General features: G+C 53.9%; 4 protein-coding genes and 1 long non-coding RNA gene across 42 annotated transcripts; 3 read left to right on the forward strand and 2 right to left on the reverse strand.

Annotated features, from left to right (window-relative positions):
- Positions 1-35,493: 35,493 nt before the first annotated feature.
- On the forward strand, positions 35,494-80,712 carry IGSF9B (immunoglobulin superfamily member 9B). Of its 19 annotated transcripts, none has more exons than XM_063355043.1 (24): positions 37,977-38,104; positions 43,340-43,537; positions 44,489-44,635; positions 46,120-46,271; positions 47,389-47,506; positions 48,322-48,463; positions 48,577-48,722; positions 51,085-51,227; positions 52,630-52,770; positions 54,058-54,174; positions 55,796-55,888; positions 55,990-56,140; positions 56,466-56,589; positions 59,428-59,603; positions 60,249-60,475; positions 60,638-60,722; positions 62,010-62,171; positions 62,878-62,923; positions 64,283-65,908; positions 74,410-74,531; positions 74,947-75,259; positions 75,535-77,754; positions 77,935-78,054; positions 78,266-80,712. In XM_063355043.1, exons 1-21 carry the CDS (start codon positions 37,996-37,998, stop codon positions 75,168-75,170), a joined length of 4,449 nt encoding a protein of 1,482 aa, XP_063211113.1. In that variant the 5' UTR covers positions 37,977-37,995; the 3' UTR covers positions 75,171-75,259; positions 75,535-77,754; positions 77,935-78,054; positions 78,266-80,712. The 19 variants fall into 19 exon arrangements, with proteins under 19 accessions (XP_063211115.1, XP_063211118.1, XP_063211119.1 ...); XM_063355036.1 differs by having other exon boundaries at positions 75,535-76,461; positions 77,626-77,754; positions 77,935-80,712; XM_063355037.1 differs by having other exon boundaries at positions 75,535-75,638; positions 75,731-77,754; positions 77,935-80,712.
- An 82,571-nt stretch (positions 80,713-163,283) lies between these two features.
- OPCML (opioid binding protein/cell adhesion molecule like) lies at positions 163,284-484,010 on the forward strand. Of its 3 annotated transcripts, XM_063355081.1 has the most exons (9): positions 163,284-163,304; positions 163,944-164,135; positions 363,832-363,916; positions 448,769-449,001; positions 460,216-460,341; positions 460,539-460,673; positions 460,751-460,871; positions 461,223-461,374; positions 480,955-484,010. In XM_063355081.1, exons 2-9 carry the CDS (start codon positions 164,075-164,077, stop codon positions 481,053-481,055), a joined length of 1,014 nt encoding a protein of 337 aa, XP_063211151.1. In that variant the 5' UTR covers positions 163,284-163,304; positions 163,944-164,074; the 3' UTR covers positions 481,056-484,010. The 3 variants fall into 3 exon arrangements, with proteins under 3 accessions (XP_063211151.1, XP_063211150.1, XP_063211149.1); XM_063355080.1 differs by lacking the exon at positions 163,284-163,304 and having other exon boundaries at positions 163,835-164,135; XM_063355079.1 differs by lacking the exons at positions 163,284-163,304; positions 163,944-164,135 and having other exon boundaries at positions 363,169-363,916.
- Positions 484,011-488,791: 4,781 nt separating this feature from the next.
- Positions 488,792-853,397, reverse strand: LOC134524855 (protein CEPU-1). 8 transcript variants are annotated; one of them, XM_063355071.1, is made up of 9 exons: positions 853,229-853,397; positions 633,006-633,090; positions 539,809-540,041; positions 517,222-517,347; positions 497,353-497,487; positions 496,549-496,669; positions 494,878-495,029; positions 490,683-490,715; positions 488,792-489,100 (listed from the first exon to the last, which is right to left on the reverse strand). In XM_063355071.1, exons 1-9 carry the CDS (start codon positions 853,302-853,304, stop codon positions 489,000-489,002), a joined length of 1,062 nt encoding a protein of 353 aa, XP_063211141.1. In that variant the 5' UTR covers positions 853,305-853,397; the 3' UTR covers positions 488,792-488,999. The 8 variants fall into 8 exon arrangements, with proteins under 8 accessions (XP_063211141.1, XP_063211148.1, XP_063211147.1 ...); XM_063355078.1 differs by lacking the exon at positions 853,229-853,397 and adding an exon at positions 852,276-852,288; XM_063355077.1 differs by lacking the exon at positions 853,229-853,397 and adding an exon at positions 634,820-634,881.
- A 115,361-nt stretch (positions 853,398-968,758) lies between these two features.
- On the forward strand, positions 968,759-1,098,348 carry SNX19 (sorting nexin 19). 11 transcript variants are annotated; one of them, XR_010073673.1, is made up of 21 exons: positions 968,759-971,205; positions 971,628-971,766; positions 972,518-972,618; positions 972,781-972,900; positions 973,195-973,325; positions 974,317-974,413; positions 974,702-974,888; positions 977,176-977,305; positions 990,196-990,380; positions 991,218-991,305; positions 991,977-993,775; positions 996,309-996,481; positions 1,007,747-1,007,839; positions 1,010,000-1,010,064; positions 1,011,275-1,011,365; positions 1,079,307-1,079,466; positions 1,085,489-1,085,547; positions 1,095,033-1,095,128; positions 1,096,010-1,096,178; positions 1,097,017-1,097,125; positions 1,098,265-1,098,348. XR_010073673.1 is itself a non-coding variant. In XM_063355482.1 (11 exons), the coding sequence occupies exons 1-11, from the start codon at positions 969,670-969,672 to the stop codon at positions 992,110-992,112; spliced, it is 2,850 nt and encodes a 949-aa protein (XP_063211552.1). In that variant the 5' UTR covers positions 968,759-969,669; the 3' UTR covers positions 992,113-995,956. The 11 variants fall into 11 exon arrangements, 3 of the variants coding, with proteins under 3 accessions (XP_063211552.1, XP_063211554.1, XP_063211553.1); XR_010073674.1 differs by lacking the exon at positions 1,010,000-1,010,064; XR_010073676.1 differs by lacking the exons at positions 1,007,747-1,007,839; positions 1,010,000-1,010,064; positions 1,011,275-1,011,365; ... (4 more) ...; positions 1,097,017-1,097,125; positions 1,098,265-1,098,348 and adding an exon at positions 1,001,701-1,001,971 and having other exon boundaries at positions 996,309-1,001,586.
- LOC134525039 (uncharacterized) lies at positions 1,061,778-1,068,169 on the reverse strand. The gene is made up of 3 exons (XR_010073669.1): positions 1,068,048-1,068,169; positions 1,066,000-1,066,155; positions 1,061,778-1,062,202 (listed from the first exon to the last, which is right to left on the reverse strand). It is a non-coding gene; the product is annotated as an uncharacterized LOC134525039 (long non-coding RNA).
- Positions 1,098,349-1,113,565: the final 15,217 nt, after the last annotated feature.

Genomic DNA, 1,113,565 nt, shown 5'->3' on the forward strand with positions numbered 1-1,113,565 from the left:
GCTGGAATGAAAGCCGAGCTCTTCTCTGGTCCGTAAACCAGCTCGGCGGAGCTGGGAGAAATTAAGGGATGTAAAAACGTATTTAACTTGATAATGTAGTAGATCTATCTCAAGATGCTAATGAGTAGATTTAAAGGGCTGATCTGAGCCTGGTGAAATTAATACAGAGGTTCTCATCAATTCTAATGGCCAGATGGGACATTCCACTGGGGATGAAGGGGAAGGAATCGCCTAATAAGACTGTATGGCTTAAAACCTGACTCCAGCAGTCATTGGGCTGGGTCCCTGTTGAGTGAGGAGTCATTTTAACACAGTCCATTTGGACTGAAATGACAGGAGATGTAAAATATGATGACATAGAGTATAACCAGCAATAAAATGTAATCGCTGAGGTGTCAGGCTCCTCTTTAACTTCCTGCGGGAGCTTGATGAGGGAAGGCTGGGACTCAGAAAGGGGAAATGAGAGAGGACGGGAGGGTTTCTAGCTCCTTCGGGCCTTTTTAAGTTATGTTTAGGTGGCCAGGTGAAATGTGGGCCCACAAAGGGTCTGCGGCACCTTGCGCTGAGGGCTTTCCATCCACCGCTGGGCATGGACCTGGCTGGAAACTGGGCTCCGTGTCCCCACGCCGGACTGGGGAAGAGCTGTGTTGGGGAAGATCTGTGCTGGGAGAGCTGCAGGTGGAGGGTGCTGCGGTGCGCTGGCGTCTCCAGGCCATCTGGGCCACTGGAGGAGGAGCTGGGCCAGCGCTAACGTTCTCCTCTAAGCCTTGATTTCCTTCTCCGGGCTGCGGGAGCTCAGCCTGGGCGCGCGTTGAGAGGATGTTCGTGAATAATCAATGCAGGCAGAGGCCGGGCTTGAAGTCAACCGGCAGGGATACGACCTTAGCAGATGACACCAGGGCATGAAACCTGGAACATCACCTTGTTTCTGCATCCTCACGCGGGACAGAAGTGCCAGTTGCCTCTCTCGGGCAGACACCACTCGCGCCGGCTCTTTTCTCTTTGCTGCCTCTGTGGTTTTATTACAGCAAAGTTCTGCCTCTCAATCTGCCATCGCCACAGAGGAGCCATTTGAAATGTGAAACTCAATGAGCAAAAGGAGTCACAATAAATATTATACAAGAACCGTAGCGCCCATCAAACCGGGATGGCAAAGCTCTGCAGTGTAAAACATTGATTTTCACACACAAATGGAGCTCCCATTTCATTATTTAATGTTGAAACAAGTAGCTAGAATGAAATATGTGCTAAGAGCCGCCCTGTGTAGCACGGGGATGTATTCAGGCATGATGAGGGGAAGCATAAACCTGCCTCTTCCTATGATTTCTTTGTTCTCTGAAGAGCTTCCCATCCGTGCTGGAAACAAGAAGAGGAATCTGCAGGATGAGAGGGAGGGAGCACGTGTCCTGCCAAGGAGCCCTCCTGAGCCCCAGGGGGGATGGAGAAGAAAGTGCTGGCCCAGGGACAAGCGGTGGTGGCAGTGAAGAGGTGCCGGATAAGGTAGCGGCACCTCGCTCCTGGCACTTTTAAGAAGGGAGGGAAGGTGACCCAAGGAATAAACTGGGGAAAAAAACCACCCTGGGGATTTCTAAAGGTTGTACGGAGCGTGTTGTACACCAGGTGCTTGGGCTGTGAAGGCGACTCAGGGAAAATGGATATCCTTTTGATGCTCGTAGTGCCTGGAGGCCCAAACTGAGGTTCAAGCCCTGCTGGGAAGAAGCTGCTCCAACCTGTAATAACAGGCTGTGCCTGTCACGATGAGTTTTCAATAGCAGGACACATGGCAGGCAGGAATGCTATTATCCGAGGCACTGGGGCTCCAAGGACTCTGCCAACGAGCTGTGACATACCTTGCGTGGGGAGGAGCAGCCTGGGCTGTCCATCTGGACCTTCCCCAGCCGTGAGGTTCGCTCCAGACCTCTTTAGCTTCGGAGCTGGGATTGTGGCAGGCGGATCCGCTGGCCTGGGCAGCAGGAGGCTCTGTCAGACACCGCTGTCTTCAGAAACACTTCGTTACACCTCAGAGTGGGCCGCTGCGTTTCCTCGGGGGGGCAAATGCCAGCAGACAGGGTTTTGTTAGACCATCTGAAGTGTCTCCAGAGCCACCTTTGCGTGTGACAGAGGGAAGGTTGTAGGTGACGTGGATATTAGGTGCCATCAGAGAGGCAGAGTCTCCCCAGGAGCAGGATGCCACCGCATTCAAGCTCATATCCCAGCCCTGGCCGAAGGAGGCTGTTTCCCTTGGCAGGGGCTGGACAGGACGTTTGGAAGCGAATTCCTGCCTTGTCTTGGAGAGTTTCTACAGTGACTTTAGGCTCTGTGAATAAAGAGACACTCGTATTTATTCACGTCACTTTTGACCTGAGGACCTCGAAGCACTTTGCAGAGATGCCGTTCACCCGAGACCATCCGCAGCAGCTCTGGGAATAGGTGCAGGTCCCTGGCCTGCGTCCCTCCTTCTTCTGCGCTGCGTCTGCTGCCGGGGCAGCTTTCTGCGGATGCGCTGGCGCAGCAGTGCCTCTCGCTCCTCGCTTCAGACGGCATCTCTTTTTTTGTCTGCTGCAGTCGAGACAAGCTGTTGATTCCCCGGTGCCCCAGACCACGACCCCCACTCCTACGCCAGGCCCAGCGTTTCTCCCCAGTTCATCGCTCCAGCATATGCTGGGCTATTTTGAATCATTTGTATGTGTGAGGCTGAGTCGCTCCTAATCTTGTCTCCCTCCCGGGGCGTCAGTCACGCTGGCATGTGCCTTTTCCCTGTCTGCCTCCCTCTGTTTACGGACTATGGATATTTTTAACTCCACCCTCTAATTAGAGGTAGTTTTCTCTGGCTAGTTTGCGCACAAGGGCTCTCACGTCTGGGGCTGGCAGGGCCGGCTGTAAATGCAGGGGACTGGCCCTGCTTAGAAATCTTCCTGCTAAATAAATACCCTGCTCCTCACCTCCACATTTCCAGGACACCGGGATGGAGCCGGGGGGAAGGCTCGCATTCCTCAGGGGTCTGTCTGCGGCAGCGCGGTGGGATAGCAGCTATATAGAGGAGCCAGCTAAGCCCCCCGAGAGATGGACACAGCTGCCTTCTCCTCCTGCAGCCTGCTGCCAGTGGCTGCTGGGGGCTCCCTGCAGCTGTCTCCACGCCACACAGCCTCCATGAGCCGAGCTCGTGGCCCGGAGCAGTCTCCAGGGATCCCCAGTCGAGCTCGCTTACCCTGTGCTGGTCCAGGGATGGAGAAGAGAGCGATGCTAATTAATTAGAGATGGCCTTGAAGCAGGTTCCCCAACCAGGAGCCTGGTCTCCCTGCCCGAGCATCGCCGCCTACCTGGCTCCCAGCATCCTCCCAAGCCGCAGCTGGGAGGGAAGCCGCGGTCCCGCCAGCAGCCCCGGCGCGGCACAGCGGAGCGAGGATGTGCTTGGGTGCGTGAGGCCCTTTTCTCTCCTCCACGAACAAAGAGCATCTGGCCGGCCCGGCAGGCAGCAAGCACCCCTCGGGCTGCCGGCACCGTGCTGCAGATCTCCTCTCGCCCTGTTCGCAGCCAAGTCTTCTCCCTCCTGCTCCATCCCCCAGCAAACTGGAGCCGCAGATTCCCAGCCCAGCTGGTCATTAGCACGTTCCACTGCTCGCTCTCCCCTTAGCCAGGGCGAGCCCGGGAGATGGCACCCACTCGCAGAGCGGCAGGTTGGTGACCCAGCTCAGGTCTTAACGCTACTGGACAGGCATTGGCGATAACAGCCATCGCTTCCCCCAGACCAGGGCTGTGAGGAGGAGATGGAGAAGAGAAGGCTCCAGGGAGACATTATAGCAGCCTTCCAGTCCCTAAAGGGGGATTATAGGAGAGATGGGGAGGGACTCTTTATCAGGGAGGGGAGCCATGGGACGAGGGGGAAGGGTTTTAAACTGGAAGAGGGGAGATTGAGATGGGATATTGGGAAGAAATTCTTTGCTGTGAGGGTGGTGAGCCCCTGGCCCAGGGTGCCCAGAGAAGCTGTGGCTGCCCCATCCCTGGAGGGGTTCAAGGCCAGGTTGGACGGGGCTTGGAGCAACCTGGGCTGGTGGGAGGTGTCCCTGCCCAGGGCAGGGGGTGGCACTGGATGGGCTTTAAGGTCCTTTCCAACCCAAACCATTCTGTGATTCCATACTCCCTTTTCCTCTGCCTGGGGTGTGGAAGCAAGGTTTGACTGTCAATGGGAAGGGGGTGCTTCCTCTCTCTCCTCATCCCACTGGTTCACAGACATACTAATAATAACATTCAATAACTCTATTGAATTTATCTCTGTTTTCGGAAGAAGACAAGGGATAAAGAGGGGAAAAATATTTGCTTGAGGAGAAGGAGGATGCCCTGCAAAGCTTGGGGTTCCCACAGCCCTGATCTTCCGCTCGGGCTGCTGATACCCTGGGGCTGAAGGAGCTGCTCTGGTTCCTCAGCATCACGGCGAGAGGGCAGGGATGTCTTCAAATCCTTCCTGTGGAGGTAAGAACAGCCTGCTCTCGCTGCCTCCCAGCAGACCTATCCCCCCCTGTAACCACCTTTGCTCCTTCTCTTCCTGACTGGCTGTTTATTCTGGCTCCGAGGGCTCACGCTGTTGTGCTGGAGCCGTCTTTTTCCGCCAGTCGAACTTCCCGAACTTCTGCAGGATTGTTTCGACGTGCCTGACGAGCAGCCGCCGTGTCAGCCAAGGGCCTCCCACTGCCCAAGCCAAACACCGCCTGCCCTGGGGTGAGCCGTCAGCCGTGCGGACACCCCCCCACGCACACACACGCCTATTCCACGGCTTTATTGTTTAATTAGTGCCTCGGGGTTCGCCATCCCGGCTCTCCTCTAAAGGAGATGATTGGAAACTGGTACTGCATCGGGCTCTGGGTTGGTAACCCTGTTCGAAGGAGCTGGGGGTGTTCAGTCTGGAGGAGAGGAGGCCGAGGGGAGACCTTCTCGCTCTCTGCAGCTCCCTGAAAGGAGGGGGCAGCCAGGGGGGGTCGGGCTCTTCTCCCAAGGAACAGGCAACGGGACAAGAGGAAACGGCCTCAAGTTGCGTGAGGGGAGGTTTAGGATGGATATTGGGAAAAACTTTTGCACCAAAAGGGTTATCGAGCATTGGAACAGGCTGCCCAGGGAAGGGGTTGAGGCACCATCCCTGGAGGGATTTAAAAAATGGGTAGACGCGGTGCTTAGAGATATGGGTTAGTGATGTTTTTTGTCACTTTTAGGTTGATGGTTGGACTCGATGATTCGAAAGGTCCCTTCCAACCTGGGCAATGCTATGGTTCTAAGTACAGTGGTTTGCTTGGAAAGGAGACAGGGATTTGGTTCTTCTTGGTCTCTCAAGTACCTGTCAGGGCTATTCCTTTATCCCCATCTACCCGACGAGTTATCCAGGCGACGGGCATCCCACACCTTGGGATACAAAGCAGTCGGAGAGGAGGGCTTGGCTCGCACTGTGAGCTGCCCGGGCTCCCTTGGCGGATCGTGGGAACAGGGATTTCTTGCTCTGGCGCCTGGCTGTCTTAGGGCTTAGGGTTTCTGGAGGCCTTGCTTCGTGTAGCTGGGTGCCATCCTTCGTACCCTCCCTCCCTGTCCTGGAGCAGCCAGGTAAAAGCGCTCTCCTCCTCCTGGCCATGAAGCGCAGTGCTCGGCGTGGAGGAGGAGCCGGGCCTTAATCTCTGCCAGTGTAGCTGCGCTTGCAAAGACGATTAGACATATGCCAGCTAATTCATAGTAAACAGGATGGAGGGAGAATTTGCCACTTATAAATGGCAGACGAGCAAGGCCATCGTTCCTGTCACTCTTGGGTAATACATGCTGACATAAGCCCAGTTTAGCTGCGAGTTTATCATTGCTAATCCTGCTGGTCCATGCCTCCGCTCTCCGTTCTCCTGGCACCTTCCCCTTTCCCTGCCTTGCCTTTCTCTCCCTCACTCCTGGTGCTGGCATCTCTGGCCCTGCCCGGGGCGGACAAATTCTCCGGCATCCCCCGATACATCAGGTTGTTTTCCAGTGAATGTTTTTCCTTCTCCTGGAAGTCTCCCTGTGCAGATTAAAGGTACAGGGAAACATTGTCATCCCAGGGTTTCGGACAGAAACCTTCCCAACCCCACTGCAGCTCTCAACACGGACCTAGCAGAGCCTCTGCCTGCCTCTCTGGTCCCCTTGGTGCTGCTGCTCCATGGAATGATGAATTGTCCAGGTCCCTTCCAGGCGCGCTCGGTGCCCTGTCACTGTTGGGGAGCCCGGGTCACCCCAAGGGGCTTCTGGCCAGCTGTGCTCAGCGCTGCAGCCTGCCCAGCCTGGAGTTTATTCGACATTTTTACCTAAACACGCACTCCCATTGGCTTCTTGATAACAGCCCCAGGGGGAGCTTTCTCCTGGAGCCGCCCCGTTGTTTGGAGAGCCGCGCAGCCAACCTAAATACCGTGTTCTTCTGAAGGGGGAACGGGTTGGAGCCTTCGGGGAGGTGGAGGGGAAGATGCACGTCCATGCGTGAGAGCAGTGGCCACAGAGCTTGCCCTGGCTTGCGGCGTTGGGGATATAAAGCTGAATGGTAGGACTGAGGACCGGCGCTCAGCTCTGTCGGCTCTTATCTCTGCCCCACCGAAGGAGCCCCAGGCTCCCTCCTGGGTGCTGCGAATCCTGCCGGGATGCAAAGCCTGCTCCCGATATGCCTGTGTGGGTGCTGCGGGATGGCAACCGGAGCCAGGCCAGCTACATTTTTCCTGGAAATCCTGCTGGCTTTCCTTCACCGTGATGATACGAGTGTCCCAGCTGTCCTTGCTTGACTGATCCACCCACGCAGAATATGTGTGTTTCTTTCTTGTGGTGCTATCAGATGCCTAAGAAGCCCTGCCCTGCTGTGCTCCCTCGTTCGGCTGAGCGCTCCCCCGCATCCCGGGTGTCAGTCGCGCGTCCTGCCTGACCCTCATCCCTGGGATCGGATCAGCTGGGGAAAGGAGGTCAGAGACAGGAATCTCGTGAGCGAAAAACCAGGTCAGGACACGTATCCATCCAGGTGGGACCGCACCACCCCCAAGGCAGGGTGATGGGAGGTGCTTGCAGGTGGTTTGGGGCAAGAGAAGGGGTCCAAAGCCCCTTGCCAGCCGAGCGAGAGGCGAGCATCCTTTCCTGGCCAAAAAAACCCTCTCTGGAAATAGGGACTGTGGGTGCAAAGCCGTGAAGCATCTCCAGGACGAATTTCTCCAGCCCAGGGGTTCCCTCTTGTGGCAAGATGCTCCTGGCTCGGGAGAGATGCTGCTGCTGGCAGCCGGGTGGGGAGCGGGTCCCCCGGCCCCACCGAGCGGGGTGGGGGGTGCTCGGGGGGGGCTGAGCCCCCCGTTTTCCCCCAGGATTTCTAAAGAGCAGCACCCCTGGGTGTCGGGGCACAGGGTCCGGGGGGGTCTTCAGCTCTCCTGTGGCCGCAGGGATGTCTGGCTGGGCTCGGCAGAGCTCTGCGTGCCCCCCCAGCATCCCTCTCAGCGGGTGAGGAGCCACCTTCGGGGTGCCGGCACCTCTGCGCCCCATCCCTGCTGGCAGGCTCTGTCTGAACGCCCCCACGTCCCCCATCGTCTGTCCCTGCGGGGACGCCGTGGCACAGACCTGCCCGGCAGCTATGGGGAAATGGTTGATGGTGGGTAACCCCGACATCCACGGCCAGGAGGGGTCTGCAGCAGGGCACAGCCAGGGCCTGAGAGCGGGCCGCCCTCCCGAGACCCCGGATCCTCCATACCCGTCTCTGGGTGGATGAGCTGGGGAACAGCCTGGGCTTCCCTCTTCCATAGGAAACCAGATGTTAATGGTGGCTTTGGCTGCTGCAGCTGCCAGGCACGAAGAGGAGGCCTCGATGGGCTGCCCCGTGTCATGCCGGAGGGCTGCGCATCCTCTCTGCGCCCCGTCCCCGCTGGGCTTGGCGGAGAGAGAGGCTGGAGCCGAGGGGAGCCGGTTCCCTGCGAGCCGTGGTGAGTCAGCACCTCGCCGCAACGCTGAGCCGGGCTCCGCACGGCGCGGAGGCGAGCAGCGCCCGGGCGGCATGGATGTATATTAATGACGGGATTGGGGATGCTGTTTAGTCACCGCTCCCACGGAGCCTCCCCTCCTGCCGGGGGGTGGGAAGCTGCTCCGCTGTCCTCGGGAGACTTCTGAGGCACCCAGGCACCGCTTAGCGCGCTTACGAGCGTGTCCCGGGAGAGGCCTCGGCGATGCCACCGCTTCCTCCCGGTGCTGCCCACACCGGCTGGCACCTCGCTCGCTGCCTCCCCTCCCAGCAGAGCGACAGGGCCATCTCCGCTGGAGAGGTGGGGGAAACTGAGGCACGGCGTGGAGTGAGGGGGTGACAGCAGGACACGGCCCGGCCGCACTGATCTCCTAATGGCTGGGGACGCGGCCGGCTGTGCTTGCTGCCTGCATCTGGCGCATCGGGGGGGATTTATTAATGCGAGAGAGCTGCAGATTTAACTAGGAAGAACGTGAGCGAAGCGATTAGAGGGTGGGAGTCGGGGGGGCGGCCCTTAAAGTGCTGGGCAGTGTGTGGGGGTGCTCTGGGTGCCAGCCAGCACAGCCCTCCCCGCTGAGGGAACCCATTTAAGGGCTGGGTGCTGTTATTAAACTCTCCGACGGGCGTTTTCCCGCTCTGCCGTCTGCAGTGCCATGAAACTTGCATGAGATTCGAGATGAAAAGTCTATTTCTTTGAATGAAGTTTTAATAAGCTCAAATCGGAAAAAGAAAATAGTAACTCTTCTCCCTCCCCTCCTGTCCCCCCGCTGATTCCTGTCGGGTTTAGCCTTCTGGAGGCAAAAATCTTTGCAGGCTGGGTGCTGGGGGCGTCTCGAGGGGGGGCTCGTCTCTGCAGGGGGTGGAGGGCAAGTCGAGGGCTATAAAAAGGCTGCACCTTTGCATCGGTCGCCGTGCTGCAACGGAGGGGACTGTCCTCACGAGGGAGCAGCATCCCTCGCCGAGCATCAGCATCCCTCGCCAGCAGCAGCATCCCTCGCCAGCAGCAGCATCCCTCGCCAGCAGCAGCATCCCTCGCCGAGCAGCAGCACCCTCCTGAGCAGCAGCATCCTCCCGAGCATCAGCATCCTCCCGAGCATCAGCATGCCTCACCAAGCAGCATCCTCCTCCCCGAGCAGCAGCATCCCTCCCTGAGCAGCAGCATCCCTCTCTGAGCATCAGCATCTTCCCCGAACACCAGCATCGTCCCCCACCGAGTATCTCCCCGCCACCCCCCGGGCTGGGACACGGGCTCAGAGCAGAGCAGCGGCTTGTCCCTGCCCGGAGCTGCTGGACTCCCCTGGGGATGCTCGGCTGTGGGCTCCGGCAGAGCCCTCGGTGTCCTCAGCACGTCCCACCCTGCCCCAGACCCCCCCATCCCGACTTCCCGGGACCCCACATCAGCCCAGAAACACGGCAGTTCCTGCAGCGGGGCCCCAGAGGGATGGAACGGGGAGCCCAGGTAGGTGGGAAGGGCTGAGCTTCAGCCAAGGAGGAGCCCGAGAGCCCGAGGGGAGCTGCGTGGCCTGGTTTGTTCTCCGACAGCCACAAAGCCCAGCTGGCATCTGCTAATTGCCTGGGTAATGGCTGCGCAAGCACATGGCTGCACCCCACGTGCTGGCAGCGAGCAGCAGCGCGGAGTCATTTCACTCTCGATGGATGCGCAGTCGGGCCCAACGCTGGGATGGGGCACAGCTCCCTCACGGCGGGCTGCGAGCTGGAGCCGAGACCACAGGATCCATCCCTCCGACGCCTCTGCAACAAGCAGGTCCCAGGGTTTGGAGGTGGGTCAGGCTCAGCGTCCTGCTGCTGCGCCAGGGCCGGCTCCCGGAGGAGGGTAGGCACTGACTGACAGCAAGGGGAAACTGAGGCACATCCCAGCACGTCTGCTGGGTATGCACAGGGAGGAAGAGCTGGTTGCACCCCAGCATGGCTTTTCTGAGGAGCAGGACCTTGAGGCAACTGTGCCCAGGTCTGCTGTTAGCCACGGGCCAGTCTCAGTGCCATGTCAGTCAAGCAAGACGAGAGTCCACAGCGTTCCACAGCAGCCCCCAGAGCCGCAAAGGCCCCTTCCCCCAGCAGGTCCTCGTGGCCATATCTGCCGGGAGCCAGCTTGTCCCTCCGGCGTGCAGACCCTGACACGCCGCTGCCTCATCAGTGCATTAATAAACCGTCTCTCACCGGCCTTCCTCTCTGCTGCCGACTTGTTTCGGTGCCAGAGCGACAGCGCTGCCCCAGCTGGGAAGGGAGCGGCGAGGCGCCACCAGCACCACCTCTTCCACGAGCTGATAAGGCCGAGGGGGAAGGCGAGAAGCTGCCGGCAGCTCAGGGAGTCTGTTAGCAGGAGCGGCAGCCCTGAGAAAGCAGGCAGGGATTCAATTGACTCGGCAGCGTGGGCTGGATCCTGCTGCTGGATCCTCCAGCGTGGGTCCCGAGCTCCTAAAGTGTCCGTGGAGGTGGTGCTGCAGGGGCCACGCTGTACCCAACGCCGGCTATTTTGGGCAGGCGCCGGCACCCCGCTCCTCATCCTCCCTCTGCTCCAGGGACCCCATGGGGCTGCTGGGTGGCATCGTCCCAAACCGGCGGGTGGCTGGGGACCGGCGTGGTCCCGAGGAACAGGCTGGGGGTGGGATGCGGAGGGGTGAAAAGCTGCGAGAGATGGGGAGGTGACCCCAAGACCCTGGGAGAGGGCTCGGGGGAGCAGCCCAGGGGCAGAGCTGGGTGAATGGGCGGCCGGTGGTGGGTGGCCCCTGTCCGAGCACCGTGGGCCCAGCTGGCCCTGCCTTTCCCTGACCGCCAGGGTGGCCCCGGTGGGTTCCCCTTCTCCATATGGCTGTGGATGTTTGTAGATGCATTTTAAACCCTTGGATGGGTAATAAATAGAAGCAGGCCCGCTGCGTTTTGTTTTGATTGATTCCATTTGTTCTGCATAAGCAGCTCCTTCCCTTTGCCAAGGCTCAGCTCCCGGGGAAGTAAGGCACTGTGAGCCGGGGGGGCTCAGCCCTGCTGGGCTGGGAGGGGTCCCTGGCAGTCCCAGCACTGCCGGGGATGGGACAGCCCACTGCCAAACTCCAAAGTGGGGGAAACTGAGGCACCCAACAGTGCCGGGTCTGCCCGTGCAGCGGGTGGGTGCCCTTGGACAAGACGGGAAACTGAGGCAGGGGACAATGCGGCGAGGCAGGGGTGGCTCCCAGCCACAGAAGCTGGGGTGAAGCCACCAACAGGCTGGGCCAGCAAAGGGCGACGCAGTGGCGTTGGCCACCCCACAGGTGACTGGCCTTGTTCTGCAGGGAAAAACAACTTTATAAATGAGCTTGGGATGAAGATGAAACACCGGAGCCGGGACTCCTGGCTTCCCGCTCCTGCTCCGTCGCAAACAGCAGCCTTGGGCAAGCCTGGTGTCTCCCTGCCTCAGTTTCCCCAGGCAGGGGAGGCTGTTTACCCGTCAGGAGCCGGGGAACCGGCAGGTTTGGATGAAAGGCACCGCTCCAAGCCAGGGCGGCGGGTCCGTGGGCTCCCTGCGGGGCGGCACAGCAGCCAGAGCCCGGGCGGTGGGCAATGGGTGGGGGGCTGGATGGGCCCCAGGGGCATCACCCCCCAAAATGCAGCCCCGCTTTCTGCGGCTGGGAGCATCTGACACCCCCATCCCCATCAGGAGGAGGGATGGATGTACCCGTGGGGGGCTAAAATTATCCCCCCCACACACCCGCCCCGGTGCTGCTGTGACCCCACGGTGAGTCAGAGCGGCCGGGGGTGTGTGTACCCGCACCCCAGCTGCGGTGCTGAGTAAGGTTTGGGGGGGGGGGAGCGGGTGTAGGCCCAAAGGACGCAGCTGCCTCCCCGCCACGTCCGCTCGCCGTTCCCTCTCCTCCTTCTGATCTGCCTCATTATCTCCTGAGTCATCGCTCCCACCTCCTCCGCAGCCACAGCCACCCGCAGCCCGCACCGCGCCGGGGCTGGGGGCTGCCGAAAAGGCGAGGGGAGACAGGGGAGTCGGGGGGGGAGCGCTGCTGCCTGCGGCCTCTCGGTCTCCAAAGGCAGCCGGGGGATTTGGGGCAGGGTGGGGGGGATGCATCTCGGGCGGGCAGCGCTGCAGAGCATCTTCCTGACACGTGCCGCTGGATGCTCCAGATGGACACACGGGATTGCGGCTGCTCCTGCTCGGCAGGGAGAGGTCCCTGGGAGCAGGACCTCGTCTTGCAGTGATGCTCTCGGGCTGGGATTGTCTTTGCAGGGATGCTCTCGGGCTGGGATTGTCTTTGCAGGGATGCTCTTGGGCTGGGATTGTCTTTGCAGGGATGCTCTCGGGCTGGGGTCGCCTTTGCAGGGATGCTCTCGGGCTGGGGTCGCCTTTGCAGGGATGCTCTCGGGCTGGGATTGCCTTGCAGGGATGCTCTCGGGCTGGGAAATCAGGCTCCAGCGTGCCAGGCGAGGCTGCAAGCCACTTTCCAAGCCCTGTGCACGGGGCTGGAGCTGGGGACAGGGCTTGCTGCAAATGAGCTGCTCCCGGAATAGGTCGGGATCCGGCTGCTGGCGTCGCTAAACGCGCCTTGGCGTGGTGCGCATCCCGGGTTTGGCATGTGCGGGCAGCGGCGGGTCCAGGGCACGGCTTTCCCCTCTGGGGGGGCTGCAGAGGTTTCTCCGCTGAAAGTCCCTGGGTAAACCAGGGCCAGGGCTGGCTCCCATTTTGCTGCTGGGATGGGAGACATGGCTCTGAGCTGAGCCAAGGTGCTTGCCCCTCCCCGTGCCCCTTGGCAGCCTCTTCCCAGCGCTAATCCCTCTCGCCGCTAACGATTCCTGCCTTATTAATTCCACTTTGAGCTTGCCTGGTTTTGTCTCCCGGCCGTCGCTCCGGGAGCTGCCTTTCCCTGGCAGACTGAAGCGCCCGCGGCGGGCAGCGCTGCTCCCGGGGGTACCGCAGCCCCCACATCTCTGCTCGGCTGCGTGGGGGGCAGCGCTTTAAGGCTCTTGTCAGAAGGTCTTTTCTCCTGGCTCTTGAAATGTCGCTGTGGCTCTTTGCCGTCTTGGCGTGACACATGGCAGGATGAGACGCGGCAGTTCCAAGCCGGGGTCCGTCTCCTGGACCGTTTTGGAAGCTCCCTCGCCCTGGGTTAACTTGTCCATCACCCGTTTATTTCTACATCCCTGGGCCTGGACTCTTCCCCCACCTGCCTCTGCTTTGTGCTTTGCCTCCCTGGCCGATAACTAGGTCAGGAGTCCTGAAGACCAGAGAGCAGCAGCCCTGCGGGCAGCCGTCTCCCATCTGCTTGCGCTCCCTTTGCTCCTTTTCCCCCTGCCTTTTTGGCTGGCGGGGCAGGGAGACCCTCTGCCCCCCCGCCTCTTCCTCCGGAAAGACCTGTTTTCTGCACAGGGAGGTATTTTTCACGCAATAAATGGATTATGGTGGCCGTCGGTGTAGGGAGGCTGTAGCCGCGGTGCCTGGTTGAGCCGGCGGATGCGGGGAGCACGAGCATCCCTTGGATGCGGTGGAGGTTCCCCAACCCCAGCACCGATGTGGAACTGGGGGGACCCGTCGGGACACCGCCGGGCATGCAGACGGTGGTGGCAACGGCCTGCGGAGGACATCGGATGCTGCGAACAGAGTGCCGGGAGCCATGTGGGGGACACTGAATGGGCATGAAAGTGGCTAGCGGCTGAGTGACGGCTACCAGCGCGCCCAGGGGCCAGCCGTGCGCTGCTGGAGGGCCTGGAAACCAAAGGCTTGGAAGATGCTTAGGTCTGCAGGCTCGCAGCAGAAACGCTGCTCTCGGCAGGAAGGTCTGGGACGGAGATGCAAAAGCCGCCTGCTTGCAATGCCCCGCTCCAGCGGGGACTCTGGGTGACACTGAAAAAGCTCTCGGTGAAGACGCCGTGCCCCTTGAAGCACACGTGCCTCAGTTTCCCCCCCCTGCCAAGGGGATAACGCTGCCCCTGGAAGGTGCAGCGCGAGGTCCCGCAGCAGCCTCCGGTCGTGCTGGCAACCGCTGGGCAGGCGTTAGCATCCCGCTGGGGAGCGCGGCTGCCTCCGAACAGGCTTCCCCTTGTGCGGGGAGACCGGACGGCAGCTCTGACCCTGCGCCGGGGAGCGGGGAACAAGGGCGGCTGTGTGCGCCCACGGCGCTCGCTGGCCCGGCGCCCCGACACGCATTCCTGCCACGGGCAGGGCTTTCCGGGCTGCGCGGGGGGGTGTGCTGGCTGCCGCGGGGGGGCTTGTTGTGGATTTGGGTTTTTTGGTTGTTTCTTTTTCCTCCTTTTTTTTCTTTTGTTAGCAGCCTTTGGGTGTCTTTTTGAGCAATTAATCTGGGTCATGACATTCGCCGAGCAGATCGGAGAGCCCGGGGCTCATTAGCGCCCGGCTGAACGTCGCTGAGGAGATGCTCTGGGCTGCTCCATGCCTCTGCCTGCTTGTCATTCCGGGCGAGTCGGGGGCTGCGGCAGCGGGAGAGTCCCCCCGGTGGGGACCCCCACGGCACCGCTGTGGGCAGCGGGGGCAATGGGGGTCGCCGGGGTCCCCCTCCTGCCTCCGCAGCGCGGCCGGAGCAGTCAGTGATGCCAGGTTGGCCCCGGCGTACCCGGTAATGAGCAGGCAGCGCTGCGCTGCAGGGCTCAAGGACTCTTGAGGGTCTCAGCCTCCCGGCTTCAGCTTCGGTTTGACTTTATTCCCTTTCCCATCAGCCACTCGAGTCCTCAGCAGTGACCTGCGGCTGAGCCGGCACCGGGAATGACGTTCGATCCGTGTAGCCGGGGCCCTGCCAGGCGTTCTTGTGAGCTGACGCTGCTCTGCTCCCCTCTCCGGGCTGGGGAAACTGAGGCAGGAGACCCCGCCTGGCCCCAGTCCAGCTGCGTGCCTGCCCTGCCGCTGCCAGCAAGGCAGGAACCGGCTCTCCCTGGCCAAAGGCCCCCCAGCTGCCATAGGGAATTGGTCCGTGATTCCCGAGCTGGGAGTCGTCTCCATCTCATGGAGGTTTGGGCACCCCAACGTGGCTTTGGCCAGCTTTTGGCTTCCACAACGCCCCACGGCCACGAGCTGCACCCGAGCTTCCGTCCCAGCCGCTCCGGGCTGCCGTCCCCCTCTCCTGCCGCAGACCCTGGCTTCAACCCCCCCCGGCATTTTTGCCCCGAGCCTTGAGCCTTCAACCGTCTCCTGCCACCGACCTCCCCGTGTGGCTCGGTCCCCTGCGTGGGGACGGGGACCGGGGATGGCGAGGAACCTCCCTGCGCCTGGCTGGCTGCGGCGCAGCATATGTGCCGGGATCTGCTCCCTGCCTGCTGTTTATCCGCTTCCTTCGAGTTAACTTATGTTTCCATCGCTGCCCATCTGTCTCCTTCTCTTCCTCTCTTCCCTCCCCTCGTTCCGTGCTGGCAGGCGCTGGCGGAGCGTGGGGTCCCCATCCCCAGCAGCTCCAGGTGACCCCCGGGGGGGTGGCAGGCATCTCGCCTCCCTCCGCTGCTCCCACATGGCTGGATGCTTCCCAGGGGACATTTTTTGGGGGGCTACCCTGATTTGGATGCACCCGAGTCGGAGATGCCTTGAGCCTCAGCACTTCCCTCCATCCACCGTTAACTCCTGTGGGAAATTTTGGCCAGAGGATCCCGCCCTCTCCCATTAAAGCTGGAGCCGCTGGGGCCGCGTTGGTGCTGGCAGCCCCCTCGCAGCCTTCGATTCCCCTTCATTCCTCCCTCTTCCTCATCTCCCTGCGCTCCCGGGGGTCAGCGATGCTCCCATCCATTCTGTTCCGTGTTTGCTCTTCAGACGGCTGCATCTTCCCAGCACACAGGAGGGAAGCCCGGCCCCGCTCCCTTTCAGCATCGCTCTCCCACCCGGAGCCCGGCTATTAGGGATACCCGGGCTTCTTCGGGAAACACAAAGGCATCGAGTGACGGAGCCAACGTGCACCTGCTTTTCTTGCTGCTTCAGAAAGCCCTTGTGGCTGCTGCCTCCCACTTCTCCAGCTTTTATTTATAGGCTGTCTTGCTCGCGCTGGGTGTTTTGCTTTCTTTTTCTCTCCCAAGAAAAGGCACAGCTGAGCTGCCGAACTCGTAACGCCGCGGAGAGGCTTCTCCCGCAGCTCGGCTGCGCGCGGCCATGGCGAAGGGAGTGGAGGAGAAATCGGATGCCCGCAGGAGCTGCCCAGAGCCTCGTCACCGGGCCCTTCGTTAGCGCTAATCACCTCCCGCGGGCGGCCGGGGGGGGTTTGTGCATCAGGTCGCTGCTCGCAGCCGTGACCCACATTCGGGACTTCGCTAGGTGCTCTCAGGATGAGGAGCATTGGTCCTCATTGTGGCACCGGGGTCTTGGGGATGCTGCGAAGGGCCCTGACGAGGGGTGTCCCTCCGGCTGTCACATCAGTTTGGTGGCACTGGTCATTCACCTGCTGGGAACCCGACTGAGACCCAGCAAACTCGTGCCTCTGATGGCCCTTCAGGGAGGTGCCGGGCAGTGATGGGGCGGGGGTTTATCTCTTCACCAGTGCTCCCAAGGCCTGTCCCCTCACTGGGGCACTGCAGGATGTCCCCGTGCCCAGGGCCACCATCTGATGTGAGGAGGAGCACATAGGTCGCAGCCAGGGGACGGTGGCATCACCCACCCTGGCTGGCAGTGGTGTCGGTGCCTTGGGAAGCTCCAGGGCTGGCTGGACCCTGGTGCACCATCCAGTGGCATCTGCCAGGCTGCGACGTCCCACAGAGAAGCCACCAAGAGCTTGCAGGGAGGCACTGAAAGCTCCTCTCCCTCGTGCAAAACCTGGTGCTCAGCACGGCCACCCTCTCCTCTCCTCCCGGGAGGAGGTGGCGAGGGGACACGGCAGGGGCGAAGGGAGTGGGGGCTGCGAACTGAAATAACAGCCAAAAATTCATTTTTTTTTTTTTTTTTAAAAAAGCCCAAAATCACAAGGCGAGAGGCTTGCCATCTGCCGCGTGGGTGCTGGAGCAGGAGCCGCCCGCCAGCCCTGCACTGCTGGGTACCGCCGGCGCCAAGTGACTCAGCACCGGGGAGGGGGGGATGCTCTGGGATCCCTCGGTGCTCGGCCCCATGTACCCCGAGATGTGCCCCGGGAGGAACCAACGGGGGAGAAACCCCCCTGCCGGGGGCAGCTGCAGGCAGGAGCTGCGGGCAACCCATCGGTGCTGGGGTCAAACCCTTCACACCTCCGGTGTTTCCCCGGGGAGGGAGGAAGAACCAGGTGGAAGAGGAGACTTTTCTTTTTTTTACCCCCCTGCAGGAGCCCCGTTTCCATGGCACCCAGCGGGGAGGTGCTTCTCCACCGACCTGCCGCTTCGTGGGGTCCAGCAGCGGGGCGAGGGGACCCCCGGCTGCCCCTCCACCATGGGCACGCCATCCCAGAGGGAGCCTGGATGGAGGATGCAGCCCAGATGTCACCCAGATGTGCCCAGATGTGCATGGCTTGACGCCACGGGCAGAGAGGTGGCACCGCGTGGCGTGTCACCCCCAAGGTGTCACCTCCGGGACGTCGCCCTGGGTGCCATGTGGAGCAGGGGGCTGTGTCGGGAGGGCCACGTCCCTGGCTGACACCGTGCAGGCGAGGGACAAAAGCGCGATTACTCACTGCCGGGGAGGAGCCGCTCAGAGCATTACTCAGCCCTGTCAGCAAACGGGTCTATTCTTCGCGCATCAACCTGGGGGACCGAGGAGGAGGAGGAGGAAGAGGAGGAGGGCAGGGGGACGGCGGGGCTCGTTTTTCCCATCGAGGGGTGATGGCTCCCTCCTCCTCCCCCCTGCATCACTGCCACCCTGGAGGGACACTGGCCTGGGGGGGGGGGTTAGGGCAGGCGGCTGTGCCGGTGCCGGTGGGAGGATGCTGATGCCTCCGGTTCCCCCCCGTGCTGCTTCACCGGGGCTAATTGGAGGTGATTAATCCGAGGAGGAGATGCATGAGGGCCAGATTGCAGTGGGGGGGCTCACGTGGCCGTGGGTTGTGGCCCCTCGCTCTGCAGCACTGTCCCTGGGGGGTGGCAGGCGGTGTCGGGGGGGGACAGCAAGTGCCAGGCCCCGGCTTTCACCCCTGCCAGCTCCCAGGGCTGCCGGCGTGTGCTTTCCCGGCAAGCCCCAGCCAGCAAGGAGGGATTTCAGGGATGCTGATGAGCTTTGCCGAGTCCCTGGGAAGACGATCTGCGCGGCGAGCACCCACGGCCGGACACTGACACGCGGGGATGGGTGTGCAGCCTCCTGTAACCTCTCCCCCGCCCCACGTATCTCCAGATGGTTCCCCAAAGGATGTCCCCAAGCCCCACGGTGTGCCCAGGGCAGTGGTTAGAGCACAACCGGGGCCGTGGGTTTTGTTGGAGTCCAGCAGACACGGGCATGCTTCCGTGCAGGCACCGGCATCACACTGGTGCAGGAATTTTGGGTGCATGTGTCACCCCCACCACCGAGGTTTGCTCCTGGCTTAGAGGTCTTTTAAGGAGCTCTCGGCGAGGCTGATGCCGGGATGGATGAGGACGCTAATGGAAGGGGAGGCCGGGGCGAGGAGGGATGAGCTGCTGGCGGCTTTGCAGCCATGGATGCTGCTTCTTAATGGAGCAAAACAATCACTGTGGGTTCAAGTGGGGAAGGGGCTTTTAAGTGGGGGACCATGTCACTGCCCTGGACTGATGAGGGGGGATGAAGGGGGACAGCGTTCCAGAGGGGACACCAGTGAACAGGGGTGGGGAAGGATGCAGGAGGGACAACAGCTCTGATGGGGACCACCTGGAGCCCCCCAAGCCCTGGAGGGGCTGCAGCTGTGGTGCGTGAAGCTTTAAATAGGGGAGCAGGGTCCCTACAAGGCTGTTTGCTGCTCTGCTCTGGCTCCTGCTCACCTCAGACCCTGCTGCTCTCCTGGCCAGGTACCGGCAGCACGGCTGGGGGGTGTTTGTGGGGTGCTGGCTGCAAGGGGGTGTCCCCTCCCCTGGGAAGAGGCTTTTGTGTGTGCTTTGGGGGAGGGAGAGTCGGCAGAGCCGGTCCTTCCCCCAGCAGCACCCGGTTTCCCACGGTGTCTGAGATGGTGCAAAGTGGTTGGGGTGGAGGGGGGGGTGTCTGCCCTGGGCCCCAGGGGATGGGGCTTGTGGGGCCTTTGGGGGGCTCTGGGCATGGAGTGGCACTCAGATCTGTTAGGGGGGCCCTGTTTGTTCATGGCTTTGGTTATAGGCAGAAAAACGTGCTTGTGTTGCTCGGTGTGCGACACCGAAGGGTATTTTTGGGCTGATTTGGCATTGCGGTTCCTGCTGGTCCCTCTCCGCAGGGTCCATGGGGTGCCCTTGCTGCCGTGCCTCTCTGAGTGGCTTTGTAGGTGCTAACGAAGGTACCTGTGCTGTGCTCCCCCCTCCTGGGGGCGGGGAAACCTCGTTATCCAGAGAGATGTGGTGGTGCGTTCCCAGATGCCCCATGGCAGAGCCAGGCACTAGGTCTGTACGCCTGGCTGCGGTGCCCGGGGTGACAGCGGTGGCTGGGGAGGTGATTTTGCTGAGATATAAGCAGTGAATTTAGGTGACCTGGGTCCCAAAACCCTGCCGCAGCCCTGGGGGGGGGGGTCCTTCCTTGCTGCCCTTAGCACATGGCTAATACTCCTCCTGTTAACGCACCTGCAGGCCCCTACAGAGCAATTAAAACTGCAGCTACCCATAAAAAATCATCGCACTGTGTGATGCTGCTCTCCCAGTGATGCACTTGTCCCCACCTGGCCTGGGGTAGGGGGGTCCCCTGTCCGTTTGGACCCCCGGTCTGTTTCGGAGCCCATGGGAGGGGAGGACCAGGTACATCTGCAGCCAGTTGCCCCAGCAACTGTCCCTCTGGCGCAGCATCCATCAGGGTGAACGTGTCGGAGCCGTTATCCCGCCTTGAGTACAGCGAGGCTGTGGCGACGGAGCGCTGCTGGGGGGGTGGGATAAGCGTCACCCACGTCACCTCGCTATTTATCTCGCAGCGGTTCATAGATACCCGCTGGCATCGGCGCGTCCCACGGCTCTGATCCCCTCGCCGTGCTGCCCGTGTGAAAAGTTACCCGAGCAGAGACCCGTGGTCCGCGGGAGGTCCAGCAGAAAACCAATTAGGATTTTTCGCAGCGGAGTGCTGCTAATTGCCTCTCTCCTCGCAAATTAATAAAGCGCCGGTGCTATTGTTTAACTCCGCGCGTGCCTGCGCGGCTTCAGGTGTCAGCCTAGGAATATTTGAGGAGGCCTGAGGGATGGGAAGGGGTGTGGGATGATGGGGAGAGGGGCTGGGGAGGGGGTTATCCCACCCCAATGTGAAATGAGGGTCTCGGAGCAAAGAGCACGGAGCTGATCTGGGCACACGGGGGGGTCTGCAGCATGCAGGGGGTTTCTGGTGGGTTGCTTTTTCGGAGGGTGGCTGTGCTGAGAGTGCAGCCCTCCACGCTTAGGAAGCAAGGTGCTGGCACACATTAATAGCTAATAGTTGCTATTAAATATAAAAGTGGCTCGTCGTCCCAGCCCCAGGGGTTCCCCGGCAGAGTGTGATGCCAGCCGAGGTCCCCATCTCCTGTCCCTGCCCAGAGGACAGGCACCACGGGGAGGGTGGTTTTCCCAGACCCGGCTGCGGTGGGAGGCAGGACAAGGTGCTGGTTGCCCCGGTTTGGTCGGTCCTGCCCTGCCAGTCCCTTGGGGACATCCCCTCCTGCCTGAGCCTTGTCCCCTCCCTCTCATTTTGTCATCCTCCATGTGTTCGTGCAGTCCCCAAGGATGGCTCATGGGTGCCCGGCTGCTCTGCCTGCTCCTCGCCCAGCGTCTCCCATTAAGGCAAAAAGTGGTCTGAAAACTGGCCTGACTTTTTCCCCTCTTCAGGACAGTTTTTTTTTTAGTGCCTTTACTCTGCTTTCCCTGTCCCCAAGCATCTAACCCAGCTCATGCTGGGGAATTCCTGGTCCTTTTCTGAGCCTGCACCGCTCCTGATCCAGCCCTTTGCATTGTTTAAGGGACTTAATTTTAAGTGCAAAAAGATATTGTTAGAATAGACTTGGCTTTTTTTGGTGCTGCCTAAAAATAAGCAGGCTCTGAGGGTAGGAGCAGCAGGTGGCTGGGGCTGGGCTGATTTGTCACAGGGGTGCTGGGTTCTCCTTAATTAAGTTGTAAGGCCTTCTCTTGTGTTTTTTCAAAAAAAAAAAAAAAAAAAAAATTAAAAATACATGGTTTTGGCTCGCAGCATCCCTCCCGAAGGGCAGCCCAGCGTGGAAGACACCCGCTCAGCTTTGAGTCTTGTCCTCATCCAAGGTTTTGCAAAGGATGCCTGGGAAAAGCGTGAATCAGCCATTCTCCGAGCACAAAGCGGAGCGAGCTGCCGGCGTTCCCCCCCCGCCGGGGGCTGGCTGGGCTGGCTCCCTGCCTGGCGCAGGCAGCTTTTCAGTGGGGGGCTAATTTCTTTGGAGCCCCTCAGGGCAACCAGCCAGGAGCCTCCTGGTCCTCCGGTTGGGATGCCTTTGGGAGCAGCATCTCATGCCCTGTCTCGCTGCTCAGATGATAAAATGAAGGTAGCAGGCGCGGAGTTTTTGGGGAGGAAAGGTGCCGCTGCGGGGAGGGGTTGGCTCTGCCATCCCCTGTTCCCAAAGGATGCTCGGCTCTGGGGGGCTTTCCCAGCTGGCCAAGGATACTGGGGGGGGGTTATTTCCCTGCCAGGGTTTGCTCTGGTGGGACTGGCCCTGGGGATCAGCGAGGTGCTGGTGGGTCTCCATGGGGATTTTCCTGCAGCCCAGCCTGCTTTGATTTCCAGTTGCAGGGCTGCTCCGGCCGTGCCTGGTGCCCAGTCTGCCTCTCGACAGGGAGACGTTTGTATATTCGAATCCCTGCAAGGGTTCAAGGAGCTGGGTCTGTACATTCGTTCCCATTAAAAAAAAAAAAAATTAAAAAAAAAAAAATCATCTGCTGTGATTCTTTCCTCCAGTTTTGCTGACCAGGAGTCAGGCCCAGATGGCGAGAGGGGAAATGCTGGTGGAGGAGCGAGGGGATGGGGACATCAGCCGGGGGGGGGGGTGTCTCTGTCCTCTGGGACGTGGCAGGGGCAGCACCCGCTCTCCTCGGGGAGGCCGTGGCACGTTGAGCTCGGTGCAGGCAGGACCGGAGGGTGGGACGCAGCGATGCCCCTGCAGAGCTTTGCGCTGCCTGCACAAAGCCGCCTGCAAGGCCACCGTGTCCTTGTCAGCCGGGGGTGACGCAGGTACGTGCGGCTGCTGCTCCCTGCCTGTTTTCCCGGTGGCTGGGAGCTCCCGCTCGCCTCCCCCTGCAGCGGTGCCGGGAGCCGTGGCCGCCGTACGAGCCACGGCAGGGTGACCAGAGTGCCGGCGGAGCTGCAGCGCAGCAGGGAAACGGCATTTATTTGCTGCGACAGCTTTGCAACAGATTCCTTGGCGGAGCTGACTGCAAACTGCAATCCTAAACTGTCGGACGGCTCCTTTTTCCAGCCTGGGAGTGTGAGAAACAAATTTGTTTGGGTTATAAAAACATATTAAAAAGCAACACATTTTGTTTTGCAATATACATAGTTCTGCATGCCAATTTTATTTTTTTTTTTTTTTTTAATGAGTGCCATTCTAATCCCTTCCAGACAAAGACGTTTCTTAATAACTTTTTGTGGAGGTAATTGCTGGGGAGACGTTTCAAAGCGCTAGGCAGGGAGCTGTCAGTCACACAGCCGCCGCTGACGGCTCTGCATCACTCCGGTACGGGGTGGGGGGAAAAGGAACGATGAAAAGCCCTTCAGTGTCTCTAACCCCAAAAAGGATCCAGCTCTGGGGACCCTGTGCCCGGAGAGGTGATGCCGGACACTGGCAATGTTGGACTGGAATGTCTGGGACAACACAGGAATGTGGCTTTTTGCTCATATGTGCCGAGATGGTTGACATCTTGATGCACGTGTCCTGATGTCTAGTATTTTACTGACTGCTGCTTAGCTCTTGCCAGATCCTGGACTTTGCAGGAGGAGCATCTTCTGGGTACCACCAGCTTCCTTTAGCCCTCAACAGAGGGATGGCAACCTCCTGCCCAGATGACGATCAGGACCTCCAGCCATGGGTTTCCCTGGTAGGACCAATGTGAGAGGGACCCCAAGGAGCTGCAGGCGGGTTTTGACCCCAAACCTCTCGGTCTCCATCAGCTCCTCTAAACATCCACCGGATAAGGAGGGCTGGTGGGGGAATGAAGCAGCTATTCACCCAACATTTTGGGCGTTACCATATTCCACCCGCCCTATTTCAGTGCTGGCACAGGCAGTATCGCCACTTGATGGAAAGAGGTCCCACCAGGATAACCAGGCGCTGCCATAAAACATCCATCTATTTTCCAAGTGGTGCATCTCCTCCCTGCGTCCTCGGCACCGGGGGTTAAGAGGGGAGGTTGGCATCGCTTCTGCCCTTCGGCTCTTCATTTTCTTTACGGAGCTGCTTTTCCGTGTCACCTCTCCATGCCAGTGCGTGCCCGTCTCTCCCGGTGCCCGCTGCGCTTGTGGCCCGTCCCAGGGTCTCTCCGAACCTGCTTTGCTGCCATTGCAAATGAGTGGGTCCAAAACTTGTTCTCCCAAGTCAGCGTCAGCTGCTCTTCAAACAAAGGAAAATGCCTGTGGGCTATTTATTTTTTATTTTTTTTTAAATGGCACTAACTTTGATTTGTAATTAAAACACTCCATTTAATTAGGCAGGTACCATAGAACCTTTAGAAATATGACTATTTTTATATATTTACTACCCTTGCTTGTGTTTTCCTTAGTGACTTGAGTTCCAATTAAAACAACCTCCTTATTAAACCGCCGGCTCTTAAATAAAACAGGGAGCTATAAAAATACAGCAAGGCCACCGAGCTGCTCTCCCTGTCCCCGCACTTCTCCCTCGGACCGTCGTCTCTGCGTTGGTTTTCTCCCCATGAGCATCTCGAGGCACCTGATGGAGCCAGAGCAATCCTGGCGCTTGACTCCCTGGCTTTGCTCCGTCAAGCTTTCTCCTACCCATGCAAAAAAATTCCCAGCTTCGGGCTTAAATGTGGCCGGAGCAGCTCGATTGGGATGGGTTTGCCATAGGGCTGGGATGCGGCAGCTGGTTTTCTCCCGCCCCATAACTTGGGGAGCCTTCGAAGGTGGCTTCACCCTGCAAAACCGATCTTGACGTAGCTCTGGCTGTAAAACAGCGCTCGCCGCCACGGTAGCGGGACTGGGGGGAACGGTGTGCTTTCGCTCAAAACATTTCTGTGTGATACATGCATTTGCAATATAGGAACAATAGCCGCCCTGCCAAGCTAAACATGAGCTGTTCCTCAAGTTGTTGGCATTTCGCTTTTTGCCAAGGGTGTAGAGAGGAGGCGGGTAAACAGCCATTAGCTCGGAGCTGCGGCAAAGAGGTGACTTGCTCCCACATCGCAGGAGCAGGTGGATTAGGAGGAGGGAGCTTGGGCTGGAGGAATTTCACCCCCCCCCCCCCCCCCCCCGAGCATCCAGGTTGCAGCACCATCAGCAGCCGTTGCTGCTGCGTTTCCCCTCGGAGACGAGAGGACCTTGTGTTTGGGGAAACTGAGGCACGGGGCCTCATTTTCCACGCGTCGAGCATCCTCCCACCCCGCTTTGCTCCAGCAAGGCCAAATCCTGCCCGAGGAGCCGGACTGCCGAGCTTTCCCCCCTCCCAGGCGCTGTGTTTGCTGTGAGCTCTGTTTAACGGGGAGGTAATTTCCCAGAGGTGCCTGAAGTTGCCTTAATGCGAGCTGTCAAAATGATGTACAATTGCGCCGGGCTCCCTCGTTTCCCCTGCCTCTCCTGTGACAATTTTGTCAAAGCTGGTTTTTGAGAAGCTGTTTTGACGGGGTGCTAATGGCTCCTTTCCTCATCAGGCAATTGCGAGCGCGGATGGCCCCAAAACGCGCCGAGCGGAAGCTGCTGCTTTCTGCGCTAATTAAGAAAAACGATAATAACGGGTTTAAAGGAGAGCGGCCGGGGGTTGGTGCCACTGGGTATGTCGGCAGCTTGCCTACCCCCGGTGATGCTCACAGCTTGCAAAGGCCAGAGGTAGCATCGTCTCTGTAGGTTGGGGTCTATCAGCTTTTTGGGAGCGGTTGGTGTCGCCAGGGCATCGTGCATCGCACCTAAAAGGGTTTTCTCGGGGCGCAGGGCTCGGGCCATGCCCGCGGGTAGGGAGCTGCCTCGGCTCGTCTTAATAAAATGGAAAGTTAAAAATAAAAATCAATAAATGCCAGATTATCGAGATGGGATTAATATCAATTTTAAACACCACCTCCCCCCCCAACATAAATAACAACCCAGCGTAGCCCAGCTAATGAGATTGGGAGCCTCAGCAATCAAGGCGGAGGATTAGAGATGATCGGAATAAATCCCAAATGATGAGGGACGTTGCCAAAGTCTATCCTTGGAAGACCCCACCGGCAGGGACCCGGCCGTGGGGGATGCTCGGGGCTCGCTCTGCCTTGTCCCGTGGTCGGGATGCTGGTACCTGGCTGAGGGTTTGGGCAGAGGCTGCTGCGCTCGATGCTGCTGGGGTGTCGGACCCCGAAACCCCGTGGCACCTCACTTCTGCATGCCATGGTCAAACCCCACCTCTGCTGAGGCATCCCATGGGTTCCCATCTCCATACCCACCACCTGGGCTCCGGGGCTGGATCGGGACACTGGGAACATTGGGACATTGCCTGAAGTCTGTTAACCTCCAGCCCTTGGGCAGCCCCAAAGCATCTTCTCCCAGGGCCACCCATGGTCTCCAGCTGTGCTCTCCCTTCCCGGTTCCCAGCTTAATCCCCATGTGTGTTTTTTAATGCCTCTGCATGTCTCTAAGCTCCTCTGTACCCAGAAGCCAAATGCTCCTTGTAGGATTCAGATGTCTCCCCTGTGGATTAGATGGGATGGCTGCAAATTCCGTGTAATTTCCTCATGCGGGGTCTATTATCTGCTCCTGGGAGGAGGGGGCTCTGGGGCAGCCCCCCCTGTTTCCCATCTGTGTAATGCTGGACCGGGGAGGGGGGGTTTAGACAGCGATCCCCTCTCAGGGCTCTGATTTAATTATTCCCCGCTGCAGCCTTGCCCGTGGCTGCTGGGGAGCGCGGCCCCGGGCTAGGGTTTGGTTCCTCGCATGACGTGATGGAGAAGGACCTCTCATCCCCGTGCCAGGGCAGGGGAGGACCGCAGCCTCCCCACCCCACGCAGGGCTGCGCGGGAGAGCTCTCCCACCCTTCCCAGCTTAGCTGGTTCATCACCTGCCCGCGCTATTAAATATCATCGCTGCTTAATTCAGGTGGCTGGGATGCAGCCCTGGTTACGGGCTCGATTTGCTGATTCAGCAGGTTGAGAGAAAATCCTTTCCCGTAGGGATGGGAGCGGGAGCTGGGCAGAGGGGAAGGAGGTTTTGGGAGGGAAGTCCTTCGATGCTGGGGATTTCAGGCTGGCTGGGGCTGTGTGGTCCAGGAATTTGGTCCCTGCTGCTGGTTGTCTTGTATCTAGCGGTCAGAGAAAAAATGAGCTGGTGCTTTCAGGTCCTCGATGGCGTTTTCCCTTATGCATGTGGCTCTAGGGATGGAGAGCATCAAACGAAGGCAGCCCTGTGCATCCCATGTCTTACCACGCGTGGTGTTATCCCCCCTGAGGCCGCCGCCGCCACCTTCCCGGGGGGGAGCGGGAGCCCGGATTTGTCTTTCTGATGCCTCAGTCAATGGCATCGATTGGGCTAGAGCGAAGGATCGATGGTAATTTGGTCGGAGGGCCCCGGCGCCGGGTGCGAGAGGAGTAATTAGAACAGCAGAGGCGGCGAGGGGCTGGCTGCTGCGAGGTCGGGATGCTGGGGCAGCCGCTGGAGCCCATTGCCTGGGGACGGATGGACGGATGGATGGATGGATGGATGGATGGATGGATGGATGGATGGATGGATGGATGGATGGTGGGGAGGGCAAGGGGTCGACTCTGGCTCCCCCAGCAGCCAGGATGCCCTTCGGCACGTAAAGCCCCCCCAGGCTGGAAGGAGCAAGGGCTGCTAAGGGCTGGCTCCCTGGAGCTAGGCATTTTCCTAGCATGCTTCCCCTCCCTCTCGCCCCTGGAGCAGCATCTCCAGCCCTAGGAAGCGATTTTCCCCAAATCAGGCAGGGGGGACCTCAGGAACCCCACTGCACTCCCCAAGGAGCGAGCGATGGGGGGATCCCGGTGGGAGTCACGTCTTGCTGCTGGTGGCGGAAAAAGGGAAGAATTTCCTCCCAGCCCAAGGAAATGGCACCAAAAATCCCCGAGCTGGGCTGCAAGGCTCGTGTGCCGAAGCTGTTCCTGGCTTTTCCTTGCCCTTCCAGTAAATCCCACCCACACAGAGCCAGCCTGCTGCTTTCCCCAGCTCTGCCTTCGCAGGGGGCTGCGGAGAAATGGCCTTTCTGCTCTTCCCCAGCAAGAATTACGGGGCCATCTGGATTTCAAAGAGCAGCCGGGCAGCTGGCTTAATTGGAAGCTGTTCCTTGCAGAAGGAAGGAGGGGGCTCGTTCCTGGCGGACACCCCCAGCTTTGTCCTCCCGTGCTGTCTGTGGGGATGCTGGAGAACCGTATCCCGGGTGGACCTTGGGGGATGTCTGCATGGAGTCGGGCTTGGGAGAATGCCAGGGGTGTTTTTTGGCGCTGGGTGGGTGGAAGGGAAGGGAAAGGAGGATGTAAACTCAGGGAAAAGGTCAGGCGTGCTATAAATAAGTGGCATCTGGGGAAAGAAATGTCAGTGTGCGGCAGTAGCGACACACCAGCGCCCGAGATGGGGAGGGAAAGGGTGCGGATGGTTGTGATCTGGGGGATCAAATCCATGGAATCAAGGCCAGGGCAGCAGCAGAGGGGGCTCTCCTTCAAACTGGTGGGTTGGAGCGTGGCTGTCGTGTTGCTTGGGTTGTTATTGAGGGTGTTGTTGCAGCCGAGCGTGGTTTGGGCACACATCAGTCACAAGCTGCCCCGTGGTCCAGGCTCTCGGGGCCCCAAAAGCCATCCTGCTGCTGTCTGATGGGGGTGGAAAACAGGCTGGAGATGAGGATTTCCAGCTGCTCCGCTCCCAGGACCATCCTCAGCCCTTTCGTCAGTGAGGTTGGGTAGATGGGGGGGCCTTTCCATGGTTCTCCTGCCTGAGCTGGGATCTCGTGGGTCAGGAAGAGGATACAGGGCTGGGTGAGCATCCCGGCGGCGGGGGGGGGGTTTGCTTTTGGGGCTGGGAGACAGTCAGTACCACGCTCGCATCCCGCTTCGGGGCATCCCCTGGGGCTGCACCGCCCTTCCCCGGGGCTGATTGCACATTTGTCCCAGAAGTGGTCTGACTCGCTGCCTAATCATCTTCCCCTCTGAATGCAGGGCTGATTGCAGCCTGGCAGGGAGGGAGCGCAGAGGGGGGGTTGAAGCCGACTCGGGGCCAAGCCCAGCTGCGGGGAAGCGATGCCGGCAGCCGCTGGGCTGGCTCGCTGGGGTGGTTTTGGCGGTGAGCTGAGGACTATCCAACTCGTCTCGTTTGTGCCCATCTCGGTTCAAGCGACCGTCTTGGGAGCTGTGTGTCCTACTAGTGCAGGACCCCCATGTCCCCAGCAGAGCCCTGGGGGGCTGCCACCTCTCTGGTGATGGCTGACAGCCACGTTGTCCCCTGAGAGGGTGCCCTGGCAGGTGTACAGGGATGACCTGGGGCATCCCTGGACCCCGCAGGCTGGTGCCACTGTATTTGTGATTTCTGGCTGGGGCTTCCCCTCCACCATGGCTGCAGTGTCACCTGGTCATCGCACCCCTGAGCCCCCAGGTCCCTCCTGACCCAGGGACGGTTTTGGGCTGTTGTTGCGATGCCCTGAGCGTGGGGGTGCAGGGTGCTGAGCCGGGAGCCTCCCGCGGGACCGAGTCGCCAGTCCTGGGCTGTGCGCGGTGGAGCAGCGCGGGGAACGGGCACGCTGTGTTCCCTTGAGCCCTTCATCGTGGCTCCTGGGCTGTGGCTGGAGGGGACCCATGGAAGTGCCATGGTCTGGGCTCACGTGCGTGTGCCAGGAGCAGACAGCTTGGAGGGCTGTGACCTCCAGTAATCCCGTTACGGCTAGCTCTTTTCTCACCAGGTGTTATAGGCAGGAGGCGAGGATTTGCCCACCCACCGTGGGAGGGGGCTGGAGGGGCACAACGGCTGGTCCCCCCAGCAGGTTGGGCTCTGGCGGCAGCCCCCCCGGTTTGCTCCCCACGGCTCGGTTTCTGGGGGCTACTTGGCATGGCCATGGGGGAAGGGATCCTGCAGGGGATGGGTCAGTCTGGCTGCTCAGTCCTCGGGGGCCACCCTGAGCCCCCCCTGAGCCCCCCCAGGGATGCTCGGCTGGGGGGAGAAGTGCGGTGGCTGGTGCAGCTCAGGCAGGGAGGTGCGTGGCTCCGTCCCCCCGCAGCCGCCGTCTGCTCCCCTCGGAACAAAGGCAGCTCTGAGCCTCCCCTGCCTCTTGGCACGTTACAAGAGAGCCCTTCTCTCGGGCTGCAAAAGCCTTTTCCAAGCCTGTCCCCCCCCCCCAGCTGTGGGGGGGACCCCGGCTGGCTTGTCCCCTCCTGCAGCTGGGCCAGCACGTGCCCTCGCCGCTGGGATTTTGGGGGGGGGGGGCAATGCTTGCAAGACAGTCCTGTGCTCCCCGCCTGGCACGGGCAGGGGTCCTGGGGGAGCAGGGATTGGGAAAGCGCTGTGTGCATGGGGGTTTTAGCCAGCCCCCCCAGTTAGGGATGCCCACTGCCCCCCTCCCAAGGTCAGGGTGTGCTGAGGAGCGGGGCGGGCTGCACCTTGCACGCCGGAGCACGGGGGATGCGGCAGCAGCAGCTGCCCCCCGGCAGCATTGAGGGCTGGGGTGGGCTCCGGCCGTGGGGACGGGGGACCCCGGCGCGCCGGGCTGCGGCAGGGAGCGGAGCAGGGGGAAGAGCTCCCGCCACCGGTAATTACCGGCGAGGTTGATGCCACATGATTCAGGGACGTCAGCAGAGTGTGTCACAGCTGATGACACGCCGCGTGTGCAGGGGCTGGTGAAGATGCCAGGGCGAGAGGTTGGAGCGCCGGGACAGCGGCGTCTGCCTGGCAGCGCCGAGCCCGCCTCGCCGCCCGACCTTCAGTGAGTCACTTCTCCCTCCCCAGCCTGCCACTGCCCGTCCGAAGTGTCCCAGCCTGTCCCTCTCCCTCCCGCGGCTCAGCTCTCCGGCAGCGCAGCCGTGCTGCCCAAGCCCCGTGCCTCAGTTTCCCCGCGGCGCAGGGGAGGCGAGAGCTGAGCAGCTGCCGTGGGGCTGCGCCCCCCCCCCGCCCCCCTGTGAGGAGAGATGCATACTCCCAGCTTTTTTGGGGACACGCTAGGGGAAGCCAAGACAAAGTGTCGTTACTCACGGCGATGACAGCGCCGATGACAAGTCCCCCAGCCCCCAGGAGCACGTGCTGTGCCCATGTTCCCCGCGCGGGGAGGTGTGTTCCCAGTGCCAGAGAGGCCCAGTGAGTAATGGGGTGGGCGGCAGTGCTGGGGTGCTGTGGGGGGGTGGGAGCTGCAGTCGGTGGCACTGAGCAGAGCATGCTCCAGCATCCTCTTAGAACTGGGGAAGGGGGGACACACCACTGCCAGCCCTGGGAGCACTGTGGGGGACATGTCCCACCGTGGGGCAGTAGGATGGGGGGGGGTACGGCACGAGCGTGGGGACAGTCCGCCCCGTGCCAAGGGTGAGAAAAGTTCCCGGGGAGGTTGGAGGTGCCTTGCCACCCCTTGCTTGGGTGCCTGGAGGTGGGTCTGGGGTCTCCCACCCCTCCTGGGCTCTACCTGCCCCAGCCGAGGTCCTGGGGAGTAGCGTCACGAGGCTGAGCCCAACGACGCTGACTTTCGGCGCTGGGACAGGGATGCCCTGCGCCGCAGAGGGAAGTATTTTGGCTGGAGAAGTAGGTGATGAGATAAGGATGGGGTATCGCGTTACCGGCGTCGGATCCTTCTTTGAGGTTAGTAAGACAAGACAGACAATGGCTGCTGCTTGATCCAGGCAGTGCTGTGTGAGTGAGTCTATTAGTGGGCTGATGAGTAATCAGCTACGTTGGAGACCTGCTAACGGGAGGGAAAAGTTGTTAATGTGACTCAACTGACCCCTCTCCGCAAAAGTTAGTGTGCCTTTTCTCAAATACCACAGGTGGATTATTCCACGACTTGGATGTGGAGCCGGGAAGGCATGGCAGGATATTCCTCCTTGCTTGCCAGCTGGAGTCACGCGCCGGCGATGAGCCACCGGCGACGGGAGAAGGGACGGGAAGGGAGCGAGCCTAACCCCGGCTCGGCGTGAGCAGAGCCCATCTGCCTGCTCCTCCTTCAGTGACTCCGTCGAGGGGCTTTTTTTGCTCTTCCCTGGCGCAGGCTCGCTGTGCACGCAGCGATGCTGCAGGCTGGCTCAGCATTTCCATGCTCAGCTCCCGCATTTTCAGGGTTCCTGAAGTGTCGCTGCCCTGGGATGGGGTGAGCTCCCTTCTCCCGGTCCCCACGCGCGGAGCAGGGAGGAGCTGACAGCTGGGTGATGTGGGATGCCGTGAGACACCGAGTCCCACTTTCCGAATGTGGGCCGTTGCCTCTCCAAGTGCAGGGAGGCAGCTCTCCCGGGAGATCAGGTGTTGTGAGACTCGTGACTCCACCATGCAAATGCTGGAGGCTGTGAATAATCATGTACTTGTGCAGGGAGACTCAGCCCCGCGTGGGATGGAGCATCCCGCGGCCAGGCGGGAGGCGGCCGAGCCCGCATCTCCTGCTCTCCCGGCCGGGTCACCGGCACCGAGGGACCAGGAGGAGATTTGCAGCCACCCGCATCCCGGGAATCCTCGTTTTTAGGTCAGCCCCCTCTCCAGCCGCAAGGATTTTTGCTGTCCCTTGCGAAGGCCGAACCAGAACCTCGTGTCTCCGAGGGTTTTCCAGCCTGGACTTGTGGCTCATTCCTGCTTTTCTTGTGCTGATACCCAAAACCTAAACCTCCGTCCCTGATCCCGAGAGCCGAGTCTCATCCCAGAGAGCTGTCTCGACCGCGGCTGAATGACCCCCCGATGATCCTGGGTGCGATGGGGGGAGCTGCATCCCTCGAGTCTCTTGCCCTTGCGCTAGCCCCAGGACTCCTGCCTCAACTAGTCAAGAGTTTTCCCAAACAACCCAAAAAGCAATGCCTTTTTATCTCTCTTCTCAGGCAAAGTGGTAAATTTATGGCTGGGCAGTTGGCGAGTGACTCAGCCGTGTGTGGCAGGCTGTGCGCTCCGTGGCTGCGCGATGGGGCACAGGGCAAGGGCAGTCTTACTGGGTCCTGCTCCAAAATGACTTTTTTTTTGTCCTTTCGATCACTTTTTGAGCCAGGGAAGCTATGGTCAGCGGCACGAAAGATGGATATGGCTTAGGGCAGCAAAACGCTGCCACCAGAGCTTCTCCCCCTTGGAAAGAGAAGGGATTCACCTGCGGGGTGGGAAGGTGCCGGCTCTAGAGCCATCTGCATCCCATGGGAGCTGCATCGCTGTGTCCCGCGGGGACGGGGAGTGCGTCGTCCGGGGGGTGCGTGGCTCGTTCGGCTCCGTCTCATTCCCCGGTGGCTCCTGTCTGGGCAGGGAGGGCTACCTGCCTGGCTCCCACGTGGCGGGCAGGAGGTGGCCGAGGACCCGGGTGCTCCTTCCCTCGCCTCGTTGCCTGCTGCCTTCGCCCGCTCCCCGCTCTGCCACCGCAGACTGACGGGAAAGTACACGGAGTGCCCTGCTCATGTAAATAAACCCAGCTATAAATAGAGAGGGAGAGAAGTGTGAAAACAGCGGGGAATGGATTTCATAAAACCAGCAAATTAGTCTGGAGAAACAAGGGTGTGAACCGTCAGCCGTGCTCCAACCCAAGCCCATATTTCCAGTTTCTTTGAGGGATGCTGGTGGGGCCCCGGTGCCGTGCTCGGCTCGGAGGGGTTCAGGGTCCTCCCTGTCTACCCTCGGCTCCCGATGCCTCCCGGGTTGGGCTGTGTTAGCGTAGGTGTCACCAGTGCCCTTCGTTATTTTTATTTCTCTTTGAAATCGTGGCAAAACCCAGCTGAAGGCATGAAGATGGTCTGGCTGGTAACACGGGCTCCAGCCGGACCAGAACATATCGACTCTGTGCAGCTGGGCGAGGGCGGATGGAGCTCCACCAGCCTTGGGCTTGCTCCCTCACAGGCCATGGGGGTGATGGCTGGGATTTTTGGGGTGCTTTGAAGCTGGCAGGACCGGAGCGGGGAGGGTGCTGGTCAAGGGACTGCTGCAAACCTGACTTTGTGCCGATGCGGAGATGGGTAAAGAGCAAAAAAAAAAACCAAACCCCGCCAAGGCGAGGGTCGTGCTCGGCTCTGCCATCCCACCTTGCCGATTTGCAAGCTTTCAGTTCGGGCCTCAGGACAGAGAGCTGAGTCAGACTTTTATGAGGTCTTGGATTCTGCTAAGGAAGCAAAGCGCCCGGCAGCTCGCGTGAGCTGGGGCTGGGCGGGGGGACGCTCTCTGGCCCCAGGGCCACGCTGCTGCCCAAACCTCCGTTAGTGTGGTTGCGGGCAGGTGTGGGATGCTCCTCACACGCCTGCATCCTCTACAAGGGTTGGGTTTTTTTGCCTCTTTCCAGGACACGCATGGGAAGGAGCCGCAGGAAAACCAGCAGCCGCTCAAACCTCTCCCCAGACACTCTCCCAATGGTGTGGGCAAGGGGAAGACGGTGAGTGTTGGGGACAAAACCGGCGTGCCCCCCCTCTCCGTGCCAGCCTGTCCCCTCCCCGGTTGCCTGTCATCTCGGGGGAAGTTCGGTGGCCCGTTTCTCTCGCTGGCATGCTCCTTGGGGAGCGAGCCCGGCTGTTTGCCCATCTGGCATCACCAGAGGTCTTTGCAGGGAGGAGAGGTGGGCTGGGGCGGCAGAGCAAGGGGGACTTTCTATTTTTCTACCTATTTTCCATTGAATTAGACCTCAATTCTGGCTTTTCAAATGGAGGGGGTTGTGCAGCAGGGCACAAAGCTGTGCCAGGGATGTGTTGGAGGGGACAGGCTGACACGGAGCTGTGGCAGGGTACAGGGGCTTAGGGATGGAGGCAAGTGGCGCAGAGCAGGAGGAGGTGACACAGGTGGTGCAGGGTGGCAGGAGAAGGTGGTACAGCTGGTGCAAGGGGCAGGTGAATGTGACATCAGGCTGTGGCAGGTGGCGAGGTGGTGGCTGAGCCGTGCAGGGTCCTGGCAGAGGTGACAGCGAGCTGGTGCAGGGGGCAGGTGGCACAGCTGATGGAGGGTGATGACCCTGAACTTCTGCCAGGGGCACAGATGGTGGCAGATACGTTACCCTGAGCTGATGTGGGGTACGAGGGTGCGGTGGGACCAGGCAGGTGGCAGGGACGTGACCCCAAGCTGGCGCAGGGTGGCAGGGACAGATGGCACAGCTGATGTTGGTCGGGGTGATGCGGAGCTGGTGCCAGGGGGGAAAGTGGCTCAGTGGCGGGCGCAAAGTGGCACTGGCGTGTCAGAGAGTTGGTGTATGGCAGCAGGGGCAGGTGGCAGAGCTGGGGACAGGGAGGTGGCACCGAGCCAGGGCAGGGGGGGACATCTGGTAGCAGGAAGGTGATGCTGAGGCGGTGCAGGGGACACTTCTGTGGGCAGGGAGGTGACACATCTGGGGACAGGGAGGTGGCACTGCTCCAGGGCGGGGGGGCACATCTGGAGACAGGGAGGTGACGCTGTGCCAGTGCAGGGGGGCACATATGTGCCAGGGCAGGAAGGTGATGCCAAACTGGTGCAGGGGACACATCTGGGGGCAGGCAGGTGACATGGAGCCAGTGCAGGGCACATGGAAGTGATGCTAAGCCGGTGCAGGGGCACATCTGGGGGCAGGAAGGTGACACTGAGCCAGTGCCTGGCCAGATCTGTAGACAGGGAGGTGACACTGAGCTAGTGCCGGGAACACATCTGGAGACAGGGAGGTGACACCGAGCCGGTGCAGCGGGCACATCTGGGAACAGGGAGGTGACACCTAGCCAGTGCAGTGGGCACATCTGGGGACAGGGAGGTGACACATCTGGGGACAGGGGGTGATGCCGAGCCGGTGCAGCGGGCACATCTGGGGACAGGGAGGTGACACTGAGCTGACGCAGGTGACACATCTGGGGACAGGGAGGTGACACCTAGCCAGTGCAGTGGGCACATCTGGGGACAGGGAGGTGACACTGAGCTGACGCAGGTGACACATCTGGGGACAGGGAGGTGACGCCGAGCCGGTGCAGCGGGCACATCTGGGGACCGTGCGGGGACGCGGCCGGGGGGCGGGTGTCAGAGCCGTCGGGGAGGTGACCGCCCGCCGGAGGTGACCCCGAGCCGAGCCGTGCCGAGCCGCTGCCGGCCGCCCCAGCGCACCGCCCGCCGCTCCCGGCATTGCGCATGATACTGCGGCGCAGGGGCCCCCGTGCGCGCCAACCCACCTTGAAACGGGCCCGGGCCGCTCCGCCGGGCCAATCACCGCCCACTCCGCCGGGGCGCGGCCAATGGGCGGCGGGCGGGGGCGGCACCGAGCCGCTAAAGGGCGCAGGCTAGGCTGCGCCCCGCGCCGTGCGGCGGAGGGCAGGTGCGGCGCGGCGGCGGCATGGGCGCGGGCATGGGCGCAGCGGCGGCGGCCGGCGGCCGGCCCTGAGCCGCCCCTCCGGCCCGGCCAGCCCCGGGGAGCCCTGCCCCCGGCCCGGCCAGCCCTGCCCCGCCCCGGCCGGGCCGCCCGGCGGGCGGAAGATGCTGCGCACCGGGGGCCGGTAGTACTATGATTTGGTATGTGGCCGCTTTGGTAGCAAGTGTGCTCGGCGCCCGCGGGCTGCCCGTACAAGGTGAGCGGGGCCGCCGGGATGCCCTGGGGTTGCGGGGGGGTCCGCCGGCTCCCTGGGGCGGAGAGCATCCCCCCTGCTTTGCATCCCCCCCCCCGTACCGGCTGCGGGGTGGGGTGGGGGGGGATGTGGATGCACCGGGCTGGGATGCGGGTACCGGGCTGGGATGCAGGCAGCGGGCTGGGATGCGGGTACCGGGAGCCTGTACCGAGCTGGGATGCATGCGCCAGGTTGGGATGCATGCACTGCGGGGGGGAGACGACGACACACGTCCCGAAGCTCCCCCCCGGGAGCAGGGCAGGGGGGATCACGCCCCGGGGATGCGGCGTTCTGCGGCTCCCGGGGGGGGTTTGCCTCCCCTCCGGTGCAGGGGGGGCTGGCCGTGCCCCCGGGGCTGCAGCGAGGGGCTGGTTATTGCTTTGTTCCCCTGCTGTCCCCCTTCCCGGGGAAGGGGGGGAGCATCTTACCGGGCGATCCGGGATTTTTTTTTTATTTTTATTTATTTTTTTTTTTTTTGGCGGTGACCTCCCCGAGGGCAGTGGCTGCGGGTCGGGAAGTTTGGGAGGCAGGAGCTGGTGGGCGGCAGGTCCTGCCTGGATTCTCCCCTCGGAGGGGGGGCTGCTTGGAAATTCCCCTTGGGAGAAGGCGAGGGGGTGCGAGTCCTTGCAGGGGGCACGCCTGGCTGGATGGTGGGGTGGCGGGGGAGAGGTGGGCAGCGTGGCCAGGGCCAGAGCGTAGGCAGGGGACGGGCAAGCGTTTCTTTGCTCCCCCCCCGCCGCCACATTTCTCCCCCCAGCAGCTCCCAGGGGCGCAGGCAGCGTTTGCCCTTCCCTGCAAGGGTAGCCCGGCTGGGCAAGGAGAAATGCAAAAGGGATTCGTTGCCTTCCCCCGCAGCGCCCCGGCCGTGCCCGTGGGCTCCTGGCTGCAGGTTTGGGGGTGACTTTGTCGTCCCCCCCCCCACCGCCTGGGGGAGGCTGCCCTCCTTCCCCCCGCCCTCCCCCCCACTGCAGGCTGGCTGCTGCACCAGGGTAAACTGAGGCACAGGGTTGTCCAAGGTCAGGAGGGAGACAGCGGCGGAGAATAACCCTGATTTTCCTGCTCCGGCTTCTTTTCCGTCAGCTGCCAGCGCCGCCCCCCCTCCCTCCCCGCCAGCCAGCCCTGCAGGTAGAAGAGCAGCTGCCTGCCGCTGGCGTGGCACCATCTCCCATCCCGGTACCTCGCCGGGCACGGGGTGCTCCCTGCACCCCGGTGGTCCCTAGTGGGGGGCTGTGCCCCTGGGTGTCACCGAGCCCTGCCGGTGGGGATGTGGTGACCGCTGGTGGCAAGCGATGCGGGGGAACGCCACCTCGGTGGGCTGGGAGGGGGCACCTCGGCATGCAGCGGGGCACCACAGCCCCCGCCACATCACGGCGCTCCTCTGCATCCCGCCGCCGTCCCTTGTCATCCCACTGGAGGCGGAGGGAAGGGGAAGGGGGTGTCGGGATGGAGCCCCTCTTGCTGCTGAGCCGCGGCCGGCTGCTGCCTGCCTGAAATGCATCCTGCGGCGTGGTGAGGCGGCAGTTTGCAGCAGCGGTGTGGAGAAGGGATGCTCTGCCTGGGAGAGGAGCGGAGAGCGGCGTGTTCTGCGCCTGGGAACTTGGGAATACCCTGGGATGGGGCTCCCAAGGTGGTGGTGGGGTGGGTGGGTGGGTGGCGGGGACCCCGGGTGCGGGGGTGCCGCGCGTACGGAGCAGTGCGTACGTGATGAATGAGCGCGCTGTGAGTAATGCGTGGGTGGGCGGCGGGCGAGGGGGCGCTGCCGGCCGGCGCAGCCCCCGTGGGAGGGCTGTGTGGGGACGGGGAGCTGGTGGGACTCACCCCAGCGCCCTCCCCTCCTCCTGGGAGTCCTGGTAGGGGGCTGTCACCCTGCATCGCTTGGGGACAGGGCTTCGGAGCAGGGCTGGGGCTCTCTGCAGCTTTGCCCCTGGCTGCGGCCTTCCTCCCCACACTGCCTCCTCCTCCTCCTCCTCCTCGTAGAGCCAGGTTGAGATGCAGCGGTGCCGGCCCCGGGCAGCCCTTTTGCCTGGCCCAGCTCTCCGAGGGCTTTCCAGGCGTTAATCGGCTCAGAGAGGGAAGGAGGGCGCGTTATCCCCTCTTATGGCATGGGGGGAGGAGAGCCGGGACGTGACCGCACAGGGAGTGGGTGTCGGAGGAGGGATCTGGCCTCCTGGCATTCCCGGTGACGCCGAGGGGCTTTTCCTCCCTCTCCCATGAGCGTGATGTGGTGCTGTGCAGCGAGCGGGGATGCTCGTGGATCCGGCAGGTGCGGTTTGCAGACGGAGGATTTGGCTTCGCCGGGTGAGGGCTCCGGTCGAAGAGGTGTGTGTCCCCCCCGGACACCGCGGCAGGTGTTGCTCATGGCAATGACCTTGGCTTGCTGTGGCGGTGCATCCCCTACTCGCTCCAGCGCAGAGCTGGTGCCTCTTCGGCCATGGAGGGGTTTGGACCAGCAGCCACCGGCTTTGGCACATGCGGCTTTGGCCCCGTTCTCCTCTGGCAAAGGCATGGTTTGGCACCGGGATTAGCCAAGGGGGTTGGCCCAGCTCCCGTTTCCATCCTTTCCCGGAGGATTCCTGCTCCTCTGGACCTGTTGGATGGAGGCGCGTGGGGCAGGGAGGGATGCGTGCGTCTCGGTCGATGACTTGGCTTGCCGGAGGGTTTTTGCGGCGATGCTTTCCCGGCTTGGTTGCCTTTTGACTTGGAAGATGCAGCTTTGCTGGTGATGGGTAGACCCTGCAAGTTCCTCTCCGGAGCTGCGGCAGGATGGGTTAGCTCCCATTCACCTCCAGTCCTCCGCCTTGGAGGTCGTGGCTTCAGGCTGGAAGAGAAGCCCTGCAGATGGGCGAGCAGCGGGTCCAGCCCCGTGCCGTGCCGATGGAGGAGTCCTTGCATCTCCCGTCCCCTGCGGTAGGCATCTCCCGAGCTGGGAGCCCTGAGCGACCGACCAGCTGGCCTCTGGAGAAACAACTCTCTTCCTCCCGCTTCCCGATGGAGAGGCTGGCGTTGGTGGGAGGGCTGCCTGAGCCAGGAACAGCGTGATTCAGGAGCTGCTGGCGGGCAGCTCGGAGCGCTGCCTGCATCCCGCTTAGCGGTTGGAAGAATGGGAAGGCATCGGGGTGGTACACCCCGCTCCGTGGGGAGGGCGATGCGGGCAGCCTGCCCCTGGGTACCGGTGCCGTGTGGGTCTGGATGCACTGGGCTGGGGGGCACAGCCCCCCTGGGATGCAGGAGGTCTCCCCCGGGAGCGGTTTTGGCTCCAGCCCTCCCTTCCCCCCGCCCCGCAGCTGCTTGCTCGGCCCCACGGCACGTGGATGGAGCTTGCGGGGAGCTGCTGGTCGTTGCTGGGAGATGATGGCTCCCGTGAGGCGGCTGCTGTGCAGCACCTGGGGATGCTCTACACCGGGCCAGTGATGTTTAGAGGGAGGGGATGCCAGGGACCCCCGGGTGGGAGTGGGGACACCAGGGTGACCATGGGGAAGACGTTTTCTTGCACGCTCCATCTCTGTGCTAACACACGTGCTCGCTGAGCTGCCACCCAGCCGGGCACAGTCCCACCTGTGTCACCCGGGGAGCGGGGACCCACCGTGGCAGGTGGGGGGCTGCCGTGGGGCAGTACCCCAGGCATGCGCGCTCCCCTGGGGGTGCCAGGGCAGATGCCTGCCAGCGCGGGGATGGTGTCGGTGGCTCCGCAGGACATGCCACTTCCCCCGGGGGCTGGATTGGAAGTCACCCTCTTGTGGTGAATGGGGTGCAGCTAATGCCGCTCCTCCGCCGGCCCCGCATGACCTTGAGGCATGTCACTTGACCTGCGCGTCGCCTTCCATCCATCTGGAAAATCCGGTTTAAAGCGCAGGAATCGTGCTGCAAAGCCCAGATGCTGCTTTCCAGCTGGGGGAGGGGGCGAGGGCTGCGCTCCACGCACCCCCCCCGGCATTGCCCCCCCACCAGGCGGATGCTCTTGGGGGGGGGCTGCGGGTACCCCCGGGTGGGCAGGGGGGCACCGAGCTTGCAGTGGGGGGTGCAGCCCCCACTGAGCTATTGGGGAGGGGGCTCTCCCCCTGTGCCATGCACCGTTTTGGAAGCCCAGATCCCTGCAGTGGGTGGTTCCCATTTTTCCCCCCGCTCCCCGGGCTGCAGTTGCTGCCCTGCATGTTTCGTGGCACTGGCTGCCCGTTCTCGTTCCCTGCTGGCCTCCATATGCCACGCCGGTGGCCTTGTCCTCAGAGATCCCCACCATATCCCGCCTCCACCGATGTGAGCGGGATGTGTCAGAGCAGATCTCGTCTCCGCTCGGCAGGGAGGAGAGGTCCCCGCGCCTGCTCCATCCCCGCGGGGGGACAGGGATGGGGACGAGCGCCCGGGATGGTGGGACAGGATGGGATCTCCTCTCTGACCCCTGGGCAGGGCAGCCTTCCCGGGCTTTTTGCCATCATCCCTTGGCTGCGGGATCGGTGTTTATCCCGTCTGCGAGCCCAGGTGCAGCATTATTTCATTTTGGAAACCCTCTCTGCCATGGCTGCATCCTCAGGAAGCATCTGTAGGAAGGGTCCCGCTTCAGCGAGTGCACCTGAGATGCTGGGTACCACCAGCTTCACCACGTCGCCTTATGTCTCCGCTCTTGGGATGGCAGGAACTGGATGCCCAGAGCCGGGAGAGGGTCTTCCCGGCCTTGGCATCACCATCCTGGGGAGCCCCCGCGGTGGCACCGTCTTTACACGGCAGCAGCATTCCCTCCTCTCCCTTTGGGATGCTATTCAACTCCACCTCCACATCTTGTATTCTTGCCTCCTGGCACGCGGCGTGCTTTTATTTTTCCTGGATCTGCTTGGATGACGAAGCCTGTTGATTACTTGTTTTTCTTTACGAGGCATCCCCCCAGCTTCGCCGGAGCTCCCGCACCGAGGAGGGATTTGGGGTGCGCATCCCCGCTGCGGCTCCCTGATGTTGACCCTATTTCCAAGCCACAGCCTGAGCCTTGAAACCCCCGCCCTGAACTTGGCTGAGAAAATCAAGTGGGTTTAAAAATACCTCGTCTGTTTGCGCTCTGTTTCTTCTGGCGTCTGCGGGTTGTTTTCAAGCGTTTCCCCACAAATGTGGGGGTGAGAAACGCTTCTTTGAATGGAGAGCTGCGGTCTCCATCGCTCGCTTGCCTTCCGCGGCCGGGATTTGGGAGGAAAACCTGGTTGGGGCTGGGACCGCAGGGTTAGGAAGTTGGGGAGAGCCAAGGCGAGGCGTGTAGAACATCTTCCCCACTGCTTTCCTGCTGTCTGGGGAAGTGGGGACAGGGGGGCACGGGGGACGGTGGCAGAGCGGGTAGCAGCTGGGGCGAGCCGGGGGCCGGCTAGCTGGCGTGGCTGCCAGTCGGCCACGCGCGTGGGGAGGCGATGCTCAGCCGTGCGTGCAATTCCCCACCGGCCTTGCGATCAGACACCGGCGCTGCGAGCTGCCGGGCCTGACCTATTTTCCTCTGCCCAGGCATCCCTGGCCAGGCATGGGTCTGGCAGAGCTGCTGGCTCGTCCTCTCCTTGGGGATGTCACCCACCGGTTTGCTGGGGAGCCGGTTTGGGGGTCCCGGTGTCAGGCTGCGAGTGTGACATCGCGGTGGTGTCCCGGTGTGGGGCAATGGGTGGCCTGTTGGGCAGCGCGCTTCTCTAGCTGGGCAAGCATCGGCATCCCGGGCTCCGTGTGGCGTTGAGGAGCTGAAAACCAAGATCCCCCCTTGGTACCGGGGGTCTCGGGGAGGGGCTGGGGGCTGCCCCCTCCATCCCGCGCTGCCGGTGGTGAGCGGGGACTGTCCCTTTCAAGGCGGCGAGGTGCTGGGGACCCGCTCGCTCGAGCGAGGCGGCCGGGGAAGCGTGCGTCCTTGGATGCTCTTGAGCAGCACGTGACAGCTGCTGTCCCCGATCGGCGCAGGGAGGGGGGTGTTCCCAGCCCCCCGCAGCGGGGGTCAGGATGGGTTCTTGCGGCTCTTCGCCGGGGTGGCAGGGGAGGGCTGACAGGGTGCAAACGCCTGAGCTCATCGGCGATGCAGTGATAACGAGGGATGGAGAGGTGCAAGAGTGTCGTCAGAGGGGTGCAAAGTGTGGGGGGGCAGGAGCGGGGTGCGTGCTTAGTGTGTGCACGGCGATCCCCCAGCCCGGATGGGGACTGGACCGGTGGGTGGCCATGCGGGACCCCCGTAGCAGGGCCGGGTGCCTGCGGCGGGCGTGCAATGCAGCGTCTGCTCCTTTGCAGATGGTTCACAGCTTTGCACCCCGGCGTCACCCTCCCCGCTGCCACCCGCCAGCCCTGCCGGTTAAACAGCCGCCATCCAGCCCCGGTACCCAGCTTGCGCCTTGCAGCGAGGAGGGGATTTCGGCTGCCGGTAGGGACGGCTCTGCCCACCATCTACCCCGCTTCCCCTTCCCATGGGGACGCTGGTCCGGTGAGCCCGTGGGGTGGCATGGTGCGGGCCTCTCGCCGCTTGTGCCGGAGCCAAAAATAGCCGGTGATGCTCGTCTCCCGCGGCGGGGAAGCGGTGATGTCACTCGCCGCCAATCACCGGCAGCCCCGAAGAGCAGCGCGGAGGAGTGGGAACGTGCTTCCCCGAGCATCCCTCCCCGAGCATCCCCCCGGAGCAGGCGGCGGCAGCGTGTGCCGGCAAAACGGGGGGCCCTTTCCTTGACGGGAAGGGAGATGTGGGGCTGAACCTTGACCCTAGCAGTTTTGGGGACCTCCCCGCCTCGGCTCCCCCCCCCCACCCCCCGCCAGGCTTGGGTTTTCCCTCTGCCTTTCTGGAAGCCGTGCTGAGGATGCAGCTTTGCTGCTGATGGGGAGAGCAGGATGACGCCAGGCTGCAGCTGAGCGGGGAGGCACGGCCGGGGTGGAGCGGTGCCTTCGTTTGAGGCTGAGACCAAAGCCCTGCTTAATTACCCCCGCCGGGGGGCCGGGCGGGAGGAGCAGGGTGCCAGACTCGATGCGCAGGTCGCAAGCCGGGTTTCAGGCCTGGGGCTCTCGGGGGACATCTGAGGATGGGCGGGCTTGGCTGGAGCGTCGCCGCTCCCGGGGCTCAGCCTGCCCTGGGATGGCTCCTGCGGGAAAGCCGGATCCCTGGGCTGGCAAACCAGAGCTGCAGGTCGGTGGTCCCTGCACGCTTGGTCCCATGGATGTGAAGGCACAGGCAGGGCTGCAAAAGCTGCCTTTTCCCCATTGTGGGGACGTGGGGCAGTCCTGATGGTGCTTCTAGGTGAGGAACATCACTAGGTATGCTCCGTGCACCCCCTCTGCTGAGAGCGGTGCGTCCCCAAAACCCTTGCGGGGCACTGGGCACCACCCTTGCCACGGCGCAGAGAGTGGGAAGCCATCCTGGAGCAGCAGGCACTGGCGGCCACCAACCCCTTGGTTTCGGGGTGAGGGAGACCCATCCGCAGGGTGATGTCCTTGGCGGAGCTAGGCGGCTGGGGATGGGAATAGTCTCTGCTGTGGCTTTCCTGGGGGTCCGGGTCCTCCGGCTGTCACTTATGCTGGGGTCCGGCAGTGGGATCAACCACGGTTTCTTCCTTCGCTCCCTTGCAGGTGCCCTCGGCTCGAGGGAGGAGCCCGAGTTCGTGACCGCTCGCGCTGGCGAGAGCGTGATCCTGGGATGCGACGTGATCCACCCGCTCACGGGGCAGCCCCCTCCCTATGTCGTGGAGTGGTTCAAGTTCGGCGTCCCCATCCCCATCTTCATCAAGTTTGGGTTTTACCCTCCCCATGTCGACCCGGAGTATGCCGGTGAGTCCTGGGGGGTGTGAGGGGGACATGCCAGGTCCTGGCTGCATCGTGTACGGCTCCGCTCCATGCGCTCCTCCATCAGAAATCGCGCGGGCTCTGCCTCTCGTTGCTCGCTTTCCACCCAGTTGGTTTTAATTAAGCAGCAGCGCTAGGAAGCCAGCTGGGCTGCGTGGGACGGGAGCAAGCGAGGCAGAGAAACCCGGGGTGACGCGTGGTGGTGGCGGCGGCGGCTGCTGCTGCTGCTGCCGTTGTGCCCCGGAGCAGCTGTGAGCCTGGGGGGGTGGTTCTGGGATGCTGGGGGGACGGTGGGGATGGAGCCGGGACCACGTGCCGGATGGAGGTGGCAGGTTGGAGCTGCAGAGCCCATGTGGCCGCTTGCCAACGTGCCACCTGCGCCACGTGGCTGGTGGCCTCTGGTGGGGTGTCTGGGCTGGGGACCAGCCCCTAAGGGTATTGATGTGGTGGGGCAGATACATTTCAGTATCCCATTCCCTGGGGAATGCCGTCCTGGGGAGCTTCCTTTGGGTCTTACCCTGCTTCCAAAGCTCTGCGGGGCTTCCTCCACCCAAATCGCTCCCCTGGGAAATGCTGCGGCGGGGAGGATGCCAGCGCCCGAGCCTGGGCTGAACCCTGCCAAAAATCAGCTCATGAATGAGCGATGCCAGAGCCGGGCGGAGGGTGGGCTGCTTTGCTACTGGTCCGGTTTCCCAGGCTGTGCAAAAGGTCAGCCTGGGGCTGCCCTGCTTTTTTGGGAGACTCCCAGGCCAGGGACAAGCTCTGGGGACACCTCGTTGGGGACACCAGCCCCCGGCTGGGAGCAGAAGGCTGGTGTCGCTGCGGGCAGATGCCACTGTCCCCTGCAGCGACGCTCCGGGGGGGCTGCTCCGGTGCTGGGGGGGCCATCGCGCGGGGCTGGTGGCCACCGAGCTGATGGCTGTGCTCTCCCCGCAGGCCGGGCCAGCCTGCACGACAAAGCCTCGCTGCGCATTGATCAGGTCCGCTCCGAGGACCAGGGCTGGTACGAGTGCAAAGTCCTCATGCTGGACCAGCAGTACGACACCTTCCACAACGGCAGCTGGGTCCACCTCACGGTCAATGGTGAGCCGGGGGGGGTGGCTGTGGCATCGCAGGGAGGGGCTGCGGCATCCCCAGAGGGTTGCGTGTGGCGCCGGTGCTGGGACAGGTTTCCCTTTGATTTCTGATGGACGCTGGACCTCGATGGTATCTCTGCCTGGCAGCCAAGCGAGCCTGAGGCCATCCAGGCTGGCTGCTCCAGCCGGGGCGTGACTTAAAAAGGGACAAACTTTTATTAGGGATCCCGCCGTTTAATTACGCGGAGCTGGTTTAAAGGAGAGACATCAGGAAACGGGTCTGGGAACGCAGCTCCTCTTCACAAACAGATCAGAAAATCCAATCTTTGCTTTCTTGAAATTCAGATTTACCTAAATTACTTTTTCGTTTTATTAAGGCTGCGTATTAAACTAATTAGCGGACCGTCGGTGTCCGCATCGGGAGAGGTCTTTATTTTTAGCCCGGCAGCGGGGCCGTGCCTCTCCCGCTGCGGTGAGGTGGCTGGAGAGGGACCGCGGGCACCGGCAGCTCCTGGCTGGTCTTACTGACCTTCAGCAATTAATTTAACCTTTTGGGAAGGTGGGGACGGACGACGGCTGGGCTGCGGCAGGGAGCAGAGCCACCTAATTGAGCCCAATTAGCGAGCAGGAGCTTTGCAGCGGCCCCATCCCTGCCTTATCGCTGCCTCCTTCCCCCCCCCAAGCCTGCAAAAAGGGGTGAGATGCTGCCGCGTTTGCCGGCTTGGGAAGGAGGGCGAGAGGAGGAGGATGGTGCCTGCTTCATCTCCACCGCCAGCCCGAGGGGCTGGAAGTGCCGTCGTCGCCCCGTATGCCCTGTCCCCCACCCCAGGCTCGACCCCCTTTGCAAAATGGGGTGTTTTTTGGGCACGGGCTTAATAGGAAAATAATAACCATAATCCTCCAGGCCCGAGGAATTGCTTTTAGGGGAAAGGCTGTGGCTTTCCCCCAGCGCATTGCAACGCTTAATTTTCTTAGGGGAAAATAAAAATCATTTGGGGAGAAACAAGATATAATTTCCCCCCCTTCCCCCCCCCCCCCCCCCCCCCCCCCCGAGCAGATTAAATTGCCAACCTGTCTTCCTCGAAAGTGGGCTTTAAAAACCGCCGGTAATTAGGGGCGGGCTCTAATCCTGCCAGCCTCTTTAATCAGGAAGGAGCCTTTCGATCTGCACTGCGGTGTTTTCCCATGTTTTGACAATAGCAAGTTAATGTGCAATGTTGGGGGGGGATGATGGGACGTGGTGCCGCGCCCTGGCGCTGGCTGGGGGGGGCGGAGAGGGGACAGGGCTGGGGTGCGGCGTGGCGTGGAGGGGGTGCCCTCGATGGTGTTGTCCCCCTCGCCTTTGGGGTGATCCCAGCCCCGCCGTGGGGATGTGCGGCGCGTCCCCCCTTTGCTGGCAGCAGCCTCCCCTCTGTCCCTGTGCCCACCCGGACCTACAGTGGCCACAGGTGAAACGAGGGGGGGTCACGGCGGTCTCCCCCTGCCCCACAGCTCCCCCCACGTTCACCGAGACGCCGCCGCAGTACGTAGAGGCGAAGGAAGGCAGCAGCGTCACCTTGACCTGCATGGCGTTTGGGAACCCCAAGCCCATCGTCACCTGGCTGAGAGAGGGAGACCTTTTGGGTGCCAACGGCAAGTACCAGGTAGGTGGGTGGTGGGGGCTGGCAGGGGCTGCTGGGGGTGCTCCCGGCTGGCGGGGACGGTATCGATGGGACCACGGTGGCGGCAGCTCTGCCGTCTTGGAGCCGGCCGTGCTTTCTCAGCACTTCTTGCTGAGATGCCCTTTTCTCCCCCCATTCCGCCATCTCTGACACTGCCTGCCCTTGGGTGCAGGCTAGAGACCCCCCCCCCCGGGGCGTTTAGGGCAGCCCCATTCCCTGCTGCTCCCCGGGGGCCGGTTGCTGTGCCAGGGCCTGGAGAAGGGCTGGAGGCTGGGGACGCGGTGTCCGCAGGCAGGGATGGATGCAGCGAGGCTGGGGCCAGGGTGGGGATTTTGGGCAGGGAGGGCTTTGCCCCCCTCCCAGGATCCTTTTTGCATCCTGGAGGCTCCTGGGTAGAGATTCCCCCCTGAGCTGTAATTGGTAAATCAGGCATTGGAATCAGCGCAGGCACTAATGAGAGTAATTAGGAATCATTTGTTACTAATTGAAATAGAAGGATGAGGCAGGATGGAGGGGGGGAAGCCTGGCTGGGAGCTGGGCTCCCTGTGCGTGGGGGTGCTGCTACCCCAGGGGGGACGGTCCCTCGCCCGTCCTTTCTCTGCTGTGTCCCCAGGGAGGATTTCGTCTGCGAGGTGGCCCCGGGGGGAGGATGGTGGCCAAGCCAGGGTCTCCCCCTCGTCCCCCACCCTGAGGGGTGGAGCGGGTCCCTCGGGAGCAGCCGGGATGTTCCGGCGAGGCATCCTGCTCCTTGGGAAACACCGATGGTGCTGGGAGGCTCGGCAGCAGCGGTTTGGAGTCTGCCGCCTGCCAGTCACTTCTGCAGGAGATGAATACGTTGTGAGGGTTCTTGATTTCTTTTTTTTTTTTCCTCTTTTTTTTTTTTCTTCCCCTTGGCGTCAAGCAGAGACGCGTGTGTTGGTTTATTAATATCCGAAGTCTTGCAGAGCGGGGAAACCCGTTTCTCATCCGGCCTTAAAAAGCGCCGGCAGCTCTCTGCCGTGGGAAGCGGGGAAGGAGGGAGGGTGCCGGGGCTGGGGTGCACCCCCCGGGGGAGGGGGGTCTCTGCCCGCGCTCCAGGGTCTTCCCTTGTCGTCCTCAGGTGAGTGACGGGAGCCTGACGGTGCTCTCCATCACCCGGGAGGACAGGGGTGCCTATACCTGCCGGGCGTACAGCATCCAGGGGGAAGCCGTGCACACCACGCGCCTGCTCGTTCAAGGTGAGATCTTCCACCCGAGCCCCTCCGGCTTGTCCTCGGCCACCAGCATTCCCAGGGGGGACGGAATCTGCGCCGGGGGCTCCCTGTGGGGAAATTCCGTGGGTTGCAGGGCCGCGGTGCCACCCCGAAGTGACCCACAAGCGTCGTGCCGGCTGACCCCGTGGCTTGGCATCCCGTTTGTAGGATGGAGGAATCCACTTAATTGGGGCACCGCGGTGGCCGTGCCGAAGCGGCCGTGCCAATGAGCAGCTGGGCCCCCATGGCAGCTCGGTTTTGTTCGGGAAGCGGGGAAAAGATTGAGGCTGTCACAAAGCGCCTTGTCAGATAGCGGTGATGCATGGCAGACCTCCCGCTCCTCGCTCCCTCTTTTATTAAATAAATCTTTAATTAGGTCAGCAGCTACCGGCGGAGAGAGGAGCATGGGGTGTCCCCTGCTCCACCTTTGCCGTGGTGGCAAGCTGTGGACGCTCGCTGCCAGCTCCCAGCAATTTGCTGTTTTCCCCTTGGGTTTTTCCCATGGGTGATGCGATCCTGGGAAAATGCTTGGGGTGAAGGGAGGCGTGAGCTTGTGTGCCCTGGGAGAAGCAGAGCCATGCACAATGGGTGCGGGGCCCCCTCCCAAAAGCCGCAGAGATCAAGGGAAAGGGTTGGGAATAACAGGGTCACCATGATCCTTGAGGGCACCCCGTGATCCCGGGGCATCGGGGCCAGCTCTGCCCGGGAGCCCACCAGCAGCTCCCAGCTCTGTGACGGAGCTGAGCTTTGTGGGGACACCTGTACTGGTGGGGGTGACACTTTCCTCTCCCTTCCTCCAGGACCTCCCTTCATCGTTTCCCCTCCGGAGAACATCACGGTCAACATATCCCAGGATGCGCTCTTCACCTGCCAGGCCGAGGCGTACCCCGGGAACCTCACCTACCTGTGGTACTGGGAGGAGGAGAACGTCTACTTCAAGAAGTGAGTTTGTACCTGGCAGGGCGGCCTGTCCTCCTCATCTTCCTCCCGGGTTGTGCTGGGGCAGGCACTGCCCCGGGTCTCCCTGCGATCCTCCTCTCCTCCTTCTCTTGCAGCGACCTGAAGTTGAGAGTGCGGATCCTGATCGACGGGACGCTGATCATTTTCCGGGTCAAGCCAGAGGATGCTGGAAAATACACCTGTATCCCCAGCAACAGCCTGGGCCGCTCGCCATCAGCCTCTGCCTACCTGACAGTGCAGTGTGAGTGCGGGCAGCGGGGGCTCATCCTGAGGGGTGGGACTGGGATTGATAACATCCATCTCCGAGGCAGCCCCAGAGGCTCTGTTGTCCCGCTATGATGCTGGGAGGCTTGGGTTGATGTGACAGCAGCCTTTGGATGAGCGTGCAGTTATCCTCGGCAAAAGGCTGAGAGCATCCCACGTGGGCTTGTAGGGTCTGGGCAACGAGATAGTAAAGAGCCCGAGCATCCTGAACAGCACTGCTCAGCTGGGACCAGCGTCCACCTTAGGGAAACACCGGATCGGGGCTCCCAGCCTCACCTACCCTCTTGTATTCTGCGGTATTTATTGTTACGGGGGCTTGTTCCTGTGGCGTTCCTGTGGTTTTCCTGTGAGCTCGCTAGCTTTGCGTGTCATGTTTTTCAGGCGGTAACTGATCTAAACAAGTGGAGGAGAAGGGGCTGTAGCAGGAGCGTTGCTTCCCACGCTTGTTCTCTGGGGCTCCCCGGGCGGTAATGGGTAGTGTGCCACCGGCATCCTGTGGCATTCGACAGTAATGGCCTCGATTGCCGCCGCTCGCAATTGCAGTATTGCTCTGCTCTGAAAGACTGCAGCGGTTTTATTTTATAATGAAAAGCAGGCTTTAGGAAAGCAGGCTGGCGACTTTGAGGGCTGCCAGTACATCCACCACTGGTTAGCGGGAAGTCCCATGCCGGAGGGGAGCCGCTATGGGAAGGGCTGGGAAGTCCCATCGTTCCCTATGGGGATGGACGAAGGGGCAGGGGACGGTGGGACTGGTGCCCGTGCCCGGGCAGAGGCATGATTCGGGGCTTGGATGTGCCCGGCTCTTGGGAAAGCATGTGGCTTCAGGCCATTAAATCTGCCCTGCCGCTAATCCAGGCCCACTCGTCAAGGCTGATAGCTGTTAAAAATAGCTCTAACGGCAGGGAAAACGACATTTGGACAATCTGCCGTTCAGACGGCCCTGCGAGGCTTCGGCGCGAGGAGCTGCGCTTGGCTTTGCGCCGCAAACCCCCTTTTCCGCGGGGCAAACCTGGTCATCTCCTCCTGGGCTGATTCCTTGGGGAGAGGCGGCTTCCCACCCTCCGGAGCAGCCATCGGATGGGGACACGGCTGCAGGTCATTAGCGAGCCAGCCTGGCCCCCGGCCAGTGACCTAGTAGTGAAAGGCTCGATCCCATTACCCTCTCCCGCGCCGCCGGAGCCCTTGATTACATTTCCGAAGAGGTGGAGCCGGGCGGAGGAGGTTAAAGCCCGCTCCATATGCGGCGTTTGGCAATCTGGGTTACGGTGCCATCGCCGGGGGCGCGCGGTTCCAGGGAGCTGGTTGGGGTTACGTGTTTCGGCACAGCTCCCAAACTTCTCCTTCCATCCCTTCCTCCGAAAGGCCTTACCTTTACCCACCAGCTTCGGGTTTTCAGCATCCCTAGTGCAGGGATGCTGCACCACCCCCTGCCCCCCCCTCCCCCCCCCCCAAAAAAAATATGCATTCATCCCGTAATGCAGCGTAAGCCCCGGCAGGATTTTCCCATAACCTCGTGCTGCCAGTGTCTAGACAAGATTGTGGAAATACTCGCTCTTCTTTATTAAAAGTAACTTTTTTTTTTTTTTTTTTTAAAAAAAAAAAGCTTCTTATTAAAGAAAGTCTAGATTCTCTCCAACCCACTCGCACTTAATTAAAAAGCTCTTAGAAGCACTGTTAATGACACATTCTAGACTGGAGGATTGCGAGACGCCTCGCTGCGTGGGTGGTGCAGCGCGGGGAATGGGGGGGGTTAGGTATGTATTTTAAGCTTTTGCATCCTGTTGGAAAGGGTGGAGGTGGCTGATGCTCAACGCGACCCAGCCTCAATGAGGCACGGGCTGCGAGTACAAACAGACGGGAGGTAAAGGGCTCGCGGCAGCCCGGGCCGCGGATCCCTTCTCCCACCGCGGTTGGCGTGTTTTAAGGCTCGGGAGTTGAAATATTTGGCGTGGCTGGTGTGCGGAACCAGAGGTGGCTTGCTGGGTGTGCACCGCACCATGCACGTGTCCTCCCGGCTGAGCGTGGTGGAGCAGCTCGGGCTTCAGCAGGACGCAAGTCGGCGTGGATGTGAGAGCAGGTGTAATTAACGTTTCTTCTTAGCTTCAACTTTTAATGAGCCCCAGGTAGGAACACCCTGGGCATGAGTAAAGCCTCCCAGAAATGCCAGGTATTACAGCGGATTTGTGTGTAGCAAGCCCGGAGATAACAGCCTGTGGGGGAGCCAAGGTGGTGTTTGGGTTCGGAATTCATTATAAAAGCCATGTTGATGCTCTGAAGCCAGGTGGTGGGGGAGAGACGGGCTCCTTCCCCCCACTAATGTGGTGGTGCTGCTCTCCCAGATCCTGCCCGTGTGGTGAACATGCCCCCTGTCATCTACGTTCCCATTGGGATACATGGATACATCCGCTGCCCGGTCGAGGCAGAGCCCCCAGTCACGCTGGTCAAGTGGAACAAAGACGGACGTCCCCTGCGAATCGAGAAGGTAACGAAGCCCCCGGGGAGGGACGTGTGGGGACACGGAGGGCTTCGGACCCTCGTGTCCTCTGCAAACGCTGGTGAGCGTCACCAGGCGTCCTGTGGGTCCAGCCCGCCCTCAGGAGGGAAGCAGCCCTGTGGGTGGGATGGCGCTGCTTGTCCTTATCGGCTGTGGGCAGAGTTAATTCGGGTTCTTGCGTGGAGCCCAGGGCGCCTGCAGACGCGCTGTCTGCATCTCCGAGACCTGATGCCTGCTTCCCTCCAAAGTGACCTCCTGATGGCCCTGCTTTTTTTTTTCCCCCCTATGGCAACTGGTGGTTAAAAGACCCTTTTAACAAGTCTCTGTCTTCCTATAATCACGGTTTGATAGTCTGAGTGAGGATATTAGCCATTAAATATTTAAAGAAAACGCTCAGTATTTTAAATTTTTTTCCTTAAATATTAACAATCCCACACTTTAATTCCATTTAAACCTGTTGCTGCTGAGGGTTCCTGGCCCTTGGCGCCCTCGGCCCCTCGGGTGGGGTTGTCTCCTTGGTGCCACCTTTTATTTAGGGTGTGATAGATCCTCGCGTTAAATCTTTTGGGGTGCTTGCAGAAGCCTGGCTGTGTGCAGGGCTTGAGCAGCGGCAAGATAAACCCGCGTGTTGTTGGGTGCGTACGGAGCAGGGAAGCCCTTTTTAGGGGGCTGTGTTTAGACGGGGGCTGATCTTGCCCCCTGTTGAGGAGATGGCTTGGATGCTGGGAATTGAATGGGGCATCTCCCTGGGGATGCGGCAGCTGCCCTGGGCTTGGGCGGGGGGCTTGGCTGAAGGAAAGATAATCCGCTGTGGATTATAACTCCCAAAAGCAGGGACTTTGCCCAGGGATCACAGCAAGAGGAGTGCTCTCCAGCTTTACTCTTACTAGTACCTCTGCACTGACCCTGTTGCTACTCAGACTCTTGTCCTGGCTAGAGAAGAGACAAGCCGTGTTGCGGTTGTTAACAGAAGTCTTCAGTGGTCCGCAGACAGCTCAAAACATTCATTTTAAGTGGCAACTCAAGTTAAAAGTTGGATGCAAGTCTTCAGAGTTGAATGATGGGCGTTACTGGGTGTGGGATCAGCTTCGTCTCGTTCCCCCAACAGTGTCTATTTTCCTCTATTTAATATTTAAATAGCGTGGTGATTATTTCTAAGGAAATGAGATTAAACTATTGGTAATGTTGCTGAGGAACAGAAAGACTCAGAGTGAGCCAGAATAACTTCTTCTAGTTTTTGTGGTTTTACTGGAAACCATGATTTAAGTTTCACCAGAAAGCCAACATACAGCGAACTTGGCGGCTAGCGGCAATTTTGCAATTATTAATTACTGCAGACCTGGTATATCTGTTTGTTGCTTGATATTATCCCTCTTTCTCACCGCCGCAGTATTCCGGCTGGAACCTGCTGGAAGATGGGTCGATCCGGATAGAGGAGGCAACCGAAGATGCTCTCGGCACTTACACCTGTGTGCCTTATAACGCCCTGGGTACGATGGGCCAGTCTCCCCCTGCCCGACTGGTACTGAAGGTAACTCGCCTGCTAAAATCCTCGCTCTGCAGCTGGCAGATTTGCCACGGGTTGTGTTCTTCCGTGCCGTGAGGAGCTCCCGGGGCTGTGCGGGGTGCCGGAGTCCCAGGCCAGGCAGCATGAACGCGTGCGTGCTTTGCTGAAGCGTCTTAGGCTGTAGCTAGGCTGTTTGACGTGGATTTTGCAATGCGCATGTCGCTCCTTCTGCCTTCCTGTTCAGCACAGTGCTGCAGGGGTGGATGAGGTGGTTTGGTTGGTTTTTTTTCCGTGCTGCTTATTTGGTTGTTAATTCTGTGCAGAAATTCAGGTTTTGCTTTGCTTTCCTGAGCGCTTCTCTGTGAAGAGAGCTCAAGAAGGGCTCTGTGCCCCCCAACTTGCCCACTTTTCCACCTGCGTTGCTCGGCTTAGCAAAAACCTATCGCCTTTTGCTCTGTGCTCAGAAAGGCATATGCAGGCCCTCGCGAGCATCCTTGAAGGGGAACAGCAGAGGCTTGAGCATGAAGATGCTTTTGTGCTGCAGTCCGAGGTGTGCTTCCCACGGGGACAGGCAAATCCTGCTTGGTGGCAGCTGGAAATACCCTGCCGGAGCGGTGGCACGGGTTTCGGCACAGGCTGGACCACAGCCAGTGTAAGATGAGTAGAAGGCTTTGGTAGTGCTGGACCAGCATAGTTTGAGAAAACATGTCCCTGGGATGGCCTTTTTGCCAATAAAACGCTTAGCCCTGCTGACCTGGGCTTGGGTTCAGGCAGGATTTGAATAACTGGATGATTTGAGCTCTAGGGACGCTCCGCGTGCGGAGCCCGAGGCGTGCTGGGCTCCCGGTGTGTCTGGGGTGGGAGCTGCTGCCTCTTCCTTCCCTGAACAAAAAGTCCCCGTGCTTGATGGTGATTCATGGTGTCTCGCTGAGGTTCACGTGATAACGCTTTGTGTATCATCGACACACACATCCGCTAAGGCGGCTGCAGAATCAATGAAATCGGGTTGATGTCTGATGCGACGTGGGTGGGTTTTGTTTTTTTTCCTGTTTACCTCCTCAAAACTTAAACAAGGTGCCCTAGTGCAGCAGCTTTTCAGAGGAAACTTCCCTCGGGGTGTGTAATTTGGCGTACCACGGAGCTTCCTTAGCACACGCTCTCTGCCGCGGCTTTCCTTGCAGTGCCTCAACCTTACCCAAACCCGGTGATTCATTTGTTTTGGAAAAGGGCTGGTTTCAGTGGTGGGGAGCCGCTGGCGTGCGGTCGGAGTTGGCGCGGGTTGATGTTCCTTGCCTTTTCCCTTGGCTGCAGGACCCCCCCTATTTCACGGTGCTACCAGGCTGGGAGTACAGACAGGAGGCAGGGAGGGAGCTGTTGATTCCTTGCGCTGCTGCCGGAGACCCCTTTCCCATCATCGCCTGGAGAAAGGTACCCGGCCTGCCAGACAAATCTGCAGTGCCTTTGGCTTTTGGTGAATATTGCAGACAGAGAAGCCACACTCTGTCCCGGTAAGAACAAACTGCAGGTACAGCTGCTTCGTTTTGGGCTGAGCCACTGCCGTCCTGTCCCCGCAGGTGGGTGGGGGAAGCCCCGGCTTGTGGCCACCGAGTGTTTTAACCCCGTGAAACCGTCACGGCAGCATCTGCAACGCTGAGCGCTGCCCCCTCCCCGGCCCCCCTCCTCTTCCTCGCCGGTGCTGCCTCCGGGACACCCTCCTCCGTGCCTGCCTGCGAGGTGGCCACCAGCAGGACATGGCAGCCCCGGCGATACCGTTGTCGCGGCGTGGACCTCCCATGGCAGGAGGGGACGTGCCACTGGAGCGTGTCCCAGGGTCTCTTGGCTGTGTTTTGGCAAGAGGCTGGACTGGTCAGCAGCTGCTTTGCTGTCCCGTGACTTTGAAGACCCTGGGAAGAAGCTGTTTTAATGATGCTGGACTGGACATAATGATTTTGGGATGTCCCTTTCTCTAGAGCAGGGTAGGATGCAGTGTGGTGGCACAGCCTGGGAGCAACCAGGGCTTTCCAGTCCTCCAGCCTTCCCTTCGCTTCCCACCTTCCCTGCTCCTGTAGGAAAGCCACCGAGCTCCTGGGCTCTTTGTCCCCCTCTCAGGATCTTCTCTCCAAGCCTCCCGTCCCCTTCTTAGAGCTCCCAAGAGCAAGTGGGGTCCCTGCATGGGCACCATCCTCAGTCCTTGCGGTGTGAGATGCTGGATGGATCTCTTTGAGTTCCTTTCACCAGCATGAGGAGGACCATGACTTGCACAGGTTGCAGGTCACCTACCTAAGACTTGTTGGCCGTTTAGTCTTTTTCTGTATCTTATTTTTCTTTTACCCCCCCAGCCCCCCTCACCGTTCTTACTCGGGTTTATTTTCAGCCCCTCTTGTGCCTTCTGGCGGTCCTCCTCAGGGCTTTTCCCCCCTGACTCCAGCTGGGGCTGGCTTGGGGTGGGCTCAGTTTCCCGGTGGCAGAGACAAGCTCCCTCGCTCCCCGTCAGCCCCCCAGCACTGGCCGGTGTCTTGAAGGGCTCCTGAAGACTTGGGCTTGGCACTGGTAGCCCTGTGTGCCCGTCTGCTCCTCCCCTCATCCTGCATGACATTGAACCGTGGGTCCCGGTGTCACATCAGCAGAGACCCCTGCCTGAAGGAGCAGCTGAAGAGGACTCAGGACAACGTGGGATTTGCACGGGCGTAGACACGAGTTGTTACAAGATCCATTTTTCCGCTCGGCTTGATCGCTCCCGGGCATCTCCATGCACGCCATCCTCCTGCATCCCTAAACCTCTGACATGAAGGGTCCTGCCTGTCCTCTGCCGCTGGCTGAGGGGCAGTTTGGGCGTCTCTTGGGGCAGGCGGTACCTTCCCCGGCCTGGGCGGGTGTTTGCTGGGGGTGGCCGGTGCACCATCCTCTGCAGCGGTTTCAGCTTTGGATGCTGGACGTTGAGCTCTGGCGCAGGGCTCGGGGTCCGTGCGAGCGCCGTGGGGTTTTCCGCTTGTGTGTGAGAGCTGAGCATCAGCCGCCCTGACACGTGCCTCTCGCGTTGCCCCGCCAGGTCCTCTCGAAAACGGGGGAACCGGCTGCCTTGCCGCGACCGGAGAGACCAGAGCCCTTGGTGGTGGCCGGCGGTGTCCCCTGGGCCACACAGGTAGCTTAGTGACCCTGCTGCCGCCTCGCCCTGCCCCGCAACCTGCTTTCTGAGTCGTGTTTTTTCTGTCTTTGCCTGGCTCCCCCTGCTCCTTGCCCAAGGTAGGGAAGCCCAGCAGGAGCAAGCACAACACGCTGCCCGGCGGCACCCTGCAGATCCGCTCCCTCGGCAAGGACGACCACGGCGAGTGGGAGTGCATCGCCACCAACGTCGTCGCAAGCATTACTGCCAGCACCCACCTTACCGTCGTAGGTACGGGCAGGGGACGGGTCCTTGGGGACGGCTGGTGGCGGGGCCCTGGGTAGGGTCCCCCAGGCAGCGTGTTGGCGAGACAGGAGGTGGGGATGCTTCCTGTGAAGAGCAGTGTCTCCTTTAAATCTTATTTACTGGTGGTGCAGCCGCCTTCTGCTCTGTTATTCTGGCCACCTGTGGACACAGCTGTCCTGCTGCTCTTTCTAGCAGGTTGCAGAGGAGTCCTCTCCAACTGCAGCTGGGAGCAGACCCCTTCCAGCCCCCTTGCCTTTGCCGGCCAACGCAGGGTCTCGCTTCCCTTCATCCCCTCCCTCTCTCCCTGCAGGCACAAGCCCTCACGCCCCGACCAGCGTTCACGTTGTGGTCGCCATGACCTCAGCCAACGTCTCCTGGGAGCCCGGCTACGATGGTGGATACGAGCAGACTTTCTCAGTTTGGTACGGCCCTCTGTGAGTCATCCTGGCATGCTTTGCTCTCTGCTTCTTTTCCTTCCTAGCCGGCCCGAGCTTCGAGCAGCCGGGGGGAGGAGGGTGGTGAGGGCAGCGTGCCCGGCTCGGTGCCCCGTGGGCATTACAGGGCTGAGCTCCCGTGCGGTGCTTCGGAGAGATGGGTGGTGGTGGGATCATGTAGGTCCTGTGTTTCATCTCCCTTCTGTGCTAGCCGGTACCTCCGTCTTCCCCAGCAGGTTTTATTCTGCTTATGGTGCAAGGGAGACGTTCTGCATTCATGTAACTTTGCCTCTGGCATCTAATTTCAAGATAAACTGTTTATGAAGCTTAACAGCCAGGGAGAGGATGGGAAATGCAACCTTTATAGAGTGTGTCCTGGAAGAGCTGTGACTAAGCAGAAATGATCTCTCCTTGCTCTGCGGCTCCCTGGAGGTGGTTAAATCCCATCTGAGTTTGTGACCAGCCAGCGTGAGATGCCGGCCGGGTCTGAGCCTCGTGGGGCTTTGCTCCCATCGCTCCTGTGTCCTAGCCGGTACCCAAAGCCAGCAGGTGCATCCTGCCTTCCCGCACGGGGGCTCAGCCCTGCCGGCTTTCCCCCGGGACAGGGGAGGGCGAAATGTAGCTGCAGCGAGGTCGGGGCTTTATATGGGCTCTGCGCTTGCTCTTTTCTTCTGGAAACGTAGAGGGGATGGTGCCTTCCCTTCCCAATTCTGGGGCTGGCGTTCTTCAGCCTTTTTTCTTGCTGTTTTTCCTTCCTTGCCTTAATTTGCTCCGATGGAGGCCGCTGGTAGAGCGGAGATGGGTAGATGCTGCCTGTAATGATTTCTGCTCTCCAGCCCGAGGCTGGGCACTTGGGGTGGGGCTGGGCAGTCTGTCGGGAGATGGAAAGAAGAAGAAGAAATGAAGCGAGCAGAGGAGAAAAATAAGGGAGTGAGCAGAGCAGTGCAGACTTTGCTGTGATGAAAATGTCCTTGGGAAGGAGTGGTTAAGCCTCTCTGCTCTGGAGACGTGGCTCACCTTGAAGGGAGGTGGCAGCTGCTGTGCTGGGTTCCTGCCTCCTTGAGGCCCTTCCAGACCCTGTGCTGGGGGAGAACAGCCAGCGACAGGGAAGGGTGTTTGCGCCAAGGGAGCTCACAGGGTGCTGGGGGGACCTGGGATAGGGAGGCAGCGACCTGTCTTGCCCTGGCTGTGGGTGTGGGTCCTGGGGGCCGTGCTGCTCCCTGGGATGGGGAGGCCGGGAGAGGTGGACGGTGCTGGATCATCCATTGCCGACCGGAATGCTGGCCAGCCAGAGGGCGTGCATTTTCCTCCCCGCTGTGGCTATGGGATGCTCGAGCCAAACATGGCTTCGCCTCCTGCGGAGTCCGCGCTCTCCTCCTGCTTCTGCAGTTGTTGATGCTGGAAATGCAAACCCCGCTCCCCAGGGACGGCCGAGGCCACCGCAGCATCCTGCCTGCGTACATGCTCTCCCTCGGCAAAGGCGGTCTGCCGTGCCCGGCAGCGATTAGTGCTGCATTTACCCTCTCCTCTCTCCATCCTCAGCCCCTTACCATTGCACTTCTGCCTACAGGAGCACTGGGGAGAAGGGATGCGATGGCGGTGGGGTTAAATGCTGCAGGGAAACCCGCTCGGGGCGATGATGCCCTCCATGCCTGCGCTGTAGTGGCGGGGGACCCTGGGAGCTGTAGTCCCAGCCGGAGCCGCCGTGATCCGGAGGCTTTCCAGGCAGCCGCGCAGTTTGGTGGAGGCACGCTGCACCTGCATGGCTCTCCACCGACGCGCTTGTTTCCATAGCTTGCTGCTGCTTCTCCCACCTCGCCTTCTGCTCCCTTGGTCTTTTCTCTTACTTTCTACTCGGTGGTTTTACCCGGCTGTATGCCGGTGGCTGTAGATATGGCCACTTATCTGTGCAGAATAGACCTTCTGCAGTAATCCTGGCCAAATCCTCTGCGGACACCACCGAAACCTGCAGCTGAGGACCGGGACTCCCGGGAGCATCTCTGACAGGAGCACCGATACTGGCAGTATCGTTGCAGCACGGTGATGCTGCTTTGGGACGTAGGGCTCTTTCACCGTGGTGCTTCCCAGCAGGGTTATGGCTTGTGGAGGCGGCTGCAGGCTCATGTGTGCTGGGGTCACACTGGGATGGCTCTGGGAGCTTTTTTTGCCCTGGGTTTGTGGATTGTAGACCCCTGAGGAAAGGCTGTGTCCCGCGCTCCTTGCAAGCGCCTCCGCCGCACTGCGAACCCCGAGTTACGCCCTGGGTGGTGCTGGCAGCCCCTGACTTGTGCAAATATGGCAAAAATGGTGATTTAGTTAAATGTCTCTTGTGGGATTGCATGTACAGGGCTACAGCTGAGGGAGAACTTGGCTCTGGCTCGGGAGCTGTCGAGGTGTAAATGGGAACAGGGCCCATCTTCTGCTCCAGCTGTCCCCTTTGCAGCACTCACCGGACTAAAAACACACCAGCTTCTACTTTTGGCCATGGGAATCTGATGGAGATAATCTCAGAGCAGGGCTCTTGGTTCTGCTTTTGTCCCTGACCCTGCTCAGAGGGTGCAGGTGGTGCACAGCAGAGGGGAGGGCTGGTGGCCATGTCCATATGAGCTGGGGGGTACTGGCGTGGCACAGCGGGACAGTGTCCCATGCCTGGCAGTCCTCATGTCTCCGAGCCATCTCGTGGGACGTGAGTGGCCGCCCCATGTCCATACATATCACTGCTGTCAAGCCAAACCATCGCTCGGGAAAGCTCCATTTTTGCTCGAGAAGTTAATGCTGCCTCTTTGTCCCCCCGGTCGAAGGCACCTTTCCTGAGGATGCTCCCTTCTCTCTCGGCAGGATGAAGAGAGCCCAGTTTGGCCCCCACGACTGGCTGTCTCTCCCCGTGCCAGCTGGTTCCAGTTGGCTACTGGTGGATACCTTGGAACCGGAGACTGCATACCAGTTCAGTGTCTTGGCTCAAAACAAGCTGGGTACCAGCTCCTTCAGTGAGGTGGTCACTGTGAACACTCTAGGTAGGTCCTCCACAGGCACAAGGGGAGGAGAGGGAAGGGATTCAGGAGGTCCCTGGGGAGAAGTGGCCCTTTCCTTAGTCCATGTATCCTATCTGCTGGGGATGGAGACGGTGAGCAGCAGCACTAGTTCCCAGCTGCGTAGAGGGTTTGCGGAGGGTCCTGGATGAAGCTTGTAGATTTTTCTGGATGCATGAGGCTCCTGAAAGGTTGTCCCTAAGAGACAGCGTGGGAGAGCTGTACTGTACCAGTCACCTCTCAGACCTTCCTTAAGTTCAGCTGGGGGCAGGGAGGTATTAATGGAGCACAAAATCACTTGCGTGCGGCTCAGAGCGGGAGCTATCACAAAGCGCCTCTTGCTCGTACCTGCCTTGGGGCTGTCTCAGGCAGAAGTGGGCGGAAGCAGGAGCTTTTCTGTCGCTGCGCCTCTTTTCTTGGAGTCACTACATTGTTAGTCCTCTGCTTTTTGGGAAGCCACTTTTGTATCTCTGAGATAAGAGAGCTCACCCCCAAGATGTGCCCTAAACTCCTGGAAGGTGGGACCTGCCACTGCCATGGTGGTCCATCAACCACAGTGGAGAGAGCATCCTCTGCGCTTCCCCTTGCCCCGTCTCAAAGGTGTCCCTGTGCCGTCTGCTCTGTCTCCAGCATTCCCTGTAACAACTCCAGAGCCTCTGGTGTTGGTTACCCCACCGAGGTGCCTAACAGCCAACCGGACACAGCAAGGCGTCCTCTTGTCATGGCTTCCTCCCGCTAACCACAGCTTCCCCATCGACCGCTACATCATGGAGTTCCGCGTCGCGGAGAGGTGGGAGATCTTGGACGATGGCATCCCGGGGACCGAGAGCGAGTTTTTTGCCAAGGACTTGTCCCAGGTAAGCAGAGGCTGCCCACATTGTACCTCTGGTGTTGCAGCGTGGTGTTGCAGCTCTGGGGAAGCTTTTGGGGTGGCTCAGTCCCCGTGCTGGGGTCTTCAAGGAGCTGGGCAAGGTTGGAGGCTGCGGTGGGGGACCTGACGGATGCGCTTGGTGTTTCAGGACACCTGGTACGAGTTCCGGGTCCTGGCGGTCATGCAGGATCTCATCAGTGAACCCAGCAACGTTGCTGGCGTGTCCAGTACAGGTAAGGGGTGGCTCCTTCTTCTGCCCCCAGCTGTGGGAGCATCTCTGGACAGGCTGGTTTTGGGCTTCTGCCTGAGCTGCTCAGGCTGTGAGCTGGGCTGATGGTTAGGATCAGTGTCCCGGGCACGCTGCTGGCCCCGTGCCACATCCTGAATGCAAACGGAGCAGTGGTGAGGACAAGCCGCCCCCGTTTAGTCCTTCCCGTGGAGCACGGTGTTGTCGGGCGTCCGCTGGTGCAGAGTGGCAGCACATCTCGGCTCTGCGGGGTGCCCAGGGAACAAAGCTCCGACCAGGCACTGCAGAGCCTGGAAATGGGAATGAAAGGTGCAGAGAGGGAAATGTAGCACTGCAGTGCGGAGTCCGAGGATGTGGGGGGGGAAAGCTTTGCAACAGGAGACTGCAACACGCTGCAGCTTCTGCATGTACCCTGCATCCCGGTCCAGCTCGGAGGATGCTCCTTGAGCAAGGGATAGCTGAGGGCACATGATTGCGACGGGGAAGGCAAGGGCAGCAGGAGGGGATGCGGCAAACCCTGCTTTTATGGCTCTCGTGGAAAAACCAAGGAGCCACCCAGCTCTGCTGCGCGCAGGAATGCCGTGGTCTCTCTCTGCCCCCAAGTGGTGCCGGTGCTGTGCAGAGAGCCTGCCTGCTGCAGCCTGCCTGCTCGCCTGCCCTTCCTCCTCTCGCAGGATTTTTCTGATGCGCTTTGGCAGCGCTCGCGTGCGCCCTGGCCCCCGGCGGCTGCACTCCCAGGCCGAAAGCTGCTGGTCCCGGCAGGACCTGCTGGTGCGTGCAGGGTTTGCAGCCCCAGGTGGCCGCAGCTGAGGTCTGCTGCTTGTTGGGATGCGCCTCGCAGTTAGCAAAGGGGTGCCATGAGGGTTCGGAGCCCAGTTTTCATTGAAAAGCTGAAATGAAGCACTGACAAACAGGGTAAAATACCTTGAGATGCTGCAGCAGGTGATTTGGCCAGGAGACAACTGTAGGTTTGGTGCAGTTGCATTTATCCACATAAATGTGGATTTGAGGGGCATAGAGGCTTCTTCCCTGGGTGTCCATCAGCCAAGGCAAAAAGGTTTATCTGGTGCAAGGTCACTAAATCCCTTGGCAGTGCCTGCGGTGGTGCTGACTGCTCTCCCTGGGTGGGCTGGGTGGGAAGCAGGGTCTTTACTTAGAGATTATTGTTGCTGGTACCAGTTGCCTTCACGCTGTGGTGGGTCCCCGGGGGAGGCAGTGGGCAGGGGTGTGTGCATAACACCGAATTGTTGTGGTTTTTTTTTTTTTTGCCCAGACGTATTCCCTCAGCCTGACCTGACGGACGAGGGTCTAGCCCGCCCGGTGCTGGCTGGCATCGTTGCCACCATCTGCTTCCTGGCTGCTGCCATCCTCTTCAGCACACTCGCCGCCTGCTTCGTCAACAAGCAACGCAAACGCAAGCTCAAGCGCAAGAAAGGTGAGCCCCTCCCTGGTGTTGCTTCCTTCCTCCCTCCTGTCTCCTCATTTCTCCTCCCTGGTTGTGTTGTGGTGGTAACCGTCTTCCCTGTCTGTCTCTTCTTCCGTCCGTGCGCGTCCTCAGGTGAAACCCTGACTTCATCCCTCGGCTGTGCCTGAAAGCGCCCGTGGTCGGGAGCGGGAGAGGCAGGGTGGGTGAAGAGGCGACAGAGAAACTAGCCTGGGATTTCCGAGGGAGCGCTCTCGCGTGGTGATAACTCCTAGAGCTGGGGGTTTAGGGCTGGGGTGTCCTCTGGGCCAGAGATGGGGGGGGGACACACTGCTCACCTCCTCGAGGTCCCCCCGGAGCTGGGCTCTCCAGCAGCTTCCTCCCAGCCCGGAGCGGGCAGTGCCCCATGGCCACGCTAGGCTAGAGAAGACCTCCGCAAAGGAGACCCTGCCGCTCTGCTTCCCGAAAGCTGGGGCTGTGGCTGGGGAGCTGCAGAGGGCAGGGGAATCGGCTCCTTCTCCTCTAGCCTGTGAGACTGCGGCAGCAGGACCCTGTGACGGGAGCTGTTTGTTGTCAGCAACCATTAAAGCACTGGAGCAATGAAACCTCGGCCTCTTGTTGAGTGTCTTTTGTTGTCTTGATGTTGAGTTTGTCTTGTCTCTGTCATGTTGCGCCTCCTTAGCGTTCTCTCTTCTTTCCCCTTTTTATTCTCTTCCAGACCCTCCTCTCTCGATAACACACTGCAGGAAGAGTTTGGAGTCCCCGTAAGTATCTGTCTTGGATGCGGTACCAGGCTGTGGGCCTTCAAGGTGCCTCCTTCCTACAGTTGTTGCAAGGCTCAAATGGAAATGTCTGACCTTGTTTGGTTGCTTCTGACGAGTTGTTTCGGGTGTTCCCTGAACTTGTGGGAACACGATGGTTCAGAAGGGAGAAACAGGTTTTGGAGCAGAAAGCAGCAGGGACAAACGCAGCAAACTTTAAGCTAAGAAAGGACCCCGTTGGATCTACGGACATTGACCGAAGCTGGAGTTGACTGGTGGAACTCAATGACACACCCAGCTTGAAGGGGCTCCTTAGGAGAAGGGCTAGCCTGCTGCGTACGGAGTCCTTCGTGCAAGCTCGGTGTAGTTTTTGAGCCATTCTCTGCTGGCTCTTGTTTTTCTTGGGAAATTCAGAGAATCTTACACCTGTATCTTTTCTTTTCCCATGAAGAGTGGCCCGCTGAAGCCTCTTTCCACACATGCCCAAAGGTGGTGGATCGTGGTGCTGCAGTAGCCACAGCTCCTTGCAGAGCCCATCAAAAGCGTGTATAGCTGCTGATTAGCAGTGGGAGCATCTTCCCAATATGAGTGCGAGAGTCTGAGATGTGGACGCCTCATGCTTTGGCTCCTGGACCGTTGCAAAATGTCCCAGTGCTGTTGGGTCTTAATCTTGCTTTTTTTTGTTTCATCCACTGCGCTGAAGTAACCATGCCTCCACTGTCTCTGTTGGATCTGCTACCTTTTGCCTTTCAATCCTGTTTGTCCGAGGCTTTCTGGATAGGGATGAGTGACCTGTTCTGATGCGGTCTGCCTTTTGAGGCTCTCAGCCTTAAGTTTGAGTGTTGAGAATGCGGGCAAAAAGTTGAAGCGATCCATCAGCATCTCCAAGTGAGATGCTGAGTTCTGCGGGAGGGGACGTTTGCCTGATGTCCCTCCTCTTGGGTGCTTTCCCGGGCATGGATAGCTCAAGTGAATGAGGAAACCTTTGAAGGAGTTGGAAGTGAGCTCTGGATCTGTCTTTGGTTCTGCTGGGGCTGCGGAGCTTGTTGCGAGGCGTTGGTGGAATTTGTTGCAAGGGCTTGGCGTGAGCTGCCTGCCCTGTAGGGGATGCTGAGAGTGCTGAGCTCTGCTCCTGAGGAGCTGGGATGATGTACGCTGCTGGCGGTCCTCTGGCTTGTGCCGTGGCTGGGCAAGACTCTGCCATCCTGGTTAGCACCCGTAAATCTCTCCCAGCAGTTCCTCTTTTGAGAGCTTGTAGGATTTTGTTTGCTGGATCTCGCTGGCTGTTCTTCAGGGCGAGAAGACCTTCTTTCCCCTCCGGGTGACCGTCCCCTCTCTCGGTTTTTCTCCCCTGTGGTCCAGGTTGTCTTCCGGCAAGGTGAGTCCCGAGAGCATCCGCACGCTCCGTCCCCCCTCGGAGTCCTCTGATGACCAGGGCCCACAGGCCAAGCGGATGCTGAGTCCCACCAAGGAGAAGGAGCTCTCCCTTTACAAGAAGACCAAGCGAGCCATCAGCAGCAAGAAGTACAGCGTCTCCAAGGCAGAGGCCGAAGCCGAGGCCACCACCCCCATCGAGCTCATCAGCCGCGGGCCGGACGGCCGCTTTGTCATGGACCCGGCGGAGATGGAGCCCTCCCTGAAGACACGGCGGATCGAGGGCTTCCCCTTCGTGGAGGAGACGGACATGTACCCCGAGTTCAGGCAGTCGGACGAGGAGAACGATGACCCCGTCGTCCCCGCTTCCGTCACCGCCCTGAAAGCCCAGCTCACCCCTCTCTCCTCCAGCCAGGAGTCCTACCTTCAGCCACCAGCATACAGCCCCCGGTTCCACCGGGCGCTGGAGGGTCCCGGCGCCCTGCAGGCCACCGGCCAGGCCCGCCCGCCGGCCCCCCGGGCTTTCCACCACCAGTTTTACGGTTACCTCAGCAGCAGCAGCCCCGGGGAGGTGGACCCGCCGCCCTTCTACATGCCAGAAGTCAGCCCGCTGAGCTCAGTCATGTCCTCCCCACCGCTGCCCCCCGAGGGGCCCTTCGGACACCCCACCATCCCCGAGGAGAACGGGGAGAACGCCTCCAACAGCACGTTGCCCCTGGCCCAGACCCCCACGGGGGGCCGGTCCCCCGAGTCCTGGGGCAGGGCCGAGTTCCCCTTCGGCGGCCTGGAGCCGGCCCCCGCGCCGTTCCCCCACCAGCTCCAGTCCTGCGAGGCGGCCGATGGCTCCCAGCCCACCGGCTGCCTTCCTCGGGGGCCACCTCCCTCCTCCCTCCAGGTGGTCCCCGCGTCCTACCCGGGCATCCTGCCCCTGGAGGCACCAAAGAGCTGGACCGGCAAGTCACCCGGCAGGGGCCAACCCTCTGTGCCCACCACCACCAAGTGGCAGGACAAACCTATGCAACCCATGGGATGTCAAGGGCAGCTAAGACATACCAGCCAAGGTATGGGCATACCCGTGTTGCCTTACCACGAACCGTCCGAGCCCGTCGGCCCCAGCGGCACAAGCACATTCAGCCTGGACACCAGGTGGTACGAGCCCCAACCCCGACCTCGGCCCAGCCCTCGGCAGGTCAGGAGGGCTGAGCCCAGTTTACATCAGGTGGTGCTACAACCTTCGAGGCTTTCTCCTCTGACCCAAAGCCCCCTCAGCTCCCGCAACAGCTCCCCGGAGCTGACCGCCCGCGCCCGGCCCCGGCCGGGCCTCATCCAGCAAGCGGAGGTGTCGGAAATCACCCTGCAGCCCCCGGCAGCGGTCAGCTTCTCCCGCAAGTCCACACCGTCCACAGGATCCCCGGCGCCGAGCAGCCGGGGAGGCAGCCCCAGCTACCGACCGACCACCGCCTTCGCCTCCGTGGCCACCGGCTACTCCGGCTCCCAGGGCTCCTCCCTGCCCGTGGACACCATGGATGTTTTCGGAGACATCCCTTCTCCGAGGAGGGCTGGCGAGGAGATTCTCCAACCGGAACCGACATCCACCACGGTAGCCGCCACGGGGTAAGTGCTTGAGCCCCGTGGTGACCCCCCCAGCCCCCGGCCCCTTCCCGGCTTCCCCCACCCTGCCTCACCCGCTCCCTCTGACTCCCTCCCCGCCATCGCCATCCCAACTCGTAGGGTCTCTCTGGGCGCGCTGCAGCATCCCTTTTGGAGACAGCGTCCCGCGGGCTTTGCTAGGAAGAGGCTGGTGCCGCGGGTTGCATGGCCGCTGCCCGAGAGAGAGCTGGGTTTTTAGGCAGGCAACCTTCCCGGTGCCGGCGGCGTGCTTGCCTCCTCCCCGGCTGCTCCCTCGCGAATTTGGGAGCGCCGTGACTTGGGGGCTACGGGCCGTCTACCAGGCAAAGAACCTGGCTCCCGGCTCACGTAGGTAAGTTGTCCTGGTGTCACTGGCGGTTGTTTCCTCTTCTAGCTGCTGGCTCTTGGCTTTCTTCGAACGTTAGGGCCGCCGCCGCCGCGCCTCTGTCTTCCTCCTCTTCCTTCCCGCGGAGTCTAGAGAGCTTTAATGCATGACAGAAACAGCTATCACGGTCACCACCCCACCTGCAAAAGGGATGCTGCAGCCCCAGGACGCGGGCAGGGAGAGATCAAGGACTTAGCCACACCAGCAGCATGTCAGGAGAGGAGGAAAAATAAAAATAAACTAACCCCAGCGGAGATCGGGAGGCTGCCGGCACGCTCAGATCCTGCCCTAAAGAGGGATGTGGCTGCACTAGACAGTAGCGGCTGGTTTTCCAGGTACCAGGGTTGCTCCAGGCAAAAAGCGTCTCTCTCTTTCTCTATCTTTCTCTCTGTATTTCTCCTCTTTCCCTCCGTCTTTCACAGCACCTTAGACCCCGTAGCCGTGCTTTCGTCCCATCCTTTCGTCTCGCTTCATTTTTGGCTTGTTGTCTGGCGGGGTTGAACCACATCACCCCCTACCCTCCGGCTTGCGGCAGAGAGGAGTTGGGGGGCCGGATGTGCCCAGCCCCGCGGAGCCGGCGCGGTCGGAGGCGTACGGAGAAGAGGTGTGCGTTTTGGGGAGGGGGGAGGCAGCGTTTCACCCCGCAGCGCCCTCCGCATTTCACTCCCGCCCTCTGGTACCTGGAAGCGTTATGGCCTTAGAAAACCCCTCCGGCACGGCTGGGGTGTGGAAGGGGGGATGGAAGGAGGGCTCAGGGGAGAGGATGGGGAGGGAGAGGAGCTGAACGAGCCTCAAACGACTTCCGTGTGCCTCTGGAAAACACAGCTACGGAGCGATGCAGTTTAAGCATGTAGACGTAGGTCCACGTCTCCTAGCCAGGGCACCCCAAGGAGACCCAGCTCCAGGACAGATCCGTGTTAGAGCAGCACTGTTGTCCGTGCTTTTACGCAGTGTATCCATTCGCTTTGTTGATTATTGTTTTCGTTTCTTCTTTTCCTTTCTCTTCTGTTTCTTTCCCCCTTTCTTCTCCAGCCTCGTTTCGTTTGTGTTTCGGTTTGGTTTCTTTCCCTCCTTTTCCTTTGGAGTTGTTGACGTGCTGATGTGTTGCGGAGCTCGGCTCCTTGCGGGTGTTGATAACTGCTTTGTTTTTGATTAATCTCAGCTATCTGGGCAGTGTTGTCGAGACAAGCTTCTCCTCAGCTCAATAGGTAAGGGTGATCCATGTCCGAAAGGATGGTGTGGGTGCTGTGGAGGGTGGCCGGGAGCGGGGCATGAGAGGGGACACGGAAGGGGCTTTTCCAATACCATCTCTTCCTTTAAAGGGGAATAAGGAATCCGAAAACACTAGGAAACACCTCTGGACGCACAGGCTCTGTGGCTTTTGGGTTTCCCCTCCCAGCAGCACGTTGCTGCTCCCCTGCCTTTGGGGAGGCGGTGGGGCTGGAGAGCATGGTGGTGGCAACCGTGTCTTCGTGTTGGGGTTTGGGATGAGCCAAACTGCTGTCTCCCTGTGGCCAGCCTTTCTTGGAGGATGGCGATACATGGCACCCTTGGCTCTGGCAGGGCTTGCGTTGGCGTGAGGGTTGTGCAGTGTTAGGGAGGTGCGTGTTGAGGTGGGGTTGTCCAGGATGATCCAAACCAGGAGGAACTCATGGTCATCCCCTGGAGTCAGGTAAAAGAGCTACATCTGGAGCAACCAGCTGCAGGCAGTGTTCTTGGAGTGGGGCTCCAAAAATCATTCTCTGGATGCAGTCCAGGACATGGAGAATTTTGTTCCCATCAGTACCTGGACCTGTTTTCTTTTTCCAAGTCTCCTCAATCATGGAAAATGGGAGAAGTCTTTGTTTCAAGATGGACTGTATGGTTGGCCGCAGCGTAACTAGGGTTTCAGGCTGCCAGTGAGGTGTTTTATTGTTCCTGTCACAAGCGTAGTCATACTAAAAGCCCTCCCTCTCTGAAATGCTCCTTGGAGAATCTTTATGACTTCTGACCCAGCTGTAATTAAACAGCCCTAAGCAGATCTTGAAAGACTCTCCCAAGAAAATACTTCTTGAGCTGCCTTCATGGGGTCGGTTTCCTAGATGGCCGTGGGCATCCCTGGAACTGGGATGGAGTAATCGGGGGATGTCTCTTAGACCTTAGAGGCAGAGAATGTCACTAAGACTGCTAAAGTCAGATGGGATAATAGTCATTCCTGACCCCAAGGATTGGGAACACGTGACCAGGCTGGTTATGAAAGGAGAGGTGGGATATGGGCCATGTCCAAGCTTCCTTAGAACAAGTCTTAAAAAAATTTAAGCTTTGCTGCCTTGGATGAGAAGAGTCAAGGTCCTGGTCAACTCTCTCCTAACAGCCTGAGGAGTCTTGTTGGACTGGAAAAGAGCCTCACGAGAAGGAGATGAGATGCCTAGAGAAATCAGGTAGATGTTTCCAGGAGAGGGGAATTCCTCTAGCTGATTTGAAGGGTTGTCCTGGGGTGGGGAGAGCAGGAGAGGGGAGGAAGGAGTGTTGAGTGTTGGCAATGGGAGCAGGTACAGGATCTGTGCTCCACAGAGGAGCCATCCTCTTGGCATGGCAAAACCCCTCCAGTTCAAGCCTTGCAGCCTCCAAAGCTCTTAAGCGCTTGGCCACCTTCTTCTCTTTTCCCCTGTTGATCCCAGAGTAGGGTGTCCCATGAGCAGCAAAGCTGGCACCAAGCTTTGGTGAGATCTGGGCTGCGCCAGATGCCTCAAGAAATGGGGAACCCCTCAGCGAGGACGTGGCCGTTTGCTCTATTCATTTTCCCTGGTGCTTCCCTGTTTCAGGAGTGTTAGGGACACGAGTGAACCTGGCTTTAGCACAGCAGAGGTGGGTCCAGGCTCATGTTGGAGTTCCATGGGGCTCTTGCACAGATACAGGCTGTCTCTGGTGTTGGGTGCTGCGGGCTGATAGGGATTCAGGAGCAGGATCACAGTTCCCAGCAGGGAACAGCCATGCATCCAACTCCGAGATGTCGCGTGAGCGACTCCAGAGTCATTATCCCCAAAAAAGGGAAGCCAGAAGAATAAATCTCACTTTAATAAGCGAGGAATCCTGTAAAGAGCCCAGCCAAGTAATTTCTTGATGATTTGGGGTCATAAAATTGTCAGTGCGTGTGGAGCGCTGGGATTTGATACCAGACCAGCCAGACTTCTGTACTGCAGTAATAAAAGCCGAGAAGAGAAGAGGGAGAGGCAGTTTGCCAGCTCGGTGGCGGCTGCAGCACGGTGGCTTTCTCTGGGTGAAGATGAGGTGGTTTTTACCAATGGGCAGGGTTAAATAATGCCGGAACTGAGTCGGCACGAGCAGTTTTCCCATCGTCTTCTCTTTGGATGCAGCACACAGTGATGCATCTCCTCATGGGGAAGAGGGGGCTGTCGTCTCCCTGCAGAGGGAAACCCAAAAACCACAGACAAGGCACCGAGCCCCCACGCCCCTCGGCACCACAACCTGTCCCAGGTGGCCCCCCATGGCCCCCACGCTTTGCTGGGACAGGGCTGGCGATGCCGGGGGCTCGGGGGCTTGGCCGCAGCGTAGCGTTGAGTGATGAAGGGACGTCGGCGCCAGGCGTGCGGGAGGAGGAGCACCCCTCGCTCCCCGCTTGAAAGAAAACAGGTTCCCCTTTAAAGACTGTCCATGTGCTGATCCTCTGCATGTGTTTCATGCCTCCTCCCGCTTGGAGAAGTTGTGAGTCCGCTTGTCTGAGTGCGTTTTTCTTTTCTTTCTTAATTATTATTATTTTTTTCTTTTCAGTCTCTTTAATTTACTTATATATTTTTCTCACTCCTGTTTTTCATTTATCTTCCTCTCTTCCCCCCCCTTCCCCATGACTGTATCTCCCCTCTTCCTCTCCAGTCCGGCCCCTTTTCCCTCACCCTCTTTCCTCCCCCGTCAGCATGGTGAAGTCCGTTGTGTAGGTGAGTTGTGGTGTCTGCAGACCTGTAGAAGGGACCCCCTTCTCCGGTGTGACCCCCGCTGTGACCAACCCCCTTCCTCCCTCATTGCGGTGCCTTGGCAGCAGCAGCAGCAGCTCCGGGGCAAGGGGCCGTCACCGCTGTGTTTCTCTAGCACCTCTGGCACTGAAGGATCTCAAGCGATGCACGATGGCATCCCAGGATGGAGGCAGCAGCCAGCGCTGCCTCGGAGCAGAGGGGGAATTCCGACTTGCAGGGCGTCTCATGGGATCGCACAGGACTTGAGCTTGAGATGGAGCCTTGCGTAGGCGAATTGAGCTCTTCGTCTGAGGAGGAGGGAAGGGTTGAAGAACGTGGTGGCTGAGACATGGTGGGCTCTGGTCCAAGCGGATGCTCTAACTGGTCCAAGTGGATGCTCTAACATGTCTAAACTATTCCTGGGTGTCACTGTCTTGACTCAAGGAGAGGAAGAGGCAGGGAACATGTGTTGAGACCTCCATGAGGTGAAATACATGTATTGTGCCCTTGAATCTCCTGGATGCTTCCTCTATATGGGTTTCCACTTTTGGGTGGAAAGAGGTTGGTAATCCTTTCACGGGCCTTTTCCCTTGCATCTTCGCTTCGTATGTGGAAGGACGTTTGAAGAAGAGCAGCTGAGATGTGTGTTGGGTTGGATAGCTCTTCTCCCCTAGCTACCGCCTCCTGTCCTGGCACTCGCTGAGGTCCCTCAGTACTTTTGCAGCCTCTCCAGAACCTCTCTGTCCACGCAGTTCAGACCCTTGCTCGTTCAGAAGGATCGTCCTTTGAAGACTTGAGGAAAACTGCTGCTCCGGGTGTTTTGGCCCCTCGCGGAAGGCTTGCTTCAGGAATTCATGTGTGCTTCTTTGCTTGGCTCTGCACAGAAGTCTCTAGAAATTGTTCATCCGCCTCCCTGAACCTCTCGTCTGTTGGTGTTCAAGATATCTCTTGTGCATGGGCAGCTGCCCAAAATGCTAACTCTGGGGGCAGGAAGAAGCTTTTGGCTGAGCTTAAAATGAAAATTAATTTGAAAGAATTGGAGTCCTTTGAAGAAATGAAGGGTGGGTAGAGCAGATAAAATTTGGCTGATGAGTAGCATCGCTTCGTCCTCCTCTGTATCCCTTCCTTGCCAGAGGTCAGACAGTATTTATGGTGACACATGGGTTCAGTGCGCTGGCTGTTTATGCTTGTGTGTATAAATACGAGTCCAATTATGGAGAACTAGTGGAAATGAGCTTCAGGCAATTTCCTCATAATCCCTTGCGTAAATCTGTCTGATTTTGTCAACATGCCACAGTAGCATCTTCTTAGAAGGAAAAAAAAGAATGGAAAGAGCAAGAGCCTCCTACAAGTTGAGCTTTCATAATATTAGCAGAGTTGTCCGGGTGGTGGGAACAGGAGGTAGAAGGCAGGACGGTGACAGGATGGTCAAGCTTGCCAGCATCCAGGGCTTGGCACACGTCGGCTCCATGGGAGATGGACTTGGGGCTGGAACAGTTGAGCCAAGTACGTGCATGAATGTAGCTGTTGTGCGAATCATAGAATGGTGGCTATAAATGGGAAAAGCCTGCTATTGACCATTCAAGCAGGAATTACTGCAGGGAAGTGCCATGCTGTCGTTGGCCCTTTAGGTCACTCTGGTCTTACGCAGCCCAGCGGCTGTTGGCGTTGGTGCAGCTCAGCGGGTAGTGTCCCAACAGAGCTCGGAGCCACCGCTCGCAGCATCTCTCACAAGAGACTGGTTGCATTTGGAAAGAAGGCGTTTGAGCACTGAAGCTATACGGGCTTGTAAACGTCATCTTTCCTATGAGGGAGAGCTCTCGCTTGGATCCAGCCAGCAGAACTACCAGCTTGTCTAATGAGTTGCTTCGTCTTCGGCTGATGTGCTGCTCTGCTGGGAGCAGGATCAGAGGCTCTCCAGGAGCATCAACGCCTTGATGTCTCTGTTGCAATGGGAAACATGAAAAGGAGCTTTTCTATACCCAGTGTCTGGGCTTCTGTTGCATCTGCTGTGCCCCAGCTGCTTCATCAGTTCACACTGCACTTTTCTTGGTGCTCTCCAATGCTGCTAGCAGAACTGAGAACCTTTGCAATCGCACACGTCTTCAAAAACAACTCCTCCTGCTCCCCAAGGAGGGGGAAAAATCCCTTGGGAGCTCTTCCCCTGTGCCACTCCAGCTGAAGTATCACCGCTGCGGCAGCCACTTGGGATCTCAGATGCAAAGCGTTGCTGTCACGCCATGCTCTCCACAGCGGTGGCACGCATGGGGACTCGCAGAGGAAAGGCTGTAGGGTGTCTTCAGTGGCGGATAGGCTCCGTGTGAAACCCAAGGGAGACGAGAAGCTCCGAACTCACCGTAGGTGGACGTGCTCTTGTGCCGCAGCCCGGGTGCGCTGGGGCTCTGTGCTGAGCCCTTGTCCTCACTTATTCCTCGCTGCTCCCACCGGCAGCGTTTTTGCAATGCCGGATGGGTCGCGCCTCACTGACAGACCGGGAATGAGGTGGATGAGTTCGGCCACGGCTTTTTGGTGCCAAAGCAGGAGTCTGAATGCACTGATGCCGCCTCCTTGCAGTCCGTCGAGGCGACTCTTCTACCCGCCTGTCCTGCTGCCTTGTGAAGAGCCTGCGGCTTGCGGGGTTTGCTGATCCCTGCCCCAGCCACGGATGCCTGAAGATGCAGGAGTTGCCATCAGCGCTGTCCTCTGCGTGGCTGGTTTGAAAAAGTTCAGTCGCTGACCTCCGGTGACCGAGCTGTGAGAGCAGAAGAGTGTCATCTCCTCCTTTGAAGGGTAGGACAGGCTTGTTAGAGGCACGCTGGTGTAAACCTCCGGGCTTTTATCTCCAGAGCCTGGCTTCGAGCATTGGCTTTATTGCAATGAAAAGCGCTTTGTGGACGCTTCCCCTGTCATCTCTGGCCACCCTGTGTGCAGGTTGCTCTGTTGTGACTCAGGTTGATCCCAGGTCGTCACCTGTGGCCTCTGCTGCCTCGAGTCAGACTTCTCCTTCTGCGACATTAGGTCTTGGTGCAACCTGGGGGGACATGAAAGTAAAATGGAGAGGGGGAAGGCAATGGGAAAGCAGCAAGAGGGAGGGATGCCGTGATGTGTTAGAGATGAGAGCTGGACCGACCGCTCTCTTAAGGAGAAGGTTTTCCTCCGCTGCCCTGCTCTCTGCAGCAGTCGTACTCTCCGATCCTTGGATGGGAAAAACAGGTACAGTGAAGAAAATAGAGCCAAAAAAACCCTTTGCGAAGGGGAGACCACTTAACCTCGAGCTGGTTCCTGTAGAAGGGTTTCTCAGGGACTAAGGCTGGGAAACTGTCACTTACAACTGCTGGCCCTCCTGCGGGAAACACCCCTTTGCAAATCCCCTCCTCGTCCCTCGCAATAAGACCTTGTCAGTGTTTTCATTCCGATGTCCTGTCCCGCGGGGCAAGAAAACCCAGCTCCCAGCCTCCCGGTGTTCAGGAGTAGATGCTCCTGTGCTGTCGCGTTTCTGTTGTCGCTTACAGCAGGGACCTGGGAGCGAGATACCGCTCCCAGCCATGTCGGCGTGTGCCCTTTGTGTCCCTGTCTGTCATGTGGCTCCTGGTTTTTTTGGCCGTGGGAGCGGGGCCGGGCAGGATCCTGCCTCCCTGCTGTTTGTGGCGCCGGTGTTGTCCGCCCAGAGTGGCTCATGGTGCCCGTCTCGACGCTGCCGTGCCGCTTCTGCCTGTCTCTTCCTCTCTTTCTCTCTCTCTCTCCATCCCAAGGGGTTTCCCACCACTTCCCAGAAATGCCTTATCGGACATAGGATCTGCCCCGTCCTTTTTTGTTTAGCGGTGCTGGCATGGCAGGCAGGTGAGCTGGGGTGCCGGCAGCTCTCTTGCGGGGCCGGCGTTGGAGGTTGCCGGTGGGACCGGCCGGGTTTGCGGCGCCGCTCAGCAACTTGGAGGAGATGCAGGGGGACAGCGGGGACCTCGCCACAGGCCACCTTGTTGCCTCCTGCTCCGGCACGCCTGGCTGGTCCCGCTCCCTCAGCCCCGGGTTTCTCACCTTTTCCTTTTCCATGGCAGAGCTGGCTGGGGTCGAGCGATCCCCCGCCGGGGATGTCCAGAGGCCCAAGTGTAGCCGAGAGCCGCTGACGGCACCTGTCTGCTTTTCCTTCCTAGAAAACGTCCATCACCGTCCGGGGACGCTGCTGCACCTGAGAGGCTTGAAGCTCTGAAATACCAGCGGATAAAGAAGCCCAAAAAGTCATCCAAGGGCTCCTCGAAATCCAGAAAACAACCCAGTGAGTGCGAGGACCCCGCGGTCCCCAACGACATCCCCTCTGTCACCCCGGGGGCAGAGCTTGTGCAGGTCTCTGCTGGCTCCGGCGCCGGTGGGACGTGTCTCCAAGCCCTTTCCTGGATCCTGCCCTCACCCCTGCCCCCCAAAGGGATGGCTCACGCACAGGCTGTCCTTCCCCTGCTTCCCCCCGCCTCCAAACTGGGTTCCCCTTCCATCCATCTCCCATCTCTAGTGATTTTTTTTGGATTTGCTATTTTTTTTTTTAAAGGAGCGTTAATTTAATTTTCCCTGATGCCCAACGCGCTCCCTTCTCACCAAGCGGCCGGGCTGGGGGCCAGGCTGGCCATCACCTCCCTTTTCGGGCACACAGGGTGCTCTGCCGGCTCCACTCCCATCTGCTTTCTCTTCCCCCCCAGACGGCTCTGCCTCCCAGGTTCAGCACCTTCCCAGCTCTCAGGTACTGTCGCCTGACGAAGCTGTCTGCCTCCGCAAGAAGAAGAGACACCCTCGTCAGGACCCCTTCGCCCGCCTCTCGGCGCTGAAGGACGACCTCTGCCACCGGCAGCTCCCCGAAGACCAGACAGCCATTCTCAACAGCGTGGACCACGACGACACCGGCGGCCACGCCACGTTGCTTTAGCCTAGCGCCGGCCCGAGAAGGTTAAACAGGAGGGGTTGGAGGGAGCCGACATCGCGCCACCCACCGGGGGACGGAGGCGACGGGAGAGGGTGGGACGCCCCTACACCACCAGGGGGGTTCGGTGGCTCGTGGTGGGGACGAGCTTGGGGGGACGCTGGGGCAGGGCTGGGGGGACGGGGAGGATGCCTGGGGCTTGGGCGCTCCTCGGATCCGCTTCTTCCCCCACCCCTGGATGGCTTCGGTGGGGTGGGAAGCGGGGGGTTGGGGGGGGATGGGGTGTTGCACCTCGGTTTCGGAAGAGGTCTCTAGGCTTAAAAAGGCGTAGACGGAGCTTTTGATATCTGCTCCTGCGGCACGCGTTTAGGGAGAAAATGTGGAATTGAGCAGCTGGCCCTCAATCGCCGGAAGAAATTAAATGACACAGGGTGTAATTAATTGACAAGAAACTAACAACCCAGACGGGAACTGGTAATCCCATGAATCTGATTATGATAAAACCACAACCAAATAATCCCAGGAAAGCTCTAATTGTGAAAATCTCCCTGCCTCCCCCTTCCCAGCATTCCTTTTATGTGAAGATAACAGCAACAAAACCAACCGTGACATCTTTCCTTACCTATCTCTGAAAGAGAAAACCAGAAAGACCCCGAGCCTTGGAATCGGTCTGAGATGTGAGAAATCACTCTTTATCTGTACAAATGCATTTGAACCTTGTTAAACGCGTACTCGGCACTGCGCGAGCACGCAGGTGTTGGGACTGTTTTCACCCAAGGGTGTTTCCCCCCCTAAGTCCGGTGCGTGTCCGCTTTGATGAGGGTGGTTTCGTTTAATTCTTCCCGACACTCCGTGTATCGCTGCGGCAAATGTTGTTCAGTGCTGTGTGGTAATGTGATTTCGTACTACGGTAACGTTTGTAACCTCTATTCGTAACCGCCAAGCGGGGAGACGCTGCCGCAGGTGTGTGAGAGGAGGGGGTTTGGCTGCCTGGTCCCAAAAGCCTCCATTGGCAGACGCTGAGCCCGGGCGAGAGCGGCTGGAAAACCCCCAGCTCTGCGGATGGAGAGACGGATGGCTCCTCGGAGCGACCGCGCAAAGCTAAGCCCAGCGTTTCGCGTCTGCTTAGAAAATGCGTTGCGGATGGTTTCACTGTTTTCCCCTTCTTTTTTTCCTGCTCCAGCCTGCCGGGGTTGCGTCCCTCCCTTTGCCCCATCCGAGGAGACCCGCTGTTCCCCTCTCGGTAACGCTGTTCTAACTCTTCACCAGAATGTATTTCCTCTTCAAAATACTTAGGGTAGGTTTGGCGGCCGGTGGTTTTCTGGATTGCATAGGCCTTTTTATTTATTTATTTATTTATTAAGCAGGAAAGGTGTAGCCCGCTCCGAGAACAGCCGGGCTCGCTTTCCTGCTCTGCCTCCACTCTCTGACTGCGTGGCCTTGGGCAAGTCACTCAACCTCTCTGTGCCTCAGTTCTCCCATCTGTAAAATGGGCATAAGTCATATTTGAGCACTTTGGACGAGCGCTTGGTCGCTGACAGACTGCAAGTGCTACCTACGTAAATGCTGAGCGCTAATACCAAGTGATCCCTACCTTTAAAATATTTAGAGGTTTGTTTTTTTGTTTTTTTTTTTTGAAGTGGTAAAATCAACCGCTGCATCCAGGTTTGCACACTTCTTCCTCTGCGGTAAAGTGCTAAACCCTCCAGCCTGCCTGGGAATAAAACACCGAGTGTTTCATGTGGATATTCTTGCTTTGAGTGGATTCAGGCTGTAGGAGAAGCGTCACAGGAGAATCGAAGAGCCTGTAGGCATGTTTTTTGCCCCAGGCTCTCCATTTGCATGTGAAACTTTTTGTTTATTCCCAGGTAGAATTGCCAAGAGATTCTCCAATCTCGCCTTTAATTCTGCTTTGCCTTGGTTATTGCTGTTGCTGCTGGTTGAACCTCGAAGGGCTTAGACGTTTGGAGAAAGACGTGAGCTCTCAAGCCGGGCGGTCGGGGATACGGCTCTCCGACCACGCCACGCTCCCCGGGAGCTTTTAAGGTCGGAGCCTGTTTATCGCTCTGCCTAGAAATAATCTGATTTTAGAGGCTGTGCTTCCTATTTCCAGCGGGATGCTTGGAAACCTGCCGCCACAAAAAGCAGAGCCCCGCGTCTTTTCCAGTCTCCAAGCCCTGACTTAGGTTTGAACCGCTTGACGACGAGTCCTCTAAATCGATAACGAGATATTTCTGAGCTTTAACAACTTTGTGTAGGCAGTCTTCAAACCGTGAGCGGGTTTGTCTCAGGAAGGAGGGGGGGGTCTTCCTAGAAATGCCCCTCTCTTTCCAGCCTGCACCAGGGCTTTTCATTGAGTACGTGACGAGTGACCTGACGTAAGACCCTCGACTCTCAGAGCGAGAATTCAACTTCGCTAACAGTATGACTGCGGATTTCTTTTATTTGAGTGTGTTTTTAGGGATTCCCCTAGAATCCGCTCGGATCTGAATTGATTTAATGCCATTCGCCCGCTCGGCAGCGGGGGAAACTCTGCCTTGGCTAACTTCAGCTCACCGGTAACTTCAGCCGGGCTCCTCCCGACGCACAGGTGACAATCGGGGGACATCCCGCTTCGGGGGGAGGGGGGGCATGGAGGCTTTGTGCCGGCCTTGCCGCGGCCGACTTGCTCTTCCTTTCGCTCTCGTTGCCTCAACCTCTCTAACAGAAGGTTGGTTTTTTTTCCTCATTTGAGTGCTTTCCAAACTATTTATGACACCCGTTCGTACAGGCACGGCGGTGTCTTCAGGCTCTTGAGGTCGCTACCTCGGGACGTGCCCCCATCCCGTCTTAAGGAGCTCTAGAGGACTTGGAGTGCAGGGAAGGTTGATGGAGCGCGCCGGCTTGCTGGGTCAGTCTTTTGAGAGTTGTTTTCCTTTTGCAGGTGTTTTGAGCCGCTGGGCCCCCTGCTTTTCATGGTCTTCGACCTTTAGAGGCTGGAGCCTGCAGCCCTCTCTCTTTCAGCCGTGTACCTGCCACGCTGCTGGAGTGGGAAATCCCGCCCGGGCGCCTCGTGGAAGCGGCTCTTCCCTAAAACCATCCTTAACTCCTTTCCCCGCTAGACCGAGTTACCTTCCGATAGACTCAGGCCGCGCTTTGGCAGACGGGCTTCGCCTCTTGCTTTGGCCACCTCCTCGCTTCTCCCAGCCCTCTGGTTTCCATGCCCTGCAGGGGGTTGCTCCTCTCTCCTCCCGCGGACCTGGGACACCGAAGCCGTGTCAGACGATGCCAAACGCTTCCCCCATTTCATCCCTGTTTGAACTCCGTTTCGCTTTGGTGGTTTGCAAACACAGCTGCTGCTGCTTCATTATTTCTTTTTCTTTTTTTTTTTTTCTTTTTTCCTTTCATGCTGCAAAATATATCTTGATTTTTATCTTCCTGGGCCAAACTCTCTTATTTTGTAAGCTTGTCTGAGGTAGACGGCTCTTGCTTTATCAGTAAGCGTACGATTCCTCCTTGCACGGTGCAAGCGCGTTGTGTTTCGTTGGGTCCCTTGGAAAAATCCTGGGCCACGGTGGAAAAAAAATGCCTCCAAATCGCAAGAATGTTTATCCCTGGGCTCCGCTGAGGCATCACCGTGGCGGGCATCAGCCAGGCTTTGGCTGGTCCTTGCGAGATGGCTGTGGTGAGGATGCTCCGACGCCGTTTTTGTGCGGCTGGGGGGGTTGCAGGCTTCAGCCACCCCGAGCAGGGGGAGGTAACGCGGAGAGGTAGGTACAGGGGTGTCGCTGAGAGCCCTCGGAAAGAGGGGGTGCTCGTGGGGGGCCGTCCCTCGTGCCCTCTCCATCAGACCCGTCCCGTTGCGGGCAGATGGTGGGGCTTTGCCTGGTTTTTCCCGCAGGAGCTGCAATCGGAGCCGCCCGTTTTGAAGGTGACTTTGCTGTGCAAAGCCACCGAGGTTTTGGTTTTGTGACGTTGGCGTGAATGAAAATGGAAGTTAGTAAGAGGGGAGAGAGGGAGCGGTCAGGGCTCGCTTGTGGGGCTCCATTCCTCTGCCCGCTGTTAACTGCGTCCGCAGGCACATGGAATGGTGGATTTGTGGGGATTGGGGGGACCTGGAGGGTCCCGGGGTTTTTTCCCAGCTCTGCCACAGACCTAGAGCATGAAGCTGGGCTGGAGCCCTCGGTGGGAGGCACCGGCATCCCCCGACCACCGGCGTGGTTTGGGGTCTCGCCGGGTGCGTGCGTAGGTCCCCCCCTGGTTCAGAGTGGTCCCCGTTGAGCCGGCAGGGTGGTGGGGAGGGTCTGTTCGAGCAGGTGATGGTTTGTCCAGGGTAGGACGCTCATTGTCTTGGCCGTGTGTCGGTCACTCGTGACTTTGGGAGGCTGTTTTGGGTCGCTGGTGGGCTCCCTTGTCAGCCGGGTCAGCGCCCCCCGCTTTGGGGGAAGGCTGGAGGCGTGATGGTGGTTGGATATAGCACTATAAAGGGAATGTAAAGGGAATAACAGCTTTGCTGTACCTACCTCCAGGGGTGTTGAGGGCTCAGGGTTTGTGCTCAGCACAGTCCCGGCAGGGCTTAGTCATGTCTCGTGGCATCCGGGCACGACACACGCCTTTGCGACTTATTGCTGCTCGTACCTTGCGGTTCGCATTAGGGCACAATCTGCCCGGCCTTTCGGTTTCTCCTCTTCCTGCTCCAGGCAGTGATGTAGATTTGGGATTTCTCCGAGTTTTGGGTTGGTTTTGGGGGTATTTTTGGGCTGCATTCAGGGATTTCCCCATGTCCCGCGCGGGCTCGCTGCGGCCCCGGGCTGGCGGAGTCGATGCTTTTTTGTGGAAGGAAACCTTTTCAAGGAACCAGAGTAAAATGCACTGTATATATGAGATATAAATACATAGAGAAGCGTAGGGTAACGATAGGTAGGTATGCAGAAGTCCAGTAGATTTGCATGTCGGGGGTATGTTTGTCTCTAGGGGAGAGTGTTTAGAGCCGCGGTGGAGGGCGGGGGGGGGATTGGGATGGGCAAAGCTGGGCTTGGGAGCAGCCGGAGCCCAGGGGGGCGACGACTTGGGAATGGACAGGCAGAGCGGCGTCCCTGCTGCACACAACCAGATCGCTTGGGGTTTTTTTTTGTTTATTATTCCCCCCATTTATTTTTTCTGCTTTGTTCATTGTATGTGACTCACCCCTGGGCCGTGGTGTTGGGAAGCAGGAGTGACGGGTCCTCTCCTCTGCGTGTCCAGCGCGCGTGGGGCATGACATGGGCAGGAGACGTCACCTTGCCTCATCTCTGGTGCAGCCGTTTAAAGACAAAGCACCACCACGCAGAAACCCTTCCCTGAAGTCCCTCTAGATGCTGCTCTCCGGTTACTCATGTGAAAGCGTTTGGCTTTGCATCTGTTCTTCCCGGAGAAGCATGAGTCAGAAGGGATGAGAGAGGGACGTGGCTAAATTTGTCTCTGGGGCTGAGGAACACGGCGCTGGCCGTGCCAGCCGGTCCCAGCGGTGGCTCCTTGGCGGGACGAGATGTTCTTCACAGTGGCTTTTTTTTTTTTCTTTCTTTTCAAACCTCATTAGCAGCACTTTTAGGATCTGAAGCATAAAGGGGATTCATTCACCAACGGTGCTGGAGCCGGTACTGGCAAAATGTCCGACGGCTCCAGGCACGGGGGCGGCCAAATTCAGGCAGGATGCCCACCGCTCTCCAGGAGCCCATCCCCGTGCCATCTGGGCACGAGGTAACGCTTAAAGAAAACAGGATGTTTACTCCCATTTTCCCCCTTCAGCTTAGGGTTTGGGTTGGTTTTTTTTTTCCTTTTGCTGGATGGATATCGTTACTCCTCTCTGCCTGTGTTTGCCGGGGAGGAGAGGCTGGGAAGCACAATTTGTTCCCATTAGAGGTGGCTGCCGAAATCTGTCGGGGAAGGAGGTGAGCCAAGTACTGGAGGCTGGGGAGGCGGCGGTGGCAGCTCTGATGTGGCACCGCCTGTGCCAGCAAAAGAAGAAATTTAGCGTTGAACTTCATCTCCGTCAGTCTGTACGTCCCCCCGTGGTGGGGACCGCTGCGGAGCTGCTGGTTTCTGGGAAGCGGTTGGAGGTGGGAGCCTGTCTCCCTCCCCGGGTGCTGTGTTTCTCTTTTTTTTTTTTTTCTTTTTCCCCCATTTATGTGTTTTGACCAGCAGGTTTGTGCTGTCTAAGCCGTTTGTTCCTCGTCATTTGTGTGGCAGTAGGCGTCTTGTCCAGCGATGCTGGGTGACCTCAGGACACGCGCCGATGAGCGTCCCCAGGGCTCTGGCTGTCTTTTGATACGTGCATGGATGGACAAAGGACCGTACCTGGGGAGGGGGTGGGCGAGAAAAACGGGGGGCAGAGGGGCTGGTCCAGGCCGAAGGGGTTCGGATGTCGAAAGCATGCGTTATAAAGGTAGCTAAGGATTTTTATACTGGTTGCAGCGGGGCGGGACACGCGGTAGGGAGGGGCTGGCATCCCCTGAGGAGGAGAGTTTGCCCAGATTTTTCGCTTTGCCATCGAAATGACAATTCCTCTCCCAGGGGGAGCTTTTATTCTTGTTCTTCTGAGGTTATGAGGGGACCCAAGAGGGCTGCAAAGGGGGGTGCCCATCTTCCCGGGACAAGGCAGTCCTGTGGTCTGAAAGCTCCTCTGATTTCCACCCACTCCCCCCCCTAGCACTTATATTTAAAAAACAAAACAAAACGAACTTGAGAAATGAGCCCCAGTATCTCTATCTAAAGAAATGATATTGGTGTAGTGAAACTGCATTGTATATAAAATTAAACAAATATATATTTACTTTCTATTTTAGAAGGGGGGGAGAATAAATATTTAAAATAATTCCTTAGTCATAGGTGTCAGAAACTTCTGTGCAGCATGAGAGAGGCTGTCAGAGGTGGGGAGAGTCCGGACAGCGGGAGCAGAGCGAGTATTTTTACATTATATTGCGCTTCGGCTTCGCTGCTTCTCCATCCACCTATAAATAGACAAAAATATATATACAAATATATATATATATACAAAAAAAAATTAATTATATATATCTAAGTCACATAGCTGTTTTATTTTTGTATCCATGCCTAGTGCTGTTTGAGCAATACGGTGGCGAGGGAGAGAGGGAGGGCTGGGCAATGCTGGGGGGTTTGTGGGGGCTCCAAGGGGGGTTCCGCTGGCTCCGGCTGCCGTCCTGTCGCCGCTGTTTGCTGTTGCGTTGCTGTTTCCATAGGGAAAACATTTAAAAGGGGGGAAAAAAACCCCAGGGACGGGGAGGGGGTAGCCCGGGCGTCCCGTTTGCTGACAGCTTGCCCGGTGCTGTGGCGAGGTCGGTGGTGTTTCCACCCGAGGGCTGTGTCTTGCTTGGTTGCTTTTCCTTTTTTCCAGAGAAATAAGACAAATTTCAGCTCCAAGGGCGCTATTCTCAGCGGGGAAGGTTGTAACCCAGCGGGGGTGGCACAGGACCCGGGGGGGGACACGCTGCGGGGACGGGCTCCCCACGCCGCTACCTCGCCGGGGGCTGTCGGCCACCCGTCCTCACCGCGTTCATAAATCCTTAGGGTTTATGAAACCCTCGCATGGTTTATGGACCCCGCAGAGATGCCTGGGTGGCTGTGGTGGGGTCCCCCCAACCCCCCCCCGGAGCAGGGCACCGTCTCCGTAGGCATGTCAATACCTCTACGACAAATACAAGATCTCCGTCCATCAGGGTTTTTCTTGGTGCGATGGAGGCTGCTGGTACCCAGCTGGGTGCCGGGGTGGGATGCGGGATTCTCCCTGTCCCCCCCCATCCCCGGTGGGTGAAACGGCACCGACCCCGGCGCGGTGGGGAAAAGTGCCGGGGATGCTCGGGGCTTTTTCTGCAAAGCAATACGGACCCGCCGTGCCAACCCCCCCGGCCCCTCTTTTCCCAACGTACACGCGGGCGGTGAGGGGAAGAGGAGCCAGTTTTGGGAGGGAGTGATGCCGGGTGAGCCATCCCCTCCACCTGCCTTGGGGCAGGATTTGGGGATCGCCTTCGGGCAGCGGTGAGGGGGGGCTCCTGCTCCCCCGGGGCTGTGTCCCACGGCCCTTGGCCCCGCGGGGGACCCAAATGCTGGTTTTGGGGCTCAGATGTCCCTGCAGCGAGGCAGGGGATGGCAGCGCGGACCCCGGGTGCTCCCATCCCTGCGGTGACGGGCAGAGGACCCCCCCCCGCCACTGTCACATCCCCGAGATGTCCCCGACAGGCTGAGGCACGAATGTAATGCCCCCCCTCGCAGCGGCACCGTGTCCTCCGTAGGTGTCACCTGTATTTTCCATGATATTTCTGTCTTCTTCGTTGAGGGGAGGGGGGTGGAGGGTTGGGGGGGGGGGGGATGTTTTTAATATCCAGCCAAGATTTGTTCAGCACCAGTTCTTGCTATCGAAGCAAAGCATGTTTGATGGGACTAACTTGCATTTATTAGCGGTAAATACATAAGTGAGTATTTTATATGTTTAAAAAAACAAAAAAAAAAAAAAACAAAAAAAAAAAAAGGAAAGAAAAAGGATGTGAGGAGAAAGAGAAGGGATGAGATTTCTCGCCGGTGCGTGTCTGGGCTTTTGGGGGGCTGCGTTGCCCCCCAGCCCCAGCCGGTGGGGCTTTGGGGTATTGCTGGGGGTGGGCTGGGGGGCGGGCAGCTTTCTCCTTTCCCCATCTCCCCCGGAATCACTTACAGAAAAAAAACACCTATAAATGTTTACAAAGCACACTTTCCACAGTACCGTTAACCCTCTGGATGCCAAACAGACACATAAAGAGCTGCTCCTCCCCGGGCGCTGGGGGACGAGGGGGTGGCTGCGCCGACAGCATCGTCCTGCTTCCCTTGGGTTTAGTCATTTTTAGTTCGTACACGCCACCCCACTTGCTCCATCCGCCGCAGCTGCGTGCACATCTGGCGCGAGCTTGCTTTTCGGGGGGGGATATTTGCTTCCTGCCCCCTCCCAGGCTCTTCCCGCTGGGCTGTTGGGAACGGTGGGAAGAGCCATGCGGGAAGGCGCCTGTCTCCGCTTGGGGAGGTTTTGGCTGGGTGGGAGATGCCTACACCCACTCCCTGCCCTCCCACGTGCACTTTAAGGCCAAACTTCTCTCTTTTTTCCTCCACGGGGCCAGCAGAGAGCAGGCAAGGGATGCTTCCGCAGCCCCGGGGGGGATGCAGGACCTTCCATACGGCTGCGTGGACTCGGGTCCCTTTGTGTTTTCCTCGTGGGAAAGCCCTATAGAAATCCTCCTGGAAACACCTACATTGCCATAGGTTTCTCGAGCCATCCTTAGGGCATTCGGAGATCGCACCTGTGCGCCAGCTCCCGGGGAGCATCCCTGGCTCCCTCGGGGGAGCATCTCCAGCTCTCCCAGGGGAGCATCCCTGGCTCCCTTGGGGGAGCATCTCCAACTCTCCCGGGGGAGCATCCCTGGCTCCCTCAGGGGAGCCCAGACTTTTTAATCCTCTTCGGTAGGTTTGTAGAGCCTCTGAACCCTCGTAGACCTCCATAGGTAGCTCTTGATTTAATTCCTTCCTAACTCCATAGTGTTTTGCCATAAGGCAGGATTTTCTTCCGGACCCAACAGGTCTCTGGTTGCGTGGGACAACTTTTTCCTCTTTTTAAGAAGAATTTCTTGCCTATGGATATTAAAGACTAGACCATCCAACCTCGTTTCCATTTCTTGAATGTCGAGTATTACAATGTATAACACACGTTAGGGTGCTCTTTGGTGCTGTTTCAATGGAAACCAGTGGACCTGACTTTTTTTAATAACAATAACAATAAAGGAAACTTTAGTACCGCTGGTTCCATAATGTTTGTTGTGATTTTTTTTTCTCTTTCTGTTTTTTTTTTGGTTTGTTTTTGTTTTTGTTTTTTTAATTTTTACTAAAAAGTGAGTAGCCGAATCTCTGTGGTGTTGATTTTACTGACTTGTGCACTGCGAACCGATGGCCGCTGCCTGGGCTGGGAGGCTGCGAGCCCCGGGCCGGGGGGGGGCTGTGTAACAGGTTAGTGGGACTTGGGTTCCAATCACTTCGTTTTTCCAATTGCACACAGCAAAAATAGCATCTGATGGGAGCCCGGATGGCAACTAGAGGGTTAATTTTTGAACTTCAGGTATGTTCCTCAAAAGAAGAAAATAATAAAAAAAAAAATTAAAAAAAAATAATAAAAGAAACAAAACACTATTTTTTCAGTAAGCTTTTTTTTTCTGTAAACGATTTACAAATAAATCTGACATGATGGTGCTGTACCAAAGCCTTATATGAAACTTATTCCGCGCTCTCTATAATCTCTCTTGTATCTCTGTATTGTTGCTCTTGGCCTCTGTGCTGGCGAAGGCCGGTAAAATGCCAGCAGGAGGGACCGGAGGCGGCGTGCTCGGCGTTGGCATCCCCGGGAACGGCCGGACCTGATCCGGGACCGCGGGGAAGGGAAAGCCAAATTTCAGCATCGCTCCCCAGGGGCACGATTTGGGGGTCCCTCACCCCAAACTCTCTTTCCGACTGGGTGCTAGCCTGCCCCGGGCAGGTAACCGAGACCTCCTGGCCCCCCCACTGCAGGCAGCGGTCGGGCAAACTCGGAGCTCATCTCTAAGGGGATAACGAGCCCACTCAGCCCCCCGCCTTAGCCACGGGAGGGGGGTTTGCATCTTCCAGCTCAGCCCGATCTCCGCAGCGCTTGGCCAAGGCAGACCTCTCCCGGCTCTCGCCCTGCCGTCCCTGCCCTTCCCCGGGGGCTGGGTCTGCTTTGGTAGCTCTGAGCAATAATCCCGCTCTGCCAAGAAAGCTGGGTCCCTTTGGCTCTTGGACTGTTGTCAGCTAATGAGTAAATGCTAATAAGCCAACAAAAATTGGAAGAAACGAGAGTTTGAAGCCCTGCCTTACTGGGAGTAGCCGGGCCCTCGGTCTCTGCCTGTTGGGATTTTAAGGCCTGCTGAGTACTTAACAATTTATCGCCGGTAACATTGCATGTTCATAGATTGACTTTTTGGTTGTTTGGTTTTGGTTTTGGGGTTTTTTTGTTGTTTTTTTTTTTTTTTTTTAATTTTAATGTACCCACTATAAGAAATTCTGGCAGTGTTGCAATGTTACGTACAACTAGCCATGCTGTAGGAGAATGATGGGTTTTGGAATCGATTAACTTGCTCCTCATGTAACATCACCCTGCTTCAGAAATGTTTTGTATTTTGATATAAATAAACATTTGCTAAAAAAAAAACGAAAAAGGGCTTGGCGATGTCACTGGGGTGGGGGCTATGGGGAGGAGGTGGGCTGCCCCAGGGATGTTTGCGGAGAGGATGCTTCTCCCTGGGGATGCGGGAGGATGCTGGGCTTTTCTTTGCCCTGAGCATCCCATGGGGTGCCCTCCTGTGCCTTGGGGTGCCCCAGGGTGGGTTCGCCTGGTGGCTCTCCATGAGCTACGGAGCCACATGGGGCTTCTTGCTGGGTTTCTCCAGCTTTCAGCAAAACGCCTCTTTCCCTCTGCTGTCCCATTCGGCCACACTCATAGGAGGGGTCACAAAAAAACCCCTGCAACCTGCACCCTACATCCCCCAGCCCTGTAGCTGGGTGCTCCCGTGGGTACCCCAAGGTGGGCTTTGCTCTCCGCAGCCCTCCCTTGTCCCCGTTGCTTGGGGACACGGCTGCCGCAGCGCCGGTTCCATCTCCCACCCAATAATGCTTGGGGCATTGGTGGTGCCCGGTGGGACCATCCGGGCACCCAGGATGATCATTTCCACGTGGCTGTTGTACATCCTGGCACGGAAAGGCATCGGTGCTCCCTTCCCCTCTGCTGGTACCCCAGTAAGCGGTGGGGCAGGGAAGGGGCTTTGCTGGTGGCACTGGGGGCTTTGTGGCAGGTTCCCCCCCCTCTAAACGCCGGCTGGGACAGGGCGTCTCAGCGGCCACCTCTCTTCCAGGGTACCGCTGGGGTGAAGGTGGGAACGGTCTCGCTGATGGAGCAGTGGCGGCACAGGGTGAGCCGGTGCCAACCCAGGGGAGCCCAGGATTTAAATCCAGGGAGTTTTTCCCAGGATTTCACACCGAGGCAGGCCTGGGGGTCGGGATGCAATGTGTGGGCCTCCCGCCGGGGTGCCTGCAGTTGATGGTGGCTTTGCTGGCTTTGCAGATCGAAGACAGGACCTCCAGGTTGTTCAGGTGGATGCTGCCGCAGCGGGCAGAGTCCACCTCGGCTCCTCCGGCGTGCCTGGCGGCGAGCGAGCCGGACCCCCAGGTTGGGATGCGTGGGCAGAGGGTGGCCGTGCCCCACGGCACTGTCTGGGAGCTCAGCAAGGTGGAGCGGGGAGGTGATGGGGCTGGAGGGGGTCCTGGGGGGTGAGAAACCTTCCCTCGGAGGTACGCAGCTTCAGCCACCCTGCCTCCGTGCCCGTGACCAGGGTCTGTCCACCCTCGTGCCCTGAACACCTCGTCCCCCTCCGCTTTGGGCAGGATAACGCGGCTCTCGCTGAGCAGCCGCTGCAGCGCTCCCTCAGCCACTCCGCCCTGGAGGACACCACCACGATCCAGACCTTGAGGCAGAGGTAAAGGCCCATGGTGCCCACCGGGACCGGCTGGGGACGGGGTGGGACGTGCCACCTCCTGGTGAGCTCGGTGGCGGGGGCTGCAGGTCCTGAGGGGGCTGGCGGGGTTCTCGCAGCCAAACCCGGGTCGGCCGCGCTGAGCGTGCGGGGGGACGAGGTGGCGCAGGAAGCACTGGAGCAAATGCGGAACTCGTGAGCATCCCCCCCCTACAGCACAGCCTCCGGGGGGCTGCCACGTTCCCCGGGGCTCCCCTCGCCCAGACACCCTGTGCGATCTGGCTGGCCAGCCCTCGGTTCCCATTTGCCCTGCTCCTGGGAATTAAAGCCCACGGGCTTCAAACCCCCCATTCCCCTGCAAGGAGAAAGGGCTGGGGGATGCTGGGGGACATCCAGCCCTTTCGCCGCCTGCCCGGGGCAGGGGTTCCCGCGCAACCCCCTAATCTTGGCTTGCTGCAGCACATCCCGGCTGGAGGGCCAAGCCGAGCTGGACACCGAGACGGACACGGATGCCCAGGTCCTGCTGCCGAGAGAGAACTAGGAAGTAAGAGAGCCCCCGATCCCGTCTGATGGGGACAAGGCTGGGCAGGGAGCCGGGTTCCTCACAGGGTCCCCTGAGACCAGGGATCCATCCCCATCCACTGCTGCATCGTCCCTTTCTCGCCCCCCTCTTTTATCCAGGCTGACCCGCTCTCCGCTCCCCTTTACCAGCTGCCTTTTTTCCTCCTTTTCGGCGCTGATTCATCCGGAGGCAGCTCCCTGGCTAATAAAGTCTGTGTGCACCATCGGAGCGTGTGCCTCCTCCAGGACTGCGTGGTGTGCGGTGTGCGGCGTGCGGTGTGCGGCGTGCGGTGCCGCACTGTCCCCGGCCTCGCCGGTGGCCGTGCCACGAGGTGGCGTTGCCAGCTCGGCAGCTCCTGGCGCTGTCGGAGGCCAAGTCCCAGGAGACAGGGAGAAGAGGCCGCTCGACCACATCCAGCATCCCTGCCCTCCGCGTATCCCCCTGTGGGGCTGGGATGGAGGGGCTGCCCCTGTCCATTTTTCCCTTGAGCCCTCCCTGCTGACCCCCCCAGTGCCGGGATCCCCGTCGCATCCCCCCCAGCCTTCCTGCAACCATGGCTTTTGGGGGCTGGCTGCTCCGCGGGATGATGTGCTGCCCTCGCACCCCTCAGTGTGTCGGGGATGCAGCATCTTTGGCTGCATCTGGGGGGTGCAGCATCTTTGGGTACCAGCTCCAGGGCTCCCCAGACAAACCCCCTCTGTCGGCAGGGATGCTGAGGAAGGCCACATCCCTTGCCCAGCCACCTTTCTCCACGCACCGCTCCCCAAAACCGGCTGTGGAGGACAGCCCCTTGCCTTTCCCAGTTTGCCCTGGGTACTCCACCAGTGAGGGGGCTGGGGACCTCCCTGCCGTGGGTGCCACAACACCCTGTGCCCCAGCAAGGGTGGGCAGAGACCGTCTGCTGCCCCCCACCAGCCTGCCCAGCTTTGCTCCCTGCTTGATGAAGCCCTGCGAGAAGGTGGAGGGGTGAGATTGGGAGCCAGCCCCCCCGCCTGGATCCTGTGTTAGGGGATGGAGCGGATTCATGCTGCGTTAGAGGGAAGTGAGTGACAAATAGGAGGTCGCTGGGCTGTGACCGAGGCATTTGTGTAGCTCAATGATGCTGTGGGAGCTCATCAAGGGGTGTGCGGGTCACGGGCTGGAGGGGCAGGGTGTCGCGGGGGTGAGGGATGCTCGCTGGGTGGGGGAGAAGTGTGCTGGCGTGCACGGCAGCCATGGACCCCCAGTACCCCCGGTGCAGGTGGGGGGCTCAGCTGTGCTGATGGGCCTGGGGTGGGGGTCACACAGGTGTCCCTCAGCAGGGTTTTTAAGCCCCACAGGGGGAACTGGGACTTCCTGGAGCTGGTTTGGGGCCTCTCTGAGGGTACAGGAACCAAGAGGAAGACCTGGGCTGGGATCACCAACAGCGTTCCCAGCACTTTGAATGCCCCCAGGTAACGAATTTGTTTCACCTCCGTCCCTGGAGCCAGGCATCCTCCTCTTCTTCCTCCTCCTCCTGCAGAGCTTTGGGTCTGGCCCCTTGCTCTTTCCCAGCCCTGGTGGGGGCCAAACCTCTGCTGCCAGTGGGGGTGATGCTGGCAGGGAGAAAGGGGGTCGCAGCAAGGCGAGGGCATGGATGTCCCAGCCCGGGGGGGAAGCGCCGTGCCCACCGCGGGTAGGTCTGGCTGGAGGCACAGTTACTGCCGGTCAGTGAATTATTGATTGGAGTTACCGCTACAGCTCTGACAACACCATTACTGACTTTGACTTCATGTTTAAATCATCACTCCAATAGCTCTGGAAGATGCTATCTTTTTATTGAAAATGCACCCGGTGGCTCTCCCTGATGCCCTGTGTGCGCTGCTGGGGAGGGAGCGGTGGGTGCACGGCCGTGGGAGCTCGGTCCCTGCAAGGTGGGGTTCAGGGGTGCTCAAGGGCACTGGTGGCCTCTGTTCTGGGGACTCGTATTGTGTTTGGGAGGGGGCGGCTCTAAGCCGAGCCCCCGGGCAGGCTCCCAGGGCTCCCTGTCCTGTTTCCGCCCCCCGCCCAGCTTTCCTTGCTTGAGCTCACAGGGATGGGTGGTCTGCACCAGGGGCTGGGGCTGTCTCCCCGTGCCTCGCTTCCCCTTGCTGGGAAATGGGAATTGCGTGGTGCCTGGGACAGCATGGGATGAGGCAGGGAGTGAGGGAGGTCCCTTGCAGCCCGGAGAGACAGTTTTACATTGGATTTCTGCATCAGGTGTTGGCTGTGCCTTTGCTGCCGGCTCCCTTGCTCCAAGAGAGGTCGTGCAAGACGTCAGCTGGGATCGCCTTTCCCTCCTCCGCCTGACTCCCGTCCCTCCGGGATGCAGCAGCATCAACGAAGGTAGGAGAAAACAAACTTCCACGCTTGCGATGAGGTGAAAGGTAAGCTGGGGGGGAAGGGGGGCAAAGAGCCGCAGAGGCTGTGCCGTCCCCTCTGCACCGCTCCTCCTTCTGCTCCATCCTCAGCTCCAGCCCCGCAGCTGATGGGGCGAGCGGTGAGCATCTCCCGTGCTACGTGTCCCCAGCCCCTGGCCGCTGCTGTCCCTGTCCCCTGAGCGTCCCCAGCTCCTCCTAGCCCAGCCTTGATGCCAGATGATGTGCCTCCATGGCTCCTCCCCGCCGTGACCTGGCTCTGGGACGTGCAGGGCACCCGCTGATGCTCTGGGGCTGCAGGTTTGGGGGCACAGCAATGGGGGTAGCAGCCCGTCAGGCCAAAATTCACCCCGTGCCAAGCTACGGGGCTTTTTGGGGCACCCCATGCCTAGGAAACAGGGGGGTGTCTGCGGTCCTTGCCCCGGCAGGGCTGTCTGCAGCCTGCTGTCGAGGAGGTCCCCGTTGCGTTTTTATCAGCGTTACCATCCAATATTCCCTGGCTGCTTTGTCTTTGCTTTACTTTTATCAATATTACCAGCTGATCCTCCGGTCCCCCTTCCACGGGTTTATTAATATTGCCCTCTGATCTGCGGGAAGGCAGCCGCGCTCTGTATTCCAGCCCCATCCCCGGCTCCTCCAAGCCCCAACGCCATGTTTAATTAGATTTTTCTCCTTGGCTCAGGCAAACACAAATTGAGCTCCCGGTATCTCTCTCCCACGCTGGAGCCGGTGCCCGGCCGAGGCGGACGGCATCCTCCATCGCATTAATATGCCGGCGCACGTGGCGGGGTGGCGCGGTCTGTGGGGGGCTCGCCCGTGGGAGGTTATTATTTTTAATCCCCAAACGCTGTTCCGTGTGGATGGCATTTAACCTGGCGGGGGAATAGGGTTGCCCGCGGGGTTTGGGGTGGCCGGGTTGAGGGCTGCTGGATGCTGATTAGGAAGCAGCCCAGGGTCCTGGACCAGAAATGAGGAGTTGAGGTCGGGGCAGATGCTGCTGAGCCCTCTCCTGTCACTTTTGGGCCATAAATGCCATTTCTCCAGGGGTCCTCCAGGGTTTGGCTTCCCCCAAGTCTGGGCAAGGCGCTGGTGACCAGCGCTGGCCTCTCCCGCGGCTGGGTGGCAGACTTTCCAGATCAGAGGGAAGGAAAATTGTTTATGCAAAGTTTGTCGGCTCCTCCAGGCATGAAGGGAAGCGCTGATTGTTCTCCAGCTATCTCAAATCTTTTGCCAATTTCCAAGATTAAAAATTTTCCCTGCGTCTCGCAGACATGGTTGGTGCTCGCGCTTTGATTTCCAGCCTCACTGTCCAGCAGATGCTTATTTTTTTTATTATTATTATTACTATTTTATTTCCCCCACCCTGGATTTGCCCTCCTGCGATGTTCTCCCCCTCTGTGTGTTTCTCCTAGGGAACACAGGATGGAATTTGCACAAGGGATGCTCCCATGGATGCTCGTGCGGGGGCCAGAAGCCCCTCCTGGGGCTGGACCTGCCCTTCTTGGCCAAGCTGTGATTCCACGGGGCAAGATGGGGCAAAGACCTTTATAACCCCCCCTGGATCTGGCAGCTTGCACTGCACAGCCCCTTGTGCCGCAGGGGTGCAGGATCCGCTCCTGGGGGCTTTACTGCCTCTCCTCTCCCCGGCTGCCTGAGGAGTGTGTTTGCCTGAGTCAATAGAAAGCTAATTAAGCTATTTATCTGGGAAAAGCAGCCACTCCGGGTAAGCACCGCTGTCAGGATGAAGGAGGAAGGGGCGTAGAGGTGAACAGGGAAAGGCAGGGTTGAGGGAATGCTGTTGGCAGCCCCTGGGATGGGGGAAAAGCTGATCTGGGAGCAGCCCGGGGGCAGAGTCAGGTGGGTACCACCTGCAGCATCCCCAGGGCGGCCGCTGCCGACCCCCAGGCAGGCTCCCTGCCTTCCACGTGCTGCCTGAAACAAGCCCTTGGTGACGCTATGATGCTCAGATGACTAATAAAACACTTTTCCATTTGAGAAGTTGGTGTCATTTTATATTAACACCCACTCCTCCCGGCCGTAACGAAGAATGACGTTTACTCCCGGGTGAGCAGAGCCGGACCGTGGCTCGGTGCTGCCCTGTGCAGGGGACCCAGACCCCCTTCCCTGCCCCGTTCCCCCAAAAAAACCTCCGTGCAGGCCAGATTTGTTGTTTGCAGAGCATGAGCTCTTCAGCTAAGCAGGCTGCGCTCGAACTTTAAATTGACTTTTCTTAGCGAAGCCCTGGGAGGTTTTTCCGAGGCGTGCGGTCTATTCTTCGGGGCTTTAATAAGCTTTTAGTAACTTAAGATGCAACTAAGTTTGCCCTAATCTCTCATAAAAGCGTGTGGGTTTTGCTTGCCCTTCTGCTGCAGCAAGGTCTTAGCCCAGCACTTTCCTGCGCTGTTGTGTTTGTCTCCAAGATTGGAAGGAAATGCCTCTCAAATCCTCCTTTTTTTTTAAAAACCCGGATCCTCAGATCAAGCCTATTGGTGGTGGTTGGGGGAGGAGATGGGCTCCCCCGCATGAGTACGGTGTCTAATTGGGGATGTCACCCTTGATGGGGGGGGGGGGCAAAAATCACCCCAATCTCACAAGACTGCAGCACCCCCAGCGCTCTTTTGCTGGACCGTTCTTCCAGTGTGAAAACTGGGGGGAAAAATGTATTTCTCTGGAAAAATAGCAGTAACCCAGCAAGGAGAGGGGCTGGTGGGATGCGCAGCTCATCTCCGCTGTGTGCCCAGCGCCGCGTGGCGGGGACGTGGGGTGACGGGCGGTGTGGCATCAGGCGCGTGTATAGGGTTTTATCAAGCGCTGCGTTAAGAGCTTCCCAAATTTGGGCTGTATTCTCAGGGCTGTCAATGGAAATGGCTTCTGTGGGGCGGAGATAAAGCACTGCCTTGGAGATTTGGAAGCGGGTGGTGGCTGAGCAGGAGCGATCTGTGCTCAGCTGTGGGGCTGGCAGGATTTTGCTCCCCCCGAGAGCAATTTTCATGGGCGCTTGTGGGGTGAGCCATGCCTGGGTCTCCAGCCTCCTCCAGACCTCGCGCTGCTCCCGGGTCACTCTCCGGTGAGGTCTGTGGGTGCTTCACACCCCAAAAGGAGGATTTTCACAGCCGGGGCCGCCCGCCTGGGAGCGGGCATCCTGCTGGATGTGCCCCCCGAGCGTGACACGTCGGGAGGGAATATTCTCTCCCCAAAACGATGAGGGTTGCGGCTCAGCACGAAGGGATGGATCGCAGCCACTGGAGCAGAACCTGCGAACCATCCCGAGTGACGGCTCTCTGCCCCAGCACCGCACACAAGGGGGGGCTCAGCACCTTCACCGTTTCGGCACCGTTTCGTTCGCCTGCGCCCGACGTGGCGGGAGCTGCCCCATCTGCATATCGCCAGGGAGGTTATGAATAATGCAGCCACCACGGCACGTCCAGAGGAATCGGCTGCAACATGCAAGGGCTGAAAAGCATATTTATCTTCGTGTCTTATTGATTTATTTTCCTCTCCTGTTTTTTTTTTGTTTTTTTTTTTAAGCTCCGGCAGCAGCAGAGAGGGAAACCAGCCCAGGCAGACGGGAGGCTGCTGTAGTCGGACAGTGTGTCCCCCTTCCCCGGCCACCAACCGAGAGGTCCCTTCAGGTCTCTCCACACTTGTAGGATGAAACCACAAAGCCGAGCGCTGCTTTATAGCGACCAACGTCTTCTGAGCACTCTGACGCTTGTTTTGGTGGAGCAGGAGGCTGGGAATATTTCAAGGAGAGGGGGGTTAATAATTTTGGGTGACAGCAAGAATGCTCGGGAAGGGTGTCCTGGACCGTGGTGGGGTGAGCGGGGTGATGGCTGCGGGCCTCTGGGTCTTCTTGTGTGTGACAGCAATGCGGTCCTGGGATGCAGGAGAGCCATTGGCAGCCAGTTTGGGGAGCCGGGGTCTGCCCTGGTTTGTCAGCCTCAGGCAGGGTCACCACCTTTGGACCACGGGGAGGTGCCCGGCATGGCCGTGCCACCCCAGAGGGACCGGCGCCCTCTCCCGCCGGGCTGGAGGGGATCCCGCTCCCCTCTTTCCTGGCAGCTTGCTGTGGGAGCCGGTCCTCCGTGGGCAGCATTGCCGGCTCCTGAACAGGAGCCAGGCTGTGGGGAGACGTCAGCACGTTTGTCCTCATCTGGGTAGAAGTGCTGACATCCATTATTACATATTCTCCATTGTCTCTTTGTCCATCCGTCTACCCTTTCCATTCATTAACTCCACCATCTGCTCCATCATTTATCTACTGTCCCCAGCAGTAAATCATCCCTTGCCCGTGCTTTCCCCCTCCCTCCACGCATGGGAGAAGTACCCCCGGGTCCCCTCCTCAGCCCAGACCCCCCCAGGGCCATGACCCCATTCTGAGCTTGAAATTGTGGGCTCCATCCAGAGGGAAGCTCCCAAGTCTCCTGAGGCTTTATTTTACCTCTTAGGATGGCTTCAAAAAGCTCAGGGACCTAGGAAGGGATGGGGACCCGCTCCGTCCCTGGGTGATGGGCTGTGGGTACCACTCCCATCCGTGCTCCGCCTGCATCCCTCGAACCATCCCCGGCTCTGCCCTTCTCCCCCCGGCAGGAAAGGTTAGCTGAGATCACACAGCCAGTCGGCTGCCCAGATTCCTGCTCCCTGGGGCTAATTATGGAACATTAGATAAAAGTCAACATATGTTGTAAAAGGCACTATGTATCACCGCCTGACAGCTCCTAACAATGTGCTCATGTAACAGCTGTCAGGCCGCAACGCTCGAAAATGAGTAATATGTTGATTTATGGATATCAGACCTGCCCTTACGTTCGCCACCAGCAAACAGGCAGCGGCGGCAGCGAGGACGGGCCGTTCCCGGTGGCTGCGGGGTGAGAGGGGCTGGGCTCGGCCCCCCGCTCTCCCCAGCCAGGCTCTGGGGCCAGATGTGCCCATGTACGCGCGGCTGCTCGGACGCAGAGCTCTCACTCCTCCTGCACGCCGCTGCCCGCAGCAGGGGGAACCGTTCCCCCCCTCCCCGGGCTCAGATAGGACTGAAGTTCATTTCCATACTAACTATAATATTTTGTTTCAAACGCTATCGATAAATTCATGCCAGCCTCCTCCTCTCTCTGTTTCAGGGCTCTGGATGCTCAGACCTCTTTGCTTTGATTAAACCAAACTCCGGACTGTTTTGAAGCCCTGGAATCAGAAAAATCTTTCGGCAGCGGCTTGCAGCCCCAAATCTCTCCCCCCCCACTCCCAGGGCAGATGCGGTGCCGTCCCTGCAGCCGGGGTGACCTGGTGGGATGCACGCAGGGTCCCCGCGGGGCCAGCAGCCCCGTCCGAACGCTCGGACCCAAGAGCTGGGGCTGCACCGGGATCGCTTCTGGCTGGTGGCACTCATGAGCGTTCACCTCCTGGGGAAATAAATACAGATTCTCCCTCCCCTTGCGAAACCCTTGAACTGTGGCGATGCCCCAGGCCACGTCCCTTTATTCTCTGTGGCCCCAAAGGCTCCCTGTTTTGGGGTAAAAGAGAGTGGGATTAGGGCTCGGGCAAACTTTACAGTGTGGGAGGTGCTGCGAGCCAGCGGAGGGGGGCAAATGTCCCCAAATTCTGCACCCTGCCAGCTTTTGGGGTGAGGCTCGGCTTTTTTACTGTTCTCTCCCCAGTTAGGTTTTGGGGGGGGGGAACCTGAATCAGGGACCTCCCCGTTGCAGCAAAAGGCAGAGCCCCCGTCCAGCTGCTGGCAGGGGCTCGTTAGTGGCTCACACTAATCAGCTTTGATGGGGAACAGGTGGGGGGAAATTCCTCCTCGCCTTTATGAGGAGTGTTCAGAGGGTCCCCCTCAGGTCTGGCTGTGAGCGTGGGCACCCTGATTCTTGCTGCTGCGGTGATTTGACTCGGATCTGCGGTGATTCGGCTCGGATCTGCGGTGATTCGGCTCATGTTGGGCAAGGAAAGGGCTTTTGGGAAGAGTTTCTTTGCTGGGCTCAACTGGGAGGTGGGAGGGATGCGCTGTGTTCCATGCCGGCTCTGGTTCGGTGCGATAAAACAGCCCCAAACTCATGTAATTTAAAATATATGTATGTATTCAGTTTTTCTCCTTGTTTTTAGCAAACCTTGAGGCTCGCTTGGGTTGCGTGCAGGAGATATTTCACCCTGGGAATGGGGTGGGATGAGGTGTTTTCTGGTGAAAGCTGGGGTTTGCCCCCTCGTCTCCCTGCAGGGTGCAGGCTTTAAACAGCCCTGCCTGTTGGGAAGGCAGGGGAGCCAAAATTAATCCGAGGTGGGGATGTGTTTTCAGCTCTGAGTGTCGAGAGACATCATTTTTTTTTTTTTTTTCTTCTTCTTTGCTTTCCCAAACGGTGATTTCTAGCAGGATTTGCATCACCCTCTTAAATGTATTCCAACTCCCCAGACGTGTTTTCTCTGCTGGTTTTCCAACCTCTTCGTGTGCCTGTTTTTTTTTTTGACAAATATGAATAAAGTTACGAACTATGCTCGCTTTGACTCTTGGTTTTTGGTTTTTTTTTTTTTTTTTGGGTGCTGGGGTCTCATAACCTGTAACAACACCGCTAAGTTCCTCAGGCGGCAGGGGAATGGGTAAATCCCAGTAAAACTGCTCATTTCATTGAGATTTGAAAACATAATAAACCCCAGTTATGCCATTTTATAAGAAGTAATAAAAAAAAGAAGGTTAATGTCCTTCCTCGACTAGCAGCCTGTGTTTTTTAATCTGCGAAACAATAATGGAAAACTCCATTTATGAGTGGGTCGGACTGAGCCTTCACAAAACCTCACATAAGACTAAATAAACTAAGCTTCTATTGCAATTTCCTCTTTATAGACTGATATTTACCAGCCTAGCAACTACTCCACTTTCTAAGTGAATATATTTCACTTTTTTCTAATCCATGTTCATTATTTACAAACTTGTTTCCACTCAGATTCTTGCTGCTTTGTGCGATTTCTCGGGGGAGCCCCTTTTAATACGTGGATTTCAGATAAAATATTTCAGATATAGGTATTTTGGCTGTGCAGTGACCTGGTTCTACTGCGTTAAAATCCAAATATAACTTTTTAAATTCCCCAAAGGAAGACTCTATTTTGGGTTTTCCCTTCCTGGGGAGGTTGTATTGATCACAGGAGTGTGTGTGTGGGTGTTGTGGTGCTTACAGCCCCCCCAGGATGCTGGAGGTGAGAACTGATGATGTCTTGCAGGTGGTGCTAGGAGGGCTTTTAGCTGGCTGGTATTGCTCTGCTCCCTTCTTTTTATTCTTCTTAGGATAAAATAATAGCTTTGGGGACCAGTTGGTGGGGAAAAGCATCCCAACCTCCCCCTGCAAGGCCGATAAACCCAGCCCTTGTGCCCACAAACGCCAGGTTTCACGGGGAGGATGGGGGAAGATGAGGAGTTGTTCCAGCTCCAGCCTGGTGTAGAAAACACCTTTTTCTGCGGGGGTTTAGAGGCGGGGGGAAGATTTGCAGGGTAAAAGCTGTCCCCGATGTGTGAGGAGAGGCTGTGTTAGACCCCGGGGGCTGTTGCCTGCTGTTTGCCCCCTTCCTGTAGTGAGTGGGGAGAACGGGGGGATGCTGGAGCGAGGTGCTGGCAGCTGCTGGGGAAGGAGATGGGGAAGGAGATGTGTAAGACAGACGCGGCTCCACGCACGGGTCTGGCAGAGCATCCCCTCAGACGTGCCAGGGATGACTTAAAAGCACATGGCCTCGCCCCGGGGTTAGCTGTATTTGTTTCCCAAGCACAGATTTACCTCCTGAATTACTCCAGCTCATTCCAGCCTGCAGGAAATGCTCGAAACCACGACGACAGAAGCCACGGGAGGGTGGTGTGAGCCATCACCTTTCCCACAGCTCTCGATTTGCGCCGCAGCAACCAGAGGGGGAGACAGGGGAGCAGCCCCAGGCCCGTTCCCTCGCCCCACGGGAAGAATAAAACCCTGCGGGGCTCTGCCTTGCCCCTCTTCACTGCTGCTCTGATGGGGAGGTGAACTGGGGGACCACTGGAGGAGCCAGAAGCTTTCTTCTCCGGCGGGATATTCATAAACCACGGCAAAAATAAGCCCCCGTTAATGGGCTTTGGACAGCCAGGCTGCGATTCATCAGGGCCGGACCAAAAGCTCGACGGCATTTGTAATGCAAATCACCCAGCCATGCCTTAATCATTACCGCCGGGAGACAATTAGGGTTAAAATATAGATTTCTCCACAACAAGGGCAGACAATAGAGAAATAAAAAGAAGAAAGACTCGGTATGATTCATTTATATCAGCCTGTTGCTTTGAGGCTCAGGGTGACTGTTTGGGGCTCGAGCTGAGCCGCTTCTGCTGGGAGAACATCCTCAACCCAGTAGTTCTGCCCCAATATAGGGGTTATTCTGGGGAGAAAAGCAGGGTTTGGGTGGGCTCCCTGCAGAGATCCCCCTCCTGGGGGAGCCCCTCTGGATGAGAGCCCTGCAGCAAAATGGGTTGGAAGCAGGGAAATGAATCAGCTGTTCCGGAGCCTGATCGAAAGTGCAAAATAAAGGACGAAGGAGGTGAAGAGCAAACGGCCTTTTTTGCATTTTTATAATCTTGTGGGTTTTATGGTCGAGGTAAACTTAATAAGGCGGGACAAGAGCCTTACTCAGCACTGCCCTGAGGTCGTACAGGGCGCGAGAGCCAGGAGAAAGGGGCTGGGGGGGCCACAGGGGGGTGCTGCTGGGACCCCCAGGAGCTTGGCTGGGCTTCTTTCACCCCCCCACCTCGCTCTTCTGCAGGGTTTTATCCATACCGACCCCCCTGATGGTCTGAAATTTCAGGAAACGCTATTTCTTTTTCCCTTTTTTTTTTTTTTTTTGGTCTTGGAGAGAGGAGAAGTGTAGGGAGGAAATAAAAAATGTGGTTTCACACATTATTCCTGATCACACACCACCATCACCACCCCCCGCCCCCCGGGGTATCTCCTCCTCACCCAGCTGCCCTGCCTTAGCATCATCACCCAGAGCTAGAGGGTGGCAATGCTGCACCCGGGGTGGGGGCCCCAGCCCCACAACTATTTTCGCTGCCTTTTGCCTTGCTTTCTTTGCCTCTTTCCCCCAAAAAAAGGCCAGAAGCAGCATGTCCTGCCCCAGCTCTCTGCCCTTCCCAAACCCAAACGCCGCGGCCAAAGCCCCCACTACAACTTCATATCACACCATGCTAGCATTGAAAATGGGGAAAACCCACCCTGACAGTGCTCTAATCTTTAATTAGGGAGTTAATTAGCCTCAGTGGCTGTGTACTGCATTGTGAGGGGGTGGTGGGACATGGGGTGAAGCTGCTTTGGGAGCGTAATAAAGGACAAAGACCTTTCTTTTTTTGCTGATGCTGGTCTTTATTATTATTTTTACTACTTCTTCTTGAGCTCCAGACCCCAGAATCTTGCAGGAATTTGCTTTGTTTACACGGGCGGGGGGTCGCGAAGGCCCAGCTGAGGGCCTTTCCCCTGGGGCTGGGTGGGGAAGGGGGGGCTGGGTGGGTCTGCATTCCTGCAGGGGTGGGGGGGCGACTGGTCCCAGCTGGGTGAGGAGGTGCGGGGAGGGGAGAGCACCCTGCGAAGGCAAGAGAAAAACACCAGGGCAATCCCCATGACTTGCAGCAGAAGTTTTGGACTCTCCGGCAAGCCCTAAGAGTGAGAAAACCAGCACAAACACTCATTCCCGTTGGGCCCGTGTGTCCCCTACCACAACAGTGCCTCCACAAAGCACCATCATTTTAATTATTGAATGTTATTGCAATAACAGCAATGAACCCCCCCCCCCCACACACACATTCCACCAGCTCCCAGCACCCGTGCCATCGCTCCCTGCCTTCCCACAGCCCAAATAATCCAGTTTAATCACGCTCGCCCGCCGCGCAGTGACACCGGACGCCCAGGACGGCTGGATCTCAGCCGGTGGCTGAGGAATCCTGTGTCGTCCCGTCCCCCCCCCCCTTATTGTGTCACCGATCCTGTCCCCAGGGATGGCTCCCAGCCCAAAGCCACCTCTCTTTGACGGGGGGGGGGTGGTGGTGTGTGTGTCTGGGCATCACCAGCCTGGCAGAGTGACTCAGTGCCAGCCGTCACCAAATATCGGGGAGCTGGGGGGTGTGTGTGTGTGACATGGGGCTGCTTTGGTCACCTGCTGACGTCATCTCTGACACTGATGAAAAGCCAAGAAAGGGGGAGGATGCCCGGGGGGGTGGGGGGGTGGCAGCCCAGCAATGTGCACCGTACAATGCATAATGCACACTGTACACAGCACACTGTACACAACACACAACACACACAACACACTGTACACAACACACACAACACGCTGGACGCTATGCTCAGCACCGGGCGGGGTGTGGGGGGGGTCCGATCCTGCGTGCTGTGGGGTGCCGGGCTCTGCACGGGGGAGGGCGGCCGGGACCCAGAGCATCCCTCTCTCCTGGGCCAGCAGGACCGAGTTTTGGCCAGCGGGGGGTGCTCTTGGATTACAATTGCCCCAACCGAGCCCTTGCCTCGCTTCAACTGCAATCCCCCCCCCCCCCGCCCCCAATACGCCCCCCCAAAAAAAGCCCAGGGAAGGCTCCCCCAGCCCAGCACCCGGTCCCCCGTTTGAGCCGTGCACCCCCCCAGTTGGATCCCACTTTCCCTCCAGTCTGGGCGTTTCGGGTATTTTGGGAGGGGGGGGGGTTCGCCTCGGTGTACAACCCCCCCCCCCCCCCGCCCAGCTCCAGGGCGGCTCAGCCTCAAACCGGGGCGCTGGGGACCCCCCAAAATTCCCCTCCCAAGGCGTTGGGGACCCCCCCAACCCCCCCCCCCCCCAATATGGGGCCAGTGCAGGGAGAAGCTGCAGCAGAGGAGGGGGGTTTGGCTGCCAGGGAAGGAGCATATTGATAGGAAAAAAAAAAAAAAAAGGAATAAAGGAGAGGAAAACTAGAAAATCAACACAACAAAGTTGACTAAACCAAATATTTCCAGCCCTGTAGGAGGGAGCCGAGGCTGACTGGAATGCTAAAATCACCTCTATTTGCATCTTTTTAAATAGGAGCCGATAAAAGCAAATACTCCACCACCAATAATTATAATATTTTAATTGCGTTTCTTCGGGGCTTTTGTTTTTTTTTCTGCGAGACACAAAGGCCGGGTTGCAGGCTGGCAAAAAAATAAAATAAAGTAAATCGAATCCCTGCCGGTGTGGTTTTGGGTGAGCTTTCGAGGGGGGAGGGGGGGGCTGTGGGGGTCCTGTGGGATGGGGACCCCCCCAGGCCTGACACCGACTGTATGCATGGAGGAAGGGGGGGGAGAGGGGGTGAATTTTGCTCCCCAGCCCTTCTCCATCCCAAAGGGCTTCAGGTTGCTGGGGTCCCCCCCCCTTTCCCTGTGCTCCTCTTGTGATTTTACAGCATCTTTACAATAGTTGAGCTGGAGGCCTTGGGAACCCCCCAGCACCCCAAACCCCCAGGTTTGGGCAGGATGGGGGGCTCGCACCCCATGTCGGCTCCCTGGTAGGGAGTCGCTGCAGGAAAAAGTGAAGCCCCCCCCCCCCCCCCATCCCTGTTTTCTTGTGAAAAACTGAGCCTCTGGATGATAAACTGGAGGGTGAGCTCTCTCCATTTGCAGCTTTTGGGATCCCTTTGGGGTGACACACACCCCCCCATGCTTTTTACTGTAATGCAACCTTTGCTTGTGCAGGGGGGGCAGCACCTTTTCAGGGACAAATGCAACCCCTGTATGTGTCCCCCCCCCTTCCACCACTTTGCTTGAGAAAAACAGTCTCTCACTCACAAACAGAGAAACTGGAGGCTGAGCTCTCTGCGTTGCCAGCCCTAGCAGTGTTTTTTGGGTTCCTTTGGGGTGATATTGCCATACTTTTTACTGTAATGCGATTTTTTCCTGCTGGCAGGGGGGGCAACCCCTTTTCAGGGCCCAGTGTAACCCCAGTGCCCCCCATCCCCCCAGCCCTATCACTTCTCCTGGGAGAACCTGAGCCCCTCACTAACAAAAGGATGGTAAACTCGAGGGTAAGCCCTTCGCATTTTCTGTCCTAACGAAGGTTTTGGGAGTGATATTTCCATGCTTTTTTTCAACAATAATTTTTTTACTTGCTGGCAGGGGGGGAACCCAATTTTCAGGGATAATTGCAACCCTGTGTGCCCCCCCAGCCCTGTGACTTTGCTTGTGAAACACTGACCCTCTCACTAAGAGAAGGCTGGTGAGCTGGAGGGTGAGCTCTCTGCATTTGCAGCCCTACCTGGGTTTTTTGGGTTTGTTTGCAGGGATATTCCCATGCTGTTTTTCCACAACAGATTTTGTACTTGCTAGCAGGGGATGGGGGGGGGGGGCAGCCCATTTTCAGGAAAAAATGCAACCCCTGTGTGTCCCGCCCAGCATTATCCCTTTGCTTGTGAAAATCTGAGCCTCTCACTAATGAATGGATGAGAAACTCAGTGAGCTCTGTGCATTTTGTGTCCTAAGAGGGGTTTTGGGGAGATATTTCCATGCTTTTTTCCACACTATATTTTTCCCTTGCTGGCAGGGGGGGGCAGCCCATTTTCAGGGACAAATGCAACCCCCCCCGCCCCAGCCCTGTCCCTTTGCTTGTGAAAACCTGACCCTCTCACTAATAAAAGGATGAGAAACTTGCAGAGAACTCTTTGCATTTTCAGCCCTAAGAGGGATTTTGAGTTGATATTTCCATGCTTTGTTTCCACAATACATTTTTTACTTGCTAGCAGGGGGGAAACCTAATTTCGGGACAAATCCAATCAGGGACAAATGCAACCCCGGTGTGCCCCCCCAGGCGTGTTAGTTTGCTTGTGGAAAAGTGAGCCTCTCACTAATAAATGGATGAGAAACTCAGAGAGAGCTCTGTGCATTTTCAGCCCAAACAGGGATTTTGAGTTGATATTTCCATGCTTTTCTTCTACAATAGATTTTTTACTTACTGGCAGGGGGGGCAGCCCATTTTCAGCGACATTTGCAACTCCTGTGTGGCCCCCCCCTCCCCTGTTCTACTACTTTACTTGTGAAGATCCGGGCCTCTCACTAATAAATGAATGATAAACTTGCAGAGAACTCTTTGCATTTTCAGCCTTAACAGGGATTTTGAGTTGATATTTCCACGCTTTTCTTCCACAATAGATTTTTTACTTACTGGCAGGGGGGGCAGCCCATGTTCTGGGACGAATGCAACCCCCCCCCCCTCCCCAGCCCTATCCCTTTGCTTGTGAGGATCTGAGCCTCTCGCGAATAAATGGATGGTAAATTCGGAGAGAACTCTTTGCGTTTTCAGCCCCAACATGGGCTGTGAGTTGATATTTCCATGCTTTTTTTTTCCCACAATAATTTTTTCACTTGCTAGCGGGAGGGGGGGCAATCCATTTTCGGGTTCAGTTGCAACCCCTGTGTGCCCCCCCAGCCCTGTGACTTTGCTTGTGAAGCACTGACCCTCTCACCAACAGGAGGATGAGGAACTCGCAGAAATCTCTTTGCCTTTTCAGCCCTAACTTGCTTTTTTTGGGGCTGAAATTGCCATTTTCCCTGCCCGGCAGGGCTCTGCCCGGGGCCGCCCAGCTGCGGGCACTTTGGGATGTTCCCCCCCCCCAGCTCATCCCAGCTCATCACTCCCAGCTGGGGGGTGTTGGGGGGGTCCCAGCAGCCTGTGGGGCCGGGGGGGTGGGTGGGCAGTTTTCCCTGCAGAGTAGGAGAGCCGGAGGAGGGTGTGGAGGAGGTTGGGGGTGAGTAGTGGTTTTCTTCTTGTCTTTTTTTTAAGGGTTTTTCATTTCTTAGCTGCAATAGAAAGTTTGTTTTTTATTAAGAGCGGAATGTAAGCGTCGCTGCCGCCTTCTCTCGGCCCCGCTTCAGTAAAGGGGGTTTTGGTGGTCTGGTGTTTTTCTCCTCTTAGAGGGGACCGTGTTGTGCACATCACACCCCCCCACTCCCCCTCAAACCCTGTGAAATAACCCCCCCCCTGCGCCTCGACCCCTCAAAAACCAAGCTGGCTTAGGGTCACCCAGAAGTGTTCCCCCAAATCACCCCCCCCCACACACACACACTGCAAGGGTTGCGTTTCGTGGCACTACATGGACTCATGGAATGGTTTGGGTTGGAAAAGACCCTAAAACTGATCTCATTACCCCCCCCAACCTCCCCCCCCCGCCAATGCCAGACCAGGTTGCCCAAATGCCCTGTCCCACCTGGCCTCGAACATCTCCAGGGATGGACGGGGCACCCATAGCTTCTCTGCACCCCCCCACCCCGCCCCGTCACCCCAGGGCTGGAGGAATAACAAGTTAATACCAAATTTCCCCGCGTAATAAAAGTTTTTCCGGTTTGGTGGAAGCAGGGTTTGGGCGGGGGGCTCTGGAAAGAGCCTGGCCCCATCCCTTGGGTCCTTTGCTGTGGGACAGCTGGGATGGAGGCCGCAGAGCCGTCTCCTGGGGGTCCCCCCCCATCGCCCCTGTACCCCCAAACTGTGGGGTGAAGGAGGGAGCAGGGCTAGGTGAGCCTGGGCTGCCCTGCCCTCATTTTTTGGGGGGGGCATTGAGTGTGAAATCTCATTGCTCTGGGGGAAAAATGGTTCTGGGTTTGCCGTTTACTGCCCAGGATTGGGGTGGGGGTGTGTGTGTTTCTCCTTAATTTTGGCTGATTTGGTTGATACGGAGCTGTTTGTCGGTTGCAAAGTGGGGGCTGGGTTCCTGGGCAGGGGTCCCGGTGAGGGTGGTCCGGCTGGGAAGCGTCAGATAAAGGGGTGCTGCTGGTCCCAGGGCTGCGGGATGCGTGGGCGGGGGGGTGTCCCAGTGGGTTTTGGGGGATGTGGGAAGGAACCTGCTGCTGCGTACTGCTTGTGAGCCCACCCCGGTGTTAACCACCTCGGGGCATCCCAAAAGCGCAGCCGGTGACCCCCCCAAGGGAAGCTGCCCCCCCTCCCCACGGGCTCCGCTCCCTTGTACCTGGGGCGTTCCTCCACCGGGCATAAACCTAGTGGGAATGATTAGCTCCGGTGCTCCCGGAATGACTTGTTTTATTTAGGTTTTCATTTCAGGGAAGAAAATGAGACTCTTTTTTTTTTTTTTTCATATAAAAATTATTATTTTATTTTATTAGTGTTTCAGCTCGATACAAAACAGCTCTTTTTTTCCCATTTTCTCTCTGTCTGGTCCCTGAGCCAGCGATGAGGCGGGGGTGGGGGGGATGGAGCAGGAGGGGGTTGTTCCTTCTCTTTCCCTGGTATCGGCATCCCCCGTGGGTCCCTTCCCCGCGCTCCCCACACACAGAAACAGCCCCGGCCTTCACCCAAAGGCGTCGAAGCCTCTCCCGACCCATCACCGTCCCATTTCCAGCCTCTCCACCAAACTGGAGGGGAGCCGGTCCCTTTGGGGCTGGTGCAAATAAAGCTGAAATTGGTCTTTGTGCCGGGGGGGGGGGATCAACAGGGTCAATTTTTTGGGTATTAAAAATTGAGCTACACCTGGGTCGAGGGCTGTGCTCGCACCTGCAAACAAACCTGCGGCACGTGTTGCTCGCAATAAGGTATTTGCAGGGTCAGGGACTAATAATTTAAACTGCCGAGCAAAATAAATAAGTGGAAAGCAAAAAGCAAACCCCACCCCCCCTCCCACCCCAGCACCGCGGGAGCAAGGCGATATTGTTTGCCTTTCAAATAGGCACACGCGAAATACAAACAGTAGCAGGAGGGATACAGAGATTAAAATTTTTAGGAAAACAAAACACCCGAAATCCCAGCAGGACGCGGCGTTGCCATTTTGTATGTGCATAAGATTAGCAACACTTTGCTGCCTGCTGCGAGGGGCCTTCTCCCCCTCCCCCTGGAAAACTTGGACAAAAAAACCCGACCTTTTTGGGGAATAAAGTTTAAAATAAATGATCAAAATTTCCCGCAGAAAATACTGACTTTTTAAATTGGAAACTGCCCCCGCTCCGGCCTGGAAAGCAGCCAGGAAACAACCGGCTTTCACTTTTTCCCCTCACAAAAAATCGAAAATTTGAAAGGAAATTAGATACTCTCCCTGCAAATCTCCACCGTGTCATAAACCCAATATCCATCCGGCCGACGGAGGGAGGAGAGGGATGTCCTAGCTCCGTGGAAGCGAATTATGAGCCCGAGGAGCTGGACGGAGCCTGGTACGGCCCCGCTTCGTGTCTTCCCCTACGGATCAGGGATGCGGGATCGCTGGGATGGGGGGGGACCGCAGACCCGTGGCTTTTCCTTGCGTGACCATGTGTTGGGATTCCTTCTTCTGCCCTGCAAAGCTTTGCTTTTTCTCGGGAAAATTTTGCTTCTGCATCCCGGGCTGTGCTGGTGCAAATAAACCCAGCGGGAGCACGGTTTGCTCGCCTGGGTGGGCGATATTTGCGGATAGCTTATATCTGCAACGTAAGATATTCACAGACCTGTATATTTCCAGGTGGATTTCTGCTCCCGACGATAGCCCCGAGTCAGGGCTCTGCTCCGCTCGCTGCCATAACCAAGGGATGTGCCGTGGTTTTATCCCGATTTTACCCTAAAAAGCAGGGATGAGCCGCTTTGGGGGCAGGGGAGGGAAAGCTTTGCTTTAATGCCGCAGGAGCCAGGAATTGCCTTTCGCCGCCAACTTCCACAGCGGCACCCGAGCCTCAAAAAATCCTCTTTTTCTTTGTGCCTTGCTCAGGATCCGAACCCCAAAGCGCTTAAACCCCTTGGGGTGTGTCTGCAGTGGATATTTCAGGGGTGTTTTTAGGCAGCGAGTGCGCAAAGAGCGGAGGCCAAGGCCGGGAGCGACGCGTTTGCTTGTCCATGAGGCAACAAATGTACCGTATGTGCAGAAGGGGAAGGATGGGGAGCACGGATGCTGCCAGCTCCGGGTGCCGTGCCGGGGGGGGGCCGCAGGGATTACAGGAGCTGCAAACCCCCGGTTTAGTCTGATGACTGGGTGGCGGGGGGGGGGATTTCTGCGACATCAATACACGGTGCCAAAAATTAGATATATGGGGCGAGAGGGGTGGATTCGATCAGGAAAAATGGCAGTGATGCTCCCTAGGGGGTGGTTTCTGGGCTCCTGGTGATGCGTGGCATCCCCTGAGCTCAGCGATTCCCATGGGGATGGGCTGTGCCAAGCCGAAATCGCGCCCAGCCGGGCTGTAAGTTGTGATTCCTGGAGTGTCACCAGGTTTTCGGCGCCGGGTCCCCAGGCAGCTGGTGCCTGAGCCGTGCCCCCAGCCCAGCGCCCTCCCTGCGGGCGCTTCCCTTTGGTTAGGGGAATGCTTTCTGCCTGGTGTATTTTTAGGATCTCTGCATGTTCGGCTGTTGAAGTTTGAGAAGCGTTTTATCGCATTTTAAAATATGAAAGTGGAAAGTTATGGTCCAGTAAGCAAAACTGGAATTTGTTCTTTTTTTTTTTTGTTTTTGTTTTTCCCATGGAAAACAATGCTGAAATGGATGGTTTGGCGAAGAAAAAGCTCAGATGGTTTTGCTTTTCAGCTTTGCTTTTGCCATTTGGTCCGGTAACGCCTTGTCCTGGTGCTTGGAGTCACTCCTGAGCCCCCAGGGCTCCTCTCTCCTGCTGTTATTTATCCAAAATGAGCTTGGAAATGGGCAGAGATGGTGTTTGGAGGTTTTTCGGGATGGGGCATGGATGATGCTGACCGTATCCCCCAGCCAGCAGCGGGACCCCCAGCCCCGGCTCCCCAACGTCTCCCACCTTTCCCCCCGGGGTTGAACTCACGCCAAAACACGTGCCGGGTGGGAACGGCGAGGAAAACTGGAGCGGGGTGGCTTTGACAAGCAGAATCCCACCACCGTCCTCGCCTTCCCCGCAACCATTTGTTGCTGGCGGGGGCTGCGGGGAGCCCGGCAGCGCCCGTGCCCACCCCGTCGCAGAAGGCTGGAGCCGGCATTTGAATAATGAATTCCGTTTAAGACTGAAAGCTCGGAGATCCATCTGTAACAAGACTCGAAATAATTACAGCTGATGATTGCCTGGTACCTCAGCCAGAAAAAACAGAACAGATTTTGGCCGCCAGCAATTACAAGCAGCACCCGCTCGAGCACAGGGAGAACTTTCGGAACGAATTTATGAATACATTTGGGTGGATGGGGAGCGATGGGGATGGTGGATCAGGGTGCAGGATGGCGGCAGGGGGGGGGTCCTAGACCCCTTCCCTGGGGGGACGGTGGCAAGGGGGTGCGTGGCATCCCCTGCTCCTCTGCAGCATCCTTTGGGGCTGGCAGGAGCAGGGCATCCGTCCCTGGACCGCTGCGTGCGTGGGGCTGTTGCAACACGCCGGGATGAGAATTGGGTGGGCGAGGGGGGAAATAGGAGGAAAACGGAGAAAAGATAAGGCCGTTCCCAGGAACTGCGGGGTACCCAGAGGTGGCAGGAGGGCTGACAAATTTTGGACCTGACTCTGCCAACACTTTGCCCTCTTCTTTGCTTTTCTCTTGCGGCTTCGCGGGTGAGGGTTGAGTGGGGAAGGAGGGTTTCTCCACCCGCCGTCGCGGTGATGCCCTTCGGTGGCCTCCAAAAACATGCGTGCTGTCCCCGGCAGCCCCGCACATCTCCCAGGCTCAGATTTGCTTTCCGGATAATGGGGATAATTTATCAAATAGTGAATAATATGGTTTCCTTCTTGCCTGTCTCCTTCCACGTATCATTTCAACCGGCTGAAAATTGTCAAATTAGACTATTTTCCTTGACTGTTCCATTTAGGAGTGGGGGGAGCTGAAGGCTTTGATAATTGGGCTGTTCGCTCCGCCGACGTCTTGTAAAATAAGCAGCGAGTTAAAAATGTTATTGCCCGGGCTTTGAGGAATGCCTTGGTGGGTAAAGCCTAGGCTCTCTCCCCCGAGGTTAGATGCTGATGATTTTTCAAAGTCTGTTTTCTTTGCCCCCTAGAGCGTGGCTGCCCGAGCCTGGCTGAGGCTGACACGGGGAAACCTTGGCCGCCGGCTTCGCGAGTCGCTCGGGGACTGTAAGTACATTGCGCTATCGCTTTTTCCCATCCGCCAAAATTGCATGTGCTTTGAATTGTCCTAGTGTAATGCGTCTATATTCATCATGCTCCCTTATCTTGTTCGGCTGCAATCTACAAGGATCTGCTTAGTTCTCCCCTGCACCTTAAATTCTCTTTTATCTCTACTGGTGTCACCGCCGAGCCTGCAGGCAGCTGTAGCGTCTTTCCTCTTGCAGCTGGAAAATGTATGCGGGGACCCCCTGCTCTGTCCCCATCCCTGGCTTTTGCACGGGATGATGTAGAGCCTGGCTGGACTAGCTTTAAGGAGGATGTGATGGTCCTCTGCTCTGTAGCTGCAGTCGTGGCCACGCGTGATCCCAGCGGGAGGGATGCTCTTGGTGGGAAGGATGCTCCTGGTAGGAGGGATGCTCATGTTGGGAAGGATGCTCCCAGTGGGAGGGATGCTCTCGTTGGAAGTGATGCTCTCATTGGGAGGGATGCTCTTGGTGGGAAGGATGATCCTAGTGGGAAGGATGCTCTCGTTGGGAGGGATGCTCTCAGTGGGAAGGATGATCCTGGTGGGAAGGATGCTCTCGTTGGGAGGGATGTTCTCGGTGGGAAGGATGATCTCGTTGGGAGGGATGCTCTTGGTGGGAGGGATGCTCTCAGTGGGAAAGATGATCCTGGTGGGAAGGATGATCCTGATGCGAGGGATGCTCTCGTTGGAGGGATGCTCTCGGTGGGAAGGATGATCCTGGTGGGAAGGATGCTCCCAATGGGAGGGATGCTCTCATTGGAAGTGATGTTCTCGTTGGGAGGGATGCTCTTGGTGGGAAGGATGCTCCCGTGGGAGTGATGCTCTCATTGGGAGGGATGCTCTCGTTGGAAGTGATGCTCTCATTGGGAGGGATGCTCTCGGTGGGAAGGATGATCCTGGTGGGAAGGACGCTCTCGTTGGGAGGGATGCTCTCATTGAAAGTGATGTTCTTATTGGGAGGGATGCTCTTGGTGGGAAGGATGCTCCCGTGGGAGTGGCGCTCTCGTTGGGAGGGATGCTCCCAGTGCGAAGGATGCTCCCAGTGGGAGGGGTGCTCTCATTGGGAGTGGTGCTCTCGTTGGGAGTGGTGCTCCTGATGGGAGGGATGCTCTTGGTGGGAAGGATGCTGGCAGCCTGCAGGGGTGGCAGGGCAAGAGCCTGGTGTCAAAAAACCCAGTGTGACGGGGGAGCTGGGTGCTACATGAAGCTGTTTCCTTTTCCCCCTCCCCATTTCTGGCAATGACTCCACCTGGGAGGAGGAAAGACGAAGAGCTGTTGAAGCTAGGAGACCCGATGCATCCCTGGGTGTTGCCATACCTGGGGCAGAAAGCGTGTGGCCAGGTCCTGGGGTGCTTTTCCTCAAGGGATTTCTTGCACTTGTAATTTCCAACCAGGCTAAGGCGAATGCAAAACCAGAAAGCACATTATTTTACGCCCAAGCAGCCTGCCTGCCCTGCGTAGATACGCAAGGAGGTTTTGCCCGTCCTCCCTTACGTTTTGAGCTGATCTTATATTGCCGGTGGGGTTTTGCAGGTCCTTTATTTCTGTCGGTATTGAGATGGGAGGTATTTTGGTGCTGGTATTATGATGGAAGGCATTAAGGCGTTGCTATTAAGATGGGAGGTATTTTGGTGTTGGTATTAAGATGGAAGGCATTAAGGTGTTGCTATTAAGATGGGAGGTATTTTGGTGTTGGTATTAAGATGGAAGGCATTAAGGTGTTGGTATTAAGATGGGAGGTATTTTGGTGTTAGATGGAAGGCATTAGGGTGTTGGTATTAAGATGGGGGGATTTCTTCCTCAGTGATCCACATTATTTCCTCCCTTTATCACTGGTTAAATAAAACAGGACTGCAAAATAACTAGCGACTCCGTGTGCCGGGTTTGAATTACACCTAAAATACCCAATTCTTTCTCTCTGTACCATCCTATTTTGGGATGAAACACGAAGCTCCGAGTGTGCCGTCCTGAACAGATGCGCTTCCCTGAGCCTCTCCCAGAAATCTCCATTTAAATCCCGCTCCTTGCCCCGATATAGGAGCTGCTTGGGCAATATAAGACTGCGCAGCGTCACTTAACGGGGAAGCCAGATAAAGGGAACAGCTGGTTAATCAGTTCAAGTGGCTGGGAACCAGTTTACCGTGTATTAAGTATTCTTTGATTCTGTTTAATTGGGACATTGCGGAGACCCTGACGTCCAGTAATAAGGACAGTGGGAAGCTGATCAGACAGCTCGTTAACACTCAATTAATGCCGCTTCGTACAGCACAGCAGTAACTTTAGGAAAAAATGTGTGTGCGACGGCAATTTCCATTGCGCCTGCTCGGCGGTGGCCACGCGGCGCTGCCTTGGTGCCTGTGCGCGATTGAAGGGGAATTAAAAGTTGAAGTGCCTCTTTTTTTTTTTTTTTTTTTTTTCTGAGGTGAACGCAGTCACTTTGCGCAGGGCGGACCGAGTTAATTTTTAATTTATAGGTGCAATTAAAGCACAACGAGAGTAAAATTCATAAATCTTGAGCTAACCGGCTGCGATTCTTCCGAAAACTCTTTTTTGTTCCTTCCTGATGCGGCGATGTGGGCACCTGGTGTGCCTGGAATAATAATAATAATAGCCAGCTATTCCCCTTCGCCCTCTTCCTTGTCAATCCTACGCGGGCTTTATTAATCTTACCTGGACGTGCCCTGGCGGTGCCTGCGTGCTTGCTTTGCACCCGCAGCCCTGGAAAGGCTCAGCAAGAGGTTTAAATGCTGAGTTTTGGCTGGGCGACCTGAGCCACGGGGGGAGAGGGGGCTGAATTTCTGCCCGTGGTATTTGTTCAGGTGTGGAAAGAGAGGGTGGGATGGCAGAAGCCATCCGAGCTGCCACCTCCGCTTGGCACGTGAGATGCGGAAGAGCGCAGGACGCATCCCTGGGCATCTCGGGGCCGAGAGCGGTGGCCGTGGCCGTCCTGGGAGCCCTGGGAAGGAGTCGCGTGGAGAAACATCGGCCGGCGAGGGAAGGAGGGAGCAGGGCTGGTGTGTGCTCCTCCATCCCTTAGAGGAGGTGTCTTGGTCTGTAACAGGGATTTTCCCCATGGCACGCGTGGAGGAGGGTCTCAGCCGGCCGGGTTCGGCTTTCCTCACTCCCGGTTGCTTTCCCATCATTTCCTCCCCGGCCAGACCGTGTCCACGCTTGGCATAGCATGGCTGGAGGGGTAATTGCCATCTCTTCATTTCCCTAATGAGCTCCGGGCCTGCTAATGAGCCTATTGCTCCTTGGCAAAGCGGGACCAACTGAGGAGCTCTGCTCGGAGGGGGGCACAGCTTTGATCGGGGGATGCTGCTTGTCCCCTGCGTGGTCACAGGGGGACAATTCCCCGCCGGCCGCTTTGTAACTCAGCTCCCTCCGACCATTCATCGCTGTCAGTCGCGGATTCATTTAAGGGTCTGATTCTGCCCCCCGCCCCCTTCTACGTTTTTTTCTTTCTTTTTATTTTTTTTATTACATCTGCACACTCATCCATGCAAAAAATTACACGATTTCAGTGATTCGGCTCACTCTGGTCTGGGACGGCGAGGGCTGCTTAGTACCACCATCACCATTCAATTAGCCCCGCCACACAAAAGAGACGGGCCGGAATAATACGGCCTTTAGCTGAAAAAAAGAAAAAAAAAATAAAAAAGCCACTCCATCCTGTGTGGAGCGCTCCGTGGGGAACGCCGGCGCTTTCCCAGCCCTGCGGCATGTGCTGCTCCTCCTCGACGCTCGTCCTCTGCCCGCATCCATGGGGATAGCGATGGGGACCGGCGCCAGGAGCTGGGGTCCAGCTCGAGCACGTTGGGAGATGCGGCAGGCGGGGATTTAGGTGTTTTAGTGCTGCTGGTTTCCAACCGGGCGCTTCGGTTTCGCTGGTTCTGTAAAATCCAGGGTGGATGCAGCTGTTTTGAGCATCTTCATCCTCCCAGGGGATGAAGCAGCCCCTCTGCAGCAGTGGTCCCCCACGCGTCCGGGATGGAGAAGCCCTGGCACACGCTGCATCATCCTCAGCTCTTTGATGTGCCCTGGGGGATGCTGAGGTTTGGGGAGGGCCCTGAGCCCTCTCAAAGACTCGCCCCCCTCTCCCCCCCCAGCCCATAGCTGCATCTTCCTCCTGCCTTTGCGGCATTTGGGCTGCTTGAGACGGGGGTGAGATTAAACACATGGCTGGAGCCAGCGTGGGGAGGCGGCGTGAGATTTTCCTTGCAGTTTATAGCCTAAAGAAACCCGCCTTTTCCAACACTTTTCCCCCTCTTTGCTGCCGATAAACCTCGATTCTGCTGTTAAAACGTGGTTTGCAGGTGCCCGGTGCTGAGCACACGTGCCGGTCCCGGGACACAAACGGAGCATCTTCTCCGGCCATCCGTTCCCCGGGCAGCTGAACGGCAGCTGTGCCGTTCTTGATGCAAACCCCTGTATTTTGAGGATGGCGCTGACTGAAAAGTTAATCTGTTGCTTTGAAAGGAGGGGCAGAGGGCAAAAGAAAAAAAGCTCTTTCTTGTCTTCCACCTCTGCCCTTGCGTAGGAGCTGATAAAAAGCCAAAGGCAGGTCTCTGCTCTGCCAGGAGATCTGACTCCACTCCGGCTTTGCCTGGGAGCCGTGAGGATAAAATATTAAGTACCGGGGCTGGAGCAGTGCGGGTACAGCAGGCATAATCAGATGAGTAGCTAAAGGTCTGGCATCCTTTGGGGACACGTGTGATTGATCAGCCCTTGCAAAAATAAATAAGCCGGCCCTTTAGATCTATGTAGCAATTTTAAATTTTTAATAAATCTGTAGGTATGGTGAAGGATAAGTCGTCGCCCTGCGCCTGTGATTCTCTGGGTGAATTTATCACGCTTCTCCCTTTCGGATGGGCTTCGGATCCCGCCGATCGGCGGCGGCTTAAAATTCCCATCCCATCTTTCTCTCTCCGAGGTGTGACGGGGAGCTGGGCTGGGTACCGGCTGGGCTGGGGGTGCTCCGGCTCCAAATGGGAAGAGGGAGGACCCTGAAACGCGGTGTGTTGTGGTTTGGGCTGGGCTGGCCACTCACCAGGACGTGGTGCCTCGGGGTTTGCTGGCCCGCGGTGGCCCTGGGTCTGCGGCGGGGGGTATGAAATCCTCCAAACTGCCTCCCCAGGAGCATCACGCGGAGCAGGGGCAGCTGCCAGCGTGGTGGCGGTGGAGATAACGCATGGGGAAATGATGGCACTAGACGAAAACAGCATTTGCAAACTAATTACGGGGTCTTCAGCCCTGCCAGGGCTCCCCCTTCCCAGCCTGGTGCTGGTGGGAGACCAGGTGGGAGACATGGCAGCATCCTCCCTGTGCTGCCCGGGCTGCTCTGCCTGCCACGGGGAGCTCGGTGTCGGCCTGGGCAGCAGGACACGGAGCCGAGCAGGGTTGCAGATGGCAGGGCTGGCTCCTGCCCCGCTCCGACAGGGAGCAGATGGGCCAGGCAGCCCCCGGCTTCCCCCAGCTCTGGGGCTCTCTCCACCCACCCGCCGGCACGGGGTTGGGGCGCGAGGGGCCGATGCAGCCCGGCGGAGCTCATCGCTCCCTGCTGGGGACCCGTTTTGCCCCTCTGCGAACGTGGAGGTGGATGCAGGAGGATCCGGCTGCAGCTGAGTTGCACACCTGGGAAGCACAGGACGTGCGTGAAGGTGAAACGCGCCTTTCCCGTGGCTTCCTATAGGGCTGCTGCCTTGCTCTGGAGGAGACGGAGGGTTGAGGGAGGAGTTGTGGGGTGGCAGGGCTCCCCTGGCATTGCTAAAGCTTTGCAAAAGGCTTTCGGCACTTTTGTGCCGTTTTTGTGCTGTGCAGCTGTACAGCTGCGTCCCGCTTTGCCCCGCGTAACCAGTGATGCTACGGCCATCCCACCCCTAAGCGGGCAGAAGGTCTGTCACCCTGCGTAGCCGTTCCTAGCCGAGGGTACAGCAGCCCTTCCTAGGGCAGAGGATGAGGTTTCCCAGGTCCCCCCATCTCTGCCTGGCTCTGGCAGCGTGCGTCCAGGAGAACATATGCACTGCGATGCCAGGGCTCTCGTCTTTGCACCTTGAAGCCCGGTTGGCCCCCAGTGCTGGGATGTGCATGGTCTCCCTGGGAAGAGATGCTCTTAAAGAGCACGTCCCAGTTTGGAGACGCATATCCCGGTTTGGCGATACAAACTCCATGCTGAGCGGGAAGGCAAATCTGATCTCGGAAAGGTTTTGGAGGGGGGTTTGGTTTCCAGCATTGCTGTGGGAAAGCCTGTAGAATCTCCAGAGCCATGGTAACGCGGATGCTGTCATTTCCCCGCGCTCGGCAGCGCTGACATGTCTCCGTGTGTCGTCTGCACGGGGCCCGCGCTCCTGCTGGAAGCTCGCGGTGGTTGCAATTAGCTTGTACTTAAGCCCGGATAGTTAGTACTGAGTTGGTTTTTTCATATGGTGTGTATAACACAGCCATCGGTATTTTTAAAACTTGAGCTGGCAACAAGTTCCCGCGGTGCTGGGAGCCTCTGGAGTAGGAGGTGTGTGCCCGGTCCCTGCTGATGCTCTCAGCAGAGGCTCGCGGTGGCTGCAGATACTCAGTGTGGGCAAGGAGAAGGCAGGAGGAGGTACCCGAGGTTGGCTGGACGTGAGCTGGGGGAAAACCTTCTCCCAGTCCCTTTATAATACGCCTGTCACTGCGCTCTGGGTACAGGTGATGGATTTGGGAATTGCGGATAGGAGCAGAAGCTGCCTTGAGGGCAGCGAGCGAGCTGTAATCACTTTTTCTTCCATGGCGTGGAGTCTGATAGAGCCAGGGGGAGATACCAGTGATGCTTGGAGGTATGGTGTGGCCACCGGTCCTCATCGACAGCCCCAAATGTCCCCCCACCCATGCGCGAGAGCTTGCCTTGTCCTGCTCCGTCTCCATCCGGCGCTGATGGATGGGCAGGGAGAGACCTCAGCTTTGCAGAAGGTCCATCATTCTGCCACGGCATGAAGGATGCGTGGCTGAAATGGCAAATAGAGCCCGAGGCGGCCCAACCAGCTGCCCTGGGGACAGCACGCACAGCGCAGTGACAGGCAGAGGGAGCCCCAGGCTAGAAAGGAAGGAGAATGAGCAGGAAAAGGTGCCCAAGCCATCCAGGAGATGTGCAGGAGCAGAGGGGCTCTGCGGTGGTCCCAGCCGGGCAGAGCTGTGATATCCATCCCTCTTATTAAAAGCAAACATCTCCTGCGGCTGCAGGGAGCCAGAAGTGTGGCCGGAGCTGCAGGATGCTCTGTAAAGCCTGATGGAGAGGAGGGAGGGTGGCAGAGCGTGGGGATGAAGGCCAGCCAGCCAGGTTAAAATAGCATTCCGACAGCTTTGCCTTGGGCACCCCGGCAGGCATGCAGCCTCCGGGTCCTCCTAGGTGGGAGGATGCTGACACCCAGGTGTCCTCCACTTTCGTTTTCCTGATGGCATCTTATCCTTTCGGAGGCCGGGAAAGCCGGCCAGCCCTGCTGGCAGCGCCGGTGAGGACGTCTGCGTGGTCATGGGCATGCTTTGGTCATGTACGGTTGGGTTTTATCCCTGCATCCCCTGGTCCTGTCCTCTGCGTCCCCTCCTCTGTTCCAGCCAAACGAGGTGTGACCCCCCCCAGGAGGTGGGGAACTTGCCCCCAGGGGTTGGAATTTGGCCCTGTGGGCATTGCAAACCCTCCCCACTGCTTTTTAAATAGTCTCATCAGCGGAGCCCAGATCTGGCAGCCAGATGCCTCGCTCAGGTTTAAATTGAGGGATTGCATCCCTCCTGCGCTCTGTTTGGTGTCTCAATTTCTCTGATCGCCAGCAAAGATGAATTTTTTTTTTTTTTTAGGCGTCCTGTTTCTAGCAGATAATACTCCTCCCTGAGCCGTCCTGTTTGGGGTTTAAACAGGCGAGGTGGTAGGGTAGAGTTTGCCGAGCTGCTCCATGGCGAAGGTGTGGGGGACCCAAAACGCTGCTCCTGGGACCCAAAGGGGCTTCACAGGGATGGTGTGTGGGGGGTGAGCAGGTGGCGAGTGATTCCCAAGCATCCTGTCCCATGGTTTTCTCCCGGCTCTTTTGAACGGCACTGCGCTTTCGGGCAGGTTTTTGCTCTGCTGCAGCCCCTGGAAGCTGCTGCCCGAGTTGTCTCACCCCCTTCTACGGCCGAAATCATGGTGCGAGTGGCATCCGATGCTCTCTCCGCTCCTCTCTGCGTCCTTCCTCTCGTGACTGGACGTAAAAGCCACTTTCATCTCCTGGCTCCTTTTGCATTCTCCCTCCCATTCTTTCTTTTTTTTTCTTTTTTTTTTCTTTTTTTCCATAAAAAGCCAAATTTTTGGAAATGAAGTGAAAGAGAGGGAGAAAAAAAGGAAGCCCAGATGCAAGGTTTTTTTTTTTTTGCTCATGAAAGGGAAAGCACAGAATACAACAAATTAAATAGCCACCCGGTGAGAAAAAAGGGATTGAAGTGAAAAATGGAGGTGGGGGGGGGGATAAAACCCAGATGAAAAAGGCAGGCTTGGCGCTGGGAGGTGCCAGACAGGCCTGGGAATAGAGGCATAGCATGGTGGTAAAATAATTGTGCCCCTTCAGCTGAAGTCCACCACTTGCTTTCTGCCTCGCTAACCCAAGCCTGCCATCCTCCGTTAGCTCCCGCAATATTTTATCTGCCAGCTCGGGCTCTGTTTCACCCGGCGATGGAGAGGACTAGATTAATTAGGAGAGATCTCTTTTTACGCAGCCAGCCTGGCTCTGCGGGGGGAAGGCTGGGAACTATTTAAAGGGATGAAGATGTACTGCAGCAGCTGCCATCTCTCTGGCTGGTAATGTGCTCACTCACCTAGTTGAAAATTCATCTCCTTTTGCCCTCTGCCAGTAATTCCCAGCAAATAAAAGCAAAGCGGAGCTCCAAGACTGGGGTACGGCGTGGGCTGGGGATGGGGAGAGCGGGCGGATGTGAGGAGACAGGAGTGAGATTTTGTCTGGATGGAGCTTGGGACCTTGCAAAAGTCCGGCGTGTTCCTCTTGTTTATTATAGCGGTTTATTATTATCATATGGGAACGGGCCTGCGGGTTTCCCCACGTACAGGACGGACCCAGCCATCTTTGGGGGGGGGCTTTGGGAGCATCGCTCCCCCGTTTCTTCGGCTCATTAAGGCTCAGCCTTGCCTTCAGGTGACACAGGTAATGAATCCTCCGCAGGGCGCCTGCTGGCTTTAATAAGCTGGAATGAACCGAGGAAGAGAATTAACCTGGCAGGATTAGCTCGCTCTGCAGCGGGGTGCTGGGGATGTCTCCTCCCGGGCCGTGCCGGGAATCTCAACACCTCTCCTGTGCTCTTCCTAAAGCACCCAGCAGCTTAAAAACCCCGGTGAGAGAGGGGGGAGCGGGTAAGGATGCAGCCCCCTTGCTTGCGGGATGCTCTCCTGCCTCTTTTACCCCGGAGCGCGGGGAGAGGAGTGATGCTGGTGGGCTGAGCTCGGCATCCGCCAGATGTGCAGCATCCCGGCCGGGATGGCTTCCCTCCCGCTGCCTCTTCCCACCAGCCTCCCTCCTGCGGAGCGGGAGAGGAGCAGGTAGGATTTAAGCAGCTCTGTTTGTGTTCGGGAGGTGTTCCAGGCAGCGCACAGGACTGGTTTTGGCGAGGGCTCCTGAAGCCCAGTTCATCGCAGCGCATGTCAGAGAGCCTGGCGCTTGAAAACCCTGCAATTACGGTGCATTTGGTTGGGTCTTCTGGCTTTTTATTTGCAGTAAATGGCTTTGTAATGCAGCCCCCCTGCGGGGCACACTCCGTGGGGCAGGCAACGTGCTTTTTATGTCCTAAAAGCCGGTCAGTCGGATGTTCTGCTGGATGTGTGGGAGCCGTTTGGGGGGGCTGCAGCTGCGCTGGAGCTCCCAGCATCATGCCAGGGCTCCCGATGCCCTGGAAAAGGGGGGACCACGTCCTCTCTTCGATTAATACACCGTGCTTTTGGGGAGCATGTGCAATGAGGAGCTTTCCTGAAAGGACACATCCCCACCCTGCGCCTTGTTGTCCACCCTCCACGCCGCGGATCCCTGGGAAAAACCCGTTGTGGGCATCCATTGGCATAAAGGATCCTTCGGGATCTTTGGGCAAGAGCCTGATGGATACGACCCGTCCACCCGGGACCTTGGGGAACGAGTGATTGAGTTGCATCCCTGGCTCCTCGGTGGGCAGAGGGATGCGGGAAGGTGGGACGAGGGATGGCCCCGCTCCCTGCCAGCCCCGGGGAGCCCGGCTTTTTGCCAGGCTGCTTCCCAGCCGGCACGCTGCTCCGTGGGCATGGCGCTTGCATACTAATGTGCTCTTCCTGCGGTAGAGGAGCCTTTCCCTGACGGATCCTCTAAGAGCAGCCGTGGATTTTGAGAAACCCTCGATGGCACTGCTTGTAATTATAATGTAATGGGGGTAATTGAGAGCCCAGGGGCTGATTTGCATGTTCTGAACAGTATATGGAGGCTCGGGGGGTTTATCCCTGCTCCCCCCAACCTTCCCCTGGCTGGGTCTGTGTGGGGTTTGGTGATGTTGCCAGCTGGGGTCGGGTCCATCCTCCTGCCCATGGATGGGAGGAGATGAGGGGGGGCGAGGTTTGCAGGCATGGAGCACATGTGGCACCGCAGCCCAGGTTTGAGGTCCACCGGAGCCATCCATAATTGATAACACCCAGGCTGTAATGAGCTCCCAGTCCGGGCGAGGAAAGCATTTGCAAGCTGGTGTGGATTTCCATGGAACGGGGCTTGTTCTCGGAGGGGTGTTTTCAGGCTTCCAGCTCATACTCATTCAGAGCGCGCGTAAGGCAGAAGGTGATGTTGATGCCTCTGGGTGGATGGTGGCGATGAGTTTTAGCGAGTGGAGAGTGGGCACCACGTGCCAGGGTATCTCCTCCCCAAGATGCTGAAGCGGGGAGCGAGCTCCCGTCCCTTGCCGCGTCCCTTGGGGCTGGCGGCAGCCACCACCTCCCGCCCTGGGGTTGCTGGTGGCTTGCAGAAACAAAGCTCAGGCCTGAAGCCGGAAGCAGAGAGAGCCTGAATAGAATCATAGAATGGTTTGGGTTGGAAGGGACCTTGAGGATCATCTAGTTCCAACCCCCTGCCATGGGCAGGGACATCTCCCACTAGACCAAGCTGCTCAAAGCCCAATGATTTATGGAATCATAGACCGTGTTGGGTTGGAAAGGACCTTTAAAGGCCATGTAGTCCCACCCCCCTGCAATGAGCAGGGACATCTTCAACTAGATCAGGTTGCTCAGAGCCTCATCCAGCCTGGCCTTGAATGTCTCCAGGAATGGGGCCTCCACCACCTCTCTGGGCAACCTTTATGACGAGCAGAGAAGGCTTTCCACCGCTCTGAGTGCTGGTGTCCCCTTTTAACCTTAAAACCTGGTGCCTGCCTGTGGTGGGGGGGTATGGTCTGGGATGAGAAAGCAGCCAGGGAGAGTTTTAGTGCCATGCGGGAATTTGGGGATTCGTGCTTTTCTCTTCCATCCCCATCTGCGGAAGAAGAAAAACAATCAAAGAAAACCAGGGAGGGCGACGCTCTTAAATCCGCTGGGGCTTTGGGAGGATATTGTTTGTGCTTCTTGAATAATGGCTTTTGATATGTAATAATATATTGTGCAGTTTTTGATGGCCAATATTACATTTATTTTAAATGATATAATCAGCCCTCGGCGTCTCAGTTGATTTAGTCAATTAAGTTTTTAACCTCATGTCTTCAATCTCATCTGTGAGTAATTTAAATGTGGTGATTTTAATGAAAGTACATCTACCTGTTCATTTAGCCAGACATATCATTGCCCTTTGGATCTCTGGTGGTAGGGACCGGAGATGCTTTTTCTCTTCTGCATGGAAATGTTTACCAGGGGTGAGAAGACAATAAATTGATTGGCATTAGGGAGTTGTTGTATTTTTTTTTTTCTTTTTTTCTAGAGCAATCCAAATGTAACAGATGCGGCGATTTCCAAAGCAAAGTGACATGTACATTAAGGCTTTCAGAAAGGACAGTGGGCTTGCCTCTAATTCTGGGCTTGCGTTTAACCCCAAGAGGAGATGGCAGTGATTAACCATCCAAATGGGACAGACGCACAGCAGCCCCTCGGACGCCCACGCGAATGCCGCAGATTTCCCCAATGATTATGGCAACTGCAAAAGGCTTTGGGGCTGAGATTCACCCCCGAACCCCTTTTCATTGCTGGCTGGTTTGGGAAATTTATAGCAGCGATGTCCTCTGGGATTGGGATGCAGGATGGTCCCTGGGAAAATGCCAGGCTGCTGCATCCCCTCGCGTTGCCCCCTCGCTTTGGCCTCGTGCTAAATCCAAACCCAGCAAACGAAGCCGAGGTTTTCTAGCCTTGGCCGGCGTTGCTAAGAGAAATCAAGATAAATGACCCGAGGGCTCCCCAGCGGCCGGCTTTGCGTGCTCCCGGGCACGCTCGCTCCTCCCGATGGCGTTTTGTTGGCCGGGCAGCGAACGCTCCGCAGCCCCCGGCATGGGGTGGGTGATGGGGGTCCCACTGCTGCCCCACGCCTGGTCCCCTGGGAGAGATGGCTGCTCCGAGGGGGATGTCTGCGGTAAAGTCGTTTGAAACCAAGCTTGGAAACATCGGTATTGGCTTTTTGTTCCCATCTTGTAGGCTGACATTCCTAAAATACATTTTCTTCTGGTTTTTGAAGCAGAAATACTCCGAAGGGTTATTATATGTGGTTTTCTTACACAAGACAACCTGCCTCCCCCTGAAAATACTTGTTTTAAAATTTTCAGTGGAAAACGCGAGCGGTTTTTGATAAAAGCATTTCTATTCATGAGCTGTAGCTCATAGAGATTTGCAAGAAATAAATAGGTTTTGGCAGCATGAAAGTCTCTGTCGAACAAGGGGATGGGGAAGGTTTGAAACTTGATTTGGCATAGTTTGCCTGTGGAATTTCAGCAAAAGTTCCCCAGCGCAAGTGTCAGGGGATGTTTTCCCATCAAACCGGAGCCCAAATCTCCCGATGCTGGTGGGAGCTGCAGCGCTCTTCCGTTAATGATCTTTTCCTTGGCTGTTGCGGTGCTTCACTCCTTGGAGATTTATCTCCACCTCACCCTGGGACATGTTCGCTGCTTGCTGGGCACGTTGAAGGGCTTGGCCCTGAACCCCCTCCAGATTATCAGCAGGTGAAGGTCGTCGTGCTGCGTCTCATTGGAAAGTCGATTTCTCCTCAACTTTCAATAAATGCGCCACCTTATTAATGCAGGTTCTTAACGAACTGCGTGCATGTGGTACAGCAGAGAAACGCAGGGGCACTGCCCGTGCTTGTCTGCAGCCGGTTTTGTTTCCAACAGCAAGGTATTTATTTTGCAGTCCTACTTCTAATGCTCCATCTCCTCTTGGCCTGGGACGAAGGTCCTCGGGGCAGGGAGTGTTGTCGCTGTCTCCTGTAGGACGCTGCCTGGTGTAAATGGTCGATTATGCATAGCTGAAGGTAAACGAGTGATTCGCGTGTAATGAATTCACCAGGATCCAGTAGCAACTTCTGCCTTCCAGCACGTCCCCTACATCTATGGTGATGGGCAGCATCTCGTCTTGGAGACGGGTGGTGTGACCCCCAAGCCTCTTGCTTGGGTGCTCTCGTACCAGGTTTTCGGGCTGGTGCTGGCTCTGTCCTGCCCTGACTCTCCCAGCTGAAGTCTGGGACTTCTCTCCTTGCTAGTTTGAGGCTCTTTCTCTCCCCACTGCCATGGGTGTGATAGAGCTGGTGATATTTGGGAGCGTGAGCTTCTGAGCTGGCAAGGCAGTCCGGCACATACCCTGCGTGTCCACGCTACCTTCCCTCTTTATTCCTTCAGAGCGGCTTCTAAGGAGGCTCAATCGTGCTTGAAGGCTACAATAGAATGGGTATTCCTCTGGTAAGGAAGCACTAGGAGCCAGGGATGCTCAGAGCTCCCTCCAGCTCCCTCCAGCTCTTCCCCCAGGTCCTCGTGGATGCAGCTCCATTCCCTGGTGCATAAGGGAGATGGGAGGAGAGGCACCCGCCTGGCTTTCCCATAAGCAGAGATTCAGCTGTGGCTCTGAAAACAGAATTAGAGGTCGGGTTTAATCATACAAGCTCTGGAAATATGGTAGATTAAATCTTTTTAAAGAGGGCGGCTAAGCACTTTATTTGCTGTGCAGGAATCTTCAGGGGGTCGGAAAACGGAGAACTGGGTTTAAAGCTTTTAAATTTCTTTTTTTTTCTTCTTTTTTTTTTTTTTTCTTGAAAGAGGTTTTTTTCACTATGCACGGTTGGACAGGCAAGACTTTAAAGTGACAGTTAAAAAAAAAACAGGGAGAAAGAAGGATGGGTGGAATGGAGACACTTGTCAAAAATAGACATTAATAATGTTGTGTTGAGTTGTCCAGCCACATTTAATCCTTAATGCACGGGTCTGCTCTGGGAAGTGATTTTTTTTTGTGGGGGAGGGAGACCTTTCAGACCTTCTGTGTTGTTTCTCCCTGCCTTTGAGGACAAATTTACTCTGTGTAGAAATGGCGTATGTCTTTGCTAGCCCCATCCCCTCTCCGGCTGCAGCCTCCAACGTAGCAGCTGGAGGTGGTTGTGAATGCCAGCAATGCTGGGTGCTGCAAGACCTCTAATTTGGGTGTCCAGGGGTGATGTTTAAGCCAAGATTTGTGTTCTTTGTGGAATTGGGGTTTGTTTTTTCCCAGCTAGGCGCTGCCTGACGACTTCCCGAGCTTTGCTTGGGGGAGTTGGTCCCGTTCGGTTGCCTCTTAGACAGCCCGCTTGGGGACGTTTGCTTGTGTTTGTCTTGCATTTTTCTTAATTTCACGGAGCTGAGGAGATCGATGGGAAGGTAGGCTTGGGATTTAAGGCTGCCTATAGCATGGCTCTGTGACTGATGACCCCAGCTCTGCTGCTGCTCTTGGGGGTGGGAGCTTGCAGGGCTGCAAGCCGGGAGCTCGGTGCCACGGGACGGGTGACATCTAAGGAGGGATGCTGCGTCCTTCTCATGCATGATCTTGTCTGGAGACCAAGGGATACCCATGCGGGTCGGAATGCTGTGACAATCCCAGGCAAGGAGCGGTAAGTTGGTGTCGAAGCCTCTTGACGGCTGAACTCAGCCCTGGGGGTCCTGCCTGGAGCTGTGGAGCATGGAGAGCTGGTGGGACCATGGCCTCCCGTGTCAGCAGAACGGTGCTGGGGTCTCGGTGCTGGCTATATCGGAGATGCTTGTTGCCATAGAAACGCTCGGTGGCAATGCGTTTATTTGGAGGGAGGTGGCATTTGTGCGTTGCCAGGAGCCTGGTGTGGACACGTCGCGTGTCAGCAGGTTCTGCTGAGCTTTTCTGACCTGGTGCAAGTAGTTTTGGACGCTTGGCGTTGTGTGTGCGGGATGAAAGGATTGGCTTGGGCCACTCTACTGGTAGGGCTGCAATGGCTGAACACGGAAGATGGTGAAGGCGATGGGGAGAAGGTCACTTTTGGTGGTGCTCTGTCGTTCTCCTTGGTGCAGGCAGTGATGAGGCAGTTTGTTCCCACTCTTTCTAGTCTGAAGGCTACTTCATGCTGTTAAAATGTTTTGTGTAGCCCCAGCTGTCCCTGGGGGGACACCTCTCCATCCCTCCAGCAGCGTGGCAGCCTCTGCCGCCCACCCCATCCTGAGACCCCCCACCCTTCCTTTTAATGGCCCACTTCCACCGAGCAAATGAGGCAGCGCCTCCGATCCCTCCCCTCGATCTGCCAGTGAATTAGCGCTCCATTAACTTAATGAGGGCTCTCCCAGCTGCCCTGGACATGGACATAGCGTGCGGTGCTGCCAGTCAAGGAGCCAGGCTTGGCTGGACCCGGGGGCTGCAGCAGAGCCCTCGCAGCTGGGCATGGAGGGCTTCACCCGGGGGTTTTGGGGGCGCTGAGGCCTCTCGGGTCCGTGACGGGGATGGCCACGAAGGGGAGGGATGACGGGAATGGCGGGCACTGCTGAGAGCGCTGAGTGTAGGTTGTGATGTTGTGTAGGCTGCGACGCTGCCCGGGGTTGCGATGCTCCGGCATCCTTCCCATCCCAGTCTGTGCCGTTGCCCCATGGCCAAGGGGGGGACCCCGTGGGGCACAGTGGCCCTCAGAGGAGGTCCCCCCCCTCGCCGGGTGGACCAGGTAGCGCGGCAGCCCTGCCTCAGGCAGCGCCAGCTCCCTGCCAAGGCTTTGTTTGTTGACAGAGTTAAATTTGCAATTTCATGGTTTGGTTACAATGAGTTTAGTTTATAAAATTCATGAGCTGTTAGGAGGTGTTGGGAGGAGGGACGGCGAGTGAGAAAAACACGCCTGTGAGTCAGCAGGCAGCGGGGATGCTGCCGGCACGTGCCGGTGCAGGTCTGCACACCCCCATGGGGCTGCCCGGTTTGGGGACGGTGTGGGGCTCAGAGGTGTCTTGGGCATGCCAGAGCCCCATGCAGGGGGGCAGAGGGACAGATCCCCACCGGAGGAGCTTCCCCTGGTGACACCAACTGTGTCTTGACCTGCTCATGGGGCTGGAAGGTCTGCAGACCCTCAGCTCCTCCTGGGTGGCCTTTAGAGAGCCATCAGGGATGAAGCCCATAGAATCACAGAATGATTTAGGTTAGAAGGGACCTTAAAGCCCATCCAGTGCCACCCCCTGCCCTGGGCAGGGACATCTCCCACCAGCCCAGGTTGCTCCAAGCCCCGTCCAACCTGGCCTCGAACCCTTCCAGGGATGGGGCAGCCACAGCTTCTCCGGGCACTCTGGGCCAGGGGCTCACCGCCCTCAGAGTAAAAAACCCGCAGTGGGGCTGCTGATGCGCTGCAGCGGAATCGAAAAGCGAAGTGTCAGGAACGATCTAAACAAATATTAGCCAATTAATATTACAAGCCGGGGAGCCCAGAGGGAGGAGGAAGGGGACGCAAAACCAAGCGGTCCCCGTCCTGCATGGCAATGGCCAGGAGCCCCATGTGGCTCGAGCAGGAGCCAGCAGCCTGTGTGCAGATGTGAGTGCGTGCACCGTGCATGGCTGGGGCTGACATTTCTGCGAAGTTAGGAAGAGCCTGATGTATTTCCAGCTTCCTTACCAGTCAAAGGACACCACTGGACTCCACTGGAAATGCTAAGCTGTTGATTTTCATTGTTCCTCAAAAGAAACTCATTCTTAGTCACTGCATGGCCTGTCACTCTGTGCAGTTGTTCGTAGATGCAGGCCATAAACAGACACCAAAACTCTCTTTTCCTCCAGTGTTCACAGGGATGAGGACTCCCTGGGGTGTGTGATCTCAAAGGCTCGGCAGCGTCCGTGCCGCTTTTTTATGGATGTGGTAAACAAAGCCCAGAAGTTGTTAGCGGAAACTGAACTGTGGAGGAAGGCGGGCAGCTAGATCTCACCAGGATCTCTGAGATGGTGCAAACCTGTAAAGGGGGGGTGGTCCAGGCAGACAACCAGGGCATTGATCTTGTTGTGGTGACCTCTCCAGCAACATTGTCCATGGAGAAATCCTGTAGTTGCTCTCTGTGTTGGTTTACCATTGCTTTTGGGCAGTAATTAGAACCCCCTGGGCTCGGTGAACCTCTCCATTTGCAGCCATTCACCATGTGAATGTCTCCCTGTGAAGCCACTGGGCTTTCTGGAGATCCTCATGGCTTGATCGTAGGGTTTCTCTTTCTCAGTAAGCCAGTGTACGTGATGCATGTTGATAATACAAGACTCAGGACCCAAGTGGGGTTCATGGTCTTTTGAATTGTAGTGGGGTCAACATGGCTGGAACCTATCTGGATGGAGCTGGTGGGGTCTCACTCTCATACCGTGCTGTTGGGGCACGTATTTTCCATCCAAAGTGTTTGATCACCCAATTTGTGTTAAGGAGCGTCAGCTTTTGGCTTCCAGCTGTGTCAGCATAGAAGACACTACCTTGTTAATGAATCCCGGACTTGAAATGTCTTGTGTGTGTGCGGGAGGACATGAAAGCCCAGGGAGGGGAGAAGACTTCAAGGTTCCTCTGGCAACTGGGGGCAAGGGCAGGACCGAGCGAAGTGCTGAGACCACCCGCAGATCACGCTGCATTGTGCTCAATCCGGTATCCAAATTTTAGTCTTTTAAGAGGATTATCAGGTGTCTGTTTGAATTACTCTGACATGAACAGTCAGTCAGAAAATGTACATTCATTTGAAAGGTCAAGTACATCTGATTTCTGCATTTGGTATGCCGGGGCTTATCCTTTCAACTCTCCCTTTCTTAATGAGATTCTTGTTTCAAAGTGTCGCGCTGCGCGCCCAGGGTTTGATGAAGTCAAGTGCGGCGGCGATAGTTTTTGTTAACATGTTTACCCTTTTATCTGCCTGTCCTTTGAGAGCCCCACGGTAGACAATAAGGATGCGGCGGGACGGGGCGTGTTTGCTGCCGAAATGAGCCTTTTTCGGGAGGAGAGATGGAGCTGCGATAGCGGGGTTCTGCAGCACCGGGAATTTTGATTTGTGCGCGGGAAGGCATTGAAAGAGAGAGGCTTTGAGAAGACCCTTGGCCACCGCGGGGGGCTTGGGAAGGCAGCGGGGTGTGAGCAGAAACCACGGCGGAAATAAAGCCAAGTTTGGCCTGGCATGGCAGAATTGTGTTTCTTGATTAAATTAATGTGTATTGATATTTCTCCTGTTGTTTTGACTTCACAGGCTGTTTAAATTCAGGCTTTTCACAACAAAATACAAAGGAGGTTGCTCGGAGATTGATTTTTTTATTTTTTTCTTTAATCCTGTCTCTGACGAACAGTATTTTAAATTTTTTTTTTTCTTCTGCTAGTTCCAGGTTGACAGCCGGAGAGAAGGCTGCAAATGTTAAAACTGTTGCGCAAATAATTATGTTAAAATGCCGAGCATACATTATGGAGGAAGGCGCTCCTTGATTGTAAAGTACGAATCAATTTTCTGCGTCACAAAATTACCGGCATTGGAGTTTGCTTTGGTGATTTATTCCCCGCAATGACGATTTTGTGACTGCCAGCCTACTTTCCCCGGAGAGTTTTTTTTTTGATGGGTGAAGCTTTGGTCTCCTCTTTGTTGTCATCTCTGTCTCCTCCCGGCTCACGTGACGGTCCCCTCCGATTTGTAAAAATAGAGCCTTTTATGCAAGCGGCGTCCCCAAAACGCTCCGCCAAGTTAAATAATGTAGTCGCAAAACCAAATATTGAATAATGACTGAGGAAAGGCTTAAGGGAGACAGTCAAGGAACAAAAGAGAGATTCTCGAGTGTTTTGCACACAAAATTGAGAAGACAGAGATGCATAGGCAGCTTTTCCTCTCTGCAGCCAGAGAGGACACAGATTAGAGAGGACCTAAATGCCAAAATCTTGCCAAAATCCAACCTTTTTGACAAGCCCAGCTGGTTTGAGGGGTATCTGTTGGAAATAAAAAAATTTAAAAGGGGGTCTGGGGAAAATATCCAGGTTTTCTGTTTGTTTCTAGGCTCACTTTTTCGAAAGAAAACATTGATTTTTCTCTTGTTCCTTTGGAAGGCTGCAGCCCAGGCAGCGCCATCAACCCTAATTCTTGACTTGACTCCACTTTGGTGGGAAGATTTAGATTAAAAAAAAACGCCAGGGTGGGCAAAAAAACCGCAGGCATGGGATTTCTCATGTGATTCGTGAGTTTTTTTCCAGTCCACCTCTAAGTTGTTGAGTTGCAGTAACCATGTGGTGGGTAGTTGGATACTCATATGGTGAGAGAGAAAGAGACTGAAGGAACGAGTGTCTGATGTTGCACAAAAAAATTATGTAAATGCTTTTTGTATAGCTTGAAGAAAATCTAGGACTTCTCTAAATTTAAGAATTGGCAATTCGGCTGGGAAGCCATAAATTCAGTAGATGTCTTTTCAATAAATTCAAAATGTTGGCCGTGTTCAGCGGGGCCAGAAGGGGTTACTGGACCTTCTGCTGGTTTCTTTTTCTTCTGGTTGGTCCAGAACAGGTTGAAATGTAGCTTAGGATAAATTGCAAGGTGATGATTTACGTGGCAGGTGACACTGGAAAGCGCATTATTCTAGGAGGAAGCATGAGATGGGATGTATTTACTGCCTGTCTGGGCAAATTATCCACTCTCCGATGTCTGGCATGTGCTTGTGTAGAAAATGCCTATGTCCAAAATAGCTGATAAAGTGGATGCAGAGAATAATGGTTAATAAATGCAGCCTCCCCCCCATGGCTATTGCCACATCGCTCTGAACTCTCTTTAACTCCCTCTTTGGAGAAACCTGTGCCGGAGATGACCTGAAGCTGGTTTTGAGCGAGCCGGCACGCAGACAAATTTCATTTCTGCTGTCGGGGTGAGGGGAGCAATGGCTTTCGCTGGGAAGAGGAGGAGGATCTGTATTGGCGGGGACATCGGTCCTCGTAGCGATATTGGAGCCGCGGAGGCCAACTCCTTGTCTCGCCTCTCTTACTTAGCGGGGTTGTAATGTCCCGTCCCACCGGGGAAACTTCTCATTTGAGATCAAGCGAATTATCCTGGGCTGGCTGTTACTGTTTCTCGCCCTTCTCAGGCTGGCTGTGATTTACTCTTCATATTTATCCTGCTTCGCCTTATATTTCTTACCGATGAGTTAAAAAAAAAACCAAAACACCAAACCAACCCTGCAAAATAATGAAGCGGAGGTGGTAAACTCTTAAGCTCATGTCAAGCCAGGGGACTGCGGCTCGTAGGCGGTGATGGGTTGGGAATTGAAATGCTGGTTTCGAGGCTTGACCTCCAGCGCGTTAGTCGTTCGTGACCCTTCACGTAGAGACTGCTTTAGGCCATATCTATTATGGATGGATCGCCTCTGTTTCCAGAAGGCTTTTTTATTCCCCGCCCCGGGCGGGTTGCAGGATGATTGCTTTTTATTTGTGTGTGTGTTTGCATGCCCACGGAGAGCTCGGGATCTCATCTGGCTTTTAAGCGTATACTTCTGTTATCTAGCAGGTATTGTAGGTGGATGTGTAAATTAATATATGTCTGTTTACATAGAAATGAATGTATAGTATAAAAACAATTTACTTGTAAAAGACTCATCCTGCCTCCAGAATATGTTTGAATCTTAACACAAGACAAAGTAATTTAATCCCCCCCAAACCCATACGTTGTTTGCCTCTTATTTTTTCCAGCAAATTTTACCTTCATCAAAAGATAAATCAATTTGTAGCAGCTATCGGCAGCTATTTAAGCTGGCGGATTGAACAGCTTAATTAGGGGAAGTATATTAAAGGATCTGAGAGATGCTAACCCGTTCGGTGCCTCCTCTTGGGTACCTGTCTGCATGGTCTTCCACCCTATACCATTAATCGCCTCCGATTTGCTTGTGTTCGCTGCTGCAAACCTAATAATATCTAATTATTGTCTAATAATAATGTCTAATAATAATATCTAATTATCTAATACCACCTGGTGAAGGCGGCTGTGGTGGCGGCAGGACCAGTCTGCCCTGGAAAACCTGGTAATGCCTGTCTTGGTTTGGCCAGTTTGGGGACTTGAAAGTTTATTCTATTCCAAAAATTTAGGGTTTCTTTTGTTTAAATCAAAGCAATAATAAATTTTTTGTTATTGGGGGGCTCTTCCTAAAGCACCCAGTGACTGAGCATCCCTATCCTGACCCCCTGGCAGCGGCTGCCCGGAGCAGGAGATGTACTCATGGGGTCCTGGTTTGCACCGCACCCAAATAAATGGAATAGAAATGAATAGAAATGGAATTTCCCAAACGTCCCTTCCCATTCGGCTCCCTTCATATGTGGTGTTTGCACTTGGAAGTAGAAGGCGGGGCGTGGAAAAAAGGCACCCGGTAAAGTGCAGACCGCGTGAGTCAGGCTGAACCTGCTGTTGTGCCTGGTTCTTCCCCATCAATAAATACCGCGGATGAGTGTGTGGGGAGGTGGGTATCCCCCCATTCCTAAATGACAGCTTATTTTGGTGCTAAATCCATTAGTAACGCCGCTCTGACGAGCACTCCCAGCCTTCCAGTCTCGCTCGGTCAATGCCGAGCGCTCCTGCCCGGCATCCTGGTCTCTCCTGGAGATTCCGGGGTGGCTGCTCTTGGTCTTCCCACTGCTAAGATGAGGATGCTGCTCTGCTGGACCCACGTTGGTGGGAGAAAGCTGGAGAAAGAAAACCAATTAGAAAGTGGATTTGTGGGAAGGGATTCAGCACGCTCTTGTTGGGTAGGGTGAGCGTCGCGGTTATTAGCTGAGGTTCTCTCAACGCTGCTCTTTGCAGCAGGGTTTTCCAAACCCACCCTCTCTCTAGGGCTCTTCCCTGGGCTGGATGTATGGATCCAGGATACCTAGAGATGAGCAGGCTACGGGCTGGCTTCAGCAAAAAAGATCTTTTTCTTGCAAAGGCTGAGAATTTGCAGAGCTGAACTCGGCTTTTAGCATGTGGGATGGTGGTGGGTTATGACAAAAAAAACAATGTTCAGTTAATTTAAGCTTCAAGTTGAGGTGCTCAGATAGAATAGGGTTGATATCAGGATAGTCTCGCTTAAAAAGAAGGGTATTGTCAGTGCAGACCAAAGCGTTCTCCATCTGTTCGTGTAGCTGTTAGGAGCCAATATTAGATATCTTCAGTGCAGTCTGGGAATCCTTAAGTGAATGCTCATGGCAAAAGCTTCATGTGGGAAGTTTGTCCTCTCCTTTGCCTTGCCGGAGGTTAGCTTGTGCCCAAACCAGCCGGGCTTTGCAAAACCAAGTGTTCCTGGGGATGTCTAGTACTCCTTTTAACGTCCTCCGCTTCTCCCTGAAAGGGCAGGGCGAAAGGAGAAGGTGAAACATTCGGAGAATCTCCTTGTCTTCAATTTGAAAATCTCCTGGGGACCCAAGAAGTGAGGATCCAGGAAGCTCTTGGAGCTTCTAACAAATGAAAGACCTCGAGGTTTGTCTTCATCCACCTTGTGGTTTTTTTTTTTTTTTGCTCCGCAGCAATGGAGATGACAAAGTTTTACTGCCGAGCAAAATGATGAAACTTAGAAAACCAGAAGAGGTCTTGTGACAGGCTAACACCTCAGATTGCTTCGAACTTGATATTAAAAAATATATATACGCACACAGTTTTATTTTGTCATTGCAGATGGCTTATTCCACGGTAGCCTGTGCGTGCGTCCGTGCCCATGCGCCACGTGTGTGTGCGCGTGTGTACATGCACAGTTATTCTTGCCTCAGCACAATGATTTCCTAACGATCTCTTACCCATCCAAGACAGATTGCTTTTCATGGTTCAGTGGCCGCAGCGCAGGCATCCATTTTAATCAATAAAACAGTCAAAAGAGAGAATAGATTTACTTGTTTCTGGTTTTTTACATTTAATTGAAAATTTTCGAGTGATTACAAACATAGATATTGTATAGATTGCGGAGTTTAGAAGACAATAAGTGCCAAAAGAAAAAACGTCCCTGTAGCCTTGCCTCTTCTCCCATTGCGATGCACAATGGATGTCGGTGGTTTGCGCCTGGCCGTGTCCTTTATTCTCCTTTCTCATGCCTGGTAAAAACCGGGACGGATTTAATGGTGAAGGTCCGTACTGGTCTGTGATGAACACCATTAAATCCTCTTACCTGTGACAGGGGAGACTCTCCCTTCACGTATAACATATAAGCATGGAGCGAAACCCAGAGATGCTGTCATCCCACGAGCCAACTGGTCATTAAATGTGTATAAACGGGCCATAAAAACTCTCCAGATCACACAAAAAAGGTTTAATTTTAACGAGAGCTGATTGAAAAGCAGTTTCAGACAGCTTTTGGTCATCAACGGGGGAAAATATATGTATTTTCCGTTGTGTTTTCAGCAATCCTTCCAGCCTGCGCCTCTGAGATGTCAAACCCAAACCCCTTCTTCAGAGGGGAGCTGTGGGAATAAATAGTTGGGGAATAAGAGGGCAGCAGGAGGAATTGGGCTGCAAATGCCAAAGATATTTGCTAGTGATGCTGCTGTGGTGTTTATCCCTTGCTGGTAGGTTAACCCCTCCCCACTGCGCTGAGGATATTGCATTTATTTATTTATTTATTCTGTTTGCTGTTGTCAATGCGCCTGGAGAGACGTGTGGGTCTAAAGATGCGCATGTTTGCTGGGGTACCACGTATGTAATAAATTTCTTGAAATTTGAATAAATACGTGCACGGAGCAATGTCTGTCCGGTTTGTCGTGTGGTCTCGGGGAACAGATCTTCTGGACCCCCACGGTTTCCTAGCTTGCTGCTCGGAGCTTTGCCCGAGAAACTTTGCCGTGCTTCTGGGGGGTCTTTGGGAAAAATAACGAGCCGTCTTGCCTCTCTGGTTGTAAATTTAATAAACCTGGAAGCCGCACAGCAGCTGAACGTATGAAAGTCATAGACTGTTAACTCGAATGCGGGAAAACTTTAAAGATAGTCATCGAGACCCCTGCACTCTCTGCGAGACGAGATCTGATTTCTCTTTAAGTTGTTTTTAATAGCGGGAATTACCGAAGATTGGTGTTTAGCAGTTGATAGGTTTGCGAGCGAGCTGCCTGGTTTGGTGCCCATGGTGATATCATTTTCACTGGTATTCATGCGATAACCTCTCGAGCGCGCAGGTCTCCTCGCAAATTAAAGTTGAACCTCGTGTGTGGCGGGCGCGCTCCGTCTCCCCGACGGAGAATTTCCTCGATACTTTTATTGTCATCTCTGATTTACTCAGCTTCGTTGCCTGCTGGAAGCATATTTGTTCCAGCGTGGGCCAAGATGTGACTCCGGAGGAGCGGCTGTCATCCTCCATCTAGTCAAGGGCAGCCGTGCCCCGGTGTCACTGCAGCTTGCAATAAGCGTGGCTTTGTCCCCTGTTGCTCCAAAACCAGGGTGCAGATCTTGAGAAGGAGATGCCAACTTGACACCTCCCACCCCCCCCAAAAAAAAGCTCATGATAGGAAGGTCGGGGAGTCCTTCGGAGAAGGAGAATGGCTCTCGGGGTGGTTTTTGTTCACGTAATACGGTATTTTTTATGCCGTGTTTATCAGTATAAATTTACAGTATTTATCCCCGGTGCGGCAAAGGGTGATGTGCAAACACCTCTAGTAAAAACAAGTTCGCTGCCACCAAAAATGTTTATAGATCCGTGGCAGCTCCTCTCTTGGCAGCATTTTGACTCTTCGTCTCCACAGCATTTTTACGGATTAGTTTCCCCCCCTGTATATCCCTCCCCAGAAGGAAACAAACGTTTTGAGGAAGAACAGATCCTTTTTGCGATTCTCTTTTCGAACACAAAATCGAATTCTCCTTGAGGAAAAAGCTTCAAATGCAAAACTCTGACTGTCCCAAATTAGGGGGGACTTAATTTACTATGGTAAAACACTTTGAGAGCTGCAGATGAAAATTGTAATTTAAGTGCCTAATATTATAATTATATACTGATGTGTTTTATTAATGGGATCGAATGCTCATAGCTTTGTAGTAATGAGCTTTTTTGAAGATCCGTATAATAGAGTTTTCTGATGGTAAGGACCCCGGCGCACTGTTCCCTCTAAAAAGCGCCTCGAAACTCATGGATTAGCTGGGGAGAGGGTTAGTTTGTTGATCTGAGTAGTAATTAGTCGCCCATCTGCTGGAGGAGCCCTTCTTGGAGGGGAAGAGGAACCCAAACCTCCTGTTTGAGGATGATCTGAAATCTTATTGTGGTGGGACAAGTGACTCTCCAGCAAACGAAGTGTTTGGGGAACCTTGGAGATGAAAGGTATCATGTTGACAAATTAGCACTTCGCAGATTGCTAGTATTAAAGATCTGTGGCTTTGCACAGTGTGTACATTCGGTCCTTTCCAACACAGGGAAAGAATTAATTTTCCCGTCCTGTAGCACCGTTTTGAATGCACTTGTGATAACGAATGGGAACAAAAAAAATCCAAACCTTGAGTGTTTTCATAAGCCAGGGCACCCCCTCCCGCCAAAGTTAGCCTGGGTCAGCTAAAATGGTACACATTTACAGCCTGCATATTCCATCTGAACCCTCCCTGCACGATGCTAATCTAGATTTGGAAAGGAAGAAAGGCTTTAAGACAGATTTCAATTTTAAAGACAATGTTGAAATGGGGTATTTTGAGTATATTTAATTTTTTTCCTTCCAGTCAATTTATCACAACTGACTTCCCTGTGAAGAAATTTTGACTTGGATAAATCAACATGTAGTATTAACTATATTAATAGACACATTAATTATATAACTGTTAGTGTGTAAGAATTCAGGGCTTTCTAAGACTGAATAGGGAGAGCATTGAAAATAAAGTCGCAAATCGTAGAGCTGTTATAGTGTGGACTGGCTATTTCTTACTAGGTATCTTTTGACAGGAAAGAAGTAATTTTTCAGAAGACACTACAATGTTCTTTACAAATCTTGTTTTTCTCTAAATGCTTCCCTTTTATGCAAGAGCGTAATTAGCTTTTGTTGAGTTTTGTATGGGCAGTTTTCAGTTTGCGCTTTCTGTGGAAACCACGGCTGCTTTTCTGTAAAGTAGCTGGAAGTTTTGTTTCTTCCCTCGGCGTCTTCAGTCCCAAATTTTTGCAAAGGGAAAAATTCGTGTTTGGCCTCCCCTCGCTAGTTAGGCGCCCTTGATGCTTTTATTTAGGAAATGCGAAGCCAGGCTGGTGTTCGCTCTTATCCCTTTGTTAATTAACCCAATGTGTACAGTCATATTTTACTTGGCAGCTTGACTTGAGAGCCCAGCTGCTGGGAGGTGGGCCATGAGAGGAGAAGCAGGAGCTGTGTGTTGAGTTAATACGTGGATTTTGTAGCGTGTTGATGTCCCCTGGAGCGTCTGCTCCTTGGCGCTTGCCTTGACATCTCAACCTGGATCTTTCCAGGAATGATGGAAAAAGGTCTAAGGAAGGAGAAGTGGGAAAATGGGGATGCAAATAGGGAAACAAGGTGGACTTTCACTGCAGTACTGAGTGGATGCTCGTCACTGCTCCGGCAGATGGTGTCTACATCACGGAGCAAAATCTTTGGAGCCTCTTCAGGGCAAAACCTCCTTCTCCGCCCCTGAGGCCAAGGAACCATGTCTGGCTTTCAGCATCATCCTCAATCACCCGTGGCAAGCTGGGGTTTTGGGTGGGTGGGACAGCAGGAGATGGGAAGATCCCTGTCCCGCACGTTCACCATCCTCGCCGGCATCCCTTCCTGGCCATTCATGGCTGCTGTCAGTAATGAGATGGGAAGACTGGGCAAGGAGACAGCTCCAGTGCCACCCTGTCCACCCCCACATTATCCTGACTTATTACATTGTAATAAATTGAACCATTCCACTTCATTATTTCATATTTGAGGAGATTTATAGATTGTCCTGGTGGCTGAAGAGGCAGTGATTAAAGGAGCAGTGTGCTAATGAATGAGCCTCAGCACAAAGCCTTTTTAATTAATGCACAGCCCAGGGGCTGTAAACGGCTTGCTGATAACAAGCCTGGCCCATTCAGGACATGAACTGACGACTTTGCACAAAATGAAGGCTTATGTGGAGACATGGGTACGGTATTGAAATGGCAATTAAGGCTAATAAAACGATTCGTCTGCCTATCCGTCGTGGCGGTGCTGGCCCTCCTTTGGCATGCCCGGCCCTTTCTCCGCCTCGGAAGTAATGGCAGGTGGAGATTTCATTTGGCTCTTCCAACCTTTCTTCGGTGATTTAATTTATGGGCTGGCTGCTGCATCTGTTCCTTCATGTGGCTCTTCCAGTCATGTTAGAGAGGGATTTTCACTCCAGGCTTTTCTGAACTCACCTGAAATTTCCCTGAGTCAGATTATTTTGTGTAGCTTCTTTCACTGTTTGTCTTTTTTCTTTTTTTTTTTTAAAACCTTTTCTAATGGAGCATCTTGCTGGGAGAGAAGGCAGTGAACTTCTTGGCAGTTGTTGTCTGTCCGTCCGTCCATCCATCCATCCTCCATCCATCCATCCCTCCCTCCAACCGTTGAGGATGGCCTCAAACCTGGCCCTGCTTTTTAATGGGTTTCGTGTCCCCTTTCTGCTGTACGGCGTCAATGCGTGGTGTTAAAGAGGCTCCATGCTTTGAAAAAAAGACTTGGAGTAAGTGCATTAAGGGACAAATCAAAGTTTAAATAAACAGTTGTGATAAACTGGAAGTTCCTGTACAGCAGAGCGTTGTCCTTGGGAAGTTGTGGGCCAGATGAACAGCAGAGGTAGATCATTGCTGCTCCGTTGAATTCTGAGGAATTATGCCAATTTGTGTCCAAATCATGCATGGTGGTGCTTTGGTGTGTTTAAATGCCGTGCCCTGGGTCGACCTTGGAGCAAAACTCCCTTGATGTGTTCCATAGCATGCGGCTATCATGAGCTGAACCAAACCAGACAGCTCTGGTGCTGTTGGGGTCTGGCATCTCTGGAATTTTTGGGAATACGCTGTTCCCCTGAGCATCCCCAGTGACCTGGGAGAGATGAGGAACCCAAAGCCTGGCACCTTCCCATCTTATCAGGGTTCAGCTTTGCCATTTCACCTCACGCAATCCCTGACAGGTAGAAGCGCTGTTCTTCAGTAAGGAAAGTGGGGAGAGGAGGTGGCAAACTTTCGAAACAAACAAACAAAAAAAAAAAGCAAAAAATATAAATGATGCTGCCTGTGGGCTGCGGATTTAATGATATTTACCCATTTGATTGATGAAGATGATGAACGAGGCTTCGTGGCCTGTTGAGGGTGAAAAGTCTAAGTACCAGGATGGAGAGTGAATCAATCACTGCTCGGGCTCCCCTGCCAGATGGGTTCATCAGTTAACTGCGCTTCCCAACAGGGTCGTATATTACCCCTGGCTGAGGGACGGCACGTCAGCTATGGCTGCTGACTCTTCTCCAGAGAGATCGATAGCCCATGGCGAGCGGAAGCAACACAGCCTAAATGAAACCACTAAAACTCTTCTCCAACTTTATTTTTCCTTTAGACTTTGTTTGCTAATATATGTGTCCCCCTAACACATCTAGCAAGGGTTGGACTAGACAGTTGCGTTCTTCAGGGCCAGGTAGGAGACATTAACTGGAGAACATGGTGGAAAGTGCTGGTGGTTTGTTGGACAGTAGTCTTCTCTGAGTGCTTGCAGTGACGTTGTTCTTTTTTGGGGTGTTGTTATTTAGTATTTGAGTACTTGCTCATCATTTCTGTGCTGAAGCCCATAGGGCGGTTGTGAGGAACGGATCTGTCCCGTGCTTTGGGCAGAGGGATTTGGTGCTGAGGGTGGGAGTTGTCTCACCTGAGCTCAGACACGGCAATGTTGGGCTCCTACAACTCCTACAGTGACTCCTCTGACTCATTCCTTTGGCATCGTGAGACATATCTTCTTCGTGCCAACAAAATGTTGCATGTTCTTTGGGTGTATCTTTATTATTTTGAGTAATATTTACCTCTCACTCTGCAGAAGTCAGTGAAGTATTTGAGGATGTGTTGGTAGACGGGGTTTAAAAAACAGTTGTGCAGAACCGGGTAACAAGCTCAGGACTTGGGATGTTCGTCCAAAGTTTTGGGGTTTTATATTTCCTGAGTTCCACCAACCTTGTAAGCAAAGCCAGTGTGATTTATGGCTTTGTGTTATGTTCCTGTGAAACTTGCAGGATTTTGATATAAAATTCTCCTGGCTTTAACTGTCAAGTTTCAGCTGAGTCCTGCGTTGGAGACCATTATTCTTTATGTTGTCATTTCTCAAGAGCCTTTTACAGCGGGAGCTTGGCATTATATAGCACTTAGTAACGAGCAGGTTGCACTCCGGAGTAAAGAACATTCTGCTGTGTTCAAGCCTTTTACGGTGATCATTGCAACTGTTGGTGTCCGGGACAGATGTGCTGAGTGTTTTGCAACGTATTTGTGTAGGGAAATGCCATTCTGCTCAAGTAGTTTTCGGTTTGTGTTTGAGAGCTTAGAGGTGCTGGAGGATTTTCACACCATCTGAGTTCAATTGTCTAAAAAAGTCCCAAGTTGTGTCCATGGAGAAGGGGAGGCTCCTGCCTTCGGTGCTGTGAACTACCTTTGGGAGGAGTCTGCCCCTCTGTTGACTTGGTCTGTTGACCAGACTTGATTATAGATCAACCTGTTGACCAGATTGATCTATAATGAGGACCCACTGGAGATCTAACCTTAAGTACCAGGCCTTAATATCATGGGCTTAATGTTGTGGTCAGACAGAGATGCTGTCACATGCAAAGGTCCTTGCCAGGCATGAAGAACGTGGTGGGGAATAAAAGGAGGAGGATGTGGTGGTGCAGGAACGTAGGAGCTGAGGTCCTTGCAACACGCACGTCCAGACCCTGAGTTTTAAGAAAGGAGATGTTGTGGGCCAGGCTTGGTTGCCATCACAGTACATGCAGAACCAGCACACTAAATTTTCAGCTGCAGGTGGCGTGAAAGTAGGAAGAGGAGGGGTGGCTTTCAGGCGGGGCTGATGGACGGGCATGTCTCAGCACTGTATTTTTTCACCCATTGCACTGCAGGCTCCTTCTGTGACCTTGGGGATGTTTTCAGATCTTTCTTTGCCTCCTGTGTCTGTGCAGTCTGCTTAGACTGTGCTTTCTAGGGCAGGGAGTGTCTCTTAAAACGTCTACTTAATTGAGGTTTGCTTCTCATTTGGTGTTTCTGGGCACTGCTTTTGATACCAAGAATAATCATGATAGCGAGAGACCAACAACAAAGGAATGATTCCCAGGAAAAATAGAGCAGTGGTACTCTCCTGTATTGGTAATTCAGGGGTAAGGAATATAGATGAGTTTTAACAAGGAATAGTAAGAACTAGAGAGCTTTGGAGCGCAGTCCTAGTGTGGACTAATAGCAGTTATATGATGAAACAAGCTTTCCAGACCTCCCTGCGCTTTTTTTTGTGGGGGTGGGATGGGAGGAAGGGAAACGCAACCATTTCCTAGGAAGGTCTACGTGAATTCGTAGGGACGGTGCCTACAGCAGAGCTCGGCCTTGGCTTGGGGTGGGGTGGGTTGTGAGATGGGCCCCGAATCACAGCCAGGGGCAGAGGAATTGGGGAGATCTCCACCTCCCCCAGTAAATCCATGCCGAGCCTAACTGGCACATATCCTGTGAGTTAGAGCTTTTTCAGGTTGGAATTGCTGGCTAAACTCCACGACTCATATTCAGCCCAATGCAGTCATTAGAGAGGGGCTTAAACTCATTATCTCCTTTTCATTAGCATTAACCATTAACTCTGGATAGCCGTGTTATTGATATAAATGTCTTTGAAACCTTCTGAGCTCTTGGCTTCAGCGGGTTTCATAGGCTGGTTGGGGAAAGTGTTTCTTTTCATCAGTTTGGAATTTGTCACTATTTCAGTGGAATCAAAGGGGACTTCTCGTGTTGCAAGGCAGGGAGGATAGAAATACCAGATGTACTTTGTCTCTCTCATTCATTAATTCGTGTACATTTATCATAAGGCTTCCTATTTGTCTCCTTTTTAAGACAAATAATCTCAGCCCTTCCAATCCCTTGTCATATGGAGACAAGAATGATTTAAGGACCTGGAAAAGTTCCATATGACAAGGGATACAGAGACTGGTATATTTAGTCTGGTCATCTCATTTCCTGAAGGATGGAACAGGAGATGGAGATGCCTGGACTGAATAAGCCAGTTTCTCTGCAGGTGTCCCACTGGATAACACAGGGACGAGCGCGTGGATACACATACGTCCACCCAATTTTTTTTGCTTCTAACACATTTCTGGGCTGCGTTAAGTTTGACTTGAGCGTGGAATAAGATAAATTTGATGGGAACTGTCAGCATGGCGTCTCGGGTCCCGAACCCAGAAGTGGGTGCTGTGAATGTGTTTGAGTCATTTATTCCAGGGGCAAGATTTATAACTTGACTGAGGTTGTATCTGTGACATTTGTTTAAGATCTGATCTGGATCTCCTGTAATTGCAAAGTGTCTTCTTGAGGATTTGGAAGAGCTAGGCTGCCTTATTCCTTTCCTTCTAATTTGAAGGTGATGCATCCCCATTTTCCCTTAGAATCCAGTAAGTCTTTCTCGTGATACTCAGGAGGATCGGAGGAGGGGTCACTGTCTTCACTCTTGGTAGCAGCAGCTCTGTTTTAGGGGACTAATCCTATTGTATATCCCAGCGCTTGGATATCTCTCATAATAATTCCTGGTGGCTGACGCGCATCCGTAAAGCAGTAGGGTAAACACCAAGCTAATCCTCCTGGTGCCCTGGGAGCAGCAAGGTGAACAAATAGTTAATGTGTGTGCAATATTTGGAGTTTCGGGGGGGGGGGGGCTGCTATTGCGTCCCAGAGCACGGCAAGGACCCTGGGAGCATGCCGGTGGCCTGGATGCCAGGAGGGGTGTCGGGCCAGGAGGCACGGGATGTCTCTCGCAGCACCCTCACCGTACGCCCTGTTTACAGGCGCGCTGTGAGCTCAGACGGAACAAACTGCTTGAGAAATCTCTCCCCGCCGCCAAGCCTAATTTGTCCTGTCAATCCGGTGCTTGCCTTCCCGCGCTCATATTTAGCACCATTGATTTATTGGATTGCAGGAATATTAAGAACCTCAAACTATTAGTCCTGATTACAACTTCTTGGCGGCTTCATCACTCCATGTGTCTTGCCGTGCTCCGAGGGAGACTAGCCCCTTCGCTGGCTCTTGGCAGCTATCGAGCATCACTTTGCCGCTCTTCTCCTCCTCCTCTCTTCCATCTCCCCGTCTCCTCTTGCTTTCCTGGACGTGCCTTTTTTGCAGCGATGGGTATTTTTGGGGGGAGAGGGGAGGTGCAGTGAAGTGAAACAACTTTCTCAAGCTGAGATGAACTCCCCTGGAGCAGAGCCAGAGAAACGAGGTGGCTTGTGTCCTTTCCTTGCCCTGATGCATTGGAGCTCCCCTCATTTCTCCTCTGCTGCTTCCCATCCCTTCGCTCCCTTCGGCTGTGGAGCAGATAGTGTGGGTTCTTCTACCTTCAACGTGCTCTTCGAAAATCCCTAAATCTTTTGCCATAGCGTGGCCTGCACGTTGTTTTCCCTTCTCATCCCTTTTCTGACTCCTGGCTGCTTCCAAAAAGAAACGGGGTTATCCCGAATAGGGATGGGAATGCGTTTAGCTCCTCTGGAGAGAGGGAGATGCCACCTGCAAAGAGGTGCTGCGGTAGCCCTGGTTTTGAAGCTGGCCTGGATCAGGAGAAAAATAGCCTCTGGCAGCGAGGGAGGGGGAGAGCGGGGAATTTGGGGCGAGAAAAGTGTTGAAAGGAACAGTCTGTGCGCCACGCTGTGCCGGGGCGGGGGGGGGTGTGTGTGCGGGTGGGCCGAGCCCCCCGGGCTCCAGCTGGGGTGTGAGTACGGGGGGGCAGCTCGGAGCGGCTGTCTGAGCGTTTTCCCTCTCGCCGCCAGGATTTTGTGGGTGCGCGAGGATGTCGTGGGAGTGCGGGGTGGTGGGGGGGAGGCTGCAGCCCCCGCCCCGTGCTCCGGTTGGGCTGCGCGGGGATGCAGCAGAGCTCGGGTGATGGTGGGAGATGGGCTGGTGGCCGGTGCCGACGCAGGGGCTGTGTTTGCAGGGGCTGGTGTATGTGTATATCTGTACCAGGCTGGTACAGGTGAGTTTATGAGCCAGTGAGCCAGGAGCTGACACTGCCGGTGGTTACTTTTCTCCCTGTACCCTCCCATACATCTCTGCTGGCTTTTCAACCATCCTGTCCCTTTGCAGGGAGCTGTGATTTTAAGAAAGAGCCTCCTGAGCCTCCAGGCTGGGGGGGCTGGTGGTGACCCTGCAAACTACGGGGCGTTCGCTGGTGCTTATTGCTCACTGATGGTGGCTGGTGGGGTCTAGCAGCGCCCGCCACCACCACCCAGCAGCAATGCTTTATAGTGGGTGGTGAGACTTCACGGGCACTGGGGAAAATTGCCAAAGAGGAGTTCATTAGTGAGGGCAACAAGAAAGAGAAGAGGCTTTTAGCATGATCGGGGAGGCTCTTACCTCTGCAGAGCCCTCTAAGTGATGCCAGGCGCTGCAGAGGAGCGCCAAAAGCCGGGTGGCTGGGATCCGGCTCCCTGCCTGGGGTCGCCAGCTGTGTGATGTTCTGGAGATAACGTCGTGTCCCGCGCTGATTGTCACGGGTCGGGGGAGAGGCAGCAGGCTCCCACCGCCCTCGTCCCTCCTTTTCCACATCGGGTATAGGATTCCATCCCAGCTGCTGGGAAATGGGTGGGCTCCTCCATTGGCACAGGCGGCTGGAGAAGCGGGTGCTGGACCCCACGTGCTGTCGCCACTCCCCAGCTTCCTTTCCTGCCCTCCAGAGGCTTTGTGGTGAGATGAGAGCTTCATCTCCAGCCCTGTCCGTCCTCCATCACTCACGGCCTTAGAAATAGCTTGGAGAAAGCGTTTCCAGTCTGCTGGCTTGAGGCTGACTGGTGAGTAATGGCTGGTGTGTGCTCCACAAGGACCTGGCCGTTTCCCCATGAAAGGCTTTCAATCACGCTTTCCCGGCCCTGTGGCCACACAGAGCTTTAGCCTAATTACAGCTGCTTAATACACTGCAGCCACCAGCAGAAGGGAACTTCTAAGCTTCGACCGTGTCTCCCGGCTTTTAACTGCCCACCGGAGAGGTCTGACGTGCTGAGGAGCACCAGGTCCTCCTGGTGTGGATGTCACCAGGGGGTCCTGTTGCTCCGTCCACAGCAGCATCCCCTGTAGCTGGAGTTTTGGGTCCCGGCTCTCAGGTCCAGCAAAGAGGGAGTAGAGCAGTGGGCTCACCGGGTGGATTTGGATGGGTAAATTTGCAGGGAACAACTCTTTGGTCCACTTCCACCCCTCGTGCTGTCCTTTCCCTTGGCCATCTTTGCTCCCTGGTCCCGCAGCTCCGGGCCGGTGCCCAGGAGCGCAGCGAACATGTTACTCACGGAGCAGCCAGCCTGCTTAAGGAGCTAAATTTATTTCATTTTCTAAACTGCAGCTGGGAAAAAATAAGGAGCCATTAGGCTGTCAGTTGTCAGAGCTTTACGGGAGCATCAACACATCGTGTTTTTCTTTACTGAGACATTAAATGTGTCAGGACCCGTGATGGACTGTCTGGATCAGATTCAGAGGGCAGATGGGATGGCGAGCGAGGGCAGGAAGGCTTTCTCTGCTCTCCCAGTGCTGCCGGGCTGTTCGGTCGTACGAGCCTCGGGAGAGCTGTGCTTTCCAAAATCTAAGGGCAAAGTCCTTCAGCGCCGGGGTCCACGGCCACCTGGGCATTGCCACCTTAACGGGGACCAGTCACGCTGGTGTCTGCGGGGATACTGGCAGCTAATGGGGAGGCTGGAAGAAACAGGACTGCACGTCTCTGGTGCAGGGCTTGGGTGGCGAATTCGGAGTCTGCCGTGTTTCTCCCCATTTTCTCCCCGTCTGGAGGTTAATGACTCCCTGACCACGGCCATATGCCTGGGGTGGAGAACTGACAGGGAGAGCAATGTGGAAACTGTGACTTACACAGAGGAGACTTCAATGTGAATGTCGGTTTTACTCTTTTCCAAAGCATAACTGGGCTTGGGCGTTTTTATTTTATTTTTTTTTTAAATGACTTTGCAGGATGCCCAGAAACCTCCCAGAGCCTTCAGCATCGCACGGCTCTCCCGAATGCAGTGTTTGGTCTGCACATACATGAGATGTATGGCAAATATTTTATTTCAGATGCTGGCATATTTGCACTGGCACTGACTGCATTACATGTGAGTGATGAAAGGCCCTGTATAAATATGGTGTTTCCATCGGTATTGATTGCATTATGATTGCAATTACATTTGCAATGGAGCTGACTGTATTATGTGTGTCATTATATTGGCAGTCATCATTAGTGCTTGCCTGTGGCCAGTTTCTTTTTCCTCGAGTCATGTCTTGGAGTTGGAATTGAACTGTCGAGGTGAATTGGCAGAGGCAGGGCTGGTTCTGGGATGCTGAGCTGGTTTCTGGGATGCAGGGCCGGCTCTGGGATGTTGGGCTGGTTTCTGGGATGCTGGGCCAGCTCTGGGATGCTGAGCTGGTTCTGGGATGCTGAGCTGGTTCTGGGATGCTGAGCTGGTTTCTGGGATGCAGGTCCGGCTCTGGGGTGTTGGGCTGGTTTCTGGAACGCAGGGCTGGCTCTGGGATGCTGGGCTGGCTGTGGGATGCTGAGCTGGTTCTGGGATGCTGGGCTGGCTCTGGGATGTTGGGCTGGTTTCTGGGATGCAGGGCCGGCTCTGGGATGCTGGGCCGGCTCTGGGATGCTGGGCCGGCTCTGGGATGTTGGGCTGGTTTCTGGGATACAGGGCCGGCTCTGGGATGTTGGGCTGGTTTCTGGAATGCAGGGCCGGCTCTGGGATGCTGGGCTGGCTGTGGGTTGCTGAGCTGATTCTGGGATGCTGGGCTGGCTCTGGGATGTTGGGCTGGTTTCTGGGATGCTGGGCTGGCTCTGGGATGCTGGGCCGGCTCTGGGATGTTGGGCTGGTTTCTGGGATGCAGGGCTGGCCCTGGGATGCAGGGCTGGCTCTGGGATGCAGGGCAGGCTCTGGGATGCTGCACTTGCCCAGGGCAGTGGGAGCAGCCGGGGAGTGCAGGTGGGGATGCGACACCTGCCTTTGGGCACCTAGAAAAGCCGTCCTGACCTGGTGCAGCAGCACCCACCAGAAATGCTGGGGGGGTCGGTGCGTGCAGCGTGGTTTCGGGACCCGAGTGGGTCTGGCCACTTGTGCCGGTGACCGTCTGATGCTGTCCCAGCTGTTACTTCTGGGTACCTTCAGCGGGACGTCCCCTCTCACATGGTGCGGCCGAGCAGCCCCACCAGCTCCGGCTGACCCTCCTGGGTCATGTGCATTGCGGCAAAGACCTCTAAAAGTCCAGGATGCCATTTAAAAGTTCCTTCTTGCTCTCCGTGCTGACCTCCTTATTACAGGAGCTAATTTCCTCGGGTGATCTGCGTAGTAAAATGTCTTTTCTTCTTTGATTCAACCTCCGTCTTTTTTTTTTTTTTTTCGTTTGTTTTGTGAGAAGAGGTGCTGTGGGCTCAGAGGCGGTTTTGGTATTTTCCAAGTCAATATCCCTTCCTGCAAAGAACAAGATGTAATCTCTGTGTGTGTGTGTGTGTGTGTGTGTGTGTGTGTTCACTGGCTTGCACAGAGCAAGAGCAAGCATCACGTTCTTGGAATAGGAAGAAAGGGATGCGCATTCCCCAAATGCGGGCAGGGAGGGGTGGTGTTGCCTTTTACCGTCCTCTGAAGCTCATGAGAAGGATGCCCTTTGCTACCCTGCCCTGGAAATGTCATCCTGGACGGGGAGCGGGGGGAGTTGTGTGCCTGCTCCTCGCCCGAGGCCGAGGCAGGATCCGTGGTGAATTGATTAAAAGCAGCTGCTTTGAGCTCAGGAAGGGTTTTCCCGACCTGGGCTGGTGTTAATGGGAAAGGTTACGGGTGTGATGGGGAGCGAGAAGGGGCAGAGGGGTAAGCCAGGGGGTAGGGGCGGTGGGAGAAGGCGGGAGGAGCGGCGATGTCTCTGGAGGCTTTCTTCGTCTGCTCGCTTAATTAGAGAGGAGATGAGGAGCTGGCGTGGTGACCCCGACTCGGCCAGCCCTGGTCTTTTGAAGGGTGGTGGGGATTTGCTCTGGGCTCTGCCTCTGGCCCTCGGCTGCTGCCCCCGGGACTTTGCCTTCCACTTGAAGGAAGAAAAAAAAAAAATAAAGAAAAAATCCATGAAGGGGTGAAAACGGTGAGGGGGAGGCAGGGAAGAGGAAGGGACACAAAATACGCTCCCTCTCTGACAATCCACATGAGTTTGAAGTCAAAACATTCTGTGCATGTCTGCTTTTTTTTCTTCCCTCGCCACCTGGTAGCTATTATCAGATGACAATTTATTCCAGGCGTCCTCTTGGGAAGATTTCATAAGCACGAAGATTTTAAATCTTGAAAAATCGGAGAGGGCCGTGATGAGCAGGGTGGCTGCGTGTTTGGCTCCCGGTTCCCGTTCGCTGCATCCCACCCCTACAAAACCTCAGGGTCTGAAGTTTGGAGTCTTGGACCGGTTCTCCCCATGAAGGAGCTGCAGCCACGGCTGGGAGGGGGAAGGACTCTCGCATCTTGGCTGGGAGAAGGTGGAAGAGGCTTTGTATGGGTTCTGTGGATGTGCTTAATGAGGAATTTCATCTTTGGTACCCTCTGGAGGTTTTGGTGCGGATTTAAATGGTTGCTGCCAGGGAGCAGGGAGATGGCAGGACCTCCTGTGGCCCCCGGGAAGGAGATGCTTCCCCCAGCAACAATAAACTTATCATCAGGACAAATTGCTGGTTCGCACAGTGCCTTTTGTCTTAGCTTTTCCCTTTGCCACAGAGGCTTCTTAGTCAAATGGGAAACTACTAGAATATTACTTTGCTGCTAATGACTTAGTAATAGGTTGCACGGGGATAACGCAGCTCCAAAACCCCTTATATCTTATCAACGCGGACGCCTTTTCCCTGCGTATTACAGCTTTGCCTGCAGTGGGGAGGCTCAGCCTTCTCTCCTTAAGACTATTAACTGGGCAACCAGTGTGAAAACCCTATGGCCACCCGGCTCCCCGTGCTCCTTGCCGGCAGGACGCACGGGGCTGTGCATACCTTGGCGCCCGCGACTTCGCCTCGCCGACGGTGAAAATAGACTTGTCAGGTTTGGTTTGGTTTGGTTTGGTTTCCAGCAGATGTATTCACAAATAACTTCATTTGATGGCGATGATGGGGAAAGAAGAGAAAATCATCCCCATCGTTTTCCTGAATGTTATCCAATGATCTGCAGTCAGAATTTTTTTTTTAAATAAGAAAAAAAAAAAAAAAAGGAATTGTGAATAGTTTGACAAGAATGTCAGTGTTTCTTGAACAAATTACTTGCAGCACATAATTCAATTGGCTTGAGTTTCTAGTGCGCTCCGGTGCCGGTTCCCGAGCACTGTGCTGTCTGCGTGCCCGACACAGCAGGCATTAAAATGCAGGAAAAAAAATCACAGAGCCTTTAATACCGCTCCTAGGGCTTGAGTGACGACGTTTTGGGGAGGGAGGGATGCAATCAGATCGGTTTGGTCTGGTCTGCCCAAGAGTTGTCCCTGCTGCTTTGTTGTGTCTGCTCCTGTCCCATAGAAAATGACGCTGGTGGCAGTTTGTGTCTCATGTAGAAAGCCCAGGTGCTGGGTAGCTTCAGCCGAGGGGGTGTGCTCAGGGTCTGGGTTTTAATTTGCTTTCATTTCAAAGGGGGATTTGTTCTGTGGGGAGGCGGGGGGGTGAGGGAGCAGTGCGCGCCCCGCAGGGGCTGTGTTGCTGCGTTGCTGGATTAGGCAGCATGAAGCAAGGAGATGGGGGGGTGTGGGGGTGTGTGTGTAAAAACAGGCGATAAAAAATAACGTTGTAGGAAGACGTAATGCCAGTTCCCTCCCTGTCCCGGCTCTGTGTTCGGTGACCGACTCCCGTGAGTTTGGTCACGGGGGTTGTGAGGTGAGGCTTGTCCCAAAAAGCCCCATGCCCTGTCCGAGGGCTCGTCTCCGGGTGGCTGGAGGCAGGCGGCGAGGCTCTGCCTCTTGTTTAGAGAGCTTTGGCTTTTATAAGTTCAAAATGAGATGGCAAATTGAATTTGTTCGTGAGCGTGGAGGCTCTCAAGGGTTTCCTCTTTAATTCAGTAGACTTGCTTTAAGGGACTTTCTATGTTAGCAGAGAAAGGATGGGGGATCGGTGCTTTCATCTTTCTAGCTTCCTTTCCTGGCTTTCCCCCTTCGCTCCTGGCCGCTGCAGAGTCCGTCTGAGAGCAAAAATCTCCCTTTCCGCGTTTCCCATCCCCGTCCCTTGTCCCCATGCGTGATGCTGCACCCAGGTTTTTGGGCAAGGCTCTGGTCCCTGTGCCGCGGTTTGCAAAGCTCTTGGGGAGGACCCGTTGGAGGGGCTGCAGCAAAGCCCCCCCACGCTTTTGGGGCTGGCAGAGGGTGCAGGGCCTCCGTCCTTTCTCCTTCCTCCCCATCCTCTTTGTCCTGCCTGCAGCAAGAGAAAAGGAGGCTGAGGGGAGACTTCCTCGCTCTCTGCAGCTCCCTGAAAGGAGGGGGTAGCCGGGGGGGTCAGTCTCTTCTCCCAAGGAACAGGCGATGGGACAAGAGGAAACGGCCTCAAGTTGCGCCAGGGGAGGTTTAGGATGGATATTAGGAAAAATTTCTTCACTGAAGGGGTTATCGAGCGTTGGAACAGGCTGCCCAGGGAAGGGGTAAAATCACCATCCCCGGAGGGATTTAAAGGACGTGTAGGTGTGGTGCTGAGGGACGTGGTTTAGTGGTGGACTTGGCAGTGTGGGGCTGATGGTTGCACTCGATGATCACAGAATCACTGAATGGTTGGGGTGGAAGGGACCTTAAAGCCCATCCAGTGCCACCCCCTGCCCTGGGCAGGGACACCTCCCACCAGCCCAGGGTGCTCCAAGCCCCGGCCAACCTGGCCTTGAACCCCTCCAGGGATGGGGCAGCCACAGCTTCTCTGGGCAACCTGGGCCAGGGTCTTAAATGTTTCTTCCAATCAAAACAATTCTATGATTCTAAGATCCGCCTGGGTGAAGTGTTGCCTCCAAGTACGGCTCGCCGGCAGCTGGCTTTCGCCGCGCTGTCAGTGCTGTCCGAGCAACAGGCTAATGGGTGCCATATGGAGCGAGCGGCGAGGCTGGCTGCCTCTCCTGCCCCCAGCGCCCGCAGGGAGCCCCGGGGGGCTTCCGAGCAGTGACAGTCAGTCGCGGGCAGAGGGACCTGTTAGTCGCTCTTTCATGGTTGAGCAGTCTCCGTTTCCACCTGGTGCTCTCCGGGGAGTCCCCACGGGCTGCAGGAGGAGACGGGGTCCTCCATGAGATGCGGGGTGTCTTTGCACGGCACGAGAGTGTGCATCAGAACCTGGAACCCCCATCTCTTCCCAATATCCCCTCCCTGGATACCGAAAGAAAAGAAACACTCTGATTTTTTGCAGCAGCTTTTGGGTGGTGGTTTTTTTTTCTGCCTTTTCCCCCCACCTCCTCTCCCTTTTTCATTTGTATTGCTGCTGAAAAATGAAGGAGGGGAAAAATGAAGAAGCGGAGGCAGAGACCGCTTCGGCATGTGAATACGGTTTGGGTTTGTTGGTATTTTTGTCTCACGCTTAAGCCAATGAGGCACCACGGTCTGCTAAGCTTGGAGGGCCGCAAAGGCAGCGCTCGCAACAAAAAGGGAAATTAGGGGGATTTTGCTGTCTTTTAGGCTTCGTTAGGAGATGAACGTCAGGCTGGGTTTTTCATCCTTCTGGGAGCATCAGAAAGGTGCAATGCTACAATTCACGGCTGCTGGGCTTGCCACGGTGCCTGTACAAACCTTGCACCTACGTTAATCTCTGGGGTTGCAAAGCCCCGCGGGAAGGAGGTGATAAACCCTCCTGAGGCTCCCCGGCAGAGCCGCGTCCGCTCGTGGGGCTGACGGGACTTGGTGGCGCACGTCGAGATATCTTGGCTGGGAAGGTGCTGTTGAAGGACAAAGTCTGCTGATGTTTGGGTCTTAATGTTTTACAGCTCCCCTGCCTTCGAACAATGCCTAAAAATACAAGGGTATGCAAATTATAAACTAATTTAGATGATGGAGCATGGGAATATTGCTCATACTCCCCAAGCATGGCATTTCCAATCATATCTTCGTTTCATTTTTAAGCAAAGAAATCATAATCTTGACATGTTTATCATTCAGTGCCTGCACCAATTATCTCTTTGGGTTCATTCTATAGTTCATAGAACTGATAGATTATGATCATGTTGTTAGGAGAATTGTGCAGTCATTATTCCTCCAGCTGGAGGAGAAGTTGAAAAACAATTATAAAGAATGATTCTCCTTTGGATTGCTTTCTGAGTTCATGAAATAGGTGAGTTCCTATCACCGGGGGCCATGAGCTGCCAGGCTACTGCCACTCTTGGGTTTGATCTCTTGCGATCCAAACCAGACGACTTGGAAAGCCCATTTTCTCCAGCAAGCTCCGGTTGTCGTTATTATTTTTTTTATGGGTTGATATTGGAGAGATGAACGCCGTTGGCCGCTGAAGAGCTGAAGCTCTGCATGATAATTTCCAATTTAATTACACTGCAAGGGTGGTGGTGATGCACCGGTGCATACCTTCTGGGGAGGGGGTTTTTAGAAATTGAGACCCAAGGCTTGCATGCACATAACGCAACGTTAGCATCTACGAGTAATTTTGACTCGAAAGGGGATGAAGCGTGGTTCCCTTAAATTAAGTTGTGTTTTCTTTCAAGATCCTTAATGAGACTCAAGGGATTGTGACCCCCAAAGAAAATATTTGCGGGAGCTGCTGCAAAAGGAGTCCTCTGTGAGTTTGGGAGTTGAAGGCAGCGTGCTCCTGGGGGAGAGCTTTGCTTTGATCCCCAGAAGGAGCTCTCTAATCCCATCCATTAACGCACTTGGGCAGCTCGAGGGTGATTTGGCAGCCTTCCTTCTGTGATTGATCGTCCCCAGAGGAACACATTGGCTTTCCGCTCCTCCCTTGCCCCAGTTCTCCAGGCACGCTATTGAATTTTCAAGTTACTTGACCAGAAGGGAACAGAACCAGAAAAACAAACGTCTTGTCAAGGCTTTGTTTCCATGCAAGGATTTTGCCTCCTTGTCTCTCCAGGGATTTCCTTTCCTTTCCTTCCTCATCTCCCAGCTGGTGTTCAGGATGTGAGCAAAGGGCCATACCCAGTTCATCGGTTGCATCCGTCCTTATCCAATTCGGGACTGTCTGAAACCCCTTGTCCCCCAGGCCTTGTTGTTTTGCCTTCTCAGAGTGGTCAATATTGAATGCTTGAGCAGATCTATTTATTTAATAACGTGCCCTGTCAATATTTATGTAGCTTGGTGCTGGCTGGCTGTTCCAGATGAGCGTGGGTGATGACTGATGTGCAGAAGTAACTCTCCAGATGTGAAGTGCCGGGTGCCTGGGGAAGGAGGGAGCAGCACTTGAGGGGGGTCTAGTGATTTTGCAGTGCCTTGGAGTGGCAGCTTTCCTCCCCGCGCCGGTCACAGCTTCCCTCCTCTTGCTTTGAGCTTCTCCTTTTCCCTATCCACCCCCACGCCGGGGAGCTGCCTCAGATCTTCCTCTGGGGAAGGGAGAGGGCCATGGCCAGAAGATAACGTCCTGCTTGCTATGAGACCCCCCCCCCCCAATTCCTTTGGGGAACGTCTGCTGTTGGTATGGGATCTGCTTAGATTACGTGCCCCATAGCAGAGAGCCCTCAATTAGGTTATTTGGGTGCAGCGTGCACCCAAGAGGGATGCATCTCCCTAAACTGGCTCGTGCTTTAATAAAGTACCTGGTTTTATACGGGTCCCCCAACTGCAGCGCAAATTTCCCAGCTCCAAAGCATGGATCTTTCCCTTGGCGTTGCATGGAAATGGGGTCCCTCCCAGTCCTCCCAACTGGCGCTGGTTGACCCAAGTGGCTTTTTCTGGTGGGAGCAGGAAAGCCGGGGGTGAAACGAGCCACATCCCAGATCTTTTGTCTTTTCCGACTGCAAAGAAAACCCAGCAGGCTTGTCAGCACGGCGTTTTGAAGCTGGCTGGCTGTTTTCGCATGCTTGAGTTGGGCGGTGGCGTCAAGAGTCCTTGAAACTTTAGAGGAAAGATGGAGAAGCAAGCATTACTATTTATTATTTTTGAACACCTACCACCCCGAGCTCCCGGAGTTAACAGGCTCCCTGTAGCTCTCTGCTTGCTAGGATTTGGTAGATGGATAAACATATTTTATTTCTTTGTAAAGGGGAAAGGTTGTTTACAAGTTTTAAAACAGAATGGAAATGCTGTTTTCCATCAGAAGTGTTTCGTGAACAATAACGAAATAATGTTTAAAAAGCCCTTGAAGTGTCCCTTTCAAACGAAAAACTGAAGTGCTGGGGAGAATATTAAATGCACGCAAACTCGAGGTTTTAATGCTTAATAATGAGCTAAGAAAAAAATGAAATGCAACTGAAAGCAGAAATCTGTGCCTGGCACCGAAACCTTTGCGAAGACGGTGCCAGGCCACCGTAGGAAATGGTCGTATCTTTATTTAAAAACAAAAAAACACGTCACAGAATCTAATCCCGCTGCAAACTCTTCAGTTTGCTGCCTGGCCGTGGGCTGCGCAGGAGGGATGGGAAGCGGCACTGTATCCGCCTGCGCTTGCCACGGCCCCGGCCAGGCACCTCTGCCTTTGGGAAAGATGAGCCCTGGGACTCGCAGAGCTCAAGTGATGGCTTATTAATGATGGTCAGGGATGAATTCTCCCTGGGCAGAAAACACCCGCGGAGTCGGCTGTAGGGTTCTCACATCTTCCTCTTGGGTTGTCGCAAGCCACGCGCCGTGGATGTGCGCAGGTGCTGCTGATTCCCCTTGCCATTGCTTTCCTTAAAGCCTGTTTGACTACTTTTTTAATATTAGACAGCAGCAAGGGTAATATTTCTGGTGAGTTCTCCTTTTCCTTTTAATTATCGTAGCACGGGAAGAAAAAGAAGCTTTAACAAACAGATTCTCTGATGAGTCAGTGCAAGACTGACTTGTCTTGAGGAGCAGGTCCAAGGAGGATGCCGGCCGTAATTTCCGTTTACTTCGTGGCAAAACCCATTACAAAATAAAAATATTTCCAAGTGCCAGAGGAGGGAGCCAGCAAAACACAGGAAATCGGAAGGTTTCGGCTTTTTTAATGTCCCTTTTGCTAATGAAATCAGAACAAATTCAGCGGAGCGGCACCAAACGTTGCTGGCATTTGTGAAAGAGTTGATCAAAGTGGTGTTGGTGTCTGACGCACGAGTTGGGAGCATTCACGTTAAAAATCAAAAGTTTGTAACTTTCTTATCTTAGAGGACGGGGCTTCCCCACCCTCTCCTCTGCCCACCTGCTTCAATTAATTTTTTGCAATAACCTCAGGGTTTTTTTTCTTAGCCTCAGGTCTTTCCCCTGCTCGTACAGCACGGAGTTATCCACGTGGATAACTCAGGTGGAGAGTTTCACCTTAATGATGCTTGTCGGGGCCTTTCGCCGCTCACCCAGCGAGGCAGAGATGGTTTTTGCTGACGGGCTCTCGAACGGGGCCAAGGTGCGGAATAATTGCTCCTCTTGCTGCCTGGAAAAAAGCTAATAACGGAGGGGATAACCCCGGCGTGGAGCTGCCCTCCGGCAGCATCCCTTGCCGAGAGGACGTTGGGTTTTCCTGGCAAGATGTGCCATGGCTCATCGGTGCAATGGGGAATGGTGGGGGGGGACGGCGGTGCCGCCTGGAAAAAGCTGGGGGAGGCAGGGAAAAGGACATCTGTGCGATGCCGGAGGCGTCTCTCCACCCCGCGGCGTTGCTGTTGGAGGCGGGGACGCAGCGGGAGAGATGGAGAGAGGCGCACTCTGCCATGGGCGATGCGGGCAGTGCTGCGAGGTGGTTGACCCAAACCGTCCAGGTGTGGCCCCAAAACTCCTCTTGGGTGTCTGGATTGGGTGGGAGCTGCCATTGCCGCTCATTTTTGGGCCTTGCCTTTTGATTTACTTGCGCTCCATCCCTCTGCAAATTCCCATTCCCCGTCAACTCGCCTTGCAAAATGCCTGTGCCGCATATGAAATGGAGGAGATAAAATTACAGTATCTCAAAATTGGCTGGGCTCGGTGCAATATATAACATAACAGATGGTACTACATGATGCCTCTGAAATATCTGTGCAATAGCATTTTAAGAAACGTATAACTGATCAGGCAGCATATGGAAAATACTTTCTGTGCTGCGCGAGGGTGCGGTGCCCCCTCTCCCGGCACCTGCTCCTCCCTCCCTGAGTTGGGTGCGATGTGGCGATGAACATCTCCCGTCTTTAATGGAGGTGTCCTTGTCGTGCTTCTGGGGCAGGGCTGTCCCTGAAGCTGGGCAATCGCCATTTCAGTATGATTTTTACCAAAAAAAAAAAGCCCCGAAAGGAAACAAGATGGCTTTCATCCAGGAGCAGAGGGAGAACATGGTGGTTTGGTGGCTTCTTCGCAACCTCCGGGAGGTCCCTTCCCCTGGGAGCAGCCCAAGGATGGGGCTATTTGCACAGAGTTAGGGACCAGCCAACCTCCCCTCTGCTGCTCCTGGTTGAAAATGGTTGCTTGGCCACCTATTTCCCACCTCCTAGCACCTATAGGCAGAGGGCAGTGGGTTCATGGGTGCTACCTGGAGCACACAGACCACCAGAATGGTCCCAGAGGAGGTTCCTGGTTGAGGGGAAGGACCAGCTCCTTCATCCCCTGGGCTGCAGCACAAGTGGTGGATCTCCCGCCGGACTTTGTGCCGCTGCTTTCAGCCCTTCGAGCCTCCCGATTCATCCGATTTCCGATGCACCTCTTGCAGTTGTCTTGCCTGTGCCGTCCGTGGGCTGCCTTTTGCCTTGTGCACATCTAAAGCCTCTCCTGCGTATTTGCTGTTCCCTGCTCCGTTTGCTGGCCAGCTGCCTGTCTTCCTGGCCTCATCCGTCGGTTGACCCCTCTGTCTAACAGAGAGGACAATATTTCCTCTCCGTGAGGCTCAGCTCATATTCTTTTAAGGTGCTTCGGGGTCAGGGGATGAAAGGCTCCTTGCTGTTTCTGGAATGAGTCAAAGTTGGGCTAAGAATAGATCTATAAACAAGACAGCAGGGAAGGTTTCCTAGCAGAGCCTGACGGGACCCCGGGAGTATGTCATTGCCGGAGTCTTCTGCAGAGGAGACGTGGACCCTGCCGAGCTGTCGCTCTGCGGGGTGCCGGGCTTTGAAATGGGGGGGGTGGCCCTGGGCAAATCCTCTTCCTAACTTAGCAGGCTGGTTGTGGTTGTAAGGAGAAGCGTTGGGGTTGGGCAGCTCACAGCCCAGCGAGGAGAGGGAGCTCTGCGGCTCGTGATTTAGGTTAGATTTAGATGAGCTATTAGGAAGAAATTCTTGACTGTGAGGGTGGTGAGGCGCTGGAACAGGCTGCCAAGGCTGCCCCATCCCTGGAGGGGTTCAAGGCCAGGTTGGATGGGGCTTGGAGCAACCTGGGCTGGTGGGAGGTGTCCCTGCCCAGGGCAGGGGGTGGCACTGGATGGGCTTTAAGGTCCCTTCTAACCCGAACCATTCTATGATGGCTGCAGGAGCCTTGCCATGGTGGGTGATGCTGCGGGAAGCAGCTGGTGGGCCCTTGTTGGGATCAAGAGTGATGAAACCAAGGACTGTAGCTCACTGGGTGCCTCGGTGGAGGAGCAAGGGCTGGGGCGAGCTGCGTGGCTGGGTTTTTTCTCCGGCACGTGAGATGCTCTGGCAGGAGGCACTACGCTCGATTTCTACCCACGCTCGTGCAGAGAGGTATTTAGAACTGTCAGTCTAGCGTGCTGTCTGTCTGTCCACCCACCTAGATATCTATAAAAATGCAGGGTATATTAAAAGTCTGTGAGAGCCCTGGACACGCGGAGCTGAGGGCTCCTGATGTATTTCATTTTCCTGCCTCCCCGCGTCCAAGCCGATGGAGTTGGGATGGGAGTCTGAAATGGGCAGCTTGGTCCCCCATTTCTGGAGTAATCTGCATAAAAGCCCAAAGTGGGAATCTTGCAGAAAGCAGACTTCCCTCCTTTGTCTTTCCCGACTTTGTCCTTTCTGTTATCTTGACGGCTTTCTGCTTGCTGCCGTGTTTCTCTTTAATCTGGAGCCCTCTGTTCTTACCTGAGCTACAGAGGCTTGACGAGAAAAGCCACTGAACTCGGAGAAAAATGAAAGGGAGCAAAGCTTAAAAAAATGTTTTCTTTCTCTCTCATTCTTTAAAAAAAAAAAAAAAAGAAAAAGAGAAAACCCAACCCCCAGGAGCACACAGCCAGTGAGCGATGCCTGAATTATCCTTGAACCAGCTCCAGCTCGTGGATCAGGATGCATCGTTTCTGCCCTGTTTTCTTTTCTTTTCCCCCCTCACCACGCTCTTTCCCTGACGTTCCACCGTTTCCATCAAAGCTTGGCAAACAAAATTCTCCTTTCTCGACCTGGGGATGGGAGAAGGGAATCCTTGCCCTGGGGCTGGCAAACGTGCGTTGGGAGCTGATGGGATGGGAGAGCCTGGAGCGGCGGGGGCTGTGGAGAAAGCGGGGGGGTGGTACAGAAGGAGCTTGATGTCTGCGTGGAGATAATGTTTTGTACACGACGACAACGGATAATTACTATGATCAAAGAATTTGCGTGAGGGTATCTCGCTTCTCGTCACTCCCTGGAGCGAGCCCACCCTCCGGAGAGCTGAGGAGGGGAGGAAACTCCATCGCTGGCTTTTCCCACCATCCCACTGGGATTTCTCCCAGGAGACGGGATGCTCTGGAGGCTGGGTGTTTTTGCAGGGGTCGTGGTGGGCGAGAGCACGGGGGCCAGGCTCTTCTCAGGGGTGCCCAGAGAGGGCAAGAGGCACAAATTCAAGTACAAGAAATTCTCTTGTAACAGAAGAAAGAGCGTTTTTATGGTGAGAGTCGTCAAGCGTCGGAAAAGGGACGTTGTGGGGTTCCCGGCCTCGTGGTGCCGCCGCATTTGCCGGTGCTCCTAATGCATCTTTGGAGGTACCTCATCCAGCACGCGGCTGGTAATGATTCTTGACGGGAATTAGTGCCCTGTCCATCTGGCCCCGTTCTGCCATCTAACAAGAGGAGATAAGTGCACTTAACAACACACCAGCTCTTGTTCAGGCCCCTTCTTCCCAAGCCAGAATCGATAGCAGGTCTCTCCAGCTTTTAGAGACTTAGATCCCATCTTTTCATCTCTCTCTCGCACTCGTTTTTTCCCAAGCAGCCTGCGCTTGATTTTTCTTTCTTTCATGCTGCAGAAATTTTCCCGTTCTACCTTTCATCTTGAACCCGCCCGGCGTTGGCCCAGCCAGGGCTGCAGCTTGCCCGCCAGATAAGAAACCCGGCCGCAACTGGGTTTCCCCCCAGTCCCCAGCTCCATCTCGCTCATGATTATGAGCTCTCCCGCCGTCACCTTTATCTTCAAAGTGCTTTACAAACACTAATTGATCCTGCCAGCCCCCTGCTGCGGTAGGTGAGGGAGAGCTGCTCGCCTTCACCCACTTTCTGGTACTCCCTCGTGCTGGTACACCCTCTCTGCCACTGGATTTCGCCCCACTGCCCCCAGCGCATCCCTGCTTGCAGGGTTTGCTTTGGAGGAGCCGGGATGCTCTCCCCCAGGGCAGGATAGTTGGTGTCTGTGTCACTGTGGCTGGGGAAAGGAGCATCATGGCTGGGGAAAGGAGCATCGTGGCTGGGGAAAGGAGCATCGTGGCTGGGGAAAGGAGCATTGTGGCCAGGGACCCGTGGGAAAGGAGCATCGTGGCTGGGGACCCGTGGGAAAGGAGCATCGTGGCTGGGGACGTTGCCTGCAGGTTAATCCAAACCCCAAGGAGCATCAAGGGGTGAGCAGCGCTGCCTCACCCCCTCCCCAAGCACCAGCCTCCTCCTCCCTTTGCTGCTAATTTAGTCACTTTGCCCAGCTTAATTGCTCTGGGTTTGCCTTCCCCACGGGGTGACTGGCTGTGTTTGCCCCTGGGATGAGGAAGGAGTTGTCAGGGGTGATACATCTGCCCGATGTACAGGTACCCGGGGGCGATTGGTGAAGTTCCCATGGGCTACAGGTCCTCCTGGTCCCCATCTACTAGGCATCGGGGTGCCTGATGCTCGAATAACAGCTCTGAGTCCTGCTGGGGTGCTGGAGGCAGCCAGCCCAGCCTGCCTGCACCTGAATCTTCTGTTTATTCCTGTAGTAGCTCTGAGTTCAGAGAGGCTTTTTTTTTTTTTTTTTTTTCAAAAAAAAAAAATCTACTTTTTTTTTTTTCTTTCCTTGCATGAAATGCAAATCAATAGATGTTGTATTCACATTCTAACAAGATGTCAAGGAGAAAAGGGTAGCCTTTCATTCAGGCAGAGACACAAACACACACAGGGAGAGGACAGGAAGGAGGGAGGGAGGCGGAGGAGGGATGGAGGGGGCTGCGGAGCTGCCGTGCTGGCAGGGCAGGAGGGAGCAGGAGAGGTAAAGCCTGCAGGCACGCCGGGTTTTGGATACTTTCTATTTCCCCAGAGCTTTCTGCATCCCTTCCTCCCCGCCCCAACGCTCCTGCGGCTCCCCCAGCATCTCACCCTGTCTCCAAGGAGAGCAGAACCCCAGTACGGGCGGGCTTGGGGTCTTTGCAAAGAAGAAACCCTGCGGGGGGGCTTGGAGGAGCTGGAAATGACCTTGAGCTGGGCTGGGAGGGTGGATCCGTGAAGTGGGATGCAAACACTGTGGGGAGGACAGTGGCCACGGGACCTGGTGGTCAGCAGGGAGATGATGCTCTGCACCATGTGGTCCTGCGGTCATGCCTTGGCTTGCTCCATCGTGGGGTTTGGGTCAGGTTCTGCGGCTGGGATCAGCCTGGTGGGGGCCGCTTTGATGCCTGGATGTGGTGGATGCATGGCTGGTCCCTGGGGATGTGTGTCTGGTCCTTGGGGATGCATGGCTGGTCCCTGGGATGCATGGCTGCTTCCTGGGATGCATGGCTGGTCCTTGGGGATGCATGGCTGATCCCTGGGATGTGTGGCTGGTGTGTGGGGATGCATGGTTGGTCTCTGGGGATGTGTGGCTAGTCCCTGGGGATGTGTGGCTGGTCCTGGGGACATGTGGCTGGTCCACGGGGATGCGTGGCTGGTCCACGGGGATGCGTGGCTGGTCCATGGGGATGCGTGGCTGGACCCTGGGGATGCGTGGCTGGACCCTGGGGATGTATGGCTGGTCCCTGGGGATGCGTGGCTGGATGCCATGGTGGAGCAGCTGTGAACAGAGCTGGGCTCCTCCTCATCCTCCCTCCTGTGTGTGCAGGGAATGGCTTTGAAGCAATGGCCGGTGGTGCCGCGTGGGAGGTCACACCACAGTCCTGGGGCTGGGACATGGGACACGGAAAGGTCCCGATCCCGCTGAGTTACCTGCGGCCCCAGCCCCTCCCAGCCTGCAAGGTCCCCTCTTCCCCAGCCCTGCAAGGAGACGGGGAGGGAATCTCTCCGTTATTGGAAACTTCAGTGTTATTTGCTTCGGAGATCAGAGTGGTCCCAGATGTGAATATGCATTGAGACAGCTTGGGGAAAAAAAAACCCTGAAAATACGCACAAAAATCGTGTTTAAATGTGCCCAGCAGACCATAATGTCTCCTCACAGATCGGGTGCTGCCTGTCAAATTTAAATATGCATTTTAGATTCTCTGCTTGATATCAAAAAACAAACAACCCTGAATATCCCAGAAAAGCTCCACCAGCTAAATACATATTTATACATCTTTTTTGGTGTGTGTGTCTTGGAAATCAGATTAAACAGGCCAGTGCTGTGGTGGGTCCCGGAGAGCTATGGAGGTGGATTTGTTTGCCTGACCAAAGCACGTTTGTTCCCATTTTGCAGATGGGAAAGCAAAGGCATCTGTGTCCCAAAGGTCTGGTCCGAGGTCATCCTTACAGCTGCGCTGGGCAATTTGGGTGCCGGCCTAATTGGCCAAAATAGACACAAGGAGAGCAGCTAAATGTGGGTAATAGTCATTGCCAGGTGGGAAAAGAAAAAAAAAAAAAAAAGCATACGGGAGAAATGTGGTGGGAGGGAAAAAAAGAAAAAAAAAAAAAGTGTGTTGTTTTGAAATTTGCCCAAATATAGCTTTTTCAACTCAGGTTTTGAAAGCGGAGCAACATGTTTGTTCTGAGCCCATCAAACATTTGTGGTAATTAGAAAGGATTTCTTTGTTCGTTTCCTTTAGTTCCTGGAGGATAACGCTGTTTCTTTTCGCCTGGGGCGGATGCGGAGCTCGCGGTGTGGGTTTTGGGGAGCGAGACGCCATTCGGCTCAGCCCCGGAGCAGCACGGTCCCCTCTGGGGACAGATGTCCCTGTGCCGGGCTGTCCTCGGCGGACACGGGCACGTGCCTCGCAGCCCTGGGAAATCCCAAATGCCTCTTTGCAGTCGTCTGGCGAAGGAAAAGATAAATTTCCTCGACCTCGGCTGTTTGGACGTCAATTAAAGGCGTTCGTCTCAAGCTGCGTGAGACACCGAGCTCATTGGGATTTTTTACCCGGTGCGAGGATTTAGCTCTTTCGGGGGTCAAGGCTTATTGCGAACAACATAACTTCGCTCCTCTTAAAACAAAAAAGTCCCCGGGCACGTTTTCTTCATCATCTTCCTAAAGATGCGGGAGATGGGATGCCTGCAGCAGATAACGTGGGAATGTGCTTGAGTTAAAAGCTTTTAAAAACTTGTGGTTTATTCACGCAGAGTAGAAAACGAGTCGAAATTAATGGCTAAAAGCAGAGAAAGTTTGTCCCGGGGGTGCGTGCTCGGCTCCCATCCCTCGCCGGGCGAGGCTAGCCCCTCGAGAGCGCGATGGATACGGCTTTGCTCGCTGAAAGCATCATTCCTGCGCTTTTTGGGGCTGCTTTGTACAAAAATAGTGCGAGATGAGGGGTGTGTGCGCGGAGGGGGATGCGGTTGCCGTCTCCGTGATTAGCCTGCGTCGAGCTGCAACAAGTGGGTGGAAAAAACCTGGGGAAGAAGGAGAGCAGGGGAGGAAATTATTGGGATTTTGTGGCTGGGTTTCGGTGTCTGGTGGCAGAGAGGGCTCCGGCCCTGGATCTGTAGCAGTTTGGGGGGTTAATGTTTGCAGCCGGGTGTTTGTGGAGGCATCGTCCTTCCACACCCCCCTTGTGGAGCATCTCTTTTCCAGAAATTCCCTGAAACGATGAGTTTAATGCCAAAAAAACCAACCCAAAACGGAATCTCGAGGGAGATGCGTCCAGGGAACCCATGTGTCCCTGGGGGAGCAGGGATGCCCAGGCCAAGGAGCACAGGGACTAAGGCGAGGAGCAGGATGAAACCCTGGGATGGGAGGTGGGAATTTGTGGGTTGATAGCTGGAAGTCCAAAGTACTGCCCTAAAAATACTTGGAACACAACAAGAGACCTTTAGCCCCGCGTTAGTGGGGAAAGAGTCTGTTTTGAGCCCAATTAAACATTTTAGTTTGGCTTTAAGCATTAAAAAATGCTTACCATTTCTTTTTAACAAAGCTGTGGTGAATGCGAAAGAAGAAACACTTTTTTTGATTAGAAAAATGTCAAAAATAAGTGCTGTTTCTTTTGGAAACTTACCTTTGCAACGTTGTGGGTTTGTTTTGTTTTTTTTTTTTTTGGGCGATGCGGCAAACTCAAGCCCTAGCTGGCAAACGCTTTGTTCTGGGGGTGGCTGTGGGAGAGGGGACGCGGGGGGATGCAGCCGGCAGAGGGGCGGAATGCACGGTGTCTGGTGGCCTGGGCTGGGGATGCTCGGGGCTTGGTGAGGGCATGGGAGTGTGCCAAGGGGGGGTCTGGGGGAAAGCAGGGGTCAGGGTGACCCTGTGGCAGTCTGGAAGGAGAGGGTTGTGTTAGAGAGCACGAGGAAACGCTCCTTGGCCTCCGTGGGAATGGGATGGCGTTGTGTCGGGGGGCTGCTGGAGCGGGTACCCTGGGCTCAGCATCCCTTTGGGGCTCTGTGAGCCCACTGAAGGGGAAAAAATACAGCTCTGGTTGGGATGCACGGAGAAGATTGCTTCTGGGTTTCAGATTTTGTGCGAAAAACACCCACTCACGCTAAAAAGCTTGGATTGCTTGCTGGTTTGCCTCCCTCAGCAGGAGGCAGAGCTGCCGGCGGCTTCCTGGAGAGGGGAGCAGAGCCCACAGAGGGGCAAGGGAGAGCCAAGGGGCTGAAGCCCAGGGCTAACCCACTGGCTGGCTCCAGCCTGGGGGTAAAAAATTTCCAAACCCCTTTGCAGGCGGCTGCAGGAGTTGGTGAGACAGTGCCTGTCCCCATGCCGCGATGCTCCCTCCATCCTGGACACCGCTGCCAGACGGTGCTGGGAGGGATGCTGGGGGGGGCCAGGAGGGATGCTCTGGGGGTCCAGGAGGGATGCTCTGGGGCTCAAACAGGGACGCTCAGGGGGTCCGGTAGGGATGCTCAGGGGGCCAGGAGGGATGCTCAGAGAGTCCGTGAGGGATGCTCTGGGGATCCAGGAGGGATGCTAAGGGGGTTCGTGAGGGATGCTCAGGGGTTCCGTCAGGGATGCTTAGAGGGTCCGTGAGGGTCGCTCAGGGGGTCCCTGAGGGGTGCTTGGGCTCTGTGAGAGATGCTCAGGGCTCTGTGAGGGATGCTCAGGGGGTCCCTGAGGGATGCTCAGGGGGTTGATGCCCGCATTTAACTCCCTGGTTGCAGAGCGAGACCCGCAGAAGAGCGAGTGTGCGTGTGTCAGTCAGCATCTCGAACCAATGGGTGCCTGGTAGGAGGTCTGCTTTCCCCGGTGCACGCACTGAGCCTGGTGCTCCTTCTGCTAGTTGTGTGCGTGTGTGTGTGCGTGCGTGTGCAAGGAAAAAATCAGAGACACTGACTGCCTGCTCCCGTCTCTCTTTCTCTCTCTCTCTCTCTCTCTCTAGCTCACTAACTCAGTCTCCCTCCCTCTGCAAACATTGGATTTAAACCTGCTCAGAATTCAGCGCAGACGAAAGCAGCGGCGGCAGCAGCAAGCAGCAAGCAAATCAGCCGCTAGTCTACCGCAGCTCCCAAGATGTACCATCCTGCCTGCTGGATCGTCTTCACGGCCACAACTGCCCTGCTCTTCATCCCAGGTAGAGCAAAAAAGCTGCTTTTTTTTTTTTTTTCCTGCAGGGGAATGGGATGGCATCGGCGGGCAGGGTGGGAAAGCCGAGTGGTGTGCGCGCGCGGGGGACCCGGACTTCATGCCCATTGCGCACGAACGCACACATGCAGGCAGGCAGCGAGTTGCTCTGCAGCAGGGAATTGCCGAGCGCTCCCAGCGAGCGGGGTTCGGCAGAGCCCGTCCCCTCGGGCGACCTCCGGCTGCAAATGATGGGGTGACGGAGCTTTTTTCCCCCCCTTCAAAGTTGGGCACCTCCTGTGCCCTCCCTCTCTCCCCAGCTGTCACGTTATTCCCTCTGCTTCCCCTCATCCCTGCTTCCCTGCCAGCCAGTGCTGGGAGGGATGCTCAGGGGCTCCGGCAGGGATGCTCAGGGGGTCCGGGAGGGATGCTCAGAGGGTCTGTGAGGGATGCTCAGGGGGTCCGGGAGGGATACTCAGGGGGTCCAGGAGGGATGCTCAGAGGGTCCGGGAGGGATGCTCAGGGGCTCAAACAGGGATGCTCAGAGGGTCTGTGAGGGATGCTCAGGGGCTCAAACAGGGTGCTTGCCCCTTGCTCCCTTCTGCAAAGTGATAAGGAACCCCCCCAGTCCAGGTGCCCACGGGGGCTGCAGCAGAGGGGCTGCAACCTCCAGGAGCCGAGCAGGTGGCTCCCCAAATGTGGGTCGGCCTCGTCCCCCCAACTTGCCAGGGAAGGATGAGGGGGGAAGACGCTGGGGTTTGGATCCAACGCTGGCTCCGTGCTGATGCTCAGCGGGTGGGTCGCGGCACCGCATCCGGGGGGAGGGAGCGACGGGGGCGGCCGGCAGAGCTGCACGCCGAGGGGAAGAAGTCTCTGGCATTTTTTTTTTTTTTTTTTTTTTTTGACGATGATGTGCACTTTTAGCAGCTGAAAAGATTGCGGTCCCTGCGCAAGCAGCTGGGGACCTGGGTGTCGAGGCTCAGATTCCATCTTAACCCAACATGTGTTTTTCATGACTGTCAGCGAGAATTATGTTGGACTCGGGAGGGCAGGGAAGAGGCACGGCTATAATTTCAGCAGCTTTCCGTGGTTTAGTTACAGCGCTTTGCTGTGCGGGGCTGGCGTGTGTGGGAAGAGGATGAGGCTGGCGGGGGAGAGGTTAGCTGTGTCACAGCTGGAAAACAGCTCTTGCCACAGCTGTGACAAAGGCGAGGGGACTCGGGTTCAAACTTGCTTGCGGAGGCTCGTGCCGTGGCACCATCCACATCCCGGCGTCCTGCGGCAGAGCTGCAGCCCGGGGCGGTCGGCAGGTCCGAGAGCCCTTGGCACGGGGTTGGGTACCACTGATGCTCCGTGGGATGCAGTGGGAAGTGACGTGCGTCACCCTGGGGGGCCAGCGCCGTCCCTTGGGGCGTGCGATGGCGCGCTGAGGAGCACCCATGGAGGACCTCCGATGGCAGCGCCTCCAGCTCGTCGGCAACGCCTCAAACCAAAATGGTGCACCTAGGGTTTAGCACGTGAGCGCGAGGAGGATGACGCGGCTGCGTGAGCTGCATGTGTCTTTGCTGAATGCAGGGGGGGAGCGTGTGTTATTGAAAATATTATCATCTTGAACAAGATAAGGCAGGCGTGCCTGGCGCGGGGGCAGCTTGCCTCGCCAAGGCTGTGCTGAGCAGAGCGTGGGCTCCTTCACCCTCTTGCTAGACGTGGTTCCTCTGGGTGGAACTGGCAAAGAACTGGCTGCAAGGCAGCCGTGCGGGTCAAGTGGGAGGACGTGTGACACTTGGTGGGCTGTCAGCAAGGTGTCCCTAAGCTGCAGGAGCTGGCAGAGACCTGGCACGGAGCGTTTTTGCTGGTGTCCTGCTGCAGTTTCCTCGGGACGTGGCTGTTTGGCCCAAGGCCTGCGCTGGCTCTGACATCTCTGTGTGCCAGGGAAGGAAAATGCCCGTGCACTTAAGCCCCCAGGAACTTGGAAGAGGTTTCTTGATCCGCGCTTATGGGGTTGTAGCTTTCCCTTCTTATTGCTATTAAGCAGCAATATCTGCTTTGGCTTTGAATGTCCCCTGAGCCAAACCAGGCCAGGACTTTGCCCAGCTGGGCTCAGCCGTTAATCCCTGGAGCCGAAACCTGCTGCCTGCATTAGGGGAAGGGAAATATTCCAGTGCAGGAAGGCTGCTTTGCCTTCCTGCCCCCACACCCACCGTTTTCTGCCTTGGAACATCTCCTCTCCTTTTTATTTCCCCGTGGCTTGCAGAGGTTGGATGTTTCCCTGCCCAACCTGGCCGCAGCACTGCTTTCAGCCGTGGTTTCACGGCCGTGGGCTGGAACGCAAGTCACGTTGCCTTCTTGGATGGCAACTGGGAAGTCATCTTGGAAGCGTCTTCTTGGATGGCAACCGGGAAGTCGAATGGTTGCTGCCGACCCTCAGAGCCTGCACCTTCCCAGAGTGGGGTTTTTTTTTGGGTTTTTTTTTTTTTGGTGCTGTTTATTATTTGCAAGCGTAGTCCCACGTGGTTTATGCAGGTTGACGCTCCCCTGGATATGCAGAGGCTGTCGGTGAAGTGCGAGCTCTTTCCCTCTCCGTTTTTCTCCGAATCCTGCGGGAGTTTCGCACGGGGTGGTTAAAGTGAGAAGGGAACCTGCTTTTAGAAGGTGTAATTAGACTGAAGGGAAACATCACAACTTGAAGGCTCCTGCAGAAAATAGCGTTGCAAAGTTATTATTAGCTGTAATAGCTTATTTGCCAGTTTTTTTCCTCTTTCTCTCGCTCCCACCTCTGTTCTCCTCCCCCCCCCCCCCCCCCCCCCCCCATCTTACTTTTGTGAGAAAAGATGCGTTTTTCCCATCGGGGCTCGTGTCGTCTCGTTACCAATTTACTCTTGCGGAATCTAAAGACACGAAAGGTTAATGCAATAATGAAACCCTGACCCCTCTGGTCACGGATAGCGTCTTACTCTGCAGCTTTTTATTTCTTTGTAAGACAAGTTTCCATCCAAAAAATAATTTCCAAGGCTTAATGCTGTTGTCGTCTGGTGCCTTGGGGGAGGCGGGTTCCCAGACATGGGTTGCTCTCGGAGGTGGGCTCTCTCTGATGGGAAGGATGCTGAGGATTTTTAATGAGCCCGGCGCTGCAGGATGGGGAGGTGGAGTGGGTAATTTAATTGTCAAGCCTTTGGCAAATGCTTTGAACTGCTGGGCATTTTGGGTGCTGCCGTTTTGAGATATACCAGGGTGGGCTGTGCTGCATTGGAGAACGAATTTGGGGCGGGCGGAGGGGGGAGGGTATTGGGCTAATCTGCGGTTACGGTGTGACATGGCGGCCTTACAGGTGACAAAAATCAATGCGCATCAATGCCTCTTCAGACGTCTCTCTCGCTGCCTTGGCCAAACGACTTGTCGCGGCAGCGGCTCCTTTCAGAGGTCAGAAATCTGGCAGGGCAGGGTGAGATGAACAGCCCCGTTTCTCTCTGGTCCTGGGCGTCGGGGTCAAGGCAAAGCCTGCAGAGCTTGGAGAGTCCCCCAGTGCTCTTGCCGTCACCTCTTGCACCCAGGACTCGATTTCTGTGTCCCCCCAGAGACCCTTAACCTGCCCTGCCTCATCTTTGCTTGGGTGCATGGCGTTGGCGGTGGTTGCAAATCCGGTCTAAAGTTAAGAAACACATTGCAGGGGTGTTAAAACGTTAAGCGTTGAAAACGCTTCTCCATCCCTTCCTGGTACGGGGCCCCAGCCGTGGGAGCATCCTCTTCCCACTGCCACCATCACCTGTGACGTGGCTGTCACCTCTCCCCGGCGGGGGATGCCGGGCTGGGGGAGGGCTGCTGATCCCTGCCACTAAGCCCAAGAATAAGTACCTGGAGCACATTAGTTCCGCTTTAGTGTCATTTCAATGTGAGCGAGTGGGACTTAAAGGGATTTTCTGTGCTCTCCCAAAAGCTGGGGGATAGTAGGGATAAGGCACCGCAGCCATCAATCCTCCATCCAGTGGGAGATGCTGGGGAAGAAGGAGGTCCCAGCAGCGGACTCCCAAAAACGCTGCCTGGTTTTCTTCTGCTTGAGGCTTGGGGCTGTGTTTTCCCTGTTGGAAGTCAATTCCTTCATCCCCTGGCTCCCCGGGGCAGGGAAAAAACTGGCGTCGGCCTTTTGGGAGGATGTTTTGTTTCTGCTGCGGGGGGGAGCGGCGCTCGCTCTCGTTTGCCGGGTGCTGTGGGGAGGGAGCGCGAGGGCAGAGCAGGGCACAGGCAGCAAAGGCGGCTTCTGCTCCGCGCAAATCCCCGTGGCACAAGTTTTCGGAACAATTTGCCCTGGGGGTTGTGGGTTTCGGGGCCGGTGGCTCCGGCGCCTGCCTTCCAGGATGCCCCAAAGTGGCGAAGCTTGCTTTGCGTTTTCCAGCAGCTTCTCTTTGACAGCGTCTCCTTTGTGCATTCGCTACTTGCAGATGGCCGGGTGGAGGAGCTTTTGCTGGTGCGAATCCCTGTGAAAAACGGGAAAAGGAGAAATGTTTCAAAGGCGCCGGCTGGGAGCCGGGTACCTTAACCGGTGCCTTTGAAAATCTTCCCCAAAGGCTTGAATATTCGGTTATGGCGATTTTCAAGCTGCATAAACAGCTGTGTTCATATTTTTTTTTTTTTTTTCTTACACTTGAATATGCAATTTGAAGTTTGCGCTCTGCTTCGGTTAGAAGCCGAAGCTGCTGGGCGAGGAGCGGGGAAGGGGGCTGCGACGTTGGCGGGGGGAGCAGACTACCCGGGAGGGTCCCGTTGCTGCAATCAGGTGGGGATAGAGGAAAACTTGTGGGTTTTTTGTTTTTTTTTTGTTTTTTTTTGTTTTTTTTTCCTGTCACATCCTCCATCACCCTGTGGTCAGCTTGGGCTTTGCAGCCCGGTCCTTTTCCCAGCCCCAGTTAGGTAAAGCCGGACACTGGTCCCCATCCCTTCTTACCTCCTGGCCTGAGCATCCCCTGGGATGCTCTCGGCTGCCGGCGAGCGCAGGACGGGGAGCGGTCTCAGCTGTCGCGCTTCTCCTTTTTGTTTAAACATAAAAATAATAACAGCTCTGCCGCAAATCTCCTTGCCTCCCAGTCATCTCTCCCTTTCCCTAATGAAGGCATGGTACTTGTAATTACCAATGCGGCAACAGCACATACAGAGGTGGCTTTGACACTTGCTGCTCGGTGGGTGGGTTTTTCCAGGGAACTCCTCTTCGTTTCATGCTTAGAGGAAAGAAACACTTCCCTGCCTGCTTCTCAGAAGAGTTGGGACAGCGTTGTCCCCCTGGAAGGGTGACCAAGCAAGGTGGCTTGCTAGGTCTGGAGCGGTGGGCATGGCAGGGGATGCGTCGCACTCACGAACTGGTGGTAGCAGCAGCCCAGGGGGGACCTTGGAGCTGGTGGACTCTCCCTCTGGTCCTGGTGTAGGGTCAGAGAGCGTGAGGTGGTGGAGCGCAGCGGTTTGGAGCGTTGGTCTGAGTTGCGTGGAGGTGGTGGGCTGCTTCTGGCAGGGCCAGGAAAAAGTGTTTCATCATAGAATGACAGAATATTTCGGGTTGGAAGGGACCTTAAAGATCATCCAGTGCCACCCCCTGCCCTGGGCAGGGACACCTCCCACCAGCCCAGGTTGCTCCAAGCCCCGTCCAACCTGGCCTTGAACCCCTCCAGGGATGGGGCAGAGGAGGTGTCTCTTCAAGATCACCTGCAGCAGGGAGTGGTTGTGTGGTCACAGAAAGCAGAGACACTGGTTTCAGGGGCTTTCTGGCAAGGAGACTTGGTGCTTCTTACAGATCCCGTGTCCTGGCTCTGTCTCCATGGGGCTGGGGTTCCCAGGAGGACACATCAGCCACGGGCACCGAGGCTCAGGGAGCTGCGGAGACCCATTGGCACATCAGTGTTGGGAGCAGCCTCCTGGGGAGGAGCCGTTTTGGGGAAGATGGACCTGTTGCCTGTGCGGCAGAGTCATGTGCGCGCTGAACACGTGTGAGATGAGGCAAGGAAAGGGGGGAAAAAGAAGAGTTATTTTTAGATTTACTTTTCTGTGAATTCAGCGCTAGTGAAAAGTGCTGGATTGACAGCTCTGGAGACTGAAGTGGGCTGCAGAGCGCAGGGAAGGGGTGGCCCAGCAAACCTCCCTGCCGGCTCCCTGCTTCAGGGTGGGATGCTGGGACCGGACCTCGTCAGCTCAGACCGTCCGGACAACAAAATCACGGAGGGGCGGCGGGGGGGAGTCTGTTGTTTGGACCAGAGCTGCTGCACCGGTGTAGTTTTAGGCAGAGGATAGGAGGTTTCTGGAGGACAAGCTGGGGTTACTTATGCTTGATGTGGCTTTGTCCTTTGTGGCTCACCCCATGGTGAGCTCCTCATGGCTCCTCAGCCACATGAGGACCAGCAGAACCTGCAGCAGGAGGGCTTGGGCTTCCTTTTGGTACAGCAGGAGGGCTTGGGCTTCCTTCTGGTACAGCAGGACCGTTGCCATTTCCACTAACCCAGTTGCCCAGGCGCGTTTCTTCCCCATGCTCCTTGCAGAGCATGGAAGAAGAGGTCTTCACGTGGCTTCACAGGCTGCCTGCACCCCATGGTTCTCCACACAGCATTCCTCTGCTGTCCACCTGCCAGCCCATCGCCTCCTCTCAACCAACTGTTTACTTCGGGCTTTTGTTTCCTGGACTTGTTGCTATGCACGCGGCGTGTGGAAGGAGCTCCAGTGAATATAGGCCACACTTTGATTGTTCAGCAAGCTGGAAAATGATGATTATAATTTTTGACAGAAGGGAAGGGAGGGGGAAGGAGATCTCTGGGCTTTCAAATCTGCTCTGTCATAAGCAGGATCTTGCGAGGGCCTTGTGATGACTTCTCCCGCCCCAAAGGAAATGGCGTTTGCATAGCAAGAGGGGTTAGAGGGAAAATTCCCCTCTTCACAAGGGCAAACCGGCGCTTCTTTCGCCAGCCTTTCCACCTTGCGCGGTGCTCCTGTCACAGCGCATAAGCGAAAGACGGTTGGTGTTGGCCAGTAATTGAATGGGAAGCATCGAGAGAAACCCGCTAAAAAAAACCAAACCCAACCCCATCCCTGTTAGAGCAGCTCACACGAGGTGCGTGCTTCGTGGTGCAGCTGCTGGAAGAGGCCCTGGGGAGTGCTACCTGCAGGGCCACCCCCAGGGGACTGTGCAGAGCATCCCAAAACCCTCTGGGAATGAAGCCCGAAAGACCCCGTAGACTTATCCCAAGCAGGTGGCTGCGTTTGGGGCCACATCACGGCTGGACCTGTCTCAGCATGGTCCTGGGTGGCAGCAGAACCCATGGAGACCTTGGCCCTACCCGTTGGCATCGGCTGCACGGTCCCCACCGGACCGCCCCGTTGATTTATTTTATTTAACGGCGTTGGCTGATTTCCACTTTAGATTTTTTCTTGTTGTTGTTGTTGTTTATTTTAGTGCGATCACTTCTAATGAGGCTAATGACATTTAGTCTCCGTGGCGGCGCATTTTAATTCGGTCACCGAAATGTCAGCGCGAGGCAGCCGCCTCCTATCTGCCCGCCGCAAAAGGCACCGCAGACAAAGGGGCCCTGTCCCTGGCCGTCCCTCGCCCTCCTTATCTCCTGCCTCCCAGGGACGGGTCAGGACGTTTGGCAAAGCCACGCTCGCGCCGTCCCCTCCTCTGCTGGCACCTCGGCCGCCGAACGTTGCGAGGAGGAAAGGCGAGGGCTGCCGGAAACGCAGCCTTTAGAGGCGAGCCAGCGCGACATAATTAATCAGGTGTCAGAACTTCTAAGCAAAGTTAGCTTTGATCGGCGGGGAAAGCTGTCAAATAGGTTGTTCTCCTGCCCGTGGGGCTTTTCCCTCTCTCTCTCTGCCCATCCGACCACCTTGCCACCTCTCCTTTCCATGGCTGGGGTGGCCATCTCCTATAGGGAGGTGGGACCTTCCAGGTGGCAAAGCGTGGACCAGCATCTCCTCGTCCTCGCTGGAGCTGATGGCAGGGCTGGTGCCGTGGGACACAGCGGTGCAGGAGCTCGTGAGCCCCTTTGCCGAAATGCCATGGGGTTGGAAACGGGACAGCGAGGAAAGGACCGGGGTAGGGGCTCCATGAGCTGAAAGAGGATGTGCAGAGGTTGAGGTGGCCCAGTGCTGCAGCATGAAACTGGAGAGGGCTCTGGTGCAAATTCGGGGGGTCGGGAGCAGACGAAAACCCAAGGGAGGTGGTGCTGGGGTTTGCAGGTGGCCGCACGGGAGAGATGGCAATTTCTTGTACTTGAGTCCTCTCAAGATGTTGAACCTCAGAAGCCTGAGCCGTTTTGCTTAAGAATGAGTCCTTTTTTTCTGCAATCTGGGTCCAAATGCAGCTGGATTTGATCTGTTCTCCTTTGATCTGTTCTTCCCCCTCCATTCTGTGTACCAGGAATGGACGAAGATTAAAGTTTGCAGCTTCTGAGCAAACTAGGTTGCTCGTCACCGCATGATACCCAATTACCTGCTGATACCTCGGGAGTGAGAAGGTATTGATCCTGCTTGGATTTGAACTTGTCGAACCAAAGACTCTTGGATATTTCAGATTCATTGCTTAGGACGTGCCATTTCCTTCAGGAATCAAAGCGCGATGCAGGCTGTGTTTCCGTGCCCCGTGGTCCTCGGAGCTGAGGGGAGGTGGGTCTGTTGTCTCAGCCACATGGGAAATGACCCGTGAGTGATAAATAATAGCATTTGTACCCTCCACAGTACAGGAGGGGTGCAGGTGTAATGACTTTTGTGATGTGCATGAGGAATATCTCCATTTTACTGAAAATGAGTCCCGCGAAGCCGATTTCTCCCCCCGCGCGGGTGGTTTTCTGTGCCAGTGATGGCATCCCCTGTGTCTGCCTTCGTCCTGCCTTCCTGCTGCCTGTCGCCTTCCCCACCAGAAATAGCCTATCAATTCAAAGGAAAAACAAAAATCCTCCCAAAATTAAGTGGTGAGAAGAGGCCCGAGGGACCGGATCAAAACATTTATTACTGAACCGTGGCGGTATCAGGCCTCGCTCTTGCCTAGTGGTTGTTTCCAGTAGATTTTAAAACACTTCACGGAGAGGAGAAATTCCGTTGTCCCTGGTTTTGCAGACTGGGAAGGCAAGGAACAAAGGGGGAAAACGGCTTGCCGGAGGCGTGTGCAGAGACACGTGTTAAGAGACGTGTCCTCGCTGTAGCTCCAAACCCGAAGTGGAGGTTTCCGCACGTTTTCCCTTGTGAAACAGTGAGTTTCAGCGCTCCTCCTCGGAGGAACGCAGGAGAAAGAGTGTGGGATCAATACTCTGGGTCCTACAATCCCTGTGCTGGGCTGCTGCGCAGCTGGAGCATCAGGGAGCTCTTGGGCTTGTACTTAAGTGACCGTCGGAGCAGCGGGTGCCCCGGTTAGTGTCACCGGCAGGAGAGGCTGTGCCACGCTTCGGGGAGCGATGTCTGGAGGTAGGCAAGTGCGAATTGATGGTTAGCAAGAGATTTAGTCTGGCTTTGTGAGTCGAGGGGCTCTCGAAGCGTGCTTGAACCCCCCTGCCCTCGCGCTGCTCATCTCTGCCTGCCTTCCCCCGAGGTCTGAGAGCGAGGATCTCGGAGGGGAAACCAGGAGAGGAAGAGAGAAGAAGGTCTCAAGCACGCTCTTCATGCCTGGGCTCCAAATGGAGACACTCTTTGCGATTTAATGGCGAACACACGGTTGTCCCGGCGTCTGCCTCTGCTTTGGCTCCGAGGCCGAGAGCCGGTGCCTTTGCCAGCCTCTCCGTATCCTCGGGATACTTTATCTTTATAAAGTAGCAATAAGTGGACAGTATAATATATTTCACTTTTAATAAGGTGTTGCCAGTTGCACGCGCTCCGCGGAGCAATTAGTGTCAAAAAGCAGCTAAGCAATGGCGGGGAGCCGTAATTCGGCTGTTTACTGGCTCGGAGGATTTATGGGCAGGCGTTGGGGGGAGCTTGGCTGGAGATACGGGAGGTGCCGTGCACTGGCTTTAAACCCGCGCGTCTCCGAGCTGTGGAGAGTCCTGCCGAATCATGAAAACTCTTGAGAGAGGGGCCCAAACGTGCCACTGCTTCATTTTGGTGGCCACCACCCCCCCCAGCTCCAAGGCTTGGGAGGATGCCTCCGAAAGGGGACGCTGAGCCGGCTCGGATGCGCCAGCCGGTTGGGTGGTTGCCCAAAATTCAGGCGGGGAGGACCCGTTTTTGCTCTTTGTGCGTTGGCCTGGAAGGTGGAATTTGTGGTGCGAGGTTGTCCTCGTTGGGGAAGGGTCGCGTCTGGATCAAAGTGGGACCCTGGGCTTGGTTGGTACGTGGGTGCTGAGCTGATGGAGGTGGCCTGGCCAGCCGGGGGAGTTTTCAGGTCTTGGGGAGGCTTTTCTGCATCCTTCCACCCCGTGAAATACCTGGAAGTATCCAGAGCTGATGGGGGACCATCCTCGGTGGTGTTGCTTTGCGTGAGAGTAACCCCGTTTTCTATCCCAGGCGTCCGGGACTTCTTGTTTTAGTTTGAATTATTTTTTTCTTAGCAGTGGGCAAAGAGCTACAGCGAGCTCAGCCCGGGGAAACGCTCGTTTCTGCCTCCCTCCCATGAACTGAACATCCCCGGCTTTTGTCTGGGGACTCTCTGATCATGGCAGGTTGTGCTGCGCGGGAGGAAAGCAGTTTTTGTGAAGCCTGTCGGCGTGTCGATCTCTCTGCCGAGGCAGTCGGCTAAGCCATGCTGCCAGAGCTCTCCTACCCGGGTCTGCCTGGGCTCACGCTGGTTTCCAGAGGCTTGGCCAGGCGGTCCTTGGCTGGCAATAGCTTTGTGGGTGGACAAAAAGCGCCGTCCCTCTAAGGAGGTGGTGCGGGTGGAGGTGCCGCCGGGCCGAGCGGTACTGCAGATGCTGCGGGTTCAATCCAGCCGGGATCCGCTGCGGGGAAGGAAACCCGGTTTGCATCAGACCTGTCGGAACTGATTTCGGGGGCTTGAAAGCAGCCCGTTGGGGAGCGCGGGTGCAAGCGCCGGCGTGCAGCCGCGAATGAGCGAGGTGTGATGCCAGGGATGCAGGGGATGCGTTTTGCATCCCTGGTCCCCTGGGGTGCCATCGGCATCCGTGCGGCGGTCACCGTCCCAGCCCCGCTCCCAGGCCAAGCCTTCCCCTTTCCCCCGCCGAGGAAACAGCCAAAGCGTTTGGTTTCTAGAGCGAGATTTCCGAGCCTGTGCCCCCCGTCTGCTCCCCCTTTCCCCACCCCCTGTTTCTCAGTTCAATAAAGTCCCAGTTTCTTGGGTTTGTTCTCCGAATTGAAAGCCTTCCATTTTCACACCTCTGTAATTGGTGCTATCTGTTGAGAGAAACTCTGCGACTCCAGCCAGCCAAGGTCAGGAGGAGCTGAATTGAATTAAAAGGAGCAGAAATTGGTTCGAGGTGGGCAGAGGGCCGCGGGGAGAACTATGCAATTTCTCTCCTCGAGGCTCCTGATGAGCAGAGCGAGCGGCAGCTTCCCATCTCAGCCCGCGGGGGGCTGACATCGGCCCACCCACACCTTAATCTGCTCACCGAGGTGGGCACCTCTCAATTGAAAACAAGGAAATGAAACCCAGCATCTCCTCCTTTTATCTGGTCAGCGGGACAGGGCTCCGCTCCTCTGGCTCCTTGGCTCCGATGCTGACAACTGGCACTGGAATGACCTTGCGGTGATTAAATGCAGCAAGAAACGGTGTTTTTAATAAAAAAAACCCTAAAGCTACGATACAAGCTGATGGCTAGGAGATTTAAGATGCCGGTGCGCTAATCCCACCTGTAACTCAAAGCCAGGTGGAAAAACCCCAGTGCTGTCGGGCTGAGTTAAGGGTGAGCGTTCTGGCGTTGGGATCACGGTTCCCCAGCTCAGTCTCCGCTGGCTCCGGTTGGTGTAAAACCGGAGCAGTTTCATCCGGAGCCGGCGGATTTATAGCCCTGTGGGAGAGCTGTGGCTGGAGAGCGTGCTGGGAAGTGCCATGGTGTGGAGTTGCCTTAGGGGAACAGATGTGACGCTTAGAGCTCTTGGAAATTTTCCCACTTCTTTTTTTTTTTTTTTTTTAAGCCTTGAAAAATATCTATTTCTTCGCTCACGGAGTGTACGAGCACTCTTTGCTTGGCTCTGCAAAGTTTTGTTTGTCTCGGGGACGCTGTTTCTAGGAGCAGGAGGAGACCCATCCCAGGGAGGGAGTGCTCTGCCCTTAGCCCTCAGCCCGCAGAGTCTCTTTTCCCCAGGCGGGGCTGGTTTTCTCTTTCGGAGCTCTTCTACCGGGTGTATAATTGGTGTTTATAAGGGATTTGGCCCCAGGTCTTCCCCAGCCCAGCTAAATGCCCTTGGCTCTTCAGAAATAGAGCCGCGCTCGCTTTGGCGCTGGCTTGGGGAGCATTCAGAGTAGAGTGGCTCCAACAGGATCGCGCGGAATGGGGGAGGCGTTTCAACCGGTGAAATTTCAGGCAACAAGGGCCCAATTTTCCACCCACTTCTGAGCTGGAGCGGAGCCCTCCCAGCCTCTCTTTCTCTCGCTCCCCAGCTGGGCTGGCACCGGGGACGTGCCATTTATTAGAAGCGGCGAGAAGGCACGTGGCCAAGGTAGCCTTGGAGGGTGCCAAGCGCGGCTGCCCAGCTGTTAGGAGGGTGTGCTGGCAGGATGTCCCCAACCCATGTCCCCAGCCCCATTTTTTCCCCTCCGGGGGACCCTTGTGGCCTCGCCATCCCCTGCTCCATCCTCGGGCAGGAGAGGAGCCGCCGGCACGGCTGCAGCCAGCAGAGCGCCCTGCGACCGCCCCGGCCCCCCGGCTCTGCCTCGCTCGTAATTTATACAAGAGCAAGGCGATGTTCCCTTTTAAATTGACAAAGGCAGAGAATGGAGCCCGGGAAGCCCTCTGACCCCGGAGCCCTGGTCCATGAAAATTACAGGCGCTCTACAGCGCGTTTCCTCTTGATGTACTTGCAGTGGGGAGATGCTGGTTAATTTGCCAGGACTCAGAGGTGACCTGGGTTTAATAAAGAGGATTAATGGATTTGAGCTAAAGGTCTCGGCTGTTTTGAGCTGATAGCCTTCTCCTTCGAAGACACTCCGGCTCAGCCTCTTGCAGGGAGAGGCGGAGGCGGCTCGCTTAAAGGAGCACGCTGCTGTGCCGGCAGGTGATTTCTGCGGGGGTTAATTAGCAAAGCCAGGTACCCCGACCCCGTCTCCCCCGGCAGGGGCAGTGCTGCTCTGGGGCTACCAACCCGCCCCGTCTCCTGCCTCTCCGGAGGCAGCTCTGGGATGTTCCCTTCCCTTCCCACCTGCCGGCCACGGGTGCCATCCCCAGGGGATGACCAGATGGCTGAAGGTGAAGGAAGGGCTATGAAGATGATTAGGGATATGAAGAGGATTTAGGGGACTAGAACATCTCTCTTATGAGGAAAGGCTGAGGGATTTGGGTCTTTTTAGTCTGGAAAAAAGGCTTCAGGGGTGGCTGTTAGGAGGATGGGGTCAGGCTCTTTTCAGTGGTGCCCGGTGACAGGACAAGGGGTAACGGGCACAAACTTGACCATGGGAAGTTCCACCTGAACAGGAGGAGGAACTTCTTTCCCCTGAGGGTGGCAGAGCCCTGGCACAGGCTGCCCAGAGAGGTGGTGGAGTCTCCTTCTCTGGAGACATCCCAACCCCGCCTGGAGGCGTTCCTGTGCCACCTGCTCTGGGTGACCCTGCTCTGGCAGGGGGTTGGACTGAGTGATCTCCAGAGGGCCCTTCCAACCCCGGCCATTCTGTGATTCTGTGAAGGGCACAGACCTTCGCCTCTTGCTCCCGTTTTGGGGTTTGATGTCGATTTTGGGCTCGGAGCCGTCATTTTTGCAGCCAGCCCTGTGCTGTGGCTGGTCTTGGCGAGGCGATGGCAGCAGTGCCGTCCAGCCAGCACATCCCTATGGCAGTGCTCATCCTACCGAGACAGGTTTGTGTTTCGTACCAAGTCCAGCAGTGCTTCCCACAGGGATTTACACTCTTCCCTGACTCACAGGGAGGGCTTTAGGGATGGGGATGAGTACACCAGGAGACTCGGCACTCTCGAGGAGCCTGGGAGCAGCAAAGGAGAGATGGTTTGGCTCGGGGGCGGGATGCCTGAGCGTTGTCACAGCTGGCTGTAGGCATCTAGGTAGGATGGAGAGGGAGTTTCTTGCCTGGGGAGGAAGAGGAGGATGGACATGTGCGGTGTGAGGGGTGGCAGGGCTGAGCCTGAGGGCAGTTTGTCCCAGCAGGTGCATGCCGCCCTCCCTGCAGGCAAGCTCCTACGTGCTGTTCTCCGAAGGGTTAAGGACATCCCGGCGAGAATGGTCCTGCGAGGCTGCCCAAACTCGTAGCAGGAGTGGTAGGCCGCCGGTGGCCCTGATGGGGAAAAGGCTGAGCTCTGCCATTCCCCGCCTTGCTCTGCCTTCTCTCTTAATGTTCCTAGCACTCAGCAACGAATTCCCCGTAGCCTCCCGCTCCCTGCCCCTGGAGTCTCTGGCGATATTCCCGTAATAACTAAGCGGAGTACTTTGGACGGGAGCAGCGAGGGACTGGGCAACTTTCCCTGCCGGGAAAATGCATGCGCGATCAATGCAATCAACTTACCCTTCAGGTCCTTTTTGGGTTGGATGGGAGAGATGCTCTGGCTGAAACCCATTTATTGAGTAGAGAAGGTGCAATGAAATTACAAGCTGTAGCTTTTACCAGCTCCTGGCTTCCGCCTTGTCTTTTTCTTCTCCGGCAGCATGTCTGGTATTATGAAGCATTATTCTCTTAAAACCCCATTTCTCCTTTTTTTTTCCAGAGGGGTAGGTGAGCACCCAGCAATTCATCCTTTGCCAGCCCCGGGTAGAAGCGTTCAACAAGAGATGCCGGCGCGGAGCTGGGTTGTCTCTAAACCATTCATTTATCTCTCTAGGGCCGGACGCTGACCTCTCTTACCTCGGTGCTCATCAGGGAAATCCAAACGGACGATTTCCTGGCAGAGCCGAGCGTGAGGTCAGAGCCGAAGCCGGCCGCGCTCTCCTCCCGGGGAATCCCCCAGCTCTTTAGGACAGGAGGCGAAAGTATGAAATGTATCGCGGAGAAATTAAGTACAGGAGCCTGAACGAATGATTCAGCAAACGCGCTTGAACGTGATGCTCTGTGACGATGGATCCCATGCGCTCGTTGCTGGATTGCGGGGGGGGAGTTTGTACGGGGGGGGCGTCTGGCCACGCAACCCCCCAAGCATCCTTAGGAATGAAGTCACATTTTGCCCATCTGAGTATGTGTTTTTGGACACTTCAGGCTGGTGCTGGCTATTTTTTTTTTTTTTTTTTTTTTTGGCTTGTCTGAAAACCGCGTGACTCGTGGTGAATTTTTCCTTTCATAATCGGGCCTAGTTTCGCCTCGCTGCTGAAATGAAACAAAAAGAAAAAAAAGGAATCGTGAGTTTGCTGCCATTTAATCTCTCGTGCTGCTCCACAGAGCTGGGGGCAACAGCCTGTCTGGCAAATAACCCTTAACGCTCACCAGTGCCCAGAACCTGAGTTTTGTCTCACGTGTGCGTCCGTCCTCCGGCAGAAAGCAGCGGCATCACCTCCGTACCCTCCTCTTCCTCGGGAGGGACGCGCTCCTGCCGTGAGGGTTTTCGGATGTGACACCAGAGCTCTGGCTAATGGCTTTGTGCTGCGTTCCTTTACCCCGGGGGATTTGGGGACCAAATTTAACTGGGTGAAGTGTGTCCCTTTTGCTTAGCGATGGGGACTCCTGCGGCATGTGAAGAGGAGCGCTTTGCCCCCCCGCCCCCCAGCCCTTCCCGAGGCTGTTTCTTGGGAGGATTTGGATGCCAAAAGCGACTTTGCAGCCAGGTTGGGCATTTTCCCTAGAGCTGAGCCCTGCACTGACCCCGGGGTCCTGTGGCGGGAACCCCCCCTGTGCTATGGGGGTCTTGTAGATGAGTCTGGCTGCAAGGGGGCTCTTGCCTTCCTGCATCCAGCCCCCCCGCCTCCGCTGCCGGTAATTTAGACCCGAGGTCACCACATATTATTTATCTGGGAGCTCAGAAACGTGGTTTTGCGGCAGAGCATCACCAGGGTTTTCGCCTGGGACCCTCCGGCCCCACATCGCCGTCGCCGCCGTGGCTTTTTCCCAGGATAACTCTCATCCCGGGCATCAAGCCTAGCGAGAAATTGCTCTTCGCCCCTGCAGCAGGAGATTTAATTATCATTAGCTTAGCTTGCACAGCTCCACGTGGTGTCGTGCAGCTGCGAGTTTATCTGGGCCTTTTAAAAATCCAGCTGTAATATATTTATTTCTTTTTTTTTTTACTCCTCCCCTTCTCCCTTGTGTTTTTATTCTTTGCTTCTTACGAAAGCTTTGCGAACCCTATAACATTTTGGCAGCCGGTGACCATGGTGCCTGTTCGAAGGGGGAGGAAGATGTGAAGTCCAAGGCAGTGGTAGCAACCTGTGGGCACGTTACAAAATATTCAAGTCCCATTCCCTGGGTTTGGGCAGTTCTGGCAGTATTTGGTGTTTGTTTGACAGCCCGTCAATTACACTGGGGAAAAAATAAGTCAGAGGCATTGAAAAATTGCCTTTTTTTTTTGCTGGTAGGTTGTGAGAAGGAGTCGGGGTTGTGTCGGGTGTGGGAGGAATGGAGAGATCCCCGGGGAATTTCCCATTCTGGGCCGGAAAAGCCAAAACTCCTGGAATTGCCCAAATTTTCCCGCTTTTTCTCAAAGACGCGGGCAGCCCGCACAATGGGCTGGCAAAAACCCAGCCCAATCTCTCCAGGAAACTCCTGCCTTGGAGCAGAAGTTTGTTTGCAGGGAGCGGTTTCCACAAAACTTTTTCTTAACTCCAAATTGTGGGGTTTTTTCCACTGAAAATCCACTTTTGCTGGGAAATCCTAGGCGAGTCCTCGTTCTTTGGGCCAAATGCCTGGCGTGGTGACCTTCTCCCGTGGCTTTTCCCATCCTTTCCTCGCTTGTCCCACCCAGCCCTCGAAGCCGCTTTCCCCCCATTGCCAATAAAGGCAAACAAAAATTAAATCTATAATTATCATTACTAATTCCACTTAATTAGTCACAAGCCAGCAGCCAAATTGGCTTTCTCATAATTATCAGATAAGCAGTAAGCACATCTCATAGATTATAATTAACACTGCTTAATTAAAATCTAATATACATACACCCTTTCCTCAACATATGCCTAATTGGGTTCACAAACGGAGGGGGTGTGAAAGCCCCATCCCCGTCGCTCCCAAAAAGGTTCCTTTGATGCCACTTTTGCTCTAAGTTGGTGGCAGGGCGGGATGCTCGTCTTCGTTTGCTTTATTTATTTATTTTTTATTTATTTTGCCAACACTTTGGCTGGAAAAAAGGTGTCTCCCCGATGCACAGGCAACTCGCACAAGATATTCTCCCGGCTTAACTATTTTTTATTATTATTGTTCCTGCTCTAGCGGTGACCTCTCCGTAATCCCCCGTCTACGCTGGGCTCGACAATAATAAAGCAGCTTGAATAAATTACGCTTTCAAAGGCGAAGGCCGGATTTTGGCGCTGAGCTCTGGGAATTGATGTCTCTCTTATTTCCTTCTTATTTTCCTGAGTGGGGTCGGGAGAGGCTCCGAGGCTGCGGCGAAGCTTTTTGGCATGGAGGGAAACTCTCTCCCTTGCTTGCACCTTCCCTGGCCGCTTATATTCTGTATAAAATGCTCTTGCCATCCCATTTTCCCTGGGTGTTGCAGCAGGGATGGCAGCCGTGCTCAAAGGCGTCCTTGGTCCTCTCCAGGGCTTGGATGAAGGGTTGGTGCTTGGAGGTGAGACCCCAATGGGATGGTTTGCGCGCTGGGGTAGCCTTTAGCTCCTGCGTTTGCTGGAAACACCTTGTGGATGGGAAACCAAGGGTCTGGGCCAGCTCTGCTGTCCCTGGGGAGCCACGGCCTGCCTGGGCGTCACAAATGGCCACCAAGGCTTTGGTGGCCCGAAGAGGTGACTCGTGAGCGGGGCGCCGATTGCCGGCACTGCCGCTGCCACCGTCCAACCTTGGGGTCGGACATCATGTCCCCACGTAGCCGTGCCTCCCGTTTGCATAGAAGCTCTCGCCTTGTTTGGTTGCCCGAGAAAAGCGGCAACTACCCATCATGCTGCTTATTAATTAGATCATTTGCCTGCCAGGTTTTTTTGCTGAGCTAATATCTGAGTGGTGAGTTGATTCACTGTGGGAGATTTGCGAAATGTGGTTTTCTTTGGAGGGATGCTGAGCTGAGCAGCCGGGATGGAAGGATGCTCCTTCTCCAGGAATTAATCCCAGCGATGCCGGGGCTGGAGCCCCCTCCTCTACACCAGGCAAAAGATGGGGCATCGCCATCCCGAGTGCTGGTCCTTGGGGATGGGGGGGGTTTCCAGGTCCATGGCGGTTGCGGGTGATGGAAGGGCATCCCGCCGCTCCGTGATGTGAGCTAATCTCGAAAGGCCTTTAATGCGGCGGCTGCGGAAAGTAAAGGCTTGGCACGTGTTCTGGTGTCGGGGGAGGATTTGCGGATTAGAGATGTGTAATTGTATGTAGTGCATGACAAAACAAAATAAGTGGCAAAAAGAACTCGGTTGTATTAAGCATTCAAAGCGAGCATTAGGCTTTTTTTTTTTTTTTTACATTAAGGAAAGAAAAAAAAGCGAGCAAGATGCGCGAGGCAAAATCCCCTTTCCTCTCTGCAGCCGTTGCTCCGTGCGTTCCCCGCTCCGCTCCTGCTGCCTGGATGCGGTGCCGGGGAAGGAGGGATGCTCGCCATCCCTGGGAGAAAGAGAGGGGCCAACCCCTTACGAAAACTTTTCCTACCCAGGTGCCGGACTTGGATGATGTACATTTGGAAAATGAAGGCGAAACAGGGCCAGGGGTAGATGTCCATTTGGAAAATGAAGGCGAAACACAGCCGGGGCTTCCTGGCTGGTTTTCCTGGCGATGTGGGCATGCATTGGAGCAGCCTTGAGCCGGTGATGTGGTCCAAACCCGCCCCGGTCCACGCCGTGCAGTCGAGCATCTTGGCAGCCGATTTCTCGTGAGCTTTTCCCTTAGACCGTGCGAGGCAGCTGGATGCTTTTATCCGTGGGGATTTCTTGCCATCATAAGATCTTCCCAGATTAAGTAAATAATTTCACATTAGCTTAATTAAGTCTAATAGACTCATTAGTTCACTCTTCGCGCTCGTTCCTGAGGGAGCGATGGCCGGGAACCGTGAAGAGTTGCTGCGGAGAGATCCTGTGGCATCTTGAAGGCAGGCACCGGTGGCGGGGAGCTCTGCTCCTGGTTGAAGGTTGAGCTCCAGGAGGTTCAGGAGTTAAACATTCACATCCTCATGGTAGCTTGAATCGTGGGCAGGTCTTTTCCTGCTCAAAATGCCGTGGGTTGTTGGGTTGGCTGGTGTGGCCGTGTTGGTGGGTGCAGTGTCCCGAGCAGGAGCATGGTCCAGACCATCATGGACCAGACCATCGTGGACCAGACCATCATGGACCAAGCATGGACCAGACCAGCTTGGAGATCCCTTGACCTTCTTCGAACATTGGTAGCACCATGAAACCAGTTTGGCAGTCCCATGGGGTCAGGCTTTGGGGTGGTTTTTTGGATGCTTTTCCAGCTCTTCTGTTGTTGCTACCTGATGAAACCAAGAGGTTTCTAAGCCCACCATGCTCAGAAGCATGGAGAAGAGCAAGGGGTCCCAATCCAATGGCAGGGTTTGGATGGTCCCTCTGGCAGCCGTTGAGGTCAGGTTGTGGCAGGAGCAGCTCCTCCCCAAAGCCGCAGATGGCGACCATGGAGTGACTGGTGGGGGACAGATGTTGAGCGGAGCAGCAGATGTGTGGGGGGAAAAAGGCTGCAGCTCTCTTGAACAGAAGGTGATGGGGAAGGGAAGGAGCTGCGGGAAGCTAAAATGGACGCGCAGGTGAGGACGTGGCTGCTGGCAGTCGGGGAGGATTTTGGCTTCTCTGTTGCCTGCCTTCCTGGTGGTGTGTGATACTGAATTACACTGCGGTGCCCAGGACGTTTTTATGATGCATTTTAAAGTTACGTCAAGGGCATTGAGAGCGTATGGATGGGTGACCTCTTTTGGCATTTGCATAAATCTAAATAAATAAAATCAAATTGAGAGAGGAAGGCAGGGACCCGCGGCTCTCCTCATTCTAGTGGCGTGCTTCTATCTCCCGCACACAATGCTGGGGAGCGGAAAGCACAGAAGACGGAGGTAGACATCTGGTTTCCCTTTCAAAAGTGTTGCCTGTTCTTTATTTATAAAGAAATTATTGTATTTAAAGCCAATACTCGTCTCTTGTACCAGCACAAGAACAGAGATAGGTGGCTAGATTAGAGGGAAGTGGATTGTGCATATAAATGGGAGTTAATTTTCTGACTCTTCGGAGGAGTGAAACCTAGATGAGAGCAGTGGGGTTGGTATTTTGCCTTCAAAAGCAGCGTGAGAGGTGCCCGTCCTGGCCGGAGGGATGCTGCATCGTGGCGTGCCGGGTACCACCCTCTCTTCTGCGCGGCAGAGGGGCAGGGTCGAACCGAGAGCATCCTCAGGCTGCAGAGGGGGCGACTTCTGGTATACTCGTGTTTTTGAGATTTCTGCCTCCGGATCCGCCCCCCCCACCCCCGTAGCATTTCTCTTTGCCGCATGGCACGGCGTGACTCTGGATGGGCAGCGGGGTTTGGTCCTGGCCGTGCATCAGCTCCAGCAGGGATGGGAGATGGGAAGGGAATAGACTGAAACGCGAAATATACCCAGCAGGGACCAGCTGGAGCCGGTGGAAACCTCGAACGTATACCTGTGGAAGGAGAACGCAATGTTTCATTTGTTTTGTTTTATTTCACAAGAAAAATCTTCACAGCCCAAACTGTCACTTTGGAAATAATTCGTGGCTGAGGATTTCAACACCCACTCCAATGATATTTTATTCTGACCCTAAACAAAATCAATAGCTTTTTTTTCCCTCCTCCTTTTTCTTCTTCCTTGAGAAAACAGTATTTTTCAGCTCAGTGGAAGAAGAAAATAGATTCTGCCCGGTGTTGTTAAAAAGATATTATAACCAGCGTCTCTGGAAGTGTAAAAAGTACATGATCTAATATGTCTGAAGCAATCTTGAAAGGCTGCTTTATTTAGGATAATGGAGAAGCAGCAGTAAACCTCATAATCTTCCCGGATAAAGAGTGCAGCAGGAGGGTTCAGAGCTGCAGTTTTCTGCCCCGGCTGCTTTATTTTGTCACCCGTCAGAGCCAGGGTTTGATGCTGGTACCCACTGGGAGTCCAGCCGGGTGATGCTGGGGGGGGATGCTCTGGGTCCGGTAAAGCCCCTGCGGAGGGGAGGGGGGCTCCGGGATGCAGAAGCATCTCTGGGAGGGGTTTTGGCAGCAGGGATGCAGTGTTGGGGACACATCGCCGGCACCGGCGCTGTGTCTTTTCACGTCCCCAGCCTCTGAAAGCAGAGAGAAGCCTTCAGCAATATTGTTCCGTCGGTTGCCCTTCTTGGGAATTACAGAAAATCTTGTTTGTCAGACGGGAGGCAAAAAAAAAAAAAAAAAAAGGAGAGGAGTCTGGTGAATTTAAAAATAAATTATAAATTATTTTTTTTAATAAATTATGAATACATTTTCTCTGTCAGGGTTTGAGAGTCTGCGCTCTGATCAAAAAGTTTCCGAGTGTGTTCTCCCCCCGCTTACTCAAACGTAGACGTGTGCATTTACTGCTCCTGATTTGATTTTATTTTATTTTGATGAATTTTTTACTCCGCCGACAACAAATACTTTGTTTGTTCTTGACGGGCGCCGAGGGAGAAAACTTTTGAAAACCCTGCTCAAACACGTCACTGGCAATCAGGGTGGGCGCTAAAGAGGATGCTCTGTGCCGCCGCAGCCCCCCCCAGCACTTGGGTGGGGAGTGGGAGGAGACCGTGGGGAAAAAGGGGTGTGGAGGAAAAGGGAGGATGGATGGAGCTGGTGCAAGGTGGGCTTGGTGTGTACCACCAGCCCTGATGCTAACAGAGGTTGCTTGGTGTGGGAAAGCGGGTGCTTGAAGGTCTTTCCAAGGGTGTGAGGTCTGAATCCTTTGGAGAAATGAGAACCCAGAGAGTGATGCCATGGGACTGGGTGGTTTGCACCCTCTCCTCTCCGTGCCCAGTCTTTCAGGGGTCTGGGTTTTGTGTCTATGCCAGGCTCTGGCTCTTCTGTGGGTTTTGCTGCTCGGGTGCAGGTAAGGACCTGGTTCCTTACAGACACTTTCTCTGGCTGCCACCCACAACTGCTGCCCAGCAGCACGTCCTTGGGCCGCTCGTTGGACTGCATAAAAGGGACTTTATTAGCCTTCCCTTCAGAGGATGACAGGGGCAATCACTCTTGTAGATTTTAATTAAAATGTTTAATTAAGCACAGTTCTAGCAGGCAGAGAAGTTAACGCTGAGCCTGGCCGAGTCCCCAGACTTGGAGTTAGCGGAGGCGGGGGAGAGGAGGGGATCGGTGCGGGGGAGATGCGTTCAGCTGCCCGTCGGTATTGCTATAGGACTCCTGTTGAGAGCGTGTGGGAAGGGCAGGAGACGTCTGCGGTCATGGTGGCACGTGTGTGCGCGCTGGTTATTGATTTCCCTCTGGGGCCAGTTAGAGGGGAATGGTGGCTTCCGTGGATCTCCTGCCCCTTTAGGCTGGTTCTTTGCCTTTTTCGTTGCGGTGGCTCATCTTCTTCAACCTGAGGTGCGCTGGTCCTGCTCAGCAGCTCTCCTGCTCAGCTGTTTCCTTCCCAGTCTGCACCGGTGTGTTGGGATTATTCTGCCCCAGGTGCTGAGCTTGGCACTGTTCCTTGCTTAATGTCAGAGACGCTCTTCGATGTTTTGAAGAACGCAGCTGCTCCCGTAAAAACAAATCCCCGAAGTCCCTTGGGGTTTGCAAAACTCATTTCCCATGTGGAGGTCCCAGGGATAACAGCGCCTGAAGTGGCAGAAGAGCCAAGGCGATGGCTGGACTAATTGGCTCCTGTTAATTGAACTAGGACAAGAAAGATGAGCAAGGCAAGACCTGTCTGTGCTGGGTTTGGACTCTTTTTGCCCCTTGCCTTGGAAGCACGAGTCTGCCATGCAAGTACATCCATGGCTTTAAAAAAAGCATCAGAAACCAGTTCCTGAAATAGACTGTGGGGAAGGAAGGAGGCTGGCGGGGGGGGGGAGAGAAAAAAAAAATCAGTGCAATGCACAGCCTTTCTCCAGGGAGCAATTACCAGCCCGAGAAAAAGCTATTAGTGCTCTGCTCCCTTCAACGCCTTTCCATGTGTGAGCATCCTCGGCAGCTCCCTTCCCGCTGGTCCCCCCAAGCAGCAGGTACGGGAGGAGCCATCAGCCTGGGCAGGGGCCACCCAGCTCCTCCAGAAACCTCCCCCGAGAGCCGGGAGCATCGCTGCCGCCTCCCTAAAGCCTCACCCCGTTCTGTCACCTCTCCTTGGGCTGAAAGGGAAGGGCAAGTCAGCAGAGCCCAGATAACGCAGGGAGCTTCTGGAGGTCTCCATCCCTGTCTTCCGAGCGCTCTCCTTCTGTAACAGGCTTCTCCTGCTGCCCGCTGTCTCTCGCTGCTCAGCACGGGGTGATGCCAGCCCCCTTGGCTCCTTGTAGTGTTTTTCCACCCACTGCAAAACTGCGTTTTGTCTGAGCTGTAGGAAGCAGCAGCGAAACCCCTTGCTCCTGGCCCCTTTCTGTCCTGGGGCTATCCTCACTTCATTCCCAAGATATTTCCACCACGAAGCACCGCTCTTTGTCACGATGCATGGCCAGCAAGCCCCATGTCTGTTAACTTCATTATCACCAAGCCATTTTCTTTATCTCTAAGCGTTGTCCCTTAAGAGACACTCTATGTCCTCGCATATCTTCTCGTTGAAGGTGCTGTGTTAAAGCTCCATCTCTATTTTGAGCTTCGGGGAGGGGATGCTCTGGGGAGGGTTGGACATTATGACTCTCGTGTTACCGGCTGTGGGGTGAGTTCTCAATTTGAGGGTGATAGTGGTAACTTCAGGGCTGGTGGCCAGGATTATGGAGAAGCTGAGAAGCTTCTGGCTCTGCTCTGGTTTTGGCTGCTCGGGTGCAGGTCAGGACCTGGTTCCTTACAGACACTTTCTGCTGCTGCCACCCAAGCCTGCTGCGGGAAAAGGGGTGTGGAGGAAAAAGGAGGATGGATGGAGCTGGTGCAAGGTGGGCTTGGTGTGTACCACCAGCCCTGATGCTAACAGAGGTTGCTAGGGGTGGGAAAGCAGGTTCTTGAAGGTCTTTCCAAGGGTCTGAGATCTGAATCCTTTGAAGAAATGAGATCCAGGGAGTGATGCTACGGGATTGGGTGGTTTGCACCCTCTCCTCTCCGTGCCCAGTCTTTCAGGGGTCTGGGTTTTGTGTCCATGCCAGGCTCTGGCTCTGCTCTGGTTTTGCTGCTCAGACGCAGGTCAGGATCTGCTTCCTTACAGACACTTTCTGCTGCTGCCACCCAAGCCTGCTGCGGGAAAAGGGGTGTGGAGGAAAAAGGAGGATGGATGGAGCTGGTGCAAGGTGGGCTTGGTGTGTACCACCAGCCCTGATGCTAACAGAGGTTTCTAGGGGTGGGAAAACCAGGTTCTTGAGGGTCTTTCCAAGGGTGTGAGGTCTGAATCTTTTGGAGAAATGAGAACTCAGAGAGTGATGCCATGGTACTGGGTGGTTTGCATGCTTTTGTCTCCGTGCCCAAGCTTCTCAAGCTGAGAAGCTTCTCAACAATAAAAAAATAATAATCAGTGAGAAGCTGAGATTGCAGGGGAATAGGAGGACCGAGAGGAGCAGGGTTACCAGCTGGAGAGCGAAGCCGTCTTGTTATCCAGTTACCACCTCGTGGAGCTGGGGCATATGTAGCTCTGGCTAGCAGGAGCCCCAGGGTGAGCAGCCGAGGGTTTTACAGCTGGTGTGAGAAGCCAGGGTTCACCCTGAGTTGAGGATGTGAACCGCTGTCGCCAGTTCCCTGGTTAGCGTCGGTGCCGAGGTCGGCCTTCTCCATCTCAGAGGCAGGCTCCTCCGCTTCCCCTCTCCGTGGCGATCGCTGACGTGTTTATTTCTCTGATTAATGAACTCTGCAAATTAACCTCCACGCTGCTCTATAATTGCTATTAAGGCTTCAAAAATCACTTAAGCGTTTCCGGCGCTCGCGAGCCCATTCCGTTCGGCTGGCCAGCGCGGCGTGCTGATTGCAGGGAGATAGAGCCCGTCTCCTGACCTCCACGTTTACAATTAATTATTGCATTCAGCACCCAAATTACCCCCGGTCTCCACGTGCTCAGCTTTATCTCTCTGCACACACAGGCTTGGCTTTTAATTAAAGGCCCTTCAAATTAAATGAAAACAAATTCAATTATTGCCTCTCATTGGAACAGCTCACAACAGACTCCTGACTATACTTCTTCGATGGAGAACCTGGGGAGCGCTGGTCTCCCATAATCCAGTCTAACTAAATTTGCCTGGTCTGCTGTTTTCCTTATCATCAGTTGAGCTGTTTTCTCGCCACTGGGTCAGACGTGGGCTTGACTTGCAGAGGAAGCCGAGTTTTAAATGGTGTTGCCCTTTCATGTCGGCATCGTCATATCGTCGCCCTTCAAAGGAGAAGATGCCCTTGCATGCTGTGGAGGGGTGGGACCATCATCATTAGTCTTCATTCGGGCTGCCGTGGAAGGTAGAGGACCCCAAAAAATGAGGGTTTGGCCTCCTTGGTGCTGGATTCCTGCTGCCAGGTGGTGGGATGGTCCCTCTCCCAAGGGGACTGTAGTGTTCAGAGCTGTACCTTCGAGTCCACCCAGCCCCAGGTTGTCTCAAAGGGGGAAGCGTCCCGTGGGAACAAGGGGGAAAATTTTCCAGAAGTATCATGACTTGTGTTGTTGTAGTTGGGATAGCATCATGAGTTAACGTGCTTTCTGGTGGCCTTCGGTACGGCAACAACCAAGTGGCTGAGAAGGTTTCACAGCAGGCGGACATCTTGGGAGAGCTTGGCTCAGACAGAAGTTCTTGGCTGGAGATGAGCTGCATTTAACCCAAATAGCGCCTTCTAACTCTCAGATGCCTTTCCAAGTGGTGTTCTTGCCTCCCCCCTCCATCTGCGGCCCTCCAACCAGGGTTTCTTAGCTAGGGAAGCATCTATCTCTCCCACAGAAAAAGTCCTTGTTCATCTCCCACGTGAAAGAGAGAGAGAGAACGTGGCTCCGGCGCCGTTCTGCCAAGTTGTTTGGTCCCGGTAATTATTTTTCTCCCTTTTGTGGAGTTTATGCCATCATCTGTGCTGGCAGGAGCTGGCAGGAGGGACCAGCTCCAGCCTCGCTGATGCGGATGGGGAGACGGTCCAGCGTGCGGAGGAGGGGAAACCAAAGTCATCAAGCGTGCCCAAAACCCAGAATGATAATTAACATCTGGGGTAAGACTCTCTGGTGGTAGAAATTAGCGAAAGCTCCGCAGCCTTTTGCCAAGGAACATCAGCGGCTCATCTGCCTCGTTAGCTTCACCTATGGAAAACCCTTCCCTGGCTCGCGGGGGCTGCCTGTGCCGGGTGAGGGGTGGGCGATGGGCGAGGGCACGGGTGGCAGTACCCCGGAGGGATGCTCCGCCGGCACGGTTCAAAAAGCCTGTGTTTTCCGGAGCAGCCAAACTCCTCATAACTCCCCCGCTGTGCCGAGCCTCTCCGTGCGCCGCTCGGTATGGTAATAACAGGAGATGATATTGCTCTTTAAAAGGCCGCAGTGATCTCTTTGATTTTGCTGGCGGCCAAGCACCGCTGCCTTGCGGTGATTGAAGGTTAGGCGGCTGTGACCGCCCGCTCCCCGCCCCGAGGGCAGCCTGCATCGCCTCAAATCCGGCTGCGCGCTGGGATGCGGGATGCTTCCCGGCATCCTGCCTTGGCTCGGGGCATGGACCATGCTGCAGCACCTCCTTAGAGGCTGCAAGTTGGGCTTTTTTTTTTGCCCAGCTGAGCAACCTGCCTGGCTTTCTAGTCCCAGGAAGGCTCCGGCTGGCTTCGCTCCCTCCGTTGTGCAATGCAGGGAGAGGGAGAAGGCTGTAAATAACCCCGCTGCGCACACGGGCTCCATCCCGCTGTGCAGGGGGAGGAAAGAGAGGCAGAGCCGGTGGGAGGAGGGAAGATTCACGAGCCAGGAGGAAGGAAAAGGTGGTAGGGAGGGGAGGAGAGGCGATGCGGATGGATGCAGGGGAGGGGACCGGAGAGGAGAAAGCACCGGAGAGCCAGAGCAAACTCATCTCGCTTGCCCGCAGGGTGCCCGGGCTGAGCGAGACGGCTCTGTTGGCGTTTAATTTCTTGCTGGACATCGCATCCCGCAGCTCGGAGCAGGGAGGGTTTCAAAGCCGGGCATCACTTTGTGGGTTTTTTTTTGTTTTTTTTTTGGCTACCACCCGGCGTTTGGGCAATTATTAGTCTAGAGCAGTCGTGGAGGATTTTCTGCTTCAGTTCACGAGTTCCCCCTTGCTGCACAAACACTCTGGTGGGGAACTGATTTTCTCTGTGATGTTCCCACAGCCGCTGAGATGCCAGCTCGGCCTCTGGGGTATCGCAATGAATGTCTCTCCCCCATCAAAACCATCTGGAGTGCTTTAATAACGCAGGGTGAGATCCGAAGGTAACGCTCCCGTTGCGGCCAGGGATTAAGATAGGACGTCAGAGTTTGTATCCGAGGGAATCGCCTTTTTCCCCGTACCCTTTCCATCAGTGGGTCTCAAGTCACGTTAATCCTCGCCACAAGGCTCAGCGGCAGCAGCATCCTCGGGCTGCGGCTGGGGGAAATTAGGCACAAGGGGAGAAATCACTTGTCTGAGAAGGAGAGGAGTCCCAGCTCCTGTCCTCTCCATGCCAGCCCTTTGCTATTCGTTAAATAAATGCAGCATATTAAGGAAAACACCCCGTGCTGAGCATTGAAGGGCTGCGCTGAGCGGCAGAAGCATTGGTGCAGCCCGGGGACAAGGCGGCGGGAGGTGTTTTTTTATGGGGCTTTTTATTCCTGGAAGAAACACAAAGGTGCGAGTTCAGGTTTGACTATAGTTGGGCGCTTTTCACGTGAAGTGGAGGGAGAAAGAAAAATAAATTCTTAGGCGTTTTGGAAAGTGTTTTGGGCAGGCGTTTGCCTTGAGAGGCCCATTACTGAGTGCGAGACCATACTTTGCTGATGTGATGGCAAAGCGTGGTTTATAGGCCTAATGGAGCAAATTTGTCACTGGAGCAAGGAGGTGTGACTCCACTCGAGCTGGCAAATTGTCCCCCTGTTTCTGCAGACGGCTGTGGTTTTTTTTTTTTTCCCTTTTCCTTTTCCCCCCTTTCCTCCGCCATCCATCATCATTCAGCGCTTGCCGCAGTGATTTCCCCAAAGTCATCTATCCCGAGGCTGTGCCGTTAATGCACAGGCTTCGGCATGATGGGTTTGTTTTGTTCTTGGAAAGCCATAAATATTGCTGAAGTAATGGCTTGGAGGACGAAGCTGGGCTTTTTTTTTTTGGGGGGGGTGTCTGGGTTCCGGGGGTCTGAAACCTAATTAAAAAAATTAAATAAATAGCCAAGCTGGTTAGATGTTGTGAAAGGAGTGAAGGTGTTGGGCAGGGTTTTGCTTCATGGCAGCATCCCGGCTGGTTCCTGCGTCCCATCGTGTTGTGTCCTCAGCATCCCTTGCCCCCAGAAAAGCAGGAGAGGGCTGGGAGTATCCTAAGGAGAAATGTTTAGTGGTCGCACTACGTAATTTGGCTACCATTTGGTATCTTACCAGAAGGAAGTATCTTTTTCTGGTTGCTTGTTTGGTTTTCTTGGGTTTTTTGTGTGTGTATATCTATGAAAAGTGTTATTTGGGATGAGGACATGTCTTGGTTTAAGCCGGCTCAGCTTCTGTGGCTGCAATGCAAACACAGTTTTGGTAATTAATGCCATAGGAACCATTAGTCCGGGGCAAGAGTGCTGCTGTCTGGCAGAGGGATGTTCACGCGGTGCAGTGCTGCAGTGATGTGCGTGGTATCTCGAGAGCTTTCTGGCCTTGAGTGGTCAAATACTGACCACCAAACGGTCACCAAGTTGCGGGTCAAAATATTAAACAGGGTTTTCTATTAAAAATGAAGCGTTATTGGTCTGTGGGCGCGAGGGTCCCTAGAGATAAGCCGTGGATGGGAGATGCTGGAGGATAACCTGCCCTTGGTCTGGATGTTCTTGTCCTGGTGGTACCAAAACACCTAGTTCATATTTAAGATACCCTCTTAGAGATTAAAAACAAACATCACTTGAATTATCTCATTGACCCTCCACTGCAGGTAGAGCAAATATTTCACGGAGCTGGCAGTGTGGGATGGTTTGGCCAGACTCTGCTGGGAATACTGACGATGGATGCATAGGAAAGGGAGAACGGAGGTTGGGGTGATGACCACATGGGAAAGAATCTGAATTCCCTGGATCATTCATTCACAGTAAAGGTTTTGATTGGCTCGGGATGGGTTGTGCAGCCCAGGGCAGGGGTTTTCCAAGCCTGCTGGAGGACGTGCAGCCACCCGGCCATTGAGGTCGGCTGAGGAAACGTGTTGATGTACTTGCGAAACGCTGCTCTTCTTGGCCTCCCTTTGCCAACCCCTTTCTGCTGAGGACGGAGCAGCTTGCTAAGGAGTGAGAAATAACTTGTGAACCCAGAGGACGGCACCGCCACTGCTGCCGGGGAAGGAGAATGTGGGTGGAAAAAAGCTTATTTTCGGCTCTTCTCTGCCGATTGACTTCCCCCCGCCGCCTCCCCCCTTCCAAACAGAGGGCAGGGGCTAATTGTTATTTGTAACCATCTACATCCCTTGCCTTATTAGCACAAAAGAGCAAGCGGACACAAGATGGATAGGTCTGTGGTGCACCTTTGCCTCGCTTGGCGAGGCACGGCTCTGAAGGCGTTTTTGCTGTGAGAGATGGCGATTACAGAAGGAGTTTTGCTTTTTCCTTCCTCCCAAGCAGCTGGCACCGTAGTCCACAGCTGTGTAGTGAAGCGGGGAAGAAAGAGAGATAAGATGGAGAGAGCGCAGTGTCCGGGAATGAGTTAGACCTGTAATAGAGCATCTTCCTTGAAAGAGGCTGTTACTGAAAATCCCTGGCTATTATAATGCTCCGAGAGGAGAAATGAGGCAGTGGGTATTGGCATAGGTTTGCATGGGGAAACTTTAATGTAGTAAAGCTTTTAATAGGGGCTGTAAAAATAGCCCCTAGGCTTTTAATAGGGGCTGCTTTTAAATAGCGTGGCTAATTTGCCTGGAAAGCGAGGAGGCGTGTTTTGCCCGATCCCTGGCGATGTTCCGTCTTTCCCGCAGCGTACCTGCTTGGTGAGTCCTGGTGATGCCTTTGAGCATGAAGGATGCACATACACGGGTTTACATCGCACTAAATAAAAGCAAAGCCAAGAAAATCTTCCCGGTGAGCCCAAGCGCTATTTTTTCTGCCCAAACTGCATGCTGCCCAAGGCATGGCTAAGGTTAAATCTTTCCTTTTCATCCCCGTCTTCTGTGAAGACTGGACGACTTCGCTAAGTGTGATTGGAGCAGTTTGTTTTTAAGCTCCACATAAGCACTGTGCTGGATTTATAGCGTTTTCATTCTTTCTGAATCGACCCGCTGGGAGCCATTAAACTTTTATTGCTCTCTGCAGTTGCCTGGCCGGAGCGGGATAGAGCGGCCTTGCTGCTGGAAACACTCCATCTTCGGCTGCCGGGGTTGTGTTGGAGGAGAGGGATGCCGGGAAGAGGCATTGCCGTGTGCAGGGCCACCCGGGGCTTTGCTGGTTAGGTGTGAGATGCTTTGGGTGCGATGGTTTTCCAGTCCTCTGCAAGGCAGAGGAAGACATAGGAATACGTCCCCCCTTAGGTCTTGCTATTTCCCACCTCTGTTGACTGAGAATATCGCAGCTCGTCTTTACAAGCTGGGAATGCAGGAGATTTAACACTCTTATTTTTGTTGCATCCTTGGACTATCGAGTTTATGCAGTACTGGTGAGTTTATGACTGACTCATGCCATGCCTGTGCTGGTGAGGACCTCGAAGCGCGTCCTCCAAAGGATGCCCAGAACTGCTGCTGGGGGTTCGTGTGGGGGTATTGCATGTCTTGCCTGTTTCATCCACAAGCCTCGTACCTAAATGTTAACCAAAGGAGCCTACCTTTTTAGGGCTGGGAAAATTTTATTGCGTTTTATAGTGTGGGGAAGGCAAAACATGGATGCTGTAGCCAGAGCCACCTGACTTGAGGCTCTTTGGGCACAGGGAGAGAGAAGACCCTGCCGGCGAGGGCATTTTTCTTCACTGTGGAATAGGGTGTCAGGGTGGGTGAGATGAGTGCCTTGTTCAGGTGCTGGTCCCTCTCCAGCAGTGCTGAGGCTAGAGGCCAGGTTTTAGGTGGCTAAAGCTGGGGGAGATGTTTCCTACTCAGGAGAGAGGGACCAAGCAAGGGGCAGAGCTAGATTAAACTGAGAAGCTGGTCCCTGACCTGGGTCTCTTGTGTCTTAGCTGCCATCCCTCAAACGCCGCAGCTGAAAAAGTGATGGTAGGAATTTCTGGTAGGAGTTTCTGTTTCAGTGTGGTGAGGAGGACTAGGGAAGTGACTTTCCCCTGTACTGGGCACTGGTGAGGCCCCACCTCGAGGGCTGTGTTCAGTTTTGGGCCCCTCACGACAAAAAAGACATGGAGGTGCTGGAGCGTGTCCAGAGAAGGGCAATGGAGCTGGTGAGGGGTCTGGAGCACAAGTCTGGTGAGGAGTGGCTGAGGGAGCTGGGGGTGTTCAGCCTGGAGAGAAGGGGGCTGAGGGGAGACCTTCTCGCTCTCTGCAGCTCCCTGAAAGGAGGGGGTAGCCGGGGGGGTCGGGCTCTTCTCCCAAGGAACAGGCAACGGGACAAGAGGAAACGGCCTCAAGCTGCGCCAGGGGAGGTTTAGGATGGATATTGGGAAAAATTTTACACTGAAAGGGTTATCAAGTATTGGAACAGGCTGCCCAGGGAAGGGGTTGAGGCACCATCCCTGGAAGGATTTAAAAGATGGGTAGACGTAGTGCTTAGAGATACTGTTTAGTGATGACTTTTGTCAGAATTATGTTGATGGTTGGACTCGATGATCTGAAAGGTCCCTTCCAACCTGGACGATTCTGATTCTGTGAATTTGTCTTGGCGTTGCAACCTGTGGCTCCTGTCCCACTCTTCCCCACTGCACCCAAACCTTCACCACCATGGGCTTCCTCTCCATCAAGGCACTTCTACAAGAGAAAATGCCATTTCTGGATTTTTTCTTTTTGGCTGAACTTTCTGCTGCCCTTTCCTTGGGGTCCTGCGAGAGCGCTCCTTGTGTGTTGGGTCAGGGGTCAACCACCCCTGGGGCTCCAATATTGAAACTGCGACATTGGTCCTGCAAACAATAATTGAACAGACCCGGAGCGGACACTTTCCCCTGCTGAAGGAAGGTTTGCGTTATCCTCTTGTAGCACTGAGAAGGCCGGGCTAGGGTACTTCTGTCGGCATGTTTTCTAATTTAATTACTTATCCTTGTCTCAAATTGTTTATGGTACACTAGGCTATTAAATGTGCCATAAGCAAATGGCTCTTGAAAGAGGAAGAGGATTTATTTGTTTTAGCAACCACTCCAACAAAAGTCTATTTCCTCAGCTAATTAAGATTCCATTCGCTAATTTAAATGTTATGCTAATTAAAGCATAATTCTGAAACTGTAGAAAGGAACTTAAAAAAAAAAAAGAAAGAAAGAAGCAGCAAGTAAGAAAGAAAACGGGTTGGCCTTTAGGAATTACATTAAATTTATTGCGTTGTTGTAACAATGGTGAGCGGAGTAATTATTTCATTTGCCTCTCATGTGCTATTCATGCTGTTGCTTTTATTCATTTTCCCCCCATTCTCGCACTTCATCTCATTAACACCCGTTCTCTCCCTTCTAATGGGCATCGTCTTGCGATGGTTTAAGATGAATTGTGAGCGTGATCCTTGTGTTTCTCGGAGAGGGGCCACGCGGAGAGTATTTGAGCTTGTTTATCTTCCAGCCCAAGCTGAGACAACGCTCCATGGCCAAACTCGCTTCCACAGTTACACTGTGCTCACTTTAATTAAAATATAAATAATCTAGTTTGGGGGAGAGAAAAAAGGCGAGAGTAAAAGGAGCAAAGTCTGTTTTGCTTTGTGTTTTCTTTATTAAATCTTGCTATACGGGCAGAGACTGGGACTAGCTGTTATTCTCAGTTCACCCATCCGATCCTTGCCGTGTAACTTAGAAAATGGTATCACTGAGCTCTTAAAACGGAGAATTAATTCACTGGAGACTTGGGTAAGATTGTAGAGCTGAAACTTCAATACGTTGAGGGGCAGGGGAAAGTTCATTTCAAGCGGGGAAACTGGACTTGCCGGTGTAGTTTTGGCTGCTGGTCGAACGCTGAGCCCGAGAAGCCCATTGCCCACGTTCAGTATGGTTGATCCCGCTGAGGTTCATCGCCCACCGGGGGCTCCCTGGGAGAGATGTCAGGCTGTGGTTTGAGATGGGCTTCAGAACCCCAGCCTTGGCATCGTCTCCTTGCTCAGATTTTTCCCTTGCCGGCATTGCCAGGGCAAGCCTCTGATGTTTGCTGGAGCCTCCGGAGGCTGTGATGAAAGGGCAGAGCCGTCTATAAAGTGGAGAAAAACCAAGTTACGGAGAGCAAGCGTGTGCCTGTCCTGGGAAGGAGATAATAAAAAGAGATGGGGGAAGATGAAAGATGTGAGGAGGCCTGTCTGGGAGGAGCAAGCTGTGAACACCAACAACATGGAGGTTGTAGAGACCCAATTTTATCCCCCCGTATGTCCTCCTTGCAGTCAGGCTCCCCGCCTTCCTCTGGGTCCCTCTTTGCCCCCCAGCCCCGGGGCGCAGGAGGTCCCTGTCTTCCCCCACCCCTGGCTGCTCCATCCTGGGGGAGAGGATTTGCAGAAAGTTGCCTTGCAGTGTTGTCTTGCTGCGTTAATGTTATTAATAATGAAAATCAGGCAGGAGTTTATTATTTTGCTTTAATTTATGCATTTGGGGTTTTTTAAGAGGAAACCAATTAAGATTCTCTGATGAGCCCTCCAGCTCCCAGCGGCTTTGGGAAACACTTGCCACGAAATGCATCGCGTCTGCAGCCAAATGCCTTTGTGTGTGGGCCTGATAAATAAATTTGGGTGATGCTTTAATAACAGACATCCTTCCTTCTCTTGACTCTCCTTCCTCCCCTCCCTCCCCAGCCCTAATCCTGCCTCCACCTTGCCTGGCAGGATGAGCCCTTTGGTGGCAGAGGCTGGGCTGGAGCGGACTGGAGTTTGTGGAAAAGCCAGTGGGAAATTGGAGGCGGGGCTGGTTGGCGTTTTGCTCAGCTCAGCAGCGCGGGTTGCGCGTTTTCAGCTCGGGTGCGGAGCTGGGGGATGTTGCCTGCGCCAGCTTGGCGTGATGCTTGGGATGCTCCCAGTCATAGGCATCTTTGGGGGGTTGCGATGTGTGGAGGGATGGGGACGGGGGGGGGGTGGTTATTCCTGGGGCAGCAGCTGGCTCAACCCGTTTCCCCAACACCGGTCCCTCCGTCCATCCCTGGCTTCTCCCTCCAGCTGTGCTCCAGCTGTGGAGCATCTCTCCATCCCAGCTCAGCCCCTTCGCGCTGCTGAGCCGGGTCCCTCGGTCCGGACCCCTGAGCAGCACCTGCTGTTCCCGTCGTAGTCCGCAGATATATTTAAACTTTGATCTTGATGGGAAGTGACTGGTGATACATTAAAGCCATATGTTTTAGATGGAACGGCGAGGACGTGTAAGCTCAGTGATATTCACATCTAGAGAGAGCTGGGAACTTGTCGTGCCACCCACGCTTGGTATTTCTGCTAGCTCTGCGAGGCTCACACAGCTGTGGCAGGCAGAGTGGGAGCGAGATCTTCTGCTTAAGGGATTTTGTAGGGAGAGATGGATTAGATAGATTTGATGGAAACTGATAGTTTATGAAAATGAATTCACCTGCGTCTCAATTTGGTTCTGGAGAGAAAAAAGGAGAAGGAAAAAAAAATAAAAAAGGCAAGAGGGGGAGAGAAAAAACAACCTGAAGTTAATTAAAGTGCAGTTTTGATGTGCTGCGCTGGACCGTTTTCTTTTTAACTGTTCAGCAAGTGGGATCTCTTCATGTCGCCTTGCCAGAGAGGAGTAAGCAAAGCCATGCCGCTTCTCGGGATCTCTCTTCATCTCCTTTGATGAAGACGGTGGCTTAGGAGAATGAAGTGGGTCTGTGTCAGAAGAAGTGAGGAGAACCATATTGGCCATGGGTGCTTGGCAGCATGAAAAAAAAATAATTAAAATCGCTGACGATGGCTGCGTTAATCTCCGAGGCTATCGGAAGTCTCCTGACAGGAGATGGATGTAGTTCTGCTAATTCAGCGCCCAGCTGGAGGAGGCTGCCATCTCCGCTGGCTCTCGTGACGCCGCTCCGTCACGTTTGGCCACTGGAAGCTTTGCGGGGGGGGGGTGGGAACGGGGGGAGAGCCAGATGTTGGGTAGGAATGAAAAAAAAACAAACCCCAAACCAACCCTTTTCAGGAAGATGGCAAAGCAAACCATGGGCGTTTCTGTTGGAGACAGGGTGGGCAGGGGACCTTCCATCCGAAGTCACGTAATGAGCTCTGCAAACCCAGGGTGGGAATTAGGGCTGCAGGAGGAACCAGGACCTGCTTCTCAAAGGCTCCTGGTGTGCAAAAGTACCCCTGCTTTCGGCGTGCCGACCTCGGTTGGAGGGTTTCCAGCTGGCAATCGGGTCCAGGGGCGGTGGGAAACCTGCCTTTTGCCTTGGTCTGGGCGCTCAGCAAGGCTTTTCCTTTCTTCCCTGGGAAGGGGAAGCCCATGAGCAGCCTCGCATCCCAGGGAGCTGTATACCCACGCGGTGGAATCCTGCTCTCGGGGCAATTAAAGGCTGGAGAGCTGCCTGGAATGTCATCGGAGCAGCAAGATCCAGGAGCTGAACCGTGTCCTTCGTTGGCATCTATCGATACTTTTATTGCTAGAGAACCACGGGCATGGAAAGGCAGAGGCAGCTCCTCAAACTCCGCATGACCTTAGGCAAATCACTTCATCTCTGTGCTTCGGTTCCTTCATCTAGAGAACAGGAATAATAACTCTTATTTTCTCGCAGCCTGTGTCACTCTTTCGATACAAATATGAGCTCCTTTGGGCAAGAAGCGTCTCTGGGAACACGTGAAGAATAGCGAGTGTTTGGAGGTGGTGTTATGTAGGCTTTTATAGAGCGACTGCGTGCAGCTCCAGGGAACATTTTTCAAAGGAGGTTGGGAGGAAAAAAAAACCACAAACAAACCCACAGAAAGTTTAAAAAGACAATGTGCGGGTAAATTGAGGCATGTAAGTCTGGCCTTGGAGCGCGAGGGAAGTGTCTGTGCTTGGTGAGTTTATCAATGGGAGGTTAAGAGGTGATTTGATTGTGGTCTACATATTTCTCTGCGGGGGAGAAGTTCTTGAAAATAGACAGGTCTTTAATCTAGCAGTGAAGGGGGTATCGGGATCCAGTGTTGGAAGGTGAAGCTGGACTCATTTACAATAGAAGCGGCGTCCAGTTTTTGAAGAGAGGGTAATTAATCATTGCAACGCCTTACTCTGCACCGCAGCAGGGCTGCCGTAACCCGTGAGCTTTAAGCTTAAGGAAGAGGGTTTCGAGGGGCTTTTGGGGAGCCACGGTAAAAGCGTGGGGCTTGGGCAGGACCCGCTGGCTGCAGGATGCTGGCGTCCACGGGGATGGGGGCGGTGTGGTCCCAGGCTGGCTGCTCGCCTCCAGAAAGCCAGGGGTTGCTCCGGTTGGGGGTTCACCCCCTTTGGATGTCTGCAACGGAGCTCGGGGGTCCCCAGGTGCATGGAGCAATAGGGGATGCATTAAGTGCTAATCCCTGCCAGGCCTCCAGGGATCAGGAGAATCATTGTGCCTTTTTTTTCTTCTTTTTTTTTTTCCCCCCCCTTTTAAAAAGTAAAAATCAATATAAATAATTAAAGAGGCCATAAATCTAGGCAGACACCCGCAGCTCCCTCCGGAGCCCGCTGCTTTGCGGGGATGGGTAGGATGGGGTGGGAGTGCATTGACCTGCCCGAGGCGGGTGGGAGGGTGATGGGTCCCCCCCAAGGCTGCAGCAAACGGGGCTGGAGGAGGGGTTTGCACCCGTGCAGGAGCCCAGCACGTACGTTTTGCGTCTGGTTTAAGACACAGGACAGCCCCAGCTGGCTCCTCCCCAGGGGAAAAGCTTGGCTTTAGGAGCGTTACGCTAATTTGGAGGCAGAGGCCGGGCATTGCTTGGAAAAAAAGACCAAGCCAAGGCAGACCTGAACAGCAGCCCCTTGTCTTCGCTCCCCCCCAGAACTCATCTTGGTAGGATTTGCTCTTGCGGCGCCTGAGCTTGCAGCTTTGGGGGCCCGCGTTGCTCCCAGTCTAATTTATTTGTGCTGAGTAGCCTCGCCTGCCTTTGGCGTAGCCGGGCGGAAGGGATGGGCACATTCCTGTAGGGTTGGGGACGCATCCCAGCTTTCTCTCGTTTCGCTCCGCTTCTCGGCGGGAAGGGCGTTTTCATGGGAACGGGTCTGGAAACCTCCTTCCTGTCGTTGGGAACTTGGGGTTAATAGCGGCGTGCGTTGCCCTGCTCTTGAAAGCTAACGAGGAAATCGTAGATTAATTGTGAAATGCAGCGCGGCGGGTCGCTTCCAGCGCTCCTTCATCCACGGTTGGTGGTACAAGCTAGTTAAAGCTCTTCCCGAGGGGTGATATATTCTTATAAAACAGAAGATGCTGCGCGTGCCCCTCCTGCCCTGGCCAAAGCAATACTACCTGGGGCAAATAAAACATAGGAGCGAGGTGACGTACGCAGCAGTGCCCTTTACGATGCCCGGTGTGCAGCAGAGAAGCAGCTCTGCCTCGGCAAAAGTCCTTCCGAGGGGGAAATATTTATGCGTGGCATCTCCAAATTTATTGTGGCGGGTGCTCGGGGTATCCTCGCTGGGTGCCGGGGAGGAGAATCCATCCCTCAGTGCGCCCAGCGTTGTCTCAGCACATGGAAATCTCTCTCGGCTGCCCTTTTCCCCGTCAGGGGGAGGCTGTTTTGACTGTCTCCGGCACCGAGGAGATCTTTTCTCGGGCTTTCGCGGCAAGTGCTGGCGCTACTTGGTAATCACGGGCTGTTAGCAGCCTGCGGAGGGTATTCCGGCTCAACACCAACACTGCAAGGAGAGATAATGGTAAATAAGCAGCAGCTATTGGTGAAGGTTGAAGTAAAATAAATGGATCCAATTTTCAGTCTGTCTTTTATATTTTTTTTTAATATATATTTTTTTTAAATATTTTTTTTTTCTTGCTCTGTCCTTTTCCAGTGTGACAGGCTCAGCAGGGCTGGAGAGCCCTGCACCCAAACTGGGGGTGGCCCTGGTCTTTCTCCTGGGTCTCCCCCCGCGTTTCAAGTTTTGGGGGGAGGCAATAAAAAAAAAGCAATCTGACTTCTTGTCAAAGCACAAGCTGGGAAGGAAAAGGCCTGATTGCCGCTAAATGGATGGAGGAGGGGAAAGGGGGCTCAAAACGTCTCCTGACGTCTTAAATAAATCCTTTCCCTCCTCTTGCTGCCCACACGTAAACAAAATGCATTTTCAACCTGTTCTTTCTCTATCCTTGGCGTGGCGGTGGCGGTTTCTGCGAGAAGTCCTCGTGGGCTGTCGGCGCGAACGCGGCGGTGGGAGGCGAAGGGTCCCCGTGCCCCGCGGGGGCTGCGGGAATGGCTCCGGGCGCCGCTCGCCGACCTCCGCTGGGGGCTTTGAAATCCCGGCGAGAAAAACATAATCGTTTCCCACCTGGCACATCCTCCTTGTCAAAACACAAACGCTTCTTGCAGGGACCTCATCCAGGGCGCCGACGCCTCCAGAAATTCCTCTGCAGCGACTCGCTTTTCTGTTTTACACCCAGAAGCTCTGCTGCCAAGGCTGCTTTTCTGCCTTCTCGGCATCTCTTTTTTCATTACTGGCTCGGAGGAAAAGGGAGGATGCGATCCCGGTTGCTCTGGTGGTCTTTTCCATCAAGCCCTGGAATTGCGTGTTCCCAGCAGGGAAGAATAGGTGCTGGCCCGCTATTGCCATAGGACAGGGGAGGCTCTGGACCCCCTTATCCTTTGCGAAGTATTTTTGGGGCCACGCTGAAGTGCCCCAAACTATTTGGGCGCTTGGGCTGGGCGCCAGGGGGGGGAATAACTGGAGCCCTGGCTTGCCCGCAGGTGTCATGCCAGCCCCTTCCAGCTCTGCTCAGTTTCCCGAGACTCAAGAAAGGCAAATATGCAAAGCACGGTTTAATTAAACACGCAGTGCGCTGGCTCATTAAGGGGTTGCTCGGAGGAAAGAGAAAGCCTGGCTGACAGCCCCATCAGCCTGGTCTCCGAAGCGTCACCAGCAGGAGCAGGGGCCGAGGAGATGTCCGTTTGACACCTGTATCTTTAAACCCTCATGGCAAGCAATACGCCATCTGTTTTCCAAAGTTCTCCTGCAAAAGTGTGTCAGATTTCCTTGGAAACTTCTGGAATTGCCCGTGCTTGGCGTGAATCCTCAGCGGTGTTGAGGACGCGGCGTGCCGGCGCGCGGTGGTGTTGCTGGAGGGGGGCTGTTGTCAGAGATGCTGGGTGTGTGGTACCCGCCACTGAGGAGTCTCCAGGGCCAGCTGCTGCCGGGGCATCGTCCCCATGGCAAGGGCTTTACCTGGGCGCGGGGCTCTGCCAAGGCTGCGGGACGATAACCTGCTTTTCGGCCCTTCAGAAAGACGCGGGGAGCCAGTAAATCAAATAGCGGAGGGGAATCTTCTCAAAGAACAAGGTCACCTCCGAAAATAGGTGAGATGAAGCGGCTCTTGGGCAGCCTTTTAGAGCTAAAGAGTTCCTCGGCTTAGGAAAGGCAGCTTTGCCGACCTTCCCCGCCCCGCGCTCAGAGAGGAAGAGCCCAGGCAGCACGCGTGGCTGCGATGAGTGGTACCCAAGCCCTTTTCTTTTCCCCTTTTTAAAATTTATATTTTCCATACAGCGAATCCCAGACCTCCGGTGAAGGGCAGCTTCTGCTGGTGAGAGAGATGAGAAGAAAAGGGTCTTCTCTCTTCTTTAAGGCCCCTCTCTCTCTCCTTTTCTTTTTCCTTGAGCCTTGGAGCGAAATGCCGAAAGGGCTCTGTGAAAGAGCACTCACACAAGACTCTAATTTCAGGTGTGAATACGGAGACGTTTTTCATTAGGAAACATATGGCGTTAAGGTTAAAAAAAAAAAAAAAAAAAGAGAGATGAAGTTTGACAGCCAGGAACAAAGCACTGAAATAATAACTACAGGTGGGCAAAGCCTCCAGCAGGGTTTGCAAACAGCAGAACCGAGCCAGGGGCGGTTCAGATCCAAGTGTTATTGTTACTTATTAGAGTTGCTGGAAAATTTTACAGGGGAAGAGGTTTTTTTTTTGTTTTTTTTTTTTTTTTTGACAGGAACTTGCGTTTTTATCAAAAGTGAAGTTTCCATGGGAAGCGTTCACCTTCTGCGGGAAATTTGGGCGTCTGGTAGGAGACAAAGGAAGAAGTAAAAAAGCGGAAAAAGAAGGCAGAAAGCAGCTGAGGAATTTGTAGGCTGAGTGGTGGATGAAGTCCCCGGTGCCGGGCAAATACAGGCTGGAAGGGTAACTCGTGGGTCACCGGGTGGTTGGTCACTCGACGTGCTGAGGAGCAGCACGTCTGACCTTCAGCTCAGGGGATGGAGGTGGCTGGCTCCGTCCCTGGTACCAAACACCGGTCCGATCTCCCCGTTCAAGCAACTTAATCTTAAATACACAGCAATTTCCCCACCTGCAGGAGGGTGTTTCCTTGCTTCTTCCCTTCGGGACTGTTTGGAAGCCTTCTGCCTCCTCATTAATGCTTTATCCTTATCTCTTGGAAGTGGGTAGAGATCTGGCCTGGGCTGTCTGAGAGGCAGCCGTTCCCTAAAACATCTATTATTTCTCTTTCTCTCTGCCTAGTAAAAAGGGGTTAAAGATATTAATATTCCTGGTGAAATACTGGGGGAGATGCTGATGAAAAGCACTGGATGGGAGGTGGATGGGAGTGTTGCGTCCAGCCTCCCATCCCTCCTTGGGGCCTCGGGAGAAAGTTGAGCTTGGGAGCTGAGTGTCGTTGCCGAGGCTCCGCTTTCTTCTCCGCTCTTTGAATCCCCCGTCCCGAGCGGCGTCGCAATTTATGGTGAATATTTTATACCTCCAAACGATGCTTTGTGGGATTCCGCACGTCTCGCCTGCTGTGCCTCCGTCAGTCTCGGAGGACGGCTGCCTTTGTTGTACGTGTCAAGCTTGACGAGGCGCCGTTTTTCCAAATGGATAATTCTGTTCCTTCACCATCGAGGAAATTGTTTCCTTCCTGGAAAGGCTGCTCTGGCGCGTGAACGAAGCTTTAAGCTGCCAGCGAGTTGACTGGAGAAAATATGTCAGACGGCTGCAGGTGACCTTGAGAAAAGGCACGGGATGGGTGCGTGGAGGGGATGGCTTCCTTATATTTTTTTACGGTCCCCTTTCTGCAGCTTTTTGTGGCTGGGAAGAGCTTCGGTGCAGGGGGGAAGGTGGTAGAGGTGGGTTATCGAACCCCCAAGGTTGTTGCCATCCCTGCGAGGGCAGGGGCTGCCCTCCATACACATAGAGAGAACAAGCCAGGGCAGGGGGAGCAGTTTCTCCCCAAAAGGTTGAACACTCGGGGACGTTAAAACAGAAAAAAAATTGCAAAGCAGAATGTGTTTAAACGGGAAGATAAACCGCATGAGAAACAAGCCAGTGGGAAGACCTGAGTCAGGAGGCCAGATTTGGCCGTGTGCTGCTCATTCTTCCAGTTTCAGGCCTTCCCTTCTGCCTGGAGCTCCATAAAACAGGCTGGATGCGGCGTGTGTCAGCCTGGAGATAGCGGAGATGGCCCCGTTGTGTCCCCCGCTGTGATGCAGGAGGAGGATGGAGCCTGGCCAGCCTTGCTGGCTGCCTTGGATGTTGGAGAATCATGCTCCGCAGGTGGCTGCATCCCCGGCGCCCTCCCGCCACGTCTGCGAAGGACTTTGACTTCAGGGACCCGCGGGATGAAAGGTGCCGTAGAAACACGAGTTTTATTAACGCCGTGGAAGGTTGCCAGCCGTAATTAAAGCCGCGAGACGCTTGGCGGTTGCACTTCGCGGAGCTGGGTAGAAATGTTTCTGTTGGGTTGGATCCACGCTGCTTCCTAGCCACTTGGTTTCACCTGGCGCTGCCGAGCTGCGTGAGGTCTCCGCAAAGAGCTCGGTGAGCGCTTGCCGAGGTGCCAGCAGGGCACGGCTTACGTGGTTTGAACGCCGACGAGCCGGCCAAGTTTTGCTCTCAGCGGGCCACGGTTTTGCTTGCAAAGTTAGGAGAAATTGGATGGGAACGAAGTTAACTTAGAGGAGTCAGTCAAGTAGCGCCTTGTGTGGGATTCCGCCGGCATATTTTCCGCGTGTTTCTCTCCGTCTCGGAGAGGAGGAGTGTGGGGAAGGCGGTGGGGAAGGAGCAGACTAAGAAGAGGAGGCAACCTTTCCTAACTGCGTAGACATCTCTCTCCTCCTTCCCCACTCTTGCAGCAAGCCATCTGCTGCAGCTCAGCAGGCTTTAGCCCAGTCAAACTGGTTCCGCCCCCGACCCCGTAAATCGTTGTTTGCAAATTCAGGCAGGTGTAATCATAGCGGTTATAAATGCATCGTTTTGGAGTACCTCTTTGCAAACATGGTTTCTCTTGAGACTTGGGGTTAGCTTCATGGCACCTGGATTTAGTTCCCTAAAAGTCCAGTCTTTGGAAGGTTCCTCCGTAGTCACTGGAGAGCCATGGGTGACCCAAGAGTTACTGCTCGCTTTTTGCATCTCTCTGTTGGCGGTAGAGGAAACCCGGAGGATTTGCTCGACTGGGCACCTAGCATTTAAAAGGCAAAAGCTGGATGAGGTGATACTTGGTGGGGTTTTTGTAGGGGATTTTCTTCCTATTTGAGCAGTATCTGAATGGAGGGACCAACTGGGAGCTCTCTTTGGCCTCCTACCCTTAAACATTGAAGTTGGCTTGAACCAGCTTCTGGCGAACTGTCCCATCCTTGGTGTGCTCCAGGGGACGGAGGTGATGGCTTAACCTCAGTACGGCAGAAACGTTTGGTACAGGGTATAGTAAATATGATATCGTACTTATGACAACAGATGGATCGTCCATAAGAGGACGAGAGACTTAGAAGTCCCTTCTCATCCACACCATTGAGCCCAGGCTGTTGAATCCAGTCTACTGACACAGTCCTGCTGCTCTTCCCCCTCTCTTCTGTGAGTTAAAGACATCCCTGAGCGGCGCAACGGTGGTTTGAAGGTGGGTTCCTCGCGAGCGCCGCCTTCTTCCTCAACAACGCCTTCCCAGCCGCGTGCAGCGGGGTTAAAAATGGAGACAAGAGACGAAGAGCTCTTCCCATCTGTTGCCCACCTCTCCTTTGCAAATCAGCTGGGAAGGCGGCTCAGCGGCTGCCTGCATTGCGGCACCCGTCCCCGCGGCGGGCAGAGCGAAGGGGGCACAGCTGAAAGCGCGCCCGTGGGAGGCTTGACGGCGAGGGTGCGGGCATGCGAGATTATTTTTAACGCCGCTCCCACTCCCCCCCCCCCCTCCCCCCATCCCCAGGAACGTGCAGTCGGCACTGGCAGAAAGTGCCAGGTTGCCAACCCAGCCAAGAACGTGGGCCTTGCGAATCGCCGGGGCGGGAATTCGGCCCAATGCGCTTTTTTTTCCCCACGAGGCGTGCGCGCGGGGATGTCCTGGCTGCATGGAGGGGCTTGGAGCATCCCTCGATGGGCCATCCCTGTGTGTCCCAGGCAGCCTTCCCTTCCGAAATGCCCTCTCTTCTGCAAATCCCCTCTCCTTGGTGGCTGTGAAGCGGGGTGGGAGCGCGGCCTCAGCCCATCTCGGGTCCCATTAACGTGGTTGATGTGACGAGGTGGTCCCAGCCTAGCTGGCGTTCTGCTGTTTCTCCCCCAGAAGGGGAGAGCTGGCTGCTTCCTCCGCTGCGGCAGAAAAATGGGGGTTTGGCTTAGTTCCTGACCTAGAAACGGGGCCAGCCACCTAGAGGTGAAAAGCTCTGCATCCTATTACCCATCCGCGGAGCCTTTTAATCTTCTGAGCCGAAGCTCTTTTGATGTGAGCAGCTCTGTAGTGCGGCCCAGGCTGGCCGGGCGGTGTTGAATGTTTAAAAACCCCTCGGCTGCTCTCGCTACCGGGGGAGCGACGCAGGCTTAAAAACAGGTCTGTGGTTCCTCCCGTGGCTGGGTTGAAGTGTTCGTGTGGGGGACGATGGCACCTGCCGAACGCCTTGGGTACCAGTTTGCAGTCTAGTTGTTGTTCCTCAGGCTAGAGCAGCATCCCGGGGGCTTGGGGCTGCTCTGCCGCGATGGGACGTTGGGCATCCATCCCTGCTGACCCCTTAGGAGACCCCTGCCTGGTCCTCAAGCTGAGGGTGGCACCTGAGTGTCTCCAAGGGTGGGGATAAAGGCTTGGAAAACCCGCCGAGGATGGGTTTTGGCACTGGCGATGCTGGTCGGGCGCTGGTTGTGTTGCTGGGGCTTGCGGGGAGAGGCAGCCCCCTTGGCTCTGCCCAAACCTGAAAGCTCTTGGTGGGGAGAGTCTGGCATCCGCGGCCACATCCTTAGAGCTGCCGCAAAAAGACCTTCCATTTCTAGCCTCCAAAGCTGCACGTCGGAGCTGCGTCTTCAGCAGCGAGGAGTACTTTTGGGAGAGCCGTTATCTGCCTGCACCGCCTGGAATTCGGGCTGCCCAGACCTTTGTGTGATGCTTTTCTGGCTGCAAATCGGTGCCGTTTGCTGGTGGCTGGGAGGGGTTTCGGGGGATGCTGAGGTGGCTCGGGGAGGGAGCTGTGGCCTGGCAGGGCACAACCTTGGGCTCTGACCTTCCAGCGCCTTTGCACGAGGCTTGCTGCCGAATGAAGCTGGGGTTTAGCGCTGTCTGGCAGCTCCTGGCAGGAAGATCAGCCGTTACTGGAGTTGGTACGGGCGATTGGGGCGATGATTTGCTTCTCTCACAAAGTACAATTAGTCACTTCCACCAGCGCGAGGGGCTTGAACTATTTGTGGCTTTGTGCTGAAGAGCGAGTCCTGCACCTCTGCCCCTGGTCTGGACAACTCCGGATGAGCTTTGTCTCCCGGAAGCTTTTCTTGCAGGTGCTTGACTTGTTCTCCATGTTTTGCGTCCTCCTTTTTAGCACCCTGATGTTTGCAGTCGTGCCCTGGGTGTCGGGTGAGGTGGTGGAGGCAGCGGATGGGCATTGATGGAGCCAACGGGGTCCATGATTGATATGGCAGGAGTGAGGAAGGGGGAGCGAGGACCCATTTCACAGCATCACAGGATGGTAGGGGTGGAAGGGACCTCCGGAGATGATCCAGTCCAACCCCCTGCCAGAGCAGGGTCACCCAGAGCAGGTGGGACAGGAACGCGTCCGGGTGGGGTTTGGGATATCTCCAGGGAAGGAGACTCCAAACCTCTCTGGGCAGCCTGTGCCAGCACCCTCAAAAGAAAGAAGTTTTTCCTCGTGTTGCGATGGAAGTTCCCGTGCAGGCGTCGTGCCGAGATGTGGATCCAGGTGGGATTTGCAGGGTTTCTGCTTTTCTTCAGCCTCCTTTTCCCCACGCCACGATGCTGTTTCCAGCTCTCCTGCCCTGGCTGCACTGGCTTGTCTTAGCTCTCCCCTCCTCCTCTCTCCTTATTATCGCGGTCGCATTGTTTTAAGCGGTAAGCGCGGTGCATTGTGAGTTTGCATAAAGGACGTGTTGTGGAAGGGAATTGTATTGTATATACCGGCTGCGTGCTTCCTTTTAAACTATACCCCTGTCACCAGGCAGCTTTCTACAGGTTGGTTGCTGAGTGAACAGCTGAGAACCTGTGGGAAGACCCAAATGGCACTTAAATTATATTTGCTCTTTGATTTCGAAGACATTTAGTACCATTTAATAGAATCAGAATGCAATTTAACTCTGCCAAGTGGGGGAGGCTGCCTCGGGAGAAGTGACACTGCCATAGCTGGGGAAACAAAAAAATGTAAGTGAGCAAAACAGCAGGGTCGCGTTTACTATCCGGGTAATTATTATTAAATAAAGAGCAGAGTGGGATCCGCTTCGCCGTGCGCTCGAAATGGCATTAACCCCTTCAGCGCTGTGGGGTGCTCTGGGTTGGCTGTGGGTGGGGGGGGGACACACGTGCACAGACGTGGCGTCGGAAGAGGCCGTCGCGGTGGCGTTTTGATCGCCAGCCAGAATTAAGTGGGGAGCTTTTAACCGGAGGCTGATCGCAGTGCGCACGGCATCGCTGTGCCAGCAGCTCTCCCAGTGCTCCCATTACCCCGGCTGGGCTCGCTCCCCCGGGGTGTGCGGCAGCAGCGCTTCCATGCCGGTAGACTTTTCTCCACCAGGAAGCTGGTTATTGGAAAAAAAAAAAAAAAAATGATGCGGGAAAAGGGACATTTCTCCAAGCTGTGAGCTGGGCTGAGCTGACCAGGCTCTCCAGCACCTCTGGGAGACAGCACTGCAGGGGGGTCTGGCTTCGGTGGAGACTTTTTGTTTGACTTTAGAGGCAGTCTTTCCCTTTCCCTTTCCTTTTTCTCTTTTCCCTTTTCCCTTTCCTTCCTCCCTTTCCTTTTCTCTTTCCCCTTTCCCCTTCCCCTTTTCCCCTTCCCCCTTTCCTGTGTTCCCTTTCCTGTTTTCCCTTTCCCCTTGCCCTTCCCCTTTCCCCTTTCCCTTTCTCCTTCCCCCTTTCCCGTTTTCCCTTTCCCATTTTCCCTTTCCTCTTTCCCTTCCCCTTTCCCCTTTCCCTTTCCGCCTTTCCCTTTCCCCCTTTCCCATTTTCCCTTTCCCCTTTCCCTTCCCCCTTTCCCTTTCCCTTCCCCCTTCCCCATTCCCATTTTCCCTTTCCCCTTTCTCTTCCCCCTTTCCCTTCCCCTTTCCCGTTTTCCCTTTTCCCTTTCCCTTTTCCCTTTTCCCATTCCCTTTCCCTTTCCCCTTTCCTGTTTTCCCTTTCCCTTTTCCCTTTTCCCTTTCCCTTCCCCTTTCCCTTTTCCCCTTTCCCTTTCCTTCCTCCTTTCCTTCCTCCTTTTTTCTTTTTATTTTTTCCCCGTTTTTTTCCTTTTTCCTGATTTTTTTTTTCCTTTGGTGGGTTTTTTTTTTTTTTGCTTGCTTGTTTGTTGTTTTTTTTTTTTTTATTATTATTATTTTTTAAAATTGTTACTTTACGCTGGCCATTTCAGCCATCAGGAGGTCGTTAGCTTTGGCAGCACCGAGTTCTCCGCAGGCTGGAAAAGCCAGGCGAGGAGTGGCTCAGCTTGCCCTTGGGCTACCTGCCTGGCAGCGCCCCGCTTAAATGAAGGTTTTTTCGTGGGCAGGTCTCCAGCGCAGCCAGACAACGCCGTGGGCAGACCATTTCTAGCCGTTGTTCCCTGCCTGTATGAAGGAGATAATAACACTTCCCTGCCTCACGAGGGGTTTGCGGAGGACAAGTCTATTAAAGATTGTGAGGTGCTAAAGATGCTTTACTGATTGGGGCCATACAAGTAGCTTGAGGTGTCTAGTTTAGGAGAAGGTTTGCGGCTGCGAAATCAGAAGATTGTCTTTTTTTTATTGCCTGCCAGCTCGGCCGGGCACCTGGAAATCAAATGGAGTTGTTAAAATTTATTTTTTGCCTGAAAAAAAATAATAATACAGTAAACTGGGAGATAACGTGTGTGCGGCGATGATGTATATTGCATTCCTCGAGCATGTTTCGGCTAAGAGCCCCAAAGCTGCTTACGCAACAGGGAAACATGCCCAAGCCGCAGATGGGGAAACTGAGGCACTGGGAATTGAGGTGATGGTGGTCGCGTCTCTGTAGGGTATGGTGGTGTTCATCTACCCTACAGAGATGCGAGATCAGTCTTGCTCTTAGCCCTTAGCATCCTCTGGACCCAACTGCCCATCGCGTCCACAGACCCCAGGATGTGTTAGGGGGGTGAGAGTCGTTGGGAGGAAAGATCCTCCTGAAACGGTCAGCAGTCACCTTCTGGCTTGCCCAAGCAGTCCAAAATCTCTTTTCACGGCAGCTGTGGTGCCGTATGGATGTGTAGGCAGCGGCTCCTGGCAGCTCTGAACTCTTTGGTTGCTCTGAGACGAGTTTCCCCTGGCAAACGTGGAGTTCTTATAGAGCAGCCGCCAGAGGTGCGGGTGGCGGGGCCACATCCCTCCGCTAATAATAGGTGCGAATTTATGTCTGCATCTCTAAAATAGCGTGATATGTCCAATCCTTCTGGATAAAGGCGAGGGATTGAATTATTACAAAAGGACAATATTTCATTTCCTATAAGTGCCTTAATCTCGTGAGTAAATATTACAGCTTTGTGCTATAATCCCTAAGCTGGTATATCTCTTCCTTTCCCAGTTACCTTTTGTGTTGATTTACATTTAATATGTTGCCATTAAATCTCTTTCTCTCTCTGAGGCCTATTATAAGTGCAGTATTTATTCTGTTGAGTCTTTTTTAGTCACATTTGTATTGTATTCTAATGTGCTCGCACAAAAGGCTGCCGGGCACGTTCCGGAGATACTTGCATCTTTTTCTTCCCGATTTTTGTCTGCGCCGCTGAAAACAGGCGCTGGTTTTGGCCCCGCACCCAAAGCGGTGTTCCTCATACTGATGAGATGCCTTTTTGGTAATTCCCGGGCTTTCCTGGTCCTCCTGGTCCTAGGAGGGGCACCTCGCCTGGTAGATCTGAGCATCCTGGTGCATGGAGAAAACCGAATCGCCCGGGAAGATCTGAATTTGTCCTTTCATCCTTGGGCTCAGGGTTTGCGTGGAGGACCCACCTGACCCGTACAGGAGAGGTTTTTCTGGAGTTTGCTGTCAAAACCGATGGCTGCAGGGAATGGGTTTGGTCTTTGCCTGACTGATAGGGAGCACGAGGTGGGGGGGATTTTACCACCACCTGGGAGAAAGTGGGTGTTTACTCTGAAATGATTGACCTCCTTGAGCACGTGTTCCCCGGGGGTAGTGCTGATTTACCAAGCTGTGTCTCGTTAGTTAATTATAGGGGGGGAGTGGTTTGCGAGATGGTGGCTGGGTATTTAACTGGTGTGGGTCAGAGCAGGGTTTGGAGCCTGCAGTGAGGCAGTTTGGGGAACGGTGCAGGGGTTTTCTGGCTGCTTGCCTCCATGGTAGGTCTTTCTAACCCTCTCCCCGCGTATCTGAGGGTCTCTGAGAAAAGGCTTCTCTGAGCTGGGTGTCCCCGGCTGGCCGTGGATTTAGGGTGCGTGCGAGGGGTGGTGGGTTTGGGGAACACCAGGGGCTCCGGGAGGTGGTGGAGGGGGATGACTCCATGCTCTCCTGTGGGCTGTGAAATTGGGGGGAGGCTCACCTCCGCCTCCTTTTCCTACCTGAGGGAGGAGAGCAGTGTTCTCAGGGGGGCAGGAAAAAGTGGGGAGCGTTTTGCCTGTTTACTGACACCCCCCCCGCCCCGTTCCCTAGCCCCGCTCTCAACGTCTGCCCTCCATGGGCACTGCTCCGACTCGCTCGGCTCTGTATTTTGGGTGCTGGACCTTTGCTTTCCGGGCTGTAAGCTCAGTTTCGGGGGAGGTTTGAGAGACTGGGGGTGTATGCTGATTTCCTTGTGCAAATCCCCTGTATTTTCCCCTATCCCTGTTCTTTTCTCCACTGTCCCCTCAATATAATTGCTTTGCTCCATTCTAAAGTGCCTGGATCCCTACAGATTAAGGGTGCTCAGCTGGAGCTGTTATTATTGTGATGTTTTTATTGCATAGAGAGACCGAGATATTAAAGGACTCCTTCAGCTTAGGCTTTTAGAGGTGGAGAAGATGGGCCAGAACAGGTATGGGTGGAAACATCCACCCCCAAGAGACAACCTGGAGCAGTGAAGAGCTGAGATCATGAGCAGAGCCTGGGTTGGAAGAGAAACGCATGCTCAAAACTGCAGGTTTCCACCAGCAGCCCGAATGCCAGCTCTTCTCTGGAGCATCCTTGCCCAGGAGAAGGAGCGCTGAGCTTCCCTCCGCCCCACCCGGCCCTTTGCAGAGGGTTGTGTCGTAAAGCACGAGGTCCCACATACTCCCCTCACTGGTGGGAAAGCTGTAAATAAAGCCTGTCCTGCACAGCTTGGGGGGAAAAAACCTCCATGCGATGTGTTGAGCAGTGGTCTTAATCACATTAAAAGCGTGGTCAAGCCAGGTTGTCCCGGCATCCCATGTCTCACGTCACCACCACCACATCTCCTAGGGACAGGTCTTCTGGCAGAGTCAACGCCAGCTCCTTTGCTGGGCCCCCCCCCCCCCGGCCCCGTCAATTAGCGTGGACTAAGCACCACAGACCAGCAGGCCTTTCCCTACGAGATTCCAGTCCGGGATTAAGGTTCTGCACGATGTAAAAGAAAACAAGGACATACAAATACCCAGGGCTAGCGAGAAAATGGCTGTTTCTGAGCTGTGCCGATGAGGTGTACAGCAAAGGAGGGAAAAACAAATGTTGGCGGTTGGGGGACACACAGAAACTGTGCTTTTATCTCCTTTAAAATAACTCTGCCCTGATTTTAAATCTTCCGTCCTCGCCGGAGTCATTCTGCTGCGTGGTGCAAAGCTACCCAAGGGAGTTGGGGGGAGAAAGGGAGGGAAAAAAAAATAATGTATATATAAAAAAAAATTAATTGAATCCTTAGGTTTGAGTGATGGCTACTCTGGGAGCTTCTCAGCCTGGTGGTAAATCTTGGGGGTGTGAATTGCTTCGAAATCCCTTTGGTTCCTCTCGTCGGCGGTTCCCCCCCGCTTCCGTAGTCCCCCATCTCGCTTGTTGGCTGCCCGTCGGGGGGAGGCGTGGGGGTGAGAGGGAGAGGAGCCTTTTCCTTCTTCCGTTTCAAATGGCTCCTGTTTGCTGATAAGGTTAATTGATTTCTTTTGCTTTAATTAACGAAATTCAATTTCCGCTTAATGAGAAAGATTTTTGGTGTGACACGTGTAAATGGCGAAGTGAGGAGTGCCGGGGCGAGGGAAGGGAGGGAGCCAGCCTGCCTGCGGGAGGTGGGGGCACGATGCTGGTCCCCCCACCCTGGCCATCCTCCTCCTCCTCTCCCCCGAGCGAGATGCAGCCCCGAGCTCCATCTCCCGTGATACCCAGCTCCATCAGTGTCCGTTTGCCGTCGAACCCTCCTTCGTCTGGCAGAGAATTGACCCTGGGGTGGATAATACCCCTTTTCCGCGGCTTTTAACTGAATCCTCGTGGTGAGATTGGCGGGGCTGGTGTGCGATGGCGTGGGGGTGGCTGTGCGTTAGAGGCGGGAATAACTCTACTGGTTTGAGGCATGGTTGCTTTGGTACCGTCTGCGCCCGCAGTGGGGTGCCCCGCTCTCCTGTGGTGACCCACTGGGAGTGCGGCTTCACTGGCTTATTTGTGCCGCTGAGGCGAGCGATTATCAATATCTGCGGGGTGGGTGGCAAAGGGATGGGGCCAGACTCTTTCCAGTGGTGCCAAGGGGCAATGGGCACAAACCGGAACGTGGGAAATTCCATGAGGAGGAACTTCTTTCCTGTGAGGGTGGCAGGGCGCTGGAACGGGCTGCTCAGAGAGGTTTAGAGTCTCCTTCTCCGGAGATATCCCAACCCCGCCTGGAGGCGTTCCTGTGCCACCTGCTCTGGGTGACCCAGCTCTGGCAGGGGAGTTGGACGAGGTGATCTCCAGAGGTCCCTGACAACCCCCACCATTCTGTGTGTTGCCCAAACCCATCAGAGAGGCTTTGCCAAGACTCCTTGGGTAGGCTCTGGAAGATGCTCCCAGCGGAGCATTGGGAGAAATGCTGTCCCCAGCCAGGGGACCGGGGAGCAGCAGCATCTCAGCCCCCCATGCTCCCCAGGTGGCATCAAGTGGGCTCCTTTCCCAGCCCTCGCCTGCCTTGTTTGCACCGAAACTGGTATCAACAGGAGAGGAAGGCGGGGGGGGGGAAGGAGGATGGCAGAGAGAGGGAGTCACTTCTCATCAAGTTGATCAATCTTTCTGCTGTTGAAGCCTCTCAATGAGTTGAATGTGATTTTCTCTGCCTCGCGCGCAAGGTGGAAGTCGATCACTTTCAATTTTCAGCATGCAGAACCCGCACTCCATCAAGCTGTTGCCTTGCATAACCATGATTGCTGCTGGCGAGGGCTTCCAGCACGCCCGGAGCCGTGGTGGCGGCGGGGGGGGGACTGGATGCCGGCAGCAACCCCCCCGCCTCGGGGAAGGGGGCTTTTGCTTGTTTGCTGCCTGGCAGGGGTGACACCCAGCTCCGGTGGCCGCGAGGGGCAGGTTTTTGGGAAAAAGAGGGTGAGATCTTTGCGTGGGGTTGGGAAAAAACACTGTGGCAGGCTGCGAAGGGGGTAGTTGTGGCAGCACCGTCTCCTGGTGTCAGCTTTGTCACCCCAGGATTGCGACCCCAGAGCTCTGAGACCGTGAAACTCGTCGCACCCAAGCCCAAAGGCTCTGCAGCTCTGCAGGCAAGGAATGGGAAAGCGTCGAGCGGCGTTAACCTGCCCGGGAGCACGGAGATGCTCTTGGCTGCCCTGCAAATTCCCGTCTCCCAGGAACGCATCCCAGAGGAGGATGCAACAGGCGCCGGCAGGGTTATCGGGACAGCATGTGTCGGGGCTGTTGTCTGCAGCCCGGGGGGGCGAGCCTGGTCGGGGAGCCTCCTGCCCACCGCACATCGGCCAGAGGCAGCAGATAAGGGAAAGCGATTTCTGGTTTTAATTAACTGAGCTTTCATTTAAGGATAAACAAAGGCCATGTTTGTGTGCTGACAGCTGGCTGTCCTTCTGGGTCAGATAAGAAGGCAAGTTATTGCCTCCAAGCTGAGAGGGGGACCAGGAGAGAGTCCAAGAAGGGAAAAAACGTGAACAAATGCCGAGTGAACCTACACGCCGGCAGCCGGGATGCTTTATTGTGTGTGTTAAATAGCGAGCCCCGCGCCTGTTCATCTGCCTGCCCCCGCGTAGGAGCTGCTGTCCTGCCATTGTCTGGGCAAATCCCTCAACCAGGGAGCCTTGGAGAGGGCATCCAAGGTTTCCTCTGCAAAGGCGGGGTGGTCCTGGGGGCTTTGCTGTTTTATGGGAGAGTGGTTGCCCATCTCTGAGTGAGCAGTGTTCCTTCTGAGGCTTGCTGGAGCAACTGAGGGTGCAAGTGTCCCCCATATGTACTCCAGCGAGAGGAGGCAGGGCACGGATTTGCTTTGGGCTTGCTTGGAGCAAAGGCTCCTTCAGGAGGAGCTGATGGTGCCCAGGGGGAATGCCAGCCTCACCATTGCAGTATCACCTCCGAGACAGAATCATGGAATGCTTTGGGTTGGAAGGGACCTTAAAGACCACCCAGTGCCACCCCCTGCCCTGGGCAGGGACACCTCCCACCAGCCCAGGTTGCTCCAAGCCCCGTCCAACCTGGGCTTGAACCCCTCCAGGGATGGGGCAGCCACAGCTTCTCTGGGCACCCTGGGCCAGGGGCTCACCGCCCCCAGAGTGAAAAATTTCTTCCTGATGCCTGAATTAAGTGTTTGGAGACCTGAGAAACTGCAGCATTCGCAGCCTTGTCGTCTGTGCAGTTGTGTTCGGTGTGGGGAGAGGAGCGCTCCCAGGTCCTTGGTAGCCACCTTCTGCTGCTGGTAGGTAGCACTTAAACTGGCGGAGGAGTGAAAACGCCTCTCGACGGCTGATGATTCAGAAATTTGGTCAACCTACGTGGCACCTTCCCCCGATCTTGTAAGGAGAGGGTGTTTGCAGCGTGTGCTGCCGCTGGGTTCTGGCTTAGAGGATGCTGGGGGTGTAGGCATGGGTGGAGGACATCGCTCCCTGTAGGTACCAGACTCACCCTGTAGGTATCTACGTGGGCTTCTGGTGCATCAAAGCACCAGGACAGTCACCTCCAGGTCTCTGGGGCTGTTTACAAGAGAAAGCAGATGTGCTGCTCTGCACATCTTGTAGGGGGACAGGGAGCAGAGAGCCTCCGCCGCCGCGTGAGAGCTCTGCACCCGAGTTCAGCTCTGGTCCAAAGAAGGAGGGTTGCGCTGGGTGTTTTCTAAGCTAGAACGGGTCTTTAATTTTCTTTTTCCACCACCAGAAAGTCTTTTCGTGGCCACAATGAACGTACTTGCCCAAAGTTTTTGGATAGCGCGTGGCTTTCGCTTGTCTTCGTGAAAATCAGAAAGCAAAACCTGATGTTTTCCAGGCTGTGGCTTTTGCACATCGTCCCTCCGTAACTAAAATAAAGTGGAATTATGTTAATTTCTTAGCTAATTTTTTACTGGACGTTCTGCTTGTTCTTTTTTCACTGTAGAGATAGAAGCAAAAAACTTCAATGACTTTGTTGGATGTGGAGGAAAAAAGTTTGTTTTTTCCTCTAATCTTCAGCAAAACAAGGTGGCAGTTTCGGTCCGGCTCTAGTCTTGGCACATTTTCTCCTTGTTCCTAATTTCAGGTGACCGCTGTAAGATCTGCTCTAGCTTCACATTCCTCAGCCTTGCGTTTTTGCACTTCCAAGACTGTGTGATGGATCTTAAGGAGTCTGCATTATGCAGCCCTGTATCCATCTGTTGTCCTTACAAGTTAAACAGCCTGAAAAAAAATGGATTAGAGCCTCAGCTCCTATAATGAAGCAGCAATTTGTCTCCAGATCCTGATCCAGGTGTAGCAGAGCTAACGAGCCGGCTGGCCTTGAGCATCAGAGGATGTTTAATGCATTTTCGGTGGAGAAAAAGCTCCAGTGAGGGAGGGGAAAGCGGCGTTGGGAAGAGGGTGGGAGGGGAGAAGGGTGAAGGCAGGAGAAATGGGTGAGTGGGATGGGGTTGTCCCTGCTGAGCACTGCCTGGACGTGCGGATGGCCTTGGGCATCCTCTCCAAGACATCTTTGAAGGCAAGCAGTTGTGAACCATCCAGTGGTGCCAGGCTGGTTTTTTGGGAATGCGGAGGGGAGAAGCAAGCCCCGTTAACGTTGCCTGGTTGCTTTTCCTACAACGGGACGCCAAGGCTTGCGCGCGCCGAGCATCTTAGCAAGTCTCGCAGGGTACGGGTTAATGGAAGGGGTCCCCCCAGGTCCACTCCTGCTGCTTTCCAGGAGGGAAAACAGGCGTATTAAAGCAGGTAAAAAAAAGGTGGTGAGAAAATGAGGGAGGGGAAGAAGGTCTCATTCCATTATGCAGGAGAAAATACCTCCCGGTTAAAGAGAATGAGCTGAAAGTGGTACGTGTGGGGGAGAGGCAGGGGGAATCGTGCAGGCTCCTGCGAGAAAGACTGTTGCCTTTGGTGGGTCTGGTTTGCCGGCAGCGGAGTGGCGAGAGGAGAGGATGGAGAGAGTGGCTGGTAGGGTAATTTTTTTTTTTTTCCCATGGTGAGGAAGGTTTGGTTATGAAAGGGAGAGGAGAGGGAGGGGAGGCCAGGTTGATGGAGATCACGTTCCATTCAATTTGGAGAAAAGGAGAGAGAGAGAGAAAAGAAGATGAGCCTGAAATGAGGCTTAATTTTAATGAAGGAAAATTCCCCGCTAAGTAAGGAGAGTTGAAAGGGAGGGGAGAGGAGGGTTTGAAAATGATAGGAGCCTGACACGCTATTGTGGTGGAGAGATTTCCTTTTCATTCTATTCCCTTTGGTTGGGGGAGAAAAAAAAAAAAAAGATAATAAAGCCTAGCGGAAGGTGGGGGAGAAAAGAGAGGAGAGATCTAATAAATGAGTTGTAACACCTGAGAGGAGGTGGCCCCGTGGTGACTCCGGGGTCCTGCTCGGGACTGCATGGGCGGAATACAAATTGCTTTATTTTTTCCTATATCTGTGCCCCCCCGTGATGCGCTGGGGCACTTTGGGTCTTGGTTCGAGCCTTCTTATTGATTTTGGAACTTAATGGCGGGGGGGGAGGGCTGGAAGCATCCCGGGGGCCACCTGATGGATGGGGCCATGAAGAATGATGAGGCGGTGGCCCTTGCTCGGGGTGTTAGGGTGACTGTTGGGGTAGGATTTGGGGACTGCCAGGATCACGGTGCGCCGTGGGAAGGACGGATCCAGCGCTGGGCGGTCGTGGGTTGTAGCCGGCACATTAAATGAAGCCGTTCCCATGCCGATGCCCAAGATGAATTTTCTGCGCGGCCCGCCCCCCCTTCCCCCCGCCCAGGACTCGACCGCGCTCAGGATGCACGCTCGTTCCCAGCTACTGATTTCCATTAGCGGTTAAAAATACACGAATGGTTTCCTTTGCGTTATTTTCTTTGTCTTCTGAGCACGGTAATCGCGGCGCCTTGCGCACAACTGTTGCAGAGTCGCGATAGAGGGGAGGTCCAGGCAGGGACCGGCTGCGAAACGATGCTTCTGTGGGGTGGACCATTTTCCAATGGTATTTTATTGCTCTGGGTGCTGGTGGAAATACACCAGGAGCCTTCGTGATCCTTCGCTGGCACAAACTCTTCAGATACGCTTGAAACGTTTGGCTGAGTACCTGTTTCTGTTGTTGTTCTGTCGGCCCTTGGTTTGATGAGAATTAGCGGGTATTTCATAGATTTTTTTTATTTTTTTTTTTGTTTCAATCTGTTTCACAGATTTCTGCTCCTTCCCCAAATCTCCTGCCTGACTTTGTAGATGGTGGGTACGGAGACTGAGAGCACACGGGGAACCGCAGTTAAAAGCTCAGCTCATCTTCTGTGCAATTCCCACCGCAGGACTGGGTGGGTTTAAGGCTTTTTAAAAGACAAACACATCCTCTAGGGACAGAGAGATCCATCTTGTTTCAAAATGCTTCCGTGTTTATGGGTACAAATTCAAATAGCAAGCCCAGGTGAAGCTCCCTGTTTGCTGATTTATTCTCTTGCTAAGGTGATTTTGGGTACATGCAGACTTTTTGTTCTTGATGAATAACGCTTAGTAGGTGTTAAAGTAGTATTTGTGTAAAGCTAGCTGAAGAAATAGGAGGCAAATTGCCTGCGATTGCTGGTTCCTAACCAGCTCCCTCCCCTGTCCAAGCTCTTACCCTTCCTCTTCACCAAAGGATCTGAGGATGCTCCATAAGGGAGTGAAATCGTGATGATTTCATTTTTCCCCCTTGCCAGGAGGCAGCCTGCCCTTTTCTGGAGCAATTTCTTAAGGGAAGTTGGGAGGCTCTGGAAACCTCTGGTTTTGTTCTGCCAGGTAAAATGCTCACTTCCTTCTGATCTCTGACTTCTGGGAGGTGGCTCTGAAATGGGGTACGTAATCTCAGGCTGTGGACCTCTTTTTTTTCTCCGTAATCCGAGGCTTAGATCCTTGATTTGGTGTGGATGATTCCCTCCTGCTCCCTTCTTCCCCCCCCAAATCCTTTCCCTTTGAAATAACACCTGCTCATATCCTTGTGTCTGTCGTGGGGAGGCAGAAGGATCTTCTCATCACGAGGAAACGCAGTCCTCTCCATCCCCCCTACCGCCACACATCCTCTTCCAAAATACGGCATAATGTCAGACTAAATCCTTATCAGAAATTTTAATGAGCAAAATAAAACCTGAAATCTGTGTGATTAAAATCAAATCTTCCCTCTTCTGCTCTGCTGGAGCCGACTGCCAAAACAGAGTCGCAACGCTGACAATGGGAGGCCCCTCATATTTAATTACCTCCGGCTTCAGTCGGTGCTTTAGATAGACGTCCTCTGCGATCCCTGCTGGGGCTGTGGATAACCTCAAAGAACAAACAAAGGGTAGTTAAAGCGGTCTCCACTGAAACGTTTGGCAAGGGCTGTTGCTCTGTACTGGTGGAGATGGCCCATTTCTGCCCCCAGGGAGAGTCCAGTATCTCCAGGTCTTTAGGGACAAGAGTTGGCCAACATTGACTCCAAGTGTTGCTTTTCCCTCCCCTCAGTGATGGTTAATGCTTGTGGAGGACTTTTCCATGGGTGACGGTTGCTCGCAGCAGCTGCCCTGAAGACGCTCCACCTGTCCGCCCGCCGCCTTGCCAGATTTCTTTTGACTTCTCCCATCTGCCTTGCAGCACCCATGCTGCCGAGTGCCCAGCTGTCTTTTCCTACCCCATAGAGATCTTCTTTTCCCTGCATCAGCTACCTGGAGGGCCTGGAAGACGTGTCATAGTCTTTTGCAGTTGCCGTTAGGCAAGGGGACGTAGTGCTACCAGCTACCACCATCCAAGGCATCTCCCTTCAGACCCAAGGTGGAGGCTCACCAACAGGAGAAGAAGGGGTGAATGCTGGTGGCTTGTGTCCATCATCTCGGTGCCGTTCCAGTTCCACATCCCCGCTGCATGCATGGCAAATCCACCTTTCAGCCCCATCTTGAAAATGTGGTGTCCCTCTGCTCCATGGTGCCTTTCAGCCTCCCCTGGACACTCCTTGCAGCAGACTTCCAGGCGCAGGCCCACGCAGTGCTTCAGGGAATTAATTGACTTATCTCCCTCTTACTTCCATTCCTGGATTAATTCCTTGGGTACCTTTCAAAATCACCATCTGACTTTCCCAAAGTCTCTTGAATTATGTCTTCACCCGTATCCTCCGTCATTTGTCTCCTTCCAAGAGGCTGTTTCATTTCATTTGTCCTTCGAAGGAAGCGGGAGCATATTTCATGAGCCGTAGAATTGAATCAAATAGAAGAGAGCAGGGAGCACTCACCTGAGCTCAGACCTTTCCCCATTAGGAAGAGAAAGAGATAATTAAGAGATACTCAGAAGGTGCAGCCAGCCCATGTTTCTGGCAGGCATCCTGACCGGGTATCTCTGTCTGCTTTGCTCAGAATGCAGGATGCTTAAATTATCATAATTTAATGGCAATAATACAAGAATCTAGATAGAAATAAGCTAGAACAAATGCTGGGATGCGGAGAACCTTGGTAGCAATGACCTTCTTCAAACCCGATAAGCCAGGGTGACTTGAGCTGGTGAGACAGTAATGAGGTGGTTGTATGCAGATGGCAGTGTCCTCTTCAGTTCCTTGTGACATTGTTCACAAGCAGTTGGACAGGATTGCCGTCGTACTTCTCTCGTAGGCAGCTGGCTCCCAAGCGGTGGCGTGACGGTGGGATATCGACTCCTTATTGCTCTTCCCTTTCTCTTTCTTTCTTTTTTTCTTTTTTTTTTTTCTTTGTAAATTGAGAGGCAGGAGTAATTATGCCAAGACTAGAGCGCTAATCATCACTTGCAAATGGGGGAGTCGTTTCTCGGGAAGCAATAATACATCGAGGGAAAGTATGGATTGACTGACGGTGCAAGTCTGAGAGGAGCCATACAACTGTCATCCTTCAAGCATACGTCTCCTTGACCTCGTGAATCTAATGTTGCTGACGGGGGGGGGGCAACATTGGGTCAGAAATCTGTAAAAATCGTATGAGAAATCCTGTCTTGATTAATGTCAGCGTGGCCAGATAGTCTCTCTTTCTCCGTAACTAACCGTTCAAGCTTGCTGGGAGAAAAATCCTCGGCGACTGGCTGGTGAGGCAGCTTTGTGCGCGCTTCACTTGATGTTCTCCTAGGAAGGCTGGGCTGGAATAAAGCATCTCCTCTCAGAAAAGCGTAGTCAGACTGGGTAGGAGAGGTAGGCATTGCAAAGGCTGGTGTAGTACAGTCCTCTCGGCTTTGTGTTTTTTTTTTTCTTTTTGCGGCAAACCTTTTTATCAAAAAGGAGCAGAGAGAGAGAGAGACGCCTTATTGAAATAGTTGTTGCCTATTTGCCCTCTCCCAGAAGTAAAAGCCCTCAGGGGCTGGAAATGTAGGTGCTCCCTGGAGGTCCGGGCAACTGCTTCCTCCTAATTTCATTTCATTTGACAATAATAAAATATAAACCCGCAATTAAATCCGTATTAATAGATGCGGTCACACACAGTCACGGGGGCTGTTGAATTAAGGTCCGATGCTGCGCGGTCCTGGCCTTTCCCGCTGACCACGGGGTTTGCGGGCTCCCATGTGGGGCACTCAGGATCTTGCAGGGTTGGGGCTTTTAATTTTGCAGATCATCAAAGGCAAACCAATCCATCAATTATCAACGCTGCTGAGTAAATGAGAGTATTACGGTGTATCAATTAGTAGGATCGGATGCCCGGAGACGGCTTTTGAGACGCGCCTGGCATCTGTGCGTGCTCTGCCTGCACACGCTGCGGCAGCGGGTGCCGGGATGTGTCGGAAAGTGGTTGTGGGGTTTGGTCTTTTGGGGGAGAAAAGATGCTGGAGTGTTCGACTTGATAGGAAAAAAAGTAATGTAGATGCTTCCTAGGTTGGTCCAAACCCCGTCTTCCGTTCAAGTGTTGTAGCTTGTGTGTAATTTAGCTAGTTAGTGTGGTCGTCTGCTGAGCATCTGATTAAACTTGGGGTGCTGATGCTTTATTTTTACTGTTTTTTAAGCCATCTACTTCTGTAATATCAGATCGGTGCGCAACTCGGCTAGAGGAGCGGCAGTCCTGACCTCGCGCTCTGCAGCCCACCGTGCCCTTATTCCCTTCCTCTTTCCGAGCCTTTTGCCGGGGTGGGGGGGTGACGTGAATCGGGTTCCTTGGAAACGCTGATGCGAATCGCCCGCCGCTCTTCCCAACGCCCGTCGGGGAGCGCGGGTGCTGGCACGGCGCCGGGTCCCCTGCTCCCCGCACCCCTGCTCAGCGGGGGCTTGTCCTGCATCCCCCCTCGCTTCGTCACCACCAGGCTCTCATTATGCCTGCAGATCCGTACGCTCTTTCTCCTTTTATTTATTTATCACGATTATTATTCGGGGCATTGAGCAGAGCTCGGTGAATAGCGCATTTTTCTGCTCGTTTGCTGGCTGGCAAAATTCCTTTAAAATAAAAAAAGGAAGAGGAGGGGGGGAAAAAAAGCTCAGACTTTCCCCCTGCAACCCCCACTGCTTTGTTTTGATTTCATCTATTTAAATATATTCTTGAGGGGTTTAAATAAAACAGAAGGAAACTCTGTGACGGGCCTTTGAACTGAATGCTCTGCATGTTTTCGGGCTTCAGCGTCTTTTGAACTTGTTCGTTTCCTCCCCTTCCTCGAAAAACGATCCAGCAGGTTCAACGCGGGAAATGTTTGGGGGTCACCCAAGCCTTTGGGTTTTGTTTTTTTTTTTTTTTTAGAGAAAGGAATTGGGTGGTTCAAGTTTTCCTCCTAGTTAAAAAAAAAAAGGGTTTTGCAGCCTTTCGTGATGTGGGGATGGAGGGACGCTGCCGTTTTAGTTTGCCAAGGAAATGTGCGATGTAGCCAGAGTTAATGGGGTTATAAGCGATGATGCAGACGTTAATTTACCAGCCAATATCTTATAACCTCAGATGCGTTTTGCAGGCAATTCCCCCTTGAATTCCTCTGGCCGCTGGCTTTCAGCATCCTCCCCTTTGGGGTGGGGAAACTGAGTCACGGCGGTCGGGCTGCCGGGGTTTGCTTGGGGGAAGGTGTCGCGTCCGTGCTTCGGTTTGCGTCCAGCTGTGGCCAGGGGGAAGGGGATGTGCTGAACTCAGCCTGGGGACCTGTGCGGTGACCTGTGCTGGGGTGGCACAAGCTGGTCCTCCCTCCTCCGTGTCCTCTGCCGGGCTCGCTGCCTTGGGCCTGACGTCCGAGAGCCCTAAACATTCCTGGCGTGTTATGTATTTCAAGAGTATTCCTACAGCGCTTCCCTCAACGGCTACAGCAGCGCACCTGAGGGATCGGAGCTGATCTTTGTCACGAGCGTTCAGTGCTTGGTGCACATGTTTATTATATATTCCAACTAAATTAGAGTCAACAAGCTATCTGCATAAATATAACGTATATGAGCAAAACACACATCCCCTCCCCAAACAGGCCATTTCCTACGCGGGAGCTGGGAAGTGTTTTCAGGGCTGTTTGATTCTTACTTCTGTTTGTAATTGGCATTAAAATATAATACTCTCCTTTCAAAAGAGAGGCTCCCATACTGTGAAAATGCCTTTGCTGTCCAGGTGGGGGCCAAATAATAGCGAATTATAAGCATGGAAAATATTTAGAACAGAAAAAAAAAAACAACAAACCAAACCAAAAACGAGGGAAGAGGACTCTGAATTATCAGAGCTGATCCGTAGCTTGCAGTCTCGTACAATTTGTCTTTTGAATACACCGTATGAACCAGCTATGAATAAAATCAGTCAATTTAACCCAAAATCAATGCTCTTTTGTCGAAGTGCTTAAAATCTAAGTGGAAGGGAAAGCTTTGAAGCTGCCGATCCCTTGGTAAACGCAGCGCTTACTCCGCGTTTGATTTTAGCAGGAAGCCCCTTGGTCTCCCCGTGCCCAGCGCAGCACCTTCATTAGAAAAAAACTGATGAGTAATTAGGGGATGTGCGGGAAATAACTAAATTAATTTTTTTTTTTTTTTCTCTAAAGGAAGACAATGTGGGTTTTTTTTCTTTCTGTGTTTGGGACACGTGGCTTCCATGGGGGCCCGGTATGCAATGAGGTTGCGTACCGGCGTCGTGTGTCGAGATGGGGAATTGTTGGGGACACGTGTCCCCTGGCAAGGGCCAGGCACGCCTTGTAGGAAGCGCGGTGCTTCCTTTTGTCTGCCTCGTGCCTCCAGGGAAAGCCCGTTGCTTCTCCACCTTGGGAGAGCTGCCAAGGGCTGGGAGCGCTGGCAGCCGCTCGCTTCTCAGCAGGTTGGCAGGCTTGGCATCTTCACGAGGGATCCAGGCGAGCCAGGTTGGCTCTTGCCGCCGGATTAGAGTCTGCGGCGTGATAAAGACGTGCAAAGTGGTTCCCTCAACTCCCTTTCTGAGTGAAGCTGGCGGTCTCACGGGTGCCGGGATAACTGCACTGGTGGAGGTGGTGTTGGTGCTGGCGTGGCTCTCCTGGCGTCAAGCCGTTGCCCCCTTGGCTTCACTCGTTGGCTACTGCCGGTTTTATCCAAGCCAAATTTGCAGCCCAGGCAAGATACTTAATCCCTGTGCAGCGCAGATGGTTGAAACCCCATTGAATGAGATGTTTGGAAATGGACGGGATGTCACAGCCAAGGAATCAAGCCTGACAGGTCGCTGTGGAGGCACCCGGTGACCCCAAACTCTCTCTTTTGAGTCCAAGTCAAGAGCCTGTGATTCAGCAGCTGTGATCTGGCAGGGCTGGGAGGATTAAAAGGCTGCTTGGGGCTCGCTGAAAGGATTTTGCCCCTTTTGCTGTCATATCTTGGCGCCCCAGACTTGCAAATGGTGCTTTCTCCACAGCCACCCCTGAAGGAGATCCAGACCCCGCTGGGAGCTGAGGCCAAGGAGAATGTGTGATGTGCTCAGGGTTTCGCTGGGAGGCTGCAGCAGGGCAGGAGAGTGATCCCTCTTATCCAGAGTCCCGGACCCCATTTCCACCAGTAGCATCTCTGATCTTCCAACTTCACCCACTTACCTCTTATACTGCGGCGATGAAGCGTTTTGCGTGAGAGAATTACGGGGTTACGGCTGGGCTAGGGGAGAAGGGGTCATTCCTTGAGCAGGTCCATGAGATGGTTTTACTCTTTCCGTGGTGCCAGGTCTCCTGAAGACCCATGTTTAGCAAGGCACTTTAACGGGGTAAAGTCCTGAGCGTCAACTGAGCAACCTGCGGCGGGGGGGATGGTGGTGGTGGGCCTGATCTTGTAAGTCCTTAGGTATCAATTACTGAAGTGAAAGGTTTTGTTCTCCCTCTTTGTTTCGATCAATTGTTGATAAATAGCTCAGTGCTTGTGATGGATGCTGTGATCAGAAGTTTGAACTTACCCTGGGCCTGTCAAATTTGATGTATATCAGATGTCTGCACTAATTTATACAAACGCTTCGCGGTGCTCAAAGAAATCAAAACCTTGGAAACACAAGAGTTTGACCAAAAAGGACCCAACTTTTCTCTTTTGTCCCCAGAGACCTTGTGTTATTTTAGTGATGGTCTTGGACACTGCGACGGCCGTGGTGTTGGCTGGTTGTGAAATGCAGTGCGGCTTTGAACCAGTCAGTGAGGTTGAACCTTGTAGGCTGGTAGATGTTACGTTAATGCCTAGAGACCCCAGCCAAAAGCCGGGTCCTGCAGCGCAGCTGTTCTATGCACGCGTAGGAGGACACAGTCTTCCTTTCAGAAAGCTTATTTCAAAATTAACACAACTCTTGGAGGGCAAGAAGAGAAATACTAGCGCGCCATGGCTTGCAGAAGGGTATGCAGCTGGTTGCTAGCGTGGCTGTGAATATAACCTGGTCTCCCGTGGCTTTGTCTTCGCTCTATCTGCTGCTTTCGTTTCCCAAGCTGGCATTTCAAGCAGGTTAATAACAGAAATAAAAAAAGCAACTCTCCCTAAATTCCCCAAATAAAACCATTTTGTGGCGCAGCCTATTTATAGCTAGATGAGTGAAGGCAGCACTCAGGCAGAGGGATGTTGGGAGGTTAATATGTGTACAGCTGGTTTGGCCAATTGATTTCTGTGACCATTAAATTCCACTTCTAAAAGCCTTGCGCACACATTTCAGTTGATACAGCTTGGATGGCGGTGTGCTCAAAACAGCGCTCGAAGCTTTGTTTTTTTCTGGTTTAGAGGCAATAAGATGTTGCCGGTGAAAGGTGCTGGGGATAAACACGGCAGGGTTTTGTGGTTGTTTTTTTTTTTTTTTTCTTTTCCCCCCTCCTTGTTGTTGTTTTTTGCATTTTAATTGGCTGGCAACTCTCACCATTTCTCCCCCCATCCAGTCCTTATTTAGTTCAGCGTGTAATTCCATACACAATACGCACACGCTGAGGTGTGGTTTCAAGGTCTTAGTGTGTTTAGCAAATATTTCAGCCGAAACGATCTGTTCAGCTGTTACATTGATTGCCAAGATTACAGCACGACAACAAACATTATTTGGGGGATCGGAGACGAAATTACAGCCCACTCTCTCCGGCGTCTGCAGCGAGGAGCAGATGCACCGTTAATTTTCTGCCGCAATGTCCATTACTCCGCGCGGCGGTACGGCGATGCATTAGCATCGCAGCCAGCCGAGCCTGACGGTGGGAGGCTGTAAACCCTGTTGCTCGCTGGAAGGATCCATGCCATGCCAGGGCATATTTTTTTTTTTTCACCTACCGAGAGCCGTGGCGGCGGAGGCCAACGCAGGGAAAGCAGAGCAGGTGGTAGAGGTTGGCAGAGTCGCGTTGAACGGCTGGGATGCAAAAAGTGACTCTGGGAACGGCGACAGACCCACGGTGGAGCGTGGGATGGTGGCACTGGCCACGGTGCAGGTTGGGTTTTTTCCATGAGAGTAGCTGGTCTTGGACGGATTGAACAACTGCGTGATGATAAACCTAATCATTTTGGAAGGCGTAGCGATGGGCAAATGGGGTGTCCTCTCTTGGTAAGCTGGCGTAGGGTCCCTTCTGGACATGATGTTGGGGCACGGTTGTGTTAATTTGGGTCTCAAACTTCTGCTTGAACCCAAATCCATTGCCTTACAGATGGCGTGTGACTCTGAAGCCGGTGCAGCAGGAGCTGCAGAGGGTGGAGGAGTTGGGCTTTGGCTTGCGCTTTGGCTCCGTCCCTGCAGGATGTGGGAACGCTGCTGACGCACACGCTCTGACCTTGAGAGCTGAGCTGGAAACGGAGCGCGGCTACCAAAGGCAGCGTGAACCTGGCTGCTGTGAGCCAGCCTGCCTCAGTTTCCCCCATCCCTGCAGTGGAGAGTGTCCTTCAGGCGTGCAAGGGGAGCCACGCGTGATGCTAGCACATCGTGACTCATGATGCTAGGGCATTGTGATGTGCCAGTACCCTGGGTGACGGGGAGGGACCGTCTCCAAGGGCAAGGAGAAGGCAGTCCTGTGTGCCCCCTCGGGTGGAGCGGCAGCAGGACGCGCAGGTGAGCGGGCAGTGGAGAAGGAGGATTTCTTCCTTCGAGGGGGGGAAAAGAAGTCTGACTCCTGTGCCGTCCTTCCCGACGGCTCTCCCTGTGGTGCCTTCCCTAAATACGCGCTTTTCACCTCTCGTATAGAAAGAGTAAAATATCTGCTGTAACGCATGAAGCTGCTGCGTGCAGAATGAGGTCGCTGCACTTGATCTCATTATGAACTTCTTTTTTTTTTCTTTACGGTTGAAAGTTGAATATCAACTGTGTAGTGGGCACGGAGGAGATAAGAGGAATATACAGCCTCATGCACTTTGCTGCCTTGAAGTTTGGGGCAGGGGCTTTGGCTGGGGACTCTCTGACCTTGAAGGTGCTGCTCCAAGGGACAAGGCTGGGGACTCTCTGGCCTTGAAGGTGCTGCTCCAAGGGACAAGGCTGGGGACTCTCTGGCCTTGAAGGTGCTGCTCCAAGGGACAAGGTTGGGGACTCTCTGGCCTTGAAGGTGCTGCTCCAAGGGACAAGGTTGGGGACTCTCTGGCCTTGAAGGTGCTGCTCCAAGGGACAAGGTTGGGGACTCTCTGGCCTTGAAGGTGCTGCTCCAAGGGACAAGGCTGGGGACTCTCTGACCTTGAAGGTGCTGCTCCAAGGGACAAGGCTGGGGACTCTCTGACCTTGAAGGTGCTGCTCCAAGGGACAAGGTTGGGGACTCTCTGGCCTTGAAGGTGCTGCTCCAAGGGACAAGGTTGGGGACTCTCTGACCTTGAAGGTGCTGCTCCAAGGGACAAGGTTGGGGACTCTCTGACCTTGAAGGTTGTCACGTCCCACTCTTGGGAAAGGGGGAGGGTAAGTGACTTCAGTTTTGTAAATTCCCGACGGCGCGGACTAAGGTGAGATAAATCTCAAGGTCCCTATAGAAACATTTATTAGCTCCCCAAAAAGTGTAGGTCTTAGTAAGTCCACGATAATTGGTTAGGTATATAACAACTGATGGCAAGTGGTGGGGTCTGCACTGTGTTACTGAACAACAGGGATAGGACAAGTTACAGCAAGCGGTACTTAAGGTCATTACTTAACAAGTCTAACCGTTACTTAACAATTCTAAGAGAAAAGAGAAACTGAGGGATAGAGAAAGGAAAAGGCAGAGAAGACGACAGAGAGAAAGAGCTCACTGGTCCTGGTTCCAGTGTCTTTTTCAGGGAATCTTCCCAGGCACAATCATCATCTTTCTTGGAAAAATCTTCCCAGGCACGGTCTTCTTTCTTGGGAAGAATCTTCCCAGGCACAGTCGTCTTTTGTTTCTTCTTTGTTCCCCCCTCGGGGCACTTATTTTCCCCTTTAATGTTTTCTGAATTAGCACGGCCCACCCCCCTTGCCGAGGACAGCCTCTGAGGTGTCTCCCTTCTCCCAGGCGACGTGTAGCATGATTTGGGTGGAGAGACGAGTGCCATAGTCACACATGTTCAGCGTGATCTCTCTAATCTTCGTTAGCACGTGCAGGAGTGTGCGCTTTCATGTGCATTTCGCGGAGAATGAAGCCAAGGTCACTCATCGGGCACAACGGCCTCGAGAACTGAGAACTAGCGAGCTCACCACGCAAGTGGCAGAACGATCCTGTCTTCACGAGACAGTTCTCCCACGCTTTCAGGCGCCAGAAGCGTGAGCCTCATCAGTTCTTTGAAGGCCAGGCCTGCATTATTTATTTCCTTGTGAGTGTTTGAGGCGTTCCATTGAAGGCTTGGAGGGCCTCCTGCCCCTCGGCAGGGAATTTGCAGTCTGTCTCTTACACAGATGCTGCTCCAAGGGACACGGCTGGGGACTCCCTGGCCTTGAAGGTGCTGCTCCGATCCTGCCCGATGCTCCCCTGAGATTTCTAGCAGAGAGAAGCAGCCCGGCCAGAAAAGTTAATTCAGTGAGATTCCTGCTTCTGCCTTGATGCAAGGCACTGGGGTCACCCTTCTTATTGAAGTTCCATTTATCGATAGCTCTTCAGGAGTGTGTATAGAGTTAATAAGTGGTTAGCAGATGTTAGAAACATATTGCAGATATTAGTAGTAGATTGGTATAAATCCATCAGTAGATGCTGCTGCTGGTGGCTACGCGCCATGGTTATAAGCTGAGCACTGACTCATTGGCCGAGTATTCGGCAATCCATTAACCGGTAACTATTTGCCTCTGTTACACCTTGTTTAACTCCCTGTTAACCAACTGAGAGTCCCTCTCCGGGAAGTTTGGCCTGACATGACACGAAGTCCAAAAATCTCTCGGTGCCTCTGCCAAAATCTTGGGTAGCGAGTAATTTGTAAATCTGATTCGTGCCTTTGCCTTGGAACCCGCTCGGAGCTCCCTCCTCAGCCCTTCTCTGCCGTTTATTAAGCATCTCTGTGAGAGAGGCGCAAAAAGGAGGTGATCAAAGGGAAGGAGGAGGAGGGAGCGAGATCAAATATTCAATTTCTGAATGTTTTCCGCTAAGTGACAGCGAGGGAGCGGGAATGAATCGAGTGTCCAATATTGCCGCCTTTCAACGGCTTTCTCTTCCAAATGTCACCGCGTAAAAATAAAACTGGAGGGAAAGGGAAAAGCCAAACAGCGAGAGGGACACATCACAGCTTTGCATCTTGCTAAATGACACGCACCGAATGCTAGAACGGTTTCAGTACCTTTTATGGGAGCTGCTCCTATCTCGGCGAAGTTAATGAGTAGCCAGTTTTCACTGCCTGCTGGGTAATGTCAGGTCTAAAATATGGCAAAGCCTGTCTGAGGCAGCCACTCAAGGGAGCAACAAACACGGGTTGCTGCCAGAGATGGCTTGGAATTGCTCTCCACGGCCCCGGTCTTCTGCTGTGACCAAGGAGCTCGTCTGCTGGTGCCAAGCGGGGAAAGATGACAAAAGTGGCGTGGAGCCAGCTCCTGGTCCGTGGCGTACGTGGGGACCGCGTCCTTCGCTCAGCCGGGGAGGTATTTCTGCCTTTCTCTGGTTGCCGTCGGCTCTTCGGTGGCCATCATCCTCCACCCTAGCTGGAGGTCGGCGTGGGGATGCCCCTCACTGTTTTAATTCTGCGTTGTGGAAGGGTCTTTAAGCATTTGAACACCTTGGTGTACCTTTGTTTTGAGGTTTGCAACAGGTTGGGAAGCCAGGGAAAAACTGATGTAAAATTATTACCCGGGTGGCTCGTGAACGTCTGAACCTTGCACTGACATTTCTGATTTCCTTTATCACCTGCCAAGCCATCCTGCGTGGCCTCGTCTCCAGCTAAAATTTCTGCTTTATTTTAGAATTACCATTGATTTAAGCCTCATCTGGAGATGAGGTGACGTGACCCATGTGGTCCCATAACTTCCCAGGGCTTGTCTGGAGCTGGCACTGTGGCTCGCTGATGGCTGGGGGCTCTCATCACCTGTGGTGTGGCTGGTTGGGATGCATTTGGGAAATGACTAGGTTGGCATGATGATGAGTTGCTTGCGGCTTAGGGAGAGTGTGATGAGTTACAGGTTGGCTCGTCTCCATCCCACCTCATGGAGGTAGAGGAGAGTGGCAGAGAAGGTGGTGCATGGAGAAGCCGTGTTGGGCTTGCACTCAGCTTCCAGATGAGGAACATCATCATTTTACAGCCATCTTAAAGAAGTTCTTTACACTGAGGGTGGTGAGACACTGGCCCAGGTTGCCCAGAGAGGTGGTGGAGGCCCTGTCCCTGGAGACATTCAAGGCCAGGCTGGATGAGGCTCTGAGCAACCTGATCTAGTTGAAGATGTCCCTGCTTACTGCAGGGGGCTTGGACTAGATGGCCTTTAGAGGTCCCTTCCAACTCAACACATTCTATGATTTTGGAAATCTTGCTAGGGGTTTTTAGACTTTTATGTTTTTAGGTGCGCTCCCCTGCACTTTGCCCCTGCCTGCAGGACTTTTGGGTCCCAACAGAGGAGAAGACCTGGGGGAGAGCTCGTACGTGGTGTTTGGTGATGTGTCCTGGTGGGGTGGCATGACTTTTCCCTGGGGAGAAAAGCCTGGGCAGCGCTTGCTGGACACTCTGGTGCTGGTAAATGAGAGTCGGGAGTTTGCCAAGTGCTGTTGCCCGTCCTTCATGCAGGGTGAGATGAGGTTTCCTCTGGCCCGGCTGCTGGTCTCTCTGCGTTTCTGCTGAATAACGGAGCCAGCGTGGGGGAGCGTGGGTGGGTGTAATGTCGCCTGTTACCATAGCATCTAAGTGCTTCTGCAACGCTAATGTCTCGGTGAAATGGGTCGCGGTTATTATTCCCATTAGACAGATGGGAAACTTGAGGTGTGGAGAACTTCGGGAACCGACTTGGGCTTGGTGATACTCTCGCTATTTTGGGAACACTGACCCCCCAGGTGGAAACCGCAGCTCTGAAGGAGGCGCTTGGGAGAGCTGGGTGCTAAAAACCCGGGGACACGCTTTTCCCATCTGAAATACGTTCGAATAGGAACTATTTTGGAAATATTTTTATGGTTGCACTCGTTTGTAATAAGCACAATGGCTTTTTGAGCCGTGTTGTGCCTCTTGCGTTTGTTTTCATTTGTTTGTTTATTTATTTATTTTGATAATCCTCCCTTTGCAGAAGGGATGTGCAGCTAGGGAATTAGTGGCCTCTCAAGGCAATTTCTCACCCTCTTCACCCAGGGCATCTGGTTAGTTTACATTCGGGATACTTTAAAAAATAATTGTCTGGAGGCCATAATTCGTCTATTATTCACTTCAAAACACTCATGTATGACTTTGCCTCTTTTGAGTTTTCCCGAGTCTTAAGCAGTTGATGGTTACGGGAATTGTTTTGTCCTTAATTACCTCTATTTTTGATGAAAGAGAGTTAAGGCGTAATCAACATCCCCAAAATATCTGAAGTCAGAGAATTGCAGAACGGGTTCATTCTCAGCACTACTGTGTATCGCCAGGGCAGCTTTTTCCTTTTTAAATCTACTCGTTGCTTTATTGTTTCTTTATACAAAGCTCGTTGTATATTGTACTTGAGCATTTTGTATATCTTTCATCTCTTTCTCCACCACTGGTGTCTGCAATGAGCAGGGATGTTTATATTGAATTTCATGCTCACTTATGCTCCGGCATAGTTTTTGCTTAACTGACTGACATAGGTTTAAGAACCATGCCTGGTTACATATTGTGTTTCCAATTTCACTTGGTTTTTTGGGTTTTTTTTTAGTATTTTGAGCCATTTCCAGTCACTGTAGCGTGCCACCCGTTTATTGTACAGGCACTGTTTAAACTACCTGTGTCTTGTTAAAAATAAGAAAGGCTTAAAGTGTTATTCTCTGGGAGTATCTTTAGCTGGTAATGACCTTTCTCCTTCTGCCGAGCACTCAGGTGAAGAAAAGACGCCGTTGTTCTTTATTACTGGAGGAGCCTAACGAAGCCGCGTTTGCCAATGTCAAATTGCTGGCGAGCTGTTTGACCTCCTATTTACTTCTAATTTCTGCAAGCTGTTAGGAAGAGCAAGACTATATCAACCTGTCATTTGATCTCGCCTTTTGTGACCGTCACTGGAAGATTTTATACTTAGGAGCATGAGAAAGGAACTGAGTAAAACTCCTTAAGAGAGCGTATTAGAGTTTATACAAAGTGTGTAGATAGTTGCTCGGGGATATAAATGGTACAAATTATAGAGTGAGGGCTGTGGGAGAGGAGGAGACAAGGTGGTGTCTACCCTGGAGAAATGTAGGGAGCAGCAAGGGAAAACGCAGGCTTGAAAGCAAGATTTCACCTGATGGGATTCCCCGTTTATTGTTATGGCATGGTTTCAACACCGATGATGGGTTTACAAGATTTATTCTTTTTCCCTTGCTGCTGGGGCTGCAAAATCAAGCTGCATTCACCCTGCTTCTTAGCTCATCACTAATAATAAAGATCCTTCAATGGGAGTCGAGTTGACAGTTGTGCTGAGGACAGTCGTCGCGGGAGCCGGCACCAAGAGGGAGAGCGCGTTATTGTTTGGCGTGAACCATTGTGCCGACATAACACCGCTCCTTCAAAGGCTCTCAAAACGCTGCTCAGCTGTTAAGCTTCTCAATATCTCTGTTAGGGAGCTGGCGTTCAAGATTTCCCACAGCGGGGGAAACGGAGGCAAAGGGAGGATGAAAAGGGAGGCAGGCACAAAACAAAGGGGAGATTTTTCAAATTCTGCATCCGAGCGGGGCGTGGGAGGAAGTGGTCCACAGGAGACGCGGACCATCTCTCTGGCGTGGAAAGCATCTCGATTCCCCTCTTTTGGAGAATTGCTGCAGAAATTACAGTCTGATAAGTGCCTGTGCGTTAGGGTGTGTGGGCGCTGTGGTGGGAGCTGGGTGGAGACGGCTTTTTTGATGGTGGCGAAGTGGCACGTGTAACTTGCTCTGTTGTTCTCCAGCTGCTGGAAACCAGCCTTTGACCGGCAAGCCACTTTTTCTGAGCGTTTTAAAAAGACAGATATTGCACTGATGTATCTGTGCTTGCAAAATCGTGGGCAAAAGGCATTGTATGGAGAACTCATTCTATTATATTTACTGATATATGTATATATAAAACCACTGCAGAAGGCAAAGCCGTAACGGGTCCCTTTAGTAGGTGTTTATGGTCAGGTTCTGCTGTATTGGCATTCCTCTTTCTGTCTCCGAGGAACCTTTTGGAGACATGGTTCTCCAAGCAAGCTGTCCTTGTAAAAACAGCCCGGCAGCAGCTTGGTTCATCTTGGCGTGGTCACTTGGCTGGACTTTGGGGAAGCTGCTGGTGCAGGGTTGTAAATGCCGTGACCGTGCAGGATTGCTCACGATGGGTGTGCCTGAGACTAGGGCTTGTCTGCTTGAGTGGGAGAAGAAGACATCCTTTGGAGGCCTGTAGACCCAATGTGCAAGTTCTGCGTGTTTTGCAGTATCAAGAGAAGGGGACTGAGAAAAGAGAGAGTTGCAGTATGAGATAGGGCTGGGAAGAAAAATTCCTGACCTGTTCTATCGCGGAGATAAGTGAGGTATAAAATTGGGTCTGTATTTAAGTCTGAGGGAGAATTGCTTTCCAAGGATGAGGGCATGCTCTGGCCAGCACGGACTGAAGTGCTGCTGGGTCCCTAATTGGCCTGTTAAAGCGTTAGGGAGCAAAAACGTGGTAATGACCTTCCTTGAAACAAAGCTTGAGAGAAGAGGGAAGACGTGGAAGCATTTTAGCAATCTGTGACTGAGTGCTTAGTGCCAGGCTCTTGGCTATGGGGAAGATGAGGGTGATATCTGTCTCCAAAGAGATAGCAGCATTGTGAAAACACAGCAAAGTAAATCACTGCTCCCTAAGCAGAGCCAGCCCGTATAAATCAACAATAATATCTCAGCCCTTGCTGAGTGCACGTCTGAGACACTGTACACAGCTCCAGTCACCGTGTTACAAAGAAGGAAATTACAGAATAAGAGAAGGTGAGAATTAGGGCAACAGGACCAGAGCTCTGTGAATATCAGGTGGGTTTTTTTTCATAGCACTTCTGAACAATTGAGGTCAGATTGTTTTTGATTTTTCCTATAAAATCAAAGTAACACCTGAAATGAAATACCAGACAGTGGGGAAAAAAAAACAAACACCAAAATGTTTTGAAAAAAATCACACCCTTCTCCAGGCATGGTTTTTATTTTTCTGGAAGCAAAGATACATTCAGTGGGATCAGCGTGAGTTCCCTCAGAGTTTCAGCGGAGCAAGGTGCGAATTTCTGGTGGAGCCAGTTCTCATTGGCTCGGCCTCCGAAATAGATTGGAAAAAAGGGTGGCGCATGGAGGTTCAAATGAACCTAAACCTCCTTCTGCGTGTCAGATGACAAGAGAGGGAGCAGAGCTGCTGGACGCTGTGGAAGAGGAGAGCAGGGCTGGTGGGGGAGCGGTGTCTTCAGAGGAAAAACCAGTTTGGGCTGTAAGGACAAGGCAAGGGGAAGGAGAAGATTAGAAGCTGGTTTGAGTTGCTGTACCTGCATGATATGCAGGTAGATGGTCATGACTGAAGTAAGATGAGTATTTCTTAGGAAGGCCGGCTTGCCTCCGGGGTTTGCCAGGGGCAGCATGATTCCCTTGGCCCTATTTCCCGAGGGTGGCAGGGGCAGCAAACCCCAAAACCTGCAGGTCTGGGATGCGCCGCTTTCCTCGTTTATTATCGGCAAAGGTGGGGAATGCAATATTGCTGAGTGATATGTTCGTAGGACGACTCCATTGTTAATGCTGTGTAATGACCTTGCTGGGGCACAGTTGAGTGCCTTGTCATCTGTCCTCATCTTATTAGTGGCGTCGGTGGCATTCCGTGTGTCGAGTTGCGAGTTACTCTTTATATCTCGGTTGCCATCAATATCGCACGCTGCAGTCGTGTAGTCATGATGGGCTTGTTCCCAAGGGCCTTGAATATGTCTTAAACCCTCTTCGTGACTTGCTATTTTAAGAGTTGCATTTATAAGAAAAAAAAAACCAAAATAGACAGCCGCAGTAGACCAACAATGTCTTTCCTATCAACAGCAGATATATCAGAGATAAAGTACCCTTTCTCCTTCCTTTTGCTGGTGCCAGGCGAGGGAAGAAATCCTGTTGATTCATGGGCTGGGGTTGGCCGTTGTCTCCAAAGCCTACTAATCACAGGTATTAATGGAGCCAACTGGAGAAGTGGGTCGGGGCTCGGCCCGAGTTAGAAGGAGTGGGTGTCACTGGAAAGAAAAATGAGTGGAAAGCTCAGAGATGATGTTGGAGGGGGGGATTTCTGCAGTCAGAGGCTGGGAGAGAGCTGAGAGGAGGAAAGCTCTGGTATCTCCACGGCAGATATGAACAAACATCTTGTGCTGTTGTAAATGGGTGAAATTGAATTGCTTGCTTGCTTGTAAATTTAAAAAGATAGCGTGTTTCTATCAATAACCAGAGGCTTAGATAATAGACTTTGGTCTGGCTACCAATCTCCTTTCCCCATTTAGGGAGAAGTATCTCAGAGCAGGGGGGAAAATCTCCACGCGGCAGCTTGTAGCTCTATCTATCAAGCACCTTATCGGTGGGTGTACTACAAGTTCTTGTACCAAGTCATCATCTTTTCCTTTGTCTCTTCATCCTCTTCTGTACATTAATTTGTGGTTCTATAATGCTACTTACAGGCAGGCAACATGATGGCTCAGCACAACCATTGCTCAGATTCAGCTGGTGGAAAGGAGCTGGAAGCAAAGCATGTAGGGAATGAAGGGGATCCATGCCTGTGCACATCCCAGCATGGCTATAGGAGTTTTTGGTGTCTAGAAAGAGCCAAGTCCTTCTCTTTTTAGGACACTCCTGTACTTGGGAGCATCACCAGCATTTTACCTGGCTGAATGTTGGCTTTCCCCTGCTCTTCATCAGTACAGGTTGGGGGCTGACCTGCTGGAGAGCAGCTCCTTGGAAAAGACCCGGGAGTCCTGGGGGACAACAGGATGCCCATGAGCCAGCAATGTGCCCTTGTGGCCGAGAAGGCCAATGGCATCCTGGGGTGCATCAAGAAGAGCTTGGCCAGCAGGTGGAGGGAGGTCATCCTCCCCATGTACTCTGCCTTGGTGAGGCCACATCTGGAGTGCTGTGTCCAGTTCTGGGCTCCCCAGTTCAAGAAGGACAGGGAACTGCTGGAGAGGGGACAGCAAGGGCTACCAAGATGATTAGGGGACTGGAACACCTCTCTTAGGAAGAAAGGCTGAGGGATTTGTGTCTTTTTAGCCTGGAGAAGAGAAGACTGAGAGGGGATCTTATCAATGCTTATAAAGGGTGGGTGTCAGGAGGATGGGGCAGGCTCTTTTCAGTGGTGCTCAGTGACAGGACAAGAGGCAACGGGCACAAACTTGAGCATAGGAAGTTCCACCTAAACATGAGGAGGAACTTCTTTCCTTTGAGGGTGGCAGAGCCCTGGCACAGGCTGCCCAGAGAGGTGGGGGAGTCTCCATCTCTGGAGACATTCCAACCCCGCCTGGAGGCGTTCCTGTGCCACCTGCTCTGGGTGACCCTGCTCTGGCAGGGGGTTGGACTGGGTGATCTCCAGAGGTCCCTGCCAACCATTCTGGGGAAGGCAGGCTGCACTTGGGACCGTGCAGGCAGCCCATGTGGTGGGACCTTGCTGGACGTTTATAAAGTGGGATCCCAAGCGGGAGCTCTCCCGTTGCCTCCTCAGCCGAGCCGTTTTGTGCCCCGCTGCCACCCTATTAAAATAAGCACGAATTGAGAATTAGTGCAGCACAGTGGAAGGGACAGGCAAAACAAGTCCGAGGCTCCAAACAACAAATTATTCTTGAATCAAACATCTCATTAATGGCTGCAGTGTCGCCACTCTGCTTTGCATAATTAAGTTTCATGGGGCGTTACAATTAACAGTTGTGCCGCAACGTAGGTAGGAACAATCTCCCGTTTATTTACCCTGGCTGTATCTGAAAGTGCTGTGTGGTGAATAAGACGCATTTACAAGTAGATTAGGGTGCATTCTGGGTCATAAATTGAGTAAGGCTGTAATTGCTTTCCAACAAAGGAGAGCTGCAAATAAGACAGGCCGCCTCTCTCTCTCTCTCTCTCTTTTTTTTTTTTCCCCTCCCCAAACCCCTTTTTGCCTGTTGACGTGTGTCTGAAAATTCTCATCCCCAGCTAAATAACAGAGTTATGGCATTGAAAACCTTGCAGAAGCTTTTTCAAGTTGACAGCTCCTACTCTGTAGTATTTCAAGGCATATTTTCCCCCTTCTTCTTCTTCTTCCTTCTTGAGACTCCACTGCAGAGACTTGTTTTAAAACCGCATATTATGGCTTTGTGTGTTATCAGTCGAATATCCGCATGTGCATCCATGATGGGGAGGGGGAGATGCTTGGGTTTCAGGCACTTGGAATTAGCTGGGAAAGAAGCCAAAATGTCATTAGAAGCACTCGGATACGGCAGAATGCAAACCACCTCCAGTCTATATTCAGATATGAAGGCAGGCCCAGGAATTAAACATTTATCAAGGCAGGGGGGATTAAAGCCTGACCACAAATACTCTTCTTGGTGAAGGGCTTTCCCTGCGAGGAAGGAAGGATCCGGAGAGTTAGCAATCCCGCTTGCATGCCGTTTGAGGAGCAAGAGAAGCTCTCGCTGCCTAGAAACTCTCTAGGCCAAATGAGCTTTTCTTGCTTCAAATATTTCTTAATCGTAGTTTCTTATAGGATTATGAAGAGGCTGGTGGAGAATGTTAAAAAAAAAAAAAAAAAAAGTGGGTTTCTTTTTTTTTGTCAGCCTCGCGAGTATTTCTCGGGTGGTTGGTAAGACTTGGAGCCGGAGTAGCTCAAAAGGGAGAGAAAGATTCAGCTCCCGACCAGTTCTGCTCCTCGTTACGCACTTAAGGAAAAGCTGCCATTTCCTGCTAAAAACCCATTTGTCTTGCAAATTTCTATAATGAGCAGATTTTGGAATAAATACCATGTAATCTGCAGTGACAGTTCTCTCATTTCTTTTTTATTAGTTCAATCTTCTCAGCATCTGAAACACGTAGCAGCGGAGTCTCAGAAGAGGTTTAGGCAGCTCTGTGGGAGTTTTTTTAACACCTTGGCACACAACTCTGCCAATCGCTCTCCCATTGCATCCCTCCCCTCCCCTCTCCGTTACCTTCCATTTATTTATTCAATTGTATGTTTTAGCAGCATCTGTCCGTAGCCCCAGGCACCCTTTAAGTAATTTAGAGTACACACAGTCGTGCATTAGCTAGACATGCCCCGTCACGTCATCCTCAATTCCTACAACAGCCTACGGAGCTACAGCCGGATGGGTACAGCCGCCGTCTCGCTCCGTTTTCCACGTTCCCAGATGCCTGGGTCAAAAATGGAAGGGCGTCCCATGTATCTGGAAGAGATATCTTAATATTTATCATATCTACGAGGCAGATTTTTTGATGGGGCTTGGCAAGGGTGGAATTTTTCGTTGTCCTAGAGAAGGTCAAACTGGTCTTGCTGAAAGCAAAGGGTGAATAGCTTGTGTTTGTCCCATGGCTGTGGTCTTGGCCGCTGGGCTGGAGCTTGGGTAGGACATCCCCATATGGAGGGATGAATTGCTGCAGGTAGAGCTTGGGAAAGATGGAGCCTGCTCGCCGCTGTGAGTGCAAGTGCTCCTCCGCGGGCGGTGGGGTGGGTCGAGCAGTTGAGTCCCAGGGAGCGGGGCACCGGGGCTGGTGTTGGAAGCGCTTGATGGAGCCGCCTCTTTGGGACTGTAGAGATGGAAAGCGTGTTAGACCTTGGCCTGGGATGTGCAATATTGCTGTTGGGGGTGGGGGGGGAAGCTATGTGGGAGAAAGCAGGATGCGACACTGTTGATTTCAGTTTTGGGATGGAAGAGGCAGCTCTTGCCTCTGAAGCTGCATCCTGCTTTTCTGTGGGTCTGAATAGGGAAGGTGGAAAAAAAAAAAGCTAAGCGAGACTGTGAGAAATAAATAAGAAACCAAACAGCCTGCAGGGTGGCCTCTGTGACCATGTGCCATTCAAACTGACCTTTACCAAAGTGTATTTAAAACTTGAGTTTTTCCCCTTTGCGTTTCCTCCAGTCTACAAGTGAATTACAAATTCCATTGCTTTTAAAATGCGTAGTGTTATAATACTTGGTGAACTCTAACCTTTGCTTTTCTTTCTTCTTTTTCCTCATAGGTAAGTGGCATTTGCTTAATGTTGAACTACTTGAAGGTCCAGAGTGGGGGATGTAAAACATCCTTGCCCGGTTGGAGGTTCCTCGGCAGGTAAACCCAGATCTTTTTATTGCATTTTTCCACCCCCTCGTCTCCAACCCAAGCTGTTTTCTTTCTTTTCTGATGTGTCTGACGCTGCTGGGGAAGGGTGCGAAGGTGTGCGAGCTTCATTTCCCGTTCATTGCTTTGAGGAATTGAGTTGCGATTTGGATTGGCAGCGCGGTCCGTCGTCTGCACGGGGTTGAGCGTTGCGATGCGGGAAAGCCGGAGGTTCAAAATCCCCCAGGAAGGTGATGCTGGGACACGGCGGTGCTTGATGCGGCCAAGTTTTTTCAACGACACTGCAAACCATCCCAGAGCCTGTTGCTATTGTATTAATGCAAAGGGGTTTGTCCGTGCCAAAGCCGGGGTGGGTGCGATTGCGCTGGGCAGGGCGGGTTCCCCGGAGAAGGCATTGAGTTGAAGTTTTGTAGAGCTTCAGAGCTACGTTTCCAGGAAAATGATGCTTAAACTCGCTCTCACCTCCCTCTGACCTTTTAAAGCACGGTGCCTGCCTCTGCAAAAACAACTACCACGTGCATAGCGTTCAAATATTTCCATTGTACGGTGATTTTCGCAGTCGATAGCAGTTCAGAGCCGTTTTCTCCCTCAAGCCCTTTTAGCCCTCAAACACCAGGCGAGCTGATATTGTCTTTGCTGGAAGCGCCCCCCCTTGTTTCCTACCCAGCCCCAAACAACCTGGGCGAGATGTCCGCATCCCGGGGCCGGGAGCGCCGTGCCGAGCAAGGTTTCGCCGTGTCGTATAACTCTCAGCAGCTCATTCCCAAGCATGTCACTTTTTCTCAGGTCGGCGGTATTATCTCGCCCTGGCAGATGCAGCGAGGTAGAAATACAAGGCTATTTGCAATGCAGTTTATTAAGACGTGTTTTAGGAGGCGGTTTGAGGGAGCGCCGGCTGGAAATGTTAATCAGCATCTTCGACAATGTATTGACCTGCCTTCTGCCTTACCCCGCTGCCTCGGGGAGCTGGAGGGGAGCGCGGGTGGGATATCGGTGTGCTTCAGCCCTGCCTTCCCCCCCCCCCGCCCCCCATCACCCTCTGCGCTGCCGCTCCCGTGCCGAGCAGCATCCATCACCACCGGCAGAGGGAGGGCGAAACTTTTTACCTGTGGAAAAGCACCTTTTATTTTATTGAATTTTTATTTTACTATTTTTTCTTAATTGTATTTTTTTTTTTTTTTTTGGAGCTGGTGGTTGTCTTGCCGGGAGAAGGGAGTCATCTGGCTTCTGCGGAAACAAATGATACCGCGTGGCTGCGGTGCTGCCTTCTCCTGCTCCGCCAGAAAAGGTGTCATTATTTTTCCCCTTTTGTTTTAGACTTCTGTGAACCAAAAGGGCTTGAGGATTTTAATGGTCTATCTCAAAGATTGAGAGGCCCTTTATATGTCAAGCCACAATCCCATCCTAGGCTGCGCTGGCCTCTGTTTGATTTTATGAAGCTTATTTTGGATAGATGGTATTTTTATAGCTCCTGCCTTGCTTCACCGATAGCCATATTGATGTAGCGCTACAGGACAGGGCTAATAAATAGTTTATAAAACTGTAGGTTCATTCTCCCAAGTGATCTACAGCTGCGTCTGAGCAGACTGCAAATCACCGTCCCGGTGATGCTGAGCCTCCGTGCCACCGTGGTCCTGGGCAGACCCATGGGGTGGGAGGAATGAAAGCAAAGCCAAGCTTTCTCTTGATGAAGCTTGTGCCGAACTTGCCCTTACGGTGATGTTTTGTCCCATTAGTGGATCATGGAGTGGCCAGTTTGGCGTTGGGTTGGAGCAGGCTGCCCCGGTCACACGAGGAGAACGTCTGCTCTCAGCCCTGCCCGCGGGCGCTGTGGGGACGCCATATAAGCACGTCCTTCTGTGTAACCATCCGTTTCTATTAATCTTGGGTGGCTCGTGTCCCAGGACCTACTCCCCACCTTTCAGAGACATGAGCGCTTCTTCCATGCTTTTGCATGGAAAGCTGTTGGCAGGTAGATTATCTCTCTTCTTTAGGAAAGATGTGACCACTTGGTGACAGGGTGTCCAATAAGGCTTGGTCCAGCCTGACCAGATGGACACGGTTCCCAGCCTTTTCTAGAGTCCATCTCTGGACACATCCTCTCTCTGGCCCATGAGTGTATCTATCATCCAGCCTTGAAAGCATCTTAGCTGCCCGTGTTTGATGCAGGGAGTGTTTGTGCGCAGATTTGGGTTTATGGGCTGCGTGACCTGATGGGATCTGCTGAAGGGCTCCTCGATGGCCTGTCTGTGACCACGGCGTCCATGAGGGTTGTACCCATGGGGTTGACGGGACCCAGCTCAGACCCAAGTGGAGCACTTTGGAAGATCCCACCCTGTTGTTTTACCCCTAAAGGCTTATTTAGAGAGTTGCCTTTTTTGCATGCTCTAGTGACAGAGGATTGTAGGGGGTTCTTTGTTGTGTGTATGGTCAGACTCGATGATCTCAAAGGTGCCTTCCAACCATGAAGATTCTATGATAAGTGCCGAGGTCTGGTGTCTGCCTGGCTTGTTCTTCGTTCTCCATAGCTGTCTTTTTCCTTCTCCCTGTGAGCTGTGTGTGTGCAAAAACCCACGGCTGCCTGCTTGGATCAAAGGCTGGATCACGTTGCTTCCTTTCGGGTATTAGAAATACGAGCCTCCCTCATTTCTCCCACTTTTCAATCTTACGACACTTTGGATTGAAGAGTCAATGAGGCTTTCTCTTTGTGGATGGTGGCATACTCTGTAATGTGATCTTAAAAGGGACGTGAGGCATCTTTATTAGTCTGCGTGTGTTGAAGCTGGGTTTGGTTTCTAGAAACACAGGGGCTGATTTAAGTACTTGTGTGAGAAGGCAGGGGCAGCGGCGTGGGTGTGAGATGTACCCAGATGTATATATATATATATTGATTTTTGCCACGCCAGAAATGCCGTGCATCCCCTACAGGGTCTGTGCTGGCTTTGAAGGGGTGTCTGGGCATTAACCAGCAGAAAGGCTTGCCCTGTCATCACTAAGGACTTCATTCCTTTGCAAATAGCTCAGAAGAATGAAAAAAGCCAACCCATCCCACAGCCTTCCCTGCACCCACTGTCCACGCCCCGCTAGCGTTTGGCAAACAAGAAAATATTAAAGCCCTATTTTTTTTAACACTGTGCTCAGTTAGCACATTGTCCTTTTCTTTGGAGGGGAAACGCAGTTGGGGAGACATATGGAGGTGCTTGTTCTTCTGGTTGCCATGGGTATTGCCTGCAGCGTCCTCAACACGTGGCTCTGGGTGCCTGGTTTTGGCTTGGTCCCCTCAGCTCCACCGCTGCCGCACGCCAGCCAGGGGTGTTAGTTCCGTATTGCTGGTGCCCTCCCTCTCCAAGAAGCCCCTTTTACTGCTTTAGGATATTTTTCCCTGTGAGCTGCGTAATTTGAAGGTTAATTTGGCTGTTACTACATTATTGCTTTTGCCATGACGTTATTACGAGGGCTTATTATAGCCACTGCAGTGATTGGCGCTTCTTTAGGTACATCATTGCCACAAAGGGAGGGTTTCAGCCTGGCTTAGGGGCACTCAAGCCCTGTTTCATCCAAGGTGAGCCTAGAGCACCCACAACCTCTCAAAAAAGGGATTATGGCTGCGTGGGAACGGCTAGGCAAGAACGGGAGCATCCCCATAGAGGTCATGTATCCCAAACTGGGACATCACTGCCCCAAAGGGAAGGTTTCAGCCCGGTTTAGGGGCACTCAAGCTCTGTTTCATCCAGGGTGAGCCTAGAGCACCCACAACCTCTCAAAAAAGGGATTATGGCTGCGTGGGAATGGCTAGGCAAGAACGGGAGCATCCCCATAGAGGTCATGTATCCCAAACTGGGACATCACTGCCCCAAAGGGAGGGTTTCAGCCCGGTTTAGGGGCACTCAAGCTCTGTTTCATCCAGGGTGAGCCTAGAGCACCCACAACCTCTCAAAAAAGGGATTATGGCTGCGTGGGAATGGCTAGGCAAGAACGGGAGCATCTCCACAGAGGTGATGTATCCCAAACTGGGACCTCCTGAAGGGCCTCTTGAAGCGAGTCCTGGGCTCTTGAGGAATAACTGGCTATAAGGGCTGGGTGGGTGACGCTGATACAGCCGTATTGGAAGCATATATCGTGTTTGACGCCAGCTTGCATAAGAAAAGGTGGGAAAAGACCCGTGGGGGCTGTTCTTGTCTTTTAATTTGTTCCCTGAACCAGTCTAGGACAAATTGGCGTGTTGGCGGAGGAAACCTTAGGCTGTCCCCGCTTGTTTTGTTCCTTGTTATAACTACCTTATGGTTAAATTTAAAAGACTTGAGTCTCCAGATAGCTCGGCTGAATGTTTTCTTCTGTAGTACTGTGCATGAAAGAGAAGTGCAGCCCTTCTTCCAGCTCCGCCGTAGAGTTCAATGAGAGAGAGATTTGGAGTCGATGCATTTATTAGTAACATCAGGGCAGAAGAATGTGCACAGATACATCCCCAGCTCCAGGCTTTAAACTGGCGTTTTTCTGCCCCCCCCTCCCCCAATTTAGATTGCTCTCGCTCTTTCTGTGCTGATACAGGGAAAGTCCCAGCATGGGATGATGAGATCAAGTGCACGTCGGTGGCAAATGCAATTTGTAAAGCGTTGGGTTGTATAAATGACATTGTGTATAAAAGAAATGTTGCAACACAACCATACTAATGCAGCCATGTGACACCAATTTAATGCATTTTCCCCATTAAGCTGCTTGTTCAAGGCATCTTTCGACCATTTTGAGTACAGCAGTGGTGTGTAAGGCCTCTATTTTCTGAGTATTACTCATTTTGCAGCTAACAGATGTCAGTGTCTATTTGTCCCTTATGGAAAAGTCCCTGTAAAGTTCAATAGGGATTAAATTTGTCAGGCTCTATAGAAACTAACAGGATTCTATGGAAATTACTCTGCAATCCTATAGAACGTAATAGATAATCTCCTTGTCTCTGGAGGTATTTTAACTCTTGCATAATTGTGGACCAGAATAGAAAATCTCCATTAAATTCAACGAGATGGCTCCAAAAATCCTATAGGAAAATGATCGTTTTCTATTAAAATCAGTGGGACTTTTTCAGCGGCACGTCGGTATTCATCGGGAGGTTTTATTCGTTTGCCAATCCTCCTAAAAAGTGTTTTGTCAGGAGGCTGATACTTGCTTTGTTCTAGGGAACAGTGATTTGTGCATAAATGATGCTCGTGTCCAATGCTGCTATAATTTATGGCGAGGCACTAAATTCCTTTTCAGAGTAACTGGAGCAGGGTGAGGGCGGGGGGGGGGGGAATAATAATGATAAAATGTTGCTGGGGATTTGGTGAAGGGGCCTGTCTGCGAAGACACCTCGGGGCGCTGCTGTTATGTTATAGGGGTTGTCAGCAGGCGAACAGCAGACCACGGGCAGGGTGTTGCATGAGTGCAGGGATGTGCCACCGACGCAAGCTTTTCTCCATCATCTCTTGGACTCTGGCGCTGCTTATCTAAATCGTTCAGCCTGGGATGCTGCAAATTAAGGTTGGCTGGGAGCTCTCGGTCTCTTAAACCAGCCGGTGGCTGGTTTGAATGGCTCTGCTGCCTCATCCGTCCGCGGTCTGGCTTTTGGCGGGGTGGCCTGGGGGGCACAGAGCTGAAATCCCAGGGCTTTGCTTCTGGAGGTCATCGCTCTGCCACGTTCCTGGTGGAACTCAGCCAACATGCCGGCCCGAGCAGTTAATTATGGAGAGAAGGCTCTGCTCGGCTTGGGGGGGAGCGTGAAAACCCATCCCTGAAAGGATCCATCTTCCTTTTCTCCAGCCTTGGGAGGTGCTGCTCTGCATTTCGATGAAGGCAAAGCACCTAAGTCTTCAGCAAAATGCTTCCTGAGGATCATCTGCTGTGTCCCGGCGGCATCTTGGGGCACCTCTTGAGCCCCGCGCCGTACCAAGAGCCAGCCTCACGAGGGAGATTGCTCCACGGTGGGGACACGAGCAGTGTGGGCACGGGCATGGTGGGTGGATGATGCTGCGGGGAGCAGGTAGAGCCCATAACCGCTCGCGGGGGCTGATGCAGAGAGGGGAGCGCCGTCTCCGCAGCAGACTGACACGCCGGCGTGATTGCTCTTTTCATGGTCCGTTGTGTAGGAGGATGAGTCATCTTGGAGAAAGGAATTGCTCACTCCTTGGGGGGTATTTACAAAGGATAATTTCAGCGAGGAAGGTTACTTTATTTTGGCAAGACACAAGGAGAGCGGCTTTCTTAAGAGGGTGGCAAATCATCTTGTCAGCTACGCTGTGGGGTGGGGGGGACACAGCATCCTGCACCGTGGTTGTGGTGGCCAACGTGCATTTGGGTTTTGGTCTGTACGTGAAAGGCAGGACATAGACGTATCCCCCTCTGCGGTGGGGGACGGGTCAGGGAGAAAGGTTTGCGTAGCAGAGATGGGATGAGCTGGTAAAGTTGAGAAGGTCGGTGGCCAGGAGAAATTTAATGCCACAAGGTAAAGGTCAGGATGTGCCTCGTGGATGGGGGTGATGCAGAGAGACTGGGAGCCGGGTCCAATTCTAAGTGCCTGCATTCCTTTGCACGTCCCCCTGCGCAAACGTGCGCAGAGCGCAGACTATAAAAAATCAATTGACACAACATATGTAATGGTCTCATTTACTTGGCGAATAGAAATGTGTGTAAATCTGGCATTAAACATGAGTTTACACTGCTCCCCTTCTTGGGAGAGCAATGATTGACGGCGCTGTGTAAATGACATGAAGACACCGGTAGAAGCTGGGAAACATTTACCCTTCCGAGATACGTGTGTACATTGGAGAATTGCTTTGCCTTGCCGTGAGCTTAAACACATCTGGAGGGATCTCTTCTTGCACAGTTCCTTGCTTGTTGCTTACAATTAATACCTTTGTGCAGAAGAAGCGGTGCAGGGAGAAGCAGCCCTGTCTTGAACAAATTATAACCTGTGTTTTCTTTTCCTCCTGAGCCGTGCTTGTTCCCTCCTGGAAAGGCGCTGGAGCGAAAGCTCCTGCAAAACCATCGCGTAGCAGCAGGTTTTCAAACTCCCGAAGCTGGGAGGCTGCGTGGGCGCACAGGGGCTGGCTTCTCCCTCCCGTCAGCCAGCGAGTCCAAGCAAAAAATCCAATAACAGCCATTTGAGATTAAATTCTGAGCACTTGAGTAATCTAAAGCCAGCGAGGAGTCGGTGTCTCAGCAGTCAGTCGAATGGTCCGGGCTGTCATCTTATTAGAGGGAGAGAGAAACTTTGATTTAACCCAAGACCCTTAATTTTCAAACAAGGAGGCGAAGCAATAAACGTTTCCTGGCTCCCACTGGCTGTTACCATCTCACAAAATCTTCGGCTTCTAAAATTTTGTGACTGTCTTCAGGGTTTGAACTTCTCAGGCAATTTTCTTTGACAGGAGGATCTGTACAGATCAATTAATGGAAGCAGGGGTGGCGAGCAGTAGGCTGCATGGGCGTTTTGTGTGTGTGGGGGAAAAGTGCTGGAGCAAACTCCCTGGGATTAAAGACAAAAGAGTTGCCATTAGCAATGTCTGTGGGTAACAGTATGGGAAGGGAAAAAAAAAACAAAAAACAAAAAACCCACCCCAAAATAGAAAATGCTGCTGAAGTTCCTCCCAGCCCCATTGACCCGGGTTTCGTAGCTCTCCTCCGCCTTTGCGGAGGTCCGGACTGAATTCCGTGTTCCCGGGTGCCCCGGCAGCACCTCCATCCCCGCCTGGTCCCTATGGCGCACGTGGTGTTAAATCACTGCCCCCGAAGTGTTCCCAGATCCCAGCCTTACGAAATGACTGGGAATTAATTGCTAGCTTAAATACTTCCTTGCCCTTTGACTCTGCTCCATAGTGGGTGAAGCCAAGGTTTTGCCTCATCAGAAAGACGCCTTTCCGAAGAGGGAGAAGTTGTTCTTTTTCCCCCACTGGAATCCGTTTTCCTTTTAATTGCTTTGCGCAAAGCCCCAGCCCCATGCCAAACATGAAAATCTGCCGGGGGCCTTTTACTCATTTAGCTATACATTTATTTATTTTATTGCAAATCCCCATTTCCCGCCTGAGGATGATTTTTTTTGTTCACCCTTCAAAAATAAGACCCGATGTCCTCTGGGCTGCTTTCCCCCCGCCTCCCTACGCTTGTGAACCGAAAGGGCAGTCAGCAAAGAGGTGTGAATTAGATTGCGGTGTGGCGGCGACGGAGCCTTCCCCCTTCCACGCAATCCATCCCCAGCCGCTCGCTGGCGCATCTCTCGCCTCCTTCGCCGCTCTTCATCGCCCCGTTTCTTGCCTTGGTTTCCGTAGCGGGAGCAGCACCCGGGCTGCGTCCTCCTACGCGCAGCTCTCCCCTGTGATGAGTGACCTAGATAGCGCTTTCTTTTCGGACAAAGTGATGAACAGTAGCTCGGCTAACAATGTGCTTGGCCGCTGATTCACGCTGAGTTAGGGTTCGGACGGAGCATCGGAGAAATTGTCACTTGGAGCCAGGTTATCTGAGGTACTCGGATGCCCCCTATTACCATAGTGTCGGAGCGCCGGGCGCCTTTTGAAGATACTTATTTTTGTGTTAACCCTGCGGTGTTATCCTTTTTTTTTTTTTATTATTACTTTTAAAGGCTGAAGTATCATAGAATTGTAGACCGTGTTGTGTTGGAAGGGACCTCTAAAGGCCATCTAGTCCAACCCCCCTGCAGTGAGCAGGGACGTCTTCAACTAGATCAGGTTGCTCAGAGCCTCATCCAGCCTGGCCTTGAACGTCTCCAGGGATGGGGCCTCCACCCCCTCTCTGGGCAACCTGGGCCAGCGTCTCACCACCCTCAGTGTGAAAAACTTCTTCCCAGTGTCTCATCTAACCCTGCCCTGATGTGGTTTAAAACCGTTGCCCCTCGTCCCATCGCTGCAGGAGTGCAAGAAAAGCTCTGGGTGCAGGAGTGGCTTTTTCGAGGGTCGCGTTTCTTTCCCAGGGGTTATACCGGGATGAAGCGCGGGCTGAGCGAGGTGCCGTTGGGGGTGCGAATGTCAGGACGGGTTTGTGCTGCGTCCCCCACCATTCACGCCCCATCCAAACAATTTTCCCTTCGCTCGGAAAAGCTGACGTCCCCCTCCCCGGCTGGCGTAAACGGATGGAGCCCAGCTCCGTCGCCATTGGTGCCGTCACCCCGTGCCCATAAAACTCTCCGAGATGTTTCGGCAGGATCCAGGGTCCCTTAAACCCCATCCTCTTCCCTGATGTGGGCTCGTTTGTTGGTCCCATGCACCTGGAGACCTTTGCCACGTTGCAGGGCCGATAATGTACTGTACCGTGCTGCTTCCTTTATCTCCGCTTATATTCGCTTAATGTGGTTGGGAATCCACAAATTCCCTTTTACCCTCTTCTGAACGTAACCTACTAAACCTTAATCATGGTTTGGGGAGCAGTAATTCTTTCTGTTATATGACTCTCTCTCTATTTTTTTCTTATATAATTTTTCCTTTAAGAAAAGATCATTAATCCGTGTTTCTGAGCCTTCCCATCAATCTATAATTGAATCATATAAAAAAAGACTTGATTTTACATCTGTATAAGAAAGAATTCAATTCTCCCTAATGCCTGCAGATTTATAAGTCTTAATCTCCAGATTTCTCTGAATTTTTTTTTCTTTCCTTCCCCCCCCCCCCCCCCCCAATAACCCAACTTGTCTGGAGTTATCTAAATTAATGGTGAACTTGACTGCTAGCGTGATCTGAGGAGATGAGTTATCTTTTCCGTAGAGGAGATGCCAAAGGTTTCACGGGCCCATCTCGCAGGGAAAACAAGCCCACTTCTAATAGCTCCCCGACCTCGGTGTGTCGGGAAGCACCCCTCAGCAGGCAGCTTCAAAAGATGCTCACTTAATTATCGCGCTTTAAACGCCGGATCGCGCGGCAGGGCTTTCCCCTCTTTAAGTCGCGGTGTTGCTGTCGCCACCTCCTCTAAAAGTACAAAGGGAGCACGGCGCGCCTTGCGAACTGGGGGAGAAACTCTGCCTTTGCGGCCCCGGTTCTTCCACCAGACTCGCTTTTAAGCCTCGGCTGAGTTATTGCCATCACAATGTTTCAGGGCATCGCCTCTTTTTTTTTTTTTTTTTTTTTTTTTTTTTTTATAGCAGCAACCCCCCAGGAGCGCAGAGCCCGTCCTTCGGCTTGGGTTGGATGGGTGATACCGGTTGGGGTGGACACCAAATGCTCCTCAGAGCCCTAATTTTGGATGGGTGTGGTTTAACAGCTTTTGCCGTGGTTTTAGGACAGCCAGACAGGGGTTTGCCGTGCCGCTGTGTGGGTGGGAAAGGGAGAGAGCGAAAAACTAACTGGCACTCGAGTAGATCTGTGAGTCCGGGAGCCCTCTGCCAACCTCCCCTTGGGCTTTGAAACAGCGCTGGGCCCTTCATCCTGAAGTCGGAGCATCTGTGCGTTTGAGGGCACGCGGGGAGGCAAGGGCTCTTGTTAATTTAATAACGCCCCTAAAAAATATGGGGTTTGCATTGATGGAGAGCTTTCCCGTCAGGCTCGTGTATCCAGACAACTTGGTTGGCCCCTGTTTTTCAAGACTTGGCTAAAGCATCCTTTTCCCTGGCTTTGCCTTTGGCATCTCAGGGACGTGCCACCTCAGGCATGCCGAGGAGCTGGCTGCTTCGTCTTCTCCTTCCTCCTCCTCTCTGCCGCAGAGGGGCAAGGCAAAGACGGGCAATTGCGCTGTCTCCGCAGGCAGCGGATTCCAGCCGCGGTGTCTGTTTTAAGCGCGCCGTGTGGAGCCTCGGCAGCGGCACGCCTGCGGGACATTGCCCTGGATTCCTCCCGCCTCCGCGGTGTTTAACTCCTGGGAAAGGTGTTTAGAAAAGCAATGCATCTAATATTTGTTCTAAGCTTCTCATACCGGGAAGAAGAGCAAAAGCCGAGGTTTTGCTATACGTGCATTTACCGAACTTCCATCCCTGTCTTCCCTTGTAGGCTCCCAGCCCCATCTGTTAGAGATTTCTTGCGCTGATGTGCTTTTTCTCTATTTTCATGCCATGCCTGCGCCGCAGATCCATCCTCTTTAAATGAGGATCTGTTAGCAGGGCTCCCGCTGCATCTCCTTGCTGTCCCTCTCTCCTTCCAGACATCCCCATTCCCTTCCCCTCCCTTCTTCCTTGGCCGGTGAGGGAGGGCTGTAATTGGGGTTTTTTGGGGTGTGTAGGAGCTGGGGGATCGCAGGTCAGTTGGGGTTGGTCACTCCTGGAGCCATGGCTCTGCAGAATCCTGCCCCGACAGAGAGCACCGAAGCAGGATTTCCCAGGGGTAGGTCGTGCCCTCGGATATAATTACCCAAATAGCCTAACTATCCCTAGGGAATATTCCCTAGTCCCTAGGGAACCTCGCAGGTCTGTTGGAGTGTTGCAGGGAAAACGGACGCAGGCAGGTTTGTGCTCCTTTTTTATTTTATTCATTACTTCTTCTCCCTTCCTCTTTCCATGCCCCTAGTTGCTTTCGGAGGGGTCCCAAAGTCACTTTATGTCCCCCTGTCTGTCCTGAGCAGAAGCTGTCTGGACCGTGTCCCGTCCCCCCCAGCACATGGGGGGTCCCATCAGGAGTTGGGGTGAAGACGACCCCACCAGTGATTTCTCCTGGATGTAACTTGGGGAATTGCAGGTTGGGAGACTCTTAAGTGCTGCTGCAATGACAGAAAAAGGAAAAAAAAAAAAAAGATGATTTTTCATTACTTTCCCCTTTATTTTGCTGGTAGACTCAGGAATTTGGAAACGTGCTCCTTCCCTTGAGGAGCTCACTCTCCATCGCGCTCCTTTGACGTAGCAGAAAGGGGATGTTGTCCTCTCTTCTCTTGGAAGGGAAGGGACGTGACCATTTTCTTTCTGTATTGTTTAAAACCAGCAAACGTCCCCGGAGCGATCCCGTACTTCCTTAGGGGGAGGGAGAGAACAAACCCCAGCATCTGCTCATCAGCATCGGGGGGCTTTGCTCCGTGCTGCCCGCAGCGCGGGGAGGGATGAGCACTTAATCCCCACCGCCACTGGGGTCCACCAAAAAGAGCGTCTCCTCAGCTGGTGTTTATAAAAAAATATAAATTACTTTCTTGGCTGGGGTCAGAAGGGAAAAAACACAACGTGATCTATTGCCTACGTGGCCAGATTGTGGATATAAGACATGCTTTTCAGTCTCAGGACACTGGGTCACTTCGCTCTCAGCCTGCCTCAGTTTCCCCATTCATAAGGCCTGACGTGTTCATTCCAGCGCTTAACCTTTTTTGTGTGTGCAGTGGGGATGAATACGTATGTAGAAATGCACCTGAAACGCGTAATAGGTACATCTTTGTGTGTTAAGAGAATAGCATCGTTTCGCTCCCTGCCTGTTAAACTCAAGGTGACGTCGCTGGCGACATTTCTGTGGCGACGAGCCAGATTTGGGGTGCCGGCCCGAGAGGTGCGATTCAGGACTCTGTGCGGGTGAACACAGATGTTAAATACTTTCTTGTGATTCCGCCGCCCTGGCTCGCTGGTGTTTTCAGCGGATGATGGATGACTGCTGAACAGCTGAGATTCTTTGAAATGTTCTGCTTGCTGTCAAGCCCTGTCTTTCTGCCTGTCTATCCATCTTCTCAAAATACCCGTGTCCCGCCGTCCTCGCACGCACGTGTTCGGCTGGCTCCGCGGGGAGATCCTTGAGGGCGGGATAGCTGCGGGACTGCAAGGATTGCATTATTAAAAGCGGCGTTTGTGACGCTCTTTCCTCTGGAGGGTCTCGGAGCAATTTGCCGAGGTCTCCTTCGCATATGGGGAAAGCAAAGCAGAGCCCGAAATTGTGCGGCAAGTCAGGAGCAGTTTGGAGATGGAGCCCAACGGTTCTCCCACCCAGGGGGCTGTGCTCTTTTCCAGGGCTGAGAAGAACAAAATGTGCTTCAGAGTAGGTTGAAGAGGCGTGTGGTGGACCCTGGAGGGAGGCTGGAAGCTTCACGATGACAAAGCCAGTCATCATGCCGAAGCAGTGATGTTGGCTCCATCCTACTCCTCCTGCTGCATTTCTCTTGTTTGTGCTGCCCCTCTGGGAGTCCGGCTAAGGATGGAGGAAATTGCCTGGAAAAGCCATCAGCCCACTTCTAATTCCCTCCTGAGTTGCTGTTTCAGGCTCTGAGAGTTTGTATTAAACCTGCAACTTTGGAATAACAATTCTGTTTTCCATCATGAGTTGGTTCTTCTAACTGTAGAGGCCCCTAGGGTCCAGCCGTCTCCCAGGTTTGGGCGAGGTTTCTCATTCGGGTTGTCTGGAGAAGCTTTTTCCAAGCGTTGGGACCTGGGGTTGCCCACCACTGTCTGTCTCTGCGTTCCCATTGCTTGCCGGTGCAGCTCCCGGCCGGCAGCAGCTTCGTCTGACGGAGCCCAGAGCTGATGTGAAGCATAAAGTGTTCAAGGCCAGGCTGGATGAGGCTTGGAGAAACCTGGTCTAGTGGGAGGTGTCCACACACAAGCCCCTCAAGACGTTCAGTTGCCCCGCAATTATCTCATAAATCAACTGGAAATGTAAATATTAAATATCAGGAGGAAAGTACCAGCCTGGTTTTCCCATTTTAATTATAGGGTTGCTGCTTTGGTTTGGGTTTTGGGTTGGGTTTTTGGGGTTTTTTTCCGTCTTTGAGTTTTGAGTAACTTTGCATGAGCAAAGCTGTGCGAGAGAGTGTCTCGGTGCTCTGGTTTGTTTACCGAAAATCGCAAAGACTTGTAGAAATCATTATTCTCCTTTGGAAAGCCTGTTTTTCAAATGGGTGGGAAGAGCTGGGGATACAACGAGGGACATCGCTCTCCCTTTTCTGGGTCTTTCAACCGGAGGTATCGAGCTCCAGCCACCTTCCTCGCTCGGGCTGACGTCTGCAGTTTAATTAGCAGCTTCCCTCGCAGGAAAGTCCTGTAGAGTTCCATGGCGATGCTGCTAATGAACGTCTGTGGGAATCGTTCCTGGAACATATGGCAATGAATATTTCTGTTGGGCGCGTCGCGGCTGTCCCACCGAATGCTGTGACAGGGAGATGTTTTCCCTGTTTCGCTTTGAAAGCCAAACGCTCGGCGTGGTCCGTAATGCGTCTGTAGGATTTTCTCCAGAAAGATGAAAGGTGTGAGAGAAAGGGGGCGGGGGGGGGGGCGAAGATTGTTGATCCTTAATGGTTGTTTTGCTTTAATGACAAGAAGCCTGGGGCACCAAAGAACCAAGTTTTTGCCTTCTGCTCCCCTCCCTGCCCCCTAACGCACGAACTTGGGGTCCTTTCGCTCATTGTCAGGGATGCCCAGAGACCCGCGCAAATCACAGATTATCCGAGGTATGGTTTTGGCCCTGTTGTGGTCTGACTTTTTGGGGTGAATGGTGCCACGTGCCGTCTGTTTTACTCTTTTCCCTCCAAGAGCAGCGACCCCGGCGGGGTGGGATTTGCCCTGTTGTTCTGGCGCGGCACGGGGAGGGCTGTTTCTGTGCCGTCCCCTGTCATCGCAGTCGTATTCTTTCATCCAGAAGATAAACCCCAGAGTTTTGCTGCCCCGTAATCAGCTGATCTAAACCTTACGGAAACCCAGAGATCCTTGGAAGGCGAGAAGCGGTGACGGCACGGGGGGTGGCCTGCCTTGGACCCCGGGGTGGAGGGCTCCTTCTTTTTCTCCGTTAATCCTGTTGGTAACGATGTGCTTCTGCCTGTTGGGAGGGATGCGCGGGAGCCGGGGCCCGTCCCACTATTTTGCGCTATCCCAGGGTTTGCCGCAGGCAGAGCCGCATCCCCGGAGATGCCAGAGCTCGGCAGCTCGTGCTGCGGTCGCGAAGGGAAGGATTTCTCGTAGCTTTTTGGTCTGGTGAGCAGTGGAGAGTCTCGTTCGGAAACCTTGCGCTGGGAAGCTTATTCCGGAGGCTTGAGTTTCTCCTTGGGCCCCGAGAGCTCCAAGTGCTGCAGCACGAGTCTGTGCGAGATGCTATCCAAGGCTTTGCCTTCTTTAATCCAAATATTTAGCTCTTCAACAGCCCTGTGGGACAAGGCAAAAGCTCCGCCAGCTTGGCTTAAAGGTCCTTCATCTGTTGGCCGATGAGCCCTGTGTGGATCGCAGGGTACGGTGGGCACGTTCCGACCCCTAATTGCAGCTTAACGAGGAATCCGCTCGTTCCTTTTTTTTATTTATTTATTTTTCTTTTTTTTTTTTTTTGTTAACCTCTCTGTGCTGAGGTGCCCGGTTTGCGTAAAAGTGCTTCACCGAGGAAAAAGCTCTTCCCTGCGCACCAAACCCACATCTGAAAGATACTGTGTAAGCTTCTTGGTGAGCAACTTAACTTTTGTATTTAGGCTGTAATTGGCTTTAAATTCCAAAGGTCCGTCGCTAATGATATTCAGAGCAGTTTAATTAAAGGGGCACTGTCAAGTGCTTCCTTTATAGTTTTTCTTTCGTGTGTGCTCTTGGTTGTAATACCCTTTTTTTTTTTTTTTTTGCGAGCTTGAAGGTAATAATTAAAGTAATTCTCGGCTGATTTTGTCCTTTTCTATTTGGCAAACTTTGATCCGTTACTCTTTTTTTTAATGGGGCCGAGATGAGCGTGGCCGCTTTTGTTCCGCCACCGTTTGGGTTCAGTACGGCGCCTGAGTGCGCCGAGACCTCGCTGCTCTCGTGCCGGTGGCATCGCTTGGAGGTGACACGGATGGAGCTTTGGGGGGGGTTGCTAAGGCAGCCACAGCTCCTGCGCCTCCTCAGGAGTCTCTGAGCTGCCTCAGGCGCTGTTGGGAAGAACCCAAATCTTTGGCGAAAGCTGAGGTTTCGAATTGCTCCAAGTGAGACGAAGGCGAGTCTCTCTCTTCCCTCGCTAGGAAAGCCCATCTTTGTGGGAGGTAAAGGTATTCTCCAAGAAAAAAAAAAAATAAATAAGGTATTTGCAAGGTGTCAGCTCATAAAAGAAGCAGTCGCCTGATCGAAGTTATAAAAACGCTCAGTTCTAAAGCTGTTCTCTCTGCGGTTTTCAACTCCAGACTTAAATTGGGGATAAAATAATTTGTCTAGGACTTCAAACTCCCCAGTTTCCCCGCTTGTTAAAGGGGAATAAAGAGGGCTGAAGGATCGCGGCCGACTGCCAGGCGGCTTGTGCAGCGGCTCGGCTTGCTCCACACTCTCCCCTTCCCACGTGTCTCCTCCCTAGGAAGAGCCGAGGGATGCTTTTTCCCGTCGCCTTTTCCCCGACAGCATTGCTGGGCTGCGTGCTGGGGACGTGAACCCGCCGAGGGATGGAGCCGGCATGTTTTGCCCGGGTTTCAGGCGGTGATGTGCCCCCAGTTCGCCTTGTGGGGGGGGAGCGACCGACCCAAACCCCTCTGCGTTGGCTCAGAGCTGCTCTGCCTTCCTTAGAGCAGCCCGGTGTGGCCGGCGCTATTTCCATCCAGGAGGATAAAGGCCGTAACTGTTTTAAGAAAGATACTCGCGGTGGGTCAGACGTGAAACAGCGAGAGCGTGTCCACATGGCCAGTAATTGCTTGTAGTTGCTTTCCCTTCGGTGCTGCCTTTGCCCTCTCTCTTTTACGGGAGTGACTGTCCCCTGTCCCCCCCCGCCCTGGCTTGGTTTTCTCCCCACCTTGTGCAGAGCCGGGGAATGTTTGCAACAGGATGCTTCGGTTTTGTTTTTTTTTTTTTTTTTTTTTTTTTTTGTTTGTTTGTTTTGTTTTGTTTGGTTTTTTTTTGCAGGCGTTGTAAACCGCTCGATTGCACCTAGAGGGATAAGGGGTCCCTTGCCTCCCGTCTCCCGCCTCAAATTATTTGGCAGCGGGTTATCGCGGCGGCGCTGAATTCGCGCGAGGTTCACGTGGAGGGTGCGATTTGCCTGGCACCGGCGGCTTTTTATATCTCCAGGCAGGGAATAAAGGTGCCAAGTGACGGGTCCGAGGGGGAGGTCGGGGTGTTCTGGAGGGCACCAGTGCGTCCGGGGCAGCGGTTTGCGGGGGTTCCTGTGCGTTCGTGTCTGTCCCTCCGCTCAGCCCTCCGGCCCTCCGAGCCACGTTCTCGTTTAGCCCATTAAGGCTGGTTTTCCCTTTTCCCTGGTGAATCAATTTCTCAGTCTTCAAATGGTACCTTCCCCGTGCTAATCATACAATAGGACTGCTAATGAATGTCTCAATTATTTAATGTTTGAATCGAGTAATTATTTTCCTGAGGTTGCAAATTGAAGTTTTCAGGAGGAAAAATACCATCTCCCCCCCTCTCCCCCCCTTCTTTTGCTGCTACATAATTAAGTAATTGTATAGCCAGTGATTTAATAGCTACAAGATCAGGAGTGACATATTTTATTCATTTTGAGCAGGAGCGTTTCTCGTTTCTCCTCTTTCTCCGGAGGAGAAGCCCTGGCCCACCCTCTGGGAAGGCAGGGAAACCGCCTGCAAGCTTTACCATTGCCTCTGTGGAGTTTAAAGAGGTTTTTTTTCCCTCTTCTGCGCTGAGCTGCCTCTCTCGCCGGCTGCCAGCGGGTGCTTTCCCGGGGAGGGTTGTCTCGGAGGGATGCTCTGTGGGTACCACCATCACGGGGTTGTGTCCCCATCCTTCCCGCAGGCACACGGGCTGTGTCTGATGCACTTTGTCTCACGCACTTGCGGTTTTCGGCGTGTATTTGGAGGGAGGGGAAGAGCCCAGACACTGAGTATGGTTGAACTGGGAGGTGTTTCTGCACTCAGTGGTTGCGAGATTTCCCCCCTCCGGGGTCAGGGGATCCCCCCCCCCTTCGGAGGAGACGCCCACCATCGGCACCGAGCGTTTGTCACACATCATCCCCGTCTCCCTGTCGGCGAGAGGTGCCGAGTGACAGGCGCGCTTCTGAAAAACCCTCTCGACTCTTTTTAAATAAATAAAGAAGTTAATCACTAGGGAATCACCGTGCTCAGATGCTGAGACATCCTGGGGATGAGAAGTGGTGTCTGAGGAACAAGCATCTTTAGCGTCGACTGAGCGTATATCTGAGTTACCCTTGTTTGCTTGCGTGTTAGCTGTGTCTGGGTATCGCTGATGGAGAACACGAGAAGGGCTGGGTGGCCGTCTGTACAAATAATTCACCTTTTCTACTTGTTTTTCTTCCCCTGGTGGATGGTTTCTTCAGCGCCGGTTGCTGTAGCTGGATAATTTTTTTTGCTAGCGGGGCTTGATGCGCGGCTTGTTTGTAGGTAGCTGCTTGGGAGTAGGGGCTTCTTGTAGCCATCGAATGACCTGATAAAAAATGGATGATGATGTGTCACATTCTTCCGCTGCTGCCACAGACGGGGTGCCAGGCAGGCTGGGATTGCACCCTCCTGGGATGAACGCGACGTTAAGCTGTGCTCCTGGCGGGGAGCCTTCGTGACCGTGAAGCCGAAATGGGCTTTCTTGGCACCATCCCCCTGCCCCCGCCGCTCCCCACCGAATTTCAGACAAGTTCCCAACAGCCAAGTGATTGGCGAGAGTGCCGGCAGAGGGGGGAGCACAAACGTGCCGTGAATCCGTGTCGGAGGGAATTCATTAAGGGCTCTTAATTAGCAAATTCTAAGTGGCGGCGCTCCAGGGAGGAGCAGGGCTGGACCTGTCCGGGTCACGGTGAGCGTCCCACCGGCTGCGTGTAAGGTGCCCAGAGGGACATGCGCACACCTGCATCTTCTGGAAAAAGCCACTTTTTCAGGAATTTGGGGTGGATCTGCCCAGACGCATCCCTGTGTGGCCTGTCCCGCTTGGGACCGTGTCACTGCCGGGAATGCCAGAGCCCCCGTCTCCCGTGACAGGGTTAAGCTCCTGTGACGGTGAGCGATCGCTCGCCCGCTGACAAATGGGCCGAGGCTGCGGTGGCATTGCGACGGGTTTTTCAAGGGCTTGGTCTGTTGTTAAGGAAAGAGGGACTTGCTCGTAAGGATGTAGGTAAAGCTCTGTGTCGGGGGCTGCCGCTTCTGCAGCGTCGCACGTCTTTTCCCAGCCGCGGCTTCCCATTTCCCCGCGGTGTTGGAAGCCCCCTCGGATGGGAGTCGCGGTGGCCTTGCCGTAACGTCAGCCTGGGGATTACACAGCCCTTAGGTGCGGCGGCCACCCTTGAAAACCCCAACAGGAGCAGCGGTGATGTCTCCTCGCAACCTTTCCCAGGTATTGCGAAACGCCGCTTCCTGGTGTCCTCGTTTAACACGCACGTTGTAATTAAGAAGAATTTCCCGTACTCCTCTGGGGCTCCTGAGAAATTTGCGAGCTGGAGGGTTTTGTATGTTATGTTAACACGCTTGTTAAAAAAAGATAGGTCTCCTCGGCAGAGCTAAACACACCCCAGACACCGGCTGGGACGGCGGTAGCGTCGGAGGACCTTTGGGAAGCACGTGGGGTGGATTCGGGCGTGCGGGAGGGAGTGCGGGTATTTGCCAGTGATGTTGAAGGAGAAGAAGGAGGGGAAGGTCAGGGCCCTTTGCTTTGGGAGTGAGCGGTGGCCAGACAGCACGTGGGTATGCCTTTGCCCCCGTGCCATCTCCCACGGAGGAGCTGGTGGATGCTGGATGTCCTGGCTCTCCGCTTCTGGTTATCCTCAGCCATCGGGCCACGTGCGCAGCAAACCTGCCCGTATCATTAAACGATTTAAATCAGCCTGGGCGTGGGGTTTTGTGTTCCTCTACCCAGACGGATTTAAACCACTCGCTTTGGTGGCCATGGTGCCAGCTGCCACGAACGCTTGGCTTGCCCTGACCACGCTGGCGGCATTTGCTTCCCAAAGCCTCCCGAGGGGTTTTGCTGGTGGTGGGTCGGGCTACAGCCCATCCAGGTGCCTGTTGTGAGCTCACTGGCCCTGTGGGCTCAAACCCAAGAGCTGCTGGGTCTGAGGAGGGTGCGAGTATCCTGCTTGGATGCTGCTGGGCCAAGCACGGCGCCGGTGCCAGTGCCATGGGGCCTTTCCTTAGCTGGAAGCTCTTAAAGTCACTCACCGTGGGCAAATGTCAGCTGAAAGCTCGGCAGCATCACTGATGTCTTGGGAGGAGGAAGGGACTGGGGTTTTTTTTTCCTGGAACACCAGCTTGCTTGGGGTTTTTCTTTACTTTCTTTTTAGTGCAGCTTTGCACAGCCGTTATTGATAACGTTAGCCAAGGGTTAGATAGGAAAGGGAGACTTGGGGAGTCTTCGCCTGGGACCAGTTTGCCCTTTCCCTTCGTGGCTCTGCTGCTGCAGCCCAGATGTGCGCAGCTGTGCTTGTCCACCATGCCTTGCATCCAGCCTGCGAGAGACCCCGCCGTCTTCCCAGCAGGACCTTCCCCGCTGCGGTGGTGCTTGGAGAAAGCTTCGATTCATGTGTCGTGACTTCCCACGCCCGCTTCTGCCGCCGGTAGACAGTCAGCCTTGCCTCTTAGCTATGCCTTACCCCCTCCTCGACACTTCCCCGAGCATCCCTGGGGCGCGTTCCTGGCTGTCCCTAGCGATAACCCTTACCAGATGTTTACGCGTCCTGAGGTGCCGTCGCCAGGGCTCCATTTCTCAGGCCTCATTTCGTAAGGAGCGTTTGTGTTTTGCAAAATTAACTTCTTCCCTAAATTCGTCTCCTCCCCGGGGCCTCGCTGTGCTGTGTACTCGTGTATTCCCGCGGTGGGGCACCGGGATGCGCCAGGAGCATCCAACCACGCTCGGCAACTCGGTTTTTGGCACCAGCCTGGTGGTTTAGCACCAAAAAGTGTCAGAGGGAGGGATGTTATGGGGCTGACGTCCCCTCCGGTGGCTTGTCCCCACGGTGAGGGTGCGAAATTAAAAGGCAAGATGTTGGGTTTCGAAACATTCCCCATGTGCAAGGTTTCTGCTTGCCTGTGTTGCGGTGATCCCAGTGTAAATCCTAAATATATCTGAGGTAAATAACTTTTTGGAGTCCCCCTTCTCGGGTTTGTTTCTGTTTCTTCCCAAAGGTGAAAGCTGCGGGAGTCCCAAGTTACCTTAATTTTGCCTTGAGCGTTTTCGGCTGCAAACTTGGGGCGTTTGTCTTTGCCGGGGTGAATAAAAATCTAAGGTTTCACGCGTGAAGGTTTCCCTCGGCTGAAAACCCCAGTTGAATGAGGAGGGTGGGATCAGACCCCTCATTTATCAGCGTTTCAGGGAAAAAAAGGCGAACTCTGAGCCCGTGAAGAAAACCTGGTTGGGGGATAAGGGAGGAGGGGGAGAGCTGAGTTAATGGAAGAGAGATATCTCCAGCCTGGAAATGGATGAAGGGAAAGGGAACGTATCGCGCCTCATCCTCCTGGGATTAATTTTGAATATCAAACGCTTGATCTCGAGCCGTTCCTCAGGCAGCCGGTCATGTTTCTGTGAAAGCTGTATTTTGAAAAGAATTTTTCTGATGCTTTAAAACAGAGGGAAGCAAAGCAAATGACCTTATCCTGCTTTGCATTATGTCACACTCGATGATATTCTTTTGCAGCACTTGCGGATAGCTTGACACATCGAGGCAGACAGCCCCTTATTATTAAATCTGTTTGCAAATGTGCTCGGATTGCCCTTCACATCCCCCCCCGCCTCCCCTGGTTGCGAGCGGTGGCAGCCCATGGCTGCGCATCACGGGTGCCCGTAACCGCGCGCCGGGCTGCCTCCCCTTCTCCCCGCCTCCCCGCCGAGGTTGCCAACACTTTAGGAATTAATCAGGCGTCCTGCTGGAAAAGGGACTTCTTGCCCCCGCCTGGTATGGATGGGAGGGTTGCTGTAATGCCTTCCTCCCTCCTCATCCTCCCGCGGCTGAGATGCTGACCTTATTAATCCACCCGTGCAGCCGCCCGGTAAATGGCACTGGATAACCCAGTCCCTTTTAAGCTGTGTCATGTCTCCCTCCGGGTCAGATCAGGCCGTGGGGCTTTTTTTTTTTTTTCCTCTTTTTTTTGTTTCTTTTTTTTTTTGCCGTCCGTTAAAGCTGAATCAATGGTGCCTCACGCTGCCGAGCCCTGCTATTGCCGCCGCCGCGGCGCGGAACGTGCTTCCCTGCCAAAGGCCGCGTTCTTCGCTCCCATTTCCGCCCTTTCCCAAGGAAATCCAGCCCCGCGAAGCACCTCTGTTGGCGTCAGCATCGCTCGGTTTGCCCCCAGCAGCAGTCCTTGCGGGGATGCCGCTGACGCTTCCTCGTGAGCTTAAGGGGGAAAAAGTCCTCCCGAGAGACAACGAAGGGAAAATTTCCATTCCTAACTCCATCGAGAATTGGCCTTGGACCTCTATGAGGAGCTAGCGTTAAATGGGCACCAGGCTGCCCGGAGCCACAAATGCAAAGGCTCTTAGGGGTTCGGCTTTGGCCTCCCTTCGGATCCCAGTAGATTTTTATCTTTGGGCCTCGAGATCGGCGCTCGCCTCTGACGCTGCTGCGTGACCTGGCGATCTCTGTGCGTCGCCGGTAGCTGGCGGCACGCGTGGCTTGGGCGTTTTTGCTGAGACGTTGCCCATCGCTTCCAAATTTGTTGGCTTTCAGTGTCAGTGAATCTGCGCTTTTCATTACGGGAGGATGAATAAAAGGCACCGCTTAACCGTGTGGTTTTTTTGTTCTGCAATCTGCTCTTCTCCTTTCTTATCCTCCTCTCAAGTGATACACCCCCAGTTTTTTCATTTGGCATGGAAATGTGTTTAGGATCAGACTTTTTTTTGTTGTTGTTCCTTCCTATGCCTTTTACATGTGCCTGTCTATCCAATGCTGAAGAAGATATCGCAAGTTGAGAACGTTGTTTTCTTCCATTATAGCATCACAATATTTTTAGTTATTGTTCTCTCTCCCTTTCTCACTGTGTCTTGCTTTCTTGGCCACCGTTGTCTGTTGATCAGATGTTTTTGTTAAGTTGTCCAGAGTGATGTGTAGGTTTTTGTTTTGGTTTTTTTTTTTTTTTTTTTTTTTCCCTGAGTGGTTAAAATTAAGTTCGAATCCATCAATGTGTATGAGTTGTTGGAAATGTTGCTTTTGATAGGCATTACCTTGTACTTGTCTGTATTAAATTTCAGCTGTCATTGTTTTCTTAATTGCCTGTGTTAGATAACGTTGAATTTCCCACAGTCCTCTCTTCCTGACGAAAATGAATAGCGTTTGTATCACAAATGCTTCAAACTTGACACCTTTTTTTTCCCCCCTGCCATTTAAAACTTCACCCCAGCTTGGCTGATTTAAGCTGCTATCAACTTCTCATCTTTTTAGGCATCCATCGCCTTCTTTCCTTTCCGTCTCTCTGTCCGTTTGCTGCTCTGCTCTCGTTGCTGCCCGCTGGCCTCGGGAAGGGTATTTTTGCCGTGGTAGGAGGTGTTGTGCACCTTGGATTTCGCCAGGGTGGGTGAGGAATCCTCCAGTTCCCTGCGGGTGCAAGGGTGAAGGTGTAGCACAGGCGGTGCCAACCCTGCAGGAGCTCTGGGACGTGAATTTGGGTTGTTAAACTATGTTTTTCCTCAGCCGTGGTGGCTTGAATCTAGCTAACGTGCGTGTCGCCTTGTGTCCTCCTTGCCGTGGCGATGTCGTGCTTGGGATCCGCTCGATGCAGGGGTGGGAGAGCCGTGACTCAGGAGAGCTGGCTTTTATTTCTCCTTCTCCCACGTCTCCGCTTTGTATGGCTTTTGACAAGCTGCTGCTCTTCTCCAGCTGCTGGCTGGTTTGTGTTACTTTCCGCTCCAAATTCCCTCGTTCAAATGACATCCCTTCGCAAGGCGGCTGCAGGAAGATGGTTTTCATCTTCGTAGCCTGCTGCTTCTTCAGGGGTACTGGTTATTATTAATTAAGACATTTTTGAAGGTCCAATAAATTATACCTGCTTTTCTTGAAGGTATTGTTGCCTTTCTCAAAGAACTCGAATAGATTAGAGAGGTGGGACTTTATTTTCTGAAAGCCATGCTGTTTGCCATGTCATGTTCATCTAGGTAGTTTATTACAACTTTCAAACCGCTAATTTAACAAGTTTACGTAATGCTGAAATAAGCCTTTGAAGTCTGGAATTATCTGCTCACTACCAAAGCAAGGAGCGATCATTTCCATGCCAGCAAAAATTACCGAGTAAAATTGTGTGGTAATTTTAGTCTTAATTTAGTTTTCAATCTATGAAAGTTTTGTGGTATTTGGAAGTGACATGAAAGGATCTACTCTGTTCTGCGTTGCCCAAAGTCCTCTACTGCGGCAAATGAAAGCATTTGGTAACGGGGCGTTTATGAGGGACCTGTTATAGCTTTTTTTTTTTTTTTTTTCTCTTCGTAACACCTCTTGGAGGAGGAACTGGATGGCACGTTAGCTGCTTGGCAGAGGGGACCTTCAGAAAGGGCTGGAGGACCGTAAAGAGGTGGCGAGACCTCTGGCATCGCTCTTGAGGCGGATGAAAGGCACAGGGAGGGTTTACGGCCCCATCCGCAGGAGGAAGGGCGGCAAGCTTGCCGGTTCAACGAAGCTCAGTTGAATCCTTCCTAGTCAGGGTAGATCCAAAGTTAATCGCTAGGAGGTATTTTTATCGCTGCATTTATATTTTATGGAACCATCTGGTCCCATTAAAGCTCTGAAAGTCAGCTTGGGTTGTATTGAGTTTCCCAGGAGCTGAGAAGAGGAGGAGCAGGAGTGGGTGAGGTGTGGGGACGAAGCGCGCCTCATTGCAAACCAAGCACTGATAAACCTGACAGAACATCAGGGGGAGAGGAATAATAGAGATTTTGAGGGCAGCATTTACATCCTGAGTGGTAACGGGGCTCCGTGCTGGTCTCCCCTGAAGGTAACTGGTTTTCTAGCTGTGATGTTCCTCTCCAGCGAAAGACCGTCAACGTCTTCTCCTGTGGGGTTCCTCAGGGAGAAGGAGACCTCGGTAATTCTTTGTGAAACCAATGGTGACAACTTAAAAAATGGCTAAACCAGAAGGCGAGTGCCCTTCCCAGGCAGGCGCTGTGATGAGTTGCTCCGGGACATTAACTCCAGCCGGGTCCCATCGATGGCCCCAGACTGGTGGGATGCACGAAGTGGTCCAGCTGCCTCATTCCCACCTTGCTTTTGCAAAGCCATCAGGAGAGGAGCTGCAGCCCTAGCGTGGGCAGACTCGCTGCTCGGGTTGTCCTTCTTGTCCTCTGGTGATGCCAGCCCTGACAGCAGCTGCCGAGTTACGGAAACTTGGAGCTTTCCCCTTCTTGTTTTGGTGTTTGCTTGCTTGGGCAAGGCTCTTGGAGCCTTCCAGGCCCATCCCCATCCCACACGTTGCTTTTCCAGCGCTATGGCCTGGAAAAATGGGAGCGGAGGGATGTGAGTGGACTAAATTGCCTTCTGCTTGATGGTTCTGGTGGCTTTCCCGGAGCTGGCCTGGCTCACACCGAGCTTCGGTGGCCATCCCGGTGCCGCTGTGTTTGGCTGGGACACGGTCCCGCTGTGCCGACTTGGGATGCCAGTGGTTACTGTGCGAATCGCCTGCTTTTCAGTGTGTTCCCAGCACCTGTGGTGGTGGCAAAGGAGTTTGTGGGTATTTTATTTTTTACTGAGCACCTCAGGTGTCGTGGTAATTCGACAACAGAAACGTTTTTCTTTCAGCTGCAAACAAAACTTGCTCTTCCTAGCTGGATCCGACGGTCCCCTGTGGATTTGAAAGGCACAAAACAAAACTTTTATTGATTTCTTCCAGAGAATAGCTTGCATTTCCTCTGTAAATGCTCCTGCAACCCTCTGTGGTTATTGTTATTATTTATTTTTTTTTCAAACACCCCTAACCCGTGTCCACCACTTGCTCCCGCACGAGGATCTTGCAGCGTGAGGGTCCTTGCTCTCGGAAAGGCGGGGATTGAGTGTCTGAGAAGCCCCTTGAGATGCAGACGAAGGTGCCTGCAAGGGGACGACCTGCCATCCCTCGGCAGAGGGAGATTTTTGCCGAACCAAGGGCACCTCCTCTTTGGAACCGATATTTCATGGCGATAACTTGGCCTGGCTTATCTTGGTCACGATTTTCCCTCTTGGCCCCTCGGAGCTGCTGATAACGCTGCGGCTTTGGGGCAGCTGCTCTTGAGCAGGGCTCCCCGTGGTGGATTGGAGCGAATAATTCGTATAAGCAATTTATTCCTTGAATTCATCAGTCTCAAGCTTGGGGTATGTCTGCTGGGCACATTGCCGTTTCCTTCAATTTATTAGTCGTGGAGTCATAACGCTGATATACGTTGAAACTTAGATATTGGAAAGCATTTATAATTCAGAAAGCTGGGCTGGTTGGCCAGCTCGGGATGGCAGATGTGCGCTGGTGTCCTCCCCCCCCCCCAGTAAGACTGAGTTTTTGGGGGAAAGCCTGGCCGTCTGCAGGCTTTATTTACCCAGGGGTTTGCAGGAGGTGTTGCCAATGGGGGAGAAGCCATTTGCTGGTCAACTGGGAGAAGCCATTTGCTGGTCAACCCAGCTTTTGCAGCCCTGCTCTCTGCGGAGCGTGGCTTCGGGAGGAAGAGGGGCTGATGCTGTTTATAGCCTTAAAACAGCCTGTGCGCAGGGCTTTTCATTCACCCTCCGCTCCTCAAAGAGCAGGGGAATTGGAGCTCCTGTTATTATTTAAGTGGCTTTCCAGCTGCTCCTTCTCATCCTGTCATCTCGCTGCCCGTCTTTGATTAATGACCAGACCGTCCGTTCCAGCACTTCCCTCTCTCCTTCGCTTAATTCCTTTTTTTTTTTTCCCCTTTCCCCTCCACTTCTATTTTTTTTTTTATTTCCCTCACACAAACTGCTGATCTAAATGTTCAAAATAAATTATGCTGAATAATGGATGAAGGCAGCTGCATAATTTATGGTGCCACAGGGTGAGGAGAAGCCGTGTGTGCTCTTCCTCCACTTCTTGTCCCCTGTGTCATCCCGGGCCCTTTCTCCGATCCAACCAAGGAGGTAGTGACACCAGGTTTGCTGCAAAACCTCTTTAGATCCCATATTAAGTCCGAGAAGGGATTTAACATCGCGGGATTATGCACACAGGGGTGTCGCGACCATCGGGGATGCGAGATGCTGATGTTTGGCCCATCAAAGGTGGTCCCTGCCTGCTGGGGCAGAGATAATGGGGATTAATTAGTCCGTGATGTCCCCGTCCTTCTGCCTTTCGGGAGTAGGATTGTGCTGTTGGAAGAGGTTTTAAAAATCAGGTGAGCAGGGGTGGACTTCTCAGTTTTGGGGTCTTGCTTTGCCCTGCGTGTCACCCTGAGAAAGTGTTCTGCAGTCCTGATGTTAGCTAGCATGGTTCATTTTGGCAAGTTGAGGCAATTTCTTCTGGCTTTTATATTAGATTCAGAATTTCTCTCCATAAGGGTATCAGATGTAATTATAATATGTTGAAATGAAGTACTTCAACCTTATCAAAAGTAACATTTTGATAATTTTGCACTGCAAATGTCAACACAATCAATAGGTTCTTGCAAATGTTTTGATTTCATTAAATTCAGCAGATTGTTCTGCTGGCATGTTTTAACCCACACTAAATATCCTTTTTTTCCGTATTGGGATGAACTTAGATAATAAGGTTACCTTTTACAAAGCCACATGGTGATGAAGTAGAGCTTTTTAGCAACAGCCTTCCATGTTCCTTAGTAAAAGGATGAGAGAGTGGTGATGACTGAGACAGTGAGGAAAAGAAAAGAGGATAGATGGAGAGACATCATTTTTCTCTATCCAAGTGTATTATCCCATCCATTTGCTTCCGTCTTTTTCTGATGTCTTGTCCATCAGCCGCTAAAACCTAATTCTGTAAGAAATAAATACAACTTGAGTAAATTAAGTGAAAAGGCTGCACGGAACCCAATTACTCTCTGTCCCGCGGACGCTTGGGAACGGAGTTCATTTCCCTGTAATGAACAACGCGGTGAGTGACAGCCTGGCAGAACGAGCCGTGGCTCAGAGCTGCGTTCAGCCAGGGGCAAACGTGGGATGGGGAGGAGTTAGGAAGGGTTATGTCCATGTGGATGGAGATGCAGGGTCTTCCTGTGGGATGCTCCAGCTCGCGGCAGCACGCGTTGCCTCCTTGGCCAGCCCAGGCTGGTTCCCTGAGAGAGGTCATTTTTATTACGGAAACAATTTGTTCATAAAAATCGGAGCAGCAGAGGTGGTTAAAGGTGCCCGAGGGTTTCCCTTCGGACTCTCCTGGATTCATTTGGTTGAAGGTCTTGGCTTCCAGGCTGGTGGTGTGCAGGCGGAGCCACCCCCTGCGAGGAGGGAGGCTTGGGAGGACCACTCTGGGTGAGGAGCACTGCCTTACAGCCTATGAGAAGGCACATCAAAAGATGTAAAAATGAGTGTATATGGGGGCTAGAAGGCGGTTTGGCCCAGGAATTGACCTGGGACGCAGGACTCATCCCCGCTCTGTCGCAGCCCTGACTGCGTGACCTTCAGCAAACGGTTTGACAGCCTGCTTCTCTCCTCCCCAGCCGTGCGTCACATTGCTCGCTCTTCTTCTCTCCTTGCAGGCAGGTTTGGTAAAAGATTTTGTTCCTCTGCGTGTGTATTGAACTTTGCACAAAAGCCTCTTGTTCCGGCTGTTGCCGTAATGCGCCTAGTGTGCTTTGTAAGGAAAAGGAGCGTACTGGAATAAGGCAGGAGGGAGCCCACGCTGAAACCCTCGGCTTGTTTTCCATTCTGTTTGTAAGACTAACACCAAGAGCTTGCTTCAGTCAGGTGGAGGCGTGCGGGATAACGGCTTCAAACTGGAAGAGGGTAGATTTAGATTGGAAGTCAGGAAGAAATTCTTTACTGTAAGGGTGGTGAGGCACTGGAACAGGTTGCCCAGGGAAGTAGTCAATGCCCCATCCCTGGAGGGGTTCAAGGCCAGGCTGGATGAGGCTTTGAGCAGCCTGGTCTAGTGGGAGGTGTCCCTGCCCAGGGGGATTGGAACTAGATGATCTTTCAGGTCCCTTCCAACCCGAGACATTCTGTGTTTCTGTGTGTGTACACGAGCATTAGGAGTTTGATCGGTTTCAGAATCGCAGGGGAGGGGATGGGGTGCCAGTCTTGTGTAACACGGCAGTCGGTTCGGTTGCTGTTGGTTGCTGGTGACTGCAGAGTTGATTGTACATGTGGTTGCCATAAAGACGATGCAGATGAGTGAAGGATCTTACCTGTTCCCTTAGCCTTTTTGGAAGTATAGACTTTTTTATATGTGTTTTATTTGTGTCCAGAGAAGGACAACAGAGCTGGTGAGGGGTCTGGAGGAGCGGCTGAGGGAGCTGGGGGTGTTCAGCCTGGAGAAGAGGAGGCTGAGGGGAGACCTTCTTGCTCTCTACAGCTCCCTGAAAGGAGGGGGTAGCCGGGGGGGTCCGTCTCTTCTCCCAAGGAACAGGTGATAGGACAAGAGGAAACGGCCTCAAGTTGCATCAGAGAAGGTTTAGGATGGATATTGGGAAAAAAATCTGTACTGAAAGGGTTATCAAACATCCGAACAGGCTGCCCAGGGGAGTGGTGGATTCACCATCCCTGGAGGTATTTAAAGGGCGTGTAGATGTGGTGCTGAGGGACGTGGTTTAGTGGTGGATTCAGCAGTGCAAGGTTAACGGTTGGACTTGGTGACCTGAAAGGTCTTTTCCAACCAAAACAATTGTATGATTCTATGAGTCTATAGAGCTTCCTGAATGTTCCTCCAACTCCATAGGGATTACCCAGGACACTGGACTTGATGGGCTGTCACCCTACGAGTCCCTGCGGCACATACCCGGTCCCTGCTGTGTCCTTGTGTGAAGTTAGGGACGCTGTGGTGAGTCTGAGCCAACGCAGCTTGTTTGCAGGAGTTGTCGTGGTGCATCGAGTCATAACTGCACGAGAGAAGGAACTTGCAGTGCTTTATTATGCGTAATATCCAGCCGGTGAAAGACAGCTGCTGCTGCTCTATGGAGTATTATAGCCCCGTAATCAATATCAGGGAGGAGGAACCGTTGGGCAACCTGTTCCCTATTATGGGCACTTAGGCAATGCTTGGGTTGACAAAGAACCTTGTAGCAACTGCAGGCAGCACATGTTCAACATGCTCCTCATATATCAGGGAACGATCCAGCCAAATGCCCAGATGCTCTTGACAGCTAACTTTGGAGAGGAGCAGATGACAAAGCAGCTTTTTTTTCAACCGAGTGAGCCCCCTTTTCCTTTGGATGATCCGCTTTGCTTGAGCCTTGTGACCCAGGGCAGGGAGACTGATGGGCGTATGCAATTAAGTCAATAAATATCAACCGGGCGGGCGACCGGAGTGGTGTGATCTGCTGTCGGGTGTGAAGGATTGGGAGCCAGGACTGCCGGGCTATTTTTCTGGCACTGCCACTGATTCGTTTTGACTTTGAGCAAGTCATTTAATCGCTGGGTAATTAATCCTATTCATATAGCTAAATTGAGGACTGCTAGGTACACGAGCTCTCACGGCAGGTGCACCGCGGCCATTCAAAAAAATCACAGCAACACCTATAATAGAAGAGAAGGTGTTTGATTTCAAAGCGTCCCGTCCTGCCACTTGAATCCTTCCCATCACGTACCTACAAAGGGCCTGCGGCAGGTTTCTAACAGCTCCGCTTCCGTACTGCGGGGAGGAGTGATGCCCACTGGCCAGAGCTGGGAAATCCATCACCTACCTTGGCAAATAAGCGTTAACGAAGTTCGCAGGGAGCCCGGGAGGCATGGTACTCGGAAACAGCAGGTAATTTGTGCTATTTTAGAATCGATCTGCTCTCGGGCTCTTGGGTTTGAAGCGCGCCAGCTGCAGGACCTCGGTGTCCACGCGAAGACGACCTCCCGCTCTCTTAATCCTCGCGCCATTTAACCGAGGAGCCGCCGGAGTCAATCAGGGCGAGGTGTTTGCAAGCGGGGCCGGCGCCTTGCGCTGAGCGTTTTTATTAGCTCAATACAAACTGCAGCAGAGCGCTTATCGATTCCAGTGATCCATTGCCATCACTAACATCATTTGTAAACTTTTGGGGAAGCGGGGAGGGGTGGCAAAGCCTGCTGTACGATCCGAGTCGCTTGCGTGTTCAAATTACCTTTAGCAAGTGGAGTATTTGCTCTCTAAGACTTGACTCCAGGCTCTGCTGGGGGGTTGGGAAGGGCCTGGTGAGCAGCGAGTGGCCACAAAGAGCTTCAAACCCAGTTGTTGCCCGCAGCCCCCCAGCCGTGTGGGTTTGCCATCGGGCTGGTGGCCGTGCATGGTACTGCTTAACCTCTGCGTTACAGGGGAAAACGCGACATCTTTTCCATTTCTACCTGCCCGGCCTTGAACTAGTGCTGTCTGGAGAAGCTTTGTTGTGCTCGCGATAAGTAAAAATGAAAGATCTTTGGACCTTTAGCTGCAGGGCTTTGCTCAAAGTCCCTCATACTTATTCTTCCTCCTGGCAGACTCCTGTAATTGTACTGTAGTAGAATCACAGAATGGTTTGGGTTGGAAGGGGCCTTAAAGACCATCTCGTTCCACCCTCTGCCCTGGGCAGGGACACCTCCCACCAGCCCAGGGTGCTCCAAGCCCCGTCCAACCTGGCCTTGAACCCCTCCAGGGATGGGGCAGCCACAGCTTCTCTGGGCAACCTGGGCCAGGGGCTCACCGCCCTCACAGCAAACAATTTCTTCCCAATATCCCATCTCAATCTCCCCTCTTTCAGTTTAAAACCCTTCCCCCTTGTCTTATTGCTTCACTCCCTGATATTGTATATCAACCTGCTACCAAGTGGACCACTTTCTTGAATGAAGCTGCTCCTTGGTAGTCCACTAAGCACGTTTCGTTGCCCAGATGCGGCACCGCTGGCCCATCAGGGAAGAGTTTCTCCTCTGTGGAGGTAGATGAGGGACGTGAGTGCTTGGATGGAAATGTCTGCAGTTCTGCACGCGGACAAAACCGACTTCAGGGCAGCTGGGATAACCATCTTGTTCCTTCAGCTTTTGAAAGCGACAGATCTCTCTCGTCTGGAGGAGTTTCTCGGGTAGATGGTGGCAGTGGATCCACTGGGTGCTCTGGGGGAGCAACGGGCTTAATGCAAAGTCAGGACAGTTTAAGTGGGATTTGCAAAGCCACCCAGGGGTCGTGGGAGCGTGCTTCATTTGAGTGGGATTTTAATACCCGAGTCCCCCCGGATGGCTTAGGAAGTTGTGTTACGCGTTTTCCAAAAGAACATTTTACAAAAAAACCAAAACCAAAACAAAACACGGGAAAACCAGCGGTAAATGTGCTTTGCCAGTGAATAACAGTGAATTTCGGCTGGGTGGCTTGTAACTTCTTAGCAGCTATGGGAGGTTGTGGCTTAACAGAGGATGCCATCGTGAAATAAAACTCTAGCTCTCCCCTTCCATGCGGCTTTTACCTACAATGGAGATGTCAGTTTGCCCGGTGCAATTTAAGAACGCGTAAATCCACGTGTGTGCTACATCTGCCTAGTAAAACTGTTTACGTGGTGGGACAATGTGTACTTTTAGCGAAACAAAACCACGCGTAGAAGGAGGAATTAGGAAAAGAAAAGGAAAAAAGGGAAAGCCAAGGTGGTACCAGCGGTACAGCCTGTGGATTAGCTTTGCTGGAGGAAACAATCTGGGCTACGGACTCGTCCTTATTATACACTTTCCTTTCCCGCTGGGCCCCCAGGGTCACGTTTCCAGGTCGTTTCCATACTTTTTCTTCAAATATACTTTCCTCTGCCTCCTACTTCTCCCTCGGTTGGAGGTGGTGATGTCTGGTTGGAGTAATTGCTCCGGGGATAACGCCGGACTCCGAGATGGACTGGGAGCCATCCAGACGCTATCTTGCCTCTGGTCCTGCCCTCCACGGGGAAATTTTAAGCGTGTCGGAGTGATGGCTTTGCAGAAATTCCCAGCTGATGGGGATGCATGTTTGGGCTGGCTGGCTGGTCGGGAATTCATTAGGAACTTTTGTGTTTGCAGCTGTCTCTCGGATTATATCTTTATTGATCCTGTCTGCCCATGGCCAAGGGGAAATATGTGGAAATGATGAAGCTCTTCTGAAGGGGGGAGTTCATAATCTTGCTCAAACAAAGCCGGGCCCCCAGAGGGAAGGATGAATGGCCTGTGTGTAGCCTATTTGGAGATGATATGGCTATCACATCTTGTTCCCCTTGTTTTACTGGGATAACATTCAATTACCCCTGCCAACGGCGGCTTCCCGTAAGGGCTGTTGAGACAGCTAATCACTTGCCCCAGTTACTCCAAATGAGAAATACAAGTCAAATGCAGACCTGGCTAGGACTGGGAGGACCAGTGGGACCAGTACCAATTTTAGGACTCTCCAGTGGTCCCCTAAAGACCTGGCGTCTCGAGAAGGTCATGGAGCTGGATATCAGCCTCTGCCACGGCTTTGCTGCTTGATCACGGGCAAGTGGCTATGTTTTGTGGCAGGGTGTGAGCCCAAGGCCGCGGATGCTGGCTAGCGGGTTGAGAAGATGGCAAGTTAAAGCCAGAGGTTTTGCTCTGTAGCTATCAGCGGCCGGTGGCCCTTCCCCAAGTATTGCAGCACGGGGGCATGGAGGAGGACAAGACGGTGGCTCCGTGGAGCGCGAGGGATTATTTGGAGTGTGAGGGGATTATTTGGGCCATGCCCACCTCTCGGGGGGGGGGCTGCCGGCCTGCGTGTTTGCTGGAGGTTCCCTGCGTGTTTGCCGGAGGTTCCCTGCGTGTTTGCCGGAGGTTCCCTGGGTGTTTGCCGGAGGTTCCCTGGTTCCCTGCCGGGGGCTCAGCATCCTCCGCAGGGAAGCTTCTCGGCAGAGCTGTCAGCAGGTAGCAGCTTTTGCTTGCCATTAGCCCGGGCTGGATTTCTGCAGGCACCCCAGAGAGGCACAGCCCTCGCAGCCCCGCGTCGATGCCTTGACAGCACCTTCCTATTTGTACACCCGAGCAAGGAGACAACTCGCGAGACAGCCGCGCTTAGCCCCTGCCAAAGCCAAGCGCCGGCGAAGTCCCTGATGTATTTAGAGAAACACACTGTCTTGCCGTGTCTGCTTTGGAGAAACCTTGCTAATCCTTCCTGAAAAGCCCAAAGCGGGGGATCCAAAGCAGCTTTTCATTAGCCAGACAAGCCCTACAAGTTCCCCAGCAAAAGACATACACCGGGAGGGATGCTGCCGCCTGCCTCTCCACGGCAGGCTGAGTGATGGGGGGATGCAGCCTTCGCTGGGAGCATCGTGCATGCCGGGAGAGGGAGACGGGTGCCAGCATCCCTCTGGGAAGGCGCGGGGAGCTTTGCGTTGTGGTGAGGGGGGAGGAAAAGTGTGGTTTCTCCCTGGGACCGCGGCTTCTTGCGGGCATGCCCTGGGGCTGCAAACCTCGGCGATGGGTACCTGCTTTCCCCCCGCCCCCCGCCACTGGAGCCTGTCCAGGTTTATTCCCGGGTTTCCTAATGATGGATAGCCCTCGGTGCCGCCCGCAGGCAGGCAGGGCTGCCTGGCGTGTTTCTCTATGCATGTGCAAACAAGCTATCCCTGACACAGCGCCTTTACTGTACGGAATGAGCTATATCCACTGGACTGGGCTGGGCTGTTTCTTGCTGAGCCAGTAACAGCTAGTGCAGGAACTGCCTGGAAACAAGTCCAAAGTGCGTGGAAAGCACTTATTTAGACTTCCCACGGCATTAACGAAGGGATGGGAATTCATTTCTCGGTGAGGGGAGCCGAGCCAGCGCTGATGGTGGAATATATCCCCAGGACCTGGCGCAGATGAGTGCAAGCTGCGAGGCCGTTAACAAGGCACGTGTAAATACTCAGCTGCTTGTTTGCCTTCGGTGTACCTGCTGTGTGTCGGTCCCCGGGATGCCGTCCCTGCTCTCCCCTCGTCTCTCCCACCTGATAGACCCTTGAGCTGCGGCGGGTTAGACGGCAGCCCGCTCGGGATGGGGCGAGGAGGTGATGCTAACAGGTTGTCAGCTCTCTGGCTGTAAGAGGATGCATTTCCCAGGCTAAATCCGGACGGACGTGACTCGCATGTCCGCAGCTCCCCTCTTCCACTTGCAAGACTTGCAGTAGCTGGGAGAGTGCGCTGGCGATATCTGCAGGCATGGCAGAAAATCATTGTCAGCGGTGGGAAGTGACTTTGCGGCATGGATAAAATCTTGGGAAATTACTCGGGGGTAAGAACAATTTGTTTCAGTCTCCATCTCCCGAGATACCGATGTTAGAAACGTCCAGATTTTGCCAGACCTGCTCTCTGTGCACGCACCCTTTTCTAAATGCTGGTTTGATTTATTTTTATTATTTTTATTTTATTTTTTTTTCCTGTTTTGCACGGACGTACTTATGGCCTTGGGGACAAGAGTTCCACTAAAGCAGATAAAGGGCTTTTAAATATGCAGCTTCGCTCTGCTAAGGCATTACGGTGTGATTAAAAAGAATAAATCCTTCCGAGGCCGGGAGAATACCTGGGTGAAATTAAACCCCTGCTGAAGAACTGGGCGTATATATGTACATGCATAAATGTATGTATGCGTATATGCTGGCATATAGAAATCTCGGCATAGGTATACAGGTGTCATCTTGGCGGCGTGGTGCGAAGGGGCTCTCTGAGGGCCCCCACTCACATGGAAAAGTATTAATTTGGATGGTTTTCCTTCCTCTTCCAGGGCTGCTGTTATGGTGCTGGTGATGTGTAAGAAAAGACACTTTTAGTGCTGGGGGAAATCAAATAATCTTACACAAACGCAAATGGGTCCGGACCGTGATTATCCTGATGAAATTGGTGATTCAGCTCTGACTCTTGTGTGTCTCCTCGCCTTTTCTTAAGGTGTTTTTTCGCCCGTCCCTGGATTGATAGATTGACACCCGAGCACCTTTGTTGTCGGGAGCTTGCCATTACGGGTCTGTGCATCGCTTAGAATTTAGACTAACCTGTGCTTTTCTGGCTGGGGGCATATTTTGGGCAAGATTTATGAATTTTCTGAGATGGACCCAAGTAGCGATAATGAAGGCTCTGGGACGGTAAAAGGTATTTCTCTCGAAGAATAGGAAAATACTATGAACCTTGACATCTCTCCCAGTCTGGAGGCAAGCCTGTGAAGTCTTGGTGATGGAGAATTACTAGGTAGTGTTCCCTAGACTCTTTTAGACCCTCTCCTGGCTAGGCAGGGCTGAAAAGGCTGTCTGTAACGGAGAGCAAAATGATTTTTGTGGGCTAAGGGAGCTCCAGCCCCCCGTCCTCCCTTCCCCGTCAGCTCTGCCGATGCTCAGGGTCTTTGGTCCGGGCAGCACTGAGTGATGCTGATGCTCTGGGGTATCTGAGTGCTTTAGGTGCTCTGTCAGCCCCTGAGCATCAGGGATACTGGTCCACTGGGGTGTGCCCGATGGCTCCCAGTACCACACACCTCAGACAAAGGTGCACAGAACCTGATAGCATCATTTGCCTGGGAAGGATTTTCTCTGCACATCTCAGTCCGTTAGTGATGGACTTCTGTGCCAAAGCATAAGGGTTTAGATCCCCAACACGTTTTTATCCCTTCTAATATAAGGATGAGCTTCCTTATGGGTCTTCTCCCTGTCTTAGTTTCTGCGAAGCGCTGTTTCTGCTCCTCCGTCATCGCAGAGCTCAAACCAGGCTTGTCGGAGGCACGTGGGATGAAAAGCCACAGACCTCTCTTGTTCGAGACATGCTTCTGTGGGTTTGCTGAGGGCTCGGGGACTGCGCTACCAACGCTCTCAGAGAAGCAAATGCACTTTGTACAAGCCGTTTAACCTCTCTGTGCCTCTGTTTACCCTTTTAAAAAGGTGTAATACCCGCAGAGATGCCGTGAGGATCAATTACTGTTTCTGTATTCTGAGATCCCTGGATAAAAGGGTAGGGAATTATCCTGTCAGTCTGCCTCAAATATTGTTTTCATTAAGATTAACACTCTTCAGTAAACAGAAGCGTTAAAGCTGTGTTAGGTGTTTAATAAGTAATATGTAGTTGATACCCATCACGTTGTCTCATCGTAGTGAGCCGTTGGGTGATGTGCGGTAACGGGCCTGTTGAAGTGAAGCGTCCTGCTCTAATTGCACTTCACTTCATATTTGATTAGCGGTACTTGGGGCTACCTGAGGGTGATTGGGCGGACCGCGTCAAAATTCCTCGTTTCAAGGGCACGGAGGCAACAGGGGACACGGGAACAACATAAACAACTCTAGAGGGTATTGAAACCAAGATACTTAAGCTCTGCCTTGCGTTTAGCCTCCTAAATCTGGAGGGAGGCAGCTCAGGGGTGATGGGCAGAGGGCTGCTGGATCCTCCTGCACTTGGCATCCCTAAAAAAAACCCCATAAAAACCAGGTGCTGTGTTTTTCCTGGTGCCTGTAGGTAGTATCTGCACATGCTTGACAGGTAGTTATGGAATCAAGGCTGCTTTAAATGGAGTGTTTTTGCGCTCGGGCTCCAGCAGGAAGGAAGGGAGAGTCAAGTGGAGCTGCACTCCCACCCCCCCGTCATTGAACTCCCTGCGGATGGCAGAGTGCGCAAGGGGAAGATTTCTTTGGTCTGATGCATCAATTACTCTTTAAATTTACCTAGTTTTTTGCTAGTTTGCGTGCTCCCAGACCCTTCCAGGCCAGGACCTCTCAAATATTCCTCCTCCTCACTTATGGAGAGCGTCACACAGCCTTGACCAGGTCTCTGTGTCTCCCCCCGTGTCTGGGTTTTTCTTGCCTGGATTCGGCCGGCAAAAGCAATGAAACGTTTCCCATGGCTGAAAAAAACCGGACTTTTAAAAGCTGGCAGCCAGAACTGGGTCCTCAGCTGGATCAAGCGCAAGTGCAGAGAGCTGCGCTGATTTACACTGGCTGAGGTTCTGGCCCATAATCTTTTGTGATTGATCGTAAACATTATGTTGATTTAAAATGAAGAGGTCTGTCTCAAACTTGGCCGAGCTTTGGGTATAAATAGCGCAACCTTTGGAAGCCAGCTTCCATTTTGTCCTTGCTGCCCGTGTGGGCAGAACTCTGTCTTAACGCTGGTGGAGGGGATTTTCCTTGCCCACAGTTTTGCCCAAACTTGGAGGCTTTTCCTTTCCAGTGGGTTGGACTGGGAGGCAAGCAGACCCGTGCCTTGGGCTCCTGGCTACCACAGCTGGCTTACTGATGCCGGCTTATAGCAGTTTCCCTCGTCTCTGGAAAAATCAGCGCCAGCACGCGGTGACCAGTTGTGCCGGTGCCCGTTCGCAGTTATTGATAGTGGCTGTTAGGTGCTGATATTGTTGTGTGCAAGCCCCGGGACACAACGGGGACATGATTGCGGCGATCCGCAGCATGCATGGAGTTATCTGCCTTGGGAACTCAGAACGGCTTTTAGCCGAGACTGACATTTGAATAATATACAGGAAAGCCAGTTGGGTTTCTGAGAAATTACTGTAGTCTGAGAGCGTGCCCTGACCCTGTATGGGAGCAATAGACCCGTCTCTGTCTTGACTGTCGGGTGGCATTCCCAATCTGTGCGATGGGGGCTGATGAAGACGGCTGTGTCCTTTGGCTCGCGGCAGAGCGGTGGAGAGCATCTCTGCTGCACTTCAAGGCAGGCGTGAAATGACAGTGCCCGTAAGCCTTTGGCTTGCGGGTTCCTTCCCTGGAGAGGTATGTACTGAGATATCACTGACTCGGAGTACTGCTCTCCGCTAACTCCCAAGGAAATCCCGTTCTGCCCACCAGCCAGAAAGGGAGTCTGCGGGATTTCTACCAGCCTGGAAATAATGGGAGAGTAACACTAATTAAGAGGACAGGCTCAGCCCGTCTCCTGCTGCTCGGCGGCGAAGATCAAGGCAGGTTTGTCGCCGTTTGAAGGCCGGCCTTTGAGAAAATTGCCGGTGAAGATGTTCTGAAATCGCTCCAAACCTTGTAAGTTGCTGCTGCTACGAATACAAATCAGTTGAGTGGAGTTTCACCTGAAGAGGAGCCGGTGGGGAGCCTTCCCCGCGGCCAGGCGAAGGGTAAGGGAGGTGGGCATCCACTCCCGGGGTGATGTGCCGGCAGGAGAAGGATAAAGCTGGTGGGAGCAGAAGCGAAGTGCAATGAGATTGAAGCAGGAGGACATGGGACCGGAGCGGCAAAAGCGCGAGGCTGTTCTTTGCCTTGAGCTGGGGGCGAAAAGAGAAGAGCTGAGATTTCCCCCATGGATTGCCATCTTCTGGAGCAGGGTGAGGGCTGAGGAAGGCAGAGGTGGGACGGTATTTGTTAGCTGCGTCTTTGTTAGCTACATGCTCAGGCAGCCTTGTCCCCTGTTGTAGTTGAATATAGGGGTTGGGTTTTTTTCTGCATATGGTTGGACTCGATGATCTCAAAGGTCCTTTCCAACCATGACAATTCTATGATTCTACAGAACCAGTGTTCAGCCAGGCATCGCGCAGCATCGGCTCTCTGGGGGCGGAGGAGGAGAGATGTAAAAACATCTCCATCATGTTGGTGCCTCTTTAGTGAAGGTCCGTGAGCGTGTTTTGGCTTTCGGACTGGCAGCAGAGCGCGGCAGCCTGGCGCAGTGTCCCTAGCTGGGCCTCTCCGTTGCTGTGTTGAGGGATGGAGCATGTGGGTGAAACACAAAGACCCAGCAGGCACAGCTGTCCCTGGGCCACCAAGCCATCTTGCCACCTTCTCCGTCACACGAGCTGCAAGGTGCCAGCAAGGAGCTGCTTGGGCAGCGTGTCAATCCGCAGCCCCCGCTGTTTCCAGCCTTCTGGTGCTTGGGCAGAGATGCCCAGAGCTCCTCAGGGTTCATCGGGCGTGTTTTTAACAGTCTGCTTTCTGCCACCGTGGTGTCAGGGCACCTTGATCCTTCAGCTCCCCAGCAAACTCCTGCCAGCCCCGGGAGGGGGGTGCTAAGCCTCAGCCCTCCAACCTAGGACCTGGCACTGATCTTTGCCAGGTTTTGGCTGCTCTGAAAGAAGGCGTTGCATCTCGCGAGCAGCTTTATCTGAGCTCCCTTTGATGCTAACCAAGCCGTACCGGGTTAAGCTCTCTGAGTGCCTGTGTTAACTCTTGGCCCCGGGTTTTGGCAGCGGGGAAGCTTCACGGAGAGCAAGAGCCGTGTCCATCGCTTGCCCGAAAAGGATGTGGTGCGCCTGGGCTGTCTGCACCTCTGACCCTGTGGTTTATTTAAACCCTCGTTACGGATTCCACCCCACCAGAAACCAAGCCCAAAAGATGGCTCCAGCGGTCGGCAGGGCTGAATTAAACATGTGCTGTTGCTTCTTGCAGGCTCTCGCTGATATTGCGCAGGAAGGGAGGAGGGAGAGCTCAAACAGATGGCCCGAGTACCAATCTCGCGGTCTCTTACCTCCTTACTAAATAAATGAGCGGTGCAGAGAGAAATTCGGGATGTGTAACACGCTCTCAGGACGTGTGCTTTCCAGGCAAGGCTGGGCTGTCCGAGGATGCTGGCGTCAGTGTGGATGTTACTCTTATACTCTCTCGTCTTGAGATACCAGTTAATATATGCAGCTCTTGATCAGACTCTCGTTATTGGGAGATTCAGCAGGGACAGCAAGCGTGGGGTTTATTTATTTATCTTATTTTTTTTTGCCCTGCTCCGTGTTCATTTACTTCGGTAATTTCTTTCCCTCAGGAAACTCAGGCTCAGCATCTGGGTTTCCAGTGAGGTCCATCTTTATTTTACGGTTGCAACAGGCGTTTGGTTTTCCAGCTGTGAAAAAACAACCACCTCCCCTCCCCATACACATGTTTTAAAGGACAGGTTTTCTTTGTATAGTGGTGCTGGGTGCTGTCAGTGAGAGCGATACATGGGAAAAGGCTAAGATCCGAGAGGCAATCTCTGCCATGTTGGGAGGGTGTTAGAAAAAGTTTCCTCTATCAGCCAGGTCCATCTCATAGAATCATGGAACGTGTTGGGTTGGAAGGGACCTCTAAAGGCCATCTAGTCCAACCCCCTGCAGTGAGCAGGGACATCTTCAACTAGATCAGGTTGCTCAGAGCCTCATCCAGCCTGGCCTCGAATGTCTCCAGGGATGGGGCCTCCACCCCCTCTCTGGGCAACCTGGGCCAGCGTCTCACCACCGCCAGTGTAAAGAACTTCTTCCTAATGTCTAATCTAACCGTACCCTGCTCTAGTTTAAACCATTGCCCCTCATCCCATCGCTACATGCCCTTGCAAACAGCTTTCCCCAGCTTTCTTGTAGGCCCTCTTCAGGTAGTGGAAGGGGCTCTAAGGTCTCCCTGGAGGAAGCTGGTGGCCCTGCCATCCCACTGGTCTGGGGGTGGCAGATGGATGCAGCCACCATGGTCCGTGGGCTTCAGCCTTGATCATGTCCCACGGGGACCTGCTCTGTCTGGGCAGGGAGGACAGTGGAGCCTGGCTGCATCCCTGCGTGGCCAACCATCCCACCTGGAGCCTGACGGCTTGTCCGGTCTGGGGCTGTGGAGGAGAGTGGGAGGCAGAGGCGATGCGGGGGAGGGACAGCAGCCGCTTGATGGAACGGAAAATGCTGACATAAATTAATCAAACGAGGCATCTCGCAAGATTGAATTAGATCCTGATTTATGACTGCAGTGCTGCTGCTTCTGCAGTTCCTATGCTCTGCGCTTATTCCTCACCCCCTGATTTATGGGGAGGCTACCGCGGAGAAGGGGGCCCTACGGAAAGAGCGGATGGATGGATGGATGGTGTTCCCAGCTGGGCTAATACCAGCCATCACATCATGTTGTTCCTCAGGACTTCATCTATTCAACTGCTGTATAAGCTCAATTTCTAGGCTTTTTAGGTGCGTTGTGTAGCTCTTGAGAGTCTGATGCCTAGAACAGGAGAGCGCCTTTACTCCTGCATCTTGCTCATCTTCTGGCTCCTCAGTGCCACCAAGAAACTTTCCTGTGACCAGCTTCCCCCAGGCTGCTGCAGAAAGGTCTTTCCAACCCCTTCAGGTTGGGCTGGTTTGTGAGAGAGTCTGGTTTCTCTTCCAAGAGATATTTCTACTCTCCGGGATCCAAATCCCTTCATTTCTATTTCACTCTGAGAGCTCCTGTAGCTACTGGTTTCCTTATCGTGCCTGGAGAGGAGAGCGTGATTTGTCTGGACGTGTCCAATACGCTGTACAAGGCAGCAGGTCATCAGAGCATGAAGTGGGCTTGAGCACGACCGACTTCTCATCCCTTGCATTCGCCAATGTAGCTTGGAGGAGCGTGATGCCAAGGTGGCTTTGGAGATATTTACGGGGACCTCGCTCCCCACGCAGAGGGAGCGAGAGAAGATAAAGGGATTAGGTGAAAATGGAGCGCTTTGGCAATGGACAAGCTCAGAGCAGAAAGTTGGGGTGTGGTTACTGATGAGCGGGGAAGGGAAGGGCCATGGACGGCGCGGAAAATAGAAATGTGTAGTTTGTGTGGGATGAGTTAGAGGAGGAGGAGCCTCATGAGAAATGTAGAGGGTCCATGGAGCAAGTGAGGTCAGGGCTTTGGAGAGAAATGAGCAAGGTACTACCTACCTGAGGGCTGTCTTGTTTGCTTACCATCCGTGTAGGATACGTTCAGCTTCTTTAATTCCATGTAGGAAAAGCATTTTCCACAGGGCCAGTCCCTTCTCTGGCAGTGAGTGTCCCTCTGTGCGGTGGCTGGGGTGGGGAACGGGAGGACTCGGCTTCAGCGGGAGGGCAGTAGCCCACAGCCTTGTTTGCAGCCATGTTCCCTGGGTGCCCGGCATCAGAGATGAAGAATAGAAACAGATCTTTTGTCTTCCTGCAGCGTATTGATTTTTTGCTCCCTGCTCCGGCCTTTTGCTCGTCCTTTTCAGCAGCTGGTAGTGGAATGAAATATAAGGTTTGAAAAACTAAAAATACAAAAAGTGACAGCTTCATTGCTCCGAGTGATGGTATTTCGAGGGGAAGCGTGACCTGAAAAAACAGGGAGATGATGCCGTCCTGGCCTCCCTCTGCTCGCTTGGCAAGGAAGGGAGAGGTGAATGGAAGGGGGCTTGGGGCTGGGGTGCCGAGTCGTGTTGCTGCCATGCTCAGGAGAGACCCTGCTCCCTCTGCAGAGCAACGCTGGTTTGCTTTGGAGGTTTGAGAATGGGAAGGGCATGGGAATGCAGTCCCAGGATGTGGGATCTGCTATTCTTGTCCCTGACACACGTTTGCATGGGACGCATCTGAGAAATGAAGGTGGCTTGGGGACCCTCAGGTGATGGGAGGTGGGGTAGACCTGATGCCCTGTTGCTGTATGTCCGGCACTGCTGTACTTAGGAGCGTGATTTTAAGGCTATTTGCAGGCTTTTGAGTGGTTACCAATTAGCAACTGCCGCAGCTCGCTGCAATGTGGCAGCCTGCCTTCGGTCGGAGAGTGCCCAGCAGGGTTTAAATTACTTGTCATTTGCCTTGTTTTGCTTGGCCATTTGAATGGTTGACTCTCTCCTAATTGGCATTGTAACCACTGGGGTGATACGCTCAGAGGTTCTTGATTGGATTCCTTCTTTTTGGGGGTGGTGGTGTGCGGGGGGGGAAGCCTGGCAGATGCCGCAGAAATTAAGCAATGGAATTTACTTCCTCTGTGTCGTTTGAGAGATGGGCAGTGCAGAAACAAGAAATCCCTTGGGTTTTCCATGTTAGGATGAACTCAGCCTGGGATTTGGGTGGTGCAGGCACAAGGGAGCTTCATCCAAAGCCTGAGGGAGCTTCATGCAAAGGCGGAGGGCTGGAGAAGCCATGCAGTTGGTGTGTTTGAGTTGTACCAGCAGAGACGGGGAATTTTAGAAGGTCTTTTTTTTCTAGGAAGAAATTACATAGCCCAGAATTAAAGCAAGCACAGAAACTGCCCCTGTGCCAAAGTGAGCATCCCAAGGACTGTACGTATGGGATGGATGGTTCCAGCCCCAGGCTACCAGCCTCCCGACTCCCGTTTTGCTGACGGGCTCACAAACTCGAGGGGTTTTGGATCCACGTGAGCCCTCGGGAGTTGCTGTGCCCCGCCGCACATCCGAGCTCAGCGCTGCAATGTGCCTCTTATTAAATCCGATGGCGATGAATGGGACGTGACACCTGCGTATATGACTCAAATCGAGTCATCCCATTACACGGTGTAAATCAATAAACAAAGTGTAGCCACTGACAGCGTTTACAGTTCCCCCTATTACTGCCAACCAGACCATTTTCTGTGCGTGAAAGAGGCATTTACACCCCATTTAACTGTGCTTTGATGCGGGATCCTGCTCCCAGGAAGAGTGGTGGCTTTGACAGGTGACATTAGAGGAAGGGGAGATCTACAGCGTTCATTTGCAGAGACCTGAGCCAAGGGTTGTGAGACATTTCTTCACCTGTTTGTGCTGTCCATCACCCTAATTGATGATGTGCGGGGTTGGGAAATAGAGCTTGGACAGGAGGCGGGGTGATGCCGGGAACCTGGGATACAGCTGCGCTGGTATTTCCCGATGGATCATGTTCCCAGGAAAAAGGGAAATGTTGTGTTTCCTCTCCTGTCCTGGCTGGGGAAAGGTCTTTCTCTTGAGCTGAGTGACAGGGAAGAGAAAGGAGGAGGGAAAAGCCGGCTGGGACATGCATTGGGAGACATGGCTCTTGGAACATCTCGACTGTCCAACTTGATTTTATTTAATGGGCTTTGCAATCTGGTGATTAATCTGGTAATCGGAGCAAATGTTACAGTAACGGCTGGCAATAAAAATATAACCTAAAGTAGATACAAACTCTCTTTTTTCTTCTTTTTTTTTTTTTTTTTTCCTCGCTGAGAAATTGTCAGTTGACATCTCTCCTTTTTATGAGAGACGGCAGGAGGGAGAAGGGAGATGCATGCGATAGGAAAACCTGGTCCCTGCTGCATCTCGCCAGGGCTCAGAAAACTTCCCAGCTCCTCGCCGGCGCTGAGAAATTCGTCCACCCTGAATTTAGGCAATCAACACTGATTTATAGAAGTATTTTTTTGGGGGGCTAGGCACAGACAGGGATCAGATCAGCCGCCCTTGGAACTGAGAATTGATAGTTTTGTCTCGTTTCCTGGAACTCCACCAAATCGCTGAATTATTCCAAAAAAGGACAAGAAAAGCCTCTTTTTCTCTCTGCCCGCCTTTGTTCTTGGGTGATTTTGTTGGTGTTTTGCCACTGCAGTTGGCTATGTGGATGAAAAGGGCAGTTTGTGGCCAGGAGGGAGAGATGTGGTTAGAAAACAGCAAACGGGAGCGGGGATTTTGCAAAATGTACTGCTTGAACATCCTTTTGGCAGGATAGGGACATAAATCCAGGCATGTTTTTCACATTTTCCTACAGATTTCCAACCAAAAAAAGTCCTCTAAAACGCAGCTTGGCGAGAGTCAGCTCTGGTGTTGGTTCTGGAGGAAGAGTATTCCCATATGCTTTGCTTAGTCCAGATCTGCTTCCAGTAAATATCCTCGGCTGCCGGTATTGAAGTTCGACTCTCTGCCAGTCATCCTCATCTAAAACTCGCATTTATTTATCCTTTGCAATTCCCCTGGTGAATATCCGGGATGACTTTAGTCCTTTCTTTCCCCAGCTTCTTGAGCTTTTATCATAACCCTTAAGGGAACGGTGGGGTGAGGAGCCCCTGTCCTGTGGCTCTGAGGGATGAAGGGGATGGGGATGGCATTCCCAGACGGACTCAAATCCAGACCTGAAGCTGCAGGTTGGAGCCCCGTGGAGATTGCGGGGAGCGGGCTGTGAAACGGCAAACAGCGCTGAAACTCATGCCAGAAGTGGGAAAGGGGATGTTTCAACGCAACGTCTCATTAGAAAGATTAAATACATCAAAACGGGTTGTTTCTTCGTATTAAAAGGGTCAGGTTTGATGCTTCCTTCCTAATTAGGAACAAGTCGAGAAAGATTTGGAAATCTTTCATGTTGATCGCGTTTAGATCGCCATCCCTGGAGGTATTTAGAAGACGGGCAGACGTGGTGCTGAGGAACGTGGTGGTTTTGGCAGTGTTGGGTTGATGGTTGGACTCGATGATCTTAAAGGTCCCTTCCAACCTAGAGTATTCTATGATTCTGTGTTTCCTGGGAGTGCTGGGATGCTGGGGCTCTGCAAGGGCCAGTGCTTGCTGGGAGCTTGGTGCTGTGGCCGGTAGAAAAAATAGCCTTGGTCTTGATGAGTTTCAACCCAATAAAAGCTTAACGACGGCAAGACAGCTCTCACAAACTCATTACAGCTCCTGGAAGGTGACCTGGCCCTTCTGCAGCAGTGAAGTGAGCTGGGAGTGTGTTTTCCTGCTGGTGCGGGGTGATTTTGCACCCTCTGGCAACGAGCCCCGTCATTAGCGTTGGCTGATTTCGCTTTGCCACCTTGGGAAAGATGGTTCTTAATGCCGCCGTGTCCTGCGTGCCCTCCTCTGCCCTTCTCCGGGCTGCTGAGCACCATGTTTTCACTTTGAAGGAAGCTCACCCTTCTTCTACGTCTTTCCCATCTTTCCTTGGCTGTCTGTCACCTTTTGCTGCCAAATTTCCTGGACTGTGAAATGAAGCTTTTATTATCTTCCAAGAAGGGAAGGGGGGGGGGGACACGACACACACACGCAGAAATTAAATTAGTGAAATTAAAAAGATGATGATGACGACGACGACTGTAACCTAACTTCAACCCTTTTCATTCCGCCTCACGTAGCGAGACAGCAGGCTGTGTTCTGGGGCTTCTGCTTGGATTGCTGTAAAGAACCGAACTTTTACTTTCAAATTAACCTGTCAAATCATATATTTATAAAGGAATTGAAGGCAGGAGAACGAGGGTCCCGGATATTCCCACGCATCAATTAGGGGGAAAATTAATTACAATTTACTGGCATTACCACATTAGAGCTCCCTTGATTAGAGAGCGGATCGCTCTGTGCTCTGGAAAAAGTTAAAGTAGAGGGTGTAGAAGGAGGGGGGGTTGGTCCCGGGGCAGGCTCTGCGAGCGGGCACCCCCGTGAAAGCAGCCACTTGGTGTTGGTGTTGCCCTCAGAAGACCTCTTTTAGGGCATGAGGACATTGGACGCTCTGAAAATCCTTCGTTGGACCTTGATAGAGCCCGTGGTCTGGAATATTGCCAACGCGGGGGCAGGGAAAAGCTGGTTCTCCTTGGCCTGGTTGGCTCCTCTCACCCCCATCCTGGCGCTGCATCCCTGGGCTGAGGAGATCCCTGCTTTGAACCAGGCAGGCCCCGATGGCCGTGAGGCCTTCTGCGTGTTCATTCTGGGGGGTTATTGAACACTTAATGTGCCTAAATTAGCGCTGGAAGGAGCTCCCGGGCCGTGGTTCCCCCGGTGTCGGCTCACGGGGCTGCTCAACGGGACCCGCTCGGCAGAGACCTGGGGAGATGCAGCGCTGCGTTTTGATGGGAGAGCCGGTATCATCTCCCTGCCTGACTGCTGGGCCGTTAGCAATTTGCTGCCGCAATTAACGGTTTTGCGGCACGGGCAGAGGCCATGGGGCAAGGCAAGGCACAGCCGGTGCCCTGCCAAGGACGGTTCAATCCAATACCACTTGGTTTCGGAGCCTCGGGCAGCTTTGTGCCATGGAGGGGGAAGGTCGGAGAAGCCTTTGGTGGGCTCTGGGAGGGAGGGGAGACAGATACAGTGCTGCAGGGAGGAGGAGGGAGGGATTTCTGAGACTTTGAGCAAGTTTGGGAAGAGATGAGCCTGGCATGCGGCCACCTTGCAAAGCCCGATGTGGGGTTTTTTTTCATAATATTCCTGGCATCAGCCGTGAGCGAAGATGAAGTTCATAGGCTCGGGAAGCCCACATTCGGAGGTCGAATCGCAGGCAGCGATGCAAAATACCAAGGTGCCGAAGCTGGACTGTGAATGTAATTACGTGTGGCTGGAGATGCCCTTGAGATGCAGAGTTCAGCATCCCCGGGAGTGAAGGGCAGCGTGTCTGCAGGGCTCTGCGTGGCTGTTTTGTGTCAGAGAGAAGAGTGCCCTATGTGAGAGTGCCTGTTTCCAGGCAGCTGAGACAGGGATATTTAATATTTGGCCTGGGAAGGTGGGATCAGGTGCTTGGAGAAACAGTCCAACTACTGGGACCGCTCCCAGACAGCTCATTTTCCGCCCCCCCTTGCAGACCGAGGTTTGCTTTATGGCCGGGCTGTGCCACCTCTTATCAAGGACGTTGCAGCTGTGGCACAGGGTGCCAGGGACAGCGTGGGAGGGGAGGGAGAGCCCAGGGCTGCTCTCTGGCTCCCCGTCTGCCCGTGCCAGGGCGATGGTGGGCGCCATCCGGCCTCTGAGCCGCTGCTGTGCTCGGAGCCGCGCAGGCTGGGGAGGTGGGATGGATATGCTGGGAAAGGGGCTGCTTTTCCAGTGAGATCCAGCTGCCGCATCTCCTGCTTCTCCAGTAAGAGCCTAAATCCCGGTCCTCGGAGGACTGCCGTGCCCCTAGAGCGAGCAAAATACCCACATCCCCTGCACCCGTGGGGTACTAGCAGAAGAAGGGGCTTCTTCAGCCAAACGCCTTTCCTCCCATATTTCCTAATCCCCTTGTCCCTTGTTTTCAGTCCGTCCCCGTTCTTCCAGTGCAGGAGATTAAGGTCATGAGCAAAATGGTTTGTGTCTGCCGTCCCTCGGTGTTGTGTCCGTGCCCCGGCGTGGGTTGCCCGTGGGCTGTAGTCCCTTGGATGCACGCTGTGGGTATGAGCATCTCCTTCCAGGAGATCCTCTCCCTCGTCTGGGGTGTGGAGGATGCTGTGGCCCACCCGCCCCGTGAGCTGTCTTGGCTGAACCAGGCGTTTTGGGGATTGTCCCCTCTGGGAATCTGTCACCCTGTTCCCTTTTAGTTGACCAGCACTTGCTGCTGCTGCTGCCGCTGGAACCCGCCGTGAGGCTGCTGGAGCCGTCAGGAGAGCGCTCTCTGCAGCAGCTCCAGGCTGGTTTACACCAGGGAAGGATTTGGTCCTCCAAGAGAGGCGAGGGTGGGAGAGGCGCTGGGGGTTAGGGACCCCGAAAGCGCGAACATTCCTCTGACAAGCTGTTTGAAGCCGAGTTGATCAGAGAAGGTGACAGCCCTGCCACATCTGGGAGCAGTTCCTGTGTCCTCCTCGCTGACAGGAGGAGTTTGATTCCTTTAATATTTGATGTGTTCTGTCTTTTGCAATGTTTGTTTTTGGCATTGTGGGTTTTGGCTTCTTTTTTTTTCCCCCTTTTTTTTTTTTTTTTTTTAAACTTACCCTGCTTGTCAGAGAATCAGAGAAACAGCTTCCCATTTGCAGCGTGGATGGGAGCTCTCTGGAGAGGCCGGGGGAAGGCAGCACGGTATCAAATGTGACATTTGGGTGGCTGGAAACTCTCCCTGACCTGTGAGGTTCCTGCTGCTTCTCCCCGTCCTCCTCCACCCGCCCATTCCAGCTGGAGTTAGGTGGTTGCATCCTTCCCACGTGCGAGAGGAGGCAAGGCACCTGCAAGGGACCACCCCTGCCCACGTGCCACCATGCCAGGGTGCTGGTGAGCCCCGTCCTGCCTGTGTTCATGGGGCACCCACCCGTGTAAGGCACTGTTAAGGTGGGGAGAACCTCTGGAGGCAGCAGGACAAGGGTGGCCTGGGCTGCTGTACTTCTGGGATGGGCTCCCAAAGATTTCCCGAGCTGGGAAACCTGTTCCCCTTCAACATGGAGCTTTTCTGCCTGTATTCCTGGTGGGAAGGCAGGAGCAAGACCCCGGAGATGATGAGTGAAGGCTCTCCCAGGCTCAGCGCTGGCAGGGTGAGCTCCCTTCCATGCAAAGGCTTCCTCCCGTTGACATAAATTTAAGTGGGTGCCGCAATTACTGCAGGCTCTGACATCTGAAACGAGCGGAGCCACCCTGGCTGCGAGTCCTTGCCAATCTGATTACAAGGCAGAGCAGCGAAAAGTCAAATTATCAAACAAAGCCAAAAGAGAAAGGGGAAAAAGTCGAGCCTTGCCATTCGAGGTCGGGTCGCGGTGCTGCTCTTACGCCCTTGCATAAAGGATGTTGTCCGGGCTCAGGTTTGAAGGTCCATCACGTTGGGCTTGGTGGGATGGAGAGGGTTCATCTCTGCGGGATTTGGAGGTGTGGGTGCCGGCGTGAGACAGCCCAAAGCAGAACAAATCAAGGACGTGCACTGGTGGGCATTTGCCTGGGCGAATTTCTCATAAGCTGTTTCTGGAGGAGCGGGGCTGACATGGGAGTTAGTTGGGCTGGAAGGAGATTACTGCTGCTTGGCTCCAGGTCAGCCGTACAAATCCTGCTTTCTGGTTGCTTATGGAAAGCTGGACGCCATGCGCCTGACGGCAAAGCTGTGGCTTGAGCCTCCTGAACCTAAGGAGCATGAATTTCCCTGTTTCCCACTCCACGTGCCTGAGCTGTTGGCCATCTCTGCCCGAGGATGCTGGACAACCAACCTCCAGCTCCTACCCGTTATCAGTGCTTTTGAAACCCTCTGCTTGCATTTCCGAAGGGATTTTCCTCCTGCCCGCCAGCTGGGTGGAGGAGGAGGAAGGTGGAAGGCACGGTCCTTCGCACCCGCTCCATCTCCCCGCATCCCTCCCGGGGGGCACGCGTGGGCAGGGAGCAGCCGAGTGCCCCGGGGTAGCCATCCATCGCTCCTCTTCTGCTCTGCCCTCCCGCCTCTTTTTTTCCTCCTCCCAAGGTGCGTTTCCACATCTGTCGGACGTGGCGACGTGCCAGCCCGCTTAATTACAGTCTGCTTACCTGAATTCCCCGGTGTCATTCCGCCTGGATAACGTTTATCCTTCGCTGCCCAGCCCTAAAGAAGCAACGGGCGTCAGGAAGGGCTACCCGACCCCTCTGCCTTTCGGGGTGTAAATGTGGGTTTCTTGATGCTCGGAGCTCCCCCAGGGCAGTCGTAATTATCCCTAAAGGCTTCAAATCCGATCCCGTGCCCATTCACTTCCTCGCTTGGCTCCAGGATGGGTCCAGGAGGGCATCCATCAGGGATGGTGGCAAACGCGGTACTTGGGAGCGGAGCTGGGAGCCGCGAGCGTCGTAGGAGGCGAATGAATGCACTTCAGGGCTGCTCTAATGCTTAAGTGGACAAGATAATGCGATACTTTCCTTTTTTTTATTTTTTTTTTCCCCTCTTATTGGCCCAACAGATAAGTTATTAATGCAGGCGCTTTCAAGCGGCGCGTGTGATTTGCATGGATACAATAGAGCGAGATTTTCATTATTTGGCGGGGCGCCGCTTGATCGAGGGCTGCTGAAGGGAGCTCGGGGCTGGTTTTGTGCACTAATAATTGTTCTTCGTTACCAGCCGGCCGGGCGCTTTGTCCCGCCTCGGCTCAGCCCCTCTCCAGCATATCGTTAGCAAAAGAGGAGCATCTCGCCTGCGCCTTGTCGGGTGATGAAGTTATCAACATTCCCAGCCACTTTTTTCTTCAGTTGTGGGCCCCGCTTCAGGCTTTGTCGGTGTGATTTGCGTTGACAAAAGCGCTCATCTGCCGCGCTCCAGATGACATGCGAGCCTGATGGCTGGAGAAGAAGAGTTTTCCCCTAGGTGAACCTACTTTGGCAGGGGGGTTGGACTAGATGATCTCCAGACGTCCCTTCCAACCCCTGCCATTCCGTGATTCTTTGGGAGGCGGTGGCGGTGGAAGGTCCTCTCTCCATCACCCTGTGCTCCATCTCTGGCCCCTTTCAGGCCAGCCAAGCAGGGGGTTAAAGGCAGAGGAAGGATGCCCTGAACCCCCCAAATCTCATGCTCGTCCCATGGTGTCCTCCATATGGGGCGATGCCCAGGGAAGCAGCAGCCAGCCTGGGATACCTGCAGACCCTGCTTAGCTGCAGGCAGGTGCCTGGTGGTCGTTCATACTCTAAAGCAGCTTCTTCTTTGCTCCGACTCGTTCCTTCCGCGCTCTCTCCCTGGAAGCCGAAGTAATCTTTTCCCTTATTGACACTCTTTATTGAGAATAGCGTCCAGGGGCGATGCTGGCAGCTCGGGAGCTGGGCTGTCGGGTGACGGAAGCCCCATTATTTGCTGTTGCCGTTGCTGCCGGCTCACGAGCTGGGCGAGAGCGGTGTCCTGTGCGAGGACGGCGATGTGGGACCGCAGCAGGGATGCTTGATAATGCTAATTGCTCGGTGAGGGGTTTCCCTTGCTCTGGCATCCCCGCTTTATAAACAGCAGAGGTTTTGGGGAGCTCCTGTTATCTCTCCCCGGGAATCGGTCCTTTCCACCCATCTGGCCAGGGCTTGGGGTTCAGGGCTGCTGGAGACGGGCAGGATTTGATATTCAAGGTGTTGGGGGCAAGAAAGCATAGCCTGAAAGGTGTCAGTCCAATCGCACCCGCCTTTGCGCCTTTATTTATCTGAAATCCCACAGAGCCATCCTTCCATCCTTCACCGCAGCTTGTATCAAAATTCATCTGATCGTGGCGTGGGTTTCGCAAGGTGGTTTTGTTGTTTGGTTTTTTGTGTTTTGTTTTTTTTTTTTCCTTAAAGCCCCAGTTCCTGCGGTGGTATGGGAATCTTGGGCTGCTTTTTTTTTTTTTCCCTTCTGATGAGAAAGTTTCTCGGAGTGCCAGAGCAAATCTGGGAGAGGTGGGCCTTTGGAGGTGAAGCCGAGCTTTCCTGGGGGGAAAAGGTGTGTTCCCAGGCAGGGGTTTGATGCCTGTGAGCAGCTGCCTTTCTCCTGTGCCACCGAGCTTCTCGGTGAGATGCTCTGAGCCAAGCCCTGCCCTGGTTGTTGTGTAGAGTACTTGCGTAGGAGTCTGCATTTAAACTAAGGGGGAAGCGAGGATGCAAAGGAAGCAGCCTCACCTCTCCATCCTCCTCTTTTTACCCCGTATTCTGCCTTGGGAAGCTGAAGGGCAGTGTGATACCTTGTCCCTCCCAAGCCCATGGGTGATCAGGACGAGGTGTGCAAAATGTGCAGGCTGGAGGCTGCCCAGGAGCTTGCATCTGGCTTCTTTGCCTTTGGCAGAGACAAAAGCAGCTCCTGGAAATGGCTTGCAAGCTCTCGGCAGGTGAGGGAAGCGCGCAGGGGTCCGGACAGGACGCTACCGGCACGGCCATGCCAAGGAGGGATGGTTGCACGACAGCTCTCCGAGCTGGCCGGCCCTTCGGCATATGGTGCCGTTGTGCTTGGGCGCTTCGGTTTAAAGAATTATCAAAGAACCCGTCCATCTGGGCCCCCCCCCGCCCTTCGCCGCTGCCGGCCCGGCAGGGCGCCGAGCAGATGGTTTTGCAAACAAAACAGATTTGGGCCGAGGAAGGGATGGAGACCTGGCCAAAGCGGCGTGTGGCCTCAGCTCAGCCCCCGGCGCCGCGAGCACCGAGCTCTCGCAGCAGGCTCTGCACCTTGTTATAGCATCATAGGATGGTTTGGGTTGGAAGGAAACTTAAAGACCATCTCGTCCCACCCCCTGCCCTGGGCAGGGACATCTCCCACCAGCCCAGGTTGCTCCAAGCCCCGTCCAACCTGGCCTTGAACCCCTCCAGGGATGGGGCAGCCACAGCTTCTCTGGGCAACCTGGGCCAGGGGCTCACCGCCCTCACAGCAAAGAATTTCTTCCCAATATCCCATCTCAGTCTCCCCTCTTCCAGTTTAAAACCCTTCCCCCTCGTCCCATGGCTCCCCTCCCTGCTCCAGAGTCCCTCCCCAGCTTTCCTGGAGCCCCTTGAGGGACTGGGAGGGGCTGGAAGGTCTCCCTGGAGCCTTCTCTTCTCCAGGCTGAACCCCCCCAGCTCTCTCAGCCTGTCCCCACAGCAGAGGGGCTCCAGCCCTCCCAGCATCTCCGGGGCCTCCTCTGGCCCCGCTCCACCAGCTCCGTGTCCTTCTGCTGTTGGTGGCCCAGCGCTGGAGGCAGCACTGCAGGGGGGTGGGGGCCGGGTGTTACGAGTGTTTGTGCCCCTGCAAAAACCCTTCACGATGGCACTGCCAGGGCTTGGGTGGGAAATAACTCCCCCGGAGAGGTCTTTGTCCCCGCTGCCGCGCTTCCCCATCCCTGTGTGCCCAGGCTGCCCCGCACGGGCTGGGGGATGTGGGGGTGGGTTTGCCAAGGTGGGTGCTGAGGGTGCTCTGCTGCTTGCGGTACCTGAGCTTTCCCGGAAAACCCTCCCTCCCTCCATCCATCCATCCGCTGACCCCACGATGTGACAAGCTCGCAGCTCTTGCCAATAAAGTAGTGACTGGGTTGGAATAATATCTGACAATTACGTGCTGAGCCCTGGCATTATGCAATATTTATGCGTGCGTCTGGACTGTAAAACAGTGATTATCTGGAAGGAGTAATTGTTTGCAGTCTTAACGCTGAGTTTCTTTGCTGCTTTGGCCTGGGAGAGCCACACTGTTAATCAGCGGCGCGTTGAAACGCTTGCGCCGAAACCAGAGCCACCATTAGCACAGCGGGGCTCCCCCCGTGCAGCGTGGCGGTGCGGCGGCACGAGGCTTTGTGCTGGAGCCCGGTGTTTTATTTATTTTGTTTTATTTAATTTTATCACCAGGGGCTGTCGGATGGCTCCCGCTCGGGGAGCGTGGAGGGTCCAGCACCCGGCCCCTGCGAGCTGGGCTTGCGTGGGAAGACGGTCTTTGATGTGATGGAGGGCAAACTGGTGCCACGGGCACCCTGTTTTCGGTGGCCAAAACCTTTCCACCCTCCTGTTCCCTCCCGGACACATCGGGCAGCTCGATGGTGGTGCCTTGGAGCAGAGAAATGATTGAAATCTCTCTTTATTCCTCGCCCCACTCCCTCCACCACGGCAGCCTGCCTTTTATTTTTAATTTTTATTTTTTTTTTCCCCCCTCTCCTTCTTTTTCCAAGCGTTGTTTGCTGTCAACCTGGGCCGCGGAGGAAGTCAAAGCTTGAAAAGACAAATGCAGGCTGTCAGATTGCAGGGGTGGGGTGGGAAGGGAGAGGGCAGCGGCGACTCCTGCCCGTCACGCTGGGGCCACGGGGTGGGAGGGCGGGCGACGCTGCTTTCCGCAGCAGAGGAGAAAAGTCTTATTTTGGGGCAAAAACAAAGCTTTGCCGTTCATTTGGTGCTCAGTGGAGCACCAAATGAATGGGGTTTTTTTGGTTTTTTGTTTTTTTTTTTCCCCCCAACTCGTGCTCCTGTCACCCAGCAGCGGCAGTGTGGTCGCAGCGTTTTGGCACAGGGCGGTATCCCAGTGGAATTCCGGCAGGGATGCTTGGGTTTGAGGTGGGGTGGGGGACCAGGGACGGCACCTCGGTGGGAGCTTTGAGGCAAACAATGTGCCTGGTCAGCAAAAGGAGAGGCCAGGATTACCGCTGCCACAGCTTGTTAACATAAACTAATACAGGCTGCCGCGTCGGACGCGGGGAGATAGGAGGGAGAAAAATGGGAAGCGTGTGCAGGAATAAGGGCCCCGGTAATGAACCTGGCAATGAGAATGCAAAGCAAAACAAACCGGGGAGAAGCGGCTTTCCTTGCAGAGCCTGGGCTCGGTCTGCTCCAGCTTCTCGCTGGCCTTCAGAGACTTTCTCCATGGCTGTCCTGCCGGGGGTTGTGCTTTCCAGCAATGCTTCTGGGGGTCCCCCATTTGTTCCAGAGTTACAGGAAAGGAGAGATGGTCCTATTTGGAGCCTCGCTGGCCCCAGCCCAGGTTCACTGTCGTCGTGTGGGTGCAAGCAGGGCGATGCTTCGTTGTTGTCTGGTGGGATTTGAGCTCACACTAGAAGAGGTGTGAGGTTATCCGTGACCGGGATGAGTCGTGCACCCTTCCCATCCCATGCAGGACTAGTTGCTGGAAGAGCCAGCGGTGAAACGGCTTTGGCTTCCTGCAGCGAAGAGCAGAGCGAGGTCCATAGCCATTCCCAAGAAATTTGGGGTGAGGAGGCTCCTCGCACACCTTGGCGAGGGAGGGATGGAGGCAGAACGCGATGCAGGCGTCACCCTGGGGTGTGCTGTGTCAGTAGATAACCACGTTGCTGTGTTGCAAGAGGGCAGGTGATCTCCAGCCCCTCTTTTTTTCGGTATGGAGAGCATGGCGGGGGGGGACCAAACACCCAGCCCAGCAGCGCGGGGCCAGCCCTTGTTGAAAGGCAGCGGGGGTTTTATGAAGTGTGCCTTCTTGCCTGAAGGGTCCTGTCTTATCACAGGTCCCTCAGCCGTGGACAATTCATCTGTTTTTATGGTGATGACGGAAGAATCCAATCTGCAGCCTGTAGCCGGAAAGTTCAGAGCCACGCAAGGCTGGCTGGGGGGGAGAGCAGGTTTTATTGATGGTCTGGGCTCCTGGAGGTTGTGTGGGAGGAATCTTGTTAATGGGTCCCTTGGGCCACTGCCTCCTGACTCTGCCATACCTCCTTACTCACCCGCCTCAGCTCCTACGGTTTCTTTATTTCCTTTCCCCACCCCTCCCCTTCTTTTGGAGTAAATGTTGGTGCTTGCGAGGGCTTTGGAAAACGCAGCAGGAGCGAAGGGCTGAGCCAGGCACCTTCCCTTTGCAGAGCCCTTTTGAGAACTGCCCTATATCGTAGTGGCGTGTCCTTCTGGGGTCGGAAACCGCTGCAAAAGATGCCTCGGGCTCCGTGAGGTGGCTCTGACAAGCCAAGAGCGATGGCCTTGCCGCCAAGGTGACCAGGGAGCTGTTGACGGGCTGCAGCCCCATCAGTCTTTGGGGTTGGTTCAAAGTCGGGGTGGGGGGGGGATTAGATTAGACCTTGTAGAAACCATATAGAAGCGTAGACCGTGTAGAACTGGTGCTGGGTGGGGAAATGGGGATTGCCGGCAGCAGCCACCTTCTGCCACCCGAATTGTGCGTCCTCCTCACGGGAACGGTGATGCTCGCTTGAGTGGCGGGGCGTGCGGATCGGGCTCCAGCTTTCCGGCCTGGTTTTTGATAATTAATTGATAGGCGGAAATGTTTGGCAAACAAACAGCCAACAGAAATCAAACGCGCTCACGTGCCCGTTAACATTTCATACTGCCTTTCTTGTTTGTTTGCTTTTAAATCACAAAACGCTGTGATACATTTTTAATCGAAAGCGCTATTGGCTGTTTCTGTCGCTATTTCAATAACTTTCTTGACAAAAAAAAAAAGTTCAATAGGGGAGTGTAATGGGATATTTTAGGAGGTGGGCGATGGGCTTTTGACAGCCGTTCTCTACAAAGGATTTTTTTTTTTTGTTGGGGAGAAATATATTTAAAAACATGCTTGTTTGGAAGAACACTCTGAGCTCTGGGGATGCTCTTTGATGGCTCCCTGCATCCTTGGTGTCTCGGGGTGGGGGGAACAGGATGGGTTGTGCGTGGTGTGACGACTGCTGGTATTTCACCGCTGTCGGTCTCGGTGGCTGTGCCCAGGGCAGGGTCCTCAGCCCCTCGACGGCTTGGTGGTTTTTTTTTTTTTGGTGTTTTTTTTTTTTTGTTTTTTTTTTTTTGTTGCAATCACACATCGCAGCCCTCCTTAAGGCGCTCTCAGAAGCAAATCCTCCCTGCGGGCTAAAGGCAGTGACTTGCGCGTGACTTTTCTTATCTTGAAAGCTTAACTAAGGTGTTTTTCGCCCCCTCCCCTGTCTTCCTTTCAAAGCGGGAGATGAAAGGCATGTTTGCGTGTATCTGTGTGTATGCAAGCACGGTAAATAGTGGGTGGGGAATATTAATACAGGGCTAAACCCATCCCTGGCACGAATCACAGGGAAGACATATGTTGTGACAACTTTCCGAAGGGGGTTCTGGCCAAGGTAGATACCAAGTGTTCCCTGGAGGGAAGAAGGAGGGAGTGACAGCTCTTTTCTTTCCAAGACTGATGTAATTAAAGAGTTATAATGTCCTTTAACTTCCCTGCCCTTGGCACTGTTGTGCACTGGCTTATTTATTTATTTTTTTTTTTAGCACTGATGAGTGGCTAATAGGCTTTATGTGGAGAGGCAGGAGGGCCGGGAATGCAAACAGGGGAGTTCATTGTATTTCCTTGGGAGTGAGCATCCATCCATCCATCCATCCATCCATCCATCCATCCATCCATCCATCCATCTTCCCTGCGCGGCAGCCTCTCTGGCTGAGGGTGAGGTTAAAACCACCGTCCTTCCAGCTGCCGGTTAACACGCTGAACTTCGTAAAGGGGAGCTTATTTTAATTTAATAGAAAAATACATTATACATAATCCTCGCAATAAATTCCCATCCGATCTGAAGGAGAATCTACCGGCGTAATGCGTCCGCCCAGCCCAGCCCAGATACCTGCAGGTTTGCGGCTGCATGGCTTAAATAATAACAATAACAATACCAGTAGCAATAATATCCTTTGCTGCCGTCCTTGAGTGACAAAGATGATGGAAAATGAAGTTGTAGATAGCTGGAGATGGCAATGTGAGTATCCTCTACCCATCTTCCAGGTTATTAGCAGGTGTCAGTCACTGGAAGGAATCTAATCATTTCCAGCCGCAGCGATGTCTCCGAACATCAGCCGTGGGGCTGCGGCTGCAGAAAGCAAATGGGTTTTATGGGCTGGGTTCCCATTTTTGCTCAGAACTGTGAGAGGAGCTGGAACGGTGCGGATGCCCGTGGCCACACCGCATTGCCCCCTGCTCCCGGGTGTCACCGTAACACCCGTAGGACACCCGCTACCTGCTGCCGCGGTGGAGTTGGACCACCGATGCTTTCACCCCTTGCTCTGCTAACTGCCCTCACCCAGTTATCCATCCTGGATTAATCTGAGGAAGGTGGTGGCGGGGAGAGGCTGTAGCCGTTGAGGAGGGAGGAGAGCATGAAATCACGCCCTGTGGACGTGGTGTGCATTCCAGGAGCTCTTCCGGAGCCGGTCATAAAGGGAAAAAAATTGCATTGCTCCCTTTGAATCCGCATCCGTGGTGGGCAGCGGGGTTAAACGCGCAGTAATGCTCGCTTTTTGAATGGACGCACAAGACCCGCGATGGGTGTCAGGGCTTGGTGGGGCCGTGGCGGGGGGGGGACTTGCTCCCGCGCACCTTTCCCGGAGGGTCCGGCTGGTCCGGAGGAGCCGGGGAACGGCACGAGTTCATTGTTTTCCAAGCAGGTGGTGCTTTGCGAGCTTAAAGTGAGCACCAGATGGGCAGAGATGATGAAAGAGGCATCGGCGTGAAAGGCTTCCCTCTAGGGTGTTAAATATTACATTCGCCGAGCCCGCCGAACTGTTGAAACCAATAGAACTAATTAGAGAGCCGATGCCTGGGAAGGACGCGCCTTGGCTAACGGCTGAAAGAGATGCCAGATCATACAAAAACCTCCCTTTGTCTGCCCCAGCGTCTCGCCTGAGCCGCCGTTTGGGGGATGGCACTGGAAAAGGGAGCGTGTCCCGTGTCCCGGGGCCCACCTTCCAGCGTGGACGAGGGCTGGGAAGCGGAGGGGCCAGCTGGCTCCTGTGCAGCAGGGTTGGTTTTTCCCCCCTCTTCTCATCTGCTGAGCGGCAGGGTCGGTTTTTCCCCCCCCCTTCTCATCTGCTGAGCAGATTGAGAAGACCTCACCGGCGTTCGCATGCCTTTGGAGAGCTATGCCGTGTCCTGTGCTCATGCAGGAGGTCTGCGAGAAGTTTCCAGGGGATGGGAGAAGGAGCAAGGGGGCCGTAGGGGCTCTGGAGAGCCTGTTTAAAGTCACCGTCACGGGGCTGTCACCCTCATGATATCGCAATGAGTGGCTGCTCCTCTTTTTCAGTGACAAATCAAGCTTTGGAAGCGGAGAGACCTGGTTGAGGTCAGGCTGAGCAAAATCCATGGGGGTTTTGCTGGGTTTGAGGATTTCACCCGCAGCTATTGTGCCCTCACCGGGCTCGACGGGGGGCTAACGGGCACCACCGTACACCTTACCCTCCCAAAAAAAAAATTAAAAAAAATCAGCTTTTCCCCAAGTCTCCATCCCTGCCACAGAAGCGGGAGAGGCGTCTCCGCGTCGTGAGCGAGAATAAATCCATTATCGCGCCCTTGTTGGTCTGGGGTCCCATTCTCTTAATGGGCTTGTTAAGAGCCCGCGTGCCAACAGCTGCCCTGAAAAAGGGCAGAATTAGCCAAGCCAGCCCGCGCCATCTGTGGCCGCCGCCGGAGCCGCTTCATGCCTTTGTGCAGCCAGTGCCCCTCTGCCCCCCCCTTCCCTGGCAGCCCTCGCCACGGAAGTAATAATAATGATAATAGTAATAAAAGGAAAGGAATTAAGGCAAGTAGGCAAACAGAAAGATGAGTTGTTGCGTGGCGGCTGGGCAGATTCTGATCTCGATGCCAAGGGAGCATCATTCCAGCCTGACGGCATCTTTCCCTGGAAGCGCTTTGGGGTGGCGGTCGTAAAGAAACGTGCCGGCTGAAAAATGGCCAAAAAAAAAAAAAAGAAAAAAGGAAACTGAGGCAGCCCAGGGTCTCTATTGTCGAGCGGACAAAGCAGCTGTGATTAGTAGGAGCAGGGGAGAGGAGAGGGTAAAAATAAAAGGCGGCCGATTGTGTCGCTGCCTTGTCCGTGTCAAGAGAGGATCTGGCTGTGGTAGGTTGACAGGTTGTCTGGATAAATAGTTTGGGGGCAGAACATACATTTCTGATGGAACTTTCCTTTTTTTAACAGCCGAGATCAGGAGCTCCAGAGGTACTGTCAAGGACGGGCGAAGCTCTATAAATCAGGACAGGCTTTTTTTGTCTGTCTGAAAAGTCTTATCTCGGGAGTTCGTCCAGGCAATTTTTTGAGGTCTCTCTAGCTTCCTCCCTTCCCCTTATCAGAGCGCCACAGCTTTAAATGCAGATAGATACCCTCTAATGGAAGCACAAGCCAGAGCCCTCACTCCTTGTAAGTGCCAGCTCATAATTTAGTTGTGTGCCCTTTGGCACCCGCGCATCCATCAAGGAAAGCGGAGGCGGCGTCACCTCCCGGCACGCCGAGGAGCGAGGGGGGGACCGATGGCTCGCGGCCTCCTGGCTGGGCGCGGGACGAGAAGTCTGTAAAATGGGCTGAGGCCGCTGGGTTTTGGTACCGTGGAGGCGCTTAGGGAGCGATAAAGAAATCCTTTCTGGTGTCTGAGGCAGGTGGAGATGAGCGGGGGGTAGCGCGGTTCCCTGAGCAGCCATTTCTTGGAATCTTTTGGTTTTTCCCCCCCCGCCTTGTTTTTTTTTTTTTTCTTTTCCCCTCCTTCACCCCCGCTTTTTGTATTTCAACGAACTGAGCTGTGAAAGAAGTGCCGATTTTTGGCTGGCTGCAGTCCAGAGGGATGTCCCGCCGCTGAAAGCCGGATGGAAACCGAAATGGGGTGGGTTTTCTCTCCTTTTTCGTGGGGGAAGGCGTCCCGCAACCCCTTGGCTGCTGGAGCCCTCCCCAAATCTCCTCGAGCCCTTTCGAGGCTCCTGTTGCCATCTCTAACGAACGGCGCACGGCTAGTGGCCGCACTTCGCCATTCCCGACGGCTCCAGATTGTTAATTCCCCTTGTTTTCCCCCCGAAATAGCGGGTTTGCCTTCTGGCTAAAGCAGCGTGTGGCAGCAGCCCGCGAGCTCCTCACCTGTGGGCATGAGAAGGGGCTTTAATAGGTTTCTTCTCTTTGCCCCACTGGGCTGTGACCGGGGGGGGACACAAAGCCACCCGAGCCACTAATTGCTTTGGCCCTGCATCTCCCCAGCGCTGAAAAAAGATTAAAAGGGAAGGAAAACAGCTATTCTATCTCTTTCTTGAAGAAAAAAAAAAACAAAACAAAACTTGCAGCATGAAAGGCTCATTAATGTCATTAGTGTTTCATTAACCTCTAGCCAGACAAATAAGCTGGAGGTAATTTAGCGCTATAGGGAAAAGAAAGGAAATTAAAAATTACCCAGGTGTAGGCGACGTTCTCCGCTGGGTGCGTTTTGGTGGGGGGGGGGGGGTGTGTGGGATGGGCTGCCGGGGGCTCGGAGGGCGGAATAGCGAGCGGGGAGAGGCACGGACTGGGGCAAAATGGGATTCGTTTGACCCACGACGACGTCCGAAACCTTGAAAAGGAACATGGCGCCGCACAATGAGGGGGAAAAAAAAAAAATTAAACAAAGAAGGGGCGGTGTGTGTGGGGGAAATATATTAGTGGCTGCAAAATTTTCTTTGTTTAAGTAAAAAGTTTTCCCCCCTCGTTAATTTTTTTTTTGGGGGGGAGGGGGTTATTTGATTTTTATCTCTCCCCAAGTTTGTGCACTCCATCCCCACTCACGCGAAGTCTCTCCGCGTGTATAGACGCACGAAGAGATGTATTTATAGGGATGCGAACGCAGGCTCCGGCTGCTGCTCTGTGAGCCCGACTGTAACGCGTTGCCTCCCCCTCAGTTGCCTTCCCTTCAGCGAGACCTTCTGCTATGAAAGGAACGTTGTTAGTGCCGCCCCGAAATGTAAAGGTGGCTTGGAAGTGTAAAGAAATCGCAGTGCTTTCGTGCTCTTTGTTGGAGTTGTGTTCTGGTAGCTTCCAGGATCGCCTAATTAATCTGGGTCTTCCATGAGCAAGTGATAAGAGGCGGTTTCTGCCCATGAGAGAGGTGAGAGTGAAGAAAATTAGGGAAGGGGAGATGTTTCTCCCCATCCCTCTGGTCCCCAGTTGCAGAGGGATGAAGGTGGCTTTGCCCAAGGTCACCTGGAGGAGATGGAGCCGAGCTGAAGATGCTCCTCACAGATCCCGATCCCGCGTTTTCCGCTTGTTCTCCTGTCCCACTACTTCCCCCCCTGCGCGGTTTGCCTGTTTCTGGGTTATTTTTGCTTTGTGGTGTCAGGACCAGCAGGTTTCCTGCTGCTATCCGTGGGGGTGGGAGGAGGACATCTCTGCCGCTTCCTTAGCTCTAATCCTGGCTTTCTGATGTGCTCCGTCTAACTCTGAATAAGTCACCTAATGTCCGTGGCTCCGTTTTCCCTAGCCACAAAATGCGGATAACTCTTTCGGTGTTGTTTGAATTAGTGCTTGTAAAGGACTTTTGAGCGCGAAACATGATGCTCGTGCCGGTTTTCGTGTCTTTACCCACTTTTGCCCGGTGTTTACGGCGACAAGGGGTCTCTCAGCAGAGCGAAATCTCAGATGTTTGCGTTGAGCGGAGGTTGCCATTGGGCCGTTGTGCGGCACAGGGAAGGGATGGGAGACGCTGCATAATGTTGCCAATAGCTCTAGCTCCTCGTGCTTGTTTTCGGTAGCACCTTGAGCCCCGGTGCTGCTTTAGGGACTTGAAAAAGCTGCAATCCTTAGTGCTGCAGGAGCTTTCTAGTGCGGGTCAGCCCGAGACCTCTGTATTTCCCAGGATCCCAAGGCAGCCCGCAGGCACGAATAACCTTTACGTTGTCCTCCCAGCTGTTCGCGTAAACTTGGCTTCTGCTTGTTCCTGTCGTGCCTTATTCCCGTGAGGATGGGGCTGTAGATAGAGTGGGTAAAAACGGGTCTCCCAGGTGGACGGCGCAGGGAAAACGGCAACACTAGGAGGGCAGGAGCCGAGAGCAGATGTGGACCCCGCTTGGCCAGATGTGCAGGCGACAAGCCTGATTCTCTCTTTAGGCAGGGCAGGCAAAGCCAGGAAAGATCCAAGGGATGTCTTTAAGCATCTCCAAATTAGCCTAGTGTGGTAGAAATCTCAGCCAAATTTCCTGGGTGACCTGGTGTTGGGGAGTTGAGCTGAGACTTCTGGTAAGGGGCGGTGATTTGGGGTGCTTGTCCGAGCAGTGGCCCGCGTAGGAGCAGTCACAAAGAGCTTTCTGAAGATTTGGGACCCTTTTCTGCTGGATGAACCCTTTGAACGAGGCGGAATTCAATATCGCTGGGGGGAATCTTGGTCTGGTTTCGCCATCGTGAAACGGCACAGGCTGAACCACTGTAAAGATCATTTTTATTGCCATCTATCGGTGTTTCTATCTGTGTTTCCATCCCGTCCTTTTGACAACAGTATATGAGCAGCCGGCATTTATCCCTTTTCCAGCTAAATCTCTTTCAACCCATGCAAGAAGCCCAGGAAATGATTTGACGAAAATATACAGTTCACCGAAATTATTCAACCCTCGAGCGCTCAGGTTTAGGTCAGTGTAAATTTGGAATAAATATTTGTTCTGGTTCTTATCTTAGCCAAGCTGATTTACCCAGCAGCGGCTGATAACTCCTTTTAAATTCACTGCAGAATCATCTTCTTCCAAATGCTTATTCCCTCCTTTTCCCCCGTGCCCCTGCCTGGGTTTGTTATCATGGGGTGGCACACACGGGTGCCAGATTGCTGTCGAGCTCTGCAGGATCCTCAGCTCCGTGTTTTTTTCCAAAATGAAAAACGTTCATGGGAAGCGCGTGGAAATGTCTTTTGTTTTCTAATAGAATTTCATCAGAAAATTGGGAAAAGCTTCTCCAACTTTTCTTTAGAAAGCCCAAATTAGGAACAAATGTCTGACTTGCACAAAAGATAGTGTTTCGCTGGTTTATGATACCTTTTCACTTGTTCAACTTTTAAGTCGAGTTGTTTTTTTCTCTGAACCTAAGCATTTCCTTCTTCGACTACAAATCTCTCACTTGAGGTGGAGAGTGCTTTGGAATAGAGTTATTTACCCATCATTATTTCTAGGAACAGACTTTAAATGAGATGAAAACCAGGAGCTGCACTTGTCCTGGCTCCTGCCGGCTCTTTGCCCATCCCTTCCTGGCCCTCTGCATTTCCCACATCTGCCCCTCGCTTTGCGCGGTGCAAGAGTATGAGGGACAGCAAGGAGGGTGGTCTTGGAGCATCCCTTCCCAGCAGCATTCCAACCTGGCAGCATCCCATCCCTGCTGCATCCCGGCCCGGCAGCATCCCTTCCCAGATGCATCTCTGCCCGGCAGCATCCCATCCCCGCTGCATCCCTGCCTGGCAGCGTTCCTGCCTGGCTGCACCCCATCCCTGCTGCATCCTGACTGGGGAGCATCCTTTCCCAGCTGCATCCCTGCCCAGCAGCATCCCGTCCCCGCTGCATCCCTGCCCGGCAGCATCCCTTCCCAGCTGCATCCCTGCCCGGCTGCATCCCATCCCCGCAGCATCCCAGCCCGTGCCTGGGGAAGCAGCACCATCTCGCGTCGCTCCGGAGCTGGCACAGCCGGTACCTGCGCGCTTCCCACTTCCCAGGGAACCCGAGGAAAAGTCAGTCCCCAACACCAGCCCTTTCCCAGCTGCCTTGTTCTGCCCTCTCAGGACCTGGACCACACTTTGCTCTTTCTTTTCCTCTCCTGTTTTTCAAGGGCAGGGACCTCTGAACTCTTCTTCTACCTGAGATGATGTTGAATGGTTCAAAAGTGCCTCTTATTCCCCGGGAAGGTATGGATGGATCTGGTGCAGGACATGGAAAGGTGCTGAGGTTTATTTGCTGTTGCTCAGACTCCTGCTATACCAGCCTATTTTATACCGGTCTGAAATAATAACTGCGTATAATGTAACTAGGAGGCCTGTTCTTTTTAAAGTATGGTTTTTAAGGGTATGTAGGACCTAGGGAGTTACCACATCCCCAAAGGGAGTTTTATCCTGCTGCCCCTGGAGACCACGACTGCCGGGGATGGTGGGTTATGAGGGTTTGTGATGAAACCAGGAGTGGGGACAGCGTGGGGTCTGAAGAAGCTTGTTTGGGTCAGCTTCTTGGAGAGGAGTATTTCTAGTGCCGTGAGATGCTGAAAGGAAAAGCCAGCGCGTGGCAGCCCTTGCTGGGCCAGGCGTTGCGTGTGTCGTGGTGGGGAGAGGCTGCACGGAGCAGGACTTGCAGCCGAAGGCCTGGAGATGGCGGGGCTGAGACTTCGCTGGGTAATGCATTTCTTTTTAGAGATGCGGACGGCTTTTCCTCCGTTGGAAACAGCCGAGTTCGAGCCGACACTGAGACGCTGCTGTCTGGAAACGATCAGCTCGGTCCCAGCTTGGGAATAATATCCTCTTAGGGGAAACTGAGGCACGTTGTCTATGAAACAGCGGCTGTATCTTTTGCAAGGCAGCTCCGGGCACCGTGCGTGCCAGCTCGGGTGGGTTTCTGTTAGGAAACCTTGTGCCACGTCTCTGGGAGCCCTGTGGGTTGTGGCGAGGGGTTGAGCAGGAGCATCCCATGCTCACGTGCAAGGGTGCAGAGGGGAAGCCCGTAGCAATTAACACTGAGAGGCTCCGGTTCCTCTCGAGCATCTCTCGCTGGCACACGCCAGTTGTCACTTGCCGCCCGGGCACAGGCACCTTTGCTGCCTTGCAAACAGATGTGTGACTTTCCCAGGGCAGAAATCCTATTAAACATCTCCTCTAACCTCTCCCGGGGCGGAATTCCTCTTAAACACCTCCTCTAACCCAGCGGTATGTTTGGGATGCCCCAGAAAGTTCTTGGAGCGTGCAAGGTGCCTGCAGCACAGGGGATTGGAGACGGTGAGGTTTTCCAGGCAAGACTTATTTTGCTTAAAAGCTGGGGAGGGGGGGGCGTGAAACAAAACAAAGAAAACATCTGGAGAAACAACATACTACAGCCTCCTTCCCACCAGCGAGTGTTTTGTTTGTCTTGTTTGAATTGAGATATTTGCATTTGAAATGCACCTGCAAATATATATATATATATATGCAGATAGAGCCCTAGAAGATGAAACTTGTAGTTTCAGCAAAAAGACTGAAACAGCTTCGTGTTTTTGCCTTTATTTTTCCATTCTGGCTAGTAAAGAGCCTGCTATTGGCACAAGGCTACCAGGCTGGAGAGCGTCCACCAGTACAGTCCAGTTTCGTGTGTGTGTGGGCCAGCTTGGGTAGATGGATAATAAATATAATTCCCTCTATTACCATGCTCTTCTCTTCATCGCGGTGTTGTTAGGTAGCAGATACCTTTCCCCTGCGTCTTCTCTAACTCGCGTTATGTGAATTGTGTTGTCTAAAGGCTTTATTGGGAAGGGGAGTGATGAGTTTGTAGCCGAGGGCGGATTTCGCATTATGGGGTGGGACGGGAGAGCGGCTCAGAATGGCATGGGGCTGCCTTGAAACGGGGACTTCTGGGGGTTTTTAGAGACAACTCTGCAGACACACTGGGGAAAGAAACTCTTCGCATGATGCTCAAACTCTTTCTTTGCGTGATGCTCAGACTCTCTTTGCGTGATGCTCAAACTCTCTTTGCGTGCCGCTCAAACTCTCTTTGCGTGCCGCTCAAACTCTCTTTGCGTGATGGTCAAACTCTCTTTGCGTGATGCTCAAACTCTCTTTGCGTGCCGCTCAAACTCTCTTTGCATGCCGCTCAAACTCTCTTTGTGTCATGGTCAAACTCTCTTTGCGTGATGCTCAAACTCTCTTTGCGTGCCGCTCAAACTCTCTTTGCGTGCCGCTCAAACTCTCTTTGCGTGATGGTCAAACTCTCTTTGCGTGCCGCTCAAACTCTCTTTGCGTGATGGTCAAACTCTCTTTGCGTGCCGCTCAAACTCTCTTTGTGTCATGGTCAAACTCTCTTTGCGTGCCGCTCAAACTCTCTTTGTGTCATGGTCAAACTCTCTTTGCGTGCCGCTCAAACTCTCTTTGTGTCATGGTCAAACTCTTTGCGTGATGCTCAAACTCTCTTTGCGTGATGCTCAAACTCTCTTTGCGTGATGCTCAAACTCTCTTTGCGTGCCGCTCAAACTCTCTTTGTGTCACGCTCAAACTCTTTGCGTGCCGCTCAAACTCTCTTTGTGTGATGCTCAAACTTTCTTTGCATGACGCTCCAACTCTCTCTTTGCGTGACGCTCCAACTCTCTCTTTGCGTGACGCTCAAACTCTCCATACAATGAAGTTTTCTTGCCAAAGACCCTTCCCAGTAGCTCTCCTGTTCCTCCCAGTGCCTGAGACCTGCTGGAAGGCTGAGATGGGACTTCGGCAGGTCCCCAACCCAGGTGCAAGCATCAGGGTGATGGCAGCCGGCAGCGTTTCGCTGCTGGAGGGCCCTGGGGCGGGAGCCAAATCGGGGCTGGATATTGACATTGAAAGTTGGCTTTTTGAAAGGCACAACAGCCTTTGCTTGCTGCAGAGCTAATTATTATGCAAATTCATGCTAATAAACTCTGCCTTGCGTGTTGTTGAGAAGCTGCCTTTCCCGGTTAACATACCAGTAATGAGAGGTAGATTTGTAATTCAGATGCCGGTGGTAATATCCTAAATTACTCTGTGCTATAATGGACTTTATTTCTTTCTCCCCTCAGCTTCTCCCCCTCCCGGCCCCCCCCAGTCCAAATGTCAATGCAAATCAGTTACAACTTTGCATATTTATTGCAGATGTATTTATTGTTGATACAGGGGTGAGACCCTCAGCTAAACAGCTCCCTCCGGCACTCGCGGTGGGGTTTTTACCTGGCTGGCGCCAGCCGCCGCATGCTGCGACGATGCTCGGGGGATGCTCTGCATCCCTCCAGCCTTCCCCAGCGCTGGCAGCGGGTTCGGAAAGGGGAGTTTTGTGACTCTGGTTTCAAAGAGCTTCGTTCTCCTCCGTGCTGGCCATCCTGCCTCGCTGCTTATTTCTTTTTCGCAGCAGTGATTTGCTGGAGGCAAAAGCCAGGTGGTGTTTGCCATGGGGGTGGGCAGCCCCAGGAGGGACAAACAGCATCCTCGCCATCTCCCCCTCCATCGCCTTTCTTTTCCTCCCCCCAAGGAACAGCTCTGGAGTGAGGAGAGCATATGTTTTTGGGTTTGGTTTTTTTTTTGGTGTTTTTTTTATTCATTAATTCCTTAGCATCTTTCAGTGCGTGGTTTTACATTACTGCTTATTCCCTGAGTTGGTAGAGATAACCAAGGAAGCACGGATCATTTCCAGCCTGAGCTAGGATTTAGGCCTTAAAGCTAGTGAACTGAGGCTTAGATTAGATGGCATCAGCCCTCTGTAATCTCTCTCTGTAAGATTTTGGCCCAACTTTGTCATCTTAATCAATGGAAAATCATGCAAGTCAGCTGCGCTTGACGTTTCCGCCACCGTTGGGCCGCTTCTGAGCCAGAAATACCCTTCTGTTACTCAGCGTCCCGTGTCGCGAAAAAAATGTAAGCGCAGGTTTCTTTCTGGAGCCGCGAATCAGGGATCAGAAAATCCTGATCTGAGGCCATCGGAGAGGGGACTGAAAAGCAAACCCACCTCCCATCGCACTGCAGGCGGACAACTGCCACCCTCGCTCTTTTTTTTGGGGGGGGAAAGGAGAGATCCTGCTCCTTGCTGGTGTTCGGCTTCCATTTGGGAGCAATGGGGGAGCAGTGCCGAAAGGAAAAACCGGTTTGTATTACTTCAGATTTTTGTGGGTTTGAGTTTTCTGGCTTTATAGCTTTTGTAGTTTTCCTTAGGGGAAAACCCTGCCGGAGGAGCTGGGGCTGTTTCGGCGGATTGTCCTTCTCTCGCTGAGCAGAGGGAATGGTAAGGGACAGAGTTACATCCCGGTGGGTTTCAGCTTTATGTGGGATCTTGTTGGTCCCGGCTTTCTGTTTACTCTGAGGTGTGTTTTCATTTTCTTTTTTACCTTGTTGAAGAAGAGACAGCTCCAAATCTTGGGAATATTCATAGCTCTCCAAATCCTTTTCATCGGTATGCCTTGAAAATTGGCTTTTTTGGGGGAATCACAGAATGGTTGGGGTTGGAAAGGACCTTAAAGATCATCTAGTTCCAACCCCCCTGCCCTGGGCAGGGAATAATCTCTCTGCTTTTGGCTCTTGGGGCGATTATCTGGGGAGGGAATGGTGAGCTCCAGCTCAGCTCGAGCTCTCCGAGCTGTCGTTTGTGGGTTGTGCATCCCTCATGGACCACACGTTTCCTTCCCTGGGTTTGCTCCAGTCCGGGGTCGGAGCACGAGGGACCGGGGAGACCTTGAGCAAGGGTGAGAGTGGGGACAGAACCAGGAGTGCCTCCAGGCCAGCCCGAATCAAACGCCAGAGGTTTTTGAAGCCTTTGAACATTATTTTTTAACTTTGCTTCCATTTACATTCTGGCTTCTGCATTGCAAGAAACCAGTCGGGATGAAGAGAGAGGGAGAGACTTCTGAAAGGGATCAGGAGATGCTCTGCAGCCCGGCTCTTCCTCCTTCTCCCTGTGGTGTCTCTTTGGGGACCAGAGGGATGGTCACCAGATACCCCGGGTTTGCTCTGAATCAGTGTTTTCTGATTTTTCCCAAGGCCGCACTAAAACTGCCAGAAATCATCCCTTCCAGCCCCAAAATATCCAGGAGTCACTGCAGAGCAAAGGGGTGCAGAGCCAGAATACTGCGTGCAGCCTCGGGGCGGGGTGTGTGTGTGTGATTTAAGACAGGGAGAGTAGCCGTGAGGGCTGTGTGTTATTCCCACCCCCTAATTTGCTTGTGTGGTCCCCACGTGGCCCCTCTGATGTGCCCTGGCTTCATGTCTGCATCTTGCAGGCAGCTGTGCATCCTTGTGCATCATCACATGCATCCTGGTGCATCTTGTGCATCCTTGTGCATCATGTGTGTTCTTGTGCATCCTTGTGCATCATACGCATTCCTATGCATCCTTGTCTGTCGTGGGTGTTTTCGTGCACCCTTGTGCATCATGTATTCTTGTGCATCCTTGTGCATCATGGGCGTCCTCCTGCATCCTTGCGTATCCTCCTGCATCCTCTTGCATCCTTATGCATCCATATGCATCCTCCTGCATCCTCGTGCGCCCCGACACCCTGGCGTGCTCGTGGCGGGGGTGCCAAGCATTGCTTTGCACTAAGCAGGGCCTGAAGGGTGTCTCGTCGCGAGGCAGCGGGCCCGCGGAGTGTGGGGATGCATTGGGGGTTACGAGGAGCCGGGAGCGGCATGCAGTGCTGCAGCTCTTCCACACGGTGCTGACAAAACTCCACGGCAGGCGGAGAAGCCTCTAGATCATCATCACTCCTTTCCGCAGGTCCATGTTCTCCCCGCCAGCCTGCGTGCTGCTGTAGTTTCCCCCATCCCATACGCGGGGAAAGGTTGGCAGTGCCTACCCTGCGACCAGGGCAGCGTTAAACTTGACCCCAGGGATGCAGCAAAGGGAAGGAGCTGCTTGTTTGGATGTTTAGGCTGTAGGTCTCAGCTCCTGGATTGCTGTGGGGTCTGGAGACCCGGGGTGGTGCCCTCCTCTTGTTCACCAGCTGCTCTCCAAGCCACGGAGTCAGGGTGCACAAGGCAGAGGGTGTTTCTTCTCATTTTCAAGTCGAAAGATGAGTCTGAAAGGGCATGTCCGCACTCTGAGGACTCCCTATGTGGTGTGACCTTGTGGGGGGGTTGGAGACAGTCATTTCCCGAGTTCGTGGGGTGGCAGAAGCAGGGGGGAAATCTCTCGCAACTGTCTACGCTGTGGCTTCACCCAAGAGCCAGCCTCCCACCGAGTGTCTGCCGCGGCTTCTTAATTGCTTTCTTAACTTTGTTATACTTCTTCTGCTGGCAGTGCCCCGAAGCAAGGAGTCCCCCAGGTGCATTAGCTCTTGCATGCTAAAATTAGCTGCTTTTATTTAATTTTAAAGAAACGTAGCTTCCTTTGAGTGCCTCCCAGCATCTGCTGCGGAAGGGGGCAGAGGGAACGCGCGGTTAATTTTGCATGTGCTGTTCCTTCAAGCACATGTATCCTCCATGTATTATTTGGCCTGCTGAAAGTTTTTAATGTTTCTTGCAGCTGTCCTTTGCGACCCTGCGCAAGTCAGGCTCCGTGGCTACAAAACGAGGGTATGAATACTTCATCTCTCCCGACATATGTCTGTCTGGACTGGTTAGAGCCGACGCTTTTCAGGGCGGGCGCATGGGCTCCCGTGCAGGCTGCAGAGCTCTGGGTTTTAGAATCACAGAATGGTTTGGGTTGGAAGGGACCTTAAAGATCATCTCATTCCACCCACCTGCCCTGGGCAGGGACACCTCCCACCAGCCCAGGTTGCTCCAAGCCCCGTCCAACCTGGCCTTGAACCCCTCCAGGGATGGGGCAGCCACAGCTTCTCTGGGCACCCTGGGCCAGGGGCTCACCGCACTCACAGCAAAGAATTTCTTCCCAATATCCCATCTCAATCTCCCCTCTTTCAGTGTAAAACCCTTCCCCCTCGTCCCGTGGCTCTCCTCCCTGCTCCAGAGTCCCTCCCCAGCTTTCCTGGAGCCCCTTGAGGGCCTGGAAGGGGCTGGAAGGTCTCCCCGGAGCCTTCTCTTCTCCAGGCTGAACCCCCCCAGCTCTCTCAGCCTGTCCTCCCAGCAGAGGGGCTCCAGCCCTCTGAGGTGTTTGAGCCCTGCTGAGCCCCCAGGACTGGTTTTACCTGGGCAGAAGCGCAAGGTGGGGGGACATCAAAGTGTTTGGAGACCCCTTCTCTGCCATGTGTTGCCTTGGCCAAGTCACTTAGGATACCCGTCCCTCAGCTTCTCGCTGTTTGGGGTCGTGTTGGGGTGGTATTGGCATGGTAACTGGAGTAATCTGGCATGGAGAGGGCACGAAGCGTCTCAGAAGAACCTGAGCCAGGAGGGAGAAGGGCTGGAGGGTCTCTCTCCTTGCCAAGTTTCCTAAGCTGAGGCCAGCACGCACGTGCGTGTTTTACATAGGGCGCTAAAATAATTTATGGAGAGCTTCTCCCTTTCAGCAGAGGAGGTGGTCAAGACGAGCGAATAAATCTTTAAAAGAATAATGTTTTCAAAATCAGGCTCCTTGTCCTCGAACCCTTTGATGTATGAGAGCAATAGTAGGTAGGACACATAGTGAAATATACATGAGATCTCCCTGGAAGAGAATGGCGGAGTGGAGAAAATATTAGTGTTTACATCAAAACTCAATTGGAGCACTCGTTTCAAGATGATAGTTTATTATATTGAATGCAATTTAGTCCCAGGAGGATGTTTCTTCTGCGGGTGACACCGCAGGCTCGCTCCCCACCTTCTCCCCGTCGCCGCACCTGGCTGATGCACGCTCTCCGTCTCGCTGCAATCTCGGGATGGTTGGGAAGGGAAAAGGAGGAAATGACTGAGTTTTTGGCAGATTTTCTGTTTCTTAGAGGCCCGGGGCTGGTGTCGGCTGGTGTTGACCCCAGGTTGGGAGGGATGCGTTGGGAGATGAGAGGATGCAGAGGGAAGAAACCCCTGGTGAAGCGGAGAGCTGGTTTTCAGGTCATCAGTCCCTCCCCTCTGTCCTGCCCCCTTTCAAAACCAAGCCAGTGCCCGGTATCGCTGTGATTAATGGATGGAGGAGGGTTACTCCTGCTTCGCACCTCTTTGCTGAGCCTGGACTCGAGCAGATCACCAGTGGGCTACGTTTGCTACGTCTCCAGGTAGACAGATATTGCACTACGTGAAGGGGAGGGCTGGGGAGAAGGAAGGTGCGTGGACTCAGCATCCTCCAGGAGCCCTGATGCCATGGGGACAGGGAGGGCAATACTTTCAGACAGGTGACCCATAGAGACCCGCCTCTTCTGCTCCAGATGCAGCAGGTGCGGAGGTCTGCAGCCTTGCTGGCTGCTTTTAAGACACTTTTATTTGCAGTGGGTGCACAACGTGGCGTTGAACGGCGAGGCGCGCAGTGGCGGGTAGCTTCGGGAAGGCGGCGGATCCTAGAGGGCTTGCCTGAATATTTCCTCCAGACCGTTTGGGGACCCATCACAGGTTGGGTGCCGTGGGGCAGCCGGAGGGGTGCCTGGCATCGCCCCACAGCTGGACGAGGAACCCTGAGCATCCCCAGCAGCACATCAGGGCTTGGGAGTCTCTTAGAGTCCAGTTTTTAGCCAAGGCGGAGAATATTTTAGTACCTCGGGGCATGTGGTGCAGCAGAAGTGTATCATTTTGTTTATTCTTCTTTTTTTTTTTTCTTTTCCTCAACGCGCTTTCCCTCCCAGTTATGAAGAGCCGTGTCAGAAATCCCTCCCGCCTAGTGCATTTTTCACCAGTATATTAGCCGGTCCTGGATGGTGGGCACCTCGCTTGCTCTTGAATAACATTGACTGTAATCCGTGCGCGTTTCCTGGGCTGGCGGTGGATGGGATTCCCCAGGGCTGGGGCTGTCAGGGCCGGCGAGCGTGATTTGCTTCGCAGGCGGAGGATGAATGCCGTTAGCAGAGTTATTAGTTCTGCCGATGGCTGCCCTGCACGGGGCAGGGAAACCAGGGGGAAACTGGGAAACCAATGGGAGACCCCCATCCTACCTGGGGCTCTCATTTCTCCTTCATTTCCTAATGTGCAATTAGTCATATGCATGTAAATTACAGAGGGAGCGGGAGATGAGTGTGAGAATTAAAAAAAAAAAACACAACAAAAAACCCATAAAAATATTAATTTATTCCACTGCAAATGTTGTTTTTCATAACCCTGTTCCTCTCGGCGGCCGCGGGGTGGAGGGAAGGAGGCGGTGGTGTAGGCGCCGGGCAGCAAGGATGAGGTTTTCAAAGTCACCCGGGAGATCGGGATGCTCGGTTCCCATTAATTTTAATAAGAACGGGACATCTGTCTCATCGCTGACTTTGAAAATACCAGCCCAAACTTTGTCTAACCCTGGGTTCTTTCTCCGCCTGTCGCTATCTTTTAACAATGCTTCGAGGGCGTTTAGCAATAAAAAGTAGCTTTTAAACACCCGGGTGCTTCCTGACCGGCTGCCGGCATGGATTGATAGAGACCTTGTTAAAGGGAGAACGCAGCATTTTTGTGGTTTCAGACCTGCTGCGGGGCAGCAGAGAGAACGCCTCTTGTTCTGTCCGATGATCGGCCATTAATACAGGGTTAAGAGTATCTTTAATTTATTCTAAAAACCTCCAAGAAGAGAATAATCAGTGTTCTTCCCAGGTAACTCATTCCCGTTAGCGATATGGTCTGCCTTGGGACGTGGCATCCCAAAGTGGATCCCTCCTGCTGCTCCTGCCCCCCTGGACCATCCGTCTGATGGTCAATTTATATTTACCTGCTGATGGACTCCCTCTTTGCACACCCCGCGCCGCAGTCCCGCTGTCTATCCAGCGTTTGATTTCTTCGTCCTTACGTGTATTACTTTCCAGTTGTCTTTATTGAATTTCATCTCACTTTTTTTGTTGTTGTTTTTTTTTTTTTTTTATTTTTTCCCCAGCTGTTTGTCTAATTTATTGCGAGTATTTTGAATTCCGAGCGTGCCCCGCTCCTTCCAGTCCAAGCTCCTCTTTGCACGATCTCAGCTGCTTTTTCTGCTTTATTTTCCCCATCCCTGCTGAAGTACAAAGCGAATAGACTCCGGCCCAGGGCACACAAAGGGAACCCATTTGAAATGCCCTTCCCAGTGACGGGGAAATGCTCGGCCGTTATTCCCTGTGTTGGTTCAGCCGATGACGTTTCCACCCCCGGTGCTGCCCGAGCTTTTTCCCCCCAACTTCTCACTCGTAGGGGATGTCACGTGGGACGATGTCAGGCGCTTTAATGAAGTCAAGGTATATCGCATCTGTTGCCTCCCCCGCTCCGATCCATGAGGCCAATTACACCGTCAAAAAAGGAAATTAAGTTGGTTTGACATGATTTGCTATTGACAAGTCCGCGGTGGCTGTTTCTTATCACTCCATTATCTCCTCAGTGCTCCCAAAATTGATTGCTGTGTAATTGGGCCGCGCGTCTGGCAGAGGATAGGGCAAAATGTGTGCAACCCCTCGGGCAACCGGCACAGTGGAGGCAAAAGCAGTTTCCTCCTCGGCTTTCATGTTTTCAGCTCCGTCTGTGGCCGCTGCTGAGGAGGGTGATGGGTCCACCCGGCCAGGGTCCTCCTGCGGTGGGCGCCTTTGGTGGAAGTCTTGGTCTTTTCCATTTTGTTGGCATCAAAAAAAGGGCTATGGGCTTGCTTATTTAGGGATTGATGGGATCTCAGGGGGAGCTCGGCATTGATGGGATCTCATTATCCCGTTGACTCCCAAATCCCCGGAGGCCGTCAGTGGATATGGAGTCAGCCGGTTCCGCAGCCCCGCGCCTGCCGTCTCCCTCCACCGGCCTCCCGTGTTTACTCTTGGTACGAGCACCACAATTTAGTTTTATGACCCAGCGATCAATTCTGCATCAGGAGCTCGGGAATGGCCACTGATGTGTTTCCGATAAATGGTAACGTCGAGGAAAAAATATGTATGATCCTGTCCCTATCTCGTTTCCTTCTGCGCCGCACCCGCCTTTTGCGAACGTCTCCAGGGGGCAGGAACGGGGACTTGTTTATCCAGGGCATTAGGAACGAGGGGATATCGATTCTCCGGGGATGGGAGGGATGATGGGGAGGAAATCCATGCAACAAAGTTCCCTGGCGAAGCCGCCGGTCACCTGCGAGGCTGCGGAGATGGGGAACGCGCACCGAGCGCGCCGTGGGTCTGCAAAGAGTGATTGCTCTGTAGTCAGAAATGAAATGTATTGCAGGGAAAATAACTGGAGGCTGACGTTAATAATTAAGCTTTCTAATGAGAGCATTAGTTTTTCTCCGGTAGATGGATTCAGCCTTTCCTGTCCTGGCGTTGTTGTGTGTAAACCAAACTCAATTTTCTGTCTGCCTTTGTTGCTCAGGACAGAACGCAACACGGGCAGGAATTCCTCCTCTTGCCTTCCGTGATGGACAGGCCAGAAGAGGATGGGAGCAATTATATTTCATGTATTCCTCCTCCACGGGCGTTTGGTCCTGCCTCCGGGACCCTCCGCTTTCCTCATCTGTAAAATGGACTTTAGGGATCCTGCTGCTGCGTGGATTTTTCTGAAAAAAAGTATTTTTCCGAAAGTCATCTGCGTTTCACTGAGATTTACATTTGTGACGGTAGGAAAGGACTGGAAATAGGGAGGATCTAGTATGCCCCACTTTTTTTTTTTCTTTCTGGGGGAAAATCCAAGCTGAGACATTTTGTTTGAAATTGGCACATCAAAACTTTGCAAATGCGGTTTGGTACGACTCACCGGTTTGATGAAACAAAGCCAAAAAAAAAAAAAAAAGTCCCCGTTTCTGAATTTCAGCATTGTGGAACTGATGATTCCGGAAAAACCTTTCAACTTCTCACCCTATCTCGAGATGAAAACAAATGTTGAACTACTGAGATTTCCCAGAGGAAGGAAATTCTGCTTTCCTAACACCTCTAACACTTACTTTTTGTTGTAAATCATTTTGAGCTCTACAGATGAAAAGCTCTTGGTAGATGCAAAATATTGCTGCTTTTTATTTTATTTATTATTCATCATGATAGTTCATGCCCAAAGAGGAAATCATATTCTTTCTTTCTTAGCTGCTGGGACCTATGAAAATCACCCAGCTATGGAGCCTGAATGCTTGTAGCTGTGGAAAAAAAAGGGAAATTCATTAAAATTTCATCGTTTCTGGCTTAAAGTGTTTATTTCATTTGACCGGCTCTGCTGGGGGGGATGTCTTCTGGCTCCCAAAGACCCAGTGGGCTTTGGTTTGACAGGGCCGGCCACTTTGTACGGGCTCTTGGAGGGAGCTCTTGGAGGTCTGGGGGAGGAGGAGGAGGCAGTTGATGAGCTTTGCTAATTACCATGGTTTGCAGGCAGCCAAGACCCAGGCGGAGGTAGCAGGACCACGTCTTGTCCAATTCTGTGCCGATTGGACTTGCTTTGTCCCAGGTGGGCACAGGTAGCCGGGAAGGGGGGATATTAAAAGGACACATGGCAAAGCGTCTATGTGGCGGCGGAGGGAGGGAGCCTTCGATGGAAGTCTCCCCAAATACGCAATCAATTTTGACTTAATAAGACATTTATTGCATAATAAACAACAACTGATTCATGAAAAAATATTTATTGAGGATTTATGGCCGGGTAATGAATTTGTAGCTCAGTTTGCCTTGACTAGATTTATTTACATAGCAGTTAAACCCCAATCAATAATATGCTTTTAATAATCACTATATTTAAGTGGTATTTCAACAATGCACTGTAATTAGACCATGAATTCTGCTGTAATTCTTTAGATTTAGTATACTTTGGGGTTCAGAGTCTCTCCTTGATCGTGATGCGAGTGCTCCATTAACATTAATTAAGTGCGTGCCAATCAAGCAGAGAATAAACCTCACTCTGTGCGCTCCGTCGGTGAATAGCAATAGGGCGGTGGGAGGGAAGCGGCTTGGGCTTCCCGGGATAGACAGCAACCGTTCCGCTTCAGCATCCTTCACTGGCTCCTGTATCTTCAGATCGGTCGCCACCAGGATTGGCTCCTGGTAGAAGGAGATCCAGGGCAGAGACCCGAGCTACTGATGAGTGCGCTTCCATCCACCGATGCCGCTTGGCTTTGTCTTGCCAAAGTAGCCCCCAGGCAAGGCTCTGTCTGCTTTTGAGGTTAAATTGCTGGTTTATACCCATGAAGCTGCGACTACAGCTCAGGCCGGGGGCAAAAAGCCCCCGGGAACTGGGTTTGCTGGGCATATTTGATCTCTCGCTGGGAGAACAGCTCCTGGGACAGATGGTCCATCGCGGAGGATGCGGGACGGTGATGCTCATCCCGCTCCCAGTGCGGGTAGGATGTAGGTTTGTGTTGGGAGCAGGGAGTGGGTCCAGCTCTTTGTGGCTGTTTAGCTGCCGGTGCCAGGCAAGTGGTTGCGAGGAGGTCTGGCGCTTTGCTTCCCCTCTGCCCGCGATAATTTCAGCTTGGCTTTTCAGTCGGGTTTAGTATTCTGCTGGGCGCGCTGAGAAACGTGAGCGTGGAGTGGGTGCACTTCAGAGCATGATTCTGCAAAGTTTTGTTCTATTCGCAAGGCACTTGGAAGTCTTTCTAGATGAATTACGCTTTGAAACCGCGTTTTTCTCCTGCTCTTGGTCTGTCTGTCTGTCTAATCTCTCTTTGTCTTGGCAATTGTACCTCCTGTCTCTGTCTGCAGCCGATGATATCGCTCCTGAGAAAGATACGGGTGTGTATATTTAGAAAACGCTTCCTGCATTCCTCTCCCACAAGGGACGCTTGAAATGGCTTTGGGGAAAAAAAAAAAAAAGACCAAAAATATGGCCCTTCACTTCTCTTGCTTCTGCCTTATTAGAACAGAGCCCTAGGCAGGAGTGACGCCACAGAGCACTGGCGGGGCTGGCAGTGGAGGAGGTGATGAGCTGGTGAATATTTACCGAACCTGGAGAAAAGATTCAGTGCTAAGGACTTTTTTCTATTTAATTCGGTAAAACATCTCCTGGCGGCGTTCAAGTGCTGTTGCCGGAGGCGTGCGGGAGGTGGCTGCATCCCCTCCTGATGAAATGGGGCAAAAAACTTGACGGGGTTAAAAGCTCCGTGCAAGAAGCTCCGTGCGAGCTTTCCCCAAAAAGCTTTTCCGTGGAGTCGGGAAATGAAGCGAGACAGCGGACAGGGAAGAAGGATGTGGCGTGTTATGGTAATCGCTCTTGTTAATTGCTTTGACTCCAATGACTAGTCATTTCTTATCCTAACAAAGACATGATAGCCATCCAGTCCTGATCGCAAAGCAAATCCCGAAGGGAGCTCCTCTTCTTGCTCCGTCGTGGACCCAAACTGCCTTGCGCCTGCCAGCCCCAAGGCATTGTCGGTGTGGGGACATAGTGGTGGCCATCTGGGGGTCACCATCTCGTGGCGGGCTGAGCCTGACAAACCCCGAGGGGTTTCGCCGGAGCGAGGGGTTGTACGAGGCATCGGTCCGGACACCTCTGTTCCTTCTGCCTGGGATGACCAGGGTATGGAAAGGCAAGGCAGGGATGGTGAAGGCAGGCAGGGATGCTGAAGGCACGCAGGGATGCTAAAGGAAGGCAGGGATGCTGAAGGTAGGGATGCTGCCGTCAGTATGGTACCAAACCCCTTTGAGCTAAACAGGATCCTGACACTCAGCTATACAATTCGCGCTGATTCCTCGGTAAACTCATGCTCTAAAGCCAAGAGGAGCGGGTGGAGAGGTGCCTGCTGCTTTTCAGCTGGGCTTGAGCCAGCGCAGAATAATTGCGTTGACTGTTTCACTCTGCGCCTGACAGTTCAGGGCTTCGAAATCCCCCACAAAAGAGACCTGCATATAGAAACTTGACTCGGAGTCCAAAGCAAAGCTTGCAACTGGCAGAAGTGCAGATCTTCGGGCTCAATCAGATGCATAAAGACGGGCAGGCAAAGCTGAGATGGGAATACGTTGCTTCAGCTGCGCGCAGAAAGCTGCCGAAATTTTCCATATCAGAGAGATGCTTTACAAAAAGGGATAGTCTGGCCTGGGGTTTGCAGGGAGGAAAACAACAGTGATGACGATAGCAGCAACAAAAAGCTCCCCCTGCTTTCCACACTGGTGGGAATTGCTTGTTTATTCTCTTCCAGTGACTTTTCTGAGCCAGCTTTCTCCATTTACAAGTCGAAAGCATCTGCCCGCTTGCCCTTGGCATGTCACAAGCTCCCGCAGCCCGTCGGGGAGGGTGTCTGCCACCAACGTCACCGGGGGCAGTGAACCTGTGTGCAGCCGGGCTGGGGATGCGTTTGGGCTCGGAGGTGCCCGGAGGGCGGCCGCGTTGTGGAAGAGGGCTGGATGAAGCAGTTATGGGTGTTTTTTTTTTTTTTTTTTGGATGCGGAATGGTGATTTCATGCATTTCTCCTCATTCCATGCAACGTGTGCCTCTTGGCCATTAAAGGAGCAGTTCGGCTGCAGGGGGAAGGTGTTGGTCACGCTCTGGATTGTGCTGGAGATTCTTCAAAATGAATCCGAGGAGGAGAGGAGCGCATGCTGTTGCTCTGCAGGAGATTTTAAACTACTCTTAGATATTCAGTCCGAGTAAGAGAGGTCATGTTTTGCGAGAGGAAGACTTTGCTGCTACCAGCAGCATCTTTCTCTCGGGTAAGGAATAGCTCGCCCGGCTCAGGCGTGCAGTTGGGAAGCCCAGCTGGCCCAGCGATGGCCACGAGAGCACTTTCCTCCTCCCTGCTGCATTATAATTCCCCCGGCATTGCAGCAGCGATGGACACTCGGACATCGGTTGCATTAAACATAGGGTCAGTCATTTCCCTGCCTTCGTTCTTTGTCTGTAATTCGGCATCTAATGGCAGCAATTAGTCACTGTCGGAGAAGGGATGAGCAAGCTCCTGGCTCATCCCTGCTCTCTGACGGATCTGCTCCTCCAGAGGGATGGAAAGGTCGTTAGCAGAGGGTTAGTTATTGATCGGCTGGGGGGAGAGAGAGGGTCCAGAGGTGAAGCTCAGCACCTAGCTTAAGCGATGGGCCAGAGAAAGGAGAAGAAAAATAGGCTGGCAGCAGCCCCAGGGAGCCCACAGCCACCGTGCCACAGATGCAAAGGACAAAAGCTTATTGATTGGAGAGGTGTTTCTGGAGGTAGGTTATTTCTTTTTCCTCCCTAAAGCGGGGACCAATTATGGCTTTTGACTGGCAGAGACAAATGCCAGAAGCACCAAGCCTGGGTTTCCTAGGGCTGTCCTGCTTCTCTTTACGGTGGGCTTGCAAACCCGTTGTGCTAAAACGAGCATCCCTTTTATTGCCTGGTAGAAAGAAATGATGTCCCTAGAAAGGGGACGGGGCAGCTTTTGGCATGCATTCCTCTGCCAGTTCTGCAGGAGCAGCTCTGCTCCGTGACTCGCAAAATGCCATGTGGGAAAACCAGTAAGGAATAAATCGCTCTTGTCTAGGTTCCTGGCGAAGGAACCAGGGTGCTTCAGGCAGTGGCTGTGCTGGAGTTGAGGAGAGAAGGATCCAGGGCGGATTCGATGATTCGATCAGCTCATTTCTGGCGCTGACTTTAATTAAGTTGTGCAGCAGATAAATTAAGGCCGTTGCCAGTTTCCTAGGAGGGATGTGGGAAGGAGGTTTAGGGTGGATGAGGGCCAGGCTGCCGATGGGGTGGGGAGTCAGGGGCTGAAGATGGGCTGGTGGGCTCTTCTCCCCCACTTTGTCCGTCGTTCACACCTCAGGGCCTGTTAAACACCCTCTGACCTCCTCTTCCATCATGCCCGTGTCAAAAAGAGGGATGAAGTTATAGACAGTGTCAACAGGGCTGATAAATCATGGTCTCCGATCCTGGCATCACAGGATATCCTTGTTCCACTTGAGATGGGTTTCATCCTTTCTCTTTTGGGTTGAGTTTTATTCAGCTCTCCATAGGTGTGGAGGCAGTGGTCCTAGAGAGACATCAGTAATGGTGCTTCATGCTACCACAGGTCTTCCTTAGGGCCTCAGAAGTGTTTCTCCTCATGCCTTATGGCTTCTCTCCTCTTACCTGGGCAGCTGTAGCTTTGTTTCCCAGGTGGTCAGCTGCCTGTATTCGCTGATGGGTAGTTTAGCTCCAGGAGGCTCCTTTCTCTTGAAAAGAGGCACGAAACCCTTTCTCCTGCCCCGGGTCAAGGGCTGCACATCACGACAGTGGCCCGGTGGGGAGCAGGACAGCAGAGAAGCCCACCCAACCCTTGCGAGCAACACTGCCAAGAACCTCCTGGTGCCCAGTGCCACCAGGATGGTTGACAGCCAAGCTCAGCCCAGGTAGAAGCAGGGAAGGGATGGGAAGAAGGGGTGTCTGCACCCTTTCCATGGCTCGTGTTGTCTCCACCCTGCAAGTGATGGAGCACAACCCTCTTCTCTGTAGTGATTATCCTGTCCTCGGAGGCTTCTTTGACCTTCAGCACCAGATGGATAGTGCTGCGGGCAGGCGGGAGGAAGGCTTGGGGAGCGCTGCCTTCAATACGGCTTCGCCCTCCTGATTTATACGGGGGAGAGAGCGGTGCTGATGCACACTACTGCTCATAGATTATCTTCATTCCAGCAGCAGTCAGGCAGACAGGAGAGGTAAACGGAGAGCTATCCGCCACCCTATCCGTCACCTTCCCTCCAGCAGTGGCGGTGGCTGCCGCAGAGCCATCTCTTCCGAGGGGAACTTTCCCTCTCCATCAAAGACTGCAAAAAAAAAAAAGTCATATTCTGTAAATGGGTCCATGCGTCTCGGGAGAGCTTGTCGTGGCTGCGTCTCTCCCCAGCCTGCCTGGATGGGGAAGATGCTGGAGAGGAGCCGATAACCGTGGTCTGGGGGGCAGCAGGAGTCAGGGTTGAGGTCTCCATTCAACCCAGGGCCGTGCTGGCACTTGCGGCTGTCTTTCAGGTAGTTCATCCAGAGGGAAGGTGAATCGAAGGTGCTGGGGGACCCAGTGTGATTTCTTGCATTGCTTTTATTTCTCCCGCCCCTCTCCTCACCTCTCAGGCTTTAGTTTCCGTTCAGGATTAATCTTAATCTTGCTTACCCTAGGGGAGCGGGGCGGCTTGTTCTCTTCATGTCTGGAAAATGCTCCGAAATCCTCCCATGAAAGGTGCTGACGGAGCACCGAGGATTTCCAGGATTCCCGGATTTAGATAAATAGATAGGCAGGCAATTGATGGGCAAGCACTGGGGGCTGAGGAAGTGGTTTTATCAGCCGTGCCGCCGCACCGCATCCTGCTCCGTCAGGGCTTGGGGTGCTGGGGAGGACCACTGGCAGTGGGGTCCCGGCAAGATTTGAGGACAAAGGACGTGGAGAAACCCATTTTTTTTAGAGCAGAAAGGCAGGAGCGAGGCGGGGAGCGTCTCAGGAGGAGGGGTGGGAAGCCTGAAGGCAAGTTACACCTTTCTTCTCTCGCTGCCTCTGAGCAAGGCATGAATTATCCAGCCTTGGCCGCCCGGAGACTAGGATCAAACCCAGCCCTGGAGAGCTGGCTTTGCAGACTGGGCTGACAGGGGATGCGCTACCAGCGGGCACGGAACGGGGCAGGCAGGCATGAAACCCAGCGCTCCCTCTTGGAGACCATCCCGTGCTTTGGGTCTGAATTTAATTTTAATCCCTCCTTTTCTTAAAAAAATTTTTTTTTTTTTGAAAATAGTCATGCTTTAGATCTCTGTAGTCTTTTTTTTTTTTTTTTATCAGCTGTATGTAAAATGTGCCCAGTAGCCCAAACATAATGAGTTGACTCAGTATGGAGCCAAAGTAGCGGCAGAGAGTGCAAAGCCCAGCTCTGCAGGTTCCCAGTGCCGCCGGTTTGCACCACGCTTCTTGGGTAGCTCCGAACAAAGTCCTTCCACCTAAACCTCCGCAGGCTTCAGGGAAGATGGGGAACCGTATATCCCAGTCCTCCTTTTTGCTCGGGAGGCCCCTGTTTCTAACACAAACCTGATCAGCATCCCGTGGCCGAAGTGGTCTGGGCTTTGGTGCATTCAGAATTGCCCTGCGGCATACGACGAGCGAAATTTGAATGCCTGGTGAGCCGCAATCCATCGAGCAGGAGGATATATTACTCCAAATGGAAATAATTTCTATTGCTAGGGAAGCGAGTGGCCTGTTCTGAGCTATTGCACTGGGCTGCTCGGTGATTCGCGTGGTGCAGATGGGAGGACAGAGCCTTATTTCGGGAGAAAGCTTGAGTCAAATCGTTAGGGAAGAAACATATAGTCAGAAAGAGCCAGGAAGCATAAAGATCAAAGTCGAAAATCATTTACATTTCATCAAAAACTTGTGGGAAAAGGACAAGGAAAAAAACCCAACATCCGTCGGTTATGCTGGGTTTTCAGCAAGAGGAGGACGATTTAGACTAGGAGGAAAACACGCACAAATTGACGTTTCCCTGTGTTTTCGAAGTGAAAATTGTCTGCTGAGCCGCGAGTGTTACTGGAGGTGACATTTGTGGCCGTGTTGTGAAAATCGGCAGACAGCAGCCAGCCTTGTTCAGCACCCGGCCGAATGTCACTTGGAGCCCCGCCAGCGCTGTGGTGGCAGGTGGAATCTCTGGCGGGATGGAGGGGCTTGGGAGTAGATGGCGTTGAGGTTCTCCATAAAGGTCAGGCGCTTTTTTGATCTCCTCCCAGCCTTTCCCTTCTAGTTTTTGGGGCAGGGAAAGCCCTTGGCACCAAGCGGTGGGTCCTCCAGTGCCGCCGGCGTGCAGAGGGAGAAGCAGACACAGGCAGTGCGTCGTCAGGATGCAATTTGTCCCCTTGCCCAACTCCTTTGAACGTTCATGTATCGCTCCTCTATCTGTAGCATTTTAATGCCTTTATAAAATGTTTCCTAACGACAGAACGATAATTTGGCTAATGCAGCTCTGCGCAATTAGGTTCCCTAGTTAACATCGTGTTCCTGCGTCAGATGCCCTTTCATCTCCTCGCCTATTTTTCATACCCTCGGTAAATATGTTTAATAATCAATTGGCATATTATTAACGCACAATAACGATCTCACTAAATCGAAGCTCAATCTTTATTTGAGACACTTACAGTAAATATTGACTGTTCTGCAGAATTATGGCAGAGCCCTGAGCAGTCTGTTCCAATGGGAGCTGGATCCATTTTTTAATACTAGTTATTGATTTTTCGGGCAAGCAAACTGCCATCAGGCGTCTGTGGTTTTTCTCCTCCCCTGTGAGCTGGTGGGAGGTGATAGACACGCACCAGGTAGACGATTTCCCTTTGCTCCATCGATAGCGCCATCGATGGGCAGAGCTAGTGGGCATTTCTCCATCTCCCATCGGAGATTCCCCCAAGTTCAAGGTCACTCCCGTCCCCACGGTGCTGGCAGGGGACAGGTATCTCCCGGCCTTCTCCTTGCCATTATCCACCCCGGTGCAGCTGAGCGAGGAGCGTGCTGCCACCCACTGAGGTGACAAACCGCCTGCTGCGAAGATGCTAGTTTAATTTTCTGCCCTTAATTGCTGCTAAGGAACAAAAATAGGCTGGTTTGGTCATTTGATGAAGATTCCTGCCAGCTCCCATTTTCCTGCTCTCCTGTGGCCTGTCCACACGAAGGCTGATGAGAAATGATGCTCGCTTCTCCCCGCGTGTCCCTGGATGATGTACCACTGGCATCTCCACGTGGAGAAGCCGGACAATGTGCAAGGACATGTGTACAGCCCTGCTAAGAAGACCCACTCTTCTTCCTCCGTGCTCTCTGTGTCTCACCAGTTCATCCCTTTAATCAGGGCTAGTCTTAGGAGGAATTTAGGATGAAATTTTTCACTCTGAGGGCGGTGAGCCCTTTGGCCCAGGTTGCCCAGAGAAGGTGTGGCTGCCCCATCCCTGGAGGGGTTCAAGGCCAGGTTGGACGGGGCTTGGAGCAACCTGGTCTAGTGGGAGGTGTCCCTGCCCAGGGCAGGGGGTGGAACGAGATGATCTTTGAGGTCCCTTCCAACCTAAACCATTCTATGACTTTTTTGCATGCTAATTCCGTTGCACATCCCCACGAGTGAGGCCAGTTACTCTGCGCATGCTGTTATTTGATGGTGGTCCCACCAGCTCAATGTGGAAGGTTGCTTTCCCATGAGAAATGGGTTTTAACTCTCTCCCAGTGCTTAAAAAAACCAAGGGAATAGCAGACAGCTCCATTTTTTGCTTGGATGGGAGAGGAGGGAGGTGGAAACGAATCACATCCCATGTAAGATGCATTAGCAAATGCCTTGGAGGGAGCAGGCAGGGTGGTTTTTCCCTGTTGTTATTTTGCAAGAGCTCTGTGTTCTTCCGTGGAGAGAGGTTTGAAGGGAAGATTGACTCTCAGGGCTGTGAGTTACTACATGGCATGTACTGCACACGTGGAGTTCTTCGGGAATGACTTTGCAGATCGTTCTCATGGTGGGCCAATGCGTCTGTTGAAGCTGGCAAGGGACAAGGAGCATCTTTGCCCTAGGGGTGTGTGTGTGAATGTCCACGCGCTGAATCCAGAGGAGCTTCCAGATTAGGAGGAGCCCTTATAAATGGCTGTGACGCCCCATAAAGATGAGAGCTAATTTACGTGCCATGGACTTGTCCCCACGCCCACAGCTGGGGAAGGGCTGCGCCTTGGCCATAGCTCATTGAGATGTGGAGCCCATTGGCGTGGCTGACTGTCTATGTATATTTATGTAGAAGACTTTGCGTCCCTGGAAGGTGCTGTTGCTTGTTATTTTGACTGATTACAGGAGAGTGACTGTACTACAATAGCAGGAGCCACTCATTAGCTTTGGCGTAGCGAGAGAGAAATCAGCAACTCATTCCAGCCACATCCGCCCCTGGAGGTGAATATTAAACAGGAATTGATCCTGGGTAATGAGAACACAGCCCGGACTGCTGCGATTAGCACTGGTTGAATTTTAAATAGTTAATTATTACAACAGGCAAAGGGAGCTTGCTTGGGGGGTGGGCGAGCATGGTGCCTTCGGGGTGGCGGGCATGCGTTGGGGGATGAGAGTTGGCGTGGTTGCAAGGTGTGTTTTGGTGGGGGGGAGGATGTGGACGGGTCGTGTTCGGAGGGCTTGTGTGCGCCGGGGATGCTGCCTGGAGAGCGCTGGGGAGGGCTTTTATCTGGGTGAGGAGGTAGGTGGGCAGCCCTGTGCCTTTTGGGGGGATTTGGAGGTATATCTCTTGGGGGGAACAAGTTTTGGGGCAGGCGTTCAAAGAGCTGCTGGAGACGATGGTCTGGGGACATGTACTGCTCCACCTGAGCACGCGGGGTCCGTTTCCATTCCCTCCAGCCTCAGGTCAGATAAAACCCAGAGGACTCAGGGCAGGCAGAAGGTCTGGAAAGCTGCGGTGGGAATATATTGAAGCCAGTTTTTCTTGCGTTTCCCATCTCTGCTGGCTTCCTTCTTCTGGAGCACTGCACGGAAACAAAGGGAAAGCAAGAGAAGGTGGTGAGTGCCAGGGGAAGGCGTGCTGTCTGCCTGGAGACAGGGGAATTATCCAGCTTGAATAAATATCTTTCAAAAAAGAGAGAAAGAAAGAGAATTTCGCCCTTCTCCTCACCCCATGCCTCCCAAAATACCAAATCACCATGATTAAAAATTGACTCAAATGGACAAGCGGGCGCGGTAATTGATTGTGGCCTTTCATTCTTGCAGCCACACTTAATTAACCTTTAGACTCAAATACCAAGCACTGGTTAGACAGAAAGGTGTAGGCAGGCAAGAAGAAGACAGTCCCTGTTGGGAGGATCCTGGGCTGTAAGAAGTCCTTTGGGATGAAGATGCCTGGATGACACTGGGATGCTCTAGGGAAGAGCAGGCTGCCTAATAACACAAAGCCGGCGGTTTATTTCCCTTCGCCAGACTATAGAAAGCAGAATAACCCCTTTCCAGGCCTTTTTCCCCCCACAGTGTGTTCCAGCTCGGCTCCATTTTGCGTGCTGTTACGGATATTTATTGCTGTCGTCGTGCCTAGGACGGTAGTCAGGAGCTGATGCCAAGTTGTGCTCAGTGCCGTAGGAAGCCATCGAGCTGACAAACTATGCACTGGTGGGTTTGTCTTCGTGCTATGAGCGTTACCTTGTAGTGCTGGGGGGGAAAAAAAAAAAAAAAGACAAAATGTCTGGCACGGAGTGCTATAAATGGACTCGCTGGTAGTAAAAAGCTGTTATTTGAAGGGTACTTGTTTTTCCAGTGGTGTGTGAGGCTCAGAGAGGTCAGCACCGAATCTAATGGGTAAGGTGCTCGCAGGATTGCCCTGCTCGGGGTGATTATCGTTGACCATCGGCAGTATCCCGGTTTTTCTCCCGTTAAATCGGTCTCCAGGATTGAACCAAGAATGTGTGATGAGCAGGAATTACTGTGGCCTTTCCCTTAGGGAAGCGTTCAACATACACTGTTGGGTATGAGAATCTGAGAGAGTCAAGAATAAATGTCTTGACGTTGGGCTGTGTGGGGCTTGGTCTTCCCAAGGGCAAGGGCAGGGGAAAGGCAGACTTTCCCCTGAGGATCTGTGGGAGAGCCTGCTTTGGTGCAAAATGAGTATTTTTGTCCCTTTGAAGACCTGCCTGTCTCCCACATGTCACCTTTTCCTTTCAGCCGCGGCCCCTGTGCTTTTGTGCTTGTGATCATTAATGCAGGGATCCTCTGGCCTCCTTACAGCATGAGTTGTCTCCGCTCTGTGCAATGAAAACGTGCTTTGACCTGCAAAGCCGTTGCCAGCAGCAGATGGAGTAGACCTGCAGGCCAGCTGGTCCATGCCCTGCCAGGTGCTGTGGTTGCTTTGGTTTTAAATGCTTTGGTTTAAAGGAACTTTGAGGCCGCCCTGAAATTGGGGATGTGTCAGAGGAAACTTGGGGCGAGGCATACAAATGTGGACTATCAACGAGGTTACTCATTTCAGAGGAGACAAGGATGAACGATGAGGAGGCTCCGAGTGGTTGATCTAATGAAGGTGATGTGGCTTTGAAACTGTTGCGAATACTATCAGTTGTGGTTTGCAGATCAGACCCTGGTTCGGCGTGAAAACAGGATGGCAGATTTGGAGAGTAGGGCTGAAACCCAGAAGCGTGAACACAACACCTTGCGTTGCTGGGCATGATAAATAGGAGGGTTCCTATAGGAACAGTGGCAGCTCTGGAATGTCCATGGGAAATTGTTTGCTTCCAGATGTGATGCTTAAGCATCAAGGAAGCCCGGTCCCAATTTTTTCATAGAATCATAGAATGGTTCGTGTTAGAAGAGACCTCAAAGATCATCCAGTGCCACCCCCTACCCGGGGCAGGGACACCTCCCAGCAGCCCAGGTTGCTCCAAGCCCCGTCCAACCTGGCCTTGAACCCCTCCAGGGATGGGGCAGCCACAGCTTCTCTGGGCAACCTGGGCCAGGGGCTCACCACCCTCACAGCAAAGGATTTCTTCTTGCGATGAGGTGGAGCGATGCCTGGGCTCAGCTCCTGCTCTGTCCTACCTGCGTCTCTTTCTGTATGCATCTCCCTGCCATCGGGACTGGGGGGGGGCCTCGGGAGGCTTGGAGACAAATTGCATTTGTGCATATCAGATGGAGACTTTGGGGGTTTGAGCAGGAATTCTCTGCCTTTTGTCTTTTATCATTAGGAGTCAGGGATTGAGGTGACAACAGAGTCATGTATGAATGCAAAGTAAACAAAGCTGTGTGTGGGTGTGATGACATGTTTCTTTTGTCCGTAATGTATTCATCCTCTGAGTGCTCCAGGGTTATGCATTTAATTTGTTGTGCAATTGGCAGCTTTAGAAGTACTTAAGCATCCAGCTATCCTTGCCTAAAAATAACCGAAAAGTGGTTTGTTTTTTTTCCCCCAGGATGAGGGGAAGAGAGGTGGGCCAAGGAGGGAAATTCTGCAAGCCAGGAATGCGGTACACAATCCTGACAGGTCCACCATGCTTTTCTGGCTATTTTGGTCTCTTCTCCATCCCTTCCCCAGTTAGAAGCAGCTCTGGCCGTGGGCGAATATAAGGGGAGGGAGAGGAAGAGTAGGCTGGTTAGAGCACCAGCTCGGGATTTAGAAGATTTGGGCTGAATCGCTCATTTTGCTGCTGTCTTTCTGTGTCATCCCGGGCTCTCTGCGCCTCTCTGCAGTCATAATAATATCGCTTCTGCACAGGGGTGTTGCCAGAGTAAATATATTAAAGATTGGGAGGCATTAAGGCGCTGTGGAAAGGCTCCTGCATAGCAAGGGAGCGTGCACTTGCAAATCTCAGCAGCTCAGAGGGTCGGCGAACACAACCTCAAATTTATTATTTTTAATATCTCATTATTTCTGAGTCAATCGGAGGATTTTTTTTAGCCGACCTTGGCAGGGAGAGAGACTTGTCTTGTGAGGTCCAAGGCAGCCGCTTTGAGTTCACTCTCTGTGCCGTTGGGTCCCGGCTCTCTTTCATTAGGAGCAGGACCTGTAGGAGGTTCTCCAGCCCAAGGTGGATCCAGTACCCATGATGCTGGAAGTGTGGGCACTCTCTGGCAGTCTTAACTGAGTAGTTTAGGGTTTTGAGTTAGTCTGGGTGCTTGGCCCTCCTGGAAGCCCTGCCCCATGGGGCTGGAGGTGCTGGTACCCACCAACACCTCAAACCGTTCATTGATCAACTCGACACTGCAGTGGGTGGCTGCAGAGCTACGGACCTGCTGCTGCTTGTGCCGGGGACCCATGGGGACAGCCGTGCCCTCGTCCAGGTTTCCAGGACTGCTCTCTATCTGTATTTAGCAGCTGCACCGTGCTGGAGCAGTTTCCGAAAGGCTCGCAGATGTGTTTGGCAGCTGCTAATGGGGGTGAACCTTTTGTTTCAGATCCTACAGAAGTTTTTGGAGCTGAAAAACCTTGTGAGCCCAGGGCCTGAACCCCTAGGAAGATTAAAATTCCCTACCCCTACTTTGCACAAGCGCTGAGAGTCTGTCTGGCAAGACAGGTTCATTAACAAATTAATAGAATAATCAGCGGGGCTTTGTGTGTGTTTTGCAGATAAAAAACTGGTAACAGCATTCTTTGGCTCTTTAATGGGGCTGATAAGAGCCAACTATCTGCTCAGTGGCGGGGCTAATCACGGAGATAAGGGAGGTTAAATCAACTGCAGGGCTCTGGTGAGGGTACTCACAGAGGGAGCTGCTTCGCAGGGATGGATGGATGGATGGATGGATGGATGGATGGATGGATGGAGGAGGGAGGTCAGGACTTTTAAACGCGATAAAAGGGAATATGCAGCGATGTAAGGGAAAGGAGAGAAAGCAGCACGAGTTCCGTGAATATTTTTAGGAGCGCTGTGCGAAGCCCCCAAGGGCTGCACCTCTGGGAGGTTCATGCAGTTAAAAAGTGGCTGGAGGGAGCTCTGTCTGCTCTCAGACCTTTCCGTGGTGGTTTGGACCAAGAAGAAAGTGGTTGTGAGCCTCTTCTCTTGGCGATAAACAGCCGGGGGTGTGTTTCTTAGCGGTCCAGGAGGAGGGAGCTGGGCTATGTGGGGTTCCCAGGCTGGTGTAGCAAAGCCAAGGCACTGCATGGTCAATGGCCCCACCACCAAAAGTCCACGCAGAGCCAGGCGTGAGCCTCTTTATGAGGATTTTGAGCCCCTTCTTGTCACAAATGGGACTGGAAAGGGTAGAAATCAACCAACTGGGCTTAGCAGCTGGCACGCCAGGCATCCCCACTGCTACATCCCGGGGGCCGATGAGTGGCAGGCAGAGGCGGCCAGGTTGGGAGGTGCTTCCCATCCCTTTCAAACCCAGGTGTCTCATGGTCTTTTAGAACAAAGACCGCAGCCTATCTCCTCTCCGCAGGCCTTCTGCACCTGCAGCTGGGAGCAGCCCTCAAATTTGCAAGCAGGAGAGCCGCGTACGTGATGGCTTTTGCAGAAGTGTTGTTTTCCCTTCATAAATTACGAACGTGCGCGCTGAAATATTGATGGCGATGTAAGAGAGATCCTTGGGCTTGGCTCGGGAATGCGGTGGCGGAGAGCAGTCAGGATTCAGCGCTTGTTTTGCCTTATGCAGCCTCCTCCGTGGAGGTTTTGGGGTGCATCTGGTGTCCAGGGACCTCTGCTTCTGTGTCGTGCCGAAGGTGGAGGGTTTGTCCTCACGTCACCTCCCTATCCTGCCAACAGTTTGCTCTTGGTAGGCTGGAAGAGCGGGTTCTGGAAAGTTGGCCTTTGGGGCCACGATGGGAAGCGCTTGCCTCTGTCTTTCCCTGAAGGGCTATTAATTTATACAATATTTGCTTTGTTAAAGAAAGGACATTGTCAGGCAGCTTTCAAGCGATGTGTGAAAGTGACTCTAATAAGATGTTCTGGGGAAGCCTGCAGGCAGCCCCGCCTCTCCTCCAAACCTCTCCAGGTCTCCTTTGAAAAGAGCATCAGCAACCTTGATCCTCCTCCTCCTCCTCCTCCTCCTCCTCCACTAGCCGAGACTCTCGCTGCAAACTTCTCCGGCGTGGGGAGCCAGGGGTGGAGGCGCCGGGCAGAGTGGGTGGGCTCGGCGGATAATTGCCGAAGAAACAGGGAAGAGAAACGAGGAGGAGACGGCACGGAGGGGTGGGAGTTTTCTTTGGAGGAGTAGATGCAGCTCGAGGCTGGCGCTTGGGTAATCATGGTGGCGTGGAGGAGACTGCAGATGAGACCTGGCTCTTCTGCGACCGAGGGCTTGTGGGCTGGTGGTCAGGGGGTGGACTTGCAGTCTGGGGTCTCCTCTCTTCCCACATCCTTTGGATGGAAAAGGATCGCAGAATGGTCAGGGTTGGAAGGGACCGTTGGAGATCATCTAGTCCAACGCCCTGCCCAAGCAGGGTCACCCAGAGCAGGTTGCACAGGAACGCGTCCACGCAGGTTTGGAACATCTCCAGAGGAGGCTCCACCACCTCTCTGGGCAGCCTGTGACAGGGCTCTGGCACCCTCACAGGAAAGTTTTTCCTCCTGTTCAGATGGAATTTCCCACGTTCCAGTTTGTGCTCCTTGTCCTGTCCCCGGGCACCACTGGAAAGAGTCTGTCCCCAGGCACCACTGGAAAGAGTCTGTCCCCATCCTCTTGCCACCTGCCCTTTAGATATTGATAAGCGTTGATGAGATCCCCTCCCAGTCTTCTCCAGGCTGAACAGAACCAGGGCTCTCAGCCTTTCTTCAGCAGAGAGGTGCTCTATTCCCTTGATCATCTTTGCAGCCCTTTGCTGGACTCTTTCCAGTAGTTCCTTGTCTTTCTTGAACTGGGGAGCCCAGAACTGGACCCAGTGCTCCAGATGTGGCCTCCCCAGGGCAGAGCGGAGAGGGAGGATGACCTCCCTCCACCTGCTGGCCACGCTTTTCTTGATGCACCCCAGGATGCCGTTGGCCTTCTCGGGCACATGGCTGGCTCAAGAGGATGGCGAACCCCAGTATGCCATCGCCACCAGCTTGTCCCAGCCCTGGTGTCAGGCTCTGGCTGTTGCGGAGAGGTTTTGATGTCTCCCTGCCAGTGTGTGAGTCAATTAGATTTAATTGCTATTGCTCATACATCATCTTTCTCCTTGACGAGGGACAGCACGTGCTACGGTTGGCTTTCCCCTTGAATATCTGCAGTAGGCCACCTGCCGCGCGTTTGCTGTCTTCTCCAACTCTGGGGTGAAGAGCGGGGTTATTTAAGGTGTTGAGGTTATTATTCTTGCGTCCTTTGCTGGGCCGTTTCCTTGTTTTTATAGGGGAAAGGCCAAAAAAAGACACACAAATAAAAGGAACTTCCTGTGCGATGAAGTGCCAGGGCCAGCGCGTGCAGCCCTGGGATTGTAAATCTGCCTGTGGCAACCTTCCTGGGTAAACCATGGTGGTTTTCGGGCTTTTTTTGTTTGTTTGTTTTTGTAGTTATTGAAGGGATTCACTAATTCGTGCCGTGCACTCCTATCCCCCCCCTTTCATCCCAGAAACCTCCAATCCCATTACAGATCTTAACGAAGCTTGCAAGCAGGGGGATTTGGGTGGCAAAGGGGTAAACTGAGGCACTGGTCCAAGCTCAACGGCAGAGCTGGGCTCGCCGAGCCCTTGCCCACTCCTCTTCCTCACTCGTCTTCCTCGCTGCCCGCTCCTCTGCTGTCAGTCCCACATGACAGGAGGCCTCCAGCTGCCTCGAACAGGGCGGGACCCTTAATAAAACATCAAACCCATCAAACCCGTTAGAATCGAAAGAGCGAACCGAAACGGGAGATGAAAGGCGATCCCGTGCCTCGGCTCCCTGCGTCCCCAGAGAGATGCTTGCACCCCGGGGCGGGGGCGGTGTTCACTTGTGGAAGGGACTTTTAGGGAAAAAAATTAATAAATAGGTACAAATAAAAGGATGTAGGTGTGGAGCCCAGCTTCTGCAAGGGGACTGTGGTGCTCTGCTAGCCCAAAGCAATTCTTAACTGGGGGGTAAGGAGCCTTAACACGAACTCTGAAAGTACCAAACTGCCTTTTTTTTTAATATATTTTATTGTGTTTTATTTTCATAAGGGTTCTGGGACTGTAGGGAGGCTTCATTAATTAGTTAAGATGTTTGCCGCTGTTATCGTGCCTCCCCTCAAAGGCTTCTGACAATAAATTCTCATCAAGTGGAAGATCTAATAGATCTAATAAGTGCCAATTATTGAAGTTTGCTAATTGCCGGATAATAATAATAATAATAATAATAATAATAATAATAATAATAATAATGCTGATTAATAATGCTTTTAACACCACTGTTGATTTCGACTGTGGGTACACGGCATTGCGGCACCATTGATTTAAATTGTAATTTCTTCTGCTTTGTAGCTAAGTGGGGTAAAAATCAGGTCGGTGGTATTTTTTTATTTTTAAACCCAAAAAGCATATTGTTCCAAGCCCTGTCTATAAAAACATGCGAAGTTCATGAGCAAGGAGCTTAAAAATAAATAAATAAGTGCTGGGGAGGGGGGATAACGCATCGCGGAGGAGCGGTTCGTTCATTTCCTTGACAAGTGTAATTTAATTTTAATTATTTATGATTCTTCATAGCCCGCTAGTAAATGTTCTGTAGTATATTTTGTAAAACTAATGAAGTCTTAGTAATAGGAGACCTAACTCCAGCCCCGCGCGCAGCGACGGAAAGACGCGGCTTGTCTCTCGCCTTCGGGCTAGTCCGTATGGGTCCGGTTTTGCATCCCGATCCTTTGTGGATCCCGCCCAGGGGGGGATGCTGCTGCTCCACGTGTTCCCGTCGTGTGGGAAGCGCATCCCAAAGCTTTAGTCTTGGTTTGCAATAAAACTTTTTACTTTTTTGAGCCGTAGCGGTGGGACAGAGCTCCAGCGAGAGGGAGGTCTACGCTCTGCATGTAGTTAGAGCATCCCGTGCCGTCCCTTGGAGTTTGTGATACTCCTTGGGGAAATTATGAAGTTGGTTTTTCCCTCTAAATTATTCCTTTCCGATTCCTGCCCCTAAATGCCCCAGAGGGTAAGGAAACGCGGGGTGAGGAGGGATGGCTGTTTGCTTTGAACCTCCCCAAATGAGATGGAAAAGTGGGTTTCTCCGCTGGCATCGGGGCCAGGGTGCGGGATGGATGTGGCATGCCAGCTATCCCATAGCCAGGATGCGGGATGTCAGCATTCCCGTGGACAGGGTGCGGGATGGATGGGGAATGTCGGCATTCCCGTGGCCAGGATGCAGGATGGATGCAGGCTGCCAGCATTCCTGTGGCCAGGGTTGCGGGATGAATGTGGAATACCAGCATTCCCATGGCCGGGATATGGGATGCTGGCATTCCTGTGGCCAGGATGCAGGATGGATGCGGGATGCCGGTATTCCCGTGGCCAGGGTGCGGGATGGATGTGGAATACCGTCATTCCCATGGCCGGGATGGGGGATGCTGGCATTCCTGTGGCCTGGATGCAGGATGGATGCAGGCTGCCGGCATTCCCGTGGCCAGGATGCAGGATGGATGCGGGATGCCGGTATTCCCGTGGCCAGGGTGCGGGATGGATGTGGAATACCGTCATTCCCATGGCCGGGATGGGGGATGCTGGCATTCCTGTGGCCAGGATGCGGGATGGATGCAGGCTGCCGGCATTCCCGTGGCCAGGATGCAGGATGGATGCGGGATGCCGGTATTCCCAGCCGCTGGCATTTGTGGAGCGGCGGATGGGTCTGCTGGGTGGGCATGCCCAGAAACAGCACGGGGTGTTGAGCGGAAACCTAAATTTAAATGTTAAAAAGCTTTTGTTCATTACTGGTGGCATTTCCTCTCCCTCCCCATTTGTCACTTGGAGCGGAGCTGTGACTCTTTTAATATCAAACAAATAATAAGCTCCCTCTAAAGTGATTTTTCTGACAAGGAGCTCAATATATTAAACTTTATCTATATTTTAATAGCCAATTTCACACCAAACTGCCTTCTTAATAATGTATTTACCACCTGGGGATATTATTCCAACCCATCTGGAAAGAATTGGAAATTAACTGTCCCTAAACTGAGTCTGTGTGTGCTTTAGATGCAGCGGAGATAACGGCGGTGTCATTCCTAGGGGAAGTGGGGGAGGAAGCTCATCACGCACCGAGCAAAATGTCAGCCGCAAAGGCAATAGCTGGCGGGGAAAGGAGCGCTCTCCTTTTTGCCACCGAGAGCCCGCCTCGGGAATATTCAGCCGCTGGGAGAGCGGCCGACAGCACCTCAAGGGCCTCTTCCGTGTTTGTAAGAGCGCGGAGGGTTTTGGTTTCCAAGGATGCGAAGGGGGATGCAGGGCTGGGGGGAACGCCAGCATGGTGGCGGGCGCTGCGGCGAGCTCGAGCTGGGCACCCAAAGGATGGGGAAAAAAAGTCGTGTTTCCCCAAGCCGGCGCCGCTAACGGGGATTAATTTGGTCGAGCAGTGCTTTTTACTTGCCGCTTTTTGTAGCGGTCCTCTCCGGGTCTCTCTGGACCGACGCTGATGCAGACCGCAGCATCCGCTCCCCACGTGCGTTTGCAAAATAGCTTTTTGTTTAGTCTAAGGCGTATATTTAGCTATTGTCGCTCTTTGTTTGCTTACTATAGTTTCAAGGCGTCGACCGGTTCGCCTCCCTTGGCGCTAGGTAGTGTGTGATAAAAAGCGTGATGGTCCCAAACCTGCAAAAACAGTGTCCCCTCCGGACAGAAAGCCGGGCAGGAGAAAATACCTCTCGTGGCTCAACGAGGGTTGGTTTGGCTTCTTGGGTTTTTTGGTTTTTGCCCTCAAACCATGTGAGCGGTAGGGTGCCTAGTCCAGAGAGCAGTGTTGTCCTAACCACAGCGTGCTGAGCTGGGTTTAAATCAGATTTTGCCAGTATTTCTTATCAGATATAAGCCTGTGAAGGTTTATCTAGGTGACGTTAGTCGCTCCTGGCTGTACGGAGCATCCCTCGCCACCGTGAAGCTGAGGACATCAGGGATGGCATTGCGTGGAAGTGGACTTTTCATTTCCTCCCCTGGCAAAAAGCCCTCCTGGGGGCGGGGCGGGGGGGGAAACAGACTTTTCAGGTTTTTGGGCCGTCGGTTTTTATGCCAGACGTGGTCTGGAATTACTTACTGGGGTGGCGATGGGGGATAAAGGGTTTGCGGTGGGAGGCATCGCTGCCAGCATCTCCTCTGCACGTCCTGGCAGCGTAGACCTCCCTCGCGCCCGTCTCCTCGGCAGAAAAATCGCACAGAATTCCGCCGTTTTAAAAGTTTTGTTTGACTGTGTCTGCGTTCGGAGGGTTGGTTTTGTTATTCATGCATTTCTATGAGGCGTCACCGGCACTGGAGCAGATTAATCCCTACAATATTTCCTTTTTGTTTTTAAAATAATTAAGGGCAGCTGCTACTTAAAGTCAATGGAAACATCCTAGTTTTTAGATAAAAGTGCCTTGTGTTTGTTGTTGTAATGAAGCAGTTTGACACGGAGATGAAAGTCGCTGCTGTTTGTGTTGTAAAAACTGGTTTTGACGCCATTTTTGAACAATGTCAAACTGTTCGCTTACATTTTGAACAAGACACGCTTTGATCTAGGGAAAAAAAACCCAACAAAACAACCCCAAGATGTTTCAATCAGAAGGAAGAAGCAGCCAACCCTTAATGATTTTAAAATAGGATCAAATTGTAAAATGTTTCAATCATTTTGTTATGTCACATAATGACGCCCTCGGAGCTGTGCTGCGTGATGCTCAGCCTCGCATTTAGCATCGTGAAATGTTGTAGAAATAATTCAAAATCATCTAAAATGCTGAAATGAAACGCCGAAATGGCAAAGTGACTCTTTTAAAGCGTCGAAAGAAAAATTCTAGTTTCTGGCGGTTTTTGGAGTTGCTGAGCTCGTCGGCAGAAAGTGTGCAGGCGCTTTTGTGGGGGGTTTTGTGTTTTTTTTCTTTTTTTTTTTTTCCTTCCGAAATCAAACGAAAACAAAGCGCGGAGAAAGTTGAAAAGCGCCTTGTGAAATGGAAATGCTCCAAATCGACCCGTTTTAGCTCCGATCCTGTATCGTCCCCGGTGAAACGCCGGCGAGGAGGAGTGGGGTTCTCTGGGCTGCGTCACCACCTGGGCTTTGCAGATGCGGGATGAGTTCTTGTGGGATGGGATGGGATGGGATGGGATGGGATGGGATGGGATGGGATGGGATGGGATGGGATGGGGGAATGATGGGGTGTTTGCACTAAACCGGGCGGGCACTTTTGGGTACCTTCATTCTTCTGCAGTTTCCCGTGGAAGGCGCTGGGAGGGCAGGGATGGAGGCAACAGGGTTGGGGTTTGCATCCCGTGATGTCCAAAGGCCTTGGCGCCGTGGTACGCGAGTCCTCCGGGATGTCTCGGGTGCTGCTGCCGAGCGTCTGGGAGCGAGGGGGGGATGACAATGGCCATCTCTACGGTCCCCAAATCCTCAGCTAAGCACAGAGACCGCCTGTGACAGCCGGGTCAAGGAGGAGAGGTGCATAAAGGCTGCTTTAACGCTGCCAGGGGAGGATACGAGCGGTGACAGTTACCTGGGGACCCTGAGATACCAGAATCCCTAACTTAATCAGACAGATAACGGGAGCAGCTAGAGATGAGGCAGGAGCAGGAACCGCCGAACAATAGGAGCCAGCCCCCCCGGGCCCCCGTGCTGCGCCGGAGATAATAAACTATATAAAAATCTGTCACCCTGCGATAAGTGATGAATTAGAATCAATTATATGTTTAAAATAATAGACCTCCCCATGGTGTTCCCCTCCAGAACGGTGACGGCTTCTGCCTGGGCTTGGCGGCGGGGTTGGCAGGCTGGCTGCTGCCGTCACCGGTGGGGCTCGGGGACACCTCATGCCAGGCGGCTTTGGGGCGCCGGGGAGCTCGGCACGGCGGCGGCCGAAATCCAAACTGGCAGGCGAGCTTTTTGGCGTTCAGTTTTTTTCAATTTTGCGTTTTTCCCACCGGTCCCAGCAGAGCCGCCCGCATGCAACCGGCTGGCGCGGTGCCCGCAGCGGGGAACGCCTGGTGCAGCCGCCTCCTGTCCGCCGCCCCCCGCCCCAGTCGTCAGGATTTGTAGATTTTAAGAGATGTAAGAGATTTTTTTTCTTGCATTATTGGCCACTTCCCACGCGTGGCCTTGCTGCTGCTCCTTGCGTGGAACAGCTATTAGCGAGCCGCTGAGTGCTGTTCTGTTAAATGACGCCGCTGGAGTGCGGTTTTTTCCCCCCTCCCTCGTGCGCCAGGAGGAGAGCCCAAGGTGTGAAAGTGCGAGATTAACCCCGGGAATCATCCCTCCGACCACACACGGTTGGTTTGTGAGTGCTGGGCCAGCAGGAGGGGGAATCATCCCGACTTGACCGGCCCCGTTGGGATGCGGTGGTTGGCAAACCCTCCCGGCAAAGCTCTTGCAGGGCATTTCCATCCATCCCGGTACTTAATTTGGGTTGAAAACAGAGATATTTGGTCTTTTGGACATGCTGCTTGCAGAAGGGGCTCAGGAGGAGGATTGGGGCTTGGAGGAACATCTCACCTGGAGGTGGTGGTTGTGTTTTTGAGTTGGTCTGGTTGTTTTGGTGAGGATGAGACTGATGTCCTTGGTTTTCCTCCAGAAGCTCCAGTGCTGTAGCTTGTCCTGGACTCTGGAAACCCCTGGAAAGGGTTTTGAGGCCGCTGGGCTCACTCTGTGTCCTTCCTGGGCGCTTTTGCAAACCCGGCCTTTTCAAACAAATACGTAACCCTGCTCAGGTGTTCTCTGCTTTTGCAAAGACGTACGCTGCCCTAATAAAAGTTGCTGTTTTTCTCAGCGAACACGCAAGGCTGCCTGCTGCCCTCCTCCAGCCGCATCCCTTTCTTTCTGCGAGCTGGGGAGGGGAGGGTTTTCCTGGCTCCCTGTGCCGAGGGGAGGGAGAATTACGCCTTGTGCATCAACAGTTGAATTGGAAACCCGTGCCTAGCCTGGCTTGCTTTATTATTTTGTTAAATAGCACAAGTTGCAGCCATAAAAGCCCCTGGAAGCCTGTGCTAAGCAGGGGCGCTGGGACCAGTGCTAATGGATTGAAGCGAGCGGCTCACCAGCCACAGGGGTGCCCTGGGATTTCCCTTTTGAATCTTATTTACATTCGGACTAACAATAGCTCCCCAGCTTGGCTATAAATAATTTCTAGGAAAAGAGTTGTCTAATTAAACGTACAGCGGCAAAGCAAGTACTTTTAACCACAAGGCTGGTGTCCTAATGAACGTAATCACTGGATGGGGACAGCTTAGGAAACAGAACTTGACATCTCCCGGCGGAGGTGGAGAGATGGAGGGGAAACATACTTGGGGAGAATTCCCAATCAATATTTAATTGCGTGGCATGTAATCTGCCTTAGTATTTTTTAAAATAAAATTAAGGCCCCGCAGAAACCGGAGAACCTTTAAAGCAGATTTGAGGAGGGGGAGCCTCTTTTTTCTTTTTTTACAGCTGTCCGGGGAGGGAACAACATCTAACTGCCCCCGCGGGCATGCAAATTGTTCTGTAGTTGGCAAAGTGGTCGGAACGCGGGCTTTGATGGCATGGATTTACAGCCTTCCCCATCCACCGTGGTCTTCCTCCTCCCCCGGTGCCTCAGTTTTGTTGTCTGTAAGTGGGGAATACAGAAATTCCCCTGGACCTCATGGATGTCCAGCTAGGGTTTGCATCTGGAGAGCATTTTGAGAGGGAGAAGAAGTCTGGTCATCCATAACCACCCCTGTGCCCTGGTGTCGCATGCTAAAAGACAACGGGGGCGCTGGTGGGACTGGGCGGTGGGCACAAGGTGTGTGCTACGAACAGATGGGCAGGTAGATCCAGATCAAGCTTGAGAGAGAGAAGCTCTTGGGCAGGTCCTGATGCTGAACTGGGAGGATTTGGTTGCGTTCGAGAGTGGGCAATGGTGTCAGTGCCCGAGGAGGGGCTGGTCCCTTGCAGGATGGACCCGTGTTTAGTACGGCAGTGTGTCCCCATCTCTCTGGAGTGTCACACCACGCACTGGCAAGGCGTTGGGAACAATCCAGCTTGTAAAGGCGTCTAGGGGCTGTCCTGCCCAGGGAGTGGTGCTGGGGCAGTGGGTGTCCTGCAAGAAATGTGCGTGTAAGGAAGGAGTAATGGAAAATTAGCCGTGGCTGGTGCCCGTCAGGTTTGTAATGGACCCAAAGCCTGTGTCCAGGGGTGAAATACAGCAGGGCAACAGAGCTGGTGAGGGGTCTGGAGTCTTGTGAGGTGCGGCTGAGGGAGCTGGGGGTGTTCAGCCTGGAGAAGAGGAGGCTGAGGGGAGACCTTCTCGCTCTCTACAGCTCCCTGAAAGGAGGGGGTAGCCAGGCGGGGTCGGTCTCTTCTCCCAAGGAACAGGTGATGGGACAAGAGGTAAACGGCCTCAAGTTGCCCCAGGGGAGGTTTAGGATGGATATTGGGAAAAGTTTTTACACTGAAAGGGTTGTTGAGCATGGGAACAGGCTGCCCAGGGAAGTGGTGGAGATGCCATCCCTGGAGGGATTTAAAAGACGTGTAGGTGTGGTGCTGAGGGACACGGGTTAGTGGTAACTTGTCAGTGCTGGGTTAACAGTTGGACTTGATGATCTCAAAGGTTTCTTCCAACCAAAATGATTCTATGGTTCTAGGGCAGCTCTGGCAGCCCGTGCATGCCAGCTTGCACCCTGCGGAGTGTTTGGTCTTCCCAGAAGACTCGGAGACAAAATAAGGGAGCCAACTGGTGTAAATTCCTGCATCTCCAGTTGGAGCAGAGATGCTGATTTATGCCGGTGGGGCCATAGTGTTTTCCAGCATGGAGAAGGATTTGGGAATAATAAAGCTCTGAAATGCAGTTTCCCCTGGTTGGTGGCGGCGGCCCTGGCAGGGAGATGCAGAGGAGGGACAGCAGTGGGACGTGGCATCTCTTCTGCCTGTTGCAGCTCAGCCTGCGCCGCCAGCCCTTGCTTCGTCCCCAGAGAAAGCGCTCCAGCTCCGCTGCGATTAATCTAATCGGCCACTGGATGTCAATGTTGCCTCATCCAATTACGAGTGGGAAAGTACTGGATCTTCAGAAAAAGGGGGAGAAAATGCCGCTGTCAGAATAGCGGAGGTTGGATGTTGTTTTCTTCTGCGAAGTTGGCTATTAAGCACCGTAGGGCCATGTACGAAGGTACCGAGGAGCAACCAGTCATTGCTCTTGTTTTGCTCAGCCAGGGAGGGATTTGATGCGGTTTGCGTAAAAACTAAACGCTGATGTGGGACAAAAAGCCTCAGCAGAATGAAAAAGCCGGATACAAAAGCGTCTCCTCTTCTTCCAGGCACGGCTCGGTGCGTGCTGAGTTGTTGTTGGTTGGCATCGGGCCCGCGTGTGATGTTCAGGAGGACGGTGATGCATCTCCTGTGGAGCTGCGTGCAAGGAAGGTTTGAGGACGCGTAGTCAGAAAATACAGCTCTAGAAGGGGAGGGTTCTCAGCAGTGTGTGAAAGCAGATCTGGATTTAAACGTTGCAGCTTGGCCCTCCTGTCTGTTATCCATCTTCAAGCCGGTGGCGGGGAAGCGCAGACAGCAGCTGCATCCTGCCAAGATTCATGATCAAGACCGCCTCTCCCCCACCTCCTCCCTTCCTTCCACAAATATTTTAAATCCATGCCCCGGGTTGGGAAGCAGGTGCAGCAGCTGGTCTCTCCAGCCTGTTTGCGGGCCCAGATGGGGCATCTCTGCAGGGAGACCAAGTCCTTGGGACCCCTGAGTTTTGGTGCAGGTCTATCGGTATGGCCCCGATGGGATGAGCAAGGATGGGGTGAGATGCGTCTTGGTCCTCTCCTGTGTGCTCTACGGCATGAAACCACATATATTTTAGGACAAGAGGAAACAGCCTCGAGTTGCGCCAGGGGAGGTTTAGGATAGATATTAGGAAAGATTTCTACTGAAAAATTCTACTGAAAGGGTTGTCAAGCATTGGAACAGGCTGCCCAGGGAATTGGTGGCATCACCATCCCTGGAGGTATTTAAAACGGGTAGATGTGGTGTTTAACGACATTGCCCCATCCCTGGAGGGGTTCAAGGCCAGGTTGGACGGGGCTTGGAGCAACCTGGGCTGGTGGGAGGTGTTCCTGCCCAGGGCAGGAGGGTGGAATGAGATGATCTTTAAGGTCCCTTCCAACCTAAACCATTCTATGGTCTGATGGTTCTGTGATGGCTTTTCTCAATGTTATGTTAATGGTTGGACTCCATGATCTGCAAGGTCCCTTCCAACCTAGACAATTCTATGATTCTATACTGACCTCCCCACAAAGAAGATCTGGGCTTGCATGCCCTTTGCTTGGGTAGTGCATCCTTGGCAGCGAGACCTGGGGGCTGGCTGGGGGCCCCTTGCCCTCTCTCGCACCTCTGCGGCAGTTAAAGGCAGGACATCGCTCCCCTGAGCCGTCAGCCCGCTGCCGTTCTTTCCAAGCAGTAAAAAGGAAGGAGAATGGACTCGTGGTTTCCGTCCCTTTGGAACTATTCGCCCCCCTTTCACGTTGGGTTCATTTGGGCGCGTTAATATCTCAAATGTAATGATAAGTCTAACGGAATTCATTTATAAGATAAATAAGATGTTATTAGTACATTAGTAGCAAAAAATGTGCAAGGACACTGCTAATCTAAGGTGAAAATGCCTTCCTGAGTGAAATTTAATTAGCAGATTGTGTTCTATTAGTGACTTTTATGGGGAGTTCATGAAAATGAATACAAATACGATGCAGGCAGCCGCTCCTGTGAAGCGAGAGCTTTGCTAACCTGCCCTCCCTCTCCCCGCCATGCTGCTGCCAACGAAGGAAAACGTCGGTGTGCATCCTCTCCCCTTGCCAGAAGAGGACGTTCTGGAGGCAGAAAGGCAGCCTGTGGCCACCTTGCAGCTCAGGGTTGTGGTTGGAGGGCAGCAAGGCTGGGTGTCACGTAAATTCAGTGCGCTCGCAGTGAGTCAAATGGGGTGGGGGAGTCAGAAATGTCCCACCTTTTCTCTCTGCCTGAGCCAGGCGGAGTGTCGGAGCTGCTTTGTTCCAAGAGAAGAGCAGTGATGGAGATCTCCGTGGTGTTCCGAATTTTCTCCCTGGCCAGATGTCCTGCAGTGGTCAGCGCTGGGAGCAGAGGATGCCAGGTCCTGCACGGGGTCCATGGCAGTGCGATGCTGAAATCTCTGCGACGCGCTGGCAGACCTCGGCATTCTTGCAAGCCTGGCGGTAGCTGCAGGGGGATGGATCCCATCCAAGAACATCATACATCTTTTAAAGACTTATGGTCCCCTAACAAGCCAGAGGGTGTTGTGCAGCTGTTACTGCCAGGCCGTGCTGGAGTCACACGCTGTAGAGATGTGCTGGTGTCCCTTTTTGCTGTAGAGATGTGTTGCTTTCCCTTTTCCTCCTCCCTTGCACAGCCAGCGCAGCGGGGGCTCCCACGTGAAGGAGTCGCGGAGGTGACATTGATGGGTCTTCCTAGGTTTCGTGCTAAGCACCAGCTCTTGGGGTGTTTCCAGAGCTGGAAAACATGTGGTTTCAGGACCTTAGAGGTGACTTAAGAAGGAGAAACATCTTGGCATCAGCAACAACAAAATAGGAAATAAATAAAAGGCATCTCTGCTCTCAGTCTTTCCTGGGAAGACTGTCTTGCACATCTTTCTTTGGGAGTAGCTGTCACTGTGGCATGACCTTCTGGGACCTTCTTGTCCCAGTCCGTGTGTGGTGAAGGGAGGTATCCCTTGGTGATGCTGCTAGCTCCTTGCTCTTGGGACTAAAATCCAGGGTGAGATTCTGCCTCGGTCAAAACCTGTAGCCAAACAGGGGTGGCCGGGAGGTCTGGACACCATGCAAGAGGTTGCCCATGGAGTCTTTGTTTGAAAGTGCTTATGAGGGCGTTGGAGCTCCAGAGGAGCAGAGAGAGGCTTTGTGCACAGAGAAGTACCTTGCCAGCCCTGTCCCATCCCTTGTATTCATCCAGAACGGATCCGGTGACCCCTGCCAGGCTTTTGAGGCTGGGGGAGAGTCCATTAGTTGCCGCTGCCAATGTAGGAGGCATCTGGTGGGGGTTGGAAAGACCCTTCCCTCCCATCTGCGGGTGCAGGATCCAGCTCTTGGCGATTTCTTTGCTGAACAGAGGCGGAACAGCGAAGCGAATGCACGGGGAGTCATTATTCATGCAGATGATCCTCACAATTCAATAGAGGTAATTAGGAGAATGATGGAGGAAATTAGCACTTTCTGCGGGTTTATTAATATTAATAAAATGATTCCACGGTTAAAAATAATAATAATAATATTAATAAAATAAATACAAAACTGCAGAAGAGCTCTGCCTGGCTACTAAATACCAGTCTGCTCCAGGCAGTGATCAACCAGTAGCTTGAATTAGTCTTCAGAGACAGGTTTTTTGCCCTCTCTAAAGAGGGTATCACAGAAGTCAGAACAGATTGAGGCATATCTGGGCTCATTTCTCGTTCTGCACTTGTGTCTTCCCCATTAGCAAGAGGAGCTGAAGCTCAGCAGATCCATGAGACGTTGGAAAGTTGAGTGGCTTGTCTTTAGGGTGCCAGTGGTCTCGAAAATAGGATGTTTTCTCAGAACTGCCTGTTGTCCTCCTGCTTCTTCACCTGCTTTGTCTTTTGTTGCCTTAGCAAGGAAAATATTCCCGTAATATTCCACCAGAGGCTTGGTGGGTGGGTTCCGGGGTCTGCCATGAAGACCCGTTTCCAGGTTGTCCTCTCGGTGGCGTTTCCCGTCCCCTCTCGTATCGGTAACACGGGGGCTGTGGACCACGGCCACCGATGCGCAGCGTGGCCTTGGGAGCTGGTCCAGCTCTCCGTGCCGCTGGCGTGCCAGATATGCCGGAGAATTTGGGGGAAGTTTATTTGCAGACGGCGAGGACATTATCAAATTAAAGACAGCACAGAATGTTATTAATGAAAATACACGACAAATGTATTTAAACATGTAAAAATTTAATTAGAATTTTTATTATTAAAATATGGCTAAAAGTGCTTTCTGAAGCCCTCTGCTTTCTTTTGAGATCAAGGCTTTTTCAGTTCCTTGCATGCTAAGAGGAGGATTTGGGGTGAGGAAAGGAATAATTGGTACCAAGTGGCTTCTGCAGAGAGCGCTGGGATGTTTTGCCTTGGATCTTGGATGCAGGATTAGGCTTGGCTGTACCCATGGGAATACCTGGCTGGACTTGATTCTTTTAGGAAGGCATTAATGGGGTTTTGCAGTCACGCAAGCACTTTTTTGCTGGCTAGGAGGGACATCTGGAGAGGTTTGGGGTCAGGATGGGGGCTGTGCTTTATTTGGAGGCTGGCAGCAGGCTGCTGGCATCGCTGGGAAGGGCAGGAAAGACCCTGGATGGGTTGTTGGACTTGCGTCCCCTTCTCCATCCGTGGGAGATACGTGCGCTGACAAAACTTACTGGGGGGGCAAAGGAGAGGATCTCTGGGGTCCCAAGCTGCATGGTCCTGTGCCCGTTCCTCCTCGGCACACCTAGAATCTCCCTGCTTGGGGCAGTGGGAGCAGCTCGGTGTATTTTCGCTCCATGGGGAGCTGTGAGTATGCCGGGAACAGCCTTCTCCTGGCTGACCCGGTTGCATTCGCGCTGCCGAGTTAGAGGTTCTCCGTCCCCAGCGCTTCTCCGTCCAGCTTTATTTAAATGGGAAAAGATCAGAGCGGTTGTACCCATTACTTCAACGATAGATTCCATTATGTTAAATGATAATTGCAAAAAAGCGGCTTCTATAATTAAAAAGGGGCCCCTCACAGCTAGACATGGTGGCTTTCTGCGTGATCTCCGTCTTCTCGTGGAGGATGCTCTCGTCCTCCCCGCTGCTGGGTCGCTCGCAGTTGGGGAGAGCATCCAGCTCCGGGATGGGGAGCGGGATGGGTTTCCCTCTCCCATCCCCTGGTGTCTCGGGAGCCGTGCCTAGGGCTGTATATCGCGCGCTGAGGTGGCAGAGCCGGCGAGTATTTCCATTCCAGAGGAATTTGCAGGGCTGGCAGTTTTAAGGGAGGAAGGGGAGAGGGGGGGCGGGGAAGCAACCCTATCTCCCAACTTGTAAATTAAGCAGATCTGGTCAGGAGCTGTCACCGCAGGAGAAGAAATATGAAACCTCTGGGGTCGTGTATGCAGAGTAATTTTTCTGACTGTAACTCTGCTTAAAAGTAAGGATATGATGAAAATGCTTAGAGCATTTTAAATGGACCCAGCAGAGATCTGATTCAGCTCCAGCGAAGTCTGTACAGACGTTATTGGGTGTTGGCTTACTCTAAACTTGCTAACACCAGATTTTAGTGCGTGGCAGAGAAATAAATTGCTTCCTTCTCCTTATTAACTGAAAATATTCTTAGATGGAGAAGCAATAGTGGGTTGAGTTTTTTTCTTTTTTTTTTTTTTTTTTAGTTTTGGTGGGTTGCAGTGCGGGAGAGCGAGGAGGTTGGTGATGTTGAGGTGAGGCACCCGGGGTGTTTGCTCCGCCAGGGTGCAGGGTCGGGGGGGGGGTCAGGGCAAAACTGGGCATGGGTCAGGTCTCCAAGTGATGGAAACCCCCCCCCCCCAGAGATGAACCTGACCTTGAAAGGCATCCAAGGCTGCCTAGATGTTTGTCAGGCTCCCTGCAAGAACGCAGACTAGCCGTGTGAGAGACTGCAGGATAAGGCTTGTTTTAAGGAGACTTTTTTTTTTTTTAAAAAAAAAAAAAAAAGAAAGAGTGGGCAACTTCACAAAACGTAGCCCAAGATGAGTGTGTCGAGGCAGAGGCAGGCTGCTGGGCTCACCGGGGTGGTGGTGGACGGAGCGAGGGGCGCCGTCGCTCCTCGGCGCATCTCTTGTGAGGTTTGTGGAGCCGTTCGGGACCCCGCAAAGCGCGGTCCTTCCCTCGTGCTGCCAGGCAGAAGGAAGGGTTTGGAGCTCACGGCCCTCTCTGCATGATCAGCTCCCTCCGAAGCGCGACGTCCGGACCAGGCGCATCATCCCGGGCAGCAAACGTAATTCCCTTGGTTGGCTTCGGAGGGGCACGGAGAGGGCAGGGTGGAGAGAGACGTGGCAGGCAGCCTCGTGGGACCCTCCTTCTGCTCCGGCATCAGCCATCCTATTTCAGGGGAGGTTTTTAAGCGCCCAGGTTGGACCCCCGAGGGAAATCTCTCCTTTTCCTTATCTTTTCAGGGACGTAGGCGATGCCCCCAAATCACTGCCCCATAAGAAAACGATGGGGCTGATTGAAGACGGGGCAACTGTGGGTGCGTTCGCGTAGCCCTCTGTGAAACGTAGCATCGAGATATTCAGGATTGTGAATCCTGGATATTGGAAACTGGGACGGAGAGAAGAGTGAAAGCCACCCCAGGTTTCCCCGTCTCCCTTCCTGCCTCCCCTGGATTTCGGTGGTGTGAGATCTTCACCCCGTGCCTAGGAAACAATATCTTGGAGGAGCCTTGAAGCCATTTGTTTTCCGTTTAATTGGCTGGTGGGGAGAAAATAACGAAGGGAAGTCATGCAGGGGAAGTTCTCATCAGCGCTGTTTTTGGCAACAGAGTCACAACATCCTAAATTTATTTATTTAATTGCATTATTAAAAGTATAAATAAAAATAAATCCAGGAGAGCAGCCGGATCTATGCTTTGCATCTCTAAAATAGAACCATAAATGCCAGGGAGCGGGGGGGGGGGAGTGATTTATTAGCCTGTTATCGTGAGTGACTGGGACGCTTTCGATGGAGTCCTTGCTAATTTCTAACAGCTGCATTAAATCACAGATGCTATCGGCTATTATAAAATAATCACCCAGCGGTCTGCAAACCAGCAGGAGCCCGGGGTCAGCGCTGGAGCCCTTCATTCCTTTCCCATCTCAGCCCCCTCCGATGCCTGCCGAGGGTGGGAAATAAATAGGGCTCGCGGCGGCCTCATTTTATCATCCTGGAGTTGCCGATAAATAAAACCTCTATAAACCTTTTTCTAAAAGGAGTTGGGACTGGAATTTGCAACGAGAGGAGAAACCTTGTTTTTGGGTTTAAATACGGCCGGGTGATGTCAGGGCTCCTGGGTCCTCTTTCTGGCTGGAGGAGGGAGCCAGATTTATGGCTGATTTACGGAGGAAAGGGAGGATTTCGGGGTTTCGGCTGCAGGGCTGGAAGGAGGAGGGAAGGTCCTGTGGCATTTAGGGATGTCTTTCCCGGCTCCTCCGCCTTCGCTCCGCGCTGCTGTTTCAGACAAGTCGCTTAAATTTCCCTACAGCTTGACTCGCCTTCCTCGCCGGGTTGACAAATAACGTGTGTGTTTATGTGGCTGGGCTCCGGAGGGGGTTAATACTTGGCCTGGAAATCTCTTTTAGAAGTGCCAATTTGTAGCGACAGAGAAAACAACAATGGATGGGAGAGCCTGCGAGGTCCAGAAGAAGTGAGCAAGCGGCTGCTTATCAGGACGGTGCCTTGCAGAGCCAGCCGCAATAGCAGGGCTAGTTTTAAAGGGTGAAGGAGATAGGAAGGGGGCGGGGGGGGGAAACCCCCCCACAAATAAATAAAAATAAAGCGGTTAGGAAGAAAACGATCCGCACCGCTCGTGTTGGTTTTGCTTTATGTTAGAACAGCTGCTTAGCGTGAAAAATGCCGGCTTTAGTAACAAGGTACGTGAGGAGATGCCGGCGAGCGATGGAGCTCTCGAGCTCCTCGTGCCATCGGCCACACGTCCCTGGGGATGACGGGCCCCGGGCAGGGTGGCCATGGTGTCTCATCCCCCCTTGAGCCTGGGAACAGCGTTTTGGAACTGGTGCCCGCTGCTTTGGGAACAGTGGTGGGTTTGCAGCGATGCGTCCTCCTTGGAATCGGTGGTAGAAGCAGCCTCAGGGCTATTTGTTAGGGGAGGAACCAGCTCCTGGTGGCAACCTTGGTTGCTCCAAGGCCATGTGTCCATGGGGAACGGTGCGCATTGGAGGGACCCTGGGCTTCCGAGGTGGCCTTGGGCAGGTCTCTTATTCCTTATTTTTCTATTTGGGTTCCTTGGTCTCTTCCTGCCTCGTTATTCTCTCTGCAAAACGGGATAACGGGCTTTGCGAGTTGTTCCCTGCCTGCGGTACGGGAGATTGTCGGGTTGTCAGCAACCTGGAGATCGCCGGGATTGCTGACAGTGAGCAGAACCGAGGCAGTGCTGTGTACAGAAACCTCGCTCAGCCTTTGAAACTGCAGTCAAACCCTCCCCCCAGGGTTCCTCTCGCTCATAAAGCACGCTTCGTTTCGTTTGCTGCAAACCTAGATTTTAATCCCGGAATCCAGGTGGACCCGGGCTTTGAAGAGAATTGGGTTGGAGTCAGAAGTGAATGGCTCCGACCAGGCTGGCTGTGAAAGATGGATTAAAACTGACCCGGGAAGATGGAGATGCTCACATCCACACCCCGGCTTTGCAACTTGCATATTTATGCCCGATACCGCTGGGAATAAATCAGCAGCGAGACACGCGCGGAGCAGATAGACTGGCTCCGGTGGCGGGGGGACCTGCACTGGCATTTACCTGCAGTTCAAAAATCACGCTCCCAGGGAAGTTTTCCAAAGCTTGCAGGAACTGAGCTCCTTCCCTCACCTAATGTTGGGGTTTTTTTGTTTTGTTTTGTTTTGTTTTTTAACCCCCTTTGCTTCAGCCCTTAAAAGCGAGAATTTCAAAGGTAAAAAAAAAAAAAAACCAACCATCATCTGCACTGGCCACGGAGGGGAAAGACTGAAAATGCTGAGAATTTTTATTTCTTCTGGGACTTGCAGCCCGCGAAGCCCGGGTAGTTCAGACAGGCTGAGAATAAGCGTCTAGACCTTCACCTGCTTAACACGATGGCCAAACCTGCCATGGGGAGCATGCAGGGACAAGGATGGGGAAGGTGCTGCCATGGGGAGCGTGGAGGGACAAGGATGGGGAAGGTGCTGCCATGGTGACCATGAAGGGGCAAGGATAGAGAAGCGTGGAGGGACAAGGATGGAGCACGTGCTGCCATGGGGAGCATGCAGGGACAAGGATGGGGAATGTGCTGCCATGGTGACCATGAAGGGGCAAGGATGGAGAACATGCTGCCACAGTGACCATGAAGGGGCAAGGATGGAGAACGTGCTGCCATGGGGAGTGTGCAGGGACAAGGATGGGGAAGGTGCGGCCATGGGGAGCATGGAGGGACAAGGACAGAGAATGTCCTGCCATGGGAAGCATGGAGGGACAAGGATGGGGAAGGTGCGTCCATGGGGAGCGTGCAGGGACAAGGATGGGGAAGGTGCTGCCATGGGGAGCATGGAGGGACAAGGATGGGGAAGGTGCTGCCATGGGGAGCACTGAGGGACAAGGATGGGGAAGGTGCTGCCACGGGGAGTGTGCAGGGACAAGGATGGGGAAGGTGCTGCTATGGGGACCATGGAGGGGAAAGGATGGGGAAGGTGCTGCCACCGTGACCATGAAGGGGCAAGGATGGAGAACGTGCTGCCACGGTGACGATGAAGGGGCAAGGATGGAGAGTGTGCTGCCATGGGGAGTGTGGAGGGACAAGGATGGGGAAGGTTCTGCCATGGCAAGTGTGCAGGGGCAAGGATGCGGAATGGGGGCGTTTTCCTCCCCAGTTCTGCAGGGCCCTCACATAGGTCCCCTCTACTGCATCAACAAGACGTTTTGAAGGCTTGTGCACATCGTTTGGTTGCTTTGGGGAGAGCGGGGGGCTGTGTAGGTGCAAAAATGAGCTTGTCGAGGCAGAGGCAGGCTGCTGGGCTCGCCCGGGGGGGTGGTGGAGGGCAGGGCAATGGGCACATTGCTCCGTGGTGAGATCCATGGGGGACCATCCTGCCTGAGAGGAGAGGACTTTTTTTGGAAGGGGTGAGGGGTGCGTGGTGGGCAGGTGGAGCCCAAAGTGCGGTGCTTCAGCTCTTGTGCTGCAGGGCACAAGCCATCGCTCGCAAGGGAGAGACAGCTTTTCAAGCTCCCATTCATCTCTATGTAATTAGTCAGGCGTATTTTTTTTTTTTTTCTTCTTCCCTCTCTCTTTATCTTTAAATCTTGCTGTTTTGGCCACTCTGCCGAATCCGGGGCAGGTCTGAGGTTTGATGCGGGCTGGCAAACCCTACTGCCCTGTGTCGGAGCGGGGCTGTGCAGGGCACCAGGGCTTGGAGCCAGTTGCGGATGGGTTTGCTGCTCATCCCAGCGCTGGGGGACGCCTGGTCCTCCTGCCTCCCAGTGTGGGAGTAGGTTGTGTTGGCCCTGCCAGCCCCGAGGTGGGTGGCTCTCGTGTCATCTGGGTGTGAAAAACACCAGTGCACGCTGAGGAGAGATGATTTCCCTTTTCTTTCACCTTCTGAATATGTGCTGGAGGCACATTTCAGAGCCTCCCAGGACAGCCAAGAGCGTGGGGTTTCCCTCTTCCAGCATCTAGCGTAGGTGGCACAACGGCGTTCTGATCATTGCTACGTCTCCGTATTTTGTAAATAAGCCCAGAGGCTATGCGATGGCTTCATATTTAGAAAGAGAATAAACAGGGCTATGTGCTATCTATTTATTTGTTCTTTTATTCATTCAGTTAAGAGCTCGCAAAACACTTTGCAAGCGTCTATGAAATGAGCCTCGTAATGCTTCCAGGAGAGGGAAGAAATGTTCCTGCTCCACTTGGCAGGCTGAGGGGCTCGGAGAGGTTCTCTGTCTTGCCCACGGTCAGGGCAAGACCATGGTAAACGCATGAGTAAATCCCGGGTCCCATTTTCCATTTCTAGTCTGTAATGGCTGCAAAGACTCAAATGTCCAGGCTCAGCAATGCCCAGCCATCTGTGATCAAGGTCCTCTTTTCTGGTATTTCTCCTGCCTCACGGACTAATTTGGGAATGGGATGGTGCCTCCATGCCTTGTGCCAGCGAGGAGTCATTAGGTGGCACATGAATGTGGGATTAATGATGGAGAAACCACATCAAACCCAGCCTGGCTCCTGTGCTGTCAGAGCGCATCCCCATCTGCACATCTTCCTTTAACTCCTCCATCTCAGAGGTGCCTTCAGGCCTGTCCGTGCTCCTGGCCCCTTGGGCCTCGGGGTGGCCAGTGCCCTCAGTAGGCAACCACCATCCCGTGCATGGTCACCTCCTGGTTGCTCCCCCTCTTCCCTCTCACTTTGTTGTTCAGGTCCGGCTTGTGGCCCTTGAACATTTGCTGTGGCTTTTGCCAAACTCAGACTTACACCTCCTGGCACCGAGTTGGGCTCATGCGCAGGGTTTGAGGTGAACCTGGCGCTGAGTTGGGCTCATGCGTAGGGTTTGAGGTGAACCTGGCGTTGAGTTGGGCTCATTCGTAGGGTTTGGGGTGAACCTGGCGCCTAGTTGGGCTCATTCGTAGGGTTTGGGGTGAACCTGGCGCCGAGTTGGGCTCATTCGTAGGGTTTGGGGTGAACCTGGCTCCGAGTTGGGCTCATTCGTAGGGTTTGAGGTGAACCTGGCTCCGAGTTGGGCTCATTCGTAGGGTTTGGGGTGAACCTGGCTCCGAGTTGGGCTCATTCGTAGGGTTTGGGGTGAACCTGGCGCCGAGTTGGGCTCATTCGTAGGGTTTGGGGTGAACCGGAGATGCTCACGCATGGTGGGGACCCAAGTGCACGTATGGCTTTCTCTAGGCTGGCAGACGATTTTGCACCCCCCGTGGGCTCCCATCCCCTGCGCTCACTTTGGGGCTATGGGGGCCCCTTCGAGGTGACAGTGGGGGGAAACGAGGCCATGGTGCTGCCCCGTGCTCTGAGCAGACGAGAGCCTGTGGGAGCGTGCAGCACCGCTGCCCTGTTTACAGCAGCTTGTCTGCCTCCGCTCTTCGTAACCTACTTTCCCTCCTTTCCCTCTAAATAGGGCTTTTGGGCCGCGGGTGGATGGAGCAGTTCCTCCCCCTGTCCCCCTTCCCCCTGTCCCCTGCAGCTCAGGGGGTTCTGAGCAAAAAAGGGGCATTTTGCAACCTCAAACTTGCCCACCCTGCCCTTGTCTGGGGGAACATGGGCTCTGTCCCCAACAGCAGCCCACCCTTACAGCCCTGTCCCCGTGCACGGTGGCTGTCCCCGAGAGCCCGTAGTGCACACGTGGGTACCTGTACCACATTCAGGTTCCCCTGAGCCACCCCGCTATGGAAAACCCGTGTCTTTTGGGGTGTTGTGGAAGCAGGTAGGCTTTTCTTTGCTGCTCACTGTCCAAAAAAGGGGGTTGGCTTCGTGGGGCCAGGCCGCCTCCCTCTCCCTTCCCGCAGGTGCTGTGGGGCCGGAGCATCCCATGTGCAGGGAATTGTCGGCACCCTCTCATTAAGGGGGAGGCAGGGACTATCTGTGGGCTCTCCCTGCCCCCAAATAAATTCGCCTTAACGGCTGTGCCCTTGCAGATGTGTAGCCTTTGAGACTTCCCCCCAAACAAGCAGCACAGGCTGTGGGTCCCCTCCGGTCCCCCCCAGCATCCCCCCTACCTGCAGCAGGGTGACCGTAGACCCCCATCCTTGGACCTCCATCCACCCCGAGGAAGCCCGGATGAAGGTATTTCCCCCACCTTGCACTTTCTTTTTCTTCTCTAATGCTCCAGTTCCCTCCTTTTTGGCCCCAATTCCCTCCTTTCTGGCCCTAATCTGATTTTTTCCATTTTTTGGGGAATTTTGGGAACGGGCTCCTTGGAAGCAGGATGCCGGCAAACACTTTGCAATGCAGTAGGTTTTGGGGTTTTTTGTGTGCTGTTTGGCAATTCCGCTGGCCAATTATATTTTATTTTTGTTTGCGAGACAACGTCCTCCATGAAGCAGGCTGAACTTTGGCATGTTTTGATATGGAAATGTTTTGGCAAGGAAGCAAAATGTCGCGCGTCTGTAATGGCCCCTTCCCTCGAGAGTCGGGTTTTTAAGGGAGAAGACCGCGTGGGAGTTGAAAACTTGCCCGAACGCACCAAATACCAACAGGAATGGCAACCAACAAGATCTTGGCTTCGCCAAGGAAATCTTAACATTTTGCTTTGCTTAGAGAGGGGGTGAACAACAAAAAAAAAAAAAAAAAAAAGGGAAAAATTAAAAAAAATAATCCTGGATTGTTGTCTGAAATACTGCTGGAGAACGAAAGCCTCGCCTTTCAAGCTTTTCGGGAGATGTTGTGACGGCTCCGCACGGTTCTGCCGGCGCCGGGTGTCTCAGCCCCGTCGAGGTTTGTTTGAGCAGCGCAGGGCTTTTTTCAGAGCTGTTTTTTTTTTTTTTATTATTTTTTGCCTTTAATAATATTTGGCGTAACGAGGGGGAGCCGCTTTTCGCTCCGCAAGGGCGGGTATTTTCAGAGCCCGCCTTTTTTTTTTTTTTTTTTTTTTTTGAATTTGAGTGGGGTTTAAGCGTGCCGTGTGTCCGTGGTTCGGCCGGGGATTTTAGCCGCACGCTGAGCATTAAGTGTAAATTAATCCCCTTGAGATCCCCAACCATCGCCCTGCAGTGCAGAGGGTCTTATGGGTCCTCCTGAACCCCAACCTGCCTCGCCACGCTGTCGGCGCGACCCCAGCCTGGGTTTGTACCTCTTTGGGTGGATTTTATGGAAGCTGGGAGGATTTACGCATATATTTAGGGCACGAGGATGGTGTCGGAGGGGCTACCTGGGCATCGACAGCTAAACCAGCCCAGCAGTGGCTGGGCTCGCCATGCTGTCAGCCTTACCCCAGGCTGGGTTTGCACCTCCTTGGAAGGATTTTTATGGAAGCTGGGAGGATTTAGGCGTATATTTAGGGCATGAGGATGGTGTCGGAGGGGCTACCTGGGTATCGACAGCTAAACCAGCCCAGCAGCGGGGTGTTAGCGAGGAGCAGGAGGCGCCAGTTTGCGTTTTCCACCCAGGCAAGCTCAGGCATCTGCGATCAGTTTGAAGAATAGGCTGCGGTTTTGGTTTGGGGTTTTGGGTTTTGGTTTGTTTTTTCCACAATTACCTCAGCTTTTTTTTTCTTCTTCTTCTTCTTTTTTTTTTTTTTTTTTGGAGGGCTAAATTCATGTGATAAAATGCATTAAATGTAACAGCACGGAAAATAAAAGTTCAGTTTGCGGAGAAAGCCTGATTTAGTGTGAAGATAAAACGAGATAAAACAACTGGAAAAATTAAGTGGGATAAATAAATTCTGCCGAAGAGAGACAGAGGGGGAGAGCTGCGTGTGTGCCGTCGGCCGGGCAGCGGTTGATCCAGCTGTAAATGGCTTTTCCAAGGTTTTTTTTTTTCCTGGGAAAAGAGGTGATGCTTTGCTGTCCCTCCCCGTTCCCAGCGTCTCAGCTTTATCCCGGGGTGGGGAGATGCGATGCTCTCTGCCGTGCGGCTCTGCAGTGGGGTGTGCGCGCTCTGCTCCTCCCGCCCGGTCCTCTCTCTTTTTGGGTGAAGAAATGAGACTATTCGGCAGCCAACGGGAAAAGCAAAGCAGCAGGGCGGCGGGGTGTGGGGGAAGAGGTGTCGGGATGGGGTTGCCAAATAGGCTGGGGAAAAATTAGCAGCTGCAAGTGTGCAGAAGAAAAGGTGGAGAAGAGGGAGAGGAAAAAAAAAAAAAAAAAGGGGGTAGGGACAGATGGAGAGAAGGAGGGAGAGAAAGAGGACGTGGGAGAAAAGGGAGGAGGGGATAATAGTGCGGAAAGATATTAGTTAAAAATCTTATAGCCCCGAGCCCAGGCGCCATCTGTACATAGCAGGGTACCAACAAGACGCAGCTCTCGCTTTCTCCGCGCCGTGGAGGTGTTACGTATATCTTGGCCGGGTAGTGAGGCCGAGATGTTCAGGATGAGATATTTTGCGTGCCCCGGGAGAGAGAATGCCTTTAGAGGAGCCCCGGTTTTGGGAAGCAGCTGTCTGCAAGCTGGGGGACCGGAGAGGAGCCGGCGTCTCTGTGAAAAAGCTTGTCCGGGGTTTTTCCAGAGGGAGATCTGGAGAACTTCCACTTCCACCAGCGCTGGGGGGCGAAGCCCTGCGAGCAAGGATTAGCTCTTTGATTAAAGAAGCCCACCTTCTCCAAGGACTGCTCTCCCCTGCAGCTCGGCTGGGTTTTTTTTGCTGTCCTGGGTGCAGCGTTAACCCCTTTGGTGGCCAACAAGGCAGAATGGCTCAGAGACACCAAAGTGCATCTCAGAGGAAGGGAAAAAAGCTATTCCCTGTGGTCTTTGCCTTAAGATTTGCAGTTTTCTCTGCCCGGTGAGGGCCGTTTTACCTTTCGGCGGGGACATGGTGGTTTGTTGTGTCCCCCATGGGAGAAGCTGCCGTCCCGGGGTGAGGTGCACCTCGCTGTGTCCGTGCTTCCTAGGGTTCCCCTACCCAGACAGGGTGCTCGTGGGAAAGCCATGGGCTGTGAATACCTGTGCCGTCTTTAAAAGGAGTTAGAAATACTCTTTGGAGCTCTTTTGGAAGAGGCAGTGTCCTTGAAAGGGCGCTTGTGAGCGGGGAGGTGACACTTGGTGGCCAAGTGCGTGGGGTTTTGGTGTCACTGGTGTCTCCCCATCCCTCCTCGCGGCAGCTCGTCTCAAGGGAGCTGGACTTGCACGGAGAGCATCTCGGCATGCCTCGAGCTGCGCGAACAAGGGGAAAATAATCCGGCGGCAGCAGTGAGGCCGAAGGATAAAATCCAGGGCGACCGTCTGTAGGTCCTGGTGGCTGCTGCCATTGAGCTGTTCCGCGGCCCCCGGGCTCCGGTCCCTCACTAATTACTTCCAGGCCTGTACTCTTGACATTTGCAAGCTCCTGATTAGAGCAACGAGGGAGAAATCTCCGAGGGAGACGGAGGCCAAACTGCACCGCTAATAAAAGCCGAGATTGACAATCGGCTGGGAGGCGAGAGACGGGGAGGTGGAGGGACTTCGTCCTTGCAGTCTCGGTTTCTTTCTGAGCCTCTGGGATGATGAGAGAAGGTCAGGGCTTGTTAACGTCACCGTGAGGAGCAGGATCTGCCACTGCCATATGCCTGGTGCCCCCAGGGCCCGTGCCAGCCTCTGAGTCCCTCTCAGCGAGGGGGATATTTTTAGACGTGGACCTGAGCTGAAGCCACCTGCACGAGTGCCCCATACGACCTCAGGTCTGCAAACTGTCTAGCTACAGAAAGCGGCTCTGCTTTTTGTGTCTTGCCGTCTTTGTGCCTGCGTCCAGATTTTGTAGCCCCCCGGGTTTCGAGTTCTTTCTCCCATGCCCTTTCCTCCCCCGTGCCCCCACTTGCCCCCTCCGTTTGACGCCCGCGCTGTCACGCAGCGGGGAGCATTAACCGCAGCGGTGGCACCGGGAGGTATTTGTGATGGGGTGGATCAGAAAACCGGGGCAGGAGAGGCTGCTCTGGCCCCCTGCACCCGCTGTCGGATGCCCGAAGTGCCCAGTTGAGACGTAGCGCCTGAAGTCTCCTGCGTGGCTGTTCCAGGCTGTTGGGTGCCTGCCCGGTTAGGCAGGTTTCTTGTTACGTAAATATGTATAGCGTTCCCTTTCCAGCGCTCCCTTTCCCCTCCCTGGTGCCCCATATATGCTTACCTGCCTGTATCAACCAGTTCAGCGGTGTGTCTATCCATTTGTGCCCTGCCTTTACATCTGTTCATGTAGCCATGTCTCTCCAGCCTCCTCAGAGGCTCCTTCTGAGGCAGACAGGCTTTTTTTTCCCCCCTTTAAATCTCCCCTTTCCTGAATTGCACCGGCTCTGGCAGGCTTTCTGCGACACGCACTCTATGTCTACAGCTTCCTATCCCAAGGGGTAAACACCGTTTTACCCGGTGGAGCTTCTGGTCCCTGCAGCATCCTTCCTCCGGAGCTTGTCCTGCTGCCGGACGAGGCTCAGCAGCGCCCGGGGTCGGGCTGCCTCCCTGGTGGGGAGCCGCAGGGGGTTCGTGCTGACTCCTTTCTGCTGCTGCTCCTTCCCTGCCGGCAGCCCCGGTTCCTCTGTGCCAGGGCGGGAGCAGATCGGGAAGGAGATGGGGTTGTCCTTCCTTCCCATCCCTTCTCCCCCCACCCTCCTCCTCCTCGAAGGATGCTTGGGCATTGAGGCAGCCAACCCGCATGTTCAGGGGTTAAGCCAACTTTTCGGCAGCTTGAAGAGCTTTCCGATGGAAAACTCAGCCCTGCTTTTCTCTGCGCTTCCCTCGGCTCCTCAGCTGTCCTATTTATCCAAGCTGCAGTGAGCATCCCTCTGGTGCCTGCAGCCATAGCTGGTGCCGGGAGCCAGCACGCGTCTCTGCAGTGCTAGCCCGTGGCTAGCGGTGTATTTAGGGTCGCTGTGTCCCACTGCCATATACAAAGGACCCGCTGTGCGGACAGCAGGGCTTGGGAGCACTGAAAAACCCTTTCAAAGCCTCTTTATCGGTTTTAGCAGCTGCGTTTGGCTCTCGGGATGAGGTTGGGGTCCCGAAATAGCTAAAACACTTTCACTGGTCATTGTGCTCCTCTTCTAGCCCCTGGAAGAGGGGGCAGGTTCTCCATGATGTATTCAGTAGAGGAGGAAGATGCCCCTTGGAGGAAGGCACCCAGCCGTGGTCCAGCCTGTCTTGGCTGGGGCGCGAGGAGCTGTGCAGCATGCTGCGGGGAGATGGCGGCGTGACGTTGGTTGGCTTTTGTAGGCACAAAGACAGATGTGTCCGGATGGTCACCGAGGTCTTGGTGCCCTCGGTGGCTCTTTGGGGAAGCAAATGGTGGCCTCCGGGTGCCTCCAAACAAGGAGATTTGTTGCTGATGTTGGGTTCTGCCCTGGGTGGAAAGCCCTCGCAGTGGTCTCAGTGGGGACAGCAGGGATGTGGCGGGGAGATCCTTCGGAGCCCCCTTCCAGCCTTACATGATCCTGAGGGGCGAGTGCACGGTGGCAGGACGCCGTTTTGTCACCGCCCTGCCTGCGGGCAGGCTCCCAGCTCCTTAGGAACAGGGGAGAAAGCGGCGCACGCCGCGGGGTGGGAGACGCATCAACAGGTGGACGCAGAGAAGGAGAGCCAGCATCCTTCGGCTTTTCGGGGGCTGCATGGCGAGCGTGAGGAACGACACCCTCATCTTGAGCCGGGCTTGAAAAGGTTAAAGGGGTGTGTGTGTGTGTGTTTGTGTGTGTGTGTCTCGGTTCCTGAGCGTGGTGCGGAGGGGGTTAAAGTGTCGAAGCGTGCGTCCCCGCCTGCCTGTGCTGTTCGGGGGGGGTGTGTGTGTGCAGTGGGGGGGGTGTGGGGTGTTGTATGTGCGGGAAGGCGAAGTGCCGGTCAGTGATGGAGCCGCTGCCATGACAACCCCGGGAAGTCAGCCTGCGCGCCGCCCGGGGATGCTGCCGGCCAGCCGCGCCGGCGGGGCTGGGATGCTGCCGCCGCCTCCCCCGCTCCCCCGACGCCCCTCCGCCGCGATTTGCGCCTGAACCGGAGCCCCCCACCCCTCTCATCCCCTTCCCCACACCCGCTTTGCCCAGCCTCTCGCCCCGCCGCCGGGGGGACGTCGCCTGCAGCTCCGCGGGGAAGTTTCGATCTTGCGACATTTTTGGGGAGCTTCTGGGTTTTGGTTTTTTTTTCTTTTTTTTTTTTTTTTTTTTTTTTTCTTTTTTCCTTCATCTTCGTTTTGCCGTTTCCCTCTATGATTTAAACGAAAGAGCAACAGCCGGCAAACAGCCCAACTCCGCGCCCGGTTTTGCTCCCCCCAGCCTGTATTTTTATGGCCGCCCTCCCTTCCCTGCCAGAGGCACTTACGTTTCCTCCTTGGGTTATAAACTTTTGATGCCAGATCTCCGCAGCGCGTGCACAACTGAATCTTAAAGTAGCGTCTCGGAGCAGCCACGCATCTGTGACCTTCATCTCTTGCTCTGCACCTCCTCTCCTCCTCTTCCTCCTCCCCCCCGGCCCTCCCGTCCTCCTCCCTCACCCAAGGATACTGGGGACTCCCTCCGGATGCCGCTCGGCAGGCTCAGCGCTCGCAGGCTGCCTTGCCGGGGGCTCTCCTGATCTCCGTGGAGCTCCGCATCGCTCGCCCCGGTGGTTTTGCTCCCCACCGTCCCCGCACACACGCACCCCTTCCCTCCTCTTCCCCCCCACCCCCACCCCCCTTTTCGCTCCTGGTGGCCTTGTCGGGTGTGTTTTTTGCCTGTTGGAAAAGTCCCTGCTGGCCAGGATGGGGGTCGGTGGGTGCTTAGCCCTGCCCTGGAGGTGCCTAGTCGTCCTCTGTCTCAGGCTGCTCTTCCTTGTGCCCGCAGGAGTGCCCGTGCGCAGCGGAGATGCCACCTTCCCCAAAGCTATGGACAACGTGACTGTGCGGCAAGGGGAGAGTGCCACGCTCAGGTAGGAACAGCTGGATTTCTGCTTTGGGGGGGGGCGGTCCTGGCTGCGGTTCTCGGGGGATGCTGTCTGTGTGCCGAGCGGGGCTGCCGGAGGGTCCCGGGACCAGGTGGAGACTTTGCCTGCATCCCAGGGGCTCGTCCCCATCGCGGCAGGGGACACCCCGGCGGAGCGGTTGAAGCCCGGGGGGGACACAGCGATGTGCTTGTGCTGCAGCGCGGGGCTGGCAACCTCCCGTCGGTGCTGGCGGGGGGCTGCGGGTGCCAGACGAGGAGGTGACGAAGGGGCTTAGGTGGCAGACAGTGAGTTAGCGCTGCCTTGTCGCTCCCAAAGTTGTCTCCGTGCGTGGTGGCTGTGTGGGAGGGGAGGGTGGGGTGGGGGGGGTCCGCACTGCCTGCGCCGATGCCAGCCTGCATTGCCAGTGGGTTTCCAGGGCTGCGATGCCTCCGAGGTGTCAGCGCTTCGCCTTGATCACTTTATAGTCTCGGCACGGATCTGTTAATATCAAATCAATCTTTTACTCCTGGGGTGCATCTTATGAATTCTGATGGATGCTTTACCTTACGCGGTTTGCCGTAGGAGAAAGGCGGGCGGCTTATATGCAGATGGGCCCCTTCTACGCTGCACAATACGGCAGAGCATCCCCTTTTCTGTTCCCTGAATGAGTTACAGGTGTACATGGTGCATTACCCGTGTAGGATAGCGGCTCTGAGTAGACATCGCAGCGTCTATTGGGACGTGGCTAGATGAACAGATAGCAGCCCGGCTTATTTTTTTGGAGCGTGTCAGCTCGCGTCTGGGGCTTTGGGTCATGCTGTGCGTGCTTCAGGCAGCCCAGGGAGGACTTGAGCTGCTCAATCCAGCTGGATGAGCAACCCTGGGAGTTGAGGGGAGATGCAGGGGGATGGTGGGACGTGAGTCTGGAGGAGTTAGTCTGCCGCTTTCTCCGCAATAGCCAGCAGCGCGTCTGCCCCCCGCATGGGGCTGGCTGCTCCCTCGCTCAAACTGGGAGGAACAGGGCTGCAGCAGAGAGGAGATGCTCTTCCCACAGCCAGGCGGGAGGGTTGGCATCAGCCAGCCCAGCGGGTCCTCCTCTCCCTTAGCCGGCACGGGGATGGAGGAGCGTGTGCCGGTTTGGGCAGAGGATGCTCCGCTCACCCATACGGGGGGGTCAGGCGGATGCACGGGCGGATCCGGCATGTTTTCCATGGTCTCTGTAGAGAGGAGATGTTGGATGCGTAACGTGGTGGTGGGAAACCGGCTCCGGCTGGAGGTGGGTGCTGCCGAGAGAGGTGCTGGTCGCTCGGCTGCTTGTGGATTTCGGGATGTTGCCTGTGCCGGGCGCATCCCTGTTCCTCGGTCTCAGCCAGGGACTTGCTGGGACCTCTTTGCCATCACCCCACGTAACCGGGGGGGGGCCGTGGCGCAGCAGGAGAGCAGAGGGCACTTTTCCTTGTGCTCTTCGTAATTGAACCACACGGATGGTGATTAACCTGAGCTGGAGCGAGCAAGGCAGTTTAAAGAAGAGTAGACAACCTTCCCCCCGGGGACATGCCTGTGGCCTTGGTGCTCTTTTCCTCGCTGTCTGCATTTTCCTCCCCGTTACAGCGCAGGGTTTGGGGCTCTCACAGGCAATGTCCGTGGAGGGCAGAGCAGGATGGGTGCTGAGCCCCTTCCCCGGGGAGCCCCGCGGCTCCGGCACCGTCCAAGGCTGCTGCCAGCAGAGGGCTGACTTGGATCTCCTTTTATTTTGTTGTTTTGGTTTTTTTTTTAAAGCTTCTGGCCTCTTTTCTCTGCTGTTTGCGAGAGGGGATGTTTGTGAAGCAGCCAGCCCCGGAGCGATGGGGTGTTTTAGCTTTACTGTAAGAAACTCTGCATCCCCCGGCGCTTAGAGGAACGCCTTGCCCCAAAAGCACTTGTTCTCCATGTGTTTTTACCCCTTCAGCATCTCCTCCTGCCCAGGTTCTCCGCTGCGTCTTTTCCATCCTCTCACCCCTTCCTTTTGTCTTTTCAAGTTTAGCTTTCCCTGGCTGCAGTCGGGTCTCTGGCCTCCGGCTCCCATTTGCCCTCGGTTCTCCCCATCTCTTCTTGAATTACTGTTCCCCAATGCCCCCCACCTCCCCCCCCTTCTCTCCCACCCCACAGTTTTCTGTCCTCCCTTGGGGGCTGGAGATGGGCAAGGCATTGAATGCAGCAACCCAAAGGGGTGGCATCAACCCGGGCCCGGGGGGGTTGCACAAAGAGCCCAAAGATGGAGAATTCCGAGGATTTATTTGCAGGCTGCCATACCCTACGGAGAGCCAGGGAGGGGAAACTGCCCTGGGAAGTCTTTACATATGGGTGGTGCTGGTGGTAGATGTCTAATGTGGAGCCCCTGATGGGTTTTTCTCCCAGCAAATAGTCCGTGCACCCATCGGAGGAGCAGATGCGGTGTCCTCTGCCGTCCTCCCTGCAAAACGGCATTTTTTGGGGTGCTCAAACCGAGGGGTAGGGCCTTGAAAAACCGAGAGCCGTAATTCCAGCTCGTTGCACTTGTAGAATTAGCCACAACCTTGCTAGGTCTGGAGGGGAGAAGTCCTTTCCCATCCTGCTGCTGCCTGGTCGTGAGTTGGGCCGAGCCTGAGCATCTCCCCGGCTTCGGCAGGGCTGATGGGAAGCTCTTTGCTTTCCAAGACCAGCGCTTCAACCCCACGTTGCTTTGCAGAAAGGAAGGGAGAGAGGAGAACCGCACGCCTAGCGGTGGAGGAAACCTCGGAGGCTTTTCAGGCTGGTTGTGGTTTTCCTGTATTGGATTTGGGGCGCTTCCATTTCCAGCTCCCCACTCTTTTTCCGAGGGAGGCTCCGCATAATCCTTGCAGAAACTGAGGCTCCATCTACAGGCAACTTCTAGGTCGTCTTAGATCAGCGGCAAAACGATTCCCTTGTTTTAAGCAGAGATTCTTGATAATTTGCTACTTTTTACTGTAAGAAGGAGCAATTCCCATAATAGTCATGCACCTTTCCTCTCTGGGGAGCCCAAGGCAGTTTGCAAATTCTCCGTGTATTATTAAAATCAAGCTGCCTCTTACCTGACGCTGAAATACAAAGCCTTCGGCTGTGAAGCGGGGCAGGTGTTGAGGTGGCAGCGATAACCGACGCTACGCACCAGTTTGGGACGCGAAACGGAACAAGGAGCCCACTGGTAATGGACGGGGAGGTTGAAGGAAGGTGGCTTTTTAATTTCCCAGCTGGGATTTGGTGTGGAAACGCAGATTAAGCCACTGCTTTTGGGAAGAGGGCCACCGACTCTCAGCTTTCTACGCACGACGCTTCTTGGATGCGCGTGCCCTGCGAGCCGCGGGGCGTCCCTCCGGCCCCCAGGTCGCTTTGGGGACATCGCTGAGCAGGTCCCCAGCGCCGTTAGCCCATCCCGGTGGGCTGACCCCGGCTAAGAAACCTTGGGTTGCGTTTTATCCCAAGGGCAGCACGGTGGTGGAAGCGTCTTCCCCACGGCAGGGGGCGGCCAGGGCGATGCGGGCGGCGGCTGAACCGAATATTCGAGGAGTGTGTTAAAACGGGGCCGTGCGGTAAACGGCATCGTATTGCTTGCGCCGCCAACCGACCTTTTATAACAGGCATCAGAACAGTTCATAAAGACGTAAAACAACAGCTGCTCAAAATTTCAAGGCTTTATAGTTTTATCTGTATTTAAGAAATATTGGCTTTTTATTTATCTTTTTTTTTTTTCCATAAGGCAACGAGAGTGTGTTTCAGTAGCTGGGAGACAGAGCGTGACGGCTTTTCTCCTTGGCTGTCGCCACACCTGGGCTCGAGGCCTCAGTTTCCCCATCTGTAAAATGGAGCCACGGGCAGTTGTTTGCCAGCGGTGATTAGAAGAAATGAGCGTTCATAGGTGGTGCTAAGGTTGTATAAAAAACATTAAGGCATGTATAACTAGGCTTTTCTCTAAACTAAATAATACAGAGAAGCTTTTCCCCTGTATTTAAGGGCAGATTTTCAAGTCACATCCCCCTCTGCCTTTCTGTTCTCTTCTGGTGTGGCCTCCCCTGCGGCTTGTCCATAAAGGGGACCAAAAAAACCCAGGGTAGCTTTGCTCGTTCGCATCCAAGACTCTGCGCCAGGCTGCGTTCCGTCAATTAGCGAGTATGAGAACAATTCCAATTAAAAATAAAAAGCCAGAATCAAACATCACGAGATGCCGTTCTTCCATTTATTTTTGCAATTATAGTTTTAATTATTTCTGACAATGCTGCTTTCTTTTTTTTTTTTTCCCTTTTTTTTTTTTTTTGGGTGTAATAATCTACCGCAGTCCATTTCCCAGCGCGCGACGAGGCCTGAGTAAAATAGAGCCAGCGGGGGCGGGCGGCAGGACCCCAGTTTTGGGGCATAGGTCTGGGAAGTCGGGAAATCAGATGATTTTCGGGCCTTTTTTCTCGGTCAAAACGCCGGCCCCCAGTTTACCTACCTGTTAATGGGGGTTGTGACACCCCCCCGCCGCCGTGCAACCGCGGCAGCCGGCAGAGCGAAGAAACGTTAATGCGTCTCCGCTGTTAAATCCTTGCTGAGAAGTGGGAAAAGAGTTGCCGCTTTTTTTTGTGTGTGTGTGTGTGCGTGCAAACGCTAAAAGCGTGGGGATTAGCGAAGAGCAGATTAGCGGGGACATGCTCCATCACTGCCCCCTCCCTCCTTCCCTTCTCCTACCCAAAAAGTTTTCTGGAGCAGCTAAATATATACCTGCCGTTTCCAAGGTAGAGCTGGCTGCCTGGCGGAGCTGTAATTGGCGACTCAGTGAAATTACAGCCACGGATTCTGGCATTTGGATCCTCCTGGCTGGCATCATAATTTCTCCCTAGGTAGCTGGTATTTAACTTGTCTTATCTGCTCCTGATAGTTATAATTACAGTGCCCGCTAATTTCCCCTGGCATATTGCAGCCCTCGGGAGGGTGGTTGGAGAAAGGGCGAGGGGGTTGCAGGAGGGCTCCCTTCACCCCAGTTGCACGAAGGCAGAAGTAGCTGGTGACCTCCCCGGTCGTGTCCCCTTCCCACCTTGGTGGGGCTGGAGCAGCCTCGCAGCGCCCTCACCGTGCCATTGCCCTCGTTGGCATCAGGGGAGGAGGTCGTGGAATGGTTTGGGTTGGAAGGGACCTCAAAGATCATCTCATACCACCATGGCAGGGACAATTTCCACCAGACCGGCTTGCTCCAAGCCCCGTCCAACCTGGCCTTGAGATGCTGGAGGGAGTCTGAAGTCCTGGTGTTCTTGCTCGGTCTCCGTCTCGGGTCAGGGTAGGGCTTGCTGCTTTGCGTGGGATGCCTTTGGGGTCGCAGGGGGAGAGGTTGGTTGTCCCTTGCTCGGGAGCACTGTCCTGCTGTGCCAGGGGGACGTTTGGGGCTGGCTTTGGGGAGTTCACCTCCGGCTGTCAGGGCTTCCTTGCCCCAACGCCTCCCCCGCCGAGCTGGCAAGGCAAGAGGGGCTTTGCCGCGGGTGTAGGACCAGACTCGAGTGGCGGAGAGCTAGAGCCCCGCCGACGCAGAGATCGTAACCGCAGCAGTGCGGTTTTTACTTCAGAAAAGCCTGTTTTTGAGAGCGTGGCGAGCTGGTCCAGCTCCGCAGCAGGATGAGGAGCTGCTCCTCGTCACCCCTTCCAGGGACAGGCTTGCGAGGTCCTCATGCCTAGCAAAAAGCCACCCCCCACGCTAAGTTTTTGAGCTCCGCTGGCCAGGAGGAGTCACAAGCGGTGATGTTCAGCTCGGGGGGGATGAGACAGAACTGTTAGTAATCCTTTTGCTCTAGGGTGCACACCATCTTTATTTTTGCAAGCATAATAGACGCGGTGGGATTGCAGGCGGTCATAGCCGTCCTTCCCCTGGATCACGCGCGCTGCTCCAGGAGCTCGGGTCTTTGTTTCTGGAAAAGGATTAGGTGTTAACGCTGCAAAATGAAAATGGGGGCACGGCGGCTATCTTTCACATTCCCGCTTTCCGAGGAGTTTTCTCTGTTCCCTCGACTGCTCTCGCAGTTTGCCTCCTCCTTGCGCTTCTCAGCCCTAAAGCCATGGATGCTTTTTACAACAGCTGGACATATTGTTTTAAGCGATAATCTTTAGATACCGCGGCCGAGCAGACAGTTCATAAGGAATATCTGATTCGGTGACTATCACTTCTTTTTCCGTCCTTGCGAGCAGGCTTTTGAGGGTTAGGATGTTCTGGTTTTGCTTCTTTTTTTTTTTTTTTTTAATGAGAAAAATAATTCCCCCCCTTCCAACAAGTCATAGACTGTAATGGGTTGTTTACTGCAGGTTTGATTTGATGCCTCGGTCTTGTCTTCCCTGGCAGACAGAACCCTTGAAGGTTGGATCTTTAGTGCAAAATACTCACAGACTGTACTTCTGTTTTCCTATGAATATTTCCCAAGGTTTGCTCAAAATGGGTTGTTTCCATGACGGTGCTCGCCTGACGGACTTGTTCCTGGGGATGCAAATGGGTCTCGAAGTCTGCGTCTCCGCTGAGGGGGAGGATAATGAGAACAACGACTGTGGGTGGCGTGGGATCAGACGAGTCCCTGGGAAATTGTGCTGACTCCCATAAGGTGCTTTGTGCAGGTGTGGGGTTCAGAGCGGGGAGAGCCGAGGAGCTGTCGCACAGGGCGTTTGGCTTTTTCTTCCCTTGGCGGAAGAAGGGGAAGAAGAGGAATGGGACGCCAGGAGGGGGAAAGAGGAAGGAGAGAGGGGAAAAGTTGTGGCGGGGGCAAAGAAAGCGGTGGGTGCGAGAAGGGAATGATTAAAGGGGAAAAACAAGAGTGGTGGAAAGGGTGAACTTGAAGGAAAAGGCGGTAACTCCCCTGGCACGAAGTTTGAGGGCTGTGGGATGAGTTCCCAAATCACAGCCCAGCAGTCGGCAGGGCCAGCTGGACCACGGGGATGTGCCGGCTGCTGGGAGCTGAGATGCTGGGGGGACGTGGTACCCAAAACCTGGGAAAAGTGTGTCCGTCCCCCCCCCCCATTTGTTTGTATTTTCTCTGTTTGTGTGTGTGTGTGTGTATATATATATTTTTTATATATATATATATATATAAAAATCTAGCAAATTTCTAACCCATATAAATCCAATTACCCATGTTTTGCCTGCAGGGAGCGAGGAAGATTAATGTTTGGTATTTTGGCAGGAATGTAAAAAGGAATAGGTGGTAATAACAATGAAGGCTCATAAAAAGGAACCGATAGCCGTGTCTGCGCCCGGGAACCCGGCCGTAATTCTCCTGGGCACTTGCCGGCAGGCCGTCCTGCTCCCGCCGAGGGGCAGGGAAGAGCCGGGAGTTTCTTCCTGGGCACCTGAGCGTTCATCCTGTGAGCGGAGATGACGTTAATGGGTTAATAATGGAGGTTGATAAAAAGAAAGGGTTTGTGCTGCCAGGGCACCTTCTCATAAGGCATCCTGCTCTGCGCTGTGGCTTGTAAGAGCCATGGGAGCGTGTTGCTGTTAGCCCCGTTTTGCAGCGAGGCAGGAACGTCCCGAGAGAGGAGCGTGTGGGGTTTTGGGAAGGAGAGATGGTAGCTCAGCTCTTCACCCTTCGTGGTGAGTCTGTGGTTGCGTTGGTCCTTGCAGATCTGGCTTGGAGTGACACAGCCCAGGGTTTTTTGGGCAGTTACGGCTTTGGTAGGAGTCGGGAGTACCAGAGTTGTGCTCTGTTGGAGAACAACATCTCTCGTAATTTTTTGCCTCCGCTCCAAGCCCTTTTCTGCAGTGTCTCTGCATGCTGAGTTTACCCCAAGTCTTTCCTTTCCCCAGCATGAACCCGCACACGTGAGAAGCCTTTTCCCTGCAGCCCTCGGTCAGGGGACAGTAGGCTTGTCGGAGGATAACGGAGGAGGATGGCTGGAGAGCAGCCCTGAGGAGAAGGGCTTGGGGGTGTTGGTGGACGAGAAGCTCAACACGAGCCGGCAACGTGCGCTGGCAGCCCAGAAACCCCCCGCAGCCTGGGCTGCATCCCCAGCAGGGCGAGGGGTGGGATTCTGCCCCTCTGCTCTGCTCTGTGAGACCCCCCCACAGTGCTGCCTCCAGCCCTGGGGCACCAACAGCAGAAGGACACGGAGCTGTTGGAGCGGGGCCAGAGGAGGCCCCGGAGATGCTGGGAGGGCTGGAGCCCCTCTGCTGTGGGGACAGGCTGAGAGAGCTGGGGGGGTTCAGCCTGGAGAAGAGAAGGCGCTGGGGAGACCTTCCAGCCCCTTCCAGTCCCTCAAGGGGCTCCAGGAAAGCTGGGGAGGGACTCTGGAGCAGGGAGGGGAGCCATGGGACGAGGGGGAATGGTTTTACACTGAAAGAGGGGAGATTTAGATGGGATATCGGGAAGAAATTGTTTGGTGTGAGGGTGGTGAGCCCCTGGCCCAGGTTGCCCAGAGAAGCTGTGGCTGCCCCATCCCTGGAGGGGTTCAAGGCCAGGTTGGCCGGGGCTTGGAGCACCCTGGGCTGGTGGGAGGTGTCCCTGCCCAGGGCAGGGGGGTTGGAACTGGATGATCTTTAAGATCCCTTCCAACCTAAACCAGTTGATGAATCTATGATAAGCAGCCACTGCAAGGCTGTACCCATCACATCGTGTCGGTGATTGCCTTCGTCCCCATCTCCTCCCCAGTGGCAGCCCACGGTCTGTCCACGTGGGGAACGCGGTTGAGAGGGTGTCGTGCGGCCAGGCACCTCTCCTCCCTCGGCGCTGATGCGCTGGAGCCCAGCCGCTCATCATCCTTCATCGATACCCTCCCCTCCGCCGCCCGGGTGAGGTCCCCTCTTGGGCACAGCGCTGCTCTCTGTGTCCCCGTGGCGCGGGTTCAGCGCATCCCGTGGCATCCTGCACCATCGCCCGCGGTCAGGGATTAATCACGGTTCACGTATTGCATCCCTACGGTGCTTTTCTGCCTTCTCTGCCGGCTTTGCATCAGACTCCTTGCTCTCCGTTTATTACCACCACCAGTTTTATAACCCACTTTATCAGATGACTTTTTTTTTTTTTTTTTCCCTTTTCCTTCTTCGCCTTTCTTAAAGAGCATCACCCATGAGCAACTCATCATTTCGGAAAGAGGGAGAGCGCCGTTAGCGGAGGAGAAAGCCTCCATGCTCATGCCTTAAATGAAGAGGCTGCTTTACCGTGTTGTTGTGTTTAATTCAATCAAGGCAGTTAAAGCCCAGATTTAAAGTCCTTTGTGCCGTCGCAGGAGTTGCTCTGATGCAGCAGCAGGTAGAGGAAAAGACTGAGCCCATTTCCAAGGAGACTCCCAAGTCACTGTTGGAAGCAGCCAGGCCCGGGGCTTCACTGCGGCAGCGGCTACGGTGGGAAGCTGTTAGCATTCACCTCGCATCCCATCTCTCTCTCCCCGTCGCCCTCCCTGCTCTTGCTCCTTCTCCCCATATATTCCTTTAAGTGGAATTGATTAGTTTGGCTTTTTTTTTTTTTTCCCCTCTTTAACTGGGGGGAGGGCTGTTTTTTAATTAATATTCTTAACTGTATGATAATTACGCCGGCTGGTCCCATGGCTGTCTGAGTCACCCTCTCCTCCCTTGTTCTTGCGAGAAGGCTGCTTGGACTTAATTAAAGTTAGGGATCCAGGGCTAGCGGGAACAGCGGGAGTCTTGCAGGGCTTTTGATGAAATGATTGCTGTGGGGGAAGCGGCTACTTCCCTCCCGGAGCTGTAGATCGCGATGCTGAGACGCATTAGGACCGTCTGGTTTGTCACAGGCCACTGCACCTCATCCCGCGTTTCCCATCCTGCGCCCGCAAACTCCTCTCGGGTGCCACGGCCCCTATTTTGGGGTGAGAGGAGCCCAATTTTGGTGTGTCGCCGCTGCTTGGAGATATCTCCTGTTGAAGGAGCGTCTCTTTGGGCGACACCAGCCGAGCTCCCCGTGCCCATTGCCGCTGGGGGTGGGCTTTGCAGGTCGTGGTGGTGGGGGACGTTGGAGGGATAACGGAGGAGCTGCGTGGACTCGGCGGGTCTTTTTCCATCTCGGGTTTTCGTTGCTCGTCCTAGCAGCCAGCGCTGCCACCAGAGCTCAAATGCAGCCCAAGCAAGAGCTTAACAAGCTCCGAGAGATGTCCGGAAAGTTATCCTGACACCAAGTGACAGACTCTCAATTGATATCCTCTGGAGACTTTAAACTCACTTCTGCGAGGTTTCCAAAGCTGGTTTTGTCTCATACCTGAAGAGTCCTTTATCTGCTGCGACGCCTCCCCTGCCTTGTCTCATTGCTCTTGACGTTTCTCTTTGTTGCCTGCTGCAGCACGGGTAAACTCCGCCGCAAAACTGTTTAAGAGGGGTTTTTCTCACTCCCTGCTCTGCTCTACTCTCTTGCTGGGGTTCCTGAATAAATTGCCTGGGCCGATGCCGTTCCTCCTTGGCTCTGTAGGGAACTGGCTGGAGCAACGTCAGGACCACTGCTGCTCATCCCGAGAGGGCAGGGGATGCTCCAGACTGCTGGGAAGGGCAAATATAGTGTCTGGGGTGGAAAAGGGAGGAGAAACGGTCCTAGGAAATGGCTCGCCTTCCATCCTGAGGATGCTCCGGGGCAAAGAGTCAGTCAAAATTTTTGTGAGCGGCTAGGAAAGGAGGAGGAGCTGTGCCACAGCCAGCGGAGATTTGTCAAGGAGAAAATGTGTCAGATGAATCTAATATCCTCTGTACCACGGTGTAACAAGCCTCGGGGATGGGGCAGGGGGAAGCAGGAGGTGCCTCAGACGGTGTCCCAGGCATGGCTGTAGCTGCTGCCCTCGGAGATGATGGGACACCCAAGGTGGGAACCGCTGTCCGGAGCAGTCCGTAAGGAAACCGGCTGCTCTGTGGTCCTTCCCTGCTTTTGACACCCAGCCCAATATGAACTCTTTGCCTAGCCGATAGGAAAAGCTGCCTTTGCAGTCGTTTCGGGCTGCGGCTGGTCGATGATGTCCTGCTGGATTTACATGGAGGGCTTGGGGACCATCTTTATGTCCCAGATCCCCTTGCGCGGGATTCCCGGCGTGCGGGTGCGTCTCTTTGTATCGCTGGGCTGGCATTTTGGGATGCCATCGAGGACTTTGAATGCATGTGGAGCGGCAGTGTGCAGTCGCTGATGTCTCATTATATACTCCATCCAATGGTGCCCCACGCGAGAAGGTCCGGAGTGGACAGTGTTCGCTGGTCTATGCGGTTGGGTTGGTTTTCCTTCCAGGTGATGGGGCTCGCCAGCCTGTTGTAGGATGGCTGCTGGCCTCATCCTGCTGCCTTTTGCCATCTTTTTACGTGGTCCTGTGCAGCAGTACTCCTCCTCCCCTTCTCGCGGAGGGTCTGGTGCTCCGGAGCCATCCAGCCCCTGGCAGAGCCCACCGACCCCTGCAGGCCCGTTACGCACAAGAGAAGGTTTTAAGAGGCAGCTGGGGCCTGCCCAGACTCTCTAACGGAGGCTGTAGACTCTCAGAGGTGTACTTGGAGCGTTTTCCTTGATTTTTTTTTTTCCTTTTATTGCCCCGTAAATCAGTGATGGGGCCAGCCTGTCTGCGGGAAGCAGCTCCCCTATGGAAAAGGTGCTGGTTCTCCGGCTGAATCCCTTTGCCGTCCCTCTCCTAGCCCACTGCCCCAAGGCAGGAGCCATCGAGGGTGGCCGAGACGGCGTGGTCCTGGCCGCGGGCTCCCTCTGGGAAGCAGCTCTGCCATCTGCTCGGCCTCGCCCTCCGAAACCCTTGCTTTGTCCTGCAACTGCTGAGCTTGCAGCTGGTTCTCACGAGCGATGCTGCACTTGGCGGGGTGCTGCCAAACCCACGGAGTCCAGCAGGTTATTTCCCTTCAGAAGCCATTCATCTTTCCCCTTTCAGATGCGCAGCTTCTGCCTCTCATCTTTCTTCTCCTCCCATGCGGGATGGAGCCCGCTCCTCCCAACCCTCCCAAACTGCTGGGGCTGGGCATGGGGTCAGACCCCATCTGAGGAGCACGGGGACATCCAGGGGAGGAGAGGCAGCTACGGGGAGCGGGCAGCAGCGATGAGGGGGGTACCAGGGTTCGGTGGGCTTCTTCGGTGCTGCTTGACATCTATCGATTCCTTTCCGGTTGTTATTTAGAGGGAGATCACTCCGAACTTGAGCTTCTTGCCGCGTGACTTTTCTCATCAGGGTTTTGGATGAGGCTGCTCCGCTCTGTATCTGGTGGGGTGCCAGCAGGCACCGGGCTTGGGTTTGAAAGCTTTGGGTTTGTTTTTAATCTATTTTTTTTTTCTGGCGAGGAATTGGCAATTTGTCTCCGTTTCTCCCAGGTTTGCGTGGAGCGAGAGAGAAGTTGAGATGCAGAATGTCGGGCGGGAAGTTCAGGAGCGCTTTGGGGCTCTGCCACTGCCTCTCGCTATGGCCTTGGGCACCTCACTTACCTTGGGGTTTGATTGCCTCGATTAAAAAGCAGGGGCTCCGAATTTCCTGACTTTTGTTCCTGTTCGTCATAGTTGGAGGACTCTCATCCTCAAGTAGGGTCCTGCAGGCTGCCGAGCGCTTCCAAATCCCATCCAAAAGTTGCTTTCAGGAACAGCAAGCAGACTTTTTCATTAAAAACTAACTTAATAGTAGAAGAGAACACTGTGTGATGGTTATTAAAGTTTAACAACTGTGTATATCTGTTACCTAGCTGCTAAATCTTTATATGCCTTAAATAATCAATTGATATTTAATTAGCATACAGTACTATTACTGCCGTCCTAAATCTATAATGATAAACCAAGTTACAAGTTATTGGACGTTAATTACTAACTGATGATTAGGAACAGCGAGACATTTACCAGTGTCATCCCAGATATAATACAGCGTGTCCGCGCGCGCTGCAGAGCTGAACCGCGCTTACTGTCTCTTAATAATCAATGGGTGTTTAACATGCAATATTTGTCTAATTAGCACTAAATTAAATCCTCATTGACAACACTTCAGGGTAAGAGATCTGCATCAAATATGATGGATTAGACACGGAAGGGCTGTTATTGTAAGCAGGAGATGTGCGTGTCATTTGCTTTGCTTGTCATGGCTGGGACGTGCCTCCCTCCGACTGTCAGCCCGGTCCTGCGGGGGGGGGGGGACCGGTGATGGAGTGATGCCTCGGTGATGGATTGACAGCCCCGGCCACCCCGGGTCTCTTTTTGCTCAAGCTGTAGACACAAACAGCTCTTCCCAACACCCTTCCCATCCCCGTTCAGCCAGGGATGGGCCTCCACCCCGGGAGGATGGGCTTTCTGGGGGGGAAACAGGGTGTTTTCCGCGCCTTGTGCTTTTGGCGCAAGCAGAGATTCGCCCGACCGTTGCGAGCGAACGTTTCTCCTGCGTTTCGTGCTACTGGCTAATGTTTTGGGGGGAAATCTCTGTTTGGGCAATGAGGATGGGGGAGATGTTTGCGGCCATCGGTCTGACCTCGCCTCAAGGGATGTTGGGTGAAGCTGTGGGGGGGATTTGGGGGTGAGAGGAGCCCCCAGAGCCCCACGGGGTGTGGGAAAGCCCCCTCGGGGCAGCGTCCTGCTGCGGTTTGTCGGCAAGGGTGGAAGCTGTTTCGGCGAGAGCGGCGGGATGGATTGCACGGCCTCCGGGGCTCTTTGCGAGAACCAGCCTGTCCTTCACACTCGGCGTGGGTGTAATTAACTGTGCTGATAGGATGTTACGCCAACAGCAAAGCAGAAAACAGCAGAAAATGAGTCAGAAGCCATGCCGGGGCTGTTCGGCACGGAGCATCGCTGCAGCTTTGCCTGCATCTGGTGGAGGGCAGGGTCGATGCTCCGGAGAGGCTCCCTGCGGGGTCTGGCATGGCTTTGGCGTACCCTGCAGAGGAGAAGAATGGTCCCTGGGAGGTGTTTCTCTCCCTGGGTGCATGGACGGATATATATGGATATATAAGTTCCAGCTCCTAGCCTCCCTCCTTTCAATCCTTTGCAAGGAATCGCCATCCATGCTGCGTCAGGGGAGGCTTCTGTCCAACAATTTTCCTGCCTCTTGAAGCCTGAGAAGCTCCTTACGGGTCTTGATCTGCCCCCCAAGATGCCCAGATCCCACAAAACGCAGATCCCTGGAGGGTGGGACGGATGTCCGCTCTTGGCAGGAGCTGGGATGAGAAAGAAGGAAGGGGAGGGGGGAAAAAGACTTCCAATTAGCAATTGAAATTGTTCTTAAAAGAATTTGCCTATTCTGCAAGGAATGTTTCGTAATTGATAGCAATTTCTAGCAATTAAATACAAATTAATTCGTGCTACTGAGTAGCAGCTTATTTATGGCTCTGTATTTATGGGCACTCCCTCTCCTTAAAAATATCGGCGTTGCTTTTTGATAAGTAATTAGAGTTTACTGAATAATTTCCCAACGTAGGTATGAATTTTAAATAATTTTTAGTACCGAGCAAGCGTTTCATTGTATTGCTGAGCGAGGGATTGTCATTATTTATACTGTAGTAGGGCCTGGAGGCTGGGACAGGCACTGTGCAGGCGTATAGCAAAGAGACAGTCGGTGCCCGGAATGGTTTGCAGTGATTTTTTTTTATGTCTCGGGTCTCCGCAGCAGGCTCCTGAGTGCGTTTCCCAAGAAATAAAGGAATAAAGGTTTGCATCAGCGCAGGATGGGCTGCAAGCAGCGGCTTGGCTGCAACTGCGTTTCTCCTTCCTCTCAATTAGTGGGAGATAGTAATTCCCTACTAGTAACAGCGATGGTTAATCGCTCCAAAGAAGGAGGGTGAAGCCCTGGACCCGTGCAGTGGTGAACAAAAAAGTCACGTCTTTCAATTAGTTTACTTAACATTTTGGGTTTGAGGTGCCTTTTATTTGCTTAGTGGTTTTCTTTGAAGATGATCTCGGATGGCGGTTGCAAACCTTCAGCGGCGCTCCTATGTGTGAGCACTCTACGAGACGGGATCTTCCTATAATCCCATTCCCAGGACTTGCAGATCTGGGGGGAGAGGGACAAGCCGCCCCTGGTTTAATGCTGTGGGTGGGAGCTGGTGGTTCGACAGCAGACGTGGAGAGAAGAGCTCTGAGCAGAAGAGCTGATTTTTGGTTTGGCTGCGTGTCCCAAACGCCTTCTGTTGGGATGTGCCGGTGGGTCTGCGACTCCTCTTGAAGCATCCAAGGGATGCCTGGGAGGGGGCAGGACCCCTGGGAGGGATGGCGTGTGAGGGGGAGATGTCTCCTGATGTGTGATTTAAAAAAAATGCGGTAGTCGCCTTAAAAATGCTCTAAGCAAGAAGCTAGCCAGACTGGAGGGAAGTGCTAATTAAAGCACGTGGTGAGAGCATCCATGAAGATCCTGGCGAGAGGGAGAAACCCCAGCCTGGAGAGCCAGGCGATGAGTTCGGAAGTGAGCTTGGGAGCTTGGCAGCAGTGTTTGGGCTTGTAGTGCCAAGCAGGTGTGCGCTCAAAACTGCCCTAAATGTGTTTTTGGGGGTCCTGAGCTGGAGCGTGCTGCTTTTGCTAGAGCCTGGGAACCTCGGAAATATAAATACCCACATAAATACGCATTCATGTATAGGGGAGAGCTTTGGCATGTCCCACGTATGCTTGTGTTATAGCTGAGGTATCCATGGGCTATTTGGGAGCTTTGAGGCTGCTTGGAGAGTCGCAGAGGTGCCCGGCCCCGCTGCTGCTCCTGTCCCCTTCGTCACCAGCGGGCCGAAGGATCGGTCCCCCCCTCTCGTTCTCTATCCTGCCTGTGGCTGCGCAGCCTCTGTTCTGGCTCCTTTCTGGCTTCGTTACTGAGCTTGATTAAATGGCACTTGTACAGCCAAGGGCTGGGAAAACATACAGAGGGACTTTTCTCCTCATCTGAGGCACTTGGATACTGCGGAGACAGATGCTGAAGGGACGGAGGGGGAGATGGGGTTTGACATTGCGGTCGCGGTAATGGAATTGTAACCCGTTAGGGCAGCATCCCCCTGGGGTCCAGACGCCTCCGAGGAAGGGAAAGGGTTGAGACAGAGCCTCAGGACACGGAAAAGGCTCCGTCTGAAGAGGAAAAGAGCGAACTGGAGAGTTGCCCTGTCCTTGAGAGGAGCTGGGGACAGGTTGCTGTGGCTTTTGCAGAGGGTGGGGTTGGGAGGAAAGGAAAGCAAGAAGGTTTTGACCCCAGTATCTCGCTGTATCTTGTTTTATAGAGTCTCTGTGTGCAGCCAGGGAATATTGCTCATACGGTTAGAGGGCAGAAAGCTGGATTTATCCATCGTCTCGCGGGCTGTGCGGCTGCTGCAGCATCACGGCACACGTACGGCGCACGGGGTGATGCTAAGAAAGGAGACTCCTCTTGTCGCCTCTCCCCGAATCCTCAAGCGGGGTGCCCTCTCCTCGACCGTCGCGTCAAACTTGGCTTTGGGAAAGGCTGCAGCAGGAGGTGGCAAATCTTATTGCAGGGCAGCAGTCGGGGAGTTTGGCCGGGTCTGGGACAGACCTCGGGGTCCAGCCCAAGTGATGACATGCGGCTGTCGTCTCGGCAAAGACAGGCAGGGGGAGCGACTTTTAAGGGTGAGGAGCAACTTCAAACCAGCCGCCGTGTGGTCTTGAACTCTCCTGGTCTGGCCGTCTTCCCTTAGATCTCTCAGCCCAATTATTTCCGTGCTGTCCTTCCCGCGCTGGAGGAGCCGGGGAGCTTTCCTCCCTGCCCATCTGCGAAAACCTCCTCGCACGCTTCTCTTAAACGTTTCCCTTTTACCCGTTCCCTGCTGCTGCGAGGGTCCGGGGCACGACGAAAGCTTTCATCTCCTCTCCTTTCTTGTGATGATTCAAGAGCTGGTGGCTTTTGGCCTCTGCACCACGGGTCTCCGGTTTGTTATCAGCTGTCGCGAAGGCGGTTTGTGGTGCGCTGGTACCTGGGGGAGAGATGCTGCGGATCCTTTTGGATTAATGGGCTGCCTGGCTGCGAGGGATGAGACCCGGTGACCCGGTGGGTCCCCTCTGGGAGCTGCGTGGCAGCCCCCACCCCTCCCCGCCTCTCGCCCTGTGATCTGGCACCGGACTGGCGTGTTGGAGATCTTAGGAGATGGTTGAGACTTTTAACTGCCGTCTGTGGTGGCCCCGGCTCTCCCTTCCGGCGACTGGCGAGACGCTCGCTTGTGTGATTAACTTCACATCCCAAAAGTCACTGCCTCTGTAAAGCTTCGGGACTCCGCCAAGTGCTTCTTGACTGCTTGAGTGCCCTGCAAGCCTCCAGACAAGGGTCAGCGCGGCTGCCGCTGTCAGAGGAGCTCAAAGGCTCCGGGTTTGAAAGCCGAGAGTACTTTCTCCGCTCTTTGATGGCAGACTGGAACGCTCGCGGAGACTGCGAGGGGCGTAAACAGGGAGTTTGAGCAGCCTTGCCGTCGCTAAATTGGTGTTCTCGAGTTGCCTCCGGGCAGAGCTCGTCAAGGGAGATGCCAAAATAACGGTGGGATGAGCGGGAGGTTCCCGGAGGGTGATGGTGGTGGCTGTGTCCAGCCCCAAGGCTGTGTCCCTGGGGATGGGGGGGAAGGAGCTGAGCCCTCCGAATCCCTTCGGGAATGGTCAGGGTTAAACTGCCCCGGCAGGATTGCTCACCGGTGATTCATCGCGCTCTGCTGCTGGTGCTGGGGCGGTTCTCCTTTGCTGTCTGCAGAAATAACACCTGGGGACAGGGGAGGGGGACCTGTCATCCCCCTGGGGAGTTTTCGGTGGCTCCGAAGTGCCACCGCGTGGATAACGGGATAGCTGGGGGGCAAAGAGGAGGAAATTTGCAGAGCAGGTGCCAAGGGCGGAGGTGGGAGCGCTGCTGGCACCTGACTCTGCGGCATCTCGGGGACCGCGCGTGGTCCAGGGATGCTCCAGCGCTGGGCGGCGGTGGGTGGACGCTCAGGTTTGGGGCACAGAGATCGCTACCAGCGGCTGCGCTGGGGTTTTGCCTTGGCCTGGCTCCCTCTTTTTTACATTTGAGAGCAGGTGGCTTGAACTTTCCCCGTTGCGCCCCTCGAAGTAGCGCCTGAACCAGACGAAACCCGGGCAGACCCTGCAAGTGAATCTGCCCGGTCCGAGCCTCCCTCCCTCTCCCGCTGTCTTCCTGACAGCAGCCCGTCCCTCCGCCCGCTAAAAATTCCGTGCACGGAGCCGGTTAAAAACATCAATTAGCTCTAAAACAATTATTATTTTTTTGAAATGCCATTTTATATATGCAATAACACAACACAATAATCCTGGGTTATTTAACAGAGCATTTACCATGAAAACAGTCATTACTCTTTAAACGCTGCTGACTGTACAAGCCTCTTAACACTAAATGGCAAGTGAGGCAGAAGTCTTGCCGTCAGAAATGCCACGTTCCCCGGAATATATTAGAGACACTGTGCCCGGGAAGCTCGCCACTCGGCTGGGCGGCGTTTCCCACCCCCGGGATGCCCTCGGGATGCTGCCGGCACCCCTCGGAGCGTGGCGGGCGTCGCCTGAATTTTGCCGCGTTGGTTTAAATCATGCGTCGGGGAGGATCAGACGGGTTCGGTCCAACGTCGCTGCCGCCCCGTAGCTTCCCTTTGCCCCCCATCCCTCTCTTCTCTACCGCCCTGCTCGCGAGGGGTAGCCCCGTATTCGTTATCCAGCCTCAACCCAGCGGATTTAGCTATTTTCATACTGTCGATAGGGCCTATCAAACGGCACAGATCAAGACGTTTTTGCTGCTAAGTCAATAACGACGTTGGTAGTAAATTCTGCTTCCCCCCCCCACCTCCTTTTGTGGTTCTAGGGAATTGTGCTGGATGTATATTATTTACTTACTTATTAGACCTCTTCTAGATACCTGGCATGAACCCGGGGGAACAGATGGAAATACCATTCTCAGGCTACCGAAAGCCTTTGGTTTAAGCAAAATAGTTGTGTTTAAAGATTAATTTAAGATGCTTTAAAATTTGAGCAGGCCATGCATTTTTAATATTGATTGATATTACCATAAAAGATTCAGCTGCAACTCTTCTCACCAGGACCTCTCTTGGTGCGCAGACAGCGCGGTTGTCTGCGAAGGGACACGGCTTGGTTATTTTTAATCTTTGAGGCTCGTTCTTGTGAAATTTATGGGAAGCGTCGCCGGCTGTCTGGCACGCCGGAGCATCCTTGAGGCGGGGGGAGCTTGGGGAGGAGGTGATGCTGGATGAAGGGCCGGTGATGCTTGGAGCCCCCGTTCTCTGGTGGACGAAGGAAAAAGGGGATGCTCCGGCTTATTCTCAGAACCGGGAGCAAAACTTCTTCCGCTAGGAGAAGCCTCAGCGCAGCAAACGCTGAGGACCGGAATAGACAGAAGGTAAAACCCGCCCAACAGCACGAACATTTGGCTGTGCTTCTTACAAACCTCCCCTATTTTTATATATATATTTATTTATTTATTTTTTTAAGCGTTTTTTTTTTTTAACGTGGAAGTGGAAAAGAAATACTGGCACGGCACCCAGGGCTGGGTGCCTGTTCTGGTAGCGTGGTGTTGGCGAGTTAGAGAGACGAAGCAACCACCCCAGCCCCGGAGGAGCTGAGTTTGCTGCTGAGGGAATAATTCTCCAAATTGCATTTATTTCACAGGCGTGAAAGGTCACAAAGTGAAGGGAAACAAGAACTGTATTCAATTAGACAATTCGATCAAAATAAATCTGTCAAGATGGCATTCCTGCTGAGGAATCAATTGACTTGGAAAATGAAGGCAGCTGCTGCTGTTGTTGTTGTTATTGTTGTTATTATTATTATTTTAAATTAACTCCAGTACCTGACACGAGTACCTGAGTTGGAGTGCCTGAGCGGTTCACATCATCTATCACTCTTATTAGATATTAATACATCCTCCTCCGCCTTGCATTTAGTGCCCTGTTAATAGTCAAGTGGCCCCGGAGTGCTTCCTGGGAGGTTGATACGAATGATTAGTAATGAGAAGGGATGGCGAGGCTTTTTCCAGGCAGAAGGTTAAGGGGAGAGGAAAAAAAAACAAAACCGAGAGCGGGAGAACAAGCAAGCAAGCGGGCGGCCGGTGTGCTTGGTCAGATGCGTTTCTTGGTGCCTCTAAATCAAGCTGAGTAATATCTTGGCGCCTTCTCCTTTGTTGGTGGGTGGTAGCGGAGAAGGCACCCAAATAATTTACCTTGTGGCTGGGGGTTGGGAGGAAAGGGTTTTGTCTCCCCACGTCGCTGCTGTTTCCTGGGTCTTCTGGCTTGGTAGTGCCGGGGGTGGTCCCCACGCCTTGATGGGTGAAGGTGTTTCTGAAGGGTTCTACAGGAGGACAGGTCCATTTGTCCGTCGGGTTGGAAGGCGAGGAGAGGCTGAAGTGGGCAAAAGCCGAGATGAGATGTACCCTCAGGGAATAAATGATTTTTGCAGGGGAAGGAATCCTTCTGTTGGCGAGATCTTGAAGCCTACACAGTCCACTCCATCATCTGAGCTATTTAAAACTTGACTTGATAGAGCGCTGGAGAATACAGCAAAGAAACAGGCCTGCCCCAGCTGGATGAGAGCCGGGATAACTCTGACAGATCCTTTCCAGCTCTGGCGCTTCCCTCTCTGCTGCTGTCAGCCCTTGGCGGCTGCACTGGCGTCGCCTCCCCGCTCTCCCAGGGATGCCCCCTCTTTGAACGTACGGTATGGGGAAATCAAATGTGAAGGTTTCCCAGGGCTGTCAGGTAGAAGTTGCTAGGAGTGTCTGGGCAGCCTGTGATGGGAAAGGTGATGAGAGAAGTTTCCTTCATCTTTTACCAACTGGGGTATTTTTCTTTGTATTGGGCAGCTTTAAAAAAAAAAAAAAAGGCAGAAAAGAAAGAAAACCTACCAATCTCCTTTAAAGACAGACTTTATCACAGCAACGTACTGATCTGCTTTCCCACTGCCTTCAGCTTGGTGCAACTCATCAAAGATGCTCTTCCCACAGCGTTGGCTGCTGCCAGCGCTGGGAGGGTCCCAGGGAGTCGGACCGGGGGGTTCACCCAACGTGGCCCTGGGTTCTCGTCTCCTCCATGTCTCAGAAGGCGGCTGAAGCATTAGTGTTTGATGGCAGGGGGAAAACAAAGTCCTCCTGGACATCTGGTGGGTACCAGCACACTGGTCCAGTGCTGATGCTGTGCCTTGTCTGGTTTTTGTGGGTGTGACTCCATCCTTCTCCCCTGCGTGCCCTGGTTGACTCCATCCTTCTCCCCTGCGTGCCGTGGTTGACACCATCCTTCTCCCCTGCGTGCCGTGGTTGACTCCATCCTTCTCCCCTAAATACCCTGGTTGACTCCATCCTTCTCCCCTAAATACCCTGGTTGACTCCATCCTTCTCCCCTGTGGTTGACTCCATCCTTCTCCCCTGCGTGCCCTGGTTGACTCCATCCTTCTCCCCTGCGTGCCCTGGTTGACTCCATCCTTCTCCCCTGCGTGCTCTGCTTGACTCCATCCTTCCCTAAATGCCCTGGTGCTGCCTGGCCATCAATCTGCTATGTAGCTCCTAGAGCGCTGCTCCATGCATTAAAATGAGCGTAACTGTGCTTGCCTTGAGACTTTGGGGATGTGTATCCATAGCAGGGCTGAAAATGCCTTTATATAGCTTTGCATGCAGGCGGTCTGGCGTGGAGGGCAAGGGACACCAGCCGTCACCTCCTCCTGGGACACCAGTGACCGCCGCCGCCTCCTCTCTTTGCTTGCGTTTTTATTGACTGGTGACGACAAACTGGTTTATGGACAAATCTTTTCTACCCGCTAGGACTCGGCAGTTATTTTTGAGATGATGCTTTGCCTCAGAATCTTCCTTCCTTCATCCTTCATAAATCTTGAGCGAGGCTGCTGCATTCAGACCAAGCTTAATATTCTTCTTGCAGATCTCTGCACCAAAATGGCTGGATCTGAGCAGGGAGGTGGAGGTGGATTCCCTTCCACCCCTTTCCTCTGCTCAAAGGGCAGCTGTGCGCTGTGTTAGGGTCTGTAAAGGGGTGTGGGGTCCTCGGACGGGGCAGGATGGTGCTACTTTGGGGGTGTTTTGCAGGAGGATCATGATCCTCCTTTACTCTTCCCATCAGGGTGTGGGTTGGGAATAACGGGTTTGAGCATGGAGGTGACGTTGTTAGCTAGGGAAGACTGAAGGAGAGTCATGGGAATAAGAGACAGGGATAAGGAGGAGGTAGGAAGAGGGTTTGTGTTGCTGTTGTGGGCTTTTTTCAAGTAAAAAGCAGAGGAAAAAGAGTCTGGCCCCTTCATTTCACCTCTCCTCCACTAATGTATTTGGTTGCAAAGGACAAATCCCGTTCACTTGGCCTTTCTCCTCTCCTCATTAACTCTGATGACCTTGGGCCGTGGCGAGAGCAAAGCGTTTATCCCAACAAAAGGATTATCAAAATAAATAACCAGGGTTTTCAGAAAGGTCATGTCCCTCGCAAGCCCGGGCAGAGGCAAAACCTCTGTGCTCAGCTGAGTTTGGACCGGCTTTTCTTCCCAAAGTGTCGGGTGATAAATCCCACTTGTCGTCACCTCGCCCGTGAGCATCGTCTCATCCCGGCTGTCCTCACGGCAAAGCTGGAGGATGTTTTCTTGGGAGTGTGGGGAGGGGGGACAATGCTGAGCATCAGCACTGTGCCCCAGGGATGTCTGAAAAGCCCTACAGGGCCCCGGTGTTGAGCTGTCATCGCCATTCCCCTTCCCAGGGCATCCCAAGGATCTCCCGGTGCGATGTGACCAGCAAAATAAGCCCCCAGACTCCCTCTTAGCAGGTCAGTGGAGAGGTCCTCCTGTAGACAGGCTCCAGGAGATGAAGTGGTAGAGCTCAGACGGAATGAAATGCTGGAGAAGGTGCCTACGAGCTCCTTGGCAAGCTTTCAATAAATCCTCACCAGCATCAGGCAGGGCGGGAAAAAAAAAATTATCAGTGGATTAGTATTTGTCCAATTTTGTTTATGAAACACCTTCTCAGCAGACGCTGTTCAGAGCAGCCCCAGACCTTGAGGGGTTCCAAATCACGGCGGGAGCTGCTGGCTGTGGGGCAGGGCTTTGGCGAGAAGAAAATTGAGGTGCTGGAGCGGGTCCGGAGAAGGGCAACGGAGGTGGTGAGGGGTCTGGAGCACAAGGAGAAGGGGCTGGAGAACTTCTGAGGAGCGATGAGGGAGCTGGGGGTGTTCAGCCTGGAGAGAAGGAGGCTGAGGGGAGACTTTCTCGCTCTCTGCAGCTCCCTGAAAGGAGGGGGCAGCCAGGGGGGGTCGGTCTCTTCTCCCAAGGAACAGGCGATGGGACAAGAGGAAACAGCCTCAAGTTGCATGAGGGGAGGTTTAGGATGGATATTGGGAAAAAATTCTTCGCTGAAAGGGTTGTCAAGCGTTGGAACAGGCTGCCCAGGGGAGTGGTGGATTCACCATCCCTGGAGGGATTTAAGAGATGGGCAGACGCGGTGCTGAGGGACATGGGTTAGTGGTGGGTTTTGTCACTTTTAGGTTGATGGTTGGACTCGATGATCTGAAAGGTCCCTTCCAACCTGGGCAATGCTATGAAAATGAAGGGTGTGATACAAAAAGAGGGTGCACGTGTCTGGGTGCGAGAGCTGGAGGCGGTTCCTACAAATACGCATCCGTCTGGGTGCGTACGCGCGCAGAGGTGGTTCCCAGATAAGCCACAAAGTCGTAACTCCTGATTTTGGACTTAAGAATAATAATAACGCCTCTAATTTTCGTGTCATTTGGCGTCGCTCCCCTGTGTGCTGCGCTGCCGGGGCTCAATGGGGCAGGTCTTACCCTCAGCTTATCAGACAGCACCTTCTTTAGGAGATGGTCTTTTTTCTCCGCGTTTCCGACAGCAAAGAAAACACGTTTCTTAGCTGCGCCGACCCTCTCCTGCTTTCAGTTTCCCTGATAAAAAAAAAAAAAAAAGAATAAAATACATTTTTTTGCTGGCACGAATGAGTCTGGCTGCTTACAGTGAAGCCCGTCGCAGGCTGTCAGCAGAAGGCAGGCGTCGCGCACCCGAGTTTTGAAAACCCGAGCGATGGGCTCATGGGGAAGGGGGGGTAATACCCGTCTGGGGGGAAGAGGAGAGCCGACTCGCTGCTGGAGGCTTTCTCACATTGCGGGGTGAGATCCTGAGTGGGATCCGAGCCTGCTCGGCAGTTCCCTTCTGCTCCTCTCGGCTCCGGGGGGCGGGAAAAAAGCACCTGCTTTTGCTGTCGCTGCCCGAGTGAAGTGTCATCAGGTTTTATTCTCCCTCCTGTCTCCCTTTTTCACACCTGTGTACCACAAAAAAAACCCATCTCCTATCATCATATTCCCTGCGAAACTCTCCTGGAGCGTTTCTCTCTTCAGGAGAAATCGCGGAGGATGTGATTATTTTTTTTTTTTTTTTTTTTTTTTTTGAGGCTGGCGTCCCTCCCTCCCTCCCTGTCTTTTCATCCCCTTCTCTTCGCCCCGTGGTTTAGCATCTCGGGAGTCGGAAAGAGCATCCCTCTTTCTGGAGGCGCGCCGGCGCGCGTGCAGGTGGGAGGTGTCGTGAAATCCGCGAATAATTCCCCGCGCGACCAAAAAAGGGCCCATCAAACGATGAAAATCGGTTGCCGTTCCAGGGGAGAAAGATGTTGTCGGAGGTGTTTGCTTTGGCTCTGCCTCGGCGTTGGGGTGACGGGAGCAGGAGTGACTCGGGCTTGGGGTGATGTATGGGCTGGCAGAGCGGGAAGCCGCCGAAATAAATAAATAAATAAATAAAAAGGTCCAGATAGGTGCAAGAACAACCCCGACAGCTTTCATTATTTAAACCGGAGACGCCCTTCTCCGGCAAAGAGGCAAAAAATAAAAAAAAAAAAAAAAAAAAAAGGTCCTTTTGTTGCATTGCCAGAGAAATGACATTTTCTTTCATGGCCAGCCGTTTGTTGGGTGGGAGGCAGATGCGCCGGCCGTTCCCCTCTCCTCTCCCGGAGCAAGCGTGGGGCAGCCCCTGCCCGGCCAGACCTAGGGATGCGTGCAGGGCAATTCCATGCAAACCCCCCTTATTCTGGTCGGTGCCAGGGCAGCTGATGCCAGGAGGGCTCTACCCACCGGCATCCACAGCCAGGGGTGCTCCCACGCTCGCTCCCACCCCCTGTTTTTGCCACTGATGCTCTTTTCCCACCCGTCTTTGCTCTGCTGCGGGATTTCCCCTTGGATTAGGCACCAGGAGCTAGACACAAGCCCAGCCGGCAGCTCCCGCCTTGAGCCAGGACGCTCACCGAACCCCCAGATTCCCACTTTTCGCAGTGAAGGTGATGCACGGCGGGTGGGAAGCTGTGCTCCGGCCGCTCTGCGTTGGGTTGCCGTCTCCTTTTGGTGTGAACCGGTGCTGAAGCAGAACCAAGTGCTGCCATTTAAGGGGCTTAGCCTGTTTCTCTCCTTTTTTTTTTTTTTTTTTTTCCTCCTTCTTCTTTTTCTTTTCAAGCATGTCGAGAGCTGGGAGTTAATTCTGGAAGCGTCACTTGTGCGAGGATGTTTCTGGCAGGCTCGGGGTTGCTAAGTGTAGTTAAGTGCCTCGAGCATCCGTAACTATTCAACTCCCTTTTTTCTTTTTTTTTTTTTTTTTAAATTTTTTTTTTTTTTTATTTTCTCTCCCCGAAGAGAAACTTTCAGAAGGGGAAGAAGGGAAGCGAGCGCAATCAGCCGGGTTCTATAATACCGTAGGGTGCTGCAGAAGGGTGCCACCAGTGCTGGCATGGGGGGGGGCTGATGCGTTCCCCATCTTTCACCCCCTCCCTTGGCCTGAGTGATGCCTCTGTGAACCTTTGCCTGAAGTCTTTCCCTCCAGATCCATCTCTGATCTCCTCTGGCTGCTTTTGCCAGCGTTTTTCCCAGCAGGAGGGCGTTTGGAGCTGGGTCTTGGCGGACCCTGTGGAAGAAGGGGACTTTGGTGGCTCCGAGTCCACTCACTCCCGGTCACGCCGGCGCACAGATGGGTCGGGGTTGGGATGTTCAAGGGTGGAGAGCTCTGGGTGTCAGCTTCAGAGGGCAGTTGGCACCAAAGAGATGTACATCCGTTATTCCCTCTCTCCGTTATTCCCGCGTGCTCTGGGATATCAGGTGGCTATTATATCGGTGCTGGGGTGGGTTGAGCCTCGTCCCTTCACCCTGAAGACCCTGGGTGAAGGACCTCCGTTCTGGGGTGACGCGATTTGCCTCCGGTGTTTTCAGGAAGGATTTTCTTAACCATTTGAACCTGGTAAATTGCAAATGACTTAACAGCGTGTTTCCGAGCGAGGTACAAAAAGCAGGCTCCAAACCTTTTATAAGTGGTTTTTAACAAATACAAATTTCGTTTTCCATTAGGATCTTGGACTTGGTTTCTAAGGTGGTTAATGCCGCTCTTTGTAGCCGTTTTGGGTCCTGTTCTTGCAAGCGTAGGGGCCGGCCCCGTGTAATGCGGGCTAAAAGCCAAAGCTGATTGCGTTGCATGGTTGCTCTTCATCTCCTGGCTCCTGTGGTCATACCTTTGGGGGGGGTGGGTTGGAGCCCCCGTTGGGCATGAGCTGGGCTGAAAAGCGTCGCTGGTAAAGGATCATTCCCATCCCCAAGCTGCTAATCCAGCAAAGCAAACCCCCTCTTGCCCCTCTCTTCCCCTCTAGTCCCATTTCCAGGGGACCAAGAGGGAGCAAAAGACCTGAAGCCTCCTCTACCTCCCTGCCTCTCGAGCTGCAGACATTAATAACAAGCCTCGACTCCCGAGACCGTCCTCCTAGAAGCTTATTTATACCTGTGCTTAGTGTTGATTCAGCTGCCTTGCCACCATCGCTCAAATTCACAAGAGCCCTTCTAGAAAGGAGAGACGAAAACCGCCCTACCCTGCTCCTGCCCCTCTTTTCTCATTTCCCCTCTCCGGCACACTCGCAGCACTTGCCTCCTTGATTCTTGAGCACGGGGGGGGAAAGATGTCGGCACCGTTAAAGTGGTTTTAAACCCTCTGGTCGAGACCTCGGTCCCTGCTGGGGGCATCACAGCCCGCAGCATCCCTCCTGGCGAGGGCTGGCCGCGATGAGCCGCTCCCCGCACCTTAGAGAGCCTGAGCCTCGCGCTGCCCACATCAGAGAGGAGAGGAGAAAAGGCCCGACAGGTGCCTCCTCGGCCTTTCCAAATATCCCACCGTCGGCACATTTGTATTAGGTATTGATTTCTGTTTAATAGAATAAGCCAGGAGAAATCGCACTCTTTGTTGGCGTTCAAAGGATAAACCATAAAAGCCATTAAGAAGTACTGTAAGCGGCGGGATGATTAATGAGACTTTAGGTGCCTTCTACTGACTGCTTCCAGATAATGTCTTTGAAAGATCCCGTTGCTTCTGGCTGCGATTCAGAACTATTTATTTGCAAGGCGAAGCTCTGAGGAGCGGCGCTTCCAGCCCTGCCCGATACCGTTACGGAGACAAACTGGATGCCCCCGATTTCCCATCTCCGGAGGGATCTTTTTCGCTCTGTCGTTTTGCTCGGCAGCCGTGCCGAGATAGCGGGGAGGTCCAGCGGTGAAAGACGTTCCGTCTGCCCTCAAATCGCTGCTTCGGCTCCGCCGCGAGATGCTGCCTTAGGCCGGGCCGTGGGGTTTAAGGCTTGTAGGAAGGAAGCCCTTATTGGGAGATATCGTTCCTGTTTGGTTGTTGCTTGGGTTTTTTTTTTCTGGGTGCTAGCGTGTCTTTCTGTGGCTCCGTATGTCCGAGGCGAGCTCTCTTGCGGTTGGGCTGGCTGCCATCCTTACTGCACCCGTCAATACCCTCTTGGTTTCAGCTTGGGCAGGGCTCACAGCTCTGTACTGCCGTATCCGGGGCTGAGAACCCCCCAAAACCTGTCTGTTAGGTCTCTGTGTGGGTCAGCATCCCACCACGAGCCCCAAAGCCATGTGTCCTTGGGCAGCCGTGCCTGCTGGCACAATGTTCTTCACCCTAGGCAGCACATCGTGTTGTCTGAAGCCCTAGAGATGTCACCAGGGAGCCCAGCAGAGCTGGAAACAAACATTTCCTTCCATCCTTTTCATGGCATCTCCGTAAGCTTTTACTTTGCGGGGTCCATAAACTGGGTTTTACGGGAACCCCTTGTTTTTCAGCAGATGGGCTCTCCACGGCAAGCAGAGGCATGGTTTCTCCTCCCGGATAAAAACACGGTGGGGCAAAGGGAGTCTCAAACTTAAGGTCTAACCTATTCTTTCCACTTGCCCGCTTTGTTTGCCCAGCTTGCCCAGCTTGCCGACCTCTGGGCGTGGTGTGCGGAGGGATGGGGTGGATGGAGGCGAGGAACTGCCTGGGTTTCTCCTTGGGAGGTGGAAGTTACTGCCGTCGCAGCAAATCCTGTTTGTTTCTAAACCGAGCCCATCTGCGGCGAAATAACAAACAGAACCCAAGGAAATAGATAAGCAGAGTTAAAAAAAAAACAAAAACCACAACACAAAAAAGCTGCACTTGAAATGGTCTTTCTGTTTTCTTTTTTTCCTCCTTGGGATAAAAGATCCTTCCCCGCGGTGGGGCAGGATACAGGAGGCAGGGATTTTCTGTCGAGGGAGCGGGAGCTGCTGGAGTTTGTCATCAAGAATAATAATAACAAGCAGATGATGACTGGCAAACTGTCGATGAGGGGGTAATGAGGATATAATCCAGTGCGGCAGAGGAACAGGGAGGGGGGGAGCAGGCAATATCCCGTCTTTAATGAACAGTAACGCTGCTGGTAGGAGGGGACGGGCCCGATTCTGCGATTTCCTTCCTCAGTGGCCGCGCTGCAGAGAGAGCTGGAGAGAGAAACCCACCTGCCTTAAGCAGGGGGTTGGTTTTTCCCCATTAAACTCGAAGATAAAACTCTGCTGCTAAATTGCTGTCATTGTTTTAATTCTCCCCGGCTCGCCACCTCCTCTCTCTCTCCCCGCTCCCTCCTCCTTCTGCTTTTCTCCTTTATTTCAGTCTCCCTCTTTCTCCTCTCTGTGCCTCTCCTCCATCTTTGTTTCGCTCTGTCAATCTCTTCCTCTTTTCTAAAGCTCCCTTTCCTTCCTCTGCTCTCTCATCTCTGTTATTCCCTTGAAATTCCTCGCTGCTTCTCTCTCCCGAGCCCTCCTCCTCCTCCTCTCTCAGCATCCTCTCCCTCGCCGGGCTCTGCATCCTCTCCCTGGGGCCCTCCGCTTCTCCAGCCCTTCCCGCGGCTGATTTATTGGCTCGCTTGGAGAAAATCGGGACCTTTTTCGGCTCCTCCAAGATGCTGCCGGCGGCTGGGGATGGGAGCACTATAAAAGGGCAGCTGGTTCATTTTTAAGCATCGCGGTCAAGTGCCGTCGTTTGGGCTGGGTAACCTCTCCTGGGGGGACGGGCAGTGGGTTTGTTTTGGTTTTATGGTCTTTTGGCGTTCGGCGTCCTCTCCCTTTTTATGCCTGCCCTCCAGACATGAGCTCCGGAGCAAGGTGCTCTCCAGGCTTGGCTTCTTGCACGCGCTCAGCACTTAATAAGCAAGAGTTAGTCGTAAAAACGGCAAGCGGAGGGATGCGCGGGGTTGGGAGCTCCGAGGTGGGGGATTTATAATGTTTATGAGCTCCGGGTTTGCCTCTGCCACTGAGTGCAGCCGGAGATTTAGTAAATCCTTTAATCTCTCTCCTTCCTCAGTTTCTCCAGTCGGTTAAGTGAGGATAATGAGCCATAACTAACTTGCAAGCTGTCGAGGGAATGGTTTAATTAGCGGCTGATCTTGCTAGGTGCTGTGGGGCTTCGGTTCGCGTGGTGCTACGGGCATGAGAAGGCTCCGAAGGGCTCGGGACCTGCAAGATATTTGCCAGCCTAAATGCTTTGGATGATCCAGGCCCCAGTTTATACAGCAGCCCCTGGTGTTGTCTCCTGAGGAGGTGACATCCCCGGTCCCCTGGCCGGCTGTGCCCCGTGGTAGGGTATGGGGGGGGGGGGGACACCTTCCCTTTGCCGTGCGTTTTCCAGGCAATCCCGCTCCTTCCCCATTCTGCCTGCACGGGGGTTAATTCCCTCCTGCATCTGCCAGCCGCAGGGCTTCCCAGCCAGCACCGCTCTTCCAGGAATTAGAGGCTCTTGGTTTGCAGCTCTCTGTCATAAATCCAAAAAAAAAAAAAAAAAAGAAAGAAAAAAAAAAAAAGGAGAGAGAAAGAAGGGGAGGAAATCTATTCCTTCCATCCGTCTCTGGCTTAATGTGGCTGGTCAGATGCGGTGGTTTCTTTTGGAGGAGGCAGGAGGTGAAGCGAAGGTGGTGGAGGAAGAGAGGTATATAGATGCTTTTCCATCGCGGGGGTCAGCTGTGGACCCTCGCGTCATATCTTCCATCCTTCCTCCATCACAGCGTTCCTTTGCTTCCTTTGGGTGCTCTCTAGAGCCTGGCTGCCTTCCTGTGGCGGGGTGGAAAAAACACTGCGCTTGATACTTGTTGCGAGGTGGGATTTGACTTTTACTGGGGTTGGGTCTGTCGTCTTATCTCCGTCGGTTTTTAGTTGTAACAGCACCTTAGAGGCACGACGGGTGTATCTGTTACGGGTCCTTGCTCTCCATGCTAGTGCCGCCTCGCTTTCCCGAGGACTAGCTGACACCAAAGCAAACCACATCCACTGCTTTCCTTCTGCCTGCCTGCCTTAGTGCCGGAACAAACGCAATTATATTTGTCTTGCACCATCTTTTTTTCTCGAGATGAGCCCATGCTGACTAGTGCTTACAGTCCCATTCTCTTTTCCCCTGCCAAAAACGCAGGGGAATGGTATTTCACATAAAAGCCTTTGAGAAGCAAAGAAGCTCTCGAAATCTCACCCTGGAATGACCTTTTTCCCCCCTTCCCTTGAGCAGGCAAAGGGCATCGCGTGACCCGTCCACTCAATCCTGTAAATCGTTTTTACGGACATGTAAAATACCGGTGGAAAATACTTCATCCCTTTAAAGAGAAAAATAAACAGTTTCTCTCATCATTATACAGTTTCCAGGAAGAAAAGCACAGTTGGTATTGACAAAGCTTAAAAACAGGGGGAGAGGAGGGGGGGAAGAAAAAAGAAAACCCAAACCCAAGGTGTTGAACTTCTCGCAAAACAACCTGCCTTTGATATTTGCAAATGTCTAATTTGCTCCTTGTCGGCTTTGGTGTGAACTTGTCGTCAGCGGGACCGGGCTCCGGCGGTGAAACTCCCCTCCCCAAACCACTCGTCGGCTGATATTTGTCGGCTGAAAATCTCGTGGGAGCTGTTGGATGTCTTTGGTGATCACTGTGTCTCTCGAGAGGGTGATTCATTGCACCCTAAAAAGTTGTCTAAAGCTCATTTAAAGGGTGCTGGAAGGGACCTTGCCCTTCCAACCCAGCCCATTCCATGGCTAGGGTTGGCCATTGCTCTTCGTCAGCCATGGTGGGAGCTTTGAAGGTGAACCTGCACCGAGGTATCTGGCTTGGAAAGGGCTGTAGTAGTCTGAGCTCAGCGCTACCCCGAGTGTCCAAGGCGAGGTGCTCGCCTGGGGTTCTGCATAAGAGCGGCTGCAAGTAGTAGTGTTTTATCGCTCCGAAATTCCCTTCCCGTCAGCTGGGATTGATTTCAGTACATGAACCTGACTTCTCTTGCAACCTGTACTTGACTGTGGGCTCTGTTATGTTTCAAAGTACTCTGAGAGCCGTAGAAACGCAAGGCCTTGTCTTTTGCCATTGAAATATTTTCATTCTTTTCCCCTTCCTGGGTTTATTGCCTTTGAGTTGTGCTGGTGCCTTTGAAGTAGGGATGAATTTTAGCCACGGAGTTTCATCTCGGGGTGTAGATCCACGCTCAAAGGAGGGAAGCATTCACTACATTTTCTGTTTCCTTTCAGTGTGTTACAGAGTTGGACCCAAGCTGTGAAATTCAGATGTAAAATTCCTCCTAAGCCTAGGCACGGTTTGATCGCCCGGCTTTTGAGCTGCTGAGCACCAACACCCGGGAAGGGAAGCTCAGGGATGCTTTCCTTAGAGATAGGAGTGACCACTGACTGCGGTCCCTCTGCATCGAGGAAACGAGCTGGGAGTGGGACTGGTGTGAAGCTGCAGTCTTCCCATATTCGGCATCCCAAGGCTAGGCTTCAAAAGGCTGTTTCAGCCTTTTCTCTGTTTTTGGAGGTCGTTTCTATCACCTCTGAAACGAGTCAATGACGTAAGAGAGATGCGAGGTGAGGCTGAAAATGATGGGAGCCAGCTGGGACTCTGGTGGGGGGGAAAACCGCCATGGGATGCCCCATCACCACCCTGAAAGCACCCAAAAGGAGAGACTTCATCCCCAGTCCGTTGTCTTTGGGCTCAGCCCCTGTGGGCGAGCGGGATTTCCACGTGGCCTCGCCAGCAAAGCCACCCTCGGCCGGTGGCTAATTGGCCGTAGTCGCAGCTCCCGGCTCGCTCCATTTATATCCGCAAACGGGGATTACTGGGAGCCGACCGACTTCAATGCCAGCTGCGGAGAAACGGAGGGGGAGAGGGGAGAGCAGCAAATGAGCCGTGTAGATGTTGGAAAGTGAATTAGCCTTTAAGAGCGTTTTCCGTGGCGAGGCGGTACGGCAGGCGAGGTAAGAGGGAGCGTGATGCTGACAGCATCCCTCCAGCAATCCCTCATATTTACCGAGGGATTGAGATGAGTTTGTTCTCTTCTAGCGGATCGAAGGCTACGGAGATCGCAGAGCCTCCTAGGGTGCATGGCAGGGCTTAATAATAAAGAATGAGTCAGGTCTTCAATATTTTACACGAAGGTACCGGGCTTAAATAATAAATGATGCAAAATTAGTCAAGGTGTAGCGGAAGGGAGACGCGGACGTTCCAACGCAGGGAGCTCGGGAGCAGCTCGGCAGCTGTCAACACGCAGCAGAAATGAAGTTGTTCCTAAAATGCAGCTGGAGAGGAGTCTCTAGATGTTGTTCCTCTTCCTTTAAACAGCATCATTTCTTCGGAGATTTCATGTTAAATGATCCACTGCTTCCCACGACCAAGAAGGGGGACTTCTCTTGGAGAAGTCGTGGCATTTCACAGTCCCAGCCTTGTCTGGTGTGCGGAAAAAGCGAGCAAACGTAGAAATAAAAATGTAACGGGGTTGATCATCTTGAGTGATGCCGCGCAGGTGCAAATTCAAGCTGGGCTTTGGAAAAGGGGAGCCGTCAAGGCACGGAGATGCCTTTCCCTGCCTCCCTTTTTCATCCCTTTCCTGCCCTCCAATGCTGCCGTTTCTTCTGCTGGTCCCTGCCAGCCTCGTATTGCCTTCACGTCATGCCCAGGGGGAAGTGGGGAGGGAAGCGGGATGGATCCCAGTCTCTTCTCCCTCTGCGTTTGATACTCTTTTGGAGCAGACAGACCCAGGCATGAAAGTGCCTGGGCTTATTTCCATTTAGATGATTCAGAACAGCCTTGTGGGCTTAGATGTTCATCGTCCTTTGACTTTCGGTGGGCTTTGGGTGCCCAGCTCTTGGATTCCTTTGCAGATGTCGGCTTTAAGCCCTCCGGCTTCCCTCTCCAACGGAGGGCTCCGTTTAACCTTTCTTCTTGTCTGAAGAAAGCACATCACATTAGCCCATGCACGCAGATGGAAAATTGAAGAGGATCTTTGCCCTTTTCCTTCTTCGAACGTAACGACTCAGGGATCCCCCCTGTAAAGGCTGGATTTCCCTTACGAAGCAGTTGGTGGCAAAAGGCGTACAAGGTAATTGGAAAAGTAGCCAGGTTTGAGATTAAAGTTGTTCCGTCAGCTGAGACGTTTGTCGAAAGCTTCCCCTCTGGCTGATTTACATAATGCTCCTAACCATTTCGGGAGGAGTGTTGGGAATCCCATAATGCAAATAACCCCCGAGCCTATATAATCAAATGCCTTCACCTGATCCAAGATGAGCGCAGTAAGAAATTTGCCACATGTTTTACCCAGCTCAGCAATGTCTCCTCTGCAGACGGAATTGCTAACAATATTCCGACCTGTTGGAGCACAACATTGAAACGTATAGAAACAGGACCCGCAGCCACGTTCTGCAATTCAATCTCGTCTTTATTGCGGCGGTGGAGGTGTGCTGCATATTAGCGAGTATTTTTTTTTGTTCCCCTGACTAACCTTGGCTAGGTCTCATTACCAGTTCCCGGCTCTGCTGGGTCTGCGTTGGGTCCTTGTCCTCTCAATGGGAAAGGCACTGGATGATGTGGCGACTCAACGTCAGTCCCTGTAAACCTTGTCCTGCAAAATGTCTGGTTGGAATTGCCATCGATGGCCAAAGTGATGGCACAGGACATGCTCTTGGCTTCTCTGGATTTTGGTGATGCTGCTGCAAACTGATGATGCCGCGTTGACTTTGGTGCCCCTACGCAGATTTCCCCCTGCTGAGGATCTGTGCTCTAATCCTCTCTTCCCCCCCCCCCGCCCCCACTTTTATCTTCTAGAGAAGAACAATATATCTCTTACCCGCTTGGTAGTTTCCTTTCTGTTCCTCGATTGAATTATACAGAGGGTGCACTCGAGTGATTTTTAAATCTAAATGAAAATGTAAAGAACCCTTTGCCGTAGCGCCGAATCCTACAATAAGGCAAATTGTTTAACTTCTTTGCACCCCCATCTGGCCCTAATTGATTCTTGTAACCCAACTGTGATTTCTAACATGTTCTAGGCAGGGAAATCTACCGGCACTAATTCAACACGGTGAGCGTGGGTACGACGTTTAATGCGACGATGAGATCAATGTCCCTTCCAAGGGAGCCATGCTCTGGGGCAGCAAGTGTCGGCAGAGCAGCCTTTTGCCAAAAACTTTGTTTCTGAGGATGGGAAAATATGTTTTTTTTCATCCTCCTCTTCTCCCCCCACCCCATGCATACCTGCAGCTCTTTCTTTCCCCGTAGAAATCCCACGGGAGGAGGCTGCTCTTTCGGGAGCAAAGATTAAAAGCATTTTAGATGAGCCTGTGTTTGCCATACCCCTGCTTGCGAACCCCGGGATGTTTTGGCATTTGGATTCAGCGTGTGGCTTGGGCAGAGGTTGGATCCTGATTCTCTGCAGCGGCTTCTCTGAGCCTCAGCCCTGCTGTGCACAGCAGGGATCCAGGGGCTGTCGTCCAAGGATGCTTTCACTCAGCATTACAACTTGTATCCTCTTGAGCCGTGCTGTGAATAGGAGGGTGGCTTTTCTTTTTTTTCCTGTAATTTTTTTTTTTTTTTAAAAACTATGCTAAAAATATTGGGTTTCTGGATATACTTGGCTTCTTAGTCAACGGGGGTGAGAGCGTGGACCTCGTCCAGCTCTTGCGTTGTGCTCTGCTGGGAAGAGTGGGAGGCCCCAGAAGGAATTCAGCCAGGTCTTTGGAGCCACAGAGGAGCTGGCCATAATATCTCTGGCACTACAGCTTTCTGGAAGTGTTAACGTTGATCTCCTTGCTCTGGGCTTTGGATGTCAGTGAATGGGAAGCCGTTTACCCATATCTTTTAAACAAGAGGAGTAAGGGCTGTGTTGGTGGGAATATAGCCGCAAGGAGTAGCTGCAAGTCGTAGGAGAAGCCCTCGTGGAAGGGGATCTTCATGGAGGAGACGTGGATATCGCTGCTGCCTCCATACAAGTGTATAAGAAATGCCTTGCGGCGTGGTGGTGGCGATGGGGGACAGCACTCCCCGATGTCAGGCTTGGCATCAGTGCTAGGACGCTACCGTTGCTGTCTCCATCCCTCATTGCCATGTCATCCCTTTCCCACCTCCTCTCCTCCAGGCGTCATTTCTAGCTGCCAGCTCTGGGTTAAAACAATGCGGTATTTCAGGGCGGCATGCAATGTGACTGGCAGGTGACAGCCTGCTTGGTGGCAGGGACCGGCGAGAAGCCGAGCTCCCGATTTAGAATCATAAAATCATAGAATTGTCTAGGTTGGAAGGGACCTTTAACATCATCGAGTCCAACCATCAACCTAACGCTGCCAAAACCACCAACCTAACGCTGCCAAAACCACCACTGAACCAAAATTAGAGCTGACTGGTCCAGCTGACACCACGCCGTGTGCGTGGGCTGCTCCTTAGCCATGCCGGGAGGAGCAAACAGTCTTGGTCAGTGCTTTTGAGTTGTCCAGTAGTTGCACCCCTTGCTTTCTCTTCCATGTTGCTACACTTGCATCTCAGGATAAGACCAATCTTTGGCTAGGTGATGGTTGGAGGCTCCTTTTTGACCACACTCAACCAGTTGAGTTGACACCAGGAAGCCAGCATTGGCCATGACACCAGTTGGCTTGTCCAGGCAAAGCCCAGGCTCCCCCTCCCAAGGACTGGAGACACAATCACAGAATGGTAGGGGTTGGAAGGGACCTTTGGAGATCATCTGGTCCAAACCCCCTGTGTTTCTTTGTGTGCCGGTAGGTGTGTCTGGTGGCGGGGATGGCGTGGATGGGGAGCAAGCTCGTCTGCTCCCAAAGCAGACCCCGTAACGCCGGCTCCAGAGTTGTTTGCCGTAGTTTCTCTCAGGCTAGCTACGCTGAGATTGAAAAGAGCAGGAAAAAAACAGATGCTGGAATCTATGGGAGATGAGATTTACATATATAGAAGGACAGAAAAGCTTCATTTTTGTTTGGTTTTGTTCCTGTTTGTTTGCTTTCTTACTTTTCTGACTGTTTTTTTGCATTAAAAATTCAAGATATGTCTGTCTTCTGTTTTGTGGAAGGCTCAGAGGACATCTGGAGAACTTGTTAGGATTATGTTGTTTGAGGCATGATTTCTTTGGAGGACGAGGGATAGATGGCTGTTTGAAACCCCACTTTTGGGGGTGGATTTGGTTGTCACCTCCTTTTTTAATGATTCTTTTGGAGAAAAACTCATGAGAGAGATATCCTCGTTAAACCCTGCACTGTGAAATAATGGCTCAGAAAACCTCCAATTTGGGGGGACCTGTAATGAGGCTCCCCAGGAGACAGAGCTCTGTATTCCGATTTTGTCTGAGGTAATGTGAAAAAAGACGAGGCGAGTCAACTATCGAAAACATTGTTTCAGGTAAAAAAAAAATAAAGAGAACAGGCAACCTCAAACCCCACCTTTCTGTATGCGCCGCTTGTAAGTCAGGAAAAAAAAAGGCAGCACCCCGCTTTTCCCATTAAGCTTCTTCTATAATGTATTAATAGAGAATTATATCCTCGCTATAGGATTATTAAAAAAGAAGAGAGATAAAAATGATAGAAATGAATCTGTATGCTATTATGCGGATGACAATAGATACACTTAAGCCTTCCAGCCCTGACCTTGGCACATGTTTCATTTCAACTCTGGGAGAGTCTGAAATTGATACGCTGACACTTACCATTAATATGAAGAACCATCATCTTCCTTCCCCCAAGAGCACGAGGGGCTGGGAAGGATTTTGCCAGTGCTGCGAGGGGCAGGGCAGGTCCTCTTCTTGTCTCGGTGCAAATTCTTATGTCCCGTCCCCCCCTTCCATGGTTTGTTTCGATTTTTTTGTTGTTGTTGTTGTTTTTTCAATTAAAGCCATGCAGATCTCTGTCCCACATGCCAGGCCGCCTCGGCAGTGCGAGGCGACCTTCTGTCCAGCTGCCCCCAGGTTGTGGCACATCGACGTGCGGCTGATGGATGCTAGAAAAAAAGACTGTGTGGGAATGACTGAGACCAAAGCTGAGATTATTCCCCCCGCCATATATTTAGCAATTTGAGTCTCGCCACATCTGGAGGCGGCTGCGAACTTTTCCCCCTGGTGCGCTGCGCATCCCTTGTGGAAGCGCAGCAGAGGTGGTACCTCTGGGTGCTCTCCATCCCCTCCCGTAGCATCTCTCCCCTGAGCACTGGGGACTTCCCTGAGCTCAGAGGGGGAAATTTCTTTTCCGGGAGCCACATCTGGTCTCTGCAGTAGGAAAGGGGGCCAGTTGCTGCTGTAGATTTGTGTAGACCAGGAGAAGGTCTGTCATTGATGCTGGGCAGCATCCTCCAGGCTGGGGCTGAGCCTCTGCATCCCTGGATCCCAAACCCGCGCAGCTTCCCCAGCCTCAGGTTGCCAGAAATTTTTGCTGTTTTTCACAGCCCGCGTGGTGGAGGCGAAAGGTTTTCCACTCGCCCTTCCTTCCTCGCACCAAGTTTGTTTAGCCCTTAAGCTACCGTGAGCACTGAGAGGGGAGAAAGAGCTGCGTAACGTAGTGACAGCTCTGCTGTGGTGCCGCTAATGCAGATATCACTTGATCAATGCGCTCCTCCGCAACCTCTTGCGAGGATTAACAAATGACAAACGCTTCGCTCGAGCGGGAAGCGAGGGGCAGCCGACTTTGTTAGCCGAGCGCTTCAGGTGGGAGCCGGCCGCCCGCAGTCCCGCCGGGGAAAGGGGATGAGCGATGGGCATCTCCGGGAAAACTCTGCCCCTGAGGTGCTGCCCGAGGATGCAGCAAATGCGGGGACGGGAGGGAAGGGAAGCGGGAAGGTTACAACGGGAGCCCCTCTGCACCCCAAAAAGAGGGGAGGTTGGCTGCAAAGCCTTCCAGTCCCCACGCTTTCGGGCATTGGCGTGGGCTGCTCTCGTGCCGCTGGTCGCACGTGGTACCGAGTGCCCGGCTCAAGGTAGAGCATCCGATCTGGCCACAAAGGGACAAATGCAGGAGAGGTGAGAGGGCGCACGGGAGGACTCCTCTCCTGGAGGCTTAGCTGCCTCTAAACCCTGCGTGCGCTTCTTTCTTTGTCTCTCATTTTATTTATAACCCTAGTTGGCTTTTTTTTGTATTATTATTATTATGGTGACTCCTGCTGAGCTGTAAAGTCGTTGAGGAAAGAAAGAAGGAAAAAAAAATATATTAGGGCAAGTGTGTCAGGCGAATTAAACGGGCTTGTTATAATCAGCTGCTTTTCCTGTAGCCTTTGCTTTCCGTGGCTCTCTGTCCCTGGTCCCCGTGTACATATAGATGCTCTCCCTCCTCTCAATTTCAGTGTCAAGAACTTTATTGGCATGACAAGATATACTGTGTTGCTGGAGTTAATACAGTCTCAAGTGTGTATGTCTGAGAGAGGTTTTCACAGTAGTAATTGGGTTTTATACAGTGTGTCCGGTTCTATATTCGGTGGCTGAGGCGCAGCTATATCGGGAAGCCATTTCTGCCACCTCTGCTTGAATTATGCAGATGATTTTTTTTTTTTAATTTTTTTTTTTTCTGCGCTTTTAAGGGCGGAACAGAGCGGGGGGATTGTGCAGGCAACTCGCTCCTTGCCCTTTGGCTTTGCTTTTGACTTTCCTTGTCGTCTCCCCCATCACCTCCCCTCCTTCACCCCATGGGGACGTATCCTGGCCCCATTGCAACCTCCCCAGCAGAGGGGGACGGTGGCACGCGGGCTGTTCGCAGAGCTAAGGAACAAACGGGACCGGGGACGGGCAGTCCGCGAGACGAGGAACCTTTGCTCCGAGAGGCGATGAAAGGCGGCAGGAATTGGAAATGATTTTATTTCAATTAGATTTTAATTAGCCGCCGTCTCCGAACCGTCGGATCAGTCGCCAAATAATTGAAAAGCAACAATATTTGCATGTGGCGCCTCGAAGAATAGCTGCGTCTCGTCCGTGGCGGGGAGGGTTTGGGGAGATAATTCCCAAGGTCAGCTGCTCCTCGCCGGTAGTTCAGCGTGGGCAAGTTTCTTGCAAATAACCCACTGTAGCCTCGCACTAATTTTACAGTAAATTAATGCCGAGCAGGCATTTGTATGGATTTAATTAGCAGGCAACACAAACTTTTATAAACCTTTTGCAGTGGCAATTTAAACCTGATTGTGAAGTTATTAAAGGCAGCCATGGCAGGCTGCTTCTGGGAGCCTGCAGGGACCTGGGCGCACGAAGGCGCGGGGACGAGAGGTGGTGGGTCGGTGCTGCTGGAGCTCTCTACGGCAGGGGCAAACGGGCAAAACCCCACCGGCTTGCTGGAGATGGGCAAGGGTGGGCTCAGGGGTTGCCTGATGTGGGCATCGCCCGCTCTCGTGGCTGGAGAAGAGCCTTGGTGGCCATGAGTCCTGTGTCCCCCAGGTCACATCCTTCAGAAAAGGTGGAGAGGGACCTTCATCAGGCAGTGGAGTGGTAGGACGAAGGGTAGCAGTTTTACACTGAAAGAGGGGAGATTTAGATGGGATATTGGCAAGAAATCCTTTGCTGTGAGGGCGGTGAGCCCCTGGCCCAGGTTGCCCAGAGAAGCTGTGGCTGCCCCATCCCTGGAGGGGTTCAAGGCCAGGTTGGACGAGGCTTGGAGCAACCTGGGCTGGTGGGAGGTGTCCCTGCCCAGGGCAGGGGGGTTGGAACGAGATGATCTTTAAGGTCCCTTCCAACCCAAACCATTCTGTAATTCTAGGAGATCAGAGATATTGGCTCTCAAATCTGCCCCAAATTGCTCTTCTGCCCATTTCCAGGCGCTGCCGCATGGTTTTTACAGTAGCTACAAATAGTTGGGAGGCGGCAGAGCCCATAAAAGCCAACGCTCGCCTCTCAGCACATGCAGTTTATGAGCAGGTCTGTTGTCGGTGGCAGTAATGTGTTGCGTGGTCCCCGAAGAGAGCTGCTAGAAATCACAAGATCATGAGTTTCACAGTAGATATCTATAGCTGGTGTCACAAATAATTAAAATAAGCGGGTTAGTAGCCTCGGTTGGGCGCGCGGGTTACAGCTCCCGTAATTCAGGGTGGGCCACGGGTGTCAGTCCAGCCGTGGCTTCAAGCACGGGAGAAATAACCCTGCCACAGTTGGACCAGGCTGGATGGCCACGTTAAAGACATTAAAAATATTTGTGTAGTCTGGAATGATGGGAGTCCTTTTTTAAATGCCTGCAGAGTGAGGCCATTTCTTGTTTTACAAATAATTACATTTAAAATCTCCCTACATCTGTATACGTATGCATAGATATATAAGGGGAAACGCAATTCTTGACAGAGCAGATTTAATTGCCGACCTGCCTTTTGTAAGAAACGGGAAATAGCAGGTTTTAATTACGGTTGAGGGTTTTGTGTGGTGAGTCCGGGACACCTCTGCAATCAACCAGAGAGCTTCTGTCCTCCATGCTCCCCTCCTCACGCCCTCGGAGGACAATGGCAAGTCATTAACGAACTATAATGGGAAAAGCCGTATCTAACGATTACATTCTCTTAGCGAGGCCGGGCGGGTGGCAAACCGCTGGCGTACTTTTTCTTCCCTTTTTCTCTTGGCTAATAGCGTTCTCGCCGGAGCCAGTCAAATATAGCCCAGATGCTGGGCCGCTGCCCGCCGCGCTTGGCTTCGGGTGCGGCGTGATTGAGTGCCGAGCCCTGCTTTGCTGTCTGTTGCGCCGTGTAGATCTGGAGTCGCTCCACGGGCTTGCATTTGTCTGACATAAGTGGGAGCAGAGCCTGGCCCGCTCCAGCCCCCTTCCCCTGGTAGCTGGAGGAGAGCTCGGATTCATGATTGATTGCCGGTATTAATTTGCTGCGTGTAAGAGGTGTCCAAGGACAAGTGTGAAATGGCTTCTGCGCGTCCAAGGGGAGTCGGGAAGAGCTGATGGATTCAAGGGGAGCCGAGTGCCGGCAGACACCTTTCCTCGGGTGGCTGAGATACACAAACCCCTTTGGGAAGGTTTTGACGTGGCTGGTTATACCTGGGTAGCTGTGGAGGAGTTCTCGCTTTAGCTTCTCTGTGCCCTCTACCCACCTTAGGTCCGTGGAGACACAGCCTGGCTTTCAGAAATGCTGGGCTAGTGTTTTTCCCTACAGATGGAAACTATCTATTTCCATACAGGGAGAAACTCTTGGGTGTCCAGCGTCTTTAGTGCGGGGCTGAGATGTTTGGGAGGGGGATTAAGGTGGGCTCTGAAACTCCAGGGATGCTGGCACCCACCCCTTGGGTCCAGCATGGGCGACGGGCAGGAGAAGGCTTGGATGCTCGTGTGTCTAGAGGAGCAATTTTTGAGGTCTCGGTCAGAAAGGGCCCAGCTTTTAGATGCTCTGCTCTTGGAGAAAGTGGCTGCAGCGACCCCAGACCCTTCTCGTTTCTAACTTGCTGGTCCCTTCTGCAAACCTGAGCCTGGATCTGGAACGGGGCGAGGTGAGAAAGAGGAGAGGGGAGTGCTAAAAAAGCCAGGAACGCAGGAGTAGAAGATGTGAGAGATATTTCCAGATGGATGTGGGTAGGAAAATGAGAGAGAATGCTATTTGCAGCTTGCAATTAAAATAAATCTGAGCAGGAGAGGAGATGGCAGTGCTGAGTCTGTTGATGTGTCTGATGAAGCAAAGCTGATTCACCTAGAAGTTGACACAGCTGTGTTAATGTGCCTGCAAATAGCAGCTCCTGTCTGCCTGTGATTAAGCCGCGATGGAAGGCTGGCCTGTCACCTGCGGGGTTTATAAAAGCTGATGCCTCCCCTTTGACTGGAGATGGTTTCTAACCGGGTTCCCACGCATGCACCCAGCTCCGGCTCCCGCTGCCGGCCAAAGGAGCAGCAGTAGGTTGGCTCCAGCTCTGCCAGCTGGGAGCACAAGGTACCATTAACCGTGTAAGCATCGCAATTGCCACCCGTGACTCTGTTTGGCAGGACGCGGGCACGTGTGCGGAGGGGCGGGGAGGAAGGACTGGGGTGGTGGTGGGGGGAACGTGGCTTTTTGAGGGTAATTGCAGCCATTTACCCATTTGCTGTTGGGAGCACAAGGGAGTTTTCAGGCAGGGGTCTAATGCCGGCTGCTCCCCTGCCATCAGGGTTTTGGGAGGGAAGGGGGGGATGAAAACCCTCTGTTGGGGGGGTAAAGGATTCACATTTTCCCCGTCACGCTCTAAAAATACCCCTCGGTAATCAAGCTCCTGCCGCTCGCCATTGTGCTCTTCTCCCTTGCTGCTGGTGCTCATCAGTCCCCGGGGGTATAAATAGCAGCGCTCCCGACGGAGCCGCTCGCTCATGTTTTGACATCCCCGTGGCCGCGGTGGCACGGACACCGGCCTGGCACACAACCCCGGGAACCAGCTCGGAGCCTCCTGGGAGGAGGCAGCAGCCTGGGACTGGGGCACCCACTCGTGGGGCGTTGGGTGGGAGAAATGCAAGGGTGGAAGGGGATGCAGCCGGATGCATATGGGGAGTAGGGCTGGAATGCTGCTTTTTGAAGTCTTTCTGTTCCCTGAGCTAGAAATGACCATCAGATATCAGTTCCTATATCCTTCCCCACCCCATATCATAGAATGGTTTGGGTTGGAAGGGACCTTAAAAGTCATCTAGACCCAACCCCCCTGACCGGGGGCAGGTATCCTTGGGGCTCGGGGACTTCAGCCCCCGATAGAACTCTCGGAGCAGCAGGAGAAGGAGGGAGCGAATCTACAGACCAGCTCCTCTCCCTGATGAGCACGACTTGGGCGTTTTGTGTGAGGCCAACAGAGCTCCCGGCAAACTCCCGAGTGCCATCCATGGGACCCGAAGGCGAAAGAGGGAGATGCGATCTTGTTTTTTTTTTCCCCAATATGTCAGAAGTTGTTATAGCAAAGAGACCGATCAATGGCTCTCTGTGTCTGCTGCGAGACAGAACAGGAAGGAATCGGATTAATTTGCAGTAGGGAAGATCAAGGTTAGATATTTGGGAATTGCAATCTTTCCGGTAGCAAGCATCAGAAGGCGTTGGGAGAGGACAGCGAGAGCGATCGGTGTGTCTCGCTGCTGGGGGCTTGGAAGAGCAACGTCAGCAAAAACGTAGCGGGGATGGGATGGGTAGAGCTGGTGCCGCCTCGACGGCGGAGTCCGGGACGGGGGGTTTGATGAAGGCCTTTCACGAGTCTGCAAGCGTCGGCTTCCCGGCGCGGTGTTGTGCCTCACCGCTAGACGCGGGCGCAGCAAACGAGGCTGCTGCGATACAATGCTTATTAAGCAATTACTAGGGGAAGCGGAGGGGGTGTCTTCAAACTGGCTGCTCGGCAGATTTCCTGTGAAAACTGTCTCGCTGAAATCCAAATGTCATCAGTCATCAGCAGCTGAACAGCCTCTCCGAAACCTCCAAGTGGGGACGTATGCACTGGTTCATTACAGCTGTCATCCTGCTGGTGCTTGGGTTTATTTGTGGCGGTGGTGGTGTTCACAGAGAGCCTCTGCTGTGCTTTTTGGACACGAACGCTGGCTCCGGGGGCTGGGATCTGACAAAAGTTTCATCTGCTCCGTTGGCAGGTGCCGTGTCAGCACCCACCATAGTTTCCCCAAAATCATGCAGCCCCGGCCCCTTCTCTGCAAGCAAAAGCAGCAACCTCCATTGCGTCCTCCTTGCTCTCTGTACCTTATCTGTAAGGCCTTGGAGAAGACTGGGGGGTTTCATAGAAGGATTTGAAGGGGCCAGGGCGGGTTTCCGAAGCCGCGGTCCTTCTCATGGTAGCTGTGGCTTGGCTTTCTCCCATGCCCGGTGGTGGTTTGGAGCAGATCGGCAACCCAATGGTGTCCCCTCGGGTAGGTGTCCAGCTTACAGCTGCGACAGCAGCTTCTCCGCTTAATCAGAAGCTTTTTTTGCCAACAAGAGGGAATCTCTTGAGTCCTCCCCGCGATGCTCGGAGCTCAGCACCCCGCAACGCATGGACACTTGTCTGAACTCTTCCCCCTGTGGCCCACTGCAGGGTTAAAGTATATTCCCCGCTGCAACCAGAGAGGGGATAAAATGTGGAGGCAGGAAAGAGGAAACCTAATGGGTAGGTAATTAAAGAACCTGCCAGGGGATAGATGGATGGCTAGAGCGGAGGGAGGATGCGGAGGGGCTATAGAAACACATCGATACACATATGAGGAAGGGAGAGATGGACGCGAAGATTAATCTATGATCGTTCCTGTCTATTCTTATTCTGAGTCAGAGGCTCAGATCACATCTGGAACGTCTCCAAACCTGCCCCGGTGCCGTAAGGTTAATAGAAGGCCAGTGGCTCCTCCGAGATCCCCCGGGCTCGGAGCCGGATTAGGCAAACGCCGGCTGAAATCTAAGGTGGGCAGATAGGGGAGCGAGAGATAAGAGGGTGAGCTGCGGGGTTAGAGGGCTTCGTGGCTGGGAGTAGCGAGCGATGATACGGACTGGCACTGGCTTGGGATCATCAGAGAAGCGTTATCATCCAGGCTGGCTGCAGCGGAGAAGCTTGGACCTGTTTTTGGAGTGGAGGAGGCAGCATGTTGCTATTTGTGTGCCTGGATGGGGTGGGCTTTTAGTTGGTTGTGGCCCCTGCTGCTCTCTCTGTTTGCTGGATTTGGACGCTGCGTCTCAAATGCCTCCCTGCCCCAGAGGTGCTTCAGCAGTTGGTGGCAAGTAGGGTTTTGGGCAAGAAAGACACTGAGATTGTGGAGCGTGTCCGGAGAAGGGCAACGGAGCTGGTGAGGGGTCTGGAGTCTTGTAAGGAGCGGCTGAGGGAGCTGGGGGTGTTCAGCCTGGAGAAGAGGAGGCTGAGGGGAGACCTTCTCGCTCTCTGCAGCTCCCTGAAAGGAGGGGGCAGCCAGGGGGGGTCGGGCTCTTCTCCCAAGGAACAGGCAACGGGACAAGAGGAAACGGCCTCAAGTTGCGCCAGGGGAGGTTTAGGATGGATATTGGGAAAAATTTCTTCACCGAAAGGGTTATCAAGCATCGGAACAGGCTGCCCAGGGGAGTGGTGGATTCACCGTCCCTGGAGGGATTTAAGAGACGGGCAGACGTAGCGCTGAGGGACATGGGTTAGTGGTGGACTTGGCAGTGTTAACGGTCAGACTCAATGATCTTAAAGGTCCCTTCCAACTTAGAATATTCTATGATTTTGGAAACCTCTGCTGCCCAGGAGCTGCCCTCCTTCGGACCTGTTATAATCACGGTCTTGGTTGACTCTCAGGAGCTGGGGAGTGTTGAAGGACCTTGTCGCGTGTGGACCCCGAATTAAGACCAAAGGGAGGGGTTATTTTGCTGTTCGCTGTAGCTCAGGGGAGTAGGAAGCAGCGATGCCCGAGCAGCGATATGGCACGCTCCTGGCACTGCTGCCTGGCAGGTTACGTGCCACGAAATGGCCTTTTCTCCTTGCGGAGGTTGAACAAGTGGCTCGCAGGCAACCGTAGCGTTGCGGCTGCGGTTCAGAGGCAGTGTGTGCTCCACGGAGGGGGTTCAGCAGCTCAGGAAAGCTGAAGCGGTGCTTCACAACAAGGGGCGAGACTTGTTGAAAATCCCAGTCGCTCGATGCGGGGTCCTCCTTGGAAACCTTCTGGGCATTTTCCTTTCCCCTCCAGCTCCGCGGGCTGGATGAGCTGAGCAGCGGTTCCCTTTCTAATGACGCAGGGAGGGTAAAAAAAAACAAACCTTTCCAACCCCAACCAAGGTTTGTCTGCCGGAGGCATGACCCCGGTCCGAGGCAGGAATGACGAGGGCCCATCGCTGCGTGTTTATTCCCCGCTTTAATAATCGTCTGATTAAGTTGCATTTCTATTTGGTTTCAGCGGCAATCAGATTGAGAGCGGCAATACCCACTCACCCCTCGTAATTACCATTAATTTCTTCTCTCTCCCCTCCATGCGAGGCAGGGCTGGGGAGCGTGGGTGAATCGGATGGCGGCGTTTTGCATGTTGATGAGCCGAGGCAGTGCCCGCTCCTCGGCGGGGGGCCGAGACAAGGAGAGAGGGGGAAACTGGGGGGGGAAATCCACCTTAAATCCCAGACAAAGGCGAGCCCCGGCAAAGTGTCGGAGTCAGCACAACAGCCTGTGCGAGCCTAATTACCATAACGATGTGAAAGAGCCCAATCAGCAATCTGGGGCTAATCTTTCATGTATTACAGGTCTCTCTTTCGGAGCGCTCCACAGCTAAATGCATTTTTAATGAAGATATTCCTAGACTCGCGGATAATTTCCCACTCTTTACAAGGAGGGTATCAGAGCTCATTAAGCGGGTCGTTCTCCTTTTTATATATATATGTATCTGTGTGTGTGTATATATATCCCAGTTGTTCGGGAGGCCAACGCCGCCGGCGGCAGAGGGAAGACATCCCTGTCGCAGGGAGGGAGGGAGGGAGGGATGCTCTCGACGGGGAGGTTTGCTCTCCGCATCCGCCATGGGTTCGGGCGCTCCTTCCCTCTCCTGGCGCAGCCCGGTGTGTTGTAAAATGTAATAAAAAGATGGCAAGAAGTGGGGATGAGGGTCGCTTGGGAGGAGGATGGGTTGTGGCCATGCCGAAGCCAGAGGTGAGAGGCGGATGCAGCTATTGCCTCCTTGGCTATGGCCGCTAAGGGACTGTAATCGTGTTATTGCTCCGACGGTGATTTCTCGTGATGCTTTCTAAAGCGCTGTCAGATGAAATCTGGCTGGAAATTAAAGGGGAAGCTGAGGACGAGTTATTTGGGGCTGTTCTCCTCCCGCTCCCCACGGCTTCCGTCTCGCCGGGATCTCTGCAGAGGCTTTTGTGGGGAGGGGAGGAAAAGAGGGAGATTGCCTTTAAAGCATCAGACAGCTGGCTCCTGACAGGGGGAGGACGCGGAGGGTATGTTTCCAATTATCTCTGTAGATGGGGCCAAATCCCAAGAGAGAGGGGATGAGTCAAAATGAAGCCGAGGAATTGCCGGAGAGAAACGGGGAACGATGACGGGGCTCGTCCGGCGCGGCGTCCCCGAGCGCGGCCGGCGCGGGAAGCGTCACAGTGCTCAATTATAACCTGCCCGAAGGGAAGAGTCTTTGAACTGGAGGGAAGAAGCGCTCGCCGTGTTGCCTGCGTGTGGGGAGGGTGTGTGAAGTGTGTATCTGATGCCGGCTTGCATGATGCCGTGCATTGCCAAGGCTGTCTTTGAGCCTCGTCGGTGGTGCTGGGGGCCTCTTCCCTCTCGGGATTTAGCTTGTGAACCTCCAGATGGAAAGGTCTCTGGGGCGTAAAGCTCTTTGAACGCGGTCTGGAGATGGGCTGGAGCAGCGGTGTGTCAGGTGTGATCCCTCGCTTGTGGGTCCGAGCCTTGCAGGAGCTCGCTTTGGCCCACGGCTGAGCCAGACTCAGCTCTCGGGGCTGAAGGCTGGCTTTGGGTGGCCCTGCTCCTCCGGGGCCTCCTTCCAACTTGCAGGGAAGTTTGGTTTCTGCTTGGACTCGTTTCTCGTCCCCTTCCCTCTTGGTATTGGGATTGCAACCCAATATCAATACCAAGCATGTGGAGGTCAGGCGATACAAGGGGTCAAAGGCATCTGTTCAAGGCAGGAGCAGAGGTTTATGGAGAAAATGTGCCGGTGAGGATGGCGAGAGAGTCGTTTCTACATCCTGGGGGAATTGCTTCCTCCTCAGCCCGTCCCAAGGAGCGCCCAATGCGAGGGACGCTGGAGACTGTGGGCGGCAAGGGGTTAAAGAGGTAGAGGAGCGAGAGGAGGACGGCAGAAGTGTTTGCAGGGATGATAAACGCCACCCAGGAGGATTTTCTCTCCGCAGAGCGGGCCATTGATCTGTGATTAGAGTAGCTGAAGCTTTTACGATCAATCAGGTAGGAAATCACATCATTGGGAGGTTCAGAGGTCAGAGAACCTGGGGAGAGCGGGGAGGAGAGGGAAGAGCTGCCGGAGCATCTCGGAGAGCTCTGGAAAGATGAGGAGGAGCCACACGGATGCAAAGTTTGGGCATGGTATAATATTTTTATCATGCGTGTTGGCTTTGAGAGTCCTCAAATGTATGACTAAGGGGCTTTAGCTCGGTTTGGGTCGTTGGGTTGGGTGGTTGAGTTGGGAAGGTTGAGGCTTTCCTGACCTCTGCGTCGAACATTAGTCCGTTGTCTTCTGCACTGTGGACAACTTTTGGTGTCCAGACCAGGTCCACATTCATAGCTGTGACCTAGAGATAGTTTCCCTAGGTGCTCCTCTTGGAGTGGATAGTAAAACCTGTGATGGGCTGAGGGTTGTGCCGGGAACAGCCATGTGGAGACATCACCCGAGTCCATTTGGTAACTGGGGCCGTGTTGTCCGACCCCAGAGAACTCACTCCAAGTTGTCCTTCTGTGTTTGTCCCTCTTCTTGGAGATGCTTCTCAAGCTGAAGCCCTTCAAGCACCGGAGTTTAACCCGGGCTGGGTTAAAAATACATCGCGGAGCTGGTGGTTGCGATGCGGCGCTTCGATACCGCGCGGAGGAGCGAATAGATTGTGTGTGTGCTTTGGTGGCTGCTGTAAATAACTAGCTACTGCAGCCAGGTAGGTATTACGGATTAATTCAGTAATTGGTCCATCTGGAGCGTCTACGTACAATATCAATTTATCTCCGTGCCTCCTAATATCTTGAAAGGAGCTTTAGGAAGATGCAGGCAAATAGCTGGGAAAGGAAAACAGGGGAGAGCTCGTTTAGCAAGGAGGTGGAGAGGAAGGTCAGGAGATGAGCCGTCAGGTAGGTTGGTAAAGGGTTACTTGCAGGCAGATCAATCACGTGTAATCTGGCCTTGCAGTGGGGGGGGGGGGAAGAAATAACAAAGGTAGGAGAGATTAAATAGAAGACAAAGGCAGAGCGTGTGATTACAGCCGCCCTGTCCCGCTTTTGCCTCGCCCTGTGACGGCAGCCGCACCTCTCATTTTCTGCCTGTTTTTTTGTCTCTGGCGTCAGCCCCACGGCTTCTCAGCGGGGTGTGTTTAAAAATATGGTATGAATCTGTTGCCTTCTGTGTTTGGAGACCCATAGCAGGCACTGACCTTTCAAGTCTCTCCGTGATTAAAGCTCTTATTAATTTCCTGTGGGGCTGCAGACACTCTGAGGCAGTAAAGTGTTGGGAGTTCATTAACATGTGGGGCTTTAATTAGTCGGCGAGAAATCTCTCTCTGTCCTGATTTGACCAAGGAAAAAAAGAGGGAGGGTAAAAAAAAAAAAAAAAAAAAAAAAGGAGAGAAAATGATGTTGAAGTAAAAATAGTCGCAGCAAACGTCTTCACAGTAGGAATAGATTTCAAGGCTCACGATGCATTTATCGGGGACTTTAGACCTGTGCGCACGTTCCCCATGCAAACCATCAGCTCTTTCGAGAAGCCGAGATGTGCTCCCGGGGGAGAATGATCCCGCTGGCACCCGGAGCAGTAAATCACAGCGTCAGGAAGGGGACAGGGAGAAGGGTTTGTGGAAGAAGCCAAGTGAACCCTGTGCTGCAGCCGGGGAGCGCTGCCGGTGCTCGTCGGTTGCACGCTCCCAAACTTCCCGGGGTGTACGTTTACCATCGCCGCAAAACCCCGTGCGACCAGCATTGGCGCGCTGGGACTTGACCCTTCCCTCTTGAGCCTTTTTTAATAGCAGTGCTGTTACCCAGAGCATCGCTGTTCGGACAGATTTAGATGGAGCAAAGAGCAGCCTTGGGCACGCAGCAGCCCAGGAGAGGCGCTCGCCGCGGGAGCCCGCCATCAGCACGTGGCCCTTTTATTTATTTAAACCTCGGGTGGAAATAATATATGTTTGATTGCCCAGTTGATCTATTTGTGACAAGTGTTAAAACACATGTGCATTGATTTTCTTTGAGGAGCGTATTTCTAAGGGTAATTTAATAGTGGTATTGAGCATAGCTCTTACTGGCCGGGGAAGAGGCGGAGGGAGGGGATTAGATGAAGAAGAGAGAGACGCTAATGGCGTTTTCGCAATGCAATTGCTTAGGTCAGTGAAAAGCTGTCACAGTTTAATGCACTCGCTTGTTGGGGATGTTATCATATACGGGATTAAGCCGTTCCAAAACATGAAAACAAGAGCAGCTTGTTAGCGAGGGAGGCTGTTAAAGAGCTGCTGTGGCCAAGTGACGATGGCCGCGCGGAGGGAGTGACGTTGGGCTCCTCCAGCTGCCGTGAGCTGGGCGAGACGGCGGGGATGCTCGTGCCTTCTGGGACCGGCTGCTCTGCACCTCCCCAGTTCCTGGAGGAGCTGGTCTGTGGCATTTCGGACCCGGATCCGAAAAGGTCGTTAGGCGACAGGCGCAGAAAGGCGAGGGGTAAATCCTTGAGCATCTCTTGGTTCCAGGCTGAGGCCCGATGTACTGACGTGTCTTGCTGTCGTGATGTCGTTAGTGACCGAATCTTGGGCTCTTTAGGCATGTTTTCCATCTGCCAGGGAGAGCGCATCCAATATTCCCGGAGACTTAGCAAGTTGGCTTTTCATCTCTTTATGAGGAAAAGCAGATTTTTCTCCCAGCGCGGGCTGGGATCTGAAAGTCGAGCTGGGTCTCTTCCAGCTGAAATACTGTCCTCGTCCGTACCCACGCAGGCTCCGTGTCTCTCGTGGGGTTGCAGAGCCGGTATTCCGGGTGGCAATAACGCCGTTCATCATGCGTCAGGCGGGGGAGGCTCCGGCTCCCTCCTTCCCGGCTGCATCGGGGCTGACAGGAGCAGAAAGCATTACAAACTCATCTGTGTCACCCAAAATCAGCAGATCCGGCTCCGAATCCGTATGGGGAATAGGAGGGAAAGGCTGTTTTGTCTTCCCGTTGCCGCTTTTCGTAGCGGGGTTGTATTTTAGTCTAGCGTGTAAGCTCCTCTCTACCATATGTAATATTTAGTCCTTCATCCCGTCTAGTTTGAAATGTCGAAAACAATGGAGCATCTCTTCCTTCCTCCTGGGAGACAGTTGCACAGCCCTGTAGATCTTGGCATCAAGAACTTTTTTCCATATTTATACTTGACCTAAATTCTCTCTCTCTCTCTCTCTCTCTCAAATAGCCATAGTTTTAGCCCTCTGGCACTTATACCCCTTCTTTGGAGTTTTCACACTTCGAAATACTTATGGGTTGCAATAATATCCGACTTTTATATGTGTCTTAACCAGGCTATAAATCCTGCTAGTTGACAAGGTTATTGTTATCTGGCTTCTGCCGTGACCCACTGTTAAAACCCATGACATAAATTACACAGAACATATCATACAAGCCATTTTTCCTCGTATGAAGCCTGATAAATATTAATGGCCCATTGCTGGAGCTTTGTACCGCCGTCGTGTCGGAGTCAATGAGGTTGATCCGAGGCCCGATAATTGCTAGTGGACACGGACCCTAGGCAGCCGCCGAATTAACGCTCTCTCCAAGCGCGATGAACTTCTGGAGCTCTGAATTGCGTCTTATGGGGTTTTTTGGGTGGTTTTTTTTGGCGTCTGCTGCGTTGGACTCTGTATCATAGAGGGAAGACCCACGTTGGACGAGACAAGAGTCAACCCAAGGCCCTTCCCATGTCTTAGCCGCCGACTTGTCCTCACAGTTGGGTCGCGTGTAATATTAATTACATGCGTGCATCCTTGCCGCGGGGTGGCGAAGCGTGGATGTCACCTCTGTCCCCAGACCCACGTCGCTGCTCTTCCCTCACGCCCTTGGGACCCGCCGGCCCGCACCTCCCCTTATCTCCCCAATCTAAATGCGCGGCGCTTGCCTCCTGTAAATGGCACTTTATCCGCTGGAAATGTGAATCCGGCCGGTAGCGTCAGCTCCGTCATGCTTATCAGAAATACATTATCAGGTGGGGATTAGACAGAGCCTTGCGCTCCTGTTGCCATCCACGCCGGGCGAATAATGAATAATGAAAATTCCCGGGACCAGAGACAAACGCACTTGACAGGCAGGGAAGCGCCCGCGCCTGCCTTTCACTCAATTTAATGTGACAAACATGGCTCCTTCAGAAATCTTTCCACTCCATTCACCATGACGTGGCTTGTTCTGGTTTTTTTTTTTCCTTTTTTTTTTTGTTCCCCCACCCCCCACCTCCTCCTCCTGCTTACCCGCTCTCCCAGCCCCTGAGCCCCTCTGCCACGGAGAAGGAAAGGGTGAGGATGGACTCGAGAGGCCACCACCAGCCCTGCTGGAGTCCGCTTTGTGGTCGGCTCATCTCATATCGGGATGCCGCGTGATTTGGGTCCTTATCTACTTTGAAGATGTTGCGGAGTTTCTCCCCTGTTGTTGGCTAATAAGCTTTTTGAATAGGACGGAGCGTGGCAGAGCTGTCTCTCTGCTCGCACGGCTCTCATTTTTTGTGGCCGCGGTGAGTTTGGTGCAGAGAAGAGGGAAGGGACCGCGTCTCCCCGTACATCGGTCCCGCATCCTTCAGTGCTGACCTTCCACAACCCTCACAGAAGTGCTCCCTGCTCCCCGGGGTGCTGGAGACCCGTCCCTGCCTCGTCTCGCGCTGCAGACATCCCGGTCATCTCGAGCCCTTGCCCTTTTCTCAGGGTCGGTGGATGCTCAGTTTTATTCCGTCTCCTACCATCAGCAGCATCTCTCTGACCTCCCCTTCCTTGGACATGGAGAGACCATAGACTTTCCCTGGGGCTGACCATCTTTTTCTTTTTTTGCCTTTGCTGGGTGCGTAACGCAGGAGGACCGAATTCCTTTTCACGGTAGATATAGGAAAGGTAGCAGCAGGTCCTACAGCAGCGTTCCTGGGCTCAGAGAGAGGGGTTTTTTGGCATCGTTGTCCTCTGGCTGCCCTGTGCCATGTCTGTTATGTACAATTCACACGTATGGATGGATGGACGTGGGTTATGTAGTGATGTACAGCCTGGTGCGGGTGTACAAAGTCCCGGGTCTCCAAAGCCCCTGGACATGCTGTAGCATTCCCCGGGAAGCTGTAGGTGACCTGTGGAGTAGGGCCCTTGTCCCAAAGGAGCGTGCAAAGCAAGATGGGGCCATGGAGAGGAAGGGGGTTCTTCACGGCCAGGGACGGGATTTTTCAGGGCGCTCAGGTTTGGCCTGCCTCTTGTCTCATGTAAATCAGCCGTGGCGATGCCATCTGTAAAGGCTGTGTCTACACGAGACGCGACTCCAGCATTGTTTTTTTTTTTTTTTTTTCCCCCCGCAGTTGTCATCTAGAAGCATGCAATAAATTTTATGGACCGGGGTTTATCGAGCACAGAGGATGAGGAATTGAGCTGCCTGGCTTGAATCTGAAGCTGATGTTCTGGAGAGAACAAGCTCTTTCAGACGAGTGCTTCGATCACTCACTGCCCACTTTCGGGAGGAAGGCGAATGACCGTGTCCCGTCCCGGCGTTTCCCGGGGAGGGGGGAGCGGAGAGACGGGGTGCCAGCCGCCCCCCTGCCGCCTTTGCCTTGTCTATCACAGGTGACATCTGTCTCTTTGCCAGCTTTTCTCTTTCAAAAACACATCCAGCCTACTGCTGGGAGGACGTCTCGGCTTGGCACCGGCGGTGACAATCCCTCTTGACGCAGTCTTCCTGGACGCGTTACACAAACTCCGTGACTCCAGCTCTTTTTCCCCCTCCCTCCCTCCCTCCCTCCCTCCCTCCCTCTCCTCCTCCTCCTCCATCCACCCGGCGGGGAGGGAAGGAGCTGTGAGCCCGCATCACATCTGCTGCGCCGCGTGAGTCGTTGCCAGCGCGATTCCTGCTAATTAATGTCAAACTTCTTTTAGCAAATAATGCACATTATCTCGTCCTGCGGGAAGGGGTTGGTGTCAGCGCCGATGGCGGCAGCTCCGGAGGAGATGGGGCTCCGAAGCGTTGGGTTTCGGGCACGGAGCGAGGCGGGGATGTGCTGGGTAGTGGGGATTGCTCCGTTGGAGGCAATGGTGTGAACATGCCTCTGGGGTTTTGTGCCCGGGACTCTTGGCCAAACATGCGGTCCCGGCCATTCTTTCATACTCGTGAAACCAGTTTGTGTCCCACGGCTCGAGCGAGAGCAGACTCTGGAGTTTTGAAGCCCCCTCACAGACGTGTGGAGTGCTCCTTTGGTCTTTACCTGTAGCGAGAGGTTTATTTGCTTTTCCCTTCAAGCATATGGTCGTCCTCTTGTTGGGAAGCCGGAGGGCGAGGCAGAGCAAGCACCAGTCCTCTCCTCCCTCTCCCAGTGCTGCAATACTCAGTAATCCATGCTTGCGGGCCACGTGCCGAAGCACGGCTAGTTGACCGCTACCCCGATTCCCTGACTATCGCGGAGTGGAGATGAGCTGGTGATTTATTGTTAAGGCCAGAAAAAAAAGTAAAATCAGGCTCTGGCAACGCTAGCAGGGTCGCTTCTGAAAGCTGAGACAGCTCACCTGTTTTAGCAGAGCTAATATTTCAAAGATTGCCACCGTTAGTTGGCTATTATCTTCCCCATTTTTCACACGAGTCAATTGAGGCACGGGGAGAAAACAAGCACGGTAGATACGGCGAGGGAAAAAACAACCAGGTGTCCTGGGCTTGCGCTTTTTTAAGCGCGATGCTCCTTGAAGTGACGGCTGAAGGGACGTCCTTTGTCCTTGCCCTGTGTCAAGGCAATACTGGCCATCTACTGGCCTTCCGTTGGACCTTCAAGGCGGTTTTGTCCGTAGGGTTTTAGTGGAGTTATAGCTGCTATATGGTCTAATGCTGCGTTATGTCCTTAGTTGTGGACTCCTTTTACCTTATTGGGACGCTTAGAGTTGGAAGTTAATGCAAGTGATTTACTCCCCTTTAATGGCAATTTCCATTATTGTGCCATTTTTGTAGAGACCGCCCTGAAGGCGATGTGCAAGGCTGGGTGACCGCTCGAGACAGACCGGTGAGCTGGGATAACCCGGAGGACACGCTCTCTCTTGTGCTCTAGCTGGAAGCACAGGAAGAGCCACGGGAAAGCTGAAGAAATTTGGGACTAGAGCTCGGAGGAAAATTTCCTTCGGAGCATCTTTTCCCCAACAGAAAAAAGGCCGCCTCTGTCAAGAGAGACACTGACGTGTGAAACATCTGTTCTGTGCTAAAAAAAGGGAAAAAAGGCGGATAGAAGCAAAAACTCTAGAATGTGATTTCCCCCTCCCCCTTGCTTGTTAACCAGCAAAATGGAAAAAAAAAAAAAGAAAATAATTGTGAGCGTATGGGGCGAAAAATAATAAACAGATGAATAAAGTGAAATGATTTTCTGGCTGGGCAGCTGATTTTTTTGGCTTTTGTTTCATTTGATGTCAGAATTGGTGTGGGGGGGAATAACGTAGCGTCTGGACTGGCGGACTGTCAGTAAAACGGGCAAAGATAGACCAATTAGAGGAAATTAATTGCGGCGCGCGCAGTAGGCTGGAGGTGGAAATAACACCATGTTGAAGGGGGCTCTGAGCATCGCCAAGCCGAGCACTCCCGACCTGCCGGGTTGAAGGTTTTCCATGCAACCCGAAATCAACCCCCTTTGCGTTAACGGAGCCTCTAATTACCCTTGGCTCGCCATTCCCGGGGGTGAATTCATTACCATCCCGTTGTAGTGGAGCGGAGAGATGGGGAGATGGCGGGGCACGAGCATCCCGTGGTGAGGGGCTGGCGTAGGAGATGAGCACTAGACGTGGAGAGCTCTTAACAGATGCCGTGGCTGAACTTTCTGCCTCACTTGAAGCCAGCGGTGATTTTTCTCCGCAGTCCTAGAGGGAGGGGGAAGAGGGAAAGGGATAGGACGGAAATTAAACGCCTGTTTGTCTTCTCCCAGCCTGCCTCTCGAGCGGTGCCTGGGGAGCATCTCCCCAGCTCTGCTGAGCTGGCTTGTCCCCGGGGGGATGCCACGCTGCGGGTACCCGAGACGGGGGCTTGCGGGGTGGTTGGCCGACCGGGGACAGGAGCTGGAGCAGGAGCAACGAGGGCAAAATGTTGCGTTTGTCTGATCCGGGGCTTGGTGCGAGCACTTCACGCTCGCCCGCCGTGCTAATGCACCTGTTTGTCACTGTCCCTGCTCCTCCTGACAAAGCGGCCGTATGTTTCAATCCAAGAGGGGAATCTGTCTTCGTAGCTTGAGAGAGGAGAGGCAAAGAGAAACAGCTCAAAGCCTGCAGGAGGATGGGTATGATGTGATAGGCCCCCCTGAATTTCAGCTTGACAGCGACGGCCTTTGCCAAGCGGTAGCTGAACCTCCATCACGTCTAGTCTGCGTGCTGATGCTGGAAGCCATCCGTCTTGTCGTGGTGTGTGCCCACACCTGATGTCGGTCACTCCTCAGGTCTCCTTGGAGGAGCAGAAGGCCCACAGGGGCGTTAGCGTAGCTGAGGGCAGCAGGGCCCTATTGCTTGTAGGAATGATAGCATCCTGGCCATGGTCCCCTGCATGCACCCGTGGGCGCGTGGGCACCAGGGCGACGCCAGGACCGCGTGTCCTACAGGGTGCAGGCGTAGCTGCTCTTCAGAACCCGTGAAGACCAGGCACGGGGCACTCATCCAGGTCTCCCAAATCCTAGGAGCAATATCACAGCTGCTTCTTGTATCCCGCCATCCCCGCAGGCGAGCTCTCCTCCCTGAAATCTCCACGCTCGAAGTCCCAGCCCCGTTTCTGGCTCGGTGCGGCATCTCCCTGGGATCACAGGGTCGGGGTCCTCTCCCTCCCGGGGGCTGGAAACTTTCCTCTGGCCACCTGGTGCCCTTGCCTTTGGAGGTGCAGCTTCTCCTGCTCGTTAGCTCATAAATAATATGGACTAGCAGCGTTCAGTGCTAATTAATTTTGTGAACTGAACCGGGGTGAATGGGGTAATTGCCCGTGGCGTGTGCGGGCCGTCAGGTGAGCCCTCCTGCTTTCGCCCTCCTTGTTTACCAGCTCTTCTGTGTTTATTTTAAGAAGCATTTGGTCCCCTCGCCGTGCGAAGAAGAAAAGCCATGTGATCCAACCCAGAGAGAGCGCAGCAGGCGCTGAATATTAAATTAAAACACATCCTCGCTTATACACAAAAAAAGCCCAAGCTGGAAAGGTTAAGAGCTAACAGAGATCCTCAGAACAGTCTCTGTCTGTTTGGAATGAATTAATCAGACCATTAAACAAATCTTTTAATCTAAAGTATCCCTTTCATTTCAGTACTCTGTAAAACAAAGTGACTGGAGTGTTGAGGGAAGAGTTTGCCATCGCTTTGCCTTATTTGTATCGCGGAGTACGTTGCGGGGACTATGATTTGTTCCTCCGTGTCCTCTTTCAGAAGGAAAAGCTTGGTTAGATAGAGCGCCTGAACTGGGACAAAATGGGCACGGAGAAGAAAGGAGCCCCCGTGGCTCATGAGGTGGGCCGAGAGCAGTTTTTTGGTCTCGGGGAGCAGAAAAAGCTCAGGAAGAGGCAACATCTCAACCGGAGATGAATAATACGTGGAAAGTCGCATTGAGCAGAAGTCTCGGGGCGGCAAGGCCGGGGCAGGGTGGGCAGCGAGCGTTACTGAGGTCTTGCAGCCCAGAACCGGGAGAGATGTTGCTCCTGTGAAAGCTTAGGGGAGTTTTCTGCGTACAGAGCTGACTGGTCAGGGCTGGGGAGGCACCGGTAGGCGCTCATTCAGCGTGTCATCTCAGAGACCTTGGTTGCAAACTGTAGCGCAGGGTTTCTTCAGGCAGGAGACGTAGCATCCTTCCCTCTAAGGAAGGCTCCGGGAGGATGTATGCGTGGCAAAGCGCTCGGGAACCGTGCGTGCTGCCTCGGACCAGTTGTGTGTTTCGAGACTGGTGCTTTCCAAAGCCCCGAGCTCTATCGGGGCCTCTCGAGGTGTGTTTTGAAAGGCACGCGTGAAGTTGGTGGTGCTTGGAGCTTCCCATTCCTGTCGGCTTGGGTTGTAACCTCAACCTTAACGTCCAGCTCTGGTCTTTGGGGTGGAAGCATCTGTGAGGGATGCGCTCATCCCCTGATCTTTACCCTTTGGATATTGTTTGATGGGATTTTGAAAGCCCTTTCTGGCGTTTTTCCCATCTGAGTCCATGCAGGGCTGTTGGGAGGACCTACCCCGGCAAAGGACCCTTTTCTCCTGGGCGCAGCTGGTGTCCCACCACACAGCCCCACGCTTCGGTCCTGTCCTTGGTTGGGGAGGGAGACTTTGCCACGCCGGTTGCGTTTCACCCACCGCCTCTCCCCGCTATCGCTCCCACAACACCAGCTCAGCCAAAGATTTGAGCAAACGCTGCTATCGCACTCGCATCTACGGGGGAGAGACAGAGAGAACGGGAGGGCAAATCCGGGTAAAAGCAGGCAATCCTGTTTCAAAATCAAATGTATCCTCTTTTTTTTTTTTTTTTTTTTGTCCCTTTTTAATACACTCTTCAAAGCTTGCGAAGATTAAGTGCGCGATTTATCTTCGCAGAGTTGGAATTTTAAAAGGAACAGCCAACTGTGTGATCGTATTATTAATATTTATACCTCGTCACCGAATGTTGACAGATTAATTATGCAATATGGTATAAAAATCAGCAGGCAGCGTGGGAGGGCGGTGGCAAAGTTCATGTATTAATAACGCAGCGGGGTGGCTCGCACGCTCCCCGCGTGGCTCGGTGTTATCAGCGCTGCATCCCGTGTGCGTCGAAGGCGCCTTCATCCATCCCGCGCGGGGCTCGTGGGGACGGGGATGCTGCCAGCGGGGAGGGAGACACAAGTGACAAAGGTTGGCAAGTCCCAGCCCCTTTGGACTGCCCCATGAGCTTTCTTAGGGCCAGAGAGCGGGTGTGAGGAGCTTTGCGACCATTCTTGACCTGTTTTTGGCCAGAAGAGCGTCAAGAGTTGACTTTGTTGACTTTCTCCCAGCGGAGAATCTGGGTCAGGAGTTGGGAGCTTGCTCCGAAGCTGCAGCTTTTGTCCTGTCTCGTCGTTTGCCCTTCTCTTAGCAAGCGGTGCTGGCCCTTGGCACCGAAATAGCTTCCCTCCGCGTGTCTGTGGCGGAGGGTGCGGTGTCCTCTTTTGAGGTCTTGAACAGCGCCAGGCGCTTTGGAGAAAGCTTTAAATCTTCTTTAGTGGACGATTATGAGGTGGCCGGCTGTACAGGGAAAGGCTTTTTCTTCCCCAGGAAGCCGACTTGGGTTGTCGGGGACGGCGTCTGATAGATTTATATAGGGCAAAATAGGAAATTATATTTCTGGGAGCCCCGGGGGCAGGAGCAAAGTCATCTGACAGCACCCTCATCTCCTTTGCTGTCTGGAGAAGTTTAGAAATTGGAGATGTGTTGAGAAGGATCAGGTAAATGTCGCCTCTCTGAGCCTGCTGCGTTTCTCTTAGAGATCTTGCGCAGGCGTAGAGCCCAGGGCCTCGGTATCCGTCGCCATCCGCTTCGTCGAGATGGACGGACAGATGTTAAATTAAGATCGGGTGAGTGGATGATTCATGTTGGCCAGCCCGGCTGGACAGCAGAGGTCTGCGGCTGGCAATAGATCCTTCCACCTGGAGACGGTGACATTTGTCATCGGTGGAGCTCGGGCTGTGCCCTCCGGTCATCCTCGAGAGGAAGAAAAGCTCGCCCTCCCCAAGCCCGTCTTGCGGGTTGCTATTTCCATCGCAGCCTCTCTGTGCCTAAGTGCTGCTCTTTTCTTTTCTTTTTTTTTTTTTTTTTTTTTTTTTTTCTTTTTTAGTGAATCTCGGCGTGTCTCAGGGGGATGTTTTATGTGATCCTTCTCGAATAATTTGAAGCAGCGTCTGGGGTCAGGCCGCGGGGATGTGGTTAGGCTGGTTGGGATTTCTTTGTCGGCGAAGCCCCGGTTTTTTGAGAGGCAGAGAAGGCGTTGGGGATGCGTCGGCGGCGAGTACATCTCTCCTCTCGGGTCCCACTCCTGTTCCGCCCTGCCACAAGCTCCTTTCTTAAAAAAAACCCGCCTGTGTGCGGCCGCGCTATCGGGAACAGGCTTTGGGGAGGTACGTGGAGGCATTTTGAGACAGATACCCTGGCTCCGAGGAGGTGTTTAACCCGCGGGACAACAAAGGAAACCGAATTAGGTGGGCTTTTGAAAGCCTTTCCGAGGATTTGGCTTCTCGATTTCCATTCAAATGAACTTTCCCTCTTCCTGCGCATGCAGCTTCCCAATGCCTCTTTTCACAGCCTCGGCCTTTCGGTCTTAATTAAAAAATGGAAAGAACAAAGGCACAACTGAGAAAAGCACTTAAGGAAACGGTTGAAGTAACAGATTTTCTTAGGCTTTCGGAGCGGGCTTAGAGGCGCTTCGGGGCTTTGCTCCGTGAAATTGGGGTCCTAAGGCTAGTGGTGCAAATCCCTCCTGCTTTTTCTCCCCCAGAAGCGCCACCGCGTTGGTGGGAAATGTTGTGGTCCACCCCGAGCAGGTTCTCGTCTCAGAAACTTGTGGGGTGAAGATTTGTGTCCGGTTTTTATGGGTCTCTTTTCTACTTGGGATGGAAACAAAGACAGAAGCCTCGGAGTTGTTTGGAAAAGGAGTTTTCAGGTAGTGGCAAAGTTTATCACCTTCAGGGTGGCCAGGGAAGATCTGTCATCGATACGTGTCAGACGCGCAGAGAGCCCTTAACTAGATGGGAATGTGGAAACGCGGAGGGTTAGGGAGTGGAAATTGGGAGCAAGAGGTGAGGGGAAAGGCAAGGAATGTCCAAAATGCCCGTGGACAGAGCCATCTCCTGCAGCTCCCCGATTGGAGCTGGATCTTCCTCCAAGCTCCCTCCCGCCTTTCCGGATGAGAAACGCTGGATAATTGATTTATTCTGGCCTGGCTGTCTGCTGCCCCGCTTCCCCCGAGTGCCTTCAGTCGCTTTTCTGGCCCCGCTCGACCGCTTTCCCACCACGCGAGGACACGGTGGCTTGGCAGGGAGCAGATGGACAACCCGTCCTGTAGACATCGAGCGTGGGAGGCTTAGTGCTGAGCTCTTCGGAGGTTGACGGCTCCCAAGACCCCGGCATGTTGCAGGGAGCGCTCGAGTGAGGGCTGTTTGTCGGTGGGAAGGCGGCTTTTGCTGGCTGAAGGTCCTTTTCCAAGTAGCCCTCAAGGTTAAAGTTGGATGCTCCTTCCAGATGGTCTCCATCTGATGCATCTCATTACGGGGTTGAGCCGCCTCGCAATCCCGGCCTCCCAGTGCCAAGAATAACAAGGAATGGAAGCCAGCAACAGCGATCGCTGCTGTTAGAAGGGCAGAAGATGATTTAAGGGTCAAGACGAGACCATATGGCCCATGAAGGCCCCGTCGTAACAACCCGGAGGAATATAAAACAACTTGCGTTGGCCATCATCCTTCCTGCCTCCTGTCAAGGCCGTTTGCTGTAACCTTTGCAAGTTCAGTTCCCCGGCTCCTTCTTGCTCCGATTCCTGCGCTGAGCTGCTTTCCAGTGCCCTCTGGGTCCCCTCGTAGGGTGTCCTCGCTGGAAGCGGGAGCAGAGGCGTCACAGGGTCTCCATCCGAGGGCTCAGTCCTCGTGTCACCGTGTCTGGCTTTAGGGCGAGCCGGTTGACCCTACGCGTGTCGCTGCGAAGTTGGGTGGGAGCCCTGTCGGCACCCAAGGGTGCGCCGGAGGATTTACGGCCTCTGCCAGGATTTCCCATGTTCAAATCGATCCGAAGTGGTCTCTCAGTGTTACTGGTGGCTCACCCCTCCCCTGCCTCCAGCCCCTCCGCCCTCAGCCAGCCCATTCGCTAAGCTGGGTAAGCCGAATCTGGCTGGTCTTTCCTCAAGATTTATGAGCCCCTGGAGTGCGTTGTCTTCTCCGAATAGTCTGGGGCTCCCCCGCGGGCTCCCAGCCTTCCTTTACCAAATTTTGATGTGGATATTAGCTGCCAAACGACAACTCATTCCTGTGGAGGTTGCGCTCTCAGGGCAGCGGGGGACCCCAGCCCTCGGTCGGGAGACGGGTACGTCTGCACCCCGTGTGCTTGGGGACCAAGGTGAAGTGAGGCACCTCGGCACGACCTATCCGCGTGCTGTGGCCACACAGATAAACCCGTATTTCCGAGGGCGCAGTTGATGCTTTCCCAGAGTGCCGGCGGCAGCGATGCTCCATCCTATTCCCAAGGCTTTTTCCCCAAAAGCCTGTACGCGTGGATGTCTGGGATGGTGTGGGGAGCCACACCTCGGGGCCGCGGCTCCTCACCCCAGCGCCGTGTCTGGGTCCCGCTTTGGTGCCAGGAGAGCCACCGTTCTCCGCTCGGCACTCGTCCCGCAGTCCATTTGCCCAAGGGAACACTTACAGCGCTGACCTTAAAGAGCAATTTCGGGCAAGCACAGAGCAGCTCAATTGTTCATAAACCTGACATTTATGTCTCGGAGATTCTTCCACTGCAGGATGCGCCGCTCTTTATGATTTTATCAAATAAAATGCCCCTTCGCCTCCCACCAACCTCTTTCTCCTTCCCTGATGTTTTGTAGGGCAATCAGCGCGAACAGAGGGCTCGAAGGCATCTGCCCGTCCTTAATGTTGTGGCGCGGAGAGGGTTAGGGAAATTGTGTATGCGTTAGGTAGCGCGAATGGGTAAGACTGTGCTCTGGCCCTCTAATGTTGGTAATTACCGAGCGGGGATTAGGGACTTGCACTTCGCGCACGTCGAGAAATGGAGTATTAAATGTAAACAGATCAAACTACCTGATGGACCCGGTGAGTTTATTCCTGTGATTTTCACCGCTCCGCCGAAACCCTTCCCCTGCTCTCGGGTCGTCTCCCTGGTTTTCACGGGGATGAAGAAGCCCTTGGCCGCGGGGCGGGTTTGTAAGGAGCGCTGTGTGCGTGTGAGCCAACGTAATATCAGTGTCATCCTGAAACGGCGGCTAGCTGGGGGGCAGGATAAGTAGCTGGGGTGCGGGGAGCGCGTCTTCAGCTCCTTGCTTCCCTTCGTGTTTCCATCTTACGAAGCCGGAGCAGCAGCCGTGGCCAGAGGCACCGGTGCGAGATGCCGCGGTGCGACGCGGTCCTGGCCTGGTGGGGATGGTGACCTGAGACGGGATGCTAGCCCTGCTGCTAGCCGTCCTCCCGCCGGGCTGGTCCTGTCCCCTGGCGCCTTCCCGCTTGCCGCACGGGGACCCCCACCGCGTGAACAAACACCGCTTGCTCTGCTGACCAGGGCACCTTCTATCGTGTCTATTAAAATCAGCTCCACATGGAGAGCCTGCTACCCTGGAAGTGCTAATTAGCTTTCTCCCTCCTCCTTCCCATATTTTCCCACCTCACTCTTTAGAAGATCTCTGAACCAGGAGATCAATGCCTCCCGCTAATCGGCTCTTCAGCAGCTTAGAGAGGCACCACGGAATACTCTGTTTAATTCTCCTCCAGCACCTTTGCTCATCATCCTTTCCGGCCCCGGAGCCCCAGGCAGACGCCCATTGACACCCATCTCGGAGATCCGGCAGGACCTGCACGCTGCGGTGGGAGGAGCAGGGCTGGGAGGGGGCGAAGCAGCAGGAGAGAAAGGAGAAGGTGGTCCCTCGGGATGAGTTACGTGGCGTGGGCGTGCAAAGCACGCGAGAAGGGTGAAAGTCCTATCTCTTAATGCTCTTGTTGCTTCCCGGTCGCGTTGCCTCCCATCTTGTCCTCTCCCTCAGTGGCCGGGGATACAGATTGTGTTGTGAAACTGTGCCGGTAACATCACAGGCAGCAAACGCTCCTCTTGGCCGCTCCGCGCAGTGCCGGAGACTGGAAGGGCTTTTCGGTGTGGGTCAAACCCCCGAATCATGTGGTCTGCAACGAGATGTCTCTCCGAGTGGTCGTCCCCATCGACAGGGAGATGAGGGAGGACACGGGAGCGTGCAGTCACCTTCCACATGCCGCCACGGTCCTTGTGATACCACCCATCCTTAGGCTTTTTGGGTGCCTTCAGCCATGGGCCATGGGCGTTAGGAGCTCTGCCCTTCCGTCGCCTCCCCAGCCGCTCGGCTCCCGACCATCCTCCTATGGCCGTCCTCCCTTTTGCGGGAGCAGGACTTCTCCGGGGTCACTTGCCTTGGGTTCATGCCGGCAGCGCCACGCGGTGCCAGGGAAGTAAAAAACCAGGGCTGCATAAATAGCCCGGCGTCACTCTGGGGTTTGGACAGAGTCCCCCGTGGGTGACAGTCGTCGTGCTTTGGCTCGTCGGCTAGTGCTAGACAGGTTTATCAGAGGCTGCGTCTTCTCTGTTGAGAAGACGGTGGCCTGGATTTAGCTACAAGGACCTTAATAAGCCTTTCCATCTCCAACTGCTGTGATCCAGCTAAATGGCTGCGAGCAAAAGCCCGCGTGGAAATGAGAATGCATGCTAATGAGCTGTGTTGCCAAAACCAGAAGGAACCAACTCTACAGGGAGTTTGTACTCTTTATTTTTTTTTTTTTTCCCCGCTACCCAAGTTCAATAGCAGTGAATTGCATATTTCTCTGAGGCTTCTCAACAAACAATTTACAGTGTAAATATATTTGTTGGCATGCAAATCACTCGGCATTATGAGTCTTGATTAATATTATAATGTGTTGATGAAAGCCTGTAAGTGGTTCTTGGAACGAAGGTTCCTGACAAAGATCGGCTGTTTGGGTGCCCAGTGTTTGTGGAACATTAGATTAGGGTGCTTTTTTCCGTTGTTTTGGGTTTTTTTTTTTTTGCCCCCGGTGTGTGTCATTTAATGAATTGTTTCTTCCCCCCCTCCCTCTGTTGACGCCGCCGAGCGCCAAGCGGCAGTGGCGCGCTTCAAACATCAATTAATTAATGCGACCGAGCTCTTCCCCGCACCGCTGCGACCCCTTTCTGCTCCTCGCCCCCCACGTAAGAGGGATGCTGCTGCCTTCCACCTCGCCGCGGGGTGGTCCTCAGCCCCCGCCGCTGCTTTCGGTGCCGCTTTCGGTCCTATCTGCTGGTGATCCGGGTGGCCACACGTGCGTGATGCTGGGGAGGGACACGCCGCGAAGCTAATAACAGGGTTATTAGCAATTCTTGTGCTCGCCGGTAGCCGGGCCGGTACGCGGGGCGGCAAATCGGTGTGTCAACTGAGTTGCTTGATGAGGAGGGGAGTTAATGAGGCTGGATTGCCTTCGGAGCCGTCTCCCGGCGCTTCGCCAGTGCGGAGGAAGGTTTGCGGGAGGCACCGGCCCCGGTTGCCCAGAGAAGCTGTGGCTGCCCCATCCCTGGAGGGGTTCAAGGCCAGGTTGGACGGGGCTTGGAGCAACCTGGGCTGGTGGGAGGTGTCTCTGCCCAGGGGCGTCATGCCCATCAACGACACCATCTTTAAGGTCCCTTCCAACCCAAACCATTCCGTGATTCTATCCTCCTTGCCCAAAGTGGGCCGCTCTGGGTGCCGGGTGGCCCCGGGGGACGAGGCTGCGTTTCCAGCCCCTCTCTGGCATTTCCTTGCAGAGACGGTAGAGCGCAAGCGGTGACAGGCTTCGGGACGCGTCCTCCCCCCGCCGGCCCGTATGACGGCTGCTCCCGTTGCCATTTTCCTTCTACCCTTTGGAGCTGAGCTCCCGAAGGTGTCAGGACAAATGCCACTCTCATCGGCGCCGATGTGCTGGGAGACGATGCCCAGGCAGGCGGGAGCAGGGAGAAAAGGCGCGGGGGGGAAAAATAACCCTCTTTAGCAGTCGACGGCGGCGGGTTTAGTGACAGCCTCAAGTTTTGACCTTTGTTAACTGCTGTTTTGCTCAGAGAGTGACAGGGAGCGCCGCGAAATACCGAGTTTTGTGCTTGTACGGCTCCGGAGAGCTGTGCAGGGCTCTGCCACGACGTGCCAGCGAGGGCTCGAACGCTGTAAGAACTGGCAGTTTTGGGGCACCATCTCCCCTTTCAGCAGCATCCCGTGCTTGAGCCGGCTCCTGGGGTTTGCTCTTCTTCCTCTCTCTGGAGTCCTGAGCGTTTTTCCGCAGGTCACGGCGCATCCAGGGTCAGCAGGGTGGCACGGCCACCGTCCCCACCGCGCTCGTTGCCTTCCATGCGCGGCAACTCGCGCCGAGCGCTCGGAGTCGGAGCCTGGCAGGGAAAACGCGGGCACCTAAAGGAGAGACGGAGAGAAGCGGAGGGGGGAAAAGAGCGAATGAGCACACGCGTGCCTTAAAAGAACATATTGCCTCTTCCCCCCCGCCCCCCCCTTCCTTTTCTTTTTTTCTGAAAGCCTTTTTCCAGCACTTTTAAATGGTTGCCAGGGAAACAGAGCAAGGGAGAGTGGAAAGGTTAGATGGATATTGGACGAGGCTAATGCACTTGTTTCAACCAAGAATTGACAGGTGCTTAGGACACCGAAGGTCCTGATAACTCCTCATTTGCACGGCTCCTTTGCCGAGCCTCGAGTACCTCCCTACCGCCATTAATTGTGTTTTAATCATTGGCCAATTATAATCCATCTCCATCAGGGGATCCCTAATGGTGGGTTTATGGAGCGCGTCCGCATGTTCCTTAGCCCTTCCGGGACACTGGGGATGAAATATTGGGTACGTTGGGCCCGGCTGGAACGGGCCGTCTGGCTTGATGGGAGCTTGACGCCGGCGGAGATCCTGATGGAAAACGTGGGAATTGCAGCTGGGCGGCCCAAACGCGGGATGAGAAGTGCCAGAGGGAGCCGCGTTTGCACATCACCGGCCGCTTCTCCCAGCGAGGAGACTGGCGTGAGAGCGATGGTGATGGGAAAATCCAGTTCGTGCATCCCCTCATCCCCTGGGACGCATCCCCAGCCCCGTGCCCGGCGGTGGCAGAGCTCCCGGCGGCTCCCTGCCCACCAGCAGCTCCACAGGGCTGGTGGGACCCGCGGTCCCCGGGCGCTAGCAGCCCCCCTTGGCTTTTTCACCTTCCTCCGGGTTTAAAAACAGAGAGGAATGACTCGCTATGGATTTCTGTCGCCGTTGCAGCGCTCGGAGGGCTTTTTCCTCCCTCCCCGCCCGCCCCCATCCGCTTTAGGTTTTGTTTTTGTTTTGCGCCTGTCTTGTCTAAAATAGCAGCTCCATCTCCGGAATAACCAAGGGGCTTTAAACTAGGCTGTTCAGGATGAGCGTCACATCTGGTATTTGCAAAACACAGCCCGCGATAAATAGCTACGGTGTCATAAAGCGCAGGCTCTGGAGAGGCAAGGGTGGCGAGTGAGGCTTTTATTGCTTTTTGGGTTTTGTTTCGTGTTTTCCTGGGGAGGGCAGAAGGTTATCGGTTAAAAAAAAAATCCAAGCAAAACCCCAGTGGTGTTTGGGGGTGTGATGGCGGAGAGGAGCGACGGCGTGATGCTGAGGCTCTGCCCCTGGTACCCCGAGCCCCACGCGCATCCATCACCTTCCAGCACTGACGGATGCGGGGCGTCCTCCCACCCGGGGCTTTCCAGGGTGACTTCGGGGGACTCTGCCCTCATCCTGCCACCGAAACGCCTCGCTGAGACCTCAACCCACCTTTTTCTGAGCTGTAGCGAGCCGGGGAGGGAACAGGTTTAGTCTTTGCCCGGAGCCACAAATAGAGCTGCTTGCTGATCCTTCTTGTCAGCGGCTTCCCAAGCCCGCCGCCTATCCATCACGCTTGAGCGATGGGTACCGGGCCAGCGAGGAGATGCGCGGCGCTCAGATCCCTATTATGACATTGTCGGTGTCACAGCTGAGTGTGAGGGACTCGCGAAATGTCACTTCAGGTATTAGAAAATGACTGTGCCTCTGCCGCGCTCTGGCTCGTGATCCGAAGCGCTCTTCCTCCCCGGCAGGCCCGACTGGAAGGGACTCTGCCTTTGAACGCGGTATCGACGCTTCGGGGTTTTTAGGGAAAAGCGTGATTTGAGCGGTGGTGCGGGGAGCGACGCTGACAGCCCCGGGCACCCTCAGCCCTGCCAGGTCCTTCGTGAGCATCTCCCCCTGCTTTGGAGGGAGCCCGTGCTCGCGAGAAGCGAGGAACTCGGTCCTTGTCACCGGCTCCGTCAGGAGCGACGTTGGAGCATCCGGCACCCGGATGCAGCCGCGTCTCCCGTCCCTTCCCAGTTGCGCGTGGAGTTGCTTTCTCCACCGAAAGGCTGTTGAGTGAGTCGTGCCGCACGTGACCCCGGAGCTGGAAAAAATAGATTATCCTATGCCTGATGCGAGCCCGGCTCTTCCCGAAACCATTCATGAACCTTAATTCAGGAGGTATGGGGTGGCGAGACGGAGCAACGGCTTCAGCGGTGGCACGGCAGCCGCTGCAGGGCTGCCTCGCACCGAGATGAGCTCAGAAAGCGGTCGCTGGGCGGGAGCGACCCCGTTAGCAGCCCAAGTGGCTCCTTCTCGGTGCCGTCTGTCTCTCCCAGTCGCGTGGTCCCGTCCCCTCGGCGGCAGGTCTGGCTCCGGTGGCGTGTCCCGGCAGCGCCCACCCGAAACGTGCCTCGCGGTGGGCAACGGGCTCCCCGTCGAGCTGGCGTCATCCTGCTTGAAAGAGAGATCAAGAACGGGAAAGGGGTTGGGGGACGAGGAATGATTTGTGAGGCATCGGTTGGCCAGGCAGGGCATTCTCAGCATATTCCAAAGTAATTTAGCATCATCTATTCCGCCTGCAGTGGGAGCTTGTTGCGGAAAAAGACAGAAAGGGAAAAAAAATAAAAAATACGCCACATAAAGAACTGAGAAACCCCCTTGATGGGACGGTTAGAGCTTGAAGTTTCTGTTTTTCCTGAGGGCGGCTGTCTCCTCTCCCCGGTTCTCTCTGTAAATCAAACCGCCGTGTGTCGGATCGGCGGCTCCCTCTTTCCCGCGGCCGCTTCCCCGCGGCCTCCCCGTGCGCCGCGGGGACGTAATCGCCACCGAGAACGGCTTGAAGGACACAAGCGCGGGAGCCGAGAGGACGATTTGTAGTGAATAATTTAGTGGCTGAATTTAAAGCTTTTGTTCTCCTCGCAAATTACCTGCGAACTGCATGGGAAGGCTTTGATCGTACAAATTCATTTTACATCGTCTCTATCTGCCAACAGACCCACCTCCCCGCTTCGCCGGGGTTTTAACCGATGGATTTTTTCCGTGCCCATCGGTGTGTTTTTGGGGGTGGGCTGGACCCCGCTCGCTCCTGTAATTAGCCTGTCATTTTGGTGGGTGCGGTTGTAATTACTGCCACAGGATCCGGCTTGCACTGGTGTAAGTGGGACTAATTTCATGGCGTGAAGACTTTGGTACCCACCGTCCCCTGCGTGTCACGGGATGTCTGCGCAACCCTCGGAGCGTCTTGCTTTTAGGTGGAAGGGGAGAAGATGGGCAGGGATGAAGGCAGGGATGCCCAGGATGGGATGCTGTAAGGGATGCCCAGGATGGGATGCTGGCAGGGATGCCCGAGCAGGGATGCAGGAAGGGATGCCCGGGCAGGGATGCAGGCAGGGATACCTGCGGGCAGGGATGCCCGGGCAGGGATGCCCAGGCAGGGATGCCCGGGCAGGGATGCGGGCAGGGATATCTGAGCAGGGATGCCTGGGCAGGGATGCCCAGGCAGGGATGCAGGCAGGGATGCCTGGGCAGGGATGCGGGCAGGGATACCCGAGCAGGGATGCGTGTAGGGATGCCCAGGCAGGGATGCAGGCAGGGATGCAGGATGCTCGGACGGTGTGCAGTCCAAGGTTGCCTTCCCCCTCCTTGCCCCGGCAGCTCTCCTCTTGCCCCATCCAGGGGCTGTTCTCTGCATCCCTAGCCTTTTTGTGCTTGGTATGGATGGTTTCTGCCAAAGCTCTCTGCCTCCCCCGCCGTTCAAGCAGCAGCAGCTGTTTGGGGCTGGGGAATTCAGCAAAGTGCATGTGAAGGAGGCCGCGGTCCGCCCGACGAGAGCCGCCTGAAACGAAGTTGTATCGCGCTCCGAGAGCAAATTATCCTTCTCGGCTTTCGGGGAGAGGCCTCACCGCAGCCCCACGCGAGAGCTCGCCGCCTCCTCCTCCTCCTCCTCCTCGTCTGGCTTTATATCCCCGCTCCCCTGGCAGGCGCTGCAAATGCTCACTCATCAGGGCTTGCTCTCCGTGCTAATGGCCCTCTATAAATAAGCCCCAGCAACAGTGATAGAGAACAATCATAAAAGGCAGGCGCATAAATTAAAGCCGATGTTATAATAAACTAGACAAGCCCTTCATGGAGGGTTTTATGTTTCTCCTTGAGTCGGCAGCTTTGCCAGGAGAAAATGATATCTGCGCGCCCTGGCTCGGTCCTCCGTCTCCCCGCTCCGTAGGTGCGCGCGGTATCGCCATCCCCCCCCACTTTTTTTTTTTTGGCAATTACGGGTAGAAAAGCCGCAGGAATTTCCCAGAACGGCTCTCGGCTTCCCTTTACTCGGGTCCTTAGGCTGCCGGCAGGCCCGCGGATTAACCGTCTGGGGTGGCTTTGTAGCTTTTAGGTAGCTATAAATGAAACGTAATGCCCGTGGGTGGCTGAGATTGCCGAGAGCCCAGCCCTGTGCCTCCAGGGAAAGGTGGAAATCGTTGCGTTCGCCCCGGTGAGCTGCGATGAAACCTTTCGGAGCCGGAGAGAGATGCCCGGGTATGAAATAGCAGCATCTTGGCGCGGATGGAGATGCGCACGTGTTATCTCTGAAAGGCTGCTCCTTCCCCTTTGCCCCGAAGCGTCTCGCCGGCCAGCAGAGCACGCAGCGGTGGCTTGGCGCGCAGGCTTTCCGCCGTGCCTCGGGAGCGCTATACGTACCGCTCCCAAACTCCGGCCTCTCCCGGCGAGTTCATAGCTGTCTCTCCGCATCACGTCCTGCATGGTTGAAGCTTGGCAGGGCGAGCGGGAGCCGCAGACGGAGCCGCCCGCTCCCAAAGTCCGACTTTTCCCCGCGGTGAAGCCATCCGGGAGGTGCAGCAAGTCGTGCCGCGGCCGTGGGGTCATTCGGGGCTGGAGTTCGCGCCCCAGCGAGAGCAGGAATCGTTCTCCTGGCCCTGCGGCCACGGCATGGTGCTCTTGGGGGGAGCTTTGGCAGAGATGGGGTCTTGGTGAGGTCCCACCGGCTCAGCCCGTTCCCAAGCCCCGTTTGGACGCTGTGGAGGTGAGCTAACGGCCCTGAGAGCCAGCAGTGAGGATGGAAAGTCCTAATCCAGGCTCCGAGCTTGCCTTTGAGCCAGTCATCCATCCCTTACGGTCCTTGTTGTGAAATCTAGGTAACGTCCCTAAGGTGGTCGGTCGGGGATGGGGAAGCGGCAGCAGGTTCCTGGGCATCCTGCGGGCTCTTGCGCCCCAAGCGCGCTGGGTTTTGGCTCCGCAGAGGCCGCGCCGAACAGAAGGCACGTAATTCCCCGTGTCTTAACTACTTCGGTGGCAAGGAGGGGCTGGGTGCCATCAGGGAGGTGTCACCCCGTGCCTCTTGCAGGACGCAGGGGGGGACAACCAGATGGAGAATTCTAGGCGTCTGGCTCATCGTTAGGTGTTCAGAGGATTGCCAGGACACGTTCAGCTCTGTGAACCGCGTTCAGCTCTTCATGCAGCTCCGTGGAGCGGCACGGGTGCGAGGAGGGAAGATGCCGTGTGGGGTTACGCGGGTCTGGGGGCAGCTGGAACCGCGTCCTCCTGGTGCTGGAGCATCCTCTCCCTCGGTGTGGTTGTACCGAGGTGCAGCACAGGCCGTGGTGGCCAGTGGGATTATGTGCAGGAGGGCAGGGGGGAAGGAAGGAGAGGAGGGAGAGGGATGGAGGCAGAAAGGGAGGGATGGGGCGAGGGGACGTGCAGGTCGGCTCCTCTTTCCGCTCCCCCGCACGCTCTGGCCCGAGCTCCCCCTCGTGTTCAGCCGCACATATTTCTCCAGCGTTGTCCCGATGGTCTGTCTCCTCCGAGCGAACGCAGGGATGTACGATCTTTCCTGCCACGTTTGTGCCGGAGGAGCCGGTCCCCCATCGGAGGAGCCGGTCCCCCATCGGGCAGCGGGCTCGCGTTTTCCTGCGACCGAGGCATCCCCCCTGCTCCCCAGGGAAGTTCCAGCGTCGGAGCCACCCCTTGCCTTCCCGAATATTCAGGCTGGAGACGGATGCTCGGACGAGCTCCGGCGAGAGCCAGACACCCGTAGTTTTGGTGGTTTGAGGGGAGGCGTGTGTCGCAGACGTGCCCCGGTGTGTCCACCCCAACGCTGCCATGCCGGCACGGCGTCGGTCCCCTCCGGAGGCTGCTCCCTGTCACCCCCGCCGCCGCTCACCAGCCCCTCGCTGGTCTCGCATGGGGTCGTTTTCTGCTTCATTTCGCCCCCGCCCCGAGCCTTGGATTATTCCCCCCCCCCCCCCCCCCACCCCCGACCCGTTCCCAAGATCTCGGCTTTCTTCTTCGTCATCCCGGCTGGGATGAAATATGACTGGAGCCGCGCAGCGCCGCGACGGCAGCTCCCCTCGGGGACTGTTTGCCCGCATCACCTGTCGGATCGGGAGCCGGCACGTCCTTGGAAAAATATGTATTTCGGGCCGCCGGGCTGCTAATTTGCAAGGCCCATTACTCAAACGCAACATTAAAATGGCCGTCCATAAAGCAGCGCCTTTATCCGCGCCTCCCCCTCGGTCTGGACTCCCCGCGCCAGGTATAGGCTTCCTGTCAAGCCGAAGAGCCAAAAGCAAAGATTTATCGATAGGTACCTTGACTCCGGCTTGCATTTTAATTGTGTCGCCCTCAGCCTGTGCCGAGAATAAACTCGGTGGCTATCGCGTTATCCTCGCTTCATCTCCCCGGATGAAGGCACCGGGAGAGGTGCGGGATTATGGAGTCTCTAAGAGGGTTTTTCCCACGTCTTTTCCTCTTGGATCGTCCGTACGGGTTGGCAGCCGAAATACCATGAGGATGGGAGGGAAGGAGGCGGGGAAGGAGTCCCGAGCATCCTCTCGGTGCCTCAGTCTCCCTTGATGGAGGAGCTCCGTCTCACCCTCTCCCAGTGCGGCGAGGCTGCAGGGTGGGCAAGCGCTTGCCCTCGGCGGCCACCTCCGCTGTGCCGGGGCGGGAGGCAGAGGTGCCGGAGCCGAAAGAGCTTTTTGGAGGGCGGGATTTCACGCCTGGCGCCGCCAGGAACGGAGAAGGTAGGCCTGTCGGGGAGGAGACGCGCCGAACTTTGGGGTCGGCTCGTTCATTCGTTGGTTTGCCGCGTAGCTTGGCGCGTGGGGGTGTGGGGAAATCCTCCTCGCGTGCGCCGCACGACGCTGGTGTCTCGCTTAACGCGGGGGCAAGGTTTGACCCGGCGCTTTCCGGCGGAAGCGACGCGTATTTATTGGCGCATCCCTCGCTCGCTCGGCGTGGCAGACGCTATCTCAGCAAAACGGGGGCCAGTACGAAAAGCAAAGCAAAGCAAAAGCGGCGCGGCCGTGACCGCGTCACTCTTAACTTGGGTGCGGAGCCACCTTTTCTTGGAGCAGGAGGGAGGACCAGCCGCAGAGGTGATGCTCACGGGATGCTCCCAGCCGCGCAGGGACCGGCCCTGCCAGCTCGCGCCCACCCCGGGCGCCGGAGCTGGTCCCCTGCCTCAGTTTCCCCATCGGTAGCAGTGACATAGAGAAGTGACGTACGTCTTAGCCTGCGGGGGAGCGCGAAATGCTCCCTTCGTTAATAAGCACAAGGCGCTTTGATATTTTTAGATGGAAGTGCCACGTATTGATATAATATTACTGTACCTCATTTGACTTCCTTCTCGATCGCAAGCCCCCTCTTGATCCCGTTACCTGCGGTAACAGTTATCTGGCTATATTTTATCATCTGAATATTTCAATTAAATTACTTTGGGGGGGGGGGGGGCGGCGGGGGGGAAGAGCCGTCGCCGAAGTTGGAAACGATCACTGTATCACTCCAACTTCCCTCCATTCCCAGAAGGTTAATTGAAAGGCAGCCATCTTGGTGACGTTTAGACAAATGAGGATAATTATGTGTTCTCCAGCTCTTTGAGAGGTTAATTGCTTAGATGTACGAAGACTTGAAGAACAAAGAAGGAATAAATCAGAAGCGGGACGGTGATCTGATAATGTAATTTGGTATATTCACGTACAACTCAAACAAATAAACCCCCTAATTGCACGAAGTCGTTGGGCGGCGCGGGGTTGCCGGCATCGGGGACCCGGCCCTCGGCGACGCTCGGAGACGGGCTACCAGCGGGAGATGGAGATCTCCTCGGCTGGCTCCCGCCTAGGGGCGGTGGCTGTTCACCTCGCGTGGGTCGTGACTTCTTCATCCGGCGGGGCCACGGAGCCGTCGTCCGGCTCCCGGGCGCCCATCACGCGTAGCATCCATCCCTTATCCCGGCGGCCAGACGGCGGGTGGAAAGCCCGGGGGTCGGCGGAGGTGCGGGAGCGGCGAGCGGAGGATTTCCTCCGGTGGGCTGTGTTTTTTTGCCTAATTGCTGGTGAAATCTCTGCAAATGGGCAATTAGGTTCTTGGGCTGACGGCTTACCCAGGCCGTTTACAGGTGGTGCGTTTGGCAGGACCGCTTCGCGGCGGTCGCCGTGAAATAGGGCTTCACCCTCCATCGGCAGAATTTCCCTCTTTTTAGAGGTTATTAATTCTCCCCGTGCGGATTTCACACTTGGAGAGGGATCATCCTGAAAGCAGCTCATTTTTTGCCTTTTATTTCGCCCCGGTGCTTGAGGCGAGGGTGCCGGCGTAGCCTGGGAGTCGGTTTGTCCGTCCCTCCGTTCCGCTGGGACGGGAGGCGGGAGGCGCTGGGAGCGATGTCCCGGCACCAGGGACGCAGGCAGAGGGCGTGGATTTTCCCCTCGCCCATCCCTGGAGGGTACCGCAGCACAGAGCTGAGTGCCGGGAAAAATCGGGCTTTTATCGAAGGCTCGGGGCTGCGCGAAATGCCAAGCTTTCCAGCCGGTATCAAATACCGCTTCGTTTTTCAGCCGTGGGGGTGAGGAAAATGGTGGGTTTGGTTTTTTTTCTCCGCCGTGCGCTTGGGGGTGAAACATCTTCATCAGGACCCTCTTTTCCCCTTCCGCCGGGTCTCCGGGGAAGATGGAATTGATTTCAAATGAGAAAAAGCCTCCCCACCCCTGACGCGCGAGGAGCCCCGAGCCTCGGCCTCTGAAACACCGGCGAGCGCTTTTTCCCGACTATCTGTCAGGCCTGTCTGAAATTGCAGTTTAATTCTCCGTATTTGCTCTTGTATCGTGCATTAAGATACAGCGAGTTTATCCAGCAGTCCAGCTGTTTTGAAGATAATTACTACAGAACTCAACCTGATGTAAAATAATCCTCCCGGGCAAGCAGCCAAGAGCCGGAGACTTATCCTCCGAAGACTGAAACCTCTCCATTACCCTTAAGAGCCGCCGAGATAGGAGCGGGCGTCTCATGACAAATATATTTTCGGTGGTAATTAACGGGGGGGTGGGAGAAGAGGTTTGCCTTCCTCTCCCCGGCTTCTATCGGGCACGGACCGACCGATAGCGTGAGGACCGTGGGTGATGGAGACCTGGATGGGTTTCCATCCAAAGCCAAACCCTACGCGCCGTGGTTTCACCCAGGAAACCATGCGGCAGTTGTCACCTACGCGCCTTTCTGCCATCCCCCTCGCCGCATGGGCACCTCGTCCTGCGCCGGGGCGGCTTCGGAGCGATTTTCCCTCCTAGAAGCCAGGGACGGATGTACGATCGCTTTGCTGGGGCTGTACAGCAGCTCCTTCTGTCGCCAACACACCCCGGCCCGTGTTTTAATCAAGCTGCCAACATCCTTTCTTCTGTAGCGTCTGCGGGATGCTGCCGCGGCCGCTCTCCCCCGAGTTGAAAGCGGCCCCCTCGCCCGGCTGAGACGGAGACGGTCGCCAGTCCCATCAGGACGGCTGAATCATAGCGGTCGGAGCCTCGTACTGCCGCGCGTTCATTACCGGTGCTTAACTACATGGCTAACTGCGACAGTGAAACAGTTATTTCTGGCTCTCCCCGCCCTGGGAAGGCGGATGAAAAAAAAATAAAATATAGAGACAAAAGGAATAGCAAAGGAGAAACCCAGCCCCAAAAGCCCACCGCAGGCGTAGGGGGCTGCAGGTTCTCGCCTGTACGGGTCCGCTAGCTGCGCCGGCAAGAAACTCCGCGTTTCTTCTTCTCCTTTTGATTGAAGAACACTAGAAATCAGCCGGGGCGCAGGTGCTGCATTGTGTTAGATTAGCGCTGATTGAATTCGTACACGGGCGCTGATTGAGGCGCGGGGCTCTGCCGAGCAGGGGGGTTTGCCGGATCGCGCCCCTCCGCCGGCACCGCGACGCTGTCGGGTCTTTTCTTCCCCGTCGGGACGTAGGGCAGAGCTCCGGTGTAGGGTTGAGGGGAATTTGGCTTCCCTGGCGAGCAGACAGCTCTCCGCTGATGTTTCCTAGGATGGGTGGCGATGCCTTGATGGGAAATGGTGGTGGTCGTCAATCATCCCTTTGGAGAGGAGCTGCAATCCTCAACCCGCAGGACGGCCCGGTGGCCACCAGTGGGTCGATGTTTCCTGGGACAGGTAGCGATGCCTCGGTGGGAAATGGTGATGGATGTCGGTGGCGTCTTTGGAGAGGAGCTGGGAGGAGGTCCCAGCCTTCTTCGGCCCGGAGGACGGCCCGGTGGCCCCGAGCAAGTTGGGAATCGGTGCCCGACCGCGTCAGGGACCCGGCTTTGGGCAGAGAGCGCAATCGCTTCGGTACGGTTTTGAGCAAGGAACGATGCCTCTCGCTGCACTTCTTGCCACGGCCAGGGTGTTCCTGGACTGGCCGCCCCGACTCGGCGCCATCGTTTTCCGTCTCTCTCTGGGAGACCAGGCGTGGACGCCAGCATCGACTGACTCCGCTGTTAGCATTGAAGTGCCACCTGCTCTATAAACATCCCCATTGATCTGCTCTATTCAAAGGCCTCCCACTTTATTTCTTCTGCTGCCGCCTCATATTTCCTTCTGAAGGTTTTTCCTAAGCTAATAACAGCCGTGAGCCCTTGGGGCCGAGGCCGATGCCCGCCAACCTTCCCCGCCGCCTCCCAGGGGCGCATCCCGACGCGTGGAGGCGGCCAGAAGGCGGCTGCGTGGGGAATCGGGAGCTGCGAGGCCGTAGCCAGAGGCAGTTCGGGAACCTGGCGCCGTCCTGAGGGCAGAGAGCGTTGCTGTTATTCTCCAATCGGCGATGCGTTTGGGAGCAGATTGCAATCGCCGTGACTCGCGTGAGGCAGGGAGGGCAACCGGGAGCTTTGCGACGGGGAGGGATGCGATTTCCCTGCGGGAAAGGGCTCGGGTAGAGCCCGGATCTGGAGCGTGCCGAAGGCAGTGGTGACCTTTCGGCGGGCTGCAGAGCCTCAGTCACCGGGATACGGATGCGTTGTCATGTCAGAAACGAGGGACTCATGGCGGGAAAATCCGGTGGGACCCAGGAGCGGAGGGCGCCCGAGTGTCTGTCGCCATCCGACTACCCTTCGCTTTGCCCGCGATGTTGTCAGGGCAGCGTGTGTCCCCGCCAGCTGGAAGTAAAAGCAGCGAGGAGCGAAAGAAGGGCTTTAGGAACGAAAGGGAAAGGCTCGCTGGCTTTAACAGAGCCGACTGCGGTTTCTGGCTTTGCGCGATGTGGAGCGTTAATTCAGAAAATCCCGAGAAGGGCTTTGGGGAGAAGATGCGGTCAGGTCGCGGCGGCGGCAGCCGCATGCAGCCGCTCGTCTCGCCGCTCGTCCCTTCCCCGTGCAGAGAACAGTCCGTTTCTGAGCCACGTGCAGCACAGCTCTGCCTGCATCGGCCTTAGCATCGCAGCGGTGCCCGGGTCCGTGGTTCCCAGGCTGGGATGCGGGCGCAGGGCAAGCCCCTTGAAAGCCAAAGACGGATGCCGACACGGCTAGAGCTTCGGAGCCCCCGGCTTGTTGCAGGGGCCGCCCAAAGCCCCGCGGATGCTGGGAGCCAAGCAGCCGGTGGCGTTCTGCGCGGCGTGGCGCCCTTGGGGACCGCACGTTAAGTCTGGACTGGCTGATGCCTGGTGCGGGCAGCTCCCGCCCTCCTCATCATCTTGCTATCAGTCTAATGCCCGGCAGCAGCAGTCGTGGACCAAAACACCATTAAACTATCTGAAACGGAGCAACTCGGCAGCCCCTGCCCTCGCGGGCTTATTATCTTTGCAGATGGATGTTTTATATTTAGCAACCTCTAATGTATCCATTCGGGGCAGGGATTTTTCACGGGGAGCGGCTTCTACTCCCACGCTCGGTAGCGAGGACGCAAAGAGCCAGCGCCGGGGAACCGGCAGGGAGAAACACACCCCGACAAGCCCCGAGCCTTTAAGGGGGGGCAGGAGGGTCCCGTAGCCCTCAGAGGGAAGGGGAACGATTTGCCGGTGGTCTGGAGCTTGTCGGAACGGCATTGGGAGCGCTCGGGGAACGGGAGCGGCGCAGTAGCGATGGCGCCAGGCAATTAATGCAGTTTGGAGAGAATGAGAGCCGGTGGCACACGGCTTTGCGGGAGGTAACGAGCCGAGCGGTTTACGGCACGGAGGGAGGGAGGTTATGGGGAAAAGGGGAACCGTTTAAGGCTGGCCGAGCTCCCTTTGCATCCCACGTCTTTTCCCACGGAGGCGCGGCGACGGGTCGGGAGAAACTGGCCGCTCGCGGCCTGGATGAGCAAACGACCCGCTGGATCGAGCACCGGCTGGACGGGCGGTCCCAAAGAGCGGCGGTCAACGGAGTTAAACGCAGCTGGCGGCCGGTCGCAAGTGGCGTCCCTCAGGGCTCGGTGTCGGGACCGTTTCTGTTTAACGTCTTTATCGATGATCTTGATAAGGACATAGAGCGTATCATCAGCAAGTTTGCAGATGACACGAAGCTAAGCGTGAGTGTTGATCCGCATGAGCACAGGGGAGGCTCTACGGAGAGACTCGGATGGATTGGACCGACCGGCCAACGCTAACGGGATGAGCTTCAACAAAGCCGAGCGCCGGGTCCCGCACTCGGGCCACAACAACCCCACGCATCGCCACAGGCTCGGGGAAGCGTGTCCGGCAGAAAAGGACCCGGGGGTTCTAATTGACAAGCGGCTGAGTACGAGCCAGCAGTGTGCCCGGGCGGCCAAGAAAGCCAGCGGCATCCTGGCTTCTATTACCAATAGCGTGACCAGCAGAAGGAGGGCGGCGATTGTCCCCCTGTACTGTGAGGCCACGTGCCTTGAGTATCGTGTCCAGTTGGGGGCACCTCAATACGAGAGAGAGATCGAGGCGCCGGAGCGAGCGCAGAGGAGGGCAACGAAGCCGGCGAAGGGCCCGGAGAATAAATCCGACGAGGAGTGATGGAAGGAGCCGGGACCGTTTAGTTTGAGGAAGAGGAGGCTGAGGGGAGACCTCCTTGCTCTCTACGACGACTCGAAAGGACATCGTAGAGAGGTCGGTGCCGGTCTCTTCTCACAGGTCATTAGGGATAGAACAAGAGGGAACGGCTTCAGGCCGCAACAACAGGGGAGGTTTAGGCCGGACCTTAGGAAAAAAGTCTTCCCGGAAAGAGTGGTCAGACACTGGAACAGGCTGCCCGGGGAGGTGGCGGAGTCACTGTAGAATCATAGAATCAGAGGATTGTTAGGGTTGGAAGGGACCTTAAAGATCACCTAGTTCCAACCCCCCGCCACGGGCAGGGATGCCTCCCGCCAGGCCAGCTTGCTCAGAGTCCCGTCCAGCCTGCCCTTAAAAACTTCCAGGGATGGGGCTGCCACCGCCTCTCCGGGCAACCCGTTCCAGTGTCTCACCACCCTCGTGGTGAAGGACTTTTTCCTAACGCCCGGTCTGAATCGTCCTATCCCTAGTCCCTGAATGCGTTTATGAGTCGTTTAGATGTGGCATTGGGGGATATGGTGTAGGGGAGAACTCTGTAGAGCGGGGTTGACGGTTGGACTCGACGATCCCGAGGGTCTTTTGCAACCCGTGTGATTCTGTGATTCTATGATTCTATGACTCGGTGAGCGGGTGGCAAGGGCTCGACGAGAGGTGGCGGAGGTGGGCGATGCCGAGCGGCACATCGCGGTTCCCCTCCGTCCTCGGGGTGCCCGGATAGCGTGGGTCCGCGCACCCCGCATCCAGGTGCCGGGAGGGATGGGCGAGATGGGAGCAGGGATACCGTGGGTGGCTCAGAGAGGGCCCAGGGCGCCAGCGGAAGGGACGGGGAATGAAGACGAAGCGCCTCCCGCCCTCCGCGCTAAGAATAAATAGCGGGGCTGACAGTGACGGGGGTCCGGCGGCGCAGGCCCACCCTCAGGGAGCCGTCGCACGAGACCCGCCGTCACACACCGCAGATGCCATCGTAGCCGCGGCTCATTTGACGCTTTGCATTGTTGGGAGAGGATTAGAGGAGCCGCCTGGTTTCGACGGCCCGCTTCTCATTTGCATCTTGAACGAAGCGGGAGCCCAGCCAGGTTGTGTTCTTTTGTGTTTACTTCTGAGGAAGCGTGTTTATTTCCGATGATTACAAATAAATCTCCTCTGCCTTTGCTCCAGCCGCCCGCGATAAAAGGCGTCGGGAGCCCGTTAGCTGCGTAGCCGGGGCGAGCGCCGGAAGGGAAGGAGAAATCCCATTAGGCGTCCCCTGCGAGCGTAATTAGCGATTTGTTCTCAAGGAGGAGGGGGCCGGGGCGCACGCGCTGCCCCCGTGACAGGTGCCGTCGTTGGAAACCTCCCGGGGCGAAGCATCCCCCTGGCGCTGCCGAGGGGCCGTGCTCCTGATCCGGGCGAGCTATTTTAGCCACCGCAAAGTGGGTCAGGCGGCGCGTTTGCGACCGGTTTGGGCACCTCCATTTGTCATTTTGACGAGACGCATTGCCTACAGGAGAGAAGTTGAAGGTTTGGGCTCGAAGGGCCGTAGAAGTATTTAGAAGCAGAGCGTCATCGGCTTGCGTCAAGAAGAGTTCTAACTCAATCCAAAGAGGAGCATCTTCCCTTGAGCCTGGCCGGGAAGCGGTCTCCCGGACTTCCGGGGACGCGCACCGAGCTGTCGGGGTCCCAAGCATCCCATCCTTTGGGAGATTTGGCACCCACAGAGAGGGGTTTGCCAGACTTCTGTTATGCCTCTGACTCCACGCGTGCCGTTTATCCTGCCAAACTGTTGCCAGGAGCGCGTGCCAACGCCGGGCACGATATTTCCCTTGGCACGGGGCGGACGCCGAGGGCGGCCCCGGCGCCACATGGCTCGGCTCGGCGGAGTCGGGAGCGCAGAAAAGGTCCACGATGCCGACTGGGAAAGGTGGGGAATGAAGGGAGCGGTGCAACGTCACTGTAACGTCCCGCGAGTAGGAGAAGCGCCATCAGGGTCATCGATGGACCCGGGTGGGAGCCGGCGGCGAGAGGGATGCGGGGGTCTCTCCTAATAGCTCCAGGAGGAGGGAGCCGGTCACCGTGTGCCACCGAACAGAAAGAGCGCGTCGGCAGAGTTACGCGTCTTGTTGACACCAGGTGAAATGACTCCTCGGCAAACGTCAAAATTAGCATTTAAGGATGAGGAATAGGGGCAATTCGAGGGGAAGCGGCGCGGCGGCTCTGCCGCCGGCTCCCCGCGTCATGCATCTTCTCCCGCCGCCGCGTTCGGGTTCACGGCCCGAGAGGCCACGTGTATCGGGGGGGGCTGGAGCTCGGGCGAAGCCCGGCGTCCGAGGCTCCTCGGCGACGGGTCTGGCGGCAAGCAGCGTTGCGGGAGGCACCCGACGGTGTCAAAAAGTGTCTACTCGAAGGCAGTGAGGGTGAGAGCGGGACGTGGATGCGGAGGAGAGGAGGGGACGGGTCACGCTGCACGAAGAAGGGACGAGGCGGCTGCCGGGCTCTTGCGTTTGGGATGCTTTTAGGTCCCCAGATATTCCCCCCGCCTTGCCGATGGGTTTTCCCCAGGTGAGATGCAGGATGGGTTTATTTCCCTCCCGTCTGACAGGCGCTTTATTGTCTTTTGTCCCTCCCGGCCTCGTAAGGCAGGGTTTCTCCCGGCGATGGATACGGCGCCTTCAGGAGACCGTTAATGGGGGCTTGTCTTTGTTCTTAATTAGATCCCTTCAAGGGAAAACCTCCCGGCCCGCTTTATTATCTGGCTTTGTCAGAGCTCGTCTGCTTTATCTAAACACTTTGCAGAAGTCGCTTTCCCTGTTTGCTTACTGGAGACATTATCATAATCCTGGTCAATTGGAAATAGGTAGCAAAGACGGCTGGGCGGACGAGGGGGAGCCGGCGGCGTCGAGGCTCGCGGAGCTCGCTTTCCGAGCCGGCTAACGAAGCTGGCGGGGGGCTCCTCGCGTCGGGACGTGGCACGGCGTTTGCCTGCGGAACGGCGATTCCCAGGGCGCGGGCAGTCTTGCAGCAGGAAGGCGAGGCAGGGCACAAAAGGCGCCTCCGGAATCGCTGTGGTTGCTGTGGCGGCTGCTGAGTGGCGGCTTTTCTGCCGGTCGGTTCCTCCGACACATCGTCAGGAGGCGCAGGAGGGATGGTGTTTGGAAGGAGGGCGGTTTGTCCGGTCCCTCCGCGTGTGTAGGGAACGGGCTGGACTCCAGGGGAAGACGGGCACCGTGGGAGGCACGCAGAGCCGCTGGGACTTGGTTCCAGATGAGCTGTTGAACGGACGCTCAACCGAAGAGCGAGGGGGAAGGACAGGGAGGAGGTGCCTTTGCCCCCTTGCTCTTGGCATGAGTTTGTTCAAAGGAGGAGTCTCCGAGTTGCTCCTGCGCGTTTGTTCCGAGTGGTTCGGAGGGCGGTGCGCCAGGCGCCGGTGGCAAGGGACGGCGACGCCGTCCTCGCCCTTCCTTGCGGGAGCGTGTCTGCCCGTGTTAGGGGCACGACTTCTGCAGGTGCGGCCCCAGGCCGTCAGCGCGAGCGGCAAAGACGGAACGAGCGACCCCATTTCTCGGGGGTCCCAAAGCAGCCCTGGACCTCCCCAGGGAGCCAACCGGGTGCGCACCAGCCGAAGGCGGGCAGGGCCGGCCGAGCGTACGCGGCGTCGGCAGGGCCTCCTCGTCCCTGTCGCTTCCAACCCTAGTCCTTGCGCTTCGCCCCTAACGAGGCGACCCGAGAGTACCTCGCGGGGCCGTAGTCTGGATATTTATACGAGCGCAGACACGCACGTTGTCTGTTTTACATATCGCTGCCCTGATTTTGCAGCGCGCGCAATGAATAATTTACCGAAGCCGTGTGTAAGTATCTCTTTATTATTCATTATAATGAAGTGAGACAGCAGTAATAGTCCACTAGACTGGAATCCCCCAGGGCCGAACTTAACTCGGCCGCGCTTAGCTCTCCCCCAGTTAATTTGGACGAAGGGAGGGCTCGGCTTCCCGACAACGACGGCGCCGGCATGAGGCCGGGCGGGCTCCCGGCACGCCGTCCGCTCCACGGCGGGTGCGGAGAGCCATCTGTCTTTCCCGGCATCCCCCCGCGACGCGGCCGGCGGAGACGTACAGCTCCTGCGAGGGGAAAATTACTCGTTGGCGGGAGGATATACGGCTCGTTCCCGCGAACCGAGCGCCTGGGGGCACCCTCAAGCACGCCAAGCGTGGCCCCTTCCCTCCGCCCGATTAATAATCTCGATGGAGGTGACGCGCCGCGATCCCGGCAAGGGAGGCGTATAACACCCCTGAAGCCCATGCGGCGAGGACGGGGACGGCCTGACGGCCCCTCTCCGAATTTACAGGCGCGCGGAGAGGGACTCGCACGCGTTTCTCGACGGACCGTTTTCCCTTTTCCCTAAGATCTCGGCTGCACAAAGCTGCGGCAGCGTCGGCGGCACAAGCTTGCGCCTAGTTGGGTTTTCCCGGTTTGCTCGGAAGCCGACGAAAAGCTCCTTCGCCGCAGTCCTCGAGCAGGGAAAGCGGAGCTCCCGAGAAACGCCGGGCTCTCAATGTAGCCAAATGCTCGGCATTTTTGCTGCGGGGGCGCCGGCGGCGAAGGCCGGCAGTAAATAGAATGGCAAAAATCTATCGAAGGGAAGGAAAAAAGCCACATTCTCCGGGTGCATTTTCATTCCCTTTTATTCCCCGCTCCCCCGCCCCGGCTCTGTTCTTTGCCAAGGGTCCGTCAGCGTCGCGGGCCGGAGCTGCCGAACCCCCGCCCGTCTCAGAGCAGGGAGGGCGGGAGCCAGGCAGGAAATAAATAACGGCAACGGCCGCGTCGCATGTCCGAGGCGCTCGTCGGATTTACGGCCGCTTATCCAAATGTTCCCTTCTCGTCCCCGCACGCCGTCTCCGGCTGTTTCTCTTCCTCCCCGCTCCCCCCGTGCGCACCCGGCCCCTCTCCCCGGCAGCGTGCGCGTATATCGCCCCTGGGATGGCTCGAGGGCGGCGCCGGCAAACCGAACCGTCAGTGAATTTTAGAGCTTCATCTGAAATTCTCCATGTGCGGGGCGGGTGGTGCAGCGTTGGCGTGGCTCGCAGCGGTCAAACGTAGTGGGAATTTCGTCTGCGGCTCCTCGTCTCTGTGTGAACGGAAAAGGCAGGGCTGGGTTTGTGGTGAATGTGCCGTTCCTGTGAAATCTCAGGGGGCGCGGGATGTGGCGCGTGCCATCTCCCTGCCGGCGATCCGGCCGAGTGCGATGGGGAGCCCGAGCCGCAGCTCCCGTCCCGCTGGCGTCTCCTTTTAGGACGAGCGCGACGGGGAGCCCACGCCAGCGGGCTGGCGTCTCCTTTTAGCGTCCGGGATACTCGCCGTCGGTCGTGCCCCTCGCGTCGGTGACCCTCTGTCTCTTCCCTTGCAGGTGTACCGTGGATGACAGGGTCACGCGGGTGGCGTGGTTGAACCGCAGCACCATCCTGTACGCCGGCAACGACAAGTGGTCTATAGACAACCGGGTGGTCATCCTCTCCAACACCAAGACCCAGTACAGCATCAAGATACACAACGTGGATATCTACGATGAGGGCCCCTACACTTGCTCCGTGCAGACAGACAATCACCCCAAGACTTCGCGCGTCCATCTCATCGTGCAAGGTAGGTCTCGACGTACGGTTGCCAAACTGTTTGATACGGAAGGACACGTGGAGTCGCGACGAGTTCGGAGGCCCTCTCGGCGACGGAGACGTAGGGACGAGACCAACGGGTGTCGCTTTGCGGGCAGGACCTCGCGGGGACAGGGGCATCGGCCACGGGGGGGAGGCGGACTCGCGTCATCTCAGCCTCGCCGCGTCGTCCGGTCATCGCGCGGCGCAGGGGACGCCAGGCCGGCGTCCTCCTCCCGCCGCTCCCTCGCCGGTCCCGTCTGCGAATCGGACCCGTCCCTGCTGCTCGGGACCCACGTTGCTTGGTTCGCGCTTTCAGGGAGGTGGCAGTAAGGCGCTTGGGCACGCCTCAGAAGACGCTTTGGTGCAGCCAAAAGCCAAGCGCTGCCGGACGCAGCGGAGGAGCCGAGTCCGAGGGCACGAGGCCCCCGGGTTTCGGGAGAGAGGGCAGGAACGTGCGGAAGACGTGGCGGGATGGCGACGGGCCGTCGGTGCAGGGCTTTGTAGGCGAGGATGTCGGCGTAGCAGACGCCGTCGGGTCGGGAAGCGGCGTTGCTGAGGCCGCTGCGACGGGGGCTATCCATGCGTCAGCAGATCGGAGGTGCCCGTAGCACTCCGGCGGGCGCCGCCTCCGGATCCCGGCGGCTTTGCACCGGCTGCCGGCTTGTGTCCAGTCTGTAGATTAATTTTTCAGAGGTAGCGTTAGTTCAGGTTAGATAAAGATAATGAAAGTTTCTCAATCCTCTTAAAGAAGATTTATCTGGCCGAGTAGAAAGCTCTCGGAATACAATAAAGCGTGTATAAAACCGGGACCTAATCTTTCCTTTAATTTCAAACAGCTGATGGGTATCGATTTTGCAATGAGCAAAGCTGAGAAATTTCTTGGCCTCGACAGGTCTCCAAGAAGCCCTCGGCACCGATACCCGTCGATTTACGTATCCTTCCCGCGTGGAGGAGGCGGGGTTCGATCCGGGCCACCCTTCCGTGGGCTTTTTGGGGCCGCTCCCGGCGGGAGCGCCTCGGGGGGGCCCCTCGGCTCGGGAAGAGGGGAGCAGCGGACCGCCGGGAGCGTCCCCTCCATCCCTGGCGGCGGGGTCTCTCCCACGCCCCCCGTCGGAGTGGCGTGCGAGCCGTCTGTCCGTCCGTCCGCGAAGTTTAATCCGTTTATCCCGTCTTCTCTCCAATGGTGCTAATCTGTCCGGTCAACACGGGTGAAGCACCCAAGCGCTTTGCACCTAATGACATTAGGCGAGCGGGCAGAGTCGGTCCGTATTTGCTCCCGTCGCCCCTTTTTCGGAGCGGGGTCGGCAACGTAGACGCTTGCTGGGCTCGGGTGGCCCGCGGCGAGGGACAGCTCGCATCCCGAGCGAGAGTCCGGCGGCGAGGCGTTCCGAGATGTGGCAGGAAGAGCTTTCCCCCGGCGGGCGCGAGCCGTGTCGAACGGGTCCTGCCGCAGCGATCCGCGCGGCTGCGGGGAAGCCTGAGAGGAGGCAGGGACGGGCGGTTACGGAGGCCGAAGCGACGCGGACCGCGCCGGGAAGATTTTGCATTTGTTTATTCCGGCGCTAAGCTCAAGCCAGGCGGTTCGCCCAAGTCGTGGTGCCAAGAAAATGCACGTGTAGATAGACATGCTCTTGCAGCAACGGTCACGTCCGGAGAAGGAGATCCTTCGTTGCTGCGTTCTCGCTTCCTCTGCAGCGCAGTCCGGTGCGTCAGACGCGCTTGCCAGCGGCTCGGAGCGAGTGGCATCGCCCGCGGGCCGTTAGCCCCCGCGCCCGCGTGCTGGGGAGGAGGTGGTTTTCTACGGGGGCGGGTAAGAATTAGCTCCGCGGTCTGTGCCGGGAGGAAGGGAGCGGCGTTCTGAGGAGGCAGGCGAGCCGAGGACGCGCTTCGCAGGGCAAGAGCAAAGCCCTCTTTCAGCGGTAGCTCTCCCGGCCCTAAATGTCGGCTTCAACAAGAGGTTCGGCATCCTCCTCCGTCAAGGAGGCGGCCAGGGCGGGAGGAGCACGGGGCACGGCCAGGCAGGGCCCGGCACGTGCCGGTGGAGCAGCCGGCGGGCAGCGGCCACCGGTTAGCGAGCGCCGTCAGGTCCATTAATTTATACTGGCCCTTTGCAAAGGTAAAAGTTGACCGGAGAGAGCATCGATTCTTCGTCCCCGCGTTCAATGGGGTTTTAATTGCGCTACGGCGGGGCCCGGCCTTCCCTCCCAGCAGCCCGGCGATAAATCTGCCGGGGAGTCGCCGTCCACGGTAAACGTGTCCGTCGGTGGCAGCGTTAATACGTTTCTCGGATCGGTGCATCGCAGCAGCCGCCAAAGAGGGCCCGTAAGAGTGTAGATGGCAGCGGGCCAGAGGGGTTCTTTTGTCTCCCTTTTCCTCCGGTTTCCGGGGGCTCCCTCGCGACGACGGGACGGACGCTTTCAGGGCCGTGCTGGGGCGTTTCGGGGGGAGCGAGGAGCGCGGGGAGGCTTGGCGTGTAATCTCGTATGAGCAGACCAGGAGGCACCTCGTCGCCTTTGTGGCCTAGACAGCTGGCGCGGAGGACACCGCGGGGCCGGGGATACCTCGGAGGCACGACACCCCCCCGCGAAGCCCACGTCGCCTCTCGGGAGGCGGGAAGCGTCGCGGACGAGCCGGGAGACCCCGCGTCATCGTGCCGCGAGAGGGTTTCGGCGCGAGGGGCGCGGCAGACGGTAGCCAGGGCTCGGCCGCACCTCCTCGGCACGGGGAGTTTCAGGACGTGGGGTATAGTTCATAGCGTCAGGGAATCGTAGAGCTGCCTGGGTGGGCAGGCGCCTTTCGGATCGTCTTAATTGCGGATCATCGTTTCCGTGCGAAACGCGGAGCTCGGGGTGCACGTTTCGGTTTAGACGGTGGTTTTTGAGGTCAGTGTCCCGGCGTCCTCCTCGTTCAGGCAGCCGTAGGGAGGAGGGAGTACGCATCGAAGGGGCGTAGCGTAGCGCGGCACCGTTTCGTGGCCCACGTGCGGCGCGACACCCCGTCAGTGACACCCGAGATCTCGGCGTTGCCCGTCGATACCGGCCGTCCCTACCTCGGCACGGTCCGCGGTATTCCTCAGATGTCCTCGGTTTCTGACGTAGTTCGAGACCCCGCCCCTGTACTGCCTTAATCCCGCTCGCCACGGATTTTTGTCATCGAAACTTCTCCCGGCGGTCGGCGTCGTTACCGTTTGGTTCGCGTTGGCGCGATCTGTTTTCCCGTCTCGGCGTCGTGCCGCGTTCCTCGCCCCGGGGGCCGGGCGGGGTTCGGAAGGACTGCGGCCTTCGTTTCTGGTGGCGAGGTCCCGGTCGTGCGGTCGGTCCTCCCGAATCCAAGGAAGGAAGCTCTCCCGGCTCCAATCCCGTGTCCCTCGGCGCAGGCGCCGCCTCTCCAAGTGGCAGCAATGCAGGCGTAGCTATTCCGCCAGCTTCCGGAAAGCCAGGTGAGCCGATTTCGTCCTTCGTAAGGATAACCGCCGGCTCCTGGAGTCTCGACGAGGGCTGCCACTTGTTCCGCTCCTCTTCCCGGATGCGGGCCGCGCTCCAGGCTCGCCCGGCACCGCAGGTTTCGTGACAACCACAGTTAATTTCGCGATTGTTTATCGCGCTGGCTTTGACGTCCGGGCGGGAGCCGAGATGGCGATAACTATTGAAACCTTACCCGGGGCGGGGGGGGGCTGTATGGCGGAGGGCTGGCCGAGGAGGCGCGGGGAGCGGCGCAGCCTTGCCGGCTCATCGCGGGGAAGAGTCCATCGTTGGCACTAAAGATAGAAAGCGCTCATGTTGTAAGCGTTCGGACGCCGAAGTATTTTGATGCGAGGGGCGCACACGTGGCACGCGGAAGGACTCCAGAGAAGGGAAAGGGCGGTAGAAAGTAGCGCCCGGCAGGTGGCGACCCGCGCAGCCGGCTCGCGTCCTCCTCGGGAGCTTCTTCTGCCCCTTGGGACCCCGTCCCAATCGGCGACGGCTTGCGGTTTTTGTGTGCCTACGTAAGAATATGCAGAAAGAAGGAACAGAAGGGAAGCGGCGAGCGTAGGGGGAACCCAAACGCAGCCAGAGGGACGAGAAGAAATGCCGGGGGACTCGTAGAGGAAGGGGCAGAGCGGAGGAGAGGCGCGCGCCCACCGGAGCAGCGGGCGTCAAAAGAGCGGGAAGCGGCAATGGGGAGAAAAGAAAATATGTTGCAAGGAGCCCGGAGAGAGGGAAGGTCTGCGACGAGCGAGGGGCCGACGGGCAGGAGGGAGGCGGCACCCGCCGCCGCGGCGGGAGCGGCCACCTTCCCTAAAGCGTTCGTCACGACGCGCTAATAACAGCCAGGTCCGAAGTGCGGAGGGGAGCGCGGAGGAGGGGCAGGGCGGGGAGCCCCCAGAGGCCGTCCCGGGGCTCCCCTTCTCCGGGAGCCTCGGCGCGCGGGAAAGGCCCCGGCGGGATCGGAGCCGCGGGGACCGGGAGCCGACGCGACGGAAGCGCGGCGGCAGGCGATTAATTACAGCAGAAAGCGAGGATGAGGGAGAGGGGGGAGCACCGGAGAAGTCGTTTCCCCATTATATTTCCGATCCGAAAGAAGGTTTTAGCGCGCGCACACAAATAGCTCCCTGGGAAGCACTCTCGCTTGCTAATTGTTCATAAATTTACCGACAGGTGGTTTACACAGTAGGTATAACGCGCCGAGTTTTGCTTTTACGGCTTCCCCCGTCTCGACGCGAAAACCCGGAGAGAAAGGGCGTGCGGCAAGTGGTCGGGAGGCTCCGCCTGGCACAGGGCGCCGGACGCCGGTGTCGAGTCGGCGCGACGGCTCGCGACCGGTCCGTCCCCGTCGGGTTTCGCATTTGGTCCCGCGGAGGGGCCCGGGCCGGCTCGGCCGTCCCTTTTTGGGATCCGGTGAGGTTTTCTTGCGGGGTTTCCACCCTAACGGGCGTCAGAGCATCACGGTCCGGCCCCGTGGCAGGGCTCCCGCTGCACGTGGAGACGGGGGACGCGCCGCGGGATGCTCCCGGGCTCGGAGACCATCGTTGAGGAGCGTTTACGACCCAGAGAAGGGAGAGGGGAGATAGTCGCCGAAATGCGGAACCCGCAGCGGGCGCAAGGCAGCAGCGCGGCGGCGAGCGACTCGGGCGGGCCCCGGCGCTAAGGGGCAGCGGGGAGGCGAGTCAGCGTGCGTGCCGTGGCGCGCGTCAGCGTCACGTGTCGTCGATGGTCATGCCACGAGGACCGGCGTGCTGTCTCATCCCGCACGGTCGAGCGTGGCAGAGGCGTCCCCGCCGGCGGGCACCGGACCCGTGCGGTCGCGGGAGAGGCTGAGGCCGTCTGTCGTCGCCTCGGCGCGTCGGGCGGCGGCTCGTGAGATCCGGTCGCGTCGGCCCGCGGGCCGCGGAGTGGAAGCAGGGGCGGCAGGGGCTCGGGCGGCCCCGGTGACCGGAGGAGGGGCCGGGACCTCCAGCGCTCGGGAGGGTCCCCTGGATCGCCCGGCTCTGCCGGCGAGGGACGTTGCCGGTGTGGCACGTAGCGTCAGGAGGCAGGGCAGCGTGAGGGAGGCGTGCGCCCGCGGCCAGCCCCCCGGGGCGTTTTTCTCGGTTGCGGAGCAAGGGAGGGACGGCACGTCTCCCAGAGCGGCACGCGCCGGGGCCAGACGGGGCGCGCTCGTCGGCACGTGGGGCGGCGCGGCTCTCGAGCGGTAAAGGAAGGAGATAAATCACGGGCTTATTGTTATTGAATTTAGTGGCATCGCTTTCACATTCGATTTCTCTCGCCGGCTTTGCGGACAAACAAGAAATTACAGTGCCAATGCCTTTTGTGGCCGACGGAACATTACGCATTAGCTTAGCCGTGATTAATATTACGTGGGGTCGATGCAATCCCACGCGGGCCGCGCGCCGTTCGGGCGAGACCGTGCCGCCGCCGGCTTCCTCGGCATGTTGTCGCCATCGCGCGGGCTCGTAGTTGCGGTCTCGTACCAGGAAGGGAGGACGATGAACGAGGCGGGGGACGGGGACCGCGCGCCCCCACCGGACTTTCTCCCCTGAGCTCCCGAAGGCGAGCGTCTCGCCCCCGTGCCGGGAGACGCCTCGGGGACAGGGAGGGCCTCCGGGAGGGGTCGCGGCCGCGTTCGTCTGCGGCGCGTCCCAGCACCCCCCCGGGAACGCAGGTACCCTTCCGGACGGCGGGTGAGGACAGGTCAACGGCGGCGGGCATCCCGTACGTGGGGGCCCGTGCCTGTCGCGGGGTTACTGTGCGTGAGCGACGGGGGAGCCGCTCGCCCTTTTTTCCTCAGCTGTTGCGTGGCGTGGGAGCGGAGCGGGGGGAGCCGGCCGGCGGAGCCAGGTGTTACGCAGTCTCTTGTGCGCACGAGGACATGTTAGCACGTCAATAGACGGAGCGGGTGACGGCCCCGCCTCTTCCCGGCTGAGCGACAGCCCCGCCGTCTCCGTTCTTCTAGCTGGGGGCGCGTTGCTGTGGCCATTCTAGAATCACAGAATCAGGGAATGGGTTGGGTCGGAAGGGACGTCCAGCGCCGCCCCTCTGCGCCGGGCAGGGAGACGCCTCCCAGCAGACTGGGTCGCCCCAAGCCCCGTCCAGCCCGGCCTCGAACCCCTCCAGGGACGGGGCGGCCACAGCTTCCCCGGGCAACGTGGGCCGGGGGCTCACTGCCCTCACGGCAAACAATTTCTTCCCGGTGTCCCGTCTCCGTCTGCCCTCTTCCAGTTGAAAGCCGTTCCCCCTCGTCCCGCGGCTCTCCTCCCCGACCCAGAGTCCCTCCCCGGCCCTCTCCGGGGCCTCCTCTGGACCCCATCCAGCAGGTCCACGTCCTGGCGCGCCCGCAGCCGGATGCAGGACTCCGAGTAGGGGTCTCTCCCGAGCGGAGCGGCGGGGCAGAACGCCCCCTCGCTCGCCCTGCCGGCCGTGCAGCCGGGGAGGAAGGCCAGGCCGCAGGGGGCTTTCTGGGCAGGCGATGCCATTTTCGGCGTCGGGTTGAGCTTCTCAGCCACCGTCTCCCCCCAGGCCCTTCTCCTCCGGCTCGATCTCCGCGTGTTCTCTGCCCGGGTCGTATTTGTGTTGATCCTGTAGGCGTGGCGAGGAGAGGGTGGCGTCCCTACCGGCTCTCGGTAGGGCAGGGGGAGGCAACTGTAAGGTTCCAGGGGTAAACGGGGGAAAGGGTGCTGGGGAGCGGGACATGAGTCGGCACAGTACGTAGGAGGGCGGCGCGACCCGTCCCTTTGGGGACGTGGAGGGCTCCGCGTGGGGACGGGAAGGAGGACGGACCGCGCGCCCAGCTCAATCCTTCGCGAGACAGGACGGCTCCGGCCGGACGCGATGGTCAGAGGAGCCGTGCGCGCGCCTCGGCTGTACCGGCCTCCTAGCGCTCGCAGGGCATGGCCGGAGCGCCGTTTTACCTCCCCGGTCGCGCGTGTCACCGGATTCCTCCTGCCCGGCGGTGCTCGGGTCCGGCCTGGTGCCAGACGCATCCGCGCGCGGACCCAGCCGCCCGCCGCCTCTCCCACGGCATTCCCCGTGCCAAGGGGAAGGCGGCGCGCCCTCGAGATGCCGTCCTCGTCGGCCTGGCCTGCGGGATCGACGGGAACGTCATCGGGGGCCTGAGACGTCCTTCTCCGAGCCTTGGTGATGTCGTAGGCGACGAGGGCTGCGGTGGCGGGCTACGGGGCGGCGGGACGGGGTCCCGAGCCCCGCCGCACGTCCCCGCCGCCTCTCGGGGGTGTTTCCCGTCCGATCGGGGCCGGCGGCGCGGCAGGACGGTGGCATTTCCCCGGCTCCTCGGGCTTCCGGCTCGCGGCGGAGGGATTTGGGAGGCGCCCTCGTTCGGTGACCCGTGCCAGACCGTCCGCGTGCTGCGTCCGCGTCCTCTGCTCCGGGCCCGGGTTGTAGCGGCGACGCGTGTATTCGTGTGCCTTGCTGCGCGAGGAACGGGCGCGCCGGGGCCGCAGGGATTGCATTCAGGATCTTTTAGGGCTGCGCGAGCTTTTGGGGCTTTGGGACGCTTTCTGTATCTGTAGGAGCTTTCGGCGTGGTTTGGCACTTTTGGGGCCTGGAGGAACCATAAGGGGTTTTTTTTTTTTTTTAGGATCCTTGAGGGCTGCAGGAGCTCTTTGAGCTTGCGGATGCTCTTCGCGTCTCGTAGGGCTGTGGGAGCTTTCAGGGAGTTTAGGAACTTTGGGGGCTCTAAGGAACCGTATGGTTTTTCAGGACCTTTTAGGGCTCGTAGGAGCCGTAGGGTTTCTTGGGAAGCGTTAGGGCTTTTAGGGGCCTTTTTTGGCCAGGAGGGAAAGAGTCGATGCGTCGAGGAGGGGGACGGGCTCCCGCCCGTGTTCGGCACGGCAGGTTTTGTGGGGGTCCTTTGTGGGTGCGGTCTGCGACCCGGGCGACGGGAGGGGGACGCCGGTCCCGAGCCGGGAGGGCGCGGACGCGCATCCGGCTCCAGCTGACGCCCCGCCCCCGCCTGTTGGGTCCAGAGAGTGTGACCGCATCCCAGGGGTGACTCGCCAGAGGCGAGCGGGACGGCAATCGTGCTGGGGGCGAATCCAGAGGGAGCCGGGCCAAGGGCGCGTCGGCGTCCCTCGGCCGGGCGCTGTGGGGTCCGTCCGCCCACCCGCTCGCCCACGATGAGACCGGGCGCTTCTGCGCAGGGTCTGACGGGAGCAGGGCCGCGCGGAGGAGACGGGAGGGTTCTTGGCGGGCTTGCCGAGCGTTGAAGCGTTGGCGTGGTTACTGTCGATAGCGAGGGCGTGTTTTCTGTCTGGTCGGATTTTAGCGGGGTGGCAATGTTTTACTCTCGCGGCGTCGGACCGGTTTCGGCGGCGGCTCGGGGGTTGTCGTCGGCCTCGTTTGTCGCGTCGGAGCCGGCGCACGCGTTGTCTCGTGGCGCTATCGGAGCGGTTTGGGCAGAGGGGGGAGCGTGTGTGTGTTGCGTGTCCGAGAACCGTTTAGTATGAAATACCAGCTTCGGGAGGTGGAGACAGAGGTTTCGGTCCTCTTGTTCTGGGGCAGTGGGGGAAAAACTCTAAGCGGAGATGTAGTCGCTGGTCCGTGGTTTACGAGACCGACGTTTCTTCTAAGCTATGAGAGTGTTTTCGGTAGTTGCGTATTGTGTTTTCGCGGGTCCCGGCGATGGACAACAGGAGCAGTAGGAGGGTGAAGCCGGCGAGGGCGGCGAGTCGTCCGATGTCGCGGAACGGGCGTTCCGCGGCCTGGCTGCCCGCTCACGTTAGGAGGAAGAGGTCGGCGGCCCGGGCTCAGCGCAGGAGCCGCGACAGGGGGCGGGAGGTTCTTGCACGTCGGGTGGATTTGTGGCGCAGGGGGCTTAGTGACGGGACACGCAGGGGGGCCGCTAGGGCCAGCGCGCCTCCCGGTTTGTTGGGGACAGAGCGCAGGATAGCAGATGCGAATAGGAAGTGGCGTTCGGGCTTGATAGGCGGGGGCGTAACGATGACGGCGACGCTGACGATATATCTGTCGGGGGCCGCAGAGCGCCTGGGCTTCCTCGGACATACGGTATTCTCTGGTTTTGTCGTGTGAGCTGCGCGTGGCCGTCCCCAGCGTTTGGAGTCAGGGCCTGGGGGTTTGTGATGTGCGGGAGGCGCCCGCTCCGCCCCGGCGGCGCGCCGGCCCGCCAGCAGCGGTGCGTACGGGGCGCAGGGCTGTGAGCGGCAGATAACGTGTGCAGGGGTAGGCTTTGTGGCGTCTCCGTTGCCGGCCCTGCTGTCCCCTCGGATGGAAGCGGAGCCGCGAGAAAGCCGGCCGGCCGGCTCACACGCGGGCGGCCGAGCGCAGGTCGTGCGATGCCTCGTGGCGGAGGTCGACGTTGTTTGCTCGATGGTCCCGGTAGTCATTTGAGGTGCCACGAGCGGAGGGGAGAGGCCGAGGGGCGCCGGCCGTCGGGGAGGAGGCGAGACGTTTGAGGGAGCAAGGGGTTTCTGCAGCCTGCCGGCGGCACAGCTCGTCGGGGCGGCCTGAAGGCCGAGTCTGCGTTCTGGGGCTCGCCGGCACATGCTCGGTTTTTTGGGTCGCTGCTTTCCCCTGAAGGACTCGGACAAGCTCGCTGCGCTCGTAGGAGACTATACTTCTGCAGTAATGTGTCGAGGTGCGGGGACATTGACCGCCTCGCAGGGCCCACGGGGCCGTGGAGACCGCGCCGGGCGTGCACCACGGCGCGTCCTTGAGCGTCGCCTCCAGCGCGCCGGGGAAGGAGGCGGTCGGCGGAGGTGGCGCGGAAAAGGCCATCATCTCCCCCGTGCTGGGGAGGCCGCGTGAGAGGGACAGGCTCGCCAGGGGCGGGTTTTGTGGCGTATGTCAGCAAGGAGCCCGGCGGTTCCGGGCGGTTTTGGCCGAGCCGCTCAGGGTACGCGGTCCCCGGGCGTGCCGCCGGACGTCCCTTTTTCTGGTCCGCTTGGGGAGCGGCACGGCAGCCCCAGCAGGGCAGGGACGGTCGCCGCGGGCACGAGGCCTGGCCCCGGGCTTTGATTCCAGGCGGTGCTGGCGCTGGCCCTGGGGTTTTTGAGGGAGCATTGCATCCTTGCGGCGTCGGGGGAGAACCCTTGGCGCGAGGGTTGGGTGCGCGGCGGCATGGGAAGTGGGGCCCGCGGCCGGTCCAGCCTTTGGCGGGGGGAGGGAAGGGGGGGCAGGGGAGTGGCACGGGGCATCCTTTGGGGTCCCGTCGGGGCGGTGTGTAGTCGCGTGCGCCTAGTTTCGCTTGTTCTCTCTTTCTGGGGCGGGTCCCTTTTGGGGGCGGCGTCTGCCGGCCCGGCGGCTCGGAGCCCCGGGGCGGGGCATCGGTGTGCGGGCTTTAATTGCTTTTTGCTGGGGCCGGGGATATTTATGAGAGTGGAGATTGCCGGGTTATTTATGCGAGGGAGTATCTGGGCGCGGAGCCGTATAAATCACCGCGGCTGGTATCGAACGGAGCAGGCGCTCAGTAATTGAAAGAGCTTTAATAAATATGCTACAATACGAGCCGGGTCGGAGAGTGGGTTATCGGGACGCGGGCGGGCGGGCGGCAGGCGCGTCCGCCTCCCGTCCCTGCCGGGCGACGCCAGCTTTGAGGGACGGGGTCGGTGGGAGGAGAGGGCGACAGGGAGGAGGGCGGCGGCCGTCGTCGGGGCGGGTCTTGGGGCCGGCGCTTCCCGGCAGCGCGCCAAGGCGTCCGTGCCGGCAGGTGCGTTGACGGCGGCCGGGGTTTTTTTTTTTGTCTTTGGCAGTTCCCCCGCAGATCGTCAACATCTCGTCGGACATCACTGTCAACGAGGGCAGCAGCGTGACCCTCATGTGCCTGGCCTTCGGCCGACCGGAGCCCACCGTCACGTGGCGGCACCTGTCCGGGAAAGGTGAGAGCTCGCTGGGGGCTCGGCGGACGAGCCGCCCGGCCCATGGGGCACAGAGGGACGTCTCTGTCGAGGCGGCCCAGGCGAGGGCGAGGCGGCGGGCCGCAGGGAGTGGCCCGGTCGGAGGGCGAGGGTGCCGGGGTCCCGCACACGTGGCGGCGGAAGGGTGACGGCGCTCCGTGTCGGCGGCTGTGTCCCAGGGCCCGGGTTTGCGAGCGAGGACGAGTACCTGGAGATCACGGGCATCACGCGGGAGCAGTCCGGGGAGTATGAGTGCAGCGCCGTGAACGACGTGGCTGTCCCGGATGTGCGGAAAGTCAAAGTCACCGTCAACTGTGAGTGAGGGGGATGGGGGAGGAGCGGCGGGGCGGGCGCACGGGGCCCGAGGCGACGGCGCTGGGCGTCTCCACAGACCCGCCGTACATCTCGAACGCCAAGAACACGGGCGCCTCGGTGGGCCAGAAGGGCATCCTGCAGTGCGAGGCCTCGGCCGTCCCCGTGGCGGAGTTTCAGTGGTTCAAGGAGGACACCAGGTGAGGGGCGGTGAGACGAGCTCCCTGTCGAGACGGGGCGGGGCCGGGGAGGGGGACGGACGGCGGCAAGCCTAGGGGCAGGAGGGCGGCGAGGGGAGGCGGCGGCGGCAACCCGGAGCCGCTCCGCTGCAGTCGTGTCTGAGCACGGGGCCGAGGGCGGAGGGGGCCTGGTGGCGCCGTGGGGTTTCTCCCGGCGAGGGCGGCCGCGGCACGGAGAGCAGCGGGCCCTTTCGCCCGGCGAGGCGGAGCCTCGGCGTCGGGGGGATGTGAGGCCGACGGCGGCCCACGCGAAGGGGGCTCTCCGGGCAGGGCCCCGGCGCTGTCGCGGAGGGACCCCGCCTTTCCTCGCAGGTTAGCGAACGGCCTGGAGGGCGTGCGGATCGAGAGCAAGGGCCGCCTGTCGACGCTGACCTTCTTCAACGTCTCGGAGAAGGACTACGGCAACTACACGTGTGTGGCGACAAACAAGCTGGGCAACACCAACGCCAGCATCATCCTGTACGGTAGGTGCCCCTTTTTATTGCAGCAAGGTTTGGCGAGGCGGCGGAGCCGGAGCAAGAGGAAGAGCACGAGGAGGAGGAGGAGGAGGATAAAGGGCGGCAGGAGGAGGCAGCGGCGAGGCGAGTGGCCGGCCGAGCGGCGGCGCGGAGCTCGCCGCGATAAAGGCGGTGGGCTGTTTGTGGAGGAGGACGAGGAGAGGAGGAGAGCGGAGCAGCGAGGACGTGTCGGACGGCGAGAGCGGCCTTGCCAGAAGGGGCCTATGAAAAGGGTGGCGGTCGGTGGAGGGCACGGTGCTCGCGGGCTCACAGGTGTTTAGGGGCAGGCGGCGGAGGCGCCTGTCGGCGCCCGAGGAGACGGCGCCCCCGGCGGCGAAGAGGCTCCCGGCAGAGCCTCGCGCGTCGCTGGAGCGTGGGGCCGAGGAGGGGGCCCGGCCAGGTGAGTGCACGCTTCGGCTGCCCGGCGCGGCGTTCGTCCGGGTGTCGTACCGGTCGGGGCAGGTCCGGCGCCGCCGCGGCGGCGTGCGGTGCGTCTGGCGCCCGTGGCCCTCCGCAGGCGCGGGAGGGTAGGCGTCATAGGGCCGGCAGCCCGGTCCGCCGTCCGCGGAGTCGCTGCAAGCCGGCCTTTGTATACGCCGTTGGCCTGTGCCAATGGTGACGGCCTAATATACTGTAAACGCGACTGGACTGATAGGGGTGAATTGGGCATCACTCGGAACGTAAACCCAGCCGCACCTAGCCTCCCACTGTGGTGAGGAGCGTTAGAACGCAAGGGGGTTTACGTTCTGCCAAAACTAGTTTGCCTACTAATGCATCGGGCATCGCTCGGAATTTAAACGCAGCCGCGCCTGGCCTCCCGCCTTGGTGAGGAGCGTTAGAACGCAAGGGGGTTTACGGTCTGCCAAAACTAGTTTGCCTACTAATGCATCGGGTATCGCTTATGAGGTAAACACCGCCGTGCCTAGCCTTCCGCCTCAGTGAGCGGCATTGGAACGCAAGGGGGTTTATCGTGTGCCAAAACCGCCTAGCTGCTTTCACGCGACGGGTCGTCACGGGATGGGGAGGAGGACCAGCAGCGGGTCCTCCCCCGGCGGCGTCCCGGCCATAGGGGGCGCGGGGCGGGAGCGGAGGGCGGGGCCCGAGGCGGGCGCCGGCGTCCGGGAGGCAGGCTGTGCCGGGTTCGTCCCGTGGCCGCTGGGGACTGTGGCCTCAGGTGATCACAGACGTCGTTGTTGGTGCAGTCGGGGAGGGCGGCGTGGACTATGGTAGTCGTGAGAAGCCGTGACGCGGGTCTCGGTCCAAAACGGGACAGCGATGAGGTTGGATTCTCCCTGGGAAGGCGTCGCCGCAAGAGGCGATGGCCCTGGATGCCGGGCGGTGTCGCGCCCAGAGGACGGGGAGGTGCGGAAGGGACAGGGAGATGGTCGGGCGGTTGCAGCGCGGTCGAGGGGGGAGCCCCTCTGCTCCCCGATGTCCTTTAGGGCGAGGAGTCGGGGCGTGACCCCATAAGGTCATAGCGTCAGAGGGCGTCTGGGGCGTATGCGTCGAGGAGTCTCGGCGCGCAAGCGGTCCTTTCTGTCATGTGGCTGAGATTTGGAGGGGTAGCACGCTCCGAGGCAGTCTTTGCGGCTATGTCCGGGCAAGGACTCTTTCCACGGGGAGAAGCGCGCCAGAGAGGCGTCACGACCGGAGGCGAGAGCGTGGGCCGCCTCCGGGCGGGCGAGCTCCACGGCTGTCGAGGGCGTGAGGTGTACGAGGAGCGGCAACGGGGGCCGGTCGGCCCCGGGGCGCACGTCGCTCGGGTCGGCCCTCGGCCGCCGTGGCGGCGTCGGGTGGGGCCCCCGAAGCCTGGGTGATGTAGCTGCAGGCAGGTGCCGCCATCCAGGGCCCTGGGAGGAGTTACATGTGAGGTGGCGTGACGGGCTGCCAGGGCGCGAAGGCGCTTGGGAGGGGGGTGGCTGTCACACAAGGGCGGTGGTGGCGGGTGCCGGGGCCACTCACCGGGGGCTGTTGTGCCCGTGAGGTATACGGGTTACGGGGTTTGTGAGCCCCAGCGTCGCGGGGTGTCTCAGCCCTATGAAGAGCATGGGGTGATGCGGGCTGACGCAACGGGGATTCTTGGGGTGCTATGGGCGAGGCTGGCGCTGAGGGTATGGGGCCGCACGGAGGGGGCGTCTCGGCAAGGGAGAGGGCGCTGGGAGGCAGAGCAGCAGAGGGTGGCGAGGTCGCTCATCCTGGGGCGGGGGTGTGGTCGAGGGGCGCCCCGTGTCATTTTTTGGGGGCCAGGTGGTGGAGGCGAGGCGTGGGAGTCGTGGGGGGTGTCTGCGTGGCTGGCGGTGCAAAGGGGCGGGTGTGTCAGAGGGGACCCGTGCGAGGGGGTGCTCTGGGGGTGGGAGACCAGTCTGGTCCCCTGAGCGATGGGCTCGGGAAGAGGGCGGGGGTGCCTCGAAGGCCGGGAGCAGGCGGCGCGTCCGTGTGGCAGGGGAGAGTTCGGAGAGGTAGCCCTCGTCAGGCGGGGGCTTGTCCGCGGCCAGCGTGCCGGGGCGAGTAGTGTAGCGTGATGCTGTAAGCGCAGTGGGTTAGTCGGAGCAGTTGGTCTGGGCACGTTCCCCGTAGCATCGCACGGTCTCGGGTGCCCTTCTGTTGTGCTCTGGGAAGGAGCGATCGGGAGATTGTCTAGTGCAATTGGACTGGACGATCTCTAGAGGTGCCTTCTGGGTGGGCGTGGTCTGTGACGGTGCGCCCTGCTGGGATGCCGCGGGCGGGGAAGCTCTGCGTCGCCGGCGGGTCTCGGTCTCCTTTCTCGCCCGTCGCCGGGATGCGGGAGAGGAGGTGCGTGTTTGTGGGCGGAGATCGGAAAGGGCGGGTGAGGGAGGAAAGGAGGGTGGCGACGTGGCAGGTCATCCGTCGCTGTCATTTTGGGGCAGGGTAGGGTGTATCGGCAGGGTCTTGAGGGAGGCGAGGGGAACCCTGTCTGGGCGGCAGGGGGTGGCGGCCCCGGAGCACCCGGTCGATGCTTGTCGCGGGCCTTTGCCGGTGGTGCGTCATCTGCGCGGCGGAGAGGCGGGGTTTTGGGGGCAGGTGGCGTAGGGGCGTTGTGAGCGGGCAGAGGGAAATGCGTGTGGAAACGGGGCTGGGGTCGAGGTGGAGAGGAGAGGGGGCGATGCGGGGGGAGGGTTGCGGGCACGCGGGGGGGCAGCGGGTGTCTCCGATGGCCACCGGAGCCCCCCAGATGGAGGAATGGGGGAGGCATGGCCCGGTTGTTGTTTTTTGCCTTTATTCACGGAGCTCGTCTGGGGAGTGTTGGGGGTGTCGTCAGGGGCTCGTGAGGGGCGTCCCGGCAACGGCCTCGTCGGCAGGCCCTGGGGACGGGCCAGTTGCTGGGCGTGGGCCAGCTCATGGAATCGTAGGATGTTTGTGGTTGGAAAGGACCCCCGACATTGTCGAGGATGAGCGAACGACGGCCTCTGCCGCGCCCCGTCTAGACGTTTCCCAAGCACCTCTCGGGACGGTGACGCGGCCGCCTCCCCGGGCGGGCCCTCCCGGCGCCTGTCCAAAAGGTTGTAGGTGGGATGGTGGTGTTGGATGGCCAGGGGCACCGGGCGCATCCGTGCGGCGGCAGGGGGGGCGTGTGTCGTCCTGCGGGTTGACTGGGAGTGGGCTATCGGCGAGACACCCGGAGGAAGGTGTCGTCGGAGCAGGGGTTGGGGTGCGTTCCTGGGGGTCTGTCTGGGGTAGACGGGGCTACGGTAGTGGCGTCGTGTTGGTGGAAATTGTGCCTGGCCCCCTCTTGTTGGGAGGGCATGTCCGGGGAGAGGGGCACTATTGTGGGAAGGGGTACGGGGTCACCTGGCCTTTGGCTGGCGTGGCGTCAGGGGGCGTCTTGTCTTGCTGGTGGGCACGGCGCCTTTGTGGAGGGGTGGTTGTTGCCGCCTATCCAGGAAGGTCGGGGAGCGCCCCGATCCTCTGGCGGGCTTCCTCCCGGAGCGTGCGCTCTGGGATGGGGTGCTGGCTGTGTAGTGGCGTTGTTGTCGCTGCGTGGTGGGGGCCGGTCACCTAGGGTGTCCCCATAGCCCGGCTTGGGGGACTGCGTGTTGTTGATGTTGTGTGCCGGCCATGTGGTGCTCCAATGGGCCATCGGGCGGTCATGTGCGAACGGGGATCGGACACGGTGGTCCCCGGAGGCGTAGGAGGGGCATGCGGGCAGCAGGGGGAGAGGGCCCAGGCCCTGGGTCGGTGCATTGAGCGGAACAGGTGTCGTGGGGCAGTAGGTGTCGTGTTTGGAGGCCGGGGCTGCGGTGAGAATGGTGGAGCAGGGGATATTGTACGGGAGGAAAGTGTTCCCGGCCCGAGGGGTCATTTTCTGGGCGAGGAGAGGAGGGACAGGGTGCTGGGGCCATATCTAGTGGTGGCAGAGTCCGTTCTGAGATGCCGTGCTGTGTCTGGGTGGGTCGTCAGGTGTCACGCTCGTGGTGCGGCGGGCAATGGGGCGTCCAGCGCGTCGTCTGGGTAGGGGCAGTGGTTCTCTGGTCGGCCGGGAGGGGGGCGGTGGTGCCGCCGATGCGGGGGCAGGGCCCGAGGGCGCCGGGAGGCGGCAGGAAGTGGCGGGGCGGGGCGGGTCCTGCCGCCCTTACCCCGGCGGGCCTGAGCGACCTCGGGAGCGTAGCGCAGAGGGACGGAGCAAAGAGCGACGGCACTTTTCATGGCACTTCGCATGGCGACGAGCAGGGGCCCTGGCCGGCGGGCCCCAGCCCCGGGAGCCCCTCTCTGCCCCTGCGCAGCCCCAGGGGCAAACCCCAGGCCCCGCAGAGAGCCAGGTAAGCCAGGGGGAAGCCAGGAGGGAAGCAGGGCCGCCTTTGGCCACCCTTCCTCACGTGGACCGGCGCCCCTCACCAATAAAGTCGATACCCCCCCTGCATGTGCTCTTTCTCGCCGGACTGTCGGGGCCGGGGGGGGGACGGGCTGCACCTGAGACGGGCGTTAGCAGGCCTGTTGGGTATGTCTGTCAGCTGAGGAAGATGAGGGTCATTGGGTGGGAGGGAGGGAGGAGGCAGGCCAAGGAACTTTACTTACTTACTTACTTAGTCGGGAGGCGAGGGACTCGGTTGGGGCAGTCGGGGAGGCAGGCAGATATCAGGCACTCGCTTCCTTAAGCAAGAGGCAGGCATGCACCTAGCAGGGCACTCTGGCAGGCAAGGGACTCGGTCAGGGCGGCCGGTCAGGCGAGGCGCTTCTGAGGCGAGAGGCAGGCAGATATCAGGCACTCGCTTCCTTAAGCAAGAGGCGGGCATGCACCAAGCAGGGCACTCTGGCAGGCAAGGGAGTCGGTCGGGGCAGCCGGTCGGGCGAGGCACTTACTTCTGAGGCGAGAGGCGGGCGGCAAGGAGCGAGGTGCAGATGGAGGACCTGCCTGACCCGAGTCCCGCGTGAGACGCCGCCCGTACCTGAAGGGGGCCGACGAGGTGCTTTGTCAGATGTCGGCTCGCCAGAGACTAGAGGGAACATGGCATGGTCAGAGACGAGACGCCGCGCCTCACCCAGCGAGGCGGCAAGAGCCCCATCGAGGACGACCCGACAATACACGGGTCAGAAAACACCCTCGAGGTCGTCCCGCCCAGTGCCCGTCTCGGACCGCTCCCTCCTGGCACGCTTCTGTCCCAAGGCCTCCCACAGAGCGGGGAGCTCTCCGCTCGCCTCCGACCAAACGGGCCCACCTGCTGCCGACACTCCGGCCCCGCCCCCCCCCACCCCTGGCACATCTCACATAGGGCCGAGCCCAAAAGCGCCCACGCCACGACTGCCGCCTGCTCTCTCTCCGAGACGAGCAGGCGTGCCGGCGGCTTTCTCAGCTGCCCTGCCACGAGGCCTGGGCGAAGCCTGTGCCGCGAGCCTGCAACCAGGGGACTTTGACCCCACACGTGAGGAAAAAAACCCCAACGGCGAGATGGCGACGCTAGGACTGCCGAGGCCCGGCGGCCAAAACAGAAGCCCGCAAAGCCTCCGCCGGCCTGGAGACGCCGACCGACGGCTGTCGAGACTGAGGCGACGGGCGAGACCGGTCTGTGGAGGCCGAGCCTCCGTAGCGGGCGGAACGAGGGCAGGGAAGACGACGCGCAAAGGGAACCCCTACGCGCCCCCCTGACAAAGTAAAAGCCAGGGGGAGGACGCCCGCCCGGAGGCCCGCGGGAAAAAGTGCCTCCCGACAAAACGAGAGACGTGTGTCCCCCCGCCCCAGATAAACAGACACGGAGGGACAGGAGACAGACAAAGGGCGCGTACGCACCGGACGCATGCAGAGACCGAGGCCTAGATTGGCCGTGTGCCGTGACGGGGGCGAGGGCACAGAAACAAGGGCGGGGAGCGCTCCGGGACTTGCGGACGGGCCGCTGCCCGGCCCCGGGACTGCCCGTTCCCGAGGATCCCTCCCCAACGGCGCCCCGAAAAAGGCCACGGGTGCGCCCCTAAAGACGCACGCTCCTCTCTCCGTACGACGCTGCGGCCCTACGCACGGGTGGAACCGGGGTATGGACGCCGGCGGGCGCGAAGGCGAGGGAGGGGCGCGGCCACACAGACGGGGCCCCAAAAGACGACAGGAAAAGAAAAGTCAGGCACCGGAAATCGCGCAGCCCCGCGACGCCGTAGGACCCGAGCGGAGACGCTGACGGCCTCGTGCTGAGAGCGCGCCTGACGGCGTGGACCCCAGGAGGCGGAGGCGCCCCCAGAGACGAACGCCAACCAAGGCTACGATGCAAACTCCTGCACGGGCGCCCGACCTTAGGCGTAGAGGGAATTCCTCTACGGGAACACCTAGGGAACACCTACTAGGGGAAGTGCCCTACCGGACACTTTGTCTCTGTTTGTTAACAGAGAAGGTCTTCTGGGGGATGTAAAGGTTGGAGGTCGTCTTGGGCAGAGTGACCGTGAAATGATAGAGTTTTCCATTCTTGGTGAAGGGAGGCGGGGAGCCAGCAAAACTGCCACCTCGGATTTCCGAAGGGCGGACTTTAGCCTGTTTAGGAGCATGGTTGAGAGTGTCCCTCGGGAGGCGGTTTTGAAGAGCAAAGGTGCCCGGGAAAGCTGGTCATACTTCAAGCAGGCGCTCTTAGAAGCACGGGAGAAGGCCATCCCCACGTTCCAAAAGACGAGCCGACGGGGAAGAAGACCGGCCTGGCTAAATAGAGAGCTTTGGCTGGACCTCGGGGAAAAAAAGGAAGGCTTACATTCTCTGGAAAAGGGGCTTAGCAACTTATGAGGATTATCAAGATATAACAAAGCTATGCAGGGGGAAGATTAGAAGGGCCAAAGCTCAATCAGAACTCAGCTTGGCCGCTGCAGTTAAAGACAACAAGAAGAGATTTTTCCAGTATATCGACAGAAAAAGGAAAACTAGGGAAAATATAGGTCCACCGATGAATGGGACGGGTGCCCTAGTGGCGGAAGACACAGAGAAGGCGGAGTTACTGAATGCCTTCTTTTCTTTGGTCTTCACTGATAAAGCCGTCCCTCACGCGTCCCATACCCTGGAGGCAAGGGGGAAGGTTGGGAGAGAGGAAGATTTTCCCTTAGTTGAGGAGGACCGGGTCAGAGACCGCCCGGCCCAGCCGGACATTCATAAATCTGTGGGCCCTGACAGGATGCACCCGCGAGCGCTGAGAGAGCTGGCGGATGTTATCGCTAGACCGCTCTCCATCGTCTTTGAAAAGTCATGGGGAACAGGAGAGGTGCCTGAGGACCGGAGGAAGGCTGACGTCACTCCAATCTTCAAAAAAGGCAAGAAGGAGGACCCGGGGAACTACAGGCCGGTTAGTCTCACCTCTGTCCCTGGGAAGGTAATGGAGCGACTCGTTCTGGATGTCGTCTCCAAACACGTAGTGGAACGGGAAGTTATTGGAAGTGGTCAGCATGGATTTACCAAGGGCAAATTGTGCCTGACCAATCCGATGGCTTTCTATGATGTTATAACGGGTCGGCTGGATGAGGGGAGAGCCGTAGATGTCATCTGCCTTGACCTTAGCAAGGCTTTTGACACTGTCTCCCATAACATCCTCATTAGGAAGCTGAGGAAGTATGGGCTAGACGAGGTGACAGTGAGGTGGATCGAGAGCTGGCTGAGCGACAGAACCCGGAGGGTTGTGATCAGCGGCGCAGAGTCCGGTTGGAGGCCTGTAACGAGTGGTGTCCCTCAGGGGTCAATACTGTGACCAGTTTTGTTCAATATATTCATTAATGACCTAGACAAGGGGACAGAGCGTATCCTCAGCGAGTTCGCTGATGATACCAAGCTGGGAGGGGTGGCCGACGCTCCGGAGGGCCGTGCTGCCGTCCGGCGTGACCTGGACGGGCTGGAGAGCCGGGCAGAGAAGAACCTAATGAGGTTCGACAAAAGCAAGTGTAGGGTCCTGCACCTGGGGAGGAAGAATGCCAAACACCAGTATAGGTTAGGGGCGGACATGCTGGGAAGCGGCTCTGAGGAGAAGGACCTGGGGGTCCTGGTAGACGGCAAATTATCCGTGAGCCAGCAGCGTGCCCTTGTCGCCAAGAAGGCCGATGGCATCCTGGGCTGCATAGGGAAGAGTGTGGCCAGTAGGTCGAGGGAGGTCATTCTCCCCCTCTACTCTGCACTGGCGAGGCCACGACTGGAGTGCTGCGCCCAGTTTTGGGCTCCCCGGTTCAAGAGGGACAGGGAACTGCTGGAGCGAGTCCAGCGTAGGGCAACCGAGATGATTATGGGACTGGAGCGCCTCCCTTATGAGGAAAGGCTGAAAGAGCTGGGACTCTTTAGCCTGGAGAAGAGAAGGCTGAGGGGGGACCTGATTAATGTTTACAAGTATCTAAAGGGTGGGTTTAAGGAGGATGGAGCCGGGCTCTTTTCAATGGTTCCCAGTGACAGGACAAGGGGCAATGGGCACAAGCTGGAACATAGAAAGTTCCGTTCAAAGACACGGAAAAACTTCTTTACGGTGAGGGTGACAGAGCACTGGAACAGGCTGCCCAGGGAGGTTGTGGAGTCCCCTTCTCTGGAGATTTTCAAGACCCGCCTGGATGCAGCCCTGAGGGATGTGCTCTGGGCAATCCTGCTTTAGCAGGGGAGTTGGACTAGATGATCTCTAGAGGTCCCTTCCGACTCTGAAGATTCCATGATTCCGTGATTCCGTGAATTCCACAGACGGGAAGACCTCTCCTCTACACAAAACGCAGACGCCAGCCGGCCGACCCGCTCGGGACGCGGCGGGGGCCGGGGGGCTCGGACGGAGACGCGGCGGCCCTGCTGCAGACCGATGCCGAGAGACCGATGCTGACCCCGCCCACATAAGGAACATTGCCGTAGACACGGCCCGAAAGACGTGGAGGGGATTCGAGACGGCCGGCGTGGCTTCGCCAACGCCCGCTCCCGCCTGACCCGCCTCGTGCCTTTCTAGGAGGGAGCGGCCGCGTCGGCGGACGAGGGCAGAGCTAAGCCTAGCGTCCGGCCGGACGCCTGCGAGGCCCTTGACGCTTCCCCACGACATCCTACGGCCCGAGCGGGAGAGACGCGGACCTCGCAGGGGGACTGCTTGGCGGCTAGATTTGCGGAGCCCGCCGTGTGGGCCCGCGACACCCGGCGGGTCCGGACGGGGCGTTCTCCCCCTCAGCTCCGCTCTCCCGACGCCCCGCCCGGAGGGCTGCGGCCGTGGGACGCCCTGGAGATGCTGAATCTCCATCGTCTCCGGAGGCGCCGGAGCGCCTCTCCTCTGAAAACGATCACGCAAAGACAGAGGGCTTCGGCCCGCAGAACCGAAGGCGCCGGGGAGGCCTTCCGCTGGCCGGCGCGCCCGCCGGAGAGCGGTGGAGGGGCCGTCGGCGACGGCGCGTCCCGAGAGGACGAGGGGCGACGGCCGGAGCAGGGCGGCTTTGCCTTAGACAGTGCAAAACTACTTTACAATGACGGCCGCGAGGCGCTCGCGCGGGATGCCCGGGGGGCCGGGAAGAGGGCGGGGGCGCGCGCCGGAATGCCATCGCGCCATCCGCGCAGTCGGAAAGGACCCCCAACATCGTCGAGGCCGAGCGAAAGACCGGCGGCCTCTGCCGCTCGGGCGTGCCCCCGAGTGCCCACTCTAGACGTTTCTCGAGCGCCCTCGCGGCGCCTGGCCGCTCCTTCGGCACGCTACTTCCTCCCGAGATCTAACCGAAACCTCCCCGGCCTCGGCTTCGGAAGAGGCCGGCGCCCGCCTGTGTCCGACCTCCTCGCGGGGAGTCGTGGAGGGCGACGAGGCCTCCCCTCGGCCTCCTTGTCGCCCGGCTCCCTTGGCCTCTCCTCGCGCCGGCCGGTCTCCGGACCCCTCGCCCGCCCGGCCGCTCGCTCCGGGTCCCCCGACCGAACGCGGCGCTCGAGGCGAGGCCTCGCCGGCGCCGCGATCCCTTCCCCGCTCCCGCCGGCCGCCTCGGCCGCACGGTGTCTGCTCGCGAACGGTCGGTCCGGTGAGACCGTCTCCCCTGCTTATCTCTCCGAGGCTGCCCGACCGCGACCACCTTCCGACAAACAGCTAAACATGGCGAGGCCCCACTCGTCCTGGTGCCGCGACCTTCCCGTGACCTCGAGGGGCCCTCCGCCGGGGCCCTGGACATCCGTCACTTCCTAGAAACGGACCTTCGTCTAGCTGGCGAGGGACCTTGCCCGCGACGGCCTCTGCCGTCTGCCGGCCGCGGCCGAAACCGCCGCGCCCCGTCCCCAGGCCTCGTTTCGCCCTGCCTTTTAAATCCCTTCTAAGGGAACGGCTCGACCCTGGCCCCGGGCGGCCCGGTCCGACGCTCCGAAACCCCGCCGCTGAAGACGACGGGCAAAATGTGCGCGCCAGACCTGCCCGGAGCCCGCGTCCCGCTGGCGGCCACTATCGTGGGCCTCCCTGCTTGGCAGAAGATGCCGATCCCCGCCTTGCTACGCGCCCCCATCGCGTCTCGACGCTGAACGCCTGACGTTGGGTGCCGCCTCGCCAGCGCCGCGACCCTTTCCCTAGGCCCGCTCGCCGGCCCGTGCCCGACGAAGGCCTCGATGGGAGCCACCCGCTCGGCCGCCCGGCCGCCCCCCTGGCGGCCCCCCTGGCAGCCGCCCGCCCGCCCCGGTCCTTTTCTGCGAGACGCCTTTCCGGATGCTCCCGCCCGAGTCCCCCGCGCCGCCTGGGGAAAACGGTTTCCCTGGCGCCGCCGACGGCGCTCGCCCTCGTCGACGCGGCCGCGGCCGGCCTCGGCCTCTCGACCCGGCCTCTGCCGAGCCCTCTGCGGACCGCGACCTCCCTCCCGTCGAGCTCGCGGGGAATCACGGAATCGCTCAGGTCGGAAAAGACCCTCGGGATCGTCGAGTCCGAGCGTCGGCTCCGCTCTACGAGGTGCTCCCTTACGCACCTTATCCCTTAACGCCGCATCTACATGGGTCTTAAACACGTCCGGGGACGGCAACCCCGCCGCCGCCCCGGGCGGCCCGTTCCCGTGTCCGACCGCTCTTTCCAGGGAGTATTTTTTCCTCGCGTCCGGCCTAAACCTCCCCTGCTGCGGCCCGAAGCCGTTCCCTCTTGTTCGATCCCTAATGACCCGTGAGAAGAGAGCGGCGCCGACCGCCCGACGGCGGCCTTTTGAGTCGTCGCGGAGAGCGACAAGGTCTCCCCTCGCCCTCCTCTCCCTCAAACTAAACGGTCCTGGCTCCTTCGGCCGCTCCTCGTTGGATTTATGCTCCGGGCCCGTCGCCGGCTTCGCGGCCCTCCTCCGCGCTCGCTCCGGTGCCTCGAGAGCGCTCTCGTGTCGAGGCGCCCCCGGCCGGACGCCGTGCTCGAGGGGTGGCCTCCCCTGTGCGGAGCGCGGGGGGGACGATCGCGGAATCGCGGAATTTTCAGAGTCGGAAGGGACCTCCGGAGCTCGTCTAGGCCGACTCCCCCGCTAGAGCGGGATTGCCTACGGCGCGTCCCTCAGGGCCGCGTCCGGTCGGGTCTTGAAAGCCTCCGGAGACGGGGACCCCGCGACCTACCCGGGCGGCCCGTTCCCGTGCTCCATCGCCCTCGCCGTAAAGAAGTTTTTCCGTGTCTTTGAACGGAACTTCCTAAGTGCCAGCTTGCGCCCGTCGCCCCTCGTCCCGTCGCCGGGAACGGCCGAAAAGAGCCCGGCCCCGTCCTCCTTAAACCCGCCCTTCGGGTACTTGTAAACGTTAATCGGGTCCCCCCTCGACCTTCTCTCCTCCGGGCTAAAGAGTCCCGTCTCTCTCGGCCTTTCCTCCTAAGGGAGGCGCTCCTGTCCCTCGGTGGTCTCGGTCGCCCTTCGCCGGGCTCGCTCTGTCAGCTCCCCGTCCCTCTCGGACCGGGGAGCCCGAAACCGGTCGCGGCCTCGCTGAGGCGGAGCGGAGGGGGAGGACGACCTCCCTCGACCTGCCGGCCGCGCTCTTCCCTGTGCGTCCCGGGACTGTGCGTCCCGGGATGCCGTCGGCCTTCTCAGCAACGGGGGCCCGTCGCCGGCACGCGGATAGCTCCCTGTCTGCCGAGACCCCCGGTTCCTTTTCTTCGGAGCCGCTCTCCAGCGGGGCCGCCCCTAACCTCTCCTGGCGCCCGACGTTCCTCCTCCCCAGCGGCGGGACCCTCCGCCCGTCCTCGTCGAACCTCGCGAGGCTCTTCTCCACCCGGCTCTCCGGCGCGGCCCTCTGGGGCGTCGGCCACCGGTTCGGGATCGTCGGCGAACTTGCCGAGCGGACGCTCTGTCCCCTCGTCCAGGTCATCGATGAAGACGTGAAACGAGACCGGGCCGAGTATCGGCCCCTGGGGGACGCCGCCGCTTATGGGCCTCCGACTCGAGCCCGCCCCATGCATCGCGACCCTCCGAGTCCTGTCGCGCGGCCGGCTCTCGACCCGCCTCGCCGTCCCCTTGCCCGGTCCGCGCTTCCTCCGTTTCCGAAGGAGGACGTTACAAGAGACGGCGTCGAAGGCCTCGCTGAAGTCCGGGTAGGCGGCGTCCGCCACCCCGCCCTCATCCGGCCAACCGCTCGAAACGTCGCCGAAGGCTATGAGATCAGCTGAGCATGATTTACCCTGGGGAAATCCGCGTTGACCGCTTCCGATGACCTTCCGCTCTTGAACGCGCTTGCGCGGGATGTCCGGAATGAGTCGCTCCGTTACCTTCCCGGGGACGGAGGCGAGATTGACCGGTCCGTGCTTCCCCGGGTCCTCCTTCCCGCCCTTTCGGAAGGCTGGAGAGACGTTGGCCTTCTGCCGGTCCACGGGCGCAGCGCCTCTCCCATCCTCTGTGACCTTTCGAAGACGACGGAGAGCGGCCGAGCGACCGCGTCCGCCGGCTCTCTCGGCGCTCGCAGGTGCGTCTCGTCAGGGCCCGCGGACTCGACGCCGCTTCGGCCGAGCGGTCCCCAACCTCGTCATCCTCGGCTGGCCGAAACTCCTCCTCTCTCCGGACCTCGCCCCTTGCCTCCGGGGCCCGGGGCGCGCAAGGGACGGCTTTAGCGGCGAAGACCGAAGCAGAGGCGGCGTCAGGTAGCTGCGTCTTCTGCCACCGGGGCGCCCGTCTCCTTCATCAGCAGGCCTATACGTTCTCCCTGGCCTTCCTTTTTCTATCGGTATTCCGAAAGAACCTCTTCTCGTTATCTTGTGCCGCGGCGGCCGACGCGAGTTCCGCTCGGGCTTCGGCCCTTCTAATTTTCGCCCTGCGGAGCTTCGCTGCGGCTCGGTGTCTTTCAAAAGGGGCCGACCCCCTTTTCCAAAGATCGTAAACTGTCCTTTTTTCCCGCCGAGGCCCGGCTGCAGCTCTCTGTTTAGCCGGGCCAGTCGGCTTCCCCGTCCGCTCGGATCTCGGGACTCGGGGACGGCCTTCTCCTGAGCTTTTAAGAGGTCCTCCTTGACGTAAGACCGGCCTTCCTGGGCGCCTTAGCCCTTCAGTACCGTCCCCCGAGGGACGCTCTCGACGGTGTCCCCGAGCGGGCCGAAGTTCGCCCTTGGGAAATCCGAGGCGGCGGTCCTGCGGGCTCCCCGCCTCGCTTTGCCGAGAATCGAAAGTTCTCTCCTCTCGCGATCGCTCGGCCGGGGACGGCCTCCGATCTTTCCGTCCCCTACGAGACCTTCTCTGTTAACGAGCGGCCGGTCCGGGAGGGCGCTTTCCCTCATCGGCTCCTGTGCCAGCTGCGTCGGGAAGCCGTCTTCCGCACGCTCCGGCGACCTCCGGGACCGTTCCCCCTCCGCCGCGTTATGTTGCCAGCGGACGTTGGGGAAGGTGAAGTCCCCCGCGCGAACGAGGGCGAGCGATCCCGAGACCTCTGCCGGCTGCTCGTAGAACATTTCATCGGCCTCTGCATCCCGGTTAGGGCGGGCGGGGGTCCGTGACAAACTCCCGCCGCGACGTCCGGCTTCTTGGCCTTCCCCTCGATTCTTCTCCGTAAACGCTCGACCGCGTCGGCGCGCGCGTTGTTGAGTTCTTGGCATTCGAAACCGCCCCCGCCGCAGAGGGCCGCCCCGCCGCCCCTCCTTCCTCGCCCGTCCCTTCGGAAGGGTCGGTGGCCGTCGATCGCCGCGCTCCGGTTGCGCGTGTCTTCCCGCCGCGTTTCCGACGGCGGCCGTGTCGTAGTTGCCCCGCTGCGCGACGGCCTCCGACTCTCCCCGTTCGTTGTTCGTGCGGATGCGCTTCAGCTGGGCTAATTGCCTTGCCACTTCGCTGGGGGGACGAGCCCTTCTTCCCGCCAGCCCGCGCTCAGACGTTCCCGCAGTTGCCGGCCCGTCCCCGCTCCTCGCGTGTCTTCGCTAGCGCGTGCGTCGTCATCTCCCGCCTCCGCTGCGACGACGGGCCGCGAGACCTCGCCGGCGCCGGCGTGCTGCTCCCGGGTGCCGCTTCGGGTCGCTCCGCTTCCGTCCCCGTCCCCCTTCGAACCTACTTTAAAGCCCATGCGACGAGGCCTGCTGACTCTCGTCCCGGAATCCTTCCTCCCCTTTTGGTTAGGCTTTGCCCGCCCGTTGCCGGCACGCCTGGCGTCCCGTATAGCAATCCGCGATCAAAGTAACCGACGTTCGGACGGTCGTGCCCGTCTCCGAGCCGGGAGTTAATCTCCTCGCTCTGCCTGTTGATCCCCTCGTCGATCCCCGCAACTGGTGGCACGGAGGAGGACGCCGCTCGCGCTCCCGATCCCTTAACCGGCCCTCCCGGGGCTCCGAAGTCTCTCTTCGTCGCCCTTAGACTTCCGGTAGCTATCTCGTCGTTCCCTGCTCAAAATAGCAGCGGCGCGTAATCGTCTGAGGGCTGCACTGGGGTAAGGAGTTGCCTCCTCCGTGCGTCCCCGATCCCGGCCCCGGGGAGGCGGCCAGCTCCTCCGTGGGACACATCCCGTTGACGGGTAGGGCCCTCCGCTGCCCTCGCGAGGGAGTCGCCTCCTACGATCGCCTTCCTTTTTTGCCGGGTTGAGGACGTCCCGAGTCGTGGGGGCGAGCGATGAGCCCCGCGTGACTCGCCAGGTGGATGGTCCTCTCCGTCCTCGTTTGCCTGGCCCTCGGATTCCGCGGCCCCCGTGCCTGCGGCCCCTCTTTTCTTCCTCAGGGCCGTGGTGATAATACAGGCGGTACGCCTTTCGGACCGTGGAGGCGTCTCCGGCGGAGATTTCCCGTCGTCCGCGTCCTCATTCGACGGGCCTTCCTCGTTCAGTACCTCGTATCTGTTGTTCAGAGGTACCGGGGGCGACGGGGGGGCGGGGGGGGGGAGCGAGGCGAGGGTTCGCCCGCCGCCCCGACCGCGAACTCGCCTCCGTTCCTTCCCTTCGTTTAGGCTCCCGCCTTCTGCGTCGTGGGAGCGGGCCGCGGGGGCCTCCGGTTCCCGGCTGCTCTCCACCGGGTGCTCCCGTTTCTGTTTCGAGGAGGGCAGAGCTCCGCCCGGTCTGTTGCTTCCTCAGCCTCCCCGGTGCTTCTTAACCTTTCCGCTTCCTCTCTCGGCTCCGCCGCCGGGCCGAGCGGATCCTTTACCTGCTCGCTACATAGGCGACGGTTCTAATAGCTGCCTCCCGTCGTCAGCGGAAGGCTCCGGCGCTCCCCCGCGGTCGGCGATCCTCGATGGCTCGAGCCAAATCAGGTTCTCCTCGGGCTTTCGCCCTTCTCTGTTTCTCCCCGCCTAGCCTCGCGACCTCTCTGCGGTCCCCCCGAGCGGTCCGCCCTTTCTTCCGAACACCGTAAACTCCACGTTTTTCCCCGAGTCAGACCGGAGCTCTTCGCTCGGTTGGGCCGCTCTTTTTCTCCCGCGGCTCCCCTTTCGGCGTGCGGGGACGGCCCGCTCCTGCGCCTCTCGATTTCTTTCCCGAACGATGCGTGGCCTTAGAATCGTAGACCGTGTTGGCTCGGCAGGGACCTTTAAAGGCCGCCTAGTCCAACCCCCACCCCGCGGTAAGCACGGACGTCTTTAACTCGCTCAGAGCCTTGACGATCCCGGCCTCGAACGGCTCCGGGGAAGGGACCTCCGCCGCCCCTCTGGGGAACCCGCGCCGGTGTCTCGCCGCCCTCGACGTAAAGAGCTTCTTCCCGACGCCTCGTCGGGCCGTGCCCTGCTCCGGTTTAAAACCGTTGCCCCTCATCCTGTCGCCGCGTGCCCTTGAAAACGGCCCTTCCCCTGCTTTCTCCTAGGCCCCCCTTTGGGCGCCGGAAGGCCGCTCTGAGCTCTCCCCCGAGCCTTCTCTTCTCCGGGCCAAACGACCCCGACTCCCTCGGGCCTGTCTTTGTAGGAGCGGTGCTCCGGCCCTTTGATCGTCTTTGTGGCCCTCCCTCGGGACCCCCTCCGACGGGTCCGAGTCCCTTCTGGACCGCCTCCCGAGAAACTCTCTCCGCCGGGCTGCTAAATAGGCCGACGTCCGCCCTCCGCGACTCTGAGGGGGGGTTCTGCTGACCCGCCTCCTCGCTTCCACGAGCGTCGAACCCTCTGTCGTTTCCCGATCGCTAAGCCCCGGACAGCCCCCGCCGCCTCGTCGCCGGCGAGCCCACCGTGCGCGAACGACGGGTCCGGCGGGATGCCCTCCCCGAGTCGGCTGCCTCCCGGGCTGTGTTGTGAAATGATCCTTGACACGCTACGGGTTTCGCAATAGAGAGTTGCTCGTCGGCACGTGCGTCGCGACCGCGCCGTCGGTGGTAAACGCCCGCGGTGCGCGACCCCGCTCTACAAAGCTCCGCTCGAGACGCGTACCCTGACGGCCGCGCGCTGCCGTCCTCCTCCGATGCCTTTGCCGACCTGTCTGCCGATGGCTGCTCCCCCCCGCGCCGCAAACACCCACCTGAGATTCCACATGTCCTGCCGACGCGTTGGAGAGCCGTTCTCGCCGCCCGTCCGTCCCGCCGCTCCCGAGCGCTGAGGTCTCCGGCTCCCACCGTCCGGCGCGGCTCTCGGTTGGGATCTTTCCGATCCGTTGTGACCCGCGTCCCAACACCGTGACCCGCCGCTGGCATGCGCACCCGCCCTCTCCCAGTGGCGTATTTGTGTTGCGTGTCTGTGTCGCTCCGTGATATTTCTCGGTAGCTCGATGGCGTGTCTTCGTCGCCTATCTCCGTCGCGGATCTCCGTCGCCCTAGAAATATTGGCCGAAAACATGAGGCCTCCTCGCTGCGACGTCTTTCCTCCGCGCGCCGGGCGTTCCCGCGGCGTCCCTCGCCTGTTGTGCTCACCGCTCCGCTTTCCTGACGCTCCCCTGGCTGGCCTGATGTCGCGTGAAAGGGGCGAGCTGTTTTGGCAGAAAATAAACCCCCTTGCGTTCCAACGCTCCTCACCACGGTGGGAGGCTAGGTGCGGCTGGGTTTAAATTCCGAGCGATGCCCGATGCGCTAGCGGCCGAACTGTTTTGGCAGAAAATAAACCCCCTTGCGTTCTAACGCTCCTCACCGCGGTGGGAGGCTAGGTGCGGCTGGGTTTAAATTCCGAGCGATGCCCAATTCGCCCCTATCGGTCCGGTCGCGTTTAAGCGATTTTAAACCATTGCGCTTTGGATACGCTGATAGCGGACTGCACCTTCGGTCCAGTCGTGCTCGTGAACTGGCACGGCCGCGCTCGAGCCTTTGGGAGCGTTCCAGGTGAAACGGAAACGGCGAGCTGCTTAAACGGTGCGGTTTATTCAAGCGACGGATACGTAGCTTCTTAGGAACGCCGGTGCTAAATACGCTGTCTGCAAAACACGTGCAAATAAAAGTATCGTTAAATATACGATATGCGCGACAAAGTGATACGCGATACGGCCTGGCTATAAAGGTAAGAAAGAGACTCTCTAGAGAGACTTCTCATGGAGGCGTGTTTTGGTATTACGATGATGCTACGACGAACAAAGTTCGCGCAAAGGACGGCGTTTTGTCAAAATGTGACGGAACGGTGGCTCGGGGTGGCGAATCGGCAGCTCGTCGGTTCCAGAGTGCCGTCTCGTTCCCGTATCTGCTATGTGTCGCAGGGCGAGGCCGCGGAAGGCCGCGTTCCGTCCCCCGTGTCGCTTCGCGAGCGATACGGTACGGGCAATCGCAGACGGTCGATTCTTCACGTGCCAGCTGCGGCTGTATTCTACCTTAGAAGCCTGGTGATTTTATACCTTGCCTTAATGCGTGAACGATGCTGTATTTTTTTGGCCGTTTTTCGTTATGATTCCACGCCTGACTGCCTGCCAGACAAAAATAGGCACGGAGCGGCGCCTTGCGCCTGCGCCGGCCGGACACCCCTCCCGGCTTCCCGGGAGCCCGTCGAGACGGCCCCGCGGGCCCTCCCCCTGGCAACCCGTTCCGTGTTCCGCATGCGCGGCACCGACTCCCCGCTCCCCCCGACTTACGAGTACGCCTGCAGGGCTGGCGCTGCCTCACCCCTGGCCCGGCCGGCGGCGGCCCTCGGCGGAACTCTCTCCGTGGCCGGACCTTCCTGTCCTGAAGGGTGACCTGCAACAAATGGCACGCGAGTTGACCGCCCTGCCGACTGACTCCCGCTGCCCGGGACCGAAAAACTTCGAGGCGCGGGGCGCCGCGTGCTTTCCCGGAGGCGCGAACCTGCCGCACTGCCCGTTGCCCTGCGCTCGGCTTCCCTGGCCTGCCGGCCCTCCTCGGCTGTCGCTACCCGCCCGTCTGCTCCTTTGCTTTAGGAGCAGAAGGGCCCCGTCGACCACAAAGAGACATGCCCTGCTCCCGGCCCTCCCCGCCGCCGCCCGCCCGCCCGCGCCGTAACGCTCCGCTCCAGCGTAAACCGTGTCCCTGGCTCTTCGCCCTGCTCGGCTGCCGCCGTCTTGGGGACCCTTCTTTCCCAGCAGGGTCGCGGCGCCTGGGCGAGCTGCTCCGGCCCCGGCCGCGCCTGCCCCGGGCGTCCTTCTCCTCCGACGAGAACCACGTCGCCACTACAAAACCCCCTCGACACCGCACTGCAACGGCACCGCTCTCCAAAGGCCAAACAAACCCACCGCCCCCCTGGACGGGGTGGGAGGGAGGCGACTCCCCACGTCGGTGCCAGGAGACATCTGGCTCCCGGAGCGCGACGGGGAAGGGGCCGGGGAACCGCGGGGAGGGTGGGGATGAGGGGGTGCCCTTTACTCCAGCGCGCTTGCGCTTAACGCTGTCCTCTCTCTTCCTCCTCTTCTCTCCCCCGCACAGGGCCCGGAGCTGTGCACGACGGCGGCAACGCGGCGTCCCGGGCGGCCGCCGGCCTCTGCCTCTGGGCCGCCCTCCTCGCTCGCCTCCTCCTCGACTTTTGATAAGGGAGCGGAGGGTCCCGGGAGGCCCCGCCGCCCCTCTCCCCCGCCGCGGGCTCGGCCCGCCGCGCCGCCCGGGGACTCCTCTCCGTCGGACGGGCGATGCGCCGGAGGATGGGCAGCGGCGCCCGGCGTCCGAGGATGGCCCCGCCTCCCGCGTGCCAGGATCGTTCTCGCCGCCGGTTATGCGCTGTACAGACCCCGCCACGTGCCACCAGACTGCCGCCCGCCACTGTCGCCCTGGGGATGCGGACCGGCGCGGACAGGGCTTCCCGTGGCCGCCTGCCCCGGCCGCCTCATCTGCCACACGCGGGGAGTGGAGCCGTCACCGGGGATGTCCGTCTCGTCGTCTCGCTAAGCCGCCTATGCCCAAAAAGACCCCTGGGCTGAAGCCCCCGGGCTCGGCCTTGAGCCCGCTTGGTCCTGAATGTCCGTCGTCGCCACCAAAGCTCATCCCTAAGTGCCCCCGACATCGCCCCGACCTGTTGCCTGGCCCCGTGGGGCAGCCCGACTGTGACCCTCCCGGCCCTGTCTGAGCAGATTGCCCAACGCAGCTCATCGTTATCCCTCAAGGTCCAGGCACCTCCCGCTACGCCTTCTCCCCGCTGCCGTCACGCCCCGCCTCCCCAAAACCACCTCGCCTTCCTGAGGGTGCGAGGCTGCTCTCCCAGGAACCTGAGCCCTGGAGGCCGCCGGCAGCCCTCACGGGGACGACGGCTGTCCTGGTTGCCGAGCCATCGCCCCCTCCTCGCTCCGGACCCCGGCCCGCTCCGCTGCTGCCCCCCGAACGCTGGGACCTGCCCCGCGGCTCTCGCCCCGATGCGCTGTCTGCGCCGATGGGGCGGGTTCCCCCCAACTCGTTTCTAAAGTGCTTTCCGCCCGGCACATCAAAAGCACAGCACAACCTACACGAGGCAGAGACGCTGAACTACACGGCCGAACGCCACGCGACAAACCCCCTTTCCTACTGCTCCAGCGCTCCCGTCCCCCTGCACGCGCCCGGAGGGGACGCGATGGCGTGCTTCCCGCCTCGAGGTCCCTGCCTCGGCCGCGGCGTACGTCCCCGGTCCCTCTCTCGGCCTGGCCTCCCCGTATCATTGAGCCAAGCGTCTCTGCCTCCCCAAGGACAGCACAAATGCGAGAGCCGGCCCCGAGCTGCAACGTCCCCGCTCTGCCTTTCCTCACGCCCGCCGCGTGCCCCTGCCTGAGGAGAGTCCGATGTGTTTGAGCCGGCGGAGGAGGCTCCGGCTCCGCCCGTTCGCTGCCGCGTCGCGGCAGGGCCGAGGATGGCTCCTCTCCCCGAGCTCGCTGCCGGCCGATCCTCCCTGCCGCAGCAGACCTTCAACACCGCGGTGGATGAGCCCCTCCTCTACCCTCTGCTTCCTCTGGCCACCCTGGAACGCTCCTCCCCGCCTTCCCCGCTGCCTGCCACGGCGACCGCCCTGCCTCCCTCGGCGGGTACGTGGCGGTGGCCCCAAGCCCTCCCGCCGCTGCGTGGGCGCTCGGGAAGGCTCTGGGGCTGCGGGTCTGGGGACGGACCCTCCCGTCCCGCTCCTGAAAAGTCACGCACGATGCCAGACCCTCTACCCGCAACAGGGACGCGACTCCGCGGCGACACGCTGAGCAAGCACACAGAAACGATCCTCGATCCCGACCTAACACCTACCCCTGCCGGGACCTTTCCTTCTCCCTCCGTAAACGAGGTGGCTGAAGAACCTCGGCCGCGCACGTGCCGTCTTTCCCTTGCAAACTCTGCCGCTGCCCGGAGCTCCTCGCCCCGCCGTCCCGCTTTCCCTGGCTGTGAGGAAGCCGGGCCGATGGCCCGCGGCGCACGAGATCTAAACCGATTCCCAACCCCGAGGCCGCGACGTGCCGCCGCCCCGTCCTCTGTTCCGCCGTGTCCCTGCTCTTGACGGGCCGCCCGGGTCTTGCGCTGACTGGCGCGTGGCGCAAGGCTGTCGCCAAAAACAATCAACAGCTCCGCAATCTCCGTCGACGCTCCCGCCCCCCGGCACCCTGGATGTTCAACGTGTACCGCAACTGACCGGCAACGAACACGTGGCCCTGAGACGGGGACCTTGCCGGCGCCGGCCCGACGCGCTGGCTTACCTGCTGGGCTGGCCGTGGCGCTGACCGGGCGAGTCCGCGTCGCGTGGTCCCTGTGGTGCTGCTCTTCGCCGCCGGCATCCCAGAAAGGCGGTACCGGCCGCGATCCCCGTCCGACCCCGTGGCCACGGGCACCTTTGCAGAGCCGGGATGCCGCCGTCTTCGGCTGGCACGGCACCGCCTGCGTCCTACCCCGTGTGCCAGCTCCGGAAGTACCCTTGGGCATGGGAGACGCCTCGCCCCGACGCCGTCGGCCCGCCTCGCCGCCCCTCCTCTGCCGCCCCCGGACCTCGCCGGGTCGGCCCCAGATTTCTCTCTCCCCGCGGCAGAAACGCTAAACTGGCCCCGGTCACGCGGGGCCGGAGGCATCGCAGAGAGCGGAGGTGATGACGAGACACCGTGGCGCGCCCCGAGGCTGGCGGACCCGGCGCTGAGGAGGCCCCCGCCCCGTCCTTCTCCTCCCTGGGTCAGCTCCCCTGTCCTCGTCAGCCAGGACGGCGTCAGACTTTCTCGTGCCGTGTAACGTGCCATTGTGTGGAACGCGCTGGCCGTCCGAGACCGGCCCCGCCGTGGCTCGGCCGGGCGACGGACCCCGTCGCCGCCGCGTTCGGATGCTCGGGGCTGGGGTGGAGGGGCGCCCGGGGCGGAGGGAGCGCGGCTCCCGGGGAGGGGGGGGAAGTCTCTCCTGCCGACGGCCAGTCTTGAGTTTCCGTCGATCATTGTATTCCAAGGGTGGCTATACTACCTGAGATTTGTGCATGTTACATTGTAGTTGTAACCTTTTCTAATTCGGCAAGAATAAGAGATGGTTGTGATTGTGCAGTGTACCAATAAAGTTTGACGAACTTTGTACCTTCGGGGCTTTGCTTCGCGGACCCCACGCGCCCAGGGAATGGCTCCGTTGCTTCGGTTGGAGCCTCTTTCTATCGCCCCCTCCGACGGCGGCGCTCGGAGCCCCCGCGACCCGGGCCCTGGTGCCGTTCGGCCCGTCCCTCGCCTCGTCCCTCGTGTCCCCCCCCGCCCCGGGAAGCGGCGTCGCGTCTCTCCGAAGGGTCCCCGATCCCTCCCGCCTCCTTCCCCAGCCGCCGATGAGCGCGATGAGCGCGTACCTGCTGATGGAGCCCCGGAGGGGTAAGGACCGCCTTCGCTCTCACCGCTCACCTATGTTCGGCAGAAGCGGCGTGGTCGGGGGGGCCTCCTTCGGGTGACTGAGACGTTCCCGGCGTCTTCTCCGTCGTCTCGTTACGACGCCCGCTACGACAACTAAACCTACCCCCGCGCGAGGAACGCCTCCGCAGACAACGTGCGCCTAAAGACGGTGTGCTCCTGTCGTGACCCGACAGCACGTAACACAAAATGTCTTCGTTGAACGACAAAGACGGCCGAGACCGGGAGGAGAAGGCGCCGTGGCCCTCGTCGGCTCCCAGGCGCGGCTACGACCGCCCCCTGAAAACGCGACTCCTGCTCTCCCGGAGGTGCCACGCTTCTCTGCTCCATCAACCAGGAGAAAACATTCTACAAGCTCCCCTCCTGTGGGACTGGATGCCGGGACGCTTCGCGATCCGTGCCTCGCCGACCGGCTCGAGCGCGAGCTGGTGGGTGGCTCCGTTGCCCCCTTGCCCTGGCCGCCCGGTCCCCTCGTTGCCGCGTGCTACCTACGCAGCTAGTGTGGCCACCAGGCGGATCAAAGACCGGGTTTCCCTAGAGAAATCCCAAAGCGGACGTCTCTTGACCGTACATCCCGGGATGGGAATGCCGCTGGTGGCACCTGGGTTGACCTGGGGGGACTGGGGGCTGCGGGACTACTGCAGACCCATCGGAAGCGTCGCTCGCTTCGAACGATCCCCTTGGTGGAACCGGACCTCCCTTTGCGTACCCCGACGAGTACGTGAAAAGCCCGGTCCCAACTTTATCCCTGAACTCCGCAACGAACCGCCGTGCCGCTGATGGCGCGTGTGCAGCCCGCGGCTTAGCAAACAGCCCCATTCCGGCGCTGCTACGGGCTACTGCCACCTCGCACGTCAGGGACAGCTCGGCTGTCCCCCGGGAGCGAGCCCTGCGCAAAGGTAGGTCCTTCCCAAAGCCCGGCAGCGTCCCCAGTAAAGGGGACCGGGAGGGCTGAGCCGTCCTGCCCGGGTGGTGGCTTCCCTGCGTCTTTGTGGGCTGCCTGAGCCCGGAATACAGCCTCCCGACCTCGGGCGCGGGATGAGCTACGTCCCCGCCTCGACGCTCCCTTTCCCATCTGCGCTGGGGACGAGAAGCTTTCCTCCGAGATACGGGTGGCGAGTCGAGCGGCGTGGCTGGGCGCTGCGAAAAACCCTCTCTGCTCTGAGCCTCTTCCAAAAAAAAAAAAAACAAAACCCCAAAAAAACCCAAACCCATAAGGGAGCCAGAACTGATAGAATATAACCACAGGTCGAAGCGAAGCCTCGCTCGCCTCTTGCGCGTGCTCCCCCTCGCTAACGCTTTCTGTTTTACCGTGCCGGTTCTGCTGGGTATCCGGCAATGGACCTGCCTCTGCTGCAGACGAGCGCATGCAGATGCCTGAACGCCCTGGCTGATGGCACGTCCCGCTGCCTCGCCCGCATCCTCCTCCTCTTTTGTACCGTGGCCGAGCACCGAGAAGGCGACGCGGCCCCGTTCCGCCTCGAGCCTGGCCGCGGTGGGCTTCCTCTGTGACCCTCGGCAATGCCCGACCCGTGCCTAAGGACGAGGACCTCGCCTGCTACGTCCAGAGGGATGGAGGGCGCGTCTCGGGCCATGACCTCCGTCCCTCCCCAGCAACCAGAGACACCGGTACCTCTGTAAATACTACAGATACATAGCTGTCCGAGCAGCCTCTCTCTCTTTAGCTTGCTCTTTGTCCCGCAAACTCTGGCGTGGGACTCTTCTCGATCGCTCACCTAGACCGCTTAAAAATTTACAATTGCAGAGAGGAGGTGAGGGTGACAGCCCGGTCGCCTCCATACCCTTCCTTGGGTGCCGGCGGGATCCCTCCCCGCATCCTGCCGGGCTCTGGGCGCCGCCTCTCCTGCCGGGCTGGCTCTACCCGGAGGCCAAAGACCTGCGCAGAGCCCTCCGCCGTCTTTTCCCCTGGGAGAGGCGGAGGTACGTCGGCCGCAAAAGACAAAACCGGCTGCGATGCTTTCTCCTATAAACTGTGGGCACTGGGAGGGCTGGCTCCGGCCACGCGCCTCCTTCTGCGCCGTCCCGACCTCGGGATGCTCAAAACTGCCCGCACCCGGCGGTCCTGCCCCCGCATCCTCGCCACCCTGTCCCTTACCTGGGACGCGCCAAAAACCTTGGAGTGCGGCTCTTCCCTCGCCCCGCGCCGGTATCGCTCGGTCTCTGTGTGTCACGCCGCCAGGCTACTCCTGACCAGCCCTTTGTCCCTCTCCCTGTTCTCCGAGCTCGTCTCGGGTTATGCCACCTCATGGTAGGGTGCACGTGAAAAAAAACCAACCAACCAACCCCAAAACGTTCCCACCGTCGCTAACGCATGGCTCACAATCGGCTTGCGATCCGACAAAACCGTGCCGGCCGGCTTGAAGAAGCCGGCGCCCCAGAGCCTGCGGTTGAGGTTGAGGACCAAATCCACCAAAAAACGTTCTGCGCGTCAGCAAAAAAGCAAGACGATAGCCCAGAAAATCTTGACGTGTCCTCCGCCGGCACGGACGGCGAGTTGCACTTTCGTCCGTGTGCAGCTTTGCCCGGGGGCACCCGGTTTCCTACACGCACCTGGCATCGCTCCATCACTCCGTCCCACGGGACTCGCATCTGCCGCTCCGTGAGCATCCCCTGCAATGTCGTGCCGCCGGGGACGAGGGCTGCGCGGAGCACTTTTGGGGCGCCGAGCGGCCGGGTGGGATGCTGTGCGTGGCGAATAGGGCAGAGCTGCCCCCCACGCCCTCCCCATCTACTCACCGTGGCCTTACCTGCGATGGCATCCCCTCTGGGCTCGCCGCCGAGGTCCGGGTGACCTCTCTCCGACTTTCTCCCGGCCCGGCGCCGCGATTCGGTGCTCCCGCCCCGCGTCCCTCCCCCGGTGTCACTCCCCAGCGGCGTTTCGGGGAGCCCCGTCCCCCGCGGCAATGAGCACCACAACCAGACGGAGCGGCCACATGGAACAATCGTTTTAATGGATAGGCAGAGAGAGCCCCCTCGCCGCCCGCCTGCCCGCGCCCCCCGCGCGCCCCCCGCGGGGAAGGAAAGGAACCCGAAGGAGGAAAACCCACTGGGGCCGAGACCGCGTTTCGGCCGATCCCTTCGCCTTCTTTCCCTCATTATTGTGGGTTTTTTTATATATATATATATATATATATATACACACACACACACGCACGCACACACACATATACATACATACACATATATATATATATAAAAAAATATAAAACGGAGCTATATAGATCTCCCTCTGTCCCTCGGTTCGCTTGATCCCGCCGTGAAGGCGAAAGGCGATGGAAAAAGGGTCCCGCTCCCCTTCGTCCCCGGCGCGCCGGCGACCCGAGGGCGGGAAAGGCCGGGGGATTCGGGGACGCGCGGACCGAGACGCTCGTCTCGTCGAGGACCGATACACACCTAACTCCATATACAGCATGCAGTAATGGCAGCGGAAGGACCCTGCTGGGAACCGTGGCTAGAACGCTAACAAAAAAAAAAATTATATATATATATATGTATATTTATATATACTGTATATATATATCCCATAAAAAGATTCAGCATCTCCCTCCGCCTCAACGCGCGGCGAGGGTCGCCCGTGCCCTCGGGGGGGGGGAACTGTTCGGACGACCGCTTTTTGGGCCGGTTTCAGGGGGGGGGAATTCGGCACGAGAATCCTCCTCCGCGCCGACTCGCCGGGCTCGCCGACCTCCTCGGCCGGTCGCCTCCTGGGCTGCGTGGCGCTTGGCAAACCGACTTCTTCTCTCCGCTCGCTCCCCCTCTCCTTTCCGGATTTCTTTTTTTCTCTTTTTTTTTTTTTTTCCCTCCCTTCTTTTTTGCGTTTCTGTTTTTGTTTTTTTTAGGAACTAAGAGTTCTAGGCTCGTATCAGAAAATATAATTAATAAAATTAACCATGACTCAGAATCCCTTATCGTTCACGATGTCCGCGGGTGGTACGATGAACGTGTGGCTCGACGCCGGTCTCCTTCCTCCCTTTCCCTTCGTGGTGGCGCGGAAACTGTTGAAGATCTATATATCTATACATATATATATATATATATATGTATACGTGGAGAAATATATATATATATGTCCTGGAACACAAATGGCGGCACGGTCCGTGAAAAGGCGGGGAAATCTCGGCAAAGAAGAAAAACGGTGCGTCCGGACGGAGGGGTCCCCGGGGGAGGGAGCGGGCGGACGAGGGCGGCGGAGGGGACCGGGGCGGGGGAGTATTTCCGTGCCCCCGTGGCCCTGCCCGTCCTCTGCGATAGCCCGCGGCGGAGAACGGCAAAAACGGGGGGAAAAAGGGGGTGGGAGACCAAAACCAAACAGGGGGGGAAAAGAAAAAGACTCAGTCGCGTTGCATCTTCTGCAGGAAGCCTTGGATTATTATTTTTTTTTCTCTTTTCTCTCCTTTCCAAATTCCCGTTGTGTTTTGTTTTGGTTGGTTGTTGTTTTTTGTTGGTTTTGTTTTTTTTGTTTTGGTTTTTTTTTTTTTTTTTTTTTTTTGCGTGATTTTCCACTCTCCCCCTCCCCCAGGTGGCCTGGCCGGATACTCTCTCAATTCTTATGATTATTTTCGGAAACGGTGAACACTTCTTCTTTCTCTCCTTTCTGCTTGCGCTCGCTGGCCGTAGTCGTCGCCGCCGCTACTCTGCGGGCCGGCTCTTGGGTCAAAACTGGCGGGCGAGCTGGGCGAGCGGGAGGGCCAGCAGCCACGCGCAGCCGCCTCGCCGCCAGGCGCCGTTGTTCCCGTCGTGCACTGCTCCGGGGCCTGCGGGAAGGTGACAAACGCCCGCCGGGTTAGTCACAAAACCACCAAAACCCATACAACACGCACGCACTGGAAGAACCCAACCCGACCGCGCCATTTGGGCCCCCCGGTGCTATGGGACGTGGTGGTATTAGCCCATCGTAGACCACCCCAGGCACTCCCATCCTACCACGCCAGTCTTTGGGACGTGATGCCCCACGGTCCCGCTTTGGCCCCGAATCCCCATCCCGAGCCCGTTCCCAGCTCATCGCCGCCAACCGACCTCCTCCAACCCCCTTTTTCTCCATCCTTCCAAATTTGTCCGAGTTTCCGGCCACGCTTGTTGGGCGGATGATAGCTTTTGCCCAACGCTGCCCATGCTCTGCCGGCCCCGCAGAGCCTGCGTAGGGGCGACCGTCCCACGGTTCCCCTCTTGTCTCCCTTGGGAGAGGCACGATAACCACCTGCCCGCCCAGAAGAGACACTGCCAGCAGCCCTACGCTCAAGGCTCCGTGTTTTGGAGGGCCCGTGTGGGGCTCGCCAACGGTCACGCTCTCTGCCCGCAGACCCAGAACACCTCAAAAAGAATAAGATGGGTCAAGAACAGCCAAACCCATCCACGCCTATAGGGAGCACAGGGGGCAAGGAGCTCATATATCACAAAGAGAAAGGCTGTTGAGGGTGTCTGACCTGGCGGCTTCCCCCGAAACACCACAAATTGTTCGCCCCGGGGAATGCTAAACTGGGAAAAGATCTCGGGAAGGCGTCCAGGCTGGTGCCCCGCCATGGCGGGGCTGCCCTCGAGATCCGATTGACCCCGGGATGCGTCCCCTCGCTCCAAAGCCTGACCGGCACGCTCAGAACTGTTTAGTCTCCTGCCAGTAACACTCTTCCAACACGCTCGCAGACGCCTCGCAACGCTTCCCGCTTAGCCCCGAATCCCGGCGTGGTTGGGAAGCTGTGCGGAAGGGCGGATCTGGTGACGCAATTGTCTCCATGCTAGATCCATAACCCTCGCAACATCCACAAGTCGTCCCGAGAGCTCGACGCATCGCTAATGAAGCTATGGAGCCCAAACATCAAGACGACACCAGGCCAACTGGCCGGCCGATAAAGATGGCGTGGCAGAGTACGGTCCGTCCTGGCCACAAAGAATGCTGGGAAGAGGACCGTCAGCCTCTCCGCCCCTACCACGTCCCAGAAAAAAGGCACTAGGAGCATCCCGGGGGAGGAAGGACCCTAAAGACCGTGTACACAACAACACGGGGAACACAGACCGCAAAGACATCCCTGCTTGCGCCCCGGTGACAGGGAGGAGAGCGCGGCGGTGACGGGGAGGGAGCGTGGGGGGACGGGACATGCAGAGGGCACGGACCACCACCGGACGGGCGCGGGAGGAGGCAGGATGGGAGGGCAGCTAGAAAATAGCAAAAAAGCCCTAAATCATCGCTACGCCGGCGGGAGCGGTGGGTTGCGGGGTGGGAGGTCGAGGCGGCCAGTGCCGCGGCTCCCGTGGGGATGACTTGGGGCGGGAGCCCGAGGGACCCGCGGGGAAAAGGAGCGGGGGGAGCGCTGGCGTTGCGGGGGTCCCCGAATTACTGACCTTTCCAGGGTGTCAGAGCGGTAGTTGTCTCTTCTAAAAATTAAAAAACAAGCGAAAGTTAAGGCAAAAGGGCAATGCAAAGCGCAGGCTCGAGATGCTTCGCTCAGGCCGCCCTCGACCTGGGGCCAGGGAAGACGGGCGGACGGGGGAGCAAATGCGATGCTGCTGCCCGAATCGCGCCCCACTCCTCTGGGGCCATGGTCCCCTCTGGTGCCGCACGAGCCGAGACGAGCCTCCTGGGGGACCCCGGAGCCCGGGAAGGGGTCTGCAAAGTCTGCCGTAGCCTCCCGAGCGAAAAGCAAAGCTCGGGGGCTGCGATTTGGGGGATTCGGGGGGTTCGGCTCTCCTCCTGTTCCCCTCTGGCACGGGTTCCGCGCCCATCCCTCTCGCGACAGCCCAAGGGGTTCATCCCCTGCAACATCCCGAATGGGTTTAGCACCCAACGCCAGCCTCTGGAAAGCGACACGGACCACACGGCAAAGGACAAATGGGAAGGCTTCTCTTTTCCCCAACTCCACAAAATGATGCGGTTCCACCGAGCGCTCCATCACGTTACAGACAGCACCAAATGAGCCGCTGAATGAGGCGGCAGGCCTATAATAGCAAGTGCTACACGTTAAATAAAGCACCGGTTGACCTCCCCGAAAAATTAGATTAAAAAAAGGATTAAAAGATGTACGCTACATTAGCCTCTGTCGCACGGCCCCGGAAAGGCTCACGTCACGGTACCCGCGGGGATTAAAGCCGTTTGGGAGGGGGAAGGGGCAGGGAGAAACTCTGAAACACAGGCTCAACTTGAGGGAAAAGGGGGTAGTCACAAAATCGTCCCCCCAGACCTCACGCTTGAGACCTTTCTCACGCCGCAGGTGGTGCAGCCATGGCACGCAACTTCCCTCTTATGTTTCATTATGATAAATAAAGACACATTAATCGCCAGACTAAAGGCGCCGGCCGGTTGCTTAGGGACCGGCGAGCTCGGCCCCTGGATGCTCAATAGTCGCAAGTGGAGCCACCCGCCTTGCTGCTAATTATGGGGGGGGGGCTGTTCCCGGTGGCGTCACGGAGCCCCGTGCTGGGAGACGGGGCAACCCCACGTGTCATGGTCCCCTCAGGTCCGCGGTGGGTGCTGGGGGCCTGGGGAGCCTTCCCTCCCTGAGGGGCCTCACTTAATAAAGACTGAAAGGATCATTAAATCAATGTGGCTTTATGGAAATTATGGGCGGTCAAAGGACTCTGATTTCATTCCCCGATGGGATTCGCAGTCAGACTGACAAAGCTAAGGGGAATCACAGAATCAGAGAATGATATGGATTGGAAGGGACCTTAAAGATCCTCCAGTGCCACCCCCTGCCCCGGGCAGGAACGCCTCCCGCCAGACCGGGTCGCTCCGAGCCCCGTCCGACCTGGCCTCGAACCCCTCCAGGGATGGGGCAGCCACAGCTTCTCTGGGCGACCTGGGCCAGGGGCTCGCCGCCCTCACAGCGGAGAATTTCTTCCCGATATCTCATCTCAATCTCCCCTCTTCCGGTTTGAAGCCATCGCCTCTCATCCTAGCACTACGCGCCCTTGTAAAAAGTTGCCCTCCAGCCTCGGGGGCTTAGATTTTTGTAGAAGGTTTCACGGTATCCCACCCAACACAGCCATCACGGACAAGAAACATCACCCATGGGTTAGAAACCGATTACACGACAGCTCCCATAAAGCCATCAGCAGATAGAAGTCCTCATTACTTTTGTGGGCTGTTCGTCAAGCCCGCACCTGCGGACGCCAGACCGAGGTCCTACGCTAATTAAGATTTTAAGCCCATAAACCCCTAGGGTGCCTACAACGCCCAGGCCGAGGTCATACGCGTAGCCTGGGATACGCCAGGTGCTTGGCGCGGCCACCCTAAGGACGGACCCGGGCTGGGACAGCTCGGCTGTGCGAGAGGCGTTCATCTCCCTGAAAAATGGGGTTATGGGAGACACCGATGACCAGGAAGAGAGCTGAGCTACCGTTCCTAGGCGACGCTAACGACGGCTTAACGGGCAGGCAAAGAGGCTCACGTTCCTAACTTACAGCACAGGCTTTTTGGGGGAACAAACGGTTATTAGGGTCATTAACACCCAAGGTTAGCTCTACATTGAAGCTGCGGGCATGGAGCCGAGCAACTGAGGCGGGACCGACTCCTCTGCTGTGGCTCAGGGGAACCCGACGCAACTGCCGATACCGACAGGGGGTGAGGACAACCTCCTCTTGCCAGGCCGTCCGGCATCCTCGGCTCTCCCCAAACTGCCTCCCAGGTGCTCGACCCACCTGCCTCACCACCCCGCAACGACAAACCGCTAAACAAGCCGACGCGTACTTCAAGACTGCCCGCTATCTCGGTGGCCTTTGCACGGCTAAATGCCCGGCCCGCTGGCCCCGAGACGCCCCGCTGAGGGGTCTGGGGGTGAGGAAGGCTCGACTCCCCCTCTGCTCCCCTCCAGACACACAATAACAACACATGAGGACAACACAAGGCAGAACAGCCAGGGACACGACACTTCGAAGCACAGAGTCTCGTGACTTGCTCGGCTCACGCTGCTCGAGCTCGTGCGCTCAGGGAGAAAACAACGGAAGAGATAAATCACGTGACGACGGATTATTTACAACCTTGCAAAGACACCTGCACGGGAGATGCCCGGGATGATGGCAGCTCGTTGCCAACGCGGCGTCTCCCGGCCAGGGAGAACAAAACTATCCGGGAGGAAGAAAGGATGGGTTGGCTTTGGGGGTCTGGAGTGACACAACACACGGCACGACCATCTCAAAACAGTGACAAATACCACAGAAGCGTCTACCGAGCCCCTGCTACGCTGGGCAGCGCGCCCGCTCACGCTAAACCAGTAAAGCATCCCATACACACCAAAGGAAGGGAGACACGAGATAGGCATCGCTCTCTGCGAAGACACGCGGGAGGACAGTGGCAAAGGGAGACCAGATTTCCAGAGGCACCCTTCCTCCTAGCCCGCGATGCTTCCTTCCTTCTTTTAACCACGTTTTCCTTCCACTTCTTGCAAACGCCGCGCGCCTACAAGCCGGCCGGGTCCCCGCATTTGGGGTCGCCGGGACTCTTCTGCGCTCCAGCCCCATCTCTCCTAGGGAAAACAGGGTCTCCTACAAAGTCCTTGTGGGTTTCATTAAGTCCGCTCTACACGCTAGGGAAGGGTCCGCAACACCGCGAGGGCTCCAGGCCCTAGGAAACCGGAGCTTTCCTTCAAACGCCCTTAGCGGTGACTAATGCCAGCCTCCCACCCCGCTCCACGCTTTGCTTACCGTGGGCTGGTATTAATGTCGCCCACGGTCACCGCTCGCCACCGGGTGGGATGGCCGGGAGCAGGATGGGTTGCAAGGAGGAGGACAACGTCAAGATGATGTCGGGAGGGGATGGAGGTCCCCAAGCCCCGCTTCTCCCGTAGGGTTCAGCAATGAGGACGTCCCGCCTCGTACCCTGGCCAGGGAAATATCCCCGCCGGGGTGGCCGGGGACTAGGTTTGACAAATCTATCAAGCTATTACAGCCCTTCCCGGCCGTGAGCCGTCTCACGTGGATGCAGTGCTCTCATCCCAGCTCCGGCACACCAAGAAAAGAGCCCCCGGATGAGGGTACAAAGCTCCTCCCCCTCCCCGCCTTCTGACCTTCCCGTCTCCCTCTGGCACCATCGCTAAGAATACATCTGCTTGGCAGGAGAGGAAAACGCGACCTGGAAGGCGGCAGAGCCACAGGGGCCGTTTATTTTCAGACAGGCATGGGGTGCGTGGCGCCACAGCCCACAGTGTGCCCCCACGGGTTTGCCGTGACAACCCTAAGCACAGTCTTTTCTTCCACCGGTCAACGCAAGAAGATGCCTTCAAACACATTCTCTCCTAGGAATTCGTCAGAGCGAGACGATGGAAACCCGCAGCCAAGTCCTAACTTTGGATCGACGGTGGGCCCCAAACACCTCTGAGCAGCGGCAGACGCGGTGCCTGAGCTGGGAGGCGCGTTTGGAGACTTTGGCGCTTCCCCTGGTCTTGCTGTGACCTCCGATCCGTGGGCCGGGGCAAAAAGGATCACAGTAGCAAATGCACCTTTCCCCAGAAGACAAAAAAACCCCCATCCCCTGTCTTGCGCATCGTTGGACTCGCCATTAAGCCGCGTCCCCGCCCCGACCAGCTCGCTCGGCCCTACTCACCGTAGAGGATCATGCTGGCGTTGGTGTTCCCTAGCTGGTTGGAGGCGACACAGGTGTAGTTGCCGTAGTCCTGCTCGGAGACGTTGAAGAAAGTCAGCCTGGAGAAGAAGGCTTTGTTCTCCACTTTCAGGCCTTTCTGTCCTTCAGCCAGCCTGGGAGAAAGGCAGAAGGAGAGAGGGTCACGGGGATGCCGCCCGCTATTTTCCGTGACCCGCTATCCCCCGGTCCTGCCCAAGAGAGGGGACATTGAGGGTGGGGGGAAAAACAGGCGTGAAGAGGGAGAAGGGAAGGTATTGGGAGACATATGGGAGATGGATGCGGCTCTGCTGGGTTTTGACCCTTTAGATGCCAGCCCGCGTCGTCCCCATGATGTCTACAGGCATCCTCACGGACGCAGAGTCACTGCTGAAGGCTTTGGGGCTGGCCAAACGCCGTGCGGAGGGAGGGATGCTCACACGCCCAGGGAGGGTACAGGGGAAAGGCTCCTTCTCACCCAGGAGAAGAGCTGACTTCCCTCTCGGGTCAGCCTCCGGGGCTCCTCATTCCTCCCAGTTCTGCAGGACGCCTTCTTGTGCGTTCCCCTGCCCTGACCCCCGCACGCCCCTGGACCTCGCAGAGAGGAGGAGACGGGGCCGGCAGCGTCCACAGGCTGCTGCAAACCCCTTTGGTGGACCTTAACGCCGGCGCCGTGGTGCTTCTCGGCCGCCACGAATGCTGAAGTGTTAACCAAGTGCATTGACTTCCCTGAACCGGTGTCCTGTGGCTCTGTCACTTGCTGATCCCTCCCAGGAGGTGCCGGATCCCCATTATCGCCCCCGCGGGGCTCCGACAGCCGACCCAGCCGGGCTGAGCCCCCTTCTCCCGCCGCTCTGCAGGCCCTCGTGATCTGACCTACTTCTGAGCGGAGCCTTTCGTCCCCCACGCGAACCTCCGCCGCTTTGTACCCTCCACCCGCTCCTCTCCTCCCGACGCAGCCCGAGCAAGCGCCCTCAGCCTCCCCTCTACCTTCTGGAGCACCTTTTCCACCCAAAACATGCCTCCTAATTAGTGACCTGAGTGGCTCACTGCGCGTTGGGATGCTCCGCAGCCTCTCTGGGCTTCTCAGGGAGAAGCAAGGCAAAAATGGGTTAAAAAAAACCCCTTTGCTTGGGGTCAGAGCGAGACATTAGCGCAAGGGTGGGCTGCGCTGCTCCCCTCCTCGGTCCCCAGCCATGGCCGCCGCTTTGGTGGGACGTGGGAGATGCTGGTTGGCCTGAAAGGGCAACTTTCACCCCAACGCTGGGCAGGCCGTCCTGTGGCGTAGCAAACCCTGTCCCTCGACCAACACTGCGTCTATTTTGCCTTTCCCGAGACCAAGGGGCTGACGCTGCCTTCTGGCCAAAGCGTTTAAAGAGATGACAGGGGGTTCATCCCCTGCTAAGTGCTTGGATTTGGGCTGCCGGGATCGCTCCCGGCCGGTATGCCTCACCCAAGCAGGGATTTACCGTGAGACCGTAAACCGGAGGCATGGGCAGCAGCGATGCTGCCTACCCAAAACATGTCTGATGGAGGCTCCTGCAAAAAAAAAAAAAAAAAGAGGGTCCCCCCGCCTGAAATGCCTGGCTCGCAAATGCCGAAGCTGCCGGCGCTGGGCGCGTGCCCTCCCGTTTTGCCCCCGCCCCGGGCTCTTACCGCTTGTCATCTTTGTACCACTGGAAGTCGGCCGAGGGGACGGCGGAGGCTTCGCACAGCAGGATGCCCTTCTGCCCCACCGGCACCCCGGTGCTCTTGGCGTCCGAGATGTACGGCGGGTCTGCGGGGAAAACGGGAAACCTGGGCTCGGCTGCCTCGGAGCGTCCCGCCCCCTCCCCTTGCTCCTCCAATTCCCTTTTCTTTGCCTGCGCTTAGGAAGCAGCCCAAACCACCTCAGAGGCCGTGCCCGGCTCCTGCCGCTCCAGAACTGCTGTCCAGAGGGTTGGGGGGAGATGGAGGACCCCACGCCGCAGCCCAGCGAGGGCTTTCCCGAGGACCGGAGCCCCACGGGTCTCAGGAACCACGTGTGACCCTGTGCGGGCCCCAAACGGCGGAAGGGGGGTGGCCAGAGAGGAGATTTGGGACATCTTCATCTCTGTGCCTGAGCACAAATGGTGCTGCTTTCTTCCTCACGCTCTTTCTCTCTTTTTTTTTTTTTTTCTAATGGAAAAACATTCCTATTTACTGCTCACTTCTTTCCTCTCCCCGGAGGTTATCGGCACAGCATCTCACCATGGGCGGAAAACCCAGGTTGAGGGAGACAGCTGAGGAGGAGGTGGTGGAAAAAAAATGGAGCTCGACTCGAAAAGAAGGGGGAAAAAAAAGGGCAAAACACCACCTGCTCAGACAACTGCCGCCGCCTGTCTCGGCTCTGGGGGCGAAGGCTGGGTTCGCCCCGCGTCCCACGGCTAAAATCCCATCCTCGCTCCGTCCCCGGCCCCTCCGAGCTCCTCGGCTACTCACAGTTGACGGTGACTTTGACTCGCTGGACGACGGGCGCCGCCACGTCGTTGGAAGCGCTGCACTCGTACTCGCCCGACTGCTCCCGCGTGATGCCCGTGATCTCCAGGTACTCGTCCTCGCTGATGAAGCCCACGGCTGCGGGGGCAGAGGGAGAGGGCTGTGAGCGACGGGGAGGCACGGCAAACCTGTGTCACGCTGCCCTAGGACACCCGCCTTGTCCCAGCCACGGCACCCCGAGAAAAACCCTGCCAGAAAGGTGCCTGCTAGCGCCGGACTGCGGTGGCCCCAGCCGCGCCGGAGCGTCGCTTGCTGGAGATGCGCAGGGTGGGCAAAGTGGTCCTTGGCAAACCTGCACCGTGCTGGAATCGCCTGAAATCACCTCTCCTTGGCGTCTCCGCATCCCGCCCTCCCGCCGGGATGGCACCGCCGGGCTCGCCCAGCTCTACACAGACACCCCTTCTCTTATTTTTCACCTTCGATTATTTTGCGGCCACTTTATTCCCATTAGTTGCGGTGCCAACATCTCCCTTTAGCTCCTTCTCTTCATCCCTGTGCCTCTCCAAGCTCATTTTCGTGATACTCATAGGGGGCTGCGTTGGCCCCCCTCTCCCGCGCTCGGGCTGTACCACGGCTCCTGGTTTTTCTCAAAGACGCGATCGGTGGCTTTTTCCTTTTGTCTGGCATTTTACGTCCCCCCCTTCCTTCCAAGAGCCCGCTTCGCTTTGAAGCGCTCCTGGAAACCCACGGCGCTCAGCTGGCGCAACGCAGGTGTTGAGCCGTGATAGTCTCCAGGTTGCCGGAGATCGCGGCGGTACAACAAATGCAGAGTTAAATAAAGAAACTCGGCAATTAGGACGCGTCTGTCAAACGTCCCGGAAAAAAAACGCCGCTCGCCCCCGAAATGAACGGCACGAGCGGGATTTTGTCAGCCCCCGAACCGGGACAACTTCTCCCTTCCTTCCCTTTACGTCTCCCCGTCGGATCTCCCGCCGCCAAGATGCCGTAATTACTGTGCCGAGCGTCTCCGAGCCCAGTGTCACACTTAATATTCCTATAAATTTTAAACGGTAGTCCTTGGTACATATGTGTGGCAATTGGTGTCATATTTTAATTAGGCTTGCCCTACACCATCTGAAATTAATAATAGCTCGAATTACCAGTGTAATTTATAAATTAACATTGCTGCAGCATTAGGAAATAAATTAGCTCTGGACAGCTGTTTCTGGGAGTGAGTGCCAATGGCAGAGAGGCCGAGTGCGGGTCCCAGGTCCCCAGGGAACGTGAGGAGCTCGGTCGGCGGAGCCCTCGCTTCCCACCCGTCTCCTACCGTCCCCACGCTACCGTGACCCGCCGGGGCTGTGGCTCGCCACGCTCGACCGGTCAACCGTAGGCATCTCGCTGCAGACAAATATCAGCAAAATATACAGGCGGGATGCTCCCTTCAGGGCACGCGCCACCTTCTGCGTCCCCCCGGCTGATACTTTTATAGCATCCCTTCCCGCGGTACATAAATAGCGAGCGTGGCCACACGCCACCACCCGCCGTCTGGAAAGCACACGTACGGGGGGGGGGGGGTTGCCCCATTTCTGTATCACCCCCGCACGGCTCGACACAACCAGCACCCCGGGCACCCGCTGGCATCCTGCTGCCGTCCCCGGTGCGGCTGTCGGCAGCTCAAACTGCTGCAAATACGCTCAAAATTCATGAAATCCCGCCCGGGCTCTCCCCTCACGGCGGCCACGGGACTTTGCAGGTCAGCCCAACCGGGGACCCCCCGCATCCCGCTATCATGGGCGGATCTAACTGGGAAAACAGCCCTATGCCTCCCGGTGAGCTTTGGAAAGGGGTGAAGCGAGTTTTCCCTGTGATGGATTGCCCACGTCCACCCGCGCCCCCGGCCCCGCGCCGAAATTCCCACCCGCGCGGCCAAAACCGCTGCGCTCATCGGTACTTTGCACGACCGACGGGCTGGATATGAAGGCGTTACCCCCCAAATCGATATCCTTTGGAGACGCACAAACTGCAGCGTTACGTCCAGCACTGCGCGCCGCAACAAAAAAAAAAAGAAAGGAAGAAAAAAAAAAAAGGAGAGAGGAGAAAAAAAAAAAAAATCCCTTTCATGGCTGACCTAGAATCGGCTTCTCTGTAGCACAGCGCTGCCTGCTGATAAAATAACGACACAGCCGGTGGCCTTGGGATGCTCCGCGCGCAAATCTGACTCGGGTTTGTGCAAAGGCTCAGATAACGCTCTGCTTCCCAACTAACCAAAGGCCTTTCCCGGAGCCGGCTCGCACGCGGCAAGAATTAGCTCTCGCCGTAGCCGAGCCGTAGTGCGAGTCCCCGGTTTGATCTGGGAGCAAAGCGGCTCGAGCGCATTTCGTTACCCGGCAAAAGACTTCATTAAGTAACCGCGAGGGTCAGCTTTCCACCTGCAAAAGCTGGGGAAATTGAGAGATGAAGGCGTCCTTCTGTGCCCGTGTAGTGCTGAAGTCTGAGATACGCGCGCGGTAATCGGCCGACCGAGAGGCAGAGAGCGACGAGTTCAGGGTTTGAGGGTCTGGCACGCTTTGTATCGGCATCCACGGGATTTCGGATACAGCCCGTCGATGCCGACGTGCAGAGCCCACCCCGGACCGAAACGGGATGCTTTGCAGAGCTAACGTCTGCTCTTGCCCTGATCACGATCTGGTGTTACTCATGCTCAGACGACGACGACGACGACGACAGCATTAGAAAGACCATCCTCGTTGGCGCCAGCCACAAGGAATAAGGTGACACCAGGGATCCCTGCCCCAAGGGCACCGCTTCACACCGGCAAAGCGTGACACCAAGCGCCAGGGACACCCCACCACAGCCCCCATTCCAAGGGCTTTGCAGGAAAACTGGGTCTGTAAAGCCGCTTCACCGCCAGATTTTTCCGGCGCCCGTGTCAACCGAGGGGCGAAGGCGCGGATCGAGAGTAATTGCCCAAGCGCTCGGCTCCCTGGCCTCTGCGTTTTTGCCTATTTATAATGGGAACTCTCGTCGATGGTTGGACAAATCTCATTCATTAGTGACTGCCGGGAATGGAAAAAACAAATAGACGGGACCCGGGGAGCGGGGCCGGGGTTAAGCAAACACAATCTGTAAGTGCAGACCTCGCTTTATAGAAAGCAACAGGGTGCCCGTGTCACCGTGGCTGCTGGGGTCCCTCGGGGCTGGCGGGGCGCGGGAGGGACATTTATCTGCTCGCCGGGTTGCATGGGGACACAAATGATGCTGTGGGCGACGGAGAGAGAAAAGCACCAGCCCAGGTTTTGGATGGGGGTTATTTCTCCACCCGCTCTCACATATATCAGGTCCTTTGGGATTACTCCTACTGCTCGCCCAAGGCTGCGCCTAGAGAAACGCGATGGGCACCCAACCGCCACGGTCCCCGCCTCCAAAAGCACCCGGGGATGCTCGGGGCAGGGCTGCCCCGTGGCCCCACGGCCCTGGGGGGCTCCCCCGGGGCCAGAATAAGCTCCTGCTCTGCCTGAATTGATGGCGGGAACTTCTCGAGGCTGTCTCTGCTCGAGCACAATTAGGAGCTGAAATATTGCGGGAATTAATGGGAGAGCTCTCTCATCTCCTCAGGAGCTAGAAAACCATCACAGCCAGCACCCATCATTATTATTATTAATACTTATAATATAATACAGGCCAGAAATGGATGAGCCATGGACTAGGCAAAAACCTAATCCTTGCTCATCAGCCGAGGATGATGAACTAACCCCGGTGCCAGCTGGGGAGATGGAAAACCGGAGCTTGAATCCGCCTGCTCGGCGAGCGGCGGCCGGCGCACGGAGCGCTATGTACTTATTTAGGTCTTGCTCTGCCCGACCTGCGACTCTGCAGCTCTCCACAAAAAAAAACCAACCTCAAGCGAGGGGAAGCTGAAGCACCAAGGGGCAAGGGGGGAAACTCAGCCCGGAGCCGCAAAATAGCCGAGACGGACCCGGTGAATAATCAATAATCAACATCATGAGCAGAGCTGGGCGGACCGAAGGGGTGACACCGTGGGGTCCCACCTGGTGCAGATGCGATGAGGTGCGGGCAGATGCCTCGTGCATCCATAGCCCTCCCTCCTTGCTTCTCCTCCTTTTCCCAGCCCGACTCGTCTCCCTCCTGCCTCCTCCTCCCCGTTCACTTCCATTGAACCTCTGACAAGATAATAACTCACCGGAAAGCGAACACATGTTCCCAAATTAATTACGTGCCGCTGTCCCCCGGCTCGCCATCGCGGCCGTGTTCAGGTCTCTAGGACACATCGCGTACCGCTTTCCCTGGCTGAACGCTGACCGCGAGGCCATTAAAAAAAACACTAAAAAAACTGAACTGGGAGCGAGGAATTGCCCCCTGCCACCCTTGTCCTGCCCTGCCAGCGATCCGGAGGGTCCCGAGAGAGACAAGTGACACCGCCACCGTCATTGCGAGCTCCCGAGGACCACAACCCTACTCGCAACGCCGTGCCGCTGCCTTGGCCCGGCACCGATCCTCCTAGCCGGGATCGGCCGGAGGAAGAGAATATTTTATGGAGATAATTTTATTAAAATGTTTACAACAATGCAGATATCGACATCTCGCTTCAATCGATAGCGCAATTTATTGTCCTTCAAGGTGAACATTAAGCCAAGCTTGCCCATTAGTCAATATTTACCTCCAAGGTCTATAAATCTTTATACAGGCTTCAGCGGATGTTGGCAGCGGCTGATTCCAGGTAAGTAAAAGTAAGAGCGTGAAACATTGCTCCTTTTGGAGGTGAAACAGTAACTAGTTAATTACAGTCCCTACAGCGATCCTGAACTATCAATTTATGGCTACTTCTGGCAATAAAAATTAACATCGCGCAGACTCCCGGCTGCGGGTGACGCGCTGAATATGAGAGCCATATATTTCAAACGTCACTCCCATGCGGTAGTGATGGCCGCCCTATAACAGTTTATAGTAAATAAGTATAACACATAAAGGTAATAAGAGCGAATTGTCGGCGCCCAAGACCTGCTTCAACTCCCCCGCGCCGTGGCAATGAGCGGAAAAGAGCAGGTTGGGTGATTTAGTAGCATTGCTCGGGCAGCTCGGCTCCCGGCACGCGGGGAAGGAGGTGGGGGACGGAATTGCCCCAAATGTGAATTGCTCAAAGCAGGAACGACGCAGCCCCGGGTACGAGGGCAAAAAAAAAGGACTAAGGCTGCACACGCCCTGGCCGAAGACCGGGAATCACCTACTTCAGCTCTTATTAATCAGTATTACCCACTCCTGACTGCTCAATTAACACAGGAGGAACAAAGTTCAGGCAGTTCGCACATTCCCTTTCCCCTTTTTGTTTGATCAGGCAAACGACACCGGTGAGGGCGGCTTCCCCTCCGCGCTCCCCACGCTTTCCCGCTCCCCGGTGCCGGCTGAACGCCGCCACGCTCCGGCGGAGAAAGACTGGGGGTAATTAACCTGCTGGAAACCATCCAGAGCGATCATTAAAAAAATGATTTTTTTAATTTTTTTTTTTTTTTTTTAAGATTACCCTATCGACCCAGGCAAGCGCGGCGTCCTCCTCTCCTCCTCTCGCAAATATTACATCCCCGAATCGCAGGCTCCAGCCCATTTCCCTCCCTTAGAGGGGTGATCCCGCCCACACGACCAGAATACGGCACTTTTGGGGTATGAACCTCCTCCTCTTCATATTTCACAAGCCTTCAGAAAAAGGACAGTAACCCCCAAAACAGGCACACGGTGTATCAAAGACTGCATCGTGCTTACATGGGGCCAAGTCTCTCCCTCTTTTTGAGGTTTCCCGACAACAAGGAAAGAAGTCTCTCCTCTGACATGTTTTTCCGTGTTAATTAGCATGTTTCTGTGGCCTGATGTTGTGTGAGGCCCCAGGGGATGATGCTCTCGCTGCTGGGCTTTTGCGCGGCGCTCAGGGCTGCCTGAGTTTTACAAGAGCAGCATGGGGTCCCTCCTCATCCTCATGCCCAAGGCGGGGTGACCGTCACCAATTGTACCACTAAAAACAGTGGAAACAGCCTGTTTTCCTTGCTTATACCCTTCATTTAAAGGGATTCGGTAGACCTTTCAGAGTCAATTTTGCATCGTGCCCTTGTACCGGCAGCGTGGGCTGGGAGGGAGAGGGATGGCCAGTGCCAACTGCTGTGCCGAAGGCTCCCAACGCAAGCTGAGCAAGAGTTCCGTGCTTGCTATGAAGTCCTTCTCCTGCACGGTATCCATGTCCCCGCCTCCCCTGGGCTGCAGGAGTCTCTCCTCGTGCAGCAGCTACAGTCAGCCACAAGACCACGTTTGGGACTTACTTGTCATGGATTCATAGAATGGTTAGAGTGGAAGGGTCCTTAAAGACCATCTCGTTCCACCCCCTGCCCTGAGCAGGGACACCTCCCACCAGCCCAGGTTGCTCCAAGCCCCGTCCAACCTGGCCTTGAACCCCTCCAGGGATGGGGCAGCCACAGCTTCTCTGGGCAACCTGGGCCAGGGGCTCACTGCCCTCACAGCAAACAATTTCTTCCCAATATCCATCTCAATCTCCCCTCTTCCAGTTTAAAACCCTTCCCCCTAGTCCCGTGGCTCCCCTCCCTGATCCAGAGTCCCTCCCCAGCTTTCCTGGAGCCCCTTGAGGGCCTGGAAGGGGCTGGAAGGTCTCCCCGGAGCCTTCTCTTCTCCAGGCTGAACCCCCCCAGCTCTCTCAGCCTGTCCTCCCAGCAGAGGGGCTCCAGCCCTCCCAGCATCTCCGGGGCCTCCTCCGGCCCCGCTCCACCAAGTCCACATCCTTCTTGTGCTCAGGACTCCAAAGCTGGACGCAGTATGTCGTAAGATAACTCAAATATTTAGCTGTTAAGTGGGCGCACGCAACACACCTCACTAGTCACTGGGACACACAACTTGCAGAGACCCTCCAGAGACCACCCCATCGCCTGCAACCGGTCGCTCAGCCTATATTCACAGCCTAGAGCCTATATCCACCACAGACGGCAAAAGCAAGGCACGGGGAGCCGAAAATTGACTGGGGTCCCCCCGCATACAGCCGTGATCCGCGTCCAGGGCCGGACCTCCCCCGCTGGGGACGCCTGCCCGGTCCGCTCACCTCGCCAGCGCTGCCTAACGCCGCCGAGTCGCTCCATTATAGCACCATTGTGAAGAGTTTTTAGCTTAAAAGTCCTTGAAAGTTTCCCACTGTGACTCGTCAAACAAGATCTTTTTCACTTTTCCTCTCTTCTCCGCTAACAATATTTATACTCATTTCTTTTATTGAAATCTATCTGCCGCCTGTTCTATTAAAGCCGCCTGAGTGGCAGCTCCTATTCTCCGGGAGCCCGCAGCCCATCTATTCTCCAGACAATGAGGTACAAGCAGTCTATCCTCTATTGTGCTTCCCGGCCTTCGGCTCTCAAATCTCCCATCTCAAATAGGCACGTCAGGGACGCCTCCAACACAAAAGATCGGGATCCCGCGTTGCGTGGGGGCTTCCCGGTGCCGGACGGGCTCGTTGCCCTCCCTCCCCCGGGGCGAGCGTCTCTAGGGGGATGCTGCCGCGGTACCCGGGATCCCTCGGGGATGCTTCTCCCGCATCCCCTGAGCACCGCGACTGCACACGCAACGCCTCGCTGCTGCCGGGATGTTTGCGCGCCTCAGACAACTTATTTGTTACCGGGAATAAAAGAGGAGCATTAAACCTTTTGTTTGCAAGAAGTAGTTCCTTGGGAAATAAAAGGATTATGGAAATTAATATTTAAAGGAACAAAACAAAACAACTCGGGGACCAACCACCCTTGAACGAGGCTCTAACTCAGGAGCAAAAGAGGCGAATAAAGAATGAGCCCTTTTATTTCGGCGCAAGGGAGAGCCCGGCGAGCTCGGAGGCGGCCCAGGGCTCGGCAAAACGCAGCCACCGTCCTCGGCCTCTCCCGGGATACCGGTAAGGACATCGAGCCCCCGGAAAAGGTCCAGACGGCACGTGCCGCCCCGTTAGAGCAAATTAGCAACGGTTGCAGTTCACAAAGCGCCTAAGTGGTGTCACGTCTATAGCAAAGACGGGCGTGGGGCTCATTAGAGGGCTACTTTTCTTAACGATACTCATGCATTATTTGGAAACACAGAGCCGGACATCCTCCTCCTTGGCCCTCGGGGTCCACCAGCTCGGAGGGTGAGGTGGTGGCCCTCGCGGCGGCACCGGGAGGGACGGATGCTCCCAGAGAAAAGGTTCGGCTGCGACCGGCACCGAGCCGCTTCCCACGGAGCTTTTCTGCCTCCTTGCAGCAACGCCGGCAACGAGGCACATGAAAACCGAGGATCGAGGCTCCCGCGGAGCCAAGCCCTCTCCAGAGTTCCGGATGAAACGGCAACTCCCGGCAGCTCCGTGCTCCCGCTCGAGCGTCGAGGATGCTCTCCGGGCACCTCTCCTCCTCCCGCGCTCTCTCCCGCAGCCTAAGCCAGACCCTAACGAGTCCTCTCTCCTTCCTTCCCTCCCTCTTTCTTCCTCCCCGCGATTTTTTTCCCCGTTGCTGCTCGCAAGGTGAGAGAGGACAGCGTCGCCAGAATGAAAGATTCTCCTGCGTGCCCTCTCCCAGCAGCGGCCCTAATTCATTTTTCATGGCCCCTTGCAGTGACAAAAGCCGCTGCTTCTCTCTTGTAAGCGTGCGCCATGCCATAAGTCAAAGCTGATGTGCATTTTCCCCCTGGGTGTCGGAGCTGTGCTTTTGATTTAATTTGTCCTGTTGTTTGGCGCTCAGCCTTTGCCGGTGAGTTCCTTTGGAGAGGCGGCAAGGTAGAGCCCCATCGGCGGGGAGGGGGCTGCCTGACAGATGGGGTACGGTGGGGTAGTGTTTAAATAATTTGCTGCGATGATACCGAGACGTTGGAGAGTGACAGATGCTGCCGGAGGAAAAAAAAAAAAACCAAACCAAAAAAAACCCAAAAAACCCCAAATCGCTCAGACAAAACACCCGCACATCCTGGTTGCGGGAGCGCTTGCTCCCGGATTAAATCCTGCCGCGACTTGGCTTTCCTGCAGCCCGTCCCATTTCTGGCAGCTTTCTCCCTGTCTCCAGGAGAAGCCGTGGCGCACAAGGCTCGGCGGGGAGAGATGACACCGAGAAATGATGTGTTCCTGCCGGGACTTTTGCACAGCGCCCCCAAAAAACCCCAACCATTCCCTGCTGGGGAAATCCATCGAGATCCACCACAGCTCCTCCCAACCACGCGTCCCTGCGTGCCACCGGCGTTGCTCCGGAGGCGACGGCGTCCCTTGTCCCCTGCCAAACTCCAGGAGCCCCCTTTTCCTCCGGATTTGTCTGAACACCAGCTGCTGACGGCCAGGACCGGAGGGTCCCTCTGGCTGCAAATTTAAACCCAAAGGCTTTCTCCCCAGGACAAGCTCTTAAGAAGCAATTGCAATCCAAAGCGTTAAACGGCTGTAACCCCAGTTAAGCTGTATTTCAGCCGCATTAAGAAAATATCCCTAAGATGGGAAGCAAGTGGCATAATGGCATTAGAGTGAAAAAAAGCAGCATCAAGTGCCAGCTAAATCCATCCCGAGTGCTGGCAAGGAGTCACGGGGATCTGGGAAACTTTCCCTTCTCCCTGCGTATGCCTGCACACGGAAAGCCTGGACCGTATAGAAACCCCTCGGTTTTCTATAGACAGGGGATATTTTCCTTCCCTCCTCTTCCCCCGGGACCCCCCGACCCCTCTTCACCCCCCCAGCGGCGGCAGGGTGAAGCTCGCCGTCTCCTCTCCATCATCTTTAGCCCGTCTTTATTTTTTCAGACAACGCTATTTTCCAGCCCAGTGGCCTTGCTCTGTCCCTCGTGTTTTATGGCACTGATGTCTCCATTTCTGGAGGATCGCTCGCAATATTTGCGGCTTGTGGGGAGAAGCCGGGGGAAACGCGCGGGGCGGCGAGATGGATCGCCTCGGCACGGCCGGGGGACTGGCGAGGGAGCCTTGACCCCGGGGAAGGGAGATGGGGAGCGGGGAATTGCGGAGATGGATGGTCTCGGGGCACTGGGAGGGACTGGGAACACTGGGACGGGAGAACGGGCATCGCTCGAGCCCATCATCCCCTCTCCAGGCCTCCTGTGAAGGTACGGGCCCCGCTGTGGGCGCTGGAGGGCAGCGAGAGGCATCGCTCTGCCGGGGAAAAGCCATTTTAAATAAGAGCAGTGTATCACAGGAAGGGGAAAAACCCACGGGCTACGGCATTGCTCTGGCTTTAAATTATACTGTAGGAGGACAAAAATAAAAAGAGAGGAAGACAGAGAGAGAGAGAGCGGCAGGAAAAAGAATTGCCATTGTTTTACCAAGCAGATGGGAAAGTTCAGGGGATCAGAAAAAGACTATTATTATCTTGACTCGACCGAGAGAAGATGGGAAAGGAAGAGGCATTTTTTTCCTCTGCAGTGAGTAGCGCCGTGGCAGAAGACATTTCAGCAAAGAATCGGAAGGAAACGGTGCCGTGGGCTCCGGCCAGCGCCCGAGTTATCCCCACGGCCTGGGCACACCGCTGGGATTTGGCTTTTTGTCCCCTTCCCCTGGCAGTGACACCGCATCACGCACCGGGGGCGATGGGCAGGGGAGGGGGTGACCGGGGCGCACGTCCCTCACCGCCTCCAGCTGCGGCAACGGGCCAGCTGTGCCGCCAGATGTGCCCGCTGCCGGTGGCACTGCAGCTGGGGGCATCCCTCCGTGGCCCCGCCGGCTTTCTGGTCCCCCGTGCCGTCACCGGCTGCCCGCCTGGCGTCAGGGCAGGACCGCCCGCCCCAACCGCCCGGCCTCCTGCTGCCCTGCCCCAGAGCATCCAATTTAGAATCGTGGAGTCATTTATGTCAGAAAAGACCCTTCAAATCATCGAGTCCCAACCGTTAACCCAGCACTGCCAAATTGCCGAATCCACCGGGTAACCACGTCCCACAGCGCCACGGCTGCACGTCTTTGAAATACCTCCAGGGTGTCTTATTTTCTACAAACCGTGCAAGGATACACTAAACACGTGACAAATCTCCCCGCTTCTCCGGCTGGCCACGTCACCGCGAGCAGAACGCGATATTTTTTCCCCTCCCAATTCACGCGACAAGCCCTTTTTTCTGCGCGTGCAACGGCGCCCGCACCTCCGGGGCTATTCCCTGCTGTTCTTTAGCTTGCTACGGGGCAGCCGAGCAGCTCCGGCTCGCGAGCACCTTGCAGCTCCTTGCCCATCCGAGCGCAGCAGCGTTTCTCAGCCTCACCAGAGACAAGAAAACTCTTTTTCTACCCGCGTTCAGGCAAGGGGAAGGGCACAGCCCCAGCGCCCATGGCGCTAGCCAAGCACAAACACCAACAACCGATTTACAAACCGGAGCAGACACGGGCGCAACATCTTCCCAGCCAAGCATCAACGAGAGGGAAAGCAGATGTCGGAGCACCCCTTACGCACCACATCCCTCCTTGCCCTCGCTCCCCAGTTTTTTTCCCTTTCCCTCCAGCATATTTCGCCCAGTTTCTTTCTCTCCTTCCCTCTTTCCCTCTTCCTCTCTCCGCCACGTGGTCCTTCCCTCAAGTCCCCACGCCTCGCCTTGTCACCTTTCCCTTCTTGGCATCCTACCTCCCCCCCACCCCCGGGACACGGAGAGGGGCTGGCAGCCTGCCCTGCCTAATCCTGCGGCTACCGACTCCTCGCGCACTTAATATTCACGACAGAGAGAAACATTTCACGGCGAATTGGACGCACATTCAACTGGAAATGGAAATTTTATGACTCTTCTCACTCTGCGCCGCAGATTACACCAGCTGAGAAAACATGGAAGCAAATGAACAACCTGTGAACTGTAAAGTATATTAATAATGAAATCACAGCCCGGGAAATGAAGGCTTTATTCTGTTTATATTCTGCTCCATTAATAGAGAGCGCTCACGCTAGCTCCACCCCATTAGCCGGCAATCTGCGCAGGGGAAGAGCGCAGGGGACGGCAGGTGGACGGCTACGCGGGACAAAAAAAATCTCCGTCCCACTGGGATGAGCTTCACAAGGGCAGGAGTTTGGCTCAAAGTGGTATTTCCTTGTGCCGCCTCTGCCGACGGACGGTGCCGGCAGGCGGGCACAGGAGATGCCTTTGGCCTGGGTGTTCTGCCCCGTGCGAGCTCGGTGAGCAGAGGAGACATTCCAAGGGAAGGAAGGGAGCAGAACGCGATGTCGGGAAGAAGCAGAGCACGAATTCAGGGGAAAATCGGCTCCAGAAGCCCCCCAGAAAGGCGCCGGTGCCAGGAAAACCATCCATGTGCAGCTTTACGGCAGAGCTGTGCTTCCTCCCCCTGCTCATTCCCATCGCCCTCCTGCCAGGGGTCGGAGCATCTTCCCCACCTCCCCGAGCATCCTTCCCACCCCTCATCGCGACATCCTGGCCCTCCAAGGATGGAGGTACCCCGCAGCCCCGAGGCCACGCTGATGGCCGCGGGGGAGCGGCGGCAGACGGAGCCGGGCAAGCAGGGCTTGGGCAAATCAATATTTCGGTGCTATTCCTTGTGCCCTTGGCTGGGCAGACCTGGACCACATGTGAAGCAGCCCGGCCGGGCTCCCTCCTCCCCGAAAACAAGTGCGGCGGCTTATGCAAAACACATCACGGGAGCTAAAACGAGCCCGAGCCGAGTTTTCTATAGCTGAAGCGACCCGGTGTTGACAGAATGGGGACGCGTTTCCACAGCTCAGATTTTTATAATAATACCTCGGGGGAGTCGCTGGCAAAGTTTGGCCCAAATATAATTAGTTTGCACAGCTATTAGGGGCTGATAAAAGGTTTTAATTTGTGTGGAGATCTCTCGAATCTCAGACACTCCCGTCCCTTGCTCTTCCCCACGCCAGCCGAATGAAAGGCGAGTCCCAGGCAGGGAGCGAGACGCCAACACAAAGCCACGCATTTCCTCGGGAAGGAGGGATCCGCGCTCCTTGCTAAAGAAGGGACAGAAAATCTGGAACAGCAACACCGGCGGCATGTTGGATTTTGTCCGCCTTGTCCCACCGCCCCGAAGAAATAACTAAAGTATCCCCTTCTTCCCATGGTCAGCCGAGGCACCGCTGGGGATGGACAAAGGATGCCGGAGGGTGGGACACTCGGGGTGGCGACGGCGTTATGCCAGGCAATGAGAGCGCATCGGAACTTCCCTGCTTCCCTAACCTGGTCCTGCAGGGCTGACCAAATTATCATGAAGACGGGTGAGCTCGGGAGCGAGAAAAATAAATCTCCAATATTCTTAATAATATGGCTTCATACAGGGTGCCGGCTCCCTCGCGCTGGGTACGGCGGCAGCGGAGATCGGGGTGTTTTGCCACACTGCCGCGGGTCTCGCCCTTGCAGGAAAGGTCGCCGATGCCTGACGGGATGAGCCGAAGGGTAAAACACGGGGGTGCAGGCAGAGCTGCCTGCTTTTGCGCCCCGGTAAGGCAGCGACCTGCGGCATCGCCGCTCCGCGAGAGCCACCAGCCCACCCGCTTCCCCCAGCTGAGATAAGGAGCCGAGCACGCTCTGCCTCCGGCAAGGAGGGAAAGCGTGACATTGCAAAGCTATGTTTAGGGAATATGCTCAAGCTGAGAGGGTTTTTTGTTTGGTTTGGTTTTTTTTCCCCCCCTTCCTTTTCTTAAGGGGAAGGCATTGCCTCATTTGTAGCTGGTAGGGGTCTTGTTATTTTTGGACCAAGATGTGTATTTTCAAGGTGGCTACGCCAAATATGGTAACAAATCAGCTCGAAGAGTTCATTTCCGCCATGCGGAGAATCAAAAATATTACTTTTATATATACACAGACACACACACATATACAAGTACATAATCTCCCGTTCCTTAGAAAGAGCAGGAGGAACCAGGGCGCATCAGCGGAGGGGAATTGCTAAAAGGAGCTGCCCAAAGCCAAGCACATAACCGTGTTTAAGTCGCTCCTGGAGGAAAGCAAACCCTGGAGCCCGTGATGTGATGCCGCCACATCCTGGCTCCTACCGGGCCAAATCCTGCTCCCGTGGGAGCCAATGGAGAAGCTGCTGGTGCTCAAGGGGCAGGATCCCGTTGCCGATCACAGCGTGTACCAACGGCAGCCACCAGCTTCTCCTTCACCCTGACCATGCACAAAACCAAGGTCCATCTCAAAGTTCTCCTTCTCCAAGAGCACCGCAACCTGTTTATTTGCGCCCAAAGTGACCCAAAGCCACCCGTGACCCTTTTCCTGGTCGATCTGTCCGGCGCGCGCTGATTAAGCGCGCATCAAACCCGGTGGCAGATTTACAGGTTAACAATGATTTAGTGGAGTGCACCGCAGCCAAATTAATGCCAGCTATAATGTAGTTTACCTCATTAAACAATGCACACCAAGATCCTGTCTGTTGTAAAACAATTGGTCTCTGAAGCCTAGTGTTCATCTTCCAGGGTTGCTGGGAGATAATAAATGGGTAATATTCCGGCGATAATGGTAATGGAGTCACGGCTCAGAGCTAATATTATGGCAAAGCAGTAATTATTTCAACAGTAAACAAGGGGACGGTTGAGCTGCCGACAGGATTGGAGCCGGTTGAAATGCTTCAGTTAATTTAGCTAGAGCCCGGGCCCGCGACTGCCTCTTGGAAGGAGGACAAGGTGCTCGGCCACCGAATGAGTGTGCTGAGCCTCCGCGAGACACACGGCCACCACGAGACGAGGGGACGCACGCAAAGAGGTGAGGTGGGATGTCACGTTGGCACGGTGGCCAACCCAACGCCGCAGCTCAGGGCTGGCTCTGTGCTCCATCATACGGACAAGGTAGGACAACTCCTGACCCTTTTTTGGGACACCACTTGTGTTGGCTGACGCAACATCTCAAAAGGAGACAGAAGACCACGCGGAAGCAGGAGACCCAGGATGACCCCGGAAGCAGCCTTACACAAACCATCTGCGCTCTCCCAGAGATACTTCCCTGTAAAAAGGACCAGCAGAGAGCACGGCTCTCCGGTCTTAAGTTAATTAGATGACTTGAGGTAGGGTTACAAGGAGCCACCTCATGGGATGCTGGGCTGATCGCTGCGAGGGACAAGGCGGCACAGAAGCGGGCAGAGAATTTCCCACCCAAACGGATCCCCCTTCTCTTCGTGCCTCCAGATCTGATGTCCCACCTACCAATATCCCCCTGCCTCCTGTCCAGGGAGGACTCTGGAAAGCTGAAGGCAGCAAGCTTAATGGACAAACCTCTGAGGAGGGAGGATGTGCCCCTTTCCCAGGGATAAGCAACTCTTCAAGGTGGATTTTTTTTGCAGTTGCCTGTCCTCTTGTTTTAAGCCCTGCCAAGAGCCAGAGAGAATCAATATATCCAAATATACCGGACTTCTCCCAGAGTCCCTTTGCTGGTTTGCTGCTGATGTATAGACAGATGATCTCGTGAGACCTCTGTCACATTAGGCCATCGTGTCTCATCTATCTTAAGTGCATATACAAGCTGTGATTACTACTGCATCTGAGTGCCTCACGTCTTGAATATATTTATCCTCCCATCGGTCCTGCGAGACAAGGGACCGCTATTGTACCTCTTCCAGGGGGGACGTGTAGGACCACGGAGGTTAAACGGAGTGATCACTGAGGATATCCGGGCCGTGGCCACCTCGGGATCCTCCGAGCATCTCTCCTGTCTCGGGCCTCTGCCTGGCAAAGCATCCCGGTGGCACCTACCCCGCAAATCACAGCTCGGGCTCAGCTCAGGGCTCCGGCTCCGCACAGGATCCGGCCGTCAGCACCCAACCTAATCCTGAGATTAATGAGGGATTCCCGCTGTACAGACCTCTCCATCAGACCTCTTACGAGTAAATATACCAGCAAGCCAAACCGCAATGTTTCCCTACCCTGGCAGCCGCTGTCTGAAGCCTCACACCAGAATCCATCATACTACAGCAATAATCAAAAAGAAATTAGACAAATCCATGGCAGAAAACTCCATCAAGGGTTGTTAAGGATGATGACTTGGATGCAGCCTCTGGCTCAGGATGTCCGCGCATGGCAGACGGGTGCTGGGCAGGCAGATGTGCGTGCATCATGTTTTTTACACCCTTTCCTTGTGTCCCTGGCCCCATCAGGGCAGGATAACCACACGTGCCGTTGGACCACGGAGCTCTCGTTATCGTTACTGCTAAGCCGTGCCCCCTCCTCCTCCTGGGGCAGAGGCTGCCGAGCGCTCGTCCCTCCTGGGAGAGCCCACACTTTGATTCCTCAGCACATTTCCCCAGCTTAAGGGGAGGCATGACGAGCCTGGTGTCTGCAGCATGGATAAATATCCCCCGGTTAGCTCTGCTAGCGAGCAGCTCCGCGCGCTTCGGCGTCACCCCGTGCCCAGCAGCTCGGGACACTACACTCCCCCCGAGCCAAGAAATCCCAGCCTTTGTCCGCCGAGAGATGAAAACAGGGCTGACAACATGGCAATCGCCATGACAACATCAGAGTTACCCCCCCAAAATAAATAACAAGCCCAGTAACTATGGAAACACCTGAGTGACCCAAACCAGACTATTAACTACAAGACCTTTCTGCAGTTTACAGATGGCATCGGCACCGTGAGGCTGGGGACCGTAATACATCCGAAGCCTTGGAAACAAAGAGATGCTCGGCGCCTATGGGTGCCAGCTGGAGGGGCAGAGCCCCAGAGCGGTCAAGCCTCCTCCACCGAGGCAGAAGCAGCCGTGACTACACCAGCTCCCCCCTCTTGTTCCACCTCAACCCGTTCAGCTGCATTAACAGGCGTTGCCAAGGGCCAGTACGGCATTACAGGTAGACGTGGTGTTTAGCGACGTGGTTAAGAGATGGTTTTTGTCAGAGTTAGGCTGATGTTTGGACTCGATGATCTTAAAAGTCCCTTCCAACCTGGGCAATTCTATGATTCTGTGGTTACTGGGAGAAGAAATAGAAAAGGGAGAGAAGATAGGCTATAGCACATCACGTTTGGACTGGCCACGGCATCACAAAACCCTTCTCCAGAACCAGCCTCCTGCTTTTTTGCTCACAGCAGGAGGATGAGGATGGGCACAGGCAGGGCCAGCCACCACGCAAGGCTCTGATGGAGGCACCCACAAGGCCATCGCTCCCGCGATTCACCGGCAGGAGACTCTTGTTCAGGATCACTCATCTCCCGAGCTCTACAGCAAAAATGTTCTCCTCCTGCTGGCCGCGGGGAACTCTTCCAAGCCCCCAAACCAAACAGAGACTGAAAAACAGGCTTAGCGGCTTCCATAAGGTGGCAACAACTACAGACGCGAAAATTCAGCAGAGCTTACCAGAACAAGCCGCTAAACACATATTACACCAGACCAGAAGAATGCAAAGGCGAGAAAACATCCGAGCGGTAAGGGAGCTGGGAGAGGCTGGAAAAGGGTCTCGAGTGAGACCAGTCCCTGGGGAGCCGGGCTGCTCGCGGCGTAAATCCGCTGAAGGACCCGACCGCACGCTCCCCTGGTGAGCAAACACTCTTATTTGCTCCATTTCCCACCAAGAGCCGCGCAGGAGGCTTACGGCTGCCAAGAAAATAATAGAGCCTGTGAAGTGCCTTTGCACAGAGGAGCGCTCGCCGGCGTAGGCATGGGGACCGGCTCCTTCAGCTACCGCTCTGCCCGCGCCTGGCACCGACGGCGCTATCAAAGCCTCTCCCCAGCGACATCGGCGAGAGACGCTTACCCATCCGCTATGTAAACCCTTAAATTATGCACCGGCTTTGCCTCAACCAATTCTCCCCGGCCCCTTTTTCTCCACCACTCCGAGCGAGACGGAGAAAGCCAGCGAGAAGGAATGAAGGAACAGGAGGCGGCTCGCTCGAGACTTCCCCAGGGATGAGCGGCGAGGCAGACCTACAACCGAGAGAGGGGCCGGCAGCTCGCTTTGGGTCCCCCGCTCGCTCCTGCCTCTCCAAATTAGAGTATATCCTACTAGGAATGGGCTACCACCTCAGCATCTGCTATAGCACCTCTCTGCACCTGCCCTGGCTCTTGTTTCAGTCCCCAGGCTTCCAATCCTCCTCTCTCCTATGCGTGCAGAATGCAAAACGGAGATGTAGAGGTCCCCTTCGGTGGCTTGGCAGACCCAGAAAGAGAAACAGAGGGGGTGACTACGGAGACAGGCAGCCACCGAAGTTGTCTCGGGCCACCTCTGGGCTCAGCACCCTCCACCAGCGGGAGGCCAGACTCAAGTAAATCTCTGTGCTCGTTTGTTCCCTTTGAGTTTTGAAAGCAGAATGCCTAATCATGCCCCAAAATCAGGTAAGAGCTGCTGCTGCAAATTACACAGCGCCACAGGTAATTTCTGATTAGCTCACTCTTCCTCTCCTGGTGCATCCTCAGTTTCCATAGCAGCTAAGTCCTAAGTAAAATGGAAACATCTGGTTCAAGCGCAGGTAAAGATTCCCTGGGGAAAGAAACCTGCTGGATGGCAGCAAACACGGAAAATAGCCCTCGCGAAAGACAGAGGTGTCATAAGCCGGGAGCCCGGTTAGGAGAGGATGGATGGCACACGCGAGAAGGCACAGGAACAGGAGAGGAAGGTCCTGGGGACGCAGAAAGGAGAGAAGGTCTGCAGGGAAAATGAGACGTGTCTGAAAAACAGGCAGTGAGTGAGGCAAAACCACATTGTCAGGGTAGACAAGGGGAAGAGGAGAAAGAAGAAAAGGCTTCAAGGTGGGAGCTCACGGACTGCCTCAACCGCCAATGCCACCTGATGGTGACAGATATAGTGACAGCAGATGCCACGGATAGATGCTCGGGGCCGGAGAAGAGCACATGGATCTGAGCCCTGCCTTTCATCATCCATCCGCGCACAGACCCCGACCGAAGGCCACCGTTTCAGAGGCACGACCACCTAAAGCGGACAAGCCAACACGTGCACTGGGAGGGGGAACGTTTTTTACAGAGACTCCTGTCAAGGGAACGGGCTGAGATGCCGCCGACTCAGCTCCCGCTTGGCCCGGGCTACGGAGAGTGATGGATCTGGCCCAGCAGCTTGCTACGGCACAGACAAATAGCAAAAAATCAATGGAGCTGCACTGAGACGCCACAGCCATCGTCAAGGCAGCTGAACAGAGAGAGCAGACACGGCGCCATCCATCACTGCCGCCGCTGCGACGTCTCCTTCGGCCGCTGGACAGCCCGGCCGGGGCGTCCCCGAGGAGAACTTGAGACGGTTGCCTCTGGGACAACAGCCCACATTGGTAAAACCACAGGGAAAATGAGTGAGATGAAGTTCTTAGACGGGATCAGAGCCGGACGCTGCCCCTCGGCCAGATGGCTCAGCCCACCCAAAGCCCCCAGACCTCACCCCCAGCTCTCACCAGTGAGAACCTCACAGCCATTGGGAATAACGGGTCAGCGAAATGCAAAACAAATGCCAAAAAACAGCTGGGAATGGGTTTTGAAATAATACGCTCCCGAATAGGCACGTATGGGAATTTGCTTCCCAGCAGTCACACCCACGCCGTTCTGCTCAGGTTCTGCTTACCAATTAACAAGGCCACCAATTAATGCTCTGTGTGTTTTCCTGCTCATTTGCTCTATTTACAGTCCTTCTTTGAAGCAACGTGCGAGAATTACCCGAAAACTTTTCAAAATAGGGTCGGACGAGCACATTCAATCCCTACGCACGACAACCCCGAGCCGGCACCCGCTGCCAGTCCTCCACACCACCAAAACCGTAAACTCCTCTCCCAGACCATCAAGATGGACGGTTCTCCACCGGAGCCATCAACTCCTGCGTTAAGTCACGTCTTTTTGGTGCACATCACCTTGTTTTTTTGCAGCCACAAGGCAAACCAGTCAACGACACCTCCCCAGCCGCTCGCGAATGGCACCGTGCCCTCCCCAGAATATTTTAGGTAGTGTTTTGTCTCCTACCTTTGGGCGAGATGTGTCTCCAGGTGATTGTCGGATCTGGCCTGCCCGTGGCTATGCAGGTGAGGCTGACGTTGCCGCCCTCGTTGATGGAGATGTCAGAAGAGATCTCGGTGATTTTCGGAGACACTGTGGTGACACAAAGAAGGAAATGAATATCCAACCGACTCAAATCTCAAACTGTGGGTGAAGGAGGCTGGGTCTCCTTCCTCCCTCCACCTCGACAGGCTATGCGGTAGCCCATCACTCTCATCTGACTTGACAGGAACACACAGGGGAAAGGGGTGGGCAGAGAAGATCGGGTTGAAGTGGGAAGAAACCGCAGCCAGAGGGGATTCAGTCATTTTAGGGAGGCTCGAGACCGCACCTCGCAGCACCTCCACGGTCTGCGAGATGGTCCTCCTTTCCCCATCCTGCTTCCAGTTATCATCCTGTCCTCCAGCCATGATGAATCCTTTCCAGCAGAGCTGCGTCCGACTGGGAAACCAGCGTCCACCCCCTCCACACTCCCCTAAAGGCAGCGATCGCTCCCGGCTCAACCAGGGCGCCCAAAGCACGCGCAAGGCTTGCAGCTCTTCCTGCAGCCGTGCAGGCTCTCCATCATGCCCTTGCAACCAGAAAAGCACCAAGAGGAGCTGGGCATAAAGATGACAAGTCTACCGAGGAGCCTCCAAGGTCTATCACCCTGCAAAGGAAGGGAAATTCAACTGGGATGGAAAGCACCGCCATCGTGAACGTCCAGGTCAGATACAAGGGGCCAAGACCCAAAGAGGGGACGCGCATACAGGACAGGGGCTGAGGAGAAGGGGAAGGGATGAGGAGCAAGCAGGGAGCACTTGGCCCCGCTGCTGCGTGAGCGGAGGACGCGATGCAGCCGGTGGGGAGGGCTGGGATTCCTACGAGCTCTACGAGAAAAACGATCGGCTGCTGTTATCAGCCTGCACCTGCAGAACATAATAAAGACCATCACCTTCCTCGGTTTATTTTTATTTTTCTTTTTCCAGGCCATTCTCCAGAGCCTAGCAGCGGATTGGCACCCCGCCGCGGTGCTTTGCAGGAGAGTCACAAATCACTTGCAAAGCATCCTGCTCCTTCCACCCTCCCCGGGCGAGCCCCGCTCATCGACTCGCTGGCATCCGCATCCCGGACCATTGCAACACCCCTATTCCTGACCTGGACCCTGCTTCCGAGCATCCCTTCCCTGCCTCTCCCACACCTTCCCGGGGCTGCTCCGAGCCGGAATGACTGCAATGGCCTTGCACGCATTGCCTCTGCTGTGCAGGTAAGTAATTTATTGATCAGTAAAGCACTCCAAGACGCTCTGGAAGGGATTATGTCATGCCAGTGCCGTGCAATAAAATAAAAAATGATGGATTTTTTCTGAACATGAGGGTGATTTAGGGTTTGTAGTTGGAAGTGTAGTTAAAGTACATTTTAAGTGGAAATCAAGGTGGGTAATGAATTATTCTCTGTTTTGAAGGGCTTCTGGGAGTTCATTTTTTTGCTGCTTTGGGCACGACGGCTAATCTGCTAATCATGCACCGGAGGACAAGTACGGATCAGACGCTCCCAGAACAGTGGGAGCTCTGGGGCAGGACAGCGGAGGGCACGAAGACGACACCGCAAGAAATATTAATATGCATCAGTGTCATTAAGCCCAGCGTAAGGGGACAGGCAGGACATGCCTCCTGGGACTGACCGCCCACACGGAGCTGGGAGACGCTCTGCCAATAGCCAGGTAGTCCATTGAGGAGCTGCAATTAATTACAACGGGGCTCTGATTGACCTGCCGTGTTCCCGGCGAGGCTGGGACCGCTAGCCGGGAAATCCACGTGAGCTTTAAAAATATCCAGCCACGGAAAATAGGCCAAGGAGGTCTCGCCATTACCATTTCGGAGAGGTGGAAAGAGGCAAGCGGAGGCGCAGGGAATTGCCCCCCACCGCCTGCGAAGGAGCAATAGCTTCCAGCTGTACATCCCGACAAAACTAGAGGGGTATCTATCACCTTCATTGCGGCGCTCGCTACATCACAGAGGAGCCTTTCTGATGTTTTTTTAACTACTGGAATCCACATCAGCCCAGTTCAGCTTGTTTTGCTCACTGAGGCTTAACGCAAAAACCAAGGCAGACTTCGCACCACGACTTGGGTACCACACACGCACAGATCTGCACCCGCCCAGGCGAGAGACAAAAACCTGCAACCCGATCCCCTGACCGGAGTCGAAAACATAATTAAAACAAATTAAACTTGGATTTCCCAAAAGACGAGCCCGACATCCTCCTCCTCGGCCGTACAGCGGGAGATTTCAGTTCTGCTCAGAGCAGGCAGAGGAGGAGATGTAGTCGCGTTGTTGCTTAGCCGAGCAATGGGAGACTTTGCGACTCTCTCCAACAAGAGGACAATCATCTCGAGCCGCCCGTGCGCTGGGGAAAAAGCCCACCCTGCCCCGGCGAGCTCGGGACGTGCTCGGGAATAGGCGATTTACTGCAGCCCACCTGGGACGAGAGGAGGCAGGAATGGCTGGGAAGTAAACCGGAGCGACAACGGCAGCGAAGTCGTTAGCTAACCCTTAAATTAAATGCGCAGTGGTAGAATTTAACACGACAGTTATTGTATGCTAATTAAACGTTTGAATAATTAACCACATGAACTATTTAAAATGCCTTTCTGGAGACTGAACAGGTATGTTGCGAGGCTTTTACCACACCAGGGAGCGAAACCTGAATAAATAAGCGATGGCCAGTATATCTTAAATATCATTTAACGGTCACCGGTGCTCCCGTTCCCCCTGCGTCAAAACACATTCTCCATCAGTTGGCATCGCTGCGGCAGTGGGGCAGAGGAGAAATTTCTTATGCTGAACGCGGGACACAGATGGAGCTGTGCCCCTATGGGAATGAATAAATAAATAAAGCTAAATAAATGCAGGCTTCCCAGGCGGGATCCCTCTCCTTGCGGGCAGTCCTTTTGTGTTCAGCATCGCTCTTGCTCAGAAGTGATTAAACATGGCAGTGTTGGCCAAGCTGCTCCAGTGACACAGCGCAGATTTCCCCAGAGACGGGCTGGTGTTCTATCGATCCGACTTCTTTTTTCCCCCCCCGCTATCCTTGCCACGATGATGGGAAAGGTCTCGGCGCTGCTCCCAGACGCTGCAGCCCTCCGCAGGTGCCCAGGGCATGCCCCCGGTTTGCCCGGACTCGGCGCCCGCTCGCACACACCGAGTCCCCAGGACATAAAGCAGCAGCTTGCTTAAATATTTAACCAAACCATATGGCGCGTTACACGTTCGAGGGTGTTCAGTCAGGTGATATATGCCTTTACGGATCCAAGCATATGCACTTGCCTACACAGATATATTCCCTGGCGCACAGACACCCTCCTGCCGCTGGCACAGACTACCTGCCCGCTACGTTTTCAGCCAACGCAGGTGCAAAAGCTCACGCGTCCCATGCACCTACCCCTTGGCCATGCCACAGAACGAATCATAGAATGGTTTGGGTTGGAAGGGACCTCAAAGACCATCTCTTTCCAAACCCCCTGCCCTGGGCAGGGACACCTCCCACTAGACCAGGTTGCTCCAAGCCCCGTCCAGCCTGGCCCATCTCCTATCATCATTCCTTCCCCAGGCATCTTCCTTGCCTACCATGACCATGCTGCTGCCTGTGCTTATTTCTCCCTGACACCGCGTCCCCACCGTTGTCTCCTGATGTACCCCTTGTCCGGGCTCCCCGGGCACACCGAATTTCAGCCATGTATCAGGCGAGAGGCAGGGAGACCCCTGAGTATTAGGGGAATGTGGATCTGGAGCAACCTCTCCACCAGAGACGGGGAAGAAGACCTCAGATGAGCCTCACCGCATTGGGTGCCTGCAAGGAGAAATGGCATTTTCTATATTTTTTTTTTTTTTGTTTTGGCTTAACTACCTCCTGTCTACCCGGTTTTGGGAGCCAAGCAAGTAGCTTAGAAAAACACGTGTGACTTTTCCAGCCCTCCCTTCTGGAGCGGGAGCCCAAGCAAAGCGCCCAGCATCGCGCAGCAGCCCGCGAGCGAGCGGGCTCTCCCGGTGAGCCTAGCGAGCGCCTCGCTTCCCCCTCCTCATAAAACATGCAAACCTCCATCTTCCAGCATGAGCAACATCTGCTCCAGATCAAAGGAAACAACAAAGAACAACTATAAAAGCGTCTCGGAGAAAGAAAAAGAGGGAGATTCAGACTCGCGTTCTGCAGGCGATCTGTGATGCGCAGTGGCAGCTTCCTGAACATCAGGCTGCCGCTGCTCCTGCTTTTCATAACAGCCTCTTACCGCTGTCACCCACAGACGTCCCCGTGTTCTACAGAGCGCTGCTGCCACGGATCCTGCCTCCAGGACTCGGGAAAGGGAGCCCCGGGTGCCCCAGTGCTGCTCATGGCGATGCTACGAGTCAGAGCGAGCCCACGCTCCCCTGCCAGCAATGAGGGGTCCCAAAAAGCCAGCCGGGACCGGGCACAAGGCAGAGACCCCCACATCAGGCTCCCATCCCACTCCTCCACGCTGTAACCAGAGCATTTTCCTCTCCTCCGGCAGCAACCACCGGGTCGGGAGAAGGTATGGTGCTCCGCAGAGCCAGGCGTCTCCATTCTGCCTTCTCCCTCTTTTGTGTTCAAAACCTTCCTGCCTTTTAAAGGAAGGCAGAGAGCAGATGGAGACGCCCGCGCCTTCAACTACAGGTGTGTTATAATGGGCTTCTAAATCAGGTTGTGCTGCTGTAACACAATCATAATTAAGAGAAAAGCAGAGAGCATCCTTCCATCATACCAACACAGCTCAGGAGCTGTATTGAAGAAGTCCGCGGGGTGCGAGGAAGGGCAAACACAGCCTTAGTGCCTTCTCCCAGCTACACTGCTCGGTCATACAGGCTTGTATACAAAAACCGCGCAATTACAGGTGCCGATCCTGCCCTGGGTTTGCCCAATTTCTGCCCCCTTCCCCACCGGTGTGACGTGTTCGGGACTGAGCCCCCTCTGCGCCAACCTGGCAGCAGCCAAAGACGTGAAGAAAGCAGCCTGGAAACGAAGAGGACATACGTAACGACCTTAATAAGCTATTAATAAATAACTAATGGCAATTGCTCGTTTTAAAGCAAGGCGTAATGAGATGTGTCATACGGCACCGAGATGTGTCTAAATGATTTCCCAAGTAGGTAACGGCTCCGGTTGCAGCAAAGCTCTCCCGAGCTTGGAGGACACGAAATTTTTTATGCCCGTCTCTGCAGCAGGTTATACGGCACGGCATCACAATAATTCAGAAGAGGAGGGGGGGAAACAAGACGTTTCCAATCATTCATTAGTAAAGTATTTGTGAACGTGGGTATAACTCACCGCATAAGCAGCGGGGTTTCTGCAGACAAACTTTATAGCCAAGTGCCAAAAGGGAGCTCAATCTGATTCCACTTACGACAGCATAAATCAGCCATGCTCCTACTGCAGGCAACAAGGGATACGCCGGAATAAACACAGCACAAAAGGAGAGTCGGGCCTCCAGCGCAAGGACTTCTTCCTGACTTTTGGATGGGTCCAGGTCATCAACCTGGATCCAGACTGTCGCTGCCTGCCTGGATTTGATCCCCTGCTTTCAAGGCTCTGTAGGGATCTACGTCTTCTTTCCTACCGTAAAAAGGAAGAAACACCCGACACCAAGCCCCACACCTGTGGGGGAATGCTCAGAGTTTGCTTAGCATGGCTACTAATAATCAGCTTTATAGAGCGGGCAGAATCCATCATTCAGGTTTGGGAGACCCCAGTTCTACTTTCACGTTACGATGCCCCGAGGAAGTCGCGGCACTGCTTTGGACGGCGTTGCCTTCTCTAAAATGACTCTACTGAATGAAAAAAAGGAAAATAAGGAAGACAAAAAAGTAAAGGCTTTGCATTGCTAACTGTGAAGAAATGCAGACAAACAAGGACTGTCGGGCGGTTCGGCTCCCTGTCTAGGCTGATCTCATTTTCAGCTCCAGGCATGCCGCGCGGAGAAAGGATCTAGTTTCCAGTTTTGGCACCCCGAGCCACCTGGGATTCCCCCTGCAAGTCAAGCAACACCTCCAAAAAAGCAGAAAATTGAAGGATCTCGAAATCTTAAGACGCCTGCATCATCTTTCCAGCATTATTGACACCTCTCCTCAAGGCACCTCTCCCACAGCTGCCTCCACGGTGACCATCAAACCGATGGTGACTCTGTCTCACCCTGCTCGTGGACGCAGGGTCCCCATCTCTGCCTCTTCTCATCCCACCAAGGCACCGCTGGAGGCTGCACCAGACCCGCTGGGAAAAGACCCGCGTGGGGACGAGCCCCAGCGTGCCGAGGGCGCCCGACAAAGTTTGAATGCGACTTCTTGTTAATACAAAGCTTGTCAAACCCATCACCTAGAAATGCTGAATGTCTTTATTAGATTCCTTTATCTCCCCCCGAGATCGGAGGGACACGACGAGATGATTCTCAGTGGAGATGTCATCATCCAGAAACTAATTAAAGGCTGCGCGGGAAGTCGGGCCACGCGCACTCTGGAGAACAAAACGCATTAGCAACCCGAGTCGAGAAAAATATTACAAGTGAACTTCAGATCAGAAAGGGCGAGCTAGGGATTTGACAATAGCTCTCCTCTCCCCGTCTCTCCTCCTGCTCGTCCCCACACTCCCGCGCCCTCGATAGCTGTTCCCCAGCAGAAGAAAGCCACCCCGGATCTCGGAGCTTTCTGAAACCAGCCCCTACACCGCCATCTCCTAAGGGATGCATGACACTACTGGATCCCCTCCTCCACCAGGTCATGTCCTGGGAGAAAAATCACGATTTGCGGAATTTTTTTTAATGTCGGAAAAGCCTCCTTGCTGCACGTCATGAAGCTGCAGAGAAGGATGGCGTGATGCCTGCACCTCTCCCTGCTCCGCCAGAGCGATCCTGGGCAAAACACTTGGTCTCTTTGGGTGTCATTTCTCTTTATCAACAAAATGACAAGTATTTCTCTCTTTGCAGGCTTATTAAAAAGACAAGGCATTTAAAGTGATAAGATAACCTGAGCCTATGGTCACAGGAACTGTAGGTGGGGACATTTCTGCATAGGGACGGTCCTGTGTCCTATGTGTCTATAGGGCTCACGTACGCCGAGATGCACGGATCTAGTTTAGGGTGTGCATCCCGAGTGGATGTGCCTGCCAAATATCACATCCCAGTCAACCTGGAGTCTCCCGTACCAACTAGCAGCAAGTTTACACAATATTCCTCCTCCGGTCCACCATCGCACTTTGTCCTGCTAAACTCGGCATGAAACCTCAGCTCCTCTCCACCAAAACCAGCCAAGGGGCAAGAGGCCGTGCCCTACGTCTGCCACACAGGTCCCGCTCCCGGAGAGTGGGGGGCTCTCCCTGTGTCCCACCCCCCACCCCCAGCTCCCTGCCCACAAGGAGCGAGCATCCTGCGGAGGGCCGGGCATGACGAACCGGCCCCGAGCCACTTCGCTCGACAAAAGGGACCTGCGGGAACAAAGGAGCTCCAACGTCCCTTCCGGAGATAAATCAGATGCTCTAATGCAGCCCGCATCTCCAACGAATATAGGGCAGGTGTCTCTGAAGTGAAGTATTAGTTAAAATGATGCTCTTTAAATTACATTTCGGCTATTTCAGGCAGACAGGTTGCGTGTGGGTTGGGTTGGGTTTTTTTATGATCTATCTAGAGGCTTAAAAAGACACAGAGAGAAATAAATCTCCCTTCCATTAAAAACACACTATGCTCTTGCATATTTGTTCTTATCTCCGCGCTCTGGCACTCGTGCTCCCTCTCTCCCTCGACTCGAGCACAAAGTAAGTGTTTATGATTACACTTTCCACACTGACACTAATCTAATTCGAGGAGCCGCGCAGCCCGTGCCCAGGGAAAGCGGGAGGATGAGCGGCACTTCCTGAAACGCTGCGTTGGATGCCGGGCGCCTTGATGGTTTTACTTCAAAAACCATCAAGATTCCTGGCATTAATGTGGAACTGAGTGAGAGCCCCAAGTTTTGACTGAATTGCAACTGAAGTCTATTTGTATCTTCTATCTCTGTCCTTTCTGCCTCTATTTATCCAGCTACTTACATCCATCACCTCCTCCCAAGCTCCCCGACTCCAACCTAAACCATTCCATGATTCCATGTTTTACATCCTCGGACCCCACTGCGCTCGGTGCTGTACCACCGAGACACGAAAATACAGCCTTTGCCCCACGGGGCTCTCCATGAACACGTGAAAAAGGAGAGAGCAGATGGATGCAAGCTGCATCCGCAGCCCTCTGGGATATCCCCGCCTGCAAACTCCCTCCGGGCACCGCGCCGGCAGCCAGCTTAGGGGAGGGATGCGATGGGGAGCGAGGGGTGGATGTGCCTTACTGGCACAGGGAGCAAGGTCGGATGAAAAAATAAAATCCTTAACACCACACATGCTGTTGCCATCACCTCTTGTCCCCAAACAACCCCTTTTCTCCCATTTTTCCCCGAGCTCCAGCCCTTGCAGGTGCCTCCCAATACTCCAGCCAGAGCCTTTGCTTCTGCTTGGGCTTCTTCCCGTGATCGCCTTTGACTCTGGTGAAAAATTAACGGATCAAGCAGAGAGCACGGCCCTATCATTCTCTGATTAGGTGGTCTGCAGGCTGCTCCTTATGACCAGACCCTTTGTTCGTCTGCTTATAAAGCGGGAGGTCGGCAAGGCCCAGCAGTTCAAAATAGAATCATAGAATCAATCATAGAATGGTTCAGGTTGGACCATTCAGGTTGGACCTTAAAGATCACCTAGTTCCAACCCCCCTGCCATGGTGATGGCAGATGAACCAAAGGTGAGGTGATTTAGGTGATTTATGCCTCCAGATGCTGCTGCTGCTCCTCCTGTCCCCATGGGAACACCTGCGAACCCATCCATCGCTCCAGCAGAGGAAGACCCACCTTCCCAAAGCTGCCCCAGTCTACTCCTTCCTTCCCTTAGTCATTTCTTTGCATAGTCCTGCTCTTGCAGGTTCTCCTTTCCAAGCTCCATCCTCGCTCATCCTTCTTCTGGCCCCTGCCCAAGGCACTTCGTTAGCATCCACCTTGACCCAACACGCCAACTGCCCCAAACCCAAGGGATCAAGCCATGGCTTGGCCAGAAACAAGCAGGAGAGCAAACACCAACAAGCCAGAATCCATGTGACGATGCACATCAACTTTCCACCGCCTTAAAACACCCTTAAAAGAGCATTCTGTAAGGTTCAGCTCGCCAAGTTCAGCAAGGGTGGAGGGTAGGGTTGGTCTCTGCTGCCTTAATCCACCTCCCTGGCTCATGGTCCCCGAGGACCAGGCTTTCCCGCAGGTGCCTGGCATCTCTCCGTACCCGTGTACATCACCGCCTCCGCTCCCTTGGGTTCTGCCAGCAGGGCGGGCATCAATAACCCCATCGTCCAAACACCTCCTGAGATAAGGGAGCGTTATTATCCCCGCTTCAGGTGGAAAAATGAGGCCTGAAGAGCACACGGCCCAAAAGCGGCCATTCGGATGGATGCTCCATCAGCACCTGGCTTTTCGTGAAGCCACGGAAAAGGCTGCCAGGCCAAGGTATTTCCAAGGGAACGCACGATCCGAGAGTACCGCGGTTAAAAATTAGCCACCAGGCTGTAAGAGAGCACAGCAGGACATCCGCGTGCGCAGAGGGGCAATCAAAATTTCATTACCAAACCTCAACCCAAACAGGCTGTGTTCGACGGGGTTAAAAGGAAAGGGAAAGGAAAAGAAGGGAGCGACACTACCGGGAGGCAGGGATATCGGCGTGCCGGGAGTACGCGGGGGCTGTTCTCCTTTTCCATCAGGACTGCTCCTACATTTCCCGTTTCTCCTAAACGAAGCCCTCGAGCCTTCTTCTCGGCCACCCTCCCGCCTCCAGGAAAGCCGCAGGGAATTCTCTCCCCCCAGAGCATCCTTTAATATCCCTATTTGTCTTTCTAATGCCCGGCCTCATCAACAGCGCCGTCTATTCCCCATGTGCTCCTGCTTTTCACGGAAGGACTATTTTTACCCCTTCCTTCCTATGCCTCCCTCTCCTCCCATTTAATCATTTTGGAGGCTCTTTATCCCCATTTTCCTTTCCTTTCTTTCCTCTTTCCCTTTCATTTTTAAAACCTGCGGTTCCCCGATTCAAAATCATTACTGTTTTTAACTTGGCTCGAGCCTCTTTAATTAAGTTACTTTCCATTATTTTTTATCTAGTCCATTTGTCTACATCCCCCGCACCCTCCCCTCATTCTTCCTTTCCTCCCCAAGGCAGGCTGGGTATGAAATCTTACATTTCCATTTGGCTAACAATCACTTTGAATTTTTAAATGCTATTAAATTGGATCACACCGGTCACTGGACGGGAGTTGTCGAGCTGTGATATTTACTCGCGCCAGTCAAAGGGAAATGAAATTGCGGCGGCGCAGGGACGGGGAGGGCGGGGGGGGAGGGAAGGCGATGGGGGAGCGCAGATTTATTCTGCCGGCGGTACTTGCAAACAGGCACAATCCCTTCGGATTTTCGAGCGAGTTCAAAGGAAACTCTTACGCTCAACCATGAATGTATTGTAATGTCTTTAATAAATCAATTACTTGTTGGCAGGGAAGTGTCACTGCATCTCCAATCCTTGTAATCAACCTCAGCCTTGCTGTGTTTTAAGTGCTGAAAAACCACGGCGGTAGCCGGGGGAGCCAGGAGAAGCATCGGCGGCAGGGCAAACCAGAGAAAGCCCTTCCGCTTCGTCTTGCCAGCACAGACTGAAAGACGCAGAAACGCCATCTGCATCGTGCAAAAAAAAGGTCCACCCGCTGACCCCCAGCACCAGAATAAGGAATCGATGGCGGCGGAGGGACCCTGCCAGTGCTGAGCGGGGCTCACCCTTCCCGGGGCAGCTCCCGGGATACAGAAGTTTGGGAGGGACGACCACGAGAGGTTCACCAAGAGCCCCGAGCACGAAGCCCGGGGCTGAGCACCGCTCTCGCAGGCAAGTTGCGTTTCCCTACCGCCCCCAAGAGCGAGACAACCTTTCACCGCACGTTAATTAGGGCCCTGCGTTTCGCGCTCCTGCCTACGGGAGGGTATTTCAATTTTGCTAAAAAGAGGCCTTTCTCCACTGGAAAAATTTGCTAAAGAGAGTGGGATTTGATTACAAAGCAGTCCCGGCCAAATCCAGCCCCTCCTCCTCTCTCTCTCTCTCTGCTGACAATATCCTCCCCTCCACAACAACAATCATCTGAGCACAAACAGACAACAAAGCTTTTCAAAAAGTAATGAACTCCGGTCGGAGCCAAGGCAGGAAGGGTTTAACGTTCAGCTCGCAAAGCTTGCCGAGGCCATCAATTATATAGCCCTGCTGCTGAAGGAGCGAAAAAAAAAAAAAAAAAAAAGAGGAGAGAAAAAAAAAATTTCAGATAGACTCGGCCAAAAAGAAAAGATAGGGAAGGAAAACAGGGCGAGAGAGATTTAATTCGACGAGCGGGGAGAAGTGTTTGCAAAAGAGGAGGAGGATCAAAGGCTGAAGCTCTCGGGCTGGCTGCGAGAAGGAGGGATTACAAGGAGGGCAAACGGTGGAGGAGACATCTCTGTCGACCCCTCGGCTGGAGGCTGGTCCAGGGTACGAATCAGGGAGCCCCTCCACTGCGAGGCCTCGGGGATGGGGAGGTTTTGGCAATGCCGGGGGGTGGATTGAGACCTATCGGTCTCATCTCACGTAGGACAGCAAGCCAGGACGGGGTTGGTGCCCTTCACCTCCTTGCCCCAGTCTCACACCAGACGCCACTGGAGGAAGGAGGAGGAACCCAGAGCTGAAACCGTCTGGGCATCTCGACCGCTGGCTAGATGGGACCACCAACCCAGACACGAAAAATGAGCGTGCGGGTCCACCTAGAGCAATGAGAGCTCCCTGTCCTCCTGCCTGCGCCCCGGGGGGCCGGGCTCTTCCATGGATGTGGCCCTGGACTAATGAACAAAGCCACCTCCAAGGGACAGGACAGAGGGGACTCACTGCTGTCCCACACCACCAGCTTCTCAAACAGACAACCAGCCAGACCCAGAAAACCCGAACCAGAAATCTTTCAAGACCGTATTTCTTTTCTGAAGGACCACATATCCACCTCTTTTCCAAAGGTCCTTGCCTTTTTGTTCTCCGCTTCCCTCCTTTTCTTCCTCCTTTGCTAAATCTCTCTCTCTTCCACTGCAGCGCCAGAACAGGCAGGAGAAGAAGGGCAAAACCAGATCGCGACTCTCCCCACGTTTCAACGCAGCTCCCCTTTCTCCAAGCCTCGACCTCTCCTTCAAAACCCGAGAAAAACCAGCGCAGAAAACGTCACATTTTCCGCCTGGTCCTCCCCTTCATTGGTCAGCGACCCCCGTCCTTAAGCTTGGGGACATTTGCTGGACTTTTTCCCACACTCGGTGCCTGCCGTGGGAGGCGGCAAGGCCGGGCTGGCTCTTCGGCAGCTGTTCCCTTGGCCTCTCCTTTATCTCCAGCATTGTGTTCACATCTGCTTCCCCCTCTGCCTCTTTCCCTGCCGCTGGGAGCCTGGTTTTAAATCACTGCTCAGCGCGCCGGCTGCCAGGCACCGGTTTCATGCCTCCCAGCATGCCCCGTTTGGATCCAAAAACCGTTTGCAAGCCTCCCTCTGCTTTTTTTTTTTTAATTTTTTTTCCTCCCCCCCCCCCCTTTTTTTTTTTTTTTTTTTTTTCAAATCCTCCTAAACCTGCCAGCGCTTGCCACACTGCTTTCCCCTCCTCCCTTTTGGCCGCCGAGTTATCTTGGCTCCGGAAACATGTTCCGACACCTGGTTGCTGGCAGCACAGGGCTTTGGCAGCGGCCGGCCGCATGCAGCTCTCCGATAGGGAAAGGAAGGCAAGTGGGGACCAGCCGGTGTGGGTCAGCGTGACCCACCTTGGCCATCGAGGACGTGCCGGTGGCCGCTCTCACCGGTCCCAGCCGACCGGTGGCTTTCTCGAGCCTGGCGCTGTTGGCAATGCCGCCACCCGCATCCCTCTGGCTTTGCCTGGGGTTTTGGCCGAGGCCAGTTCCTGGTTTCGCCGGGGATTTGGAAGGGAGAAACGCACAGCTTTGTACAGCATCGCCCGGGAGCTGCGTTTTAGGAGATGCTTTTAGGACAAGCCATCGCCATCTGCGCCTTCCTTCCCCGGCAGAGAGCAAGGCTCCCGAGCATGGAAATTTTGGCAGAACAAAGCAGCAAAAACCCCGGGGAGCAAACGGAGCGGGGCACGGGGAGGGATGCTCCGTTGCCGCTCTGCCCACGCACTGGCTCCGGACTCACCTCCCCTTTCAGACTGCTATCAAAAAACCAAAAAGACAGAGCTACATCCTTCCCCCAGCCAACAACACACAAATTACCCTGAAAAATTTGGCTGATGCCTCCCCAACCTCCTTTCACCTGTGCAGGACTGCCAGCCAGGATCCCCCTGGATGCCACCTTCGATGGCAAAGGCTGCATCAAACGACCAAAGTCCCTTGGGCAGAGCCCCCCCGCCCTCCGGACACCCCGAGCCTCTGCAACAGGCTTTCGCTTCTGGACTCGCCTCCGGAAAAAATCAGCTCCAAAGGCCAAAAAAAGAAGAGCCAGATTAAAGTATCAACTCTGAATTTATGCTCGGGACTTAAGGTTTAATAATGCAACAGGAAAAAAAAATCAATATTTAATAAAGCAAATGATGGAGAAAAAACACTGAATGGGAGATGAGCCGCTGCTCGTGTTTTCAAACATGTAACTCCCGGAGGAGCCGGTTTGGCAGGAGGGATGCGGCACCAGATTGCCACGGCGAGCTGGCAACGCAGGGCGCCCCAGGTCCCACCCATTCCAGCTCCGGTGTCAAGGGGGCTCGCGGGTCTTTTTATTGAAGGACAAACAAGGAATTACGGTGGTCAGAGTCCAAATACCCATGGAGAGAGATCAAATGCTGACGCAGGAGGGGAGCCCAGCAGCTGCCTTGCTGAACAGGCCCAGATTTGCGCTAGGGCTGGAGGCTGGGCTTGCGAAACGGGCAGCAGCGCACCCGAATTCCAGTTTCAAAGGCAGCAAGACGAGCTGTCGAGGGATGGAGATCTCCTGACAAGCCGGGAGGGAGCACGGGGGCTCAAAGCGGAGGAAAAACCCCTGCCTGCCAAGGAAAAGATGATGGTGTAGGTAGATTAAGGGTGCAAGAGAGCAAGCGGGGCATCGAACGGGGCTGGCAGGCGCGGCGGCACGGCAAGAGCGCAGCCCTGGGCGTGCTGGGACCAGGCTGGACGAGGGATGCGGCAAGGATGCGGGCAGGATGCTGGGGACAGCTCGGCAGCTCTGCCTCCCTCCCCTGGAGGCCGGAGAAAACTGCAGCGAGCCCACGGCACCCAGATGTCACCTGCTGCTCCGTGCCAAGGCGAGCGCGGGGCCTCGCAGCATGTGGCATACTGGGGGGGGGGGGGGAGGGCATGAAACCGGGATGAAGGAGCGAGGAAGAGATGCTCCGAGATGCTCAATCCCGCAGGCAGGACGCCGCTTCCTTGAGCCATACCCGACACCATCCCTCCCACGCACGGAACGCTGATGCCCGATGCTGAGATGCAGAGCATCCCCTGCAACGCCACAACAACAACAATAATAATAATAACAACAACAATAATTCCCTGCATTGCAATAATAAATCCCCTGCATTGCAATATAAAATGCCTTCTGCAGCAGCAGTCCTCCTTGTCTCCCTACCCCACCAGCCTTTCCAGCCCTGATACAAGCTGCGATCCCAGCTAGGACAGGGGCAGGGGGAGGGTTTCCCTGTGCCCATCCAGGCAGATGCTGCATGGTCAAGATGCACCAAGACCCCATCTCGCAAAGTTTGGGGACTCGAGATACATCCCCAACGCAAAGGAGGCTCTCGTTTGCACAGGTAGGTATCTCTCCGGGGGGGCAAAGCGAGCTCCGGTGCCCTTGGATGCAACCCCCTCCTCTCGCACGCAGCCGGGTTCCCTGCCTGGCCCTGCAGCACGGCAATAATTTGTAGCTTGTGCTGGGATCCTTCACGATGAAAGATGACATAGAAATATAAAACGTTATCGCTCCATAACAGCCACATGCTATAAAACGCCCCGGCAGAAGGATCTGGAACTAGATGGAGGCAGCGCTTTAAATCCTTCCCTGCAGAGTTACTGCCGCTAAAACAACAGACCCGCTCCGAAGAGCTCCGGGAACGGAGGGAGAAGAGGAAAGGCCCCCGACATAAACACCGCAATTGTGGAATTAGGCAAATAAGGTGACTTTATACCAGGCGTGACCTTCCCGTGCTGACAACCCCCGGGGTAGCTGTAGTACCGGCGCACCACCGACATCGCCGCCCGTCCATCCCCTGCCGCGACGTTCGGCGGATGCTCCGCGTTACTATAGTAACAACAAAGCGCCGGTACCAATATTACCCTACAACGAGTTGACTCTGCTCCTGCGATTACGATAACAATGCTGTTACTGTAGTAACATTACATTGTTGAGGTCTCGCGGTTCTACCCTTAATTTTATTGTCGTAAGATTAAATTGCAATAATGTTATTGAGCCGCCATTAGCGTCACCATGGTAACAGTAACATTAAGGTAGCGCTATCGCATTACAGCGGTCCAAACGTTCCACCACAAATATTTTAATGTAGTAAAACAAAAGAGATGACTGCAGTAACATTAAGCTGCAGTGACCTCATTAAACCACCACCGGCTTTATCACGCCGAACGCGGGGCACTTCAGGAACCCTATGGGGAGGCGGGGAGATGCTCGGCGTGCATCCCGGTGGCACAGGGATGCTGCTGTGCCACCCCTCCGGCTGGCTGAGCCCTGGGGGAAGGTGGGGGGGAACCGCTGTGCGGGGTTTGAGACCTCTCGAGTCCTCTCTCCAGCTTGGAGAGCTGCTGAGGCTCTGCCGAAGGGATTAATGGAGCCGCTGTTGAATGGCTCCGGGTGAGGCGGGCAACCTTTGGAGATGAAGGGGTGAAGGGGGCCGCTGGGAGCTCGCAGGCTCAGAAAGGCTCAAAAAGGAGCAGGCTCTCGTTTTCCACAAGAGGGGCGATGATCAGAGGGCGACCTCCGCCGCTCGGAGCATCTCCGAGGGAGCAGCAAAGAGAGTTAACACCGAGCTCGCCATGCACAAAAGCCCACAAAAGCGGACGGGGAGGAGGGAAATAGCTGAGCCACGGGGGCGTCGGAGGTGGAAATGGCCCCAGCTGTGCTGGCATCGCTGTGCTGTCCCAGCAGCAGGGGACGGGGCAGCCGGTGGGGACCGCAAGGGGCTCGTGTTGTTGTTCTACGTGTTGTTCTTCGTGTTGTCCTAGTGGGAGGTGTCCCTGCCCATGGCAGGAGGGTTGAAATTAGATGATCTTTAAGGTCCCTTCCAACCCGAACCATTCTGTGATTCTATGATTCTTAGGGGAACCCCACAACACACCAGATTACAGCATTAGCGTGTGGGAAACCAGAGAAATTCGCCGCCGCCTCGGCGTCCACAGAAAAGAAAAACACGACGGAAGTGAAAACGGTCTGTGTGTCCTATGAATCACCGGCTCTTCCTTCCCCTCGCTCCCTTCTCCTGCCAATTCTTGCTCCCCGGGAACAGGATGCATCCTCCCCTGGGTCTGGCATCGCCGGGGTGCCAGGCGAGCCGGGAGGACGCCTTCCCCTCCCCACCGCATCTAACGAGGACGGCGGTTAGCACGCTCCAGCACTGTTCGCCTCCCCATCCCTCCTGCTCTTTACCCCCCTCCTCCAGGAAGGGGGACGAGCCTCAGCACGAGCGGGACACGTCCCCGAAGGGGACACAGCACCCCTGGCTCCCTCCAGCAGCAAAGCGGGCACGAAACTGGGGCAGCCTGAAGCTTCCCGGAGCAAGCACCTCCAGTACTGGCTCCGGATTCTCTCCTTTTCCCCCCTGCCCCCTCCCTCCCCACGATATAATTGCTAATTAATAATAACGTTTAGCTCTCAGATAGCGCGCTCCATCTTCAAAGACCTCTGTCGACATTAATGAATTAATCCTCATCAAACCCCCCCTGTGAAGGAGGTGACAATTATTATCTCTGCCTCACAGATGTTAAATTGATTTGCAAAGAGGTCAAGTGAGTTGGGGCCGGGGGGTGGTGGGGGAGGAAGGCCGGAGGGAACCTGCCCAGCCGCACACCGGGTACGCGGCCAACGTGGTGAGGGAGCCTGGATGGGCACGTCTGGGGGTTAAACCCACCCCACTGAAACCCCCCCAAGGGGAAGCGAGGGCTGGTATAACCTTGCGAAGGAGACGGAGAGATACACGGGCAGCAATGGACGCGGGAGCAGCAGAGAGGAGGGGATGCTCCCGGCGGGCAGAGCAGAAGGGGGATGCAAAGCCAACAACTAGGGCATCGTGCGAGAGCGCGTGGGAGACCTTCAGTCCTCCCCACCAGCCCCGATACAAAAGGAAAAGACGCTTTGATGGACGGACGGCGATTAGCAAACAAAAGAGAGACGGGGAAGGAACGCATCAGTCAAAGGAGCCGAGAGCGCAGGGAAAGCGAGGGAGGATTTCGATTTCGTGCTGTTGGTTTCCTCCCCCCACGACGCTTTGGGGAGGCTCTCCCATCTCTCCACATGCCTTTTAGGAGGCATTACCTAAACCTGCTTTTCCTTCCAGAAGGGATAGTGGCTCTTTTGGGGGAAAAAGGTGTGGACACACCAGAAAAACCCGTGCCAGGAGCAGCTCCTGTAGTTTCTGCTGGGAAGCATCCTACCTAGTGTGAAACTCCAGCCCATGGCCAACGTCTACGCACCCTCACTGAGTTACCAACAGCCCTGGGCACATCCCTCTGGGGTCCCTCTGGGACCTCCTCACCCCCAGCACCGGTGGCTTTGGCGATGGAGAGGACAATCTCAGCCCTCCCGGCTCTGGCAGCGGTGCCAAAGCTGCTGGGCAGGAAGGCTCTGAGCATCTCCGGTAAAAAAAAAAAAAACCACAAAAAAAACCAAGCCATGAATTCCCATCTACTCCGATTTCCCAGCAAAACACTTTGAGGCCCTTGGATGAGAGTGGTGATGACGGCGGGGACTGATCCTTCCTCATCAGGGCAGGCGTTTCCCCGGCGCAAGGCAGAAAAGCGGCCGCGAAAAAGTTATCCTTATTCTCCCACGAGTCCAAGGGGCTTAATGGCATCAAAGGGAAATTAATTGGGCAGAGTTGGGCGCTTGAAACAAAGCCGGCTCAGGTGCCGCAGCCCCCACCGGCGGCTTTATCTCGCCGGTGCACACCTTGGCAGCGACGTTCCCGGGGCGGCCCCGGTGCCACCAACACGTCACGTCTGTCCCCCTCCTTACCCTGCCACCGGGACAGCCCCCTGTCACCTGTGCCCGCAGCCCCCCGACTCCAGCGAGCAGGTAATTAACTCCCAAACAAAGGCAGGGATTTGCAGATTAACCCGGGCCGGGGAAAGAGTGGGAAAACTCATTTACACCAAACAAAAGGGGAGGGGTGATTAGTTGCTCCAGTGACAACAGAAAAAGCCAGATAGGGCCAGGGAAACTGATAAAGAAGCGGGAAAGCGCTAATATCCCCCAGTTGCCTGCCTTTTTCAAAAAAAAAAAAAAAATTTTCTTTTTTTTAAACTTCTTTCTTTCTTTCTTTCTAAAGCGCTAAAACTCCCCCATTTTCTATCATGCAAATTTGTGTGCCTAAGCGAGATTAAACTCCGGCAGGCTCCCTGCCTCCTTCCCCAAGTCCATTTCCCCGCGCCAAGATAAGGCCAACTCTCCTTAATGCATCTTACAAGGCGGTGGGAGTGTTTTGCAGGCGCGCATTGGAGACGGCTTATTATCAATACAAATAAGAGCTTTCCAGACCCCCGTCCTCCTCCCTTCCCCTCTCTCTTTTTAAAGCCAGGAACCCGGAGAAGAGCTTAAATAGCTGAAGTGTCCTGCCGGGAGCGGGGAGAAGGGGGAGGCTGAGCCCGAGATGCTGCCGCAGGGGGAAGAAGCGGGACTTGCTAAGGAAAGCAGAGCGGGATACAGGAGAAAAGAGGAGAGGAAGGGAAAGCATCGCTCCTCGGAGGTCGATGGAGCTGAAGTCCTCTTTCTCGCTCCGGGTTTCTGCCTCCCTCCAAGTTTAGAGCTCGCCTACTGCAAGTGGGGCTTCCCTTTTGGGATCTTCACCCCCGAAACACCTCGCTCTTCCCAAATTCCTGCAAACATGGGAAGCGCCGCCTCCCTGTACTGGTCTAAGGACACCTCCTCCTAAGAAGAAACGAGGGCTGAGGGAGCGGGACGGGCAGGGACCACCTTCCAGAGACATGGGTGCTCCCCGAGCTGCTCATTTTTGGTCTGGGAGCTTCTTTCCTGGGGAGATCCAAGTGCAAAGAACCTCCTCGGACCGTCTGCAGCCATGGTGTTGGCTCACATCCACTTGGCATCGCCAACGCTGAGCCCTGACCCCGTTTAGAGCAGTGCCCGAAATAGAAGGTCTGAACTTCGACGCATTCAATGCCAAGGGGCTGTTGTCTCGTTCCCGGGCTCATTTGTCCCGTATTAGCACAGAAGGAAGGAGACATTCCACCGACCTGCTATTCCTGGAGCGGCAGCAATCACCTTTTGCCTTTTGTGGCGGGATTTCAAGACTGACAAGCCTTTCTGAAAAGCCTGACCGACGAGGAGAGCTGGGAGAAAGGGGGCTCGCATCGTTTCAGAAAGAAGGTGGCGAAGGGGCAACGCGATAACAACCTTCCCGAAAGCTAAAGGTTGTCACAAAGAGGACGCTGATCAATTGTTCCCCGCGTCCGCTGGGGATAGGCTGAGAAAAACTCCACTCCATTTGCAACAAAGAAGGTTTAAGTTAGATATTAGCTATACATTTTCTAATTATAAAGGTAGTGAGGCAATAGAATAGAGCGTCTAGGGAGACCGAAGAACCTGCTTTGTTAAAGATTTTCAAGAATAGCTTTCACATGTGTTTGCCAGCGATCTCCCTGCCTCGTTGCAGGGGGACGGGCTAAATTAGCTCTTGAGGTGCCTTCTACCCACCTATTTTGGGATCTCAGCCATCAATACAGTCAACCTAGAAATAAATGTGCAGCACTTCCCCCGCTGCAGCCTGGACATCCTTGGTTCCTGCTGCTTTCTAGCTCATTCTCTCCCGCTCCCTTGCGGGGGGACCATCCCCAACCCTCATGCCCTAAAGGCAGCTCCTTCTCCCATCCCTACCCCTCTTCTATTTTTTGCTCTTTTCCCCCCACGGCACCGTTTGCTCCAGACGCCCTCGGCAGACACCGAGCTCCTCACTCCCTCCATCCATGGTGTTTTCCCAGCGATATCCCCTAAACTCGGGGAGGAGGAGGAGGGAGGGATGCACGGTGTGGGCTGAAGGCGTTTGGACCCTTGGCCGATAGGCACCCGTCTCGCCTGCCGGGGCGGGGAGCAGCAGGCTGCTGAAATCTCGGCTGGAAGGGGAAGAGCTCCTTGCTCCCACTTTGGAGTCCCTTTGGAGAGCGCATCCTGCCCCGGGGTACGATTTAATTATATCCGGAGAGGCTGGAGTGCTCCTGCCTCCGGAGCTGTGCCCCCAGGCCCTTTTTCCTGGGGAAAGTCAGGACCTGCTTAGAGCAACCCTCTTTCTGGCTGCACCTGGACTAACCCTGTTTAAAAGGGGTTTTCCCCCCTTTTCCATCTCTTCTCACCGCTTCTCCCTTCTTATCAGGCTGCGGGAAGGGGCAAGAGACCCCACAGCCACGTGCAGTTCTTGGCATATCCCTGAAATCTGGCGCTCGGATACCCTGCTTTCCTGGGAGGGAAGGGTAAGCGCCGCTTCCCGCAAGCTGGACGCCTTTTAGGACAAGATTATACCATCTTGCATATTTATGGGGCTCATTTTCCAAGGCAGGAGAGTTAATCCTGGCAGCACCCCAGCCAAATTTTAATGGGGGTCATTAAGGCAGGCCTCCCTCTAATTGGACACGATATTCACTTTCATGTCCTGCTCCGGCGCGTTGTTGCGCATTAGGCTCTCGTCACCTCTCACTCGAAAAAAGGGCAGGGTGAACCCTTGAAATTAGGGACCCAGCTCCTGAAAGCCGGTATTTCCATTGGCAGCCATGAGGATATTCACCTCGTTATAGGACCGAGCACGTCACTGAATCCTCCAGTACCTAACTGTTCCTCTGCAAGGAGTTAAGATGCCGCCTTTTCCCTCCAGCACCCAAACATCTCTTCCTAATGATACAGCAAGACACGGAAGGGATAGAGCCAGATGTCTGGTGATAACGGGAAATTTAGGTCAGGAAACAGGAATCAGAAGAGAACAGCTAGAAATTGTCCTGCATCCCCCCCAGCGCCCGATAGCGACTTCGAGAACTTGCGGGTGGATCGACTTTGGCTTAAGAAACTCAGGCAGGTAATAACAGATGGCAAGATAAACAGCGAGGACCCGAGCTGGCAACGCATCCGCTTTTTCTCCGTGGTTAATGGAGATGGAGAAAGTCCGGCTCTGTTTAGTTTGCTTGATTGCTTGAAGAGGAAAAAGAAAACGGAAAAGGGGGGAGGGGGGGAAAATAAAGGCCCTGGGTTTGGGTTTTTCCCCCTCCTTCTATTCATTAGGCTGTCGATAATGCTCAGGCCTGGCATATCGACGGCGGATTAGCTCAACCCGACTGTGTGTACAAGACCAATGCCTTTTTAACCCAGCTTGTTTCCAAATCAATACCCCCATCAGCATTCGAAAATTAGCCCGAGACGAGATTCCAATACTCGAGCTGGTATGTCATGCTAAGAGGGCTCCTGGCCAAATCACAGAAGAAGAAGGAGGAAAAAAAAGGTTGCTAGGAAGGGATTAGAAATTTTCCATTAATCTTCCCCGAGGCTGCTTCCCTAAGAGCACAGTGGGCGCCGTATGTCACACCATGCAGGCTCCCCCGTGCCCAGCGCACGTCCTGCAGGAGGGATGCAGGAGATATCTTGCATGAACGTCCATCTGCTTGACCATCACGCGAGGCCACGCTTGCACATCCCCTCTGAGGGCCCGTGTGTGCTTGCATGCTTGCTGAAGAGCGCACGCACGCACCCCATGGATGGCACAGCCTTGGTGAGGCACGCTTGGCCACCGCAAGCGCTCTAGCACCCCATGCCGGCCTTCCTCCTCCTCCTCTTCACAGAAGTAGGGAGTTTCAACACACAAACACATATTGTTGCTAGGCATACACACACCCCCGCAAAGTACACAAATCTGCCAGCTCTCTCTTCTCCCCCAACGCAAGTTTTACTTCAAGCGTTGCCTCCAGCATGGAAAACAAGAAAAGCCCTCAAAATACAACAACAACAAACACAGGTTTGCTAGTGACTACTGCGGGAGGCAGCGCTGCCCGTATCACAGCCCCACGACTACTCCAGGAAAGTTGGATAAATGCATTGCCCAGCTTCACTGGGATTCTCCAAGCTCATGGATCAGCCCCAACATTTGCACCCAGTTGTCTTAGACGCTCAACGTAGCGGCAGTAGGAGGAGAAGACACCAGGGCAAGAGCGATGAACAGAAATCAAAGCACCAAGCCCAACCCCCTCTACGAATTCCCTTCTTCTTACCTTGCACGATGAGATGGACACGCGATGTCTTGGGGTGATTGTCTGTCTGCACAGAGCAGGTGTAGGGGCCCTCATCGTACACGTCCACGTCTTGGATCTGGATACTGTACTGGGTTTTGGTGTTGGCCAGGAGCACCACCCGAGGGTCCAAGCACCACTTGTCATTGCCGGCATAGAGGATGCTGCTGCGGTTCAGCCAGGCCACTCGGGTGACTCGGTTATCCACGGAGCACCTGGGGAGAAGCAGAGAGGTGACCCATCAGCGCACTGCTCTTGGACTCCCTGTCCCCCCTTCCCCAGCCCCTCCTGGTCCTCCTGGCACTATTTTTAGCTTTGCTGCCAGCAGCAGTTTCAGAGACCAAGTGCTTTCAGTGTCCAAAAGAGGACAACGTCAGCACTTTACGCATGGCACTCAGGGCACCGACATCCATCTAAAGCGGTGGCTCCAGGGATTTGCCCAAGAGCTTCACAACGATTTCAGATGTAGAGAGGTGAGAGCCACCCCAGCACCAGTCCTTTCACCCCTCCATTCCCAGTTGCTCCTTTGCAAACACAGAGAGAACCAGAACTGAGCCAAAACCTCCATCCCGAGTCCAAACCACACTTGTTTTTTTGGGGGGAGGATGCAGGTTGCTACCTCCTGCCCAAACCCATCACTTGTCATTCTCTCCGCAGACCTTCGTATCCCTGCAGCCAGGCAAAGAAATGCAAAGCAGAGCTGGGAAAGCAGCTCGCGCTACTTCACAAAGGAGTGGGGGAAATTTATCGCCGGAGAAAGCCGGCTCTGACACACCTCTAAAGAGAAACCTTGAGCTTCCTACCATTTGTCCCCTCCGTCAGCTCTTCCTTCTCTACCCATCATCTGCATCGCTGCGTCTCCCTCACTTACTGCCCCTCACCCCATCTCACTTCTTGAGCAACGTTTTGGAGGTAGAAAACTTCTATATCCAGCCTCATGAAGACACCTAGCCCCCATCAGACAACGCGGTGCAAATCTAGAAAAGACTTTGCTCCCGAAGGAGATCATTTTCCCGTCCACGTTAGCAGGGGCCAGTCTTGCTCCTCCTGAAGGTCCCTGCCCGCCCTGTCACCCTCCGTCCCCAGGTCCCCAAGCCAGGTTTGAACCCTCCATTTCCATGAATCGTCTCTAGACAGGTGAAGGACCACAGGGCCTGCTGCCCAAGCCCTTCCCTATCTTGCAGAAAACCCACAGCCCCCCAAACCAGCTAAAACCCCGCTTCTCTCCGAGCAAGTTTGGGATTACGGAGCCGTTAGGACTTTGCCGCGCTTTGCTGGATGCCAGCGACAGAGGATAATGTCCCTACATAAAACCACTCAGCCTCAGATCCACTGTTTATATTCTCCCCAATCTACTTCATTACTTGTGCAGTGGCCGGGATGCAAATTAACTTCGGAGGCACCGAAAAAGAAGCGCGGCAGCCCCTGGGAGGTCTCGCACAGGGTAACCTCAACGAATGCAAGGGGCTTAATGGGCTATACATGCCGGACCGCGGCAGCAGGGGAATTAACGGCAAGGATGAATGTTTCTGCAGCACGCCTTCTGTCAGGGACTTATCCTGACGCTTTAGGGATTTTTTTTCTTGGGCAGAGCCACCGAGTAAGTAGTAATAATAAAAGCAAGACAGCTCAGGTCCTCGCTGAGATTGATGCAGCCATCTACCGCCTCTCTCTGTCCGTCTGTCTCCTCGCTGGTGCGCTCCTGCCCTTCCCATGTCCACTACCGATGCCAGCGAAGACACAGGTACCCACCTGGGGACACGCTCTCTCGTCCCATCTAACCTCTTTTTGGAGGTATGCCTTTGGCCCCAGTTCATTAGAAAAGAACCCTAAATAACCCACTCAGCCTCAAGACACAACATGTGGAGGTTTAGGGATGAGGGACCCCCATGAGACGATGTGCCCAAGGCGAGACGGGTAGTCTCGCAGCCCAGGGCACCCCTGTTGATTTGCTAGGCAAGTACCCAAGCTACTGCGGCATCCTCCCTTCTCTGGTGTGAAAAACATCCGATAAATTAAAACAATTTTACTGCTGTTCCATAATGATATTACGATAATAATAAATTAAATGTGAGCAGATTTTTATTATCCACATAAAAAAAGGCAATAGATTCAGCCTGGGCTGAACACCAAGAACTCGGCTCTTGCTCTCAGCTGCATTACAACTTGAGCAAAAACCTAAAAGTTGAGTTGCTCAAGTTGAACAAAACTTGAGATTTCTTCCCAGAGGATGGTTTTAGTTTTTACTCTGGACCTCGACTCTGCCGGTAGCTTAGACCTATGGGGTTTGAAGAAAATGCGGATGGGGTATTTGGCGCTTGGCCCTGCCCTGCCCATCGCCGTGCCATGAAATAGGCTCCGGCGGTTGCGGCGAGCAGCACTTCTGCACAAACACAGGGGTGTCCACCCTCGCTGCCAAAGCCGTATCACGGAGAAGGACCGGGTGATAAGAAGCCAGACATGGCTTGAATTTCTTGGACCGGTCCCTTCTCCGGGGATTATCCCTGAGGACCCGTAAGCAGGCTGAACTAAAAATATATATTTCCTCTCTCCTCCTCCACGCCAGTTTTTTTGTGAAATGCATCAGCTTGGAGATCCCTGGATAATAATGGAGCCAGACAGTGTGTAATCCAAGCATTCCCTCTATCATATGGGCATTTAAGTGCTTTTGAAAAGCAACGGGGCTCAGGTAACGCATGAGGCAACAGTGAAATAAGTGCTTTCGCCCTTCACAGCACCCGGTCACAATCTCTTCTTATCACCTAGACACGCTTCTCTGTCCCTGGGATCGGCAGGCTTCAAGTTGTTATTTTATTTTCTTCCCTGCCTCTTAAAGCTCCCGAGCCAAAATTTATATATATGTAATAAAAGTGCAGAAACAGCTCCTGGGAAAGGCAAACTTTGACCTTTGGATATGGTGTGCTATTTAGGGGATGGCGGGTCACGCTCCTACCCGAGCTCCTTCCAACCACCGCGTTCCTCCTCGCACAACCGCCAGTCGGGGTCCCCGTGGCCGAGGCTCACCGCGGCGACCCGATGCTCTTCCAGCCCCTCCATCTGCTCCCCTTCCCCTCCCCCAGCAGCTCCTCTCTCCCGACGCAGGGATGGGAAGCCCTCCTCTCTGGCACATGGGCAGCCAAGCAGAAAGCCTTTGGCTTTGGCCGGGATGCCAGGCTCCAAAGCACAGGTGGAGAAGAGCAAAGCCACCGCCGAGCCTACAGCCTCCCCGCTTCCCACCCCACTCCTGGCGAAGTGCAAAGCCCCGAGATGCCTCCTCCGCCTCGCTGGAGGTTCTCGCCCTCCCTCGCACCCCACGATGTGCCAGGGAGGGAGGGGAGAGAGAAGTCCCGGGGGCGCCGGAAAACGGCGCTTGCCTCCAAAAAGAAGATGTAAAAATAATTAAGCAGAGATGAGGTAATTTTCTCTCTCAAGATCCTTAATCCTTGTTATGTTCCTGCTCAGAAGGCAAGGCCTTCCACTGCAGGAAGATGAAAAACTGCCGACTGTCAGCACAAGGAGGAGATGATACTGCCCCCTCTCTCTGCTGCTGCTTTCCCTCTAAAGCCAGAGTCCCAAGCCCCAGGGTTTTTCCTCCGGGAGGTGGAAACGCTGCTAACACACCACTGCTGCATCATCCTGGGGGTAGGCAGCGACGGTTTGGTAGCTCTTCACAGCGCACCAGACCCCCTGCTGCCACTGAGGGCACCTCAAAATGACCACGAGCGATGGAGTTTGGGCATTCTAAGACAATGGCATGCACGGCCCAAAGCTGAGAGCTGCGTGAATACATCTTCCCCACCTCTCCCACCCGGCCTGCTCCTGCCCTTGTCCTGCACTCCATGGGGAATGATGCACGGCGGGTGCAAAGGGGATACAGGCGCAGCCTGGGAGTGCCCTTTCCACCCCCGTTAGCATCTCTGCGGCCAAAGCTTCTTGGCTTTGCTCTACAAGCATCCTCTACAAGCAAACTGGTCCATTAGGACTGGCCGCCCTCCCCAAAACTAGCCAGCATCCCCATGGCCAGAGGGGTTGACCTTGTCCAGCCACAGTCCTCATGCCTGCACCCCACACAAGGGACCCATGGGTGCAGCCGACAGCCCACCCAGCAGCTGAAGGTGGAAATGGGGAGAGGGAAAGCATCGCCATCAGGTCTCTGCCACCTTAGGTAACGCAAGCACCAAGATGAACAAGGCTGAAAACGCCAACAAAGCCCTGGGCGGGGACAAAACAGCGGGGAGCGGGCTGTTTGCAGACACAGACCCGCTCCCGAAGAGCCCACGGCCAAACTGCCGCCGCAATCGGGGATCAGGAACAAATAAACACACAACGGGGTGCCAAAGCCGAGCGCCCTGACCACTGATCCCACCCGTGCTTCACGCGGCCCCCGGCACCTCCCCGCACCTTGGGCGCAGACACAGATGGCACAAGCCGGCAGTGACATGCCCTCCTGAATCTCTCTCTTCGCTTTCGCGAGTTTGCACACAGAAGATGACGGGAGAGGAGGTGGCCCAGCAGTGGGGGGAAGGAGGTTTTTAATTACTGAAGTGTAGTAATTGGCACAACACTTCTTTGTTGCCTCTTATGCAGATCGCTGGTGTTCCAGAGGGCTGGGCTGGAGAGCACAGATTGTCTCAACCCAGCAGGACACACAAGAAATGAATAATGTTAATTAGAACTGAAAAGCGCTCAGCAAAATTACCAACCTGGTTGCCGCTTTCATTGCAATTATCAGGGTACAAGCTCCATGGCGGGGAGGCAGGGACGGTGCGAAACCTGGCTCGTCCCAGCAAACTTGGTGGCCCAGCTTGGGGCCCCGACCAAGCTGACCCCCCCCGGCACTCGACGCCCCCCTGGGTTCGCTTCTCCTTCCACCGTCACCTAATTTTCACTGCATGCCAGCCCTAGAGAAACCCCCTTCCCAAATCCAGGACACCCAAGGGATTTTCACACGCGTTGGCACCACAGCACCGACCCACCATCAAGCATCCCTAGATGTCTCCTTCCTTTTCTTCCCAGTCTAACTCAACAATTCCCAGACAACCTCTGGATTTTGAAGCAATCCCTTCCACACTGGCAGTGTTTTGGAAATCAGTTTGGAGGAACTAGCTTGGGGTTTACTTGAAAACTGGGCGCAAAAGCCGCCCATTGAGGCTGGGCAAGGGGACAAGCTGCTCTGGCTCTGCCTCGTCCCCAGCATCTCATGTCCCAGGCAGCATCTTCCAGCCTCCGCGCCATCAGCCGCGCTATAAATGATCGACTCAACTAGACCGCCGCCGGAGGCAGGAGCTTCACATCTCAGATTTATTTCTGTGATTATCACATTTTATTGTTATTTATTAGGATTAATTAAAGGCTGGGCTGTGAACAACTCAATCCTACTCAGGCTCAGTCCCACAGCTCTCATAGGCTCTCCTATGATGTTTATGCGCCGGTGGCAACAGAAGTTTGGCCATCAGTTCCTAAGCGAAGGGATCAGATTGACCCACGCTCCGTGGGACACGTGCTGCCCATAACCCCGTAAGGCTGGGATGCACACACCATGGACATCCTGAGGTGGGGCTATCATGGAAAAACTGGTCTGGAAGCTTTTTTACTAATAAATATTAAGCCAAAACCCTCGTTGGCACAACCCAGTCTGGTTTCCCTCTCAATACGCTTCGCTGTTTTGGGTTAAGTCACGCACTAGCAATTCCTCCCAGTCCAGCCCTTCTTCAGCAGGATTTACAGCATCTGCTCCCCTTCCGCGCAGATACAGACTGCATACGCTCGCACACACTCACTGCAGCACCGTCTGCTCACATCCGCACCCACACGCAACGCTACCCTACACGCCAAGCACCAGCCCGACGAAAACACCCATTTTCAGCGGGTGTTGTGCGCATGCGACACATGCAGCACGTACGAAGAGCATGCGTGCTCATCGGCGCACGGCATGTGCACCTCCTGCAGTAACCCCATCTGCTGACCCCTCCACATGCTACAAGTGCGCACGGCAGGGGGTTGGAACCAGACGATCTTTAAGGTCCCTTCCAACCCCAAACCATTCTATGATTCTATGACACCCATCTCAAGCTTGGATGACTTGGCTGGATGTACAAACCCGCGCAGGATGCAGGCTCCACACGGTGGAAGACCGACTATGGGATTAAGAAGGTCCATAGGTTTGGTCCTGGCCTGCTGAAAGCCCCAGCTGCTCACCCAAGCGGCTCTAACAGGGGCTCAAGGCTCATCCCCGCTGGGGTCTGCTTGCCTGCCTGGTTGATGGTAGTGGGGTTCTTGGCATGTCCGTCCTCACCTCCACCCCAGGACCACCCCAACCATCCTCTCCCTCAACTGCAAACTCAGCTGGAGGGCATCCCTTGAGCTCACCCTGATGGGACACGAAGTGAAGACGCAGCTCGAGGACTTCTTCACAGCACAGCATGGCTGTCAGGGCTGAGAAACCCCTTCCCTGCACGGGGAGCTTGCCGCCGGCCAGGCAGGAGCTGACAGAACAATTAACTCGGCAGCGGGATCCGGCAGAAAAAGGGGGGGACCCCGCTGGGGCTGGTGTCCACCTCCAGCTCCCCCCACAGCAGCCTCAGCATCTCCAAAGGCTGCGGGGGTGAGGAGGTGCCCTCAGATCAGCCGCCGCCCCGGTGCCTCTGCAAAAATCACGCTGAGCTGGTCAAAAGCAGCGCTCGGGAGTGGAAAATAAAAACCCTTTGTGCTTCCCCCTCTCTTCCCTGCCCAGAGTTTTATCCCGGTGGTTGCAGTTGGGGCTCTGGACCAGGAGGTCCTGCTTTTCCCACCGGCTCACGCTGCGACCTGCAGCAAGTTCCCTGCAAGTCCCTGCCCTTCATTTCTGCCCTCTGCAAGGCTTTAAAGATATTTGGCACCTCCCGGCCCGGGAGGGCGAGTTAACGCATGTTTGCAAAGCACCTGACCTCCTCAAGTGAAAGTTTATATATGCGAATGATTCACACTAATTACATTAATAATAATATACCGGGCTCGAAAAGATCCGCCTTGGTTCATTGCCCGGGATTCGCAGAGCTGCAAACAACTCCCAGTACGCCGCCCGAGCCGAGCTTCTTGGCAAACGCCAAGGAAACAGGAGGAAACCGGACCGGGGAGGAAAGGAGAGCTGCAAAAAGAGCCCGAGATCCCACTTTACAGCCCGCTGACCGAGCGCGGGGCAGGGCAGGGAGCAGCCAGGAGGCCCACGAGCATCTCTACATCCACCCAACATCCCACCGGTCCCCGGAGACCCCCAGGCCGGCACCGGTGCGAAGCGGGCAGGTCGTGATGCAGCAGGCGGGGATGGCTCGTCTGGAAAAGTCTTTATCTCTCTGCAATGCAGCAAGCGCACTAGCACCTTTCCAAGTCCCCTGCTCCCGTGCTCGCCTCATCCAGCCTTTCTATTTATCCTCCCATTGTCTCTGCTAACAACAGGGCTCCGCGCCTCTATAGCGTCTTCCCTCTCGGAGCGTGCCACACCACATCAATGAGAGCAGCCGCTCCGGGACCGCGCGTCGAGGAAACGTGTCCCTAACCTGGGCTCCCGACCCCCGCGGCTGACCCCGGAGCGGCACCCCAGCGTGCTCCTGCCCCACATCTGCTTTGGGTGCCCTCCAAAAGTGCTAATGACACCGGGGAAGGGGGAAGGGGGGGGGGTGACGCCAGCACCCGACCGCCTGTAGGCAGCTGTGCGGGGACACGGCCGGTTTACTAATGAAATGTCACCCCGCCAGGGAGCTCCTGCAGTGCCGGGATGCTGCGCTGAGCTCCAGGGACACAGTGTTCCTCCTGATTTTCTCCTTTTTTATGTGTTCCCACAGCCCAGGTAATTGCCTGGGGGGCTTCTGGATGCCAGCAGGCAAACAACCCCCTGCAAAAGTCACCCCTTCCCCAGCCATCTTCCAGAGTTACCCACGCAAGGGTGCTCCCTCCTGCAAGGCATCACCCCAGACCAGCTTGTCCGGAAGAGGCTTTCAAAAGGAGGTGCGGAAACGCCACAAGAAGAGAATAACTCCGTAATGACCCCAATCCTCATCCCCCAAGTGTTACAGAGCGGTTTAAACCTTGTAAAATAAAGTTTCCTCATCTAAGGAGGAGTGGAGAAGTCTCCTCTCTCTGCCTCCAAAAACCTGGTGAGATCTCTCCTTGCTATGCGCTTCTCCCTAGAAAAATGCTTCTTCACCACCTGCAAACCCCAGGCTGAGCCACTCAAGACACCCCAATGCTCACAGCCCAGAAAGCCCCCCCGCAGCCTGAGCTGCATCCCCAGCAGCGTGGGCAGCAGGGCGAGGGGGGGATTCTGCAGGGTCTCCCCCCTGCAGTGCTGCCTCCAGCGCTGGGGCCACCAACAGCAGAAGGACACGGAGCTGTTGGAGCGGGGCCAGAGGAGGCCCCGGAGATGCTGGGAGGGCTGGAGCCCCTCTGCTGGGAGGACAGGCGGAGAGAGCTGGGGGGCTTCAGCCTGGAGAAGAGAAGGCTCCGCAGAGACCTTCCAGCCCCTTCCAGTCCCTCAAGGGGCTCCAGGAAAGCTGGGGAGGGACTCTGAAGCAGGGAGGGGAGCCATGGGATGAGGGGGGATGGTTTTACACTGAAAGAGGGGAGACTTAGATGGGATATTGGGAAGAAATCCTTTGCTGTGAGGGTGGTGAGCCCCTGGCCCAGGGTGCCCAGAGAAGCTGTGGCTGCCCCATCCCTGGAGGGGTTCAAGGCCAGGTTGGACGGGGCTTGGAGCGACCTGGGCTGGTGGGAGGTGTCCCTGCCCAGGGCAGGGGGTGGGACGAGATGGTCTTTAAGTTCCCTTCAAACTCTAACCATTCTGTGATTCTATGAACTCCCCATCCTTCTGGCCCCCCCCGCAGCTCCCGCTCTCCTCCTCCAGCCCCGCAGGGAAGTTCCTCCAGGCTGCACTCCCAGCAGTTAGCGCCGATCCCCGGCGCTGAACTCGCTCAATTACGAGCTGTGCCCCCTGAATAAATCCCGGTTCTGCTTTGCGCAATTGACACTAATGGCCCAGGAATAAAGCGATGCCATCCACCCCAACGGTCTGCAAAGGAGCGCGTTTAACTAAGCACACAGGCAAGGGACTGCTGAGCTTAACTGCACTGAAAATGTATTCTAAAGGAAGCGATGCACTTAACTTATTACAAGTGGGAAATTATCACTAAAGTGGCTTTTCCTTAGAAGTTGAGGTATTAAACAGTAACGGCGAGGGGTGAGCGCTCTCTGCCAGGACTGCAGAGAGGAACGAAGGCTACTAAAGGATGCTGTGGGTCAGGAGACAGTGGGGCAGGAGGAGCAGGGGGCAAGGAGGAGCTCCAAACAGAGGGATGAGGAGCACTGGCAGGGAAAACACAGGGAAATCAACCCAGGGAAGAGCAGAAGATCAAGCATCAGGTTTTCAAGGCACTGGCAGAGCTCTCCAGTAGCGCAAGACACTGCAACGCAGAGCTGCGACGGGGAGACAGGGGGAGCTTGCGCTGGCACTGGCTGTGGTTGACCACCCAGGTCTACCTGTAGCAAGTCTATTTCTCTACACACTGTATACTTGTAGTCTGAGAATAACTGCAGGTTACCACGTCACCTTCCTACACCAGATCTCCCTCACCCTCCTAATTGCAATTTCATGGCAACACCAAAGCTCATACTTCTCCGGGCAGATGGGCAGAGATGGACAGAAAGAAGACAACGAGCAAACCCTTGGAATTAAAATAGAGAGGTGGTCCAGGCAACACAACGCTGCATGGGAGGAACAGGGCATCCCAAGCCTTTGGAGATGAATCCCCAAGCCTTGCAGTGCCGCAGCAGGTTCCAGGGTGACGGGGAGTGGACCTTCCCCTTCGGAAGAAGAAGAGGCTTCCCCATCCAAGGTCACAAGTGGCCAAGACAAGAAGGCAACCTGCGCCTCTTGCTCTGACATCTATCTCCTGATAGAAACCAGCTCCCTAGCAAGACGCTACACAGCTTCTTACAGATACTTAGAAGCCACCACATAGCCAGATCTTCCCCCATCGCATAACCAGAAGGTTGTTTGCCACATGAACCAAGTCCAAGCACTCATCTCATGACCTCCCATCACCACAGAACAGGGATATGTCCATGAGAGAAGGTCCCGGAGGGGACACTGGTGCCACAAGGAAGCTGGAGAACCAAATAGGAGGAGAGGATGGACAGGAAGGATGATAAGGAAGGAAACATGACGGAGCCAAAAGCAATGGGACCTTCTCCAGCCATACCACTCGCACCAATACCCTTCTCCCCATTTATAAAACGGCACTAATGAGACCAAAAACAAGAGAGGGAGGGAGGGGAAGGACCCTTCCCAGTACAGACCCCCCCTTTTCCTCCCCTCTCCCCTTGAGGACATCATCCTTAAAATATATTTCATTTCACAGCTGCATTATGGTACCACAAAATCCTGCGAATCCAATTTAAGAACAGATTACCTCCTCACTTACTTCATTTGAAGCAATTACATGTTAATTTTCATTGAGACCAGCCTAATGCATACCAATCTGATGCTGCAATCTCATTTGAATACTTGAGGGAATGCTAGTTGGGCTCCGGGCTCTGGAGGCTCGTATTTAAAGGGCCACTTCACATTTCCTTTCCCTTTTCCCTTGGTTATTTACGCTTTCGTCTCACTTGTGGCGTTCCCAACAGCTGGTGCCACTCATGAGACCAACTTAAAAGGCCAAAGAAGTTTTGCAGCAAACCCTGCAGAACGATGCTGCGCCCATCACCAGCCTGGTCCCCAAGGCGGGACCTTCTCCAGGCCAAAATTCAATATCGCCGACGTCTTTCTGCATTGAATAAATAACCTTCCAGCGTCAAAGTCGCTGGTAAACATGTGCTGCCAGCGCCCATGTCTCTGCAAAGCGACTCCTCCTCCTCCCAGGCCAAGAACAGCCTCCGCTGGGTTTCTAGATGATGGTTATCTTCTGCTCCCTCACGCTCACTTCAAGCTCACTATCTAACCAGGCCCACGCTATCGATCGGTGTCTCAGACACCAAGCGTTGAGTAATTAATAATGCCAGGAGAGTGTGGATTCAGCTCCTGGTTGAGCCGCGGAGGCATGCCGCCTCTGTCTCGCTGTACACATTTCGGTGATAAGCATTCATGTTGGAGGCTGCGCCTTAATTAGATTTTTCAGATTGCAAAGGGCCCTGAGACACTTGTGCAGACACCATATAAATGTATATTGCATTGTACTGTAATTAATCCAAGGTGAGGCAGCCGGAGCAGGAGCAAGGGACCGATTCACGGCGAGACAACCGTTCCCCAAGACGTTAGCACCTCGCTGGGCACAAGCCCACCCCGCGCTCCATCAGCTGCAAACCAAGAAAGCTCCCTGTTCGTGCCACCCACTGAGTGCCGGACAACCACCAGAGACACGTTGGATAGCAAGTATTTGGAGGAGCATCTTGGAAACAAAAGGTTTCCCGGTGCCTCCTCACCAGGCAAGGGTCCCCACCATTAAAGTAGACACGTTTCCCTCCACACAAGCAGTTTAGCAGGCAGGAAGACGACAAAAAGCCATAAAAACAAGCAGAGATTAATTGCAGCTCCTCCACCCCCAAAGAAGTCATCGATTGCATCAGGCCGTTGTCTCTGCCATTGCTGAAAGCACGCGGCTGTCACAGCTATGGGCTGCAGAAGGGTGTCCCCAGACATTCGCGTCCCGCATCGGACAGCCAGGATGCTCCATGAGCACTGACGGAAGTGGTGCTGAGATGGTTTTTAAGGAAAAAATTCTTGGGGAAGGCGTTTGCGCTGAGGATAAGTCAGGAAAGGTGCAGAAGCTGATGAAGTGATAGAGGAGAAACTATTGTCTGAGACATCATTCAACCTCCTAAAGCCTTCGGCGCCCCTGCCAGTCACCTGCCTGGAGCTGGGGGAAGGCTTCTGCTTGCTGGGAGCTGTGGGACTCGGCGCTGGTCCCTTTTTTCCTGACTGTTATGAGTTCTCCTAGAACACAGGGACACAAAATACGGGGCCGGTCTCTGTGCCCACGGGTATTTTGCCTGCAGCAGAGATGCTCTGCTGACCTTGAACACACGCAAACCCGGAGATGAGCTCGCTTTGTACACGACCGCCTCACCGTGACGCTGCTCCCTTTGTACCAGGGCCAGCCAAGAGGTTTCACAGGCATCTGGGAAATCCCTTTATTTCAATTAATGACATACATCTGCTGCTGCTTGAGTCCAACAGCCTTTGCCTCCAGGAAGCCAGCTGAAACGCCAAGCAGATGTCCACCTGAAGCTACAGCACTACGACCGACACATTGGACCTTTTATGCACAGTCGCTGGGCTGGATGAGCCCCCTGGAGAAATCACGGCTGCTCAAAGCTCTATAGTAGCTTGTTTGACGGGTCTCAGCATGGTGGGGGATATGTCCACCTCCCCACAATGTCTCAGCTTCAACTGTGCCTAGGTCCTGACCCACCACCCTCCCCGGGCTGGGAGGCAGCGCTTGCCAAAGGGGAGCCAAAGGCGCCGGTGGGTTTGGATGGGATGAAATAAGTCACGGGGCCCCATGGGGTTATGGCAAGATACCAAATAATCAGGATTCAGGGGAGGAAAAGGCAGTTACCTGGGTAACAGCGTGCCGCTTACACATCTGCCACCCCGCAGGACTTCCCAGATGCTGCTCAGCTGCGCGGGCAGACCCCCAGACCAGACTGCTGCTCCGGCAGCTCCACGGCATCACGAGGACCAACCCATGCCTGTTTTCCCCAGTGCACTTCCAGGCTGGGTGGGAAACCAGAGGCCACCCAAACAGGTTTTGGCACGGCCAGCAGCTCTTGCTGACCATCCCCACACCCCGAACGCCGGTGGCCATCACCAAGACGCAGAAGGAGCTGACATCCCACGGCTCTGCGGTCCTGCCCTGGGCAGCATCCCTTCCTAACGGTTGTTTTCCTACTCTATCTCCCATCACGATTCCTTCCCAAAAACGAGCAAGGAAGGAGATGCCTCTATGCTGGGAGACACGGATGCAGATGCCAAGGTGACGCAAGGACACAGCAGGTTCTGGTGAACAGCTGTCACTGAGCAGGCTCCTGCAGCCCCAACCTCTTCCACTGTTTCATCCTTATCTCCCAAGACCATCCCCATCACCGGCCTTTCACCAGCAACCCATCTTGGTCCTCCTTGGGGACCGCAGCACCCTGCGCTCCCCACACAGCCGCCTGCGGTACGTGTTTGGCTACAACAACAGGCTTGTGGTGGCTCAAGGACACCCTTTCAAAGCGCCGGGAGAGACTTTGGTTGCCAGTTTCCCACTGAACCAAGTCCCCGTACAAGTCTTTGAAAAACGCATCCTTTATAGTTTTCCATTTTGATGTCACATCTGTAAGAATATATGGTGGTAGTTGGTTGGTTGGGTTTTTTTTTTTCCCCCCTTCTCCTCACCCCCCTCTTCTTTTTAAGAGGAGATGTCACACTTTGAACTCTAATTTTTATTTATTTATTTTGTTTTCCCAGAAAAGGGCTGACTCCCCACCGAGCACGGAAGGAGAAAGATAAAGTGGAGGGGGGGGAGGAAGCCTTCAAGAAGTGCCCAGATTTAAATTTTTATCAGAGGAATGGACAGAGAAATTTGTTGATGATCAAACAGAGTTGAGCACCTTAAAAGAAAAGGACCATCAGTAAATGGAAACGAGTTAAGGAATTACATGAAAGACGCGGGAGATGCTCGAGAAGCAGAAAAGATGCTGTGACCAAGCGGAAAACCGAACCCATCAGTCCCAAACCACTGGAGCGGCAAGGATTGGTAGCGAAGGTATTTGCCCTGAAAAAAAACGGCAGACGGTGGGGTAAGCTGGTGGTTCGCGGAGGTGCTGCCCGAGGGAGCCCAGTGCCTCTGCAAGAGCGGCCCCAGCAAGCTTTTTACCTGCTGGCTTCCCTGCCTAGCTACAACAAGTGTCGACAGCCAAATAAAGGGCTGCGTTGCTTTGAAAAACGGCACCCCGGGGGGCTTTGTGTTTTCCTTTTCCTCCTCGGCACCTTCCAGCTCGAGTGTGTGCTCAGTTTATAAATCTGAAGAGGGTGGGATTGTTTGGGGCGTATTTTTGGTTTGGGTTTTTTTGGTTTTTTGGGGGTTTGTTTGTTTGTTTGTTTGTTTGTTTCTCCTTTGCTTTGGTTTTAATCCCCCGGCAGCACTTTGCGACTCAAGCTGGGATCTGAAAAGCCAGCGGAGCCCTTGGCGGGTCAGGCAATGGGATACGGGACAGAGCGATTTCGGGAGGGGATGCGCAAGAATAAGAGGAGGAGGAGGGGGAAAGACCACGGCAGCCCCGAGATAGCCTGCAGGAGAGTCAGAGGTGGACAGGACTTGAGAGATGGAGACCAACCCATCCTAAACCCCTAACCCGCCTTCCCAAGCCCCTCCTTGCCAAAGCCTTTAAGAGAATCATGGAATCATGGAATGGTTTGTGTTGGAGAGGCCAGATCCTATTGCTTCCTGAACTGTGACCCACCCGGCTTAGCTCGGAAATCTTTTAAATAGGAAAACAGAGCTGCCGTTTGCTTTCATGCAGACTCAGTGGTGAGCAAAGCCCAAGGGTTGCATTAGATTAGCAGCCGGCTCCTCCGAAGGCATGGAAACTTTGATCATTTAATATGTATGTGCCGTGTCGGAGCGAACAGGTCTCCAAACCCCGGTAAATGTTTTATTAGGGCAGCTCTGGCTTTCGTGCCCAAGCCTTGCTCCTTCAGACTCCGGGGATCTTGTTGCGATTGGAGAGACACCGCTCATCATCTCACTCTCTCCCAAGAAGGGCCGTGCAGCTCCTGCCTTGCTTTTCCCTTGCATTGCACTTAAAACACATTAAAGCCCAGTTGCCTGAACGATGGTACGAGCACCCCAAAACCAGTCCCCGCCTTCCTCAAGACTTCCCCTGCTCCTCTTGCACCTTGCGGGGAGACCCAACGCATGGACGCAGAGGTCAACACCGATCACGGCCATCATCTGCTCTTCCTCCTCCACCACCACCAAAGCGGCCACCACAACCCCCTGGCGCTTCCAACCCTTCTAGGACAGGGAAGATCGGCGGGAACCCACCAGGCAGGAGGAGAAATCTCCTCTCCGGAGCCAGCTGAGGTATTGCACGAACCAACCCCAACCTCCCCAAGCGCAGAAGCAGGACTGGAGTATCTCAGTGTTATCAGAGGCACCATATGATTTCTGCTTTTTCATTTGCAAACGACTCGCAATGGCTCAGGTTTGGAAATGAGTTATTCCCCGAAGCGATTATTTGTTGTTGGAAATGTCAACTTTGCCGGAAATTTCAAGGGGGGAAAAAAAAAAAAAAAAAAAAAAAAAGCGGAGGTTATAGGTGTCCCCCCCTCTACCACCCTCAATGCAAAATGAATATAACCCTGCTCATCGCTGGATTTCCAGCTCCCAGAGAGCTGAGCTTCAGATTAGGAAACAGTGCATGAAGAAAGAACGGAGCCAGATATGATCTTGGCATACAAGGACTCCTATTCAAAGGACGCTGGGCCGGTATCATAAATATAAGTGCACACAGTTACATCCCCGCTTACATCTGTGCCTCAAGAAGCCCTACAAGAGTCATTCTGGGGGAGAAATTACACCGCTCGTGTCCTGTTAAAGCAGCTCCCATTTATTTTTTCCCTGATTCTAAAAAATATTTACATCCAAAATAGACAAGAAAAGCCTACTGCCAAGAAAACAGGGGGATTTTTATAGATCTTGTTTCTGCAAGAAATTACCAAGACAACAAGTCACTAAGTTCCGAGAAAGGATTTGACATTTTCCCGAATAAAAATAGCACCTGAAGTGGCATCGCTCAGGATAACACCTTATGGGCAAGCGCTACCAAAGCAACCGGAGAATGAAAACCTTCCCACGGCACGGCAAAACTCGCCCGTGGGATCCCACCGGGGCCGCCTCATCGTCTAACCCTCTTCTACAGGATTTCACGCTAATTTCCACAGAACTCTATGGGTGTCATCCCTATTAAGTTCGATTGGGTATTTATTTTTTTTTTTTTTAGCCATAAAGGAAATGACAAAGGCTAGCAATTGTCTTGCTTTGAGGCACACGCGCGCCATCAGCTGGGAGCGGAATGGGAATTACCCACGCGGTGCCACAGCTAGGTCTTTTGGGGGATTTTTGTAATAAGAAGGGCAGGCTTGCTTTATTTCTACCCCATCAGCTTTGGATCAAATCCCAGCTGCAGCCACTTGTGTTGTGAGATCTGCCCATAAAAACACACTCCAATGATCCAACCCCGCACCAGGCTACCGCTGGTGAATGGAAGAGCGAGAGGGATGGGTGCGGGTAGGTACCGGGTAGGAAGGGACCACCTGGTCCAGGTTACGGATGCACCTCCCAGAGATGGAGCTCTGCCAGTGTTACCATTCACTATTTCTCTTCAAAGTTAAAAAAAAAAAACAAACCCAAACCCACCAAAAAGACCATCAGACCTTCACACACGACATCGTGCCCATGAAAAACGGAGACCGGAGGCCAAGTCAAAATACAGGGGAAAGCTTCAACAAGGAACGACTGAATGAGGACACCGGGATTTTCTATAAGCATTATGACCATGACAACTTTCAGAATTTTCCACCTCCAGCACAGAAAGCCCTGAGGTGTGTGGAGAAAGGCAGATCATGAGGTGTTTCCAGCGCAACAACCACAGGGAAAGTGGCCGTCGCCTTCATGGTGTCCACCCACCATGGATGGGATCCGAGCTCTCCACCAGCAACACGCATCCACCTCCCAGAGCTGAGAGCCGGATGCAGCCCAGCTGGGCTCACGTCTCCCCAAGCCACGGTCCTCTCTTCCCCAATGACTCCTAATTACCACACGACCCGTTTGGTGCCTAACGATCCCCTGCCCGGGCAGGGATGCCAAGTCCCAGGCGTTGACCCAAAGCCAACGCTGCCTCCCGCGCCTTCGGATGCAGCCGGGCAGGACAGATGGATGGCGAGGAGGAGGAGAAGTAGAGGCAATTCCGAGCGTGCCGGGAGAGCCAGGGATGAGAAGGGCATGCCTTCTGCTAGGCACTTTTGTGCACCGATCTGCTGCTCTCCTCGGCTCCTTTGGCGAGGCCAAGCTGCCCTGCTGCCAACGTGGAGCTTGACCCTATTCATCCAGATGGCCCCCATCTCCCAAGCGCTGAGGCTCCTGCCGTTTTCCAGGAAAACACCCAGTGGACTCATTACACCAAAACCCTCCTCCTTCACCCAGACCAGCAAATCCACTCCTTCCTCCCCTCCCGAAATTCAGAGGAAGAGGGGAAAAGCAGAGACCGGCAGGGAGAGGTGGGGATTTCATCTATCGAGGGGATTGCTTTCTTCCCCTAGAATATGAATGTGTTTATTTATAAATCGAAATTCAAGCTAATTATTAGCGCTGGAGGCTTTCAAGTTAAAAAAATGTAGGTCACGCGATATTATGTGGGATAATAGCAATTGTTTCAGCTTCAGGAAGCGCATCAGTAATGGAGACTCACTTGTTGTCCGGCTTGTTTAAGCAGCGGACACATCCACCCGGTGGACTGTGAGGTCCGACATCGGCTCTTAGCACAAAACTGGGCACCCTTTCGACTTCTGTCCCCTGTCTCCAGCCCGGCCACCCTCTCCCTCTTGCACCCGAGGAGCTCTGGACCTGCGTGGTCCCCACCCCAGCAGCCAGCAAGGGTTTTGCACAGGGCTCGGACACCGAGGGTTGAAGCCCACCCCACAGCACACCCAAACTCACCCCAAAGTCAAGCCGGACCTGACAATTCTATTACTTAGAAATAATAAAAATCACGGAATCCTAGAATGGTTTGGGTTGGAAGGGACCTTAAAGATCATCTCCTTCCGACCCCTCTGCCCCCCCCCGCCACGGGCATAATCCAAGAATTGTGGAGACCTCAGACAGGAGCCGGGGATGCACATTTTAAGCTACTCCTTAAAACAGAGGTGAAAGCACGGTGAGACCTCCCCCTTTCTGCCCCTCAGTCATCAGAACCGACTAAACTCATTGCACAAAAAAACCCAACCCAACCCACTCTTTGCGCCCGTTTCTGTTTTCCGAGGAGCCTTTCTAATCTTGGGATGCGAAGAGCTGCGAATCTTCAACAGCTCTTCACCGGCGCCAGTGCTGGTGGGCAAACAGATAGCAAAGCCAAAGCCGGGGAAAGCGAAACGGGGAGTTTACACCTAAGAAAACGTTTTGCAGCGAGAAAAATCTTGGCACCTGCACCCAGTCGAAAGGAGCAGCACCAGGAGAAGAACTTCCCCCAGCCAGCCCAAGCGCCTGAGACAAGCAGGCAAAGCAAACGTAACCTACTTGCAGTCAACCGCGATCAAGGCGCAGCAGAAAGGTTGCCAATTAAAAACCCGGAACGATTTCAAAGAACAAAGAAATCTGCGGACATTGTTTCACCGCGCATATTCTGCAAGGGCGGGGGGGGGGGGGGGGGGGGGGAATAAAAAAAAAATAAAAAAAAAAAAGAAAAAGGCTAAAAATAGGCTGGATGCTGTGAGCCAGATCCTCAGCCTGGCAAAGACACCGGCTTCGGGGAGTTACGCGGCTTTACCCATGCAGCTGTCATTGTTGCTAAGTTCTGATCTCCATTTAAACTTGCAAAAGGTTTTCTTTTCTTGCAAAAATACAAGAATCTCCCCACCCCCCCCCACCCCCCGGCCCCATCTTGGAGCTCATCTCTCCTAAAGCAGCTCACATGATGATGATCAAAAATAAGCCCTCCAAGCCTAAGCTCGCTAACATTCATTTCTCTCCTGCTAATGCTGGACTTCTTACTGTTAATCCTTAAATATATCCTTAAATAAGAATGACAGTACCTGAAGCGCCTAACAACCCCGTATCACAAACAGAGACAGCCTCTGCATTCCTAATTTAGCTTGCCACATGAGAGCTGACACTAATCCCAGATCCTGAGTCCCGGATATCTCCAACGTAAATGCCATCGCCTTGCTCACCTTGACATTACAGAGCAGCCTGAACTTTCCTCGTCCTGCGCAACTTTCATACCCGGTTGTTGGGTTACCGCACCAAAAACGGCCCTTTTTTTGCAATCTGCGATTGCAAATAACTCTTGCTTGGGCTAAGAGTCCAGTTTTCCAAGGGCGCCAGACGAGCACACAGGAAGAAATGGGCATCCAGCCTCCTATACTCAGCCTAACTGCGAGTAAATGGATTTACCCCCAAAATACCAGGAACCTGGGTAAGTGGGAGCACTTAGGACGCAGGAAAAGAGCGCTTGACATTTTGCAGGGACTCCAGAAAGAAAGGCAAGCGAAGCTTTACGAAGAAGAGCTCGCCCAGCCTTCCTCAGTGGATGTTCGCGTTTATCTCCAAAAAGGCAATCTGCAAACAAAAGACGACAAGGAACCGCAGCTGCCTCCTGCAAATCAGGCACCGAACCCGGCAACTAAATGCAATCTAACATGAAAAACAGAGAGCGGCGGGGGGGGAAGGATTTCAACCTCCCTCTGCAAGCAAATTGCAGCCCGGCGTTAGCTTTCACCAACTTCTGGGGCTGGCAGAATAATTACCCCCATCAGGGTGAAGGTCAGCACGCCGCAGCTGTGAGCCACGAGCCGGAGACAAGAAATACCACAAGAAGAAGCATCAAGTGCCAACAATAAGCCAGGCACAAGCCCTAAACTTTATTGCAAGCCCCCCCGTGGACCAGTTCCAAGCTGGCGAAGGGAAGGTGCCAAAGCCCATCATCTTGTCAAAGCCGGGACGGGCAGCGTCGTCGTCCCCCCCGCACAAAGCATCTGCCACCGAGGTAGAAATAACGAGTTGGAGCAAACCTTTTGCTCCAGTCTTCTGCAAATTTGCATCTCGTCAGCTACGGGCAACCCCAGAGCCGAGCGGAGCGATGGGTTTTTGCCGTCCAAATTGGCTCTGCTGGGCTTTAACGCATGGACTCGGGAGCTCCCGGAACCGCTGGAGGGGCTGGGGGTCTACCAGAGGGTTCGGGGAGCCTGAGCACCCCCATCCCACCGCATCCTCACTGCTGGGCGGCAGGAGGGATGCCTGCGGGGGCCAGGTGAGCATCCCGAAGCTCAAAGTTAATCTCCACCACTACTTGCACAACACGGGTCTGCATGAGCACGTCTTGAATGACAAAACAAGACCCGTGAGGAGTGGCTGAGGGAGCTGGGGGTGTTCAGCCTGGAGAAAAGGGGGCTGAGGGGAGACCTTCTCGCTCTCTGCAGCTCCCTGAAAGGAGGGGGTAGCCAGGGGGGGTCGGGCTCTTCTCCCAACGAACAGGCGATGGGACAAGAGGAAACGGCCTCAAGTTGCATCAGGTGAGGTTTAGGTTGGATATTAGGAAAAATTTTTATACCGAAAGGGTTATCAAACATTGGAACATGCTGCCCAGGGAAGGGGTTGAGGCACCATCCCTGGAGAGATTTAAAAGATGGGTAGATGCGGTGCTTAGAGATATGGTTTAGCGATGGCTTTTGTCAGAGTTAGGTTGATGGTTGGACCAGGTGATCTGAAAGGTCCCTTCCAACCTGGGCAATTCTATGATTCTGTGAAAACGGGGCTCGGCATTGCCCTGCCTGAAAACCAAGCGCTGGCTCTCCGCTCTTTGATTTGCATCCCGTGGCTGCACGGGAAGGATAACGCCTGCCCAGCTCCCCGGTACCCGGGAAGATTGTCAGCTACACCGTGCTTGCTGCAAAGCATTAAGCGTTAGTCTTCCAACACAGATTTGAGAGACGGACGAACGCGCCCGAGGCTTACACCTCTGCAGGACAGGGCAATTACGCTCCGAAAGCCAAGTGCCGCAACAGAAAAGAGCCGCAGGTTTCCAGGCTTGATGCCTATCGCGGCTGAGATAAGCAGCAACCGCAGCCTGGGAGCGGGTTCAGCTTTTGGAGCTTTTGTTCAGAGCTGGGGTTTTACTTTGGGCCCCTCCTCAGCCGAGAGTGAAGTGGGAAAGGGAATCACGAGGAGAAAGCATTTGGTTTCTCCCTTTCTCTGGACAAGGTCCGGTCCCCGCTCCGTGCTCGGGTGCCTTGGGAAAACAACACCGCGCTCCTTCTGTGTATCAGATCACGCACGCAAATGGGAACTGGCAAACATCTCCGCAATTTCTGCTGGAGGAAGGAGTCCTTGGATCTAAGCACACCTGCGGTACATGCAATTTACATCCCACTTAAAGACTCAGAAGAGGAAATAAGGGGACCGGGCTGTGTTTGCCTTCTGCTGGACCCGCTTTCATCCTCGGCTGGAGCACGCGAAGCTTTGTTCTGTGCAATAACACATTTCTGGGCGCTGCCAAACCTTACAATATGACCAAGTATTTCATAACCTCTCTTATTTTCCTTTTAAGCCCCAGCTCTCAGCCGTACGTGGTTATACAAGAACCTCGGCTTTCATTAAGGGAAAAAGAAACCCTGCGCTCTCCTGCCTCTTCCCCTTCCAAAAAAAAAAAAAAAAAAAAAAAAAAAAAAGAAAGAAAGAAAAAACCCAACCAAAAAAAACCCCAAATCAAACAAAAAAAGACCCAACAAAGCAATAATGAAGCGCTTCAGAAACCACCTCCACTCTTCAGATGCAGGGTTTGAAAAGCGAAGCGCCGGGTTTGGATTCTCCCTCCGCACCGCAACGGGAGCCCCGACGAACAACTCGCAGGCTCCTTCCCGTCTTTAATCTGTCTCGGCGGGCACAATAAACAACTACAAGTGGAATAACAATATCGGAAAAAGGGGGCAGGGAGGAGGGGAGAGAAGACGCCATAATGCAGAGAAGGCCTGAGACGCCGGCGAAGGCTTTTAAGAGCCATCCATGCTAATTACGGTGTTAAAAATCCGTCAGTCGAAGGGATGGATATTAAATGGAATTGGCTTGAGATGACAGGGCTGAACTGGGTTTTTTTTAAAAAAATTATTTATTAAAATGCTCTGGATACAAATTAATGTTCTTAATTCAAAATGTATTATTGTCTCTCTGGCTTTGATCTGCCGAGCACTTTGAGAAAGGTTGTCAAATTCCCCTCCGCCCACGCTCTAAGTGACTCCGCATCCCTCGCCGAGATGCCACTTTGCCATTTCCTTCGGCGATACCTCTATTACAGCCCCGGGAAGGCCTGCCCCGCCGCAGCCGTGCCCCATGGCGCTGGAGAGGAGCGGGTTTTGGTCCCCAGCCCTCGCCCGGGGGATGCTGCTGGCTCCATGGCACCGGCATCATCTGCTGCGGGCAAGCAGCCCTGGGACCAAGCTCCTCTCCTGCCCTGCCACAAGGTGTTTTGGGGTGAATCGCCTGGGAAAAAGAGCACGGGACTGGTAGCCAGGGATAAGGCTTGGCTGACCCAGCTTTTTAAACACACTTTAGATCTACAAGGCTTTTGCCCGGTGCAAAGCATCTTCGGGAAGGACTCGGTGTCCCCTCCTGCTGACTGCAAGCGGCCGCTCGGGCTACGCATACCCGTCAGACAGAAAATAACTCATCTATATTCTAGGAAATCAGAGGCTGAGGGGTGTTGCCCACCTCCAAATTAATGGGGTGAAGAAGCCAGGACCAGCAGCACAGCATGGTTGTCCTTGGAACAACCTGGATGAGGTGCGACAGCCCCCGTGCTCTGGCTCCCAGCAGAGCTCAGATGCAAACCCCCTCCGGCAGAAACCCTGCACGTGCGGTTTTGGGCAAGCCCATCGCTGCTCTGCATCATGCCTGGGGCTGGGGAATCGCTCTCCCCTTCCCAGGCATCCCGGCTCATCCGTCACATGCAAAATCACCCACTGCCACCATCGGTCACGTGCCTTTGCTTTCTCTAGAGTTCACTCCACTTGGCTCCCAGGTCACCTCCTTCCTTCCCACTTTATCTCGTCTTATTTTTTTTTTTAATTTTTTTTATATATATATTTTTTTTTTTTAACAATGTCTGTACAATTTCGCTCTCGATAACACGCGAGTTAATTAAGCCGTGATCTCCTGGAGACAGGTTGCTACAAGGAGATAAGCAGCGGCTTCTGTTCGCCATAAACAGCTGTGCTCCTGACCAGCTTCTGGGGATTTGCTGCTTTTGTACAAAAGACAAAACAATCATTGCCAATTAAACCTGGACAACATATTTCCCCACCACCACCACCATCGGTGAGGTTCTTGACGTCACCTTCCCCATGATCCTTTCCAGAGGAGACAGAGCAGCGTACCGCGCGGCTTCGGGGAAATTTAATACCTGAAGTTGTAGCATACCAGATTAACGGCGTTAACTCAACGGCAGCGCTGCTTAAGAGACAAAAGCCACCGCACTTCACAGAATCACAGAATGGACAGGGTCGGAAGGGACCTCTGGAGATCAACCCATCCAACCCCCTGCCAGAGCAGGGTCACCCACAGCAGGTGGCACAGGAACGCCTCCAGGCAGGTTTGGGACATCTCCAGAGATGGAGACTCCCCCACCTCTCTGGGCAGCCTGTGCCAGGGCTCTGCCACCCTCAGGGTGAAGAAGTCCCTCCTCGTGTTGAGATGGAACTTCCTATGGTCAAGTTTGTGCCCGTTACTCCTTGTCCTGTCACCGGGCACCACTGAAAAGAGCCTGGCCCCATCCTCCTGACAGCCATCCTTGAAGTATTTATAAGCGTTGATAAGATCCCCCCTCAGTCCTCTTTTTTTCCAGACTGAAAAGACGCAAATCCCTCAGCCTTTCTTCACGAGAGAGGTGTTCCAGTCCCCTCGGCATCTTCACAGCCCTTTGTACCCTCTCCAGCAGTTCCCTGTCCTTCTTGAACCAGGGAGCCCAGAACTGGACACAGTAGAGTTGTGTCAATAACGTGCGTTTGGAGGATGAATAAAATGGAAGGGAAAAAAAAAATAAAAATCCCAGGGATAAAATAAAAAAAAATAAAATCCTGCAGGGTCAAGCAAAATGTTTCATTTGACCCCAACAAAACTTGTCGGTTTTGCATTTATATTCTGACGCTGATCCCAGCCGTGAGCCAAGGCAGCTCTCGACAGCGGGCTGTCAGAGCGGGACACGTCAGGCTGGGCTCTGCCAGGTGCCACCAGCCTGTCCCCGTCCCCACCAACCATCAGAGACGCCGCACGTTTTACAAGGGCCGGGTGACACCGAGCAAAGGCTTTGCAGGGACAGATCCGGAATTCAAAAGGTCTCAAAAGACTGGAAAAACGGTGGGATGTAAAAAGGAGGAAATTCAACAAGTGAAAGCACGAAGCAGGGAAAAATCAAAGCAAATTACAGCAAAACCAAACAATCTTGCTCTGCCCAGTGCGAGAGACCTTTGCACAGCTTCCTACCTGCTGTTCTTCACCCTCTGCAGAACCACCGATTTTTACCAGTTCTCACCAACAAGACGACACCAAAACGCCAGCGCGGACCCAGAACCACCCATAAAATGGGGAAAATAAGCAAAACCTCACTCTGCACCCAAGGCTGGGGGATGCTCCGACCCAGCAGTATCGAGGGAGCTGGAGATGCACAGAGATGGACTCCTTGCACCCACCAGCCACGCAGGGCTGGGTGCCGGACCAGGGGGAAGAAAAAAAAAAAAAAAAAAATCACCAAAATGGCAGGATTTGAGACTTTCTCACTTCTGGATGTTCAGTAACCTCCTCTTGGGCTGCTCCGCTGCCGACACAATTACCAGAATATCATAAGTGATATGCCAGGAGCTGCTCATTAAACACAGTCGCTCTGTTTTGGGGGGTAGTGGGGGGGAGAAAAGAAAGGTGGGGGTTCCTTTTTTATTCCCCTTGAATGCGGCTTTAATGATTTCAAATCCCTTCAACCCAATTACAGCTCTGTATCCTGATTAGGGACTCTGAGCTATTGTGCACTGGAGCCATTATCTGGCGGCCCATAGAAAAATTAGTACCTGGAGAGGCTGCGCTGGGAAATAAATCTTTCCCTGACATTTTGGGACCAATTCTTGGCCAATTAGAGCACACTTTGCCGTGTAGGTAATGTGTATCCAAACTGCTCTCCCCGCTGAAAAGGCCAAGCAGAGAACGAGTGTAATCCATGCAAAAAGAGAAGGGAAAAAAAAAAAATTAACTGCTGCAGACTTGTAACGCGCCGGTGCTCCCCGACAAAAGTAACGCACCCCGCTGCAAAGGGCCACCTCGCCCAGCGGTGACACGCTCCCTCTGTCCCCAAAGCCACGGGGCACAGAGCAAAAAATGCTCCTGATCCTTCTGCCAGCCCCATCCCACTCCTCTCCTGTTGCCCGTCCCATCTCAGAGCTTGGGGCTTTGTCCAGGAGATCGCCTTCAAACAGTGCCTGCAAACCCTGAGACGCAGATACAGGGCACAAAGGATGGCCATCAAGCCAAAGAAGGGGACCTGGCTTGTGACAAGACGTGTCCCCAAAGCTTTTGACCTTGCAATGATGACGAGCCCACCCATACAGGGCTGTGCATCAAGCGGCAACGGCTCCGAGACACCCCAGAGGGAACAGAAAAGACCCCAGGTGGATCCGAGGAGGTTTACGGCCAACCTGGGGTGGCATGGACCAGAAACCTGCTCCACCAGCCCCACCTCCCCCCCACCAACAAGAAACGGGAACCTGAAACAAGTCCCTGCTGCGCACAAAGAATGTGGGCAATGGGGACGGACAAGGGGAGTGTCAGAGATGGTGAGGGGAAAAATAAAAGGCAGCAGTTTCTACTGGTTCAATGAGAGAAACAGCTTCCTCGCAGTAAAACCAGGAGGAAGCTCCTTCTGAGCCACTTCTCCTTCGCTGGCACCTCTCTGTCACCTCCTCTAGCCATTGGCTGAAGCTGTCATTACAGAGGCTCCCTAATTGCTAAGAGTCACAAATAACCTCCTGCTTGGGTGTCCCAGCCCCATAACCAGTGCTGTGGACAACCCTCCCGTGCTCGAGATGCTCCCACAGCCGCCCTGTGCACGGGAACCGGCAGGTTCTCCCTCCTCCCGTCACTCTCCTCTGCCGTGTTTCCAGGGCAACGGGGAAAACAAGGATGAAAACAAAACACTGAACCCAAGAAGGAGAAGATGCTCCGTCCAAAGACCTGCCACGGGAGCTCAGCCAAATGCCGAGGGGCAAGTGAGCGCCAGGCATGGGCATTGCCCGATGTTTTGAGCATGGATCAGCCCTGGTACCTCTTGGCTCCAAGAAGGTCTCATGCTCCACGGTTCCCAAAGCACGTCTGGGGACTTCCACAGCCCTGGGGTGGATGCACCCTCTGGGTTGCCTCCTTGGTGTCTTGGCAAGGTGGGAAAAGCCTGGCTCTACCTTCCAGAAGAACTTTGAAATAAGCAGTAGTCCCGCTAGAGGAAGAGGACGCAACGAAGAGCTAAGACCACAGCAGAAAGCAGGCGTCAGCACAAATTCAACATACCAGCCTCCCCTAGCACACAAAGTGAGTTCAGCAAAGCCCCCCAAAACCCCAAAACTCCCCCCCAACGCCAACCCTGAAACAGAAAAGTGGAGCTACAAATGGCAACCCTGGGGTTTTGACATATTCAGGCTTGGTTCAATGGCAAGGTCATGGAGAGCAGCCCTGCCCGCCACCAGCACAGCAGTGATGGCCGAGCCAGTCGCTTGGCAAATTAAACCGCGTTGCCTTTTAACACCTTCCTTCGCTCGGGGGGAGGCAGCGGGAGAAGGGATGGAGGGTCTGCGGGTTCATCACGCCGCCAAAGCAAGATGGGGAAGACGCGAGAGGGAGAGCGCGCACAAGGCATCGCCGCTACGGGGTCGAGTTAATGTTGCATGGGCATCTTGATGCAACTTTCTGTCTATAATAATACTAATGGCGAGCGGTTCAATTCATCCCTGGTGAGATGATGATCATACTTAATGGAATTAATGCAAGGTTTTAATTTGCCTCTCGCTGCTCGGTCCTAGCAACTCCCCAGCCTCCGGCAGAAGCGCCAAAAATATGGTGTTTGATCTTCCCTCCCCTGATACTCATGTACTTTTCATAGTATTCACCATCTGGAGGTGAGAAAACCCGTCGGGTCCCTCCCGGCTCCGCTGCAGCACCGATAAGCAGGCAATCTGGTGCTGCAGCCACCACGCAAGCTCTCCCGAGCTCGCCTTTGCCTCCGGGGATGCAGAAGCAGAGGTTGAATTTGTGGACCTCAACGTGGGGTCCAGCAGCTTCTGGGAAAGGGCTGGGGGGGCAGGAGATGTCACCAGCGCGGGGCTTACATGGCCACAGCAGTTGCCGGCATCTCCCCTTTGGGCAGCAGCACCACCAGGCCTTGTGTAAATAACTGGACGTGGTCTGAATTTGGGGTGCAAACCTAAAACCAGAAGGTTTTGGGGGCTGCTGGGAGCACTGCAGGTGGTTGGGATGGCCGAGCTGCTGGGGAGCGCTCCCAAGCACGGAAAAGCTGCAAAACCAAGTAAAGAACCGGCCACGAAAAGTCTGATCCAAATAGAGTGGGACAGCAGAGATGGGGGGAAAGGAAAACAGTATTAAAAAAAGCAGCGGTGTGTTGCTGAAATGAGATTAGAACAGTAACAGGTTCACTCCCGTGCCAGCTAAATCCCCATTAAATCAGATTAATGCAGATGGTCTCTATGTAACTGACCAAGAAGATCAATATTGTTGTTTCGGTTGGGGAAGGAAAAAACTTGTCCTGTTTGACAAAAACATATCATCGATTACACACAGCGACCTCCATCAGGGCTACCTCGCTCAGGGCTACCAGAATTAGGCTGGCTAGAGCGAAACCACCAGGGGTGGCTCGTTCCCGTAACCCACTGCCACTCCGAGGGCTAATGGAGGTTTTTTCTTTCTTGGGGGGAGGAAATCTGGGGGTTTCTCCCCTTGCCAGGGCTGCGAAGCTCTGTGCCCCATGGCGGGGTGTTGCTGGGAAGTCTCCCCGCAGCCACATTTCTAATCCATCCAAAACTTTTCCTTTGCCAGCAACAAGGAAAAACCGCATCCCATCCCTAAGTAACAGCCACAATGATATTTTCTATTACTCTTTACTCCTACAAAACCCACTCCAGCTTTTTGCTGCAGACAGAATTACCTTTCCCTACACAGCAGGCAGCGGGCATCATTGGACTTCAACCCTCCTTAAAGCCTCTCAGCCCTCCAGGATCCACCGAGAATTTGCAGAATAAAAAAAAAGGGGGAAAAAAGGCAGAGGAGGGAGGGAAGAGAGCGTAGGAGAGCCTGGGATTATTTTCTCCAGGAGCCATTATCCAAGGGCCTATCACACAATTAAAGCTGCGCTGCGATATAAATCTTCCCGTGACATTTCAGGACCGATTCCCTGCCAATTAAAGCACTGGCTCGCACCGTAAACGGGCTCGCCGCGACAAAGGCCAACCCCGGAGGATGGGGAAAATCCATCCGGAGGAGAGACGGAGCGGTGGCGATGCTTTGGGAGGGGGCAGCGAAGAAGTACCGGGGAGCCAGAGCTGAGCATCTCCCCTGCCAGCCTGGTCCATGCACCCGCATCCCTCCTCCCCACGCCCCTGCATCCAGCAGGAGATGGGGAATCCTATCCACTGGTGCCGAGAGCTCAAAAGCCCATCCAAAATCTCCAGTCCAAGCCTATAAGCTTTTCCCAGAGTTTGGAAAAGCACCCAGGAGCTCTGGCTCCCTCTCTCTCTCCGTCTCATCATTAGGGATGGATGAGATGCTCTGCAGAAAGCGTTTTTTTTGTGTTATTCAGTCCCGGTTTTGCAAATGGAGAAGCACCAATGTACATCCACCAACGCCCACCTTTTAGTTCTGGCCTACTATTCAAAAGTCTACATTTAAAACAGTCTTTCGCCGCAACCTTTCCTTTACATTTGCTTTATATCAGCCGTAAATCTGAAAGCTCAAAAGCAAACAGAAGAGTACTTTGATTTTTGTCGAGGCAAAAGAGTGAAATCCAGTCAGAATATTTTCCTGGATTTTTAAATCCGGTGACATTTTGAAATGTTTTGTTTGCAAGTCGCTAACGATTGGTGTTTGGTTTTTTTTTTTTGGACACTGCCATTAATGCAAACACCACTTCCAACCTCAAACTCCTGGTTTTTCTAAACATTTTGCCCTCAACAAGAGCATATTTCCTCCATCCCCCATCCTACCTGCTTTGCATCGATGGCTCTAAGTGCTCTCTTGAGGCAGCAACTCTGCCTACAAATACGCTGCAATTCCTCCCGGATCACAGCTGCTTAGCACAAGGAGGATGAGCTAGAAGGATCCCGAACTTTATAAAAATTATCCCCTTTTTTTCCTAGCTTTGACATCCTTCCACCCAACCCGCGGCGACGGGGTGGGCTGTGAGGGGTTAAGGCAGCCTTAAGGCTCAAGCCCTGCCCGTGGAATCCCCCCTCGGTGCTCAAAAAGCTAAAAATAAGCATAAATTGCTTCCCCAGGTAGTGTTTGCCTGTCCCTCGGGGGAATCAATCACAGCATCAAAGGGAAGGCATCTCCAAAGGGCTCCGGTGGATGCAGAAACGCAGGCGCTCGGATAGAGGTGCCAGGTGGATAACTACAGCAAATCATGTAGTCAGCAACACCCCCCCCCCCAACCTGCTTTTTTGGATTTTTTTTTTGTTTGTTTTTTTTTTTTTTTTTTTTTTTTTAATTATTTGAGTTTTTAAAGTTTTTTTTTTTCCCTCCAGATTTGCTCAGGAATGAGTGGCAGAAACCTCAAATTTAATTTAATTAGCACCTCCTTCCCGCCTGGAAATGGCTTTTCTTCAACCCTGACGGTTTCATCCTTTGCTGCCTTCCTTTGGCTAACATTGACTACTTCCCTCTGTGTTTCTAATGGACCTGAAAGACTCTTGTTACGTACTTTATTTGTGCTCCAGCACCAGCCAAGATAGACTAAAAGCTGCTGGGGGAATAGATTCGGATGGCGAAGGGACGCAGCAGGCCCAGCGGGGCGGGGAGAAGCAGCACACGAGCTGCTTTTTCTTTCCCTCCATCCTAGGGAGATGCTGATTCATTTCATTTTTTAATTGTATTTATTGCTCGGCGGCGGATGTGGAAGTGACAGTGACACTAGATGGAAGGCAGCTAATAAGTACCGGCATTAAAAAAAAACCACCCCTACGTGCTGTAAACCAGCGTCTGTGCAGGACAAGAGCCCCGTCTGCCAACGTCCCATCGCGAAGCTCTCGCTGCACAGCGTTAATGGAGTGGGGAAGGCATTTAAAAAGCAAAGATGAGGCATCTCTGCACGTTGAGGGCAGCGGTAAAGCTCCCAGACCAGCAGCCGGACTTGCAAATCATAGACTGGTTTGGGTTGGAAGGGACCTTAAAGATCCTCCAGTGCCATCCCCTGCCCTGGGCAGGGACACCTCCCACCAGCCCAGGTTGCTCCAAGCCCCGTCCAACCTGGCCTTGAACCCCTCCAGGGATGGGGCAGCCACAGCTTCTCTGGGCAACCTGGGCCAGGGGCTCACCGCCCTCACAGCAAAGAATTTCTTCCCAATATCCATCTCAATCTCCCCTCTTTCAGTTTAAAACCCTTCTCCCTCGTCCTATTGCTCCACTCAAGATCAAGAGTCCCTCCCCAGCTTTCCTGTAGAACCTCTGTAAGTACTTTAAATCCACTTGAATATAGTGGGCAACAAGCACGAAAGGAACAACCTGCCTGCTCAGGTCGTAGAATCACAGAATCGCCCAGGTTGGAAGGGACCTTTCAGATCATCTGGTCCAACCATCACCCTAACTCCGACAAAAGCCATCGCTAAACCGTATCTCTAAGCACTACGTCTTCCCGTCTTTTAAATCCCTCCAGGGATGGTGCCTCAACCACTTCCAAGAGCAGCCTGTTCCAAGATGCTCCTTTCCCCCCCCCAAAAAAAAAGCCCTCCTTCCTACAAGCAGTAGAATTAACCTGGAATACATCCCTCCTGCAAGACGGGAGTTTGTTATTCTGAATATATCCTAATTGCAGGTTGCCGGAGAGAGCGAGGAGCCCCTGCACCACCACGCACACGGCCGAATGAATGCACCTTGATTGGCGTGGAAGGCTTGGCTGTGTCGTTAAGAAGCCTGCGGCGTGTTTGAGGAGGGGAAGACGGCTTTGGCTTTTGGGGGGGGGCTGGCGAGGAACACGCAGGCTGGGGATAAAGCTCCACTGACGGGGATGAAGGTCCGTTAGAAGCTCCCCGTGAAATCAGTGCGGACCCTGCCCACAATCAGGGACACCAAGGTTACTCTCAGGATTAAGCTACAGAAAACAGGGGGAGCGTGTATATAACCTGCCTGCGTGCCTGTTGTTCAGTGAAGTTATGTAAAGGAGTATTTTCAACGCAGTATTTGACTTCTCACTGAGAAACGGACCTCTTCAATACTTCTGCCTCAGTTTAGAAGAGGTTTGGGGAGCTCTACATCGCGCTGGCCGGGAGGACCTGCAGGTGTCTGATGAAAGCCCTGCATTTCTATGGGAAAAGTTTAAGTAGTATTTACCATTGTCTGCTTTCAGAGACATTTTCCTAAGAGAAAGGGAAAAGAAAAACAAATCCCACTTGACCGTGCCCTTGGCTCCAGCAGGCTGCTATTTAACCCTTTTGTCACCCAGAATGTTTTACCGGGGGTGAATATAGTCACTTGTAAATGTTTAAGTCATATATTGCATCAACTATAGTGCCGTTAAGTGCGATGCCGGGAATAGATTTGCACTGGGGTGCAGGACAACACCCGGATTGGGGGACTAAACCCCACCACGCTCGGCACGGCACGGCACGACAGAGGGAAGGGAAAGCAAGTGGAGATGGAGCCCAAAGCTCTTCGTTCCCAGGCAGGGCCTCCTCCACCAGACACTGCTGCCCCTCCAAACAGCATCTAAAACTACCAGAGGGGTAGGTGATGCCCCCATGGGCACAAGACCCACAGCTGATGGAGACTTGCAATATCCAGAAAGCACAGACTCACAGACACGACCAGCAGGAGCAAAGCCAACACAACTCCATCTCTCCTTCACCTTCCGCGAGCAACTTGGAAACGTGGTACCCTCCTCTTGCATCCTTTTCCCTCTGCTCTCCAACCCGTGCAACACCCCAACAAGCCTTCACCTCCTGGTGACGACCCTCCCATCGCCTGCTATTCAAACACACACACAGAGCACTGCACTTTCTAAGTATAATCTACTACCTAGCAATTACCGAGTGTAGAGAGTAGGACTGGAGTTGTATTGACTTACAAAGCCCACACAGTCGGAATGCAGCCCAAACAAATCAATGGCATATTTAGCCAAATAAAGTGCTCTAGCAAACTGATGACTCCAAGGCCTCCTTGCGTTCGCTGGTCGGGAGGCATATTTTGCTGGAATACCCTGTGGTTTGCAGGTAAAGCAGTTTTAGAAGCAGGAGGCAAACTAACGCCAGCACTGTGGACCCGACTTCCACATCAGCAGGAGGTTCAACCAGATGACATCCAAGAAGTCTCACCCAACTTAAATTACATTTTTTCTGCCCACTTATGGTCATGAGAACGGGGCCCCAGCTGTTGGCGACCGCTCCCAGTTACTCTCCGCCATTAAAAATCTGACGGTGAGAAAGGATTAGCGACACCGTTCCCAGCCTCAGACACCAGGGAAGAGCAGTATTGAAAGGGGGACTGGAAACACAAGCGGGTGTAGCACAGCTCTTCCAGAAAAGCCAACTGCTTTCGAAATACCAAACCCAGTCACTTTTGCAACCCGTGGCTCCCAATTTCAATTTTCAGCTCAAGAGCCAGAGCAAACCTTGGACCGTTTACACCCCGAGACTGTCTCCCTTCCTCAGAGAAGTTGGTCCTTAAGCCCTCCCACCAAGATGGACTTGTAGACCCTGTCATGGAGGAAGCCAGGTTCTAATAGTCACTGTGCAAGCACCAAACAGGTCCCGGAGCAGACGAGGGCTGCTTTTCCCGTAGCTTTGTGTCTGGCAAGCAAAAACATTTCCCACACGGAAGCAACAAGTCAAATAACCTAAGTACTTGAGGTCACCTTCTCCAAACCCTTTAAAAATATATCCTATTAAACAGGCAAATGTCAACAGAAAACGTAATTTGGAAAGAAAGACCTGAAATGTTTGTTTTGAAAAGTGATTTTTGAAAATGGATGTTTTCCAGGCTTTTTAATTTTTCCCTTTTCTTTCTTTCTTTCTTGGCTGAAACTCCTCGCCAGATTTGGCAGGGCTTCACAGATGGCGCTGGCCGCCCCACAACTGAATTCGCAGAGAATAAGCTATTTGTCCAAAAGAAGGAAACATGCCCAGATTTGCTAGGCTCCAACCTTCTCTCCCACGCTGCTCTCCCTGCCACCGCAGCCCTCGGCAGAGGCGCCAGCAAGAGAACTGTATGGAGGAAAGCTCCTCTGGAGCAGGCGGGGAGCTATTCCTTCATCAGCAGAGGGATGCAGGCGGGCAAAGACCATCCTCCTCCCGCAAAGACCATCCTCCTCCCGCAAAGACCATCCTCCTCCCGCAAAGACCATCCTCCTCCCGCAAAGACCATCCTCCTCCCGCAAAGACCATCCTCCTCCCACAAAGACCATCTCCTGCCATGAGCGGTGGAAGACGCAACAGCACCCAACGCCTTTCTGCACTTTGCTTCTCCCTGTGCTTAACGAGGAAGGATATTTGCACCCAACAGGGCTGCTTCCTCACCGAGCAAATTCCCTTGGTCTCTGCTGCCTGCAAGCGCGACGCAAAGCTTGGCCTGGGCACACAGAGACGGTCGTGATTCGCAAGTAAACAAATGTGCTGTTTAAGATTTGCTCTATCGCTGGGCAAATCCTCTTTGATTCTGAGCCTCTGGAAGCGGAACCAGTCGAGGAGACTAATCCCGAGAGCCCCTATTCAGGCAAGCTCAGCACCGAGGTGGCGGTGGGGGTTGATGCTCGGGGAGGTGCGGGTGCTCAGCACCCATCAGGACGTAGCTCACAAGCTTGCCATGCTCTCTGAGCACCTCCAGGAGAGCTGGGAGATGCTTTTTAATGCCACTTAAGAACCTCTTTGCAGCCCACGGGAGGAGAGGAGAGCAGAAAGTGCTGCCTCTCTGCCCACATGCAGGCAGGAGGAGACCAGCACTTGTGCAAGACAGGGATGCCACCAGCTCCTCTTACCCCCAACGATGCCGCAATCCCAAAAGCGGCCCAGCTCCCCCCTCGCATTCCAGCCTCCCCCCCAAAACCATGCTGCCACGACCTCCCGGCTTGGGTAGCAAAACGGACGACGGGGATGGTTGGCACGGGGGTGGCAGAGAGACCGCGACTTGTCTTCCACCTCTGATGGACAAAACACCCACCAGATCCAACCCTGATCTCCTTATGGAGATAACGCTCAGTCCCTCATCTCCAACCAGGGAAATGAGGAGCGTTTCTCTGTGTCTGGGATGGGAAGTCTGGATCCTACAAATAGATGCTGAAATCTCCACTTAGCTTGGATTCCCTGCGGCTTTGGGGGCAAGAGGGAGAAAGGAGGGTTGGCGCAAGTATTTAAAGACCCTGGAGAAGCAGATAGGCATCCAGGAGGATTTTCAAAAGACGACATGAGAGTTCGGGGACTAGGGAAAGTCTCTACTGATCCCTCAAGCTCCATCAGTACCACGCAAATACAGCACTGGCTCAACCGGTACCGGCATCGTCAGGAGCAACATGTTAATAGCCAATACATATAAAGAGAAGCGAGGGTTTGATAGAGCTGGGTGGAAGTCGCCACATGGCTGTGTCATTCGCAGCAGCTGAGAAGCTAGCTGTTGGTGTTTGCTCACAAACAATATGTTCGTCACGATTTGGCCTCGTCTCTCAACTAGAAGATTTCCTTATGGAAGTTTCTCGGCGGGGAGCGACGCCACCAAACACGCACGGCGGGATCAGTCTGGCATCCCAAGCTCCCGAAGAAAAGGCACGGCCGGCGCCCTAGTGACCTCCTCTCCGTTGGATCTGTCTCTTAGTAAACTAAATATTGCTTCAAATCATTTAAATATTTTTTCCTTCCTTGCCCGCAGTACCCCAATGCTGCCATTCCCCTGCCGGTATTGAGCTAGCCAGGGCCCAAAAAGCAGCGCTTTGATGTTTTTTTTTACAATTTCACTTACCAAAAAAAAATAAAAAGTAAAAAAAAGACTAAAAATCTATTTCTGGTTATTTGTGTTTTTGCCTCCTGACAGGTTCACACCTTTGTTGTCCCTTCAGAGGCGGCATCAAATACTTGAGATGCGCCAAGTGACCTGGAAGCGGCCCCAAGCTTGTGCTGCGAGACGATGCCTGCAGCCGGAGAAGCAGCTGCAGCCTCATTGCCCCAGGAATTCCAATGGAACTGCATCCATCCTCCCAACGGAATTGGGAAGAGGGGGGCTCCCAGCGAGCGCCACCAGCCCAATTTTATGACCACCACAATGCAAAGCCTGAGGAAGCAGGACGATTTTTATGCTCTCAAGAAGTACCGCATGGCTGCTAGCAAGCAACGTCTTTTTTTGTTTTTTTTTTTTAAAGTAAAGGACAAATACAACTTGGCTGTGCAAGCACAGCCGGGGAGCTCAGCCGGGAAGGAAGGCACCCCCCCCGCCCCCATCCCGCAGCCCAGCCCCCTCAACCCTACCTGCAAAGTCAATTTACTGCGTGGGTTTATTTGTTGGGGAGGCAAAAACTCCCCATCCGTGGAAGGAAGGAGGATCGTCAATCTGCCGGAGGGGGGCCGCGCTGCCGAGGGAGCCGCACGCAGCCCCACGCCGGCGTTCGAGTGTCTGATCAACTGTGGAGAGTTTGCACAGCTTGGGAGGAAATTAGCTCTTCCAACTCATTTCTGCGATTGCCAGCTCTTCCTTTTAGCCCCCTGCCTGAGCTCCTGGGAAGAACCGGCTTTGCCCATAAAAGCAGTGGAGCAGTTATTGTCACGTCCAGGAACCCCAAACGCTGCTATTTCAACCACTGTCAATAAAAAAACCCCAAAAAGCTGATCCCATGGGCACTGCAAAATTCACCCCTTGGGCCCACGGAGCTGCCACCGAAGGCGTCTGGTCTTAAATTAACCTGAATTTCTACAAAGGTTCCCAAAGGGTCTCAGGTTGCCCAGAGAAGCTGTGGCTGCCCCATCCCTGGAGGGGTTCAAGGCCAGGTTGGACGGGGCTTGGAGCAACCTGGGCTGGTGGGAGGTGTCCCTGCCCAGGGCAAGGGGGTGGACATGGTCTCCACCATCCGGAGATGGTCTTTAAGGTCCCTTCCAACCCAAATCATCCTATGATTCTATAGATCTCCAGCAGCCACGGACCCAGCTGGTGGCTCGGTCCGGTTTACAAGGGGAATGGTGACACCCCCTCAAGCAGTGATGCTTCTCACGCCTTGAACCCGCGCAAGATGGGCTGCCCTCCGAGGTTTGGGCTGGGAAGCCTCGGGGACCTGGGGAGCACGACATACCCATCAGGCCCGAGGCCACGCGCTCTTCTCCCCCTCCCTGCTTCTATTGTGCGGCATCCCATAATGTCATGCCCATTTGCAGATTGCACTTTATTGGTTTTTATTTGGCAGCCGTGCTTGACTCTGCCCTTTAATTTATCCATTATACATTCTGATTAATTGGCCGATAAAGCTCTGTCCAGTTTTTAAAACAAATTCCCAGTCCATTTGCTTTTAGTGGAACTGCGAACAAGCAGTTTAACTCATTACATTATAGCGCTCGTGCTCGAGGTTCACACTGGAAGAAGATATTTCAGGATCATACATATGGAAAACGGCTCTGATCCGCATCAATAACCCCTCAGAGGGCTGGGGCACGGCGCTAGTTAAGGAGAGGTCCCACGGCTCTCCCTACCAGACCCTTCCTCCTGGTGGTCCTTGCCCCAGCAGACGGGAAATCTCCTTTTTATCCATGTATTGACACCAAGTTAGCGATTAGTCCCCATAAAAGCCAACTTTTGCACCTCTCTTTTCCTAGGCTCCATTACCCAGCCACCTTTTTTTGCAATGAGCCATCTCCAGGCTCCTTTTCCTCCCGTCTACCCTCTTTTTCTCCAAAGCCCCACATGTAAATCCGCCAGACCCTATTACAAGTGCAAATGAGGAGTGACACACGCAGAGACGGGAGCGAGAGGAGAAGGGAATTAATTCTGCCGGGTTGACTTTTAAAAAGCGTGAAAAGAAGAAAGAAAACTAACCGGAAAGCAAACGCCGTTTCCCCTGAATATGAAACTAGGAGTGAATAAGCGGTGGACTTCCACAGGGCGCCTTAATTCCCGTCCGTCAGCCTCGCTGCCTTTTTCTCCCCTCGAAATGTTATTATCTATCACTCTCCTGGCGTGAACAGGACTGGGTGCATCTCTCCGTCTCACTAGCTCAGCTGATAAGCTTGACAGACCTGGGCACTGGTGACAGCATTCACATTTCCAGTGGATAAAGTGCCATTTACATGAGGCAAGCGCTGGTGATTTTCCATCAGCCGGGACAGAATGAGGATGGGAACAGCTTGTAAGCTTCCCCTCTGGAGCAGCGCTTGCTTTTTTTTTTTTTTTTTTTTTTCCGGTTTGCCTTTTTTTTTGGTTGGTTTTATTTTATTTATTTTACTTTTTTTAAGGGCAAAATCTGGACCTTCTCCTCCACTCAGACTTATAAACACCACCATGAACAAGGCCCTAGCCCTGATTAAAATTCCCAGCATGCCAGAGTTTGCAAAAATCTCCGGACCAAAGCAAAACAAGCTCAGGGAAAAGTCTGGCAACTCATTATATCTGGCTGTTGTCGAGGGGATTAGAGGGGAATTTGGCATGGTCCCTCTTTCCTTCCTTCGGACTGGTGCCTTATATTTTTCAAGGATCCTTCTTTAGACCACACCGCTTTCTTCTGGAGGAGCTGGTTGGTTTTTAATGTTCCCTTTTGTCTTCCTGACACTGCCGCTTTCTTTGCCTTTTACTTGGCAAATCGTTGCCTGCTTTAGGCAGGAACAACCAGCGGCCGGTTCCCACAAGGGAAACCAGGGGGGCTGGGGTCAACGGATGGGGACAACCCGTGGTCAAGACAAATTCCTTCACTATCCACCTCCTTCCACCCTACGCCTTCAACACCTCCATCCTTCTGCCCCAGGCAAGCTGGACCTCTCAATACTTAAAGGAGAGAGTGGTCCACACACTCTTCTCATCCAGTCGACCTCATGTTGTCCCATCCTACCACGGATGAAGAGAAGAGGGTCAATGAGGCATGGACCCATGGCCAAGGTGGCATGGAGGACCAAGGGGCTGGGGATGCAGGAGGGATGCTGCTGCAGCTCTAGGGTGTGTGAAATACCTGTAAAACCACTGCCCTGCTCCCAAAGCCGCGCTCGGTGGCTTGTCCCGTCCCCCTCCAGCACCCAGACGAGTCACGTCGCGAGCAGTCACGCCACCAACACAAGTAAAACTTCATCCCCGGCAAGTGTGATGGAAGCAATAAAGATCTCCGACAGCACTGATAACCGCCAAGGTCACCAGCTTAAGGGCATGCTCCTCTCTGACAACCGAGACTTTATTGACTTAAAAAAAAAAAAAATAAAAGGAAAAGAAATCTCTATTTTTTTTTTATTTTTTTGAGTTCATCCACAAACTTCTTTGCAGACCTGCTTCAAACCAGGGGGTCCTGAAGTCAGGAAGGTGGATCCCCATCCAACAGCCTCTCTAGATAATTGCTACCGTGCTTGGAGGACCCTGTCAGCCCTGCCATGGATGTGGCTCCACGGAGGAGATGAGATCGGAACAGAGCTCAACGGCTGCAATCTTGGAGGTTCAAGCGTGGCAATGCCAGAGCGAAGGACAACGCAAGACCGGCAAACCTTGGTTTGGACTGGAACCAACCAGCAACCCAACTTTTGGCAAACGAACAGCACGACTGATTAAAAGATGGGGAAAATCTCTTACATGCCATTTGTTCTTTAAACTATACTTGCAGGAAGATTCTATATTTTGGAGTTTTTCTTTTAGCAGAACACTAAACCTACCTATTGCTCTACATCTCCATCTTCCTTTCTAAATGGGAAAGTACTTAGATGAGGGGGAAACCCCTCAGTTTGACCATCGATACTGTTCTTCAACTGTCCAAAAACCAGAAACCAAGCATTTTCAGAAGGACCACAGGACACCAGCCGTGCCATGGGCGAGGGAGCAGAGAAATGCAGTACGACCTCGGGAACAGGAGGGGGAGCAGCAACAGTGGAAGAGGAAAAAGTAGGAGAGATTTTCATGTTTCTTCCACCCAGTTTCTTCTAGGTGCCAGCCCATCGCTGCTATCGAGTCACCTGCTTGGACACCTGCCCGGCGCTGGGGACAGCGAGGATGCGCCAAGCCATTTCCCATGCCCAGAGCCGCTCTGATTTCACATCTAAATCCTTGCCAGAAAGGGCAACATCTATCTAATTCCCAGCTATCCAGTGGGGTATTCGTCCTGAGGTACGCCGCCGGGTTTCCAAGGATATTACATCCAGAAAGGCTGCTCTCCCCGGGGTCGGGCACAGCATGGGTGGGAGGCTGCCGACCAGAGGAGCCGAGCAGCGCCCGCGGTGTTTCTTTGCCTTAGTCATTAATCATAAGGACACAGGAAAGGTTTACAGTTGCTCCAAGCGGGCGGCGAGCCAGTCAGAGAGGAGGAGGGAGATACCCCTTTCGCCTTCCCTCCTTCAGGGCTACTTCTGGGAACGCTGGGAGAAGTTTTTGGCTCCCTGGAGCTGCTCCAGCAAAGCCCAGGAGCTGCGGCTACCAAACGAAGGGGGAGAAACCTTCCTCCTCTCTTCTTCCCGGCATGGCAGAGCCAGCGCAGGGAGAAGCCTGTCTCACATGCCTTTGCTTCCTCCTCTCCTCAAACCTGCCTGGCCCAAGCCCCTCAACATCTGCCGTGCTGCTCCTCTTGCCCCTCACCTGCTGTTCAGACAGACCTTCCCACCCGGCTCCGGGTCTCCAGCTGCACCGGTGGTTTTTTTCCAGCAACCTCCTCCTCCTCCATCCCAACCTGCAGAGCATCTCCATTCCCACGTCCTCCCGCCGCCGGACACAGCGGGAGCCGGAGGGGCTGCAACCTCAACCCGCTTATTCAGCTGCAAAACCCAGGATCTGGGAGACACGATGCTCAAACTCTCATTTAATTCATCCAGAAATCTGCATAGAACCCTTGGCCTGGCAGGGGGAGGGCGCCCCAATAGCACAGAGCCGGGGAGAAAAAGCTGATTTGCCATTATTTATATTAATTCCTACAATCTGCGCCTCGAATCCTAACCCCTGGAAAGGAGCCCGCAGGAATTCACAAACCTTTCGGGATAGAAACACGGCGCAGAACATGACAGCCTCGCAAACTGCACGAGATAGGTAAGCAAATCGCCTCTCAGCCTCATCGGAGAAGGCTCCAGAGCCCAAGTTGGCTCCGAAGCTCCAGCTCGCCTTGGTTTGCATCGCAGAAAATGACCCCCCCCAGAGTCCGGACTCGCAGCCGTGCCCCCAACTATCTCCCCAGCCATTCCCTCGCAAAAGTCTGTCTTCTTCTCCTGGTGCTAAGAAGGGTTATTACTCCTTCCTCCCAGCATGCGACTAAAATGTTTGTGCACAGAAAAAAAAAAATAAAAAAAATCCCCCAAGTCAGTACATTAATGTCCTGCAATGAAAAATAGATCTGTCTAAATATGCTCAAGGTAATTCAGAATACATTTGAGGTGATTTCAGGCTCTGAAAGTCTGCCTGTAACAGCATTTCAGGCTGTGTTTATCAGTGCTTTCCCCCTGCACTTGCATTTTTTTTTTTTTCTTTCTCCCTAGTTATTTTTAAAACATTTGCACAACAACAGAACAAAATGATGACGGCGGAGGGTAGAAATCAGCCTCGCAGCAGCCTCTCCCAGCAGCTCGGGAAATTTCACCTTCCCATTTCCCCAGCCCAAAGCCTTGCCTACTGCCGGCCGGGGTTCCGCTTAGGTGGAGGCAAGGAGCCCGATCTCCACCCTCTATCCGAGTCCATCTCAATCCCATAAATCTCCATCCTCCATCCATAGAAAATCCGCAACGAGTTCGTCGCGGCAAATTTGTTGAGCTCCAACCAAGTCGATTCTACGGTTCATGTTCAGCAGCTAAACCTGAGGATGCTCCACAAGTTTCAACAAGACCCAGCCTTGGTCTCTACCAGAGCAACCGCGCCAGAGCGCCACGCGACCTCACGCCAGCTGAAAGATAAACTTTCCCGAGCCAAAGAGTGCGTAGGGTTGTGTTTATCCCTCATATTTGCTGCTGGGAAATAGCCAGTGGGAGAGCTCCAAAAAAGCTCCTGCCATCCCAGCCCTCCCGCGCGATCCACCACGAGGAGACGGGAGCTTGAGAGATGCCCCAGACCGTCCAAGCCCTACATCCTCCTAGAAATGAAATATCCAACGGGCTGTTCCCACCAACACACCACAGGGCAGAAGTTCCTCAAAAACCCCTTACGCGGACGCAGCTTTGGGGACCAGCAGCGTGGTGTCCCACCCCCACCCCCCGCTAAAGCCACAGAATCGCATCCTATTTGCGGAGAAGACAAGAGTTTCGCTGCAGGGCGAGGAAAGCCAAGTAGAAGAAGACACGTAGGCTGCTGCAGGGGGCTTTTCCCCATACAAAGAAGAGAAATTTGGCATCTTGTAGCCAGTTTAGATGTATTACCCTGGCAAAACCAGCCGGTACCGACAACACACTGCAGCAGAGGAGCACGCACAACTCGTACGCCGTTCTGAAGTACGAGCTTGGAAAAGAAACAAAGAGAGATGGCTTTGGGCTCAAGGGGACCCATCTGTTTTCGAGGAGTATTTATTTATTTATCAATTAATGCGTCTATTTTACCTTGTGCTTTTGCACCATCTTGAAAACAAGGAGTCATAATATCCCTCAAGCAATTCTGCCCCTTCTCCATCTGGTAAACAGCCATTCCGCTTTATTTCCTTGGTAGGTTTTTTGTTTTGTTTTAAGCTCTCTGGTTTCTAACGGAGCTGAACCCCCCCAATTTCGCGACAAGGACATCGCCATTAATGACGATAGCGGTAATAATGACATTGCCCTTGCGCAGCGGGCCAACCCATTTTACCGTCACCTGCAAACACCCATCCGAGGGAGCCAAACACGATGCTGAGTTTAGAAGAAGCAAAAACTTGTAGAGGGGAGCCGAGCTCTCCCCCCAGTCCCACGACAAGTCTTTAACAGGCTTATAAATAGGAGCCAGGACTGCCAGCGCCTTTTTTTCTCCTGGTAAATACAGGATATCACGCTCGGTGACATTTTCCCAAGCGCTTCTGCAATTAAACCTTTTCTCTGGCTTTGCACCGGCTCGGTATAATTACCGAGAGCTTTTCAGGGGCCGGAGCCCGGCATTTGCCAGCAGAGGGAACCTTCCCATTGCCGGCTGGGAGACCGAGGGACCCTTCAGAGCTTTTCTGCAGCCGCCAGCATCGCTTCTGCCCCAGCTTTGGGGCCGTGGAACGCACAAGGATGGCTTGGGCACCCCGATGTATTTCATAGAACCATAGAATCGTCTAGGTTGGAAGGGACCTTTAAGATCATCGAGTCCAACCATCACCTCGAGTGGGCGCAAAGTGCCTGCCCGCTGCAAATACTTCACTTGCTGGGGATGAACGCAGCCCCCGGTTGCGAAAAGCCATTTGCATCCCCCTGGGACACATCCCTGCAACAGTCCACGCTACCTACTGCTCCGCCTAGAAACCGGTACCCCCAAGTCTCCCCCCAGCAGCCCCCCCAGAATAAAAACCAGGCTTTTGCCCAAGGAAAAACGTAGAGCTCACAGCCCCGCGGGCTGGGGGGTGTGTGTGTCTCTGCCCAGCGAGGAGGGGGGAGCTGCCGCCTCAACCCCAAATTTAGGTGTCGCAGAAGGGCATGCCCGCAGCCATTATTCACGCCGCTCGCCCCCGGCTATAAAACGTTCCTTTTTAAAAGTTTTTAAGGAAAACAGAGTCTCTAAATGAATGCCACGGGGCTAAACCATGTCTATTTCCCAGCAAAAAAAAAAAAAAAAAAAAAAAATTAAATTATAACATAGATAGATATTCCCCCCTGAACGACGGAGCCGGCGCTGCAGCTGGAGGCAGGGCTCGGGAAGGAGAGACACGCGGGATTTACAGCCTCAAAGCCTCTAACAGTTGTTCACAGCATCAGCTCTCTGCACATTATAAACACTTACCATTTCCATCTCATGCACTGATTGTACTTTGCAGTTATGAAGTTGTTTCCACTTTCTCCTCATCTCCCCCCCCCGCCCCTCCTATAATATTTAGTCTGCAAGCTCGGCTTATTTACATACTTAATTTCAGTTCTGTTTGCAAACACAAATTAGTTTTGTGCAATTACTTTGTGCACGGACATGGAGTTTATCCGCTTCAGCGGTTTAACAACACTGAAAGTGACTGCGCAGGACCATATGGCTCTCTATATATAATCACAATATTACCTGCACATATTAGTTACATAAGAGCTGCCTTATAATTAGCGCGGTTCAAAGAGGTTCAAAGAGAAAAGGAAAGGAAAAGGGCCGGGGGGGCCAGGGGGGGAAGACAAAAGGGAAAAGTAGAAAAGGAAAAGCAAAAAAAAAAGAAAAAAGGGTGGAAAAGCCAAAAAAAAAAAGGTGGAAAAGCCGAAAAAAGGGTGAAAAAGCCGAAAAAAGGGTGGAAAAGCCGAAAAAAGGGTGGAAAAGCCGAAAAAAGAACAAAGGGTGGAAAAGCAAAAAAAAAAAGAAAAAAGGGTGGAAAAGCAAAAAAAAAAAGGAAGAAAAAAGTGTGGAAAAGCAAAAAAAGGGTGGAAAATTAAAAAAAAAAATGTGGAAAAGCAAAAAAACGAAGAAAAAGGGTGGAAAAGCAAAAAAAAAGAAGAAAAAAGGGCGGAAAAGCAAAAAAAAAGAAGAAAAAAGTGCAGAAAGGCAAAAAGAAACAAAAAAGGGGCGGAAAAACAAAAAGAAAGGAAAAAAGGGCGGAAAAACAAAAAGAAAGGAAAAAAGGGCGGAAAAACAAAAAGAAAGGAAAAAAGGGCGGAAAAGCAAAAAGAAAAGAAAACAGGGATGAAAAGCAGAAAAAAGAAGAAAAAAGGTGGAAAAGCGGAAAAAGGGTGGAAAAGTGGAAAAAAAGAAAGGGTGGAAAAGCAGAAAAAAAAAAGAAAAGAGGGTGTAAAAGCAGGAAAAGAATAAGAAAAAAAAAGAAATGAATAAAAGGGATGGGAAGGAAAAAATAACACAAAGGCAAAAAGGATTCCCCAACCCCATCACGCCGGCAGCGTGGGAGAAGAGAGCTATGCAGGCAATTGATTTTGTGACAGAAGTGAAAAACCAGGTGAAAAATTGTTTGGGTCAAATTAAATATTTTGTTCAACCAGAAAATAAAGGTTTTGTTTCATTGTCAGGTTCTCTCTTTTTTAGTTCGCTGCTTTGTTTAGCCTTAATAACAACGGTTTGTTATATTTCTTTTTTTTAAGCAAAAATAAAGAGGTGATTGAAACACAAAAATCCAAATTTTTTTCTGGAAAACACACCAGGTTTTTCTAGATTGTTTTTTCCTTTCCCTCACCCAAAATTGCTGGCCTGAGCCTAGGTCAGTAAATACTCCCAGTCGACCCAGACCTCCCTTTTCTGGCAAAATTAATATTATCATGAAAGCCCATAATGGGATCTACTGGATGGAAGGTTTCAAACACCACCCTGAGCGGCTCCTGCACGCAAAGACACGCAGGGGTGAGGTCTGCAACCGTTTCTCACTTTTTTTCATGGTTTTGGGTTGTTTTTTTTTCAAGTCAAACTCTGAATAGGCACATTTTTCTGCTGGAAAGTATTTTAACCACGTCTAGACATTGAGCATCCCTAACGTCCCTCCCAAAAGCCGCCTGGTGCTGGCAGCCTCGCAAGGGGGCAACTGGCCTTCCTCATTCATTCTCTTTCCTGTGCCACCAGGACAATTTGACCTGAAAAACATGGGAATTTGGTAGGGATAGCAGGTTTCGCATCCCTGTTTTCCCAGAGGAAGGTGCAGGGACCGTGTCCGAGGGATGCTCTCCCGCGGTACCCCGTCTCCACCTACGGATTTGGCAGAGCAGGTTTTGGCCATCAGCAGATCAAAGGGACCAGGGGATGGGGACAAGGGACCCGTTTGGCCACGGGAGGATCCCGGCAGCGGTGACGGTACCCTCGCCGCGGCACCTCCACCGCAGCTCAGCCTCCACGGCCCATTGAATCCCCCGACTTTTCCGTACAAGCAGGCGAAGACCCCGCCGAGTGCATCATATTTTATGGTCTGCTAGGAAGCGGTGTGAGAACACAAATTCATTTCACGTGCGGTGAACAGCCTCCAGATTGAAAAACCTGCCGGCTCGGAGCACTGGGAGCCTCTGACCTACGCACGCAGCATCCCGGACAGCTTTTCCCCACAGCCCCTTTGGGTGACGGGGATGTTGCAACACTTCACAACTTCAGCTATTCCCACAAATGTCGCAGAAACCTTTTTTTAAAAATTTTTTTTTTTTTTTTTTTAATTCCCCTCTTCCCCTGCTGCTTGCAAGACGGTCTTTATTTATATAACACTTTCCGCATCCAAGACAACGCTGAGAGCTCTACACAAATATTAATTACCGAGCCCTAGGTGGTAAATTATAAATATCCGTTCTCTCAAGAATAAAAACCCCTACGTTTAATAATAATAATAATAATTAAAAAAAAAGACTGCACTGTGGCACAAAGTGCTACGTGAAGGAGTACTCCTTCGCTCCAGGGCTGCAATAAAACCCACGAGAGCCCAGAAAACTTAAAATAGAGAATGACCGAGGGTGGGTGTTTAACGGCCGGGCCACCAAGGTGGGTGCTCGCGATTCCCCGAGCATCTCCTTTCCCTGGCAGCTGGAAATCCTTACCCTGCCGCATTTGCTGCTGATACCAGCTCTTTAGGTGAAGCAGGGCAGCTCGTCTACCTCCGATCGTGCCCAGCGGGATTTCTCAGAGTCCCGACAACGTGATGATGGACTGGGAGGGTACAAGGCCAGGTGTAATAAGGAAGCAGCTGCTTTTCCATTCCGCTCCGGGATCTCTCGTCCTCGCCGAGCACGTTGCTGGGCGACGCCTAACACTCCTTCCCCCAAGCGAAAACCGCGCCGGGGCTGACAGTGAGGAATGAGTGGAGCGGGCACGGCCGAGATAAGAGACCCGGGGTCGGTTCTGCACGAGGAAGACCCCGGGGGGGCTGACGCTGCTGCCCTGCTCGCTCACAGACGGGTCCAACCAAGCAAAACCCAACACCCAACCCATCTCCAAAGCCGCCTGGTTGCCCTGTGGTGACGGCGCAGGACAGCTGTGGGACACCTCAAGCCGTGAGTAGGTGTCCATCTACGGGATACACCTTCCCAAGATAAGGAGGAAGAGGCAAAGCTTCGTCCTCTCCAGTCTTTTTAACTCCTGCCACCCTCAAACCCCCCAAAAACATCTCAGTTCTCCCCAGCAGCTCTCGTGGCCCTTTTCGCAAGACTCTCGCCCAGTGCTAAAACAAAGCCGCAAGCCGGCGTTCGCCTCCGAAACCCCAGAGAAGGAGCAATTTGCTGCAATTCTCGCTCTCCGCAGCCCCTGCCCAAGCCTGCTCAGCTTCAGTTCGAGTGCTCAAGCAATCGCTCCCAAGCTGGGGATGGTACAAACAGGGCAGACCATTTAGGCCTTGGGATATTTTTTTTTTTTTCATTTTTTATTATTATTAATTTTTTGATTTCCTTTGTTGCTGCCTGCTGGGCTTCCCTATTTTTTTTTTTTTGGTTTTTTTTTTTTGGTTTTGGGTTTGTTTTTTTTTTTGGCGTAGATCAGAGCAATCAACAACGAGGACAAAACCCCGGCTTCCCGAAGCGGGAGAGGCAGGCAATCAGCGCTAGTGGAAAGGACACGCCGGGAAGTCAATGAAGATTGGAAATAACATTTACAAAACTGGGACTCAGCAGGCCCAGGGTACTTTGCCTGGCTGTTTGAACAGTGTGTGCTCTTCGCTCCCTTTGAGTGCAGCAAACAGCTGGTCTCTAAGTAAGGGTACCTGAGGATAATAAAGCCGGCGATGATCGCTGCGGCAGCCTCCCCGCGCTCCGACTGGCGTTTCTGCTTGCATGGCTAGCTAAGTCCGCGCGGCTGATTTTGCACCCGAAGGGCATTTAAAGATTCGCCGCTGTCTGCTAGCCAAACCCCAGCAATGTTTTAGGGACCCGGAGCAGCTCTCCGTCCCCAGATGTGGCTTGCGGGAGGACTAACGGCGCTGCAAAGGGGCCGGCAGGACGCTGGATACAGCACCCTCGTTACACTCTCCTCCCGCTGCCCTCATTTTGCACAAAATATTAAGCAGAAATGGAACAGTGACTGGGTTTGCCACCTAATTTCAAAGGCTGGTGCCTCCAGCTGCCTCTTCAAACCAGCCTTGTGGAGGAAGGAGGCTTAATTTGGCATCCATTTAGCCAGGAAAGCATGGGTCCTACAAAAAAAAGCCATGAGCAAAATGTCGTAAACTATTTACTGCTCACCCACAGCACGATGCCCACTGGTTCGCTACTGCAGGATTATTAAGCATCCTCCTCGGTACACACATCCCATCCCCAAGGAACAGCCACAGTGAAGCACAACACATCTTCAGGGGAGCGAAGGGGAGAGACGCAGAGAGAAGGACGGGGGGAAAAAGCACCTCCGACAAGAAGACTCTTCGGTTTAAAAAGAAATCTCTCATATATTCACACAAAGAACACGAGTAACCATAACTTCTCAGACAGACTGGAGGTTTGACATGGCAAAAAAACCCAACCCCACCCTGTCCCCCTTTTTCTGCCTCAGCACGATGCCGTGGAGCACAGCCTACGTGCCACAAAAGCCCCTTTTGGCTGCCACCGCCATTGCAGAGGAGACGGAGAACTTCGGGCTACCAAAGAGCGACCTGTCCCTCTAATCACCCATAGTCCAGGGCCTGGTTAGCTACGCAGCTCCCAAGGAGCGGAATAAGTAGGAGCTCCTATAGCCTGTGGTAGGTCAAGATACAGGGAGCCAAAACAGCTTCCTCCCGGCCCCAATTTCCCCCCTCACCCAGCTGTACTCCCCGTTCCTCCTCTTCCAGCCCCAGCTGCGGTCCGTGGGTCCAATTTCACACCTGCTCAGTTCCAAATTGGACTCCCGCTTCCCAGCTGGACTCAGGCTCCCGCATTTGTTTGCTATCAGCTTTAATTAAGAGAGGTTTCACTGCCTGACACGTCCAACCCTCTGCTCCAGCTCCTCCAAGGCCACCTTCCTCATCCGCTCTGTGCTGAGCGGCTCGAAAGCGGCTGCCTTGGACCCATCTCCTCATCTCCTGCCCTGCCAGCTAGGAAACGGCAGGGCTGAAGGCGCAGATACCCCCTCCCCACCGATGGGCACCTCTGCCGGGTCTCTCCCTGCCTGCTCTTGCTGAGCCATGATGCAGAACCGAGCTGGAGAAATCAAAGCTGATTCCAATCTTATTATCCAACACGGCCCTATCAGCTGAGACAGCGACATTTATCACATTAATAGGAATGATAGAAGAAAACCGGGATCCTGTCCAACAAGAGCACTTTATCACATGTTGCACTGTCTTACAAATCCAATTATCACCAGCCGAAGGTCTTAACGGCCCTCCAAGAGTGGCTCTGGAAACCTTAAAAGACTATAAAAGCACTTGTCCAGAGCTTGCAGTATCGCCTTTGCCAGGGCATGGGAAGAAGCATCACGTGCTTTTCAGGAGACTGTAGCAGCTTCATCCCTTAAAAAAGAAGCCCAAAGGGGACAGTTGTCACTAGGAAGTCTCCCGGCATGGCAGGGGAGAAGGAAGGAGAAAGCCAGATGCAGACAGCCCGGCTACGCGGCACGAGGAAGGGAAGCCCACCACCACCGGAGCAGGGACGCAAGTGATGCTCTCCCCGCCAAACCACCTCCCAGGCGTGTCCCCAGCCTCCGGGTGCTGCCAAAAACTGGGGATTTGCCCGTGCAAAGCACGAGGTGCCACCCAAAGGAGAAGCATCAGGAGTTTGCTCTCCTCCTTGGTTTTCCAGACCGAGAGCGCTGCCTGGAACAGCCTGCTCCAGGCACGATCTCAAAGGACTTTGCTGCTCTCTTGGCCTTCTGGCCTGTCTCGCAATGAAAACACTCGAGCAAAGCTTTTCTCAGCTCTCACGGAATGAGGAACAGTCACCCCAGCATCAATTCCCTTTTTTTCTTTTTTTTTTTCTTTTCCTTCAGCCATCAGTTATTAAGGTTTCATTCCGGCTTGATCCAAAGTGATTTTTTTTCCCATTTTCGATATTGCAAGCAAAGCAAAAAGCATAAAAATTTGCTTTCCCCCCTTTCCCCGCCCCCCGTTGCTCTAATGATTGTCCCTTAAATAATTTATCCGCTCCTCTCCTACACTCCCGCCCTTCGCTCCCCATTACCTAAGGATGCTTCAGCATTTCTCCTTCTGCCCCACTTCAGCTACCGCTTGTGGTCAGAAACGATGACCAGGGGAATTCATCACAGCGGGACAGGCTTTTCATTTCCTTCTACTCCACTGAGCGTCTACAAACAGCTTATTTTTTACCGTCTCCTGCCCCGCAGTCATATTCTGCCATTCCCCCGGGCGGGCGCACGCGGCACCGAGGCACCTCCGAAAGCCACCGCGAGTTAAGCATCTGGGTACCATTTCGTGCCTCAGCTTTGAAAGCCTCCTTTGAACTTCACCGGGATGCTAAGACCAAAGGAGCGTGATGACAGGAGTGAGAAAGACAAGGTGCAGGGCAGTGGAAAATCCCGGCCGTTGCCTTCAGCCACGTGAACGTGCAGCTTCCCAGCAGCCGAGAGGAACACATTCTCCTCTTGTTTGTGCTTCCCTAATGCAGGGTTGGCGTGGGGACAATCGGGGAGACTTTGCTTAATTTTGCACGGGCTTTTACGGCGGGTGTGGGGAGGTTGGAGAGGGTCAGGAGGCACCTCGTCCCACCTCAGGGGGACGGCAGCCCCACCAACCTGGGGGAGAAGAAAGGGGACATGCGTTCCCCCCAGCTGCTCTACGCATCAATATGGGCAGATTCATGGGAGAAAGCCAGAAAACTGTCCATTTTCAGCCTGTCAGTACTTGAAGAGGGCCTACAGGAAAGATGGGGACAGATATTTTAGCAGGGCCTGTTGCCATAAGACGAGGGGTAATGGCTTTAAACTAAAAGACGTTAGATTTAAACTAGACGGAAGGAAGATTTATTTTTTTTTTTTGTACAACAAGGGTGGTGAGACCCTGGCCCAGGTTGCCAGGGAGGTTGTGGATGCCCCATCCCTGGAAACATTCAAGGCCAGGCTGGATGGGGCTCTGAGCAACCTGATCGAGTTGAAGACGTCCCTGCTCATTGCAGGGTAGGTTGGACTATATAACCTTTAAATGTCCTTTCCAACCCAAACTATTTTATGAATCCCTGATACAGGCTCCAGCGGACAAGGCTAAAGCATCACTTGGATCCTGCCATAGACAGACGGTCCGTCACCAGAGCAGGAGACAGGGACTATGGCAAGGGACATATTCCAGCCCCGCTCTAGCACAGCCCCTAATCAGATACAAAGTTCAGGGGCACAGAGACTTTCCCGGACGGAGGTTCACCATCTTACACAAGGCACAGCAGGTCCCTATAATCTGGATTATTTCTGCCCGCAGGAAACCCGCTCTCCAGGCGTAAAGCTGCCACGGATTACGGTTGAAGCCTGCAAAGGCAGAACATCTGCTGCCTCACATAATCCCCGGCAGCGCCGCGATGAACCAACAACACCCCTCCAACCCACAGAGCCGATGCTGGAATCCCTCTCCCGATTCACGCCCCGCGTTTTCCAGGCATTACTGCTAAATAAAATAACAACCAGACAAATTACCCCGGTCCTTTACAGGGTCCCCTCCCCTTTTGTGGCCATGGCACATGAGAGCGCGACATGGATGGCATCACCACTGCCGGGAAGCAAAGGGTCTCCATGGCGCTGCCCGTAGATATTTAAAGTGATTTAATGGTTGTCATTCATTATTAATCATGGTTATTAGAAGGATGGCTCCGAACGCATGGAGAAAGGGATCTTGCGGGGCGAGACACTGCACAAACACTGAGCAGAATTAAAAAAAAAGGTCCCTTCTAGGAAAAGCCCCGCTCTGATAAAACAACAGGAAATATTCTGGTTTTGGGGGCAAGGTAAGGACAGAGACAGACACGCGTTTCATAAAAGCTTTTCCAGCTTTTAATCCTGGCGTGTTTCCTGGCTGCACAGTCCCAGCAGGACTCGCCGCTCTCTTCTGCTTACTCACGCCGAGGTGGCCTGGGAGTCCCTGCGAGGGGCATGAGCTCCGAGATCAAAAAGATGCTCCCTGCCTCCGAGCATCACCCTCCAAAAGACTCCTGGGCAGGTGTAAGTCTAGTCGATTCACAAGGCAGCAGGGGGGGAAAAAAAAAAACAAAACAAAAAAAACCCACAACCCAAATTTGCAGAGCACGGGGAACGTTCAAGGCAATAAACAGAGTTTTTAATAAGCGTCGTAATGGAAATTTATGTCAAGGTCCACAAAATATTACAGATGGTGGCTTACGCAGCCCTTGTATTAAAAACAAAGTAAATTCTATTATCCTAAAACAACAGATGAAATTATCAGGCATAAAAAGAAATGGAACATACCCAGCTCCATCCCCGGTGGCGCAAGCACGACCCAGCTCTGCACCCCTGCCCCAGCATCCCGCCGCTGGATGCTGCCCCTTCCAAAACGCTTTGTTGCCTTCGCTCACTCTTAATTAAAACCTAATGACTCTCCCGAGGCTTGGACAACAGAAAGGACCCTCACCATGTGCGCACAGCAAGGAGATGGACAACAGCGAGGAGCGTCGGATGCGTGGGGAGATGGAGAGGAGAAAAGCGGGAGGAAAAAGGGGGGATAAAAAAGAAAAGAAACCAGCAGAAAACCTGGGGATTTTCGAGAGCGCGGCTTTAAGCTTTTCAGAAATGCTGGGGATTTGGCAAAGCTGAGATGCCGCCAGGCATCCTGGAGGCAGAGCCTGCTTTTAACACGGGATCCGTGCCCGTGCCAAGGGCTCTCCCAGCTCTCCCCAGCCCATTTCCCTGCTCCGGGAGGGATGTGGGACTTGGGGGTGGGTTGAGAAATGAGACAAAGCGGATGCTATCACGCTTTCCCGCTTCTCACCGCTGCCGCGGGAGACTACCCAATTTTCTCTCGGTAAACTATCTCCCACACCCTTCATTTTTCACAAGTCCGGGGGAAAAGAGAAAAAGAGGGAAAAAGAGAAGAAAAATCCCAAAGCTCAGCCGCCGTACGTTTTTCAGCCTCCCGAGGTTTTTGCTCGGCTTCGGGGATAGCAGAAGGTGCTAGGGCTGGTTGTTCGATGCAGTTTGTTTTCAGCCCATAAAAGCACTTACAAGGTGGATTTTCTTCCATTTCCACAGATCCCTGCACACCGATGCTGAAAGCTCTGCTGAAAAGAGCTGTCAGGGCACATTATCCAGAGGGGCTGACGCCTCTGGAGAAAGGAAAGTTGAAACTATGAGGGAGAACGAGGAGCGATGACCGCCGAACGAGATGTGCATTAAAAGAGAGAAGGACACGATGAAGAATTTTAAAATCCATTTGGAGATCTGTTGCTTTGGGTTTGGATAGACTGCCAACACGCCAACCCGTTGCTTTAGCAGGCAGGGCATTGGGCTTTTTATCTCTCCTACAACCACCGTCCTTTTTTCCTCCTAAAAGGTGGGATTTGCTTTTCCAACTGAGATTTATACTGCTGGCAGCAGGCTAAAGTCCTCCCGTAGCACAAGTCCGACTAATCGTCCTCAGCGCAAGAAGGACGTGGATCTGTTGGAGCGGGGCCAGAGGAGGCCCCGGAGATGCTGGGAGGGCTGGAGCCCCTCTGCTGGGAGGACAGGCTGAGAGAGCTGGGGGGGTTCAGCCTGGAGAAGAGAAGGCTCCGGGGAGACCTTCCAGCCCCTTCCAGTCCCTAAAGGGGCTCCAGGAAAGCTGGGAGGGACTCTGGAGCAGGGAGGGGAGCCATGGGACGAGGGGGAATGGTTTTACACTGGCAGAGGGGAGATTGAGATGGGATATTAGGAAGAAATTGTTTGCTGTGAGGGCGGTGAGCCCCTGGCCCAGGGTGCCCAGAGAAGCTGTGGCTGCCCCATCCCTGGAGGGGTTCAAGGCCAGGTTGGACGGGGCTTGGAGCACCCTGGGCTGGTGGGAGGTGTCCCTGCCCAGGGCAGGGGGTGGAATGAGATGATCTCTAAGATCCATTCCAACCCCAACCAGTCTATGTTTCTATGATTCTGATTCTCTTGAACATCTGACACAGGCTGGGATGAGCTCCTCCCGGAGATGCTCTCTGCTGATCCCTGACGGGGCTCCAAGGACCTCCTTACCCACCAACAACCCACACTTACAGCTCTGCATTTTGTTCTAATGAACTTTGTTCTGAGCACACAGGAACAACGGCGCCCAAGATTTACAGCGCAACCTTCGTGGTCTCCCTCAACAGCCCGGCTCATAAAAGCAGCACCAGAGCTGGTGCTTCACCTTGTGTGCCATTATCACCTGCGCCGCGATGACACCCTCGGCTCCCTCCCCTGAGACCAGAACCCAACGCACCAAACAAGAGTGGGGATACACAAAAGTGGCCCAAAACAGGGTCATTATCACAGCGCCTGCCTCTGCCCATGGACAGCCACTACCAGCTGGGCAGGACACAGCAAGAAGTACCAAAGAACAATTTTTGGGGAAGATTGTTCCAAACCCCCATCACCGGCAAACCAACTTGTGGCTTGAAACACATTTCACAGCCCTTTTGCATTTGTTTTTTTAAAAAATTTTAAGTACCTAATTCCCCCCCGCCCCAGACCGAGTCATGGCAGCAGCAGCAGCACATCACCAGGGGAGGAGGAGGACAACAGAAGTGTCTCCAGGACGTAGCTCAATCCTGCAAGTCACCGTGTCTTCCCCCTCTTGAGGCTCCTATCATCCCTTGGCTCATTCCAGACCGGTGCGAGGATCAGCAGCACCTTTCATAATAAAATATCACAGATCTGAGCAGCCCGGGGTGGTGTTATGCTCCCGGTGCAAGGGGAAGGCTTTAAAAAAATGCAAGCAGGGCACAAACTCGAAGGCTGCTCGGTGAGCAAACGCAGCCCTTCTTGGCAAATACTGCCCAAAGGAGCCATTTACCCGCTCCTTCTCCATCCGTCCGTGCCGCAGGACTCCCTAAGAGGCAGCAAGAGCTGGAAAATCTCTTTGACAAGAAGAAAGGTGATATTATTGGCATTACCGAGTGATGGGAATGACTGGCCTGTCAGACTCGTTGCTATAATCCATTTAGTTTCCTACTTTTAGAGTTGTTCGCCTCTTAGACCCATTGGATACCTATGGATTGCTGCCGACACGAGCGGTGCCGGCCCAAGAAGGCACAGACCGTGAAGGGAAACTACAGACTGGGATGAATTTCTACAGGAGAAACGTGGGGAAAGATAAACAGCTCGGTCCTGAGGAGCTTGATTTGGGGCGATAATAAATGAGAGCTCGCAGGCAGGCAGCATTGAAACATCAGGGTCTAAAGACTGCCAATGGTGATGGTCTAACAAAGGAGTATTCATCTCCTCCGTGCGGGCTCACTGGGCTTGGCTGAGCATCCTTCATAGTAAAATACCGCAGACCTGAGTACCGGGGACGGCGTTGCACCGACAACGTAAACACATTAAGAAAGCAAAGAGTTACAAGCTCAGATGCTGAGTGTCGCAATCACGTCCAAGCTATTTAGCAAATAACGTGGAAAGAAGACATGATGGATAAAGACGAAATTAATGACTGAACTGGTGCTCGGTGATTATCAAGAAACTAGTGATGAGGACCTGATTACATTCACAACGGATAATAAAGGCTTGCCCCAATCAGTAATATATATACTCAGTGCTTCAAAAGGACTCATTTCCAACGCTGGGGAAAATTATGGGAGAAATTGGCTGGAAGGAAAAATGTCAACAGAGAAATGTGGGCTCGTAACACAAAACTTATTAGGGAGCCAAAAAGTCAGGACTCCACAATCCGAAAAAGACAATTTTGGCTAAAAGCCCTATTCTTATTGCTAAAGCAGCAATCAAGCATAACGCAAAAATAAAAGGAGAAATAGACAGCAATCAATGTACATTAGAAGTTATGAAGTGCATTGATAAGGAAAGCTAAAAACACCAGGGGGGAGGCAATCGCTGGCTGGCAGAACCGCAGAGGTGATTTTTAACAGCGCTAGACCCAGCCTAGCCCAAGGCGAGCTGGTGTCGCACCCCCAGCCTAGCCCAAGGCAGCCGGTTTCTCTCCTGCTAAAAGGCATTTCCAGAAATAAATCTGCTTCAAGACTGCCGCAGACCCTCCGCAACCCCGGCCGTGAGACTTCACCCCTCTGCAGCTCTGTTCCCAGCTGTGAAATGGGTCCAAGGATAGCCTCCCCCTCCCCACTGCTCCCTGGGCAAAGCAAGGGCTTCCCACCACTGCCGACGACGCTGCATCCACCTAGAAGAGCAGCACCCTCATCGACTAGAGCCAAAGCACCACCGCGACAAACTCACTCCCAGTCATCCCCAACACTTCAGACCCAAATCCCCCGCATTTGACCCAAAACTTGACTCCAGAACTCTTCCTCCACATGCCGGTTCCAACCTTTTCCTGTGCAAGGAGCGAATTAATTACTAACCGGCACCACGGTGCAATTCAGTTTGGCTGATGCAAATACCCACGGCGCTAATACTGGGAAAGGAGGGGCTGCCCGGTACGTTTTGCCTTAGGAACCCCAAATCCCAGCTAAGTTTTAGCTCAGATAATCACAGTCAATCTCTCCAGATGCTGAAGCCGAGGAAGACACCTTCCTCCCACCCGCCCCTGCGCTGGAACCGCTGCGCGCTGACAAACAGATGTGCCAGGCATCGATATTATTGTAACGTCTTTCCAACGATTTGTATCCCCAGAACGGTGGTAAAGAGATATCGTATGGCAAATAAATTAAAGCATTTGGCCATAAAGCCAATAACAGAGAGACAGAGAGAAAGAAGCGCAGACATTGGAGGAGCGAGAGGTTTTCAAATGAGATTAAAGAAAGATGGAAAAGTCAACGGGGCGGGGGGGGGGGGGGGGGGCAATCCTTAAAAAAAATAATAATACTAGATGTGCTTTCTGGGATTTGTGGATATGGCTGGAACAAAAGGGCAGCCCATTTGCGCCAGCCGCACGGAAAGCGCTCGGAGGGGAGAGGTTAAGCCCTTAGAAACACCTGAGGAACCAACAACAGCGGAAAAATGGAATAAAGAGCTTGGCTGAGCCGCCCCGCTCGCACCCGGCCGGAGAGGGAGGCACAGGCAGACCCATCGCTCACGCGACTGCTGAATTTGCTCCCGAGTCCCTGGGATGGCTTAAAAAACATTTTTATTAAGCCAGATGGAGAGAGGGGGAAGGGGAAGAGGAGGAGGGGGGGGAGGGAGATAACGTCTAACGTGCCAGGTGCCAACAAGGGGGAAGGAAGAGAAAAAGAGAAATCAAGCGTGGAAAATAAAAGAAAATGTAGTCGGAGATATAAAGCCTGTCAAATTGGCTGCAAACAGTAACAAAAGCAAAGGAGAGATAGTTTTCTCTTTAACAAATGCTTTGATCAGCTGTAGTTGATATAATTACTATATAAAGCTACAGCGAGACAGAAATAAGATACATTTATCTTTGCAGAGCAAAGAGAACCTTCCTGATCGTTTCCTTTCTTCCCCAAGCTGTGACAGGCTCCAGGCTGGGAGGTCACACAGCTGAGATTTTGCTGGTCCCTCTCCGTAGGGACGTGGGACCCGAGCCTGTCCCCTTGGATTTGGCTTTCCTTGGCCACCATGGCTCCTGCGGACCACGCCAAGCAACGGGCTGGCACGATGGGCCACGCCGGAGGGAAAGGAGGTGGTCCTAGCAGTGGAGGAAGCCTCTGGCATTGAGTTTTCCTCCCTCCGAGGAGGGGTAAAGACATCCCAGCTGAGAACTTTGGCTGCTGAGAAGCAGGATGCTCATGGAAATGAGAGACAGGGAAGGAAGGGCTTGGGGTGAGCAGCACCGTGCACAACCAAGACTTGACGTCGCCACCACCTTGCATGGTGCGGCGACATGCAAGACAACAGCCTAGAGGAAACTTCCATGCCAAATCCAGAGCCTCCATGGCTCCAACTACACGTGCTCCACCTCCTTCCTCCTGCTACACCGACCTTCACCTTGCATGGTGTGGAGGACAACAGCCAAGAGGAAGCCTCCATGCCAAACCCAGGCCCTCCACAGCTCCAACTACACGTGCTCCACCTCCTTCCTCCTGCTACACCACCCTTCATCACACCCCTCTCGCCTGCAACTGCTTCATCACAGAGAAACCTTTCCCTGCCCCGGGGTAGCGAGGGAAGGCAGGACCCCCCCAAAAAAACATTCCTATTTCCAGGTCGCACCCCACCAAGAAGTCCGATTCTGTAGTTTCCAAACATCACATGTGAATTTCAAGCACTGGTATTTATTTAAGTCTAACTAGGTAACATGAAAAAAATAAAAAATTAAAAAAAAAAAAAGCCACAACAAGGTATTTCTATGAAATATTTCCCTTTTGACAAACCGGCGTTGCTCAACGGAAATACGATTTAGCCAGAAAAAACCCTGCCAAACCCCAACAGCTCTCACTGCAACCGCTACCCTGTGCTGGGGTCTGTCCCTGCCGCGGTGACAGTCCTGTCCAGAAAAAAAAAGCCCAGACAGCCCCGGAATGCCACCGGGATTTCATCCTGGGGGACACGAGTGATGCCAAAGGGCTACAGGGCTGGAGGCACCGGGTACCTCTGGTGGGAGCACAGACGGTGTAGCGCGAGGTGAGTGATGCAGCAGAACACCGTGCCCAAGGGAAGCAGTACCGACAGCCTGCCACATGCATCGCGTCCTGCAGCAGGACAAGCGAGACCCGTCCCCAAGGAGGGCAGGGCAACGCCGGTGACGGGGGACACGGGTCCCCGGGGAAGAAGGCACGGGGAGCGCACGCGTGTCCCCACCCGCACGGCTGGCTTGCGAGGAGCGGGGCTCCTCTCCCATGCTACATGCAAAGCCCTGATTTATTTAGACTGGAACAATTTGTCGGTGGCCGTAATTTTAACTACCTCCGCGCTGAGGAGCCAATCAGGGGCTGTGCTCATCGAGGCTTTTATGAGTTCCCATAAAAGCAGCAAAATGAAAACTCAGGGGCCCTTAAAATATACTCCGCGGGTTTGTGCAGTGCAATTGGAGGCTTTTATGACTCCTGTCAGGGCTTTTATGACCCTGTAAAACCGTGCAGCATCCTAGCCCGCGATGAAAAGTGGCCTCGGATGTCTTAAAAGCCTAAATGGTCCTGTACATTTACAAGACCTGTTGGTACGACGCAGGGAAGCCCTGGGGGACGTCGCCCCGGCTGGTGCTGGGTGACGCCGAGGAGGGTGCGGGACGAGGGGCAGCACCGCAGAGGCTCATCGCCTTCCCTTGAAAAGCCAAAAAACCCCCACAGTTTTCCTAAAATACTGGGAGGGATAAATAAGCAGCTGCCCTCCTGCCAGGGGCAGAGCGTGGGGGCCACGGGAGATTTGCTGCCGAGCAATGAGCTCCCCCGGCTCCGCAAAATGCCATTTGCAGGCAGCCGGGCTGCGAACCCAGGCAATCTCCAGAATAAGTGAGTTTGATGGCATCACTCTCTCATTTCCCAACACAAACACCACTTGATTTAGCCGAAGCAGCAGGGTTTTGTTCCCCGTCCCCCCTCCCCGCTCCTTAAACGAAGCCCAGACTGTAAGATTAGGGATGCTGCAGGAGAGCAGAAAGAAAACCCACCAGGCAGGCGGTGACGAAGGAGCATTAATAAACTGTACAAGGTACAAAACGCCAGGGAAAAAAAAAAAAAATGGGGAAAAGGAATGAAGAGCAAAAAGGATAATGTAAGATGTGGGGAGACAGCCAGAGGTTGCAGGATGCTCAGGTTCGGCGCTGTGAGCCGGGGCAGAAGCACGTTGGGTCACTAAGCCACGGAATTGCAGCAAATGGTGCAAAAATAAAACTGGTAGCACATCGCAGAGGGCATTAACAAAACACACGCCTGATCCCATCAAAAAATAAGCCATCTCCCCGTGCTCTCCCGAGCAAGAAAACACGCCACCGTCTCCTAAAATAAGAAGAGTCGCTTCATGCATGAGAAAAAAAGCTAGTATATCAGCACAGGAAAACTCCCAGTCTCCCACACGCCACGTCTAAATATCTGTTTTATTGCTCCGAGAAGGCAAGTGAGGAAACCCATCCCCGACCAACAACACACGGCCCCGGGCGGGGGTTTTGCAGCATTTCGCAGTGAATTGCAAACCAGAAATGACCAGCTGGCGAAAACAGCTGAGTAGAAATTGGGAAAATTTGGGAAAACTACGGGCCAAAGTGCAAGCAACCCACCCAAACTCACAGAGCTGGAGCTGGGTGGATTTGTCATCCAGGAGGAGTTTTTTTAGGACCCCAGTGGCAGTATCTACACCAGCTTTCCCAGTATGGCCGCCAAACCCACCCTCTCTCTCCCCAAACTCTGCTTGTTGAAGGAATAGTTTTTAACCCTGGCTCAGACGGCAGAAATCAGTGGCGGATCAACATCCCTAATGACGAACAAACCCAACTTCTGGCGGGTATTTTCAGGACACGCTCTTTTCTGCCTTCCTCCACCGCTTGCAGCTTCGGCACGGGGCAGAAAGATGCCGAGAGGCATTAATTCCACTGAGCAAGGGTCAAAATAAAAACACCAATGGATCGGCAAGCTGCCCGACTCGCCAAAATGCTGCAAATCCGCCCGTAAATGTTCCTCAGCAACTCTGCACCCCCAGCAAAAACCCGAATCCCACGGCAAAGCCTGCATTTAGCATGCGAGTTACCGGCTATTCACATTCATGGCCAACAGACGCAAAATCGGGGTAAAGTGGAAAAAGAGAAATTGTCTTTATTTTTCCTTTCCTTCTCCCCTCTCTCTCCCACCCTTTTTTTTTCCTTTTTTTTTTTTAGGAACAAAGCATGGATGTGGAAAATAGCCTATTGAGCCCACTTCCCCGCCTCAGAGGAGCTGCAAATGCGATCCTTTGCTAGCTCAGACAAAAATCTGCCATGCTACATTAGGCTTGATAGCAAATTTGCTACTTGCAAGCTTTTATCAAAACTGTATATCTAAAAAATCTTAATAATCCACAGCTTTCGGTTGGCCTTGCCGGTTGCCTCCTCCCATCCCTCTCCCCGCCGGGCGCTCGGGGCCCTGCTCGGAACCAATTCCCAATTTGGAGCTCAGCAGTTTTAAGGCGAGGAAGGGAGAAATCGGCCAGATCTCGACTGTCGGAATTTATTCCGGTGCAGAAGACGAGCGAACGAGGCCCCTAACGCTTCCTTCCATCCCGCTCGTGACCTATTTCCAGGACTTACAAGTTTATTTCTGAATGAACAAGCCATCCACAGGCAGTGGAACAAATGTAACACGGCCTTCAAGGGCTCTACAGCCAGGTTCCTCGGCGGCTGTCAAGGTGCAAGGGCCGGTCAAAGATTTTTTTTTTTTTTTTTATTATTTTATATTTTTTCCTGAAATTGCTTATAGCGAAAAGTCTTTCTCCTCAGACACTGTCTGATGTTTAACAAAGGCTCTGCATATGCCGGAGCCCCAGTCTCATGGGGCTGCTGTAATAGCCCGTCCCTTCTACCCAGCCACCTATTTTAATGAAATTTATAGAAATTTAATATCTCTGAGACCTCTCTTCCTTCTGTCAAATTGGGTAGAAATTGGCCAACGGGCTCAAAAACTACAGAAGGGGAAGGAGCGGGTACGGCAGACAGACAGGGACTGCGTGATTGCATAGTCTCCTCTCTGGAAGGATCCAAACTAAAAATCAATATCTTTTTCTTTTGTCTCCACGGTTTCGTATTTCGTTTTTTGGGGTTTTTTTTGAAGGCATTTTTTTTACAGAGTAAAATCTGCCCTTAAAAAAAAAAAAGAAAAAAGATGCTCCTGTGGAAAATTTTCCATGGCAAACACACAAGGGGAAGCTTTCAGGCAGCATCGCTCGGAGCTGCAGGACAGGCTTTGGAAAGGGGATGCCACCACTTGTGTCCCCTCCTCTGCTCAACGCTCAATGGCCAGGGTTTTCCCGAGTCCTATCCCCACAACACAACGTCTGGAACTACAAGAGAGGGGATGGAAAAGCAGAGAAGGTTTTGTGCCTCAAGTGAATCACAGAGAGCCCCTACACGTTGGTCCAGTTGAAGCACCAACTCCAAGAACTGGAAAAAGACACGTCACCTCCCCAAACCTCTCTGCAAAACACCAGCATCCGCAGCGAAAAAAGCTCACTCAGCCTCAAGAATCGAGAGAAAAATGAGAAAAACTTTGGTGGAGTCGTTTAAACCGCTGTTCCAGATTCATCTCAAACCATAGGCCCTACATTTCGAGCCAGACTGACCAAGTTTTTTTTTTGTTTGTTTGTTTCTGGAGCGAATTCTATCACCCAGCAACTGCCTGCGCCAGCTGGGATCTGAGGGGTTTCCTTGAATTATATTAGAGGGATAATCTCCGCACCCTGGCGCAGGAAGCAAAGGCGGGGGGGTCTTAACTCCATTACCAAAGTCGATAGAGCCAGATGGATGCAAAGCTTTCGAGGAAAATGGGATGCTCTGCAGATGTCCGCGAGCGACGCAGGGCAATCGCGAAGGAAGCCGCCCGAAATCACCGGCCAGGGACTGCCGAAACGCAGAGGACGACGCTTCATTCCTAATGGAAGTTTGTTCAAGCTTTAGCAAAGGACGAAGCCTTCCCCCTCCGCAAGGAGCGCGCCGCCCTTGCCAAGTACAACAATATCTGGATTTCGTAGCTCGCCCCGGTTCCAGCAGGCCAAATCCTCAAGTAATAAATACTTCAAGATATTCTCCGCGGCTGTTGGGCTCTGAGCTCGGAAAGCTGCCGTCGGAGCTCGCTAACGCTTCCCATCCGAGGGGCAACCGGCGCTTTGGCAGGCTCGGCCGAAATGAAGCTTTCAAAGGGTGGCTAATGAGATTCCTTCCTCTCCTTTCAGCCCCCTTCAGAAATGCCCGATTCAGGGTGAGACCTTGTAGACCGCAGCATTTTTTCTTTTTGGTTCTCCTTACGATTACAAGGAGGGAGAGGTCCCGAGGATCTCTTTGATCCGCTACAGGGCTTTTTTCCAGGGATCCAAATGCCCAAATCTGCCCTCCCTGATGTTCTCCTCACCACAGAAATGGCAAAGTGAGTATCTCCTTCCACTTCTCATACCGATAACTAAGCATGAAGCTGTCTAGTCTTTCCCAGACAAGTCGCTGAGATGAGCATTTGTGCCCCGTTAACCGTCGTAACTCTGCCACTGACCGATTAGCTACCGTACAGGGTCCTCCGTATTTCCATTAGGAAGGGAAAGCGAGGGGAGAAGCACATATTTCTTCCAAATAATCTCGCATTTTGCCACCTTTCTTTTAAAACAAAGAAAGAAACCAAACTGCGAACGCACCGCGTCCTTCTGGGAAAGGGGATGGAGGAGGCAATTCCCAAACTCCAGAGGGAAAGCCGCCCACCCTAAAAAGTGTTTTCCTCACACCATTTCCCTCTTGGCTCCTTCAGCAATGGCTCTCTGGTTGTCCCCTCGCGTTCTGCCCCTGCTCTGCCCTCCGTCCCCTGCACGCCGCGTCCCCAGCGCGGCTTTGGTCACAGCCCCGCTCCTCCGGCACGGCCACCAGATAAGAACCTTTATCAGCCGCTTCCGCTCTGCAACGGGGAGAACACGGGGTGAAATTCAAAGAGGTTGGAGTCGGACTTCATAAAAAGGGCTGATTATCCACCTCACCGACCGCAGCCGCTGCCTGCGCCTCTCCGTTTTCCCCGGCTGGGCTCGGAGGAGGGATGCTCCAACAAGGACAGAACCCTCCTGTTTCCTTCTCCCCCTTTTCCCAACTAAGCAACATCTCCAAAAAGGCTGCAGAGGTTCCCCAAACCCGTGGCTCGCTACCCGGAGATCCTAGGTCCAACATGTCAAGCATCTATCTATTTCAACCACCGCTTTTCCAAAATAAAACCCCAGCAGGGGAGGGAAATCTCGGGGGGTTGAGATCCACCCCCACCGGGTGCCTGGGGAGCATCTCCCAGTATTTCCTCGCCCCGCTGCACCGCTCCGTGTCAACAGGGAGCCAAAGGACGTGGCACAGCACAGACCCGCGCGTCACGTCCGAGTCTTGCTTCAAAATGAATGGTTTCTTCTACTTCGCCCCCGGCCCCGCGAAGGAGAAAGGAGCACACACCCGCACAGACACACGCACACCAAAGAAATCGATAAGTCGGCGGGTCTCGGGGAAACAGCTCTTTTAATTACAGCCCTCCCCCGAGCTGGACGCGGGGTCTGCGGGTTGGCAGTGAGACGCCCGCAGCGGCACCCGGGGAACGTCCCTGGGGATGTACGGGTGACGCTGGAGGCAGAAGGGAGGGAAACTACCCATTTCCCCCAGTCCTCTCCCCAGTGTCACCTGGGGAGGGCCCAGATCTGAGCTCGCTTGGCCGCAAAGCGGCCGGCCAGTGCCTCTCCTTACCCCGGCGCGAACCTCACCCCAGGCAGCAATGCGCCTGCTCTTTATCACAAATGGACTTAATCCGAAGAACCTTTTGCTGCTGGCGTTATCCGTGGCGTTTATCTGCTGATCTCTCCCCATCTCATCTCGCATTCAGCGCGGCCTCCCCTGAGCTGCAGCTGGTTGGCGAGCAGCAGGCATAAAATCCTGATTTAATACCTGGGAATGGGGGGTGGTGGGGGGTGGTGTAAATCGCCCTTTTCTGGGGCGATTCCTTTTCCTAAGGGCATCGGGATGCTGCCGGTCCCATTGGGCTCCTCCAAGCAAAAAGGCAGCCTGATCCCCTTGATCCCCCCCAAAGCCTTGCCAGAAGGAAAGAGAGATTTTTTTGCCCTGAATCTCCCCTCGGTTCGGACGGTTCCCCCCCATCCCTCCTCCCTCTCGCCCGCACACACTCGCGCCTTCTTTAACTCCGCTTCCGAGCGCTGAGTTACTATCAAGGAAGGTTTAATAGGGTCCTGGATTTTAAAGCCACTGGCAACACAGTCTGGGCCTTTTACGGTTAGTAATGAATAAAAGAACCCAAATCACCTTTTTTTTTTCCCCCCTCCTCTCTCTCAACAGTCTCTGCCTACAAATTAAAGTCATTGTGCTTCTCCCTCTGTCTCGCTCCTTTTGTCTTCCTCTAACTCCATCCTCGCCCAGGCAGCACTATTCCAAGACCTGCTGTGCCCTGCTTCCCTCGCCCTTTTTTTTTTTTTTTTTTAATATATTTTGCAATATTTACCCTTTCCCATTCTTCTCGCCGTTGCCTCTCGCTTTCATTCCATCTTTTCTCCTCCCTATCCTTCCCCCTCTTCTTTTTTTTTTTTTTTCTTTAATCTTTTGAACCCCAAACTTGTCAGGGGGATAATGCCGTTTCGGAGCCAGGCTGCAGAATGAAGCCCTTGGCTCCTTTCCACGGGGCTGGCAACCAGCCCTTCACGGTCCAAAACGCCAAATTTGCTACTATCTTGTCACCAATTCTGCTTATTTTTAGCACGCATGCCCTTAAAGCTCCCCGCATCACGTGCTCACAACAAGGATCTTATCCACCACCTAAAAAAGCTTCGTGCCCTCCCAGCTGCCGAGAAGCACTGGGAAATACGAGTCAGACTTTCAAAACCAGGCAGAAACGCTGAGCTCAAGTGCAACTTGCCCAAACCGTAACTCAGGGGCCGCCTCACCCCGCTTATTAAACGCTCCTAATTTTTAATTCAATGCTGGAGAGAATCAGCCGTCCAAACACCATCAGGTGGCTTCAGAAGTCTCCCTGTTCCCTCACTTAATTAAGACAGCGCAGCGGATCTTCATATCCTTTGGGTGAAGCACTGGCTCTGCTGGACATTTTTTCATTAGCCTCACCATAAATAAGATTTCAAGACTTGGCATTTGCCAGAGGAACGGAATGAAGAAATCAACGCGAAGACAAACCCTTTTGGTAACGGCGAGTGGATTTTCAAGGCAAAACCCGACTCTCTTATCTTCACATTTATCTTTATCCCATTGATAAAGCGCTATCGAAGCCCGGCAGCTATCTGATGGCACGCTAACGGCTCTATTTGTAGCTCGCGATGCGATAGCCCCGCTCTCTCCCCGCCTTGCCGGCAGATTTGGTATGACAGGAACGTTACACGACCTTTTATTCCACTTTTTCACCCACCTTGGACTTACTCTGCATGCGGAAATGGCCCTAAATAGCGCCCGGATGCCGGTAAAGTGGGAATTATGTAATTATAATAGAGAAGTCAAGAAGGAAAAGGACACGAAGAGGAAAAAGATCAACCGCCTGATCTTCATCTCATCTCCCTACGAGCCCCTGCCTCCCTTCCCTCTCGTATTTACCCTTCTCACATGCACTTCCAATTTTCCCTCTGTAAAGCACGGGGAGATGCACCGAACGCCACCGAATACATAAGTACACATTTTATCGTACCACTGTTATTTATTATTAATAACAGTAATGCTAACTCTGCCCTTGTAGGCACCTCTGTGAGGGAAATAGTGTTTGGAAATGTCAATAAGCAGTTTCCCAAAATGCCCGGGTGTCTCAAACTCCTTCCCTGCCCCATTAGAGGGGGGCACATCCCTTTTTCTCTCCCCTCTGGTCCTCACGTCCTTTCTCTGGATTTTTTTTTCTGCATGGATAATATAGCTGGGTAGATGCTTCTTTCAAACCACACACCACCCCACCCCACCCCCAGTTTCTTGTGTTGACAAGACCAATCTCTTCAGAATAGCCCCAAAATATTTTTTTCCCCACCTTGGTGACCTCCTTCCCTTAACGCTCCTTCACAAATAACTCCAAGTGAAGCCGTTCAATTTAAACCGACAAGAACCGAGCATTTGTCCCCCCTCATTTCCAATGACACGCTCAAGAATAAAAAGCCATTTTTTGCCTCAATTTCCCGTGCTTTCCCTTTCCCCCAAATAACGTGAGAGCTCTGGTATGAAGGGGGGAAGTGATTTCAGGTGGCCTAAAAATCCATTATTACTTCTGCAGTAAAAATACATGTGGAATTTGTTCTGGCTGCCACGAGGAGAGAGATCCCATGCCTGACCGATGACAAAGGCTGATTTATGTAGGACCTAAACACTTCAGGAAAACTAGAGCAGCACAAGGGCTTCCTCCAGACTCCACCCGGGCTCACGGGGAACGGACCGTGGCCACCATGGCAGCTCCTGGTGACAGTTTGGGTCCCTCTCTTTTGGAACCAAAACCTCTGCACACACACACACCCCCCCCACCCCAGGATTTTGGATGCATTATCTGGGCTCCACAAACATTCACCTTCCAGCACAAGAATTTGTTGAAATGTTGCTGCCTGCCAGAATATGGTTGTAGGAAAGGACAGCTGATGCCTGACATTTATCTTCATGACTGAAGACTGTAGACCACAGAACATGAGAGGCAGAGTTAGTTATCTTCTCCTTACCCATGATTGACAGCAAACGTCAGGAAAGATTAGTTATTCTGTATCATATACATGCCACGCATGTTTTTAATTCTCCTACTGCTCCAGTACTATTTTCGATCGCAGTTGTAATAAATCAAGCGTACTTGCTCTGCGTGAAGAAGAGATTCTGCAAGTGGAGAAGACCAGCTGGTCACCCACTGTACCTATTTCACGTGTCCTCAGCCCAGCCAGGGAGTTTCTTACCTTAATTTCAGTTAAAATTGTAATTAAATCCGTTTTGTGCATCACCTTCCATCATGACCAACCCAACAACATGAGCTGATAGACAAAAGCGAGCTGCTTTCCCCATCGGTGAGACGCAGCCAGCTTTGGGGTGAAAGTCCCTGTATTTAACAACCTGATGCCACCTGCGCAGCAATTTAGGGCAGCCAACAAAGAGACACGAAGGAAGAATTTAGAAAAGAAAATCTGGAAGACACTAAAGGGAATAAAACCCAACTATCTGAAACGCGGTAAGCAGTCGAAAATTTTGGGTTTACTCTTGGTAGGGCTCACGGCAGCGGTGTGACCTACCACCACGCTCCACCACGAGAACAAAAAACCCAACGGGCTCCACGGAGAACGTGCACCACCGTACAGGTCTAAATCACGGCCGACAGCTTGGTGATTGAGCTTATGACCGCTTCGGCGCAATGTTCAGCAAGCTCTGCCGCAGCAGCCAGGCTTTTCCTCTGCGGTCGGGCTGGAAGGCAGCCTGCCCAAAACTCCCCTGGCCCTCCGAGCTTGCATTGCCTTGGGCTCAGGTCACCCTTAAACCCAGGTGGCACAGAGGGGCTGGGAAGGACTCCATCTCGCTGAGCCCTAGGTGCCTACTCATCCGTACCCGAGCTAGCAGCCCGCTTTTCCTCCACTATCCAAAAAGGGCATCTCTAAACCGCCATCAATACCCTTTAAAAGACGAGCTGCTTGCTCCTCTGCAATCCCTGCAGAGGCGGATGACATGACTAAGTTTTATAGGGCTGAAGTAGGTGAGATTAACCTCATCGTAAACCACCGAGATCTCTCTCCGATCAGAAATTCCCCTCTGTGCAGGAAACAGCTTCCTCAAAGACCTTCCTTTAAAGCCAGCCCTCCCTTGCAAGAAAAAAAAAAAAAAAAAAAAAGAAAAAAAAAAGAAAAAAAAAAAGAGGAGCCATTTAGTGGAAATCTTCCCGGCTGGTTCTAATCACAGTAAAATGCAAAATGGTGACAAGTACCACAGATGGAGCTGTGCCACAGGCAGCGAAGCCCTTTCTGTCAGCAGGATGGGGTAACCCAGAGGGTGCTGGGTTTAGATCTTGTTTCCCCAGGGTGAATCACCAGGCAATGAGAGGAGAAGGCATACCAAGCCTAGGCTGTGGTCCTTTCCGATCATAACTAGGAGCTGCAGGCATAGAAACGAACTCCCCGAGACCCAGAGAAGCAACAGGAAAGGCTAATGTTGTCCTGCCCTGCTGTCTGTCTTGCTAAAATGGATTTCAACGTGTAAGACTGCGTACGAGTCATTTCCCAGCACATCACAGCTCCGCATTTGCCTATAAAAATCCAGGCTCTTACTAAGGATGACGTGTCAAGAAAAGACAAGAAACGTGTTCAGTGGAGACTATCTCCTTCTGGTGCGTGTGTGCGTACCGCACAGGCTCAATCCTCCTTCAAGGAGAAGCTCAAAGGAAGACCTTCACCCTCATCGCATTCCTAAAGGTGCTGGACTGACTGTCCTTGGGAATCAAGTCCTGTCTGTAGTCAAGGAGAAGATGAAAGGAAGACCCTCACCCTCATCACATCCCTAAAGGTGCTAGACTGGCTGTCCTCGGGAATCAAGTTCTGTCCGTAGTCAAGGAGAAGCTCAAAGGAAGACCTTCACCCCCATCACATCCCTAAAGGGGCTGGACTGACTGTCCTCGGGAATCAAGTCCTGTCTCTAGTCAAGGAGAAGATGAAAGGAAGACCCTCACCCTCATCACATCCCTAAAGATGCTGGGACTAACTGTCCCTGGGAATCAAGACCTATCTCCAGTCAAGGAGCAGCGAACACAAGTGACACCGTGTTTTGACCCTGTCTCCTCTTCTGGTATCACCCTGTCATGCACGGGCTTTTCTATTCTTTTTTTGGGATCCATGCCATGCTACAAACGGCCTCTCATTGCACCCAACCAACTGCTTCCAACCCAAAACTTTGGGGCCACTTGAAATCCAACTCTGACTTTTGGCCAAGGTGGGCATCATCTGTGCTTCGTTTCATCCCAGAAGCCTCCTCTCCTCCCTGCTGGTGCTGGTGGTTGCAGACAGCCCTGCAAGCTGTCTAGGGGAAGCATGGAGAAGACTGCAATATCTCCGGGGGGCACCAGGTCCTTTCCTAATGGCTTTCATGTCTTCCTGTATCTTTAAATAATTGAAATCTCTTTGTTGCTAAGTACATGCGAGCAAGAGGGCACTAAAAGTTTTAAGCCTCTCTGGGGAGACCAGGGCCAGGAAATCTACACAAGATGTCCTGCCACCAAAGTACCCTGTCTCCTGAAACGAGACCAGCTACGCCACGCTCCTCCGAGCTGCTCGCCTTAAGGGCTGCTCTCTCAGGGTGAGAGTCGCTACTACGGGAAAGGCGTCCTCCTTTATTCCTAACAGCGTTTTCAAATCTAGTCTTTTAAAAAAAAAAAATCATTTCAGAGTAGAGCGGGATGTCTACAAAGCGCTCCTCCAGAGAGAGGTGGCAGCGGGGTAACTCAAGGTTCCTGGAGGAGCTCGTCAACCCTAGGCAAGCACAGCGCATCGCCGTACACGGCTGGCCCTCGAACACATGCGTTACCCTGCCTAGAGCAGATGTAGCAATGGAGAGGTAGTTTACATCTTTCCACCCCATGAATTCCACAACAGGAGAGAAGACCTAAAAGGTGTTTTTTCTCCGCGTATATCAGCAAGGGCTGGAGCCCCTCTGCTGGGAGGACAGGCTGAGAGAGCTGGGGGGGTTCAGCCTGGAGAAGAGAAGGCTCCGGGGAGACCTTCCAGCCCCTGCCAGTCCCTACAGGGGCTCCAGGAAAGCTGGGGAGGGACTCTGGAGCAGGGAGGGGAGCCATGGGATGAGGGGGAAGGGTTTTACACTGCAAGAGGGGAGATTTAGACAGGATATTGGGAAGAAATTGTTTGCTGTGAGAGCGGTGAGCCCCTGGCCCAGGTTGCCCAGAGAAGCTGTGGCTGCCCCATCCCTGGAGGGGTTCAAGGCCAGGTTGGACGGGGCTTGGAGAGACCTGGGCTGGTGGGAGGTGTCCCTGCCCAGGGCAGGGGGTGGAACGAGATGAGCTTTAAGTTCCCTTCCAACCCAAACCAGTTTATGATTCCATGATAAGGTGGGCAATTCCTCTACAATTATGAGGGGTCAGAACATCGCGACCAGAAGAAAGTCACCAGTTGGAACAGCAGCATAGATCGACTATTTTATTATTTGAAGATAGCAGAGCGCTCTTGAAGACCCTAACAGCTTGCTAATGATCCCAAGATGGCGAGTACGTATCCCCTGTGTTACCGAGGAAGAAGGTGAGCACCACAGAGGTGCCTAGGCACACAAGGGTCTCGGAGGAATGACCCCAGAAAAGTGTCCTTTGCTGCAACCACCAGTTCACGCTTCCGATAACTAAATCCCTGTGCATCACTCCTGATGTAAATAACCATCCATTTATAACTCATTGTAATTACCTGCCTATTTCTGCGTCCCGCCTTCGCAAGGTAGTCTCTCTGCAATTATAGTTAATTGCCTTGATTGCTACTGCATATTTCAAGAAAGTTCAGAAAAAAAACGCATGAGACGGGATAGTCTAACGAGGAGCCGTATGGGGACCAGCGCAGAAAGAGTTAATATTTGAGGGGTTTGATTTATTTTTCATTCCTGCCACCAAAGTAAGCCCTGAGCATGCGGAAGTTCTACCAGAATCGCAGATACAAAGCTTGACCGTTTCTGTAGCAGCCCGTGAAACTTTCTTCGGGGGGAAAAAAAAATGTTCTAAGAAGCAGACGAAACAACCCCCTATGGATGTTCTTGGCATCACAGTAGTAGCAGCAGGTTTACATCCCATTTCTACAGTAACTCTAGATATTCTTTAACCCGGAATTGACTCATCCTTGGCCAGGCTCTAAACTTCCCGGGGCGGCGAGCTCCATCAGACTATTGATTTAGTGAAGCGAGCAAGTCCCACGGGCTGCCCCCCAGCCTGAGCAACCACCAGTGATGCCAAAACGCTTCCCCCTGCTCTGCCATGGGACTTGAGCGCAGGCTTTGATGCAACCCCAGCTCTGAAGGCCACCACGAGCCACCGGTGTCCTCAGTTGCCCTCTGTCCATCCCTCCCTGCCCACGTCTCCTGGCTCCCGGCCAGTGCCCCGTGCCCAGCTCCCGGAGCTGCACCGATGGCATCGCAATGCCCAGTCGCTCCTCAAGGGGGAAGGTCCAGCCCAGCAGAGCAAAGGCTCCCACCCAACCACAAAATCTCAGCTGGGCTTCCTTCCGAAGGGACATCAATTACTCGGGGCTGTCAGGATGATAAGGCAGCCCGGCCTCCACAATAAGGAGGATATTCAGGCTAATAACTTCCCATTAAGCTCCTCGGAGCTGGATGTTTTCCATGGTTTTCTGCAGAGCTGCTGCCAGGGCTTGTTTGCCCCCCTTACCCGGCTAACTCTTGAAGGGATATGGCTCGAGGCGCTGCTCTAAAATAAGCTGTCTACCACCAGCCCTGCCTGGAAATCCTTGGCAGCGCCGGGCAGAGAAACCACAAAACCTCCGAGTTTTTGCTCTGATGCCAGGTCAGCCTTCCTCCTCCAAAGGAGGATGACAGCATTGAGCGCAGAAGGTTTAAAGAAGATTAAAAAGACAAGAGGAAACCTCTTATCCATCACGTCTGACCAAAGCCTTGCATGCAAGCGCGTTGCCACCGTGCTGAAGCTGGCAGCCGGGTGACGATGGCCGGGATGCCACGCTCCACCCTCTCTCCCCCCGGCATTTGCAAACCTTCACAACAAACCGAGAGGCGAATCGCAAGTGTTCTGGGCTTCAGGGCTAGTTCACCGAGCTGAACATCCACGTTTGCATCCCTCCAGCTTCTCCAACACATCCCTCACCTCCTGCCCATCCTTCCCAGCAGCTTCTCCCCTTCCAGGGCCAACCACCACAGGCACTGGGATGGGAATGAGCCCTTCCCTCAAGCCATGGCTCAGCGGATTATCCCAAAGCACTCCAGGTCCTACCTTTCCAAAGGATGCTAAACCGGGTCGGACTTGGGCGAGGGGTTACCTTCACCTCGTAAGATTTGCTTGAGAAAAAAAATAAATCTCCAATCCATTAATGCTTCATAAAAATTTTACAAGGTTTCTGCTAAAGGAAGGAAAACAAACAGAGACGGTGTCGGCATGCCGGCACTCTTTAAAATCAAACATTCTTTCTCTAATGCATTCTTTTCTTTTCTTTTTTTCTATAGTACCAATCAGGAAAGCAATCAAGCACGAAGCCCACAGCTCCCAGTGCCTCCATTTCCAGCACCTGATTTTTTTTCCCAGCTCAGGACATGCAAAATCCCAGTGCTCCCACAACAGCTACAACAGCGCGTCCCACCACGTTGCCGGAGCGGCTGCGAGGGCCAGATGAACACCAAAACCCTGCCACCCAGAAAGCCGAGGCCGCAGCACCCTGACAAGGATCCCGGTCTACAGGAGAGATGCTTTGAGTGACTTAATTAACTTTACTGCACCAGCACCCAGAACCGGAGCGGGATGGATGCACGGGCTGCGAGCGTCTTTCAAGCGCACGGGGATGGGTGATGGAGCGAGGAAGCTCCTGCCCTTCCCTAATAACGGCAGGAGCCTTTAAACCCACCCGCGTTAACAACTCCTTCATTAAACACCGGAGCCTAGGCTGCTTTTCCAGCAGGGAATGGTGCAGCACGGCAGGGCAACAAGAGCTTTAACATTGAATCGGCAGCCGAGGTCTAGTCGAGGCAGAGACATTTGGGAAACTGGGTACCCAACCCAGCTCGAGACCCGTCTAATAAGTCTGGGAAAATGTCAAAGGTATTTCTACAGTATTCACTGTCCAAAAAGGCCCAATAATCTGTTTCCCCCCGCTGCTCCTTGTTTGTGCGTTCCTTTGTTTTTCTGAGACCTTGCCTTTCGCTGCAGAAACCTGCCGCCGCGGACGCGCCCCCTTCCCCAAAATCAGGCTCCTTCATGAACAGTATATTAAAAGCCAACCCCCCAAAGAAAACTCGGCAGCTGAATACAGAACACAGTTATTGAAGAGCTGCGCGGTGACAGCTAGTGATGAGAAGCAAAAACCACCAAAAGTAAGGGGGCGGGGGGGGAAAGAGGAAATAAACAAAAACAGCGAGCAAAGTATTCTGCTGAGAATTCAGGAGGCCTGAAAAAAAATCTAACATCAAATGTATACGTATAAAATATACATAAGCTTCATAAATCCACATCATATACAGGTATACGGTGTTAACTACATATTATTTATTTTGCAAAACTTTAATTTAAAAAGTGTGTTTTCAACCCTAAATGGTTTTTGCTCTATTCTACCTGCCACAGAGGTGGTTTGGTTTTTTTTTCCTCCTGAAGGACCGTGCAGAGATTTTGGGATAATTCCCGGAGGGACGGGGAGGATGCAGGCAAAGCTGGTGACGAAGCCACCAGCATCTCGGGGACCACGGCAGCGAGATCCTGCCTCTCGCTGCCCCCCAGCATCTCATCTCTCCCCTCCAGCATCTCTTCAACAAAACCGAGAGAGAGAAGAAAGAAACCCCTCGGACGGGAGCCCCTTTAGCAGAGCAGCACCCCGTTTCCCAGCGCCGACACCCAAGAGCTCGCCCCACTATCCACAGCTCCATCCCTAAGGCAGAGCTTCGCAGACCACCCGTGAAAGCATCAGAACCGCCAAAAAAAACCAAAAGAGACGGTTTCTCCCCTCCGCCTTCCCCCACCGCTACTTCACAGAGCTATCTGCGGGCGTCTAAGCTGGTTAAATAAATAGGGGGCCTCCCAAAACACAGATAAACTCTGGGGATGTCAGATTAGAAGGAGCTTCGTTTCCACCCCACATTCCTTCTGCTCCGCTCTCAAACCCCTCTACATCTCCCAGGCTGCAGCCGGAGCTGCTGAGCATCAGCAAAGAGCAGGGGGAGAAAAAAAAAAATAATGCACAAGCCTAAGAGAAAAAAAAAATTAAAAAAATTAGAATTAAAGCCTTTGCTGCCTCCACCCCTTGCTCTGGAGAGGCCGGGAGGCTGGTTAATGGATGTCAGTTCTGTTTCCATTGAAGAAAATAAAAATCAATGAAAGCCTCTCAGGCAGGCAGGGCACAGCCGCGGCTCTCGCGCTGCCTTGCCTTTTTGCAACTCATTGCCAAAAAAAAAAAAAAAAAAAAATAAAAAAGGAGTTCGCACCCGGCGTTACCCACACGAAGCAGAGCCAAGCAGCCCTGTAGATCCCCACAGAGGCAGAAGAAAGCGGAACATCCCCATCCGAACCCCCAGCGCCACCTCTTTGCCCGCAGACGTTCGCTCCTACGGATTTCTGCGGCGCCTGGGGTGGGGAGATCCTCAAGCTCAAACTGCCACATCGTCAGAGACCCCGCTGCAGCTGCAGTTATCAAGATAAAATTCTCTTTCCCCCCCGCTTTTGGATTTATTTTGGGGTGTGGGGTTTTTTTTTGTTCTTTTGTGGGGTTTTTTTTTGGTTTTTGGGTTTGTTTTTTTTTGCTCCTGCGGTTTTGCCACACTGACACAAACTGCGCTTCGCTGGCAGAAGGGGCTCGCTCCGGGTGGTCTCTGTAGCCCCCGGAGTCTGATTTTTTCCTTACTGCTAAGGCGTTGCAGCCTCTCATGCAGAAAAGATGCAGCTCGGACATTTCGTTCGCACTAAAAAGAATACTAATGAACTCGCAAGGTTGCTGGGCGAGGTACCTAATGGCAAGCCACATGCGGAATCGCTTAGCTGAGCCTCCTGGAAGCCAGAGGGATGGCAGGCAAACGGACTCAGGATCCAAAAAAAAAAAAAATCACCGAAAACCCCTGTTTCTTCCCCCATTTCTGCTTGGTGAAGTTATCCCTGCTGCTTAACACCCATGGCTGGCTCTAATCCATGCCCTGATCAATGCTAGATACGTCTGATTTTGATCCTATGGCTTCCTCTAAACGCTTGGGTTGGGATTTATCACCTCGACATGCAAGCTAGCCATTTGGACCCCGTTTTATAGCAAATGGAGAGAAAAAGGCACTGCTAGGACACAATCTGTCCGACCTATTTTAGACATCTGCCTTAGACTGGGATGAATTGCACCCTAAAAAAGGCCCATTGCTCTCCAGCGACTACAAAGGGGGACTAGACAACAGGCTCAGATGTAGACATCCATCATCTCCGACACCTGCAGTTCCATGAGCAAGTATCCCAGATTGCTTGTGCTTTTCTGGGCTCTTACCGAAACGCTAATGGATCGAGAGCGACCCAGCCTTTGAGGGGGGTTTTCTCCCATCCCTTGCTTTTTCCTCTCTTCTAGCAGGTTTTATCTCACCTCAGCCTGTGCTGGTCATCTATGTCCCCCTGTAGCCCACAAGAAGAGGCAGGACTCTGGCAGATGGACCGGTTCCTCCCTCTTTTCAAGACCTGCTTAGATCAAGCACCTAATTTCTGGATGCTCAAAGCTCAGAGTGATCTGACTGGGAACAGCCTGGTTTTAAAACGTACTCACAGGCATTGACCAGCACCCACAGTGGGAACCCATGGTGTACGCAAGAGGAGCTGGTTACGACTCCATCCATCCCAACGGCACGGCGCGAAGCCTCTCCCCATGCTTCTTGCTACTCACGGTCCCCAGGGAGATCACAGTGTCATAGAATCATAGAACGTGTTGGGTTGGAAGAGACCTTTAAAGGCCAGCTAGTCCAAACACTCTGCAGCGAGCAGGGACATCTTTAACTAGATCAAGTTGCTCAGAGCCTCATCAAGCCTGACCTTGAATGTCTCCAGGGATGGGGCCTGAGATCTCCTTGGCCAATTCACATGGGCAACCCCATCCGGTGCCCGCCCAGGATTCTGCACTTGGGAGGACCGCATCCTCCCAAGGATGGGAGGGGACCTCTCAGAGGAAAGCACCAGCTAACATCTTACTTGGGCTAAGAAATACCACGCTGAGACACAAAACCAGAGACAAGCACTTGAGAAGGTCTGCAGGAGGCACTTCGCTGCTCATCAAGCAGAGAGGCTCAAGCCCATTGAGATGGTGACCTGGGACAACTCCTGCTTGCCTGACCTTCTTACCACGTACAAACCTCTCCTTTCCTCTCCTCCAGCAAGGGAAGCTCGCTATTAACTGGCCAAGCTTCATGCTTGCTTCTGCAGCCACTGCTGCCACATGCCACCTCCAAGCAAAGACCGTAACCCAACCCTTTGTCGCAGGAGGTCTTCAGCAAATAGTTGCCTGAAATACACCCGCAGCATCTCCGCATAAGGGTCAGTGCCTCGGAAAAGGGCGAACGGGGCTCATTTTGGCCAGAGAGACACATGATACGAGAAAGAAAAAAATAAGGCCGCACATCCTACCCAAAGCAAAGTCCATCCCCACGGAGGAGCTTTCTACAGAACCAAAAAACCGACCCAAGTCTAATGTCTCCCATGCTAGGGAAAGGTTGGATGTGGATCCCATCTCCCCAGCTGCCTTGTTTCTGAATAACACACCCCGCTGTATTTTTAGCCCTGACTCCTACTGGAATGAGCTCATGCAGTCCACAGCTCTTTGCCTGTGTGCCTCTGTCTAGCAATCTCCCCCAATAATTTGTGAAGCCTTTGGCCAATTTTAACTAAATTTGACAGAGGAACAGATGGCTCAAAGACATTAAGTACCTGCAAGTCTAGTACAGATAGGCAGCCAGGTATAGGAGAGGGACTCCGCGAGTGCCCCGTGGAGGGAAAGGCCACATAAAAATGAGATTCATCCTCATCCGAACCTCAGAGAATCCACACAGCATTAAGCCTTTCCAAACGTCCCCGCCGCAGGCGGCAAGTCATTTACTCCTACTTGGACCAAAATGAAGCAGACTTGTAAGAAACCAGGCTTTATCGGTTTCTGTGCCAGTCAGAGGACGGATTTTGCCTATGAAAGCAGAGCCTGCATGAGAACTTAAAGAACGAAGGAGGAAAACCAAGAAGGAAGGAAAGTCGAGTTGCTGCCGGCACCAAGGAACTACTGGAAACCTTGCACCAAACCCAAACCTTCTCACATCTACCCCAGGGCCTTGGAGCCTGCAGCCGGGGAGAGGGGATGCTCACGGACCAAATTTTGGGTAGCTCCATGGAAAAAAGATTCCTTGCATCAAAGGAGGACACGTAGCACATCATCTCGGCGGCACCGGGCTCGCAGGGCACGCTACACGCCAGTAATAGAGCAGCTCATCAATTTCCCATCAATGTATCTTTTTAATGAAGGAAAATGGCTTTTTAATAAATAAAACCTTTCACTAAAAATAGCTGCCCGGTCATCTATAATCCCCTGAAAACTTAAAAAGGCCCGAAGTCAAGACGCAAAGCACGGAGCAATAGTTAGTGGCGGGGGAGGGGGTTGGTGCCGAAATAAGGCAGCCAGCCCCAAATCTTTTAAGAAAAAAACATACGCATAACGCCTTCTGCACCAAAAATAACGTCAAAGCCGTTTTGCAAACTAATTAATATCACAAATTCCCAAAGCTTAGGTAAGTACTATTGTTCCTATGTCAACGTGGGGGGGAAAAAGAGGCCAAAAGCAGCAAAATGACTTCATCTGAGTGGCCCAGCCAGGACTGGAGGGATGCAGCAGCCCCCCATGCCCTGCCTGAGCCAAAAAAACAGGGAAGGATTTAGGCACCGAGCCACGGAGCCACCTCCCCTTTCGTGTCTACCAGCACCATCTCCCCTTTCCTCCAAGTAAAACAGATTTGTCCACAAAATCAGCTCCGGGTGGCGCAGCCTCGCCCAGCAGGTACAGATGGGCTCGCTGATCAAGATGAATCATTTGGCACGTTAAAATGACCCGGGCGCAACCGCAGAACGGGCTTTTTTTTTTTCCTTTTTTTTTTTTTTTGCTCAACGAACTCCTCCATGGCCGGGGCATCGGGGGAGAGGAACGAGAGGAAGCTCCGAAATACGGAGGAGCCCCACATCTGGTCCCTCCCCGCCACCACGGTTTGGCTTCTTTGCTGCACCAAAGCCCCCCTTCCTCGCTCCCCGACAAGGTTAATAGGGTAGAGAGAGAGCATCTGTTTATGAGAAGGTTATCAAGTGAAAGGCAGTAACGCAGCCTCCAAACCAGCTTTTCATAGCCTCTTACTTATTATTTAATTTGGCTCCAGTACGTGAAATTAGGCTAATGGCTGTTAAGTGGTTAAGGCACGCACATTGTCCATCTGCCGAGAAGGCTCCGGGCCGTTGTTCTGTTTCAAAGGCTAAGGAGGAAAAATAATATGAGAGTTGCATGCTGTTAGTTTGAGAGCTCATAAACGCATTTTCTCCCTCTTTCCCCCGCTTTTTTATTTCTTTTATCTCCAGTGCTTTGCCTGTTGCAGCATTAGGAACTTCTGGAGAGCGAGTTACTGGCTTTTTTTTTTTTTTTTTTAATTTGTTATTGCTGTTTTGCCTTTTTTTTTTTTTCTTTGCTTTATTTATTTTATTTTTTTTAACCCAAGGGAAGGGCGAGCCAGCCGGTTTCAGCAATGCCACCGCGACCAGCTGTTGCAGTCTCCCCATTCAGGCAAGCAAAGCGCAGCGTTCCCTCATCCGCTATCAGCTGCCTTAGGAAGGCAACCCTCAGCTTGCGTCTCTTCTCCTTGACACCAGGATTGGCAGCCCGTCTTCCATCGACACAACATCGTCTTCACGGTTTGCCTTACACGCAATCTGGAGCGCTCAAGCCCTCCTCCCCCCCCCCCCGGAGTCCTCACTGCGTTTAATGAGCAGCTCCACACACACCACAGAGGATGTGTGGTTTCCTACACGTTTTAGGCTTAAAATGACGCAAGCTCAGGCTGGAGCTCCCTCTTCCCTTGAGTCTTGCCTACGGCCAATGCCCATGCGGATTCTCGGGTGTCTCGTATGAGAGTTGAGCTCATCCTGTCATTATTTTGAGGTCTCCTGACATCTACCTGCCTATTTTCACGGAAGTAGTAGAGATGTAACGCCCAATCCTCTGTAAAACCTGACCAAAATCAGCCATCCGATTCACAAAAGTCAGCAGAAACGGTGAAGGGGAAAAGGCACATGTAGAGGAGGAGAGATCGCCTGCGCCTTGCTTCCACGAATTCACAAAGAAGCTTGGAACAACTTCTAGGCAAGTGACCCAGACAGAAGGTGGTTAAACCGCAGGCAAAACCTGGCCAAAAATCCTTAGAAAATCCCATAGAAATCAAAAAACCATCTCTACAGTGACACTTTCTGCCCCTCAGTCCCCAGACGCAGTTTGCAAGCTGTGCCTCACCCACAGAAGGACGACGCGTCACTGCTGGGTAAAGCTATCTCATGGCTGGGCCTGGTTTCATTAAAAGAGAGTGGACATGGAAGGATTGTGGATTGTCATGGGCATCGTCAGCAGTTTTTGGCTGTCTTCCCTGGAGTGGGCACCTGGGATCGCTGCTGTCCATCCGCCCCCCTCCCGCTAAAGGCTCACACTTCATTCATTGGCGTTTTGGGACTGGTGCTGTTTAGCATCTTTGCCGGTGACACGGGCAGCGGGATTGAGTGCACCCTCGGCAAGTTTGCCGACGACGCCACGCTGTGTAGCGCGGTTGACATGCCAGAGGGAAGGGATGCCATCCAGAGGGACCTGGACAGGCCGGAGAGGTGGGCCCATGCCAACCTCATGAAGTTCAACCAGGCCAAGGGCAAGGTCCTGCACCTGGGTCATGGCAATCCCAAGTGGAGAATGGACTGAGAACAGCCCTGAGGAGAAGGACTTGGGGGTGTTGGTGGATGAGAAGCTCAACATGAGCCAGCAACGTGCGCTGGCAGCCCAGAAACCCCCCGCAGCCTGGGCTGCACCCCCAGCAGGGCGAGGGGGGGGATTCTGCTCCTCTGCTCCGCTCTGTGAGACCCCCCCGCAGCGCTGCCTCCAGCCCTGGGGCACCAACAGCAGAAGGACACGGAGCTGTTGGAGCGGGGCCAGAGGAGGCCCCGGAGATGCTGGGAGGGCTGGAGCCCCTCTGCTGGGAGGACAGGCTGAGAGAGGTGGGGGGGTTCAGCCTGGAGAAGAGAAGGCTCCGCGGAGACCTTCCAGCCCCTTCCAGTCCCTCAAGGGGCTCCAGGAAAGCTGGGGAGGGACTCTGGAGCAGGGAGGGGAGCCGTGGGACGAGGGGGAACGGTTTTACACTGAAAGAGGGGAGACTGAGATGGATACTGGGAAGAAATTCTTTGCTGTGAGGGTGGTGAGCCCCTGGCCCAGGTTGCCCAGAGAAGCTGTGGCTGCCCCATCCCTGGAGGGGTTCAAGGCCAGGTTGGACGGGGCTTGGAGCAACCTGGGCTGGTGGGAGGTGTCCCTGCCCAGGGCAGGGGGTGGGACGAGATGGTCTTTAATCAGCAACACGGCAGTAGAGACGGGAAAGTGCCAGCAACGATGCCCATGCCCAAGAGCCGCGGCTCCTGGGGAGCAGCCCTGCCCGCCGCAGGGGCTCCCCGCAAACTGGAGCCCACCTCAGAAGAGAAACCGCTTTCCCGGAGAGTGACCCTGGGGGCAACAGTCTCTGAGGAGATGCTCTGCAGGGAAGGGAAGGGGCCCTTCAGCTGCAGCAAAAAAAAAAAAAAAACAAAAACAACCAACCAACAGCCAAAAGCCAGCTCTCTCCGCTAAGTAAGAGCCGAGCCGTCTCCGAGCGAGCAGGGTTATTTATGGGGACGCGAGGAAGGAGAAGGCAGCTGAAGAGCATTTCTCATTTCCCTCCATTACTGCAACAACCCCACTTGAAATCCAACTTTATTTCTTCCTTCTCGAGCCAGGGGGAGAAAAAAAAAAACAAAAAAAACCCAAACAAAAACCAAACAAACCCTGCCGCAAACAAAGTCAGCCTTTCCTCCTCCCTTGTTATCCGCCTGATTTTGCCAGAGGTTAGCGGGGCTGTTCCAGACTCCCAGCAGGAGAAACAACCAGCAGTTGGCACCACCCAGAGAAAAGATTAGAGCATTTACTAATGGGCTCGTTCCCCCCCACACAAATCACCCCAAAACGTCCCCCTTTTGGGGGAAAGGGACCACTTTTCCCCGGTACAGCTGTGGTATCCGCGCTTGCCGTCTGCGCCGGCTTCATCCCCGTCTCCTGCCTCTCTCGACAGGGACCTGCAGGGATTGCTCTCCCCCCCCGTGCCGTATCGTTATTCATTAGCCACGCACAAGTTATATAAATATATATATACACAAATACACAAATAGACTCTCACTGCGTGCCACGACGGCTGGTGTGTGCGGAACACAAGTGTGCTGGGGGCGGGGAGGAGGGGGTTTAGTTATAACGCTCAAAACCCCCCAAATTACCACACATTTTTGGGGGGGAAGAGATGGGGGGGGGGGGGGAGGAAACGAAGCCGAGGAGGAGCGCCGAGCGCGCTGCCTGACGCGAGAAGAAAGCGGCGTAGCCAGCAAAGCGAGGACGCGCAGCCCCGCGTCCTGCAGCTCTGCACCTGCTCGCGCTGCCGAATAAACGGGCGGCGTGCAAAGCCGCCGGGGGATTACGGCGAGGAGAGCGGGATTCGGGGAAACTTGCCCGGATTTGGCCGACCGGTGCGGAAAACTTTTGCTGCTACAGCAATCTCCATCGGTGCCGGGAGGGAGTGAGGTTGTGCGATATTTTCTTTTTTTTTTTTTTTTTTTTTTTTTTTTTTTTTTTTAACGCTGGCAAAATCCCTGCTTTGACACATTTATGCCTGTGCTGTTGCCAGTCCTGCTTATTCCCCTGGCAGGCTGGTGGGAGCTATTAAGCTATCCTAGCAGAAGTCTGACACCAGGAGAGTTTTGTGTGAATAGCATATCCCGGCAAAGCTGCAGGATAGAGAACATCTTAAAAAAAATAAAAATAAAAATAAAAAATATCAGGTTAAGGGATAAATACTGCCAAGCCCCGGCGGGAGAAAAGAAGAGCGTTCATTCAAACGCCCGCACGGATGGATTGCTACGGGTTTTTCCCCCCAAAATGATGCTCTACCAGGTCGGGGGCAATTGAGCCACACGGAAGACCAGAAGAAGGAGGCGATTCTCCAGCTGAAGGATCCTTGCCAGGGTTTTACAGACCCTTCAACCTGCACCTGGAGAGTGGGGGGTGGCTTCCCACGGGAATTTTGGGGGGAAAGCTGGCAGGGCAGGACTTGCAAGAAGCCTCCTTCGAGGTTGTCCTTTAGCGCTAACAGGCTGCCAGGGAGCATATGCAAGGCAGGGAAGCATTACAGCGCTCTGCTTCTGATCACCGGTGTTGTGAAGGGTTTTCTTGGCCTGGGTCGCCGGCAAATTTGGCAAGAGGCTTCCCAAGCACTTATCCAAGACATAAAAATCCGGGGAGATGGCTTTGAACTGAAGCTGCTGGGGAGGGAAGGGGCTGGGGCGGGAAGAAACGCGAAAGGAAACGTCCTCGTGGGCACAGCAGCTGCTTCGGAGGCAGCCGGGAAAATTTGTGAGCTCCGAGGAGAGATTTTTTTTCCCTGAAAGGAGGAGAACAAGCTCCATCTTTTTCCTCCTCTTGCTGGAAGTAAAGGAAGCTTTGGCCCCCTCCTGCCCTCCCAGGGGGACGGTGAAGCAGCAGGAGATGCTCACAGCCTCGCCGGTGGGACGGGACGTTGTCCTGCCCCTGCTGGGATGCGCAGCCCGGACCACTAAGGGCAGTGATGGATGAAAGGGAGGGAGAGGAGGAGAACGCTGCGTCTCAGGGCTCTGCAGCAGCAAATGGCCTCGGCGATTAAAACTGAGTGGGCAGTTGTGTATCACTCTGGATTTTCTGCCTGTTTCATCACTAGCAGTGACTCAGGAATATTCTTCATCGCCCTCAAGCGAGGATATGATCATTTTCTGCCACTTGAGATGAAGCTAATTTTACAGTGGCTTAGAGAGAGAGATGTCATGTGCTGATGTCTATAGTGCCTGTATCACACATCAGTGCAGCACGGCGGGGCTGTAGGTGCTGACTGCAGAGAAGTTACGCCACCCGAGACCGGGGAGAGAAATGCCGTGGGCCAGGGGAGGGTTGTTTGGAGCCGCAAGGGTCCCTGAGAGGTGAGAGGAGAAAAGCAGCAGAGGATCGAGACACCCCAGCAAGGAGAAAGACAACAGCATCCCTTCTCCCGTCAGGTTCGTTAGGAGGAGAAGCATCCAGACTGCCGGAAGGTTTTGAACATGCTCCTAATAGGACAAGCGTGCTGAGCAAGACTGATGGGCTCGAAGGACGGATCTCTCTGCTCCAAGCCAACCACGTCCCGGAGAGACCGAATTTACCGAAACCGAAGCCTGATGCACGAGGAGCCCATGCTCCAAAGCAGAAAGAATCGGCGGCGCCCATGCCAAATTGCTCACTGGGTGCGTGGAAGCCCAGGGCGGGCTGGGCTCCCCATCTCATCCTACCTGGGCTTCCCGCGGGGCTGGGAGGAGATGGCAGAGGAACCGGTGTCACTGCCGGCGCCGCAGCTGGACAGCCTGGGATGCTGGCTGGGAACCTACCAGCCCTACAGCCGCATTCAGATGGGTTTTCTCGCTCGCCGATCGGGCCATTTATTTAGTTTCGAGATGCAAAAGCTGCCTTCGCACCAGGCCCTGGCAATGCCTCGCTGGGCTCCCTGTGCGAAGCCACGGTCTCCCGGCCACCGGCCGGCATGCCATTCCTTGACAGCCCTGGCTTCAGGAGCTAACTGGCAGTGGGAGCTGCATTTGCAGGGGAAACGGAGCGGTACTGCCAGCTTTTAGTGACAAAAGGAGTGTTTATAACAGGCGCGGTGACAGCTGTCCGAATGCCACATTTATTTACAAAATGTTAGTTAAATTACTGACAGTTGGTGCTGCAAAGGGAAGCTGAGAGGAAGAGCTGACATCTCCCCATCGCACTGATACGGCAGCCCCGCGGCGCCTCTCCGCAAGGGGTTCATGCTGCGAGTCCCACCAACCATCGAGCCTTCGGTCTCTTCTAGACTCATGGGATGGTTTGGGCTGGAAGGGACCTTAAAGACCTTAAAGGGACACCTCCCACTAGACCAGGTTGCTCCAAGCCCTGTCCAACCTGGCCTTGAACACCTCCAGGGATGTCCACCCACAGCTTCTCTGGACATTTTCGAGCATCTCGCCACCCTCATAGTATAAAATTTCTTCCTGATATCTAAATCTCCCCTCTTTCAGTTTGAAGCCATTACCCCTTGTCCTATCAAGTAAGGACCAAGACGACATTTATCATCCTGTGATCTCTTCAGACCTTGGCTGTCTGTTGACAGACCTTGGCTGTCTGTTGAGTCTACGCAGGGCAGTGCCCCTCGAATGGATGGAGGTCAGCAACTGGACCTCCGAATGGCCAAAAATGTCTAGCAGGCTGTTTTTAGACTTGTAGAGGTGTCTGAGGTGAAGGGCCCCATGTCTCGCTACACAATGTCAACAGTCTGCACGCTGCTGGCTTTAAACCAGCAAGGAAATTGTAGCTCCTGTCCTCCACGAGCCAAGGACAGCCAGAGAAATTTAGGAGACCCAGCTGACGTGCACCCTGGAAGGCATTTCCATCAACCAACCACGTCCATGACAAAGCAATAACAACCCAAAATGGGATTTTGACCTTCTGACCGCATCCTACCCTGCCACACAACACGAGCATCTAGCGAGGGGAGAAACCTTGAATTTCATGACTACAGAAGTCAAGGCTAACGGATACCTTCTTCTCCTTGTGTTTGTAGAGGACTAAATCACATCACTTAACACACGCCCCCCCAATGAGAGCACTTCCAAACTGCTCCTTCCCAACGCTTCCCGCGTTTTGCCCTGCCTCTCGCAGCAAAAAGGGGCATGGAATGCAGCGGCCAACCTGAAATTCGTCCTTGGAAAACATAGATTCACCATCGACTTTGCCTAATTCAAAGCAAAACAGCTCCTCCTAACTAGAAGAAAGCAACAAGAAGGATGAAGTCTGACGGAAAAAATGACTCCAAAACGTAAAGGAGTCCAGAGGTGAGAAGGGAGGGACTTTTTTCAGCTAAAGGGAAACTCTGTGTATCCAGAAATCCTTCCCTTCTGAGACCGAATGGCATCAAAATCTCACTATTTCTTATAAGACACTTTAAACCCCAAAAATCTCGCTTCAGCTTAATCGGAGTGTTTCCTGTAAAACTTGACAAGATGCTTCAACGAACTCATAAACTGAGATTAAAAGGAAGAAATACACTTTTTCCAACCAAACCTGCCCTTTTCCCAAAAAGGCAATTCTAAACTAAGTATTTTCCAGTCAAGGTACGCAAGAAAGAAATGGATTTTTTTTTAGAAAAAAAAAAGATCTGTTTCAGAAATAAAAAAAAAAAATGTGTTTCCTTACATAATGAACTGTACAAATCGGATTTTTTTAAATATGAGAGGCAGATGCTTGCCTAGCTCCCACTGAATTGCAGTGCAAGATAAGCATCAAACCTTTAGAGACTTGGAAAATACTTGCGGAAGTTTTCACTTAGGTCACTTCTTCCTTTGAACTCGTGTTTGTGCTGGACTATAAGAGAGGAAGAGGGATGCAAGATAATAAAGATTATCCTGGGATAAAGCCCCACACCTTTTATTTACTGAATTTGGAGGATTTAAGAGTAAGAACCCCAATATGGCTTCAAATATTCGCGCTGTGCCTATCCGTAGGTCCAAACCATCTTGGAAGTGGCTCTGGACCCCGAGCTGCCCTGCCCTGCGCTAGTACCTTTGAGAATTTGCTTTTCTTGACAGCTTTCTGTCACGCTCCTTATTAGAGATGTGTAAGAAACGTTAAGCCTGAAAAACACCCCGGTTTTGCTGTACGGAGGACGTGAAGCCGGGAAAGTAATGATCCCACCATGAAAAAAAAAAAAAAAGGCCAAAAAAAAAAAAAATACAGACTCAAAAAATCTGAAGTAATGAATGTTTGGATCATGTCCGGGGCTCTGCATGTGTCTGATAAAACAGACGCAGGTGTCAGAGCCATTTATGGTTGCAGGCGCAGAGCCGGTCAAAATCTCCCATCTCTGGGTAAAAAACAAAACAAAACAAAAAAAACCTGTGATATTTCACCAGCTGGTCATGTTGGAAGGTGGTTTTATTCCTTATTTACTCTGTCCTCATTGACATGCAGAGCCGGGCTCGCACGTCTCCTGTTTGACCCTTGGTGTCCTTTCCCATCCAGCACTCTTCCCAGAGGTGTCCCCACCTCCAGACCAGGCTCAGCTCTCCAGCTCTTGTCTCCATCTCACCGCTTTTTCCAGGGGAGGAGAATCCAGCTGCAAAGTCAAGTTTGCCTTCAGCCTTCCCCTACCCGCCCATCTGCTCTTCCGCATATAAACTAACGACGGCTTCCCAGCATGACTGCCGGTGGTGAGAGCCAACACCGCTCACCGCCAGCTGAAGCATCCTTATTTAAGGTAAGATTTTTAATACACTAATGATTAAGACGCGTTTGGCATTTCAGCAGATGCTGCAGCATCCGGACAGCGAAAGCCCAAGTCTCCGAGACTTGGCTCCTTCACAGCCTCGCACCTCGGAAAACCAAACCTCAGGAGAGCAGGAGGGATTTCCACTCGCTTTGCAAAGGCGCCGCACGCAACGACCAGCACACTCTGTCGGGAGAGGGCTCTCTGCATTGCTATTCCACGCACAACCCATGAACACTTCGCGTATTGTAGCAAGACTAAAACGCCGTCTTCCAACCCCATCCACAGTCCATTACAGTTAGGATAAAGACTTGTGGTGACATTAATGAGCACTGGATCAGCCCCGTTGTCGCCATAAATCCCTCTACCGCATTGGTGGGATTGCATTTTCTCATTTGCTTGTTTGTTTGGCTCTGTATTCTCATTACAATTTCTATTAGCCCCTTCTCCCACTGGTGCGGTCGTAGATTAGTTCCTTCCTGATGTTCCCCTTTCCTCCTGACGGAACATATGGGTGTCTGAGCTCAAACTGGCAGGTTTAGGCGGGCCTGGGAGGAGGAAAACACAACTCTGCTAGATCAAGAGGAGGATTTTTCCAACCACATAAATTGGAGTAACTCCAGTGAAGCCAGCAGAAGAGACAATGGTTTTAGGCAAGCTGAAGAAGACCCATGTCCCCAACCCACCTCTCGTCAACACAGGCATGGAACTGCCAGTTGACAAGGTGCAACGCCAAGCAGCGGCGTGCTGGTTGCCCGAAGGACTTTGCCAAGGCGGAGATGGGCAGCGCGGGGATGGTGCATCAAGATGGCCAAGAATTAAAGATGAAGCCAGTTGCCATCCCTCGGACTGTCACCCACACAGGCTTAGGTCCGAGGCTTAGGTTAGCTCACGGTCACGATGAAAACAAATTCTCAGCAGAGTTTAGGGCTATGGGTGGTCCCACAGTTTGGTGGGGGGGGGGCACTGCTGTCGCTGGCCCCAATCCCTGATTTTGCTTCAGCTCCTACTTAATGGTCATCCACCCACCAAGCAGCTCTACAGCACCGCAACCATGGACCATATTCCCGTGGGACGACAATTCCCTGCCACCTCCAACTGAAAAATGCTCGCAGTAGCCTCCTCAGACGCCAAGCAAGGGCAGGACACGGGTGGACATCTGTGGTGCCCGCCAGTAGGACGCTCTTAGTGTTTTCCTTACAGAGGGATGCATCCTGCCACAAAAAGACTGCAACGCAAGCAGATGACTCACGGAGCCAGAGAAAGGAAGCGTCGCAATTGCCACGGACGAATGTACACATTTATAGGACCTAGGAGGGGGCCGAACGTCACATGAGTCATCGATAACAGGGCTAAGAACATTTCATAACCCTGGCTTAACTGTTAGAAATGCCACCCTCCACTGGCCAGCTCTATCACCTGCCTTCCTCTTCACCTTTCTTCCTCCCCATCAGCCCTTCCCAGCCCAGAGGAGCTGAGTACAAGTCTGTTTGACTTAAATCCTTCCAGAGCTGCTAGACCGGAGATGCTTAACCCTACGACGGAGGTGACAGCTCCAGAAAAGCACGTTTGCCCCCCAGGAGACCCCAACCCAGACAGCTCCAGTGAACCAGAGGCAGCAGCAGCTCTAGCAGGAGAGCTATAAAGGGAAACCCTCCTCTGGCAGAGCAATCAGGAGCTTGTCTCATCTCAGATGGAAATTGCACTCAGGGAAAAAAAAAAATATATAAAAAAAAAATAATCCATGCATACGACAATTTTTTTCCCCACTTTAAGCTGATTCCATCTCCGAGATGGGAGAGAGGTGGCGAAGATTTGCTGACATGTCACTTCGGCAATAAACTCCTCTTTTCAAAAACATGCCGTCGCAAGCAAAGCAATCGACTCGCAAAGCTACAAACAGCCGCGAGCATCGCACGTGGGCACCGCTCGGGGCTTCTGCAGCCCCTCTGATGGAGGAGCATCTCCGAGAATGTGGAAAGAAAACCCTGGCCAGAAAGGAAGACCCAACAACGATGGGAGGAGGAGAGAGGCAGGGGTGAAGTGAAACTGTGCACCGATGGGAATAGAAACTCAAGTCCTAACCCTCAGTACGGCTCACATTCGCACCAATTTCCCGAGTAAGGGCACGGATGCAGGAGAAGATGCTCTCCCCCTTCTTCACCTTAATAGAAGAGGGGTCACCACAGCCCTGAAGTTATTCCCTAACTCTCCGGAACAAAAAGAGAGGTTTGAAGGGGAAGGTGAGCGCGCTGGATACTGAAAGGAGTCCAGAGAATAAACTTGGGTTGTTAATATATGAGCCGGCAGCTCAGCTCCAACCTCGCCCCCAGGACCACTGAGGGCTCGTCCCACCCGAGCCCAAGCCCTCAGATGTCCATCACCGCACAGTAACAAAGGAAAGGAAAATAATTACACCTTGGCCTCCCCGTCCTGCAAACCCAAGGTATATCCCCCTGGTTTAGGCTTGGGAAGCGGGCAGGGAAGCAACCAGGAGCTTCAGTCGCTGCCGGGTGAGACTCCGAAATAAATAATTATAGCAGGATGAAAAACGCTGGGTGCTGGGCTTGGAGAGTGTCATGATAGGAGGAGGGTGAATGGTTTCAAACTGAAAGGGGGGAGATTGAGATGAGATATTGGGAAGAAATTGTTTGCTGTGAGAGCGGTGAGCCCCTGGCCCAGGTTGCCCAGGGAAGCTGTGGCTGCCCCATCCCTGGAGGGGTTCAAGGCCAGGTTGGCCGGGGCTTGGAGCAACCTGGGCTGGTGGGAGGTGTCCCTGCCCAGGGCAGGGGGTAGAACGAGATGGTCTTTAAGGTCCCTCCCAACCCGAAATATTTTATGATTCTACAATACGTCACGGGAGTAGGGTGCCACAGGGCCGGGCCCCGGGGAGGGAGAGGAGGTGTAAGGAGGAGTTGGGTGGTTGTGCAAGGATGGGGGCAGTTGGGCAGGAGATGGGAGCGCTGGGATGAGCGGCGCATCGCCCAGCGTGTCCTCGGGGCTGCCGGCGTGCGGGAAAGGGCTGGACGAGCCGGTTGGGGTTACGGCAGCTCCTAAACACTGCGCAGCTACAAAAGGAGATGTAGCAATCACGGCCGGACCCTTTCGCAAACAAGCTCTGCCCTGTCTTGCTTTCCTGGTTGCACCAGCAGCTGAGCCCCACGCTGGGCCCCACATCGCTCAGCCCTGAGGCCACGGGGATGGTGAAAGCCACTTTTCTGGGGACAGAGAGCCCGAAGCGGGTTCCCCTGCCCCCTTGGCAGGCTCTCTGCGCTCATCGACTGCAAACCACAGCGGCAGCCGCCCAAAACCTCAGCGGAGAACGGTCATCACTCAAGCCCCGGCAGGAGCAGCCCTGCCTCAGCACAGGGAGGGGGGACACACACATCCTCCCCCAGGACCCGAGCAAAAACAGCAGGCTGGAACGCACCACCATCAGAGACCGGCCCTATTTTTCATATTACACGCTAAGAACGCAAAAAGGCAAATTCCCGCGGATAAAGGGGAGAAAGACAGGGAAGCAAAGAGTCACAGAAAACCGACCCATTCCTGAGAAACACCCTCTTCTGCTTAGCAAACAAGCGCTTTCTGTTTGCATCCGCCAAACAAACACGCTTGATTTTGTTTTGTTTTGCGGCCAAGTTATCACTTCTCCAAAAATTATTTCGAGAGCACAACAGGGGCAAAAAAAAAAAACCAAAACCAAAAAAAAATCAATTTGCCAAACAGGCTTTTGCCACCTCAGCGGCAAAGTGCGCAGCCCTTCTCAAAGCCCGGGTGGAAACAGCGGGAAACGTCGGGGTTAAAAAGCAAAAAAAGCTTTGACTCATGTTTAACTCAGATTTGACTTTTAGCGCTATAATCAAAAGGGGAAAAAAATTAAGGGATTGCATCACCCTGACAAGGAAACCAGAGATGTACAGAGGAGCCCGTGAAGAAACGGTCCTCGCCCCACAGCCAGATCCTGCTCCCCCCATCTGCCCGGGGCCCCCTGGGAATTCGGGGCGGGGGGTGGGGGGGGGTACCACACAAGAGCCTGCGTATCGCTGATGGGATCGGCAGAGCCTTGCCGCGGAAAGCGCTGACTGCTGCCAATTAAAGCGAAATCATAATCAAGGCGTTTGTTTTGGTGCTGAGAGAACGGCTCCAAAGGTCTCAGCAGCGCCTGGGCTGGGTTCAAGGGCCGGATGGAAGCTCAGGACGGGTCTTCTCCAGGGTGAACCACTTGCTTCTGGTGAGGACGTGGTGGGAGGGGATGGAAACCAGCATCATCCTCACCATGTGGCCTTATGAGATCCAGAAAGACAGCCAGCTCTGACCTTCGCACGAGCCCTGCCCCAAGAGCAGGAGCAGCCCCAGCTCGGGGACCATCAATAAAAACGCCAAGCTGCAGGACCCAACACCCACCAACCCTTTTCCTATTCCTGCAGGTTTTGCTGCTGCCAGGAGTAAATCCTGCCCCTCCCGTCCCACACGGTAGCTCTATCCCAAGCTCTAAACCTAGATTTAAATTTAATACAGTGACCTGAAGTGCTGGTACGGAAGCAAGACACGTGACTGGACCCTCCAGCAGACATCAGGAAACCGAAGGAAATACCTGAACATCTCTGGTGACTCTGGTCCTAATGGTACGTTTACGGTAGCCAGGTTTACACGGAGCAAAGCCCCATTTTACAATGGGGGAGCCTCCTCATGGCCATCAATCCAGCTCCTTTAACCGCCGCGGAATTATCTGCGCGGGGACGGAGCTGAAAAGAGCCTCCTTGGCTCGACAGCAGCTCGGGGTCCTCAGCACCCCATCACTCCAACCGAAATAACCTATTTCCACCAGCCAAGCCCCCATCCCTCGGGGGCAGACAGGACTTTCCGAGCACTTCAGAGAAGCGGCAACTTCTGCTGCTAAACTCCCGGCTTCCATCCGCTGTGAAAAACCAAGGAGGGAACCTCTAGAAACATCTCCTCCCTTCCAAATCCTCAGCTGCAACTCCCCGTCCTCCCACCTCGCATGGAAGTAAGCGGGAAAAGGGAAGACCTTATGGCTGCAGGGACTGGGACCTACTGGGGGACGCAGTAATTGTACACCGCTGCCTGCCGGACTAACCGCTCCCACCCCAAACCGGAAGGAAAACGCCCCAAAATCCCAGTGCAAAACACAATCCTCCACCTCTCCGGCTACCGAACCAGTGCGCCAAGCTGGCAGCAGCAACAAGCCGTTCATTTCCAAGAGCAATGCCCACTCTAGGGGCAGGACAGCGGGAATATCATCCGCACAGCGGGAATATCATCCACACAGTTTGCACGCCCCAAAGCCCACATGCTTCTCTCCCAGGACACCCTTCTATCGACGAGGTGCCTGCCAAGGGACAAGGACACCCCTTGCCACCAGAGCAGCTCCCCAGCTGAACTGGGATGCGATGACGAGCCGCTGCCCTCCCTCCCCAGGGAGGATCTGTCCCCCCCTTCCCCACCAGGCGTCACAAGCATCCCTCCTGCTGACTCACCCCAGCCTTCCTTTGTTCTCCACCGACACCCGGGCTGGTTCACGGGCACAATCCCTGCCAGAAACCCCCGTGCCAAAAACCCTTTGCGGGCCCCCGCTACGGCAGTGAGCGATTCACCTCCTTCCAGTAAGTTTGCAGAGCACCCGTGCCTGTACCACCCTGCTGCTGCCACCCTCCTACGCATTTTACTGCCCAGACCTCCGGTAACCCAAACCCCTCCCTTTTTGATACCCCCATGGCAAGATCTGTAGGACTCGGGGCGCTTGGGAGAGCGCAATGATTCAGGAGAGGAAAGGAGATACTTTTATAATTTTTTTAGCCAACTCAGCGGGGCAAATCCCTAAGCCAGACACCCCGTCCTCTACCCACGGCCATCCATTTCCAAGGAAAATCCCAAGGAATGGCCACAACGCAGCTCCTGGGGACACGCAAGGGCTGGTGGCGGGGGACGACAAGAAGCCATCAGCTGAGTTGCAGGAAATACATAAGGGAAGGGATTCACATTTCCAGGGGCCAAACCCAGCCCATGGGTTAAATCCTCCCACCGTTTGAAAAGAAACCTGGATGAAAATTCCTCCTTAGGTGTTTTTTTTTTTTTTGGCCCTGGCTTGGCCCTGCTCCACTCGCTGGCGTAAATCAGGAGTGCGGCTCGCAGCGCACACGCCCAGCTGGCCCCCGCAGATGTTAAGTGTCACCTACGCAAGGAAAGTCACTCCCGAGCACGTCGGAGTTGCGAGCGCCGCTTCCCAGCGCCGCAATTAAAAACCTGCCTTTCTCTAATTTTTCGCGTCCCTATCAAACATCCCCTGGGATGACTGTGCCCATCTGCCGCGAGGACAGGGACGGCTATCTGGGCGTAAGATGCCCCAGAAGTTACGCCGACGAAAAAATTACCATTTCCTCGGCACCCCTCAGATTGCTGCTGCTGCTGCAGGCAGCAGCACCCCAATGCAACGCCCAGCCCCACATTTCCCCCCTCCCTCGCCCCCAACCCAAAAGAGTTAACGCTGGCAGAGAACAGCAACCTCCAGAGCAAGGGAATTTTTAAGGAGAAGGAGGATTTTTAAAGAGTGCAGCATCCCCCTGCCAGGAGCCAGCTCCATCCTGCACCCCCTTTCATCCCAGCAGGTCCGGACATGGGAAAAAGGCACAAAACCCCACCTGGGGGGTCAACAACTCCCCCTCTCCCCAGGTTTGACACACATGAAGGCATCCCCGGTGCTACACCCCAGGGAGCAGAGCGGTTTTTACCCCCACCGAACGCAGCCAAAGTGCCCGAGCCACGACTACTGACAGCAGGAGCCGAGACCCCCCACCCCACGCAGGGGTGTAAGGGCAGGGGGCCAAGAGGGAATCGCACTCCCCCTTTTTCATCCCCCAGCAACTTTCCCCGAGACAACTAGGGGGGGAGCTGAGCCAAAGCGCGGTCCCCCTGGCACCCGCATCTCCCTCTCGGCTTGCTGCACCGCCATCGCATCCCCCCGCGGGGAAACTGAGTCACGGCTCCAAAGACACCGGCCGCCCTCTCCGTGCAGCGGGACCCCCCCAGCGCCCCCCGCAAAGCAGAAATCCAGCTGTTCCTACCTGAGCGTGGCACTCTCCCCTTGCCGCACAGTCACGTTGTCCATAGCTTTGGGGAAGGTGGCATCTCCGCTGCGCACGGGCACTCCTGCGGGCACAAGGAAGAGCAGCCTGAGACAGAGGACGACTAGGCACCTCCAGGGCAGGGCTAAGCACCCACCGACCCCCATCCTGGCCAGCAGGGACTTTTCCAACAGGCAAAAAACACACCCGACAAGGCCACCAGGAGCGAAAAGGGGGGTGGGGGTGGGGGGGAAGAGGAGGGAAGGGGTGCGTGTGTGCGGGGACGGTGGGGAGCAAAACCACCGGGGCGAGCGATGCGGAGCTCCACGGAGATCAGGAGAGCCCCCGGCAAGGCAGCCTGCGAGCGCTGAGCCTGCCGAGCGGCATCCGGAGGGAGTCCCCAGTATCCTTGGGTGAGGGAGGAGGACGGGAGGGCCGGGGGGGAGGAGGAAGAGGAGGAGGAGAAGTGGCAAAGGTGCTGGACGCTGGGCGAGCCGGCTCTTCCCGGGAAGTAGTCCGAGGCTCACTTGGGCGAGGAGGCGCCGGGGGGAGCCGCCCGGCTGCGCCCCGCTCCCCCACACTTGGCCCGAGTTCGCAGCGCGGAGCGGGGGCAGTCCAAAAAAAAAAAATAAAAAAAAAAAAACAAAACAACACCAAAACAGTGAAACCCCCCCCCCCAAAAAAAAAAAACCAAAAAAACAAAAAACAACAACACCCCCGAGGCGAGCTAGAAGCAAAAAAGGCACGGCGGGCGAAGGCCTCCCAGGTGCCCAGCAGTTCCTCTCCGCCAGCCCCGCTGCCGGGTCCCAAAGGCGGGCTGGTCCAGGATGCCGGGATGCAGGATGCGGGGGGATTGTCCGAAGGCAGGACCGTTGGCGGGATGGAGGGGTGCCGGAGCCCCCCCAGCAGCCCTCAGCGGCGGGCGGAGGGGTGTCGGGGGAGCGGGGGAGGCGGCGGCAGCATCCCAGCCCCGCCGGCGCGGCTGGCCGGCAGCATCCCCGGGCGGCGCGCAGGCTGACTTCCCGGGGTTGTCATGGCAGCGGCTCCATCACTGACCGGCACTTCGCCTTCCCGCACATACAACACCCCACACCCCCCCTCTCCCTGCCCCAGCAACCCGCAACACACACACACACGCAGAGGCAGAGAGAGAGAGAGAAGCAGGCGGGGAGCGGGGCGGCGGCGCACACTTCACACGCCAGCCCGGGCGAAGGACACCCACTTTAACCCCCGCCGCACCACGCTCCTCGGGGGACGGCACGGCAGGACCCCCCCCGGCCCCTCCCTGCCTTTCCCCTCGCTTCCCCGGCGTGCTTACCTGAGCCCAGCACCGCACTACCTCTAACATTTTCCCTCCTCTACCCCCGCACCATCCTGCGAAGCTGCTACGCCGGAGGGGAAACTGAGGCACGGGACAATTCTCCCCACACACACACAGGTGACAAGAAGAGGCAGCAGCATCCTCTGCACCTCACAGACGCGCAGCATGAGCTTAAGTGGCGAATTCCTCCCCAGCCACGAGCACAGTCCCCGCGTACTTTTTATCAGCTCATAATTTAACAAATATCGCATTTGCTTATGCCTAGTAATTCCTCCTTCCCTCCGCTAGCGGCTAAACACATTAATATTTCCAGGCACAGCTTCATGCTGGTAAAAGGTGCCGGGGAGCCATCCTCGGAGCACAAAGTCCTGGAGCCACTGAACAAGTGCGGAGCGAGCAGCCAAACCATAGCTTTCGGGCAGGGGGCTGCGCCCCTGGAAGCCCCCCCAGAGCTGTGGCAGCCCAGAATTAGGGGAAACCAGGCCTCCCCCACCTGCTGTCCCCAATGACTTCTCCGCGACGTGGGACCTTATCCAAAAGTCCTCCCTCCCTCCATTCCCCACCGCCTGCTCTGTAGCTATTACACGGCACCAATTTTTTTTTTTTTTTTCCTTTTTCTCGAAATCGCTGCCAACCTGAGCTGGATTCAAACTGGTGACCTAGATGTGAAAGGATCCATAGCCCGTTACTAATCCCTGGAGTCTCCGAATCCCCTGTAAACTACTGCTTAATTCACTAACTGTGCTATTTAATCTCTAAAACATTATGAGCTGTGCCGGGCAGAGGAAACACTCAATCAAATAAAGCTTTATTATTATTGTGCGTGCTGATAGGTCATATGAGAAGGGGATTGCTTTGCAAGTCTCTCTGCTTCTTCCTCTTCTGAAGGCTCTCTTGCTCCTTGAATTTAGCGCTGGTGGGACGTGCTGCCTCGAGTCCTACTTTTCCCCCGAGGAGACGGCAGCTTTCCCCAGCTCTTGGCAGGAGGACTTGAATCTCTGCAGCTCACTCTGCTCCCGGGTCTGGCAGGGGAGGGGTAAACCCCTGCCTCCGAGAGACTCTTTGGGCCCACTAATTACACGGGAGGGGTCTCTGAAACCTAAATGCAACCAGCCAGCCCATCGGCGGTGGGGTGAAACTCCTTGTATAGAGTCGCGGCATCGCGCCGGGGTGCACGAGTGAGCGAAGAATATAAGAGGCTGCTTTTGCTGAGCGCTGTGGCATCCAAACCCGCCCCCCCACAGCGAGATGGGGACCCCGCTGTGCGACCCATTCACTGCCGAGGAACAGCCTCCCGTGCAGGACCTACACGCCATCGCCAGGCTCATCACGCAAGAGCTGCCTCTCTCTTGCGAGGCCGCTCCTTTGGACGGGCAGAGACCATCTCCTGTGTCAGCAAAACCAAAGGGATTCCAATAACCACAGCCAGTTAACCTTTTAACACAGCCCAGATTGCCAGGAGCATCTTAAATCACGAGAGAATGCACCTGCCTACCATCAAAGCACGCGAGGTTGGGGCAGAACGTGACCCGCCGAGCACCTTCAGCCCTTGCAAGGGCTGAATTTGGCCCACTGTTAAAGAGACCATCAGCCTTGTTGGAAAATCCCAAGGAATTTCAATCCGGTATCGCCAGCTCCTGCATACTAAAGCCCCGCAGAACCCCGGGTCTATCTCCCCATCTCTCCCTCTCTCGCATCCATACAACGTACATATAAATCAGCCTGTCACAGCTCGTCTCTCTTCTGACAGCTGTAATTGCCTCAGACTATAAAAATATCCACAGACAATAAACACAGCGCGTGAAAACAGCAAAGAGAAAACGAAATCAAGATTCCTTTAAATAATTCAGTTGCTCCAAGCAGCGGAGGAGCCAGCAACCGAGTCCAGCTGTGGAGGTTCAGCAGCAAGAGAAAGAGAGCTTTGTAGCCTCCTCTGGGGATGAGAGAGTCCTTTTTTCCTTCGGTGGTTTTTTGACCACGGCAGCAGCAGAGCCTGCCGTACACGGGCTACGCCGCTCGCGAGGCAGCACCTACCCCAGCACGCAACGCAGCCTCTTGCTTTCAGCTTCTCCCCTTTCTTCCTACTTAGATAAAAGTATTATTTTTTTATATTTTTTTTTTCTTTTTTCTGTTGCGAGCAACAGGCAGGAGACAAACAGAACGAGCAAAGCCCAGCCACACTTTTAAGTGTATATTTATCTCCGCATCTATCTCCTCAACCTCCTTCTTCCCAGCAAGGCTAAAGGCTCCCCTCTCCTGGCAGAGACCACAAACAGGGCAGCAAAAGCAGGGGAATCCACAAGCTGGCATCGCTCTGGACTGGGAAGGGGACGGATTTCCCCCTGGGGAGATGGCGACTGGTTTGGAGGATGCCGAAAAACCAGGGACGGGGAAAGGGTGAGGAGGAGCAAGATGCCGCGGCTTTGCTTTTGCAGAGGAGCATCTCCACGGGAGAGACGATGGCTGGGGAGGGGGAGGCTCGCAGGCAGAGCTGGGGGCAGCGACTGCAAACTTCGTCGGCCAGGGAAAACCCTTTTCAGCAGATATTTACTCAATTTTCGAGAAAGTGATCGGACGGGGAGAAAGGCGTCCGCCCCAGTTCACAGCGACTCCCGTTAAACGTCTTCCTACCCTTCACCATCAACCATCCCCGCGGCCAGCTGGGGCTTTCATTTTAAGATTTTAAGCAAATCAGTCCCCAAAAAATAGCCCCAGGGAGGAACCACGCCAGCGTTTCCCACCGCCTGCTGCGAGGGACCCCGGCTCCTTCTGCGGCACCTGGGAACCTTCCAGCAAACGCTGCCCCAAAACTCAGGCTTTTTGAACAAACCCAAGCCCGAGCACCTCATCGGCAGATTTGAGTGGTCCCACTGGCTGATAACCAGATGCAAAATTGCACTTAAGGTCCCTCTATCAAGTAAAACAACGTGATTGCTGCCTTTTTTTTTTTTTTTTTTGCCTTTCTCAGAAATATCTAGCACTATTCTAGCATCTACTTTGCTCGTAGCTGCTTGCAGGGACGGTTGACAGATCCTCCCGTACGACCCGTGCCTATGTACCTGCCTGCAAACCTACAGACATACAACACTACGCCTCCCCGCACTGAAAGATTTCACTTCTGGAGGAAAAAAAAAACCAAAACCAAAACAACCCAAAAAACCCCCCACGACTTTCAGTAAGTAGGTCATAGCAAGGCAATTTGCACAAACAGATTTTTTTCTTTTAATTCCTTTTCTTTTCCTTTTCACGAAGCTGATGGACGGCAAATCTGAATTTTCTAATCTGAAATTGCCAAATATGATCAGAAACATCATTTATGCTCGAGCCGTTTTCCTTCCTGGCCAACGAAAACATGGTTTCGTAAGCCCATTCCTGCTATCGCATGCCACATTATTCTCCAATAAGCCCAGAGCTGCAAAAAAAACCCCAGTGCTTAATTTTCTTGGCATTAGTCAGGTGAATGACACACCAGGCCGGGGGAGCTTTTTTAACCACTGAGCCCTCAATGCCTACAACCATTCACCGCGCACACAAAGGACGCGGGCGCTGACTCATTCATCCCCTCGTTAATGGTGGCCCCAATTAAAAAAACAATGATTGAGAGCCTTACTTGGCTGGAGCTGTTTTGAGCCCTTCTCGCCCCAAAAGGCATTCCTGGGCCGAGCTGGAGAAATTGCCCGATCGGGGACTTTTCTAGGCCACTTTTCTGAATGCGAGAAGCATCCTCGTGGGCACGCGGCCCTTATACTGAAGGCAGGCAGCGACCACCAGCACCTTCTTCATGGTGTTTAAAAACAACGCCGGAGACCCCATTAATCCCCGCCGCTAAAGATGCCGTTAATATTTAACCGGCATTTATATAAAACTTACAGTAACCGTCCTATTAAATTCACATGAAGTGTCCTTTCGGGAGCCTTCCCCTAAAGCCACGCCGGGAGCCGCTGCCCTGCTGCCTCCTCTTTGCACCGGGTGCTTCGCCATAAAAAAAAAGGAAGAACATTTTCTTTGGCCTTTAAAAAAAACTGCTGGGTTTGGGTTTGTCACTCTGGGCTGAGGATTTTCCAGCACGAGTTGACTCCTACCAGGGCAGCCCTGGTGGAGTTGCCTGGTCCTTCCTGCAGCTCCGGGGCCGAAGGTTGCAAGAGGTTGCAAAAGCTTATCCCAAGCCAAAGCCAGCAAAGGATTGACCGCCCTGCAACATCTCCAGAGGTAACCCAGAAGGTACCGCTTGAGGAAGAGGAAAGGCTCGTCGCAAGCTGCCAAAATACCCCACATAGCGCTGCCATCCCTTATATACGCAGAGATACACGCCAGCATCCTTGAGGATGCTCTGATGTACCTTGCAGATCACAGAATCATAGAATGGTTAGGGTTGGAAGGGACCTTAAAGATCATCTAGTTCCAACCCCCCTGCCCCGGACAGGGACATCTCCCACTAGATCAGGTTGCTCAGAGCCCCACCCAGCCTGGCCTTAAAAACTTCCAGGGATGGGGCTTCCACCACCTCTCTGGGCAACCTGTTCTAGTGTCTCACCACCCTCATGGTGAAGAACTTCTTCCTAACGTCCAAACTGAATCAACCCATCTCTAGTTTTGATCCATTCCCTCTAGTCCTACCATTACCCGCCATCCTAAAAAGTCCCTCCCCAGCTTTCTTGCAGGCCCCCTTAAGATACCGGTGGGCCACTATAAGGTCTCCTCGGAGCCTTCTTTTCTCCAAAACATGGGTCCCGGCAGCACTGGAGCTTGGAGGGATGCAGAGTAGTCCCCAAGGCCCATCTTTTCCTTTGGGATTACTCCTTTCTCCCACGCTTCTCAGTGTCTGAGCCTTTTCCAACACCCCAGCCAACACAACATGCCTATTTATGAAGCGACACCTCCCTATGTCCAGCCTTAACGTTAATCATCTACACAGGCAGTTAAAAAAACAAAACAAAACCTACCGAGGAGACACCGAGCCATGCTGGCACAGGGAAAGTTATGAACTGGGATTGATTCTTGGTACAAATTAATATTGGTTTTAACACGAATCCGGTTCTCGTTGCATTGTTGTGCGGTCACACCGCTATATTAACGCCACAAAAAAGACAATCCCATACACTGGGCTCCGCATGCACAGCGGAGTTTGATCAGCCTGAGTCAGGTGCCAGGGACGGCTGACGACATCGGATAAAACCGTGCCATTAGCCATCTAATAGCGTTTTATAAGCATATGACATTAACCCAGCGCTCCACAACTCAATCCGCTCTGCCTTTTAACGGGAGTAAGTGCGCACGGGAAGAGCGAAAAAGCTGAATAGGCTGAAAAACGAAGGCAGCCACGCCTCGGGCCCCACCGCCAATATTTGGGGGCCCCAGAGCGGATAAATTAAATGTGGAAACACGAGCTTCTCCCCCCACAACTTCTGCCCGCAGTTTGGGGGAACTGCCAAGCTCTGCGCTGGACAAACCTTTGGAGGAGCCGCTCCAAGAGTTGCCTTCTCCTGGGATGGCCCCAAATCGGACGCGCCAAGCCTTCCCCGGCCTGTCTGGATACCAACGCGCACATCCCAAACCCCACGGAGAAGGTAAACGTCCCTGCTTGATGCTGGCCCATCGCCACATTCACCCCCCTCCACCTCATTTTCCCCAGCCAAGCCCTTTCCTACCAGAAAGCCTCTTGGGTCCACGCAGACCAGGTGGCGCAAGCGCCGGGAGAGGAGCAGATATCTTGATTTAGACCACGACGTTCACACAAAAAGCAGATATCGAGGAGCAGAGGCCCTGCAAGACACCTCTTTGGAAACCACCGCGCAACGCTCAGCAGCTCTCGGTGAAACCCCAGCCCACTGCCAGGTGTTCGGCATCTTTGACAATCACACTCTCCTGGAGGCACTGATTTGCCTTTTCCCCGCAGCTGCCTTTGGACCTGGATCACACACCTTCAAAACCACGGAGTGGAGCCGGGGGGGAGACGCAAAGCTTTGCTTTCCCACCCCCCAGCCAAACCAAAGCCAGCAACCCCAGCCAAAAAAAAGGGGCTTTTCTTCAAGATGTACCTCAAAAAAACAAACACCTTTGCTGGACCCATTTTTTGGCCAACTTTGAGGCTCATTTTCCCAAGGTGCCGAGGTTGCCAAATGGCTCCTCGGGAAGAAAAGCCGGGCGCGCTGCTGTCTGCCTGGATCAATTTGAGTTTTGCCACTGGTCCTCTGACCCTCGCGGCGCTACGCGTCCAAGAATAATATTAATAATAGCCCTGCCATTAAGCGAGATGCTGGGTCTGAATCTGAAGATTTTGAGAAATGATCTCATAAATTTAATTCCCGGGGTACCATCTTTGAGCGTTAACAGGCACAGTCGCCTCTGAATTCTGGGAAATGAGCATAATTACATGGAGATCGACAAGGCACAAATGCCAAGAATTCTGTTAACCTTTAATACTGCAAAAAAACTCTCCCCTTGTAATTATCTCTTTCCTTTGTCTTAAATGTTACTGATGAATATTTAGTGGGATAAGCAAATAAAAGGAGGCCGAGGGGCGCAAGGAAGCGCGGCCCTCTGCAGAGTAACTCTGCAAACCTCGCAGCATCGCCGACGGACCCCAGGTCTCGAAACCTGCCACCCAGGACGACGACACCCCCGCGGTGACACGCAGCCACCGCAGAGCCGGTGGCGGGTAACCGGAGTTACGCCAAAATCCCAATTAATTCCCAGCGCGGCTGCAAATACACCCAGGTCCGCGGCACGGAGCGATCCTGCACACACACCCCCCCCAGCAGAACGGTTTCAGGTGCCCTTTCCCAAACCCAACTTTTGTCTCGGAATAAAACTTCCTGGGTAAAAAAAAAAAAAAAACAAAAAAACCCCCAAACGTATCACCTTTCAAACAATATCCTCCCTAGGGTTGCAAATGGCACTGCCCTCTTGCTGCACATCGAGCCTGATGGAAAGAAGATTTTCTCCCGGTGTGAACTGCATTAATATCTGTCACCACTCTGGCATTTCTGCCTGTAATGATGAAAAATATGTGCAGAGGATGCGGGGTGCTCTCAGCATCGCCTCCCTCCCCATGAAGCGAAATTAGAAGCAGCTGCTCCCAGTTCCCATCCTTTTTTTACGGCCCGACCGCATTATCTTGGGAAGCTTATTATTTGGGAGACGGCGTGGGGATAACGGAGGCTCGTGACCTATCCGTATTCAAAGTGTGCCTTGCTGCAGACGGGGGCTCAGCTCTGCCCTCCCCTGAGCTGCAGCCCGGTGTAAAGGTCACTTTCCTCTTTTAATGTCGCGTCAGACCGACCGCTGCGGGAACGAGGAAAGGGAAAAGGCACATCACCCCCCCCAGATGGAGAAAACCCGTCTCCGTCTTGGGAGGAGCGTGCCGGCACGAGGTGTAACCACCTGCAACGCCAAATGCTTCTGGACCACCGTCCGGGAGCCCTGGAAGAGGCGGAGGGAGCATCCTCCTGGCTTTGAAGATGCTGCTTTTCAACCGCATCCCGCTGGGATGGGCAAGGAGGCAGGGAACACCGTGCCACGGAGGAGGGGGATTGCAGCACACCCCTGTACATGCCCCAGAACGCCGCAGGGAGGAGGGGGGGACGAGAGGACGTGCCGTCCATCGGTGTGCCAAACCCAGATGCTAAGGCATCCCAAATTAACCGACGCTGCCGGGGCCACCGAGCGTGCGAGCCGGGCCACCTCGGAGCCCCGTAGTCCCAGCGGAGAGGCTGGGTGCCACGGGAGAGGCTGGAGCACTCTACAGTGCAAACTTTGCCTCCAGCCCCAAAGCCAGACCTTTACAGACTCCCTCCTCCCTCGTTCGGGGAGGAATGAAGCCGAAGCAGTATTTATTCACAGAGGACCGGGGAGAAAAATGAAATAAAAGAGGTTAGCTCATTAAGCACGACACCTACCCCTCCCGAGAGAGGGCTGAGGAACCGGCTTTGAGGAGGAACACGTGTCACAGCCCAGAGCCAAGGCTGCTACCGGCAGCGAGGGCTCCAAAACCTTCCCCAGACAGGCGACACCACAACCAGCTTGGACCTGGGGGTCCCATCCACCACCACCCCCCACCCCCCCCGGCCCCGGTTACTTCCGACCTCGGAGCACAGCAAATATTTGCTCCCCTCCCTTCCCTTCTCTCTTCTTGCCTGCCTTCAACCGGAGCGAGCTTCCTAGTCTCCGAGCTGCTTTTATGCCCCTTTAAAAGGTTATAAAAGCCGTCTTTATATTCCAATAAAGGGATATAAAAACAACCTTTTTCGCAGTTCAATAAATGTGGTTAACTCCCCCCACCACCACCACCCACACCTTAAGACTTTTTGCCCGGGCGCTGTGTGGGGGGGGCTGCTGCAGGGCGGGGAGGAGGAGGGGGCTTCGAGAAGAGCATCCCGGAGCGGGAGGAAGCAGAGCATCCCGAGGGAGGGGGAGCAAAGGGGGCGAGAGGGGCACCGGGCAGGCGTGATGCCAAGCAGAGCCGGGTGCCGTCACCTGAGCTGCTGCCCAAAAAGGCTCCGGCAAGAAACTGATCCCTGGATACTGATGCTGGATGCATTTACTCCAAGGAAAACACCTCCTGAAAGCTGGCTTGGGCCCAAGGCTGTGCTGCTGTGGCACGACAAAAATTCAAAGTCCAAGCGATGGACTGCAGACGTGGAGGGGCGAGCAGCAGCCCAGCAGGTTTTTGCCTCTCCTGGTAAAGCCTCCTTGAACATAAACGATGATAAAACGGCGGCCCATCGCGGTCAGCATCCCTGCAGCTGGCAAGCCGCGGCGTCTAGGACCGCGCCACCTCTCCTGGGTGACAAGGGACAGGTCGCTGGCTGCCAACCCCCTGCTCCTCACGGACCGTGGGTCAGGGATTGTCCCTTCCCGAGCATCAGTGCCACGCGTAGCGTGACGGGACCCTCGGAGCCCCCAGACACGGCTCTCATTATTATTTACCGCGCCGGGGCTGGCAACCAGTCTCTCCCAAAAGCGCCGCTTTCCTTGGAAGAGGATCTAAAGCCGTCCAAGAGCCTCGCCGGGCATCAGAACAAGGAGGTTTATGATTTTTCCATGACGGGCTGGTCCTTAGCAAGGTGAACGCGACTGGTATGAATCAAACCACCTCGGATTTCATACATCATCCCCCCCCAGCGCCGCCGAAGACGAAGGGCAGGCGGGGGGTTCGGCGGCCGAATGCCGAGCGGAGGAGGGCGTTTATCGGCGCTGATGTATTCGCCAGCGGGGGGCTGCGGGGCGATGGGACCGGGGCTGGGGGAGGTGCGAGTCCGTAAATAAGGCGTTCCAGCTATCGGGAGCCGAAATTGAAGCCCAGCACCAAGGCAGGGAGAGCTTTTCCAGGCTGTGCTCCCCCAACTCCCCGACCTAATTTATCCCCTCCACATGTCGGGGACCAAACTCCGGCCAGGGCAGGAGCAGAGGAGATGATCTCGCGGGCCTTTTGCCCCCACCACGCAGCCTGCCCCCGGCTCACTCCTTCACGCCCCTCCCTGCCACCGCCGGCTAATTAATCTCACTAATCACCTTTACCAGGCTCTTTTTTGGAGCAGAACGACGAGGGTGAAGGGAGAGGACGAGCATCCGGGGCTCCCTGGGGAATTCAGAAGAGTTTACAGTCCCTGGCATGAGAAAATCCATACTCATCTTGGCTCCGGGAGGCAGGGCTGCCCTCCCACGCTCCTATTAGCAATTACCAATCATCTTTTATTAGGCCCGGCATTGATTTGCTGCTCATTTCGGTGGGAACGAAGGCCTAAGAAGCCTCAACCGGGTCTGAGCCGAGGAATCCAGGCACGGAGCCGGTGGTGCGGAGGGGAGAGATGGGCTGGGAACCTGGGATGCTGACACGGGTCCAGCTGTGCCATCGGCAGAGCAGAAGCAGAGCTGCCATCTCAAAACAGCCTCGCACATCCCTCTCCGTCTTTTCCACAGCCGCCCAGCGCGTATGGAAGAGGGACCAAGGGGTCCAAGGAGCTGGGGGCTCCTCCTCATCCTTATTTAGGGAGCTCCTTCCGCCCTGGGGAGGGGGATTCGCACTGTGGCCTGTTCCAGTAGGGATTTTTCGATCCCAGTCCCTGCCTGCTGGGAGAAGTCACCCAGATCTCCAAAACCCAGCCCGGGGCCAGCTATTCCCCTCCGGGAGAAACAGGCTCCTAACGCCACCCTTCTGTTTCCAAGCCGACACTTCCAAGTAGCTTGTGAAACACAGAATTCTGTTAGGAATCATCTGAATATTTTGTTCTGATAATGCCATAACACCATCGTACACATTAGCACACGTGCCACACGGAAAGGACTATTTGAATATCAAACCAAAGTGAATTTACAGGGTTTTTTTGTGGTTGGGTCTTTTTTTTTTTTTTTTTTAACCTTCTTTTCTTTCCCTCCTGGCAAAGCTGGCACCGCGAGTTATCAGTTTCCAACTGTTTGCACCACAGCTTTTCCATGCGCGTCCCTGCTGTCACCAAACCTGCCGCTCTCTGCGCCCCATGTCCTCAGATAACCCGAGACGTGCGGACGCGGGCACAAAAGGACCTCGCAGCCTCCGGGGAGGAGACCCCAAGCAGCTCTTTGAGCCCTGCAGAGGAGGTGGTGGGAGACGCAGACCTCCCTGTGTCGCGTCTGAGCCTCCGACACATCCCTCTGCACCCAACAGCACCAACCCCATCCCACCCCGGCACAAACCCCAATCCCCCTGCAACAAACCCCATCCCACCCTGGCACAAACCTCATCCCGTCCTGGAACAAACCGCGTCTCACCTCAGTGCAAACGCCAATCCCACCCTGGAGCAAACCCCATCCCACCCTGGCGCAAACCACATCCCGCCCCAGCGCAAACCCCAGTCCCAGCCTGGAGCAAACCCTGTCACCCCCTGGAACAAACCGCGTCCCACCCTGGCGCAAACCCCATCCCACCCCAGCGCAAACCCCAATCCCACCCCGGAGCAAACCCCATCCCACCGTGGCATAAACCGCATCCCACTCTGGCACAAACCCCATCTTACCTCAGCACAAACCCCAATCCCAGCCCGGAGCAAACCCCATCCCACCCTGGCACAAAGCCCATCCCCCTTCAGTGCAAACCCCATCCCAAACCAGAGCAAATCCCATCCCATTGCAGCACAAACCACATCCCACCCTGGAACAAAGCCCCATCCCACCCTGGAACAAAGCCCCATCCCAGCCTGGACCAAACCCCATCCCATCCAGACACAAACCCCATCCCACCCCAGCACCACCCTTCCCAGCAGACCAAGGTGGGTATGCGCTAAAACCCTCAACTTCGTTGCATTTAGACTTATTTATATGTATTTTAAAGGAAAAAAAAAAACACGAGCCTGCATTTAGAGAGGGAGAGCCACCCCAGGAAATATTAAAACGGGAGAGCCGATTCAGAGGAGAGCGGTTCACAAACGCCTGCGGTGAGGCGGATAAAAGCCAAGGGCTGCAAAGCCTTGGATGTGCCTACGCTTCAGACGGCGCGGGAGAAGACACAGACACTCTTAAACTCTGCCCCAGATCTGCCAGCACAGAAAATTTAACTCCGCTTTGAACCAGGCAACCAAATCATCTCCCCGGGAAGCGGCCGCCGCCGGGCAGCGATGGGGAGGCGATGGGGATGCGCAGCCCGGCCCTCGCTGGTGGGGACGATGGAGGGGACCAGCGCCTGCCCGGCGGGTGGTGGCCCAGGTGATGCCGCGGGAGTGACTGTCACCGAGCCGGGGGGATGCTGGGGCTGCCGTACTCCGGACCATGCAAGGGACGGGTTAAGGAGAGAGGGGGGCTCTGCCGAAATCGCCCTGCACGGGGATGCGGCGGCGAACCCGGTGTTGTCGCCGAGTAAATTTTGCCACCGGGCTTTGCTTCTAAGCACACATCTCTGATGCCAGTTGCAAGAATAAGCAGACTGGGTTTAATCCAGAGACAGCCCTCGTATTATTTAAGGATCCACCGCCCATTTTTCCCCCCCCCTCTTGTTCTTTTTCTGTCCACCTCCAGGCAGTCTGGGAAGAGGACAGGGAGACAAAACCACGGATGCCAAGCCCTACAACGAGCACGTTGTTGGACTCTCCCTCCTCTCCCCATCAGCGGACACCGGTGCCCCACACCAGACAAAGACCCAAGGACTTTTGTCCCACGCTGAAATTGGGCTGTCAAAGCCCTCGCTGGCACCCGCCGTGCCTTTTGACTGGCATCGCCGCACAGCTAGCAAACGAAGCGGGCCAAATTTCTCCCTGGCGTAGCTTAATTAAAGTCAATGATGTTACACCAGGGAGGAACCTGGCCCACTGTCCTGAGCCGGAGTCCACCACTATTCCAGCTGGCAACTGACAGGCGGCTCAGCGGCGGCAGGAAGGATCCCTGGCACCGGGAACGGCGCTGGGAACTGTATTCGGCATTTGCGAGTGGGAGACGGGCTCAATAAACACGGCACTAAGTAAAACCAGATCCGCCATAAATAACAACAACCAGCGTTTTCGCCTCTTCCAAAACGCTACAGAAAACCGGACCAAATTGTCCTCCCATGTCCCATGAGCGGTGGGGACATTTCATTAGCCCTATTACACTGACAGGGAAAGAGTCACTGGGAGCTTAATAATAATAAAAATCCATTATGTTACAGCGCTCGTCATCTGTGTATCTCCACTAGCTGCAAAAAGGCAGGGAAATGGCTCTGCTCGTTTTAATGGAGTAGGGGAGGCGGGGACGGAGATGCACGAGGGGGGTCAGCAATTAGCTTCAAGGTCGCTCATCAAGCCAGACTTGAAGTTTGCTGAGTGGTGCCACCAAGCCGTGCCCAGACTGGGCTGATGGGCCCAAAGATGGATTGAGCAAGCTGGTGTGTGGCAGCGTCTGTGCCTGGTCGGAGGGATGCGGACAGGCCGGAGAGGTGGGCTCGTGCCGAACTCATGAAGTTCAACCAGGCCAAGGGCAAGGTCCTGCACCTGGGTCATGGCAATCCCAAGTGGAGAATGGACTGAGAACAGCCCTGAGGAGAAGGACTTGGGGGTGTTGGTGGATGAGAAGCTCAACACGAGCCAGCAACATGCACTGGCAGCCCAGAACCCCCCCGCAGCCTGGGCTGCACCCCCAGCAGGGTGAGGGGTGGGATTCTGCCCCTCTGCTCCGCTCTGTGAGACCCCCCCGCAGTGCTGCCTCCAGCACTGGGGCACCAACAGCAGAAGGACACGGAGCTGTTGGAGCGGGGCCAGAGGAGGCCCCGGAGATGCTGGGAGGGCTGGAGCCCCTCTGCTGGGAGGACAGGCTGAGAGAGCTGGGGGGGTTCAGCCTGGAGAAGAGAAGGCTCCGCGGAGACCTTCCAGCCCCTTCCAGGCCCTACAGGGGCTCCAGGAAAGCTGGGGAGGGACTCTGGAGCAGGGAGGGGAGCCATGGGACGAGGGGGAATGGTTTTACACTGGAAGAGGGGAGATTGGGATGAGATGTGCAGAAGAAATCCTTTGCTGTGAGGGCGGTGAGCCCCTGGAACAGAGCAGCTGTGGCTGCCCCATCCCTGGAGGGGTTCAAGGCCAGGTTGGACGGGGCTTGGAGCAACCTGGGCTGGTGGGAGGTGTCGCTGCCCAGGGCAGGGGGTGGAACGAGATGGTCTTTACATTCCCTTCCAACCCTAAACCATTCTATGATTCTAGGACCTGCTATGCCTTGGCTCCATCTGCCCACCCGAACCCGTGCCAACGGACCCAGGGGAGGTCCCACGGCGACTCGAACGTGGTTAGATACTCACAGCACGAGGGGTGCAATTACCCAGCAACCGCGGGCTGACTACGCCGTCACTACGCTTTGCACACCTGTAATTTCCACCGCGCTCCTACAGCTCCACGGCTCCCTCCATAGCTGCAAATTAATTAGAGCGTAAGCGCAAAAATCAGTGGTGCCGCCGAGCGCCAACAACACACAGCCACGGTGACCAGGAAGCCAAAGCCACAATTGTGGAGACGCAGGTAGCCTTACAGCCGAAACGTAGAGGAATTCCAGTTATAGGGACTAGTGGGTGGTGAGGAGGTTATTCAAAAGCCTTACCACGGTATAATTACACTGTGCTCGTAAGGTAATTACAGCCCCGCTATTATATACTGCAACCCTCCATTTCACGCCTAATCCCATAAGGTAGATTCAGAGGGATAAAAAGGCAGCGGGAAAAGACACTTGAGTGTTGCAAGAAGGACGGATGGACCGACGGGGGCAGCAAAAGGAGAGGAGGTAGGAATGGACGGAAAAGCTCCAGGCGTCCGGAGACATCGCTGACGCCCGGATCAGCCCCAGAGGGTTCAGACCAGGCAAATGGGAAGAGCCGGGCTCGGTTGGCTGGGATCTATTGAGGAGGCAGAAGCATTCATCAAAAGCCAATCTGCTTTTGAAAAGCAGAAAAAGAGGTTACTTCGGATTAATTTTTCACTTCAGAAGCTTTATGGGCGAGTCCTGGAACTGTCAGGTCGAGACGCTTCAACATTTTTGGAATGAAAAGCTCGAGCGCTGGTTCAAAAGGCCTCTCCGTTTGGATTGGCAGGTAATTTGCACCCAAACATTTAAATTAAATTTTTCCGTTGGCTCATCTTTTTGGGGGGGGGGCGGGGAAGGGAAGAAGGTTTGGAGCTCCTATTCATTTCTCAATTTCTCAAATTTTCATTCTTCGGGTCGGGCGGGTGGGGGAAAGAAACCTAAAAGCCCATTGCAGAGAGAGAGCATCCCGCCCTGGCCAAAGGGGTGAGTTCACCCCTACAGCCCCTTCCCCCTGGCACATCTGGGCACATCGCGGTCCTTCAAGAGCACCGAGCTGGTCTCCTCCGACACCCTGATGGAGGGACAAGCCATCTGCCAAGCACACAAGGCCACCCCGAACAGGGGACATGCTCGGGAGGAGCAGCCCCCCAACATCCCAACCCTTTCCAGAAACCATCAGTATTTTCTGGATGCTGACAGAGCTTTCTGCCTTTCAAGTCGACGAGATTTTTGCCCAACCGGGACATTTCCAGGGCTTGCCTACACCCACACCAGCACGGGAGCTCCTCCACCACAAGGCTGGGTAAATTTTCAGCCGATTAACTTCCACCCAGCTCCATCAGGTCCCATCTGGACCTGCACAAACTTATTTCAAACTAACCCCGGTTACCCAACGCAGCCCGGTCCCAGATGGCCACGCAGACCCTGGCGCGACTTCCAGGTCTCCTGCTTGTTCTTCCTTATCCCCACCTGATTTTATTTGCCCGCTGCTGTTTGCATTTGTATTTGCTATTTTGGCGGCAGAGGGGAAGATGCGGGCACAGGAGGGGACGCCTGGCGCCGTGTCCCCGGCGTAAATTCCTGTCTCCGAATAACCCCAACCCTTTCTGTGGCACAGCACGTCCCTGCAACAAGAGACTATTCCCCCCGGCGCACCAAAAACGTTTATGCAGAGCAGACGCGTGGGCATGAAAATACAATCAGTTGGGAGACAAACTCCGCTTTTGCTGCTTTGTGGGTTTGGTTGGGGTTTTTTTCCCCACCCCCCTCCTTTCTTTTTCTTGGTTTTAAGTCTAGCTGGGCCAAATTCTTTATCGTCTGCTTCCGCAGAATTTGCAGAGCGCGGCATCACCGCAATTACGGAGGAGGGCGAATCCTGGCGGGATGCGAGACCACATCCCTGGGGAGCAACTCCCGGAGTTGCATCCGCGTGGACCTGCTCTAATCCCTCCGGGTGCCGTTTTCACCCAGTGAAACCCGTCCTTTGCGAGGCGCGAACGCCAGCCGCGGGAAATAAGGGCTGAGCTGTTGCAGGAATGGCTTCCCCATCCCCATTAGGGGCTCAGCTAAGCCACGAAGCCTGAAAGTTGATTATATCTTTCATTAGGAATGACTGAATGATGTTTTTAAACTGGAAAATGAACTCGCCGCTAAGAGGAAACACTTTTCTTGGCGAGGCCGTAGAGTAGGCTCCCCGCGGAATAGATGCAGTTGTGAGAGTCAAAATTAAATTGATATTACAAAATTTCCTGAGGGGAAAAAAGAGTCATACGCTGCCTGCAGAAACGGTATCTCACAGAGAGCTGGCTAGAAAATGGAAATCCACTGGAACTCAAATATATTATTTTTTTTTAATGAAAAAAAACCCACCTCTCAGCTTCCCCATCTCAGCAGAAATTCCCAAAAAGTTAAATTTCCATGGAACAGATTTCTTTTTCTTTTCCCCCCCTCCCTGGAAATACCATTTCAGCTAACGCAAGAAGGGCATTCCAGCTAGCTCCCCGCTCCTGGAAGCCTCACACGGGTTGCACAAACTCCCTTTAGGTGGGACACAACATGGCAAGTTGCCTTCAAAGGGGGGGCTTGGGCTCAGTGGGGGGCTCCCCCCTGCCTCCCAGCAGGTCTCCTTGGCCAGCAAGGACAACTCCTCCTGGCTTAGCCATCAGATAGCCAACCTGCTGAGCTCCTTCCAAGCAACCAGCCATCACCGAGATTTCAATTTTCCCAATGGAAAATCAATTTATCTGGAAAAATGGACATTGTCCCAAAAAAGCGTACAGTAAAGGCACTTTCTGGGGGGAAACGTGCTTTGGTGGAAGATCCCCGGCCACTTTCAAAGGTGGCTTTCTCCGTCCTTACTCGCCGTGCATTTGGGAAGGGGAAAACGGGGACAAAGCGAAGAGACGCGGCTGCGAAAGCGGAGAGCGCGCCGCCCAGTTGGAGACGCGCAAAAAAAACAACCAAAAAAAATTTAGAAAAAAAAAAAAAATCTCTGCTGCATCAGCCTCCCTCGCCTCCCTCCGACCTGACAAAAGCCCCAGGAGCTCGCCGGCTGCAATTTGCATTCGCTGGGAGCGCGGGGATCGCTCCAGATGCATTCACGAGGGGACCCTTCAGATCAGATTAACAAAAAGCCGCCGACGGCGACAGTTCTTCTGCTGCGCCGCCGCCTGCTAACAATTTACTGTAACAGCCTCTGAAAGGGGACGCGCGTTCCTTTGGCGTTTATGCACTGCGTGGTCCGGGGAAAGGTGGAGGCTCCGCGGGGAGCGCAGCCTGGAGGCAAGCTGGAAGGATGCTGCCAGCACCCCCTCGCCCCCACCCCGCGGCATCACCCCCGGACACAGCCAGCCAGCCTCGACACCGCTTCAAATACCATCCCCTCTCTTGCTTATCACCGGTTTTCTTAATTAAAAGCGACCAGCATGGCCGGCTCCCCGCCAGGCATGAGCAGGGTGAAGCTCCCCACGCCTCGCACCTTCCCAGCCCTGCAGAACAGGGTCATCCCTCCATCACGGCAACCCAAACCCTTTAAAATCCCACCCTCGGAGCACCTCCACCTTAACCCCCCCCTCCCCAAAACCTTCATTTGGACATCTATAATGAAAACGGTCATAACGAAGAGGGGCTGGTTTTATTAGCCTCCAGGTTCCAGTCGTATTTCCGTGCTTTTTTCCTGCCGCCCTGGCATCTCAAAGCTGCTGCTAAACGAAAGCCCAGCTTCCCGCGCAACCGCAACGTTAAGGAAAAAAAACCAACCAACCAACCAACCAAAACAAAACAAAACACCATCAACTCTGATGAGACCTACAAGACCCACGGTAAAAACGGGAGGGCTGGTAGCACTGCGCCCATCTGCTGCCAGCAACATCCTTGCACCTTCGGCGGACGATTCCTGCCCTCCGGCCTGGTATCAAAAGGGGTCACAACCCCGCTTTTGGGCAATTTTACAAGGCAGCGAGGCCGGAGAAAAGTCAGAAAGGAAGGGGGGGGGGGAACAATAAAAAAAAAAAAATCAGTGTCAAAGAGGAGGTAAGACCTCAAGGGTCCAGGCTCTGAGAGAGGCGCTAATAAAAAGGCATCATCCCTTCGCAGACGGTGAATTGTTGCTTAAACCCGAGGATCTTCTCACCTGAAGGGGAGCGGCCAAGTGAAGAGATTTCTTAGCCATTGAGGCAAGCTCTCAAGTGCCCGCAGCAAAGTAGGGTAAGTGGAATTTATCATGGCACCAGATAAACCGTAGGGCCAGGAGAGAGCCGGCTCGAGTCAATGGGCTGACCTTCCACTTTGTCTAAAGATCCTTCCCTTCATCATCCCCATTAACAACCCATTCCCTTCATCCTCCCCATTAACATCCCGTCTCCAGCGCTGCCGGCCGGCGCCTGCGCTCCCTCCCTGGGGAACTCTTCCCCCGCTGCCCATTTGCCGGGCGCTTTCTTAATGGCCAGGAGAAAAACTCCAAGCCACCGCTCCTTGTCCTACCACCTTCGGAGACCACGAATAATTCCCTTTCCTTCATTTCCAATGTCACCTGGAAGGTATTTATAGGCTGTGATCACTTCCCGCCTCCTCAGGAGGCTTCTCCTTTGCTAGACTATAATTTAGGATCGGAGCCGGGCAGCCCAGCCTTGCGCTACGCATGCCCAGGAAAGCCACCTCCCCGGCTTCTCTCTTACCTACCAAGGAAGGAGTTTTATCCTGCAAATTAGGTTTTTTTCTTTTTTCACACACAGAAAGGGAAATTTGGGGCAGTCAGGGATGGCAAAAATTCCCCCAAATGCCTGTGATCTGAGACCTCAGCCATTCAACTAGGATCAGGCAGGTTTTTGATTGGGATCAATGACCTCGTTTAAGACAAGAACCAACTAAGCCAAGCAAGACCTGCAGAACCAACGATATTTTCTTGGTGGCGGTTGGAGTTATTCTCCTTTCTGCCTTTTTTTTTTTTTTTTTTTTTTCTATTTCCTAGCAGAGGCAAAGCAGGCGCAGAGACAGCAGAATAACCAACGGGAAGACAATTCCCAGGACGATTCCTGCCGCGTATCAGAAGAGCCAAAACGCGCAGATGAAAACTCTGCAAATGTTTTGCGAGGCAACCGGAGCCCTTTTTGAAGGTGGCTGATTTCCCAGCGCAAACGTTTCATCTAGCCCTGCGAGTTCCCTGCAAAACTGTTTGAGCCCCACAAAGGAAAAAAAAAAAAATCAAAAAGAAACCCCAAAAAACTGTCAAAACATAGGGGAAAGAGGTTGAAATTTTCTGGTTGTTGAGAAAAGAAGCCATCGGCACCCGCTTGCCCAGCAGACTGGTGGATGCAAAAAAGTGCAGGTAAACGAGGCAGTTGGTGTTTCTGCCTTCTCCACACAAGAGCCAAGGGGTTGCTGCTGCCCAGCTGGCTCAAGGGACAGCATGGTCACCTGTCTTGGGTAGGGAACAACATCCCCAGCAGCAGCATCGCTCTGCAAGGACACCTTCGCTTGGTCCGTGGTCCCAGCCCTACCGAGCCCATCGCTGTCGCGCCGGGTGGAACTCAGTCCGGTCCAGCCGGCATCACTCGGTTAATGGTCAGCTTCTCTCTGGTCATTCATTTCTTGGGGACTCGGGAAGAAATTACCCTCACCTGGGTTTGGCTTGTCCTAAGATTGCTCCAGAAAGGAGGATGGCATTCAAGGGGTGATGATGGCCCTCAATGGGGGACAACAGCCCTCAAGGGGAGGGATGGCACTCAAGGGGGGATGACGGCACTCAAGGGGGGGATGACGGCACTCAGGGGGAGGGATGGCATTCAAGGGTGGATGATGGCACTCAAGGGGGGACCGACGGCACTCAAGGGGAGACTGACAGCACTCAATGGGGGGACAGCCCCTGTCCTCACCCACAGCCCCAACATGAACCACCTGACCCCACAGCTCCCAAAAAGCACCTGATGCCATTGCACGCCAAAAAAAAGCTGAACCCTGTTGAACCCAACTACGACGAGCGTGATGCCACCCTGCTTTCTCCTCCCTGCCTGGCTGCTTTCCATCCTCTCTCCTGTCCCTCCACGCTCACGACAGCAGCCTCCCCTGCTGTCCCCAGGTCCCCCTGACCCCCGCAAGCCCTCCCAGCCAGCCCGGGCCCCGCAGCCGTGGCCCAGCAGCGCAGATGGCTGCCGAGAGCCCGGGGGAGGCTTCGCCGGCTGCCCCTGCAGCCCTTCCCCGTGCACGGCCGAGCCGTCTCGCCCCGTTTCCTCCTCTCCACCTGTCTGCTCCGCCGGCCCCGGCTCCTGCCAAGAGCAGCCAGGCGAGGGGAGATGCGGGGGGGAGCGCCGGATGGATGGGCAGCAACTGTCAGCAGAGCTGGTCTCGCACAGACGCGCCGAACAAGTTCCTCGGGGTGTCTGCCAGCTCCTGACCTGGTGTGCTCCCAGCTAGTTCTCCCCACCCCATCCCCTCACCCGGCTTGGGCAGCGTGCTACGGCTGGGGAACCTTCCCTTCTTCTCAAGGAGCGAGAAAAATCCAACCGCTGGACCACGCTCCCCAGGAGGAATATGGCCGTTACCAGGCTCAACCAGGGCGATGTGGTCCCAAAAGCCTGTGGTGCCACCCTAGAGCTAGCCCAGAGCAGACCGAGAACAATAATGGGCTCAATATACCTCCAACACTGTGTTCGGATTTGGGGCCATGACTACAAGAAAGACCTTGAGGGGCTGGAGCGTGTCCAGAGAAGGGCAACGGAGCTGGTGAGGGGTCTGGAGCACAAGTCTGGTGAGGAGTGGCTGAGGGAGCTGGGGGTGTTCAGCCTGGAGAAAAGGGGGCTGAGGGGAGACCTTCTCGCTCTCTGCAGCTCCCTGAAAGGAGGGGGTAGCCAGGGGGGGTCGGGCTCTTCTCCCAAGGAACAGGCAACGGGACAAGAGGAAACAGCCTCAAGTTGCCCCAGGGGCAGTTTAGGATGGATATGGGGAAAAATTTCTTCACTGAAAGGGTTATCAAACATTGGAACAGGCTGCAGAGGGGAGTGGTGGAGTCGCCATCCCTGGAGGAATTTAAAAGACGTGGCGCTTAAGGACACGGTCTAGTGGTGGTTTTGGCAGCGTAGGGTTGATGGCTGGACTCGACGATCGGAAAGTTCCCTTCCAACCGAGACCATTCTATGATTCTGTGGGATCCGTCCCCATGCCGACACGGACTATATGCGCAAACCAGGCTGCGGATGCCCAAAGCAGCGCGTGTCCTCACGTCCGAACTCTCACAACACATCCACCACGTCCGAACTCTCACAACACATCCACCACAAACCGCTGCCTGTCCCCTCCAGCCCCCCTCTCCTTTCTCCGTACCCAGCAGCACAGGGCTGGGAAGCAGCTGGTCACAAAAGCCAGCTGGGAGGGAAGGAGGGAGGGAGCTGCTGCTTTTCGACAGAGCCAGAACGCGGCTACGGTGCTTACGAGCTTCCCCTCCCCACGCGAGCACTGAGAAGAGGATTGGTACCCCGGGTGCAGCGGGCTGGGGGCTGATGGGATGCATCAGCTAATTTGCACTAATGGTCCCAGAAAGGCGGGGAGTGCTCTCCAGAGGAGAACGCACTTGAGTAATAACCTAAATAGCTACGCGTTTCCAAGCGAAAAGTCCTCGAGGAGGGAAGAGAGGCCCTGCAGTTAAATTCCTCTCCCGCACCTGCACCGAAACTTGGCCGGGGTTGTTGGAAAGGAGCTGCCTGGGCAGGGAAAAGCATCGGATTCGCAATCTGGGGAGCAGCTCTTGGAAGAAGCCGGATCACGGATGGACGTCCAGCCCCGCTTTCGGAGCCCGCTTGGACAGGCTGACGGCAGCCCTGGGCAGAGCCCAGCCCCGAGCGCGCTTGGCTCCGTCCTCAGCCCAAAGCAAAAAAAAAAAAAAAGTCAGCCCATCTGTGCTGCGACAGGTTGATATAGAGGGCGAAATGCCTAAGTAAAATTCCACAACAGGGCATTAAAAAGATGTAATAAAATATACACGAGTTATTAAATATTGTCATCAAGATGAACCATAAATCAGGGATTTTATGGTTTCTGATTATAAATTCCATTTATTCTGTAAGCGTTTAAAAGAAAGAAAAATGGAGACTCGGTAAAGATTTAAGCCCAGCCATGATGCTGCTGATATTTCACTGTTGCTTGTGGATGTCACGCCTGTGGGAGCCAGTGTTGGGTGGAAGGAGCCTCTCGCCAGGTAGCCATCAAACTCCTCAGCATCCTTACGGACATCCTACAGATGCTCCTGCCCGTGCAAACACGATGACGGGGTCCCCACGTACATCAGATATTTACACCCTCCCAAGCACCGCTTCTCCTCCCCACCTCCCTCCACACCCCTATTTACGGGTCGCAAGACGCAGCCGACTTCTGCAGAGCGAGAAATCAACGGGACTTCGGGGAAGGGAAGGACGAAAACGGTGAGCGCACATGGGAAATACTACCTTGCCCCCCCCTCCCCCGGCCCCTCCAAATGCCAAGAGGAATAGCAAAGAAATTGCTTTCTTGGAAAGACTCAAGGGTTCGAATAAATCCTCAAGTGTCAGTCGCCAGCGATGGTTCTCTCGTAGCCGGTATTTCCCCGCCTCAGGGAACAGGGATGCACGGAGGGACCGAGCTGCACCTCCAGCCACCATGAAGGAACGTCAGGAGAAGCAGACCTTGGAAAGTCTCCCATGGGAAAACAAGGAAAAGGACAGCCCGTGTCCATACCTGAACGGTACCTCCGCTCAAGGCAACCTGAAGCTACCAAAAAACCCGCTCTGCCCTGCTACGTTACAGGCAGCAGAACCCAGGAGCCTCGATAGCCCAGCCACATCCTAGAGGCGCTCGCTCCCAAATGACCATTTCCTGCGTTTAATGGCCGTTCTTATTTTTCAGCGTCACGAAACGGCGGCAGACATTCCCCTTCCAGCCCCCGAGCTGGTCGCCTTGCCCTCCAACCTGCGTTTTTCAGCTAAGACCCTTGCCGAGAAAACCGCGCGCGTGTGACGCACGGCTTTGCAATGGGCTGTTTCCCTTCACCTGAATCCGTTCTCCGTCCTCCTGCAATTCATTTCCAGGGGGAGCAAAGCCCACGGACGCAGAACCATAACCCCGGCAGTTAAATCCCATCCCTCGGATAGGCTGGGTGGAAGGCAGACCACAGGGCAGATCCTGTTTAATTAGGGCTCGTAAAAACGGCTTGGTACCGGCACCAGAGAGTGGGGCTGATTTGCAGCTGCCTTTAAAACCGAGCAGGGTTACTGCTTCAGCAGTTTTTCCCAGCCGGTTTTATGGATGCAACAATAAAGCCCCCCCCCCCACGGAAAAAAAAAAAAAAAAGTTTGCGTGCCGAGAGTTTTACTGCTTGAAGCATCTGATAACGTCACGCCAAGCTTATCGCGGGATCGAGGGAAGGATGGGGCGCGCTGGGATGGGGAGCGGAGACGCTGCAGGAGGGAGGCGAACCCAGCCTTGCTGAGCCGCGGAAGCTTCTCAACGGGGAGAGATAAGACACGCTCAAAATGAGCTTCGCCGTATTTCCAAATAGCCTGCGCGAAGGTTTATATCCTTTCCAGATGAAGCAATGATGGGCTGCCAGGCCTGGGAGCCGCCGGCCTGGATTTACCTGCCCGTCGGGGAGCGGCTGTTCACCCCAGCCCCAGCCGTGCTTGGGGTTCACAAGGAGGTACCACGGAAGGGATCCCCCCCAAAGTGGGCTCTGCACCATGCCTCAGCTGGGGGAAGACACTGGGATTTATCATCAACACCTATTAAATAAGGATTTTTTATTATTATTATTTAATTACCGGGTAGAAATGCTGCCTCCCCGACTCCCAAACTCTCCTCCCGAGCCTCGCAGGCTGCACCTGAACCGCTGCGCTGGGGCTTTACAGCCCAGTGCACGTTACTGGGCGAGCTGGGCAAGCGTTTGCGGATGGGACCCAGCAGGCAAGGCGGAATGGGAGCAGGGATGAGCTTATTCCTGATGCTGAGCCTCCAGCCTGGTCCCGGCACGAGGGGAGCCGGTTGTTCGTGAGAGCCCCCAGCGCTACGGCAGCCCCAGGCATGGGGAAGACAATCCCATTTAGGAAAGACGGAGTGGCAGATCAGGGAAACGAGGGGAGAAAAAAGGGAGCACATGAGATTTCTGGGATAGCAAAATAACCAAAATAACTCCTTCAATGCCTATACTCAGCCAGGGCAAAGCAGTGCTTCGCTGGCTTTAGGTAAAAATCTGACGAAGCAAGCTTTATGCATGAAAAAGGCCAATTTAAACAAAAAAACCAAAAAAAACCCCAAAACCACCACACCAACACCCTCCCCCCCCCAACAAAAAAAACCCACAAACAGGGCAAGTGTAAGGAAAAAGAAGAACAGAGCGAGACTGATGGGGTCAGGGCGCTGTTAAGGCTGTCAATACCCATCACTCACCAGTAACCTTTCTCTAACTCCTGACCCCGCGGTGGCTGTCGCGAAACCGCAGCAAAATTAAACCAGAAACGAAGCAGCATTAGGTCCCCGGCGAGAGGAGGCGGCGGCGGCGGCTGACAGGCAAGGTAAGGGCCTGACGCGGAGACAAGAGGGGGCACTGCCAACCTGCGCCCGCCCAGGCGTCACCGTCACCCCCCCCTCCCCACCGCGGCACCGGGAAAAGTGCAAGGGATGCAGGATGCTGCGGGAGGGAAGGGGGAGCGGGTCGGATCCGTGCTGCCCCGGCGCAGCGGGGTACGGAGGAGGAGAGGGCACACGGTTGGGTTGACAGCAGGGGGCTGGCGGAGGTGAGCATCCTTCCCCGGGGAGAGGGGAAGGACGAGGCCGCTGTAGCCCCAACAGCTGAGACCGGCCAAGGGACGGCGGCTCGCGACAGCCGGCGGGGTTACAACACCATCACTCCGCGCTTTAGGGGATTTCTGCTAAGAAAAAGCTATTTCCCTCAGGTGCCGGGTGTGTCTGGGGGCCTTCGTGTGGTCCTGTATCCCCATCCATCCGCAGAAGCCGCGAAAAAGGCAGCAAACCTCCCCCCTCTGCAAGGGCTGGAGGTGCCGCAGCGCTACCCTCCCCTCTCCCCCTGCCCTCTCTGCAAATTTAAAGCATGTTCCAGATATGGGCTGACCTTTAGAGGACACATGAAAAGGCAAAAGGAGAGCTGGAAAGGCACAGAAGGGAAAATACGCCTTGCAATGGAAAACAGACCGTGCGCATCCCAGCACGCGGAGCGGCGCAGATGGGGGAGGAAGGGTCTCCGGCCTAGGATCACCCCCTACCAAAATCTTCATCTCAATGCTCTCCTGACCCCAAAGGTTAAGTCCCGAGGGCAGACCCTGAGTGGCTTTGCCCCAAAAACCCACGGGACCAGCTTTTCTGCTGAGCAGACCTGCTGCTATCACCCTCACCGCACGCCCCCAGAGCTTTGAAGCGAGCGGAGCAAGGGGCAAAGCACCAAACCCCATCAGGCGGGTTTCCCTTGCTGGGGCCCAGCCATAATTCCCTTTTGCCACAACCTTTCAGCGATTTAATCAGCCACAGGTAGAGGTACTGAGGGAGGTAAATCCCCCAGGTTGGCTCATGGAGCAGAGGGTGGCCAGTAGACCATGGCCAAGTCTCCCCTAGCACTCGCGCAGCGGGCAGAGCGTCCTTCTCCCTCCCCATCACACGGACGCCCGCCTTCCTGGTTTACCAGTCATTTCACCAGCCCGCTGTTGTGAGAAAAGGAGGACAAGCGCAAATCCCCCGCCACGCACACACGCCCGCGGTTCCTCGCCGCAGCAGGCGAAGCACGCAGAGGGGAGGCAATCAGGAGAACGGCGGGAGATGCTCTCGCGCGCACACAAACAGCAGCGAACCTGCTGGGGACCCATGGCCACGCACGTACGGCAAGGACACACGGGCTCCCGGGGTCCAGCTTTCCCCGTCACGGCTCTTTCGCCTTTAACTCGGGCCAAGGCGAGGGGCTCCTGCGTTCCCGGCGTGACCCTCCCGCCATCTCCCAGCCCGGCAGCGGCGCGCGGGATCAGCTCAGGCTCCTCTCTGCAAGACGTCCAGAAGCTGAGACAGAGCTGATCCATCTTCCCTGCTGAAAGAGCGTAAACAACTCAGCTGCAGGCTTGGAGTGCAAGAGAGGACACGCAGTTGGAAATTTTAAGGGCCAATTTACTAGGTAATTTACTAAACACGCTAATAATTGACATTGCAAGCACCATCCCGCTGTCCCCAGCTCCCGCCTAATACCCGTAGCAAGAGGGAGAGAACAGCTTTCCCTGTCCCAGCCGCTCCGCAAAGCCTTTTCTCTGCCAGACACGATCCTGTTTGCCATCTGGGCGGCCTCGCTCCGCTCAATCCCAACCAACACAACAGCAACCCTGGCACAAAAAACCCACCCCAAACCCCTCCTGATTAGGATGCATATTTCCGAGCGCTGATTTCACCTGAGGATCTTCGCGAGGGAAGGGTGTGTTGTAATTACCCACCTCTTCCCCAGCTGTAATTAAAGACAAACTGAAGGGAGTTATGCCCAGTCTCTTAGTTTTCCCTGAAGCTTTTCCCCGTGCCAAAAAAACCTCTCTGCGAGAAAACTCCCAGCAGCTTCTTGGAGAAAAAAAAAAGAAAAAAAAAAAGGCAGCAGCTCAGACTGGAGTTGCAACCTGTTCTGGATTATGGTGGTTAGACCAGGCTTCCCGTCCAGCCGAGAGGAGAGAGACGGTGTCCAGGTATCCCACATCCTTCAGGAAGGAAGGACACGGAGCTGTTGGAGCGGGGCCAGAGGAGGCCCCGGAGATGCTGGGAGGGCTGGAGCCCCTCTGCTGGGAGGACGGGCTGAGAGAGCTGGGGGGGTTCAGCCTGGAGAAGAGAAGGCTCCGCGGAGACCTTCCAGCCCCTTCCAGCCCCTCAAGGGGCTCCAGGAAAGCTGGGGAGGGACTCTGGAGCAGGGAGGGGAGCCATGGGATGAGGGGGAAGGGTTTTACACTGAAAGAGGGGAGATTGAGATGGGACATTGGCAAGAAATTCTTTGCTGTGAGGGCGGTGAGCCCCTGGCCCAGGTTGCCCAGAGAAGCTGTGGCTGCCCCATCCCTGGAGGGGTTCAAGGCCAGGTTGGACGGGGCTTGGAGCAACCTGGGCTGGTGGGAGGTGTCCCTGCCCAGGGCAGGGGAGGTGGGTCGAGATGATCTTTAAGTTCCCTTCCAACGCAAACCACTCCATGATTCTATGAAATGTCCTCTTTGGGAGGAGCATGGATGACTCGATTAGACCTGACACCTACAATTTAAGCGACTGAGCCTGGGTGTGGTGAACCCCAGCCTATGTATTTATCAGTCATGGCATCTTTACACTAGTGGACGTTACACCTTCAGACCTAAGCGATGGTCAGCTAACCATCCCAGGTCACTTAACCCCTGCGCGAAGGGGAGGGATGTGGGACGTTTGGTCAGAAATGCTGTTTTCTCAAAATTTAAACTTCCCGTGGGAATATGTCCATTCTGACAAAATCACACTTGTGCTTTTACTGACTGTGATTCCCTTCTTTTTCATTTCCAGGCACCTTTGCTGGTTCTTAGTGGTTTATATTCTCATCTAGCAAGCCTTTCGCAGAGGCGCGCTGCAAAGGGGACCAAGTTGACCCCCCTCCTTCTCCCCACCGCGAAACTTCATTTCCAGGGGAGGAAACCGAATTCAAAATTCAAAACCCAGGTCAAAATCCGAAACCCAGTTCAAAAGCAACGCAACCCTAGGCAATACCGACAGGGATTCAAAATCGGCGCAATCCTGGGCGCTATTGACAGCAGTTTCTCACGTCAACACAGCTGGGTGCTCAAAGGACTGGTTTGCATTTATTTCTGGCCCGCACCCGGCTGGATCTACGCATTAGAAAAGAGGAGGAAAATCTGATGAGCAGTAGGTGACTCCGCGTGCTCAAAGGGACCGGGCTTTAAAGAGCCATCTCAAGAAAAACCCAAACTAGAAACCCCTCGGGGTCCACAAAGGCGTTTCACATTGAGCATCTCCAGCTTGAAAATTCCCCCAAACGTGCCACTTTGAGCAACCTGGGTGACAATTCCCAGTTTATCGTTCACTGGATTAACTTTGCCTCCTTTTGCTGCCGGTGCTGGGCACCGTCCTGGGAAGTCACCGAGCGAGTTATCAATGTCAACGGGCGCCTCAATGGGAGCGTGAAGCCAAAGCACCCACGGTGCCCTGCCAACAGGGCCGGGCATGGACGCAAGGTCGAACATCTTGCCCAAATTCTTGGGCAAGAGTCAGACTCACATTCCTCTGCTGGGTGTAAATGCCCTCGCGTCACCCACCCTTCCTCCTCCTCTTCTCCGTCAGGAGATGCTCAGCTCTACGCTACTCTCTCCAAGGGACCCGCAAAACATTCCTTTAAAGGGGTTTGGTGTTGGGGTTTTTTTTGCGGCGGTGGTGGTTTTCTTTCTTTTTCTTACATTAGGAGGCATGTTCATTAGCAAAATATCAGAAACCTCTGGGGCAGCTTGTGCTTCTAATTCATTTTCCAAACGTATAATGAGCCAGGAGTAAATTTTTTAGGGTGAATTTAATTGACCTTTGCAGTGGCATTAGGCAGATTGGCTTAAAGTCCATTAGAGCATGATACAACCTGGTGAGATTTTAGGGAAGGTTATTGGAAAAACCTATCGAGTTGGGCCCGCTCTTCTCCTTTCTCCCCTTAGCTTTCTTCACGGAGGAAAAAAAAGGAGGACGGCTCGAGAATAGAGAGGGATGAACAGAAGGGGAGAGGGACGAACAGACGGGGAGAGAATTAAAAGGGAGGAGGGAGGAAAAGAGTAGGAGGGAGGGAGAGGAGAGCCGTTCAAACTGGCCCTCGGCTGCCGAGCGGCGGTACGGGCTTGGCTGCTCGGGGACGAGCATCAACATCCCCCAGCCGAGCAGCTGGCCCATTTGCTCGGTGACACGGTGCCAGCTTACACCAGCTGAGGATCAGGCCCTCCGGCGATGGAAGACATCCCAGCTTTGCAGGGAAACGGCTTCGCGAGCCGCCGGTTCCTGCTGTCTCCTAAGGAAATACGGATACTGCAACGGCTGACAGATGTCGGGCTCGGCGCTGCCTCGCTCCGGGTGCCAGGGCCAGGGACACGAGCCCACTATCTGCACCTGGGCTCGAAGACGCCCTTTGGGGTCAGATATAAACTGTCCCTGTGGAGGCTGGGGGAGGCAGGTCAGCAAGACATCCCAGCTCCTATCCAGGAGGACACCAGACCTCCGGCATCGCTCCCAGGGGCTGTTCAGAGTGAGAAGCAGCAGAGGAACACCACCACAAGTCATGGGGGGGAGGATGGTCAGCAACACACCCCAGCTCGTACCCAGCAGGACATCAGACCTCCAGCATCGCTAATAGGGGCTGCTGAACAGCAGCAAGAGGCGAAAGACTCTGAATTTCACTCCAGGGCAGAGGAAGAGCACCACAAGTAGGCACCACCCGACAAAAACCATGTCCTGCACACCCCTGCGACTCTGCTCTTGCGCTCTCGGGGCATGCTTTGGAGCCAAACCCATATGGTTTTACCCCATATGGCACACGGAGGCTCCAACAACCCAACAGCCCCACGTGGAAACCCAAGAGGTGTCTAGAACCGCTTTCCATCCTCTGGGTGCAGGACGCAGCCCTCCTTGCAGGACCCAGGTCCAGCTCCTGGCTCCTCAGCGCTGCGGAGAGGAGGTCCCTCTTAGATTTACATGAATAAAGTTGGAGCAATCAAAGGCCACGTGTGAAGCACAGACCATCCCAACCCCTTTCCCCGTTTCGCAAGCCCGGCACGCCAACCCCCGGAGCGTTTTGTGTGTTTACAGAGGAGGTGCCTGACGGGACTCAGCTCTCCCAGGGATCACACCAAAATACGGGGACATGATGCCCCGGCAAGGGCTCTGCCTCCTGGCATCACCCCACTTCGCGGCCACCTCTCGAAGCCCTGCCAAAGGCGGCCCGTTTATCGCGGCCCGTTTATCGCAGCCCTGCTCATCGCTCAGCACAGGGCGTCCCCCCGGGAGACCAGCCAGAAACACCCAGCGCTGAAGAAGTATTTCTCCTTCGGTGTTTTTACACCAGCCCAGAAACGAAGGCTGGCAAATCAGCCTGGGAAAATCTGCTTGGCGGTATTTTGAAACACCACTTGTTTTCTCTTCAGTGTTTTCACCCCCCTACCCATCCCTGATAATCTCCGGCACACCCCGGGGTGGGGTATGGAATGCCAGCCTGGCTCCAGCCCACACCGTTCCCACCCGGCCTGCCGCAATCCTCCCCGAGCTCGTCCCCTGCCCGCCGATGGGGAGACAGGGCGCAAACCCCAGAGACGGGCGAGGAGACGGGGCTGCGAACCCCAGAGAGGGGCGAGCAACGTGCCATGGGGCAAGGCAGGGCTGAACCCCCACCACCCCTGGGCTTGGGAGAGCACTCATGTTGAAACCATCCTCCCTCCCCGGCCTTCCGGAGGATGCTCCGCCGGGATGCTCCGCTCTCGTGCCATGGCAGAGAGACATCTCTCGCTTGCTTTCCCCCTTGCTGTGACAGAAATGAGATTTCAAGCATCCCGATTTCCAGTTAGAAATCCTTCTGCCGTGCACTGACCGGTGCTAAACGTGCCCGTTGCGCTGGCAGGGCTTTGCTCAGGCACACGCTGATGCACAAGCTGGGGTGCAGGATGCCTCTTGCTGCCCTCTCCCTGCACCAAAACCGGCCAGAAAAGGGTTACCGACCTGCTCTCCTTTCCAAACTTTGCTGCTTTTCCCTCCCTCCCCTGAGAGGCTGCAGCGAGGGAGAGAAGGGTTTCAAAAGAGAGCCGGAAAATGAGAACGTTTCAGCTGGATGCAGCGAAACGGAAGGCTTTGTGTTTTAGAAAATTAAGGGTGTAAGGGGTCTCTTTGTGCTAAATGCTCTGGATGGGATGAAAGTAAATAGAGCTCAGCTGGGCAGGGGAGTTAGGGCGACATTGAGAACAATTTTTAGCCCTGTTAGATATTAATTTCCCGTACATCATCTGCCTGTCCTCTGCCTGTTTGAAGTGCTCAAGGTTCCAGGCTTCAAAGCGCACGGCGACTGCCATTTGCACAAAGCTCAGGGATCCGTGGGGAGCCGCATCAGCAGGTTCCAGCCCCGTGTCCCAGCAGGACACCCCCCCCCCACCACCTCCTCTCCATCCAGGACCAGCCCGGGGATGCGGCGGCTCGTGCCACCGTGCGGCGAGTTCCTCAGGTCTCAGCTGCAGGGGCTTGCGGGAGGGGTGGGGTGGGTGGTGGTGGATAAAGGGGGGGGCCAAGCCGAGAAGCAGATGAAAGCGCTGACCCACTTCGCGGCCCCAAAGCGCTCATTAAAACCCAACCGCATGTACGCGGGCGCCGGGAAAAGCCGGTGGGGTCATAAACCCCGTCCCTCGCCTCCCGGTCGCTGATGAAGCACCTACCCGAAATCAATGGCGCTTTGTTAGGCTGCGTCAGCTAACGAGGATAAGGCCATTTATTGTTTCAAGCGTGGTGGAAAAGGCTGACGCACCACAAAGAAGGCCCTTTGCCTGACTCGGAGCAGGCAGCCTGCAAATATCTGGGGGTTTTCCAGGATCATTTGGCTTGGACAAGAGGCTTCTGTCCTCCAAGCGAGATGCCCGGGCTCACGGCGGTGCCAGCGTCCCCCCCACCCCGCACCTATCCTTGCTGGGAAAAGCAGCGGTGCATCCTCAAATCCCCACCTAAGGCTTGTCAGCAGTTTAAAAAGCAACAGGAATGAGTTTGTTTTTTTTTCCCCTGCGATGCACGGAGCAAGGCAGGCAAGAGCATTCCCGATTCGCTCGTGGGCGACGGGAGGCACGAGCGACCGAAGGGCCTCTGCCTGCCACAAAGCCAAACGAGCGGAGGTTACCTGATTGAAATAGCCAGCGCATAAATACCCGACAGCGGTCACAATTAATAAAATTAAATAAATAAATAAATGGCCTTTCCTTTTTCCTCCCGCACTTTGCGGCCACGGTGCTCGGGGCACATCACACGGCAGAGTAACAACTAATTATAAGTACCAATTACGACGGTAATGAAATAACCTAACCTTCGAAAGCTGACTCCCACTGATTTTCCCCCGCTGTAAATAAGGTTGAGCGCTCGCGCCGGCCACGGCGAGTTTCCCCCCGCTCCGTGTCCCCATCCCGCGCGGCAGCGGGGATTCCCACAGCAGTGAGCTCCCCAGACAAATAGGAAGAAAAGAAAAAAAAAAAAAAGCAAGCACTATTTGGGGTGAAACGGAAGAAAAGTGGCACTGCAAAGACTTGATTTATCCCCTCCTCCTTCCAGCGACTGAGAGCGGAGTGAAGCTTTTATTTCACAACACAGCAGGGGAAAAAAAAAAAAGCGGGGTGAAGGAGGACACTTTGGATGGAGACGCTGCGGAGCAGCATTTCTTTCCCCCCCCCTCCTAGACCGTGACTCAGAAAAACACGTGGGCACGGCCCGATGAGGAAGGCAGCGGTGAAGCAAGAGCCTGACGGATGAAGTAGTCGAGGTTCGCACTTCATCGCTCTCCCGAGTCACCGCCCGCCTCTTCCTCCTGCTGCCGACTCACCTCCCGGGCAAGGCTGGGGATGTCGCTCGGCTGACCCGCGCCTCCCTCCATCCGCGGGGAGAGCGGCCAGAAGGATGCTCGCGCACGCACGGCTCTTCGCCGCCGTCCAGATGCCATCAACACGCTCCGCTCTCTGCCCTCGCACCTCGCTTTCGGAGCCCGGGCGATGCATCGCATCAACCAGGACGGACGGCGAGCCCCGAAATCCTCTCCTCCGACCTTCTAGAGCGCCACCGAGGCGCGGGATTCGCTCAGAAATACAAAATTTATGGGCTGGAAAGAGGGAAAAGCAAAGAGTCGGCGGGCCAGAGAGGGGTCGAAAGACCCTCACGTCCCTCGGACAGGATTTTCCCCAGCCCGAATGCTTTTGAGCAACGAGACGTGCTGAAAACCCCAGGGCACCAAGGCCTGGAGGGTTTCGATTTTTTATATTTTTTGTTTGTTTGTTTTCAGCCGCGTTTGCTAGAAAATGGCATATTCAGGAACCTGAAACTATCTGTGGATTCCAGTCAGGTTTAGCGAACAGTTTTCGCAGAAAATAAATAGAACGGGGAGAGGAGGGAGCTGAAGGAGAAGTCAAAACATCTCACGGTGATGTTTCTTGTGTGTTACATTTCAATCTCTCACTTGAAATGTCATTGTCATTCCAAAAAATTGACATTTATATAAAGGTTAAAAAAAAAAAAGGCTATGTAAGTGAAGCATATGGGTTTATTTTCAGGTTTGCATAAACTGTTTCATTATGATTTGACAGAAACAGCGATTTTATGCCATTAAAAAAAAAAAAAAAAAAAAAAAAACCAAAACCAAACAACACAACCCTCCCTAACTTTTCTCCGAGGTGACACCAAGCCAACGTTATTTCTTTGCTCTGGCCACCAACCAAGCTGCGAAAAATAATTAAAAATGCCATTATTCGGCCAGCATTAGCGCCGAGCACCCGCTGGGGGTAGGTGAGCACGTGGAGAGATTCCCACCGGAGGGAATCTTTTGGAGCGGCAGAGGTATGTAGACCCGCCCCCCCCCCCCCAAAAAAAAAAAAAAAGTCTTCGCAGGTTTTAGCAGCTATAATGGACCAAAACCAGCAGGAGTGAGTCCTTATGGCAGTAATGGGGGATGCTAAACCCCACGAACACGACAAAATACGATGCAACCACCGATATAAATTGTCCCATCCCTCCTGACTTTGACCCCGGATCCTGGGAAGCCCCACGGAAGCGTAGCCAACATTTAATCCTACGATAATTCTAACACCACGCTTCCAGGCTGGATTGTTAGGCGGTTTGTTTTTTTTTTTATCTCCCCAGACCCTGGAAATCTCAACAAACAACCCCCCCTCCCCGAGGCAGAAAAGGTCCTTTCATCCAGCCTCTGAAAGAACTGGTCCAAAGTCCCGATTTCTCTCCATTTCCCACCCCGGCGCTGATGTAATGCGAATAAAAATTACAGGGCTGGGAGGGAATGATTGACTGGAAAATAGAGGGGAAAATTTCTCTGCGAAACAGCCAGTCAATGGGTCTTTTGTGATACAACAATCTGAAATTTCCAACGAGGGAGGGGTGGAAATCACCGGAGGGGAAATATTCAGCCCAGCTTCGGGAAGATGTTTGCCCTCCCCTGGGTTTCTCGGGGCTGGGAATGTGGTTCCCCGCCCCCCTCCCGCGGGCAGCATCAACAGGCACCGGGGAAGGACCGAGATGCCCAAAACTCCTTCCAACTCCACGCGTGGTTGGATCTCCAACCCCCGCCCCAACCAAGGTAGCGCCGAGGATCGCTTCCCTCCCCCTCATCACCCTCCTGCACCTGCGAAGACGACACTTATTCCTTACAACCTGCTTCAAACGGGCTCTGCTTATAAATTAACTGCTTTAACAGCCTCGGCTCTTCCCAACAGCGGCAAAAATCCAAATCGGAGCAAAAGGCAGGTGGTTTTAGCAGCCAGAGTGCTGGCAACGTTTCTGATCTGGATGTCAACTCTGTAGCAGCTCCTGTTCTTTCTTTCTTTTTTTTTTTTTTTTTTAAATTCTATAGTTGTTTTTATTTTTTTCAAAGTATTTATTTATTCTCCTTTTTGAGCAAAGCGTCAGGATCCTTAGAAAAAGGACCTGTGCTTTTCTATTCGGTGCTTGGACGATTCTCGGCCCCCTGACAGAGAATCCAGAGGTGCTAACAAAATACAAATGGATAATTAATCACCATAATTGTGGATTGGGTGGCTCTTATTCATTTCAATCTCCTCTGTGGTGTTTCTTCAAAAGAAAAGAGGGAGGAAAAGGAGGAAAAAAAAAAAAATCTAGTCGAGAAGAGAAGAAAACAAAACGCGTTAAGCCCAAAAGGGCTGCACAGATTTATGGAGAATTAGTTTAGTCCTAGGGACCTTGTGACAGGAGAGTCCAACCAAACTCCATTCTTGGCTTTATGATGTTTTCAAGCCCCCTCAATGCAATTATTTCCTTGTCTCCCTACAGCCCATCCATTATTCTCCATAATAATATGTTTTCTGAAACTCCTTTCCATAAACAACTATAGCAGGCAGCGAGAAACCTCATTGTTATTGATATCGTGTCACATCACCAGTAAAACAGCTTATGGAAAATGGACTGTGAATGGAGATGGTTTCAATTTAAAGCATCCCGACCTTTTACATCGTTTCAAGATAAATCAAGTCAACGCGCAGTGACGTCACACGTGGAAATTCAACCCAGCGATCGGGGGCAGGGGGGTGGGGGTGGTGTCATTTTAGGGACAAGGTTGAGACAATCTTGCCGTGGATTCCAAACTGCTGGGAGGAAATAGGTCCCCGGAGGAGTTTCGCTCGCTCCTTCCACTGAATCCAGCCCTACACCATCGCTCGCCTGCCGGCAAAGGCTCTCTTTGCCCGAGCTGCAGCCCCCAAACTTCTAAAAGCAAAAGGCTACAAGTTGATTTGAACACTGCAGGTATGCAAGGTAATAGCCCAGACCCCAAAGAGCCAGCAACGGAATAAATCGTGGGTCTTCCCCATACGTACCGAAGGCGACGTTCAAAAGGCCCCGGCGCTACCCAGCTCCCGTCAAAACAGACGGCAGCAGCAGCAACCCTCACTCCCCAAAACATCACCCCGGGGGGTTCAAGCCCACGATTCTCATTCTAACGGCTAAAAATCACGGCGGCTGCACGGCGGAACTGGGCGTTTCAACAGCAACATCGCCCGCCAAGCGTCTGAGACGCGCTGAAGTATAGGAAGGCAACGCTTGCAGCAACGCTTACTCAATGTCGGGATGTATAGCGGATTTTGGGAAGCCGGGCAGGTAGAGCTGGGCCATAGCTCAAGCCACACTGACGCCGTCTTCACGCTCAAGTATGTGGCTCACGCTCACTCTATCAATTAACATAGCCCAGCGATGATGATGCTGGCAACATCGAATAGGGAGTACTAAAGTTTCCACGCTTTCTAGCTAGACGCAAGAGTATGTCTCGAGGCGAGGCCTCCAAAGATCATCAACGTCTCCTAGAAGTTTCAGGTATAGCCTGAAGGACCCCAAGCCTCGACAATAAATCCTTACGATGACGGCCGTGGAATCAGCCCATTCATAGATTCAAGAACAAATATTCTGTATTAAAAGATCCAGGAAAAAAAAAAAAAAAAAAGAGTAATTTTGCCCCTAGGGAGAATAAAAATCAAGACATGCCCCGACACAGCTGGAAGCGGCCCCCCAGGGCGAGTTAACTGACCCCGGAGGCCCCGCATCCTCCCTCATCCTCCTGTTTGTGTTGACATTTCCGCAATAGCAGCGGCCAGGCAGCGTGCTTTCTCAGGGACCAGATTTTTATCTTCCTAATCATGGTCCGGCACCGCTACACGGAAGCATTTACTGGTCCAGAAAGCATTTGTACTGTTCCAGTAACTAAGCACTTTTGAAATACTCTTTTCCACTTGATTGTGGGAGCTGATAGCTCATGAGCCGCTAGCGAGAGATTGATGCTTCACGTGTTTGAAAGCTAAAACCCCAAGAAGAGTCTATAGCGCTGGTTTCCAGCTCTAGTGGTTTTCATAACACCCGGCAGCAATATCATGTCAGAACAGCAGCTGCAAAATCTGGTCTTCAATTATTGCCAACTTCAAGTTCAAGGAGAGCTAAATCCAAGGGGTTTGGCGCAACCTGTTGTCCGACGCAGCTCCTAACAGGGCTCCCTTCTTTTTTTTTTTTTTTTTGCCCCCCCCCCGACTCCCTCCCATAAATCGTTTCGGGAGCAGCCAGGTGTCTGCACCGAATTAGAGACCGCGGAGTTCAAAGGGGTGCACGCCCTGCCACGTACGGCTGAAATAAATGGGATAAATGGTTCGGACAAACACAACCTTCTTGCTTTCAACCTCACTCAAAGGGGACCTTCAACCCTTCTCCCCCCGCCCCCCCCCCAGCCTTTTACAGCCGGCAAAGGGGCGAGCGAAGCAGCGGAAAATGGTAGGTTGAGACCTGCTTTCCTCATTTAGCCCAGGGAAAAACGCAAAGGAGACGTACGAAATTTGGGGAGGGCAACCCACATGACATTAGCTTGCATATACAACGGCGTTGGACACCGTGTGAGCAGGTACGATGGGGAGATGGGTTTGTGCTAACCCTCCTGCCCCCCACCCCTTTAGACCCTTATATCCTGGGCTTTCCCACCGTTCCCAACGGGACTTTGGGCAGTTCAAATTCACCAGATTACACACATTTCCGCGGCACAGATTATTAAAACGGCAAAGAGATTATTTAGACAGGAGGGCTGCTACGCTTTCCCCCCCACCCCCGGCAACGACATGAGCAAACGCGTCCTGAGAAATTCTGATAGCACCGCGCGTGGGATGTGCAAAACCCCCCCAGCAAGGAGTCTCCTTTAATGTCACACGAGCGACCTGTGCAGAGTATTAAAGCAGAGGATGAGGATATGCTAATGCTGTCCCTTTGGCAAACAAAACGAACGCTTCTCAAGCCCTGGAGCCACCACACTCCTCCTTCCCCGCAGGGAACTCGCGTCGGGTGGACACGGAGGCATGTGGGAATTTCATACTCCAGCGATATAAAAGATGAGGTTTTAGCACGTAGGGAAGCTACGTAAGGACAAAAGAGAAAGGCCATGATGAGTTTCCATCAATCCACAATGCCAAAGGCCCAGAAGAGACAATCAAACCTGACAGCCTGAAGATGCCAGGCCACCCAATTTCACCCTGTAGCAAACAGAAGGATTAGTCCCTTGCGCTCAGGCAAACACTATCAAACCCGATAACTTCTTGCTGATGCAACGGATAGCTTTTAGCCGGACAATCAGTCTTGCTTAAAAGACTTCAAGTGATGATGAATTTACCATTTCCCCCACGTAATCAAGGGATAGCTTGGTTTGCATCTGGCTTCCATTCTACTGGAGTTCCAAAGATGTATTACACAAACCAGCCTGGGTTTAGCTCATGTATCACTGACATCTCCATCGAAAGAGTAAGGCTTTGCCAGCATCTACAAGCAAAACTTCTCTTCCTCCCAAGCAGCCCCCTCAGAGCCCAGGACAGAAGCTGTCCTTAGCCTGTGGTTGATGAAGGAGACACGTCCCCGTGTCCTCGTCACCAGTCTCACCCTGGGAACCTCCATGTGCTTCTTGACACCTCCACATCAGTAAGAGACGGGGCAAAAGACCTCCCAAACCTCCTGCAACGGTCAGCTAGGACCCAAAGCATCCTCTGGGTCCCGCCTGGCGGGGAGCCGGGGGGAAACATGGGCGAAATAAATAAATAAAAAACCAATCTCCATTTGGAGGCACTAAATCCCCACTCCTTTCCAGATGGCTGGGAGATTTCTCCCAGGTGGTAAATATATTATTAAGAACTCATTTCACCGTGAAATTGACTATTCAAAACACAGACAGAAGTTAATATATTAGGACAACCTGTCTGAAAAACTCACGTTAGAGGGAATTTATTTTTGTTTAATATAAAATGCGGCACTGTACACATGGCCTTCCCTCAAGCTTCCTCCATTGTGAGCACCCCGGCAGGAACACGCGTTCGTACACTGGGGCCGTCTGATACAACAAGACAAAGGTGACTGGATAAAGTCACCGTCACCTCTTGGGCTGCCCAGCCATCAAGGACATTGTCCTTGGGAAGCGGTACCCATGCCTTGGCTAGGACGCTGCTCTGGCTCTCATTGACCATCTCAATGCTTTCATTCTGGCACTCCTCAGGAGTCCAGCACTTAAAGAGAGGAAATCACAGTGCGTTAATAATAAAGATGAACTTTGCACGGCTGCTCAGGCTTCCTTCCACTGCCTCTGAAGGAAAAAAACCCCAAGCAACATGACGAGGGCACGAAGAACGTCTCCCACAGGGGCATCATTTAGGTCAGAAGAGCCCTCTGGAGATCACCTGGTTTAGTCCCCCACACAAAGCAGGGGCAGGTTCCAAAGTTGAGCCTAAACTTCCTCCACATTTAGATAAAGCCTGCACCTTAAAGCTATTTTCATTCCCTTACTGAATCCACTCACAGACTTGGGAAGGCTGGAACCCACCATTACTACCTGCACAATTAATGCATTATTTCTTATTAACCACTGACTAATAGGAAGATGCCTAACTAATGTGTTTGCTAAAGCATTTTCTAGTCCAGTCAATTGTTTTGATTTGGGTAATTATTTAAAAGTATCCCAGATTTTTTTTTTTTTTTGGAGGGGGAGCAGCATAATTTTGCAAATCGGTAATGAACGAGCCTCAAAGGAACGGCAAATACTTTGTATTGTTTAATTTGCTTCACAGCCTTTCTGTCAAGGAGCTTCAGCTTTCCTTTGGTGCAAGTTCTGCCCGGTGGAAGGTCAGAAAGGGTGACCTTTTTTTTCCCCACTTAATAGCAAAGGATGAGAGCCTGACTGCTGGACGCCCGCGGACTTCGGAGTGTGTCTTCATTATAAGCTACACAACATCTCCGAAGCCCTTCTGGAAAAGCACGGATGGAAGAAACCTCTACAAGTCATGGGTTTATTAGACTAGAATTTCTCCTTTCATTTTAATTCAGCTGCTAATTAACTCACTTTAAGCTCAATGCCTCTCTCTAGAATAAAGTGACCTCTTCCCAGACCTTTGGTCCAGGACACACATGGCTTGGCAGCTACCTCAGCAGAACTTTGTGGCAGCTGTAGCTGCTGAGCTAAGAGGAGAGGTCTTCAAAGAAATGCCCCGGTATCCCTGCACCGAGCATGCCCTCTTCTGCAGTGCTGGTTGGGAGACAGGGTGTACGTTAGCCTGGACAGACATAATATGGGTTGGACAAGTTGTCCTTTGAGAAGGAAAACCGGTGGAAGATATCTGAGGAGCAAGAGAGCATGGAGATTCAATGGTAATACGTGAAGGGAAAGAGTTGGGATAACCCTTGGGATAACCCTAGAAAAAGCTGGACATTTCAAAGAACTACCACCTTCCCTAGACCTTGGAAAATTTCCATATAGAGAAATACGAACAACCCCCTGCCACCCCACCCCAAACCGGCCCAATTTATCAGGAGCAATCTCTAAAATCCACTATAATCTTCCTGCTCAGAGCTAGAGCAGAAAACCCACTTGAACCCTCAAAAAGCCAGTTATCCGCAGTAATAAAAAAATCACAGCCTCTCTTGGCAACTAAATATCTCAGCTATCAGGCTACAGACTTGGCCTCTGGCTCTTTCTCTCTGTCTCTTCTCTGAGCCATTCTGCTGCGGATAAATAATTAAATACGCGTTGGAACAGGGACCTGAGCACACATCTCCTCCATCCCGGCTGAGTGCCCTAGCTGATGGGCTATAAAATCTCTGCTGGCCCAACAAATATTTATTCATGCAAAAGGGAGCAGCTTCGACGAAAGAGGGACCGAGTCATGCTCCATCCTTTTGTTCTTCAGAGAGCTCACCCAGGCACAAACATTGACAACGCGGCCATGCGGTTTCGTTGGCCAAACCCAAACGAATCTCATCTCTCAGCTGAACTTGTCATCCTTCCAAACTCAACCATACAAGTAGAAATAACGGTAATAATTCCAAGAGCAGTAATAGTATTAATAAAATAAAAAATGCTTTGAATGAGTACAACAGCCACCTTATCTAAGGTGCTCTAACTCAGCTGTTGGGACTATCAAACGTGAACGGGCCACGGTGGCCTCCTCCAATGATAGCCAAGGCCACCCAACTAATTGCAAACTCCACCAGCAACAAGCACAGTCCTTGAGGATGCTACAAGACACCCGGTCCCTTGGAAAGCCATCTTATTAAAGCAGTCCTTTTTTTGATTTGCTAGCCCACGCCAGCAAATCAACGCCTAGACAGAATTTCTCTTTCTCGGCCCTCTTAGTTTTGATTCTCTTCCATCTCCCTTCTCCACTGGAATAAGCGATCATTAATCCCGTCAACGGAAATGAGACTTTCGCTCACATATAGGAACACATCTGAAGTTCCTGCAAAAAGTAACACATTACCTTGATACCCTGACATCATGAAAAATGGTTCTGGGGAACGTGTCTTGCTTTTCTTCTTTTTATCAGTTATTCATTCAAGGCACCAAAACCAGCTGTTATGAGTGGCTGGCATTTGCTTTACAAAGGGAGCAGGGAAAATAAAATAAAGTAAGAAAAGCTTCCCCTGTGCATACATTCTTTCTACAAATCTGAGCGCTAATAGTATTTGACATGTTGGTAATTTGGGTTTTTTACCATAATTCATTTAGTGTGGTTCTGCTTTATTATTGTACATTTTACACAGTGATGCACAGAAAATGTTGTTGCATTTTTTTCCTCCTTAAACAATTTTATTCCTTCTAGAAATCACTCATTCATGCCACATTCTAGGCTAGCGAGGGAGGGAAGCAAAAAGCAGAAACCAAACAGAAAACAGGCAGCGAGAGAAGAGAAATTAAATGAAAAGTAGGGAAAAGAGAAAAGACAACGGGAAGAGAAAATAAGCTGAAAAAATATGCAAATAGAAGAAAACAAAGCCAAGAGCCAGAAGGGCAGAGGCAGTTTGCTGTGGTTTGGGGGAGCACCTCCTACTCCTGCCCGGACTCTGGAGCAAGGGGGAATCTAGCTAGTTAAGACTCATTTGTATTGATTTTCCATGGAATCGAGCTACTCTTTAGCTCAACAACTGAATTTCTCCCCGATGCGCAGAGTGCTTGTGTGACATTAGACAGGATGTTCTTCTGGAAATCTCCGCAGTCTGAAAAAAGCCGGGCAGAAAATAACTGTTCCTGCTCTATAAAAATTTTGCCCTTTGCTGCGAAGGGAAGCGGCGGGGGGGGGGGCGAGGGGGAGAAGCCCTAAAAATTCACAAGCCAAAGTTCTCAAATGATTTAAACTCAAGAGAAAATCAGACCAAAGTCAACACGATCTTTACATTTCAACCATTTTTGTCTATTAACTAAACGAAAAATTCCTCTACGCCTCAATTTTTTATTTTGAGCCAGACAAATCACTTTTTTCCTTAAAAAAAAAAAAAAAAATCTATATTTTGCAAAATGCATTTATTTTCCCTGTATTTGTTAGTTCTGCTCAAGCACTCTTTTCTCCTGAAAAGGCTGGTCTCCCTAAATCAGCACATCCCAGCTTAAGAAGAACCAACCACCTTCCATCATCACCTCCAACCAGCCACGGCAGAAAGAGGGTCCACGCCACCAAAGGGTCCATGTCACAAATTTCAGCCCACCCTTGGCTCCCCACGTGCGAAACGGGGAAGGATTTGGTCCCTCAGCTCCCAGCATCTTGGGATAAACGGATGGGCAGGAGACGACCAGAGTCAACCTGGGTGGATGACCAGCAACGGAGACCTGGATAACCCACCCAACCTCTTGCTGTGGGAAGGAGCCACTTTGCTCCCAAGCCATCGCTGATGTTATTACACCTCTCCGTGGGCTTCAAGCCGCCCGCAATCCCCTGTTATTTAATAAGGAAAACGAGAGATTCAACAATTGTTTTTGCTCGGGCTGCCTTGTAAAGGCTTTGTCGCTCAGCAATGAAACAAAAGGGGACTAATAACACCCCGCGCCGCAAAAGCAAGTGCCAAGGAAGAGACAGAAATCAATTATCTGGGTGAAATTCAAAGGGAGAGGAAGTGGCAAACACGTACACATCAGCAAACAGCACGCATAATCCCATTAACACAGACGCCGTCTCCCTTGCGGGAGCGCCGAGCCAGGGAGAAAGATGATAATTAAAATAAACAAACAAAAAGTAGCCTTAACTTCACGGGTAAGGGATGGCGGGGCCGCTGGCTGCCACCGGGACGTGGCGAAGGGAAAAAGGGGAGCTGAGATGAAGCTTGGGGGGGGACTGAGACCCTTGTTGGGGGGAGATTTACTAGGGGAGAGGTGGAGGGGTTGCTGCACGCTTGGGATACCCACCCTTCCCTCTCGTCAGATGCTGCCGCAGGGCACCAGCACCCAAAGGATGGTTAAATGGCGACATCTTTAATGCAACCTACCGAAACGCAATGGCACAAGGCTGGAGCAAACCCCAACGAGGGGTGAGCATAGGATCATAGAATAGTTTGGGTTGGAAAGGACTTTTAAAGGTCCTCTAGTCCAACCTACCCTGCAATGAGCAGGGACACCTCCCACCAGCCCAGGTTGCTCCAAGCCCCGTCCAACCTGGCCTTGAACCCCTCCAGGGATGGGGCAGCCACAGCTTCTCTGGGCAACCTGGGCCAGGGGCTCACCGCCCTCACAGCAAAGAATTTCTTCCTGATATACAGTCTAAATCTCCCCTCTTGCAGTGTAAAGCTATTCCCCCCCATCCCATGGCTCCCCTCCCTGCTCCAGAGTCCCTCCCCAGCTTTCCTGGAGCCCCTTTAGGGACTGGAAGGGGCTGGAAGGTCTCCCCGGAGCCTTCTCTTCTCCAGGCCGAACCCCCCCAGCTCTCTCAGCCTGTCCTCCCAGCAGAGGGGCTCCAGCCCTCCCAGCATCTCCGGGGCCTCCTCTGGCCCCGCTCCAACAGCTCCGTGTCCTTCTGCTGTTGGTGGCCCCAGATCTGGACACAGTGCTCCTGGTAGGTTCTCACCAGACCAGAGCAGAGGGGCAGAAATGCTCCAGCCCCCGGGCATCCTCCTTGCCCTGCAGGAGCAGAGATGCTGGACTGGTAGCCTCGCAAACACATAGCCATCACGCAGCGGTACCAGGTCTCCCCTAAATACCTCTGCTGGGTTGATTCACTGAAAAACTTCAGAAACTCCATCTCTCACCATTTTCTATGGGGATAAATCGAGACAGGCTTACTGGCTTCCACCAAAACACAATTAAAAACCCATCAGTCTCTTTTTCTAACAAGGGCTGCTCTGGCAGCTAACGTGCCACGAGCCGAGGGCACGGCAGAGAAACACAACCATTCCTGGTGGGCACCAGGAGAGCGTTGCAGAATGGCTGAGCCAGCTGGGAAGACCTCTACCAGCCACGAGCTGGGGTGCCGGCTGCAGAGAGGGGACACGGGGCTCTCCAAAGTGGCTTTGACGCAATTAGACCCTCTAAAACCGAGCAAATTGCAGACGCGATGCCAGCGCATCCATGGGGATTGGGGCAGCCCCGAGTGCATCCCAGTATTTTGTACCACACGAAACCCTGGAGGAACGTACAGGAGAGAGCGAGGAGATGCTACAGAGCTCCTGCAAGCAACCGTGCTTGAGACACCCCCCCTGCAGACCCTAAAATTCTCAAAAAATCTCTATTTTTCAGGCCTGATGCTGTATACGAATCACTTCCAGCGATTTCACCAAAGCTCCTTCCCTGGAGACAGACTCAAGGAGCCACGCAGGGGAATTGCCAGAAAATAACAAACCAGCATCAACGCTTCTCTATTCCCTTGTCATTTCTTAACGCTTGGGGCTAACACGGGGACAGAGACGACCCTTTCGGTTCTCCCACAGGCGACAGCATTTCAAACACCGGTGACCCTCCGTTTTATCTCAGGAGCCCATCTGGGCAAGGACTGGTTTGGCGTAATTGTTTCCACAGCCCCCATCACAGCTTCCCAGATAAAATTTATTACTCCGGCGTAACTCTCTATTACTTTTTTTCCCCGGAGCATCTGCCACTGGCAGCTTTTGGAGATAGGACACTGCGCTGATCTGGCATTGCAATCCCTATTTCTGCTCAGAAAAGGTCTCTCTCCGCCGGAGCCTGCGAGAGTTAATGGGAAAATGCGTTTCGCGCCATCTTCCAAGGATTTGGGATCAGAACCAAAATGAGCTCAGGAAGTCAAAAAGTCTCTAAATCCTTTTTCCCCTCACCCTGACGACTGCTCTCCCTGACAGAGCACCCTGCGCCTCCAACTCTGGCTCAGATATACGGCTATTCTATAATTTATACATTGTCTCCAAAGACGACAGAGCAGCTCATAAATTTAAGAAAATTTAAAAAAAAAAAAAAAAAAAAAAAAAGTCCTTTGCAAGGATGGTTTTAATATAAGGCTTTTCATTAAAGGAAAGAGCAATTCAAGTTAATTCCTGGAAATGCTCGGTCCATCTGTCCCGGGAGCATCAGCGGTCAGGGACAGGGATGGAGAGTGAACCCGCAGCCCCGGGCAGCGTGCTGGGACCCGCGACACATCCCCGACGAAGGCGGCAAGATTAAAATACAGTCACTTAATCCCCTGCAAAGCCTCTTAAGCGTTTATATCAGGGTCAGCTCAGTTGGTGCTTAGTCAACCTGCCTCTGAAAAAACATCCCAATTTGGGCCCTTCCGCTGACTGTCAAGCAGGCTGAGATGAGGGAGGGGATCAAAGGCAGCAGGGACCGAGCGGATGAAGGTAAATGCCGTGTAAGTAACCCTCATTAGGGAGCGAGGACCTTTTATAACCTCCTCTTTCCCACCCGTCCCCTGGCCGGGCTGCTCCCGGCTCCTTCCCCGAGCCAGCCTGGGCAGCCGCAGAGGAAGATTTCCTCTTCCCTTCTAAACCCTCAACATTTCTGCGGGAGATAACCGGGATGACTTATCCCAGGGGCGAGTCCGTCAGCTTCAGTGGAGTCATTTGCAGAGACAGGTCTGCTGCCCAAGCTGGGGGCCAGCAGATAGGCTTTTAGCCGGAGAGGTTCGAAGGAGAGTTAAATCCTTATTAAAACCATCCTAAACACATGTCTTCAACCTCTCGGATTCCTGCAACCCCTCCCAGGCTTTCCGGCAGCGACGCATTTGCACCCAGAAGCTTCTCCTAATGACCCTCCCTGGGCTCCTTACAAGCAGCTCGCCGAATCTTAGCGACATTATCCGTAAGGAAGAAGTCAAGGAGCACGTTACAGAGCGCAACCGGGAATTTTAAAGGCTTGCAAGCAGGCATAATGAAAACAAAACATCCTTTGACAGTTTATTTAGGCCAGGCACTCTGCTCTGCCACATTCAGTTTGTATCACCTCAGCAGCCAAAATTTTCCTTTTTTTCTCTCTCTTTTTTTTTTTTTTTTTTTCCTCCCCTGCCCTCCCTTTAAATCTACCAAAAAGGAGAAGGGAGATCCTGAGCTGCTTCTAGGCCAGCCCTGCTCCCGACACGTAGCGGCGGCGCTGGGAATATGCTGAAATCTGGGTTAATGGTGCTGGAAACTCAGCCTTGTGCCGTGGGACATGCTACCGGCCCCAGGCTACCAGCCTGTGCTTTCCTGGAGCAAGCTCTTGCGAGCCTGGTGGCCAGCAGGAACCCAGCTGCCTCTGCTCTGCAACGCCACCCCCCCTCCCCCAAAAAAGCATGGGCAGCAAAGCTCAGGAATAACTGGATTCACTGGGAGCTCGTCTCCCCGAGGATGGAGGAGCAACGCAAACTAGTTTTGCTCGAGCCAAGAGTTGATAATACTCCACGGAGCCGCCGACTTCGCATACCGTGCACTTAATTATAACCATGAGCACAAGCGTATGTAGACGCTCAGATGCACACGGACATACATTCCGTTTGCAAAGTCCAGATGATCCTGCAGCTGTATTTTAATATTTCAACACCAGGGTCAGAGTGAATCTCACTGTCTGCCTCTTATCTTCCCTCCGCATACCAGCGCTGTCAATGCCATCGGCAATTTTACATGTAAATGAGCCCATCCATCACTCCCTGCTCGGCAGCGCCTCACTTCCAAGACTACCATGGAGTTACACCATTAAATCTCCTGGCTTTACAATATACATCATGACATATTTGACATCAATCAGCTGTGTCAGTCCGCTCACTGTAAACCATAAACTTGCTCTGCATTCCAGCTCCGTGCACGGTGATTAAAACCTTCTCAGCCTGGCTTCCTGATTATGGTGATAAATGAGGATACCTTCCCCCCTTCTGACTCAACACTCGCCCACTCTCCCCTGATCCCCCCCACCCAGGCCGGCAAACTCTTCCTGAGTTCTCCATGGGCAGCTCTCACCCCCCCATGCATCTCTTGGGTCTTTCTCGTCTACCATTTCTGGGCCACCTCATCCATCCATTCACACCTCTGCCGGCATGTGCGTACCTCCTGCAGCTCCACCTGGCCCTACGTCCTTCAAAATAGCCGTTGGCACAGCTTGGACCATCTCTGGAGTTTAGGTAAAGCATCGAAAGAGACATTCTTGGGAACGACTGTGACCTGGATGGATGTAGGTGGATCAACATGGTTACCCAAAGTCAACCTTCGCATGCACAGCTGTTGCCCTGGTTCATTTTAGTGGCCAGCCCAGCCCAAAGCATAACAACAGCCAACGTCTGACAGACTTACACATGTAGTAGTCATCTTTACGTACATTCAATGTGTCAAGTGACTTTGGTCAGACATACCATAATCCTGCTTCACGCAGCATTGTGCTTTGAGGCACCTAAAAAAAAAAACCCCTGTCTCAATTGTCAGAACGACTGATCCTTCCTTAATCCCATTTGCTTCCCGAAGAGCGAGTGACACTGCGCGATTCCTGATGATGTTAAATATCAGGTCTATCAAGCCAGGGACCAGGCTTCAAACCACAAATGCAAGTTAGAGGCGTTGGCTTCCGGCTGCTGAAATTTTGGCTTGCTTAATTTTCATCTTTCTACGATGTGAAACCCAGGAAGAAGAATTTAGTTGGGCAAGTCTAGACGTTAGTGTCTGTTCTGGGGACTTATTTTTCATCAATCTGCCTCAAACTGCAGAAACTCAATATTTCCACATCACGTTTTGTATCACGTACACACACTTGGATTTTTGTCATCGGAAAATGACGCTTCTCACAGAACAACTGATCTTGCTACTAACCCTGGCCCAAAATTGAAACCGTTCTGGAAGATGTGATCACATCACTGAAAAAAAAAAAAAAACCAAACTTGGGGAAAATCACATCACCACCAAAGACAACACGTTCAGAGGGGTTCCTCCTAGGTTCGGAAATTGAGCTGTTTGTGAAAAAAACCACAAGCCAATCCACGAAGTCACAAACAAAGAGATCATTACAGCTTCCAGCCAACGATAAGTCACTAGAATTTCTTGCAGCGTCTAATTATTGCTGTTTCTTGCACCAGAGAAGCCACAATTTATTGCCATTACGCCCTCCCCTCTGCATATCCCCGTGACAGTTGGGGACAGAAGCCTCATTAGGACTTACAGTATCTAAAATAGACTGCCTATGGCTTGTACCATCACTTGGGACCTTCCAGCCGGTCGTCCTGCCACTACGTCACCTTCTGGGCACCTGAAGATAGACGGGGCACGAGGGCTAGCTCAGAGATGATGTTGTTCCCATCTAGTGCCTTGTAAACGACCTGAGATGAGGCATGGAAACGGTGGGGGAAAACAGACAAGCAGAAGACGGGGGGAAGAAGTTAGCAGCTCGCTTTCATTCTTGGGACATCCACAGAGAAACGACCCCTCCTTCACCGCAAGATGAATGGGCAGCCGTACAGGTTATGAGGGAGGTTTTATTGCAGATCAATAAATCTGTGTCAGAGACCCCATCTGGAGGGAGTTTTAATTTAAAGAAAAGAGTGATGAATGCCGAAAGACAATAAATCAAAAAGTTGTGAAACCCCATCGGCATTAACCTTCCGTCAATGCAAACAAAGGCTTTGGGGCACGCGTGGGGACAAGAGTCTGCCGGCCCCATGGACCTGGGAATCAGGGCCATGCAAGACAGGAGCATCAACGGGGATCAAGGAGGCAAAAGAAAGCCAGGATTTATTACTGTGGTGCTATCAGAGATCAGCGGGTGTCAGTAAGGGGGACGGCTCTCTCAGATCCAAATCGGAGCAAATGCTGGGAAAAAATAAACCAGGGAGAGTTCACAGCAACAAACTCGAGACAGGAGTGACAGCGAGCGGGGAACATCAGAGATTATCTCAAATCTCGCTGTTCGAAACACAAGGCAAAAAAACCCCAACCTTCCTCCCAAAGCCCTCCTTTTCAGCATGTGGCTTTCTCCATCTGCTCGGCGCTGGCTCAGCTCCGAAATAGGAGTCAACTAAGGCTCCCATTGCATGGACAACGCTGCAGCTCTAGCTCAAACGTGAGGACACATCCATAACCCAAAACCGGTCACGGACCATAGCGAGGAAGGCTATATTAATGCCAGAAACCTTCCGAGAGAGGTTGTGGGGGAAGCCCCAGCTCCACAGACGGGGATTCCCAGCATTCGCACCCCTCTGTTGGAGGTCAGACCTGGACAACGTGGCTTTGCTGGTCAGAGAGGCTCGGGTCCCCTCTTACGCTAATTTAACATAAAAATCAAGCGCCTGCAGGCCATTTCTGACACATCTGCACCCACCACCCCCTCGGCCTGAGCCCAACCGCCAGCTGCCACCTCCTGTCCAGCCTTGCAACACGCCGAACCCGAGACGCAAAAGAGGAGAGACTCTTAACGTTGATGCTTCCACATCGCGACGAGCTCGGGGGTTGCAAAAAAGACGGCGGGTAACTGCCCACCTCCCCTTGCAACAGCCCCTTCCCCTGGTCCCGTGGGTTAAAACATCACGACATTTACCGGAGCCGGAGAACGGGCTTATTACCCGCACTAAAATAAACCCACTTTAAGGAAAGGCAAGAACTGTTGCATCTGGGTGACCACGGTTATTTTCGGGGTGATCAGTGATTTGGGGTGCTCTCAAGGCAATTTACGGAGACGTGATCTTCCCAGAGTGGGTGCTGGGAGAGGAGCAGACACACATCTCCCCGACTGAGAGGTTTCCGCACATCTTAAACACCAGTTGCTTTAAAATTTGGGAAATCTGCGCTTGTTTTTTGGTTGGTTTTTTTTTTTGGTTTTTTTTTTTTTTTTAAATTCCTGAGCCATGCTATTAATCTTATCTTCCATTAGGAAAACAAGAGCTTTTTAAAAATCCAATTTACTTTTCACCATATACACTTCAGGTTAACTTTATTTTTCACGTTACTCAGCTTGAACTAGAGCAATAATCATTTCCAGATTAATGATGATAATTTCAAGCACTTTTCAGAGCAGACATCTTAATATCCTCTCTGACCAGCGGAGAATTTCCTGTTCTACAACAAGATTACATTTAGTAAGATTAAACGCGTTTCTGTTTTGCTGGCGGCGGCGATAGGGACTTCGCACAAGACTCTCAGCAGCGCTCCCCATCCAGGACACGCTCAGGAAGGCAAAAACCATGGTGGTTTTTCCACCCCCCCACCCCCTTAAAAATAAATGCAATTAATTGTAAAAGGTACACTGCTGCTCCTGGAAACAGCCATCCTGCTGGAAAAAATACAGTCCTGCGCTACGCTGGACTCCAATGCCACTTTTTATCCCTAAATCCATTCATTTAACACCCCCCCCCCAAAAAAAAAAGTGGTGTCCTACTAAAAATGCTTGTCGCTTCCCCAGGCGGCAGGCTGTTGGAGCGAGAGAAAGACTCAGCAGGTTTAAATCTCAGATGTCTTTTACAGAGCTGGGTAAGTGCCGTCAGCACAGGGGAAACTGAGGCCCAGGGAGGCGACGCTGCTGCTTAATTGATGCTTAAATTGAAAAACACAAATTACATCTCAGAGGATCCAGTCAAGCCACCTGAAAGGGCGTCATCCCAGGGGGCTGGTGGTGGTGGGATTTTTTTCCTAATCCCGCCGCTGTATTCAGTCCCGCTTCTAACAAATTCAGTCTCCTTTAAAAGGACAAATACGATAACACGCGAGGATATTTTTCACGTCGCCTCTCAAGGGCTTTTTACGGGCTTTGAGCCACCAAAAGAAGAGACAAAGCACAGCAGGCACTTCAGCAGCAAAAGGCAAGCTGACGAGTGGATGGAAAACACGGACCAGTCCGGATGCGCGGACGATGCTCCTGCATCAGCATCGGAAAAGCGGCAAAAACGCCATCAGAAAAACAGGAAAAAGCTCCCTGCGTTAACATTACGCTCACTCGCTGCTGGTTTTCCCCTGCACCCCAGCCCAGACCTGCCTTGGAGAACTTAACCACAGGCACCAGGGAAGCCCCGGCGCTCCGCGCCCGTCTCCGGCGGCACGGCTCAGACCACAGCACGCATTTCTGCCCTCTGCCACAGTCCAGCTTTCGGGTACGGGGAAGGAAAACCGGTCAGGAATTCCCAAACCTTCACTCGTGACTTGTACATCACCCGTAATTCACCCAGCCGATGATGCTTCCCGGCCCCCGAGGTCCAAGCCCGGCTTTTAAAGGTGGTGATGTTTCCCCGAGCAATAGCTCAAAATGCCCGGAGCCATCCAGAACAGTGCTTAAAAAAAAATATATAAATAGATTAAATTAAAAAAAAACCCAACCAAATCCTTCAGTCAGAATGGGCGATGTTAAGGATGGAGGCAAGGCAGAGCGACAGGATTCGAGCCCGTTTCTGCAGCAAATGCCTCATTAGAGGCTGCCTTTCCAAAGAAATTTGGCTGGTTTTGCCTTTTTAAGTGGGATAGCAGAGACCTGAGGAATTCCCAACTGCAGGATCGGGTTGGGAGGGCAAAAGTGCCCCAGCAGCATCGGCTGGAGAGATGGAGAAGCCCCAGACCCACGGAAGCGTTGGGATATCGGCTGGTTTGGCTCAGGGGTCCCCCTTTGAAGCCGGAATCGTCTCTGTGGGAAGATGTGCAATGGTGCTGGTGGCTTCCAGGGAAATCCACTGCCATGCCCACAGATACCGGCACTTTTTGCCCCCACCCCTTTGACCCATCACCCTTTTTTTTTTTTTTTATTATTATTATTATTTATTTCACTTGTCTTTCCCCAAAGGACATTTTCCCCCATCACAAGCTCTATCATCACTTCTTAATAGAGGCTCCTTCCAGCCCTCGATTCTCTCCCAAAGCCCAAAATCTCCTCCCAGGGCGGGTGAGAAACAAGTTGGTTTTGGTTTTTTTTTTCCCCCCTGCTCAAAACCTGAAGCCTTTGACAGAGAAAGGCGAGCCGGAGAGAATATTAGCGCCTCAGCTTTTTGGGTCACCATTAAAAAGGATCATGTGAAAGGAGGTCAGATAAATATTTAACATGGTTATTAATATCTGCTCCTAATTTCATTCCCTCCTCTCCCCCCCCTCCCCTCTTGCCAGCTCCTCCCTTTACTCTTCATCTCTTCGTTTTCCCCGGTTGATCCCTTTTAAGAAGGTCAGACGGGATCATAGGACGGCGCTGGCTGGCCGAGGCGGGGGGCAGAAAGAGATAGCTGTGACCTTCCTCCTGGGGGGGGGGCACGGCCCGAATTAGGCATCCTGCCGGCGATGGATGCCGAGGCGTTAACGATACCCTTGGGTTTCTCCTCCCAAGAGCACGGCAGCATTTAGCCCCGGCACCGCTGGCTGCGTAAACGCGGGGTTTAGCGGTGCGAAACCGCTGGCAGCACACCTGTACAGACGCACGCACCCGCGCAAGGGTGCGGAATGGGTGGCAGACCCCCCCACCCCGGAGCAAAGAGGGGGCACGTCATCCCAGCAGAAAGGGGCGTCCGCATGTCTCAAAAGGGCTCAACCGGTACTTGCGTACCAGCTGGAAAACCAAGCAGACCCCCCCAAAACCCACAAACCAGCTCTTCCCCCACAGCCGCCAAACTCTTCATTCACCACCGTGCTGGCTTTTTCCCTGTTTTCCCATGGGGAAAAGAGGATCAGGTCCCGCTTTCCTCCTTCCTGAGCCACCTCGGCTGGCCTGAGCCGCTGCCGCTGGGGCGCGATGCTGCTGGCAGACACTAACACCGACGTACCATTCGGGGTCTTTGCAGCTGCATATCATGCCTTTTTCTTTCTTTCTTTCTTTTTTTTTTTTTTTTGAAGCCTTATTTATAGATTTCACCGCACGCACCTGTGGGCGCTACTCCTCCGCGTTTTACTTGCTTGTCCTACACCGCCCTCATTTCTTAAAACAATATTCCTCCAGCGAGAAATGAGGAGCACCTCGTCCAATTTTCCTACGCAAATGGCCCAAGAAAGCGCTCTGGGGGCTTCGGGCCACCTCGCCTGCATCCCTTCTCTCCCTGGAAGAGGATGCCAACAGCTCATGGTCCCCTCTGTACACCCAAACCACTCACTTCTCCCCGTATCCGCCTCCCGCCCGCCGCATGCCGGGCTGCCTCTGAAAATTTACAGCTCTGCCGAGGAGCGACGCACAACTGGTCCGCTTAAAAATAAAAGGGATCCGAACTCGAGCAGGTGTAAGCCATCCTGCACCACGGCTTTCTCCAGCAAAAGGATGGAGAAAGCAACTCCCTTCTCTTGTTTGGGTCTTCGAGGGAGCAGCCGGCCTGCGGAGAGAGGGGTCCAGAAAGGACAAAGCCAGCAGCCCCTTTGCCACCGCGCTGGGGGATGCGGGATCCCCCTTCCATCTTTTCGTCCAACCCCGAAAAAGCCATCCCGCGCCCAGAAATGTCAGCTCATCCTTTCGCTCTGCATTACGGGGAAACCCCCAGGACACGCTGAGCGACCAAGCACGAGGGGTCGGATGCTTGACCGTTAGGGCAGGCGTTAATTACAGCTCTTGGCACATCCCCCTCCCAACGCTTCCGCGCGGGTCCGCAACACTCGGCTGGCTCCAACCCTTATTTATTTTACACCGTTGCAACCTGCTCCAAAGACAAAATTATTCACCCTCCTCCCTCAGCCTTTCTCTGGTGCTTCTCCTGACAGCGTCAAATGCTTCGCCAACATCCCCGCATTCATCTTCGCATCCCTCGGTTTCAGTATTATCCCGGTTTTACAGGCGGGAGCGGAGCCCCGGGCCCCCCGTTGCTCGGTTTCCCCGAATAAACTTTGCCAGCAGGAAAGGAGGAAGGGGAGGAGAAAAAAAAAAAAAAAAAATCAAAGAACACCAAAACTCAACTGAACATCCAGGGGGATGATGACCTTCAGGAATGGATGAAGTAAACAGTTCAGACCCACAGCACGTGAAGCGCGGGGGGGGCGGGGGGGGATATGGGGTATTTATATATTCAGGCATCTAAATTAAGAAGCCGGTCTCCCTCGGCAAAGATGCTCGTCAGCGAGCTGCTTCTCCAGGAGGTCACCCAAGGAGAAGGCTGCGGGACGAGGAGCTCAAGCCACCCTTTGCTGCTTTGCAGGAGGGCTCCCGAGGGACCAGGAAGGCGGGGGGGGGATGCTCGGCGGGGATGGCCCCCCGAGGGACCCCGGCTGCTCCTCAGTGGTCCAGCCCCAGCAACCAGACACCTCCTGGGCTACCTATCCCTTCGCTCTCCTAGCTTGAGAAGCACGGCAGCGCCCAACGGCCACGCACCAACCGTCCCGTTTCCGAAACCGGCCCTTAATATCTTATTTTTGCAGGCTTTTTTTCTTCCTCCGAACCATCCTTTCCTTCCTCCAGACCTCCCTTCTCTCCCCCTTTTTTCAGCAGCACACGAAAAAAGGTCTGCTGCTAAGCGGGGGTTGCCATGCTAACAAGACAACTCCTCAGCTGCTTCGCGTACCCCACGTACAATGCCGTCCTCCTCTCCCAAAATAAATAAATAAGGAGGGGAGGGGGGAAAAAAAAAAACAGGAGGAAAAAAAAAAAAAAGATAGATGCTTAGTGTCACTTGAGAGGAGCGCGGAGCAGAAATTATGGCAATTTCCTGTAACTGGAATCAAATGCCCAACTTGCCGGCTCGCAGCAGGCACTGCCATTAATTCAAACACTTGTGCGAGAGCTGGGTTTCCATTAAAGGGGCCAATTTTGAGTCCATTTCCCCGATAAACAGACAGCAGCTAGGCTCCTAAATTGGGGCTTGATACATTTGATTAGGGCAGAGTATGCACAGGTTGTGATTTTGGCGAGGAAAAACTGCTGGGTTGATGCGGCGAGGACAACAACAAAAAAAAAAAAACCACCAAAAAATTGCACTTGAAATCCTCCGGCGCCGGCGAGGGGTGGGAGATGCCCCCGCATCCCAGCACCGTCCCAATTATCCCCGGCGGATATCGCCGAGCGGCGACACGTTAGGGGAATCGGAGAGATTAGCCGCTGTGAAAACAAAAATGTTATTTAAATTAGGCAGAACGAAGCCCAGCTATCTCCCGCGGGCTGCGGCGGGGCTTGGCAGAGCTTCCTCCAGCCCCAGCTAGGGACACAGCTAAGCTGCGAGGAGCTCTGCTAGCCGGGATTCTCGTTCCCGCGGTTCTCTCCTTAAGTCTTTCCAGTTGGAGGATCGAATTCCTGCGCAGCACGGGGATTTGGGGGGTGGTCGCTCCTGGTGCGAAGGTGCGACGCATCCAGGATGCTCACAGAGGTACCGCAGACGGACGGACGGACGGACGGATGGATGGATGGATGGATGGATGGATGGAAGCAGCAGCGTGGCATTATCTTTCGGCCTTGGCTCTTTAAGACTTTAAAGATGTCTACGGGGATGGTGGCATCGCTTTGCCTGCCCTCTCCCAACCTAAATCGGCGTCTCACCAGCCCTGCCTGAAAATCAGGACTACATCCCGCTGGCATGAACAGCCCTGGGACACGGATATCTGGGGACAGACGGCCCTTCCTCTGCTCCCCAGCCCAAAGCGAGCTGTCACCGTGCCACCCCTCCGGGAAAAGGCTGCAATTCCCCCCCAGGGATGGGGAGCGGGATCGCAATTCCCACCGCAAAGGATGAATATTCATTTCGGCATTAAGTCCCCTATCAGGACTTCCAGGCGGGTGGTATTAAGACCGGATCTCCAGAGAGTTTTGTTTTATTCTCGGGAAGCAGAGCCCTGACTTTGAGACACAATAACTCACTTAAGGAAAGCTAATTCGCTCTGCCGGTGAATTTAAAGCGCGGCAGAAAGGCGACAGCGAAGTGACAGCCTGGCAACACCTCTCCCGTCTCTCCTCACCCCTGTTCGGATGCTAAAGGAAAAGAAAATAATCCATATTGCATTGGGATTGAGTGCTGTGGAGGCATTTACCAAGGCACCTGGGCACCGTACGGGGCTGTAGGACTCTCCGGAGGATGATGCACAGCTGGTTCCTACAGGGACAGTCGGGTTTTGGAGGTGACCCAAAGGGGGACAAAATATTTCTTGCTATTGCTCAGCAGCCGGGACACCCGAGCGAGAAGCAAAACCCCTTTCAGGCTCCCAAGTGCGAGAGCTTAATGAAAACATTCGCAATTACAGTGATAATGTTATGATTTTAAAAGGAATTAAGATTCCGCTGACCTAAATATTAACTGCGCAGCAAGTCGCGGCTAACGTGGACTTCTCAAAATACGATGGCACAGCTCCTTCCCGAGGATTTACAGGTGCGGGGCAGGACGCGGAGCGATGCTGCAGTGACCTAGGCCAGCCCTCGCCCCCACATCCGCCTGGGCAATACGCTGCCTCAGTTTCCCCACCTTTACAACAGGGATAAAAAAAAAAGGCAAGATGGAAGAAGACGGCGCAAAATATTTTTCCTCTTAAAAAAAAAAAAAAAAGGAAAGAAATCATCACAGAAAGATGTTTCTCTCTTCTGAAATTGCACGGTATTAAACTCCTGAGCAGTTGTGACAGGTGCTATAACAGCAGCATTCATTATCAGTTTTGTTCTGTTTAATGCTCCTCACTCACGTGCTCCTCCCCAGAGCCTGGTTTACTCCTCCTCAGCCACCGTGCTCAGTTTGATGCCTCTTAACCCGGTAATTGGGATCGCGGCATCCCCAAGGACATAGAGCCCAACAGCCCGACCTGCCAGCCCCCATCAACCAGCACGTCACTCCGTCTTGCCTTCCCGACCACCTTCTCGCTCCACAACCATAGAATCACGGAATGGTTGGGGGTTAAAGGAACCTTAAAGATCATCTCGTTCCAAGAAGGGACTTCTCCCACCAGCCCAGGTTGCTCCAAGCCCCGTCCAACCTGGCCTTGAACCCCTCCAGGGATGGGGCAGCCACAGCTTCTCTGGGCACCCTGGGCCAGGGGCTCACCACCCTCACACCAAACGATTTCTTCCCAGTATCTCCTCTAAATCTCCCCTCTTTCAGTCTAAAGCTGTTCCTCCTCGTCCCGTGGCTCCCCTCCCTGCTCCAGAGTCCCTCCCCAGCTTTCCTGGAGCCTCTTGAGGGACTGGAAGGTCTCCCCGGAGCCTTCTCTTCTCCAGGCTGAACCCCCCCAGCTCTCTCAGCCTGTCCTCCCAGCAGAGGGGCTCCAGCCCTCCCAGCATCTCCGGGGCCTCCTCTGGCCCCGCTCCAACAGCTCCGTGTCCTTCTGCTGCTGGGGACTCCAAAGCTGGACACAACACTCCAGGTGGGGTCTCCCAAGAGCGGAGCAGAGGGGCAGAATCACCTCCCTCAACCAAAAAACAGAGGACAGAATCCACCTTCCTCAAGGGGGTTTGGGGCACCTCACCCCATTTTTCAGCACCAACACCCCGCCGCATCCACCTGTCCCACCCACAGGGCACCCAGCTGTCATCGATCAGCTTTACACGTGAACCCTCCGCCGAGCTGCAAAGCCTTGCTCAGCTCCCCGTCACGCATCTCCCTCCAACCCACCTGATGGAAGATCATCCACCACCCAAAGCCCGACACAGCCGCACGAACAGATCTTTTTTTGGGGGGTGTGGGGGGGATGGGTGTGGGCAGAAAGTGGTTTGTCCACCCCTATCCTCCGTTTTTTAATAAAACAACAGCTAAAGCTCTTCGGGACGGCTCAGAAATGTCAGAAAAGTTAAGCGATTTCCCATCTATCTCTGGAAAAACACGGATCTCCTTGCCATTCGCATGGATGAAGGCAGGCATAAAACACTACCTACTTCAGCTCATGTAAATGAGCACAAGGTCTGCCGACGCTCCCTGCATTCAAGTACCCGGTTGCCGAAGATCACGGCCTCTATTTATCAACAGATATGAAGCTTTTCCTGCTCAAGACGCTGCCTTCCCACGCCGGGCAACTCACGGGGTGATTGAAAAGCAGCTCAGTCTCCGTCGGGGAGGAGGTTAATTATAGCTACATCATCACACGGCGGACACGCGGCAGCCGGGCTCTGATGAGAAACCTCTTCCCTTCCCTTCGGACCGTAAAGACGAACATATTTAATCCCTCCTGTGCTATTCGCCGAGCCCGAGAAGATTCATGGTTGGTTTCTTTCGGCGCTGCTCTTCCTGCTAACGATGCCCTTCCTGCTAATATATGCCGGATGGGATGCGCATTAGGCAGAAAGGGGCCCCATAAAACGGTGTACGGAAGAGTAGAGGAGCGTGAAGGCAATAAAACACCTGGGAGAAGCACTGCCACCCAAGAAAAAAGCCTCGGGCCCCCCCAAAAAGGCTCTGCCCCCCCCCACGCCACCCCACCGCCAGCAGAAACTCTCTTATTCTTGGATATATTCGGGAGTTTTGCGTCCCCTGCTCGGTGAGGACTTTCCAGCGCTCCGGAACCAAGAGGCTGCAGCGGGTACCAGGTGATGATACAGCTGGAGAGTCCGAGCATCACTTGGCAGGGGGTATGAAACGGGGGGGTCCTCCTCTCCCTTCCCTCCCCAGCCTTCCTGTGCAAAAGGCAAAATAAATGCACCACTTTCCTGCTTCTAACCGTGCAGCACAAGGGGGGGAAAAGCCAAGAGGAATACGCGGAGGGTTGGAGCGAGCACCGGCAGTTGGGACGTGGAAGGCGGAGGCGCGACAGGAGGCCCCGTCCCCGGCACCGCGGGGGAAAATCCGGCAATCTGCGATACGAAGAAATTCCCTTTCACTGGTCGGAGGGCAACGGTGAGAAAAAAAAAAACAAAACAAAACATGCCCTCCCCTCAAAAAAAAAGAAAAAAAAAGAGCAAGAGGAAACAAGAGCAACCTTTCCAAAGGTGCATCGTTTCTTTCCAATTTTTAAATGGCAGCCTATCAAAACAGCCCATAAAAAATGAATCTGAGTGTGTTTTGTAAATAATAGATTAGCCGGAAGCGATCCTTCACTAAAAAAGATCGGTGCCAAGTTGCAATTCCAGCAGCGTTCCAGCAGAGCAGGAGGTCACAGCAGCCCTAACAGTATGTTCTCCCCGGATTATTATTATTCTGATGCAGAAATAATACCAGTGCACTACACAAGGCCGGTGCGTGGGGAAAGAGGAGGTGGGTGGTGGGGGGACGGAAAGGAGCAAGGACGGGGCTAAAATTGGCTTTATTCCCTTTATCTTGCCCTGACTAACCGAAGGTACACGTCGTACACAGCTGGGTGGAAAAGAAATCACTCCTCTTCCCTCCCCGCTTGGGTCCGTCTCTGAATAAGCGGAGATATTCTTGCAAAATCAAGGTCTTTTGACTGGATGGGAGGGAAACTATTGCTCTCAACGCAGCCTTGGGCATGAAGCTGAGCAAACGGCTGTACCTCTGGGTCGCTAGAGATCCAGGGGACGGCGTAACTGATGCTCCACCTACGTGATCCTCTGCATTTGGGGTTTTATTTCGCTGTTTTCTGCGGGTACCGGAGCAGGGAGACTGGAAAGGTTAATATTAAAGGCACCTCATACCAAGAGGGGCCCTGATTTATTTTTTTTTTTTCTTAAAAAAAGCGCTGTATTTGGGTTTTCTGTGAATTTCCAAGGAGTTTTTATTCCTCCTCCTTTGTTTGGCGATTCTTGTCGAACGCCACTAGCAAGATTGGCCAATTATCATAATTGGGTCACCCCTAAAGATTGTGACAGACACCCAGGGCAACCTACCAGAGAGAATCTGACTTATGGCTCATTACGAGCTTGAGCTTGACAGGTTATTTCAGTAACAGGCAGAAAAGCCATCAGAGCAGGGGCACTGGGGAAAACCCGGGGGCCGCGTCAGGTTGGAGAAGCGGCTCCGCCGCTGCGAAACCCCCACAATGTCACCTCCGGGCACCTGCTTTGTGCCACGGCGGTGTCGCGTGGCCCGCGCAGGGGTACGTTTGCAAGCAGTCGAGCTGCTAATACAGGCGCTATCGATAGGATGGGGGTTACGCCTACGCATCGCTTCAGCTGGGAAAAGCAAGGACTCGAAAAATCAGCCCAAGATCCCCAATGCTGTAGTGCTCAGGTTCCTCCAAATCTGTGTTTTATCGTATTTTTTATGGGCACAGCCCCTCCTATCGACAGGATGGAAGTTACGCCTACGCATCGCTTCAGCTCGGAAAAGCAAGGGCTCAAAAATCAGACCAAGATCCCCAACGCCGTAGCGCTCAGGTTCGTCCAAATCTGTGTTTTATCTTATTTTTTGGAGCTCTTTTAATACTAGAAAGCTGGCCGGTGGTTTTTGGGATGGCTTGGGGAGGCTCTATACCAGATCCTGGTCTTTGCCCACCTCTGGCCTCAATACTCTTGAGTCAAAAAGGTCAAGAATCAAAGTGTTTATCTCCAGCCTACGCAGCGCACGCTGAAAGCCCACTCGCTTTTGTAACCAACAGCTCACAGGAGGAAAAGGCGTAAAAAGCTGATTTCTTCCTGACCTCCTAGAGATATCCTTCAAAAAGCCCAATCCCAAATCCCGATCTTCCATTCCCGCGCTTCAGCGTCTCTCAACCCGGCATCTCGTGCCCCACCAGCATCAAGCCTGGACCACTGGGATGAATTTTCTTCTCCCCATCCTTTCCGAGAAGGGATTCTGCTCCCTTCCCCATTCCTCCACCCCTGCTATTAACGCTCATCAAACGCATCTCTATCCAAACCCTGCGCAGCCAGCCGTTTCCACCGAGGAACATCTCTCTCTCTCTCTCTCTCTCTCTCCCTGAGCCGCTCAAGGACTGCGGAATCAGGACGGAACAGATGTTTTAAAGGACTTCATAAATCCGTGAAGAAAAAAAAAAAAAAAAAAAACCACCCAAAAAACCACCCACCCAGCACTTTCTAACAAAACCCCATGCTGATGGACTGGTGTATCAGAAATAAATTCAACCACCCACAGAAACCTTCCGATAAATCTCCTCCGCATTACATTCTGTATATATTATATATATATATATATATGAATGCGTACATTCACATATATATATACACGCACATACACGTGTATATATATATATATGAGTGTGCGCATATAGGAATACTCATGTGTTAAAAAATAAATAAAAATGCCAAATTTAGACCGTTATGGCTAAAAAAGAAAATCTTCCTGCCTTTCTCCCACCTCTTCCCAGGCTTCCTTCGCTCCCATTAATCGGACCAGCTCCCCCATCGCTCGCGTTTCCCGCTGTCCCCTCCCTCCCACGGCTCTTCTCACTCCCCAGTTCCCACCACCACCACCACCACTATCACCTCCCCCAGTAACTCCTCGCCAAAAATCCAATGAGGTTTTCTAATTAGACTAATTAATTTTCTGCCCAAGTTAATAAGACTGTCTGCAGTTCAGAAATAATTGGACTTCCCAAACACCAATATCCCCCTCCTGCCGCAGCAAAGTGGCGATAGGGCTCCTTAATAATTCAAAAAAAAAAAAAATCAGCCTCTGTGTCTTTTGGTTTTTTTTTTTTCCAAGCGATGGTTTTGCATTTTGAGAGTCATTTAGTTTTTTCATTACCGCCCTGCCACCAGCCTTCCCCCGCCCGGGGAGATGCAGGGAGGGCAGCGTGTGCCGAGGGATGCTCCGGCGTGCGGGGGATCCCTTCCCAGAGGCAGTAAATCCCCGCGGGGACGGGCGCACACCGCTCCTCCCACCTTACCGACGACCAGCATCCTGCGAGATTCATTTTCCCCACACCGGCCTTTGCTTTTTCCCTTGCAGACCATTCTGGAGTTAGGATTTTGGTGCCTGGTACTCTAAAAGGACATTTTGCTCTCAGGGAACTCTCCCTTATAGCCCCCAGCTAAAGCTTTGCTAGAGATAAGATGTCACAACACACTCAGCTACCGCCCGACGTTGCCTTTCAGCCCTCTGGGACAGATTTGTCCCTTCTGCTGCCCTTGGGGACAACACGGGGGTGGCCCAACGCACAAAACCTGCAGCCCTTTGGTGGCCCAAAGCCTGAATTTCCATCCCAGCTCCGCGTGTCATCGCTGGCACTAGGCTAAAACCCGGATAGCTCTTTGTTTTTTTCCCGCCCCCCCCCCGAAAAATAGATTCAAGAGGGAATCTACTGACGGGAAAGGATTGGGGAGCATCAGGAGGAGCAGCTCGCGCAGCTCTCCCTCTCTAAGCCAAGGGGCTGGAGCTCCTGGACCACAGGGTTACGGCGGGAAGCATCCCACAGCCTTGAGCCCCAGCAGCCAAATGCGGGCTGAAGCTCAGACAGAACAAATGCTTCAGATTTAGCAGCCGAAACTAGATACTGAGGCAGGTCACGGGTGGGGGGAGAAAAAAAAAAAAAAAAGAAAAAGAAGCAGAATTGTGACACCAAAGGAAAAAAAAAAAAAAAATCTCTGAGTTTTAAAAGCATTAGCGGAGCAGGCAATTCAACAACCTTCACCTGAAAGCATCCAAACACTTCGACTTTATAAAAGAAAATGGTTTAGCGACAATGAAGTTCAACGTTTCAGTGAAAAGGGCCTGTCGGGTTCGGAGGACAGTGAATCAGGCCGGCAGAAGAGGCACATTCACGTCAACCCTGACTCATCGCCCAGGCGGAGGAGAGCAAAAGCTTCCCTTCTATTTGGGCAATACGACCTCAGATGGAGAAATCCCGGCTCGCCGGGCTGGGATGGGAGGGACGGAGGGAGGATTTCATGTCCTGGCAATCGCGGAGCGTCTCCTCCGGGTGAAATTTGGCTACCCAGAAGGTCAGACACGCTCTCCTGGCCTTCATACCCTGAAACCAGCGCCCTGCTTCTCGCTCCCCACCCCCGCCCCCGTAATCAAATAAAAGAAAGAAGATAAAATGCCAACCACAAACCAGAGATTTGCAGCTGGGGGATCTAATTCCAGGAGGCTACGGGCCATTAAAAAAAAAAAAAAAAAAAAAAGGGATCCATTAGCATCCACTTACCTGCCATGATGAAGTGACCGTGATAAAGTGCACAGGATTAAATAAATTTAAGTGAATCCCCTGACGGCATTTTTATGGGATTGAAAGAGGTTTTATCCACTCGCAACCTCTATCCTTGGAGGAAACTGATTCAATAAAAACTAAACCCACTTCATCTAGCAGGAAAGGGGAAAAAAAAAAAAAAAAAGATACACAAAAACTCCGCAACGTTTACAGAGTCACTAAAGCAGTCAGGAAAAAAATTAAATATAAGGCAAATCCCCGAGCAGGAGAAATGTGCAAAATTCTGCTTCTAAAACGGAGCCCCATTAGTTTGAGTTCAAACTTTTAAGGCTCCTTCACTGCCTGGGGCAGGAGCAGAGTCGGTCCCTGCTGCCGGGCACCTCGCAGCTCCCACAGCATTTGGAGCCAGGGGAAAAAAAACCCAACAGTATTTTCCCACTTTTTGCTCCGTCTTCTGAGGCTCCCTCCTCCGTCCCTCCAGCTCAGCACCGAAATTGCCCCTGCTACCCAACGCAAAAGCAGCCTGGGTATCTGTAATGCCCTGTAATGTCGTTTCCCACCCGCCAGGCCAGGAATACATCTCACCCCCACCTGCGGATGAGGATGGGAATCGGGCCCTTCCCTGCTCCGTGATTTTGTGTGGAGTTGCAAAGGGAGGCACTGCTGCCTCTGCCGGCAGAGGAGACGCTGATCGCCCCGAGGAGAGCGATGCCTTTTCCTATCCGAAAGCCCCCGTCTACTGCTGCACCCAGCGAGCATCCCCAAACGCTGAGCCGTCCCCAGCTGCCGAGCATCCCACACTGCCGAGCCACCCCCAAACGCTGAGCATCCCCAAACGCTGAGCACCCCACGACGCCGACACACCCCCAATGCAGAGCATCCCAAACGCCAAGATGTCCCCAATGCTGAGTTGTCCCTAACCGCCGAAGATCCTCAACCGCCAAGCATCCCCAATGGCAAGCGTCCCCAAATGCCAAGCCGTCCCTAACTGCTGAGCATCCCAACACCAAGCCATCCCCAAACGCCGAGCTGTCCCCAAACGCCGAGCAACCCAACACCAAGCCATCCCCAAACACAGAGTATCCCCAAACGCCGAGCAACCCAACACCAAGCCATCCCCAAACACAGAGCATCCCCAAACGCTGGGCAACCCAACACCAAGCCATCCCCAAACGCCGAGCTGTCCCCAAACGCTGGGCAACCCAACACCAAGCCATCCCCAAACATGGGGCAACCCAACACCAAGCCATCCCCAAACGCCGAGCTGTCCCCAAACGCTGGGCAACCCAACACCAAGCCATCCCCAAACACCGAGCTGTCCCCAAATGCTGGGCAACCCAACCCCAAGCCATCCCCAAACACGGGGCAACCCAACACCAAGCCATCCCCAAACGCTGAGCTGTCCCCAAACGCTGGGCAACCCAACACCAAGCCATCCCCAAACGCCGAGCTGTCCCCAAATGCTGGGCAACCCAACCCCAAGCCATCCCCAAACACGGGGCAACCCAACACCAAGCCGTCCCCAAACGCTGAGCATCCCCACACGCTGAGCAACCCAACCCCAAGCCATCCCCAAATGCCGGGCAACCCAACACCGAGCCATCCCCAAACACCGAGCTGTCCCCAAACGCTGGCAACCCAACACCGAGCCATCCCCAAACACCAAGCTGTCCCCAAACGCTGGCAACCCAACACCAAGCCATCCCCAAATGCTGAGCTGTCCCCAAATGCTGAGCTGTCCCCAACCACCACACATCCCCGATGCTGAGCATCCCCAACTGCCGAGCCATCCCCAACCGCCGAGCCATCCCCAACCGCCGAACAATCCCATCCTACTGGGGTCCCAGATCCCAATCCGTCGCCAAAATAACACTGCCCGGAGGCCCGAGCCTTGTTTTCCCGTGTGTCAGAGTGGCCTCAGTTTCCCCAGGTGGAAAGCAAACACGGCACAGAGGGCATCGTCGCTGCTGCCTTGGCTCTGAAAGGGAATCTGCTTCCAGCAGCATGGCCTGGGGCTGAATTTGGGGCTGTCAGCCCACAAAAAAACCCTTCTCTGCTGTCATGTGGGAAATGCCTTTTGTAGTCCATAGCCCCATACAAACTCGGAAAAGCAACAATGCCTCTGATCCCAGCCCAGGGAAGAATCCTCACATCACTTCTCTTTTTCTACCTCCTGTTACCAAGCTCTCCCTGTTCCCCCCCTTCCCTCACACACCCCAGTTTTTCCTCTCCACTCAGTGAGACACGGCAGCATTTGCTCCCATGGGAAGGTCCTTAAAACCTGCAAAAACCTGGATCTAGCAGAGCCGCACCCACGGGGATAACCAGCTCCAGCGCTTGCCATCACTTGGACCATGGGCTTAGCATTGCTGGGGTTGCTTTTACTCCCAGGAGGGGCTCCCTGGTCCTCCTGAGAAGCTGTTGAGCTGCAAGAATCTAGGGAGACTTCATCCAGACCAACCCTTTCTGGAGACAGAACACCGCCACCGCACCAAACCAGCCGCATGGTGCTTGTTTTGCTGCGAGATATGCATGACCAGAAGGTACCAGAAACCAGGGAGAGGTGTCTGACGCCTTCCCTGTTCAAAACGGGGACATCTGAGGTCCTCTCCCCACCGAAGAGGGAGCTGAAGGCCAGCGGAGCAGTGGTGGACCCTCCAAGGTACACGCAATGCTTTAAGCATCCCCGCATCCATGCGCATCCTGCACCTCCGACCCCGTTGCGGAGCACTTGGGTTTGCAAAAAACCCCCGCGCTGCACCCCAATTATCTGCCTCTGGATCTACCTCTAGATGGATCTACCTCTAGATGGGTCTTCCTCCCGGCAGGGCTTTCAGAGCCATCACTCATCTCTCCAGCACCCCCAAATTTCTCTGCCCCAAATACAAGCCACCATCAATGAGCAACGTCTTTTGGAGCCTGCTCTCCAGCCCCTCCTAAATTATCCGAGGGGGTCAGAGCTACGGGACCGAGGGAAGGGAAAACCTCTGGCCTTTAGGAGACCCAGCAACAACCTCTGAAAGCCCACCATGAAAAAAAAAAAAAAATAATCACAACGCCGAGGGCGAAGGCGTCTGGCCCCTGAACAGCAAACGGTATCGATTCATATCGCAGGAAGAAGAATAAAAATTAGAAGCTCCTCGGAACAAAGCCATTTTCCTCTGATGTACATTCATGGGGGGTTGTGGCGGGGGGGGAGGGGGGAGCCATTTTAATTACTGATCAAAAATAAATGACTTGCCATTTACTAGGACTTTTTTTTTTTTTTCGAAATTACTTTGTAGAAGTACTTAAACTTATTAATATATTTATAAGGAAAGAAAACACCCATAAACACTTGGAATGCTGAGCCAACGAATTAATTAACATCAAATTACTAGTGGTTACTCCAGCTTGATACTAAACATTGCTACCCTATTATGCGGAGGATGGACAAAAATCGCTCGCAGCTGTTAATTATTTCAATTATTAATTTTACTTAATAATTCATATCCCTTTTCCTGACCCCCTAGAGTATACTCCGGTATCTACATTTCTTCCTTCCCTCCTCCGTTTCTCCCTGACTCCGCTTTCAGCGAGACAATCCATCACTCTACAAGGTTACTGGCTTCAGGAGAGAGGTTTGCTTGGTTGGGTTGGTTTTTTTTTTTTATTATTTTATTTTTTATAATCGACAGTCATTTCCTCAGAGAAATACCCCCCAGTAAATACCTGCCCTAGAGAAACGATAATAAATCCTTAAAGGTGAACTTTGCTGCTTCCCCGCCCCCCATGTGCTCCCTTTAGAAAAAATAACAATAATATGTCTTAAGAAAAAAATAATAATCTGGGAGCCCAAATTCTTGGTAGTACATACATGGAGAACGAATTATGAATAAACCCAAGTGGGGAGAGGATTTTTTTTTTTTTTTTTTTTTTTTTTTTTAAACAACCGGTTGCATCCCCCCATCCCGATGCTTCTTTGTGCCCCCAGCATCACCCAGGGCTGCGCTTGGTCCCTGGACCCTTCCCCAGTTCAGGTGACAGCAGGGAAAGGGAAACTGAGGCACGACCGAAATTCAGGAAAACCATTCATAAACTCCAGCTCCCACCTCTTCCCATCACGCGCGTCTCACAAAAAAGGCAGCCCGGTCCGCAGGCATTTCTCATGAGGTGGACACAGCCCTTAAAATACCAAGGGATTAAAAAAGACGCACTCGCAGCCTTTTTCCTAATTCCCCCCCCCGCCCCCCTAAATAATATATATAATTTATATATAATTATAAATATAATTATATTTATATATAATTTATATTATAAATATATAATATAATAAATATTATATATTTATATAATATATAAATATATTATATATATAAATAAAGTATGTATTTATGTATTTTTCCACAGAACTGCTCAATCCTACAAACACCTGTAGCATTCGGTGCCCGCTGTGGCGCGGGGATGCAGTGGAAGTCGGCCGGACCCGCGGCGTAATTGCAGGCGGCGCCACCAAAAACGCCGGCGCGCGCTTCCTCCTGTCCGCGTTTCTCTGGAAATTAATTTCCAGATCAAAACAAAAAAAAAAAAAAAAAAAAAAGGAGACCCTTTAATGACAGGAAATAAACGGGGGTCGGTGGAGGACGGGGAAAAGGATGAAAAACCCCGCGGCTCCAGGGCGTTTCTTATTTCTGATGGGTTTTGAGGCGGAAAGAGGAGGAATTTGGGGTTCAACCCCGGGGCAGAGCGTCCCAAATTTGATTCCAGATGGAAAAACGTTGAAGGAGAAGAAAGAACTCTGCACCCCGGCACGCACACGCGTGTACCCACACAATAAAAGCCCTCGTCTATCAATCTTCTCCCTTGATCTACAGGGTAGAGCTAAAATGACGTTTGATGCTCTTTGCTGATCTCTGGAGGGCAAATCAAACAACAAATAAGGGGAAAAGCAGTCGGAGAGATCCAGCGCGCTTTACACCGCATAAAAACAGACACACAGAAAAAATAAGCACCGGGGATCGTTGGTTTGGGGGTGTTTCTGGGAGGGAGGAAGGGGAAAGGTGGCTTCAAAAACCGGATTTTTCTTAATTGATCTCTTAAAAATTGCGAATAACGAGATACGGTTATTTGGTGGGTGGCCTGGCTGGTTTTTGCATATTCTTAAATAGTCTAACAACAGCGTAGAGCCTAAATGCAATAGCTGAAGCGTCTGGTACACGGCTATCGAGTCCAAAAAGTGCCCTGCCTTTCCGCGGCGTCGCTTCTCTGGGGGTGCCCAAGACCAAACCTTCGCTCACACCTCCGTCAGCCGGCAGGTAAAACGCAGCCCCGCTCCCGAACCACCGCAGAAACCGGGGCAACAGAGACGGGAAACAATTTGCCCGTGCTGGCTCAATAACGTGGTTATCAAAAGGAATCCAAGACCACTTTTTCCCCCCTCTAACTGCCAACCTGGCCTTGAACCCCTCCAGGGATGGGGCAGCCACAGCTTCTCTGGGCAACCTGGGCCAGGGGCTCACCACCCTCACAGCGAAGAATTTCTTCCCAATATCCCATCTAAATCTCCCCTCTTCCAGTTTACTTAGAGTCACAGCACCATCTAGGTTGGAAGGGACCTTTACGATCATCGAGTCCAACCGTTAACCTGACACTGCCCAACCCACCACTAACCCGTGTTCCTCAGCACTGCATCTACCCGTCTTTTAAATCCCTCCAGGGATGGCGACTCCACCACTCCCCTCTGCAGCCTGTTCCAATGTTCGATAACCCTTTCAGTGAAGAAATTTTTCCCAATATCCATCCTAAACCTCCCCTGGGGCAACTTGAGGCTGTTTCCTCTTGTCCCTTTGCCTGTTCCTTGGGAGAAGAGCCCGACCCCCCCTGGCTACCCCCTCCTTTCAGGGAGCTGCAGAGAGCGAGAAGGTCTCCCCTCAGCCTCCTCTTCTCCAGGCTGAACACCCCCAGCTCCCTCAGCCGCTCCTCACAAGACTCCAGACCCCTCACCAGCTCCGTTGCCCTTCTCTGGACACGCTCCAGCCCCTCAAGGTCTTTCTTGTAGCCATGGCCCCAAATCCGAACACAGTGTTGGAGGTATATTGAGCCCATTATTGTCCTCGGTCTGCTCTGGGCTAGCTCTAGGGTGGCACCACAGGCTTGGGGCCACGTCGCCCTGGTTGAGCCTGGTAACGGCCATATTCCTCCTGGGGAGCGTGGTCCACCGACCTGCGCATCCCCAACTTCCCGCTGCCTGGTGATGCGTTCCCCACCTACTCTCCCTAGATTAAACCCCACGGCTTGGCATTTTCCTGCCTGGCACGGGTGTGCTGGATGCAACCCTCAAACAAGAGTTACCCCACAGTTTTCTGCCACCCCCTCCCCAGCCCCAACCTTGCTCCCTAACAGAGGACCGCATGCACAGTACCATCATCCAAACCCACATTTTCATCGCAGGCAAACAACAAACACACCCCACAAGCCTCCTCCGGAGCCACTTTCCTTTAAGTGGCTGGGTTTTGTTAGCTGGGATTTTTTATCCACACACACCCCCCCCTTTTTTTTTTCCCTGAACGGTTTAACGAGCGTCCTTTTGACCTAGGAAACTTAGTTTTAATTTTCATCACTTTATCGAGAGAACAATGTGTCCTGGGGGCATCTTTGAGCACAATGTACACTTTCATCATCAAAACAAATGCTAGAAATACCCATCTGCCATGTTATCAGAGCGTATTGGCTCACTGAGCCGGACACCGCTTAGGGGACAAGGGAGGCTTTTACTCTTCTCAAAGTCATGAGTGCTCCCTCTAAGCTCTTTAGCGTTAGAGACTCCTGCAGAGACGGGTATTAGAAGCTCCATTTCTTTTTTCCCCTAGTCAGGAATGATGGGAGATGGGAGCTTTCTTTGGAGATTTCTGCTCCTACGGAGCAGAAAAGAGCAGCGGATCCTCCTTTAGGCATCCCCGCGGGTGCCTCGCCGGATCTCGGGCGCGCGGGTGCTCCCCGGGCGATGCCGCTCGCTGGGAGGGATGGAGAAACAAGCTGGACCCAAAGTCAAGGACTCCTCTCCGAGCTGAAGGTGAGCAAGCCTCCAGAAAGGCTCCACACCTCAGCTTTCTGTCCCAAAAAAGTGTGTGTGTGGGGGGGGTGTGTGTGTGACAACTCTCTCCGATCAATTTTGATCGCCAAAAATTCGCCCCTATCACGCCCGCACCCAGCGCTACGAGGTCCGGATCGCCGCCCCAGCCCCGTAAATAACCCAGCTCGTGTCTACCAGCGCCATTCAACACCCGTCGCCACCCAGACCTTCCCGGTTCCCCCACCGGCATCCAGATAATCAAGACCCTTCCATGCCACGACACTTTATAGGATTCGCCCCCTCCAAGTCCCTTCCCCAAACCCACTTCTCCGAGTTCCCGCAAGCTACAGCCTCCTCTCCCTTTCAGACCGGAATAATTTGGAATAAGTTATAATAATAGTAAACATAGTAAAAACAACAACAAATCAAACATGCTTTGTTACTCCCCAGGCACACGCATTTGTCTTCCAAGCGACAAAGTAATCACATTTTTGGTTTTAATTTATTACGTGCATTACAGTCGGTGCCGAGGGGCATTATCGCAAGTCACAGCCCCAGCGCGCAACGGGAGGAATCCAGGCTCTTAAATCCTCACCTCCTTTAGCTTCTCCACCTGCCAACGACTCCAGAGGCAACGTCTTTCCCCCCTGGTTTAAACTGGATCCAACAGGCCTCAGGAATCGCAGCCCAGCTCCGTGGGGGAGAGCCGAGCCCCCGCCACCACCAGCCCCATGGAATGGGGACTCGCAAAACCCCGCGTTTAATTTCTTAAGGAACTGGGATGGAAAAGCGCATTATTTTTTTTTTTTTTTACCTATTAGGTTTTACGTTCTCCCTTCAAATGGCCTCAAAACATAATGCCCATCGTTACCCTTTATGGGACACCGACACGCACGCAGAGTGTCAAAGCTTCCAGGAGGGATCTCCACGCTCGGGGCGCTTTCATCGAGGAAGAAAAGGGTTTTTTCCCCCCTCTTTGGGCCACGAGCTCACGGGTATTTTCGCACAGCGAGTAGCAGCTTGCGCTTTAACCCAGGGAATAAGGAGCACAGCCCTTCGCCTCTGCATCCCGCACCGGGCACACGGCCTCTTCGCATGGCAACGGCACCAGCGTCCCGATGCGTACGCACAAATTGGCTCGGTGGCAAGCACGGGAAGCTCTGCGTCACCCCTACATCGGGCCAGAATAAGCCACAAGCCTTCCCTGGGCTGGGGAAGGAGAAGGAAACGGGAGGGGTGGCTGCGATTGCCTCCCCCCACCCCGTGATAACACCGAGAGAAATCGCCGCCGCGAAGCAGCCTAATCACATTTCTTGCCAAGGAGCACAAGGCTTTTGGCAGGTAGGGGATGGATCTCGGGAGCTGACACGTCTCTCTGCCGTCTACAGCTGATGAAGTGTCAAATGAGATGGAACAGAAAAGCGAGACCCATCTGGGGAAGCGGGCTCTGCCGGGCTGACTGATACCAGGAGGAGGAGGAGGAGGAGGAGGAAGGTGAGGCGGCTGGAGCACCTCGGGGACCCGCTGCCGCTCGCTCCCGTGCCTGGCACGGTGATGCCAAGGGGCACTTTGGGGCTGATCAGCCCCGAGCATCGCGGTCACTCCTCCTCCTCCTCCTCTTCTTCCTCCTCCTCTTCTTCCTCCTCCTCCTCCTCTGCCCAGCACAAAGCAGGAGCAGCCTTTGTAATTGCCAGCGCGGTCAGCGGTGACAGCACTCACAGCCCTCCACGCAAATAATGATGATCATTAATTACTGTCCTTATTCATTAGCGGTGAGAGGGGGTCCCTGGGCAGGCTCTGACAGGTAGCTCGGGGGGGGCGCTGGGGTCCAGGGCTTTGCGGGAGGGGCTGGTTTTAAATATTCAGCTCGGCGGCCGGGTTTTGCAGCACCGCAAGAAAGGGAAGGAGGAGGGAAGTCCACGGACTCTCATCGCCGGGTCGTGGCGACTCCCAAAATCACTGCGTAGTCCCTGGGATGCAATGGAAACTGGGGAGGGATGGAGACGCGCTGGGAGGAGCAGTAACACACGGGGGGGGTCACTGGGAGGGCGTAACGAAGCTACCCCCTCCCCAGAAATGGGAGAGTTGGGTAAAGGAGGGAGGTGACATCCCCTTATCCTTGGAAACAGCATCTACATCCCATCCAGGGATTAACAGAACTAAGAAGCCGACAGCCTGGCCCCCGAGCTGTCCCAGCTCCCCCCAGCCACGCAGACCACCAGCCACCCCAGAAGAACAGAGGGGTGACCTCCGAGATGTGGGGGGACGATGTTTCTCGAAGGACCTTACGTGAATTCCGTCCCGGGTTAATGGAAATCCCCTCCCGGCCCAAGGAGAGACCTTACGGCGGAGGGCGGGGGGCGGCTGGTTAGTGCGGGACTGAGGCAAGGCACGACACCCACCGCAACGAAACACAACCGGGGGGGGAAAAAAACCAAACCCTGCCCACAGAAAGGCAAAAAACCCATATAGCCATGAGGTGCTGTGTTTCACGATACCCCTTAACAGGATCAGCAAAACAGGGCCAGCACGTAAAACGCAGCTGCTTTGGAGATCACAAAAAAATACTTTAATCCGCGGTGGCTTTTCACCTCTAGGGGCCTGCGAACTGGTATATTCTATCTGCTTATTTGGCTGATCCTGTTAAAAAGGTATCAGAATAAAGCGGGGGGTGGGGGGGAGAAATAAAAAATAAAAAATAAAAAAAAAAAAGAATCCTTCGTTGTGTGAACTGAGCCAGAGAAAACCTTCCCTCTAGCAAGGCTCTGGCAAAAATCCCAGTCCCGCTCCGCCGGTGCTTTGAAATACAAACAAGGGTTTGGTCCAGAAGCACGTTTCCCACCGCCCCGGGGCTCGCTGCCTGCGGGGAGGTCCTGGAGATGCTCCTTGGAGCTGGGGTGGTCACCCCAGCTCGTAGCAAGGAGCGGCTGGGACATCAGGAGACGGGGAGATGCAAGACCTGCCCACAGGGAAGCCTTGATGGGTGGGAAGCTCGATGGAGGTTGTATCCCGCCCCGAAACGAAGCTTCCCTGTCCCCCATCCCTCCGTTCTGGCTGTAAGGCCAGTGGCAAGGAGGACTTTGTCACGTAGCCACATCGCGGAGCGGCTGAGAGAGCCGGGAAATGGGGGGGGAGCGGTGGTCAGGGACGCGCTGCCACGCTGGAGACGGATGCTCGGCGCAAGCCACTGCCTGATAGAGACATCACCCGGCGACCACGCATGAGAGGAAAGAGCTGCCTTTGCACATTGCTAAAATCAGGAGAAAAAGCCACAAACAAAAGCAATATTTAAAAAAAAAAAACCACCAGCTTTTGGCTGCTTTAAGTTACCCGGTGGCGGGCTGGAAGGGAAAAGCCCCAGGTCTCTAAGGGTCCCGCCAACCTGTCGCTATAGACTTTTTAAGTCTGTTTTTAGCTATTGACTTTTTTTGAGCTCTTCGGTCAGGTTTATACGTCAAAGGCGCTAAAGCAAAGAGCTACCGTGAGGTGGGAGAGGGGCAGGGAGGTGTAGGAGCGGCGGCGGAGGGGTCGCACACAGCCAGTAGGAAAGCGAAGCCATTTCGGACGCATCTCCCGCCCGGCAGCACATTTGAGGGGAAAACCAGAACGAAATGAGGCGGTAGAACTAACAGCTCTACGGCAAATCCCTAATTCCGGGTGAAGAGATGGGATCCGCGCGCCAGAGCGCCAAGCAAAGTGTGCAAGGACGCGAGTCCGTCCTTGCGTAATAAACTCGTCGCTATGGGCTAATTCCTGAAGGATGAGCGCCTCCGTCCTCTCAGACTCCTTCGGAAACACCCAACGGGGGCACGGAGCCCGCCACCCGAAAGAGAAGCACCCGCGTTTCCCACCGAGACGGAGGGGACGGAGCCTCCCGGACCCTACGCCCTTGTCGTACGGCAACTCACGCCGCTCAGCGGCAATATTTCGGCCAACAAATATTTCGGCTCCTGGCGGGCTTTGGAGAAGCGGAGAGACCCACCTCGGGACCACCAGCAAACAACCTTCAGCTTGTTTTAGCCCTTAACGTCAGCAAATCTCCCTTAAGCAGGAGGTTAACAGCAGCATTTCGGGACACGTGAGGTTCTTCGGGGCAGCAGCTTTGCCCCAAATCATCCAAAAAACCCTGAAACAGAGCCATAAGCTGGAACCGCCTCTTAAATTTAGCCACGCTATTCATCCCAGGAGACAAGGCTGCAACGCAACCGGCGTCACCAGGGAGTGACAGGGAGCCCGGTCCCGTCCCCATCCCCGGGCTGGGCCGGCGGCGGGAGGGAACGCCGGCACCGGGGGCCGGTTCAGCCCCGATTGCTTCCACCGGCTGAGCGAGAAGATTGAAAAGATTGCGGTCCCTCGCCCGCACACCGCGCGGCAGCCGGGGACCGCAGCACTCGCTGCCGCCAGCCCTGACCTTTATTTTCCATTAACGGACCTGGGTGAGTGTCGGCTGCGTTTGAAGCTGCATAAAATGAACCGAAAATAAGAGGGATAAACAGCAAGCAGTTAAGGCCCCTTATTTTATTGTTTTTTTTCCCCCTTTCCTTTTTTTTTTTTGTTCCCCCCCCGCTCCCCAGAGGAACGCTGAACCAATTGCAGAAAAGTTATTGACACCCAGGGAGCTGCTTCCAGGAGCAGGCAACTTGCTGGGAACCAGCTCGCCGAGACAAAACCCGGAGGAGATTTGCAAATCCCCAAATGTCGGAAAGCGTCTGGTTCATGCGCCAGCAGGACAGAGCCATCCCGTCCCCCTTCAGGGGGAAAAAAATAAATATATAATTTAAAAAAAAATAAAGCAGCAAACACCTCTAAGGCTGGGAAGTGAAGGCAAAGCACGGGAAGGCGATGCTGAGAGTTGCGTTAACTTTACGATTGACATTTATCGGATGTCAATAAATGACAAAACCCCACGGATTGCCCTAATTGGGGTATTTTGCCCCACCACTCCTGCGGGTCGTTGGGCATCCCCCTTTCGGCAAAGCCCAAAGAGATAAGAGGGCTCACGCATCCCATGACGCCCCCAAGCCCCGCAACCGAGGAGACGAGGACCCTGGCGCGAAGCGGCAGCACCGGGAGAGCTCTCATTTGGGCTTTTACGCGCCCAAATTGCCGGCAGAGGGCAAGGAGCCAGCCCGAAACTTCTAAAAACATTAACCTTCCATGCTATTTACACAGCAAACAGGGAGCTCGCTCGAATTAAATGGCAATGTTTTGCTTCCCTCTGCTTATCCCCCCCCACCCGGCAGCTGCTCGGTGCCTCAGAGACCCAGGTCCAGAGCTGCCCCAAGGCCACGGGGATGGGCGCCCCAGTCCGCCCAGCCACCTCCAGCCCCGTGACACCTCCGGGGAACAGGGGGGGTCGGGTGAAGATAAGCAGGTTTTAGGATTCCAGCGCACGCTGCGCTCCACCGCTCACTCTTTAATTCTTTAAATCCAAGCTCATCTCCCAGCTAGGACTTTAATTTCAATTTGGCTGGATAGCTGCTCCGTGCCTAATAAATAACTATTGATTATTTAAAAGAGCACCTGGGTTGAGGTTTACCACCTAAGGCTGGGTACACATGTGAAAACACACAGTACCTATTACTGCCTTATTAAACCTTAGTCCTAAGCACGCGCTTAATAGTCACTTGGTATTTAATTAGCCAGCGAGTTCAGGGCTTCGTGGGGAAAAAAAAAAATAAAATAAATGCCAACAGGGATGTAGCTCTGACAGCCCTGGGAAACGGCACCTCCTTCCCCACTTTGCCGTCACCGGAGGGCACGGACTCGCTGGAGGAGGGATCGGAGATGTGGGGGAGGAGGAGACGGTCCCATCACTTGCCCCCGCTGTCCCACCTGGATCCAGGACAGCGGGATGTCCTGGGGGCTGCAGAGCCTGCGGGAGAGCCCCGTGCCACCACCCCTGGGGACACCGTGGCCAAGGGGTGCCCAAGCCACCAAACACCCCCACACCCCCCCCCCCAATCTCTCAAAAACCAAGCCCCGAGCTGCCGCCTCCTCTCCCCACGACCGCATCTTAAAAAAAAAAAAAAAAAAAAGGTTCTTAAAATCCCCCCAGGACCAAATTAAGCCCCGTGGTTACAGCAGGCGACGCGTGTGTCTCCCGCCCCCCGCCGCCTTCCTCCACCCTCGGCATTCCCATATTTCACGCTGAACGCCAGATATTTAAAGGTAAGTTTCCATCAGGATCCATGAGGATTTATCTACGCGGGCTCCCATTAGCGGTAATAAGATGAAGGCGATCAGCCTCATACATTTCACTTTGGCCGGTATAAATGCCTTCAAATTCATTAGACGGATGTCTGCTGGAGTCACGGGCAAGGAAAGAGCAGGGGTGGGGGGGACAAGAACAAGGAGGGGAAGAAAAGGAAGGGGGGAAAAAAAAAAAAAAAAAGCATTCCCAGGCTACTTCCAGCTTTCTCTTTGCTGGGAAAGTGGTTGGGAAGAGCTGGGAGGGTTTAGGGCAGCCTGTGATGCCCAGACCCCTCCTGTAGCAGCGGTCCCTTGCCCGTTTCTCCCAGCAGACACAGCCCTCGCACTCATTACTGGGTGGACTGGGGTGGGGGGGGGGGGGGCGCGTTATTTCGCCTGTTTTCTTTGCAGGATTTCTGGATGCTCGTTTGCTCCGTCCCAGCGGAGGTTGCCATCTGCCAGCGCCTCACCCCGACAGGCGATTTTGTCAGTGCCACGGTCGGCGTCACTGTGAAGGTGACACTTTCCAGGGGGGCCGGCTGCGGGTTTTTTTTGTTTGGTGGTTTTCCGCCCCCCCCCCCGCCCTCTGCGTTAAATTTATTCGCGGAGCAACTTCAAAAAATGAAAAAAAAAAAAAAAAAATAAAAAATTCAAACGCAACTAGAAGAGACTTTGTAAAAATAGTCATTACAAAACCCCACGCTTTCAGATATTGTCATTGTTCCAGCGAGCCCCAGAGATAACAGCTGAAATTGGGGCCCCGCTGTGCACTTCACAAACATGCAAAAAAAAAGTCCCTCCCTCCGGCAAAGGGCTGCGCTCGCTCTGAATTATCGTACAGACAGCGGAGATCTGGCGCTAAGCACTGCAGCCGTGGCGGATGTCTTATCGCGCAATTCACACCAGCAGATGTTAACTCTGAAGCATACTGATGACGAGTTAAAAGTCACCTTAGCGTTTCGGTCGACTTGCTCAGCTCCTCTTTGGCTGCGTGCGCAGCCTTCCTCACCCTTCTCCTTCCTCTCCAAGTAAAGGTCCCTTAGCACACATAAACCAGCCTAAAAAAGGGTGGTCAGAGAGCATCAACCCTGAGGCAGCGGCCACGGAGAGGTGGGTAGCACATTATTAGCGTGGCCCAACATCCTTTCCGTCACCAGCTCCCTACAGCCATGCAACAGGCTGCCGTTATCTCCTCCTCTTCCTCCCCGCTCACCGGGTGGACACAGGGTCCGGACACCCTTTGCAAAGCTCCAGCGCCATTGAGCCAAGTCACCGCTTTCCTGCCATGACATTTGTTATCCCTAATTACCAGCTTGGCTTCATTTTAAAGCCATTTGCGCTGATTACTCCGACTGCCGCCTTGGGTAGTCAATGACTTAGATTAACTAATCCCAGCGCATAGGAAGATATTTTAAACATATGTATATTCACCTAAATTCCTTTAGCGTCCTGCTTTGCGGTGCCTTGGCTTAAATTGATGCCCACTTGTTCCTCTAATCTGACACCAGCTCAAAAAGCCGCGTGGCATCAATCCGCTCAATTCCCTTCAGAAACATGTAAGCCCTCAACGAAGCCCCTTCTTAATCTCCTCTTTTTTTGCCAGTGATTACAGAGCCGGTGTCTCTAACTCAGCCCGGACGAGAGGCCCCACGTCCCCACCGGGTTGGCCTTTTGTTCGCTCGATGGCGTTCCCGCAGCATCCCCAACCCCACAGCCGTGCTACGGGCCAGGTCGGGGGTATAACGCGTTGACAAACTGCGGAGCCTTCGGCGTAGTTTAGATCCTTACTTTCAAGATTATTTTTTTTTCCACGCAAACCTCCAGGTAAGAAAATTTTAGTTTATTAAAAAAAAAAAAAAATAGGGGAAGAAAGCTGAAATTCTTCTGAACTCCAGATTATGGCAAATCCACGGCAGCAAATAAATTCCCTGGAGAAGGGCATCCTTCAAAGAGAGGACGCGTTTGCTCTGCAGAGCCTCTCCCATCCCGCTTCCAGGTACCCCGGCACCCCTCAAACCTGCACCCACGCATTTCCCCCCCCCCCAAAACTCATGCGACTGCCCCATTTCTTGCTCTGGAGATGATGTTGATTCTCCTGAGCCCACCTAGAAAAGCCATGGATGCCTCTAGCTCCTGGGCGTGCAAAGACTTCACCCCTTTCTCTCCCCCAGGTAGATGGGAACATCGGGAATACCAGCATTAGGAAAAGACTGCGGAGAAGGACGGCTACGTGTGCGGACGGACAAACAGACGGCCACACAGCCCTCCCCGAGCCGACGCTTCTGCCTCTGCTCCCTGCTGGGATGGATTGCCGCGGTTTAACGTGCAACAAACTCCTTACAGGCTTGGCACCGGGAGGAAAAGCAGCTGCAAGAGCCCCGGCCAACTCTCGGCGGGAGGGAACATGCCTTAGGCACAGGTCGTAAGCACGCGCGCGGCAGAGCTGCTCGGATGAGAACTCGTTTCAGCTCGGCACGGGAAAGCAAACAAACGGCTGGCCAGCGGGAGCCAGGAAGGGCCCTGCCCAGCTTGGGTAGCCAAAACAGAGGGGCAACGAAGGACCCGCCTAGGCTCAGGAGCCCCAAAACGCTGCGAATCAAGCACTGGGTGGGAGAGGAGGAGGAGGGAGGGGAGGAGAGGATGCTGCCTTGCTTCTTCTACAAGGATGCTCAGGGGCAGAGAGGATGCGGCGCTGGCAGAAGTGACCCACACCCAGAGGGGAAATGATAGACTGGTTTGGGTTGGAAGGGACCTTAGAGACCATCCAGTGCCACCCCCTGCCCTGGGCAGGGACACCTCCCACCAGCCCAGGTTGCTCCAAGCCCCGTCCAACCTGGCCTTGAACCCCTCCAGGGATGGGGCAGCCACAGCTTCTCTGGGCAACCTGGGCCAGGGGCTCACCACCCTCAGAGTGAAAAATTTCTTCTTGATATCTCCTCTAAATCTCCCCTCTTCCAGCGTAAAACCCTTCCCCCTCGTCCCATGGCTCCCCTCCCTGCTCCAGAGTCCCTCCCCAGCTTTCCTGGAGCCCCTTGAGGGACTGGAAGGGGCTGGAAGGTCTCCCTGGAGCCTTCTCTTCTCCAGGCTGAACCCCCCCAGCTCTCTCAGCCTGTCCTCCCGGGAGCCCAGGCCAAGCCTGTGCTCAGCTCCACAACCACCCCCTGTCCCCCCCTCTGCCTCTCTCACAGAGTTTGAGCCCTGCATCTTCTGAGCACTGGAGAACATCCCCCACGCACCTCCTCCAACCAGCCCTTCACTGCTCCCCGTTCCCACCTCCCTTAGCACTCCCCACTGCTGCAATGAGTTCTGTCCGGCCTCAGAGCCCTGCACCATGCCACGCCAGCACCCATCCGCTGCAAGCTGTGCACGGAGGGGGGGGGACACACAGGGTGGCTTTGTTGCAAGCCACCGGGCTGGTGGTATCACAGAGCAAAGGAAGAAGGAGAAGAGCAGAAGGACCAAGCTGTACCACCTGCATGGGCATCGCATCCCGGACTGAGGATGCTCAAGGTCAGGGAAGCGCTGCAGCTCCACGTCGCAGCCAGAGAAATTTTGCTCCCCCAACTTAATCTCTTTTTTTTTTTTCTTTTTTTTTTTTTCCCCCAAGACTTCAGCAGAGGTGGATGGGGGTGAGGATGGCAGGGTGAGGACCACGGGGCTTTTCCACGGCTCGTTTTCGCCATCTAGCGCTCAGCTCGCCACCGAGAAGCCAGCTAAAGCCATCCCGCACCCTCTTCCACCGGGATACAGGCAAAAATACGGATTATTTCACATGTACAGAACTGCCAGGATGGAAACCAGACCCTGAGGTGGCTCAGAGCCCTGTGCCCCTGAAGCCCCAGAGCTGGGGATGGTCATAAATGCTCACACGTTTGAGTCATTTTTAAGGAGAATTTTTTGCACATGGATGCAGGAAACAGGACTGGTCCCAGATGGGCACAGGGAGAACGTGCTGGTTTTGGTACCTGAAACCTCGCTTTCTGCTCCTGCTCTTCCCACGCCCGCGGTGCTGCCCCTTTTTCCCTTGGCTTTGAGAAATCACTGCCAGCGCCTCGTTTCCCCCCCAAGCAGAAACGGGCAGGAGGGAGGAAAACTTCTCTCTTTTAACAATGCAGCGAAAATGATCTATTTTCATAAGCTCATCAGTATGCTGGGAATCTTAGGGGAGGAAAGTTTGCCAAGGCGCCTTCGTGAAGGATGAAATGCCTGAATGCATAATGCTCTCCCATAAATTCCAGCTCCCCGACAGACTTTGTGTGGGGGGGGAAAAAAAAAAAAAAAAAAGAAAAAAAAGAGTCTGAGATCCAGCGTGCCCCGCATCAGCTGGGACATTTGCTAAGTGGAGAGGGTGGTGTCCGGCAGACACTTTGGGGTCTCCACAGTCCCCCAAAGTGCCACCAGCTTGCTTTGAAGGAGGGGATTGCCATCTGCTGACAAGCCGCGGCCCTGCATCCTGCTGCAGCAAAGCCCTGCCTGCAATGCTGCCTGCTTCCCTGGATAGGGATGGAGAGCACGGCTGCACCCTGCTTTCCAAGGCTCTCCATGGAGCCCAGCGAGCTACGGAGCGGTTTCCCGCATCCCGGGCAGGATGATGCCCCTGGTCCGGGATGCTGCCCCGTACCGGCATGGCACGGGAAAGAAAAGGCAGCGGCATCTACCGGCAGCGGCTGCTACTTACGGAGTGAATAATCAGCTTATTACAGATTCAGATAGAAAATCATAATATTTGCTAATCACAATATTAATTTCTCGCTAATTGGCTGCCTGATGGCACCGGCAGAGCAAGGGGGCACCAGCTGGCTGCCGGAGCAGCGCCTTGCCTGCCTGCTACCGGGGCCTTTGGCTTCCTCCAGCAAAGACGGGTGCAGAAGCCGAGGTCCCCATTCCCTGGGACGGGGACAGTTTGCAGCCTTTCACCGTCCTGCCAGAGGGACCCTCACCCGAGGGCAGGAGGAGGGGAAGGGCAGGGAAACTGAGGCAATGAACCACCCACCCCATACGAACTGGGAGAAGAGCAAAGCAAAGCTTTTCAATGCTCGCACCCTCTTCTTTTTCCTGCCATGAAGCCGACACCACCCCTCCTCATCCACCTCCAGGACTGCCCCCCATGCCCCCCACACCTTGGGGACAGGGGTACAGGATGACTTTGGGCAGCGGCTCTTGCCCCCTTCGCAGGTAACCCCTTCTGCGCGGAGCCTGTGCGACATTATGCAGGTTGGATGCCAGGCAAGGCTGATCACAGAGTCATTGCTGCTGCTGCTAATGAGGCCCTTAGGCTAATTAAAAAGACGAGTAGAACACAAAAACATAATGAGGAGCCAGTTTATCAGTCAATCGGAGGACATGAATACGCCAATAAAAGTTTGAACTACCTCCTTGCTGCCAGCATCCCGGCTCCGGCCCAGCCCAGGGCTGGAGGGGGACCAGACGGTCACCAAAATGGCTTTGTGCTGCTCAGCTCCTGGCCGAGGACAAAACGGGGAGATGCGAGGCCGAGGAGAGGCGTGCGGCCTCCCCTCTGCCCGCCCAGCACAGGGCTGCTTGCCTTTACTGGGCAGGGGATGGAGGGCTTCAACAGCATCTAGCGAGAGGGGCTTGGGTAGCTCATCCTCTTCGGAGCTGGAGGGCCTCAGGAGGTCCATAGGGACCATCGACGGACCCCAGCCTCACCCCTGCGGCTCTATGCTCCACGGCCATCGCGCTTTGCACCCATGCGAGGGTTATTAGTATTGTTATTATGGTTATTTTCCCCGCGCCATGCTCCAGGGAGCGATAGTTGTGCGATGAGGAGCACCTCAAGCGAAGTACGGGGCTGGGGGGGGGGGGGAGAGGATGGTGAGCAGCGCCCCAAAAAGCGAAGGCACCCGAAAAGCGGAGACAGGGGACGGGTCCCACCCTGGCCCCAGCATCTCCCACAGCCCCCACCGAGGCACCCAGCCCTGCACCTACGGAGCAGAGGACGCGGACGGGTACCGGTTTCGGGGGGGTGTTTTGCAGACAAACGCCTTTCACGGTTTTCCTGGCTCGGCTCTCCGGCCCCGCTTGCGGATGAGCCGGGAAATCTCCAGGGCGTCTTTGCGATAAACAAATGTAAACACTTATACCTAAACAGCAGCAGCTGGAGCTGGCGTGTCTGGGCACCCCAGGGCACCGGCGGCACGCTGCCTGCTGCCGATACAACGCCGGCGCGGGGATGGAGGAGGGATGCTCTGCGGCCGGGAGAGGGCTGCGGGGGGGTTGGGAATGGGAAGGGGCAAAGCATCGCAAGAGCAAAGGATTGATGGGGGAAAAGGAGGGGGGTGTCCGGTGGGAGGGGAGGAATTGGGGGGTGCGAGCTGCTCCTTTCTCAAGCCTATCGACGGGCGCTTCGGGCGCTGCCTGCATGTCCAAGCACCTCATTTCCCAAGACAGCCCCTGATTAGGGCTGTGCCACACGTTCCCTTGCAGGCCAGAAATCCCAGATATATCACCGGAGACGTCGGAGCGCGCTCCTCCTGGGCTGCGATGCGTTACAGCACGGCAGGCGCTTTGCAAGGGCCGGGCGGGGGGCGATGCCACTTCATTCGCCGTCCCTGTCCCTAGGGCCGGGGCTGGCCTGTCCTCCCCCCAGCCCCGAGCTGCTCCCCATACCCTGATGACAAATTGGCAGCAGCCACCCGGGCAGGGGACAGCAGGAGATGCTCCCTCCAGCACCCTCCTTCAGCCCAGATGCCAAGATTTCCCTATATATTAAGCCTATTTCCAGCGCCCTCCTGAAGCTCAATGCCATAAACCCCACCCGTGCTCAGCTTATCCCCAAATACACCCCCAGGTGGGGTCCAGACCTGCCAGACCCCCTCCCTCAGCTTGGGGAGCAACTCCCCCCCCCCTCCATCTCCTTTGCCGTAGCCCCTCCGCAGTCCTCTCTCCTGCTCCGAATCGGAGATGCTAATTAAATTACGCTGCCAGCCGAAACTGCTTCGTCAAGTAAATAAATAAATAAAAATTAGAAGGTCATCAAAGTTGTGTTTGGAGACCATCGCATTAGCATACATCTGCATAGCAATGAAGGGAAAAAAAGGCCATTTAAAGAGAGCTGGTAATTTACCCAGCCAAGTAAACTTCATTACCTTTAAGTAGCGCCGCACGACAAGCACTAACTCACACCTTTAACGACCCTGGCACAGATGGCGGAGAGGGACCCCGGGAAGGCAGGGGCAGCCAAGGTGCCCTGGCCCCCCCGGGAGGCTGTGCTCATGGTGGGGGGCACAGAATTGCTCCCCCAGCACCCAGGGGATTTGGGTGCCCCAGGGTGTCAACGCCAAAGCTTCGCGTTCTGGGATGCGGCTGCGGCTGGACCATGGCATACTGGGGGCTGGGGGGGGGTGGGCTTTGCTTCAGGTTGGACCCAATGACGTATGGTTGGACTCCATCATCCTAAAGGTCTTTTCCAACCTGAACGATACTATGATTCTATTCTCTAAGGTCCTGCAGCCCACCCAGGGCTGAGCTCCATCCCTGAGCACGGCGGACCGCATCCACCTCCGCACCAGTACCACCAGCATCGCCCCGGAGTCCCCCCAGCAGCAGCTGGGGAGGAAGATGGGGAGAACAGGGCTGTTCCCCATCTCCCATGGGATAACCCAGCATCCTCCCAGGATCTCCGCTCGGGAACGGAGCCTTGTAGTACTCGTTGGAGCCGTGCGAGGCCACCACAGCCCCGCGCTCCCATCCCTGCCTCCCCATTAAACCCAGCACCTGATTTCTCCCGGGCTGTTATGTGTATATTTATTTCCAATGAGGTCAGGAGTATCAAGGTTGTAAAATAACATATTTTCACTTGTTTTCTTCCCAGATCTCACAGGAAGCGCTTCCGAAGTCAATTATCTCCCGGAGGCTGCGCTCCCCGCTCAGCTCTGCCTTGCGGCACATCAGCCGTCAGACATCGCCGCGCCGGGGGCCAGAAACAGGGCTGGGGGACGAAGGAGAGAAGGGAGAGTGGGGGGAAAAACGCAATCCCCTGATGGGAATGCCAAGCCTGCGACACGACAAGCGCTTGCAAAAGACACACGAGCGCGTCGAGAGCCTGCGCTGGTGTGGGGAGGGACGCAGCTCCGTTCCAGGTCTCCCCCCCAGGGCAAGGAGCTCATCTCCAGCCCCATCCAGAGATTAAACTGTCACCCTTCGGTAGGCAGTAGGAGGGGAAATGGGATGCCAGCTTTCCCCAGGGTGCTGTGCTTATGCTTTTTCATTGGACGAGGACAAGACCGTTTGGCCCTAACGATGCTCCTTGCAGAAACGCCCCTTCCAGTTGTGGCATCCCCCATGGGGACGCACTTTATTGGGATAAGGCCTCTCCTTTTTCCATGGGCTGCTTATTTTCTTTGACTCAACAGGCTTTGGAGAAGGTCTCAAAGCAGCAGAAAGTCACGGCAGGAATATTACAGGCCCCCCCCCCCTTCCACAAAATTCACATTCAAGCCCCCCTTCTCAAAAACCGAGCACGACCAAAATCGCGACGTTCCTTCGTGCAGGATCCCAGCCAGCCCTAACGGGTGGGAGCAGGGGTCACCATTCCCACCCCTGTGCCACCCAAGGAGCCACAGGGCCGGGGTCGACATCCCCGTTTGCTGCTCCCCTTCCCCTCCCACCTCCCTTCGCTCTATTTTCTAAAGCCCGCTTTTTTACAATGTCTCATTTCGTTCCTCATCAGATGCTTTCACCGAGCGTAATCCCGGCTTGTCAGCCAGCCCTTGCGGAAAAGGAGTAAATCCTGTTTGATCCATCCCGGCGCACTTTGAAAAATGCAGACGAGCACCTGAGGCAGGAGCACAATAACCCGGTGCGCAGGGGGCTTGCTGGGCTCCTTAATTACCCAAGCAGAGTCCTTTAGCTCCGGCTAGAAGTGGTTTAGCACTATTTCTCAGCCTATTTCTACCTTGTTTCTCTCTTCCCTTAACTCAAGTACTGGCACCACTAGCTCACGATTGATGGAAAACAATAATAACATTTTTAAAAGACAAGGTCGGGGTGATTTCTGTTTTCTCTCTCCCCTTCTTGAGACAATAGCGATGATGACGGGGATGATTACCGGGACCCTAATGTAATTTCACGCTGTGATTGAGAGCTCACTATGAGCCGGGATCACTCCTTGATCCTTTTTCCCCCCTTTCCCTTGGTCTCTTGGGGGCAAGGAGGCGCCAGAGCAGGGTAGAAACAGAGAGCCAGCGTCAGCCGGCAGGGATAGCATCTCTCCCAGAGACCAAGGGAATAAAACATCCCTCCCCATATGGGCACCCAGCAGGTCCCAGCTCAGCATGGGGGCTGATGTCACAGCATCCCCATCCCTCCGGCCCCTCTCACGCCCTCATGGGCAAGGGAAAAACCCCACCAAAGAAGCCTTTTCGAAGCATTTGGGCAACCACCGCCCACTGCCATCAGCAGAAGCCTGCCGCTACAACACCTTGAGAAGAAGATGGATCCCAGGTTGGGATTCAGAAGAGACTTAAGGGCTCGGACAGGGGGTCCCCGTGGACAAGGCAGAGTCGTAATAACCGACTGCTCTTAACCGTTCGCAATCTGCAACCGAGCGCGTTTGCTTATGCCTCTGGGCAAAGACGGGCGCATTAACGCCCTTCCTCGGCTTTTGGATTTGCTGCAGGACTGACGGCGAGCTCGTTAACCCACGAGGGCTTTCACCCCTCCGTCCCCACCGCGTGCCCGGCCCCCGCGAGGTTGGACGGGGACCGGCACAAAGACCAGATGACCTTTAAAGGTCCCTTCCAACCCAACGCATCCTGTGATTCTATGAACTGACTCTCACCCAGACCCAGAAACACCCTCTCGGCGGCACAGCTACGCACGGGCGATTAGATCCGTATTGCTTTAACCAGACCCATCTCAGAGCGGCACGAATGCGTTCGGAGACAGACACTTAGCAGCAGCACAGATATTATTATGAAGTATTTGCGTCGCCACAATACATAGCTGGCCCCATTACAGCACTTCCCGAGCACCTTGTAATTACAGATGCCTGTATCCTCGCAACCCGCCGCCAAGGCAATGCGCCACTAACATTAACAGGCAGCGATCGCCCGGCCAGGGAGGCGAAGAGAAGGGTTTGTGAAATAACACTTGCATAATCCTCGAAACGCTCCGCAGGATTTGCGAAAGTAGCTGACTTCTTTTCTTACTTGGCTAAAACCCGCCCGGGGCATCAAAACTAAACCTTAGGTCTTAAGGACCTCCAAGGAGAGCATCGGAGGGAAGCAGAGCCCCAGAAGAACACCGTGTCCACCACATCCATCCCACCCGGCCCTGGCATCTGGTGGCGGCGCTAGGGCTGCCGAATTGAAAGGCGACGCAGACACTGATAGCGCAGACGTCTTCCATCCCTCCTCCCCCGGGTACCGGCTCCTTTGCCTTCTCCCCAACCCCGCCGGACCCCACAAAGGGTTTTTTCCCCAGCCGCTGGATATCAAAGGCACGGCGCAAAATAAAGTTGTGTTGCAAAGTAATTGCACCTGGAAGGCAGAGCCGCCACCGCCGCCGCGACCAAACACCGGGCGCCGCCTCTTTGAAATTTGCACCAAGCGCCGGAATACGTGGGGAATACAAACAACAAAGAAGAAAATTGGGACAAGCCGCGCTAATACAGCGGAGGTGGGAGCAGCCAGGCGCTGGAAAGGAGAGCGGGGGTGGAATGATTTTCCTTATTCCCTCATGAGATATGGAGGCATGTATATATATATAAAAAATTATTTCTTTTTTAATTTTTTTTTTTTTTTTAAAAGATGTTCCTGCTTCTTTCTCGCCCCCCCTTAAAATCCAGCCTGGTTTCAGCTGCTGCCGTGCCAGTACCTCCCAGGCAATCCGAAGCACGACTGCGGCTCACAGGGACGCACCTGCCCCAGTTTTAATCCGCTTTTTTCAAAAAGCGGCAAAAACCCAGCTACGGCCAAAAGCCCCGCAGCCAAAACTCTGCAACCCCCACGACACGGACGAATAATCCAGATCGTCCTCTCAACTCTTTTCTGGTATCGATATTACCTTTTTTTTAAACCCTCCCAGGATCGGCACGTCCTGGTGCCCAGGGGTTTGCACAGTGGGCTCTGGGCTGGTACCCGCGGGCATCGACTGATGATTAATACAAGCAGGGAGGGACCCCCCTGGAAAATCTCTGCTATCCCCTGGAAACCACTCTCCTGCTCAGCTTACGCGTCACCTCGTCACCTGCTCGGAGACCAACCGCTTCTTTTTACATATTTATCTTCTTTCCCCCCCACCTCTAACACCTCGCTCCGGTAATAACTTGGGAGAGATGTCTCGGGATGCCAAATAACAAAATGCATTTCCGCCACGGCTCCATAATTAATGTTTGCATCGTTTATCTTTCATGGAAAGATTATTCTGACTAACGAGGTTCTGGGCCACTAATTCATTACAGTGCCTTGTCACTTCCTGCTCCTTCTTATTACCCAGAAATAGACTCATTAGTCAGAGTTCAATGACAGGGAGAAATTGTGTTGGTTAATTTAATTCCTCTTCTCTCCCTTCCCGGGTCGGTGTTTGTCCGAAATCAGGGATTAGAAGGAGAGGGAGGAAACGCGACCTGTCGCTTTCCGTCTCGCTCGGGGAGGGGGAAGCATCGCGCACCGCTGAGCCCATCGCAGCGACAGACGCATCAGGGATGGCTCAGCTGCTTGGGCTTGTAGCCTTAAAGCTTCTTCCCGGCCCGGGCAAGGCTGGCTTGTGAGCCCAAGGCTCCCTGCAGCGGGTCGCAGTGGGATTTTCTCGCGCTGGGTGGGCTCACGCGGGGGGCAGGGAAGCGGCTACCCCCGATGGGGCTGGAGCAAAACAAACCTCCACCGGGTCCCGCGGAGCCCCATCCCCTTTTCCACCAATACCTCTAACAACACACTTCCCTCCGAGGGCTGTACCCACCTCGGCGTGATGGAGTTACAGCTCCCTGTTTCTTGGTTCTCTCTTTCTGCTATCACTCGCTGTCTTCGCTCCCAGTGGCATCTCCAGCCGGGCAGCCCCAAAAAGCCACAAGGAGCTGGCCCGGAGCAGCAGAGAACTAAATAAATACATGGTCAAGGAAGAGGGGAAATCGATCCCCAATGAGAAAGCATCAAACCGGAGCCCCAGTTGCCAACTGGGGCTGATGGAAACCGACGGGATCGATAAACAGCGCCTGGACCCCCCTGTCCCACCATGGGCAAGCTGCCCCCATCGACCCGCCGAGACCCGCAAACACTCGGCGGCACCAGTGTGTGGAACGGGCAGGTTTTAAAAGCAGCAGGTCCATTTATGTTCTCCTCTTGCCTCTTGATCAAGGCCCTTTTTTTACCAGCTGCAGGCCCCACAGCTTTTTTTTTTCCCCCCTTACATTTTTACAGCCCCAAGCACCCGGCCAAGGAGAAACTGCTTTCACCCTTCGCTTGGGGTGGATGCGGTGATGTGCAGGGACAGGCAGGGGGAATTAGGGGAAAAGAGGGAGAAAAAGTGATTTTAGACCTCCACACGTGCGCTAAAACCCAAGCAAGGAGTTTAACACCTGCAGAATTTAACACATTCAATACAGCAAAGCCCGGACCAGCAGGGCAACGCGACGGGGAGCATCTGCTGTCAGCCCTGCTCGGCACCGAAAGGGTTAAAAAGCCTTTCGATTTACCCGGGTTTTGGCAGCGCATTGCTGGGCTTCCTACAGGTAATTACAATAATTGTGGGATGTAAACACTTTACAGGCGAGATCAAAACCGGGGGTGTGAACGGGAGAGGCAGGAGGACAAGCAAGATCAAAGGCAAAACCAAAAAATTATTAAAATCTATATAGTGCTGCTTCCTAATTCCCGTGAAGCCTGATAAGGGGAGGGGAGGGGGGCTGGAGGGGCGAGGGAACAGCCTCAGCGCTGCCTTCCTCTCCCAGCCTGTATACCCCCCCCCCAGCTCTCATTAATCTCGCTTGTTAAACCCGACAAGAAAAGCTCCATCCAGCACCGCCCCAAACCCAGGCCCCGGGCTTACGTTCCCGACGCCAACCCACTTCCAGAAGATGCACAATCTCACCCTTTTTGGGCAAGAAATTGCTCAGTCTGTCGTTTTTCCAAGCAGGATACGAGCCGAAACTCAAGAGCTTGGGATGGCTTTGACTTTGCGCGTGTGTGTCCCCCCCCCAGCCCCATAGGCGATGCTCTCCCCCTCTAATCTGCGCACGGCAGGAGGATCCGCTTTTCCCTGCGGGATCGGCTATTAACAGTTGACGCTTCGTTTAAACAAAGCCTCGAGATTGTCCAAATATTTGCCTCAAACACACTTTGCGTTTTGCCTCTCAGCTCGGCTCCCCTCAGGAGGTGGAGGTGGGGGGGGAATGTTTCGCTCCGATTTTTCCATCTATCTCGGGTCCCCCCCAGGCCACCGCCGCAGCCCGGGTACCGCTGTTGTCGGTGATGCTCAAGGATGAGAGGATGCAGGGATGAGATCTGAAGTGCCACCCGATAAAGAGAACCTCCAGCCTACGCATCGGCTCCTTCCCCCTCCCCGCAACAAAACATCAAAGCCAAGGGAAAATTATCTTCTTGGAGCAAAACGGGTTTTTAAGTCATTTACTTGCTGTTTTCCCCTTTTATTCCGTAAATCCGGGCGAGGGAAAAAAAGAAAACACCGAAGTTCAAAATGGAAATCCAAACGCAGAGTTTTTTCCCCATCTTTCTTTTCCTCCCAGCCCCCAAAAGAAAGTCCCATTTGTGCTTTTTAATGCAAATTAATTATCTCTTTGCAGGAACGTGCTTCACCCCCAACGTACACACCTTGTCTCCTCCGTGCCTCCACACCTTGTCTCCTCCGTGCCTCCACCCCTGCTCCTCCCAACACCCCACGCCGGAGCAGCACAACGCACACGAGGAAGGGTTTGACACCACTTTTTGGTGAAGAAAACAACTGAGGAAACAAGGATGTGGCTTAAAAAAAAAAAATTAAACAAAACAAAACATTTCCCCCCCACATCAAGCTGCCCCCACATCCCCATGCGGACCAGGGGTGGGATCGCATGGACAACAAAACGCCTTCATATAGACTTGAGGTCTCCACGGCCTGTATTTTTTCTCTACCGGCCTCTTTTCCTCCGATTTCAAGCCAAAAAAAAAATGCAGGTTTCCCCACGTTTTCCCTACCAGCAGCTCAGCCGGAGCCGGGCTCTGGAATAACCCACCGCGGAGCCGGTTGCTCGGAGCATCCGCACGGACGCAGGGAGGGATTGCGACGCCGCGGTCAACGGGGGCTGACGAGGAGCGGAAAAAGGAGATGGAAAAAAAAACACCCAAGCAAAGCCTTACAGCACGCTGCTCCGCGGGGATGCCAGGACAGAAAGGATGCGCTGCTGTTTGCTTAGGTAGGGTTTGGGGTTTTTTTTTTGCTGTTCTTTACAGCTATTTTTTTCTGCCTTTTTTTTTTTTTTTTTTTTCTCCTTCCTTCTTGCTAGACTTCCAGATAAGCCCCTGCAGCCGCGCACCTGCCCGGCAATACCCCGTCCCGCTGGCACACGTGCTGTTATAAAGACATCTTGCCGCAGAGCAAAACAGGGCAGGAAACCATAATTCTCGCCCGCCCGCTCCCCGACGCTGCCCAGGGCGTTGGCTGCCGTAATTTAGGTTGGCCTTGCCCGATTTGGGGAAGAAGTCAGCAGACTCGCAAGACGATGGGTCTGGAAAGGGCTCCCCCCCGCCCCGCTCCGCCGCCACCCCAACCCCGAGAATTTACCTCATTCCTACCGCCAACCCACCAAGCAAAACCCAGCTCCCGTTAGAGCGTCCCAGATGTTCACGCGACGGGGTTTCTCCGCTGCGCCGCAGCTGGGAAACGCCAGAGGGAGGTTTGCCCCCTCGAGCCCTGCCCTAGGAGCTTTGGGGGACGAGAGGGATGCTCAGGAGACGTCCAACGTCATTGCAACATGCGCTCCAGGAGCTAAGGCAGTATTTCCATGTGCTAACTGGATCCGTTGCCATATCTATCCTATTTTCCCGCCTTACGCCAGAGCACCGAAAGCACTGCTACGCCCCACGTCGTTAATAAAAGGTCCGAACAAGCATCAGGTTGCCAAAATGCCAGCGAGCCACCACGTCGGCGCATCCAGCCCACCGAAACCCACGCGGAAACCCCCCAGCGTCTCCCTCTGCTTCCCCGGGGCTGCTGGAAAAGCCCCTCCCTGAGGCTCTTCCCAATGTTCCCAACCTTTCCCATTTGGTGGCAGTCCCCCTTGGGGCCACCTACCTGCACAGCTTTCTGGTCCCCCTCTCCCGGTGCCACCGGCTGCTGTGCCTCTATAGCTCTTTTCACCGCACGTCTTATCCACCCCCCCGCTTTAAAAAAAAAAAAAAAAAAAAAAAAAAAATCCAACTTTGCCTTCAGGATGAGCAGAATAAAATGTCACTTACCTATTAGGGGAAAAAAAAAAAGAGAGAGAGAGAGAAGAAAGAGGGAAAGTATTACACACGCATTCTTTGAAATCAGGTCAGCTTAAAGCTTTGAAACGACAAAAATTGAAAGATATTTTCCTCCCACTTCCCTTCCTCTTTCTTTTTCTCCCCCCCACTCTTTTAAAGGACTCTCCACTTTCAAAGTGTCTTCCTTGAGTCCAGTTTTCACTCCGTTACGGCTTTTTTTTTTTTTTTGGCTCCAGGATGCGACAGTGTCCACACACACACACACACGGCTGCTGCCCCTCTAAGGGGGCAAAAAAGAGCTGGAGAAAAGCAAAATAAAACAAAAAAAAAAAAAAAAAGGGAGGGGGGGAGAAACGGCGGCGGGAAGAGGAGACGGAGGAGTTCTCCATGCGCCTCAGCAGCGCATTTCAGCGGCCTCGTCTTTGCAGGCCTCAGCACTTCCCAATTAATTTGCCCAGATTTAAGGGATGGGAAACGGAAGCACGCAGGGAGCCCGGGAAACCTTCCCGCTCCTCCGGACCGACCCACGCAGGGCTTCCTCCGGCTTGTTCCTATAAGATTTAGGCAAAAGGCTCCTACCCCATCTTTTAAACGCCGTCTGCAGCCTAACAGGCCCTAATGCTTCGTACCCAAAGAGATTTTTGTTATTAAAGAGAAGTTTTATCGCCTCCATCCATCCACCTGCCCACCTTTACGACGCGCTCCTTGCTGGCGTACGAGCTACGTCTTGGAAAGCTCAAAACGTGTCGAAACGCGAGGTACAGCCTCACTTCTTCCAGCGAGGAAGGGAGAGAAATTTGGGTCCCGTCCCTCTTTGTCCCTTTGCAAAGGGGCAGGGGCTCGGGCTGCCGGCAGTGACAGCGATCACAGCATCCCTGGTCCCTGCCTGGTCCAGGGCAGAGTTACCCATCGCTACCGAGGGTAGCACAATACCCGCCCCCCCCCCCAAAAAAAAAAAGTCCTCCTGGCTCGATTCATCAGGCTTGTGATGGGCAGGAGGGTTTTATTGCCAAATGCCAGCCTGCGACGGTCCCCATTCGTAATGGGAGGCTGGAGCTCCGAGCGCTCCATCACCTCCATCCCCTGCGGGCGGGCGGGCGGACGCCGGCGCTCCATCCTCACCTTCCTCCTCCTCCTCCCCTCACCCGACCCACAGACACCCAACAGCCAACCCTGCCTGCTGCCCCCACACCTCTCTTTTGAGGGTAAATGAGACATAAACCCCTCTCCTTTCCTTTCCTGTGACGATCTGAGGTTGATACCTGCTCGGAGGATGCTGCTCCGCAGCCCCAGCCCGGAGCAAGGCAAACAAAACCCACTCTAATGAATTACCGCTTGCTCCCTCTCACTCCACCATAAAACCAGGAGGGGTGACAGCCCGGCTGCTCCTCATCGCCCTCAACTCATGGTGTTTCTTCTCGTTTTTAGCTTTCAAAGTCGCCGCGGTGGGTTTAACTCTCCTCCAGGGAGGCGAAGGCATCCCTGCGCAGGCAGGGGTCAAGTTCAGCTTCTTCCCATTGCGTGGGAGCAATCAAGCAGAAAAAACCCCAAACGATGAAGCCCTCCTGTGCTAGCCCAGGCTGCGGCAGTGCCAGCCACAGCGAAGCCATCGCTAGATGGGGACAAAGCCCCGCCACAGCCGGGGAAGGTGCCCAACATCCCCGCAGGGATGCTCCAGGGATGCGCAGAGAGGGACCCACCGCCCCTTTTCTCATCGAGCGGCTCCCACTCCCGCCTGCAAAACTCCAGTGGGAATGCGAGAAAAAAACCCTCCTGGAAAAGCCAGGGCGAGAGTTTAAAACCTCTTCACCAGGCATTTGCCCGCAGCATCCCCAGCCTGACGCTATTCCACTTCCCCAGCAAAGTGCTTTGCTTTATTATGGGTTTTCTAAGGTCTCCCTCTCAAGCAGCTATTCCTTTGAGAGGAGCTCTTGCTCTCCCTCCTCCCCGTTTTGTAGCAAGTTTTCCCATGTATTGTGGTGTTGGCTGTTTTTTTTTTTTTTTTTTTTTCTTTGCAGCAAGCGTATTTATTGATTTTTCACACTGGGCAGAGCAACATGTTCTGCACCTGTGGGGATCTTCATTTGCAGGACCCACAGGGCTCCCCGCCATCGCTCCTGAAACGGGGAGGGAGGATTAGGGGACAGAAAAATGCATGACAGCTTTAAACTGCTGCTCCTGTCACCCAGCAGGACACAGGTCCCTGCGAGCACACAAAAAGCATCCCTTTTATTCGTTTCTTACTGAAAAAAAAAAAAAAAAAAAAAAAAAAATAGAAAAGGATGCCTTTTTCCAACCGAAATGATTATCCTGTTTAAAATCCTGCCCTACAGCTTGTCCATGAGAAAAAATCACTGCAAATCACTCCAGGATGCTGCGGTGGGTCTGGCTCAGACAGGCACCAAGCGCAAAACCAGACTGCCACTGACCACCCTCCCTATGAACAACTGAAATCCGTGGGGGGTGCACCCATTTCTCTGCTTAAAATGCTCAATTCCTGCCACGGCAAAGCCAACGGATCCTCCCCCCAGGCAGCAACACCGAGGGACGCTGCATCCCTTAGGGCGCATTATTGTTAATATTCAAGCAGCAACGCTCCTCCCCAACATCTATAGACAAAGCCCAGGGTCTCCTTCACTTCAACCCCCCAACTCTGCGTCAGGAGAGGAGATGCTTTGGTCCTCAGCCCCTTCTCGCCTTGGCAATCTCCCACAGCCCTGCAGTTCCAACGCGATGGAGAAGGCGTCACAGGTGTCCTCAGCTCCACGCTCGCACCTTCCCATCGATCCCACAGCCCCAGCCCGCAGCTACAAGCAGGATTTGCTGGGATTTGGAAGACACGAGAAGACACTTTGCTGTTCTCCTCACCTTCTCTTCCCTTCTCCCAGCCCCTCCGGCTCCCCAACACCACGTGCACCAACCCTTGGCCCTTGTTGCGTTCATCTCCTCCAAGGCAGAGGAGAGGGAAAAACTAATAATTTTTTAGAAGTACATGAGAAAAAGAAGGAAAAAGGAAGGAGGATTAGGGCAGGGAAGGAGGGATGTGCGGAGGTGTTGCGTGTCAGTACCAGGGGCCCTTGGATCTCTTCCCTGCAGTTTTTTCAAGGTTGAGGGCAGTAAATAAAAGGAGGATAACAAATCTGAGCAAGGAGGGTTGAAGGAATAGGGGTCCCCGTAACAGGAGGCATGAAAGGGCAAGTGCAGGGGAGGCAGAACGAGCCACAGCCCTGGGGAAACTTAGAATTTCCTCCCCCTCACCAATACTTTTAATAACCAATTAATATTTAGTCAACAAGCAGCTCTGCTAAATCCAAGGAGATGGATTTCACAGGAGGGCTATTTCATGTTAAATGAGCACTGACTCATCAGCAGCATTTACCGAGGATTATGGATTAGCCGCGTGCCCGGTATCCATCACCACAAATCCAGCGGGGAGGCGGCTGCCGGCGGTACCAGCATCATCCCATGGCATGGGGAGCTTCCGAGGGCCATGAGTCCATCCCCTGGCTCAGAGAGATCCCCAACACGGATATTTCCCAAACAGGAGCTGAAATGGGTCCCCCCCCAAGGAATGTTTCGGCAGCGCTAAGCCGAGACGCTTAATGTGTCCCCCCAAAATATAACGCAGCACGGACCTGGCCTGGAGCAAAGCTGTTGGGCACCAGGAGAGATGGAGGAGAGGAAAGCATCCTCGCTACCAATCCCCTGAAAAACAGGGCGCGCAGCATCACACCCTACAAAAAATGACGTAGCAGAGGGATCCCTCCCCGAAACTGGGTTTTACCGAGGCTGGGTTGGTTGCGCAAAGCGGTCCCAAAGGACCGCTAAACACAAGGCGGGTCCCAGAGGAGCGTGGGGCTGCGGCAGACGGCGAGGGAAGCATCGCCGCCCTGGAAAGGCGTGTTGGTTCTCCGGATGGGATAATTCAGCCCCCACTATCGTGCCCCTGGTCTCCCCGGGGAATGTTCTTCTTCCCTGGTGAGCCACACGCCAGCCCTCCCCCTTGCATCCTTTCAGCATCCCTCTCCGAAGCAGGGTGGGTACCACGGGGCGAGGGGCAGGCCCCCCGCGCCGCCGCTTATCGGCGCTGCTTCTGCTGGAGGAGGTGATTAACTCCCTGACCTGCCGAGCTTTAACGCGACCTCTGAGAATAGATAGAATCTTGTTATCTTGTAATGAGTTTTATGGCTTATTTCAGTACATTTTGGCCATGTTTCTCCAGTGATTAGGGCAATTATCAGCCTGTGCGTTTCAGGATTATGAATTATGGAGCCTGTGAAAGACTACAGAGATTTAATATCTCCCAGCGTCCCTCTGCCTCCCTTCCAGCCCTTAACTCGCTCCAGACTCTTTATGTTTGGAGGACAGGAACGATAGCACAGCGAAGGAACTCTGCGCCAAAGCTTGCGAGTGGGATCCAGCCGTCACAATTAATAACGCACAACATTTAACACCGCCTGACCTGGGGGGGGGACGCAGTCACATCCCTGGGTACCACCAGCAGGGATGCAGGCGATGGATGGGGATGGAGCCTGGATGTCCTGACCCTTGCAGGGCCGAGTCCCAGCTCCCAGGCTCAGCCACAGGAGGGGACCCTGGGGGAGGCGATTTAATCCCTAAATGCTCGAAACGGAGGCGGTGGACATCCAGCCCGTCTGACCCGGCATGTGGCTATTTTGGGGGCTCACCTGGCTGGGGACACCCAGCTCTATTCGTGGCACCCTCCCTGGGGTGGCCTGTCCCATCTGAAGCTTATTTAGAAACCTAATGCCGCTGAGCAGCTTAGGGCTGGACCCTGCGCACGGGATTAGCGGCAGGGGAAGGGAGAGGTTCCCCTCGGATGCGACTTGGCTTAGACCTGCCCCGAGCTGCCGCCTGAGCAGAAGGCATGGACGAGCTGGAGCCGTTCACGTGGACAACAGCAGACGCCCCTTGCTCTCCCGATACGTTTCGAAGCACCCGAAGAACAGGCAACGGCACGCCTTTGCGGCAGGGGAAACTGAGGCGCAACGCATCGCTGTTGGGACCGAACCTCCGCTCCCAGCCCCGAGCTTCGCCATGGGGTCCCCATGCACAAAAAGAGCCTGAGATCCCGGGGGGGGAGTGCTCAGGGGAGGGTAAGGAGCGGGGAGAGAGCGTCGCCAGCGCATTTTGCTATTCAGCAGCCCTCTCCAAGGGCAATCCCTGCCCCAAAGCCAAGCCTGCACAGAGTCCAGACACCAAATCCATGCCCAGCATCTCCCCCCCGCTGCAGGGCTTTACTGCCCAAATAGCCAAAAGGCACAAAAAAAAAAAAACCATTTGCAGGCTCTTTCGAGCCCCCAAATCTTCCCCTAAATATAACAACAGCCTGGGTGGGCGTCCCCTGGCTGCCACGGGCACAGCAGAGGCCAGGCAGGGCCAAGTCCCACTGCCATCCCCCATCCTTAATTCGGTCCAGATGGAGCCTTTTAATGATCTTGATCCAGGCTTGGGTTTATTTTCATTTGTTTCCTCCCTGCAAATGATCACTCGGGAACTTGATGTCTGCTTGGGAAAAACACAGACGGCAGCAGAAACGTTTCGGCTCGGCCTCCTCCTCTCCCCGCCTTTTTCACGTGGACGCTTCTTCTGAGCAGAAAAAAAACCCAAAAAACACCAAAAAAACCCACCAAAAAAACCCGTAAAATATTAATTTTGTGTAGAAATAAAATTAAGCCCTTGGAAATGGTCTCCAAGAAATAAAGCCATCGCTTGAGTTAATTAAGGAGCGATTATATCAAAAGCCTGTAATAAAGGCTTCGTGACGCAGGACACACGATGAGAGCCCAGGATGGGGAAGGACCTGGGCATCGTCCCGGGTGAGCGATGGGGGAAGAGCAGCACCGGGGCCGTCCCCAGCCCTCGTCCTGTCCCCTTTGCCCTGCTCCATCTCGCTCGGCTCATCACCCTGCGCCTCTCCCTGCGCCGTGCCGGGCTAGGCTAAGTCATTTCACAAAGCGCTAGACGCAAAAAATATGCAAAACCAGGCTTCCCCCAAGGGGGTGCAAGTGCCTCTGCCCTCCACGAGATGACAGATAAAATCCCCTGTTACTGGAGGAAGGTAATTTGACATAACAGCTGTTCTGACATTCTCTCCCTATGGATATTGCCGGCAATAAGAATGCAAATCAGCGCTCTTTGCACTTCTCCTGGAGAGCAACTTTTCACCTGAAGAGTTCCAAAACGTGAACTCATTAAAACCTCCCGTCCTCCGGCGAGGCCGAGCCCGCGATGCCCCTCTGACTCTGCTCTGTCCCCAGCCACCCCCGGCACGAAACCTGCCGTCTGGTGACCCGGAGCAGCGGGAAAATTAAGAAACTTATCTTTATCTCGGCAGGAAAACCGCTGTCTGGCTCCTCGCCTCGGTTTCCACCTCGCAAAAACCCAGATCGAGATGCCTTGCCGTGGTAAAAGACCTGGAGATCCCAGGGAGAGAAGGGCCGTGGGGCAGGAAGAGCTTGGGGTGACCGCGGCAAGGGAGGTGGGATGCTTTCATTCACCGAGGACCATTTCTCCGATTCAAAACGAAGCCACCCTCGGCACACGCCATTCCCCGAATCCTCCCATCCTCTAAATCCCCCGCCGCCACGGGACGAGCCCCCCGTGCAAGGGGCTACGCTGGTGTCAGACCCGCCGGTAGGTCCAAGGAGGAGGGACAACGCTGGGCAGAAGACGCTCGGAAAACTCAAGTGAAAATGGTTAGTGCCCCGCTGCTTTCTGTATGGCAGCTACTAATTATCCCTTGAAATTTATAGGCTCCCGGGACGCAGGCAGATGGGTATTTAAGTTAACGACAGCCTCGGATCCTCTGCCATCCATTCCACGGCGATACCTGGTTCTGCTCGGCGGCACCAGAGGTTCTCCTGCCCCCCAAATTTCCACCTTTGCCCAAGACTCCCCATCCCAGAGGGGAGCTTCCCCCATCCATAGGGACCTGGAGCCGCGTCCATCTCCCGCTTGCCGGCACACGGCCAGCCACCCCCCTCATGTAGCATTCAGGGGGGCTCGCTCCCTTCCTGTTGATGATATTTTACTTTGTATAATTAAAGCTTAATGAGAATAGGGACCGGAGCTTCCCTAGCGAGTAGCCTAACCTCTGAACGAGGGAGCCACTCGGATTCCTAATTAATAAATACCTATTGGTATACAAAGCGGAGGGCTCTAAGCAGGGGGGCAGCCCAGCACCTCCCATCCGCCAACGTCCTTCAGCGCTTCCCGGCGAGCCGCGGGTTCCAATTCCCCAGGCAAAAAAAAAGGAGGATTGATTCCCAGGAGGCTGCTCTAAGCCCTCAGCTACTGGATTAAAACACGGTTATCACCACTCCATTTCTTCCGTCAATCTAGACCCTATTTAATTTATTATTATTTTTTTTCCCTCCTGCAGTTGAGCATTTTGATTAATTCAAATCACGTCACTCCCAGACGAGCAACACGGCGAATTTACTATCCACTGAAAAAACACTTGTTCTTGTGGACGGAGGCTCCTCCGCTCCCAAAGATCCAGGTCTGAGCTGCTCCGGAGTACCGGGAAAACCACCTTAGCCTTAAAGGCTCAGCACTGGTGAGCCTTGGAGGAGCCAGATGAAGCTGGCGCATCCCCAGCAGCCTCCATCCATCGCTCCAAACAAACCCCGAAAGACAAATGTCAAAACAAAAGGCTTGTACGACTGCAGAGCCCGCAGCTCTCCCTGTCCTGGAGGAGATGCTCCAACGCGTCCTCCACTAGCGCTTTTGACGGCTGGAGGAGGGATGCTGGCAGTGGGAAGGGTTGGGTTTTAGACCTCGTGTTAGAAAAACGCGTGGTTTTCCATCCTGCAACCCAAAACACGGCCCTGTCTCAGTTTGACAAACTCAAATTAAAACTGTTAGCAGCTGCTTTGCTATTATTTTAACTTGAATTAATAAAAAAGTAGCTATTTTGGTACTTGATGCCCCATCCCTGGAGGTGTTCAAAGTCAAGCTGGATGGGGCTTTGGGCAACCTGGTCTAGTGGGAGATGTCCCTGCCCAGGGCAGGGGGGTGGAACAAGATGACCTTTAAGGTCCCTTCCAACCCAAACCATTCCATGTTTTTTTTCAGGACATACAACCCCGAAGGTGTCCACTTCTCACCACCAAGGCAACAAGGCTCCCACAAAACAGGAGAATTTTATAATCCCCCATCACACTTAGGAAACTGATGCCCAGAGAAGGGAATTCAACAACATCTGGGGCAGAGCAAGAAACAAAAATCAGGTCAAAAATCACTGCCTGGGCCATCCTCACACTCCAAACCAATGAAAACCCCGAAAATGGACACACTTAAACAGGCTTAACCCTCCATTAAATCAGTTCAGTCTCACTCGGTAATTTACTGTCGCAAGCAAAATCAATTTAAGCAAAGGTTATACCAGTTCTGTCTGTATTAGGAGTTTGCGGCATTTTAAATAAATTGATTTAAAATCAATTTACTTGATTTTAAGCAACTTTTCTATTACAAGCAAAGACGCCGCCAAGCCCAGGTTGAGATTTGGTCCACTGCTTGCTCTATTTCCTTGCCGGCGCCGTCCCAGAGTATGTCAGATGCCAAATTTGGACGATAACTTTTAAGTAATGATGAAAGACCCCATAGTTAACCCGGCTTTAAACAGATATTATCCCCTATAAAAGTCTCAGGACTCTACCGAAAGGAGGTAGCATTACCCGAAGTTTTCTGGGCAGAACAGAAGAGAGTCCAACCTGCTTTTCCCAAGCAACCAAAAGAGAGTCAATACACCAAAAAAAAAAAGCTTTTCTTTTTTTTTGTTCTCCACCCCTGGGTACTGCCCTGCCCTCTCTTCTCTGGTGGTCCAGGCTCAGATCATGAGCGGGTCCAGGTGTGGCCTCAAAGCATCTTTAGCACGACAAGGGCTTAATAATAACCCATCTCTTCAACTTCTGCAAAGCCCTCTTCTGAAACCAGGCCATGAAAGCACCCCATTGACTGCCTCATCCCATCACGAGGGTGGAGAAAGGAATAAAAATAGCTCCAGCACACCGCAGAGCGCCGCAAGGAAAATAAAAAAGAAAGCCCCTTCTCTTTGTCAAGCAAAATTGACCTCTCGTCCCACGAAGAATAACCCCCCAGCAGACTGCTGCAAGCTTGCAAAAAGCAGGGTACCATTTGATTTTCCCCTCTCTGTGGTCTGCATAAAACGGTGAGGCAGGACCTTTTGTGCGCCTCATCTTCTCTCAAACCCCCAAATTCCCAGAGCACGAGGAGCCCGGCCACCTCCATGGGTGGAAACGGCAAGCCAAAGGGTTGCGTTACAGTCCTGAGGAGTAGGGCGAAGGCAGGTGGGATGAGGATGGAGGAGTCACCTAGAATTGGGGCAAGTAGAGGTCTGGTCAATGCAGAAAGACATCCCAAAAGACCATATAGGGCGCCGAGACCTGAACTACTCATTGCCATCCCTCAAGTATCGCAGGAACCACGTCGTCAAAGGTTTCTGCCCCGCACCGTCCGCGCCAGATGACGTTATTCTCCCCAGCAGTCAATTCTTCCTGAGGTCTGCTAAACTCGCAGCCTCCATAACGACCTGGGGCAGGAGGTCTCGCAGGGCGATGGCATCCCTGCTAAAATTTTATTACGGATATAAAAAAACCCAACCCTGTATCAGGCTTAATTTTGTTAATTTTCAATTCCATAGGACACCCCTTGGATCTTGAATTACGAGAGAGCGAGCAGGAGTTGCAGCTGACCTCCTCTGCGTCATTAACCATCCCAGGAACGCTGCGAAACGCTCCGGAGAGGAACCGAAATATTTGGCAAACAAGACCCTGACCTCTCCATCGTCTCCGTGGGCAAACGGAGGAGTAATTCATTTGCACCCAGAGCAGACGCCTCGGCGATGGCCGGGCACCTCTGCGCACGCCTGCAGACCAAAGGAAATCATTTTTGGCTACGAGTGGCCATGCCCTCAGCTCCTGAAAATTCGCGGCTGCCCATGCGAGAGACAGCAGAAGGTTTGATTCTCCCTTTGCTGATGTTTTATTCTTACACCTTCCCCCACAGTGCAATTACACATGGCACAACCAACCACCTCCTCTAGTTTGTTTGTTGGGTTTTTTTTTTTTTCCCCCACGACAGGAAATATCTGCAAGTTCTGCATTTCACAGCTGACGACGCAGGGAGTGACGTCCGGAGATTGGATTTTATTTCCCCAGCTCTCCAGGAAGGAGAAGAAAAGGAGGGGAGAGGATTTGTGGGTTCGGAGGAGGGGGCTGAGGAGCGGACAAGGTTGTGAAATTTCCTCCTGGCAGCCCTTTTCAGGAAGAGTTATTAGAATTTATTTTCAATTATACACAAGAATAAGCCGTCTGCAGTATAGTTAACTTTCAATTTCAACCAATTTTCGACGCATTCAATCATAGATGCCTCAGTGATTAAGAATCTATGTTGCAAAACAATTCCCACTTTGCAACAATGCAATCAAACAGATCTACAACTCATAACCCATTATCCAAGAGTTTCTCAGCTCATTGGTGAAGTGAAATAGGATTTACCAAGCATCCCCTTTTTACCCGGCGAGCCCCCGAGCTCATTTGCAAACCGATCTGCGACTCAAAACAACCCACACAGGGGTTTGGGTTTTTTTTTGGTGGTTTGTGCTGCTTTTCTTCCCTCTCAGATGCAGAAGGGCGAGGGTGGGATGCAGCGGGTTTGATGTCTGCGGCGCTGGGGGGTTTGGAGGTGCCCCCTCGCAGCAGAGAAGCATCGGAGGGTGGCGGGGGACAAGAGGGAGAACTTTCCATCACCCTCATGGGTGATGGCATGGGGAGGGCTTTGGGAAAGCCGGCTGCTTCCCCTCCACCACCCTTTTGGACCTCGACAAGCTCAACGATGCTCCGACCAACGATACCCAACAGCCGGCAACACGCTGTGCCCCTTTTCCCCGCTGTCGGCTCGGCGATGCGCCCTGCCTTCCCCCGGCCTGCTGCGGCCCCCCGAGGAGAAGGGGAACCCCCCCCAAGGCTTTGGGGGGCCGGAGGAGGATGGGGGCTAAAGGATGCCTCCTCCCTCCGCAGCCCCAAGAAGCACCGGGTGAATTCAACCTCCGTACGGCGAGCACGCCACGGGGGCAGCGACTTCAAAACCACGATGCTTCCTCCCCTGGGACCACTTTAAGTGGATAAATAGGATTCGGAGCAGCACAGACACCACCACCCCCCTCCCTTACAACCCTCACGGAGCAGAGCAGCCAATTATTCCTGCTCCTAGAGATGCCCATCTGCTATTCAGCACACGACCGCCCAGCCCTGCTCGTGGGGCCCTCTGCAAAAGGCCACCAGGTCCCTCCGGGAAGGGCCAGGTCACAATTTCACGGTGAAGACGTTGGGTTTGGAGGGCTCAGGCTGATGGGAGAGGAGAAGGAGGAGGACTTTAAAGCTCCCTGAGCCTGGAGGATAGGCAATAAAGCCCCCAGAAGCCTGCTGAAGGAAATGGCTTTCCTGGGCGAAGTCTCATTTTGTCAAGACCGAACTTCTCCCTGGGAACGAGTTGGTTTTGAGTAAAAACCGTCAGAAAGGAAAAAAAGAAAAAAAAAAAAAAGCACGAGGGCCCAGGTGTCTGAATGACACGCTTTGGAAAGGCAAAGTGGAAGCGCCACAGAACAGCTGCACAGACCTCACGTCGGCTCCCCGCGCTCCGAAAATTACACCCTGCGGAAAGTGCGCTGAAGACCTCAAATTCCCCTGTTCTGCCCTGGTTTGGGACAGCGGGCAGGGGACAGGGGCTGTGGAAACACACAGATGTCCCAACTAAAGGACAGCCCCGGCAGAAGACGGGCTCCCCATCCCGAGGGGCCACGCACGCACCCCCACCCCGTACTGGCTCCTCTCTCTCCCTTTGATGCCGACAAACAACAATTTCAAACTGGGGGAAGACACCTGGGAGAGCCGAGGCACTTGTGCTACAAGATAATTAGAGATTATTATAATCGAAATTTCATTGCCACATCAAACTGTGTCTTTTAGCATTAATTAATCTCCTCTCCCAGCCTCGGAGCGCTCTCGGCTCTCGCGCTGTAGGACAGCAGCTTGTCAAACACACCAAAGCCTTGCATCTCATTACCTTATCGGAGGGGGCGAGCGGGGACCCGGGGAGCAGCCGACACATTCCCCGCCACAACCAGGGACGTGAGGACGCCGGCAAACCCCTTCCCTGGGTTTGCAAACTTGTCGAACAAGGCACACGAGGGATCCTATCCCTCCTCCCCCTTCCTCTCCCTCTCGCGCCCTCCCCGGATAAAAGCAGGTTTGGAAGAAGACGCTGCTGCCTCGCCGGGAACTCGTCCCGCTACTGTACGACCTTGAATAAATCACAGAAATTAAAAGCGGCGACATCCTTGCAGGGAGCGAGTGGGGTGCTCAGGCCTCGCTTTCCCCAAGCGATTTAGGCTCCAAAGAGGCGACACAACTATGCCGCTACCTGATCCACGCGGTAAAAATTCACCTTTAGCCTCCTATTACCAGCCTGCTGCGTGATACTTTCCTTTCTGGGGAGGTTTGGGGAAGGTGGGAAGCTAAATCCTGTTTTCCGCATGAGCTTCACAGCATCTACGGTCTAAGACCGGGCAAGACTGGCTTTGAAGGACCAACTACGAGGTGGTCCTTCTCCTTCTACCTACGAGGTGGAAGGACCAACTACGGGCATTAAACAGGTATTATTATCCCCGATAAAAGTCACAGGACTCTTCCAAAAGGAGGTAGAGCGTTGCCCAAAGTTTTCCGGGCAGAACAGAAGAGAGTCCAACCTGCTTTTCCCAAGCAACCAAAAGAGGGTCAATACACCAAAAAAAAAAAAAAAAAAGCTTTTCTTTTTTCGTTCTTCATCCCTGGGCACTGCCCTGCCCTCTCTTCTCTGGTGGTCCAGGCTTAGATCACGAGCGGGTCCAGGTGTGGCTTCAAAGCATCTTTAGCACGACAAGGGCTTAATAACAACGAGGTGGGGAGATGGACCCTGCTTGAAGCACTTGAAGGAGACCTATTTTCAAAAGCTCTCAGCACCTCTGGGGGAAAAAAACCCCAACCTTATAGGGGGGAAACCTCAATCCAGCCTGGTGCCATGAGCCTGGCAGATGCTGCATCACTTTTAACGGTGGTTGAAGGCACCGGGCACCCTCAGCTCCCCCCCCGTCAGCATCTGGCCGGGGTTGGCTGCAAGGGCTGTGTATATATTGGTGATACGCATGAGATGCTATACGTTCTAGTCATTGATTCTCCGCTGCTTTCATACCTCATCTGAAAATAAATATCCTCTCCCTTGTTTCCACCTCTCCACTCCCCCTTTTCCCCGTTATTGGCTTTGTGACGGAAGGCTTTAATTTATTCCCCCTGCCATATCTTTGTGCCGCTGTTTTCTTGCAATTTACACCATATATTACCCACCGTCTTGTGTCATTTAACTCTAGAAAGCGCCCTGAGATACAGTTTGCTTGAAGGATGCTGGAGCCATTAATCCTGATTCTGCAGCCCGCTGCTGGGCGCACGCACCACCCTCCTTGGCTCCTGCCCTTTTCCAGCCATCCCTGCACCCAGACCCACTGCCCGGCGCCGATTTTAATGCCAAATGAGTAAAACCAAGCCCCTCCTCACCACGTGTGGTTTCCTCCCCTCCCTAATAGCCAGGGATGCTGTGGTACCAGCTCCGGGAGGGTACCACGGGAAGCAGAAACCGGTCCGGGAGCTACCAGTCCCCCTTCATCCCCAAAAATGGGACAACGAGAAGATGAGAAATGCATCAACTACGGCAGATCCCTCTCCTCTGAGCCGCTAAGCCTGGAAATTGCTCACCAGAGGGAGAGCTTTGATGAAAAATAGAAAGGGGAGGGGGTGGGGGGAAAAAAAAAATAAAAAAAGAAAAAAGGAGGAAAAAATTTAATGAAATGAAAAAAACGCCGTTGATTTTATTTATTTATCAGAATATTTCCATACGGGGGAGAGGAGGAGGACGGGCATGATTATTCATTGTATTCTACACGGCGGGCTCCGCGGGGAGACGCTGCCGTGGCGCTCGCAGCCCCGCGCCGCCTGCCACCTCGTTAGGGCGTGCTTAATTGGGCTCGGGATGGAGAGAGGAGAGAGACACCCCCCCCCCCACTCCAAGAGCTGCAAGTTCCACACAAAACCCTCCCCGCTCCGGCAGAGGCCGGGCACTGAGCGACTCCAGCCGCGGGGAAGCAGTCACTTCACGGGAAGAGGTATCCAAGGATGGAAAAGGCGACCGAGATCCACCCGCCGTGGCAAACCCCACCTCGTGCTCCTGCCTATTTGACAGCGAACACTTGCTTTAAAACCACGTCTCTTTTCAGCGTCGCCGACACAACAGCCGCCTGCAGCCCTCCCGTGGCATCTCCCATACGCAGACCTCACCGGGAAGAATTTTTCCATATTCTTATTTTACGGATGGGGAAACTGAGGCAAACGTGGGCAGCAAACCGGTTTTTCCCTCACCCCAATGCGGCGCTTGGGGCAGCGCCTCCTCTCCCGGAGATGCTGCGTGTCAATAATTCCACGGGTTTTTTTTGGCTGCACGCGTGGTAATTTTAACAGCCTTCCCGCCCCGTCGCGGTGACGAAGCAGCAAAGGTTTGCGGGGAGAGGTGGTTTCTTTCATTAGCGCAGCTGAGGCAGTTGGAAACAAAACAAAACAAAAAAAAACCAAAAACCACCCAGATTTTATGCCGAAGTGATGGATCTGATTGAGCCCTGATAAAGGGATGCTGCATGTGTCCACCTTCTCCGGCTGCCCAAGAAAAACTCGCTCCTTCAGCGCACCTCGCTAAGTAACTTTTGAAAAGAGGGGGGGCCGCAGAGAGCGGTTACCCCCGTCCTCCTGCATTCCGCACACCGCCGGGGGGGGAAAAAAAAAAAACAAAACAAAAACCACAAAAGACCACCAAAAAAACCCCCTGGGATGTGCAAATATTTCCGTGATCTCCCAGCGGCCCGCAGAAACCCCGCGAGCAAGAAGCTATTACAAGCCCACGAATAACGGGTGACCCGAAATTACCGCTTGGATTCGAGCAAAACACTCATGAGTCGCTTATTTTTATTTTTTTTGGAGGGGGTGGGAGCAGTTTTCCCACCCTCCCTCCCTCCCCCCCCGCCTCCAAAAGGGAAAAGCGGCCGTCTGTGAAGCAACAGGCGCTTTCTTCCTATTACTGAAGCCAAAATAACGGCCCCCAAGCGGCCGCGCTCCCCTGCAGCCGCTCAGCATCTCCCCGAGGGAGGAGGAAAAAGGCTGAAGAGGGTTGGTTTTGTGGTTTGGTGGGGTTTTTTTTTGGTTTTAGTTTTTTGTTTTTTTTTTTTTTTTTTTTTTAAAAAAAAAAACCTATAATTTAAAGGCCAAAGCACTAACGAGTGCACAAGGGCAAGAGGCGACAACTGCCTCGGTGAAAAATGCAAAATTACCATTTTAATGGATGAGTGTTGACTCCCTGGCTCTCCCCGGGGAGGCCTGTTTGATTTCGTTAGCTTGTTAGCACAAGGATTTGACACAAGCGATTAATGCTGAGTTCATTAAGTGGGGGGGGGGGGGGGGGCGGCGAGTGCTTTTTCTTCTCGTCTGGCTTCAGCACAGGGAAAGGGGGCGGGGGGGGGGGGGGTGTGAAGGCGGGGAGCAAATCTGCTCCATCGGTGGGAAGGAGCTGCCACCCCTGAGGATGCAGAGGACAGGAGCAGCTCAGCACACCAGTGTCCAACCCGACGGCGTCAGCCCCTGAAACGCAGCCGCACCGGGATGCTGCCCGTTTGGGGGTTCAAGCTTCAAATCTCTGCCCCCAGCAACCTCGCACCCCGAGCAAGGAACTGCCCCCTCCTTCATCCCGCTCAGCACCACCACCCTGACCGGCTTTTCGTCCCTACAGCCTGAAAAACAACCAGCCGCGGTGTTTGCCAGCAAGACCCCAGCTCCGCCGCGGGGAGGAAGCCAGGCAGAGCCCCGGGAAACGCCGACCTTGCCCAGGGGGCACCCGGAGCATCACTGGCAGAAGCCGCCGTTGGGCCAGAGTCCCCGGCCGCAAGGACACGGTGGCAGGGCCGGGTTGCCTTGCCCTGCAGAGGGATGCTGCGGGCTTGGCTGCATCCAGCCCCGCTCTTCCCGCAGCCGCTGTCCCCAGCTGTGAGCATCTGTCCGAAGGGGAAAAAACCATCATCCCTTAGAAGGGATGCTGAGCGGTGCCATCCCGAGCCAAATCCCGCGGCAGCCCCCCGCCACGATCCATCCGGGCTCGGGGAATAGCTCCGCTCTGACGCTGCAAGGTCGGCTCCTGCCCCAGGTTTGGGAGCTCCCCACCGGCCCCGGCACCTCTCCTACCCCCCAGCTCCGTGTTTCCCCTCCCAGGGGAAGCTCCCGCTGGGAGATTTCACAGCCTTTGGGGAGAAAGAAGGAGCAAGCAGGGGTGAATCCCCCTTTCCAGGGCTGAATCCCCCTTTCCAGGGGTGCTTGGAGGAGCCAGGGCTGCCTGCGCTGAGCCAGAAGCGCTCCGCAGCCCAGCTGCCTGCCTTCCCCTAGCCCTTACTTCAGAGAAAGCCCCTGGGCTCAGCAAAATCACTGTGTTTGGTGGGTTGTTGGGGTTTTTTTTTTTTGTGTGTTGAGGAAGCACAAGCAGAGGGGGAAGGTTAAGTCCACTTCGCTGCTCTCTGCGGGCTCTCCGGCCGCGGCGGCAGATGAGTTCCCGCGCAGCGGGCGGCTTTCAGAAATGAATGCGGCCGGCGCTGGCTGCACTCGCGGGCCCCCCCGGCGTCCCCTCCCCGAGCCAAACGCAAGGCTCTCCATCCGCACGAACGCAGCTTCCCCATCCCCATTCCATTCCCCACAGCTGCCCCCCAACGCGCGGATGCTCCCCCCGGTTTAACCAGACCCGTTTGCTACCCGGCCCAGCTCTGTCACAGGAGGGGAGGCAAGGCGGAGAAGGGAGAAAAGAGACTGCAACTAAAAAGGGGGGGGTTGGTGTTGGTTTTTTGTTTGTTTGTTTGTTTTTTCCTTTTAAAAATAAAGCCCTGCCGCTTTTCCTTTGGCTCCTTCCCCCCTTAATGACCTCTCCTCTGGCCTTTCTGCCACGCGCAGCTCCCCAAGCAGGGGGGCTGCATTTCCGTAGCCCCTCACCTGGGGCTAAGAGCTGTAAAGATGCTTCTCGGTCGCAGCTGTACCCTGCCACATCAGCTCAAGTCACCGCGCCATTACTAAACTATTACCAGCTTCTCGCAGATTTTTCCGCCCGCCCTCCCTCCCCCCGGCCCCGGCTTTCCCCAGATGCTGACAGATCCCGCCGGGTCCTCGGAGGGGGCCTGGAGGCATCACCGGCTACAGCTGCTCCTCCGACCTCTCTCTTAGATGGAGAGGGGTGTATTTTAGACAGGTAATTAGCTCTTGTGCTGCACTTTGCATTTTGCAGCAGGCGACGGGGATGCTCGCAGACCCGGGATGTGCCGGTAAGCCCGCTCGCCTCCCATTAGCAATGCCCTCCCCACTGGGAAAAGCTCCCCTCTGCAAGGCTCCATCTCCTCCAGCCCGAGAGGTGTGGGGAGACGGGCAGGTTTGCCGCTAAAGGCATCCCTCACCTCGTCCCTCAGCACAAACCAGCTCCCTGCCGGGGAACGGAGCGAGGGTCTGGCAGAGGGGCCACAGCCCCATTTCAAACGGGAAAAACCAGCACGGAAAGGGAGAAGCGGCACCGGGGATGCAATTCGGGAGCGCCGGCACCAAACATCAGCTCTGCTGGGAGAACCGGGAGAACAAGCACCGGTGCCCGAGCCGGGGACGTCGACTGCACCACGTAGGGCAGAGACGCACAAACGCTCCACAGACCCTCCTTTCAGCCCCATCTCCGCGCAAAGCCCACGAACAAAGCCCATCCGCCAGCTCTTCTCCACGCAAAGCTCACCAGCAGGCTCGGTTTGGGGCAAACTGGTACCCCCCCCCGCCCCAGGGCTGTAGATTTGGGCTGGCACGTGGCGGGAAAAACCCGCCCCCGCCCTGATGATAAAACCGCATCGGCGCCGCGACGCCAATTAGCTGCTCCGAGAGGTTAAGACAACGCAAAGCCCCGTCCCTGCCAGACAGAAGATGCCAAGGGAACGTGTACTGAAAGGTTTGGCCTCCTTAGCATCTCTCCGAAGTGATTCCACTTGTAACTCATAAAGCTTCCCCAGCCGACTGCGCCGTGCTTGCCAGCTCCTGGATGAGACAGACATTTGTATGAGATATACAAAGCCATTTAGCTGTTCAAAAGCTATCAGCACTTACATGCAAGGTTGAAGCAGGACAGATTCTGCTGCATTCAGGGCATCAAAGGGGATTATCCGGGAAATGATAACAGATTTTAATTTAGATCGTCCGAGATGGGTACTGGGGAGGGAGAGCTAGAGAAAGAGGCTAGCTTAGCTCCAGATTGTGAGAAGAAGGAGGGAAGGGGAGGGGGGGGGGGTGCGAAGAAAGGGAAAATAAATAAAAAAGGAGAGATAGCTTGATGGCAAAAGTTGCGTCCAGCAATTTGCCATGCTGACCACGGAGCCTGGCACACACCGTCGTCCCCCCCTGCCTTCCCGCACCTCCTTCCCCACCTCATCCCCCCCCCCCCCCCCAACATCCTTCACAATTCCAGGGCGAACGCCGAACCGCAGCACACACACACACACCCCCCAGCCAACAAATATTGCCATTTTTCTGTCGGGCACAGCCTCTTCTCCTGCTCCGAGATATATTTTCTAGGCAGGAGAGGAAGATGTTGCCCATCCGGCTGCGACTGCCGGGTATCAGGCAGTCTATCAACGGCTTCTGGGTACATTAAGTTCTCCTTCGCAGCGAGATCTCTCTACTCCTGGCCTCCCAACCTCATTTGCCATGCAGATTTAAAGAGCTCTACCGCAAGGAACGCCGCTACGTTTCAGACACACTGCTGCCGTGACACAGGCTGGGTTTTTTTTACGTAGATTCGGGTATTTCATTTGAGGGGCAGGGTCTTTTCCCCACGCCAGGGAAGGAGGGATGGAGGCGCTTCCAGAGCCCATCAACGTCAGCGCTTCGTGAGCCGCTTTTTGGAGATGCCCTTCCTAAACGTTGGACACTCCCTTCAAAATCAAAACACTTCATTAAAAACCACCAAAAAAAAAAGGGGGGGGGGGTGTCCTGGCTTTTAAATGGTTTTAATTGAAGATACATAGCAAATCCTTCCAGATTGATGAATAGTTTAAGTCAATCCCAGCCCTCGTTTTCTTTTTAGAAGCAGCTATTTGCCTCGTGTCCTCTCCTGCCACATGGCTTCTTTGCAGGTTTTGCCTTTCTATTTCCGACAGTCCCAGATGGGATCTATGAATAAAACTAAAGAGGAGCTGGAGATAGGCTCCGAGTCATTAACGCAGCAAATATAGACTCTGCTCAAGATCTAAGGCAAGGAGCGGGGGGGAAGAAAAGCTTCCACCTCTCTTCTCGGGGACGGATGCAGGCTGATGCGAAATGACGCATCGTCACCGATATTAACAGAGCAGAGGGTCTGGTTCTTCCCTTTTAATCCCCAGATAAATTCGATGTACGCAGGCAGTATATAAAATGCACGCCCTGGGGCGTCTTCTGCCTATGCATGGCACAACCTTCCTGCCCAAAGCACCCATCTCATGGGGATGCTCTTGGAGGAAAAAAACCCCAAATATCCCAAAATCGATCTGCCGGATGACCTGTTACCTTTCATCTATGGAAAGGTGCTTTTTCTGTCAAGCGCGATTTCCCACCCAGCCTTGCACAACTGGGCTGTCTAGATGGGTTGGGAGAAGAACCGAGACCAAACAACATACCCACCACCCCCCAAAAAACCCTCAATCCTCCGAATTCCCAAGCCAACGCTCAGGACAGCTATGCGAGCCTGGCCTCTCTTTCCAAAAGCTATCGCAAAGCACCCAAAACCAAGAGGGACAAGCCCAGTGTGACAACCTGAATGTCCCATCGGCCTCCGAGGTTGACCTGATGTCCAGTTTGATGACAACAACCTCTAAAAAGCACCCATAAACTTAGAGCCACCCATCCCTCATGTGGTCCAGGTCCTCGTCCCCCCACCCAGAGCAAACCCCTCCCATCCATCCTCGCTTCCCCTTCTTGGCAATTAAAGTAATAAATAAAGACGGGGGGAATCTCATTTCACTTTTAATGGAAAAAGGCATGAAAATGGAGAACGAATGGCACCGCTGAGAGGCAAGGGGCCATAATTAAACCCTCCCCCTTCTTATTTTTTTTTTTTAACTGTTTTTCTGAAGGCCTGACTAAAACGCCTGTAAAACCTTCCTCCACAAAAGCCGGAGAAGGACCCCCCTCTTCCCCTCCCACCACCCGCCACTAAATGGAATGAAATGGATTTTTCAAATGTCATGCTAGTATCCACTTAATAATACATTTTCCTATAGACAGGACAATAATATATATTTTAATCACTTTTCTACAGGCAAATAAACGGCATGGAAGCCTGGCCTTCACTGGCGCTTGGAAATTATGAATTTTTCAATAACCTTTTCTATTATTCATCCTGTGTTATTCCGTAACATTTCTATGTGAGGAATGTGCTTGCCAGACACTTTATGAATCTCTTCTTTTATTTATTAAACAGCAAGGTGTCTCCCTGAAACCCCTCCTCCCTCCCTCTGGAAAGATGTTGGCAGTGCCTGAGCGAGGCTTAAGACATATATAATTACACCTTGGGTTATTAATAATTTCCCCTCTGCGAGAGGGGCCACGTGAGCAGCTCCTGGGATGCAGCTGGCTCAGCCTCAGGTGGTTTTCGGGGCAGATGCAAGGGGGGCAAAAAGTCCAAAGTTTAAGGAGTAGGAAGAGGGTAACCGGGTGGGCTCAAGGGAGATGTCCTATCAAAGCATCCTTCCCCGATGTGCCGCAAATACTGGGAGGAGAGACCCTATATTTATATATCCCGGCACAGCTTCACTGTTTCTAGCAGGGATGAACCAAATTAAGGGCTAAAGGGTTGGATCTGCGGTCTGGCATTTGGGAAGAGGGATGTAAAGCTGGCTTTGCATCCCTGCTTCCCACAGGTGCCCTCCACAATGGTCTGCACCATGTTCCGTTGGGTAGGGTGGCGCAAAAAATAGCCTTTTGCACACCCAAACGCCAGTGCCAGCTCTCCCCCAGTGTTTGCGCCACAACTTACTGGAGGAAAAACCCTGTAAAGATGATTTATGCCCTCTTCTTGCCTCCTAGGTAGCACCGATGCCTCCATCTCCATCCTCCCTCCCTCCACCATTGCGTGGTGGGGCTTTGCCGGGTGTTGGCGATGCCGTGTACGGCACAGGAGGGGATCAAAAAGGGAAGCACCGCTTCCCGACACCTAATACCGGCTTAATTATCTGATGATATCTGTGACTTACGTCTCCTCACAATGCAGAGACCTCAGCAGCTGAAGGCAAAGAGATCCTTTGATGCGAACCAATTAGGAATACAGATCCGACATTCAAGAGAGCTGAATGGTTTATGTGTACGTTATTAAAAAAAAAAAAAAAAGCAAAGGAGACGACAAGGAAGAAGACCTGGAATTAATCTAAGTGCTGTGCTCATGTATACCCACAAGGTAAACGGTTAAAAAGATTTATAATTTAGAGGGAATGACCTCTTGGGGGAAGAGCGGGGGTGCTCTTTTCACAGCAACCGGGACCTTATTATTTTGCAAATGACATCTCCATCACAAGGCCGAGTCTCTCGCGCTAAAATACGTATGAATAAATGATACATGGAGGAGCCGCTTTATGCAGATTCTTGGCGGAGATAGAAAGACAAAAAGAGATAGGAAAATTAAGGCATAGATTTCCCATGATGTTCCCGCTCCCGTCCCCAAGGTTCAGCCACCAGCACCGCCTGGGAACGAAACAAATAAATAAATAAGGAAAATAAAACGACAGGAAAAAAAACAGCGCCTGAAGCTCTGCACTTAGAAAGAAGGAGAAGGAATTTTAAAACGTGATGACGGATCTAAGAGCAGCTTTGGCAGCGCGGCTCAAAGCGGGTGACGGCAGCGAGAGCGTTCCTAGGGGTGGCCCCGGTTCCGCATCGGGGGACCATACCCCACGCACGGAGAAGTCAAGGTCACAGGGTGAGCCACCAAGGGCTGGCCAAACTCAGATCCGACCCCCCCATTCCTCCATCCACGCTCCGTATCTTTAATTCCATGATCTCTCCCACCCGTCGCAAGGACACAAGGAAGGACATTGCCCCAGTCGTGGCCAGGAGCCTGTTTCATACCTGTTCAAATACTGATAACTCTGAGTCCTGCTGCTTCAGGTGGCCACGGGCTGACACTTGGCAAAGGGTTTCTCCGATAACAGCTTGTGATCGGTACGGGAAAACAGCCACAACCGAACCCAGCCAAAAAGATCAAATAAAATATACTTATAAAAAAAAGCGACGGGGAGAAAAGGGCAGTGACAAGGACAGTAATGGATTTTCAGGGGCAGGAAGTGCTTTTGTACAACTTTTTGTTGTGGCAACAGGGGGCTGGAATGGGAGGAATTGGTTGCAGGACAAGGAAGCGGCTCGACGTGCACGGGCCAGCGCGGCAGGCAGGAGAGACCGTCCCCGCTCCAGGGTCTTCGCTAGAGGGCCTCCCAGGAAGAAAAAAAAAAAAAAAAAAAAAAAAAAATCACTCTCCTACTATTGGTACTGATATTATGGTAACACAGAGAAGCCACAAGGCAGAGCCAGGGTCCTACCGCGGAAAAAAACCCAACTAAAATAAGCAAAATCTCCGGGAATCTCATTTCTTTCTATACGTTGCAGATGAGGGGAAGGTCCACAAAGAAACCCCGGGTACATGCCACCAATGGGACCGCAAAGGCTGCTGCTGAGGCAGAAACCTGGCGTATTTGATGGAATGGAGCGACCGTGGGTGCAGAGTGACCCCCATTCCCCAACGCCCTCATTAGGCAGAACTCCTATTTCATGCCCAGCACTGGTTATTTTTAAACTCACAAATCTAACGTGAGCAGAAAGCCGAGAAGACGAGCGGCTCCAGCCAGGGCGGGAAGAAAGCAAGGTCCACGGTCAACAGCATCTCCAAGCAACAGGAGAGAGGGGCACGGGGAGGGCTGGGGCAGGACAGTAAACAAGGGCAAGTTCAAGCCCTGGTACCAATTCATGGGCAGAGCTGCCCAAAGCAGCCAGGAACCTTCCAGCCTCCCATCATCCACCCTCCACAGGGTCGGGAGAAGGGAGTGATTGCTTAGAGAAGGATTTCCAAGCAGCTGGGATGGCTCAAGAGATGGACGAAGGAAGCCTCCTCAGACGGTGGGATCACCATCCCTGTGCACCCCTCTGTAGCAGCATCAGCATGGAAGAGTAACCTGATTTTCCCAGCCCCATAGGTATTTCTGCACCCCTACCACCAGATGCTCCCGAGCGCATGCACTCAACCGCAGCCCACCTGCAACTCTGCCAAAAGCACAGCATCGAGGGCCACTCAAAATTGAGGTCTCCCAAATCCCAACCCACTCTCCATCTTTGTCCTTGCCACACGTGTTCCAGCAATCGGGTTCAACCTCAGCTCGTGGCAAGCACTGGTGAACCTCAGGACAACTGGGAGTCCCCGGCAACACAAGACGAAGGTACCAAGGTCGGTGATGGCCAACGTCTTCAGAAGGATTTGCTGCATCCAGCTCCATGTAGGTACCAAAACAAGTAGCTAAATTTTCCAATGTGCTCAACGAGTTGGCTGTTGAGTGCCTCAAAAATGCAGGGATTTGTCCAACTATAAAAGCCGAGTGCTTTGGAAAACGCAGACTGAACTAAGCACTTGGAAAACAGCTTGCAAGTATCTCCGAAGCTTTACCCTTAAATGACAGTCACCCGCGGCTCCAACTTTTTTAATGGCACCCAAAGTATTTTCAGCCTGGTTTCCTGAGGAAATGAGGCTTACACGCCGGCAGTGCCTGCCCGGCTGTTTCCTTTCCCCATCTCTAGCGATTTCTAAACCTTATAACCCATTTCAATAAAATCTGATAGAAGGACACATTTATCTCCAAGATACAAGTTTGGGGAAAATAGGAAGCTAGTCAGATGAAAGATACCATTAATGCTCTTACCGAGAGAAAGGCAGGACTGTGAATTCAACTTTTCTTAGACATCAGAAAATCTAGCACGAGTTTGCTCTCCAGACACAGACGCACAGGGATCCAGGAATAATTATTTCTGCTGCTCACGGAAGTAGCTGTGTGTTTTTTATATATATGAAATCAACACCAGAATATTTGCCTGGATAAACTAATCGAAATTGCTTGTTGGATGAGTTCACCGGCTATAAAACCCTGCCGTTACAAGGTATAATTACAGCAGCTTTTATTTTCCTCAACAAAAAAAGTCTTCATTAAAACAGAGTTAAGGTTGTAAACAGATCATTAATTTATAACAACATTATCAGATGGGTTACAGTTATTAAAAGAGCACACACCGAAGAGCCAGGAAACCGAGGACTGAAGGTTAAAACAAGCTGAAATTTGGAAAGCCGAGTTTCATAAATATCGCCGCCGCAGCCTGATCTAATGTGGCAAGGACACGGGGAGAGATCCGCATTACGGATGGGCTGCAGGCAAGCGCCGCGGGGAGATGCTTCCGTAACACGCGCGGAGCGATGGGCACGGCGCCTTCCCCAGAGACCTGCCCCACCGAATAACGCAGCCAACCCAGGAGGCTGATGCTCACCCTGAGTGACACCGCCTGAGCCCGTTTTGGGCTGCAACTCGTCTCCCACAAGGGCACGCATTGCACACCATGGCATTGAACCCAATGGGGCTCTGCCCAGTTAAACCAGCCCCACCTGCAACCCAGAGCGGTGCTACTCTTCTCTTTTGGGGGAAATCTCATCTTATTCACCTACGGAGAGCAAAGACCAACGCCACACCGCTGAACCACAGCAGATACAGACCGCGAGGAGATTTCAGCCCATGAACCGAGGGCCTGGCACGTCCCTTCGCTTCTCAATTGACGGAATCACGGAATTTCAGAGTCGGAAGGGACCTCTAGAGATCATCTAGTCCAACTCCCCTGCTAAAGCGGGATTGCCTAGAGCACATGACTCAGGACTGCATCCAGGCGGGTCTTGAAAGTCTCCGGAGAAGGGGACTCCACAATCTCCCTGCGCTCCGGCACCCTCGCCGTAAAGAGGTTTTTTTCTCGTATTTGTGCGGAACTTCCTATGTTCCAGCTTGTGTCCGTTACCCCTTGTCCTATTACTGGGAACCATCGAAAAGAGTCTGGCTCCATCCTCCTTAAACCCACCCTTTAGATACTCGTGAAGAGTCCCAGCTCTCTCAGCCTTTCCTCATAAGGGAGATGCTCCAATCCCTCAATCATCTTTGTTACCCTACGCTGGACTCTCTCCAGTAGTTCCCTGTCTCTCTTGAACTGGGGAGCCCAGAACCGGACATGGTGTTCCAGTTGTGGCCTCAGCAGGGCAGAGCAGAGGGGGAGAATGACCTCCCTTGACCTGCTGGCCACTCTCTTCCCTGTGCGGCCCAGAATTCCGTTGGCCTTCTTGGCGACAAGGGCACGTCGCTGGCTCATGGATAATTTACTGTCTACCAAGAGCCCCAGATCCTCTTCTTCAGAGCTGCTTTCCAGCAGGTCCATCCCTAACCTGTCCTGGTGCCTGACATTCTTCCTCCCCAGGTGCAGGACCCTCCACTTGTCCTTGTTGAACCTCGTGAGGTTCTTCTCTGCCTGGCTCTCCAGCCTGTCTAGGTCATGCTGGATGGCAGCACGGCCCTCTGGGGTGTCAGCCACTCACCCAGTTTGGTATCATCAGTGAACTTGCTGAGCACACACTCTGTCCCCTCGTCCAGGTCATTGATGAGTACGTTAAACAATACCGGTCCAAGTATCGACCCGTGGGGGACACCACTGGTTACAGGCCTCCAACTCCAGCAAAGGTTTCTTCTAGAGGGGCAAGAGACAAGAGCTAACAGAAAATGAGGGCAAGCACACACAGAGGGCAGGAAAAATCACGGGAATTCAGAGAAAATGAGGTTTCTTCAGCTGCGTGCTTTCCCTCCAAACCTTAGGTTTGCATTCCTTTTATCCCTTAATTTTATCCTAAGCACCAAGCATCAGCTGTCGCCCAGTAACTCCTGGAGGAGCTGGTGTGACGGACCCAACAGGGAAGAGACGAGCATCCCACATGGCCCCAGCCCCGAGCAAATCTGGGATTTGGGGTTTTGCCATAAAACAGGGCACAGGCACAACCTATTCCCTCCCGGCCGCGGCTCGGGGCCTCCCGCTTCCCTTGAAACTCACTTCAGGTCTGATTTCAGTGCACAGAGGGGAAAGAGGGAGAGAGCCAGAAATACAACCCTGGAAAACCTTTTAAAGCCGGCGCAGCTCTCCCTTGATGGCACACTGTTAAAAGGGAGGTTATTCCGCGGGGACGCTGGGAATCTATACAGTCAATGCTCCAGCACTTTAGTGGCAAAACAACTCAATAGCCTCAATTGACTGCATGAAATTCTATCATTTTACCGCTATAAAGAAGGCAGGAGGAAAAAAAAAATAAAATAAATAAGAGACTACATTGTATTTGTCTTTCGTTAGCTCCCCCTGCAAGAACATCTCAATCCCCATCCTTAGCACAATATGAGCCAACTCCTATGTGGCTACAGGAATAAGGGGGAAAAAAAAAAAAAAAGAAAAAAAGAAAAAAAGAAGGCAAATACATCCCAAATGCATTCCCCGCACTCCAGAGCTCCTCTCATGACTACCCCAAAAAGAAGAGCCTCGGCGGCACAGAGAAACAGCATCATCCCCAGCCAGCTGCCTTGATTACCACCTTCACTCTGATGAAGATGATGATTAAAGATGCTCTGAGAAGACACAGAAGTAATAGAGAAGAACTTTTCGCCCCCTTTCCCCCCCCGCCCCCACCAAGCTAGGTCACTAGGTGTTCCTCCTCAGCGGCTGATTTCTTATTCCAAATTTGTCCGGACCCTGCTCTTCTTCATCAGCAGAAGAGCTGCGAGACCGTCGGCGCCTCGATTGTTCCTCTCCTGCTGATTGGGCTTTGTGGCTCTCCGAGAGCTTCTGCTTGATGGCAGGAGCCTGCCTGCACCCTCCGTCGTGCTCCAAGGGGGCTCGAAGGGATGGCGGAGGATTCAGAGCACCGCAAAGAACCAGGGAGTATCATTTTCTTAAAGCACAGCCCCTGCCCAACTTCTTTTTTACCCCTTTTTTCCTGACGTACACTCAGGAATTCAAGCTGCCTTCGCCACAGGGGCTCGGAAGCGCGCCAATAACCACGACTTCTCCTCGATACATCCCCAGCGAGGGAGGGAAAAGATGCTTTTTGACTTCCAGCAGCACGCTCCAGCAGACAGGTCACCGGGCTGAGGGAGCAGCCAGGCGCCTGGCTCCGTCCCCACGCTCTGCGGCGTGACTTTGGGCAAGTCACCGCCGCTTCTCCGTCTCCCCTTTCCGTTTGTTTGGGTTTTTTTTTTTTCCCCTTTCCTTTTGCCCTTCTCCGCCATCTGACACGCGGGCTGTTGCCTTGTCCCCCGTCCAAACCCCAGCTGCTGCCTCGCTCCCTGCAAGCGCTAATGAGCGGTGCCATTGAAACCTGGACCTGCAGGGCTGAACATCTGTCCTTTCCACTCAAACCTCTGGATTTAAGGGTCTGCAGGCACGGGAAGAGCACAGAGGGGCGGGCTTTGTCGCAGTGCCTCACTGTCCCCTGCTTTTCCAGCCCTTTGCCCACCCTGACAGCCCCTCCCCAGCCCCAGGGTCCACCTCCATCCCACGTTACACCCAGGCTGGACCAGCATCTCTGGTCCCGCCTGCGCCCTAGGCAGCGATGCCAGGAGGGACCGCGCCGACTTGTGCAGCCTCCTCTGTTCCAGGCAAGCACCTGCCGGGATTTCTCATCGCAGGCAATTGATATTCTACCGAGCATCTTTGGAAAATAATCTGCAAACAAGACGCTGCAGGCTATAAAAATCACTCCCTCTCCTTCGCTTTAGATCGCGGCTTAATAAAAGCGTAACACAAGCGAGCCCAGGAAACCGCCGCACTTTGCCCAACCACATCATCCCTTTGTGTATTATTAATCGCTTTCGAGTTGTACCAGGGTTTCCTGGGGCGGGAAGGAGAAGGGTGTCTCCCGTTGCGGAGGAGACCGGCTTCTTTGGGATTTGGTACGAAAAGTCTCACTTAACAGAGCACCGGAGGAGAGGGTGGCACTCGCACTGCCGGCTCCCGGCATCACTCATGGTGAGGATGGATATTCAGGGATGCAGCCCCCGCAAAGGGCACCAGAGCTGCCACCCCAGGGGTCCCTCAGCCGTCATGGCAAGTGGCCCTGGTCCTCCAGCTTTCTCGGAGCTCCAGCTCTTCCCCTGATGAAGCCCAACCACCATTGCAAGTCCATTTTTGAGAGCTGAAGGGGGCCCTAAAGTGGTACCCGGGTGTTTTTAGAGCACGGCAGCCGATGCCTCCCACCCAGAGCTTTCCGCACCTCTCCCAGCTTCATCCCGCGTCCCTGCACAGCTGGCAAACAGCTCGGGTGTCCCCTCCCAGGGTCGAGCTTTGCATATTCCTGAGCACCACCAAAAAATAACACATACAACAACAACATTGAGGTCTGCGACCTCTCCCCCACCCTCAGCGTGGATTTGGGTTCAGGCACAGACACGCTCCTCTCTAAAAGCTCCCGGGAAGGACTCGGCAGGTCCCTGGATGCCGCAGATCCCGTTCCAGAGCCGCTCTGAGCTGCCGAGTGCTCCCGCGAGAGCGGTTTCTGCATCGCCCACCCCTGCGCCAGGAAAGGTTTTACCCCATGGCCGGGCAGGGAGGCACACGAAGGCAGAGAGGAGCCCCCCACAGCCCCGCCAGGAGACCCCCCAGGCTGCCACAGAGGCTTCCCGTGATTTTTTTCCGCTCCCACCGAAAAAGTACAATATATTGTCTATTTGGGAGCCGTTTAAAGCCGGTTCATTTCGCGCAGTAAATTAACCTGGTTTCTTTAATAGGGGATTTTTATTTGGTGTCAAGCCCCCAACTGTTACACCAAATACCGTGCCCTGGGACTCCGGCTATTAAACTTTTCTCGCTGTGCCCAGCGCATACGGAGCAGAAAGCGCTGCCAGACGCGCTGCTGGGGCAGGCAGGCTGGCTGACACTCTGAAATAATGGCTCAATCATTTCTAAACGCCCCGGCTATTTACTGCTGCCACCTGACCCAGGAGATTTCTCGAAGCAAAACTGCTTTTTTTCCCTTTTTTTTTTTTTCCCCTCTCCTCCCTTTTATTTTTTTTAGATTTACAAAATGGAAAATGAGGCGCCGGGAGCCTTCCCTGAGCACAGAACGCTTCCCCAGCTCCCGCGGGGATGCCGAGGGCAGCTCGGTGATGCTCCCCGGCCATGCAGCGCGCTAATTCAATCTGCAATGAGACAAAACGCTAAAACCCTCCTAAATATCCCAGCTAGCAAGAAGATAAAGGTTTTCCCTCTTCTGGCAGGGCTCAATCTCGGACTTTCTTTCAAACAGCTATTGCGATCCAGCCCCTTCGCTGGAAATCGGTACCCTCTGTGCCAGGGATGACATAAGGCCCTTGGGCAGGCTGCGGTCGGGTTTGTTCCAGTTGTGGAAATAACGGCAGGGATCCGGCAGCCCCGCTCGCCCCCCTCGGCCCTCCCCCGTGGCTAACGGGGCTCCACGCCGCCTTTAATGGGGTCAGAACCAGCGGCCGAGCCGGAGGCGGCCGGCCCTTGCTCTGCGAGGTAGAGCCACCCTCTTTTGCGAATAAAAAAAAAATTAAAAAAAAAAAAAAAAGAAACTTAGAATAATTCCCCAGGGGTGAAAAGCAGCTCTTGGGGCACAGGGGAATGGCGTTTTATTTATTTTATTTTTTTTTTTCTCTCCCCAAAACACCCAAGCTGAAAGCGGCACCCCTCGGCACAGGGCAGATACCGCCCCGCAAGGCAGAGCCCAGCCCCGATGCTAAAATTCCCCCAGTTCTGGGGGAAAAAAAAATAAAATAAATTAAAAAAAAAAAAAAATCCCCTTTTGCCCCACTCCGCCCTCCATAACACCTCCCATCCTACACCGCTCCGGCAGCCATCGCCTCGGCATCCACGCCTGCTTTCACAGCTGACAAATGCCCCTGGTTCATTTTCCTCCCCTACCCTTATCTGGGGGGGTGGGGGGTGCTGCTGACATTTTGATATTTCCCAGTGAGATTATCCTTCACATAATGAATTTTCTCCCCAGCCCCTCCTTTTTTTTTTTTTTTTTTTTTTTAAGTGCCTTTTGGCTTCGCCGGCGCACACTCTCTCTCAACTCCGCCGACTCCAGGAGCCCGCCCCGACACAAGATGAATCGCCCAGAGACTCCTGGCGCATCCTTCTTTACACTTCACATCTTCCCGCCGCCGATGAGAAATAGGTTTTTTCCTCATCCATCATAAGTCAGCCTGACAAGGGCTGTCGTTCTCCGGCACCGCAGCGCTGTATCATGCGCCTCTCCGTCCCGCTTGGCTGAGCAGCCCCCGCTTCCCCGCGAGCATCTGGGACCTTTCCGAAGTGCTTTCGGTTGTATCGGGGATTTGGGCACCGAGCAAAAGTCATTTCCGAACTCTTCCTTCCCTCCCCTCTCCCTCTCGGGCTGCGCCGCAGCAACATCCCGCCTGGCTCAGTGTTAATGCTAAGCAGAAGTGATGTTGAAAGGGGAAACTGAGGCACGGAGCATCTTTCTGACTCCCATGAGGTCTTACTGTGTCGCTGTCAGAGCTCGGAGTAAATAAATATCCACATATCCTGCCATCTTATCCCAAGGGCAGCCAGCACTGCTTCAATAACCATCTCCCAGCACGGCCAGGATCCCACAGCTCACTTGAAACCTGCCTTTGCCAGGCAGAAGCAGCCCCAAGACCCCCTTCACTGCCCCCAAACCGTAAAGCGCAGCCCCAAAACTCAAGGCACGAGGACGCGTGGAAAATGCTCGTGCTGTTAACTGGCAGCGCTCGCCAAAAACCCCAGGGACCGCACCGAAAATAAAAAGGCGAACTTGTCAATTCTCATCCCGTCAAATAGACTCCGAGTGTTTCCTTTCAATTTCCTGCCGGCAACATTAGTGAAAGCAGAGCATTTCTACGATTTGATATGGATACTTCCCGATTTCGGATATTCTTCCGGCAACCTCTTCTTATTCAGGAATTTCTCACGGGCCTGGGAGAGAGGGAATTTGGGGCGGGGGAATCGCCTCCTATGAATTCAGGCAGCACGGAGGCCATCAGAAAGCCGGAACCTCCCACGGCGGTTACGAGCAACCCACCACTTCCACCCCACGCTGAGCATCCTTCCTCGGAGAGCCGGCGTGCGAGAGCCCAACAGCGGCACCGGGGTGGTTTTGGACTGAGGATACTGGGGGAAACCGGGGAAATCAGGGACAAGCGAGGGTCAGATGGCTCTGCCCTGTTGTGCTACAACCCGGCCAGGCATCGGAGCTCATTTCCATGACAATTGCAGGTAACTTCACCCCAAGCCATCAAAGAAACGGGATGGAAAGCTGTCCCAAAGAGACGGAGAAGCAACAGCTTAGCCAGCAAGCCACTGGGTTTGGACCTCCATAAGCAAGTCCCCTCTGGGCTCTGCTGTGCCCAGATAAGTCACTTAATTTTGTGCTTTTGCCCCCAAAAAATGCACGTGGCGACAGGGCTGCAGGAGCCCCCGTTTCCATACCTAGTCCCGACAAAGCCTGTCCCCCCCTGCCCTCCTCAGCGAAGCCACACACAGTTTGGAGACCTCCAAAGGTGACCCCATGGGATCCTTGGCAGAAGCAGGGAAGAGCTCCCGGCCATGAGCCCTCTTGTCAATTCCCAAGACAAGCGGCTCAGCCGGGGAAAAGAAGATTTAACTGTGTTTGCTTCAAAACCCCAAAATGAGTTCCCTCCCATCTGCCGGGAGAGATTGATCTCCCGAGTCGGCTGTAAATCGCCTGAAAACTCCCTCGGCGCGTTTAGGCGAGAGAGGAAGGAGGCAGGGAACGGCGCTCCGCTCTGAGGCTTCGCCTCCTGCAAGGACGCTGCACGCTAATTACCGGGCACACTTCTCGGATATGACCATCTCAGCTTATTAGTTCACTTTCTAATTTCTTTTATCTGCCAGGAAAGATCTTTCCACCCCAAAATGAGAATCCCCCTTCCCTAAAAGCCTGAAGATCTCCTCATTCAACTTCCTAAATAGCACTGACTGCGTTACGAGGAGGGGGAAATCTCTCTCCCATCGCTGCGGTCGCAAGACACCCCCGGGGACAAACTTGGCACCTGCGTAAAGTCACTTCTGAGCACTGGACGGTGCCACAAGACGGAGAGGAGCTTCTAGCAGCGAAGCTATAAGCAGCAAAACGGAGAAAATCGGGACTAAATAGTGGACATCAAACATCCTGCCAAATCGGCTGTGTTTGCAGACCATCCGAAACCCAAAGAGATCCAACTGCCAATACTTCAAAGTTACAAAGGATATACATAGATATATATCTTTCTGTATCTCTATATCTATTTTTAAACTCTCAGGCTCATTAGTCAAGTTCAAGCTGGGTCGCTCTACCAAAAGGCTCTGATGATGCCAGTTTTATTCCCTACTGGTACCTTATTTTTGATTTTGCAAGTCAAAAGTTTTCAGAAACGTGCCCAAAAATACGCTTTCTGTAAATCCGTATTAACGGCAGCCGATTCCGTGCAAACCTGTGGAAGATGCTCACGAGTGGTTGGAACTAGATGATCTTCAAGGGCCCTTCTAACCCGAACCATTCTATGATTCTATAATTCTATGATGGTTGATCCCAAACCTTCTGCAGGAGTCTAGCCCTCAAAAATCAGGAGATTTGAAAACATCGGGGTGACTTTTCCCTTTGCGAACACCTTTCTAACCGTAAAAACTGCTTTGGGTCTGTGCTTTTGAGTTATTTCTTATTTTGGTGGTAGAGATCTCTCCACGGCATTACCAAAATCCTACAGACGATGGCAAAGTACTACGGAAGGGCACTGCACGGGCTGGACGCTTAGAGACGCCGGGAGAGGAATTTGAGCGTCTGAACTTTGCTGTGGCGATACCTGCTGAATGTAAACTGCACAATAACTGGGGACCCGAGGCGCTCACAGCTATTTGAAATAGCAGGAGGAAAGAATAACTCTTTGCTGCGAACAATCACCAAAAAAACCAAATCGTTCCCGAGCGTACACTCAGGCAAATCAGAAGGGAAACCAGAGAGATGCTCCAAAAGACCAGCCGTGTTAAGACACAATGGAAGAAGTGGAAACTTCCAAAACGAAGAGATGCTGCTCGGCCCTGCCGAGCCCAGGAGAAGGTAACCAAGAAGGTGGGAATATCAAGGGGCGTTTGGAAGCAGTCACGAGCCATGACAAGCTCCTGGTGGACATCCAGCCCCTCTCTGTCCCACCAGCGGGTGGCAGGGGAGGTGGTGGTGGAGGCACCGGCACAACCAATTCCTATTATTTCTGGCACGCCTGCACATTTTCGCCACGCTACCGGGACATGCATAAAACATAGCAAGCTCCGCCTGACGCCCAGCAGGAGATATTAGCTGCATTAGCGCTGCAATCTGAATTTCATCTCCCCCAGGAGATAAAGGCAATCGCTAGCGCCGCAGGAGGTCCAGGGGACCCAGATTTACAGCTCTCCAACCGGGACGTTTACAGCGAGAGGTGAGATGTCCATCTCGCCCCGTGTAAAACCTTCCCTGCCTTTGGTGGGTGACAGACACGCTTGAGACAGTGACAGCACTCGCATTGCAAAGGCAGGATGAGGTCCCAGGGGTCCTCAACCCTTCCAGTTTCAGACAAACCCCCCCGGGTTTCAGAAAAGAAACATCCCTACGGACTTTGCAGCAGCCCCAAATCCTGCATTTGAAGAGGAGAGGCACCACTTGACCACATCTATCCCAGCAGAGCCAGCTCCTGCCCACCACGTCCCCCTCCTCACCCGTCTGGGAGCAGGAGGCAATGGCCATGTTGCCCCAGTGGCCCCCACCTCCTCTCCCCACACAAAGCCTTGACAGGTGCCCGGTTGTGGGGGACGAAACAGCTGGAGACGGAGTTGAAGAGGGAAAGTCTCCGGGACGAAAGCGATGGAAGCTGTCATGTGTCACCGAGCCGCAGCCGCCGAGGCTAATTGAGCCTTCAGGCCCCGCTCCTCGGAGATTAATGAACAGAATCAACCTTTTTCTTCCTTCCCCCCCCCGCTTTTTTTTTTTTTTTATGATTCTTTTTTCCTGGCGGTGTTTGAGCACAGCGGCAGAACCAGGATCAATAGGTGGAAGACGCAGATAATAACTGCCCTTTAAGAAGACACCCGGGACCTGCGTGTCCTGCTCAACTAAGACTCCAATCCTGCCCGACGGGCATAATTTTGGCACACAGTCCCTTTGACTCCCTCAAAGCAGCTCCGTCGCTGGAGAGAGGCCAACAAATAGCGTTGCTTCAAGGACTGAGTCCATCCCTTGGTCCCCATCATCAGGAAAGGATCCGAGATCTCTTCACGGGCAGCAGGAGGGATGGTTGGCAGCTGACCCCCAAGAACATGGAAGGCTCCCGACCCATCCATCACTTCCGGGAACACGTTCAAGCTCTTCAATATCCTACCCAGTATTAGAAACCACCCACTCAGTACAATATAAGTCCCCCAAACCAGGAGAGCTTGGGGTTTTGAAGCGACCTTCAGCTGCAGATGAGGGACGGGATGGAGAGTAGAGTCTGATGGGCCAAGACCTGCGAGCAGCAGCTTCTCCAGCCAGAGCCAACACCGCACACAAGCACAACCTAGAATGAGCTCCTTGGACCTATCCTGAGTGGCTTCAGCTTCTCCGAGCCACCCGTCTATCCGGGTGGGAAGGCCGCATAACCCCCCCCCACCCCCGAGATAAGCAGCCACCCCATCTGGAGCCTGGGGACATGCTTGAAGAGTGGGCAGTGGGAAGGGGACAGCGCGGCGAGGATTGCCAACCCGGACTTTCTGCATCCCGCAGCACCTTCGCCTAATATCCCAGCAGGCACAGGGCTGCTCGGGGATGAGTTGTTATGCCAGTCAGGCAGCTTCGGTGACAATTAAAGCATCTCTCGGAGGTGGCGCAGGTGGCTGCTGCCTGCACCTGGGGCTGCACACCGTGCCCCGGCAAACCGGAGGATGCCTGACTTTTTCCAACCGCCCTCCTGCCCCCGAGGGTGGCGTGGGGACAGCAAACCGCTTTGAGAGCCCGCACGACTTATCGCGACTCTTTTTTTTCCCCATGAACATCAATCCCAGCGCAGAAGAGGAAGCCACCCAAGAGAGGACAAGCACCGGCCACGCAGAGAGGATCTGACTTAATTCAGGTCCCGGCCACCGAAGGCATCCCGAGCCCCGGCTAAGGACCTCTCCCATGGCATCAAGGCACTAATCAGCTCCGAGGGCTGATTTCACACGACTTCTGGAGGCAAGCGGGCTCCCCGGCAGGAGCCTGGACGCGGACTCACCCAGACCCCTCTCTCTCCCTTCATCAGAGTTACCGTTTTGGGTAATGACGAAGCAGGGGAATTGATTCGAAGCCTAATGAATAATCAGCCACCATCAATAATTGTAATCACTAATCTGGTGCAATTAGAGACAATTATAATAAATGCAATTTCCTCCCGAGCTGCTAACGAACTGCAAAAATATGAATTGACTTCAACTGGCTGCCTGTGATTTATGCAGTCGCAAGATCAAGGATCCCATTACGCCAACGAAGGCTCTTAAAGGGACAGGGAAGTTGGTTGGTCCCCCTCTACTCCATCCCACCCTCCCGGCAAAGCCGCCAAACTTTACAGGGAGTCCTAAAAAAGGACATAAAAAAGGATGAAATCCCTTTTTTTCCTCTACTTGAGACCCATCGCATCAACGTACATACAATTCCCGCATCGGGTCCCGCCAATCAGGGATTATACGGGCGAGGAGAGGTGCCACGCGCCACGTCCATGGAGAGATTGCCACCTATTGGCACGTCCACGGGCGATGGGGGAGATAACATCACCTGCAGATCCAGATCGGCAGGTTCTTGTCATTTTGGAGAAGATTTCAAGTTGCCTATTATCCTTACGAGGCTGTTTAAAGGCACTATTTCAAAGTAGCTTTTTAATTTCAAGTGCCCGGGATGACACGCGCAGCCTCCATTTGAGACGGTGATAAGCACAAGAGTGGGATCTTACGAGAGTTTTTGAGATGAAAAGCGAGCTCACAAGCACTTTTCCCTCCCAAACGCAACGGAAAGCGAAAGATCTTGAAGAAAAGCATAAACCACTTCCCGAAAGAGAAGAGCTGAATTCAACGGAGGAGTTGAAAGGAACCGTTTCAAGGATTTTTTTTTTTGGCAGGTCCCAACTTCTCCGTCAGTTTGGGAACTCAGCAAAACTGGATTTTGCCAATAAAAGGGTCAATTCTTACAACAGTGGTTCTAGTGTAGATACACGTTCGTTTTCCGGTCTCAAAACACATTTGATGACAACTCCAGGAGGAAATCGCTGTCACCGGGCAGGGACGCACACCAAGGCGCTGTATTTCTGGAGTCTATTAATCCCGAGACATTAAACCAGCCCCATCAGGCATGTAAATAAGCCTGTCTCGACCAGCAACCCCCCCTACTCAATACCGGCTATTATTCTCCTCCGAGTCGATACCTTCCACTCTCACCTCGGTAAATCTTGATACTCGCCCTCCACGGAAATCAATAGCTGCCTATTATTCGTCGGTAATTGTTAACAAAAATTTAATCAAGGGTCAATAAAGGAAAGGAACAAGTCTATTGCAGCGGTCCAAGAATTTCCAACGCCAAGTATGTCACTGACCAATTAGCCAGCACTCTCGGTTTTTGCTAATATTATTTATTATTTGGGCAAGTGCAATGCCCAGAAAACTCAGCTTCAGATGCAAAGCTTTGTGCAAGGAACGGAACTACCACCGTTGCGCAATAACAGAAAACCAACTATATTGTGTAGAAACGGGTACAAACCGCTGTAGAAAGGATCACCGCGATAAATTCGGGTCCAAAACTAACCACCACGTGAGCTCTGAGAAATTAAAAGACAAATGAGACACTCGTTCCCATATGAAATACAAGTTGGCGATAACGGGTAAAAGCTGGTGACATTTCTTCTGAGTGTACTTTCGAAACGCAAATGGGGTTTCTGTACAAAATAACTACTTCTGTGGAGATTATTTGGATCAAGCTCTCCTTAAAAAAAAAAAAAAAATAGAAGCAAAAAAAATCTAGAAGAGAAAGGGATTAACAAATCCTTTGTAATTTCTACCTGAAGCAGTTCCAGGGGCTCCGTTTGCTCTCTGCTCTTTGTTTATTTACGTCTCGCAGTCAAAAAACAGCAGAAGATAGCAGGGAAATTATAGCAAGTCTCAATGTCTTGCTAAATAAAAAATAATTATAATTATATATGCGACAGAGTGGTGGTTAATGCACACTGCCCCTTACAAAAAAAAAAATAAAAATCAGATTTCTAGTTTTCGTATTTGTTTGGAGAAGCTCTGGCCTGGTGATGTCTAACTGCCTCATTCGCCACTCGCCTTCTGGTCTTGAAAACTTAAATTTCCAAGCTTCCCATAAATCCAGCACATTTATACCATGCAAAAGTTCCCCATCAAGGCAGGAACCGGACCAGCAGCGGCAGGGAGTGTGCCACGGACCTTCTGCACGGGGCTAAAAGCATTTAGGCAGATTTACGAAAACTCTCGGGAATTTAAGCTAAGAAAGTCTAGGGTCAGTTTTGCTTCTCCTCCGAAACGCCTTTTCCATCCAGGGCTCTTTACCACCCACCCTTCAAAGGCGCGGAACCTGAAGATTTCCAAACCACCCCATTCCCATGTGCAAAACAACGCGGAGGCTGCATTTGCGCTTCAGGGGTTTATGCCCAAGCAAGGAAATAAAGCCATCACATAAAACCACAGACAAGCCCCAAAAATAAAAACCCAACCCCAAAACACCACCTTAACGGGTTCTATTTCATCATCCAGCGCCACACGCCGCGGCCATCCGGAAGGCGCAGGAGCAGCACAGGCACCTCCCGACCCCTCGCATCCCCCGCCGATGAAATTGCCGAGCGCGAAACATTCTTCCCCTCCCCGTCCCGGGCAGTTACAAAACAAGTAATAAATACGGAAATCCGTAAAGCCAGCGAAAACAGGGACTTCGCTGGCTCCCGTCAACAAAGTCCAGCGCGGCTTGGTAAGGAAATGAGGAGGTTTAGTCCTTCGCCGCGCTTTGATGAATTCCCGTAAGGGTTTCGTGTTATTGCCGGCCCATCACTGACGTTGACGCAGGAAGGAAGGAGATGCACTGGGGGATGCGGCGGAGCATCCTCACCCTCCGCAAACCCACCCCTGTCACGAGTTTGTGGGTCTCAAGCTTCACTCCACTCTCCCAGTTCATCTGTTGGGATGTTTTCCACCAATAGCTTCCCCGGGCCAGCGAAACCCTGGTTAAAATGGTGTTTCCGATCAAAATGGCTCACGCATTTCTCACTTTGCCGTTTCTCCACGAACTCCATCATTCCTTCCCGCCCGCGTGGAGACGGCCAAACCCCCCCCCCCCCAAATTTATTATTTAAAGCTATTTCAGGGCTGTTCCTTAGCGCATATATAGCAGCAAAGCCTGAAGACGGAGTAAAACCTTTCATTTACTGCATGTTTGTAAAATTTTGGCTCTATTTCAAATCAGGCCCGAAGTGGTTCGAAGTTCTCTCCGAACGCTTCGCTGCTGGGGCAACCGGAGCATTTCGTTTGCGCGAAACAATTTCTGTTTGCTTCAAAGTTTTCCCTGCCTTCAAACTCTATACGGCGAGCTGCAATCAGGGGAGCGAAAATAAAGCAATTAAAGAAATCGCATGGGATTCACGGGTGGCCATTGATACCAATCAGTTTCAAGAGGGTCTCAGCACCCAACCTGCACAATATTTGATTTTCTAGAGTGGGTTCTGAGGTCGGTTTGCGGGGTTTTTTTCTTTTATAAGGAGTTGGAGCCTGGATCTGTCCCAATTTGCATACAAAGGATGACAAGGATGCTCCAGAGATCCTCGGAAGGAGCAAGCACTTGCATCGCTGAGTTCTATGTGAAACTATTTTCCTATTCATGCACCCCTTAATTCAGGCTTGGGATTTATTTCTTGGAGCTCAAGGATGGGGTTTGGTCCTTACTCAGCCTCCTGCCCTTTTCCTTGCTCATCCCTACCTTTATCTCCCGTTTACACCAGGAAAACGCACCCCAAGCCACCTTTTCCCTCCTCCTCTCCACGTAAGCAGCCGCCCCGGTAATCACCAAGCAGCTTATTTTTAATTGTGTCGAAACGCAATTGTTATTTAAACTTCCGATCTCGCTTTTCTCCCCCAAGACCCCTGGAATTCCTCCCAGATGTTAATTATAGTGAACCACAGAGCTGCAAAAATCTCCGGCTGGCTGAAGAAAAAAAAAAATAAAAAAGCCCTCCGGCCGGATCCTGACGTGAAATCAATGAAACCCATGGAGTAAATGGAAATCCATTGACACCCGCGCCGAGCTCGGGGAACCACGTGTCTATCTCCAGCACCACGGGGACAACGTTTCCCAAAGGACCTAGGATGATTTTAGAGGTCTAATTCCCATTTTTCCCTACGATTCCGAGTCTAAGCGCCGCTAACTTTTAATAAAACCCTGCGGTCTGCCAAATCCCTTCGGAAATTTGGAGTGAAGCCTCCAACCCATCCATCCTCCGGCTGTACCCTGGGTGTCTACACCTTTTGCCCTCAACGCTTGTTCCCCTCCCATTCATCTGATGAATATGCTGGAGTCAGCGAAGATTTATCCAGGCGGATTTGGCACTATTTTCACATTTATTTGGAAGCGCACGCTATAAATTGAATTGCGGGCTCCTTCCATCAGGACACGTTAGCGGCTCGCACGAGGATAATGCTTTTCTATTACATCTGTACACGGGGAAGCAGGACTTGCACCTCGCTTCATCACTTCTGATGTGTTTTAGAGTTTCTGCTACCAAATGACTTTGTTGTTGAGGGCTTGCCTTTTTTTTTTTTTTCTTTAAATACCCGTCACGGTAGGTTGTGGCATTTTGGTGGCTGACTTGATAACCCTTAGGATATGAAAGGGAACGCGAAAAGCGGGACAGAAAACGCTGCTCTTCCTTCTCCTCTCCATCACGGTTCAGCAGCAGAGACAACCCGTAACAAATGGATTTGTCAGGAGGAGAGAGACGGCACACGGTATTAAGAAATTATGAATTATTAGGCCGCTTTAAGAAGTGGAAAAATTGATACCTCTAAACCACGGGGAAAACACATCGCCAGGACTAGACGTCAGACCCTTTGGGATTTGCGATGCCTTTGCACCGTGGTACAACACGGGTCCCGCAATGCTGCGTCCTGGGCTAAAAAACCAGCAAGAATGGGACGAGTCTCCGTTTTTAAGCCCTGCTTCCACTCCAAACCGGCAAGACTCATAGAGTCATAGAACGGTTTGGGTTGGAAGGAACCTTAAAGACCATCTCGTTACAAGAAGGGACACCTCCCACCAGCCCAGGTTGCTCCAGGCCCCGTCCAACCTGGCCTTGAACCCCTCCAGGGATGGGGCAGCCACAGCTTCTCTGGGCACCCTGGGCCAGGGGCTCACCACCCTCACAGCAAAGAATTTCTTCCTGATATCTCTAAATCTCCCCTCTTTCAGTTTAAAACCCTTCCCCCTCGTCCTATCACTACACTCAGATTATCCCTGGCATACGAGGGATGCTCCAGCTCCGATTCCCCTCCTGCTCACGATGGCTCTTGCCAAACCAAAGGCATTTCCCCCCCCCCCATTTCTCCATCTCCTCTCCAAACTCCACGCTCCTCTCATCTGCTCAGCCTCGCAGGAAGCTCGTTAAACAATTCATTGAAGGCGCCGGGAATATAATGAGCCGCAGGAGGGTTTGGTGGAGAGAAGCCAGCAGGCGGACGGGGCCGTGCATCCCAGGGGGCTGCGGAGAGCTTGGGATGCTCAGCCCAAAAACCCACCACTGGAAGTGGCCGCCTCCTGCTCCCAGCGGTACGGAGCGGCTCGCATCCCTGGGTGGGCAAGTGCACTTATTCCTCTCCCTCCTGCTGGTAGAGAGCAGGTTGGTTGGAAGAAAGCCATGATAAAAAGAAGGCTGAGGAATGCAAGAGGATGAAGGCCAGGGGAGCCGGGGCGCTACAGACCGATAACAGCCTGATCTTCTGCACCGAGAGCCTGAGCGAGGCGTCAAGAAGCTGGAGGCATCGCGGAGCTGCCTGTTCCCGGGATGCTCCCCGCATCTCCCTGCTCTCTTGCGGCCACAATCCCCAAATCACCTTCTCTCAGCAGCTCTTTAGCCAGGGTGGCACGGGAAGGGACATCCCGCAGGAGACCGGTCCACCCTGGCCCCACCATCCCACCACGCAGGGACACACCATCGGCACGCAGCCCCCCCCCCCCCATGTCCAGCGCTTCATTTCCCAGCTCTGCTGTTGAAAATACACGATTTTTAACCCACTGCATTCACACAACATTAACCCCACCTCCCGCAATCCCTGGGAGAACCAGGAGTTCAGCCCAATATGTATTTAAAGATCGAACGTATGTGTATCTTTCCGAATATCCGCCAGCCAGCCCCGCAGCCAACCCACTTCCAGACATTTTACCAATTATCCTGGGGTCTTCTGCACAGCCCATTACCCTGTCGATGTTCCTAAGTGCCGCATAAACAACCCTCTCCGCTGCGTGGCTGCCACTTAAGCGGCCAAGTGTAAGCGTCTTGCAGCAGGACAGCAAACGGAGCCATAACAGTCACAGCAGCCAGCTCCCCCCGCCGCGAAAGCCATTATCTGTGCCGTTCGCCCACCCAGAAATCGGCTGGAAAAGCCAAATCAGTGGAAAAACTCCCCCGCCTCCGCACTCCTGATGTCCCGGCCCGGTGGGGTCGAGCAAAATTCGGGGGGTTTTTCCAGCAGGGTGATGACCCCGTGGGATGCTGGGGAACGCGGCAGGTGCGAGGACGCCGGGCAAACCTCTATTTCCTCGCCTGCCCATGGGGAAAGCATTTTCCATATGTCCCTACGCCGTAATTAAGCGTGTCCCACACGTGCGTGCGTGCGCTCTGTGGAGGTGAGCGGAGCTACAGCAAGGTCGGGAGCCGAGGGGAACGGCACCCAATAGGTCCATTTTGCCCCCCAAAACAGGCTCCTGCTCATCTCCGCAGCGCCAGGATGTAGGTTTTGCGCAGAGGGGAGTTTCTTTGCATGGAGGGGACAGAGGAGACCCCTCTGGGTTCGCCCCGACGTGGTGGGTGAGGGATGCGCCACCATCGAGCGTTTCCCGCATCCCGATCCCAGTCCCCCGGCTCCGGGAAGCGCGGTACAGCCGGGCCGACAGCCCTAAATCCTCAGTTTCCTTAATGCCACCAACCCCGCGGGAATGCCTAGAGCCCCCCTCCTCTTCACCCAGACACCGGCAACCAATTCCCCTCTTCAACCGGGACCAGTCTTCTGGAAACCGGGCAGCACCTCCAGCATCCCCGACAGCCCGTCACCCGGCCCCAACCTCACCACGCGCTTTTCCCCCCTTCCCTTCCCTTTTCCCTTCCCTTTTCCCTTTCCCTTCCTCCCTATTGTTTTTAAAAGCAGCCAGACTGTTAATTAAAAAGGCAGAAATCAATTGCCCTCATCTCCCCATCAGAAGCTCCTCTGCATGCAAGGATTAAAGCCTGCTTCTACTTTAAGTCAATTAGAGATAAGGGGAAGCTGACATTTCTACAACCCGCCTTATCAAACCGCTTGAAAACCGCTCAGATTAAAATGTAAAAAGATTATTTCTTCAGCTCTCTCTGCCTCTCTCCCTTCTTTTTTTTCCTCTTTTTTTTTTTTTAATTATTCATAAGAAACCCGACAACCGGTTGCCGATAGTCCGAGATAGCCCTGCTCCGCCACGGGATTATTAGGAATTCTCGGTTCCACCCCGGCCGGGCGCTGGTGTGAGTATCCTGCGGGATGCTGGGATCCCCCGGCACCCCCAAAACCAGGGGGCAAGCGGAAAAGAGACCTCACAAGTGCAAAACTCAATCCACCTGGGGCACATCCCGCCTTCCCCAGGGAAAGGGTCAAACCCCCCGGGGACTGGAGCAGATCCTAATGAGGCTCTGCTGGACCTAATTAGCTGCAGGCAGGAGGGAGCTGGGATGCAAAGCTCCGTGCCCCGCGTCCGCTGCAGGCCAGGGACCAGATACGAACCTAGAACAGGGTCTGAATGATAAATACAGCTGGGGATGGGGACGCTGCGCCTGCTCCAGGATTCACCTCCCTGCGTCACCCAGCTAACAGTCTCCGAGGCATTCCCGGAATGGGAGAAAATGGGACTGAACTGGGAAAAAGTAACTCAGCATCCAGTTCGCTCTTCTGGTGGGAAGGAGGTACCCGGTGAGAGGAGAACTGGGGCATCTCCCCTGTCCGTCCATCCATCCATCCCCCACCCATCAATCCGTATTCTCCTCAAAACGCAGGTTTAGGAAAGAAGAGAAAATATTAAAGTTTCATATAAAAAAAAAAAAAAACAAAACCCAACGATCGAGGGTCTTTCGGAAATACCCAAAAATGTTAGAAGCAAACTGCAACAGCAACAGAGGGATTTCACCAATGTTTTTCACGCAGAAAAATAAATAAATAAATAAATAAAAATCTCATTTTAGCACCAGCTGCAGGAAGCAGAAAGCTCTCTATTCCCCAAGTTGCCAAGACTGAAATCTCTGTGTCACATACACCATCTGAGTCGTTCCCCCGGTGTCCCCCACCGCCCCTCGTGTCCCCCCTGAGCCCCGTGACACGGCGAGTCGCTGCCCTTGCAGCAGCGGGGCTCGATGTACGGCTCCACGGCAATCCCGTACCGCAGAGCCGAAAGGGCACGGGAGCGTCCGAACCCTGAACCTCCCCAGAAAAACAGAGGGGGAAATGGGAGCGGACGGATCAATGGCTCCCTTTAGGTGTGGACAAAAAAAGGGGAGGGGAAAAAGGGGGGGAAAAATGAAAAAAAAAAAAAAATGAAAAAAGGGGGGGAGAGGGAGGGAAATGGAAAATGAAAAGGACGAAAAAATAAAATGGAAAATGAAAAGGGGGGAAACCGACGAAAAAAAGAAGGGGGGAAACCGACGAAAAAAAGGGGGGGAAATTAAAAAAAAGAGAAATAAAAAAAAGTGGGAGATGGGGGGAAATAGGAAAAAAAAAGAACAAAAAAAGAAAAAAGTGAAAAAAGGGGGGAAAATAAAAGGAAAAAACTGATAGGAGGAAAGTGAAGGCAGAGGACAGGGAGCCGGCGGCTGCCAAGGAGATGCAGCACGTGCTCTGCTCACAACAACGCCTGCAAAACCACGCTAAAAGCAAAAAAACCTGGGGAGACGCGAAGCACGGCGTTGTCTCACGGTTTGGGGGAAAGCCATGAAGTGGCTGGGCTACCAAAACCAAGAGCTGGACCTGCAAGTCCCAGCTGTGGCTCTGCGCTTCTCCGTGCCTCAGTTTACTTATCTGCAGCGGAGGAATAATCCTCACCACTGGCATAAGGATTTCATTAACTTAAATCGTTAAAGATTTATAAAGCACTTGGTGAAAGCTCCCGCGTAGGAAATATTCCAATGTCACTGAAAAACGTCAACTATAACATACTAAATCTCTCTCTTAAAAAAATAATAATATGAGATTATGTCCCAGGAGGAAGTTTTCCCACTAGACTTCTCTATTCCTATAAAAACCATCTCGCATCACTTAACGGCTCATAAATTCCATCTCGCATTAAGCAGATATTAAACACGTATTTATAAAAGGTTTAAACAGATCAGTCGGCTTAATTTTCAGTTCTCCTTTAGGCAAAAAAAAAAAAAAAAGGCGCATTTCAATGGTGAGAAAGTCCTGCTGTGGTTAATGGAGGAGATTGCACATCAGAGCGGGCCCCGAGCAGAAGGGAGCGGGGGACAGACAGGGACCTTCCCTGAGGACACGCAAAGGACCGGGCTCGGCAGCACTTTATGGCCCTGCAGGACAGCGGCGGCAGCCAAGTCCATCACGCAGAAATACGAGATCCTGCGCTTGAGGAGGTCAGAGGGACTTAAAAGTTAAGCGTAGGACATAACTCCCCCATCCACTTTAAAAAGGGTATAAAAACAACATAATATAAAATTATATTATAAAAATATAATTCCCCATTCAGCTCTACAGACCCCATCTTTGACAAATTGCTGTCCATCCACCAAACTGAGTTAAGTATATCTTTCTTAATTACTTAAATTTTTTTTTTATTTTTTTTTTTTAAACCCAAAGTATGGTCAAGTCCATTCTAAAAGCCCTGAGTAGCAAAACGCATCAATATCGAATACTGAAAAGGAAAAAACTCCCTCCAAAGAGCATCTGGGCAACCAACCGCCGCATAAAACACACAAGCACGCTCACTGGAATTCTTCATGGTCAAACCAAATCCTGGCCCCTCCCGAGATCCAGAAACAGCATTTGAATGCTTTTAACCTAAAGCACCCTAAAAACTGGGGGGGGGGAGGCTTCAACCAGACCTGCTCCTTGGGTCAGGGGCTGCTTTGTGGGTCCATCGGTGTTGACAAGATGACAAAGATAGACCCAAACTCGCGTAGGTCTAACGGAGAAGTGTCCCCTGTTTGTCTTAAGCAACAAAAAGGCCGGGTTCGATGAGAAAAAATAAGGCTTTAAAGCTCAGTACGTAGCAGAAAAGTACACCGCGACTCAAGAAAAATAGTGCATTTGGAAGGGAAATGGGGGGGTCAAGGACAAGGACTGCTCCCGTCTCCAGGAGGTCTCCCTGTTGGGTGGTTGAGCAAGGTCAGACCAGAGAGAACAACCTGGGATCTCCCCATCCAACCCACAACCTCCACGACCCAGCTCCTGAGCTGAATCCCTGAGTATCGCCAGCGGGAAGCTTTCCGACGAAGCTGGTCTGCCGGGGAGCAATTAGAACGTAAGGACATGGAGGAGAAATTAAATATATGCCTTGGTCATCTTCACCACAGCGGGCACGGGGGAGACGGCTGTCCCAGACTTTCTCCTCCTGCATATTGAAAGGGGATTATCCTTGGCAGGATCAGAGCGGGAAGGCAAAGAATTAAATGACAAGCCCTGGGACGGGTGATGACACTGAGAAGGTGACCTCCAGCCGCAGGTTGGGGAGGAGACTCACATCCCCGCATTCCAACAAAACCTTATCATTTCTTCCCTGAAGCCAAGTGCTGGAGCCAACGCCGAGACCAACAGCCAACGCCGTATCCATCCGAAAAAAAGCAAGGATGACAGGCGTCCTTGCAAAACCCAGCAATTTGGCTGAGACACGATGAGTAACCCTCCAGACGGTTTTCTATACCTAATCCACTGCCTGCTTCTAAGGCATCCACAAAAGGCTTTTAGAAAAAAAAAAAAAAAAACAAACCAAAAAAAAACCAACTCCGTTATTATCACATAAAGCAATCTATGCACATAATATTTCTCAAACGCTCTGTGCCTTCAGTCGAAAATTTCTAGGTTTGACAAAGATTGAATATTACTGTCTAGCTGAGCATGATACAACAGGAGTAAAAGCAGACGGCTTTATTCCCCTGGGGGAAAAAAACCAAAAAAAAACCAAAAAAAATGTAAATTTTCTTTTACAAGAATTTCTAAGACTTCGAAATCTAGGGCGAAACCCGGGGCAAAACTCTGAAACTGAGAATTTCCTTCACATCACAGAATATTCCCAGGAACAGTCTTTTGACCTCGCGGAACGCTCTCATTTTGATTCCAAGGTTGGGCTTTTTTATTATATAAAGTAAGACAAAAAGATAAGGCTGGAACATCATATTCCAGCCTATGAAAACGTTACCTATTGGTGACACTCTGCAAAAGCTCCAGTAGAAGTCACCTTCCCAGGTATTTTGATGTCACCGTAACTGGTGATGGAAAAAACTTCCACCAACCTGCTGCCTCATAGAGACTTTGAGAGTCCTCAAAGAGGAGAAAGAGAGGAGCCCCTCCACCAAATCCCACAGGCGACACCGTGCAAAGGTGCGAGATGAGACCCCTCTTTCTGTGAGGCATAATTAACCTCCCTGACAACGGCTATCATTAAAAAGAAGAGCTTAAAAGGGAACCAAAAGGATGGAGGACTTATATGAGCGATGAGAACTTGCATAGATCCACGGCAAGAGTAAAACAAGCCCTTGGGCTTCAGGATTGGGAAGGAACTTCTCCAAGCGGGACGTTACCCTGCAGCCACGCTCTGGGAAGCCTCTTGAACCTTCCCCAGGTTTCAGGAAAACCTCCCATTTTTCAGGAAGAGGACAAGGGACCAGGTGGCCCATTGATCCTACAAGCCCCACGCTAGTCCGAAAGCTGGGAGAACGGAAGAACAAAATGACAAAACCCTCGTGATTTCTGTGCCAGGGTCACTGGAAGCGTGGCACTGGCTTGTCCCTTTTAATGAGTGTTAATGCTCTCCTTTCATTTCGGCGGCCATGGGACGCCAACACATTTATCTGTTTTATGAGTCTCAGTTCAATTTCAAGAGACATTTCTTTGGACATTGAGCATTGTAATTTGCACTAGCTCCCCATGGCGAATGGCTGAAGTTTGAAAAATCACCGAGTGAGTGATCAAACACATTATAAAAATAGTCAGGCAAATGCACCACTATCTTCTCCTCAAGAGCCATTTATAGGGGCCAATCCAAAAGCCATTGAAGTCAATGGAAAGGCTCCTGCAGAATTCAATGGGGTTTTGATCGAGTCCTTATTGTGCTATCCATAAGAAATAGGTCAGATATTTATATATAGTCTTGAAATGTTGCGTGCCACCATGCTGGCAGCTTGCCTTTTTGAGTCACAGCGTCGTTTTTTGCCGTACCTGCTGCAAACCTGAGTATTTCGCAAGTCTTTCTATCGCTTCCCACTTTGCCACCGCTGCCACGTTGGCTTTCACCTCCCTTCTCCCTTCTGCCGCACGAAACCCTTGCTCCCCTGACCTGGTGTTGGTTTCCCGTCCAGTTTCCGCTCCCTTTGCACAAGGGCAGCTCAAACCTGTGGCAGAAAATTCCTCCCGGCATTGCTCCTAGAGGGTGCGTAGTGCAGCGAGAGCCTGAGCCAGTTATTAAACCAACACACCCAAACACTTGTGAGCACGAACCTATTTCGGCTTAAAACGGGCTTGTTCCTGCTTAATCTTAGATATGTTCCAAATATGTTACCGCTCAAGTTGAGCCCAAGTGGAGCAACTCACCCTGCAGGTTCTCCAGCTTCAATATATGAGGTTAAATTCGGATTGAACCGCACGGGGAGACAAGTCTCAAGCTGTCAGCAAGACCTTCGTTAGACACACCTTAAGAGCACAACTGCAAATTAACAACCTTATGTTGCACTCCCTATTTGCTATTTCGCCGTAACTTGGGAGGGGGCCGAGAGTAGGTTCGGGGAACATCATTTCAATTGAACGCGCGCAAGGCTTCCAGTGAAATAATTGTTACTCGCTAACCAAGTTAGCTCCTTCACTTCCAGTTTTAGTTTAGATGAGGCTTTAGAGTCAATATTTCCCGGGGCAACGAACCTCACCTTTATTCATTGGACGCACCTACCAATTTTTGAGCGCTGTCAACTGAACAAAAGCAAGCCTCAACCCTTTAAACCATTATTCATAAGCTTAAATTTATACGAGCGAATCATCCCCCTGAAAGCGGTACGACTTCTCCTATACTCCAAGCGAAATACATGTCTGTTTACCAATTAGGAGGACTGCAGTAAGTTTATTCGGTGTAGTTCCACGTTAATTATTTATAAGGCTTTGCGGTACACTGGTAAATGTACAGTAGCATCTGCTCTAAGAGTAATGAGACCTTAGTCCTGTAGAAACTCCCTGCAGCATCCGTTACTAAAACTTCCATTGAAGTGAGAGAAGAAATGGATGTTTTTGCATCTGCAGCGCGAGCAGCAAACTTCTACCGAGGCGAATTTAGCCTTTGTATACGGTTTGGTCCTTTCAGTGAAAATCAATGGCGAGAAATAGCAACACATGCGTTTTCACTAGGCCTTTTATAAGAAAAGACACTCCGGGAATGTGTGTCACTTTAATGACTCGTCGTTTTAAGCGACCGAGGACCGGGGAGATGGGTGAGCGGCTCCCAGGTACACTAATGGAGCTTAAGGTAGGTGTTCTTGTAGGATCAATTTGACTGCAGATAAGTCTTGCTTCTTGGCACGGATTTGATGAATGCTGGGCATGGCTTAAAGATGAGATAATCTGCTCAATTTATTCTTATTATTTATTTGCTATCCTTGTGACAAAATGAATTATGATTCTGCACTGAGCCAGAAGCAGGGATAAAGTTACCATTGGGGAAGAATATGTCATTGTAATAGTATCTTTTCTTTTTTTTTTTTTCTTTTTCTCCTCCCTGAATGAAATCAGTATGCTGAAAAAAAAAAAAAAATGCTTCGCGCATAACCTGGAGGAATCATTTCCAGACAGCAGAGGGGTAAACTGAGCCTTTTTGCTTCACTGTACAAACACAATTACTACAACAGCGGCTTAATACAACTGTTTATCCAGATGCCTCGTGTTTCCAACAGCCACACAAAGCCCCCTCTTTCTAGGAAGCGACGCAGGGCTCGGCAATCCTGCGCTAGAGATGGGCTTGGGGAGGGGGGGGGCGCGGGGCCGTGTCTTGATGACCCCAGCCCAATGCGAACCCCCTCCTTCACCCAAGGTCTGCAGTGACCTTGGGAAGCGCCTCCCGCCAGACGCACCCAAGCCACGCTTGCCCGCATCGCTGGCCAAGCCTGACGGGCAATCTGCGGCGGGTCTACCTGCCTGCCCGAGAAGCGCCAGCCATTTCTCCTTGGCAGGTCACTAGGCTCCACGGGAGGGCTTTCAGGGGCAGGAATGAGCATTGAGCAAACAACCAGAGGTTCAGCTCCCAACGCACCACCAAAAAACCAAATAAGTGTATTCTCTTTGCTTCATGTGAAGTGCCACACCAGCTGCTCCAGCACCTTGGCAAGGAGATCTGCAGGTATCTTAAATCTTAGCATCAAGGTTTCACCCATCATGGGACAACACATACGGACACATACCTCTGCCACCAGCAGGTGATGACTCAACCCCTTCTGCACAGAATAACAGAATGGTTGGGGTTGGAAGGGACCTTAAAGACCACCTCATTCCACCCCCTGCCCTGGGCAGGGACACCTCCCCACCAGGCTCCAAGCCCCGTCCAACCTGGCCTTGAACCCCTCCAGGGACGGGGCAGCCACAGCTTCTCTGGGCAACCTGCGCCAGGGGCTCACTGCCCTCAGAGCATGAAGCCACCTTTCGGAACTCAACCAGCAGCCAGAACAGAGAGTTTGAGTACGAGGTAGACTCACATTTAGCTCCCTCCTTGCAACAATTTGACGCGTGGCTTTGAGTCGATTGTCTCCATTCCCCGACCTCATCAGAAGGCGAATATTTCCCTGCGATAGAGCTTGCTAGTGTATAAACCCGGCAGTAGCAACAGTCTGATGTTCTACATAGCACAGCCCATTAATTTACTATCAAAGGGGTGTTACAAGGATAACTGCATTAATGATCAAGTCTCTGAACATCTGATTGTTGGGCAGCCGAGGACGTGTCAGGAAAACGTGACAGACAGGTACTTCAATCTGCTACCTACACACAGCACCGGGTCTTAATGCTTCATCGATACTTTATGTTTATTTTCCCTCCCATAAAGGAAGGGCACGAGCCTTTTGAAGAGCTGAGCCGCAAGAAGAACGCGCAAGGTTAAAGCCCTGGAAAGTCCCGATCAAGGAGCCGACTGGATTACAGCCAAAGCTGCGGCGAATTTCTCTCTTTCTTCCCAGACAGGGATCTCAACACAAAGAAATAGGTTTTGGGGGGAATTCCGCCTAATTCCATCAAATCCTTTTTGTCATTTCTTCGCCATCCTTTAAACATCTGACAAGGCCAATCGACCGCGCCAGGCACAGAGGGAATCGCAGAGCCGGGGCTATAACTCTAAGTTCATTAAGCGTGAATTATTATTTGAGCCAGCCTCAATTTTCGCCAGCAGAATTAGACATTCCTAAAATAATGTCCCTGACACATGCAGAAAATGGGCTTTACGGCTCTCACCTTGAACTCCGCCAGAACTCCCACCTCATCTGTTACCCTTCCACGGGCAGGAGACGGAGCGCGGCGCCGCGGCTTCACCTTTAATTATGCCAGGTATTTAAGGGCTAATGTTCATAGAAGAGGAGTATACGAGGCAATAAATGGCTTTTGCGGGTGATTAAATGCCCAAGCAGAACAGAGGCACTTGATAAGCGCAAAGGCCATTTGCTCGATTATGCTCCCGACGCCGTGAACTTTATTCCCGCTTCCCGACGAGGAAGGAGAATATTCAACAAGCTGCAGACAGGCAAAGAAAAACATCAACCTAGTGGATTTAATTTTTTTTTTTACATATACATTTTTATTTTTTTTTTCCCCTTCACCGCTGAGTGAAGTTTGCTCTGCCCAAGCGCAACAACTTCAGAAGTTTAAACGGCAGGTGAAGTGTCACAAATCACCCAGACTTCCTGCAGGGAACATAAATCACTTTTCCCTATGTGATTTCCCTTTCTTTCCACGGAGCAAGAAGAATGTAAAGCAGCGACACAGGCGGTTTTGCAAGGTTCGGGGATGCTGTTGCTTCCCAAAGGGCCAGTGAGCCTCGTGTGACGTGCCAAGGGCTCGTGCCAGCCTCGGGGACAGCAGATGGGACCTGAACCACAGCAGCACCAGCTTTGGCCAAGCCTCGGGGCACCAAGAAATGCCCCGAATGGGGCTGGTTGAGCCTCTGCTGGCTCCATTAAATGGTTGGAGGGAGAAAAAAAGGCACCTTTAACTCAAAAAAAAAAAAAAAGTATTATTGTTACATACTTAAATTCGGTTTAGGGTTCTTTTTTAATTCTGTTGCATTGCAAAACTCTTTCTTTCATTTGTTTTTTTTTGTTGTTGTTGTTTTTTGTTTTTTTTTTTTTTTTTAATTTTTTATTTTCTTGGAAGTGGCCGGGAGCCTCCAGAAACAGCTTTGTATCAGCGTTTCCTTCCATTTTTTCTGGCCGCAGCCCACCGGCTGCAAAAGCAGCGCTTAAACACCCGTCTAGCCATATGTCCAGCAGCACAAGAAATCCATAACTCTATTTTGCATCGGGTCACTTCCACCCAGCGTGACTAAGGACATCAGCACCATTTGTTAGCAGATATCCGCTATTTCCTGCCAGTTCCTGAGCGAGAGCTTTGCCTCGCCCATAAAAATCGCACGCAGAACCCATCTTCCTCGGCTTTTTAAATCTCCTCGCCTCTCTGCTGAGCCCAGAAATTTTGCCCGTCTTTTGCCGGCAGCGCGTTCCCCTCTGCGAGCCCACCATGAAATCCCACCGCTCCAGCAAGGACACACGGAGAGACCATCACCCATCCCAGCATTTCTCTCCCTTAGAATAAATCCTCCTCCACATACAGCAACTTCGCCCTTTTTTTTCCCCTTCCCCTTATTTAATAATAATATTTGCCTCTCCAGGAGGACCCGGCCATGGCCACACACAAGACCGCAAACTAATTTATCCAGTTCCTTTTCATAACTCCCAACGCTCCATTATTAGGGCAACTTTATATTTCTCTTGTAGTCAAAGGCCACGGCCCCGGCCACCCCGTGTTTCAGACCATTAAGAAATAAGTTAAACAACATGAGACCCCAGAGGAAATTTGAGGCCCTCTACTGTTAAGCTTTTGCTGCAATGAAAATTGATCTATTTGTCTTATTCTCCATTTCCCGTCAAGCGGACGGTTTTCAGCTCCTAACAAGGCTTGGCCATGCACGACGTTCCTGCCCACCGTACCCTCGGCACGGGGTACAAAGCTTCAGGCTCTTCCAAGCTCAACTATCCAGCATGCACAAAATAATTCACGAAAATTGTCAATAAAGAAATATTTAATATCAAATTACCTAATGAAAAATCACGTTAGGGTTCAAAGAGAGAACAGGCAGGTCTATATTTCCCCTTTCCTCCTTGCTTCTCCTCCTCCCATACGAACTCTTCGACAAGTAAAACCCAAAGATCATCGCTGCAACTTAATTTTCCTTCTGGAGGGGAAAGGAACATCCTGTCTTGGTACGGACAGGAATGAAATAGTCCTCTCCAAGCCAATAGTCATCTTTCTCTGCCTTGCTCGCCCCCACCGCTGAGCTAGTTGTTGTTATGAGGGCCCCTTCCAGTATCTGAAGGGGGCCCAAAGGAAAGATGGGGAGGGACTTCTTACAAGGGCGTGTAGCGATAGGACGAGGGGTAATGGTTTTAAACTGAAAGAGGGGAGATTTAGATGAGATATTAAGGATAAATTCTGTACTCTTTACAAATTCAGGCTCCCCAACAGGGAGGCACAGTCTTGTCTTGGCCATGAGAGAGAAAACTCCCCTTCTCCAGATCTGTCATCAGGAGACCTTCCGCTTGGTCACAAGCAGGAGAAGAGAAATCAGTTCAGTCAACGGAACAGCTTCTGGGATACCAATATTATTATTTCTTTTCCAAGATGGCAGAAACCCCATCTTTCTCCCCAGGCAGGACCCGGCGACACTGGGTGCTGGTCCAAGACACAAGCAGCCGGCTGCTAGGAAAGGATGCCGGACACGGAGAAGTGGCAAATACCCTTATATTGGTATTTCTGCTTTACCGAGAGAGAAGCCAAAGCACATGGAGACAGAGTGACTTGTGCCCACCCTGTGGCCCCAAAGCACCGAGTGGCATATTCCTCCTGAAAGCTCACAGAGAGTAGGACCTACCAAAACATAGCCACCCCAAACAGAGACGCACATCCTTTCAAGGCTTGCAACGGGCTCAGACAGAATTACCCCCAAGAGCCCAAAATTCAACCTGAGCAGCCCAACGCCTTGCGCCCACCATGTCGGCGTGGTCTAAGATGCAGCGGGGGGGGTTCGGAGGGGGGGGAATCACGCTTGAACCATCTTGGGGAGCCCTCCATCAACACCCCACAGCCGAAGCTCTCCAAACCACGGCTCGGCAGCCCCTGAAGCCCCCAATGTCGCTTCTCCTCCACGCTATTAACGCAGCAGGCGCCGGGTTGTTTACACCGAGCTGCCGGCACAGCTCAGGTGTTGATTTATATTAATTTTTTATTTATTTTTTTTTATTTTTGCTTTAATTCAGTGCCTTGGGAAAGGGTGGTGGTTAGAATCAGGAAGCCAAGAGCTACGATACCGGATGATTTCCTAGAAAGACGCACTCTGAAGGCTAAAATAAGATGGTGACGGGATGGGATGAATTTGTCCAAGTGACACATCTCCACTGGCTTTGCTGGGAAGAAGGGAGCCGGGGGGGATGCAGAGAGCGGGGGGGGATGCAGCCCAGAAAGTAGCTTTGAAGAGCCCCTTGGTCCAGGAGAGGACATCCCACCATCAAAGCCTACGCGACTTTGCATCGATTTGAGCCCAGCTCCAACGCTTTGGGAGCACGGAGAGCCACGGCCACTCTGAGCAGGGAAAAGCTTGGGATATCCAGAATTTGGGAGAATTCAGAGCAGCCTGAGCTAAAACAGCGCCTTGGTAAGCGCGAGGGTTGGTGTCCCCAGCAGCCCCCGCCTCGCACAGATGTGCGCGGGCAGGACCCAACAGGGCGGGGAAGCAAATCCTCAAAGTGCCGCAGATGGTACCAATTTTGCTGTTATGCTATTTTTTTCCTTCCCAACCATATCAGTTAGCCTAAGAGAAGATATTCCCGCTCATCACAAATTTTGCCTCAATAAAATGTGACATTTTCCTGCCTTCACCTGTTTATTGCACAACATGAGCTCATTCTCTGCTGGCGATTTACATGCAGAACTTTTTTCTTCTTTTTTTTTTTTCTTTTCTTTTTTTTTTTTTTTTTTTTTTTTTAACTGGGGAAGAAACTCTGCTACTTCGGTTGCATCCCTAAAGCTGCAATTTAAAAACCCAGAGCGAGCTGTTGATACAGACAGGCAAATTTCTGTTTAGCGCTCTTGAGACCTCCCTTTTTCCAACCTCAGCCTTCCTTTACGACCTGGAATAAATCGCGGGGGGATTATTCCGTGAGCTTTTATTAACTGGGAACCCTGCATTTCCCCCCTTGTCTGTAAAATGGGAATAACGATAGCTGGTTTATTATCGGCGGGGCAGGCCTGTCTCTTGCTATCTGCTCGGGATGCCTGACGTCAGGGTTGGGACTTTCGGGCAGCTGCCGAAATGTGATGACAAATCGGATTTGCAAGAGAAGTGGATGGGACCTTGTTAGCTATCGGGCAGAGGTGATAATAGATAAGATAAAACCTACATGCCTGTACTGCTGTAAAACAAGAAGGTTCGGGCCAGTCTCCTGTACCAATTTGCAGCTATGCACAACAAAACCCCAGCAGACATCCCGGGAAAATAGGTGCTACTCGGAGAAGAAAGTGGGGAGCTGCTTATTTACTGATGTCAAAAAAGTGCGGAAGCAGCTGCAAGGACCCATCAACCTGTGATTGCCCTGGAAAATAATCCCATCGTCCTGGCTTTCCGTGATCGGGGGTGGAGAATAAGAAAAAAGGGAAAAAAAAAAAAATCAATCTGGAGCTGTGATTGGATACGGTAATACAATATTTATGGCTTTGGCACTCGAGTCAGGAGCTGAGGAAGGGATGAAGTGCAGTTGCTGGCGTGTCCCGTGGGTGCCCAAGTGATGCTCAAGTGGAGCCGGATTCATTTGGGCACTGCCCGCTCCGCCGGCCCTGCGCCTAGCCGAGGGATTTATAGCAAGGCCGTAAATGCGTCACCCTCCCGTCCAAGGAGTCCTATAACTTCATCAACATTTCCATAGGCAGGAAAGCAAGGGAAGGAACAGGGCCCTGAAGACGAGCCCTGCTGTCCCCATGGCCACCCTGCGGCCACCACGCAAGGTGCTGGCAACTGCCAAGAAGTCCCCAGATGCCACAGGCTTGATGGTCCCAGTCCCAGAGCTGGGTGGGAAAGGCAGCCAGGAGCTGGACGCGACCTCCCCGCTGGAGCCCATCCAGCCGCCCCAGCCAAGGGTGACAGCAGCGAGGCAGAGCCACGGTGACACAGGAGAACCATCCAAGGGATAGCAATGAAGGGCACCAACAAACGGGTCCTGCCAGAGCCTCCCCAGATTTATTAGAGCTTATTAATTGCTCCAAGGCCATATGGAGGCCTCCGGGCACCCAACTCATTGCGTTGCTTGCTTGAGATGCTCAGTCCCAGCACACACACGTCCAAGGAGGACACAGAGGGAGTAAGTCCGTGGTGACAGATATCAACCCTACAAGAACTAGCCAAACCAATCCTGCCCCATCAGCCCAGCCACCAGCGGGTATTGCCCGGCGATACCACCCGGCCGAGCTGTGGCCATGCCCCGAGCACAGGGAAAACAGCAATGGGGGACGCGGCAGATGCCCACACAGCATCCCTGGCGAGGGATGCCGCGGGTGGCGGCGGGCACCGCTCCCCTTCCATCTCCGGGAGAATTTATAGGGCTGTCCCGGTGACACACCGTCTCAGTAACTGCAGAATGGCAGTTGTAAAAAATCCCATTTGCCAGCGTATTAGAATCCTATTAGCGCTCCCGGCGGAGAAATAACGCCGGCCCTCCTGGCGGGATTAAAGGGACTAGGACTCAGCCTCCGCAGTTTTATGGCCCTCTCCCCCATTTGCTGATCAAACTGACAGATATAAAGCTGCAGGCGAGAAGTGTCCTTGGCCCATAAGTCCCACGATGGGAAAAAGAAAAAACACCGTCTTTGAAGCAACACAAGTGCCGGTAAGCAGGCGCCAGCGTTGCCCGGGGAGCGAAATGGGGCCATTTCTGCTTCTTTGCAGCATCCTTTCCTCCAGCCCAAATTATTTTTTTTGGGGGGCGGGGTGGGGGAAGATGCAGGGCTGGTGCAGAGACACGGCAGGAAGGACAAACAGGGTGTCCTTCAGCTGGGGCTGCCTCCCACCACCCAGCCACGTGCAACGCAAGGGTGCCGCGGGTACGACCTAACGAACCCTGTCTCGCCTCCCGGCTGCTTGAAAGACTGGTTTTCAAAAATAAAAAAAACCAAAAAAAACCCAAACAAACAAACTAAAACAAAACAAACCCCAAACATGGGCAGCAACATAATTACTGTAATGATCACTCATAAATACCTATTGATTGTCTGGGGATGCTGCAGGGAAATACGTCTGTTTAATGAAAGTAAGGAGACGGAGCAGCACCAATGGGCAAATCCCCACCCAAAAGGCTCAGAGCAGGGGTCGAACATCGAACTTTCAGCCCCTCAAGGACAGGCTTTGATTTTCGAGCTAAAGTGGCTCCCGTCCCTAGAGACGCTGCAAGTCACCAGTGTCTGCATGAGCAAGCTCATGGAGAGGACACGCGGCAAGCCTTCGTCACCTTCCCTCACCACACACTCTCCTGAGCCGAAAGCCCACGCGCCCATTCTACAGACAGGCAAGTGGAGGCCCAAAGAGGGGAAGCAACTTTCAGGCAAGCCAAAATAATTTTGTCTTCCAGCCCTTACCCATGTGCCTGAGCAGAATTACTTGTGTGTGCTCACATGTGCTCCAAAAATCACCCTCCCTTACACCCCAAACCAGCCGCAGATCCCTTTCACGTGCAACAGGCTCCTCCAACACATCTCCTCGTCCCATGAAAAATTCTGCAATGCCATTTTCCTCCTTTTTCTGGCCTTGGGGCACAAGGACACCCAGCCAGAGCCGGGCTGAACGTATGCTCAGCACGAGGAAGGGTTGGCTTTTATGCCTTTCCCAAGCCACGAACAGGAGCTAACGCGGCACAGATGCTCCCAGGACACGTGCGCTGCCTTTCAGGGTCTCCGGGGAGCCCCATGGCATCCCAGGACAGAGGAGACGGCGTGGGGCTGGATGTGGGCAGCCCTGGCAGCCTTCCCCGCTCCCTGGGCTCGCAAGCGCAGCCCGGCTGGGGAGAATAAATAAATAATTGCGGACTGCTTGCTCAGCACAGCTGTAAATAGTTCATGAGTTCCAGGAGATTTATTCCCCCTCTTCTCGCCTTAACGAGCCCACAGCAGCCATGGAGAGATGGGAAGGTTCAGAGTTTACAGCCGCCAACCGGCATTTTTCAGGGGGAACCGGGAGCCCTGTGCTGCGGCGGGATTCACGGGAACGGCAGGCACAGACCCGCCGGCATCGGCTCATCCACCAAGAAATAGGAATTACGGACCCACCAGGCGGCAAGGAAATGTTTTTCCTAACCCTTAAGGATTTGCTAAGAGGTTCTTGACGACGGCCCCACTTGCTGCCCGCCTTCATTTGGAAATGGCTGCATCCACCCACCACGAGGAAAGACCCTCCTCGAGAGATTTACTGCCTGGTCTTACACAAACCCAGGAGACCCGGCCGGGCTCCCAGGGAAACCGTCCGTCCGCAGGAGATTTGCAACGCGCGAGGTATTAAGAGTTAATTAAGAGGTATCAGCGCGACAGCCACCCCGGGGGACAAACACAGGGGACTGCAGGAGTCGCCGCCTATTCATGCCGGCTTTCATTTTGAGGGCCCCTGCTTTATTTTCCGAAGCGAACTTGGGCAGCCGGGGTTGGTTACCAGGAGAATTTCTCCCAGTGCCACCTCTCCCTTCCAGCCATTTAAGGAAAGGGCCAGCAAAGCCTGCGAGGCTCCAGCGGGCACCCAACCCCTCCTTGCAGCAGAGCCGGCGCTGGAAAGGCTTTATCAATCCCCGGAGCCATGCAGCCTCCCCTGCTAGGTCTCTTTATTATGTGCCTTGACATTTCAAAGGGTTATATTTCCGCCTGTGAGAACCATCAGTCCAGCAGCACACAGTAATATATGGAGTAATAGAGTCTCAGCACAGCAGGTTTAATCTCATATTGCTGAAGCCCCTGGTGTCCTAGCTGAAGTAAGTTTGTCATTAGGAATTCCTTTCTCCCGACTGCAAGCTTGTTTTGTTTGGGGTTATTATTTTTCCCCTAAAGAGAAGAGAAACACTCGAGATTGATTTATGACTTTCCCATTGCCTCCTCTGCGATGCGAACTGGCAAGCTCCAAGCAGGAGGAGAAGAGAGACGGAGAGAGCCCGGCGCTCGCTCTCCCCGCCGGCCAGCACAGCCACACCGTGTCACTGCCACCACCTGGCTGGGTGACACCTTGGGGACCCTCTCGAGCCCTCTGCAGAGATGACGCCGCAGCCTCACCCCGGCAGGATTTTTGCCAGCGGCGCTCGAGAGCCACGGAAGATGAATGATCGGCCGTGCCGCATCCACTCATTCCATGAGAGGGCTGGCTCCGAAGGGGCAAGGCAGGGGAAGGGCAATACAACAGTGATATTTTCCACGGTGCCGACTTGGATTCGGAGGGACAAGGCAGCGAAATAAGGCAGCAGAGATTGAAAAAAAAAAAAAAAAAAAAGAAGAAAAAAAAAATCAGAATTCCTCTGCGCCTTTTAGGGCTACACCCAAAGGGTTGAGCCCCTAAAAGCTGACAGCACTAGAAGCAGATCAAAGACGCGCCGGTGGCAGCAGCCTGCCCGGCCAGGAGAAGGCCCTGGTGCTCCCGTGTCTATGGGTCATGTTCCTCCAGACTAAAGAGCCTCAAATTTACCTCCCAGTCTAACCGATAGAAGACGCCAGCATGAAACCATTTCATTTTCTCTGGGGATCCCAACCATGGGGGAAAGATGAGCTTCAGAGGTCATTCTGGTGGAGCACGACACACAAGCAGACGCACATTGCGCTGCTGGAGGTGGGTTCATAGAATCACAGAATCATTCAGGTTGGAAAAGACCCTTGGGATCATCGAGTCCAACCATCAACCCTGCTCTACAAAGTCCTCCCCTACACCACATCCTCCAACACCACATCTAAACGACTCACATTCAGGGATGCTGACTCCACCACCTCCCTGGGCAGCCTATTCCAGTGTCTGACCACTCTTTCTGGGAAGAATTTTTTCCTAATGTCCGGTCTAAACCTCCCCTGCTGCAGCTTGAAGCCATTCCCTCTTGTTCTATCGCTGATTACCTGTGAGAAGAGACCAGCACCAACCTCTCTACAATGGCCTTTCAAGTAGTTGTAGAGCGCGATGAGGTCTCCCCGCAGCCCCCTCTTCCTCAAACTAAACTGTCCCAGCTCCTTCAATCGCTCCTCATAAGATTTATTCTCCAGGCCCTTCACCAGCTTCGTTGCCCTCCTCTGCGCTCGCTCCGGCACCTCGATATCTCTCTTGTATTGAGGTGCCCAAAACTGGACATGATACTCAAGGTGTGGCCTCACCAGTGCTGAGTACAAGGGGACAATCACCTCCCTACTTCTGCTGGTTCTTGCCTTTGCACCTCCATCCCAGACATCCCAACGCTCCTGCTTTGGGAAACTGCTGAGCTGCTCGTGCAGCAGCTTCTGAACCACCACAACCTGAAGCCCCGCACCCGACCTGATGCTCACTGGTGTTCCCTTTCACGTGTAGTTCTCTGACTTCGGGCACTTCAGCGGCTCCTTCAGGAGCATCCCACCGGGGGGCTCAGCGGACATACAGCTGACAGCAGCAACTCTCCCAGCCACCCCAACCCACGTCTTCTCATTCCTCAGTCAAAGCCCTGGAGGCACATCAGCTTCTGCAGCTGGTGGCGCAGGAGGAAGCAATGCAGCAAGTCCTCTCCCGCTGCCTGAGCATCCCGGCACACCTCCGTGGTTGTGACAGCCATGGCAGTATTTCAGCATGAGCCCCGGAGCAAGGCTTGAACACGCGTCTCCAGATCCCTAACGTGATGTCCCCTAATGGCCATGAGGATTTTTCAGACTGTGACGCAAAAGCCAGGATTAAAACAAGAAGAGTCATGGGGCTGGCAGCCTTATAGAATCATCGACTGGTTTAGGTTGGAAGGGACCTTAAAGATCACCTTGTTCCACCCCCCTGCCCTGGGCAGGGACACCTCCCACCAGCCCAAGGTGCTCCAAGCCCCATCCAACCTGGCCTTGAACCCCTCCAGGGATGGGGCAGCCACAGCTTCTCTGTTCCAGGGGCTCACCACCCTCACACCAAACAATTTCTTCCCAATATCCCATCTCAATCTCCCCTCTTTCAGTGTAAAACCCTTCCCCCTCGTCCCATGGCTCCCCTCCCTGCTCCAGAGTCCCTCCCCAGCTTTCCTGGAGCCCCTTGAGGGACTGGAAGGGGCTGGAAGGTCTCCGCGGAGCCTTCTCTTCTCCAGGCTGAACCCCCCCAGCTCTCTCAGCCTGTCCTCCCAGCAGAGGGGCTCCAGCCCTCCCAGCATCTCCGGGGCCCTTATGGAGCTGTCTTAGGGCAAGAAGGCCCATGGGACAGACCAGCTTTGTGCCCAGCTATTGCATGGCTCCAAAAAGGGGGAAATGAGCTGGAGAGCTGGGACACAGATGCACAAAGCAAGGCTAGATCCCAGCTTGGAAGCCCCACGTAGATTGTCTGCAGCACCACATCCACCTCTAGCTGGAAAGAAGAAACCCCACCACTGCCTCAGAGCCCTTCCCAGACTCCTGGGACAGATGGGTAACACCGAAAAGCTTCATCTCAGACCCCTGAAGCGCAGGAAAATCAGAGAAAGAGCCGAGCACACCATCCCCAAACAGAAGCCCCAGCTAAATGAAAGGACATGGGAAGCCTGTCCCCACTCGGGGCCTTGGCAATAGGTTTTGCTCCGTTGTAGGAGCTTTACTCCTCGCCGCATTTGATTGCTGCTTTCCCCTCGAGCACGGTCATTCCTGGGATCATAGCCTCATGGAGGAACGAGATAAAAAGGTGCCAGGAACAACGCCAAAACTCCTGGGCTTAATCCATCCAAGGCCAGTTGACATTTTCCAGTGGAAATCTCCGGCTCTATCAGAGCGATGCTCTGGCAGGCGCCAGATAGCAAATCGGAGGACCTTGACACAGCGAGAGGCTTCACCCGGGCGTCTTGGCCATGACAAACAAGGAGCTCAGCTGGCCTCTTTGCGATCTTTAGATTTCCATTTGGGAAACTAATTGCAGAAGCTTCAGGGCACTCTGCGGGGTCACCCAGGTGCATCTGGGCAAGCAGGAGCCACGTGGGCTTGCAGGACGTCCTTTGGAGCAACAAATGCTCCTGGAGAAACCCCACAAGAGTTTCGGAGCAAACCCATTGCATCTCTGCGCCGGCTCCCAAGGCTCCCAGTAAGCAACAGATAAGAGCTGGAGGGGAATCAGGCAGATCCGAGCACGGCACGCTCCCGTTAGTGGGACCATGCCGGCTGTCCACGGCAGCAGGAGGAGACCACGGGCTCATGAATATGCAGAGGCAGGGCAGGAAAATGAAATAATAACACAGCCGAGAGACTTGTTTGCCCAACCACAGCTTGATGGCTGGGGAAGCATGGGGAAAAGCCCTGCCGGGGTGAAGCGAGTCATGGAAACTGCATGGCAAAACCATCCTTTCCTCCTCCTGGCTTTTCCACTCCTCTTCCAGCCCTCTACCCATCACCGATCCCATCAGGAGCCCCGGGAAAGACACCTACACCAAACCCATGGGTATGGGAGCAAAGAGGCCACTGGACACACGTAAGGACCAAAGATTTAAAGTGCACTGCATCTCCTAAACCACGAGGATCCGACCCATCCGTGCTGGGACAGCTTGGGAATCCCAAAGCGGCATGGCCGAGATGTCCAGGTGAGGCCATAGGCTCCTGTGTTTCCCCAGATATCAGGGCAACCTGTCCCCCCGGCGGCAGGAAGGGCTCCTCTCTCGCCAGCAAACCAATCACCGCCGTATTGATTACATTTCAATTAGCGAGAATCCCATCCGGGCGGTGGGCCGGGCAGGACCGGAGCGGCAGCGACAGGGTTGGCAGCGCTATCGAGCCTGCTTAACAGCTCAAAAACCCCCACATTTCACTCCAGAGGCACCTCTTCGTGCCCCACGCCGTAGCCAACATTCCCAGAAAAACCCACCTAAAGACTCGCTATTACACATGGAAGAGCCCCTCTGCTACGCATCCCAGCCAGCCGCCTTTTAATTTGAGAGGCTCCAGCTCCATCAAATAAGGCATTCTACAGGGATGCGATTCCAGGATCGGCGGCTTGTCTCACGCGCGCCTCTCGGCAGCGCATCCCGACACAGCCCTTCGGATGCTGTAGCATCGCGGCAAAGCCTTTCCCTGCGCGCGCTACGGAGGGCGGCAGGTAGGGAGCTGGCGAGCGCGAGCCCCGGGGTTAAGAGGCCCTTACGGTGCAAGGAGGAGGACTGAAGTTTCTCCCCTTCTTTTGTCAGGTCCAATTTACTGCAACAGGAGAACATTTCAGGGGAGATTTGTCATTGTTTGTGGCGGTTTGGAAAGCTCCTAAATATGCTCCGTGCAATCGCGAATGTAAATTGAATAGAAGGAAAAGCAATTTGCGAGGCATTAAAATCCCTCGGCAGGTTCCTTTGAAATGATCGATGCCTTAAAGCACGATGTTATCTAGACGCAAACCGAGTTGGGCAACGCAATCCAATCCCCGAAGTCATTGCCTTCACAGGTAACTTATCAGCCCGTGGACCACATTTGCTCCCGACCTCGGCGCAGGCGTCGCTGCGCCTGCAAAGCGCTCGGCTCCCTCTCTCTTACGGCGCCTTTACCACAGAGCAAGGGAATAGGGGGGGGACCGGCAGAGCCGAATTTTGGGATGCACATCCCTGGCCTTGCTGAGGTCCCACCGAGCAGCATCGCAGCCCCAAACACCTGTAAGAGGGGACGAGGACCACCTTCACTCATATTTCTGTGTGATGCACAAAACCCAAGTGATGTGGCTTGGCATGAAGGTGTTAACCCTTGAGAAGTGCGGTTATCAGCATGGTGCAGCGTGTCCTCGCAGCTACCCAGCTCCCCCACCCGAAGCACCGGCAATCTGCAGCAAAACGGGAGCAATCACCGCACGCCCATTCGCCAGGGGAGGGAGGGGTTTTTTTTGGAGGAGATGCATGACACCAGGTGCCTGGCCAGAGCTCGGAATGCTGCCATGAAAGCACGGCAACATCGAAGCATGTCTCCTTGGGGCAACACGTGGGATCGAGAGCCGAGATCACACAAGTGATGGGCTTAAACCCGAGCAAGCAGCAACAGTACTCATCGAACTCCCCAATGCGATCATCATCACGGAATGGTTTGGGTTGGAAGGGAACTTAAAGACCATCTCGTTCCACCCCCTGTCCTGGGCAGGGACACCTCCCACCAGCCCAGGGTGCTCCAAGCCCCGGCCAACCTGGCCTTGAACCCCTCCAGCGATGGGGCAGCCACAGCTTCTCTGGGCAACCTGGGCCAGGGGCTCACCGCCCTCACAGCAAAGAATTTCTTCCCAATATCCCATCTAAATCTCCCCTCTGCCAGTGTAAAACCCTTCCCCCTCGTCCCATGGCTCCCCTCCCTGCTCCAGAGTCCCTCCCCAGCTTTCCTGGAGCCCCTGTAGGGACTGGAAGGGGCTGGAAGGTCTCCCCGGAGCCTTCTCTTCTCCAGGCTGAACCCCCCCAGCTCTCTCAGCCTGTCCTCCCAGCAGAGGGGCTCCAGCCCTCCCAGCATCTCCGGGGCCTCCTCTGGCCCCGCTCCAACAGCTCCGTGTCCTTCTGCTGTTGGTGCCCCAGAGCTGGGGGCAGCACTGCAGGGGGGATCCCACGCCCACAGCCTCTGTGTCCTGCGTTAAATTCTGCATTTAAGGATTACGGAAGTTTAAGAGCCTTTACAGTATGGGACTTTGCCAAAAGCCCACATGGCTCCAGCACCCATTATGGAAAGCCAACGCCGAAACCACGGCTCTCCACGATGCTCTTGATATGCGTAACCCCAGCTCCTGGATCCATCCCCGCTCCCCTGGGAGTGCAGAGCCACCGGCCCGACACAAAGCATGAGCATCAGCTGCAAGGCGGCTTCCCAGGGCACCCATCCATGTGAGCTGACGAGGAGGACACAAGAAGGATGAGGAGGATACAAGAACCGGGATGGAACAGACGACATGCTGAGCAGAGGCACCCACCTCTGCTCCCTGCCTCCCGGGGCACCCGTCTGCAGCAGGCAGATAGGCGATGGTTCCTCAGCTCGAAAAGTTTCTTCCTAATCACATTAAGCTCGAGCTGGGCCCGTGCCCTGAAGCGGGCAGGTTTGTATCTATTTCAAAGCCTTCGCTTATTAAAATAAATTCACTATTAGAGCCGCGGACCGTCTTGCGCATATATAAGCAGAAGGCTTTTTGGGAGCGGGGTTTCGAGGCGCCGAGGAAGGGGTAGGAAGCGAGGAAGGAGTGAGACAGGAGGAGGGGATGAGGGGAGGCGAGAGAAAGGGTTAAGGCTCCCCTCCTTCCCTCCCCAGCCCAGGCAGAGCCATCCTCTCTCAATCAGCCTGTGATTGCAATCAGCAGGAAGGTGCCGTTTGCATTAAACAGAGCAGACAGGAGGAAGGAAAAAAAAAAAAAAACAAACCCAAAAAACCCCCAAAAAAACCACCACCAGGCTGTGCAATCTGCAAAATTTATGTAAAAATCACAAACAACAATAAAAACCAGCTATATTTTTTCCCCCCTCTGCTTCCCCTTGTTATTATTTTCCCCAAGGGCAGAGGACCGGGATGGAGCAGGGAGCCAGCGCTTCCCGGTCCCTGGCAGGGCTGCCATACCTAAATCCTCCCTGCATCAAGCCATGCAATCAGTCTCCTTTACTACTAATTTTCCCTCATGTTTTTTAATTAAATTCGCCGCTTCCTTCAAATACCAGTCAATGAACCATCCACGTTTCCTCCAAATACCCTTGAAAATGTTGAATCAGGCAATTAAGCGCGGTGCAGCGCGACGGTACCCAAAGAAGCGTTGGCCGAAGAGGCATCGCCGTGGCCGTGGGGAGAGCCGGGGAGGGTGGCTGGGGTAAAAAAAAAAAAAAAAAAAAAAAAAAAAAAACCAAACAACACAGAAAACTTGGCCAGCCTGGATTTTCAAATCAGCAGCCAACTGCGGCGGCGGCACCCAACCTGCTCCGTAGAACTTCGCAGGGGGCGGGGGGGAGAAAAAAAAAAAAGGTATCAACAATCCTGAAGATGGCACTCATGGGCCACCCTTCCCAAGCCAACCCTCCCTTCCTGACCCTCCCTAAGGAGAGGTTTTTGCCCAGTGCCCTGAAGCGGGATGATTCAGAGCTCCTCCAAACTCTCCAAGGTTGTCCAGGTTGGATGGGAAACGCCGTCCTTCCCCTCCCGCCCTCCCACGGTTACGCTTTTGGTTTCAAAGGTGGCTCATGACAAGGAATTTGAGGCTGGAGACCAAGGAAGGGGAGGGGAAAAGGGTGAGAAACTTCAGGACTAGCAGTGCGTTTTGTAAGAAAAAAAATCTGTTAGACATTTGCTGCTTTTTTTGGCTTCGCTCAGCAGGAATCTCCTGTCCGTACACCACGAGACTTGGTGGGGGGGCAGCGGCTCCGTTTATTCGCCTGGAGCCCCCGTGCCAACCTGGGACCGATTTACAGCTCCGCATCGAGACTCGATGGGAACTGGATGAAATGCGACGGTTTTGCTCGGCGTTTCGCTTTGAGGGCTGAGGCTCCTTTGAACCAGCAGCTCAAAGGGAAGCGAAAGGGCCTTTGAAGCCCCCCGCGGCTTGGGACTGCATGAAAAAGGCCCCCCGCCCGCCGTGAGCCCTCACCAGCTCGGGAACACCCTCGTTCCCTTTGTGCCAGGGCTCACTTGTGCCTCAGCAGAGCATCTCCGAGAGCTCAGGACTGAGCCCACACAAGTCCTCGGTGCTCCACAGGGTTGCCGGAGCCAGTTACAACCCCGAGCAGACTCCTGCAGAGCAGCCAAGACTGAACTACAGCTTCATCCCGGCTTCCAAGGCACCGGCAAGCCTTGGGCTTTCAACCCTCCCCACCAACGAGCCCTTCTAAGTCATCTTCAACACCACAGCAGCTCAGGCCACCAGCGGTTGGACCCTGAAACGAGTGGTCGGAAGCAATTTGATGAATGATAACGAAGCGAGCGCGAATCTTAAGACGCGTTTCTGAGCATCACAGCACCCTTGCAGGTGAAGACCCAACTTCAGCTACATCTGAACCTCCTCCTCCGCATCCTCGGCTGCCTTGGATTTGGCGTTCCAGCTCGGCACAGCCACACGCACAGGGGGATGTTTGGTGTTCAGGTGGACAAGCCGCTTATCCCAAAGACGAAGGGAGATGGTGGGAAGGCAGCGTTTCAAGCGTTGGGGGGACCGGCAGAAGGATAACCAGGCACATTTCCCCCCCCACCCCCGCCAACAACCCCCGTCCTCACATCACCTTGAGCGCGGTGACTTTCAGAAGCATTAAACCCAGGACACTACGCCGAGCGGGGCGTTACGCGGACTGCGACGATAGGATCAAGCGGGACTGGTGACAACGAGAGGCTTTTTTAGGTGCCTTTATTTATTTATTTCCGCGAGCAGTAGGCGTTAGCCTAAGGTGAGCGAAGAAGTGCCGGCACTGGGGACGGTAGACAGGGTGATATGTTACGGAGAAACCTTCTATTTGTAAGCAGAGGGCTGCTCGGGCTGCTCCTGGGCTCTATGCATTATTTATAGCCCTGCCGAGCGCCGCCGTCCCCTTTATCTGCCTTCCGAGGGGCTCGCGAAGAAAATGAATCTTTGACTCAGCAATTTTTATCCCGGCCAAATGAGAGAGAAATACACACACACACATATATATATATATAAACGGAATCCGCTCTGGGGAGGTGACAGGGAGCTAATCCAGCCCCCCGCGAGGCTGCAGGTATTGGCTCTCGGCAGCTCAGAGGGAAGAGATTTAGCTCGTACATAAATTGTCTACGGCTCTTCCCCTTCTGCCGACCTCTACCGCCGCGTCCGTCTGTCCTCAGGCTGCGTGCCGCCGAAGCAAACCCAAACGCCAGCCTTTGGGAGAGCTTCGGAAGCGCCTAACGCACTCTAGGTGCCGCCACCAATTAAATACATCCGCACAATACATCAAGCAAACAAATAAATAAGTGGAGAAGGCTGAAGAGCTCCATTTTTTCGTTTGTTTGTTGTTTGGTTTTTTTTTTTCCTACATGCACATATACACACGTGTACTTAAAGCCAATTTTTCAAACAATAAGACACCCGTTGAATTTTTTTTCTGCATGAAAAATTCATCCCGTCTCACGGCCGTCTAAAAAGCAAATAAGCAAACAAACAAATAAACCCTTCTTGGTGTAAAAAAAAAAAAAACAAACAAAAAAACCCCAAACCATCGCTGATGAATCCTCTTCAGCACACAGACACAATTTCCAACCAGCCCTCAGACACCCTTATTGCTCCCACCGCCGGGAAGGAAGAGCGGATGCGACAACTAGGAAAATAAGGCGGCGATAATAAAATAGCATTAATCAGGAGGACCCTTTGGCGAGAGGCAAAGGAGAAGGGAGTTATTCCTTTCCCCATCCCGGCTGCGTTTGGCCCGGGAATAGGGATCTGCCCGCTTGCGCAGGTACGCATCCCGAGCCCCGGCTTGCAGCGCAGCCGCCGCCAGCTAATTATCACCTCTCTTCCTCTCCCGCATCCAGGCTCCTTTATAAATAGTTCTTTTAATCAGGGCCGCTTCCCCCACCGGGAGCCCATGCGCAATCCTAGCACCGGTTGCAAATGGGTGCCCCAGATCTATTTTGGGCTGAGCTCCCCCCCCACCGACCCCGGGGTTGGGGGTGGGGGGGGGATGCTGCGCCTCCGACAAGCCCCCACCCTCGGTGCCCATGGGTTGTGGGGGCTGTGGTTGGGGTGGGAGAGGGTGCTCGAGCTGCCTGATCCGCAGGGAGCGTAACGAGGAGCAGTTTTCCTTCCCCCACCGGGATGGAAACTGCGATGCTGCTGGAGACGAAGGCACTCGTACCCTCAGCAGATAAACCCGGGCCACGGCGCTGCTGAGAAGCGATGCGGAAGACACTTGCAATACGTACCGTGGAGATAAGTTGCATCAGACCCTGCTACTGGGGAAACAACTCCTCCTTTCTCCCTTTTACAGCTCCTCTCGGCAAAACCCTACCTGGCAAATCCTCTCCATGATAACGAGTGGGAGTAGGGGCTCCCTTCATCCCAACTCCCCCCAAACCTGCCCCCATCTCAATGGAAACAAAAGCCAAAATACCCAAATGGGTTTTCCACACACCCCCCTGGTGTGATTCAGCCATGGTGTAGCCGGGGACTAATCCATCACAGCCTCGCGAGCGCTGCCGTGCTCCAGCAAACCTCTGTGCACCACTGGAGGTAAACCAGCGACACAGCATTACGGGGTCCTTTGGGGTCCCCTCGATTCCTGGACACCAACACCAGCTTACTCCAGTGACAGTAGCACCCAGGCATGGGGAAGCTGCAGAACCAACCGTGCTTCCAAAAAGCTGGCATTAGGGTGCAGCAGCAGGACATGTGTCCCTTGGGTGACTCCTTCAGAGCATCCCTCTGTGATCCCACACCACTCGCGTTTCTCCTCAGAAGGACGGACCATGACAAACCATCCTTAAAAGCAACCAAAGCGAACTCAAAACCCTTCCTTGAGATTTCTTTTGGGGGGCAGACGGTGGTTCAGATGCTGAGGGGTAGTCTCCCCCCACCCTGCTGCCATCATCCCGGGGCGACGCGGCTCCCGTACAGCCCTGCCTTTGGCTGCGGGACAGCTCTGCTCCACCAGCTGGTGGGGAGGAAAGGTCAACCAAGTGACAGCCAGCGCTGGCTCTTACGGGCTGAAATCCATCGCGAGACAGGTGGAGCAAGCTGGGCATTTTTTGAGACATTCCCTACCCATAAAAATCTTTCCAAGCCTCAAGAACATCCTCTGCCCCCGGCCCGGCGCAGGGGTGGGCTGGGCAGTCCCAGCCCAGGAGACGCATTCGTTATCGAAGGCCGGAAAAACATTAGAATAATTGAAAAGGTAAATAAAAGAAAGGCGGCGAAGGAGAGCGTGGTTGGCAGTGCTCGTTAGGAAAGGGGGGCACTTAACACTACACAGACAGCAAATTAGCCTTTAATCATCGCCCGCGTTCGCTGGGTTTTATCTGCGAGCGCATTTCAGCCCCGGCACCTCCCTCGCGCCGGCAGCCCTGGGGACTCCAGCTCGCCTCCTGTTTATTCCCCAGCTGCTTTGTTGTCTCAGATCAGCAGAATTAGGGAGCCGTGTCGGCAGAAGATACTTCTGTGCAGCCAGCGAGAAGTTCACACAGAAAATTGATATTCGCCGCAAATTATTTTGGATGATTTACTGGAATGAATTAACTCGCAGCGACGCGGAGAAAATTCCAACACCACTGCCGCCTGCCTCCCGCCATCGATAGCGCGGCTTGGATTTGAGCCTTAACTTTGCTTTGTGAGGATAAGGATGGCAGCAAGTTGGAGAAGGGCCTTACTAAGGCTCAGGCTTGCTGCCTGTAAAAGGGGACGTGGCTCTGGGTGCTCCGCCGTGGATGGATTTGCTGCTTGGAAAGCCTCTGGGTTTGGGCTGCAGCACAAGCCCTGCAAAACCAAGCTGACCCAACGCACACATAGAACGGTTTGGGTTGGAAGAGACCTTAAAGCTCATGTCGTTCCAAGAGGGGACACCTCCCACCAGCCCAGGTTGCTCCAAGCCCCGGCCAACCTGGCCTTGGACACCTCCAGGGATGGGGCAGCCACAGCTTCTCTGGGAAACCTGGGCCAGGGGCTCACCACCCTCACACCAAACAATTTCTTCCCAATATCCCATCTCAATCTCCCCTCTTCCAGTTTGAAGCCATCACCCCTCATTCTATCCCTCTACTCCCTGCTCCAGAGTCCCTCCCCAGCTTTCCTGGAGCCCCTTGAGGGACTGGAAGGGGCTGGAAGGTCTCCGCGGAGCCTTCTCTTCTCCAGGCTGAACCCCCCCAGCTCTCTCAGCCTGTCCTCCCAGCAGAGGGGCTCCAGCCCTCCCAGCATCTCCGGGGCCTCCTCTGGCCCCGCTCCAACTGGCCCACGTTCTTCTTGTGCTCTTGTGAGGACTCCAAAGCTGGACACAGTGCTCCTGGTGGGGTCTCACTGGAGCAGAGCAGAGGTGGAGCTGGCTGCTCAAGCTGCTCCTCAAATTTAGGGCAGGGATGCTCAACTGGCATCCCGCGGGGAGGAATGCCAGCCTGGGCAACGAGGAGGAATTGACGCCACCCAGATTTGCCCACCAAGCCAATCATTCCACCGTGGTGGACACCGGGAGAGCTTCCCCTTGCACACCTTGGGTTGCAAGTGCCGGAGAAGTTGTGAGGGGGGTGGGGAGCACCCAGGGAGGGCTGGGGCTGTTTCCCCCCAGCTCTGCTCTGCTACCTCGGTTTCCCTTTGTGCAAAAAGCAGCGGTAATGCCACTGACTGATCTTTTTCAGCCCTTTTGAAGTCTCAGGATGAAAGACTCGGGGCTTAACACCGGGGGAAAAAGGAGCGTGTCCCACTGGGGCAGCTCTTCCCTTTGTCCGCACGCCCTCCTGACGGAGACCCCTGCGGTGCTCCCTCGCCTCTGAACCAGGGCACCCAAGTGGCCCAGGGGTCCCCCCCGGCTGCGGTGGCATTCGCCGAGGGATCCTTGTGACTCGGACTCCCACACAGGAGCTCAGCAGGGGGTTACGCCAAGTCAATAGCATTGAGGGATTGCTCTCGGTCCGCGAACGCACCCCGGGGCCAGCCCCGCTCTTGCCGCAACTCCGCTGACTTTGACGGGCTTACAAGAGGGATGAACTCAATCCCTCAATCCTGGATTTCCCTCCCACCACCTCTCCCTGGCCTTAAATGTGATCACGGCACGGTTTGTTGGGAAGAGGGACTCCTTCTGCGCCTGGGGCTTCCTCAACCATCCCATCCACCCACCCGCAAGCGGTAAAATCAAAATGAAAAGGTCCCTCTGCTCCTTTCCTTGGCTGGAGGAGAGGAAGAGGAGGAGGAGGAGGAGGGCTGCAAGCTGCCTCGACATTTCCTGCGTCCTGGGATTGCTCGTAACCCTGCCTAATCCCTTGAGGAGCTTAAAGCATCCTCAGGGATCCGCTGCTTTACATGCTGAGCCCTGCAAAGCCAAGAACAGCGAAGGACACTCGCTGCAGCCACGTCCCCGCCGGGGCAGGACCGCAGCATCCCAGGAGCCAGGATGCCCAGGAGCCATCGCTGCCCACCGCAAACTCCATTTTCAGTGGGCGCTCTGGGCTCCCATCCCTCCCCGCTGTGCTAAAAGCAATACTGATTTTCATCCCCCGGTCATTCCGAGGTACAGCCGTCCACCAGGCAGGAGTTATCCCGTATTTTCCCCGATGCCCACCCGCAGGGCGTCCAACCCTGCCAGGCTCTGTTTTCCCATGGTCAGTTCACGTAATAGCCTGTACATAACCGCCTAAACGCTGCAAACTCTTTGAAATAAGCACGGAAATTGGTTTCCAGGCTCCAGCAGTTTCTAAATAATGGATGCTTAAGATAATAATAATATAAAAAAAACCCCCGACACACAAAGCGGGTCCGAGAGAGGGGAAAACAGCAAAAAGTGGAGCATGTTCTCAACCCCAACCCCCAAGAAAACCCCAAATTGCAACAGGACATGGTCATGAAGAGCAGGAGAAGCACAAGGGGAGCGAGCAGGGACTGAGAAGCACCGGCTGCAGCCGCCGATTTAACCCTGTGCTCCTGCAGCAGAGCAAACCTCATTTCCCTGCACTACCCGTCGCCGTCCCCCCCCACGCTCCCCTTCACTTAATATTCCGCCTCGAGGCAGATATAATATAATCTGTCAAGTGCAAAATTTGGGCTGAAAAACCGCGCCGGCCTTCAGGAGGTGTCTGGATTGGAGCGGAGGGGCGAGAGGAGGAGGAGGGTGCATGCCGAGCGAAAGCGTCGCAGCCGGGCTCAAGAAACGGAAGGGAGCGGAGAATCTGGAAGGCATCAGGCTTTTGGCTCTTCTCCCCGAGCCAAAAAAAAATAAAAACCGTCCCTTGGCTACTACTCAAAGCACAGGATGACTGAGCTGCTCATTCCTGTACGGCAACGTCGTCTGCACGACTCAATTTCAGGAGCAAAAAGGAATCCAGTATTTGCCTAAATCCATAAAACCCCCCCAACGCCGGGCTCGCAGCTGGGGCGCATGTGACGGGCACCTCCCAGGAGCTCGGGAGCGGACAGGAGGTCTCTGTCACCACAAAAACGAGGATTTTTGGAGACTGGGGAACAACCGGGCGACGCAGGAAGGAGGATGCACTCACACTACAAGGAAAAGCCGTACGGGGACGGAGGAGCGGCGAGTCCCCGCTCGCTCTGTGCTGTCAAAGCCAGCGCTCAGCCTCTTGCCACGGGGCGAGCACGGAGGAGGAGAAGGGCAAGTTTTGAAGAACTTCTCCCTTTGAGGAGAAGGGAAGGTTTTGGAGAGCTGAGCGATGCTCCCGGCGCCGGCAGCGGGACGGGGAGACCATCAAAGCAGCTCCTGGGCGCCCCGAGGGCAGCGACACCGACCAGGAGGGCCGCGGGCTTTAATTACGCCCGGCGTGTTGCCTTTACGCATCGCCCAAATTATATATACACAGGTTGTAATTCACTCAAAGGGGCTTTTTCACCCGAGTCAGCAAAATGAAGAGATTCAATTACAGCCTTTGACTAGGCCTGCTTATTGTTATTTATAATACAATACATCCCGGCTGCTAGGGGAGAGAGAGATGTACAGGTGCAGGAAACGTCGGCTGTCTTGCCGGTTAATTGAAACGCCGGCGCCTTGCTAAGATTGCTTCTCCCGGCCTCCCCGACGCCGGGTGGTGGCATCTACCTGCTGCCCCCGTCATAGATGGGCGCTGTGTTGTTCCCCCCCCCGGCCCCGGCAAAGGCCTCCCGTGGCAGGAGCCGATCTCTTACTAGCCGCCGGCTCCTGTGCTCCAAACCCGACAGCCGCCGAGGTACAATGGGGGGTTTCAAACGAAGGCTGGAGGAGTGCTTGGAGGAGAATGGCTCTATTTTTGAAGAATGGCACGGGAGGGGGGGGATCCACAGCCGTTTCCTCTGAATGGCTTCGGCCCCAGCTGCACTTTATAAGCAAAGAGACGAATATTTCACCCCCCCCCTCGCCTCCTCTCGCCGTCCAGACTCACTCCATCTGCGATGAAGTCACTCTACCTGAGTCCTTTCTGTCCCTGCCTCGCTATTAAGGAACGGATGCCAAGGTCGAAAATGAACTCATTAGCCGTCACCGGGACACAAAACGGGATGAGAAGTGGGTTGTTTTTTTTTTCCCCTCCCGCCTCCCGGAGCGGGGCAGGCGTGGGTGGGAAGAGCTCGACTTCACAGGCACGGCGGGGATGGTTTCCCAGGCGGGGATGTCCCAACGCGGGCAGCAAACCCCCTTCTTACCCACAGCAGCTTCACAAGAAGGCACAAACCCAAACAAACATTTGCCCCATCCACTCCTCACCCCACTTCGGGGCCACACATCGCCTAACTCCTGGCTCCAAACCTCCCAGCTCAGGAATAAGTAATATCGGGAGCCCATATGACGCCTGTTGGCTGCTTCCTTCCGCATCTAGCCTTAAGGATGACCTTTGAAAACCAATGTAGACCAACTTCTACTCAACCTGGCTTCCCCTTTCCAAAACTGGAAATAAATGCGTGTGATGAGGAGGAGCACGTAAGTATCTCAAGCAGCCTGACAGTCCCCGGAGCTCCTCCTGGCTAGCGGAGGAGAAACCCTCTCCATGTAGGCAGCAAGACACGGGGAGACGCAAGCTCCGTGCCAAAATCTCTCTCCCCCTTCCTTCCTCGGCAACTCCATCTCTTGATCATTTCTGACAGCCCAAGTTTTGTCAGCCAGACGCATTTTTAAGAAAAGAAAAGGAGAAAAAAAAAAAAAAAAAGGCAAGCAAACCAGAGCAAGTCAAAGCAAGTTGGAGATGCGATTGGGGGAAGGGAGAGGGAATAAGAAGTAGGAGGAAAGGAAAGGTCCCTGGAGATAGCAGTGAATATGTAAACTTTCTCGATTTCCTCTGCCTACTCATACCTCTGTGTGTTAACAACTAGACAGACATCTTGTATATATTTGATAAATAAGCCTCTCCATTTATTCAGGGGAGTGAATTTGTAGCTATTATGATTCAAATGGCATGACAGGTTCTGGATTGTTGTATTTTTTGCTATTGAGTTTACAGGGGAAAAAAAAAAAAGAAAAAACCCAACATGAAAATTGCAAAATTCAAAGCAATTTTCTTTGGCTCTAAAACCTCACAATGCACAGACAGATACAGTTATATATATGTATATATATATACGCACACACACAAAAAAATACAAAAGCCAGTCCGAGTGCCTCTTCCCTTGAGACAGGAGGATGAGGGGCGCAATAAATAATTTAGAAATTGCTACCATCACTTGATGCAGAGTGATGGATCTGGCATGTGTTACAACAAGGCACATGCTGTATTCATTACCCATTGAGCTACATTTTAATTTCTCCCTCATTAACCTTATCTGTGACTGGGGTTGTGCATCAAGTCAAATCCTTCGGATGTCAATCAATTCATTAGACGGTTGTTTAGTTTGTCATATGTGCTGTTATCGCTTATTAGACTGCCACGCCGATCAATCAATCAAAAGGCAGCGAGGAGCTGGCTGGAAGGGGACATGTCACAGCGGGCAGGGATGCAGGCAGGGATGCAGGCAGGGATGCAGCACTCTGCCGAGGGGGCTGCCTGGACCAGAGCCCGCGCCTCCATAAAGGAAGACGAACTTTTTGCAAAGCGGAAGGCAAAAATTCCAAGAAATTCAAATAGTTCCCATTAAGCGTAGCTGAAAAGCACGGCTTTGTTTCAGATCATTGAAGTGAACTATAGGCGTATAAAAATAATAAGTGTTTACCATCAAGGGCTGAAAACTTAGTACAAAGGATGTCATACCACCTGCTCGCCGGCACGGAAAGTCTCCCTTCCTAAACAATCCTGCCTCCGTTTCCACCTGATATTTGCCTCCCATCGAGTTCCTCAAGTGTCCCCTGATGTTCCCAATTGATGGAATTCATCAAAGGAAGGCTCTGGGCTGGATGGATCCACGTTCCCACCCAATCCCACCTTCCTGGCGTCCCCTATTTGAGCATCATTCCTGCGCGTTCGGGCTAACACCCCCGGGCACAGCCCGTGCGGGACGGGGGTCCCAGGAGCCCCGCGCACCCCCCGCCAGAGCTAAGCTCACTCGCTCGCTCCCACAAGTTTTGATTCATTTCCTTGGCTACCAGCAAGTCCTCGTGCAGAAACCTCCCTGCCAGCCCCAAAGCCCTCCGTGGGGCACCCCAGAACCACTTAACAGCCCGGCAAGGGGCTGCGGGTGACGCTACGCCCCCCGTATAGAGCAGCATCGCCGCAGCTCAGCACCCAGCAGTGACACCAAGGTCTCGTTTCTCCTCCTTCTCCCCCCAGTACGTCCAGTCCCGCTGCTCAGTCAAGTCATGCGCGCACACAGCATCGACCGCGGGAGCTCCCGGAAGGACTGGAGATGCTCGCTCGGCTCATCCCGGTGATGCCGAGGGATGCAGGGGAGGCCGGCTGGGGCTCAGGGCGTTCCCCACAAGGAGACGTGCGGCTCTGGGTGCTGCAGAGCCGAGCCCCTCCGCTGAAATAAAACACAAGTTTCTGGCTGAGGGTTGGTGCCGACGCTACACAAAGCCTTCACGCTCCAGTTCACGGGCGCTGGGCCACGCGGGTTTAGCTCGCAAGGCGGAGGAAGAGCAGAGGAAATCCCAGGGGGAACTCTTTAGCATTTCCCCCACCCCTCCACCATGTAAAATAAAACAAGCAGCAGTGCACTAGCTTATTATTATCATTATTTTTGGTGCGGGGTGTTCACCAGAAAGGCCGGGACACGATCCACTTGCAGCAGAGGCGCCTTGCCGGCTCCCAATTTGGGAAGCCAACCACGCCGCTCGCTGGGATAACCAAGCACAAATTGCAGACGTCCTTTTGCTAGCGCATCCCAGGCTGAAAACAGAGGAAAAAACACACCCTGCATCCACCATCGGTGGCCGCCAAGCCAGAAAACATCAGCTACAGCCTTTCCCTGCGTAGCGTCAGGTCTCCTGTGGCTCCAGGTTCTGCAGTACCAGCCCAGGACTCCCCGGCCACAACGTTGAGCATCACCCAACAAAACCACCCCTCCAACCAGCTCTTGGGTGATGCTAAGAGCCAGGGAGAGCCTAATTACTTTCTGCCTTCATTGGCAACCCGAGACAGAGAAGCCAACCGGGTCTGGGCCGTATTTTCCACCAAATCCTTTAAAATAGTGCCCGGCTGCGGTGGGAATCACTTCACTGCAGCAGAGCAGAGGAAAAGCCCGCGACGGGTCCAGGTCTCCTGTCTCTCTGCCGTGTCCTTGCCCGGCAGAAAACCCAGCACAGGCACAGAGTGAGGGGTAAAATACCATCCCGCGGCCGCCAAAGGGCAAGCCAAGGTCAAACCTCCCTGGGGATGCTCAGGAAACACCTCCAGGGCTCCCTGACCTCCCGTACCACACCTGGGATGAAGAAGGTCAGCTCCAGATGCTACCCCAGAAGGCGTATTTGTGCTAGGACTCGCCGCGGAAAAGCTTTCGTTTCCCACCAGCAGCAAATGTTTGCAGATGAGCGAAAGCTTCCAGAAGGCTCAGCCAAACATCCACTTTTTTTTTTTTTTTTTTTTAGGGGCTCGTCTGAACCCATTAGCACATCTTAATTGCCATCGGCACGGAGGAACGACAGACTTTCGCCCGTCTGCCGAGTCTGTCTGCCTGCTCGGGGATAAGGAAAAACCACCAGCACGCAGCCCCGAAAATCCTGCAGGCTGGAAGTTCGGTCTCCTCCATGCACAATCTGTCCCTGGGGCTCCTCAGCTGTTTGCAGGAGGCGGCAGGGAGAGGGAAAGGAGCCAAGGCTCGTCTCCCAGCCCTCCTTTTCTCTTGGTGAACGCCGGGAATCGCGCCGGGGCTTGCCAAAACTTGCGAGAGCCGGAGCCCAGCCCGGAGAGATGCCCACATTCCCCGCGAGCCGGCACCGGAGACATCACGCACGCCGATGCCTGTCACACGCTGGGGACACGGCGAGGTTGCCCGAGGACGGAAAGGCTTCCCCAAAGCAAAGAGGGAGGTGGCAGCCAAGGGACGGCATCTCCCCGCCGGTGCCCGGGCAGACCCCGCCGCAGCTGCTGGGAAAAACTTGGGAAAAACCGCTGCAGAGCATCAGTTAATTTGTAATCACGGAAACAGCCAGCCTGGGTCAGCGGTTGTCGGCGGAGGAGCCACCAGTTGCGATCCGTTTGGATTTTTTTGGGTTGGGTTTTTGTTTGGTTTTTTTTTTTCCATTTCTTTTAAGGGGATTTCATTTAAGACAAAGCTGCCTTGATAAGGAATTTACCAGGGCAAAACGAGATTACACCGGAGCTCAGGGTAGCTAAAAAGCAGCAACGCTGCTGGGGACTCGGAGGCTGCCGCATACACTATCTCTCTATCATCACATGTATCCTTCTATCTAATCTATCTAGCGCCGTATATACCCTTTAGCTCACCAGCTCTCACAATCCTTGCCCTCTATCCATCATCCACCTATTCATCAACACACATCCAGCTCTATCTACCCGGCCATCACTATAAATATCCCATCCATCCATCTCTCCCAATCTATCTCGCATCGGAGGGACCCTTTCCCTACCTGCCTTCACATCTATACCCATACACACCTACACGCACACCTCCCCGGCTGTCCATCCCTCATCGGCAGAGTGCTCGCCACCTCTCCCCCCTCCCCGCCACCCCATCCCTCACCGCACGTATCCTTCTATCCGCCGGCCCATCCATCACGGCCGCTCGCTCCCAGGGGCCGGGATGCTTCTCTGCTCAATTTACTACCCCAGGGCACCCAGTATTTTGCTGTGGATCAGCGGATCCGTAGCCTAGCAAGCGGCGGGTCCCCTTTTCCCACACCCTGGCAGCCACGGAGCAGGGATCCAGTGGGAAGGGGGCCGGGAAAGGTGCTCTGAGCCACAGCCACAGAGCCTCATCGCAGGAGGGATGAGGAATGCTCCCCTCGCCGAGCCCACCGGGCTGCGCTGGACCCGCTCATGCCGTGCCACACGGATACACAGGCAGGAGAAAGGAGCAAACCCCTGGTCTGGGCAGAAGCAAACCACAGCAGCGCGTAAAACACAGGCAACCGCTTCTAACGAAGGTGCTGAGCACCCTCTGCCAGCGTGCAGCAAGGGTTTGAAGTAAATCCCTCATCCCCGTGCCGGGGAAGAGCATCAGTGCCCCAGATCCCTCCCGGGATCCTGCCCATCCCTTTGCGCTGCTCTGCCAAGTGCAAGGGATGTGGGGGGGAATTTCCCCGCTGCACAGCGCAGATGTGTTCGCTGCCGTGGCAGAGCAAGGAGCCCATTTCTCAAAAAAAAAAAAAAAAAAAAAAAAAAAAAAAATCCCATATTCCCTCTCCAAAGCAGCCACTGGGACCCTTAAAGCCGCTGGGGACCCTTCCCACCCCGCGACCCCGGCACGGGCTGGCAGGAGGGGACGCTGCCGAGCGGCCCCGAGACGCAAAAATCTGCCAGAAGAGAAGAAAACACGCAAGCGGTGCTTAAAAACCGAAAGCCGCGACTTTAATTACGGGCTCTCTGCTTTATCACCAATAGCGTTTTCTCACACATTCATCAGCCAAACCCGGTAATAAATCAATCGCGGGTAGCCAGGAGCTGCAGTCTGGCTCCTTCCCTTTCTCTTCCCTGCTCCCTGCGAGCTCCGGAGCCATTAGTATGCAGTCCGGCACTGCCGGTCTCCGCATTCCTCCTCGCCTTTGGACTGGAGCTGGTATCAGGCGGATGCCCCCAGCGCCGATTTCACGCAGCCAGCTCAGGCTGCGGGCGCTGGCGGAGGAGACGGCGGACGTGCCTGCATGCCGTATGGGCATTTCTGCCCCAAAAACCAGGTTTTTTGGGGGGTGGGAAATGCCCTGATGGGGCAAGCCAGGCGAGCAGGGTGCTCACGCCCCATGGGTGGGTGAGTAATAGGTTCCCGCTCCTCCTTCTCCTTGTTTTATGCCCAGAAACCCCGATGGCGGGACCAGGGTGGGGGGCTACCAATCTTTTCCACGCACTGGCATCGGTAGCGCAGGGCAATCCGTGCACCTCACCCCCCCCCCGCCCCACCACCAAACCCACACAGAACCTGGCGGAGAACCACATAAAGGCGTTTTCCTGCGCCCTTGCACCTGTGGCAGCCGCAAAAAGCGGGTTCTGCTACCTGCCCCATACCCCAAAATAAGCCGAATTCGCGGGCCAGCTGGGGCGGTGCAAGCTGCAGCAGGCTTATCCCCCGCCACCCGAATCCCTGGAGAGGATATTCCATCCCCTGAGCGCCGTCCCAGCTCCCGGACAAGGCCATGTGCTCCCACCCGGAGAGCTGGCAGGGCTGGAGCAGGATTGGGCACAGGGAACCGAGGACAGGGATAATGACCCCGGCTGAGGCCAGGCTGTTCGGCGTCTACCCGCTCCTCGACCTACGGCCGTCCTCTGCAGCAAACCCACCAGCTCCGGGGCTTAAAAATACATGTTCAACAATTCCAAACCCTTCAATTTCTCCACTCCTCTTTTCACTTCACTATCACCACTTGGAGCTGCCCAAATCTTTCCTTTTCCCCCCCCCCCCACCACTATTTGAGTGCTTCTGAGCTCCGCTCCCCCCCAGCAAGCCCTTGATGGATGGTGGCAGAGGTTTGCGCCCCTCGCAGCACGCCGGGACCTGCTGCTTCCCGTCAGCCCGGCCAGCGCCGCCCAGATGTGCACAGCAGCCGCCCAGATGTGCACAGCAGACGCCCAGATGTGCGCTGGGGAGGGAGCAGCCCTCTCGCCTCCCGCTCCGACGCAGCCCGGCTATTCATGCCCTGACCCCCGGGCGCTGTGCGGAACGAGGAGAGGGGCTCCCTGCGATCCCTAGCCGAGCCAGTGTGCAAATCGAATTGACCTTGAGCACTAATTGGCCCTCTAATTAGCGCTCTCAGCAGAGAAGCGAAGGACGGGGAGGCGGCTGTCTTTTCAGAGGAGGCGGCAGAGCCTTGGCCGGGGGAAGAGGAGCAGCCATCCCTCTACACCGTGTGTTTCTGCCCGCCGGTGAGAGGCCAAATCTGCACTTTTGACTACGAAAATCCAACCCTGGGAAGCCGGGACCACCTGAAGGAGGTGAGCATCCTAAAGGAGGTGAGCATCCTAAAGGAGGAGGCACCACACAACCCGGCCGCCCCGCAGCACACGCCGTCCTGTCCCCATGAGTCCCATGCTGGATCACAAGCATCTTCGCGGAATCTCCCCCAGCCCGGTGCCTGCGGAGAAGGTCGGCTCCAGCCCTCCCTGCCCAGGGTTTGCATCTCCATCACACGCTGACCGTCTCCCTCCACCGCTCTCTCCATCTCTCACGCCAACGCAACACATTTCCCTCCGCTTATCCCCTCTTTTTGCCTGGCATTAGGAGCTCTGGGCTTGACATTTTCATCTATGGTTATTTACAGGAGGGCAGATCCGAGGAACCGGTCACAGGTGATTTCCCATCGCCACCGGCTCGGCTCCGCGCGGAGCCGCAGGAGCCACATACCTCACTGCAGATACCATCAATTCTGCAAATCCCCAAATCCCACCCTCCTGCCACCCCTCGTCCTGGGAAAGATGGAGATAAATGGGCTAAAACTGACGGGAGGCGCAACCGCCCCCCCCGCCTCCTCCAGCTAGAGCAGGAGCCACTCTCCCCGCAAGCCCTGGGCAAGGAGAGCCCTGGGGCCCGATCCTGCCCCATCCATGGGCAATTAGGGCAAGCGCTGCCTGAGGAGGGAGTAAGGTCCTCCATGGCATTGAGCTGGGGTCAACCCCTGCTTTGGGTCCGGCAATGGAGGGACCCAAATCTGGGGCTGGTCCCACTCCCGTGCGGAGCAGAGCCAAAGAGCAGCACTTAGAGAAGCAAACCCAGACTTTTACGCGCTTTCTTTCAAAAAAATAACCAACCGACACGATTGCAACCACCAGAAAGTGAAGGAGGTTCTTCTGCTACAACTGCCACCGGCAGCCAGTGAACCGGGAACTCTGGTCGCGGCTCCCCTTCGGAGCTGCTCCTGCAGAAGGGACACCTCGTCTTCCAGCTTGGGCGAGCTCCATCAACGGCCACCATCCTCCACCGCTCACGTGGAGGGTCAGGGAAGAGGTGAGGTCACTCCTGCGGCCACCAAGCTGCCACTCCAATCCCGCTGCCACTGATAAATCCCCATCTAGCCAGGATGATGTCCCAGAACCATCATCGTCATCATCAACCAGCGGGGCCAAGCTGGGCTGGGGCAGGATCGGATGAACCGAGCATCACCTCCCCTCCCAGCACGGGAGTCCAGACCAGCACACAACCGACGAGGTTCCCAGTAAAACTCAGTGCTCCTGGCTCACATCCCGCTGGGGATCGCGGCACAATCCCGAGTGACCCGGGGAGCTGGGCTGCGCGTTTGCCCGCTGCTGCTTTCTTCACCTCCCTGGCCGTAACTGCTCTTTAATTCCTTAATGTTTGCAAAACACCTCGAGACTTCGCGTTGGAAGGGAAGACGAACTACACGACCTGAAATCGGTCTTTTCCATCTCAAACTCCTTGCATTTTATCCTGGGATGAAAGGAGCTCTATTAGGCAAAGCATCAGTATTATTAGATTTCCTTGGAGCCCTAACAAACGGATATTAGATTATTACTGCAGATGCATTTCTAAGACACTCATCACCAGAGTATCTGGGCATCAATTACACAGATTTAGAGATAAAAACAAAACAAAAAAATGCTTCCCCCAGGAGAACAGGGTACAAAACCCCTTCTCTTTTTGCCTCCCTTCCCCATTTCTTCCACATACGCTCACCTCCCTCCCACTGCCTTCTGCTGCTTACAAGGAAAGCTCTCCGGTTGATGGGCAACCCTTCCATCTTTGAAACATCTGAAGCAGCAAAAGCTTTTTGTACAGACTGGCAGGAGTCAGCTGAAGAGATTTCAATGTGCAAATGGACACAAAAAGATGCAAGAGAGGGAACGAAGCGCCGGATTTATTGTTCTAAGGACAAAGGATTTCCTATTAGGTGAGATGACCCCACGGCCTGGCTCCAGCACCTACAGGTCACGCCACACAGAAAGCCGGTCCTGCTTTCGGGGTGAATAGGAAAAGCGGCAAAGTTTGGGTTTGATTGTGCTGATAACGCCTCTGATAATTCCCTGCATTACTATCGCCATTATGCTAACCCCTAGCAACACCACAGGAGTCACGCTGGATATTGAACATACAAACCCACGGCTGGAAGTGCTTAAAGGCTGAAAAGATCAAAGTTTGAGGAGGAAAACAAGGAGAAGGGCCTTGGCCAGGATCGCCCGGCTGCTCTGCAGCAGGGACCGAGCCGCTCCTCCTCCCCAGGTCACGCCGCATCCATCACCCCTGCCCAAACTCAGCCTTTCTTGCCCTTCCAGCTTATCCCGCTTCCAAAAAAAGCTACGTATCACGATGCACACAGGTTCTTTAATTTCGACAGCTAGTTCCAGAGATCGCGATTTGTCCCAATTTCAGAGCAAAGCATCAAATCGATCGCTTTCTCTGGCAGCGCCAAGCCGTGCCCGTTCCAACCCATGGGGAAATGCTTCACGATCTACCCCCAGGAGATGCTTCCAGCCCAGTTCGCTCTCCCTTACTCACAGAACAAGCTGCCAGAAGGGGCAAAACCTGACGAAAATCTCCCAATTCTTCTTCCAGTCGCTCCAGACCAGGCTCCCCTCCCCGGCACTGGCCTCCACAAGCCAAGCCCAGCTGCTTGGCTCATGGCAAAGCACCTTCTGCTTCGGTGGTGGAGACAAAGCCGGCTGCTCCGGCAAGCCCAGCTTTGTCCATCGGCCAGAGCAGCCGCCACGCAGCGGGGAAAGCAGCTCTATTTCAACAAAAAGCTTTCAAAAGCGCCCTCCGCTTCTGTCCGTGGGCAGGACTCCAGCTCAGAGCCAGGACCACAAACTCCTGCCATCCCAGCTCGGTCCCCACCAAGACCAGGAGCCTTGTGTGTGAGCCACTACTCGCAACGTGACACCTCGACATATAGACATAAACGTACAACCCCTTCCAGTGGTCACGGGCAAGCTCCAAGCAACACAGCTCTCGGCATCCGACTGCCTTGACACCGCTGGGATGGACCAGCCGCCCCTCGGTGGGAGCTGCCAGCCCAGGGAGCGGGGCCCTCAGGGGTTAAACGCTTGGCAGGATGACGACTGGGATGGCCCAGCTCATCAGCATGAGAAATCCTGACCCACTTGGAGGTACGCCATGATCCTGTCATCCTGCCCTATAGGGAAAACCCGCACGGCTGCCGGCCTGGTGGGAGAGATGAAGACATTGAAGGCTTGGCTTGAATGGAGACGGGATGGAGACATTTAAGGCCAGGCTGGATGAGGCTCTGAGCAACCTGATCTAGTTAAAGACGTCCCTGCTCACTGCAGGGGGGTGGGACTAGATGGCCTTTAAAGCTCCCTTCCAACCCAACACATCCTATGATTCCATGAAGGGGAGCTGGGGCTCAGCTCCAGGACACGCTGAAGGGTTTGGGATGGGCAGGACCCTACGCAGAAGGGGGCGAGCACAAGGAGAGGGATTTGGCTACGTTAAGAGGAGGGCATGGCTAGCAAAAGAGGCACAAATCCAAAAAATAAAGCATCACTCCTGCCCCATCACTGCAAGATGCCGACGCGAGGGGCCAGCACAAGGGGACAGCTTCTTTGTGCCACGGGACCCAGCGCTGAGGGTGGACGCTCACACCGTGGCACAGACAAAGCTCCAGCGTTAAAGAACAAAAAACACCCCCCACGCCTCTTCTGGATGATTTTACGAGTTTACAAGGTCAATGCGCCTGGTCCTCTCTCGGGCAGAGACACAGCTTGACCTTGTGCTGCTGCTCTAAGCGTGGCTGCGAAGGCACTTTCCAACCCCAGCAAGGGTCAAGGCACCCGCCGCGTTTCTGCTCGTCTCCCAAATCCCTGCCGTGCTCCACCTGGAGCCAGCGGATCTCAAATCTCAAGCCCCACAACTTCGGGCCCCCTCCTCCCCTCCCACGAGCCACTGGACCAACTCCATCCCCACCTGCGGTGTCCTTGATGAGGACGAAAAGATATTCCAGCAGATCACTCGCCCTGCACGGATTTATAATGAAGAGGTGGAAGGTTCCCCAAAGGTTCAAAGACCCACCTGTTCCTCCTCTCCTCTAGCCCCTCGTCCATCGCAAGCATCGCTCCGTGTTTCGCGAGCAACGCCAGAAATCGACGCTCGCTGAAGCACAGTTAGTTCCTTTGGTTTATTTATTATTTTCCCAGCTTGAACTCAAACCTCCTTCCGCCCGGGGAGAGGCGGGGAAGAACCATCCGGCGCTTCGCAAGCACAAACACTGCGGGGAAGGGGTGAGACGACACTAAGACGGGGAAAGGCAGGAGACCTTCCCTTCCAGTGCATTGCTTTGGGTGCCAAAAGGTACAACACAGCCTGAGTCAGGTGATGGACGCAAGACCTGGGAGAACAAGGGATTTCCTGAGTATTTTTCCAGATTTTGCATCACCCAGGCTGTGCTCGCTGCACTGGCCCTGCTGCAATTCTCCAATGATGACCGGTTAAAGGAAAAAAAGCAGGCAGTTTGCGAAACTCCCCAGCAGCAAGGACGGAGGAGCACCGGGGCACGCGTCCTGCTCCGATTTCTCCACCGGCAACGTCTCTCCACCAACCTCGCCGCGCATTAGCGCCCGCCTTTGCCCCGGCCGAGCATCCGACGCTTTGGGTCAAGGACCACATCTTTGAAACGAGGAGGCAGGACCGGCAGGTTCCCACCTCGGCTCTGCCCATAATGATGTCGGGCAGGCCACAGGCGCTCCCCGCAACGGCCACCAACTCTTTACAACCCATCCCCGAAGGGACTTGGACCCACTGGAACTTCTCCAAAACCCCTCATCTGCGGGGGAAAAGCCTTCCCACATCACCGCGGCTCGCTCCTTCGCCGTCCGGGGCTCACCTTTGCAAAGTTAATTGCAAAGCCGGCAGCGCCCGAGAGGAAGGGGCTCTCTGGAAAAGCCAATTCCCACGATAAAGAGCTGATGGGATTTCTCCTTGGAAGTGGGCAGAGAGGGGCAGGGGTGAGGGGAGCCCAGACAATCGCTCCGCCGGCGCTAACGTGCGGATAAATAGCCCGTGCCGACATCTGCTGAGAAATACCTTCCCTGCTCCACACGGAGAACTGCAATCTAATAATATCCCATCTGCCCCCCCCCCACAACTCCCTCCATCCCCTTCTCCATCCCTCCCCCACCCAATTACCGAGCCTGACATTATCCGTCATCTTCCCTTTGTGTCGGCGAGAATCCAAATGCAGACGCCGGGAAATTAATAATAATTGTTGTGTCAAAACGCGGGATGTAATCAGGATGCGGCGTGGAAGCTAATACAAACACAAACAAATGGTATTTATCCTCCCAAAAGATCCCTCCCCTCCCTTCCCTAAGGGCCGCTGATGATAATACTCATGGAAGAGATGAATCAGTGCTAATATAGGGATTAGGAATAGATCCCAAACCCCAGCCTGGGCTGCAATCAAAAGGAGCGCTCTTAATTGAAATTAGAGCTGGGATTTCTGCGCCTCTGCAGAGATGGGTTAAGCCCATCGGGGCTAAACAGAAGGGAAAATAAAAATAGCATCTTTATTTGAGAACAAGAAGGTGGGCAATGAGAAAAGAAAAGAGATCCTCTCTGGCTTGGGCACACCTGGCCGCCGCAGCCCTCGCTTCCGAGCCTGGGTTTTGTCCCACCACCGATTCCTGCAGGCAGGGCAGGGACCGTGCGCTCCCGCTTCTCACGCTCTGCCTTTTCCGCCCGAGCGGCGGTTCAGAAAGGATATTTCAAGATCAAACCGCCCCTCCCGCGCTCCAGAGAGACCCAGGGCGAGCTGAGCTCGGGGTCCTGCTCCCTACCCATTCCCAAAACTTTTTACCACTCCACAAGTGAAACCCGCTCTTCAACCCTGCTCGTGCCAGCAAAGATAAGTGCCCTGGCTTTTATTCCTTTTATTCTGCAGCTGAGGCGTGTGGGCATATGAAAGGTGGGAGCATGAGAAAACCGGCACGACTCCTGCTTTTATTGCTGCTTCCATCCCACATCCCGCTGGGACTGATGCCCCAAACAGCAGAAAGACAACTCACCCCAACAAGCAGCCCCCAAGCTGAGCACATTTGAACATCTGCCACTTATTCTGAGGGGGCTGAATTCCTCCTAAATCCCAGGCCCAGGCCAGAGGGATGCTTAGGAGCCAGGTACTTCACGGCAGCGTCTCACTTTCTCTCTTTCCAAAGGCCTTGGTGATGGACTGAGTCCCCTCACCCAGCCCTCAGCATCACCCGGAGCGACCCCTCTCCGTGGATGTTACTCAAAGGAGTCTAGCACACGCGAGAAGCAGAAAGTGGGAGCCAGCCACACTTCACCCCCACGTGCCTATTAGCAATTTCTGCGCTTTAATTCCCAATTAAGACTTTGCTTCTAAAAACGGGTTTCTAAATTCTTGGCTTGGGAACGGTGCTACAGCCTGCGCCTCCCGCTAGCGAATGTGAACCCAGACTAACAACAAGCCTAAAATTAAATCACAGAATGGTTTGGGTTGGAAGGGACCTTAAAGATCATCCAGTGCCACCCCCTGCCCTGGGCAGGGACACCTCCCACCAGCCCAGGTTGCTCCAAGCCCCGTCCAACCTGGCCTTGAACCCCTCCAGGGATGGGGCAGCCACAGCTTCTCTGGGCAACCTGGGCCAGGGGCTCACCGCCCTCACAGCAAAGAATTTCTTCCCGATATCGCATCTAAATCTCCCCTCTTTCAGTTTAAAACCTTTCCCTCTCGTCCCATGGCCCCCCTCCCTGATCCAGAGTCCCTCCCCAGCTTTCCTGTAGGTCCCAGCAATGGTCGGCGTTTGGCGTTGACCTTCACCCATCTCGCTTTGGCTTCCCCCACCCCCAGCCTCCCCTGCCCATCGCCCAGTTGTGTAAAAAGCCCAGCCAGGAGAAAAAATAAAAATAAAATAAAAAAAAAAAAATCAACATTTCCCAAGCCAAGAGACAGAGAGAGCCTGTGCAGACTTAATTCATCTGCTCGGCAGCGGCAGGTCCTGCAGGGCAACCCGAGGGGCTGCAGGTCAAGAGAGACGCAGTCAAGTATGGCCAGTTAGAGATGACTTAGATGCATTCCTATTCCCCGTCTAAACTTGCGGCACCTCTACAGTGTCCTCTCCAGGAAAAGCTGGCACGGCAGCAAACACGAGCGCATTTGAAAAAGACAAAGCAGCAAAACACTAATACCGCTGGTTCGCCCCAGCTGCATCGCTCTGCGCCACCGCCGTGGCTTTTACAAGCCTCCTTGCATCCCGGCCAGACTTTGATTTATCCCTTCAAGCTGCAGAAAGCTTTGCAGACACCGAGCTGACTAGACGCTTGTAACGACCAAGATTTCAGGCAGCGATCTGGTTATACAGAGACCAGGGTAGTGAAGACCGCCCATAAAATTCCTCGGGAGCCTTCATTTGTACAGTCAATTAGGAGCACGGCAGCCATCCGGCGAGGACGGTTTGGGATTAGCCTTAAAACTAGACTTTGAGAGCAGCTCCCAGCTCCGAAGAGCCTGGCTCATCGCGTATTGAGCCACCGAATCCAGTTCAGGTCTTGAGGCCGGTCCAGAGCTAAATTGATTTTAAACACAGGCACCATCTAGAAACGCCGGCGCTTTCGCAGCCAGACGAATTTGGAGTTGGTTTGCAGCTGGGCAGAGAAGAGTGTCAGGAGTTCGGGCATGTACAGCTAAATGAGCTCCCCAAGGTTGCTCATCTCATCCAACTTCTGCTCCCAAAAATCCCGGCTCTCTGGCTCCGTGCAGAAACCTGGCTCCTCCATCAGGAGCGGAGGTTGATGCCTCTCAAAATCCCCGAGCTGAGGATGATAGGAACTGTGCTCCGGCTCTGCCTCCCTCCCCGCTAACCACCCTAAGACGGGGCTGGACCGCAGCCCCCTGGCCCCAGAGCTGCCGTAGCTGATCACGACACTCCCCCTAAAGACGCTCAGCAGAAAAGCGAAGACCTGAGAAGTTCTCGTTCCTCCTGCCACCTCTAACCACGCGCTTCATTCCCAGGCTGATTTTCCCCATCTCTAAAGCACGTGTCGGCGCCGCCGGCATCCCGAGGCCGGACAGCCTCCAGGTCCTCCTCTCCCAGCCGTACCAAACCCTCGCCCAGCCGGCCTCCTTGATGCCTCTCAAAGTCATTGAATTCCAACAAGTCAAAGAAGAGCCGGGCGAGGACGAGCCTGAAAGAGCCGGCGGCTCCGCAGCAAGCCCCGCACCCACGGCTGGATCATGGATTGGTGCGAGCATGAGAATTCATTCATATGAATTTGGAATATAATACCTGACACAAGATGTATCACTGCTGCCACGCTGCAATCCCAGATAAGGACACAGCAGTAACAGATGGAGGAACAAGGCACTTATCTTGTTAGCTGATGGATTTATCTCTCCTTCCCCCACCCTTCCCTACATATTCCATAGCGTGCCGAGCGCCACGTTCCTCGGCAGAGCAGCATATGGAGCACGAATTGATTTCTTCCTAACACCCCCTCCACACTTTAATTCAATAAGAGCTGGAGTGGCGGATAAACAGCTTGTTGTGCTAGGAAAATTTCAAAACAGTCAAGAAAATGTCAAACTGTCTTTTTTATGAGTGCCTTTTTTTTTTTTTCTCTCTTCTCTTTTTTCTATCTTTTTTTCCCCTTTTTCTTTCCCCCTCCGGCTGGCTGGCAGCGAGGAGCTCGGCGGCTGGAGAGCGCGGTCCTTCCCCGGCTGCGGGGATGCAGGAACAGGAGCATCTTCTGTCAGGCCAGGCCATGGCAGAAGGTGGCTTTGGTCCCATCCTTGGATGGGAGCTGGGAACAGAGCGGCTCTGGGTAAAAGATTAGGCAGATGGTTTCATCTGGCAGCTCCCTTAATCTCATTACTGGAGCTGGTGGAAGTTTTTAATGCGATCTCTCTTTCCTTCTCTACCCTCACCCCATTCAAAATGTCGCTTTTCCCCAAAAAAAGAGACCTATTTCCATGGTGGTTTCTTTGTTAGGCACAAATAGAAAACTTTTAAAAAAAAAAAACAAAAACATAAAAATCCATTTTTGGTGTGCTCTCCTTCTCTTTCAGCGCTTTATTTTAGCTCTGAAAAGAAGGAATTATTAGAAAGGAGGGAAAAAAGCTCAACTGCACGTTTTCTGGATCTGGCTTAAAAAATATGGAGCGTTTTGGGAGTACCGGGGACATGCTTCTGAAGACCACAAGCCGCCTGGTGTGCTCTTGCCCCGCAGACCCCTGTGCGATGCTGCCTTTGCTGGTAACCTGAGCAGAGGCAATGGCTGTGGCGTGGGAGTTTATTTGGGGATGCGGAGATCCAACCCTGAGCAGACACCAGCATCTCCCACCGCTCAAGGGTCCCCGCAGGCTTCCAGACCTCTCCCAGGCACCTTCCTCCAGCTATTCCTCATGCACTGCCCATTTCTTCCAGCCAAGAGCCTTCATCTCCTCCCAAACACGCCACCCCATCACTCCCAGCTCTCCCCACACCCACCACAGCTTGCTCTCCCGAAGGCTTCTTGCAAGATAAAAACCTTCATGCTTTTCCTCCCCCACCTCATGTCTCTGGAGATCAAGGAGCAGCACAGCCCCAAAGCTCAGCCCGGGACCATGCATGGTCCCAGCCATCCCAGCGAGCAGCTCCCAGTGCTGGTGAGAACCACATCCAAGTTGGCTTGGAGGTGTCGGAGGAATGAGGCCCGGTCCAAGAGCCTGCTTTCAGATTTTGAAAAGAAATTGACGCAAGCACGAGGGAAGAAAAGGGGAACGTGCTCCCAGAAATGACACAATGGATTCCCAACAAGCTCAACAGAAGACCTCCCTTACAATCACAGAATGGTTAGAGTCGGAAGGGACCTTAAAGACCATCCAGCGCCTCCCTCTGCCCTGGGCAGGGACACCTCCCACCAGCTCAGGTTGCTCCAAGCCCCGTCCAACCTGGCCTTGAACCCCTCCAGGGATGGGGCAGCCACAGCTTCTCTGGGCAACCTGGGCCAGGGGCTCACCACCCTCACAGCAAAGAATTTCTTCCCGATATCTCATCTCAATCTCCCCTCTTCCAGTTTAAAGCCGTTCCCCCTCGTCCCATGGCTCCCCTCCCTGCTCCAGAGTCCCTCCCCAGCTTTCCTGGAGCCCCTGTAGGGACTGGAAGGGGCTGGAAGGTCTCCCCAGAGCCTTCTCTTCTCCAGGCTGAACCCCCCCAGCTCTCTCAGCCTGTCCTCGTAGGAATGAACAAAGCCAGCGAATGACAACGTACCCCCTACAAAAGGTAGGAGCTGCTTTGTTTCCTTCAAAACTTGTCCTACAAAGTCTCTGTGCTGATACAGAACCAACTCCAACTCGGACACGTGGAGGAGGCCCAGCGCACCCATGGTAAGAAGCCATCGGTGGCCTCAGCACCCTGTCAGGATGCAACACCAGCACCACCTTATCCCCGCAGCACCGGCTGATGCCGTCCAGCAAGGAACTGGTGTCTGCAAACCCCAATCCAGGACATCACCACCCACAGACCCGCGGGGAGGGAGCAGAAATAAAGGCAGCCAGAAACACCCCGGGGCAGGTAGCAACCGGGCGCTGGAGGTCGCGCATCCCTGGGGTCGCGCATCCCTCGGGGTCGCGCATCCCGGCAGGTTGAACGTAGCAGCTGCTCTTAAATACTGCAGCAGCACACGGGCACGCGGCAAGTCGGGTCGAGCGCTCGCTGAGCACGGAACGGGATCGTTTTGGGGGAGAGCATCCCTGCAGGACCGTGTCCAAGGGAGGAGGGGCTCCATCCCCGCCGCTTTCCACCTCCCCGCCATCCGCCTGCTGCTGGGCTGGAAGAGGAAAGCCGTCTCCTCCCCACCCCCTCTGCAGCAGAGCAGTGCAGAAGGCTGCAGGATCCTGCAGGGAGACGGCGTGTTTAGCATGCAGGAGAGAGCGCCGAGCAAAAGCCCTGTCTCCTGCCACGCTGCACAGGGCCCGCCGAGCAGCCGGCCAGGAGCAGCAAAACCCTGCTGGAAGGAGCAGGGTGGCCAGGGAATTCATAGCCCTCCCCACTGCTCCCCCTCTTACAGAGTCGTAGAGTGGTTTGGGTTGGAAGGGACCTTAAATATCATCTTGTCCCACCCCCTGCCCTGGGCAGCGACACCTCCCACCAGCCCAGGTTGCTCCAAGCCCCGTCCAACCTGGCCTTGAACCCCTCCAGGGATGGGGCAGCCACAGCTTCTCTGGGCAACCTGGGCCAGGGGCTCACCGCCCTCACAGCAAAGAATTTCTTCCCAATATCCCATCTCAATCTCCCCTCTTTCAGTGTAAAACCCTTCCCCCTCGTCCCATGGCTCCCCTCCCTGCTCCAGAGTCCCTCCCCATCTTTCCTGGAGCCCCTTTAGGGACTGAAGGGGCTGGAAGGTCTCCGCGGAGCCTTCTCTTCTCCAGGCTGAACCCCCCCAGCTCTCTCAGCCTGTCCTCCCAGCAGAGGGGCTCCAGCCCTCCCAGCATCTCCGGGGCCTCCTCTGGCCCCGCTCTTCTTTCCTTTTAGCCCATGGTTGCACGGGAGGGCTTGGGTTTGGCGCTTAACCCCTCTGCCTCAGTTTCCCTCTGCAGAGCAGCAGCAACAGCTCAGAGCAGTGGGGTGATGCTGGGATCCCCCCACCCCTCTTTTCAGGAGCACTGAGCAACTCATCTCTCCGCTCCAGGAGCATCATCTCTTTGCTCCATCCTCTCCTACCCCATTTCAGGCCCTGCCAGCTTGCACCAGAGACCCACAACCCCTAACATCACCAGCACCCATGGGTGAGGCATCCTGGCCACCCCATGCCGTAGCCCCCAGCCCAGCCTTGACCTCTCCTGCTGTAGGCTGGGGCTCATCCCCACCTCGTCCCTTCCCCGCCTTCCTCCATGACCACACCGGGAGTGGACCAAAGCCACGGTGAGGGTGGCCAGTCCCTGTTTGATGCCGGTGCCTCTGATCGGCTCCAACCACCATCGTCCATCTCCCCTCCCGAAGGGCATGGCCACCCCCAGCTCCCCCCAACCCCGGGACCCTCCAAACCTGCCCCTTTCACGCCAGGCTCTCGCCAAGCGCCCAATTACGGCTCCGTGGCCGAGGAGGAAACGCTGCTCTCCACAGCATCCTGTTTTCTTTTATTACTTTTTTTTTTTCCCACCCCTTTTCAAGGTTCCTTTTCCCTCCCTTCTCATGAGGTTAAAGAGCTAAAGACCAACTCAGAGGCAGATAATAGAGTGACAGTGCCTCATAAAAAAGCAGCCGAAGCTTTGGAGAAAGCCGGCATACGGCGCATTAGGGATTTCTGTCGCAGCAGCTGGGAGTAACAGTGACCCTCTGAACTCAATTTGCTCCACGGCTTTAAAAAGAAGGCAAGCCTTTGGACTGTCAAACTCCTCCTCCGGCTCCCAAGGGTGGCTGCAGACTCCGGCACCAGCTTTTGGGGGCTTCGTCCTAAAGCTATTTGGCTCCTGGTTCCTACCCGGGGAGGGAGGTGGCATCCCAAACCCTGCAGGGATGAGGGCAGGAGGGATGCGCTGCGAAAGGGAGCGTGCGAACTACCAGAGGGGAGTCCCACGGAGCCCTGGGGCGTGGATTTATCCACTACAAGGTGGTGGCAACCTTCCAGGGGCTCGCTTTCCCCCTGCCCCAACCCAGCAAGGGCAGAGGGGCGAGGGGAGGACGGGTCCAAGGGTCGTGCTGTATGTAAATAGCTCGGTGCCGCCACACAAACCCATCACATCCCCCTCTGCCGCTGCCTTTTCTTTCTTTCTTTTTTTTTTTTTTTATTAAACGAGTAGAAATTCTTCCCACTACGCATTAGCGCCCAACGTAATGGTGCAAAGCATTTTTCATTTATCATCATAATGCCAGTCAAACGAACCCCCTAATAACATAAATGCAAGAGGAAAGCTATTAGAGTTTATTTGTGCAGTGGCTTTGAACTTGTCCCCACCGCTCCAACCATATAACTGGAGGGGACGGATGGAGCCCACATCTTTAGGCCCCCTCGTTGAAAGCCATTCCTCAAGTTAGCCAGAGTCTTTCCTTACAGACCACCGCAACCCTGCCCATCCGCTGAAATATCAAAATAAATACTTAAATCCCTGAAATAAACCAGCCCTGGTTAGAAACACAAGCATCCACTGAGATCTTTTGTGCTTTTCCATAGGTACGATGGGCTCTGAGTCAAGATACGGGGGAACAGCACGCCTGGCTATTAGCGCTTACCTTCTGCCAAAGATCTCCAAACTCTCTCTTTGCCAGAGGTCTCCAAACTCTCTCTTTGCCAGAGGTCTCCAAACTCTCTCTTTGCCAGAGGTCTCCAAACTCTCTCTTTGCCAGAGGTCTCCAAACTCTCTCTTTGCCAGAGGTCTCCAAACTCTCTCTTTGCCAGAGATCTCCAAACTCTCTCTTTGCCAGAGATCTCCAAACTCTTTGCCTGCTTTTCCTCCCACGCACACCTGAAAACAGGCATTCTGCACCCCATGGCGCTGCGACCCACAGACCATACACGCTGGGGACACCAGCGCTCCTGCAATAGTTCTGCGGACGCTGGGGAGGCTCATTTACACGAGAAAACTTGCCTACGTGTAAAAATACCTGGAATATTCAAGCCATTCCCCTATCCAGCTCTTTGCTCTCCCTTGCTGCAGCCGTTCCCATCCTAGGGTCTCACCACCAGCATCCTTCCCTCCCTGCCTTGCAGGTCCATCCTCATCGCTCCAGGTTTAGCCCTCAGCATCCCCGAGATCTTCCAAGCTTAACCCGCCCCCACCGGCCCTCATCCCACCGAAGCTCCGTCCTGGAGAGCCATCGCCAGGCATTTCATTTTATATACAGTAATTTTCTCATTAAGCCTAAATTAAATGCATATTTCAGAACCTACGAGTGAGAGCAAACTGTTCCGTCTTATGCTTTATTAAACAAACAAAAAAAAAAAAGGAAAAAAAAAAAGAAAATCTTTGTGTGGCAAGAGCCTCGGTGCCAAATTGCAGCCCTGCTGATGGGGCCGAGCTATTCCCACCCGGGCAGTAACCGGCGCGTCAAAGATGTGCGATGCTGGCAGAGAGGACCCGCACTGCGGAGGGAAACAGAACAGCGCCCGCCTGACAAATTAGTTTACTCATTAAGTTAAGAAGCCTATTTTGCTCAACTTCTACAATTCAGCACGTTTAGCAGTCGGGAAACTTCCAGGGAAGGGATGTGACCGGCGCAGCTGTAAGCCAGCTGGAGACCCAGCTATTGCCACCGCCGTGCAACCCTTCTCCCCTTCACCATGCTACCTGTTAGAGCTGGGAAATTCACTGTATAAATCATGGAATACTAAGAAATCCAGGCTCATTTAGGGCTTGGATATAGGGGAGGGACAGGAGATGGTGTCTATTCACAGTAGATCAAAGGGCTGGAGCCTCTCTGCTGGGAGGACAGGCTGAGAGAGCTGGGGGGGTTCAGCCTGGAGAAGAGAAGGCTCCGCGGAGACCTTCCAGCCCCTTCCAGTCCCTACAGGGGCTCCAGGAAAGCTGGAGAGGGACTGTTTGCAAGGGCATGTAGCGATAGGACGAGGGGCAATGGTTTAAACTAGAGCAGGGTACAGTTAGATTAGACATTAGGAAGAAGTTCTTCACCATGAGGGTGGTGAGACACTGGCCCAGGTTGCCCAGAGAGGTGGTGGAGGCCCCATCCCTGGAGACATTCAAGGCCAGGCTGGATGAGGCTCTGAGCAACCTGATCTAGTTAAAGATGTCCCTGCTCACTGCAGGGGGCTTGGACTAGATGGCCTTTAAAGGTCTCTTCCAACCCAACACACGCTATGATCCTATGATTGGGTTGAAGCTATGGTGGAGGGCTGCAGGTTTAGCAACTGAGCTAAGGAGGGACCCGTCCCTGTGGCACAGGTTGGGGACAAGGTACCATTGCTGAAGCACAACCAGCGATGAAGAGCATCCCTATGCCAAAACCGGTGGGCAATGCTCGAGGTCAGGCCGAGGGGCAGAGACAGAGATGCTCGCCAGCCCCCTGCCCGTAGCCAGAACCAAAAAGCCATCAACCATCTCCCCTTCTGCTCCCGCAGCCTCGCAAAGCAGTAAAAAAAAAAAAACACCAATAAAACATAGATATACCTAAAAAGCTCTCCCCCTGCCTCTCAGTTTGCAGTTGATGGGCTCTGGGACGCAGACTTTGCAAAGAGCTTCCCTGGGTGCAGAGATGCGGCAGGAGGGGAGAAAGGGTGGGGGGACAAAACTTGGGTGGAAAGAAGACGACATGAATTGAGAGCGAGAGTCACGGCAGAGGAGAGCTCACAAGAAGGGAAGACAATAAAACCCAGGGAGGCAGACAGAGATTAATGAGCGTTTCCCAAATATGATAATTTCTGGACATCAACACATTAAATTTAATATCCTCATGGGCTGCTGAGGACTGCATCTCTCTGACCCCAGGCAGGGAGGGTAGAGCTCCTGGATGGCTCTGCAGGACCCAACCACCACCAGCCCACCCCATGGCACGTCCGCGTGGGTTTCTGTGCACGCAGGGGATGTGTTTCCCACCGCGGCGTAGCTCCAAGCCCAGGTGTTCGTGCCTCCCCTACAGCAGCACATCCAGCCATCAGCAGCCGGGCACCGGGGACACGTCCCTGAGCGCCGGCTGAAGACACAACGGCCTGTTTCAGGAAGGCGTCTGTCAACGAGCCCGCCTGCATCCCTGCCACCGTGTCGGCGGGTTGGGACACCGCTAACAGCACCGCGACCACCAAGGAGATGCCAAATTGCACCCCATTGTGTGTGGCTAGCAGGGCATTAGCCTCCCGCACTCCCTCCAGCCAGAGGGCAGCCGGGGGGAGGCTCAGCCCCGAAATCCCCATGTTTAACACCAAACCCAAGGCACGAGCCAGCCACCAAATGACACCAAACCCAATGGATTCCCAAGAAACTCAACAGAAGACCTCACTTAGAATCATGGAATGGTTGGGGTTGGAAGGGAACTTAAAGACCATCTCGTTCCACCCCCTGCCCTGGGCAGGGACACCTCCCACCAGCCCAGGTTGCTCCAAGCCCCGGCCAACCTGGCCTTGAACCCCTCCAGGGATGGGGCAGCCACAGCTTCTCTGTTCCAGGGGCTCACCACCCTCACAGCAAAGAATTTCTTCCCAATATCGCAATCTAAACCTCCCCTCTTCCCGTTTGAATCCATATTCTCAGACTTATTCTTAGACTTGAAGGCAACGGGACTGCTTTCCCAAGATTTTTCAGGCTGGGCCTGTTGTCGCAACCTCAGAGGTTTGCAGGGTGTCTCTCGACACCGTCCAGCCACTCTGCCCTATCTCCAAGCCTGGCACAAACCACTCTTGATCTGCCCAAGGCCTGGCATTGCCCGCTTTAAATAAAGCTCCCAAAAAATTTTAAATAAAGCTCCCACAAAGCCCATGGGAAAGGGGACTCCCTCCCGCTATCGCCACAGAAACCACCCAAGCAGACGGATCTGCTCTAGCTGCGACCCCTTGGCTTGCAACCACGTCTGCTTCACAGGTCTCGGCTCTGCCGGAGGCTGCTCCCAGACATCCCCGTTGCTCCGGAGTCAGCCAGTTTGCCCAGCACTGCAGTCCCTTGTCACCTCCCCACCAAGATTTGTGGGCTGTGCAGAATCGCTGTATTGACATTTAAAGGTCTTGGCCAACCTAGCCCCACACAGGACAAGATTCATTTCACCCAAGCCTTATGCTAAGCTATTTTTCCCTCCTTGGCTGCTATGACAGTCACCGGCTCGGTGACAAGAAGCACGCCTGCGGTCCCATCACAGCCCCGCGGGGTCTGCCATGGCCACCAAAGCCTTACACGGGGCATTGACACAGCACAGTAAGCCAGTCCTTCCTTTGTAGGAAGCTGGACACAAGCAGACACGTCCCACAGGGTTTGTCCAAGCAGCTGAGGTGACCAGGATGACAGCAAAGCTGGAGCAGGACACAACCAGGAGAGCCCCCAACCCAAAATGTGCGAGCATGAGACAGGGAGAGCACAGAGAGGATGAGCACCAAGGGCACGGGCGCTCCATGCCTTGCCAAACCAAGAATGGAGGGATGGACAGAAGGACACGCGGGACTCAACACACAAACACAACACGGCAGGACAGAGTCCATCGAGCCCCTGTTGCCTCTTTAAGGGAGCTCAGCTCTGGGGAAGGTGCGAGGAAAAGCCTGAGACCAGGGTCCGCCTAGGGAAGATGGACCGGAGGCTCTAAGGGGGAAAGTAATTTGGGTGAAAGCGACGATGAAACGCTAGAGTTCACAACCCGCCGGAAAGCAAGCCGCAGAATAAGGATAACGGACTTCAAAAGCCAGATTTCAACCAATTCAGGAAGCTGGGAGATGGGGTCTCCTGGGAAAATAATCTAAGGTACAAAGAAGGGGCGAGCTGGCAGTTACTGAAAGAGACTGTATTACACGCACAATAGCAGGCTATCCCCGTGCAAAGGGAAGATAGGAAGCATAGCAAGAGCCTGCTATGGCTGATTCAGGAGCCATTTAATGACCCAGAAATAAAGAAGGAACCATAGAAAAAAAAAAAAAATAAAATACGGAAACAAGGGCTCGTAATTAGGGATGGGTATAACAGCGTCGCAATAGGCACACAGGGATAAAGTCAGCAGCACTGACATGCAAAACAAGTTTCAATTAGTGAGGGACACGAGAGGAGAACAAAAAGGCTCTTGGATGTGCTCAAAGGAAGAAGAAAAGGAAGGTTAGGCCCATTACCAAGCAGGAGAGGAAAGCATCCTGCAGAGACCTTCACTGCCGCGTTTGATTCCATCTGTAGAAAGGAAGGTATACAGTAAGCAGACAGCTCCAAAATACATGTTAACAGGGAGCTGGGCACTCACGCCGGAGCAGGGAGGGAAAGAAGAGGGTTAAAAATAAATAAGCTGGCGGAGCCTGAGGAAGCTCTCCTGAGAATGCTGAAAAATCATCCCCGAGCCACCAGCGCTGCTCTTCGGGAACTCGCAGAGGCCGGCAGAAAGGGCAAGAAATCTTCATATCTTTAAGGAAAAAAAAAAGCCAGGAGCTGCAGGCAATCAGCTCAGCTTCAATCACCGGGAAGATACTAAAACAAACGATGAAACTATCACAGCTTGTAAGTCCCGGGAATTTAATAAAGTGAGAGAAAAAAAAAGGAAGAAAAAAAAAAATCCCACAACCACCACCAAACATGAGTTTGTCAAGAACAGATCATGTCAAACCAACCTAATTTCCGCCTTGACAGGATAACTAGACTTGGTGGATAAGACGAAAGCTGTAGACATGATATACCTTGACTTTAATAAGGCTTCTGATGCCTGTCCCGCACGGCCCCCTCCGAGGAAAGTTGAAGCAACACGGTCTGGATGTAATCGCTGAGGCTTGGGGGCAGAGGGGAGGAGGGATAACAGCCTGTTGACAAAGCGCTCTCAAAAAGCGCTTATCTATTATTTATGCCCAAGCTCGGAGGGCAACCTACAGCGGGATTCCTCGGGGGGCTGTCCCGAGCCCCGCTCTCTCCGATGTTTGCATTTAACAGCTTGCATTACGGATCCAGGAGCACGCTTATTAACACTGGCAGATGATGCCAAGCCAGGAGGGGAGGGGCTGGAAGGGCTCTGGGGGTAGGACCAGAATCTCAAATCACCTCCGGAATGAGGACTAGGAAATCCGAAGTGGACAAGTGTGATGCGATACACTTTGGGAGGAGAAATCAAAGACACGGACGAGAACAAGGAAAACCGGCTATGGAACCATGCGCAGAAGAGGACCAGGGTGTTACAGCAGAGCACAAACTACAAAGGAATCAACCGGGCTACAAAAGACGGCAAATCTTATGTTAACGCGAGCGTCGTAAGAAGGACAAAGGAGAATTCTTTTGCTCCGCTTGGTTTCACTCAAGGCCTCAGCTGCACAACTTCATCCCGACGTGGACATCACGCTTTCCCAAAGCTGAAGGTTAAAGTCGCCGTGGCTTAAAATGTTAGCACCCGCCCCGCTGACCCGCACTGAGCGTGTCACCCTCCTCCACAGCACACCCGGCTCCGCCGAACCCGCAGCTGGAGGTTCCCTTTCTTCTCGGATCAATCTAAACGGCATTTGCCACTCTTGCAAGACACGCATCTCTAACCGACGCGACGCAACGGAGCGCACCGCCAAGCCACCGACGAGCCGGGGCGAGCCCACGGAATAGCAATGAAATCGGGGAGAGAGGCAGACGACTCTAAAGAAAGATGAAAGACTCTGGGGTTTGCTCCGTTGCTGAAGAAAAGATTGAGTAAGACGTGACAGCGCTCTGCCCATACATAAATACCATATGAAGGACGCGGTGAATAATTATTTGCCGTATCCATTCCAAGAGGCAGAAAAAGAAAACAGCCTAATTTACTGCAGAGAAGGTTTTGGTTGGGTACATGGAATAACTTTCATTCAGGCTCGTGAAACCCTTGCAGAAGGTCTCTGGGGAGCTACATCACCTCCATCACTAAAGAGCAGCCCAGCTGCCCCTGCAGGATGTCCCACGTGTGTCCAACTCCACCCCAGGGCTACATCAGCTGGGATCCCACCTAGCCCTATGGTTTCAAAATCCTCCTGAGGTTATTCAGCAGCAGGCTAAGACACAGCAAGCTTTCAGCCGTCACAAACGTGTTGCAGCAGCATAACGGCGGACTGGACCACAAAACCATCTCCTCCCACTGGCAAGCGACCGCCGTCCAAGTCATCTCTGCAACGTCAATGAGATCCGTCCGCGAGCACCTGCTCACCAGTGGGATCAAGGGCTCCGCCGTCCAGACAGCGTGACCCCACAAATCACGGCAAGCCACACTCAGCGCTTTTCTTCTTTATTGTTACAGTTCCGACAGCTCCATTATTTATCCAGATTACTTATTCACATTCTATTTCCAGGGACAACCCGCTGGATAGAGTTATCATAGTCTCTCCTCTCTACTCGCCCCCAGCTCTTGTCTCCTTTTACATGGTGTTTGGACACGGTCCTACCACTGTTCACCTAACAACGTTGGCTTTGACTAGAGAGGCATCCCATCCACCTCAGCCCATCGTGGGTGACCATCCCAGTACTCTCTTGTCCCCTCTTCTCCCACACCACTCAAGGATTCTGACAAGGGGAGGATTGAAAAAGCTCAGCCAAAAATGACAGCGCGTCTCAGACAGTGACTGACAGCAGCTCTGAAAATTTCCCGAGGCGACTCAATCGGACCAGGGTTTCTGGCCATCTTTAGAAACTGAAGCAGCTAAACCAAGTCAGACAAATATTGCTCCGAGCTGGAGAGACAGCAACGGCCGGTCATTAAGAGCAGGGTGGCCGCTGGCTTGAATTCAACAGAGACATCCAGCACGGCTCCGTACCCCCCAGCACCACGGGGTGTTAATCACCCGCATTTCAAGGCTGCCCCTGGGAGTGCAGATGGACTTTTATCCCTTTTGCAAAGATTTGAAGGCTGAAAGGTTATGGCGGGGGGTCAGCACCTGTCTCCGAGCTGACTCGGATCACACCATTTGCCCTGAGGCGAGTGAGGCCCCGGCTCAGACCTCCGGGCACAGCCCTACCTCCCAGACAAGCCCCATCACCTCGACGGGACCGGGGGCTCCTGAAGCCACCAGCTCTATGAAACACGTCCTCCTTCCCCCGGGGGGGTCAGCTTCCCTATGTGAAGTTCTGGCATGTTAAAGTTTCACCCCCTGTGAGAAAGCATTTAGAGAAGGAAAAGCATTTCCAAGCCCATGTCCTGGTTCTGGAAAAGAACCAATTTTCTTTTCAGTAATTTTACTTTTCAGTGAAGTCTCTCCTAACTAACTGCGCGCCCTGAAATTAAGGGCGTGTTTTTCAAACTGTCCGCTTCTAGCAGTGATAAAGCCAAATGTTTATAGGGAATAACAAGGAATGGTAACGCAGAGAGGCCCCTGCCTATACTTATTGCTATAAAAAACACGGGCAGCCAATTTTGTTGCGTACCAAACGTTGGTATGTGCGTTGGTCGGAAGCAGAAGAGCGTAGAGGGGTCGCACCTGTGGGGAGGAGGGGACAGGACAAGGGACCCAAAACTGAGCAATAGGGCACTCCATCCCATCTGTGTTATGTATAAAAGCTGAGGGATCAAAGGCTCAGCCTCTTCCTTCAATGGCCGGTGTCCAGGAGGACTCCGTTTGTCAGCCTTTGATCCCAATCCATGAGTTCGGGAATCCAATTCTGGAACCCAGTTGCCGTCTGAGTCCAGTCTGGGATTTTCCCAGTGACTGCCAGTGATGCGATCGTCATCCTGGGAGCTCGATATGGGTTTGCATATATTTCATTATTTTCTTATGAATATTATTACCTTTTCATTATTAATATTTCATTGAAGCAGTTTAGTTTCTTTAACTCCCAGGTCTCTCTCATTTTTCTCTCCTCTCATCTGAAGGGAGATGCTTTCCTTACTCTAAAGGGGAAAGAGGTAAAAGAGCATTTATCGTTCATTTTGGTGGCCAGACCAGCCCAAACCACGACAGCGCCCAAGATGGGGCTCAACCGGGGCTCTTACAGATTGCCCGAATAGTTCTCATTCCAGCTTGCCCAGTTGAGATTCTTCCTTTCAGAGTCTGGAGGGGATGGAAATTAAAACAGACAGCTGACATCATGTCATTCTCCAGCAGAATATTGTAGCACGTCTTTACAGGGTTTTGTTTAAGTTTAGTTGATACAACGCTGCTTAACCTGCCGTATGTGTGGTATAATTTACTTGCCCTTTGTGTTTGCATGCGGGGGGTGAAACGTGCTGTTCTGCCACGGTGTTTAATTCCGATCCGTACTGCGATAAGCTGGGTAACGACTTTACCTGCGTACGTTGGGCACCACGTCATCTATTTTATTACTAATTACACTTTCAATTTTACCTCGGGAAAGTTTACTTCACCCTTCTACGCTTATGCCAAACTGACACCACCAGAGGTAGGGGATGGATGCTTTTTGGATGTCGGAAATTACTGTTACTATAAACTCACGATTATTTTTCTTAATTGGTTCTCCTGCACGTGTTGCAGGGGTGGTTTTATGTTACGCTTTGGAATAACACAACATGCCCTGCCTCTGCTCCAGCTCCCAGAACGACCACCGTCACCACTCCAGCTGCTCCGACAACAAGTACCATTGCTACTCCAACCCCATCAGTACCGGTACAAGTCGCCGCAGTCACCGGGAACCAAAAAAGAGGTCAGTTTATTCCCTCACCCCTTATGACAAAGACCAGATCAAACCAGATAGCACGGGAGACAACTCTTCTGGTGAAGATCCAGGTCCTTCTAAAGCAGATCTGGGAAAGGGTCCTTCTAAATCAGGTAAGGGAGAAGGTCCTTCTCAGTAAATGTCAGCAAAGGAGGAGGAATAGGACATCTGAACTAAATGAACATCCTGGAATCACCCTGGGAGCTCAATACTGGGTTGGTTTTTTTGTGTGTGTGTATATATATATGTTTATATACACACACAAACACATACGAAACCCATATCAAGCTCCCAGGATGAGGACCACATCACCAGCAGTCACTGGGAAAGTCCCAGACTAAACTCAGCAATGGATGGGAACCGGATTCTGCAAACTGGAATCCATAATGTACAGATTGGGATCAAAGGCAGATGAACAGAGTCCTCCTCAGACACCGGCCATCGAAGAAAGAGCCTGACCCCTTTGATCCCTGCAATATCTGTCCTCTCCCCTATGGCATGTATCACCCCTCCTCCCTATGGCACGTATGATTTCCCCAAGACCACGCTGAGCTGGAAGGAATGAAAAAAAAAAAACCAACATCAAAACAACCGAATGAATTCCCCTAACAAAATGCTTAACTCTTGTTAAACAAAGGGAGGTTTCTCCAAGGAGCGATTACCATCGGAGCAGCAGCCTAACTAGGCTTCAGACAGCACTCCAGGCACACATTGCTGGCTGTCGCCTCTCCCACAGCACTCTGCCAGTTCGCACCCTATTGCGAACGTAAAATACCACGTGCAACAATTCCTAGTGACTTCCTCGGTATTTCACCGTTCCTGCTAAAGAAATAAACAGGGCAAAAGGAAGGACGCCAACTGACCTTGGGTGTTCATCTCTCCTCTCTGGTTTACCATACGGATCCTCACAGGCGTGACCCATGCACATCACAGAAGGCGTGACCCATGTGCATCATAGAAGGAATAGAATCATGGAATGGTTCGGGTTGGGAGGGACCTTAACGATCATCTCGTTCCAACCCCTTGCCATGGGCAGGGACACCTCCAACTAGACCAGGCTGCTCAAAGCCTCATGGCCTTGAACACCTCCAGGGATGGGGCAGCCACAGCTTCTCTGGGCAACCTGTTCCACTGCCATGACCATGTGCATGACCCATGCACATCACAGACCTCCTACCAAACACATCACACCACCACCAAGACGGCATTTCATGACCTACAAGCAGCCATCTCTTTCCAGGTCGCTTGAAAGAGAGCTGCAACAAGCGTGAAGTCCCAAACAACCCCACGCTGAGCGCATAAATACTCCCAGCTCCAACTTCCAGCCTCTACTCTGAGCCGTCCTTTGAGGTGCAGAACGGCAGCAGCGGCTGAGAGATGCTCTAATCAGTGCATCTAATTTCAAACAGCATAAGGACCATGTTATGCCTCGGGATAAACGTGAAAGGCTGCCATTGAAGTAAGAGAGAGGTACGCACTTCAGAAGCTGGAATTTGGCCTTAAAATAAAAGTCACTAAAACTAAAATATTAAAGTGCATTTAAAAACATAATAAGGCAGATTAGCAATCAAACAGAGCGGCTTGCTGGGGGACTGATAAGTGAGGAGGAATCCAGGGGCAGACACCACAACTGAAAGAAGGCCAGAAAGGCCTTGTTTAGAGTAAAAACAGCTTTTGATACCAAATACAGCACGGAAATTCTTTTTTTTTTTTTCTCATGCATTTTCCATGAGAGAACAAGCCCAATCAGCCTTGTTTTAAGCAGCGACGCCGAAGCTCCCACCTGGAGCGTTCTGCACCGGGAGGGATGGGAAATTGCCCGGTGACTCAGTAGCATGATGCAAGCTACGGCCCCCATCCCTCTCACAGATATTTCAAAGCACTTTTGACTCATTCAGATAATTATTTGACGCCCAGCCTGGTCCCAGCTTTCTGAACCATGCAGCAGAGGAGCTGCGGAAGTCCTGCTCCCGCACCAATCCTGCTGGAATCGGGGCTCGATTTTATTTGCTCATTAAAACGTCGGTACAGGAGACACTTTTCACCTCTCGGCACTCCCCTACAAAGCAGGGAAGTCATCGGGAGGAGCTGGCTTTGGGGACGGGCTGGGAGGGATGCCATGCGGAAGGGCTGGGAGGACGGTGGGAGCTCAGCGCTTCTCTACAAAGATTTTCTTGGTGTCTTACTCAGCGATTCTTGAGACATAAATAATTAACGAGGCAGCGGCATGTCGAGCTGCAAAGGCTAAAGCGCCCGTTGCTATAGCCCCAAACCTTTCACTGTCTTCAGACTGAGGGACGGAGACAGGTTTTGACGCCCATCAGGCTTCAGTGTGCCTACGGGCTAGCAAGGAGTGAGCCGGGGCCACCTCCGCCAAGATCCCCCTCTTCTGTCTAGCAATTCCCTCGCCTCCCGGCTTTGCAGAAATCCTCCTGCGCAGGGGAGCTCGGCAGTTTCAGCTCCCCAAAACTGGCGGGACGAGCTTATTCCCAACCCAATTCAATGACTGAATTTTGCCTGATTTAGGGCAGAAAGTAAGACGTCATCTCGTCTCATGCTAGACCTTGGAAGCTGGTAGATAACCACCGTATAAAGAAGGGGTAGGTGGCTCACGTTCAGTCCAAATTTCACATGTATAAGCCTAAAACATGGTTCACCTCTATTCAATCCCTAAAATCTCTATATGGCTCATGGGACACCTCCCTCCCCTGCACCCTGTGAACAGCCATGAGAAGGTCGTCGCCATGCAGAGCACATCGGGGCTCCGTGGTCCGAGGAAATGGGGTGGACGGCGTTTCTCCCAGGCTCCCAGACACAAAGGGAAGAAGAGTGGCCCCCCATGTGCTAACTAAAAATCACATCCCAGCTACATTTTCCCAGCTCAGCCTGAGCAGCTTTGCCCCAGGGGGGCCTCCAGCTGATCCCCCCCTCCCCAGAGCGCTTTCATGTTCGGCTCCCTCGGAACGCGGGGATGTTCGAGCCTTGTTACTTCGGCTGGGGTCAGGGAGACTGAAAACATAAGTGTATAATCCTTTCACAAGTTAATTAAAGTACCCATCCATCCTTCATTCAAACCATTAGCCATGGGTTTTTACAATTAATTATTTGGAACCAAATCAAACAAACAAACAGGAGACACGGAGAGAAGAGAGAAAGCAAAGCCGAGGCAGGGCGCTGCTGCGGCGGGGCACTAGCAAGGCTCCTCCGTGCCTCCCAACGCAACCCACGGACCCATTTTAGCCAGCACAAGGCTGTGTCGGAGGTGGGGGCCCTGGTTCAAGTTTGGGTGCTATCCCAAGCCGCTTCCGTGACCTTGGAAAAACCTCTTCGTCTCTCCTCGCTTTACCGCCAGCCCCTCCTGCCATGACCCACTGCTGTGTGCCGTGCCCTGCACGCCCTCCCTTTGCCCCCTGGCAGACCCTTGAAGTGCAAATAAACTCCAAATAAATCATTTACAAACCCCGAAGGCTCTTTGATGGGCTCTTGGGTGGACAGGAGCCGGTGCTCCCAAGCACCTTCCAGCACTGCCTCATCCCACTGCCAGAGGGTTGGAAAAAGCATCTGCAAGACCTCAGATGAGCTGAGGAACCTTTCCACCCGCACAGAGAGCCCGGGAAAGGGCTCCTGAATATTGCAAGGAGGGCAAGCAGCTCTCCTCCGCGCTCCGGTGCAGGCTGGGTCCCCAGCTGAAGCTCTTTGGCCTAGTTTATCTCATCTCTTCCACCATTCTTCTCCTTTTTGAATGCTTTATTTCAGCACAGGCGTGCGAGGGGAGAAGGGGAGGTGGGGAACTGGGCACCATCCTTCCTTTCCTCTGCTTTTTTTATCCCCCCCCCCTCCTGCATTTCCTTCCCTCTCATTTGCTGTCACAGCTACGCTCCGTCTCTTATCCCCAACCTCCCTCTCCTCCACGCCCTCCCTACTCCCCATCAAGACAAGGTTTAATGTCTTTCCATCTCTTCCCTCTTCCCGGGTAAATTGCAGCGAGCCTGCCGGCTGCTCGGGTGGAACACGCTGTTTTATATGCGCCATAAAAGGAGAGAACTCTGTAAACAATATTATTTTTAATAAAATCCTAGGCTTTGGCAGGCCAGCTGCTTTTGTGTCTGTCTTAATTTAATCAGACTATCAGCTCTCTCAAGCAGCAAGAGGGAATGAAAAGCATTAGCAAGGAATCAAGGAACTGGTGAGGAAGAGACATGATTTCCATCAAGTGCTTTCTGGCCCAGTGTGTTGCTATGCGAGCAGGACCAAGTTTTCGGGAAACAGATTCCCAGCCCGGCTCATCCGAAAACAACTTTGTCAACAGGCAGGAAGGACACGAGCACATCTAGGCATAAAACACTCATGCTGTAGTCCTTGAGAAAGAGCCATACGGCTGGTACGGGCGATGAGCACACTCAGGCTTAATGATATTTTGGGTTAGAAGAGATCACTGTGGCTCTCCCCAGGCACTGGCAGGTCTCTGCCGTACCCCACGCTCCCCAGGACGGGAATCCTGCCCAGTTCAGCGCCCTCCCAGAGCTTGGACCCAGGTACAGCCACCCAAAACACCATCCACCAGCTCCCCATCCATGGCTGAACCCCAAACCCCGCTGGCACACCCCATTTGCCATGTCAAAATTCAAACCCAAATCAATACAATGATAATATTAAGGATGAAATGTTACATTAGGCAAATATATTCCCAAAGGTCCAGCATACATGGGCAGGAGAAAAGCCTTCTCCAACGAGCGGCGGGGAGGAGATGATGTTGGTACAGCCACCCAAAACACCATCCCATCAGCTCCCCGTCCATGGCCAAACCCCAAACCCCACTGGCACGCCCCGTTTGCCATGTCAAAATTCAAACCCAAATCAATGCAATGATAATATTAAAGATGAAACGTTAAGTTCTGCAAATATATTCCCAAAGGTCCAGCATGCATCAGCAGGGGAAAAGCCTTCTCCAACAAGAGGTGGGGAGGAGACGATGTTGATACAACCACCCATCAGCTCCTCATCTATGGCCAAACCCCAAGCCCTGCTGGCACACGCCCGGTTTACCATATCAATATTCAAACCCAAATCAATACAATGATAATATTAAGGATGAAATGTTAAATTCTGCAAATATATTCCCAAAGGTCCAGCATACATGGGCAGGAGAAAAGCCTTCTCCAACGAGCGGCGGGGAGGAGATGATGTTGGTACAGCCACCCAAAGCACCATCCCATCAGCTCCCTGTCCATGGCCAAACCCCACTGGCACGCCCTGTTTGCCATGTCAAAATTCAAACCCAAATCAATACAATGATAGTATCAAGGGTGAAATATTAATTTATGCAAATCTATGCCCAAAGGGCCAACACGCATGGGCAGAGAAAAGCCTTCTCCAGCGAGCGGCGGGGAGGAGAGGATGTTGGCAGCTGGAACGAGGGGAGAGGGAGGGCAGCCCCGAGCCGCCCCCGACACGCAGCATCGCGAGCAGCAGCTGAGTTTGAAAGGTGCCACTTCCAGACAGCAAAAACCTGGCAGGAGCAGCTGATTTCGTGACACTTCTGTTCTTCAAGACCAAGCAGCAGCCAGCGAGCATCTGCCGCGCGCAGACAACTCCCTTCGCCTTGCTCCAAGCCCTCACAAGAGGCTTCACTGCCAGCAAGCTCAAAACTTGGCCATGATGTCCTCCAAGCTTAAACCATTGCAGATGTGATCGCTGATCCCTTCTCCTATCTCTATTTTTTTTTTTTTTTTGCAGCTCCAACAGCCCGGAGCGGTGACCGGGACTCCCCTTGACTTGGGAGCAAATCAAGGGTTCCTCCTCTTCCACTCCAAGCCACAAATCCACCAGAACACAGATCCTCAAAAACATGAAATAATAATCGCTAATTACTGACACAAAGTAAACAAATTAATTGATATTTACTTGTTTACCCAGTCACAAAAAAAAAAACCACCCACGTTAATCACTTAGCGTGTATTTTTAAGATATTAGCAGCGCTAAGGCACAGCCATAAATATCACCAGTAAAGCAAATATGGTGCTCAGCACTGCAAAGGAATTAAAATTAGTATTTAATTACAAGAAATCGCTCGAAGTTCTTTTGCTACCATTAATCACTTTCAATTATGAATGTAATTAGAAGTCAGCTTTTCTCTTTGGGTGGTCGCTGCTGGGACCTGAATCGGTGACCCTCGGCTCCAGGAGAGAGCACCCCACTTTGCTCGCCAAATGACAACTCCTAACGGGACCCATCAATTAGCGCCTTTACGGAGCTCCTAAGTGCCGAGGGCACGCGAAGAGGGAGGGGGTGAAGAGGAAGACTGAGTTACTTCATCCCCGCCACTTGCGCCGACTTTCACATCACCCGCCAGAGCAGAATCAAGGCCACCGAGATAGATAAATCGATGTGGAAAATATTCCGTCCTCCAATCATTAGAGAACGAGACGATAATGTTATTATCTCTTGCTACAAGGCAAATCAAAGCCTAGAGATTTCCTTCCACGCGACACGAAGCTTTTCAGCGGGGACACGTGGCCACTCGGCTCCGTGCGGGCAGAAGAAGAGCGTGTTGGAGGGTCCAGGCCAAAGTTGCCCCCCTCCATCTCTTGGCTCTACTCCCCCCGAAGTCCCCACCATCTCTCGGGCAGGCAGTTACGAGCCGAAACGGCTCTACCCGGGTTGCACCGTGGTGAGCATCACCTCTTGGCACTACGAGATGGAGCCTGGAGGTAATTTTTCAGCTCCGGATCGGTTCTCAGGGGTATCTGCAGAGGGAGTCTGCAAAACGTAATTAATGAAAGCAAACCTATTGGCAGCAAGCTCTGATTTATTTTTTTTTTATGCAGGGGGTGGCACTTGTCTTCTGGGGGACACGCAAATCCAGAGAAAAAGGCTGAAAAACTACCCCCCCTGCTCAGTGCTAAGCCTCCATCATCAGTTCAGACTTCACGCAAGCAGTCAGCGGAATAAATCCACGCATCAGGTTGGAGAAAGGCTGCTGCTGGCAGAGCATCGCCACTCTGAGACACCGGGGCCCCGATAACCGTAACGCTCCCCCCCACGTATCGCTGCCTTGACAACCCGCCCCCCCCACACAAGCCCATTGAGCCTCACAGCCTGCTTCTGGCACCGCACGGTACCGAAGACGACCGTAACACAGAAGACAACACGGAAAATCAAATGGGAAACGTTCCCTTTTTGGTTCCCTTGGTACTTCTGCACAGGGAATGCGATTAGACTGTCCTTATCTTGGTGGGAACAGTTGTGAGCAATAATGAAATCATCCAGGCCTTTTCTTTTTGAAATCCAGCCACATCCTTTGGCTCCAGGAAACAGGGGCGGTGACATGTGCTGTTTTCATAAAAAGCCACAAGACAACACGTTTCATTGCGATAGATTCCCTTCCCTCAAGTGAAGAGCGGGGGAGAGGGATGTCAAGGACGAGAAAACTTTCAGCCAAAAGAAGGGGCCGAGCTGAACTTCTGCCCGTCTGACACTCCTCGTGAAGCTGGCTCTTCGCAACCTGAAGAAGGCTGGACGTCGACAGCGCTCGCTGCTTTCTTCTCTCTCCACGCTTGCTCCTTCTGCCTCAGCTCCTCCGCTGGTTACAGGAATCGCCCGTTGAATTTCCACGCCGACGCGGAGCCCAACACGATGACTCTTTGCCGGGAAAGCCCAGCCTCAGGAGGATGGCCACTTCTCTCCCCACGTCGGCCAAGAGTCCGGAGAGGACTCGAGCCAAAAAACTCCATGTGTTTCTCCCAACGGAGACTCGCGGCCAGCTTGGAGTTGGGAATACGCTTGCTAGGTTGTAAATCTAGCCAAGCTGCGTGCTTCATCCTCGCCTCATCCTCCCGGGGCTCTTCCACCACTTGGTTTCGGGTCTAGACCAAGACATGGATTCCCTTGTAGGTGGCTCCTCTCTGCCGAAGGTCAGCCCAGCATCCCCGAGGAGGACTTCGGCGTCCCAGCGAGAGTGTTGCCACCCGGGCAAGACGACGCACATCGGGACTTAGCAGCTTTGCACCCTGAATTAACCAGGCGCCGTCCCCCCCGCGCCACGCTGCGCTGCCTCCTCATTAGCAGGCTGCATTTCGCCGTCCTCCCGGCCCTTGGCTGAGTCTCCCCTTCCCTCTGCTCCTCGCTTATTCTGTTCACTGAACTAATTGCTGAGCGCCTGCACCCTGGGTGTCTGCTGCTGTTGGAGAAGATTAGTATTTTTACAGAAGGGGGGGAAAAAAAAAAAAAAAAGATTAAAAAAAAAAAAGATTGTGTTTTTTAAAGCAGATGAAAGGAGAGCCCAAGGAGATGTGCATTTGACTCTCAAACACGCTCCTTCAAGTCTCCCTCAGCAGTACTTAAAGGCGTTTCCAAAGCAAGACTTTATGAATGCTAAATGAACCCGGCGCCTTGTTCCTCTGCCACCAGAAAAGAAGAAGAAAAAAAAAAAAAAAACAACTTATCTTTTATATACAATATTTCCTTTATGGCTGACACTGTGGTGCATCATGCATTGCTACTACCAGCCCCACTTCAGACGCGAAGGTTGACCTTCGCAAAGTCACGGGGAGACCGCTGCCTCACCGGGCTGGAGCAGCACGGCGCTGGGCAGGGGTCGAGGGTCCCACCTGGATCCCAGCAGCTACATTATCGTTTCACCTGCTGCTTTCCAGAAAGAACAAGGCGAGAAGAACACAAACCGGGTAAAGTTGAAAGTCTTGCTTTCAAACGCTGTGATCTTGGATGCCCCGGCCAAACCTGGGACATTGGTGGAGAAGTATCACCTTCCAGAAAGGCTTCTCAAGAGGGATGCGGGTTGGGAAGGGAAAGATGAATCAAGGGGGAAACAGCAGCATCCCAGCAAGCCAGAAGGACACGGAAGAAAACGCACCACTGACCATCCAGCCCCGCAAATCATCTGTACCGCCACCTCTGCTTCACCCAGCGGTGCTGGTGATGTCCTCAATCGGATGTCCAGCACCCAAACTCTCCTCGACTTCAGAAAGGACAAGCAACCAGCACACCGAGGCATCCAGCCTCTCAACACTTTCAGCCCTCTCGGTCATTTGGTCAAGGCCACACAACGCTCTTGCCAACGGAGCCAACGGCACAAGGTTGCCCTCTGCCCTCGCTGCTAGCCCGCTCCCGAGCTCAGGCTTGCCCTTACCCAGGATTTTCAGCAGGACCCGCTACCTTTCCCTACCCATGAAACAGGGGAGAAGTGCATTGAGCTTCACACAAAACACGCTGGGCAGAAGGAAAACACCCCACCCAAAGGAAGTCTTGGGAGATTTAATTAGCTGTGCTGTTTGAGCCTGTTAGGTGCTATATAATTGCTAAATATTATTATTATCTCTGCAGGTACGGCAGTTTGTTAGGATAATGATAGTGATTGACATTTCCCTGGCATCTTTCATCCCAACCAGATCCCGTATTACTCTATTATAAAACACTCTTCTGCCTTGATTCTCCATATGTCTCCGAACTGTCAACAGGATCGTCACTGGCTCCGCGTTGCCAAAAGACATACAGGCACAAAGCGGCTCGTGCGAGTTCACGGGATGTATCAGAAGCTGAGCGAGGACCAGCTCGACTCCAGGCTCAAGAATACGAGTTGCCCAGGCACACAGAGGGTATAGACAGAGATACACGGGCTCCACTTCAACATCGACATGGAGCGAAGCTGCAAGAAGCGGTCCTGTAAGCCACCACAGCGCCCAAAAACCTCCCCGGCTCCATCCCTGTCCCCCTTCTCCCGGCAAGCCGCGGTGGGTACCACGACCCAACCATCACTTTGAGAAATACATTCCGGGGACGGCAAAGCAGAGGGGCCACCGAGTGATTAATTGGAGACTATCAGTTTGGGATAGGTCTCTAAATTCTCATTAAGTCAGGTGCTGAGGCATCGCACATTAATCCAGAACATTTCCCCTTCGGCCCAAACAAATAAATAACTCTTGTATAATTCAGGGAGAACTGGGTGGAGCCATCTCTCCCCCTCTCTCTCCGACTCCTTCCAACTAACCAGTGAATAAAACATCGCCCGCAAATCTATTAGGCTAATTTTAAATCCTGACAATTTAGCAGCACTTCAGCAAGATAAGAGCCATTTATTAAAAGCCACAGTTCATTAAGCCAAATGCTGCTGGCGTATTTACTCAGAGAAAAGGGGCTGGGCTCGCCTCTCACCAAGACCAGAACTCCCCAAAGGAGCAGGGGTGAACTTGTTTCATCCAAAAAGCACCTTTGCCCACCCCAAGCCCACGTGGGTGCCCACTGGGTGCCGGGGCTGCCTCCCCCCACCTTGCTGAGCGATGCACGATGACGGAGCAGGACTCACGGGACGCGCTCGCTGCAGGTTCGTTCCCCTCAGGGCTACGGAAAGTCTCCGTCAGAGAAGTTCTCCCAGCTCCGTGCCTTGCAGCAAACTCCTGCACCACCACACCGGGGAGCCCTCCCGAAAGGATCAAAAGCAGAATCCAGATGGGGCACGCACCGCTTCGGACCCATTAACGTCGAGCACAGGTTGACTTCAGAGAGGGGACGACTGCTTCCGACAGCCAGCCAAGAGAGGGCTATTTAAGAAGAGCTGTTGCTTGCCAAAGGCTACCAGATTGCACCCGGAGCTTTCCTTCCCCCCCCAAGCTGCCGCCTGACATCTCCGCTGAGCCCCCTCTGCTGCGCCGTCACGTCGGCTCCAAAGGGCCTGGGGCTGCGACGATGACAGCGGGTGCCTTGGGACACAGGGAAAGGGATGGGGGTTTCCTGCGCGCAGGGTGGTGGCAGGGAAGAAAAGGAGACGGACTCACCTCTGTGAGCAGCCCCCGCTCTCCGGGAACCGGGATTTTTGTCGACCTTTACAAGGGATGTTTGACACCCCAGCCAAACCAAGATGCGTTGTGGCTGCCCCATCCCTGGAGGTGTCCAAGGCCAGGTTGGACGGGGCTTGGAGCAACCTGGGCTGGTGGGAGGTGTCCCTGCCCAGGGCAGGGGGTGGCACTGGATGGGCTTTAAGGTCCCTTCCAACCCCAACCATTCTACGAAAGATGCCAAGGGGACACAACAACCACAACCCCGTAAAACCAAGCTACGCACGAGCCCACCTTACGCCAAAGCAAGCTTGCCGAGCAAAGACATGCCCGAGCACAAGCTGGTAGAGCACAGGTGGCCTTCTAAAGCTCTGCGCCAGCACCCATGAGCTTATTCCCCTCCGGGAACTGCCTGCTGCGTGGTTCCCAGCGGAACATGGGTGTCTGCAGGGAGGGAGAGATCGCGAGGGGCTCGGTGGTACCCGAGAGATGGAGCCCGGAGGGAGGGAGGGATGGAGGGAGCCGCGCCAGCATCGCTGCGAGGAGCAGGCAGCAGAGGGCAGTGAAGAAATCCCATCTCGCAGAGTTTGTGAGTGTAATTCATTCCAGCGGGAGACATCCAAGAGACTTTATCAAGTGCAATTGTCCCACCGCGTCTTTTCACCTGCACACACTTGCAAGACAGTCTGGAGTCACTGCAGAGTCTCCCTTTACAGTCAGAGCTGAAAGGAGCATTATAAAGGTGAATTAACATTTAAAAAGAATGTAAAAAACCCAGAACTGTTCTAATGATGATTAATGGGAAGCTATAAGGGAGGCCGTGACCTCCTAGTGTCATTAAATGGATTGGCAGGTTTCTGAGCATTAATTATAAATAGCCACAGGAGTTCGAGTGCTTAGCAGAATGATGATAAATCCATGACACAGGTGGAGGGACAAGGAGTCAGGAGCGCGGGGCGGGGGGACGGACACGTGCCCGCGTGTGCACGCACACGGCTCGGCGTGCAAGGAAATAACGGGTTTGCACCTGTGTCACCTGCGGGAGAGAGACAGAAAGCAAAGGAGGAAAAAAAAAAAAAAAAAACACAGTGGAAATGAGTCTCCATCCGAGCACGCTTCTGTTTGGGTGGATAAGAGGACGGCGAGAGAGCCAGAAATGGGCAAATGATAAATTAGGCCCCGCCAGTCAATCACATTTTCTAAATGTTTTATATCCCAAAAGCTATAAAAGCAATATTCCCTTTCTGGCCTTATTGGAGCCATTTCTGTAAGGCAATCACATCTGTTTCCTCGGGGATTTGAGCTAAACTCTGCCTTGGCGCTTTTTTTTTTTCCTCCCTTTTTTTTTTTTTCCTTCCCTCCCCTTTATATTTACTCTCTAGCCTGCTACCAAAGAAGGGTCAGAGCATGCATACAAATAGGGAGAAGAACTGAAAAAAAAAAACCAAACAACCCCGAACCAGCCGACCAACGGGCAAGGAAGTGCCTGCAAACTTCTCCAAATTCCCCAGCCCCTTCGCAAAGCCACGGCTGCCATCATCGGGGGCCGCCCGGGTTTTGAACCAGCTCTTAACGGTTAATGTTTCCTTCTCTTTAACGAGGCTTATTCCACAACGGCGTAGATGCCAGGGAGGGTCTGCATCCCGGGACACCCCTGCGGTACCTCGGATGCGCCGGATCCACCCAGCCCGCCTGGGATTTGCAGCGCTGCACCCGCGGCATCGCCGCGATGCTCTTGGAGAGATGCTCGGGGAGAAAAAGCCCAAATCCCTCCCTGAATATCACAGGGACCCGGAGCCCCAGCCTCAAAAAGTACGATTTGACACCCTCCCACCGCACCCCCGCCGCGAGGCAGGAGGCGAGTTTTTCCAGGGGTGTGAAAACCAGGAGAGCATCGCCAAGAGAGCGTCAGGAAAGTGTCGGAGCCCTGGGACCGCATAAACAGAAGGGGATGAACGGAGCGAGGACCTCGGGCTCGTTAATGAGCTCTCCCGGCGAACCACATGGACTGCGGAGGGTGAAGGCTCCTCTCGCTGCCGAGGAAGGCAACAAAAGGCTCCGGGGTGAGACGCCAGAGGGGCAGCCCCGGGTCCTTGGGTATCCAGAAATACCCCCGCGTCGCTCTCAGGAGGCTCCCCAGACCCGGCACCGCTCTCTGCATCGCCATCCTCATCCCATGGCGGGACGGCAGCCCCGGTATCCAGCCACGGGGCATTTCCATTGGGACTGGGATCCCCGTTTCCTCCGGCATTTTTGCTACCTACCATTTCAGCAGCTTCTACCCACTCTATGGGGAAGCAAAAGCATGAGCCAATATCACCTCCGACGAAATTAAAAATATTCCTGTTTCTATTTAGGTTTAAGTATCATTACCTTGCTGGGCTCTTCCGGGGGGAAGCATTATTTCAACTGATTGGAAAACGGCGGCGAAGGAACCGGTTCTCCATACAATTTTCTTCATATCCTATTAGTCGCAATACAATTACAGTGAATACATCAATTCTTAGTCCCAGCAGCTCCTGGAAAGAGCCACCTATTAAAATCTGGCTTATTAATGGAATTGTACATCCAGGATTAATCGGGCCGCGTTGGCCATTTCCATTTCTCACTCCACAAGTGCTTTTGTTTGCTTAATAGGCTGAAGTAACTTGAGAATGACACAACTTAGCGCTTCCCCCATTTGCTGTGCATCTCGCCAGCAAATTTAATAGCCCTTTCCTTTAACGATGTTGCTCTGGGATAAAACCCGGCCCGTGGTGCCCGGGAAATCCCCACGGCAGGGTGGGGAGGGGGAGAAGGGGCTTTGGCAGAGACCCCTCAACTCATTTAAGCCTGTAAATCCCACCGGATAATACCAAAAAAACCCAACGGGCAGAGCGAGCAGGTTGGACGAGTGCCAGGCTACCACTGCAGTGTCACCTCAGGAGCGCTTCAAAAGCCTCCGGCAGCCCCAAAAAGCGTCACACACGCACACACACACACCCCCCCAAGACAGGCATGGGAGGGGGGGCTCCTCCATCCCACCCCCATGGGATCACGACCAGCCCCGTCCCTGAGCATCGTCCCCACGGCTCCGAGCAAGGACCGTCATCTCCCGGCGCAGATATTCCCGTGGCAGCCAAGTCAATGCATGTCGAAGGCACGGTAATATAGTATGACTTTTCCCTTTAATGGAATTTTTCTAGCCCACTAGGAAAAAAAAGACTCCATTAGCCATACTACAAAGGCTCCTACTTATTAGTATTTTAGAACAGCGGCGAAAACATTCCTTGAATCTAATTATTGCTGACAAATATGAAAATTGAAATCAAAGTTAAATTTTCAGCTACAGTGCCTCGGCACGGCAGCAGCTCGCCGGCTCCCAACTATTGCATCAACACATTTCTTCTGCCGAGAAGGCTGCGGAGATTGGCCACCCCCCCCCCCGGCCTCCACACACCCTCCCCCCCCCTCCATCCCACCCCTCCATCTCCGGAGGCATTAACTCCGACATATTCATCTCAACAGCCGGGGCCGCGTAAACGAACTTCACGTTCGCCAGTCGCACGCAGCCGGCGGATCGGGGAAAGGCTTCCCAAGGGCTGAAGAAGGAGGGAATAGGGCTTTTTTCTTTTCTTTAAAATGTATTTTTTATTTATTTCCAACTTTGCGCTTTCCCACCCCGTCTCCAAAAAAAAAAATAAAAAATAAAAGAGTTGCTGGGTGATTTTAAATTCCTCGAGATAGAGATTCTGGAAGGGAGGGGAGAGCAGAGAGAAGGGAAAAGGAGGGGGGAAAAAAAAAAAAAAAAAGCCTTGTCAACATATTTCCTTTCTCCTACCTCCCCCCCCCGCCAACCCCAACATACTGTAAAAATCAATCCCCTTTGTCATTTTGCTCTGCTTGTGTGAATGTTTAATGGCTGTCGAGGGAGATAATGATTGCTGCTAGGAAATTCATTTCAGATTTGCTATTTATAAAGTACTTGGTGCTCAGGTGGGAAATTAACATAAGGAAGGGAGGGGGGGAAAAAGGGGACTGAACCCGGGGTGGGGAGTGGGGGGTGAGGTGGGTAAAATAAAATATAAAAAAATATAAAAGCGTCAGGAGAGGAGGGATGGGATGCTGCGGGGCTGCCTGGAAGGGGCTGGTGCCCCTAAGAGGGTTGGCGTCCGTTCCCATCTCTCCTGGGACGGAGGGAAACGGCTTGGACGGAGTGGGGACCGGGATGCTGGGGACGCCTGGGTGCTCCTCAGCACCGCCAGCCCCTTTCCCGTGGCAGGGAGATGGGGGTAGCAGCCAAAAAAAGCCCGGGTGGCTTTTGCAGCCGGGGCGATGCTCCTCGCGCCCACCACAAATCCCACCGCCAGCACCGCGGTTCGCGTCCCGGCTCCTTCCCCCGGCCTCTCGCCCCTCTGGATGAGCTGCAAACCTCCACGGAGTCGTGTGCGCGCGTGTGTCTCCGTCCCCACGGAGCCCCACAACCTGTTGCCACGTGTTTGATTTCTGAAGCCCCGGGGGCTGGGGGGGAAATTCCCACCTGCGACGGAGCCGCATCCCGAACAGCCAGCGGTACCAACACGCTGCCATCGAGTCGCTAATTCCTTGCTCTCTCAGAAGTTGCTTTTCACTTTCTGATTTTTCAATAATAGGCTTGGGTATGAATCCCTTAAGCTTCTGAAATAAGCTGAAAACCGCTTTTCCAGCCATTTACATAAACACAAGTGGATCAGAAGGAATAATCATAGTTTATGCATTATTTGGGGGCTTTGGAGCCAGCTGCTAATGTGATGTCAGGTTTTGAAGCCCCAAACGTACAACGGGGAAGCGCTGATGTGCCGAAAAAGCGGCACAAAAAGGTAAACAATAAATAATACACATTACTACTTTTTTTTTTTTTTAAAACTGTTGTCTTCAATGACAAGGCGGTTTTGGCTTCGTCGCTACCCTGGCCTCTAATGGATCCCACTCCTGGCCAGCCTTGTTCCAGAAAGGGCTTCGTTAAGAGAGATGTCAATCACGGTAAATCCAAATTCACCTCTCGCCAGCCAGCCCCGCCGCTCTCCGTCTCCTTGGCCCCGTATCAAAAACCCCCGGTGCTGGCTTTGGGGATTGACTTCGCAACAAAAAAAACCTCCCCCCCTCCCCCAACTCCACCTCACGCAGGCACCCTCCGAGCTCTAAATACCATCTGTCCCGCAGAAAGGGAATAAAAGCCAGAAAACCACCCAACAAACCAACTTTGCGTTGTTCACCAGCTAACTCCTGCAAGAGGCGGGGGGAAAAAAATTAAAAAAGAAAAAAAAACCAAAACCAAAACCCACTGAAACGGCGAGATGATATTACAGCATTAATGAACTTTGCTTTGCTTCAAGTGCTTGTCACGCTTCCAACGAGGCGGGTCAGGTTTGGCTTTCAAACCGGTTCTTTAAATCAAGAATGCCGTTTTCTGGCAAAAATCAAAACATTAGCAGAGGATCCGTTTGGAAGAAATAACAATAAAAAGCAAAAAATAATAGACGTAACAAGGCTCGAGACTCCAGGCTCTTTTGGCAGCGCTGGAATGCGGCCTTCGGAGCTCCCTTTTTTTTCGGTTTGAAATCACAACTTTGTACGTGAATCTTCCGCGAGCTCAGAATCGGCGCAAAAAAAAATACTTCTAAATCAATCTCTGGATTTCCCAGCATTTACTTGCACTGGGAATTTGCGAGTGTTCTGTTTTTATTCCGCTTTGGAATAAAATGAAAAAATACCCTTTATTTCTAATATTATACAATTTCCTGCGGCATTCCCTTCTTTTTCGCAACTGCCGTCTCCCATCGTGAGTCACGGGAGGATGCGAAGCGGCCGCGGGGGCCGAGCATTGGTGTCTTTACAAGCTCCTTCCCAAGCCAAATCAGGGTTTCCCTGTGCTCAGTGACGTACAATTACATCGGGTGGAGGAAAAAAAAACAAAAAAACCCAAAAAAAATCCCATTTTCAAGGTAAATCCAGGTTAGCCGGACGAGACAAGAGGGGAAGGGTGGCTTACGGAGTGTGCGGCCAAGTGAGGAAGGGGAAGGACCACGCAACGAGGCTGAATTGTGGACGACGAGCAAAGGATGCGAACACAGGACCCATGTCCCAGCCCAGAACCTCCATGCTCACAGCATCTTTTTCCATTCCTTCCCACCAAACCCCAACCGAACACCCATTCCCATCCCCCTCCCCGCAAGCCAGACCCACCGTGGCTCCGAAATTAAGCCCTTGGCACGGACCGTGGCTCGTTAGATGGATAGAGGTGCCCTCCCGGCAAGGCGCTGAGCACCCTTCCACCCCACCGATGCTGAGGTCCGCCCACCTCCAGAAGGTCCTCAGTGCTGCACCACCACTTGTTAGCTCGGCAGCGGCCACATCGCTCCATCCCCGTGGATGCCGTGCCAGCTTCCATCCCCGCCTCCCCACTGCTTCCAAGGGAATACTCCAAGCACCAGTAATTTATGTATGTTGGGTCCCCGGGATGCTGGTTTCCTGGGATGCCGGCTTCCCACGATGCCGGCTTCCCCGCGTGGCCGCTACAAAGCGTTTTGGGCTCCTGGGCTACACGAAGCCCGGCTCAGAGAGCCTTTTTCGGCTCCCCCAATTAGTAAGCGAAGCATGCGGGAGGTGGAGGAGTCAGAGGAAGGGAAAGCAGGGAGGGGGGAAGATGCCAAGAACCGAGCAGCGCCTTTAGTGGGAACAGTCAACGGGACAAGGGGGCCAAAGGGTCAATTAATTTACAACAGCTTTCGGCATTGGACATATTAACTGTAAGCGCATCAAAAATCCATGATATCCTTCTTGGCGGGAGATAACAGAGCCCGGCGAAGGCAGCACCTCTGATTTATTATTAACCAAGAGCAAGGTGCGTGCCTGGGGAAGGAGGAGGGAGGTAGCTAGCTCCTCCGGGCTAGCAGCCACAGCTCCAAATGTGGTGTGTGATGCCTGGAGGACACACCAGCACCCACAAAATAAAAAGGGCTCTGGGCCCCAGCAATTTGGGTGCCCCAGCTGGGATGAGCGACATCCCCCCCAAGGAGATGCAGTGCCAAAGGGCTCATCCTCTGCAATTTTCAGGGGTTTTTTTGCCCATAAAAGCTACTAAAGGCACAAAAAGACCCACGTGCCGAGGGTACGGGGTGCTGGCTGAAGCTGGGAGACAGCAGTACAGCTCGGACTTCCACTACAGGATTCCAAAAAACCTGGCGCCTTGCTCGTTTTGGGCCCTATTTGAAACCAAAAGCCCAAGTCCAAGTCACGGCTCCAAGGCAGCCGCAAGCCTTTGCCATCGACATCTGAGATGGATCGTGTTTGGATCCCGCTGAGTCTAACGGGAGATTTGCCACCGCGCATCAAAGCGGCGCTACTACCAGTAACACTGAAAAAAAAAAATAAAAATCGTATTTACCCACTTTAAAGCTTTCCTGCAGCAAGGCACCCCTTCAACTGGGGAACAAGCGAAGAAAATTTTGCCCTTTCCTGCCACTATTTGAAGTTTGAGAAGGCAAGAAGGTTTGGTTTGTTTTTTTTTCCTGATCCCCACGGCCAGAAAGATGCTCTCCACGTGGTGCTTTGCTGCCGAGGGAGGCTGGAGCCCACCTCCACCATCTGATTGCCAGTTGCCTGGGAAGCAAACTGGTGAGCTCTCCCCCTCCACTTCCAGCCTGCTTTATCACACAAAACAGCGAGCCCTGCTTGACCTAGATCTGTCAACTGATCAATTTCCGCCCCCCCCCCCGCCAATAGGGAAAAAAAAAAATAAAATGGGGGGGGTGTCACAATATGTATATTTTTAAGCAAGAAAAATACACGGAGCAGACGCTTCCAATATTGTATGCACTCGGCTCAGGCACAAGTCAGGCTTCGCACAAGGGAAAGACAGGAAAACCATAAGCCAGGGTTACTACGATGGTCAAAACACCCATGTGGATAAAGAAAAAGTAGTTTTTGCTAAGCACTAGGGCATCCCGAAACTGGTTGCAGCCTCCAGAGCACCCAGCACCTCCAAGTCTTGTGAACAGGGATGCTCCCTACGATGCTTCAGAAGTTTAGTTTTACCAGAGGATGCTTTTTCCAAGCTCACAGCTACCACCTGGTCTTCTCTGCCTGTCAAACTCGTATTCATCTCCTCTTGGCCGGTCAGTGAGTCCCACCCCAGATGTGAGGACAGCTGACCAGTCCCATACCTCCTCGGCCATGAAAGCCCAGGTCTGCTCCATTCCCTCCTCGTGTATCCCGCTGCAGGTAACCACAGCCACCTTCTTCATGCCTGCATTTTAAGAACAGCGAGCAACCACGTGTCCCAAAACATGTGGCAGCATGCGTGGGACCTCGCGCATCTCTATTCCGCCACTGGGGCTCCTAAAGCTATCGTAGATACAGCACGAAGCAACTCCAGCACGTGTTGCCCATCGCACCGCGCTCTAAGGCACCTCACTACAAGCGATGACTCAATGTAGATACACAACGTAGAGCAGCCCCCAACGTAGAGCAGCCCCCAACGTAGAGCAGCCCCCAGTTCACTCCTTGCTATACTCAGCCCACCACTGCACAACCAGACGAGTGGAAGGATGCTCCCAGGGAAGCGGCCGACACCCCAACGCACGGGAAAAACCCCCACGTCCAACGCTCCCCGGCAAACCCACCGCCCAAACCCAGATCCCAAGCGCCATCCCAGCATCTGAGGGGCCATCCCATGTTTTTCCACAATGCAGCCTGCTTTCAAAAGCATCTTCCCAATGGCAAAGGTCTGCTCGGGTTCCTCTCTACTCTGCTGAGTCTTAAAAAATGTGCCAATTAATCCCATGCGGTGGCCTGATTTCCAGAGGTGCCGGGTACCTGCTTACAGCTTCGGTTAAAATCAACAAGAATGACAGATTTTCAGCAACGCTCCAAATCAGGCCATTGAGTAACCAGAGCGCATTCCCTTCCTTTTATGTACTACATATAACTGCGTTATCTAATCATGTAGGTATTGATTATTACTGTTATTACCTATTAAATAGCTATTTTCTGCTGTTGGGGCGAATATCACATTTTATTGACCTGCACGGTAACTATTAACCACCACGAAGCCACGTCTAATATTTTCCCCGGGGAACAATAAATCCGGGCATTCACAGAAAGATGTCGATAGACGTAATTTTTCTTATACACATTCATTAGCGCAATTACCTTCTTGCGCAAACTGCCAGGAGGTTTCCCCCCCTCCCGCCTCCGCCGAGGAAAAGTCCTCCCGGGACGCGCAGCCCCGACACGTGCTCCCAAATCCTGCCCTTTCCGAGGGGAAACAGCCCAACGCTCCTCCTTGGAGATGCTTTTTCGGGCCCAATCCAGCCTTTCCATCCGCTCTGGGAGTTATCTGCAACCCAGCCACATCGACGGAGCGAGTAATTCTTTCGGATGAGGAACGCTCCGCCTCTGATGTTGACATATGCTATTATTTTTACATACCTATTTCAGCTTGTACGCTTATTAGAATAAGGTCTTTATGCTAATTTGTAAATCAAATTCCCATAATTCTTGGCTTACTGATGTTAAAGGCCCAGCTAAATCTTCTATGACCTTTTAGCCCGGTTAATCCTTTTACGCATGGTTGAGTGAAGAGTTTTCTTCTCTCTTCCCCTCCCGCGTGCCGGGGTGGGATTTTCGCACAAACCTCAAGAAACTCAGGTGGGTGCGAGTCAGGGACACCGGGCACACGTGAGACCATCTCTCTGCTTTGAAACACGGAAAGCGGGAAGAGAAATTGCTGCTGCCGGGTCCTAAGACATTCTTATATTCATAGAATGGCTGGAGTTGGAAGGGACCTCGAAGATCATCTCATTCCACCCCCCTGCCCTGGGCAGAGACACCTCCCACCAGCCCAGGTTGCTCCAAGCCCCGTCCAACCTGGCCTTGAACCCCTCTGGGGATAAATACTAGATATTAGTCGGCTCTAGATATTAATTGGCGCTATTTAAAAATCACGCCGGGGAGGGGGGAAAAATAGAACAAACACGACGAGAGCTTGTGTTGCCGAATTAGCCACTCATTTCCCACCGCCCTGGGGTTATCCCAGCCTTCTGCGTCCTCCTCCTTCCCAACTCCTTCCCCTCTCCAAGCCCCCAGGGGTGGACCTTTGGCCAGCTCTGCCCTTCCCACGTCCTGATGCGGCGGGCACCTGCATCTCATCCCCATGGAATCACAGAATCGCCCAGGTTGGAAGGGACCTTTCAGATCATCTGGTCCAACCATCAACTGAACTCTGACAAAAACCATCACTAAACCATATCTCTCAGCACTACGTCTACCCGGCTTTTAAGTAATTGGTGTGGTGCCTCAACCTCTTCCCCGGGCAGCCTGTTCCAATGCTTAATAACCCTTTCGGTGTAAACTTTTTTCCTAATATCCAATCTTAACCTCTCCGGCGCAACTTGCGGCCGTTTCCTCTTGTCTTATCGCCTGTTACATGGAGATACGGCACCCAAGGAAGCTCCCCATCCTTGTTCCCGACTGCCAAGCACTCAGTAGTCAACATCTCCCTTGAGACCGGCAGCATCGCCATGGCCAAAACCACACTGGACATCTCAGAGGGCCCCTTCCTCACGGACACAACACTCAATAGCTCCCGTTTCATTTTTTTTCCCCCCCAAAAAACCCCCGAAAAATAAGTTTTCTAGGTTGTTTTTTCCCAAAACAACAACAGTGAAGCTGCAGAAGTTGGAGGACCTACGGATGTTTGCACAAATGCAGATGGTCAAGCACTTGGGAGTTATCCCACTTCACACTCCACTTCACTCTCAAGCACACTCACAACCCACTTCTCTTATTGTTCGTTTGGCTGTAAATAGGTAAATGACCTGGAGTATTGATAAACTGCTGCAGAGGGCAGCACAGATCTCTCGAGCTATTCGGAGTAGGTTTGTGCAAAACACAGTTTTCCCGCATGACTGTAATTTTCACGTTTTCAAACACAAGCCAGCTCCACTTCTGTACAGCAAGCGAGAGAGAGAAGTTAGAAATTAAAAAAAAACCAAACAATACTGAATATCGGATGAGCTGATAAAGCAGCAGCACCGTACTGACGATATTTGGCAACGCACCCGTACCTATATATTACCTTGAGAGCTGAATAACCCCCAATTTCTCAAACTTTCCCTTAGAAAGTTTTTGCTAAAAAGCCAAATTATTTTTGCTGGGTGATTCTGGTTTGTGGGGATTTTTTATTTTTTATTTTTTTTAAGAACTCTTTTTAAATACAATTTATGCAAGAAAACCTCCTGGAGGGGACTCCTTCCCTCCGCCAACCCAGCATCTCCCAGCCCAAAAAAGGGCCCAAACTTTTTGCTGCCGATTTTTTGCCCAGCACCCCCCAGCTCTGCACTGGGGGGTCCCGTTACCGCCCCCTCCCCCCCCAGGACCAGGGTGCACGGCTCCTTGCTTCCCCCCACCCCAGCGGCGACTCAGGGACTTCAGGCACCCAAATTGCCAGGGGACACGGGGAATTTTTTGCTTGGGGAGGCAGCGCATTCCTCCTCACCGCTCTGCTGCCAAGGAGAATAACAATGAATTAAATAATTAATAATAATAACTAATAATAATAATAAAAAAACCCCAACTACTTTCTGATGCGTAAGCTTTGATGGGAGCAGGGAGAGGAAGCGCGAGAGATGACCAGAGGCAAGGAATGAGACTGCAAGCAAGCCAAGTCAGGAGCCAAATGCAAGCATTAAAAAATAAATAAATAAATAAGGGGGAGGGGGGGAAAGACAAGCACAAATTCTAGGCAGGAGAAACGAGAAAGGCAAGGCAGCTTTGCCCCCCCCTTCCTGGGGAGCCCCCAGCCATCCAGCACCCCACAGAGGTGGCACCAAAGCGGGGAACGGGGCTCCCATCCCCAGGAAAGCCCGTGGGGAGCCGGGGGGCGCAGGGATGCCGGCATCCCGAGCGGCGCCAGCGGGGAAGCAGCAAGGCTGGGAGAAGGCGAGAGCTTGAGGAGGGAGAGAAGGAGGAAGGCGAAGAGGAGAAATGCCTTGGCGTGTGATGTGCATGCTAAGCAGCCCGCGCCGGTCGATATGGCAGGGGTGGCTCTCCGCAAGAGCGGGCCCAGGCTGCCCAGCAGAGAGAAGTTTTGAGCGGAGATGGTGGCTGGCCATCTCCCCCCGGCTCCATCGGCACACACCGGCCCCCCAGCCCGCCTCAAGCAGCCCCCTGCCCCACGCAAACAGGGGTTTCACACCCCACCGGAGTCCTGCTGCAGAGCCTGAAGGGGTGCGTGTGGGGGGGACACACACCAGGCAGGGCTGGATTTGGGATTTGGGTACCCAAACCCTGTCCCCAACCCTCGGTGGGCACGGCAGAGGTTTGCTGCCTCCAGCTGCCGCCTGCTCTCCTTTTCCCCGTGCAGAAGGAGGATGTATCCATCCCCCCGGGGCGGGGGGCATCCGTCCCCCCAGAGTGGCTGCATCCCCCCCGGGGGAGGGTGCCTCCATCCTCCCCGAGAGAGTGCCCGCATCCCCCCGCGCAGCCCCGGGTACCATCCGCCGTGGGGCTGGGCGCATCCATCCCGGGCGCGGTGCAATGCAGCCCCCCGGGCGCATCCCCCCCCCCCCCCCCGCCTTTTCCCAACCGGGTCCGCCGCATCCCCAGCTCCGCAGGCGGCCCGGTGCAGGATGCGGCCCCATCCTCCCCGTTGCCCCCCCCCCCCCCCCGCCTCCATCCTCCCAGGGAGGTAACCCCGCTCCCACAGCCCCTCCAGATGGCTGCGAGGAGACTAACGCAAGCTGACAGGCTCGGTCCTCCCGGCCAGATGGGGCTGGCTCCTGCCTCCTCCTTTTCCCCCCTTCTCCCCTTCCTTTTTGCCCCCACCCCCCTTTTTTTTTCCCCCCTTGCACAGTATCCCCTCCACCATCCCCCGGGGGGGGAAGCATCCCTACTCGCCCGGGACAGGTTGGACAAGGACTTTCCAACTCCCCCCTCCGGGGCTGCACCGAGTTTTTGGGACGACCTTGCAGGCGGGTCCGGTGTTGCAAAGAGAAGCGGCGGGGGGGGGGGGGGGGGGGGGAACGGGCACGACCCCCTTTTTTTCCCCTGCCCCCAGCCTGTTGGACGCATTGCTCCTGCGGGAAACTAAGTTGAGTCGCTCGGCACCGGCTTCCCCCACCCCCCCCCCCCCCCAAAAAAAAAAAAAAAAACCAAAAAAACCCAAAAAACACAAACAACCCACAAGCTGCGCCATGGGAGACGTTCCCCCCGCCCCGGCCCAGCGCACCGGGGGAGGGAGCATCAATTAGGAGATGCCGTACCCGCATCCGCACCCCCCGCAACTTAGCGGCGGGTCGGGGACCCTCTCCCAGCTCTGCCCCCGCTCTGGGGGCATCCCATTCCCCACCCCCCCACCCCCCCCCCTCTTTAGGGTGCTGCCGTGGGGCCGAGCACCCTCCGCACGCCTCGGCTGCATCCCCCGCAGCATCCCCCGGCCCGGCCCTACCTTGGGAGAGGAGGAGAGCGGCCATCCCGGCGAAGATCACCCAAGAGACGGGGTGGTGCATTTTCGCCTGGGCCATGTTTTCACCCCCTCCCTTTTCCTTTCCTTCCTTGCTTTCCTTCCCCACTCACTGCCTGGCGGGGAGAGGTTTAAAATCCAGCGTTTCCCGGAGCAAAGCGCAGGAAAGAGGGAGAAAAAATGAAAGGAGGGGAAAAAAAAAAAAATTTAAAAAAAAAAAAAAAAGCACCGCAAGGGTGGGGGAGGGAAAAAACCCAAAAAGGAAAAAAAAAAAAAAGGGGGGGGGGGGGAAAGGGGGGTCGGAAGGGGTTGTAAGGTACGAGGGACAGGCGCTGCCGTGCCCGCCGCTCCGGCCCCGCACACGCCGCCCGGCTCCCAGCCGCCGCCGGCCGCGCAGGCAGCGCGCCCTCCCCCGCGCCGCGCTCATTGGCTGCCCGCACCCCCCCTCCCCGGCACCGGCATCCCCCCCCACCCCCCGGGGGGGTCCCCCGCCGCCCCCGGCCCCGCACTGCCCGGCCCCGCTGGGGAAACGGCGTGACATTGCCCCCTGGGGTGACGTTTCCACCACCACCCCCCGCCTCGGGGTGACATCCTCCCCCCCCTTACCCCCCCCAGGGTGACATCCCCCTGGGGTGACATCCTTTCCCCCCCTCCAAGAGTGACATCCCCCCTGGGGTGACATCCTCTCCCCCAAGGGTGACAGCTTCCCCCCCCAAGGGTGACATGCTCTTGCTCCCCCAAGGGTGACATCCCTCCTGGGGTGACATCCTTTCCCCCCCCCAAGGGTGACATCCCCCCTGGGGTGACATCCTTTCCCCCCCCCAAGGGTGACATCCCCCCTGGGGTGACATCCTCTCCCCCAAGGGTGACATCCTCCTGCCCCCAAGGGTGACATGCTCTTGCTCCCCCAAGGGTGACATCCCCCCTGGGGTGACATCCTCTCCCCCAAGGGTGACAGCTTCCCCCCCCAAGGGTGACATGCTCTTGCTCCCCCAAGGGTGACATCCCTCCTGGGGTGACATCCTTTCCCCCCCTCCAAGGGTGACATCCCCCCTGGGGTGACATCCTTTCCCCCCCCCAAGGGTGACATCCCCCCTGGGGTGACATCCTTTCCCCCCACCCAACGGTGACCTCCCCCCTGGGGTGACATCCTCTCCCCCAAGGGTGACAGCTTCCCCCTCCAAGGGTGACATCCTCGTCGCCATCCCCCAAGGGTGACATCCCCTCTGGCATGACATCCCCCCCCAAGGGTGACATCCCCTTCCCCAAGGGTCATATCCCCCTGGGGTGACATCCCCCCGGGGTGACATTCACACACACCCCCCCCCGAGGTGACACCAGCCCTGCCGTGACTCAGTTTCCCCACCTGCGTGATGACGGGAGGGAGACACACACCTCATTCCTTCCCCCCCCCACGCCATGAGACATAAGCAGAGGCAAGGAATAAAACCACGAAGCAGCCAAGTCAGGAGCCAAACGCAAGCATTAAAAAAATAATAATAATAAAAATAAAAGGATAAAGCACAAATTCTGGGCAGGAGAAACGAGGAGGGGAAGGGCAGGGGGAAGGGAGACACACACACACCCCCCCCCGGTGCCTTGCCCGAAACGAAGGGGGGCACCCGCAGCGCCTGCCTCTGCTTTTGGGGGGAGCTGGTGTCTACACTGTCCCAAGAAACCTCTTCCTCCTACAGGACTAACTCCCATATGGAAATTGCTCGAAAACCAAATTTAACAGGGAATAACGCTTCAATTTGTAGCGGAAATCTACTTTCATCCCAGACCAAGGCCAACCGCATCCTGGGCTGCATCAAAAGCAGCGTCAAGGTGGGGCCGGGGGGGGTGAGTGGATTCTGCCCCTGCGCTCCACTCTGGGGAGACCCCCCCCTGCAGTTCTGCCTCCAGCTCCGGGGGCCACCAACATCCGATTCCTTGCACCAAGACCTTCAACTGCTCCGAGCAGCACCTGGGCCACCTGCACCCTGCTTTGGTTTGGACACGCTCTCCTCAAACTCCTTGCCACGTGCCAATTTCTGGTGCCCATTGCCCAAAAACGCAAACAAGATAGACCTTTCTCCAACTCAAGATACCCAAAACCACCCCCCTGTCCATCCACACCAACGTCAAGAGCATGACACCAGCACGTCTACGCAGACAAGCTCCTCAAGACCAAAACCTCAAATTTTTTTTCAGCCTTTGTCCAACATGGAACATATCAGAGGCCCTGAACCCCGAGACTGCTATTTGACACAACCTAAATAAATAATATCTTGTTAAATATTCATTATTTTCATTAGTGGTAAGGATGTCTCTCATTTTGTTGCTGGAGGTGACTCACAGCCCCTTAAAACAACATTATAGGCAGAAAAATGACAAAGCAAAAAAAAAAAAAAAAAAAGAGAGAAAAGGAGAAAAGAAAAGAGATATCTTGGCTTTTTGTATTTATTCCTCCTCAGAGGCTTCCAAAATCTGAGCTGTTCACTTTGCAATTCAGAAGAAGATTTGGCTGCAAACTCTTGGAAAATCCAGCTGCGTTTCTCTCTCTCCTCTCCATCACCCAGAGAGACTCCCCGAGTCAGACCGGGGCCAGCCCTTCTGCTGAAGAAAGGTGACAAGCCACAGGATCCAGCCCCTCTATTTATGTCCCACGGACAACAAAGACCCACGCGTCAAAAGCTGGGAGCCGGGGAGGGATCAGCAGCTCTGGTTGGATGTCCCCAACAGCCCTAATTTGGTGCCAACATGTCCCCGCCACCAGCCAGCCAGCGGGTCACGCTGTCCCTAACCGTGGAGATGCGTTTCTCCATCCTTGGGTTGTCCCCAAGGCCTCCACGCTGCTGTCATCCACCAGTTTTCATGGGGGTCTCTGCCAAAACAGCAGCTGGTGTAAAGCTGTGGCCTGCTGCCGAGAGCTTTCAGCTCTCTCCTTCCTTTTCTTCTCCCAAGGTTTGGTTCAAACCACAGACCTCCAGGAGGTGCCATCGACCCAGAGCCCTCCACCACCATTTTATGGTACCACCAGGAGCAGCCTCCGGCCTGCACAACCTCCTAGCTCGTTAGGATGGGCAGAGATACCGACAACGGTACCACTAACGACCCAGCCGCATTCATGTAGGATATTTCTCGGGAAGCAAACACGGGTTCTGGGGTATTTCCTACCCGCTGTGATGTTACAGCTTGAGCCGTTCCTCCACCTCAACGGAGCAATCCACAAACCACCCTACTGCCCCAGCTGGTATATTTTGGATGGGGAGACGCTTGGGAAGGGGTAAGGATTCCCACCACCATCACATCATAGAATGGTTTGGGTTGGAAGGGACCTTAAAGATCAATCTAGTCCCAACCCCCGAACTCATCCTCCCCACGCTTTCCCCACTACGCCATCAACACCTACAACACACCTGTGACGCCACCTAGCAATTTCCAGCACCTTTCCCAAACCCTTCCAAATTTGACCCCGGCGGCCGCCGAGCCAGCTACCCTACTTAGAGCAGCTGGAGGCGGTTGATTAGGTGAGTTTCCTTTATTACCTGCCCATTACGCTTTAAAGAAGAAAACCAAAAAAACCCACAACTTCCCTGTCTATTTGCCTAAGCAGCGAGCGCAGTTTATAAGAAGGCCCTACGCAGTCGCTGCTCTGCCTACGGATTTGCTCCATACATTATTAATCCGGGCGGCGCTTGTTCCGAGCACGTCTATTTACCCGCTGCACCAGAACGGCTCTTAAGGAGCCTTCGGCTCGTGGCTTTTGTGGAACATCAACTTTTCATGTCGAACAGCAGGTGATGTTCAACAGAATGCCTTGCAATAAATGCCTAATATCCATTACGCTCATACATATCTACATGCCGGGCTGATACCAACATCCAGATAGCAGGGCTGCGCTCCCGAGATAGGGGGACTTGGCGGGGGGTGGGGGGGAAAAAAGTTATTCACTGGAAATCGCACGCGTATACATGGCATTAAACGGCGATACCATACGCAGAGCGAGCTGCAAGAAGGCCCCTTTGGGCTGAAATTGCCACCAAATTTGAGATGACGTTCCAACCACCACCACCCCGCTTCAAAATCCGAATAGAAGGCCAAAAGTACAACGCCTCAGCTAAAATTCTGCGGGGGGGGGCGGGGGGGAAGGAGAGGAAAAAAAAAAATAAGGCAGCGACACGCTGCTTTGAAACGAAACCTCTAGCTGGCTTTAAAAGGAGCGTTGTGACCTTGCTGAACAGCACTGCATAATTTTTAATAGACATTTTTTGCTTGGAACTGACATACTCCCAGGCGTGGTTTTATTCCGCTAACATTTTTCCGGAGGGAAATGCCATGTTTCATTGGCTTTTTCTTTTTCATCATCCCTCCGTATACGCACCTATAATTACTATATGCATTACAATAGCATTCACAAGCCTTTGATAAGATCCTGGCTCCGTTCTTTTAGACTCTGTATGTACACCCGGTAAAAAAAAAAAAAAATAAAATAAAACAGTCCCTCCCTTGAGCTCTTCAAGTCAAAATAGAGAAAGCAGAGAAAGGTGTTGAGACAAGAGCAAAATTACTTCTCATTTCATGGCTAGAAAAAAAAAAAATAAGACTTGGAAAGGCTAGAGTCACCGCACGGGGTCAGGAAGGGGATTTCCAGCCGCGTCAAGAACTGAACAAAAAAGTCTCCCGGATTTTAAAAAGGAGGTTGCAGGAATCGCCTGATTCCTCCCGCGGCGTTTTCCCCATCCTGGGTTACTTCTGCTGCCGGGTTTCCCCAGGGCAAGGGGAGAGAGTTCGGGCAACCCTTCTCAAAAATATCAGAGAGGCGTGCGACAATAACCCCTTTTTTTCTTCATGAGGAACAGAGACCGGGAGAGGGGGGAGGAATTCATAAAGCCTAACTCCAGGCGTATCCCAGCCCCCGTCTGCATCCAGAGGGGTCCCGGCACCGCCGTGCCCTTGCGTGCGCAGGACACGCGGAGCCAGACAGACGTGTGCGTGGATGCCCGGCTTTGCTCCTTTAATTACACCTCCTACGGGTGAGAAAGATAAGCCCAAATGGAGTGACTGCATGAAGGGAGGAAGCCTATAAGTTATTCATAAGTTCAGGCTCAAGCTCCTTCTCTTGCTTTCACTCCATGACACCTTCAAAACATATTATTCATCTATTTTTTTTTTTTTTTTTTTCCCCTCCTCTGGGAAGAGAGATGGTAATTGTAGTAAATATATCACTGCCAAGTCATCCTCGCAGCCTGCGCGGCGCGAGGGGTAGGGAGCCGAGGCAGCGGCCGCTCTCGGGATGTTTCGGGGTGCTCAGGCTCCGTGAAGGACATGCCGTGGCGCCGGGGGGTGGCGGGGGTGGGGGACAGGGACAGACCACGCTGCTCCAGCCCCATCGCCCAACCCTTCTTCCACCCCGTTTCGGATGGAAGCCTCCCCCGCACCCCAGTCCGCGTTTAGCATTTACAAACAGCTCCATGGCAAGCGTTGAAGACCTTCCTTGAAGGTGGTCTTGAAGACCACCAAGCCCAGCAGAGCTCGGATTGGGATTGCTGATTCCCTGCGCCCCATTTTCATCCCAGCCCGATGGCATTCGGGCAAATTTCAGGCTTCGTTTTTGGCTTGCGGGGGGCAAAAAAAAAAAAAAAAAAACCAAACACCAAAAACACACACCCAACCCCAAATCACCACCAGCCCTGCCTTGCAGAGAGCCTTTGGAAACAAGAGCACAGAGGTTTTGTTTGCCCTCTCCAGGCTGTTCCAGACAGAATAAAGCGCCTAACGCTACTGCCAACTGAAGCCACTCTCCTTGAGCTGGAGAGGTTCGTTTTTCCGAATGCAGCGACACGGATCCTCGCCTCGGCCCCACGGCCCAGAGGATTTGCCGTACTCCGAGCGCGGAAAAAAAAAAAAAATAACCCTGAAAGCCCCATCTACGGTCACCGCAGGGAGGGGAGGGCGACGGCATCGGCAGAAGGCGCCTGGGAGGAGGGAGACGGGGCATGGATTTTATTTGTCCTCGATTCCCAGGGAGGTCATTGACTGCAGCGCCCCTGGCACTTCCCCAGCCCTTTCTAGCGCGTTTGATTCTTGTGAGTTTTCTTAATCTCATCTCCTTCATCGGTTATTGCTCCTCCCGTGCTGAACTCAGCAAGATCGCTTCTGTTTGGAGAAAGATTAGCGCCGAGTACATTAAACACGGTAATGCCATGTACCAAAGGGCACCGGGTCACCACCCCAGCTCCCAACGCCCCGTAACACCTCCCCCGCCCCCGGCCAAAAAAAAACCCAAAAACGGGGAATTCTTGCCGGGCACGTTTTTAGCTCCGGTCTGCGACGTCTAAGGCACGCCAGCCTCGGCAGCAGGCTCTCCCCAAGCAGCCCAGAGCGTTACAAGGAACCCTTCAGAGATAAAAACCCCAGCAACCAGCGGCTCTGGCGCTGAGCACGCCTTGTTTCCCATTAAAATTGAACCGGTGGCAAATTACGTGCCGAGGGATAAGATGAACGTTGCGGAACAAGCACACACACACAAAAAAAAAAAAAAGGGTGGATGGAGAAGGGGTTGGCTCAGCCAGGAAAAATTCCTGCCCAAGTATGGGGCTCTCTGAGAGCCCCAAATTCCTTGAATTCCTCCTCAAAGCCACAAAATCGGAGGGAGCGGCGATCAGCATTCCCCGGGGAATAAAATTTTCATTGGCATTGAAATTTCAAGCGTGTCGCAGAAGTGAAACAATGGGGTTTGACCTGCCAAGGTGCTAAATGCCTCCGGGGAGGTGCTCGACGGCCACAGCTTCCTTGGTCCCGCTGTCCCCTTAATTTATTCCCTCATCCCCAAACCAAACCCGATTCCTCCTTACTCCAAAGATCTTGGGGGGGCGTTTTCCAGCATCCCACATGCTGCCGTTAGTCCCCCCCTCCCCGTCCCAACCGGACTCTTATCGCGGCTCACCGCCTCCGCTCCTTGCTTTCCAAGTTGATTAGAAGTCTATTTACCTACGGATTACAAGGAGGCAACAACGCCACCCGGGGAAGAGGCACTGTCGCACGGGCGAAGACTCTGCAAACAGATGGCTGGAGGAGATAGAGGATGTTTACTGCCGTGTGCGTGCCTCTGGGCTTGAGGGTGACACAGCCCTGGCACATCCCTACCTTCCTTGGCATTTTATTTTTCCCCCCGCCTCCTCAAGCTCCCTCCCACCCTCTCCGGGACTTGGAGAGTGAAGAAAAAGACTCAAGCCCAGCTGCCTGGAAGATGCTGCAAGACATAGAGGTTTTGAAATACCTTGCCCTCAAAACCTCTCAGATTTTATTTTTAATTTTTTTTTTTTTTTTTTTTTTTTTTTTACATTTACAACCATCTTTTCCAAAACCGACAGCGGGATATTCGTTTCAAGGGGTGAAAAACACTCGCACGGCCCAGGGAGGTGGCTGAGTCACCGCCCCTAGAGGTATTTAAGAAACATCTAGATTTGGCACTTCGGGGCACGCTCTAGTGGCAGAGATTGTAGGGGTTTTATTTGTGTGTGTATGGTTGGACTCGGTGATCTCAAAGGTCCTTTCCGACCATGAAGATTCTATGATTCTCCGGCCCCTCTGAAGGTAGAGGACACAACGAGATGGCCAAAGCTCAGAGCCCCACCACACCAGTTCGGCTTGCGGGCAAATCAAGGAGCCTGCAGCCACCTCGATGTCCCAGGTGATCTCACCTTGGACAAACTCACCAGCACCTGGGGACACACAGAAAGCCACCAGACACCATTTATCGACCAATATTCTCAATTCCGGAAGGGGCACCCCAGGCAGAGAAGAGGTGACGCCTTTGCTGGGGGTGCCCAAACACAGCCAGCACCTATTTTGCTTTGGAGAACTGGTGTGACACCTCCGAATCCAGCCTCCAGTTACCCGTCAGGCCTCAAACACCAGAGCCTTTGTCAGAGAAGACGACAGAGGGAAAAATAAACGTGCGCCATTTGAGACCCTGCAGAGCATCTAGAGGCTTCTTCCCATCTAATTCACGTCTAGGGAATTTCTTCCCATCTAATTCGTTCTCCCGCTGCCAAAAACCAAGCCCAGGTAAAGTCAGGCCTGGAAAAAGATCAATTCCTGCCCCCCCCCACAACAACCCGCATTTGCAATTTTACCTTCTCCCACTCGTCCTGAACTAATTGCATTCCCCGCACGCTCCTTTTTAACTTCTCCCCCCACCCCAGTCTTTAAAAGGCTTGTGGTGTTACACCGGGAGAGGCTCCAAGCACGTTCGAGATTAGTTCTGTAACCTGCCCGGCAGAGTCAGAAAATTGAACATGGTAGAAAAAGAAGGGAAAGAAGGAGGAGAAAAAAAAAAAAAAAGAAAAAAAGAAAAAAGAAAGAGCCAGCTCTTGTCAGGAGCGTGGTAGTACAAGGAAGTAATTTTTCTCTCCCCGTTTCAGTTGGACGTCGCTGTTTACGTCCGCGCGAGACGCTGCATCCTTTCTTCTGCATCCTGCAGCTGTAGCATCGGCAAATTGGAGATGGGAGGCACCGGGGGGGGCAGGGGGAGGCGAGAGCAACTGGAATTGGATCCTATTGAATTTTCAATAGGACACCGAAATATATACAGATTTCAGCGGGCGCGTGTACAGAGACAGGAGTCAATGGAGGAATCTGTGAATAGTCGGTTCCGAATAATTACAGTGTGGGGGGGAAAAATCATTGGAATAATTAGCAGTTGCCACCAGAACATTCAGGGAAATGAAATGCCGACTGCTGTTTATGAAACAGCGCTTTGTTTTCCGTTTAGGATGTTTGGGATGAAATCAGGTGGCAAACACAGAGCGATTGGAAAAGCCTGGGATCAGTAAGGTTGTTCGAGCTGCATTGCTCCTTCCCCTCCATTTCTCCCCCTCTTTCTGCCTTTCCCGGCTGTTTCCTTCCTCTTTTCCCTTCCTTTCCAACGGCAGCAGCCTGGGGAAGGGGATATCACGCAGCTCTGATGCCACAGGAGGAAGAAAGATGGTCTCTGCCCTCCCATCCCATCGGTGCTGCGGGATGCTGGCGCCGGACCGGAGCAGCCAGCTGGGATTATAGACTCCCAGGTGGGATGCAACTGGGACGGCAACTAGAAGGTCCCCCTTTATCACCTGCAACTTTCCCGAGTTTTGAAGTTTCAGGGTGGTTTTTTTTTTTTTTTTTTACCAACATCCTCGGAAAGATGACGCACAGCCCACCCCCACCCATTATAAGCTTTCTTATTTCTTCAAGACCAAAAGGCCGTGGAAAAAGACCCTGAAGCACAGGAGAAATCCAGAGCACGGACCAACAAGGTTTGAGCCTTGCAACAGCAAAGCACCGGAAAGCCGCGGGGAGAGCACACAACCCACGTAGGAACAACAGGTAGATGCTGGAAACTTATATTTAGGAAGAAATATTAATTTCTCAGCCTAATAGGTATTTTCTAACATGGTTCTCAGCTTTGCAAAATAGGGCAGGGGGGGGGGGAAAAAAAATCATTAAAAAAAACCCCACGTGAACCTCAAACACACAGCCCCCAGCCTGCTGGAGGTTGTTCCCACCATCCCCAGGTCCGAGCCAGGATCTGAAGGTGGAATTTGCTTTTGGGTGCTGGTGGAGCGCGGAGAGGGAAGGGGAAAAAGGGGCAGGGTGCCAACCGGGGGAGGGAGATGGGGAGCGTTAAATCCACGTCCTTCAGCTGCTCCCACCCACAATATACCGCGTTCTGCTGCTGGGATCGACTGAGGAAGGAGAGATGGAGTTTTGAGGGGGATGGAAGCGCCTCTGCGTGTATGCACATGACTTAAGGTATCTCAAAAGATTTCACACCGTATTTCACGTAATTCCCGTTTCTAAGCCTCTCCCTTAGCAAGGCAAGAGGCGAGCAGAAATGAGACAGGTCAAAAGCCTCCTAAGCTCGAAACATCTCCAGGTTTGCAAAAAATCACTTCCGAAAGCTTCCCGTTGTGGATGAAGCAAGGTTACCCAACGCCAACCGGATCAAACCACGCTCCCGAAAACTCACCGTACGGGCAACCTCGCGCCTCGCAGACACAGAATAAACCACCGTCAGACGCTTTGAAAACAGATTTACGCCCTTCAGGCACACATCAGCTTATAATCAATTAAAAAAAAAAAAAAACCAACCAGCGCACGGTACCTTGGAGATGTCTTCTCCTCGAGGAGATGCAACGGTCCAGCGTGGCCAAGGAGGGTGGAGGTGGCTGCAAGCCCTGCCTGCAAGGAGAAGAGGATGCTCGTTCACGCAAAGTGCAGAGAATTCAACTGTTTCTTGAGAAAAAAAAAAAAAAAAAAAAAAAAACCACCAAACCAATTTCTAACATTATTTTTTTAATGAGCATAATAAAATGGCCTAAGGAGACGCATAGAAACCTTCTCCATTGCACAGTCCCCACCTGAGGTGGAAAAGGTAATAATTTTCACAGCAATTATGCGGGATCGGGTTTTTGGGGGAGGGAGAAGACTGTCCTCAAGCACTGAGCATCCTCGGCCCGCCCTGGGATCCGCGCACAGGGATGCGGGAGAAGCACCTGACTGCGCCAAGGAACCCAGCGGGGAATTCAGGCTGTGCCCCAGCGAAAACAGGGGCCTGAACCCATAAAACCACGCGGGGAAAAAAAAATAAGGCCTCGCTATTAAACGTGGAGCTAAAGGAACCCCACGGCTTATTGACAGCTCTACCGCATCCCTCCATGCTAACCTGACTCATCGTACCTATTAACGCCCTGCAATTCAGCGGCCTCTATTTCTTTACACCACCTCAGCTCTGCAGTAAAGCCAACTTCCAGCATTGGGGGGAAAAAAAACAAACAAACAAACAAACAACCACCTAAAAAAAACCACAATGAAGCTGGCATTCAACCCAATAAAAATAAATTAAAACCCCTAGAGGACACCGAGAAGAAGAGTTGTGGCTTCTTTTACTGCGTTTTCCAAGGTGCTGTTTAAACACAGAGAGGGGAAGGTGCATAAATACATCAGTTCAGCCCTCTGGCCTGCGGAAGCGTTGGCGGAGCACGGAGAGGACGGGAGCTGGGATAATTATACCCCTGATCGCCGCGGAGCCGGCGCGGCCCCAGCCCGCTGCCGGGGTGATGCGCCGAAACAGCTCGCCCATCATCCCCAACGCCACCCGGCGCTTCGCGGCCCCGACCCTTGCCCACGCGGGAGTGGGAGGGATGCGAAATTACCGGGCGAGATGCTATCTTAATTCCCTTCTCCAACCATCCCCTGGGTTTGCAAGCGGGGTGGGTGTCAAAACTGAGCCATCTCGGCCCACCCCCGCCCCCCCATGCCTCCGAAGTGTGGGTTTTCTCGCCCCGACGGGCACCCAGCTGCTGAAAAAACACATCTTTTCCCCCCCTATAAGTTTTTACATCTGAGCAAGAAACAGCCAATATTGCAGCTGGGATGGGTCTTTGCCTTCTTTTGCTGCTCAAGGTGTGGGGGGTGTCACACAGGGGAGGGTGGCGGGGCACATCGCAGCCCTTTCCCTGCTATCCGAAGGGACGCAGTGTTCATTTGCTCCGGGGAAGGCTCGCCTGGCAGCACACATACACCGGGAGGGCAATTTTGTCGTCCCCCCCAAGCACGGGCTTTACTGGTATTTCCTCCCAGCAAACACACGGCCAAGCCACTGGGGTCCTGCAGGGACACCCCAGGAGAAAGCACGGCCTCCGACGTCCTTCAAAACGAGCAGGGGATGGGCAGCAAAAGAGCATTTTCCCCTTATTTCATCTACCACATCCACCTTCCCCATCATTTCTCACTTAACCCCAAACCCCCCGCAGCCACACACCCGATAACTCGAGCCGGGGATCCCGGTATCTCCCATCTGGCATCCCATGCAGAAGCAAGGGTCAAAAACACCTTTTAAGCTCTGGCTTGAGCCGAAGAGGCAGAGCAGACGGATAATAACCCACCGCAAGGCGCTGCGGCGCCCGCTGCCGACACCGCCAAGGCTCCAAAAGCAACATGGATTTTGAAGGAGGGGGAATCGATGCCTAAAATCCCTCTCCCGTTTTGCAAGAAGATGATCTCCAGGCAGCAAACACGATGGAGCTCCTCAGCACGGCCCATGACGCCAAAAATAAAGGTATTTCTCCTCCCATTCCTCTGCGTGGCTGCCCAAACCTCCCTCCTGGCTGCCTTTTATCCCAGGAGGAGGTGGCCCCCCCAACACCCACCACCCGGGAAGCAATTCCTCAGGCCCAGGCAGGGCAAAACCCAATTCCTCTGAGCAGCAGCGCAGCTCACAGCACAAGGAGCCGGCTCAGGCTCAGGTGGTTTGTGGTTATTGATAAATTCCACAGGTTTTTTTAGCACTGAGGGAGCCACGGCTCCAACAGCTGAGCAGACAAGCCCCTGGTTTCACCCAGTTTCTGCTGCAGATACGGGTTTCTTCAGCTCCTTTCCCTGGTGATTGCACAACTTTGCAGGCATTAAACCAGACCTAGCTGTGTGGCAGTTGCTCCTTCACTTACTCCCCCCCCCAAAAAAAACAACCCCAAGAGAGCGCCCTTGGTGTGTCTCCAGGTAGTAGCTCAGGGCAAGTTCTCCCCATCTGGATGGTCCTGGGCCACCTGGGGTATCAGCCCAACCACAACAGCGATAGGACAAGGGGGAATGGCTTTAAACTGAAAGAGGGGAAGTTTAGATGAGATATTGGGAAGAAATCCTTTGCTGTGAGGGTGGTGAGCCCCTGGCCCAGGTTGCCCAGAGAAGCTGTGGCTGCCCCATCCCTGGAGGGGTTCAAGGCCAGGTTGGACGGGGCTTGGAGCAGCCTGGGCTGGTGGGAGGTGTCCCTGCCCAGGGCAGCGGGTGGCACTGGATGATCTTTAAGGTCCCTTCCAACCCAAACCATTCTGTGATTCTATGAACACAGCATCATAGAATCTTCATGGTTGGAAAGGACCTTTGAGATCATTGAGTCCAACCATACACACACACAAAAAACCCCTACAATCTCTGCCACTAGAGCATGCCCTGAAGTGCCACATCTAGATGTTTCTTAAACACCTCTAGGGATGGTGACTCAACCACCTCCCTGGGCAGGCTGTTCCAGTGCCTGACCACTCTTTCAGTAAAGTAATTCTTCCTAATATCTAATCTAAACCTCCCCTGCCACAACTTCAGACCGTTTCCTCTGGTCCTGTCATTATTCACCTGGGAGAAGAGGCCAACACCCACCTCTCTCCAACCTCCTTTCAGGTAGTTGTAGAGGGCAATGAGGTTCCCTCAGCCTCTCCTCGTATGACTTGGTCTCCAGATGCACGTCCTCCTTCAAGAGCGACGGGTTAGCAGGATGGAGGGGGACAAAGTGCTTTAGGGACATCACTGGGGGATGCACACTGGGAAAATCTTAAAGGTCCCTTCCAACTCTCACCATCCTGTGATTCTACAAACCCACCCCTTTGCCAGGGTTTTGCGAGGAGACCATGGGCTGGGAGCGACATTGGTGTTTCCAAGTCCTATCAGTAGGGAATCCCCCTTCTGATCTTGTATCCCTGCCCAGGGCAGGGGGGTTGGATCGAGATGATCTTTAAGGTCCCTTCCAACCCCAACCATTCTGTGATTCTATGAAATTCATGCCACGCACGCCGGTGGCACCACCGCGGCGTTGGAGCATCTGCGGGGAAGATAACCCAGGGCTGCCCACGACCGCCGCCTCCCTCCTCGCCGAGCCCATCTAATGCCGTAACACTCATCGTAATAAATATTGTTAGAAGCGAAAGCCTCTCTGGAGACCTCAAATCTCGGGCACAGGTGTTCAGGCTGTGGTAATTGGGTGACTCATTCATTAAAGGAAACGCAATTTAAAATCTATTACACTTTTTAAAAACACAAAAGCTTTTTATCCACCACCACCACCCCCCCCCGGCCCTGTTTCTGGCCCAAGCCCAGCAGTAGCCAGGCCCCCCCTATGCTTAGCTGGGCTATTTCTGCGGAGGAGGAGCACGACACGGACCATACCCTCTCCCATCCCCCTGGAATCCTGCTGGCTCCGGCTTTGAAAATCTCCCCTCGGTTTTGCAGAGCCCTTCTGAAGTGTGGTTTTTTTTTTCCCCCCTCCTTCTAATATTCATATTAAAAAAATAACTCAAAAAAGGGAAGTTGGAGAAAACTGGAAGGGAAGAGAGCTATGAGGACGGATCGGGTGATAAAAACCAGCTGAGCTGAAGGACATGGAGAAACTATTCTATGAAACTCTTTAGTTCGTGGGGGAGAGAAGAGGGAGGTCCACTTTGATCAAAGGAGAAAATGCCAGGTGATTTCTCCTGGCAGGGAAAGACACAGCAATAACCAACAAGCAGAAGTTAAAGACAGACAAATTAAATACTGCACAAATGTTTAGCAGCGAGGGTGATTAACCTTTAAAATCCACTACCAATGGCAGTCCTGGATTCAGCATCTCCCGAGATCCTTAAATCAACCCTGAACACCTTTTTGGAAGATTTATGTTCGACAAACACGAAATCCTAGGCTCAGGAAAGAGGTAGCTAATGACTTTCTGGGGCCTGTTTATGTGATCTAAAAGTCCCTTCTGGCCCTAAATTCATTGCGCTGCTACCGCCGATCCTCAATAGATCTTGGGAAGCGCCATCCTGCACGGCCAACCCTGCCGTCAAACCCCAAAAGTCTGGCATGCAAACTGCTCGCTGGGTTTCTGCTATCACAGTATCACCACCTCCTGCCCGCGCCTCGCCTGAAATTCAAGCTAAAACAAACCACGATAAAAACGGAGGAAAGTTTCAATTAAACCCGCTCCCTCTTTGCCTTCTCCTCCTGCCCGTTTGCAGTGGACTTCTGGTGAGAATAAAGCCCAAAAAAAAGGGCGGCTGGAGAGATTCTTCTTGAGAAGTTGCTGCTGGCACCGATTTTGCCAATCCAAACAAGAAACAACTCAACCCGAGCAGCTGCCCTGGCTTTTCCAAGCATTCCGATTCTGTTTGCATACAAGTGGCTCTGTGCTATACGGTGTGAACAGGTTACCGCGACAGGTTGTCCTGCTCCTTGGGCAGAACAAGCAATGACAGAAAAAACCACTTTAGAGCTGTCTAATTGCAACCGCGGTGGAAGTTTTGTGTGCATAGACCTACTGGCAGAGAGAGGAATCACGCTTCCAGCCAGCAACATTAGAGCGGCAAACATTTTGAGTGCCAAGGTCTGCTGTGGCTCCTTCTCTCCGCCTTTCCTCTCCAAGAAGACATCCTTCATTTGCTCTTGCCCCCAGCTCTTACGCTCAGTGATTACCAGAAGTCACTGGAGCTTTACGTGGCTCACCTCGTGGTTATTGTGCCGTGCGCCTCCCGAAAAACACCCAGGGCTCCTCCACGGCGTTAACACACATCTATGGGGTGGAGGACGATGCCTACGACACGTTGTACGGTCACAGCCTTGTGCAAGGTGAGTTTCAAACACTCAAATGAAACGCAAATACGCAGGAACATCGTTCTCACCTGCACGTTAAGCTAATGCTCACGGAGAGTACAGCTCAGCATCACCCTCCTCTTAAGATTTCCCTTCACTGCTGATTTATATCAGCAACCACTTCTAGCGCAGAGCTGGTTGCGACCCCCCCCTTTCCCCCTTTCCGCTTCAAGATGTTGCCCTTCATTTGCTCTGGGTTCATTTGTTCTTCCAGCAAAGGATTTCCCTGCACCGCCGGCGTTTAGCAGCGAAGCGCACGGCTCAGCCCACGTCTTCTCTCCAGCTGGGCTTCCCCCAGGAATTTTCCACCTTACCTCAGCCTCCACCGCCGTTGACCCAGACGTGGGTTTTGCACGCACTCAAGGTGTGCAGCGAGGGGAAACGCAGAGATTTAGCCTCCGCCTGCCCGGCCTACCAACAAGCAGCGAAGGAGCAATAACCTTGAATTCAACGGCTGAAATCTCAAGGGCGACGTCTTCCCTCCCCATCACTCCCAATTAACCCCAGCTGACGAACGCCTTTCCCTCCTGCTCGCGCTGCCCCTGGCCGGGAGCTCTGCCCACACCCTCCGCACCCCTACAGCACGTTTGTTAGGATCCCCACCGTTGCCACTCATTTCCAAGAGGCAAATGCTCCCTCGTCTTGTTCCTGGCGCCTGGAAGCACCGGAAGAAGACAGGAGCGATGTCTTCTCCGTCGCAAGCTGGGAGGGGGCTGCGTTTACCCATGGAAGAGCTGGATGCGGGCCTGAAGTCAGCAGCATCCCTCTGATCCAAGCAAGATCAGAAACGGCGCTTTTGGAGGGCTACCAAGAGATCTGTCATGCCTTGTCCCGAGCCGAAAATTGTTTATCCACAGCTTGACTTCCAACAAAGTCACAGGATGCCCACGGCGGCACCAAAATACTTTTGTCTCTGTGATAACGACTCTGCTACGCATCCATTGGTACCCAGCAAAGCCCCAGCAAGCCTCCCAAAAACCAGCCATCCCCCCTCGGCTGCCGATTCATCCTTTGCCCGAGGATAGAGCCTTGCTCCCCGGCGGCTCCGACGGAGGAAACCACAAGGCCAAGGCAATCTGGAAGCGACACCTGACTCCTGCCTGTTTTGAGCAGCTTTCAGGCAATTTTCTGGCTCTGAAAACAACCGCCAGGCAAGGACTTGGCTGCTACGGCACCCCGTCAAGAGGCAGGAGGGAAGAAGCCAACACCTTGTCCTCTTTTTCCCTCCCCAGCCCTAGAGCGAGGGGAAAAGATGCCCCTGCGAAGAGATAAAAATCCCACCATGGAAAATCCCACGGGAAATTTGGGGAGGAGGCAGGGGAGCCGAGAGCCAGAGCCGCTCACCGGCCGCCTGCTGAACGTACCGAAGGGGTAAATTAAATGCATTCATCTCACCGCCGCTCACAATGGCAACGTTTTTACCCCACACACAAGTTTCTGACAATCAACCTAATTTACTTCAATAATAAATGAAAAAAAATGAAGTTTTCTTTTATAATAGCAATCAGGGACGAGTGCCGCGGCGCCTTTTTGTGTGGATTTTTTTTTTTTTTTATAAAGCAAACTCCATTCAACTCATTCTCTTTAAATAAAATGATTCCTTTATCTATTATTCATTTGAAATACAGAAGGAGGACACAAGAGACTGTGGAAGCGTGTAGTTTGTTTCTGACATCTCTGGAATGGTTTTTAGGGAAGACAAAACACGCGGAGCTTAGGGGTTTGGTAGTTAGGAGCCCGGCATTTCCATTTCCTCCGGTTTATGATTTTATAATGTTGCCCATCACTCTAGCGTCTACATGCAAATCTTTGCTAGTTGAACCTGTGTTATTTGCCCGCTGGCATTCGTGAAAACCAGTAGTTTAAGGGTCTCGTGCCTGTACGTGCGAGACGCAGCCACACGGCAAATGCTTGTGCCTGGTTTTCGTGCCAAACCATGAAGGATACACGACTATAACGGCAAGAGAAACTCCAGCTTCCACTGGGAGACTCAGTGGGGAAAACACTCCTTGGGATGCGAAACAGGGGAGAGGGTAGGTCCGAAAATGCTGGTTATCCCCTTACTTTAGGTATAGCTACCACGAGCACCCCTGCAGCTCTGCGCCCAAAGCCCCCCTCCAGCTGCAGACCTGCCTCCTTTCAATCCCACAGGCAGGATCCGCCTTCATCCCCCTCCCTCTATATTTTTAATAGAAATGTATGAAAAGTATCCGGAGCTCCCTTTGTCAATGGGGAGAGGGACCAGCACCTCCAGAGGGCAATTCATCCAACCAGCCTGGCTGGGAGGAGATAAATGGCCTCTGGAGATGCCTATTTCTCTCCACCGACAAGTAGGGAGCCCGAGGCAAAACAACCCCGACGCTGACATCCAACTTTTAGCCACGGAAGTCAGAGCAGATTAATCCAGGCCATTACTGGGGCCTTTAATTTTTGCTGCCTTGATTTGCAAGTGCTTGCTCAGCACACCGAGTCCCCACGCCACCCCAGAGAGTGGACCCAAAGGGTCCTTCCCTCCTCTTCCCGCTTGGGATGCGGCCATCGTCCCTCTGCCACGCACCTCGCAGTAGTAAAATACAGATAAAATAAGAATTATCCTCTCTGAAAACTTTCTCTTGGAACTCGAAAAAGTGAAAATGGTCCATTAACGTGCATTGTTGCCAGCGTTTTTAACCCACTTGGAGACGACAAGCTCTTTCTAAAGGAAGAATGTATCATTTACCCTCACTTTGTAGACGGGGAAATGGCTGAGTCATGAATAAAACACAGGTCTCGAGCCATAATCTATAGCTCTGGCCTATGAAAAATATATATATATATATAACCCGCAGCGTTCCTCGGTACAACCCCAAGGGCTCTGCCTGGCATCAGCACCATTTCCCAGGAGGCTGGAGACCTGCCTGGATACAGCTGGGCCACATCTGGATTCATGGGCTTGGCTGCCGCTAACCAAGAGGGACGAAAGTGGCCCCTGGTCCTGAGGTGTGGATGTGAGCCCCTCTGCCGCAGACAACCACGCTCCACACACCTTAGGCGTCTCGTCTGGAGAGCTCAAGCCCATCTTCAAGGCTGGAGATGGCTTCTCGCAGCGTTTCAGTGGCCATTAGCAGGGCGATGGCTTTGCCCAGCACGGCAGAGGCTCCGATACCGCCTACGTGCCCGTTTTGCTACGGCTGCGGGTCGACAGCATCTCGAGGACGGTGTTCGGCCCTTCCTCACACACTCCTGGGCAAGACAGACCTGCCCGGAGCCTGCACCACGTCAGTCTTGCATCCTAACTGGGTGCCTCTTGGGGGCTAATTAGGCTCGAGACCCCAATCAGCGCTTGTGGGTACATTTCAAGCCGTCCCCCACAGCCTCCCTGAGATGAATCCAGCCCTTGGCTGCTCAGTTTTTGTTAATTGCAGCTATTCCGGAGGCACAATGGAGCATTTTTTATTCCTCCAGTATTGTGTGCTAGCAGGTGGATGCCATTACCGCCGGCGCCTGGCGATGCTAAAAGCACCACGTCCCTGCCCTCCCAACACCACGGCTCCCGCAGGTGGGACCCGCCAGCTGCAAGGGACAGGAGCCTGAAGGAGTTGTCTTCCGCCACAAGCAAAAGCTAGGGGACATCTCCTGCTTAACACCGACCCCCTGCCCGACCTGTTCGCTCAGCTGAAAACTGCAGACTAACCTCTCTTCGGCTGGGAACGCGCTTTCCTGCTCCCAGCGTAATAAAGTCCAGGTCCATAAAGCAAGTTGCCAGCGTCGCGTTGCAGCCAGGCGTGCAGAGATGGCCTTAAGTGTACGCTTAGATCACTTTCCCGGGGTTGTTGTCCGTCTACCAACAGGCCAGTCAATTAAAACCGGCTGTGCTGCACTAATTTTTCACGACCAGCACACAGGGGAGACTGATGCAATGGCTCACAGAAGCCACAGAGCAGCCTGGGTCAGGGCTTGCTTTTGGCCATGGTCCCCCTGGGTTGCATGGGCAGCGGGGAGCTTCAAGCAGCTCCTGGATGTGGCTAAGAGGTTTATTTTGCCCTTTTTTTTTTTTTTTTTTTTTTCTTTCCCCTCCAGCCTAGACCCACCTTGATTCTTCTGGGAGAAATTTTTACCGATTCCCAAGGATTTTGTGCTCCTTCCTTCTTTCCTCGAGGGCACTGCAGCCGAAGGAAGGCAGCGAGGGAGCTCTGCAGGCAATTTAGAGCCTGGAGACGCAGTGATTTTTCCCCCAGAGGGAACGGAAAAGCCAGTGATGCTGCACTGGAGAGCTGAACAAAGGCAGGCACGAGTTGTGGGAGCAACAAAACCCACCACAACCCACCTCTCCTCCTTGCATATCCCATCTCACGCCCAAGACATCCCTCCTCCTCCATCCTTTCCCTGCTCCAGCGTTCCTGACTCCATCCCCTCTCCCCGCCGGTCTCCTGCAGCATGGCCCCCACTAATCCATACCCTGGAGCTCCGGCTATTGATCACTGTTTGCAGGGCTCTCGGTAAACTTTGGTTCTAAAGGTTTCATTAGGCTGCCTCACAGTCATTACATCAAGTAATGGAAGACATCCATCTTCTCCTGGCTCCTCCACAGCGGCCAATGGACATCCGTCTGAAGAGCGTTAATCAAGCTATGAAAATCATTGGCAGCTCACACCTCGAGGAAGAGAAGCCCTGCTTGGGCTCAGAGGCCACAGCGCCTCGGGAGGAGCCTGTTCTCCCGCTGCCGGAGCTCATGGCTCGCGTTTCGAGGTGAACGAAGGCTTCGCTCCTCTCCAAAGGCTGCTACGGAGAGTCACGGGTCCTGCTACCCGGGGCATGGTGCCATCCCAGCCTGCAAGCGAGCAGGGCACCTCCACAAGCTCCAGAGTATCATTTTTCTCCCCAGGTTACTCTCCTTTCCATATCTACGCAAGCCCCAGACTGGACCTTCGCAAGGGTGAGTCAAGATCCCAAACCTCCCCGCCTTGTTCCTTGCAGATGTTTTGCCCTGCGCAAGCTGGATGCCAAAAGTACAGGACAGAAGGGATTTGGGGCTCCTGCAGGGGCGGGGAACTTCTGAAGCCAACGTTCGGTGTTTAATCAAGGCTAAACACTCGTTGTCACCCTTCTGTCAAGTGGCAACAGACCTCCCCAGCCTTACAGGTGAGCGGTAATCTCGATAAAGTCACGCTCCGGTACCTACTCTTCAGTCCTGCCGCAGCCAAACAGCAGGGAGCCGTCCCTTATTGCAGAGCTCCCACACAGGGTATCCCAGCCCTCTGTCTCCTACGGCTCAATATTGCACCAGAATTTAATATTCTTCACAGAGATTAAGTCCAGCTACTTGCAACAGCATCTTTTTTTTTAAAAAAAAAAAAAATAAAACAAAAAAAAGAAAACAAACCAGAAAAAAAACCCAGGGCTCCCACAAAGATGATAAAATTAAAAAAAAAAAAAAAGGAAATAATCAATGTTCCCATGTCAAGGGAAAAAAACAAACAATTTTTGAGACTGCATCCAACAGCATCGCTACGGACCCTCGACTCGCACGGCGCCGCCGTCTCTTCCCAGCGAGGCCCGCGCTCCCGACTGCGTTTCCCCCAAAGGTGTTTCGACGGGAACGAAGCCGGTTCGGATGCCCGAGGAGCCGCCCGCCCGCCCCAGGCCCAACAAAGCATGAACAAATTCAAACCCCTTTCGCCCTCCCGGCGGGTCCCGACTCTTTAAGGGGGGGGGAGCAGATTTGAGACTCAACAGCAGCCTCTAGTTTCAAAGGCCAGAACTGTTCTTGCCCCTGCAGCCTTCCCCAGCGCAAGAGGACGTTTGCTGACCCCAAAAGTTGTTGCAGTTGGCTTGGAAGCAAAGCACCTTTTTTTTTTTGTTGGGTTTTTTTTTTTTTTGGTTGTTTTTTTTTTGTGCGTGTGTAGCAGTCCTTCCATGTTATTTTAGCAGCTGCTGTCTTGCAGGCTGCTGGAGTAAGAGATTAATGCTTTAATTATACCATCTGAAAGCTTGGGAGGCTGAGCTTTCGAATGGTATACAGCACTGACTTCTGGCACTGGTGGATCTTGAGGGAGTACACGCTAAAAACCAAGCTGAAATCCAAGTGAGGGATGTAAGTGGAAAAAGAAGTAAGACGGTAATCAGAATAATGTGCTTTTAATGCCCGATATCTCACAACCAGCTGGGGCTAGAAATTAAAGCCTCACGCTTGTTGCAAGTGGGAGATCCTGTCTTGCGGAGGCTTAATCTCTCCCGTCGCCAGCCCCGGTGTTGCAGGAGGTACGGGATGCTAAAGCTACCTGCGTTTGCCCCGTGCTCTGGAGCACGTCTCTCAGTGTCTGGCCATCCTCCTTCCTCACCCGCACGGGGCAGGGGTACGTCCAGCTGCTCCTGCATCCCCCGCCCTTCCTCCGTCACGGCTGGGAGCGCGATGGACAACCACCCATCCCTACCCCGGGCAAGGAGGACCTCGCAGAGGACAACCAAGCTGGGTTGTCCTTCGCTATTCGCCAGTAATGCCTCCCTGGCAGGTGGCATCTCTGGTGCCGGCTGATGGCACAGCCGGGACATCACTAAAGCTGGTTTTGTATCCCCGCCACCTCTGCATCCCTGCCCTCTCTCCATCCCTGCCCTTTTCCTCTCCACTTCCCTCCTCTCTTCCTCCACTCCTCGTTTTTCTCCCTCTGCCTTCATTCTCTCACCACCTCCTAACCTATTTTTCTCTCCTCCCCGCCCCCCCCTCCCCGCTCCCCACCATCCTTCTCTCCGCTCCCCCTCCCTCCTACTTAGGAGGAGATCAATGTACTGGGAATGCTGACTAGGGAATTAAATCCAGCCAGCCTGTCTCTTTGAGAGACCTCTCACTAATCAGCTTGGATGGCTTCCTATTCCCCCCCCACCCCCCGCCCCCTTCTCCACTCGACAGAGAACCCGCGATGAATTCCTCCATCCCCGGTTCTTGTCAGCCTGCACACAAGGAGGCAAATGTCTCTCTCATCTGCTCCGCGCTCGGCTTTTCTTCTCCGTTCCTCTATCAAGTCGGTTGGAGGCAATAGCAGGACTACCTTGTCTGCTTCTATTTTCTCGCCGGGCTGTGATCTCGACTGGAACGCGCTCCGCCAGCCTGTCACTCCTTCCCCTCAGCCGTGGGGTCCGTCTGTAGCACGTGGGGCTTCTGTGTTTCCGCCACTTCTCTTCTCCGAGCGCAGCTGAGAAGGAGAATGGCGCAAATCGGGCTTTTCAGAGGCCCCGTTTATCCGCCTCCACGTCTTTCAAGCGAGGCCTTTTAAGAGGAATTAACGCTTACCGAGGCGCCGCCGTGCCCTCCACCTTGGGAAGGCTGCCGGGAGGGATGCTCCTCCGAAGCCAGGGGCAGAGCTGAGCACGGAAACCCCCACAGCTCAGCTCACGCAACCCCATCACGCCAAGCTCTCCAAAACCCAGACCCGAACCTGTTCTGCTTTAACGGCGAAAGCCAGCCCAGGTTTCCATCCATCTGCTGCTCCAAAATCTGCTTGCCCGCCCCCAAAAACCATGGCTGACAAGTCCCTCTGCCTTTTCCCTCTATTTGTTTTCAGACAGTTCTGAAAAGGTGCGGTTGGGAAATGGCGAAATGTTTCTTTTTGACGTTTCTGCTGCCCGGCATTCTTCAACCGTAGTGTTTAACTTGGGGGGTTGTTTTTTTGGGGGGGCTGAATCGAAACCACCGGGTCAGGATTCAGGTCCCGCAATGTGGCATCAGGAGGAACACGGACATGCGGCGGGGGAGCGGGAGCCTGAGCTGGAAACCTGGCCCCCAGGGGATAGGAGCCAAAATACGATCCCTTGGGCACAGCAGACGGGTACGCACATTAATATTCAACTCAAAGAAAACTTTTTGCCTTGCTTTGATGAAGGAAAACATCCCCATTTTGGCTGCCCAAAGCCTGCTGCGAAGATCTCACTAGAGCCCTCCGAGCAAAGATACATGGGGGGTGTGGGGGTGTGGAAATCGAGTCCTCATAAAAATAATTTAAAAAAAAGTCAATTTTTTAGCGTCTACGTGTTCCTTAAACAAGCAGTCCCACGAGCAGCAGAACTAATGAAGCCTGGCTGCCTATGGATCGGTGTCTCACGGCTCAATTCTCCGATGTCTAATGAGGCGCAAGCTCTGATCAAAGTTTCCCCCACCACCACCACCACCACCACCGGGGAATTAACAACAATACCCTCATCTGGGGATCCTCCAAGGCCTGGGTAACGGCTGAGCTCACGCCGCCGCCTCTCCTCCCGCAGCAGCTGTCGCTGGGTGGTTTCTCCCCTCCCCGCACCAAGCAGCCTACACCAAACCCTCTCCCCTTTTGGGCGCAAGTTGGTGGAAAAGACTCGAAAGCATCCCAGACTCCTGCAGAACCTCCCAGAGGAGATGCCACCCCAGAAATCCGGCTGGAAGGAGCTTACCAGCGACTTTCCAACCTACGCTGCTGCACGCAAGATGGGCACCTGAGCTATTCACGCCAGAAGGCGTAGATGTCGCAGGCAGCAGGACAGAGCCCTCATCATCATCAAAACCCAGCATCTCGCCATCACAGACGGCATTTCCATCACCCCCCCTTCTCTCCTAAGGAGCCACGGGCAATAGGAAAGCAGTAGAGTAGGACACCAAAACCACTTTGAGATGTGTTGAGTGGAGAAGAGATAAGTTACACCGGAGAAGAGATGTTGTTTGGTCCGAGGGGAGGCAGACGAGGAGCGGTAGGAGCTCACCAGCTGCTGGTCCTTTATTGTAATAGAGGAACACAACCCATGCAGAAGTAATTTCCTTGCATGGCTGCCTACGCGGGATGCAAGTGAAGTGAACCAAAGTGTATGCCAACATGTGTACGACACCGCCTGTGCGCTTAAACATGCATGCAAACAAGCTCTGCTTCCCCAAAGTCTCCCATAGGCTCATCCCTGCATCCAAATGAAGCAAAAAAATCAGTGTTTACCAGCATTTCTAGAGCTTACTGACAGCCAAAATACAAGATTTCTGCTTCCGAGGCCCTCCTAGGATTATCGTGTTTCTAGCGCTGGCTTTTTAATCAACCTTTTCAGCCACTAGCAAAGACGTGAACCTGCGAAGCCTAGAGATGAGCGGGACCACGCAGTGCCATACCTTGGCGTGTGCCCGCCGTGCCCACGGGAGGTGGCTTCAAGCAGCCCAGCTGAGTCTTCGCAAGCCCTAACACAACAGGAGCAACCTCAGCAGACCAAGGGAGGACGTAAAGGGGGTAGAAACGGGGCTTTTTCCCAGCCGGTGTGACTCGTGTCATGCCAGTTCTCCCTTTACCTTCCCAACCCACAGCGGCGCGAAGATGCAATTCCTTGTTTTCCCTTTCCCCCCCCGAATTCAGCTCCCAGGGATGCTGCTCTGGCATCGCTTGGCTTTGGGACTGTGGAGCGCCCCGGCATGAGGTGGGTTATGACAATTTATACCGAATATGCCAAACCGATACGAGTGCGACACTGCTGGCGCTGCTGCATCTGCCACAGCAGCCGTGACCAGCTGGGATCTGTCACTTGGGAGATGTGACCATCTCATGGCAATCACGCCTAGCAAAGCCCTGAGCCGCTCCAGAGCAAGCAGCAGTGACACACAACCATGCAATACCACCCTTAACCCAATTAGTGTCATCTTAATAGCCAGAGCAGAATCAGAGAACGGTCTAGGTTGGAAGGGACCTTGAAGATCATCAACCATCAACCCAGCACTGCCAAGTTCACCACTAACCCGTGTCCCTCAGCACCACATCTACACATCTTTTAAATCCCGCCGGGGATGGCGACTCCACCACTTCCCTGGGCAGCCCGTTCCGATGCTCGACAACCCTTTCAGTGAAGAAATTTTTCCTAATATCCATCCAAAACCTCCCCCGGCGCAACTTGAGGCCATCTCCTCTTGTCCTATCCGAACCCCCTCGCTCCAACCTCCTTCCAGGAGCCGTAGAGTACCCGCTAAGCCTGAGCACCGTGTTGTGTTCCCCGTACGGATGCAACCGCTTGGGATTAGAATCTCTGCCCAGAGACACGGGTCCGGAGTCGGAGCTGGCCGCATTTGCCCCTCACCTGGACAAAACTGAATCCACTCGACCCCAGGGTAGACGGTGAGATGCCCTGAACCATCCCTGGCCACGCCGGAGCGAGCTCAGGAGCTCACCGCTGCAGAGCGATGGGATGCCTTTTGCTCAACGCAAAACAAAGGCGATGAAACCCCAAAACCTCGCCACTGGGGTGGGCGGGGGGGAAGCTGTCGCCGCCGAGGCGCCGGCGTGCGATGCAGGGATGCGCCAGCCTTTCCCCGCTCCAGCCGGAGCCGCGGATGCTGTCAGCGCCTGGCCAGAAGGGCGGTTTGCTCTGCTCCGACAGGAGACGGATGCGCTCCCCGCTCTTCAAACCGGCAGCATCTGCTCGTTCCCAGCGCTGAGATTACGTGGCATCGGACCACGGCTGACACGAGGTGCCCGACATTCGCGTGCCCTTACGAGACCGTCCCCCCGCCCCCCCCTCGCCCGCTCGGCATGCCAAGGAATGGTGAAGGAGACATTAGCGCTGTCACCTCGCCTGCCAGGCTCGGGAGACCTTTGGAACGGGCGCCGCACTTGACCCTCATCCTCTTCTTAATTAACAGCGCGGGTATTAAATTGCAGCCCTTTATTCATGGACAGGTGTGCGTCTTCGTCAGAGGTCCCTGCTTAAATCATCCGCCGCGTCTCCAATAACAATGTTAACGATGCTCAGAGGCGGCTCTGGACCGTAAAACATATTTCCCTGATGTTTGTTCAATAATTCCCTAAGAATTAAAAACATCTATTACTGGCTACAGGATGCTAAGAGGCCCCTGGAGCAGGGAGCAGGCTGTAACTCACTGGAGGGGCTCAGCTGATGCCGCAGATGCTGTTATCCCAGTCCCAGGCTCTGGCACTCCACGGCATTTGACTCGGTACCAACTCCTGGGCACAGCAGCACGGTGACAGCACAGGACTGAGGGTTATCAGCCGTGCCCGCGTCCCCGACGTGCTCCAGGAGTGCTCTCGGGACACAGATCTCTTCCCTGTCCCATTACCAGCATCGCCACTCTGTGTTGGGACATTATCCCAAGGCACTAGGACCACATCAAGGCTCCATTAGCCAAAACTTCCCAAAACCAGGGTCCTGGCTCTGCATCGCTCCATGGAAAAAGAGGGAGGAAAGCTGCCGAGCACAGGCAAAGGGTGGAAGGAGGGAGGATCGCACTGTGCCACTCGGTGGCACTGCGGGAACGAAGCCCAGGTGTCCCCCACCACGTCCCAGGCAGCATCCCCAGCTAAAAATACCTCGTTATCCCCCAAATCTTAAGCCGGAGAGCACGCGAGCGCGCTGCCTCGACGCAGACCATGCCACAGAATAGTCCCCCCCATCCCTGCCCATGACTTCTGGCAGCTCCGAAATGTTGTTTCTGGAAAAATATTTATCCTGTTAATGAAGCGGAGGCAGCGGCGGCGGCCCCAGAAGGTCAGAGCAGCGCTCGTCGCAATCAGCTCCCTTCACAGCTCCCGCTGAATGGGGCTCTGATTGCAGATGCCAATCAGAGCACTCAATTCTGCCTGCCTATTTGGAAATTAAAACATAAAGGCGCTTTTCCCAGACACCGCATTTAGGGGTGGTTTATATAACATCATCTCGCGGGCAGAAAGCCAGATGGATTCGGAGGGTGGGACGCCGGAGCCGAGTGACTCGATGTGGATAGAAAATAGAAAATACACTTTACACCTCTTAACGAAAACAGAAAAAAAAAAAAAAAAAAAAAAACCCACCAACAAAACAAAAACACACGCTCCAGGGGCAGTTGGAGAAGGGGTTGGGGGCTGCTATCCATGATAACCCCCCGCCACCCCTCCAAAGCCTCCAGGACACGGGGTTTTCACGCAGGTCCTATCTCCGTGGCTCAGGACTGAGCCGTTTCCAGTGGCCGCCGGCCAAGCTGCCGTTTGGGTTCCCGCTGCCTGTTATTTTTAATTATTATTGGTATTTCGAAGCATCTTCGCGTCTCGCCCAAACACCGAAGACAGTTGGGCGATCAGCAGGCAAGAGGAGAAACGAAAACAAACTAATCCGGGCCCGCGAAAGCTCCGACCGTAAAACGCACAGCGCTCGCTCGACTGCCGGCGGAGCGGCTGGACCCGTCCCGCAGTCGGCTCTCATGATTTCCATTTAAATCACCCGAATTAAAGAGCAGCTCGAGTTGGAGCATCTGCCTGAAGATTTTTCCGCGCCTTCCCACGCCCCCAGGAGCACAGCTGTTTGGAGCGGAAGCAGGGGAGATAGCAGCAAAAAAATAAAAAAAAAAATAATAAAAAAAAACCAAAACAGCCAAAGACTGATGAAGGAAATTAGATTTAAGCTGGGAACGATCTGCTTGAGCGTCGGGCTGAGATCTCACCGCACTGAGCTGCGTCCCAAGGGGAGATTTAGGTGACAGCACACGCAGGACCCAAGTTTCGCCATTTCCAAGGTTTTTGCAGAATTCTGAGAGCGGAAAAGCCCACGCGGGGTTGCTACCTGCTGCGATGGGATTCGGAATATTAAAAGGAGGAGCTCCAGAGCTGAAAAGCCACCTTTGACAGGGCAATACACTCACCCCCTCCCTGCTCCCCGGGCTGGGACCCTACGACAATGCCTGTCACCCCTTCCTGGTAAGCAGGCACTCACCGAGTCACTTGGGGTCTTCTTCTACACCAAGTAAAGGGTGGTTTTTTTCACCTTACTTTTAAATCAGGAAACACTTCCAGCCCTCGCCGCCCTGGGGATGCAAGGAGCTGAACGCGAACCTTTCCCAGGGAGGGCAAAGCCAGCCAGGGGTGCAGAGGCAGCTCTCTCCATCCCTCGGGGCCGGGGTGGGGGGAGAGTGACACGGCCCTGGGGCGCCTCTGAGGTGGGATACGGGATGCTCCAGCTGAGAGCCAGCGCTTGGACAAGAGCCACCTCGTCGGGAGGAGAAACAGCAGCCGATGCTCCCTGCCCGCGCACGCAAAGGGGAGGTCTCTCATGAAGAAAGGCTGAGGGATTTGGGTCTCTTCAGTCTGGAAAAAAAGAGGACTGAGGGGGGATCTTATCAACGCTTATAAATACTTCAAGGGGGGGTGCCAGGAGGATGGGGCCAGGCTCTTTTCAGTGGTGCCCGGTGACAGGACAAGGGGTAACGGGCATAAACTTGACCATAGGAAGTTCCATCTCAACACGAGGAGGAACTTCTTTACCCTGAGGGTGGCAGAGCCCTGGCACAGGCTGCCCAGAGAGGTGGGGGAGTCTCCGTCTCTGGAGACATTCCAACCCCGCCTGGAGGCGTTCCTGTGCCACCTGCTCTGGGTGACCCTGCTGTGGCCGGGGGTTGGACTGGGTGATCTCCAGAGGTCCCTTCCAACCCTACAATTCTGTGTCTTCACGAGCTCGGCCGGCGCCAAGGGGATGTGGCAGCCTCCCCGCCACCCTTTGCATGTACCACCCTCAGGGCCACGTCCCACCCGCCCATCGTTCCCATCCTCTGGCTGGCAAGCGCAGGGAGGGCAAGGAGGACGTAAGGAGAAAAGAAAAAAAAAAACCAAACAAACCCAAGAAAAACCATCCTGCTTCCTCGCGATTAGCCCGTTTTCCCCGCACAGCCTCCCTGCCCCGCGCAGGAGCTCATGTTAGCACGGCGGGCACGCAAGCGCCTTATAGAGAGCTCCTATTTAAAGCCCTGCCCTCGGTGACGGCGCGTGACACAGACATTTCAATCCCCCACGCAAAGCATCCTGACGCGGTTCTGCTCATTCATTCCCTCCGCTCCACACCCCCGCCGGAGCGCACATCTGCTCCCCCGTCCCCCCGCCGCGTGGAAACGCTGGTTCTCGAGTGCCTCCATGCCTGCACTCCAAGGCTGTACTCCAAAAGAATAAAAAAAAAAAAAAAAAAAGGAAAAAAAAGGCTTTAATTACTGGATAAGAGAGCCCATCAGATCTCTTAATTTAGCCTGTCTTTTTATTAATTTAAAACACAAGGCGTTTTAAAGTAGAAAAGTGTTGGTGGGCCACTGAAAGCCAAGCCCCCGGCGGCGCTTTGGGAAGGTAAGCGATGCGCGAGCAACTGCGGCCCCTGCTCCTCGCTTTCTGCCCCCGGGGCCGGGACGAGGCACTTTATATAGCTCTAGCTTCGTTTGCAAAAATAAAAATGTCACGTCGTTAGTGGCTGCCGGTAGGGAGCAGCACGGCAGGTCTTTAAAACACCTGGGGGAGCGTTTTAAATCCCACCGTATCCCAAGGCTGGTGGGATGAAGAAGAGCTGCATCTCGCCATGGGGAGGATGCTCAACCCACGAAGCCGCCCGGCCCCGTGGAATCTCAGCTCAGCCCCATCCTTCCTGCAGGATGGTGGGTCTCGTGTCCCACAAGGCTGGCTCCAAAGCCGCCGCGACGGCTGCGTGCGCCGACACAAAGACCCCAGGCTCGCGCGGAGCTTTCGGCGGGGCTGGGGTATCTCTCAGCCAGCGCTTGTGCGTGGGTACGGGAGCGTTTCTATCTATGCTGGGTACTCATCCAGCGAGCAAATATCCTCTGCCTGAAGCAGTCTCTGTGTGTGCAGATACCAGCTAGACCTACCAGAAGAAGGAAAAATGAAGAAAAAAAAAAAAAAAAAAGAATTCCAAACCCAAAGCCTTCCTCCGGCATTCATCATTTTAATTAGCGGAGCTGTGCCTTGAATCTCAATGGGAGATTATACCATAAAGAGAGCCAGGCGGAACAGCACAAGTGTTTCCTCTCACTTCAGAAGCGAAGGGAGCTGTCTGTGAAATTATTAATAATATTAGGTGTCCCATTTACAGCTCAACGCGCACGTCCTGGGGGCTCAACCCTGCAGCCACAAGCAACCTAATGGCTGGGACGGTTTCAACCCCACAGCAGCCACTGTCAACCCAGGTGACATTTCCAGCGCCAGCGTCCTGCCAACTCCATCTCAGGCCTTGGTCCTTCATCCCTTTCCCCCTCTTCACCCACCCAGACGTCCCCCGGTTGTCACTCGCTGTGCCCCCCAGCTCAGAAATAGAAGCGTTGGGAGGCGAAGGCGGCTTCTCGCACAGTCAATCCCGCGGCACCGAGCTGCCTAAATATCACACACCGTCCATAGAGATACACCCAGAAAATATATCTATATATGTATATAGATAAATATATATATATATATCTTACAATGTGTTGGGTTGGAAGCAACCTTTAAAGGTCATCTAGTCCAACACCCCTGCAGTAAGCATCACCTTCATCAATATTTTATATATATATAAAAAATATATATACATATAAAAAAATATATATATAAAAATATAGATATGCAATAAGTCTTCCATGCCCCAAAGGTCCTCAAGGTAACCATAAAAATCACGAGCGTGCATAAACACACAGCCCTTGTTCGTTGGCCTTCGACAGCGGTCGCCTTATTCTCTTCTCCTAAGGGTTAAAAACTTCCTCTGGGAAAATTAAAGCCCCGATTTCACACGAACTAGCCCAGGAGCCGGGACTGCACAGCCCCGAGGGTATTTGTGAGCCCCCGCCTGAGCACGGGGCAATCCTAAGGGATGAGGGAAAGAGAACGGAGCGGCAGCCATACCCCACACCCCGCGTTCCCCATAAATTGTTACGATCCGGCCCATTGCCTAAATAATTAGGTAGCAAGCAGCAAGCTAGAGAATCACCCCAATTTGTCTACCCTAAAAGCCTCCTTGCCGTGATCTCATTTCTTTATTAAAGGCGCCTCGGCTGGCAGAAACACTGCTCCGCCGCCGTGACCGGGTTTAGAGCTCCTTCCCTGTCGTCAAGTGGAAAGTACCGGAGTAAAGAGCATTTCAGGCGCGCGGCGTTATCACTTCAATGCTGAATTGGAGGCTACAAGCGCGTTCGCCATCCCCTCAGCGTACAGATAATAAAATAAAAATAAGGGAACGCCAAGTGGAAACAGCCTGGCGCTGAACCAAAACCCCCTTTCCTGAGGTTAAAAATGAGACCAGCAGTATTTGAAGGAGTTAAAGCCGCTCTTCGTTGCATTTTCACATAGAATCACAGAATGGTTTGGGTTGGAAGGGACCTTGAAAATCATCTCGTTCCAAGAAGGGACACCTCCCACCAGCCCAGGTTGCTCCAAGCCCCGTCCAACCTGGCCTTGAACCCCTCCAGGGATGGGGCAGCCGCAGCTTCTCTGGGCAACCTGGGCCAGGGGCTCACCGCCCTCACACCAAAGAATTTCCTCCCAATATCCCATCTCAATCTCCCCTCTTCCAGTGTAAAACCGTTCCCCCTTCTCCCATGGCTCCCCTCCCTGCTCCAGAGTCCCTCCCCAGCTTTCCTGGAGCCCCTTGAGGGACTGGAAGGGGCTGGAAGGTCTCCGCGGAGCCTTCTCTTCTCCAGGCTGAACCCCCCCAGCTCTCTCAGCCTGTCCTCCCAGCAGAGGGGCTCCAGCCCTCCCAGCATCTCCGGGGCCCCCTCTGGCCCCGCTCCAACAGCTTCATGTCCTTCTTGTGCCGAGGACTCCAAAGCTGGACGCAGTACTCCAAGTGGGATCTCCGCAGAGCGGAGCAGAGGGGCAGAATCCTCTCCCTTACCCTGCTGACCATACTTTTTTTGACATGGCCCAGGCTGTGGTTGGCTTTCCGGGCTGCAGACGCACATTGCCAGCTCACATTCAGCTTCTCATCCACCAACACGCCCAACGACCTTGTCCTCAGGGCTGCTCTCCAGCCATTCTCTGCCCAACCTGTAGTTGTGCCTGGGACTGCCATGACCCAGGTGCAGGACCTTGCACTTGGCCTAGTTGAACTTCATGAGGTGGCCCACCTCTCCAGCCCGTCCAGGTCCCTCTGGATGCACATGCTCCTGCAGGTTTTCAGGACCCAAGATGCCTGGAGGCAGCCGGGTGCTCCAGCAGCATCCTGGGCAGCGGCTTCTCCTCCCTTCCCTCTCTACAAGGCGATGGGTGAAGCCACCTTCTCCATAAAAAAGCTCCAAACTTACGGGTGGAAATGCTAATCAGAGCTAGTTATGCTTATTAAAGCAATTCCCCGGCAGCCGACGCGAAGAGGACATTACAGGAAAGCCCGCTTTCGGAGATGACTAGCGCAATTTGTAGATCGTTATCGCTCGGATAAAAATCAGATAACTTTAAAACAATTGGAAATGTTGAGTTTAGACCAGCTCCCCTTGGGACATAATATACGCTTTAATGATGCCGCGTGTAAGTAACGCTAGAATTGCCAGCAGTGATACATTCCCACCGCGGAGAACAGAGCCAGGAGCTGCGACTGTCAAAATAAACCCTCCCAAACCAAAGGAAAGGCATCGTTAGCCGGCGGCAGCAGCGCTTTTATCCTCCCCCGTGGGCAGGGAAAAAAGCCACCTCCGTCCCCTTCAGCAGCACTGAACTGACACTCGGAGACTTTAAAAGACTTTGGGGTGAAACGAGAGCCAAACTGGAGGTGCGAAAAGCCTCGGAGACCTCCCAGGGGGTGGTGGGGGCTAAGGTAAGAGCAAGAGTTTCACCCTAAATTGAGAACACATCGCAAAAAATGGCAGGAAAAAAGAGGCAAAAAGCATCTCGGAGCAGGACCCCAACTCTTCCTTCCTCCGTCGCCACGAGCCTCCATCCTCCACGCATCAACCAAAACCATATTTCCCTGGACCCCGGCCAGGCTGGAGCAGTTAAAGGACTTAAAAAACACCGCCCTCGGACTCCAACACAGGGTCCCTTGCCCCAAGTAAATCCGTAACGCCCAAGATTCGAACGCGGTCAGTGAGGGCAGGTCAAGGCACGGCACTCCCTGTACAGGAATAATAAAGGAGGGGGGTGGCTGCCTACCCGCCTTCCAAAACACTTCCATTAAACCGCGGGGAGGAGGAGGAGGGATGCTCGCGCGCTCGTGGACGACGGCAGCGGTTGTTCTTCCATCACCTCATAAATATTTAACAGGGAGCACTTTGGAAAGAAGAATGTTATTAAAGGCTCGGTGGAGTCTGTGGCTGCGAATGTGGCCATACATCAGATGTCGCCACTCTCGTGTGCCTAACCCTCTTAGAGCACCCGGTGGCAAATCAGTTTCTTCAGGGTTGGGGGGGAGGGGGGGGGAATAAAAATAAATAAATAGGAAAAAAAAAAAAAAGTAAAATCCCAAGTCGCAGAGCCCTGGGGAGATGTTTGAGGGATATCCCACCCATAGATCAGGCCTCCCCAATCACCTACAGCAATACAGATACCTCGGAGAGGCGGGGGAAGGAGGGGAGGGCGAAAAGGCCAAGAAAAAACCCAATAAAATAGAATGCACTAGATGAAAAGCAATTCTTGGCAGCAATTTTTAGCATAAACACATTGTTGGGTTGTTTTGTTGTGGTTTTTTTTTTTTTCTTTCCTGCAATAGCAAATTAATCTTTTTATTGCTGCTGAAGATGCTTTAATAATATTTATTCCAACGCTTTATGCGTTATAGCGACCCTTTTGATTTCTTTTGGGGTCTGGGTTGTTTTTTGTTTTTTTTCCACCCCCCCCGGACTATTGATTTCATTTACTTCATCGTTGCCCTGTCAGCCCCGGAGGGAGGGAGGGAGGGATGGAAGAAAACCTGCTCCAGCTGACAGCAAACCTACCCAACACGCCTTCCGTGCAGGTTGAAGAGCCAGGCTGGGCTCCTGCTCGCCTTTCGGAGCGCCCCCCAAAGTCACGGAGCAACCCAACCTCCTGCTTTTCAGCAGCTCCTCGAAGCCAGCGAGAGCTTTTTTCCAACCTTGGGGCATCAAGCCCAAGAGCCCGGAGCTGCGTCCTGCCCCAAAATACGAATTTAAAGCCCGTTTTTTTTTTTGGAGTACGCAAACTTCTCCCCTGCTAATCTCCTGTACGCTGCTGGTTCTCCCCGTGCACACGCGTTGCCAACGTGGATATAAAGAATAAAAAACCAAGTGACCCAGCCGGTCCCCCCCGCCCAAAGGGCACGCACAGCCTGGAAGACCCCACTTTCGTTTGCATTTCAACCGGCATCCTGATGCTCCAATATCACCGCATCCAAATACCGTCCCCTCCTAAGCCATGCCGTCCTTGCCAGGTATTTATTTCTGTGCCAAAACGCTGATCATTTCTTTTATTAGGCTTCCACAAACTGGTCGCTTACTCTCGCTGCAGACCCAGGAATGGTTATAGCGGCTTGTTGCACATTGACCATCTGAGCGACGACACCCGAAGTATATTTAAATAGGAAATAGGCCTATTAAGCCACTTAGCAATATGGCAGGAGCGCAAGCAGCCCGCGGAGTTCATCATTCGGTTTAAAAATGTTGAAAATTATTTTAATTCCCTAATTATCATAATGAAAAGCTGGGGAAGAGGATGCGTGCGCGGAGGGGAGGGAGGGCCGGTGGGACAGCAGGAGAGGCGAAAACGGGCAGGGAAAGGGATTGAAAAGCCACAATTCCCCCCGAAGAAGTGTTTGTACGGAAGACGGCCCCCGGCCCAAAGGCCAGGGGGATGGTTCCTGCACTTTTCCACCCGAAACATTGGCTCAAGAAGGCACAGGAAGCTGTTAGCAGGCAAGCTGCTGCCGACGGGTCCCCGCTCCGCGTGGAAACGGTCCAGAGCATCCAAGAAAGCCCAGGAAGCATCGCCAGAAGAGGAGGATGGGGCGTCCCCTGCACGCCCCCTCCCATCCGCGCACTGTTCTCACCCGTTTTCCGTGATCGCACCCCAAAACGCTCGCTGGCTCCCCGGCCACGCCAGAGCAGTCCCGCTTTGTCGGTACCGAGTTCATTTAATCTGTGCATGTGTTTAATTCCCCGCTCTGGCATTTCTCTCCTCTATCACTTTTCACAGACTGTCAGTCCCGAAATCCTTTACAGAGCAGCCGCATGCCATACCTACTTAGGAATTACGCCAGCTTGAGCAGTCATTAGGCACTTCCCATGTCCTACATGCAGCTGTGAACATTCAGGCTGCTGAGAATTAATCAGACGGCGTATCAGCCGCAAGCCGAGCGGGGATGTCACCAACCGCTCCCCTGCTTTGAAAGCTTTCAGGTTGCTAGTCTCCCTTTTTTTTTTTTATTTATTTATTTATTTTCTTTTTTCTCTTTAAGATTTAAAAAGTTCCATTTGCCCTTTTTTTTTTTTTTTTTTGCTCGAGGAGTTTCTGCATCCAAGCAGAGACTCCTCATTGTGTGTTTACCCCATTAATGGAAATTCACCCCTCGCCCTGACTTTATCGTCTGCCCGCTCCGGTGCAAACTCTCCTTCCATCTCTCCCCGGGCGCCCAGGGGTGCCTGCAGCTGGGGACGAGGTCCCGGGTGGGATGCACTATCCCTCTGATCCCATCTGGCAGCTACTGAGAGACAGATTTGCAAAGGTATTTAGGTACCTAAAGATGCAGATCCGCTGCCTGGTGGGATTCTCATACGGCACAAGGCAGAGGTGCCTATTCCCCACTGAACCCTGCGGGAGGTTAATGCATCGCCTGCTCCAGCGCAGCTGAGATTTCTGCACGCCTCTGGCTCTGCTGGCCCCTTTGCAAACCCCCCCTGCAAAACCCCACAGCACTTCTCAGCTGCCTCTTCATGCAATTACAGAATGGTTCAGGTTGGAAGGGACCTTAAAGACCATCTCGTTCCACCCCCTGCCCTGGGCAGGGACACCTCCCACCAGCCCAGGTTGCTCCAAGCCCCGTCCAACCTGGCCTTGAACCCCTCCAGGGATGGGGCAGCCACAGCTTCTCTGGGCGCCCTGGGCCAGGGGCTCACCACCCTCACAGCAAAGAATTTCTTCCCAATATCCCACCTAAATCTCCCCTCTTTCAGTGTAAAACCCTTCCCCCTCGTCCCATGGCTCCCCTCCCTGCTCCAGAGTCCCTCCCCAGCTCTCCTGGAGCCCCTTGAGGGACTGGAAGGGGCTGGAAGGTCTCCGCGGAGCCTTCTCTTCTCCAGGCTGAACCCCCCCAGCTCTCTCAGCCTGTCCTCCCAGCAGAGGGGCTCCAGCCCTCCCAGCATCTCCGGGGCCTCCTCCGGCCCCGCTCCAACAGCTCCGTGTCCTTCTGCTGTTGGTGCCCCAGCGCTGGAGGCAGCACTGCGGGGGGGGGTCTCACAGAGCGGAGCAGAGGAGCAGAATCCCCCCCCTCGCCCTGCTAACACACCACCATCCAGAGCTCACACTACACCCCCAGCCCTCGACAGCACATAGACCTTGCAAGAATTTAATACGTGAGCATCTGCTGCCAGCTTTAGCTGCTTATCCACCCCCGCGGACCAAGCTTTTAACACCAGGAGGGGGGGTCAGGTAAAGCCCTTTTGCTCAACAAGCACAAACTCAGGCTTTCGATTGAAGCCACAGGTTGAGGGCTTTCCGAAACTGCGGCTGGGGGAATGGTTTTAAGCAGTTTTTTCTCCCCATCATCTGCCCCAGTGCTTCATCAGCTGATGTTTTATTTTACGGGCTCCACTGCCAAGACTGGGGCTACTCCTCTATTCACAAAGCACCTGCTTGATTTCGGACGCTACCGCGAGAGTAAATCATCTTTCCTTCCTTTTTTGCCCAACGCACATCGCTAGTAAATCTCTCAATGGCCTCATTTCGTTTATTTTAAAGAAAGGGCGGTTTAAGACAGGGAAACTGAGGCACACAAAGAGGATAAGACCTGCTCAGCCATCACTCCAAGAGCCACATCCCCACAATCACTAAAACCCAACGGAGAAGGTGGTGGGAAGACGTCTCCGCGCTCCGGCACCGCTCAGACCCAGCCCTCCCCGACAAACCCAATCCCGTGGCAATTTCCATCCTGAAAAGCTCTATTTTTCCCCTCTGGACTCACTAGAAAAAGCCACAGGGGCGGCGGGCGAAGGTGCCGCACGCCCTTCGCAAGGTCAAGAAAAATCCCTCAAAATGTCATAGAGTTTTGAGAGTCCTAAATGAAGAAATTGCTTAATCTACCTGGGGGATTGCAGCTATTATATCCACTGCCGTAAACAAGCTTCAGATCCAGCTCCTAAGGATTGCACCGACGGAGAGGAGCCGAGGCTAAATTGACAAGTTGTCTCTGCTGCCCTTGAAACTCAATTTGCCATCGCTCACCTCATTTCAAATTAGCACGGAACGAAGCCTCGCCGGCCGCGGCTGCTCTTTTGGGGCTCGGTTACGCAAAATCCCCGCTACCTGCTCCGCACGCCAGCAACTCGGGGGTTTGTCCTGTTGCAACAGGCACAGGGCAAAAAAAAAAAAAAAAAAGGAGATTAAACACAGACCCTTGAACGTGATTACAGCTGCCTAAATTGTGGAGAAATTCAGCCTTTGGCCACAAACCCATAAAAGCTGTCTACATCCCCGAAATCCTTCCCCGAAGGCTTCAAAGGAATGAGCACAAGAGGAGATGTTCTGTGTAGAGGTAAAGTTTATACCGGCTCTAAATCCGGTGTCATTTGGGACCGACCTGAATATTCACAGTGGGTCGGGATGGTTGGAGGGAGAAGAGATGCTCCAGATTTGCGTTCCATGCTTTACAAGGGCCCCGAATAAAAATGTGCTCGAACCACCTTTGCAACAAACACGTTCAGCACCCAAGGAACTCATTTTATGTTTTCAAAAGGGGAATTTTCAATTGTTAAAAATTTCAGGTGAGAATTTTGCATCTATGCTGGATGGATGGTCTAAAAATTAAAAAAAAAAAAAAAATCAGCAAAATTATGGTCAATAACGCCTTCATATTTCATAAGGAAAGTTGGGTCCAAATAGCTCCAATAATGACTTTTCACAATTTATAACTTCTTTTGGGGAGGGGGCTTACATCAGACGCCCAGAGTCAGAGATCAGACAGTTCATTTGAATTTGGGAACGGATCCCAAATCAGTAGCTTTGCTCCAGGAGCCCTGCCCTCAGGTCCATCGGATGCAGAGTACACCAGCAGAAAGGCGACTTCTGGCCTTACGCCTCCTAAATCCAACCACCCAGTTGTGCTCCTTAATTGCCTACAATGGATTTAATCGAGGTGGGCCAATGTGCAGCTCCTCAAATAAGTTTCCCTCAAAAAATAAGAACGTAGCACAGCTACCAGACCTTGGCATTAGATATTTGGGCCATGGGCAGGGACACCTCCCACCAGCCCAGGTTGCTCCAAGCCCCGTCCAACCTGGCCTTGAACCCCTCCAGGGATGGGGCAGCCACAGCTTCTCTGGGCAACCAACCAGGGCGGTGACCTCAGAATAAAGAATTTCTTCCTAATATCTAACCTAAATCTCCCCTCTTTTGGTCTACAACCATTACCCTTGGTGGGTTGAAAGTAGACGATCTTTAAGGTCTCTTCCGACTCTAACCGTTCTATGACCTGGTGGCAACTGCTGCCACCGCTGTGCACGCTTGATGGTACCCTAATGCCAACATCTCCCTGCCTTCAAAGGGATAGAGCTTATTTACACGTGCTGGTAGAGACGTGCCCATCAGTGCTCTTGGGGCACCGAGGAGAGATACAGCAACAAGAACAGATGAGGACATGCAGTCGCTGGGGGCTGGAATCGGGCACACCAGCACAGCCACAGCAACGCGGGAACCTGCCCTCCTCCCTGTCTGCAGCAGCCCATTCCCCTCCTGTTGCCACTCACACCGACTGGTGCTTGTCCATCAACAGGTTTCTAACCCCTTCTTGGTGAAAGGCACGATGCGGTCTCCTCCGTCACCCTCAGGAGGGGAAGCACCACCTTTGCTCATCTCCAGGAGATGGTCAAACCCAGCTCTACAGCCCTCGGACAGGAGGGACAACATCCGGAGGTGCTGCAAAAGAATCTTCTCCGAGGGACCACCCCAGGCCCACCCAGGGAGCCGGGCAAGCGAGCAAAGGGAGGAGAAACATGACGTTGGTGGGAGATGGAGAATGAAGATGCTGCTTCTTGCTCTTGGTTTTCCTCAGCATGGAACACAACCAAGGCTCCAGACCCTACGCTGCACAACGGACCGACGCGATGAGGCCTCATCGCCCCCAGCACGCAGAGGGGCACCACAGCTTCACATCGCAGCCATCTGCCTACGCTGCCCGCACAAAGGGCCCCTTGACAGCTGGGTTAACGATAGCCTTCGGCCCGAGCCTCCAGCACCACTCGAACCCGCTCCTCGCAACAAGGGGACTTATGTTTGGCAGAGGAGGCGGCGGATAAAGAGCCAGTGTTTGCTGCCGCCGGCGTTACCGGCTGACCCATGCCTGCAAACAAGCGCCTGCCTTTCCCCATGCCCGGATCCACGACTGCCCTGACCCCCTCCGACACCCCAGCATCGTGCTGCCGCCCTGCGAGGGGACAGCAAGGGGCACACGGATGCTGGAAGGAGTCAAGTCCCTGACTCGGGCTCTCCAGGGTGCAGGGAGAGCAGTGCCAGCATCACGAGCACCGCCCTGGAGCATCACGAGCACCTCACAGCTCCCATATACCTTCAGTCTTTAGAGCACAACACCAACAGCTTCAAATATGGAGGGTCCAAGCAAGAGCTCCTCGTAATGGATGGAACCCCTGGTTTCCAGACACCGTATATGATGGGGAGCCTTACAGGATGTGGTGGGACTGAGAGGGGTTGTGCCAGCCCCTACCACCTTGCTGACACTCAGGCCCTTCATCCTTCTGCCTCCAAAATGAAGAGTGGTGGGTCACCGTAAGCGGCACAATGCAGAGACACAGCCAACGCTCCTCCTGACCCCGACGCCTGCAATTCTTGTAAGAGCATCATGGAATGGTTTGGGTTGGAAAGGACCTTAAAGGCCTTCTCATTCCACCCCCCTGACATGGGCAGGGACACCTCCCGCTAGACCTCACCATCCAACCTCAAAGCCCCATCCAACCTCACCATGCGTTAAAGCAGCTTGTGCCGAGAAATTTCTGGTCAGTTCAGGTTTCACAGCACCAAATAAGCCACAAAACTAGCAATTTTTTTTACCCCAAAAAGCAACAGAGCATGGAAATAAGGGAACGCAAATAGGCAAACTAAGAGTTCCCAGTAAATCCCGAGCTATCAGGAGGCAGGTACCACCGCAGTACCCAGCCTAGATTCGGTCTGGGTGCAAGGCACAAAGCTTCGGCCAGTCGGTGCCTTTTTCTGCTTCCCCCGTCTCCAGTTAAACCAGCCCAGGCTCGCACCAAACGTTCCTGACTCTGGCTCCCGGGTTTCGGATGCACTGCGCGCCCAGCATCCTTTTGACTCCAGCGGTGACCCTCGGCGCGGCCCAGCTCTTCAGCCGAGAAACCTTTCCCCCTCCTCTCGCCCTCGAATTTATCCCCAGCGCCTGGCACATCGACCTGTCTCCAACCCCTCTCCAGCTCCTGCCGTGACGGTGACAGTGGCCTTTGCTCCCGGCCCGGGGGGTCGTTACCTACATCGGTGACTGCAGGAGAAGGCAACGGCAAGGCTCACCTTTCCTGCCACCATCGCCCGCTAACTAAATTCGAGGGCAAGAGCACGAGCAGATGGAGAAGCGAACGTGAGATGCCCCCCCACTGCTTCCATTGGCATCGGCCGCAGGTGATTCCCGTGCCCTGCCAAGCGCAGGAGATGCTGAGCTGGTGGGGCAATGGAAACAGGCAGGGAGCAGGGGGGGATTAGGTCCTGGAGTAGTGGACACCCAAGAAATAAGCGAGCTATCCATCAACAGAGTGTCGAGCACATTAGCAGAAGCGTTTACCTGAGCAAATTACCTTCAACAGCCATTATCTCCGAGTTTATTGCTCACGCAGCAGGGAGAGAGCCGGGTCACGGCAGGGCTGGTGGGCACCAACACGGAAAGAAAACCTGGGCTCTGCCGAAAACGCATCCTTTCATGACCCCCTGCTCCTTCCCGGGCTTCTGGCCCCAATCCTACAGCGAGACACACCGAAATCCTCCCCCATGGAGGCTGGGGACCACTCTCACGACAGCACCCAGGCTGGTTGTCCTCTATAGCAGGATATACAGACCCGGATCCATAAGGAGCATCCCAAAACCCCGCGGCTGATTTATTATCACTCCTACAACCCACGCCCAAACCAAAAGCGACCCTCGGAGACGCGCTGCACCTCCCCGAGTCCCCACCAGCAAAAGGAGCTTTTGATGGCGGTGCCTGATGTAGAATTTGACTTTTGAGCGACTACGATAGAATGGTTTTATTTTTAAGCTGTTTTACCCCGTTTCCCTAGCTCACGAGGAGCGCACCTTGGTGTCAACAGGACTCTTTTGTCTTTGTAAGCTATTTTGAGGCAAAATATCTGTAAATTACTTCCCCAAACCTCCGCACAAGCAGATCATGCAGAGAAAATAGGCTTTGCAGGAATGCAGTAAATTGTTTCTGTCACACAAGGAAATATAACCAATAGAAATCGTTATGGATGAGTCATTATGAGAGGGACCGAAAAAAATTAACCTTCATCCATTTCCTTCATCTCCCTGCGTGCGCGCGGGAGAAGAAAGGTGGCGAGCGCCTGCTAAGTGAGCGCATTAGCGTCGGGGGAAAGGTGGGACACGCAAGCAGGTAGAGCGGGGAAAAACCTGATGTGGGGCTGGGAATTTGGGAGAAGGTACAAGGCAAGACGCACCAGGGCCCCCTATGAGATGGGAAGGGGTGCTCCAGGGTGGGAAAGAGCTCCATCAATCCCATTTTCCCCGGCAAAGGGATTCTTCTTTCCTGCTTTTACCTAGCCGTGTCCTCAAATCCCTCCTCGGCCCGTGCGAACATCAGGAGACGAGCGTGTTAGAAGATGAAGGTGAAGCCAAAGCTCCCCAGATGCCACCAGGGACGGGCTCTCCCCCACCTCCTGCCACCCAACGCGCCCTTTCCTTGCGTGATCCTCCGCATCGCCAGCGTGAACACGCAGAGTTGCCTGGTTTCGTGGGTTTGGGTGTGTTGTGGGGTTTTTTTTTTTGTTTTTTTGTTTTTTTTTTTTCTTAAATACACAGAAAGGATAAAAGAAACGCAGAAGCGTGGGCCAACGAGCGCAGGGACGGCTGCTGCCTGCGTGGGAGAGGTGGCTCCGAGAGACAGAAACGTCAGATGGAGGAGTATGTGTGAAGACGGCAGAGGAAAACATTTATTCCCACTCCTTTTGGGGTAAACGCTGTCGGTAATAACACCGGCTTCCCCGCCGCCCATCGCTCCCCATCCCGCACCAGCTCTGCTTCAGCCCCTCACCATTAACCAAGGGCTCCCGCAGGCGTGTTTTGCCCCGTACCTGCGTGCATTTGCTACAGATGTTTAAAAAAAAAAAAATAATAAGGAAAAAAAACCACCAACCATTTCCAGACTGGCAGATAACGATTCCTCCAGCCACGCCGTGCAAACAACGCGGCGGAAAAGGCTCAAGTGTTAAATGTTCCCTAATGTGCAGTAATTGATTTCCATGTGTGCAGTAATGGATTTGGTCACATCATGCAACAATGGATTTGACATGGGTTCTCGCTGATATTATAAACATAGTTAAGTCGTTAGCCTTGTGCCCGAGAATTAGGCCTTTAATAGCGCTGACCTCCCCGACCCACGCCGGCTGGCCGGTGCTGCGTGTACAGCCACCAAAAATCTGCAGGGCTGGTTCATAGTCAAGGACGCAGCCGGCAATTCAACAGCTAAAAAGCCACTGGGAGCTGGGCGAAACGCATCCCGAGCTCTGCTCCGGCCATTTGCTCCCTCATACCCAACTCCCATCCAGCCTTTCTCCTTCTCAACTTTTTTTCATGGTGGTGGCACACCCCAAGATGTTTGTCCTCCCAGCCCAGGGATGGGTAGAGGGTAGCAGCATGGTCTCGGCCTCCGTGAAAAATAATCTACCGCATCCCAGCCGTTGGCAGGTTCCCTCATCCGTTGCAAACACCGTTGGGAGAAGTCAACCACCACCTTGTCCCTTCTGTAGACAACACCAGCGGAAGCCCAGCAACATCTCCTGGCAGCGGTGGCCTCCTCGGAGGGACAGAGAGGTGGTTGCGGGGGCGGGGGATTGTTTCTCCTTGGGTATTTACGAGCCTTGCAAGTAGTGTTAAAAATCTATTATTTTCACTCCGGCGCTGCAGCAGCACTCGCCTTCTGTCGAGAAGTGATTGGGCTCCTGTCCGTCAGGGACACTGAGTGATTGTACCGAGAAAATTGCATTCAGCAGTGGGGGATTTAAGAGGGTGCTTGTCCTCAAACAGGGCTCCAATTAATTAACTCAGAGGAAGGGGCTGCTTGGGGTTTGCTCGGGCTTTTCTGTGTTTTCCTTGGTGCGTTTAATTTATTGGCGGGTGGCTTGTTTTGTTTCCTTCTTGCTTTTCTCTGTTTGTCTTTAAGACTCTTTGCGGGATGATAAAGCGCGGGGAATGTATTTACTCGGCGGGGGATTAATTGGCGAGCAGGCAGGAGAAATGGCTGGCCCAAGCCCTAAATCCCAACCCTCGCGCTCTTACCTCCAGCACCGGGAAATTGAAAAGCCTGCTGGCCGGCCAGCCCCCGGGATTTCGCAGCACGAGGGTGTCAAGGTCCACTGGAAGCAGCACCAGCGAAGGCGGTGTTAGACCTCGGTGGTGGGGCTTTCACCCCAACTCTGCCCCAACCCTTGGCAGGGGAGGTTTAGATTAGATATTAGGAAGAATTACTTTACTGAAAGAGTGGTCAGGCACTGGAACAGCCTGCCCAGGGAGGGGGTTGAGTCACCACCCCTAGAGGTGTTTAAGAAACATCTAGATTTGGCACTTCAGGGCATGCTCTAGTGGCAGAGATTGTAGGTTGGTGTGGGGTTTTTTTGTTTGTTTTTCTGTGTTTTGTTTTGTGTGTGTGTGTATGGTTGGACTCAACAATCTCAAAGGTCCATTACAACCATGAAGATTCTATGATTCTGCCAAGCCTACAGGTAGCACGCAAAAAAAAATGGGGAAAACGACGGGTATGAGGGATGTACCAGAGCTGGTTTTGCAAAAAGCAGGAGCTTGGCAGCAAGGCCGAGCCCCAAACAGACTGGGAAAGTCTTTTATTAGGATGGTGGCTTCTGTCTGAGTCAGCTCAGCACTGTTTTGGGCATACGACTTAGGGTTGTAATACCTGCCACTCCTCCCTTCCATGCTTTGGTCACCTCCTAGACAAGAAACTCCTCAAGACATGGGCGATTCCTTCATTTTTTTTCAACAACTAGCACAGGAGGGTTTGACCTCAGATGGAGTGCTGTCACGCAGACCATACCCCAAAAGATAACAGTTTATTTTTAAAGAGAATTAGAGATTGCCATTGTATATGGAGAGACTGTGGTGCACAACCGATGGCACCACATTTACAGGCTTCAACTAAAGCATGAGAGGCGGGGAGAAGAACCACAGGGATGGACATGATCGCATTGAGAAGAGCAGGTCCCCAGGGCTCAGTACTGCGACAGGATTTGGGGGAGCACCGTCTCGAGGATGCAATTCCCAAATTTCCAACGGAAGCATGTTCCCCAAGAGCAGACGGAGACCGGGATGCTGGAGATGCACGCGTGGCTTATGGTGACCCACCACGCAACACAACCTCTGCTCCGCGGAGACCCTCTGTCCCAACCGCTCCAGACGAGCCCTCCCCAGACGCATCCAACAACCACGTCCGCAACCACCCAGCCCTGCCGTTTCCTTCAGACCTCGAGACATTTCATATCGCCGTTGCCATTTCAAGGGGTGAGAAAGGTCCTAATCTTGCCCTCGGGCCTAATCTTTTAAAGGAATTAATCTTCAAAGCAATCTTGTCCCAGCTACACTGCAGAAAAAATTTTGATTTATGAGTTGCGGCGACAGCTGAGCTCCTCTGATACGGGAGAGACGGGAAAGCGTTGGGTGGATGGGGCCAGTTCTAAGAGAAACCTCAACAGAAACAGGCATCCAGACTGCAGCTGGAGCAAAAACCCACATTTTTCTCCTTGGGAAATCCCAACCTGCATAATTTTCTTTATTAACCAGAAAAAGTAAGTTTCCCACCTCCCCAAAACAATTTTTAAAAAAAAAAAAAACAGAAAGAAGTTGACCTCAGGAACATCACACCAGTCTCATCAAAGGCTTTGTTTTCCTCTTATAATACCATTTCCCACTACAAATTGCGACAAGCCGACACGCAACACGATCAACGGAACCAAGGGGATTTGGCTGCATTGAAATAAAACGTTCTGATGAAATTCTAAATGAGAAAATGGTGATGGCCCCACGAAACGATTCAACTTCGGTGAATCCGTGTTTCCATTTCGAAAACTGATTCATTAGAAAATTTTTTCAACCAGCTCTAATCAAAGCGCTTTAGGCGTTTTTGAAACTTTCAGTCTCGAGCTTCAAAACAATTTAATTTTTTTTTGTAAAGCAGAGAAGTTTATGACACAGAGATACAGCGAATGGAAGCACTTTTTGACTTTGCAAACACTTCAACTTTAAGAAATTAAATTAATCGTAATGTGGGAGAGTAATTTCAAAAGTTTCTTTCCTGAAGTACAGAAAGTATATTCAGACTCATCTAAAGGCAGACTTTATAAATATAATATAAGGTTGTCATCTCCACGCTTACAGCTTGCTTTTCACTAACACCGTCTCCATTTAAAATTTCTTAGGGTCGTGAGCAAACGAAATAAAAGAAAGAGCTCGTTTCTGTTCGGGAAAACTCAAGTGACGGGATCATTATATAGAGCATCTCCGAAGGAAAAAGGCGACGCACAGAAAGAAAGGATGGAGAAAAATAGAGGGTATATAGCAAAAATGGAAAGAGAATGAGAACATCACGGGAAATGCTCCTTCGAACAAGAGCCCCATTCACCCTCGCTTGTCTTTCCCTTCAGGGTTAGTTCTTGTTTCATTACGGATTAACACAGCATCTCTTCTCTCGAGCCTCACTCGCTGGAGATGGCCACATCCATTTAAATGGATCTCAAAAGCCGGGATTGATCTATGCCAAGTTGCAACTGGGGACGCCAGCATGACGGGTAACGCGCTCCAGCCCGCGCCGAGAGCGAAGGAGGTGTGCGAATTGCTTCCTTGATATGATAAATTCATCAGATAAAGGGAGGCGAGATAAGAGGCGCAGCCCTTGGGAAGCATCTGGTGGCACGCAGCGCAGATGGGCAGGAAAGGGGGCGGCGGATGGCGCGCCGGGTTTACATTGGAGTCAAGAGCTGAACAATGGAGAGCTGTGCGGGGTCTGTGAAGGACCTTTGGGTCAAGCAGCCCTACTTACCCCCCCCTCTCCCCGCCCCCATCAGAGATAACCATGCGATATCATTCTGATGGCTACTCGAACCCGTGAACTCCATACAGCACAGGAAGCATCTCGAAAACACTGTCCGGGTAGAATAAGGGAAAAAAATGAAATACCATTCCTCTAAGTCCAGAGGGACTGCTCTAGAAACGCCACCAGACAAGGCAGCTAGTAGAGACGTAAAAAACCGATGCCAGAAATCTGCTCTGCTGTCCAGGCTGGATGCAGAGGACCACAGTGACACAGCCACGGGCTGTATAATCCCTGCTCACGCGCCAGCTCCTGCCACTTCCATCCGCAAGCACTGGGGACCCGGTAGCTCGCTGAGCTCCGGCCCTCTCCAGCCTTCGTTGAAATTCCGCTCCGATGCCGCAGGGAAATGAGCACGGCAGGCTCTGAGTACCCGCTCCGGCACTTTTGCTCAGAGAAAAAGAGGACGGAGAAACAGGAGGATGCTTTGGCAGCCACCTAAGGGAGACTAATGAATGCTGCAGGTCGGAGGGGGAGGAAAGCGATGGAGATCATCAGGGTGTTACAAAGCAGGAGGCTGAAAAGAGGGAGGGATGCTCTTACGGAAAACAGAGGGAAGGAGCTAGGAAAGCCAGCGAGAGCCGAGGGATGCTGAAAGCTGTAGGGTTTAGAGGGTCCAGCAGTGTCTCCAAGGGCACTGCAGGGAGCCCAGGCAAAGAAGCAGCCACGGAGCACAGCCCTGCAGCAAACCAAAGCTCCAGGAGCGGAGAGGAGCAGGTCGGGCTCAAGCTCTTCCAGAACCCCCCTGCCACAGCGACAGCACCTGCATCCACCCGGCCCGTCGCCGTCCACAAAGCTGCTTTATCTACCACAAGCCTAGCAGTGACATTACTCAATCGATACAGCGAGACGCAGGGAGGCGGAATCCGGCACGAAGAGATTACCGCGGCGGGAGAGCCGCTCGCAGCCACGGCGCTGGCAAAAGCCCTCCCGCGCCGGCAAACGAGCTGCCAGATTGATTTTGATCTCATTAATCTGTTTCGGGGCCAGCCGGCAGCTGCCGCGGGCGAAGCCGCGTGCGATGCCTGCCTCCGACCCCTCGGCAAAGGGGAAACGTTTTAAATAGAGACGTTCTCCCACCCGCAGCACTCAAGGCACCCAGAGGGTCCTGTATCTGGGCTAGTAATTCAGTTATCAGTCCCGCAGCTCACTGTTATTTGGATTTCATGGAAGGTAATGAGGATAATACACGTCGCTACCCAGGGAGAAGCCTTTTCCTGCGCTTGAGGCTGGCTGAATTGAACACACCCTTTAAAGCACAGTACAAGGGGATGGTGCTGCCCGGTGGATAATGAACCAGGCTGGGACCCAGGGTCCCTGCTCTGCTGCGGGCTCGGTAGATAACCTAGAGCAAGTTCACAGAATCGTAGACCGTGTTGGGTTGGAAGGGACCTCTAAAGGCCATCTAGTCCCAACCTCCTGCAGTCAGCAGGGACGTCTTCAACTAGATCAGGTTGCTGAGAGCCTCATCCAGCCTGGCCTTGAATGTCTCCAGGGATGGGGCCTCCAACACCTCTCTGGGCAACCTGGGCCAGCGTCTAAGTTAAATCTAAGTTAAATCCCCCCGTGGGACCTCTCTGCTTGCTCCTAAGTAAAATAGTGGTAATCAACAGTTATGAGGTCCCCCAGCAGAAGGGGCTCCGTAGTTGTTATTTCAGGGATTGGAGAACATACAGAGGGTCTCCAGCAAAGCCTGCATGAGGTACCACAAAGGAGGAGACAACAAGCCTGTCACCTACAGGCATCGCTGCATCAGCTACCCTGCAGGAGAAGTCTCTCGGTCTAGGGTAGCACGAATATAACCACCTATTTCCAATCAGACCAGGCCAAGGGTGATGCTGGGACCACCACACAGCCATCGCAGAGAGAGGCCGCTTCCAGCCGACGTTAGCAATAAAAGGACCCCTTGCTGTCGATCCTCCTGCTCCCTCCACCGTGCTCATCGACCGCCCGACCCCGCCGACTGGCCTCCCCCGAGCATGAGTTCAGCTTCAAAGCAATTCCAACCCATGGATGTATGGGCCTGCACACAGCTCAGTTTGAACCAAGTTCAGCCCCGTTTGGTCTACGGCAATTAAGGACAAATTTAAGCTAATGAGAAGTAAGTGTCCAGGCAGGGCTTTACATCGATTTGCTTAAACCAATCTAAGGGAGCGAATGCATGCGTGGACGTGTGTGAGCATGTGCAGGGATAACTCTATTGCACCTTGGCAGTTTGCCCCCCAAAATCTTCCTCGGGTAATCCCGAAGGTTTTTCAAAACAAAGCCGCCAAATTTGCAGCGTTTTGTTTTAAAGTAACGACGCTCACCCCAGTACTTCTAAACCCTCTGCGAAACAGTCGCTGTTTTCTTTTGTACAGAAAAGTCGGTAGATAAATTGCGGATGATTCAGTAAATAACTCAGCCTATGACCTTGATGCTTATTGATTCCTCAAGCTGTTTATCTTTCTTGTGTGCTCCCCAGCAAAAACAATTATCACTTAATTATAAAGCAGCTTGGCTTGAGGGAACCGCCAATTGGCTGGCAAGCTTTGCAAAGGGGTGAGTTCATCCCTGTGCACCACGCAGCCCCGACCCAAGCGACTGCTTAAGATTCAGAGCCACAAACTTCATTATTTTCTTCCTAGCTCGTGTTTTTGCCCTCGTTTTAAAATCACTTAAGGATGTTTAGCCGATCCCGGTGTTTGACTGCCTGAACGCTCGCGACGGATGGGATCGAAACAGCAAGGTGCCAACACTGGAAAAGGGAAAAAATGAACTATGATGATAAGAAGCAGGAGGAAAGGCTATTGGTCCTGGAAATAAAATAACTGGTCTGTTCTCTCCTTCAGTGACCTTGAGTAAGGCATTTTCTCCATCTCCGTTGCCTCCCCCTGTTTCTCTATGCAGAGCTGCGGCCAGCCCGCGGGCAAAATCCAGCACAAAGTGTTGGTCTTGCTCTTGACTGAAGCTTCCCAAAGCCGCTGGGATGCGAATAATGACAGCGCTTGGCGCTTCTGCAGCCATGCATGCTTTCCTAAAGCACTTAGTGACATCCATTAGCACACGAGAAAGGGAATTATCATCTCCACCCCAAGGCGGGAGGAGGGGAAGGTACCTCCCCCTTGGCTGGAAATGAAGGATTTGAAGTTTCTTATGCACTTTTCATCGAATACCAAGTTGGAAGTGACCTCAAGGATCATCTGGTCCAACCTTTCTGGGCAACAGCATGGTCTAGACAAGATGGCCCAGCACCCTGTCTAGCTGAATCCTAAAAGTCCGATGATGGGGAAATCCACCACTTCCCTGGGGAGATTATTCCAATGGCTGATTGTTCTCATTGGGAAAAGTTTTCCTCTTGTGGCCAACCAGAATCTCCCCTGGAATAACTCGTACCCATGACCCCTCAGCCTTTCCAATAACCATTGAGCCCTTGCGCTCAAACGGTGACAACTAATTTTGAGGCTGTTGGGCTCTTGTTCCCCTCCTTCGGGGTGGGAGGGGGTCCTCACCCCTTTCCTTTCTCTGCGCTGAAGCTGCCTCCCCAGCCACATGCCACAAGGTGCAAACCTGATCCCAGCTCCCCAGGGGGCTAGATCCAAGCCTGCGCTGCGCTCCTGGATTGTTTTCCCAGGTGAAAGACTTGGGAAAGAACTCGCTGAACTTCATAAGGTTCTTGTTGGCCCGCTCTTCCAGCCTGTCCAGGTCTTCCTGCAGGCCGGCTCTCCCTTCCCAAGTGTCCTCTTCCCCACTCAGTTTGGGGTTAGCAGCAAACTTCATCATGGTACGCTTGGTCCCATCATCCCGATCGCTTAAGAAGATACTAAGTAGTGTTGAGCCCACTATTGATCCCTGGGGGACCCCACCTGTGACAGGTTGCCAGTTTGAGAAGGAGCTATGGTGGAGAACCACCGCCCTCTGGGTGCAGCCAGTTCCCCACCCGCCGCACAGACCACTGGTGGGCTTTGCCACCCTCCAGCAAGGGGACGCCGCCTTGCAGGGACTCACTGAGCTTAGCACGAGCCCTGCGTGGCTCACGGTCTAGAGCTGGCACACGACAGATTTCCTAAAGCCATTTGGTGGCATTTCTACCTGTATGACCATGCCACCAGGACTGACGGAGCTAATCCCCCCGCTTTAGAGCGGAGAGGGCAGCAGGACATCTCCCTACAGCTCAGAGGGCTTTGCGGATGCCTTTGCAGTACGTTATCCTTACACTGGGCAACACACAGCGAGTCCAGAGGAGGCCCCGGAGATGCTGGGAGGGCTGGAGCCCCTCTGCTGGGAGGACAGGCTGAGAGAGCTGGGGGGGTTCAGCCTGGAGAAGAGAAGGCTCCGGGGAGACCTTCCAGCCCCTTCCAGTCCCTCAAGGGGCTCCAGGAAAGCTGGGGAGGGACTCTGGAGCAGGGAGGGGAGCCATGGGACGAGGGGGAAGGGTTTTACACTGAAAGAGGGGAGATTGAGATGAGATATTGGGAAGAAATTTTTCACTCTGAGGGAGGTGAGCCCCTGGCCCAGGGTGCCCAGAGAAGCTGTGGCTGCCCCATCCCTGGAGGGGTTCAAGGCCAGGTTGGACGGGGCTTGGAGCAACCTGGGCTGGTGGGAGGTGTCCCTGCCCAGGGCAGGGGGTGGCACTGGGTGATCTTTAAGGTCCCTTCCAACCTAAACCAGTCGGTGACTCTACGATCACATCGTTTAATTTCATTTAAGACATTTGGGACTATGGCTTCTGGGTGCAGTTACCCAGCAGCACTAGGTCCACGCACAGCAAACTCGCTATTTCGGAGCTCGGACGTACCCTGAACGTCAACCCAGCAGCACCCAGCAGCTCAAAACCACAAAGTACTGGGGCATCGCAGACCCAGGACCCCCCGCTGGCTGCCATCCCGCGCAGCTTTGTACTCCAGAGCCTCCCTAAACACCACTTTTCCCTGCAAAAACCCACAACCCGGATCAGAGCTGCTTAATTGCCCAGTACTAGATGCTTTTTTGCTGCTGGGCTCCCCAAACCTGCCCTAACCTCCTCAGCAAAACCCCAACGCCAGCAAATGCGATTAGGGGGCTGCCGGACACTGATGGAATCAGAGGCAGCAGGTTGAGGGATCCAATGCAATCGAGAGCAGCAGCAGCCGAAACCACGAAATGGAAAAATAAAACACCATTATACCCTGTAAAAGAAATAAGAGCCGCGGAATGCATCCCGGGACCGGCTCTGCGGAGCTGCGTGGGGACGCCAAGCCTCCATCCCTGGAGCAAAGCCACACGATGGCACTGCGTTTTCCAGAGCTCTCTGATTTCCGCGGCCGTGCAAGACACAATGCAGCATTTACCTTTGCAGCAGCAAAGGGGGGATGCCTGCTTTGCTTCTCACGGTTGGTAGAAGGAGGAAACCGCAAAGATAGCATGGCACGACACTCCTGAAATATTAATATCCGACCAAAAGGCAGCCGTTCCCGGGCGGTGCCTGTAGGACCGGCTGGAAGGAAAAGCTCAGGTTTTGCAGGGAAGTTGCAAAGACGCCGCAAAATCTCCACGGGCTCAGCCCAGGAGAGGTTTTGCAGAGCCCCCCATGCCCGAGTGCTGGAAAATGCTCCAGCTGGGGTCACTGTTCGGCGGATCTAATGATCTCGGCAACCTGGGCAGAGCAGCACGGAGCCGTATCTCTACCAGCATCGTTTAAACTCCATTTCGGCGCAGGGCAGAGGTTATCTCCGGCCCGGAGCTCCGCAGCAGGACACCGAGCACTCAGCGTGCTTGTGGCAGCCCGGTCGGTTTATCCTCAGGCACTTTCTAATGTCTCAAGTGGAATACAAGGAGGTTTTGGTGTCTTCTGTGGGTTCCCCGAGAGCTTTCACAGCATTAAAGGAGCGCCCAGTAAAACCCAGGACCTGGATCCAACTGGTCGGCAGTTCCCAGGCTGTTGGTTTTAATCAGTTCCTGCCTCAACTGGAGCTGCGAGGACTGCAAGCAGACCAGACCACAGCTTGTACAAAGGTTGTTATCGCTATTGACAACAAGAAGAGCTACACATAGTTACCCCTCTTCCTTCCATTCACCTGCCAAGTGTCCAAAAAAACCATTCCTATCCATTTTGTTGGGTTTGTTTATCTTTAAGGAGAGAAAATAAGCAATACCGTCCCTCCAACTCCCCTTTTCTCCCCATCGCACCGTGCGTACGGCACAGCTGCCGTATACCCGTCGCAGCCTGGATGCAGGCACACATCTTCCCGATGACAAGTACGAGCATCCTCCGCATCTGCTCGTCAGCTGCTAAACCATGTGCCAGGAGGATATTCCACATCCTTGTGCTTCCGAGACAGGGAAGCCGATCCAGCCGCGGAAACAGCAAGGTCTTATGGCCCTGGATTTCACGGGGAGCAGCCAGGAGCAATCCAGTATATACGGTACCCTTGCAGGAGGGGATTGTCACATTAAAAAACTCTAAATGCTTAAAAGGGTTTTCGTTTAGACTCTCCTGCCGCGAAGTATCTTCAAGGGCCCCAGATTTATTATTTCATCAGAAGATCAGAGAGGGGAAGTTTGTAGGAGATCAAACAAATACGAATACATTAGAAGAGACAGTAGGAGAGGCTGGAGAAATTGTCGACTTAAATAAAGCGGCACCAGAATCCTCCACCAGGCGGGTTGTTTTCCCTCGCAGCCCCCCCAAAACCCTGCCCAGGCAGAGACCAGCGGGGGCCTGGGGTGGGGATATAAAGCCCCAGTAAAACGTCAGCGGGACCCACCTCCCATCTCCTGACCCGCTTGTTCCTTCCAGCCCTTCCCCACCGCATCGGGGCCGGCAGCTCCAGGACTCAGGGGAGTCGGTGGCGGTGGAGGGGGGAGCGGTTTGCAAGAGAAGATCTGGGGTGACACCGCCAAAACCAAATCCTGGGGCGTGCACTAGCCAGGATCCGCGTGAGAAAACCACCAGGAGACAGGAAAGCGTCTTCCTTTTGTTAAACATACCATGGGAGAGGGGAAAAAGGTGAGAGACGAGGCTGGGGAGCCTCTGCAGGTCACTGCGGATCCACCACAGCTAGCAAAAATGGCTAAAAATCCAGCAACGCTGCAACACTTCAAGGTCATTTTTGGCACCCCGTTACAATAAAGGTGGATTTTATGACGGCATAGATGAGTACACTTCCTACCAAATTTCACTGTAGATCAAAGATGTGGAAAGTACCCCCAAGGGAGATGATGCAAGGGGAAAACATGGATCTTCTGAAACAAGGGGGAAGGGTTTTAAACTGAAGGAGGGGAGATTTAGATGGGATATCGGGAAGAAATTCTTTGCTGTGAGGGCGGTGAGCCCCTGGCCCAGGTTGCCCAGAGGAGCTGTGGCTGCCCCATCCCTGGAGGGGTTCAAGGCCAGGTTGGCCGGGGCTTGGAGCAACCTGGGCTGGTGGGAGGTGTCCCTGCCCAGGGCAGGGGGTGGCACTGGGTGATGTTTGAGGTCCCTTCCAACACAAACCATTCCATGGGCCTGGAGTTGCTTCCTGGCTCTGCTGCAGACTGCCTGGGTTACTTCTCTCTCTGTGCCTCAGTTTCCCCCGTTACAAGATCAAGCCTCATCACCTTATACTCGCACACATCGCAGGACGGAGAAATACCCCTTCAACCCCCTCTATGCCAAACCCCAGTACAGCCCCCTTAAACACCAACGGGTGCTTTTGACCCGTGAGGAACCGGAGCTCGCTGAAGATACCAGCCATCATCCTTACGCTACGTCGGAGACTCGACCGTCGGGCCGCCGCTATTCCGTGCCGTGCCTTCTTCACCATTTGTGAGTTGAGACGCGTCAGCTTTTCTGTTCCCTTGCCCCCCTCCCCTGCCCGTAGCAGCTGAACAGGCTTCAGAGCCTTCTGTTCCCATCCCACCCCCCCCACCCCCCACCGCCAACACCTCTCGGCTCCTCTCCAGCTGTCAGCCCGCACGGCTTCATCTCGGGAGATCAGTGGGCGGACATGAACGTACACCAAATATATATATATAGAAACGGGCACAGGAGGGCCTGGCTTCTGCTCACACGTCTCGTGGGAGCAGGTCGGGAAACGGGTTGCCGGCGCATCTCCTCCCTTCAATCCTCATTCACAAGGAGGAACGTCACACCTCCGAGGTCAAGCCCGGCGGAGTTTTAATTCATTAAGTGAACTCAAGCGCTGGCTGAGTCTGCAAGTCTTGGAGAAAACGGCTGTTTTATTGGGGGAGAAACGGGAAAGCTTTTCTCGCTGCTACCCGGGCAGTCGACACCAGAATTTGGGGTCCCACCAGCACCTTCTTCATCCAAGGGTTAACACAAGAGTGACAACCCCGACTGCCACTGAGCCTCCACAACGTCACTGCGCCCACAGGGCCAGCTTTCTGTCCTCTCCTCCCCCCACAACGCTGCCAAAACTCACCCCCCGAACCAACAGACCTGAATTACCCACAGTGGTGCTGCCCCCCCCCGCCCCCGCCAAGACAAGCCAGCAGCTTCCCCCTCTGCCAGACCCTTTAAATAACGAGGCGAGACACCCTGTGGTGTCCCATGGCGGGTCTGGGGGGCACAGGAGGCGGCAGGAGCGTTTTCTGGGACGCTGTGCAGGGTGATGGGGAGCCACCGCGCCGCGGGGCAGGAGGCAGGGAGGCGCGATGCCACCGAAATACCAAGCGCGGTATCTCCAAGTGACCTCGACCCCCGGCTGCAACATAGGAAACCAAAAAAAAAAAAAAAAAACCAAAAAAAAAGAAAAAAAAAGGCAGGGAGGAAAGAAGAAAAATAATGTTTTCACTCCTGGCAGCTCGGCGGAGACAGCACCTGCTTCTGCCCGCTCCAGACTCAGCAAAACTCGGCTTTCATCACCTGACAGTGCACACGGCAAGCCCACGCAGACACACAGAAATCAATGCGCATCGATCCCTAAGCCAGGAATTCATAAACTCCTTTAAAGGTCAAGGATTGATTTTTCACTTTCTGTAAAAAGGAGAGACTCCTGCCATCGTCCTCCCGCCCCCGCCCGCCGACTCGTCCCGCGCATCCCTCTCCCGCAGCGCCGGCATCCCGGCGGATCCTTGAAGAGCGTGTACGAAAAGCTAAAGCACGCGCTATATGAACAGTCATCATGTCAAAACATAAGCGGCACGTATATAAATACACCACGCAGTTGGCACAGGCAACACACGTGTCCGTTTAACTCCTGGCTTGCTGGAGGTCCTCTCCTTAGGGGCTTTGGATTTATTAGGGGTCTGATTTATTAATTTGAGGAGCATCCCTCCAGCAGCTCCCGGCCATGAGGCGCTTCAGAGGACACCAATAACCCCCCAAACGCTGCTGCATCCAGTCTCACGGCACGGGGGGTCTGACGGACATCCCCAAGGTGCCATCAGGGGCATGGAGCATCCCACCCCAACCCAAGGCGGGCACCCGCCTCCCCCGCCCCTCGGCTCCCCTCCAAATGCAGCAGCCGGCAGCGGCAGCTAATTGCTGCAAAATAGCTAGTCTCCATTTCAGGGCCCTGCTTTCTTTTGCTTTAGTGGCTGGCAAATCAATCCTCCAAGGAATTATAATAACCCTGCCCTGGCCCCGTTCCCTGGATTTCTGGCCCCTTTCCCTGGCACGCCTCCTGGCCAGGCTGGAGCTCCCGAAGCCCCTTCTCCCTCCTCGCGCGCCAGGCTGGCTTCCAGCCACTGCTCACTCGCACGGCACCATCGCCTCTACGGGTCAGCACTTGGCGCGGGAATCATGGCACGGTTGGGGTTGGAAGGAACCTTAAAGATCACCTCATCCCACCCCCCTGCCCTGGGCAGGGACACCTCCCACCAGCCCAGGTTGCTCCAAGCCCCGGCCAACCTGGCCTTGAACCCCTCCAGGGATGGGGCAGCCACAGCTTCTCTGGGCAACCTGGGCCAGGGGCTCACCGCCCTCAGAGCAAAGAATTTCTTCCCCACATCTCATCTCAATCTCCCCTCTCAGTTTAAAGCCATTCCCCCTCGCCCCATGGCTCCCCTCCCTGCTCCAGAGTCCCTCCCCAGCTTTCCTGGAGCCCCTTGAGGGCCTGGAAGGGGCTGGAACGTCTCCCCGGAGCCTTCTCTTCTCCAGGCTGAACCCCCCCAGCTCTCTCAGCCTGTCCTCCCAGCAGAGGGGCTCCAGCCCTCCCAGCATCTCCGGGGCCTCCTCTGGCCCCGCTCCACCAGCTCCGTGTCCTTCTGCTGTTGGTGGCCCAGGGCTGGAGGCAGCACTGCGGGGGGGTCTCACAGAGCGGAGCAGAGGGGCAGAATCCCCCCCACTCCTTGCTCTGCTGGGGGTGCAGCCCAGGATCCAGGGGGCTTTCCGGGCTGCGAGATCCCTCGCTCCTGTAGGTGCCGAGTAGCTAATTGCAGTAATGACATTGTAGAAGCCTTTTCTATCACCCCTGTCCCCGCACAAGCCCCGTCCGTCTCTGCAACGCCTATCTGTAATCACCGCTTGGCTGCCATCTGCAACTCCCATCCATCCGTCCAGAGGCAGGATACAAAGCTTCCAAGCCCTGGCACGTTGGCGAAGCTTTATATTTATTTTAGCAAGTATTAAGACAGCCCTAGAAACCCTCCCTGCGAAGGGACCTGGTGCAGGAGGGAGTTTTCCTCCTTTGCACAGCTCGGGGAGGCACTGGCCGTTTCGGATGCTTGGCCGCAAGGTGCGCATTTCCCCACCGGAAAAGTATAATTTAAATTATTATCATCTTTTGCAGCAAATAAAGGGTTCAGCACAACAGCTCGGTGGCTCCCCGAAAACTTCTACTGCAATGTTTCCTCCCCAAAGGGAGGAGCTTGTGGCAAAACCTGAAGAAAACTCACCAATCAGTCTTTTTCTATAGCAAAAATGCATATATTTGATTAAAAGGCACGAATGCCGCTTTCCGGCCAGTGCCACCAAGCTCTGTCAGTCCTTGGCTGGCACTTGCTGTCCCAGCTTGGCCCCCTCTTTACCCGTTGTCCCTCTGGGTGCCACGGCATCGCATCTGCGCCTGGGCACGTTACCGTGTCCTAGGGAATGGAAGTGACTTCCAGCTCTCCCCGCCCGCAGGGCAAGGGATGCCGAACACGGAAGGATGGTCGGAAAACTGCGCGGGGTGTAAACACCCCCTAATGAGTGTAATTATCATCCTGCACCCACTGTTATTTAAAAAAAAAAAAAAAAAAAAACAAACAAACAAAAAAAAAACCCCCAAAAAAACTCCCACCAAGCTGCTCCAAGGTGAAGGGGGTGAGGATTTGGTGGGCTGGTTTGCGGCCATCGCAGACAGCCCCCCGGATCCAAAACACCGACACATTCGGAGGGGACGAGAGATGGCAGAAGAGGATTTTGGGCCGGCGGCACAAAAGAGAGATTCAGACCCACCCCAAGCCTTGTGCCGGCTGCTCGGCGACTTTCCCACCGCCACTGGAGAAGGGAATAACACCGAGTCATTCACGCCAAGATTCTGTTAAAAAAGCCTCCTCGGGCTTTATGATGCTGACGGAGCAGCACGGTTGGATGGGGAGAGGGGAGAAAACAGACACGAGCGATGCCAGGACAAGAAGTGACGGGCACAAACTTGACCATAGGAAGCTCCATCTCAACACAAGGAGGAACTTCTTCGCTTTGAGGGTGGCAGAGCCCTGGCACAGGCTGCCCAGAGAGGTGGGGGAGTCTCCGTCTCTGGAGACATTCCAACCCCGCCTGGATGCGTTCCTGTGCCACCTGCTCTGGGCGACTCTGCTCTGGCAGGGGGTTGGACGGGGTGATCTCCAGAAGGCCCTTCCAACCTCTATCATTCTGTGTCGCTGTAGAGGCCAGCCGGCCACGGGACCACCCGCTCCAGCAAAAACCAGCCCAGTTCCCAGCTCCGGCACATCTTTCCACTCAACCTTGGGCAAGGCATTTCATTTTTTCTCCACTGCATTTTTCTTGGCGCTCGCCTCTGAGGACTCTGGGCTAAGACTTTGTCTTACAAGGGGTTTGGCCACACACAAACGCTTACTTTAAATTCAGTAATTGCCAATTAAATCAACATGCTTAGCATACTTTCATGGACTGTGCCTTTTTTTTTTTTTTTTTCCCCAGCTAAACATGTTCACCTTAATTAAAGGAGCCTGCAAGTCATTGCAAAGCCATCATGTCCTGCCAGTTCCGTCTTCTCACTTAAGCATCTGTACGCCCACAAAACCAATTTTGTATGACTGGCACTAAGGGATGGGACCTTCTGTTCATTAGGGGCTTCAAAGTGCCACTAGGCAAGAAAATTAAATCCGATTCAGACGGGAGGAGAAGGACGTATGAAAAAGACAAGTATTTTCAGTAAAGGGAAAGGGAGCAGACTGTCGTAGACAGCGTTTATAGAAGGTAGAACATACGGCAAAAAGGCAAAAGGGCAAGGTCTGGGTGAAGTTGGCCGCAGGGGTTAAGCTTGCAAATCTATTGCTACTTTTGCTGCTTTTTACCAAAAGGATGCGATTGTCGTATTTGTGGTTTATAAGGGGGTTGTGGCCCGTTTGGGTTGTGCCGCTCGACCCCTGCTCCCTAAACAGAGGACTGCTGCAATTCCGAGCAAGAAGAACCGCGGAGGGAATGTACTCTAGAGAGTGATTTCAGATCATAAACTCTTCTGCCACGCCGAAGGACTCAAGCCAGGCAGCAGAAGAGGATAAAGGTGATTAAATAAGCATGAGATTTACCTGCTCTTCCAAGAAAAAACGGCTCAAAAGCTGATTAGAGCCACGGCAAGGGACACCTGCCTGCAGCCAGCACCACACGAGGTTCATGCCTTGGGAGCAGGGCTCCAGAAATGTGTCACTCGTTAGAAACGAACACTGTCACCCTTTATCTGCCTGGGCTTGGAAGCTGCTGCGAGAAGTGGCCAGCAGCAAGCTGGGCTGGACTGGGAGAGAGCCAGACCCCAAACCAGGCAGCCCAGGGGTGCAGATGCCTGGCAGGGGACGGGGAGAAGGGGTTTGGGTACGGGGAGTTCTTACCGGGGGGGCTTTTAGGGGAGGAAAGAGGAGGAGAAAGAAAACAACTCTCCACAACTCCCTGAAAGGAGGGTGTAGCGAGGGGGTTTGGTCTCTTCTCCCAAGTAACAGGCGATAGGACAAGAGAAAACGGCCTCAAGTTGCGCCAGGGGAGGTTTTGGATGGATATTAGGAAAAATTTCTTCACTGAAAGGGTCGTCGAGCATCGGAACGGGCTGCCCAGGGAAGTGGTGGAGTCGCCATCCCCGGCGGGATTTAAAAGATGCGTAGATGTGGTGCTGAGGGACACGGGTTAGCGGTGGACTTGGCAGTGCTGGGTTAACAGTTGGACTTGATGATCCTGGAGAAGAGAAGGCTCCGAGGAGACCTTCCAGCCCCTTCCAGTCCCTAAAGGGGCTCCAGGAAAGCTGGGGAGGGACTCTGGAGCAGGGAGGGGAGCCATGGGACGAGAGGGAAAGGTTTTGAACTGAAAGAGGGGGGATTTAGGTGGGATATTGGGAGGAAATTCTTTGCTGTGAGGGGGGTGAGCCCCTGGAACAGAGAAGCTGTGGCTGCCCCATCCCTGGAAGGGTTCAAGGCCAGGTTGGCCGGGGCTTGGAGCAACCTGGGCTGGTGGGAGGTGTCCCTGCCCAGGGCAGGGGGTGGAACGAGATGGGCTTTAAGGTCCCTTCCAACCCAAATCATTCTGTGATTCTATGATCTTACAGTTCTCTTCAAACCAAAACGATTCTACGGTCCTGTGAAAAAATCCAGCGAACGAGCCAGCGGGGGACCCGAGGACGTATCAGCGATGCACGGAAGGAACACCCAGCGCACGCACCTCCATCCCAGCCCTTCCCAATCCATCCTGCCACCGACTTGCACAAACATCAAGCAGCACCCAATTATCAGCAACAGCGACAAGCTACAAGCCACAGCACCCATGGGAACAGCCCAAAACTGCCCCAAAATCTTGCTGCCCAAGCCTGGATCACCCAGCCCCCTAACGCAGTAGGGCTGCTGGAGTCTTTTAAGGTAAAGCCTCCAAAACTTTGCAGTAAAGTAATGAGACTTTTTTTTTTTATTATTTTTTAAAAGAGGATTTGTTTCAGAAAAGCTGTCAAAAATGTTTAATTGATGAAAAGCTGGATTTTCAAGGAAAGACATGTTTCAGAAGTGACACTGATAGCCATGTGAGCAGAAAGTCTGGGGCTGAGTGCGAGGAGTGGGTGGGAGCGCAGGGGAAGAATACATTAGAGTTGCAAATGCAGAACGAAACAAAGCCCTCCTCATTTCGAAATCTTCGCTAAAAGGGAGTTTTTACTTTTTTGACCTCAGCAGCAGTTCACGCCGTGCCATTTGGTCTCCGAGCCAAAACGCAAGGACTAATTGAGAGCGGCAATAACCACCTATTTCCCTTGAACAGGCATTTTACGGTCACGGGGAGGGATGACCCGACATTTCCCTACCACCACCGAGGGGCTCGAGGCTGGAAGAGTAATTCTCCATCCCGATGCTGGCAGAGACCTGGATTTCGGCTGCCCTGTGGCTCTGAGCACCGACAAAGCTCATGCCGCTCATTGCCAAGTGGCTCGAAGGTGGATTTCTTGCTCCTGTGCCCCATGAGGCAACACGTTATAGACATTACTGGTATTTTACCATCGATTTGGGACAGGAGGCGCTCGTTTAAAGAAACCTAGAGGAGCGCGGGATGGTGCCTATGTGACGTATGGATGGCAAGAGCCATGAGCCAGACGTGGTAGGACACCGAATCCCGCCAACGGGCACCAGGAGAGCCGAACTCCAGCGCTTTGATGCCGTAAAACCTGACGTCGAAGCGAGGAAAGGAACGCACCGAGGCAACTAAAGGATGGAAATATTCCCCGGCATTTTCAGAGGAAAAACTTCTTTTTACCCCCGGTGGCTTATAAATCACGCAGCGAAACTACAAAGCTAGGGATTGCTGTGTTTGATGGATGTTGCCGTGCTTTCCTCGGAGAGGAACGGCTCGACCTGAGGATGTCGGCTTTAAATAAGACAAAACCATCGACCACGCTCTCCTTTCTTAATCACCGGTACCATCGCAGTGTTTCACCCACTTCAAACGAAGCACCTCATCTCCCCGGGGAGCCCGTTGGCTGTAGGACACCCATAAACTTTTTGGGAGAAGACGCCATCGCCGCTCAGACGTTCCCCCCCGCCCCCCCCAACCGCCACGCTAAGGTGCGACCCCCAAAGCTCAGACTCCCACGGATAAATCCACAGAGCGGTGTTTGATGCCGAAGCGTGGCCCCCGGGACGGAGAGCGATGCCTAGGAGCTGGGGGCGGGGTGTCACAGCCTTTGGCACGCGTTTGTCATGCTTTTCCATGGGAAGGGCCACCAGTTTTCCCAGCGCCGGCGCCCATGGGATGGCTTTAGGGGGTGACCAGACGTGTCGGCTGCCCCTCTGTTAGAGACGGATGGAAATAAATAATGCAGGCCTGGCTTTCAAGGAACTGATGAGGCTAACGCTTCTGGCGCCTGAAAGAACTGCTGCCACTCGTGCGGTGAGCTCGCTAGTTCTCAGTTCTCGAGGCCGTTGTGCCCGATGAGTGACCTTGGCTTCGTTATCCACAAAAGGCATACGAAAGCGCACACCCCTGCATGTGCTAACGAAGATTAGAGAGATCACGCTGAACATGTGTGACTATGGCACTCGTCTCTCCACCCAAATCACGCTACACGTCGCCTGGGAGAAGGGAGACACCTCAGAGGCTGTCCTCGGCAAGGGGGGTGGGCCGTGCTAATTCAGAAAACATTAAAGGGGAAAATAAGTGCCCCGAGGGGGGAACAAAGAAGAAACAAAAGACGACGACTGTGCCTGGGAAGATTCTTCCCAAGAAAGAAGACCGTGCCTGGGAAGATTTTTCCAAGAAAGAAGAAGATTATGCCTGGGAAGATTCCCTGAAAAAGACACTGGAACCAGGACTGGTGAGCTCTTTGTCTCTGTCGTCTTCTCTGCCTTTTCCTTTCTCTATCCCTCAGTTTCTCTTAGAATTGTTAAGTAACAACGTTAAGTACCGCTTGCCATAAGTTGTCCTGTACCTGTTGTTAACTAACAGGACGACTACCCCACCACTTGCCATCGGTTGTTATATACCTAACCAATTATTGTGGACTTGTGAAGACCTACACGAACCATTTTGGGCAGCTAATAGATGTTTCTATAGGGACCTTAAGATTTATCTCACCTTAGTGCGTGCCATTGAGAATTTACGAATCTGAAGTCACCTACCCCCCCGCCCTTTCACTGCGAGTGGGACGTGACACCACTGTTGACTTGTTAAGACCTAGGCTAATCATTTTGGGAAACTAATAAATGTTTGCATGCGGACCTTGAGATTTATCTCACCTTGAGTCCACCCTGTTGGGGATTTATGAATCTGAGTCGCTTACTCCCTCCCTTTTTCCTGAGGGTGGGATGCGACACCCTGGCGGAGCGGTGGCATCCCGGCACCAAGAGCATCGTGCCCAGAGGTGGGATTTGGCAGGCGGGTAGCCTGGGCAGCGGCGCAGGGCGGGCTCCCGCACGCGTCTGAGCATCCCTGAGCATCCCTTCTCGCAGGAAACATCATCTCCGCTTAGCGAGAGGCTCGCCAAGCTGCCTATAAATAAAAATCGGGCTCCGCGCGATAAACGTGCCCAGGTGACTCTGCCAAGACACCGCGGTCCCCACGCTCCGCATTTCCAGGCCCGTTCTCGTTAGGGAGCTGCCGGTTCCCAACCTCCCGGGCAGCCTAACGGGTGCGCGATTGGAGCCAGAAGGACTTTGGTGGGGGGACAGAGATGCCCTCCAGCTTTACGTAGCAAAACAGCCATCCAAAGCTGGCTCTTGGGCAAGCAAAGCGTTCAATGTCATTGCTGCCGTGACCTTGAGAGAGTCAAGGCGGGTTCTCATCCGGAAAACAGCTGGAGCAGGGATGGGTCCTCAATCTTTGGGGCCGAGGAAAAGGGTCAAACTATTCCTTAATGTTCTTCCCATTGAAAGACAGCATCAGGATGATGCCTAGGGACGCTGCACCATCCAGGTGTACATCCAAAATCCATTTAAAGGGTTCTCCGGCAGCATGCGCAAAATAAGGTAATTCCTGCTTATAATTCCTATTTTAGCGCTTTCTGTCATTTTTCCCATACAGGGAAGACATACGGGATGACTGGCCTCCTGATAAAACTCAAAAGAACAAGCCGCCAACATAAGGGGTCGATTAAAAACACGTACTTGTGTTTCTAGGGCTGAAAACATGACCTTCAAACAGTTGAACCAGCCGAAACACACTGCTTTCAGATGGCTTTTTTTCCCCCCCCGCCTTTCACCATCCCTTAAAAAAAAAAAAATAATAATAATTCTGTAGAGCTGGCTTTATAGAAAACACGCACCATTTGGAAACAATTTGCCTCTTTTTTTTTTTTTTTTTTTTTTAATTTCTGTTTTCCTGGCTGAAAAAACCATGTGCTGAGCAGAGCGCTTGGGTCAGCACAAAACAGCGTTTGGCGGGGAGGAGGCGCGTGAATAAACTAGTTGCTGCGAGCAATTTGCCCAGCGCCGCTGCAGGCCAAATTGGAGAGTTAAACTCTGCAAAGCTGGCCTGGAAATTACCGCACCGCCTCGGAGGCCGTTCGCTCCGAGTGGAAAAACTATATATTACTAACCCGGAAAAAATACAAGAGGATGGCCGTGTAGCCCAGGCAACCTGGCGGATGCTCCAGCACCGGCTCCGCGAGGGGAGGTTTGAAGAGGAGGCGAAGCCCTGCCCGGTTTTGGTGGGTGTTTTGAGCTTAGAGATGGACCCGCGCGACGAGGAACAGCTCGGATGGTGTGTGACGGAGGCATTGCCCTTGAAACGGCCGCCGCCAGCCGGCAACCGCCTCGTTCATTAGAGCCGGCAAGAAATCACGCTGCTTCTCCGCTCCCCCATCCCCGCTCAGCCCCTCCACGCCGTGCGCGTCCACGGCAGGAGGTGGTCAGAGCCGCTCTAGCCCTTTGCCTCCTCCAAAACCATCGAGAAACTTCTCCGAGGCCGCAATTTTGCCCGTTTAAAGCGAATGGAAATGCCCAAAGCGCATCAGCCCTCGGCAGGGCAGGACTGGCGAGGAGTCTTAGGAGTCAAGGAAGAAGGATGGGCTTCCTCCAACCCTTTGGGATGGACCCAAGCCCAGGAGGACAGCAAGAAGCACCCTCCTCTCCAGGCGATGCCACAGCCCTTGGGCTGATTTCGGACACCCTCCCCAACAGCCCTGGAGAGCACGTGCCGAATCCGACGGGGCTGGGAAGAAAATAGCCTCGCTTTTAACGCAAAAGGGAGCAAACACAAGAGCAGCCCCAACCGCTTGCCGCAGGTCGTTCAGCTTATGTCTTTTCCCCTCCCTGGTTCGTGCAAATTAGGCGGGGAAAATAATTACAGAAAACAGTAAAAGGGCCAATCTCCAGCCAGGGCCGGCTGCGCCCCTTCTGAAAAAAAAAAAAACATATCTTAACAAGATGAAGAGAAGTCACCGAAACACTTTGGAACTTCTCAGCCACCGATTAACGGCGATTCATTATATCTGAGCTCAGCCTGGTCACCCGAGGCATGCGGCATCTCTTCTGCTTCCTGATTTTCAGACGGCGGGGGAGGAAAAAAAATAAAAAAAATAAAAAAAAAAATTGCCGGTGCAGACACGTACGTGGCAGTCTCACAACGGCTGGCCCTTTGGAGAGGAGCCAAATGTTGGGGGCCAAAGAAGAGGAGGAAATAAGCCCAACACAAAGCCTGCCGTTGGGTTTGGTGCCTTATAATCTCGCGGAGCGGCTACACGCTTTTAATCGAAATCAAGCCGGCCAGATTGGAAAGGAGGGAGCGAAACCCCGACAAAATAAATTCTCCGCCAGACTCGCAGCTTGCCAGTATATCTGCTTCGTGACACCTCCTGTAAACTCCAGAAATGCAAATTGCATCGAGCGCAGTCCCACCTCTGCGAGGAGCGCCGAGAGGGGAGCGAGCGAGCGAGGACGGCACCCAGCAGCCAGGCGGAATTCCAATGAGGCTTTTTGCAGGCACCGTCGCTGCAGCCTTCGCCCGCGGCCGGAGAGCCCCGCGCGCCCTGGGACCGCGTCCGCGATGCTCTGCAGGGTGGGAAAGGCTTGCAGGGAGGCTGCGGCTGATGCCCGGTTGAGGTGTGTGACATCCTGCGATGCGGCAGGGGACACGAGGATGGGGACAAGGGGCTGCGTGGCACCTCCTTAGGCTGGCAGGGAACAAACCCTGCTGATTTGGGGGAGAACGGCGATGTCGGAGCAGGGACCACAGTACGGACATCCCCACGTGGCCCTTCCCATCGCCAAGCCCCAGTTCCCCCCCCAGGACCAGGGTAATGCTCACCCCGGATCTTTGCTGTTGGCACCCACCAGCCTCCTGGAGACCCCGACATGCTCCTTCAACGCTCAACTCAAGCTAATTGCACCCCAAGTCACCGCCCCGACACCTCTTTCCCTCCAGTCCCAGCTAACAACATCCAGACCCAGCAGGTCTTCTTAGTCCACGTCCCACCCCCCCAAACTCTGCCCCACTATGGGAGCACCAGGCAGTAACCCCGCATCCAACAAAACCCCCAAGAAGCCCTGCCTGGTGCCGCAAACCCCATCATCGCCCCGCTAAAACCCTCACCTGCCTCCCCACTGCGGCATCCCCACGCCATTGCCTGCCCGCCGAGCCAGGGCAGAGCGGAGAAGCCCAACAAAGCGTTAAATATTGCAGCAGCGCAGCCCTAGGTGGGAACCCAACCATAGACCCTCCATCACTCCCGCGCCGGCCCCACGGAGACCAAAAACTGACTGAATGACTCTGGCAATTAACTTACTTAGTCTCTAACCCAGTTCCTTTTAAGGTAAATTTGCTCACGTTAATGGAAAAGGGTATTTTGGTTTTCCATCACCTGCCAAGTCATTTAAAAAATTGTTTTCCCCCCTTCTCCCCTCTGCATTCACGGCTTAATTGCAGCAGCTCTTTGACAGCAGATAGGTTCCAGTGGGCTGCCACTCCAGATGTCAGGAACATGTTAGCAGGAAGGGGCCCTGTAGGATATTTATGGCTTTAATTCCTCGGTAGAGGGTTTTGTTCTGTCATGCGGTGACACACGAATTGCTACTCATTTGATCCTGTATTTCCACATCAGTGACACTTTATGAAGGGCTCCTGGCTTCTCTTGGCTGTCTCCAAAGTTAGCGGTCCCTCCTCTGCTGGCGCTGCCCTGGATAAGCGGCTGGAAATGCCGAAAGGGCCGTTCAGCAGCAGGGCTCCCTCCTGCATCGCGCTGGCAGAGGATGGGGGAGCTGAGGACGTGCGAAATAAGACCGTGAAAGCGCCTGGAAAGCAGCAGCACGGGCCATTTAGCTCCTCTTCCCCCATCCTTCTATCCACAAAGTGGAGATATTCACGGTGACCCCCTTGTTTAAGCGGCGGCACGGCTTTCCCAGAGCAGATCCCTCGTCCCACCCTGCAACAGCACCCAGAACTCTCAGGATTTGGGCTCCACCACCCTGAACGAGCCAGAAGACGCCAGGCTCTGCCCCACTGAGCTGCGCCCGCAGCTCCGGTAACACATTGCAAGCGACGCTCAGCCCCCGAAGTGACCACGAAGAGATGCAGGATCCATCCCCGCCTCCAAACTCCCAGGTTTGGGATCAGCAAGCAAAAAATTACTCTTCGGGCAGCATCATTCTCCATCACCACCCGCACACATGAGCGTGTGATCAACCGCCCCGTAACACAGGGGAAGGGATTCCCACAGGGGAAGGGATTCCCGCGCTGCGCTGGAAACGGGCTAAAGCAGCCGATTTGCTTAAAAGAGAAAAAAAAAAAAAGAAAAACCACCCAAAAAAACATCCCCCACGCTGTAGCAGGCACTCAGCAGGAGCGGAAGGGTTTCTGACAGCTGGTACGGAGACGGGAGCCATGTGTTTGGGGACGGCATTTGGTTCGGCTCTGTTAGAAACCAGCCCCGCGCTCCCACAGCCCCCCGGGGGCTGGGGAAGCCCCAGGACTAACCCATCAACTCCTTGCTCCTTAATCAAAAGCCACCCTCCAAATTAAGGAGCGTCGGGGGAAGACAACAGATGGCGGATGATTTTTTGGGGGGAGGCCCATCGGTGGGAATAAACCCCATCCCCGTCCCGACCCCACCGGCGCAGTGGAATTCCCGTCATTTCCCAGCTCTGAGAATAGCAAATAACCAAGGGAAAAAAAAAATAAAAAAAAATCCTGTGGATTTCTATTTGCTATAGTTTATACACAACAAGCACAAGCGCATACAAATACTTCCATTATTTTGTCAATACAATTAGCTGGGGAAGCACCAATCTGAGCTCCCGCTTTCCCTCGCCCCGCCGCCTCCCGGTCCGAGAGGAAATTGGCTTTGCTAAATGCAGCAGTTCGGTTTTATTTTTCTTGCTTTATTTTTGTTCCCCCCCCCCCTCCCCGCTTCTCCAACACGCACATTTGCAGGCAGATTGCGCGCTCCCTCTCTCTCTGTCTCTCCTCTCCCCCTTTAAAAAAAAAAAAAAGGCAATCTTGCCCGAGCGTTGCGATTTCGTGATGGAGCCACACTCCTGAGAAACGCGCTGGGGGGGGTCCCTTCCCTCCATCAACGCAGCATCCCCCCGGCCACTTGCTTGCCCCAGGCAGCTTGCCAGCTAGCCACCGGCTCCCGATTTGAAGAGGAAAAATGGGATGGGGAGCGAGGAAGGGAAAAAAAAAAAAAAAGAAAAAAAAAAGGGCAGGGAGAGCCCAGCTCTAGGTCTTCTACCGCCGCAAAAACCCCGCGGTTCCGCCGTACGAGGTATATATAAAGTCACCCTGCCATTTCAGATTTGTTCAGCGGGTTGTTTGCTTTGTTTCTTTTTTTTTTTTTTTTTTTTTGACAGGTTGACTTGGTAGCAGCCTGTTTTTACAGGGGGATCAAATATTGTCGGTGCCGCGCCTGCTGTGACGGCGGGGGGAAGATGTCGCCCCGCTCCCCAGGGACGGCATCGTCGCGGGGAAGGGACCCGGCTGGCAATCCATAATTGGAAGAGCACAATATCACCCTTAGCGGGGAGAAGGGGTGATGGCAAAGCCACCCGGCTCCTCAACCAAGCGTTTTGCAAAGAGCCCTGAGCCCCCAGGGAGCTGCCGGGCTCCGAGGTGGGTTTCTCGTGCCATGGGGCCGCGACGCCAACAGCGCCAGTGGCAAACGACCCGCGGCAGTCCCACAAGCTGGACTCCAAATGTCCCCTTCGCCGCTCGACACCTCCAGCACCCATCTGTCTCCCGGGCACGGAGCCCTTTTGGGGCTAATTGCCTTCTTTTTCCTAATCTTGTCCCGTCCGCACTCACGGTCACGCAGCCCTTCCTCTCGCACAGGACATACAAGAGCCATTCAGGCTTGGGCTATTAATTAAAACCCGGTAATGCTAATTTTACTGCCAAGTTGGAAGATCCTTGCTGCATTTTATTAGGTAATTGCCACTTGTAAGGGGTTTGAATTGATGTCTTTATTAGAGGATGCAGTACAGGATAGCTACAATAATAGTCGAAATCATATCCTACAAACGCTCCAGACGTCGCTCCAGCCTGGACCCCCGAGCTGAATGGGGAATTGCTTCCCCATCAGAGCCCCCCATCCCAGGGCAGAGAGGTCCCAAAGCAGACGGCTCTTCCTCTCCTCCAGCAAAAATACTATTTCCTGACCTATATTTCAGTGGGGAGAAAATAGAAACCCATGGGCGGCCGGGTCTCCCCGCCGCTGACCCCACAACATTGCGTTTCCAACCCCTTTTTCTTTTCTCTTTTTTTATCCATCAGCCGGCGTGGAAAAAAACCCACTGAGTCATTTTGAATCTAAACTAAAAAGCCAATGCGCTTTGTCTTTTTAGAAACCTTTTTCTCATTCAGGGGGGCCGATTTGTGTCAATCTGAATCACTCGGATATCGCCCTTGGAGGGACAACTTTATTTTCCCCGGCAGATCTCGAACACCTTCCCCTTAATAGAGTCCCCTTGTAACGTGCTTATCGCCGGAGCCGCCGAGCACCTTCCAGCCGTGCCTGGGATGTTACATGACAGCCGACAGAAACCTTGCTTTCCCCATCCCTTCCCCGGGGAGAGCGGGACGGGCAGGACCGCTTCTGCTGGAGGAAACTTGGCTTTCGCTTGAAAAGTTGAAGGGTGCGTGGAGGGAGGGACCCGGGGGGGACCGGAGGGACGTAGCTCTGCGAGGACCATCCCGAGGGCTGACGGCGAAGGAAGATGCTCCGATGGCAGCGTATCGCCGCCGGAGAAGTGCAAAACCTCACCAGCCGCAGCCTCCGATTTCTGCAGAATCCCGGTTTCCCCGCAGGATTCTGGTTTCCTGCAATGCCTGCTCCTTTTTTTTTTTTTTTTTTTTTTTTTGTTCCTCCCCAACCTCTGGCTGTACCAGGGGATGGGCGATAAATCGCCCCAGCTTGAGCCCAGGCTTTTTCGAGAATTACAGCCCGGGGACAGCTTTATAACGGGTCTGAGTCACCAGCGATGCCCGCGATCCTGATGGCGCTGGGAAGGAGCCAGCGGCAGCGCGGAGGGAGGACGAGGACAGCATCCCCGTCCCCATGCCACCGCCAGGGGAGGACCCGTGCATGCCGACAAGGGGACAAGGAGAAAGGGTTGGACCCCTGTGGGTGGCACTGACCTCCACCCCCCCCAAAACCGAGAGGTTCCAGGGGGCTTCCCCCTCCATTCTCTGCCTCCCCACACACCATCACCCCCTGCCTTCAGCCCTTTATCCTCTTCCTCGCATCCTTGACAGCCGTCTCTCCCATCTGATCTCTCCGCAAAACGACTTCCCCGCCACTTTTTCCCCCGCTTTCCCCATTTCTTTGTTCCCTCACCTGGCTCTTCCCTTCACAAAGATTAAAGCTAATGACTTTATTTTATTTTATTCCCCCCCCCACCCCTCTTTGGCAGACTGGGATGACTGGCCTGTGCTCCCCCGGAGGAAAAACCCCGTAGCAAGTACAAACGACATTGGAAATCACCTTTGCGTGCGTGGAGAGGAGCGACGGCTTCAGGAAGGGGGAGGGACAAGCGCTGCCCCATCCTCGGTCCAAAAACGAGCCAGGGCAATGGCCTGGTTTTCCCAGGGGAAAATCAGAAAAATGAGGCTGTAGCTCCCTAATTCCCAGCTTAAAGGCAGGAGAAGGAGCTTTAACGGGTAGATTTGGGGGTTGGGGGGGGATGTCTAGCCCAACCTTGGCTTGCCAGCCCAAGGCTGGCTACCCAGGAGGTGAGGGAGGTGGCCGCCGGCCAGCCCCTGCCTCCAGATAGAGAGCATCAGTGGTCCTGCAAAGGTGCTATCACCCACGGGACCCCTCCTCCCAGCCCCGGGCGAGTACGGAGAGGAGAGCAGGGACGCTGGAGCAAAGAGCTGCCCGTGGCCACCAGACACAGCCAGTTTAAAAAGCGAACTCAAATTAACACAGGGGATTGGCATCGCGGGAAATTACCGCTTCCCCGCACTAACGAGGACCCGGGGCCTCCGGTTGCGCGTCGGGTCCCTCCCAGCTTGCGGCGGAGTCACCCCCCCGCTGATAAATTTACAGCGCCGGAGAAAATAAACAGGGGAAATAAGGGGATTCGCCTCCTTCAAGCGTTTAAAGCCTGTTTCCAAAATAGGCGCGCAGCGTTGCCGTTACAAGGGTCGTTCCCAACGCCTTCCGATTTCCCCCCTCCCGCCTCCCCCGATTCCACGCCGCCGAAGTGTCCGACCTATTAGGGAACAAAAGGAAGCTGCCTTTTAAATCTCACTCACTCCAGCTCCTCTCCTGATAGATGGCTTCCCCTCTGAAGCTCTGTTTCACATAAAAGCATCTCAGCACGGCGCTGTAAATCTGGCCTACATCAGCTTTTATGGGAGGCTGGGTTGGGTCCCCGACTAAATTACCATTTATTTATTTGCTCGCTTCAAATAATTTAAGAAAAGAAGAATACCCGGCTCCCGCTCAGATTGGAAGGCCGGCATGGCCAAGATGCGTTTCACAAAGCGGGACGGGATGGAGCGGAGCCACCGCGCGTCCACCCACGGTGGGATCCTCCCTTTCCCAAGCCGGTGCCCGGGAGGGATGAGCGGGACCAGGAGCTTTGTGGCTGGGCGCCCATCACGCTTTACGCTCCCGCTAGCCTCCGCGTAATTACACATTGAGTAATTACCACCACTCTCTGCATAATTACGCACTGACTCACCACCTCCAAGGCAGGGAAACTGAGGCACGGGGAGGCATTGCTTGCCAAAGGCCATACAATAAGGCAGCGGGAGGTGTAAGAGAAGAAAAAAGATGCCCATGGCTCAACCTGCCCACGGGCACCTCCATCTCCAGCAGCTACTGCAAGAGAGGAGGGGAAAAAGGGGAAAGCAGGTGCGGGATATAACCAAGTCTTTAGCTTCCTTTTCAAGCTTTTATTGCTTTTTGGTTTTCTATTAAATACAAAGGGTGTTCCAAACAAAAGGTCAGCTGAAGCAGAGGCTGCTTCTCTTAATAACTGACACTTTTATGCCTTTTTTTTTTTTTAAGTATTCCCCACCCCGCCCTCAAGACATCAATAGTTTGAGGAAAACCACGTGAAACGGCCAAATGTTTGGGGTTTCCCCTCTGAAAGGTCTCCCCAGCCCCACGGAGGGTTGACACTGGCACATCCCACACCCCAAACCCCCGGAAGCCTCCCAGGGTTACGGCAACCACAAGCCCCTTCCTCCACCCCATCATCCTCCCCGGCCTCCCGCATCAAGGTGCTGATAAAGAGCCAAACCGCACGCGTTTTCCCCCCGGGAAAAGCCCTCATCCCCCCCACCATCGCAGCTCAGCGCTTAAACGGCAGCTACCCACAACCATCTTACGTGTTTTACTGCCTCCTGCCCCCTTCTTCTAATAATCAATATTGATTTTACTGCCTGCGTTATTATCCCAGTCTGGAGATTTATTTCCTTGTTTTGCCTCGGGCGGTTTATAGCACCAGCCCTGATTTTACGCCTCCTCGGGATAATTACCTTGCCCCATTGGCAAACCCACGGTTGCTTAGACCATATTGGAAAATAATCCTCAAAATAATCCTCCGCTTTTACAGGGAGGCATTTGGGTTACGACAAGGGGCACACCGCGGGGGTCGTTTCCATCTTTATACTGCCCTTTTTTTTTTTTTTTTTTTTTTTTTTTTTTTTTTAAGGTTTCGCCCCCACCCTGCGAAGGCAAAGCCTCGCCGTCGGCACCGGGCGCCCAGCGCCGGCCGACCGGCGGCACGACGGGTCTGCCGACCCCTGCACCCAATTAACAGAACAGACGATGTGAAACACGCACTTGACATTGATATGATTCAACGTTAATAACCAGGTTTCAAATATTTATTACAATGGCTGTTTTTAATAAATATTTCATGAACACCAATTTTATTTTTTTTTTAATTTTTTTTTTTTTCCCTCCTCCTCTCTCCCCTTCCCTTTGCCAGCTTTGTGGGCTTAATTTGCCTTAATGAGGATAAAAATCGCTCTGATAAATTGCTCCTTTGCAAATGCGCACGACGTGAGAGCAACACTTGCCTGAAATATTTGTCATGCGGAGCTGAGCGTCTGGCCAGGCATTTGCAAAAGGGACCACGAGAGAGAAGAGGCAACGGGAATATCCCTTCTCCTCGTCACCCCACGGGGATGGGATGGTGCTGGTCCCCTCAGGACCAAAGAAGGTGCCAGACATGAATCAGAGCGTACAACAATACGAAGAAGGAAAGGAGAAGGTACCTCCTGGTTTTATCTTATATTCAGGGAAGCACCTGATGTTTTCTCGGCAGTAAGTGCTCGCGTATGTTTTGCCCCGACGGCGGGGAAGTCTCCAGTTAATACACTGAGGCTTAGCATTAAGAGCTACCGAACTAAAAGCTTTATTGAGCACGTGCGGCTAAGCTGGAGCTTTACCCAAAACTAACCCAAACACGCCGCCTCTCCCCGCAGGCGCCGGGCTGGGAACGGGCTGCCCAGAGAAGCTGTGGACGGACATCCCTGGAGGGGTTCAAGGCCAGGTTGGACGGGGCTTGGAGCAACCTGGGCTGGTGGGAGGTGTCCCTGCCCAGGGCAGGGGGTGGAATGAGATGATCTTCGAAGTCTCTTCCAACCCCAACCAGTCTATTATTCTACCTTCAGCATCACCATCCCTGGTCCAGAGCTGAGCTCGTCCCACCCCTCCCATCCCCGCGGCGAAAGGGGACGTGGCTCCCTCATACCCAACTCTTCCTTCCCAAATGCTACAAGGAGTTATTTTAGGAACTCGGCCGGCTTGGCCAGCTCAGCAAACAGTTTCTAGGTTTCTCTCTTCTCCAGTATTTATGTTGCGAGCAGACGTGGGAGACAATTAGAGGCTGTATAATCAGCAGTGCCAGGGGCAGGGCTTTCATGTGCTCGGCGCTCGGGGACTCTCGGGAGGGGTTATTACCATACGAAGCATCCTCGGCTCAGCTTTGCTCAGCCGCAGCTTTCTGCCCCCTCCTCCAGCCCCCAAACCGCCGGGAAATCCAAGCGGGATGCGCAGAGAGCGCCACAGAAGACGCTTGAGAAGCGGAACTTCACTTTGTCTTTCCCTGCCTTTTTGTTCCTTTTGATGTTTAATTTTCCTTCTTTCCTTAGTTTTATTTATTCTTCCACTTGGTATCATTTATGAGCAGTCCTGGACAACCGGGGAGGTGCCAGCTGACTGGAGGTTAGCAAATGTGACACCCATCCACAAGAAGGGCCGGAAGGAGGATCCGGGGAACTACAGGCCAGTCAGTCTGACCTCGGTGCCTGGGAAGGTCATGGAACAGATCCTCCTCAGTGCCATTACACGGCACACGCAGGAGAACAGGGTGATCAGGCCCAGTCAGCATGGGTTTGTGAAGGGCAGGTCATGCCTATCAAACCTAATATCCTTCTATGATAAGGTGACCCACGTAGTGGATGAGGGAAAAGCTGTGGATGTTATCTACTTGGATTTTTGCAAAGCTTTTGACACTGTTTCCGACAGCATTCTCCTGGAGAAACTGGCTGCTCATGGCCTGGACAGGTGTACTCTTCGCTGGGTAAAAAACTGGCTGGATGGCCGTGCCCAGAGAGTGGTGGTAAACGGAGTTAAATCCAGTTGGTGTCCAGTCACAAGTGGTGTCCCCCAGGGCTCGGTGCTGGGGCCGGTTCTCTTTAATATCTTCATCAATGATCTGGATGAAGGGATTGAATGCACCCTCAGTAAGTTCGCAGATGACACTAAACTGGGCGGGCGTGTTGATCTGCTTGAGGGTAGGTTGGCTCTGCAGAGGGATCTGGACAGGCTGGACCGATGGGCTGAGACCAATGGTATGAGGTTCAACAAGGCCAAGTGCTGGGTCCTGCACTTGGGTCACAACAACCCCATGCAGCGCTACAGGATTGGGGCAGAATGGCTTGAAAGCAGCTCGACAGAAAAGGACTTGGGAGTGTTGGTGGACAGCCGGCTGAATATGAGCCAGCAGTGTGCCCAGGTGGCCAAGAAGGCCAACAGCATCCTAGCCTGTATCAGGAATAGTGTGGTGAGCCGGACTAGGGAAGTGATCATCCCCCTGTACTCGGCACTGGTGAGGCCCCACCTCGAGTACTGCGTTCAGTTTTGGGCCCCTCGCTACAAGAGGGACATTGAGGTGTTGGAGCGTGTCCAGAGAAGGGCTACAAAGCTGGTGAGGGGCCTGGAGGACAAACCTTATGAAGAACGACTGAGGGAGCTGGGGTTGTTTAGCCTGGAGAAGAGGAGGCTGAGGGGAGACCTTATCACCCTCTACAACTACCTGAAAGGAGGTTGTAGAGAGATGGGGGCTGACCTCTTCTCCCTGGTGACAAGTGATAGGACGAGGGGAAACGGGTTCAAGTTACGTCAGGGGAGGTTTAGATTAGATATTAGGAGACATTTTTTCACTGAAAGGGTTATTAAACATTGGAATAGGCTGCCCAGGGAGGTGGTGGATTCACCATCCCTGGAGGTGTTTAAAAAAAGGGTAGATGGGGCACTTAGGGACATGGTTTAGAAGTGGCTCTTGTCAGGGTAGGCTAAAGGTTGGACTCGATGATCTTAAAGGTCCCTTCCAACCTCAACAATTCTATGATTCTATTCTATGATTCTTTTATATATATATATATTTTCAAGGCACTTTTTGGCGCATATTCCAACCCTCCAGCCTTCTCTACACGCACATTCCCCTCTTTGCATTGCTGCTGTTGAATAAGGTGGGGGGGGGACACAAATCCCAACCCATGGCCAAGAGCCCATAGGAGCTCCCAACCCACAGGTGATGAGGAGCATCAGGGAGAGACCGAGTCCAAACATTCCCTATAGGAATCTGCCAGGAGAGACTTGGAAACCAACACACAAACACATTACTTGGAGCAAGCAGGTATCTCCCCAATCTGTTCCCCCCCTCCCAAAAATACTTCCCAAGCTCTGCGGTTACCCCATTCTGCCCTCCGCTCCCTCCATCCTACAACAAACATCAAGGAACTGGAAAAACCTCAAAATGAGCGAAAGCAATTCAACTCCGGCTCATCCGCAACAGCTATTTCTGGCAAGAGCAGCAAGTTCATTATCCTGCGTAACTCCAAATTGAATTGTGCGGAGTAGAGAATATTTATCAAGTTTTCTCCCAGAAATCCCCCTCGCAGCAAACCCGAAGCGAGACAATGTTTTTCTACCAACCGAAAATGAAATATTAAACCATCGTAAAACCCAAGTGCTTTGCCCCTCCCACCCTTCCTTGGGAGTTAATTTCAATAATCAGGAAATTTGGAGGGGGGGGGGGGGGAAGAGGAAAAACTTCATATTCAAGAAAGCCCCTCCAAGGGGTCAGAGATGCAAAACTGAATGGGACCTTTGCCACACTTGGTTAAAAAAAATTAAAATCAGGCTGATGGATACTTTGGGCCATGATTATGAATACTGATGGAGAGACGAAGCAGAAAAAGAACAGCTTGGTTTTAATGAGAATTATCTGGAGAACGGCATTTTTTACCGATTCAGCAAGTCAGTTATTTCAATGCCTTGCTTTTTTTTTTTTTTCCCCCACCTCTCTCCCCCAATCTCACTTTTACCAGGTGTGCAGAAAGTTACCAAAAAATATCAATTGGGAAATGTCAGAATGAAAAATCTCAGCATTTCACTTCAAAGCAAAAGCGTTCTGCTTCGAAATGTCGGCGTTTTATAATTCAATAAGCCGATTTGAAGCATCTTATCTGGCAGTCCTCTGTCAAAAATGGGAAAATCGACTTCTTCTTCCACCAGTTTGGATAAACCCCTATATTTTCTCCGGCACACTTCTCGTCACATTCCATCACCTTTTGTTTTAGTGTTATCTCTGCTGCGCCTCCTTATAGAAAATCTTTTTCTGCTTAGGAAACGGGGGCTTGTCTCCAGTCAGATCCTACCGTACTCTGACCAAAAATACTAAATAAGCTTTAAAATCCCTGAAAAACCACCACCCAGAGTAAGAATACCATTTATTGCTCTGGCAGGTAATGGCATGCAGAACATATTCGCCACCTATTTGGGATAGTGTTCCCCTCTCATATTCATTGCTGAGCTGAACAGTTCGATCCTTGGCCAGCCCCGAGGGATTAAAGGGGGGATTAAAGACAACCAGTAAACCCAGTGCCATGGATCCTAACAACAACATACCAGTGCAAAAAAAAAAAAAAAAAAGAAAAAAAACCACTTAGAAACACTAAATTCCAGCAGGCTTCAATGTCAGAGACGATCATTGTGCACAGAATTCACTTCGGGGAAGGAAAACCTTGTTTTAAGAGCCTTTACAAACCCTGGGCTCGCAGCCTAACAGCCAACATCTTCCCCAGTAAAGGATCACACACACAAGAAAAACTTCCAACGACAGCAGCCAGGACTTGCATCCCTGACAAGCTCAATTCTTATTTCCCCCCCGCCCCCAGCAGAAGCAAGTTAATTATCTTAACAGGGTTATTTCTGCGTACGCGGGCGTGCAGACGCACCAGGAAAATATGCACCTTATTTTATCAGCTCATCGAGATTCTAATCTTACAACAAATAAGGCATGGCATCTAGATGGACGGTATTACGAGAAAATCAATATTGATTATTAGGAGCAAATATGCAGGATATGGCCGACAGTTAAAAATCCTTTTAAGATCTCGGGAGAAAAAAAAAAAAATTTTAAAAAAAATGACATTTAGACGCTTTACACATATGGCAGCGCCGATCCAACGGCTTCATCACCAAGTCAATCGATAGGGAGTTTGGGCAAAGTTTGGGGAGTTGCAGAAAGAGAGAGAGTGGTTATTTTACAGGGCTGCACTGGGCGGGGGGGGAAGGGGGGGGAAGGGGGGAACACCAGAGGGGACGCTGGAGGTTTTGGCTGGCTGAGCATCTGCTGCCATGGACCACCTGGAGGCCAAAGCCAAAGCCTGTAGGTGCCGCAGGGTGAAGGAACCAGTCAAGGGAGAAGCGTTAGGCAGGCAAGGTGCAGGAGTCGTCACCAGGGGCACACGGTGCGAGAACAGACGTGTAAATCCCCAGAAAAACAACGTGGTGGTAACAGTGCAGCAAACTCCGGGGATGCGTGTCCCCCCCACCACCCCGTGCTGAGCTTCAACACAGAGTCAGCGAATGGTTTGGGTTGGAAGGGACCTTAAACACCATCTTGGTTCCAACCCCCCCTGCCACGGGCAGGGACACCTTCCCACGACTTCCCAACGTGAATTTGGGGAAGAACAAGGAGTTTCGCTGCTTAGTGCCTACGGCACAGGAATTAAATGGGTTCCCCCCCCCCCCCCCCCCCCCCCCCCCCGCCCCGTTTTTCTCTCCAGCAATAACACGGGGCAAAGCCCTGAGCCGGGGCTCATGAATTTGGGGAAGAAAAAGGAGTTTCACTGCTTAGTGGCTATGGCACAGGGAGCAAACGGGGTTTTTTCCTCTCCATCAATAACAAGGGGCAAAGCTCTGAGCGGGGGCTCATGAATTTGAGGAAGAAAAAGGAGTTTCACTGCTCAGCGGCTACGGCACAGGGAGAAAACGGGGTTTTTTTTTTTTTGCTCTCTGTTTTCCTCGCTGGCAATAACATGGGGCAAAGCCCCGAGCGGAGCTCGCTCCAAAACACAGCATCGCCCCCGGGATTGCAGTGGCGTTTTCCCCACCGACATCCCCAGTGATGGAGCCTCGGGAACCTCCTTGCCTCGCTCCACACTCATCACGCAGCCTGGCGGCACGCTAATACCCGGGCTGTTCTCTCCCCTGCTGCACCCAGCTTGTTTTTTTCCTTCTTATCTTTTATTATTATTATTAATAATTTATTTTTGCGTCCTGCGCAGCGGCATCCCAACCAATACCACAAATACCCAACCTTTATGGGGTATTTCCCCTGCTCTGCAAGGGAAGGCCGGGGGGGACACCCCTCCGCCTGGGAATGACACTCGTTAGGTTTGTACCGATGGCCTTCCACCTCCCCGGCACGCCGCGAGGCTCCAGAGGGAGCGAACGAGGTTTGTCAGGGCTCAGCGCCTTACAGGAGAGAGCGTAATGCGTTCTGGCAGTCGATCGAATATGACATGATAATGAATGTTAACATCGTGGGCGCCCCTTTGCCAACAGAGGGGAAAGTCATGTTAGATTACAGCTAAACACGGCGGTGGTGTGAACGCTGTTTGCCTCTCTCATCGCCTTCTCCAACCCCCCCGCCGCCTTCTCCAGCCCCGGTGTTTGCTCCCTCCTCGCTCAGCATCCTCTCGGGAATCACAGAGCAAAGGCTGATCTCTAGCACCCGCCAAGCAAGCCCCAAAAACCGTTAGATTCCCCCCAAAACGGATGCACTCGCAGCCAAACAGGTAGGCGAACCCCCTTCGCTCAACCCACCTCCAGCAAGGGGCCAATTCAGGGTGCCAAAAAAAAAAAAAAACCCCCACACAGAAAAGCTTCTTTTAAGCCAAATTTGCTGTGCGGCCATCCCTTGCAGGAGCGTGGTGAGACTCAGGACCCGCGCAGCACCGATGCTGCGGGGGATGCTCTAGAGGACTTACACTCCCAATGCAAGAAAAGCCGCCCCCATGCTGAAACCAGCAGCGAAGAACCCCACCATGAGCAAACGCAAGCGGGAAAACAGAAATTGAGTGCTTTTGGCCAAACGCTCTCTCCCAGCGGGAGCCAACTTACACCCTGGGAAGCCCTAGAGGCTGCCAAGTTCCCGAACTCTATGTGGAAAGAAGCTCCCTGTCAAAGATGTTCTTTTTCAAGCAATAAAAGAAACAATTAGGGAATTTGATTGGGTTTTTTTTTTTTTTCTTTCCACCCCTGGCAGTGTCCAACAGGAGGGACGCTTGGAGCGCTGCGGGCAGGGGGACCCTCGGCAGCCCGCCCGGCACGCTTGGTCCTGCCTGATCCATCACCGCCTTCATCCCGGCTCCCGCGGACACGCTCGGGGCAAAGCGGCGGCTGAGGTGGGAAAAACAAACAAGAGCAATCAAGTGGCTCTAACGCAAGCGGTGCTCGAGCTGATGAGGCTCCCCCACTTCATCACTAATTGGGACGGCCGCTTCAAAGAAAATAATGCTTCCTAATCGCCCCGAGGTCCCGCGAGGCACGGGCCACGGCATACGCTGGGAGAGCGATGCTGCTGGAGACCTGGAACCTTCAAAGTCACGTTAAGGGAGGCAGCACCAGGACCATCCTCTGTTCTATGGAGCATTTGGGCTTTTTATCTGAAGATTTAAAGGCAAAATACCCCAAACTTTCCCCGCACATGCCCAGCCTGCCGTAACAACTGGTTTCTTTGGGATCGCCGGGATGGAGCGCTGCTCCCGAACGCTGCAGCAACACACGCCGGACCTGGCGGTCCTCCCCCTCCGCCCCCAGCGAGGACCTTGAATAACCCAGAGCCCCGGCTGCAGACACGCCGTGTTGCAGCCCCAGTAAGAGACACGCTGCTCACGTTGCGGATGCATCGATCACGCCGATCCCTTCGCGGGGACACGCTGATATCATACCACATCTCGGGAGATGAGTTAAGAGAGATCCGAGCTAACCCTCGGAGGACGCTTTGCCCTCTCAGCTCTGAGCAAAGAGCAAAGCAGCTCCTTGCCTTAGCGGAGATAAGGGCGAGCAGTGGCGAGCGGCAATTCCCACAGGGAAACGATGCCGGCGAGGCAACCTGGGCCAGGCTTAATATTCCTTCACGCTTGTTCAGGGATACCTGCTGCCTCCTCGACTCCCCTGACGTGGTCCAGGCATCCCTTTCCAGCCCTCCCAGTGCCTCCACAGCCCTGCCATCCCATCATCCATCCCCAACACACTAACTCCACGCCGTGGATGCCCTCATTAGCCAGGCTTGCCATCCCAGCTGTATTTCCAGCAAGGCACAGCCTAAAATCTTAATCTTATCCTAAGGAAATCCTGTCCCAAGCCACACCTTCACCTCCACCCTCCATCCCTCGGCATCCCCCATCGCCTGATCCTGGCTCTCCCCGCCAGCCCTGCTAATAAAAGCGCCGACCGTGAAGTTTTAGCCAACTTTGCTGGAGTTTAGCCGGGTGCCAGCCGCCCTCCGCGCCGTCGGCACGATCCACCCGTGGCTGCCGGCTCAGTGGGCGTGAAGGGGCCGTGCAGAATACAAATGGACTCTTTCACTTAGCAGAAGGCAGGTAATTTCTTTTGTCCCCGCTGATGCATTATTGATTGTGATGAATGTCAGAGCAGGAGCCTGTTCCAAAAGCCATTAAACAATAATTTCATCTCCGGAGGGTAATTGATTGTCAGAGGGAGCAGCTTTGCTAGTTGCAAGGTGGCGGTGACGGGGAATGTTTGTATTTGGGTGGGGACGGAGAGAGTCTTGGGCAAACTTCATGATTTATTAATCAGACGTGGCAAAAAAGAGTTGGGAGAGTGAGCGCACTGAAAATAAGAGGCCGACCTCTTCCAAGCCGCTGGGCAAAGCTGAGTGCCAGCCTGACCCCAGCCCGGCTTCGCAGGACACCCCGAATGGCACCTGTCGGGGGCTGCTCGGCTCCAGCGACGCACCCCAACGCCGACCCGCCGCCACCCTCGTTATTCCAGTCCGCAGCCCACGCGCTAAATGGCTTTTCTGACGCATCTCATCTCCCGCCCCGCTCCTCCGCTAACGCACGGCCCATGCAGCCAGCGACCAGCCCCCAAAATCCCCCCGTTTTCCACCTCCAAACGCTCCACCGAGCCCAATTTATCTCACCAGCACGTGCGTTTCACTGATTTCAGGGAAAATTTAAGACCACATCACGTCCGCATGAAGAGAGCGGTGGGAGAAACGGGAGCAGCAGGGGCTGGATTTGGGAGCTGGGATTAAATTTGCACCTTGTGGCATCTGGCTGGGGAAGCAGCTTCAGCCACCACACACCAAGAAGAGAGGGGCAAGGACCCCCCCACCCCGAAGGAGGGGAAAAAGAACCCGACAGCCTCAAAATTAGTTGTCACTGGTTAAGCGCAAGGGCTCAACAGTCACTGGAAAGCATGAGGGGTCATGGGTACGAGTTATTCCAGGGGAAACTCCAATGGACACAAGAAGAAAGTTTTTCACAGTAAGAACAATCAGCCATTGGAATAATCTCCCCAGGGAAGTGGTGGATTCCCCATCATTGGACACTTTTAGGATTCAGCTGGACAGAGTACTTGTCTAGACCGTGCTTTTGCCCAGAAAGGTTGGACCAGATGATCCTTGAGGTCCCTTCCAACCTGGGATTCTATGATGTATAGAACAGAATAGAGTCGTGGACTCTACGATTTATAGAATCACGGAATGGTTTGGGTCGGAAGGGACCTTAAAGATCATCCAGTGCCACCCCCTGCCCTGGGCAGGGACACCTCCCACCAGCCCAGGTTGCTCCAAGCCCCGTCCAACCTGGCCTTGAACCCCTCCAGGGAACACTGAAGAGAGACACAGCCCTACGAAGTGACACAGCACTGCCAGGGAAAGCTCCAGGAGGGCGGGATGCAGCGTGGTGTGAAGATGCCCACACCCCCGTGTGTGCGTCTGTGTGTCCGAGGAGGACATCGAGGGGCAGCGATGGGAGTAGCATCCTCAACGCACCTCTTGCGGCGAGCACGGGAAAGAAAAATCCCGCTGTCAGGAGGAGAGAGGGAGTTTATCCATCTCCTCCACGGCGTGTGAGAAGTGGATTTATCATGGATTTCCCTTTCTCCCCTGCTTTATTTGGCAGTTCATTATCTTGTCAGCTGGAACCGGCCGGCTCCCCCATCACACTCCATCACTCGCAGGCTGCCACGCAAAGCCTTGCGGGAGCCACGCACAAAAAACCCAGGCAAAATGCCCACCTGGACCACCTGAAGGCCACGACTGATCTGGGAGAGGACGGTTCCTGTGACTGAGGAACAGGTTGGAAGAAGGGTTGGAATGCAATTTTGGGGCTTTTGCTCCTCGCTGGCTGTGCTGTCCCATCTCTGCACCAAGTTGGGAAAGTGCATGCCTTAAACCCAGGCGGGGTTTTCGAGCAGAGACTGCACTTCAATTTCTTTTACCCAAAAATGTTTGGTCCAAGATGAACAGGGAAGGAATTCCTATCCTTTGGGTGCAAAAAATATAGTATTGCTGAAGCAACTCGCCTTTAAACACACTCCTAACAATGGACTAGTTTTAAAAAAAAACCTGCAAGTTTAAAATTATAGTCCTTCCAACTGTTTCAAACAATGCCTTTTGCCTTCATATCAAACACAAGGCCTGGAAATATTTCTAACAAAAAATAAAAAAGAAAAGAGAGTCTCTCCCCACCACAAAACTCTCAAAGGAGCAAGAAATATCAGTGAAACGTCTGTTCTAGGGAGGAAGGAACGTTTTTTGAAGCTGTAGTTCTGCTCTACGCTGAAGCCGCCACCACCAGCTGGTGCGAGATGGGTGCGATACTTCCGATGCTTCAAACTGTTGACGACATTCCTGGCATCAAATGCAAAAGCAGGGCTGTTAGGCCCGCTTTCAAGCCAATAAATGAGAGAAGATGGACCATGACCCGAAACACAAGCCTACAATCTTTCAAGGCTTTTGCAAGTTAAGAGCCTGGCCAAACCACGCCAAGCAGACCATACAAAGTACCCTGGTGAGGAGGTGCCGTGGTCCATCTCCTCTCCCATGAGCTGAGCTGGTGCAACACCCCATTTGCTAGGTATATTTTGCCAGGATATCTTCCTAACTGGGGCGGACCACACATGGTTGTGATCGGCATTTACAAGCAGGTGCCTGCCCCACCATTCGCATATTTACACCCCCCCTCTTTCTGCCATTGGCGTCTTGCGACTAACACGCTAATTACAGGAGGTACCAGCTGCATCACCATTCACTGCTCCTACGGAGGACACAGACGGTTCCTTGACTTTCAGAACCAGACCTTGAAAAAGTTTAGTGCAAATCTTCTGTGTTTATTTGTTTTCATTTATTTTCTCCATTACTTTTCCCACGATCAATACCGCTATTTGAATAAAAATGCACTATGTACCAGAGCAAATGCCATACGGAGAATACCAATTGAACACGCTGCCTTGAAGTGAAGCCATCGAGGGAGAACGTAATTCTCCCGGGGAGCAAGAGGCCATCAAACCTTGATACCGGCACACCACTGAGCCACACTCCTTACAGAGCATTGACGGGAACAAAGAAGAAAGAAAAGCAAAGAACCGAATCCCGACTTCAAAAGCCTCCCCGTTTCAAAGCACTGCGCGAACATTAACTGACTCGTCTCCCCAACACCTCTTTGTGGTAGGCGCTATTATTTTCTCTGCCGTGGGAGCAGCTTGGTTCAGGCCCCAGCCCGAAGCTTTGCAGGCTCGGCGGTTTGAAGCTGGGGCATCCAACCCTGCTTCAGCAGCCCAGCGAGCCGTGGGTCCCCTGGGTACCAACCCGCCCTTCCCTGGGAGCTGGTGGGCTCCGCCGGGGCGGAGAAGGGGCAGTTCTTCGTCAGCCCGAACCCTCAGATTGACCTAGCTGTTACAGGTGGCAGTTCTCTTCTAGAGCAACATCCATCCTCACGGTAGATCCATGCCAAAATCCAAGACGTGAGCTACAAGGGCGGTGTCTCAGGCGTGGCAGGAGGACACTGGGGCACAGCTAAGGAGACACCCCCACACCTTCCCCACCGCCTGCACCCAAACCCTCGCTCCTCACCCTCAACACCAGCAGGGAAATGCTCAGCCAGGCTCTGAGCAGAGAGCTCCTCTACCCAACCACCCTCCGCAACCATCCCACAGCCTGCGGCTCAGCTTAAGAAATCAAAGCACGGCCACTTGAAGCACCGCTTGTAGCTTAGCTTTTGCTGCTGCTCTTAACCCGAGCGACCTTTCCGGCTCTGCCCTGCCAACACGGAGGAAAACAAGCCACTTGACAGGCTCCCTTCTGCTCCCGAGAAGCATTTCCCCGGGGAGGGAGGATCAAGGAAAGCACCAGCTCCCTTGTCTAAAAGATGAGGAGATATATTCCAGCCGACATCCAGCGCTATCAACATTTTATGAGCTTTGGAATCCAGTTAGTTAGCCAATATTTTACTTAGATTTAAAAACTTGACCTTCTCCGGGCACGCGCCTGCGTTGCATTTCACTCGGCCCCATCCAGCCGAGCGTGCCAAGCACCAGATTATTTATCCCCCTGTTTCTATTGTTGCACCGTTATTTGTTCATTTGTACTATTCAAAAATCAATAAAAAGATGGGGCTCCCTAAACAGACACTTAGGGCACCCGCAAGGCTCTCCAAGGCAGTTATCACATATAGCGAGAGGCAGACGACCCGGAGCAACTCTCCTCTTGGCCAGAAAGGCTGTAAATCAGGCCACAAAGCAGCCCTGATCCTTCTCCTACTGTTGAGGGGAGGGAAAATTGATTTTCACCTCCGAGGAAGGCAGCAGTTTGGATGCAGTTTTGGATGCCCAGATGCAGATCGGAGCCCCTTTGGATCGGAACGCGCTTTATGGGGGTGAAAAATTCATGACTGTGGATGGGAAAAGCCCAAGGACAGAGCAAGGCAGCAATTGCCTGGCTGGCCCATTCCAGCTCCGACACCAACAAAACACACAGACCAAGAAGGGACATATCCTGGAGGGAAAGTTCCCAACACTCGAGATCAGGGCTGGAAAATCCCACTGGGCTCCCATCCCAGGGGATGGATGACAACAGCCTGAGCGATGGGTGACAACAGCAGTGACAAAGGCTCCTGGTGCCTGTATCATCGTCGTCTATCCCATATCGTCGCCGTCCATCCTCTATCATCGCCATCTATCCTTGCAGATAGAAAAAACGCACTAACGACTCCAATTAACACCCCATGACACAAGCGTGCGGTAGGTGAGCAGCCCCTGTCCCCCTCCTCACGCCGCCTGCCTAAAGTAATAATAAGTGAAACAATTGCGCTTTCATCAAGAAAGTTGATTCCCGTTTGGTTTATTCATTAACAAACGTGAGCACCCGCCGATCGGGAATGATTTATGCCCACAATTTGCAAAATTATTTTCTCTATTGATCAGCCCAGGTTTGTTTTCTTGCAAGGCTCAGTCAATTAGAGGGAAGAGCGCTCAGGTGGGCAAATTAATCAGCCTTAAGTAGAGCCCCCCTACGGAGAGGGACTCGGCTCTACACAAGTCCTGGTGCTGATGCAAACCATCCTCAAGCCACCCCCCTCTGCCCCCCGCCGAGGTGAGCTTTATCCCTGCAAAATGGCCAGCGCCAGGTTTTGAGCATCATCTCAATCCCATTAAAATTTGAGTTTCAGAGGTTCTTCTCTGCTTCTCATCAAAAAGCGGAGGGATGAAAGACCGGCAAGGCTTTTGTTATCCACCCGCCTTGAGACAAGCGGTCCCTCCTCTGCCCTGTAACCCCCCAGGCATTTTCGGATGTGCATCGCCTATGACCACCAGCCTCTCCGGGGAGGGTGGCCACCAGCCCGGCAGCCAAACAAGTGGCAAGCTATAGGGAAAGCACCGCACGGAGCCCATAGATACGGAGCAGCATCCCCCCGCGCTGACGCCTGCCCGGGACAAAAAGCAGATTGCCATGTCCCCGCCACTATCGCTGCGAGGCAGAGCCACCCAACCCCTCCGTAAGGCTACGGGAGCAGGGACACGTCTGCCAGCCAACCCTCCATGCGGTGCTGCCACCCGCTGCCCCGTCCTGCCCTTGGGCAGAGCTGATGGATGGGGCTCTTCACCCTCCTTATCTGCTCCAGCGCAAAGTCGGGCAGCAACGTCAGCCGAAGAGGGGCTCAAGCCAGCCCGCGCTGAGGCAGACAGGGTTTAATCACGCTGGCTCATCTCTTCTACCAAAGCCAGCTTTTAAGGACCATTTAAGGCATTTTCCTTAATCTCTGCGCTCGCGGCAGGACCCCATAAATCACAGAGCAACTCCCCCGCCGGCAGCCACAACGCTGCTCCCGGCAAACTCCGCTCTCCCCAAATTCTTCCCTGCCTCCCCCGTGCCGGAGAGAAGCATCCTCCCTCATCCTGAACATCGTGTGAAACAAGGATGCTCAGGGCACGGAGTCCCTGCCCGCGCACACCGAGGGATGCGCAGAGCCAACCCCGCGGACGCAGCACGTGCGGAACGCGGTTTGCCTCCGCCTTTGCAAATGTCAGGGCCCATTCTTTCTTGAATGAGATATGTATGTGGCAGCCTGATATTAAATTACAAGTCAAATAGTACAAAGGCTTTTAATTACACGCCAAACACAAGCTGCTGTCAGAGAGAAGACACCGGGCTCGATGGCCCATCAGGCTGTTCCGCTCTGGCAATTCCTATCTACCCGGTAAAAGTCCAGGAAATTGGATCGGTAATGGGAACGGGGGCCTTTCACCTCCGGACCAGCCATTCAAATCCAGCCCGGGAGGGAGAAGGAAAAGTCATTACCAATGTGCCGGCCGGGCGGCAGCCGGTGTGAAAGGAGTCGGTGGGTCTGCGAGCCCCAGGGAGGAGGAGGAGGAGGAGGAGGAGGAGGAAGGTGCTGCAGAGCTTCCAAGCGACACCAGTTTGGTGACACAAAGCCAGCGGAAGCGGGACAGAGCATCCTCCCCAACTCCCCGCACCCCAGAGACAGGCTGCAGAGCCTCCGAGCGACACCCGTTTGGTGACACAAAGCCAGCGGGAGCGGGACAGAGCATCCTCCCCAGCTCCCCGCAACCGAATCCCATCGCCATCCGCCAGGAGGGATGCCGCAGCCCATCGCTCCCAGAGCGTGGGGTCCGGATCCATCCCCCTGGATGTTTTTAGCAGCATCCCTTGGGTACAGCTTGAGGATATCCCCTCCCATTTACGGAAAACGCTCAAAGCATTCGCGCTCCTCTCCCAGCGAGCACGCCGCGAGCAGCTTGGTCTAGCGGAGACGGAGAGCACACTTAGATGCCGGCTGTTTTTAAACAACCTCTTTCTGCAAAAAAACCCCAACCCTTCTCCAATCGATGCGGTTATACCCCCAGGAGGTGGAAAAGCATTGCACTCCTCGCCAAGGGCAAGGCGACAAGGGACTTGACGGCCCCACCAGGACCAGGTAGCCAAGGGAGGGCGTCAAAATCTCAGCCGAGCCCATTAACAACTCTCTTCCTTGCTCTGTCTCCCCGGGACGGCAGGGAAAGGTGAGACAAGAGAAGGGCTGAGCCGCCTCGCCAGCACGCTTCAGTCGAGATGTAAATTGGGAAGAAAAAGAAAAAAAATAAAAAAAAGAAAGAAGAATTAAAAAAAAAAAAAAAAGGCAGCTGAGTGCCATTGTTCCCGGGCATGTTACACAAATCCACGCGCCGCCCGCTTTGGTACCCAAGGCTGTCGCATCTGCGAGCTCTGCCTCCAATCTGTAAGGCTAATTTGTTCAACAGCTTTGTTCTCCCTCGGGAGCGGGGTCGTCGGTCACAGAAGATTGATTAAGCTTTTGGTGAATCAACATTAATGAAAAACAACACTGTCTTAATGAGTGTTTTTTATGGCAGCCCCATTAAAAAAAAAAAAAAAAAGCATTAAGACAGGTAAACAAAATAACAGCCCCGGAGAATCAACAAGGTGTGTCCCCCCCCCAAGCCCCTCGTCCTCCCCAGGCCCCTCCAGCATGGGAAGAGCCCGCTACCAGCTGGCAGATGGGATATTCCCTGCGTGTCCCCGGGGATGAGGCGCTCGTACAAGCCTCCGCCGGCCTCTCACGTTTCTGCAGACTCATCTCCAGCGCGAGCTGCCTCAGATTATACCCCCCCAGCCAGCCCCTCGCCAGAGACGCAAGCTGATTTTACCCTAGATATCGGGAAATTCTGCCCTGGGAATGGCACCCTTTCTTCCTTACCTACCCCCCTTTCTGCCCCGCGGGGTAAATTCAACTTAAACGGCACCGGCCTTTTCTTTTTGCAAACTCACTCCTCGCAAAACAAGCAAAAAATACTACTCCAAGGCTACCCTAAACTGAGCGTATCAGTACAAGAGTGCAGCCAAACGCCTGCTTTAGGGCAAGCCGCGTCAGCGGAGGCGTGCTGGGCCAGACCAAAAATCCCCCTTGCCGCCCCCTGGGCTCCAAAATGATGCCGGATTGGGGAAATCGCAGGTAATTGAATCCATGCCCCCTTCCAGCCTTCGGCTGTGGCATCGGGGCTACAATTCCCACCCGTGGGACGGGCACTGGAAACGCTTGGCAGAGGATTTTGTTTCTTCCCAAAGTGCTTTCAGCACTTCAGATTTTTCCGAGCCGTCCTTTAGAGGCTCCAGATCTAAACGGGATAATTGCGGGAGGCTTCTTGTTACAGGACATCATTAAAAATAACGTACGTGCTTGAACTGCAGTCAGCAGGACCTTGCCAGGGATGAGCGAGGGGAAAGGCGAGCTCTCTGATCTTGGATAGAGAGAACAACCCATTAAAAAGGAATTTAGCCTCTCACACAGAGCCATCAAACCGCTGGAAAACCCTGGTCTCTGCCTCCAGGCTCTCGTACCTTTCAAGGACAGAAAAACTCCAGGCTTCAGGCCCTTCAATTGAATTTGAATATTTAATTTAAAAAAAACAAAAACAAACAAAAAAAAAACCCGCTCTTGTGCCGCTTCGCCACCAACTCATTCGACCAGGAGAGTCGAGGCACTGCCAACTCCTGCACTTTGAGCTCAGCGATAGCTTCTTCCCCCCACCTTGAAGCACCAGCTCAAGTCACTCTAAGCGGGACAAGAAGAACCTCTTTTGTTAAATATACGCACGCACACAAAAAAAAAAAAAAAAAGATTTCTAAGGCTAGGCAGGAAATCTTGCTGGGGTTTGACAGGGGAAGAGATGTGCAAGACGCCCGGGCTGGGAGTTCCCTCCTTGTCACTGGGATGACAGCGAGGAAGCAGCTCCGGGGATTTCTCCGAGCATCCCTCCCTCCCTCCCCCGCAGCACCGGCAGCGGCACCCCCAGCACCTACAGAAGCAACGCCGAGCCCTTTCGCATCCGAAAGGCTCCTGCAGACCTCACCGCAAGCCCCACAACGCGCACGCCAAAATCCTTGCGACCGCCGTTAAGAGTTGCCACAAATCTTTGCCGGCAGGAATAAGCCTGGTTTTTGACAGGCGCCAGCCCAGGTGAGAAGGAAGCGTGAGCTCCATCCTGCTCTTCTCCTCCTTCTCATCCCCCGGGACCGGCTCCCGTTTCCCCCCCGGCATACCCCTCGCCGCCGCCGAAAACCAGCGGCGTCATATTTTCACCGACACTGCAAATTCCCCGCGCATCTTTCTGCTCTTGGCGACGCCTTATTCACGCGCCCCCTTGTTTCTTTACAAGCTGAGAACAACGCAGAAAGATTAATTCCCAGGGGAAAATAAATAAATAAATAAGCAGGATTGCCCCCTTTTTTTTTTTTTTTTTAAAAGGACCCCAAACCATTCAAAGAGCTGTCTTTTCCAAGCCTCCTGTGTCACCGCTGATTGAGTTTCTTCTCTCCTCAAGCTCCCGGTTCTGTTACAGTATCTTGTCTCCTTAGTATTACTGTCGCACTTCCTTTTCATATGCCTGAAATATATACTATTGTGTTCCGACTTTTAGTTTTTGTGCAGGGATCCCTTTCATGTCTCATCTTCTGTAAGGCCCTTTTTTTCTTGGCAGTCAAGTGCATGAATGTTTGCTGCCAGGAGATTTTGCTTCTATTGTATTCCCGACATATTATAATATATATTTTTTTTTACTTTTTTGTGTGTGTTCCGTATTGTCTGCGAGGTGTTCCATGGGGTGGTTTTTTTTTTTTGTTTCTTTCTTTTTTTTTTTTCCACGGTAACATGACTTTTTCCACATGGATGCCGCCTGCATGCGAAGGGCCTCCTCGGAAAAGGGGGAAGCGAAGGGGTAGGAGGGCAGGGAGCTGGGATTGAACTCATTATCTTTCCCCACATCACACCTGGGTTTTATTGCCGGCGTTCCCTGTGCAGAACTGGGACACCCAACAGCAGAACGGCTCGTACCAGGCCAGGCTTGCAAAAAATAAAAATTAAAAAAAAAAAACCAAACATAAAACAACCGGAGATTTCTGTCCCAGGGCCCCCGAAAGGACTTTTCTGCTAATCCTGACCTAAATTGCCACAGGGATTCTATTTTTTTTTTTTTTTTGGCTGCCAAGAGCAATTTCTGCCCCCTTCTTCTTGTAATTTTGGGAACAATTTTCAGTTTTAACAATAGCAAAGTCCCAACTGAGCAAGACCAAAGAGGAGCAGTGTTTTTTCAGAAAAAAAAAAAAAAAAAAGGGCAAAAAAGCTGGTTTTAGGCTCCAGGAAGGAGCCTGAGGTGGGAGAACTTTGCAGAGCCCAAGAAGCCCATCAGCCCTGCCAGACCCCAGTCCCCCTCCCCTCCAGATAACCCGCGATACTAAAACCGATTTTGGCAAGAGCCTTGTGCAGAAGCTGTGGCTGCCCCATCCCTGGAGGTGTCCAAGGCCAGGTTGGACGGGGCTTGGAGCAACCTGGGCTGGTGGGAGGCGTCCCTGCCCAGGGCAGGGGGTGGAACGACATGATCTTCAAGGTCTTTTCCAACCCAAACCATTCTGTGGTTCTATCATTCTAGGATAACTGCAGGAGGCAGCGAGAAGGGTTCCCCGTTGCCCTGATCACACGAGAACCGCGCCGAGTCTCAGGGCAGGTAACACCAAACACCAGCGCCAACCACCACAAGACATCCAGCCTCCCCAGGCAAGCCAACGGACACACACTGTGCCCAGGGGAAGCCAAGAGAAAGGAGACACAACCACATCCCTCTTGGAACTGCTCAAAATAATGTGGATGAAGCTCCGCTGCTTGCGCTAAGGTGAGTTTTGTCTGTCTCACAGTGCGGGAACATGCTTTTTGGCTACTCAGCAGCATCAAACTTCCCCTCTCGATCTGTCTGCCAAGCTAAAGGAGACCTTTCCTCAGCTCAGCCTGGTTCCTCAAGCTCTTCCCCACACCCCCACCTCTCTAGGTCAAGAAAAACCTCTGCAAACCCCTTTATCAGCCTACATGGCTCCGCCATTGCAACCCAATCAGGCCTCAAAAGCAACAGCCTCCATGCATGGGATGTTTCTAATCCTTCCGTCCTCAAGAAGTGAAAACATCAGAAAATCCAGAGTTTATACAGCTTCAAACAACTCCACTGGGGGCCTAAAGACCAAACGGCTTCTGGAGAGATTAGTTCTCCCGTAACACGCTTGTGACCAGGCTTTCTGATCTCTATCAGCACCCCTCGAAGAGCGGCTCCTTTTTCCATTTGTTCTTTGGACCCCTCTCGTCAACTCTTGGCCTAATTATAGTTTGTTGGTTGTTATGGCAACTATGGATTTCTCTCGGCATCCAAATCTCACGATTTGGCTGCAAATTGCAACACTGGACTAATACAAATAGGGTTTTAAATCCTTCTTGCTTGCTAGCCTTCATGGTAAATCCTCCCCCCAAAAAAAACATGTGCCTTGTCGGCTTGCTCTTACTGTTTTGACTCAAGGAATCTGCAGGGTCTTCTGCACCCCAAGGTACGTAGGAAACTACATGCTCCAAGTAAGACCACCAGCACTCTCAAAGGAGCTTGAGCGGGACCTCGTTACCAACCAGATACGAATATACAGCGTCACCCACTTCATCTTGCACCTCCTGTGACAGTTTTCCCACAGTTGCTCAGTAAAAACTTCAGCCAGACGTACCGGGAGCCAAGCCAAGGTCAACTCAACCTACTGCAGATGGGGATGCCACGTTCAGACAGGACTGCACAGCCCAGCTGGGGACCACTTAACTCAGCTGATGCAAGAACACATCCAGACGCCAAAACCAAGGGCCTTCCTGTCCCTTTCCCCATTTGTCCTTATCAATTTGTGCGCAAACACTCAGAGAAGGGGTATAAAGAGCTCAGGGACATGAGGTTGCTTCCAGCAGCAGGTGCCGAGTCATCCCATTGCCACCAAGGGATGGCAGCAGCATGGCTCTCTGCTCCTCAAGCACTTCACCCCAAGGAGAGGAGGACACCTCCAGGTCCTTCCAGAATATTTCTAATTAGAGTCAGTGAAAACAACGCTCTGGACTCCATTTCTTAGTGGACATGGCTTTCCTTGGCTGTGATGCCTAGTCAATGCCATGCGATGAGCTCCACCAGAGCTTGGACACTACCTCTGAAAGCTTCACAGTGTCCCTTGCATGGGGACAGAGCAGGGAGGCAGCTTTCCCACAGGACTACCTGGAGAAGGAAACTGCTTTAAAGCAAACACTGCACGCATAATTTTTACCTGTACCAGCAGCACAGGGACGATCAGATTGGTAAAATGATAAGAATCACTTGCCCTGGGCTTACAGTGACAGCAGCACCCTCCTGAGCTGTGGTCCAGCTCCCAAGCGCATGGGGGACTTTCCAGTTAGAGGCTTGGCAAATTAATATGCCCCATATGCTGCAGGGGTTTTGCACGCTAAAGGCCTTCCATAGAGTACGTTGCATGAGCAGCCAGAAAAAAACCACGCAGGTGTCGTCCACTGGTGACCCATCACTAGACATCACGCTTGCCTAGTCGTATCTACCCTGAACTTCAAGCGCTCCAGGAAGGATATTCAGCTCCCCCATCCTCCAGGACCTGCCCTGCAGCCAGCGCTTCACAAGTCCTGGATTATTTTGGCTCAGCCATGGAAGCATTGAAGGCTGGCATAAACCAAAGTGACTTTCAGCATTCCCCCTTTCCTCACCAAAACAAAAGCCAACATGAGTTTTCGTGGTGGTGAAACTACTTCAGGCAAGAGCAAGTCATTTCATTTTGGGGTACACGACGGAAGGCAAAAAGCTGGATCCCCCAACTCGGGCCACGGACCACATCCCCTTTCCGCGCCTCCAGCAACGCACTACAGGAAAACCCCAGCACGTTTCCTCCTAAACCAGAGCAAGGACCAGCTCTCCCACCTCTCCAGGAGGGGTTTCTCTGGTAGGCATCTCTCCTTTTTCTTAGCAACGCATTTAAGTAACCCATGGAAAAGGGGAAGCCCTATAAAGTACCATCAACAAGTCACCAACCTGTAGCATAAACGGGACATCACCACCCGCCTGCTGCTTGCAGCCCCCATAATGCATTTTTTACGGCAAACAAATCCAAGTTTTAGCACCACAGAAAACGCCTGGCGGCCGGGGAAGGGGTGACCCCATTTCTTCCTACCCTTCACAAGATGGGTTTTGCCTTTTCCTTCCAGCACTCTGCCTGCTACGGCGGCGGCAGAGGTGGGGGGGACGATGAGAAAGTTGCTCTGTGACATTCATGAAGTGCCTGCTGATGGAGAGCTCTGTTTACCAAGCCAGCTGGGGAGGGACCTACCATCCGCTCCCGGCGTGTAGGAGATCAATACTGTAATTGGGCCTGTTTGTAGCACATGAACTATTGTAGCAAGAGGGGGCAATGCGAGGAAGAGGTGGGGGACACCAGGATGGCTTAGCGGGGGCTTGCTGCCCTCTGCCGTGCTGCGGCAGCGCGGGGGAACGTGGCCTCCTCTGCGAGCTTTGGCAGGAGTGAGGGTGGTGGGGACGGGGCTGCACCCCCAACACACCAATAATATGGAGAATTAACCCCCACCCCTCCATCTGCAAGCCCTACAGACCCAAATACCCCCCCTTCCATCCCAGATACCTGCAGACCCCCCGCATCCCCCTCCGCAGGCAGCTACTGGGTTGAGTCCCTTCATGCCTTTCTTTTTTTCTTTTTTTTTTTTTTTTTCCAACTTCAATACAGATTTAACGCATAGGAAATCACAAATAAACCTTCAAAGTGATTGCGGTGGCAGGGGGGGGAGGACGGGAGGAGGGAGAAAAGAAATCCGTCAGCTGCTCGGATTTGGAGGAAATGGAGAAAATGAAGTGTTACAAGTGGCAGTAATCAATAAAGCATCAGGAGCCCAACACCGAGACCTCCGCTCAGCCTTGGGAGTGCAATTAGACAGCTAATGATGGGAAACGTCCCCAGGGGAACGGGCCCCCCTCCCATGTCCATCACACCAGGTTAAAGGCTCCTTGCCAGTGTTTGTGAGCGGGTCCATCCACCAGCCCACAAGAGGGAAAGAGCATTAGCTCCGTCTTGCGGAAAATAAGTCGATGGAGGGTCCTTTCTGTCTCCGGGAGGATCCCGAGCGCAGGCATTTCACCTGAGGAGCCACCTCTGAGGAGCCTGGCCTCCCCAAGCAGCAAGTCTAGCTTCCAGAAGTAATCCTAACCCTCCTTCCCACCTACAGGGGACCGAAGCGCTGAGCCGCTTCGGCTCCTCACGCCTTTTTTGGGATGCAACAAGCAACGCCAGACTTCAGGTGTGCTCAAAGAGCCCAAGCGCTGAGTTTTGGGCAAGCTTGGATCAAGGCGAGGTGCCACCACCACCCAACCAGGCTCCCTCCTGCCCGGACGGTGGATGCTGAGCTGCGGGTGCCTGCGTGGGCACCGCCTGCCATCTCCTGGGCAGAGGGAAGAGAGCATGGGGACTCTTCCCCAGGGGCTTTTTTGTCCCCGTTACCATTACAAAGCCTTTATCCCCCCATCCACGCACTCCCTGCTCCCCTGATGCAGGCAGCATCGCTTCGGAGGTCACCAAGCTGGCTGTACATTTAAGTGAATTATTCATAGGTCAGTATCAAATATTAAAAGCAGAGTTATATTGACATATTCTTTGTATATCCAAGAGCACTTTCACCAGTAAATTGCTCTTTCCTTTTTTTTCCTCCTTTGGGCTGTTTCCTCGGCCGCCCAAGGGCCTGCTGATGATGTCTTGCTGTTTAATTGCACCTTTTACACTCCCCCGCGCTCTGTCTCTGGGCGGGGATCGGTTGGACCTCGCTGGGAGCACAGAAATCATCCAGGCTGTAAATTTCTGGTCCTCTCCAGCCAGGAGAGCCTGCACTCCAGCCTCTCCCGCCTCCCTCGCTCAGCCTCAGCACTCTCAGGAGCAAATCCCGCTGCCAGGATTTAAGGGAAATGTGGTCTCTTAAGCACTGCACCTTAGAGATGACAAGGTCTTCTGCTCTCCCCTACCGGAGAAGTCCAGAGGAAAGCATCTACACCATCACCTATTCCAGCTGCTTCTGGTTGCCCCTGCGCCGCCACCCCCCAGGACTTCGCTGCTGCGAGATCTCAGCTCTGTAATTCCCAAAATCCCACCGTCATCCCAAGAAAGCACCCCAGATCCTGCTCACGGAGCTGGCTGGAGTCACCTCCGCTTCCACCCCAACAGGGTCCGCGCCTGCCTTTCCTCCTCCCCCAGCACCTGCAGAAGCCTCCGGAGAAGGAGGGAGAAGGAAAAGGGAATACATGAATACACCAAGCATCATTTCCATGGGAATCTGCGATGCAGATGGGCTTGGGGAAGCCAGTTCAGCCGGAGCATCGCCCGCTCCTGGCTCCGAGGGATGGATCCAGACAGCAATGCCTGCTCCCAGCAGGACGGGAGGGGAAGAGGCGGAGAAGGAGAGGGCACCGGTGAGTTTGGCAGCTTTTGCACAACCGGGACAAGGAGTTTGCCTCTTCTTAACAGGGCCACGTCTCCTACGGAGATGCTCCACCGCGGGTGTCACGCTGTGGCAGGCGGAGACGCGGCACCAGCCACTTATCGAAACATTAAAGTTCTCCTAAGCTGCCGAGTTAATTCCTCAAACGCCCTTTCAAAGGGCTAGATAAATACAATCTGGGAGCATCTCTGCTCCCTCGGCTCACATATCTTTAGTCGGGCAGAGAGATAACATTTCATACAGATTGAGACAGTTTAAGCAAAGGTTGCTGGCTAACCTTTCCAGCAATGGCTGTTTCCAGCGCTCCGGTTTCCCTCCCCAGCAAAGAGACCTGGTGTAAGCCCAGCCGCTGCCCACGCAAGCGCTCCCAGCAAGCAATGGGAGGATGCTGCCTCCCCATAAACTGCTATTTCCAAGCATTACGAGTCAGCACCTACGTTTTTTTTCCCCAAGTGCTGTGACACCGACGGTTCCAGGGTGAAGTGTTGGTGCGGTTCGCTCCAACTCAACCTACCAACTTGCCTTTATCCAGTTTTTAGTTTCTGTGCTGAAGCCAACGATAACATCTTTTTCTCCCAGTGAAGACCAGTCCAGTCCATTCAAAGTCTACGAGAAAGGCTGGAAGTCCTCTCCACAACCCTGCTTGCAACCTCACCTCTGCAATGGGAACTGTGGACTGCCCTGGCTTTGATTTGGACTGGGCTCCAAGCTCATCCCTCAAGCTCTTCCCAGATGCAGCAAGACACGCAGGGCCTCCGCCGAGCATCACAACCCCAGCAGGACCCGGGGAGACGATCTGCATCTCAGCAATACCCAAGCACAGCCCAAACCCAGCTTTCAAGCCTCGGAGAGTTGAGAAGCGTTTGGAACGAGGGTTTTAGCTGAAGCTGTCAGCTGCAGGGCCCAAGTAGGACACGCAGTCCCGTCTCGGGCTCCGCTGCTTGGCTGGGATGGGCTCGAAGCGCAGCAGAAGTTGTTCACTGTATCGCTCATCTCACCGGCCCTCGCCATAGCAGCCCTCAGGCAAACAGGCAGCACCAGAGCAAGATGGGGAACATCTCGAAACCCATGGCTGGCAAGGGAGGGAAGGAGGAATACTGGCAAATGACAGAGCCCTTATCTTAATTACAGGCTTATTTGCATTTAAATGAAGGTTATTCTATAATTACCACCAAATGTTTTGTGTTGCAGCTGAAATACCTCTCCATGGGCTGTCAAGCTCCTTCCCATTTTCATTTTCTCTTGCCATTCTTCTGCTTTCTAATCAGCTGGCACAGGCGGGGAGGCATTCACACCGCCCAGCTCCACCGCAGCAGTGCCAGCCTTCGGGGAGGGGGCCTGGGGTACCACCGCAGCCCGGCATCCCTCCCGGCGCAGAGGATGCAGCTCCCCGGCTCTCTCCCACCGGCGCCCATCACGGGGGACGAGCGGGTCCAACGAGCGGGACACCGATTTTTGCAGGCTTCAGAGCAAAACCCAAGCAAGTTTTCCCTCTCCGTGCACACACGCACGCGCACACACACACAATTAACTCCTCAAACCTGTTGCCACAGGGCGCTGTGAAAGGCAGAAGTGCCGGCAAGGTCACCAAGACATCAAATTCAGGGAGAAAAAGGGTTTGGAACAGGGGCTGAATCTCACATCTAGCTCAGGAAGTCCCTAACCCTCAGGCTGCTGAAAAACCAGCATCCAAGGATGTCTCCAGCTTCTCCTGCCTGTTTGTTGTTGATGGTTATTCCTGCAGGCAGGACGGAGACAAACCAGAACCCGGGGAGGGATGTTTGCACCGTAGCTAGCACTTCCTCGCAATAGATAAAGCGCTCCCATAGAGAAAATAACACCCAATTACATCTTTCAAAACAATCACAGTGAACAAACCCATGCAAATGGCCAAATTAAGGCTGAATGAGAAGCCTTCTGCTATTTCCTAAATTGCTACACCTTTAATCAAGCTCCTTTAACAATCTCTCGTGAACGTTTTCTCCACGCAGCCAGGAGAACCGCATTAACCAACCGGCCCATACGGGGATGAACAAGACGGCAGCTATTAGAGCCACAGCAGAGTCTCCTGTTTATGAGCCGGTAGTGATGAAAACAGACAGTTATCTCCCGCCAGACCCATCACGCCTCTCCCTGCTCTTCCCCACCGCTGAATCTCAGCTTCTGCACAGCCTCCGCATCCCCCCGCCAAACTCCAAGTCTCTGCCTCCATCTCATGGAGAGACTTGATCTCTTCAGCTCCATTGCGAAGTTACTTCTTTTTTTTTTTTTTCTTTTTTTTTTTTTTTTTTTTTTTAAAAATAACAGACAAAATCCATCCCCTTCTCCCCCAGTTTCATATAGCCCGAGGCAGGCTTACAGCATGGAAATTTTTAGCCTGAACAATTATCGCTTGGCAGAGAGTTAACTCGCTGCAAACGGGATCTCGTAACGGGCAGCCGCGGCTATAAGCAACTTTGCTGGCTCCATTTGAAGCAAGCTCCATACCTCGGGAGAGATAACCACTACCCCCAACCCCCCCGCAGTCCGTTTCACAGCTATTTATGTTTAATAAGAGGCAGCACCGGCAGCATGGGAAATCAGCAGCGTGTCCGCGATGCAGGCTGGGTGCCCATGCACACGCCAAACCGATTCATCTTATTCCTCCATCACACAGACAGGGGAGAGATAGAAGGGCAAAACCCTCCAAACAAGCCCCAGTCCTGGCACTATAACCATCTCCTCTGTTTTCTCAGCAACCCCAGCAAGGGATGCAAAAGCCACAGCTCCCACTGCTACCCCACCACGGCTAGGGCTGCCTGTCGGGTATTTCTCCAGGCAATTGCCATAGTTGAACACCTTCGTTTCATCCTCACACCTTCATTTCATCCTCACTAACAGCATCCAGGCCCCAGACACGGTTATTTTTTGATCACGGAACCCACGGTGCCAGCAGACCCCAGGGGAGGATGCTCTTCTTGCAGCCCAGTTGCCCCTGGGTTGCACAGCAAGACTCGGGGAGCTTTTGAGGCACCCCTGGGAAGCCGCAGCTTCTACATTTACTTGGGGTTTTGAGTGGGGTATTTTAGATGCAGAAGCCTACGTCCATGAAAACTCAATATCCTTAACTTACAAGATCTGAAAGGTCTCTCGTCCTCTTCCCATGGCTCCCCAGCCATAGTTCCGTTAGTCCACACTGATTCTCCCATCTCTAGGTTGCACCAAGACAAGACGAACCTTTAGCCCCGGCTTTCCTCACGGATGCCACGCGAAGCAGCCCTGTCACAGGGGATCTCACAGGGCTGGTGATGAGGCTTCAGCTAGGGACTGCCTGGCATGTAGTCACAGAACCACAGAATGGTAGGGTGGGAAGGAGATCTGGAGATCATCCCGTCCAACCCCCGGCCAGAGCAGGGTCACCCACAGCAGGTGGCACAGGAACGCCTCCAGCTGGGTTTGAATGTCTCCAGAGACGGAGACTCCACCACCTCTCTGGGCAGCCTGTGCCAGGGCTCTGCCACCCTCAAAGTAAAGAAGTTCCTCCTCATGTTTAGGTGGAACTTCCCATGGTCAAGTTTGTGCCCATTACCCCTTGTCCTGTCACCAGGCACCACTGAGAAGAGCCTGGCCCCATCCTCCTGACACCCCCCCTTGAAGTATTTATGAGTGTTGATGAGGTCCCCCCTCAAGTCCTCTTTTTTCCGGATTGAAGAGACCCAAATCCCTCAGCCTTTCTTCACGAGAGAGGTGTTCCAGTCCCCTCGGCATCTTGGTGGCCCTTTGCTGTCCCCTCTCCAGCAGTTCCCTGTCCTTCTGGAACCAGGGAGCCCAGAACTGGACCCAGTGCTCCAGTCACCATCTGTTAATGAAGGGACGGGATTTGCCTGGTGTGGAGGTGGAGCTGTGAGGGGTATGAGGTGGAACCAGGACCTGCTTCGGGAGATGCTACGGACACTGGAAAGTAGACACAGCTGCAGCAAGGCGTGTTGGATCTCACCAGCTGCAGCTCAGCCCCCCTTGTAGGGTGGTTTAGACAGGAAAATATCTGCTAGGGGAACATCAAGACCATCATCTCCCCACCCTGAGGGTACGAGCAGCTAACCGAACCCTTGCCCTGCCAGCAGCAAGGGCTCAGAGGGGTGAAGATGGGTCTGAAATAAATCCTTAACACACAAATCTATGCGGAATGAGACATCCCTGTGCACTGAAGTCCTCAAGCCCTGGCAGAGCCCGGACATCTTACACTGGAGAGTCAGTGCTACGCTTGCCCTCCGCTGTCAGGGGGATTCAGTATAAAATGAAACTCTTCTGAGCTTCTAATCTAGTTTAAAATCTCTTCCAAACCTTCCCTCCGCTGGAAAAAGAAAAAAGAAAAAGGAAAAAAAAAAGGCAAGAAACATCGCATCTCTCTTCCTTCTCCATCTCCCTCCCCTCTGCCTTCAAGTGCTCCTTGGAGTGTCTCTGCGGAATCATGTTTATATGCAGTGAGTGCTGTTGTTAGTTAATAACATCGCGATCGCTGAACCTCCCTAATGAAAGAGAGAGACAACATAAACTGTCATTTCAAACAAACATGCAATCAGGGTACCAGCGGCTCTGAAAATATTATCTTCCCCAATTTCACGGGCTTCATGCAGGAAATAGGCTGCTTTCATGGAGATTCGGGTGCATCGCGCCTCACGCGCGGGATTCGGGAGCGGGCTGGGAGCGGTGGGGACACATTAAAGCCATGAAATTGGCTGGGCTATGAAGGAGGAATTGTTTTAACAGCTGGAGCCGGGAAGGACAAATAACAGCAGTGATTATATCTTCATTGCTCATCGTAACCAATGCACCAGGCAACTTGTAATTAGACTGTGAAGAGCTGAAGGTTTGACAGCGAAGGCTTTGAGATCCCGATTAGACACAGCACATTTTGTGCCTGCCCCATGGCCACCCGGCCCCTTTCAAGGGGGAAGAGCAGAGCTCAGGTCAGGCGCTTGGGTGCTGCTGCAAATGCTGCTCGACCCGCACAGGAGCAGTGCTCGGTACGCCGCGGCCATGCTCCCCACTGCTTCCTCCTCCCCACACTCACAACCCCCACTTCTGTCTTCACAGCCCTAGAAAAACCACAGTTTTCCAGCTCCGAGAAGATCTCCAGCTGATACAAAGCTTTAAGCCTACAGAGCAATGCTGACTTAGAGCAGCTACTCATCAGCTCCATGCTTAACGTGCTTTGAAGACCTCAATCTTAAACATCGACTCTTCTGGATAGCCATGTTATGGATGAGAACTGTCTTTTCCATGCCCAGGAGACTCCTCTAGGTTCATAGACCCATCAATGAGGGTTCGGCAAGCCACTGGAGCTTGGAGAGCTTGGGAGAGCGTGGCTGAGGATGGATTGCCTTCCCAGCCACCACCCACCTTGCTCAGGGCTGATGGGAGCAGGAGGAGATCTGCCTGGGCTCACCTGAAGCTGCCTTCATCATCCATCCCATGGGAGCCAAATCCAGAATGGATTGGCCTTGGGGACCCATGGTCCGACACTGTCTTTTGGATCTGCTTGGACAAGACTATCTCTTTCTCATACCAGCCAAAATTAAATCCTTTATGGTCCTTCTGACAGCCTGTGTGTCTGCACAGCCTCCCCAAGAGACACCTACCCTGAACAGAGCGGGGACAGAGACCGAGCCAAGACCTCCACAGCGCTGTCCCTTGACTCTTTCCCCTCCATACGCACCGTGAGGGATCCATACACACTGTGAGGGATCCCTCTGGAAAGCAGGATTGGAAGATGAAGCCTCCTCTTCCTCCTGATGCCATCACCGCCGAGGTGAGCGGAGGAGAACCACCATGCCTCAGCTTGGAAGCGAAGGCCGTTCCCCACCACTCAATTGCTCTGATGGAGCTCGAGGAGAAAAACGTAGACAGAAGGGGCTGAGTTTTCCCTTGCAAAATAATTATTTGGGCAACCACGTTAAGAACAAGCACCTTAAAAAACCCAAACAAACAACAAAAAAACCCAAACAAAAACACTAAGCTGAGATTTTCTGCTGGTTCCCTCTCCGGCCATCACAGGATGGAAGGAAAACAGGGTGAAAACAGCCCGTCCCCAGCCACACGCCAACGCCTAAGAGCGGAGGTAGCGTTAAGGGAGGCAAATCGGAGCAGAAATCTCTCCCTGCAGGTAAAGGAGAGGGCTAATTTCCCCCCAACCTCAGCGTTTATAACAGACAACCACCAGGACTCAGACAGACCTCGTGGGAGAGCCGCCCGGGAGGTGACAGCGCTGCCACCGACGCTTGGCAGCCGCATTCCAATGAAGTTTAAAAAACTCTTCTGACATTTAAGAAAAATCAACAAGCATCTAAAAGTGACGAGGGGACCAGGCACATAACTGGCTGAATGTCACATTTAAAGCTCGAAAGATAGCAGCTGCTTTATCTGCTAAAGCAGGTGGTTGGAGTGGTAAATAAGGCACAGAGGGCCAGATTCTGCTCCCGCACCTGCATCCCTCCGTTGACGGCGATGGAGCGACTCTGGATTTGCACCAACGTGACAGACAGCCAGAATGGGGCTGGAGAGTCTATTAAACTTTAATACTTCTGAGCATCAACAACGCGCGTGCCACCGGCCCCCTGCCTTGACTCGAAATATCGACACAGGCCACAGCCACACCAGTAAAAATTTATTGATTTAAATTGGCAGTGCCCTTTTTGAATCGGTTGTCGCTCTGACTGATGTACAGATATGAGCAAAAGGACATTTGAAGCATTTTAATGCACTTTTTACTGCGTTATCTCTCACCATGATCTTAGCTGCTTCATGGAAATGACTCACATAGCAAGTAGAAGAACCCAATGTAATTAACGACCTGGCAACTCTATAATGATCCTTTCTACATAAAAAGGTCTTCCCTATGCTATGAATAGACTTGAAGTAATTTATTGCAATCCATATAAAGATGAGACTGCTTTGACCTTGGGGATTTTCTTTAAGTTTTTTTTTTTTTTAAACAACCATAATTGCTAAGAAGATTTTAAGTGATAGCAGTTTAAAGAAAATTTTTTAAATGCGATGTGAAAAGTGAAGAATCATCACGCACAGCCTGCAGAGAGAATATTAACAAGCATCCTCCGTATCACTTAGGGATGAGGTTTCGAGACTAAACAATAGATTTCCCTCCATTTCTTACGGGCACGACTCTAATCCTCGACACACCGAAGCAGAGGCGCAGTTTTACTCCCCCAAGTAGCTCCCGGGAAACGAGGAATACGCAGGAAAGCCGGTGGGGAAGCCAAGAACAAGCAGTTTCCCTGCATTCCCCAGGCTGTCCCGTGAAGTCGATGATTTGCCTTTTACGCACCCAACGGAGATGAACCTCAGTTTCGCACAAATTTAGCCCAAACGCCCAACTCTAACACCGACACCGTGGGAGCAATCCCCGGGCGTTTGCGATTCTGGAGCTGTCTTGGGTTGAGCGACACAGGACTAATTTGTCTTCTAATGCTGGGGAAAACTCCACTTTTGGAAGACTCTAGTGTCCAAATTTGGGAAAATACTTACTTTATAGCCAGCTAGGCTATGTGGGATTCAAGGTCTCAGTGTTTTCAAGCCTTGCCAAGTGCGGGGATGAGGAGCGAGACCTGGGCACTTGACCCAGGCTGGCCAACAGGATTATTTCATACCATGAACGGCACATTCTATACAAACTGGAAAGTTTGCTGCGTAGTGTCTCGCTCCCTTGATGTCGGTGGTCCAGAGAAACTCCTTGCCCCGGTGCCGGAGCCCTGAGCGCTTCCCTTCCTCCCAAAGCCATTGCACTCACAGTGTCCAGCATTTACTGTCCACTGCTGTGAGCGCACGGCTTCCTGCTGGTAGAATTGGCTGAGTAAAATTATTGTATGTCTTATATTAGTATCAGGATTAATAAAAGTTCTTTAGTATTGTTGTTAATTATTTAGCCTTGCCCTATTAAATCTCTCTATATTTCAACCCTTCTGTTTCCTTGCTTTGCCCCATTCCCCTTTCCAGGTGGGGAGGGGTCATCGGGTGATAGAATAATTGTCTAAACGACAATAAGTTATTATGGGTTTTCTCAAATCACAACAGAGCAATGCCCGGACGTTTGCCATTCTCGTGCCCGGCGCTGCGGCGAGCGGAGGAGTTGGGTTTGAGGCTGACATGACTAGGAAAGCCCGGCACCCCAAGGCTTGTGGGGCGAGGAAAGGGGTTCCCAGGGAGCGTGAGAACTAGCCACGGTTTTCCCTCCTGGCATCTTCCTCATACAAACACCTCCTCTCCCCCATCCTGCGCAGTCCACACATCAGCGCTCCTTATATTCAGATGGGGCTCAACCACGATTTACTGCGGCGGGGCTGTCGGTAAAGCGTTAGCTTTACATCCAGCATCATAGCTTCATATCGGCTTTTACTGTTTGCAGTAAAGCCTTTACTCTTGCCATCTTGCTAACACCTTGCCTGCCCGGGCGCGTTGCTTGCTTTCCCCTTGTTTCTCATTTCATCCGGCTGGCGCCTCTTTTACATCCCCCAGTCCCCTGCATTTTCACAGGGAAAGCCATCATAGGCGGGTGATTTAAGCAGAAGTCGAGTTCAGTCTACCAGGGCTCTTTTCAAGGGCTTTGAGAGACAGGGACACCTGGGAAGGGGTCACATCACACGCTGGATTGGTTGTGGCAGGACATCTAACAGGACGTGCTCGAGTGACTCCCACCCTTTGAAGTCCCCGGCGCTGTTTTGATTCCTTTCCCAGAGCTTCGGGGCCGTCTCGGTCACAGGGAAACACGTTGAGCGAAGGAATAAATCTGGCCCAGGAAAAAGGGTAAGTTGCAGGTCTGACTGGAAAAAGCTGGGAAGGAACCGCTTTCCGTCAGAGAAATGAGATGTGTTGGAAGTGAAACACTCTGCAGAGCCAGGTCTTTTTCTGCAGGAATTTCATTTCACAGAAGAGGCGGGGGGGGAACCAACCAAACCATAACACCCAACGAGTTTGGCTCATCCTGACTTGATACTCCTCAAAACCCAGCATTTGCATTCTTTGTTTCAAAACAACTTTAACCTCAGCCTCGTTTTCCCCTCACTTGTTTCCCTGTTGTGCTTTGTCAAGTAAGACATAAATAAGCTCCCGCACAAACAAGATGTGTTTCTGCCTGTTATGCTCGGGAGGGGGTTGGAAACCCAACGTTTCGCTCCCATTGAAAACAAAGCCCCCCATCACCAAAATTCACAGCCGAAGTCAGAATTTTGCCGGTGGAAGGGCATAAAAATATCTACATGGTTCAAAATTCACGCCTTGGATGAGGATAGAGGAGTCGCCCTTTCCACCACCGCTTGGAATATTCAAGACGCATCGAAACGACTACAGCAAAACCACAGTTTGTTTCACTTCTAGGCTAAGTTTTATCATCTTAAATATACAGGATTAATTTTTTATATGATTTAAGCTTTAATTAAATGTGAGAATTATATTTAAGAGAAACAAAAGAGAAGCGACAAGTTGATACCCACTATTTTGGTTTCAAGTCACTTAAAATGCTGGTGGGTGCGATCAGACTCAGCAGGAGCTAAAAAGCATCTTCCAGAAGAAAGTTATATGTCAAAAAGAAATTCCCCCTACCGTCCCGCTTCCTATTGACTATCAGATCACATCACTTACAATCGCTACCGTATCTCACATTAAAAAATTAAGTCCATAACCACAGAGAAACATCTACCCATTTCTTTTATAGCTTCTTGCCACAACGAGCTATATATCTCCATTATCACGGCGCTATCGCCAACACACAATAAATCCGAGCTCGCGTCATAAATAACACTTTCATGTAACGAAGTTACGCTTAGGAGTACAGGCATAAATTAACACTCCGCCATGTAACTCTAAATAGTGTTTTAGGCCTTGTCAGAAACCAATTATGCAAAATATCCTCCTCGCGAAGATCCGCCGGTGATACTTCAAGGCATTACCTCATTTCAACCACCCCTGGACAAGGCGCGGGGCTGTGAATCAGGGCTGAGCTGGGGGATGCTCGGATGATTAAACCCTCTGAAGTCATCTCATTTACTGACATCATCGCTTGAAAGCATCTGTACGCCTTCCAAAAAAAAAAAAAAATTCTAATTTGTCCTTTCTACACCGGTAATGAAGATGCCTCCACCCAGATCCAAGCCCGTTATCCCAAGTCAGTGAATATCCCGAAATCTAAATAAACAGAAGGGACTAGATTTGTAAGGTTTAATAAAAGATATTGCCAATAAAGCTGGCGCTGCCTCTGTCTTTACACCATTTTGGCCGCAGCCCAGAGGACTACAACGCAGCCTTATTTCAGCCAGGGACCGAGGCACACGAAGATTAAAACACCTTTTCTCAAGGTCACACGCAACCCGGTGGGGAAAAAATGAGAAGCATCCGTTATCTTCCCATCCCAGGCCGGAGAGGCGAAACTGGAACCAGTCAGAAATCACTGGCTGGCTGTAAAAATCTTGGCTGCTTTCCGTTCAAGTGAGGAACGGGTATGAAAATCCCGAAGGATGTTTACTAAAGTCCCTGGCAATTGTTTAGCAACACGCATTTAATCTCCCCAAACACCTTCTCCCTAAGAAACCGGCAGTTTTGTTTTCCTCCCCCGACCCTCCGCCTCTTTATTGTGATGCTCCTGCCTCGCCCATTCAGATTTGAAGATTTCCGGGATTCTCCCCAAAACCGTACGTCTCCCCTTGACCCGCGGGCACTTCTTTTGGCCAGCTGTAGCCACCTCCTCCCGGCCACGCCGGCTGCTCGCGCCTCCCTCCACTCGCAAGAGTTTGCGGCAAATCTGATAGCAGATGTGATTTCCAGCTGGGTCTATAGACCGACCGCAGCAGGTTCATTAATAACAATTATTAAGTGCTTTATGTTACAAATTAGGCCTGTAGGAATACAAAAAAATATCCAGCCGGTTGGTTTACTGTCTCTTGTCGGAGGGGACTGTAAATTCCCATTATCACAACACTATCACCACGGCAAAGCCGGTAGAGGAACTCATCGTAAATAAGGCTTTAAAATAGCTAAATCATCACTGGATGCCAGAGCGTAAGTTAGTACCCACCGCAACGCCAGGGAAGGCACCGGCTAACAGATTCCACGCATCCTCCAAACGCACAGATTTCTGGGAGTCGCATGGAGAGCATCCTCCTCTCGCCGCTTCCCAACGCCCACAAACGACAGCCACGTTGGTCTGGGCATTTTGCTTCACATATTATCAACTTTACGCCAATAACCTTTAGGAATTGATAGGTCGGGCAAGAGAGGAGCCGGTAGAACGAAGCAGGGAGGGAATAAATCGCGCCCAGCCGTGCCCTGAAGAGCCGCAGATACCCAGGCAGCCAACACGGGCTGGGAAACGGGGTTTGCTGCGCGACAACAGGAGGCCAGGCGAGGAAAATAAAAAGTTCATTTAATTCTTTCATTCCCCACGCTACGGGACAGCCTGCCCCGGAGGGATGAGAAGGCAGAGCCGAGAAGCTCCTTCTCCTCCATCCTCCTACTCATAAGCTTCAGCTCCCCGGCGCGTGGCACAACGGCACCACGAAAGAGGCCAAAAAACTCAAAGACAGAAGAAACTCAGCATCCTGCCCGTAAAGAGAGATAGGGGAAAAAAAAAATAAAAATTTCCTCTCTCCTCACCCAACAGTCCCCTACTTTGTTCCATAAAAGCAGTTTTTCCCAGGGATGCTGGCTCCTCTCGAGGGCGCGCCGAAGGTGCGGCGGACGTGAATAAAACGGATCCGTGCGCACAAGAAGAGACGCCGAGGCCACGGATGCCACCAGGGGTATCTCAGGCGTTTATTTTCAGCGGCTTCTGCCCGGGGCTGGATGCGAGGCAGCAGAGAAGAGGGAGCTTATTCATCCCATTACTGGGCCCTAGAGGCATCCAGTTCCCCCCACCATGAAAATTTTAATAAAACCAGTGCATCGACTTTCAATTAGAAGGCCGTAAAACGGTTCATTTTCATCTGTTTGTTGCACAGTAACACAGATCCTCGGGAGAAAACAGCGCCTTTTCCAGACTGTCTGCGACGCAGAGAGCATTAATTGAATATTCTGTTGAAACCACCTTCAATTAGTGCCTCCGAGTTTTGCATGACATTCATCACTGCAACTCGCCCGATTCTGCATGCGGCACGTTTGGGGTTTTAGCGATGCGCGCATCACATTAACTCGCAGCGTTATCCCGAAAATAACAATTTTATTTGCTAATGAGATGCTAGCCGGTGGTGGGTGGGCTGCCGCACCAGGCAATGGCTTCCCGGGCTGGATGGCGTAAAGCAGAATGGGTTCCCCAGCCGCAGAATAACCAGCCTTGATAATAAATTCCTGGCCCTAACTCAAACCACACCATTGCTCTTCCCATTTCTCTGCGTGGGTAAGTCGAGGCCAACCCTACGGCTGCTGTTATAACAGAGACGCAGCACCCTTCACTACAGTTCCCCCAACAGTCTGGAAACCAAGATTAAATGCATTCACATCCCAGATGGGATTCAAGCTATAGATGTTCGTCCTACGGAACCTGGGGCACCGTCAAGCCCTAAACGTTATTTTTTGGCCATTTTTTCGGAAAAAGTTCAAGCCGAGTGTCGGCCAGGAGATAGATGCGAGGTCAAAAATCCCACTCCAGTTACGACTTGTGCTGGCTGCAAGCCTCAGCCACGCCGAGGGAGGGCTGAAGCCGTCCATCCCTGGTCTGATTTCTCCCAAGAACCGAAGGAATTTTGCCGCAAACGCTGTCCCGGACTCGTGCAGCTCAGCCCTGCGATGCTGCTCTCCCCTCCCCTCGCAGGCAATTGCTCAGCACGACGCTGGAAAATATTCTGGCGGAAAGGTGCTTTCATCTTTTCCTCCAAAAAAAAAAAAAAGAATAAGCACTTTTTAAATTTTGTATGCATCTCTGCTGACTGGGGGGGATATTTTTCTGCTGAGTCCTAACACGCGACGACCTGCTTTCCGCTCGTTTCAGAGTCTCCCCAGACGTGGATGCGAAAAGGCAGAGGGGAGCCAAGGCGTTTGTCAGGCACCAGGAGCCTGTGACCATAATCCACAGCGGGACAAGAAATACGGGACCGAGGAGACTTAGCGGACACACGGATGGGGGATTTCGGCACGTTACACCCAGCTGGAAGCGTTACACACCATGGAAACGCTTCAGCTGGTTTAGGTCATTATAGAGGGAAGCAGTATAGCTTGGAAAGACAAGCCGTGCGAGCAGGATATATCGCTTCCCGGTGGCACAGCCTCAGTTTGCCCAACTTTAAGAAAGTTGAAGCATCGTGAAAAAAAAAATAAAAAAATAAAAAAATAATAAAAAAATAAAAAATAAAAAATAAAAAATAAAAAAATAAAAAAATAAAAAAATAAAAAAATAAAAAAATAAAAAAATAAAAAAATAAAAAAATAAAAAAATAAAAAAATAAAAAAATAAAAAAATAAAAAAATAAAAAAATAAAAAAATAAAAAAATAAAAAAATAAAAAAATAAAAAAATAAAAAAATAAAAAAATAAAAAAATAAAAAAATAAAAAAATAAAAAAATAAAAAAATAAAAAAATAAAAAAATAAAAAAATAAAAAAATAAAAAAAAGCAGAACAGACTTTGTAGAGCATCCTGTCACCTACTGAGGTGACACAATATATTACCGAGATAATATTAATAAGTGCATCTTAAGCGCAAAACCCTACGCACAAAACCGCACGATGTTTAGCCTTGTGTCAAGCTGATTTTTTTTTTTTTAATTACAAGGTGGTGGGTTGGGGTTGTTTGTTGGTTTTGTTTTGTTTTGTGTTCCCCCCATTGCCAGTCCATGATGGGCATCAGCCAACTCATCGCTGGGAGGCTGCGGGCGAGGAGGGGAGCAGCGCGTGTCCGTAGGCACGCAGGTAGCATCCCTGTGGAACCAGCAGCTGCCGACGCCGGCGGCGCGCGTGAGGGTAGCTGGCCGCTTAGATGAGCAATTACCGAGGCGACGCCAGGCGCGCACTGATTGAGGTCCCCTCCCGGCACCAAAAACCGTCGCTCAAACCCCAGGGCTGAGCGGCCGCAGCGCCAAGCCGCCGTGCCATTTCAGGCTCAGCGCCGGGCAAATTTCACTTATTGTACATAAAACCATCCACCTCCGCCTTTTCACCGCGGCTCGGAGCCGGGCTTCCAATGAAGACCCGGAGAAAAATGCATGTTTGCGTCAAGAAAAGCACCCCAAATACAGCAGCAACCCGAGTGCTTTTGAGAAACCCCACACGCCAGCCAACATTTCTTTTTTTTTTTTTTTTAATTGTTTCTTAACTTTCTATCTGCAGCTCTGCAAAGCACTCTAATATAATCAGGTCCTCTGCACAGGGGATTAGCAGGCTTATATCCCGTGGATCCAATCAGGAAAGTCTATCAGCAAAACATACTTATGTTGATACAGCTATTATAATCTGCATAATTCTTCCGAGTTCACACACTTAATGGATGGCAAACAGAGTCATTACTGCCGCAACTTACATCCATAGGATCTCTACGAGCCGTGCGCTGCAGTGTTTTTTATTATTCATAGCTTTAGTTATTGATTTTCAGGAGAAGATACATGCTTTTAAGCACCATAAAAGCAAGAGAGGAAAACAAATAGCGCTATTCCAAGATTAATACACGGCTCGCAATAAAAGGATGGCTGTCACATTGCACTGTGTATAGCTGATGGAGCCTTGACAAATTCCATGCAAAAATGGCTGAGTTGCTTAAGCAGCTTGTTAAATAATTTAAAGGCAAGTTTTACTGGAGGCAGGAAAGTTCTTCCCCAAATCCACTTTCTTAGATTTATGAGCTAGGAGTATGTTAATCAACCCGAGCGCGGGATTCAGCCGGGATGTTGCCTCCCGGCAGGGCACAGCCTGGGTGGAGGGTTTAAATAAGGATATATCTATAGGATATGACAAAGCGCGGCCCGTATCTGCAAGGTCTCCGAGCCACCGTCCCGCTGACGAGCTCGGGTGCGATGGTGATCCGTGCTCGTCAAACCACGGGGCACCAGAAACCCTCTAAGGGGGGGCTTTTATACCTGGACGGCATCAGGACCCACTCGTCCTGCTCCATCCCAGCTCTCCGACACGGCTGTCGTCTCAAACCCAGGCAACTTGAGCGCACCTCAAGATCCCCCCAGGGTCGGGACTGGCTACGGAGAGACTCCTTCCCTGATGGACTCCCACAAACTCATCTCCTGCCAGGAGGCGGGAGCGACATCTTCAGCCTGTACAGTCCAGAAGTGGCAGCGGGAAGGGTTGGCCAACTCTCTAGCACCTCGGCATGACAACAGCTCTTTCATCTCCTGGCAGGTGGAGAGCTGCACCGCTAAATCAACCCGGTACATCGGAGCTACCATCCCCAGCGGAAAGACTCCCAGCTTCAGGATATTTATGTGAGGAACAGCTTCCAGCGCCCGAGAGCCCTTTAAAAACAGCATCACAAGACAGCGAGAGCAAAGCCAAGCCCAAAGCCGGCGGAGCATCGCGGAAAAGCAACACCACGCTTGTTTGTTCACTTAAAGGCTCACGCAGGAGGCAAAGGACCTTCCGACTTACAACATTTCTACAGCAACTAGGGTCCCACCATGGTCTTTTTGTTCCAGACGCTGTACAGACTGTCTCCATATTAATAACCCCGCTTCCCAAAGAGGCGGGAAGCAAAACACCCACAAGATCAAATGTAAGGAGCCAGTCTGCTCTAATACCTAGGCAAGGAGGGATGCAGCTAGGGGAAGGCTCTGCAAAATAGCTTGCAAAACACTAGTACTTAGTGTAGGCACCTGAAAAAACCTTATATGCAGCCTGCCGGGGCTGTGCTGGGGATGCTCTGCAGCTCATCTCAGAGCTCAGGTGGTGAAAATCATCCCAACAGCTTCCTACTGCCCCCCCTTCCGAGCTCACAGAAAAAAAGACTCGGGGGTCTAAGTCTTCCGAACTTGATCTCCAAGTTCCTCCTTTAAAGAACAAGTCCATTCACCTGCAGATATTCAGGCAGATTCGGCTGGTGAAGCCTTACGATGCTGCCCTCGTAAGACACCCACCCCCCAAACAGCACAGCAACACAGGCAACGGCCCCGATTCCGCTACGGGGAATGACCAAGGGCGGCATTTACACGACTCGCCTTCCCCATCCATCTCATCAAGCTGCTTTTTTTGGGGGGGAGGGGAGGGAAAAGAGGTTGGATAGCAGCCCTGGGGCGAAGCCGCCTGCCCTGGCGGCCCCTTGCCACGGCATCACGTTTTTCGCATGCCGATTGCAAGAAGAGGAATCGCACCTGAAGGTACTTCCCGCGTGGGGAACTCTTGTCAAAACGGGGAACTGCAGGTATTTTTCCTCCTGGAAGGTGCTCCAGGAAGCTTAAAATATTTCCGTGGCCCAGAAATACTTCCCTGTCCCAGCCCTGTATGCTTGCGAGCGGGACGATTCATGATGAGAGTGAAGCCGGGGGCTTGCGAAAGGCAAAGCGTCCCAGGGAGGCGAGTTTAACCCCAAACACCAGCCCTTTGGGACGAGCCCATCCCCGAGGGCAGGCGGGAGCTGGCTTGCACCCAGCATCCCGCCTCCTCAGATCCCGGACCACACGCTCTGGTCTGCATTTACCCATGAATAAAAAGATTTCCTGGTTCACACCCGTTATAAACTAATGTTTTTTTTAATTGGCCCTGCTCCCCAACCCGACTCCGGAACAACAGCCATGGGGTTCTGTGGCACCGAAGAGTTTGGACCCGCAGAAAGACCCCGCCACCCGCTCCCACCCGCAATAAAAAACCCAGTTTGGGATGTTTGTCACCACTGGCACCACAATTAAAATTGGCATCGCTCCGGCGGCTCGGCGTCCTCCGGTTGCGGTACCCTAATACAAGGGCAAGGCTGCTCAGCCCACGCAACAGCTTGCAGAAACTCCTCTCCCCCCAAAAAACCTCTCTGGAAAAGGGAAGGGGAACCAGAGCAGATAGGGAGGGGCTGGAGACAAGGGGGAAACCAAGGCGAGGGGGGAAACTGAGGCACAAGGTTTTAACAGCAACGTGGCGAGCGTGGGGTGCTCCCACGGAGGAGGAGAAGGTTGTAAACCTCTTGGAGGTTCAACGCTGGGGCAGAAGAAGTCAGGCTGAAGAAGCTTTGTTAAGCCCAAAAACTCAAGGTCTCCCTTGCACACGTGTATTTTAGAGCATGCAACGGTTTGCAAAACTCATATGTTGCGCAAAAAAGAAAAAAAAAAATCAGCCCTGCTTCATCATCTATTTATACTCATCTAACACTTGGTGCTTGGCTAACAGGAGCATTTACACCATACCACATGGAAGAGGGGATAAAAGCATCCAAGGAATGAGGGGAACAGCACAATCCCGCATGGAAGCGGCTCCGGCACCCGAATTTACCCCTGGACACACAGGGATACACCAAGGCAACATACGGACTGCCATCAGGCCTCTGCTTCCCGGCGGATCCAGGCTACAAAAAGACCCTTTAAAAGCCTTTTCCAAAAAGGACACTTCTTTTAACCCGACAGATTTTGATTAAACACTTTTTTTTCTTGCTGCTCTGCCTTCCTGTAGTACCCACACAGCTATGAAACGTTCTCAAAACCGACGTATTTTGGGTAATTTTTACGATATGACAAAGCTCTCCAGCCCAAAGGAGGAATTTCGCCCCGTGGTCCCCACCTCGGCCACCCGCAGCACCCAAATCCCCCCCAGCCCCGGCTCCCACGCACAGGAGCGCCCCTTCCTCCTGCTTATTATTGCTTTTTTTTTTTTTTTTTACCCTTACACACACAAAAGCTGCAACCACACGCAAAGGAGAAATGGGAAAAACCAAAACAAACCCTTGACTGGTTTTGCGAATTACAGCCAGGGAGGTTTGCGGTCCCAGACAGCGCTTCCATCTTCCGCAACGCAAACCTCGTCCCGTGGGACAAACCAGCCCTGCAGCACCTTCCCGCAGCGCCGTAAACCGGGATGCACCCGGGCCAGGGATGGCAAAGCAGGGACCCTTCTCCGAACACAGCTTCCAGAAAGTTTTTAAAGTTTTTCTCACCTTTTTGCAGCGAGGCCTCGTCCCTTGCGCCATCCTGCGTCTCCTCTTCTTGGAGATGCTCCACAAGATACTCCATAAGACGCTTCCATAAGCGGCTCCGTGAGTGTTTCAGAGGAACCCCTTGTAGACAGATGGGATCCCCAAGGGGTCTGCACCTCCTCAGTTGCAAAATATAAAAGTCCAAGTGTATTTTTTACAGCCGTGAAACGTTTCAGTCCAAACTCCTCCAAGCACGACCCCGAAGCTGCGAGCAGGACCCTCCTCACTTACAGAGGGACAACAAGGAGCTGCTGCTCCCCCAGCCCGTTTTGTGCCCACACCCCACCACAGGTGAGCATCATCACCAGTTAATTACTGCCTACGGCCTGGGGTCACCCATCCCCATTCTTATTTGACCCCATGCCCTTTTTTTCCCTTGCTTTTTCTTTTTTTTTTTTTCTTTTGCTGTGCTTGATGAGGCTAACGCAGCTCAGGTGTTTTCCAGGGCGCTCAGCACCTCGAATGCAGCTTGCTTGCACCCCCCCGTTAGGCTCTTTATCGTTTTAAAGCAGCGGAAAAACCTATTTTTCTCTTTTTAATGCGTGCATAGCAAGCTTTTTTTTTTTTAAAGCATGCAAAAAATAATAGCAGCAGTTTAAAAAAATGGTGCATTGCTATAAACTCTTGCTGCTCTCACCACCTGCGAGCCAAACCCAGCACGAGACTGCACGATTTTTCCAATAAAAGCCAAAAAAAGAAAAAAAAAAAGGGGGGTGGGGGGGGTGGAAGGGGAAAACTTTTTTCCACGTGGGGCAGCAAAATTTTGCCGCCAGCCCTCCCGGCCGGAAGGGGGCGCTGTGGGGAGGCGGGGGGGGGGGGGGGGGGGAGGCCGCGACGCCGCTCTCCTCGGCCCGGAGCGGTACCGGAAGTGGGGGCGGAAGTGGCGTCCGGTGCTGGCTGTTATCAACCCCGCGGCGGTGAGTCTGGCCCTTTGCGTTTCGCTGTGTCGGCGCCGGCTGGGTACGGCCTGTTGTCCCGCGGCGGAGGAGTGACTGAAGGGCGGTTCTGGTGGGGCGGACGGTTGGTTAGGCCCTGGTAAAGGTCCCCTGGTCGGTTGGGCCCTGGAGAGTCTCGGGGCCCGGTTGGCGGGGCCCGAGCGCTCGGTGAAGGCCCCGGTCGGCTGGGCTGTGGTGGCCTTCAGACCCACTGAGGAGCCCACCTGGTGCCCGGTGAGGGCCCCCGGTCGGTTGGGCGCTGGTGAGCCCTAGTGCCCAGTGAGGGGCCTGATCAGTTGGAGCCTGGTGTCTGGTGAAGGCCCCTAGTTTGTTGGTCCCGGGGAGCCCCAGTGTTAGATGAGGGGCCTGGACAAGTGCTGGTGCCTGGTAAAGGAGCCCTGTTTGTTGGGTCCTGGTGAGTTCCTGTGTGCGGTGAAGGGCCTGGTTGCTTGAGCCCTAGGGCCTGGTGAAGGCCCCTGGTCAGTTGTGCCTTGCTGAGCCCCGGTGCTCAGTGAGGAGCTTCGTTGGTTTTGCCCAAGTGCCAGGTAAATGGCCTTGCTGGTTGGGCTCTGACGAGCTCTAGGCCCTGTGAGGAGCCTGGTTGGTCAGGCCCTGGTGCCTGGTAAAGGCTCCTGGTCAGCTGGCTCTGGTGAGCCCTTGTGCATACTGAGGAGCTTGGTGGGTTGGGCCCCAGTGCCTGGTAATGATGCTGGCTGGTTGTGCCCTGACAATCCCCAGTGCCTGCTCTAGAGCCTGGCTGGTTGAGCCTTGACAAACCCCGTGGTCTTGTGGCAGCCGTTGAGGCAGCAGCCAGCAGAGCCCCAGGGTGGTTCTCCCTGTCCAGCCCCACCATGCCAGGCCAGGGGCCATCAAAGGGCCATCAAGCGTTGGTGGTGCTGGTGGCCACGCTAGGCTGGCTGCTGGCCCTGCAGTTGCTGCTTGACCTGCGGGCACTGGGGCTGCTCTGTGGTGTGCTGGTGGCACTGGGTGGCTGGCTGGGCCCCCGTGCCTTTAGCCCTCCTGGCCGGCGTCTGCGGCTGGAGCGCTTTGTCAGCTCCCTGCGGCCCCTGCCTAGCTGCCCGGTGGCTGAGGAGCGGCTGGAGAGGGAGATCTCCAGCACTGTCCACAAAGTGGTGCGGGATTTCGTCGCTTCCTGGTACCGCACTGTCAGCAGCGAGCCAGCCTTCGAAGCCGAGGTGGAGAAGGCTATGACAGGCCTGGCCACTGAGCTGAGGCGGCGGATGGGGCGAGTGGACCGCCAAGCCCTGGCTCGTCGCCTCCTCCTCCTTTCCGGCCATCACTTGCAGAGCTACCTGCAGGCCCGTGAGGCCGTGAGAGGTGACCCTGGCGGCAGCCGGACCCTGTGGGAGGAGTACAGTCGGTTGGCAGGGCCGCATCCTGCCCTCCGCAGCCCAGCAGCTGAGGTGGGCTATACCCGGGCTGCTGTGGAGACGCTGCTGCGGGCACTGGTGCCCTGGCCCCACCTGGAGACACGAACAGGACGCTTTGTGGTGGTGGAGCTGGTTGCCTGTAACGTGCTGCTGCCAGCCATCAAGAAGATAGCCGATCCTGACTGGATCAATCTGCTGCTCATCGGGGCGTTCTCCAAGAAGCCCCGGGCTGAAGAGCCCCACCCTGCACCCCCAGTGCCTGACTTCTTGCCCTTTGTGGTGCAGACAGATGCTGCCCCTGCTGGGCTGCCTCCTTCCCCGAGGGCCATGGAGGTGCCCAGGCGAGAGGCAGGGCCTGCTGGTGAGGAGGGAGAGGACTCAGCGAGCGGGCTGTGCCACACAGAGGAGCCTTTCCTCTGCCCACGAGCCCTGGGCTCCCTCTTCCCCTGTGAGGGTTTGGAGCTGGAGTCCCCCATGCATGATGTGGGCCAGGACACGGACCTGCTGGTACCATCACCTGTGGGGGAGTGCCTTGATGAACCCCTCCAGGACACCTCCACTGTGCTAGAGGGACCGTCCACTTCGGAGGATGGTGTAGGGGACCTGGAGGAGGGTGTCGCCACCAGCTCGGATGCTGGCCTGCTTCCCACCTCTGCTCTTACTCTGAACTCCTGCCCTGACATTCAGATCGACCCAGCAGTTGAGAAGGAGGAGGAAAGCCCAGCTGTTCCCAAAAAGCCTTCTTCACAGAGGCCTTCCAGCTTGGGGAAAGATCTGGGAGCAGCAGAGGGCCCACCGCAAAGCCCCCTAGATCCAGGCCAGACTCTGCCCCTGCTCTCGTCTTCCCCAACGGCTTCCATCAGCACCTTCAGCTTTGAGCCACTCAGCAGCCCCGACGGGCCAGTTGTCATCCAGAACCTGCGGATAACTGGGACCATCACTGCCCGAGAGCACAGCGGGACTGGCTTCCACCCCTACACCCTGTACACCGTCAAGGTAAAGGCTGCCCCGGGGGTCACCCCTTTTCCAGGATCCTTGCCCTGGCAAGGGAGCATGGGCTGGTGTTTGGAGATGACAATTTGTGCTGTGTGTGGCTCGACAACCAATTTAGTCTGGCAGCGGGGGAATATCGGGCACAGGGGCTTTTCCAGTGGCCATTAGGGTACAGGATAGGGGTTCCTGCTCATGGCTAAGGGTCGCGTTGGGGTGTTGAGTCTTTTGTATCTTGTTTTCACCATTCCCTTCATTGTGGGGGATTTGCGTGCTGTACAGCCCCTGTTCCTCGGGAAGGGTCAGTGTGAGGAATTGCTGGATGGGACCACTGTGGGGTCTGGGGACTGTGGGACCAACAGGGATCACGGCACATCGGGATTGTTTTGGAGTCTGTAAGGATTATTGATTGTTGCCTTCTTCCTCAGTATGAGACAGCCCTGGAGGGTGAGAGCGCGGGTAGCCTTCAGCAAATGGCTTACCACACTGTGAACCGCCGTTACCGGGAGTTCCTCAACCTCCAGACCAGACTGGAGGAGAAACCGGAGCTCCGCAAGTTCCTGAAAAGTCAGTGCCTGCATTAAACTCCTAAGAAAATCCTTCTCCTTCTCACCCCAGTCTGTGCTCCTCTGCTCTGAGGGTATCCTGTCCCTCACAGGGAGCCTGTGCAGCTCTGGATGCTGGGCTGTTTGTGATGCCCATGTCCATGTTCTGTGCAAAGCTGGCTAGAGGAGAAATTTATTTCTTTTTGCAGCAAATTCCAGTGTTTCAAAACATCCTTGTTGCCATTCAGATCGCAACACTTGCTTTTGTAGTTTCACACCTCAGCAATGAATAGAAGCACTGGTGTCTGCAAGGGTCATGTTTGCATATAAGAAAGTAGAGTGATAGGCATTGAATGTAAGCTTTTTCTAAAAAGAAAACATTGTTTCTTTTAATGCTCCTTAGTTACAAAACTTCATTGAATGTAGCACATTCCTACATGAGTCTTTGCTTTTGACAGGTCTGTGGGTTTGACTGGAAAGCTGCTTTGTTGGGTATTTTTAGGCTCTTTGAGTGATGTAGAGTCCTTGTGCTAAACTGGTGTTCTTATTACTTTTAACTTTAAAGACACACTTTAAAGATGATACAATATCAGCAGGATGCAAGTTCTGTGTGGGTTTAAGATCTGATTCGACCACCATGGTTTGAGGGGCGCATTATCTTGGGCTGATGCTGGACAGTGTGTAGTGGTGGTCTAAACCACGAGAGCATTAAGATTTTAAAAACAGTTGTTCCAGTTTTCTCGAGCTTGCTAATGGGTTTGTTTCCTTTGTAGATATCAAAGGCCCAAAGAAACTGTTCCCGGATCTCCCATTTGGAAACATGGACAGCGATAAAGTGGAAGCCAGAAAAAGTCTGCTGGAATCTTTCTTGAAGGTGAGGTATTTGCTTGTGTGCCCCTGTGAGCTAAAAGCAGTGCTTAGAGCAGCTCTATACTGACAGACAATGGAACGTATTGGTTCTCTTCCACCTGCACTTTACGTGATCAAGCTGCGAAGTTGACTCAAAGAAGACCTAACGTTGCATCTTTCCATGCAGCAATTGTGCGCAGTCCCTGAGATTGCAAACAGTGAGGAGGTGCAGGAGTTCCTCGCTCTGAACACCGATGCCAGGATCGCGTTCGTCAAGAAGCCCTTTGTTGTCTCCAGGATAGACAAGGTAGACAAGGGGGAAACTGGTTATCTGAACCACTTACAGCTGCATCTAGATGTGCCTTTTGGGCTTCAGTGTCTATGTGTATGGCTGCTGCAGTAGTAGCCAAAAAACTTAAATGCTATCTGTGTAGATGAGCTTAGTTTGCTCAGAAAGTCGTAAAGCTAGGGAGGGTCAGAGTGCATCTCAAAGAACCTGCGAATTTTTAATAGAAAATAGAGCACAAGTCTGAAAACTCTTAATTCCTATGCAAGGAGTAGGAATATAGTCAATAATTGATGGCACTGCTGGCTTTTGCAGATTGTTGTCAATGCCATTGTGGACACCTTGAAGACGGCATTCCCCAGGTCGGAGCCCCAGAGCCCCACGGAGGATCTTAGTGAGTCTGAAGTGGATGGGAAATCTCAGACAGATGGGAAGAAGGCCAACAAGTAAGGGCTCCTTCTGCTTCCCCTGTGCTTTATGCAGAACATGGACTTAAGCTGACCCCATCCTCCTGGAGGATTTCTTTTTAACCTTAAACACGTGCATGGTCCATATATGTGGTGAGTCACTGCAAAATACAGCTACGATTTGTCTGCCTGAAGGTTTACGCTATCTCCCAGGTCTTGAACACTTGTCACCTTGCCCAGCAAACGTTTGCATATTTATTTAGGAGTAGTATTTAAGGTCATTGCACGTATGTTGCTCACCAAGTGTTTACTTGGTGTTGCTGGCAGTGATGAGACCCATTGTGGTCATCAGTGAGTCTTCGCTTACAGAATAAAAGTTTCTGCACGAGTATGGCGCTTTTTTTTTTTTGTGGAAAAGCGATGTTTTGCTAGAAAAGCTGCTTTGGACAAAAAGGCAAACCAAAAAAGTACAAGTTTTGAAGCATCTTGGCTGAAAAGGACATTCCTTAATGATAAACAGGCTATTTTACAATTTGTCCCACAATCCCAAACGCCCTTTCATACCCTTCTTTCTGTGTGTGCGTGTTTATAATTGGATTTCACAATCCTGCTGAGTATGTTTCATCTCAGAGGCTTTTCTCAACGCTTTCCTGTATACGCTGCTCCCGCTTCACTGAACAGAAATCCCTGCATCTGCATGTAAGCGTATATGTGACATACCTGCCAAAGAAGATGTGTATATGTGGTGGATGTTGGAAAGCCTTGGCTAGGCCCATGTATAGTTGAGGACAAGCACTTTAATGACTTTGTTGCATGGTTTTACTGCCACCTTTCAGTTTTCCTGGAGGGAGATGCTTTTTTGAACCACTTCAGGTGTAATAAGACTACTTAGCTTGGACGTGATGCTGGACAAAGGTATCTGGTCCTGATTCTTGGTTGAGGCTGGTCCAGGTTCATGGCTGAGACTGGGAAACTCATCACTCGCAGCTCGCAGAGAAAAACCTGACTGTGCCATATCTTTTCTCTTCAGGTCCAGGCTGAGGTTCTCGTCCAGTAAAATTGCTCCAGTGCTGAGTGTGAGCGAAGCGCACGACAGGATTGTGTACTCCGTCAGGGAGGGCACTGCTGTAAGTTCAGATCCCTCTTGAAGTCCTTTCATGATCCTAATCACTGCCTTGTTTGGGTGCTGGCTTAGAGTACTCCAGGTGCACAGGGACTGTGGCTGCTGCAGCCTTGTTCCTGCGTGCCATGTCTCTGCAGAAAGGCGATAAGCAGCCCTGCTTGTGCTGTGGGGTACAGCAAGGTGCAAACTGGGTGGTGGGAGGCTGTGTGGGTAGTGGACATCTCATATATCTGTTCAACTTGGGCTGTGCGCAGCTCACCGCTGTGGTACTAACACGCTGGTGCTTTTGTAGGTCTCTGGCACCCTGTCACTGGCTGCTATGGAGTCCTTCATCCAGAAGCAGGAGAAGCTGTTGGAGGCAGTCCCCAGCAAAGCTCCCGAAGGCGAGGGAGGCAGAGAAGCTAAGGAAAGCTCTGTGCAGGAGGATATGGACAGGCTGGGCACGTCGGAGCAGGGGGCACATCTGGATGCAGACTCTGGTGAGCTCAGCCCCTCTGTTAGTGCTTCACCGTATCTCCCTTGGTACTGCAACAGCTCCAACATCTGCAGGCTTAGCTTGCAAGGTCTTCAGTATGAGGACGTGGTCTCCTGCCTGTTGATGAAAGGGAAGGCAGACTGAGTTTTTCCAGTTCTGTTAGGTGATTGCTCTGGTCTTTATTGCTATTGGAAGCAAATTGGGTCTTAGCTCAATTGTGTCACTGTAGAGCTTCACCCTGGTGTGCTCAGTAGTTACTGCAGAAATAAGTTTCTTAAGCACACGCTGCCTAAACTGCCCATGTTATAAGATCAAGCTCGTAAACCTAAAAGTGGCCAAATTACAGTTTTGTGGTAGTCTCAAGTTAGCCTTTATATGTCCATGCACTATAAAAGGATCTTCTGAGATTCAGTGAAGTCTGGATAGATTTGGTGGGAGTAGCAAATGTGTGATGCCAGTTCAAGGAATGATGTTCTCTTTCTGACCATAGATCCCTCCTCTGAAGCGCAGGGGTGCTACGGCCTCTCAGAGCGGTTACATGATTATCCCGAATGTGAGCAAAAATATGTTCTCTAATCTTTTTCTTGGAATAGTTGAGCAGTATCAGCTGGAACTTTCCAAAGATTTCACTCCAGTGGTTCAAGTTTGGCAAGCTCTGAGTGAAAGCATGTGCTTGTGACAGGATGGATCTGGTATTCTGAAACCGAGCCCGTGCTACCAGCTTTGCCTGTAATCTTTGAACATGCGCCCGCAGTTGTTTTGGGGCTGCTGGGGAGCAGGACAGGAATCGGAGGCCAGTGCTCAGCATAGAGCACAAGAGATACAGGCAGGCCAAGTTAGCTGAACCCCTAAAGAAACTTTACGTAAATGATGTCAAATGCCTGCCGGTCTGTGATGCTTCAGAGCTGAGACAGGGCAGGCTGGTCTGGCAGGCTAAGGGGAATGAATGTCTGGGGAGTGGCTGACTATAAAGGCAATCGGTGTCTGTATCTGCTCACTGGGTGACTTCTCGGAAGAGGTTGGCCAGCAGCTCTCTGAGGAAGGGGACTTGGATGCTAAGGAACTAGCAGAGCTTGCCGATGATGCTGCTTGTATGGGGTTGTGGTGAAGCTAAACAGCCTGCTCCGGCTTTTTGCAAAGGGAAGTCAAGTCTCAAAGGGCAAAGCAAGTGAGGAGTAACTTGTGCATGGCCCAGAGCAAGAGGCGCCAAATGCAGTCATGCCCTGTCTTTTCCAAGTGAAATGGCCTGGAGTTAATTAATCCAGCTTGTATGCAGCAGGGAGATGAAGAGGAGGGAAGGAGACGTGCTGAAGTCCAGAATCCCTCTCCTCTTCATCTCCAGCAGTAAATTGTGGGTGAACACTCTCGTTGGCTCTCTGTAGGCAGAGAGCGGTTGAAAGACCAGGCACTGGGGAAGGTCAGAGTAGGGGAAGCTGCTGTACAGGGGCGCTCTCTGCCAACAGAGCCAACGCAGTAGCCTCAGGTTGTTGCGCTGGCCTAGGAGTGGTTGTCTCAGGCAGGTTTGTGGTATATTAAGAAGCTTGTTCTGTGTAACACCTATGATGGTGTTTGGAGGCGAGCAGAATACAAGGAATTCTCCAGCAAGTAGAACGTGTTTATGCTGTAGGCTTTGACATCCTCCAGAGGATCAGAGAGAGGTTTTTCTGTCCCAGGTCTGTGTCACCAGGGATATGTGGACATGAGTGAGGATTTTTGTTTTAAGCGATGTGTCTGGTTTATCCAGATGTGGTTCATCCATCTTCCTGCTGGGACTTGGACCTGCCACACGATGGCAGCCTGCAGACGCCGACCAGAGCCTTGCATCTGGAAAACCGCACCTTGGAAGAGGGGAAAGTGTCGGTGATGTCTAGGAAAATGGTCCACAGCAATGTACCTTTCTCCTGGTTACAGTCACTGCCGCCTTTCTCACTTGTTTTGGGCACACTGCCATCCCCATGTGTGGACTGGGGTTTGATAATCACTTGGTTTAACTGAGAAGGAACTGAGCGCTCGGAGCAGCCACGTTCTGGTCTGGTGCGCCCCTTGGTAGGGATGTTGGGGCTGCTTGGATGAAAGTGGAAATGAGAGAGTGATCGGGGCAGCAGCATGGGAGGGCAGGCTCCCCAGGCTGACTCTGCCATAGCGGGTCATCTGCACGTGGCACAAGGTGCTAGGCTGGGGAGAAGAGCCTCAGGCAAGCTGTTTGAGTGAGTTTCACGTGATGCTTTCCACCAGGTTTGCTTAGGCACCGAGTTGGCTTCTTCATCTGACCTTTCTCTTCCTCCTGCCAGACTCTGAGACAGCTTTGGCTGACCTGGCCCTGGACGTGCTTCGTCTGCTGCTGATGGATCACTGGAGCTGGCTGTGCACAGAGAACATCCAGAAGGTCTTCCACCTGCTCTTTGGGACCCTCATTCAAAGGTAAGGTCTCAGCGACCAACCTCACAGCTCTGGGAGGTGGCATTGCCTTTGGAGTTACAGTCGAAAATGGAGCTCTTACCTGGTTGCAGATAAATGCTTTCTGTTGCATCAAACAACAAGTTTGTGTAAAGAAGATGTCGCATGTATGTAAACATCTGAGATTTGCACTAGCAGCTGTTTTCCTGTGAGCAGCAATGTAACTCTAGCTGGCAGCATTCTGCCCTTTAACAACAGGCGAAAGGAAGGATCCAGCCCTGGGAATGGGTGGCGTCCTGCCTCACGAACAGATGAGAGTGCCCAGCTCCTTGGCTCTCCGGGGAGAAACTGGTCTCTCGCTGCCCAGGGGCTCAGCTTGTTCTTTCTGCAAAAGGAGAATAAACAGGCACAGGGAACAGCCACTTGTCAAGTAATAGCTCGAAGCGCGACTTCCCAGGGCCTTTGCTCTCACTGCTGCACCCCTCGCTGATTTGCGGTGGGCCTGCCTGTGCCTTCAGCGGTGACCTACAGATGTATTAGGGAAAGACTTCCTTTCCAGCTGGTATGTACTCGCCAAGCTTTTCTGAGGCCAGTGCCTCTGTGTGGTAAGGCACTAGACCAAGAAACACAAACAGAAAGCATGTCTGTTTTCTTGTATAGGTCAGTGACTGTCACTAGATGAGGATATGGTCCTTTGGAGTAAAAAGCAAGCCGTCCTGGAAGGACTTGCCTCGTCCCTTGAAGTGTTCAAGGCCAGGTTGGAGGGACTTTGAGCAACCTGGTCTAGTGGGAGGTGTCCCTGCCCATGGCAGCGGGGTTGGAACGAGATGATCTTTAAGGTACCTTCCAACACAAAGCATCTCTATGATCCTATGACTTTGGCTAGGGGGAGCCTCGGAGCACCGCTTTTCCCACTCCTGTGCCCTTTCTTCTGCTGCAGGCATTCAAAGCCAGTGTCAGAATGTGCAGGGCAGCACATTATAACCCAACTGGTAATTTAAGCTGCCCTCAGCAGAGGTTGCTGAAGCGCTTTGAGGTCAGGGGCTGCTGGCCATCACTCTGGAGTCTGTTTCCTTGGGTGGGAGGAGGTGGGTGTTGCTCCCATTTCTCCAAAATGGGTTCTGGTCTCTTGGGGAATGAGCTGGAACTCAATCCTTGTGTGTAAGCACAGAGGTATGAGAGCTTGTATAGGCACGTCATCACCTCCTAATAAGCAGTGTCCCGGTCACCCGGGGAGCCTGCAGCACCGACACGTGGCATTGGTATTTTCCACTAGAGAAGCTGTCATACACACAGCACATGCCTTGCTCTGGAAGGTGGAGGAGCTCCACAAGTAGTGCTAGGGGAGCAACATGAGGGTGAACATGTTTGTAGCTGCTCCGCTTCAATGAGTCTGGGTGAACCAAGGTGTGCTGAGGGCAAACCTTTGGCTGGAGGTGCTGTTGGGAATTCCTGTGACTCCTTGGTGTCGTGATCAGGACAGGGTGCAAATACAACCTTCGGAGCTAACCCTGCGTCCCTCGTTCTGTACGTGTCCGTGCTGAAATCCACACTCTTGTTCTGGGACAGTCAGGGGTCGGCGGGTCTGGTGTGAAGGGGACAAGGGAAGGAGTTGCCCAGTGTGAACTGTTGCCAGGAGGATGGTGTTGCTCATGGATTGCTGCAGGAAACATTTTCCTCCCCTGTTTCTGCTGCTGTAGTCCCCACCCCAACCCAGAAGGTCAAGCCTGGGACAGCACTTTGGTCTCCTGAAAGGGCGGAGCGTTAGGGTGGAGGTTCTTATACCTTGAATCAAGGGTAGCAGGTTTTTAGTGATGCTGGAAGCCCATGTGGAGGCCTGGGGCTCAGCAGGATGCTGCAGTGGGAGCAGGAACCGCCCTGAGAGCAGTCAGTGTCCGCCTGTCCTGAAATCTGTGATCTGGCAAGAGAGGAGAGTTCAGACAATGCCTGAGGTGGACATTCAAGATGTAGTTGCCTCCATAGTGGAAGAGAATTGGGAATGGGGGGGCTTCATGCTGGCTTGCCGTTGCACGCTATCCCTAAGCCATGCAGAAGGGTGGCTGAGACTTGTACTTAAAGCTGGCCCAGGTGGCCACTGTTGTACTGAGCAGATCAAGAAGTCTCTAGCTCTGCTGCCGGCTACCTATCCAGGGACTTGGTGGCGTTTGTCTTCCATTTAAGTATTTACAACTTGATCACTGCTCAGCCAGACCTGACACAGCCCTGGCACTGCCATTCTGGCTGGCACTGCCTCTGGGTACCATTTACAGGTGGAGAAAATACCAGAAGCTGTTCTGGGAGCATGTGCTATTCGGGGGATCATTGCTCCTGCCTCTGAGAACAGGTGGACAAACAAGGGGCAGCAGGTGGGCACCCATCCTGTCTCTAACTGTTGCTGGTCACAAAGTATGAGTAGGAATCATCCCTCCATGACACGAGGTCCTTCTCTGTTCCTGTTCCTGGCTGGGTTAGGTGGTGGAAAGGAGATGTCCTAGTGGTGTTTTGGGTGTTAGGAAGGAGGTTGCCGTGGATACGTACTCCTCTGCCAGCCTGTATTTGGTGAGGAGCGTGCTGCTCCTGCAGCCTTCTTGAAACTGCCTTTATGGGCATTGCTACCGCTCTGCACTGAGTTTGCCTCATGCTAGAGCAGAAGGATCAAACAGGAAAAACACCAGGAACAAGGTCCAGCTTCTCCAGAGAGCCAATCCCCCTCTCCTTTGTGACCTTCTCCCTTGGTGCCCACAGAATCCCCTGGGGTGACATGGAGCGATTGCTGTGACTGCACTGTTGCTGATTATGGGACCTCCTTACCCTGCTCTGTTTGCCGTTCTCTGCATGGAGCATCCCACCACACTCCTCTTTCCTCTCTCTGTAGCTGAAATAGCTGGAGCCAGGCACTATCTGTCTCCCCTGACTGTCAGTTTAATGGCAACCAGGGAGAGGGAGGCTATGTGACCGAAAAAGGTATTGTTAAGTAAAAGGGGAGGCCGTGTGTGCAAGACCGCATCCATGCGGCCCTCGTCCCATTATGTAAGAGGGAGTGATCCTTTTTTGGAGCCGAAAGGAGAGGCGGAGGGGCCGGGAGGCTTGCTGGGAGCGGGGACGACCCCGGGGTCGAGCGTTGCTTCCAGCAGCCTCCCGGCACACTGGGTCCGTGCCTGTAAACAAACCTGCTGCCCGGCTCCAGCTCTGCACCCCTCCTCTGCCCGGATCTCGCTTCCCTCCCACAGGCTGGAAGCGCGGATCTCCTCTCTTCCCTGGGGACGCTGCAACAGGGACCTGTTTGCAAAGGGGAGCAGATGAGGCTATTCTGGGCTCCCGGGGGGGGGGGTTTGGTAGAAGAGCTAAAAGACATTTGGAGAATCTATGTGCTTTTTAGAGCCCTGTGAGTCAAAGTGGTGGTAAAAATACATGGCAAGCATGCAAATAGCGCTGTGGCTGTGACCCCACGCCCTGCCATCGGTTTGTCCATGATGGCACGATGGCCACTTGGTCGGTGCCACGATGAGCTTGGGGCAGGCCTGGAGCTGGGTACCAGCTCGACATGCCCTTCCGCTGCTGCTGAGGTTCTCCCAGGGCCACATCTGCTTCCCCTTCTGGAGGGCAGCTGCAGCAGAGTGCCAGGATCCCAGGGACAGACCTGGGAGGGTTTTAGATGCAGACCCAGGTCTGTATTTTTTTTTCTTAACTCCTTCCTGTGCCTCACAAGAGAAAGCTGCGGCAGTGCCAACCACGGAGCGGAGGGAAGGTGTCTCGGCACACCCCAGCTGTCTGCGCCCTGTAACCTGAGCGGGGCTGGGGCGCAGAGTCCGTGCCGGGGCTCGGAAGCGCCTGTGTGTATATAAGGGAGTGTGTGGACCTACGCAGGCAGCTTTGATGGTGTCATGTTCCACCGAGCACGAGTTAAAATAAATGCAAAGCATCCCTGCCTTACCCGGGAGCTCAGCAGGGCTTGGCTTGCTGTTCGCTTTGGGTCACTCTGGTGCTCCTCTAGGCTTTGTCCTGTGTTCCGTGATTCCTCAGCAAAGCAGGTGGATTTAGGGAAAGGATGTTTCTCCCCAAAAGGATGGAGAGCCAGAGATGCTTTGAGGCTGATTACAGATGCCTGTCAGGCTTTTATGAGAGCAGTTTTTTGTAAGTTCTTCCACCTCTGGCTCCCTTTGTGAGGAGACCCAGGGGTCCGACTAGCTTTGGCTTATTTTCCTTGTAGGGTTTTCTCTCTTGAGCTGGTTCTTCCAAGGTTTCAGGTACTGCTGAACTAGCATGGGAAAGGAAAGTCCATCTGAGCTCAGATCCAACCCTGAGCTGAGTCTTGGGCTGTAGTCTTGCAGAGAGCCTGGCTTTTGGGTGCTGCGGTGAGGGACACTGAGCCCTGGGGTGGGAGCAGAGGAGAGAAGGGTCACTTGGGCCGTGCACAGGACAGGATTTGAATATGTACACTAAAATGGGGCGGAGTGGTCCTAGGAAGGCTGTAGCAGCAAGGGGTTGTCTTTGATTTGAGGTGTTAGATCTTTCCAAGTGTTGCTGGGGGTCAAGAGCTGGGTAAGGCCACAGAGGCATGATGTTCTTCAGCCTGTCAGCAGTAACAATGCTGCAGCCTGTGCAGGCAGCTAGAGCCTGCGGGGCTGTGTGTTCTTCCAGAATTTGTGCTTTTCAGCATTTTCCTGCACATTCAGTGCTCCTTTGGTGGGACATGCAAGGCTGGGGGAGCAGGATGTCTCTCCCTGGCCCCTGAAGCTGTTTCAGACCTGGCTGCTACGGAGGTTCCTCCCTGCTGAGGTAAAAACTACCATCAGCAATGGGGCCTCTGGTCTCCAGGGTGACTGTCACATTGCTGTGACCTCCACTGTCCTTTGCTGGCTCTCTGAGCCATCAGGTTTTGTGTACCCCTCATCCCTGCCTCATTCTGTGTGCTGAGGGGTAACAATTCCGCAGTGTGGCTGGTTTCATTAGCCCTCCTGCCAGGGGCTTACACAGCGTCCAGCGCCACCAGTGAGAACTTCTCAGACCGATATCCATGGCCTGTGATTGGCAAAGGTCCTGGGTTGTCAATTTAACGGGGCAGCAAAGGGTCCTTGCAGCCAAGCCTGGGGTCCCAGACATCTGTGCTGGCCCAAAGGGTGCAGCAGCTTGCTCTTGTGGCACGTCTCCCACCCCTGCTCCGGCAGGGATGTGGTACAGTGCCTGACCATCGCACAAGATGGGTTTGGGTGGGCTGCAGCTGGGGGTTACTCCTGCGTGCAACCCCAGGCTGGCCTTGCCTTCTTGCTGTCCTCTTGGCTTTGTGGCTCTGTGCCGGAGCCTGTCCATGTCAGGCCAGGTGTCGTGGGCACTTGTGCAACTGCTGGTGTGAGTCAAGGAGCTCATAGCTTCAGGGAGCTGCTTGCTGGGTGTTTTTTTTCTCCCCTGGTTTTTCTCTTTCTTCCTTGATCTCCGTGCCAACGGGACTGGCAAAAACAAAGACCCTTGGCAGCCTCCTTGGTCCTCTTGACTTGAAAGTGCCACCGGCATGTAGTGTTGCCTGACCCTCTTCAATGTCCCTGAGTAAACCTGCCTGCTTGGGCAGCCAAGCACCTGCGGCCCCGGGCGTGCTGGGAACGCGCTGCCCATGGGTAAGCAATTCTGCCCAGCCCTGGCCGTCTGGAGCCTCGCAGGGGCCGTGTCCGCCAGCCGACGTGGTGAGCCAGACCTCACCTCGGTGCCGGGGTTGCACCTGGGGTCAGCACAAAGCTGGGCTGTGTGTGTGTCACCCAGCGTAGGGGTTATCTTGGGGTGGGACGTGGGCAAGCGTTGTGTGCGGAGGCTCCCCGTTGCCTCCCTGCATTATCTCTGAAAAAGACATGAAAGCCGAGGGTTGGCTCGTGCTCTTCGGGTGCCAGGAGAAGCTGGGAAGGTTTATGCTAAAGCTGTTCCCAGTGTGGCTGCTCCTACTTTTCCTTTGGCTTCGTAGCTGGCAGGTACCTTACCACTCTGGGCTTGGGCAGCGCTGCTGAGTTTTGCTGGCAGAAATGAGCTGCCAATGCTGCAGTGTCAGTGCAGCTGGAGCAACTAAAGCCATTCACTGTTCTGGCTTCTCGCCTGGGGGAATCGATTTGGGGCACGTTTAGTTAAAGGACCTTTGCAACTGCGCATCGAGGGGCTGTGCTGGGAAGCTCAGGTACGTGGCAGCAAAGGTCCTGTGTCTCCTGCGGTGGTGCAAGCGTGTAACCCAGCCTAAAAACCAGCGCCAGAGGTTGTATACGGGGGACCAACCCTACAGCATCTTCCTCCTCGTCTCTGGATTTGGCTATTTGTATTGTAGCTGCAAGGCGCAGGGGAAATCGCAGGCCTGTGGTATGTCAGCAAAAGCAATCTTCAGGACTGTGTGTGTCTTCGTGTGCGTATGTAAAGTAAATAAAAATCAACTTGGAAACAGGCCTCGATTCAGTTGTCTCCAAGCACCTGGAAATTTTGGACCCGGCTTTGAATCTCTGTCCCAAACAAAATTTTTTTTTTTCCCCTCTTCTAGAAGCAGCATTCTTCCAAAAACAGCCGCTAGAATGAAGCAAGCACTCTGTGCCTTGATAACAATTGCAACATTATTTTAACTGCATCTCTCTTTCTTTTGACTCCGTTTCAGCAATTAGATACGTGCCAGCTTTTTTTTCCCCAGATTTGAAAAAAAAAAAAAGGCAAACAAACCAAAAAACCCAACAACTTCCTATTTCAAGTAGAGACAAAGTAGAAAAGGATGGAGAGAAAATGTCTCCTTGCTGGTTTTAGTTTTCCCTGGCTTGGGAAGGGTTAATGGTGTTTTTATGTATTTTGATTCTGAAGTGGGCTAATGAAGCAATCTGCTCTGAGCAGGACCTGGCCCAGACAGCCTGGCCTCTCCCTGGGGCGCTGCTGAGAGCTTAATTGGCTCAATAAATACTTGATGAAGATGTTATCAAAAGCCGGGATGCTTTGGTAAAAATCAAGGGGGTTTGGGGGTGGTGGTTTTTTTTTTAATCGCGTAGCTTTCTTCCCCCCTTTTCTGAGCCCCACGACGTCGCAGGGAGATCCAACTCGAGAAAAGCAAAAAGCAGAGCAGCTCGGTTAATTCGCAGAGGGGAAGAGATGTGGGAGTCGGAACCCTTTGCGTTTACATGATTTCTTCTTGCAGCAGGTGTGTTTTGGAGGGAGCAGCGCAGAGCGGTGCCCCAAATCCCAACACCGAGGTGCGGTTTCGTGCCTACAGGTAGCAGGAGAGGATCTGTTCCTCCTCCTCTCTGCCCCACAGTGAAAACTCCTGGGTACCCACTTCTCACAGGGCTTCTGCCAGCTCCACATCTCGCTGCCTGTGTCAAGCAGGTCAAAAAATCCCCCAGCCCTACGCTGGCAAGGTTTGGGCCTGGGTAAGTCTGATCAAAACACATCGGATGCAAACGCTCCTGGCTTAAACTCTTTGCAACTTGATTTCTTTTTTTTTTTTAATTACTTCTTTCGGTGCAGCTGCCCTCGGAGTTTGGGAGGTGCGAGGCTGGCAAGACACTCTGTTCGAGGGGAAGGCACTCGGCCACGGGGCCGCTGCCTCGCTGGTCAAACACTTCATTTACCATGTGCTCGGGCAGGGGTACAGGACGTATTGTTCATAGCATATACAACTGTAAACTTTTTATAGGGCAGCAGGAGAGGAACATTTCCAGTAAGGCGAGAAGGATAGTTTACTTTTTGCGTGTGGGTCTTTGGCCAGATGTTTAAAAGGACTCGGGATGCTTCGTATTCTTTGATTTATGGAGGACTTTTTTTTTTCTTTTCTTTTTTTGTTTCCTTCCTCTGCGAAGGGTTTACCGACGGCCTTGGACAAGTGTGGGTTTGCTTTGAAGGTGTTTGAGTCGAGCGTGCCAGCAGTCGGCTGCACGTGTTCCTGCTGGCGGCTGTGCGGAGAAGGTGGACGTGGGCTCAAGTAGCAGGTGCTAAAAGCCAAGCCTGGGGGCGAAAACTCTCCATTGGTGTTTATTCCATTCTTCTAACTGTGCCCGCTGCAGCTGTTTCTTCAGTTTTACAGGCTTTGCTCAGAAACGTTTTACGGTCAAACCGTTGAAATGTTGCTCTCTCTGAACCCTTGAGTTTAAGATATTCTTGTGGTTTGAGGCACAATTTGGGGAGGAATTTGGGGAGCAAGTACTGCGAAGGGAGGGATGGTCTCATGATTCGAGTACCAGCCTTTCTTGATTTCACACGAGTCAAATGCTTGAATGCCTTGTGCGTTTCCAGATGTTGCCTTTTTCTTACATCCTTTTCACTACCTTGGTCTCAGGGGCCTTTTTTGAGCTTCTGGTTAGCCACGCGGTGTTAACTGACCTCAGGGAAATGGAGGCCTTGTTCTGGGGTGGAAAATAGATGATGTTGAGCTGGACCTGCTACTGTTATGCACAGCTCGTGTGTATTTCTAGAGCTATTTGTATTTATACAGCTAAAGAGACTAGTAGCGGCTTTCTTGTCTTTTGTAGTCTTCCTAATGTGGCCTCCAACTCGTGTTTGTCTAAAGCCTTCAAATCCCCAATTTTGGGGGAATCACAATTGCTGTGCCTTCAGATTTTAATTACAATCAGCGTGTTTAACTCAACCGTTCCTTGGCTCAAGTGACCTTAGCAGTTCTTATCCTCACCTTGCTGGATGAGAAAAGCTGAGGTTTACCGGCTTCCAGCAGCTGTTTGTAAATTTGGAGAGTACTGAATCTTTTTGTCCATTCCTGCTCCATCTTTATTTTTCCAGACTAAGCAAATCCAGCCTGTCCGACCTTTACCTGCTGACTTGAGCTCTCTCTATCTGCAGATGAACCCTCTGGGTAGTCCACTTCAGCGAGCGCATCCAGCGCGCGGGAGCCAGGTAAAACCAAGCCCATACACTGTGTTTTGCCTGTTCCCGACTCTTAGCCTGTCTTCACCATAGGCTGCTCCATCTTAGCAGCCCTCGTTGCTTCTAGGTGCCAGAGGAGGGCCAAGGTATGTACCCCCCAGGCCTTGTTGCTCATTCCCAGGGCATTTCTGCCATTCCTGTCTTAATGGGCCCCTTCAGCTGACCTTGGAGTTCCAGCTTAAGCCATGGCATGAAATCAGCTCTTTTTTAGCAGCCATTTCATTCCTCCATCAGCAGCTATTTCAAACAGAGGACCCTTACAGCATGGGCAAGTTATGCACCTCCAGACTAACATCCAAAACTTTGTAGCCTTTGCAGTCTGTCTCTTTGCCTTGGGCGTTATCAAAGCATTTGAACGTCTGAGCCCAGGAGGTCACTTTCTATCTATTTCTGGTCTCAGCTGAAGTGTAGGGAGATGGTTCAGTGATGGGTTTGTTTTTCTTTCTTATTAAGGCTCTTTCTTCATGAAATAGCAGAATGGAAATAGTAACTCATCAGCCATCCAAAAAAGAAAGATAGGTCTATTTGCGTTTCTTACTGGATTTATTTCTACCTGGGAGAAGGCGTGTACGTGCTTTTGTGTGGCACGTGGATCTCAAATGCTTAGTCCTTTAATAGTACAAAAAAAAAATCATCTGTGATCTGCTGGCGAAGGTCAGCTTTGGACCAGCACATATTTGGAGTTCCCATGTGAGAAGTGTGAGCTGTTAATCCCGATCCTGGTGCAGCCAGTCTGCCTGATGGAGAGGTCAATTTGCCATAGAAATATGGGGTTTTACTCCAGTGAGATTTTTCAGTGAAGCTTGGTGTGACCCTCAGTGAGTTGTGAGAGCTGAGGGGTTACTGTACTCCACCCTGTTTAATAAATGTTGCTTGGACACGTCGCTGTATGTGCTGTGCAAATGCAATGTGCATCCCCCAAAGTGGGTGTTGGTGGTGACTTTAACAGGTGCAGGCTGAGAGTAGGGAGGAGAAGGCAGGTTACTCTGTGGTGTTTTCTTTCGGAGTATCCGAGAGCATTGGCTGCTCTCCCATGCAGGATGCTGAGCCAGATGGGCCAGTCTTGACAGTTCCTCGCTTCCCAGTGCTTTTGCGATGGGACCCCACACTGGTAGACTGGCAAAAGGGAACACAGAGCACAGTGACTTTAGTCTTCCTTCCATTCGCACCCAGCTTTGGTTTCACTTTCTTCTTTCTTGTCCTCTTTCCTGTCCAGTTTCTTCTTTTTTTTATTTTTATATTCTCTGTGGCTTTTGGTGCCTCTTCCCCCTTTCCCAGCAGTGAGAATCCTGCTGTCTGAGCACCATGCGATGGAGCAAGTTGGCCTCTTCTCGGGAGCTTGCATGGAGCTGTAGCAGGCATCAGCACAGGTGGGACAAAACCCACGGAGCCGTTCTCAGATCCTACCCTTTGCTTCCCAAAGTGGAAAGCAGTGATCTGCCAAACTAAGTGTAAAAAAAAAAAAAAAAAAAATCCATCAACGGGGTTTTGCAACTGTGGGAATTAAGACCTGTAAGCACTTGCATGATCACAGTGCATGCACATGTGATCGGATTTATAGGTGTTACATCTAGGCCTCGTTGCCTAGTTCTGGTGACTTTACGGAAATAAATGAGCTCGAAATGGTGGGTTGATGGTACAGGGCCTTCCAGCATTTGTCAGCTCTCGGTCTGCTCTTGAGCTGTCTGGAAACATGTGCTGTCTTCTCTAAGATCAGCTTTCACTCTGCCCACTATTTGCTTGATTTGTTGCTATTTTAGGCACATTCCTAAGAAAAAGAAACGTTGTTCTTTGCTTTCTGGAACCTTATAAATGATGGCAAAGTGACTATTGCTGAGATGAATTTTAAGTCAACGTTCAATCAGATCTCCTTAGGTGCACGCTTGTACCGTTTGCAGTGCTGTCCCCAAGTCTCTGCACTTCTGTTGCTCGTCAAAGGTTTTCTCAATTAGGAAAGCAGGTTGTGTAAGAAAAACATGTTAATGAAAAACCATGTTAATGAAAGCTCTTGCCCCTAGAGGAGCCACACTCTAACACTTTAATTTGGTTGAGGATGGCTGGAGGGTTTAACTTGATCCGGGGTGTTAAACTCTACTGATGGCTGGAGATAAAAACCCTTTTAAGCAATTGTATTTCAAACAAGGCCTTTTCCCAGGCCAGGCTGTGCTGTGACATTTTGTCCTTTAAGTCAGGCAGATGCTATGCTTTGGGTCTCTGGCCCTATCTTGTAGCAGCATCGGTACTCAGGGTCCCTGGCAAGGTTGGGTGTAAAGACCGTGTCCCCCCATTTCCAGTGCTTATACTGGGATCACCAGGAGGATTGCCTGCACTCTACTAAGACCTTGCCCTGAGACATAACAGGCCTTACAGCTGCACCAAGGCTTGTTTTCAGGTTGTTTTTTTAATGGTCTTTCCTTTTGCAGCTGGCATTTCCTGGGTGTGCATCCTTTAAGACCTGAAGCTAGGCACCTCGCTTCGTGCTGAAGAAGGGAGCATCACGTTGCATCCGGGCCCCGATGATGGCTACCTGCCGTTCCTTTGCTCCTGGTTACCTTTAGGTGTTGCTATTCCAGACTCTCCGCTTGTGTTGTCCCAGTTGCGTGGGGAAAGACGCCCTTGGCCCAGATGCCTCGCCTGAGAAGAATGCAGACAGTCTGGCAGAGCGCAGGTTAAATAAAGTTTGCCTTGGCAGGGCCCATGCTCTTGGATGTACTATGAGCTGCCGGGGCGTAGTGGTGACGGAATTGCAAGCACGAACACTAGCTGCCAAGAGGAACGGGTCTCCTGGCCCTGCTTGCGGACTCCTCTCCTCTGGGACTCTTGAAGTACTGGCAAAATCGCAAGCCTTCTCCCTACCCCAACCCCGCGCCGACGCTCCCCTCTTTGCTCTGGAGCCTCCTGCTGATGAGGAGGGCGTCAGCGGGCCGCCGGTGCTGCGCCACCGAGCCCCGGTCTTGCTAAATTGATGGGGACCCTCCTGTTGGCCTCGGTGGCGTCGGGGATTCGTCCACTGGCCTCCCCTTATTCTAGGGGGAAAGATTTTCAGGCACTGGTGCGTCTTGACTGACGGCTGTGGCTTTTCCTGTTACCCAGGGAAGTGATTTCACGTCTGGGAAAGAGGGTCCGCGTGATTGATTTAGGAACTTTCCCTGGCCAGCGCTTGGGTGGTGTGGACACATCTCCCCTGCGCAGGCTGCTAACGCCTCGGAGCCCTTATGTGGAGCAGCATTCCCGCGGCCTCGGGATTTGCAGGTTGTTACCGTATAAAGGGCACAGTCTTGGCCCAGCAGGAGGGCCGACCAGCAGTTTTGTTGGCAGGTACCTAACTTTTGCTTTTAATAGATGTACAGCGCGGGGTTTTGGATGGGAGCGGCGAGGATCTCGTTGCTTGCCGCTGGTGGATGGAGCAGGGCTGGACAGCAGGGAAGCAGGGGGGTGAGAGGAGCACAAAGCAGCAGGGTATTTGTGCCTTGCCACCCTGGGACTGTGCGTTTTGGTCTCCAGGCGAGACACCCTTGACTCTTTAGGTAGCAGAAGGACTGATAAGGTTGCCAGACCGTGCTCGTGTCCTTTCAGTCAGTCGCAGGGGTTGTTTTAGAGTTAAAACACCAATTTTGGGGATTCTTCCAGCTCTGTATCGGCGCTCTCATCTGCTCGTGCATGGACATTAACTTTGGAGGTCAAGGCCAGTCATATCCCTTAGCCGTGCTCCCTTTAGGAACCAGTTACTCATTTGGTTTCCTGCGGGCAGCAGGGCGATGGAGCTTTTCATGGCTTTTGCCTTTCCTCTGTGACTTTGCATTAGGGTTTCTATCTCTAAGATGGGGAACATTTACATACTTGTGGTGCAGGGGGAAACTCAGCTAATTAATACTTGTGAAAGTGTTTAATGTATGGACTTGGAAACTGCATGTTAACTTACCCAGCAAGCTGATTTTTTCCCTCCAGGGCTTCGTATCGGCGGAAAGCTCATGAGTTGGTACCAAGCCTGACTTTTCCTGACCTTTCTGTCTCTCCCCCTGTGCCCACAGGTGGCTGGAAGTCCAAATGGTTAACCTGACCTGCACCCAGCGTTGGGTCCAGTACCTCCAGTTGCTGCAGGAATCCATCTGGCCTGGAGGAGTTTTACCAGCAGTGCCCAAACCGGCCAGGACAGAGGAACAGAAGAAAGCGGCAGCAGAGCAGGCCCTGCAGAGCCTGATGGGCATCTTGCCTAGTAAGTGTGCCCCAGAGATGCGTCAGCTGCCCCTGGGAAAGGAGCAGTGGGGGAGGCTGGGGAACCCTCCACTGCATTGGCATCTCTGGAATTGTGGTTACGAACAGCGATGGAGCCTGCTCGTGCCAAGGCGGTGGGAAATGTTTGTGACCTTTGAGGTTTGAATGGTTTCCTGCAAGCAAAAACCACAGTTTCCCAGTTCTGGATAGTTTGCATAAGCGTTTGGGGAGCAGCATAGCTCAGAGAGGAAGGATTCATGTCTTGGTGAATTCCAGATGCGGAGTGGCCGCATGCTCTGTGCTTAGTGCTGGTGGTGCAGTTCCCGCTGAGCCACCTCAGATGAGACAGGGCTCAGGAAAGCTGGTGCTACGCTGTGCCCCCACCTGCTGCCAGAGGGGACCATGGCTGAGAAGAGTCATGAGGCAAAGCCTTTGGCTTCTTGCTCTAGAAAGTGGCTTTTGCACTGAGCTGAAATCATGAGCCCAGCTGCACTGGATTTCCCTCTCTTGAAGTTTGACACAGGGACCTTTGGCATTAAAGCGGCTGCTGCCTAATCCCTGAGTGCAGTCTGAACTCTTAACTCCTTGCGTAAGGGGCCCTTGCTGTCCTTTGGGGAGGAAGAAGTGCTACCAGTATATGCCCTTGCAGGCTGGAATGCTTTTCTGGCATTCAGTCCCATCCCTGGCTGTTTTCGGTCGTGGTAATGTTGGGCAGGAGATGCCTTAGGCTCAGAACACCATCACAAACTTGGATTTAGCACCCACCAGCAGAAGACTGACCCTGTGGCACTACTGTGGAAATGTGCAGTTCCTAAAGCTTTGTCTCGAACGTTGACAGATGTGATCCAAGAAATCCTCGGAACCAGTAAATGTCGGATGAGCTGGAACCTGGTACTGGAGTCCCTGGGCCAGCCTGTGATAAACAGGTAGGTGGGTTACAGTCTCTCTACCCTTTGCGATGGGGCCTGTAAGCTACGCTCAGGGCTTCGCCATTAAATTCACGCTGCCAGCTTCTGGGCACAGCACATATCTGGCTAATTTTCCCAGGCTCATATCAAAGGGCATCTGGTTTGCTTACTGCGAAGGTGCATGTCTAAGACCTAGGTCTGGATGGAGATTATTGAGCCAGGCTTGTTAATTATGTTGTTGGGCCTGCTTAGTTTGTGGATGTCAGGGGACTGTCAGAGGAAATGAGACTGAATCCTGGTTTAGTGTGTTGTTTTTAGAAGAGCTTAGGGAGCTGCAGAGATGTGTAGGTAGTGCTTTTCTGCATACCCATCCCTGTGCATTTGGAAAGCACCATTTTTTGTGATAAACTGCAGAGAAATGAGCGTGCCACCTCACTCCGGGAGCTGCATTTGTGTTTTCTGTGCTGCTCAGCAGCTTCAAACACCCGCTAGTTTGGGGGGTGGAAAAAACCTGAATCATTCCTTGAAATATTTCTTATAGCGCATGAGATCTCTTATTTTTTTTTTTCCCCTGATGGCAGTCAGAATGCTTCTCCCTTGCGTGAGCTTTGGCTTCTGCGTGTCTGGAGCTGATCTCCCAGCTCCGCCGTGCCCCGACCAGCCTAAGCTTTGTCTTCTCTCCATTTCAGGCACCTGGTTTTCTGCCTCTTGGACATTCTGCTGGAGTTCTTGGTTCTGAAGGGCTCCGGCGATGAGCTCGAGACTGCAGCTGTCGCGCCGTCTGCCTCTAGTGGCCTGGACAAAGCAGGCTTTTCAGCACATTAACCAGGGCTGGTGTAGCCAGCAATGGAGGAGAGAAACAGCCACAGGCATGGGATGATTTGATTTTCAGTATTTACTGGACATGTCTCGGAGCTTCTCGTAAAGAATTTTTCCAGCCAGTGCTAAATGCGGCTGCTTCCAGGCTTCTCTGTTTTGGCTGGGTGATGGATTAAACCCAGTGTCAGGGGCTGAAGATGCTTTTCTGCCATGCAGCATCTGTTCCACTGCAGACCTGATGGAGAGCCTGGAATGAAGATGCCTGACCTCTGCTGAGCCAGACAGCCTGAGAGGGATAGCAGGCTGCCCACAAACCCGCTTGTCTTGCCCCACGTTTCTGAACATCTCTAACATCTAAAGGCAGACAGCGCACAAGATTTGCCTTTGTGGGCTCAGGCTCCAGCTGGCACTGGCACACAGAGACTTGATGTCACAGTATCTTGCTGACAGACATCTCTCCAGGACAGGTGAAGGGAGGACCAAATGCTGTCCCTGCTCTCGAAGCAGCCTGCCCTGTGCCTACGCCGCCCCATCCATTTTACTGGAAGGAAGATGGGGAAAGAATGGAGCATGGAGATGTGGTGGCAGCCCTGAAATCAGCAGCAGGGACCCATCCCCACTGCCCAAACAACTGGGAGGTCAAAAACAATGCAGAAATCCTTAGGGACCAAGCTGTTAGTCCTTAGGGACAAAGATAAGCTGACTGCCACTGCTCAGACTCTTGTTCTGGCATCTCCTGCTGCCTGAACAGTGGGAGGCAAGTAGGGTAGACTGTGTTCCTGGAAAAGAGAACTGTCACCAGGCTAAAGAGGAATGGTAGCTGAGCTGGCCTTTAGGATTACCTTGTACTTTGCCTGCTGAGTCACATCTTAGTCCCAGAGGCTGTCACCTGGAAGGCACAGGAGAAAAGGCACTGGAGCGTGATGCACAGCAAGTAAATCAGCTCCCGCGCGAGAGTGCTTGTCACAGTAAGACTCCTCTGGAAGAGGAGTGAGCATCTCTGAGCCCGGGAGGAATACCAGACGCGTGTCATGGGCAGCCAATGTGTTAGACCACAACAACAGGCTTGCGAGCACCACCGTAGCTCTGTTGATGATTGCTATTTCACCGTGCTTTGGTTTACTATGCCTGCTATGAGAACAGCTGTGTGCAGAGGGCTCTAGAAAGCTTGTCAGGTCACGATGTCCTGTGCCACCCAGCACAGAATGGCATGTCAATTTGGCAGCTGCTTTTCCGGGTCATCCAAGACTTGAGTGGTTTTGCAGGCTTGTGCTGCCCAGCTGTCAGGTTTGTGACAGGGAAAATGGACACAGAGACTATGGACACGGAGAATATGCACCAACAGACCAGTTCAGTGACCTTTTTGGTGTATATCCTGGGAGAAATATGAACTGACCGGTGCTGGACTCTGCTGATCAAGGGGACACCGCTCCTGGTGTTGTCTACGGATTCAAGTGCTTAGAAGAGGAAACCTCACGAGGGAGGCGTGCAGGATCACAGCTGGCTTCCGTATTACGGGACCAAAGGGTGCATTTCATACAGCCTGCTGTTTCTTGGAGCTGGATGCTCTGTGGCATGTTTGGAGGGAAGGTGTTGGAACTCCAACATATGTACCACTGGGAGCGTATTCTGCCCTTTCCAGAGGCAGCTGCTTAATAATGGACACATGGTGATGTGTGCTTCTTTGTGTTTCTGTTGTGTGTGTGTGTGTTGTGTGACAACACAGGGAAGTATTAGCTTGCTGCCAGCAAGCTTATTTTGAGGGAGCTCTAAGGACATCCCAAGACTAGCCAGAATCCAATGTAATGAAGCAAAGCAGTTTTTCATTGCTTATCAGAGCCATTTCTCAGGAGCAACACTTTTGAGATGGTAGATTTGCCAGCTGCTTGGAAAAGGAGGGAGCATGTATGTTAAGTAGCTTAAGAGTAGATTAGGCATAGCGTTGGAGCACGCTCCATCTGGGATAATCCCACGTGGCCAAGCAGCGGGTTGGGAAGGAGGACTCACATATATCCTTAAGCACAATATCTGATTGGAGCAGCCGCTTCACCCTCTCCTTCACTGCCACACTTCTGTTTCCCTTCTATTTCCCACTGCTTCCATTTACTACATCACCTTGTCTTGGGGAGTGGGAGAAAGCAGTAGGAGAAGGAGCCATCAGCCCGGGATGGTGTAGCGTAGCCCTGTTGTGCTTGGTGGCTTCCCAGATGCTCTTGGTGCGGTTGCTTGCTGTTGCTTCCTTATTAATTTTGTGGGTTTGGAGCGCCAAGTTTGTAGTCTGTCATTGATTAGGGATATGATTAAGAGACTGTTTGCTGAAAAGGATCATTCAGAGATGGACTGCAAACTATGCACTGTCAGCTCCATGTGAGTGCAAAGGTCTAGCACAGTCCTTAAAGACGCTGGATGTGGCGTCGGAAGGCTGAGCTCACATCTCTCCTTTGCTGGGAAGCCCTAGCATCCCTGCCTTTAACCCTGCCCTCTGACATTGTGTGAATGACTCAATATTCATTTCTCTTGAAGGAAGTGATTTGCCGTTTCTGTTGGTGGGCTCCGAGGGAGCATAGGTTGGGAGCTGGCGCTTCACTGGGATGTGTGACAGTGATTTGTGGGTGCACCAAACAACTGCCTGGGGCGTGCATCCTCTGCACCTTTCACGCCTTGAAGCCTGGACTTTGCAGAATCCCTCATGCGGCAAAGTAGCAACACCTCCGTGTTCACGTGGCAGGAGCTGGGGCAGAGGGAGCTGAAGTTGGTTTACTTGCTCAGAAATCAGAGTCGGAAACAGACCCCAAGAGTTTGGATTACAAGATCTTTGTTTTAATCTCCAGAACCCCCTTTCTTTTCTTAGAGCAAGGAAAACAGAAACCAGGGTTGCTGGAGCCCTTTCTCATGCTCTTACTGGCAAGGCTTCAAGCTCCCATTCTCTGCTTCGTAGATCTTAGTCCATTCTCCCAGCGGAGGTGAAGCTGCCCAGGAACAGCATAGGAACAAGTAGCCCCTCTCTGTATCTTGTTGTTAAGGAGGACAAAATCCAGTAAAAAGTTCAGCTTTTTTCTAATGCCAGTTTATTGCCTCACTGTAATTTTCGGATTAAATTGAGCACAACGGTGGCAAAGGCAAACTTCTGCGTTCAGGTGGGCTGAAAGTTTATTTCCATTGGACTAAGACTAGAAATACTGCTTTGGTAAAACAAACAAGGCCAACAAAAAAAAAAACAAAACACCTTTAACTTGCTCTGTGTGTGTCAATACTCCCAGCAAGCTCCCTTTTTATTTTTTTTTGCAGGAATTTGTGCAGAAGGCTCCAGCCACCTCTTGTTAAAGGGTGGGTGGTGAGAGCAGCCAGATTTGATCTCAAGAAGAAGTTGTGGGCTTCTGTCATATTAGGAGTAGAGCAGCGCACGCTTCAGGCGGGTGCTCAGCTCGCTAGGTCCTACTGGATGTACGTGATCTGCGTCCAGCCCCCTGTTTGCTGATTACGTGGCGTTGAGGAAAGCATTGCGTTTCCCCCTGCCTTAGTTTCCCCCAGCGCTGGCTAGTTAGATTGCAAGCTCACAGAGCTTCGAGGCCTCACCGTAAGCTAAATAGTAGCTGTGTTGAGCCAGAGCTTGTTTTTTGATTGTGTTTTCAGGGGGGGAAAAAGTGCCACCGGGGCACTGACTCCGTGTTGTATTTTGTGTATTCAAACCCTTGTATCGCTCTTTGTGGGCGCTGTTGTTCAAGTCTGTGTAGAAGAGCGCTCTCCTGAAGACCTGCTTTCTTGTTAAATGGGGAGCAAACTGGTGCTCCCAAGTACTTGTGACTTTTGTTCTGGCTCTGTGTACAATAATACTCCTATTTCAAACTTGTTTCTGCGTTTGGGTTTAAAATTCGCCTTTGCCAAGAAACTGCTTGTAAGACAGCCCTTGGGAAGAGAAGAGCAAGGAGGGGAGAGGCAAGAAAGCCCAGGTGGGAGTGGGAAGCTGGGGGACAGGCATCTCCTCAGGTGTCCCAAAACACATGGTTGGGGCAGCAGGGCTGGTGGCAACGGGTCTGGGGCAGTGGCTTGCCACCTTGGCACACAGTGGCCGTAGTGGGACCACTCAGGCATGGGAAAGACCAAAGTCCTTAGAATCTTGGTCAGAAATAAGAACAGTTTTCCCATCCCTGGTGGCATCAGCGTTGCTTCTTTCTCCCTGACAAGCGAACTTCTTGATTTAGGCTTTCCAGGGAGTGTGAAACCAGAGAAGCCATGTGGAGATCTTTGGCCTTTCTCCTGGAAGAAAGTGAAAGACACCCTGAGAAGCAGGGGCTGTGCAGACCCATCTCCACATCCCTTGGGCACTGCTGCTTAGGAAGTTCTCCTCGATACTGGTCCTGGAGGAGGAAAGCTGGTAAGCTGTAAGGAAATAGAGAATGTCTGAAAATGAGAAATTCCACGTGAAATTTGAAATATTATGTCACAGAAAAAAAAAATAGAGGGAGGGAAGAAAAACCTGATACAATGAATGCTTGAGTCATGTATTATTCTGGATTAGCTCTGCCACGGAAAGATCCCGTACACCCTATGAAATCCATTACCTACAAGCCAGTGAACATTTGTAGAGCACATGATGTGGGGATCAGAGCTGAAGCCAAGTTCCCCTGTATAATATCCACCCCAGGGTAGGTTGGTCCACTTCCAGTGTCAACAGCCAGAGGATTAAGCATTTATCTCTGCAGAACAGTGGATAATTAATACCAGATCGAACTAGGGACTAAGCTCATGAGAGCTTGCTTGTGACTAGATTTGTGACCGAGTGTGGCTTTATTGCCCGCGGGCGAGTTGTGGGGAGTGGGTTGAGGTTTTCTCTGTAGCACACGGGGCGGACACTGCCTCTGTGATATGTGCCTTGTAGCAGAGCATCAGGAGCTGCAGGGCTTTGAGCTGGGACGACATTGGGCTTTCCAGTCATGGCCACAGGCATTAGGGGTGTAAACCCATCAGCAGACCTTTCCTTCCAGCCGAACGCTGGAAGAATGGAATCAGGATGCCGTGATCTGCCATCTTCTGGATTTAAATGTAAAATCCAGGTTTTGGCAATTCTGGCTTTCTTGAAATAAATTAATACCATTATCCTGGCCGCAGTCCAGTTCAGGTAATTATATTCTTCCTACCTTAATGCCACTCCAGCCCCCTGTCTCCACTGGATATGCTATATTCTAATTCCTGTCTGGAACTTGCTTATGTTACAAAGTCTTTGTATTTTTTTCCCCCCTCTGAGTACAACTGGTGCACAGAGCGTTAGCCGGCCCCCAGCGCTATGCTGAGCTGCTAAAATAGTCGAGAGAACCTGCCTTAGACGTTTGATTTTTGCCTGGTGATGTCCTGGAGCATCTTTCCTGACTTGTAAGCCTGCTGAGTTGGGAAAGTGGATAACATAAAAGATCAGAGCAAGAGCTGCGGTCCTGTTTAACCCACTGGACTGTTAGAAACGCGCTTCTCTCTTCTCCGAATGCCTTAGGCTGGCCAGCGTGTTAATGGGAGGAAGCCCAGGCCTCCTGGCTGGTTGTCTTACCTTCCTGTGTTGCCATTTCTTCAAAGATTTTTGAAGGCTGAAGTATGTCCTTACTTCCAGGCGAGGGAGGAGTCCTCTTGTCTTCGAGGAGAATATTGAGTGTGTCCTAATGTAAATATGTCCCAATGTCCCTGATTAATCTAGTGGAGCGGCCCTGCCTTGATTTGAGGTTACCATCCAGCCCTAAAAACCCTGTTTCCTGCAGTGCTAATGCTTAAAGCTGGCTTCGAGTACCCGCTTTCCCTTTTGGAGCTTTCCCTTTCTTGTCCACGTTGGTGGCTCGCTGGCCTTTACGTCTCCTGCGATTGATGCATTGGTTTAGTTGGTTGGTTTTTTGGTTTTTTTGTTGTTTTTTTTTTTTTTTTTACCTTTTGAAAAGTATTTAAAGTCGCCTTCTTTCCTTACCCTTTCAATTACGCTCTCTTCATCTCCTGGCCTCGCTGCGCGGCTGAAAAGGCTGCTTGAGGAGAGGTACTTGAGGAGAGCGTCCCGTAATTCCGCGTACTTCCTTCCTGTTCCCAGGCCCCTTCGCTCTTCCACGGCCCTCGAGGACAAGGAGAGTTTGAGGGACGTGCTAGAGGAGGGGACAGCGGGGGTGAGGATCAAAGACCATAAACCACTGTTTAAAAAAAATATAATGCCCACTGCTTCTCTCGAGTGTCACATCTGGCAGAGCCTCATTAACCTTCTGTTTCCCCCTCCTACTCCTTTGCCCCTGAAAATCAACAAAGCCAAACATAACAAGTTGCCCTGACTGAAGAAGGCTGAAGTGTGTGTGCTTAGTGTGAAAAAGCAAAAGCAAAGCCATTGGCTAAAGCCCCTTTTTCCATGCAGGCCACTTCACATTTATTACACGGGAAAGACGGAGCTCTTTAAATCCCGATGCTCTTTATAGTTGAGCTCTTTAACTTTCTCCCTTCCTCCCCTTGCAGGCTTCATTCTCCCCTTGTTCCGCTCCTTCCGCTCTGCTCCTTTCTTTTTTGTCCTGTGAGAACGAGTCTTTTAATCCCCTTGTACTGCAGATTAAAGCTATTATAGCCTCCCCAACCTGACGTTTTCTCAGAGAGGCTCACAGCCAGATCTTTATGAGTGCTCTCTGTCTGTCTGCTGCTGCCTTTCTTCTCGCCACACTAAACCTCCGTTCCTGACCTTTCCCTGAAGAGGGAAGGGCTGTGGCGAGCAATCCCATGTCGGCAGAGGCTGGTCTCAGCGGGGCTCGGGGTGCAGGAAATTAAGACCCATGGAAATTAACAAGTAAATAAGGGGAGAAAGAAAAGACGATGTGGGAATTAAGAGACGGAACCCGAGCAAAATTCAGCCTGCTTGGAAACCAAATGCAGGGTTTGGGGCTGAGTTTTGCAAACGGTCCTGTCTTTACGAGGAGCCAAACCGTAAACTCGGGACTCATTTTTAGTAGCAGATCAGGGTTACCTGAAACCTAAGCTACAGTCCAACTCCCCGCTTCGTATTTGACCCAAAAAATAATGGATCCAGGCACCTGTAGTACACAGGTAGACATTGACTTTGTGAGCTTTCAGGGACAGGGGGGACTGCTCGTACTATGGGACTGAGTCCACGACAGCGGACTTCTCAGTATTTGTCATCAAATGACGGTACCTCACCTCTGAGATTGCAGGGCGGACCGATGTGCTGGTCCTTGTCTTGTACACATCATAAAAGCGCAAAGGACGGGGGTAGCTTGCCTAAAAGCGCGTGCACTAATGGCAGAAACATCTTGCCTACAGAGTTTTCTGGCTCTCGTCACCAGTTCTGCCACTGTGAGGTGTCCTGCAAATGTCCCAGAGTTCTTGGCGAGGCACCAAGGAAGGTGAAAAGCCCCAAGATGAATTCCCCAGAGGAATGGTGTAAAATTACCCCATTCAGGCCCCATTTCAGGTTCGTGTACAACATACGAGGATGCGTTGGTGAATAGGAGGGGTGTCTGTCGCTGACACGCTCTTTGAGCAGGGAGGAGGTAGTTTGGTTTCTTCTTCTTTTGGACCTCCAGCGTGAACCTGGCCGGGTTGTTCTGAGCCAGTGTTTCACCCAACTGCAAAGCTCTGGGTGCTGTGTGAACCCCGTCAGCTTGAAGTGAAGAAAATCATGCAATACCTACGCCGAGCGAGTACAAAAGGTCAAGTTTGGGTCCTGCCAGGCTTTACTTGCATCCATTTATACGTGGGTTATGTTTTACCTCCCTTGTAAAAGGACAAACAGAGAATTTGCTTATCTTTATAAGCACCTTGAGAGCACGCTGTGGGCTTGGGAGACATTTGAAGGGTTGATTAAACGCCTCCAGGTTTTTCTAAAATAGGTGGTGACCGCATATAAGAAGATTTCCCGTACTTCAGGGCAGCAGCAGCAGCGCTGCGATGACAAGCCAACTCATGGCACTTGTGCTCTCCTATCGCATGCCCGAGCCAACGCGGAGGCTTCTGGGGACAGCGGCGGAATTGCTTGCAAAGCAAATAATAGAAGTGCAACTGTCCCCTTTTGGGAACTCACTTCGGGGCAAAAGTTCCCCTGGCAGCCCAGCTTTTGCCCATAATGAAATTGAAACAGGAGCTCGCCCCCAGAGGGGCCGTACGTGTGAAACTCTGCCATGTCGAATCCGTATGAATCCTCCGCAAGGAAAGCCCCAGCCCTGTAATTACTGGCTTTCCAGCAAGCAGCCTTTTCTTTCTCTTTGTGTGGGCCCGGTGCCCCCCTTCCTCCCCCTCCGTGCGCGCATGATAAGAGGATATTTCTAATGAAAATCACTGGGCAGAAGCGGAGAACAAAAGCGGGGGCACAGCGCGCTCGCTGGTGGGGATATTAGAGGCGCTGGGCTCCCACCTCCGTCCGGTCTGCTCTCCGCTGGGAGAGCGCGGTGGGCACGGCGGGCTGGGGAGGCTCTTATTAACCTTAATCTGCAGAAAAGGAGCTGAAACCAGGCCGCGGCCTGGTTTCATAGCTACAGCGGCTCGCTCCCAAGCGTGCAGCCTTATGAAGGGGCAGTCTCCCCAGCAACTCTAATGCGTTTTTGCACCGGTGCCGTCTAATCTGAGGTAGAAATGTCACCGCCGTCAGACCCCAGGCTGGCAGCTCCCAGCCACGGCCGCGCTGGTAAGCACATATCCAGCTTCAACCTTCTGGTTGCTGGGGTGAAAGGGCCTCTTTATCTCCGCGGGGAGAGGCAGATGAATCCCAGGCTCAAACAAGGGACCTGCTTTTCTGGGGGGTTTCCCCCCCCGACCCCCCCCCCTCCAGTTCAAGGCCTCTTTATTATGTCTTTTAATTCTCAGCTGAGAGTGGGAGGGAGCAATAAGGCTGGAGAAATGATGGTAGAGGGGGGAAGAAAGGCCCCAGCCACCGGTGTGTGAAAAGGGAACGCAGCGCAGGGATTAAAAATGTCAGCTTCATGGGAAGTACTTGATATTTAATAGCTTCACTCGATTGCCGCAAGGCAGCGGTGACATGCACAACGCTGTAAGGGCAGCTGTGAGCCACGTCCCCGGGAGAATCGGTGCCATTTCTGGGAACCTCGGGCCCTATCGCGATATGGGGTGGGGAGGAAGAGCCACGTGCGGCTGAGCTTGTATTGCTTAAGATGAAGCTGTCGGGTTGGTGGCTCATCCTTTCTGTGGCCGGCTGGCACAGGGTCCATGCTTGCCACAGAACGAACCGAGCTGAGATTTCTTCCCCCTGACAGCTCGTGCCCTCCGTCTGATGGCTGACAGCGCTTGTGACTCGTTTATTGCGAAAACGCTCTTGGATGGTCTGTCCGCAACATATTCTCTAGTTTGCTCATCTCTGCAGCTGCTGGCGGAACTGTGGCCTTTTAAAGCATTAGCACTCCGTAATCTCCTCTTCTCGACAGATGCTCTGATGCTATCTGCCGCCTGTACAGTCGAGGCCACTGGAGGAGTTCGTTTGTGTGACGGGAGCATGCTCCTGTGCCGGTAAGGCTCTCATCAACATTTTTGTCTGATTAGGCCAATAAAAATTCTTGGATTCCTCCCTCGTCTCTGGCATGCATGTGCTGCCCACACCAGCACGCTTTATTTCTCACCCAGCTTGCCTCCCGTGCCCCTCTGGACGTGGCCCTGGGAGAGGAAGCTGCTCCTCTAGAAGAAGGGCTGTTGGAACAAGTCAATAACTCTGAAGGGATGGAGATTGCTTCTTGTTGCTCATTTTTGTGACAAAAGGATGAAGACAAAGTGACCAGAGCTTTCCCAGCATGACTGACTGGTAAAGAGCCCTCCCAGCGCCGTACTTCATCACTATCTCAAAAGGCGATGTGCTTTTATTGAACCGAGCCTGCTGTGGGCTCTGTACACTCCATCAAGCTGTATTAAGTTTTTGCTTTTGTCTGTGCAGGCGAATTCTAATAAACTAGCTTATGGCTGTCCTTTTCAACACACTTCAGCACAAACACACCTTTGTACATTTGGAAAGCCTTTTCCCAGATTGATGTGCATCCCTAAAGCAGCCCTTATGGACCATCTGACAATCCCCTTGTCCCCGAGGCATTTGGCACCGTTCCTGTCACCACCTGCCTGGAAAAGCAGGATGCAGGGGCTGTCCGTCCCTTGGCTCTCCTGCCTTCCGGAAAACAGTGTCCAGGGTAAAAATAGGCACGGTGCGCTGCCATCCTTTTTAAGGGCTGTTCTTGACCCAATATGCTCCACCAACAAAAATAACCTGTTCCGCCCCCTTCGGCGAGGTTCACCTGAAGCCCAAAAGCTGCATTAGAACAGCGTGTATTAAAGTGCATCACACATCAAAGGCTTGAAAGTAAACACCAGCGATGTCTCTTTTTGATCACATTCCTTTCCACGGCAGGCTGATGATTTCCAAGCCAAGAATGTCACTAACCTCTCATATTTCTCCTGGTCATTTCTGTCCTGAAATTGGAACGCAGCCACAGGCAAAAGGGGGTTGAACGCCCTGGTGTCAGGGATCCAGATTTAAGAGACATTATCTCATTGATAGTGAACAACAAGGCTGGCACGCCGTCAGGCGCAATATTCCCTGGAAAGTTCAGCGTGTGGGGCTGAGGGATGGGGGAAGGCAGGCTTAACTTGTAACGCTAAGCTCGCTCTGGTCCATCGTGATGAGATTGTGGCTGGAAGCCTCAGCGAAGTCTCTCCAACTTGACGTTGGAGAGTTTAGGCAAGGGCCCCATCCTTCTGGGAGGTGGAGGACGTGGAAGGGCTGAGGATGGTTGCACAGCGCAGCAGCTCGGAATGAAAAAGAGAGGTTGCATGGAGAGAAAGAGGGGAATGGGGCCGAAAACTGCACTTCTTTATTGTGGCTCAAGAGGAAAATTGTATGGGCAAGAGAGAGGAACACGGATCAGGTACGCTGAAACATCCAGATGAGCATGAGGGAACAGGAGTGCTGTCATTCCCTTTTTCGGGTCGCAAAGACGGAGCTCAAGCTACATCTAAAGCTACTAATACCCTTTAAAAAGCTCCTTACACTTGGTCTGCAGATCATATTGTCCTTAAGAAAAAGTTCATCTTTTCTGCTTGGCAGCAGCTGTGTTTAGCCTGGAGTGCGGCACAAGCACTGGCAGATAAGACGGCACTCAGAGGTTTTGCAATCTGTCAGCCCTCTGCATCGTTCCAGGGGAAAACTTCAGAAGGAGCCGATTTCATCAGGATGTGAAATTAGAAAACGGTTGCAATAGGGGAAGAAATCACTTGGGAAAGAATAGGGACAACCCCATATGAGAAAATCCCCCCCAGCTCTGCGCCAAGCTTTGAAACCACAGGTGTTGAAAGCCTTGCGGCCGCTGTCAATGTTGCGACAGCGTGTTTGCAGTGAGCATCCTCCTGATACAACCTTAAAATGCCAAAGTTGGCGATTTAAGTTAAACTGCCTGTAAGGGTAACGCTTACGGGTCCCAGCACTGCAGCAGCAGGTCACAGGTGGAGACACCTCCCTTGGCGTTGAACTTCTTTTGAAGGACCGCAGCCCTTCAGATGTTTTGGGGGGAGTAAATTTAGTGAACCCTGGTAGCTCCTGAAATAATGCGCCATGTTTTGTGGCAGCAGGTCTGGGTTATCAAATCCAGGCTTGCCTACCCAGAGGATAAACCTTTACCTGCACGATGTCCTCACGTGGACCCAGGCTGCTGTGGATGGAGTTGGGGGCAGACGGGGCACGAACATGCCATGTCCTGCCACGGCCGGGAGTGGTTTCTCCAAAATGCTTAGGTTTGGGAAGCAGGGGAGCTGCAGGGTCTGGTTTCACACCTACTCTCAACCCTGCACATCAAGGGATGTACAGAGAAACATCTGTATATCCCTTCTCAAGAGAACACGGCCTCAACTTGCCCCAGGGGATGTTTCAACTGGACATGTGGAAAAATTTTTACACTGAAAGGGTTATTAACCATTGGAACAGGCTGCCCAGGGAAGGCGTTGAGGCACCATCCCTGGAGGGATTTAAAAGACGGGAAGACGTGGTGCTTAGAGATGTGGTTTAGCGATGGTTTTTGTCAGAGTTATGTTGATGGTTGGACCAGGTGATCTGAAAGGTCCCTTCCAACCTGGGCGATTCTATGACTTGCTCTGCTCCTGGCTGGTGTGACCTGCTGGCTGCAGGAGCCACGAGAGGGAGCTTTGGGGCTGTCCCTTCAATTTTTTTCCCCAGGCCAAGCTGAGGCACAAGATGGTGCTGTTGTCCCAGCCGTCGCAGAGCCTGCGAGGGACAAGGGAAAGCCACCGTGGAGAGGGGGACAGTGGTGAACCCCACCGCACCACACCACAAGCCAGAGCTCTGTGCAGGATAGGGGCGGATGGGAACTTCTCCCAAACTTGAGCCCATTTCCAGCCCTGCTTCAGGGCGACCTCAAGGTTTTGCTGAGGAAAAGCTGGTGGACAAGTGATCTAGAAAAGACACGTGCCGGCGAGCGTGGCTTCACATCCAGATCTGCCCTTCCTCGTGGCCTGTCCTCAGGTGTCCCTGAGGGGTTACAGCATTTATAAGAGGTAAAATAAGTCTCATGACTGCTCCGCAGAGGCACGAACCTCACGGTGAGAGATCCTAGGGGCGAGGAGAAGAAAATACAGAGAGGGGTGTTGATGTCCCCGTCCCGGCTCTGCCAGGTGATGGGGGTGCTGGATCCGGAGCGCCCTTGCTCACCCTTCCCACACGGAAAGCTCCAGCCTGGGTTTGAAGAAAATTTTCCCATGAAAGATTCCCCGAAACTGGTACGTTCCCACAAAGGGCTTTGATTTCAGTGTATCGGCATTTTCCTATGAGAAACCGTCTCATCGGAAAATTCCCAACCAGCAAAGAGAAACTCCCCAGTGTATCGGAGCGGGGGGATACTGTCGCACGCGGTGGGAATTTAATACCGGTGGAGTCTTGTGTCTGGAGGCTCTGGGTAAAGAAAGATGAAATGCAGCCAGCACCACTCACGGCAAGAGGGGAAACCGTGAAGTCCCGCAATCGAGCAGCTTCGCTCTCTGCAGCCTGCTGCTCGTTTTCCCAAGGTTTTCCTCTTAATATTTCTCTCTCATCGGGGTGTTGCTGCTTTCCGTGCAGGCAGAGGGTGCAGCGTGCAAGCGTTACGGACCAGCGGCAGCACAGGCAGGACCTGTTAGGGGCATGGAGGCAACTGGAGCACAAGCTGGTGCTCCAGTGGTTCGATCTGCTTTTGGTGGGGGTCTCGAGCTAAAGGGCGACAATGCAATTCGAGGTAACGGGAGAAACCGAGATGAGCAAGTTACCTGCTCTCGAACAGGCCTGATGGTTGAGTTATGGTGTTCGCGTATCCCCATCCAGTCCCTAGTCCCGTGGCTTAACCAGGCTGGAGGAAATTTCTGCGTGTGCTATGGAGACAGCTCTTCTTTTTTGAAGTTCAGGATTCCTCTAGAGCAATAACAGGCCCCTGCCCCTCCAGGGGCTCTTTCTGATGGACCATGGGACATTGCAGCGCGGGTGAACTCTGACCAACGCTTGGCAGGTGCCCGCCTCGGTGCTTCGTGGCTGGAGGAATATGCTCTGGGTTTCTGGCAGTCCAGGAGGAGCTGCCGAGGTGTGGACGAGCAAGGCAGGGTTTGTGGAGACAGGGAATACAGCAAACTAGCTGCTAGCCCTGGAAAAGACGATGCCATCTTAGAGGTTCTCTTCCTTCGTGAAAAACCAGAGGGCAGCTCCTGACCTGGCCCTCTACTCTTAAAAGAAGCTCAAAATTTGGCTCTTCTTGCTTCTCTTCTTTAATATCGTTGACTGCAAAGGAGGCATTAAGCTCCCACAGGGATGAGTACTCCTCCATTGGAGTTGCCCTCCATCCCCAGCCGATGGGTGCTGCTTTCAGGAATATTTTCGGTCCTGCCCGTGCAATGCTGGTGGACCTCACCCGCTATCCCTAGTGGGATGGAAGTAATCGAGCAAGAAACTTGAAAGCACAATTAGGTTATTAAATCCACCTCTTGTTGCCCAGAGGCTCCTCTTCGTGCATCAAGCTAGATTCTTCTGTCAGGCATCGATTTCGGGGTTATTGGACACGAGCAGAGGAGAACAGACTCCAGCCACGAAACTTCTCCAGGGCTTTGTCCAATTTGGTTTCGAATGGCTCCCCTGAGAGGGCTTTCACCAGCCCTGGTGGGATAATGTACCACAGCCTGCTGGAGCTCTGATGGAAAGCGTGCCTCTTCCGTGGCAGGTACTTCATCTGGGCTTGAAGGCTTCCTTCGCTCCGCTTGTTCTCCTGGTGGTTGTCTCTCCGACGGAGGTTAGCAAGTCCCTTTGTGAGGCCTGCGCTTCTCAGATGTTATGTCTGGAAGTTTGCTCTGTTTTTTTGGCGAGGGGGCCCAGGGTCTGGAAGTAGAGAGGCTTTTATGGGAACCCAAGTCCCCTTTTGACACGACTTCCTTGTGCTTAAATTTCAGGTTGAGTTACAGACTAGAACGTTTTCTGGTTGGATATCTTTCATTGTCAAAGGGGATTAGGCCAGTGATTATTTACATGCACCTCTATTACACAGAGTCTGTTTCTTTTCTTTTCTTCTTTTTTTTTCCCCCGCCATGTAATTCTCCATAATATGTAAACGCTGATGAAAGCAGTCCCGTAGATGGGGGAGAGGGGGCAAACGAGGCTCCTGCTGTGAGAAGTGGAATGGGTAGACCGAGATCTCTGAGCTGGGAGATGCCTTTAGGGCCGATGCTTTGGCGAGAGCATCCTCTTCCTTCCACACACGGACACCTCTTCCTCCCACGCATGGACACCTCTTCCTCCCACACACAGACACCTCTTCCTCCCACGCATGGACACCCTGTCCCAAGCAGCCAGGTTCATCCTGGGGCATCACCTTTCGCCGGTACGTTGGAGATGGTTACAGCAGGAGGCTGGAAGCTTGGTGCGACGGGCCACTGGTTTGATCTTGGGTGGCTCCTCTGGAGCTTTGGCTGCTCCCCAAGAAATTGGGGTATTTTTTTTTAGAACCCAACATGCCTAAGCTTTAAAAGGGATTTTTGATAGAAGTCCCATTTACTCCTTTATTTGGCTTGGGAGGCTGCAGTGGAACAGATTTCTTTACATATCCTTGAGTGTTATTTGATTAAGGTTATGACTGCTAATAAACACTCCGAGTCCATTCTCCTTCCCCACCACTTGTAATTCAGGCTAACTGTTGCCTGCGTGGGACAACACCTTTTTATACCAGTGCAAGGGACCAGCGTGCTGATTCTGCTCCCCTTTCATCGCTTTACCGGTGTACCGCTGACTTCTGATTTATTCCAGCTTTATAACATAAGAGAAAACAGAAATGGGAGGAGTGCCAGGAGTGATTCTGGCACAATAACCAGTTTACTTCCTTTTCCTTCACTTTGCCATTTACAATCACAAGTTCTTCTATAAAACAGCTATGAGAAGAGCAGACATTGCCCAGGAGTAAGAAAACTCAGAGCTGCAGAATCAAGCTGACAGAAACCAAACTCTTGTTTGCAGCGTAGGAGAAAGAAGCAGGTTCTGCTTGGAAATACAGAAGGGAGGAAGAAAGTAGGGACCCCAGAGGACACTGTTCTACCTGTCACCTAGAAAATGAGCCTATTTCTTAGCATGGTTAGTCTTTTGCTATGTAAGAAAATATTTTTAATTTTTCAGGAAGCCAAACAGAGGAAGTGATAGAGACACCCCAGCTACCCAGCATCACCGCAACTGCGGCGGGAGATCTCCGCCAGTACTCAGAGAAGGCTGGTAAGCAAATCATAGCCAAAAGCAGTGACCCACGGACTGAGGAAGGAGGTGGTCAGGCTCACCTAGGGATACGTAGATTGTCTAGAGAGAAAGGAGCGGAGACTCAGGAACCTGCCTGCAGTCACCAGCCTCTGGGGAGTAATCAGGGGGATGAATATGCCACATGCAACGAAATAAAAACGTGCTGGGATGTACCCAGAATGCAAACTCCATGTAAATGAAACTTTGCTCTGCACTGAAAATAGAATCATAGAATCATAGGATGGTTGGGGTTGGCAGCGACCTTAAAGATCATCTCGTTCCAACCCCCCTGCCCTGGGCAGGGACACCTCCCACCAGCCCAGGCTGCTCCAAGCCCCGTCCAACCTGGCCTTGAACCCCTCCAGGGATGGGGCAGCCACAGCTTCTCTGGGCAACCTGTTCCAGTGCCTCACCACCCTTACAGTAAAGAATTTCTTCCTGATATCCAATCTAAATCTACCCTCTTTCAGTTTGAAACCATGACCCCTTGTCCTATCATTACCCTCCCTGACAAATGCCCGCTGATGGCCATTTAGGAATCCATAAGAGCACAGAGAGCTCCCTGCTTGCACCAAGCCTTTCTGCTCCCCTTTTCCCTGAAGGCTGGGGGCCTGATGCCTTTTTCCTGGACGTGAAGCGCAGTCTCTCCGCAAGAGTCATAATAAGTCTTGTGCTGCGCCGCACGCTAATGAAAAGCTGTGTGGGCTAGTCCCTAATTACAACCATCAGTTAAGCTGTCAGAGGGAGCTCTCGGCCCCGGTTGTTGCGTTATTAGACTTTGGGCCTTGATGAACTGCAATCAGGCATGAAAGTGCGACCTGAGCAGAGCCAGGGAGGTCTCCACTCCCCCGTCGAGCTCGGGGGGCTTTCGTGCTAGACCTGGTTTCTCAGGTCCGGGGTTTTACCTATTGCACTGCAAGGAGGGAGCTGGGAGCAGGATGGGGAAGGAGGAAGAGGAGGAGAGCCCCATGGGGCAATCACCTTAGGCACAACCAGCCATCTTTCCACACACCTACATTTGCTGGCTTTTTAGGGTTTTCAGGCTTCATCGTTTGGAAGACAAGAAGCCGTTGCTGTAACTCAGCGCCTCCAACTTCGGCTTCCTGCTTAAAAGCCTTAGGACCTGCAGCTCTATACGTTTAGTTTCAATACAAACGCTGCGCCGGGATGAGTCCAAGTCACGGTGTCTTTCAGCCACATCTGGATTTTGAAGTGTCCCAAAGGATGACGTTGGGGGACTGTTTCTCCACGCAGTGGTCCCTTTAAATTTCACACTAGACCCAGTGGAAAACAGACATGCAGATGGTGGGTTTTAATGACAACAGCACCAGTTTATTTGAACTGGGGTCTTTATGGGGAGATGTGTTTGTTTTCTCAGACCACACATTATTAACTAATCCCTAGACTTTGTTTTTATAGTCGCATTGTGAGCAACTTCCCACTTTTCGCCCCTTTCCTCCGTCAAAACGTCTTCGGCTCCGCAGTTATGTGTAAGGCGTCCTAGACTGCTGCTGCGCGGGCTGGCTTTCCATTCAGCAGTTCTGCCACAGCTGCGGCTCCGCTTTCTAACTGGGAAATTCAGAGCACCAGACTGGGAGTTTCCTCATGCTCTTTGGAAATGATCAGCTACAGTCATTATCATAGAATCACAGACTGGTTTGGGTTGGAAGGGACCTTAAAGATCATCCAGTGCCACCCCCTGCCCTGGGCAGGGACACCTCCCACCAGCCCAGGTTGCTCCAAGCCCCGTCCAACCTGGCCTTGAACCCCTCCAGGGATGGGGCAGCCACAGCTTCTCTGGGCAACCTGGGCCAGGGGCTCACCACCCTCACAGCAAAGAATTTCTTCCCGATATCCCATCTAAATCTCCCGTCTTTCAGTGTAAAACCCTTCCCCCTCGTCCCATGGCTCCCCTCCCTGATCCGGAGTCCCTCCCCAGCTTTCCTGGAGCCCCTTGAGGGACTGGAAGGGGCTGGAAGGTCTCCCCGGAGCCTTCTCCAGGATGAAAAGCCCGTTACATATACCATTCCCTCTTTGTATGAAGGGGTAATAATATTCCCTTTGTCTTCCTTGTGTATCAGCCCCATTCTTATTCCAAAGCCCAGGTCTGTCTCCATTTCCCAACTTTTCCTCTTCCAGGACAAAACCAGCACGTGGTGCATGCCTGAACTAGAAGAGAAGAGCCCATTTGCAAAGGGCCCAAGGTGAAATGCTTGCAAGAACACCCTCTGAAGCATTTGGTTACGTTAAACCATGAACGCCGCAAGAACGGGCTTCACTGTCGGCTTTTGGCTATTCCTTCGTGGATTCGAGAGACCTTGAAGTTTTGCAGTCGCGTGTCCCTGCTGGGCAAAGCCAAGGCAGGACGCCATGGCCGGCGTGCCCGGGAAAGGGTGGGATTTTGGGCAACAGCTTCTCCTCACCCGGTTTCCCACCTGTGCCTTTCGCAGAGCATCTCCTCTGATGGCTTCCAGCCTTCGCCTGACAAACAGAAATCTGAAATGAAACAGCCTGTTCTGGAGGGATGGTGGGGGTCGGGGAGCGGGGGGTCGGTTGTGTAGCCCCACACAGCTGTTAATCACCAAAATATCTCTGGCTCCCAGCAGCTGTCTGGTGTTTATCTTAGCCTGGATATCTACTGGCCGAGCCCAGGGAGAGCAGGCCGTGCAGCCAAGCCAAACACAAACGGAAGACAGATAATTTGCACACAAAAGGGTGCGCACGTGTGCTTTGCGTGTGTGTACATGTGCATGTATCCACGCAGGCTTCGTTTATATCCCGCTGCTGCGGCTGGGAGTGCGCGTCCGTGGATTTTGTTTGAAACGAACGCGTAGTTTGGTGGGCAGACGAAGGGAAGCCCAACGTGTGTGTGTTGCGCAGGTGGTTTAGGCGCGCGCTTCCAGGTGCGCGGCTGTGACTCAGAGAACATCTCTCGCACAGTAATTCCCTGGGCGTTCTCGACGCCTTGTGAAGTTTTTGAGATAAAGTGGAAAAATACAGGGCTTCCCACGCCTTCCAGTATCAGTCAGCCACAGAGGCTTTGAAGCGCATCTAAAAGGCAGTTCCCTGGGCCGTCTGGGACTGTTGGGGAAACAAGGAGGAGGAAGAGGGCTAACAAAGTAAGCTGTCCCACCTGCAGAAGAGAAGGAGGGCAACCTTGTGGCTCCAATTAACCCGGCCTGGCAGGGGTGTGAGGGCCAGGAGTTTCTATAAATCAGGCTCAGGTGAGGCTGGGCTTTTCAGGGCAGGGATGAGAGAGGCAGCTCTCTTGGTGCGTTTGATGTCGTCTTTGCGGTAAGAAGCTGGCAGTGACCTAGGAGATTAAAGACTTGAGAAGCAGCAAGGATGATGTGAGCGTGTTTTACCCTGCTTATTCTGAAGACTTACACCTTTCTTTTTTTCCCCTGTTGCCAGGCCCTTTCTGTAACAGTCGGAGTGTCCTGAGCTACCTGTATGGCAGCAAAGAAAGTCCTGGCTGGATCTGAGTTGCTGCTTGCATGATAAGGTAGGATTTGCTTGAACTTACGGGATGGCAGGCACCAACTGGAATTTTCTTTTAATTAATTGCCAATTGCAAGTGGCTGAAGAAGCTCGAGGTTGTGTTGCTGAATGTTGTGAAGCTTCAAACTAAAGGGCTTGCAGTTTCTATTTACCTAGCAGTTGTTTGTACGCTTAATGTTGTTTTGGAAAGAACGCTTGAGGTCCTCCTTGCTGCTGACTCTCCCCTGAGGCTTCCGAGGCTGTCAAGCACTGAGTGTTACAGAAACTGGCTGTACAGGATGGTGTGCGCCTCTGACTTCTCTGAGTCCCGCGGGAGGCTGAAATCTTGCTGTTTCTTACAGTGTGTTCCCTAGAGGCAGCTGCACAGGATAAGCTGCAGCGCCGGCTTTTGGAGGCATTTTTGCTAGGTGGGAAGCTGGAGGCCTGTGCTGAGCTGCGTGAGTCTGAGTGAGGGGGTGTGCATTTGCTTTATCCCCATTTGCCTCTTGCTCTCTGAGTACAGCGAGTGCCTCGCGTAGAGATTGTGCAACAAAGGCCAGGGCCAAAGGCTTCTTCCAAAGCAATTCGGCTTTCTTGGCTGTGAATGCCCGGCTTTCCTTCAGGTCCAACTCTGGTATTTATCAATTAACTTGCTCCAGACCCTGGGAACAGCCACAGCTGTCCTTCCCTTCAGCCTCGAGCACCCACTTCCTTCTGCCTTACCTCATCCCGCAATTACCGTCCCACAGGGCACCCTGGGCTGCAGCAGCCTGTACATCTGTCCTGTCTTCTGTGCGCGCAGCAAAGCCTCTGAGGATAAAGGAATGGAAGAGAAAGAAGCCAGTTGCCCGGGAGTAGTGCTTAGGCAGAAACACGCTCGTATTATGCACCTGGAGGCAGTGGGGGTGAGCTTGCGGTGTGGGAAGAAGCGGTGCAGGGAGCTGGGGCTGAAATGAGGGGAGCAAGCTGTCAGGATGCTTCTGCTGGGGGCTTGGTGAGGAAAAAGAATCGCAGGAGAGAGGTTGTAGAGGCTCCTGTTCTCACCAAAAATGACAAAGCCTTGGGCTCTCTTGCAGGAGCCTTTGCTGTAGGTGGGAGACTTCTCCAAAGGGAGAGACCAGCTTTCTGGAAGGCAGAGGACAGGAAGGGAGGAGTTCATCTGGACCCGACTCTCTAATAACTAGCTAGTCAGCTGTTTCTTAATGTGCTGAGAGGATGTGGGAGCCCATGGGTTTGCTGAAATGCATGTGCAATGATCGCTCCTTCCAAAGAGCCAAGAGCCTCTTGAACAGCGGAGGTCCGGTCCCTTTCCTCTCCCCCACGAGCCACGGTGCTTAACGTACAGCCGGGAGGGGCTGGGTGTTTTGGATGGCCACACACCCAGGTTAATGTGCTGCCCTGAAGAGGGGACTAAAGACAGGGAGGGTTCAGTGCTGGAGAAACACTCTGGACAGAAACACTACTGTGCATTAGGGACATGATGGTGGAAACAGCTCAGGAGGCATCTTGATGACAGGCACAGCCTAGAACTGTGTTCGCGCTTGGGTTGCGGTGTTTTTTTTCTCTTGCAACTTTATTTCCAGCTTTGTAATGGGGAGCATAACCTCTGGCTTTGCTTCATCAGATGTGCTTGTAGCAAGGCTAAATAGAGCTGACAGATTTGGGCTCTGCTATTTCTATGGAGTTAGCACAGCGTGAAGGAGGTCTGGAGACATTTCTTAAGAGTCCTGGTGCTCAGGATATATCTGGGCACCTGTGGGGCTAGTGGTGGTGGTGCCAACAGGGCGGCATGTTAGCCTGGCCCCCTTTCCACCCCAGAGGCAGAGAGGCATCTAAAATCTTGAGGGGAAATTCCCAGGCTTCTGTGTCTTGGCTTGGGTCCTGTGGCAGCAGCAGGGTGTAGAGGGAGAGTGGCCTGGCACTGCCACCGAGACAGTGGAACAATGACATTATCCCCCAGTGATGGCTTCTACATGGAAATCAGCCAGCCACAAGTCCCCATCCTGCCTGCTGAAAAGAGAGGGCCTGGGAAGACCTGCCTTGAAGGCTGTGGAGCAGCAGCAAGGTGATACGCTGAGAAAACATTATGTTTTTGACTGCCTGAGTGCTGCTGCTCTTCCCTCACCGGTGTTTATGGCATCCAAGCCCCATCCCAACCTGAAGCGCAGGGACCTACCTCTGCCCACCCACCTTGGCGAGGGGTATCCCAAGCAGGGCCTGCTACCTGGGTACCAGCGTGAGCATTTTTGGTCAGCTGCCACCCTGCCCTTGTTCCCTTGGGGAGAACAAGCCAGAGTTGCAGCCCAACTGCAGTCAGCGGGGGTCCTGTGGATATTTATATCTAAAAATCCCATCTTCCTTGCTGAGCCGTTGAGTTTCTGTTGTTTCTGGACCCTACGTGTTCAGGGAGCGGACATCCTGCCCTTCTCCGTCCTCTCCATGTCCCTTTGCCGATGTTTAGTGTCAGTTGAGGACATTTGGGAGCCCACTGTGCAAGTCACCATGAGAAGACAACATGCTTCCCATAAACACAGACAGGGGCATTGTTGCCTGCTTTAATGTGCTCTAATTTAAACAAAATGGTGTTTTCAAATGAGTTTGGATTCTGTTGCAGGAGGCAGGAACTCCCTGGAGTTAGAAAGGGTTTTTTTTTGTAGGGAGGGGGTTCTGCCTTTGAGTTCAGCTTGGGGATTGCTGAGTTGGGTGACTCTTTTCAAGCAGAGCCTACACAGAAATGTGATGAGCCCTCCTGTCCCAGCAGGTCCTGCAGGCACACAGCTCACCTTCCTGCGGTACCCTGACCTTCAGCGTGGCTCTGCTGATGCCTGGAGCCGGGGGACTTCACGCTGGAGTCCGCTGGCACTGGTCCCAGTCGGGATCACGGTCCCTTCTGTTGACCTGAGCTGCATTCAAAATGATCACTTAGGTGTGAAAAAATCCACTGCCTGTTGCCTGGGCTCCCTAGTCCCCACCCAGTGTATCTTAAATATTCTTAATGAGCTGTCATTTTGGCCAGGGCTCACTTGGCGATTTAAGGATGGTGGTAACAATGAGACCACGATGTCCAGGCGGAGGAGGAGGAGTGAGGGGCTTTCTGCTGGTTTATTTTTATTTTTTTTTCCCCTCTTTGCTTGGTCTTGAGTTGTTTTGAGTCCTGCAGTGATTTCTCACAGCTGGCCCGGCTATCATCCTGATCGTGTTGCTCTGTGCTTCAGTGAGCTGGGGGGGACTTGGCAACCCGGCAGCTGTCCTGGAGCCCGAGCCATGAATGAGCTCAGAGGGGGAAGGAGAGAGGCTTGGATGAGAGAAACTGTACTTGTGGTGGCTTTTTCTTTTTTTTTTTTAAGTGAGAGGCTGACAGTGTTGACTGGATCCAGGCACAGCCCGAGCAGGTGCTGTGTGCGCTTTGCTATTCCGCGTTTCTCCTCCCTTGACCATGCGGGTGCAGTGTTTGGGGTGAGGGATGGTGGCAATCTGACCCGTTGCTGCAGCACTTGGCTCCGGGCATGGCTCACGCTGCCCTGGGAACTCACATGTAGCTCTGCCAACACACTCCAGCGCTGGTTTGCAGCAGGTCTTGGCTCTTTACACTCTGATGCCCCACACAGAAATATATATATATTTTGTTTTAAGCTGTACTTTCAGTCTTCAGCGATGTGACCGGCCGACAGCCTGCCTTGTGTGTTATGCTGCAGATCCGAAATGACAGAGCTGCATCTAAAGGTGTTTCTTTTGACAGAGTCCGCGACATCCTTCCGTCTGTTCCTTGATATCAGGCCGTACCTAATATCTTGAGCTGGTGTGCTGTGTGGTGATGTGAGGATATTTTCTACCGTGCGCAAGGCAGGGATGAGCTTTTCAGCCCCTGTTCCATGCTCGCGTCGTCCAGCATATATCTCAAGCTGATCTGGTGTGCGGGAGGGATGTGTTTAAAGAGTTTCCTTAAAATAATCTATATAGACCCAGTTAGCAAATTGTAAGGGTGTGATTCCTGTCTCGTAGAGCCTAAAGCCCTCAGTAGACATAGTGGCCCCCCCACTGGAATGTGGTTTGCAAAGCAAACCCCCCCCTCTGCTGCTTCTGAGCCGTGTTGTGAACTGGGGGCGCACCAGAGAAATGTGTCACGGTGTTCTCCTCAAGTGCAAAGGATTTGGCGAAGTACCACAGGCTACTGCTTTTAAATAGCTCGTCTTTAAACAGGGCGCTGCCTGCGTTACCGAGGGCATGTCGGCTTTCCTGGAGGGTACTGGAGGCTTCGTTTTAAATGCAGCCACCTTGGGATTCTTCGGAGTTGTTGATGACGTGTGGCAGGATGATCTCCAGTACACGGCGTGCGAATGGTACGACAGGCTGAAACCAAAACTCCTGTGAGACTGGAGACGGTGGACTGCGTGCCGTGAGCTTTAATACTCAAGAAAATGAGGAGCCACTTTTCTTTCCTCTAGATGTGGGTTGTGTCAATGTATCTTCACTCCGGCTCTGCTGTTCCCCTTTCCTAGCAAGCCTTGGCTTCCCTGGTTTCTGGTACGAGGTCCTGCCGCAATGCTGTGCGGGTGTGAGGTTGCCTGCTCTGCCTTCGTCTTCACCACTGGCATCTGGAAAGCTCCTGGCCTGGCCCCGTGTGGCACTGGGAACTGTGTGTTATTCCTGACCCTGCCTCTTCCCCGCTCTTCCCACGGTGACACTCCTCTCCTTTGCCAGCCTCGTCCCCCAAAAGGAAGTCCTGCTGGACCTCTCAGTTTGGGTTTGTGCTGGTTGCTGCAGGTTTTATTGGGGATGATGCTCTCGGCGGGCTCCACCCGTTGGACCTCCACCCAACTGCTGTGCTCCAGCACATCTGCCCTGAGATGAGATCAGGTGTTCCTGCTGCTCTGGGATGCCTCGCTTTTGGAAGGGACAGACTAAACAGCCCCCGCCTAATGCTGTGGCAAAGTGGTGTTAAATTGGTGGTTGTTTTTTGGGCTTCTCGGGGCTTATTTTCCTCTGAGCTCCGCTCTTTGGGACCTTGTGGGAATGTGGGCAAACCACAAAGTGGGTCAGTGGCAAGCATGGGGCCATGGCAGTGCTCAGCCCTGCGCTGTAAATGAGCAAAGCCTGCGGCTCTGTGAACAAACACCCTTTTATACCTTAATGCTTATTGCAGGTGCCGGGTCCCCGCTCGTGTCCTTCCAGGCATCTGCCTGGGCAGGTGCTGTGCTCTGGCAGGGAACAGGCCAGGAACTAGCTCCGGTGTTGGAAAGCTAGCCAATAATTGTATGGGGAAATAATACTCCTGGGTTTATTGAGATGCAAGTGTCCTGGTGCTCTTTTGAGTGCCTTGTGTGCTGCCGGGGAGCTACAGCAACAAGCTTTTTGCTATGCACCTGAAATGACTTTTTTTTTTCCCAGCTGCCTGCTTTGGGGGTGGGAGATGTGGGCAGAGGAGAGGGACGTGACGCTTTTATGGACCCTGGGTCTGAACTGGCTGGGTGGAGGCAGCCTTAGTTCTTCAGTGTAATGTGGGATTGCAGTAGTGGGGTCCGTGCTTAAGTTCAGACAGGTGAGTGCACAAGGGGCTGTTGGATGGGCTGGCGGTGTTTGCTGCGAGAGGGCCAGATTGATGTTCTCTTGGTTGTGGCTAGAAACACCCTAGGTGCCTTAAGATGTCTGGCACGCAGCTATTTCTGCTGAGATGAAGTGGAAATAGGAGTTCTAATGGTATGACATTGAACTTTGGATAAGGCTCTGGCTCTGTCACAACTTTCTTTGCAGTCAGGAGGAGGGAGCTCAGGCCTCTGTGCTGCTTTTTTTAACAATAAACCATGCTTTGAGGTGTACAGGAGAGCACTAAAAGCTGAACTCCCTGCAAGTTATTTCCTTTGAGCTCTTGATTACGCTATAGCACGTGCAACCCCTGTATGGTCTGGGATGGATGGTGTTCCATCCATTTCTTTTGAACACTTCATGGATCTCTAACAGCTGTGAGCAATTTATTTTGTGTAGGATCAGTTAATGTTTTGGTGAAGTGCTTTGAAGATGTCCAGCATCCTCAAATGCTGAGTATTGTTTCATTATTATTACTATTTAACATCTCTCCGTAGCTGAACTACTGTCAGACATCCTCACTTAATAATGTATTTGGTGTCTGGATCTCTTCTGCAAAGGCAGATTTTTGGCAAAAGGGATGGTGGAATGATATAATAGAGTTTGCAGTTATATAGTACCTGTCATCTCAGTCTCTCGGCGTGCTTTACAGGCACTAGTTAATTCTCACCGCTTGGTAGGGCAGTCTCGCTATCCATCTCCCTGCAGATGGGGAGGCTGAGGAGGAAAAGTGTGACCTTTTTGAGGTCACACAGGAGGGGATCAGAGCCGGGTTCTCCAGAACCTGCCCTTCCCATTGCAGTTACGCAGTGTCCTTTTGCTCTGTCTATGCCAACGGCCTCATAGGAACCTCCCGTGCTCCTTATGAAGGCATCTGGCGAATGGTAACTTCTATCTACTAACATCTATGTACTCATTTTGGATCAAGAATCATTCAGCTTGGGTTTGCTGCCATGCAAAAGCTTGTGCACTGTGGAGGCTGAAGTCCAAAGCAGCACGAGACACGCCGGGTAAATAGGAAAGCAAGACCGAGTGACTTCTGAGGTCATGCAAGTTTGGAATAAGCTTTCTCTTACCAGGATATGGCTTGTTGTATTTTCTTTTTCTTCTTGTGATGCCACCTGGGGAATAGGTATTGGTTATGTTATTTAATTTGCTCTCCCGCCTGCCAGACTGCTAGCGGAACGCTCCAAAGAGCTGTTCTTTGGGATCCTGCTTGAAACCAGGCTGACCAGAGGCCACCCATCAGTGTGAATCACCCTTCTGGGATATGTTGCGGGGTCTGAGCTGGTCCCTCTGTGTTGGAGCAGCTTTCCTCGCCTCTCCCGTGGCTGTTCAAACTGATTGCTGTCAATCCCCCACCTGTCACCAGAAAGAAAAGTGCTTAAAAATGGAAGAGGTGATATTAGGAGATAGAGCCGTGGGACTCCAGCAGGCAGTCCATCATGTCTTAGACATTAACATCTAGTCTAGAAGATTTGGGAAGCTGTCCATGTGCATCCCCCAACCTACCCCAGAGACAACGTACAGCGTGGAAACAAAAAAAAAAAAATTTAACTGGCGCTGCTATTTTGACAGATAAAGAGCAACTCTTCATGAAGGACCTCTGTGTTTTTCTCCCTGCCAAGAATCATTTAAACAGCGGTCATTAGCGACTTATCTTTCCTAAAACACTAGCGAAAGCTGACATCTCGGCGAGAGACCCCATCAGTCACCGTGCTGTGGTGGAGAACAGCTGTCTATAGATCCAGCTGTTTGCACCCTCCGTGCCTGAATCCCCCTCCCTTAGACACACGCTGGGCCGTGGTATTTACAGCTCGCTCCTAGGCTCAGGGATTACTCCCAGCAAAGCCAGGGGTGACTGACAGCCCAAACAATGCGAGCAGGGAAAATTCCTCTTGCTTACTCATTTCTTGCAAGGAGCTTTATCGAAGCCCTGCTCCTCCCAGGGAAAACTCTGCCTGATAACGGGGCGTTACAAATAACCGTCAGCGGGACTGGGAATTGGGCTGCCTGTCCTGAGAGCTACGGAGCCTGCTAACCACCGGCAGCGCATTTATCTTCCGAACATGCTCGTTAAGAACACAATGTTATCTGCATCTTAAAGGTAGGGGATAGAGAGCCTGTTAGCTGCCCTAAAGCCTCCTTGGTCCCTGTGTCTCCAGTTGGTGCCGTACTGGGCTCTCCGGATTGCTTTTAAATGTCCCTTGCTCTCCATTTCATTAGGTGCAGGGACTGGAAAGGGATTTAAGCTTGGCTAAACATGGCCCTTAACGACTGGCATCCCTGCGAAGGGATGCAAACCAAGGGTTTCAGACCTTGGCCCTTCGTAAAAGTCCACGCAAAAGCCTTGCGGGGCTGAATCTGCCATCCTAGAATTTCCCTGCGACCTTAAAGGCCAGTTTATTTCTCTTAAACTTGAAACCAGTTAAGCCAAACTTGAAAACCTGTCTACTTTCTGAACTTTTCTTTCCTTCCTTGTTCAAATACCGGGAGGTAAGCCAGCTCTGGAAATGAAGTCACTTTTGAAAATGGCTGCTCTCCCCAGAAGGGGGCTCTGAAAATTCCCATTGTAATTTAAAGTTTTGTTGTGCGGAGTTTTGTTTTTTTTTTTCTCTCCTCCAAAAAAACATCTTATGAGCTTGGCCCCTGAATCAGTCCCTCCCAGCTGTCCTCAAATTAAAAAAGGGGGGCGGGGGGGGAAGAGACACTGGCACTGCAAGGCTTTTTTTTTTTTTTATGACACAAATTTTATTGCGTAGGACTCAGCGCATTGACAGGCTATAAAAGTTTATTGAAAGCAGATACGGCCCGTCAATGGGCTGACCGATGTCCCTGGCTGGGATGTATCCCCAGGCTTCTGGTGGAGGGATCTGTTTTTGTGTTTTGTTTTGTGGTGGTTTTTTTTTTTTTTCTGCATTTTGACTGGGTCATCATCGCCGGGGAGAATTCCCTGCCGGGGGAATGCCACCGGGAACCACCAGCACTGGCAAAGGGGTGTGAGCCATTCCTGGGGCTGATGAGTTTTGTGACGAGTCTTTTGGGGTTAAACACGTGTCTGAGGTTCAGTGTGCGTGTAGGTCTTTCCCTGGCAGCTACCTAGCACTTGGATTAATATTCCTACGAGTGCAAGGATCCCCCTTGAGCTGTCCTGTATGAAGTGCACAAGCTCTTCTGCAAAAGAGAAGCATCCATATCGCAAAGCCTACCAGACGGGGAGAAAAAACAAGGTCTTGTACTTGTGTGCAGGCAGCACCATCCCTTGGGATTCCCCTGAAATTGGAAGGGAGCTTTTCCTATGAAAATGACTCTTTGTTTCAAGGGAAGGCTCGTTATTTCACTGAATTGCCATTAAGTTTTGGAGTACGGTGCCTTTCCCAAGCCAGGGCAAAAGCAGAAGAGGATTACAGCTTCATCGGCAAAATAGGAATATGGCTAGATGTGCGTATTGTGGTGGCTGGGAATTGGAGTAGCTGAGGTGTTCATCTGCGTGACCGTTAATAAATGCCTGCGTGAGCACCTTGCTGGGGTGCGTAGAATCATAGAATCGCCCAGGTTGGAAGGGACCTTTCAGATCACCAAGTCCAACCATCAACCGAACTCTGACAAAAACCATCACTAAACCGTATCTCTAAGCACTGTGTCTACACATCTTCTAAATCCCTCCAGGGATGGTGCCTCAACCCCTTCCCTGGGCAGCCTGTTCCAATGCTTAATAACCCTTTCAGTGTAAAAATTTTTCCAAATGTCCAGTCTAAACCTCCCGTGGGGCAAAACATGATGGCTAATGTGACAGGAGCAAATTGAGGCTTGCTGCTTTTAGTTCCTGCTTGCAGACCAACTGTCTTGTAGACATGTAGCCTGAGTTTAACTTGCTGTATGTGTGTGGGAAGAAAGAGTTGGAAGGCGCCAGGGATCGCCCACCAAAGGTGGTGCTGGCTCATCCCTCTGGGCTCTGCGGTTTGCTCCAGCAGCCGCCCTGGGTGGCGGTTTGGATTGATGGACCTTATCGCGAACAGCAAGGACAAAGAGCTGGCTTACCTTCACCTCTGCTGCCCCTCTTAAGAAGGCAGCTTCACGTTGGGCTGCTGCAGCGAGGTTTATCAGAAACGGAGTCCTGGAAAGTCCTGAAAGTGCTGAGCAGGGTGCCAGATTTTCTGCCTTCACAGGTCAGTGAACTCGAATAACTACATGCCTTTGAGACGGTTCGGAGACCCCTAGTGAAAAAGGGCTGTATCCAGTTGCCAGACCCCTCACCTTGTTGGCCCGTGCCAATTTGGCTGCGCTGTCAGAAACCATTTGCTGGTGGAGCAGCATTAGGTAAGAACCCTGTTTTTGTATCCACAACAGTGTTGGATCAAGGTTGCCGCGTGTCATTTCATCACTCTGGCAAACGACAGGCTCAGGGCTTGGAGTGTGGAACCTTATTTTTAATAAAGGAAAAATCTTTGCACTTCTATTCTGCATCTGTCAGCGATCTCACTTGGCTGAGCCCTGGAGGAGTTCATCTGGCCCTCATGTTAAGGAAAACCAACAAATTAGTACAGATGTTTTTCTGAGAGCTACGGGGATCAGGGATCAGTGATTTAATACTGCCTGATATTTGATAGGGGACGCCCAGGGAATATGTGCTGGAAACCAGGAAGTAATATTACATGAAATCAAAATATAAATATGTTCCTAAAGGTTTAGGTAATTTTTTGCAATTTCCCCTTGTATAGTCTTAAATGAGGTCTCTCCTTCTCCTCCCCCTGTTCTTCCTGCACTTGTTCGTGTAGGAGGCTTGTTCCTCTTGAGCTGGATTCAAAAATCCATTGAGTAAAATGGAGGCGTTCTCTGTGTTTTTGTGGGCTTTAGCTCAGCTGAGGAACACACTTAAAAAAAAAAAAAAAAAAACAACAACAAAACCAAACCAACACAGAGATGTTTTTGGAGGAAGGAAGGGAAACTCGGGGGCGAAGGAGGAAATAGCCCTAACCACCATGGGTACAAGTTTGCCTTCATGGGCCACACCATTCGTTGCGCTCTCCCTGCTTCTTCCAACCCTGGGAATTCACAGTTGGTGGAAATACGTGCAACTGGAGTCCCGAACATGGGGATGAGCTGAGTGAAACCCAAGACCAAAACTAACTTTGATTTTTGGCTCTCCAGACTATGTTTTGTAGTCCTCTGATTGACGTGGCCTACTAGCCATGGTACTACTAGCTTTTAGCTGCTCTGTAGCTCAAGGCAGCAAACAAGGCTGTGAGAGACTAGCTGAAGTCCTGAGCTGGGCTTAAATTTCAGTGGCCGTTGGACTGAATGACCCTTCAGTTCAAAGCCTCTGCTGAGACACATCCTTAAGAAGAGACAGCGTGGTGGTGGGACCTCACAGGGCATGGCTTTTCTTGTTGGAACGCCCACAGGCTAGTTTTATAAGGACTGGGGGGGCGATTACTTGATTCCTGGTGGTCTGAAAGACGCGAGTCTGGTGTCTTTGGGCATTTTGTATCCGTGCACGTGTATAAGGTATGAAACCAAATGTAGAAAAGGAAGGGAAACTAATTTTTCACAAGTTTTGATTTTTGGCAACTTCTCTGAGTAGACCTATCGTGACCATAAGAAGTATCTGCAATTCTTCTTGGTGGTTCTGACTGGATACTTAGGACCTCATGATGTGTCATACTGCTGAGTCTTTGCCTGCCACATCTCCACCGTGGGCCTTCTGTATTGCTCAATGGCTTCACCGCTGCTGGGTTGGGTTTACTGATACCTAAATAACTCACAGCAAGAGAATTTATTCACACCCTCCAAAAACCACAAGATACGGAAAGCTAATGTTATTCTTGACTCTCAAAAACATAACAGTAACTGAGATGAAGTCATATAGGCTCAGCAATGACCATCAGGGGGATTTTGAAATTGTTCACAGACCCTCTGTCTGTCCCTGAGATGCCCAGGGTTAGCCCAGCTGTTTGGCAGAGTGGGAGCGATATCTGATGTGCGTTGCTGTGTGCAAATGATTTCAGAGTGAAGAATGACTCTTCTCCCCAATGTGCCACTGCTCCACCTGGAGCTGGCAGGGATAAACCAAGGGGAAGATGACAGGGTTGTGGCTGAAGACTTTTTTTATTTTTTTTATTTTTTTTTTGGCTTCAGGGTTGGAAAACTGGCCTTTTTGTAAAGGTCGCACCATAACTGACCTCCCAGGAAGGGGTGAGGGAGGAGGGATGCTGCTAAGCCTCAGGCAGGGCAGAGATGTTGGTGGAGATGAAGCGCATCCTTTGTGGAATATCAGACCCAAAAGCATTAGGCAGTTTGGCTGTTCATCACTCATTGCTTCATACCGGAAGATGACATGAACTTTACTTTTTTCCCCACATCTCTCCTCTTACCCTTGGGCAAGGGCCCAAAGCCTTCACGATGTGTAATGAATTTACTGGTCCCTCACCAGTAGGATATTGTTCTGTTCTGGCTCTCGCTGCCATTTCTGAGCGTCAGAGGCACATCTTTTGGTGTGTACCTGGAAGCATCTCTGGTATTCGTGCCTGCGCTTCAGTCATTGGATTTGGTTTCAACTAAATGAAGTTTTTATGAACGTCACGTTGGTGTTGCACTGAAGACAAAACTAATTGGAAGCCAATGGGCTTCTCAGTAGTGGAAGTGTTGAGCCAAGGAAATCAAGAGCAGGGAGTGCCGATGTTCCACGCTTCACACCGGGGAAATTCCCGGGATGGCTGCTCCGTTCCCTTTGCTCATGCGACTGCACCTTTCCGCAGAAGGTGGTGACTCAAGGATTGCTTGCCGGTCTTACCCCACAATTTCCTGGCTTGCATCAGGGTTTCTGTAACTGCTTTGGTAGCCCTTCTACAGGGATAGGGAGGCTGAGGTTTTTGTAAGGCCTCAGTTGGCTTTAAATTGTATAAACTTTGTACTCTTTTTACATCCAGCCTGCAAGCTTAAGGAACATATTCAATTCCAAAAAAATTTCTCAACTTAGTGACAAATCTGCTTCCTATAAACCCAAGCTGTTGGCATTTGCTGTTACCCTCCTTTAATGCTTTATTAATGAAGTTCTTTTACAGCTGTTCCATTATTTCACCTGGGGTAGGAGTCAGGGTCACAGGTGGATAATTATGTGGGTCATCCTGTTTCTATCCTCTTAAAACTCTGGCACAACATAAGCTTTCTTGCAGCCCTCAGTGTTCCAAAGACTTATTAAAAGTCAACATTAATGATCCCTAGCACTCTTTGGCCAAGTCCCTTTTAAATCGCGAATACAAGTTCTCTGAGCTTGCTGATTTCAAAATACCTCATTTACTAGCTGTGGCTTAACGTCCTTCTTAGTTACTGTTGGATTAGAAGCTATTTCATCATCGCATGGTACAAATAAATCCCATGGCTTCCTCTCAAATGTAGAATGGCTGCTCGTATGGTTGCAATGCCTTGGAGCTGTGGATATACCCCTCTTCCACTTGGCGAATTGCGGTTGTACTTATTGCTTTGAGCCAATACTGTTGTTGGGGGTGTGTGTGTGTTTGTTCCTTTAGAGTTACTCGAGGTGTCTATCCCAAAGAGAACGATGCAGAAATTGTCCCCGTTTCCAGGCAGGAAAATCATCAGTGTTGTGCGGTGAAGCGTTGTCTGTAGCACAGAGGTCCAGGGGCAAAAAGAAAAGAAAGAGGAAGCTTTTTTCAGTGAAGAATATGGCATAGTGGGAGGATGGAGGGTACCTTCATCCCCAGGCTCAGGAAACCTCTGTGAGATGTTAGGATGGGATGCAGGCTCCAGGGAAAAGGGCTCTTGGATCATGGCAAGGTGATGATCGGGTGGAGGCAGGTGTAAGAAGGCTAGCTGGGATGGCGCTGAGGTGAGATCTGTGTGTGTTAGTGGCCCAAGAGAAAGGTTGATGATTTTAAGGGTATTTTCCAACCTAAATGATTCTATATAGGAGGGGTAGCCACAGAGAAGACCAGTCTAACCCAGAGCATTCTAGGTATAGAATTCTAGAATGGTTTGGGTTGGAAGGGACCTTAAAGATCATCTCATTCCACCCCCTGCCCTGGGCAGGGACACCTCCCACCAGCCCAGGGTGCTCCAAGCCCCGTCCAACCTGGCCTTGAACCCCTCCAGGGATGGGGCAGCCACAGCTTCTCTCAGCCTGTCCTCTCCCCCCCAGCTCTCTCAGCCTGTCCTCCCAGCAGAGGGGCTCCAGCCCTCCCAGCATCTCCGGGGCCTCCTCTGGCCCCGCTCCAACAGCTCCGTGTCCTTCTGCTGTTGGGGACTCCAGAGAGGTGGTCTCATGGAGAGTCTCCTTGGAGAGATGCTATAAGGTGGGAATAAAAGGATGAGAAGAGGAGCAAAGGAACAGTGATTTAGGAGTAAGCCAGGGAAGCAAGAGCAAAACAGAGGTAAGAATGGAAGTCACCCTTTAATTGCTACCACATGGATGTGGAGAGCTTGGCTGAGCAGGGGAGGAACTGGCATTGCACATCGGAGTATGAGCTTGACCTAATTGTTACTGCAACATCCTGGGAAGACTTGGAGAAAACCATTGGCCACAGGCAGAGAGTGGGAGCGAGCGGGCAAAATGGTTCGATGTGGGTGTTTAGGTCTCTAGTAATGGAAAACCCGGTGATTCCTGCACGAAATCGGAAGTGGGCTATTAACTGGTGTCTGATACTGTCTGGCCAAACTGCTGAGCGGGGTGACTGCTCCGTATGTCTGTTAGGTGGTTGTTTAAAGACGAGCATCACTTTTTTTGGAAAAAGTATCATGGAGGCACATCTGCTGGATCACTTCTGTTGCTGCTTCTTGTGCTTTATCGCAGTTATTTTCTGAATCTCTTGAAATAGAGTTCTGTATTGTGTGTGAGAGACCTTTTTCTGCCAGTCTCGGTAGGTGAAAAGCAATTATGTGGAGAATGGGAGCTCAATAACTGCTCAATAAAGAGAGGTGGCTTCCAGGTTCCTATAATGATGCTTTTCTCGCTGCTTCAGACAGCTGAAAAATAGCCTGTGTGCCAATTGCATGTTCCTGCAGACGTACGCGGAGAATATAACCTTTATAGTGAAACGGGTGAGCTCTTAGTTTGGGAATTAAAACCACCCAGAACTTCCATGGATGCTTTTGTTGTCTTTTCTGATTCCACATTAATTAAAATACCTGCTGCCCCAGGATTTAACCCGTTTAATGGATCCCGAGTTAGAAATCTGGGGCAAGTGCAACATAAATAGAGCCCCGTTCGCATAAATCTGCCCTGGGAGCATCTTGCAAATAAACACGTGGTGGTATCCATGCAAGGAAACTCTACCCCTGTGACCTGTGTTACTTGTGATGGCTCCAGAAACTATTTTGAAATTGAATGTTTGACTTATGCAGTTGTTTGCCTGATATTTACTCACTTAAGTGCTGTGACATAGAAGAAAACAAGTCAATGTCAAGGAATAATGGCTATGACTGGTGATTTATTCCCAACCAGGTAATTTAATTGCCTCTTCTGCTGGGTAACCAGATATGAGGATAGGGAAGAGTAAACTTGTATATCTTCAACTTGAAGGTTGTTGGCACTCTGTCGTGGACCTTTCTCTAACTTGGGAAACACGGTCTGGAGCCTGCTGCTAAAAGGTAGATGTAAGCAGGAGAAAACCAGACACAGAACAGTTGTTAATGGTTTGCTGCCAAAACAGCAAGCTTTATTAAGTGAGATTTTTGCCAGGCCTGAAAAAAAAAAAAAAGGCAACCCACTCAAACCCAAAGTGTTTCATAATCCCTGAGGTTCTGGATGATAGAAGGGGGAATACGTGTGTCAGCGCTGCGAGCTTGCCGGGGGATGAGATTAGCGTTTGAGGCGACTGTCGCAGCGGAGAAACACCCTCCCTTCTGGGTGGGGAACAAGCCCTGGATATAATTTGTCATGGAGGAGGCTTGCGCATAAATCACCAGGTGCATGAATAGAGGAGGAAGAGAGACGGGCCAGCCAACAGCTCTGCCTGGGAGGGTTTGGAGTGGACCTAGGCCTGGGTCGCGTGTGGTTTCCTATTGCAAATAAAAACAGACAAGTATCGTGCTGGGATGTATAAACAGGGCTCTTGCGAGCCTTCAAACTCGGCTGTCACTCGGAGGAGCTGCCAGTGGGGGCTTGTCTCTGTGCTGCACGTACATACACACTTTAGGTGTCAAGGGCAGGAACATACGTACATCTTGGGCTCTCCGTAGACTTACAAGCGCCTTCAGGGAGAGGTGGGGAATAACGAAGGTGTTACGCTGCCTGGTGGCACCTTACCCCTCTCCATGGACTCCTCTGGGAGCTTTGAACTGGGGAAGCTTCTGCATGAGGAGTCCAGTCGTCAGGCTTTTGAATAAAAGCCATCCCCACGTAGCAAATTTGATTTCACGGCTGCCAGCCCTGGAACAACTCTGACAGTTTAATAGGAGCAACCTCTACTGGAAACCACCCTCTTTATAAGACCGCCAGGAGAAAATGATTCTGCTTAACAGTAACGGCAGCTTTTAGGTAAGGATACAGTTATGTGGGATTTGAACTCGGACCAGTCCCAAGCAATGCAGTTACCCAGTAGCACCCAAAGCATCAGGAGTAGCACACGCTCCGGTTAGCTGGGTACCTCGTTGGTGGGCAGATGACTTCCAGTGGCACGGCGGAGGTGGGAATTGGGTCTCCCTTCCTCACTCTGCCAGCTGGGACCCCGTGGCAGATCTGGAGCCTGACGAGGAGCGAGGATGTGCGTTCCCTTTGTGCCTCCTACTCAGTATTACTCATGTGGAAAATCTGGCAACAGGTCCACAGTGGGACTCTAACACCCAGACACTGGAATAGGTCACTCTGTTGCAAAGGATTTGTTGAGTGTGTTTAAGGAAAACACCTTTAGGATTTCCTGGAAGGTGTTGGGTGTTTCAGTTTTTGTATAATCACTTGAGGAATCCCCGTGGGATTTTGATGCGTTGTAGAACAATTTGCAGTGTCCTCTGCGCAGAAATTAAAATGTTTGAGCTGGGAGTTGTCATAAGCCGGACTTTGATGTCGAGCGTCTCAAGTATTTATGAAACCGGAGGATTTGATAATAACTTGAGTAGCAGCAGGACTCTTCCCTCTAAAATATGGTCTCCAAAGCTGGATGGTCCCGCCAGCGGGGAAGGTGTAGGGAGAAGGGCTGCCGAAGTACGGCACGTGGGAGGTACGGGTGTGGGAACTGGGATGCTGAACTCCTTCCCAGCGCTGTTACAGTCTGTGACTTCTGGGTAAACCCCTCCGAGTCCCAGAAACTAGTGATAACGATAATCCTTTGCTCCGGCCTTGTCTGGCTCTCTCTTCAGACTATAAACTTTCCGGGAGGGAACATCCTCTTTTTATTATCGTTATTAGCATAATTGTGGTGCCACTGAGGGGGCCCAGACACAGACTTTATCACATATTCATGTGTTTTGCTGAACTGTAATGAAATGGCCCAATTTTCAGTTAATGTGCAACTTGAACCAGAATCCGTGGGAGCTCGGCCTCGCTGGAAACGACTCGGGCATTTATTGTGCTCAAAGACAATCGGTCCCTGGCTCTCCCCAAATGCTTCTGTGACTGCAAAATTAAATGAAATACGCTTGTTTGCCTTCAAATCTGGACGGGTGAAAGTTGCCTGGGGAGCAAACTGAGATTTAGGCAGTACTTCAAGGGCTGGTGTGTGGGATTTAGACCAGTTTGGCATCTTTAGGGCCACAAAGATGCTGGGAGGGCTGGAGCCCCTCTGCTGGGAGGACAGGCTGAGAGAGCTGGGGGGGTTCAGCCTGGAGAAGAGAAGGCTCCGCAGAGACCTTCCAGCCCCTTCCAGTCCCTCAAGGGGCTCCAGGAAAGCTGGGGAGGGACTCTGGAGCAGGGAGGGGAGCCATGGGACGAGGGGGAAGGGTTTTACACTGGAAGAGGGGAGATTGAGATGGATATTGGGAAGAAATTCTTTGCTGTGAGGGCGGTGAGCCCCTGGCCCAGGTTGCCCAGAGAAGCTGTGGCTGCCCCATCCCTGGAGGGGTTCAAGGCCAGGTTGGACGGGGCTTGGAGCAACCTGGGCTGGTGGGAGGTGTCCCTGCCCAGGGCAGGGGGTGGGACGAGATGGTCTTTAAGGTCCCTTCCAACCCAAACCATTCTGTGATTTATGCAAACTCCTTTGATCTTAATTTCTCCACTCTATCTTGCCCTGCATCTCTGAGCCCAAATTTCTCCATAGGCGTTCCCAAATATTTTGGAGGAAGGTGAATGCCTTGGTGGTGTGAAGCAGGATCTGAGTCAGCGTCTCCCCAGCACACAAAAGAAATGTTTCCCCAAAGTGAGGGATATTCCTGCATGAAAATGAGGGACAGCAATGAAAAGCTCACCAAGGAGAGACTGTGCTCTGCAGGGTGCCAAGATCTCTGTGTTCGTTATCAAAAATGTAAGCAAACATCAAATTAAAACCTATTATGTTTGTTTCCCAGGCCTTTGTCTGTAGAGAGGATTAAGTCTGGCTTCAGCTGTTGGGGATTGGCAAGCGGCACTGCTCTGTCACCGCAAACCGCCCCCCCTGCTCTGTGGCAGTGGAAAAATTGCTGGCTAAAGGAAGGCGAGTGTAAACCAGCGTAGATACAGAAGAGCTGGTGAAATATGAGGTGTGCCAGGGTGTGTGGGGGTGTCTGCGAGCTGTAGGCTGAAAAACAAAGTTGTTTGGGTTTTTTTTTTTCATATTCTCCATCACTAATTGCTATGCAGGAGATTGAAAGCTAAAGCATCTCATCATCTGGCATCACTTTGTGCTGTCACTAAGGAGTCGCCTTGGCGGGGAGGATGGCACGAGGTTTGCTATGCAGGGCGAGCGCAGCATTTTGGTACGTTGGGAAGGTCAAAGGGAAGGTCTGCACGGTAAGGGTGGGCTTTACAATATGGCTGTGTTTTCCCGAGATAAAAGACGAAACCGAAAATGTCAATTCGGGCACAAAATGAGAGGGGTTTTGTTTTTTTTTCATTTTTCTTGTCACATGGGAAGAAAAAAAAAAAGAAATCCAGTCTAAACCTTCTTGGTGGAATAATTTTTTCCCTGATAATTTCCCCAAGGCAATATTTCCTGTGGCAGCAGGACGATGGGACTGTGTATGTGAACTCTGTAAAAACGCTAGAAGTGGAAGATCTTCCCCAAGAAGGGAGCGAAGGGAAGGGGGCTTATCTGTGCTGCTTCTGCAAGAGTTAAATCTATTTGCCTTAAATGCACTTGTTAGAAAACAACAGGGGGAAAAAAAAGATGTCAAGGAATGCTGCCTTTAAAAACAAGTTATTCAACCTGGGAAATGCTTTTTGGAGGCTGGTATTGAAGCAGACGCCAAGTTTCCCTCAGTGCTGTCCGTCCAAATGCCTTGTTTAATTTCACAGACCTTCTCGAGCAGCGGGGAGCGGAGCAGTAGGGAGATGCTGCGAGAGTTTTTGGTATGGCATCCAAATGCCATATTCCCCAAAACAGCTGGCTTGGCGATGATGGGATATGCGTGATTATCCCAGGTAACCCAGAGCCCTTAATATCCCGGAACATGTAGCTAGCAAAATATTTGCAAATGGCCGTTCTAGTTGTATCTTGGCAGCTAAAGCCAATCTGTTAGTCAAGGGTGCTGATAAAAGGAGGAAAAACGGTGTTTCTGGGGTAGGATGCGCTGGTAGGACCCTGCTAGGGATGTCTGCTGTTGCTGGAAGCTGTGTGTCAGCTGGAGGCAGGTCTCAGGATGTACCGTAAACTCAAGCCATGGCCCGCGCGTCCTTTCATTATGGCCAAACCGAAGGGGAGAAGCTGTTGAGCGTACAGAAAATGCGACGTTGAGCTGGCACACTGCTGTGAAATGCGGTGTTACTTGAGGTTGAGTGGCTGGGAAGACCCTTTTGGTTACCCTTGAGCTTTGTATGCTGAAGTTGGCTCCTATTTTAACGTCAGTGCATGGGCCTTACTGTGGTCCTCTTGCCCTCTCCTGTGTATTAGTCGAGTTGTCAGGAATGAAAGCCCGTTTTCTAGTGTAACAGATGCATTGGTGCAGCAAAAAGGATGATACTGGCTCCCGGGGAGCTGGGCTTAAGCCGTTGTGTCCTCAAACCACCTGTACTCCAAGGCTGGGGCTTTGCTGAAGGTATTGCCGGCTGTTCTTCTCGCCCCCTCCTCCTTCCAGCCATTGGCCGCACTTTGTATTTCCCCTTTTATTGCCTTTGGCTCTGTTGCAATGGGCGGTGCAGTATTTTTGTTCTCCCCTTAATAATCTTTTGGCGGCCATTGGACATCATTTCTCATTGTATCGGTGGAGGATTAGCCGAGATGATGGGAGATATTTCCTGTCTTAGCCAGCGGGATGGGCTTTGCAGGGCTCGTGCCTTCTTTTCACATAGTGTAATGCTTTGTTTGGGAATGTGCAGAGGCAGCTCGTCTATGGGAAGAGAGCGCAGCCCCTGAAGCGTGATCGCTTTTATTTGTGGCAAGAAGCCATGGAGCAGGCAAAATTCCTGGTGTTCCCAGGCTGGACAGACCACAGGGCTGGAAGTTGGGGTCTCCTGGTGTCTTCATTGCAACAGGGGGGTGAAGAGGTTCCTTCTGCTTATCCCAAGCTTGTATCTAGTCATGGTTCTTCCCTTGTTAAGTTTTGGTAAACTCCAATGCGGCTGGCACCATCTGCTTTATACTCATAGTGGCTTAAAAAAAAAATAAAGGGATGCTCCAGGGCTTCTTTTGGGGTGTCTGCAAGTGGCCATGACTAATGAAGCAGCAGAGAGGATGCCATCATGGGTGCGGGTACAAAAGTGTCTCGCAACATACTGTCCGCGGGGCAAAGGCAGGCAAACTCTTCTGCAAAAAATAAAGCAATGCCCGGAAAAAAGGTTAGACTTCTGGGAAAGGGGTTGGAGGAGGGTGGGTCTGGGCCGCGGTGACAGCGTAAGGGTGTTATCTAGCATAGTTCAGGAACCACAGCCCCTCTCGCGTTACTGTTTGTTGACCCAGATGGTATCTCCAAGGGAAGAGATGTGTTCTCTTGCAATACCTCTTCAGCTGGAACTACCGAGCCTTGCGTTTGCTCTGTCTCCTCCAGCTGTAAGGCTTCACAGGGTCTTGAAAATCCCTGAGGCTCTTTCTTCCTTCTGCTGCGTCTTATCAGAGCGCGAGGTAGTCTCCCTGTCCCACGGAGCCGAAGTCTGGATCCTGTATTTCTGTCTGCCGGCGCTTCCGCGGCTCTGGTGGGATGGTTCTTGGCTGGTGAGATCAGATGCCCAGCGGGGCTAGCGTTACTGGAGAGAGAGGTTTAACGTTACGCTGTAGATTGAAAGTGGAGACAATCTTAAGATGAAAAAAAAAGACTTTCCTGGTTCCAAGGCGATTTAGTTTTCTTGTAATAATAAGTGATAGGTGGTGGGGGAGGGATTAGCCATGACATGATCCCTTTGCAATGCTTCGTGAAGACAAGAGCTACAGACTTCTTTAATCTTCCTGCCAATTCCGAGCATGGGATATGGTACCAAATGCTGAAAAACCAGACAGCTCAAGAGTAGAGGAAGGAAGTTAACGGTTGCTGGAAGAAGTTGGGGGTAAAAATACACCGCATTCCTTGTTGCATGTAGTTTGTGCTGATCTAGGCCCTAGATATTGACTGTCTGAGATGGACTGCTCTAGCAAACGTGCCTTGGGCTTTACTGGAGCGCAGTGCTATGGCGCTGTCACTTCAGCTATTCCAGGAAAGCACGGGTTTGACTTCAACAAACCCCTAATTTCTTTTTGTGCCCAGCTTTGCTTTCTTCCACTTCTGTTAGCCCTTTCCACTGAGCAAGTGAGAGGAGGAAGCTCTAAACGAGTTACTTGATGAAATTCCAAGCGCAGTGATGTGACTTTGCTTAAATTATAGGAAATGGGGATCTCTTGTCAACCCCCTCTCTGCATTTTCAGCGGGAGCAATGGAAAGGACTGTCCTCTGCTACCTGAGCTGTGAAGGTTTCAACCCTCAACTGCCTTAACAGAATTACAGAATGGTTCGGGTTGAAAGGGACCTCAAAGATCACCTAGTTCCAACCCCCCTGCCCTGGGCAGGGACACCTCCCGCTAGACCAGGCTGCTCAAAGCCTCATCCAGCCTGGCCTTGAACCCCTCCAGGGATGGGGCAGCCACAGCTTCCCTGGGCAACCTGTTCCAGTATCTCACCACCCTTACAGTAAAGAAATTTTTCCTGGTATCCAATATAAATCTAGCCTCTTTCAGTTTGAGGCCGTTACCCCGTGTCCTATCATTACGCTCCCTGATCCAGAGTCCCTCCCCGTCCTTCCTGTAGCCCCCGTGAGGAACTGGAAGGCTGCTATAAGGTCTCCCCAGAGCCTTCTCTTTGCCAGGCTGAACAACCCCAACTCTCTCAGCCTGTCCTCACAGCAGAGGGGCTCCAGCCCTCTGATCATCTTCATGGCCTTCTGCTGGACCCGTTCCAACAGGTCCATGTCCTTCTCGTGTTGAGGACTCCAGAGCAAGGCAGCAAGTCTCACTTGAAGTATCTAAGGAGTTGGTGGAGGAGCAGGGCCCAGAAGCCACAAATGCCGATGTGTGATAACCAGCAGAAGCTGCCTCTTCTGCAAGTCCCCTTCCAAGGGGTCACCAGTGAGCAGCTCTCACCACTTCCCTTAAGAAGGGACTTGTTTATCAGGGTCGATTTTTGGCCAAGAGGACTCCGAGTGGTTTGGGGTGGGTGTTTATAGCTGAGCAAAGGGAGCGGTGTTGATGAATGGGTAGCTGAAGAAGCAAAGCTGTCAAGCTCCTTGGCCAAGTTTTGGTAGACCACGCTTTAAGTGGATGTTGAACAGCAGAGACAGCCACGAAAGCTTCCGCATCTCTCTGAGACTAATTAATAATTTGTCTCTGAGAAATATGGCAAAAGAAATAGCTTGGAGAAGGGAACGGGAGCTAAACTGTTCTCTAAAGCTCCTACTGACACTTTTCATCTGTGCTGCTGTATCTCCTATTGACAGTTTTCTAAAAACTACTAATCGCTGTTCATGCTGGTCCTAAAATCAGCTCTATTAGGAGTTAGAAATACCAGCACTCTTCCAAATAAGCGTATTTTTATTATATTCCCAGCCTAATACTGGAAACCTAGGAGCTTTAGAATAGAGCTGGCTGCGACTCCAGCATTTCCCCTGAAAGAAAGTAAGTTATGGGAAAAATCCCTTTTTTGACAGCCTTCCACCAAAAAAAAAAAAATTCTAATTTTCCCACAGGAAACTTGCGAGTTGCGGGTAAGTGGGTTTTTCCTCACTTTCTTGCTATCTTTAACTTTTTCCAGCTTGAGCTTGATGTTTCAAAGTGTTACTCTTGCTCTGAGCTGGCAGAAGTTGGACAAGGGCAGTAACGGGTGAGGCTTTTCCTCTCTGCTGCAGAGAGCCATCTAGAAGTAGGCAGAAGTCCACCATTTGAAAGTGCTCTTTTGAACCGTAATAAACTTCCTGCAACGTATTCTCTTTCTGAGGTTTTCCAGAAGATGACAACTGGCCCCTCAAAGCGGGAGATGGTCCACGGTGGTTGTGTTGTGGTACCTGTGTGGACGTTTAAGGCTCGCTTGGTTGGATCTACTCTGTACCACTGTTATTGCAGCAAGGCTGAGGTTACTAGGGATGGGTTGATGTGTGGTCCTCATCTATGATGGGGAACTTGCAGGTGCTCTACCAGTGATGTGAAAGTAATAGGACTGGTGGGCAGCTTGGCTTTTGCTATGTAGATACGTCCTCTTAGCTATAAACAACCTTGTGCTCCATCTGCATGCTGGCATCGGGCACTGCTGCAGCAGAAACTCAACACATCGAGGAAGAGAAGGTCCTACTGGGAAGACTTAACCAGCAGCGCTCACCCTGCGGTCATCCTGCTCTGCAGGCTGTCACATTTGGGTGAGAAGATTTAAGCAAATAAAGCTGTTCTCTCATATACGGGGCTCCAATTCTAGACGTGCAGTGAGAGGGGTGATAAAGAACAAAGGTCCCAACAGCAAGACCATCTCATTGCTCAGTCTGGCAAACAAGCAGATTGAGGATCCCTCGCATATATAATGTTAACAATGTTTTAATTTATGTGGGGTTTTTACTATTATTATTTTAGCTGCCAAGAGTTCCTTGCCAGCTTTCTCTATTTTGGTTATTTTTAATCCTTGCTTATTTGCGCTCTTTGTCCCAGCCTTTTCAGACTTTTATGACTGTAACGCTAACCCCTCGTGCCCTGCAAACACATGCTCAATAACGTTACTCACGTGAGGAGTCTTTGATGTTGAAATCAAGTTAAGTATGTGCTTCAGTGTTTATAAGATCGCGTCCTTAGTTTCTTAACCCTTGCCCAATAAGTTTAGTTTACCGTAGTTTTTGCAATAAATCCCTGTCTGCTTCATTTCGGAGAACAGCTCGATATTTTCCCCCACGTCTGTCGAGAGACACTACAGATGTGTGATACTTGGCACTGTGATATCTCTTTTATTTTTTTTGCCCTTTGTTTTTGCTTATGACTTTGTCTCTGGGTCTCTAGTATCATGTTTTCCCTCCTATATGGCTCTGAATAATCAATTTAGAAAGCCAGGGAATAAATCAAAGCCTCAGATAGTAATGTAGAAAGAACGAAGGGAAAATCAGACATATGGATTTCATCACCAATGGAGAATAACATGTATAATAATAACAACAGAGTGTAAATGAGTATATGTACTCACAGGAGGCTCTTCCAAAATGATTGTTTTTGTACATGACTGGGGAAGTTATTTTGTGGTTTCTGAGTTCTTTGGAACGATTGCATCCTGGCACCGCCTAAACTCTTTCCCAGCCCTATTCTTTGCAGCACGGCTTTTGTCCGGCGACACTAAAGCTTTGGTGTGACCGGCTGTGCCCTGGGAAGGGTTCAGCAGTTCTGGGGACTCCTCTGAAGAAGACTTCCTAGCAGCACTTGCGTGCTCAGCAGTGATGGTTTCCATCCGTATGTCCCACCAGAGCGCTGTGGCCTGGAATTCGCTGCCTCTCCCCTAAACACAGAGTTAATCAAGAGTGCGAGTTCTTGGCTGGCCAAGATAAATGATGGAGAGAACATTGTCCGCTGGTGTAAAGCAACCCCAGCTTTGTGTGTTTGCTTTGAAACCATAGATCCCTGCGCTTGGTCCGTGCTTCTATGTTGACTAACACAATGGGTGTTGGAGAAGGGACCATCGATGGGGACACTTCCCTGACTTGCTGAATTCGTGTTGAAAGCAGCAGAACATTTTTGTTTTCTCTCCCGTAGAATGGGATTCTTCTTGCCTTATGTGCTCTTTCGCCTCTGTAGTGGAAGGGCAAGTAAAATGCCAGTGTATACTGTGATTTAGTGGCAACAGGACAAGGAGTAATGGTTTTAAACTGAAAGAGGGGATATATAGATGGGATATTGGGAAGAAATTCTTGGCTCTGAGGGTGGTGAGCCCCTGGCTCAGGTTGCCCAGAGAAGCTGTGGCTGCCCCATCCCTGGAGGGGTTCAAGGCCAGGTTGGACGGGGCTTGGAGCGACCTGGGCTGGTGGGTCCCTGCCCAGGGCAGGGGGTGGCACTGGGTGATGTTTGAGGTCCCTTCCAACCCAAACCATTCCATGATTTGTTGGAGCTGTCAGCTGAAGCTGCTGCTGCAGACTTTTAGGTTGAAGTCAGAGATGCTTTAGCTAAAGGGGAGTTGGATTTAGAGGTGGTCTTTACCCCACCTCCCTCTGTCATCATCTTCTCTCCTGCTACCAGTGCAGAAATTGGCTTCCTTTTTCCCATTTTTCCAAAATTATGTGTTAGCTGATGCCCTTTTACTAGTAGGGTGGTGGGTGTTTCAACCCATTTAACAGCTTATGGGGATAACAGCACAAACCATTACACCATCAGAGGTGGGAAGACAATCTAAGCCAAGGGGGAGTTGTTCTTCGTGGGGTACTCATCCACAGATGTAAAATTAGGATCCAGCCCCTTCTGAGGTTTGCTTACCATGCTGGTAACTAGCCTTTTCTAGAGGGGTTTTGGTTAAATGAGAATTCTTGTAGGAAACTTGAGGTTTTTCTACTGAAAAACTTAAGGGAAGAATATGGACACTTTAATTTTGGACAATTCCTAAGTTGGATATTCTGATTTACAGTCAGGAGCTGATAACTTGGTTATCAAAGCTAATGTAACATCCTTAAAGGAGGGGGGGAAAAAAAAGGTAATTCTGAGTTCTTGCTGCTGTGATGTGGATGTGAAGAAATTCAGGATACTGCAAAACTTCATCAGATAGGGAAATCGGTTCTCCCCAGCTCATTTCACAATTCTGTGCTTCCTTTGAGTGCAAATCCAGCACCTTTCACCATCAATAAAAATCACACATTTTTCTGCTTTAGTTTTGTTTTGAAAAAAAACCAAAACACTCAAAATAAACTCTTCCTGGCAGAGTCCACCAGTTGTCCTGTAATTGCATCACGTTGTGAAACAGCTTTTCCTAATCAGAGCTTGTGCCCCGGGTGCCTTTTTTGGCCGGAATAAACCATTTGTAGATGCCAAAGCGTGATCTCGGATGGGCTCTGGATACCATCAAAGCTCGGTGGTTGTGTGACCACCCTCCATGGCAACTGGAGGGGGGTACAAAATCAGGGTCGAAATGACGTGATGAAGTGCAGGTCAGAAGAACCTGTGAGTTTCAGTTATTGTCCTTTTCAGCCTGAAAAACTGCTCGAACTTGCCCTTTGGCGGTGCTGTGCCCGGTTGCGACTGGAAGGCAGGACTGCACTGGAGCCTTCGCGTAGCGTCTGGGGGGTCCAGGGGTGTGTTTTCTCTTCAATAACTAATAACTGACCTGAGGTGTGAAGATGCTGCAGTGCTGGTGCTCTAGTAAGTGACTTTAAGGCTTGTTTTCAGCAGAGCATTTGAAGATGCACTAATCGCTGGATGGGGCTTGTATTGCAAGTCCCAAATATTTTGTTGAAACCAAGCTTATTTCTCAAAGCTTCCAGGATGTTGTAGCTCCTGGCACCATAAGATAAAAACCATCGTAGGAGTGAAGGAGATGCTTTGGATGCATTTTTAGTGATGGATAATCTCACGTTGCTCAGCTCAGCTCCAGCAGAGGATATCTCGTCTGCTTGGCTGCAGCGCGAACGCTGTCGGAAAGCAATTCCAACATGGTTGCAAGGTGTAATACTTAAACTGCTGCTGGGCTGGGTCCAGCCCCAGGTCTGAGTTGTGCAGAGGTTTAGGGATAGCTTGGATTAATCATAATTTGAGCGTCCGTTTCCCTTGCCGATCTCCCAGCTTCACCAAAGGCCGCGTGTGCCGCCGAGTCTGTTCTCCTTGGTCTCTCCGTGGTGTAGGTTGAGGTCGGAGTAGGTGTTTTGTTAGGAAAACTATGTCCTACTACTATGTTTTATCCCAAGAGTCCTTCTGAAGTCACTGAGGTGCTGGGGGTGTGGGTGGGGAACTCGGGTTGGTCTCTGATACCGTGAATCATTCCTTCCCCAGCTTGGGGAAGCGGTAGAGCTTGTTCAGTTGCAGGAAAACACGGCAGCTTGGGTTCTGAGACTCCTGGCGTTCTTATTTCACCTGAAGTGAAACGGCTGCATCTTCTGCTCAAGCAGAAGTGCCCGTGTGTAGGTTCAAGTCTGTACTTTGACATCACTCAGTACTTCCGTGTATTGAGCTCTGAACTTGTCATGAATTACAGCGGGCGTCTGCTCATCGTGGCTTCGTGCCTCAGTTTCCCCACTCATCAAATGGCAATAAGAGTAGCTGCTCCCAAAGCTAATCAGCAGGCCTCTCTGCATATTAGTCACGCTTAGCCTAATGCGGTATTAAGCTTAGAGCAGTGATACCTAGAGGCTGTGAATTTGTGAAAGGGATGTTCCTATCGAGAGCACCTGAGGCTTTGCAACCCCTAGTGCTGCAGACATCGGCATTTGAATATTACAAAAAGCTCTTTCCTCTGCCTGTTCTTGATCTTAAAATCCTTTGGACCCCGGTGCCTCTACCTCCCTACCTGTAAAAGAAAGAAGAGCAGCTGTTAGCGCGAAGGGTGTTGTGTGGGGAAGGAGGTGGCTGTTTTGTTGCCATGCGGACGGTTTTGGGATGACCGTGTGAGGCACAGGGGACCCTCTTGGGCTTTTCCCCGAGTTGCGCTGGCACCGCGTTGGTCAGAGGAGTAAAAAACATGTGTTTGTGTTCCTGCTCTGTAAACGGAGCGCGTATGACTCACCCGAAACATGCGGGGCAGATGTTTGTGGTAATGAGGTGTCATTTTTATACAGTTACTTTTCTGAAAGCAGCCACATTTTCAGGCTACTTTGCATGCCTGAGGAGCGGTTGTGCCGAAAGTGGGGGCTGGGGGGGGGGAAGCTGAGACTGGAGGGGTCCAGAGCAAAGCTTTTGAAAGCACCCGGTGAGTTGGGAGCCCACGCTTTAATTTTAATTTCAGCCCAGCTTTAGGGACTTGGGAGCGTGTTCTGTGCCAGCAGTGGGGGGAGATCGGTACGGAATACTCAAGTATTTTGAAAGTGATGCCTCTGGTCCAGTGTGATCTATTTATATAGGTAGGGTATTTACAGATAGAAGCTCTTTCATCTCCCAGAGTTTATACACATACCTCACAATAATGCAGATGTATGGGATAAGTTAAAAAAAAAAAAAAAAGCCCACCAAACAAACCCAACCAAAAAATGAAAATCAAATCAAGTAAAACTCCTTAAAGGAGTTCAGAGCACAAGTCCCGGGGGTGCTTTTGACTATCTTGCCAACGCAATATATGTTTTATGGCCCTCTTAAAACGTGGGCAGCATAATTGAGGTCTGTCGATGTTTGTTAGGAGCAGGGCTAGTGAATTAACCCTTGCGGCAAGCTCTGGGCCGCCTTTCCTCTTGACAGTAAGGTGGTTAAATGTCAGATTTCCCATGGCCTTTCCAGGTTTCCAAGAGCGGTCTGTAAATAAACACTCCTCCTCCAGGGCCTGTATCGGACCTTCGCAAAAACCCCTGTGCCGTGAGGTGACCCTGGCTCTAGGAGATGGCTGAGGAGCCCGGTCACAGCGCCGGGTTTCTGCGTTGTCCTGGCTAAATCCTATTTGCAAGGGAAGAGGAAGGAGATGGTTTTCTAGAGCGTCGTAAGTGGGTTGATTCCAAACTCTTTTTGCCTCTGGCATGGCTTGGTACCTTCCAGTGCAGTAGTTAGGTTTTGGGGGAAGAGCGAAAACCTATTTATCTCGCTGACAAACTCAAACATTGATGAAGATGGGGTGAACTGTGCATGTGACTATTTCTAAAGCATGTTGGTTTTCTCCTAGCTAGCACAACAATAATGCTGAAATAATGCGTTTATACCCAGGCTTTGGTAATTACAACTCTAGTCCTAATTTTAAAGCGTCTTATGTGTTAATTGCAAAAGCGGCCACCGCTATTTGGTGCGTGAGCTCCTTAGTTGCCTTTCTCAAAACACTTCAGGGCCGGTTCGTGGAGGATACTGGTCATCACAACCTGAGCTATCACCTCTATGAAATCCAGGGGGGAAGTCAGGCCTCCTGTGACTTCATTTTTAGCGATTTTTGGTTTTGGCATCCAAACCCCGAGGCCTCCAAAGGTGCAGGCTGCCTTCTGAAAGCGTGGGCTGGAAAAACGCCCCTCTCTCTCTGCCTTGGCTTCTCCTGCCGAGGCAGGGGGAATCGTACCTACCTCATCGAAGAGTTGTGGTTGATAATGTTCGCAAAGTGCTTTTTAATCCCCTGCTGAAAGGTTCTGTGCGAGTGTGAGTTATAATTATTACGTAAATGTGTCTCATATTTTCCTGCACGAGCCCTCAGCTTGCCGCAGAGATGTTTTCCCAGCCTTTATATGGATGCCATTGGGTTTGTAGCTTCCTGGCCCGTTGGAGGCAGCCGTAGCAAGGCACAGATTTCCAAAAGAGAGAATTAAGAGTCTTTTCATCAGTTCTGAAAGCCAAACCAAACCCCAAACCACTTCCAATAAATCTTTCCGAGAGGGGAAAACTGATTATACGTCAACGGGGAAGAGATGCAACTTCATTAAGGGATGGGTGAAGGGCTCCGGTTCTGGTCCAGAGGTGGACACCTGTACGTTGGAGCTTTTGCCCACGGGTCAGTTGGGTCTCCTGGAGGGCCCGTGGACAGCTGAGAAAACACGGGCTCTTCATCGCATCACATCATGGGGCTAAAGTAAACCATGAGGTCATGCTGACATCACTGCGTCGCCCTGCAATAATTAAGAGGGCTGCTCGGTTACTTTGCAGCCCCCAGCCCCAGCTTGCGTACAGGTGTGTTGTTGTTAAGCAGCTGGTATAACAAGTCTGTGCCAGTGCAAAGTATGAAACGGCTCCAAACTGTCCAAAACCAACACAGCCGGGCCTTGAAATGGAGTCCGGGGGGTGCAGTTCTCCCTCCTGGAGATGAAAACAAATCGTAAAGGTTAAAAGGCAGGAATCGGGGCCGTTGCTTTCTGCAAACTGAAAGGCATCTCTGCGCCGCATCCCAGGAGGAAAGGAGTTAATAGGTAGCCAAGGCGAAGGTTTAAAAATAGAGCTCTTTGCATAGCAATTTGGTGATGTCTCTGTCACGTTGGCCGGTGTTTGCTGCTACAAATCCCAGTGCATTCCCAGCAGGTTTTTAATGTTGGGTGTTTGCAGGTTTTTATGGCAGGGTGGTGAAGGGGGGAAAACGGGCTTTGGAAAAAGTGACTTTGGAGGCACTGGAGTCCAGGTAACGGGCTGAATTGGGTCCTCAGTCACCTTGGCACTGTCCCGCTGGAATTAACAAGGTGGGTTTGAAACTGGGAAGATGGTTCCTTGCGCCCAAGGTATGCTTGAGGTGACGCGTGTCCCAAGAAGTCCTCCTTCCCTTCTTGAATGAGGTTACTCCTCTTATTCGGTCTTACGGAGAGACGTGGCTCTCACAGTAAAAGACGGAGGTGATTTTCCAATCAGTCGGGATGTGCTGACGGATGGCTTGCAACATCTGGCCACCGAGAGTCACTGCTGGGAGCTGAGCTCCCCGAAACAGCCCGTTGCTCTGAAACTGGAGTTTCTACTGAAATGAGCCGCTCCTGCAAGCGTGTTCCTGAGCCCATAGCAATTACTGTGTGTTGAGCAGAGGGTATGGTTGCCAATAAATGGGAAAGCTGATGCTGAAACTCAACTTGTTTAGCTGCTTAGGTGCCGTGAGTTTCATTAACGTACGCATCCCGATTCCAGAAACAGATTTCACAGGGCCCGCTGAGGCAGAATTGCCTGTCTCTGCCGATTTGACAATGCACTGAGTAACTGTCTCACAACAGCATGTTTTCTGATGTGTAAGAAACAAAAAAACAAAAAAAACCACACAAAAAAACCCAACCAAACAAAAAAAAAAACCTCCAGCAAAGCCCTAGATATCTCACTTTGAAGGAAGCTTTCCTTTATAATTTTTAAGATGCGTGGGCTAAGGGGTTGCTGTGGAATCTCTTCACGTCTTTCCATTCACTTAGAGCGCATCTCTGAGAGCCTGTTGGAAGATGCGCTGGGGAGATGCGGGATTAGATAGGAAACTGGATTAGCCCCTTAGGATTTCAACAATGTGGCTATGGTTTTAATATAGAAGATTTTTATTTAATACGCTTGTAGAAAAATGCAGTGTTGCATAGCTGAGGTCTGATTTTCCCACCCTGTTCTCTCCTCGATCCCGTTGCCTTGACTTTTTCCCACTCGAGTGATCTATAAATACAGAGCAGGTGCAGCGAGCGCTCCAGGATCATCATGGGCTGATCCGTGGGGAAGAGCTGGGTTTCAGCTCCCCCTATCCAGAGGCCTGTGGTGTCCCTTTCCCCCTCTCCCAGTACAGGCAGGTTAGGGGGGAGCAGGAGGAAAACTCATCCCCCCGCCCTTCTTTCCCTGCACATCCTTGAGTCCTCTGGAGCAGCGCTGTCTTTCTGCCGCCTTCCCTGATAGGAGGTGTCGAATTTTAAACTGGGAATTCTCGACTCTCTGACCTTGCTGCAGCTCGGTCCTGCTCCCATCAGAGAGAAGATGCTGCTGGGGATGGAGTCTGACCTGGCACGAGGTCTAATGCTCAATTAACACCGTCCTCGCGTGTCCTGCTGTCTCTGACACCATGTGAAGGAAGCAAAGACCTTGGCCTGCCTGTGCCAAAACCTTCAAAAAGGTTTTTCTGAGTTGAGTGAAGGTGTTAATCCAAGAGGGACAGTCAGAGCGCACGAGAGGACTGTGTAAACCCCAGGCGTCCCAAAGCAAATGAAGATTTGAACATAACCCCGCGCAGGAGCCTGATACCACTAAGCTAATACAATCCAGAAGGATTCAGATGACTATTCTTTAGTGTCCTGTGTCAACAAGCCCTTATTAGGTGTTGGGCGGGATCCTAGAAGCAGTTGATGAGCATATTCCATGTAGAGCAAGAAAGAGGCGTCCAGCAAGACAAGCCCCTGGCCCCCCCAGTGTTGCCAAGCCTCTGCTTTGCTGCAGCATCCTTCAGTCCGTGCCACACATCAGAGCAAAGACAAGAACCAGCTGCTTTCTACGATACAGTACCAAAATGGCATTCTTAGAGGCTGGATGTATTGATCGGTTGAGTGAGGAGGCTCTGCCACAGCTGGTGGGACTTGCGGTGGTACCAGCAGTAGGATTGCTGCTGTGTTGTGTATTTGTCACTTATTTCTGTCCATGTAACATGCGTTTCTTCACTGTCATGCCCCGCCTGGCCAGCAGGGAAGGGTATTTCATAATCCCTGGCCATGATGTCACCTGGCTGCAGTGACATGAGGAGGCACAGAGCAGCAAGAGCGAAACCAGTGAGTGTCCCGAAGCAGCAGGAAGGGACCAGGCTGCGCTAGGGGTTTTTGTCAGCCCATTTCTCCTGCTCCGGCGAAGGCTCGGCTGCCAAAAAAATGTCGCAACAGATGAGGAGAGGGAGACGCGTACGCAGCCCCCGGAGACTGGGAACGGGGTTTCTGTGGAAAAGCACAGGGAATGGGAAACATTCTGTGGAATGGCTTTTCGTTACACCCGTGGATGGGATGCAGTTTTGTATTCGTCAGGGTTTTGAGTGTGTACCTAGGATCAGAAGACCTAAATTCCTTTAAAGCCCAGATTTGGGTTTGGAAGGGTCAGGACCAGTGCTAAGAATTTCCCAGGTTTTAGGGATTGTAGAATCCCTTTCTGATTCGGGGATTCTGATTCAGAATCAGATTCCTGAACAGAATCCCCTGTTCAGATTGTAGAATTTGGGTCGGGATTCCCAACTGAAAGTTAATTTCAGCATTACAAAATGAATACTGGGGACATGCGTACGAGTTGAGGAGTGATTTAGCCGCATATTTGAGAATCACCGAGGATTTCCCACCGTTGTCGAGGCCAGAAGTGCAGTATCATTTAAGACAACGGTGGAAAACCTTCCGCTGGTGGGAGAGGGGGAGATACGGGCAGCCAGAGTGTGAAGGACAGGGCAAGAAGGTTAATTTACACTTTCCATGGTTTCAGGATGACTGAGTGATCAGGGATGGAGATTGTACATCAGCAGCATGAGGTAGGCAAACCTGGAGGTGGTGGGATAAAGGTTGTTGCCTGATATTTCCAAGGTGGACAATAACTTGAATAAATCCAAAAGCTTAACTAAGAGAACAAAGGAAGATGTAGCTTTTCAGGGAGAAATATGAGGTTCTCTAAGCAGTGAGGCGCTTTCTCAAAATGCTGGTTGAACCTCCATCACTTGGTAAATGAGGAGCAGGCGGAGAAGTTGTGCAAGAGCAGGGTAAGCAGGAGGCTCGCTTCTCTTCTCATGGGTGCAGAGAAGCGCTGGGCTTCTTGGGAGCTTTAAACCACTTGGACCTGACTCCCTGACAAGTTCCCCAAACAGGAGAGTGCCACTGAAACCATTATTGGAAGGACTCGCAGCGTTTCCCGTCTGCGGGGCCCGTTGCCTCACCTTGGAGGAATGCGTTCGCTTCATAGCCGAGATAAACGGCCTGCTGTTTAAATGGAGTTTGTGTTGCAAACACCAAACTCTTGCTGCGGGACAAGAGTTTGGCATGTCTCCTGCTTTCCTGCTGCCTGCCGGGTGGGTCGGTGCCTCGCTCCGCCGATTCGGGGTCTGCTCTGCGGAGCTTGGATTTATTATTGGGGACTGGCCTCTGCTGTTGACTCGATGATTTCTGCTCTGATCTCAGAGGATAACTCTCTCCTAGGCTGGTCTCGGAGGGAACTTGCATTCCTTTCTTATCTCCCACCAGCATGAGTTATGCTCTCAAAAATTAGTCCTTATTTATTAGCGCAGCTCAGCCAAAAGCCATCTCCAGGATTTTCAGTTGCATGTGCAAAAATTCCACCTCCCTTCTCTTGCTCCCCGGGAGAGATTCATTAGGAATAACCTCACCTTTCAGGGAATTGGATGCTCCTTCAAGGATATTGACTTCCAAGAGGGTTGGAGACGGTGTCCCAAGGAGACATTGAGGTTAGTGTACTCCTCAGCTCATCTGTTTTCACTTAATGTAGCGCTGGAAGAGCCCCTGGAGAGTTGGGAAATGAACACAAGGGCCCTTATTTCTCCCTTAAGCTGTAAACTGAGGCGCCAAAGCCAGGATCCCAGGTACTCTGCGCTTTATTTCCTCCTTCCAGATTCAAAACAATCCGGAGAAATTCATAATCTGGTCCTGCTTATGGTGTTCCTAAACTAAGGAGAGGAGCGGGGAGCCTGACTGCAGCCCCACGGCAAAGCATCTGCCTCCTCCCCGTCCGCCGGACCGAGATGGACGTGAAACTAAAATAAAACTAATGGCAGACCCAGCTGGACAAGGACAATTTTGGCTTCGGTTGAAAGGCGGAGGGAAGCCTCTGCGCTGCTGATGCACAGAGGTAAAGAATTACAAAGGCGATGGGAGGGACCGCAATCAGCAGGAAAAGCACAGAAAGAATCAGATGTATCATGATATCAAATAGCCCGAGAGGAGACACGCGATATCAGCAGCTCCCAGAGACCAAGAAATCACTAGAAAGAGGAACATCAATGCGGAGGTAGTTACAGGGTAATTAATAAAACCTGACAAAGCCCCGTTTGTTGAGGCGAGCCGGCAAAACTCTGCTATCGCGGAGCTGCCATCTAGGAGCTGAAGTTATCATGAAGGTAAAGCGGTCAGAAAACTAATCCCGGAGCAGGGATGCAGCAGGGCATCTCTTCCCCTTCTCATGTGGGCCTCCGCTAGTGTAACCCCATCAGTTTGGGGGGAAATTACTCTTGATTTCTGTATCCAAGAGGAAGGAAGTGGCCTCTTGAGGCAGGATCAGACCCTGCATTCGGCCTTACTCAAGGTGTGTGCAAACCACTCGGGGGATTTAAGTCCCTGGTTATATTCCTTGCTGACAGTCCCCCGGAAGACCTGCCTAGGGCTGTGTGGGTTTCCGTACCCATGGCTCCTGCTGCAATAATGGAGACTTCACAGAATCCCAGACTGGCGGGCGTTGGAAGGGACCTTCAGAGATCACCCGGTCCAAGCCCCTGCCAAAGCAGGGTCATCCAGGGCGGGTTGGACAGGAACGCATCCAGGCAGGTTTGGAATCTCTAGAGGAGACTCCACAGCCTCTCTGGGCAGCCTCTTCCAGTGCTTGGGCACCCTCAAAGTGAAGCTTTTCCTCATTTTGGGATGGAATTTCCTGTGTTCCAGTTTGTGCCCGTTGCTCCTTGTCCTGTCGCTGGGCACCACTGAGAAGAGTCTGGCCCCATCCTCTTGCCACCTGCCCTTTAGATATTGATAAGCATTGATGGGATCCCCTCTCAGTCTGCTCTTCTCCAGGCTGAACAGCCCCAGGTCTCAGCCCTTGGTCATCTTTGTAGCCCTCTGCCGGACTCTTTCCAGTAGTTCTTTGTCCATCTTGAACTGGGCAGCCCAGCACTGGACCCAGTGCTCCAGATGTGGCCTCACCAGGGCAGAGCAGAGAGGGAGGATGACCTCCCTCAACTTGCTGGCCATGGTTTTTTTTTGTTTTATTTTTGATGCACCCCAGGAGACCATTGGCCTTCTTGGCCACAAGGGCATGTTGTTGGCTCATGGGCGACTTGTTGTCCACCAGGACTCTCTCTGCAGAGCTGCTTTCCAGCAGGTCCACCCCTAACCTGTACTGGTCTATGGGGTTATTCCTCCCGGGGTGTAGGACCTTGTTGAACTTCATTGGGTTCCTCTCTGCCCAACTCTTCAGCCTGTCCAGGTCTCGCTGAATGGTGGCACAGCCCTCGTCCTTGTCCGGAGGCTTGTCCTGGATGCGTGGTGTGTAATATCACGGGTTTCGTGAGAGGAGAGAAGAGATACCCAAGGGCAGAGATGTTGACCGCTTTAAGAAAGCAAGCAATTGTGAAGGGAAAGAAAAAACAACAATCCCTGAGCTGCCAAAAACTGTAAAACCCAGATTATTTGACCTGCACTTCACAGACAAGACATTTTTGATTCCAGTGCAAAGAAATATGGGCAAGACATCAAGTTACAAGCCAGAAATATCATGTAACCGGTAATGGCCCTTTATTGACATAGGAAGCGGGATGGTTTTGATAAAATGAGAGCCCACACAAATGATTTTCTGTGCATAGAATTCACAAGGAACATTTTGAGGCGTTTTTTTGAAGGAATGTGGTTATTTTTCCCTGTGTTCTTTTTGCTTGTCCCATTATTAAGCAGAAAAGGAGTTGATCGCAGGAGGAGCTTTGGCATCCCCTTTGCTCAGGCAGGCTGTGCATTCCCTGCACCCCATGGCTTTCCCCTAAAAACCGTCTGGTGGGTGCCCGGGTGGGGTGTAGATGGTGAAAAGTGCTTGAAATAGGTCTGTGTTTTGGGCCAGTTGTCAGACTTTGTCCTCTGCAGCGAGCGTTTGTCAGGACAAAAAAAATACAAATGCCCTATTTCACTGCCGATAGGTAAAACGATAGCGGGATAGAATTCGTGGGATGCTTTTGGTAACGTCTTTATTTTGGAGGAGGCTGGGCTGGAAAATTTGGAGACGCTGATGCATGTCTCCAGCCCGTCTTTCCCAAGTTTGTGTTCTATGGCGCAAAGATAGATGGACTCGCTTTGCATTCTGTCCTCTTTATTTGCTGGTTTCTTGGGAATTCTTCCGTCTCGAAGCAGCGTCCCACCAGGCTGCTGGCCTGTTCGGCATCACGTGGGGAAGCAGGGGTCTAACGCTCGACGGCCGTGGGCTCACACTGAACCCAGCAGCCCCATTTCTGTGTCGCTGCCAGTTTTCTTCACCCATTTTTGAAATCAAATGGTTCGTGAAGACCTGAATTAATTTGGGGGCCGGGGGGGGGGGGGGGCGGGAAGCAGAGTATCATTAAACATGATTAATCTCTTGCTGCTGCCAGTCCCGCAATCATTTCTGGAATCTTACGGCTGGATTTGTAGACTGGATCCTTGAACTCTTTTGCAGACCGGCACCGCGCTAACGAGGTTGTTTGTGTTCAGTTTCCTTCGCTTGCTTTGTTATTGTTGGTTTTGGGCAGGAGGATGTTGAAGTAAGAGAAATACGGGGGGAAAAGGTAAACAGGTCTGTAGGGGATTTGTGCTCCCCGGTTACTTGGATGTGTGATGTTAGAAAGAAGTAAACTCTCCGAGTACCTTTATCTCCGAGTTTACAAATACAAATAACAGTCCTACACAGAAACTTAGTACATGATGAAAGATTCAAATATACACAAGGAGAGTGTTTATTTGAACGTGCTCTCGGTTCCTCTGTTCGTGTTCGGCGGTGGCTGTTTCATTGTAGGAGGTCCAAAAACTTAACTCACCAAAAGAAGCGCAGTTTTGGAAACAGCAGGGAAGGGGCTGAGGCTATTTGTGGATCTGCTTTTCAGTTTCTTTATTCATTTTTTGGAAAGAGTTTGTTTTGGCTTGAACCAAACCAACCTTTTCCTGAGATCTTCATTTACCCAGCTCTGCTGCACAACCACGTACCAAGCCAACCTCAGTACATTTCTCAGACTTTTTTTTTTTTTTTTGCCCGGGGCTGTTTTCCTCTCCACAGACTTCCCGAAGCTCCACGGACAGGTTTCCCCGGGATTCTGCTGGGTTTGGAAATGGCGTGTTGAACTCTCCTCAATCTGCTGGGAACACTTTCTCCGTGCTTAAGCCTCTGCTGCGTGTAAATTCCCAGGCCTTACGGATTATGCTGAGCTTTCACAGATGGACTTCGGAAGAGCCAGCGCTGGGAGCAAAAGCAACTGGAATTGGGGAATAGCCGTCTGGGCAGGGGGGTGGTATGGACTGCGGGAGAGTCGACAGCGTGAGGTGGGGCAGTGCATCAAAGCAGGGCTGCGTGCTAAAAGATAATGAAAATTGTCTTTTATAAATAAGATTAGGGTAAGGATCTAGGTCGAAACATCTTCATACAGAGTGGGTGGCGTTCTGGGAGTCTTAACGTCTTGGCCATTGGCGTTGAGCTGTGCTTCCAGTCCAAAGTCAGCCATCAGGAGCCGAATGCACCCTGCTCTAGGCTGTTCCTGGGGGCATTTGCCCCCCACCAGTCTCAGCTCCGACCTCTTCCCTCCCTCTCCGTGATTCCCTACTAACGATGAGCGTGTAGCATTTCCCACTTCATTTGCTCTCGGCTGCCCCCAGCACGCGCTGCCTTTGGTACCTACTCTAAAGGGCAGTCCCACAGCTGCAGGCTGCCCGTGGCCAGGGAGCTGCCGGGGCTGGCGTTAACTCCCCGCTACCTTCCTGACAAGCACGAGGCTTTTGCTGCTTTCCTTAGCTCGCCGCTTCCCCCCACCCCCCGAAGCTTTTCATGCCCCAGAAGTGTCAGGACTTAAGACGGGCTCCTGCAGCTTCAAGAGGCACCTCTGTTTTTCTTCCTTCAGCCCCACAGACTATTTTGTCCCGCAGCGGTGGGGGGAGAGAAGGGGACCAAGGAGTATATGTGACATTGAGATACCTCCGGAGCAAAGCCGTGAGGGCTGTAGATCTATAGATTAAAGAGAGAGCGAGGGCCAAGTGCCAAAATGGTTGTGTCACTTGGAGGAGCCGGGGCCAGGAGCTGGGCTTAGCGGCACAAGTCTTTCCATTGCTGGTGACTCACTTGCTGACTCTTTTTTGGCTGCCCTCCTGGGCTGGAAGGGGCCAAGGGAAGAGCGAAGGAGCTGCCGACGGTGTAGAGCTCAGCGCCCTGGGCAAAGGGTGCTGCAGGAGAAGGGGCATCACGGGGGGATGCCAGTTGCGTGGTAGGGAAGGGTCTTGGTCCAGCATTAGGACTTCGCGGTGCTGCGTTACTGGTGGGACTAAGTCCGGGTTGCGTCTAGGAAAAAGGTTGAAAGCTTAATTTCTCGTTCTCCATGAGAAGCTGGGAATTGGTGGAAGCCGCGTCCGCTAGGAAAAAGGAAAAAGATGTTTCAAAAACACTTGACGCAGGTCACGAAATCTGCAAACTTTACGATAATTTTCCTTTTAGGTATTTTGGACCTGTCTTTCCCTATCTAGTCCTCAAGATGCCATATAGGACGACTCTGCCTTTTCTCTTCGTTCCCCTGTTGCTGCTCTGTGTTTCAGAGGGAGAATATTGCACATGGCATAAAGGAATTGGCTCTCGGCACTCGCCACTGATCACATCTGCGTATGCAGAAAGAGAAGCTGTTTCTGCTCGCTGTATTCCAGCGGAACGGACTTAATAATGCTGTCTGAAAAGCTTAAATGCAGCTTGTCTGTGCAAAGAGGTTTTTAACGCTGTGCTCACTGGCGAGACACCTGAGATAGTACCTGTGCATCTTCTGCCTCGTGCACCTGCAGAACGTGGGGGTTTTCAGAGGGTAATAAAATCAGAAGTATTTTCTGTGTCACTTCAAAAATAAGCTTAAAATCTGCGCTTTGGTTTAGGCTGTGCAAATTTGGGAGTAAGGAGTTGAAAGAATCAGAATGACACCGCTGTTTGTTTTGGTACGAAATGCCAGATTTTTTTTCTTTTTCGACAGCAGATGAGCTTTCAGGTTTGGTTTTGCTGAAGGGAAGGAATTTTCCCTTTTCAAAGTGTCTTTCCGTTTTGTTTGTGGGGTGGTTTTGTTTTTTGTTTGTTTGGTTTTGGTTTTTTGTCCACTTGGAGGAAATGGGGAGAAAAGCAGGAGGAAAAACCAATTTTGGTGAAACTATTTCTGTAGGGGAAGAAAAAAAAAAAAAAAAAAAAAAAAAAAAAAAAAAACAAAAACCAAACCACAGACGTTTGACCAAAGTGAAAATTCCCTTTTGGCAACCTCCCGCGCGGCAACGGTGCCCGCGCTCTCCAGGTGGCAGCTCCCTGGATCCATCCCTCTGATCCTTTCTTTGCCGACATCTGGTCCGCAGCCTCCCAAGTCAACAGAAGTCTTGCCATTAATTTCCGAGGCTTTCAGATAATGTTCTGTATGCGTGCAAACTAACGTGAGCGTTAAATATCCTGTTAAGTCTGCTTGGCTTTTTCCAACAAACGTGTCATTTAAATAACCTAATTAAATGAAGTCCTTTCATTTTAGATGATGTTTAGATGATGCATATAATTGCCCTGAGAGCGCAGCTGTCCAGCTGGTGGAGAGGTTATAAAAGATGTAAAACATTTTAATAAAAACAAGACCCTCCTCGGGTTTGGACTCTGGAGCTGGGATGGAAGGCCAGTGCCTTGCGCATGGCTTAAAACCAGCCGTGGGCATGGTGGAGCTGTCAGGGATGCTCGGGTGGCAGAAACCCTTCTCTGACCTCTTCTGTCTTGAATTTTGGCTCGTTGCACCATGTGAAGCTTGGACCCGTGGGATGTTAAAGGGGTTTATCTCTCTTGGTTGGCACCTCAGTGCAGGACAGTCGGGGAATGGAGGAGTCCTGCTGCTTTTGCACCTTGTGCCTGAAGTGATGGGTGGGCCCTGGAGTCCTCCTTGCCCAACCACCTTGGAAAGAACCTTTCTGGGATGCAGGAGGTGGCCAGTCATCTTCTTGCCCCTACCTTGGAGACACAGCCTGCACAGAGGAGGATGGACAAGTGCTCCTTGCCATGTCCCGTGGCCTGCCGAATGGCTCTTGGCTCCTTCTTCCCTCCACCCCCTCCAATGCATCCATCTGCGGAGCAGAGCACCGCGAGGAGCGTTTCCCTCTGCGAGGCAGGAGTGTCTTTGGGAAGGGGCCAGCTCCATGTGTATAATATTTCCATTAACTCAGGGAGCGAAACCCTCGGGCTCGGGGCCCAGGCCGTGCTGGAGAGGCGGCGGAGCTGGAGTGATGGTGCTTGTCTATCACCCAGATGTCAGCGGGAGGACGGGGAGACCCCAGCGTTGGAGGCTCACGCCTGCTTTGGTAGCGGCGATGCCTTCGCAAGGTGTGGGGCGGCATCAGCCTGAGCTTTTCCTGAGCTCAGCGTCGGGCAGGGGGATGTGGGCTTTTCTAAGGGCGCTCCAAGTGCTGCCAGCTTCCCTGCACGGCCCTGCCACCGTGGGGCACCTGCTGCCACCCCTTCTGGGGCTGGCACAGCAGGGAGGTGGCAGCAGCTCCCCGGCTCGGTGGAATTAGCTAGAGCCCCTTCTCCTGGGTGTACGGAGAAGGCACATCTGGCCAGCAGGGACACGCATTTCCAGGACCCTCTTCTCTGCTCTGTGAGTCCGTCCCAACCGGAGCCAGAAATCCTTCGCCCTGGAGACTTGCTGTGCTGACACATCTGCTCTGGCCACAACAGAGCAAATTCTGCCGCCTTTATTTTTTTATTTTTTTTTTTAATCCAGCTTCAAGCCAGAAAGCTTTTAGCGTTTCCCTTTTCCAAAGAGTTTGGGCCACGTCAGATCCTGTGGGCATGGTGGCCGTTGTCTTCTGTCCTCCCCATGTGCACCAAGAGCCTTGGAGAGGGATGCAAGTGGGACAGGTCCCCTCTCCAGCTAAAACAAGTGAGATCCCACCCAGTTAACGCCAGTGAAGCATCCCTGCTTCCTCGGAGGAGAAATATCTCCCCACCCAGCATGGGACTCCCCTTTCCTGCTCCATCTCGGGGTCAGGAGTGCCCACCAAGGACTGCTTCTCCTGTAAACCTTGACCTTGTCCATGCTCGGGTGCTATTTGAGCCCCCCAGTGCCTGGGCTGCAGGAAGATGATCCCGGCAGAAACCCTCTGTGCTGTCACTTCCACTTACAGATCACGGAGGGGATGTTGCTGTGATGGTGAACAACAAGTTTTTGGCCATGTTGCCACCTGGCGTAGACGTGGGTCTGCAAGAGGGACCTTTCCCTGTCTGGCAAAGCCCCCTGGAGCCCTCCGGGAAAGGACGGCCGAGGCGATGTTGATGCTCTCCCCCCCCTGCCTTTTTTGCAGCTCGGGTTGTTTTATTTTTCCTCTTGCCCCCTCTTTCCCGCAGCACAAAAGGACATTCTTGTACCAAAGTATTTTTTTCCGCATATTTCTAGCGTGAGCAAAGCAAGGAGGGGTGAGGGCAAGGAAGGAGATAGGGGGGTGGGATCGAAAGGTTTGGGAAAAAAATCTCACACAGGGCTTAGTTTACAAGGGACAGCTGAGCGTATAAACTCCGTCTCCAAAGAGGGTCGTTAGGAGCTTTTCTGGCAGCGTTTTCCCCTCCTACCCCCAACCTCTGGCTAAGCTGTTTTGAGGGAAAACAGAGAAAGGGAAAGGGGGGGGAAGCATTGTTGAATGCTCCAAAAATCAGACCTCAAAAAAAAAAAAAATCCTCCCCCTCCTAAAACTCCCTGACAGATGCAGCAAGGCTCACTGAGCTGAGCAAATAACCCAGGACGAGTGGGCTGGGGGGCTCTGGGAGGTGGGCAAAGCGGGGCCGGTTTTGGGGTCTTCTGCATCCCGAGACGTCGTGATTTGGTAGGGTAAATGGTCCCAAAGAGGGAGAAATGTCCTCCTCGGAAAATGAGCCTGGTTGGTGGATGCGGAGGTGTTCAACTGGGCACTGAGCACCCATAAAATTCACGGTAAATCCCCATCCCCAACAGTTCTCCTCTGGTGGACCCATCCATCGCCTTTGGTGCCTCGGGACAGGGGTTTTAGGCGGTGTTTTGGGCACACAGAGCAGAGGGTGGGTGCCAAGGCAAGAAGATGCCATTCCCGGCGGATTGCTTCTAACCCCACCTCCCTCTTCGTCTCCCTGTACTTTTCTCATCTGTGGTGTGCCTAAGGATCTTGATAGTTGAGTAACAGGGATTACGGTACCAAAATCGGCAGTCTCTCGGTGGTTTTTACAGACGTGGAATGGAAAATTCAATTTCTGGGATGCGGAAGGCTTTTGCTTTCTGCAAGCCCTACTCATAAAATCCAGCGATGCCGGCTTGCCTCGCGTTAATACCAGATTATTTCCTATCCTCGGGCTATGGGAAGCGAAAGGCCTGGGGTTTGCGCAGGACTTTATCCCTAATATTGATACTCTCTATGGATCTCGGCGAGCCTGTCAGCCTCTTAGGATAAAGTTCGCTTTCAGGCCTGTCGTCCCAGTGGCTAACTGGGGGGAAGCAGGGAGGGTGCGGTGGGGTTTGGACCCTCCCCGGCTGCTGCCCTGACCATCACCTGTACCGAACATCTTCGAAACTTGTTAATACAGGGCAAAACCTGAATTTTTTTTTTTTTTTTTGCGAGGTGTCACGCCGTAACGTGTTTTCATCCTGTCCCAAAACCAACCCGTTTCTAAATCTGCGTTTCATTTGCATCCTGCGTCGGTGCGCACGCAGGTATGTGTGCGCTGCCTCAGCTGCGGCACAAGTGCTTATTAGAAACACACTGGCCGTGAATTAACGGCCCCATACACATGTATCTCTCGTTAAACGCTACGGGGTGGAGGTAGGGATCGTTGCCTTGGGCTCTCTCTGTGAGATCTCTCAGCACCCTATGCAATAAATATGTTTTTAATAAGCAGTCATTAATGACCGGACAATAACAGCTTTATTAAGCTTAAATTAAAGACATGCTTGGGAACCTTAATCTGAGACTATATGGTGTAATGGAATATACTGGAATTCAGCTTTTTTTCTTTTTTCAAGGCTTCTTGCGAGGAAGTATTTGCAAGCTGGAGCGGGGAATAAGATGCATTCCCTGATCCTGATCCTACCCTGGGATCTTCCTATGTTTGAGTGGAGCATCCTTTGGAGGAGGGATGCAGTGGAAACAGCCCCTGTTTCATGGCGAGGGTCAGAAGGAAAACTGGCCGAGGTTGCTGCAATATTGTGTAAGACTTGCTTGCGATAGCAATTTGGGAGGAGGGAGAGGCGGCTTTAGCCCCTCTGTCCTGCCCACGGAGTGAAACAGCCTCTTCCCCTCTGTTCCCCCTGTGGCATCCGAGGGAGGGAGGCTCCGTCTCCCCCCGCCGCCGCGTGTCGCAATGCCATGTCAGGTCCCCACTTCGCAGTCGCGGCTCCGTGGGTGGGCATCGCACGCAGCTGGCCTTGTCCACGCCGTTCTAATTCCTTCTGGGGGCCGCGACTCCTTGAATAGCCCCGTAAGGGCCATAGCACTGAAGATTTTCTACTGCTGCTTAACCCCTGCCTACCGAAATCCTGGGGGTGGCTCGTGCGTGTGTCTTTGCAGGAGTTTTTTTGCCTCCTGCATCCTCTCGGTTGTCCTCACGTTTAGTAAGCGGTGGGGATGGAAAGCAAGGCCGTGCATGGCTTTGTGGCTGTGGGGAGCAGGCAGGGGCGAAGGGTGCCAAAAAGGAATCCCACTCTTTGTTAGATGATGACAAAACCATGGTAAAATAACAATAACGCCTGGGCACAAATATCCGAATTACATTAAGTGCAGGGGTTTGGCTGGAAAAATCTCAGGACAACCTACAACAAAATCCCAAGCCATTGGAAAGCCGTTACCGTAGCCTTTCCCACCGCTGTTTTGCCACCCCTACATTCTCCTGGCCGCCCGGTGACTGCTGAGCTCTGCAATTTGCTGTCTTAACTGGGTTACTTAAATGGGTAAACGGCTTTCTTTTGCATTATCTCCCTGACACAGCTTGCTCTTGCAAACTGGTTTTCAAGCCTGTAACCATCAGCTCCGCTCCTTCCCGGGAACATCCAGCTCATAAATGCAATGAGTTGCGTCTCCGAGTGCTCTGTTTGCTTTGATGGACCTGGTTTTGGGGACGGTCCAGTGCAGGTAAGCTCAGACCTCGCCTGTAGCCGGGTCGTACCCGGTGTCCCTGCACCGAAGGGTAGTCGGTGAAAGGCACGACAGGATTGCTGGAAAAATGACTCGGCGTCGGTGTGAATCAGACCTTCCGCTCAGCCCAAAGCGTGGGACTTGCATCAGCTCTGTTCCCTTAAATCGGCTTAACGTGTCCCGCTGACCTGAACCCCTTGAACTCCCTCTGCTCCTCTCCCGCTGCCTTGGAATCCTCCGAGCCCCAGCTGCGTCCCCAGCCAGCCCTTGCCGCCCTCTTCCCGCTTCCCTTACCAGCCGGGCTGTCCTGCCTCTCTCTCCTTGCTTCATTCACTCTCTGGCTCTTTCTCTTTCAATTTATTTTTGAGAATTGGCACCATTCCCAGTTCTCCCTATTCCCCCTCTAAGTGGATGGCCATCTCGGGGTGTTTTAAATACAGATTGTACTTACTATAACTCTTAAGAGCACGCATTGCGCACAAGCACGTACGAGCACAGGTCTGATTTCTTCAGGGATGCTCTGAAATCAGTGAAACGATGCTGTGGGATGCGAACCGGGCTGCGGAGCCGGCTGTGGCTCTGCCTTCGGACGTCTCTGTCTTAGAACTGGACAAAATCAACCAGATTCCGCCCCGAATTTGTCGGCTCCTTGCCAGGGATGAGCAGGATCCAGCAAATAAGGATTTTGCCGCGGAGTTGGCTCCCTGAATATTCCGCTTTACGATGGGAGATGTTTCTGCTGAATATTTCAGTGTTCGATGAGGGCGGGGGGGAAAAAGCAAGCTGTGATTTCTTTTTTTTTTTTTTTGGGGTGGTGAAAACAGCAAAAAAGAAAACCATTTTTTGCTGAAGCTGTTTGTATTGTTTTTTGGGGCTGGACTTTGGGGATAATTCCTAGTGTTAGAGTGAGGTGGAGTTTATTTGCCTGAGTTCTGGGCTTGAAACTGGGCTGAGTTTTGCTGCTGTGGTCTAAGATGTGCTGTGTCTCTGTGTTTACCACTTTAGCGCCGGCTAAAAATAGGGATGTTTTTAGGTACTGCTGTAGCCCCCAACACCGCTGGTGTCTTGTGGACGTTTAGACTTCTGCATACAAAGCAGGCAAAAAGGCTCTTTTCTTCAAAGCCTACTCAACAGGCAAAACAAACTTCCCACCTCTGCGTTTTACAGGCTACTTACTCCAGACACGATAAATATTTGGGTCGGGCAGAAAAGCCGGAGCTGTGGAATGGCATCCCTGAAATAGCGAGCACAAGGGTTTTGTTAAGTAGACGTGGTGTTAGACTGGTCTCGCTCCTGCTCTTCTGAGCCACCTAGAAAAGCAAGGAGATAACAAAATAAATATTTTTACATGAAAGCATCCTGATGGCTGGGGGTTTCCCCCCCGCTTTGGATTGTGTTCCTGATCAATGGGAGTTTAGTGAGGCTCTAAAGTATCAGCTGGAGGCTTCAAAGAGATCAAAGCCCCCTGTGCTGGGTGCTGTGCACATACAATAAAATCCTTCTCCCTGCACTGAAGAGGGAAAAGGGAAGAGGAAAAAGGGGGTTTTTCAGCCGCTTTCTCATCCCACCCCAAGCCTGGAAATCCCGTTTTAGTCGTAGGAGGTGACCGAGCCTGTGCAAAGAGTTGCTGCCTGCTGGTCCGAAGGATGCCAGGGCAGGGGCTGGCTTCTGCGTCACCAGCCCTGGGCAGAGACGCTGAGTGGCAACATCCTGGAGCGTGAAAACGCTCCCGCAGCCTGTCTCCAGGTATCTCAGTAAGGCCAGGCACCAAAATAACGTAACAGGGGAGGATAACTGGTTTGTGAGGGTGTCTCTTTGCGCATCCTAAAGCACGTGCTTTAGGGGTGTCTTTAGGGGCATCCTCAAAGTAGGAAGAGCTGCTCCAGCCTTCTGGATTTCGCTTGGGTTTTGCTAGCGCAGCTGTAAAATGCCCAGCCCAGAAAGAGCAGGTTGTGTTTAAGGGTTTGATGCTGGAGTTGGGGTGAACTTGAGCAAGGCTGAGCTTTAGAAGCCCTTCTCCTTCACACAATCGCTTTCTCATGACAGCTTGCAGTAGGGTTTCGCTTAGCACTAATCACTCCCTTCCCTCCAGAGCAAGAAGTGTTGTGCAAGCCATCGGGTCAGCCCGCGGGGCACGGGATATCAGGGATATCGTATTTAAACATGAAACTAGCAGCTTCTTCCCATGTAAACGTGCTGAAGCGCTTTGCAGAAGCTGGACCCATAGTGTAAGGATGTCTGAGCAGAGGATGGAGATCGTGGACCTCAAAACAGAGCAGAAGGAGAGACAACTGGGGGCTGGGCTGTAATTACCTACCTGCCTGTCCCTTAAACATCTCCCCCGTGCAGAGCTGGAGTTTAAAGCCCTCAACAGAAGGGAACCTCCTAAAGCAAAACAACATTGTGAATCCTGGTGGGACTCAAACCTTTGGCTCCAGCGTGTCTAGGGACTGAAAAGCTGATGATTAGATAACTGTAAACCATCCTTATTTTACAGCTCGTGCTGGCTTTGATCAGAATGGGAATGAAGCACACCAGGCTCCTGGGGCGGAGAGGAGAAATGGTTTTGTGATTAAACAAAGTCTGGGATTATTGCAGCTGAAGCGCCCAACCCTGCCGCAGGGTTTGCTTCTGGTCTTGGGCAAGTCTCTGACTCCCTCAGTGCCTCAGTTTCCCTATCTGTGGTGCAGAGAGTAACGTGAAGAGCCTCTCGGGTGCACCTTGCTCTGAACGGGGTCAGTGGGCAGCGGGAACCTCCAGCACTCCTACAATTTCAATTAAATTTGGTGTCTGTAAGGGTTTTAGAGAGCTCGTAACCTGCCATCTCTTGGCTGATGGCGCCCAGGGCTGCTGCGGTTTATGTTGCATGTTGTTGGACCTCCTTGCATGGAGGGCTGGAGGTGGGGTGGCCCTTTTGGACCCCAGAGCCTTTGGAGAGGAAAGCCAAGGCTGCCGCAGGAGGCCGGGTGGGCTGAACCCGGCCATGGGTGCCTCCTAAACCCTAATCCTGGCTCTGGTACCGACTCGCTCCATAACCATGTGTCTCAGTTTCCCCATCTGCAAACACCTACCCGCCTCTCCAGGATGCCACCAGGAGCTGATGGGTTCCTTGCTGGTGAAATACAATGGTCCTGTGCCCACAGGTCCCTGCTCCAGCCCTCCTTCCCCAGCACAGCTGCCCCTTTACTCGGGCAAAGATGTCGGGTGCCGCCACCCCGCTCCTCCCCGGATTTCTGCTGTGCTGTTTTCCCTTTGGGTCGGGAGTTCGGTGAGAAGGAAAGACCTGGGTAGGTCAGATATCTCTATCCTGTCTCCAGTGGGGATAAACTGCAGGGTTTGCTGGTGCCTGAGCACCCGGGTTGTTTGCTGGGGGCTGTTCCCAGCCAGATCTGACCCTCGCTGATGCTCCTTTGAGGACACAACTGGGAGCCTCTGCACCCCTGCAAGGACAGACTGAAAAACAAGCTGCAGCCACTTTGCCCGAAAGAACTGGGACAGACCTGCAGTGAAAACATGGGAGACTGAGACTGGGAATAGGGGAGGAAAAGGGACAAGAAAGATGTTTAAGTGTTTTATTACTTATTTTTTTTCTCCATACCCAAACCAGTGATCAGGATTTTTCTGCTGTTTGGCTCTAAATTAAGTAAAAAAAAAAAAAAAAAAAAAATCCCCCAAGTTGGGATTGTTTCTGCCCATGATGCCCTTAAAGTGTTGACTGAAAGCTGGTCCCATCCCTCACATGCAGCAGAAAGCCCAGAAATGGGAAGATGGGACAAGCAGCAGGAAGGAGAAGGGAAATAAGAATGGAAGAGAAAAATGGGATTTAACCAAATCTGAAGCTGGTCAGGGTGGGAGTGAAATCCACACGCAGCTCCCGCCCCATCCGAGCCTCTTTGATATCTCCTGGTGCTGATGTCCTTATCGCCAGGAAAGATACTTTTCTTGTTTCCTGCCTTGCGAAATGCTCAGAAAGTCCATCTTTGTCTAAAGTGGTCTCCAGCCGGGGCTGCTGTGTTTTGCCCGGTTGCTAAGCTTGTCTCATGCATGGTTAATGCCTGATGAGATCATGGTGCCATTTAGCATTTTGTGGATAATTCAGGATTATTCATTAACAAAATCGAGAACAAACAGGTGTATTCATGGGCTGCCTTCACGGCAAGAAGGAAAAACAACAACCTTGGGAAATGGCATGAATTATTCAGGGAGCCCAAAGCGCTGCTTGAGCTGAGGGGAGCTTCAGGCAGTGGTGGAGATGGAAATTTGTTTTCGGAACAGCAGAATCTAAAGCTTTTTATGCCATTAACCCTGCAAACGGGGGGGGTGTTAATCAATCTTGGTGAAGATAGCCTCCTGTCCCGTAACAACAGAGTGCTAGGAAGAAGGGTTTAGAGAAAGGCCGTGTGTTTATATTACGTGGTGGGTTAGTCCGTGCGAAAGCCGGGGAGTTGGAGAGCAGTACGGGGTCTCTTGGTGCCCACAGCATCTCTGTACTCACGGAGGTCTCGTCCTTCCTCCTCTGCAAGGGGCTGGGCTGTTTTCTGTCTGATCGGGCAGAAGGTGTGAAATGAAGCCAAGAAACCTTTCAACAGCTGCCTGTTTTGGGGGTAGACGTTGGTGTCAGCCTACGTGGTCGCGGCAGTCCCTCTCGTTACTGCCTGCAAATGGCACAACTGGGCCCAAATGTTCTTCTGGGGCAGGTTGCACCTCTGTGGGGACAAACCGTCCTTGTCATGTGCTCCAATGGGCTTGGAAACATAGTCCTGCTCAAGCATTGCCTTTGGATCCTTGCCCAAGCCATAGTCCTCTGTGTCTCTGGTCTTCTGTAGATGCCTGAATGCAAAATCAGCGTCCACGTGCCCAGGAAAAATGTTCACTTGTGATGCGTCCAGAAAAAAGAAAACATTGAGTTTTGCTGGAAAAGGGAAAAAAAAAGATGTTAGTGACCCAAACTTGATCATTCTCTGCTCAGAATGGAATTTCTCAATGTTCAGGTCTTGGCCTTTTTGTTTTCCAATCAAACAAGCATTCAAGGAACTTTCAATGAAACTTTCAAGGAAATCAGATGGTGTTTCTGTGAACTTTCTCCATTTAAATGAAAGCACAATCTTCCCTTGGAAAAATTATTTGAATGGGCATTTTTTCAAGCTGTCCGAGCAGGGATTTTTGTCGTTTAGCCTGAAGGGAGGAAGCTCAGTAGAAAAAACAGAGCAAAAGCAGAGCCTGGGGACTCCAGGACAGCGGAGCATTATCAGAGACTATAATTTATGCAAGAAACTTGCATTTAATGCCTTCAGTGGGTGTTAAATTGTCCCAGTGTTGTGTTTGCTGGACCGTTCAGGTGGGTACGTATAAATCCCCGGGGCAAATCCTAACCTGGGGACGTGGAAGCTTTGCTGTGCGCATCCCCTCTGGCTTGATTTGAAGAGGTGGGCTATTCCCGGGCCGTGAACGCTCGCAGAGTCTCCCGAAAAATGCTGTTCGGTTGGATGGATGTACGGGGAATGATCCAGAAAGGGCCATTTTATACACCTGAGCATGGGTCTGCAGCTCTCCCGTGCGAGGGACCACACGCCGATCTCATCCTCCGCAGCTGCCCGGGGTTATTCAGAGATAAGTGGTTTATTAAATATAGAGGCTGGAGATGCTTAAATTTTCAGCTCTGTTAGGTGGACCCTACTTCTTCTTGTCACCATTATTTTTTTTTTCCTTTGGGAGAAGCAGAAGGGAAAAAAAAAAAACCAACACTTTAACCCCATGGCAGGGACTAAGGTATGGGGCAGCTCGTGTCTAAGGACTCGTCATTTCTTCTTCTAATTCAGGCTATTGGAAGGTTTTATTTAAATTGGTGTTTTGCACATCATCTGCGGGAGGTAAAAGTCTCCCTGAAGTGGAAGGAAGGGAGGGAAAAATGTGCGTTAAGGTCCTTCTCACGGCTGGACTGTCTTCCCTTCGGAAGGGAGAATCCAGCCCTACCAGTGAAGTTCTTGGGCAACCCCATTCACCACGTCCCGCTTTGAAGTTTAAATAAACCTTCGAAGCTTTATCTGCTGAAACACGTTCCCCAAATCGCTTCGCTCCGTGGGGCTGGCGTGTGGTTCCCCGGTTCTCGCTGGAAAAATGACTGCAGCAAGGGAAGGGGGGGGGTGTCTGTGTTTCTCCAGGCGCCTCTATTTTAAATGCAATTTGTGCAGGGACAGATGCTGAAACAAAAGCGAAATAAGAAGTTCTTTTCTTCACAAAGTATATTTATGTGACCCCAACGTGTATGTGCTCTCATTAGAGTCAGGTTAACTTTTTTTTTTATTTTGACAAATAGTAAATTCACTAAAAAATGTGGCGGAGAACTGACTCGCAAATACCAGTCTAATTTGGCAAGTATGTTTTGGCCAGAAAGGAGTAATATTTTTTTTTTTTGATGGAGAAATGTTTTGCTTTGACGTTTTTCAAAATAAACCCTTTTGACCTTTCTTTCTGTATAGGGGATTTTCAAAAAAATGACCAAACTAAGAGAATAAAATGTTCTGCTGAACTGAAAGAATAAACTACCAAATGAAAAGAATGAATCAAAGTGAAACAGAACGCTGTTTTCAATCAGCAAAAATATTAAGTTGACCCAAAGTGGGTTGTTTTGTTTATATTTGGTTTTTTTTTTTTCTAAAAGCTCTCCAAAGAGTCAGTTACTTTTGACCCAAACGGCAAGTTCCTCCTGCTGTTCTTCTATTTTTCCTTCTATTTTAACCACCGAGGCCACAAACCTATTATGGTCGGGAAAAAATGGTCAAATTATAGGCGTGAGCTCTACATTTTCTCTTTTATTTCTCCGGGGGAAGCCAGCTTGCTCACACCTACGTGTTTTACCTTCTTTGCTGGTCGGGCAAACCCACTTTGAGGGCAGTAATGGTTTTTAAAAAAAAAAAAAAAAGATAAAATTTTTTTAATATGTATAAAAATAACTCCAGATTGCGGGCGCTACCTTAAATTCTTGGAGTGTCGGATATTTTTTCCCCAATATTTTGGGGAATTAGCTGGAGATCGATGGCTGCAGTAAGTAGCCCTCTGCTTTATTTACCGAGGCTGTTTTGGAGGCTGCTCCGGTATTTCAGCCCCGAACCCCCGGGGCGTCATTTCGGGTGGGTTTTCCTCTCGGCAGCAACCCACCGAATTAGCGCCCGGGCCCACCCAGCCCCACGCCTGCTTTAAATCATCCCCGACCCACGTAAGTGGGGGTGATGTCAGCCCCGCCGTGGCTGCCCGTCCACCTTTTCCACCCAAATTTCCCCTCTCCTCCTCTGCCAATTCCCACACCCCGGGGCTGGGATGCGAAGGGCGAGCGACGGCTTCCAAATCACGCGTAGCAGCGGGGATGACCGAACCTCCCGGCCCATCTGTTCTTCCCGTGTTTGACGTGAAAACAGCTTAAAAACTGCCTTATAAACTTGAGCTAATACCATCATCTCGTTAACCATCACGTTCTCGTTTGGTTCTCCCAAACCAAACGCTCTCGTGGCATCTCCGGCTCTTTAGGTTGAGGTTAAAGCTTCCCCCCCCACCCAAGTGCTTGGTGACTGCGAGGACCCATCTGCAAATCTTGGCTGGACAGAATTTTCAGGAAATCTTAAATTTTGCCTTCTGCCAGGTTTCCCAGGTCAGGAATACAAAGCCTGACCTGTGTGAATAATGGTTTCTGCGGTTTACGGGCAGTTCCTAAAAGCTTAATTATTAAGAAAGTGCTTGTGGCTCCGTCCAAATAATTCTGTTGATTTTTCTCAGCCAGTAAAAAAAAAAAAAAGGGTTTCTTTTCGAATCAAGACTTGCTTTCGTCTGTAGGGAATTATTTGTTTTCCCCCATTTCCACGCTGATTCTTTCAACTACATTTAAAGGGTGAAAATTTAGAAACGGCAATCTACTTGGAATCAGAAAATCATAGGCGTGGGAGAGACCAGATCTGTGCCTGAAAATGTCCCAGGGGACTATTTTTACTCCCTCAAAATTGCTTCCTTTTGGAACAATTTGCAAAACCAGCGGTGCGTTGTGCTATTTGCGGAGCTCTGACAATGTTTTTTTGGGGGGGGGGGGGGGGGGGAAGGCGTAGAGGTGTACCCAAGATGCTGAGTCCAGCCTTCCCCCTGCCTTTATTCCTCCTTTTCAGTCTCCCAGTATCAGGGATTTGCTGCAGGATAAGCCGGTGGGTGCAGCAAACCCCGCGTCTGCTGGCAGAGGGTGGCTGTGAGCGCCGTGCCACCTATTTTTTGGGGTGATTTTTTTTTTATTTTATTTTTCTTTCCTGTTTTTTTTTTTTTTTTTTTTCTGGCCAGGCTGGCAGGAGAAGAGGGTTCTGCTGTGGCCGGGGAGCTGCTGGGAAGATGAAAACAAGGGAAACTTTTACTGGTGACTCGAGGCATCCAAAAAAAATCATTTGTGTAGCGGTTCGGAGATATGTTTAGGAACGGGCTTCTCAATGGTGGCATTCAGCTGGGAGCCCAAAGCCCTTTGCAGGGGAGGGCTCCTCGTTTCCCCAGCGGGAAGCAGAGGTGACACGGCCCAGGAGGAGCCCACAGCCACTGTCCCCTGCTCTCACTGTCCCCCTGCTTTACCTCTGTCCCCTCCGCTCGGCTGCTGGAGCTGCCTGGCTGCGGGTAAATTGGGCCAGGTCTTGCTTTGGTCTACAGTATCCAAGCTCTGCCGAGGCATAACGATGGTTATAAAATCCATTATACACCACCGTGTTGTTGTTATATACCATTAACAGCAATGATTATTGATTGTAATTGCTAAAATAAGGCAGGACAGTGACTTTTAGGTATTTTAGTGCCCAGAGAAGCTGTGGCTGCCCCATCCCTGGAGGGGTTCAAGGCCAGGTTGGACGGGGCTTGGAGCAACCTGGGCTGGTGGGAGGTGTCCCTGCCCAGGGCAGCGGGGTGGGACGAGATGGTCTTTAGGGTCCCTTCCAACCCCAACCATTCTGTGATTTAGTGCCATGGTGGCTGCAGAAACCTCAGCAAAGCCCACTGAGGGTGCAGGGTTCGGAGCCTCAGGTGGCTGGGGGTCTGTGAGGTGCCCGGGGTTGGGGCAAAGGAGTCCTCGGGCCAGAAGCAAAGCAATGTGAGCTCAGACCTGGACTGACTCTGTGAACCAGAGAAGGTATTACACCCCCCCAGACCTGTCTCCTTGGATTTTAAGCTCCTGCAGGCAGTGTGATAGTAAAGCTAAGACTTGAACATGGGCTCCGTAGGACAGTAGAGACTCAGGAATACTTAACGATTGGTTTCACAAAGTGGAAAAGCTCAAACAGCCACCTGGAGAGAGGTCCTGCACAGAACAGGCTCCAGGTCAGGATATCTGCCTTGAATGTCCGAGGTAAAACCATCTGAATGCTCAAAACGTCAGCTGGAGTCAAACCAGGGGGGTAGCTGGACCAGGTATTTCCCACCCAACCTCCTGACTTGAGCAACTGCTTCGTTTTAGCTGGATTTAGAGGGTTGTGAATTAGCATTTCCCTGCCAGATGCCATCAGATCAGCATCCCAGCCAGCCCCGCGCTAACCCTCCCTCAGAGCATCGCCCTAGCAGGGATCCTGACCCTACCCTAGGATGTGCCATCACCAGTTTATCATTCCCTGTCTCTTTACCAGCCTAGAAAAGAGAGAATTGTTTTAGCAAAGCAACAGGTGCTTTTCAGCACTGGTAATTAGAGCGGTGAAATGTCTTCAGTGGACTGTGGGATCTTCTTCTAGATCCACCGGTTTCTAATCTGGAGTGAGTGCGTGCTAGTCTGGAGATGGAAACAATTTGCTGTTCAAGCAGAGGGAGGGGGAAGACAAGATGAGAGGGTTCCTGGGGGGCTTGGGGGGGGGAAATTATTTTCAAATAAGTTTTCTGTTAGAAATGCCCAGACTGGATGTTTCTCCTCTTGCAAGGTTCTGGCGTATTCTTTTCAAAGGAAGCCTGAAACCTTTTAAAGAGAAATATCAAAGGAAACGCTTTTTCTTTCACTGACATTTTTCACCAAACCCAAATATATTTCTTGACAGGCTCCGAAGTGACCCAGATCCTCGATCCAAATGCAGGCGGGCGTTTAGGAGAGTTTACCAACATATCAAAGAGCTCGAGGCCAGGCTTTTCCTTTCCACTTTCACTGCAGCTGCTGCCATTCCTGTCAAAAAACGTGAAAAGAGGGTAGGGAAAACGCCTCCTTGTGCGTGTTTTTTTGGTCCTAATGCCTTGGAAGAGCTGTTCTACGTCCCCCACCCTGAGGGTATTTGCTGGCTGAAACGGCAGGGCTCGCGATGGCAAAGATTTTTGGCCATGACTTGAGTGTTGTTTCTTTGGGGCGCCTTTGAAAAATTCTCTTTGAGGGTGGCGTAGAAGGATGGGGTGGCTGCGATCAGTGGTAAAACCTGAGAAGAGATGAAGTTGGGGAAGAAGTGGGATTTCATGGACTGGATGTGGCTTTTGCGTAGGAGCCCTCTGCCCCAGGCGTCTTCTGGGGTGAGGCCTTTCCCTCCCTGAGGCTTGAGGCTTTTTCCCCACGTTGTCCTCAATAATCCCCCATCTAATAAGCGGGAAGCACAAGGGTGCGTGAAAGCCTTGCTGATCCCCACGCAGAAAGCGTCACGGAAGGGGGAAAATATGTTTGCATTGTGCCGATCCCTGGCAGGTTTCCATTGTACCACTGGCAGCCTTGCCCCCATCACGGGCAAACATGGCACAGAATCGCAGAATGGGCAGGGTTGGCAGGGCCCTCTGGAGATCATCCAGTCCAACCCCCTGCCAGAGCAGGGTCACCCAGAGCAGGTGGCACAGGAACGCCTCCAGGCGGGGTTGGAATGTCTCCAGAGACGGAGACTCCACCACCTCTCTGGGCAGCCTGTGCCAGGGCTCTGCCACCCTCAAAGCGAAGAAGTTCCTCCTCATGTTTAGGTGGAACTTCCTATGGTCAAGTTTGTGCCCATTACCCCTTGTCCTGTCGCTGGGCGCCACTGGAAAGAGCCTGGCCCCATCCTCCTGACACCCACCCTTAAAGTATTTATAAGCGTTGATGAGGTCCCCCCTCAGCCGTCTTTTTTCCAGACTGAAGAGACCCAAATCCCTCAGCCTTTCTTCATGAGAGAGGTGTTCCAGTCCCCTCATCATCTTGGTGGCCCTTTGCTGTCCCCTCTCCAGCAGTTCCCTGTCCTTCTTGGACGGGGGAGCCCAGAACTGGACCCAGCGCTCCAGATGTGGCCTCCCCAGGGCCGAGCAGAGGGGGAGGATGACCTCCCTCCACCTGCTGGCCACGCTTTTCTTGATGCACCCTGGGATGCCATTGGCCTTCTTGGCCACAAGGTCCCATTGCTGGCTCATGGTCATCCTGTTGTCCCCCAGGACGCCCAGGTCTCAAAAAACCACAGCAGGATGGGGAGGGACAAGTGAAATGACACCAGTATGTCCTGGGGAGGTGACAGCAGCCCAGCTGTCCGGGGGTGTCTGCAGGAACGACATGTAGGAGGGGAGAGATGGAGAAGACCCACCCAGGCTGCCACGTGCCGTCCTCACGTATTGCAAGGGCAGGCGAGAAAGAAACGGGCAGCAACGTTGAGTATTTGTTCCTCTTTTTTCATCAACTTCATGAAAATAGTATGCTCTCCGACAATTTTTTCCTCTTAACCCTTGGCCCGTGTGTGGGATCCCCCCATCATTTGTGGGAGGGATGCAGTGATTTGTACATGAGCAGAGACAAGTTTTAAAGCACACTACGTGGCTTTGTTTATATTTGTATATTTATTTTATTTATACGGCACCTGAAGCTGTAACTGGGAGGGTTTATGGCTGATGCTGGGTGCAACAGAAATACAAAACCCGGCATTTAGAACTGGGGGTTCCTCCAGGGAGTGCAGCGAGCATCTCCCTCGCGTTTTAGTCTGTAAATGAGGAAGGCTGAGGTTTACGTTTGTGCTCCTTGGGACACCTTAAGGTGTGCACTCATAGGTCTGCAGCCTGCAAAAAAACCCCTCTCAGCACCTCTGTAGAGAAACCATCAGCATTCAAACATCCCCGTTACCTTACCAGGGGTTGTCTTCTGCAACGGCTCAATCTTGGCCATGTTGGTCCCCTTCCAAGCTGAGCTCCATGGTGGGAAGCTCCTGCCGAAGTCCCTTTGCTGTGTGTCTCTTGCACGTCCAGCCGCGTCTGGCAGCGCAGGCAGGGATCGGGCAGAGGTTGTCTCTGCAAATCGTGGAGAATGACATTGCAGAGTATCCTTTTTTTTTTTTCCTCCTTGTTTTTTTTTTTTTTTTTTTTCCTCTTCACACAACGAGGTTAGAAGGACCAGAAAATGGGTCTCCTTTTTAGCGGTTTGAGGGGGGGAAAAGCCGCTGTCGGGAATTTGTGTGAAATCTTATTTGCTATGATTTGCGTAACCTTGTTCCTGCTGGTTTTTACCAAGTGCTTAAAGGGGAGCTGGGCTTACTGAGCACTTTTTCCAGGAGTATGGAATCTCGTTTGGTTTACGTGTGCGTAGATATATGTATGCACACGTGTGGAGATTATATATATTCATAGGTTTTATAGCCTTGAGTGCAGCGCAGGACGTCAAACCCCATGTCATTTGTTTCCCCTCCTAATGACAGATCTCTGGAATCCCGATTGCTTCAGCTATTCCAAAAATGTCGTTGATGTCTGTGCTCTGGATGGATGGAAAGCTTTTCCTGTCAATGGCCTTTCCAGCTCTTCAGCAGCGGCTTTACCATTACAGTAGCCATTAGCAGCTCGTATCAAAGAGGGGGGGGGCTCTGTAGCCCCGGGACCATCTAAGCCAAGACCCAAACCCTGTTTTACCTGCAAGAATACAAGTGAAATGATTCTCGTAAGAGATAAGGAGATGGTGGTGTTCCCTAAATCCACCCCAGTCCACGCACAAAGCCTTGGAGTGATATGTGAGAATCATTCCTGGGACGCTTTTCCAAACTGCTTAAGAAACTGAGCCCTAAATCCCGTTAGGATTAAAGGCTCTTTGGCACTTGGGAAAGCGTCACCCTTTGGGAGCCAAAAAGAGCCACGATTTTAGGCTGCGTCCTCCAGCCTTAGCAAAGGATTCCCTTCGTGATTGTCCCGGCCAAATGCCGTCTGCTCCGTGACAGGAAGGGCTGGGTCTGCCGGGTCAATGTGTCTGTATCTAAGCCGTATCTCCCCAGCAATGAGCTCCATTACGTGGGAATTAGCTTCCCAGGAGGAGTTCTGGTGCCAGAAAACAAAACGGTTTTGGCTTTTCTCTGTTCAGTTGTGGGTTGTACTTTTTTCTTTTTTTTTTTTTTCAACAAAGGTCTGAAAAACTTGAAGGAAGGGGAGGGGGAAAAAACGTTAATCAAACTTTGCCATGGGAAGAAGACGTGATTTCCTGAGCAGGCTGGAGATGTTGGATGCATCCAGACCTGCAGTTAGTCTTTCCCAGTTTTCCGAGGCCTTTGGGACCAGGATATAGTCAGGTCACTGATCATATATGGGACTATTTCAGTGTAAAATCCAATTAATCCAGCTGCCTGGAGGTTGATTTTCAGGCCCCTGGCCATCATCCCCCCTGATGTCACCTCGGTTGGAAGGACCAGGAGATCCTCCTACCCCAAAAACCTTCCTGGGATGTGCTGAGACGTGACCGGCATTTCACGGAGCCTCTTTTCCCAGCCCTGCCAAGCTCTGATGGTAACAAGGAGAGGCTGCTTTTATCTCTGCGGGTATTAGCGCCGCTATAAACTTGATAACGCTGGAGTTCCCATAAAAATTCAAGAGGTGGGACTCCCATGAAATGGACACTCCGATGCCGCATATGGAAATAGCGCGGGGGCTGTGGGTTTGTTTTTTTTTTTTTGTAGCAGCCACAACCGCAATTTAAAGAGAGAAAGAGAGGTATTCCAACTATTTTGTCTTTAAAAGGAAATACTGAATAACTTATGGATAAGACATTAACCCAGGCCTAGACCACTCGTGGTCGTTAAAGAGCCCTCGGTACTATTTGCAAGAGGGGAGGGGGGGGATGGGGTGTTAGTCTTGGACTTCAGCCTAAATTCCAGTTTAAGGAAATGCGTCCCAACTATCTAAAATTCCACCTGCATTTTAACTCGGTGCCGGGTCTGTATTCCCAGCCATGGATCAATAGGTCCGAAGAGTAGCCCTTCGTCAGTGCGACCGGTGAGAAAATAGCTTCTGCTTTAGCGATGGGGCGACTTCAGGCGGAAACCTGGCATTCGGGGCGAATTCAGGCTGGGAACCTGGCATTTGGGGCTGATCATTCAGCTGGGAATGTGGCGTTCATCCTCTTTCGGGGGAAGCAAAACCCTCGCTTTTGGGGTAGGGTGTACAGTTTGGATCTCAAGCCTTTATCTTTGAAGGGAAAAAGCTTGTTCAGGCGTGGGATGGGTCTTGTGGTGGAAACCCAGGATGCTCAGGTATCAAAAATACAGAAGGGAAAAAGGATTAGCAGGGCTTGGGGGGTGGATCCAGCATGTGCCTGGTCCGGCATCCCCATTCCAGTCATATCCCAGGCTCGTTGCTGATGTAGAAGATGCTCTGCCCCTTGAGCAGCCTTCACCCTCGTCTCTACTATTTAATGACTGGCCTCACGGTTTCAATACGGTGTTTATTTACCCTTCCGGAGAGGTTGTTATCAGTAACGGCCGCAACGCCAGCTCATCGTTTTAACGGGATAAATATCCCTCCCCTCCTGCGTGGCGAAGCCGCTGCTGCATTCCAGCCCAAAGGTGGCCGCGCTGCAGCTGTAGAAAAAGGGATCCCTGTAAAACCAGTTAAAAACAATCCTTCTGCGTGAAAGGTGGTGATGTTTAAAGACAGTTCTTTTATCTTCCTTTGGCTTTAAAGATAACACGCTACCAGCGTGTGAAAGGGCATCATTTTTCTTCTCTGGGAGTTATTTATGATCTCAGTCCCGCTCCACCCTACACGTTATAGGCTGTGAGGCTTTTCAGTGAAACTGTTATTGCTGAAAAGGCAGATCGAATCACAGCTTCCCACCCTTTTTTTTTTTTTTTTTTTTTTCTTTTTTTCCACTTCATCTTCTCTGCACCCCAGCACCGGCACATTTTAATGGCAGACATCAGCTTACCTTCGCAGCCGTTTCCAGAAATAAAGCTCGGGTTCCCGAGCGTGCAGAGAACTGCAAATTCTGAGAGGCGCTTTCTCTTTGGGATACAAATATTTTTCGCACTTTGGCGAAGCACGTTTCGCCTTGTCTTTATGAGTAATGGATGTGCCGTCCTCCGCTATCCCAGCTTTGCGTTTCAAAGGCACCCCTGAAGGAAGTTTCCCGGACATCTCGTCAGCGGGTGGTAACGCTGCCGTCCCCGTTTGGCAAATGCCAATGTGGATGTGAGATGAGGTTATTTAATATCAGGTGATGGAGCAGCCGGGGAACGGATCTGGTTCTGCCCCTGGTGTGGGTTTTAAGAGGCGCATCCTTTGTTTGATGTGGCAAATGGCAGGAGAGGAACTTTGTGGATAAAGACGGTGGTGGGACTGGAAGCGAGGGGTGGTTTCTTGGTTCTGCTGAGCCTGCGCTGCTTTTGTGCAAGCCGGAATTTGACTTTAACCTTTCCACAGCATCCTGGGCACAGGAATTAGCGTCTGAGCCAAAGGAATGGCTCCCCAGGAGCCTCCAGCTCGACTCGTGCTCAGCTGTAGTAGGGTAGTGAAGGGGGTTTTATCTCTATTGCTCCACCGTGACAGCAGCCCCTGAGTCTGTGTCCCTGGCCGGTCCATCCTACTTCCCACTTGCAGTATGAAGAAGATGTTTCCCATCCTCCTGATACCCCTGCAGAAGGATATCTCCTGGGTACCAACTCATGAACCATTTTGCAGCTGGGGCATCACCAGGTAGTGAGCGGAGCCTGCCCAGGCTTTCCCAAAACACCACTACCACCCAATTACACCAGTCATAGAATCACAGAATTATAGGGGTTGGAAGGGACCTCTGGAGATCATCCCATCCAACCCCCTGCCAGAGCAGGGTCACCCAGAGCAGGTGGCACAGGAACGCCTCCAGGCGGGGTTGGAATGTCTCCAGAGACGGAGACTCCACCACCTCTCTGGGCAGCCTGTGCCAGGGCTCTGCCACCCTCACAGGAAAGAAGTTCCTCCTCATGTTTAGGTGGAACTTCCTATGGTTGAGTTTGTGCCTGTTACCCCTTGTCCTGTCGCTGGGCCCCACTGAGAAGAGCCTGGCCCCATCCTCCTGACACCCACCCTTGAAGTGTTGATGAGGTCCCACCTCAGCCGTCTTTTTTTCCAGACTGAAGAGACCCAAATCCCTCAGCCTTTCTTCATGAGAGAGGTGTTCCAGTCCCCTCAGCATCTCAGTAGCCCTTTGCTGTCCCCTCTCCAGCAGTTCCCTGTCCTTCTTGGACGGGGGAGCCCAGAACTGGACCCAGCGCTCCAGATGTGGCCTCCCCAGGGCCGAGCAGAGGGGGAGGATGACCTCCCTCCACCTGCTGGCCACGCTCTTCTTGATGCACCCTGGGATGCCATTGGCCTTTTTGGCCACAAGGTCCCATTGCTGGCTCATGGCCATCCTGTTGTCCCCCAGGTCTCTCCCCACCGAGCTGCTCTCCAGCAGGTCACCCCCAACCTGTCCTGGTGCAGGGGGTTATTCCTCCCCAGGTGCAGCACCCTGCACTTGCCCTTGTTGAATTCCATAAGGTTCCTCTCTGCCCAACTTTCCAGCCTGTCCAGGTCTCTCTGGATGGCGGCACAGCCTGCCGGTGTGTCAGCCACCCCCCCAGCTTTGTGTCATCGGCAAACTTGCTGCGGGTGCCCTCTGTCCCCTCATCCAGGTCACTGATGAATAGATTGGAGAAGGCTGGACCCAGTACTGACCCCTGGGGAACACCACTCCTCACTGACCTCCAACTAGACTCTGTGCCCCTAACCACGACCCTCTGAGCTCTGTCTTTCAACCAGTTCTCTATCCACCTTACTGTCCCTCTTCACCCAGCTGTTTTCCTTGGTTTGGAGCCCTCCTGTTATTTGTAATAAGTTGTTCCTGCTTTAATCAATCAGGCCCATGCGGCAGGATTCCTGCCGGTGGAGGGGACCGATGAAGCGATTGACTCCAGATGGGAAATGTCTGAGTTTGCGATAGCCGCAGTTCACAACAAAGCTCGGAGGGAAGCGGAGGCTGGTGCCAAGGTGGAGTTGGGGGAATTGGGGCTTTTCATCGTGTCCTTTTGCAGCCAAGACATTGCGGGGAGTTCATGAGACCCAGCGTTCTAATTGCTTGCGGGTCGGGCAGGTCCTTAGGGTACGTGATTGGAGAGGAAAAAATGCTGATAATGCAGATGAAACTTCCAGTATCGGCGTTCATTTGGCACAAGGCTAAGGGGGAATAACTGGGGTGAGTGCGGATGCTGCTCCAAAGAGGAGCTGCACAGGGAGATGGGGATGGTGGCGGTGGCTGCGGCAGCCCAGCAGAGATCTATGTGCACATCCCTGTGCTCCTGCGTTGGTGCGGGACACCCTCGTCCCAGCTGGCCCCTTCCAAGGGGACCGTGGGCTGCAAAGGGTGATGATGCCCAGAGCAGCGGGGACTCGGAGCAGGACGTAAGGATGGTATGAGATACCACATGGCATAGATCTCTGCTCTGAACTCCGAGTGTACTCCGAGTGCCTGCTGATTTTTCACGTACACACAAGCCCTGAGGTGCAGGAGCTTTTCAAAGACCAAGCGTGGCACGGATGGGGCACCGATGGCTGGTGTCTGTGCGACAGCCCAGCTGAGCAGAGTCCCTCTGGTCCAGGGGCAGACTGAAAGGTTGCTCAGTCCTAAACTGGGATCCGCAAGTGAACCCGGGCTCCTGGAAGACAGAAGAATAAGCTGGTTTGCGCGCACAAGATAGAAACCACCTTTGGGCAAGGTGCGCGTTTTGGTGAGCCTGCATGTCTTGAGCATCCTCCCTTGGGGAAGGGAGAGCAGGTACATCTGGGGACCGATGCCCCTGAGAGGATGGTTGCTGATGTTCACGTGGGAGCTGGAGGGACGCGTCGGGGCGTGAGTGTGTCTGGTACAAGCTGATGCTGCTTTAAGACTAGAATAGGTTTACATTTTCCACCTTCTCCAGGCAATCACGGAGGAAAGAGATTGTCTCATTTTTTATTTTTTTATTTTCGTGTACATATATCTCGTCTCTGAGTTGCCGAGGCAACACTGTATATGTTTGCAGGCTGGAAGGATCTGGGGATGGAAAATGAAGCCAGGGAGTGGACGGAGGAGAGAAGTCCAGCAGGAATTTTCCTCTGGTCTTTTGCGGCCGATTGGTTAGCACTAATTTAAGCCGGTCTCCTGAGATTAGTCATCAAATCTGAGATTTCCATTTTTATTATTTTAAATCAACCGCAGTTGCTCTTGGGAGGCCGTTTTTCATGTTAGAAATTAACCTCGCGGAGATTTAGCCGGTGGGGGCTGCAGGATGGGAGCCAGCAGGCAGGGTAATACCATAGAAACACAAACAAGGTACAACATCTCGCTCTACGGGCTGGTGGAAAGCTGAGCCCCCGGGGAGCGGCGGCTCCTTCCAGCTTGCCGCGAGGCACTGGGATACCTGGATTTTCTCTGCTCAGTTCATGACTGTGGCTCGTGCGTCGCTCCGGGGTTTTTCAGGATGCTCCTGGTGCAGGGGGAAACCACTGCAAGGATGCACCAGGACAAACGCCGTGCCTGTAGGCACAGCTCCCGGTTGCAGTTTGGTTGCACGGGTAGTCCGAAGGTTCTTATAGATTCCTATAGATCCCTTTTCTTCCCAGGGGCTGGGGTTATCATTCCCCGCGAGCCTGAGCTGCTGCGGGACCTTGCTGCCTCTGTGCCGTGGCCTTGGGTTTGCTCCCAGCGGTGTGCGAGCGCCCGCAGACAGACGGACACCCCCCCAAAGCCGCAGCATCCCTCGGGCAGGGGAAGGGAGCGGGCTCTGGGGGAGCTGGAAGCAATTTTGTAGATGCCTTAAAGAGCTGAAGAAAGGCATTAACGAGAGTAAGGAGCATCTGCAAGTTGAGGCACGCTGCTCAGAAAGTCCGTGGGAGATTCCTGTCTGCTCTGGAGAGGTTTTTGGGGATAGCGTCTTTTAACTTCTTATTTATTTTAAGGTTTATTATTAAGGTATCTTGCAGCCTGTGGTGCCCTGGCACTAACAGAGCTGGAGCCCGTGCATGCCGTAACCATCCAGCCACCTCCCATCCAGCCTTCCCACCATCATTTCTCCAAACCCATCCAGCACCTTGGCGCTACCTGCGTGATGAAAAAGCCCCTTCAGCTCTGTGAAGCATTTCGGGGGTTTCCTCAAGCAGAAATGACCTTCTCTCTACCTCTTTCGCCCCCACACACGCTCCCCTGCCTGTAAAAGGCAATTTGTCCTGCAACTTCAAAACGCTTGGCAAAACGTTGGTGTTTCTGCCCAGGCGGCTTCCCCCTGCTTTTCTGATCTCAAGCAAATAAATAAGGCAAGAACTTCAGAAGGACGGGGAAGAAGGCGGAGGTGATGGTGCCGTTCCCGTTGGAAAGCTGGCGTTCCCCACCTCTGCTAAATGAGGTTCAGAGAGGCCATCTGGTACGTGTATTTCTAATCTCATCATTTTATTCCACTGGAGCGTGGGGGTTTTTTTATTCTTTCTTTTTGTCGGTCACTTGGGGACCGACTTGCAAATAGACAAACTGTCTGATGTGCCGGGAGTTGGTGTGCAAAAATCCTCCCCGCAAGTAATAGGAGATTTGATAAGAAGCGTGTGGAAGGCGCTGCTGATGCTGAAGTCACCCCAGGGTATTTCTCCGGCCTCCCCCCGTCCCCGCTCCCGTCTCTGAGCCCTTCCATGCAGGTGGCGCTTGGCTTTGGGACAGTTGTGCAGGGACACGGAGGGGTGACATCCATCCCTACCTGGGGGGGAGCAGGGTGTGGGACAGCATATGGAGGGTGGTTACAGCCGGAGCATTTTCAGCTGTTGGGAAAAAGGCTGTAAAACACGATTCCCACCATAAGCAGCCCTCTGGGTTCGCAGTACATCAAATTGGGTATTTTGTCGCTGGCAGAAACCAAAACCTGATGTGCCAGAGGATGGTAAAACCCTGGGCTAATCCCTGTAATTGTTTAATACCATAGCCAGCAAGGAAATGTTTTCTGACCCCGTTAATCTTTGCTGTGAAAGAAAAGCTTTTGTAACTGTATCCGTGGCTAGCAAAAACCCCTGTTATTCCCATAGTCTAAATGCCAGCCGTTCTCGAGCCGCGGCTCCGCGCAGAGCCTGCAACAGCACCTTCAGCAGGTTCACGGGGAGAGAAGGCGAGACGCTGGCTGCAGCCTTTAAACCCCCTAAAATATAAAAAACAAACAAACAAAAACTAAAAATAATTTTAAAAGAGCATGAGGTCTAGCTCCGCAAGAGATGGGAGCGGGATGACGGCGGGGCAAGGCGAAGGGCCTGCCTCCCGGTTGAAGGGATGCTGCAGGGAGCTGCCTGGCTCCCCGCCAGGGCTTTTAGCCCCTCCGAGATATCCCAAGCACCACATTTCATCCAAAGGGGAAGAGAGTAAAAGCTCGGAGGGCGGGAGAGAGGGTGTTTCTGGTATTGAGCAGCGCCGCGGTGCTATTTCTCTCGGCAGCTGACAGTGTAAATGCATTTCCTGGCAGGCAGCTCGCTCTGTATTAAAATTCTTGATGAAGATTATTAAAGTGTGTTTATGAAAAGCCTGCGAGTGCTTCTTGGACTCCAACCTGCCTTCTCAAAATGAGATGTTTGGGTGCGGGCTGGGAGCGCTCGTGGGTTATTAAAACCAGCCTGTCCAAACCCACCCGCTCCACTGGCGAAGCGCGAGAGCCGCCGCAGCCTGCGTGGTCCCAGTCTCCTCTTACTGGGGACTGGTGTGGGGTGACTGCGGCTGGCACAACCCCTAGCCATCCCCTAAAACCTTCCGCAAGTATATTGGAGCGTGTCGTGGGATTTAAGGGTGTGCTGATGGAGCGAGGCGCGGAGGCGTGCTCAGGAGATGCGGTGCTGTGATGCAGCCCCGGTGGGGTCTATGGGGAGGACGTGGGGACCGCCACAGCCAGCAGCCCTCCCTTTGTGCCAGCAAAGCCTTTGGAGGCACAAATAGACGCCCCACTGGGTGCACACCGATGGCACACACCTCCTGCCACACGCCCGACGCGTGCTTCAGGCACAACCTTGGCCTGGGACCCGATTCCCTTTTTCTATACGCTCTTCCCTTTCCAGCCTGAGGTAGGATTTTTTTTTTAACGTGGGAGACCAGGTTGCATATCTAAATATATGTCCTTAAAAAAAAAAAAAAAAAAGGTTTTCAAGAACAATGGTGGAAGCAGCCCAAAAATGTGCTAAGAAGGACGAATGCATTAGGATTGGAGTCCAAGCAAAATATCAGAAGGGTGAATCAGAAAGAAGGAAAGGAAAGGAAGGCGGGGGGGGGGGGTGGGAAATAGAAACGTATGGAGTTTTTAAAAAGCTATTTTTTTCCTTTTAATGTTAATGGCAGCTTTTCAATTTGAGCTTTGAGTGCTGGAGAAATGTGTCAACTGCTCCTGCCCCGGGCCATGCTTTGAGGGGATGCGAAGGCATCGTTGCAGTGACATGTTCAAGCTGGTTTCAATCCAGCCCCATTTAGCCATCGTGAAGATGTCTTTGCTATTATTGTTATTAATTGAGCTCATTAATAATGTGTTCTGTGCTTTCTTACAGCTTCCCCGTCTCTATGCAGCGTGATTCCCTAGTGATGTTTGATTAGTGGGGCTAATTAACCCTGTGCTTTAGACCCTGTGCCTCTGGTTTCAGCCGTAGCTCACCAGTCCCTCTCCGTTGCCCCGTGAGAAATAAACTGTTGGAAGTGGTTTACAGTAGTTTCTTCAAGGGGACAAAGCTGAGCTGCTTTGCAGATCTTCCATCCGTAGGAAAACGGAAGATGCACCGGTGGATGATGCATAGGAAAAGGGTTGGTTGAGCAGGAAAAAGTTTCTGGGTGATGCTGAAGTCATAAATAGCATTTTCTGGAGCAGGGACCGGCCCTGCGTCCTCTGGAAACGGCATCTGTGCATCACACTGGTTTCGGGCTGGTTTGTTATTACTGGTGATAGCGCCCGGTGGTTGCTGTGCTCTCGAGCATCGCTGAACGCGTCCTGGCAGGTGTCTCTCTTCTAATTCAAGTAGCGTGCTTTGGGCAGGGTTGAACAGAAGGAGACAACAACCCAAGTTGTCTTCTGCCTTACCTCGCCGGTTCCCTCCTTTATTTCTTGTTTGATCTGTGCCTTCGCTTTCTCTGGGTGAATTTAAGCTCAAACCCTGTGTCGTCAGAGGCGCCTGCTAAAAGAGGGCTGATTGCAGAGGGCAGGCGAAGAGGCCATTAAAAAAAAAAAAAAATTAAAAAAAATTAATAAAATCATGGTTTTGATTGCGTGAAAAGGGAAGAAAACCTGCTCTCCAGGCCAATCAGGATGGTGTGGTGGCTGCAGACGGAGGTGGGAGGAGAAAAGGGGAGATCAAGCCCAAATTCGTACTTACCCCCGCTGTCTGCAGCATCCGTCAGGGCTGAAGACAATCTGTGTCTCATTAATCTTCTGATGTAAACAGAGGGAGACTCACTGGAACAGAGCAGTGTCACTGGATGAATGGCCTGGAGTTGGAAAATAAACATTTCAAGCTCTGCCTCGGCGTTTATTTTTGCTAAATGCCTTCGCCGGGCCCAGGCGTTCTGCAAGCAGCGGGGTAGCGCTGCCCCAAACCCAGCCCCGGCAGCGCCAGCTTCTGAGGCCGGGAGAAATAAGCGCCAAAGAGAAAAGCGCAAGAAACCTTTGGGAGGCAGGATGCCGCTCCTCGCTTCGGTCCCGCAAACCTGGGGTCGGCGGTGACGCGGGCGGATCCAACCCGTGTGTCTCCATCCGAGTGCTCTCCGTGTTCACGCACCGCCGCGTTTCCACAAACAGCGGTTGTTTTTTCTTCAAACCTCTTAATCCGGTTGGTTTCCCCCCCGCTCCGTTTCCCCTCTACAAAAATCCACCAGGTGCAGTCTGGAATCCGCGCTCACCCAAATATGCCTTTAATTCTGATTTATTAAGATGGTTATTGTATAGATGATTAGAAACATATTCTGGGAGATTTAACGGCCTCGGATCAGACATGTAGCCATTACAGAGCTGTTAATCCTTTATAAATATGTTTTTAATCATGCCAGTATTTAACATACGATAACTGTCCTATTAAAAGTAATGTATAGCTGGCAGCCTTGTTATAAAGAATCGCAAGCTATTTTATTTTATTTTTTTTTTCTTACAGGCTCATTAACTTCTGCTGCTCAGGAGATATTACCAAACCCACAAGCGGACGGCTCAGCTCAGATATCCAAGATTTCCCCATCCCACGAGGATCCCGGCTGGTGCTTGCGCTTACCATACGAGGACCTTCCCCAGGAGGGGGCTTTGCTGAGACCCTCCAGGTGAGTGTCTTTTCTGCTTATTCTTAGCGTTCCTCACTGCATCTTGCTCCGCCTCGGCCATTCAGGTTGTAAGAGCGGTGAGATGAACAGGTTGCCCAGAGAGGGGGTGGAGGCCCCATCCCTGGAGACATTCAAGGCCAGGCTGGATGAGGCTCTGAGCAACCTGATCTAGTTGAAGACGTCCCTGCTCACTGCAGGGGGGTTGGACGAGATGGCCTTTAGAGGTCCCTTCCAACCCAACACGGTCTATGACACGTACAAAGCAACATCAGTGCTTAGGACTTCGGTAGCTGGGTGAGCTCTGCTAAAATCAACCCATTCTGGTTTATTCTGGTGCTTGCATTCAGTGCAGCAACAAAAGCGATTTTTCCATCTGCAGACCGGGAGCTTTGCAGAGTCACAGAATGGTTCGGGTTGGAAGGGACCTTAAAGATCATCTAGTTCCAGCCCCCCTGCCCTGGGCAGGGACACCTCCCAGCAGCCCAGGCTGCTCCAAGCCCCGTCCAACCTGGCCTTGAAAGGCACAAAACTCCTGTGCGTGTGTCGTAGCTCATAGCACGGTGCATACCCCCTCCTGTCCATCTGTACTGACATCAGGAATAGTACATTCCGTTAGCGACGACTTTTTGGGCCTTACGTTTCTGGTGGTGAGAAGAAAACACGCACCCCCCCCTTCCTCAGCTATGCTCGGTTGGAAAATAAATGACATAACCTGGGCTGGCTTTTCACGCGCCTTCTGACTTGGCGTGCCATCCAGCCGACCGGCCGTTCCCAAGGATGGGCTGGTTACGGGAGAAGACAGGTTGAGAAGGGGAAAAATTGCCGCTAAATTAAATTATTGTAGCTGGAAAAATAAACCCTCGCCACAGCTTGGAGCTGGTGCCTCCCCTGCTTAGCGGGAGACGCCGCTGTGTAGCGGGAGGACTTGCTCCCATCCAAGCTGCCCCATGGCGAGCCAAGGAAAAGCAGATGTGTGATATCCCCGACATCCCCTCGGCACCGTCCCCCAGCGTGTGCCACTCGTGCCATGTGTCCCTCGGTGATGAATAACCAAATTTCACGGGGAAGGGGTGGCAGCCCTTTGCCTTTGGGAGTGCCAGCACCCTGGCGTGAAGCCAGCGCTCCGGTACCCCTGGGTACAGGCCAAGGACTGGGGCAGCCCTGTCTGACCCCCTTTCGCAGCTCTTTTGTCTCTGGTTCTCCAAACTAATGCTTTTTGTCCCCGATGCCATGCTGCCCCGCTACCCCCGACCCCTTTGGCCGAGGGGGAGCCGTCGGGGCAGGACAAGGGGCTATTCTTTGCGGAGAACAGTGGGGGATCTCATAACGGGGCGGTTGGCCCTCGGCCATCGCCCACCACCGTCCTCCACACCTCGGTCACGTCTGGGCGCTGGCATTTATCGGGACAGGGCTGCCATCGGGCACCACCAGCAAATTACGCACAGAGGGAGGGTGGCGAGACGGGGTCAGCGCTCGGGGACGGCGGGGAGGTGTTTTCTGTGTCTGCAGAGGGGTCCTGGGTTCAACGCTGGAGTGCAGCCAGTGTCGGATGTGGGATTTTTAACATTTTTTTTCAAAAAAAATGGTTCGTTTGCCCCTTCCTATAGGGGGACGGGGAAGGGATGCTCTGGGCTGGGACCCTTCTCCAGCGGGATGCCTAGAAGGAGCCAGAGCAGCGAGGGTTAAGGGACAGGATTCTTCCCAGCTCCCTTTGCCGTGTCCCCCCCGCACCTCACCATGCCTGGGTGGCGGCTGGGAGCCCCCCAGCCCCGTGTGCCGGCGCTTGGAAGCGGGTACTGTTTGTTTTGGAAGGAGACAGGCTTTGTTTGCGGAGCCGCCGGCCAGTTTTCCGCAGCCCACCTTATAAACTTTCCCAGCCTCGGAGCTCCCTGTACCCGGCAGTTACCTGGGCTGCCGGCACGGCCAAATATCCAAATATTTTCATCACCAGGTGCTATTTCCGTGCCCGACCTCCCCGCGGCGGCAGATGTTGGTGTGTGGGTGGGATGCTTGCAGGGCCAGAGAAACCTGCCATCCCCATCCCGTCTCCCTGTGATCCCATCCAACGTGGCTTTTTTCAGTCCTGATTCTCCCTTTCTGGGAGATATTTCCCCACGTTGCTTCACGCGTCTTCTGCGAGATGATGGGCTCCGTCTGAAATGCTCCACAGTGGTGACGGCACGGAGCTAGCTGGGTACCAGCAGCCTCGGGAGGATGCAGGAGCGAGCGAGGATGCCCAAGAGATGCTATGGGCAATGCGGAAAGAAAAGAGGGGGGAAAAAAAATCAGGGTTTTGGCTAAGCCCAGTCACGGATGGTGGTCCTCTCCATCCGTGCAGATCTTTTCCTCCATGAAATGCTATCTCTACTTTTTAAAAAAATTAAAATGTGCGTTTTGTGCAGCTAGAATCCCAGAAGGAACAAAGTCTGGGGGAAGCGGGGAGCGGAGCGGAGCGGGGCTGTGCTGGTAGCTCCAGGCTGGGGGTGGTTAATGTTTTAATGCCCCCCACCCCGGTCGCCTGGGGCTATCAAAGACTGTGTTGGGCTAGTGCTGGGGAGAGGGTGAGGCTGTGGGAGGATTTGGGTCACAGCTGTCAGGCAATGTGCAGGAAGGGCCGAAAGCAGCTGATGTGCAAACCTCTGGTTTTTAGGTTTTTTTACTTTTTTCCTTCGTTCCTGTTAGAATAAGCTCATCTGGGGAGTTTTTCCTGCCAGCCTTCCTCTGCGCTGCAGGAAGGCCAAGCAGAAACCTCCTCCAGGGTGGCCGACTTTCCATAGCTGCTTTCTGGGAGACTTTTCCCCGCTGCCCCCCCCCCCCCCATCTCTTCCCAACTCTTCTCCCCGTCCAAGCAGCTGTCGAGCAGGGAGGGTGCAGGGCCAGGTCGCCCCACGGACCTTTCTGAGCCCGCAGCAGCAATAAAGCTGTCGGCAGAGGCAGCGGCGCGGTCCAGGCGGCCGCCGTGCTGGGGATGCACTTGGGGGGAAGGCTGAGCTGCCGGCTCGGCCCGGCTTTTCCCTTCCATCGCCCGGCGTCTCGCCCTCCATCACCGCCGCCGGCGTGTGCCAGGAGACGAAGCTGGCGCTTCTCCCCGCCGGCGAAGCGGCGAGACATCGGCCGAGACGTCTGGTGAGGAGGAAGAGCCTGTCTGCGAGCGCCAAGAGGGAGGAAGCTCTCCGCCGACCCTCTCTGCTCGCTCTAGCTTCTCGCAGGTATTCGCACAGCCAGGAGCGAGCAGCCCGAGGCTCCGTCTGGGTCTCCGTGGCCGCCTGGGAGGGGAAATGGCAGCCCCGATGCAAAGCGGGTGCCAGACGAGTTTGTCCCTTCCCAAGGCGTAGCCTGGTCCTCGCTTTGTGCGTGGGGAAACTGAGGCAGGACGGTCCCAGAGCTGGCGCACCGTGAGGCTCCGGTCTCCCCCGAGGACTGCCCGCCGGCAGAAAGCCGAGGCTTTTAAAGAAATCAAGAATTTCCATCCTGTCAGCAAGTCAAAAAATTTCTGACTGTCGGGATTGTCTTTAAATTTGGAATTTCACCTAAAAAGAAATATTGGCAAGAAGAAGTATTTCCTTTTGTCTTTAGGAATAAGAGGGAATAGGAGAGAGGAAGAAGGACACAAAGCAAGGCACCAGCCCTCCTGAAATGCAACGCGTTCATAATCCTGAATTTTTTCAGGTGTCTTCATCAAATTGAAACACGCCTGCAAAATGCTGTCTGGCAAAACTCTATTCAGCTGGAAAAACACTGTCTAGCTCGCTCTCCCTTCGAGTTATCTCTCTAGACCTCATACAAAGTCTTATTTATTCGCTCCCTTTTCAGATGGTCTCCACTTCTCCGTCTCGAGACATCCACAAATCACGGTTTCCCTCTCCAGCATCAGGGACTTGCTGAAAAACCATGAGGGACTTTCTTTTTTAATGTCATTTTTGTTGCTCCTCTCACCTTGCGCAGTTTGATTCACTCTTGGAGGTCTCTGAGCTTCTTGGTGAGTCTCGGAGCAAGAAACGTGGGGTTTTTTTCTTTGGAATTTAGGATGCTAATTAAATTATTCGGCCCTAGCACACGAAATCAAGAAACTATTAGGTGTCCTTGAATTTATCGGCACTGCGATAGGATTGTCCGTGGTTAGGGTTACAGGACAGGAGCGAGAAGATGGTGTTACCCCAAAACCATCTAGTGTGAGAGCTGTGGAGGAAAGCGGCTCCCTGCCTCCTGTCCCGGGACACGGGGACGGTCATTTGGGACCTTTCTGCTTCAGCCCCTGTCTCCCGTGCTATTTCTGTTCATCCAGGGAAAGCAGGGGTCAGGAGAAGCCGTGTCCCTTTCCAGCGTTGCCAGAGAGCTTGCCGAGGGATAAAGAGGTATTTCTGAACTGAACTGGGATCGTTGGAAGCTCCAGTTTCACTTTCTCACGGGAAGAGCGGACTTGGCCTCTCCAAATAGGCCCAGGCACCCAAACTATCCCCCACCCGTGGGTGTTTGGGCATGTGCGATCTCCCTGACGCCGTGGCAAACGCTGGCCCTGGCCATCTCCCTTTCAAGGCTGGGGATGCGCGTTCAATCCGCAGCCCAGGGAAGCCAGCAGCCCCCAAGGCCAGCTGAGAGCTCAGCTGGAAACAGAGGGGATTCATGGCTGTTCTCCCCCGGCCGGGTAACTGGCTGGTCAGGACTTGTCTCTCTTTAGGGGACGTTTTCAGGGGACGTTGCGTTGCTCGTCCTCCCTCCAGCTCCAGGCGATGGGGTTGGGTGGGTGCAGGCACCCTGCAGCATTGCCCCGGGACCACCGCGCGCCTCCGGTACGGGGAAGGTCCCTGCAGATGTGGTTGCACTTGCTCTGGTGATAGGAGAACCGCAGCTCGAAGCACAGCAGTTAAAATGCCGCAACCAGCACAGGCTTTGCCTTTTAGACCCGTTTGCGGCAGTTTGCTGTGTTGGCTTCGTATCAGATTAATCAGTGTCTGTCTCCGTGCGGGCTCATGTGTTGGCTGCTGGCTGTCCCGGCGGTGAGCTGCTGACGGACGGTATCTTGCAGAGCCAGCAACACCCTGCTGAGCTCACACCAGGTAATAATCCCTGACGTATACCTCCAAACACTGTCACTTTTGGCCCTTTTTTATGTGTCACCGAAAACCAGCTCACCTCCTGCCTATGGGACCTATTCTGTATAGCCTCGGGTGGGGGGGATGCGATACGGTACGGGTCACCTTTAAGCAGCTGCGTTGCAAAATCATCTGCTAAAATAACTTGTGCCACTGGAAGGAGAAAACCCCCGTGTTTCCCCCAGCGCAGCCCGCGCAGGGAGGACGGGGGTTTCCCCAGAGCGTGACCGTTCTGCGCGCCGGGCGATCGCGGCAGATGTGCGGACTCGGCGTCCCCCGGCCAATTTAAACGGGACCCGAGTCACCCAGTAACGTACAATACATTATATTATATCTCCTGTTCGCAAATGCGGGCCCTGGGGCTGCTGCCTGCTGGGGGGCTGCTGCTGAGGAATTTCTCTGCCCTGAGCAGGGGGCGGCTCCAGCCCCGCGGGATCTGTCTGGTTTTTTGGGGAGGAAAATAACCTTCTCTCTTGGTCAGATAACAGGGCGACGGGTTTTACTCCTTTGTGTGCGACGCGAACGTCACCAGCGTGAGACGGGGTTGGCTCCGTCGGTCCTGGCTGTGCTCAGCCGCCCTTGGGTTTGGTTTGATGGTGGCTGTTTTAATGAGAAACCTTCCCTGGAACTGCCCCCCGCCCCGGCTGCGGCTCAAACCAGCCCTTCCACCCCGCTGCGGAGTCTCCTAGAGCTTCAATCTATTCCTAATTGCCGTAAAACACGCCAAAGCCCACCTGCTTCCTACCACCCACCGGTTTCTCCCGGTGACCTGCGCAGGTTTAAACTCCCCTCCTATTGCTGCCGTCTCCCCTAAGACATTTCCAAAGCGTATGACCAAAAAACCTTCCAAAACCTCCCCGAAGTGGGAGCCTTGAGTGCTCAGGGCATGAAGGACGTCGCATTTTCTAACAGCTTCTCCACCTTTCTAGGTACCTCCTGGCACCAAGAGATGGAGGGGGCCAAGAACGGCCGCAAAGCTTCTTAAACGGTGAGTAATTTTTCCTCCTTTAAACCGCAGCGCCCTGCACAGCGCGCACACCCCATCGCCGCAAGGAAATGGCATCCGCGTTCCTCTTTTACTGCTCACTCGCTATTTGGTGATTAAGAAAACGGGGGAGCTGGGGGCACTCATTCTTGACCTCGGGGGAAGCCAGGAGGCTTATAAAAACTCCTTAAGTGCTGCAGGGATTACAGGGCAATTAAAAAAAAAAAAAAAAACAAACTATCCATCCAGAGCTGGGACCACGTCAATAAAAGCGGGAGGAACTGATGTCAGCTCCACGCAGGATGCGGGGACCGATGCCCCTGCCCTCTCCTGCGGGCGCCGAGCCCCTAGGGTCGGTCGTGCCGAGGCCTCACGCTTCCCACCGGCACCGATTTGGAAATGCAGGAGAAAAAAAATAGATTTTTTGGAGGGGGGCTGGGGGGGCTTTTTTTTTTTTTTTTCCCCATCAGTGGATTCAGCTGACCTGAATCCCTCCCCCCAAACGCAAATCCTGCGTGAGCCCAGGCGGTGGGTGTTTTATGAATGCGAATTAATAGCCGCAAAAATAAGCAAAAATTAATATTGAAGGGGCATTGAGGGATCCCGAATCACTGTTTTGGGATGTAAAAGGCCGCGCTGTAAGGGAGGAGAATGTATTTCTCTCACCACTGGGTCATAAGGTTTAAACCCAGGGAAACTGGTTTTAATTTATCCAGAAGTTTATCAAGACTTAGCTTGGGTTTCCTGACCTGATAAGAACAAGAAGGGAAAAAAGTCAGCTGGGATCAATGGGAATTAATATGCAGTGGGTTCCCGTTTCCCATGGCGATGCCGGTCTCTTTCAGATCTGGGTCTTCCCAAGAGAAGGGGACGAACGTCCTCAGACGGGGTTGTCACGTCAGGATCGTGTTTGAACATTTCTTGAAGGCGTAAGCGATTTCTCGCGCAGACCACTTGAGTGAAAGCGCGTGGTGACAGGGGGCGAAGCCTGTTCTCTGCTTCCTCTTAGGAAAGTCCTGGAGAAACCTCGTCCGGCTCTCAGGCCGCGGGGAGAGAGTTTGCCGACATCCTCCGACCAGTTTTAAAACAGAAAGCAAAAAAAAAAAAAAAAGAAAGAGTGTCTTTCAGTCTGCACTTGCTTAAGTCCCATTCAGCAGGTTTACTTAGCGTTGGTCATTTATTTACTTGTCTCCGCTGGAGTGCTGGCTGGATCGGAGCGATGCAAGTGTGGGGTTTTTTTTAAGGTAAATGAGGACTCGGAATAAAGCCCAAACATCCAAAGAGGGTCCTGGGGTGCAGCTGGGGTTCAGGCTGGGTTTGGCCAGGCGTTGCTCGGCGGCTGCCCCCTCGCTGTTTATTTCTTCCTCCGGGGGGAAGGAAGTGGATCCACTTTGCCTGAAGTGAAGTTGCATAAACCGTGGGGGCCGGTGGGGGTAACTTGGAAATGAAACGGTCGGGCGGGCTGGCAGCCGGCCGGGGGTCGACTCGGACCATTGCTTTTAGGGACCGGACTGTCTCAGAAGCGAAATGCCGTCGGCGCCTATTAATGTGACGAAAGTCATCGGTGCTCAGCTGCTAGGAAGAGCGGGGCTTTGGTGTTTGAACGCAGGGCACCCAGAACCAGAGGCAGACCGAATCGCGAAGCCGAGAACGAGCGTAGCTCGTTGCAACACAATGCGTTGGGAGGGAGAGGATTTGGGGTATGTAGAACACGCGTCGCCGCGGTGCCAGGCTGCTTTCCGCGCAGCTGGCGTGATATTTTTTGTGAGACAGCCCATTTCGTGCGGTTTTGGTGCGTTAGCTAAAAGCATTTGACTGGCTTGGGGGAGAAGCGTTTGGGGCTGGAGGTGACAATTCAGGCGCCAGCTGAACCGGGGAGGATGCTGGGGACACACTGCGGGGAAAATGGCCTCAATGTCCCAGTTCGGTCCTTGCTGCTTTTGGGGGCAGGTCCTGGGAGACACCATCCCTGATGCTCAGGGCTCAAAAAGCCAAACCCGCGACCCCCAGTCAGCATCGTAGAAACGCCGTATGGAAATAACTGGAGTTACCCCAGCAGAAAGCAAGGGACCAGGACGCTTCGACCCCTCTGGCTGCGCTGCGACTTCAAGGGAGCGAAGATCTCCCTGGGGTCTGGCATCCGTGGCGCCCCGCTGATTCCCGGCGGTAGAAATGAAAAGCCTGGAGGAAACTGTCTGCTCCAAGGTCCTGCACGGGCTGATCCGGAGGGGGAGGACGGGAAATACAGGTGCGGCGAGCGACGCTTCAAAGCGCAAGGTCTCACTTGGTTTGTACGTGCGTGTGCTGCCTGAGGTGATGGTTGGGATGGAAGGGGGGGGGGGGCACAGTACAAACCCCGAGCCTGAAAGCACCCAACCAGCCCCAAATTGGGACCGGGTAGACCCTTTTTTTGAGGTGTAGAAATGCTCTGTGCGTCTGGCGTCCCGCGAGCTGGTAGCCCTGGTTAGCAGAGCCTCATGGTGCTGGGGCTGTGCAGGCACCGGTCCCTCGCCCCAGGCTGATCCCCCGCCTCTTGCAGCTCCATTTTCACCGGCGGCGAGGCCCGAGAGCAGCTCGTTAGCTTCCCTGCCTGCTCCGCTTATATTTGCTGGCTTTTTCCTCCCTATAAAACAAAAATGCACAACCCCAGGGAGCGGGTTAGGGGGCCGGGGGGGGGGAGTGACCCTCGCAGGGGGGCTTTGCCGCCTCTGCTGCAGAGAGCAAACCTCTCCCTGCCCTTTCCCTGGGGAGAGGAGGCGTGGGGCAGAGAAGGAATGCCCCCGCTGTCCCTTAAGGAGGAGGAGAGAGGAGTTTATCCTATGCCCTTAATGGTCCCTGAGCCCTTCCTGCTTGTCCATGATGCTCTGCCTTCCTGGTCGGAGATGACGACGGCTCGGGAGAGCAGGACTCGACTCTTATCTCCCAGCCCCGGCTGGTTCCCCCGCTGCCAGCTCCAGATCAAACAGGAGGAAGCCAAAGGGCTGAGCTGTCACCACTCTCCTGGGAAGCAGATAGCAAACCAAGCCTCTGCCGGTGTTTCCAGCTTGAAAAGCAGCAGGAAGGATTTTGCTTCCTGGAGGACAGCCCCCTCCCCCCCGATATCCTCTCCCCGCTCTTCCAAAGGTGCTCCCCATCCCCGTTGGCTTGAGGTTTGGGGTATCCCACAGGTAGGATGTCTCCGATGAGCCGAGCAGAATCTGCTCTCGCAGCTTGGGGAGGAGGCACCGGCAAAGGTAACTCCCGGGTTACCTCCTGCAGATTGGCACTTGGCTGCCAAAAAATGGTGAAACGAGTCTCAGGAGCCCTTTCAAAGGGCAGCCGCCTCCTCCAAGAGCAGCGCCCGGGGGGTTTCTCGATGGGACCCGCTGCCACCCGCATCTGTCTCCGTCCCACGGCGGTGGTCCTCGTGCGGCAAAGCGGGAAGGAGGCAGATGTTGGATATTAAATGCCAGCAGCCGCGCTCAGCTGTTCTCCCAGGCTTTGGCCCTGGGAGGAATTACAGCCCAGCCTTTAACAGCTCTACCGAGCGCGTTCCCCCCCCCAACATAACCGCTCACGGATCCCTATAACCCGCTTTACAGCAAAAGACACCTTTTGGGCATGCAGCAGGGAAGGGAAGGTTTCCCCTGATCAATGCTCCCATAATAATTTCTGGCTTGATTAATAGCTTTTTACCTGTCCCCCTTCTCATCGGGACCCGTCTGAAAGCCAAGCTGTGATTTTTGCCCTTGACCAGAACCTCAGCTTTTCGCCTGTTTCCAGGGACTGCGTTAAAATGTAAGGCCTTAATGAGAACGATATGGCCAAAGCTAAGAAATCCAGCCTCGCTGCTTTGTTTCCTGAATGATTTTCATCCCAGCCAATGGTATCAGGTGGGATTTTTGCTTGTTTTTTTTTTTTTGTTTTGTTTTATGAATGAATGTAATCCCTTTGCAGAAAGGGAGGTGTCAGCTCGGATGCTTTGATCCTCAGATTTTAGTGGTTGTTAATAACGCCTGCAGTGCTTTCTGTAAGGACGAGCCAAAGGTTTGGGATGTAACGGCTTCCTAGTGGGAAAAGCGAGTTTCCTCCAAATCAAAAGACTTTGCAAAAATGGCACCCTGGTTCTGATATTTTCTTTTCGCTTTATTTCCAGCGCTTTGTTTTGCTCTTGTAAAAAAAAAAAAAAAAAAAAACAAACCTGCCCAGCGTAAAGTATTTTTGCAGGTCATTTGCCTGGCTTTAGGTGAGATTTTTATATTCAGATACATATTCATAGTGGAGTTGCCTATTTTTAACAAATGAATAGATACCAAAAGGAGATATTTCTCCCTAATTAACAGGGCACAACGGGATGCTGCCCAAACGGGGAACCGCGGCTGCTTGTAAGTGAGACAGAGGATGCTGCGACATCCCATTAGACCCAGGCTGTGCCCAAATCAGGCAGCGATTTGCAGTGTCCCCCCCGGCTCCCAATGCCTGGGAAGTGCAGGAGATGGGGGTACCCGGGGAGGGCGCAGGAGCGGCTCCAAAGGAGGAGCGGGACTCTGCGTCGTGCCCGCGGGAGCGACGCTCCTGTCTGTGAACTCGCTGCAGCTGCTTGTCTCTACCTTGTGATGAATCCCAGATGATTTCTCGGCCTGAGCTGTACAGTCACTCGTGTTAGATTATAAACTGGAACTTTTACAGGCTGTATGTGGGGTTTGTGGCTTCCTTTCCCTCCCTCCGTCTCCAAAGTCCATGATTCTTAATAAATCATCCTCTAGCCCGAGCTGAGTCTTGCTGTTTTTAAGTTTAACTAGCTTATTTTTTTGCTGATAAGCCAGACTTTGAATTCTTCCCAAGATCACGGGTTGGGGCCAGTAATATCACGAAGGAGAGACCGTTCATCAGGACATATCACATGCCAATAGGAGCAGCATCGAGCGCTCGCTGCGAGCAGCGCGTTTCCCTCGTATCAGCATGTACAGGCAGAGCACTTGTATCTGGCGGAGTCGGTGGGAGGGAAGAGTCAGGGCTCCCACCAGATATAAATTAGGTTTATCATCGGAGCCAACTCAACAGAATCGCGGGGCAGAGCTCTGAGTTATGTGCAAAGGGTTAGGGGAAGATGCACACCGATGGCAGGAAAATGCGGCAGTGTGCGCCTATTTCTTACGCTGTATCAGTGGAAACAACTTCTTAAGGCTTTGATCCTGGCTTCGCTCCAAATTTCTACTCTGGCACCATCCTCGGTCCAAAGAGACCCAAGGGCGGGACTGAAGGGTGGACCAAAGTGCAGAGAGAACCTGCTACACCCTCTTGTTTCTTTCTCCTCTTCTTCTTCACCACCACCCTGTCAGCACATAAATCACTTTTCCTCGACAGCTCCAGGCAAACGTGGTACGGTTTCAGATCCATCACGGTCTGATGCTTGTTCTCCCAGCCAGTGACCGAGCTCCTCTCCTGATATCACTGTTGACTTTGGCCACCTTCTATGGGGAGACGTGTCTGCTCAACCCTCCTCCTCCTCAGAGCTCAGACCGGCTCCCATCACATGCCATGGAGACAGAGGTCTCAAAGTTGTGTTCCTGTAGGATTAACCCTGCAAAGACACATGTAGCACACAGCATAGGTCGCCCTTAGCACCAACAGAGCTCTGGGTAGAGCAGCTCTCGGGCGGGTTTGCACCCAGTTTCCTTTACTGGTATGAGGTGGCAGGTGGAGGAGTCCTCCCTGAGGCACATCGTGTGCTAACAGCCTATGGAAAGAATGGATTTATCAAGATTAAAAGTAGTCCTGATGAGCGCATAGCTCCAGTCAGGAGCCACGAGACGTGTGTGGGGTTGTGGTTACCAGCCTCTGCTAACACCTGGTCCGGGACAGTGAGCCCCTTCCACCCCGACCTGTCTCTGGGCTGGCTGTGAACCCCCAGCCTGACTCATCCTCCCAGCTTAGCCAAAAAAAACCCCCATCCCTTCAGTCCCAGCATCCCCCAGAGAAGCCCCTCGGTGCCGGTACATCTTTTATCTCGCTTGGCCCAGCAGGCCACAAATTCCTGCTCCTTTGCGCCTGGGGGTGGGCGAGGGAGAGAGCGTCTTGCTCGGTGCCCCCCTGCTCGGGAGGCGGCTCCCCGTGTCGCATGGATCAGCCACTTCGTCGCGTTGGAATATTTTTTGCTGCTCGCCCGGCTGGGGTCTGGAGACCAGCCAGGGTCCGTCTGGGCCTCCGTGGGAAGGCGAGATGGGAAGACACGGTGAAGGCACGCTCAGGGCTTTGCTGTCTTCATGGGAATTTGTCTCGCTTTCCCTTTCCTTTTTTTTTTTTTTTTTTTTTTTTTTCCTTTTTGGGGTGGATATTTTAAACCACAAGGATGCCGTTTTTGGGTTTCTACGGTTCAGAAAGGTCAGTGGCTGTGAGCTGATGGCACCTGCCCTGTCCTTGCTGCCGCCTTGCCGAAGCCACCAGCACAAGCCGCATCAACACCTTCCCCTCGGCGGCTTTTGCAGGAGAAGATGGTTTGGCCGGCAAAAGCTGGGACCACCTTGGAGGTAGGCTGTGCTCTCCTCCGCCATGAATCACGTTGGCAGGGACGCTGGCAGCATCCTCTGTGGCTCAGGAGGATCCAGCTTGGCGAGCGCTGGCTTCTCTCCCACCTCGCCTCTCTACAGCCATCACTTTGGTATTGAACTCCCGGGGTGAATCCCTCGAAGAGGAGGAGGAGAGCTTTGTCGTGTATCTGCTGATGGATGGATGCGTGTTTACCTTGGCCTTCCCCGCCTCGCGGCTGCCGGATAGTTATCTGAGTGATGAATTCATCTGCCCGGGGACCCCCGAATCGCGGGGGCAGAGGGGAAGCATCTATTATAGCGGTTTGGCACAGGGGAGAAGGAATAACAGAGAGGAGACGGGCGGTGGTTGCACATCAAAGCTGGGCTTGATTTCCTAGCCTATCTCCTAGATTTCAGCTGGCCGTGGTGAAACGGCCGGCACAAGCGGGCGGTCTTAGGCGCAAGAGGCGCGTCTCTCTGTCTGCAGGGAGAGAAGGGAATTTCTTAATTCCAGCTACGCTGGGCATGTTCCTTCCCTCCTTGCCTGCCTTGCCAGGGATGATTTTTTTCACGGGGTGGAGAGCCTTGCTGCGATGGCTGGACATGCTTTGGGTCGGGGCCACTGCGCTGCTGCAGGGAAATGGGACGGGGCGCTTCGGCGTTGCAGCTGGGATCACACGCAGTGCCCGGACGTGAGCGTCCCCGGATCCGTCCAGCCAGCCTGGGGCTGCTCCACGTCTCACCCGGAGCCAGCAGCTCTGCGGCGGCAGCTGCTGAGCTTGCAGATTCCAGCAGCGGGGAGAAGGGAAGAGCTGAGACCTGAGGCCTCATCCGTGGCATCTCCTCGTGCCTGCAGAATGGAGAAGAGACTGTAAAACCCCCATGAGAAAGTCCCTCTCCTGCGAGGTTTCCTTGTGATGGATGCAGGGAGGTTAGTGTGAATCCGGGTCCTTCTTCCCCTAAACCACCCAGGACACGCTGTCCTCTCGGGGCTGCAAACCCTTTTGCTGGATCAAGTGACCCAGCACAAACCAGGAGGTTCAAGGAACGGGGCCATGGGCTTCACATCCCACCACGAGGGCCAGTAAAGCACCCGCAGCTCAGACGACGCGTGGGCAGGAATCTCTGGCAGCCGAAAGCCAAATCCCCCTTGGCAACAGCAGGATGGGTTTGAGATGGCTTTGGCTCAGAAAACTCATATCGTGGTTTCCGAAGGAAAGTTAGGTGGAACGAGATGGGGACAGGGATGCAGGGCAGGTCCCAAAGGTGCAGGTAGATATTCTCTTTTCTATTTGCAAAGAGAACTGGACCTCTGTTTCTGGCTGAGTGCTACATTGCTCTGCAAATGAGCCCCTTTTTAGTATCTAAAGCCAAGGGACCCCCAGACTATACCTGCATCCCAAGGGGTCTGACATGTGGGGGACAGCCTCTTGCCTCAGTTTCCCTGAGCTGAGTGTCCCCGGGGCAGGTTGTGTGTCAGCCAGGGCTGTCCAAGACAGACACCCCTCCGTCGCCTCCCCTCGTCCCTTCGCAGGGAAAAACGGCAGGGCCGCTGTTGGAAAGGTCGGCAGATCCATCTGGACCTGCTGGAGGCCATCCGGGTGGCAGGGTTGTAGGGGGGTTAAAAAAAAAAAAAAAAAAGCTAAGAAAAGGGGTTGCATTTCTTCTCCCCCACATCCTCAAAGTGTTCTTCACAGAAAGGAGACCTTTTGCCAGCATTGTGCAATGCTGGCTCGCGTTTTTCCGTGAACTTTAGTCCTCCTTTAATCCATGCCACAGTAACCTCCAGGGGAAAGAGCGTTGCTGATTCCCCGTTTCAGCCCCTATCGAGACCTTTCGGCTCCAGCCCAGGCCATTGTTCTGTGTCCTGTCACCCGCCTTGTCCCCGGGACGAGGGCAGCCCCTGTACGTGGATCGGCGAGTGGTCCTTCATCCGAGCCAACTCTCCCGTCTCCATCCCCGCAGATTCCCGGCTGGCCAGCAAAGCGATCTTGCAGATGGGTTATAAAATCAGCGTTGTCCCCGTCGCCCGGCGTCCCGCAAATAAGCCACGCCGAGCTTTCGGCTATTTGTTTGTTTGCTTTGTCTTGGCAAGAGGAAAAAGGGCCAAATTTAAGCTCGGGTAAAATGTATCCTGCGTCCTTCATCTCGCATTGTGGCTCCGGCTGGAAAAAGCCGTTCCCCGCTTCCTTCCCTTATCGGTTAATTGGGTGGTTAATGCGGGAAAGGCAGTTGGACGGCAAAAGGCGCGCTCCACGTGTTAAGCGTTATTGCTGCAGTTATTAATAGCCGAACTCTCGGGCAACGCTTCTGCATCCAGGAATCGCGGATTTGAGGAGCACGTGTTTGCTCGCCCGGCTCTTTTGGGGGTGAGAAGGGTCTGCTTTCGGGGGGCTCTCCCTGCTGATGGTGAGAAACCTGGGGTTTCTTCCAGGTTTTTTGGGCGTTTCAACTCCCTTCCTGCGGGGTGTCGAGCTGGAGGACAGCGTAAGCCCGCAGGCGCGGATAGAAGCTTCCCACCTTTTTGGAAAATCAGTAGTGGGGAAGAAAGCAGAGGGGCTTCACGTGGGCAAGGGGTTGTCCATATTACAGCCATCCAGCCCCCCCCACACACACTTTCCAGGAAAGCCTGTCTCTCGCCCCAGCCTTCCCAGTCCCCTTTTCGTTGGAAATTACGATGAGCTACGTGTAATAATCTCAGCTGGCTCTTTCCTGGAAGAAGCCTTTTGCCGTCCCACCCTCCCGCTGGCCTTCCCCACCCCGCAGGGCTTCTTCCAGGGACGCTTCCAGCTCTTCCAAGACCTCTCAAGATCATCTGTTTCACATGAGGCCGGTTGCCTGCAGCCCAGCGTCCATCCCGCCTGGAGCCAGGCAGTTTTTAGCAGCCAGGGGATGCGATACTGGGCATTAGGACTGGGGTCTGGTTGGGGTTCTTTTTCCCCCCCTCTTTAGTTGTTTTTTTTTTTTTTTTCTTCTCAGATCCAGATTTATTAACCCCAAAAGGGTCAAGCCTCATGGGCGGCAGGAAAGCTGCATTTGCATTCAAGTTGAAGGGCATGAAAGGGGCCAAGGAAGGTAAGTGCTGTATTAATTACCTTAATTTAACTACCAAGACAGTTCTGAGTGTATCCTCGAGGGGGTAAAGCCGTTCCTGCTCTGTCTCCAAAAGCTTGGAGGCAAACCCACGATTTTTAAGCTTCTATAAGACACCTGCAGATGAGGCGAAGTCATCTAAGTGAAGCAAAACCATCTAAATTACGCAAAGGCCCTTCCCAAACTTGCCCTCAGTTGGAGAAATCCTGATTCATAGCACTGGTCTTGAATCCTACAGGCGCCCTTGAAGAAACTGGAAGAGAAATTTGATCCAATAACTCTATAAGGACTAGATTTTGGCAGATTTGCTTATTCAAATTCTGTATTTGTGTGTAACGCGTTAAACTGGGGTGTCCACATTCTGCAGACTTGAGGAGAAAAGTGGGAATTCAGCCTGGAGGAAAGCATCAGAGCAAATAAAAGCAGATAATGCAAGAATCCTCCAAACCCCGCTCTGTATGCCTGAATTAACGCGTGCGTCCCCTTCCTCCCCAACCCGGGAGCGACCACACTGCACCTCTTGTCTCCACGTCCATCCTCCCCGGGGCAGGACACCCACCGGAGCGTGGTACCACCGCCTTGCCAGAGGCCGGGGATGGCCGTTGTGGTCCAGACAATGGTCATGGAGCATGAATGGAAAATGATCTCCTGTGTTAGGCTGACAACCGGCTCTCTGTTCCCTGGGCAAGTTCTCGGACCCTGGGCAAAGGGAAACGCTCCCACCCCAGGCGAACCCCACTTTGATCTTCCTGCTGGCTGCCTTGCTTTTTCTTACTGCTCCTAAAGTCATTCAGTACACGAAAAAAAAAATAGGGGAGAGGGAAAATGTTCATTCACAGCCTTATTTACTGGTTTATCTTTAGGAGTTCTCTGCAAAACCTGCTTATAGAGCACAGCAAGGAAAGAGAGAGGAGGGAGAGCCCTCTGGTATACCCACGTCGTTGGAGGATGCTCGTACCAAGACCTGAAAACCCTCTCGGCCACCTCTTAGAGTGGCGAGGGCACAAACGCACCCTAAATGTGTAGGACACGGTGAGTTTTTAGCGTTTTCACATGCCACCTTTCGCATGTTGACAAGAAGCAGGGTGTTAGTTGGGGAATACACGTGTGTTGGGGGCTCTCTATGGTTAGGGGAGGTCAGGACGAGGTTTTTTTCCTAGCTGATGCCATCCCAAAAATTGTTGTAGACTCTCTCCCCTCCTCGCCCAGCCTGCAAACCCCGTATCTGCCTGCCTCTGCATTGCTTCCCGTGGTGGCGCAGAGCAGGGAGCAACCGTGGGAGAGGAGCTGTAAAGAAAATAATCTGGCCTGTTTCTCTGCAGAAGTGCCAGGAGGGAAGGGGCTGGGATGAAGGAGATCCGAGTCCTCTCCCGCCCGGCCCCTCCGCGGTCTCCCAGACCTCTCTGGCCGTGTTATTCCAGTTTGCACACCGGTGTGGTCTGGATCAGGGGGCAGAGGGGGTTTGGGGGGAAAGTGGTGGAAAGACAGCATTTTCGCGTGACAAAATATGTGAATTACCAGACCCCTTTCCTCAATTTTTCTACTTTTTTTGTTTTTTAAAAGCACATTTGAGGAATGTCCAAACATAGAAAACTTTAGCCCAAAAGGAATCTTATCCAAAGAATTTATGAGCAATTTAAAAGGAGAAGGCAGGGAGAAGAAACCGAAAGCCAGATGTAACTACAGCTTTCGATGGCTTTTAGTTTAGTTTCAAATTTTGCAGGGGCTCAAACTGGGAACCTCTGGATTCCTGCAGTGTCTATAGTCGGGTATTGAGGCAACCGTGAACTTTGGATATCACTTATTTCCTGGTCTTCTGCCCGTCTCCGAAAGGGAGTATCTGACCATCTCATTAAACTCTTGCTTTCAGATGCTGGTGTGAAGAAGAGATCAGTGGGAACCGGCAGAAATCCTGTCAAATCCTGAACTCGGGAGCTGTGAAACGCCCCAAGCAGCGCAGAGACCTGCTCCTCTCGAAGGTGCGTCCTGGGGGCTTGGCTCCAGCGAAAAAAAAAAATAAATCTATTCGAAATAAACAGGTAAGCCATGCCCCGCGTGTTGTACTTCAGTACATACTCACGCTCTGGCATGAACCGAACTGGAAACGCAAGGAAAAGTTTGCTGTGGTAGGGAGGGGAACGTCGAGATAGCTCCGGGAGGAAAGGTGCGCTGCTCCCAGCGGGGGCAAGGGGGTTTTGAGGAGGAGGGCAAAGCAGAAACCCACCCAGTAGGCACTGGAGCGAGCTCCTGCAGCACAAGCAAGCCGTCGGGCGCTCCTGGGGCAGGACATCCTTGGCTAAACCTCTGTCAAGCAGAAACGGGGGTCAGGGATGAGGCTGAGAGATGCTCAAGGCAGAGGATTTTCCCCTTTGCAAGTAAGGGCTCGGATCTTCTTAAAGTGGTCCCAGCGGCTGCTGGAGAAATCGGTAACAACGCTACAGTGGGGTGCAAGGAGCAAATGGAAAATCTAGGCTAAACCAGGGCAGAAACTCGTGTGACTTCCCTGTGAAATGATAAGGGATAATTAGGACGGGGCAAGACATCGGTACCTACTTGACTTAGCATCCTCTGCTGCCCCTTCTCCCTCGCTTTAAGGAGGAATATGATACCCCGGCTAAACCCGAGGGGTCTGGGGGGGCACCCCTGGCTGACGTGGGGGTCTTGGTGCACGAGGCGGGGGAAAGCAGGCTCCTCCTCTCCCCCCTGGCCTGTACCCCAGGCAGCATCAGGGCCTGGTGCTCTCCAGCGTGTTTCACTTCGCTCCGTGTTTTGCCAGAGACTGTTATTAAGAAATAAGGCTCTGCCTTTTTATCATTCCTCTGAGCGTCTGTCTGATGTCATTCTGTCTGGCAAGCGAGCCATCAAAAGAAGCTCCCCTGGGAGAAATTTCTCAAACAAACAGCCAGCGAGGGGAAAAAAAAAAAAAAATAAAAAAAAAAAATACCCCATTAAATATAATTAAAAGGCAAAAACCGCGGCGTCTCCCTGATAAATGAAAAGGCAGCGTAACCCAGACTCCCGACACAGAAAGTCGCCTCCTGCCCCTCGCCCAGGGCCACGTCACCCCGAGCAGGGATGGAGCCTGCCCTGCGCTTACCTGGACGATTATCCTTAATAGAAGCTATTTCGCCGTCCGAGATCGCGAGGCTCGGGTCCAGCGTCTCACAGCGCACGCAATTTTGGCCGACAACGCCCGCTACCATCACTCCCACCTGGGCAGAGCCTTCGCGCGTCCCACCGGGGCCTGCAGATCGCGCAGGTTTAGCTCTTCGTGTTTTTAAGCAGATTGGGGTTTGTTTGGTTTTTTTTTCCCCCGCCTCGTGTAAGGCAAAGCAAATTCTGGCTCTGCTCCTCCCCACTCGTGACTTCTTGCAGGTTGCAGGGGTGACAAACACCCCGTTGCCAACCCCCGCGAGCCCCCGGCCCGTGTTTCGTTCTGGTTTTGGCGGCTCTGATTTCCTCGCGATTCGTGCGGCGCTGGCAGGCTCCTAAGAGAACCTGCTCCCCGAAACGGGTAAGGCAGAAGGAATTTAATGCAACCCGACGCAAAAGCTTCACTGGGGAAAGAGTCCCCCCAAATGCTGAAATGCTTCACGGCCACGCTTTCGAAAGGAAGGCGACCAAACAGTGACTTGACTCCGGCTTTGGAAAACAAAGACGGGAGAAATGGGTTTTAATCTGTCCGAGCAGAGCGTTTGAGGGAGGGGGCTGTCGTGGAAGGGAGCGTGTGCGCTGACGAAAAGCCGCCCATCGGAGCGGGATCCCAGCTGAATTAGCTTGGATCCATCGCTCACACATCTGTAGCTGTGATCCGCCTTTCCAAGCCGCTTCTCCTCAGAGCGCTTTGCAGAGGTCATTCCTCTTCGCGAGCCCCGTTCCCTCTTGCCTTGCAAATCTCTCTGCCCTTTCCTTCCCTCCTGCTGGGAGGTTTCGGGCCCTTCAGCAAAGCCCTTCTCCTTTTCCCTGAAAAATAACCCTCCTGTTCTTCCCTCAGTTTCGCTGGGAAACTTCCCACGAGCAGCTCTGCCCGTCGGCGGCCGTATAAAACAGGTCCATTTTCATCGGAGGGGCCCGAAGCGTGGAGCGGAGCTGGCTCTCGCTGACAGCCCGAGGCTGGGGGGAGCATCCCGCGGCCCCCAAATGAGGCGTCGGGGCTTTCTTCGCGGTTTCGCGGGGTCAACGCTGCAAGGCGGAGACGAAATTCGGCGCGGAAGCTTCCAGGGCAGCTCCAGTAAATCTAGGAGGGGGCGCGGAGAAGTGCCTCCGGCTCCGTACGGCAGGGTTGTACCACAAGCATCCCGGCTGCCTACGGCATCTCAACCCCCGTCCGGGGCTGCCACGCCGGAGCTGGGGTTCTGTGGGTTAGGGGGAGTGCCAGGATCGCAGCGATCTCGGGGCACACATCCACCATTTCTATTTGCTCCCCGGGGTGGGAAAAACCTTTGGAAATTCCTGGGAAATTTATCTTTCCCCCCCCCCCCCCGCCGCTTGAGGCCGGTTTCCTTCCTCGCAGATGGCGGGCTCCCAGGCAATACCAGCAGGAACAAACTGGGGAGGAGGGGGGGTCCCCGCTTCACACCTTCCCAAGGCAGCACCGTGCGTCCCCTGCCACCAGCTGTTTCCTCTGCAGGGAGAGGGGAAACTGAGGCACAGACCTGCCCTTTTCTTTTGAAGAACTTCTCCAGACCTCTGCGCCACCCAGAGAGGTGGAGGCAGACGGGGATTTTTGCTGCGTTTACGCGGCCAGAAAGAAGGCTGGCTGCAAACAGAGCAAATTTAGTTCAAACTAGACCAGCCCGTGCGTTATGTGTTGACTGTGGGAATGGAGGAGTGTGGATGAATGACAGTTTTGACGCGCTTTTGCTCCGCTTGTCGCTGCCTCAGTTTCCCCCTGAATTTTCTCTGTCTCCTCCTCCGCTGGGAAATCCTACACAAATCTCCGTTTCCAGCCCTCTTAGGTGTCACCCCCGAACCCCCCAGTCAAACCCTTTTGGGTCTCTCTTACAGGGGCTGGTATCTCTCACGCTTGGCTGGGGGAGCCGCAAGGTTTTTCCATCATCTGCTAATGATAGGAAAGCAACTTTTATTCCTTCTCTCCCCTGGTCTTGGCAGGAAAGGTGGAATGTGGATCGCGAGAGGAGCAGCCACCTTTCAGGCCAACAGCTGGTTTGGGGGATGGGTTAGATAAATGTGCAGGATTCCCAATCATCCCGGCCAGAAGACTTCACCGGAGCACGGATGCGGGGGAACGGCTGACTCTTGATACCACCGCATTCGTCTCGGGTGATCCCGGCTGGCGAATCCACCGCGAAGGTGCCGCTTGGCAGCTTTGGATGCGAGAGGAGACGGCAGAGATAAAACCAGGTCAGCTTGCTTTGGAAAGAGCAGAGGGATCTCCTCCAAGATGTCTTTTGCTGCTTCTTTGGCTGTCCCCGAGGGAGGAACCAACCCAGCTTTGAAGCGTTTGCACGCAAGGGGAGACCGAGGTGTGTTTTTCCCCCCCCTCTTTGCCTAGCGAAGGGACGGCAGGGCTGCAGCCCCCGCTCGCGCGGGGAGGACGCGGCAGGCTCAGGAATGGTGATGGCTCCAGGGTGATGAGACGCTGGAACAGGTTGCCCAGAGAAGCTGTGGCTGCCCCATCCCTGGAGGGGTTCAAGGCCAGGTTGGACGGGGCTTGGAGCAACCTGGGCTGGTGGGAGGTGTCCCTGCCCAGGGCAGGGGGGGTTGAACTGGGTGGTCTTTAAGGTCCCTTCCAACCCCAACCATCCTATGGTTCTATGAATTAAACTTTCTGGGTGCTTTCCCATCAACCGCTTGGCCGGCCACCTGCTTTCCTTGGTGGCCGTGGGATGCCTGGGTGGCAAAAGGGCCACCAAAAGGAGATGGCACCCAGGGAAGGAGGATTCGCAGCCATGGGCAGGCTGGAGAAGAGCCACGTCTCTGGACAGACGGACAGATGGACTCTGCTTCCCACCTGTCAGCACAAGGACCATCTCCAAATGACTTTCCAGCCACAAGACGTGTCACCGAAGCCACCAAAGCCACATCGCGATGTGCAACGAGGTGTTATTGCTTAGCGGGTGGACAACCTCACGCAGCGAGAGGAGATCTTGTGGAAAGTGGGGATTATTTCTTCTTCTCCCTCTCTCCTCTCCCCTCCCCTCCAGCCACCCCCTCCCTGCTTCCCACCCACCCGCCCAGCTTCATGTGCAGCGGGGGAAAAAAGGAAACAGCCGCGGGAAAAGACGCTGGGCTGAGTTTCCATCTGGGCACGGTCTAACGCCGCCCCGGGAATGGCCAGGCATGCTGTGATCTTCCACTCTCCAAAAATCAAAGCAAGGCAAAAGCTGTCTCTCCTTTTTCACGCTTGCCAAGGGCTAGAAATCCCAACAAGATCCAAAGCGTATCGTTCCAATGGGAGATTTATACTGGGGGAAGGGGCAAAATCGGCTATTTGATGGTTGGGTTGGGTTTTTTGTTTTGTTTTGTTTTTTTTTAAAAAAAAAAAGTCCTTAATATCTCCCTTCCCTCCTTCACTGTACAGCACAAATCCCCTTTCCAACACATGCGCGAGGGCAGAGCTGAACCGTTCGCACAGAAAACAGGTGATAAATCACGGGGCGATTGATTCAAACCATTCCAGGGAATGGGAAACACATGGACGGTCTTTCTAATTAACTGTTTGATATGGCTGCGGTGAGTTTGGGTGTAGTTTCCAATGTTTTGCATTTGGCCTGTCTCAACCCTCTCCATGGTAACTGCAGTTTACCGGAAAGTGAGAAAACCCTGCGTTCGAGAGAGCTGAAGTGACTCGGTACGGTTCAGCTCAACCACGAGAAAAAAGCAACAACAACCAAAAAAAAGCAAATACGGTGTTTCCTCTGTGGGAACGTTCCCTTTTCTTTCTCTTTCCAGCTGGTAAAAAACCAAACAAAATAAAAGGTCCTTCTGCTTTATCTGTAAATCTCCGCTTTCTGGTGGGTTACAGAGCACTGGGACCCCTTCTCCCCCGAGACACACGCCGAGGTTTGCAGGTGGGGGCAAAGTCCCGCTGCCACCCCTCCATAAATGCCCACCGAGGGACCCAAAGGGCCCCTCTATCACCTCTTCTCGGCCAAAACACCCACCGAAAAACCCAAGAAGTGTCAGGCTGGGGATGTGCCGAGGCCCCTTTCCACCCACGCGGCACGTGCGTCTCATGCGAGACACGTTTGGGGTCTCTTTGTATTCGCAGGGTGGCGTCATGCTCCGAGGCGTCACCAGCTGGGGCTGGGGCTGCCGAGTGGTACCCGCAGCCGGGCGGAGGGGGCTCGGGGCAGGCATCGCACGCGTTTAGCCCTGATTTATGCTGTCAGAGCAACCAAGCTTTTTAATTTGTGGTTAATTCGCAGCGATTCTTCGCTTCAAGAAGCTCTGCTGAGGACACCAGACGCTCCAGGAGGCGGCTCCGTGGTTTGGAAGAGGAGCAAACCCGGCTCTGCGGGATGTGCGGAGACGTTGAACCCACGTGCTTCTCCCGTGGGAGACGGGACCTGAGCATGGACAAACCCCGGCCTCCTGGAAGGGGACCTGCTTTGGTGACCCCCACAGCACCGAAATCGGGATGGAGCTGAACCTGGAGGAGTGAGAGGTGACTCTGGGGACAAGGACTGGGTGCTGCGATGGCCACCCAAAGGCATTTAGAGATAACGGGAGGACACCAGGGCCACGCGAGTCGCTCTGGACAGGGTTGGCAAAACGCCCTGGGGACACTCACCCTAAACCTCTCCGAGCCCAGCATGTCCCCGCTGACGTTTCCCGAGTAGCCAGCGCATCAAAACGTAATTTAAAAAGGAATAAAGCTTTAATCCCTCCGCGTTTGAAAACAGTCTTTTTTTTCCCCCCCGTATCCCGCTTTTGGCCCGTCCTCCCAGCTGGGGCATCGCACCTCGCTCCGTAACACGGGCCCAGCTGTAACTGCGCGGGCACCCGGCGGCAAACGAGGTTGGCATGTTAATATTTTATTTTTTATTAGCTTTTTTTTTTTTCTTTCCCCCCCCGCTTCCCCCCCCGCCGCCCCCCTCCTATTTTCCCCTTTCCGCACCACGACTCCCTGGGGCCCGGGAGGAACATCTGGCCAAGCCACTTCTGCTTCCATTTATTGGCAGATAATTTATTTGCGGGTCGGCAGGGAAAAGCGACCCAACCGTTTACTGGAGGTATAGTGGTGGACCCTTCGGGGATGGTTGCTTGAACCCGGGTTCGTTAGGTGTCTGGGGCCTGATCCAGACCCAAGGAAGTCAAACGCCGATCCTCCCCTTTAAGAGCCAGGGCTGTTAGATCTTGGTCCAAAAACACTGGGGGAAATTAGTCAAATAAATGCTCTGTGAATATTATTGCATATTATTCATTCTCTGGGAATATTTTAAAGTATTATGCGCTCCTTGTGCATATTATTAAAGCAGCTCCCACTCAAAGAAGGAAATTAAATTCTAAAACCCGGTGTTTCTCTCTGTCCTTTTATCTTTTCTGCTCTTTTTCCCCACCATCCCTTTCTTCCAAGCTCTGGACAAGGCAGAAGCATCCCAGATCCCAACGCACGAGCAGTTTCATGCGGGGATGGTCTTCCGGATCCGTGCTTTCGCGTCACCCGTCGCTGCGAGGGCTTTTCTGTCGTCCTCCCTCCCGCTTATTTCTCTTTTAGCCGTGAGCTCGACTCACTGCATCTGAAAGGTGTCAGCAGGCTCATACTCCCTCGTCAGCAGACTCTTCGAAGCTCTCTTAAGCCTTTCCAATGGCCGTGGATCCCATTCAAATTCTGTTCCCCATCTTTGGCTAAAATTATCCAGCTTTCAAAAACATAAGTGATTTTTTTATTTATTTCCCCCCTCCCCTCCCTTGCACAATCAAAAGCGTGGGCTTATTTTTCTTTGAATCAAAACGCCGAGGCGTTTTCCAAGGAGGCATTTTGGAATAAAAACAATGAAAAATGTCGCAAATTTTGCGGCCAAAAGCCACTGACCCGTTTCCCCCCGGGGAGGAGTTTCATTTACTTCTGGCGTTGCCACGCATACCGGTGGTCAACCCCAGCGTCCACGTGGCTAATTGCAGCGTATGAAACGAAACAGGAGTCTTTGCACGGGATTTTGGGAACAGCAGCCAGAGCCTGGACTGTACAGGGCACGTCACGAACCCCTTTTTACACGGGCGGCACAACGCAGCGCAACGAATCCTGCCGGTTTTCCAGCCCCCGCGGACCAGCCGGACCCGGGAGCCGGCGAGCGATCCTGCCTCAAGGCTGAGAAACGCTTCCGAAACACCCTGAAAAAAGCAATTTCCCCCCAAATTCCCGGCTAGCGCCTGGGGACCGATCTTGTATTTTTACGGACTCGGCTTGCGTGCCAGCCTCCCGTGCGCGTTTTCAGCAGCTTTGTCAAACTATTAACACCCTGCCCGGCTCTCGGTCGCCACCCCAGCGGGGATGTGTCCCCAGCGGTGGCCGGAGCCGCGTCCTTTGCCGAATCGGTGATGGAAATGCTTTTTCCTCGGGTACCCCATAAAGTTGGGACTGGAGTGGGGAGACATCTCTCCTCCCAGGGGCTTTTTGAGGTCTCGTAAGTCCCTGCGGGAATGCACGGATGGATTTGAATCCGCTTCGGGTAGCTTTTAACAGAGGGTACGGAGGACTTTGGCTCGTGCCCGTGAGATGCCGGAGGGCAGCAGGGAATGCCCACCCTTTTGGGCTCACGCCGGAGGTTTCCTTTCCACCTGCACAACCCGAGCCCGGCATCTCATTCCCAGCGTCTCCGTCCCCTGTTATCACCGGGATTTGCTGTGGACACCCCCTTTGCAGTGTGGACATCCCCCTTTGGGATTTTCAGCTGTCGTGAGCTCAGCTTTTCCTGCTTGTGACCAAATCCAAGCAATTAAATAAAAATAAAAATAAAAAAAAAAAGAAGGAAAGAAAGGAATCCAAGCCAGGAATGCAATCACCACGTGCTTTCCTAGCTTGGTAGGGCTTTGGGATGGGTTTTGGCTCTTCTGTCCTTTGCCTTTTACTTTCGACTGGGGGGGAATTAGTGGGACCGTGATGAAGAGAGTGTTTACAGGAACAACCGTTTTGGTCCCACATCTGCCCTTCCTGATGGATATTTGTTTGGGAAGGGAGCGAGCTCTCGGTGGTGGCGGATGTTGGCTTCTGCAGTTTCTTTGAACTCTGCTGGTTTAACTGGCCCCGTTACGGACTTACTCGTTTATGGTGAAAAAGTTGGGAACTGAAAAAGAAGAACCCCCTCTAGGCCAGAGGGCCAGTGGCTGCTGCGTTCCTCTCCAGCACTGATTTACTCTCTGACCTTGGCCATGTCGCCTCATCTCCCTTGTCTCCTCCATAAAAGATGGCCTGTGATGCTCACGGAGATGCCGCCATTCCCAGCCCCGTGGAAAGCCAAGGGTCAGCGTTTTTAAAGACAGTAGCCGCAAGGATGTTTTCTTCACAGGCCCTTTCTGCATTCCTGCGTTTCTAAATCCTTAGCCCTTTTAGTTTCTTGGGAAAGCATCTGGTTTCCAGCTCCGGGTCTCCCCAATCTGTCATTTTACACAAATATACAAACATCCCGGTTTTGGATGATGGATTGGGGCTGCACTTTGGCTTGGATCACACAGCCCAGACTGGAAGAGGGGCTTTGAAGTCGTGAAAATTTCACATTCCTGTCCTGCCGGCAGAACAGCGCACAGGAGAGACGTACATGCTGGGAAACACGGCCCCTGGCTCATTTACGCTGCTCCGGCGTCATCCCGTGTAACATTACACACTCATTTAATTCACCTAAAGGGCATCGTTACCCTCCGCTTCCTCTGCAATAAGGGGGAGAGAGTTGGATCTCGCATGGATTTCCACTGGAGGACGTGCTCCTGGCCTTTGAGGGAGCCCTCGGGACTGCTATTACCATAGACCCCGTGCTTAAATCCCTAAAATAATATTGCATCTGGGCCACTGAGGCTCCCTCTAAGTCCACCCTGTATTCCCAGAGCCAGCTTAACACACGCACAAATTGCCTCCACAGCAGAAAACACCCTTGGATTCATTTCCCGGCGCCTCCGTCCCCCGTATCGCTGGGATTTGCTGGGGACACCCCCTTTGCGGTGACACCAGGAGCCTTGCCTTGTCCTACAAGGCCCCGGGACGCGGGTGAGAACAGCAGGTTGTCGCCCAAAATGAGCGCGAGGGCTGTCGCGCTGGGTCCCAGGACCTTTCGCCTTACACGTGGAAAAATATTAGCCAGCACCGCGATGATTTTTCTGCTGATTTACTCGCCGAGGCCGTAAATCAGCGCTTGTCAGAGGCTTGAGTTACGTGCCTGCGCCGGAGATTGATGGAGCCAGCTGCCAGCAGGAATTACCAAGCGGCAAACTTGGGTCTGAAATCAGTGGTGCAGGCCTTGGAGCCGGCTAAAATACTCAGGTGATTTATCCAGGGGGAAACGGCTTTATGTCCTTTTCGACTGGGGTCCTCAATCCTGCCGATAAAGACCTGCAAAATCTCCTGCCTTTAATCTCGCGCGCGGGAAGGACGCCGGCAGTTTAATGAACTTAAGCTCCGCGCTCACCGTTGCGATCAGGTTTATGGGCGAAGTCCTCGTCTCAGTGGGGGATTTTGCCTTAGTCTTCAGCCGAGCCGCAGTTTACCCGGCGCAGGCTGCCCATCCCTTTTCCCTATCCCGCCTTTTTTATATCTATTTTAGCTACTGCCCGTGTATAACACCCCCAGAAAGCCTCCGCGATGCCTCCGCAAGACCAGACGGAGAGAGGGGCTGTTGGGTTCTTCGGCGAAGCAGAGCCGCATCCGTTAGGAAAAAGGCGTCCCGTGTCGCCTAGGAGTAAATAGTGAGTTAATGAATAAGGTGCCAGCAGATGGTGCTCAATAATTCGCATCCTCCTGGCTGGGACGAGGTGGTCCAAAAAGGCCGTTGAGAAAGAGGATTAAAAAGCGTCTGTAGCGCCGCAAATGGAGGAAGCTGAGGCACAGTTCATTGCATCGCGCTGACTTCATTTCAAGCGCGTCGCGGCATTAAGAAGGAAAACACCTTTTTATTGCGCGGGAACGCAAGAAGACAAGTGCCTTGGCCCCTCCTCCCGCTGCTTGTTTGCATCCCCGGCCTTTTGTTTGTTCAGAAAACAGACGGGGGGGGGGAAAAATAACATGGGGGAAAAAAAAAAAAAAAGACATTGCAATTCAGTTTCAAAAGAATCTCTCGGTGCCCTGGGGAGATAAAACTCCTAATCATATCGTTCCCTCTATCTCCCTCGGATGTTCCGCTTCCATCGCTAAACCAGTGCAGCCGTTGCTTTGGTTTTTCCCATGTGCAGGTGGAAAAGTGTGAAACGCAGTGGTTCGGAGGAGCAAATGGCCTCGGAGGCAGGAGTTGAGTGTTTTTCTTTCTCCCATTTCCATGGCTTACCTGCTGGCACTTTCTTGGATGTCCCTTTGCCTGGGTTCCCTGTCCCTGCTCCCTCCGTGTGCCCCCATAACCCACCCATTGCGTGTCTGGATTGCCCCAGTGTCACGCAGAAGCCACCTGTGACATTGAATTTCTTCGAATGAGCGTTTCACAAGGGATTTCACAAGAGGCTGGTGATAACAAATCCTCCTCCTTTAGACCCAAACCTCCTCTGGGCTCCGGGTACCAGCCGTGTGACACCCAGCCCTCAAAGGACGCTCCAGCCTGCGAAGCGCCACGTGATGAAAACATTTGTACAAACAACTTAGAGTAGAAACGCACTTTTTTTTTTGGACAGGGCTGGTGCCTGGACTGCCAGGAACAGCGGCGTGGTCCCGAGGGAGCAGCAGCGTTAGCTCATTCCCATCGGCGCGGGGAGCAGCCGGTTTCCATGCAAGGAAAGTGTCCGGGGAAGATGGTGGGATAGGGCAGCGTGGGGCACCCTGGGGACATCCCGTCTCCCGCCTGGGATGGACGAGCATCCCCCGGCAGCAGGTGCAGGGATGGAGGCAGGAAATGGTTTATAGGGCTTAGGAAAAGCTGAGGTTTCTGGCAGGTTCCTGAGGCGTTCGGTTTGGCCCGGAGTTTTTTCGCTGTATAAATTGTGGGATTAGAGTCAAACATGAAACCGGAGCAATAGGCCAAAGGCAGAGCTGGCAGCTGGCTGGAGGTTGGGTTTTAATCTGTGCAAGCGTGTCCGAGCCAGGCTTTTGGAAGAGAAAAAGGGGGAAACGAAAGAAAGGGGAGCCCAGGGAGATGGGGGGTGGAAATAACCCCCAAAGGAAGAGGGATGAGGCTGCAAGGGAGTGGAGAAATTGGTCCAGAGACCGCAGAGTGGGACGCGTCCACAAAACAAGGCAGTCCAGGGGATGGGGGAAGCCAACACCTCCCCAGGGACCGTCTCCCAGGTGGGGGCCACCAGACCTGGCACGCGTCCTCGGGGACACCGGGCACTCGCTCCCGGGGCCTCGGCTCTGCCGCCACGCGAAGCGGGAGGGTGTTTCTCCCCCGTTGGCTGATTATTATTGCTTTTGCTCGAGATGCAGTTTTCTGCTTTTCAAGATCGGGCCCATGCCCTGGGTTGACCTCCGGCGTTTTACTGCCGCATGGTTTGGATTAGCTGACTCATTGTTTATGGCGGGGTTTCACGGCCCTTTGGTGGGGCCGAGACACACAAAAATCAAACACACACACAAAAATCATCCGTGCTGGGCAACGGAGGGAGATTTCGTCTTGCAGAGCATCGATGCCTTGTGAGATAAGCAGGAAAGCAGGGGTTTCCTGGGAGTCTTGGAGAAACCTGTGATTTTTCATAGAGAATTTCTTACGTGCTGCAGGTGGCCCCCCAGGACTGAGGGGATAAACAGATTTCCAGCATCAGAAACCTTATCTCCATCCTCCCAACTTTTGTTTTCTCCAACCAGTCACCCAGACGTGCTGGGGATGGAAGTCAGATGTGTTCTGAACAGACATGAGGAATTCAAGCCGGGGAAAATCATACCCTGTGGATGAGGCAGGAATTTGAGAGCAGAGCCGCTCCGTACCGACGTTGCCTCCTCCTTCTCGTGGTTATCTGCTGAAAACACCATCCTTTAATCAGACGCCCCCTGAGCTCAGCGGTGCGGGGTCTGAGGGTCTCATCAACCTCAACAACCCAGTCTTTCTTCTTTCGGAGGCCAAGCAAAGCATCGAGCCCCACTTCTTGGTGGTGCCATTGTCCCCACGCATGACGAGATGCAATGGGAGGTGACGGCTCCCCATAGATGATGCCCACGACACATGCTCTCCTGCTGCGCTCACTCCCTGTGGCCAGGTAGGGTTTTGCTGAACAAGCCCACTCTTCATCTGCGACAAGGATATTTGAGGCTTATTCCTCCCGGCGTATGTGATCTCAGCCACGGCTGAGGACCGCGGAGGAGGTCAGGTCCGTGTCCAGATGTCCTCAGGGTCTGTGGGCGTTTAGATTGCAGATTCCTTCTGGCCCCAACCCCATCCCTGTTCAAACTCGTAGATTTCCGTTGGCTTCACCGTGCTCCTGGCTTGCAAAACACCGGAAGATTCAGCAAATGCAGCTGCTGTCACCGATTACCCCAAAACCTGCTGGCACGAGGCTCCTAAACAACCGGGGAGGCTGTCACCCGCGCACACTGCCATACCCGGCCGAGGACCTTCCTCTCGCTCCTCTCTTGATGCGAACGTGCAACGGCAAATCCGAGCATCGGTGGTGAATAAACACTGGCATTTAGGGAGTAATTTGGCAGAGCCCGGCCAGCCGCTGAAGCCCATGTTGGTGTTTTCCATGATCGAACCAAATCTGCAGAGACAGGGTGTAGTAGGGTCGCAAACCGAGGACTTCAGCAGCGATTTCTTCTGGTTCTGGCTGTAAAAAGGGGCCTCTGTACTCATTGCCCCAGATGAAAACTTGTTGTATTTACAAGTGGAGAGGTGATTTTTCAGCTCCCAAGCCCGCAAGCTCGCTCTTCTTCGTCACCAGCACTAACGATCCTGCACGAGACTGGTAAGGCTTGGGTGCGAGCTGGAAATGGCAGATGCGAACACAGCCCCAGGTTTGTCTCAGTCCCAAATTTGGGTTCAGCTCATGAAGGAAACAAGGGCAAAGTAGCAAAATTCCGGTCAGACCCATATTTGGGCTCTGAACTGCAACGCGGAGAGGTTCCCAGTAACGTGCAAACCATCTACGAGTCCTGGTCCGAAGCGAGAGGGGTTGGCAGCGCTCCCGGAGCCCTTGAGCACCACGTTGTTTCTTCCACCACGCTTGGGGTGGAGCAGCGATGTGAGCTCTGGCTGCCCTGCGCCATTTGCCACCCCAGCGATGAAGCCATTCCTGGGCTAGATAACATCTCACCAAGCTCCTTCGTTAGGTCTTGGCAGGCTTTGCTCTTGAATATTGGTGCTTGGCACCTCATAAATGCAAGGTGTGCTGGAATGGAAGCAAAATCCATAGTGTTAAAAAGCACAAGTGAAAGACTCTTGGGTCATCTTTATGTTCTTGACCTCTCTGCCACCGCTCCAAGCTGCTGTAAGCCACCCAGCGCTCTTAGCGGACAATATCCCATTGATTGCCCGAGGAGCTCATGCCAACGGAGAGGGCTCCGCTGACATTCCTGGCCCCAGTCCGCCCTTGGAAATGCCCGGGACAATGCACAGACTGTGTAGGTCAGAGCATCGTCGCACCAATCCAACCTCACTGGAGGCCTGATGATGGGCAGCACAAAAAGGGTCTTATGGTGGTGGGGTACAGGCGTTCCTTTCTCGGGGTGGTGGACGTCATTGATTTATTCCCTTTTCTCGCTGGAAACAAAATGCCCTTTAAAAAGAAAGCAAAAAAGCTGAACTGGACGTGCCTTCGCTCTGAATACCGCCGGTTCCCGCCTTGCGTGGCCTTTTCTGGAGGGTGCCCTGCCCATGCCGATAACCCCGGCTCGCGCTGGCCCCGGTCCCCGGGGAGAAGGGAATTAGCACTTCATATTTCTAATGTACAAGTCGGGAGCAAGAGGCCGGCTGGCGTCTAGGCTGCTGCTGGCCCCTGACGAAATTCCTCCTGCTCTTCGCCAACAGTCCCCGTTGGGTTTCGGCTGAGCCCTTCTCCCCAGAGAGGTGCCGGCATCGGCATCACCCCCAAACCTCCCTCCTCCCCGGAACCGCTGTCCGCAGGCAGTAAAAGCAAATCTGCTTTTAGGTTAGGGACCAGGTCTTGTAAAAGGCTGGGTGAAATGCTGAGGAGAGCTCAAATAACAACGTAAACCCGTGAAACGTGAGCAAGGGCTCCAAGGGGCTGGCTCCTGGCGGCATCTCCATCATCCAGCTCCATCCCCGGGGTCGTGCAGAGACTTTGTTTTGCTCAGCGCCGTGTGGTTGTTTGGTTGCTTTTTTTTTTTTTTTATCTTTAATACCATCTTATTTTTATAGAAGCCTGTTTCCCAAACAGGGCCTATAAAATCTTCTCCCTGCCCCTTCTTCCCCGAGTAAATATTTTTAGCTCTCGTAAACACAGGCCATTAAGCTCTTGAGAGTGAAAACCAATGCTCTGGGAGGCACCGCTATAGGGGCAACCCACGTTCCTCTCCATCTAGACATGGTTAAAGCACAACCCAAAATTACACCCTTATCTCAGCACCTCTGGCCGGACCCCGTGGCATGGGTTTGGGACCCACCAAGGTTTGAGAGCCACCAAGGTTTGGGACCCACCAAGGTTTGGGACCCTGGGAGGAGGCAAAACTCCGCAAAGCAGGTGTGAAACTGGGGGTTTTTATCAAAGTAAACCCAAAGGAACGAGATGGCCAGAGCTCGGTGGGTTGCAGCTCTCCCCAAAACGTCACTGAGCTTGGAAAACTCCCATCCCTATCATTAATTGCCCCCCAGCCTTTGCCGGATCCTGTGCAGGAGATGCTGTACACAAGGACGCTTTGCTGCTTCTCGGACCTCACGGTGCCTGGATCATGCGCTGATGAGGTTCTGTCTTTCCTTTTAGATAGCAGAGTGGGGGGAAAAAAGAAAGATTTATAAATTCTACAGTTTGAAACCCCAGCGGAGGTCTTTGATTCAACCTCCCCCCCTTCATGAGGTTTCCTGCCGTTGATGCCCGACATTTCACCAAAGTTCATCCACTTTGTTCACAGAATCCCTGCAGTCTTCACCAAATTCCCCTAAAACTGATGGAAAATTCACACACACACACACCCCTTATTTTTTCCCTAGTCAAAATGTTGACTTTTGGGGAAATCTGAGCAGCCACAGCGTTTCTCTGGGCTTTGCTGGAGGCCGGTGCCCTGGTTTTATACGAATTGATAAAGAAGTTGCCCACAAGGATCATTCGGAGCAGCCCGGCCAGAAACGCCGTCCCGTTCCCAGGTCTCGGCGTTCGACCCAGGTTGCGCAATGAGCCGGGGGAGGCTGGGATTGCGCTGATGAGTCCAAGATGTCCCCAGTAAAAGGGGACATCCAGAAAAGGCCGGAGGAAGCCACCGGTGCCAGGAAAGGACACTGGGAAAGTCTTTGATGAGAGCAGATATGACGTTGGCTTGGATGCAAGAGTCCTTTGAAGAAGCAAGGGGCTGAGGATGTGGCTTTGGGACAGCAAGTGGCTTTCTCTGGCTGGTTGGGGCTGTTTAATCTGTCTGGCCCCGGTCTGTGGGACGCAGGGTGGCCTTGGAGAGCTGGACTTACCAGGGCAAGGTCTGGAGATGAAGGCTGGGGAAGGGGCTTAGTGGCACGGCTTAGATGGAGCGAGATCAGAGCTGGGCTCCCGTCCAAGGTTGAGGGCAAGGCAGAACTCTGAATTTCCCAAGCTGCCCGAGCTTCCCGGGTTTTGCAGCTTTGCAGCCTCCCGGGAGCAGATTCCCATGGTGGATTCCCAGCGGCGGAGAGAGAAAGCTTCCCAAAAGGGCCCAAAACCCATCTGCCGAGCAGCTTCCTTCTCAGGCTATTTGCGGTACGTGGATTTCTGAGGAAAGCGGCTCCTGTTTCCCTCCGTCCCAGGGGAACCTCCCTTCCCCCTGCAGCGATGCAAGCCCGAGGCCGACCCATCCGCCCGCCCCGCGGTGCGGGCGCTTCCCACCATCCTTCGGCCCCAAAAAGCATCCCGCTGGGAAACCATTCCGTCGCCAGCAGGAGCCAGCAGGCCCCTGCTTTCTTCCTTGCTAGGGTTCCTTGGGGCGCGATTCGCACAGTTAAGGATAAGGCACATTTATTAAGCTCCCCAACTCTCTAAGCAGTGGCTGAAAGCTCAGGAGCATCCCAAGTTGTGGCTCCACATCTAGAGGGACTCCATTAACATTTCCTTCCCCTCTTCTTCTCTCCCACACCCTTTGTAGGAGAATAGCGTCGTCTGTGAGGATTGGTGGACTTTGCTTTCCAAAGGGAAAGGGGCACTGAGCGCTTTTTGCAACCCAGCCCCAACAGCTGAGCCCTCGAGCATCGTTT

This window comes from Chroicocephalus ridibundus, chromosome 18, assembly GCF_963924245.1.
Source record: "Chroicocephalus ridibundus chromosome 18, bChrRid1.1, whole genome shotgun sequence".
Classification (NCBI taxonomy): domain Eukaryota; kingdom Metazoa; phylum Chordata; class Aves; order Charadriiformes; family Laridae; genus Chroicocephalus; species Chroicocephalus ridibundus.

What these genes read in the sequence shown, in the direction of transcription:
- IGSF9B (XM_063355033.1), top strand. Translation starts at nt 37,996, where the DNA reads ATGAGCGTGATGTGGTGCTGTGCAGCGAGCGGGGATGCTCGTGGATCC. An exon ending in GAGAACGTCTACTTCAAGAA is followed by an intron (nt 48,464 to 48,576) that starts GTGAGTTTGTAC and finishes CTTCTCTTGCAG; the next exon opens with CGACCTGAAGTTGAGAGTGC. An exon ending in GGTCACTGTGAACACTCTAG is followed by an intron (nt 59,604 to 60,248) that starts GTAGGTCCTCCA and finishes CTCTGTCTCCAG; the next exon opens with CATTCCCTGTAACAACTCCA.
- OPCML (XM_063355079.1), top strand. Translation starts at nt 363,750, where the DNA reads ATGGGGGTCGGTGGGTGCTTAGCCCTGCCCTGGAGGTGCCTAGTCGTC. An exon ending in TGGTTCAAGGAGGACACCAG is followed by an intron (nt 460,872 to 461,222) that starts GTGAGGGGCGGT and finishes CTTTCCTCGCAG; the next exon opens with GTTAGCGAACGGCCTGGAGG. An exon ending in CGCCAGCATCATCCTGTACG is followed by an intron (nt 461,375 to 480,954) that starts GTAGGTGCCCCT and finishes TCCCCCGCACAG; the next exon opens with GGCCCGGAGCTGTGCACGAC.
- LOC134524855 (XM_063355070.1), bottom strand. Translation starts at nt 633,172, where the DNA reads ATGGGGGTCGGTGGGTGCTTAGCCCTGCCCTGGAGGTGCCTAGTCGTC. An exon ending in GAGACACATCTCGCCCAAAG is followed by an intron (nt 497,488 to 517,221) that starts GTAGGAGACAAA and finishes CTGCCCCCGCAG; the next exon opens with CCGTGGGCTTCATCAGCGAG. An exon ending in CGCCAGCATGATCCTCTACG is followed by an intron (nt 490,716 to 494,877) that starts GTGAGTAGGGCC and finishes TTTAATTTTTAG; the next exon opens with AAGAGACAACTACCGCTCTG.
- SNX19 (XM_063355482.1), top strand. Translation starts at nt 969,670, where the DNA reads ATGCCAGGCCAGGGGCCATCAAAGGGCCATCAAGCGTTGGTGGTGCTG. An exon ending in ACATCTGGATGCAGACTCTG is followed by an intron (nt 974,889 to 977,175) that starts GTGAGCTCAGCC and finishes TCCTCCTGCCAG; the next exon opens with ACTCTGAGACAGCTTTGGCT. An exon ending in CCTGATGGGCATCTTGCCTA is followed by an intron (nt 990,381 to 991,217) that starts GTAAGTGTGCCC and finishes GAACGTTGACAG; the next exon opens with ATGTGATCCAAGAAATCCTC.